A 1,149,845-nucleotide genomic window follows, 5' to 3' on the forward strand; every position below is an offset into this window, starting at 1 on the left:
TATTAAAATAATCTGCATTTAATATTAAATTTAACTCCGAACTTACGTTTCAATATTAAAAAAAGTAACTCCTCGTAATATTGAATTTAACTCCGAAACAGAGTTCATCTTAAAAAAACAATTTCTTTTCGTTGCCAATTTGACTCCGAACCAGAGTTTCAACACTGAAATAAACTCCTTTTCGTAGAAAATTTGACTCCGAACCAGAGTTTCAACATTGAAATAAACTCCTTTTTGTAGAAAATTTGACTCCGAACCAGAGTTTCAATATTTAAATAAACTCCTCTTTGTAGAAAATTTGACTCCGAACCAGAGTTTCAATATTTAAATAAACTCCTTTTTGTAGAAAATTTGACTCCGAACCAGAGTTTCAATATTTAAATAAACTCCTTTTCGTAGTCAATTTGACTCCGACCCAGAGTTTCAATATTTAAATAAACTCCTTTTTTGGAGAAAATTTGACTCCGAACCAGAGTTTCAATATTTAAATAAACTCCTTTTCGTAGTCAACTTAACTCCAAACCAGAGTTTCAACACTGAAATAAACTCCTTTTTGTAGAAAATTTGACTCCGAACCAGAGTTTCAATATTTAAATAAACTCCTTTTCGTAGTCAACTTAACTCCGAACCAGAGTTTCAATATTAGGATAAGCTCTTTTGAATATCAAATTCAACTTCGAAACAGAGTCAATATTTAAATAAACTCCTTTTAATAGTAAATTTAACTCCGAACCCGAGTTTCAATATTTAAATAAAATAAACTTTTTTTAATATAGTATTTAAGTCCACATCGGAGTTTGAATATTAAAATGCATTTCCTCTGGGAGTAAATTTAACTTCCAGGGAATGAAACAAATAAATAGTCATCCACTCCTTATTCACTCCAGATTTAATCCGTGTTCACTTGGAAAATTTTCACCAGTGTATTTTATTTAATTAAGAAAATAAAAAAGTACAATAAAATAAAATGGCTTCCTTTGTCGTAAAATCTTAAGTCTAAGAATAAATTTACGGTGGAAATCGAAATTACAATAAAGTTATTTCTCTGAATAAATTACATTACAATATTTTATTGTTATTATTATTATTAATTTTTTTTTATTTATATATTATATTACCTTTAGTTTAACCTCAGTATTTATCGAAAAAGTATACTATAAAAGCTCGAGTCGCTTTATTTTAATCAATTGGACGTGTACGGTATATAACAGAGATATAATGATAACAATAATGGCGACGGTGGTAAAAAAATGATGTCAAGTGAATTAGATGCAGATCAGCCAATTGAGAATAAGCTGATATACACATCACACTTTTTAAACAAAAAAAAAAAAAATGAAAAAAATTAGCTCACATTTTATAACCCCTTTTATTTTTCTATTGTAGTTAAAGTCTTTAAATTACTTCCGTTAGATCCCGCGGGTAAGTGAAGTAGAGCATAGACAGGAAAATCCGAAGAATGAGGCTGAAGAAAAGTTAATTGAAAGTAAGGGTATGGGAAAAGCGTATTTTCTTTTGAATCCTTTGACTTTGTTAAATTTTAAACATTCTTAATAACTTTGAGATTCATCATCGCTGACACTTTACTTATTTTATTATTTTGTTTACACAATTTATGTTTTTTATACATTCTCAATATGTATATATATATATATATATATATATATATATATATATATATATATATATATATATATATATATACAGAAAAAAATAAAATTCTTGACCTAAGAAAAATTTCGGACTATGACGAAGAATAAAATTTTTCGAAGACTACATGGAGAGAAAATTATGGTAACAGTTACAATATATTATGGGGATTGTTCCCATACTGCATGGTAACCGGTTTTTTTGAAATTTTGATTATAGGAACGGCATCCATATATATTATGGTAATTATTCCTATAATTATGGGTATAATTTCCATATGGTATCGGAATAGTACTGATGGAATCATGGTAATCGTTACCATGTAACTATGATAATGGTTACCATAATATTATGGTAATTTTTCCCATACATTATGGTAATCATTACAATAATATTATGGTAACCATTACTATAATATTACGGTAACGATTACCATAATATTGTGGTAATGGTTACCATAATGTATGGGAATTTTTACCATAATATCATGGTAATAATTTCCATACATTATGGGAATGATTACCATAATATTATGGTAATAATTCCCATACATTATGGTAATCATTACCATAATATTATGGTAACCATTATTATAATATTACGGTAACGATTACCATAATATTGTGGTAATGGTTACCATAATGTATGGGAATTTTTACCATAATGGTATGGTAACGGTTACCATAATATCATGGTAATAATTTCCATACATTATGGGAATGATTACCATAATATTATGGTAACCATTACCATAATATGATGGTTATGTTTACCATAATATTATAGGAATAATTACCATAATATATAGGGCTTATTCCCATATACACTTAGGAACCATTACAATGTAGTTATAGGATCAGTTACTGTTTGCTTATGGGAACTATTCCTATGAGTATGGTAATCATTACCATGATTCTTTCACATGCGATATGGAAACTGTTACCATAATGATAGGAATTGTTCCCATACTTGTGGAAACTTTTGCTAGAAAGTATGGGTCTATATCCCATAATCCCAAGTAATCATTACCATAACGGTATGGGATGATATTTCATAAACATACTAGGAAGAGTTACCATAATTTTCTCTCTGTGAAAAATAATACGCTGCAATAGGGCGAAATCTTGTAGGAGTAATAAGAAAAAATTATCTTGCAGTAGTAGAATTTTTCCTATTGAAGCAACGAAACATTTCCTGTTGTAGCAACAGGATTTTGTGCTTTTGCTCCTACAAGGCTGCACCTTTTTTTTCCATGTACTTATAAGAAAATTTTTTCTTCAATTCATAGTTCAAAATTAATCTCACGCAGAAATTATTTTTTTCCGTACACGCAGATAATTTTTGAGTAAAAATTACCCACAAAGTTTGGTACTGGATATCTATCAGTAACTAAATTTTTACTATGGTGTTAGCAGAAAACGCACTTGATTTCCATGCTGTCGAATAGTATATTTTACAATGTGCATGGAAAAAATTTATATATTTACCGCATCTGTATCAAACTTTTTGGATAATTTTTACCAAAAATTTTTCTGCGTGTATATACTTATATATACACTTATATATACTTATATATACTAGACTGGGCTAAAAAAATCGACTATTTTTTTTTTCGTTCGATACTATAAAAATAGTATTCTTGGTGACCAAAAAAAATTATTGTGCAAGTTTGAGTCCTTAATATTGATATTAAGAGATGTATCATTACGACTTTTTGTTTTTTGACAGAAATTTCATATTGTACTCAAAACTCGTAAATCATCTATCTGAAAAATTTGAGCAGTGTATAATTTTAAAGGAAATTGAATTCCCTACAAAAAATCTCTCTTAGTAAATTGACGTAAAACGAGCCGTTTCCTAACCGTGCCTTAAATATTGATTTGTTTTTCAAATTCTTTGTTTTTATTTTGGATTTTTGTAACTGCTAGAAATATTAAAATTTTTTTGAGTCAAGATACATATTTCTAAAGGAAATTTAATGCTCTACAAAAAAGGTCTCTTAACATTTTTTGCTAAATTCACTCCTTCAAAAGTTATTCAAGTCATTTAAGTCGTTTTTACTTAACTTTAACTTTGAATAACTTTTGAAGGATTTACGAGTTTTGGGTAAAAAATGAAATTTCTGTCAAAAAACGAAAAGTCGTAACAATACACCTCTTATCAATATTAAGGGCTCAAACTTGCATGATAATTTTTTTTGGTCATCAGGAATAATATTTTTATAGGATAGAAAGAAAAAAAAAAATAGTCTATTTTTTTGGCCAAGTCTAATATATATGTATATATATGTATAAATAAAATAATTGAAACTATTGCCAAGGAGATAGTGCAGTAGGGATTCAAACTAAGAGACAAGTTCAGTGTCGGTAATTGAAAAAGGTCAAAAAACTTGACAGCAGAATGACAAATGGTGGATTTCCCAGCCTTAGTTGTCCACCGTGTTGCATTGCGGCTGGATGCTCGCCTTAATTTATTAGACAGAAAAAATATTTTAATAATGTGTTAACATATATATGTATAAATTCACTAGAGTAACAAAACCAATAGCGAGACAATTATTTTATTTTGGTAAATTATTAAAAAATTTATGAGAGTTACTGCAATTTTTTTTTTTTTTTTACAAATTTTATATAGGGAAAGGGGGGGGGGGAATGGGTCTCCAAAATTTAAGGCCCCTATACCTATTAAGGGAGAGTGGGGCAAAATGGGCTGATATTTATATTACATAAGCTCTCATTTCTTAAAGGACCCACCCCCCCCTTCCCCTACTCAAATATATATGAAAATTATTTTCAAACTTTTCCCCTGTGGGCCCAACTTTCCCACAACTTAGTTTTCAAGCTTCTTCTAATTTTTTTTTTAAATTCTTCAGATTTTTATGTCTATTAAAAATTTTTTAAATTTCATATCAGTATTTTATAATTATATTTTTTACTAAAATTCAAAAATTCTCTTAAATGTCTGGCTATTGGTCTCGTTTACTAATATTTAATAATTGTTGTTAAAAGAAAATTAGGTGTTATTAAAATGTATTTTTTTTTTTATTTTTTAAAGTGAAAATGCGAGTATATATATAAATTTATCGCTTATCGGAAAAGTAATTATTTTTATTTTTGTCACTTGAGTTAATCTTAAGGTAACTTTAAACTGTTAATAGACGGGTAATTAACTGTGTGTACGGTTTACAAACCTTGCGATCAACACACTTTTTAATCTTCAAGTAATCTCATTCACTAGAGCGCCCGTGTAATAAGTAGTTGCGTGAGTTTGTACATAAAATTTATTGCATAATAATTATACTTAGAAACAAATTTAATTTCTAGTTTTTATGTAAAATTTATAAGCCCGAGTTTACGGAGATTACTTCTTTATTTATTTATATATAAACTGTCAAAATTTTTATATTATATTTTATTAAGAAACAGATTTTTGAAATTTTATATTATTTTCACAAATTTTTTAATAAGAGTTCAATTTTTTTTTCGTATTTTAAAAACAGTTTACGGTAAAACAAGTTTTGAAAAATCTTGATACAAAATTATATATATATATATATATATATATATATATATATATATATATATATATATATATATATATATATATATATATATATATATGTATGTATTGTGGTCATTTCGGTGACTTTTTTTCATATATTCTGTACATTTCCGAGACTTTGCTACATTTCCGTGACTTCACGCAAATGTCATGGCATATGTATGGGATTCCCGTGACTTTCATCCATGATGAGGAATTCCCAACATATATATCCCTGATCGGTCGCCCCTTTTGTATAGGACTTATTTTATGAAGTCATGGAAATGTACAAGTGACTTACATATATATATATATATATATATATATATATATATATATATTATTTTTATGGCATGAATAATTTTAAGTAGAAAATGTAGATTTTAGAAGCCGACTCTGTTATAATTAAACTTGTCAAATGTAGAATTTCTATTGAGAATAACGTTACTAATATAAAGTAAGATATATAAATAGAAAACGTATTCCATATGAATTCATTAAGAAGCGTTATATATATTCCGAAATTTATGATAATGCTAGATATTTCACTGTATGTAAAGTCATAATTATATATATATATATATATATATATATATATATATATATATATATTTCATAGTGTTATATTATATTGTATAAGTATATAAAAAAAATTTTAACATCATAATTTAATATACGGAATTTATCATATATTTATTTATTATACTTTTTAAATAAAAGTCTTCATTTTTGAATAAATTTCAAATAAACTCATGCGCATTTAATGACTGATATGTTGTATAACTTTATTATCTAGAAAAACTTATATTGTAATAAATGTAATAAATTTCATTATTTGATACTTTTAAAAAGTCTATATTTTTAGGTATACATATATAAACATATACATATGATCGTTTATATGACGAGTTTAATTGAAACAAAGTATAATTAATTAAATACGAGGTGGTTTGTGAAAAATAGTAAAACTACATAAATAAATATATACATTGTGAAAACAATGTGTTGAGTATATGGAGTACATATATAGATACTTTAGCCGCAGCATATTATCACATGTTCGCTGTATATTTTCCAACGGGCAATGATAATAAATTCAAATTTTTTTGAACTCTATTTCTTAAAGTGCCCGTGTAGAAAAAATTCGTTCAAATAGATTCCAAAAAAAGTTACGCGTGGAACTTCTAAATATGAGACAGATTAGAATTTTCAATGAAATTTTTTTGGAACGTTAGTAATTTTAATTTAAAAAAAAGTTTTTATAAGCAACTTTATAAGGCAAAGTCATAAAAAGACGTTTTTGAAAGTTTTTTGGAATTTTCTTTTAGTTCTATAAAAAATTTAAAAGTACTGATTTTTGGATTATTTTGCCATATTTTTAGAACGTCTTTATTCTACAAATGATGCAAAAGTAGTGATTTTGGAATGTTTTTGAAAAGTCTTTTTTGGTCCTTAAATAAGTCAAAAGTGTTGATTCTATAACTTTTTTGGAATGTCCATAAAAAATTCAAAAAAAAAATGTCAAACAACTCCTTTCTTGACTCTAGATTTGCTCATCAAAACTTTTTTTTTCATCAAAATTACTAACGTTCAAAAAAGTTCCATTCAAAATTCTAAACTGTCTCATGTCTAGAAGCTCCAAATTCGGAACTTTTTTGTAATGTTTTTGGAACGTCTTTTTTAGCTCCAAAAAAATGGTCAAAAGTGGTGAGTATGAAATTTTTTTGGAATATTTGTGAAAATTCTCTTTTAGTCCATGAAAAAGTCAAAAGTGATTCCATAACTTTTTTGGAATGTCCATAAAAAATTCCAAAAAAATTTTTTGAAAGTTCCTTTCTTGACTCTAGATTTGCTCATCAAAACTTTTTTTTTCATCAAAATTACTAATGTTCAAAAAAGTTCCATTCAAAATTCTAATCTGTCTCATGTTTAGAAGTTCCACATACGGAACTTTTTTCGAATTTTTTTTTACACATTTTAGATTTAGCTAAACAGCCCGATTTTTGTGTTAATTTTTGATTAACACAAATGTGTTACATTACAGATTTTCTAATCCGTTAACATAAAAAATATATTAAAGTAAAATATCAAAAACGGTTTGTATCAAATTAATAAATTTCTGTGTTGAAAATCGATGCAGAAAAATGAACCGAGTAATTTTTTAACACAAATACACTAAATTTCTAACTGTGTAGGAAAAAGAAAAAACTAAAAATGATTTTTTTACGTAACAGTATACGGAACACTACAAGTCCGACACAATAATAATTGCGGTAAGAACCGTAACAATGCATTGTTACAAATGTAGACTGAAATCTTTATAGTGTAGGCTGTAATCCTGACAGTTGTAGATTTAACCCGTCACATTGCGACGGGAAACCATTATTTTTTAAATTTTTTTATTCTCCGTCTGCTTGTGTCAATGTTGAGTTTTATGATAACCACAACAAAAAAAATTTTTTTATGTAAAAAAATTTGATGTGAAATTATAATCCGAATTTACTCCGTCACTCAGGGTTTCAAAGTTTTTTAAAAATTAATTCCTGAGTGATTGCAGATTTTATTTCAATTCTTTCTTATTCGCTCAATTTCAGTCTCAATCATGGAATAAATTTATATTTAATAAAAAAAATCTTTATGGAAAATCATAAATATGTAACTTATTTAAGTATAATAATTAAATATAATAGATTTTTTAAAATTTATATTTTCCCGGTTCTGTATACAAAATTTCAAATGAAAAAAAATTTACTTTCCTAATTTATTAAATTACGATTTTATTTTCAAAAGTCGTCTGTTTTAATGAAATATTATTTTCCATCTAGTATTCTATTTATTATTATTTTTATTCAAAGTTAATACCCGAATTTTCACTCTTAATATTTAATACTACTAATTTATTTTTTATAATAAAAATAAATAAAACATATTCCAAGGAAATTGAATAAAAAAAAAATTGTCCGCTTCATTCACATTCACTCTGGATTAGTGATGCAAAATGACTGTCATTTTTATTTTTTATGTTCAGTCGGATCACGAGAAATTGACTGACAGCCGATCGTCAATTGACGTCAAAAATTATTTGGTCAATGTTTTACAAAACAATGCCCTGGACAATGTTAAATGGACAAGTACTTGAAATTGTAAGTAAACCAACAAAATCACTCAACATAACGACCGATTTATTTATTTTTAAAAAATTTTTAAAAAATTTTCTTCACTACCGTTTAAATGCAAAATAACGTCAAAAATTTTTCGGTCAATTTTTTTAAAGATATTTTTCTGACGAAATCAAGTTGGCGGGAAATTGGCATTAAATTTTAAAAATGATCGAAGGTAAACTTGTCAATCGTCAATTGATGTCAATTGTCAAATAATTTTTCTGATTTACGTCACTACTTTGACTTAAATCCACATTTACCCTAAAAATTTTCCACCCTACATATATACGCTGTCAAATGTTTTGGACTCGGAGTAATGTAAATGACTCGGTGTAAAATTTTTGTCCGAAAATTGTATCAAATATTGTGTTAAATTATGATACTGAAGTTAGCCGACGTTAATTGTTTTGTGCTGACAAAAATTTCTCTTAAAAATTTTGATGTTCTTTTGCCAAATACGAATTTTTTTTTTCAATGTTTGAATTTTGGTTTTTATGTTTAATAATATTTCTGTGTATTATAGAAGTGATTTCCACATTTTTCTTTAAATTTTTTCATGATAGTATAGGAACCATTCCCATAATATTATAGGAATGATTCCCATAATAGTATAGGAACTATTCCCATAATATTATAGGAAGTCTTCCTATTAATTATAGGAACCATTCCTGTAATTATAGGGACCATTTCTATAATGGTATGGGTAATATTCCCATAATTATAATAACTATTCCTATAATTATGGGAAAAATTTCTATAATTATAGGAACTGCTGCCATAATTAATGGTCGTCATTCCTATACTGGTATAGGAAAAAATTTCACGAAATTATGGGAAAAATCCCCATAATTTACTTTCCGTGAATAAGCGAAATCGAAAATCGAAAAAAATATCCTTAAATAGGAGGAAATTTTTGAAAAAAAATATTTTTCTCTCCGTGCATAAAATAAATCATATAATTGTAAAAAAAAACTTTTATTGCCGTACATATAGTAAATTTTTATTAAAACTATTTTATTGAAATATTTTATATATTTTTTTTTTTATTAAATAATATCAATAAATGTAATAATGGATTTGTTTAACTGAGCTTTGACAAGTAAATATGCTGTTTTAAATTTATTTACTAGCGCAGTAAATTTTATTACAAATAATCCGATTTTAAATTTTATATCAAACTAAAAAAATTTATAACGTAATTTGATATTGACTTTTTCATCGATAAATAAAGATTAACGTTTATATTTTTTTTTATTTTTAAATCGAAAAATTTATCGATCTGATTTTAGTAAATAAATAAATCCGATTGTTGATAAAACTCATTGCCGTTGTCAATTTAAATAAAATGTAAATTTTATATGTCTGCTTGTAAAATAATAATTTTACACGGTTTCAAACTTCCTCTCACCCTCTTTTTTTTTCATTAATATAATAAATAATTGATATATTATAAATAATTGATAATAACAGAGGACTGTTTTAAATATTAGCGCGAAATCATTTAAATATTTTTATTTTATTTTATCAAGTACGGATTGAGGTCACAAGTGTATGTCATTTTAATATAAATATATATTAATCCTCAATACTTAAAACCATCAATTATATATATTTATGTATGCATATATATATATATATATATATATATATATATATATATATTTTTTTTTAATTATTGTCAACTGGGAATTTAAATAAATAAACATTTATTTAAATTTAAAAAAAAAAAAAACAAGTCTTTAGTTACCTTAAGATTTAAAATTATAATTATTATTAAAAGTCACCGGAAGTAAATATGATTTGTTAGAGTAATAAATAAAAATGTTTGATTTATTAGTAGCGAGATAAAATTTCCTAAATAAATAAAAAAAAAAAAAAAAAACACAATGTTATATTTTATTTTAGCGAAACGTGTTTGGCAACTTAAATCTATTTACTCAGCACCCCTTTTTTATTCCAACCACTTTAAATAGATAAATAGAATAAAAAAGATAAATATTTACCATTGAGAATGTGAACGGTAACAGTTTTATCGTTGGCATTACTGGGATGACAAGTGTAACTTCCACTGTCTGCCGGTTGCGCACGTTGGACTAAAAGATAAGAAGTAGTAATCTCACCCTTTTCCGTGATTACAGAAACTCCACCTCGTGGACTGTCGTAATTAATCTCCTGTTGGTTGATATAAGCATAAAAAAAAAAAAATTGATGTTAAAGTTAAGGCAGACGGAAAAAAATAAACTTTTGAAATTAGTGTTTGAAATTATAACCCGGAACCTGGGTGTCGATACAGAGAATTTTAACATTCAAAGCAATAAATTTTTATAATTAAGGGGGAAAAAGGGTCTGAGATTCAAAAACAAAGAGGATATTTTTTTTTTCCGAATACGTTCTTTATTAAAATTTTCAAAATTTGTGACATTATTAGGCATCATTTCAAGAATATTCTGATAAATTTTCATAAAAAAATATTTAAAAATAAGCCAGTGATAGCGGGGAGAGACACGTCACCTCAAAAAAAAGTCTCCATACCGTAGGCAGGATAACTCACTGCTTCATCTGAAATCAAAAAACCAAAAAAATTTCTTTGGTACATAAATTTATCTTAGATTTGAACGAAGGATTTTTTTTTAATAACTACTTATTTTTTAATTAAATAAAAGGAAGAATTTTTGGCAAAAATCAGTCTTTCGATTGCACTACCAAAAATTCAAAAATGATTATTTTCTTTATTCCTTCGTTCAAATCTAAGATAAACTTATGTACTAAAGAAATCTTTTTGGTTTTTTGATTTCGGGCAAAGCAGTGAGTTATCCTGCCTACGGCATGGAGAATTTTTTTGAGGTGACTCGTCTCTCCCCACTACCATTGGCTTATTTTTCAATATTTTTTTATGAAAATTTAGCAGAACATTCTTGAAATGATGCTTAATAAGATCACAAATTTTAAAAATTTTAATAAAGAAACTACTCTAAAAAAAAAATCTCAAAAATATCCTCGTTTTTTTTGTATCTCAGATCCCTTTTCCCTGGTAAAGCAGTATCCTACTTCGTGCAAAAAAAAGCTACTTTTTATCATTTTTCAATGAGATTATGAATAAAGATATACATGTAGGGTTTGTTAGGCTTATTTTTGAATTTTTCGATTCAAAACATCTCCGTAAATATCTAAAATTAAATAAAATAACAGACATTTTTTATTCAAAATTTCATAACGAATCCGATAGTATAAAAAATTCACAAAAAAATTTATTTTTCAAGATATCATCTTTTAAACATTTAAATTGTTAATAACTAAAAATTTGACCATCTTCCAAAAAAATGAACTTCAGATTTGAATTACTTGTATAAAAATATATAAGAATACACCTAAAACAGCCTTGGACATAGTTTTTTTAAATTTTGCATACAGAACTGTATCGGGGCAAAAGGACTATCTAGCGACCGGCTGAACAAGGATTTTTAATGCACATGCAAAAATAACGCAATTTTTGAAAATTTTTTTTTGCCGCCATTTTGTTATTTTTGCATGTACACTTAAAATCATAGTTGGGTCGGTTGCTAGTATTTTATTTAATTTAAAAACTTAAAATTTTTCTGTTTCAAATGGTTCGCTTTTGAAATTTAAACACCAGCGCAAACCCACTTGCTAATCGAGGCGTTGTATTCAAACGATGTTTTTGTATGTTGAAAGTGTATAAAATATATAATAAATTTTTTTAGATGTATTTAAAATAGTGTTTTTATTAAACTCTCCATCAATATCATTATTCATAATCTCATTTAAAATTCATAAAAAAATAGAATTTGTTTTCGAGCGCCTAAAGTAAAATACTGCCTTAAATTAAAAGTTAAAATTTTAAATAATATACAAAAACATCAAGCGGATATATATAAATTTTATGACGTGTAAAGTTATCTTTGACGTAATGGCAATTAAAATGTAACTTGTAATAACTTTATGAATTCTTAGCGGGTTGCGTGTTAATGGATCAAAGTTAATACATTTAAAGTAATAATGATAATAATAATAATAATTATTTAAATAATGAAAAATAATATTTTCAGTTGTTAACTCACCTCCTCATTGTGAGTCCAATATATCGCTGGAGGTGGTTCTGGGCTGAACTCCACTACGCACGTTAAGTTCATAGTGCTACCTCGGTTTATGTACATTTCCGGTTCGCCAATTACTGTCGTCACGGGTTCTGTAGATTTCATTAAAACATGCACAACATTCTAGTTTAAATCAATAAATTCATTTATATTTTATTATTATTTTAATCTTGCTGATTATTAATTATTCTATATAAATTTAATTACATATTTGTATACGGAAATTTGGGGCAAAATTACACCATTTAAAAATATATTTTTTTTTAATTTTTAATTACAGTTTGGAAAACCAGGTGGGGCAAGTTGGTCAGCCTTTAAAAATTTTTTTGTTTTTATTTTAATTACAGTTTGTAAAATATGAGGGGCAAGTTAGCCAGCTTAAAATTTTTTTTTTAATTTTGAATTACAGTTTTAAAAATTGGACGGGGCAAGTTGGTCAGCTTTAAAATTTTTTTGTTTTTATTTTTAATTACAGTTTGTAAGACCAGGCAGGGCAAGTTGGTCAGGTTAAAAATTTTTTTTTCTTAATTTTTAATTACAATTTGTAAATCGAGACGGGGCAAGTTGGTCAGCTTTTAAAAATTTTTTTGTTTTTATTTTAATTACAGTTTGTAAAATATGAGGGGCAAGTTAGCCAGCTTAAAATTTTTTTTTTAATTTTGAATTACAGTTTTAAAAATTGGACGGGGCAAGTTGGTCAGCTTTAAAATTTTTTTGTTTTTATTTTTAATTACAGTTTGTAAGACCAGGCAGGGCAAGTTGGTCAGGTTAAAAATTTTTTTTTCTTAATTTTTAATTACAATTTGTAAATCGAGACGGGGCAAGTTGGTCAGCTTTTAAAAATTTTTTTGTTTTTATTTTAATTACAGTTTGTAAAATATGAGGGGCAAGTTAGCCAGCTTAAAATTTTTTTTTTTTTAATTTTGAATTACAGTTTTAAAAATTGGACGGGGCAAGTTGGTCAGCTTTAAAATTTTTTTGTTTTTATTTTTAATTACTGTTTGTAAGACCAGGCAGGGCAAGTTGGTCAGGTTGAAAATTTTTTTTTTAATTTTTAATTACAATTTGTAAATCAGGACGGGGCAAGTTGATCAGGTTTTTCAAAAAAAATTTTTTAGAAGTGAGACTCAGGAGTGAATTCGGAGTAATTATAGATTTTATTTAAATTCTAATTAATTTCATCACTTGGAGTTCTGGAGTTAAAAAAAAAAAACTCTTCGGGAACGGAGTAAGTACGGAGTCATTTTGAAGCGAATACGGATTTTATTAAAACCCACATTGACTCCGATTCAGAGTTTAAATATTAAAATCCCCTTGGGGTGATTTTCACTCCAAGGGGATTAAATAAATAAAAAATCAACCGCTTCGTATTCACTCCGGATTTGACCCGTGTTCACGCGCAAATTATTTACAGCGTATCGTTTAATTGATAACCGGAAAAATTTTAATTAAAGGCCACAATTTTAAAAATATTATAAAATAATTTCTTTTTATTTTATCTCTCACAATTAATCCTGCATTCGGTCATTAAATTTAAATAGCTGCCGATTTTACCTCACATTCAGTTTTTTATAAAGTAGTTTTCAAAAATAAATATTCGAATGAAAAAATTTTTATTGACAATTTTAAATCAGCTGCATTTTTCCCGCCGGCCAATTTGCCTCATATTTTTCTACAAATCGTAACTCGTATTTTTTAAACAAAAAAAAAAAAAATTATTTTTTTGTCTAAAGTAGAGAGTCTCATTTTGCCGCGGGCTCCACTATATTCTAAAGGTTCTAAAAGAAAAAATGTATGTCACTGTTATATATATTACTATTATATCAATATATGGATTGCAAAAAGTTTAGAATTGAAAAATTGTTTAAAAATTTATTTGCCGCATGGTGAAATACTTTTAAAATATTTTTTGACGTGAATAACAGCATTTTTTAGCTATCGTGTCAGGTGCAGCTTCCTGTAAATACGTGGTTCCAAGCAACGTTGAATGCCATCGTCACACGCGACAGTTAAATACGCGAGTTGATGTGTAAATTCTGCGCAGACGAAATTTGTGATATTCATGAAATAAAATTGCTTCTATTCTTTATATGAATTTTAAAATAAATAACGATGACAATGTGTTGTGAAAAATATTATAAATTTAAATAACAATAACATATATAGTTACAACAATAAAAAGTATAATAATAATTAAATAAAGTTTAATAATTACTACCAGACAAAAATTTTATGAAAGGATAGAATTTCTTTTACATTGACATGAAATTTTTTATATTGAGATTCTATGAAATTTTCACTTTTGTCAGCAACTTGCATTTGAGTGATCGAAAAAAAAATCTTTAAAAAAAAATATATCACTGCTTCGACTAATTTTTATAAAATATACAGTTTTGTTGGCATATTAAAGATTTTTTTTTTTTTTTTTTCACGGTTTCAGATTATTATAAAGCGAAAAAAAAAAATTAATGTTCAACTGAATCGCCACTTGAATGAAATAATGAAAATAATTTTCCAAAATTTTTTTTACTCGAAAAAACTTTTCGCTATTAATTTAATAATAATTAAAAATTGATTTTCAAATACTTATAATTAGTAGTGATACGAACTGACAGTAAATTTTATGTTCAGCCTGATCATAAAAAAAAGTAACAATTGATTGTCAATTGACGTCAGAAAATTTTCTTCCTGGACAGTTTAATGTACAAGTACACGAAATTGTAAATAAACTGCATATCGATTACGCAACACGCCTGATTTGATTATTTTGAAAATTTTTAAAAATATTTTTATTCAGTTCCATTTAGAAGCGAAATGACGTCAAAAATGTTTCGGTTAATTTTTAATAAAATAATTTCCGCAAAATCAAGTTGGCGCGAAATCGACATTAAATTTAAAAGATTGCAGTACATTGAGGTGGCCCAAAAAAACCGACTATTTTTTTTTTCGAGTCTTAACGAAATTTGTTGGTTTTCTCTGACAGTTTCTCTGTCTTACATCAGTATACAGTAAAAAATCAGGAGTAAATTTGGAGTGATTACGGATTGTATTTTATTCCACATTCACTTCTATAGGGAATTTTAATATCAAAATAAACTCCCCTTCGAAGTAAATTTAACTCCAAGGGAATGAAATAAATAAATAGTCATCCGCTCCATATACACTCCGGATTTAATCTGCGTTTACCGCAAATTTTTTACAGTATAATAATTAGTTCATGTATTAATTATTATATTAATTTAATGTAATTTAAAGAGTTAAAAATTTTTTTTTAATTTAATTTACAACTTATTTTAATTAAATTATTATTTATATTTTATCGGATGCTAATTTTACTTTTCTTTTCCTATATATATATATATAATTATTTATAAATGAATAATAATGAAGCAACTAATTAATTCAGTTAATTAGTGTAATGAACCAAAATAAAGATATTGATTTGCTCTAGAGTACTGAGTATATTAAAACTAAATACGAGTTGTTTTAAATTATAATTATAGGGGCGTAAAAATGAATGTTATTATAACCGAGTAATTTAAAATAAAAAAAAAAAAAAAAAAAAAAACTAATTGACTTATACAAAAGCGTAATAAAGCAAAAAATAATATAAGAGGGAGTGATAATAAAAATAATAATGATACGTACCGACAACTGACAAATGCATTGAATATCCAATGGGTGGAGTTGTCGATACTTGGCACTCATACGTTCCGGAATCACGGAGCTGGGGATATTTGACCTCAAGTGTCCAGTCTTCAGTACGTGGAAAATGTGAGGCTACGAATCTTTGGTCGGATGTGTAGGTGTCAGTTCCTACTGTGAGAAGGTGAATATCCCTGTGCCGAACCCAGGATACCTGAAATAGTACAAGTAGTAATCGAACGTACGACCATTTAACTTCTTTTTTTTTTTTTTCTTTTTTTTTTTTCATCCCTATTACGCTCAGAAGTTTTTTCTTTGGTTTAACTTTTTTGTTACATCAGTTAGTTAACTCTTTTCAAAGCCACGAAATGTAAACTTTTCCTTAGTCATTTAAAACTCGTTCATTTATATATAATTTTTTTTTTTTTTTTTTTTTTTTTTTGCTATTTTAATGACTTATAATAATAACAGTAATGATAAAAAATAATAGGAGGATTTGTTGTTTAAATTTATAACATGTGCTGTGTAAAATAATCCCGAAATGTAACGAGTGCCGTAATTTAAATGAAATTGGATAAAGACAAACCATTAGTCACGTTCTGCCAACACGTGAAGCAAAACAGTGCAATCCAATTATTTTGTCTATACGTTTTATGTAATGTTAAAAAAATATTGCTGTTGTTTTTCGTGACATGAAATCTAAAAATTATATTGCTAAAATATATATTTTATGGGCGCATATATATGCGCAGACATGAATATATATGTATATATAAAACATTTCATTTATAAATACTGCATTCAATACTGACGAGTACATGAATATAATTATAAAGTTTGTTGGTGTATCAACATTTTTATTTTTAAATTATACCACATGTTGTAAATTTTAAGTAGCGAACACTATGAATTTTTATTACTCTTTTCTGGAATATGAATTGATTAATAAAGTTGTTTTTTTACTTTTTTTTTTTCATTAAATAAATATGAAGTCATACTTGCGAGAATTTCATATTTTATTATGAATATATTATGCATTATGTTATTATTATTAAAAAATATAATTTTTAAGAACTTTTTTTTATGGGGGGTACAGAAAAAAAAATAATTGTTGGCGCAAGTAATTTTTTTTCATTATAAATTGAGATAAAAAAATTCTTGGCATGATATATTTTTTCTCGCCCCGAGAAATTTTTTTTTCAATGATGTGTAAAAAAAATTCGTTACAAAAAGATGAAAAAAAAATTCTATATATGGAACTGTTTTTGAACTTTGGTAATTTTTATAAAAGTTCCAAAAAAGTTCTACATTGAGAAAAAAACCCGGTAGCTACTACTGATTATTTTTCGGTAGCCGCTACCAATTATTTCGGTGCCAGTTACTGAAATAATTGGTAGCTGCTACCGAAAATTATGTAACTGGTATCGAAATAATCGGTAGCGACTACTTAAAAATAATTGGTAGTAGCTACTGAAAAATAATCGGTAGCGGCCACCGAAAAATAATCGGTAGCTGCTACCGAAAAATAATTAGTAGCGGCCACCGAAAAATAATTGGTAGCTGCTACCGAAAAATTATCGGTAGTAGCTACAGACTGCAAATAGGTAGCTGCTACCGATTATTTTTTTCAGTGTAATCTGTTTCAAGTTCAAGAGTTTCATATGTTGAACTATTTTGAAATTTTTTTACACGGGTCATAATGAAAATAATTTCTTGGGCATTGGAAAATTTTTCGCGCCAAAAAAACTTCTTTTTTTTTTTTGTATCAAAACGTTTTTTTTTTTTTAATTTAATTGTCAGGTTTGACAAGTTCTAACAAAAATCACGATAGAAAAAAAAATTTATTGTATCGATGGAGGCAAGATCACTTTTTAATATTAATAAAAGAGCGGGTAAAATTTTACCAGTTACAAATATTCGACGAGAAAATTAATTATTAAATCATATTAATTAATAATCAATTAATTGATGTGCTAACAGAACCTTAATTACTTGTAACTTTGTTCGATAAATAAAAAGTGTTTTATAACAACAAGACAAAAATAAATAAAAAATTTGAGTTAGTCCAAGTTATTCAGTATGATGCACTGAATAATACATTATCCCTGAATAAACTCATAAATATCTTCGCTGAAGTTATAATGCCACGGAAGTCAAAATTTTGAGTTATTGCATGGATAGAGAATTACATGCGCACAATTTTGACTTCCGCGGTGTTGAAACTTAAGCGATGATATGTCAACATTAACTTTGCAAATTTATTTGTTTTTTTTTTTTTTAAGTTCTTGGAATGGGCCCAACTTGCCTCAGTAAATGATATTGCACTAATTGACAGTATTGCCTTTAGTTAACAAAATTTTTTTTTTTTTTTTTTTTTTCATAGGAAAAAAATCGTATGTATTTAATACAAGCAAAAAAAGGAATTTTCAATACAATTAGTAAATAAATAGAGAAAAACAAAAATTGAAAATTAATAACATTTTTAAAATTTCGATTTATCAAAAAAAAAAACCATGATTTTTTTTTTTGTGAATATTTAATAAATAATTAAAAATATAAAAATTCCTGAGAAGCAATTTTGAAGAAATTTTTTTTTTTAATTTATGAAAAAAAATTTGGGTGACCCTAATTTCGAAAAATTAAATTAAGTCATTAGAAAAAATTTACGATTTTGGTTAGCAGATATTTAAAAATTTTCAGATTCTGTTTTTTATCAAACCAACTAAAAAAAAAAAAACTAAAAAAATGCACATGTAGAAAATTGAAAAATCTACAAGTGCAATTTTTCAAATATTTTTTTTTTTATAAATTTTCATTTTTAAAAAATTCCCAAATTATTAGACGTCGGCTAACTTCAGTTTTATAAAAATTAGGAAAAAAAAAATTGTTGAAATTTTTCATATGACCATTTTGCCCGCTCTCTATATATTTTTAATCTGAAGTTTAAATTTAAAATAAATTTTAATTTTCTTCGATGGTTATTATTAGAATTTCCATTTAATTTACACTTTCATCAGAGAGAAATTTAATCTTATAAGTTAACCTCTGCAATTCTGAATATTTAAAAATATCTTTGTAATTTCAAAAGTGCATATATAAATATAACTTAATTATAAATACAAAGTTATATTAAAAATACAAAATTTAATGCTGCGATATTTTTTTATAATACATTAAATAAAAGGTTAATGTTACTTTAATTCGACAGCTTTATATATTTTGTTTATAATTTCATAAAATTTTCCTAGCAAGTAACTTATGTATGCACAACTTCCTACATTTATATTTAACGTAAAGACTGAAGTTTGCAGTTCACATTCCATTAAAAAAAAAAAAAAAAATAAAAAACTAAAATAAAAATGGTCTAAAAATAAAATAAAGTAAGAACGGGGTAACAAAAATTCAAAGACTAAAATAAGAAACTAGAAGATCAATACACTAAACTATTGGTAATATATAACTTTGTCGTTTGCCCGGTTCGCAATCTAAATTTCAAGGGAAATCGTCGATTCGACGAATTGATCGTCCCACTATTTTTTGCTGTCCTCAATAAAAAACAAAAAAAAAATAATAAAAAAAGTAAAACCGTCATAAATCATTATAACTTTTGATTTAATCTCAGAATTCTAGTTAAACTTTCCACAATTATATTGAATAATAATTCTCTTAAATCCTTGAAGTATAAAAATTTTAAAAGAATAATTTATTGTTCCACAAATTTTAACATTTCTTTTTATTACATTAAATAAAAGAAAATAATAGACGGTAATTAAAAAAAAAAAAAAAATAATAAAAAGGTAATTTCAATTTAAATTTAAAATCTTAACTTTATTACCCCACGGACAATAAAAATGAAATGAATTAAAAGTGATATAAATCAAATTTTATTTTAAGCCTTTATTATTTTATTTTATTTCATTAAAATAGACTATTTTATTAAATTGCTGTAATTATTTTAATTAATTATTATTTTAATTATTATATCAATATTTTATCGTAAAGAAGTTTCTTGTTACTTTGTAATATGAAACTTTAATATTTTACGGAAACCATAATTATCCACTGGTTCATTAAAAGCGCAGTACAAACTTTACTTTATAAATATATATACATATATATATATATGTATATATAATATTAAGTACTGGCAGATGATCAATTTCAAATTATTTAATCTGGTCTTTTAATAAAATTCATATTTTACGTAAAATGTTAAGAGGAAAAATAAAAAAATTTACGAGAATAAATTAGAGGGAAAAAAAAATTAATAAACTCACTGTGCGATCTCCTAAGTTTCTCACGCGACACCTGAGTATCGCAGATTTTCCGACAAGTGCAGTGACATTATGAGACGCTGCCACATCAAAGTACGGTCCACGATCAAGAGGATCAAGATCGAGCTCAAGATCTCTGTTGTCATCAGCATGATTATTATCGATGCACCTTCCGGGAGCTGTGGGAAAATAAAAATATAAATTAATAGATATTTTTTTAAACTAAAAGCTCTTTCATATAAAAAAAAAGGACTTTGTGGTGCAAGAGATCAAGAGACAAAAATTTTCTCAGAACAAAAAAATTTCTTGATCTGATAATTTTTATTTTCAATTTAAAATACAAAAAATTTCTAAGGACAAGTAAAAATTTTTTTTGTGTCAAAACTTTTTTTTTTATGCGTAGAAAAAAAAGTTGGGCTTAAGAATTTTTTTTCTGCCCGATAACATTTTTTGCAATCGAGAAGAAAAGCTGAAATTTTATTACACGGAGAAATTATTATTTGATATGGTATGACGTCATGGGAAAACCGGACCATGTTGGCCACCTGACGGAGATTGAAATAAACACATGGATTAATTACTAGGTAAATAATTGCTAAATTTTTCTTATGCTGTCGAGCGAACTTGAAACCGGAAGTTGAGTCGTCTAAAAATTATTGTGCTGCACTATAATTATTATTGTGAGCCTTTAAAAATTTTTTATTTTCTACTGTAGTTCCTAATTTACATGAATAATATTCATTATAATTTATTAATAAGTTTTAAGTGTATAGTATTTTTTGTAGTGTATCATAATGATTTTTTGACAATTCCACTTCCTGTCTCAAGTTTCATCGACAGCATAATTAAAATTATTGTAGAAGTGCCGTTTTTGGGCCACTGTAGAACCAGTTTCGGACACTCGAAAAATTTAAAAATTTTTAAAAGACACAATGACAATATTAATTTTCAAAATGTCTTCAAAGATACTTTTACTCCACTGTTAAAATAGTAAATTTATTTAAAACTTTTTCATTAATTAAAATAAAGTATCAAAAGTCCAAAAATAGAGCAGTCTCCACAAATGGTACCTCTACTCTACTCCTTGTGAATTTTATTATGACCATAGTAATTTTCCCATGTGTTTATTCCAATATCTGTCAGGTGGCCAATACAATCCGGTTTTACTATGACACCATAGAAGTTAAAAACAGAAAAAAATTTCGTGCAGTTCAAAAAAAAATCTTTTCATTCATGAAAATTTTTCATTTTTTTGAATTGCAAAAAATATTATTAGGTCAAGGGTAGAAGTGTCATTTGTGGCTACTGCTCCATTTTTGAACATTCAATGCTTTATTTTAATTAATGAAAAAGTACAAAATAAAGTTTCCATTGTAAGTGTGATAAAAGTATACAAAAAAAATTCTTTTCAGAAAATATATTTTCTTCCTACAAGAAATTATGCTATTGAAAATTTTCAATCTGATACATTTTTAGTTAAAAAACTTGAAGGTTTCATTCAAAATAATTTTCTTAATCAAAGAAATTTAAATTTACTCAAAAATTTTTTGATCTTCTTCTTTTTCGAAATAATTTTCAATTTTCCTCTGTCAGAAAATTATTTTCCAGTAACATGAAATAACTAACGCAATATTTTTTTGCAATTTACTATTCATTTTTCATCTTTTAAAAATTAATTAATTCAAATTTTTCCCGCGTAAAAAATTGGCTCTAAAGCGTTCAAAAATTTTATCTCTACCCTATTTCTTTTCTCGTATTAATTTATAACATTACTATTTTTTTTTATCCCATATATTTACCAACTAAACTTTAAAATTTATATTTTTATATAAAACTCCTAAAAAAAAAAAAAAAAAAAAAAAAAAAGTATATAAATTTATTGGATTAACAAAGAACAATGTAACTTACTGACGAAGAGTAGACCAAGAGTCAAAAGCACACTTTTCATTTTTTCCTCGCTGGCATTCCTCTTCAGTTTATGTTCTTTTTTACCCCAACTCCTATACCTCACTCTTCTATACTCCACTCGTTCTATCTTGCGTTTGTGTTTTTTTCCTCTCCAGTTTCCAGTCTCCACTCTTTATTTTCCTTTCCTTATTTTTTCTTTTTTTTTTTTTTTTTTCTTATTATTTCTTCGAAATTCCTCCAACGTTTTGTGGCCTCAAATCGACGTACCCTCGAGACGACTTAGTACCGCCACCCTCCACCTTATCCTCATTTCTCGAATAAACTTCATTCCCTAAAATAATCTCAAGCGAATTTAAGCCCACAAATTAAACGATCAAGACCGTAAACTCAATGACAGCGAGAAATTTATCTAATAAAGCTCTATGATTATTTAATAAACTTTTTTAATTACATTATTAATAATCTCCATAATTATCATTATCATTATCACATATAACAGCAAACTTAATACTTTTAAAACTAACTACTCATAAAATCTATACATTATTATTATAAACTTTTATCAAAAGAACCATAGAGTAATAAAATTAATTCCCGCTTATCAGTAGTTGAGATAAAACTTAAATGAGCCGTCAGTTTTTGACATTTTTTATTGCGACACGCACTTTAATATCCATCAACTCCTACAACAACTACCCCTTCTATTGTAGTCTACTGTTACGTATCGTATTGTATACTCTTCTATATATACATATATATACATTCACACATACACATATATATAGCTTGTTGGCTAGTTCTCGCAAACACGGAACGTTTGTCTGACCATACGTGTTGTTTTATCACTGACAGAAATAATAATCAGAGCGACAATAATTCCCACTATTTTTTTATTTAAATTAAATGAGATTTAATTATATATTAATTATCATTTATAAATATATATGTATATACATATTTAATGAATCATTTAATTGCGAGTACGTTGATGAATTCAGATGTTAAATTACACATTCATAAACTCACTGATAATTTTACCACTTCATACACACTCTGGTATTCGCTGAAAACTTGTCTATGTTAACTCAATAAATGTTCAATCACGTTATTTATGTTAATGAACTTCATAGTAATTTATTTTTATAAAATACAAGGGTGTAAAATTAATTATTTATTTATTTCAAGGCGTTTTAAAATTTGAATTTTTTTTTTAGGTAAATTTAAAATATTTTAGGGAAATAAAATAAATATATGAAGTGTATTGATATAAAATATTGAGTCTTAAAACTGTTATTATTGAGAGAGATGAAGATAAAAGGGGATGTTGGATAATTGCCAATGTTAATTGCAAGTTCGAGCGCTCGGGCGAGACTGGAGCACAAGTTGCGATGAGCCGTTTCAACCCCTCCTTTGTGGAGGCTCACCCAAAGAAGTGGGGGAATTTATCAAACGAATGTAGGGTAGGTAGGTAGGGTTGATAAGGGTGAGGAGCAAGGGATGATGAAAGAGAGACGATACTGTACGCGCATGACCGAAGAAATTTAACACGCAGGCAAACGTCTATTTCATGATATCTATCAGCTTTCTGCTTTCTGCTTTTATGTCTGGAATTTAACGACAAGACAAGGGGTAGTTTTTTTTTTTTTTTTTTACTTTCATTTTATGTACGGTATTGGATCTTTTGTAAATCTAAGAAATTTATTAAAGCTGCTGAAATAATTACTTGGCTTGATGAGTTTATTTTAAAATTTTTTTTTTCGCGCTAAAATTTTTCAGGAAATGATAAATAAATTTTTTTTAAAATTTATTGGATACAATTGTGGATAATAATATTTTTTCGGGCACGAATTTTGTTATTGGACGACAACATTCCACAGTCAACGTTAATGAAACGATAATAATAATAACAATAGTTGTTATGATGACGATAATGATGATAGAACAATAAAAGTAAAAGACCGAGCGAAAGACGAAAATAAAAAAAAATTAAATATTTACGAGCTAGCTCATGTATTTTGTTCAGTATTACTTACAATGTTTTATGCACATAGATTGCATGTTGAGTGAAAATAATTTTTAAATATGCGTTATTATCTTCGGTAAAAAATATTAAATAACTTGAGGATTTATTGTCGGTGTAATAAAAATGAGTGATAATGCTAAGTTTCTACATTTTACTTTTTTTTGTTCGCGTCTTACAAAGTTTAAAATATTGTGTAGTTGTTTAGAGCGGTCGTAGGAGATTTTTTTAAGTGACATGGAAATAATTTATACTTAAAATACACAAAGAATAATTCTAGTATCTTGTCTTACATAGTAATTTTTCTTGTGTTAATATAGAAATGGTTTTTGCGTTGATAAAGGAGTGGCTTTATGACAGTGTAAATTTTCTTATGTTTATTTCGAAAAAATAATAGCGATGACAGAAATTTTTCTGAATGGTTGCATGGTAAATATTACTGTGTTGGCATGCAGAAAAAATTTCTATTTTGGTATCAAGAAAATAACAGTAATGACATGAAAAAAATTTCTGAATTATTGCATGGTAAAAGTTACTGTGTTTGTATGTAGAAAAAATTACCGTGCCACGGTTTTTATACTGGTCAAGCAGTTGCTTGATGCTACATGGTCATTTTTCTTATTCTTGTATCGGGGAAATAACAGTGATGACAGAGAAATTATTTTGAATCATTGCATAGTAAAAGTTACTGTGTTGGCATGTAGAAAAAATTACTGTATCAACAACTTTTTACGCTGGTCAAAGAGTGACGATGCGACATAATCATTATTGTTATCTTCCTATAGAGAAGACTATAGAAATGGCGTAGAATTTTTTTTTGAATTATTTCATGGTAAAAATTACTGTGTTTGCATGCAGAACAAATTGCCGGGTCAGGATTTTTATGCTGGTCAAGCAGTTGTTTGTTGCTACATGGTAATTTTTCCTATTTTCAAGTAGAGAAAATAAGAGCAATCACCTAAAAATTGTTTTTGACTGGTTGCATGGTAAATATTACTGTGTTGGCATGCAGAAAAAATTTCTATTTTGGTATCAAGAAAATAACAGTAATGACATGAAAAAAATTTCTGAATTATTGCATGGTAAAAGTTACTGTGTTTGTATGTAGAAAAAATTACCGTGCCACGGTTTTTATACTGGTCAAGCAGTTGCTTGATGCTACATGGTCATTTTTCTTATTCTTGTATCGGGGAAATAACAGTGATGACAGAGAAATTATTTTGAATTATTGCATAGTAAAAGTTACTGTGTTGGCATGTAGAAAAAATTACTGTATCAACAACTTTTTACGCTGGTCAAAGAGTGACGATGCGACATAATCATTATTGTTATCTTCCTATAGAGAAGACTATAGAAATGGCGTAGAATTTTTTTTTGAATTATTTCATGGTAAAAATTACTGTGTTTGCATGCAGAACAAATTGCCGGGTCAGGATTTTTATGCTGGTCAAGCAGTTGTTTGTTGCTACATGGTAATTTTTCCTATTTTCAAGTAGAGAAAATAAGAGCAATCACCTAAAAATTGTTTTTTACTGGTAGCATGGTAAAAATTACTGTGTTTACATGTAGGAAAAATTACCATGTCAGGGTTTGCATGCTTATCAAGCAGTTTTTTGATACAAATTTTTACTGAATGATTGCATGATAAAAATTACTGTGATTGTGTGTATAAGAAATTACTGTGATTGCGTGTAGAAAAAATTACTGTACCTAGACGAAAAGTTGACAGAAAATTTTTTTGTCTAGTATTACACAGTAAAAATTATTATGTTAGCATAGTAAACATTAATTATTCTAATATCGAAAAAATTTCTATAGTATCTTAGTGGTGTAGGAAAAATTACTGTAAACATAAAAATTTCTGTTACAAGCTTGTATAGAAAATGGTTCATGTTTTTTTACAGGAAAAATTACCGTGAAGAGAAAAATTGTTATACAGACATAAAGTATTACACAGACAGAATTTCATAGTAAAATTTATCAAAAAGTTTAGTACTGTGATGACATTTAGTCAGCATTTGAATTTTTTTGCATACATGGTAAAAATTTAAATGCTGATTAGATCTGTCACAGTACGAAATTTGAAAAAATTTCTGTATTGAGAAAATTTACCAAAATTTTTTTCATGCAATTAACACATTTTACTATATAGTTTATAAATTTTTAATCGATAGAAATAGAGAATTTTTTTTCTCTCCCGTTTTCAAATTAACAGAAAATTGAAGTTGCTGCCTCTCGACCGTTACTGAAGAATTCATGGAAAAATTTCAAGTAGAATGGAAATTTTTTACGTTAATGTGACTTTAATAAAAAATAATGTTTACTTATTATGTCAATATATGAAAAGTGTTTAAGTTACACTTGTAACGTCTGCTTAGTAAATGTTAAAAGTCAAATTGACATTCGAAAATTGTTTAGTTTTCACGTAAAATTACAAAATTTTTTTAAAATCCGAACTTAAATTCTGCAATAGAATTTATCTAATGTCAGTGTTGAAAAAAGCAGACGAATACTGTATGGACCAACCCACAGATTGTATTGATTTTCCTACAATATTTTTTACTGCAAAAAAAGATTTATTGTCCGTAAATCAAAACATGATATTAGTTTTTTTAAAATTTTCTATCTGCAAGCTGGACCATTTGAGGCACTTGTATTAATAACTTTTGAATGTGGCAATGTATAGCTCTTGTGATTATCCATAAAAAAACTTTAGAGCTTAAGGGTCATTGTTACTAAACGGGAGTAGATTACTTAAATCCGTTTTATTTTTGAATTTAAGCGACTTAGAGTTAGAATAACCCTTAAAAAAAAGTAGTTTTATGGAATTGTTAGTATTTTTGGTATTTATAATACTATTTTAATTTTTATGGATTTTCTCTATTTTTTTTCGAGTTTGTCACTCAATGAAATCTCTTTTTATCAAAGTATTGAGTATCGTGAAGATAAATTGAGGGAAATTGCTTTATCTATTATGTGAACAATAGCCGGTAGTGCATGATAAAACTTTTGAGGGTGATAAAGATGACGTATATGCTGAAAGAGGATTTAAAATTTACAGCAATATGATTTTAGTATTGTTCAATTAATTATAGAAAAACCAATTTGTAGAGATCATAGAATTCACTACCGTATATATTCTAAATAAATAAAGAATAATAATAATAATAATAATTTATTGTTTATTTTGAATAAAAAAATATGATCTGGGACTTAGCAGCAATTAGCAGTTTTAAAATTTTTTTTTACTCAATTAATTTAAAAAAAAAAAATAAAATAAAAATATGCACATATAGAAAATTTAACAAACTATGAGTGCAATTTTTTTTTTTAAAGCAATTTATCATTTAAAAAAAATAAATCAAGAAATTTTGACGTCGGGTAGCTCGGTATCATACGAAAATATATGATCGTGAAGTTAGAAGAGAGGTAACAATTTTTTGATTTTTTTTTTTCAACAAATCAATTACAAAAAAAAAAAAGTAAAAAAATGCACATGTAGTAAATTTAAAAAACTATAAGTGCAATTTTTTGAATTATTTTTTTTTTATAATTTATCATTTAAAAAAAAAATCAAAAATTAGACGTCGAATACTTCGTATTATACAAAAATAATGAGTAATTTTTTAGATTTTATGCATTTTTGAATACTTCGAAACATTTCATAAGATTTTGAAGAATTTCAAAAAATTGTTCATAATTTATTTTTTAAAAATTTTGAATTTGAAATTTGAACTGAACTACGGAATCAAAATCGAATGTAAAAATTATAAATAGAATATTCAAAAATTCTAATTTAATTTTTGAGTGAAACTCGATTTAAAAATTATTCGTACCACCCTCTAGTAATTTTTTAAAAAATTATTTCTAACCATAGTTTTTTTTTGGTATTGAAATTAAAAAAAAAAATATGGAATTTCCAGTAAGTTGAAAAAATTTGAATTTAAAATATTTTTATGAAAAATAATATTTTCTCATTTTCACTCTAAACTAAAATTAATTGTAGTAAAAAAAAAAAATAATGAATCATCAGAAAATATTGTAGAATCTTAAAAAAATAAAAAGTTTTTTCATATTTTTCATTCAGTTACAGCGCGAGAAATGAGGGCTGGACATAAAAGAACCCGTTTACTGGGGTCGTTAGTAAAAATATGATTGCCGATGGAGGGTTAAACCAGCCATTAAACCATAAATTATTTTCTATAACGTACATTTGTTATCGATGTTTGACAAGAAAAAAAATTTTAAATTGACACAAAAATATCGTATTTATATTTTTAAAAAGTAATTAAAACTTTTTCCTGTCATACTTTTGCACAGTTGTAGCATAAAATGATAAAAAGTCCTTTTTTTTTTTTTTTTTTAATAAAATTTAAACTTTTTAAACGCGCGAAATATTTCTAGTTTTAACTTTTATTCCTTTTTTTTTTTTTTAATTTAAAATAATTCATATTAATTGCTATTGTTAGATAAGCTATTAATATCTAATGAAATTGTTTGATATCGTAAATATTAAAGTGAGTGACACCTTACTAATTATAATGCCTGTAGACTTGATAAAGGAATATCATTAGATTTAATGGTGGAAGTATGGGAATCGTATGTGTTTAATTACCGTTCTTGAACAACCACTCTCATTAAACTGGCTATACATATGCTGTAATAAATCGCATGTATTGTGTCAATATGTCAACGCTGACAGATAGATATGTCAATTATTTGTCATGTTCATATTGTGTGTTGTGGAAATCGTTTTAATTAAAATGTTGTTTTTACTAAAAATAATACTAGTGGCTTTAATAATTAAATCGTTTTTTTTCAGACGTCACTACGGGAAAAAAAAATTATGGAAAGTTTTCCTATGCATGATAGAAATATTTCCCATAATGGTATAGGAATTTTATCCATACTATTATGGGGATGGTTTCTATATATTTTGGGAACCATCCCTATAATAGTATGGGAATTTTTCCTATACCATTATGGAAACCATTTGCATAATCGTATGGAAATAGTTCCTATACCAATATGGAAACCGTTCCCATAATATTATGGGAAGTATTCCTATCATGGTATGAGTACAATTCTTATACCATTATGGGAACCATCCGCATAATGGTATGGGAATAGTTCCTATACCACTATGGGAACCATTCCTATGATGGTATGGGAACTATTCCGATATCATTATGGGAACCATTCCCATACTATTATGAGAACTATTTCCACAATGGTATGGGAAGTATTCCCATAATATTATGGGAACCATCCCTATAATATCATACATTTTTTTTTTGCAAAGTAGTGTAGGAATTTTTTCAAAATTTGAGATTTTATCGAAATTTAAATTTTTATTTTCAAAATTTGAATATTCTATGCTGGAAAAAAATTTCTGTAAAAAATTTGATGTTTTTTGCCACATACGAATTTTTTTTTTAATTTTTGAATTTTTTTTTCTATGTTTAATAATATTTCTGTGTATGGTTCAAGTGATTTTCACACTTTTCTTTAAATTTATATTTTCCTGATTGTATGGAAACCATTCCTATAATTATAGGGACTATTCCTATAATGGTATGGGTAACATTTCCATAATTATCGGAACTATTTCTATAATTATGGGAAACATTTTTAAAATTATAGGAACTGCTTCCATAATTTATGGTCGTAATTCCTATACTGGTATAGCAAAGAATTTCACAAAATTATGGAAACCATCCCCATAATTTTCTTTCCGTGCAGTGGCTTTAATAATTAAATCATTTTTTCCAAACGTCACTATGGGAAAATTACCAGTAACTATACTGTGAAAAATTGGGAGCAAATTCGGAGCAATGGATTCTATTTCATTTCAAAATTACGCCGTCACTCAGAGTTCCAGAGTCAAAAAAAATGACTCCATATATGCAGTAAATGGGAGTTTTTTTCAACGGAGTGATTTCAGGGTGATCTGGATTTTATTTGAATCCGTATTCACTCAGCAGAAATTTTAATAATGTAATTGTTATATTTAATATAGCATCGGTTATCAATTGTTCATGTGAAATAAAATATTTAGCGATAAAAAAAATATGAAAAATTAAAATATATATTACAATTGATTAAATTGTTCGTTTGGTGATCTGATCGTTATATATAAAGAATAAATGAATTTTTGAAAGTGCTTCGGTATCCGATGATAGTGAAGCCGAAGCCATCAATTATAACATCCAAATTGAGGAAAGTTTATTACTATTGGAAAACGGATAATTGGGATACCGCCGGCATTGAAAACTTAAAATATATCGTTCGAAAGTTAACTTTAACTTTATCTACACTTGATGATAATATCATTGTGTACTAAAGTTCTTAAATGACTGCTCAATGATATATTATTACATTTTTAAATTAATTAAATTATATAGGGTGAGTGAACCAGTAAATGAACGCTTAATTAGCGAATAAACGATCGTATTTTTAAATCTTTTAACATAAAAGAATTTCACGAAATCAGAATTTAAGTTACAGGAGTAATTAATATAAGCAATAAAGTATTTTCTTCGTGTAGTGATAATTAGAATCTAAATGATGTAAGTAAAATTCAAATACTGTTCATTTACTGGCCGTATTCATTCACAGGAGAGATTACTCTATTGAATGAGTGAATAAGTTAGAAATGTATCTCGAAAATGTCAGAAAAGTGTACATCTGTACCCTCATCTGCTTTTATCCATCGTGATGACTCAAGTTGGATTTCGAAGTGAGTAAATTTACTGTAGATATTAAATTTTTTTTTATCCCGGTGGATCACATTGTAAAAAAGAAAAAAAAAAGTGTAACTCAGCGCTATTTAGTACACTGTGAAAAATTTCCATTAAATTTTACTATGGGTGCGTAACCCCGGACCATAAGGAAACGTACAAAATTTACAAGTGTCCCATAGTAAACGTATGCGCATAGGTTCCAATCGTGTCATCTGCGCATACCATTTACTACGGGACACTTGTAAATTTTGTGCCAGTTTTCTTATGGTCCGGTGTTACAATGCGCCCATAGTAAAATTTTTTGGAAATTTTTCGCAGTGTAGGAATTAATAGGTTTCATCCATGAAAACATTCGATGCCGAAAATTACTAGGTTACTCTCGTACGGACACTCGTTTTATTATAAATTTAGCTGGTCTGGGTTTATTCACATCCAGTCTGAGTGTCAATACAACCAATGACCACATTACGACTACAGTTCAGGTTAAAACATTTTTAAAAACAGTATTTCTGTGGCAAATTATACACTTTCTTTGTGCAAAAAGTGACATACGTTAACATTGTAAAAAAAAATCGGTCTAAGTCTCCGATATCCAGGTGCACTGACAGAAGAATTTATTTGAACCAAACAAGATTTATTAATATTTAATAAATGATTTATTTGAAAGCTTAACCAAATAAATATTTCTCCAAATACCAAATAAAAATGAATTCTGTCTAATTCGGCAGGAAAATCAGAATTTTTCCAAATTAAAACTAATTTAAATAATTCTTTTCGGTTTAATTCTGATTAATTCGAAAATAATTCTCCAATTTCTGGTTCTGAATCCGAATTAAACTTGATTAAAACGAATTTGAAATTTTTAAATCGGTTTTATTCTGTTTAATTCAAACTCAAATTTTCAATTCAGCTGAATTCTGTTTTACAAAATTTGACAGAATATTATAGAATTAAAATTTTTAATTCAGTTGTTTAATCAGGGATGACAAATAATTTATAGTTCTATTTAAGTTTATTTTTTTAAAGAAAATAATACGCAAAGTTATTAATTTAAAAAAATATTCATTTTTTTAATTTATAAAACAATATTTAGTTGATTATATTTTGAATTTGTTACACTAGACAGTATACTGAAAGGATCTACTGGGATATAGAATGTAATGTAAAATATAAAATTTGAAAAAATAAATTTTCTTCAATTTAACCAGATCGAATTAGATCCTAACTATTTTTTCCAAAACAATTAAAAAAACTATTCAAAAAAAAAAGTGTATTTATACCGAGTTATTTTTTTGAAACAAATAATGATCAAATTTAGATGTCATAAATATGTCATTATATGTCATAATATTATAACCTAATTTTTCATAAAATATATAATTTTTTTTATAGCAATAGTATATTTTCTATTATCTACAGTGATTATTATTAGACTTTTTGACCCTCCATGTTTCGTGTTTACAAATTGAATGGCTAATAATTTTGACAATTAAAATGTTAAGACTAAAGCAATTACTGTAAACAAATGGTATAGTAGTAAAGAAAGTGTTGAAGGATCAAAGGAATTCAGGTAGCAATAAAAGTCGAACAAACACTACTTGTTCTAATTTACGAGGTTTCATTTCTTTTATTGAGCCTTTATCAAGTTCTCAACGGGATAATGAATTCTGGTCAATTTTTAGCGATAAATATACTCGCTATACATAAACTACACCTGTAGTGGTATTTATGTATGGTTTGGAATTTTAACCGCTGCCATAATTTATATATAACACGTATATTTATCATTTCAAATTGACGTAGGCATTTATTGTTATTCTCTTGAGAGATCGATAAAGTCTCAATAAGAGAGACGAAACATTGCAAATCATCGGATGTAGCGATTGTTTTAATTTTATTACTGTTCAAATTCTATTAATCTTTTATTTGTGAAATATGTTCTAGATTAATACAAATCAGTTATCGACAAAATCTATTAACCTAAAATTCAAAAATTTTGCACACCTCGAACGCGAAGCGGCTTTATTATCAGCATAAAAAAAAAATCGGGATCCATTCAGCTTAAATTATTGCCACCAATTTTATATTACGGTTATATGGTAAAAAAAGTATACCAGTGATGAGAGGAAATTTCAATGAACAATTCTGGCATAGTAATGAGTTATTTCATTTAGAACATTATTAAATAAAAATTGATTGAAAAATTATTTTCTTTGACGTCAGTAGCTTTGTTCTCTATAAAAGTGAATTAACGAAATTCATTGGCAGTTAATGTTGACTAATTCAATTTTAGAGAGCATGTGCATGAACTCGATACCTCTCGAAAAACTCAATGAATTACTTTGAATTTTTTTAAATTAGCTTCGGATTTTTTATTATATCAAAGTCTTTCGAATTTTACTTTTGAAAACCGTCACATTCATTCATAGTTAAATAAAAGTTAAAAAATTCGAAATTGCACACCTCAGCCGCTTATTTTATTTTTATTTTATCCTATTAGTTTTTTTTTTAAACATGAATTTTTATTCAAATTTCAAATTGATAATTAAATTTTTTTTGATTTCTTACTGACAATTCAATTTTAAAAAAAAATTATTAGACGTTGGCTAATTTCAGTGTCATAACGAGGACAACAGGATGTACTTTTGTGATTCGAATATTCGAAAACGAGTTTTTATTTTTTTAAATTCATTTCAAATGAACTTATAAGTAGAGCGGATTATTTATTATCTAAATATAAATTACTTTTGGCGGCAAAACTTTTTTTTCAAATTTTTTACGGAAATGAAATATATAATTACAAGTAATAAGTTAAATATATCATTTAAATTCATAAATTATAGCTTAATTTTTTAAATATTATAAATAATTTTTGAATAAAAAAATTAAACTCACATTTTGCTGCTCTTCGTTGACTTCATTGGACTTAAACTTGAAAATATAGTTGACAATTAAATAACCACTCACATTAACACTTACACTGATATAAATTATTAACCTGACATCATTTACGAAAAAAAAAATACTCACTCATGAACCACGATTTTTAATTTTAAAAAAAATAACACAAGTATATTTTAAAAAATGATACAGTAGTTAGCCGACGTCATAATTATTGTTTTTTAAAAAACGATAAATTAAAAAAAAAAAATATTTGAAAAATTGCATCTATAGAATTTTTAATTTTCTCCATGTGCATTTTTAGTTTTTTTTTTTTTTTTTTTTTTTTTTTTTATAATTTATCGTTTCTAGAAAAATCCGAAAATTATTAATTGTCTGCTAACTTCAGGATGAATTTTAAAAACAATTCTAAAGTTAGCAGACAATTAAAAATTTGTGGATTTTTTTTTTTTTCAACAAATCATTTAAAAAAAAAAAAAGACTAAAAAATGCACATGTAGAAAATTAAAATAATTACAATTGCAATTTTTTAAAATATTTTTTTTTTTTTATAATTTCTTGTCTTTAAAAAAATCAAAAAATTATTAAACGTCAGCTGACTTCAGTATCATTTTTAAAAATGGTGGCAAAAAATAACGAACAAAAATAAAAAACTTCACATCACGATAAAAAACACTTTCCACTCATACAAAAAATATTCACTGATAAATTTTCAATACTTTTTCATATAAATAATAATTTATTTTCACTGATTTTAAATTATTAAAACGAACGATAATGAACACCAATATCTTGACAATAGAAACAATGACACAATTTATTTAAATGAGTTCTTTTACTACTCATATTTTACATACCGACTGAATTATTATCACAAAATGTTCAATGGCTGTCAAATAATATTTAAAGACACTTGTTTTAATAAATATAACTGCAAAAATAAATTATTTATCTATTTAATTACGAGCTAGACGCGGCCGGCGTCATTACGATGGCGGCAGTATGAAGTTGGACCCAGAACTAGAAAAACTTGCGCAGTTGTGGGAGCGGTTGGTACGACTTGCGCAGTAGGAATAAAATGAAGGCGCGCGTGCGCAGAAATATTCTGGGTCTGTCTCCGGATACTCTCATTGTTGTTGTCATTTTATTCAGTTAAAATAATTCTTTTAATTATGGCGTCACTCGATTATAAGACTACTGTTAGTTTTAAATAATTTTAAACTGAATGATGAACATTTTGTGATTTTAATTAATGTGTGTCCGTGAGTGCAAGTTATTAAATAAATTAAATTCAGTGCTGGCTTAGCTCTCGGAGTTCTCGGGTTATTTATCGCCATGTTTGGCGTTGGAGTTTTGAAACGGGAATAAAAATAATTAAATGCATTTTTTTTTTATTATAAATAATGTAATTAAGTGATTGTTATAATTTAGTGATTAATTAGTTGTGATAATTGAATAATTTTAGTGAGTGCTTCTGTGTTTAATTTATTTATTTCGTGATGGTAATCTACCACTGACAGCGGAAAATAAAAATGGCGGGAAGCGTGAGTAAATTTAAAAAAAATTATTAATTGGTTTTTTATTCACTGATTATAATTATGGATCAAAATTCTAAAAATAATAATATTGTTCTTTTAAATTTTATTTGACCAATTTTTTTTTAGTGCCTATTGTTTTTGAAACTTATTTTAAATTTTAAAATTTTGTAATACTGAAATTAGCTGACTTCTGATAATTTTTCGATTTTTAAAAAAAGATCAATCATAAAAAAAAAATATTTAAAAAAATTTCACTTGTGGTTTTTTAAATTTTCTAAATGTGCATATTTTTATTTATTTTTTTTTGTCTAACTTCAGGATTGTAAAATTTTACAAGTGTGAATGTAGCAATGATCCAGAAGTTAACAGACAATTAATTATTTTTTTATTTTTTTTTCCACAAATAAATTCCGAAAAAATAAAAACTAAAAAAATGTACATGTAAAAAATTGAAAAAACTATAAGTGCAATTTTTTAAAATATTTTTTTTTATGATTTGCTGCTTTAAAAAAAAATTCAAAAATTATTAGATGCCGGTTAAATTCAGTATCATATGTAGCAGATATCAGACAAATTAAAAATTTCAAATAAATAGAGTAAATAATTATCAAAATAATATTTATAAAAAATGGACTTATTGATTTAAAAATTTTATAAATACACATTTTTTAAAAATTTTATTTTATTAATTATTTACTCAATTAATAATTTAAAATTTGCCTGATGTTTGCGACCTTCACATAAAATTTTAAATAAATTTTTGAGTTTCCAAACAGCATCTAATTTGAATAGCTCCCTAAAGCGAAAAGGGCGAATAAAAATATATGTCCTTTAGGAATTAGTAACACAGTATGTATATATAGTTTTTTGTCCACCTTGATTGCACTCGTTTACTTTATTTTTTTTCGGTCAAATGTTAACATCAACTGTAGCGTGATAGTAGCAAATAAAAAAAATAATTAAACTGAGAAAAAATGTAGAAGATCTCTAACAGAGCATTTAAATAATATAAAAAGAAAAAATGCAATATACGTTCTAATTAAGTTTTTTTTTTTTTTATTTTAATAATTATTTGATTATTTTTTATAATAAATGACAAAGCCGCGGCTCGATAATTAATAAAAATAAATCAATTATTCGAAATATTACATGAAAGTTCGAGACTTGCATTTTTGAAGTTTCCCAAAAACTTTTTATATAATATTATTTAATTTTGTTTTTACTGAGTTCTCAACAATTATTATTCATATTTATTTAAATATATATGAAATAAATATTTGAAACTAACGATAACAATTCATCCAATAAAATTTTAATTTGTTGTTGACATTTTTTTAATATTATTGATGTCAACAGGATTTTATACTAAAATAACAATGGTTATAAAATCATAATACATTATATATATATATATATGAACATTATTTACCAAAATGAACGCTATTACACAGTTGGAAATATTTGTAATTACTCACAATGTTGTCATTGGTTGATTATATATTAGTTTATCATATTAATTTAATATTGTATACAAACATACCCTGGGGAAAATGTGTCCCTATTTTTGAGAAAAAAAAATTTTCAGCTTCTGTTCGTAGAAAAATATGTAAAAAATTAATAAGATCAGCCTGAGTTATTTTATTGAGAATAAAAATAATCTAACTGAGGTAAAATAGGCCACAGTTGTAAAGAAACAAAATTTTAAATCAGTTGTATTTAGACTGATCATTTTGCCCCATTTTTTCCTACAAGTAACTGAGAATTTTTATGAGTGAACTTAGCAGACATGAGACAAATTTCAAATTATTAATAAATAGAGTAAATAATTTTTAAAATAAAATTCAAAAAAATGCACATGTAAAAAATTTGAAAATTAATAAGTGCATTTTTATAAATTATTATTTTTTAAATTATTTACTCTATATATAATTTTAAATTTGTCTGATGTCTGCTACACTCACATTCATAGAATTTTTAAATAAAAAACAATTTTTTCCCGCTTAAAAATGCGATATTTATAATTAATTAATAATACGATTTAAATAATGTAGATCTTAATATCCGTATTGCTTCGAATAAAAATCTAGTCTATCCCACGTTTCAATATTTTACGAGACAATTACAAAATTTCAGTCTTTAAATTTTTTATGAAGATTATGGAGACAGATAAAATATAGAGAGAGTTTACAAACGTCCGCTTGAAACTATCGGATTATGGATATAATCTCCAATATTATTATCATTATTATTATTATTACTAGTACCATTATCGTTATTCGGTTGAAAACAATGATTGTCCTCGAAACTTCAAATTAGTGGTGCCAGGTGACTGAAAACACTACGCCTCTGAACAGTGATAATACAATAAATATAAACCAATCACTTTGATCAATATTATTATTATTATTATTATTATTGGTACAAACAGATGAAACGTTACTCTAGTGCTGAATGATTGGTAAAAGAAATAAACTTCATAAAGCCATCATTTCAACAAAAACAATTTATCATTATTTATTATATTGACTGATTAATTATTAAAACTTTTTTAATGCTCCCATTGATATGTTATCGACATTTAATAATAATATTTATGACATAAATTCATTGTCATCAACTGTGTCAATTCATTTTAAATAAATTCGGGGAAAAATTTGACGCCGTATTTTTGAGACAGGAATTTAGTTTTTTTCAATCATGCTTAGTTACGATTTTTATATAATATGAAGTCAGTTGATCAGACTGAGTACTAGTGATAGAAATTCTTAATAACATACATTGAAAAAAATATGACCCTGGAGTTTGTTGACAATTAACAATTTTTGGATTTTTTTTGGTTACGTATCAGTCACAAAAAAAAAAAAAAAAAAAAAAAAAAAATGCACATGTAGGAAATTTAAAAAACTGTAAGTGCAATTTTTTAAAATATTTTTTTTTTTTAATATTTATGGTTCTAAAAAAATCTAAGAATTATTTGAGTATTTAAAAAAAACGATTTCTTGTAGCAAAATAATTCTACTCGCTCGAAGAAAATTTTTACTTTCAATTCATAATAAAAAATTTTTCTTGCGCCAAGAAATCTTTTTCTTCTATGTCCACTGAAAAAAAAAAAAATTTTGAAAAATCTAAAAGTGCATACCTCAACCGCTCATAATATTTTTAATCATTGTTATTTTTTTTTTTTTAATACGATTTTCAGTTAAATATTTTTTTTTTAAATATTCCGCTTTTTTGTCTTAGATGTCACTTTTTTTTATTCTAGTGCTCTTTTTTTCGCTAGTGCTGCTGCTAGTAGTTGATAGAGAGAAAAAATAATTATAACAGTAAAAATAAAAATGGCAGCTAAATTTTTCGTAAATAATTAGTTTTATGTTTTTAATTAATTACAATTAAACAAAAAAGATTCGGTAGTAATTTTCTGTAGGGTTCTTGTCATCAAAAATACAAAGATAATAAAAAAAAAAAAATTAAGTCGGTAAATCATGTTTTTCGAAAGTTATCGTGTTTTTTTTTCGTATCCGAACACAATAGACACACCTTTAGCTTCAGACTAAATTAATTTTTAAAAAAAAAATTAATAAATTTTATATCGAAATTTTTCCTTAACAAATTTTCTTAAAAATGGTGTGCAATTGTAACAACTTTAGTCATCTATAAAGAAAGTAAAGAGAATTTAAAGTCAACGAAAGGGCTGAAAGCGAAAGAGTAAAAGAGTAACAGTAAAGCACACCAACGCTTTCGCAATTGAGGTGTGCAAAAAAAATATGTGTTCCGAATTAACGTCACTCTGTTCAACCAAGACGTCTTTCACTTAAATATTCGTCGTCGTTAAGTTAACGGCAACTTCTATGAAAGGACTAAATCTAATTCGCAGCATATAATTATTTTCCGTATTATAATAATTATAAGCTATTTCCCAACGCTCAAATATGAATTTTCAATGAAGGAATTAATTGTCATACTTTGATTTTTTTTAAATTCATTTTATATTATTAGTTATCATTATCGCAATTTATATATAAAAGCTACACGGGTATTAACAAAAAAATGTAGCGTGCAAAATAGTCCCATGAGGCAATTTGACACGCTTTACGCTTCGCGCACAATCTTTATTAATTGTTTAAAAATAGTCAATATTCTGATAGAATGTTAAACATTGCAGATAAAAGACTTTGTAGATTAATGCTTATATTTGTACCTAGGAAAATTAAAAAAAAAAATTATTGAAATAAAAAAATACATTAATTACAGCCGAAACTCGTTATAAGCAACGTTCGAGGTTATGACGGAAAAAATTTGTGGAAAAAAAGGGGAAGGAGCTTCAAAGTCGTAAGGAAAAGCGCAATAGGGGGAGTTGCTTATAACGGGATTGCTTATAATGACTATATTTGTATTGTATATTCAAGATGTCGGATAAAAAGTTTTAGATAAACCAAAGGAAACCTTGCATAATGGATAAATAAAGATGAAAATAGTAGCGCATACTTTACGTCTGTATTTAAATTTTTATTTATTCAAATATTTTATGGCTGAACCTTAATAATGTAGAAAATATAGTGTATACTTTTTAAATATTAACATCCACAGATTTAAAAATAAAAAATTAATTTCGTACCAAGTTTCGCAAAGCTAGTCTACAATATTTATAAGATTAATATCACTGGGTATTATTTGTAGAAATTATATTATGTACTGTTAACATTTGCGGAGTAATTGGATGTTTTGCGTCAATATTTGATATAATGTTGTTTGGATACTTGAATATCCAACAAGCTGGTAGGCAATTTAAACATAATGTACTTTGTTAATAAATTAATTAATATCAAATTAATAAGTCGACAAACAATCGATTGATCTTTCTCTAATAATATTGAAAAAATGTATAATTAACTTTATCCTATTATCAATTATTATTTACTGATTCTATAATATATATATATATATGAGTGGTCATTAAAAATTAAATTTGTTTTTTTTTTTTTAAGTAAAAAGAACACGTGCCTCAGGACGATCAAAGTTCATTTTTCGATACAACCGCGGTTTTTTTTAAATATCTCATGAAATATGCAAATTACAGGAAAAAGTCATAGGAACTATTTTGTAGGAAATCAAATTCTTGACAAAAAAGGTCATGTTCATTTTTTTTATAAATTGTATATTTATGAAGATTTTTTTAAAAAACTTTTAGATCTTATCAATTGAGCATTTAAAGGACTATGAATGTTAAAAGTAATGTGTTTTCTTAAATATAGACAATTTTTTTAAAAATTTGTAATCCTTAAAACGCACAGTTCATCAGATCTAAAAAAGTTTTTTTTTAAATATCTTCATAAATACACATTTTATAAAAAAAAATGAATATGACCTTTTTTGTCAAGAATTTAATTTTCTACAAAATAGTTCCTATGATTTTTTCCTTTAATCTGCTTATTTCATAAGATATTTAAAAAAAACCGCGATTGTATCGAAAAATGAACTTTGATCATCCTGAGGCCACGTGTTATTCTTACTTAAGAAGAAAAAATCAAATTTCCCAGATTTTTTCAAAAAAAGAAGTTTTTATGGGGCGCTTGAGAAAATTTAGTTTTTAACAACCACTCTAAAATATATATATACATATGTCAATATTTGACAGCTTTTAATTTATCGAGATAAAATCAAAGAGTGCGATTTATGTTTAAAAAAAGTCATTTGGACATAAAATGTTTGAAAAAATAGAAGAATAATAAAATAAACAGTTAATTTGTAAAATTAATAATTTATAATAGAAAACTAATTTTTAAATTCACCCAATAATATTGATATCAATCGAAATCGTGTTTATGAAAGGATTCGTTAATTTGACATTTGAAATGTTTTCCATGAACGTCAAATGTTATAAATTGATTGAATACGTGTCTGTTACATATTTAATAGCTTGAGGGAATCGTTTAAATTCCCAGTAACAGTATTATTATTATATTAAATAACATTATTTATAACAATTATGACATTCTGAAAATTATATCTTCACACAAAATTTATTAATTGATTAGGTATCACTGCGGTTGATGTTTAAAATTAAATAATTTAATTAATTATGATTTTACAATTCATTATTTTCATAATTATTAAAAATAAATGAATTTATTTTTTTATTTTAAAGAAAAGTCAAATGAGGCTGACTGCTGATATTGCAGTGATAGTTTTTATGGGAATATTTTATATATTGGTACAATATAAAAGTAACTCAAGTGATTTTCTATTGTCATAACAGTATGAAAATTTTATTAATTATTTTTAAAAAATTAGAGTATTAATTGAAAAATAGCCAACGTGATTACAATTTCGTCGATAAATAAATTTTTAAAAAATTACTTACAGTTGTTATCAATTAGGGATTAAACGAAATTCGGTAAGAAAATTTAAGCCTAGAAAATTTGTGTTTTTCCTGTCTTATGTCAGTTTCAAAATCGTTTAGATAACTTATTTTACCACTATTTGTAATTTACTTTTTGTCGTCACTCGTGTCAACTCTTTTAAGTAGATAGTTTTCGGTGACATAAACTTTTGAGGGTTTTGTCAACATGTTGGTGTCTTATTAAATGTCAAAAAGCAGCCGAAAAACTTATGTCTTAGATGTCACAAAGGCAAGTGTGCTACTTGGGTAAAAATAAACCCGGTTTGAAAAACTGGTCTTGAGATTTATTTATTTGTGATCGGAAAAAAGATGGGTGTGAATGTAACAGACATGAGACAATTTTTAAATTTAAAATAAATGAATTAATTAATTAAAAAAATGAAATTTTAAAAAATGCGCGTAAAGATCTTGAATTTGTCTAGATATGAATTTATTTTATTTTTATTCCACTCATATTTTATTTATTTATAAATTTTTAAAACTGACACTAGTCACTTAGATAATGATCCTGAAGTTAGCAGCCAGTTAAAAATTTTCGGAATTTTTTTTCAATAAATCAATTACGAAAATTAAAAAAAATAAAAAAATGCACATGTAGAAAATAAAAAAAACTACAGGTGCAATTTTTAAAAATATTTTTTTTTCTAAATTTTTCGTTTTTAAAAAACTTCAAAAACTATTAGACGTCAATTATGATTTTTAAGTTAGAAGGAAATTAAAAGTTTTCAAATTTTTTTTAACAAATCAAATACAAAAAAATAAAAAATATGCACATGTAGAAAATAAAAAAAAACTACAGGTGCAATTTTTAAAAATATTTTTTTTTTTTATAATTTTCGCTTCGAAAAAAAATCCAAAAATTATTAGACGTCAGCTAATTTCAGAATTATTTTAAATTACACTCAGAAAAAAATCGTTTTTAAAAAACAAAAAAAATTGAAAAGAAAATACAACTAGCGCCATCACTCGCCACATCATACTTACATTAGACATCGAAATGACAATACTCATTTTCTCATTAACTGCAATCGTGGTTATATTGTTATATTTTTATTCAAACAAACTATGTCACAAATTTTTAAAATTAAAAATATTAAATAACATTTGAATTCTTATGAGTTTTCTCGATAATTATTTTACTGTTGACGTATAATTTAAATAGTAAAAATAATTACAATGAGTGATAACTTAGGTTATTGTTTGAGTTTGTTAGGAGAAAATGACATAAAAATCCAACAAAGTGCATTAAAAATTTTATGTGAACTCTGTGATAATATTTTAAAGTATCCTGAAGAACATAAGTATCGTAAAATTCGAATTGCTAATCCTTCAATAACTGATAAATTATTACCAGCATCCGGTGCTATTGAATGTTTATTTGAACTAGGTTTCATAGAGGTAATTTATTTATTACTTCATATTCATTTTTATTTCACTATCACTAATATTTATTTGAATTTAGAATTTTTCATGCCAATGGAAATTTAATTTTTAAAATTAACTGTCATATTAAATGAAATGATAAAAAATTTAACTGTCACCAGATTAAATTAATCTTCATTTTTTTTATTTTTGTGATAGTTGATGACATGAATATTTCTATAAAATAAAAATTTTAAAAGTGACCTACATTTTTTAAAATTAACTTGAAGTTAATAAATTATGAGAGTTGATGCACCGAAAAGTTTATAAATTTAAAATTAATTAATTAAATTAATAAAATTTAAATAAATGCGCGGACTGATTTTATATTTATCTAAAGACGTATTTTTTTATTTTTTATTCTACTTACATTTTATTTATTCCATCAAACATTTAAAATTTTCCGCTTGTCAGTTATATTCACATGATACCGAAGTTAGGCGACGTCTAATATTTTTCGTATTTTTATTTGCAACAAATCAATTAAAAAAAGAAATATTGAAAAATTGCACTTGTAGTTTTTAAAATTTTCTACAAGTGCAATTTTTCAAAATTTTTTTTTTTTAATTGATTTGTTGCAAGTAAAAATCCAAAAATTATTAACTGTTAGCTCCAGGATAATTACATTCACACTCATGTAAGTATAGCAGATATGAGAAAATTTTTAAATTTTGAATGAATAAATAAACTTTTAAAAAATGCGCGTAATTATTTATCAATTTTCTAAATATGCATTTTTTAAATTTTTTATTTTACTTGAATTAAATATTTCAAAAAATTTCTTAGGCTAATTTAAAATTTTTCGCGCCAAAAAATACTTCTATTCTGTGTACATTTACATTGATAATAAATTATCTATAAATTGTATGAGAATAATCTTTAGATAAAAATTCAAATTTGTAATTTAAAAAAAAAAAAATTATGACGGCAAGTGGCAGACATTAAAAATTTTTTTTTTTCAAATGAACAGATGAAACGTAGGAAGAAAATTTTTTTAAAAATCCATGTCAAGAATTTTTTATTTTTTATGTGTTCATTTTCAATACAGCGGAAGCTCTCAAACTTTGACAAGAAGCTTTTGATTCTTGGAATCGGTTAGAGAATAGACGGCAATTGATAGACGATTTTCTCACTTTTTTGTAAGAAACGGGCTGGATTCAAAGTGAAGTAGTGCAAAAGTTTAAGAAGTTCCATTGTTACTTTTTTCTAATCACAAACTACTTGTTGAAAAAATATTTTAAATCGTCCATTGTCTGCTACTTTCAGTATCATAAAAGAAAAAAGCCAATTTGCAAATTGTATAAATTACAAATTCTTATTTCAAGAGATTTCAGGACATTGTAAATTTTTAATTTAAGAAGTGAGTGAATTCACAATGAATTTTAATTTATTTAAAGCCGTAAGATGGACTGTAGAGTCGTTAGGTCCACCTAGATGTTGGTGAATCATAGAACTGGGTTAGATGTATCCTTCCGCATCTGCTCTCATATTCCATGATGATTCAAGTAAGCACTGTAAAAAATCAGGAATGAATACGGATTTCGTTTCAACCCGAATTCACTCCATCACTTAGAGTTCCGGAGTTTAAAAAAAAATCACTTCGCATGGAGCGAATAGGGATTTCTTTTGGGCGGAGTGATTTCGGAGTGAAGCGGATTTTATTTAAATCCGCATTCACCGGTCCGGAGTTTTAATACTTAAATAAATTTATATTCAATAGAAACAGCTGTTAATTATAAACATAATTATTTAAATAAATAATTCGTTGAGATATTAATAATTAAACTTAAAATATTATCTTTTTAATTTATAAAATGTTTTAGTAACTCACTAAATTATAATTTCATATATATAATACATAGTGAAAATATTAAATTATTGAATAGCTGTAGTGACATAGTTTTTATGGGAATATTTTATATTTCGGTGCAATATGAAATGTTATCTCGTGGTATGGTTGATGTAAGTCATACGACAGTTTGTGACTCAGTGTAATCATATTTTTGCAAGTTTTATTATCAGCTGGTTATAATTTTTAAAAATAATTTCGCGTGAATATATGGAAAGGGAGCTCGTAATTATTTCCGTACTCAATATAAATGTCTAAATATCAAAGACCTAAGCTCACTATATTAGTAATTTTTTTTTAAAATTAATATTTTCCGAAACTCCTTCGGAGTGAACTTCCCTCCTAGAGAATTAAATAAATAAAAAATCCACTCGGCAGTTTTTTTAGTGTATTCTTCATACTTAAAGTGAGTAAATTTACACTAAATATAAATTGTTTTAACGTGCGTTTGTATGGCACATTATTGTACAGAAAATATATTTTTAGCGAGCAAATTTCCGAACGGATTAGGAATCGGTTTATTTATTTTACTGGAGATTTCAAACAATCGAGAGACTCACAATTAAATTAAACTATCGGAATAGAATATCTATCTATTATATTGGAGTTTTCAATAATCCGTTTAGCAGTGATCTAAATAAATAACTTGCTTGTGTAGAGTACACTGAGAAGACTAGTGTTTTTCGGCTTAGTTTTCAAAATATCGAATATTGATCTACCTTAAGATATCAGAAGAGTCAATTAAATTAAGAACCAGTTTATAAAAATAACCAAGTTGAGAGAATAAATTTCTTGGCTGTCAAGTTCCCAGATTTAATCTGAAAATTCAATCAATCTCCGTCCGTACCTAAGCTCTTGGAACTAAATATATATACAATATATTTGATAAATATAATAAAAGTTCACAGGTAGTTGGACAGATACTGAAATGAGACAATTATCGATTTGTTACGGTTCGTTCTATTAATTAAGACTTCTCTATTTTTAAGTTATGTGATTATTGGAATTTTCCGAGCTTGAAAAATTATTGGTGAATGAGTCGAAACATTGAAAATCAATAATTGTCAAGCTGTTATCTATCCAATTACTTGTTAGCTTTTATTATATTCATTAATTGTTAGATGTGAACAACATGTCGATATTTAATGAATTTACTTCGATAGATTCTTGCCTCTCTAATTGAAATTGTTTATAAGAAACCACTGTTCAACTCCTGAAAACATACAAAAGACATTGAATTTACAAAAAACATTTTTAACTCTTAACTTTTTTAGACTTCGTTACTAAAAAGTGCAACTCTAATTTTTTTTTTTTTCGTGGATCAAAAAATTCAGGAAAAGTTGGTTACTAATTTTTATAAACGTTTGCAATTATTGTTTTCAAAAGTTAATTATGAAATCTTTTGTTTCTTAAAAAAAACTGATTTTGAACTTTTTCTTAATATTTATCGACTCTTATGTCACTTTTTTCTCATTCAATTTCCGAAGTTTCGATTTCAGAATTTTTCTTATTCACAAAAGTTTTTAAAAAATTAATAGTCCATTTCTATTTTTTATGATATTTTTTGAAAGTTAAAAAATATTTTATATAAAATTTTTCACTGTGTCCATTTTGAAAAAAAACTATACAGGGAGTATTTAAAACAAACTTTTCATCATATTAGAGACATTAAATAATTAAATCTGTCTTTAGTACATGTAATGTTTCACGAAGTATTAATAATGTATATGGTAATAGTATCAAATTTTTAATATCATAAATTATTCCCTTTAAATATTAAAGCTATATACTTTATATAATCCTTTAGTGGCTGATTGTACTTTAATGAAACTTTAACAAACAGAAAGTTAAATCACTTAATGTCTCTTTATATATTATGTACATATATAGTAATCCGAATTATAGATTACAATTTAAGATATTGCTGTTTTCATTTTTTTTACAAAATGTTCAAGTTCAAAGTTCAGAAATTGCTTCACATTTGTTTCGAAAAGATTCCAAAGAAGTTCAAAATCTAGAACTAAAATTGAGATAAATTAGATCTTCAAATTTAACTTTTTTCTGCATCGAAAAAAAAAATATCTCTGTAAAAAGAATACCATTAGGTTGTACTTTAGCATCTAAAGTTTAAAAAATCAGCTGTCAATTTAGCAACAATTTATTTGCATAAGAATTAGATTGCTATATTATCCATACAATGTTTTGTTAAATCAACTATCTATATAGATACACGGATAAATTATTCTTGTTTGAAATGCTATGGTGTGATAGTAGAGCCGGACCATGTTCGCTTCCTTAGAATTCGAAACATACACACACAGCCTAATTCCATTCACTCGGACAGTTAAACTACAGAGGAACGGAAATTTCCTGCGAAATCCCGACTTATCGAATGGCTCTTCTCCTTTAACGACCAAACTACACATGCGCTTTTACACCTACACGAATGATGGACACATGAATTGTATTTTATGTGAATAACTTTTAAGTCAAATTTTTTGAAATGAATTTCACTCCGGGGAAAATGAATAAATAAACAGTCATCCGCTTCCCATTCACTCTAGATTCAATATGCGTTCACCCGAAAATGTTTTACGATATAAACGTTATCATTTTACTCGAAATTTGCCACATGAAGTTTGAAAGTAACGATATTTTTTACTATTACAATCCTAAAAGTTAGACTTGAAGTTCTAATCTGTATCTAGAAGTTCTACATGTCGAATTTTTTTAAATGATTTTTTTTTACTGGGATAGTACTCAGTAAATATGTTAATTTAGTAGAGTAACTACATTTTGTAATAAAAAAATTTCATAGCCTGAGTATATAAAAATCTTAAGTAGAAACGTTTAAAAATATTAAGTAAATAAAGTAAAAGTACTATTCGTGATCTTTTGCTCTCATAATCAGCCTATTATATATTCAAACAGATTTAAAATACTAAGATGTTTGCGAAAATATTATACTTACTAAAGTATCTTAAATGTACTTACAGTATTAAATATTTTCTTGTTTATTTATTTGTTTTCTCTAACTAATTATTAAGGAATTTTTTCAAAAGAGCTTAAATATAAAGACAAAAAAATGTGTACCTGAAAATCAGAACGTTTTCTGCGCAACGAAAATGAAAAAAAAATCGATCTGTCGGTTGACCCTGCGGGTCAGCCCCAGAACTTCCCGCTGTTTTCGAGCTCTTTGAGCTCGAAAAAATGTTGTGAATACATTTTCGAGCTCGAAAATACTATTGTATGCCTTTGTTTTCGGAAAAAAACGTTTTTTACCATTTTTTCTCAAACGATATCTCTCGAACGAATAAACCGATTGAGACGTTTAAAGTGGCAATTGACGCGTTTTATTGAGTTCCACAACTGATCAGATTCTGAAATTGATTTATCTAGTCGTTTTTCATAAATTTCGAAAATACTAAAAAAATTTTTTTTTTTAAATTCTTTCGACAATGGTTTTTCTTGAACGAATTAACCGATTTTGATGTTTGAGGTGGCATTCGGCGCGGCTTATGAAGCTTTAGGGCCCAGTTGATTTTGGAATCAATCCATCGAACACATTACAAGTTATCCAAAAAAAAAAAAAAACATTTTTGAAAAAAGTTTATTTTTGGAATATCTCTGAACAAGGCCTACCGATCAAGCTCATTTTTTCAGCTTTTAGATATTGACAAGCCGCGTCGAATGACACCTTAACAATCGAAATCAGTCCGTCCGTTCGAAAGTTATAAATATTTACATACGCACATACACTTGGATATTATCTTGAAATAAGTCAGAATAACATCCTAGAACCTCAAAATGTCAAGATCCGATGGAAATCCGATTTCGAAAATCGGACCGAAACCAATAACTTTCCGAATTTTTGAAAATTTGAAATTTTCTTAGCGGAAAGTTAAAAATTTATCGAATTCTAGTGTTTAAGGGCGACAAGGGATAGTTCTAGACGGAGGTGGTCTAAGATTTTCTGCTGACATACCAGCATCTATATCCGAAAAATTTAAGAAATCAAGTCATCTAGTAAATTTCATCCTTTGTAATTTTTTTTATTCGTTGCGCAAAAAATGCTTCGATCTGCAGGTATATGATAGCTCGGCTGCCCAATTCCAAAACACAGTAAGTGATAAATTTTTCAAAGTCGATTTTTTAGTATTTTTAGTTCCAATGGAGTTTTGTGAACATGATTCTATACATATTTCAAAAATTTTATTTTTGTCAGTTACTGTGTTTGGAAATTGGACAGCCGAGCTTTTCTAATAGTTTTAGAATTTTTTAAAATTATGATATTGAAAGTAACACACATCGAACAATTTTTTTCTCTTTAATTGCGATTTTCTTGTAAGTTTAAAAAAAATTATGAAACTATGCATAAAAATTAATTCTACCCAAAATTTGTGATTGTCAGACTATATAAAGACTATATAAAGATTAAACTATACGTTTAATCTATAGACTATCCAATATAAATGTTTGCAGCGTTGCCACAATTATTATATTCATCAGTGTGATTGCTTTAGTGTGCATCTGAATATTTAAAACTAACATGTTTTGAATACAGTCTCTCACAAAAATAAAATATTCTGGCATTGAGTATCTCTAACTTTTTGTAGTTACGATTACGCTATACTTTTGGTTACGAATGTCGCGAGTGAACTACCTTAAACGAATAGAATAATAAATTATAAATTTATTTAGATGACTACAAAGACTTTGGTGTACGAAAAATCTTAAAAGTTTATGTAATTATTGCATTAGCAATTCTTTTGTCATTGATATCACTCAGGAAGTTTGTAACGTTTAAGTAGTGAATAAATAAACACGATAAATATATAAAACAACAACCGCAATTATATAAAGAAAGAAGTAACAAAAAACAAAATAAATATTTATTGATCATATACAAAGAGATAAATTCTTAACGTTATTTAAGCTTCAATATCAATTTACATTTCACTGTCGATTTTCAGTAAACAAAATAAATCGCATTGCTATTAGATGAAATAAAAGAGTGCATTAGTTTTATACTTTTATGTTCAATATTCATGGCTGTCTACATATACCGGATGTATATATCGAAAGTACAGAGTGAAAACGAGAGTGAAAATAATGTTCTCTTTATTTTGTGGTTCATGTTGTTTACCAATAATTTACAGTCACTTACAATTTACTATCTATTGAAAAACTAAAATACTGTGACCGATCCATATCTCATTTATATATACAGAGAAAAAAATGATTTCTTGATGGAAAAAATTTTTTCGGGACGAGAAAAAAATTTCTTGTGCTAAATAATGTTTTCTAGTCCTGAAAAAAATTTTTTTTTTCATTTCATACTACAAAATATTTCTTGCGCGATGAAATACTTTTTTTCTGTGTGATCATACTGTAAAAAATAAGGAGTGAATTGGAAGTGATGATGGATTTTATTTAAATCTGCACTTACTCCGATTTGGAGTTTAAATTTAAAATTCACTCTGCAAATTTTTTTGGGTATGCATACAGAAAAAAAGTATTAATTGGTACAAAAAGTTTTTTCTCACCTTAAGAAAATTTTATTTTTCATTTTAAAGTTCAAAAAATATCTGGGGGCGCGTAAAAATTACATTAAATTATTTATTTACTAATTTAAAAATTAAGGAAGCGTGGAATCGCTGTTACGGAAGTAGTAATCCTTGAAATTGATTTTGAACTGATATCAAGTATGTAATCTTAGTCTAGCGAACTCACAGTATCGAATACGATTGATTAAAAGTTTTACAAGTAACATGAATAAAAGTTTTAAACGAATTTAAGAGAGGAGTTTTCAACCAATTGACCCGAGTATTTTGACCGATACGACCCCAATCAATGGTTGAAAGAGAAAATATTATTGAAAGGACAATTACTGATCTATAGACTAAAAAATTTTCGGAGTGAACGCGAATTAAATCTGAAGTGAATTCGAAGCGGTTGATTTTTTATTTATTTAAAATTGGCGCGAAATTTACTACGGGGAGTTTATTTTTAATATCGAAACTGGATTTAAATAAAATCCTTATTCACTCCGATTAACTCCCGTTTTTTTACGGTGTGTAGAACGTACCCGTGAAAAATGAATCATACATGGCCATGCATGCCCATATTTGACTCATATATGAAGCATATATGGCCATGCATGGACATACAAACTTTTTTAATACAGTCATGCATGACCATATACAATCATATAAGGCCATGTATGATTCATTTTTCACGGGTATATATATATAAGAATTTGAGCTAATTATTACAATTACTTATAAACAGGATGTTGTAGTGTAAAAAAAATAGGAAATTTTTTTTTTTATCTCTAACAGCATATTGATGATATTTTACTTTTTCGAAAATGATTATATTCTTTGAACCTTACGTAGAAGAGTTATACTTCGTTATAACTGTCGGTCGCATAGCCTAGTCATCAAACGGTCGGTCTCTCGTACGGAAGGTCCCGGGTTCGAATCCTACTGAAGCGGATGTGGTCATTAATAAGTCTAGAATTTTTTCTCTCAATTAAAAATTTCTATTTCGATTAAGAATTCAATTATTCGCGTATCTATTAATCTCTGCGTCACCAAAATAATAAAAAAAAAATTTAATTAAAATTTCTTTACATAGTCATATTAAGTCATATATGGCCTTATCAAGCTATGTATAGCCATATATGACCATGTCAGCCAATTTTCATACATTGCCATGTATGATTCATTTTTCACGGGTAGTCAATAGCAATGTTCGTAGATTACAAAAATATTAAATACATATTTTCTATTTTTTACCATAGAATTAATAAAAAGCAAAAAAAAAATACCGGCTCTGAAATGAAATATAAATACCAGTCAGTTTTTATTATTAATATTTTGTTGCAAATAACTTTTTTAATTAAAATTTTTGAGTTTGTCGATTTAGTTATAAATAAATAGGATTGAAATTTAAAATTAAACTCAAAATAAAAATATTGGTGATTCGAGCAACTTTTTTTCTCTACGATATTTATTATTATTATTAAAAAAAAAAAAAGTAATTAAAATGCTATTTGCACATACTTTTATATAATCGATATTCAATTAACATTTACAATATGCTAAATAATTTATAAGAGAATTTTGCTAAATTTATACAGGGATAAAAAATTCTTTGCAAGCATATGAATACAAATACCAGGCATAGTTTATCTATAAAATTTTTTTTAGTTTAAGATAAATATGCAATGCAAACTTTTGAATTTAAAATCAAAGTATTCACTTATATGGAGGAAAGACGGGCAAAATGAGGCCTACTGGGTAAAACGGACTACTTCAAAATTTGGTAAAATACTTTTTGCTTGTTTTTTATGACTCATATCATCATTTTTTTATAATTTTGTAAAAATTTTTACTATGGCAACAGGAAATTCGGTTTAATTATCATCACACTGTGAAAAATTTCCAACAAATTTTACTATGGGCCTACTGTAACACCGGACCATAAGAAAACTGGTACAAAATTTACAAGTATCCCATAGTAATCGGTATGCGCAGACGACATAATTGGGACCTATGCGCATGCGTTTACTATGGGACACTTGTAAATTTTGTATCAGTTTTCTTATGGTCCGGGGTTACAATGCACCCATAGTAAAATTTAATGGGAATTTTTCACAGTGCATATTTAAATGCACAGAAATCTATTATTTTTTTAGCGGTCCTATTTTCTCGGCTTTTCCACTACATTATTATTTTGCTTAAATTCTCGAACATGATCAAACTCCATCTTAGACCATCAATAGTAAATGGTAATTTACTTTGATGGTGAATAATCAAATCCAAAATTTTTGGCGTTCTTAAGGAATTACGATTCAAAAAAACATATATATATATATATATATATATATATATATATATATATATCATTTTATAAGTACAATAGTTATTATTACTCATAAATTTTTTATTATTTTTAATATCTCATCTTATTAAAGTAATTTTTTTTAAGCCACCAAACCCTTAAAGTGGTCACAGATGGTATTTTCTACCCTATTTATATATTTAAATTTATTAATTTACATTATTATACATCATAAATTTTTTTATAGCATTATTATATATCATCAATTAATTCAGTGAACCAAATTTTATTTAAATAATTTACAAGCTATGAAAACACAATTTAAATGTTGAATTACTGGTAATTTTTGCACAACTCCATTACGAAGCGAGACGTGTTCTACTAACGCTTACTCGGTCCCAGCTGATACTCACGTAAAAATTATATTTACACTAATTCAAATATATTGACTAGAACAAAATTCGTTTTATTGTTAGTATAATTTTCGTATCTATTATTATTATTGTTATTATTATCTATTCTATATTATTAAGAGAATAAGGAAAATTTTTTTCCCGACATATCTGTGTGATAGAATTAGTTAATGTTATTAAATTTGGTACCGTTAGAAAGATTTTGACTTGAATTTATGCCTTTTCATAATTTAAACTCTTTTTCATTATCAATCATTGATATAAATCGATTTATCTGTATCATTCGAATTACATTTAAATTACGCGAGAAAAAATACAATCGTTATTATTTTCTTTAAATAAATTAATATTATAATTATTCTGTCACTAAATATGACTGACTGTCACTGAATATATATTATAACTATATTATTTATATCACCTTACTTATTCCAAAATGACAAAGTTTTATATTTCCATTTGGTTTTAGGAAGCTTCTCAAAGCCAAAAAAGTGTGCTCAGAAAAAAAATGATTCATTGACACAAAAAATCTTTACTCGCCTAAAGAAAATTTTTACTTACCCTAAGAAATTTTTCGCATTGTGAATCATAACCAAAATGTTATTTAGAACTAGAAAAAATTTTTTGGTGCAAAAAATAATTTCTTCATCAAAATAATTTTTTCTCGCCCCAAGAAAATTTTTGCATTGAATTTATGATGTATAAAATTTATTGGTGCAAATTTATAAAATTAGTAGTAATATTTGGGCAGTCACGTAGTAACTGCAGGTTGCTCATTATTATTATTATTATTATTATTATTATTATTATTATTATTATTATTATTATTATTATTATTATTATTATTATTTTATTTTTTGAATAATCAAGTGAGTTGTGTACATTTGGATTTCCAAATTTTTTTTTCCTTCATATTCTGGTTTTTATAAATAATATCCAAATAAATAAAACAACAGATTCAAATTCGACAATAAAAAACACGTTTCATTGAAGTAACAACAAAAGTTTTTATATACAGCAGTGCAATAACAATAAACAATTGTATTAAATATCATTATTATATTGATCATTCAGAGTTATACCGCCTACTTGATAGAATAATAATAATAATAAACATAATTAATTTATGAAATAAACCCACCAAAATGACATTCTATATGGGTCCGTAACACCATTAACCCTCTTATAGACTTTAGCAATAAAAATAACAAAAAAAAACTAACACCCATCTCCGTGCTTTTATTTGTTTCATTCATATTATTTCCTTTTACACTTACATTTTTTTTTCCCAGCATGTAGTAAGTACTTTACTTCAGCTATCTGATAAAAGCAAAATTCATAAAATAAAAAAAAAGCATATGTATATATCCTTTATGTTATTAAATTTAATTTATAAAAATCCGCCACCAAAGATTTTTAAAAACGTATTCATACTTTATGAAAATCAAGCGCAATGTAAATAAAAAAAAAAGTAAAGTAAATTTTTAGTTTCCTTTGAATTTATATTCATTTAAGCTTTGAATAACTAACGCGGCATGATGGAAAATAAATTTATGAAAAGAAGAGCTTAACAATAAGGTTATTATTTATATAAATAAAAGTATGATATTCTTTGTTCATATTGATTTTTTATTATAAAATTATTATTTTGCTTTGGAAATTCTAATAAAAATAAGAGTTTTAAAATAAATAAATATATATATATATATATATATATATATATATATATATATATATATATATATATGTATTTATATATAAAGTATACTTTTACCATAAAGTATATAACAGCTTTGTAAATTTACCGACGTAATGTATTCAAATCCGTTGGATTTAAAATAAAGTCAAAAAAATGAATATTGAATAGTAATACTCTACTAAAACTTTATTACTTAGCTTTGTTAGTTTTTTTAAACATTGATATGGAATCATTTAAACTTGCTTTAAACTTGTGGCGGTGAAATTAATGATAAAGAAGCTTCAATTATTGATATTTTCAAATGTAACATTTATTAATTTTTTTTTTTAATATTCATCGGTTTTTTTTCTACTCAATATTTCTGAAATACAATCTACAGCAATTATAATGAAATTTTTCACGTCATTAACCATTTCCTATGAAGTATTGGCGAATTTATGCCGTTAATTTTTTATAGCATAGTCAGGAAAAATGGATTTTTGACCTGAGAATTTTTTCGCATTATAAATTGAAAACAAAAATTTCTCAGGAAGAGATTTTCGCGCCAATAAATTTTTTCTGGTTTTAAGGAGGTTCGACCGAAACTAGTGAGTCAAAATAGTGTTTGAATTTTTTGTTTGCTAAATTCTCCTGATAGTTATAAAAATTCATTATTTTAATTTATAATAACATAACGAATTCATAAATTAATATTTATTACTTATTTAATTGAAGAAAGTAATTAAATGACTTGGTTATTTTTGACTCATATAATTTAATAAAAAGATTTGGCAACAGCGCGTTCTAACTTCTTACACATCGATATTCAAATTAAAGCGGGAAAAATTTATTTCTAATCTAGTCTCTCTTATTAATGTATTTCTATCTTTGTTTTTTCTCTCAGCTGCTTCCGCGACGTTGCCAAACCTCAATAATATGTATCTCTGTCGATGAACGAGATTAAATAATAAAGTTTAACTTTAATTATTTAAATAATTACAACGGTAACACTATATTGTTAAAATCTTATCATATTCCAAAAATATTCAAGTTTATGGCATGTGTTTTTTTATTTCTTAAACTTGGGAGGTTAATAATGAAAACAATCGAACAAGTCATGACGGAAGCTTGTCCAACATAAAAGCCTGTCTATAAGAACTTTAAAAACGTCATTTTTGAATCTTTTTTTCTAAAAAACTAGACGGTGGACCATATTCAAATTTAGAGAATACATAGATAAAGTACTTCTTTACATGTATACTAAGTTTCAAATCTTAAAGTTGGAAATTCCTTTTTACATTAGATTCGGTCGAACCTCCTTAAGAAAATTATTGTCTTCCATTAATAGAAAGTGCGAAATATTTCTCGCGCCAAGAAATACTTTTTTTCTGTGTAGATATAAATTATTTTAATGTACTCAAAATGTGATAATTAAATATACGATAAAATGAAAGCTGTAATTACTGACAATTTGAAATGTAATATTCATTACTTTTTTAATATTTACTGATTTTTTTTTTACTCAACATTTTTTAAATACGAACCATATATCAATTATACCCAGATCGTTTACATTATTAACGATTCCCTATCAATTATTAACGAATGTATGTTAATTTTTTATAACATAGATATGAAATAATTAAAATTATCCAAAAATGTTATAATCAAATAAACCATGAAATAAAAGCTTCAATTATTGACATTTTAAAATGAAACATTTATTAATTATTTTTTTTAATATTCATCGTTTTATTTCCTACTTAAAATTCTGTAGCAATTACAATGGAATCGTTTTTATGGTTAACAATGCTCTATTAGGTATTGACGAATACATGACATTAATTTTTTACAGCATGTATATGAAATTATTTAAATCCACCGAAATCGTGTAAATTAAAAAAAAACGATAAAATAAAAGCTGTAATTATTGAAATTTTGAAATGTAATATTCATTACTTTTTTAATATTTACGGTTTTTTTTTCTACTCAACATTTCAGAAATACAATCCAGCAATTATGATGAAATTATTTACATCGTTAATGATTTCCCGTAAAGTATAAACGAATTCAATACGATTTCCGAAACATAATTGAAAACAACAAGTTTACAGTAATAATAATATTGTAATTAGTATTTTTAACTGAGGATATTTTACAGTAATGCTAAAATGTAATATAAACTATAAATCGATAGAAGTAATTTAAATATAAGTACTGCAGGTAACAGCAAAAAGTTTTGTCGGCAACAGTCTTTTCTTACGTTTATAAAATGAAAGCTTTGAGTTTTTCAACATTTGTAATGAATATGTACCTATATATATATATATATATTAAAACCATTACTTTTATTAAAAATATATTTAATATATATAATAGATAAATTTTTTTTAAACGCGTTATCTTATTTGATGCTTCAACCAAAGTAATAACTCATTTCTACCATTAATAAATAAAATTTTTTAATAAATATTAAGTATTATATGGTCACGCAAGTGTACCAATTATAGACATGCCACAACATCTCTAAGGGATTCTTAGTTTTCGTGCCGTTTTTACAGACTTTATGTAATTTAACTTTTTTTTTATTATTATTAATTACTTGTACCTTTTTTTCATAAATATAGTTTGTTGATAATCAAGATCTACGTAGATCATAGCAAAAAAAAATCAAAAAATATGCATGTGTAGAAAATTTAAAAAATTACAGGTGCAATTTTTTAAAATATTTTTTTTTTATAATGTATCGCTTTAAAGAAAATTCAAAAATTATCAGACGTCGGCTAACTTTAGGATCTCGAAATTTTGTTAATAAAAAAAATCTGGAAAACGATTGATCCTGCCAGCTAGCTCCAGAATTTTCCGGTGTTTTCGAACTCAAAAATACTATTTAGTACATATTTTTTGAGCTCTGATACATTCGGTACATTAAATTATAAGTTGTTTTGGAAAAGCAAAGAATGTTTTTATTTTTTAAATTTTTCGGCATCGCGATGTTTTGAATAAATAAACCGATTTGCTGTTAAATGCAGTTGATACGTTTTATCGAGATCTCGAGCTAGTGTAATTTTGAAATTACTCGTTAGTCGCTTCGAAAATTCGACTTCTGATACTTTGAAAATAAAACAACTTTAATTCTGGAAAAAATTTTGACGCTGTTTTTGAGAAATTTAATACCAAGATAACATGGACTTACATCGGTTTTTTGGTGATGTATATATGTTATTATAATATGTTATATAGGCGATGGGGAGGGGGTACTTGAGAAAATTCTAAATTTTCGGGGACTCAAACAAGTTAAATTTTTTTTTTTTTTATGATATTCGAAGTAAATGGAAATAATTTTTAGTTGCTGTTAATAAAAAATTTTCATATTTTGCGGGCAAAATGTCCCCTAGAGAAGGTAAAAAAAAAAATTCTGGATATTAAATAAATTAATTAAATTAAATTTCGGGTACCCCGTTTTGCCCCTTCCCTATTTTCGTAAGGATTATAAAGTTTACAATTAACCGGACAAAACTTAAATTTTCATCAAAATTTAATTACTTAACTTTATTAATTTTTCATAAAAAAAATATCTATACAAATTAATAAAAAAAAAACGCATAATTTAATAAACGATAATATTTTTAGGATGGAGAGTTTTTTTCCTTGCCAAAAACTTCATCATTATCGCAATTACAAAAGGGTCATAAGTTACTCAACGAATTACGCAATAAAGTAATGTCTGAAACAAAAGTAGCCGCAACTCCAGCAATTAAATCAACTGGTGCTAAGCCAAAGGACTTGAAGCAATCAAAGAATTTTCTGGAAACTATCGCCAGTACATTTCAGGAAGTACTGCGATATGAAAACAAAGAGCTCCAAAAGTATACAAAGCATTTTGTTCCAATCGATCGATTACAACTTGAAGCCATTAAGAAGATGAGAGTTATACAAAAAAATTTAAAACTTAATAATTCAAAGTCGAATAATAATGAAAGTCATTTTTCAATAGAACATAAAATGACAATTGAAGATTTAGTGCTAGTTGAACTAGTGCATTGGTTTAAAAATGAGTTTTTCAGCTGGATGAATAGTCCAACCTGTAGATTTTGTTCAAACATATGTAGCTTCCATAGAAATGAATTTCGAAACGATCCTCGAGTTTCGAGAGTTGAAGTACATAAGTAAGTTTTAAATCTACTTAGTAATTTTTATTTCGCTCTTATTTAATATGCTGTAAAGAATCGGGAGTGAATGTGGATTTTATTTCAAACTGAATTCACTCCGTCACTTGGAGTTCCGGAGTTTAAAAAAAAATCACTCTGCATGGAGCGAATAGGGATTTTTTTTGGGCGGAGTGATTTCGGAGTGACGCGGATTTTATTTAAATCCGCATTCACCGGTTCGGAGTTTTAATACTTAAATAAATTTATATTTAATAGAAACAGCTGTTAATTATAAACATAATTATTTAAATAAATAATTCATTGAGATATTAATAATTAAACTTAAAATATTATCTTTTTAATTTATAAAATGTTTTAGTAACTCATTAAATTATAATTTCATATATATAATACATAGTGAAAATATTAAATTATTGAATAGCTGTAGTGACATAGTTTTTATGGGAATATTTTATATTTCGGTGCAATATGAAATGTTATCTCGTGGTATGGTTGATGTAAGTCATACGACAGTTTGTGACTCAGTGTAATCATATTTTTGCAAGTTTTATTATCAGCTGGTTATAATTTTTAAAAATAATTTCGCGTGAATATATGGAAAGGGAGCTCGTAATTATTTCCGTACTCAATATAAATGTCTAAATATCAAAGACCTAAGCTCACTATATTAGTAATTTTTTTTTTAAATTAATATTTTCCGAAACTCCTTCGGAGTGAACTTCTTTCCAAGGGAATTAAATAAATAAAAAGTCATCCACTCCACATTCACTCCTTAAATTTTTTCCAGTGTAATTTATTAAACTATAAATTACCATTTATGTAGATGCGAATCTTGTGAAGCTGAAGAAGAGTTTCCGAGATATACGGATCCTAAAATATTATTAACTACTCGAAAAGGGCGATGCGGGGAGTGGGCAAATGCTTTCACGTTAATTTCACGTACTTTTGGTTATGACACCAGAATTGTTTATGATCAGACAGACCATGTGTGGTCCGAAGTATGGTCGGTTGCAGAAAACCGCTGGATCCATGTCGACCCATGTGAAGATGTCATCGATCGGCCTTTACTCTATGAAAAAGGTTGGAAGAAGAAATTAACTTACGTCATTGCTTACTCAAAAGACGAAGTACAAGATGTCACTTGGCGCTACACCAGAGATCCGAATATTTTCAACCGTAGAAATCTTACCAGTGAAAGCAGCCTTTTGTCTTTGATTCTCCGGCTAAATGAAGAGAGGTTCAATTTATCTGGTCTGGAGTATAGCGATGCTAGAAAGAAGTATGTTATTAAGAGACGATTAATGGAATTAGCTGAATTATTACCAGCTCCGCCGGGTACATTTAAACTGTCAGATAACAGTGACAATAATGATTACGGTGGAAGAATATCCGGTGATGCGGCTTGGCGTTTAGCACGTGGTGAATTATCGGTAATTAGCCCTTTATATTTATTGGTAAATTAATGTCAAATATTTGATAATAAATAATGTCATTTTATTTATAAATTATTGGTGGCTAGACTCAGTATCAATTTTTAAAAATATTTAGTCATAATATTTACAAGCTCAAATAAATTTGTACACATATCGTTACTAAAACCAAAAGGGTGTATACAAATTTTTTTTTGTTCCGATCAGTGTAAAAATGTTGGAAACATTAAAATCTATGGAAAAAACAAAAAAAAAAAAAATTTTTTTTGCTGTACGCCTTTTTGGTTTTAAGAAAACATTTTTTTAAGGTCATATCCTTTTCAAGGACGTATCCTGTTTTTTCGATTTATTATCAATTATAGGTCAGAGTAAGAAAAAAATTACGAGGGTAATAAAAATTACTACTCCACAATATAATTTATGTGAAGAAATATTTATGAAAGTGAAAAAACGAATGAAAAATGAAGAAAAAATAAACTCATCAGGAATTAGTCCTATGCCATCTCCATCGTCAGGATCATCTGTATCTAAGATTATAAAAACAAAATGTTTTTAATTCGGTAAAAATTAAACTTTGATAATATTGATGATATTTGTGTAGAACGATGCCTGATGCACAAAAATGAATTAGGTCATCAAACTTGCTTCGAGATATTGGTATTCTAGAATCATAAAAATTCTCAAGAACAACGGAATTGATTTAAAAAAAAGAAAAAAAAAAAAACAGAAAACTGAAAATGAAACCTTGATTGAAAAATGAAAAAATGCGCCTCACTTCCGTAAACTTTCATAATTCTGTCGATTTTTTTCTATTGTTAGTTTATAATTTCGACAATTTTAATGGAGGCTTATAACTGGATCTCGTAAAAAATTTCTTAGAGTGATTAACTAGGGGAAGTTTTTTTGGACTCAGTAACTGCTGATTAGGAAAAGAGGATTATAAAGGGCAGACTTCTGATGGGTAGTCGACTATATTATAAAATTTAAAAAAGAGATAAATTTACATGGATTTTAAATGGAAAAACTTTATAAATAAATTAAACTTACGATGAATGCAGTAGAATAATGGGTATTTCAGGCATGGCAATAATGTATCATAATTTATTGAAGAAATAATTACCTTAATATTTCAATGTTACTTTTTTTTTTTTCTAAAAATGACGATAACCAAAAATCGAAATTAGACCGACTTCCAATCTTTTGATTTTTTTTCCTTTAATATTTTTTTATTGAAATCCTTTTTTTCTGTGCAGTAATCCCAGTAATTTTATCATTGGATATTGTCTGTCTTTCAGGAATCTAGTTTCTGAATATTTAGTCATGAGTTTAATTTTTTTTTTTTTTAGGAAACACATGAGCCATATCTATGGAAAGTTCAGCCAGGATTAAAAGTATTTAAATTAAATTATTCGATACTAAAAGATACTTATGAAGTTTACAATGAGTCGGATAAAAGAATGGATGTAAAGGAAGGCTGGAGCACGGGTGTAAATAAATATGAAGGAGGCATATTTCGCAACACTGAACAAGATTGGAAAATGGTGTATTTAGCAAGATCACCCGGCAATGAAATTGGAAAAGTTACGTGGAGTATAGAGCTACCGGATGAACTTGATATAGAATTGTTTGAGTTACGTGCCACTGTCGCTACCTTTGATAACGCCAATATCCAGTGGACTATTGAGGGCATCAATAATGATAACGTTATCGTATTGTCCGTAGATGATTGTAAATATTATAAAACAAATCAACTTGAAGCACGTAAAATAAACGTGATTGTTAAATTATTAGGAGGCAGCGGTGACGTTTCATGGCAACATGCGCAACTTTTCCGACAGAGTTTAAATGCCTCGGAAAATTATTCTATGCAAATATGTATAACATTCAAACAGATGACGTAAAATTATAATATTTTTATAAATTCTAGGTAAATAAAAAAAAAAAAAAAAAAAAAAATACGAGGTACAGTCGGATTCCATTAACTCGAAGAGTTGGTCTGCGGAGCGGAAATTTTCTGGAAATCCCGACTTTTCGAATGCCCCTTCTCTTTCAAAGAATAAACTACCGCGCATGCGCTCTTACATGTACATAAATGAGGAATATATACGTATATATAGACATACATATGTATAGCATCGGGTAGGAGATAGTGTAGCTCGTAGTGGGGGTCAAGATTGAGGAGAAGTTCCGAGTTAATGGAACCCGGCTTAACGAATTCGACTGCAATATCGCAAATTATTGATATTTTATGATTTTTTTAATTAACGTCAACATTACTTACAGTTATAAATTTTTTTATAGTAGTACATTATTTTTTACAGGTACAGTTTTAAAACTTTTTACTTTATTGTTTACTTGGTATCAACTAATGGTCTCTTTAAGGGAGGTCTGAGATACAAAAAAAGTGGATATTTTTGTGATTTTTTTTTTCATGGTATTTTCTTTATTAAAATTTTGAAAATTTGTGACATTATTAAGCATCATTTCAAGAATATTCTGAGAAATTTTCATAAAAAAATATTTAAAAATAAGCCAGTGGTAGTGGGGAGAGACGAGTCACCTCAAAAAAAAGTCTTCATGCCGTAGGCAGGATAACTCATGACTGCATCTGAAATCAAAAAACCAAAAAGATTTCTTTAGTAAATAAGTTTATCTCGGATTTAAACGAAGGAATAAACAAAATAATCATTTTTGAATTTTTGGTAGTGCAATCAAAAGACTGATTTTTGCCAAAAATTCTTCCTTTTATTTAATTAAAAAATAAGTAGTTATTGAAAAAAATCCTTCGTTCAAATCTAAGATAAACTCATATACCTAAAAAATCTTTTTGGTTTTTTGATTTCAGATGAAGCAGTGAGTTATCCTGCCTACGGCATGAAGACTTTTTTTTGAGGTGACTCGTCTCTCCCCACTAGTACTGGCTTGTTTTTAAGTATTTTTTAATGAAAATTTAGCAGAACATTCTTGGAATGATGCTTAATAATCTCACAAATTTTCAAAATTTTAATAAAGAAAATACTATGAAAAAAAAAATCACAAAAATATCCTCTTTTTTTATCTCAGACCCCTTTTCCCTGTAGTTGATTAATTGCACATGCGCATTGAAGACCTCAATAGCTAATGTTTCTCAACGATCCGCATTACCACTTAGTATTTATTCTTCAATTTAATAAATTAATTAAAAAAAAAAAAAATGTCTATTAACGCGGACTGCGATTAGAAAAAGCTTCAATCCTGATCACGTTCTCTAGTGTCAAAAATTCATACTTTTATCTTATATTGTAGCCAATAAATATATCAATTAAAAATAATGAATACCTAAAACCCAAAATAACTATAGAAATAAATTTTCTTGTAAATATTTATAAATAGATTTATCTTTTTTAAATCATTTCATACATATTTTGTAACAATAACAAATGTTTCAATAAAAAAAAACAAGTCATTTTTAAAATTATTATAAATTATCTATATATATATATGTACATAGTATAGGTAAGTGTTGAAAAGTATATCCGACAAAAATATACTGCAGAATTCAATACTGGGAAATCAAATCATGAATTTCACTGCAGAGCATAGCGAAGTCTGGTCTCTGATGACTTTGCAAGTGCCAGCAAGGGTACATAAGTTTTACGTAAACAGTCTGAGGGCAATTAGGCGGACATGGCAGTCGTATTCCGCGTTCCAATGCCGCCAGTAATTCGGCACCACCTTCTTCCTTGCTGTCATTACGTTGACTACCGATACCTGGAAGTTTTGGATCCTCTCCTAATCCAAATGTCTCGTACATGGTCACTCCAAAGGACCAGACATCCGATCTCGGTGAAAATTTACCGTCGCGCAAACTTTCGGGCGCATACCATTTGATGGGCAAGTCGCGATTCGTTTGCAAAATGTAGTAGTCATTTTTACCGGTGACTTGGGCTAATCCGAAATCACTTATCTTGACTCTTGTGTCGTCGGCCACGAGAATATTACGGGCTGCTAAGTCTCGGTGAACGATACTCTGATGTCCCAAGTAATCCATTCCAGTTGCTATGTCAAGTGCGATACCGAGGAGTCGTTTGTGAGTAAGATTTTCACGATGAATTGCTAAGTAGCTTTGGAGCGAGCCATGTTTAACGAATTCCATAACTAAACAGACTTCTGGCTCAGATATTACACCAAGAATTTTAACAACATTCGGATGATTTAGCGTCTGAAATTTGAATATCAGTAAAATAATTTAATTAACAAATTACTTTTTTTAATTACTCAGTAAAATTCATTTAAATGTTTTACGTATTTATATTTTTCTTTAGGAAATGTAAAAGTAGCTGGGAAAATTCTGAAGAGAATTATTTTGTGGCTGTGGTCTGACATTTTTTTCAAGCTTGGTAAAATAAAAAATTTATTGCGAAATGATTATTTTTTAGTGATATATGGGAGTTTAGAACTGCTGCAGTGCGGTCAACTTTAAAAACATCTGTAACTGACTCAAAAAATGGGGATAACGACTGGTCATGTTATTACATATCAACTTTCTCGTTTTAAAGATATCGCTTCCGGATAAATTATTAAAATGTCGCGTATCCTTGTGGACTGATGTGTCCGCTGATCATTTTTAGTATTTTACTTTATAGATGGTTGGTAGAATCGTTAAGTATCGGATATTGTTATATATATATGTGTGTGTTGAAGTTATTAGATATCAATATATAGCTGGTGACCTAGTGATCTAATGCGCGTTATTGACTACTACATCAAAGACAGATTATTTTACATTTACACTAGTGGCAGATTAGCTGACAGTTTCGTCCCGAGTACTTTCTCGAGTACTGAGTAAAGCTTTTGGATGCACGCTGCCTTAGACTGTCACTATATATATCACAGATATAAAAACTGTGCAGCTGTTTTTGCTACTTCGTCCTTAGTAACGGCTAGAAAAATTATTTTCATTCATAATTTACATATTTCATTTTGTAACTTGAGAAATTTCACCAGTCGCGATCACAACAAACTACCAACTCACTTAATCTTTGATTATAAATATCTCGGAATAAAAAACTTTTTTGTCATACAATAATTCATTCTTTCATAGTATACTTAAATTTAAAAAATTCAAATTTATCTGTTTTTAAACTACACAAGTTCAAAATAATACTTATGCATAAAATTAAATTATTTAAATTTAATTTTAAATAAAACTTGTAAAAAATTAAATTTATCAAATTATAAATCAGCCCAAGTATTAAATAATTAAAAAGACATTGACAATAAAAATTCAATAAAAAGTTTAATCTGTTGATAAATGACACGCTCTCGGTTAATTATTGTCAGTGCAAAAACTAATATTGTGAGAGTACACCTGCATAATTACCAAAATAACATTTTGCAATATTTTTTTTTTTATTTTTTATCAGCTCACAATAAATGAACCCCTACTCCAGCATCTTTTTTTTAAATTTATACTTATAATAAAAAAATTTCCTGAAACATTTTTCATTAAATTTTTTTTTAAAAACTAAAAACATTGCGAATAAAAAAATTTAATTGAGTTTTCATCGAGTTTAATGGACTACTAAATCAATAATCAAAAGTTATAATTGATTATTTTTCAACATAAAAATCACACCAGTCTCTGATATCCTCGACTTATTAAAACAGTTAAATTACTCCAATAACTTTAACCAGATTTATTCACATTTACTTTTATAATATAAAGTATATAGTCCGTACACTTGGCAAATATTCGATCTTGTAAAACGGGACATTAATTGAAGATTAAATTGCTAATTGCCCGACTCGTTTGTAATTAAAACTTTTCAAAGCTTTTACATACACAATGAGATTCTATATTACGGCGATAGAGCACTGAAAAATGGATAATGAACAATCTTTTATTATTCTTTAAACTTCAGCCGACTTTAACAATTCGACATTAAAAACCTGATAATTTTAAAAAAGTTTTATTATTCAAAATCACTTATTTTTTTTATTAATTTTAAATTTTACATAATAACTATCGACTAAACAGTCGCGTAAAGTAAAACAAGTTTATCAACTCATTGAATCGTGTAAAATTGCTTGTACTAAATAAAGTATTTAATGGACATTTTTCTTTACAAACTTTAAGCTTTGTATTGCACGCGCCAATGAAAACTCTGGTGTCAAAATTACAGTAAATTATAATTGAAAAAAAAAAAAGTTTGTTAATATTTTTTTATTATAACGGAACATTTTAAAAAGTCGTTCAATAAAAACAAGACTCGCATAAAAAATAAAAACTTCAAAGGGCTGGAGTAATAAACCGACGGGTATTGAGCTCGAGTTTGATTTAAAAATATGTTTAATAAATATACTGTACCTTCATAATGGAGATTTCTCGTTCAAAGTCTCGTAAATCGGCTTCCACTGCACGAGTTTTTAATTTTTTAACAGCTACCAGCTGAGGCTCGATATCTTTAGAGTTATCTCGTTCGAGAGTACCTCGATAAACTTCACCGTAAAACCCTTGGCCAATTTTGCCTTGCAGTATAACATTACAATCAGCGTCTAATTCAAAAATTCCTTGCATTTGCCCGAGAGGTCCGCCATTGTGACCAACGCTTTCATTTAAATTGTTGACTATTTGATCAACAGTTGGTTCACGACAACAATTTAATCCAAGTTTATCACCGTCACCTCCACCTCTGTCTCCAATGCCACCAGTATTTGCGAGCCATCCCAAGTAAAGTGACAATTCTTCTTCAGCTTCATTATCAGCTTCGTTAAATTGAATTAATTTAGCTCCGCCTGTAAATAATGTAAAATTTTTTTTATTTATTTATTTATTATTGTTATGACACTGTAAAAAATTTGCGGAGTGGATGACTTTTTATTTATTTGAGGGGAGAAAGGGGTCTGAGATTAAAAAAAAAGGGGGATATTTTTTTCAGAGTACGTTCTTTATTAAAATTTTGAAAATTTGTGACATTATTAAGCATCATTCCAAGAATGTTCTGCTAAATTTTCATTGAAAAACACTTAAAAACAAGCCAGTACTAGTGGGGAGAGACGAGTCACCTCAAAAAAAAGTCTCCATGCCGTAGGCAGGATAACTCATGACTGCCTCATCTAAAATCAAAAAACCAAAAAGATTTCTTTAGTACATAAGTTTATCTTGGATTTGAACGAAAGATTTTTTTTTAATAACTACTTATTTTTTAATTAAACAACAGGAAGAATTATTGGCGAAAAACAGAGTTTTTTGATTGCACCTTTACCAAAAATTCAAAAATGAATATTTTGTTTATTCCTTCGTTCAAATCCAAGACAAACTTATGTACTAAAGAAATCTTTTTGGTTTTTTGATTTTAGATGAGGCAGTCATGAGTTATCCTGCATACGGCATGATGACTTTTTTAGTGACTCGTCTCTCCCCACTACCACTGGCTTATTTTTAAATATTTTTTTATGAAAATTTCTCAGAATATTCTTGAAATGTTGCTTAATAATGTCACAAATTTTAAAAATTTTAATAAAAAACGTACTCTGAAAAAAAAATCACAAAAATCTCCTCTTTTTTTTTTGCATCTCAGATCCCTTTCTCCCTTTAATTCCCTCCGAGTGCGTTTCACTTCAAAGGAGGTTTCCGGAAAATATTAATTATAAAAAAAAATCACTAATACAAAGTGAGCTTAGGTCTTTGATATTTAGACATTCATATTGAGTACGGAAATAATTACGAGCTCCCTTTTAATATATTCACGCGAAATTATTTTTGAAAATCATAACCAGCTGATAATAAAACTTGCAAAAATATAATTACACTGAGTCACAAACTGTCGTATGGCTTACATCAACCATACCACGAGATAACATTTCATATTGCACCGAAATATAAAATATTCCCATAAAAACTATGTCACTACAGCTATTCAATAATTTAATATTTTCACTATGCATTATATATATGAAATTATAATTTAGTGAGTTACTAAAACATTTTATAAATTAAAAAGATAATATTTTAAGTTTAATTATTAATATCTCAATGAATTATTTATTTAAATAATTATGTTTATAATTAACAGCTGTTTCTATTAAATATAAATTTATTTAAGTATTAAAACTCCGGACCGGTGAATGCGGATTTAAATAAAATCCGCGTCACTCCGAAATCACTCCGCCCAAAAAAAATCCCTATTCGCTCCATGCAGAGTGATTTTTTTGTAAACTCCGGAACTCTAAGTGACGGAGTGAATTCAGTTTGAAATAAAATCCACATTCACTCCCGATTCTTTACAGTATATTATTATTATTATTATTAATATCATCTATACATACTGTCATCAGGATCATCCCAAGGAAGACTAGTACGATCAGTAAATATACTACTGGCTCTTGATTCGCAGTCAGATAATGAATTATTATCAGTAATCTTGCTGTCATCAGTATGATCACGATTGTTGAATAATTTAGGAAAAGCCGTAGCGTAAGCATGTATACGTCTTGAATTATAAATCTGATAAAGTATTCGATTCATATCACGCATTATCACTTGCGGTTGTTTCCTCGGTCTATTAATATCTCCCCAACACTCAGTCATCAATTTATAAACTTCCGTAGGACAGCCTGTGGGTATCGGCAACCGCTTACCACTCAAATAAAACTAAGTAATAAAAAATATATATATTTTACTTTTAAATCTATTCAACACTCAGTGAATTAACGATTGAATTAATTAATTAAAAACCTTTTTAATTGAATCGATATCATGGAGGACAGGAAGTACTGAGCCTCGAGAAAATATTTGCCAGAGGGTTGTTCCTAATGCCCAGACGTCAGCAGATATACTTTTACGAGCGAGTTCAGGATTATCGTAACACTCAGGCGGTAGCCAGTGAATGCTAATTGATAATTAATAATTAATAGTAAACACGTTTAATTTTTTATTTATTAAATATTTATTCTCCGTTAATTGTTGCTGTACTCAGAGGTTCCAGGTCGTAAATTTTACTTTTAATGAGGAATATAAATGCACAGGAATAGGATACTATCCGCCGGCAGTCGATATCGGGTTAATGGATTGACGTTCGATGCCGTGTTTCGGTTACAGTCGTATTAGTAACAGGATAATCTAAGACTGAGTACAAGGGAGTCTTACTTACGAGCACATTTGCGTACTCAGAAGATCAATTGTGCAAGGTAATAATTTTCTACTAAATCAATTAATTGGCGTTGTGTTAAAACGAACTGACACCGGTGTTAAAACGGTGTACATACGGAGTAAATTAACTTCGATCGGAGTATGAAGCTGCGATTATAAATAATTAAAAATCTAAAAAAATTTACCTATAGAATAAACTAATTGCATTAATTTTTCATCACGTCAAATTAAATATTTAAAAAAAATTTTATAATTATTTTTGTTATAACTCTGATGCTTTTCATGAGGTAATTACTGATTTAAAAATGAAAAATTAATTATTGATAATTTTATTTAAATTTTCTCGCTGATTCAGTTTGCAGAGATTTTAATCATAAAAATCTCTTCCCCATATTTTATACAACATTAAAATCTCACTGTAGACAAACGTTCTTTGAATTTCTTAAAAATTGGTAAATTTGTCGTACCATTAATTTTTGAAACAATAAAACTTTTTTTTCTATTTGAAATTCAATTTAATTTCTGATACTTGAAAAATACAAGTACTTTTTTTTTAACACCGAACAACAGGAAAAATTTAAACATCGCTACCGGGTATTTTAATATGAGTGAATGTAGCAGACATAAAACAATTTATAAATTTTAAAAAATGCGCGTACTGACAGATTTAAAAAAAAATTATTTACAATTATCAATTAGTACAGTCGGACCTCGTTATAAGACTGTTAGTTTCTCTCTCAAACTATAGCGATACCTGGTTTATATAAAAGACAGATACATAGTCTTACAACGAGGTCCGACTGTACTTAGACGAGATTTGGTAAATAAATTTTAGCCTAAAAAATTTTTCATTTAAAATTAAAATTTTGACATGATGATTTTACTAAAATTTATTTTCCAAAATTCGTTTAACTCTCAAGTGACATCAACTGTAAATAATTTTTTTCAAATCTATGTCGGCTCAATTTTTCTCTTTTCAATTAATGCTTTAATTTTTTTTTTTTTAATTAATTACCAAAATTTTAATTTGATCATTAAAATTGAAAGTCACTAAATTTTTAAAAAAATGTGGGGGGGGGGGCAGTGTCCCTTAACACCTGAATTGCGAGGATGTACATCATTTTTTTTACAGTGTTACTATTCAGTCACTTTTTGCACAAAGAAAATGTAAAATTTGTAACAGAAATACTTTTGTTAAAAATATTTAAACCTGGAACCGTACTCGTGATACAATCATCAGTTTTATTTACTTACTCAGACTGGGTGTAGGTGAATAAACCCGGGTCAGCTAATTTTATAATGAAACTAGTGTCCGTATGAGAGTAAACTAGTAATTTTCTGCATCGAATGTTCCCATGGACAAAGCCGTTTTCTTCCTGTTAAATGACAGACAAAAACAGGCAATGAAATCCGCGGATTATAAAAAGAAAGTTAAATATTTAATGTAAAATAAATTACTAGATGAAATAGAGCGTTTGCTAAACACGCTGCGGCTTCAACCATATCAACTGTTTTAATAGTTTGGGCAGAATTACTTTGTAGATAAGCGTCAAGTGGACCTAATTTAACTAGTTCCATCAACGTACCCACCGCCGGAGAGACCGTTAATCCGTACAACCTAATTTATAAGTAATTAAAATAAAGTTAATTGTTGACAAGAAAATATATAAATTGATAATGTTATCATGAATCGATTTAGGGATTTACCTAACGAGTGCATTGGATCGTAGTTGGCCCCATTTACCAGCTAGCTCCTGGAACTCCCTCGTGTATCTCCATTCTTCGTCTCTCAATAATTTTATTGCAGCTTCTAATTTTTTTCCTTTGGCTACACGCCACATGGCACGGTAAACAATTGTTAATGATCCATGCCCATCATTGCCTGGCTTAACATTATTTTCGGTGAAAGGTTGAGCTTTGTATATTTGTAATTGATTAGGCGGAATGACACGAAGACCACCTTCTAATACCGTTGTTATTATTTCTTCATCCGCGGCAACGTCATTACTCACTCTTTCGATCGCACAGATCAATAATGGCGATTGATCTGGTATTTTAAAGTCACAATTATTATACAAGTGTACACTCGCAATATTAGTTTTGACATTGATGATAATTAAGCTGAGAGAGTGACATTTAGCAACGGATTAAACTTTTTATTGGTAATATCTTTTTAATTATTTAATACTCGGGATCATTTATAGCAGGGGAGTGCGAATAGTTCAAATATTTTCGAATAATTCGACTTTCTGAATTATTTGTAAATTCTTGGACTAGTTAAAAGTTTACGGATAATTTGAAAATTTTATTTTGAATGACTTGAAATTAGAATATTTTTTTTCTCGAAATTTAAATTTTTATCAGAGGTAGGTAGAACTCAGACACGAATCTACGAAAACATCTTTTTGGTTTCTTTAAATATTGAAAATTTTCTCGATTCTAGAAGATTCGAGTTATCAAAAAAATTGAATTATTCGAATTTTATTTGTGCATACCTAATTTATAGCTTGATAAACTTGATTTTTTATAAGTTTCATATAAAATAATATCTCAATGGAATTTTTGCCGAGTGTACGGACTATATACTTTATATTATAAAAGTAAATGTGAATAAATCTGGTTAAAGTTATTGGAGTAATTTAACTGTTTTAATAAGTCGAGGATATCAGAGACTGGTGTGATTTTTATGTTGAAAAATAATCAATTATAACTTTTGATTATTGATTTAGTAGTCCATTAAACTCGATGAAAACTCAATTAAATTTTTTTATTCGCAATGTTTTTAGTTTTTAAAAAAAAATTTAATGAAAAATGTTTCAGGAAATTTTTTTATTATAAGTATAAATTTTAAAAAAAGATGCTGGAGTAGGGGTTCATTTATTGTGAGCTGATAAAAAATAAAAAAAAAAATATTGCAAAATGTTATTTTGGTAATTATGCAGGTGTACTCTCACAATATTAGTTTTTGCACTGACAATAATTAACCGAGAGCGTGTCATTTATCAACAGATTAAACTTTTTATTGAATTTTTATTGTCAATGTCTTTTTAATTATTTAATACTTGGGCTGGTTTATAATTTGATAAATTTAATTTTTTACAAGTTTTATTTAAAATTAAATTTAAATAATTTAATTTTATGCATAAGTATTATTTTGAACTTGTGTAGTTTAAAAACAGATAAATTTGAATTTTTTAAATTTAAGTATACTATGAAAGAATGAATTATTGTATGACAAAAAAGTTTTTTATTCCGTGATATTTATAATCAAAGATTAAGTGAGTTGGTAGTTTGTTGTGATCGCGACTGGTGAAATTTCTCAAGTTACAAAATGAAATATGTAAATTATGAATGAAAATAATTTTTCTAGCCGTTACTAAGGACGAAGTAGCAAAAACAGCGGCACAGTTTTTATATCTGTGATATATATATAGTGACAGTCTAAGGCAGCGTGCATCCAAAAGCTTTACTCAGTACTCGAGAAAGTACTCGGGACGAAACTGTCAGCTAATCTGCCACTAGTGTAAATGTAAAATAATCTGTCTTTGATGTAGTAGTCAATAACGCGCATTAGATCACTAGGTCACCAGCTATATATTGATATCTAATAACTTCAACATACATATATATATAACAATATCCGATACTTAACGATTCTACCAACCATCTATAAAGTAAAATACTAAAAATGATCAGCGGACACATCAGTCCACAAGGATACGCGACATTTTAATAATTTATCCGGAAGCGACATCTTTAAAACGAGAAAGTTGATATGCAATGACATGACCAGTCTCAACATCCGATTGCTACTCACTCCTTTTTATTAAAATAAAGGTAAAATAGATCAATAAGTTTCAATATTTCTTATAATATTAAAAACAACTTACCATACTCAGACGGAGGTAAACACTCAGATAAATATAACGTTTGTTCAGGATCATTGAACGAAGATATTATTTGTGCTATTGATTTATATATCTGTACAGATTCCGAAATAATAAACGATTCAGGTCCAAATTGTTCAATTTTATAAGTACGTGGTTTGTTATCTTTTCCGCATGAGTCGAGATAAAAAACATTGTATTTTTTTTCACATTCTCGCAGTATATATGTTCCCGGTTTATTTGAACGTTTTTGCTCCAGCTTCGCATAAGAGAATTCACCTCTGAAATATTTAAAATTTCTATATTTATTTATGTATATTCTCAGTTGTTTCAACTTTGATAAAAAACATTTAAAAAATATAGCAGTGAATGTTCTCATTGGAATCCATTTCAATTATTTTTAATTTCCGGAAAAACTAATTAAACAAAAGTTAACATTCTCTGATATTAAATAGAGCATTAATGAGAACCTGTCAGTTATTACTGAATATATGAAGGAAATATTGTACGATATAATTTTAAATCACTGATTTCTGACTATTCTAGACAAAACTTCTCCCGATTTGACCTATTTTATATATATATATATATATATATATATATATATATATATATATATATACATTTTTTTTTCTTTTGCTTTGTCGTGTTATTCAACTCAGTTTTACCGAGGCGCTGATTTGTTTTGCAAGTACATGAAATGTTAATTAATCATTGTAATTTTATGCATTTAAATATTTCTAAAATTAATGTCTTAAATTTCTATGCCCGCCATTTTCTTTGAATTTAAATTACATGAGCGGTAAAAAAAAAATATGTAAGTTAAATCTAAAACAAATTCGTAAATTAAAACTTCACTCTTTTAAAATATATAGACTGAAGTTACGTGTGTACTTTTTATTTTATCGCGCTGAACATACGGAGCTCGTAAAGTGAAATACAAAATTATAATAAATCTTATTTTATCTTCAAATCATCGTAGTATGTAACGTTTATAGGCAGCGTTTATTATAGCTTTTTTTTTATTTTTTTAAAAATCCGTCATGAATTTAAATGAAAATTTTAAAAAGTATTTTTTTTTAGCGACTTTTTTGTAGGGGGCTACATTCTAAAAAAAGGGGTAAGTCCAGGTGGTGTAGGAGTTAAAATTTTCAGTATTAAATTTCAACGCCGAAAGCGGTGTTAAAATAGCAGTGTTAAATTTACATATTCTAGTTTACTATTTAAAAATATCGACCGTAATTACTCCGATTATTTAAAAAAAAAATTTAACAAATTATTAATAGCGATCGTGTAAATTTTATGAAAACAAGGGGTAAAAAATTCCCTCTTTTTTTTAAATTCTAAAACTCTTAATGATTGCGATTAAATTTAACGGGAAATCTATAATTGAGTAATTTTTATCAGTAATCTATTTAATATCATAGTACTTATTCGTAAAATTACGGTCTCACTCATTTTTCCTTAAAAAAAAAAAAAAGCGATATCACAATTTAATTTTTTTTTAATAGAATAAAAAATAATTCGTTATTTATATAAAATATTAAAATAAAAAATATTTGAAAATTATAGACTAAAACAATTTAATCTGTAATACCCGAGTAACATATTTAATATTTGACTAACTCACACCCACATGTTATTGGCACAATTTATTCATAAATTTTTTATAATGAGCAGAATATAAAATACTTAATAACATATTAATTAATATAATATAAGCGAGAGAATATAATTCCCTCTCCGAAATATATAAATAAATTATTTTTTTAGCTTATGGAAATGCTAAAATAACGTTAACTTTTTTTTTCTATTTTTTTTTTTCAAGCTAAAAATTTTGTAATGTAAATTTTGTAAACCAACTTTAATCCCTATTGAATATTGTAATGGAGTGTATTTTTTTTTTTTTTTTTTTTTTTTTTTAAACAATTTCAATTCCGGAGAATTTCTCTAACGTTTAAAGTAAATAATTTAAATAATATTTAACTTTGATCTTCGCCAAAAATTCTTCCTTTTATTTAATTAAAAAATAAGTAGTTATTAAAAAAATCCTTCGTTCAAATCTAAGATAAACTTATGTACTAAAGAAATCTTTTTAGTTTTTTGATTTCAGGTGAGACAGTCATGAGTTATCCTGCCTACTATGGAGACTTTTTTTTTAGTGACTCGTCTCTCCCCACTACCACTGGCTTATTTTTAAATATTTTTTTTTGAAAATTTAGCTGAACATTCTTGGATTGATGCTTAACCATGTCACAAATTTTTAAAATTTTAATAAAGAACGTACTCTGAGAAAAAAATCACAAAAATATCCTCTTTTTTTTGTATCACAGACCTTTTTCCCCCTAAGTCAATGAAGTATCATCAGAAGTTATATTTTTAATAGTCTATAAGAAGAATCTAAGTCTGAAGTAATGAAGTATTTATAAAAATATATGTGAGCAGTGATACATGTTTGATAATTTTAAATTTAGGACATCACTGCTAGTTAAGTATGAGCAATATGTAATTAGGGGTGTGTGAATAGTTCGAACGAATTATTCGTATCAAATCAAATCGACCCATTCGATTTTAAAAGAACCTCTATTAACATAAAAAAAGTATTTTATTGTTAATTAAATAAAATATAACCATACCCAATAGGTCCATGACATTTCAGCCGATGTAATTTTTCTAAACTAGGCGTAATAAAATCCCCACACAAATTAAACGTCCACTTGACAGCTAATCTGTAATAACCATCCAATGCCGACACAAATGACATTAATAAAGAATTTGTTGAAAATTTCAGGTACGATGGAATTCCACTTTTTCGTGATACTTCTACAGTATTGTCTTGTCTGTAACAATAAATAAGAACAAGCACCTCAGTATTTATTTTAATAATAAATAGTGTAATTAAAATAAAATGATTAATTACCTTATTGATACAAAACAAAGATCTTCTATGGCACAGAGTGTAGTCCACTGGTTGTTAGTGTCTACTTCACAGTACGTTACTTCTGATGAATTTATTCTAAGCAAGACACGAGAGGGTGGATTAGTGATTCCTTTATCCATAAGAGCTTTATATTCTTCATACGGATAATTTGGCGCCATACATTCAAATTGATTGAGGTATTGTTTTTTAACGTAGGTCGCATCGTGACCTGATATTCGTCCCAGTGCATTGTGAATTGGTTTTTTTATAAAAAATGAATGCCTTTTTATACATTCTTTAGGTATATATTTTTTATAGTCAGACTCTACGATCTCTCGAGGTACTTGTTTCTCAACCATTACTCTGAAATTTTTAATTTATTTAATTATTACACTGCTAATTAAATATTTTATTATTTACTTCTGCTGGGCGACATAAACAACAGAGTGGAGGTAAAACAGACAAAGCTGGAAGAGGAAATTCAAGGACGGCATAGAATTGACATCTCAAAATATCACAGTATGTACAAAGAAATTAAACAAGAAATAGGGGAAGAAAACTACTGAAGAGATGAGAAACTGAAAGGAGATTAATGAGCAGTGGGTAAGAAAAAGATGTTGCAATATTGACAGATTAAAAAGCAAAAGATTTAAAGAAACATGCGGCAGAATATGTGAAAAGGAGGAAGAAAATCTGAGCCACGTGCTGGAATGTGTCAAAATAAAGGGAAAACTGAAAGGAGAGATAGTAGAATTCTACTAAAGTTTGACATGTGGAACTTCTAAACTTGAGACAGCTTATAACTTTAAGTGAAACTTTTGTAATTTTGATAGTAAAAAAAAAATTATCTAGGATTTTGTATAAACGAGATTTAAGTCAAAAAAGAATGTTTTTGAAAATCCATTTCGCAAAATATATTTTTACATTTTACCCTGGTTTAGAAAAAACTCTCTATTAGAAATCAATAGCCTGATAAAAATTAAAAAACGTTACATTTTACTCAAAGTTTTGTCTCAAGTTTAAAAGTTCCATATTTCAAACTATTTTTTTTTTTTTTTAATCTTTTTGGGACAAATTCTTTTTTACTCGGGAAGAAATGAACAAAAATCTTTTGAAAGAGAATTATGAGGAAAAAGGAATAACTAGTGAGGATGAGACTTATGATAGTCAAATAAGACCAAAGCGCATAGAGAAACAAAACAGAAAGCAGACGTCAGGTAGCATCAAGAAGACGGTTCATAAACTCTAGTTTATAAAATATATATGATTCGAATAAAATATAAAATACCAGACATTTATCTAGTTTTATAAGGAATATTAAAAAGTGTGAAGTTGTACAGGCGGGAAATAAACAAAATTTATATATATATATAAGAAATAATTGCTAAGAAATATAAAAATCAATTGTGTTGATAAGAAAACAATTAAATTTTCTTTCTGTAGTGTCAAGACTAGTAAAGACACATATAGTCTTCTTTTTGGGTAAATCTCATAACTGCAAAATTATAATTTTTTCCGAAATCAGTCAAAACATCTATTCTATTACACGTACGTTGGAAATATTAAAATTCAAAAGTCTCTTGAATATTCTGTTAACTATACAAATTTGAAGTTTTTTTACGAAACAGCCGTACGAAAGAATGTTTTCCACTAATAATTTATGTACCTGAAGATCGGAACGTTTTTCACGCAGCAGAAATGAGAAAAATTTATGTAATTTTACTGTTTAGAGGTGACTTGAGGGGTAACTAGAGTGGCTGCAATTTTCGGCTGACATACCAGCATCTATGCGAAAAATTTCAGAAATCTAGATCCAGTAGACTTTTCATTTTCTTCTTTTATTTTCGTTTGGCGAAAAACATTCCGATCTTCAAGTACATCATAATTCGAATTATGAAATAAAACCGTTCATGTCAGAAAAGGACTGAGTACTGTTCTGGACATTAATGAGATCTACGAGATCTGTTATCATTCCGATCATTAAATAATAAGTTCCTACATTCTATACAGCAACAAGAGCTGTGCAGAGACTGAGAGGTTTGTATACTCTTGAACCATCAACGACGATTATTTTAACAGTAACCAGCCATTTGTTTCATGTACTGTGTAGCACAGCATTGGCTATTGTTTAAAAAGTAATGGTACGTGTTAAGCAATGACTTACTCCTGTTCTAATATCAATCAGTCATATTAAAATGTATTTTTCCCTATACTTTTCGTCGATTACTGAACGGAACAGTAACCAGTACTATTTATTTTTTTCCGTGTATGTAAATAGTTGATAAAATAATAGCAATAATAAATTACCTGTACATATCACTGACACCCAGACCAATCAATTCACTTTTATGTTTTTCATAAACAATATCTGGTACTTTATTTTCTAATACATCACATCGTGCTTGATGAAAATAATAATCATAAGCGTTTGAGTCTATTGATTTCAGTCTTTGAAGAGACGTAGGTTTGAATCTTAAACGGAATTCAATTTTACATTTCTCTTGAGGTCCTAGTTTGTAACCAGGTGGAAACCAAAGTCTGGTTGATTTATTTCTCAGTGCAAATAGATGCCTTGCTACTGGTCCAATATCAATTTGTTTGCATACCTAAAAAAAGTTTTAATTATTTATTTAAGTACCACCATTTAAATAATCGTCTCAAGTTGCTTTGGCCTATCAGATTCTCTTTAAAATAATTACTGGGCTATTTTTCTACCGGATTCTAAACTGCTGGTGTGTGGAGGAAAAATTATTCATGTCATATCTAAATATTATTTTTACCGCTGACATTATCCAGCTTGTATTTATTTTTATAAAACTTTACCGCCTAGTCCATCGGTTTTTAATTAAAAAAATTTTTTTAACTTGGACAGATAAAACTTTTTTTATTTATCTGATTTAGAAATATCAAGATGAGTTCAATGATAAGTTTCTCCCAAATGATATCAACTATAAGTTTTTTTTAAATCTATATCTCTGCGAAATTGTTCTTTTGTCAATTAATGCTTTTATTTTTTTTTTAATTAATTGATAAAATTCCAATACCTTCATGACAGTTGAAAGTAATTGAAAATTTTTTTAAAATGGGGGAGGGAATTGTCTGAGAATGGCCTCAATAGTCGACAGTACTAGACGAATTTCTGGATTTTAGATTTCTAATTACGTTTTTAATATTTATAGGACTCGAATGATGAAAATCTTACGACGGAATTCAACTTATGCATTTTTCCGGAAGCTGATAAAAATCACGGTAATGATAATTAATGAATTAATTCATAAATTAATTGAGTTTTGTAAATTTAACTCATTTTTAAATAAAGTTCCCTGTATGTATTTACTCCACGTAGAACTAGGAGAGATAGGGCAAAATGGGTCCCCCAAAGATTTTGGTTTAATTCAAATGATTCAAAAATAAAGAACTCTTGCAGAGTGTTGGAGATTGTGGTTAACTTTTAACTCGTGTAAATTAAAAAATTTCTGAACTTAAATTTGAAATTAATTTTTTTTTTTTCAAAGCTTAAACATAATCTGGAAGTTAAACCAAGGACATGTCGGTTACGCGCCAAGTGCTGTTCTGAAAAATTTATTTAGTTTTTTTAAGGGACCCATTTTGCCTCCCTTTTTATTACATTCGAAAGTATCCTTTACTCCCAAGTAACACACGTGATTTTGACATCTATAATATAGGAGCTTTGAGGCTGTGTTTTGACATCGATAAGACACCAAAATTTTGACAAAACAATCAGGAAGTTATGGCATAAAAAAAATTGAAACGACTTTTTTAGGAGGGAAAAAAGAGGACAAATTATGAGTGTGAATGTAGCAGACATTAGACAAATTTCCTATGACTCGTGACTCCTGGGACCACCATCTGTATTTCTTAATTATATAAAATAACTTGGCTTTGAAACAAAAACAAAAAATTTGTCTTGTTCTTTCAAATGACATCTTAATGTTGTCTCTGTACTACTTGGGCTTTTTTAATATTTGAATTTATTTTTAAAAACAAAATGAAATTAATAGAGACTGAATAGATGCAAAAGACTAAAAGTTTTATGTTGATATTAAATTTGACAGAAATTGTCAACTTTTAAAATTGGGACAGTGATCTGTCAAACCGGGACTACAATTTAAAAATAAAATTGTATTTAATTGTTTTTTATATTAAGATAACTCTGAAATTTAAAAAACAAATTATCATGTGATAATTATATAATATATATGACTAATAAATATAAATATTTTACCGCAATACAAATATCTTCTACTGTCCAATCTCCAGGATATGAAATTGTCAGCAAATTTATTTCTGTTGCTAAATAAATAGTCACTAATCTGTCTTCTTCCATTCTGCCCTTAGTTATTAATTACTCAAAATTCAAAAATTTAAAATAACTAGAATTAATAATGAAATAAAATTTTAATGATTTGGTTGTTATTTATTGTAATATGGCCACATTTTTTCGGAAAAGTATTTTTGATAACAAAAAAAATTTAACAAGCAGCGAGGTTATGTGTTGTGTGGTTATTTTATATAAATGACATAAATAGAAAAAATAAAATACAGTCAAAGTACGAGAGCGTGCGCGAGACTGATGGTAGGGAAGCTCTCTTAAGTTGGCGGGGGGAATTCAATTTTTGGCAAATTTTTTCTAGTAATTTGTTTGTTCGTCAATGTTCGCTATAAATAATTATTTGTTCGTTTTTTATTTTTTTTTTTTAAATAAATTTTTAAAAATTTATTTGAAGTTAGCGGTGACTATACTCATTTTCAATCCCTTTTATTTTTTTTCCATTTATCTTGATTTCTTTGTTAATATCCCACCAGAATAGCGTTTGTTCGTTTGTTTTTATATTTATAATTAATTATTAAAATGTTAATTATGCCCGTTGTTCTAATAGTAGTTGTCCGCATGCGCAAATGTCTACTCTATGTTTTAAATTTTTTAAATAAAATTTATTGTGGCTGATTGACATTACTCTCCGGTAAATACCTGGATATTCTTATAATGTGAAAGATGATCAACAGGATTTGATAATTACTTGGTAAGATTACTCATTTAATTAAAACATAAATAATAATGAAAACAATAAAAAATTTTAAACCTAGAGCAGACACTTGCGTATGCGCACAACTACTATTAGATCAACGGGCATAATTGAAATTTTAATAATTAATTATAAATATAAAAACAAACGAATAAACCCTATTTTTGGTGGGGTATTAACAAACAAATCAAAATAAATGGAAAAAAAATAAAAAGAATAGAAAATGAGTATAGTCACCGCTAACTTCAAATAAATTTTTAAAAATTTATTTAAAAAAAAAAAAAAAAAAACTAACAAATAATTAATTATAGCGAACATTGACGAAAAATCAACGAACAAACGAATTGCTACAAAAAATTTGTCAAAAATTGAATTCCCCCCGCCAACTTAAAAGAGCTCACCATTTTATTTATTTATTCAAATTTTGAAAATTGACACTTGTCAGCTACATTCACACTCATCACCTGCATTATCAACCAAGTAACAAAATTTATAAATTTTCTTTATTATCAACATTTACTTCCGTTTGTCCTTTTGACATTTCTTAAAATTCCAGATGACGGCACTGTTGTTGGTTGTCAGCCGCAGCAGCCACAGCCAGTTATTAGTCGTTGTGTCATTGTGTGTTCTGGTGTTGTCCCCGAAGACTGTCGTAGTCTCGTACTTGTACGATGGTCATATATTTATCTGGTATTCAATAATAGTCGAGGCTTATTTACAAAAAAAAAAAAATATTACATCGGGAAACAACGAGTAGATTAGAAAAATTATAAATCAATAGATTAATTTAAATTAACGTATGCGTAATAACCTAGACGTTAATTTATGATAACCATCTTAAGAAAGTAAACTGAAGCACATCTAAACCACTGGACTTGACCTCGGCACTATCCAACCAGCCATTTATTAGTCTAATCTCTGTAGTATTAAATATCTATATCTACATATAAATAAATTGTTATTGACAATGGAACAACAGGACAACGGGTATTACTGGAATACACTTCCCAGTGTTATTATGCTAGAAATATTTTCATATCTTGAACATAAAGACCGAATAAATGCATCCATGGTAAGTGTCAAGTATACCAGCTGCTTTGTAATAAACTTTCGTCATTAACTTTCTCTGCGTTATCAAAACATTCATATGTATGAATGTATTTATAGTTATATAAATATGTCAATATGTATTTTTTATTTTTATACAGGTTTGTAAAAACTGGAGACAAGCGCTCTTTCATCCAGCCTTCTGGAAAGATATCACGTTCGTTTTAGATGACACTAAAAATTCGTTGTGGTCAAGGTAAACAAAATTCTGATATTTATTATCGTTGAGATTAAATTTTTTTATGTATGAGTGCGAATGTAGCAGATATGATAAATATTTTTAATTTCAAATAGAAGAATTTTTAAGTTTTGAATGTATAAATTTAAAAAATGCATTTACTGATTTTTAAATTCTATAAATGCGCATTTTTTTATCTTATTCGATTTACATTTTATTGACGTAGTTCAATATTTTGAAAATTTACAATCCTCAGTTACAGCTACATTTATTTTTTAATGCCTGCTACTTTCAATATTAAAATACTTCTTTCACCAAATTATCTTTTTCTGTGTGAGTGTGAATGTTGTTGACGATTGATAACTTTTCAAATTTATGGGGAGTAAATAAAAATGAAAAAATGCGTATTTATATCAACAAAAATCCGCGCGCGCATTTTTTTAAATTTCATTATTTATTTATTTATTCAAAATTTATAAATTGTCATCTTATTAATTCACTAATTTTTGTTATTCATATTTTTAATTCTTTGTTATGATATTTAAATTAAATTAATTCTTAGATTCATAGATGTATATATATATATATATATATATATATATATATATATAATTTCATTTAAGCCGTTTACATTTACTATTTCTTAATACCAAAAAATAATTGCAGTTATTTAGGGGACTGTTTTGGTCTGAGCGTTCAAAATGCAACAGTGAGATGTCAAATTCCCCATTGCAGTCTTGAGTTAGAAAAATTGCTCCAGAATTTATGTGAGAATAGAAATTTACGTCGGCTTTTTGTCGAGCCATCAACATCAACATTCGAGTGGTCATTCACCAGCTACGATGACATGGAGGCATTGGAGACGTAAGTTTGAATATTTGTTAGTTAATTAAAAAAAAAAAAAATAAATAACTCTTGATGACAGCTGATATTTTGTCTTGTCAACGACTAATAGGTGGACGGAGTCATTATATCTATCGATAATAAAAATAATTGAAACGTCAAAACGTCTGGAAGCACTGACACTTGGTTGTGTTGAAGAATTAGTACTAAATGCGGGTGAAGTTCTTGAGATGTTGGGTTACTATCACGGAAAACATCTGACTCATCTTGGTTTAGCTTCAGTTAAAGAAGATCCTGAAAACTATCAGTTTGTGATATTAAACAGTATTACCTTCCAGCAATTTATAAGCCTCACTATCCTTACACTAGACTACGATTATTTAAATGACACGATGTTGGGGTCATTGACTAGTGGGACTTTAGAACGACTTGTTGTTCATGTTCATAATTGGAAGGAAAATTATACCGGAACATCAGACGATGCCTGGGAATTGTTTACTCAAAAAAATCCTCGCTGTGAGCTAAGATTAAATTTACTGCACGCCTACACAGGTGTCACCGTCCTAGAACGCCAAATACTCAAACGTAAGATGCCGCTCACTCACTTCAAGGCTTTATTCTGTGAATATGTTAATCTTGGAGCTCTTTACACGATCGCATCATATTATAGTACGACTTTGAAGTCTCTTATGTGGATTGATTCTGCAGACAATAACGAATTGTCATTACCACCAACTGATGGAAATCCTGATGGTTTAGTAATGGTTGCTTGGCGTTGCATTAATCTTCAGGAAATAGTATACATTGGTCATAAATATTATCATACAAATTTGCTTGCAATTGCTCGGTTACGAGGTCACACTTTACGAAGATTTGAATTTGCTGAAAATGATATCAAGGAAGATGATATGTCGCATTATAAGTACAAAGAAGTCAGATCCGTGAGTATTTTTATTTTATTTCTTTGGGGCCGCTCATTAAATACCTTCGCACTTATGTGTGTGTGTGTGGGGGGGGGGGTCTAAGAAATCGTTCGTAGCTCATTAAATAATTTTGCAAATTTTTCTCTCGGTTTTTTTTTTTTATTTTATTTTTTTGTTGATATAGAAAGTCATTAGTTTCATATTTGTAAATATACAAATATTTCTACGTATATATTTCCGTGATAATAGCTCGATAATTTGTTATATTTATATTTACTTATATTTTGTTTTTTTTTAATATTTGTTTTTCTACGTCAGCACTTGCGGTCTGTGATAATCAGTTCTTTTGTAACTCAATATCAACGATCATTTTAAAAATTCTTGGACTTGATAAATAACAAATATTTATTTTTTCATTATTACAAATTTTTATCGATTTATTAGAATTTTATTATTGCAAATAATAAATATTTAAAAATATAGAAATTTTTGGAGTATTAATTGCCATATATCTTTTAAGGGGGAGGGGGTCTATCATTTCTAATGTAATATGATAGGGGGGTCTAAAAACGTAAAATTTTGCATGATGGATTTTATGAACGGCCTCTTTTATTAAAGTTCTTGTCACTTTAATTACAAGAAAAGTATTTTTAGTTTCTATTGATATTATTGAAGATTATTAAATTTATTTAAAAGCAGTTTTTTTTAAACAGAGCGTCTTCTTTTTTTTTTATCAGAATTTTTTGAACACATGGAAAAAATAATAGTAGAAAAATTACAGTTTTTAACGCAAAAACAAGGCCCTCGTATAAAAAACTTAAAGTATTAAAGTATTAAACTGTAATTATTGAGACAATTATTATAAATTGTCTGACTTAATATTTTTTAGTAGATAATTCTATGCAATTTTCAGATAATAATAGTCAGAAAAAATATTATTTGAGTAACCTAGACAAAAATATTATACATATACTAGATATGAAATTGATTTTTAGATGAAAAAAAAATTTTCAAATTACTTTTTTTCGCATAAATGAAGAATTTTCTTAAATGGAGCTAGACAATTAGACATTAGAACGTCGGAATATAAAATTTCACAGTTTCTAATGTAATTTGAACTAATAAGAATTTCAAGTTAAAGACCGCGCTCTTTTTTATAAAAACTATTTCAAAATTTACAAAATAAACTTTCATTATTTTTCTTTTACTTTTTATTTATAATTACTACCGATTTTACTGAGGCTCTAATTTATTTCAGTAAGAAATTTACTTCCACTCCGGCCGGATGTCATTTTTTTTTTTTTTTTTTTTTTTTTCTAATAAATTTTACCTTTTTTCTATCCTCTAAATTTTTTTTTTATCTGGGAACCTACTAGAATCAATAGTTTTAATATAAATTTTAAATTTCATCTAAAATATCAATAATAATAATAATAATTACACAGAATAATAGATAATTAAAGTTTCAAGAACTTAAACCAAGTATAGATTTTATGTAAATATATTCAATTTGTATTCCATTATCTATTTTATTGTTTTCTTATTTTTAAAAATAAAAAAAAAAAATAAACAGGAAATCAATAGTATACTCGGCGGTAATTGGAAGACATTCTCAGACTCAGAACTGATGCCAGTGCTGATAGACGCTATCGCAGGTGACAGCAGAGATGTAATAATGCCATTGGTACTCAGTGACGCCAAGTAATTTATCGCAAATATTATTATTTATAATCACAATCATAATCACCATCATAAACCAAGACCAGGAAAACATCAGCATCATCGCGACAAAAAAACATCATCGCTATTTAATCATTTAGAGAATGTAAGTCAAAAAAACGTCTGTTCACAAAAATAATCAAAAGTACGTTCCTTTATTATATTCTATGCATTTAAGAACCATCGCCAATTAATGCGATAGCCAGTGAATAAGAGCTCGTTAAAAAAATTTAAATGTTCCCTGTTTATAAAAGTTGAGTAAAAACATTAATTGCACTTGACTAAAATATTATTAAATGATAAGAGAAAACGTGACGTATGGACTCTGCTATCAGAGTCCAGTAAGACTTCGACTTTATCAGTCGTAAATTAAATTCGTGGATTGACACAACGCGTAAATGAACAAACAAAACATATATATTATATTTAACATAAAAGAGGGAAGTAGATAAAAAAAAAAAAATACATAATCACCCGGTGATCTTCCAATGGAAAAAACGAAGCGATTCCAGAATAAAAGTAGGGATATATTACTTGTATTGTTTTTTTTTTTTTTTTTTTTTTCAACTGCTGGAAATTATATTAGGAAAAAAAAGGATAAAGTAATTGCTCCGTAGAATATGAATAATTAATAACGATGCCTAATTAAATTCAGGCGAGATGATAGATCTATTTAATAACAATAATCGTGTAGAACGCGATTATAAAATAATATACAGCGACCCGAGGTTATTTTTAATACGACAACCAATCGGACGCACATATTTTTAAAGAAGCGCCTTAATTTAAATTGAGGTGTGTTAACTCTTAATGTTAAATCGTAAGAGTTAACTACTATTACTACATACATACTACTCTATCGCGACGCGATTTACGGTAAATATTGTGCCGTCAATGCCATTGCGAACATCTATTTTTCAACTAGGCGGATTAGTTTGCTAGTCGTAAGAGGATATAATTATTCAGCGCACATGCATACATATGTTACTTACATCTAATCTACGGACTTGAGATCTTGTATTATTGATTAGGATTAAAGATTCTTTGTAATGTTGACATAAAAAATCGTTATCAGTTGAAATACAAAATATTTTTTAATTTTTTTTTTAATTCTACACTTTTTTTTATGTCTCTTAAGATTTTAATTGCTAGTAATATCTTTTAAATTAATTAAATATTTGTAGTTAAGGTGGAAAAAAATATTTTTTAGGAAATTATCGAAAAGTTTGTTGGGGAAAAAATTTTTTTAAAAGATAATGGCAATTAAAATTTGTTTTTTTTTTTGATACAATTTAATTATTTTTTGTCTTTTGATATTAAGAGTTATATATTTTTATGATGATCCTGAAAGTAGCAGCCAGTTTATAATTTTTGAATTTTTTTTTCGATAACTTAATTTAAAAAAAAAAAAAAAAATAAAAATATGTATGTGTAGAAAATTAAAAAAACTACAAGTGCAATTTTTTGAAATATTTTTTTTTTTAAATAATTTATCGTTTTTCAAAAATCTAAAAATTATTAGATGTCTGCTAATTCAGTATCATTTTTTATGATACTAAAATTAACTGACTAATAGTTTTTGGATTCTTTGAAAAATGATAAATTATAAAAAAAAAAAATATTTAAAAAAATTGCACTTGTAGTCTTTTAAATTTCCTACATGTGCATATTTTTTATTTTTTTTTTTCTTCAAATTTAACTGTTCATAAAAAAATCCAAAATTTTAGTCTGTTAACTTCGGGATCATTCGTTGTGTTAAAGATAAAAGGCGCGAGTACTCTGTACTATTGATAATGGAATTAAAAAAAAAAAAAAAGATTTAGTAACATGTATGTATGCTTGTCGTAAAAAATGCCAAAAAATTATTTAAAATCGTATGAATATTGCGTGGAAAGTATAAACAAAATAAAAAACAAGTTAAAATAAAAAATAATAATCAAGAAAATAACAAACTGTTGAGTGAACAAAAACAAAACAGGACGGGCCTTAATATGTACCTGAGTCGTTTGTTTTTAAACAAACGATTAATATTCGTGAGAATGTTAAAATAAAAAAAAATAATTAAATAAATATCCACGCCCGCGGCCCCGCGCAATTTAAAAGTAATTGGTTTATTAGATAGAAATGAAAAATGATTAGAGCGATGAATTAACATCTTGTGAAAATATTTTATGTTAACTTTTTAATGTCTCTTTTAACTGACTTATTTTTTTGTTTTTTATTTGTTTATTTTATTTTTTTTTTTTTTTTTATCACTTTACGCCTGAATTTATTATTAATATTTTTTTTTTAAATGAAGTAAAAATAATGTATTGCAATGTGAGGAAGAAAGTGAAATTGCGAGAGCGAGAGAGAGTGAGAAAGAGAGAGAGAAAGTAATAAAACAGAGATAAAAAAATAATAATAAACATCGACAGCATTATTATCAGTGCGTATAGTGAAAATAAATAAAAAAAAAAGTTAAATAAACAAAATAACAATCAAGTAATACCGCGTGATCGTCTTCTCGAGGTAAAAAAAACCTCTTTGTACAAAGCTAAGTAGAGAAAAGAACACGTGTAGCCGTTCAGTGTGGGCACAATGCAAGATTAGATGAATTTTAAAAATCAATTATACAAACTAGTGGAGATAAATATTAAGATGCGATAAAATAACAAACGATTTATAAGACTGAGCTTGCCAAAAGCGTTAACGCAATTATAGAACTGAATAGGCTGCGTGTATTGAGGCTCACATTTATCACTAATTGTTTGATTAAATATTTAACTCCCGATTGGTTTGAGTCAGCAAATATATTTAAATATGATATATATATGATGTATACGAATTGACAATAAGTGTAATGAATGAGAGTCCAGTTATATTAGAAGACGATACGTATGAAATAGTTTAGATCTGAACAAGCCCAGAGCTCACTCGAACTCACTTTTAAATTTCCCCAGCAAATAATTATAGACGAAAAAAGTTGGCGTTTTTTTTTTAATATAAAAAAAATTGTACTGAAGTTAGGCAAAGTCTAATAATTTTTTGATTTTTTTTTAAATGATAATTTATAAATAAAAAAATATTTGAAAAAATTGCACTTGTAGTTTTTTTAATTTTCTACATGTGCATATTTTTTTTTTATTTATTTATTTATTTATTTTTTTTTTTTTTGTAATTGATTTGTTAAAAAAAAATCTGAAAACTTTTAATTGTCTTCTAATTTAAAAATCATAATTAGCTGACGTTTAATAATTTTTGAATTTTTTTAAAAACGATAAATTTAAAAAAAAAAAAATATTTTGAAAAATTGCACTTGTAGTTTTTTTAATTTTCTACATGTGCATTTTTTTTTTTTTTTCAAGAAATTATTGAAAAAAAATTCAAAAATTGTTAATTGTCTGTTAGCTTCAGTCATAAACAAATGATACTGAAATTAGCCGACTAATAATTTTTGGATTTATTAAAAAATGATAAATTATAAAAAAAAAAATATTTCAATAAAATGCACTTGTAGTTTTTTAAATTTCCTACATGTGCATATTTTTAGTTTTTTTCTTCCTTCAAATTTAATTGTTGAAAAAAATAAAAAAATTTTTAATTGTCTGCCAACTTTAGGATAAAAAAAAAATATTTAATTATTTTTTATAATTTAAAAAAAATGCCAACTACAAGATTCTAATGATAGAAAATAAATAATAAGAAAAAATGTTAACTGTTAAGAGCCGCCTGCCAGGAATCAAAATAACTGTAAATTAATATCAAACGAAAGCGTATTATAGCGAGGTAATTAATAAAAAAAAACTAACAAATTGTTAAGATCTATTTTTTAAAAAGCGATCGTATATATTTTTTTACTAGGGCAGGCCTTAGTAATTATTGTGGTTCCATGTTTATATGAGAATAATTATAATCATAAATAAATAAACCGTAAAAAGGGAGCCAGGATTATAATATCTGTGATTAACAACAACTTCGTCGGCATATTAACTCACAAATAAATAAATATGATGGGGACTTAATTGTTGGTGTATTATATTACTAATTAAATGACTAATCAAGTAGTAAAACTGTAATAAAATAATAAATTATATCTACGTATTGTTGTATACGTTAACGAGTGAGCTAGAGTTGTCATTCTACACGGGCAAGTAAATTAAACATCTGTGATAAAATATTAAGCAAAATAATAAGAAAAAAAGTTTAAATAAAAAATGAATTCTTAGAAAGATGTACGAAAGAACGAGAGAGGAAGAAAGAAGGCTGTTTTTATCTGTGCATTACGCCAGTTAAATTGACAAGTGTGAGATCGCTAGAGATTATTATTTATTTTTAAAATATGTAATATATCTGTATTAATATATATATATCACTTGTAACAATACCCAAGTTTGTGACACTGAAAGTAGCAGATATCCGAATATTTTACTGTTTTTTTAAACCAGACTTAAATGTATGTCAGCCTAGTGGACAGTAGACGAGACTTCTAATTCAAAGGGCGCGAGTTCGATCCCGAGAAAAGTCAGTTTTTAAAAAAAATTACTCGTTTGAGAAAAAATTTGAAAGTATGCTTAACAAAAATTTGAAAAAGTTCTTGACATAAAAAAATTTTTTTTTAAATGTCTGCTACTTTTTATATTATCCAATTTATGAAAAAGTAACAGACATTCGATTATTTTAGTATTTTTTTAAATGAATCATTTCCTCAGATGTATGTTAGCCTAGTGGACAGTAGACGAGACTTGGAATTCAAAGAGCGCGAGTTCGATCCCGACCAAAGTCATTTTTAAAAAAAATTACTTACGAGAAAAAAATTTGAAAATATAAGTATAGGAAAATTTGAAAAGTTCTCGATGTGTATTTTTGAAATTTTTTCTGAGTATTTTTTTTTTTAGTCATTAAAAAAATTAAAATGTCTGCTACTTTGAGTATAATCCAAGTTTATGTAATAATATATCTCATAGCGATCATCTCGCTCATAAATAAATAAATAAGTAATTACCTGTAACAATCTTTGCGTACGTATTAGAAAAAATATATTATTTATATATAAATGAATGAATAATCAAAAGGAACTTGGCAACACACAAGCGAAGCCTTGCGAGAAAGTTTTATTATAATATTCAAAGACTGTCATTCCAATATATACTCATTTTCTATCACGTACAATGTCATATAATTGTTGTCATGTTTTAAAAAAACTATAAATATAAATAATTTATTATTGTTTATAAATTATATGACTTTTCATTCCATAATGAGTTTGACATTCTGGTATAGACTTCGCTTATTTTTGTGGAACATCTGAAAAGAGTACTACAACAACAGTATTATAAGTTCCTTAGAATAATAAATATCGATATTATTAAATAAATAAATAAAATTATTCTAATATGATGAGGCCAGAAAGTTAATGTTTCATTAAATTTATATTTATTAATTGAAGCTTTAATTATTTTAATTGAATTATTCATTTTAGAAACAACGTTGACTGTTTTTTTAGGTTATTTAAATTTTTTCATATTTTTAACAATTAAACTGTGAGTTTTAATGCCTGTTTAGCCAATTTAAATATAACCAAATTCAGACCAATACAAAAATTATCATTTTCTTCCCTAGGGCAGAAAGTATACAGCTTCTGTCCACTATTAATATTTGCAAATCAGAGAGTAGAATATTCTAACCTGCGTGTAGTTTTTGAAACTTCGAGAGAGAATGAACTACGAATCTCCCCCACTACCGTAAATTTTTCAATTGCGCATGCGTAGAGAAAAGTGGGAGAATATTTCGTGCATAGAACACTGGGTGGGAGTAAAAGCCGGAAACACCCGAAGTACATTCTTTTGATAAGACAAATTTTAATTGAGCCGAAGGCGAATGTTGCAAACACGCAGATTTGAATATTTTGTCATACTATTTTTTTCTACGACTACAGGTATTCAACTTTAAGTTTTAATGCAATTAATTATGAAAAAGTGCGAGGAAAAAAAAAACGATTTCGGGTTTTGGGTGATGGCAGCACTCACCTTTGGCTCGAGTTAACCTCAGCCTTGTTTGAAATCGTTTTGTTTTATTTCTTGCCACAGAAACTATTAAATTTAAAATTTGAAAAATGTAATAAGTATAAGTATAAAAACAAATATATATATATTGTAAAAGTATAAAAAAATATCAATGAAACATTAGCGTCGTGACTGGATAATAAAGTGTAATATTAAAAAGCGCAATTGAGTGAGATAAGAATGCATATACGATAATTAAATACGCTCTAGATGATTTAATTATTTATTTTCCTTTTACAGGATTAATTTAAAAAAAAAAAACTATCAAAACAAAATATAATAATAATATTAAATAAATAAATAAAACTGTCGTGTTTGAGATGATTCCATTTTTAAAGGAATAAATCGATTACTGTTAGTTTAAATATTTTGAAAAGTAAATTATTAATTACCAATTATTAATTACTAATAAATAAATAAATATAGAGGAGGAAATGACGTTGTAACTTGTAAGTTGAATTTAAAATAACGCACACTTTAGTTTTGAATCAATAAATATAAATAAAAAATATATAAATATAATATACGTCGTTTTCTCGCTCTAATATTTACACTATAATTATTATGAAAGTAGAAAACAGATTATAGGTCGCAAATTATTATTACGATGAGAATTTATAAATAAATACGCACAATTACACGTGCTGATTAATTCAAATACCCGACAACGTTAATTTATTTACTTATGTTATATTTATACATATATAGATATATTTTTTTTTATCATTTCAACAACTTATATTGTTTATTTTTACTGTACATCAATATTATCATTTTTATGTCATATATTATTTTTAATAGTTTAATTAAATATATATTTTATTTTTTATTTTTAATGATATTTATATTCTCATCAATTGTGCGACCACTAGTTAATTAGAGTACATTATGCAGTAAAAAAAAATTTTAAATAAAGACCACGATCTGCAGGCGGACCGCGGTGTTTAGTTACCCGCACAATCGCAAAATATTTTAAAATCTACATGGAGAATTATCTAATAAATTTTACTCGTTAATTGTGAGTAAAACTGGGCCTGGATGAATAATTACTCTTTCCTTTATAGATAGTGTTCAGTTATGAAGTAAGAAAACCCAATTTCGAGTAATTTTTAAATAGAAAACAGTAAGAAATAAGAGAAAATGAATCAGTTTTTATTCTTTCCATATTTATTTTCTTTTTGGCCCAGGTTTACGCTAAATTGCAGGGTAAATTTTATCAAAAATTTTCTATGTGTAAATATATGAAAAAAAGAATAGTGGAAAAATAACCATCAAATATCAGCAGAACTTCTTTGATTTTGCAGTACTATGATCAGCAGTACCAACTTTGAAACTGTAAAAATTACATTATTTCTGAGCCGTAGCAATTATTACAGTTTTGTGTACAACTAATTTCAGTCTTTAATAGCGTTTCATTCAAGATTAATTTTCATTCAATTAAAAATACATTGAAAACTGTAAAATTTGATATCTATAATTGTGCACAGAAATTATTCTTGTTTGAAATGTTATGGTGTCATAGTAACGCTGGGCTATCTTGGCCATCTGACGGAAATTGGAATAAACACATGGAAAAATTACTATGTCCTTAGTAAAATTTACTATGGTTACAGTAATTTGCATGAGTGTGAATGTAGCAGACGTCAGACAAATTTAAAATTGTAAATAAATAGTTAATAGTTTTAAAAGTAATATTTATAAAAAATGCACCTATTAATTTTTAAATTTTTTAAACATGCATTTTTTTAAATATTATTTTTTTAATTATTTATTCTGCTAATTTAAAATTTAAAATTTGTCTGATGTCTGCTACATTGACACTCATTAATTTGCAATATAATCTTTGTACATTTTACTACATAGTAATTTTTCTGTGTTTATTTCAATTTCCGTCAGGTGGCTGACATGGTCCGGTTTTCCTATGACACCATAGCATTTCAAATAATAATCTCTCCGTATAATTACTTAATTACTAGAAGTAATTTCAATTATTACAGTGCAAACTACAACCTTTGAAGTTTTTTCATACGAGGACGCTGTTTTTGCACTGAAAACTATAATTTTTCCACTGCTCTTTTTTCCGTGAGAAAAACTAATCGACCATCCGAGATTTAAAAAATAAAATAACTCGGACAAAAGTATAATAATTATCTACAATCATACTTGTTTAATACAACTTGAAAATTATAAATTAATATTAATAATATAATGATTGTTCTCCGCGCTGCTGTATTTAAATATCACTATTATAAATAACTGGTATATATTCTCATTGAATTCATTGTTTTCCTTTTGTCAATTGTTTGCAATTATTGATTACAATTTAAAATTTAAATGCGATGTGTTTAAATTTAAAATTAATATTTTCTTGTTTTAAAGTAGATTGAGACACTTGATAAATTTAATTAATAAATATGAAGATAAAAAAGAAAAAAAAATACGATAAAAATTTAAAAATATTGTCGCTGTTTGTTGTTAAATTGTGTCTCTTAATAAATCTGTACCAAGACAAGATCGATAGTAATAATAATAATGTAATAATTATGTAAAATATATCACTTTGGTATCATATTTAATGTCCATATTAATTATTAACACCAGTCTGTAGTCAGGTCATATAACTTAACTTTAATAAATTACTAAAAATAAATTCAATATGTCTGATATTGATTTTACATAATTTTTAAATTATTATTATTATTAGATCAATACACAATGTATTTAATCATTTAAAACGAATTTAAATAAAGAAATAATTTGTGTGCGGTAATTGGAGTTATTAATTTTATTATTTCTGTCAATTTTACTCTGCTGTATTTCAATGAGTGTAAGTGTAGCAAATATAAGACAATTTTTGAATTACATATAAAAAAAATTAAACAATTAAATTTAAAAAATAAAAAAAAATTCATGTACCGATTTTAGAATTTTCTAAAAGTTCATTTTTTAATTTTTTTGTTAAAAAAAATTGTATTTTAAAATTTTAAAAATTGTCAAATGTCCGCCAACTTTACTGTCATGTTTCTGCTTAATTATAAATTGCAAGTCACAATTTGCGCTAGCACAGAAAAAAAAATTTCTTGGCATAAAAAATTTTTTTTCACCATAATAAAATTCTTATTTTCACCAATAAATTTTTTGCATTATGAATTGAAGACAAAAATTCTCTTAGATCAATAAAATATTCTTTTGAAGGCAAGAAAAAAATTTTGCTGTCAAGAAATTTTTTATCAACATAAGAAAATTTTTTTGTTTAATTTATAATTCAGAATCCAACTTCACCCTGAACTGAAATCTCTTTATTTCATCCCTTGTTACACAATATACTATATAATAAATTCAAAATTAATCCATATTTAAATTCCCGCTAAAAAAATTCAAGAATTCAAGGAACTCGAAAACAGCTGTAAATTTTGGGACCGACCTGCAAAATCAACAATTTTCCAAATTTTTTTTTATTATCTTTAATTTCTGGAAATACTTTGTCTGGTTGATTTTATAAATCAATTATATATTTCTTAATATCTTATATTTTAAGATATTAAACATTTATTGAAGAAAAGAGACGTCAATTTCGTTCAACTTGTAAGTAATTTAGCAATATTAAAAATTCATCTCAATTAATATTATTTATTTTTAGTATTCATATATAAATCATTATTCCATTTAAATATTACAAATTATTTCAAGTTTTAAATAATTTATAACAAAAGCTCCTTAAGCTCGAAAACCGTGGGAAGTTTTGAGGCTGGCCCGCAAGGCCAATCATTGCCCAGATTTTTTTTTCCAACAAATCAATTACAAAAAAAAAGGAAAATCATTTGGAATAAATAAATAAAATGTAAGTAGAATGAAAGTGAAAAAATACGCATTTAGATAAATGAAAAATCAGTACGAGGATTTTTTTAAATTTCATTATTTTAATTTATTTATATAAAATTTATATATTGACTCGTCTGCTACATGTACATAATCCTGAAATTACATTAACAAGCAATTGACAATTTCCCGATTTTTTTTCAACAAATCAATGACAAAAAAAATAAAAAAACTAAAAATATGCACATGTAGAAAATTTAAAAAACTACAAGTGCAATTTTTCCAAATATTTTTTTTTTTACAATTCATCATTTCCTAAAAAATAAAAAAATTAATTTACATGAGTGTGAGAGTAGCAGACAGACAAATTTTAAATTATTAATAAATACAGCAAATAATTAAAAAAATAATATTTACAAAAAAATGCACTTGTCAATTTTTAAATTTTTCAAATGCGCATTTTTTAAAATTTTATTTTATTAATTATTTACTCTATTTATTCACAATTTTAAATTCGTCTGATGTCTTACATTCACACTCATTCCATTTACTCATAAAAAAACTATCCAAGAATCAAAAATTGGCGCGTAAAATTAAAATACAAGTAGCGCCACTATTCGAATGATCACGCGGTGCTTCCGTTTTAACTTCCGTTGGTCAGCGGGTCAACCACGAGGGTCGTTGCAAGACGAGAAGTGCACGCGCGTGTATCACCCGAAAGGGTGATGAATGCGTGCTTACTACCGGCGCTCTTACATACATTCATATATACATATATATATATATACACATACCCACCGCTGTTTGACAATCGTGCGACGAAGACAGAAAACACGAGTGCTCGTGTTCCTAGAAAAAGGAGAACAAATTCGGCGGACTACAGACAGTACACAGTAGTAAGTGTTGCCGCACCGCCATATTGAATTACTCTCGTTGATTTTTGTGCGAAGGTGGCGCGTGTTTTTCTCATCCTTGTGATTTTTAATAATCTCATATTTATCTCTCCCACTAGACAACATTACCCCCCAATAAATAAATAAATAATTAATTAAATACGTAATCAACAAATGTGAACAAAATCATATTATTTATATATTATATTCAGAAAATATATGAGAAAATGCCGCGATTTAAAGACATCGTGAGAACGTGTAAAAATAGTGCGTGCTCAAGTAGTAAACGGTCAAGTGTGTGATGTTGGTCATTGTCCCCCGTTTATTATTTAATTAAAAAAAAAAAAAAAAAAAAAAAAAACACTGAAGAGAATGAAAAAAAAAACATATGTGTAAATATATGAAATATGTTTTCCGAACCTGAGTATTTAATTACTGAATTTTAAATGAATATTTAATTTATCAATTGCACCGGGTCTGTATAATAAATTTCCTGTAATCGATAAAAATTATTAACAACTGATAAATTATTGAGGTAATTATATTTACTATATATATATTTTTAAAAAAGTTATTTTATATTTTATTTTCTTAGGAAGTAATTTGGTTTATTTTTTAAAAATAGAATCCTAATAATAAAACAATAACATTTTTATTTCCAATAAAAAAGTACACATTCGCAGCACGTCCTTGGCATTCTTCCTAATTTATATATATGTATATATATATAAGAATGTGTTTTTTTTAATTGAAAGTATATAAATATTGAGATTTATTATGAATTAAAAAAAAATAAAACTGAGTAATGGCAATTAATTGTACAATTATCCGGCAAGTAACGCGCGATAGTATACAATTGCGATATTCATGATTGTAAGATAAAGAAAAGCCACGTATATAATAAGAAGGAGCACGATATATATGTAAAAAAAGACGGCAGTAGTAAAAGAGACTGAAACAGGAGGGAAAGAGCGAGGTCGCGCACGGTTGTCGGCCCGAAATGACAGTAATTACGTGAAATCGACTCGACATACAAACATGGGATCTTACTATGTAGCATCACCTCGGTCCGAGTATCGTAAGGTCGTTTATTTACCATAAATCTTAATCTTGATAATTAATATATTTGTTGATGTAATCTACAGCTTAATTTATTTTTTTATCTGCAGTTTTGATGTCCGTCCGGGGTTGAGGTTGGTGAGGTCGCCGGTGAAAAATCGATTTCCCGATGTACACACGTATGTACCGGGGGTTTAGGTATACACGTCCATTTGTATGGATGTGGATATATGTATATATATAACAGATACAAAAAAAAGTCGAGATATTGGAAAAGAGAAAGGGAAAGATACGGGAAATTGGTGAAAAAGCCAGGGGGTAGGGTAGGAGTATTGGATATGTTATGCATTGGAATGAGAATAACTTTTGGTCGCGCCCCCGCGGACGGTACAGCGTTACGGGTTTCGACAATCTGAAGTAAATGAAAGCAGTAAAGCGGGGAGAGACGAGCAGAAAGAGCGAGTTGATATGAGTAGAGCTGAGTTTAGTAAGAGAGCAGAGTAAGAGCGAAATCGTGGGTAGGAGGACAAGGGTCCGAGGGGAGAAGTAATTAATGTGCGACAGTGTCCCCTCTCCTACACACCAATGGAACGAACGAACAGCAAACGAACAAAACGTCCATATCCATTCGCTTTACTCTGTCTACTCACTACTGTACTCCACATCTACTCTTTCTCGCCGTCTCACTTGCTCTTTTTTTTATTATTTCTCGTGGTTTAGTTTGTTGCTTTGGAGCAACTCCTCTTTCCCTCCTTCGGCTCCTCTATCATCCCCTGTCCCCTGTCCCCGTTACCGTTCCCGTTCCCTCCCCAGTCAACAGAAACCTCGTCCTCCTCCCCCCTCGGTTACTTTTCAGTCCTGCTCTCTACGCTTAGCTGCCATTGTGCGGAGACGCCACTTCCGAAGCATCAAATTTAATTCTTCGATACATACCGTTTTCAAGTAATGTTAAGTGACTTACATTTGGATATCGCTGAGGTATGTCGTCATCATACTCTGACAGTAGACACGATGCGAGATATCTTGTTTTATAAATTATACACCACATATTTGCTTTAGATTTTTTTTTACAACAATAATCTCTATTATTATCATTTTTTCTTACACTCGATCTTGATTACATCAATAATAAATACTTGCTTGATACTAAGGGACACCAATTGTGATTTAAACAAGAGGTTAGAACGCTGTCCCGTAATTGACCTGTAGGCAATCGTAGACGTGGACATTTCGGTCTAGTTTACAATAAATATTCATATTTAATTAATTAATTGTACAATTAATTATCATAAATTAACTTCTCAGTGGCATTTGTTTATTAAATTAAATATTTACTTATATTTAATTTGATGTAATACTCATTTTGTTATATATTTATAAATATGTAATTGTTTTTTTAATTAAATTATTACAGGGCAGTGACATCTAGAGAAATGGAAGCTATGGATTTAGATGGAGATTCTGTTGTTGACTTGAGTGTCAGGTGAGTCGTTATGTTATTTAAACATTTGTTTTAACGAATACGCTTATCAATTTAATTTACGCTGGTGATAAACGTTACGTAAAAATAAAAGAAAACAGGTTTTTTTTATCTTGTTTAAATTTAAAAAAATTGTATATTTAGTATTTGAATAATAAGCGATTACTTATTTTTGTTTGTTTGTTTATTTGCAGTAGCGTAAGACGAGAGTCGTCTTCGGCCTCAAGTAATCTCAGTGGAGATCCTGGTGTACCATTGAATCTGGGTATTAATTATTCATCGAATGCTAATAATAATTCGGATAATAATATACTAGAGCCGAGAAATATTCAAAATTCTTCCCGCGGTATTTTGGCTCCGAAAACTGGAGAAGACAGAAGACCGAGACGCATTCTGAGACCTAGGACTGAAAAAAGTTATGCGGAGAGTCCTGATGAGCCCCGGATTAATGGATATATTAATGGGAATAATTCAGACAGTGATGAAGGTGAAATGCCACCTCTATTACCAATTAAAGAATTGTCCTCGGATGAATTGGCGGAGCGCGAAAAAAATTTGAGGAAACTTAAAGAAGATTTGAGATCTGAGGAAATGAAATTGGTGTTACTGAAAAAAATAAAACAGTCGCAACAGCTCAAAGAAAACATCGCGGCAATACCACCTAAGGTTGCTAATAAAATACCTCCACCTGTAACAGTTCAACCGGTAGCTCACAGGTAATTTTAATAAATTATTTATAATTTATTTATGATTTTGAAGTCACTAGACAATTGACAATAATCGAATTTTTTTTTTTCAACAATTAAATTAGAAAAAAATAAATAAATAAAAAAATGCACATGTAGAAAATTTAAAAAACTATTAGTGCAATTTTTTCAAATATTTTTTTTTATAATTTATTGCTTTGAAAAAAAAATGCAAAAATTATTAGTCGGGTAACTTTAGTATCATTATTAATTTTTGTAATTAATAAATTAAAATTTATTTTCATTAGTCACAGAATAACTAAAGCACCGCCACCTTTGCTCCGGGGTCAGCCGGCACCAAGTCGCAGCAGTAGTTTACATGCTCCACCTCCGGGAATGCTTTTGCCGCCAAATGCTGGACGAAGTCCTACGTCGAGTACGGGAATGCCGCCGAATATGGTGATACCACAACCACCGCATCCACGAACTCGGCCTCCTAGTGTCACTGGAAATGTACCAACGTATCACGCGCCACCTGACAGAACTGAACGATCCACTAAAGACCCGACACCTGTACCCGCGCACCAGGTAATTTTTTTGAATTTTTTCTTATTATTAATTAAGAGCATTCTCAGACAATCCGCGCTCCCCCACTCGCTTTTTTTTAAATATTTAGAGACAAACTGTTATGACCGTAGTAATTTTTTATTAATTAATTAAAAAAAAACTAGAGCCAAGATTTAAAAAAAAATATGATTCGGAAGACAATTACAAATGTTCAGATTTTTTTAACAGATCAATTAAAAAAAAAAAAAAAAAAAAAAATGCACATGTAGAAAATTAAAAAAACTACAAGTGCAGTTTTTTAAAATATTTTTTTTTGCAGCCCATCATTAAAAAAAAAATAAACATTGTAATCAATTAGGAATTTAAAGAAATTTTTTAAATAAATGAAAGTCAAAAAAATTTGACATTTCGAATTTTAAAATTGACATGATTTTATTTGAATTTATTAACCAAATTTACGGTCTTCTTTTTTAAATTATTGCTTTAATTTTTTTTTTTTTAATTAATTAATAAAATTGTATTGCGGCTATGGTAGTTTATGCTCACTAAATATTTTTAAAAAATGGCGGGTATTGTTTAAGAATGACCTGAAGTGTAAGAATACTAACAATTTTAAAAAATTATAAATCGATAAATTAATTAATTTGTGAGATACCAATAATTTGTTGTGTAATTACAAAGCAGCTTGTTGTTGGATCTCAAGAAAGTAAAACTACGACAGCAATTAATACTCCTGTAATTCCTGAGCAGGTATTTTGACGTTATTAAATTAACGTATGAAGCAAGCATTTTATAAATAATTATTATTACTGTAGTTCAATTGTTTTTAATTTTCCACAAAAAAAATAGTAAATAATTAAGAGCGATTGAGTAAAAAATAAAATATTTTTATTTTAAATCAAGGAAAGGCCGAGAGAGGACAGTCAGAGGCCAGCCCAGCGTCAAGCAGCGGCAAAGTTAGCATTGAGAAATCAGTTGGAAAAAACATTGCTGCAGATACCGCCACCAAAACCACCACCTCCGGAGATGCACTTCGTTCCCAATCCTTCAAACACAGAATTTATTTATCTTGTTGGATTGGAGCATGTCGTTGACTTTATCACTAAGGAACCGGCCATACCACCACCACCAGAACCCTTCGAGTGCACCCAGTGTAAGACTGATTTTACGCCTGTATGGAAGTGGGAAAAACCTGCGACGAACGGGAAAAAAGAAGGACCACGTGGACAGCACGCGACATTCCTACGACCTCCCGCTGGACGTGATCCTAGAGTTATTTGCGAGCATTGCGTTACTACGAATGTTAAGAAAGCGCTTAAAGCTGAACATACTAATCGGTAATTTACTGTTTTTTTTTTTAATTTATTATTAATGGTCACAAAGAGTCTGGTCTATAAGACCTCAGGATTTTTTATCAACTAATTAATTTATACATAAAATTTTAATTTTAATTGATTAAAAATTCAATTTTACAAAAAGTTAATTTATTTTTTTAAATTGAGTTCAAAATTTTCTACTGGAAATTTAAAAATTATCAAAAAAAAGTGTGATTGGTTTTTTATAAATATCTTTGTAAATATCGACTTATTTGAAAAATTATAAGAGACCTTTTTTGTAGAGCTTTAAATTCTCTACAAAAAAAGGTATTTTACATTTTTTTTTAAAACTGAATATTTATTGAGATATTTAAAGTTTAAAACTTTGCGGTCTTCTGGATCCCACGTGACTGTTTATGGATAAAATCTAATAAATTTGTTAAAATAAATTTTTCAGACTAAAAACAGCTTTTGTAAAAGCACTACAGCAAGAACATGAAATGGAACAAAAATTAGCCCAAGCGGCAAGTCCGAGTCCCGATCCACCAGCACCAAAACCGGTTCCAAAGGCTGTAACACCAACAAGACGAGTAGCAACACCACCAGCACCTCAACCATCAGTTCAACAAGTTCCTCCACCAGCCCCAACTCCACCCACACCAAAACTTCAAGACCATCCTCTAGTAAAACTCGCCGAAAGCGGTAAATTTTCTCCCCATCACGCAGCAGCGGCTGCTGCGCTCCAGCAACAATTGATAAGAGGTAATGATTTTTTATCTCATAGTTTATTAATGAATCGTGTATCTTACCCCTTTTTAAAAGTATTGAATTACTCCGCAGAATTGACCAAGTCTCAAGTACCAGGATTACCACAGCATCAGCCACTACCAGCTCACATGATGCCGCAGTTTAATCCCCTTCTGTATCCTTATCAGCTTGCGATGGCTCAAGCTGCTGGAAGTAAAGGAATGGTCGAGTTGCAACGTCAAGCTGCCGACTTACAACGTCAATATCTACTTGACATGATACCTTCCCAAGCATCTCAAGGTCAAGGCAATCAAGCGCCATCACGAGCACACCCTCACAATTGGAAAACGTAACCGAGTGCATAGCAAGAAGCTCGAGATTCAAGGGCCAGAAAGCACAAGTGAAAAAATATTAAATAATGTCGCCTTGAAGCAGCTTCAATAAATATAAATATATAAATAATTAATAATAATAATAATAATATTTAAAAAATAAAACAAAAACGAAACTGATGGAAACTGCTCAAGATAATCCACACACCAAAGGACACGCAGTATATCTTATAATTTGTGTGCTTGTATCGGACACTGTGACGATAGATAATTAAATGGCCAGTGAGTGTTTGTTATTTTGTCATCAACATGCTGGAGAAAAAGAAAAGGTTATTAATTATTATCTTAAACACTCGTTATATTTTTTACTTAAGTACTGACAGTACCAGGCCCTTGACGAGCTTCAAGGTATAGCGATAACTAAATAATATTATTAATTATTATTATTATTAATAATAATATTCTCCCATTAACGATAATTGTTTTTGGTTGAGAATAAATATTACAAGTGAACAACTGGCGTTTAAAATAATAAATCTTTTAAAATAAATTTTTTTAAGCACTTCAATATGATCTTTAGTCATCGGTATTATTGTCTTTTGTCCGATGGCAGTACCTGTATTCTGTGTATATCCTTTATTATTATTAATATTAATATTAATTTTTTTTTTCGTTTGTTTAAACTGTGAGTATAATTAATAATTAAGTATAATTATTAAAAAATTTTCCCTAACGTCCGATTGTCAGTGAAAATTAATCCTCTTACGGTATATGAGTGCGAATGAATGAGTTAATTAGTGTAGCGAGGACTGATATTAATTATCGTTTTTTTTTATTTTTATTTTGTGTGCGATAAAGTGTATTAATATACACGTTGTGTCACAGTCAAAGACTTAAACTCGCGCACAAATAGAGTCAATATGTGTGTCTCTTAATTATTCGATGGTAAGACCAAGATTGATATTAAAATGAGGATGTTAAGTTGCTGAAACTTTTTATTAAACATTGAGTGTATTTGAATTCATTATGTTGACGTATATTTATACATATGTATGTATATTTATATATATATATATATATATATATATATATATATATATTTTTTTTTTTTTTGGTTCTTTAAAATATTACAAAGACGAGAAAATAAATTGTGGGGAGGTAAAGTCAGTTAATAAATAATCTTAAATTAAATATTTTAAATGTAAGACCTAGTATTCGATCAGGGAACTAGTACCCGATTACTTCATGTATTTTTATATTTATATTTAGTAAGGGCGCGAATACGAACTGAAATTTTTTTAATTATTTGAAAATTTTCGAATTAGAAAAAATTTTTTTTTAATGACTGGCGCCAGTTTTTCAAATTAGGTTTATTTTTATCCAGATTTAAATTAATATTGCTAGTATATATATATATATATATTGGTCTTCAAAGTTGTGTATTTTTTTCAAAAATTCAAATTTATTTTGGAGGTAAATAGAGCTCAGACATGAATTTTCGAAAAAAATTTTTTTTCGTTATTTTGAAAACTATGCGGAAAAAAATATAAGCAAAAATTAATAGATAGAAAATAATCCGGAATCACTAATAGGATCCGATAGCTTTTACTTTTGAAAAAATCATAAATTCAAAATTATTAAGTGTTTGTATCTTTTATTTATGGAATAGTAATTTTGGACTTATGTCAAAAGTAAAAGCTATTGAACCCATTAATAACTACTAAGACTATTATTAGTTTCTCTCTCAAACTGTCGGGATATCTGGTTTATAAAAAAAACAGAATGATATTCTTATAATGAAATCTGACTATAACTAAATTTTGAGATCCGTTTTTTTCCGTGTAAAAGTTCTCCAACAAATGAAAATTGAACATTTGAAAGCTGATCAGAATTTCCTTGATTTAAATCGAGTATTTTGAAAAGTTACGAATAATTCGACAAACTGTCAGTAATTTAAAAAGTGAATAATTCAAAAAGTTTCGAACTTTCTGAAAAGTTATAAATAATTAAGACACTTTTTAAAAATTGACAAATAATTCGGCAACTTTCGGATAATTTAAAAATTAGATAATTCGGAAAATTTTTAATTATCCAAAAAGTTACAAATAATTTAAAAAATTTCGAATTATTTAATTCGAACTCAATTCACATATTCTTAACATTTAGTAAAATATAGTAAATATGAATATACAAATATATGAGTAATTGGGTACTAGTTTCTTGATCAGGTACTGGGTCTCTTACCTAAACAGTAAAAAAAAATTTTAATACATCTATTGGAAATAATCGATTAATTGATAACCAACAAACAATCGTCCTATTTAATTAATGAATTAATTGAATAAATAAATAAATAAAATAGTGTTATAATAATGTCGGTATTTCATATTTATAGAATTAAAATTTTAAAAATCAAGTAAACTAGAAATAAATAAAAATATTTCTCTCTCTGTCTCTCCTTTATACGTCACAATAGTTTATTGAGATAAATAAATTTGATGTGTATTATATTATTAATTATTTAATACACTATCAAATTTAACAATCGCATTATAATAATAATTATTATTATTATAATAACAATGATGATCATAATAAATATAATAATAGTAATTGTAATAATAGAAAAAAAGTAAATCATTCAAATAATATTTCATTACAGACAAAATATTTCATTATCAATCACACAAATTTTTATTTTTAAAATTGTATTTATTATTATTATTATTATATTTTTTTTTTAAATTTTAAATTTTGCAGATTACGCACTTGGTAAAATTTTTTTTAAAAATTATGGACTCTCTGGATCTGCTTGGTGCTAAAACTTCTCAGAGTTGACATTAATAAGTTGATAATTATTATTTTTTTGTATTTAAAAATTATAAAAAAAAATTTCAGTACAATTGACTTGACAATTTTTGATAATAAAAAAAATTGTAATTAAAATTACCGTGATTAAAAATCAAACAATTATGAAAATAATTTTTACAAGTATATAAATATGTGAAACCAAATTAATATGAATTTATTTTACAAATAAATTATTTGCATTTTCAAATTTTCAAATTGAATTATAAAATTTGAAATTTTTTTGCCTCCCCGCCTAGGATTAGCAGGCGAATTAAAAAATGTTATATTAAAAAAAAAAAATAAAAGAAAACAGAGAAAAAATAATAAAGCTTGTCAATAATTGTAATAATTAAAATATCTTTTTATTAAGAATAATAATTAAGTTTTTATTTTATCGTCTAATTAATATTTTTTTAAGGTACGAGTCTGAAAGTAATTAATTATTTTTAAAAAGGCCTTTAATTATATAAATTTTTTTTTATCTGAGCATCCGATGATTAATTTCAAATTAATTATGATAAATTTTTAAGAAGCCTAGGATTTTAATTGATTTTTAATACCCTGTTTAAAAAATACGATTTAAAAAAATTCAAACTCCCGCGTAATATAAAAGGTAATAAAATATCGTAGGAAATATATATTGAAAAATATATAACAAATATGTGATATATTGTGACAAAATAATCAATAGCAATATATATATATGTTTTCATATATTTAAGTATATATATACATATATATCATTTCTTATGTAATTAATCATATATTATTATTGTTACAATTTATATATTTCTAAGATTTATGAATGTTTATATATATTTTTTTGTTAATTAAGGACGATTGATTTTTTTCTTATTGTCAACTATTTGGTAGACTCACTTCAGATCCCAAAATTGAAAAAAAAAAAAAAAACCAAATTTTAAAACTGAAAGAGCGCATGGCTCAAATTATGTCCTTTTGGTTTTAAAAAAATTTTTTAAATTTTTAGTTTCAAAGTAAATCTCCTTTTTGGAATCACTAATAAATTTAAAATTATGCTTCGGATTAAATATTTATTTTAAAAATTACTTGATAAATTTTTTATATTAATTAATGATAGAGTAGATTTACTATTTTATGGTCAATGTTTAATTTTTGGTCATTTAATATTTTATTTTAATTAAAGAAAAAATAATTCCACTGTCGTAACTTAAATTATTAATAATTAAGTTCAAAACTGGACCTAAAGTGACCAAAAACGGTAATTCTTCTACATTAAAGCATTTTTTTTTTTTATATATGTATTTGTATATAATTTAATAGAACAATGTAAAAAATATATATTTAAATATATATGTAAATAATATATGATACTTACTATATATAATCATATATTGTATCATCGATATAACAATTTTTCATACGAAATATTAAACATTCATAAGGAGTAGCATTTAAAATATTTAGTAAAATTAATTTTTTATCGTATTTTTTCAAATCAGGGTATTTTTAACTATTGGGTAAGCTGCCACTTGCTCATTAGTTATTTTATTTTAAAAATCAATATGGAATATATGCGCGGAATTAATTGTATAGATTTCAAATAACATCATTAATTATTATAATACAACAGATTTTTTTTGTGTTCAATATTTTTCAAATTTAGGTCAGAGGTAAATAGAGTTCTACGAAATAATTACTTTTAGTTAATTTAAAAAATTAAACTCTATTAAATAAAAATTGAATATTCAAAAGCTGATGAAAATTTTCTCAATTTGAATCTAGTAATTTAATAAGCTACGAATACCCAAGTAGTATGGACAACTTTAAGATGTTTGAAAGAGGATGACAAATTTTATTTTGTCTCAAACCCAAGTATTTTTTATATAAATTGACGTATAGAAGTTGATCCTAGAACCCCAGTCGCTCACGGCTTTGCGACATCTATAAGATAACAATTTTGAGACTGTTTTTTGACCTATTAATAAGAATAATAAAATCTCGACAAAACAATGAGAAATTTATGTATAAAAAAAAAAAAATCTGTTTAAGAGACTTGACACAAGGGATGACAAAAAGTAAAATACAAATAATTGTCAAATAAGTCATTATCTTAACGATTTTCAAATTGAAATGACTTTTTTCGGCGGGAAAAAAAATTCAAATTTCTTATCACCCTTAGGACCAAAATCTGTACGTACTATTTATGTAAGAAAATTTGTTTTCTCCTTTTAAAAGACATCTTAAAGTTGCCTTTGTGCTACTTGGGGTCAGAAAAGTTTTTTTTTTTTCCCGCCTTAAAAAAGTCATCGCAATTGAAAAGTTTTCCAGATGACATTTCATAATTATTTGTAATTTACTTTCTGCTGCAGTTTGTGTCAAGTTTTTTAAGCAGATATTTTTTTAAGACATAAATTTCTGATTGTTTTGTCAAGATTTTGGTGTCTTATCAATAGGTCCAAAAACAGCTTCAAAACTGCTATCTTATAGATGTCGCAATCCAAGTAGCACAGAGACAACTTTAAGATGTTTTTCAAAAGAAAAATTTTTTTTTTTCTCAAAGTCACCTTTTTTGGTATAAATACGACAAATGTTGATTCCGGAGAAAATTTGTGTTGTATTTTTGTGACATAAATTTTTGATTGTTTTGTCAACATGTTGCTGTCTTATCATATGTCAAAAAACAGCTTAAAAACTGACATCTTATCGATGTCACAAAGACAAGCGTGCTACTTGGGCAATTCGAAAGTTTTTGAATAATTCAAATTATTCGATTCGCATACCCATAATATTTTGATTTATCACACAGCATATATATTTTTAAATAATCACATAATATTTTAATTAAAAATTATGCCCTAATTTTATTAATTATTTTATTAAAAATTTTTAAAATTTCCATAACTATTTTTGAAATTCGAATTCAATTTTAAAAATAGGGGTCAAATAATTGACAAAAATAAATAAAATCAAATGTCGTAAAAAATTATCTGAAAAGAAAGTTTTAAATTCAAATTTTTCATTTAATAATTTTATTACCTCAGAACATCATATCAAGAAACTGAATTAAATTATGCAAAGAATTTTTTTTTTTTTTTATTCCATCAATAAATACACCGAGCTGTGAAAAATTTGTGAAAGCTGAAACATTTAAATATTTTTTCTTACATCGCAATAATAATTTTTTTCTAATTTCAAAGTTTGAAGAAAAAGATTTACGACAAACGCGGAGGTATTGACATATTGCTAAATTTATAAAACTGTTAAGTAATTAAGCAATTTATCTATTTCATTATTATTATTACTACCAAGTTTTTTTTCTTTTAGAATTCCGGTTTGATATATTTATAACCCGTAGGCAGGAGAGAATGTGAAAAGTTATTTATAATAAAGTATTAAATAAAAAATATATAAACGCTCATCATCTTGATATAAATATGTGTCAACAGTTTTCTATGATTTCTATAATCATATAACTTTCATACATTTAAATTCATATATAAATATAAGTATAAATATATATACTATTATTTATAAAAAAAAAACTAGACTTCAAATTAATATTTTATTTATTTAATTTTATTATAACAATCTTATAAAAAATATTAAACAATTAATTTAATAATTATTCTAATTACAATTAATAAAATTTTTTTTTCCAAATGAGCAATAATTCCTATACATAAATATGTATAATATGTAAATTATTTAAATAATTACTTTCATATTTATTATGCAATTAATTGTTAATATAAATACTTATAATTTATAATTAATAATAATTATTTATAAAAACAATTTTTTAAAACTTAAAAAATGACTAATTATCAAGTAAACAATTAAATAAAAAAAATTTCATTTGATTTAATATTTAAATATTTGAATCACTAATTAATGCAATCTCTTGTAAAATAAGTGAGTTTAATTTCCAGGTACAGACACCAGTCGAGCTGGTGAAAACATATATGGAAATTCAGACTAACGTTCTTATGCAACTGTATTTAATCAACAGGGTTTCGACATTTGATTACCGGAGAATTAATAATTTTCTCTGTCGAACGTAAGACATATATTATGTATAATATATATATATATATATAGACGTGGAATTGCGTACTATGTGTTAGTACTTAACGTTGGATTACTGCTTTCCGTAGTCATCGTACTCTCTCTGAATTCTTTTAAACACTTTTTAAAATGCTTTGAGCAAAAAGAAAACAACGAAGGCTGATCACAATTGCGACAAGCAGCTGCCAAATAAGAACAACATTTCGAACTCTCACGGCAACATGATGGCCATAATTCTGGGCCAGCTACTGAACAGTTGTAACAGTAGCAATCACCTGAAATTTTATTTTTACTGTTAGTTCTTCAAAATTTTCATGAGAGTAAATGCTCCAGATATAAGACAATTTTTGAATTATGTATAAAAAAATTAAATAAGCAAAATAATAAAATTTTAAAAAATGCATGTACTGATTTTTGAATTTTCTAAACATGCATTTTTTTTTTTTTTTTTTTTTTGTGAACATTTTATTTTATTATTTAAAAAATTAAAAAATTATCAGATGCCCGCCAATTTTAAAGAGTATGAATGTAGCAGGCATTAGACAAATTTAAAATTATAAATAAGTAGAGAAAATAATTTAAAAAATGATATTTATAAAAAATGCACTTATTAATTTTTGAATTTTTTAAATGCGCATTTTTTATAAATTTTATTTTATTAATTATTTACTCTATTTATTATTAATTTTAAATTTATCTGATGTCCGCTATATTTACACTCATCATTAATTACAAAAATTTTATCGGGGCGAGTCAAAATTTTTCGCGCCAAAAAATAATTTTTTTCTGTATGTAATTAATCAGAATATTGACATTGATTAAAATTTAAAAAATTTTAAAAATACAGTACCAACATTTTTTTACAAAGTCTTAATATGTTTTTGATAATTGCGCGCTCATTAAAGTCTTGCTAAAAAATTTATCATATGAAAAACTAATTACGCATGAAATAAAGAAAGAAATTTGAACTAAAATTATGGATTTAAAAAAATATGTTTTAAAATTGATTTGAATTATGGACAACACAAAATTATTGATGTGAAATAAAATTAAAAAAAAAAAACCATCGTTATTTCAATTTTTTGAAATTCATAACTTGGAAATTAAAAGTTATGTAAAAATAAAGTATACAAATAAGTTAATTTATATTTTATATTTCCAACTGATTTTAATAATTCAAAATAATTAACTGTAATTTTAAAAAAAAATTAATTTATTTATGTGAGTAAATTAAATTGAATAAAGTGCATGCTAGGAATGTGACTTTAACACCTTCGTAATTACATAAATCACAGTTCTGTTGAATTAATTTATGTAAATATATATATATATATATATATATATATATTATCTAATGAGAGCAGAATTTTATCCGACAAAAGTTATTGTAGGAGTGGTTACTGTCAAGGACGGAAAACATTGTGACGCAGAAAGTAACGATTCATAATTACAGGATGTACAAACATTTTTTGTTGCAATAAATACCGTCCATTGAGCTAAACATGTTCATTGAACAGACTAGATAAAATAGTAATTAATTATGACTGGCAAATAATTTTTTACCGGCAGTAAAAAAAGAACATAATTTAAAAAATTAAACGCTTGATGACAGAAAATGAAAATTTAAATTACCGTCAGGACAATCAACAGATCTTCGTGCTTCGGCTCTTCTGCAATCGAGACCTTCATCACCTTTAGCACACGATACAGTTTCGTCAATTGAATTTTCTCCAAATATTTCACCTACACGTTTAAATGCTCCCGGTTCGGTGAAAAGTTTAACTAATTTTTCAAGAGTGCTTTCTGTTTCTTTACTACTCATTTTATCACAAATACAATTTAAAAAATTTATTGATAATAGGAATATTAAAATTATGGATGATTTTTTATAGATAATCATTTTTTTATTTTTTTAAAAATACTGTCTCTTTAAAACTCTTCGTAACACTCGTAATTGTAATGTAACTGGTATCTGATCAACTCCAAGCGATTCCTGATTCAACAAACGTAACATTTGGTGGGGGATTACCATGATTTTAAAACACGCAATCATTTTTTCTTATAGATAGGTATACATATATACACTAAATTGTATATTTATAATAAATTTTGAGATCTTTTTACTTTTCCAGCGAAACTATCAGACTTATCACAAAATGTCATAGAATCTTTTTTGTAGACAATTTTATTCCTGACAAATTACCTCTGATAAAATTTTTCAAAATTCCTCATTGTTTCCTAGTTATTTCCATTTTAATGTCAAGCTCTTGAAATCGATCCGAACACTACTGTCTAAGAGCTTGACATTGAAATGAAAATAACTAGGAAACAATGCGGAATTTTGAAAAATTTTATCACAGGTAATTTGTCAGGAATAAAATTTTCTACAAAAAAGATTCTATGACATTTTTTGATAAGGCTGATAGTTTCGTCGGAAAAGTAAAAAGTTCTAGAAATTCATTATAAATTTGACTTCAAGCTCCAATAACTTTTTAACAGATGAATTTGTCAAAAAATGAAAACATTTTAAAATATTGCAGGACTTTTTTTTGTAAATCATTTTACTTCCCATTTTTAAATCAACAAGTTAAATATTTAAAAACATGAGTGTAAATGTAGCAGACATACAATTTTTTAATTACATATAAAAGAATTAAATAATTGAAATATCAAAATTAAAAAAAAATGCATGTACTGAGTTTTGAATTTTCCAAACATGCATTTTTTTATTTTTATTTTGTTAATATTTCAGTTCATTATTTCAAAAGTTTTAAAAACTGCCAGATGTCCACTAATTTTACTAATGAGCGGAATATAACAGACATCAAACAAATTTAAAATTGTTAATAAATAAAGGAAATAATAAAAAAAGAAATATTTCAAAAAAATGCACTTACTAATTACGAAATTTTTTAAGTGCCCAATTTTTTAAAATTTTATTTTTTAAATTATTTACTCAATTTATCTATAATTTTAAATTTCTCTAACGTCTGCTACATTCACACTCATACTTTACTGCAATTTTTAAAATTAATATAAAGAATTTTCAAAAATATTTTCGCGCTATTATCATCTTTTTTTTTAAATCACAATCAATTTATTTAAAAAAAAATTAATGTAAATGTAGCGGACATCAGATAAATTTAAAATTAATAATAAACAGAGTAAATAATTGAAAAATAAAATTTAAAAAAAATGCACATTTAAAAAATTTAAAAATTAATAAGTGCATTTTTTACAAACACTATTTTTTTAATTACTTACTCTATTTATTTATAATTTTAAATTTGCCTGATTTTGCTACATTGACACTCATTAAAAAAATTTTAAAAAACAGTCGGAAGTCCGCAACTTCGTTTTAAAAATTTGAAAAAATAATTTATTTCCCGCGCAATCAGAACTGCCACCAGAATTATGTTATTATTATTAAAAAATAAAAGATATATTTATTTGAATGTTGGTAAACTTGAATTAAAACAGAATTTGTTCGTAAATATTACGCAATCGTGCGGTTTCCATGGAAAATTGAGCGCGTAAAAATCATCACGCAGATGTGATTGCTTCGAGATTAAGTAAATAAGCGATTACAATCGCACTATTATTATTATTCAAAAAAATAATAATAATACAAGTGTGTAAGTTAATAAAAATAGTGTTTATAATATAGTAAACAAAAAAAGTACATTGTATGTAGCTGATAGTGTGTCTCGAGAGGAAAGAGACGAGAAATGTCAAAATGGCGTCACATCAGGACGCTTGGTATCTTTCATTATTGGGTTTAGCTGAAAATTTTCGTACATCAAACCCTCAAAATATAAAAGCTTGCATACAATGTTTGCAAGCTGTTTTTTTTTTCAAACCACCACCGAAAGTTGAAGCCAGGACACATCTTCAACTTGGTAACATTTTACTTACGCACACTAAAAACATTGACCTGGCGCGATCTCACCTGGAACAAGCGGTCAGTTGTCATTTTTATTTATTATTTATCTTTGTAATTTATTACTATTATTGTTATTATTTAATTTTTTATTATTTTACATTATTTTTATACTTTTTTTGTCATCTATTTTTTGTTTAGACAACTTTTCAAAATTCCTAACCTATTGTATTGTTTATTAAGTAGATTAATGGCGCATACTTCGCGCTATTAATTTTATTTAGAAAAAATATAAAAAAAAAACAATACTTACTAATTAATTACTTGAGTAATTACGCAGCAGAGAAATAATTTTTATAATGAAAATTTATCTCTTAAAGATTGGATTTTTATGATCAATTAAATTGACATTTTAAATATCAGACGTTCGAAAATTTTATTGTTTTTTTATTTGTTAATTACACTAATTAAATGGACGCGTGTAAAAAATTTTAAAAGTTTTGGTAAAAATTTTTATGTATTTTTTTTATTAATATTTAATTTTTTATTTAAAAATATGTTTTTAAAAAAATGACAGGCCTCTGACAGTTTTATTGTTTTTATTAAAAAATTAGATATTTTTTTTTTAATGAGTAAATTATTTTTATACTAAATATTTTATGGAAATAAAAAGTCTTTTATTTCAATTTTAAATATTTTGTAAGAATAATTTTTTGCTGTGTAAATAAAATTTAATTTTTTTTTTTTAGTGGGGACTAAGTCAAAATATGAAAACATTTGATGATGTTAAATTTGAAGCTGCCAGTATTGTAGCGGAATTATATAAACAACAGGACTCAAATCATTGTATGCCAATACTTAGAGAAGCAATTAGACTTTCAACTCAAAATGTTTACTGGCATTGTAGACTTATTTTTCAACTCGCAGTGAGTATGAGTTAAATAAAAGTCTCAATTTATATCAACAACTAGGGGACAAGTTTTTGAAATTTAAAACTTTATTTTAATTCATAAAAAAGTATGAAACAAAATTTCTATTGCAACAGTGTGATAAAAGTATCTACACGCTTATTTTAATTTTTAAACTGTCAAAAACTGGCTACCAAGTGCCTAAAAACGGTACCTCTATCCTCGTGTGTAGAAAAAAGTTTTTATAAAAAAAGTTTGATGTGTAAAACTTCTAAACTTGACAGATTACGACTTCAAGTTTACTTTTACGAAATTTTTGTAATTTCTATAGTAAAAAAAAGAGCATTTTTTTATCATATTTTTACTCCACTTTACCCGTATTCTGAAAAAGTTTCTATTCAAAAATCAATAGCCCCATAAGAATCAAAATTTTGATCAAAAATTCTAAATTTATGATACTGAAGTTAGTCGACGTCCAATAATTTTTAGATTCATTTTCAAATGACAAATTATAAATAAAAAAATATTTGAAAAAATTGCACCTATAGTTTTTGAAATTTCCTACATGTGCATATTTTAATTTTAATTTTAATTTTTTAATATATCATTAAAAAAAAAATAAAAAGTTATTAAACGTCGGCTAACTTCAACATGATATTTAAAAATTAAAAAAAAAGTTTTGTAAATAATGACCCTGTCACTAATGAGTTCTTTTATTTAATAACATAAATAAAAACAAGATACTAAAATAATTTTTTTTTCAACAGCAAATCCATGCCTCCGAAAGAGATTTTATAGCAGCAAATAGTTTACTAGAAATGGGCAGCGAGTATGCCCAAGTAAACAACGCCAATTATACCCGAGTTTTATTTATTTTAAGTCGGTGTATGCTGTTGCTAATCGACAAAAAATTTTCCGAAGTTCATCCGTTATTCCACATGGCCAGTCGGTACGTCGACGGCTGGGAGGGAAGTCATTATCAAAAAGAATACCTCAAAGTATACTTGTTAGTACTGCAAGTGTGTTATTTCTTAATGTTGGGTCAAGTGAAAAGTGTTAAATTATTTTTAAAACAATTGCAACAAAGTATACAGACAATAATGTCCCCAACTTGGCCGTCAGACGAAGTTGTTACCAGTGCGAGTACCAGCGACATGTTTATATGGATGCCAAAGGAACATTTGTACGTTTTAGTTTATCTTGTTACTGTAATGCATTCAATGCAAGCCGGTTATATGGAGAAGGCCCAAAAATATACCGACAAAGCACTTACGCAAATTCAAAAGCTTAAAAGTACTGACAACAAACCTATACTATCAGTCTTTCAACTCATGCTACTAGAGCATATAGTGATGTGTCGGCTAGTCATGGGTAATAAAAGTACTGCGCTCGCTGAAATCGCCGAAGCCTGTCAGCTTTGCAGGACACAGCCTAAATTATTAAAAGGACATGAATCACAGCTACATACTCTCCTTGGTCTCTACGCAATGTCGATGAATTGCATGGAGGCTGCTGAGGCGCAATTTTCAGCGGCACTTCAAACATCTCAGGAAAAAGAACTCTGTACGTTTGCGAATCTTAATTTGGCGATTGTTTATTTGAGAACGAAGAGAGATAAAGATCTCGGCAGTCTTATGGAGAGAATAAATCCTGAAGCGTTACATTCACACTCGCTGCAAGCTGCTGCTTATTACGTACAAGGTCTACAGGCATTTTTTGGCGCGAGATACAACGAAGCTAAGAGATACCTCAGGGAAACATTAAAAATGGCTAATTCTGAGGATCTTAATAGACTCACATCGTGTAGTTTAGTTCTTCTAGGTCATATTTTTTTATCTCTTGGTAATGAGCGTGAGTCGATGAATATGGTCACCCCTGCTAATCAGTTAGCTTCGAAAATACCTGATGTTCATGTGCAATTATGGGCCACGGCGATACTTAGAGGTTCATTTCAATTATTATTATTTTTTTTTTTAATACTAGACATTAAGGTGACAATTATTTTTTGAAATTTGGTAATTTTATTTTTAAAAAAATAAGCTGTCATTAAATTTTTAAATAGTATATTATGACACTTGGTCGGAAAATTAAATTTTCTGGCGAGTGTGATATGAAAACCGAGGCTTTATTATCCCGTGCATCGAGAGTTCAGTTTCCGGCCGGGGTTTTATATTTTTATTCCCAGTTGAAAGTATGTTGAATTAATTAACATTCCGAGGCGAAGGCGAGAGGGGGGAAGGCTACCTCGAAAAATTTATTTCTCTGACAATCCTAGACAAATCCTAGAGAAAACTTGGAAAAATTAATTTCTCTAAGAATCCTAGACTAATTCTAGACAAATCCTAGACAACTCCTTGAGAAAACTTAGAAAAATTTATTTCTCTAAGAATCCTAGATAAAATCTAGAGAAAACTTAAAGGAAACTCGACTTTGCTACCGGCTTTTAAAAATTTGAATGACAAAAAAATTTAATTTAAAAATAATAGTCACCCTAGTGTATATTAAAACAATAAAAATATCAAATAAATATATAATATAATATTATTTATATTTCAGATTTGTACAGTAGAAACGGTGACCACAGCCATGAAAACGAAGTGTATCAATTGCACTGTAGTTTTTCACAAACTTTACTGAAAGATCATTTTCAAAGTACCCAAATGCCCGAGCACACACTTATCCAATGGACAACTGGTCCGATTCCCGCGTTACCCAGTAATCCACCAGCCTCGACATCGCGAGCTATTCTTTAATAATAAAACATCAGTAAATAAAATACTATAGTATATAACTTGCGAATTTTACTTAAATTCTCAAAGCGTAAGCTTTAAACTGCAATGCATAAAAAATCGTTCCATCATAAAAACAATTCGAAATAAATAGGAACGGTTACGAGGCAGCTTTACGCTCTTTTTTTTAAAATATTATTTTATTTTTTAATTTAAAACAAACGCGTACAAAATTAAATACGTGGTCCAATTTGAATCGCGGAAACAGAGTGTCGATAACTTTATGTTTAAATTAAATGAAATATAAATCTATATATATAAATATATATTTTTTTTTAATAATAAATTAATTTGAGTACGAGAACATCTAGTACTGATCTCTCCATTGAATAAAATCCACTCTGTATATTAGTTATGAGTCAACAATAGATTTAAGTCGTGTAAGTAATATATATAATAATAATAATATTAATTAACAGGACGAAAAATAAATAATCATATAGCCTGACGCGATTTTTACGTCTGTGGGGCCTTAAATGCGATTTAATGTGCGTATTAAATACGAGAGTATGAATGACAAAATGTAAATAATTTAATCGTTTTATTATGATGAGATAACATAATAATAATATTAATAAAAACAAGACACATTAAGGTCGTTCTCAGACAGTGCCCACACTTTTTAAAAATTTTTAATTACAACTGTCATAAGCGCGTCAAAAGCGAAGCCATGGACTGTAAAAAAAAAAAAAAAAAAACTAAAAATATGCACATGTAGAAAATTTAGAAAACTACAAGTGCATTTTTTTAAAATATTTTTTTTTTACAGCCCATCGTCCAGAAAAAAAATTCAAAAATTATTAGACGTCATCTAACTTCAGTATCACGAGTTGATAGACAGTTAAGAATTTTTAGATTTTTTTTCAATAAATAAATTACAAAAAAATAAAAAATAAAAATATGCACATGTAGAAAATTTAAAAAACTAGAAATACACTTTTAAAAAATATTTTTTTTTTAGTCGATCGTTTTGAAAAAAACATTCAAAAATTATTAGACGTCTCACTTCAGTATCATTAAGTTTGAATATTTTTAAATAGTGGAGGGAGGCACTGTCTGAGAATGGCCTTAAATAAATAAAATGTTTATAATAAAAGGTCTAATTATATTGAAATGAATTTTATAATAACTAATTTTTAGCAAAGAGATTAATTGAAAGATAAACTAAATTCAGTTATCGATTGTTTTCCAGTTTTAATTTATATACATATTAATATTAATTATAAATAATAATAATAAATGTTAATGAGTAGTGTGATCTGGTGAATGAATGGTTCCTGATTTATCAATCTTGTACAGGCTGTTTTATCACAAATGTATGTATTTTTTAAGATAACAAATGAAAAATTATCTCACTGTTATTCTTCCTGATTACATTTATCCAATTCCTTGTATATTTATTTTTATTTTTAAATAATTAACGACATCTTAATTCATTAATCATAAAATATTTTTATTAAACTTTTTTTTTACAATCATCTATAATTAACTTATCAGTAACTCAGTTAATTAATTGTTAATAAATAATAATAATAATAAAAAAATGTTTATTTTTAATTGTTATTATTATTATAACTTTAGCGTCCGTGGATATTTCATTTTAACGCCCGGTCGCAGACATTACGACTATAAAGCCGACTACGAAAATAAATTAGGGCAATAATTCGCCTTGTTAACTCATCGAATATTAATTGTTAATTAATAAATAATTAATTAACTTCTGTACCAAACTTGAGCCACCGACATACGTTTTACTTTTTTCTGTAACTGCAGAAGTCCGTAAAGTAGAGCCTCTGCCGTTGGGGGACAACCTAAAAAAAAAATTATTTTATTTTAAATTTTTATTTTTATTAAATTACTCATATTTATTTTTAGTAATTAAAATTTTAAAATAAATGTTAAGTTTTAATAATTAAAAATAAAATTGCAATTTATTTTTGTCAGTATTAATTGATAAAATTCAATTTAAAATAATTAATTAATTTTAATTTGTAAATTTAAATAAAAATAATAAAATATTTTTATAAAAAAATTTATTGTATTATTAATCTTGATCATGTCCAGAATATATATGTAATTATCTAAAATTTATCACGGGTATTATGGACAAATTAATTCACTAATTAATCAAACATTAATTTTTTAAATATTTCGTCTCTTAATTGACTGTGACTTGAAATTTTGAAAAAATTCTTTGTATTTTATTTTTATTTAAAAATTGAGATTAAAAATGTTCTAAATTTTCAAACTGGAAAATTAATGACTGAATTAAAATTATACATAAATCGAGTAAATAATTTAAAAAATAAAATTTAAAAAAATGCACATTTAAAAAATTAATAAGTGCATTTTTTTAAAGATTTTTTTTTTTTTATTATTTTCTCTATTTATTTATAATTTCAAATTTGTCTGCTATTTCCACTCATGGAAAATTTAAAAAATAAACGTAATTATGAATTATTCTAATTAAGAATAAATTACCAGGTACGTAAATGTCCACAGGAATAACTCGATCACATCCTCGTACAACAGAGTAACTGTAGTGATAATAACCACCACCATTTGCACAGCTACCCATGGAAATTACCCACCTGGGCTCTGGCATTTGGTCGTAAACTTTTCTCAGAGCTGGTGCCATTTTATTGGTAAGTGTACCAGCGACGATGATAACGTCAGCTTGACGTGGTGAAGCACGAAAGACAATTCCAAATCTGTCCATATCATATCTGGGTGCTGCAATGTGCATCATCTCGACAGCACAACAGGCTAAGCCGAATGTCAGTGGCCATAATGAACCTTTTCGTCCCCAATTAATTAAATCATCAATACGCGCCAGTGCATATTCTGCTGCATTATTTGTATTTTGAAAAGGACTGTAAGGTTTCTTTTTTAAATTACTGACATCTTTATTTGAATCTTGAGTTTGAACTGAACTATCACGGACTTGTGTCACTGATGGCAATATTTCATTGCGAATATTTTTTAATCCATACCCTAAACTACCTGGGAAATTAATTAAGTAAATTATGGATTAATAGTGCAGTATATTTATATATATATATATATATATATATATATATATATATATATATATATATTTATTAAAAGATTAATTGGTAATATTTATAAAACAAATGCGCATTTAATTAAGTTATATAATTATAAATATAAATATTGTCATTGCATAGGTTACCGAGTTTTTAAATTTATACGTCATTGGTTTTACAAATAAAACAAATTTTTGAATTTAGAAAAAGAAAGTATTAGGAGTGTAGTTTAAATTTTTGTTTATTACTTACGTCCGATAGCTGTAGACAGCATTTTTAAAAAATAAATTGCGTACAAAAGTACGCTAAATTTTTTTAAAGCTGATCAACACGGAAAAGAGAAGAAATAAAGCACTGGAGGAAAGAAGACAATCAATTGTTGATGGTAAGTTAGTTGTCTTTGATTGAGAGGTTGACTTACTGCTGATGGATGAAACGGGCGCGGAATTAAATTTTTTGGTTACGCGCGGAATGATAATTTAAATTATGGCGCGAAATTTAAAATGAAAATTTTGCGGGCGTATAGACACCTTCAGAAACTGATCACTTCTATTTGGGAAATCGCAGTGATACTGAAAATAGGGAGTTGGGAAAATTTTAGAGTTTTTATTACCATTGATCAATTGTCATTAGAAAAAATTTCTAAAAATATGCGCGAAGAAATTTTTAGGGGGATGTAGATTATCGAGATTCTGATGGAGCAGATTGTATTGATGATCTAGAGTTTGATGATTCAGATTCCATTAAACAGATTCCTAATGATACAGATAATTAATCATCCAGATTCTGATGATATAAATTTACTTTTTTACAGACTCACCGTAAATCTTAAATGAAAAAAAAAATGTTGAATTTAAGAATTTCTATAGAAAGTCTATAGAAATTCAGGACATCACCGTCTAATAAAAATCCATAGAAAATCAGGACGTCACCGTTCAAGAAAATTAATAGAAAATCTACAGAAAATCAGGGCTGGTCGACAATTAAGAAAATCTCGAGAAAATTTAGTACGTCGCCGTCTAAGAAAATCTACAGAAAATTTATGAAAAATCCATAGAAAATCAGGACGTCACCGTTCAAGAAAATCTAGAGAAAATTTAGGATGTCGCCGTCTAAGAAAATCTATAGAAAATCTATACACGGAAAGAATCTTTCGATAAAATTTACCCTGCGATTTCGAGTAAACCTGAGCCGAAAACAAAACAAATACGGAAAGAATAAAAACAGATTCCTTTTGTTTTATTTTTTATTCTTTTTTATTTAAAATTTACTCAAAATTGGGTGTTTTTACCCCATAATTGAACACTATTTAGAAACGGCCAAATAATTGTTCATGCAGGTCCAGTTTTACTCACAATTAATGAGTAAAATTTATTATATAATTCTTCCTGTGTAGAAAATCCATAGAAAATCAGGACTTGACATCGTCTAAGAAAATCTATAGAAAATCTTGAACTCAAAATTTTCTTTTTTATTCAAGATCTACAGTCAATCAGTAAAAAAGTCAATTTGTGTTACCGAGATCTGTATACTAGGCATCCACTCGCTTTTTTATATTTCTTCAAATGTCTTTTCCATAATTATTTTCTGTCACCTTTTAATTTTTCCATTAAAAAAAAAAGTAAAGATTTTTTAATCTCTACTACCTGCATAATCAAATCGCTAATACGAAAAATTAAAAAAATAAATTCGAATAACTGATAATTGAAATTCTGAAGTAAAAAATTTTCAAAAACTAATGAATAATATTTTATTACAATTTTAAATTTACGCGCCATTGATCAAGTTCCATTGCGATTTGAACGGCAGTATACCGCGTTATCTTTAGTTATATTTTGACATCTCAGTTCAAAATAATATTTAAAAAAATTAAAAAATAGTTGGCGCAAGTCGGATAGTCTCCACAGATGAGAGGCAGAGAAAAAAATAATCAACCGACTCTCTGCTGCTTGATAAATTACAGACTTAGGTTAAGTAATTATGTGTTGATAATAGTAAACAAACCGAAACATTTTGTATTTCGTCGTACGCCGGAACAAGATAAAATAAACAAAAAAATAAAGTACGTAGAAATAATTATTTTTAAAAATTTATTTATTAACAATATATTAAAAATCAGTAGCAATAAATGGATAGCGACGATTACAGTTCATCACAATCACAAAAAAGTGATTCAGATGCTGACGATAATTCAAATATCAGCAATTGTTCATCTGTTGTATACGACGACTATTCGCTGAATATGCTAGAGCACGAGTCCTACAGAAGTTACAGCGATGATTATAATTCTGATTGGAATTCAAATTCATTATCTTCAGATTACAATAACACCGATGAAGATAACGCTATGTCCGATATGTATGAAGAAAATAACAATGATCCGAACAATAATATGGATGACGAAAATTGGGAGGGGCGAAACACACCAGAATATCCAGTGCCAGCAAGTCCTCAGCCTGGATGCAGTCGTCACTTTGATTTTGTCGAGAATGGTCACACCGATTCATCAAAACTAGTAACTCTTACCGCCGAGGAAATTCATACTCTAGCTGATAATATTTTGCTGTCAATAAATAAATTAGTCGAGCAAATAAACCACAGCTCAATTGTTGCCGCCATCGAAAATAATTTGAAAACGGGCAACAGTAAATTAAGTTTTCAAGATTTACTACCAGCTAATAATCACAGCAACAACAGTACTGATGATAACAAAAAAACTGGACAGAAACGTCGTAATGATGAAGATATTTGCTCTGTCGAAATGAAGAAATCACGCGACAATTCATTGCCGCCATCGCAAATGCCGTCTGGTTTTATGGTAAGAAACCCAATTATTGATATTAATAATCTTCATAAATCTACATTACGTTTGCCCCCACGAGAAGTTAATAATAAAAATGATGATAAATTAAACAAACCTAAAAATATATGCATCCAAAAATATGCAGATGCAAATCATGTCTATGAAAATGTTTTTTTACCGGGACGGGATCATAATGCCGTTGAGATTATTGATGAGTCAGGCGGTATTAGACAAAGAGATAAGTCAAGTAAACAAAGTAAAGCTGAAGTTATTTTGCCTACAAGTCACAGTGTGACAAATTTATTGAACACAATACCAAGTAGATCTAATCCTCAAATACCTCGAGCAGTAAATAGATTACCAGTAGGAAATATGAGTAGAGCTGATGTCCAGAATTTATTAAAAACTACCGAAAGAACTCATACTCATCCTCAAGTTACGGTTGCAGCTAAGCCGTGCTCTGTTCCAACTGCTACAGTCACTAGTAATGCTTACAATCAGCCAAAAGTGACATCAAAATATTCTCTTGTTGGAAATTCTATTGTTCAACCTTCTGTTAATACGGCAGGTACTAGAATAAAGATACCGTCAAAAGCAGTAGCTGGTTCTACTGCTGGTTCCTCAAATTCAAATTCAAATCCAAATCTTGATAAGCGAACTACTGTTGTGGATAAACGAGTTACTATTGAGGGTAAAAAAATAAGCACGTGTCGGTTAAAAGATCAAGTGGATTACTATGAAAATTTGAGACAAGTGAAGGAAAATTTGGCTCAGCGACGAGAACAATTACAACCTACGATAAGAACTACAGAGATTCAAAATATCGAAGCCAAGATAGCTGAGCTTAATAGTTTACGTGATAGAAATGATCGGATTAGAGATCTTATTAGTCATGGACATCAATTAGACGTCAATATGTTGCCACCACCAGGACCACTGCCACCATTGCCACCACGGAAATTTTTTCTACCGCAATTACAGCCGCAACAGGGATTCCAACATCAAGCAAATGACCCAATGGTCCAACCGAGCACGTCAACTAATAAAGTATGCGAAGAAATTTATCAAAAACTACGGGCCATGTTTCCTGACATCGATCGCGAGTATATAAAAACATATTGTCCGGCTGATTGGAGCCCTGGTATGAGTCACGACATTCAATTTGGAAATATTGTAGAGAGAATTTTACAAAATGAGGCCTCGTGGATAATCGACGTCACTCCAAATAATTTTATGATCGAAACTGCTGCCAATAATGCCGTCGGCGCGACTCAAAATGTCGATGAAACCTATGAGTATCTCACTGGAATATTTCCTAATGCGGACCCTCACTATCTGCGTAGTTCCGCTGAAAAATTCAAAAATGAAAACGACGTCAAGGCGTTCGTTGATGATAAATTGAAAACTTCAGATTATCCAACACGGGAACAATATTTAGCTAAAATAAAAATAACCGAAGAACAGCAACGTTACACGAAAAATTTCAATGTCGAACAATTTTTAACTCTGTTTCCTGACCCGTTTTCTCACTTTGAAAATGATAGTCGAAAGTGTGAATTTAATCTTGTCGTCGCTGAATTTTTGAAAAATGAATTTAGTCGGGTGAGAGTTACTACTATTAATAAATTGTATCGCGATTGCAAGTACAATATGAGTCAGACAGCTAAAAGTCTGCGAGCTATTACTGATTTTATAATAAAACCGCGGAATCCTAATGAAATACCAACGGAAAATATACCGATGCTTCAAGAAATGGCATTTGTACGTCATCAGGATGAGATACGCATGCACATGGAGACTGCACGTAAAAGAGAAGAGGAAGAGTTCAATTCATTGAAGGCTGCTGGCAGTCTTTGGACCTGTCAATGCTGCTATGATGATGAATGCATGCCGTCAAAATGTTCAACTTGCGACAACGCTCATGTTTTTTGCAACTCGTGTGTCGTTAATGGAACGGACTCACGTCTTGGTGACGGAGAGACACACGTTCCGTGTTTCCTTAATTGCGGAAGTGAATTCAGTATTTCGACATTGCAAAAAGTACTCGCGCCTACTAAGTTTAGTATTTTGTTAAAAAAACGTCAGGCTGCTGAAGTGATGGCCGCTGGATTAGAGGGTTTGGTATCATGTCCGTTCTGTCATTTTGCGTCAATTCCACCCGAGGGTGACAAAGTCTTCAAGTGTCTTAATCCTGAATGTATGAAAGAGTCTTGTATTCAGTGCAAGGAACCTAATCACGTTCCTTTCCGCTGTGGTGAGCAGGATAAGAAAGACAAAGCGCGTAAATATATTGAAGAAAAAATGACCCAAGCTCTTACTCGCACTTGCTATCAATGCAAGCGCGCCTTTTTCAAAGAAGAGGGATGCAACAAAATGACTTGTCCATGCGGGGCTATGATGTGCTACATTTGCAACCAGCCTGTCAACAGTTACAACCATTTCCGTGGCCAAGGATCAAATGAAGTTAATAAGTGAGTTTATGTAACTGATAAAAATATTTATTATTTTATTTAATAATTAATATATTTTTTTTAATTGTTTAATTGTCTGTTTACTAGATGTCCTTTGTGGACTGATAATCAGCGATTGAATGCAGAGACCGTTAGGAAGGTCGAAGAAGATGCACGCAGAGAAGTTCTGCGGCAAGATCCGACCTTGGATATCGGGACTACTGGGTTAGCTCCGGCGTTGCCGCCACCAGCTGCTGGTCCGCATCGTGATATTCCTAACACTGATAATCTTGCTGTGAGTATATAATAATTATTTTTTACATATTTATTTATATTTATATTTATAATAGAAATGATTATTCTCCTTATCGTCAAAGTTTATCAGTTTTTCTATAAAATATATTTTGTCATTAATTTTAAATCAAAATTTTTCAAAATTTCAAGCGCAATAATTCTGAGAAATTAAAAATTTTTTAAATAATCTTTTTTTGTATTTTTTAAATGAAATTTGTTTGAGAAAAATTTATAAAATTTCGTCAAAACTAAACTTAGATTATTATTATTTTTTTTTTTTTTTTAATAATAACCTTCAGTTTTTTTTTCTCTGTACTATAAAAAAAATTTAATTTTTAAAAATTATCAGCCCCTGAGATTCATCATTAGCTTTGACTAATCATCACTATTTTTCCCACAGACAAAAAATTTAAACTTTCGGATGCAGATCGTAAAAAATCGTACACGCATATAATTTTTTATGTACCTGAAAATCGAAACGTTTTTTGCGCAACGAAAATGAAAAAATTTATGTAATTTAACTGATTAAGAGGCAGTTAAAGAGGCCTGCAATTTTCAGCTGCCGTACTAGAACTTGTGAAGATTTCGAAAACTTAGACCCAGTAAATTTTTTACTTTTCATTTTGTCTGTATTTTCGTTTCGCAAAAAACTTTCTGATCTTGATACATAATTTTTTAGTAAAAATTACCCATAACGCTTAGTACTGTAAGGACATCTAGCCAGTACTTAATTTTGACTATCGCACTAGTAGAAATTTCACTTCATTTAAATACTATTGAGTAGTATATTTTGCGCATGGGAAAAAATTATATATTTTTCACGTCCTCACAGTATTATATTTTTTGGGTAATAAGGGAAGAAAATAAAACGTTCCAATGTCATTATACGCGAGTTATAATGTTCTACTTTCCTCCTTCGTTATATAATCCACTATTTTTTTAAAGAAACTGATAAATTTCTAAGTGAGGAAAATAATCGTCATCATATTATATATAAATATACATATTTGTTTATGCATTAGACATAATAATTAATAAATATAATTTATTTTCAACTAGAATATACTTGCGGCTCGAGTATTAAATGCAGATCGTTTTGATTTCGAGGAACGAGACAACCCAAACCGTAAACACAAACGTAATTAATTAATTATAATAATCACTTCTTACCATATTTACCATTATTTTTATCTTATGTCAATGAATGTTTGTTATTTATAGAATATTTAATATCTATTATTTTTACTTTTTCAATTTTATGTATGTTCGTGTTCAGTTATTAGTATTCGTAATTAATCTAAACTTCCTTTTATCATATTGATTTCTACATATAAGTATATTAGATATATTAATAATTAATAATAATGTACCTGAACCATTATTATTATATGAAGTCCTCAGGAAAGGATTTCTAACAGAGAATGTTGAGATTTAAAAAAATAAATAATAATTGATATGTTAATATTTTTATATAAAGTTAATAAAAGTGAGCAGTTTTATAAATTTTTTATTTTTTTAATTAACAAGTCCATGACTTTACAAGTATGCAAAATATTTAATTTGCTGTTTCTTTCAATAGATATTTTATTACAGTCAATATTTTTACAAAATAATTAAATTTTTATTGACAAAATTACTGAGTATTCAAATTACTCTGTAAATATTTTTGTTTTACAAACAATTTTTACTCGTATCTTTGATGAAAGTCAGAGTTATAAACTCACATAATTTATTTAAAATATATATATATATATGTAAATGTATAAGTAAGACTTATGACAAAGTAGATGATGACTGATGACGTACTGAGTTGATTTACTTTTCAAAATTTCCTCTGGGCATAATAATTCCCTCGCCGTCAATTGCTTGGCTTAAACTCGTCGGATTAAAAGCTGGTTTTTCAGTCGTCGACGTTGTTGTTGGTGTTGGTTTCGTTGTTGTTTCGATGTATTTGAGCCAGTCAATGTCTTCTAATTTCGGGAATGGTTTTTTCGTAGTTAAAATAATTGCTGGTAGGTCAGTAGGTTCAGGTGTTGTTTGAAAGGGGGGAAAATTGATTGGATTGTTGGGGTTTTGATTATTTTGCCCCCAGTTTGGTGGATTTTGAGGAATATTTTGTTGAGGTATTGGAGTACTTGGTATAACTTGATTGGTTTGCCCCCAGTTTGGTGGATTCTGAAGAATATTTTGATTATTTTGTCCCCAATTTGGTGGATTTTGAGGGACATTTTGTTGAGGTATTGGAGTATTTGGTATAACTTGGTTGGTTTGCCCCCAGTTTGGTGGATTCTGAGGAATATTTTGATTATTTTGTCCCCAATTTGGTGGATTTTGAGGAATATTTTGTTGAGGTATTGGAGTACTTGGTATGTTTTGATTGTTTTGCCCCCAATTTGGCGGATTTTGAGGGACATTTTGCTGGGGTATTTGATTGGTTGGTTGATTTGGTAGATTTTGACCATTTAACCAGGGGTTATTTGCATATGAATTAGGATATCGTTGATTATTTAACGTATTTTGAGTACTTTCTGGGAATTTATCAGTCATGACTTCACTGGCAATTACTAACTGTAATTACGATAATAATAATTTTTATCATTATTATGTTATTTTATATTTGTTAATTTTAGATTATATAAATTTCCTAGCTATAGATATACTATACTGTCATGTTGCAGAAATTATTTTTTTTTTTTTTGGTTTTGTTCATTGAAATGTTTTAGTTTATGCTCAGAAATTTATTTAGAGATTTATTATTGGAATAAAATAAATTGGATTTTTAATTTCAATCGATTTTTTTTTTATGATAATTTTATTTTGTATACTACTGATATTAATTTTCAAATCGCGCTTCTGATAAGAATGTATTTTAGTAACAGATACTATTGTATAGAAGACTGAAGTGTAAAACAGAAACAAAATATTTTTTCTTTCTTCAAAATTACATTTTAGTGTACACACGAAAGGATTTTTTTCGCGCCAAAAATTTTTACGCGCTTTAAGAAAGTTTAGACTTTTCATTTTTTTATCACTATAAAATGTAACCCAGGGCATAGAAAAAAATTTTTGTTTTCTACTCCAGTCTATTGAACAGTAATAAATACAAATATCGGTATCTCTCCAAAAAAAAAAAAAAAAAATTAATGCAAATGACATGTGTTTACACACTTACCATATCCCCAGTTTTACTATTTGTACAAACCCACTCAGGATCTAAAGTACTACGTTTTTTTCTCTGTATACCAAATTCAAATCTGTAATGATTTTGCTGCCCATATTGACGCTTACGATTATAATTCGGATAATTTTGTCTTGGGAAATTAGATCTTTGTGCTTGTTGTAAAATTTCCGGGAACGTATTGAACATTACTTCATTTGTTACAGGAAACTATATAAATAATTATTATTAACATCAATACTATATACAATAATGAATATTTAAGAAGGAAAAGGGGTTTGAGATTGAAAAAAAAGGAGGATATTTTTGTGTTTTTTTTTTCAGAGTACCTTCGGTATTAAAATTCTCAAAATTTGTGACATTGTTAAGCATCATTCAAAGAATGTTTTACTAAATTTTCATAAAAAAATATTGAAAAATAAGCCAGTGGTATTGGGGAGAGACGAGTCACCTCAAAAAAAGTTTTCAAGCCGTAGGCAAGATAACTCATGACTGCCTCATCTGAAATAAAAAAACCAAAAAGATTTCTTTAGTACATAAGTTTATCTTAGATTTGAACGAAGGAATAAACAAAATAATCATTTTTGAATTTTTGGTAGTGCAATCAAAAGACTGATTTTTGCCCAAAATTCTTCCTTTTGCTTAATTAAAAAATAACTAATTACTGAAAAAAAAAAACTTTCGTTCAAATCTACGATAAACTTATGTATTAAAGAAATCTTTTTAGTTTTTTTATTTCAGGTGAGACAGTCATGAATTATCCTTCCTACGGCATGGAGACTTTTTTTTGTGACTCGTCTCTCCCCATTACCACTGGCTTATTTTTAAATATTTTTTCATAAAAATTTCTCAGAATATTCTTGAAATGATGCTTAATAATGTCACAAATTTTCAAAATTTTAGTAACGAAAATACTATGAAAAAAAAAATCACAAAAATATGATATTTTTTTTAATCTCAGACCCCTTTCCCTCCTTAATAGACAAAAAAAAAACTAACATTGAAACCCGTTCTGCTGTTTCTGCAATTCCACATTGGATTCAAATTATTTCCACCAACTCTCTGATTATTAACACCATAATTTGGCGAAAGTGCGTTAGTTTGACCATACTGCGGTCTTCTATTATAATTATAATTCACTTGACCATAATTACCCACAGGCTGGTTCGATTGACTCTTAGATACACCCACTATTTTACCCGTATCAACATCTAGCCAAACTGTTTGCGATCTCACTGACAAAATTGTCGTTAACCAGATGCTAATTACTAAGTAAATATTTATCATACATATATATTTAATATTTGTCATTTTAATTGATTATTAAATTTAAAAAAAAAAACTAGTATATCGTATATCAAAAAAAAATATATGTCGCTAATATAATGTCCGGATTGTAACTGGTCGACTATAAGATGCTTCGTCACTTGAAACAACGTACGTATGTAATCGAGTATCGTGTTATATTGTGAATGACTACACAAAGATTGCCAGCGTTATTTACCACCACCAGTTAATACTAAGTCATATATATATTTTTTAAAATATTTTTTTAAAACTCAATTGGGAATTTTTAATCGAGTACCGGAGTCTCTAAAAATTTATTATGGTTTATAATATAAATGCCCGCAAGGTAAAATTAATATAAGTCACTGATTATGGTAATTTATATATCTATATGTATATATATGTATGATAGACAAACATCTCAATTAAATGTTTTGTATCAACATGTTATTTAATCGTGAGAAATATTTTAGTCAGGAAATTTATTAAATGACCTATTGCCCAATCATTCAATCTTTGACTTATTTATATACTTATATATTTTTTTTATGTTGATTATTATTAGCGTTATAATGTTATATATTTTTAAAATGACTCACACTGCGTATTTTTTTTATTACGACGTTGTAGAAAATAAATAGAAGAGGATATATTTTATTTAAACAACTGGTAATTATATCGATCGTTAACTCACCATTTTATTACGACAAAAAATTTAAAATGTGATTTTCATGATCGATAGTTTTATATTTATATTCAAGTATTTTAAATAATAAAATAAAATAAATGTTTGAAATTTTTTATTTTATTTTATTTAAGTTTTTACTGTTTGGAATTTTTTTTTCTATTTATAGTTTGATTTTTATTGTTGTAATCATTGGAATCATCTATGATGAGGATAATTGTTGTTAGTATTGATACTCCGGCAAGTATTGACCATACTATCAATTCCAGTATTACCTATGGAGGAAAATAATTTTTTAAAATAAGTTTAAAATTTTGCCGGTAAAAATAATAGAGAGAAATATTTTTTTTTTATTACTTGTCTTTTAGTATACGAGAAAAATTATAGATTCTGATGAAAATTTTATGATGATTCGAAAATAAGATTAAAAATTTTTTTTATGGCCTTATCAATTATACGGCAATCAAGGCATTTAATTTTCTAGAAAAAAGGCTGTTGGGTCAAGTCCAAGTCAAATAGTTTTGTTAGTTACACAAGTTGAAACTTAATTTTTTTTCAAATTAAAATTCCGATAAAATTACTCAGTAATTTTTATATTACGTAAAAAAAATAAATTATTATTTTATGGAAAATTGCATGAGTCGAAAAAATTCAAGTTTTAAATATTTTTAGAGTATTGAAATAAATAAATTTTAAAAATTTGACTTTGAAATGTAAGAGTATCCGCAATTTTTAAATTAAGTACCCCCCCCCCCTTATAATTTATTAACGGAGAGTGGGGTAAAGTGACAGCTTTTTAACAACTAAATTTTTTTGCAAATGTTTATAGTCTCTAGAAAAAAATACAGGGTAAGTTGGTCATTAAATAGTACTGCTGTTTCGAAATTTTGATAAAAAAAAATTATTTCATGTTTGTTATCTGTTATTTTATTACAAGTCAGTAAAAAGCTGGTTGGTCAAATGAATTTAAAAAAATTTTTTTTGTAAGTTTTTAAAATAATTATTTTATCTGTCAGCTTTGACTTAAATATTTATTTAATTTATTTAACAGATTTTTTTATATTCGCGTAAAATTAAAAATTTTTCAATTTTTTATATCCCTATAAAAAAGATCCATGTGGGAATCCCCTAGATTTCTGTGTGGGTTTCCATATGATGTTTTTGGATGGATTTCCATATGTTTTCCTATAGGAATATATGCGCGTCCCTATCAAAAATATCCATGTGGGATTACATGGTAACCCATAAAAATATTGGATCATGAATTTATATAAAGAAACCCATGTAAGAACTTGAAAGGGTAGAACCCTATAGATTCCCGAATAAGAACTTGAAAGTGTCGAACCCCATGGGTTCCTATATAAGAACTTGACATAGGGATTTTTTTCTTGGAAATTCATATGGAATCTGGGTTTCTATCAGTAATTTCTATAGAATCCGGGGTATTTGAATTTTTTTTTTATTGTCTATTGATACGCGTATAAGAATAAAAGAACATATTAATATCCCTATAAAAAACCATATGGGAATTTATCCGAAAATACCATGTGACACTCACATAGGAATCAAGGTTAGATTCCCATATGGATTTTTTTATAGGGACGAGTAAAAGTACTTTTAATGTTAGTAAACACGGAATTTTTTTTGTCAAAATTAAAAAATGGTCACACGTGTAGTTCTACTCGGAATGACTAATTTACCCCATGTCTTTCTAGAGACTATATAAATTTTTTAGTTAAAAAGTTGTCTCATTTTTGACTCTACCCAAAAAAATTATTTAAAGACAGACAATTATTTATCTGAAACTCGGTAGTTAATAAAAAAATTTTGAAACCTTGACAGATGTTAACATAATGAGTATAATAAAATAAGCGGTTTCGCCCTGAATATATTTACTGGGCTCATCAGTGAGATGATGCAAGCAAAGTTTACCGCAGACCGCTAAACTCTGAGAGTTGATCTCGGCACGTGAGAAAAAAATTATTATTTTTCAATGATAAAGACGATGCTTTGTTTCGATATGCAGGGAAAAGGGGGCAAAGTGGACCCCACAATTTTTTTGTTAATATTATCAGGGGCAATATGGACAAGTTCTAAGCATACTAAGAAATTTTGAATAAATAGATAAAAAAAAAATTAATGAAAACTGACGCTGTCTTATGAATAGTATATAATATATAATATATTATAACTAAAAATACCTCGGCAGATATTTTTATAATCTTGATAAGATATTCACTAGTTGATATCCGTTGCCAAATAAAAAAAGGAATTAATATCGTCGCTAAAAGACTGTCTATTATATTTATTAAAAAATCAGACACTGGATTTGGGCAGCAAGTTTTTTCATCACAATTTATAATTTCTACAAGTCTGAAATATTAAAAAGAAACATGTGTTGAAGACATGTGTTAATGAGACACTTAATTATTAAAGGAGCAACAGTTTGTCTTCTTATTTTTGGACGATCTCGATTTAAATAAAGCACATGAATCAAATTTTTAATAAATATAAAGAATTTTGTATAATATGTCAAATACACTAATTATTGGAATGTCATATATTTTTTTTAACGTCTGATTTATGAGCTGTTATTAGTGACGTCATGAAACCAGGTCAATAATTGGGTTTTTTACTTTATTTTGTATTGTAATGAGTAATTCTTATATTTATATATTTTATCAAATATTATTATGTAATCTGTCGAGAAATTAATGTATTAAATTAATGTATTGGAAATTCTACTGTATATATTTATATATGACTGATTATTTTTAAATCGAGCGTGGTCCAAAAATTAAAAAACGAAATTTTTTTCCTTTCAAGTTTTTGTACCCATATATATGTATATAGGGGAAAGATGGGCCATTCAGGGCCGCTGAGGAAAGAATGGATTTTTGTACATTTGAATACGGCCAATCTTTTTTTTCCTTCATTTGAAATAAATCAAATTTCCAGTTGCCGTAAAAAAAAATTCTTCCCCGGACAACTAAAAACTTTCGGAGTTTTTTCCATCAAATCAATTACCAAAAAAAAAATAAAATAAAAATATGCACATGTAGGAAATTTAAAAAACTAGAGGTGCAATTTTTCGAAATATTTTTTTTTTTTTATAATTTATCGTTTTGAAAAAAATCCAAATTACAAGACGTCGGCTAGAAGTATCAGAAAAATTTTGACACTCAAAAATTTACATAAATAATGGGTCGTAAATTACTGATAAAAAAAATTTACAAAATTTTTGGGGCTATCCGTCTTACCCACCCTCCCTCTATGTATATAATTTTTGATAATTTATATTTTTAATAATCAGAATCAGATAAAATAAATAATTCTAAATTCTATAAACATTTAATTAAAGTTTAATTTTTCTAAAGCGTATTTATTTAAAATTTTCATAATATATACATTCTACATTAGCATTAATATTAATTAATAATTAATAATTGACTATACTATATTTTAAAAGTCTATCAAGTTAAATAATCTCAGAATTAAATTTTTTATCTCAAGATAAAAATATTTATAATTAATTACTTGGTAAATTAAAAAAAAGTACCTGTCATTTAAAGAGTCATTTGATTCAGAAGACGTTACATCACTTAATTTTGATTTTTCATTTACATCATTCAAAATATCTGATTGCAATATTTTATATATTTCTTCTCGATAAAACTCTTTGCATTTATTATCCAAATTTGAGTCTAATGACATTGTAATAACTTATGACTATAAATAAATAATTGACTTTAAATTTAAAATTAAAAATTTAAATTAATAAAAGGTTACAAAAAAAAAAAAAAAAAAAAAATAAGAAAAGAAAAAAAACAGAGAGAGCAAAATTAAAACTTATGATAGATAGTCTTTTGTTATTACCGATGTCATGATTCATGATAAAAATAATAACGCGGGCAAGTTTAAAAAATAATTCAATTAAAAAATTAATTCAATGAATTGTCATTATTGTCATAATTACGCCATGATTTTTTATAATTATTATCAGCATAAGATTTAGCAGGACCATACTGATAAGAACCATAAATCGGATTTTCACTTTTATGAGGACGATTTCTTTCAGCGACTTGTTGTCTGTAAACAAACAATGGTCGGAATACAGTCGACTCTGCCGTCTCTAAGTCATCTGACTCTGAATTATCTATCGAACGCTGTCTTCTTATTACAGTAACTGGAGAATCTGCTGGTTGCATCAAATCTTCATCTCGATCATTATTATGAGCTTCAAGATTTATTGATCTGGCCATCGAAGGCCGAATCGCGAGACGTATCAATGGACTGTCACTTGATGAATCATATATATAATCACGTGTGTCATTGAGATCTGACACTTTTAATAAAGTTCCCAGATGAATTCTCTCTATTCCCCCATGATTACTCGAGATTACTTTCTTTGGAAGACCGTAGGCTTGGACACTGGCTTCAGTCAGTACTGACATGATACTGATTAGTAATAAAATCTATGAAAAATAATCATTTAAATCAGTAAATAAGTTTTATAATTTATCGATTGATTAATTAAGGGAAACGGGTCTAAGATACAAAAAAAAGGGGATATTTTTGTGATTTTTTTTTCTTCAGAGTACCTTCGTTATTAAAATTTTCAAAATTTGTGACATTATTAAGCATCATTCCAAGAATGTTCTGCTAAATTTTCATAAAAAAATATTCAAAAATAAGCCAGTGGTAGTGGGGAGAGACGAGTCACCTAAAAAAGAATCTCCATGCCGTAGGCAGGATAACTTCTGACTGCCTCATCTGAAATCAAAAAACCAAAAAGATCTCTTTAGTACATAAGTTTATCTTAGATTTGAACGAAGGATTTTTTCTTTCAATAACTTCTTATTTTTTAATTAAGCAAAAGGAAGAATTTTGGGCAAAAATCAATCTTTTGATTGCACTACCAAAAATTCAAAAATGAATATTTTGTTTATTCCTTCGTTCAAATCTAAGATAAACTTATGTACTAAAGAAATCTTTTTGGTTTTTTGATTTCAGATGAGGCAGTCATGAGTTATTTTGCCTACGGCATAGATACTTTTTTTTTCAAGTGTCTCGTCTCTCCCCACTATCACTGGCTTATTTTTAAATATTTTTTTATGAAAACTTAGCAGAATATTCTTGGAGTGATGCTTAATCATGTCACAAATTTTGAGAATTTTAATACCGAAGATACTCTGAAAAAAAAATCATAAAGATATCTTCTTTTTTTTTGTATTATCACCCCCTTACCCCTCTAACTTAATTGATTGATTGATAATTAAAAATATATAATTGACTTACTGTTAGACCAGCCATAATTATTATAAGGAATTTTTCTGTACTTATAGGTCACAGATGATAATTAAACGAGAGTGCTCGTGTATCTGAGAAAGAATGTTCCTCAGCGAATTTATATACCCACGTGGATGTAGATATAGAGGAGGAAAATATAAACATCATTAAAAATCATAGTTCATAAGAATTTCTCGTTTACATTTTTCTTATGGATTGATAATAATAATTTAATAACTCATGTATGTAAACATAATTATTAACCCAGTGTTTTATGAGTTCAAGATTACAAATATATTAATTTTTATTTCCATGAATTACTCGATTGAGAGAGGAGAAATCTCAGGCTTGATGACTCAATGCCAGTTGCTCTTGAGCAAGTGTGACGAATGATAAATAATTAATAAAAAAAAAAAATAAATAAATAAAACCATGTGTTCAGTGCAATGTCCTAAACTTGCTAACTGATGGGTCATCTATTACTTTTTTCGACTAAAATTACTTGCAATTTATTTTTAAATTTACGTAGAGTAAAGATATAATATGACGAAATTTGAAAACTTTTTTAACAATGAGCTGGTATTCAAGTGACGGCATCACCTTCCCGGAAGTTGATTTTATATGAGATATTATATGTTTGTTACATGTGTGGTTTAATTGACACGAGCATTATTCATCGGTAATTTAAATATTATTTTTTTATGATAGATTTTTTATATGATATGATGGCTGATGACTGATGGCTGATGAGTATTCAAATTTGACGTATGAAAATAAATTTATTTTTGTTTCCAAAAATGGTATCATCCCGAGTCAAAAAACAAATTCGGATTTCAGTCTCAAAGTTGTCAATGAGGTTTTTGAGGATCAATTTATAATTTTAAGATTGACAACAGTATAGAAAGTTATCCTAGTTTAGTTCTCAAAGTAGAAGTTACGACCAATTTTATCACTTTGAGGACTAAACTGGAAGAATATAATCTGAATTAGAGCCTCAAAATACTCAAAACATACAGGAATTATTTTATCCACATTTGAAGCTCAAAAGTCTTATTCGACGTAATCTCTCCCCTCCCTTTTCTTTCTAAAATTTTTCAAAGTTGATTTTGAATACTAAAATAGAGTTACTTTTTGCGCAGCAAATAAAACATCAAAGAAATTGAAGCTTTTGAGAACTAAACTAGAATTTGTTTTTTGACTCGAGTATGCTACTCGGAATTCCTTATAATTGGAGCTAAATACCGTTCTGTCTACGGTATAGAGACACGGTAGGCTCGCGCCATGATACTTCACGCATAATATATACATGTGTTTGATTTGAACGTGTACTTGGCGCGAGACACTACCGTGTCTCCTGATTAAATGTATAAAAAAAATATAAACCTTTGGAAATTTCAAATTTTCGTTTATATTAAGTGATCAAACTGAACTCTATATATTTTGTTGCATAGCGAACAATATAAAATGACGTATATAAATAAATATATTGTGAAAATCAACATATAGGGTAGAAGTACTGTTTTTGGAAACTTTAAAGCCAGTTTTGAACACTTGAAAAATTGAAATAAATTAATTTGTAAACTACCCAATGACGTAATTAATTTTTAAAATATGTACAAAGATACTTTTATTACCCTGTTATAAAGGAAATTTTATTTTATACTTTTTCATTAATTAAAATAAAGTATCGAAAGTCCAAAAATGGAGTAATGGAGAAATCCTACTACTTTATTTAAATAAAAATATATAACAAACCTGTATAGCTTCATATATATATATATATATATATATATATGTATATATATATATATATATATATATATATATATATGAGGGGTATTGTCATGTATTTTTGAATATATTATCTATAGGATATGAGAGTCTGTGCAGAAATTTCAAAACTCTCATGGGGAGTGGGTTTTTAATTTGTTACAGGCAAGAGGGGGTTTGTAAAAATCAATTTCATATACCACAGATAAATTTCGATTTTTTATATTATTCGAAATTTATTTTAAGTACTCAGAAAAAAAAGATTTTTTAGGACAAAAAATTTTTACTAGTCCCAAAAAAATTTTTGAAAAATTTCTTGGGCTGATAAATCCTTTTTTTCTGTGTATTTCACTCAAACAAGTCAATTTTTTTATATCATGATGAGGAGAAGGGGGATTTTGTAGGCAATTTTTATCAAATGTTCCATAGGCGAGAGGGGAGAGATATTAAAAAATGGATGGTCCTAAAGAATTTATCGAAAAAATGATAAAGTGGGTAAATAAATAATCATTTTGGATGCTATTGACAATACTGAGATAATTATTTACATTAATTGTATAATAAACTATACAGATTAGTCTGCGTCGTCATAATTATAATAATTTGGACGCTTGCGATACGCATATATGTATGGCTGATAATATCTCTGATTGTAAGACTTTGATTGACGAGCAGCAACCTCTTGACGATACCTAAATAGCGGTCTAAAGATAATGTCTTCAGCAACATCCATGTCATCTTTTATCTGTGAATGCCCATAAAATGACATTCAACATTTTATTTAAGATTTACATTAATCATACATTAGTATAATTTTATAATAATAATAATAATAATAATCTTAATATTAATTATAGTTAATTAATTAAACGTAATCTTCAAGAGCTTCTTAACTAATTTACCTCAGCCGAACTGGAATCAGATCCATCGTCTGATTCATCAGATTGATCTGTCGGAGGAACTGATTCAACGGCTACTGGTAAAAGACTCGCTACCAGAGGACTTGCTGAGGTTTTATTTGCAGTGGGATCTACCACTGGTACCAACGGTACTAAAAGACCTTGGCCAACATCTAAAGCACCTGTTATATTTGGCTGCAGTACAATTGGTGATGATGTTGTTTGTGTTTTATCATTCAAATTAGAGTCATCCTGTAATAAAAAAATTTTTTTTTATTTACAAGAAAACATTTGAAAATTTTACCAAGTCAAATATTTGAAAATGAAGTCTTACATTTAATATTTTTTTATATGACCTTCTGACATAAAAAAATATATAATAACAATCATACTTGTGCAGACCAAACAAACTTGACCTTTTGTACTAATTATGGATATCCGATTTATTAATTTACATTTATTGGTTTTATAATTAAACATATTAATTTATTATTAATTATAGTCCATATTTAAGAAATTATAAATCAATAAAGCTGTCAATTATTTTTATTTTATTTAAATATTTAATTTATCAAACGTCAATACGAAAAATTAAATTAAGAAAAAAGTGAATTTACTTTTGAATGGAATTTGCGGGAAAACTATAGATTTTAGAAAAAAGTTTTTTAAACAAAAGTTGCAGGAAATTAAATTTTCTACAAAAAAGGTATCTTAGCTAATTTACGTAACTCTAATAGTTTTAGAGTTATAAAGAAAATAGCGGATAAGTTGTTGTTTAAGAATATTGTTTAAATTTATTTTTTTACTTCAAGTTGTAATTACGTCAAAACAATTGGACGTACGTAAAAATGTAAAGAGACCTTTTTTGTAGAAAATTTCATTAGCTACTAAATTGTTTATATACATTTTTGTCATATCTGTATTAGTTTACCCAGAATTTCAATTTTTCAACAATAACTTTCAAATATAAATTATAAAATTTTTAATAAAAAAAAATATATTTTCAAAAAAAAAAAAATTAACACTTAATAAAGTGTGCAAGTGCTGCTGGTATATAATTTGATTATTTTCTAAAATATTACACTGTAAAAAATTTGTGTAATCACTTCCGATTTTTTTAAAAATTTAATTTTAATTATAAAACAAAACATATATATTTTTTTTTTTACAAACAACACAAAATATAATGAAAATATATAATTAAATACCTTTTCCACAGAATCTAAGAAAGCATTTGAATGAAAACTGGTTTCAGTAGTCGTGGGAATTCCGCTGGCAGTCAATGACGATGACAAATCATCAGCATACACAGGAGTATTAATAAAAATAATTAAAACAAACCAACCAGCCATAGCGACAGCCATAGAACACGTATAATTATTTATCTGTAATTAGTTTATTATTAAAACTTTATGTTAAATCCCATGGTTAACGAATCCATTGTTATATGACGACATGCATCGAACGGATATTTGCAATTGTAATTTTAAAAATATTACCTTAGCCATCATTGTCCACGTCACTTATTCACATGTGAATGTAATTCTTATCTAAATTAATCGTCAGAAATCCAATCAATTTATATATTGACCATCACTCCAATTTTACTTACGTTACTATTGATAATTAACAATAATTAACACGCACAAAAATTAACAGCACATTGTTAAAATATTTTCAATGGAATTTTCACAAGGTCACGGTTGCACTAGTAATTTTTTTTTCTTCTTTTTAATTTTTTTATTGCGTACAACGGTGCAACCAGGAGGAACGATCTAATGTAGGATCTTTTTTTTAAGCCACTTAGCACATAATTAACAACGTATTTGCGGAAACATCTTGTCTCTATATATATTTTAACGTAAAGTGTTGAGAAATATATAAAAGACTAGATGAAACTTAAACCTGTACATCATTCGCAAAACTTATTTTAAAGTTAACGCATCGTTAAAATTTTATCATTTAAATATGTCGATTTTAAATGATAATTTATTTAAATATTATTTATTACTGTTCTGTGTTTTTTTTATTAATTTTAAATGTACAAGTGCAACAGTTGATAATAATGATAAAAAAATAATTAATTCTACAAGTTCAGTTAAAGTAGAAAATTCAACTGGGGAAAATTTTGCAAATTTTGACAGTTCGCTTGAAAATATTGACAGTTCTACAAATTATTCATCGAGTGAAGAAACAACGACAGCTAAAGTTGCTCAAGAGGAACCAAAACTTCCAGAAGATTTGATATCTCAAGATGTTTTACTGGATCCAAATATCGTACTCGCTCGTTTGTCACGCCGAGATGTTGGTGATCCGAATTTTGTAATGCCTCGTAATTATAATTATGGGGACAGTAATTGGTATTCACGTCGGCGATTTGATAATAAAAATAATAAATATAAGTTTGATAAAAAAAATTTTGAACGTCGATATGATACTCCTAAGAAAATAAAAATCTACCCTGTGTTTCCTGGCAAATAAATTATAATTTGTTGTCTTTATATTCATTTAAAATATTGTAATATATTATTTATTATATTAATTAAATATTCATATTTATTTTATAATAATCATTTATTATTACTCATTTTATTTATGTATTTATCTTGTCATTTTTTTTATTGAATGTACTTGAAAATTTATTAATAGCTTACTGTGCAATAAAATAATATATATATATATATATATATATATATATATATATATATAAATAAAAGATAAGTACATAATTCGACTTAAAGAATAATTCAAAAATTTTTTTTTAAACAATTTCAAATTGTAAGACTTTTTTTAGTGATTAAAATTGTTATCAGAAGTAATTAGAGCTCAGACAAGAATGTATAAAATAATTACTTTTGGTTACTGTAAAAAATTAAACTCCTTCTTAAATAAAAATTGAATATTTGAAAGCTGATGAGAATTTTCTTAATTAGAATCGAGTAATTTGAAAAGTGACAAATAATTCGATTCGAACATGATTCACACACCTCTAATATATATATATATATATATATATATATATATATATATATATATATGTATATTTTTACAAATAGTAATTGATATAAGAGCGAGAAGAATGGCGACGAAGAAAACAATCTTTTATTTTTATTATTTTGTTAATTTAATTTTATCTGTTATTCTGTCATTAAGAATCGTTTCATTTAATTAAATATAATTATTATCATTTATAATTGTCTATTATACATTTATATAAATTTCAAGATGTATATTAAGCTAGTAATATTTTTCAACTTTTGTGTTTTTTGAAGCTCACTTGAAAACGTGTTGGTTTGTAGTATTCAAAGATTCCTTTGAGTTTAAAGTCTTAAAAAAATTTTATAGACGTCACTGGAGAATTTTTAAAATTTCAAAAATAAACCAAAATACTTTTGCTTTTAAAATCTTTGGTTCTTCGCTAATTCAAAATTTTTCATAAGTCGGAAAGAAACATATCAAAATTTTAAGTCCTAATATGAATATTTTGAAGCCGCTCAAAACAATCAGAAAATTTAATTTCAAAAATTTTCAGCGACTTTCAAGTATTAATATTTTGACCTAAAATTTTAGCAGGATATTCTACGACCTATATTAAAAATTTTTGAATTAGTAAGGAACGAAAGATTAAAAAAATAAATAAAAATTGTAATTTTGTTGAGTTTTGAAAAATTAAAATTTTTGAAAGACTTCTAGAAAATTTATGATAAAGTTGAAACTTGGAGAAGTCTCTCTAAATACTTCAAACTGATATTTTTTTAGGTGAGCTTCAAAATAAAAAAATAATTGCCTCCCTAGTATGCAATATATTAATTATGAGTATTATTTATTATAGCATTATACAAGAACGGTTAGATGTGACGTAAGTTTGAACAGCGGTATTAAAGGACGAGAGAATGAATAAAGATGCGATGTTAGAGGTGTGAACGAGGTAAATAACTAGGCGTTAACTATAGGTTTTTTTTTCAACTCAGTAGATTAATGATTACGACCCAGTCAATTCTTAAACCAACTCATTTATTTTTGGATTTCTAAGACATGTCTAAACCGCCAGACTAGTGATTTTAATTACTCCTGAGAGTTTGAGGCAGTTGCTGAAGATCCTACACAATGAGATACTCAATATGAAATTTTTTTCGATGTAGCAGATTGATTTCTACGACTTGTATCATCGATACATCCGTGTCTTAGACATCCGCTTGATGTCTTTCATACAGATCCCGATTAAATAGATGTATTGATGATCTACATCCTGATATAATCGAGATTCCCATTACACAGTGACCCAGTGATAGAGGAAATCGACCACCCCATTCCTAGTTACGCAAATAAAAAAATCATCCATGTCTCAAAAGCACGTGGCCCATTTGTGATGATAGCCAATAAGGAGAAAAAAAACCTCTAGAGAATTACCGACCGTGATTTACTGACGACAAAGTAGACATCGGATCAGCAACTTTTTGCAACGCGATATATTAAAAAAATATATTTTTTTTTTGTAATAATAAAATTACGAGGATAATTCTGAATCAAGTATTTAAAGTTTATCTTAAATTTTAATCCAACAATATTGTTACTTTATTTAAATTGTAATAATATAAAAAATTTTAAATATTATAAAAAATTACTTGACTCACCACACCGAGAAACATCCAGACCAGCAGACAATTCTTTCAGTTTCTATAAAAAAAGAAAAATATTCTATTTAATAAATATGTTATATGTTATTTGTTATTTAAAAAATTATTCCTATTCGAAACTAATTTTTTTCTTACCTCGGCGGTCGTAATTCTAAATTATCTGCATCAGGGTCCATTTCATCCGGAAGCTATTGCTACTACTGTGAGTTTTGAAATCAATAGATCACCAAACCTTCTCACCAACTGTAGAAACAAAATCCAAAACATATTTTAAATTAAAAAAATGTCTAACGATTGAGAATTTTTTAATCATTTTTTTAAACTTGATTCACATTAAATCTTCGTAAGTTCATAAATTTTTGAATTACCTTCATTATCATCTTCGAAAAAAATAATTAGATGAATTTTCAATCATGTCTTGAGTAACGACTCAACACTCGAATCCAGCCGTGATCTTTGTCTGCTCCAGGTTTGGAAATATCTTCAAAATTTCCCTTTTAGTAACAATTCGCTCTCTATCCTGTCTGACGAACGGAAAAATTATTGGCTAAAACAATAAATACCATCGTCACGTATAACAAAAATTAATTTTCATGTAATGTCATAATCATTGCATTTAAAATATATATTACCATTTAAATATAATGAATTTTCTCAGTGTGATGTTTCAACATCCTGGAAGTTTAATTCCATTGTCACTCCTGGAACATCTTAAATATTTTCCCTAAAAAAACTGTGACTGAAGACAGTAAAAAGTCTTTCAAAAAACGAACGAGTTTATTGACTACTTTAATAGACATATATTTGTGTGCTACGACTTTCAAATTCCGGTCGTTTGATAGGTGAAAAATAAGAGACCAAAAAGTAAAATACGAAATTTTTCTTTGTAATTATAAAGCAAGGGTAATTACAAAGATTAGAGTAAGTCAAGTTGGAGCTTAGCTTTACACGATTTAACAATATTGTTGGATCATTAAAATTATTCAATAATAAAAAATTATAAATATGATAAATTAAAATCACTCACCACGCCGAGAAACTTCCAGACCAGCAGACAATTCTTTCAGTTTCTATAAAAAATAACGAATAATTTTTATTAGTCAACATTCAATTATTTATGAAAAAATTATTATATCATAAAATTTATGTTTCATTACCTCGGCGGACGTTATCATAAATTTTCACCAACTGGAGCAGTCCGGAAGCGAATTTAAATATCTGCCTTTCTTGATCTCCACAGCATTAAAATTAACTTGATAACTGAAAAATAGAAATTTCAATTTACAGTATCGGTAAAAAATAAATGAAATCGAATACTTAATATTTATTGAAATGCTTCTGAGAAGCTCCCTTAAGTTGGCGAGGAGAATTCGATTTTTGGCAAATTTTTTTTAGCAATTCGTTTGTTCGTCAATGTTCGCTATAAATAATTATTTGTTCGTTTTTTATTTTTTTTTTAAATAAATTTTTAAAAATTTATTTGAAGTTAGCGGTGACTATACTCATTTTCTATCTTTTTAAATTTTTTTTCTATTTATCTTGATTTGTTTGTTAATACCCCACCAAAAATGGCGTTTGTTTGTTTGTTTTTATATTTATAATTAATTATTAAAATTTTAATTATGCCCGTTGATCTAATAGTAGTTGTGCGCATGCGCGTGTCTGCTCTAGATTTAAAATTTTTTATTGTTTTCATTATTATTTATGTTTTAATTAAATTAGTAATCTTATCAAGTAATTATCAAATCCTGTTGATCATATTTTAACTTGCTAGATGAATTCCCCCCGCCAACTTAAGGAAGCTCTTCTGAAATGATGTTAATTTATCTTAATAATTAATGTCGTAGAATTGATTAGAAAATTATTTTTACCTTGTCATTGTCTTCAATAAATTTTCTTGTGCGGTAATTTTTATCAGCGAGAGCACAGGATATTTGAACGGCGAGTTCTGTAAGCTTTAGCGCTGATGGCAATTTTTTTAAATTTAAATTTCCCTCTCGGCGGCCATGTTTGAATGATGACTATATAGTTACGAACTCTGGTGTTTCATCAGGACTTTTTGTCTCAACATCAATATATTTTCTGATTTCTCTGGTAATCTGGAGCCTAAACCTGAAATACAAATTCAAAATTTCAATTACTATTTTTTAATTAATTATTTTATTAGTAGATTAAATTAAATTAATTTCTTTATAAAAAAAAAATTTTTTTTTTAATTGAATCTTTCAGCTCGACTTTTATTTAAACAACACGATAAATATAAAATATTTACTATTTATTTGAATTTTGAAAAATAAAACACGAAAAATTAATTATTCGAGGAAAGAACAGTCAAAATTTAAATGAGATTTTGGCTGACAAATATCTTGTGTTTTACAAAAAAAATTATCGCTATATATTTATTATGACTTAATGAAGCTAGTGTGATATTAATTACCAATTATTTGCTTGATTAAATGCAATAATTTAAATAATTTATATGTAAGTACGTTGGAGATTCGTCGTGTCTGCGGACATGACCACTTTCTGTGGTCTAAAATTCGAATCACCGAGAGGAGAAGGCGCACAGCAGCGCACTGAGCTGCTGTGGCTGCGCACGCAACTTAATAAAAGCGGGAAGTTTAAATTTCGTTTTTTCAGTAAAAAAAATTATCGGGCTATTTAATTAATTTTAATTAATAAACAATAATTCTTATGATAATTTTTGAAAAATAAAATATTTTAAGAAGTTAAATTTTCATAACAAGATTCAAAAATCGACTATAAATCAAAACTGATAGAATAAAAATTATAAAATAACTTAAAAAATAGATTTTGTTTTTACGTATAAATAATGAATAATGAAATTTATAATTAATTTCGATTTCCGGTTATATTTTTCAAAAGTTTCCGGCAAATAATTATTTTTGTCAAATAATTTTATTCAATATTTAATCATTTAAAAAACATAAAGAATAAAATTAATTCATTTTCAATAAAAAACAAAAAAAATCAAAAATCATTTAAAATATTTTTAAATCAACTTACATTTGCCGCCATTTTTACTACCAGTCAGTCAGCCACAACCACTATCACAAATTAATAACTTTCAACTTTAATCACACACTAAATAAATAAAAGTACTGTCACAAATAATCACAAAACTTTAGTAATCACTCAAAAATAATAATTTTAATTAAACTCGAACATTTAATTACTTTTATTCGCGTATTAAAATGACGACAACGAACCCGGCGTACGATGACGCTAAACCAAGCCGACACTGAATTTAATTTATTTAAATGCTTACGTTGACTGTCACAATGTATTTATTATCTCAAAATGTGTTTCGATCACTCGAGAACTTATTTAGAGTAATAAGACACGTGTAACTGCGTTGTGTAATAAATAAACTAATTATTTAAACGAAGTGCAGCGGCAGCTCTAAACAACAATCGACCGGGAGACTGACTAAGCTTAAGGCTTCTGCGCATGACGACGAAGCGTCGCTCTTTACTGCGCAGGTCCGTTCCGATAGTCGCTGCTATAGCGCTTGCGTCGCCTTAAAGTTTATTTCTCCGCCATGATAGTGACGCGCAGTTTCGAGTTCGCGATTTAATTAAATAATTAACTATTTTTACGATGTAATTAATTAAAACTCATGCAAAAAAATATTCTCTACTATTCAACGGACATTCAGTGATAATAATTTCCTTTGTACTCTAAATATAAATCACTAAAATAATTAAATAACTTCGTCAACTTTTACACTGTCCAGATCTTGGCGTTCGTTGTCATTCACAATTTAAATTAAAAATCAGTTTACTGACTTTCATTTGTTGTTTTTTTATATATCAGTGAGTTTAAAAATTATAAGTGAGTAAATTAATATTTTTTTTTTTTTTTATTTATTTAGAATTTAGTGTAAAAATAATTTTGTTAAGTTGTGAGTGTTTGCCGCCATTTTACATTGTGTTGATATAATTTTTTGTTTCTTAATTAAAAGTGTGTGAGTAAAAGTAGTTTTAATTTTATTTAAAAGTGTTGCTAACTATAAGTGTTTTAATTATCAGTGCAGAGTGTGAGTTGATATTTTTTTTTTGTGTTTAGTTTAAGTGTTAGGAAGAGGAAGGGGCAAATTAAAAATAAAAAATAATGCTGGTGATTTTTATAATCCGTCAGTATCAGTATCATCGATGCCAGTAGTAGTCCAGATCCTTTTTTACGTTTAAATTGAAACACAGTATTGCAGTTAATTCGCGGAATTATCCATTAAATTTATTGCTCATAGTAATTGTTTAATTAAAATGTCCAGTGTTTGTAAAATTTAAATTGTGGAAAGTGTCTGTGGTGTCGTTAAGTGTCGAGTGTTCAGTGCTAGTGTAGGTGTTGCGAATTGTTGATGCTGATAACTTCCAAGTTCCTGAGCAAAATCATCTGGCATCGTCTGGTGGGAAATAGCAGTTAAGTGACGTTTTTTAGCTGCAATACATTTGGAGCAATTTAATTCAAATCTCCAAGTGTATTAGGACACCCTTCTGCATATTATTTCCCCACCAAGGTTTGTTCAAACACACAAGTGTTTTTTTTTTAATTTTTTAAATATTTTTCTATTATATTATGCTGCCATTTTATTTTGATATACGATTTTTAGTTTTCTCCAATTTTTAATAATTTATTTTTGAAATATTTAAATTTTCCACACAAATAATAAGAATAACTAATAAAGGTGCATTCCGAAATGCGCTACGCTACAGTTGCATCAATATTATTATAAATATGTCAACAGTATTTAACACTAGGTCTAATTAAATTTACAAGGGGTTTATTTTCCCAATTATATTTAAAACCACAGAAACTTTTTTACCTTCTATTCGTGCCGTAGAAGTTGTAATTTATATTATTTGAGAATTACTACTCTTTCTCTGCTAAATAAAACTGATGTCTTTCTGTACGATTGATATCAATTCTCATCAGTTGGTAAAGGATATTATTGTCTCAGTTACTTTCAGATGATTTTAGTTGAGTGTTACGTCAAAATTAAATTTCAAATTAAAATAATTTTAATATTTTTATACAATTAAAAGTAATTGAAATCCTTTCGTTTGAAAAAAATTACTGGAATTATTTTCTATGACACTGAAGTTAGCCGACGTCTAATAATTTTTGGATTTTTTTAATTACGATAAATTATAAAAAAAAAAATTTTTCAAAAATTGCAGCAATAGATTTTTAAATTTTCTACACTCGCATATTTTTATTTTTTTTTTTTTTGTAATTGATTTGTTGCAAAAAAAATCCGAAAATTGATAATTGTCTACCAACTTCAGGATCATGATTTTTTTATCTTTTTTCAATTAAAAAACAAAAAAAAAGTCACAGCATCAATTTCTACTTTTAACTGTAATTTGTTAACAAAATCTAGGTTTTATTTATAAAAAAAAATTTTAATATTTATGATATATAAATATATAAATATAAAAATAAATGTTGGATAGTAAGATGTAACGATTGGCGATAAAAAAACTTATTTAACGTTTACTTTTGACAAAAGATTTCTTTTTATTCTTAATAACGCGCACAGATGTGTAGGCACTTATCTGACGAAATCTCCAATTCCACGTAACTTTTTATCATTTCCACTGAACAGACGTTAAGCGCAACCACCAACTATATGTTTTTTTTTCGACCCTCATTCGGATGCCTCTGAAGAGTAAAAGTACAAAGAAAAGTATTCTTTGATTTTTTTTTTATTTTCTATTCATGTATTTCAACCCAAATCAACGTCGATTTGATACACACGTATACGTGACAAGAAAATCCAAATTTCGGGAGAAGATAATATACTTTGTAGTAGATCTTTTCTTAGACTTGAAAAAAAATGATGACAAATCAATCAACTTTAAGATAACACTTTTTTTTTTTTTTTAACTGATAGAAAGGTCGGCTTATATCAAATAAATAGTTTTTTTACGATAATCGGTACCAAATATTTTATTCGTGCATCAAAAAATTTTTGATACAGTAAATATTTTATTAACAAATCTATCAAATTAATTTCAAATTAATGAAGTCATTAATAATAATTATAAAATATCTCTATTAGTGTCTGACCTTTACAATAATTTTTTAAATTATTCAGCGAATTTAATGATAACGTCGCAAATTGATCAATTAGAAAATAATCTCTTGATAATTCAAAATGATACTTTTAATTATATGCATTAATAAAACTAATTTATGTTAATTGGAGTTTCTAGTCAATTACTATTGATCGATCTACTGAATAGCACCTCTATAATTGTGATGAATCTGAAGCAATGTATTATACGTGTATCCGGCAATAAATTTAATACACAATTGATAATATTCTATACAAACTACTGACAGTTTTCAAAGCAACTTTCTATTGTCGTCTTTTTTCACTGTTTTTTGATCCTATTATTTTCCGTATCATTTATTTGTTTCAATTTATTTTATGTATTTTAAATTATATCTCTTATCGATGGGCTGAATATTGACTAAGGGTAACCCGGTTTGATTTAAAAAATTTTTTCAAAGGCAGATATGTTAAATTTTCTGTCAAAAAAAAATTGGTAGCTTTAATAGGGCGCAGAAAGTTCTACGCTTGATCAAACTTGTCAGTTTTCGTGTATTTTTGATGGATGACAGCTCTAAATTCCGAAATAGAACAAAGTAGGAATATAATTATACGCGGCAGGTCCTAATTTTAATATTAGACCATCGACTTTTTTGCATTTCCTTTTTTTTATTTTTTTTTTTAAATACCTTTAGCTCAGGTGGACCTGAAATCAGTCAGTTTTGGTGTATTTTCGATGACGTGACGGCTCTGAATGGTGAAATAGAATAGAGAAGGCATGTTGTTATACGTAGTGGATGCTAATTTTGATGATAGGGCATCTATTTCATTTTATTTCTTCGTTTCTGTATTTTACAAAATACTTGTAGCCTCGAAAAATCCGAAATCGGTCATTTTTTGTAACTATTATTTTTTAAATTGACTAAAGGATGAAGTAGGGTAAAGTAAACATGTATTTAGACCTAGTGGGTCCTATATTTGATCGTAATTTATCTACTCTATCTAATTTCAGAGATTCTCTATTTTTAAAAATACTTTCATATTGAAAAGACCCGAAATCGGTCATTTTTTTTCTATTTCTTTCGAAATGGTTTCAAATTCGAAAGAGGATAAGTAGACACGTGGTTAGATGTGGCGTGTCCTATAATAGGCAGTTACGAATATTTAATTTATTAAAATTCAAAATTTAATTGAGGAAATTGTAGCGTAAATATTAACAATTAAAAAATAATAATTTTTTTTTTTAAATTTTCGCGGCATTTTATGTCCAAAATACAATTTTAATGAAAAAAATTTTTTTTTATCAATTTATGTAAGTTTTGCTAAATTAAAAGTGATATTTTTTATAAAAATTTGAAGTATCTTTATAATTTTGAAAAATAAATATTATTATGCCTGAAAAAAAAAAAAAAAATTTTTATCATTTAGTATTTAAATAAAATAGTTGAGACAGTGAAGTATATTACGATAAAATATTTATAAATATTGAGTGTGAAAGTTGTTGACTGATAAAAATTTATATCGAAAAGTATATTGGTATCGGACAACAAGAAAATTAGATTCAGTGACTTGCAGTAAAAAACTAAAAGAAAAAACAGATAAGTCGTTAGTGACAAACAAGAAAAAGTAAAATAAATTGGGGTGTTTGGAATGACAGCTTACAAGTACACGGAGTAAAATAACAAGAAGACGTATGTTAAAAAAAAAAAAAATTTTTTTCTATGGTTGTTACAACACCAAGTTTATGTAAAATTAGCACAGTGATTATTTTTTGTAGCATTCATACCGAGAATTATAATTAAAAATAATTAGATACTTTTCCCCGTGTACTTTTTTTAAAATATTTGAAACAAAATAAAATTGCAATAATAATTATAATAAAAAATTCCATCTTAATCGTTACTTTGAAGAATTTTTTTGAAGCTCGGTGAAAAATTTAGTCTATTTTTGTTGTGATGAACGGAAATTCTTGGCAAAGTCTACAGTCGAGTAATTTTTTTTTCTTTTATATTAAAAATAAATAAATTTCTGCTTTAATAAAAATTTTATTAGATTTATTTTAATACTTATAATACTTAGTACAAGCTTAGGTCAAGTCACAAGGGAGTAATTTTGAGACATAAAGGATTAATGGGTTTAATCTATTGTAATGCGGACAGAAATTTTAGCGGTGATTACCGCCACAGGCGATTATAAATTACTGAGTAGTAAATATATGGAAGAGGGGAAAAATGGGGTACTCCCAAAATTTGATAAAAAAAATTTTTATTTATATATCATAATTTATATATCATAAACCGAAACCACTTTTGAACATTTAAATGAGTATTATTTTGAAATTTTTTTTACTGTTTTCGAAAAATTTTATTTTTGTAAAAAAAAAATCGGAAATCAATTTGATTTTTTTTTTCATCAATTTACAATAAAAAAATCCCTAGTGTCAAATTATTTCAATAATTAACTAGAAAATATTTAAAAATTTTATAAATTTGAAATTTAATTAACTTTTAATAATTTATTAACTCATTACTTTAATAATTATGTGAAATATAATTTTTCTTTATGTTAATTACTTACAAAAAAGTTTAATTTAATTAAATTTATTTAATATCCAGAATTTTTTTTTTTACCTTTTTTAGGGGTATCCATTTTACCCGCAAAAAATGAATTTTTTTTTTTCAACTGTAACTAAAAATTTTTTCTAATTACTTTGAATATAAAAAAAAAATATTAAATGTATTTGAAGCTCGAAAATTACTATTTCCTTAACTCTCCGTTTTGCCCCTCACTTATATAAATATATTAACACATTAATAATGTATTTTGATGCAATTTATTTTTTATTAATTCATACATCCTTTTATTTGTATGATATAATAAATTTAGGGCTTTTTCGAAAGAGTTATTGAGATAAAAAAAAAAAAAAAAAAAAAAAAAACATAATAAACGTGAAATAAAATTGAATGAGTAGAAGCATTAAAAGGAGGAGAAAAATGGTACAAAAAATAAGGAACAAAAAATGTGCGTCGGTAGGCAAAAAGATAAATATGAAGTCACTTGACACGCAACACTTTTCTTATACGGATACGTTGTAGTTCAAATCCACGTGGGAAGATATCAACTCCCCGTGTAATCTTGCCGTCGGGTTAGCAAATGTAAATTCATGCTTTAAATCAAGTTAAAGTACAAGTTGTACTTAATTCAACTTTTTTTTGTATTCACATTGAGAACATTTATTTCCTATACTGTAGAGCTTATTATTATTATTATTTTTTTTTTTCAAAAATTTCTTAATCAATAGTATGGAAGTTAAAATTTAAATAACTCATAAACTATCGATTCTATAAAAAAAATTCAAAGAATGATTTTTTGTAGCTCATTTAATTCTACGTAAATTTGTTTCTATACATTTTTATCGTATCTTTGATAACTAACTTACAAAATCAATTTAAAGTGATCAGTTTACACTTGAGCTGATACCCTAATCCCATTATTAATAAAACCGCGCCTTTCAAATAAAGTTCTTGACTAAATTATTGAAACTACGGCAAATTCATTCCTATACAATTTTACGTACGATTGAACTGTCTACAAAAATTTATTTAACATTATCCGTAAATTTTTTACTTCAATTACTGTCATTATCTAAAGAATTTGAACCGAAGATTTGGTTGTCACCTCCGACGGCCTTTTAATCCAAGATTTATTTTACAACCCTCGCTAAAATAATTAAATTTCTAGGTAAAAAAAAAAAAAAATATATAATTTATTAGTGAGTAATGATCGCAAGAAACAAAATTCACTTTGTTTAATTAATTTCATAAAGTAAAACTCATTTCAGTTTCTCACGATCAATCAAATATTTTCTTGAAATATTAAAAATTTTTTCTTATCATCATAACAGTTTTTAATTGAAAACAATCACTCATACAATCGGAAAATTGATAGATAAATAATCGCGACTAACAAAAAAAAAAAAAAAAAAAAATGAGTTGTGAAAAAAAACTTACCATGTTATTAAATCTGGAATTTTAAATTAAGGTTCAAAAAATATGCGATTAAAAAATAGAACAAAATAACAACAATAAAAAAAAAAAGGATACGAAGAATAAAAATGATTGTTATTGCAGTAGAGTAAACGATGAATCGTCGGACGTAATCACTTGTTGACAGTGATATAGAGTACTATTTCCAACTAACATTTATACCTTACCTATAATACCATTATTATTTATTTTTTTTTTTTTTTATTTGTCATCTATTAAAATTATTTTTTTTAGTCTAGAAAAAATTAGAATTTAAAAAAAAACAACTGATTTTGCAGAATGAATTTTTTATTTTTATTAAATGATTTATTAAAATTTAATGATTATGTAGGAACGGGGGGGGGGGGGGGGTAAGAAAATATTAAGATTTTGAGGAGTCGAATATGGTCTTTTTTTTTTTTTTAATGATATTCAAAGTAAATAGAAAAAATTTTCAGTTAAAAAAAAAATTTCACTTTTGCGGGCAAATTGGAGTACTGTCTTAAAAAGGTGAAAAAATGAATTTTTGAATATTAAATAAATTTTTTATAATTAATTTATATAAAGAAAAACTACATTCTACATAATTATAAGATAAAAAGGGAGAAAAAAAAATTTACTAGGTTTTGTCATAAAATCCCATACGAAAAAATATATATGTGACATATATGCATCAATGCATTGGTTATATGTCATATATATTATTTACATATTTCTTTATGCGGGACAACACTAAAAAATCAGGAGTAAATTCGGAATAATTACTAATTTTATTTAAATCCGAATTGATTCCGTGACTCGGAATTTTTGAGTTTTAGAAACAATCATTCCGCATACGGAGTTTGATTTTCCAGCGGAGTCATTTGAATTTTATTTAAATCCGCATTCCCTCAGACATGGAGTTTTAATATTAAAATAAATTATCGGACAAACTCACTCATGATTTAATTCGAAAATTTTTTACTGTGAAAAGTCATTGATATTTTTTGACTGACATTTAATTTTTGAAAAAGTTTAGCAAAAAAATTTTAAATAATTCTTCATTATATTTACAAAAGTAATTTTGAAATATTTAAAAAATTTTAGAAGTAACCCATGTTGCCCCCCGTCCCATAATAAAATTGTGAAAATATTCCATTAAATCAGAAAAGTTTTTTATTAAATAAAATTTTTAATTTATAAATTTAATGATTTATTTACATATATATTAATAACATTATTATCACATATATCGAATATTATTTATAACTTACAATTAATAATTGATAACAATTACATTTAAAATTTTTAAAAATATACAATTTAATTAAATTTTATTTATTTATCAGAATGAAAATGAAATATTATATATTGTTATATATTTAATATATTTATAGAACAATAATATGTAATATGTACATATATACAAAGTTTCATAAATGTAACATGAAGTAGAAGTGCAATAATAGTTTGAGTTCTGAATGGGCATGGCGAGTTCAAGGGTTGGAGCTCAGGGGGATGGAAATGAAAAGTTGATTAAAAAAAATGGTGCGAGATAAAGGTTAAACTGAAGTTTAAAAGCCCAATGGTCTGCTAGTGAGCAGATTGGAGCACTCAGATATTAGTTGTTCCTTGGTGTATATGGTTCTTGTCACATATTGACCGTGAGTTCATTCTGAAGGTCTGGACATGGCTCTCAGCGGTGCTGTGCCGCCAACGTATCGACATTGATTTGAATCGACCTAAAACCAGATGAGAACAGTTCACTGAGTTTAAATTTGTATGTTGAGAGTAATGAAAAACGATTTACTTTAGTAAGGGCTGACATGGGTTTTGGGAATTAAGATAGCGGATCATCAATTAATCAGTTGATTTATGAGATAGATATTCATTTTTATTTATGTTTCATGACAGTCAATTTATTTAGAATTTTGGTTTTTAAATAATTTCGGATTGATAAATACTTTTTTATAATATTATAAATATTAATTTTTTTTTAAATTTCGATTAGGCTATCGGCTACAATTTCAGACATTAATTTTTCAAAATATTTTTTATTTTCATTTATTTATTATTATTTTTCTTTTTTCAATTTTTCAAGACGAATGAAAAATTCAAATTTTTAATTTTAGTTTTGAAAATAAATGTTACAAATAATCATAAGATAAAAAGCCGTATATTCAAAAATTGACTCAGACTTTTGGCAATAATTTGAAAAATAAACTTATATGAGGTACCCGCGGGTAATAAGGTCAAGCAGGTAATAAAGCCTAAGTGACCTACGCTAAAGGCTACTCTAGTAGAAGGGTTTTGCATAGAGATGTTACGACAAATTTATAGAGTCCCGATACCACGTTCCCTGTCTTTTATATTTTATCATCCGTCATATGATGTCGTAGCGCAGAAGAAATTATAAAAAACAATCTAGTCTTCTGACTCTTAAAAAGTATTGTTGCTAAATTTAAGTGATGATTCATCTCTAATACCAATTTTATTAAGTATAGTTAAACTATTACAGTTTGTTTAACCCGTAAGCCTTATTACCCTACACTGTAAAAAATTTCCAACAAATTTTACTATGGGCGTATTGTAACACCGGACCATAAGAAAACTGGCAAAAAATTTACAAGTGCCCTATAGTAAACGGTATGCGCAGACGACACAATCGGGACCTATGCGCATACGTTTACTATGGGACGCTTGAAAATTTTTACGTTTCCTTATGGTCCGGGGTTACAATGCACCCATAGTAAAATTTAATGGGAATTTTTCACAGTGTACCGTAGTAAAATAAGGCCTATTCGTATGGTTTTTGTAAAAGTATAATTTTTTGTTTGTTTATGGTAAAAATTACCATTACTCCATTACATTTTATGGTTAATGTATTGAAATTAAGATTAATGATTCATTTCGATAATTAAATGCAATTTTTTTGATTCTATTCAAAATCTCCCTTAGCTGACCTTATTACCTGCCGGTACCTTATTATTTTTATTTATTTGAGAGAAAAAAAATTATTTAGAGAATTAATAAATAAAAATTCTTCAACATTTAAATATTTTATATTTCAAATTAATTATCAATTAGACTTGATTACTTTTTAAATTCTGTCGGTCTATAAATTTATAAAAATAACTGGATATTGCAGTTTTACTGTAGTTAAAATAATTCGATATTTACTGTAGAAAAAAAAAAAATTAATGTCTAATTGTAGGTTTACCAGAAACTCGTGCAATGTAAATACATACACTTGTAGATAAACTCAAGTAAAAGGATCTGTTCTCAAATGCAAATTACACTAAACCTGTATATACATTCTCTCTCTCTCTCCCTCTACAGATATATATTTATATGCAACCAATACAAGCTAACTATTTCCACATATTCACGCTCATTTGACTTTCAACGGGTATTCCATGCCTATTATTCTAGGATTTCTATACACACATGTGTACAATGGACTCTACTTGTGTTTAAGCTGCAAACGTACATAAATTCTGTCGTTATCGGATACCAAATATAGTAATTTCATGTTGGATGTTTGATTACTACATAAACTGATTGCTAACAAATTATTAAATTTTACTGCAATTAATGTCAAATGTCAAATGACAAAAAAAATTTTTTTTTACCTTACACTGCAAAAAAATTCGGTGTAAAAATAAACCCAGAGAACTTTACACGGCCATGTAGTGTAAAATTATCTCCTGTGTAAATTTTCTTTCCGTGTAATTGTAACCCGGTGTAATCAACTTTTTTTACACCATTCTGTGTTACTCGTAATTTTAATTGATGAGCAACAAACGATCATTGAATATTTTTAACTACTTGATCAATAACTACATTAATTTTATTTAAATATATTTAAATATATATATAAATAGTATTTTGACCATTTAAATATTCTTATGATTAATTTTCATAACGCAAAATTATCATAAATTATAAATTTATATGGCGATGTAAAAATTTTAAATTTACACCGCCTAAATTTAACACCGTATTTGGTGTAATTTTCACACAAAAATTTTTACACCGAGACATTTACACTACACCGGGTCCAAAAAATTTTTTACAGTGTATGGGATTTCCTTAAATCTGAATAAATTTCTTGATATGACTGTTCATCTAAAATATGAGAAAAAATTATATATGTGTTTTATCAGATCTTGTTTGATATAAATTATTATTTCCGGGTAGCAACACTTATCTTATATATATATATGTGCTTGGAAATGTATATAAAAACTTTGAATTTTGTGGTTTAACACTTGAGGAAAAAGTTATTATAAAGTATATGTATTTTTTAAATTGTAGCTATCAACTAAGAAACTCCAAAGTTTTTGTTCATATATATATAAATATAATGAACTTTTAAAGAAAAAATTTTCTCAGCTACTTAATATGAGCTCAAGTTTTTCTTGCTATTGAATTTACTTAAATAAACTCTTTTATTTTTATCTATTCATTAAATATTTAATTGGTAAAAAAAAAAAAATAATAAAATAAGCCAGCTTTAATAAATATTTCGTATTTCCGTTAAAATAAACACTGAAAATTAAAAATAAAATTATACTTTATAAATAAAAATTTAGAGAGAATGGACCAGTTAATAAATTACAATAATATTTTTAAAAAACCAAAATACCGCTTTATGCCAGCTACTTCATATTCTTTATCGATTAATATAAGTTCTTCAATTCAAATGTAAAAAAAAAAAATCTGGAGAGAATAACGCAGCTCATAAATGTCAATGAAAATAATAATAAAATATATTTCTGGATTATATTTTATTTTATGTATTCGCGAACATAAATTTTAACATAAAAAATTCAGCAATCACTATTTCGTTTCAACTTTTGATTAAATATTATCTATAGTAAATATTTATATTTAATTTTATCTGATAGTTTAATATTTTCCAAACATAAATAATAAATATTATAACGTTTATTGATATAAAATTTTTTCATTTTCAAGAGCTTTGTTGTTTCTAAAAATATGCCCATGTAGAGATTGGAATATTTACAGTAAATTAAATCAATAGTATGAAGTAATTCATGTAAAGATAACAAAAAAAAAATTATGACGTTATATAAATTTCAATTTTATCATTCGTTTGTAAAATATATATACATATATAGTAATTACGAAATTGAAAATAAGTCACCTGACTGTGAGCGCATGGTATCAGAATGTCTTAGTCTTGTCATTTCTTGGGTTTGACAGTTTTCCGAATCTGAACGGCCGATTAAACAGCAGCAACTACAAATAATTTGTTGAAAGTAGACTCGAAACCTGTAAATCCATATATATTTTGTAGTTATTATTCATTAGTAATTTTATCATAATAATAATAATAATTTTTTATTATTATGATTGAGTTCAAAAAAATGATGAAGATCAGGAAATTTTTACATTTATTGAAAGAGAAAATGGAAGTAAGTTAAAAAATGAGAATTAGGTACTTGTTTCTAATTTTTCTCAACGGTAACTTAAACTTCGGCCCTCTGACATTTTAAAAACTTTTTTATTATATTAATTTTTTTCTTATTCTCATCTTTGATACTTTTTTATACTGCAATTCCGAATGCAGCTTGGTAGCGTAAGGTCACTAAAAAATTTTTTGCAAACTCGTGGAAAAGTTTTATCGAGTTACGTTTCACTTTTATTCCTCTTTCATCATTTATTTTTTATTCTTAGTGACATATTTTAAGTGTCATAACAATAATAATCGTGATAATAATAAGATTTCAAGTGATTTTAAATTACAGATTTATGAAAATTTGGAAAAAATTGATAAAGTTTTTATACTTAACTTTGAATTTAAATTGTATTGAAAATATCGATTTTACAGATAAAGTCATCTGATACTTTTTTGTAGAGAATTTAATTTCCTGTACAATTGTATCAGAGCATATTTGCGATATTTTCAATAGTTTATGCAGAATTTGATTTTTAAGACAGAAAATCATTCATGAAATTAAATGTTAAACTTTTGATCTTAACTTGGAATTTTAAATCAAAATTTCGAGTTATTTATTAAAGATACAATAAAAATGTATAGAAACAAATTTATTCAGAAGAAAATTTGCTGTAAAAAATCATTCTTTACATTTTTTCGTTGAATCAATATTTGATTAGTTATTTAAATTTAAACTTTTACTAAAATCTAATCAATAAATTGAATGAAAAACAGCGGGAATAATTTTAAAATAATTTCGCATTTGATTAAAACAAATGAAAAATATTTGTTTACTTAATATAACAGATGTTCTCAAGCGTTTCCTACACAAATAATAAAGTTATCTTTCTTAAAATTAATAAAAGCCAACTTCGTTTGAATTTAAATTAAATAAATATCTGACGACTTATTGGAGTCATGCAATAAATTAAATTTATACAATTCACTAAAAACTAAATATTAAAAGTTATCGTAAATTTATTTAACTAAAAAGCAATTGTATTAAATCGACAGTAAAATAAATAGAAAAAATATCTGGCAACTTATTTTCATCCAAGACGATTATCTAAAGTGCAGAGTCAAGTTTTCAGGACGTACAGATAAATGGGTAATTATCCGCGATCCATAAACTCGTTTTCAACGAATTTTCATGAATAAAATATCTTTAGTATAATTTATAATAGATTGTTACTGTCATTTTATTTTATCTTTCTTTACTTACATATTAAATGCCTTATCAAATAGGATTAATGAGAAAAACTTTTAATTGCTCACCTGTTGTTCATCCAGTAATAAATGATTGGATTAACCATCGCGTTCGACATGGCAAGCCAGTAAAAGCTTAAATATACATGTTGTACATAACTACTGCCCATTATACTTTGATAGTGGTATAGAAATATAAAAAATCCATGATAAGGTAGCCAACATACTGCAAATATTGTCACGACAATTATGAACATTTTTACGACCTAAAAAAAAGTTTATACTTAATAAATAATTTTAAATATCGAAGAGGGTAGAGGTACTATTCGTCGTCACTATTCCATTTTTTGACACTTAATACTTTATTTCAATTAATAAAGAAGTTTAAAATAAAATTTTCATTTATAATTTTTATATATTTCAAAAATTAATTTTTTTATTGCGTCTTTTATAAGTTAATTTAATAAAATTTTCCAGTTCAAAACTGGCTCTAAAGTGGCCAAAAAATGGTACCTCTACTATATTACCCTTATTAAAAATATTTGAGAGTAAATATTTTTAATAAGATTAAAAAGTTTCCGTTGCTCCGGCAAATGACTGCGAATTCTTGTAGAAATCAACGAAATATAACTTTTGAAAAAAAAAAAAAAAAAAAAAAAAAAAAAAAAAAAAAAAAAAAACAAGTTTTTCGACCTCTCGTTTAATTTTTGAGAAAAATGTGATTTTTTCAAAAAAGTTAAAAATTTCATGGATATTAATAACTTACATTTTTTTATATTTTTTTCCCGGAAAATACATTTGAAAACGAAAGTTTTGGGAAAAAAATGTCTGAATGAGTTCATTTTTTAAAAAAGTTATAGCTATTTGAAAAGAAAGTCATTTCGTTGAGTTCCACAAGAATTTTCGGTCATTTGGCGGCGCAACGGAAACCGTAGACTTTCCGTCACTTTGAATTTTATTACTCTGAAAATTTAAACTGGCCATGATCTATGTTCAAATTATTTGTAGGAATGTAGACATAATTTGTATTAATGATTTATGGTGGATTTAACAATTTTTAAATTTTAATTGAATTCTAATATTCGATAAAAAAAAAAAAAATAAAATACCTTTCGCTTTGATTTCATTGAATATTTTTGATGTTGCGTATGTTCACCAATCGATTTAATGCCCCACAGTTCACGTCCCATTAACGAATAACAAATTGCCATTACAATCATTGGTATTAAATATGTCACACTAAGAAACACTAAATTGTATCTGAAAAACAAAAAAAAAAATTTAATTTTTGCTAAAACAAATTTTTATAAAAAAAAAAAATGGTGATTTCAAGTAATAAATAAAATTTTTTTTTTTGGAACCTTTAATTTATAAAAAATTATGCAATTCAAAATATAGATTTTTCAGTAACCGACCTAATGAACTTTGAAAATTGAACTTTACCAATTTGAACTTTGGTAAATTTGAACTTACCTTTTTTCTCAAGTTTTGTAAATTTGAATTTTTGAAAATTTGAATATTTTATATGTCCACTCACCCAAAACCCCTGAAAAAAAAGCCACCATACTATTTCAAGCGTATAGGTTAACATAATTTATATTCCCACGCACATAAAACCTGTTCAAATTTACCAAAGTTTAAATTTACAAAAGCTCAAATTACCAAAGTTCAAATTGTCAATTTCAAAGTGTAAAAGTTCTAATTTTCGAAGTTCTTTAGGTATGGAACAAGATTTTTATATTAAAATAACTTCATACCCATTCTGGGGTAAGTTGGTCATCTAATTTTTAGTACAAAATTTTTTTCTCATTAAATATTTGATTTTTCACTTGTATTACATCAATTATTATAAATCAATTGATATACTTAATACAAAAAAAAAAAAAAAAACTTTTACTGTAAAAGTTCAAAATTTTTCATTTTTTAAACTCAAAATATTTTAACTCAACAAAAATAATTTATATATGACGCAATCTACTCTATTTCTTTTTATAGAGTAAAAAAAAATTTTCTAAACAAAATTTATTTTATAAAAAAAAAAAAAAAAAAAAAAAAAAAGTGTAATTGTGCTATTCAAAGTAAATTGGTTACAAATTTGCAACCAAAGTTTTATACATATTTTTCTTTGTAATTATTTATACATACATGCTTGTGTATATTTATACAACAAATAGCCTGTAGTCAATTTACCAAGAGGGTTCGTAATATTACGATAGAAATCAAGCAATCTATGCATATCACATATCACGTTTGTAACAGAGTAACTTAATTAGGTTGCAGTACTTTCATTGCTCCCGCTGGCATACTGGAGGTGGTCTGTCAATTTTATACTAACAAATGTCGGCTAATTTCCCTCACCGATTCCCCATGCCAGTGATTGAGACATTCGTGTAAATAATTAGCAAAACAAAACAAAAAAAAAAAAAAACATGCATACAAAATTAATTATTCGTAAAATTATGACTTTTTATAAATTCTAGCCGCAAAACCCAAATGCATTTACAATTGATATTTAAATTATAATTATTTTTTTATAAAAATTAGGGTACAAGTGTTGCCATTAAATTTAATTATTCAATAAATAATAATAATTATTAAAAGTAAATTTGAAAAAATATTTTGAATGCATAACCGCGAATTAAAATAATTAATTAAGCATGCGAAATATCCGGTACTCACATATATTCACTTTTGCTATTAAGGTAATCTCCATCTGGCCATAACATGTAGCAAACTATTCGTGATTTGCCATTGGAATATCTGCAAAGAGAAATTCCGTAAATACATTATCATAAATATTTATCGTAAGTGACAAATATTATTACAATTTACGTTGTAATCTCATTTATTTACAATATATATACATACATCGATTCATTACACTATTACTTAATTACTATTTGACATTAATTGATTTAAGTAAATCAATGATACTTGAGTATTAATAAATTATATTAATTACTAATTAATAATACCCGGAAAAAAAAGATGCTCAAAATTTGAATAGTTTGTAGTTGATTTTCGATTTAAAATTAGCATATTCGATACGTATCAAATCAGGATTATTATATATATTACAATATGGCTATTATTTATATTCAAATTTGATACACATAGAAGGGCAAAATTTGTAATTTTGTATATTAAAATTAATATGAAAAAGAATTGATAAATTGATATCTACAGTTATTACTATTCAAATAAACATTGAAAAATTTTAAAAAAGAAGAACCGAAAAATTAGTAAACGCACATATTAATATATAAAGATCTAGTATACTAATTTTTCATTTTATTATTTACCACTTATTCTATATATGTATATAATAAATTAATTTATAATAACGAATAAATAACATTTTATATTAATTATTAGTCAATGGGATAGAATTTATAAAATAAGAGTTTAAAATTTTTGGTATTTTTACGAGCAACAAAATCAGTATCTAGTATACTAATTTTTCATTTTATTATTTACCACTTATTCGATTTATGTATATTGTAAATTAATTTATAATGATGAATAAATGATATTTTTAGCTAATAATTAATCAGTGATATCGAATTTATGAAATAAAAGTTTGTAACTTTTGCAATTTTTGGCGGGAAAAATCAGTATCTAAGATAGCAATTCTTAATTTGACCAATTATTACTTTTTAATAGATTCTGCCATAAATTAATTAACTTACATTAATAAGTCATTTATTATACCTAAAAGTAATAATATTAACTTACTTTTTGAAATAATTGATAGTTTTTAGGAATCTACAAAAATTAGTAAACTACTTTGCATTAAGCACATAATAGTACTAATTATTGATAACAGATTCCACTTTTTACTATTATTTATTAATTTTTAATGCTCTGTTTTTTCCGTGTAATTAGAATTTCATCCAACGCATTTTTATTTTTATTTAAAAATTTTGGAAACGATTGACTTTGAGAGCTGGTTCGGAAATTTTTTTATTAACAACTAATTATTAATTTAAATAATTTATTGGCCGCTTAACTTCAAAATCTGTTTAGATCTGAGTTATGATCAGTGCTTTCATTTAAATTTGAATTAGTTGATTTTTAAATTTTTTTCGCGGGAAACTTAAAAAAAAAATATTTTTTTTTTATATTTAGATAGAAATTAATTTTTTTTTTTCGTAATTTTATGTCAACGAGATGTCAAGACTGTGGTCTTTATGTTGGGTATGCATACAAATTTGAAAATTAAAATAAAATAATAATAGAGCTTGAGCAAGAGCTGGAGAAAGAGAGAGAAGGAATAAATTAAAAAAAAAAATATTATATATTAAAAAATAATTATTCAATTACCTTCTAGTCATGGTGGTTGAGTAAAGTAAACATGGCATCGCAAGTAATGTTGAAGCTAACCATATTAAAACTAGCGCGACTGTCGTACGTTTACGTGACATATGATGCTGCAGCGGTCTCATAATAGCCATATATCTGCCAGCAAAGAAAAATAATACATATAAATTTATATAAACAAAAATAAATCACACCACAAGTTCATATATATATCGAGTTTCATTTTTATGCTGTGCATATTTTCATTTCATCATTGGAATTATTTTTTTTATCGCTAATTTATTTTTAATGAGAGTTTATATTAATCAAAAGCTTCAATTAAGTCGGATAGAATATATTCTCTATACCAGTTATGGAAATGAAACTTTGTAATTTAAAAAAAAAAAAAAAAAAAAAAAAAAAAAAAAAAAAAAAAAAAAAAAAAATAAAATAATTATTTTTTGTAATTTAAATTTTGTGGGAAAATGAAGTAAAAAATTTAAAAGAAGATAAATAATAAGAATTTGATATTTAAAAATTCATTTGCCAAATGGGATCTTAATTATTTTTATCATAAATTTCGTGATAAAAAATATGATGTCTATTATATATTACATCAGTTTTAATAGATGGATTTTTTTCTCACCGCTTTATATATTATTCATATTTTTTCACTTAAGTTAATTGCTTATATTTAAATTATTTATTTAAATATTTAAAATATTTTAAACGCATTTCAGTACTGAGTGTAAAAGTTTTGAAAAATATTCATATATTTATGTTAGATTAATATAACGCAGTTATCAAATCAAATGCGTGGGGCAAAATGAACCTCTAAAATCCTTTTTTTTTTTTATCCATAAAATTCTTTTTTTTTCGTACAGACTAAAAATTTGACAAGGAGCCAAAAAAAATTTTTTTACCATAAATATATACATCATATCAGTATACAAATATATATATCATATATAGTATGGCAATGAGGAGGGGAGTAATTTTTTACTCAGAAAAATTTTCAATTTGATTATCAAAAGAAATTTTTGTTCAAAATTCACAATTCAAATGGTTCTATTTACCCCATGTTCTTTTTACTTCTTCCTATAAGTTGATAAAAAAAAAAAAAAAAAAAATTAAGTCACCATTTGGCTCTTTATCTCTGAGAATATTTCCTTAGCGACCTTGTATCAAAAAATCGATACCCATACTAGCGAATGGATAATAAAAAAATCCTATTGTTTTATCAAGATACTGATAATCAATAAGCAATTACCAATTCCGTACTATCAGCATTATCATTAACTACTCTATAGACCAAAATCGTTGTCAATATCGATTAATATCTTAATTTGATCACTATTCAAGTTAGCTTTCGTTAAATTAACACCCTAACAAACTCTCTAAACAATGAAACAAATATTAAATAAATAATCAACACTAAATCAAATTCATAAAGTATTTTTAAATTAATGTTGTTTTTTTATCACACGAATCATAACAAATGTGTTAAATAAAAAAAAAAAAAATGTCGAGTAAAGATTGTAAAGCTGTCTGCTCAGTTTTACGATTTATCTGCGTTATTGATTACGCTGATAAACTTGAGTTTATTTGAAAAATACCTCTTTTGTATCAAATATATGTGAATATATAATACAAGAGGATTTTGATTGGATAAGAAGGTTAATTATTATTATCTGTACTTATAAAATGAACACTTTTTTTTTATTTTAATAATGTACAAATTCAAAATCGTATTATATAATGCTTTTAGCTTGGAAAAAGTTTTTTGGGTAATTATATAAATATATACATATATATAGTTAATTCATACAATTTTTTTTTTTTTTATAAATATTTATTTTCCGCGAACAATGAAAAAAGCCCTTTTTTTTAAATTAAAAACATGTTCTCGTACATCGTTTGTATATTTATTTTTATTTAACAAAAATATTCAATTAACTTAACGGCAACACAACAAAAACTGAAATATAAAAAGTTTGCATTTTTAAAGATGAAATATTTATTAAATCTACTGATTTGAAAAATGGAATTTTTTCATCATTTCTACACTAATCTAAATAAAAGTTTTATTCGCTTACAATATTTTTAAAATGTTAAATTTTAAAATTCGAAATAAATAAAAACTTTCGTTTAACGCGGATAAAAATTTAAATTTTTTTTTGAATTTTCAAAATTTTCATCCGATATTGCTGAAAAAAAATTCCATTTTTTTGTTTCACTTTTGTAGGGGTCGCGGAAACAAAACGGGGCAAGACGAACATAACGGGGTACCCCTGAAGTTTTATAAAAACTTTTTCAAAAATCTAGTGTCAGTCGAAAAATATTAATGACTTATTTTATGGTAAAAACTACTAAATACTTTTTTTCATCCTTTTCATCCAATAATTATGTAAAGCGTAATTTGTCCTTTATGTAAATTACTAATTACTTACAAAAAATTTAATTTAATTAAATTAATTCCATATCCAGAAATTTTTTTTCACTTTTTTCAGGAAATCCCCCATTTTGTCCACAAAAGTGAAATTTTTTTTTTTTCACGGCAACTGAAAATTTTTTCTATTTTGAATATCATTAAAAAAAAAGACTGTATTTGAGTCCTCAAAAACTAAATATTTCCTTAAGTAACCCATTGTGCCTCCCCTTGCATAGATTGTATGCATACCGAAATATATAGAATATGTATGTCAACACTATGATAAATAAATTATGGTGATAATGACGTCACATGGTTAATATCAGTCTAAACAGATTATGATATGCATTCAGCATTTGTGGTAAACATAGTTACCACATATATATATGGATGTATATGTATGTATATGGCATATATTAGGTAATATAGTATAGATAAAGCAAGTTGTTGTTTTCATTACCCGTCAAGTCTAGGTGATGAATGACAAGTAGTTGAGTACTTGAGACTTTAAAGTAACCTCTGTCTAGTACTCTACTCTGGTATGCATATATTAGTGTAGTGAACTCTGTAGTTGGTAAGCCGTTTGATTATTTTATGTGTTTAAAGTACCAAGATAAATAAACAAGATATATGATGATAAATGATGCAATATATATATTTCAAGTTTTCGGTTTGAAAATTTAATTTTCCAAGAGAAATTTACCCATTGTAATATTTACAGAAGCTGCGTAAAAAAATGACAATAAAAAATTTTGTCACATACCATTTTTTTAAAATTTAAATTCACGTGGTTGCGGTAATTGGAATTCAATTTTGGTTCACTGTTGGTTAAACTTGATTCAATAAATGGACTATATAATTTTAGTTTGATAAATTTATTCAGTTGTGGTTTAAAATTCTATAATTAAATTTAATATATGAGCAAATTTTTTAAATTTTTTTTAATGGAAAATGATTAAAAATTGTTGAGGTAATAAATGGCTTTGGGCAACATGAAAGTGTACTTATAGGTATGATGAATTTAAAAAAAGGGAATATGAAATGAGGGAGAAAATATTTAATTTATAAAAGTTAGGTAAAAAAAAATTGTTGCGTTAATTCTATGAAAAATGGCTCATAAGTATGATATGTGATGGTGCAAAGTCGGGTATATGTATTTTATAGTCCGGGTATAAGCTTGACGTTAATGTTTCGACTACGGATATAATATAAAATTTATAATCTAGCAGATTTAGTGAATGGACTTGAAGCATTTAAATTTTCTGCGTATTGTAAAAGCTTATAGTTATATTGATATTTGATATGTGATATTTCATATTAAGTTTTTTTTAGCTTTAAAATCATACAGTGTCGACATCATTATTATTATTATTATTATTATTATTATTATTATTGTCAGTACTATAATATAGCAGCAATAAACTTTTATAGAAAAAAATACTAAATGTCAACGCGTGAATAAACGAATTGCCGCGTCTTCATTTTTTTATTTCAACAGCGTGTACGTGACAATTAAATCGATACCTGATTTTTATACGAATGATATAAAAAATTTTTGAATGTTGACTTTGTTTAAAATTATAGATACCACGTTTTACGTCAAAAAAAAAAAATATTTTTTTGAAATTTAAAAAAAGAATAAAGTAAAAGCTAAAGAAAATAATAATCAATAGTTTTAACTACGTGTAAAAAAAATTGTTGAAAAAAGGTTAAAAAAGTGTTGACTATTCTAAACATTAAAACGTAACACAATGACGAACGTTTTTTAAACGATTTTCAAACTTCTGACAATATAGAGAAAATAGCAATTGACTCAATATACGGAGAGAAAATTATGGTAACAGTTACAATATATTATGGGAATGGTTCCTATAATGCATGGTAACCGGTTTTTTTCAAATGTTGATTATAGGAACGGCACCCATATATATTATGGTAATCATTCCTATAATTATGGGTGTCATTCCCATTTGGTATCGGAATAGTTCCTATGAAATCATGGTAATCGTTACCATATAATTATGGTAATAATTCCCATACATTATGGTAATAATTCCCATACATTATGGTAATCATTACCATAATATTATGGTAATGGTTACCATAATATTATGGTAATGGTTACCATAATATTTAGAAATTATAATAAATTTTTTTTTGTAATAAGCGTTTTTGTGTATACTTAAAATTTTGTAATTTACAAAAAAAAACGCTTCTTACAAAAAAAAAATTATTATAATTTCTAAATATTATGGGAATTATTACCATGATATTATGGTAACCATTCCCATACTATTATGGTAACCATTACCATAATATTATGTTTATGTTTACAATAATATTATAGGAATAGTTACCATAATATATAGAGCTTATTCCCATATACACTTAGGAACCATTACAATGTGGTTATAGGATCGGTTACTATTTGCTTGTGGAAACTATTCCTATGAGTATGGTAATCATTACCATGATTCTTTCACATCCGATATGGATACTGTTACCATAATGATAGGAATTGTTCCCATACTTATGGAAACTTTTCCCAGAAAGTATGGATCTATATCCCATAATCCCAATTTATTATTACCATAACGGTCTAGGATGATATTTCATAAACGTACTAGGAACAGTTACCATAATTTTCTCTCCGTGTACTACAAATTAACATTTCTGTGCAAAATATGTTCAGAAACAACTGATTTTGAACTATTATATTTATTGACTTTTCTCTTGAATTCTCAAAAGTTTAAAAAACGTTCAAAAAAAGTTCGCCGTTCTGTCACATTTTGAAGTTTACAATAGCCGACACCTTTTTACCTTTTTTTAACAATTTTTGTTTTACATGAAGAGTGACAGTGAATTTGGATTTAAATAAAATCCGTAATCACTCCCGATTTTTTACAGTGTACTAATTCTACAAGAACATATTTTTATTCTTCTTTTTAGCTTTAGAAAGCTTCCTAAAGCAAAAACGGCCTATGATTTTTTTTATTGTCAATTATTTTGAAAACTTATTTCAGAGCTAAAAATAAAAAAAAAAAATTTGAAAACTCAGAGGGCGGGCGGATGACTTGAATTATGGGTCCTTTGGCCTTTCAAAATTTTTTTCCAATTTTGAGTTAAAAAAAAAAAAATCCAAAAACATTGGCTATGAAAAAAAAAATCATACGACTTTTTGGTTCTAGAAAGTTTTCTAAAGCCAACAGGACATATAAAAATGTGTCTTTTTAAAATAAGTAACGCGATATATATTTATCATAATTTCAATAGAACAGTTAAAATATTAATTTAGAAAAAAGAATATCATTAACGGAATAAAATTTTTAAATTTATCAACCATAAACTCGATGATTTAAATTTAAATTCAGATTTAAATTCAGTCAAAAATATTTTATAAAAATTATAATAATCATCATAATAATATATTTTAAAAATATTACACCGACTTTAACATATTCACCATACTAAAATTTTTCTCTGTTGAAAACAAAAAATTTGCGTTAAAAAACTAGAATGATTTAAGACATAAACGTGCAAAAAGCTTTGCTAATTTTCTTACTGAATACACTTATGCAAATTAATGTACGTTGGGTACAATCCAAATTCAGTTGGATTTTTACCATAAGAGTTATCGACTTCATTAGTGTTTCAAACTTTACATGTTTATGCATATCTAAATATTTTTATTGTCTTATTTATTATATTTTCTCTACCATTTTTCTTTTTTTTTTTTTTTTCAAAAAAAGTTTATGACACGATTGTTAATTTGTACAGTACGCAAAACTAAACATTTTTTTTTTTATTCACAAATCCGCTCTTTCCGTACAATTCGTAACCAGTCATAATGAACCACACGTTTTTTTTTTTTTTTTTTTTTTTTTTTAATGAAACTTACTGGTACCAATTCTATTCAATTTTCCTGAGACTTTTTACATTCACCTCTCGTACGACATGAGCGAAAAACGTATCGTATTTTGATGTAATTTACGGCAATTTTTTTTGTGAATACAATTCAATTATTGTTATAAATTTTTTAAATATTGCTTCATGTTTTTAATTTATTATAATTATTAAATTCAAGTAATTACGTTATTTTACTGTATGCTAATTTTTAATTAATATGACCGGCGATGAGGCATACGATTCTTTGACGTCAGTAATTTATAATTAATATAAATTTAATTTTCAAAAAAAACTCGTTACGTCTCAGTAAACGTTTGATTATTAAATGAAAATTACTTGGAGTTAATGGATAATTTTAATATCATAGTTGCAGATAAATTCGTCAAAGTAACTTTCAAGTCGCGATAAAACCCGCATGGGAAAAGTTAACTTTGATATCTTCGTAGTTACGGCGCATCACTTATTGTTGTAATTATGTGATGAGTTATATTCAAAGTCATATTGCATATTATTAATTTATGAATGTAATATTCAGATATTATTTATCATCAAAATAATTACTTTAAATTATGATTATCAGAATATATGTGAAGGTAAAGACTGAAATGAAAACATTCTGTAGGAAAAAATTTTTTTATCAAAAGCATTCACTTATTATACAAAATGATGGGGCAAGTTGGTCACCTTATAAGTTTTTATTTGATTAATTAATTGGTGTTTTTATTTTAATAAAAAATATCAATACTGTAAAAATAGGGAGTGAATGTGGATTTTATTTCAAACTGAATTCACTCCGTCAATTGGAGTACCGGAGTTTAAAAAAAAATCACTCCGCATGCGAATAGGGATTTTTTTTGGGCGGAGTGATTTCGGAGTGACGCGGATTTTATTTAAATCCGCATTCACCGGTCCGGAGTTTTAATACTTAAATAAATTTATATTTAATAGAAACAGCTGTTAATTATAAACATAATTATTTAAATAAATAATTCATTGAGATATTAATAATTAAACTTAAAACATTATCTTTTTAATTTATAAAATGTTTTAGTAATTCACTAAATTATAATTTCATATATATAATACATAGTGAAAATATTAAATTATTGAATAGCTGTAGTGACATAGTTTTTATGGGAATATTTTATATTTCGGTGCAATATGAAATGTTATCTCGTGGTATGGTTGATGTAAGTCATACGACAGTTTGTGTCTCAGTGTAATTATATTTTTGCAAGTTTTATTATCAGCTGGTTATAATTTTTAAAAATAATTTCGCGTGAATATATGAAAAGGGAGCTCGTAATTATTTCCGTATTCAATATAAATGTCTAAATATCAAAGACCTAAGCTCACTTTATTAGTAATTTTTTTTATAATTAATATTTTCCGAAACTCCTTCGGAGTGAAATTCACTCCAAGGTAATTAAATGAATAACAAATTATCCACTTCGCGTTCACTCTGCAAATTTTTTGCAGTGTAGCTGGTTTCTTATTTTAATAAAAAATATCAATAGATAATTTTGATGTTTAACAATTTACATAATTTTTTGAAAATTAACATCGAAAAGGGAGGGCCGAATTGTACAACCATTTTACCCCTTATCTTGTAAAGTATATAATAAAACTTTTATATTTTAAAAGATAAAAAATTTTTTTGTCTCCCGACTGATGTCTCATTTCCCCCGAGTCTCATTTTGCCCAATCTTGTATAGTGAACTTGATTAATCAAAACAATGTCAACTTTGAGTTATCGAATTCAATGTGTCGGCAAAATCATTTATATACATTTTACCCAACACTTAACAGTAATGTAACACACAGTTGTTCAAGTAAACACGTTTTGCTGACACATTCTAAAACAAACCACGTAACATTGTCTTCTTCAGACCCTTTCATGCTAAAGTAAATAACAATATACTATTTCTTTACCTCCCATATCCTTTTTGAATTTCAAAATTTATAATAACACGTTCAAGTTAAAATCTATTTATTTTTTTTTTTTTTTTAAATCTACAAATTAAAATAAAAAAAACTTTTGTCTTATCAAGATGAAAATGACGCTAGAAAATCGATGAGCGTGAGATAGAAAATTTTTCTTTTGTATAAGATCTGCATATATATCCGCTGGAATACAGCCTGAATAACATACAAAATTTACACGCCCGTTGGAATCTCGAGACTTTTGTTTCATTGTTTAACAAAGAAGAATCTGGGCTTGATATATTTCGCATATTTTTACAAATATATATATATATATATTATAACGGTGGGCCCTGGCTACTTCGTGTCCAATAGCCACGAACCACAGTTACAAAATTTCCCGGTTAATTAATTAATTATTAATTATGGATATAGATTTTATTATTTTATTTCTGGTTCTGAATGCGGGAAATAAATCTCAGAGGTGGGTCGACTCGCTCTGACCGGACACGCGGCTGAAATTAACTTATTCTAAAGAACGCTGGTGATAAAAGAAATTTATTTAAGGCGTAATTTAATTATCATGTACAACTAATTTTATTTAACCAAAGCCCAAATATGTACAGAATTTTCCCCTTTTCTTATAATCAATGAATGTCCAGCGACAGCAAATAAATATATTTATCCGTAGTTATTTAATAGACACGGGGTAATAAATTAAATGATTATTCAAGTAGAATATTACGTTGAAGAGAGAGAGTGTATGATTTATATTTATATAATTTTAATTGTAAATCTTATCTGGATTTATATATCGACGACGTACAGGCGGGATCGGACGACGCTGCATCCTGGACCTCCTCTCTGAATCCTGAATGATTGTATTGGACTTGATGTTGGGTGCACTCACAATCGCTTAACTAATAGTTTAATTAAATTTTGGTTTTGTAAACCAGTTAAATAAGACAAATTTAATTTCCACAAAGTAAATTGAACGAATACAATAACGAGGCTGACGTTATTAGAGCTTCCACTTCAATGTCTCTTGAAATCTTGAACTTCAATTCCTTGCCTGCCCTTGAATCGCCTTTTTTATCTAGTCGTCTTAGGCCCCAACCTCCGATGACCCCTACCTAATTATGCGCACATGACCAATTTACGGTCACCTGCTGCGTGGAATCATCCCCTGTGGTCTAACGCCTAGCTCAGCCAAACTCGGCAATCAGGCTGTAACGAGAGAGAGAGAGAAAGACCAAAAACCAACAAGGACAGCGAGAGAGCCACACTCTCACGTCGTACCAATGCTGCCCGGTTATACTCCCCGTCGCCAGACTTGAGATTGGGGCTCGGAAGCTGAAAGAAAGTTAAACGGTTTTCATCAGCCTTTGGCTGCGCCTGGGCAATTTTAAATCTGGAACATAGTGATTGCCCAAATTTTTCCCAGTCTCTGATTTTAACTCGACGACCAAAGGACTAATGATTTTATTCACAATGGCTGGTCCTAAGAATTTACTAGCCAAACTAGACGAATATTTATCGGCTTTCTTACTCAATTTCCGATTTGGGTAATATACCGAATCACCCACTTGCAGTTTGGGTGGTTCTTTAAGTCCCTTATCGTGATATACGGCTTGCTTCTCACTTTCTCTTCTCATTACTTCTTCAATTTTATGCCGTAATTGATCAAGGCGATTAATTCGAATACGCCACGCAGTATCATCAAGATCCAAATCATCTATTTCGAGTCTAGAAATTTTACCCGACAGCCGTGGTTCTTTGCCATGAACCAAATAGTATGGTGACATATGCAACGAAGCATGATAACTACTATTGTAAGCAAGTTGAAATTCGCCTAAGTGCTCATCCCACGACGTCTGGTCCTTCGAAATAAATGCCCGAATCATTGGTTTCAGAGTACGGTTAATTCTTTCAACCGGGTTACTCTGAGGATGCGCGATCGCGGTTGGTACTGACTTTACTCCCGTTTCTTTTAAGTAATCTTTAATCTCTTGATTAATAAATTCTTTGCCGTTATCTGTGATTAAAAACAGAGGGTATCCCCAGCGTGAGAAAACACGACGTAAACTTTTTTTAATATTTAATCCGGTCTGTTTACGAAGTCTGAAGACCTCAATAAAACGCGTATACAGGTCTTGCACAATCAACACATACTGATAACCGGCTTTCGATCGCGGAAATGGGCCAGTCACATCGGCAGCGACTATGGCCCAAGGTTCGATAGGTTGTCGCGTGCGCATCGGCGCTTGAGACGAGGTCTGTTTATATTTGACCTTTTTACAAGTTTCACAGTTCTCAACATACTCGCCGACATCGCGATACATACCAGGCCAGTAGTAGCGTGTGCGTATCCGATGATACATCTTATCGCGACCCAAATGACCCGCGTCCGGTACATCGTGGTTTTCTTTTAAAATATCGGGGATCTCACTCTCAGTTAAAACCAATTTCCACGCATCTTGATCGTCAATATACTCTTTCAAATAATCAGGTTTGTAATATTCTAATCTATCTTCACTATTTATACGCCAATCAACAAAATTCTCAGGATATTTTCTAACATTAGCTTTCTTTATATCGTACCACGAGCGAACTTGAATATGAACAAAATCTACGCCTTTAGTTTTAATCTCATCGAGGACTTCGGACCACTCTACAGGCTCCTGGTCCTCGTATAGACGCGACAAGGCATCCGGGCCTTCATTCTCGGTTCCACGACGATGTTCGATCGTAATTTGGTGGGCCAAGAGTTCCATGGCCCAGCGGGCAAGCCTACCGTTCGGGTTTTTTAAAGTATGGAGCCATTTTAATGAAGCGTGATCGGTGACTACGACAAACGGAAACCCTTCAAGATAACATCTTAATTTTCTTACGGCCCATACAACCGCCAAACACTCTTTCTCGGTCGTAGTATAACGTGTTTCGGCACCTCGTAACGGTCTACTCAAACATATTATAAGGAACTCTTTTCCGGTATGTGGTTCCTTTTGAACCAAGAACGCGCCTAGACCCGTATCACTCGCGTCAGTATATAAATAATAAGGTAGATTTGGCTGCGGTACAGCCAAAGGTTTGGCATTGACAAGAGCTTGTTTAAGATCTTGGAAAGCTTTTTCTTCCTCCTCACCCCATTTCCATTCCGTATTAACGCTACACAATTTATTCAGAGGTCCTTGGACCTTCGCGACATTTTGCAAATGCCTATGGTACCAATTTACAAGCCCGCAGAAACTGCGTACTTGCTTACGAGACGTTGGACGAGGGAAATTCGCGATAGGTGCTATTTTCTCAGGGTCAGGTCGTAGACCCTCGCTATCTACAATAAAGCCCAGAAATTTTACCTCAGATCTCGCGAATTTACATTTACTTGGATTAATTAATAATCCAGTCTCACGAAAGATTTCAAAAACAAGAGATAAAATAGCTTTATGTTCATCGTAATTCTCACTAATAATTACCCAATCGTCCAGGTACGCAAAAACTTTTTCAGTCCAAGAACTCGGCAAGTTTCTCTTGTGTACTTGCTCGATAAACCTATCGCGAAGCTTATCCATGGCCTTTTGAAACGTTGATGGTGCTCCCGCGAGACCATAAGGCATGCGAACCCATTCAAATTGCCCCCTACCCTCGACAGAGAAGGCAGTATAAGGAATGGATTCCGGTGACATTAAAACCTGATGGAACGCTTCCTTGAGATCCATGGTTGTAATATACTTCGCGTCATGTAAAGCACTTAAAATACGTAGCATATTAGGAAGAGGGTGCGCAGGTAAAATAGTATATTTGTTGATTGGTCGATAGTCGACACAAAAACGCCAACCACCCGAGGCTTTGGTTACCATAACCGGAGAACACGACCAGAAACTATTACTAGGCCTAATATAACCTTTCTCGAGCAGTTCGTCTATTTGTTTATTTAATTCCGCCGCAATAACAGGACTACGCCGATACGGACGGATTTGAATGGGTTTAATTCCCGGTTGTAAGACGATCTTATGCTGCACGAGGTCAGTTAGACCTTGGTTCGGTAACTCCGCGAATTTAGACATTTCCGATTCTAAAAATACATCAAAGTCTTTCTGTTGATCCGAAGTCAACGTTTGACAACTAGTTTGTTTATCACGACAATTTATTAATTCGAATGGATGACTTTCGTTAGTGTCTTTAAATTGCCAAGTTTTCGTAGCGCAGTCGATAAATATCCCAAACTGAAGAGCAAAGTCCATACCTAGGACTACTGAATAACTCAGGTCCTCGAGGACACTCAAATACTGCTCTCCTGCTATTGTACCGATTTGAATGATGAATGGAGCTCCCCCAATAGTCTTACATTGGGTATGATTCGCAAGAAGAACTCCCCGACGGTTTGTATCATCCTGTTGTAATTGACCAGAGCTAAGCTCACGTATTTGGTCATACACTCGCCGATTGATGTAGGATCTCTCACTTCCTGTATCAATAATACCGTTCACTTGCACCCCGAATATCCAGATTGACACCGGTATACGAGCTGTAATTGTTGGTGGAACAGGACCAGTACCCGCATAAAATTTGGTCCGAGATGCAATACGATTGGCGATACGTGAGGGTAATGTTTTATCTCTGAGTATGGTAGGAAGATACGACGCGCGCGAAGGCGAAGCACACGGTGGTGGAGAGCTATGACTAAGAGCTGGACCTTCAGGTTCTAATCCTGGGTCCAATTCATCCTCCCACTCTTCTTCAGTCTCCTCATCACTCTCAAGTGGTTCCAGACCACATAAATATGGCATACCGGGGACGTCTACGAAACTTGGTTCTTCCGATTCGTCTGAACCAATTGACACAATAAAATCGCTAGCCTCTAAAGTCTCTAAGATTTTCGGATGTATTCCGTTCGGATCATTTTCAACCGAAAGAACAGAACGATCAAGACCGGCACAAATTTCTTCAAATAAATTATTAGACATTGGTAAATTAACCATGGGCGGTGCTTCTTCCCTCAAGCCTTCCCAGTGATTAATTTCGTCAGAATTTAAAATAGAATAAATATTATTTGAAACGGACAATTTATTATTTACAACAGACAAATTATTAAAAATCGATAAACCGTTCGTATTATCATATATATCGCAAAACTGCGTAAATGGATTTTCTTCAACATCCAAATTTTCTAAATTACTACCACTACTAAATTCATTATCAAAGCAAATTAAATCTTCAGTAACATAATTTAGATTATTTTCAAACGATAGTGGGCTGCGCAGGTCAATTAAATTGACCTCAGTCCCAAATTCATTTTCATTATTATTTGAAACGGAGCTCGCTATTTTCGCTATTTGATTTTCTAATACTACATCACCTATCAGTTCACCATTAGTTGACACGACCGGACCGATAGTACGCTCTAAGCCGCCATCAGGTCTCGAAAATAAATTTTTCTCAATTTCATAATTAAATTCTTTATCTGGACCGACAGTACGCTCAAAGCCGCCGTCAGGTTCCGAATTAAAAATTATTAAATTATTCGAATTACATTGTTCGATCTGACCGACAGTACGCACCAAGCCGCCGTCTGGTTCCGAACTAAAATTTATTACATTATCTGAATTGAATTGTTCGTTCTGACCGACAGTACGCACCAAGCCGCCGTCTGGTTCCGAACTTAAATCTATTAAATTTTCAATATTACTATCTACAACTGGACCGACAGTTCGCTCTAAGCCGCCGTCTGGTACCGAAATTAAATCATTTACATTATTTGTTGAAATTCTTTTAAATTTATTTGGTTTGTTCAACCAGAACTGATGTGAACGATAGCTACTAGGGCTCCGATTTCCCCTTCTTATTTGTTTTAACGATTTTCTAGCTTTCACGCCCTTTTTCCTCGGGGAATAGGAGGGCGAAGCTAGTTTTTTGACAGATCAGTGCGACTAATCTCGCCAGCACTGGTCGGTTGTACCTCGACACAATGGTTGTTTACATTATCAATATTATCATAATTATTATTAACATTATTATTATTACGAACAAAACGATTAGAACGGTTTCCACGATTATTACGATTATCATTTCTTTTAAAATTATTTGAATTTGAATTCGGGTTTCCCCTATTAACATTATTTACATTTGGTTGCCCACGATTTAGGTTATAATTGTTGCCATTATTATTAAAATTATTATGATTTGAATTAATATTTGACCGAACGGGAACGTTTGACGGACGTAAATTTGAACCTGCCGTAAACCCGGACCTAAATGAATCGGCATTTAATTTAAAACAATTTTGTCTTACGTGTCCTATTTTAAAACAATAATTACAGACATCTACTCTGTTATTTATACACTGTTCAGATAGATGACCATTTTGCCCGCAGTTAAAACAAAAGTAATGGTCGGAATTACGACCAGCAGTAACTTCACTAAATGTACGCGATATGGCGTTTGAGTTGCCATTATTATTCGTGTTATAGTGATAACGTACTCGATTATTTGGAAATCCATTTGACGATGCATTATTTTGCGAGGTTTGGACAGTAGCTGTAGATGCGCAAACAATTAATTTGCCGTCCTCTCCCTCTCTAATTTCCTCGATAACGAGTGGTTGTTTATCATTCATCATCTCAACCAAAATTGGAGTACGCGGGAACGAATGTACTGCTGAGAATCGCGATTTTTCTTTTGTCTTAGCGTGTGACTTATCGAATGGCTCGGACGCGCGTTTATTTTCTTCTAGTAGCACGGCGGCCTCATGTAATACCGATAAGAGGTCATCATAAGTGTTTACTGACCTAGAGAATACTAAGGTAGAAAGATTCCTAGGCAAATGATTACGGATGCACGTAACCTGTTCTGATTCAGGAGGTGGGTTACGCATCTCATTATATTTTTGTTGAACTCTAAACGTAAAATCTATTGACGATTCACCAGATTCTGGTCTCAACTGACCAATTTCCATCAATAACTGAGTGTCCGTCTTTTGTGAGCCAAATGCTCTTAAAAATTCCCGTTTAAAATGGTCATAATCAGACCAATGTCTGCTGTACACGTCGTACCACTTAGTAACTTTCCCAGTAAAAACATATCCAAGAATTTTCACGAAATCCGTTGTGAGCCAACCCTCACGAAACGCCATGGCTTCAAATGAAGTCAAGAAACTATTGGCTGTTAAATCGCCTTGCGGAAAACGTACTGGCCACGCTCTGACAATTTCTCTTATATCGCGCCATTTACGTAGCGAAACCGCCGCGGCGTTTGGTATTAACAGATTATTCGCCCTAGGTTGGTCATAGTATTCTTGGTGTCTTTCCTGACCATTATTAATCCGATATCCAGCGTTTCTTTCATCAAAATTATTATTATTACCAGCAAGTGAATTATCCCGTAATATTTCGAAATTAATATCATAATTATTACCGTAATTATTTATTGGTGGATTATTATTTTGAATTTCGCTGGGGGTATTGCAACAATAGTTATTGCCGTTTAAATTATTATTTAAATTATTGTTATGCACTCCACTAGGATTAATAACGGGGTGATCGTTACTATTATTGTTTAAATTATGATTATAATTATTGTTACTGAGACCGACCGTATTGTTACGAACATTATTAATTCCACTGGTACTTGGTTGTAAATTTACCGGGAGGGCTGAGGTCGTAGCAGCCCTATTTTCATGATTCAAGTGACCTGTACTACACTCCCCGTCGCCAAAACTGTGAGTTATCTCGCGAACAGTTTGTGTAATTGTCTGTACAGGCACTTGCGGATTGTTCACCGGTTGCGCGTTCATAGTTAAGGTCAGATTTTGTAGACAATTTAAAATCTGAGCCAGGACAGCCTGAGTTGTCACTTGATCAGCCTGTGCGGAAACTGGAACGGTGCCAGGCAGAAAAACGGATCCCGCATTAGGCTGAATTTGTTGAGGAAGTACCGGTGGGGGGTTTTCTATGAATACTTCGTCCATAGACGCCCGTAAATTATTAATATTTGTCAAATGTAAATTTGATTGTGCATTTGTATTTACGGCCTGTGGGTCGTTCATTTGAATTGACCCAGACGATGTTGTAACAGTAACTGGTGTGGTGATAACGGTACTGGGTAGTGTCGCGGTAGTAATCGGTATAGCGGTGGTCACTGTCGTGACCATAGTCGTGGTAGTTGCTACCATATTCCCCAAGCTGCGCCTTACTGGCGGTCTAACTTGCTGTGGGGTGTCCGAAGTCACGATCAGGTTAGGTAAACCGGGTAACGGATTGGGATTCGACATCGTTGAGGTCGCTGACGAAATCGTAGTACTTGATGTTATTGTGCACGTAGTCGAGGGTGGTGAATGCACTACCCTGTTCTGATTCCTACCGTTTGAGGAACTAATTCCTTCGAAGATTATCTCTTCACTTTCCCGCCTACCCGATTGTTGAACCGAACGCTTAGAATTTTGACGCGTCAGTGGTCGAGTATTACTCATAGTATGATTATTGGGACTTAATTTAATTTATATTGGCTGGTAAGACAAGCAGCTTACGAGCCCCAACAATATTTAAATATAAAATTTAATTACCGGTAGTAAATTCAAATAAGTTAAAATATTTCTTTTGTAACTTATTAGGATTAAAATTTATTTACCGGATTAAGAATTTATTGTAATTACTAGGTGACGACAGTTATAACTCGGTAATCCCTAACAATGACAGTTTTTTTTTTTTTTTTTTTTTTTCAAATTAAATTAAATTTAATTTAAATTAACTATAATGGTTTAAGTAATAAACCACAAATCTATTGAATTTTAATTTGTTTAAAATTGTTATAAAGAAAATTTTAGACAATGGCTAAAATTTTAAGCTACTGTTTTATTTTATTTATTAGCTGATAATTTCTAATCTTTCCGACGCTTAAAGCTTCAAGCCCTGAATTCTATTTTGAACGATAAGGATTTTAGCTATTTAGTTTAATTTATTTGATTGAAAGATTTACTTAGACTTAAGTCTAGTGAGTAAATTATTTTTAAAATTTGAATATAATATTATTTTTATCGAACAATTATATTGCAATGATTCATTCACTTAATGAATTTTACTTAAACTTATTTTAATAATTCAAACAGTGGTTTATTTTAAACCAAAGTAATTAAAATTATTTGTCTTTGTTTTATTAAAATTTTACTTGTGATTTTACTAATGAATTTTCTTTTACGATTTTAATTCAATTAATTTTATTATAACAAAAATTTACTGTCACTGTTAGTCTAAAATGTATAAATTTTATTTACTAATTTATTTTATTTTACTTAGTTTATTTTACCCGAGAATTTACAGCAAAACTAACAAGCGATTTTATTTTATTTATTTCTCTGGGCTTAGTATTGTACCTATTGTTTGTACTACGAGTAACGCGTACGACCAACGCGTAAGACGATGACCTTGTCTTGGTCTTCACGAGACCACCGGAATTTATCGATTTTTTTCACTACCACGATTTCAATTTTAATTTTATTCTTTTCACTCGGTATTTTATATTTTTAAAATTTAAGTATTTTACTCACTATTTAGCCAGTTAATATTTAAAGAAATTATTATAATTTTTATAGATTTAGTTTAAATAATTTTGGGCAACCAATATATATATAATTTAGCACAGTATCAATCCAATTTATGATTTATAATACCAGTATTTCTCTCTTCAACGGTAAAATATTTAATTAATTTAATTTTTCAAAATTTTCCAAATTTAATTTTACTTTATCACCAGGTCTAGAATTTTCCAAAACGAGAAAACCGAGTTGGGCGCCAAATATAACGGTGGGCCCTGGCTACTTCGTGTCCAATAGCCACGAACCACAGTTACAAAATTTCCCGGTTAATTAATTAATTATTAATTATGGATATAGATTTTATTATTTTATTTCTGGTTCTGAATGCGGGAAATAAATCTCAGAGGTGGGTCGACTCGCTCTGACCGGACACGCGGCTGAAATTAACTTATTCTAAAGAACGCTGGTGATAAAAGAAATTTATTTAAGGCGTAATTTAATTATCATGTACAACTAATTTTATTTAACCAAAGCCCAAATATGTACAGAATTTTCCCCTTTTCTTATAATCAATGAATGTCCAGCGACAGCAAATAAATATATTTATCCGTAGTTATTTAATAGACACGGGGTAATAAATTAAATGATTATTCAAGTAGAATATTACGTTGAAGAGAGAGAGTGTATGATTTATATTTATATAATTTTAATTGTAAATCTTATCTGGATTTATATATCGACGACGTACAGGCGGGATCGGACGACGCTGCATCCTGGACCTCCTCTCTGAATCCTGAATGATTGTATTGGACTTGATGTTGGGTGCACTCACAATCGCTTAACTAATAGTTTAATTAAATTTTGGTTTTGTAAACCAGTTAAATAAGACAAATTTAATTTCCACAAAGTAAATTGAACGAATACAATAACGAGGCTGACGTTATTAGAGCTTCCACTTCAATGTCTCTTGAAATCTTGAACTTCAATTCCTTGCCTGCCCTTGAATCGCCTTTTTTATCTAGTCGTCTTAGGCCCCAACCTCCGATGACCCCTACCTAATTATGCGCACATGACCAATTTACGGTCACCTGCTGCGTGGAATCATCCCCTGTGGTCTAACGCCTAGCTCAGCCAAACTCGGCAATCAGGCTGTAACGAGAGAGAGAGAGAAAGACCAAAAACCAACAAGGACAGCGAGAGAGCCACACTCTCACGTCGTACCAATGCTGCCCGGTTATAATATATATATATATATATATATATATATATATATATATATATATATATATATGCAAAAATTAGTAGGGTGTTTTTTAGGCAAAATTTAGCTTAAAGCAAAAACATACTCATGAAAAGTTTTCACAAGCTAATTAAGATTAATGGATAAAAACAATCAGAGTGTAACGATGCTACAGCTGGTACTAATATTTTTTCGTTACATTACTAAACACACTTTAGTCAATATTATTAAAGTTAATATCGTGATGATCTAAATTTAAAAAGGGTAACTTTTTAAATTTTTTTCACACAAAGTTTATAAATTATTAAAAATAGCTGACTGTCAATTTCATACTTTGATAAATTTAAAAAAGTATAGAAACTTGTTTCTTTTTTTTTTTTTTTTTTTTTTTTTTTCACAATAATAAGGATAATAAATTGATCTATCTTCATTATTGATAGCTATAAAGTTTGACATATTTTTTTTCTGAAACTTTTTTTAATCTCCCTAATGAAAATTAAAAATAGATTGTATAGAAAAATAAAAATTAAAAAAAATTTTTCGATAAGTTAATTTGTAAATTAGATAAATTATGATACTGAAATTAATGATACTAGCGTTAGGTGACGTTTAATAGTTTTTGGATTATTTTAAAAATAATAAATTATAAAGAAAAAAATATTTTAAAAAATTGCACCTGTAGATCTTTAAATTTTTTACATGTGCAATTTTTAGTTTTTGGTTTTTTGCAATTGATTTGGTGAAAAAAAAAATCCGAAAATTACTAATTGCCGGCTAACTTCAGGATCATTGAAATTACCCAACGTCTAATAATTTTTGGATATTTTTAAATACGTTAAATTGAAGAAAAAAAATATTTTAAAAAATTGCACCTATAGTTTTTTAAATTTTCTACATGTGCTTTTTTTTTTTTTTTTTTTTTTTTTTTAATTTAAATTGTTGAAAAAAAAATTCCAAAATTGTCGGCTAATTTCAGCATCATGATAAATTTTGTTAGTCATTAAAAATATTGATATTTGTGAACAGAATGTTCTATTAGCTCCTTTTTTTTTAACCAGAAATGTCAATTGTATTTTTAAAAATTTTTAAATACACTGTAAAAAAAACTGGGATAAGTCCAGGCGGTGTAGCTGTTAAAATTTTCGGTGTTCAAATATTTTTCGGTGTTTAAAATATTTAACTTTGTGAATATTTTGACTTACTCGATCACGAAAGTTAAACAGTATTTTTATTAATTAATTAATTAAATTATCGGTGATTAAAATGGCGGCAGTAAAATTGTGTAATTTTTAAATAAAATACGTGTAACATAAATAATTATTTAAATAAGTCCATAGCAAAATTTAAATTTCCTCCAGATAATATTAATTAAATTTTCATACATTTTTTCTCTAATTTCTATACGTGGAGTTTTTTTATACCGATTTAACACCGCCAAATTACACCTTCTACACGTGTTATTTAATTTTAACCGCGCGGTGTTAAATTGAGTTGATTTTTAACACTGCTTTACAGTGTAGTAAAAAAATAAATGATTAAATAAAAAGTTCAGTTTATTGAAATTTTATAAAATACTCGGACACGTTGTTACTGCAAGTTACTTTAATGAATTCAAAAATAAAATAAAAATTTAATAACTTTTACTGATTATAGAAAAAAATAAGTACTAATTGAGAACATTTATAATCTATGTGAATATGATTATTAAAAAGTTCATTTCATAACTTTTTCTCGGTGAATTAACTTTAAATGTCATGACGAATTGCTAAGTACGGCGTAATCTTCTTTAAAAAAAATTCATTCAAATTATTATCATTGTTACAACTTTGATAACTCAATCATATATTTCTGAAACTCATTAAAAATTTTCTATCTAGACTAAATTAATCGAAAAAAAAATTTTCAATCAAATTTGAGTGTGAAATTTATTTTCAAAAATTTAAAATCCCAAATTATTTGTAAACATTATAAATTTTACAAGTAATTTTTTTTATATTTAAAGTATTGAATAAATAATTATTAACTGCATCATATTTATGTAAGGTAAATATTAAAATTTATGACTAAATCCATCGATAATTAACGAAAACATTGAATTAATTAACGCGTACAGTAAATATTGTCATGTTCATACATTGAATATAATTAATTAATGCCGTACAATTAATTAAGCCCAGACTAAATTGCTGGGATAGTTAAATATGAAATAATTTACAGTTTTATCGGATATTAAAAAATTTTTTTCGGATAATTAATCTGCCGATAAATAAAAAAATTAAATAATAAACAAGCGGAAATAAAAATAAATTTGTTTGGTTTTAGTTTTCATCGATCGTAGAATGAAAGCGCAGAGGTGGCATTAAAAAAAAAAAAAATAAAATACAATAAAATAATTTTTAAAAATTTTATACACTGTACAGTGGTCATATAAAAGTTCAAACAACATATTTTATAGATATAAACCTGCAATATATTGAAATACTCTTAGACGATTTATCGTTATCCAATAACGCGACAGCTATGAAGTTTTCTGGATGCAAGTTGTAAAGAGCCAAGAAAAGTAAAGTCTCGAGTAAAAAAGAAGGTGACATTTTTTGTACTCGTTGAAATATCTATTGAAAATAGTATTTTTCAGAAAGACATGGCGTAGATGAAATAGGGCACGGGAAAAAATGATGCTCAAAATTTGAATAGTTTGTAGTTTAGTTTCGATTTAAAATTAGTTTATTCGATACGAATATCAAATCCGGATCATTATATATATTACAAAATGGCTATTATTTATATTCAAATTTGATACACATAAAAGGGCAAAATTTGTAATTTCGTATATTAAAATTAATATGAAAAAGAATTGATAAATTGATATCTACAGTTATTACTATTCAAATAAACATTGAAAAATTTTAAAAAAGAAGAACCGAAAAATTAGTAAACGCACATATTAATATATAAAGATCTAATATACGAATTTTTCATTTTATTATTTACCACTTATTCTATATATGTATATAATAAATTAATTTATAATAACGAATAAATAACATTTTATATTAATTATTAGTCAATGGGATAGAATTTATAAAATAAGAGTTAAAAATTTTTGGTATTTTTATGAGCAACGAAATCAGTATCTAGTATACTAATTTTTCATTTTATTATTTACCACTTATTCGATTTATGTATATTGTAAATTAATTTATAATGATGAATAAATGATATTTTTAGCTAATAATTGATCAGTGATATCGAATTTATGAAATAAAAGTTTGTAACTTTTTCAATTTTTGGCTGGAAAAATCAGTATCTAAGATAGCAATTTTTAATTTGACCAATCATTACTTTTTAATAGATTCTGCCATAAATTAATTAACTTTCACTATTAAGTCACGTATTATACCTAAAAGTAATAATATTAACTTACTTTTTGAAATAATTGACAGTAGTTTTTAGGAATCTACAAAAATTAGTAAACTACTTTGCATTAAGTACATAATAGTACTAATTATTGATAACAGATTCCACTTTTTACTATTAATTATTAATTTTTAGTATTCTCTTTTTTCCGTGCGGTATTGAATTTTTTATTTTTGTTAAATTTTTATTAATATTTATTCTCTTTATTTTTACTGTCATCCTCATTATGAATGCATTGTCGTGAAAAAATTATTTAACACAGTGTTAGTTAGCTTTCATGTGATATGTAAATTTATTTGCTGTTTTATCGAATAAAAAATAAATTTTTAAAAAAAAAGTTAATGGTAATTCGAAATTCGGAAAAAATATTTTGAATAATGAATAAAGAGATTTTTAGTTCAAGATTTATAAACAGACGAGAACAAGAAAAAGAAAAGCTGGCGAAACTTTGATGCACTTTGTTTTGCGTTAATATTCATAAATTGTTTGATATTCAAAAAATATAATTAACAGACACGTTTACAAAATGTCAAAACAATATATCCGTCAGTTGCACAACACTCCTTAATTAAACCTTTATTTTCGAAAATAGTAATTACTTAAAACTTGAATTTACACTGAAAAATATAATGAAATAATAATTAGAAATTTTAATTACTCGAAAAAAAAGTCTCATTAAATTTTTTATCATTATTTCTAACAAAATTAATTTCATTTAAAGTTTTAATTTAAACAACTTATTAATTATCAAGTTTATGAAAAAATTCAATGAGTACTTTTTTGTAGGAAATTTAATTTTAAATAATTTTGGTCTGATACATTTTTATTGTATCATTAATATATAATGCACAATTTAATTTTAAAGTAACCAGTTTACATTTAAACTCATAATATTTTATTCCATCAATTATTTTCTCTCTTTAATTTAAAATTCTGACTAAACTATACAAAATAAGACAAATATACCCTTATACAATTTTATAGGAAATTAAATTTTCTATAAAAAAGTATTCTTTAACTTTATCCGTAAATTCAATAGTTAAGTCACAATTTAAATCCAAAGTAAAGTTTAAAAAATTAACGATCGATTTTTGAATTTTGACAAAATTTCACATTGAATAATTTAAATTATTATTATTGGATAACATACCTGTCAAAAGATATGACAACTAGAGTGAATGTGCTCGAGGCAACTGTCACATTTGCCACAAAATTATTGACCGTACAGTAAATAACGCCAAATGGCCAATTTGAGTTGAGCATAAAAATGAAATTGAATCCGCAGTTTAATAGTGACATCATCAAATCCGCAATTGATAAATTTACAAGCAGATAATTCGTCACAGTCCGCATTCTTCTATGCGCTGAAAAAAAAAAAGAAAGGAATTTTTATAAATAAAAATTATTTATTTTAAAAAATAAGTCACATAAATTCAAAATCAATTCCGGATATCAATGTCAAGACTCAATAATCCTTTTATAATTCGAAAAATTTATATTTTATATTTGATATCCTGGGTTCTATTGTTGAAAGCATAAAAGGGAATTTCAGTAAGCTGAAAGTAAATGCAAGTATTTGCTGACCCAGAACATGGATACACTTTTGAAAACATCAAACTTTCTTAGTATCAAACACTTTGCTTTTGATACTTTTCTTATCACACACTTGTAGTCCAAATCGTGCATGAGAGTGACAACAGATTCTATTTACGGGACAAGTGGTTTTATTTCAAAATCTCAAAACAACTTCTTCAAGTATTATCAACTTGTTAATCTAAACAAATACTCTTACCCGACAACGTTGTATTAAAACTTTCCTTTACGAGCTGGTTCAGCTTTTATAGCTAAAAAAAAAAAACTTAGTTTCGATAACAATCCCAAGTAATCTTATCGAAATACTTTTAAATATTTTTAAAATTAACGGCATTTTTATATTTTTGCTAATTTAAATTTTAGATTAATTTCATATATTTCAAATTGTGGTAAAACAGAAGCAGTTTTTTTTTCTTTTTTTTTTTTTTTTGAAAAAGCTTTTATCTGGATTTCGTCCGTAAAATTTATAGAAATTTCAGTCAATTTGTTCTTGAGTTTCTATGAAAAATATGAAAAACAAAAAAAAACAAAAAAAAAAAAACAAAAAAAAAAAAAAAAAAACTCTCAACTCTGTAAATTGTAACAATTGTAGAAAAATTCATTTAAACTCCATGAAATATTTTTTTCTAATTCAAAGACAGATGTGAGTTGAAAAAAAAATTTGAAAAATATCAATTTGTAAAAATTAAACTTTTAATAATTATTATTTAAAATTTTTAATTTTAAAAACAACAAAATACAGAAATAAAAGCTCATGTCATCCAATTAACAACTAATGGACGTTCATGACGTAACCCATAGTCAGTATATATAAGTAAAGCGATGGCTGTTAAGAGGATTTTAGAACTTGATCCTCGATTTCATTGTGAAGACCATGACAGCCAGTATGTGCTTTATCCTCAGTATGGTTAGCTTAAATTTCAGGTCTGAATTAACATCAGTCTATCGGTTAAACTAACAGACTTAAGTCTATTCCTCAAAAAATATTTACATGACTTAGCATTTATTTTTTCTCTCACAAATATTTCATTTATAAACGATAAAAAATTTTCGCATGATCAATTCCTTTATTACGAATAATACAAATTCGATTAGAAGCTCGAGCGCTTACTATCAAGCTCACAAGTGTGTAAATTTCGTTTCGAATTTCCTCTCTTCTATTTCCTTTTTAATCATTTGTCACCTCCGGTGAACGTAAGTCTATTTAATTACAAATTCATTTATTTTTTATATTCATTTATGTTCAGTATTTCTAATTAGTTATTTATTTTATTTATTTATTTATTTATTTATTTAGGGGAGGGGCAAAACGGGGTACCCCCAAAATTTTATTAAAAAAAAAAAAAGTTTTTTTTTTTGTCTAATTACTGTATATCCGATATATTTGCGCATTTTGAGCCTTACGCATGACACCTGGGGCAAAATGGACCAGCCGGAAAATCGAAAAAATGATTCTTTCAAATTTTTATCATCAAATTAAAAAAAAATTAATATATTCATTCATTTTTCGGCTGATTTTCTGTAGATGGGAAAAATTTAGCCACTAAAAATATTCGAAAATAATATTTTCATTATTAATTGATAACAATTCAATTAAAAAAAAAAAAAAAAAAAGTTGATCATTTTTTGGAAGGGGGCCTCCCTGTCCCACAAAAAATTTTTTCTGCCTTGGTATTCACCAATGATGTGAAAAGTAATTTTTCTTTATGTATTTTACATCAAAAAAAAATTTAATTTAATGAAATTTGATCAACTTTCAGGAATTTTTTTCTTTTCAGCTTTTTTTTCAGAGTACCCTATTTTGCCCGCCAAAAGTAAAAATTTTATTTTTTAACGGCAGCTAAAAATTCTGTCTATTTACCTTAGAATATCATTAAAAAAAAAAGATTTAGCGTATTTTAATCTTCAAAAACTTAGTATTTCCTTAGGTACCCCGTTTTGCCCCCCCCCCCCACCTTCTCTCTATAAAATTCAAATATTAAGAGCTAGAAATTTTTTTTTCAATGTTATAAAAGAAAAATATAAAAAAAAAGTCAAGGTTCTTTAGTATATCGATTTGCATGCCACTAAATAATTGTTTTCACGTGCGATCATAACAATAAATAACAATTAACTGTTCAATATCTTTTGACGCGGTACAATTTAAACGTTTACTTATTACAATTTCTCAACTATTATTTTTTCAGATATTAAAAAAAATTTTATTTATTCAATTTTTTTCTTAATTAATTTTGGCAATCACATAAAAGTGAGCGTTAATTTCCTGCAAATTAATGATTTTTAAATTGACGTCAAATTTTTTTTCTTCCCTTTAGTGACAGAATTTGAATTAAAAAAAAAAAAAAATAATAAAAAAATTATGGCTTGGATTAAAATAAAGAAGCATATTTTTAATTATATATTATCTTGGACACGCTCAAAAATTTATTTTTTTATTTTAAAGTTTATATTTATGTCGATGATAATGTCAAGTTTGTCATTTCTGGTAAATAGTTTATGTTAATGCGCATGTTCATATTTTTTAAAAGTGATAAGCGTCCAATTTACCTCAAGGAAAGTATCAATTCAAGCCAAGTTCACGGCGGGACTGTTTATTAGTGTTTGTTAAAATAATTTACAAAAAACTAAATCGAAACATAATTCAAATATCGATAAAAAGTGTAATCGGTAAAATGGCTAAATTGATTATGATTTTAACAATTTTAAATTTCGCGCCAGCTATTTTAGCTGTACCCGCATCTTCATCAACTGGAAAGTCGTCAAATTTGTCTGCTGATTTCATTAAAAATTTAAAGAACACATACCCAGCTTTACAAAAAGAATCTATGTCACTTTCTGATTCAGGAAAATCTAATACTACTGTGCCCTTATCGATTATTTCTGAGATTGTGTCCAAAGCCATAGATAATTACAAAGGGGGATGTATGTAATAAATGTTTTTTTTTATTTTAAATTTCTTGTACCGTAGGTGCCAATAAAAATAAATGACCATCATTGGTACTTATTGCAAAGGTAATTTAATTTGCTACAACTTTGATATGAATAAAAAAATTCGTGGGATCAACATTTCAAAATTTATAGCCGTTTGAAATTTTTCAAAAACCAATAAAATTTACTAATGGTAAAAGTGACCATATCTCTTAAACTATTGATCTCACGCAATTTTTTACTCAGACAAAAGTTGTAGGAAATTAAATTTCCGTTTCAAAAACCACCCATGATGTTTATTTATCTCATAAATTACCTGACGTATATCTAATTAAAGTTCAATTCACTGTAAAAAAAAATCGGGAATGAATGCGGATTTTATTTAATAAAAAAAAAAATTATTTTGCAGCATCATCAACATCAAAACCTCCATCAAATCTATCGGAATTAATAATAGGATTTATAGCAAATGGTATCACAACAGGTTTAAAAGCATTGTTAACACCAGTGGCAATTTTGCTTATAATAATAATAAATGTCGTAAAACAATTGCTGCAAGTTGTGTCATGGATAGTTGATGCATTGCTTAAGACCCTTCTCGATGGATTAGGTATGGGCGAATTAAAAACATCACTCGTTAAGCTATTAACACAAGTAGAAGATCTCGTTAACGATTTACTGGATACAATCGATGACTTGTTGGAACAATTGAGCTTAATTAAAGATTTCGATAAAATAACCAGTGGCATGAGTCGTAGAAAACGTGACACTGCAGAATTTACTTTGAGACAGTTGTGGAAAGGTATTAAACTATTTTTAAAAACCGGTAAATTTGCCGCCTCTACGGCAATCAGCACTGCAACGTTACCGGTAACTTTACCACTTAAAGCGGCTATGTTGCCAGTTAAAGTTGCTGCAGTTCCGGTCAAAGCAGCCGGTAAAAGTTTATACAATCAACTTTCAAGTTAATTTTATTTTTTAAAATTATCAATAGAAAATTGCAGTAAAAATATCTTTAGAAATTTTTCGGGTTTAATTATTCAATTTGTTTTTTATTTTAATTTAATTATCATATTAAATATATTTATTTTTCTGTTATAAATATAATTTATTGATAAAATATAATTATTTATTTAAAACTTACTTTTATTTTTTTTTAGTTTAAATCATTAATTGTTTAAGATAAGAAATATGAAGGTTGTATGATAATTGTTATTATTATCATTGTTTACTGATAATTATTGCTAAGTGTATACGTTCGGAATAATATTTGAAAATAAATATATTAGTGAAAATAATTATTTAAACTTTTAACTTAAATTTAAAAAAAAATAACAAGTTTTTTTTTCTTGACTGAAATAAAATTTTATCGAATTTGTTGAATTTACGGGTTGAGTAATTGAGTACACTGTAAAAAATTTCCAACAAATTTTACTATGGGCGTATTGTAACACCGGACCATAAGAAAACTGGCAAAAAATTTACAAGTATCCCATAGTAAACGGTATGCGCAGACGACACAATCGGGACCTATGCGCATACGTTTACTATGGGACACTTGTAAATTTTGTATCAGTTTTCTTATGGTCCGGGGTTACAATGCACCCATAGTAAAATTTAATGGGAATTTTTCACAGTGTAGTATTTTGTAGAAAATTTACACCCCGACGATCAAAATCGGTTCATCTGTTCAAAAGTTAAAAAATATGTACATACATACGTACGTACGTACATACACTCGGACATACACTCGGACATCATCTTGAATTTAGTCAAAATAACTTCCTAGAACCTCAAAACGTCGACATCTGTTGGAATTTCAATTTTCGCAAATCAGGGTGAAAACAATAACTTCCCGAAATTTTTGAAAATCATCGATTTTTTTAGCGGGAAGTTAAAAATTTAGATGAAAATTTCGGGGGGACCTTTCTGCCCCACCCTGCCCTAATACATTTGTTTTTCTAATTACTATACGTGGAATTTTTTTTTACACCGGTGTTATTTTATTTTAACACCACGTGGTGTTAAATTGAGTCTATTTTTAACGCCGCTCCTTTTCCAGTGCAATGAAATTAAATTGTCAACTTATTCATAAATTGTGATATATTAAATTAATATAATGAGTTATCTATCAGAGATACGATAAAAATGTATTGAAAAAAATTTCTTTAGAATTAAATTTCCTACAAAAAAGCATTGAATAAATTTTTTTGTAGAATCAATATTTCATAAGTTATTTGAATTTTAACTTTGATAAGAATTTTATTAAAAAATTTTCCTATAAATTTTTTTTTCTTTTTTTCATTTATAAAATATAAAATTATAATTCAGTGTACATCAATACTATAGTGTATACAAAAGTATCATTATCATATAGAATATGTATGAAATAATTATACCAATGGAAGGAAAAAAATAAATACAAGTTACAAATAGATTTGAATGATCTCGCGTAAATAAACGTGATGGTAACACACGATAGTGAGAACTGGGTTGACAAACACATCGTCTGCATCACGATGTACGGTATGTTATTAATGCAAATGTTAGAAGAGCAGGAAATAGTGACGCTAAAAGCCAGGGAAAGGAGGAAAGCGCAACATACAAGATCAAGTGAGATTATTTTTACTGTCCTCAGGATTCACTGAGTTGTTTTATTTGTTCGAGTTAAAGAAAGGAAACAAGCTAAAGATTTAGAACAAGGGTATAGAGTATGAGTTGAGAAAAGAAGAGTTACAGTCAATGAGCTTACAAAGTTCAGAGGTATACTGTATACTACTTGCATAAAATTGAATTTGTAATTTGGAGTTGACTGTAAAGAAAAAGAAGAGAAATACTAGAAGACATTTGACTTCCTTAAAGGAATTTCTTGTGATTTAAGTGGCATCTACAAGATCGGGCAAATTTAATTATGTTCTATCCTGTTGAATGTAGTCAAAAAAATTTCGTAGTACATTTTTTTGTTGAAAGTATCGGAAATCTTTTTAACAAAATCCTTCTTGATTTCAATTATTCAGTACTTTATTTAAAAAAAAAAAAAAAATTACTATACACTTTAAGTATTTTAATTAATTTATATATTTTACGTCTTCACAATTTAATTGCAAAAAAATTAACTATGACTGCGTAACATTTAGTAGACTTTGAGAAAAAAAAATTTTAAGTTTGAAAATTGATTATTGAACATAAAGTTTAAATAATCGTGTAATTAACGAGTATTTATTGATTAGAGGAGAGAAAAACTTAAAGACGGGCTGACACTTTAAAGCAGCCCCAAACTTTTCCGCTGTTTTTGAGCTTTGAAACCTAGCATCCATTAGGGTATATAAGTTTGAGCTTCAAAAAATATTGACAGACTTTCTAAACAGTTTCCGTCTATTCTGTAGCAAATCAGACGGTCGGTAGAAAGAGTGTTTAGTTTGGTTGAAGAATGCTATCTTGGTATCGTCCAAGTATTTTCCGATTGAAAATCTTTTTAAAAAAGTTCAATCGACATAAATTTTGCTCTGCTGCATTGTTTGGGTGTCGAAGAATGCTCACAAGCTGAAATCTAACTCAAGCGAGTCCGAAAAAACATTTTCTGAGAGGTCAGGACTCGAACCCATACGAAAAAATATATATCCAGGAATGTATGCCGGCAAAATAGCGTACGTACGACAATACTAAAGATATAAGCTACATATATACTTATTTTCTGGAATATATATATATTTTCGTGCAAAAAGTTTACTATCCAAGTACTTTTCGATTGAAAATCATGAAAAAAAAACTTTTAAAGACAAAATTAAGTGCAGTGTTAATTATTTTTCATTGTTTTATTACAAAAAAAAGTTGGAAAATCCAAAATTGCACACCTCAATCACTCATATTATTTTTAATCATTACTTTTATTTTTTTTTTTTTATCCTGAATTTTTATTCAACTTTTGAATTTTCAATTTAATTTTTTAATTTCTCAATTCCAGTTTAATTTTTTCTTTTTATTAAAATTTTTTTTAAATATCCCGCATTTTTATTGTAGATGTCGTTATTTTTTTTCAATTCTACTGTTTTACGCTAGTGCTGCTGTCAGTAGTTAATGGTAAGAAAAAAAGAAAAAAAAATTTACTTTTGTAATAACAATAGTAAAAATAAAAATGGCAGCTAAATTTTTCATGAAAAATCAGTTTTATTATTTTATTTAATTACAATTAAACTAGACGGATTTAGATGGTGATTTTCAATAGGGTTCTTGTGATCAATAATACAAAGATAATAAAAAAAAGGTTAGGCCGGTTAATTGTGTCTATCGAGGGTTATTTGGTTTACTAACTTTCATACAGGACAATCGACGACTCGTGTTTCTGGGATTAAAATAATTTATATTTAATTAATGGAATAATTAATCGACTTAATATTGGGCTGAAATTATTCTTTAATAAATTGTCTTTGTGTTGGTAAAAAATTTGACCCATTATAGTGTAATCGAAAAAATCTAGAGATAATTTAATGTAAGTGAATGAGTCAAAAAATTTAGAGCGATCATAAAGTAACCTCAGCGCTTTCGCGCTTGAGGTGTGCATTACACATGAAAAGTAAAAAAAAATTTTTCATATTGGAAAAAAAATTCTAGCACTCCTTTACATATTTTATGGAAATTAAAATGTATGAAGCAATAATTATTCATCATTATAATACTAAGAATACGCAATTAATGCCTTTAAAATGAGTGATATTATTTTTAATGGTTATATAAGTAATCTATATCATGTTTAATTAATTATTTTTGCCTTACCCAGGATTTAAAAGTATCGTGACTCTGTTGCAATATCAAGTACAATAATGTACACTCCATGTTATTTTCTTATAGACTGCATGCAAGAAATTTTAATGAGTAGAAGTGAGTGAATAATTCTGTCATGTTATAATTCCTCATATATATGATGGCAGTACCTTCACTTTTTAAAAAAAAACTTTTTCTTTTTATTACTAACTTAAAAATTTACATTTCGAAAAGTTTTTGTAGAAAAATCAAAATTCTGACTTAACTAATATTAATATGACAAAAATGTATATAGACAATTTCATAGATAATTAAATTCTCTACAAAAAGTTTTCATAAAATTTTTTCATAAGTTCAATTTTTCTGACGTAATTGCAACTTAAATTAAGAAAATAAATTTTGACAATTTTCAAAAATCAATTGATCCTTAATAAATCTCTGTAATTTCGAAACTATCAAAGATACGGTCACAAGTCTCAGGACCTTTTTTGTAGTAAATTAAATTTCCTACAACTTTTGTTTAAAACATTTTTTTCTAAAATTTATAGTTTCGTCAGAAATTTAATTTAAAAATAACTAGTCTTTTCTTATTTCCGACTATTTAATGAAAGTGAATAAAAAATAAAATGAATTGAGCTGTCAATTTGTAATTAAGTACAACAATTGACCCGGTAAGTTAAAGTTTCGTCCAGAAAGCTAAAAACAATTTAACGAAATAAAACCAATTACATTAGAAAGACTAGTAACATTTAATCGAGACAATAACAAAGATAGTTTCCTCTAAAACTGCTTTCTCGTTTCATTTTATCAAATAGTCTTTAATGAAAAAATAAATTTTGTTTTTGTACTCTTCAAGAGTTAATTTTACAAATGTGTTTTATAAAATGAGAGTCGCATTTCGGATGACTAAGTTGTCAAAGTTTAAAGTTAGCTCATTAAGCCAATGACTGACCCGTTGCAGTGTAAGGCGCGAATATTACGAAATTGTTTATTATTTTATGCTAAAACATGCTACAAAGTTTAAGAGAGGTTATCCAATTTCTGGGTTGGCTCAACTCTCAGAGGACGTTGATATCCATAATCCATATACGGATCATGGGGTACTTTGCATGCTAAACTTTTGATAGTGATATCCGAAGGTCAAATCTTAGTTAGTATAATTATATACTGCAAGACAGGCGTGTCATGCCGTAATCACGGAATCTAATAAGTTTGATATGTAATGGCTCCAACTTGGCTTCTGACTAAAAAAATTATTAAACGTTTAGTAGACAAAAAATATCGTAAATTTTTATTTTTATATTCTTTTAAAAAATTTTAATAAAAATAAAAAATCCGATTTTTTTTTTTTTTAAATAAAATTGCAATTTTTCACGAGTTTAAATGTAGCAGACTTCAGACAAATTTAAAATTATAAATAAATAGGGTAAATAATAAAAAAAAAAATATTTGTAAAAAATGCACTTATTAATTGCAAAATTTTTTAAGTGCGCATTTTTTCAAATTTTATTGTATTAATTATTTACTGCACGGCAATAACAGAATACTAAAAATTAATAAATAATAGTAAAAAGTGGAATCTGTTATCAATAATTAATACTATTATGTGCAATGCAAAGTAGTTTACTAATTTTTGTAGATTCCTAAAAACTACTGTCAATTATTTCAAAAAGTAAGTTAATATTATTACTTTTAGGTATAATACGTGACTTATAAGTGAAAGTTAATTAATTTATGGCAGAATCTATTAAAAAATAATGATTGGTTGAATTAAAAATTGCTATTTTAGATACTGATTTTTCCAGCCGAAAATTGAAAAAGTTACAAACTTTCATTTCATAAATTCGATATCACCGATCAATTATTAGCTTAAAATATCATTTATTCATCATTATAAATTAATTTACAATATATATAAATCGAATAAGTGGCAAATAATAAAATGAAAAATTAGTATCCTAGATACTGATTTTGTTGCACATAAAAATACCAAAAATTTTAAACTCATATTTTATAAATTCTATCCCATTGACTAATAATTAATATAAAATGTTATTTATTCGTTATTATAAATTAATTTATTATATACATATATAGAATAAGTGGTAAATAATAAAATGAAAAATTCGTATACTAGATCTTTATATATTAATATGTGCGTTTACTAATTTTTCGGTTCTTCTTTTTTAAAATTTTTCAATGTTTATTTGAATAGTAATAACTGTAGATATCAATACATAAATTCTTTTTCATATTAATTTTAATATACGAAATTACAAATTTTGCCCTTTTATGTGTATCAAATTTGAATATCAATAATAGCCATTTTGTAATATATGTAATGATCCTGGTTTGATATTAGTATCGAATATGCTAATTTTAAATCGAAAATCAACTACAAACTATTCAAATTTTAAGCATCATTTGTTTCCGTGTACACTTATTGATAATTTAAAATTTTTCTGATGTCTGCTACATTCACACTTATGATTTTTAAAAAATTGTCGTATTTTTTCTCTTGCAAAATGTTACCTAAATATTTTTTTTTTTTTTTTTAAATTTATTTTATAAAAAAATTTTCATAATTTGGCAGAGAAATTTGTCGACTAAAAATTTTATCGTCCATTGAATTTTGGGTGACCGACTTCCTCCATTTTATTTGATTTCTTTTGAAAAAAAAAATTTTTTCATTTCGATACGATGTCTCATATATTCCCAGCCTCCCTTATTAATTAAAAAACAAATTCTAGTATTTTTTTTTTCTTACAAAAACGTGTAATTTTTTTTCGTGTAAATCCCTGATGTATAAAATATATAAAAAAAAAATTGTATTATTTTTTTGATGACTAATGTAGGTATGATTTACATGGGAAAATTATTGAACTGGCCTCGATTCTCCCAAGAGTATAGAGGGCAATTTAACATAAACTAAACTCGTGTACTACAAATACCCTGACAGATATACACATACAGTAACATGCAAAACATATAATCGGTAGTAAAACTGGTCGCGGTAAATCGAAATCGATTTAGCAATTATTTAAAAACAAATGAGAATACTTTTTGAGCACTAGTAGGACTTTAGTAGGATAATTTATATCCTCGAACTGCAGTTAAAAAAGTTGGAATAAAAAAACCTCGAGATCGAGACGCGCGAAAAAAAGGAAAATATTTTAAAGGGGCAAATATTGATCGATCAGTTCATTGTTCCATGGCATGAAAAAGATAAAAAGAAAATGGTTGTGAATGAAAAAAAACTATCACTTTAGATGGTGAATAAATTTGATATATTTATATTTCAAATATATATTCATATATATGGAATTGGGCCACTTCAGAGAAGATCAAAAGAAAGAAATTCATTTTTGCAATTTTTTTTTGTTTATTAAACACAAAATTGTGGTCAGTGTGACATCAGGTATTGAGGGAAGTCAGGTCAACTTCAAAAAATAACAAGAAAAAAATGGTCTACTGGAAAAAAATTTGGCCCAACTCAAACAGTTAAAGAAAATTTTTAAATTAAAGTTGCTGTTGTAAAATCAACTGACAATTAAAATATTATTTAAATTACATAAATTTTTTTAATGTAAATTTCGCCCGCTAGTCTACAGCGAAATATTTTTTTTTGTTTCTATGCGCAAATCAAAATTTTTAGAGTAAAAAATTCAAAAATGAATGCAGATATAATTAAAAAACAATTTTTTTGAAATTTGAACCCGTTTTTCATCCGGTAGATAAATTTGAAATTTGAATTAACCCGCCACTTTGCATTATAATACCACCTTCCATATATATATATATATATATATATATAAAGTTATAGTAAAGTGATTTTTAAAACTTTACTTTACAAAATAAATCGATTCATCAAAGTCAAAATTAGCATAGACTATTATCTGACAACTGACAATACAAAATACAATACTGACTGATAAATTGAGAAAATATATCCTTTCTTCTATGTATAGATATAAACATTAATATAGAATACATCTCGAGAGATTACTTTTGAAAGTTTGCTACCGTTCCATTCTTCTGCAACTGTATGTGCGCAATATGAGCGTATATTGTTAAAGAAAATCCAACTATCATTATTAATATACACCAGGGATTTTTCAAACAATGAACTTAGAAGATTTTAGTTGATAAATTTTTTTACTATCCGATATTCCACACAAAGTTTAATTCTACTTTTGAAATTCAAAAATTTTCTTACTATCAAAATGTCAGATAATTTTTTTTTTCCTGAACTCAAATTATTTTTTGAATTCTTCATTATTAAGAGTTGAAAAATTCAGTGCTAAATATTTTTATTTTGTAACTTTGTCAAAATTTAATTATAAAAAAAAGATACTAAAGAAATTGAAATTTTTTTTTTTAATTACACCCTAAATTTCAACTGAAAATATATTTCTGCAACTTGGATACTTTTTAAAATTTTATTACTCAAGCTTACGGTCTGATTTAAAATAACAAAAGTTTCGGTTCCATTTCCTTTTAAAGGAATTAAAATTAAAAATTTATTTTAAAAGTCTTATTTTAAAAACTAATTTTAAATTCTATTAAAAAATTAATATATCATATATTCAAATTACAGAAGCACCGCTCTAATATATATTTCAAAATATATGAAAAATAAAGTTATTGATAATGCAAAGTATTTCACAAAGTACTTGTTGATCTTTTATTATACATGGATTGAAAGACACTAAATTATAAACTTTTATTATATCATAAATTTTAAAAACTACCCACAATATTTTTCTTGTTCTTTTCGCAGTAATATTATATCTCTATACAATATGCATACATACATAAAAATAAAAGTTTAACATAACCCTATTTCGCATAACTGAGCGTTGATTCAATTTTTTACAAAGTATACATTTTTTTATCACACTTTCAAATTTACTTTTAAAAGTTATTGCGAAAAAATAAAAATTACTGCTAAACTAACAGAGATATCATAAAAATGTATAGAAACAATTTTGTAGGAAATTAAATTCTCTACAAAAAAGGTCTTATTACATTTTTACATATACCCGATTGTTTAGACGCAAGAATAAATCAAAGTAAGAAATATAAATTTTGATAAATTATACTCAAACTAGTTGATGCCTTTTTTATTAATTATCTCTAAAACTATCAAGGATACGTCAATAATTATAAGAACCTTTTTTGTAGTAAATTAAATTTCCTAGAACTTTTGTTCAAAACATCTTTTTCCAAAACCTATAGTTTCGCTGTAAATTTCATTTTAAGATAAATCAACTTTTTCACATTACATTTTTTTCGCAGTAATTAATTAGTTTGTTTAAAAAACAATTTAATTGATTAATGATATACAAGTACTTCCTTTTAATAAAAAAAAAATCAACTAAACATGTATACATTTACTACAATAAGCAGCTTTAAACTTCTTTCTATGGAAAATTTCAAAAAGTTTTGTTGTTTTTAAGTTATTCGAGTTTCCAAAAAAAAAACTTTTATTTTATGACTGTAAATCTGCATAAAATAGTACATACTGTTACATAAAAACTTTCATAAAACTATTTCGCACATATATCATCTCTTAACGCGGTTCCTTTATAATTTATTGAACCATCTTTTCATCAGGCTCGAATCAATATTTTAACTTTTACTATTTATTAACTTTTATAATAAAAGAAAAAGAAAAAAAAAAAAAAAAATTAATAAAATAATAATTTTACAAAGTACTTAGACATGAAAAGAAATAAATAGTAATATAATTCCCCAGGGTATTTAGTGCTTTGAATTTTTCTATGGAATAAAAAGAGACCGATTAGTGACTGGGAATCCATTAAAGAGAGAATTGATTCAACGATATACCGAAAAAGTATTAACCGTGATTATATCGAAGGCTGTCATTTGATGAAAAGATCCATGATATTATACCATTTATACTAAGTTATTTCATCAATAAAAAAAACTCAATCAAAGGGCATTAGCTTTTTTACTTTATATACTTGGACTACAAACTAAAAGCTGCATTAAACCGATAGAAACTTTTTATTGAAACCACCGGTTTTTTATAATAAGATGGTTTTTTAAAATCTGCTTTATTATTTTTTCAAATTCAATAAATAAATAATTGTTTTTCTTTTCATTGTCCAGGTTTTGCATGCCACTATTTAATTTTTAATGTTTAATATTACTCAGCATGAACGTAAACACGCATTTCATATTATTATATATTTATATTAAAAAAAAAAAAAAAATTATTGAGATTCCCATTAATTTAAATTAAAATATTCTCATATAAAAAAATATGTGACATATATGGATCAATGCATTGGCTATATGGGACATATATATTATTTATGTGCGGGTTTTTCATTTTTAATACAAATATATGAACATTGGGAACTTAAAAAAATTTTAAAAATGAAAGATTGCTTTGAATTTATTTTTTTTCATTTTTTATCTTCACACAATTAAAGAATTTATTTATCAATAAATAATTTAAAATTTATGGATGTAATCATTAAATAACGAGCTTTTATTTGAATTTTCGTACTTAATCGTTTCAAAAACTCCCATGGACCATTAACTCTAACTTTCGACCCTGATTGTGATTGGTCAGTTGGGGTTGTCTGGGTAATTAAAATATATCGTGTGGAAAATAAATTATCTATTTACTTGTATTTCGAAATAGTTCGATACCTTCACCATTGACTGGCTCTTGATCCCGCAAAAACGTTTTATTCAGATACATTTGCATTTAAATCAGAAAATTAAAATTTACTATAAAAAAAAAAATTTTTTTTCTAATTTTGATATCGTAATGTCCATTTTACCCTCTTATAATTTTTTTAAAAAACTTTGTCCCGATTTAAATTAGATTATCATAGTATATTACACACCAAGTATACGATTTTTCACCAAATCTGTACCTGAAAGAATACTGAAGTTACCGACATCTAATAATTTTATGAATTTTTAAAAACGATAAATTTATATAAAAAAACAAAAAAAAATATTTTAAAAAATTGCACTTAAAGTTTTTTTAATTTTCTACAAGTGCATATTTTTAGTTTTTCAATTTTTGTAATTAAATAGTTTAAAATAAAATAAAAAAATTTTTAATTGTCGGTTAGATTCAGGATCATCCTGAAAGTTTGAATTTTTACCTTTGTTTTTTTGAAAAATGGCGCATGCGCTAATTTTCATCATTTGTTTTCTCAAAAAAGAAAAGAATGACTTTCTTCCCTCTAAACGGGGCAGAAATTAAAATTTTGAACGCAGGTATGGTTGAAAAAAATTGAGCCTCAATTTATTGTGTCAAAATTAATTTAAAAAAAAAAGTTGAGTAAATAACAATTAATTTTTAAATTTACTTCTATAACTTCAGCCAACTCATAGTAATAATTAAAAAATCAACATTACTGTACACCGCAGTAAAATAATCCAATTAAGTTGAACATAACTTCATATTTTAATTAGTAATATATAAATGTATATAACCGTAAACAGACAGACTTTTGACAAAAGGTGACCAGTACTCATAACAAACTTAACTTAATCAATATATTATTATTATTATTATTGCCATCATTAAAATTGGAATTAACAATTAATTTCTTGACCGTAACAGATTATTTGCTTGTATACTAATACAAACTGATGTAAATTGAAAATAAACATAATTAATCATACGTTAAATACTCAGTAATGCAATAATGTTTTATAAAACAAATCAGAAATCTTTTTATATAAATATATATATGAGGGGAGGCAGGCAAAACGCGACCGCTAAAAAAAACAAATTTATGTGCATTTGAATGCAGAGAATTTTCTATTTTTGACTTATATTTGAAGTAATTAAACCGAATTTCCAGTCAACATACATGTTTTCTATAGAAAACAATTTTTTTCCCCTACGTAACCCCCCCCCCCTAAAAATGACTATACAATATAGAAAATATTGTGTTTGAATAAACATAAATTGTGTATTAGAAACGGTCACACAAAATTCGAATTATTTTTGAACCCTGACTGAGTTTAGTTTCAAGCCAATAAATATTTAAACTGATGAGTTGTAGATTAGTTTAAAATTTTCTAGTCAAATAATGAAATGTGTTGATTTAACAGACACACAATATTTTTGACTGCGTAATAAAATTGTTTACATCAAATTTAAGCGAAAAAATACATTTGCAATATTGTTAAAAAAAAAAATTAGAAGATCTATAAGTTATATAAATCCTATACAAAAAATATACACCCGGGAATATATATACCTGCAAAATAGGATGCCCACGACAATAGTAAAAAATATAAGCCGGATATACTATTTTTCAGTTATATATATTTATATTTTCGTGCGGGAATTTAAATATAGTAAAGAAAATATCGTATATATTTTTCGTGACCAACAATATTTTAGATTCGCTGAAAAGTTTCTGAAAAAAAAAATTTTCACCAAATGTTTTGCACACATTTCCTTTTATTTAGATATTATATAAAGTAATATAGTCATATATCAACATTATATATAAATAATAAATATTAATATTAATATTTGCCAGCACGCCATCAAATAAATGATCTGTTAATTTATCGGAAATGAGTAATTATCCACAATTCTGTGAGCTAATAACAGATTAATTAACTTCTGAAATGTTATCAATTTATCTCGTGCATACGTAATAATATTAGTAATGGATAATGTGTAAATATATGAGTTATTCTATTTACCTAGTACAATCCACATGACGATTATATTTCCACCGGTCGCAACAACAAGTATGATGGCAAAGACACATGACCATGACAATTTTTGCCACCATGGTAAATCGAAGGGACGTTCTTGCCCAATAAATAAACACTCGGTTAAATTTTCTCGTACTAATTCACGTTTTTCCGAATTAACCAACACTTGATCGAGAACTGATAACAATTGACTACGATTTAATTCTTGTAATATCGATATATTTTGATCGAGTATTTTTGCAGTGCAATTGTACAATCTATTTATACTATCAGAATTCATTATTTTATTTTTATATTTTACAAAGTAATAATTTATTTTTAAAATTCGTTTTAAATTTTTTATTTTTAAAAAATAAGTTTTTAGTAATTTTACTGGAACATTTTTTAAAAATAAATTTTTATAAAATTTATTTATCACAATATTTTTTACACAAAATAATTTAAAAATTTTTTAATTAACAATACATTGATATTTATTACAATCACAGTAATTATTTATTTTTATAACTCCACTGTGCCATTTTTTTATCAACTAATCAATCAGTTTATTTATTATCATTAACAATTACTTTATAAAATATTTAATTTATTAACAAAGTGCTAATTAACAAAGTACTGAACTACAAAGTACAAAAAAAAATATAATCATGCCTTTATCATTATCATCTCCAAGTCTCTGATGCTTCATTTAAACTTCGGCTATTATTAAATGCATAGAATAGCATAAATAGTTGTCTGTCTTGACTAAAACTTAGTATTACTCTTGACTTATCAAAAGTTTTCATCACTTCTTGTTCGTCTTTTCACATTTAAATTCTATTGTCCAAATCCTTCTTTATTCCCGACCGAGTCTTATCATCGCAACAAAAACAAAAACAATTATTATTTTCATCCATTATGATTTCTTATTAACTTATAAATTAATTGACTCTTTTAATTATCAATCACTTAGAAAATTAAATTTTTTATTTTTCATTCAAAAATTTTTAAAAAAAATTTTTTTAACAAAAAATTCAATGGGAATTTTTTTTAATTAATAAATTAATTTATTTTATTTTTGTTTTTATTATACTTAAATATAATTTTTCATTCATATTTAATTTATAAATATCACGAGTTTCTGGTCTCGAGAACACCGCAGGAGATACTGACGTTCAAAAGCACGTTCATTCAAAGAATGCGCACGCAGATTGTTATATCTATACATTTTACCCCTCTTTCACTTATTACACCCTTATCACATCTGTTTGAATATACAAATGTGCAATCCCAATAATAACTAATCAAAATTTTTCTTCGTATAAAAAGATATATTTATTTTATAAAAGGATATATACATTTTTTAAATTTTTATTTGCGCGCGAAAATTCATCTTTATTTCCACTGCAAGCATTTTTTTTATCATTATTTTTTTTAGTATTAAGGCAAATAGAGAGGAAAAGGGTAAATTGGGCTCATCAAAAAAAATGTCAATAGTGTTTTTTTTTTTTTTTTTTTTTTTACTAAATCATCTAGGGATAAATTAATATTTTGGTTTATTTACAGGGGACAGTTGAACTAACAGGAAATTTAATTTAATATAAAAATCTTATGTTTTTCCAATAATTATCAGTAGAAAACAACTTTTGTCCTAAGGGCGTTCTTATACAACCCTCTTCTTCCCCCGACTTTTTAAAAATATTCAATTAAATAAAAAAAAAATTGAAGCATTAATTGAAAAAAAGGCGACCGTAGTTACAATTTTCCTGAGATATAGATTTTAAAAAAAAATTATTTAGAGTTGATATTGATTAGGAATTAGAAGAAATTTGTTAAATAAATTTTTAGTAAAATCTTGATATTTTAATTTGAAATATAAAATTTTGTAGGGTAAAATTTATTTACCAAATTTTGTTTGACTTCTAATTAATAACAACCGTAAGTATTTTTTTTTTTAATCCATTACTCGACGAGTTTGTAACCGCTGTTCTTTTTTCAACTATTGCTTCAATTTTTTTTTAAATTAATAAAATTTTAATACCGATATGATGATTGAAAGTGATTGAATATTTTTAAAAAGTGTGGGAGGAGGGGGGGGGGGTGAGAATGCCCATAATTTTTATGTAATTAAATTTATATATAAATATTTAATACTTAGTAATTAAATCATCAATTTTGTATAAATATTTTTTATATATATAAGATATCGGAGCATGACGGTCCACCTAAGCATGAATCAATAATTTTTATAAAAAAAAAATAATTTTTTTCGGGGTACGATGTCTTGATATTTAAAATTATTTTTAAAAAATCTTATTTTTTTGGACTTCATTACCATTCCTCATACAAAAAAATAAATATGTAACTATATGTACCAATGTATTGGCTATATTTCATATATATTTTTTCGCACAGGTCATACTTCAATTTCCCGTACATTAAACAAACTTCTGATGTGTTATCTCTGAAAATATTTTTTATAAAAAAAAATATTTTATTTCTTAACAGTACAAAAAAATTATAAAATATATATTTCTGTTTCATAAATAAATATTTTTATTTCTTTAGATTTTTCTCTCTTCTTTAACCCCTGCTCTATTTTGCTTCCGGATTTTAAATAAACTCTAAATTATTACAGAATTTTCGACGAATAAATTATTGTTATTTTTTTTCAATAAAATATTGAAGGTGGACCGTTGTGCCCCGGTCTATGTAAATATATAACACGGATATTTGCCAACATGATATCAAATAAATGAGCTATTGATGATTAGTTTGATGAGTAACTTTATCCACAATCCTCTAGGCTAATACCAGATTAATTTACTTTTGATATGTTATCAATTTATCTCATATATATGCATGGATTTGTGTAATGCATTATGTACAATGCACGCATGTTTACGTTTATCCTATTTATCTAATGAAATTTAAATGACGACAGTTTTTCCACGAGTTTTATTTTTAAATAATTTTTACGCGCGCGAAAATTCAAATATTCAAAAATTTAATTTATTTATAACTACGACTAACTTTTGGTCAGCCAAATTTACCCATGTCCTTGTTACCCCGTAATATAGTGTCTTAAAAAAATACTGCGGGTCTATTTTGTCTCTATCTTCATCTATGGGTATTAATTTCCGTTGATAAAAGTTTTATAAGACTATGGGTCTAGATATACCTGTAAAATATTTTATCTCAGTAATAAATTTTCCTTCGGATATTTGGGATACCGAGAATAGGATATCCGATCCATCCTACAGTATAAGAGTTTACTTTTATTATTATTGTTATTATTGTTGCGAACAGTGTAAATTCTGAGTGACATTTGAATAATTTAAAAAATTTTACGATTTTTTTACCGCAGTCTCTTAAATTATTTTTGTTGAAAGTGAGGTGGGATAAAAATTTTTTTTTTATGAAAAGTGACATTACTTTTTTACATATTTTTAATTAAATTATTTTATTGTGATACATACTGAAAAAAATGGGGTAAAATAAAAAACTAATTGAGAAAATTTTAATTTTATTTTTATTAAAAATTTGAATTTATTAGCGGGAAAATGGCCCGAGTTTAAGTGGACTATAATTTTTTTTTTTTATTAAAAATTGTAAGGACATTCTCTCGCGTGGCCAATTTATTCCACGATTATTAAGATAAGTAAATATTTCAAGACCTTTTTTTAACTTCCCGCGATTGAAATCGAGAAAAAAAAGTTAGCGGATTCGATTGCAGTTAAAATCTGATCGGATGATTTTTGACTTTAAACGACCACGTGGTTGTTTCCATACCCTACGTCAGAAAACAAGATAGTCCTTTTGTAGCCGCACAGATACGAGAAGATAAAAATCTCAAACAGATCAAAGTATTTTTTTTTTTTTTTTTTTTTTTCAAATAAAAAAACTAAAGTAAGGCAACAGGACGGCTTTTTAAATTTAAAACCCAGTAAATGCCAATTTTTAACGTAAAAAAATCGGGCAGCCATGAAAATTTGAATTCCTGTTTTTGACTGTTTCTTTTCCTAGTTTACTTAAAAAAAAAAAAATATCGTTATGAAAAATTCAAGATATTAAAAAAAAAAAAACAAAGCAGAAAAAACTATCAAAGAGACTGAAAAATTGAATTCTGATTTCCATTCAACAAAGTTGTCATTTTATTTCTTTAACTCTGTCGCTTTTTATTTTTTTCTTTTATGTTCTGATACCGGCAGTTCTCTATCATTCGATCTTTTGCTTTTATAATATAAAGATGACGTTCAAAGTCCAAGAGCTGCTTTACATTCTCATCGTTTTCCGTTTGGTATAAAATTTTTTATTTGTTAGATTTTCATTTTAAAAATTAAATAAAAGATATTTCTTGCCGATAAGATTCAATTTAATAAAAAGCCATAAATTTCCAGTGGATAAATTTCACATTTTTCTTCAACGTTTTTATAAAAACATTTACAACTAAGATCATTTTACCCCAAACGTTATTTTTTACTGTTCATTAAATTCAAATACTGCAATCTCTGACTATAAATTTTTACAAAAATGATTCTTTAATTTTCAAAATTGAAACGAAACTCAAAATTAACATTTTTTTAAATTAATTATAATTTTTTAAAAAATTTACATATAAATTAGTAATAAAAATACCTAAATTATTTTTGTACGACATAATTATCATTTTTCTATTTCCGTGCCCACAAATTATCGTCCAGGGTCTTAATAAAAACTAATTAAAAAAAAAACTTACATTTTATTCATCAACTGTAGCTTTTATTTATTCTTTTAGTACAATTTTAAAATGAGTAATTTTTTTTTACATAAATTTACACTTTAAATTTTTTATATTTATCCGCCAAATTCAAATATTGCAACAAATTTTAAAAATAAATTTACTCTATTCTTTAAAAATCCCAACAATCGCTTAAAAAAATAATATCAATAAAAATAATAATAATAATAATAAATATATCACAATTAAAATATCAATAGATTATAAAAAAATAATCTAATAATATTATTTCGATTTAATCTATAAATTTATCTGATTTTGAATAAAATCTAACCTCACAATTTATTTACCATAAAATCATTTAAAATAATTTTATTTTATCACAAATTTTATTTAAAATATTTTAATTTAATTCTCAAATAATAAATTTATTTTAAAATTTTGATTTTTAAAAATCTTAAGGAAGTTCGAGCAAATCTAATTTAAATAGTATATTACACACCTAGGGAGGAAAGTAGGGCATTCCAACCCACGTGTGTAATTGCCTACCTAAGCCGAAGGCGAGTCCTACCTTTCTCCGTGGTGTGTATACTGTTTTACACCAGATCTAACCTGAAAATTTAAATTCTTGCCTCTGTTTTTTTTTGAAAAATGGCACATGCGCAAATTTTTATCATTTGTTTTCTCATAAAAGGAAAGAGCAACTTTATTCCCTTTTATCAGATCAGGAATTTAAACTTTTGGCGCTCATATGATGAAATAGTATATTACACACTTAGGGAGGAAAGGGTTGGGGTTTCCTACCTTCCTCCATGGTGTATATAAAATATTTTACCATACCTGCGCCGAAAATTTAAATTCCTGCCCCGATTAGAGGGAAGAAAGTCGTTCTTATCTTCTACGAGAAAACAGATAATAAAAACTAGCGCATGCGCCATTCTTCTCTCAAACAGAGACCAAAATTTAAACTTTTTGATTAGATCTGGTGAAAAATAGTATACACACCACGGAGAAAGGTAGGACTCACCTTTGGATCGGGTAGGTAATTATACACGCGGGTTCAAATTAATTAATGTAACGAGACCAAAGTCCATCTCCTTTTTACGGGAGTGAGGACTAAGGTGGACATTAACTGGAGGTATAATCAAAAATTCTCATTGCGCAGGGTATGTAACAGCCACCACCTCTGTGGACCAAACACTACCACCATCTCAGATTCTCAGGAAATAAAGAGACTCTGGTCGGTGGGCTTGGAAAAGCATCTCGTGGTACCAGTTCCTTAGACTGGTGATCAGGTTGCGTCGAGATAAGTGGTGAGACGCAATTTTTTCCCATACCCTATGTAAAGGGCTTCCTTCACTTATTATCTTTCGGGTTCCCAACAAACTATTATCCGCTTGTTCAGTCCCTGATGAATTTTCTACTTTCCGAGCTGTGACACTCGGATTATTTAAGCAAAATCAAAAATGGACGACAGCTCAGAGACGCGGGTTGGAAGGTTCTACTTTCCTCCCTGAATATATATAATATACTATTCCTTTTAATTCAAATATCGATATCAGAGAAGTTAGAACGCGCTATCGTCTCATGTTTTTATAAAACCATGTCAAAAATATCAAATTTATTTCATTACTTTCCTTCATTAACGAATTAATAATTATTGATTTATAAATTAATTGTTATAAATTAAAATAATGAATTTTTGTAACTTTCAAGAAAATTTAAAAAGAATTCAGATACCTATGACTCACTAATTTCGCTCGAACTTCCTCAATTCCATTAAAAACAATTTTAATAAAAATACCGATTAATTAATCGATAAAAAAAATTTTAAAAAATGTTTTTAAAATAAATATCTAGTCTAGTTCAAGTCAATATGCGGCTTTAAATTTTCCAAAGTCCTGCGTCTCCAGTGAGTTTCAAACCCCTTGGGTTCTTTATTACCTTCAACTTCAACTCCAACCCCAACATTTTTCTGAATAGTCGACACGCAATTGGCCCTCTCAGCAAAACCATCCTCAAAAACTCCTTCTCTATCATTAATATTACTCTTCCTTTCACCGGGATGACACTCACTCTTGCCCTTAGTCTTACAATCGGTTGTACTTTTCAATTCAATAAAGCTTGTACTCTTTGGCGGTGAAAAATTACCATCCAGCCGCTTTTCGTACCTCGGGACCGCGCGTATCGGTGAATTATGTCTCAATGGAGGCAAGACCGACATACCCAAGCCCATGCCCATTCCAACATGTGACGCGTCATTAATACGACTAGAATTACAATCACGATAGTAACAAGTTCCCGGGCTTTGATTTATGCTGTACAATTTTTCTTCAATCCTCTGATTAATAACAATCGCCTCTGCAGAGGAAATAGGCTCCGTGTAAGTCAAAACTTTCTTCTTTTCCCCAACAATTTTACCCTTGTCCTCTGCCCTTAATTTACTTATCGGGCCGTTAATTACAGACACCGCATTACTTAATTCCCCGGTAGCTCTAATGACCGGGTAAATGTTACCTCGAGCGTCACATCTTGATATTATATTCTGCACAGTGTTTATATTATTTATTATTTCATTACGCTCGTCTTCTTTATTCTTCAATACACTTTTACTTTTACCCTTCTCTCGGCTTTTATTAACTTTCTTTTTAACTTTAATTTTTTCTTTGGGTGAAACCGCAGCTGTCGCGACGGGAGTCGAAGCGTCTTCAGAATGATGATGACGGACATGACGGTTCAAATTATCTTTACGTCGGAAAACGGTATTACAAATATTACAATTAAAAGGTTTGACATCAGTGTGAATGGTCAAGTGTCTGCGCAATTCACTCTTAGATAAAAAAACTCTAGAGCAATGGGCGCAAGAGTAAGGTCTTTCTTTTGAATGCGTGCGTCTGTGTCTAGACAAAAGAGATTTATCTTTGAAACTTTTTTCACAAAATTCACACTTGTATGGTCGTTCGCTGGAGTGGATAAATATATGACGGTTTAAATTAGCGCGTAATCTAAAAGATTTACCGCAGGAGTCGCATGAGTATGGAAGCGTTCCGCTGTGGACCATCATGTGAATTTTCAAATTGTCTTTTTTGCTGTACCTCTTGTCGCATTTTGTGCAGACAAATTGTTTCTCTGTACTGTGGGTGAGCATATGTCTATTCAATTTATTTTTCTGTGGAAATGCTTTGTCGCAGAGGCTGCACTTGAACGGTTTGTATCCCGTGTGAACCCGCTCATGGTACTCGTAGTGTGACTTTTTAACAAAGGTACGATCGCAAATTTTACATTTGTAAGGACGTATTCCAGTTATGCAGACATCGTGATAACATTTACCCTTTTTGTTACGGAATATTTTGTTGCAGATGTTGCATTTGTACTGCTCGGGATTACCAGGTATTACTATTATATGACTACGGTCTAATTTTTTTTGCTTTACTTTCTTATTTTTATCGACAATGGATTTTGTTTCCCCGACTGTGGCTTTATCGGAGTTGAGAAAATTATCATCCCCGATTAATACATCGGAATTTTTTTCACTGTCCAGTAAATCTGACTTTAAATTATTTAGTTTTTTACCTTCAGTATTTAATATCTTTTCTTCTTGCGCATTAACACTTGCAGATGATATATTGATATTAAGGTCTGTATATTTATCACACTGATCACCATCTTCATTATTATTGTGACGTTTTATTAATTTTGTGGAATTTGAATTTGAAATATCCAAAATAATCGACGGACTTTTACATATTTTTTCATCATATTGACAATCTGAAAAAAAAAAAAAAAAAATATTTTATTAAATAAATATCAGAGTACCACAAATTTGTATGATATAGAAGTTAACCGATGTTTAATAATTTTTTTATTTCTTTTTAAAGGATAAATTTTGAAAAAAAAAAATATTTAAAAAAATGGCACCAACAGTTTTTCAAATTTCCTGCACGTGCATATTTTTAGTTTTTAATTTTTTTTTAATATTGATTTATTAAAAAAAAAAAATTTTTAATTTTTAATTGCTTGTTAACTTCAGGATCATTAATAATTTTTGGATTTTCTTTTAAAGGATAAATAATGAAAAAAAAAAAAAATTTTTTTAAATTGCATTTATAGTTTTCCAAATTTTCTACATGTGCATATTTTTTTTTTTTTGTAGTTGATTTGTTGAAAAAAAAATCTAAAAATTTTTAATTGTTTGTTAACTTCAGGACCATAAATTTTGAATTATTTTATTATTGCAAGAAAGATTTAAAAATTTAAAAACTTGCCGCTTAAATCTAAAACTAAAAATATATAAAAATAATAATAATAATAATTACCAATAATTGACGGAACCAATTGCTCTTTCTCGCAAATTTTACAACCTTGTTCTTCATACAATAAACAAATCCGACATTTCTTATGACCACAAGTATCTTCAATTAAACGTGAACAAGAAGCATTCGTTAATTGTCCACAATTAGGACAACCTTCACTCATTATTTTATTTAAAAACTTAAAAATAAAACACCGCTTTTTTTTATTTAAATTTTAATTATTTCACTACTCATTATCATAACACTATTAACTCATATTTATTTTAGTTTCCAAGGTTAACTTGTGTGCGCAAATTTAATTTTCAAATTCAAAAATACCTTCAAGTTATTTGTCAAATCTTATATCATAAATTAATATCACTTTTTACTCGTTACTTGTAACTTAAAACTTATCAATTTTAAAATAAATAAATTTATTAAACGACTACACAAAGACAAAGACTAAGTAAATAAATATATCAATCGATTAAAAGTACATTGTTATCATTATCATTATTATTGTTTTTTTTATTTCCCAGATAAATCAGAATAGTCACGTAATGCCATCTATTTTTTTTTAATTTTCATTCAAAGTGACAGCTCTCATTTTTAAATACAAGATGTCATTACTTTATTTGTCTAACTGTTTAAATATATATACAAAAATTATTATTGATATTTACCAACAATTACATTGTAATAATTAGTAATTATAAAAAAATTTTTCAATTGAATTTTAAATATTTCTGTCATATTTGCGGCCATTTTATTTTGATTTACGATTTGTAAATTTTCTCCTATTTTTAATAAGTTACTTTTCGAACATTCAAATTTACCGCGCAAGTAATAAAAATAATTAATAAATTATTGATGAAAATGAAAAATTTCGGGTATACTTTTTTGGTCTAATTAATATAATTATTGACACAAATAAATTTTAATAAAATTATTAAATTTTAATTTTGAAATTTCGCGCCGTTGGCGCTGCTGCGCGTTGCTGCATTCAACGTTCAAATTTTTGCTAAAGTGGGGGAATCGAATTATTGCAAAATCGATTGTTTTGTATCAGCTGGTGGTCCAATAGCGGCAGTCAGTATCATCGACGACGCCAGTAGTAGTCAAGATCCTTCTTTACATTTAAATTGAAACCCAGTATTGCAGTTAATTCGCGAAATTATCCATTAAATTTATTGCTCATAGTAATTGTTTAATTAAAATGTCTAGTGTTTGTAAAATTAAAATAGTGGAAAGTGTCTGTGCTGTCATTAAGTGTTGAGTGATCAGTGCTAGTGTAAAGTGTTGCGAATTGCTGATGCTGATAACTTTCAAGTTCCTGAGCAAAATCATCTGGCATCGTCTGGTGGGAAATAGCAGTTAAGTGACGTTTTTTAGCTGCAATACACTTACAGCAATTTAAATTAAATCTCTAAGTGTATTAGGACACCCTTCTGCATATTATTTCTCCACCAAGGTTTGTTCAAACACTCAAGTGTTTTTTTTTAATTTTTTAAATATTTTTCTATTATATTCTGCCGCCATTTTATTTTAACGTACGATTTTTAGTTTTCTCCAATTTCTAATAATTTATTTTTCAAATATTTAAATTTACCGTACAAATAATAAGAATAACTAATAAAGGTGCATTCCGAAATGCGCTACGCGCAATAAATTATTTGAAAAAAAAAAAAATATATATATATATATATATACATATGATGTAATTATTGTTAATAATTATAAACAATTGCATTGTAATAAATAATAAATTTAAAAATTTTTAAAAAATTAAATTTCAAATAAGTAATTTTAAAAATTAAATTTTTGATAAAATTTTGAAAATTAAATTTTTGATAAAATTTTGAAAATTTATTTTGAAAAAAAAAAAAAATAATAATAATTGCAATTGTTTATAAATTAATAAATTAATTGAATATATGATTCAATTATATTTAATATTAATTAAAATTTCCAATATAAATAGTTAGTTTTTTTTACCGACTGAGCCAGTATTTATTTTTAGTTATTACATTTAATTTTGTAACAAGTATTTTATAAATTATTGATTATTATAAATAACGAATTATTTAAAATGAGTAATGAACTTCGCAGAGAGGTAATTAATAAACCCAATTGTCCAATAATTCAATCAGTTCAATTTCTAAAGAATTTAAAACTTAACCTAAAGTCTATACTTGGGACAAGTGACAGAAAACTTTATTTAAAAAAATTAAATTTACAAATAAAGTAATTAGTTAATTATTACAGGTACTTAGAACCTTTAAAAAATTACACCGTGCACGTTTAAATGTTTTTAAAGGAGACTTATACGCATTGTCATGTAAGAATTTTTTAATTACTATAATTTACTTATTTAATTATTATTTAAATAAATCATTGTTTTTTTTAGTTACGAGGAATAAAATAAATGATGAGTATAAAAAATGTAAAAATGTTACTGACGAGAGTGCAATTAATGAGGTAATTTTATTTTAATTATAGTCAGGGTAAAATACTCGATTGCCAGCCCCCATATATTTAAACTATTAAATTATTTGAATAGATTTTAAATTGCTAATTTTTTTTTTGCTCATTAAATTATTATTTCAATGATAATTAAAAAAAATTGAATAATTTGGACACTAGTTTAAAAAAAAAACTGATCCCCGACAAGTGATCCAATGAGATCTGAGTCCACTGATCAGGACATCACTTATTTTTGGTGCAGCCCTTAGTCATCTGCGTACAAAATATCCGTGTGAAAAAATATCCCTAAGACATAAATTTAATAGAAATATTTTTTTTTTCATGTTTTAATTTACGTACTTCATATTTGTAATTAAAATGATATACAGATACTAAATTAATATTTTTGACCCATATAATTTTGTTCAAATTTTCATAAATTTAAACCAAAACTTTTCTTGGGACGAGAAAAAATTTATTCTCGCACTAGAACATTTTTTTTTTTTTATGATTTTCAACAATAAATGATATTTTGATTTTGATAAATATTTTTGCATTACCATAAATTACAAATCCATACTTGACAATGTACTTTTTGTTAGGTATTCAATTATTATAATTTTGTCAAATGAAAAACTCAGATTGACACAAATATGACTTTTACTATGAATTTGCCCCAACAACTTTAATTACTGCAAAATTTTGACTCTGTTAAATTTCTATCAAAGTGATCCGAAGTTCATCGCCTTTTAGACAGAAAGAATTTATTTAAAGTTTCTGAATTTAAAAATTTGACCAAATATTTAGTACAGTGAAATTAAATCGAGTTTCTATCAAAGTCATCCCAAGTATTTCGTCATGAATTCCAGGTCTAAATTCATTAGGAACAAATTTTTTCTTACACAAGTTGTCTATTGATGTTTTGTAACGGGACCCTTGTTTGTGTATATTATTTTGTCAGTGTATATAAATATATAATAACAGAATTTGTTGTCAGTGGGATCAGTTATCTAGGATCACTTGACAGAAATAATTGCTGGGATCAGTTACAGACAGATCCTAAGGATTAGGTTTTGTTAGTTCACTTAATAACTAAGAAATAGAAAATTAAAAATAAATTAATTTATAGCTGAACAAATTTGCAAATGAAGTAGAACATGAAGTCCGAACAACAATAATCCAAGCCGTGGAAACAGAACCCGGGACATTTGAATTAAATGTAAGGAAAGAGCATTTAATTGACAATGTGCCGGCTCCAGGAACTCCGCTTCCAAAACCAGAGCGTCGATGCCGTGATGTAAAATTAAAAAAATGATTTATTTAAATAAATATATAAGTAAAATAAATAGACAATTTTTTTTTCTAAACAAATATTTATTAATTTATTCTTCATCAATTTCACGATAAATTTTCTTTATTAAATTTTGAACAATTTCCTTCAAGCTTTAATTAAAAATAATTAGTCTTCTATCACTTCCATTTTCATTCTGAAAAATAAAATAATTAATTTAAATAAATTTATTAAATTTATTAATTATCTGAATTAACTCACCAGTTATTTAAAAAATTTTTTCATGCAACACAAAATTAATGAGTTAAGGATAAATTTTTAGGATAATATCTAGTATAAAAAAAAAATTAATTTATTAATTACATTCGTAAATATGAATTAAAAAGTAGACATCGTTAGTTTATTTTATTTGACGCTCATTAATTAATCAATTAATTAATAAATAATAAAAGTATCGAAATGTATCGTTTACTTGAATAGAAAAATTATAAACACGTGATATTTATTTAATAAATATGAAAATGATATAAAAATATATGAAACTATTTATCGTACTTACGTAAAAAAATAATTTATTTAATAATAAATTTATAAATAAATTTAAAAAAATAGTTGCCAAATAAACTAACAAAGTCCTTTGTTAAAAAATATGTGAATTTTAATATCAAAGTGGAGGTTCGGGTTCGACAAGTCTGAAGTTTCTCCCCTTTGAGAGTTAATTACTAATTAGTATATTAATTAATTAAATAAAAAATATATATAAATAATAATAAAATAAAATACTAACGAGTGCTCGGGATGATTACGGATTTGGTCGATCAGATCCGAGCCTTTGAGTTCTCGCGTGCAGATGCGGTGGACGGCAGTGAAAAGAGGGAATTTATCAGTCATATTTTTATCCTTGAGCATTCCATTAACTTCCTCGGCGGTCGCTGGTCCTTGGAGCTTTTGTCCTCCCAGTAATTCATCTTCAAGTTCTTTGATGGACTTTTGTGTTTTGATAAATTGTTCGCAAACTCGGCGGTTACGGCCACCGTAGCAAGTTGTAATTAGATCAGCGACACCGCAACTTTCGAAGAATGTTGAAAGTTTTGATCCTCCGTAAAATGTATCCACGAACTTAATCATCTCCATTAATCCCAGTCTTATTACTGCGGCTTTTGTATTGTCACCTAGACCGAGACCGTCGACAAATCCTGCTCCGCAGGCTACGATATTCTGTAATTTTTTTTAAAAATATTATTTAGGGTAACAGATACCCTGAGGGCGTATCCTAGAAAATACTTCCGTTGAAAAGGCAAAAGGACATGCAAAAAAAATTTAAGTGATTAATTATTAATTTGAAATTACATAAATACAAATTTATCTCATTTACTAATATTTTTTTAACAAATACCAAAAATTTTGAATTTTTTTTATTGTCCTTAAGCGAAATAAAATTATAAAAAAAACTTTATACGCCCCCATATAATTTTAACGCGATTTACCAGAGGTAAATTTTTTTTTTTTACTAATAACAAATAAATATTTACCTTCAGTGCACCACAAACTTCAACAGCTTCGCAATCTTCAACACAAACAACTCGGAAGTTTGGTGTCATCATTAAATCCCTTAGAACTGGCGCAAGTCGTTTGTCTCTTACTCCTAAAAATTTTTAATTACCATTTTATTTATCAATTAATTAATTAACTGACTAGTTAATTTAATAATTAAATTACCAATGGTAGTTTCGCAGAATTTTTCTTCGGCAACTTCATTGGCAAGATTGGCGCCCATCAGAACGTAGCAGGGGATTTTCAAATGTTCCTCAACAACTTTTGAAATTAATTTAATACTTTTTCCATCACTGGAATCAAATCCTTTGATAAGGGAGAGTCCCACCGCAGTTGGTTTTATTTTTCCCAACATCGCGGCCGCCAGTCCACGAATAAACTGGTGCGGGATAACAAAGATAAGGATGTCTGCGTCCTTAGCAGCCTCCACGACATCCGGGACTGCGACCTAAAAGAAACATTTAAATTTAAAAGCTTCTAAATAACCTAGAGATTTATTTATTGTATTATCATCATTATAATTATTATTTCTATTATCAACAAATTATTTCCTAACGTTCTTTACTAAATTTGGCGCTGATCCAACCGTGTCTTGAAGGTCAGCTGCATCTCAATGCGCTTCCGTGCATATGTACGTGTCAAGCTTATGTAATTTTTAAAATACGACGGAAGTCTGCTCGATTAACTATTTAATCATTATCGACATACTACTCAATCCTACTCTTTAAAAAAATTAATTTTTTTTTTTACTTTTAATTTCAAAAATTTTTATTTATAATTTTAAAATAAATTCAAACTTTTTTGGACTTTATACAAAAAATTTTTATTGGTCTGAATTTAAAAAAATTTTCGTTAATTATTTTGGGTTTTAAAATATACAAATAATTATAAATTTGAAATTTAATCAAAAACAAAATTCTTAAAATCTGAAGCATGACAAAAAATTTCAAGTCTTAATTTAAAAATTTTTTTTTTAATATCGTTAATTACTTTTTGATACAAAAAAAAAACAATTGTCCAAATAAGTAGGCGTCCATAATTTAAAATTTCGCAAGTAAAAAAAAAAAAAAAATTTTTTTATCATTCGAAAGTGGGTTAAATCACTTGAGATAAAAAAAAACTATTCAACTATTCATGATCAGAATTTTAAATAATTTATAATTTTTTATCTGCGAAAAATTTAGTGATCGATAAATAAATAAATAAATTTAATATCGATAATGATTAATAAGGTCTATAAATCAGTGGAATATTGCTCCAATCTTATCGTCAAGATCTATGAATTTATTTAATATGTACATATATACATATATGCATATATATAATGAATAATGTACAGAATCACAAAGGCAATAATTCTGTATCATTAAAGCTTCGCAAATAATGCGACGTATTAAATAACACACCCACATCAATGTTCTGTATCAGTTCTCGTACAGACTTGATACCGAGTACATCAAATACTCGAGTGTAAAATTATTATATCAACAATAATACAGCAATTGTTCGTGAGTTAAACAAATATTCATTCTATTCAAGATGAGATTAAATTCAATAATTCCAAATTTCCAAGCCGATACCACTAAAGGTCCCATTGACTTTTATGAGTGGCAAGGAGACTCGTAAGTATTTTTTTTAAATATTTTTAAATTTATTTATTATTTTAATTACTATGCGCAATAAATATTTCATTTAAATTCAATTTATTTCATTTTTAAAAAATTTACCGCGAAAATTTAAATTTTTGAAAATTTTATTTAAGTAACTTGTCATTAAAATACTGGATATATTTTAAATTCATGATAGATGTGAATTTCTAAAGAAAAATTTTAAAAATATAAATTTTATTGTAAAAATAAAATAATGAAAATGAGCGCGAGTTTTAAAATTTAATTTTTAGTGTTGAGGTAAAAAATTTTCTAAACTGGGTTAAAATAAAATTATTAATGGTGAAAATATTCTATAATAAATAAATAAATTTATAGCTGGGTAGTAATATTTTCACATCCGGCCGATTTTACGCCAGTATGTACGACAGAACTTGGACGTATCGCTGTCCATTATCCTCATTTTAAAAAGCGGAATGTTAAATTACTGGCACATTCTGTTGATAAACTCAAGGATCACGTTGATTGGGTCAATGTAAGTACTTAAATAAAATAAAAAGTTTAAACTAATTCAATTTTCTCTAATCTATTTATACAAAAATAAAAACTTTTTCTTGGAATCTTATGATAATTTAATCACCTCCAAACTTTAAAATTGAATTTTTAACGAAACTATCAATTTTAGAGAAAAAAGTTTTAAACAAAATTTGTAGGAAATTTAATTTGCTACAAAAAAAGTCCTTATACTTATTTACATATCTTTGATAGTTTTGAAGTTATAATAGAAAAATAAGGGATCAATTTGATGCTAAAATTTACTTTATTACTTTAAGTTACAATTACTTCGAAATAATTAGACCTACGTAAAAATTTAATGAGACCTTTTTTGTAGAGAATTTAATTACCTACAAAATTGCTTATATAAATTTTTGTCGTATCTCTATTAGTTAATCCACAATTAAAATTTTTTTATAATTACTGTTGAACGCAACTGCTAGTTAAATATATAAATATATATAAAGTATATATTATTATTAAAGGATATTAAATCATATTGCCAAGATATTCCCGGAGATTTCCCATACCCAATAATTGCTGATGACGACCGCAGTTTGGCTGTTAAATTGGACATGATCGATGAAGAATCTAAAGATGATCCTGAAAACGCAATAACTGTACGCGCGCTTTATATTGTAAGTCCTGATCATCGTTTACGTCTGAGTATGCAATATCCTACTTCAACTGGTCGTAATGTCGAGTAAGTCAATAATTATAAATAATTTAAATCATTAACATATTTAATATTTAAATATTTAACAGCGAAATTCTACGTGTCATTGATTCATTGCAACTCGTAGACCGTAAGCCGCAAATTGCAACCCCGGCTAATTGGACTGTAAGTTTTCATTAAATTATTTAACTTGAATTAATTTAAATAAAATAAATTATATTTTTTTACAGCCTGGAGAAAAAGTTATGATACTACCGACAGTTGATGATAGCGAGTTATCATCATTATTTCCCGGGGGTGTTGATAAAGTTTTGATGCCTTCTGGTAAAGTTTACGTCCGTACTACAACCGATTATTAAATTACTTATTTTCCTTCATTTTTTAAAATTTATTATTTAGTCTGTTATTTTTTTTAATCCTTTCAAATTAATATTTTTTTTATTAAATTAATTAATACGATGCTGTAAGATGGAGTAAATTTATCAAGGTCATCAAGTGACGATAATCGACCGGTCTAAGGTCTAATCCAATGAAAGCCGAAAGAATTTTTTATACAAAAAGTATGAGATCTTTCAAACCTGAGATTCGTTCCATCACCGACTTTTGAATTTGATTTAGTTTAAAAATTTGAATTTAAATTTAATTTGGTTTAAAAATTTGAATTTGAATTTAATTTGATTTAAAAGTTTGAATTTGAATTTAATTTGATTTAAAAATTTGAATTTGAATTTAATTTGATTTAAAAATTTGAATTTGAATTTAATTTGGTTTAAAAATTTGAATTTGAATTTGATTTAGTTTAAAAATTTAAATTTGAATTTAAATTTTACTAAATTGACCAGATATGGAATTACCCAGTCTAATAAGATATACCATAAAAAAAAAGTAACGACAATTTAAAGTTCCAGATTCGAATCCTGACAGCGCCATTTTTTTTATTTTTAAAAATATTAATAACTAAAAATTATCTTTATATTTTTAAATAAAAATAAAAAAAAATTTTTTATTCTCCATAGATAACTAATTTTAAAAAAATGTATACCAGTTATGTAATTTGAATTTGAATAAATAGTAAAAATAATAACTTACAACATTGGGTGGTAATTTATGTCCAGGTAAATATTTAACATTTTCATGCTGAGTATTTATTATTTCCGTAAGTTTTTTTCCATCAATCATTTCTTCATAAACGTACATAGTTACTTGTTCTTCAAATTTGTTATTAAATTTAGTGGCATTGGCGCCAACTATTTTAGCGATTGCTGAGCCCCTGAATTATTTAAATTTTTTATTACATTAAATTTAAATAAATATTAATGACAAACAAAACACTAATTTTATAAATTTGAATAAAATTAGCAATTTAATTAACATCTCAGATATTAAAAAAAAAATTACCAGTTGCCACTTCCGACGATGCAGACCTTCTTCTTGGACATGTTTGGAAATTAAAAAAAATTTACTTTTGCTGTAACGTGCAATCGAGTATCAATGGCTTGACTGACTGAACTCTGACAGTTCCTGTCCTAGTACTTCTTAAAAAGTCACCACCAGTTGAAATTAATCATTGACCTTAGCAGCAAATACCGAAAGACAAAAAAGAGTAGGGTAGAATGAGAAAGAAAATTTAATTGTCAACTGGTTGGTCGGACGTTGGAGGTCTTTGCTGTTGGATCAACTCCAATGTCTCGGATCCGCGTTTAAGGATGAACTGAGTTGAGAATAGTACTAACGGAGACGTAACTATTAACGGGGTACTCGGCCAATGTTAAATTTAACACCGCGACTCTAATTATTACATTACTTACTATTAATATTTTACTCTTTTGTCACACACTTTTCTATCAATCTCTCTCTCTCTCTTTTTTGTCTTTTTTTAAACAAAATAGCATTCAATTGATTTTTTACGCAACATGACATTGACATATTTTTTTTCTTATTTTATAACGTTATTTATATAACCATTGATCGATTCATTTATTAATCGAATCGATTATCTTAGAAATAGAGGAACTGATTTAATTATGTTAATTTTTAATTTCAATAATTTTATGGCAGAATTTAAATCTCAACGATACGTTTAGAAAATTACATATTAATTTTGAATACTAACTAAAATTTTTGTAAACAATTTTTAAATTAGTTTTTAAAACACATTTAAAGGAAAAGTGGGATTTTTTTTTTCAGAGTACTTTCGTTCTTAAAATTTTGAAAATTTGTGACATTATTAAGCATCATTTCAAGAATATTCTGATAAATTTTCATAAAAAAATATTTAAAAATCAGCCAGTGGCAGTGGGGAGAGACGAGTCACTAAAAAAAAAAGTCTCCATAGTAGGCAGGATAACTCATGACTGCCTCATCTGAAATCAAAAAACCAAAAAAATTTCTTTGGTACATAAGTTTATCTTAGATTTGAACGAAGGATTTTTTTTTTCAATGATTACTTATTTTTTAATTAAACAAAAGGAAGAATTTTAGGCAAAAATCAGTCTTTTGATTGCACCTTTACCAAAAATTCAAAAATTGATATTTTGTTTATTCCTTCGTTCAAATCCAAGATAAACTTGTGTACCAAAAAAATCTTTTTGGTTTTTTGATTTCAGATGAAGCATTCATGAGTTATCCTGCTTACGGCATGGAGACTTTTTTTTTAAGGTGACTCGTCTCTCCCCACTACCACTGGCTTATTTTTCAATATTTTTGGATGAAAATTTATCAGAATATTTTTGAAATGATCCTTAATAATGTCACAACTTTTAAGAATTTTAATAAAAACTGTACTCTGAAAAAAAAAATCACAAAAAGTCCTCTTTTTTTGTTATCTCAGACCAGCTTCCCTCCTTAAATTATTATAAAAAATAATTATTTTTCTTTATTTTGCAACTTACGGCGATAAAGTAAAGCTTAGGAAGAATTTTCTAAGGCCGCGGTCTCGGCCCACTGATTAAACTCTAGGATATATTCTAGTGTTTGTTAATTTTTTAAAAATAAAAAATTAATAGTGTATGAAAAAATTAATAATAATAATAATAATAATAATAATAATTAAAGAAATAACAGAGGTATAAAAATATTTTTTTTACCCCATATTATCTTTAAGCCTCAAAAAAAAGTTTAAAAAGCCCGCGAAAATTTAAAGCGTAAAAATTCAAAAATAAAAAAAACAATTATTTTTTTAAAAACATTCATTCACTTTATATATTTTTGATTTCACTCTCTTATACTTTTAAAAAATCACCCACTGTCATTATTTTCAAAAACTTACAAACTATTTTGCCTTAACAATTAGCACTAATCTAAATTTTATTAAATAAATTAAATAAAAAAAAAAATGAAAAAAAAATGCGAATATTTTTTTCAAATGACATTTAATGAATATTTTTTTTATGGCATGATTCGTAAAAAAATATTACATTTATTTGGTTCACTTTTAATTATTATTAATCTTGAGTAAAAAATTTAATTATTAATTATCTCGATGGCTGAGAGCTGTCGGCACTTAGAGATGACATTTTGGTGGCACGTTCTGGTCATTGTCGTACCTGAATATGAATTGAATGAAGTGATAAAAAAAAATTAATGGTAGTGAATGATTTAATTTTAATAATTAATTATTAATTATTAATTAAAATTTTATCTAACAAGCCAGTTAGTTTATAATTAATAACAAGTAACACACACATGCATTTGATTATTTATAGATAAATTAGCAACGGACATTAGCTTTGGACAATAAATTAAAATATTAATTTATACATAATTAAACATTTGATATATATTTTAAATCCATACTGATACAATTCAGAGTGGTAACAATTTTTAATCACATCCCGAACATTCTCTTAATTTTTCATATATTATATATTTTTTTATTTATATTTAATTCCCTATTAATCTAACAAACAACAACAAATTTAACAGACAAATAAAAATAAATCAACAGTAAAATTAAATTATCTCTATTCTTTACTTAATTAATTAATTAAATAACAAAAAATTAGTATATCTAAAATACTAATTATATATTTTATTTATTTTTTGGTTCTAGTGTTGATTAAATCAACTAATTGCACTGTTTAAATGCGTAAGCAAAATTAAATTTTTTTTTTTTTTTTTTTTGAAAATTTAATTTAATAATTTTTAAAAATATATTTATTTGTAAATGAAATTTATAAAAATAATTTTTGTAAAATAATTAAAGCAGAAAATTAGTGACAAATAATTAATAATTTAAATTTATGAGAAAGTGTACTAGTAAAAAATATAAAAATATATTTAATTAGTTTTATCTACAACCGCAGTACACTTTTGTAATTATTCTAATTACGGCAGTCAATCTAATGGCCTGTCTCTATGTTCATGACTGGTTGAACTACGACTCATACGAGCACGTATGGATTCATTCATGTATGAGAATAGAACCATAGATTTCTAGCCATTGGCCCTTGTCAGACCACACATCCCTTAAAGTAACATATATAATATAGATTTATATGTACTGTAAGTTTAATGTGAACATCCACAGCAAATACTTTTCATTATGACGGATGTATTATGAAAAGCTTTGCCTCAGACCTTCTGCACTTTGCTTCTGGTATTTATAGATATATACTCTGTAAAAAATTGGGACTGATAACGGAATTTATTTAAATCCGAACTCACTTGGAGTTCTGGAGTAAAAAAAAAATCACTCCGAATAGGAAGTAAATAAAAATTTATTTTTTCGGAGAAATGATTTCCTCCGGATTTAATTCGCGTTCACTCTCCAAATTTTTTACAGTGTATACAATGTAGTCCAGTCGAAATTCCTAAATAAGAGAATTTCTCTAAAATTGGTGTAAATTTAATTGAAGGTCTATGACGTCACCCACAAACGCCAAAAATAAAAAAAAATTACTCCAGGGATTGATGAGAAAAAAAATGAAAACAGATTTTTTATAAATATTTCAGTCAAAAAAAAATTTTAAATAAAACTTGTACAGAAAAAAATATCATAATTTTTTTTGTATCTTTAAAAAATAACACGTAATAAATTTTTAAAATTTTGAAGCTTCAACCCCTGGTGTAATGACTTTTTTAGTTTGAAGCTGTATGGATTTGACGTCACAGACCAATGAAATTTGCGCTCATTAGAAAAATGTCTTCTATTTCGGAATTTTGATTCGACTAAAATCCCTATGAGAAGGTCTGGCAGGCCAGCCAGTCCCTACGTAAATGTCTAGCTCAGAAAAGCATAAACTTTTAAAGAGTAGGACTCTGGCAATTTTTTTCGCAATTTAAAAATTCTAAAATTAAACATTTAATTTTTATAAATTATCATCTACATATTTACATGTTAAAAATCATAATTATCACTAACTGGAGATCCAAATAATATAAAAAAATAAAATAGTTAGCAAGCTCGACCCTCAGACCCCACAACCAACGACAAAGAAATTCCAATACTCCAACATAAGAATCCTTAAATCTTTGTATACTTTGTATAGATTGTTTTTGTTTTTTGTTTTTATTGAGCTTACATGTGTTCCGGGTGGCTGCGAATGCAGTCGATGAGATCAGTCGGCTGCAATTCACCGACGCAGATTCGATGGATCGCGGTGAATAGTGGAAACCTGGCTTCCATGTCTTTGGCTTTTAACATATAGTTGACTTCTTCAGCAGTAATTGGTCCTTGGAGTTTCTGGCCATTTAACATTTCTTTTTCTAGCTCAATTATTGACTGTAACAAATATTTTTATTTATTTATTTTTCGTTCAAATTATCATTTATTTATGACACTGAATTCAGCCGACGTCTAAAAATTTTTTAAATTTATTTCAAAAATATAAATTATAAAAAAAATTATATGCTAAAAAATTTCACTTATAGTTTTTTAAATTTTCTACATGTGCATTTTTTCAGTTTTTTTTTTTTTTTTTTTTATACTTAATTAATTTGTTGGAAAAAAAAATCGAAAATTGTTATGATCCTGAAGTCAACAGACAATTAAAAATTTTCAAAAATTTTTTTTAACAAATCAATTACAAAAAAAAAAAAGTAGAAAAATGCACATGTAGAAAATAAAAAAAACTATAAGTGCAATTTTTTGAAAATTATTTTTTTTTATGATTTATAGTTTTTTAAAGAATCCAAAAATTATTAGACATCGGCTAACTTCAGTATCATAAAATTGTTGATTGACTGCTAACCTGTGTCATATTTTTCAAGTCAATTATAAGAAAAAAAAAAATACACATGTAGAAAATTAAAAAAACTACAGGTGCATTTTTTTCAAATATTTTTTTTATTTTGAAAAATAATTCAAAAATTATTGGACGTCGGCTAACTATGATTCTAAATTTAGCCGACGTCTAATAATTTTTGAATTTATTTTAAAAACATAAATTATAAAAAAAAAATATTTAAAAAAATTGCACTTGTAGTTTTTTTCATTTTCTACATGTGCATTTTTTTTTAAATTGACTTTTTGAAAAATAAAATCCAAAAATTATTAATTGTCTGCTAACTTCAGTATCATATTTTGAAATGTTTAAAAAACAACCTTTTTCTATAAAAATTTAGAAGTACCTCCCCCACCACGTGTTGTCTCTCCCTCCCCTAATTCTCAAATTAAAAAATAAAAAATTACCTTTCCACTTTTAACAAAAGCTTCCGAAACTTTACGATTACGTCCACCATAACAAGTTGTTATTAAATCAGCAACACCACAGCTCTCAAAAAATGTGCTGAGTTTACCTCCTGGGTAAAAAACATCTACAAATTTAATCATTTCCATCAATCCCAAACGTATTACCGCCGCTTTTGTGTTGTCACCCAGTCCTAGACCATCAACAAATCCAGCTCCGCATGCTACGATATTCTTTACCAAACAAAAAAAACCTCAGTCAATAAACAATTAATCAAATTAAATGATTGATCAATTATATAACAAATAATGAACCTTAAGAGCGCCGCAACATTCAACAGAATCAACGTCATCAACAACAACAACACGGAAAAACGGTGTCTGAATCATATCACGCAAGATAACGCCCATCGCATTATCCTTACAACCTGCATTGAAAAAAAAAAAAATTAATTCATGACCGCAATTATATTACAGCTCGTAAATATATATCATTATATTGATAACAATTTTATAACTCATATCTTTACAACTACGTCTTTACAACTCAGTTTTTTTTTTTTTTTTTTTTTTTTTAATTCCTGTCAGTTTCTCTGAGTAAAAATAATTAAAATTACCAATAGTCGTTTCACAAAACATTTCATCAGCAACTTCTGAGGCTAAATTAGCTCCCATTAATACAGCCATCGGTATATTTAATTCAGCTGTTATTATTTGTGATATTAAATCAATACCACCCCCTTCTTTTTGATCAAACCCCTGGAAAAAAAAAAAAAAAAAAAAAAAAAAAAAAAAAAAACATTTCTTTATCAATATCCATTTATTGGAATTAATTTTATTAATTAACTAAAAAAAAAATTATAAGATTTGTATTGTTCGGATCGGGTCTGTTATTAAATACTGGGTAATTAAATTAATTATTGTAAAATTAAATTAAATATTTACTTTAATAAGTGATAATCCACAAGCCGTTGGCTTTATTTTACCCAGCAGAGTGCTACATATTCGTCTTATAAATTGATGGGGTACGACAAATACAAGAATATCTGCATCTGCTGCTGCTTCAACGACATCTGGGACAGCAATCTGTTGATTGTTATTTTAAAATTAATGACAATGATTTAAATAAATATTTATTTCACTTAATTATTACGTCAATTAATTAAGACACTAAAAAATTTACTGAGAGAATCCGGTTTTAATGCGGAGCAGATCACTGTCGATTTATTTAATCCCTTTAAAGTTTAATTTACTCCAAAGGAAGTGTATTTTGATGTTAAAACTCCGAGTCGGAGTAAATTTTACTTTAAATAAAATCCACAATCGATTCGAATTCACTCCCGATTTTTTATGAGTATGAATGCAGCGAACATAAGACAAATATAAAATTATATATAAATAGAGTAAATAATTAAAAAAATAATATTTATAAAAAATGCACTTATTAATTAAAAAATTTTTTAAATGTGCATTTTTTGAAAATTTCAGTTTATTAATTATTTATTCTATTTATTAATAATTTTAAATTTGTCTGCTATATTCACACATGATTTTTTACAGTTTTATTATCTCAGATTTTTTTAAATTCATTTATTTAAATATGAAAATTTATGAGCTTATAAATTTTTTTTTAATACGGAAATTAAAATCTTATGATTTAATTACGATAATTAAATAAATTTCATATTTTTATCCGCCCTTTTGATTTTAGGAAATTTTCTAATATCAAAAGGATATATATATATATATATATATATATATATATATAATTTTTAAAATTGCTAATCATATTGTAGATTTATTTCAAAGCTGAAAATTATAAAAAATTTTTTAGTAATAAAATGAATTTTTAAAATGATTGGCAATAAAAAAAATTACGCGCCCTTTTGGTTTAAAAGAATTTCCTACCGCCAAAGGCGTATAAAAATATAAGCCCAGTTAAAATTTGTGATGCGAAATATTTATAATAAAACTGATGGATTACTATCCGTCTTAAACATTTTTTTTTATAAATATATATAGATATATATATATATATATATATATATTGTATGTTTATAATTAAACTATCGTGGGAGTTATGACTTTCTATCAGTTTAGGTCATGCAAACTTTATAAAATGATAAAGATAAAGAAAATATGATACGAATAGACAAAAGTATGTCCTTGGATAAAATTGTTTAAGGTGACTTGTGACGTATGACATCTGTTAGTTAGAAAAATTTTATTCCTTATATTTTTTATTTAAAATTATTCAATTAAAAACAACAATAAAAAATTACAAGAAGTCATTTTTTTATAACTAATCAATTACTGCTGCTAATTAAATTAATTACGGCTTGAAAATAATAACATTTTTTGATAACGAATCACTTAGTGATATCATTATTTTATTTTTGAAAATCCGAGCACATGTTGACTGTTTAATTTTATAAAACAAAAAAATATTAAAACTTTAGAAAAAGATTAAAAATATTTGATAATGTTTCTCAATGATATCAATGATACAGATAATATAACATTACATATGTACATATATTTGTATATATATAAAAATAAACTTACCACATTCTCTGGTATCTTATGACCCGGTAGATATTTGACATTCTCATGCTCTTCATTTATTATCTCAGTTAATTTCCTACCGTTAATAATCTCTTCGTAAACATACATCGTCACACGATCTTCAAAATTATCCAATCTTGCTGCGTTTGCTCCGATTATTTTAGAGATTGCTGACCCCCTAAAAAAATAAATACAATTACTATGATTACAATTATTGCTCCCTTCCAAATCACGAATAATAAGTCTACTAATTTTTTTAAAAACAATTTCTTACAATCTCTGGCATTACTAATCAATTTAAATTTTTTTCTAAATATAGTTATCAAAATTTTATCTTGGAACTAAAAGTACAAATAAAAATTATAGTTTATTTAGCGAGAGATATTGCTTTGGAGTAACGTAAAAAAAAAATTTATTAATTTGAATATTTAACTACAGATCCGATTATACCCGAATCATTTTCTCTCGCTAATCCAATGCGGCTATAATTTGAATGTATATTCAGATATTTTTCAAAATTATTCGTATAGTTTTTTCAAATTTTTGAATATTAAAAATTGAATTTTTTTTTATTGTTGATTTAAAAATTAAAAAAAAATCACGACTGATTTCGCGCTGGAAAATCGGAAATAAAATCAGCGAATATGAATTTTATTCAAATTCAAATTTACTCTGTCATTGATTTATGGGGTTTTCAAAAAAAATTACTGTGCATACGGAGTAGATAGAAATGTTTTTTTTTTTTTATTGTAAATTCAAAAACTTAAAAAAAATCATGAATGATTTTGTGCTGAAAAATCAAAAATAGATTCAGTGATAATGAATTATATTTGAATAAAAATTTGTTCCATCATTTAGTTCTGGGGTTTTTAAAAAAATTACTCCACAAACGGAGTAAATTCAAAATTTTTATTCAGTGGAGATACTTCGGAATGAAGATTTAAATCCATAATGACTTTGATCCCGAGCTTTAATATTAAAATAAACTTTTTGAACTTTTGGTATTAAAATAAACTTTGGAGTAAATTTTACTCCAAGAGAATTAAATACATAAAGAATCCAAGTGAATTTACTCTAAATTTTATCCACCTTCACCCCAAAAATTTCTACAGCGTACTCTTGTACATTTTAAAAATTGACATCAATTTGATTTTACATTTTAATGAAAAAAAAAAAAATTTATCAATTTTTTTATTTCAACTTAAGATTTTATTCAAATCTCAACAAATAAGAAATTAAATTCTTCAAATATATAACGATAATTTTATTTATTAATTTATACGATACTGGTTAGCCGATGTCTAATAATTTTTGGATTTTTTTCAAAACCATAAATTACAAAAAAAAAAAAAATTGAAAAAATTGCACCTACAGATTTTTAAATTCTCTACATGTGCATATTTTTGTTTTTTTTTTTCTTCATTGACTTATTGACAAAAAAAAAAACCGATAATTGTCATGTGTTAACTTCCGGATAATTATTTTATTTTAATAAAAATCTCCTTCATCTTAAATTTAATATTAATAACAAATTATTTAATTACGTAACCTTGACATGTTATTTAATTTTTCTTTTCCGTATTAAAAAAAATTAAATCAATAATGTTATATCAGTATAACATATATATATGACCAAAAGTCAAGGCCATGAGGAATAAAAATAAAAACTAAACTAAAATATTTTTGAATTTCCAAAAAAAAAAATATTCAAAATAATCACTCAAATTATCAATAAAAAAAATTAATTTTTTAAAAAAACTACATGTCAAAAATTAATTAAAAAAAAAACTAAATAGAAAAAATTCAAATATATGAAATAATGAATTTAAATACATAATAAAAATAATTATCAATATTAATTTTGATAAAAATAACTCACCAATTACCAGAACCAATAATACAAACTCGTTGCTTAGACATTTTATATTTATTTTCAATTATAAATAATTGATAGTTGATGTAATTAACTAATTACTAAATAAGTAATTAAATTAATAACTTATTTTACTGTAATAATTTGGAGCAAGAAGCAAAATTTAGTATTTGAGTGCTCGATGCAGACGGAGACGAACAACTGGAGAGTAGAGGTGGAGAAAAAAACCAGAATAAAGTAAAAGTGGAGGAGTCGTTATATAGATTGGAGTAGTGGAACATACAGAGTTTAGTAAATGCGCAAATGCAGTTTTACTGTGACTGTACTCTGTACTGTATGTAATATTCAACTTGTAAATTTTAAAGGGGGGGGGGGGGAAGAAACAGAATCAGTAATAATAAAAATAATGATAATGTTTCTGATAGGATTTAAAATAAGGGAGGGGGGCAGGATAATAAGGAGAGGAAGGGGTCTGGGTTTTTATTTTGTCTACTTGTACACTTATTCTTACTCAAGTGTATTTTTGTTATGGGACAATTTAGTGGGAGAACTGGGAGTGGGAGGATGACACGTGATAAGATTTTCTAATCGATGACTACGTAGCCATGTAATTTTAAAAATTAGAGATAATGATTCAAGTTAAAATCTTTATTTGAAAATATATATAAATATAAATATGAGTATAAATATTAGGAACACCATGAATGATAATAGGCAACAAGATGACATGCGCCGTGTCCTCTGCAGCATGGTCGCAATGAACACTGTAATTATTTTACATAATAATTAGTGATAGTTAATTTATCTTATATGTAAATAGTCAAGATTCTGAAGTCAGTGCGAGAAAAAAAAATTATTCTTACTAAAAATGACAATTAATTTTTTGATTTTTTTTTCAAGTCAATTATAAGAAAAAAAAAAAAAAAAAAAATATGCATGTGTAGAAAATTTAAAAAGCTTCAGGTGCAATTTTTTTAAATATTTTTTTTTTTATAATTTATTGTAGTGAATGAATTTCAAAAAATATTAGACGTCAGCTAACTTTAGTATCATAAAAAAAATCAAAAAAATTCGACGAATTTTTAAATTTGACAGATCAAAAGTTGAAGTTAAACTTTTTTAATTTTGACGGTAAAAAAAAATTCAACATGGAGAATTTTGAAATTTTACAAATCAGAATTTAGTTTAATTTTTCGAATTTTAGTAAAAAATAATGATACTAAAATTAGCCGACGTCTTACAATTTTTAGATTTTTTTAAAAATGACACATTATAAAAAAAAAAAAAAATATTTTAAAAAATTGCACCTATAGTTTTTTTAATTTTCTATATGCGCATTTTTGTAGTTTTTTTTAATTTTTATAATTGACGTTGAAAAAAAAAAAATTCTGGTTAACTGTTAATAGTTATGGTTAAATTTAAACTTAAAAAGTCTTTTATCTGCTCCGCTTTTGGTCTCATTATTATACTTTGCAAAATTTATCTCACATTTAAAACTCCAACTTCTGTAACTTGTTTAAATATCAAAATTTTGATTTAAAAATATTACCATTTGTCCTCGATAAGCGCAATTATGATTTAAAAATTTCCCGCCGATTATTACGACTAATAAAACCTTAATAATGATAATTAAAAAAATTTTATACATTTTATTGAACAATAAAAAAATTGTAAACTTAAATTATTAGTTACTTTAATTAAATTTAATTTTTTATTTACTTAATAAATTCACTCAATGAATGATTTTCGTAAACTAACTTTGCGCTCGTTACTTTTAAAAAAACCCATTCAATATTTTCTATTAAAATTTTACAATTGCGTCTAAAACTTTAATTTTTATCAGTAAAAGCATTTTAAGCCTAAGGGTACAAATAAAATAATAATAATAATAATAAAAAATATATATATAATCTTTTTAAAAACATTGAATTATCAAAATTACTATTTGGTAAATAAATTTTATCCTACAGTTGGATTAGCGAGACTTAGCGTTTTGGTTTTTTATCCCCACCATCTAAATTAGTATACGCCTTGGTGGGGATAAAAAACCGAAACGTGAAGTCTTGCTAATTCAACTATGGAAAATTAGACATTTCGAATTATAATATTGATAACAAATATAATAAATTTTTTTTAAAAATCTATACCTCAGTGAAATTGCAATACGTATCTGTTTTTAAATTAATTAATTAATTTTTGATACTGATGACAGTTCAAGGTCGTTGAATATTTTTAAAAAGAGCAAGGGGGTATTATTTGAAAATGTCTTTCAATGATTTCCAAGTTGCACAGAGACAACTGAGATGTTATAAAAATGGCTTTTATCACCAAAGTAACAGATGCCGTCTTCTTTAAAATGTAACTCAGTTCAAATTCCTAAAGCCAGGATAGAAACCATAGGCAAAGATTTTCAAAAATTTCTTGTGTATATTTTTTTACGATGCTGAAATTAGCCGACGTCTAATAATTTTTTGATTTTTTTCAAACCGATAAATTATAAAAAAGATTTTTAAAAATCGCGCCTATTATTTTAAAAATTTTCTACATGTGCATATTTTTAGTCTTTTTTTTTTATAATTGAATTGTTAAAAAAAAAAATTTAAAAATTTTTAATTGTCTGCTAACTACAGAATCGAATTTTTTTTTTAATTTTCTGATGACAATTTACTTGGTAATTAAAAATTCCCAAGTAGCACAGAGGCAACATTAGGATGTCATTTAAAAAGACGAAAAATTTTTTTTATATAAATAAGATGTACAGACGTTAGTCCTTGGAGTCATAGAAAACTTGTCCTCTGTTTTCCGTCTTAAAGAAGTCGTTTAAATTAAAAAATCGTTTAGATGACAATTGACATTCATTTATAATTAACTTTTTGTTTTTACTTATATTTAATTTTTTAAGCAGATCTTTTTTCGGTGACACAAATTTCAGATCACATTGCAAACATTTTGGTGTCTTATCAACAGGTCAAAAAAACAGCCTCAAAACTGACATCTTATAGATGTCACAGCCGTGTGCTAGTCTTACAAAATATAATTATAAATTCATAAAATAAATTAAAGAACATTAAACATTTTTATTGATAACGTACATACTGCCATTGAAGATAAATTTGATCAAATATAACATGCATTTAAATAATCATTCAATTACAACATTTAAAATTCCATCAGATCTATTGTCTATTTTAAAACAAATATTTATTTTTAATTTCTAATTTTTATTTATTCACTTAATCATTTAATCGTCGATAGATATTTAGATATTTATCTTTAGAACAAACCGGCTTTTGATAAATTTAATTTAATGCGTAGACATTGAAGATCTACAGCTACAGATACTGATAATAATGATAATTATTATTGTATTCACTCCTCGGGAGTAGCTTGAGCGGAGTCTAAAATAATTTCGAAGGAAAATGGGCTGAAAGTATACCCGGTACCTCCGTAGAATTTGCTCTGGAACTCGACCCTAGAAAAATTATCGTTAGTTTTAGTTATTGGTCGTAAGTAAAATTCGTTTTTTTAAATATTTATTTACCAATGGAGACGTAGGGTGTGAAGGAAAGCGGACAATCCTTCCATGAGTACCAGAATCCCGACAGTCAGTACTGCCCAGAAGGCAAATAATACCCACAGTACAACTCCTCCGAACCAGTCACCGCTTGTGAGCCCAATTTTCATTACCATGTTCCACAATACTTCAGATAATTCTGTAAAAAAAAATCATTTATTAGATATAATACTCGCGTTTTTTTTTTCTAATCTTTTTTTGGTAAATCAAAATAAATTAGGAGTGTAAAATAATTTTGGAATCAAATCGAATTGAATTTTATTATTATATTTCTGAAATTTAATTTTGGACTCACATGTGAAAAAATGTAAAAATTTTCTGACAAGTTTGAATTTTTTTAATAATTTGAAAACGCCAATAATTCAAAAACTCACAAATTATTAGAAAATTTTAAAATAATTTAAAAATCAATGAATAATATGACGTGTTCGGGAGCTTCTGGACTACTCAGAGCAACCCCGAAAATTTTTGACATCAAAAAGGCATCAAAAAGTTGACAAAATCAGACATTTGTCATAAAAAAAAAATATCTGCTTAAAAGACGACGCAAACAGCAGCAAAAAGTTTATTTCAAATAAATCATCTGAATGACGTCAATTGAAATGAAGCTAGGACCAAAATCTGTACGTCTTATTTATAAAAAAAAACTTGATTTTGCAGCAAAATAAAACTTGTCATCCTTTTAAAGACAACTGTATGATACCTCAAAGTTCTCTGTGTCTACGTGTAAGAGAGTAAGCAGCAGAACACGCCATAAATTATTAAATTAACCCTAATAGCTCAGCTTGCTTGGCAAAAGTTTCCTTGAATTTTTCCTCAAATGTCCATCAACTTGGGACTTTTCCATTTTTTATGACAATTTGTAAACAACGTTATACAATTCGACATAAATTTACTACCCGAATTAGAATGAAAATTAACTTCAAAGTATACAAATTGTCATCAAAAACGGAAAAACTCCAAGTTGACGGCTATTTGACGAAAAATTCAAAGAAACTTTTAATAGGATTTTTTTCTAGTAAAAAGTTACTTCTAAATTGAGGAAAAAATTTTCTTTCAAACTTTTGCTGTCAAATTGTCAGCAAATTTCGGTAATTTCGATTGTCAAATTGCTGTCAATTTCAAGCTAAAGTGGCTATTAGGAAAAATTTAAGTATTCTAATTCACACAGATAATTAGTTAGTAATATTTATTTACATACTGGTAATATAAGACAAAACTTACGAGCATGAGCAAGTGAAAGAGCCCAAAGACGTAGATAAGAAGCAGTGTGTGAAATACTACCGAGTACATATTCAATAGTATGTATTCCCTGGTGAATAAAAATCTCACTCATTTCTTCTTCCTCTTCTTTGTGGACCGGATTCTGCACCACAGCACCCGCACCCTCAACATCTCCATTCTCCTGTCCATGATTGTTCAACTGCTGGTGCTGTTTGCGTCCGCGCATTATCATGATAGGCTTCGCGAGCAGCAGCACCGGTACGCAGAGCAGCGCAATCACTACCAAGAATCTCTGGAGGCCAAACTGCCCGCCGTACATGAATTCCTCGCACGGGTCCTTGGGATCCTTGACCTTCGGAGTAGCCAACAGGACCATGTTGATGAATGTGATTAGAATAGACGGCGCGCAGTGGGTTCCGTACGGGTCCGGGTTGGTCGCGGCGTACGACGTCCATTTTATGAACATCAACAGACACATGTACAGGAACAAGAATACCAGGAAAATAACTTGGGGAATAAATTCACAGATTATATTAAGCGGTTTCTTGAAGTACAAGTGATTTTTCAGACCGACCACTACACCAAACAACATGTGGATTATCCCGAATATTATTGATATTTTCATTTTGTATGAGTTCAAAAATATAATCTTGTTTTCCGCCAGCTGCCAGACCGGGTCCATACCAAGAGGATAAGGATACCCGGCGTAATCCGGAATTGGGTCTAATGACAGGCCCTTGTTTGTGTTGATGGTCTTCCAGTCTTCATTGACTGACCAGTAGGAGCCGAATATGTTAAGAGATTTCGAGAACATGTCGTTGTAAATGAGACCGGTGTATATGGAGAAGACTCCCATCAGGAATATTATGTACCGACCACCGAAGAAAATGTTCCATATTTCATTGTCGGACTTTTGGGCAGACAGAGGCTTCTCTTTCAAGACCATCCAGAGTCCGAAGAAGAACATTATCAAGCCGTGGCCGCAGTCTCCGAACATGACGGCGAACAAAAATGGAAAAGTTACTATGGTGTATGGTGTCGGGTTCATTTCGCGGTATGAAGCAACTCCGTAGGCATCGATGAGCGCCTGGAATCCTTTGGTAAATTTGTTGGTCCGGTTGTAAGTCGGCGGGTCTTCAAATGACTCCATACGGTTCAGTATCGGAGGTACTGAGCTTCCACTACGTTCCTGTTTGATTAATTTTCAATTATTTTAAGCTCACAAACTACATAATTAGCAATTAAATATTTAATTATTACCGTTCCCCGACGTAGAGCTAATTGAATTGTCTCGATATCGAGCACAGGAACCCAACACTCGGCGATCAAACATTTTTGCGTGACGTCCAGATTGAATAGATTGAGTGTGTGGTAAATGGCTTTTATTTTTCTGACTTTGATGAACCAGTTTTTTAAATTCTTCGCTGCTGCTACTAACACGCGGTGACGATGATCTTGAGTTTGACCAAGTACCTGTTTAATTTATTGTCAATTAATTTTTAGACTTCTTGCATTAACAAAATAAATAATGATACTGCGAGGACTTCATTGCCACCGACACACGCACCGTAAAGATAAGACCTAGTGCTACCTTATCTGCCCGGAGATATTCCGCGTTGTTGAGAATTACCGTTGCTGCATTTATTGGAACGACATTCGCAACAACTCAGAAAATTTATCAAAAGAAACCTGATATTGTGCTCTTTGATAAAACCACTCGTGACATTTGTCATTGAATTTTCAGATATATCAGAATCTCCTGTTTAAAATCGGCAAACTTTACCCAGGCTACCGGGTCAAACTTGTGCTCATTGTTGACATCCTTGTAGGGATGAAACAGACTTTTGACATCGCGGATGCAAAAGGCTATTACCCTCGGATCCCTCTGTCTACTATGTAAAAAAAATTCGTTCCAAAAACGTTTATAGTGAACTTCAAAAATTGAGACAATTCTGAACTTTAAGTTTAACATTTTTGGAAATTTTGAAAAATTATAAAGTGAAGAATTTTTAACTGGTGAAGGCTTTTCTTGTACGTCTTTATAAAAAAAAAATCATTTGATTTAAAAATTTTTTTAATTTGAAGAACATTAAAAAAAAAAAGAAATTAGTTTTCACAACTCTTATCAGAATTATTTAGGTATGAGGTAAAAAAAAAAGAAAATGATTTGAAAATATATATGAGCATTCTTTGACTTTTTGGAAAGATCAGTTTTTTTTTTTTACTTTTTGACGTTCTAAAATAGTGCAAAAAATGAGTAATGTCTGGTTATGTGCCCCCATCAACCCCGCAGTTGCCCGCGTCTGTCCTCATCCTCCGCGATGATTCAAGAACGAAAGTCAAAGTTTCGTCCCTAAAGTGGTTAAATTTTCTGTAAATATTATTTTTTTTTTGAGTGATTGTATCAATTTTTGAAATTCACTGTTAAGAACGTTTTTGGAACGATTTTTTTTTACACGGCTCAGTAAAGTTGACCTGCGCATTTAAACAAACAAACAAATAATAGTAATACTTACAGTATTCAAATCTTCAATACGTGTCATAACACCCATTGCCATTTCACGTCTATCAGCAGGTGCTTCAGGACATGGGTAAAGAGTTGCGCGGAATCCTTCACAAATTTTCTTAACGCGTGTTTTCAATTGATCTCCTTGGAAGAAAATAATGAAAACTGATTTGTAGACTTGGTCACTCTGAAATAAATAATTACAAGTAATTAAATTATAATCAGGCAATTAATTAATTAAATAATTAATAAACTTACAGTTGATGGATCTTCTAACGGAGATTCAATTTCGGCTTGACGTAAAAATACATTTCCTCTGCATGCTCGCCACAGCATTCGTTCAAACGCCGGAATTCTTTCTCTCAGAATAACACCGGCGACAAAACTAATTTTTTAAAAATAAAAAAATTTAATTAATCTACAATCTAATAATCGCATTATTAAATTTTTTTTTTTTAAGGCTGGGATTCGTTAAAGAGGAAATAATTTTTTTTTGTTTATTAATTTGTTAACGATGAAAATCGGCACGTCGTCATTGAAAATAAAGACCCTCTATATGCTCTTACACTCCATCAGTGCCCTAGTCTATTTTCAATCTGTATCGATTTATAAATATTTTATTTAAAATAAAATGAATGAATAAAAATATAAATAATAAAAATAATGAAGCCATTAGAAGTGAATAAATATTTATAAATTATTAATGATGATTTATTTTTTTTATGTAGCCATGGAGGAAATAAAATGTTTAAGTTTTACATACCTTGTAATTAAATAATAATTACAAAATAAAATAATTTAAAATAATTATTCCTCTTATTTGTTATATTAAATAAAGATAAAGATGCTTTAAATAATAAATACAGCAATAATACATAAATAAATACTGACAAACAAATTAAAATAAATAATAATTAAAACCCACACTTAAAAATAATTACTCCAAACAACTAAAATCTACAAGTAATTTATACTTTTTTTTTATAAACAATACAAATAACGGGTGGATGCAGATAAAACAAATTGGTGATTTTTTGTTTTATAAATATTTGTCATGTGTAAAAAATGTTTTTATGTCGTTGTAGTAAAAGAGTTGAGTATTGATAATTAAGAGGTATTTTGAGGGACGAAAAATATTTTTAATTATCTTTTCTATCCAACAAATAGGACGTTTGTTGTTTGAACGGATATTTGTTAATCTTTAAAAATAAAAAGTTATTTTTATTTATAAATATCAACAAGGTATCGGCGATTAACCACCGGGACTTCATTTAGACTGATGTCAAATCTTGAGTTGCACTCAGATATTTAAACAGAACAAACTTTTTGAATCTGCGGACATGAGATTGTGTACCGAGTACGTTTATTTAAACATATTGATGCTAAAGAAAATATCAGCATACAAAATTATTTTATTTTCTTTTTTTACTGGGCTGTGAAACATAAAAATTATGAATGGATTTAAATTACTCTGGCCTGAGAGGATAAAATACTATAAAGATGTCCATTTATTCAGTTATTTTTTCATTTCTACTTGTACTTATGACAGAATCAACTTTTCGTTTTAATTTAAGGGCATTCCCAGACAGTGCCTCCCACTTTTTTAAAATATTCAATGACTTTCACAGCCGAATCAAAATTTTACTAAGGAAATTCTGAGTCCCCCCTTCCTCTTTTTAAAAAATATTGAATTACTTTCAACTGTCATAGTCGTATTAAAATTTAATTAATTAATTAATTGCAATGTAGTTACAATTTTGACGAGATATCGATTTTAAAAAAAATTACTTACAGTTGATATCAATTAGAAATTAAACGAAATTTGGTAAATAAATTTAAGCCTACAAAATTTCAAATTTCAAATTATAATTTTGACATGAAGGATTTACTGAAATTTATTTATTTCCGAATTTCGTTTAACTTTTAATTGATATCAACTAATTTTTTTGAAAATCTCCATCTCGGCGAAATTACAAGTTGTCCTTTTTTCAATTAATACTTCAATTATTCTTTAATTAATTAATAAAATTTGAATATAATTATAACAGTTCATTAATGAATATTTTTAAAAAGTGTAAGGAGGGAGAGACAAAGTCTAAAAATGCCCTTAGAATAATTTTTTACAGTCAGGAATATTTTTCCCTCTTATTAATTCCTGTATATTTTTGTCCCTCTTACCCTTGAAATAACTTTTTGTTTAAAAATGTTAATGTGTGTATTTTAATTGGGCATTAGACAGAGGTGAAAGCGATACAGATGTTCAATAATCCGTGCTTTTATAATAACAATCTACAAATACATTCCAAAGATTCCATCAGATTTAAATAATAAATATTTAGAGAAACTACAATTAAAATAATAATTTTTTAAAATTATTTTGTTTAATAATCTAGCAAATAAAAGTAAAATGTACAGGGACACGTTCAACTCAAGCATTTACTAGACACATATTTATTAATTTTTGAATAATTTTAATTACCAATTAATTTTATAGCTGAGTGTTATTTTAATTATTTTAAATTAACAACAAAAAAGTAAATAACTTTACCATGTTGATTGAAGTTTTCTGAAATAATTAATAATTAATATATCGTGTTACTAATTACAAAAGGTCGAAGATGTTTTACGTCCTTTTGACTTTAGGAAACTTTTTGAAGCTAAAAAGGCGTAGAGTTTTATTTTCATTGGCAATCGTTTTGTAGACTTATTTTATAGTTAAGATTTAAATAAAAAAAACGAAAATTTTAAAAACCAACAGGGCAGAGACACTAAAAAATTTTTGGAATTCGAAGCAGGTGACTGCGTATTTATTTAATTCCATTCGAGTAAAATTTACTCCAAAGGAAGTTTATTTTAATATTGAAACTCCGGTTCAGAGTAAAATTGACTTCAAAAAGAAGTTTATTTTAATTTTAATATTCCGAATCAAAGTGAATATAAAACGGATGACTATATTTATTTATTTAATCCCCTGAGAGTCAAATTTACTCCAAAGGAAGTTTATTTTGATATTGAAACTCCGGTTCAGAGTAAAATTGACGTCAAAAGAAGTTTATTTTGGAAATAAAACTCCGAATCAGAGAATGCAAATTTAAATAAAATCCAGATCACTCCGCTAGGAAAGAAAATTCCTTATTTACTCCAAATACGGAGTGATTTTTTATTTGACTCCAGAACTCCGAGTGAATTCAAATTTAAATAAAATCCGTAATCACTCCTGATTATTTACAGTGTAATTTAAATTATACCTCCTTTTGGATTTCAAAATTTTTTTCCTACTTTTAGCTCTAGAATAAGTTTACTATGATTAGTAATTAAAAAAAAAATTATAAGCTTTTTTGGTTTCAAACTCAGTAACTAAAGTCAAAAGAACGAATAAAAGTATGTCTTTTTGGAATTAGTGGCGCGATATATTCATATATATAATATATATTTAGAGTTATTGCTGATTACTGAGTTATTCTGAATGTCAGGATCAGATCATAAGCTACGGGTTTAGACTGAGACTTAAGACAAAGACAGGGCAAGTGACAAGTAGAAAAAAATCTGATCAGATTGGGTCAGATAAGATCAGGTGGTTTAGTTTTTTTGTTATTTATTTGAACAAGGATGAGAGAAGGTACGTACCCCAACTGGACAGGACCAAGGGCGGACTGGCGGGCGATATTATCATCACTAATCAACGCGCGTGTCATGGACTCGGTGGGGTTCAAGCCTGCGTGCTCTTGCTGACGACACAACAGACAAGACACAACCACATTAACACACTGTATTTATTTACACCGGACCACAACTCAATTTTAAATTAAATCAGAAAATAATTAGAAAATTTTTTTAATTAATCTTCAGTCCTTCAAATTATCTATCGATTAATTTTTAATTGAATCACTGAAGATTTATTAATTTATTGTAATTCAAATATTAATTGACAAGTGAGTTACTTTTGGCTCAATTGGCAATTGATATTTAAAAAAAAAAGCTCTGAAAATAATTATAATTTTTTTTAAAAATCCATTGGCATTTTGATTAAACAACGGGCCCGATGTAATAATTAGTACATTTTTTTTTATATTTATATATGTATGTATATGTTTTTTTTTTTTGTTTTTTAAACTACTAGGTCACACAAATAAACAATGACAAAAATCTCATAGCTATGCAGGTACACAAAAATAAAAATAAAAATAAAAAATAAGCAATTAGATAAAGACTAAGACATGGCGCTAGCAATACGAGGCTTTGATTTATCATCATATATTTAATTAATATCACGTGTAAAAATTTTTTAAAATTCTCGCTATTTAAATATGCGAGTTAAATTTTATAAAATCAAAACATTTTAATATTTAATATCAAATTTCTTTTACTTAAATACGAAACATTTTTATTTCTTTAGAATTAAAAATTTTTTTTTATCAAATTATTATTCAATTGTTGGGGTAAATATTTAAAATTGTTTATATAACAATTTAAGTAAAAAATTTTTTAATAAAAAAAAAAATATAGAAGTAAAAATATGTTGATATTAAATTCAAAATAAAGTTTTGTTATTTTTAAATTAAAAAAAAAATTCAAATTTCTACACTGTCGTGAATCTATAAGTTCAATACAACAATTTATTTAAATTTTTAAAAAAATTTTCAATTTGAGTTTAATTTCTAGTCTTAAATTTTCAAAAATTTTTCAAGAGAAGTTGGAAAAAAGAAATTTTTTTTACAAGAGCAATTAACTTATATGATGATAAATAAATAAACAAATAAAAATATGTGATAAATTGAAAAATGAAGAAACACGTGCATGAGAAATGTTAATTAGAATAAATATTTATAACTATACATACCCATGGCCACCATATCATCATCTTTATTATTCAAATTATTAATTAATAATAATTTTTTGTTTTTAATTGTTATTCACATGGCTTTGTATAAAAAAAAATCTAACATCTATTTATTTCGTGAATCTAAAGCTAGTGATTTTATTTATTGCTGCCATTCTATTGCTGCCGATTTAATTATGTGATTTTTAAATTCGATACAGCTTGAAATTTATTATTATTATTATTATTATTATTATTATTATTATTATTATTATTATTATCATTATTAATTACACACGTCAAACTGTATCAACTGTTATATTTTTTTCAAAATAAAATAAAATCAAATAAAAAAAGCTAACAGTCGTGTTTGTATTTTTTTTTTTTTGAGGCTTCAGCAAGTTTAAATTTTTCCGTTTAATTTGTTAATTTAAATTGTAAAATAAGATAAAAATATATGGTTTTAGCAACAGCAAAACATTAATTTTTTAAGTACACGAGGTATTTGACAAATATGTAAACTATTTTTTTTTTCAAATTTAAATTAAGGGGTGGAGCTGGTTTGAGATACAAAAAAAAGAGAATTTTTTGTGATTTTTTTTTCAGAGTATCTTCTTTCTCAAAATTCTCAAAATTTGTGACATGGTTAAGCATCATTCCAAGAATATTCTGCTAAATTTTCATTAAAAAATATTGAAAAATAAACCAGTGGTAGTGGGGAGAGACGAGTCACCTAAAAAAGAATCTTCATGCCGTATGCAAAATAACTCATGACTGCCTTATCAGAAATCAAAAAACCAAAAAGATTTCTTTAGTACATAAGTTTATCTTAGATTTGAACGAAGGAATAAACAAAATATTCATTTTTGAATTTTTGGTAAAGGTGCAATCAAAAGACTGATTTTGCCTAAAATTCTTCTTTTTGTTTAATTAAAAAATAAGTAGTCATTGAAAAAAAAAATCCTTCGTTCAAATCTATGATAAACTTATGTACTAAAGAAATCTTTTTAGTTTTTTTATTTCAGATGAGACAGTCATGAGTTATCCTGCCTACGGCATGGAGACTTTTTGAGGTGACTCGTCTCTCCCCACTACCACTAGCTTATTTTTCAATATTTTTTGATGAAAATTTATCAGAATATTCTTGAAATGATGCTTAATCATGTCACAAATTTTAAAAATTTTAATAAAGAAGCTACTCTGAAAAAAAAATCTCAAAAATATCCTCTTTGAGTAATAATTTATTAAAATTCAAAATTAAAGTAAAATTATTTTTAAAAAAATTATGGGACTCGTGTACTTGTAGATTAAAATATTAATTACATATAAATAAGTGAATAAAAATAAAGGGTCATATCAGCAAACATTAAAAAATAACGGTTGATAACAGCTTGCCTGAGGGGATTCCTATAGTGAGATCCTACGGTGTCTGCAGCAGTGTACAGGTGCTGTAATTATACAATACACTGACTTATTGTGCCCAATTTAAAAATAAATAAGCCTTGTGGTGCACCGTCTATTTAAATACCTTTAAATTGATAATTACTTCCAATTCTAGTCATAATTCAGTCAATTTATCAACCAAAAAAATAAATTGATCGACTGCCTGATTTTCCAAATATATAAAAATTAAAATTTTTAAAATAAAAATTCATAGGATAGGACTCGAGACCGAGATCACATTTGTGCTGTGCATAAGTGGATTTATTATATTTATTTAATATAATTACATGCATGTGATTCGGTCATATGAATTTTAAATTGTAAAGCTCAATGATCTTTGATATTAAATTTAAATATTTAACATGAAATAAAAATAATAAAAAAAAAATTTATGAGAGTAAAAATTATTAATTTAATTTGACAATAAATATTTATCGTTATATTTATTGATAAATTAAATAAAGATCATATAACTTTGTAATTAGCACCACAATTAATTACCCGAGTTTAAGAGCCTGGCCGCCAGCGCGGAGGCCCTCCTCACCCAAAAGAGTTACTTGTTCTTCCTCGCGGCTTGGGTCTGCCATCTGTGACATGACATCTCCATATTCAGCATTTTATATATATTTTATCAATACAAATTATTTTAGTTAATTATTTTTTACTAATTAATTTTAAATTATTTATGAAAAATTTTTACTCACTATATTTTATAAAAATTTTTAAATTATAAAGTAAAGTAAGAGACTCAATACCTGATAACTTTTCACTTGAGTTGTGAAGCTGACCGACAAAAATTTTTCAAATAAAATATAAATTTATTATTTTTAAAATTTAATGAATTAGTAGCCGATCAAAAAAAAAGTTGTTGGTACTAATACTCAATAGAATAATCTTAATAATAATATATATCTTGACATATATATGACATGAATTTGATGAATTAAAAAAAAAAAAAATCATCAATTTATAAACTTTCAAGTCAATTTTTATTAAAACAAATTTTTTGAGTCTATATCGTGACTAATTATATCAAAGTCAAATTTAAAAATAAATTTTGAATACTAGTTAAACTTATAGTAGGTAATAAAAAATATGATTTCACATTCTAACTATGAATTAATTAATTAAAAATTTAATGAATTAATTTATAGTTCACTGCACAGAAAAATAAAATTTTTTGGCGCGAAAAATTTTTACTTAACACAAGAAAATTTTTGCATTATGAAATTAAAAAAAAAAAATTTTCTTGGGACAAAAAAAAATTTTTGTTTTAAATTCATAATTTAAAAATTTTTCGCGCCAAGAAATTTTATATTCCTGTAAAAAACTATAATCAAATTTACATTCAAAGTGATTGGATATCGAGTCTGTAACTTTACCAATAAAAATACTTCCAATAATAAATAAAAATATAATTAAAATAATTTGTATTAATTATTAAGACACTGCAACAATATTGTTAGTTGGCAACACTAACATTAATCCTAAAATCACTAAATTATTAATAAATTAATTATTAATTATTATAATTGACAATTTGTCTATAAATTTTTAAGTTGTCCATTAATTTACCATGTAATCAGTATTTATATTTATTAATTATTTATAATATTTCTGAGTGCGGTGCTAGATTTTTGACATGTTTATTAAAAATATAATTTCTTGCGTGTAATTGCGCATAGCAAAAACAAAATCTCATAATAAAACATTGAGCCAAATGCGCGATTAGCAATTTTATATATTCATGCTCATTCATCATAACTTGAATTAAATAAATCAATCAATTAGCCACTTAATTAATTAATAAAAATAAATTAATCATAATAATTCGTATCGTTAAGAAAATTAGCCATGGATTTTTTAAAAGTATAATGATTATTAATTATAATTAGTCGTCATTAGTTATATTAAATAAAAATATATAATAAATTGATTTGATTATTTGTACCTCATCGAAAAAGACCTGAGTCTTACGTAGAATGTGCTTGAGTTCAGTGAGCTCTAAAAAATTTCTCTTTAACGCCTCGGCATTTTGATTGACTTCCCGTAGTTCATTTTCTAGCTTCTCGAATGTCGCTTCTAAATCAATCATCTCACGGGGTTGTGGTGCTTCTGGATTTTCTCCAGTGTCCAGCATCGGAATCCCGTCCTTCTTAATTTCTTTTTCCAGGTAACGTAACTTACGTTCCATTTCGTCGCAACGACGGACTTCATTGACAAATTTACGTTGGAATGCATTGACATCAGGGTTTAACTGTAATTATATTTTTTTTCGGAGCTTTTTAATTAGTAACTATTTAAAAAACTAGAGACGGTAATTTATTCAAAGCTTTTTTTATAAAGATTTGATATTAGAAATTAATAAAAAATTTTTTAAATAGAAATTTATTAAAAAAAAAAAAAAATTACTGGGACATTTGACGGCAATGCATGTGCATATTTTTAGTTTTTTTGTAATTGATATTGAAAAAAAAATTCAAAAATTGTTACTTGTCTTCTAACTAAGGGATCATAAATTAGCTGACATCTAATACTTTTTGAATTTCTTTCAAAATGATAAATTACAAAAAAAAAAATATTTAAAAAATTACACCTATAGATTTTTTATTTTCCTACATATGCATATTTTTAATTTTTTTTTTTTTGTAATTGATGTTGAAAATAAAAATTCAAAAATTGTTGATTGTCTTCTAACTTTAAAATCATAAATGAGTCGCCTAATTTTTGAATTCTCAATAAACGATAAATTATAAAAAAAAAAAAATATTTCAAAAAATTGCACTTTTAGCTTTCCCAATTTTCTACACATGCATATTTTTTTTTTTTTTGATGGAAAAAAATCCAAAAATTGTTTTCCAACTTGAGGAATATTAATATTAATAAATAATTAAATCAATGAAAAAATTATTTGGGCGTGTTAATTTTTCAAGGTTGTGTCTAGTGAACAAGTCATATGACTCAATACTAATTACTTGAATAAAATTAAAGGAGTTTGTAGTAAAAATGACTCCAAAAATTCCAGATAATAAAACTTAAGTATTGGCAAGATAATAAATTCTTTAAAAAAATATTAAAATAAAAAACTTACGTCACGAAATTGCACAAGCCCAAGTTCTCCTAGTTCAGAAACACAAGCATAAGCAGCTTCACTTTGCAAAAAGAGCTGACACAAGGTCATTTCCTCACTTCGGAAAAGCGAGCCCATTTTCTTAGTTTATAAATTCAGATACAAATATCCTACAATCATAAAATGTTAAATAAATATTTGATAGTGAGATAAAACTAGATAACAGTAACGTTAACAAAGACGTACAAAGATGTAAATAAAATAAATTATTTATTTTATTAAATATCCAGATATTTATTATCTGGCTCTTTTGGGCGATGTCGGTTTTAACCAAACCCAGGAATCACACTGATACTGACACACACACTGAATTACAATGTACGTTCATTAAAAAATCGATAATGGGGATAATGGTCACGAGTTAAGAGAAACACTTACATACGCCATTTTTAAACTATTCAAAATGGCGCGCGCTACTGCTGCCACCTGTCAGATTTAATTCAAATTTTCAAATGTCAAATATTTATATATAAATTCAAATTTTATTTTTTTTATATAAAATTTATTTATTTATTATTTTAAATAATTAATTATTTAATAAAAATAACAAAAATTCAAATTAAAAACGCGGGATTTTTTAAATACCCGCCATTTCATCAAATTTAATTTTAATAATAATAATAATAATAATAATAATAATGGGCAAGGAGGACAATAAAATAAATTAATTTATATATATTATATATTTATTTAATTAAAAAAATGAATAAATAAACAATATTTACATATGATTAATAACTTAAATGCTAACAATAAATAAAATCTATAATTAAAACAATTTTCAAATTAAATTTTTTTTACATCAAACAAAATATTAATTTATAACAAAAAAAAAAAAAAAAAAAAAAAAAAATTAGAGACTAATCTCTGAGATCCATCAAGACTCCAAAAGCCAAAACATAAACAGATTTCAGATAAATTTGAATAAAATAAAAAATAACTTAAATATCTACAAAGTTCACTTTTTTTTCATAACTTTCTTCACCTTCTTCACGACTTTCGCTTTAGCTGGAGCTTTTTTTTGCACCTTCTTGACAACTTTCGTGGCAGGCTTGACTTTGACCGCAGATCTGACCTTGGGAAGTTTGGCAGCTGGACTTCTCACCGCCTTCTTTTTCTCCGCAGGTTTCGTGGTTGCTTTTTTGATTTCCGTCCTCTTAACGACTTTCTTCACCGGCTTCTTGACAGGAGTTCTCTTAGGACTTTTGACAGCTTTGGGAGATGCCTTGCTGGGAGTTTTAGCCTTCGCACGTTTGGTCGTCTCACCGCGAACAGATAATTTGAATGAACCTGCAGCACCTTTACCTTTGGTTTGGACAAGTCCACCAGATTCTACTGCAGCCTTGATGTACTTTTTGATAAAAGGCGCCTGTTTTTCAGCGTCAACTTTGTAGGTCGCAGTGACGTATTTTTTTATTGCTTGCAATGAAGATCCGCTGCGTTCCTTCAGTGATTTTATAGCCGCGTTCACCATATCCGCAGTTCGCGGATGTGTTGGTTTAGATCTTACTTTTTTGACTTTCGTTGGTTTTTTAGTTGGTCTTGACTCTGCAGCAGCCATCGTTACGCCAGTATCAGTCATTTTCATCAGAAAAAATTTTTTTTCTATGACAATTATTGATGTATTTTTTAAAAAATAAATTTATGACAATTTTAATAACTTTTAACTATAATTGATCAACAATAGCACAAAGTTATCCGAGTCGTTACGAAGCGCGGACCATGGAGAAAGATCGCGACTGTCTTTTGCGCTATCAAATGCCTGATAGTCCAATTTTGTGGTACCGATTCATATACATTTTTATTAATTACACCTTCTTACCATAAAATTTATCAATCTCCGACTATTTTACCCATAAAAAGAATATTTAATAACACTATTTAATTAATAAAAATCCAGATAATTAATTAGTAAGTTATTTTAATTGACCCAAGTTCCAAGGAGTGAAATTACGCGGCGAGTGCAATCGCTGCTAAGAATCAATTTATTGGAGCCAATAAATTTTTTAAAATATTTGAATTTGCTGGGTTTTAAACTAGAGAATCTCATGCTATTGTTTAAATATTTTTTTAAAAAATATTTTATTTTGAATTTTAACATCAAGGCCTTTAAGTTGTGAGTCTGGTGCACTTTTACACGGAACGAATTACGCGTTTAATTAATGAAAGGATTAAAATAATTAACTTACTTTTTTTTTCGACTTCAATTAATTTTTTTTTTTTTTTTTTAGTAAAAATAAGTATCAAAGAACTAGTAATTTTTTTTTTTTAATCAAAATAAATTTGTTTGTTTATTAAAAAAAATGTTTAAACTCAGCCGGCATTGTCGGCTTCTGTTTAAATGTTTTTTATTGAGCTTACAATTAAAATTTTTTTGTTTTTCAAAATAAACAGATGAAAGTATAACTTACACTAAAAATTTATATAAATGTCATATTACAAAAATTTAATAAAATTATCGAATATGTATCTGAGGTAAATTTTAAAAAGTAATTAATATTTTTATTTATTTCAATTAAATAGTAATTACGGTAATTAAAATAATTTTTTTTGTAATTATGAATTGTAGTTAATTATAAAAATTATTATGAGTAAGAGAAACAAAGTAACCGTATATATTATGATATAAAAAAATATAATAATTTAATAAAATAAAAAGTTGGATATTAATTTTTAAATTAGCGAGAGTATTTGTATGAAATTTTCATATATTTAATGTGTATGTACATAAATTTGTGTTCGCTTTATATATATTTTTTATGAGAATAATAGAGTGGGAAAAGTAAGTGGCAAAGAATTTATAATTGTATAAAATATATATAGAGTAAGGAATTAAACTACTGAATTATATTTAATTGTTTGAGTGTTCGGTACTTATAGTAGTGAATATATATATTTATATACATATATAAATATAAATAAAAGAGAAAGATCCTTTGCCTTGGTGCACTGCTGCCACCATTCGTGATTATAAAGATCATTTGATATATCGAACGCGCGTTGCGCGAATCTCTTTGTTTCTACTCGACCACCGAGTTGTTTTGATCATTTTAAAAATAACTATTGTTTTATATATATATATATATATATATTTACTTATTTTGATTTCATTAACTCACTGGGAATTTCTTATTACTAGCAAAAATTTATAGTGCTGTTAAATTTTCCACTAATAAAATTTAATTTTTAAATTTCGCGCTTTAAATTTTCAAAATTCAAACCCAGCTTATTTTTTAAAAATAATTATTAATAATGGGCACTAGACAATCTAAATTATCTAAAGATTTATCAACAATACCACCAGGGAAATTTTCTCCGTAAGTTTTTTTTTTTTTTTAATTAGAAATATAAACAGTAATTAAAGTTTTTAATGGAAAAATTTTGAACTGAAGTTAAACAATTAACTATTTTTGGATTTTTTTTTCAACAAATTAATTACAAAAAAAACAAAGTAAAAATATGTACGTGTAGAAAATTAAAAAAACTGTAAGCGCAATTTTTTTTTTTTTTTTTTTTTTTTTTTTTTTTTTTTTCAAATTTCTCGTTTTAAAAAAAATTCAAAAATTATTAGACGTCGACTCACTTTAGTATGACAAAATTTTCAAATTCTTTAAGTAATTTTTTTTTAAAACAATGAGGTTTTAATTTTATTAATAAAATTAATTAAGTTATATTTAAAATCGAATTAAAATTAAAATTGAATTTTAAAAAATTTTAATAAAAAAAAAATAACAGTACGTTATCACAATTTATGTAATGGAAAAAAATTGATATCTCTAATCGAAATCTTAATCACATTTTATATATTAGTAAGTGTGTATTCTGTAGTGTACACGCAAAGTAACGGTGTCATCGAATCAGCTGTAAATCAGCTGATTTCTTACGCGCTCTTAAATTTTATTTAAATTTAAAACAAAAAATTAAAATTAAGTAATACAATAAAATAAATAAGTACATACTTTTAAACATCTTAATAATATAAAAAAATTCATGAAATTAATATCAATAGTAATAATCTATTATCAATAATGAATTGCAGGTCAGTTCAATTGAACTTCGTCTACAATAATTTTGTTATTTGCTTTTACTTTTCGTTCATTTAATAAATTAAATTATTGAGTTGAGTATCAAAATCTTACAATGTTTAAAAAATTATTTTTTAATAAATATATAATTAAACTTAATTTGAATTATTCAAAATTAAATAATCAATTAAACAGGTATTTATTTTTTAAATTTATTAAATGTTTAAATAATTAAATATACGCATGCGCTTTATTTATCTAACATTTATATACATATATATGAGTATAGATGTATTGAATAGGTATATATATATGTATATATATGACTATACAATACTGTAAAGTAAAATGAACGATCCTTTAGCTCTTTTCCCCACCACGCCCTTCAAAAACGTCACGTACATATAAAACCCACCACGTCGACGTAGACGTAGAGCATTTAATCTGTTGACTGTTGGGGTCGTACGATGTACATTTTCATTTTATGAGCTCAGCATAACCAGGAACTTATACGTCTTTATTTTAAAATTAAATTTAAACTTAACTTCACTCAACTCAACATCGACAATTAAAATAATAATTCATTTAAAGTAAAAAGTTAATTTTTTTAGAGTACGTGATAACAAGCAGGAAGTTTGTGATAGAAATTTAAATTCAAATTTAAATAAAAATATAAATAAAATTAAATTTGAAATGGAGAGAGATCAATTGGGACAACGTGGACCAGGTGATGAAATTTCGGCGAATCTTGTGCGTGGACTTGATCACCTTCGAAATCCTCAATTAAATAAAGTAAGTTTTTTTATTTCATATATATCATATATATTAATAATTATCATTTTTTAATACACAAGTTTTTTTTTTTTTTTTTTTTTTTTTTTTAATTATTAAATTTATTATTTTCAAGTTTCTTTATTTTAACTGACTCATCATGAGTATATTACATTGTTTTATATATATATATATATATATATATATATATATATTGATTAAATGAACCTCTAACACGTGGAAAATTTTCCTCTAATAATTATAATACTGTAATTAGCTGACAAATAATTTTTGAATTTTTAAAAAAATGATAATTTAAAAAAAAAATTATTTTAAAAAATTGCACTTGTAGCTTTTTAAATTTTCCACATGTGCATATTTTTATTTTATTTTTTTTTTTTTTAATTAAATTGTTGAAAAAAAAATTCAAAAATTTTTAATTGTCTGTTAACTATAGAATCATTTAATAATTTAATAATTAATAATTAATAATTACATAAAAACAACTACTTACTTCTTAAAGTTAAAAAAATTTCCACATATTATTTAAATAAAACCTGATATATATACGTAGAAATTAAACCTTGACGTAAATAAATTTCTAAGTTGCATCATGAAACCGATGAATAAACTAATTATCAAATGAACAAAACTTCAAAAATTAATTAATAATTCATTTAATTATTTCCTACTTAAATTTGGTTTAAAAAAAAAATCACCTAAGAAAAATGATTTTCCTGTCGTGTTTTTAAAGAAAACCAAGAAACATAACTAAGTAATTAAATTCATTGAATTATTTTTAGTAATGACGTTTTATGCAATTAATTCACACTGGGTATGAACTGTGAACTAGTAATTAATAAATAATAAAGGTCTGTTGATTAACCTGCTGAGCAAAGTTCAGTTAATTTTATTTTTAAATCGAAAAATTCATTTTATTTATTATTTTACTGCTACAGGCTTTAAGATTTTTTTTTTTATAATAAAATATATATTTTTTTTTAACTATCGATCGACTGACTGAAGACTAGAACACCTTACCCAGGTATAAAGTGTACAGGTACAAGAAACATTACACGGCAACGGTATCCACGGACATTTGAAAGCCTTCGTGTACTTAAGAGTTCTGGTATGGAGTATGAACCCTTGGCTATTAATTTTCCTCAATCCTCAAGTGACGTAGTCCAGAAAGGACTTAGTACCTGACCTGACTTAGTTCTTGATACACTGAATAGAAGGTCCTTGTATTTAATTGCCCGCTAGAGTATAAAAATATCAGGATATATTTTTAAAAAAATAATTTATCATTTTAATTTGAATTTGAATAAAATCGTATGGAAAAATGGACAAAGATTGGTGGACTTTTGTATCGAAAGAAAAATTATGGATAAGTATTCCCGAGGCACTTTTATCTATTGACGGACGGGTAAATTTTTATGTCAATTTATTTAAATATTGCTTATGAATTTATTTAATTTATTTTTTTGAATAGTGAGGATTCAGTGATGGAAAATTACAGAGAGTAGGATTAATTGTTAGTTAATTTTCGGTTATGATAAAGTAAATAACCTTCATGGGTTTGTAATTGCACTTTCTCGGAACTCGTTACTTTTAATGTTTCAAGTGAAAATGAAATTAAAATGAAAGTTTTTCTGGATAAAGGAGTTCGGGTTGTTGTTTATGAGGATGAGTAATTTTTATAGTGATTGATTTTATTTATTGTATACATTATGATACGATTTGTGATGGTATATAAATATGCATATAGATTATATATATATATATATATATATATATGTTATGAAATGAGGTCATCAACACCGGAACAAAGGAGGTCTCAATCGATTGAATTGCTAGACCTCAGGTTGATTTTTAAGTGAAGGATTTTTTTTAATTTAATAGGCAGTCTATAGAAAAATTATTTCAGACCAGTATTAGTCAATGAAATTTTTTTATTCACTAGTAAATTTTTTTTTCAAATTTAAATGCAAAATTTTTTGAGAAATTACAGACATAAAATTTTTAACAAGAAGAAATAAATGAGTTTTTTATAAATCTACAGTAATAATTTTTTTTTTTTTTTACCCGAGTAAATAAATTTTGAAAATCATAAAAAATAAAATTTTTGAAAATTCTAGGTCAATTAATTTCTTTAAAAGTTTAAATAAATGAATTTTTTTTAAATTTACAGTAATAAATTTTTTTTTATTTGAATCGGAGTAAATGAATTTTTTGAAAATCAACAGAAACGAAATTTTTAAAAAATTCTAGGTCAATTTGTTTCTTTAAGTCTCAATAAATGAATTTTTTCAAAGTCTATAGTAATCAATTTTTTTTTATTTAAATTGAAATAAATAAATTTTTGAAAAATCTACAAAAATAAAATTTTTGAAAATTCTAGGTCAATTAATTTCTTTAAAAGTCTAAATAAAAATTTTTTTTTTTCAAGTCTATAGTAATTAATTATTTTTAATTTAAATCGGAGTAAATAAATTTTGAAATTCATCAAAAATAGAATTTTTGAAAATTCTAGGTCAATTAATTTCTTTAAAAGTCTAAATAAATTAATTTTATTAAAATCTACAGTGTAAATTTTACAAAATCAAAAAAAAAAAAAATTTTTGAAAACTCTAGGCCATTAAAAGTCTAAATAAATTAATTTTTTAAAAGTTCAATTAAATAAAATTTCCAACAATTTACCAGACCACATTTTAAAAAATAAAAAATACATAAATTATAAATAAAAAAATAATCATTTATAAATTTAATTAAAACAACAAATTGCATTGTTTAATTATCTTGTTAATTAATTAATGACTTGTTAAGTGATTAAAAATTACAAACAAGTTTTTTTCTTTATGTATTTACAAACTTTAAATAAAAACATTTTGAAATTCTTATCAATTTAATTAAATTATTCCGCGGGAAAAAATATTTTCATTAAATTTCAAAAGTTATTAATCAACATTATTAAAAGATTCAAATAATTTTATGTAATGATTACACTATTTATTATTTACTCCAAATATAATAAAAATCTATTTATAATTTTCTTTTAATTACCACTTAATTTATTTAACAACAAAAAAAATAAAACCCAATAATTGTTTAATTTGTCATCCAAAAATATTTACAATAATTATCGATATTAAAAAATTTGTCATATTTAATTTTAAAATATATTTTTGAATGAAGTAGTAATTTATAAACTGGGACAAAATTATTTCATAACCGCCGTAAAATTAAATAATAAAAAATAAAGTAATAAATAATAATAAAAAATAAAAAAAAACGGAATTTAATTTTAAAAGTGACTTATAATTAGACACTTGTTGATTTATCTTACAGCACTCGTGTTAATTTTTTTTTTTATCACATTCTTTGTCAAGGTCATCCGTGGATAACACGGTCAGGAAAAAAATCCAGTTTTATTCGGTGTATAGTTTAGTAAAAACACTATTTCCTTATGTCAGCTGTCTTATTAATGATCTTTACACTCGATAAATCTATACGTCATAAGCCTGAAAAAGTAAAAAATAACTGATTAATTTTTTTAATATAAATCATAAATATATTTATATATAAAGCTATTGTGTTTATTTAAAACAATAAACAATTGCTTGGCTAGAGTATATAATTTTAAATGATTATTTAAAAAACCTCGCTCTCAATAACAAGGATGAACCTTTCAAAAAGGCCCGAGGCCTTACATTCATCAAAAAATGAAAAGAAAATCCTTGCATTGTCTGTTTTACTATTTTAGTGTTGATTGTTACACATAAATATTAATAATATGTATGCAGGTAAAAAATTAATTATTCTATCCAGCCGAGGTCCTTTATGTCTTTATCAGTTTATTTTTTTTTTATTACCGCGGGCAAGGACAAAGTATATCAGCTAAATCAATTGTCATTTGAATAATTAATTATACTTATGACGAGTTTTTTTTATATCGATATCTAAATGTATATATCTGTGGAAAAGTTCATTACAAAAATATCAATATGTATATACTTTTTAGGTGAGATAAAAATTATATCTAATCAGTAATCTCTATTATTATGATAGATTGGTAGTTTTTAGAATTAATTGATTTAATTACGTACATTTTTGTAATTAACAAATTTTAGTGTAAAAATATTTATGATACTTAAATTTAAATTATTTTATAAAATTTATTATTTTTGGATTTTGGATAACAAACATAAAAAAAAAGTTTTTTTTGGCGCGAAAAATTTTTACTTTTGCCAAGAAATTTTTCGCATTAAAAATTGAAAACAGAAATTTTTTCTAGCCCTAATTAAATTTTTTTTCAATTCATAAATTCTAATTCACAATTTTTTAAATTATTTGTCGATTTTAAAATTATTTGAACTTATGAATATTCAAAAAATTTGAATTTAGGGGGAAAGGGATCTGAGATACAAAAAAAAAGAGGATATTTTTGTGAATTTTTTTTTCAGAGTAACTTCTTTTTTAAAATTCTCAAAATTTGTGACATAATTAAGCATCACTCCAAGAATATTCTGTTAAATTTTCATAAAAAAATATTGAAAAATAAGCCAGTGGTAGTGGGGAGAGACGAGTCACTAAAAAAAAAGTCTCCATAGTAGGCAGGATAACTCATGACTACCTCATTTGAAATAAAAAAATTAAAAAGATTTCTTTAGTACATAAGTTTATCTTAGATTTGAACGAAGGATTTTTTTTTTCAATAACTACTTATTTTTTAATTAAACTTTAGGAAGAACTTTTGGCAAAAATCAGTCTTTTGACTGCACCTTTACCAAAAATTAAAAAATGAATATTTTGTTTATTTCTTCGTTCAAATCCATCAAACTTATGTACTAAAGAAACCTTTTTGGTTTTTTGATTTCTGATAAGGTAGTCATGAGTTATCCTGCCTACGGCATAGAGACTTTTTTTTTTCAAGTTTCTCGTCTCTCCCCACTACCACTGACTTATTTTTAAATATTTTTTAATGAAAATTTAGCAGAACATTCTTGGAATGATGCTTAATAATGTCACAAATTTTAAGAATTTTAATAACGAAGGTACTCTGAAAAATAACGTTGAGAAACAAATAATTTATTGACGTAAGAAAATTTCCTCTTTTCAAAAGAAATTTTCCTTTTAATAAAAAAAATTTTTAAATAAAATTATAAATATTTTTTATTTATTTTATCACAAAGTCTTTTTTCGTTTGCCCTAATAAAAATTGACCGGAAGTAACCGCAGATAATAAAATTAATTTAACAATTACTAAGTAAAAAAATAAAAAATTTTAATTTAAAAATATAAATATAACAGTGAGTAATAATATTTAATTTATTCAAGGGTATGGCATTCAGTATTGAGGAGAGACAAATCCTAGGAATCCACGGTCTACTTCCAGCGGCAGTAAAAACTCAAGAAGAGCAACTGGAACTGTGCCGTTTGAACTTAGATCGTTATACTGACGATTTATCAAAATACATCTATTTAACCAGCTTGCTTGTTTGTATTAATGAAATAATTATCAGTCTAAATAAAAGAAAACAAAAGAAAAATAATTTAATTATAAATAACAGGATAGGAATGAGCGTCTGTTCTACCGTTTGCTCGCCGAGAACGTGGAGAAGATGATGCCCCTGGTTTACACTCCGACAGTAGGACTCGCGTGTCAAAAGTTTGGTTTCGTCTATCGACGTCCACGTGGTCTGTTCATCAGCATCCACGACAAAGGACACGTGTACGATGTGGTGAAGAACTGGCCCGAGCATGACGTCCGCGCTGTGGTTGTTACCGATGGTGAAAGAATTCTTGGTCTGGGTGATCTCGGTGCCAATGGAATGGGAATTCCTATTGGAAAACTATCACTTTACACCGCACTCGCTGGTATAAAACCTCATCAGTGTCTTCCAGTGACTCTGGACGTTGGTACCAACACCCAGTCCCTCCTTGATGATCCACTTTACATCGGGCATCGGCATCAGCGTGTCACTGGTCAAGAGTACGATGATTTCGTTGATGAATTTATGAAAGCTATTGTAAAACGCTACGGACAGAATACTTTGATCCAGTTCGAAGACTTTGGAAACAGAAATGCATTTAGATTATTACTTAAATATCGGGATGATTATTGTACTTTTAATGATGACATCCAAGGTACTGCTTCAGTTGCTGTCGCTGGTTTATTGGCTTCGTTGAGAATCACCAAGACCAAGTTAGCTGAAAATACAATTGTCTTCCAGGGTGCTGGCGAGGTAATAAATATAATTATTTTTATTATTGCTGTCAGAGTAATCCTTACTGTCCTATAAGATATTTTGTATATTATATTGACTGCTTTACTGTTCTGCGCAGTAGTGATTACTGTTTTTTTTCTCCGTGTACTAATAAAATACTAAATTTAAATAGGCAGCACTTGGAATAGCTGGACTATGCGTAATGGCGATGATGAAAGAAGGAGTGAGTGAAGAAGCAGCCATCAGCAAAATTTGGATGGTTGATTCCAAAGGCTTGATCGTAAAAAACCGTCCCTCTGGCGGTATCAATGAACACAAAGCCAGATTTGCACGTGATCACGCTCCAATAGACACTCTCGTCGAGGTGGTGAAGACAGTCAAGCCGACGGTGTTGATCGGAGCCGCGGCAATCGGCGGCGCGTTCACCAAAGAAATTCTTCATGACATGGGAGAATTTAATGAACGACCAATTATCTTTGCTCTGAGTAATCCTACCAGTAAAGCCGAGTGTACTGCCGAAGAAGCCTACACTGCAACAAATGTAACCAATCAATCAATCAATTAATCAAATGATATTAATTTAAATATTTAATTAAATTCATATTTACTTTTGCAGGGACGTTGTATATTTGCTAGTGGATCTCCATTTGATCCCGTTACTATTAACGGTAAAACTTACCATCCAGGGCAGGGTAACAACAGTTATATTTTCCCTGGCATTGCTCTCGGTGCAATTTGCGCAGGCATGAAAACAATTCCTGAAGAAACATTCCTCGTTGCCGCTAACGCACTTGCGGATATTGTTACTGATGAAGATTTAGATTCGGGTAATTTGTATCCACCACTCAATCATATACGTGACTGTTCATTAAAAATTGCCGCACAAATTATGGACTACGCATACAATTATTGTAAGTTTAATTACTCATTTTTTTTGTGTGAAAAATTTGAATTTTTGTTGTTCACTGGAAAATTTTTTGTCTTACGGAAAAAAAATGAACGCGCATGCGCGAGTTTATTGTGAACTGAGAAAAAAAGGGGATTCCCGTACAGATGGCGTTTCGATCTGCGTGTTTGCCGCACTAGCCTTTGGCTCAGGCTAACACGCGGGTTGTAATGTTAAATTTTGTTGCTTAGGTTTAAAGTTAGGAGGTAATTAACTAATTAATTTTAATTATTTCAGCTCTGGCGACAGTACATCCACGACCGGCGAATTATGAAGAGTTTATTAACGCTCAATTGTATGATACTAATTACAAAACAGCTCTACCTGTCACGTATTCATGGCCTAAACTTTAAATAAAATGATAAATAATTGAATTGTTAAATATAATGTAACACAAAGTAATTTATAATTGTCACAAAATAATAATTATTAATTAATTAATGAACAACAAAAGTAACAAAATATATATTAGCATCCGACTGAATTTCTTTTTATCATATTTTTAAATAATTATTAATTTTTATTATTTTTAATTAGCATGCACACAAGTGTATTTAATTATAAATTTATGTACAGAGGAAAATAAAGGTATGAATCAATTAAAATAATTAGTTTTTTATAATTAAATCCAATTTCTAAAAAACCGCGGCCGGAATTCAAACCCGGATTTTTAAATTGATTTTGATCTAAAAATTTAAAAAAAATAATTCAAATTAAATCCAATTTTGAAAAACCCGCACTGGAAATCAAATCGGGATTTTTAAATTGATTTTAAGATTTAAAATAAAAAAAAAAGGCAAAAGAAAATTAAAAAAAAAACAACTTGATTACAATTAAAGACAATTTTTTATTTAATACAATTACACTCGATGTCAGTTTTTTGTTATTTTTTTCTTCAAATTTCTGAATATCGCTACAATTTATCAATAATTTTTTTCGAGTATTTACAAACAGACATGTTAAAATACAATCTTTGTAAAGTAACGATAAATTATCAATTATTAATAATCACTTAAATTATTCATTAAATTTAAGTTAACACTTACATACACATTAATAAAAATAACTCATTAATTTAATAAATAAATTAATGTGTATCTGAAAGACAATTAATAATAATAATAATAATAAATTTATCCTCCCGACATCTATGTGTGCAAAATTCAAATCTTAACAAACTAATTTATAATAATTAATAATTATCATTTTAATGATTTAAAAATTGTCTTATTTAATTAACGAGCTTATCATTTAGTTCACATCCATGCGTACTTGTCTCTTAATTAAACAATTTACAACAAACTAAAATAATTAATTATTAAATCTACGTCTCTTTTTATTTCTGCATAAAAATTAAATCCCTTATTCTCTTTCTCTCTCTTAATTTTAATTAATTAATTTATTTTTTTTTTATTCAAAGCGTTATTTTTCATAATAAAATAAGGGAGGAATTAATGTACAGAAAAAAAATAGTTATAAAATATTTTCTTAATCTCATAAACTTTATCTTCACTTTCACTTTTATTTAATTATCTAAATTCTCTTCTCCCAATCTCTTGATCGACACTTTTTAGAAAACATTTTACAAGAATTACCTGTCAGGACACGACGCAATTAAATCCGAATCACAATCGTGACTTTTAAAATTTTAAACTCACGGTTGCTGTACATCGGAGCGCGCGTGTCAGAACAGTAACAGTTTTAAAAATATCAAATATTTATCCGTAGGGACATCGGGTCCCGAATATTAATTTCATCGTGAAAGCGAATGTGAACGTTCGTGAGGAGTCTGTTGAGCATCACCGCCGGCCTTCACGTCAGAGATTCTCTGGGAGGCCGGCAGAGCATCGAAAAAAGGATGCAACAGCGCATCCTTTAGTGTAATTCGTTCTGATGGTTCGTAATCTAACATACGTTGAATTAAATCAAATAATTGTCGGTGTTCTTCTTCTTCAGATAACATGTAGCGCTAAAAAAAAAAAAAATTAATTAGTTGTTTTTATTAATTTATTTATTAGGAGTTTAAAATTTTTTTTGAAAATTTTCATTAAGATTTTTAAAAAAATCTATTAATAAATAAAAAGAAAAATATTTTTTAAATCATAGTGTATTTATTTTTTAAACCCTCGTTTTTTAAACACGCGCTGGGTGACCTTTTAATTAAAACTCCGGTTTTATTTTTGGTAAATAAAAAAAAAAGTAGAGACCAACAGCCGGAGAGTAGAAACGAAATCGAATAGTTTGTATCCATCAATTGAATTTTTAAAATTACAATTTATTTTCATCTCTAATTTTTCTATACTTGATTTTTTTTTGTGCCTCGTAAATTTTTAGGCGGATTAAAATTAATTGAAAATTAAAAACCTTAAAATCAAACGAAATTTGGTTAGTAAGTTTTAGCCTAAAAAAATTAAAAATTCAAATTTACTGAAATTTATTTACTAAAAATCGTTTGAATCTCAATTAATATCAACTGTAATTTTTTTTTAAAATCTACATTTTGACGAATTGTAACTTAATTTTTTTTTCAATTAATACTTCCATTTTTTTTTAATTAATTAATAAAATTTCAATTCTATCATGAAAACTGAATTCTAAAAAAAGGCGGGAGAGTATTATCTGAGAATGCCTTCAATCAAATTTTTTTTTTAATTAACTAATAAAATTTCAATACTTTTGACAGCTGTAATTTAAAATTTTGTAAAACTTCCAGAGTGGGGGTGGGGAAAAGAAAATGTCTAAGAATGTCTTTAATAAAAAAAATAAATGAAATACTTACATGTAATGGTTTACAATTATCTCTAACATATCTGCCAGCAGAACTCTTATCATCCCACTCCAATTTCCCATGATAAAAGTACTTAGTTTTAGTTTTTCTAGCCATACGATGAGGTATTGTGCCCAATATACGTTCCATCATAGCGAGATGCTCACGATTGTCGTGTGTTTGAAATAATGTAATACCCAAATATAATTCAAATAATATACAACCAATCGACCATACGTCGCACGGTTGTGACCATCCGAGTTCTGTAATAAAAAATAAACAAAAAAAATAAAAAAATAAATTAATAATAGATTTAAACTGTTGGATGAGGATCATCAAATAGATCGGTCATACACTCACACTCTCATTATCTTTTTATAGTTTAATAACGTCTTACTATTTGTATCTCACTTACTCAACACACATTATATATTTATATATTTATATATGTATACATGCATACTTATGAGTTAAGAGTACTTTGAACATATCGACTTAGTGTCGTAGTAGCATTCAAATAATGTTATGTATTAAAAAAAGAACAAACCGAGAATAACTTCAGGCGCTCTGTAATGTCGCGTGCTGACGATCGTACTGTGATGCTCGTGATCGAAGGTCGCACTGCCAAAATCTATCAACCTTATATCTGTCCTCTTGACACGTCTTACGTCTCTCCGCTTAAACAGAATTCGCTTTTTTTTAAATTACTTTTATTTTGCTATCCGCTAGTCGGATAATCAAATGACTCACTACTTATTTTTCGAAGGAAAAAGTCACGTGTTTTTTTTACCTTTCTTATAAATTAAATTATAAATTTATACCTTTTTAGAGTTGTACGTTACTTCGTACTCTGAGTCGACGAAAAGTATATTCTCGGGTTTTAAATCAGTATGCGTAAGTTTTGTGTCATGAAGAAATTTAACTGCGTAACAGAGTTGATATCCCATATGTCTGACATGATCTAATGGGTATGGTTGATAATTATTGTCTCTCTGTAAAGTAATAATTTATTTATTTATTTATTAATCAATTAAATTAAATAATTATTTAAATTTATGATTAATTTATTAACTTACCAAAAAATCAAATACACTGAGTCCGAGCATTTCAAATGCAATACACATATGACCGTGATAATTGAACCAGTCCAACATTTTTACACATAAACTAAAAAAATTATTTAATTTATTAATTTTTTATGAAGAAAAAAAATTAATTTAAAATAAAAATTAAAAATAAATATCAAGTAAATGGCGGGAATTTTTAAATTTATTTGAAATGGAATTAAAAATAAATATTAAATAAATGGCGGGAATTTTTAAATTTATTTAAAATGGAATTAAAAATAAATATTAAGTAAATGGCGGGAGTTTAAAAATTTATTTAAAAATTAAAAATCAATGTCAAGTAAATGGCGGGAGTTTAAAAATTTATTTAAAATAAATAAATAAAAAAAAAACTTACTGTTGACCATCAGGATCTTTGGCGGCTATTTTTTCAAGTGCATTTATTTCAAGTTTAGCAGCTTCACGATATTTTTCAACATTTTTAATAATTTTTAATGCCATTACGTGATCCCTAAAATAAATAAAATTAATTCATAAATATATATGTGTATATTAAATAATATCAGTAAGTTAATATATGAATCTTAAAATTGGATCACTGTTTTAGGCGCAAGGCCAGTCTTTAATTACAATCATCATCTCTTTGCAAATAGACTATGAATAGTAATTTTTAAATATTTATTCAAACAAATTTATTATTTTAAAATAATTATTATTACAACCAGACTTTGTGCTAGTAAACATTTAAACTTACATTTGTAAATCCTTAACCTTGACAACTTTTCCAAAAGTACCCTCTCCAAGGGTGGCCAGAACTTTATCTGTAATTATCAATAAATAAATATTAGTCAAACAATTTAAATTAGACTTTGCGAGTTTAAAATCCATATAAATTAAATTTTTAATTATCCTTGACTCTAAAACTTAAAATTTTAAATTTTAAATAAATAAAATATTTATCGAAAAATAATTAAAATTTAATTAAAAAATTTTTTTTTAGTGTCAAAGAAATTAAACAAAATTTATGATTTTTCACTCGCTCAGTCGATTCAAAAAATTCGTGCGCAGCAAATTTTTTAAAAAATGTCTTTTTTTTTATCTCAATTTCTTTAGCTGCACCGATAAGAATTTAATTATCCCGAACAAAATTTATTTTAGATTCTAATATTTATTTAACGAACGATTTATAAATACGAACTATTTTTTATGTCACTATATATTTAATTTTAATGACAGTTTAAATATTCAAATTCATTATTTAGACGTCAAAAAAATTCAAATAAATTAAAAATTTCTATAAATAAATAATTATTTTAATTATTTCCACGTCTTAATAATGAGCGCGAAATTTAAAATACGCGTCCATAATTTCATTTGTCGGCATCTGAAAAAGGTGATTAATATAAAAAAATATATATGTATAAATATATATATATATATATATATATATATATATATATATATATATATATATATATATATATATATATATATATATATATATATATATATATATATATATATATATATATATATATATATATATATATATATGATATTAACTTATTGATACCGATTGTCTTTTAATTTTTTTTTCTATATATTAATCTAAATAAAAAAAAATAAAAAAATCTCAATACTAAAAATTTAAATAAAACAAAAATTTAATCGCGTCGTTCCCGAAAAAAGAAAGAATTTAAAGTGAAAATAAAAAAAAGTAAAATGATTGATCGATCGAGCCAATCAGTTTAATAAATAATGAATAATTAATGATATATATATATATTTATATATATAAAAAATATATATATAAATAGAATATGAATTTTTCTTAAATCTACAACAATGAGTGTATTCACGTATTTAACGAACATCTATTTGCCAGGACGTCGCCAGATTGGTAAACAAGGTGGCCGTCTTCATCGTCCTCGACGGAAGGCGGTCGTGGGCTCTATTGCCGTTGCAATGCCAGCCAGTTTGGGTAGTAGATATCAATGGTAGTCGTTGGTTGGTTGGTTGGTTGATTGATTGGTAAAGGATTCGTGGTTGTTTATTTAAACCACAAATAGTTTCCAAGACCCATTAAATAAGCCATCAGGAGTCGGTGGTCGCAGTTGAAGTCGTCCAGGGTTGAATATCCAGTTGATTCCATCCATCCAGTAATCCACCCAGGAATGGTTATCGCGTTGTCGCGTTACCGAATTTGATAAACGGGATGTTGATCAGACCCAATTAAATGTCGGTCATCGGTCAGGATCGTAACCATTGAGATCGTCAGCGGCCCGTGAACCGAGAGAGCGTTTGCATTGGACCCCACAGCCATCCGAACCATGCCAATATCCAATTCCATTCCATACACAACGGACGAAGATGTAACCCAACAATCAGAGAGAAAGGGGAGAGGGCAAAATAGTTTGCCAAGTCAGAAAGGTACGGTTACGAAATTTACCAATCGGCACAAAGCGCTTTTTTATTATTATTATTAATTACTATTATTAATTTTATTTATTACTATATTACTTTTAACTATCATTTATATCAACTCAATTTCTTTTTTTTTTTTTTACCCGATACCGAAACAGTCAAAATAAATTTTCATTTAAAATTACACGTAATTTTTTTTTTTTAATTAAATTAATTTTTTAAAAATTAAAATTTTTAAAATTTGACTGGTTCGAGGTAAAAAAAAAAATTTTAAATAAATATTAATGTAAAAGTGAGTACTTACGTGGACATAAACAATTTACGTACTGCATTAAATTTTATAAAATAATTTTTTTTTTCTCAAATTCATTTTTTTTTGCAGTACGTAAAAGTTTTTAAAAAATAGCCAACCAAGATCACAATATTTTTGAAATTTGAATTTCATAAAATTCTCCATTAAATTATTTAAAAAGTAAAAACAAATAAAATTATTTATAAACTAGGATGTAAACAAAATAATTTAATAAAGAATTTATGTTTGATATAAACCGATCACAGATGAATATAAATATTTATAAAAAAAACATGTACATATTAATAAAATCTTAATTTAATATATTTTTTATTCATATCACATTGCCAAAAAAAAACTTAAAAACGTCTATCGTGTTGCGTAACGACAAGTTAAAAAATAGATTCGCCGGTGATCAGTGCGTTCATGAGATAAAACGACACGAGCAAATATAAAACCGTGCAAGCAAAAACCATCAACAAAAAAACAAACATTTATTTTAAAACCGCACATTTAATAATTTTAACAAAACTAGTTTACTGTTAATTAGTTAATAATTAAAAATGTTAGTAAATATGAGCAAATTTGCATCGGCAACACGATCACGCATCGACAACTTACAATAGTTTTAGATCTTTCTAAAATTGTTTCAATAACACTATTTTTTTCCGACTCGGAAGTATTCTTCTGATATTTACTGGCTATCAATTCAGTAGCCGTCGGTTTAACTTTAGCAGCATCGAGTTTTGTTTGAGCGTAAGCTTCATCGTACGCTGTGTATTTCAAAATAAGTTTTTGAATTTCTCTTCTCTTCAGTTCTCTTTCTTTCAATAGTAATTCAACATTAACTCCATTACTAGAAACGAGAGCTGGAACTGGAACTGGAGCATGGCCAAGACCAGAGTCAGAAACAGGAGCAAGACCAAGACCAGGAGTAGGAACAGGAACAAGAGCAGTAGGAACAGGGACAATAGCAGTAGGAACAGAAGCAACAGGAACAATACCAGTATCAACATTATCATCAACAATTTTTTTGGATACAATTTTATCAGGATAATAAGTATCATCTCTAGATAACCGTCCTTTCAACCTCGAGCCATCGATTTGTTCACTTTTCCCGTGTCTACTCGGCCTAATTTTTCTGTTCCTCGTCTCAGCATGTCCTGACTTATGTCTTCCATAGTGACGGTAATCAGGCATCGTCTCTTTATTTATTTTATCTCGTTCCTTATCTTTAACACCAGGTGTCTTATCACGTCTCAATGAACTGACATAAGGATACGCCTTTTCCGTTAAAAAAACACTCGACGTTGTTGCACTTTTAGCAATACCACGGGGTAATTCGGATTCAAATGTTTTATCGTCATGTATAAATGGACTGTCACGATGTAAAATTCGTCGCTTATAATTTATTTCATCATCGTTACGTCTTTTTGTGTAGCGATCAAGTATCGATGAGTATTTATCCTCTAACCGTGATCTTGTATTATTATTATTACTATTATTACTACTACTATTATTATTATTATTATTGTTGTTATTATTATTATTACTATTATTATTATTGCTATTGCTACGACGACGACTATTATTATTTTGACTTAAATTTTGATGAACAGCAAGGTCACGGTTTACAGGTGAATGTCTTGATGGTTTATCATGATGTGGAACACGAACTCGTGTTGTCAATCTTTGAATTAAACTTGAACACGAGTCACTTAATAATTGTGTTACACTTGTAGATGAACGTGTGTATCGATTACGTCTGTTGGTTGACGAATTTTGACGACTTGTCGACATATTATCCCGCATTGCGAAAGCAAACATTTTTTTATTTGATCTTCCCGCTGATAATTGATATTTTTTTTATCAATTTAAATTATATATATATAGATATATATTTTATATACATGTATATAAATATATAAATGGATTTAAGATATGCTCAGCATACTTTAAATTTGAAAATTTTTTAAATTTTAAAAACCGCGGGAATATTTAAATTATCACAAGAATCGATTGTCGGTATATTAATGACTTTATTTAATTATTTGATTATTTATAATTTGTAAAATAAAATTTTTCGACGGAGAAATAAAATGTACGTACGTACGAAGAGCGTCGCGCCAAATACTGTTGGTACTAAAAATACCGGTTGAGTTTAAGACGTAAGATCTACAAGCAACGAATAATGCGTCCTCTCACAACATACAAGTGAAGTCAAATTACGTTTAATAAATAATATATTTAAGATAGATAAATATATAAATATGTATAGATAATTTTGATTTGAATATATAATAAAATATTGTGAAATATGTAAACGTAATTTAACAAGTGGTTATTATAATAAATATTATTTTATAAATAGACATCTGGGATTTAACTCTCGATTATTATTTTTTTTTTCAGTATATAATTTTATTTAAAATAACTATTGCTGGTAAAATATGAGCTTTGTAATTCACAACCACTGAGGAATAACTACTGAGTTTTTTTTTTTTTTAAACTCAAGAGTTGATTGAAAAAAAATATAAAATAGTGGGCGGTTTTCGTGGAGTCGCACCGTTTGCTATTAATAATCTCTTGGTTATATTTCAAGGTTGATAATTTTCCCCTTCTTCATGTTCTTGTTCATTTTCTTCTTCTTGGTCATGTTGTTTTATTTTTTTTTATTTTTGTATTTTTTTTTTTTTTTTTTTTTTTTATTAATATTCTTCGCGTATTTGTGTAAGTCAACATTGAGAATAAAGAAGTTTTATATAAATAATCTCTAACGTCAGAGCATGGGAAATATGAATCATAAAACGGGTGGTGATGAATGAAGACGTCGTTGTTAAGGAAAGTGCAGTACTGTTAAGTGGTAAGTGAAAAAGCAGTTAAATAATAAAAATAAATTTGTTAGACAGAGGAGAGAAGAGGTCCGAATAAAGGGAGGGTTTTTTCTACCTCATTGACAGGCGTCTCGGAATCCGGAGTTACTTTAAAATTTTTAATCCAACTGTCCCAGATAATAGGCGGCGGTCTAACGGATCGCTGCTGATGACGATTTATAAGATCTTGGACGGAATTATCGACGGCTTGACGGGTAAAGAATCGGTCGCGGCGCGCCATTGGTGAGGCTGTTGACCTGTCAGTGTTAGATCAACTGGCTGACTGAGTCAGTTAACTTCTGATCATATCTTCGTTTAAAACCACTAGCACAGAATATTTTTTTAAAAAATTTTCCACATTATTTTTCATTGATAAATTGATTAAACTGTTCCGTTTCTTCCGTAAATCCGGGTCTTGATGTTTATAATCATGATATAATTTGTCTAAATAATCATTTAGTTGAAATAAGGTCGCTTAGACGGATTTTAGACCCAGCCATCTGGCTTGAGAACTAGCTTGAGAACTGAGAAACAGCGATACTAAAACCGCGTGACGACGGGCCCCATACCACCAAAATACTCTTTAGATTTATTAATAGCATTGGGTACATTTACTTGGAGAAAATAAATACTCTCTTTGGTTCTTGTAAATTTATATTTTACTCCATTACTTTTTTTTAAACCCCAGCCTTTTAATTATTTTTTTTTTATTTAATTCATTACTTCACTTAATTTAATAGACAGCAAAAAATTTTCAAATTTGTGGCAAAAAAAAGTCTGTGCTTTCTTATGTTAAATATTTAACACTTTTGTGTGTTAATTTGACTCAGTTCAGTATCAAAAAAAAATTTTTTAATTTAAAAATAAGTAACATTTACTCAGTGCTACTGTCAAAACGCATGTTAACACTTTTATGATGTAATTTTAACACATCGAGTGTTAATTTAACACTACGTGTTGCAGATAATATTTGAGTGTGTAAAAGTTTTAGAGCCGGTAATAGAGAATAGTAACATTTTTCTTGTGTTATTGTTAACACTTTTTGAGTGTTAATTTAACACTTTTATGTAGCAATTTAACATTCTACCGATCAGTTCATTTTTAACAAAAAAAAATGTTAAATGATACAAAAGTAACATTTACTTAGTGCTACTGTCAAAAAAAAGGTTAACACTTTTAAAATATAAATTTAACACAGTGCTAATTTAATACTTTACGTGTTGCAGATAACATTTGAGTTAAAAAAATTTTAGAACCAGTAACAGAGAATATTAACACTTTGTATTATTTTTTTTTAACACAAGTGTTAAAATAAAATAAAAATTTATGTAAAACGTCATTTTAACACACAGTTGTGTTAATTTTTACAAAATTTTTTTTACTGCATATTTAAGAAAAATTGAACTCATAATTAAATAATTAATTAAAATTATTAAATGCGACGGTACATTTTAAAAAAATATAATTTTGAATAATTAATTTTCAAAAATAAAATATTAATGATCTTGATTAGCTAATTATATTTTTTTTTACATTAATTACTAGAAATAAATAATAAAAAAAATATGTATATATATGTCTGTGTAAAACAAATAATAAATAATATATAAAAAAAAATAAAATACTGACCTGGCTGCGTGAAGAAGATTTATGGCGATGTCTGGAGGACTTCTGACTCGTTGACGACGGAGCTTGTTGAAGACGAGCGCGACGTGCACGTCGTTTTTCACGTGATAATGGACGGGTTGCGTGTATCCTATCACGGTCACGGCATTCACGTTCATTATGCTTGTGGACATGTGGAGACGGTACTGGTGCTAGAGGTTCTTCCTTGACATTCTCGTAATCAAAGTGGTGACGGCCACTGCTTGGTGATCTACGGTGACTACGTTTGTAACGTCTCTCTTGCGAGGTACCTCGTTCATGTTGTCGAGATCTCAGTACACGTTCGCCACTAAAATTAATTATTGTAAATTAATATAAGAGAAAAAATTAACTTAATAAATTAAGTTATTAAATAGTAAGGATATTTTTTATAGTAAAAGGGATCGCTACCTTCTAAGTAATAAAAAATTTTCATCGCTTATTATCTTTGAGTCTCTGAAAAAAAATATTATAAATTTATTGTTATTTCAAGTGGTCATTTATTTATTTATTTATGTAATTATAAATATAAGATAAGAGACACAATATTCGATAATTTTGTCTGGGTGATAAGAAGTTTAATTAAATTTTTAATTATTATTTATTTTTAATTACAGATTAATGTTTTTAATTTCAAATTACAAGTTTGTAAAAGATTATTGTAGAGATAAAAAAAAATTATTGAGCTCTATAGTATTTGAATGTTTTTTTTATTACATCATTGTAAGGATCAATTTACTTTAATTTCATTTTTAAATTGTCTGTACGATAATTTTTTACTAAAATATCAATAATTAAATATAAAAAATGTCAATTTATTAATTTTTTTTTCCACAAGTCATAAAAAATTCAAATACTGAGACTTTGAACTTCAACGTTCCTTAAATTTTTTACAAAACTAGTGATTATAAAAATCTCAAAAAATTAAAAAAAAAAAATGTTTTTGTCAATTAAGAGGGGAAAAGGATCTGGGATACAAAAAAAACATTTTTGTGTTTTTTTTTCAGAGCACCTTCTTTATGAAAATTCTCAAAATTTGTGACACTATTAAGCATCATTCCAATGAATATTTTGTTTATTCCTTCGTTCAAATCCAAGATAAACTTGTGTACCAAAGAAATCTTTTTGGTTTTTTGATTTCAGATGAAGCAGTCATGAGTTATCCTGCGTACGGCATGGAGACTTTTTTTTGAGACTCGTCTCTCCTCACTACCACTGGCTTATTTTTCCATATTTTTTTATGAAAATTTAGCAGAATATTCTTGGAGTGGTGCTTAATCATGTCACAAATTTTGAGAATTTTAAAAAAGAAGTTACTCTGAAAAAAAAATTCACAAAAATATCCTCTTTTTTTTTTGTATCTCAGACCCTTTACGCCCTTAATTAATATAATAAAAAATCTAATGTATATTGGCTCATTTGCTTCACATATTTTACAAATTAAAAACACAAGTATTGAGTAGTCAGTTAATTTTAATAACTTAAAAGGTAGCGACCTCCTCAGAGAGTAAAAGGAAGAGGAAAAACTGTCGTTGGATTAATTCCAAGAGGCCTTGGATACTCTGATGGATATTTCAGAATAGATTAAATGGGTCATAAACATCTTGAGCATGTGTGTAATCAGGAAATGTAATAACACTTTTTTTTTTTTATTTACTGTACCTAGGCATCCAAGACCAAGAAACGTAACGCACAGGCATCACTGAAACTCCTGTTTGTAAATATTTATTTAATTATAAAAAATGTAAGAAGATTTCTCTAATTATTTGTTATCGTAATCTACAGCTACATTGTCAAGATTCAATGATAAATTACTATCAATAACAAAAAAAAATAAATGAAATAAAACAGAAAGTGATGGATGCAAAGAGAAATTACAGGCTTTCGCTTGGTGATTTTAGCATTCGCTTAACTGACCGTAAAATAATAAATATTTTCCCGCCGGCTTATAATCATTCAGTCATGATTTACAAGAAGATTACGTTAATCAATACTGATAATAATTAATTATTAAGTAAAAAATATATATCACTTGTCTGTATTTAACTCTATTGATTTTTTATTTTGCAATTTTAAATGAATAGTTTAAATATATATACATATATATTAAGATGCTATAAGACAATTTTATTATAGACAAAAAAAAAATTTCTGAAAATTTGAAAAATTTTAGAGGATCAAGCCCAAAAATGAGTTGATTATTCTAAAATTGACTGAGTAGAAATTAAAAAAAAAGTGATATCGTTTCTATAACTTCTAAATGGGAAAACTTTAAAAATAGACCGTGACTTTTTAAAATTAAAATTGAGCTAAAAATATTTTTTTGTCTACAATAAAATTTCCATATACCAGAGATTTTCTGAGTAAAAATCACCCATTACTTTTGGTACTGGAGGAGATTGGTAACTAAATTTTTATGTGACTAAAAATCTTAACGTTTTTTGTGGAAGAAAAATGAAAAGTAAAAAATCTACTGGATATTTTGAAAATCTTTTGCATGTGCTAGTATGTCAGCCGAAAAATGCAGCCAACTCCAATTACCCTTTGTCACCTTTAAGCAGTCAAATTACAAAAATTTTTTCATTTTCTTTGCGCAAAATATTCCGATCTTTAGGTACATAAATTTTTAATATTTCGTTAGTAGAAATTGCACTTTATTTACATGCTATCGAGTAGTATATTTTGCAATGTGCATCAAAAAGTAGATATTTTTCACATGTCTTCATAGTATCATATTTTTTTGGTAATTTTTAATAAAAATTTCTCTGCCTAAAAGCTAAGAAAAAAAAATGCACCTTAATATATATATATATATTTAATTATAAGGAAGTTGTCAATGTAATATAGATTAAATTGATTAAAGATAAAAATATATGAACACGTTGTCCTTCTACTCATATTTCGGACTTTTATTTTTACAATTCGTCCTCGATTGAATCTTACAATTACATTTTATACTTGTAAATATATATAATTACTTTACTATAGTTTTATTTATATAAATCACTGATAAAAAAGAACTTCATTTTTAATTGCGTATTTATGATAAATAAGTAAAAAAAAAAATTGGTTTTAAATACCTAAATCACGAGCCATTTAAAGATATAATAGTTATCTATATATATGTATACATATATATCAGTGTTGAATACAAATTAATACGGCCTTCGTAAGACGGTTTCCTTGATTCGTAAACGCGAATAAATATAAGTAAGAAATAAAATTTATGCCAAATTCGTTCTTCCGTTTGTTTACAAAGCAAATGACAGTTTGATTTTTTTTAAAACTTGATTTCAATTGTAAAAAAATTTATTTGAATCAATGCATTTTTCAATATATATATATATGTAATGCAAGGATTAAAATTTTCTTTTCAATCACAAAAAAAAATGTATCATGACGTAACAGAATTTAAATAAAAATATGAAAATAAAATTAAAATGAATAAAAAATTAAATTATTAAATTTCCGTCAATTGCCAACCTCTGTACACTTGACTGAAATTAACTTCCGGTTTTATATTAATAATTATTAAATACACTGACTTTAATACCAACTCTAGTGTAAGTATTAATTAATTTTATTTTATTATATTTAATAAATATAAATATTTGTTAATTAATAAATAAAAAATAATTTAAAAAAAAAAAAACCAGCACTGAGATAAAAGAGTTTGAACTCAAGTGCTGGTTAGAAACTGACTGAGTTGATACATAAAATATTACAGTACACAAAGCCAGTGTAATGTGTAAGTGAATAACAGATGGATGGCTCAATTTTATGGTAGGGATTCGAGGTATGAGATGACGGGGAGACGGCATTGGCCTTCTGCTTACGTTTTTTTTTTTTTTTAATTCAAACACGAGCGACGCGGGTTAATTGTCATTTTACTGTACATCAATATTTGCAGCCCGAATAAAATATAATAGATATATTATTTAAAATTCGAGTTTAAAGTTTCGTAAACCAGATTTACAAGTTGGGTTTGCGTTCTTTCACTGGGCCCACTGGATGCCTAGACTATGCGCCTGATGCAGAGGCGTTTAATTGAGTAATGTCATTAGTTAGTTTATATGTAAAAGGGTAAGTCGGTTTGAATTTTAATTTTAATATTTAAGTCTTTACGTAAGAGCTCAAGTGAAAGAATTTATATATCTATATATTTATTTAGTAACACACACCTGTATGTACCCTTACTCAGGGGACTCTCATAATCAAGTCGCCTACGTTTGTGTTCGTATTGCTGAGATCCAGCTGATTGAGAGCGAGACCTCGAATGACTACGAGAGCGGTGACGCCTCCGGTTTCTCGGCATCTGGAAAAAATATTATATTTTTTATTAATTACATAATTTAAGTATTTTAAAAAAATATTTATATCCAAGGTCATTTATTATTTTATTGTTACAACATTTAGTTTTTTTTTTTAAATAAATGTTTTTATTTTAAAAATAAAATTTGAAAAAAAATTTAATTAAACTTTTTGATATTTAATTAATATCAAATATTTATCATATATTTACGTCAGCATTTATTTATTATAAATATAAATATTAATTGTCTGCTCAAATGAATTGTTTTTTTAGGTGACTATCAAAGGACTAAATGATAAAGTCTACAGCTGACATTTAATAAAATGAAAATGTGTCGACTGTCATTTATTTATTGTAAAAGTTAATACTTATTTACGCGAGTACTTTTGAATACTTGACTGAGTACTTAGCAACCAACTGGCGATTAAATTAATTTGGCTACTGGTAAAAAAAATATTTTGTTTGCTCTACTTAAATAAATTTATCGAATATGAGCAATAAATAGTTTGATAATAATCACAAATACTTTTATTTTTTTCTTATGACTTAAGGGAAATCTCAGGTGCTCCCGCGAATTTTTAAAAATTAAATAGCACATAGCTGGAGTATATTTTGAGGAAAAAATAAAAAAATTCATAACGATATTGAGATAAATAAATAATTTGAATGTTTAAAAACTGCGTTCGTTTCCAAAAACTATTACAGTTGTAGCGAGTATTAAAATTTTAGCTCCTTAATTTTATTTTTCCCGCGAAAAATATATTAGAGCCCACGTGCGCATAAAATATTTGAACTTTACGGTCAAAAAATTATAAATTAAAAATCTGATAGACTATTAATAATTTAAATTTTTAAAATTGGCGGGTAATTGTAATGCCCAATTAAATTATCACTTTATTATGAGTAAATAAAACCTGAAAGTATTTAAATATTTATTTTTCCTGTTACTCCAAAATTAAAATTTGAATTATTTAAAATATTTGGGATATCTCTAGCCCCTGAAAAAACTAGAGCTTTTACCTCCATGCAATTAAAAATCTCCATTAATAAAAAATACAAGGATACGATTAATTAAAATATCGTAAATTTCATCTTCTCATTTTATTTTTCCCGCAAAAAGTATTAGAGCCCACGTGCGCATAAAATATTTGAACTTTATTGTAAAATTTAAAAATTTTCTAGTCTATCAAAAATTAAATTTTTAAAATTGGCGGGCAATTGTAATGTCCAATCAAATTATCGCTCATTATCACGTTAATCAATGAGTAAATAAATAATATAACCTGCAAGTATTTAAATATTTATTTTTCCTGTTATTCAAAAATAAAAATTTTAATTATTTCAAATATTTGGGATATCGTTTTATAGCCCCTGAAAAAATTAGAGCATTTACTACCATGCAATTAAAAATAACAAATAATTACAAGAATACGAATAATTAATCGTAAATTTAGCGTGCTACTAAAACGTATTTTTTTATATAAAAAAATTAGAGTATAAATGATTTAATGAGATGATTTAAATAATTAAAATGTTATGATAACTCATAAGTACACCAATAAAATAATAATAATTACAATGAGAATGATAATAATCAGGAGCCAGCTGTTAAAATATAATTACTCCCGATTTACTTACGTTAGTAAGTTGGAATATGCTTGCTTGGTGCCAAATGTAATCGAAGATGAATGATATCCAAGAGCGAAACGATGATGCTTCAGGTACGACACGGGTTTCCGGCAATGGAGAGGACATCGGCTAAAAAAACTGATCAAACCACGCTCTGAATTCCTTTACTTTTAAACTAAAAAAATTCTAACCTCAGCTAAGCATCAGTTCAATCATTCAAGTAAAAAAAAATTTTTTTCGAATGAATAATAATAAGCAAGACGCTATCGATTAAGATCAACCTTGGACTCCACCATCCGGCAGGATATTAAGGTCAAGATGATAAAATAATTACTAATTAAAATAAATAATTACAGGTGTCTTATTTGAATGCGTAAAAGTATGAGCATATGAGTAAGTGAAATTTTGTTACTCTAAATAACGTTTTTTTTTGTAGCACGCCATAAATACGGCAGTTGCCGCCATATTGCCGCCGCCATCTTGTATAGAAAACATATTGGAAATTGAACGTAAAAACATAATTAATATCTATCACTTCTATATATAAATATATACATACATATATATATATGACTAAATATATATAATATTAATACATATGTACATATATATTCTAGAAGTACATATATGTACATATTTAAAATAAAACTGACAAAATAACATCTCCCATCGGGCTACGTTACTTTTAATTACCCTGGTGTTATTTTAGTGAAATAATTAATAGTATAAATAAATTTTACTATTAATTATTACAAGAAATTAAATTTTTTAAATATTTACTCACGTTTTAGGGGTACAGTAGGCTCACTTGGTCCCAAATATAATAAAATATAAATGTTATCTAGGACTTTTAAAATGCAGAACGCAAAACACTTCTCGGATGTGACAACGACGTGGACATCGGATCAATGCGATTGGTTATTATTCGTTTTAAATCGTCTAACTTCGGTTATTTACGATAATACCCGAGTAATTACGAGTATTAACGAATAATACCCGGTAAAAGATCCGACATTTTGTTTTTTAAAATGGCGCGCAATTTGAATTTTTATTTTTTTAAATTCAATTATTAATTAGTTTTTTTTTATTAAATTTATTTACTTATTAAATTTAAATAATTAATTAATAAATAAACTATTTAAATAGACTAGTACAGTAAATATTAAAATTTAAAATTTTAAAAATTACGTCATAATCATGAACCAGATGTTAAATGCAGATAAATATTTGAATACTTGAGATTTAATAAATACTCATTTATTTTTTATAAATATTTAAATAATTAAATTATTAATTACTAATTTATGTATAATTAATTAATAATTGATTAATTTGTATAAAGCTCGTGCTCTGTGAGCGTAATGGCGTTCATATCAACTTGTTTACCAAAAAATAATAATAATAATAAATTACATAAATTACCTTGCAGGTCCAGTAATCGTAGACTCGATTAAAGCCGTGGTAAAAATAATTTAAAACGTCACGGAACATTATTTGGTTTACGTCAGTTAATTATTAAAACAACTAAATGTAGTCAGTAAATTAAAACAAATTCAAGTGTTGGGTATCGAGATCAGCCATGAGCACGTGTAATTGTAAACCGGTGAGCGTTTTTTTTTTTTTTTATCTTTTCTACTTTTTTCTACCTTTGAGTATCAGCTCAGTGCTGGCAACATAATAATTGTCTGTTTTTGAAGATGGCGCGATTTTGGCGGGATTTAAAAAATATTTAAACTAAAAAATTATGTAATATATTTAAGTAGATAAATTAATTATAGAATTACCTGAAAGCCTAGAGGATGTAATGGATAAAATTTAATTGCTGATAAATCGGGTGAAGATTTACATCTGAAATTATTTTTACGACTTTTCCAAGGACCTTCGTAAAAATTATCTTGTAGCTAAAGAAAAAAAAACAATTAATTGTTGAGGTGAATTTGAGTTAACTATTTTTTAAAAATTCAAATTATCAATTAATTAAAAAAAAATAAAATTATTTACCTTTGGACTTTGGATATTGACGAAATGATTTTTTAATTTTCCTAAAATTCTCGTAACTCTTCCAATCATTTTATAAATAATTCATAGCAATTCACATCACAATAAAAATAATTAGCATTTTATTTACAACGAAAACAACAACAATGAAAAGCAAGTGAGTATTGTGTTGAACGAGAGTATAGATGACGTACAATAATAAATATGAAAATAATGAGGCTCAAAAAATCGATTAGCGTATCTATGGCGACAAGCGCAGAAGAATAAAGGCCAAGAGGTCACAAGGGATAAAACCTCGAGTAGTGTTGAGAGGGTGTAAGTGGGTGGTGTAGTTAGCAGCAGATGTAAAGTAACCTTGGGTATATTTAAATTATTTTACAGGCAGTATTGAATAATAATCACAATCAACCACCACCAGAAGCAGCAGAGGCACCACCACTACAACGACCGCTGGCCCGATCATCGGGATCCGTATCAAAAGAACCCCGAAGACTCAGTGGTGCGCATAAAATATTATCGCGATAATATTTAAGAGGATTTGAGCACATTGTTGTCTGGGCATCCGCGCAATGCGGACGTGCGTACAGAACTGGCGGGAGAGGTGACCGAGTTAATAGCTGCGAATTTCGTGGCAAATAACGAATTGGATTATAATAAATTGTCAGCAATCACGGCCAACACCGATGATCATGACAGTACTAATGAGAAGGCTGATGTAAGTTGCACTAAAACCTACGATGACAAAGATAACTGGTGTCTTCAGACCTGGAGTGACATGCCAAGTCACTTGCAATTCAACCCACACATTCGCACTGGCTACAGACAAATCACAAACTTAAAAGGATGTTTGAGAAGTCTCTTTTATATTCACAATGAAACTGTCAATACCTTCACACACGGTAAGTTTTTTTTTTATTTTTCTAAATGTTGTTTTGTCAAAAGTGGACACGGGTTTGGGCTTCTCAGGCACTGGCGTAACTGGTTTTAGATATTGGGGTCAAGGTCTTTTAGACTCTGGGTCATACTAAAAATTTTAATTAAATTATTTAGTAAGTAATTGGTCATGTTCCAGGTCTAGCTGTCTTACATATCTTGCTAACGATTCCTGACTTATTACCATGGTGGGAAAAAGGTGTCTTCTTTGGTTTCATTTCCTGGTGTCATCTTATTGGTGCCGTAAGTCCATGGATCGGGTCATTTATATATCACTTGTTTATGAATCTTGACTATGGAGAAAAATTTTATAAGGGACTACTGAAACTTGACATGCTTGGAATTTGGGTTTGCCAGAGTATTGGTAATTATTTTAATTTTTAAATTTTGTGATGATATAATAACATCAAGGGCAAATTAACTAAAAGAGTATTGATTTTAGGCGCGTTACCAATGATAGCAACATCAGTGCACTGTCTTACGCCGATACTTTGGTATTCAACGATGCTGCTGTATGTCTTCCTTAGTATCTGGGGATTATTTAAGGTATGATATTCCGTCACTAGTTCTGAAAAGGTATATTTTTATACGCTCTTTTGACTGTTAAAAATCAGGAGTGATTACAGATTTTATTTAAATCTGCACTCATGATTCAGAGTTTAAATATTTAAATAAACTCCCCTTCGAAATAAATTTTACTCCAAGGGAAATGAATAGAGAGTCATCTGCTCCAAATTAACTCCAGATTTAATCCGCGATCGCTGCTAATTTTTACAGTGTATGCCCTTTTGACATTAAAGAGTTTCCTGAAGTCAAAAGGGCGGATAAAAATATGTTCTTTTAGAATTAGTAACATGATATAATTATGTGACAATAAAGTTTGGTGTTGGTATTAATTGGATGTCTTTTGAATGCTAAGTGTACTTATGAATGTATATATATTTTAAGTATTTAAGTGTCAATTATTCAATCTAGGCAATGAGGGCCAAGTCACCGTGGGAGAGAAGACTCTGCTTCGCGCCTCCGTTCATGATGAGAATGATTTTTTTGACACTAAGATGCTTTCATTTGACTGGCGGTGATCCTGATAATTTATTACATATCGTATTGCAAGTAAGTGGATGTCAAGTGGGATTTTCTTTATTATTTTTACAGTAATTTGACACACTTTTAAAAAGTGTAATTGAAATTTTGGGAAGTTAATTGAAGTTATTAATATGGCGAGAAATGGAAATTTGAATTACTTTTTTATTGTTTATAAGTCAATTAATTTTAATTGATATTTATTTTAAAGCTGATTGCTATTTTAAGAACCTGAATTTTAATTATATTTTTTTGTCATGTGTAATTAATTTTTCAATACGAGAAACTTCATATCTTTTATAAACTCCCAATTATTAAAAACTAATCAAAGTTTTTTTTTTCTTTTTTTTTTTTTTAATTAGTACTAAATTTAAAAAGTTTTTAAAATTAAAATGCAAATTAATAATTTTAATTAAAATAATCACATACTTTTTACCAAAAAAAAAAAAATAAATAAATAAATAAATATAATCTGGGAGTGAGCAGACAATAATTAATTTTCGGATTGCTTTATTTCAACAAATTAATTACAAAAGAAAAAACGAAAAATATGCACATGTAGAAAATTAAAAAAACTACAGGTGCAATTTTTCAAAATATTTTTTTTTTTTATATTTATCAGTTCAAAAATAAATCAAAAAATTATTAGACGTCTACTAACTCCAGTTTCATAAAAAAATTCTTCTAATTAAAATGATAAACTAATAAATAAAAATATTTAAAACAGGATCTCGTTGCTGTGATTGGCGGAGCAATAGGCGCACTAAGAATTCCCGAAAAATGGTTACCAGGTCAAGTCGATTTTATTTTTAATTCCCACAATATCATGCATGTGATTGTCGTCTGTGCTGTTTGGTCGATGCACACAGCGACAATACGTGACATCAAGTGGATGATGATTCCTAATGTTTGTCTAGAATCTTCCAATTCTTCTCCAGCTTTCGTTCATAATGAATTATAATTACCAATTAGATAAATAAATTAATTAGTTATTAAATAATTAAAATTCATTATGATCTTATAGTTTATTGTTAAAAAAAAAATAATAATCCATCTTCTTATTATCCTGTGAATCTGTGATCAATGAATGATATATTTAAAAATCTGTGATTAAATAATAATAATTATAATTATAAAGCGGTTCGATCATGTACGAAAGATAAGACGAGTGATAAGAAAATGTTTAAAAATGCGGGATTATTTCTGCGCATCAAAAATAATTATTTATTATTTATTAATATAATTATTAAATACACGGATTTTTTAGCTGAGCTTTAGTAGCCACAATAGCTACTGATATTTACAATTATGCAATTTGTTTATAAATTATTAAATTTGAAAAAAAAAAAGATAATTGTTAATTTGCGTGCTGTAATAGCAGTAGAATTTAATCAATATAAATTTAAGTATAGAACTAGATAATTTTAATTGAATTTCAAACAAATTTAGAGAATAATATTTATAATTAATAGATGTAATGCAATTAATTTGATTATTTTAATCGCAATTAAATGCGATTTAGACCAATTAGTAGATAATATTAATATTTTATACCTGAATTTTTAGATGTGATTTAAATATATAGAAAAAAAAACATTCTCTCTTTTAAAACTTGTAAACTATTATTATCAAATTAAACAATAATTTAACTCTAATGTTTCGATTTCTTCCAATAAAATTTTAAAAAATAATTCATTTCATATTTTTTTAATCCTTATTTATATATATTTTATATTTGCCCAGGAAAAAATATAGTAATAATAAAAATAAGAAAAATTACGAGCTCGAGTGAAACTGAAATTTTTGGGTGCATTAGTTCTGTACTTGGAGAGGAAATTAAGGTAACTATTACTAGTAGGTTTATAAAATATCAACCCATGACGTTATGGTAGTAATTACTTGGTATTAATTTGGGGATTAATTGCGGTAATTACGGTAATAGTTCCTGTATTGTATGGTAATTGAATTATGGTAATGATTACCATACTCAGGGGAATAGTTTTCAGTCACATAGTTCACGGTAATAAAACCTATATTTATATAGGAATAGTTTCTAGACGCGTATGATGATAAACCCTATGCATGATAGTAACTACTCCCATAATATGTGAAATATTCCCATGGTATTATAGTAATCGTTACTATACTACTATGGTAATCGTTACCAAACTACAGTAGTGAACGTCACCACATGTTACGTTAATCGTTACCAAATGTTACAGTAATAATTACCATAATATTATGGTAATGGTTAGTATATGAAAAATTTTTAAGTATTATAGTAGTGGTAATCGTATGTTATAGTGATAACTACCATGATGTTATAGTAATAATTACCATACGAAAATTTTTTAAATATTATGGTAATCGTAACCGTATGTTATAGTAAAAATTACTATGATAGCATGGTAACTATTATCATATTATGGTAGTGATTACCGTAATATGAGAAATTTCTAAATGATACAGTAGTCGTAACCGTATAGTATAGTACTTGTTATCATAAAGATACGGTAAAGGTTACCATAATACGAGAAATTTTTAAATACTATAGTAATCGTAGCCGTATATTATAGTAACAATTACTATGATAGCATAGTAATTATGATTATAAAAGTTTGGTAATGGTTACCGTAATACGAGAAATTTCTAAATACTATAGTAGACATAACCGTGTATGACAGTAATATTTACCATAATATTACGGTAATGATTACTATAATATGAGAAATTTCTAAATATTATCGTAGTCGATACCATAATATACGGTAACGTTTACTATAGTAGTACGGGAATGATTACTATAACATTATCGTAATTATTACCGTAATTTGTATAGATGGCATTCTTATAATCGGTATTAAAAAAAAACCTGTGACCATACGATATGAGAACCATTCCCATAAGAAATTGTAATTGTTACCATTCATTTCTCTCCGTGTAATAAAACAAATTATTTACTTGACTAAAATAATTGTAAACTTTTAATCATTAAAAAATATTTTTGCGGTACTAATTACAATATTTCAATACCTGGGTAATTAATTATCTAGTGTAATCAATAATATTCTCAAGAGCTGAATTTATTGCAGTGGCAATTCGCTTTCTTGGGTATAGCTCTTTACTCTACTGAATCTTAATGGCGGGTAGCGATTGTAAACATTCAAACACGCTGTCGCTTGTTGGCCATTTTTGTACTGAGTAAATATGTTGTAACAAATCCACGGCAATTGCCAGTTGGTTTTTTTTCGAAAACTTTGAATTTCCAATTCCTTAAATTTAATTTTTAATTAAAATCCACTAGTCTATAAAATTTTTTACTGACATTTAAAAAAAAATTTCAAATATTTACCAGGTGAAAAGTTTGTTCCCCACTATCGTGTACAACTTCTCGTTTTTTCTTCTTGTAATTATTACTAATATTACTTTTAATCTCCTGTTTTTTCATCACCAACGTAACGCGATTGTCGTGAAGCCTATAGTGGCCAGTAAGCACTGAAAGATTACGTGGATTACGATATTTTAATGCATTAACACAACTTTGGGCATCATCCGTTGATGTTAACATTAAAACAAGTCCTCCTGGAAAAAATCTGAACCACAAAATATTAAATTAATTTTTATTTTAATTCCCAGGAAAAAAATTTTCAAGCCGAAATAATAATAAATTTTTTTTCTCAGTCGAAAAATGGTCGAAAAAAAAAACCGAAAATAGGCTGACCCAATTTTTAGCCTTTTTATTAAAAATAATAAAATTTTGGCGAGTTTTCGGTCAACTTTCGACTTTTTTCAATAAAATTCTACGACTTGAGCAAAATTTTCGATCCAATTCAAGTCTCTTTGAATGAAATTGTCTGGTATCAATGTAAATTTGGTTAAATATTTTTACCCAGGTTTTTAAAATAATTAAATACTTGATAAAAATTATAATTTCAATACCTAATATATCTAAAATATTCAACAAGATGCCAAGGCCGATAAAATTCATCCTGAAAACTGTTTTCTCCCTGTCTAATGTACGTCGTTTTGCTGATGTAGCATCCATGGAACCTTAACCTGGGGCGTTTTAAGTACATATCCCTCCAGGAACGATATCTAGGCTCATACTGCCCACAGTTTACTCCCCAGACTCTGACGCACGCAAGTCTCCAGAGCTCTGGGTCGCGAGCGGAGATGAAAAATCCGCGACAAACGCGGGAAAACATTTCTAATGAACGTATGTCTAGTTCTGATGACACAACCCATCGTAAAATGTACAAAATTATCTCCAGAGGTAGTGAGGATATGTGTGTCATCTACAGGAACAAATAAAAGTAATTATTATTTATAAACGTTAATTAAAACAGGGTGGTCACGAAGAAATGATTTCAAAATTTCGATATTTCCCGGTTTTCCAGCAAAGTTTTTTCACATTTGTACCTGACTCATAAATTTTACTCGTATCTTAGATATTCAAAGTTTTTATTGTAATTTTATTGTCAATAATTAAATTTGATGACTAAATCATGCGGGAAACCAAAAAAAGTCAATAAAATAAATTACTAGTGGCCTACTTTTTATTTTTCGATGGCACAAGTATGTAAGTTAAAATATTTAATAAGAAATTTTATGATTTAAATAAATTCAAATTTTTAAATGATTTTCAATAGATGGTAATTCGAAGAAAAACGGTCGTACAACAAAAATGAAAAAGGCACATTGTAGCTTCAAGTATCTTGTTTTTAGATCTGGTCTTTAAATTTTTTCCTCATGCGCGGCTCCGGAGCAATCAAAAATCAATCATAATTATCGAAAAAAAATTATTGAAGCCCGTAGACCTTTCTTAAGGGGGACAGGGATCTAAGATAAAAAAAAGAGAGTTTTTTTGTGATTTTTTTTCACAGTACGTTCTTTAATTAAAATTCTCAAAATTTGTGACATTGTTAAGCATCATTTCAAGAATATTCTGCTAAATTTTCATAGAAAAATATTTAAAAATAAGCCAGTGGTAGTGGGGAGAGACGAGTCACCTTAAAAAAAAAGTCTTCATGCCGTAGGCAGGATAACTCATGACTGCCTCATCTGAAATAACAAAAACCAAAAAGATTTCTTTAGTACATAAGTTTATCTTGAATTTGAATGAAGGAATAAACAAAATATTCATTTTTTAATTTTTGGTAAAGGTGTAGTCAAAAGACTGTTTTTTGCCAAAAATTCTTCCTTTTGTTTAATTAAAAAATAAGTAGTTATTGAAAAAAAAAAATCCTTCGTTCAAATCTAAGATAAACTTATGTATTAAAGAAATTTTTTTGGTTTCTTGACTTCAGATGAAGCAGTCATAATTATCCTGCTTACGACATGGAGACTTTTGTTAGTGACTCGTCTCTCCCCACTACCACTGGCTTATTTTTCAATATTTTTCTATAAAAATTTAGTAGAATATTCTTAAAATGATGCTTAATAATGTCACAAATTTTGAGAATTTTAATACCGAAGGTACTCTGAAAAAAAAAATCACAAAAATGTTTTTTTTGTATCCCAGACTCTTTTTCCTTGAAGTCCTGGTTCGTGACCACCCTGTAAAATTGTGATAAAAAAAAATTAAAAAGACCTTACGCTCTGCTCAAAGCGGGGAAAACAGACACACTGATTCCTATTGACAATTCTCGATAGTTTAGCAACCAACGCTCCATTTTCGCTGACATCAACTTCGTCATTGTCATACGCATCGCCAGAATCAACAATTATTTTTTGATTCTCCTCACTATTATCAACCTTTTCTTTGATCTTTGGTTTCATAGACTCGTATAACCTGAACTCGATGTCCGGGACCAATGATACAGCGCGTTTATAAAATTTAATTGCATCATACAACTCTCCATTTCTCTCGTACTCAATTCCTTTGAGAAATAAATCTTTGGCCTGTAAAGAATTTCATTCATTAATTGATAAAAGAAAAATAAAATGAAAAAGTTAAATCTATAAATCAAGATTAGAAACTTGGGTTTAAATTTATAAATACTAGCCCTATCTTCCGTTGATAGTTCATGATCAACGGACGTCTTGGCTGAATGACAGGGTACTTCTTTTTTCGGAGATATTTTCAACTCTCGCTGCCATTGCTCACGGAAATTGGCTAGAGCATCTTGGACACTTGGTGAGGAGGAAGAAGAGGATTCACCTTCATCAGCACCTTCATCACCTTGTTGGTTCTAAAAGTCAATCAATCGCTTTGTTATTAATCTGATACATGTTAAGTTTTCTTTTTTTTTTTTTTAGTTCTATTAGAGAGAAGGTCATTTATTTGAATGACAGATTCGGAACAAGTGGAAATGTTTACTTATTTTTTTTTTTTTTTTTTTTTTTGTTGAATAGGTGATAGGTTAGAATGACAAGTTGATATTCACAGCTGTTATATTTTGTGATAATTGTAAGGATCCATTGTAATTTATAAATATGACGTACCATTATTTTATAAATTTTAAGAACTTGATTATTGTTTTTTGTTTCAATTTATAAATTCGCGGTCAGTATAACGAACGACACATTGGAAAAATAATTTTGCTTGATGTACCGCCGCCATTGTTGTCTGTTGTCGTACTACTGTTATTATTTTGTCTTTTATTTATATATAAAAATATAGATAATTAGTAGATTTGTAAGGAGATGGGAGCAAAGTCGATTTTTTTTATTAATTCAAATTTTGAGAGGTAAAATAGGTTAGATTTTTTTAAAAAATTGAAATTTAACGGGTGTACAAAGTCAGGAATTTTTTAAAAATTAGAGTGAGGTAAAATGAACATCAGGTGGTAAATTGGGTCGTGAAAAATTTATTATGAAAGTGGAAGAATAGAAAATTAACCCGTTAAATTTAAATGATAGTAAAGTTATGAGTGTGAATGTAGCAGACATCAGACAAATTTAAAATTATTAATAAACTGACTAAATAATTAATAAAATAAAATATTAAAAAATGCGCATTTAAAAAATTTTGAAATTAATAAGTGCATTTTTTATAAATATTATTTTTTTAATTAATTACCCAATTCATTTATAATTTTAAATTCGTCTGATGACTGCTACATTCACACTCATATAAAGTTTGCGGATGATACTAAAATTAGCCGACGTCTAATAATTTTTGGATTTTTTTTAAATATAAAATTAAAAAAAAAATAATATTTCAAAAAATTGCACCTGTTGTTTTTGTAATTTTCTACATGTGCATATTTTTAATTTTTTTTTTTTTTTAATAAATTGTTGAAATAAAAAATTCAAAAATGTTAATTGTCTGCTGACTTCAGGATCATAGTTAGCGGTCACCTGACAATTTTTCAAATTTTGAAATAAATAAACAAAATGTAAATTGAATAAAAATAAAAAAATGCACAATTATAGAATTTAAAAATCGGTACGTGTATTTTTTTTATTTTTATCTTTTTATTTGTTTAGTTAATTTACTTATAATTTAAATTTTGTCTATATCTGCTGCATTCACACTCATAAAAAAATTTATTTCTTTTAAATGAAGAAATAAAATACTTACAAGTTTTTTTTTCTGGAGTGTTTTTTCAGAGAGACCTGGGTTTTATTTAAATCCACATTCACTCGAAACCAGGGTTTCCATATTAAAATAAACTTCCCTTAGTTAATTTTACTCCGAGGATTAAATAAATAAACATCCGAAAGTTTTTTACAGTCTATAGAAAAAATTTCAAAATCTTTCTGCGCATATTTTAAAAATTGTATTCTATTTACCAGTAATTTGTTTATAAAAAAAAAATTGTCTGACGTCTGCTACTTTTAGCATCCAATTACTTACCACAAATTGTTGACAATTTATAATACAAAGAATTGTGCAGAAAAAATCAATTTTCATAGCTTGAAAAATTTTTTCTGCTTTATTTAGCCCCACATTAAACTTTTTTCTTTTTCATATCTAGGTCATATATTTATTAAATACTTATTCATATTAGGGACAAAAAGTAGAACTTGAAAAAAATCTCACATTTCTTAGGGGGCCAGTTTTGCCTCCTCTCCTTCTGAATTTTTTTTCATTCAAAAAATTATTACATATTCAATATTGTACTCATGTCTAATTATTATCAATTAATCAGGACATTATTATTTACTACAGCAAAGTAAAAATAATTTGTCGTCTACAAATGCCATCCCCGATCACCAGAGAATATTTTGCTCAGAGGTCTGACAAAATCCCAGACAATCTCCAGATAATTTAAATTTTTAACCCGGCAAAGTGCAACTGTCAAGAAAGATCAGTCAGCCCGTCAATTTCTTACAAGCACGTGAACGAGACTTCCTCAGAAACTTCATATTTAAGAGCTCAAAATACAACTGTCACTTTTTCTATAAAATTTTTTCGGCTTCTTCTTAATAAATTACCATAATAAAAAAATAAATAACAAGTTAATTAACATTTTCTTTGTACTTACGTTAACAAGATATCATATAAACAATATTTACCTTAACATATATATGTAATTAATATTCTTACTCAATGAATTCCCCTAATTACAGTAATCCCACATTTTTTAAATTTTAAAACTCGGCCTACAATTAAAAAAACTTCTCACTAAAAAAAAAAAACCTTGACAAAGTATAAAAAATTACAGCTTACAATAGTATTTTATTTTTGAATAAAAAAAAGTATAACGTATGATGCAATTACACCAAATAAATTTATGTATAACATATAATATTTTTTTTTCTCACTTAAACCACTTTCTTTTTAAACGCACAATAAATGTACATAAATCACACATACTTAAAAAAAAAAAAAAAAAAAAAAGTCACTTGTTCAGGATAGTCGAGCAAATAAATCACAGGACCCATCAAAGGAAACAATGCGCATTAAAAAAATAAATTGATATTTTTAGTAGGATTTAAATTATTTGTTTAAAAAAAAAAAAAAATAGTCTGTGTAAAAAAATAATTTTAATAAAATTTAAATGCTTGAATGAAAAGTAGGACATGCTGATGGCTCATCTGATGAATATTGTCAGGTGATTTTTTGGCGTACCCACGAAAGTGGCGAGAGTGTAAAAGAATTTCTCAGAGTAGTATGGAGGTAAATATATTTAAAAAAATACCTGTAAGAATTATAAGTATGCCCACCCTTTTTTCTCCTTCTTTAGTTTCTTCTTCTTCTTTTTCTTCTTCTTCTTCTTCTTCAAGTTGTTTTAAACTCTCAATACCGCACGACCGATTTGCGGTGGCATTAAATATAACGGAGAGAGTATATACCTATAATACATACATTACATGAATTTTTTATATTATATGTATGAGAGAGCATGGGAAGTAGCTGTACCTGTAGTGAATAATACAAACAGGTAAGCCAGTGAGCTAATATACAATGTACGGTATGTACATTTCCACCTCTTCGAAAAATTTAACGGACCCCACCGGCAACGTCTTGCTCTCGGTGATACTCCTTTACACTCGTCAACTCAATGTCTGGCTTACAACCGACAAACTCAACACAGTTGTGATCATCTTCGAGAAGTAACAACAACTATTACTGTTTATTTATATTAAATACGAAATTTTTATTTATTTATTTATTTATTACTTTGGTTTTTTTTTAACTGACTCATCATGCGCTTGGTAAGTTTTCTTTTTTTTAATTGCAATATATTTTTTTTTTTTATTAAATTAAATAATAAAATATTCTATTTAATTAATTAATTATTGGGTGATTAAACTGTGATTTAAATATTTATTTTATCAAGTGAAAGTGATAATAAATATATGTATTTTTAAATATTTCGCGGGCTGTGATGCGGATTTTTGGTCATACAAAATTTTAAAAAATAATTTTTGTGCGAAATTTGAATTTTTTTATTTAAATAAATTTGAAATTTAATTTTAATCCAGACTTAAATTACTAATGAGCCTTTGGCTAATGAAGCAAACGCGTGCTATAAATTATTTCCGCTGGCTATAATTACAATTACATTAATTATTAATCTAATAACAGGTAAATTAAGTAATTAATTTATTTGAGTGATGAAAGAATAATTAAAAAAAAAATTAATTAACACAATTACTTAGATTTGCGAGCGAGGTGATGGGGTCAATTAAAACGGGAATAAAATATCTTATCAATGGAATCTGAGACCGATAAATTTAAATATGAACCCAAGAAAATCGTGATCTGGAGAATAAATAAAAATAAATCTTCTAGGATATCGAGGGAAAGTGATCGAGCAGGCATTTATCCATTGTATTCGCACAACACGTGGGACGATTATTTTAATGTTATTCCAAATGTGTTTTTACACTTTCCCTCGATTTTTCATTTACATTAATTATCTCTTTTGAAAACCAACAATCCCCGTAAGCTCTGAAAAAAAAATATTCAAATTAGATCTATTGTAAGCTTTAATGTAATCCGCGCTTAACTATCGCTTTAATTAAATTATTAATTATAAAGACCATTGATTAAGTTCTTATATTCTCATTTAATATAGAATTCACGCACGCTTTGTAATCTCGAATTTTCGTCGACCCAATTGCCATGTGGTGCACGCGTGCATCTCAGTTTTTACGGTCTTGTGAAAAAAAAAAAAATTCTCCTGGATAATTAACTTTAATTGTGGTATCGAAAGTCGCCGAAGGATATCGATGCTACCAATAATCATGCAATGATTTTTAAAAAAAATTTGTATTCATTTATTGTTATTATTATGATATTAATAATGATATTTATTTTTTTTTCAACGGTATTTCAAAGAAAGTATTTATTTTATTATTATATTATTGGGCGTGACCAAGTCCACCGCAAAGATTATATGAGAAAGACGACAATCTTCTCTTTTCTGTTTAATGCCCGCGGGTAATCCATGACCTAAAGATATTTTGACCTCTAGTGAAAGCAATTAGGGGCGTGCACCTTTACTTAGATGCTCATTGATTTGAAAATTAGATACCGCGGCAATTTTAATTTATGTTATTGGTTTGTTTATTCAAATTTTTTTTTTATTGTCTGTGTATTTGTTATTATTAATTAACTTTATTTATTGGTGTGTATGTATTTGTAGAGAAAGATAAAGAGAAAACATTTAACTACTTAATTTAATCCAATTAAAATTACGAGTCAGATCTTTCCTTGTAGAAATCATAAATTGATTTAAATCTTTTTAAATTTAATTGAGCGAATTATTTTTATTGTTGCTGAAAGTTTTTATATAATATTTATATTTAAACGAATTAAAAATTTTTATTGAAAAGTAATTAACAAAATAATTTAAGTTAAGTAATAAATAATTTATTTATTTACGCGCAAGTTAATTTGTGTGGTGATTGATTACATTACTATATATATATATATATATATATATATTGATAATAAATATTATTATTATTATTTTTGAAAAATTATAAATTAATTATTGTAATTTAAATACATTGTAAAAGTAATAAAAAAGACAAAATTATATTTATCTATTAAAAATTAAATTTAACCACAATTTAAAATTATATTTAAATTTATGATCCTGAAGTTAGCAGAAAATTAGTGATTTTCGGATTTTTTTTTTTCAAAAAATCAATTACAAAAAAACAAAAACTAAAAATATGCACATGTAGAAAATTTAAAAAACTACAGGTGCAATTTTTTCAAATATTTTTTTTCTATAGTTTATTATGAAAAAAATTCAAAAATTATTAGACCTCTACTAACCAGTATCATTTAAATTTAAATTCAAAAGAAATCAATTTTTTATTTGTATTTAAAAAAAAAAAAATTTATTTCGCACGAAAAATTTTGTCTGAAGATGTTGACATATGAAACCAGCGAAATATTACCAATCAATGAATTTTTAATCGATACACTGTAAAAAATTAGGGAGGAACGCGGATTGAATACGGAGTAAATACGACCGGTCTGTTTATTTATTTAATCCCCTTGGAGTAAAATTTACTCCGAAAGGAGATTTACTGTAATATTAAAATTCTGAATTGAAGTGAATGCAGATTTAAATAAAATCCAGGTCATTCCGAAATCACTTCGCTGAAAAAAAAATTTTTATTTACTCCGTATGCGGAGTAATTTTTATTTCAAACTCCGAAACTCTGGTGCCGGAGTAAATTTGAATTTAAATAAAATTCGTAATCACTTCAAATTTACTCCCGATTTTTTTACACTCTATGGACCGGATGTGCCTTCAATTAAACTCAAGCAATAATAATAATAATAATAATAATAATAATAATAATAATAATAATAATAATAATAATAATAATAATAATAATAATAATAATAATAGAGAAATATATTAAAATAAAATCGATCACGTAGATCTGAATTTTAGATTCTTCTCACGAGTTGTAATACATATACAATAATAATAATAATTATAATAATAACAATAATAACAAACGTTGTTAAGTACATACGCGAATTGCGCCACATCTCGCGACTCAATATGTATATAAATATGTGTATATATATATAGTAAAGAAGTCTCTGGCAGACTGAAGAGACTCCAAGACACGTTTTCATTCGCTTCCTGATAAATAAAACCACACCAGGGCTTTCACCCGCGAGCAAAATATCTCGTTAGCTCGACACTTCCTCCCTCAATTTGTCATCGTACCTTCTTTATTAACTCCTCCTTTTTTTTCATATGTATATTATTTATTTTCAATTTTTCATCATCCATGACCACTATAAATTCATATTTCAAATAAAATACTTTACGTATACTATTTTATTGTCACATATTATCCAAGTGATCAATTGGAGAATTTAAATGAATTAATGGATTTAAATGTTGAAAGTGACGCGAATTGACACTTTCCCTAAAGTTATCAATTATTAACATGAATATGAAAATCTACAAATAGAAAATAATTTTAATTTTTTATTTAAATAAAAAAATCAAATAATCATTAATGAATTTTTTTTTTAAATATTTCAAATTTAAATTGCCGCGTAAATAATTTTAAAAAATCACCCACTTTTCGTAGCTCATTAAATTCCCAAAAAAAAATTCCAGTAACTTTTATCTAAAACAAATTCTTTAAATATAAACATATAATTAAAAAATAATTAAAAAATTTCGATTTCCACATGATAAAAATTTGTACAACGACCTTTGATGTTTTATAAAATGTATAATTTACAAGTCATTGGCCGTATCGAAATGAGGCTCTCATTGGTATGGGATGAGACGATCCGGGTCCAGAACCGGCAAGTTCACGAGCGCGTGTAACATCCTCGACATACTCTTCGTCTTCAAGTGAAAGTATCTCTCAGATCTCTCTGTCTGTCTTTTTTCACCGGCATATTAACGTATAGAATCATCTTCTTTACTCTTAAATACCCGTACCAACAACCATTGGATCTTAACTTGTTACTCCATCGCTCTCATCGCTTTTGCTTTTGCACGTACACCCAACTAACGACTATTTTTTTATCCTTGTTGACGGAAACCTACTGGAGTTGTAACTTGTAACCGACTTTATTAATCTCATCTGTTTCCTATACTCGTCACTGCTGCAACTCTCACATATTTATATATTTATTCACTTAGTAGCATAGTAGCCTGTAATTAGTAATTAACTATTCAAATTACCTCAGTTTCATTGTCTTTAAATTTTTTTATAATTTATTCAAGGTCTTACGCACAATCGTTATCTAATAAATCGAAATTGTGTCACGAGTTGTAACAAAAAAAAATTTATATGGAATAATAATAATTATTTTTAACGGTGCGTTAATATTCTTAATTATGTATGATAATTTAAATCTAAATCTATTAAAAATTACGGCAATAAAATAATAAATATTTAGTATTTATATTTAAACAGGAAGGACACGTGTTACTTTTTTTTTTATCACCATAATTATTTATTATAATTTTTTAGTACTCCATAAAGTTATAATTTATTTTCGAAAGTAAAAACGGTTAATTTAAATTAAAGGGAAAACTTGTATTTTAAATTTATGGTACAAGTTTTGGTTTTTTTTTTTTTTTGACAACTTGGCAAATAATTTTTTAAAAAAATAAATCGACGATTTTTAACTTACGGCAGATATGAGCTGATAGTTTTTGAACTAATTGGAAAATTCACTAATTTTGGGAAAAGATGAAAAAATAAATATTATTTGTATGAGAACTTATGGGAGTCATCGGGTTATTTGGTAGTTTAGAAAGTTTCGAAAGAGGTTCATCGTCGCCTGGGGCGTGTTCCTCTGAAAAAAAAAACAAGGACAAATTTAAAATGTATACATATTTAGTATTATAATCTGCGACATACATTAGAAATTTTTTTTTCTCGGTCATTGTCATAAAAATAAAAATTCACTCTACTTCGGATTAGAAGTTATGGGAAAAAAGAAATTTTTTATCTTGCATTCTTGGTGTAATTAATATTTTTAAAAAATAATATGTAATTTGAATAAAATAATGATTAATTAATGAACATATTTAAATATGGGAATTAAAAGCCATAGAAATATTAATGTATGATAAGCATTAGTGAAAGCATCCGATGAATTTTAATCATCAATATATTATACATTACACGTATATATTTACAAGTGTAACTAGTTACCGGTATTTAATGTAAGTGACATTTTTATATTTATCACTATTTAACCTACACGGAAACAGTTGAGTAAAAAGATACTCGTGAGTAATAGAATGTTAACAATAAAACTTAATATTTTATAAAATTGCAGTTCCCATTGGACTTGGCATTAAAATATGATATTTAACAAGACGTATTATTGGTAAAATAGCATTTACTTAAACATTAAAGCTCTATAAGGGAATATGACATGTTTAAAATCTCTAATTATTATTATTAATTTTTATATTGGCCACTGTCTTTTAATACCTCTGATGCATCTTCGGCGTGATAAACATCCCAGGGTGCGGCTTTCTTCGCAATATTGGCTTTCTTTCACTAAATGTCAAGCTGATTTTCTCCATTATGGAATTATACGGTGGTTACACATCCTCGTGTATATATATATATATATTTTTTTATGCTTTGCTTAAAAAATTCTAGACCCAACATATTTTTATTAAACATTTTTTCTTTTTTTTTGTTTCCTTATATTATATCTCTCATCATCTTTTTACCCGAGGTAATTTACAGACGTGGGAAGCTGGAAACTCACTGAAAAAAAAATAACTTTTGTTAAAATAATATTTTGTTAAGTAGTAACACTAATAAAAATTATTGGGGTATTTTTTTTTTTTAATTTTGAAATTAATTTTTTTTACAAAAAAAAAATTGAAAAAAAAAATATAAGCATATTTTGAACAAAGTGCAATTTTTCTTCTAAAAAAATTGTTTTTAATAAAATCTTTATATTTTTACCTCTAAAATTTATTAGATCAAAAGTTTCCAATAGGAAATTTGTTTGTAGGAAGTAAATTATTTTTTTTTAGTTCAAAAAAAAATTTCAAATGTTAAAAAAAAAAAATTATTTTAAATGATGATAATTTTTATCAAAGTATTTTTTAATTGCCAATATCATTTAGTAATTAGCTAAATATTCTCTCCACTCCTGAGAAATTTTAATAGACTCTTAATTGCAAGATAAAAAGTCATCTGTCAGCGGTATAAAACTAATTAATTTATAACTTTAATTGCTCAAAAGGTCGCGTTTAATATTTTTTTTTTCAAATTTAAAATTAAACAATCTTTGAAAACAAACAAAATAAAACAAAATGTTATTAATTTTCATTAGTATTTATATAAGTATTTTATAAATAAAATAAATAAAAGAAATAGAGACTCGGGTAAATAGAAATTCGCAATGCGTCACCTACACTTACGTGTACATCAGGAAAGTAAAGAAAAAGTATATAAATAAATATATATATATATATGTATATATATTTGTACGTGTGAAGATGCTAGCGGTTATTTTAAAGAAGCTGTTCCTATCTATATATGAAGACTATTATGTGATTAAAAGTTTAGATAGCCCGAAGATAATAGAGTTGAGATGAAAGAAAGACGAGAAAGACTTTAAGAATGACATGTCATGTCTGATTTACACTGACGTTTAAATCCAGTCATTTCTGCTTTTGCTTTTGCTTATGAACAAGTAAAGTGTAACTAAATATATTTGCTCAATTTATTCCCATTGGCTAATTGTTTACTTTTATGTATGATATACTATTGTCCATATATGTCTATGTTTATGTATATAATATAATATAATATATAATATAATAATATGAAAAGATGGTATGCTAGATGGTTAGTGTATTTTTAAAAAATGAGAAAATGCATTAGACATCGGGATGTATGTAGAAATCGTTGGAAATCGCGCCAAGTCTTCATATCACGATATGCACGCACTGCATTTTTTTATCATTATTATTTATTGCTGTTATCAATAAAACAATTATTCATTTTTATTTGCTTGTTAATTGATGAATTAGAGTCAATTAAGACGCGTTTTCATTTGTTTCTCTATTCGCACTCAACTGGATAAACGGTACTATCTCTGTTGCACTTGTACATTAAATAGGAACTTTGTCCAAGCTTTTCTCGTAAACAAATGAAAGTTATCAAAAAATTCAAGTGTGCTTCGCTAGTTCATAGAGTAAAGCATCGGGTCTGTGTCTTTATTTTGCGTTTAGAGCTTTTATTTCAGAGAAAAGCTGGGACAAAATTATCTGAAAACCGTTCTTAAGACGGAGATTTAATCGCGATCTAGCAGCTTGGGGTTCGAGTCCGTTGCCGTAATTTTCTGCTATTTTAGTTGCGATTAAAATTTTTCATGTTTAAGTAAATAATGATTTAAAAATATATAATATAGCTGAGTACTCGTTATAAGCCTGCTAGTAAAAAGTCTCTTTCCCTCAATCAGGAGTTACTGAGTCCAAAAAATTTCCCCCACTTAATCACTCTAAGGAATTTCGTACTGGAGTCCGTTATCAGCCTCAGTTAAAATTGTCAATTATAAACTAAGAGTAGGAAAAAATATAAAAATTAATGATGATAATTTACTATCTATGTTTCGCGGAAAATAATTTAATCATTAATGAGTAAAATATAATTTATTGCTGATAATTGTAATGATGAATGACATTTGAAGCTTCTGTTACAATTTAAAAGTTTTATTGAGCATTAAGTTCATCAATAAAATTATTATTATTATTACTGTAATTAATGCCGTTGTCATTATAATTAAAATTACATTTAGTGTAAAAAGATAAGTATTTATTTTAGCGCTTTAAGCACCAGGAAAATCGGGATAGTCGCGTATGTAACAAAACGTAAATCTGACGTTTAAAATCAAAAGGCTTATAACGGGTAGTCGATACCAAAATTAAATGCACGATAGTCGGAAGACTGAAACTCATAGAAAAATTTCCCTACGACCCCTAGACCAAGCTTATGACGGGTAGTTTATATAAAATTTTGTGTTGACATCAACAAAGTGAACTTTTCCTATTTCTTATACTAGAATTATGCAACGATAATATTTGCATGAGAAAATACAGATATAAATTTTTTTGTTGTCGTTGTTAAAGTCGTTTAACATAATGTGGCCATGAGAAAACCACTAAACCATTTACGACCTTCATTATATATTACGCTATTATGGTGCCATTACCATTTTAGTAATTTCCCTTTTATAAGACAGTTGCAATTCTTTTTATTTCTCTTCTGTATTATTCGTTTGTTTGTTTTCTTCATTTTATTCTTACCAGCCTGTAAAAATAATAAAAAATATTTATTAAAAATATTAATAATAATAATAATAGACTATAAAAAATTAGCGGAGTGAGCGAGAATTAAATCCGAAACTTCTTATTTATTCCGTATGCGGAGTCTTTTTTTCGAAGGGGAGTTTATTTTAATATTAAAACTCCGAATTGGAGTGAATGCGGATTTAAAGGAAATTTAGATAATTTTGAAATCACTCCACTGTAAAAACAAACTCCCTATTTACAGCAAATATGGAATCATTTTTTTTAACTCCAGAACTCTGAGTGACAAACTTTAATTGAAATAAAACCCATAATCACTCCGAATTTACTCCTAATTTTTTCTAGTGTAATAATAATAATAATAATAATAATAATAAATAAATAAATATAGATATATACATTTATATAAAATAATAGAGATGTTCGGACAATTTAATATCTTAATAAATGTATATATATTTATAAGAATGTAAGTGAATAGATTGAGAATCATATTATGAGACAGGTTGTTGTGGGCGTAAAGTAAGACGTGAATACATTTGAGCGAAGCAATAAAGAGATTTAAAATGAAACTTGCTGGGAATAATCATCAATCTTATGTAAACTTGTCTAAATAATTACATTGGATTCAATCTTCTTTATTACTATTTTATATTAGTTTTTATGATTAGACCACCCGCAGTATCACAAACTGACCTAAAAAATATTAAATTACTTTACAAGTGATTAAAATCCTTAAAAATATCATAACTCCATAGAAGACTATAACATTAATTTAAAATGGGCGGTACAGTTTAAATATTTAAGTATTTGTTTACTTTGATTATAGCAAAATAAATAGATTATTAATTTTAATGATTACAGATATTACCGTTGATCCTGTGTGCCTTTATAATAAAATTAAAGGCGGAATCAGTTCCCACAATAAATGGATTGCCGCCACTGAAGCTGGATAAAAATTTACGTCGGGCTTTATTGCGCGCATTAGAAGACTTGGAAGCCGAGTCGGCTGAAGACAGGTCAGATCTGCCGACAGCCGAGCAGTTGGTTCTTAAATTACAGTCACAAGTCAGTGAAGAACAAGATAATTTAGAACAAGATCGTAGTCAAGAACAAGAGAAAGAAGAAAACAATGAAACTACGCCGTTATCAGAACGTTTTAAAGGCGCATCGATAACTTACGATGAATTTCCCGGTGACTCTGAGGATATCAATGAAGAAAAGTTACAAAATTCAACATTTATTGAGTCAGATAAATACGAAGCGGATGCGCCGAGTTCAGAAGAAGTGAAAGCGGAAAAAAGCAAAAAATTAAATCAAAAGTTGGATGTGCTGTTAAGTGATCAGGCGGTGATTGAAAAATCCCCAGAGCCGGTACAAGTAGAGCAAGTAGAAACGCGTAGTGTTAAATCGATTGGACACTCAGCAAACAGAATACAAAATTCATTTAAGCCAATCGCCAAAGACATCAACAATCACAATCATAATCATAATAATGACAATAAAGAGACATTGGCAATAAGTTCAAGCAACGGAATAGCATCTGCGTCAGCAAATTCCCTGATATCACCTAGTCCAACGGTGTCCAGTCCAACGGCACGTCCGGCTAAGAATACATCGGCGCCTTTGTTACCCACAGTAGCGGCAGAAGCTGAAAATAACGGCAAAGAAAAATCTGAGGTTAAAATATTCCAGGCACCGCTGGTTGCAGCTTTCACTGTCCAGCAAGACGAAAGGGGCGTTCCTAAAAGTGTGGTACCTATTTACAAGCCAGACGGCAATGGCCAGGCTTTGACTCTGCAAGAGCAGTTGGAATTCAAACAACAATTGCTGGAAAAACAATTGGCGGAGCTTCAAGCCCAGCAGATACAGCAAACACAGTTTTTAATTAGACAGCAGCAGTTGTATCAAGAGCAACAGCGACAAAAACAGAGACAATTTTATCTTGCGGAACAAGCGAGGCTCAAATTGTTGGAAGAACAAAAAAATAATCAGTTGAGTTCCTTACAGCAACAGCAGCAGCAACCACTGGGATTACAACAACAGCAACAACATTTGAATCTTCAACATCAGCAGCAGCAACAACAGCAGCAATTGTCGTTTCAACAGCAACAACAACAGCAACAGTTGTCTCTTCAACAACATCAACAGCAACAACAACTATCTCTTCAGCAGCAACAACAACAACAGCAACAACAGCAATTGCCGCAGCAACAACCTCTAGGTGCTTTTAGTCAAAATCTTCAGACACTTCAGTTACCTTCGAAGAACTCAAACGTTCAATTCCAAGCTAGTCTCGGGTTCCAGGTGCCCCATGCAGCCCCATCTCCACCCTTCCAATCAAATATTCCAGAGCCATTGCGGACCCAGCAGCTGCCGCATCAGAATCAACTGAAGCAGAACTTTAATCACAATTATAACTCCAATAATTTATCACCGCAACAGTCATTCCTGAGGGCTCAAGACCAGCGACTGGGTGTCCAAAGCTTTCCGTCAGTGTCTGTAGACTTCCAGCCACCAGCAGTATCAACTTCCGCGAGATTTAATCGGCAAGAAGCTTTGGGTTCTGTGGGTAACTTCGGCATAAATGACAACCGACAACAGACGCGCAATCATTTAGTATTTGATTTACCGCGACCCGATTCGCGATTCGTGCCTTTCAATCAATTCACATCGTTCAGGCAGCCGGTACACAGGCCCACTCCCGCACGGCAAATTCAGCAGCTTCTCTTCCAATCCGGGGTCGCTGGTGAGCTAGGCCGCAATCATGGTGCACCAGGAAACCAAGAAGATTTGAATATCGTATCCAAAGTCCTGGCTCTCAATGTCGGCGCATTGCCTTCGAAAAATTTAAATTTCAACGACAATTTCTTCGGTCGCGCGTGAATTTAAAAAAATACGTCATCTTCTTAATGTTACTTCCTCAATGTAAGTTTCAGTACGTCATTAAATTTCTCAAATAATTTAATAATAAAGATAAACATAAATGCCAGTAACTTGTGTGAAAGCAAACGTGAACTTGTCATCAAAATTTCTCTTGCACTAAAAAAAAAAAAGTAAAAACATTTACAGATTAAAGTAAATGCATTTTACCAGATAAAAATTTTATTAAGTCAAGTAAAAATATATATATATTTTAGAAAAATGTATACAAAGTTTTTAATTAATTCAATTAAATTTTACTTGACTCAATAAAATTTTTAATTGCAATTAAAAATTTTTTTTTCTATCGGATTATTAACAATTTGATAAATTTAAGTCACATGCCAGATTTGCGACCAACATATATGTTATAAATATAAATATAATAAGAGAATAAAAAATTGAAGTACATTGCGCATCGTTATTGTAATAAGGAAGCTGATTCCTTAACAAGACTAATGATATTAATTAAAATCCTCATGTATACTCTTGGGAAGCGAGCATTCTTCAGAGGTAAACATGCGGGAATCCCTCATATATATATTTATATATATTTAAAAACTTACTGGTAACATAAGAATTAACTAGACGATTTCAGAAAATGCTATTGCGTAAGCAATTATGTGTTGCCTTTGTCCTAAGATATATATAATAACTTTTGTTTGTCGCCTCACTTTACTGTTACACATTTTTACTATCCGTCTCCTTACTAAATATTTAATACTTTACTGACTTCTAATTACTATTAAGTAATTTACTTGCTCAGCTATCTTTTCATCTCTATTATATATACACGCGTTATATAAATATACAACCTAAATATATGACGATGAGTTTTCGGGTTATGATAAATGAAAACTTTAGTGTGTAATTTAATCAGATAAAATACTCATTATCACCATTAGTAAGTTATTTAAAACATAAATATATAAATAAATATGTAACTCCCATGAAAAAAATTTATTTAAAAAATATATGAGAAATATATTTATAGTAGCTAACTTCTGGATGATTTTTGTATATATTTTATATATTTCAAATTTTATTTAAATATATTAAAAATATATGGTGAAAATATATGAAATATATGTATATAAAATTATTAAAAACATTACAATATATATTTAGTATATTTTTTTGTATTTTCATACATATATTTTTTATATATTTCTATATATATTCTAAGATATATGAAAAAATAAAATGGACTCAATTTAAAATCGCGCGGTGTTAAAATGAAATAACACCGGTGTAAAAGGTGTAATTTGGCGGTGTTAAATCGGTATAAAAAAAAATTCCACGTGTAAAAATTAGAAAAAAAATGTATGACGTATAAAACAATATATAAATTTAATGAATATTATCTGGAGGAAATTTAAGTTTTGCTGTGTACTTATTTAAATAATTATTTATGCTATAAGTTATTTATTTAAAAATTACATAATTTTACGGCCACCATTTCAATTATCGATAACTTAATTAATTAATAAAATTACTGTTTAACTTTCGTGACTAAGTAAGTAAAAACATTCACAAAATTGAATATTCTGAGCACCAAAAAATATTTTAACACCGGTAAAAAATATTTACACCTTCGGCGGTGTTATTTTAACACTGACTTCGGTTTAAATTTAACACCGAAAATTTGAACACCTACACCGCGTACTTACCGCGATTTCTTTTTAATGTATTTTAAATATATTAAATTCCATTTAAAATATATGAAATATATAAGAAAATCGGTGAAAAGTTAACAATTAAAAATATATTTTTCATATATTTTTTTTATAAATTTCTTTTCATGAAGAAAATGTGTTGGTCATTAAAATGTTAAAGTGAACGCGACAGTGCTCAAAGAAATCTTTGATTTATTTAAAAAGAAATAATAATTAAGAGTCTTTACTACTTTTACTAAGAGTTCAATTATTAATTAGTTGTTAAATAATAATAATAATAATAATAATAGAAATAAAAATAATTGTAGTTGTAATAAAAATAATAATAATGAATGTTATTTATGATCAATTAAAATAATAGTCTTATATGTCAAGGTCAGAGATCATTTAAGTTATAAAGAAGAATAAAAGAAAAGAAGAAATGAATAAGCGACGATTGTAAAATTGAAAATGAAAACAGGGAAAGTTTTCAGTTGCTATAAAGGACAAGAGTTTGAATTTTTTTCGTTAAATATAAACTTGTATGGGCGATTATATACAATGGGAATACAATTGTATATTTTATTAGAAAATAACGCTGTTGGGGATACGTCAACTTAATCTTCTTCTTCTTCTTCTTCTTGTTATTCAGGTACATAAATTGTGTTGTACATTGAGAAAAAAAAAATAACTTGTAAATACGGTTCCGTTACAAAATATCCGCGGACATAAATATCCAGGGGCAAAATAATCGCAAACAAAAAATAGGACGACAAAATTAATCTAAACACACGGAGAAAAAAAAAACTAAAAATTAGTGTTTGAAATTTTAACCGGAACCTGCAGATTCACACCCACGGGTGTCAATATAAAGAATTTCAAAATTCCCAACAATAAATTTTATCATACGTCTTATAAATTTAAAATGTGAAAACTACAATTTTTAAATTTCAAATATTTATTTTTTCTGCATAGATAATAAATTTGAAATATTGATCCTAGAATTGCTTACGTTTTAATTATAAACGAAAGAATTATTATCTAGAATCATACTTTACTTACTGTTTACTTAATTCATTTTTTTCTGTGCATTAAATTAACATATGTGATTATGTTTAACTAATAAGTCTTTGAATAAAATGTTAATTAGTGTAAATTAATGATAAACTATCAGTAAAAAAAATATTTATGTTTATCACGACTAACTTTAACTTAATTATTAATTATTACAAATAAAAATAAAAAATGAAATCTAAACTCAAATGAAGTTTTTAAGTTCTTTACACTGTAAAAAATTTTCGGAGTGAAAGCGGATCAAATCAGGAGTAAATTCGGAGTAAATGTGGAACCAGTGGCTTTTTATTTATTTAATCTTTTTGGAATAAAGTTAACTCAGAAGGGGAGTTTATTTTAATATTGAAACTCCGAGTGGCGAAGTGAATTCGGGTTTAAATAAAATTACTCCGAATTCATTTTCGATTTTTTACAATGTATGCGTTTGCAATAATAAAATTTGAAGAATCATAAGTTTGTAAATTTTATTTAAATGTCTGCGAATATTTTGCCTGCAAATATTTTTGTCCGCGGATGCTTTCCCACGAATATTTTATCACGGGTAATTTTCTCAAGTAATAAATCAATACAAATTATTATATTATTAAATTAATAACTGTTTGCAGAATTATTTTGTTGATTGATTCTGAAGTTAGCAGACAACAATTTACGATTTTTTTTCTTTTCAAAAAATCAATTAAAAGAAAAAAAAACTAAAAATATGCACATGTAGAAAATTTAAGAAACTACAAACGCAATTTTTTAAAATATTTTTTTTTTCATAATTGATAATCTAAAAAAAAAAAACAAAAATTATTAGATGTCGGCTAACTTCAGTATCATTTTTTTGACAGAAGAAAATCGAAATTTACTTACACTTATTCTCGAAAAATTAATATTTTGACTAATTAATTAATAAGTGTCCTTAATACCCGTGATAAATTTGGATATTTACTTGCATTTAAAAAAAAAACAGCTGATCTTGAGCCAAACTTAAGTTTTTCCGATTAAGAAAACGATTTTAAATGAAGTCTTTAAATTTTTGCGCCAAAAATATGGTAGATTTAAAAATTTCAATAGCATAAAATCTTGTGTAAAGAAAATACAATGTCTTTAAAAGTTTTTTTTTCTCTCAGTGTATGTATGTATATATGTATGTGTATATATGTATATGTATACCTTTATATGTATGTTGTTAAGTATAGTAACTGGTAACTCTGGTAGTTATGGTTGATTTCCTGAAAGATGCGATGAGTTAATGCTGGAGCAGGAGACAGAAGATGAAAAGAAACAGCGCATCAGCAAAATCGTGTTGTGTTGAATTGAAACTTGCGAACGTCCTCAATTTCACAAACGCCTTTGGCATTCAATTACTGATTTCTCTTGTCCTACCAAATCAATGACGATAAATAATAATAATAAATTTTTTAAAAACATTTTCCTTTTTTTACTGGCTCTAATTATATTTAAATTTATAACTTCAATTATTTCGTCGCGTGTAACGTAATGAGACTAGTTAAATTTTAATTTAAATTTAAATATAAATATGAATAATATTATTGCTATTAATATTAAGTTATTAAATAACGAGTAAGTGTGAATAACAATTAAATCTATTTACTTAGTACTTAAATATTAAAATTTATAATAAGTAATTTTTAATAAATGCCTGTATACTTGAAGGTAGACTGTAAAAAATAATAAATAAAAGCCAATAGATAACTTACTTTGTATCATGTTTTTGTAATAAATACTAATTACTAATTAATTTATTGTCATTTATTTATTTTTAAATAAAATACTTGGGAAAAATTTAAAAAAATTATAATGCTGTAATTAGCTGACATTTAATTTTATTATTTTTTAAAAAGCGATGAATTGTAAAAAATTTTTTTAAAAAATTACACTTGTAGTTTTTTAAAGTTTCTACATTTGCATTTTTTTTTTTAAATTGATTTGTTGGAAAAAAATTCAAAACTTTTAATTGTCTGCTGACTCCAGGATTATAAAAAAATTCGTATTTAGAATTTTTTCAAATATTTTTTTTTTTTGTATTTTTAAAAAAAAATTTTTTTATGACGTCATGTGTCATTAAAATGAATTATAATTTTTTTTGTCAGTACTTAATTTTTTTATTTAAAATTAAAAAAAATTAAATTTATTATCTGCTACTTTCAGCTGAATAATTTAGAAGGTGATTGTTGATAATTAATTTTTACTGTCAATCATTATCGATGTAATTGTATATAATTATTTATAAATATGTCTACTTACTAGGTAATGATATTTTAATTGGAGTTATGATTTGCAACTGAAAATATAAGTACTCGGTCTCGAGGCATCGGAATATCTGCTAAATTCTATTATTACAGTACTTAATTAAAATTTTGATTTATACCTTGTGCGCAGTAATTGCGGCGCAACGCCATCTGTTGAATGAAAATTGTACTCGTTTTTGAACTGAATTTTTTTCTTTCCGTCAGTTCTAGAGTCACCACTATGAAGTTGCTGCGGAAATTTAATATATTTTGATGAACGATATACTAAAAATTGCTCTCAAAATGCTCTTTCAGAATCCACAATTGCTCCAGTCATGAAATTAAAATTTAATAAATTATTATCAATTAAAAAAACGAAACTCATTTTGTGTATAACTCAATAAATAAATTGATTTTCAATACCTATTAACAGCAGAAATTTACGAAAATCTGATGATTTCCAAGTTATTATGCCCTTTTCAAAAAAAAATTTTATTAAAGAATTAAAAAATTAAATCGTTCCCGCCAATTTAAAAAAGCCGTACTCATGCGCACCCTTTTTCCCACTTTCTGCGCTGCCCTACTACCACCTTGACGTCACAAGTCAATTAAATTATGCAGTGTAATTACGATTCCAATTAATTAGCATTAATTTTCAATATTCCATCAATTAAGTCACTGCTTTCGATCGAAATAAAGGGGAGCAATTTAGTGACCGCGATCAATACAAAAAATAAAATTTATTTATCGAGTTTTACACAAAATGAGTTTCGTACTTTTAATTGATGATAATTAATTAGTTGTTAATTTTATGACTGGAGCAATTGCGGATTTTGAAAGAGCACTTTGAGCGTAATCTTTTGGTAAATACGTTCATTAAAAATAATTAAATTTCCGCGCCAACTTAATAGTGGCTCTAGAGTCGCACTCGTAGGGATCTAACCTGCAAAATAAAAGAAACATTTGGTGGAATAAATAAAAGTTTATATAAATTAATGAGTTTTATTGATAGTTCAAATATTTATTTTTTAAATTAAAATGACGGAAGAGAAAATTGGATCTTTAGCTGAGGAAGCTCTTAAACGAAAACAAAGATTAGCTGAATTAAAACGAAAAAATGATGAGAAACAAGAAAATCCTAATGCAGTGGGAAATTTACCCAAGTAAGTTTTATTTTGTAATATTTATTTAAATTTCAAAAATAATCCGGTATTTGACAGATGAATGTGAATGTAACTGACAGGTAGAAATTTTTTAAATTTTTGAATAAATGAATGAAGTGTAAGTACACTAATAATTAAAAAAGTACGTATTGAGATGAATGAAAAATCCGTACGCGCCTTTTTTAAAATTTTAATTTTCATTATTTATTTATTTTAAACTTTATAAAATGTCTCATATCTGGAATATTCATATTAACAATTATCTATGATAATAAAACTTCCTGACGTCTGATAATTTTTGAATTTTTTTAAAACGATAAATTGAAGAAAAAAAAAATATTTAAAAAATTGCAGCTATAGCTTTTTGAATTTTCTACATGTGCATATTTTTTTTTCTTACTGAGTTGTTGAGAAAAAAAAATAAAAAATTTTAGTATCAAAAAAATAATTAACTTATTAAATAATTTATTTCAGACCAAAATTCCGAAGTTATAAACCACAAGATGAAAATTTAAAAGAAAACGTCCTCGAAGATGCTAAACCAGGTGACGTTGAATCAGAAGTCCAAGATCTATTGTCTGCAGCTCAGTCCAAAGTGGTCATTGAAGAACTTGTAAGTTTTCTTTTTTTATCAATTATTAAATTCAAATCCCTACAATATAAATTTTTTATTTATTTCTTTCCTTACTAACTCTAATAAATTTGAATCTAGGACATTGCGAGCTTGGCTCCCCGGAAACCTGATTGGGATCTGAAACGTGACGTATCTAAAAAATTTGAAAAATTAGAACGTCAGACACAGAAGGCCATCGCTGAGTTGATTCTCGATCGTTTGAAAAAAGGAAAAGCGGATAATTTACCAGAGTTGGCGAAAATTAGTTGAGAAAAACGTGATAATTGTATAAGTATGAAGTTTTACCTGATAGATAATAAACTTTATAATTTTTATATTTGATATTATTATTATTTATAACTTAAGAGTAATTAATTATTTAATAAATTATATTTAAGTATCACATTTAAAATTTATTCTCATCTATGTACAGTCGCACTCTTAATTATTTAATTATTTACTTAAAAGTCATGTTCTCACTCGTTTAAATAATAAATAAATTACCCAGAGATTTTCTTAATTATATTTTGACTCAGAGTTAATTGAAGTAACAGACTCAATACCAGATCAAGAATTAATAGCCGGTAAATTGGATGATACTGAAGTTTGCTGATGTCTTATGATTTTTGGATTTTTTTTAAAATGATAAATTAACAAAAAAAAAATATTTAAAAAAATGCACCTATAGTTTTTAAAATTTTCTACACGTCCATTTTTTTTTTTTTTTTTTTTTTTTTTTTTTTTTTTTTTTTTTTGTAACTGATTTGTTGAAAAAAGTTTAAATTGTCTGTTAACTTCAGGATCATTAAATTTGAATATTAAGTGGACATTGGGTCTCTAACCTTAATTATTATAAATTATAAATAATTTAAAAAAAATCACTTAATTTAAATACCGAAGAATGCAAACCATAATTCTGGTGGAATTGCAAACAGTAGTGCGAAAAATGTTATCGATAACGAAGAAGTTGGTTTAGTTTCTCCAGAATTATCATACAGGTCACTTATCACAACATTGTTGAAAATTTTTCTCCCCTCCAGAGACTGGACCGGCCGGAAGTTGTGAGTAAGTTTTTGTTTGCCAAATGTTTTCACATTTCTGAACGCTTCGATCTGTTTTTAAAGAAAAATTTTATGAATATTTTAAATTAATAGCCGAAGTTACTCCGACTGCGCTAAAATAATTAATGACGACTGTGCTAATTAATAATTATAAAATAAATTAAGACTCACTTGCTCATGAGTTAAACGGAATGAGTCTTTGAAGTCAATCCATATGACGACTTCTGAACATGGAGGAGTAGTAAGAGACCCGTGATATGTATAGTAATTAGAGACAATTATTTCACCTGGTAGTAATAATTTTTCGGGATTTATTGGTGCATTTAGTGTTATATTTGTGTTAACTTCTTCAATCATGGGAAGTGCTGCCACTAGAGGTTCATATGATTCATTAAATTCGTCGACCTAAAAAATTATGTAGCATGAATACATCAATGTATGTAGTAATTAAATTAATTTAAAATTACCTCCACAAAGTAAGCAAGAACTGCGAGACCATCGGAATAATGCACCGCGGCTTCCATTGATCCGTAAGTTTTTTTGTAAAAGACCGCGTGGAGTTCCATCGCGAATGCGTGATTATTAATACGATCTTCAGAGCCCTCGTTGTCGTCGGAACCCCAGTGAAAGTGCATTTGTTTGAAGACGTAGGGGTACGCATCCAAAGGACCTCCATATATTCTTATAAGTTCCGGATTTTTGAATGTAATTAATACTAAAAATATATTAATTTATGAGTAGTAATTACTTTCGATCGGTTATTAATTGATACTTTAATTACTCTGTCGTTAATTTTTATTTTAAATAATTTATTTTTTGAAACCCTATTAATAAAATCCATGGAGAATATTATGGATTTATATAAAAAATCCATATGGGGAATTAAGTATTTATATAAAAATCCATGGGAATCAACATAAGAGAGTACTGAGTTATATGGGAAATTATGGATACCTGGATTTCCGTATAGGAAATCCATATGGAAAATTATAGATTTATATAAGAATTCATATGGGAGTCAACATAGGAAAGTACAGATTTATATAGGAATCTATATGGGAAACTACGGATACCTGGATTCCCATATGGTAACCTGTGGGTTTATATAAAGGTCTATGGGAATTAATATAGAAAAGTACAGATATACATAGGAATCCATATGGGAAACTATAGATTTATATAAAGATTCATAGAAATTAACATAGAAAATTACGGATTCATATAGAAAAGTATGAGTACTTAGATTTCCATATAAAAATATATACAGGACCCTGGATACCTGAATTCCTATATTATAAATTTATATTGGAAACTGGATACCTGGATTTCTATGGAAAAATTTAATATACATAGTGAACTAGGTATACCCACATAGAAATCTAAACTAGATCCCCATATGGATTTATCATGGTTTAGATTCCCATGGGAGATGATTGTAAAAATCCCCATAGCAATCCATACTAAATTTCCATATAAATTTTGGCATAGTTTGAATTCCCATAGAAAATGATTGTAAAAATCTCCATAGGAATCTATATTAGATTTTCATATGAATTTGGGATAGTGTCGATTCCCATGGGAAATCAAATAAGAATCTATACCATATCCAAAAAATCCCATAGAATCTACTCAAATGGATCAAAAACCCCATAAAATCTAATAAACTTGTATTCTACTTGGTTTCTATGGGATTTTTGACCAATTTCAGTGAACTCTATGGGAACTTTTGGATAGAGAGTAGAAATCTATGCTGGATTCCTGTAGGAAACCATCCAAAAACGCCATATAGGATTCCCACGTAGAATTTTTTTTATAGAGAACTTAAAATTCTTTTTTTAATCATCATTTTTTCTTTTTTTTCCAAAACGGCAAAATATTTAATTCACATAACTGAGAATTGAATCTTTTGACGTTTATCTTAAACCCGCATTACAAAGAAAAGCTTCATTTGATAATTTTAAATGATAAATAAACACGTGGTATTTAAATAATATAATCCCCATACAGGGCTGAGGTTATTTAAATCCTATGAACTTTTTTTTTACCGGGAATTTAAAAAAAAATTACCAGTGTGCCCATTATTAGTAAGCGTTGTTTCTTGAGGCTCTTGAAGGCCCACAAATTTGAGTGAAGGAAATCTAACGTCCTCGACATCATGGTCTTCAATATTTATGGGTGATTGATGTTTTCCTTTACAAGTTTGAAATTCTTTGTTCCAATATTGCGGTCCTGCAAAAAAAAGTATAAGAAATGTTTCTGCAATCATGAATAAAAATAATTTATCATAAGTAAACAAAGTCAATGACTTTACGTACCGAGAATCCCATCGTAACTGAAGTTGTGATGCCCCGATGATTTATCTAAAAAATAATAAAAGTGTTTCCATCAATTTATTCATTTAAAAAAATTTTTTTTCTAAGATATTTCATATATTTATTATAAAAAAAATTAACTGTTAATTTATTTGATATATTTATTGTTAAATAAAATAAATAATTCAGTAGCTGTCTTATTTGTCATCGGAAATATGACAGTACTCATGACAAAGTAACTTATTGCAATATATATAATAAAAATGTACATATATATATTTATATATTTATATAGACTGTAGACATACGTATAAACGTAATAGTCTCAATTAATAAGTTTACATACAAGTCCTCGACCTTCAAATAAAATTACGATATCATACTCATTATATATATATATATATATACATATATATATATATATATATATATATATATATGTGTGTGTAGTTAAAAAATTTTTATATTTACTATTAGCGTCAATGTAAATGTTGTAATCCCAATAAAAAAAATTATAAAAAAAAAAAAAAAAAAAATTTTTTTAATTTAAATACCGTGAGAATTTATTTGCTGCGTAAGATCCGTTAAGATTTTCATTGTTTTTAAACCAACGATCTCTTGCATTGTTTATCATTTCCAACAATCTTTGATACATATATATATATTTATTTATATATATATATTATATGTTAACAGACATTTCCTCTGTTTTTTTTTGTGAAATTAAAGTAATGATAATAATAAATTTTTTAGTTGGGTAATTTTTGTTCGGCATAAATTTATTTATTTACTTAACATATTTTTAAAAATATCACTAATTTACATAAATTTATTTGGGTATTTATTGAGAAATTTAAAAATTAAAATAAATATTTATTTAAAATTTTTTATATATGTATTCATATAGCAATTGATGATATTATCCTTCACCTAGTTGGCAAAAGACTCCAGAATAATATGAAATTTTATTGTCACGAGTTATCCTGTCCCATTATTATCAAGGACAATGAGGAAAACGTGTATTTATAAATAAAATTTATTTTAACAATTATTTCATGCAATCGGAAACTGATTTCGAGTTAAAAAAATATATATATTTTTAAAATCTAGATGTATCTTTGTTATACAATTATTATATAAATATATATTATTATATATATTAAAATACTATAGGTGGGAGATTGTTATAGTTATGTGATTCTGAAATTCAAATCTTAAATTACGTAATACAATTAACTTGTAATGTTATATACTAATTTTAATTAGCAACTTATATATATTTGTAATTAACAATGTATTGAAATTTGAAAATAAATCATTTTTCATACATCAATTAATTAATTGATCAACTAAAAATAAGGATGAGTTAATTTCGAAGATATTAAACAGATTCGTCTTGTCAATTATTTGTGAGTGATTGACTGCAGTTTTTATCAACTCGCGATAGTTAATTTTAATTATAGCGCTCATATGATTCATTTTTGTTTCAATTATTTATAATGAGAAATAATTATTTTTTTTTTTTTGTTCTAGAACAAAATGTGAGTCAAAAGTTACGGAAATTTTTATTTTACTGCAATTTTATGTATGAGATGAAAAAATTAACTGGGTTTTAATAGACATTATATATACATTTAAATATACTGAGTAAATGTTTTAAGTGAAAACTTTTAATAGAGATCCGAAAGTATCTTACGGTAAATTTTTTTTTAACTAAAAAAAAGTATGACGTTTATTAGGTAATAACCCAGTACCCTATTGAGGAACTAGTACCTGATCACTCATGTATTTGTATATCTATATTTAGTAAATATATATATATATACATGAAGTGATTGAGTACTAGGTCTTTGACCTTTGGTCATTTACATTTTATTTTTTTTTTTAAAAAGTAAATTAATGGGTAAGAAAAATTTTATATAAAAAATCGTTTGATCAAAAATATATTTATATATTTGAGTATATAAAAAAAAATATATGTTAATATATCATAATTTGATATACACTATTTGTCATGTTTAAAAATAAAATAAAATTTATAAAATAAATAATGAATGAGTGAATTTATCAGATGTAATGTAACTACTGTATGAAAAGAATTACATTGTAAAATATACTAGTATTCGATATATTTTAAAAGCGTCATAAATATCAAATTATATATGTAAACATGCATGATCTTTTATATAATCGATTGTATTATTCTAACATATTATTAATTGTATCAAAGGTTGTGTATAAGATAAAATATATATATATATATATATATATATATATATATATATTTTTTTTTTTTTACCGCAATATCATATTTAAATGTTTATCGTTAAATTTTTTTTACAATCCGGGAATTAAAATAAATCAATAAAATTCAGTTCTTTTAACCCCAAGATAAATTTTCTAGACAAAATAAATTTTTTTAAAATGACGGTCCCTTTAATTAATGAATGAAATGATTAATTAATTCTCAGTATTTATTTAAAGACAAATCAGTATTAATTTTTATTTATTTCTTAGAATCATTACCGCAAATTTACTCAGTTGATTAATTTCTATTCTTGATATATATACGTTCATATCAAATGTAAAAAAAAAAAGTTGTAAACATGTAAAAAATGCATGTAAGCATTTATAGTAAAAGGAAACAGTCTCACATGAACTTAATAAATAACTGCGAACATTAATCTGTCAGAATTATGATAACAGTTAATTATTATTTCCTATCAATAAATAAAAATGAGGAATAAGAGAAAAAAAAAAAAACAAAAGTTATGTCACGATGTGGTGATGATTAATTTGAATTAATATTTGTATCACGGGTTTTTTTTATATCGCGCATTGTTATTTCTTTCTTTCTGACTTTGTTTAAATTTTTTTTTTACTACTTTACATGCATCATGTCGTGACGCTACCGGAAGTATAAAAAATATATTAGGATGACCGATGCACGAAGTGTATTATAGATTATATTATTAAAATATAAATAAATAAATGAATACTACGTGACTTTCTTTACTTGTAACAGATAAAGCTAACGGTCAATGGCTAACTTTGTTTTTTGTTCGGTTTTGAACAAAATATCCTGTTACGTTTTTTTTTTTTTTTCTGCTTTGTGAGAAGATTTTACTAGACCATTTATCTTCTGACAGCAGAATTTTTTTTTTCTTATTCTACTTTTGCAGAAAATTTTTCTTTAAAAATGTGACCGTTCTTTCAGGTAGTTTACTTTAGATGCCGGCGCATTCTTTCAAATTTTATTTTTTAAATGAAAAAATATTTTTTTTTATTTTTAAATGAAAAAATATTTTTTTTTTATTTTTAAATGAAAAAATTTTTTTTTTTTATTTTTAAATGAAAAAATATTTTTTTTTTTTTATTTTTAAATAATAAAAAATTTTATTATGCGTATGGAAATAAAAAATAAATATTTAAACTATGCAAAATTTATTTTTAAGTACAATAACTTTTTCAAACTTCGCGGTATTTAATTTTTTAAACAAATAAATAATAATTAGTACATATTATGTTGAAAAATAATTTTAAACTCATTTATTTGTTAATTATTCATTCATTATTTTTTTTTTTTTTGTTAATTTATTCATTTGACAGTTTCCGAATTTTTTTTTTCATATGCAAATTTAATGAAATATTTAATAAGTTATAAATTTGAAATTTATTGTCTATAATTTTAAATAAATAAATTTTTAATATCGACGTTTAGTCCCGAAATTTTTTATTTTTTTTTAATTATAAGGCCGCGAATTTAAAAAAAATAAAATAAAATTGCAAACAGAAGGTACGGAATTAAAAAATAGATAAAATATTTTATTAGCAATGTAAGGACGTTTTTAATGGACAATTAAAAATAATTTTAATGTCTTACTGTTTAGAAACATGTAATTTAATGTCTGTAACTATTAATTATCTTTAATATAATTATCGTACTTGTAAATAAATTTTATTAATTTTTTAAATCCTTTGATTCGAAATTTAATTTTTAAATTTTTTGAAAAAAATATATGACATATTTTTATAAATAAAAAAAAGTAAACTTACAAGTAAATAAAAAAGTGATGAAAATAATTTTAAAATCCATTTTACACGAAATTTAAACGTCGCACCTTTGAATCAACGGAGTTAAGTTCGAACTGTTGAGTTCGCGTTAGCTATTATATCGTCCGTCAACTCGCGATAGCACAAACACGAGTAAAGAAACGGGTATTATGTGCAATACAATACTCTACCGTCAGAAGTGTAGTGTAGGGATAACATAAAAACGATGAGGGGACTAAACATCATAGCACACAAGTCATAACTGATGAAGGAAAGAATGTTGTAGACCAATGGGATTTTTTTTTGTTAATAATAAAAATTATAGATGTATTTAATTGTGGGGGTGATTGATGTGTCTGATTAATGTCAGAGGGTGAAATAAAATGGAATGAAATGATTTTTTTATTCATATTATAATCTAAGATTTTATTTAAATAATCACGCTCATTTAATTATATAAGGTTTTTATTATTATGGAGTAAAATCATTTCATTTTTATTGATACGTTTATAGATTATTATTATTGAAGAAACTTTTACTTTTTTATAGAATTGTATTGAGAGTAAAAAATTTTATTTAATATAAGTCTATTCATTAATTTTTGTTTGAATATTTTTTTAATTTTTGGTGGGAAAAAAAGTAAATTTGAATTTTGAAATTTGTTACTTTATTTTTGGACTTGGAGTAAAAAAAAAAAATTGATAAAAAAAGTCACTAGTTTGTCATTTTGGTAAATAAATTTATAAATTGGTTTAAAAAAAAAAAAAAAAGTTTTTAATTTCTAAAAAATGATAAATTGTCATTTAAATTGATGATAAGGATTCACGAGAATAAATTTAGAAATGATATTGTGATGGCATAAAAAATGATATCGATAAATATTCAGATATTCATAAATTTTTTTTTAAATATATGACGCAGTTGGAGTCACGGATTAAATACTTGAATTATAAAATTTTTCCTCATCAAAATTATTCCTCAGCTACGTACAAAAAATATATGTTTTTACAGTCGACTACTCGTTATAAGCCTGCTAGTAAAAAGTCTCTTTCCCTCAATCAGGAGTTACTGAGTCCAAAAAATTTCCCCCACTTAATCACTCTAAGGAATTTCGTACTGGAGTCCGTTATCAGCCTCAGTTAAAATTGTCAATTATAAACTAAGAGTAGGAAAAAATATAAAAATTAATGATGATAATTTACTATCTATGTTTCGCGGAAAATAATTTAATCATTAATGAGTAAAATATAATTTATTGCTGATAATTGTAATGATGAATGACATTTGAAGCTTCTGTTACAATTTAAAAGTTTTATTGAGCATTAAGTTCATCAATAAAATTATTATTATTATTACTGTAATTAATACTGTTGTCATTATAATTAAAATTACATTTAGTGTAAAAAGATAAGTATTTATTTTAGCGCTTTAAGCACCAGGAAAATCGGGATAGTCGCGTGTGTAACAAAACGTAAATCTGACGTTTAAAATCAAAAGGCTTATAACGGGTAGTCGATACCAAAATTAAATGCACGATAGTCGGAAGACTGAAACTCATAGAAAAATTTCCCTACGACCCCTAGACCAAGCTTATGACGATTAGATTAAAGATTTACTTTTTTTTATAATTAAAAAAATATATGAAAATAATCACCTCTATTTTCAAATTTAAAATAAACAAGCTTCCGATTTAGTCTTTCAGTACTACATCCAAAGTTGCACACTTGGCTTTGACATCTTTAAGATAAGAGTTTTGAGGCTGTTTTATGACCTATTGATATGACACTAAAATGTTAACAAAACAATCAGAAATTTATGTCACCGAAAAAATGGATGCTTAAAATTAAAGACTGATTACAAGTGACGATACAAAGAACATTACAAATAGTTATCAAATGTCATCCAAACAACTTATCAATTGATGAATTTTTTGAAAATGAGAAAAAGAGCAAAACTTTTCTATGACTTCCAGGTTCAATATCCTTACGTCTTGTATTTAAAAAAACTTTGAGACAAAATAAAATCATCTTTTAAAAAGACATCTTAAAGTTGTCTGTGCTACTTGAGATACTGGTAAAATTCCCGCGAAAAATTCAAAATTCAAATAACAAAAGTAAAAAAAAAGTGACATGACAGGTGACACTTATCACTGCTTATCATTCGGTATCTTCATTATCAATTATCTCTCCGTCTCTCCCCTGTCTAAAAATTTCCACCCCCACTCCAGTCTGCATTACCGACAATATTTTAGAGGGAAAATTTTTTGCCAATAAACTCCACGCATAGTAACTAGCGCCACATGTATCACTCACAAGTGAGACGGAAAAACAACTAGAGAAAGATAAAAAATAAATAACGTAGTGAAAAGGAAATGGACTAGTCCCATGTCCCAACTAGTCCGTAGTTATATTTTCCGTGGATACTTAGCAGTGTTTTGTGTTTATGAACAATACGTAAATATATATATTACACTGATCACTAGTTTTAATACCCACACATACAAGTGATTAAATACTTGAGTAATAAAATAATAGTGACAAAACACAGCTACATCCATAAAAACCGTTTGCTCAACGCACAGTCGTTGCACAAAAATAAAATAATAAATACCCGTCATTGGAGTGGACAAAAATATTTATATTTACATAAATATTTATTTAAATATCTCCAATAGCCCGTATCCATGTCGTTAATTAAATAAACATTAAAATAACCAGTGTCCAGTGTTATTTTAATTAAATAAAATCACGTAAGTTGCTTTGTTGTCATCCATCACTTAATATCTCCATTTTAAACAATTCCATGACGTACATACATTTATACATAATTATTTACACTTATCCTTAAAAAAAAACAATTATTTTCTAATCATGTTTTTAAATTGACGTCTAATTACTCACACAAAATTATTTTTTACAGGAATTATTTATTTGCCTTTTAAATAAACGCTCAAGTATTTATTTGAATCGGGTGCGGTTTAATTTTGCAGATTATTAATTTTCAAGTGATTAATAATTAATTAAAACTATTAATTATGTACATAAAATAAAGGGACAATTTTTCTGATAATTAAAAAAAAAAATTAGTGAACAAAATTAAAAAATGTCAAGGTATTAAATTGACGTTGAAATGTCTGTCGCTTTAAAATACTAACCTACGCAATAATTTTTTTTTAACTTAAATATTAATTACTAATTAATATATTTTGTATAAAAAAAAAAAAAGAAAAAAACGGCGCTACGGTTTTAATTTTTTTTGAATCAGAAAACGTGCGAACTTGGAGTAAAATTATCTATTTATTTATTTATTTACTTAAATAATTGAATTATTTGATGGGATTTGTTAGAAAATATCGAGTGGGATTAAATAAATAAATAAAAAAATAAAATTTACGAATCTGTTGGCATTTAGAAACTCGTTGTTGGGATCATGGAATAGAAGGGACGGCAGGAGGGAATGCAGAGTGCAGGGGGTTGGTGACTACTGAGGGGATAAAGGAGAGGGAAAAAAATGAGTGAAAGAGAGTACAGAGTAGTGAGTTTGGTAGTAAAGTAATAGGAATAGAGAAGAGAGAAAAATATATGAGAGAAGAAGAGAGTAGAGGAAAAGTAACCAGAGAGAGAGGGAATTAGTTTTTCTTTTAGTACCGAAAGGGAGCTGAATGTAAAAGCTCTTTCAATTCGTGTGTGCTCGTGTGTATTTGAGGTTGATTGCGTTTGAGAAATAACAGTTGGATTGTTGTTGAATAGCTACAGCACGACACCAAAGAGAGAAGAGAATATATAGTAGTTTTGTTAATAGTGCAAGAGAGATCGATTCTACCAGAGGTTTTTTTTCGCTTACTTTTTTTAATATCCAAGTGCTTGTGTTTAAAGTCTTTGATTACATGCTCGGATATTCTATTGAGTTAATTAAAGGGCTTTGCTATTAGACTGATGTTCAATCATTTGTTGACAAAATTCAGGGAAATGTTAACCGAAAATTATTAGGGTTTAAATTTGCTCATTAAACTGTTAATAATAATATTGATGTTGTTACAAAGACTTTTAATTGCTTACTGAAGAGTTTGAATACGTCGGCTGGTTGTTTATTTGTTTATTTATTTTTTAGCTAGACGGGAAGAGGGGCCAAGATGGTGTCCACTCGCCAGTCTAGTAATATGGGAAGCAAAGTCGATGGCAATGAATCTGGACGTAAACATGGACAGCATGCTAGCGCTCGTTCCTCGCCTGAACCAGCACCTAGACGCAGTCTTAATATCCTGGATCTACCCCCAGAGATTTTCGAGAAAATCACCAGCTACTTGGACTACCACACTGTCGCGAATATGCGTCCGGTTAGTTTTGTTGTTGTTGTTTTTTCTTTTTTAAATTAAGAAATTATTGGAGTCAAGGAATTGATAGAGCGGTTGTTTAGGTATGCCACCAAATGAATTCGATATGCGGCTCGATATTGAGCTCATCGTTCCAACGAGTCCAAGCACAAATGCTGAGTCGTTTTCATGGAATAAAAGCCAAGATGCCCAGACGTGAATCTGCTCGTCGCAACCATCCACTGTCCTGTGAATCAGATATTATTGAAACTGTTCACATGCGGCTTACTTTGTTACAAATGACGTTTGGCAAACACATTGAACGTAAACATTGCTGCTTTTTTCCTGGTTTGGTAATTATTATTTTGTCTTTATCTTTACTCAATGTTTTATTTTATTTTTTTATTTTTCATCAACTAATATTTATTTTAAATTAATCCATATATTTTTATTTTTTACTCAAATATTTTTATTTTGACTTCAATCGATATTGACTTTAATTTTAACTCAATTTTTATTATTTTTTTTACTCCAAATATTTTGTCTTGACTTCAATTTTTTAAATATTTATTTTGACTTCAGATTTTTTTTTTATTTTTTTTTTTTTGACATTTTAATTCCAATTATATTTTTTAAATTTAACTCCATAAATTTTTATTTAGATTGAAATTTTTTTTTTTTTGACAGATTCTAGATGAAGTTAACCGTGTTTTACACTACATCAAAGTAACACCAAAACTTGTAAAGCCATACAAAGTTACTGATGAATTATTTGATTTGAGTACAATGGCTATGGAATTTTTCAAAGAGCACATTGAGCCAACTCTGCCAGAAATTGCATGCTTTGGTGATTTTCTTGATATTGCTAGCACATTTTCAAGTATGTAAACTACTACTATTATTATTATTATCTCCATTTATCACAAGAACGCTTGTACACAGAATTTTATTTTATTTTTTATTTCAAAAAATAAATAATTTACTTTGTATATTTAAATTTTTTTCTCCATCAATACCACGAACCCATAAAATTATTATTTATTTCGTATAAAAAAATATTTAAAATAAAATAAATTTATCATAAAAAAAATTCTTAACAAATTTTTTGAGTCCAACCGCAAGTATCTCTTTTTATTCACGTGGAAAGTGTAACGGAAACGCCATAAGTATAAACTTTAACGCAATTTCGTTTCATTTTTCTCAGCTGTAAAAAGAAAGCTACCGTTCCCTCAAGCCTAACAGTAATAATTATATATTATATATAATTAATTGATTATTTAATAAATTATTTACAGCGTCAAGTAGCGTAAGCAAACCATTCCTCTGTCTGGATACTCTACCAATGGCTGATAGCAGTGATTGCAGTAGCAGTAGCATAGAATGTTCATCCCGACCTTCATTACACGACGAGCCCGAATTACTGGAGATAAATATGCCGCCCCAATCGAATATGGTACTCAGAAAACGCATACGTAAAATAAAACAAGGAATGAAGAGATATAACAGTCAGTTATTATTGATGAGACGTGACCTCAAGTCTTGCAAAGCTAAAATTGCCGAACAGCAGAAACAAATTCTCGAATACGCTAATCGGCTTGATGATAATGATAAAAAAAATGAAGAAACTTCGAGAAAGTTCAGCACTCTGCTACAGGTATTTACTAAGGTACTATTAGATGCATCGATGTCTAAATCTGATGCATCTTTAATTTAGTTCCTAAGTAATCTTTGAAATTTTTAAAATAAATATTAAATTTATTTAATTATCGAAAATGTGCGAGTTGTGTTCGAATTTAATCAAATCGAATTAGATATTCGAAAATTTTCTAATTATCCGTAACTTTTTGTATAATTTGTAATTTTTCGTCTAATTCGTAATTTTTTAATGGAGAGCAAAACTGACAAAAATTTAAATTATTTTAAAAAATCAACGTTTTAATTAGCAAATTGTCGAACTCAATAGCTTTTAGTTGTTGATTCTGTGCAATTTTTAAATAGTGGTAGTAAAAAAAAATATTATTTGAGTAACCTGGAGACAAATATTATACATACTAGATATCGAATTGATTTTTAGATGAAAAAAAAATTTTTAAATTAATTTTTCTTCACATGAATTGAGGATTTTCTGAAATGGACTCAGACAATTTACAAATTAGAACGTCAAAATTTTTGAAAATTATTTAAAAACTTGCAAATAATTTGAAAACTTACACGGGAAAAAATTGTAGTCACCACAACAGCAGCTGTAGTTAAGGTTACTACAAGTTGGAGTACAAAAATGTCAATTCCAACTTAGAACCTCAACTACACGTGTAGTAGTCAGTACTAATTATATAGTATCCTTTAATACAAATTAGAGTAATTGATACTACAATATTTTACTTCAGTACTGTGGTTAGAACTACAATTTTTTTTCCGTGTACGAATAATTCAATTCGATTTGACACAAATAATTCGTAAGTTCGAACTATTCGCACATCCCTATTATTTATTTATTAATAACTTTGTTTTTTTTTTTTTTTTTTTAGGAATTAAATAAATGCAAGACAGAATTACAGTACTGGCGATCAAAATCACCAGCAATACCTGTTTGCAATGGATGCGGTCAGTCGATGCCGATGCCTGCTGAAGATTTGCAAGCACTAGCTAATCAATCGGCCAGCGTATTAGCAGAATCATTTGCTGAACCACTTAATTTCATTCCTATTGCTTTTGATAGTCCTACTGAATCAACTCAAGATCAATTATCCCAGCAGTCGACATCACAGTTATCAGTAATGGCACCACCAAAAGCACCACTTTCTGTTCCCACAAAACGAAAAATTTCCGTCGATGACATTACGTCTGATGGAAATAAAAAATCACGACGCACTGTGAAGTCGCGTCAAGCAAAACGTTCGAAAATTTAAAAAAAAATAATGGTACAAAATTATGTAATTAATAATAATAGATTTGATTAATTGATATATTGATCATATAATTTATTTCCAATGGAATATTAAATGATCTTTATTATTATTAATTTATTAATTTTATACGTTTTATTTCTTGCAGGATTGTCGTAAGTGTTCATTTTTTTAAAATTTATTTAAGAAGTTTATTTTATTTAGTAATTAGTTTTAATTACGTACTTTTTTTCGCTTTCATTTTTATCAGTAATTAATTATAATTTAGAATTTTTTCTTAATTATTATTAATTATAATTGGAGAAAATTTATTTTGTTTTAATTTAGAAAAATAATAAGACGAAATATTTTTTAAAAATTTGTTATATAGTTTAAAAAAATAAATTATTTAAATTTTAATTTTGCAAAATTATGATTTAAAGACATACGTAAATTTAATTTATATTTATATGTAAATAAAATGAATCACGGATCGAGGAATTATTTTTAAAATTTAAATATTGTTGGGTTGAATAGAAAAAAATAGTAACGAAATTTAAAAAAGTTTACGTTAAATTTTACTAAATAAATAAACTTCTTATAAATAAAAATTTAGTTAATTATTATTATTATTATTATTACGACTAATTAATTTAATGTGTTTACTTTGTGACACTGAGGACAATATCCGTGCGGAGAACTTGCCGTAGCTAAATAAATTAAAAATTATAAATCCGAATTAATATTTTTAAAAATTATAACAGAGTAATAAAATAAAAATTTAAACTGTTATAATTTTTTTCCTTATTTTTTTTTTTTTTTTTTTTTTTTTTTTTTTTTTTTAATATATAATTCCTTATATTTTGTTATTTCTAATCATCTTCTGTACGAATTTTCGTGTCAGTGAGGAGGTGAATTATTTTATTTTAGCTCAATTGTAAATCAGTTTTAATTGTAGAAAAAAAAATCATCACGATTGTATAAAAGAAAAAAACGTCGCAATTAAGATTGCAAATTGTATAATTGTAAATTTGATGCGAATTGATGAAATTGTAAAAAAAAAAAAAATGATTAAATTATCTCACTGATCGAAATAAACTATCAATTAACGACCACTTACTGATATAATTATTTACAACTAATGAAATAATTATTAATTAATGAATTAATTAATAAATGGAACAGTAGAACAAATAAAAAATAGAGAAAGTGTAGTTGATAATAATATATGAAGTATTCATGATTATTATTATACTTATACTTAAATATATGTAATTAATATCAATAACAAATATTTACTTTAATACAAATAAATAAAACAAATAATAAATATATAGTTTAAATCTATATTATATATATATATTTGAATGGAGATGTTAGACATATGTGCTTAAGGCATTTTAGTTGTAATTTTAAAAATCCATCATATTTATTATTAATGCACTGTGAAAAATTTGCGAAGTGAACGCGAAGTGGATTTTTTATTTATATAATTCTGTTGGAGTGAATTTCATTTCGAAGGAGTTTCGGAAAATATTAATTATTAAAAAATTACAAAGACAAAGTGAGCTTAGGTCTTTGATATTTAGACATTTATATTGAGTACGGAAATAATTACGAGCTTCCTTTTCATATATTCACGCGAAATTATTTTTAAAAATTATAACCAGCTGATAATAAAACTTTAACAAATATAATTACACTGAGACACAAACTGTCGTATGACTTACATTAACCATATCACGAGATAACATTTCATATTGCACCGAAACATAAAATATTCCCATAAAAACTATGTCACTACAGCTATTCAATAATTTAATATTTTCACTATGTATTATATATATGAAATTATAATTTAGTGAGTTACTAAAACATTTTATAAATTAAAAAGATAATATTTTAAGTTTAATTATTAATATCTCATTGAATTATTTATTTAAATAATTATGTTTATAATTAACAGCTGTTTCTATTAAATATTAATTTATTTAAGTATTAAAACTCCGGACCGGTGAATGGGGATTTAAATAAAATTCGCGTCACTTCGAAATCTCTCTGCATATAAAAAAATCCCTATTTACTCCCGATTTTTCACAGTGTAGTATTAATATTAATTAATAATGATTGATAAATATAAAGAAATATATATTGATTACAGAAAAAAAAAATCTATATAAATATATAGGAATGAAAGAGATTGAATGCACGGGAAACAAATATATACATATATATATATATATATATATATATTGATAAATTTAATTTGGACGTCATAAAATAACAAAAAAAAAAATTAACAAATTATATTTTGAAAAAAAAAAGTGACCTTTCATGGGGTGCATTTGGAAATATTCTAGATTATGGCTTAAAATATACAAGTAGCGCGAAAATTTTTAAATATTTAAAATAAATTGTAAATCGTAGAAGTTAAGAGAAGTTGTCGTCTTTAGTTTGATTTATTAAAATTAAAATTCAAACAGGTGTCAATATTTTAATTGAATCGAGAGCTTTTTTTTTATATTTCAATTTTTTCTAGTGAGAAGTAAAAAAAAATATTTTAGTTTCAAATTTAAATATTTTGGCGCCAATTGTTATATTTAACTAGAGCTAGAGAATTTTCTAATGCACTCTGAAAATTTTTGGAATCAATTTAAAATAAAAATTAATTAAATTTTTTTTTTTTTATGAAAAATAATATTATTTTATTATTTTTTTAATCAAATCAATAGCGATGGGGGGCGGCTACTAACTTTGATTTAAAATTTTCATAACTGATTAATTTAAAAAAATCAATAATTTATTTATTAATTTAATGATAAATAATATCCGTCCCCTAGTGATACAACAAACGAAAAAGATAAAATAAAATCATGAGACAAGATAAATATTAATGAATATATAAAAATATAATGAAAATGATATTAATAATAAAAGTAAATAAATAAATTAATGATAATTGCAATCATTTATTTCAATTAATTAGTAGAGAAGGATCGACTAAACAATTACACGATTAATAATCGTGAGTAAATGAAATAAACGGTCCTCTGCATCAGAGATTAATGAAAGAAAAAATTAAAAATAAAATTGTATAATCCAACAGTCCGCACAACTTGCAAATTACTTAATGATTCGTTACTATTATAAATAAATGAATTTAAAATTATAAGTAGAAGCGAATAATGTCAAAGCTCCTGCTAGCATTACATTGTACGCCAAGAAATATATATAAATACATATATATTATTAAAATCAATAATTAACAATGAATAAAAAAATTATATTATTAATTGATTTTATGTCTCACTTATTTTACTCAATAATTTATTTTATTGTCATTTTTTTTTTGACAGTATAGTAATCCTGTGTACAGGCCCAGAATATCAAGCATGCGATTTTTTAAAATACATATCGATCTTACGAAAATTTGATTTTAAGTAAAACGAGCTCGAGTGTAATTATTTTCGTTACATTTCCCGTAAATAATTATTTGGAAAAAAAATTTAATAAAATGAATTTACTTTCAGTAATAAAAAATCATAAAACATTTTGAAAAATTTTGAAATCAACTTACATTTGCCGCCATTTTTACTTCTCGCCGATCAGCCACAAGCACTCTCACAAATTAATAACTCTTAACTTAAATCACACACTAAATAAATAAAATCACTGTCACAAATAATGATAAAACTCTAGTAATCACTCAAAGATAATAATTTTAATTACACTCGAATATTTAATTACTTTTATTCGCGTATTAAAATGACGACAACGAACCCGGCGTACGATGACGCTAAACCAAGCCGACACTGAATTTAATTTATTTAAATGCTTATGTCCACTGTCACAATGTATTTATTATCTCAAAATGTGTTTCGATCACTCGAGAACTTATTTAGAGTAATAAGACATGTGTAACTGTGTTGTGTAATAAATAAATTAATTATTTAAACGAAGTACAGCGGCAGCTTTAAACAACAATCAACCGGGAGACTGACTGAGCTCAAGGCTTCTGCGCATGACGAAGCGTCGCTCTCTACTGCGCAGGTCCGTTCCGATAGTCGCTGCTATAGCGCTTGCGTCGCCTTAAAGTTTATTTCTTCGCCATGATAGTGACGCGCAGTTTCGAGTTCGCGATTTAATTAAATAATTAACTATTTTTATGATGTAATTAATTAAAACTCGCGCAAAAAAATATTCTCTACTATTCAACGGATATTTAGTGATAATAATTTCCTTTGTGCTCTAAATATAAATCACTAAAATAATTAAATAACTTCGTCAACTTTTACACTGTCCAGATCTTGGCGTTCGTTGTCGTTCACAATTTAAATTAAAAATCAGTGAACTCACTTTCATTTGTTATTTATTATATATCAGTAAGTTTGAAAATTATTTATCATCAATAGACTAATGACTGTGAACGTAGCAAACATGACAAATTTTAAATTATTAATAAGCAGACTAAATAATTAATAAAATAAAATTAAAAAAAAATGCGCATTTAGAAAATTTTGAAATTAATAAGTGCATTTTTTATTAATATAATTTTTTTTTTAATTTACTCTATTTACTAATAATTTTAAACTTGTCTGATGTCTGCCATATTTTCACTCATATAGATTATTGATCGAATTATTGATTAAATTAATTCACATATTTAAATTCTATTCCAGGTGTCAAAGCCAAGAATAGTTTTAAAATATTCTGGAGATAAAAAATGCAGTATCCCAGTTTCCTATTGGTCAAGATAATTTTTATAATAAACAAGATGTCCGTTGAGAATAATTTCAAATTTTTAAATTCTGACATCAGCGCCATAGTTTCAAAAGTCACCGTTTCTGTCTGCGCCTGTGCGAGCTCGACTACTGAGGAGTGAAGGGGCAGCCATTGTTCCAAAGCTGCTGTCTGCCAGTCAACATCTCCCGTGTAAGCTCTACTAATTTATTCATTTTATTTAATTTATTCGAATCACCGTCAAGTAAGTAATAACTCGATAGCTTTCTAAAGTCATAATGATTAATTTAAATTGATAATTTAATATAAAATTTGCTTAGTTATCAGTAAAATATTATATTGCGTGTCTGAGTAAAACCGGGTTGGCAAATAATTACGAACAATTTTTATTATCTCAGCTTTTTAAAAATATTTATTTAGTTTAATGAATCAGAAAATTATAATTATTTTACAGGTTTGGATGCTGGAATTATCAATCGAAATTTTTTTGAGACCAAACCGAAGAATTTTTACGACCAAGTTTCCTTTGTTGTAAGAAAAAATGGCTGCCGTGCTAACAATTCAAATTCACAAAATTAGACGTCAGCGCCATAACTTATGGAAGTCGCCGTGGCGTCAGTATGTGACTGGAGGCAGGCACAGTCAAGAAATTGGTAATTATTGAACCCTTGTCTTGGTAAAATTCAATTATTTAATTATTTTATCTCTATCTGAGTTGATAATGAGCAATTTTTCTTCCAATAGATTTACCAAGTAATCAAATTTATTGCTGGGTATTAATTCATATTAATCACTGGACATTTAATGTTGACAATATGCTTTGTATATCTGGATTTCATTTGCTGATGCTTCGGTAATTTAATTTCGAAATGTTTTACCTCATACTGAATGTTTTTATTTATTTCTAATTAATTATTCTTCGTGATATTTACAGTTGGTGCAAAAATGGCTTGCTTAGAAGATAACCAAGCAGTTCCAACAGTTAGTACTGATCAATACGCATCTCTAGTGCTGATTCCGGTTGCTGGAAGAGCAGAAATACGTCCGCCGAGGTAAATATTTTTTTTAAATTCAACGAAATAATTCATACAAAAAATATTAATTCATTTAAAAAAAAAATTACTGATGATTATTATTTTGTTTTTACAGAAATTGAAAGAATTGTCTGCTGGTCTGGATATTTCTCGGCGTGGTGAGTGACTTTTTGCATGATATATTTTTTTAATAAATTAGGAATTGTTTTTATTTATCTTTTGACTCGAGTCGATATTGTGGGCTGATATTTTTCCTGTTTTTTTTAACTTCCTGTTTAAAAAATTGTAAATTTGCAAAAAAAGAATTGTCTAATTTTCTTCAACAGAGCACGTATACGTCAGACATATAATAATGGTCTAAATTTGTCTGATGTCTGTTACATTCACTCATATTTATCTAATTTTTTCTTGCTATTAATTTGAAATTCTCCATTTGAATCCATTGATTATTAAATCAATTGATTTAAGTCCAAGCTTAGGTCTCAGTACTACCTCTCATAGTGATTCAATTCAAATACCCAAAAACTCAACAAATCTTACCTGTGCGAATTTAGCGTCTCGTCGAAAAATTGCGAAATCAAAATGACCTGAATTGATAGGTCTACGTTAGGTCCGTATAGGTCCACAAAATTATCGTTAGGTCCCCTATAGTTTTTTTATGAATAATTTTTGAAATTTTGCAAAAAAAAAAATTTCATTTTAGCACCTCATTCAGAACGAAACCAATAAACTTGATCATTTTTGCATTCCTTATCATTAGGTCCGTATTGGTCTCTAGTTTTTCATGCTCAAATAAATTTTTTTTTTTTGCAAAATTTCAAAAATTATTTATAAAAAAACTATAGGGGACCTAACGATAATTTTGGAGGACCTATACGGACCTAACGTAGACCTATCAATTCAGGTCATTTTGATTTCGCAATTTCTTCGATGAGACGCTAAATTCGCACAAGTACAAATCTTACAAGAAGTAATTCAGTTCATCATGTGCCGATAGTAAAGTTTCAAATTAGCTGCTCATTGATTCCATTTGTCTGAAAATCATTTACAAAATTTCCGGTATGTATATTTTTGTTCATAAATCATTAAAAAAATTATTTTTTTTTTAATTGAGATCTGTAATTAATTTTTTTATTTATATTTTTTAGCTTATTATTTAATATAATTCAAAAAAACTGGTCTAATATTTCAATTATTAAATGAAATGATTATTTCTATGAAGAAGTATCTCGGATTTCTTCAAAATAAATGATTTTGCTGATGAACTCTGTATAAAAAAAGACAACGTCTGAAGCCTTTTTTTTTTTTTTTTACTTAAAAGAGGTAAATAATTAATATTTTGCTTTTATTTATCATTGGAGGAATAATTTAAATAAACTGTATCGTATTATTCATATTATAGATCCAGCTTGGCTGGAAAAATTACTGAAAATCATGTGCCAAAGATGGAAACGAAGAATTACTTATCTAATAATCAAATGTCAACTGTCGGAGAACTAGATATTTTTGGTAAGATATTTAAAATTTTTAAATTCATAAAACAGCTGCACATTTGTCGTGACTACAATAAGATGTAGTAATAAATTTTGTTCAGTTCCGAAGTGTATTAAGACTATTTTCTATTAAAATTTTCCGTAAATTTTTACAGCCACTGCGGAAAAATCAGTCAGTTTGTAAAAACAGTAATGTGAAAATCAAGACGTTATTTTATTTTCTGTGTTGCTGGTACCGGTCATCGGAAACAGAGAAAAACGTCCGCCAAGGTAAATTTTGTTTTATTATCAATAAAACCAAATAATTTATATAAAATTTTTTATTAAATTTAATTATAATTTTATTAATTTTTACAGAAATTGAAAGAATTGTCTGCTGGTCTGGATATTTCTTGGCGCGGTGAGTGACTTTTTGCATGAATATTTGTTTTAATTGATTAAATATTATTATTATTGTCGGTCATTGCCTTCAGACTCGAGTCAAAAGAATAAGCTCACATATTTCTGCGATTAATTATTCATTTTTATGAATAATTTTTTATTTTTCTGTCAAAGCTCTCTGAGCTTTTACTACAAATTTTATTTTTTAATCTCTGGTGATCTTTTTATCGTTGATTCTTGTCCCCAGAGGACCAATTAGTTGAAAAAAAAATTACATTATTTACTTGAGAGTAGTTTTTGCGAAATCGAGTGATTAGAGTCAAGCATGGGGGCGGACTGCGAGCGAATAATATTTTCTTAAAGTTTTAAATCGATTATTTTTATCAAAACTCAAAAATCGTTGATAATAAAGTACACTATTTTAATAACAAACTTTTAAATAAAAAAAATACGGCAGTATTTTATTTTTATTAGCACTAACTGATAAAGTAATGGATTTTATTTTGTCAGGTCAGCTAATAAATAAATCGTTACTTTATTATCTGGGATACAATGAAACTTTTCAGATAAAATATCTAGATTAAATTTTTTTTCATACTGGCTATTGTTAATTATATTCAATAGACCGCAGATTTTTATTTTAAAAAACGATAATTTTAATCTGATGATGAAATTCGATTAACGATTTATCGGAATTTCAAAATATTCAAATAAAAAAAATCATTTATTTCAAGGTAGTATTGTCGGTTTTATAATTACTGTTCGGTACTCGATAAAATTATTAAATATCATTATATTATTATATAATAACACCGGGATAACGTCGGCTTACGCCGGTTTTTTTTTTACAGTGTAGCAATTTACAAAATTTCATAAAATTTTGAACAGTAATTATAAAAATAACAGAACTACATTTAAATTACTAAATAATTAGATAAAATTATAAGTTATTTTTTCAAAAAGTTTCGGGCAGATCTTAAGATTGCACATTCCGAACGCGAAGCATAAAGAGTGGACTCTATTCTTCTTATCTTATTTAATATAATTGCTACTTAGGATTTAAAAGTTTAATACTTGAAATATATTTTAAAGCCAGAACTTTTCGGTCCATGAATACAAAGATAATTTTAATTCCACTGGCGTATAATCTGAATAAATTTAAGGTCGAGAGACTAAACTTATTAGAAAACATTGTGATGTCCTCTCATCTAGTGCAAAAGTCTGTTTCTTTATTCAAATTATAAAAGTTGAGTACTACATGTCAAGTTAAATATGAGTGTCATCTCTCGCATGACAAAAACTTGTTAAATTAAAAAAAAAAAAAATTTACTTTCAGAATAAATTTAAATAAATTTTGGGTTGAGTTTTTTAAATTTTTAATCTTCGCGCAGTTAATTACTTTAATTGTAGACAGCAAATACTTGGGTGGTATTAATTGTATTTATTTTATTACAATTATTTATTATTTTTTCATTATTATTTTTTAATTTACGAAATTCGTTCACCTGAAAATAAATTTATTATTTATTATATTTATTTTTAGTGTTGAGAGATAAAGTCTTTTACTTGAGAGGAAGTAACGGGAATTATTAATGGAAATACAATCCATATAACACACTCAGGATCTGTTTTTATGTGATAAGAACCTGAGTAAGTGTAGTATTTTGAGCAATATATTGCGTCGCGCATCCAATAGAGTATATCTGTAATAAATTAAATTATAGATCCTTAGAAAAAAACAATAAAACAAATGAGAAAGAAGGTTTGAATTATTGGACTATAAATTAATCAAGACTCAGAGATTTTTAATTAATTTCATTAGTGGGACTCGTTATTTTCACTTTTTAGTGATCAAATAATTATTTTATATTAAATTGATCTGATGATTTTGAAATTCATGAAGCAAAATAGCTCGGCTAAAAAAAATTTAGGAACTTTTTTTAAATATTTTAAAAATTTTTTGTCATTTCTGAAAATGTCAAGAAATTGGAAATTCGATTCAAAAATTTTTTCGCGTTTAAATTTCAATAAAATATCGGACAAGTAGAAATTACTTTGATATTTTATAATTTTTGATTTCTCAACATTTTTTATTAGAAAAAAAGTTAGACCTTAAATTTCATTATTTTTCAAAATTAAAAACAAAATTCTTCTGAAGCCATTTTGTGCTTAAATTTTTTTCATCAAATTTTACCTCAACGGAAATAAAAAAAATTTACTTGTGGGAACATTCGTACTCGTGTGAGAATTTTGTATAAACTTTAAATGTTTGACTATTTCTTCAATATAAGAATTACTTTTCAAATCAGCGTCGCTAGTTACCAAAAAAAAATATACGAGTACACAAAGTCCATCTTTGTGTTTAAAACACTCGTTTAATTTTTTATATTTACTATTGTAATGAACTACATGCGCTTCCATCGAATACCTATTGCAGTAAAGTATGAGTAAATAAATTAGTTGGTAATGAAAACTTAAAAAATAATTAATTACGAGGCTCCATTGATTTGATGTTCAGAACCGACGGAATCGCATTCGCCCCAATGAAAATGTACATTTGAAAATTTAAATTCGTCATTTAACAAAGGGCCGCCGGTGATTGTCGAAGCCATTCGATCGCCAATTAATTGGATAATTGCTGTTAATTTATTATTTAATAATAGTTGGATAATTATCCATATTATTATTATTATTGTTATCGTATTGTTATTGAGCTTGATAGATTTATGTACATGTATAATTACCTGTTTCGCTATTATTCACTAGTAGAGCTTCTCCTCCTTTGATCCAATGTCCTGTCATTATTAAAGGGGGATATTTTTTTAATTTTGTTTGCTTGTCGTCTATATTTATCGGTGATTTATTTGTCCTGTATACTAACATTTATATTTTAAATTATAAAAAATTAAATTATACTGTAAAATCGGGAGTGAATAGGGGTTTTATTTCAATGCGGATTCACTCTGTTACTTGGAGTTCCAGAGTTTAAAAAAAAATCACTCCGCATGCAGGAGTGACGCGGATTTTATTTCAACCCACATTCACTTCGGTCCGGAGTTTTAATACTTAAATAAATTTATATTTAATAAAAACAGCTGTTAATTATAAACATAATTATCTAAATAAATAATTCATTGAGATATTAATAATTAAACTTAAAATATTATCTTTTTAATTTATAAAATGTTTTAGTAACTCACTAAATTATAATTTCATATATATAATACATAGTGAAAATATTAAATTATTGAATAGCTGTAGTGACATAGTTTTTATGGGAATATTTTATATTTCGGTGCAATATGAAATGTTATCTCGTGGTATGGTTGATGTAAGTCATACGACAGTTTGTGTCTCAGTGTAATTATATTTTTGCAAGTTTTATTATCAGCTGGTTATAATTTTTAAAATAATTTCGCGCGAATATATGGCAAGGGAGCTCGTAATTATTTCTGTACTCAATATAAATGTCTAAATATCAAAGACCTAAGCTCACTATGCATTAGTAATTTTTTTTATAATTAATATTTTCCGAAACTCCTAAGGAGTAAAATTAACTCTAAGGGAATTAAATAAATAAAAAATCCACTCCACGTTCACTCCGTAAATTTTTTTACAGTATAGTAATTGAATTATAAAAATTACCTTCCATTTTTTTTAATTTTTCTTCAGCTACATATTTATTTATTTTTTATTTTTTTTCAAATGTTTTCAGTACTATTCATTTATTTTATTATATCAAATTTATTTTTTCGTATACATATAAAATTAAAAAATTTTAGTTTTATTAAATTCTTGTGAAATTAAAGTAACATTTAATTAATTAAATTAAAAAGTAAAAAAAAAAAAAAACAGAAATGGATTTTACACTTTTAGATTTTTTAATTTCCTGTGGAAGTATTTTATTAGTGGGTAAATATTTAAAATTTTATAAATTAACTATACAAAAAAAAATTTCATTAAGTTAATTATTTAATTAATTTAAAAAATAAACAAATCAATAGGATTTTTAATATCTGAAATATTGGAACGGACAAAATTTTTGACAGCTAGCGAAAATGATCCCATAAATTCTCCATTGAATATAATTATCGATAGTAGTATCGATCATAAAAAACTAGATGATAAATTAGAATCAGAATCAGTTGTCGAGGGTTCAAATCGATCGCCGATTGATATAGAAACCCGTCGAGTTGCTGTAATCGAACTTTGCGAGCCGTTAAAATGGCACGGTTACTCATCCCAGCCAGTGGCTATGACAATGACAAACGATGGAAGCTCAAGTAATTACTAATTTATTTAATTTAATCTAATCTAATGTAATATTATTTATTATCAGTACGATAATTTTAGTAATTCATTAATAAATTACAAGTTGTAGTACGAAGTTTTTGGTCGAGAGGCGTTCGTCCGCGTATTGTCGGTGGCCCACTAAAGGGCTCGTACCATTTTAACTCAATAATATTTAATTGGGGATTAACTGATGATAATGGTAGCCAACATACAATAGATAGCATGCGATATCCACTTGAAATGCAGTTGGTTCATATTAAAGCTGATTATGATAGCCTTGAGGATGCTATTGTTTCGAAAAATAAAGAATCAGTAGCTATTGTTTCATTTTTATTCGAGGTCAGTGAAAAAAATTTATATTTTTTTCAAAATTACTTTTTATTTAATTAATTAATAGATTTAGTTTTGCAAGCGATGCTTATTAGAAAATTTGGGCTAAATGGCTCACTGGAATTTTTGGTAAAAAAATTTTTGAGTTTTTCTATTATTGAAAAGGAGCGAAATAAATAGAGGGAAATTAGGCCAAGGTCAAAATTTTTTTTTGTGATGTTATTGAAATTTTTTATTCATTTTTATCTTTCTGAATGGCCCATTTTACCTCATTTCGCGATTAATTAATGACAGTGCTATAATGATGTAAAATAAGACTTTTTTCAAAATTACTTTTTATTTAATTAATTAATAGATTTAGTTTTGCAAGCGATGCTTATTAGAAAATTTGGGCAAAATGGCTCATTGGAATTTTTGGTAAAAAAATTTTTGAGTTTTTCTATTATTGAAAAGGAGCGAAATAAATAGAGGGAAATTAGGCCAAGGTCAAAATTTTTTTTTGTGATGTTATTGAAATTTTTTATTCATTTTTATCTTTCTAAATGGCCCATTTTACCTCATTTCGCGATTAATTAATGACAGTGCTATAATGATGTAAAATAAGATTTTTTTTCAAAATTTTTTGAATATTTTTGTTTAAAAATTAGTAATTTTTCAAGTGACTCAATTGGGAAATTAAGGAGGGAGAAAATGAACAAATTCAAATTTTTTATTAATTCTGCGAAAAATTTGTTTCTAATTTAATTTAAATTTTTACTTTAATAAATTGACAATTAAGTTTTTGTAGACTGTCCATTTTACCTCATTTAGGGTTTAATTAATGACAGTACTACAATGATTAAAATTTTTTAAATATTTTTACAAATTTATATTTGAAAATCATTAATTTTTCGATAACTTAATTGGTAATTAAAAAAGCGCGAAAAATGGGCTCATTAAAATTTTTCATTAAATCTGCGGGGAAGCAAAATCATTATGCGGCAAATTGGCTCTGTCGTAATTTTTTTTTCATTTAATTAAAATTTTCACTTCAATAAATCCACAATTAATTCTATTTTTTTAAACGACCCATTTTGCCTTACATTGATTTTATTTAAGGACGGGGTCATATTAATACAGACAACAATTGTTTTTTTTAAAAAAAAATTTCATTTCATTTAAATCTCAATAATTAAAAAAATAATTACATTTAAAATTAATTTTTAATTAAAACTAAAAAAAATTCATTTCTATTAAAATTAATAACTCTCTTTCATCAAACAATGATCAAAAGGAAAACTTTGCAATCTCTAATGAGTCAATATAACGGAATTAATAGACAAACGTTATAATTAAATAATCAATTTTTTTTTTCTCTAAAAAAATGAATTCTATTTTAACATTTAAAAAAATAAAAATTTAATAATCCTAAAATACTAAAATAGAAGGGAGATAATGATAACAGTACCTTGGATCCGATAATAACAAATTTGTCACGTATCATTGACGCAAACACAAAAGTCTACATACCTCCATTCTACCTCGACACTTTATTTCCATTATTCGAAAGCAAATTCTATAGCTACAATGGATCGTTAACACAGGCACCGTACTCTGAAATAGTGACATGGATTATTCAATCAAAATTACTCAGCGTGTCTCCGTTTCAAGTAATTTTTATTTGTCATCAACATAAATTATATTCATTTATTAACATCAATATTTATAATTATTCATTTTCCACTTACATATTAATTTAAATAATTTACAATTACATTTACATTTTATTTATATTTTTAGATGGCTCAATTTCGTAAAGTACATTCATGTGGTCCAATAATTAATAACCCAAGACCTAAATTATTATTAAATGATCGGGATATTTATTTCCACGAATTAAATTGAATTAAAAGTGTACAGACCATTAGAAATATATATATATGTATACATATTTATTATTATTATACATATATTATATATACAGACAATTCTTTTTTACACTTTATTTTACTGTACACGAAAATAATTAGTTTTTTTTTTTCAATTAATTAAAATAAAAATCGAGCAATGTATAGAAAATATATGTGCTTTAAATCATCGGATCTTTATATTAAAAATAATTTATATATTTATTTATTTTTTTTTTTTTATATATTTTTTCATCCTCATAAGCTTCACTTATTCGTTTTATATTTTCTCACATATATATTTTAAAATGCAAAAAATACTTCAAAAGGCTGCATTGGACGCGATTATTATTTTTTCAATAAATATTTTTATATACAAATATAAATAATTAATGTATATAAATAGGGGTGTACAAATAATTTGTACTCACAATTTTTTTTTTTATCGAATTATTTTTTTTAATTTATCAGTTTTTAAATTACTTTTAAAAATTCGAGTAATTAAAAAAAAAATAATAATTTATCACATATGATAAAAAATAACATACTTTAATTAAAATCGATAAATTAATTTATTTGATTTTAATTTTAAATCGAATTTTAGTTTTCGATTTAATTAAATTCAAATACTATTTGAATACCCCTATTAATATATTTATTAACTTATCAATTATTATCAAATAATATATTACATTACAAATATATATATATATATATATATATAATAGATTTGAAATAAATTTTAACAATCAATAATTAAAAGACAATAGTAATGAGTTGAATGTTTAATTAAATAGTAAAATGAAATTGAAAAAACGTAAACTGAGTTGTCGTTTAAATTGACAATTAAATATGTTATATATTTATTTATTTAATTAATCGAAAATAAATTGATTGACATATTTAATATTTTACCATCTGAATACTCTCCGCTAAATTTTTTCTATAGTTCTATCGTAAGTACGAACATTCGTCCAAATGTACGAAAGTACGTACGCGCTACGTCGAACACAGAAATTTAAATTTTAAATTTTAAATTTAATTTATTATTTATTATTTACCGTCGCGATGTTATCCAAAAATAAACGGCAGTGTAGTTTTTTATTGTAATCAATTATCTGGATCGTGCTCGCGAAATGTTTGGCACAATATCGTTGCTGTTATTATTCCCAGTGTCTATAAATATATATATTATTATTTCAATAGATTGTTAATTATAATAATTTTTATTTTTATTTATTTTCAAATTCATCAAAAGTTATTTAATTAAATAGTTTAGTAAATATTAAAATTAGCTATTTAATATAAATGTATTGATGATTTACCTGAATACCTGCCATACCCATGCCGAGGAAAACAAGCTTTAAACTTTCATTACGAAGCCAATTTGTTGCTCTTTCAAGGCAGCCCTGTTAATTTAAATTTTAATGATTATACATTTCATTTAAAATAATAATTTAAAAATTTATGGAAATTCTCTAAAAGCTAAAAGGGTGTATAATTTTATTTTCATTGCCAATCGTTTTGTTGAGTTATTATTAGATTACATTCAAATCTATAAATTGCATATGTTCTCATGGTCGAATTTTCAAATAATTTTGCCATAGGCTATGATAATTCGTCGAGTAGGTTTCAAAAATATTATTGGTTCAAAAATGTAAATATGAATGTATATGTAACGCGTATTGTTACGACGATAGTTATTCTATAAATGATTAGCTCGGCTAAGTTCAAAGATGAGCAAAATCGGTAAATTAGTTTAGAAATGGCGGCAATTTAAAATTTTCAAATTAATAAATAACCCTACTTCCGCCGATTTTTTCTTAAATAACCTTTTAACGGAAACGTGTAGCCTGATTGGGTAAACAGGATGTCATAGTTGATAAAGTAAAGTATATTTTAGTTTTTTTATTTTTTATTTTACGATATTTCATCGAATTTTAATAAAGGTTCAAAGTTACATGATTGATTTTTGTGTTATGGTAAAAATATCATTATTATATTTTTGAAATTTTCTGACGGATGATTATGAAATTTTATATACTCATTTTTAGACAATTATTGATCAAATTTAAAAATTTAAAACATCGGTCGAGTTTTTAAAAAAAGGCGGCAATTTAAATTTTTGAATTATTTTATTTCTGGCGGGTTTTGAGCTCAAAATTCATTAAAAATGGGTGCATTTGATAATGCTCTAGCTCTAGATCTAGCCAAGCGTTGCCATAAAGCGAAAGCTAGAGCTAGAGCATTTTCGCATGTACCCAATATCAAAAACTAAAGAAATCAAGAAAAAACTTCTATGTCTTTATGGTTTTAAACTTAGGGACTAAAGACAAAAGGGCGTATAAAAATATGTCCTTTTGGCATTGGTGATGCGATATAAATTACAAATTATTACTTACTATTTTATTTCTGTACTCTATGTGAGCTTCTGGATCAGTTGCTTGGCAAGCTGTTTCATCTTTTGGTTGTGGATGTAACCATGGTTCATTCTAAATTATTATTTTTTAATTTAATTTTATTTTAATTATCCAGGGTTTCAATTAAATTAAAAGTTTATTAAAAAGTTGGATAATGATTTTAAATAATTTTCCCGCGTTTAAATTAAATTTATATTTTTAATTATTCACTTTTTTCGATGTTAATTTTTATACGCCAGGTAATTAATAGTTAGCTAATAATTATTTTATATAACGAATTTTTTTCGATTCTGTTTAAAAAAAAAGTAATTTAATTAGTGGGGTATTGAACAAGAATTTATTGGAAATTTTTATTTTTCAAAAAAAAAAAAATAATATAAAAGAATAGAGAATAAAATTGCGGGGTAAAACGGAGTTGATTAAATTTTTAATAAACTACAAGAGGTAAAATGGGCTTCCAAAAATTTTTCAAATTTTCAAAAATCTGAGGCAATTTAAAAAATCAGAAAAAAAATTTGATGGCTCAAATCAGCCATAGAAATTTAAAATTTAAATTTTTTAAACAAAATAAAATTTCATAATATTATTCAAATTTTTTATGCCCCGATTTTACTCCCTTTCGATATTGTAATTAATTTTTTTTTCTCACGCAAACTAAAAATTTTTAAAATTCATTTTCCAACTGATTTTTATTAAAAAAAAATACTAACGTCTTTATGAAAAACTCGTGCGACAACGCTCATAGGACTTCCGGTATTTTTCGCCTGAATTTAAAATAAACAACAATAACAGCAAAGTTAAGCGAATAGTTTGCATATTTTATGAAGATAAACTTTAAAAATATAAATATTTAAATACCTCGTGATTTTTAAGTATGCAACAAGTAAGAGGAACCTGCCTTTTAAGTCCGGATATCCTTCCATCTCTCCACCATGCAGTACCATTGTAATCACCATCGCCGTAAATACCGCAACAATTAAACTATAATTTTAATTTATTCATTAATTATTTAATTGCCTACTGATAATCTCATTACATATCCACTTCATTTCTATTGCATTACATTTTATTCTATTTATAAATACTCGTGTTCAAATTTAACTACTTTTAGTTACAATTTAAATTTTGAATTAATTCAAATAAATAAATTAATGATTTATGGATTTTCGTTAGCAAATGATTAAAAAAAAAATTTTTAAATTAATTATTAATTAATTTAATGGATTGACGGCAATCAATTATGATAAATTAATTAAAACTCAACTCAAATTTTTAGCGGGTGATATAATGAAGTGAAAAAAAATTTTGCACTAATTTTTAATTATTTAAAATAAATGAAAAATAAAAAAAAAAACTAAGTGATAATTGAGTAATTAATTTAATGAATGGAGTAGCTAATAAAGTAATTGGGTTAATGGTAGTAATGAAATACCTTATACTGTGCAAAATCAAGACTTTGGCTAAATGCGATATCACTTGTCCGATCGTGACCATAATGATCAGCTAATCGTTCTAATAATCTATTTTCCAATCCAGTAACTGCACGATAAGAGAGAAAACCACCGACGGCCGCGGTCACTAATTCACAAACTATTAATCCAACAAGCATTGCAATATACTATAAATTAAACCAAAGAATAATTATTTTTTACATTAAGCAACAAAAAATTTCACTGGCAGAAGGACTAGAACTTTTTTTCCTCTCAATTTTAGTATAAATAATAACTTCTAACGAAAAGTACTTTACAATTATCTCCACGTGGTAACTAAAAAATAACTGAATAAATTGAATAAACGCACACTTTTAGAATATGTTATCCTCCAGGGCTATGGTAATTCAAATCCACTGACAACTTTTGTTTTACATAGCAAGTGAAAAAAAAATGAAATAATTTTGGACGCTGGTATTTTCTTTAGCATCAATTTGTTTAAATAAACGCGGGGATGCAAAAACACGTTTGCAGATTTAAGCTTTTTTTTTTTTTTTGTTTAAATATCTGACAAGTGCAACTGGAGATTTAACATCAGTCTAAATAAAGACCTGGTGATTAAAAGCCGATAACTTGTTGATATTTATAAATAAAAATAACTTTCTATCTTTAAAGATTTATATCCGTGTAACAACAAAGTTGTAGTATTTGCTGGATAAAAATAGGATATTGTGTGACAAGGGATGAAACAAAACAATTTCAGACCAGGGTGGTTGGCTGACATCACGTGCAGTCTGAAATCGTGTCATCCTGAGTTACACACCAGATTTTTCATGATTACCTGTATTGGAATTTAGTTTTATTGTCAGCAGTCAGAAACGAGTTAATTTAAAATTAATTGTCATCAACTATTAGCGTAAGCGTAAATTGTTATTTGTAATTTATACATAGAAAAAAAATATTTCTTGGCGCAAGAAAATTTTTGTTCTCAATTTATAACCCAAAAAATTTCTTAGGGCAAATAAAAATTTTCTTAAGTTAAAATTTTTTGCAAGAAATAATTTTTTTCTGTGATAATTAAGCAGAAACTACAAATACTATTTATTATTTAAGCTAATTTATATAAAACTTAATGACAGAACTGTCATTTACATAAATAAAATTAATGGTTTAAAATTACTATTAAATAAATGACAAGTATCAGAGTTTAAATTGCGAAAGTCATTAGTCAGTGGCAGAAAATTATTTGTTTCTTTCCAAGGGATGAAACACAAATTTTTCTGTCCGCTGACTGAAGGCAGAAATTCGCTTGTTTCGATGGCTGAGACACTGAAACTTTAAATTTCGATTCTGGTATCATGAAAAATATTTTTCGTCCCTCGAAATACCTCTTAATTATCAATACTCTTAACTCTTTTGCTACAAAGACATAGAAAAATTTTTACACATGACAAATATTTATAAAACAAAAAATCACCAACTTGTTTTGTCTGCACCCCCGCGCTATTTAAATTGTTTATAAAAAAAAAGTATAAACTACTTGCAGATTTCAGTTGTTTGGAGTAATTATATTTAAGTGTGGGTTTTAATTACTATTTATTTTTATTTTTTTTTGTCAGTATTTATTTATGTATTATTGCTTTATTTATTATTTAAAGCATCTTTATCTTTTTTTAATATAAAAAATAAGAGGGATGATCATTTTATTTTGTAATTATTATTTAATGCCCACATTAAAATTAATTTTATTGAAATATTTGATTAAAATAATTAAAAAATTTACTCTAAAATGAGTACCAACAAGCCCATACTCAAAAACTTTAAAATTACTCACAACTTTCATCCAAATTTAAATAAATCAATTAAAAAAAAATCAATTTTCTTTATCTCCTACGCGTTGTTTATATTTTTGATAAAAAAAAAAAAACGTATCTGTGATTAAATAAAAATCAATATTTTTAATTACACTCTCAATTTCTATCGTTATTTTTAGTCCTTCCTCCAGTAATATAAATAATTAAAAAAACAACTAAAAAGTTACTTACAACAGCTAAAATGCACTGGCTGCCATGTAAAGAGGCGCGACATCCAATAAATCCCACAGTCAATACTATAAATCCGTGACCTAGTAATACATAAGATAGTATTTGTACCGTATCATGGGGTGTTATACTTTTAGCAAAGAGGTTTAACAAGTGACCACTACTTGGCTCTAATATCAGCCAAGTACCAATAACAATCACCATAAATCCACTTAACTGCAATACACAAAGTATTTTACATACATATATATTTAATTGATAAAACTACAAGCTAACAATTAATCACTCAATTATTAATTACCCATATTATTAAATTAAACATAAAAACCGTTATCTTCAAGTGCTTCATCTCGCAATTAGTCATCCACTCATTGATTTTGTCTGAATAAAACTTGCAATTGTTGCTCTTCCCTCACCTCCTTATATTTCTCACCTAAATCTTAACAACCCATCAGCTTTAACTTTTATAATCCATTTCTCAAGGGAATTGTATGACGTCAATGCTATGGAATAGGCATTAATAAATTTTAATATTTTTTTTTTTAAATTAACAAACGTCACAAAAAAAAATAATTACACTTGACAATGTGACTAAAATAAATATATAATAAATAATATATATTTATATCGCTCACTTTTTCACGTTAATTTAAATTATTATTTTTTTTTTTTTACAAAAAATATATATGCGGGTATAATTATATATATTTTTTGTTGTGACTATAATAGAGTATTGTTTTACATGGACAATGAAAAGAGTAATGAGTAATATCATGCAATTGAATAATAAATTATTAAATTAAAAATGATAATAAATATTTTATTTAATAATCTAGATTATGAATTTTTTTCCGAGAGATAATATCGCACTTTAATTAACATAAAAGGTGCTTTTTATAAAATTAATTAGATATTTTTAATCAATTATCGATGTGAATAAATTACAATATATTAAAATTTTAAAAATAACAGGTGGTTTGTTTTTTAAATTAAAATTTTAACGAATTTGTGATAAAAAATTCACCGATTTTATTATTTGGAGATGAAATTAACGGAGGCAAATTTAAAATTTGAAATAGTATTCACATATCTGTTGCACTTTATATATACGCTATGGATGAGTGGAAAATTTAAAGGTGTGCGCGTTGTTGAGTTCTAGAGAGACCGAGGATTACTGAGCGCGAGGTTCATGTCGATACCCTGGATGTAGTATCATCTGTCCGGGTGGATACTATCCTCTTCCCTTCTTCTCCCACTTAAATGTACATCATTCTCTCGCACATGCTCGCGTTTATTGTTGATCAAATGGTACAGATGCGTCTGCGTCATATGAAAACTGCGTCGACGCTTTTCGGTGTTTTACATTTTCATTTAATTTTCGACAAAATTGTTTTTACTTTTATTTTATTTTTAAATTATGGGTTAATTTTTACTTTATTTTATTTATGTTGGTAATTTTGAAATTTATTTTGTGGTGTGCATTTTTTATAAATGGTATTGAGCTTGTTTTGGGGTCCAGAGGGTGATAAATTGGTAGTTTGAGTATATTATTACCCATAGGAGAGTAATAAACAAGTCTGATCTAATTTTTAGACTATTTATTTTGATATTTATGAAGAAAAATTGTCATTTTTTTATTTTCAAATTTTCGTTTTCCGTTAGTCGCATTACAGAAATATGACAACGTCACAAATATGTGATCTGTTGATTAAATTTATTTTCCGTTAGTATCAAATCACTTTAAAATATAATTCTATTGAACTCTATTATAATTGACAAATTAATTATAGTTCTGACAGGTAAATTAGGTTACGGCATAATTATCTTAGTATCTAACATCTAGATGCAAAATTAAAATTAAAATTATTAAAATTTTTTTTTAAATTTGAGGTGTGCATTTTTTTAAAAAATACTATTGAGCTTCTTTTAGAATCTAGATGATGATTAATTAATTGAATTACTTTTTTATCGGTATTGGATCACCTTAAAGTATAATTATATTAAATAACTTTATCTAAATCTCTGATATTTAGTTTCAATTACCAAATTAATTACAGTTCTGGCAATTAAATTAAGTTAGCTGGTATCATTGTCTTAATTACTATCATCTAAATGGTAAATGTCACTCAAAATGATTCGAATTAGTACTAGGATCTTTTATAAATCCACTAAAAAAATTTCAATATCTTATTTCATCATAAAAATTTGCGGTGTGCATTTTTAAAAAAATACTATTGAGCTTCTTTTGGAATTTAGATGATCATTAATTGATTTAATTACTTTTCTATCGGTAGTAGATCACTCTAAAATATAATTCTATCAAATATAATGACATAATTTCTTGTCATTTAATTTTAATTGTCAAATTAATTACAATTCTGCACCTAATTTAGTTTAATTAATAATTGTCTTAATAACTGTCATTTTAATGACTAATTACACCAGAAATAGTTCAGATATGTCTTCTTATAACTTATAAATTAAATAAAATATCATTTATTAACTTATTTCACTATAAAAATTGAGGTGTGCATTGTACTTTTTATGCACATCCCGACTATTTTCGTCTTTTCAAAACTAAAATTAAAAAAATTTGCTTACGTAAATAAACACAAAATAATTAAACAATATAATATTTATTACAATAAATTTACTATTTAATTATTAACAAAATTTATACATTTTTTTTTTACTAATTATTACATTTTTCTTCACATTGGCATCTTAAATATTATTCAACCATTAATTAAATTACTTACACATTAATTTATTAAATAACATAACTTTTGGATAAATTATTATTCAACCACTTCAATTAAATTAAAAAAAAAAAAAAAAACTCGAGTAAAAAATGTCACATTAAAAAAATTTCTATTTAAATGTGTAGAGTAAAATAATGCAAAGATGAGTAATTGAGTCCCGGAGGAGTTAAAAAAAGCGGAAAAAAAAAATGTTAAACATTTACGTTATTTTTTTTTTTTTAATTATTCTAGCAATTTAGTAATTCGTGGCAGTTACTTTTGCTATTGTAATACATACGTTTTAATTAAAACATTCAATAGTTATAATTTATAATAATAATAAATTTTACATTTATTAATAATTTATAATAAAAAATATAAGTAAATTAAAATCTATGACTGCATTCTGGCAAGTCGTTGCGCATATTTTTTTATTAAGACATTTAAAAAAAATATATTTGTATATATATTTATATATATCACTTTTATATTGTTAATATGAGCAAAACTTGAACATTAATTATAAAATAGTATTGATAATAATAATAATAATAATAATAATAATATAATACATTTAATAATTAACATAAACAATAAAATATAAATTATATCAATTAATTTACATAAATTTATCCACACGATCATTTAATTAATTAATTAATTAATTAATTAATTATGCATAAATTTTTTTTCAGTATAAAAATATTTAACGGACGGTAGCTGGCACATTTGTCAGCGCATAATTAATAATAATATTAAACCTAGAGTATTTGATTGAACGTCCATCTATAAAATACTAATTAAGTTAAATTACAGTTTTATTTGTTTTTATAACAACTCAATAATAATAAATCGTGCACTATGTTAGCTATTGTAATTACAATTCTGTAGTTGTCTCAACTGGACTCTGCTCGGTCAAATAACTGAACCCGAGGTGCGAGTAGTCTTTCCTCTCTCTAAATGTAACGTTATCATTTGAAGGGCTTGCGCTCAAAAGCTCTTCGTGATTGAACAGCGGATTCAATACAGGTGTGTCAATATTATTTATAAGATTGGTATTATTATTATTCTTACGACTCAGCGTTGATCGTCTCAGAGATTGCATGTTTACTTCTGGGTTACCCGCGATACTAGAGGCGCGGACTGTCGTCGCGGCTTCTGAGCTCACTGGACTCTGTTGACCTAATTAACATTCGTTTTAAATAATTAGTGGTAAATCTGTAATCATTTAATCAGTCAGTGTACTAGTAGAGTCACTGAGCCAGTAATTGAACGCTTAACCAGTTAATTAACGGATTAATTTTTAAATATTTGAATACAGAAGGATGTAATTACAAGTCATGTTTTAAAAATTTTAAATCAAAGAGCAATCAAGTATTTTTTTTTTTTTTTAATTATTGTAATTGAAGTTAAATGATAGAGGTATAGATTAATTGATGTCAATTTATTAGTCGTGTTCATTCACTGGACTGATCAGTAAAGATTTTTTGAAATATTTAATTAATTATGATTTTTTATAAATTATTTATTTATTTAACGACAAAATTAAATAATTTTAATTATTTGTAATTTTTTAATTTATTAAATTTTTGAATAAATTTTTAATTTTTTCAAATCGATAAAATTGAAAAATTTTGAAAATTAAAACGCGTGAAATTTTTTTGCTCATTCAAAAAATAAAAAAAATCGACAGCTGAATTTTTTTCACGGATCATCAGTTTTAAGTTTTTTTGGATTACAATTTAAAAAAAAAATTTGGATAGTGATTTTCAAAAAGGTTATTTTATACGGAAAAAAAATAGACGCTGCAACAGAATTTTATCCTGTTGCAGCACCAGGATTTTTTTTCTGGAATCGATAGGATAAGGAACAAATTTTATTTACTAATTATTTTTGTCCGTATAGTGAAATTTCAAAATTTAGAAAATAGTTCAAAGTCTGAAACAAAAAATTCCAATTTTCAAATTTTAATTTTGGTTTTTGAAATTGGAATTTTCTTTGCAAATTTGAATCTTTTTTCAAACTGATTTTTTTTTTAATTTTTAAATTTTATTATACTGACAAAAAAAAATTAGTACATGAAGCTTGATCCTATCCTGTTGCTTCCACAAGACTACGTCCTGTTGCAGTGCCTATTTTTGCGTGTATTAAAAAATTCAAGTGTAAAAAAAAAATTTATCAATCGGATGTATATTTTTAAAGTCATTGTGTTTACCAACACCCGTAAATACTGACAACCATCACAGTTTTCCACAATTTTTTTTTTTTTAAATCTTTATTACTAAAAAATCGACTTAAAAATGTGTTTGTTTTATTCATTAATAAGTTATCTTTCAAATCATAGGAATTTTTTTCATCACATATTTGAACAAGTGTGAAATTTTTTTTACGTAATTGAAACATTTAGAACAAAGTAAACGTTAGCAGAACATATCTCATTGCTTTGCAATTGAGTTGCGCAATAAATATAATGAATTATTTACTTTCAGTGACGATTTATTAGATTTAAATTTCAAACACTATAATTACAGTGAGTAATTAGTATCGGTCACGTAATTGTACATTTAAATTATCTGAAGTGACATTTATTATAGCGGACAGTAGAATTATCTTAGTATAAATTGCATAGGGCGTAATTAAATAAATAAAAAAATAAATAATTACATACCAGTACTTCCGCCATGATCTTTGGTAATGTAACTGACATTGTCAAGACTAAATGCATGATTTTTATTACTAAAGTCTAATTGTAAGTCATTGTAGCTCTCGTTGTCGTCATTTGGGACACTCATACGCAGTACTTGGGTCTCGTATTCCTTGAGATCCGTCTCGACGTAAACTGGATCATATCTGGGAACAACGTACATTCGCTGCATACGTTCTCTATAACTTTTGTACCTATTGCAAATAGTAACCAGTTACAGTTAAATTTTAAAATTTAAAAAAAAAACTAACTCAAGCTATTTATATATTTTATTAACTCGGCAACTGAAAAAATAATTTAACTCTGTCTGGCTAGCGCAAGTTACCCGGAAAAGGTTAATTACTGCAAATAGGTTTTAATTGAAAAGCTTATATTCTATGTCTCTTTACTTAACTTGACTCTTTAAATATAATATTATTTACATTTGCGCGCCGCAGTTTATTTAATTATTCTATGAATAATAATAATAATAATAATAATAATTGTCATTATTATTATAAAAATAAACTTATGAATCTCATGGGTAATAAGGAAATATTCATTGAGGAAATAATATTCAATGTCATGCTGAATATTTATAGAATTTCATTAAAAATATTGTCCTTGCAGAAAAATATTTTCATTACCCGGGAAATAATAATTTAGATCTATGATCTAAATCCGATATTTTACTTAAATTTAATTTTTTAAATTATCAATTATTCAAATGTATTTAAATTTTTGATCCTCGTGTCAAAGATAAAAAAAAATCAAATTTTAGAAAATATTTCAGGACAAAAAAAAATTTGAATAGATCTGAAGATGTCATTAGATCTTAATTATATTTTCCGCGTTAGCTTTGTTTATTTTTAAAATAATTAATAATGCTGACCTGGACCAGGATATGCAGATGTAAATAATTCCAGCGACACCGAGAACGAGAATAACGCAAGCGATTATTATCAGAGCATATGGAAATACTTCGCCGCTAAATGCAACGGCTATAGGAGTAACGATTGTTGGTTGCTCGGGCGTCGTTACTGGCGCATGAATGTCAATAGCGTTAGCTCGGACGGCTGTTGATACGTCGAAAATTAATGAAGACATTGCTGGCTTGTCTAACATTACTCTGAAACAAATTTAAATGATAGTAATTACTTAAACGAAGACTTTTTTCTTATTCATTAACATTTTTACAATATTAAACACTCGGAAATTGGTACATTTGGAATGGATTTTTAATTTTCTGCTTGAAAAATTCAGATTTTCTATGAATTTACAAGTTAGAGAATCATCCTTTTAAAAGCTATTGTTGTTTTTTAATTGGAAAATAATTTTCTGAATGTTTTTTCAAAGATCCTGGGATTTGGATGCGTACGTAAGGATGTACAAGTTGTCAATATTAGTTGTCATTGAAAAATTTTTTTTAATAGGAAATATTTTCATTATTCATTAAATTTTTAGTTTTAATGGAAAATACTTCTATTAATTATTAATAATTGATTTGCTATTAAAAATTTATTTTTCATAAAAATGTGGGAATTCCAGTTTCCATTTTTGAGAAAATCTGTCTTCGAAAAAATTTTATAGAAAATCGGGACTCGCTGCCTATGTCCGAAAAATGCCAAAAGTACGTATCTCAACTTTTTCATTTTTGAAAAAATTTGTCTTCAAAGAAATTCTATAGAAATCCGATAAAAAAAATCGGGGCTCACTTGCTTAAGCCCGAGAAAAAAAAAATTTTTCTATACTTTTGAATACTACAATTCTTCCGAGCGACTTGTTTGATTTCCCCACCAACTGAAAACATCCATCTGAGACCGTACTTTTAGCCAGGATAGCCTTCTGTTAAATTCGATAGAAAATCGAGACCCCACCGGCTTATGCTCGAAAAAATTTTTTTCTTCCACTATTATTGTTCACTTCTCTGCCACACCAATAATCAAAATTTTCCAATGTCAAAAGTGGGCATCCCAGATTTCTTCGAGAAATTCCATCTTCGAAAAAATTATATAAAAAATCTGGACTCGCTGCTCATGCCCGAAAAAAAAAATCCTGTCTTTCACTATTATTATTTAATTCAACTGCACTATAACCATCTTGCTGATTAAATTCATCCAGCGATACGTGAAATACTAAACAGTTTCTTATCACAAATATTTCGAGACCCACTCATGCACGAATACTTTATTCACTAGTAATAAGTTAGTGGCGGTTTGTTTGCATGCCACGTTAATATACAATTAAAAAAAAAATAATCCACGTCATCCATAATTATTACGATTGTGTAAAATATACGTAATAGTACCAGTAATTAAAATCCAAACTCAACCATTTAAATAAAAAAAAAAAAATAATAATAATAATGATAGTTTTCAAGTCTCTCATTATTTTTTATCAGCTGACCTATTTAATTATTTTTCCGTCACATAAATAAAAGCTTACTTAATTAAATAAATAAAATAAAGTTACCTTATTAAGTGGGAATTATTACGATCTAAAATAATTTCAGTCTTTGGATCAATGGCATAAAACCAGACGTCAGTATCCAGCGGGTGATTTTCGACGGTACCATTTTTATTAACAGTCTTTCTAGTAGATATCCTATCGATACCAATCAGCAGTCCTGTTTTTTCTTCTAATACTCTCACTATTTTCGTCGCTTCTTTTTGCACGTTGTCGGCAGATGCATCTTGGATTGCAAGTACAAGTAAATTCTCTTCGTCAATTAAATTAACAATTACGGGAGCCTCGGCGGTGTTGAATTTAGTCGTCGAGTTTGGATTATCACGTACTTGGACGTTAAATTTAAATGGTAATTCTTCTAACAAGACATTGTCGAACGTTCCAATTGTTTTTATCATGCCCGAGGAACTGTCTATTGACAAGTATTGCGTTCCACGTCCATTTAACATTTTGTACTCGAGTTTACCGTATTTTCCATTGTCTTTATCTTGGGCTTTTACTTGAAGCACGTTGAATGAAAATTGCGCGGTTTTTGGTATTGATGCAAAGTAACGACGTCGACGTAAACCCAACGGGTCTTCGGGGAATATAAATTCTGGTTTGTTATCATTTACATCAATTACTTGAATTTTAACCTAGAAATTAATTTAAATATCAATTATTAATGGCGCGTTGATTTGAATTTTTTTTTTATGAATTTTCAAATTTGCATTTAAAGTTATTTTTAAAAAATTGAAATTGCGACTAAACTAAGAAAGATATGACTAAAATGCATAGAAACAAATTTGTAGCTAATTAAATTTCCTACAAAAAAGGTATGATTAAATTTTTACGTACGTCTAATTATTTCGATGTAATTTTAAATTTAAGTAAAAAAATTAATTTTTATATTTTTTTAAAATTGATTCCATATTTATTTTCTCAATAACTTTTAAATTATTGGAGATATACGAATAATTATTAAGACCTTTTTTGTAGCAAATTAAATTTTCTATAACTTTTGTTCGAAACTTTTTTTTGTAAGATCAATAGTTTCGGTAAAAATTAAATTTATAAATAAATAATTTTACCATCGTAGTATTTCGGTGTGAATTTAAAGTACCGGAGGTAGATTCCAATTTTATTTTAATCTGGTAAAATTCAACTGTCTCATAATCAAGTGCTCCTTTTTTTAATCTCAATGCGCAATTACGTTCATCCGTGATTTTAGCTTCAAATAATCCATCCTCATTGCCACTATAAATTTCGCACTTCAAAGTTGTATCGTGAGCGTGGGAATTTATAATTGTCAAAATTTTAATTAGCGTATTGTCACTAGCATCTTCAGGCACATCAACATTGTAAGAGTCCTCGGCGAAACCTAGTCCAACTTCGGGGGCAACTGTTGCTACGTGACGAATATAAATTGGGACAGTCGTGACAGAAGACAGTTGAGGTTCGCCCAGGTCGTAAGCTCTTACATCCACCTTTGAGTAAAATATTATTAATTACATGTGTACAGCATAATTAAAATGGCTTAACGAGCATAAATTAATGTCGAAAATAATAATAGAATAATAAATAATTCATACTTGATATTCAGAGTCAGTTTCCTTCCGTAAATCGTCGCGGACCGTTAGTATGCCCGAGTCTGGATCAATTACAAAATATCTACTTGCACTTCCACGTCCAATTATTTCATATCTTACCTGTGATACATTTAATTATTAAATATATAATGATAGTAATGGGATTAAAGTTTATTTATTGGACGTTTAAAGTTCACTTACTTGATTACCGGGTGATGTTCCATCTGAATCTTGGGCTAATAAATTAATAACTGTGGTACCTATTGGTACGTCATCGTCAAGTGTAATTGGACGTGGTATTGTTGTAAATACAGGCGGTATATCATTCATATCCTTTAATGAAATTAATTAATTAAATAAATTTTATTCAGTATTTTATTTTTTAATCATTAATACGTCGAGTAAAAATCTTTACACAGAAAAAAAAGATTCCTTGGCCTAAGAAATTTTTTGCATTAGAAATTGAAAAAAAAAAAAAAATTTTTTTTTGGGCGGGAAAAAATTCTTGCGACAAGAAATTTTTTTTTTCTGTCTTGAAATTCATGGGGAAAATTTCATACACGGGAAATAATAAATTACGTACTTAGGCAGGAAAGTAGGGCATTGCAACCCGTAATATTCTTACCCGAGTCGAAGGCTTCCCGAGGTGCGAATGCAATTTTTTTTTTGTCATGACCGGATAGAAAATCCGATAAAAATAAAAAAAAAAATAATGGAATTTTTTAATTTTTCTAGTGACAGGAACTTTTTAAAATAAACTAGAGCAATAAAAAAATTCTAAAATCAGAATTATTTGCGAACAAGTGAGTCTACCCTATAAATTTTTTAATTTTTTTAGTACCGGGAATGTTTTAATTCAAAAGAAAAAAATCCGACAGTTTTTAATTTACAAACAACAAAATTTTTTATAAATTACAATTTTTAATTTTTTGTACATTAAATTTTTGAAAACAAATCTCCTATTACTCTGACAAAGTGATCGGGTATTGGATTTTTTTATCCTAATTTCAAAATTCTCTATTTAAAAAAATTTATTATTTAAATTTAATTCTTATATATTTAAAATTTTATAACAATGACATTAGTTACACTGACATGTTTCCAATTTCATAAAAAAATTTAAACATACAGTCGACTACCCTTCAAAAGCCTGATCTAGGGAACGTAAGGGAAATTTTTCTGTGAATTTCAGACTTTCCACTCCGTACGTTCAGTTTTGTTCTCGACTACCCGTTACAAGCCTCTGGTACGAAACTCAAAAAAATGGGGGAAGTTTTTTGGACTGAGTAACTCTTGATTGAAGGGAAGAAATTTATTACAATCAAGCTTACGACGAGTAGTCGACAGTAATTAAATTTTAATATGTCAAGAGGTTTATCTAAAAAATAATTAAAGACAACTTACTTGTACGTTGATAACGACACGAGTAGTAGATCCAGGAAGATCACTTGTATTTTCTAAAGTACCGACAATGAGTATATGCTGACTGTCTCTTTCGTAATCCAGTCCACGTACTGTTTTAATTACACCCGTTTTAGGATCAATACTAAAGAGATCAGTGTCGCCTTGTTTAATTACATATGTTATTTGTTTTTTAGTGTCTGGATCATCGGCCTTAAACAAAAAACGAAAAGTTAAATAATTAAATTAATAAGCAACAAATAAATTTAAAAAAGTAAACTTACGACAACTTGTATAACCATATAATCAGGAACGTTTTCTTTAACACGTGCTTCATAACTACTTTGATGAAATATCGGTACTTCGTCTTCGACATCGATAACTTTTACTGAGACAGTTGCTGTCGCTAGACGAGGATCTGGTGCGCCATCACGTGCCGTCACAACAAATTTATATTCCTAATAAATAATTATCATAATTAGACGGTTAATATTCAAAGGATTAAAATATGGGTTTAATTATTGAGTAGACTCACGTGATTTTGTTCGTAATCTAGAGCTATTTTAGTAAGAACGTCTCCAGTTTCCGGATCAACCGTGAACGGAATGTCGTCAGGTGCGAAATAAGTTATTTCAGAATTAATACCCTCATCGGCATCATCAGCATGAACATGTCCAATTAATTTTCTCGCCTCTCCTTCCTTTACTTCAAACTCGTAAGGCAGACCCTGGAACTCGGGGTTCTTGTCATTGATGTCAGTGACGCGGATGTTAACTGTCGCGGTGCTCGAAAGCCCGCCACTGTCCTCAGCCTTAACAAACTATAAAAAATTTTTTATTATTTAATACCTTGATAAGTAATAAATAATGAATATCAAGTATTGAATTAAGCATATCATTAAACTTTTATTCTGTTAAATAAAAGTCTTGAGACTTGAGTCGTCAGTTACGAGTTACAAGAAATAATGAATGGTTAATGCTTGAGGCGAATGCTTGGTTACCACTTACCAGCTGATACCGCGTCAAGTCTTCCCTGTCCAACTTCCTTATAACGGTAATAACGCCTGACTTGTCACCGATCGCAAATTGCCTCAAGTCATTGCCCGAAAGTATTGAATACGACACTGGATCATTTTCTGGGTCGAGTGCCTTCAAATTTATCATTTGTATTATTAGTTACTCATCATTATCATACAGAAGAAAGGGGTTCAAATGGGCCGCATGATTTTTTTTCAACATAGGGGGTGGGGATAAATAAATTTTTATTTTTAAAACTTAATTAATACAAAATTTATTTTTAGTTTATAATAAAAAAAACATTATCTTTGCAAATTTTTTACTGTGGCTCATTTTAATGGGGTCTATTTTGCCCCATATGTAAAATTTATGATACTGAAATTAGCCGTCTACTAATTTTTGGATTTTTTTTTCAAATGATAAATTAAAAAAAAAAAAAATATTTTAGAAAATTGCACCCATAATTTTTTTAGTTTTCTACATGTGCATTTTTTTTTTTTTTTTTTTTTAAATTTAATTGTTGAAAAAAAAAATCGAAAATCGTCTGCTACCTTCTGGATCATAAAAATTTTCACAGCTAAGTTATATTGGAACCCCTTATTTGGGGACTAAAAAATTATAAAAAAAAAAAAATAAGATATTTTAATACCAAGGCCCATTTTACCCCTCTCGTTATTATATAACTAAATAAATAAAAACTTACAGTAATGGTAGCGACTGTTGAATTAATAGGAGCACCTTCGCTAACCTGAACTTCATAGACCGGTTGTTGAAAAACGGGACTACGCGTATTGGGACCGGGTATGACATTTATTTCAACAATTGTCTGTGAGTATTTACCGCCTTTATCAGTGGCCTGGACAGTGATACTGTACTGTTCGCCGGCATTTAATTTTCTTACGGACTCTATCACCCCGGACTTGGGATCAATTTTGAATTTTTGCTGGCCGTTATTAGATACATGATAAATGCTGTACGTTATCTCTGCATTTTCCCCTTCATCATTATCCGTTGCTTCAACCTGTCATTTAAATTTATTGATTAAAATTACAATTACTTCCACACTGTAAAAAATCGGGAGTGACGCGGATTTTATTTCAATTCGCATTCACTCTGGTCCGGAGTTTTAATACTTAAATAAATTTATATTTAATAGAAACAGCTGTTAATTATAAACATAATTATTTAAATAAATAATTCAATGAGATATTAATAATTAAACTTAAAATATTATCTTTTTAATTTATAAAATATTTTAGTAATTCACTAAATTATAATTTCATATATATAATACATAGTGAAAATATTAAATTGTTGAATAGCTGTAGTGACATAGTTTTTATGGGAATATTTTATATTTCGGTGCAATATGAAATGTTATCTCGTGTTATAGTTGATGTAAGTCATACGACAGTTTGTGTCTCAGTGTAATTATATTTTTGCAAGTTTTATTATCAGCTGGTTATAATTTTTAAAAATAATTTCGCGTGAATATATGGAAAGGGAGCTCGTAATTATTTACGTACTCAATATAAATGTCTAAATATCAAAGACCTAAGCTCACTATGCATTAGTAATTTTTTTTATAATTAATATTTTCCGAAACTCCTTCGGAGTGAAATTAACTCCAAGAGAATTAAATAAATAAAACAATCCACTTAGCGGTCACTGCAAATTTTCTACAGTGTATTTACAAAGTAATAATAATCAAAAATATATATTTAATTAAATTATTGATTATTAACAATAAGTATAACTATTAATTAAAATTGTAGCGATGCAATTATGTAATTTAATTGGCTTTAAATCAAATTAAAAGGTAGAGTAGATGACGTAATAGTTGAATATGTCTGTAGAGATGCCAGTGATCGGAGATGATGTCATCTTGTGATAAAAAGAGTAAAAAAAAACATTATCGAGAGTCACCTTGATTACTTCCCGTCTGGCTTCGCCAGCTTGGACGGTGATTGGCGGTACCATTGGCAATTGAGGTGCATTGTCGTTGACGTCGTTCAACGTCACGACAAAAGACAGAGGTGTTGATGCCGCGATTCCTGATTTCTCCCGAGCAATAACTTGAAATCTGAACCGCCCAGGACTCGGCGGATCACGGTCCAGATTCTCTTCATTTACTATCAAAGTTCCTGATTGATCGATCCCAAAGAAACTCGTCGTCAACTCGAACGTGTAGTTTGGCTTAGGGTCCTCTGGCGCCTAGAATTTTTTTTTTAAATTTTTGTTTGCAAGTTTGTGCTATGGATTGATGGATAAATGAGTAGATTAGCTGATGGTGAAGGAATTTGTAAGGAAATTAATGAGGAGCTTACTAGATCAGCGTCGAATACAGTAAGTTTAATCGGATTTCCATCTCTGTCGATGACCTTGGTACCAACTGGCGCATTCTCATCAACGTAACCCTCAACAGATGATGCTGTAATAACCGGCGGATTACTGTCTACCGGTTTGACGGTAATTGTCAGCTTAGCTGTCGCTGATCGCTTTGCTTCTGATTCCTCGACGGCCTAATGAAAATGAGGATCAGTCAGTAATTATTCTGTGTAATTACTATAATATGTGAGCTATATGTGACTGAGTTAGAGGAATTTTAAATAGAATTTTAAGATTAAGAGCAAAAAAGATAATTTTGTTTTGCAAAGCAATTTGTTCTGTGGAATGTGTAACTGTTCGAATAATAATTTATAACAGAAAGTACTAGCAACACGTGGTAATGAAAAAATAACTGAATACATGGACATTTTTAGTACTTTATCCTCTAGAGCTATGGTAATTCGAATCTATTGATAGCTTTTATGTTTTACAGAGCAAGTAAAAAAAATAAAATAATTTTGGATGCTAGTCTTTTTTTAGCGTTAATTGGTTTAAATAAACGAATTCGGGAATGCGATTTCATGTTTGTAGATTTGAAAAGTTTGTTTTGTTTAAATATCTGACTGCAACTGGTGATTTAACATCAGTTGGTTTAAATAAACCCGGTGATTAAAAGCCGATAGCTTGTTGATATTTATAAGGAAAAATAACTTTTATCTTTAAAGATTGATAAATATCTGTTGAAACAACAAACTTGTACTATTTGTTGGATAACAAAAAATTATTTACATCCCCGATTTTATGCTGAGATGCTGTATCTTTTCTCGGGTCGCATAACAAATTTTTTTCAACAAATTGATTTTTTTTAACTTACTTTCACACCTACGGATGATTTCAAGTTAATTCGGGAGTAATTGATCCGCAAAAAACAAAATTTCACCAGAGCCAGACCCTCACATACGCGATTAAATGATTTTAAATTTATAGGAGCAAAAGAGGATAAATTTCTGATAGATTTTACTTGTTTGGCGTAATTATTTTTAATCATTAATTTTTATTGCCATTTTCATTTTTTATTCATTATTCATTTATATATTATTCGTAATTACTATTATTCCAAGCATCTTTATCTTCATTCAATATAACGAATGAGAAATAATTATTCGACTTCGTAATTATTATTTAATTACAGAAAATTAATTTAAAAATTCTATTCCTCTATGGTTACATAAAATAAAACTTCCAATGGCTTCACTATTTAAATTTACTGACTGAAAAAAAATAATTTATTTCATTTATCTGCATCGGTCTCCAGTTTTCAGTATCAGTTATTTTCTTGATAAATAAATAAATAGTTACCTTAATAATAATATCAAATTTTTTGGTAACCGTGGTGTCGACAGCTCGAATCTGTTTGACCGCCCCTGTGTTTTGATTTATTTCAAAAAAGTCTCTGTAGTTTGGCGGATTACCGCTGAGAAAGGAGTAATGAATTGGTGCATTAATACTGTCCATGTCAACGGCTTGTATTTTCTCCGGCGATATATTGAGTATTCCAGAGAGTACTCCACTGGATACCTACGGGATTAATGAGAGCAAATGTAGTCAAACTGGATCTATAATACATCTAATGTGCATTAGCGTTGTATTGCAATTGCATTAGGGATGCATCTGCATCTCCATCTGCATTAAACTTTATTTTATTCTATTACATGTCCCATTTGAATTCAATGCTGATACTATCGTTTCAATGGTCTATTAATTATTTATAAAAATCAGCGAATTATTTATTTTTTTTTTTATCAATTAATAAAAGACATTTAAATGTTGTCGAGGATTGTATTTTTATGAGACTTACGGAAGCCGAGTACTCGGGATTGATACACGATCCGTCGAGCAGCATACATCCTTGGTAGATGAATGAAGGATCTTGGTCGTCATCATCTCTAATATTTACGGTTAGAGTTGTAGTTGATGTCAATCTTTCGGACGTATTCAATGCTCGATCCTGTAGCAGATAAATTGATCGGTTAATAATTATCGCGCTCAACGATGCATATAGCGCAGAGTACTTGGGGTTTTATTGTACTTCTCAATCAATTGTAATCGAGCGCATACCATCACGACTCTGAGGAATGCAAACGGTAGTTTTTAGTTTTTTTTTTTTTTTTTTTTTTTTTTTTGGTAAAAAATATATTTTCTTTAGTAACTAGAATTTTTAAATATTGAGACGGAATTTAATGACTGATGTTGCAGACATCAGACAAATTTATAATTATAAATAATTTAAAAAATAATAATTTTTAAAAATGCACTTAGTAATTTCAAAATTTTTTAAATGTGCATTTTTTTTTAATTTTATTTTAGTCATTATTTACTCTATTTTTTCATAATTTTAAATTTGTCTGATGCCTGCTATATCCACAGTCATTGAATTCAACCGTCTAATAATTTTTGAATATTTTTTTAAAAGATAAATTATAAAAAAAAGAATATTTGAAAAAATTGCACCTGTAGTTTTTTTAATTTTCTACATGTAAATTTGTTTTTTTTTTATTTGTTGACAACAGTATAGAAAGTTATCCTAGTTTAGTCCTGAAAGTTACGACCCATTTTACCACTTTTAAGACTAAACTGGAAGAACATAATGTGGATCAGAGCCTCAAAATACTCAAAACATACAGGAATTATTTTATCCACATTTGCCCGGGTCACAATATCTAGCCTCATCGAACCCAAGTAAGCCTCAATCTAGCATCACTGAGTAAAAATAGCATTTTGAGCCTCAAATGTTGTTCAAAAAGCCTCAATGAGACTCAAATGATGCTCAAAGATCCTCAATAAGTCTCGATGAGCCACAAATAAACCTAGTCTTGACTATGAAATTTAAAATGTAATTTAAATTCGATTAGTATTATTTGAGGCTCTTTGATCACCATTTGAGGCTCTGTGAGCATTATTTGAGGCTCATTCAGGCTTTTTGAATATCATTTGAGGCTCAAAATACTTTTTTTTTCTCAGTGAGGCTGGATTGAGGCTAGATATTGTGACTCGGATGAACTTCAAAAGTCTCATTCGACGTATTCTCTCCCTCCCTTTTCTATCTAAAATTTTTCAAAGTCCGTAATGTAACTTTTAATTCCTTGAGGATTTTGAGGTCTTATAATTAAAAATCGATAAATTATTGGCATTTAGACCTCACAGTTCTCATTGAGGATTTTTAGTACTAAAGTAGAGTTACTTTCTGCGCGGCAAATAAAACATCAAGGGAATTGAGGTTCTTGATAACTTAACTAGAATTTCTTTTTTGACTCGGGTAAATTCAAAACTTCAAATCTGATAGAATAATTTCAAACAAAATAAATTTCCGTGGTTTTAAATAATTGGGTGACTGGGTTAGTGGTGAAAAAAGTTATTTTTAACATTATATGACATCGTCTTATCTTAGACATCTCGGAACAGTAAACAATGTTAAGTGCTAACAGACAACGTTCTCTTTCACTAAAATATTTATTAATGTAGTTTTTTTTTATTTTTCTTAATCATTTCGCGAGATCTCTTTGTCACTGTCGACTGTGCACACCAATCCCGACTCTACACTCCAGCGACTATGACAATAATCGCGGTTTTAATCGTGATGAAATCAACTTTCATATGTTCCTTTGACCTTTTAAATTATTTAGATAATTTTCTTTTTATCTTTGCGTTAATAAATTGTATAATAATTATTTCCATTCTCTTAATGATACCTAATAAATATTAAATACTCAAAAAAAAAACTAATCACAAAAAATTTCTTAAATAATTTATTTTTTAAAAAATCTCTTTTCTCTGCCACTAATTTAATAAATTAAATAATTAAAATAAAAAATATTAAATCCGTTTAAAAAAATTTATTAACTCCAAAAACTTTCTCTAACTTCTTATTATTTATAATTTAAACCCAAAAAAAATTCAAACTTTTTTACTCTGAATGTCATTCATTTCTACTAAAAAAAAAAAAAAAAAAAAAAGTCTGATAACTTTATCGAGCGTAACTTGAATAATTTTTGTACAGCAGCAGTAATGAAGCATTACATCGTGTATCCAAAGATTGAACTGTACAATAAAGAAAAAACGTCAGCATTATTTGTTACTGTAACAAATAAATTCTGGGATTGACTAAATAAAATAAAATAAAATAAAAAGTAATAAATTATTTAATTAAAATAAAGTAGATTGGAAATTTAAAAAAAAAAAAAACCTTAAAACATTATTATCGATTTGTATACAAATCGATAAGGCGTATCCTATTGCATTCCACAATATTACTCACCGTAAGATACTCATTGGCACAATCAATCCTCAGGACATTTATTATTATTATTACGAATATCGCTTTCACTGATTCAGACATCAATCTCATGATTTAAATAAATAATATTCCCATTTATTTTATACGAATTTATTAATTAACAATAATAAATATTTATTTTATTTATTAGAAATTTTTTAATTTCTATTTCCGCTATAAAACAAATAAAAGATTTTTTAAAAATATGTTAATGCTTCCATGTAGAACGAGTTGTATTTCACCTTAAGTGTGTAGAAAGAAAGAAAAAAAAAGTTTAATCACGCATCTCAATCTAATCGTATTCGGAATCATCCGATTGATGTTATATTACAGGTGCCGTTTAAATCTTCAGGTGGATTTAAAACCTGAGATGAGGAAAGCAATAGAAGTAAAGACGGTTAATAATAAATAAAACAAGAGTTTAGTTATTCGTTGATAAAAAGTACCGACAGTTTACAAGACACACGTGTTTATACGGAAACGGTTTAGATTTTTTATACTAATTTGTTATTTATTTTCATTCTTTTCTTACGCAATTTCATCCTGACCGTTGATAAAATCTTTGACTATATATTTTTATATATACTTATGTGTATTAGCGGTAACTTTTAGCATCTTTGAATATATTTTAGCTCTGTTCTATGGAATATAATATATAAAGTACAGTACTTGTATTGATGATTACCGTAATTTTATGCCCACGCGATTTTATACGATGCACTGATCTGCTTTACGATGTATGACGTGTCATGACTATAGAGATCAATCCTTTCAATCTATATATAGATGTGTATGTGTATCGATGTATTTGTGTAGTAAAGTTGCTTAAGAACCAGGAAGAAATTTACTTGAGTTAATGTAATGTAGATCGCGATCGATTCTAATAATACAATAATTTATTATATTTTGTTTTATTTTAACTTGAGTTAATGTCCCAATAATTAAATTATTCAGTAACGATATTTAGGAATAAAAAATAATTTAAAATTTGTTTTAACCCGGGTCGAAAATATAATGAGTTTGACTTTTTTGAATTTTCTCAACTATACCAAAATTAAATTAAATTTAATTTTTTTGACTTGAATGGATACTAAACAAATCAGAAACTGTAAACTAGACTTAAAAAAATTCAAATTCAAGTCATTTTTTTGACCAGGGTAATATCGCATGGGGTCCAAAATACCCCAGTTTACTTAAAACTCTTAATATCTCAATAAATATTGAATTTAAAAAAAAAGTATAAAATACCTTTTTTGTAGAGAATTTAATGCGCTACAAAAAAGGTATCCTACGATTTTTCAAAAAACTTGATATTTATAGAGATATTTGTAAAAAACAAATCACACTTTTTTAAAATTATAACTTTCAAATTTCTGATGAAAAATTTTGAATTTTATTTATTGAAATAAATTTACTTCTTGTAGGATTGAACTTTTTTATCGATTATATGTCGAAGTAAATTCTTTCTCTGATAATTTGTGACAAGATTCGGTTACAAGTTAAGTTTTAATTTTTCAATAATGTTTAATATTGAAAAAAAATTTATTTAGTGCACTGTTAAACTTTTCACTTTCTTATTTATTTATTACTGTTGTTAAAGACAACGATTGTTAATTTTTTGACCCGAGTTGTAAATTATAACAGATTTTTTAATAAAAGTTTATCAAACTACGTAAATAATATTATTTGTATTCCAATAACAAGTTATGAGGTTTAAGTGTAAGTTTGTTAAAAAGTTTAATTAACAATATTAAACATTTAATTCAATTATTGAAATTTGTTTGAAAATACTTTGAATAATAAATAAAATAGTTGGAAGGTTGTTTAAAAATAAAATTCAATTATTCGTTAAACAACGTTCTGTAAACCGTTGAAATTTTATTGAAAAACTTTTTAACTTAAACTTTAATATTTTACTGCAAATAAACAAACGATAGTTGATAAACTTTTATGAATTATAAATATTTAAAGCACTATTATAAAGACCAATACTAATATCCTAAAAATATTATAAAAATTGTATACTAGACGTATGACAAACGAACGCTGACTAATAAGTTTGCCGTCTTCGAGTTCTAATGCTTACCTTACTGATACAATAGTAATAGTAATGGATTCATAAATTATCTACCCACGATCACATTTAAAAGATAAACAATCGGCTTACACAAATGTGTCTGTCATTTTCTATTCATTTGGTCGCTCGGTAATAGAAAACTTTAAACGAAACGTAACTTGACTAAAAAAAAAATTGGGTAAATATATATAGTACTAAATTTTGATTAGACGCAAAAATAAATAATGAAAATATGTGTAATTATGAAATACAAGTGTAGAGTTATTGCCTTGAAGCTGCGAGTGCTATGAAAAATATGATAAATATGTAAATGAGAACGTGTAATCTATATTACTGTTGAATATTTAAATATTATATTAAAAATAGTGGAGTTATAAAATAAGTGTTTGTTTTACAGTAAAATGGAAAATTTTATGAATATTCAGATATGGTCAGATATGTGCTCATATATGAATCATATCGGTGTGGTATTTTAAATCTGATTGGGCGTGGGTAGATATAATTATATCTGATCATATGTGATAGTTTCTGATATTATATGATCTTATATGATTCTGCAAAATCTGAATGCATGATATCAATTCTGATCATATGTGGTCATGAATTTTATATCTAAACATATATGATAGTGTCTAATATCGTATCTGTTCATATATGATGGTGTCAAATATCTTATCTGATAATATTTGGTCATGTATGATCTCACATCTGAACATATATGATATTGTCTAATATCGTATCTGTTCATATGTGATAGTGTCCAATATCGTATCTGATCATATGTGATAGTGTCTGATATCATATGATCTTATATGATCGGACAAGACCACATATCTGAATGCATGATATCAAATCTGATCATATGTGGTTATTTATAATATCATATTTAATCATATGTGATATAATATATGATCATTGGTCATACACGATCATATCTGATATCACATAAGATCATGTATGATCAAGCAAGATTATGTATGATATCATATCTGATCATATGTGGTCATGTATAATATTATATCTGATCATATGTGATCGTGCCTGATATCGTATGTGATATTATAAGTGATCATTGGTCATATACGATCATATCTGATGATATCTGATATCTGATCATATATGACCATATCTGGTATCATATAAGATCATATATGTTCAACCAAGATTATGTATGATATCATATCTGATCATAGATCATATCTGATATTTTGTATAATCATATCTATGCATATATGGTCATATATATGTATATTTGACCATAATAAGTATAAAAATTTTCCTAAATTACATATACAAATATAATTATATATACTAACATATGAACATGCATGACTACATATGATTACACATGATCATATAAAATAACTGTTGTGATATACTGTATTATTTATAAATTTTATTATGATTGGACTTGAATGCATGAATAAATAATAAATGCACACCCTTGACGCTTCGAGCTTGAGGTGTGGAGTAAAAACTTAAAAAGTCTCAGAGGTTGAGGCATAGGTGACAATTGTGTAACATTGAGTAAATTGCAGACTACACCTGCGATAGCAGAATATGGTATGGGATATAAAATACGTGACTCATAGTCTCACGCTGCCCACTGGGCAGTGTCACCGACTCACGGGCAAGTTGAAGTCTGAGTCTCTAGACACCAGAGACTCGTATCGAGACTTAAGTGGTACTGAAAGACACTGCCTATAGAAATACTATTTTAGCTTCTGCTTATATTTATTTTGCTGTTAAAGTGTTAGAAGGAAACTTGGGGCAAGACACTCTGATACCCGGTTAATGCCAAAGCCAGTGGATATTGTTAGACAGTTGGATTAAATCCGAATCGACTTGAACCTGGATAAGCTTTTTTGTTATAACAAGACTCAAGTTTTATAAGCGATAACATCTGAGTCAGTTAACGCTCCGCGATGTCTGATGCATTATTCACTTAAAACATTCTTTTGACTAGATTCCACAAATCCTTACCTCCATTTTTTTTTTTTTTAACATTTAAATTTACATTAAAAATATTTTTTACATTCGCTTAATTTTGAAATTACAAGTGAGGAAATTTTAAGTTTATTCTGGCTGAGATAAATTATAATAAAGCTAAAAAAAAAATAAGTAAAAACTTACGGAGGCAAGGATGGTGACGAGATAACGCTGCGTCCTCTCGAAGTCCAGTGTTCGATTGACTGTGACCTGTCCCTGATGTGGCAAGTTGATGCTAAAATAACCATACCCGTCTGCGGTTGTAATTCTATCACGACCAACGGCATTGTTACTGCCAATACCGTTCCCATCTCCTGGTGATATTGAGTATTCCACGAGTCCATTCACACCCGCGTCAGCGTCTAATGCTACGACATTTTGAAATATTGTCGATCCTACTGGCGTAAGCTGAAAGCGTTATTAAAAATAAAATTTAAACTATTTTCAAATGTAATTGGATTTTATTTCACATTTAAAAGTCACTTTTAACGTTCAATTAACCCAATAAATTAACTTTGTATTTTTAAACTGTCAAAAAATATTTACTTTTATAGTAACAGTAAAAATAAAATAAAAGTGAGTCAGTAACGAGATTTTAAATAAAAAAGTAAATTATTAATTTTTTATTAGTCAGCAAAAAAAAAAGTTAATTAAATTTTTTTTATTTAATTAAATTATAAAAATTTTTTATTAATTAGTCATTTATTTAATTATTTCATATATAGTAATTATTTTAAACAAAGTACAGCTACGAATGACGGAACTATTAAAGAAAAGTATAAAAATATAATAATGGAATATTATAAGACATTTAAAGTTGAGATGGGTGATGTCATTAGTTAATTACATTAGAGATTTAAAAGTAATGTGAAAATTAAATCGCGTATAAAGAGCGCGACAAATGTGCGTGAAACCGGTATTCACGGGACAGTTAATAACGTTAAAATGTTTGACCGCGCGATTTAACGTTAACGGTATTTATTATAACGTGGAAATGCGCTGGTGGATTTTTTAATTTTTTATAAATATATATATATATATATATTGTTATTTTTATAAATGCGGCAGACTTTGAGTAGCTTGTTAAAATGATTCCACGTGCTTGACAGTTTGCCGTTTTGTGGGAGATAAAGAGTAACAGAGTCATGCATTATTTTGTCTAGCATGTTCTCACTTTATCACTTGTCGCGCTTTCTCTCTCTCCCTCTCATTCTTGATTCGCGTCGACATCATTGTCGTCATGATAGATCCCGCAATTACGTAGCTGCGGTTAATTAAACTTTACTGCAACGGTGATGTAATGGCACTCTTCTTAGACAACGCAATTTCATTTTTTTTTCTTTTTTATTTATTAGAAAAATGTTACGCGGACTTTTCATATTTTTCATTAACTTTTTTTTTTACTCATTAGTGATCTTGATTTTTTTTTGCTTACTGTTAAAAAATTCTCGAGTGAACATCAAACAAAATTTAATAAAAATTCAGCCCTTAATTTGAATTCTAAAAGACCGCTTAAATTTAAAAAATTCAAATTTATAAATTCTATAAAAAACGTAAAATATCAAAAATTAATCATTTTTCTTAATCAAATTATTCTTCAGAACAGAGAAGATTTAATTGAACAAATCGATGTATTAAAAATTTAAATAATTTCAGTTTTTCAAAATAAAAATAAAAAAACTGGAAAATTAATTTTTTAAGGAGGTTCGATCGACATTAGTGAGTCAAAGTAGTGTTTGAATTTTTTTGTTTGCTAAATTCTCCTAATAGGTATGAAAATTTATTATTTTAATTTATAATAACATAACGAATTTATAAATTAATAATTATTACTTATTTAATTAAAGAAAGTAATTAAATGACTTGGTTATTTTTGACTCATATGATTTAATAAAAAAATTTGGCAACAGCGCGTTCTAACTTCTTAAACATCGATATTCAAATTAAAGCGGGAAAAATTTATTTCTTATCTCGTCTCTCTTATTGATGTATTTCTATCTTTTTTTTTTCTCTCGGCTGCTTCCGCGACGTTGCCAAACCTCAATAATATGTATCTCTGTCGATGAACGAGATTAAATAATGAAGTTTAACTTGAATTATTTAAATAATTACAACGGTAACACTATACTGTTAAAATCTTATCATATTCCAAAAATATTCAAGTTTATGGCATGTGGTTTTGTATTTCTTAAACTTGGGAGGTTAATAATGAAAAAAATCGAACAAGTCATGACGGGAGCTTGTCCGCCATAAGAGCCAGGCTATAAGAACTTTAAAAACGTCATTTTTAAATCTTTTTTTCTAAAAAACTAGACGGTGGGTCTTATTTAAATTTTGAGAATACATAGATCAAGTACTTCTTTACATGTATACTAAGTTTCAAATCTTAAAGTTGGAAAATCCTTTTTACATTAGATTCGGTCTAACCTCCTTAAACTGACGAATTCCATCTATCATATTATATATCATATATGATCGATAAGTTCAGACAAAATATTTATAGATAACAGTAACATCGAATAGAATTTTTTTTTTTATTTTTCTGGCTACGGCAGATATTTAAAAATTTTTTACTTTAGATAATTTTGAAATGCGCGTAAAAAAAAATTCGTTAGAAAATAGTATGACAGTGCAATGTATAGTAAATTTTTTTAAGCTTTGAAATTTCTTTTAGTACAATTTTATTCAAAGTTAATTTTTTTTCATAAAGAAAAAGTAAAAAAAAAAAAAATAGATAAAAAATGATCCTCTAATTTTTTCGGCCACTTTGTATAATTGTATACTTACCGCAAGCTTATGCTACTTATCATAAAAATAATTATAATAATATGGTTACTAAATTGACCTTATTGTTGATAATGTTGAGCAATAATCGTTTAGAAAAATTTGAAATTTTTTAATAAAGTAATTTTATGCCTCAAGTAATCGTCAGAAGCTGTTAGATATTATTATTATCATTGCTCGAGGGCACTGATGAGAATTAAAGTTCATGAGGTACCGCTAAACTAGATGACTAAGACTAATCGCGGTAAAAATATTACAATTAACTTAACGTTATGGGCATTAAACATTGATGGATTTGCTTATTATTATCATCAAATTACCTCGGGTACTGTTGTTTCGTACGGCGTATTGATAAACTTTGGTGCATTGTCATTTATGTCAGACACACGTACAATTATTGGAATAATTCGTTTCTTGTTTGTCGATCTTACTGTACATGCCAGCTGTAAACAAAATATATTAATTAATTATTATTACTATTATTATTATTATTTTTTTTTTTTTTTTTAATTTCAAATTAACTGTTTTTTGTAATACAACTGGAGCATATGACTGTCTATCTTTAGACACAAACAAGTCTCAGGGACACAAAATATTGAAATTTTTGGTTACTTTTTTATAATAATATATAAATAGTTTTAATATTTTTATATATGAGTAAAATGAGATAGATTTTCTTTTGATGCCAATAAATAGGTCACGTAATTTATTTGAAGAATTAAATTATATTGTATTTTTATTTCAATGACATAAATTTACCTAGACCCGAATAAATTGATTAATAAATTTTGTTTTTATAATCTTTTATATAAATCATATTTATTTTTTATGTATTCAAATTTTTTTCGCATTGTTTATAAATTATGTTTTTTTTATTTTTTATGGCTGAATACTGTATGGGGATTAAAGATACTTTTTTTAGGAAATTTTGTCAGTTACAAAAAAAGGTCTGATTCATTTTTTTGATATTTTTTATAGTTTAGCTTTAATTCGAATTTTGAGCTCGATAATCAACGTTTTGTATTAAAAATTTTGATACTTGAATTTTTAAAAATAAATCACAAAATATTGATCTTATGAAAAAATTATTGGGATCTTTTTTATAGGAAATTTTGTCAGCTACAAAAAAGATCTGATTCATTTTTTTGATATTTTTTATAGTTTAGCTTTAATTCGAATTTTGAGCTCGATAATCAACGTTTTGTATTAAAAATTTTGATACTTAAATTTTTAAAAATAAATCACAAAATATTGATCTTATGAAAAAATTATTTAAGTATTTTTTGTAGTAAATTTTATCAGCTACAAAAAAGGACTGATAAATTTTTTTGATATTTCTTATAGTTTAGCTTTAATTTGAATTTTGAACTCCATAATTAAAGTTTTGTATTAAAAATTTTGATACTTAACTTTTTGAAAATAAATCACAAAATATTGATCTTACGAAAAAATTATTTAAGTATTTTTTGTAGTAAATTTTGTCAGCTACAAAAAAGGTCCGATAAATTTTTTTGATATTTTGAATATTTAAGCGGTAAATTAAATTATAAAAATAAAACAATCAAATTAGGTATGACGAGTTTTTGAGTAGCCATTATTACTGTTATTATTAAATATAATTAATGAAGAATAAATGAAAAGGGAGAATTTAATGATCTGTCAACATGAAGAAGTACAAAAATGATAGATAGAAAAATCAGTCTAGGATCTCTTGAGACATGCAGAGCAAATAATGAGCTCAGTACCGTTATCCTGTTAAGACTCACAGTAAACTTCTATATTCTATTATGGAGTTGATGAGTATCAGGAAAATATATATATGTATATACGCTTAATTGTATCAATGTTAAGGTCAATAAAAAAGTGTAAAAAAATGCTACACATATTTACCTGGAACACAACGTGCGAGAGGTTCTCGCTGTCACGATCCAGTTGTTTAAGGAGTCTCAGTTTCTTTCCATTGAGGGCGAATAGTGGCGCCTTTCCAGGAAATATTAACTCCAAGGTGGTCTCGTTGTAGGGATTCCCAGAGACCGGAAGTTCTTCTGGTACAGTTGGCTGCTCATAACCTGTCAATTTAAATAATTTAGTAAATACGTTTTTTTAAAATAACGATTCCCAACAAAAGGGAAATTGTAATTTTTAATGATAGCCAGACTATGGATAAATATAACAGAAACTGAACAGGTTCGAGAAGTTGATGAACAAGCTCGGGAAGAATAAGAAGACAAAGAAGAAGATGAGGAAGAGAATGGAAATTAATCATTTCTGATGGACTTTGTTGCTATAAATCTTATGGTCGCGCTGGTTCAGCTTATAGTTGAAGCTACCGATGCTGATGCTGATGCTGATGAGGATTGTACACGTGAATGGAATGAAGATGATGATGATGAGAAAGTGATTCTACAGCTCTAGATTATCATCGAAGGCTAACAAATGTAACTAGTAAACGTGGCAGGTAGCCGATCTTGGGACCTCCATAAAACGTCTGGCACACCAGCGGCTCGGAAAATTACTTCCTCATATATATGTATGTATATATGTATATATAACGAGTCCATGTATTATAGAGTACCTTGCAGAACAGTCTTCGCTAGTACTAGATACTCGGATATCCAATAAATGAGACCAGTCAGTCTATATATAGAAGCTAACTAATTTCACCAACACCTTCTTCATTTAATTAACCCTTTTAAAGGCTTCCTTATCACTTACCCCTTTTAATATCTCTGGATATTCAATTACTTTTTTTAAATTATTTATTTTCATACTTGACCTCTTTCATTATTTTATTTTATTTTATTTTATTTTTTTTTTTTTTGCTAACCATCCATTATTTTAATGTTTATTATTTTTACGTGGCTTTAATTAAAGTGCTAATACTCTCGTAAATTGGCTTCAAATAAATTAAAGTACTTTTAAAAATTATTAATAAAAGGGGGCAAAACAGACCGTAGATTTTTATTGGAGTGACGATTTCGCTCTGCCGCTTCCGTATTTGGAATTTGAAAAATAATTTAGCTTGGGAAGTTTAAAAAAAAATATTAATAATATATGAAAGTATGAGCTAGTATATAATATGTAAATATGTAAATATATGAAGAAACGTGACGTAAGGGATGTTGATATTAAAATGTCTGTAGGGGTTTGTTGTAAACTTGAGTTTGTTGTGACACGTGACAAGACGGCATTTCCTTTTGGCGTCAGGTACATTATTTTCTACGTACACTAACTCATCACACCGTCATCATCATCATCATAATGATGATAACCGCAGGTTTGACGCTCTCGGTGATTGAGGAATAAAGTACTCACCATAGCCACGGCTCTCCTCGATGTCAAGGATGATGTTTGACTGGCCTGTCAACTCCTCACACAAACCTGCAACATTAAATAATCAACAATACATTATAATATAATCTTGTAAACATAAATTCATTTATCACTTCTATTACTTATGTTTCAAAAAAAAAAAAATACGAATTTTAATTCCCGCGGAAATTTAAAAAATGTCAGAAATTTTTGACACAACTTTCAACTAAAGTTGAGCCTGAAATATTGAACGTACGGACTAAGTCATCTTATACTTTTTTGTAGCAAATTTAATTTCCTACAAAATAGTATAGAGATATATTTTTCATATTTTGTATACTTTAGCCAGAATTTTAATTTAAAGACATGAGATCACAAAAAGAAATTGATTTTTTGATTTCTTTTTTAACTGAGTACTTAAAATTTAAATTACAAGTTTAATGATCAGAGATACGTTAAAAATGGAAATAAATTAATTTGTAGAGAATTAAATTTCCTACAAAAAATGATTCTATATTTTTTTTTTGTAAACTTATTGGTTAATAAGTTATTTTAATTTAAACTTAAATTAATAATTTGAAAAAAATAATAACAATGATAAAATATTTATTGCGCAATTATAAATTTATTCAATGCGTGAAAGGATAACTGGACATAATTATAATTACTTTAATGTTCTAGTTGACATTTTACTCGTTTTAATGGAGTTCATTTAATATAAACATTTAATGGAATTAGTATTTTATTATGGCACAGTATCGTTATCAGCGCACATACCAAACAAGATATTTATTATAAATATATATATAAGTAGATGTAGATAAAGATTGCAGTTATATTTGTTAATAATATTTTTTTCAGAGTAATTAGACGCATATGAATAGATGATTTTTTTTCCTGTTTTTAATCGAAGCGTCACAGTATTTTATTTAAATATTTTAATAATTAAATGAATTTAATGGTTGAGTTATTGGATAATCAAAATTTACCGTTGCTATGAACGCCTTTTGCTACGTTATATTATATTACATTACAACTGTTACTCACTAGTTATATGTACATATTGTATGTACATTTAATAGTTTAGTATATAATGTGCCAGCCCACACGTAACTGTCAGTAAATATAAATATTTTTTCTTTTTTTATTTTATAATAATATGACCTTTCTCTTTTGGCACGCGGTTTATATCCTCATCCCGGAATTTTTAAAAAATAAATAGCTATGAAGATGATAATCATGAGTAAGGAAAGTATGTGAGAAAATATATAGATATCATTTGAATCTAAACTATCCAAACAAATTTATATTGCAGACCTTGATATGAATCCAGAATGTGGCGATACTTGAGCTATTTTACATTTTTTTAAATAATAGCTGAAATATTGAGTCGAGGATTAAAGTCATTCTGACCTTTTTTGTAGAGAATTTAAAGAGCTACAAAAAAGATGGATATGATTTTTTTGTTTAAATTAATATTTGAGCTGCAATTTTTATTTTTATCTTACAGTAAAAAATTCAAAATGAATAAGGTTCAAAAAAAGAATTTGTCATGGTTCAAAAATTAAATTAGGCTTTAAATATTGGTTTTAGAAGAAAATTTGCTGAAATATTTTTTGTAGAGAATTTAACGAGCTACAAAAAAGATAGATATGATTTTTTTGTTTAAGTTAATATTTGAGCTGCAATTTTCATTTTTATCTTATAGTAAGAAGTTCAAAATAAATAATGTTCAAAAAAAAAAAATTTGTCCTGGTTCAAAAATTAATTTAGGCTTTAAATATTGATTTTAGAAGAAAATTTGTAAAATACTTTTTGTAGAGAATTTAACGAGCTACAAAAAAGATAGATATGATTTTTTTGTTTAAGTTAATATTTGAGCTGCAATTTTCATTTTTATCTTATAGTCAGAAGTTCAAAATAAATAATGTTCAAAAAAAAAAAGTTTGTCCTGGTTCAAAAATTAATTTAGGCTTTAAATATTGATTTTAGAAGAAAATTTGTAAAATACTTTTTGTAGAGAATTTAACGAGCTACAAAAAAGATGAGGATGACTTTTTTCATATTTTAAATATTTATCACGCAATTTAAAATTAAAAGTATAAATAAATTAAATGTAGCATATATCATCAACAATTTATTGATGATTAATTATTTAAAATAAATAAATATATATATATATATATATATATGTATATATAAATTTTTTTGTTTCAAGGATATTGTGTTACAGAAGATGATAGATGAGTGAAAGGAATTTAATATATGTCAATAATAGGAGATGAAATTCAATGGATTTTTTATTCGCAAAAAAAAAAAAAAAAAAAAAAAAATAGATGAAATGGTAGAGAAATGTCATATTATCTTTAATCTTTTATCTTCATTTAACTCGAGGTTTCTTTATTTAACTTTTATTTATTTTTATTTCGTCTTGTTCTCAATCTATTGAGGGAGTGAATCAAAAAGAGGAGCGGTGAGCATCTGCTTTTATATGCCATTCGTCTAGTCTCTGGTGATAGAAATGAGGATACAGCACAACACAGTCATTACAAATAAAACTTGCAAAAAGACTTTAACCTTTCATCATCAGTACAGTGAATAGTAAACGTTGAAATGTAAAAGAGAATACGAATTTTTTTTTATGTACAAATTTATTTAATTAAAAAATAAGTTCGATAGAAAGTATAAGCATTTGTGATGTCTAATTAAAAGAGAATAAATATATACTTATATAGAAAAATATATAAAAGCCTCGATTGATTGATAATAAATTTTTACATAAAAACCAAGCATTTGCTATTTTCTTTCATAAATATTCAAAGCAGGAAATTAAAATTTTTCAATTTAAAATTTATTTACTTTTAAAAAATAAATAAAGACTCAATTTTCTACTCATACATGAATGGACATTTGATGAATATTTTTTTCTGCATTTGTAATTTTCTCACATACTTTTTTATTTATAAATTAACATTCAAATTTAAATGTTGTATGGAAATTAGTAATTTTTAAATGACGCAAGTGAACTTTTTTTTGAATTTTCGCGCCAAATAAATTATTAATGTGTTCAATAGAACGCGTTTATTTTTAAATAAAAGTTAAATATTTCAGAAATTATTATAAAATCCATAGAAATATATTCTATTTTTTTTTTTGGCGGGAAATTCAAATTTATATAAAAATTCTAGGAAAATTTAAATTATAATTTACTTTTACAATTATTTTCAAGTAATTTAAGATGTCTGCAATTTATTTTTGCAATTATTTTAAAATTTTTTAAAAATTATAAAAAAAAATTTTGAGGCTACTCCATTTTGTCCAGGAAATGTAAAAAATTTTTAAAATTCTTTTTTTAATCACAAAAAAAAAGTAAAAAGTTAAGCGCAATCGAAAAAGTGAATCCCCCCCCCCCTTCGAATAAAAAAAAAATTCTGCTAAAATTGCATACCGGATACCAAATAAAAGCTTCAAATCGATAGATACTTATAATATATTTTTCATACATTTTTAAAAATTCCTGATTTTTTTATCTCTAAAACTTGAGACGTAAAAAAATTTAAATAAATTAAAGACTATGAAATATCTTGAATACAAAAATACAAATGCGGATCGTATCAACCCACATTTTAAAAAACTAAATTATTTTCTCCATTGAAGTATAAATTTTTATAAATTTAAAAATCCACTATTCTTTATCATTCACGATTTAACAATAAAATTTTTATTCATGACTGAACAAAAATATTTTCTATTTAGTAATACGATAAACAACCACGTACATTTATCTCTATAAAAAATACTATATATATATATATATATATATATATATATATATATATATATAACACAGGATATAGAGTAAATATAAACAATAAAAAAAAATATGTAAATAAAAGTGCATGAGTATTTATAATAAAATAGGAATGGAGGTATATAAAAATAATAATAATAGTCCGATAGTAGAGGTCCATTCCCACGATATCTTTGGGTGCAATATTGTACATACATGTAATCCAGAATAAATACCTATATATAGATATACAGATATATCAGTAATATTGCATAAGGACTTAAATCAGTCGGGGCGTGTAAAGTGCAGCGAGAATGGCTCGTTTGATATCGTCAGCTTTGCACTACAGTCAGTATGCTAAAGTACAAAACAGAGATATTGAATAGATGAATCTCAATTCATCTGCTTCAACATCCAGTTACTTAAACTATGCAGCATACATCTGTCTATATAAATATATATATATATTATTTGGTGTAGATATGAACTAATGTCATGATTCAAATTTAACTATCATACGGTTCGCCTCGAGTACTCACGCATATGTTAATAATTCTCATTAATATTCTCTTCTCTTATATATTAATATTTATATAAATATTAAATTTGACATCTCAGAAATGTTACCGTGGAAAATTCAATATTATTTTTATATTCAAATCAATTTTTATTTTTTTATTCATCTTATGACCTATGAATTTTTCAATGCATTTAATTCACAATTTTCTTAAATAACCGATCATTTTTATTGACGGATGTCGTCTGGGAAATTTTATTAAAACAGTTAAATTTTAAATTATTTAAATGATTTTAAAATATATACTTTTACATCACTCGATTTATTTTGGCATTTAATATAAACGAGTACGTGACTGCCCAAATATCACTACTAAATTTTTTAAATACGCAGAAAAAAAGGATTTCTTGTTGCAAAAAATTTTTTGCGCCAAATAATTTTTCTAATTCTAAATAAATTTTTGTTTTTAATTTACAATGCAATAAATTTCTCGGGGTAAGTAAAAATTTTTTCAGGTGAATAAAGAATTTTCGCGTCAATTAATCCTTTTTTTTTTCTGTGTACGATCTTTTGATTTTGAGAAGCTCCCTAAAACCAAAAGGGAGTATAAAAATATGTCATTTTAAAATTAGCATCGCGATATAGGGGGAAAGGGGGTCCCTTAAATTTTGAGGACCCATTTCGCTCCAAAATTATTTGAGGCACTTAAAATTTTAAAGCCCCCCTTCCCCTATTAGAGGAGAGTGGGGAAAAATAGGCTGACATTTATATTACATATAAGCCCTCATTTCTTAGGGGGCCCATTTTGCCCCCTTCCTCTAAATAATTTAGCTATATTCAGTGACATTCAGTCATATTTAGTAACAGACTAATTAAAATTAAAATATTAATTTATTTAAATAAAATAAATACGATCGACTTTTTCCCCGCGTAATTTAAATGTAATTCGAATCACATAGATAAATTTATTTATCTTAATACTTCGCAATAAGAAAGAGTTTGAACAATGAAAAGGCACGAATTCAAGTCAAGACCTTTCTAAAGATACCAAATTTAATAAAATTAACTAATTCTATCATATAAATATGGCGGGAACAAAATTTTCCTTATTCTCTTAATAATATAGATGATAAAAATAAATTATTGCCTTGGCCCTCAATTTTAATCAGACAAATTTTCAGTATAAAAAGTGTGGCCGTACAAAATTCAAAAATAACAATTTTTTTTTTTTTTTTTTTTAATTAAATAAAAGTAAACTTACCGGGTTTTGAAAATACATTTTGAGGTAAAATCAGACACAGCAAAGAAAAAACCCAGATAGTAAAGGGCGCCTGAAAAAATAAAAAAAAAAGATGATTTAATTAAAATAATATTATTTATTTTTATAATCTAAAGAAAAAGTTTAGTGGGTAAAAGGAGGGAATGTTTGTTGGGAGATTACCCGAGACACCCTGACCCAAATTGCCGCGAAACATGGAGATAAAATAATAAAAAATAAAAAAAAAACGAGTGGTCTTGCTTGGAGGTACAGCGGCGCCTGTAAAAGAAAGTTACGCTCGGTCTGAATTGTCAGAAGAGCCGCAAAAGTACCGGGGTCTGGGTACACTCTTTGGAAGGAACATATCGGACTTGGGTATTTGCGTCTATATATTTAGAGTAGTGTATTTTCGCGTTCAACTTTCCAACAGTGCTTAATCAATTCCACTGGCCATTGCTGCTTGTACCCGATTATTCATTAGGGCACTTAAACAAACTTTAAACATCCTCTTGTTCTCATTTCCGTTATTGTTATTTCTCTATTTTATTACCAATTCCAATACTGTTTCTGTCACCGTAATTGCTAATTTATACAATAAATTAACATTAAGATGTTTAATTTAATTTTGAGAATTAAACAAAACAAGTAACCGATCACAATTAAATTTAAAAAAAAATCAAATCAATAGTCAAATTATTTTCCTACTCTTAGTAACTTAATTATTTATTGAAATCGTTAGCTTTTAAAAAATTATAACTAAAAACTTTACACTGTACTTTTTTAATGGGTATTAATTACCGAAACTTTAAATGAGATAAAGTAATAAACTTTTAAAAAATCAATAGTGCATGGGAAAAAATGGAAAATGTAACATTAATGTAAAAAATTTTATTTAAAACTTTTGATTACAGAAGTAAAGTATGGAAAGGAAATGAAATAGAATTGAATTATGTAAACATTTGGTTATTGATAGCAAATGTTAAATAAATAATTTTTTTTATTAAACTTATAGCGAGCTGGAGAGCCAAGGTGAATAAAAGTTTTCCGGATGAGGTAAAACAATACTATCATATTCGCGCGATCTTTGGTTACTCTTTTGCCAGAGGGTGTTTCTCACCTAGACACTATATAACACGCGTGTATGCGTCGTTGAGTCCTTCGTTTTTCATAATAATATTCCTATCTACTATATGTATATAAATATATATATATATATATATATATATATATATATATATATATATATATATATATATATATATATATATGGACTACACTTGTATCCAACCGTTTGCCGTCACAGTTAACTCTACTATGTGTATATACACATATATGTATATATGAATAGATATATAGTATTGTATAGTACACCACCGGCGACAACGACGACGAACATTGATAATAGTTAGTATGTACTTTAGTACCTACACAACACCTTATATCTCCGTTCATGACCGTGAGATATAATTTTTTATTATTGAAGTTATATCTTCTATACTTATAGTCTAAAGCACGAGCGTCTATTATTTTAATATTTTATCCGAGCTTGTAACAAATTTCTTTTGACTGATAAAGAAATTTTTTTTTTTAATTAATGGTGTAAAAAAAAAAATCTGTCGTGGTCGGATAAATTTAGTTTCTTCACGAGTCAAAAAACGAATTCTAGTTTAGTCCTCAAGAACCTCCTTTGATGTTTTATTTGCCGCGCAGAAAGTAACTCTACTTTAGTACTAAAAATCCTCAATGAGAACTGTGAGGTCTAAATGCCAATAATGTATCGATTTTAAATTATAAGACCTCAAAATCCTCAAGGAATTAAAAGTTACATTTCGGACTTTGAAAAATTTTAGATAGAAAAGGGAGGGAGAGAATACGTCGAATGAGACTTTTGAAGTTCATCCGAGTCACAATATCTAGCCTCAATCCAGCCTCACTGAGAAAAAAAAAGTATTTTGAGCCTCAAATGATATTCAAAAAGCCTGAATGAGCCTCAAATAATGCTCACAGAGCCTCAAATGGTGATCAAAGAGCTTCAAATAATACTAATCGAATTTAAATTACATTTTAAATTTCATAGTCAAGACTTGGTTTATTTGTGGCTCATCGAGACTTATTGAGGATCTTTGAGCATCATTTGAGGCTCATTGAGGCTTTTTGAACAACATTTGAGGCTCAAAATGCTATTTTTACTCAGTGAGGCTGGATTGAGGCTTACTTGGGTTCGATGAGGCTAAATATTGTAACCCGAGCAAATGTGGATAAAATAATTCCTGTATGTTTTGAGTCTTTTGAGGCTCTAATCCAGATTATGTTACTCCAGTTTACTCTTCAAAGTGGTAAAATGGGTCGTAACTTCTACTTTGAGGACTAAACTAGGATAACTTTCTCTACTGATGTCAATCTTAAAATTATAAATCGATCCTCAAAAATCTCATTGACAACTTTGAGATTTAAATCCGAATTTTTTTTGACTCAGGTTTGATATTAATAAAAATATTATTTTTTGGTAATTATAATTATTAATGGCAGTTTGAAAGTACAATTTAATTGGAGATTAAAAATATGAAACGTTTTATTTTTTGATAGCATCATTAATATCTGATAATTACTCGAATTTATTTAAACTCCTTTTTTTTAGGTAATTAAATGCTTCAATTAAATAGTAATTATTATTTTTGTGTAGTAAAGTTTCGAATTAATGTTTCATAATTTTTTAGTAAATGAGTTCAGTCCTAAATTTTTTAATTAATAATCATTAATCAATAATTTTTCCGCCACTAAAAATTATCCGAATTTCCTCAGCATTTCCATTTTCACCAAAAAATTATTTTTGCACTCTGAGAACTCTAATACTCGAACACTAAAATAAAAGTAAAAATTGATGGTTTTATAAATAAAAAAAAGGTTTATCTTGTAAAGTATACATAAAAGGGTATCGTGCTCGGTGTGGTAAGCGTAGTGGATATAAAATAAAACTATGAAAAATAAAGAGTATAAGAAGAAGGTCAGGTCACGAGAGTTCTAGTTGAAAGTCTGAGTGTTCTTAGGTGGTTGTTGTTGTTGTAGGTGCTCCCGGCTACGACTCCGTCACGAGGCCAAGTCTCCATCGATCTCTATACTGAGTGCATTCATTTATCGTTTCAGTTGTTCCTGAATCAAACCCTCCTATCGAATATCCAATAGAACACTGCACTATTATAAATCTCAAAGTGTTGGTAAAGACACGATATCATAGAATTGAGTACTATTGGATCTGGCAATCATTGGGCGGCATTAAGGATTTTTTTATTTTCTTCTATAAAAACTACACTGACCTAGGTGACCTCTGCAGACACGCCTTGGAGAAATGGCTCACTCGTTTACAAACTTTCTACTTAACTCAAAGGCTATAATTTATTTACGATTGTTTATTTCATTTATATAAAAATATATTATCGTAAATTTGTATAAGACTTAAATTGGACGGGAGTAATTGAGAAATCTTAATTAACTTAATTTATAATATTTTTATTATCTGTAATTGTGTAATGAATTTACGTTACGGGGATAAAATAATTGTTTATTTTTATTTTACCGCAGTATGGAATTAATAATTTATTTAAATAGTACAATTGTAAACATAACGTTTATTTAAACTTTCTATCTGTCTTGTTTATCTCAAAAAGCATGTCCGCACTTTTATAAGTAGTCGCGGGTTTTAATGTTACTGTTGTTATTATCTAAGTCGGAAGCAAATCGGCTCTCTGTCTTTTCTCATTCTACGACGGGAGTTTAAATTGTGAAACTGACTACAGACTGGGAACGTCTGGGAATAATAATGGATAATAGAGATAAATATTTTACTTAACTTATTTTTTTTTTTTTTTTTGTTTATCTTTAAAAACACAGAATGGATTTGTTTTTATTACTGGCAAAACATTTACGTTTAGTGGTTTTCTTAATGCAAGAAAATTTATTTTTTATAATTTAGTTTATAAAATTTATTTGTACATTATAACAGTGACTTTATATTTTAAGCCATTGCAATTAATTGACAGTAAAAAAATTTTGTTAATTAATTTTTTTTTTATATAAAATTATTTAGGAGTTTTGGCCAAAAATTTTACAATGAAAATTTGAGGAAAAATATCGCGGTGGTAATTTTTTATTGAGCAGAGAACACTAACATTTTATCATCTATTAATTTTTTTTTTATAAAATTTAATTTACCAATTTCCGTTAGTCAGCATTTGTCGCTGATTCATTACCAAAAAGTATAAAAATTGAATTTATACACAATTTGTGCCCTACCCAGTCGGAACTTCTAATTATTGGTACAAAAAATTTTTTAAAAATTTGAAAAATAGTTAACCCTGTAGGCCAACTCCAAAACTTCCCGCCGTTTCCGAGCTCAGAGAGAAAATGTTATTATTTGTAATTTTTCGAGCTCAAAAAACGCTTGGACCAAAAAAAAATACATTTCGCTGAAAAAAAAGTAATTTTTCTTGACGATGTCTTTGGAACAAATCAACGGATTTGCAGCAATCGAAAGTACTTTTGCGACTTAGCTCTTGATTAAATTTTGAAGCAAATCCAGCAGCTTACGAGTTATGTAACAAGAACCTGAAAAAAAATTTTTTTTCGATTTTTATTTTTCCAAATAACTTGGAAACTACTCGGCCGATCGACTTCAAAATCTAATCAATTCTAAGTATCGATTGGTTGATTTGTTTCAAAGATATCAGAAGATAAAATTAGTTTTCACATATACACACACACAGACCTCCTTCTAAAAATAGTCAGAATATCTTCCAGGACCTCAAAACTTCGCGATCTTATGAAAACTCAATTTTCGAAAATCGGACCGAGACCAATAACTTCCTTATTTGAAAATTTTAAATTTTCGTCGCGGGAAGTTAAAAATTAATGAAATTTACAGAAAATATTTTTTGAAATTTTGAGTAATTGGTTATCAAAATTAATATAATTTTAACCCGATGATCGACAACAGCAAAAAATTGGCGCAGAAATCGCTAGCTCACCAAATAATAAAACTAAAATTTTTATGAACGTATTTTTTTACGCGATTTATTTGTTCAATAACAGTAAAAAAAAAGAAAAAAATTTAATAGCTAGAGCTGAGCTTTATAGATATTTTTGTCATTATTAAGCGATTATTATTTTTTGCTGTCATAGCATTTTTAAACTATTATTTTCATCGGTCAATTTTTTTTAATAGTGTACTTCAAAAACACCTTCACCCAAAATTGAATATCTTCCATAATATAAAAAGTAATAATAAATTTTTTTCACTCCCAAATAGTCTCAAGATTAAATAAAACGTTACGTAAAAATAACAATTAATTATAAAATAAATAAATGTCTCAAATAAAAATAATTGGGTATCTAAAAAAAAAAATGATTATTAAATCAAAAGTTAACGATGACAATTAACTAAATTGCCAATTGTTGAATCGATATATTAAATTTCCATTCTCGTTAGCATTAGAATATATTTTGCGTACTGCAAATCTCGACAACTATTTTAGCCGTCTTGTCTACAACAACAACAACAACAACAACAACAACAACAATAATTCCTACTAGTACTACTAGTTCAATAACTACTCAGACAAATTAGCTGAATGTTTAGCTTATTGTCCATAGAATAGACATTAGAATTGTAGATTTGATCAGGACCAAGGTTTTAACGGAACAATCGGGTCTTGTATAACGGCATCTCCTTTAACGATTACGATTATTTCCATATAGAAACCATAGGTGGTCGGTTGTCATGTCGAAATTTTCTTATACTCTATATATGTATGTATATTTATATTTATCTTTATATTTATATATACACAACTACTCTTATAACAGTTATAAGTCGTTCCCACGTAACGACAAACTGGTCAGCCCGTCCGGCAGCAGCAATTATGCAACATTCTGTTGAGCATCTAGTGTATCGTAACTATAATTGTTGTACCAATGTAATAGGCAAGTGCATAACAAATGTATATATATATATATATCTATATGTATAAATGTATGTGTAAGTGCATTGCGTTGTTTAGATGTAATAACACAAGTACATTGTACATTATGTTAAAAGCTACCAACGTGACCAATATATGACTCCCTATTGGGAATACCCTCATTTCCTCTATCCCACTACCATCATATATTTATTGTATGGGGACGACGACCCACTGAAGTACATATTTATTTCTTGTGACTTTTGATCATGGAATTTTTTTTTTTTTTTTTAATTTTCAATAAAATTATTTTTTACTCAAGACACGACGGCTTGATTCTAAAAACTGTTTTTGAAAAAATTTTTAATTATGTGGAATATTTTGAATTTCACTTCCTCATATAAAATTCACGTGAGAATTCACCAAAGATTTCTATATGGCGTTTTCGGACGGTTTCCTATAGGAAACTTAAATTCATATGAATTTAATATGGATTTTTATGGAGATTTATACAATGACCCCATGGAAATAAAAATTTTGCAAAAATCCTTATGGGAACCTGGTTTATATTCCTATGGGGACATACATGGTTTACCATGTATATTTAATTTTTTTATAGAAATTATGGTATCCAAATTTCTATGGGGATTTGTAGAATAAGAATATGTATTTTCTGTATGGAAGTCTAGGTATCCAAAGTTTTCTGTATGGAATTCCTGTATAATATGGGAATTCATACAGAAAAAAAGGATTTATCGGAGCAAAAAATTTTTTCTTGCGCTAAGAAATCCATTTTTCTGTGCAGGTACCCATGGATTTCTATATAAATCCGTACTTTTCTACGTTGATTCCCATGAATCTATGTAAATCCATAGTTTCATATATAGACTTCTATAGATTTCCATATACCCCTACATGGATTCTTTTCATACGCTTGCATAAAATGAATTTCTACTGAATCTTTTTTGCCAAATTTCGAAAGAGGGCCACTGTGCCCCAGTTTTCCCAATTTAAAGCCATAAGGGGGCAACATAAAAAATTTTTTTACACTACTTCTTTTTTGAGTCCCGGAATAATGACCCAGTATGGGAGAGGGGAGTTACCACATGTTCATATTACCCCATTGTAAAAATTAATAAAAATTGAGGCCCGTTTTGCTCTCTCTCTCTCTCTCTCTCTCTCTGGAACTATATAGTACATAGATATGCAATATATGTAAGCTTTTTAGTCGAATTGATAATGTATAGGTATAGGTATTTGCACGTTAGAATATTCATGTGCTCTCTCGATATGAGCAGAACTACAAGTCGGCGTATGCTAATGTAAATACCTCGAGCGACCGTGGATCCACCTGCCTTTGGACGTCAGGACTTGTGAGATCTCGCTTCCGTTTTGAATAAATTTATTTTCTGTTCATGTTTATCTGTGTTTATATATTTATTTATTTATTTGATGTAAAAGGAAAACGAGTGAACTGGTAAAATGGAAATTTTATTTGAGGACAAACTTTAATTTTCAAGCAGAAAAAGCCGGAATTAAATGCTAATGTTCATAAAATATCATTTTTTAAATTCTAATAATTTAATTTTTTTTTTTAAATCAAAGCAATTTTGTCTCCATTTTTTGCTCTCGATCAAAAATTTATTATCACAAAATAAAAATTTTTATTTATCAATGCTCCTTATCCGATAAAATGTGAATAATAATAAGTAAAAAAAAATTAAAAAACTATGAGAAATTAAAAATTAAAAATAATCTAATAGTTGATCAATATCGCTAGAGGGTTGGATAGTTTATTGAGTAAGTAATGCGCGGCAATTCAAAATGTCCAGAGACATCGATCCCAGTGAGATAAAATCGATTGAAAGCATCCCGAGGTGAGGTCACTGTCCCTACATATTTTTATCCATATATTTTATATTAAAAAAAAAAAAATATGTCTCCTCTATTCTGTCGTATGTTGGTTTAATTTTTGTTCATTTTAATACTCGCGTCGACACACAAGCTACGTATTTATATAAATACTTAAGTATACATAGATATATTAAAAGTATATGGAGAGCAGTAGGTAGGGTGTATAAGTCGCTCGCGATTATTTATTGCTCATTATAATACGGGTGTACTTTGCGTAGCAGTCAAGGTATCGGCAGCAGCAATGCCGATCGAGATATCGATAAGATTCACCTCCTCGAGCCACCGCCCACGATTTATTAAGTCCTGCCGACAGCCGACAGCCAACAGCCAACTCGTGTATTGCTATTTTAAGATATAATATTTATCATTATTATTATTTTTTTTTTCTTTTTTTTACTCAAAATCTCATACATTCGAGCCGCTTACACTTTATTTATTCAGATAATTTTTATCAGAAAATCTCATCCTAAGAAAAAATAAAAAGTATGGAGGATCTATTAAAAAATAAATTGAATAAAGTATTAGACGCGGCAATTTCGAGGTGAAAAAATCTGAATTATATAAATGGTATTCGATCGTCCGTTTACATCAAAGAATTATTGCGGCATGCGCATTAAAATTTTATTTGCCCGTGGTTGCAAATCCTGTTGAGCCAAGAGCGAACATCAGGATCCCTGTTTGATGGAAAGTGGGTCGAGTTCTTTCGTATAAAAAAAAAAAAAAAAGAAAGAAAAGTTATGAAAAAAAAAAAAACATGAAATTGAAATAAAAAGTGAAGTTCGTACATGCTGTTATTACGCAATATTCTAGTTGTAAGGATTCGCGTGATTGTTAATTAAATCATTGGTGAAATTGTCGATTAACATTTTTTTTTTTTTAAGTCTTGAATTTTATTAATTTATTTTTGAAAAATTTTTTTTACAACTCAATGTTAAAAATGTCTGGTTAATTAAAAATCAAAAATATTTGTCCCAATTTGGATATTAATTAATTTTAAAAATCCGAAATATTGATAAATTATTATAAAAATTTTTTTATAATTTATCGCGTGAAAAATTAAATTAAAAACATTTTTTAATTAATTTTACACCCCAATAAATTATTAAAATTTTTAAAAAAATTTCTCAATAAAAAATTTATTGACCGTAACATTTTTTATTTCTTTTGAAGTCTTATCAAGCTTTATTAAGTTCTCAATTTATCAAACTCTCTTACACGATAATAATTTGAAATGAACAATTTAAAAAAAAATAAAAACATAGCATCTAAAAATAGTTAGTAAAGAATGCTGTCCTGTCAGGAAAATACATCCAATGGTTTTAAAACAAATTTATAACGAAAGGGATCGAAAGTTGATACCGTTAGCTAAGCTAATGATGGAAGTTGAACGACAAAGCGGAAGTAATTCGCTTTAGAATAAACCAAACAAGAAATAAACATGATGCGCAGCATAGCGTGGCGCGAAACTCTAACGATGAGATGATCGTGTGCTCAAGTTTATATATATTTATATATATATGTGTGAATATATTTACAGAGTAGATAGTTTATGTGCTCGACAACTGAATCTGAATATGATTTATCGGATGAACTGAGTAAGATAAAAAAAATTCGAACGAGGAAAAAAGTTAACAGAGCTGACTTGAGACATATTTTGCACACACGTATTTACTCTTGTAGTATGTCGGAAGGTAGAGCATAGGATAGTTGTGCATGCAATCCATAGCTATTTTTCAAGGAAAATAATGTTCGATTATCGAACACGTATCGCGATAAATGGCTTGCTCATGTAGTATAAATCCGACATCGAGCTTTTTTGGCTGATCACCAATTTTTTTACTACTATATATTTTACTACTTAATCGGGATTCGGATGGCTTTCTCTACTTTAGAAGATAAAGCCTTACGTGTTGGACATATTCACACTCCAATAATTTTTACGATTAATAGGATAAGTATTGTTGGGAAAAATTTTTTTTAACAATTTTTTACGTGATCTGTTAACGTAAGAGAATTTTTATAAATATTGTGAATAAAATTTTTTATCGGAGTCATAAATTTTAAAATTTCAAGTTAGATAACAAAAATTCTGAATTAATTTTTAGAAAAAAAAAAAAAAAAAAAAAAAATAATTAGAAATTTTTTTTTTTAAAAAGAGAAAAATGTATGGGTGTATAATTGAAAAAGTTTGACGTTTGAATATTCTTTGAAAAAAGTTTTGTGTTTATGACGATACGGAGGATCGATGACGGGAAAAAAAAATTTAATAGAATCTGTAGTAAAGGAGATGATTGAGGGTAAAGTTACATTACTTATGAAGAATGAGAATATTGAGAGACTGTGATGGTTTCTCGAGCGATATTCACGCAGGGATTTAAACGCGGATAACGGATTTACGAGTTAAAGTTTAGTAAGTAAGTAAGTAAGTACAAAAGAAGATCTGGGAAATCGCTTCTGGCCAATTTGAAGTAATAATAACGAGTTTGTTAAGATAAATAAAATATACTTCACTTAATCATTAGGCTATCGTTAGAAGACAGCTCGTGTAGACGTTTTTCAACATTTTACTTTAATAAAAATAAATTTATTACTTTTAGAAAATACTTTACGATTATTTTTTTTTTCTTAAATTATTGACTGATTTTTTTTTTCTTTTGTTGAAAAAATTAGTGACTGATTTATTTTTGAAAATTATTAGCAGATATTTTGTAAAAAAATCATTGACTGATTTATTGTCAAAAATAATTATCAGATATTTTGTAAAAAAATCGTTGACTGATTTATTGTCAAAAATAATTATCAGATATTTGGAAAAAAAATTATTGACGGATTTTTCGTTGAAAAAATTAGAAACTGATTTATTTTTAAAAATTATCACCAGATATTTTGTAAAAAAATGTTATTGATTGATTTTAAAAGTCAATTTTGTATAATAGTGTACATTGAGAGAATTTCCGTTGACATTTAAGAATATCATATTCTGTTATTTAGCTTGATTTATGTGTTAGTAAAATATTATTCCGCATGAGAGTGTAAGAACAATGCCAGCAAGAAAATTCCATTCGGGTTGTAATGGTCTATCGTTTACTCTACACTTTTTTATCCGTACCCACGTATATATATATAACACATTTGACTAAAACAATAAACAAAATCTCATTATTTTCTTCACTGGCTCTTAACTCTACAGAGATTTAAACTGCTATTTGCACTGGTGGTGGTGTTTATTGTGAGTGTATTGAGGATCCGAATGACTGAAGAAGCGCAAAAAGATTATTTTCACTCCTTTATCCAACAAACACTCAGCAGTATTTCCAACATCCACCTCCACCCACATAATTGATGATTGTTTCATTGTTTACTGATGCAACACTAACATTTTATCGTCTATTAATTTTTTTTTATAAAATTTAATTTATCAATTTCCGTTAGTCAGCTTTCGTCGTTGATTCATTACCAAAAAGTATAAAAATTGAATTTATACATAATTTGTGCCCTACCCAGTCGGAAGTTCTAATTATTGATACAAAAAATTTTTAAAAAAATGGTTAACCCTGTAGGCCAACTCCAAAACTTCTCGCCGTTTCCGAGCTCAGAGAGAGAAAATGTTATTATTTGTAATTTTTCGAGTTCAAAAAACGCTTGGACCAAAAAAAAATATATTTCGCTGAAAAAAAGTAATTTTTCTTGACGATGTCTTTGGAACAAATCGACGGATTTGCAGCGATCGAAAGTACTTTTGCGACTTAGCTCTTGGTTAAATTTTGAAGCAAATCCAGCAGCTTACGAGTGATGTAACAAGAACCTGAAAAAAAATTTTTTTTCGATTTTTATTTTTCCAAATAACTTGGAAACTACTCGGCCGATCGACTTCAAAATCTAATCATTTCTAAGTATCGATTGGTTGATTTGTTTCAAAGATATCAGAAGATAAAATTAGTTTTCACATATACACACACAGACCTCCTTCTGAAAATAGTCAGAATATCTTCCAGGACCTCAAAACTTCGTGATCTGATGAAAACTCAATTTTCGAAAATCGGACCGAGACCAATAACTTCCTTTTTTTAAATTTTAAATTTTCATGGCGGGAAAAAAATATTAGCGATTATTATAAATCGAGTTTGTTTCAGAAAAAGTTAACAAATTCTTATAATTTCACGACGTAATAAATATAAAATATATAATTATACATAAACATCATATTATTTAAATAATTTATTAATTATAATAATAATTAAATTTGAATTACCAATGATCAATAAAATCAATGAGATACTACATACAAAGCGTAGTAATTTAAATCGATATTTAAATATATAAAACAATAAAATAAAAATATGAATACCGAAGCACGTGGTCGTTGTCAATAGATATGAATTATTGAAATAGAAATTGTGTACACAAGACAATACCGCAATACAACATTCTGCAACCGTGTGTATCATGTGTTTCTCTCACTAGCTTTTGCGTCGGTAGATAGAGACAGGTGTAGACAACATACAGATCAATTTAATAATATTCAATACCAATATCATAGCAGCCATAACTCGTCCTTTCAAAACCTATACAAAAATCTATCCATCACATCACATTTTTTTCCACGACTATTAATATCATTATTATTACTAACCTTTTCTTATATTTTTAGTCTTTGACTCGACCTTGTAAACACGTCGATTCACTTGATAAAATAATATATATGTGTATACATATTTTTATCATACTAAAAATAAAAAGCAAAAAATTAAAAATAATGATTATTTTTTTTTATAAATATATCTTAGTTTATTATTAAGTAATTGAAAGTGTACAACATGGATAGGTTAATAAGTCAATAGAACGAGCTTTTAGATCAGCAAGCTAAGGTGGACTTAATATTTAATCTGTCTAGACTCGATGGACGTTAATGTTTAATCAAATGTTTAATCACACAGAAACGTTGCTAGCTTTCACGATGATCTATTGGCATTAGAATTTACTACTACCCAATGTGTACAAGTAGATGAGTTACTGTATGTGTGTATGTGTAAAAGTCGTTTGGTACTTAGCAAGTACGCATGAGGTAATTTAGTGAGGTATGAACTGCGTTCACTGATCCGTAACTCAAAGGATTAACATTCTGTACTATTTTAATTTATTGTACAAATATATATAATTGGGCTTTGCATATTCGTGTAAAAAAAGCGATGTTAAAATGATATTATTTTAACACCGGTGTAACGGTCCTACTTAGCGGTGTTAAACCGGCGTATACTGTAAAAAATTTTTGGTGTAAAATTCCCGAGGACTTTTCACGATATCCTTGGTGTAAAATTTTTTGGTGTACAATATCAAGTGGTGTATTTTTAACACGGTATGATTTTTTTCTTTTACACCATTCGGTGTTATTACTTCAAATTATTATTATTGGTGTAGATTATTTTGAAATAAAAATTGAATAGTTAGTGTCGAAGTAATTGAGTTTTAAATAAAAAATTTATAAATTTACACCATTGGTGGTGCGAACGTTATAGTATAAAATTTAACACCATGGTACGTGTAACTTTTACACCTGTAGTGCTAAAAATTTTAACACCATTTTCAGGATTAAATTTAATACTGACAACCTTAACACCAAAATTACATAGACTTACACCAACTTTTCTACTGAATATTCTTATTATTATCATTTTTTGTGGTGGGAGAGAATTATAAGTCAATTATTGATTAATTAGTATCATTGACAGCTTAATGTGTCTTCATATAATTGCATATATGTACATGTATGTTGATTATTATATATGAAATAATTTCTCGTTTGAATTAACTGTCCCACGCACTAATCACATGTGGGTTTGCACTTGATCGAGTGTTCGTGAAGTTTTTTTTTTTTAATGCACACCTGTCAGTAAATTGTGAAATGTCGCCTACAGAATTCAAATCTTCAAGCTACTGTGTGATACACGTGTAATTGATAAACAATATTATTTTTATTTTATATGTAGATAGATTTTATTTAATGAAAATTTTAAACGGTACGATGGAATTTTAATACTAAATAAGTGGTTTTGTAAAATGAGTATTTTATAAAGGAAAATACGAGGAATATAGACTAGAGTAGTGAATTTTATTATCAGGTACTATTAGGCAAAACGTAACTTTAAGAATTTATGCATGTTGCCAGCTGCTTCAATGGCGGGAAATTATACAAACGAGACTGAAAAGTGTCATCTGTTTCGGTAGAAGTTAGAAATTATGTTTTCATCCATAATGTCTTGAATTTACTGTGCGAGTAATCTCGGAAAATTCCCACGGTCTTTTTATTTCTTTAAATAGCAACATAAATACTGACTCTAGAAGAAAAGTCACCGAGATCTTTTTTGTACGAAATTTAGCGAACTACAAAAAAGATTCTTATAAATTTTTTCATATTATCATTATTTCAACCGCAATTTTAATTTTGAACTCCAAAACTCCAAATAATAATTTTGATTTTTGACTCCCAGAGCTTTCGGAGCTTCTAGCGCTTTAAATTATCATTATATAAAAAAAAGTCATTCTACCTTTTTTGTAGAGAATTTACAGAGCTACAAAAAACATTTCTATACTTTTTTTCGTAAAACCATTTTTTAAGCAGTTATTTTAAATATAAAAAAAAAAATTTTGAAAATAAATTATAAATATGACTACAAGTGAGTAATAAATATAAACGGCAGGAAATATAAGTACGTTTCAATAAAAATACCAATAAATACTTGTGGCATGGATTATAAACTTGAATAATATCGGATTTTAGTTTATACAAGTGAACGTGTCTTTTGAATCACGCAATGCTATGCTACAGTCATTTTAAAAAATGCATAATTTACGGTAGTATATAGACGTTTTGATTTTAATTTATAGTTTAATGGATAACACGATTAATTCCGATGAGTAAGTATATATAAATATATATATACATGTAAGATTGTAGATGTATAAAAAAAAAAAAAAAAAAAAAATTAAAGAACTTAGTGGGATGCAAATGAGTATATAATAAAAGAGCCCTTGGCATTTAATTGCTATCCACAGATTTTAAGTGGTAATAACTTTCAACGTCAATTCTTCAGATTTAAAACACCTTGACTAATAACTTAAAGCTTTTACCTATTATATTTTATTTTTTCATCAATAATAAATAAACATTTAAATAATAAATTTTGAATTTAAAGTAATGATTGCGAGTCGTAAATGTTTGAATGTCGAAAATAATAATGCCGCGGTTAAACTAAAGACTGCAGAGTTAAGCCTAAAGACTTAAACCGTATGCTGAATAAAAATGAATAGAAAGGGAAGTTAAGAAATAAATTCATGAGGTTTTTCCCGCGCTTGCTCTCGTTCTTGAGGTTACATTTAATCTAATAGGTGAGGTCTTGTCTGGTGAATGCTGTTATAAAATTAATAGCAACAAATGGACGCGGACGATAAGCAAATAAAGTCCATGCCAACTAAGGGTACTTTTCTTTGTTGGATATAAACAAAGCGTGTCTATCTCTTACTGGTAGAAGCTGCGGCAAACTGGATGAGAGCTAAGACTCAAGTGGAGTGTTTAATGTTGAGGATTCCCATCATACCTCTTACTCTCTATACCTCTGAGGATTCTGTCTACTGATGTACTAGAACGAACTAAACATCTTTCAAGAGCACTTGGCATCATGGCCAATCGTAAATGCTCGGTTTTACTGCCCAAGAGTACCGGTCATCAAAAGAAGACTTGTCTTGTCTTATATATATAACACACACCATTACACTCTATCCTTCCTTATAAAACTATTTTTTTTTATATACAATACATTAGACATTCAAAACTATCAATTTTTAAATTTCCCCGTATGAAAATACCATATATGGTCAAAATATATGTAAAAATATATGATAAATATCAGAAAATATATGTGGCCAATTTAACTGTATTTTCTGATATATTTTTTTTTATATTAAAAAATATAATATTCATCATATACGAGTTCGTATATGTTTAGCATATATAAAATATATATGTCAATCATATACAAAAAATATATTTTTATTATATATGAAAATATATATTCTTGTCATATACGAAAACTATATTTTTTTCATACATAAAAATATATATTTCTATCATAAACGAAAAATATACTTCGATCGTATATAAAAACATATATTTATATTATGTATGGAAAAAAAAGTTTCTTATTCGTATGACCCGCTTCAATTGAATTAGATCTAAATTTTAATATACTCTTTGAATTGCAGATAAAATTTTCAAAATTAGTTAATTTGATGCGAATATATGGTATACCCATATACATATATATACACCGAATAAGATATAACAAAGAAAATATATAGTGCCATATATAATATAAATTATATGCTACCATACATTTCATTTCATATAAAAATTTTATATTTTTTTAATATAAAAGGAAATATATCAATACAATATATTATAAGGTAAATGTAAATGTATATATGGCTTAATATAAAAAACATATAAGCTACATATATGGAATACATATATTTACTGCTGTATATAATTTTATATTAAATCGGCGAAAATCTCTATATGATTTTTTATAATATATCATATATTTTTTTGTTGCAAACATATATGATTTTATATATTTTAACCATATATTGTTTTTTCATACGGGCCAGTTTAACTTTTATCGTACGTAATTTTTTGTTTCAAATCAGACTTTATGGGCCTGATAAAAAATGTCTTTTTATTATCATGCACACCCTGAATATTTATTTCAATCTTCTATTTTACCGACAGCTGAGTTACGCGAGCTCAAAGGTGTGCAAAAAGAAAAAGAGGTTATAAATATATGCATATAAATTTATATATAAATAACAAGTTGGATTTAAGCTGGTGGGCGAGGCTGGTCGTGGACACGGACTCTGACTCGGTAATTTATTTAAAACCCAGGGAAAATAATCACCAACAAACTGTTGCCATTGATATATATATTCACAGTATATAATAATACGAATAAGGCCACTGGGCATCCCTTTTACCAGAGTATGTGACGTTAATGAGAAAATAGCACTCTTTAAACAGGCTTTCTGTTTACATACACTTTTGCTGAGAATTACGGCAGCACTTGTCCTTTGTGTTGGCCCTATTATTGTCTGATATACATTTTTACACTCGATCTGTCCAGTGTGTGGTCTAATTTACACTGAATATTTACTAGTTTTTTTTTTTTTTTCAAATATTTTTTATTTTTTAAAGTAAACAGACTAAATATTTACGCGGTAATAAAAGTCATGGAAGAAGTTCTTAGCTTTGGTTAAAGTATATGAAGTATCTTATTGTATTGTATTGTTTTAAAACTTTCCCATTATTGTGTCTTGTTCATAAAGTAACATAAGGGTAAATTGTATCTTGCGTCTTACGCTCACTTGTTATTATTTTTATTACTGTATATATATATATATATATATATATACATATATATATATATATATATATATAAATTGTTATTGTGATATAGAGAGTAGTGGTTTAAAAGAACACCTTACGCAAGTGGAAAAAATATATGTCTAGTCTCAATGGAATGTTTTAGAGACGTCCCTCGAGATGAGTTGATTTATAAAACTAAAGCTTTCGAAAGCTATTACGATATAATATATAAATTTTATTATTATGGATAGCAAGTGCACCTTGGGGGTTATAAAATACAATATGTATGGCGCTATAATATTTTAAACTTTTTAAAATAATTTTAAAAGTGTATATTATGCACACCTTAATGATACACTCTCGGTTAAAAAATTTTTCACTTTGTAACTCGCGTTAAATTGTATGTACTGGGATATAATTCACTAAATTGGTTAAAAAAGGGTTCTATTAGATATCGAAAATCGATCAATTCCATAATTGTACAAAAAAGTTTAATTAAATCTTGGCTTCTGATCATTCTGACGTTTCCCGTCGAAAAAAACGAGTAAATTTAATCGGAAAAAGAAATTCGGGGAGGCTCATTATACCCCCATGGACAATTTTATGGCTGTGCCATATTTACACCAAAGACTTATTTTATAAAGCATCTAAAAAAGTAGAATCAGTAAAAAAAAAACTCACAATTTTTTTCCGAGGAGACTGGGTGTGCATTTATAAATTCTAAAATAAACTTAAAATTATAAATGCAAATTAAATGAAGAATTTCTGTTTACTTTTGAGGCTCCCACGTCCCACGTAAAGCCAAGGGATTGAATAAATACACGGCAAGAATACAAGAATGGAAGTGTTTAGCTCGAGAAAGTCCGATGTGTGGTGTGTCGCTGAGAATATTCGCGAGTAGGATGCGGTGGGTATTAAAGAGCGCGTAAGTAAGCAACCGAGCAGAGGGTGATGCTAAAATACAATGCAAATACGAGGTGGCTAGCCTTGAATCTCGACGTAGTCGGCAGTGGCATCCCTCGATACGAGATAGTGAGTACCATTTAGGTATCGCAAGCATTTTGATTGTTATTCTAGTAACTGAGCTTTCTAACTGCCTCTATATCTAACTCTACTTCTCATTCCAAACTCATTTTCCCAATGTCCTCTCGAGAGTCCAACAATTCTCACAATAATGTCCTCTGTCTATAACTTATGCAAATACTTGTGCACAAAATAGTCAATAGGACATAGTAGCAAGGTGTAAATATTGCCACATCCAATAAACGCTACAACATTCACGAGCTTGCCAACATGTTATTGCAAATATTGCAAGTACGAATAACGTCAGAGGAAAATAAAAATAGAAATTATCTATTGAATATTTGTTTTTATAAATAAAAACTTTGCAATAAAAAAAAATCCCATTCAAATCAAGATATTGGCTGTTTATATTTTTACTCCATTTTTTTCTTTTATCAATTTCTATGGGTAAAAAAAAAAATAATAAATTTTTTTTTTTTGAATAATTTGTTTTTGGACGCAAAATTGACACCTAAAAAAATTTTTTTAAAGTCCGACTGGATTATAATGAAAAATTGAAAAAAATGTGTTATAGATAGTAATAAATATAAAAATAAAAGTATACTATATATATAAAAGGTAGACGGTGCTTTTACGAATTAGACTCTGACAGTCGATCTAGAGTTTTAGGTTGACATACTTGACATTTAATTGAAGGAACAAGGAAGAATTTTCTTTACTCAGCTATCGAATCGAGCTGCACTGCTGCGTGATTCTCACGCAATTTAAACTTGCATATATATAATAGTAAATAGTTTTGTTGTTTTAAAAACAGTCAGTATTATATTATTGGTGTGCAGCAGGTAGATCGTAAGATTTGCATTCAATGCAATAAGTTATCGACTAGAGTAGACTCTCAACTCTCGACTTTAGATTCAAGAGTTCTTCTTCTTCTTCAACTCTAGAGGAGTTAGATTCTAAATTTTTTAAACATTTTTCAGGGTCACGTTTACGCTGGTACGAATATATAAGAGTGATGTTGCAAGCGAAATAAAATAAAATAAAGGAGGATAGAAAAGGGTCAAATATACTCAGTTGTGTTGTCTCTTTGATTAATAACTAGGAAGTGGTGTCTAAGCTGCTTCAATACTATTTTTCCCATGTCAAACGATGCGTTGTAAATTATGCACACCATTCTTAATATTTTTATCTTAATTATTTTTATTTATTTTACTCAATAGAGAACACTAGTGTGAAATTTTCAAAAAATCAATTTTTTTATACATTTTGATAGTCTATACCTTCAAAAATACAATGAAAAAAATAATCGGTAGCTACTACTGATTATTTTTCGGTAGCTACTACTGATTATTTTTCGGTAGCTGCTACCGATTAATTTTCGGTAACAGCTACCAATTATTTCAGTAGCCGTTACTGTAGTAGCTGTTACCAAAAATTAGGTAACTGGTACCGAAATAATCGGTAGCGGCTACTGAAAAGAATTGGAAGCGGCTACCAAAAAACAATCAGTAGTAGCTACCGATTGCCAATAGATAGCTGCTACCGATTATTTTTTTCAGTGTAGCATACTACAATTTTGAGTACATATCTCCATTAGTTATTTTGAATTACACTCATCTGAAGAGCAGTCGCTTACCAATTTTCAAAAACACATTTTTTAAAGTTGCTACAGTTATAACTCGAAGACAAATCATCCGAGAAATTTGATTCTAATCGCAGCTTCTTTTATATGTGTTTTTACGTATTATAAACCTCCTGTTTTCCAATCTAAACAATGTAATTTTGCCAGGGCAAAAATCATCAAATTTTCGCGCGAAATTTGAATTTTTTTTTTAAACTCCGCCATTTTGTTAAATTTAAATTTTTTTCTTAGTCCGAGGGTTATGGTACAAAAACACCTTCTAGTTCAGTAAACTTTTTGGTTTTTTCAATTTCCGGTACTGTGAAGGTCGCTATCACTACAGCGGGAGAATTTTTTTTTGAGCGGGAAATTATAAATAACTCCCTGAGTTTTGAATTTTTTTGTCCAAAAATTTTATCTTATATTCATTATATATCCACAAATATATCTTTAGAACATTTGAACATTCTATGCAATAGTTTTCTTTAAAAAAATTCCAAAAAATAATTTTTTCAGGCGATCACACTAGTGCTCTAATAAATTGATTAATTAATTACTTAATTATTATAAATAAATTTATGTTGACATACTTGTCACTTATAAAAGTATTTTAATATTAATGTCAGCTGCATAAATGTGTGAAAAAAAAAATTATGCAATCAGACAGGTGGACGCGGGTATAAAAGATAAATCGTGGGATTTCGCGATTGAATTAAATTTAATCGTATTATGTATTCAATTTAAAATATTTCACATTCATTAATAATGTCTTTGAAATAGTTATTTTATTATTATTATTTCTCATTTTTTTATTTTTTTTTATAAGGCGCTTAAAAGTTAAGACGCAATAATAACACTCTCTTGGGGGCCTTTTCAGACGTTTTCAGTCCAATGCAATTTACTATCTGACACTGCGAAATAGCAAAGTTGTATATGGACTGATAATTACCGGATCGTCGGCAAAAGGTGCCGGCAAAAGGCTACAACTAATACTCTATAAAAGCTTAAGGATAAATCCTCCAGTCTTTTACATATCTATAAATATAAATATATAGAGGTAATGTAAAAAAAACCCTTTGAGCAATGGAAAATATTTTCACCTGGTTTACTATCGAAAACGTTTGCGGGAAAAAAATATTTCCGTTGAATTTATAGATCGGAAACCGCAGTATTAATTAGAAGTCAATAGAGTTGACAATAAATTTATATTTATGAAAAAATAAAAAATAAAAATAAACAAACTGGGTATTTGCAGAAATTATATTTATATGGCTTTAGGCTGAATGAAAAAAAATTCAGGCCATTTACGAGAAATTATTGCCCTGAAGATAATTATTGTATAGTTTTTTGTCTGGGTTAACATTTATTATACTTTTTTTTTCTGCTGAGTTGTGAGAGATTAAACGAGCGGTTGATGATTTTACAGCAGTATGGGACCAGAAAAATAAATGAAAGAGGATTTGAAATGTTTACTGAGTGCATATCGGGTAATTACTAATTAAGTGCGTGTGCTCTGTTATATATATATATATATATATATATATATATATATATATATATTACTTTCAATTGGTATTATATCTTAGTAATGAGTACTGTGCTTATATATGGTCAATTCACATTAATAAATTATTTTTTTTAAATTAATGGTCCAGTAATTTTTTTTTATTGCCAATTAATTAATTATCAAATTTTTAATTTGAGTCTGAGTTAGTAATTTTACTTTTATTTTTATTTTTGAATTTTAATTATTTTAAACCAATTATTTAATTAAAAAATGAATTCCAATACACTGTAGCAAATTTGCAGTGACCGCTAAGTGGATTGTTTTATTTATTCAATTCCCTTGGAGATAATTTCACTCCGAAAGAGTTTCGGAAAATATTAATTATAAAAAAAATTACTAATATAGTGAGCTTAGGTCTTTGATATTTAGACATTTATATTGAGTACGTAAATAATTACGAGCTCCCTTTCCACATATTCACGCGAAATTATTTTTAAAAATTATAACCAGCTGATAATAAAACTTGCAAAAAATAATTACACTGAGACACAAACTGTCGTATGACTTACATCAACTATACCACGAGATAACATTTCATATTGCACCGAAATATAAAATATTCCCATAAAAACTATGTCACTACAGCTATTCAATAATTTAATATTTTCACTATGTATTATATATATGAAATTATAATTTAGTGAGTTACTAAAATATTTTATAAATTAAAAAGATAATATTTTAAGTTTAATTATTAATATCTCAATGAATTATTTATTTAGATGATTATGTTTATAATTAACAACTGTTTCTATTAAATATAAATTTATTTAAGTATTAAAACTCCGGACCGGTGAATGCGGATTTAAATAAAATCCGCGTCACTTCGAAATCTCTCCGCCCAAAAAAATCCCTATTCGCTCCATGCTGAGTGATTTTTTTTAAACTCCAGAACTCCAAGTAACAGAGTTCGCATTGAAATAAAATCCATATTCACTCCCAATTTTTCACAGCTTTAATTAAAAAATAATTTTATTTAAATTAAATAAATTTTTTTCCTCGAAAATTAAATATCATTTAAATTTTATAAAATCATAAATTTTATAACCTTATCTATAAGATATAAAGAAAAATAAGGTAATCATAATATTATTATATGTATGACAAAATGTTATGAGTATGACCTAACATTATTTTAATACAAGTCTCGCTCAAATGCGGAAAAACAAAAAGATTATTCTATTGGGTCCCGTTTAAAAAATATAAATTGCTCCAATATCAGAATAAAGAATCTTTTTACATTCATATCTAACAGAAAGTACCAAGTAGGTTGCTATATTCAACGTATAAGTGCATTACCGTTCGTTTCCTCAGTCATACATACATATATATATAGTTATACATATATGTATGAACGCTGAATGGAACAATTGTGATTTTAAAAACTGATTCGCTTGATTTGTTACGATAAATATAATAGTCTAGGAATGTGTTACATTTATCTCTCGTCTAGTAATGTTTAATAATAAATATATTTATCTGTATAAATATGTATGGATCTATAGAACGGTGAAAATTAGTTATCAGCGGTCTTGTAGTCACATAAGATGCTGTTTTATCAAAGCCGCTGATATTAAGACCGTGAAATTAACTGATTACCACGTAATCCAGAGTAGTTGCTAATAAACTAGATCTCTCTCAAAAGGTCCCTTAACGCTTACGTACTCGGTCTACTTAGAGCCGATTAATATGAAGACTCTTATTCATTAAAACTTTTATAAAGTACACTACTAATTTATTCATTACTTACATTTAAAATTACAAATAGTTCTTTAAATAACCGACTGAATTTTTAATATTTTTTTCAAAGATGAAGAAAAAAAAACTTGACCTATTGCAAAATTTTATATATTTTTTTTTTTTTGCTAATAATCGAAGAAGAAAAATTTTTAATTTTTTGGCAAACTGGGGTAGAGTGAAAAAATTTAAAAAAAGAATTTTTTTTATTTTTGAAAAAAAAATTTTTTCCAGCTTTTCTTTATAAGTAGAGAAGGGGGGTAAAATGTGTCTCTAGAATTTAAGGGCCCAATGTTACCCCGAAATCATTCGGCACTCCAAATTTTAAGGAGCCCATTTTCCCCCTTTTCCCCTATTAGGGGAGAGCAGGGCAATATGGACCTCCGGGGGCAAAATGGGCTGACATTTATATTACATATAAGCCTTTATTTCTTAAGGGACCCATTTTGCCCCCTCCCCCTTCCCCTACAGATAAGTTGGATTTAAAAAATCGGGAGTGAATTTGGAGTGATTACTTATTTTATTTAAATTTGAATTCACTTCGCCACTCGGACTTCCGGAGTTAAAAAAAAATCCTCCGGAGTAAACAAGAAGTTTGTTCTTTTTTTTAGCGGGTGATTTAAATTTTATTTGAATCCGCATTCAACCCGCGTTCACTCCACAAATTTTTTACAGCGTAGTGGTTGGTGTTGGCGGTTTACGTTCTAAGAACTAGTTTAAAACAATTTTTTTTCCCACGTCAACGTCCGCGATCACCTCGACTACAGAGAAGTCCCTTGAGTCTGAGGCGGATCCACATCAGCGTGCGTGAGGCGTCGGTACGATAAGAGCGCTGTAGCAATCACATGTGTGTGTGTGTGTGTGTGTAGAAGCCGGATAGACTCACCTTTAGTAAAATTCAATACTAAAGTAGAGTTAAGCAGGATAGCATTACATAGGTTACGATAACACGTAACACAAGAGCCACCTCTTATAAATACCAGACATTAATAAAAATATCTCCATCTACACACAACCGGCAGAGTCTTAAAGGATCCATATATACGAAGATAGAGCGTAGAGAAGATCACGCTTAGCCGGTGGGTGTTAAAACCGTAACAGTCTTGAGAGTAACGATATTTTTTTAAAAAATAATCTAGCAGACTCCTATCCAGGCTCCAAGTTCCAGGTTCAAGACTTGACCGGAAGAGTTAACTTCTACCTGCACCTTACAGCGCATTCTCAAGACGTGAACTGCAGACAAGACCCAAGATCCAACTCCAGTAACCGTGTACACAACTTTAAGACTTGCCATATATCGATACAAATCTTATATATTTATTTCTCTTTTATTTATATATATCTATATATATTTAAGTTGTTAATGCAATAGCCGTCTAAGCTGCTGGCTGGTGAACCACAAGCTTGACTTATGTATTAAATGTCGTGTGTAATGTCGTAAGCTACACACTAGACTACATACTCAAGTCGAAGAATAAGAACTTTAGTATAAATACAACTACAGACGCTAACAGTATCACGCAAGTCTACTCGTAATACTTAACGTCCTGTCTGCAGGTCATTGCTCGTTGTCTCAACTCATTGTCTCCTAGTTTACTTTCAATTATTACCCTACTTCAATGACCAGTATCAACACTGCAAGAAGAGCGGTATTAAAATTAAATAACACTGGTGTAGGTGTAATTTGGCGGTGTTAAATCGGTGTCAAAAAAAATTCCACGTATAAAAATTAGCAAAAAAATTTTATCACTGGGAAATTTTTTTGACACCGTTAAAAAATATTTTCACTGGCGGTGTTATTTTAATATCACTTTCGGTGTTAAAATTTAACACCGAAAATTTTAATACCTACACCACCTGGACTTACCCCGGTTTTTTTTTAATCAAATCCTATACCAATTCCTCCATAAAGTCGCTGACCGCTGCCGTAAGATGGTTTGCAATAATTATCACAGAGGTGATTTTAAAATTTTTATTACATGAGGATTTACGGCATTGAAATAAGCACCGGATATATGTGACGGAACCACCTAATGATGTGGAAGACTAGTACTTTTTAGTTTTTTTTAAATAAAATTATAATAGAGTATCCGGAGAGGCGTCACAGGACGCAGGTAGACCTCATGATGAATCTTGTTATGTCTTTGTCTTTAGCCAGACTACATGTAGTCTACTTGCTGTTAAATACTCGGGTATATTGTCTGTCTTACTCTCGAGTATTTAATGTTAACTCGAGAATAAGAGCCATCAGCCATCTAGCGACCGCGTAAACCGGATTTGCAATGGACGAACGGCTTCCACTAATGGGGATTCCCTTTGCAAGGTGTCCTGACGACTGCTGCAGTGACGAAGGTCCCGCCTCATTCACATTCATTTTGTTATGTTACTATATATATATATATATATATAAATGTTCATATATATATATGTATAGTATAGTAAATTTACTAGAGTATGTGAAGACGAGAGTCAGAGATGGTGAAAGCATTGAATTACGTAATGAGATGAGTGGATGGAAACTATGATGCTGAAGATTTCGTCACGGACTACTGCTGAGATTCCTCTAGAGTGAAGCGCCTGATATAATGTAATGCATAATTTAATATAATGTAATGTAAGAATGCAAGTGATATTGCAACGTCATTTAAAAAACTTTTTTTTTTGAATTGTCGATTTTATTTTTCATTAAAAAGCAGTTTTTCTTTCTTACTTTTGTTTAATTAATTAGTAAGAAGTAGATATCGAATTGCAGAAACGGAAACTTATGAATTTCATTAAACTCAGTGATATTCATTTCTGAGCTGAAATATCAAAAAGAAATTATAATTAAAAAAAAAAAAATGAGTGAAAAATTATTATATGGAAACCATAAAAATTAACTTACGTCATTTATTTGAAACCTTATGGAATAACGAGGAAATTTTTATAGAGAAATTACTGAGTCAGTAAAAAAACTGCTCGACTTTTTCGGACGGACAATTTATTACTGCTTTTTTTAAGCTCACCCTGATGGAAATTTTTCGGACTTCTGTCTTAAAAACTCAGTTCTAAAGTTCTAAAGACTTTTTCAGAGTTCCAAAGACTTTTTAAGACAGAAGTCCGAAAAATTTCCTCCAGGGCATGGAAGTTCTGCAGAATGTTGCGTTAAAAATGCCATAAGGGCGTACCAAAAAATTTTTTCGGGAAACAACGTATTTTTACTTAAAACGCGTAGAAATGACGAAAAAAAATCTTTTTCAAATTTGAAATTTTTTGGTACGCTTTTATGGCTCCCGGTAGGTACCCTGGGTATCATAAGGGCGTACCAAAATTTTTTTTTTAATTTCTGCCCGTTTCAGGCATAACTACGTCGATTCCTGAAAAAAAAAAAATTTTTATAAGCCCTTATGCCTTTTTAAGGGTATTTTTTTCAGGATTCGCCTCTATGGCATCAATAACGCGACATTATCGGGATTGAAATTACAAAATTAGAGACTTGAAGGGTTGATTTTAATTTTTAAATTTCAATACAATAATTTTAATCTAAATTACAGTGATTCGATTCAATAATTTTTTTACGAAAGGAAAATATACAGGAGCTATAGAGGAAACCTGTAAGTTGAAGTATTGAATAAAAAAAAAAAGGATTAAGGAAATGAATGAAATGAGAAGTATCGAATATCATTAAAATTATTAAACGATATTTATATAAAATGGAATTGATGAGGAGAATGAAAGTAAAGTACCCTCGGTTACTCTGAGGGCGCATTACAGGTTGATTGCCCTTGCGGATATAACTTTAAGTATGACACGTTTCAGCGAACATAACGTTTTTTCCGGAGGACTCGGAGCTCTCAGTAGAGTATTTCTATTAAAAGTTGCGTCTGCAAGGTACACTACACAAGTTTACAACTTTACCAGCCTGGACAGACGCAAACCAGTTTATTTCTCGATCCGAGTGTTGAACTCAACGACTACAAACACTATTTTATAGCTCACAAACCAAAGTGCGTCGGTATTTTACATCTATACATTCTACGCATACATTGATGTGGCGAATAGTTTGCTGTGTAGATGAGAGTATCATCCACATCCCGCGAGTGGTGTGACGAACGGAAAGCAGAAAACAGCTGTTGACTACTCAGGTGTCAACAAAATCTAATCATCCGACTATACATGCTATACTCTTTTATATATATTACTATACAGCACGATTACTGCTTCATCAAGTTTGTTCGGGGTCATGATTCATCGATTTTACTCACCAACACTTTCATGTCCGATCATTTAATTTTTCATTTAAAAAATATGTTCTATAGTTAAAATTACTTTTTATGCTCAATTGATGTCCTGCTGTGCGTTTGCAACAGGTGCACTTACAATATTTGAAATTTTTATTTTTTTATATATAATTATTTAATTAATTTTTGTATGAAAAATTTAAAAAGTTCAAATTTTAATAATTTTGATGTGATTTTTTATCATTGATTTTAAAATATCGCTCAATTAAAATTTGAAAATTTATTTTTTTCACAAATTACGATTGTTGGAAACAATTAAAATTCAATAATTCAATTCGTAAGTTTTCGAATCATTCGGAAATTTTCGAATTATACGTAAATTTTTGAAGTATTCAAAAATTTTCAAATCATTCCTAAATTTTTGAAATATTCGGAAATTTTCAAATCATTCATAAATTTTTAAAGTATTCGTAAATTCTCGAATGATTCATAAATTTTTGAAATAATTGGAAATTTTCGAATCATACGTAAATTTTTGAAAAATTCAAATGTTTGTCAGAGATAAATAGAGTTTAGACACAAATCTTCGAAAAATTTATTTTTGGTTATTTTAAAAACCAATCTCTCCATTAATTAAAAATTGAATATTTTTAAAGCTGACCAAAATTTTCTCGATTTGAATCATGTGATTTGAAAAGTTACAAATAATTCAAAAACTCAACCAATTCTAAAATCGCCGAATAATTTGAAAAGTTACAAATAATTCTCAGAAATTCGAATAGTTTCGAATTATTCGATTTGAAATAAATATATTCGATTGGATTCGAACTCAACTCACACACCCTTACTACATCTCGAATCGCAAAAAAATTTCTGTATCGACTTTTTCATGAATTTTTTTTTTTCTTAAATTAAAAAAATACATAAATAATTCTTTATACAGCCTACAATTATTAAAAATAAAAAATTAATTAATAGCCATAGTCATCGTAAATAATGAACATACTCGAGTGTCTATATTTTTAATGAAGGATATCACGTCTCATAATAAGTGACGTGTTACGTTACACTTTGCGTGTGCCCGTGACAACACTTGATGCATAACACTAGTCACATACTCATTTCGTTCCCACAATACCACAATTGGATTTAAAAATATATATATATGTATAACAATTACGTCATGGGAGTGGATTTAATAGCTTCGATTTTTCTTTGTCTTAGGTCACGGCTTGCTATCTCTCAAACTCTAAAACTCAAACTCTCGTGTGTGCAATTTATTTTCATTTGCTCTATCTTAGTCTATAATGGTTTACTATTACATATATAGTCACCCAGGAATTCAGATAGTTTGAATTGACAATAGAGTTGAATGATTGAATTGTTTGATGCAATTTAAATTTTATCTAAACCAGAAGTAGTCAAGTGAGAGAAGAACACAAGGACTAAGAGGAAGCAGGCGTAACTGCGGTTCCATTATAGGGAATTTCGTCAGATATTTTCTCCTAATGTAACGGGAATTCAAACTACTGAAATCACGTAATACCACAACCGACTGGATTATAAGTATGAAACAATAGGTTGTTTTTTAACCCGCTATTTGTATATTTTATCCTGTTTGTTCAGTATTTTTGTTCAATGAAAATAAAAATAAACTTAAATAGAGTGAAAATAGTTGACTATAAATATTGAAATAAAGACAAACTTATGTACTGTGTAACTTTTAAATTGCTCTTAAGAACTTTTTTTATTTTATTTCCATTTAATAAAATAAAATAAAGTTGAGCTAAGTTTTTTTCGTAGGTTTATCGTCTGACTTTTAGTTTGTACATGTTTTACAGACTTTTGCATTGAATATACATAAGCACAGTATAAGTATACATCTATAGGTTGCTATTTTTACTATTTATTTATTTATTTTGTTAATTTAATGTCCGCAATGAAAATCAATCGCTCCGCAAACTAACTTTTATTGCTTTTTTAAATTCATAACCAGTAAATTTTACACGCTGGTAGTTTAATGACAATTACTGTCATCAGAAACTTTTAATGGTTACTGTATGGTACATCTATTTTTTTTTTTTTTTTTTTTTTTTTTTTTTTTTTTTTTTTTTTTTTCATATAAATGCTACTGACAATAATCGCAAATAAAAAATACAAAATTTTTGTTTCTTAAAAAATGCTTAATTACTTGCATTAAAGAATGGGGCAAGTTGATCACCTTAAAAATTTAGAAAATTTTGAATTTTTTCGGTGAAAAAAAAAATTTTTTCCTTACAATCGAGGTCCACTTTACCCCAAAATTATTTTTAAATTGTACCCGCAAAAAGTAGTTTTTATTTTTTTTGCATTGTCCTGGTTGACCAACTTGCCCACTGTTCTGCAAACTTTAATTACTGTTCATTATTCTTAAGATGGTCATATAATTTTCATGGTGTATAGTAGAAGAGATTCAAATTTGAACAGTAATATATAATATAAATCGGTATGAAAAAATGAATAAATTATTGATAGTCAAAGTTTTCAGTGAATGGAATTATTAACGGACGAGTATGTTTGGGTATTCAGTGAACTGCATTAAAATTCCATTAGGATAATTGGCAATTAATACGCACGCGTGACAGTGTTCCAGCGGAGTGTCACAGTTCGATAGAGACATAGACGATGACAATATCGGTATTAATCCGTTAAATTGGGCTTAGTAGATTAATTTAACTACTGGCACTGCATTTTCGTTGATATGCCGTCTTGTGGTAATTTATTATTATTATTATTATTATTGTCTTTTAAAAATCTTTATTTGAACTCACTCACAGCACATTCACTCCACAATTTTGTTACAGTGTTATAAAATTTTGATTATTAAAAATAATTAGTCCCGCCATATAAACAGCATTAAATATTTTAACGTACACGAAGCAAAAAGTATAGTAAAAATTACAATTTTAAAGTAAAATTTACTAACAGATATGAAAAAATACATCCTGTATTGTAATTATTATTAAATGTTTAGTAAAATTTACTAATTAGTAATAATTACATAATGAGATATTCAAAATTACTATGCGTAATGTATTTTTTGCTAAGACGATTATATTTTTTACTATTTGCATAGTAAATTCTACTATGTAGAGATAAAATTAAAAGTTCGTGGGGATAGAATACACAAATATGTATTACAAGTTCTAGATTTTTTTCCTAAAGGAGACATCGGGCCGTCGGACATAGGAAAGGACTCGCGCGCGGGAGATCAGGGTTCGAATCTCGGTTGAAACAAATGATTTTTTAAAAAACCAAAAATCGACACCAGCACCAATACAGATGACAAAATAACAATAATAATCAAAATAATTAGCAATAATAATAATAAGTTAAAAGCTAATAAAAATTTAATTTTTTTTTTCATTCTAATATAGTAAAATTTACTAAACGAGATAGCAAAGTTTACTAAACAAGGATAATAAAATTTACTAAATATGACTAAAAATGAATATGCAATATAGGAGATTTTCCATAGCCAGTATATGAGAAATTAATATATGAGAAACGACTTGTAAAATATTCTTATGTGTTTATTAATTTTTCATATAAATCATGAGCGTTTCAAGATTACTATCCAAATTTACTAATTATTCTCATATTTTTTTAGTAAAATTTACTATATTTCTTTCTCCATGTAGCAAGTGGCTATTTATTTGTATATATCAAAAATCGCGCGTCATAAATTAAATTTTTTGACAGTGCCCCAAATACATTTAATATTTTCCACAAATCAGTCAATAATTTCCTAATAAAAATCTAAAAACCAGAACCATAAATCAACAAAATAATTCCCGCGTATTAATTAAAAAAAAAATAATAATAATAAATAAATAACGCATTAATGAATGAATAAGACTTGTTAATCTTCCTACACGTTCACAAGTTTAAACCAGTTTGAAATTGATGTCTCTTGGCAATAAACCTCAAGGTAATTAATTTATTCATATCCCATCACCGTCGTCTTCTATAACTCTACTCAGTATTATTTTTACGACGAGTTCGTTAAAAGCTCTACCAGTCCATTACTTTTTTAATCAGCTCTTTTCCTCCTTAAACTTATTCTCCTTTTTCACGCATTACTTATTCATTTATAATTCAAATATTTTTTTTGTTATCGCAACTGAGACCGCAATCTTCACGTAAGCCAGAGGGCCCCTTATTCTATTTCTCTCACAATCACCGGTCCATTATATTAAGTACATACATACATATACATAACATGTCCGAATGAGAGACATTAAATGACTCGAAAGGATCGGAAAGTGGACTGGCGTTTATATGTCTATGTAATACAAGTAATGGAACATATGCATCACATTACGCAGTCACGGAATTCGCAATAGAACCTGCATCTTATTTCTTATTATATATGTTATATATATGTATTGAGATATTATAATACGTGTATGGCTTTCAATTTCTCACTCGAGTAACAGTTTATATTTTTTTATTTCATACTTATCTATAATATATATATAATATACACATAATTTTTAAGTTTTACGTTTCACTACAGATAAAAAATCTTGTATTATCAACATATATATATATGTATATATATTTGTACAGTTACAAAGTATAACATTACTTGGATTTTTTTTATGCAGTAAAACATATTTCTATTTCACTTCACTTGCCTCCGCAATCGATGATGGAGGTTTCTCTTTTGCGGTTTTTAGTGAAAAGATATTTAGATGAAATGTTCATATTGTATTAACAATTCCCCTTTGACGATAGTTCCTCTAAGACGAAAGACATGAAAGCTTTGTCGTGGCATTTACTTTTTAAATCGCGGCTGATCATTCCATTATAGATATATATATATATATGGTCTCTTGTGTTCAAGTACACTCTGTTTGAAATGGAAGAAGAGACTTTACAGCTCCATTCGTAGACAACTAAACCTGCGGTTATTTCTTCACAATATAACAAATTTATTTTTAAATGCACATTTAAAAGGCACATTCTTATATTTATATATATGTATTGACATTTTTTTTTTTACGGTTTTTTATATTCTTTTTTTATTTTATTGATGAAATTAAAAATTTTTTTTTTTAGAAAAAGTGAAAGACTTTTTTACTATTGAGATAAATTTAAAATTACTGAACAAATTGGATTCAAAATTTCTAGAGATCTTTATCTTGATCAACTTTTTCAATCGGGACATAAATTATTCAGATCAATCAGTCCGATATATTTATTTACATGCATTCGTAACGAACCTAATTTTGGTCCTTTCTAAAATACTCAACTCTGGATTTAAAAAAAAATTTTTTTGAAAATTGTTGTTTGAAATTTGATGAAATAGAATTTTTTTACGCTGCCTCACTCAAATAAATGTAAGCAATAGGGGCATAAAGAGCCAACTTCCCGATTAAATAAAAAAAAATCGGGCCGAAACCAATAAGTTTCCGAATTTTCGAAAATTTTCAATTTTCTTAGCGGGAAGTTAGAAATTTTTAAAAAGTTTTTTCGTAATTTTCGTTTATTAGAAAATTGAGCGCGAAAAAAAATATTTGGGGTAAAATGAGACCGAAAATCTAAAACAAAAAATTTGTTTTTTGTATAATGAAAATTTGAGTTTGATTTTTTCTGGGGAAAATGGTTAGAATTTTTTTTTTTTTTTTTTAATAATTTAGAAGCTGGTCGTGCCCCAGAATCGTATTCCCATAATAAAAAATAAATAAAAATAATCTAAAAAAAAAAATCAACTAAAGTTTTACAAAAATAATAACTTCGTCTATTTATAAAATAGTCCAAAGATATTACGATAAAATAAATTAAAATCCTGCTTTAGAAAGGTCATAAAATATCTAAATATTATAAATACAATTTATATTATAAAATAACTGTACAGTTGACAAAGTTCCGTTGATATTTAATATTTATAAAATATAATCATAAATAAACGTAATAATGTTTATTTTATTTATTTATTTTTTTTTTTTTATAAAATATGCATATATGTGGTATTGTGTAATAAAAACAATGAAACAAAATGGTGAGAAAATCCAAACATAATAAATAGTTAAAAGTGTCCATTCCAGGAGCTTTCTATTTAAAGTGGAATTTTTCTACACAGAAAATTGACATGAAATGGGCGTATGATATGACTTTTAAAAATGTAATGACCTGGAACGGCGCTTGGAAACTGATAATAGTCCTATTGGAAAAAACACATTGATCAGAAATGTATCGAAGGGAATAAAGTAGTAGATTTAAAGAGAATCGTATCAAGATCTTGGAAATACTCAATAGATCGTTTAAGATCTATCTTTACCAAACATGGCAATCCAACTTCTGATGCTTGAATAAGAATAAAGTGATCGCGTGATAGACGTTGAACAAACTGATATCAACAATCTCGACTTAACCTGATTCTTCAGTTACAGTTTCAGTTTCATTTTCATTTTTATTTTTATTTTTACAAACATTTACATATATAGTTAGCTTTAACCTTCACTATATTACTCTTTCATTAAATAAATTAACTAAATTTCTCAAGTTACGCTCTCTGAAATCAACTAAAGCTCTATCTATATTTATACAAACGTCTAATTTGAATTTTATGCTCACAAATTAACATCTCGAGCTATTAAATACTTTTTTTTATTCCAATAGTTTTAAATTATACGTCAATCAAAAATAAATATTCAAATTATTTTACTCTCTAATAAAAGTTACAAATTTTTTTTTCACAATCGATTATTTTTAAATTACAATTTTTTTTTTTATTTAGAAATAAATAACTTTCAAAAACATTTACAAGAACTGATTGAGAAAAATGGAACCAATAATTTAATGAATACAATTTATACTGGCTATTAATTATTCCATAACTCAGTTCAATTTTTCAAGCAAAAATTTTTTTTCTAAAATTAATTTTTTTTTATTTATAAGTAACTGAGAAAAAAAATTTTCACAAAATAAACGTTAAAAAATTTTTGAATTTAATTAAATTTTAATTAAAAAAAAATTGTCAAGAAAAATTTATTATTCTCACGGATTAAAAAGTAAAAAAAGGAGAAAAGAGAAGGAATATATATAGAAATAAAAAAAAGTGTGAATTCACAAGTGAAAAATAGCGTTATATAAATGAGATGTTTTCATCGCGATACAGACATAACTAAAATGAAACCGCAGGCACAGCGTGTAAAAATCTATTTGATACATATGTACGTTTCTATATTGTACATATATATCCATATATATGTGAATGGTAGATTTACATGGAAAATTAAACAGAGCACGAAATGGATTTCCACGCGCATTATTGCCTTTCCGAGGATTAACAATTACATATTGTGGTGACCAAAATAAAAAAAAACCATCCAAGTATAGAAATATATATAAAAAAATTCATTCAACACATTGTTTCATATGTGAACGTCAGTTATAACGCTTGTCTGAACCGGAAGTGTTCCATTTAGTGGGTCAGTGTTGAATTATATATATCATCTACTCATGTAAACATTATAATAATTCAGGAACTAGATTACCCAATTATAATTATTATTATAATTATAATTAATAAATAATAAATAATGGATATTAATTAAACATCACTAGAGCTCGGTTTCAAAATTTCATTTAGCGAAAGTTTAAATTTCTCTGTTAATTAAACACATATAAATGTATATAGACATATTTTAAAGTCCCTCAATATCCTATGAACAGAGGCAGTTATTTGTTTTTAGCTTGACGTTTGAATATTATTTAACATTAATTTGTACAGATCTAAAATTACGAAACTGGGCTATGCAAACCTGCTCTATTTCCCAACCGAGATACGGCTCTTTGTCGTAAGTTTATAAAGGCACGATGTACACAATAAACCTTGAGGATAGATGTAGATAATATAGTCTTTCCATGTAAATAAAGACTTACCTGAAACATTAAAAATTTATATATTATTATTACTTAATTAATTCAACCTCTTAATTATTCAATAAAGGAAATTAGACATGAAATTCATTTTCCCAAAGCTCTAAATAATTCGGTCCCATTTCGGACTATCCGATTATTTTTCTTAACTTTTATGTTCTTTGAAAAAATCTTTTTTTTATCCTTCCTGATCCCCTTCTATCCTTAATCCGGGAATGTTGGAATATTTCACGTTTATACTCTCGTGTGTGAGTGCTTATAAAAATATACTTTACTACTTTATAGTATTTTTTAATATAATTAAAAGTAAATTAAAGCAATATTCGAAAATTCAGTGTCCATACCAAAAAAATATATATCCACTTCAAACTGCATATATAAATAACACTGAAATTAGATGATCCTGAAGTCAACATACAATTAACAATTTTTGGATTTTTTTTTTCAACAAATGAATTACAAAAAAATAAAAACTAAAAAAATACACATGTAGAAAATCAAAAAAACTATAGGTGCAATTTTAAAAAAAAATTTTTTTTTTCACAGTGGATAGTTTTTAAAAAATTCCAAAGATTATTAGACGTCGGCTAACTTCAGTATCATGAAATAATTCTTCTAGCAATTATTAGATTTTTTTTTAAATAACAAAGTATAAAAAAAAATATTTTTAAAAAATTGCACTCATAGTTTTTTAAATTTCCCACATGTGCATATTTTTAGTTTTTTTTTTTTTTTAATTGATTTGTTGAAAAAAAAAATCTAAAAATTTTTAATTGTCTACCAACTTAGGATCACATATATGAGGCATATGTTTATATGTCGGCTATATATAGCTTGGCTCAGATCGGATATATATTTTGTATAGGGGTGGGCTTATCGTTCGAATTTGGTAACCGAGCAGTCATGGGTTCCAATCCCAGTCTCAGCCAAAAAATAATTTTTCTAAAATTCGGCTCCTCGCTGACCTCACAAAATCCCAAAGTCCCAACAGTTTACAAATAAAAAAAAATTCAATAATTGTTTACTTAAATAAATCAATAATTAACGCGAACCTCAAAGTGCGCTCTAATTTCTGAAAAATTAAATTTAAATTTTGTAAATAAAATATTTAAAAAATACATGAGATCTATAACAACAATTTTTAAAAATCTATACATTTAAAAAAGCGCAATGGAAATTTTATTTTGTGAAGAGCGAAGAAAAGTGTCTGAATAATCCATGAAGTAATATATCAAAAGTCGCGTAGTGTGACGGATCGAAAATTTTCTTTTATTCATTATTTCGCGGGCCATTCGCGCGATATCGAATGACATGACCTCATTCAGTATAAAAAAAAAATATCGGTATCTCAGTATAGTCTCGAGTATCGATAGCAGCTCTCTGATACTGAAAATAAAAGTTCTGGATCGTATTAGGAGCGGGAATATAATATAAGCAGTAATAGGTATAGGAATTTATAGCCGATTCAGTACGACAGTAGTGTTATCTGTCGGTAAATTCACAATCCAGTGTCGTCTGCATACAACTCTTTTACCTTTTACTAATACACGTGTGACAGTACAAACGCGAAAAGTGCACGTGTGCTATCAATAGGCCATTTGTTTAACTCTTAATGCGTTAGATTTTACAAATTGATAACAAATGTCCACATAAACCTACATCACATATTTATATATACATAAATATACATATACATCTACATTTGTTTATCATTACGTCAGCCAATATATTTTTTAGCTCGCCATCAATAGCTCGTGGCGCCATCGCGAACACGTGTTCATTTTTATGCGCATGCGCCACTTAAATTGATCGCGGGAATCACACGTTTGTATTTTTTTTCGATATTCAATTGCAGAAAAGTGTCAGCATTCATAAAATTATTTGTGTAATCATTTTTTAAAAATTGTTAAGAAAAAAAAAACGCTGATTAGCATAAATTTGATTGCAAAAATTATCGAGTAGTTGCTAAATAAAAATTTTAATTGAGCAACATTATTAAGAATTCCACAAGTAATAAACAATAAATTTATTTTGAAATTAATAATTAAATAATTGATTTTAAATAATATGTTTATTGGCAATAGATCTCTCAGCACAACTTTTACGATTGTGCATTAGCTCGGTAACCTTGACATTTCGTGCGACGCGTGCTCACGTTTATTTTAGAAAGGATATACCATACACCAGTAGAGCAAAAAGTTAAAAGAACGGTACTTGAACAGATAAATTGAGCTTACTCTTGTATAGATCAGTATTGAGACCGGTAACTTTGATCTGCACGCCCTTTTGAACTTTAAACTCCGACCAAGGAAATTATTGATTTCGATCCTTATTACATACATCACTTTTAATATATATCTTCATTTAAAACACGTTCATAAATTTCATTGGATTGATTTTAAATTTTCAAATTAATGAATAAATTTAAAATATTTAAATTTAATAATTATTTTTTGAGTGACGCGAAAAAACCACTTGCATCTGAGGTAAGTATTTTTTAAAATTATATATTTTATTTATAAGAGATATCGATATCATGTAAATGATCTTTAATCGATATTTTGATTGAACAAATAAAAAATCATTTTAATGAGAATAAAATAATCTGTATTTAAATCTTGATCTCTAAAGAAGTTTTAACGAAGACAGGTGAAGTAAACAGGTTATAGAAAGAGGGGAAAGAGGATTAAATGGCCACCATAAATGTTTTTTTTAAATATTTACACGAAGACTACACAAACTTCACAGGGGAATATGGACCGTAAAAAATTCCCGACACTCTGTTTAATTATTTTCTTAATTTAAGTAAAATTAATTTGAAATTTTTTTTGCGGCTCATTTTGCCCTTATTGAAAAACAAATTTGAATCTTGATTATTAAATATTTTGGCGGCAAAAATAAATTTAAATAATTAAAATTTTTTAATTTTTTAAAAGACTCCATTTTACCCCCCATTTAAAATTGTAATATTTTTATAGTTGGGTCATACTGGAACCTCACACTTATTTGGAAAAAATCAAAGCTGATGAAATTTTTTTTGCGGCTCATTTTGCCCCCCATTGAAAAAAAATTCGAATCTTGATTATCAAATATTTGGCGGCAAAAATAAATTTAAATAATTAAAATTTTTTAATTTTTTAAAAGACTCCATTTTACCCCCCATTTAAAATTTTAATATTTTTAAAGTTGGGTCAGTTGGGTCATATTGACACCTCACACTCATTTGGAAAAAATAAAAAAAAGCGAAATTTTTTTCCCAGGCAATCCAGTTTGCCCTCTCCCCTTATTTGTGTAAAATATTTATAAAAATAAATAACAAGTGACTCGTTTTCACGGTAAATAGGTTTTAACGAGCTACCTTTTGCAAACACAAGAACCGCCTTGGACATCGTACTTCGTGAAGTACAGGGACATAAAAAATGACCAACGAGGCATGTCACATTTCAATTGGGCTGTCGGTAATTCAAACTACCACGTGCTACGCACTGGATGTTTTCCTTACATCAAGTACCACTGTACGAAACGCCCGAAACAGGACCTCACACTTGATGACAGATTCTTCAAGGCTATCAAGATAATAAACCTTGGTATTGACAACAGCCATTTTTATTATATTATTATATTTAATTCAATATGTTGCCCTTTATTACCACACAGGAATTCCTACTCTGCTTTATGGACTCGCTGCTATCTATTTAATACGGCATCAAGAGCCTGTCAAGACTTCGCGAGGTCAAGTCTTTATATATTTTTTACTTCCCGAAGACAAGGGATCAAGATATTGAAATACTGAGACTGAATTATTTAAAACCAACTTTAAATTTCTTGACTAATTGAATGTTATTTTTCATCCTAATCAATTTCGTTAAAATATTCAAAATATGTTATGCCACTGTATTAAATAATAATATTTTTCGTGATTAAAAATATATATGTATACTTTTTTTTTTTTTTTAATAGCCCGTGGAATCAAATCGGGGCGGAGTTACAAGCCGTATAAATCCAACGACAATTAATTCTTAAAGATTTCACTCCAGGGCGTCACTTGGAGCCTAACACATATTTATTAACTATCTCGGTTATTTATCGATCATATTTATTATTTACAATTTTATCATTTTGTAATTAAACCTACTTTATTCACTAACGTCACTGAGTTAAATTATCCGCGGGGATGTCGTATTGTTTGAAAAAAAAAATTTCGAATAACCCCAGGCTAAATAGACAATATTTTTTAAAAAGTTATTTTTTTTGTTTAAAAACTTTTATTCTCGATGTCTTGAGGCTGAGTCTTAGGGTAAGTTGATCATCCTGACAGCAAAACTTCTTTTAATTTTTCAAGTAAAAGAAGACTGTCAACTTAAATTATGATTTCGAAATACCGGAAACACCAATTTTTTGTATTTTATTTTGCCGAGCTTCTGAGAAATAAAAAAAAAATATCTTGACTAAGTAGAAAAAGAGGGGCAAAATAGGCCATCCAAAAAAAATTTTTTTTTTTTTTTTTTTCAAAATTATTTTTTAATTCAAGCCTATTTTTTTTTTTTACAATTATTCTTAATTTAAAAAAAAAATTGTACTTTCTGAAAACTGGTCCATTTTACCCCAATTTTTGTTTTTTTTAACGGCAACTGAAAATTTATTTTTTTAAATTCAAATCTACTCTTCTAACAATTATCCCTAATTTCTTAAAAAAAAAAATTTACTTTATGGCAATTGGTCCATTTTGCCCCAATTTTTTTTTTCACAACTAAAAATTTATTTTTTTCAAGTTTTGAAATTGAAATCTACTCTTTATAATTATCCCTTATTCTTAAAAAAAAAAAAATTTACTTTCTTAAGGCTGGCCCATTTTACCCCATTTCGTTTTTTTTTTTTTTTTTTACAGCAACTGAAAATTTATCTCTTTCTACTTTAAATAGAACTTAAAAAAAAATAATATTTCCCAGATCTGAGTTTAGTAAATTCCATTATTCCCTTATTATTTCTTCCCTCTTATAAAAATAAAAAAAAGGGTTTTAATTTATTGTTAGAAAATAATTAAATTCATAGCTAAAGTTTCTAAAGTACTGAGCGCACCCAAGTAATTTCAATAGGAACAATATTAATGAAGTTTTTGTCTCAAAGTAACTTTTGAGTTAATAGATGGTAAATTGTAATTGAGAGAAATGAAATTTATAATTACGCGCCGTCGATGTGCATAAGAAAAGGAAATAGAGTACTTCTCATGACTATATAACGGTGAATAAATAAATCCCAAGGAATAATACTTTTACAGATAGTAATAATGACGCCATGATATTAAATATTACGAGAATTATAAAATCATTAAATACCTCTGTTGTAAATTAATTAAAACCTACATTATTTATAAACGTAAATGCTATTAAATGAATTGAGAGCTTGCCCGCAGATCGCGTGTCCGCGTAATTAAATTGTGGGTGTAAAAATATACAGGCTGCCCATATATTTCTATAAATATGTTATTATACTTATTTTATATTTTTACTGTGTGAATTTTATGAATACATGCAAAATTTAAAAATGATGTTACGAAATGCCCGCGAATTTAAATTATGTAAAGACTTTTTAAATCAGGTAAGTTAATTTTACTCAAAGAGATATCGAGGCAAGAGTTACATTATTAAAAAACAAAATAAATATTTATTTAAAATTATTTTTTTTCTGGCAGAGACTTCCGTAAAATGTTTCAGCAAAAAAATGTTAAGATATAATTAACACAACTGACAAGTGACTTTCACCATTTTGTATAAACACGCATCGAACTTTCGCTTGTTCTACGTTTTAATGTTATCTTTTACATTAATTACTGATATTATATATTTTATTAAATTAATATATACGACATTTTCAGTGAAAACTATTATTTTATCTTTTATCAATATTTTTTTTTATTGTTATTATTATTAATTAATTAACAGCGAGAATTATTTACGCTCGCGTCACGCGCGATAATTTTAAACTTGCGTTAAATTATTTTTTAAAAATTTTTAATCGCTTTTGAAAGTATTCATTTTTAAATTATTTATTTTTTTAAATTTTTAATCCGCCAAAATTTAACATTTCTTTTTTTTTATTAATTTTGCATCAATTATCATGCAGGCGGGACTAAAATGAACTTTTGAAAATTTTTTTCAAACTTATACATGGGGTGGATAAAGCCATTGAAAATTTTAACGAAAAATTTTTTTTTTTATTTTTTTAGACGGCCCACTTTGCCTCACTTAATTTTTTTCCAAACTGAAGTATTAATTAAGGATGTCTAAATCAATCTTAAATTTAAGAGGCCCATTTCGCCCCAAAATCAATTGAGGCACTCAAATTTTTAAGTGGCCCATTTTCCCCATCCCTACCCTATTAAAGGAGAGTGGGGCAAAATGGGCTGATATTTATATTACATATAAGCCCTCATTTCTTAAGGGGCCCATTTTGCCCCCTCCCCCTTCCCCGATATTCGATTCGAAATTTGCTTCGAACTCCTAGTAAATTTTCGAATTACTCAATTCGATTAAAGAAAATTCCGCTTTGAGTATTCAATTTTATTGAAAAATTGAAATTTCAAAATTATTTCAAAAAATATCAACTTTAAGATCAAAACACATTTTTGAATTTCCCATAAATTTTCAAATGATTTCCAAATTTCGCATTATTCAAAAATTTACTAAGAATACAAAAAATTCAAATTATTCGATACGAATAATTCGAATAAATTCGAACCATTCGCACACCCCTGATCTTAATTTAAAATAAATATCAAAAGCTGTCTATAAAAAAAGTTAACAAGTGTTCGATACAAATGCAGATCAATAAACTTGAGCAGAAGAGGATGGAAGTAAAATTAAACGAGGTCATTGTCGGATTACTGATCTGTCATTACAAAAATAAATATCTCAAGTGTACGAAGCAAAAGAATATTAATAAAGAGAAATCAACTTTATTATTTAAAAATAAAAACTCGAGCCGTGCGATTGAAGTTATCGATGAGGATGATTAAGAAGACGCCGTAAAGTCAGATTACCGATGAAGGACACTCGTTAGCTCTAAGTACGCGTATCCCTTTGGCAACATACCCAATAATCTGTTTCCCCCCCCCCTCTTTTTTTATCTTATTATTACATTACTCTTCTTATTTTAACTGGTGGTAAATAAAAGCTAGCAGACTAACGCAATAACTAAACGCAACTGGGCGGCCGCGTCGGCGTACTTGTTTATCCGGATTAACTGGACGGGTATTAATTTTTCATCGGCAACGGCTATCATATTTCTTTTTTTTTATCTTCTCAATATATCTATATATATATTAATCTTTCACATACGTTCATAACCAAGCAGTAAAGACATCATTTTGGCGCCAGTTTACCATCACCGCGGATTCGCATAACCGTTCATTACCGATTTACTGCTCAAAATAATCAATAATCTCTATCCGTGTACTTATAATAGCCAACTTGTTGGGTATATATTACACTATACATAGATTTTTTAATTTCACTCGTTTATTAATTTTACACATTATTACTTTTGCCAATTTAATCGTAAACATGTCGTCAATTTTATCGTCATTTTATTTAATTACTAAATAAATTTCATTTAAATATACGGTATTTTAACACTTGATTTTTTCCCGCCAGATGTCGCATTCTTCTCGCTTCCAGTAAAATATTAATGAGCTATTTAACAACCAATTAAAAATTATTCTGTCTATTTCAATAAATTTAGGGAAAAAAACATTTAATATTTTAATTGATTAAAAAAAATCTCTAATTAATTACGACAAAAAAAATTTTTAATTAATTTATTCTGTAAATAAAAAATTAAATGCATTAATTTTTCGCTTAACAAATGAATGTATTTAACATTTGAAGTACAACAAATGTACTAATTACGAGTACACCTCGTTATAGATCGACGTCACGTACAATTAATTACTCCACGCAACAACAGGGTGATTTGCATGTACGATTGGCCATAGCCACTAAAATTAGCGATGCTATCTCCCGGTAACTGACTGCAGACTATTATATTATAATAATAAATATATTTCTAATTAACTTAATATTTATTAATTATAAATTCAGCTGAAAATAAATAAATAAAAAATATCCGCGGCGAAATAAATTAAATTTTATAACCGGCTACCCATCGTTAAATATAGTGCATCGTTATCTTTAATAGCAAAAACACTCAAAGGTAGATAGTTAATGCGAAATAATTCGCGGTTGATAATCCAACAGGTGAATCCGAGTTATTCATTCGCGTCTTATCGTAATTGAGGGTATCAATTATTTAACCGATCCGCTTCTTATAAGAATCTTAAGGAAGATTTTCTGTGATAGTCTGATTCAAAAGTACTTTAGGCAAAAATTTACTCTGAGCCTTCACCAATAAGTTGCATGTTAAAATTCAAAACTTTGATATCGTTTTTCTCATAATTGAGATGGTCAATTTTAATCGAAAGAAAATTACCCATGTAAAAAAAAATCCTTCTGAACCCGGGTCAATAATAAAACTTGATTCAGGTTTGTTTCACTTTGTTTTCGAAGCTATCGATTTATCGATGATTTTCCGTTAAGATTTCAATTTTTTCGACTTGAATTATACTTTTGTCAACTTGTAGAGCTTTTTTCATCTTGGTTTGAACTTATTCGTCTCCACTTTAAGCACGATAGTCATTCACTTTATTTTTGACCTACTGAACCCAGTCAAAAGCAAGCAGTACCTTTCAGTGTAAAATTTATTTTTCCCGTTTTACCTTTTTTGACTTTTTCGTCTTATAATTTAAGTCGAATAAGTCTAAACCAAGTCCATTTTGACTTTTTTAACTTTTTCGTCTTAAATCGTGACTAAGTGAGCCATTTAATTATAAACCAAGACGAAAACTCAGTTTATTTCATATCGCCGTTGAAAAAAGTCAAGTTTGTCTTGTGAACAACGGGTCAAAATTTCGAGTCGGTAAACCAAGTCTAAATCAAGTTTTATTTTTGACCCGAGAAAAGATTCCAAAAACATTCGACATACTCGCCCGAGTCAAAAAACAAATTGGGATTTCAGTCTCAAAGTTGTCAATGAGGTTTTTGAAGATCAATTTATAATTTTAAGATTGACAACAGTATTGAAAGTTATCCTAGTTTAGTCCTCAAAGTAGAAGTTACAACCAATTTTATTACTTTGAAGACTAAACTGAAGTAACATAATGTGGATTAGAGCCTCAAAATACTCAAAACATACAGGAATTATTTTATCCACATTTTCCCGGGTCACAATATTTAGCCTCATCGAACTCAAGTAAACCTCAATCCAGCCTCACTGAGTAAAAATAGCATTCTGAGCCTCAAATGTTGTTCAAAAAGCCTCAATGAGCCTCAAATGATGCTCAAAGATCCTCAATAAGTCTCGATGAGCCACAAATAAACCAAGTCTTGACTATGAAATTTAAAATGTAATTTAAATTCGATTAGTATTATTTGAGGCTCTTTGATCACCATTTGAGGCTCTGTGAGCATTATTTGAGGCTCATTCAGGCCTTTTGAATATCATTTGAGGCTCAAAATACTTTTTTTTCTCAGTGAGGCTGGATTGAGGCTTACTTGGGATCAATAAGGCTTGATTGAGGCTAGATATTGTGACTCGGATAAACTTCAAAAGTCTCATTCGACGTATTCTCTCCCTCCCTTTTCTACCTAAAATTTTTAAAAGTCCGAAATATAACTTTTAATTCCTTGAGGATTTTGAGGTCTTATAATTTAAAATCGATAAATTATTGTCATTTAGACCTCACAGTTCTCATTGAGGATTTTTAGTACTAAAGTAGAGTTACTTTCTGCGCGGCAAATAAAACATCAAAGGAATTAAGGCTTTTGAAGACTGAACTATAATTTCTTTTTTGACTCGAGAAATTATAATTTTTCATCAGGATTCAACAAGGTCCAGATCAGGATTTCCTGATGAGGAATTGCTCTTGTAACAAACTTGGTTATAGAGTGCACGAGTATATTAATTGCAATTAACTAAAGACCAACCAAGAGAAGTTTCGTTAGAAGATTTGAAAAATCGTTCCACGTAACATCCACTTCAAGCTTTAAATTAGCACATATTTATTTATCCTCATTTACTGGCGCTCCTTTATTTGAAATTTCTTGATGTTGACAAATAACTTCGTTCAAGATTCCAGCTCGTTATAACTCGTAACTATGACGATATTCTTAACTGAAAATAAATGTAAATAACATGTAAGGAGGATCCTTAAGGCAAATGTCTAAGATAACTAGACATGTTTGCTCATTTACGTGCACAAGAAAATTATCTAATTGTTGGTTGTTTGCTTTGTAGTAATAGATCAATCATATTAAGCCCTTAGGTACCCAAGTAAACTCGTATTATTTTTAATTTACGTAATTTCACGTCCTAACGCTGGTAATAATTAATTATTAAACAACTAATTAGTGATTAGTTATTGTTATTTAAGTTGAAGTGAAGATGTTAAGCCTTGAACATGAATTTAAATATGACGTTACTGTTGCTGTTGTGGCTTGTTATTGTTATTATTCCCGAGTCGGTCGTCATGCTTGGACGGTTCGCGAGAATAATGAAAACTTTTTCTCTGTGTTCGTTCATGTAAACACATTTTTTATTTTATTTAATTGTCTGCTGATGAATTAATTACACGATTTTGTACATCGATAGCCACTTTCGGGATACAATTTATCTTTTTTTTTTTATGCTAATTAACTTTTTTACAACTTGTTACTTTTTGCGGGCATAAAAACGATGATATGTGAATTTTAATATATGTTATGTTATATTTATATGGTATTGCAGGATAAAACATTTCTGAGCTGAATATCCTTATGTATATGGCGAACCACAAGCCACGTGGCCGCAAGAGTTTAATGGAAGCGTTGCCCTTTCAACGGTTTGATATTTTTTTTTTCTTTTTTTTTTTTTTTCTTTTACTTTGTGGTTTTTTTAAGGTTTTGTCGTTTTTTATTTTTTTTATTGATACTATTTATTTTTATTTATCATGCGTATATTTTGTATTAGTTGTGTGGTCGTTTAGGCTCGGGAATTCTATAATAGTCTAATGGTCTTTGATCTTGTTATCTCGCTCGATACGAGAACCGGTAGATTGCTCAAGGAAATACCTGCTCGCTTCTTCGAATCTTCAGGTGCTCGGGCTTTAATAGATTGTAGTTATATAATAAAAATATGTATTACGGGGACATACGGTTGGAATAAAAAATAATTTGCTATGATATATTTTTTTTTTATCTACAAGGACAGTTCTCGTGGGAAAAAAAAAAATTTTAGCGTTATCTATTGACTTTAAGAAAAAAATGATAAGGACCTTTTTTGTACAAAATTAAATTTCCTACAAAATTGTATTCATATATTTTTGTCATATCTTTGATAGTTTAGCCAGAAATTAAATTCAAAGCTCTGTAAAATAAATAGCGTTTTTTTTTTTAAATTTTAGATATATTTAAAAATCTATAACTCCTTAACTACTGGAATTATGAAAAAATGTATGAGGACCTTTTTTATAGGAAATTTAATTTCCTACGAAATTATATTCTTATACTTTTATCATATCTTTGATAGTTTAGCCAGAAATTGATTTCAAAGTTTTGTAAAATAAATAGCGATTTTTTGATAAAAATTTTAGATATATTTTACAAATTTATAACTCTTTAACTACTGGAAATATGAAAAAATGTATAAAGACCTTTTTCATAGAAAATTTAATTTCCTACAAAATTGTCATGAATCATTTTTTTGTATCTACGATAGTTTAGCCAGAATTTAAATTTAAACTTCAGCAGTACTGCGCCCTGTGATAAAAAATAATTAAATAAATTTTTTAGCCACTAATTAATTTCACGTATTGTTCAAAAATGGACCAATTAACCGCCGTTATAATTTAGGTGCTTGAAGAACAGATGCTAAGTGTCCATACATCATGTTCTTTAAATATTTAAAGGCGTAATCGATTTTAATCAACTTTTTATTTCGAGTGGCCCATTTTCGATAGTTCAGATCTGGCCTCGAGCTCAATATCCCTCGCACTTAAACTCATTTCGAAGGTCTTTTTTCGAGATCAACGTTCTCATTCTATTCCGTTCTCCTTACACATATCCCACATAAAAACCCGTCCACGTGTTAATCCTTAGCCTCTAAAAAAATAAATATTTATTTAAAATTAAAATACCCAACTCAAATAAATTGAAATATAATCTATATAATAATAGGCCATAAATAAATATAACTTAATAAATAATTGCAAAGCATAAAATAATGAGTAATAAGACTCGGATAAGTAATTCAAACTCACACAAACTCGATATAAAATGTTTAGAAATTGATTCGCATTATTAAAGAATACGCTTTTATTTGTTTCGCTTCATTTCCAACCGGAAATGAGGATCAGGATACGTACATGAGTGCTCACAACAATACAGATATATATACACATAGAGTAATAATAATAATATTTTAAACTAGTCCATAGTCTATATCTGTAGTTGTGGTCTATAGTAAAAAGACACGTGTACGAGAGCAGAACTTCAATAGATTCCATCGATTGTATTTTTTTTAAGATATTTATCAATACGTAATTTTTAAATTATTATTATTATTAACATTATTATAATATTTGTATGCGATATTAAATCAGTGATATACAGAAGAATGTAAATCAATTGAGAGCCGGTGGTTTAGATTCAGTTGCACACGCATTACGATCATTATTCAAACTGTGAATGCGAATATCAGTTTGTCGAGAAAATACTTTACTATCATATACATATATATACATGTATAGAAATATATGAATACATGTATACCAGCAATACCAGACTGAGGTCTGTGTACTCAAGACGCAATCCCGTTTTAGTATTTTTGCCACTCAACAAATTCCTGGATGCCTTCCAGTCTTCCGAGTCCTTTTCCACCTTTCACAATTTTATGTATACAATATACAATGTCTTAAATAAGTAACCAAAACACCGATAAATCTTTTGATAGATTCAATGGTCAATGAACTTTTTAAAATAGTAAATTTGCTATTTTCTTAAATGGCCGTGGGAACCATTTGTTGAGGGTAAAAAGGACTACTTAACGTATTCAGGCATAGAATGAAAAAGGTTTTTGGATTTTTTGTGGAAAAGAAAAAGATTGGTCATTTGTCAATTAGAGTTTGTAGGAAAAGGTACTGACTGGTACATTTATTCGAGATATCTTTCACTTCATTGAATAAGGGTATAATGGAAGTTTTTTTTTGTTTATGGACGAATTTTTGCTGGGAAAATTTATTAGTAATCCGGGAAAACCAAGTCAGAGGAATTTTAAAGTTCGTGATTTTTGAATTGAAATTTTTGAAAAATTTGTTTTTACATGGAATCATGTTTTCAAACTTGACATCTAAATTCAGTTTCAAATAATTTCAATTCTTTTCTATTAAAAATAATATTTCAGTAGCAAACTTTCTAACTCCATTTTTTTAATTCAAGAGAAGCAAAAAACAGAAAAAAATGGCTTCCAATCTTAAAATTGAAATTAAAATTTCAATTTTTTAAGGCGTCTCCTTACATTTTTTTGGAAAAATGAAGCCAATTTTTCTGCAAAATTTTTATTAATCAAGAATTTTAAACTAATTAATGCCAAGCTCAAAAAATATGTAATATGACCCTAATTAGGAAAAGATTCAAAAATGTAATTTTGTCAAAAATGGAAAATTAGGAAACATGCACTGAAAAAAATTTTTTGAGTGAACGCAGATAAAATCCGAAATTCTGCGGGACATTGAATTTGAATTTAAATAAAATCCTTACCCCCCTCCCCCCGCAAATATTTAACAGTGTGCTAATGAAAACGTCAAGACTGATAATTTTCGAACAATTTAAACCGTTTCTCAAATAAGTTTTTTTTTAATGTGCAATTAAATTTTTCCATCGAAATAATATTAATTAAATAATTAATTACAACATTAATTAAACTTTAAAATTAATGAGCAAATATTGACCATAAATTAAAAATAAAAAAAAATTAATTACATTGAAACCTCGGTTTCTTATATGAAAACAATTACATATTGTATTGTAATATTAAATCTGATTACGTCCTATTAAGCAATAAATTGATACGAATGTATAATAAATAAAGCGAAGTAATAGAAATAAATAAATAAAATAAAGTAAACTAATAAATAAAACTAATTGCAGAAACTACAGTCAATGTACTTTTAATATTCACTTGTTCTTAATTTGTAGTTCGTTAAACCCGTGTGTAAAAATTCTCCACACACACAATACACACAATTAAAATAAAAATTACGCAACTCTCGTGAGATCCCTCAGGATATTCGCAGACAACTATTACGAACTCAGCTTAACTTTAAATTCTACTCTACATTGTTTTCAGATAATCACAACAATGATAATAATTATATATTATATATAAGTATATCACATACTGCAAATAGTCACGTGTAATAATACCGAGACATATATAACTTAACATATATATTTCACATTTAATGTATCAAGCGTCTGTTATTTTATAAAAAATAAAATGATAAAACAAAATAAAATAAATATTTATTTAACAAGAAAATTTCCCTATGGGATATATATTTTAACTGATGTTTAATTTATGTATCCATATATATCAAATAATCGCGAATAAATATATGTCTAAATAATAATAATAAATTAAAATAAATACCGGGGTAAGTCCAGGTGGTGTAGGTGTTAAAATTTTCGGTGTTAAATTTCAACACCAAAAGCGATGTTAAAATAACACCTCCGAAGGTGTAAATATTTTTTGCGTGTTAAAAAAATTTTCCGGTGTTAAAATATATTTCGGTGCAGAATTTAATTTTGTGCATATTTTTACTTACTTGATCACAAAAGTTAACAAGTATTTTTATTAATTAATCAAATTAATGGTGATTAAAATAGTGGCGGTAAAAAAGTGTAATTTTTAAATAAATAACGCTGAGGAAGAGGGGGGAGCCCTTAAATTTTGGGGACTCATTTCGCCCCAAAATCATTTGAGGCACTCAAAATTTTTAAGTGGCCCACTTCCTCTCCCCCTTCCCCTATTAGGGTAGAGTGGGGCAAAATGGGCTAACATATATATTACATATACACCCTAATTTCTTAAGGTCCCCCTTCCCCTATAATATAAATAATTATTTGAAAAAGTACACAGCAAAATTTAAATTTCCTCTAGATAATATTCATCAAATTTTTATATTCTTTTATATATAATACATTTTTTTTTTCTAATTTCTCTACGTGGAATTTTTTTTTACACCAATTTAACACCAGTATTTTAACACCACCGAATTACACCATCTACACCGGTGTTATTTCATTTTTACACCCCGTGGCGTTAAATTGAATCGATTTTTAACACCGCTCTTTTTACAGTGTAATTATAATGATAATCGAAATATTGCCGAAAAATGAAGACCATTTTTTAAAAATAAATATAAAAATAATAAGCATAATTAAAAATTATATATTTTTTTCATATATGTATATGCGCAAAGGTATTTACTTGCATGTTATAACAGGATAATAATCATTTCCTTTCTCAAGTCCTTTTTACGAGATGCCAGATCGCACGACTTAGACTGAGAAATTTCCGCGTCGTAAAAACTCGAATATGACGATGACTATGACGACTATTATAATAATAATGATAACAATAACAATGATGATGATGGTAAAGCTTTTAAAGAGGATGGAGCATGTGATACTGGACAACAACTTTCTCGTTGTAAATTCAAACTTATGCATCTAGATGCACGAGCAAACGATCCACAGGTAATTGATATCTGAACCAAATGCTTTAATGTCATGAATGTAGGTATATATATATGTGGAGTTTATATGTAGCTGGATGAGCAGAATAATATTAAAGGAAATAAAGAAATAAGGTATTGAGTATTCGCCTCGTAACACAACCGCGAGATTGGCATGCGTTGTTTCGTGTTTGGTTTTTGTATTTTTATTGCCACACCCTTTTTGAGCGTGTTCACATATATATATATATATATATATATATATATATATATATATATATATATATGTGATGTGTGAGTATTACGTGTTCTGTAAGGGTGCAATTGCAATCTGATAATAAAATCTAGTCATCAAACATTTATGTTGTTTCGGGTAATAAAAATAAAACTTTTAATTTTAAAAAATATCTGGACATTAAGTAATTCGAATTTATACGTATTATAAAAAAGTCAATTAAAAGTCATATAATATGAAAATAAAATATTTTTAAAAAAAATTGACTGTGGGAAAAAAAATTAGATCTCACTGAAAATAACAGAAAATTTTATTTTCTCATAGAAATTTTGAAATTTTTTCCTATAATATATATTTTTATATTCATTTACTTCTCATATTTATGTCGATCTTGAATAATATTTTTCTTTTCATTAAATTCCGAAATCTTTGGAAATAAAAATTTTTACCGTTTTATAATTTAAACTTTTGAGTTTTTTTGGAAACCTGCAGAGACGTCAGAAAATTTTTATGTTAAAAACAGTATTTTTGAACAGCCCGCCTCATTTTTTATTTTATATTAAAAAAAAGTAACATAATAATAATCCTCAATATATAAATAAAGGTATATATTTATAAAATGGGTGTGGAATTTTGTTGAAGATGTCAGCACGTAAATTCTCCCAGGAGTTTTTGGGCTGAAATAACATGTGTGTATTTTAAAGCTTAACTTCTTAAAAAACAAGTTTTTACATTAGTGGATTAGTGCGACCATGGATGTGTGTTATTATATATCCTCTTCCTTGAGGCGATGCATAACTTTTACTCGAAAAACTTTCACAGGACTGTAAAACGTATATATATATATACAGCAAACACAAATCTATTACACGAATAATGTAAACAAATTTGCAGATCTGTGATAGTATATTGTTTTGATACTGAATTTTTTTCAAAAATTTTAAATTTTGATGGCATTCTACCCCGTGATGTAAAGCAAAAAAATTTTCTGGACAATTGTCAAATAATTGACCAATGGTCATTTTTTGAATAATGGCGACTTTCGCGCCAAATTTATTTTACCCAAAAAAATATGTAGCAAAAAATTGAACGAAATTTTTTTTAACGTCATTTCGATTCTCACTAGGGGTGAAGGGAAATTGTTATGAATAAACAAATCGATTGTTATGCCGAGTGATACGACTTGCAGTTGATTTTCAATTACGCACTTGTTCATTTAATTTTGCCCAAAAAATTGACCGAGAAGTTGATCAAATAATTTCCTATCTAACAGAACATCAAAATGATCATAATTTTGCATCACTAGTTGTACCGCATGTGCCATTGATTCGTGTTAACATAAATATAAATTGTAAATTACGTTGAGAATCATTGATGAGTTATTTCGATTGTTTTGACACTTACGGACTACTCAATTCCTTATTTTCTCTTTTACTCCTTTCGCTTGCTAATATATGTTACATTTGGTCACCAATGATTGGGTAATTTGTATGCAAGTCATTGATATGTTAGGCGATTAAAATTGAATTTAAATTAGTGAGCGTGTGCGAGTCTTCAATCGACGGCATTGTTTTCGTTTTCTCTGACCTTTTCACGCTTTTTAGGTTTCATTTATTCTTTTTTATCGATGATTTATAGACTACTATTTTTTACACTATTGTAATGAACAGGGTTCCTTTACGCCTTTATTAATATAATAATATAATATAATATAATATAATATAGGGATTGAGATATTAAGTGTTAGAATAAATAACACGGATTAAATAGTTACGGAAAGACATGTTGGAGTTGCTCTATTGTCTGCTGTTGGAATACAAATGTTTTATGTTGTTTCTGTGGTGTTATATGATGTTGGAAGTAAGCTTTTGTATTAAGTTTTGATATTTACGCGACAATGAATATTAATGTACATTGTGTATAACAGATTATAATTGCTCATTCAAATGAGAAACTCAGTTTTCATTATTTAACTAATCATTTTATTTATTACGGTTTTCATATTATTAATTTTTTTTTTTTTATTTATCTAGATCATGTCCAGAATATGTAAATATATAAAATTTATCACGGGTATTGGGGATAAATTAATTGATTAAATAATCAATCACTTTGTCCATAATACCCGTGATAAATTTTATATATATTTTTTTTTTTATATTTTTCAACTCAAAAAAAAATTACAATTTTTTTTAAACAATATGTTTTCAAAAATCTGGAAGTTGTTTTACAAAAAATTTGAATGAAAATTTCAAAGTTCAAAAATAAGAATAAGTCAAAAATCCTCTAATTTTTCCAAATAAATTTTTAGTAAAAAATTTTACATAAAATCTTCAATTTTTAATCACCGTAATTTTTTTCAAATTTTAATTTAATAAAATCAAAGTAATGTAGAAAAAATTTTTTTTAAAATAAATGGAAGCAACTAAATAAATTTTCAAACAAATTTTTTAAAAAAATGTAAAAAAAAATTTATTATTTCCAAATTATTCAAAAATTTGATTTTAAAAAATTTTCAAAAAACTGTGTCATTGTTTTAGATAAAATACTGGAGCAAGTTTTAAAAAAAATATTTTTGACAAAATAACTGAACGAATATTTACAAAAAACTTGAATTTACCCCCTGAATAAATAAAATCCTGTTGAATAAATAAAACTAAAATTCTAACAGCTTAATAAAAAAATAAAAAATTAAAGGGATAATAAAGTATAAAAGATTAATAAATAATAATTTTGTTTGCACGTCACCTGACTCATGACTTTTGTTATTTTTAAAAATTCGAGTGTGTAAATCGTTTGAAAAGATTAATATACGTATTGTTCAGCAAACGTATAGGGAACAGACACAAAAAAGACTACCTGTTGACACCCTCCACGCCTCTGAGCGGAAGCTAAAGAACATATGTAAAGATTTAACTATATATAACTATACATTGCTATACAAGCATACATTTTTTAAGCGTATTGTATTATTATATATATGTTTTATTCTTTTTTTCCATCAAATTCTCTTTTTACTGGGCCCGGATCATTTCACCTTGCTCCTTTTACGAATTTTTTATTCTCTTATTTTATCTATATACTTTAGTTCTCGTCCTGCACCTGGCTACCTGTAGAGTTTCACGTCGTTACGACGTTCCTCAAGTTTAATCTTTCTTATTATATGGCTTTTATATTTAATAAAACCATACGATATTCACTGGTTTGTATTGTTATTAAGAAAATTAGTAAGGGAGCCCACCAATTTCTAAGAATTTTTTTTTTTCCTGAAAAAATATATTTTTTTTTATCTAGATTAAAAAATTAAATTATATAGACTTTCAAAAATCATGACTTAGTAGTTAACTCCTCAATTAAAAAAAAGTATATATATATATATATATATATATATATATATGGTGAGCGTCTATGAGTACACTCAACTTCTTAAGAAAATTAATTTAAAAATTAAAATTTTATTAAAATATTTAAAAGTATAAAAAAAAATATTTTTCATTTCAGTTACTAATTTATATTAAGTGGCTTTATGTCACTGCAATGAAAAGTGACTGGCTAATGAGCATTTTACTTCATATGAATTATTTTTTTTAACTTAATCTCCAATGTCTTGTTGGAAACCCTAACGTTTAAAGTAACAAATGCAAGCTTATAATTAATTTGATAACCATAAAAGCTGCATATGCAGTAGACACTGTACACACTACATACTACCTATATATACTCATATATAAACCCACGTGCCCAAACATTTATAAATAGTTTTACGAGAATGCGACCAGACAACGTGTGTATAAAGTGTCGCCATACAATTTTTTTCCGATTGAGAATGCCTGTGATTAACGATAGATAGAGTAAAATGCCATAAAAAAATATAAAATATATTTAAATAAAAAAAATAATAATAAATTGTCATTGGAATCTAATTAAATTAAATATATAAACGTCTTGGAAAGTTTACGAGCTTTATCGACTTTCCATCTCAGGAGATAAAATATTTTAAAAATCAACATTGTTTCAATTCATATTAAATATACCAGCATATATATATATATATATATATGCATATATTTGTAATGCAATAAATAATATTGTCAAGTAGCAGACAGAGACGTTACCATTCGTGGTATTGTGTAATTAATAAAAAATATATAAAATTAAATGACAGATTCTCATAAAATAAAATGCGCTCGCATACTTTCTCGTTATGTCTGCATCAGTTACAATTTTGTTTAAATCTGAGTATCAATATAAGATGGTAATGGTACTGATAGAATATGTATGTGTGCTCCATAACATACTTTTGTGCTCTGTATATATATATATATATATATATAGATATATAATACTAGTTGATACTGTTGTTGATGTTGATGTGAGTACAGAGAATGCAATCCATTTCTCTTACAGTTTGCATTATACCCGTTGTACGTTACGCTTATCGGCGTGTAACGGTAGAGAGTAAAGAATCTGATATACCTCTGCTCGTATTTACTGGTTACACTATCTTTATATTCTACGAAAATTATTGTATGATGCATTCACTAAATCAACAGCCTCTCTATTTATTTATACTATTATAAATTATACGAGTTTTTAAATTATTATTAATAAATTTAACATTCCTTACATTCATCGCTTCAAGGTGTGAGATGAAAAAATTATTTTTATTTTACTCCAATAGTAATAAATAAGTATTTTATGTTTATCACTAGTGACAAGATTTTTGCCTTAATTTTGAAATGAATGCTTCAAATGATAATATTACGGCGAAAATATTGGACTTATAGAAAAAGTTTTCAAACAAAAGTTGTAGGAAATTTAATTTTCCAAAGAAAATGTTTCTTATAATTTTTTTATACGACCAATATTTTTACCGTAATTCCAAAATTAAGATTCATAATGAATGCTTCAAATTTTTGTTAATTATGAAAATCTTAATTTTGAAATTACGGTGAAAATATTGGCCATATGAAAAAATCATAATAGACATTATCTCTGGAAAATTAAATTTCCTACAACTTTTGTTTGAAAACTTTTTCTATAAGACCAATATTTTCGCCGTAATTCCAAAATTAAGATTCATAATGAATGATTCAAATTTCTGTTAATTATGAAAATTTTAATTTTGAAATTACGGTGAAAGTATTGGTCATATAAAAAAATCATAAGAGACATTTTCTTTGGAAAATTAAATTTCCTACAATTTTTGTTTGAAAGATTTTTTTATACGACCAATATTATTACCGTAATTCCCAAATTAAGATTCATAATGAATGATTCAAATTTTTTTTAATTATCAAAATCTTAATTTTGAAATTATGGTGAAAATATCCCCTTTTACTCGACACAAAATTAAAAAAATCTTTAGATGTTAAAAAAAAAGTTTATCAAATCTAGCGCAATTAAACTTGATATAAAAAATTCAAAAATCTAATCGCGCATTATCCCAGCGACAAAATAAATATCTAAAAGATAAAAATGGTGTTTTGTCGCATTAAAAAGGACCTCAGGAGACCTAAACCGCTTAACATGCTTGAGATATCCTCCCAGAATATTCTATCCGCTAAGTGCGACACGCGAGTCCGTGATTTCCGCAACAAATTCCTGCTTCTGGTTACATTAGTGTATAAGTTAAGGTGTCCAAGTTGATCACCATAGCATTACTCTTGAGTCCCGATGCTTTAAAGTATAGGCAACCACATCGTGACTCTCTCAGAGTAGGTTTTAAGAGGAGTATTGCAAGACGGTATTTAATTCTTCGAAAGATATCTTCACGTTTTCCTTGTTGACACTGCCGAGCTTCCGGGAGTTTCTTCCAAAGCTGTAGGTGGTCCATCTTCTATTGGCAGGATTTTTTTATGAGACACATCTTATACCTGGACCTGGTACTGCATTTTTTTTATGTAACGTAATGTTTGAAATATTTAAGAAGGCCACTGGGTCCCATGTTTTTCTTTGACCTTTCGAACTTTTTCCCATGATGACTAACATTTTTTTTCTTTTTATGTATGTTTATATTTATCGGCGTTCGAAAAATAATGTTACTCACTTTCCATGCCCGTTAGTTTTAAGAGCTGTAAATGTGTGTAATGTCTTTTATGTACGGATGATAAAAAAATAATTATTATTGTTATACATGAAGATCCTGTTACTTTGGGTAGAGAAGTTACTCGGTCTGCAGATTCTGCTGACTTTGAACCTCGTGCACATGCATGCCAATATACGAATAGAAACGATCTTATGTTAAAGCATATTGTAGAAAGCAATCTGGCATTAGTGGTACTTGCATCAGGCTATAGGCCACGGGAAAGTAGGATTTTGTATGTTAACTTACATTAGCTCACGTGATACTCTTACCGAAGGATTAATCTCAGCGCTTTTGTCACGTTTCAATTTTCATTTTATTTTATTTTTTTTACTTTCATTATTTCACGAAATCAGTAAATTTTTAAAAGATTTTGGTAATATCAGATCTACAGAAAAAATAATCAAGTTAAATAGCGGCAATCAAATAAAAAATTTAAAAAGGCGGGAAAATTTCAAAAGTTTAAAATTTGAATCTATTAAAAAATTACACTTTTGGAATTTTTCAGGCTACAAAAAAAACCCAGGGCAAAATGAAACGACTATGGTCCATTTTACCCCGTCAGTTTTTTCTATTTATCAATAAAATAATTTATGTAACAAACACGAGAAAAATTTTTTTTCACTGAAAATTTAAAATTTTCTGCACGCTGATCAATTTGCCCCATCTTTTTTTACAAATAAAATCGCACTTTTCTGGTATTCCAGGCAATGTAATTAACTATTGTTTATTATTTTTTTTTTAATTTTTGCTCAGAAATTCAATAAGTCAAACGAATTAACGCAAAAAAATTCACAAAAAAAAAACTAAAATTAAAGTCTGAAAATTTTTTCCCATAAAATTTTCAAAGTAAAGCGAAAAAATTTTCACAACAACAACCAGCGATAAACGTCAGTTAACTTCATCCTTGAACAACTTTATGTTTATTTACAGCCAATAAATAAAAATAAATATTTCCACTATTTAATCACCGCAGCTTTAAAAAGTAAACATTTCAAACTTTGGATTTATATTTTTCCAGTATCCATTCAACTATTTTTATCTGCGATATCAATAGATAAAGATAAAAATATCAAAATTTGAAATTAAATGAAACATAAAAAAAATCTATTAGATAAACTTAAGTTTCCTCTATTACAAGTTAGAATTGAAAAATAAATAATATGTGTGGGAGGTCTAATAGCTAAGAAAATAAATCTCGTAATTATCAAGCATGAGTAATCGATGAGAAGCCGACAAGACTGCTGATAATTACTGATGGTAACTGTTGGGTCAGAGGCCAATGTATTGGTCAGTTGTACATGCATCCACTGAATAATCCAGTGGATACACTGGTGACTCCACACCACATATTAATGTCTCTACCTACATATATATACATACACACACCAAAAAAAGGATTTCTTCACGCAAAAATTTTTTCTCGCCCTAAGAAATTTTTTCTCTTCAATTCATAGTACGAAAATTTTTTTGGAGAGAGTAAAAATTTTTTCGCGCCAAAAAATCCTTTTTTTCTGTGTATATAAATTGAGTAAATAAATATGACAAATTAAAAACTCAACAAAACAATAATTGTCTTGACTGAGTATGAGAATATAGACAAGTCCGAGGTGTTTAAGACTTAAACCAACTGATATAACGGTGACGTTCATCAGGTCACCAGTGGCCTCCTTTTAAACTTTTTTCTTCTCTTTTCATCCAGCATCACAACAGCCTCCATCTTTCGTCTGGCTCTTTCTTTACTTATATTATTCAGTACTCTCTATCTCGTGTACTCACATCCCCGAAGATTCTAACTGTAAATTCCCATGCTTTGCTGTTTGTATACTTATTCTATATGTATATATAAATGTATATGTAATACACAAGTGCGTTTGGACTCGCGTTCGCGTCATAAATAAAATTAACCCACAGTGTTGGTAATTTTATTACAAGTACTCCAAAGAAGACTTGCAACTCTTGTATAGGACTCAAAAACCCGTCAGTCACTCGATTATAATTTTATGCCCGTCGAAAAATTCATGTGCCGCAATCTGGCAACTTTTTTTATAGCTTATTAACTTACATTAACATTTGTTACGTAATTTTTTATACTGTGATATTAAACTCGAGTTTAATGTTGTAAGTGCGGTACTTAAATTTATACTTTTAGTTTTTATTTATAATAATTTATTTTTGCTCAAACGTCATGTCAGAAGTGACTACACCTGCCTGAACTAGAACCGCGTGGGCAGCTGAATGAGATGAGTTGAATAGTTTTTACTTTTTTTTTTCTAGCTCAGCAGATGTTGATTTTTTTTATTCTCTAGATTTTATTTGCTTCTTATCTATATTCTCATCTCTTTAATATATTTATTATTATTTTATAAATCCACCGAAAATTCTTAAAAAATCTGGGATTTTAATCCAAACAACTGTACTACGTTGTTTAATTTTATTTCAAAACTCAGAAAATTTCACTTTTCAAATTTACGTCGGTTGAATTTCTCTAAAAAATTTTTTTTATTTTTGGAAAATTGACTCAGAAATTATTTTTTCAAAATTTTAACTTTTTTTATATTTTGTATATACACGGGAAAAAGAATATTAAAAATTAATAAATAATAGTAAAAAGTGAAATCTGTTATCAATAATTAGTACTATTATGTGCTTAATGCAAAGTAGTTTACTAATTTTTGTAGATTCCTAAAAATTACTATCAATTATTTCAAAAAGTAAGTTAATATTATTACTTTTAGGTATAATACGTGACTTATTAGTGAAAGTTAATTAATTTATGGCAGAATCTATTAAAAAATAATGATTGGTCAAATTAAGAATTGCTATCTTAGATACTGATTTTTCCAGCCGAAAATTGAAAAAGTTACAAACTTTTATTTTACAAATTCGATATCGCTGATCAATTATTAGCTTAAAATATCATTTATTCATCATTATAAATTAATTTACAATATACATAAATCGAATAAGTGGTAAATAATAAAATGAAAAATTAGTATTCTAGATACTGATTTTGTTGCTCCTAAAAATACAAAAAATTTTAAACTCTTATTTTATAAATTCTATCCCATTGACTAATAATTAATATAAAATGTTATTTATTCGTTATTATAAATTAATTTATTATATACATATATAGAATGAGTGGTAAATAATAAAATAAAAAATTCGTATACTAGATCTTTATATATTAATATATACGTTTACTAATTTTTCGGTTCCTCATTTTAAAAATTTTTCCATGTATATTTGAATAGTAATAGCTGTGAATATCAATTTATCGATTCTTTTTCATATTAATTTTAATACACGAAATTACAAATTTTGTCCTTCTATGTGTATCAAATTTGAATATGAATAATAGCCATTTTGCAATATATAATAATCCTCGTTTGATATTAGTATCGAATATACTAATTTTGAGTCCAAAATAAACTACAAACTATTCAAATTTTGAGCATCATTTTTTTCCGTGCATTGTGAAAAAAAAACTGAGATACTTCAAAGATTTTATGAGATTATTTTTAAATTTCCATTTTATTTTTTATTTTTTTTGTAATAACATTTATTTATGTTTTGCTGAAAGTTAAAGTAGAAAAGACGACTATCTAATAATAGCTTTGTAAAAAAATTGCACAGTCAATGAACCGATAAATTTAAAGAAAACAACCCGCTTTCAATTTTACTCAAAGCGAAAATAAAAAAATAACTGATTTTTCTTTTAATTAAAAAAATAATTTCTATTAAAATTTACCAAAAATAAAAAAAATCATTTTTTTACTGAGACTCGATAGAATTGTAGCCTTGAATGAAATTTTTGTGATAAAAAATTTTTTATATATTTTCCGGTTAGGAAATGTTTATAATCGTTAACTGATGAAATCATTAGATGTTTCTAAGAACCGTTGAATCAGAATCTTAATCCTTTTAGCATGAGTACTTAAGTGACATTTGTGGCTCTTTTAAATCTCTAGAGAGGTTTCGGATCATTTATACTTGAAAAGGCTCAGGCGGTGATCATTATTATTAATATTATTATGATGATGATGATGAGTGTGTAGGAATCATTTGTAAGATTTTAGTAGCGGCATAAAGTCAATCGGTGATTCTAACAACCGGCCTCACCTTCATGCCCCGGTAATAAATTACTCAAAGTATATTTTTCATTCAGCTTCTAATTACCGCCGGTAGCAACACAAAAATATATATATATATATATATATATATATTTTATAACACAGCATCCAAGTCTTATTGTCCGTATATAGTGGACATAAAAATACCCCGAGTTTTACAAATGGCTAAATAATATACGAAACTTCTAGTCACTCGTAGTCAACTCAAAATTTACTATCCCTTTTATAAAGGATGACCTTTAATTTGCATTGTACATTATTTCCTTTCCTCGTCTATCTTTAAACTTTTTTTTTCTTATTCACAATTTACGACTCGAGAACATCAACCTCAGTAAATTTATTCACACTTCTAGACACTTGAAAAATATTTCCGTACTGAAAAAAATGAATTTTTAAATTTTAATAAATAAAAAAAAAAAATTTCCTCTTCCACTGCAATCCTGACTATTTACCAAGGACTTTTTAAATTACATATTAATATATTCATAACAAATTTGAACTTTGTGAATAAATTTTTTGAACTGTCAAAAAATTTTCTAAACACTCAGATAAATTTTCCAAGCTTTGAAAAAATATTTTTTGATGATAAAAATATATTTAGTTTTGAAAATTAATTTACAATCAGTGTAATAATTTTTCCGACTACAGTAGACATATATAAGTTCCATATCCATCAGGTGACTGTTGCTTGACAGTTTCTGCTGACCATAATGTCTAGTATAAACCCAGTACGGCAGATGACGATGCAAGACTACACAATATAATAATAAAACGGCAATAAAAAATAAAAATCCTAAAATAAATATTAAGATTCATCGCTTCTGGTTTTTTATAGGCATGTACAAAATCATTTGTTTGCACACACATGCGTCTACACAGTAAAAAATATTGTGTTAAAATCAACATAATCTGTGTTATAAACGGTCCACACATTTGTGTTATTTTTTAACACAGACTATTTGGGGGAATTTAAACACAAAATTTGGGTTTAAATCTCAACGTGAAATTCGGGTAATACGAGAAGTTAATTTAACACTTCTTAAATGTCTGGCGACAAAAAAAATGTTAAATTTTACATTTTATTTTTGTAGGATAGATATTAAGTAAAGATAATTTATATATTATTTTGAGATTATCAAAGTCACAACAATTATTATTTAACATTAAACTATCGTTTGATAGTAAACAATCTTTTTATTAGAGTCAAGATTTTTAAAAAATCACGTAATATTTAATAGCAGTTGCAAATAGTAAATCAATTAATTTATTTTAAAAAAACAAAAACACATTTTTATTTAGCTAAAAAATAATTTTAACATTACATTAAATAATTCGAAATTATAACTAAATATTTTTTATTAGTATGATGAAAATTCCAGCTTTTAGTAAATGCTAAATAAAATATATTAATAAAAAAAATTTTCAAGTTAAATTGACATTTATAAAATGTCGACTTCACTTTCATTTTTATAATAATTATTCCGCGACAATCGATTTACTTTTTAACATAAATTTTGTGTTAATTTTAAAGTAACACTCAATAAATGTTGATAATTTTAATTTTTGTACCAAGTAGCTCTTTTAAAGTGTTAAATAGTAGATCGATTTAAAATTTTAAAGTAACACAGTTAAATGTCTTGATTTAACACTGAATAATCCCCACAAAAAATTTAACACGACCGTTTTTAACACAGATACACAATTTTTTTTTACTGTGCACACTTACATCCACATATGTACAAACTCATATATAGATATAAATATGAAGAATAAATAATAATAATAATAATAATAATAATAATAATAATAATAATAATAATAATAATAATAATAATAATAATAATAATGACGCAAAGGAAGTAGCGTAAAACGTATGAATAAGTGTAAGATTTTATTTGCTACCTTGCACTTGAGAGGAAGCTCGATTTCCGCAACTTACACTAATTAAACAGTGAAAAGGTGTGAGAATCATAGCTCATATCTTGAGAAAAAGAGTAATGAACATTTAAATATGTAATTTAACACAATAAAAATAAATAAGTCTCTATAAAATGACTTTTTATATTTAAATATAAATTACCGTGTCAATAGACTTTTAACGATTAGTGGCTTTTAAATTTATTTAAATGCGTGGTTAAATAATTTTATTAACTTGTAGGTAGATAATGATAGTTTAATATACATATACATATACATATACATATACATATATTATATTATTGCGAATGTATGTGCGTGCATGTTCTTTTTAAGACTCTCTGTTTCGTTAGGAGTCTGCGTTGTTGCAGGTTGCACGACAAGTCTAGTCTACTGGTTTCGCTCTGAAAATTACTATACTTATGTATTACACAAGTATATGTATACATATTTATAATAGCTTTTATTCTGTAGGTTAAATAATTACTTTTTCACCAGCGAACGGTGATCGGGTTGTGAATAAGAGTAATGGAGACGGTATTGGATGCTTTAATCTTAATCGCGGTTGTTTGTCAAGACTATTATTATTTTTAAAGGTGGGTAGATTCAAATATACATGCATATCTATATATATTGTTATTGTTATTATTATTATTATATAGCACCTTGAGTGAACAATAAGCTTCGTTAACAACTTTCATATTTATTTCGATTATTGCGTGCTGCTTATTCATTTTTTACCGTCAACTTATGGCTGCGATCGGTCATCATTTTTTTTATTCCTGTTTATTTATTTTATAGTAATCAAGATATTTGTTTACTTTGCTATTTATCATTTTATTTTTCATATCAATAAATATATATCTATATGTTATAAGGCAAAAAATTATTTCGTGACATTCAAATTTCTGTACTTTCTAATAAACAAAAAAAATTTAACTGTAAAAAACATGGAGATTTAATTAAATCTGATGTCAAGAAAGTTATAAAATTTTTTTTAACTCTGACCAGAACTTTAACTTTTTTAATGGACAAAAAAAACTATAATTTATACAAAATATTAAAATGGTAATAAAATCTAAACTAATTATCTGACAGCAATCAACTACCGTTAAAAATCTTTAAACATAAATCAGCGATTAATTATTCCAACACATAATATATTAAAAGAAAGTACACTCGAAACGTGTTTTTATTAATATAAACTTTGACCTTAAAAACTCACCGCTAAGTATAAACTTTTCATAATAAATAATAGTCCACAAAAAAAATAAATTTTTTTAGCTCAAAAAATTTATGTCCGACCCAAGAAAATTTGCTCCAATAATTTTTTTGAATTAGGAATTAAAGACAAAAATTTTTTTTAGACCACAAATTTTTTGCGTCAATATATAAATTTTTTTTAGTTATAAAAAAATTTTTCTCTTCAATTCAAAATGAAAAATTTTTTTCGCGCCAAAAAAAAATTTTATAATTTTGTTTTTAACAATTCAAATTAAAATGAAAAAAAAAAAAAAACTAAAAATATGCACATGTAGAAAATTAAAAAAACTATCAGTGCATTTTTTTAAATATTTTTTTTTTTATACTTTATCATTTTTCAAAAATCCAAAAGTTATCAGACCGGCTAATTTCGGTATCCGATAAAACTAAAGCTCAAATTAATAAAAAAACAATTAATAAATACTAAAAAAAAATTAACATGAATGTAATGAGATGAAATATTCCATTAAAGTATAAATCAACCATTTAAGATTAGTCTCGAGTAGAATAAAAAGCTCTCGAGTCTAAATAAGAATCAATCATACGTGATGATATGTAACATCATATCTATCCTATATATAAGTTCTCGTTCACGTCTGGAAAATCACCGACCGAAACACGATCCTATCTCATCCACCAGCAGTATGCGCTCCAGTCACGGCGTTCATCATAATGCAATTAGTGTATCCGTGCGTTGGTGTATCCGGAAAGGGAAACTAAACCACGATACGAGTACTGGAGCGTTGCTCTTGCATTGCTTCTGCTGTAGTCATGTTCATACAATATACACCATACAGCATATATATATAAATAAACTACTTTTATATATATCTATACTACAGAGCCATGGAATTGCTGAGGAAAGACGTTGTGGCCCTAGAGGTATATCATTTGCATTTGTTCATAGCTCCGCTCATAGACCAACAACTCAAGTCTTAGCTTTGGTACTTAACTCTCTTACTACGATCTGTAACGCATGGCTGGAGTAAGAGCACTAACACTAGCCCTCTCTATTCCTTACTTATGTGTATTAACTATTTTATGTATATATATATATATACAATATAATAGCATATAGTGACTGGAGGTTGTACGTATAATAGACTTACATAAAACTTGTATTATATTTATATATATTATATTAATAAAGTTGCTACCGAAACGAAACGAGTTACAATAGCTCAAGGATAATAATCCTCTTATCATTTATCAACGACACTGAGTAATTTATTATAAAAAAAAAAAAAACTTTAAGGGAGAAAGGGATCTGAGATACAAAAAAAAGAGGATATTTTAGTGATTTTTTTTGGAGAGTACGTTATTTATTAAAATTTTTTAAATTTGTGACATTATTAAGCATCATTTCAAGAATATTCTGCTAAATTTTTAGTAAAAAATATTTAAAAATAAGCCAGTGGTAGTGGGGAGAGACGAGTCACCTCAAAAAAGTCTCCATGCCGTAGGCAGGATAACTCATGCCTCATTTGAAATCAAAAAACTAAAAAGATTTCTTTGGTATATAAGTTTGATGGATTTGAACGGAGAAATAAACAAAATATTCATTTTTGAATTTTTGGTAAAGATGCAATCAAAAAATTGATTTTTGCCAAAAATTCTTCTTTTTCTTTAATTAAACAATAAGTAGTTATTGAAAAAAAATCCTTCGTTCAAATCTAAGATAAACTTGTATACTAAAGAAATCTTTTTGGTTTTTTTGTCTTCAGATGAAGCAGTCATGAATTATCCTGCCTACGGCATGGAGATTCTTTTTAAGGTGACTCGTCTCTCCCCACTACCACTGGCTTATTTTGCAATATTTTTTAATGAAAATTTAGCAGAATATTCTTGAAATGATGCTTAATAGTGTCACAAATTTTAAAAATTTTAAAAAAGAAAATGGCGGTAATTTAAAATTTTTTAATAAAAAAAAAATAATAATTCTATGACTTCTTTGTCTTACAAAATTTTCAAGCAACAAATTGAATTTTGTCATTTTTAATCAGATACCCCTTTAATGACTTCCGACACTTTAATCCATTTCCGTTAGATCTTTTACCGCCCAAATATATTTTAAAAAACAAACCAAAAGAACTTGTCTAAATTTCGAGTGTGTTGACTATTCTTCGTATCCAATGACACCCATAAAAATTGATAAGACTTCCAAGAGAAGATAAAATTAATTTCTATAAATTATTTACAATTAAAACAAAAATTAAAAAATGATAAGAAAAAAAAAATATAAAAACGATGAGCATAATAATTAAAAATTTAAAAATTAATTTATCATTTATAATCAAGGACCGTTTTTTTGCAACCAATAATTAAACGTTTCCATAAAAAATATAATTTAAAATTCGGTAAATAAATTTGTCAACAATATTTTGTCACAGTGACTGCAATTTTGGTTAATAATTATTTAAAAATATTTTATATGTCCTGTCAAAAGCTTATTTCATAAAGAGTAGCACTGGCGTGAATATAAAACAGTCTCGTATTCTACATATTCTTGTTCGATACGAAGGATAATTGATGATCGATACTCTACTGTACATATAAAAGTTGTATAAAGAGTAGTCGTACAGGTTTTAAAATATATTCCATGTTAAAAATAAATTAAAAGTATCGATAAAATAAAATTATTGGTCATCTCTGTATATAATATACTCATTATTTTAAAATAAATTAATATTTATTATTTATAATTATTCCTAATCCCCGAGCAATCGGTATTTTATTTTATATTATTTCCTATACGATATGTTGGATATAAGTTTTATATATATATACATATATTACGGCATATATAAGACTATGTGAACGGAAACGACACGCGCCGGACACCAGTATGCCGATAAGACATTACCGGATAACATTGCGAACATGATATTTATGCGAGGGTCGATGGTTCATCGCGATCCTACAAGTTTAAGTTGGACCATTGGTTTCCGTCCAGCCAATATATGTACAGAGACGTAAAAATTAAACATTACATTTATTACAACCGCATAATATAATATATTACAAATCCTTTATGTTGCCTTCGATAAATAAAACACAAAATAAAACTAGTCCTTAAGGTACATGAGCAGAAAAAAAAAATTCTTGGTGCAAGAAAAATTTTTCACTATGAAATAAATGTAAAAATTTTCTTAGGAGTTAAAAAAAGAATTTCTTGGCGCCAAAATTTTGAATTATAAAATGAAATCAAAAATTTTCCATGGACTAAAAAAAAAAATTAATACTAAAGTAAAAATTTTTCGCGCCGAAACTTTTTTTACGCATGCGCACACTAAATTTTTATAAATAATTATTCCAAAACTAAAGACAAACATAATATATGCTCTCAATTAAACCCAAGTTTGAACAGTTGGCTTTTAAACTACGACTAATCTGTTGTTAAAAAACTACAATATAAATCATCGTAAGCATCCTGTGATTTAAAAAAACGGTTTCGCAACTTAAATATTAATTCAATAATTAACTATAATAAATAATTATATTTAAACAAATTATCTCGTGGAATTTATATATTATTATCTATTTATACCGTCATGCAGTTACAAGCAATTTAAATCCGTATATATTTCTGTGTATATTCTTATAGCAATGAACATCCTGCGCAAACGCTCAAGGTAATCTGCCGCTATTATTTTTCAAGTCATTTTTTTATTTTTACGCGCGGATAAAAAAATAAACCTTTTAAAATTAAAACAATTTATAAATACTTTCTTAACAAAATAAATAAAAAAAAATAGCAGACTTACCATGACTGATAAATAATTAATTCCAAGTTAACGATACCGGCATATCTATCATCAGGTCTACAGTAGCATACCGGTCACAATGATTATCACACAATCACTAATCACTTCTTACACTGAAAACATTAATTAGTAAGATAATTAATTTTTTTAATTTGAATAAAAACAATACGTTCACGAATACAAAACACACACGTTTAAAAATACCGATTCGCGGCTTTCGCGGAAAGATGATTCGCGGGTCAAGTAAAAAAAAAATTAGTGTAAAAATAAAAATAAAAAAAACAGAGTAATCGTAACGTGTAAATCGTGTTAGCAGAGACCGGGATAAGGATACCGGTGAATTTAAAACCTGGCAGACAACGACTGAGCTCGAGACCGGCAGGTAGGTAAGCAGTTGTTGCCCCTCTACTTTATACCACCTTTACTTGATACTATAGAGCATACACACCAACCTCTAAACCATTCTCCATTCTCTACTCCATTCTCCTTCACGTTCTTCGGTCTTCAGTTAACTCAATTTCTGTTCGGTTCTGTCCTATTTCTTTCTTTCTCTTCTCGAGCACCAGCTATTTGTATCCCTTTTTACGCACCTCCGCTACGCTCACTCGCTCACGACCTGTTCGACCGACAATATTAACATTTAAAAGGACAAACATCGACAGGTACTCTCTTCCGTAGGAGTTAGAGTTAGAGCGATTATATTTTTATTAAATGATAATTAGGAAAGTAATGATATGGGAAATCTTACGGCATATTCGGGTGAAGATAAATGAAATTGTTTAAACAATATTTTATATTTATTGTACAGCTAAAAAATTAATTAATCGAGACGATTAAACGGTGTTAGAAATAACTTGGTCGTCTTCGTCGTCGGACAGCTCGTCAGTTGGCTCTACGTCCTGGAGATAGTGTTCGAAGTTTATTTTAAACGATTCTGTTGTCGGTGGGGATCTTAATGATGTTCTAAAAAATATTTAATTGTACAAATAAATAATTATTGTTAACTGATAATTGCCTTATTCATTTAGCGGACCGTTAGCTTCGCTAAGTGTTTTTTTTTATAGAGTAAATATTTTTAATGTATCATTAATAACTGCGGTACTTTTTTTGCGATACTTGTAAATTAATTAAGATTGTAATTTTTTTTTTTTTTTAATTAAAAAAATGATAGACTCAGTAAATGTGAGGCAAAATAGGCCTTTTTAAAAAAAAAAATTTTAATTTAATTATTTTTACTTTTTATAACAAAAATTGTAATTAAAATAATGAAGTAAAAATTTTTATGAATGATTTTTAATTTTTTAAAATCAATTTTGGGTGGCCCATAATGCCCCTGTATAGTTTAAAAAAAATATGGGCATATTTTGTTTCTTGAAATTTAAATTTATAAAGATCTCGATTTAATGATCCGAAGATCGGTAAGTTTATTAAATAAATTATTACCTAAAAATAAAAGGACCCTGACGATTCGGTCTCACAGACTCGACATCTTTGATCAAAGTTATGAAATTTTCCTCCAGCTGTTTGTTGTCCATACTTAGCTGCAATTTAAATTATATTTTATTTGAACATAAAATAAATACTGAAACTTTAAGTTAAAAAAAAAAAAAAAACAATACATACAAGTCCAATTGGTGTAGTGACAGTACCGTACTGAGTTTGTCGCTCATAAGGTTTTGCAACATATTTGATACCATGAAGAATTTTCTTTATCATGAGGGATAAGTCCAGTCCCAAAGTACCTTTGAAATATTAATCGAGCACTTAAATCAAATAAAAAATTTGAAAACTGATGAAAAAAAAAAATTTAATAAATTTACCAGTACGAGGATTAGGAAATTTTCTTTTCATCAAACCTCTGATGACTGTTAAATCAACCATTATTTCTGGATGTGCTACTGCAGCATGAAAATCATTTATTGAAATATCACCAGTCTAAAGTAATTAATTAAATAAATAATTATTATAAATATGAAAATATAATCTATATAATTAAGGACTTCAGACAACGCCCCTCACTCTTTAAAAGTATTCAATAACTGCATTATAAATTTAATTATTCAATTAAAATAAAAAGAAAGCATTAAGTAAAAAAAAGAAAACACAGTTGCAATTTCATCGAGGTATAGATTTTAAAAAAAATTACTTAGAGTTTGTTATCAATTAGGAGTTAAACGAAAATTTTTGAATAAATTTTAGCCTACAAAATTTGAAAATTTGAATTATAAAATGACATAGATTTTAATGAAATTTATTTTTCAAATTACGCACAACTTCTAATTGATATCTTTGATTTTTTTTTGAATTAATTCATAAAATTTAAATGCAGTGATTACAATTGAGTCATTGAATATTTTTAAAAAATGAGGGCCACTGTCTGAGAACGCTTATAATTAAGAATACAATTAACCTGAATTTGTGTAATGATTTCTTTGCCACCAACAATTTCAGCTCCAGCTTTTTTAGCCACTTGCTGAAGTTCTGCTGTCTTGGCAAAAGCAATCACACGTCTTTTTTCTCCATGATCAAAAATATGAGGCATATGAACATTTCTTGAAAACTTTTCTACCAATTTGGTGGGTCTTTCAGTCTAAAAGTTAAAATTATCCACTCACATAAAAAAATGACTATTATCACATAAAATATTTTGTTATATTACCTGCATGTTAATTTCAATAAACGCGTTTACAAATGCATTGGGATCGTCATAGCGTTCTGGCTGATGAGTATCACGATGACACTCTATAGCTTCATTGAAAGAATAAACTTTCCTTCTGAAAAGTCTTTCAATCCATACATCATCTACTGCTTCTTTTTTTTTCGTGTCATCATCAAACAAAACATTGAATGGTATCACTTCCCTGCAATTATTCATTTATTTAACAAGTTCTATCAGCGATTACCGGCTAAAATTTTATTCTTATGATACCAGCATTGAAGTTTAAAATTTCAGTATCTCTACAGTAGTCGATACAATTTAATTCCAGTCCAATGCCTCAAATGAATATTATCAAATGTGTAAATTTTGAATACCTTCAGTCAGCGGATAGAAAAATTTATGTTTCGTCCCTAAGGAATAAAAAAATCATGTTTCTGCTCCTGACTGAAGACTTCCAGAATTTAAACTCTGATACGTCATTTTATCTATAGTAATTTTAGACCATTAATTTCATTTACGTAAATGACAGTTCTGTGATTAAGTTTTTCAAAAATTAGTTTGAATAATAAATAGTATTTATAGTTTCTGCTTAATTATAAATTGCAAATGACAATTTACGCTTACGCTAATAGTTGGTCTTAAATTAACTCGTGTAATGAAACTTTAAGTTCCAATGCAGAGAATCATGAAAAACTAGGGTGTAACTTGAAATGAAAGACGTTTTCAGACTGTGGGTGATGTCAGTCAATACCCTGGTATGAAATCATTGTTTCAACCCTTGTCACACAATATACTATTGTACTTACTCTTTTTTTACTCGCAAATGAAAAGGAACAAATGGGACTTTAACAACTTCTTTCTTAACTTTTTTTTTTCTTGCACGTTCCCTTGTACCTTTACGAGCTGCATAGTGTCTTACTTGTGTCAACGGACACAAATTATAATAACTATATATTATTTTAGGCTGTAAAACAGCAGCAAGTGTCATCAGTCTTCCTGTTGGCAAAAAAAAATTTTAATTATTGTAAAAAAATATGCACTGAAAATATTTAAAAATAAATTTCCGAGCAAGTGAACTCCGGATTTCGAGGTTACGATTTTTAGTTTATAATTATTGTGTGTAATTATTATTATTATGTGGAACTTAATATTTATTTTAAAAAAATAAATATATCATTTTATATTGATCAGTATTTACTTAATGACACGTTTAATTGTCAAAATAAAAGTAATTTTGAAAATAATAAATAATTTAATACCTCCGGCACTTGCCGCCATTTTGAATTTGTGAGAGCGCAGTTTAAATTTCATATAAATCTCAATGAATGTAAATAATTATGTGATGCTGTCTAATGACATAAAAATTAATTAATCATACTAATTAATTTATTAAATAATTATAAATATTAGTAACTTAAATATAAATTTAAAAATAAATGGCGCGAAAATTATTTTTAAAATTCTAAATCAAAGTTAATTATTTTTTAAAATTAATACTGATAATTATCATCACAACCCCAAGTAATTACAAATGTTTATTTTTTAATTACAAAATTAAATAATTTTTTAACTTGATCATTACAAATTTAAATTTCCACAAATTATCAAAGTGCTCGTGAGATGTCATTCTATCAATAATCTCATTGCTCATCAACACATGGGTACCATCCCTGCAACTTAAAAACTTTTTATTGCGTATGTGTAGAAAACATGAAAATTGAAAGGATTTCTACTGCAAATTCTGCATTTATTCCCGCCATTATTTTAAATTTATCACTTCATGATATTTTACATCTTCAATATAAATCTTACGATTCATTTTAAAAATTTTCATCTTATTTACCATCTAATAATTTTTGGATTCTTTTCAAAATGATAAATTATAAAAAAATAATTATTTTTAAAAAATGCACTTATAGTTTTTAAAATTTTTTACATGTGCATATTTTTATTTCCTTTTTTTTTTCAATTGATTTATTGAAAAAAGAATTCAAAAATTTGAGTGTAAATGTAGGTGACAATTGTCAATTTTAAAAATTTAAAAATAAGTGAATTAAATGTCATTCATATAAAATTTCAAAACTGGACATTTATAGAATTTGAAACTCAATGAGTGCATTATTAAAATTTTATATTTTTAATTTTTTAATCCGTTTGTATGTAATTTAAAAATTGTTTCATATCCGCTACAAGCACACTCATGCAGATATGAGGCAATTTATAAATTTTAAATAAATTAATTAAAATAAAGAAATTAAAAAAAATGCGCGTTCTAATAACTCTTTTTTCAATTATTAAAATACGCATATTTTTATTTTTATTCATTTGTTTGAAAATTTTTTAAATTTCAAATTGTCTACTAACTTCAGGATAATTTTAAATCACGTTTCCAAATCATATTTAAATATTTCGTGTACTTGTATATCAAACCCTTTTCAGGACGTAGACATCGCACCCATAAACGCGCCGTATACATACACAATAATTACAAGTATCCACACATACATTTTTACATACATATATATAATATAACGGGCGTTGAAAAAGCAGACTGGTGACGAGTAACGACAAGTGGACACCGCTTCGTAAATTTGCGGGCACGGGATTGACGGCAATAATCGGAATCAGAGTTTGAGTACAGGACAATATCAATGTAACAGCAATAGTGTACACTCACACATATTTATCTATATATTTGTATATATATATATATATATATATATACAAATATAAACATATATACATATTTATTATTCTCAACAGTGATTACCGATTACTGATTACACTCCAGCGTAATCACAACTCGAATACAAATAAAATAAAATTTACCAACTCCGTAATAAATTTTATTTAAAAAGAAAAAAAAAAGAAAAGAAAACAGTAACAATAATAACAGTAACAATTAATCGCAATAATGCTCAATAAATAAGACAACAATCTCCAGCGGATTGCATCTTTATTGCATATGTACATACATTTAAATATATGTAATTTGACAGTGAGTTAGATGAAAAGTGGTATCAAGGGGGGATAGATTGTTCCGCCATATTTAGCAACTTGTGACTTACACATTACATATAAATATATATACACATATATATATGAGGAAAATATAATAGTGTGCATTACAGTGGATTAACCCTGACTCTTCTCTCGGTATCGTGCAATAACCAAATTTATTTGTAACTCTTTATTAACCTCATCAGATCAATCATAAATTTATATATATAAATATATATATAGATATACGCATGTACATTTAATTACCAAGTGAACGCGATGATTACCATGCCTTGGTTTACATCACATACAAATTAGTGTACACAAGAAGAGGATAAAATTTTTTTTATAACCAGTCTGTCATCTAACTCGTTCTCTACCTCTACCTCCAACTTGTCCTCAGCAAATTGCATCACAGTCGTGATTTAACGATTATTAAAAATGGTAGGAATTAATATATTTATGTAATTATTTATTGCTTGTTAATTAATTAATTATTTACTGTTAATTTAATTTATGAATCAGAGTTTCTTTGGATTCGGTCAATCTGCTGGATTGGAGATAATTTTAAATGGAGCAGATACGCGGAAAACAGCTGAAATAAAATCAGAGGACGGTAAAAAAGAACGACATTTTCTTTATTATGACGGCGAAACTGTCTCTGGAAAAGTATAATTCATAATTATTTTATTTTTGGTTTATTAAACGTGAGTGGTTACTTATTAATTTATTTGGTGATGTCTAGGTTATTGTCAGTTTGAGAAAAGCTGGAAAACTGGAGCATCAAGGAGTTAAAGTTGAATTTATTGGTCAGATAGAATTGTACTATGACAGGGGAAACCACCATGAGTTCACGAGTCTGGTTAAGGAACTTGCGAGACCTGGTGAACTTACACACAACACCGAGTATACTTTTGAGTTCGCTAATGTTGAGAAACCGTTTGAGAGCTACACCGGCTCTAATGTACGCCTTCGGTATTTTTTACGGGTTACTATTGTCAGGAGATTAAGTGACTTGGTGAAGGAATTGGAATTAGTTGTCCATACACTGAGTTCTTATCCTGATATGAACAATCCCATTAAAATGGAAGTCGGTATCGAGGATTGTTTGCATATTGAATTTGAATATAATAAGAGCAAGTGAGTAATTTTATTATTTTTATGAGTGATTCTAAACTTTTTACCTCGAAGTTGCATAGAAATTTTTGAAAATATATGTAGGATATGAGATTGATGAAAATAAATTTTTTTATTTATTAAATCTTACAGTAAAAAATGTTGTGTTAAAATCAATATAATCTGTGTTAAAAACGATCCACACATTTGTGTTATTTTTTAACACAGACTATTTGGGGAGAAGTTGTTTAAAGTGTTAAATAGTAGATCGATTTAAAATTTTAAAGTAACATAGTTAAATGTCTTGATTTCACACTAAATAATTCCCATAAAAAATTTAACACCGACCATTTTTAATACAGATAAATTTTAATTTAATTGAAAATTTAATGTGGATTTTTGATAGTCACTTTCAGTAAATTTTTGTTTATTTATTAGAAAAAATTATATTGGAGCCTGGGATATGTAAAAAAATTTTTATGTTCTGGGGGTAAAAATAATTATAACTAATAAATTATTTAATTTATATTTCAGATATCATTTAAAAGATGTTATTGTTGGAAAAATATACTTTTTACTAGTCAGAATAAAAATAAAACATATGGAGATAGCAATTATTAAAAGAGAAACTACTGGTTCTGGTAAGCCCTTACATTCAATTTCAATATATTTATGGATTTACTTTAAAAAATATAATTTAGTGACAATAGAGCACTAAAAGATTCGCGTTAGAGATGTGCAATAGTTTAAATTATCTAATTGATGACAATTTTCACTTTTACTTGTAAATTTCTTTTACTATAGTTAATTTTCCAGAATATAAAGCAGACTTTCATAGACTATTTATTTTCAGGACCTCATACATTCACGGAAAATGAGACAATAGCTAAGTACGAAATAATGGACGGTGCACCTGTTAGAGGTGAATCAATACCTATAAGAGTATTTCTAGCTGGTTATGATCTAACACCAACGATGCGTGATATCAATAAAAAATTTAGTGTTAGATATTATTTAAATCTCGTACTAATGGATGAGGAAGACCGTCGTTATTTTAAACAGCAGGTAATTAATATAAAACGTTGGGAAATCCAAAAGTGCACAACTCGCTCATTCAAAAAGTGATCAATAGATTCCGCTTTTCCTTACAAGAAAATTTGTTTTTTATTGAAATAGAAAAACATAGCAGCTAAATTTTTATATGAGTTGCCAGGTTTAAGTTTCTTATATTAATCATAATTAAATCAATAAAATTTTAATGGTAATTTTCGAAAAAGTTTTTCTATTTCAGAATTCTAATAAAATATCTCAGAGGTATAATAAAAAATAAAATAGATCAATCGATTGTGTATTTTTTAAGTTACTGTATTAATTTACATTTAAATTCTGACGGACATCACAGATTGTTTCATTTCAATCATTATTTTTAAAAAAAAGCGACTTAGAATTTTGATCATTTTTTTTGTGATTTTTTTTTTCAGAGTAACTTTTTTTATTAAAATTTTTGAAATTTGTGACATTATTAAGTATCATTTCAAGAATGTTCTGCTAAATTTTCATTAAAAAATATTGAAAAATAAGCGAGTGGCAGCGGGGAGAGACAAGTCACCTGAAAAAAGTTTCTATGCCGTAGGCAGGATAACTTATGACTGCTTCATCTGAAATCAAAAAACCAAAAAGATTTCTTTAGTACATAAGTTTATCTTGGATTTGAACAAAGGAATAAAGAAAATATTCATTTTTGAATTTTTTGTAAGGATACAATCAAAAAACTGATCTTTTCCAAAAATTCATCCTTTTGTTTAATTAAAAAATAAGTAGATATTGAAAAAAAAATCATTCGTTCAAATCTAAGATAAACTTACATACCAAAGAAATTTTTTTGGTTTTTTGATTTCAGGTAAGGCAGTCATGAGTTATCTTGCCTACGGCAAGAAGACTTTTTTGAGGTGACTCGTCTCTCCCCACCACCACTGGCTTATTTTTCAATATTTTTTTATGAAAATTTACCAGAATATTGTTGGAATGATGCTTAATAATGTCACAAATTTTAAGAATTTTAATAACTAAGGTACTCTGAAAAAAAATCACAAAAATATGCTTTTTTTTTGTATCTCAGACCCCTTTCCGTCCTCAATAAACTTCGCGATTAAGTAGTGGAATAAATACTAAATACTTCTCTATCTTTCTCTACATTATTATGTTTATTTTATTATTTATCACAGGAAATAACATTATGGAGAAAAGGTGACAAGAGTAGAAAATCTCAAACAGCATCCCCCCACTTGCCGTCACATCTCGTGTCAGCAGAAACCGGATTTCCTCAAGGCGCCGCAATAAATGGACCCGCTCTATCATCGCCGCCGTCAAACTCTGACGACATGCAAGATAATCAAGACGACGACGACGACGAAGATGATTCAACCTACGACCCACCAGCAGCACCAATCGAAGGGATGACTCGCGAAGAAGGTGACGGCGAAGGTGAAAAAGAAATAAATCCCGAGAGTCAATGAGCGCCGATCAATTATTTATAAATTTTATAATTTTTTTCAAGAAAAAAAAACAAAACAAAATGATTTTTTATTAAAAATTCATCGACATCATTGAGGTTCAGGTGATTAATAGAGTAGCTAACGGACGGATTTATTGATATGAAACAATTAATATTATTATTATTATAATAAATTTATATATATGTATAACTTGCTCGGTCTATGGATTTATCAGCAAATATTAATTATCAATAACAGCTGGTATCCACATGAATATATATATATATATATATATATATATATATATATATATATATATATGGTTAAATAAGTCTAATTAAGCAGACTCTTATATACTTATAATGTACATATGTGTATATATACTGAAATTACCCGGATTCCAAGTGTCCTTGGTAATTAACGTGTCTTATATTGCTCTGAGAATAAAAGATATAAGAAATAAAAAAATAAAAGTAATAAGATGATTTAATAAAAACAAGTATTGTCGAGGAGTCTCTTTGTAATTCGGATAAATACACGGTGTACACGGTGTCTGTATTTTCTACCATCAGTCCATCAGTTATAAATAATAATTAATAATAATCGTGCCCAGCATCATCTCACAAGGCTGAAATGAATCCCCATAATTATTACAGCAACAATAACTCGTCATACATTTATGTGTTTAAATGTATGATGACGTCCGCAAGTAATATTAACTAATTATGATACCTTTGATAAAGTTAATATGTGATGAGACTGCGAGATAAAATTTAAAAGATATTGATATAAATATAAATATTATAAATTTATATCTGAATGCTTTGGATATTCCTCTGTAGTGGACCAAAAATTTATTTTATTATTATTATTATTTATTAGTTTATTAGTCAAATTCCAATTATTCGAGATACTGACAATTAAAATTTTTTTTGAATCTTATTTAGGCATGAGAGTAAAAAAGATCGATAGTTTTTTTTAATAATTATGAAAAATTAATTGATAGATTTTAATTATTTTTATTGATAAATTTTTAATGCAATAGTTTGTAAGCAATTTTTTAGTAAAATAATTTTAAATTATTTCACGTAAAAATTTAAGTTAAATTTTCAAATTTTTCCCGCGAGAAAATTTATTAGAAAAAAAAAAAATTAATATAAAAGTCAAAATACTTTAAGAATTTTTTTTTTACACAAATTTTTGAAATTTAAAAATGAAATTTAAAATTTACAGCAAAAATTTATAATTAAAAAAAAAATGAAATTGCTTTTAATATTTTAATAAATTTTCTGAACTCTAGAAATAATTCAAGTAAAAAAAAAAATTTTTTATGATCAATAAGCACGTAAATTTATCATTAACAATAAATATGAACAAATACATACAGGGGTAATATTAAATAATTAGCATTCAGTAATAAATAATGTATTAATAATAATAATAATAATTAGATATTTTTAATTACATTAAATAATTTTATTATTCATTTTTATTCTTATAAAAAATTTCAATCACAATGCAAATGAAGTGAAAAAAAATATAAAAAAAAAATAAGTAGTGTATGATACTCGATTTTTTTTCTCTCTAATATATTTTTATTTTATTATTATAATTATACTTATAATTTTTTTGTTTATAATCTAGTACGTAATCAGTAGAAAATTTATCATAAATTTATTGATTTTTTTTAGCACCGGCGAATTTAATTGAACAAAAGTAATATGAAGAAATGCGTCATCATGGGGTGAAATCCTAATTAATTAATTTTATTAATTAATTAATTATAAAATATATATATACATATATCTATATATATATCTTATACATGTCAAATATTGTATATATGCAATTTGTTGTATATTATAGTGTCTTAAAAATTGAATTACAAAAAAAATATAAAAATTTATCACTTGTTTCATTACTTATTTTTTTTTAATTATTAATTAAAGTTTTTATTTTACAGAATCCAATCCTTTGTTTTAATTGGCAGTAATTACAGTTTATAAATTTTTTCACACACATTTAAAGTAATAAAAGTGATAGAAAATTAATAATTTTTATAAAATAAAAATGAAAAAATCCATGTTTAAAAAATTCAAAAATCAGTATATGAATTTTTTTAAATTTTATAAATTTAATTATTTAATTTTTTTTATATGTAATTGAAAAATTATCATATGTCTGTTACATTTACACTCATATTAATTTTTCCAAGACATTTTTATTTTTAAAATTTAAATTTCCCGCCGAGCGAGTTCGCGTTAATTTTAAATTCAAATCGAACTCAGCCATTGATTACAGTTTTACAATTTCTAACCTACAAAACATATAAATTGTCTCAGTTTGTCATCAAGGTCAGCAGCTTGTTTATGACAGTGAATAAAATGTTGACAATATATTAATTAGTAATTAATAAAAGTAATAATTGTAATAAATTATTTATAGCTAGTGCAAATAAAAATAATAATTAAATATTATAATTTTGCTAAAGAAAAATCTATTCATCATGAGTACTCCAGCAGCATCAGGATCTAGGGTTAGTTATTTATTTTTTACATTATTAATTAATAATTACACTATTGTCTGATAGTAATTAATGTTAATTAAATTTTTTTTCTCCAGCCTGCACCAGTACCGACAGTTCAGGAATTTAGTATTCGGGTTCCTAAGTAAGTTTACATATTTATTTATTTATTTACTGATAAATCAATTAAAAAAAAAAAATTCCAGATGTAATTAATGATAATTAATATTTTAAATAAATAGAAACAGTAGAAAAAGACACAACGTCATGCGTTTCAATGCAACTTTAAATGTCGACATATCAAAATGGACACAAGTTAAAATGGAACGTGAAAATAACGCCCGTGAGTATAAAGGTTACGATGAAGACATGCCAAAATTTGGAGCTGGGTCTGAATTTGGTCGCGACGCACGTGAAGAAGCGCGACGTAAAAAATTTGGAATGATCTCGCGAAAATATAAACCAGAAGATCAACCCTGGGTACTGAAAACCGGCGGTAAGACGGGAAAAAAATTCAAAGGAATACGTGAAGGAGGTATCAGCGAAAATGCTGCTTACTATGTATTTACCCATGCACCTGACGGTGCTATCGAAGCATTTCCGCTCCACGAATGGTATAATTTTCAGCCAATTCAGCGCTACACGACATTGAGTGCCGAAGAAGCGGAACTGGAGTTTTGTAGGCGAGTTAAAACAATAAATTATTGGTCGCTGATGGCAAGGAAACGTTTTAAGAAAGACGAGGAAGCTAACGATGAAGAACCGGAAGCTAATGACACTGGTAAAGGTAAAAAAACTGCTAAGAAGGAAAAAGAATTGAAGATTTCGGAAATGGATGAGTGGATGTCTAGTGATGATGACGATGACGATGAGTCTGGTAGTGATAAAGACAAGAAGAAGAAGAAAGATTCGGATGATGAAGATGATAAGAAGAAAAAGAAAAAGAAACGTAAGTTTTTATTATCTATTTATTTTAGAATAATTAATTAATTATTTTAAATTATTTTAGCGACAAAGAAAAAGAAAAAAGTTGATTCCGATGATGAGGCATTTGAAGAAAGCGATGACGGCGATGAAGAAGGTAGAGAATGCGAATATATATCAGATTCAACAGATTCCGAGGATGAAAAAGATCAGACCAAAGAAATAAAATCCGTTGCTGAAGAAGACGCGTTGCGTAAATTGTTGGTGTCTGATGAAGACGACGATGAAGAGAACAATGAAGATAAAAAAGATGATGATGAGTTCGATGACGAAGAAGGCAAAGATGATAAGGACAAAGCCAAGGAAGGGGACAAGAAAAAGGACAAAGACAAGAAGAAGAAGAAGAAACTTAAAAAGAAGGACCCGAAGAAAAATAGTAAAGATTCATCAGCTAGCGACGCGTCAAGTGATTCAGGTTCTGACTCAGATGCTCCCAAAGAAGTCAATGGTAAAAAATCAGCCAGTGCTCACAACTCAAGGTCACCTACTCCTACCGCCGCTCCAAGTGGCTCCGATACTCTGAAACGTAAACTCACTTCCTCGCCTGATTTGTCTCAAGCTAAAAAAATAAAATCTGAGACTCCTGTTTCTAATTATGTTCCCGCTACACCTTTGCCAGGATCAAGGTAATTATATTTTATTATACCAGCATCGAAACTCAAAGTTTCAGTGGCTCTACAATCAGTCGAGAAAAGCGAATTTCAGTCCAATCCCGGAAATAGTATTTAGTTTCTGCTTAATTATAAATTGCAAATTACAATTTACGTTTACACTAGTAGTTGGTCTTAAATTAATTTGTCTCTGACTGGCTGCTGATGAAACTTTAAGCTCTAATGCAGATAATCATGAAAGAATAGTGTGTAACTCAGAAAAAAAACGATTTCAGACTGCGGGTGATGTCAGCCAACACCCTGGTCTGAAATCGTTTTGTTTCATCCCTGTCACACAATATCTTATTAATTATATACTTAATAAACTTTACAGTGAAGGAATTACTGAAGATGCAGTACGTCGTTACTTGATGCGCAAGCCAATGACGACAACAGAATTGCTGCAGAAATTCAAATCAAAAAAGACTGGACTAACTTCTGATCAACTAGTCAATGTGATGACCCAAATATTGAAGAAAATAAATCCCACTAAACAAACTATTAAAAGTAAAATGTATTTATCCATAAAGGCCCAGCCTCATTGATAACGACGATAACACAACAGTTATTTAATCAGTTTGTTTAGATAAATTTATCACCAATCAATTAATCAATCGATATGTTACTGTATTAATAAAATAATCTATATATTTAAATTAAACTTTAATTTTTTAAATTCTCTACAATCTCTAATCTTATTTACTATTTTATTAGCGATAAGCGATGACACGAAAATTCTCAAGATAAATAAACAAAAAAAAAACAATTTCTGGCCCCCGTTAATTGTTACCGGTAGTTAAATTTTTACAAAGATAACGATGTAATAATTTTTAGCACAAAACTAATAAGAGCTCTTACAATAATACGATAATCAAGAGGTCAACACTGCGTAGATAGATTTTGTGGTGGAATTGTTTTATCCATACGTTATTTTATCTCTCATATGTTAAGACATACATTTAAACTACGGAATTATTTTATATAATTATTAGTTGTTATTATGTTCCGGCGGATTAATTATCGTCAACGACGGCATAGATTTACTAATTTATCTGTCCGTTATAATAGTGTAAGTTATTCATTTTTTTTAAATTTTATTTTCTACAGAATTAAAAATAAATATTTACTGTTTTTATTCGACAATTTTTTTTTTAATTTTCTGTAGAATTTAAAAGGTAAAATTGTCGCTATAAGACGCGAAGATCAGTCAGTATGGGAAAGACGGGCACCATTGGCACCATCGAACGTCAGACGATTAATAAGATCCGGGGTAAAAGTTATTGTGCAGCCGAGCAACCGTCGAGCTTATCCGGCCCAGTCTTACTTGGCAGCTGGAGCACATCTCCAAGAAGACATAAGTGAAGCTTCGGTGATCTTTGGAGTGAAGCAAGTTCCTGTTGACCACCTGATACCCAACAAAACTTACTGCTTCTTCTCTCATACGATAAAAGCTCAGGAGAGCAACATGCCGCTGCTGGACGCGATTCTAGAGAAGAATATCCGGCTGCTGGACTACGAAAAGCTGACAGACCAAAACGGCCAGAGACTTGTCGCCTTTGGAAAGTACGCGGGAGTTGCGGGGATGATAAATATTCTCCATGGATTGGGACTGAGGCTGCTGGCTTTGGGCCATCACACCCCGTTTATGCACATCGGGCCCGCGCACAATTACCGCGACTCCGCGGTTGCTCGCCAAGCGATTCGTGATGTCGGATATGAAATAGCACTTGGCGCGATGCCCAAGTCCATCGGCCCGCTCACTTTTGTCTTTACAGGCAGCGGTAATGTTAGCCAAGGAGGTCAAGAAGTTTTTCAAGAACTTCCTCATGAGTATGTCGATCCTCAGAGCCTGAGAAAAGTCGCTGAGCACGGAGGTAATTATTTTTTATTTTTAAATTTAAATACTTGAGGCCAACACGATGACTGATTTTTAAAATTTATTTGAATTAAAAAAAATTAATAGACTCCAATTTCTATTCGGGTTCAAGTCGCGCGAAATTTAAAATTATTTTTGTTAACGAGTCAAAGTTTAAATCGTATATTGCACCTACTTGGCATTAAAAACTCAAACGGATACAGAGACTGGAATGATCATTAAAATTAATATTTATTTTATCCGACGTATTGAAAACGTAAATAAGCTTGCGTAAATCTAAAGCGTTGATAAAAGTTTATCATTAAAATAAAATAATAAAATTATTTAAAAATTGTCTTTTGGATTTTATTTAAATCTGCATTCATTTTAATTCGAAGTTTTAATATTAAAATAAACTCCTCTTCGCTCTGCATTTACCCGGAATTAATCCGCGTTCATTTCCCAAATTTTTTACAGTAAAGAAATTTTGTAAACTCATTGAAAATTCAAACTTTTAATATAAAGCCGCTTCGGCTAATTTTATAAAAATTATATTTTGGTCTCTAAATTTTAATATTTATTTTTAAAGCTGATAATTTTTAACCCAAAACATGTAATTTTAACGATAAATTAATTTTGAGCAGATAAAAATAAAATATGAACTCTGTACGATAAAAAAAAATTTATCTTCAAAATTGTTTCCGATACAAATCTGATTATTACGCAAATCCCCATCATTAAGTAAATTAAAAAAACCCATTTAACAAAAATGATATTTTGTCCCTTCAATTTTCCCTCCAAAATCTGAACCGATTTAAATCACAGCAACACCCACACTTACTCTATTCAATTTAATTCTTGATAAAATTTTTCTAAACTAGAGAATTTTAATTTTCAAATCATAAACTAATAAATTTTTTAGAAATTTTAATTACAAACCCGTGATCAATTACTCCCGCTAGTTTTATCCTTCTGACGGTAGCGTATATATTTATATTTCCTTAAATATATTTATATTAATATCACTATTACATCACAGCTTATTATCTAAAAGTATAAATACCCGATAGCTTGATGCATTGACCTCTTATTCTTAATTTACAATAAAAAAAACCAACTCTAGATACAAATAAAATATACGGCTGCGAGATACGCCGCCGGCACCACTTAGAGCGGAAAGAAGACGGCGGATACGACGCAGAGGAGTACGATAAGCACCCAGAGCTCTATATCTCAACATTCAGTAAAAAAATCGCACCGTACGCATCAGTAATAATAAATGGAATCTACTGGGCAGTCGATTCACCAAAACTGCTGACGATTCCTGACGCTAAGAATCTTCTGAGACCGGCTTACACACCCTGGTTACCAATAAGTGTCGGTGCGCCTCCGTTGCCTCACCGCATGCTGGCGATTTGCGACATATCTGCAGACCCTGGAGGCAGCATCGAATTTATGAACGAGTGTACGACTATCGACACCCCATTTTGCCTCTACTGCGCCGACAGAAACAAAGACACCAAATCCTTCAAAGGTCCTGGTGTTTTGGTCTGTTCTATTGACAACATGCCAACGCAGCTGCCTAGAGAATCAACAGATTTTTTTGGCGATCTGCTGTTCCCTTTTGCCTGCGAGATCATCGAGAAGTCCGAAGCCAAGAAGCCCCTGGATGAGCACAACTTCAGTCCTGCTGTTCACGGCGCGATCATTGCGTCCAACGGTCAATTGACGCCTAACTTCGAGTACATAAAAGAACTGAGGATGCTGAATCAAAAGAGTAAACACAAGGCATCTAGTGACAACGGCGAAGCTCAGACTAAAACTGTCGTGGTACTGGGAGCTGGTTACGTGTCTGCTCCATTGGTTGAATATTTGCACCGTGATGGCAACATGAGAATTGTCGTCTGCTCGCATTTGAAAGAAGAGTCCGATACTCTGGCTAATAAATATCCTGGAGTCGAGTCTATTTTTCTTAATGTCATCGACCGCCCGGATACTTTGAAGGAGATAATCAGCTCTGCTAATGCTGCTGTTTCGTTGCTGCCTTACGGACTCCATCATGTGATCGCTAAAACTTGCATTGAGACCAAGACCCATTTGGTAACCGCTAGTTATTTGAATGATAACATAAAAAGTCTTCATGAAGAGTAAGTGAATTTTTATTTCATTTTCTACCCAACGTACAATTAATAATAATTTTTTTATTCTAGAGCAGAAAATGCGGGAGTGACGATTTTGAATGAAGTGGGTCTAGATCCTGGTATTGATCATCTGCTGGCACTTGAATGTTTCGATGACATAAAGCAGGCAGGAGGTAAAATTGATTCGTTTGTTTCATGGTGCGGAGGTCTACCAGCCCCGGAGTGTTCATCGAATCCGCTGAGGTACAAATTCAGCTGGTCACCACGTGGTGCTCTGATAAATACGCTCTCGCCGGCAAAGTATTACCACAATGGACAAGTTGTTGAAATCGCTGGAGGTGGCGATCTTATGTCAGCAGTCCAGAGTCTTGACTTCTTACCAGGGTTCGCTTTGGAAGGTTTTCCTAACCGCGACAGCACGGTATACCGCGAATTGTATGGCATCCATAATGCCAACACTATTCTACGCGGGACATTAAGATTCCGTGGTTTTACGGACACTGTGCAGTCGTTACAATTTTTGGGTCTTATTGATCCTAATCCTCACCCCATTTTACATCCTAATGGACCAGACATTACCTGGGTACTCATATTATTTTATTTAAGGGAAAGGGTTTAAGATACGAAAAAAAGAGGATATTTTTGTGATTTTTTTTTCAGAGTAACTTTTTTTATTAAAATTCTTAAAATTTGTGACATTATTAAGTATCATTTCAAGAATGTTCTGCTAAATTTTCATTAAAAAATATTGAAAAATAAGCCAGTGGCAGTGGGGAGAGACGAGTCACCTCAAAAAAGTCTCCATGCCGTAGGCAGGATAACTCATGCCTCATTTGAAATAAAAAAACTAAAAAGATTTATTTGGTATATAAGTTTGATGGATTTGAACGAAGAAATAAACAAAATATTCATTTTTGAATTTTTGGTAAAGGTGCAATCAAAAAACTCTGATTTTTACCAAAAATTGATCCTTTTGTTTAATTAAAAAATAAGTAGTTATTGAAAAAAATCCTTCGTTCAAATCTAAGATAAACTTGTGTACTAAAGAAATTTTTTTGGTTTTTTGATTTCAGGTAAGGCAGTCATGAGTTATCCTGCCTACGGCAAGAAGACTTTTTTGAGGTGACTCGTCTCTCCCCACCACCACTGGCTTATTTTTCAATATTTTTTTATGAAAATTTAGCAGAATATTCTTGGAATGTTGCTTAATAATGTCGTAAATTTTAAGAATTTCATAGAGAAAGTACTCTAAAAAAAAATTACAAAAATATCCTCTTTTTTTTGTATCTCAGACTCCTTTCCCCCTTAAATTATAAAATTTATTGTTATTAAAAATAATCAAATTTTTTTTTACAGCGCACACTTATTTGTAATTTATTAGGACTGATGAATGACGATATATTTTACGAAAACCTCAAACGCAAGCTCATAGAACGCGTTAATTCAGAGGAACGTGTCCAGGCAATTGAAGATCTGGGTCTGCTTGCTGAAGACTCGGTACTGAAACTGAACACTCCCTTGGACACGCTGTCGCACTACTTGTCAAAAAAGTTGTGCTTCGAGGAATCAGAGCGGGATTTAGTGATCCTGAGACACGACATCGGGGTCGTATGGCCGGGAAACAGGATCGAGAACAAGGGAATAAATTTAGTCATATATGGAGACGCTAATAGTCATTCGGCGATGTCGCGCACCGTAGGCTACCCCGCAGCCATCGCTACTAAGATGATCCTCGACGGAGAAATTCAACAGCGCGGTGTCATTCTGCCCTTTACGCCAGACATTTATCGCCCGATCCTCAGCAGACTGAGGGCCGAAGGCATTGAGTCTTTCGAAACATCGACATGGCGCTAAAGTTAATACTTCATTATTATGTACATATTTAAATGATCTTCGATCTCGATGTATCTTATATATAAGTTTATATATATAACAATAATTTTTAAGAATACAGGTGATGTTATATAATTATTGGGTCATATTTTATTTACTCAAGTACTAGCAGATTTTTTTTAATTATTTACAAAAAAGTTTTCCTTGAATTTTTCGTTAAATAAAATTTTAATTTTATTTACTTCGCTTTTAAAAAAATTTGAACTCAGCTAAAAGGTAATAAATGCAAAACAAAATATTTTATATTAAACTATTAAAATTAAATTTTGAATATTAATTATTTAAAGTAAAAATAGATTTTGATTTTAAAACTTGATTATAATTTACAACTTATAATTAATTACAGTCGACTACCCGTCTAAGAAAAATTTACCCTACGTCCCGTAGATCAGACTTATGACAGAAAGTCAACTGTACATAAAATTTTATATGTTAATTAATAATTAATCTATCAATTAAATATAAATAATAAATTTATTACACTTCATTAAAAAAATTATAAATAAAAAAAAAAGTATCACGAACTCTGTACACTACTGGACCCAATCACTTTATTATTAGGGACTTTACCAGGTCTCAGGTAAGGATTATCAATAATGTCCTGTTGCGTCGACACTTCTTCACTAGGTTCCGGTGACTCGGTTTTTATAGCTCCTTCTTCTATGACGTCATCATTATTTTTAATGCCTTTTCGCTTTTTTACAGGAGTACTTTCAAAGTCGAATTCTATTTCCGGCTCAAATACTTGATCCTGCGGCATCAGCGCAGAGAGATACGGAGGAAATTGTGGCTTGCATGCTATTACTGAAACAAGAAATTTATTATCAATTAATATATCACTTTATAAGTGATAATTATATATATGAATAATGAGTAAGTAGCGACAGTTTAAAGCCCAGTGATCGCTGAAATTTCAAATTTCATGTCACTGTTCTAGGTCAGCCACCATTGGTTGAGGCACAAGATATGATGCAGTGCTGGGTGGCGGCAAAAAAATGATTTCAAAATTCCCTGATATTTCTCAATTAAAAATTAAAAATTTTTTTAATACTCTTTAATTTTTATACTAGAGTATCATTGAAAAGTTTTAAATTTTGAACAGTCGCAATTAAATTCCCGGATACTTTTCGAAACCCTGACATTTTCATACTTCCCAGTTGCATTAAATTCCCTGATAATTTCCTGCATTTCCAATTTGTGACCACCCTGATTAAGCATAAATCGGTCTACAGCCACACGATAAACAATGTAGGTAAACAAATAAAAAAAGAAAATGCTTATTTGCTTCTAGGCCACGAGGCCGAAGCAAAGAATATCCTAAAAAAAATAAACAAGTCCCTGATAGCGACACTTTGTACTTGCAAGTTGTAAATCTGCGGCCGTAAACTGAATGTATTTTTACAGGAAAACTTGCCGTCAATTTGAAGTGAAACTTTCAATCAAAACGTCATCTGAGTAACATTTTAAGTAAAATTGAATCGAAGTTACAGACAATCTGTCAACTTAATCGTAACTTTTTGCTGTTGACTTCAGATTCCGGCCGTAGCTTGAAGTTAACTTACGGTTATGGTGGCTATCAGGAATAATATTAAATGATGAATAATATATATCTTACATAGAAAAGCGCTGTTGTCATCAGATAAAAATAAACTATGAGTTTCGCTGGTTTTAGCAACGAATCTAGTCAACGCGCGCTCAGTATCTCTTTTTTGCGTGGCTGCTTTTTCCCTGATGGCTTCATACTCCGTGACAGGTTGTTTATGAGTCTAGATGATAATTAATTACAATTACAGTTAAAATAACATATTGATGATAATTATTTTCACAAGCGCTATTACTTACAGGTGTCCTTATGTAGGCATGAGGATCAGGAAAAGCCGGAAGATAATTTGGAATGTGTGGCGGATGCGGATGTTTATCACCAGCTTGAAGAATATTAACTTGTTTTGACTGTGTCTGCTGTTGCAACGATGGCAGTGTCGTTCTGTTATGCCTCAGTGCGTATTTATCAAGACCATCTAATTTAAATCCCATGTTTATCAGGGACAAAATGACATCTGCTATGAGTGGTTCTGTTCTGCCAGCTAATTCACAGTAATTTTTAGTTGATTCGCCAACTTGGACTAAAACTGAAATTTAAATTTGAAATTTTAACTATGAATAATCCAAATTTATTGATTGCAAAAATTTAATCAAGAGGAAAACTAAAAATTTAACCTAAAAATTTAATATAAATATTTACATGATTGCAGCATTTCTGTAAGTGTTTCAAATGCTTGTTTTTCACAGTTCACAAACTCATATTCTGTTAATAATCCACAAACAACATGATTTAAAATTTTTCTACGTGAATTCACTGGAAGAGTTTCCATTTTTAAATTTATTATTTACAAATTCTTTTAAAATTTACAATTGTCTGTTTCGGTTTCATACCAATTTACTAATGATTGTTTTTTTTGGTTTATGATTTTGTAGGCTGGCCTCGTAAGTTATTTCCGTTGGCCATCTATGGTTCAGGTTTGCAAGTTCTTTCTTGTAGGATGGTGATGTAGTTTTATCCCTGCTAACCATTTCAGCTTAAAATTGTCAGTAATTTGACAATTTAAATTACTGAAATTTGCTGTTTAAATTTGCTGACAATTTGACAGCAAAAGTTAGAAAGAAAAAAGTTACTTAAAAATTGAGGAAAAATTAAAGGCAAAATTTTCTTAATAACTTTTGCTGTCAAATTGTCAGCAAATTTCGGTAATTTAAAATTCGCGGTTAATTTTTCCTCAATTTAGAAGTAACTTTTCTACTAGAAAAAAATCCTAATAAAAGTTTTCTTTAATTTTTCGTCAACTTAGGGCTTTTTTCGTTTTTGATGACAATTTGCACACAACTTTTAAAATTAACTTGCATTCTCCTTAATAGCCAATTTAGTGATGTCAATTCTTACCATTTTAAAAGGTAAACAAATTTATGCATAAAATTGTCTACAATTTGACAGTAAAAAAATTCTTAACAATTTTTCAAGTCAAATTAACAATAGATTGATGTCAAAATTTGCCTGAAAATTTACGACAAATTTTTTATAGCCAACTTTTGAAGTAAATTTACATCAAATTGTATAGCAAGTTGTCTGCAAATTGTCATCAAAAACGGAAAAGCTCCAAGTTGATGGACATTTGACGAAAAATTCAAGAAAACTTTTGCTAAGCAAACTTTGACATTAGGGGAAGTACAAAAATCATAGAAATTTTTTCAGTGAGCATGATAAAAATTATCTTTCTTCTGTTTATCAGTTAACTTACAATTTCTACCAACAGACGGCGGCTAATTTCATTTTCCAATGGCGGAGAGTGGAGAGCGTAAGTAAGTCACAAGCACAAGAGGTGAATTGTGCATTTATATTTTATATATAAATACAAGATATATAAATACATATACTTACGTATATGTACATATATAGATGTATGGAACAAAAGTACATAACAAAGAGAAAAGTTATTGTCTATAATACTTGAAGCTTCGTCGATTAGTGATAATAGTATTGATAATTTGTAATAAAACAAGAAGAAGAAAGTAGATAAAAAAATAATTTATTGAGAGGTAAATGCGGGAAAAACGTCATAGTGAAATAATACGTCGCAGAGAAATTTGCGGTGGGTAGTATATTGGGCGGTGCTGCTGACTGCTGCAGCACATAATCTATTGTAAACATGAGTAAAATGTATTCAACTGCCAATTTAACGGATAAAGAGCTTAAAGAACAAGGCAATCGTTTATTTAGTCTTCATAAATATGAAGATGCTGCTAATTGTTATACAAAAGCTATCGTAAGTACAATAGACTCTTAATTCCATAGTCTGTTTCTGTTGTATATATTTGCGCATTTATTTACTATATGTTTATAAGGAAGTTTAATTATTTATTGGTGTAATTAGTGATATTTATTATTTTAATTAAAGATTAAGAATCCAGCACAAGCACCATATTTTACAAATCGTGCTCTATGTCATTTAAAACTCAAAAGATGGGAATCTTCGTGTCAAGATTGTCGACGAGCGTTGGATATGGATCCATGTTTGGTCAAGGGTCACTTTTTTTTAGGCTTAGCACTTTTAGAACTCGAGGCATTTGATGAAGCGATAAAACATCTCCAGCGTGGTAATTAAAAAAAAAAAAAAAGAAATTTTTTATCACTATGATTTATACTGAGAGAAAAAAATCTTCGAATTGTACACAGTGAAAAATATTGTGTTAAAATCAACATAATCTGTGTTAAAAACGGTTCACACATTTGTGTTATTTTTTAACACAGACTATTTGGGGAGAAGTTAAACACAAAATTTGGGTTTAAATCTCAACACTAAATTCGGGTAATACGAGAAGTTAATTTAATACTTTTTAAATATCTGGCGACAAAAAAAAATGTTAACTTTTACATTTTATTTTTGTAGGATGGATATTCAGTAAAGATAATTTATATATTATTTTGAGATTATCAAAGTCACAACAATTATTATTTAACATTAAACTATTGTTTGATAGTAAACAATCTTTTTATTAGAGTCAAGATTTTTAAAAAATCACGTAATATTTAATAGCAGTTGCAAATAGTAAATCAATTAATTTATTTTAAAAAAACAAAAACACATTTTTATTTAGCGAAAAAATAATTTTAACATTACATTAATTAATTCGAAATTATAACTAAATATTTTTTATTAGTATGATGAAAATTCCAGCTTTTAGTAAATGCTAAATAAAATATATTAATAAAAAAAAATTTTCAAGTTAAATTGACATTTATAAAATGTCGATTTCACTTTCATTTTTATAATAATTCTTCCGCGACTATCGATTTACTTTTTACCATCAATTTTGTGTTAATTTTAAAGTAACACTTAATAGATGTTGATAATTTTAATTTTTGTACCAAGTAGCACTTTCAAAGTGTTAAATAGTAGATTGATTTAAAATTTTAAAGTAACACTGAAATGCCTCGATTTAACACTAAATAATCCCCACAAAAAATTTAACACCGACCGTTTTTAACACAGATACACAATTTTTTTACTGTGTATATTTTTACCACAAGAAATTATCCTCTTAAAAATTTTAAATCTTATACATTTTTGATAGAAAAATTTGAAGATTTCAATTAAGAAAATAATTTTCTCAATCGAAGTAGACACAAGTTGATTTTAAAAAATTTTCATCTTTTTCTCAATGTATTCGAATTACTGGAGAGTATAATTGTTATTTTTGCAGCTGTTGATTTAGCTAAGGAACAAAAGCTAAATTACGGAGATGATATGACTAGTGTACTGAGACAGGCGCGAAAACGTCGGTTTCAATTGAAAGAAGAGCAGCGTCTTGCCCAAGATATTGAATTACAGACTTACTTAAATCAATTAATTCTTGAGGATGCCGAGCGACATATGGCTGCGCTCGATGAACAAATAATATCTGCTGGTGAAAAAAAATCACGAGAAGATTCAAATGACATGAACAAAAGTACTGCTGGTGATTCGGAATCATCAGCAACTGCACAAGCTATTTCTATTAAAAGACAAGATATAGAAAGTAAAAAAGAGTCTGCCATTACACGTCTCAATGATCTTTTTGCTAAAGTCGACGAAAGACGACGGGTGTGTTATTTTATATATAATATTAATACTAACTTAATCGCATTTAAATTCATTGATAATTTTTATTGGCATAATTAAAACATTTTGGCGCGAGACTCATAAATTTAAAAAACAAGTAAATTTATACTAAATATATATAATGTTTTTTTTATTTATTCAGAAACGAGAAGTTCCAGATTATTTATGTGGTAAAATAAGTTTCGAAATACTTCAAGAACCTGTTATTACACCAAGTGGTATAACTTACGAACGCAAAGATATTGAAGAACATTTACAACGAGTTGGTCACTTTGATCCTGTTACACGTGTGCGTCTCACACAAGATCAACTTGTCCCGAATTTAGCGATGAAAGAAGTGGTCGATTCTTTTCTACAAGACAATGAATGGGCGTTAGACTACTAATTATATTTTAAACAATAAAGAAGGTGATAAATTTTTTTTTTTTAGTTACTAGCTCCGTAAGCTACCGAATGAATAAATAATACACTCGATCTCATGTTATTTTCCGTCCTCGATACGTTGGAACATAAATCGAGTAGGCGTATTCATCACATGTCTGTAAAATAAATTTTATTATTACTACATATTACATAATAATTAATAATAAACGCCTGTAATCTTACGATAATTAATAATAAAATAGTTTATTTTACGCGAAAAAAGAATTTAACAAACTGTTGTTTTAAAATAAAATATTTTAAATTTTTATTATTATTTACAGTAGTTTTTTAAAAATTATTTTTAGTATAATCTATGGATTACTAATTTATCAGGACTGAGTTCTTTTGACAAAAAAAGGAGTCAATACAATACGAGTAATAGAAATAGCTACGATTGGAGGAATCATCCATTGATAATCGGAGATATTTTTCGATTGTGCAATCCAGAGTAATATCCAACCAACGATTCGTTGAAACATCGCTATCGTTTTCAAACGAAATTTATTATCTCCAGATGAAGGTGGTGATATTTTTACAAGACCTAGAGAGCCCCATCCGGTTAAAACAATCCAACTGATAAACATTGAAGTATCTTCTGTCGCCAGATGAGTTTCGTAACTAAAATAATTATTTATTTTTTATGATACCAGCATTGAAACGGAGTTTTAGTGTCTCTACTCTCAAGCCAGCCGAAACAACTTAATTCCAGTCTGATGATGGGAATTAATATTAGCAAGCGCGTAAATTGCAAATGTCTTCAGTCAGTGAGCAGAAGAATTTGTGTTTCGTCCCTTGGGAAAAAAATCATGTTTTTGCTGCTCACTGAAGACACAATCTAAACTCTGATACGTCATTTGTTTATTGGTAATTTCAGATCACTAATTTTATTTATGTAATTGACAGTTATGACTTTGTGATTAAGTTTTATAAAAATTAGTGTAAATGACAAACAATATTTATTTTTTCTGCTTAAAGTAGTACTGTCGGTTTTAGAATCACCGTTAAGAATTTAATGAAGCGACATATTAGCAGACAATGATAAGAAAAAGATCCAATTTAATTTTTGAAGAGCTAGAGAAAAAATAAATCCAATGAAACCTGAGATTTTTCATGCAGCTCAATGTTAAATCTATGAAAATAAAAATTTTACTGGTTTTCTGTAGCTCTTCAAAAATTAAATTGGATCTTTTTCTTATCATTATCTACCAATATGTCGAATTCCATTAAATTCTGAACGGTGATTCTAAAAACGACAGTACTACCCTAATCATAAATTTAAAATGACAATTTACGCTTACGCTAATGATTGATGACACCATCGGTCTTAAATTAACTTGTCTCTGACTGGCTGCTGACACTGAAACTTTGTTCCAATGCAGGCAATCATGAAAAACTAGTGTGTAACTCAGAATGAAACAGAATTTTAGACTGCGGGTGATGTCAACCAACACCCTGGTCTGAAATCGTTTTGTTTCATCCCTTGTCACTCAATATACTATTAATTATATATTGTTTACAATAGAAATTAAAATGAAATGAAAATTAACCTGAAGTCTTTGGCCCATACAAGAGTTGTTGGTATCGCAGATATAGCCGTGAGGTACCAAGTCATGAATAGTAAAAGATGATTAATGATATTTGTTGTTGGATCCACATCATTACTTTTTTTAGGATCACTTTTATTATCTTTAACTTTACTTTTATCTGATGGTTTTTTAAATTTACGCATAAATGCCCGCAGCGATGCCATAAATAATTCTTCCAAGTAATCTTCGTACATTCTTGTTAATTTTAAAAAATATATTACTACTGAAAGTAACATAGCCACTGCTGCACAACTACTTGATATTATAATGAAGAGAATTAAACTTGCAATAAAAGGCAAGTGGTCTAAGCCCTGGCGCAGTAACCAGCTATACCACGCGGCGGGAAATCGAGCTAGTGCTCTAGCTAAAAATCTAAAAAAAGAAAACAAATATTTATTAATTATTTTCTTGTATTAAAAACAAGAAAAAAAAACCGAAAATTTTTTTCTGGTTCTGTAACATTTTAATCGCGGATTATTTTGTGGTCGGATATTTTACGCAGCCTGTCACTAGTCGCAGCATTAAATTTTTAGGACAGTGTAGGACATTAATTTAAAAATTTTTAAAATCATTGATTTTAATTTTATGTAATTAGAACAAAAGTTCAAGTAAAAATATTTTTATATAAAATTTAAATTCAAAATTTTATGTTGACTTGAAAAGTGAACGATGTTTTTTCTTTGAATTTTACACTGAGAAAAATCAAATTTTGTAAAAATAATATTTTCTTAAGTAGTAAATGAATAAAAATCATTAAATTATTAATTACATATTTGTCAAATAATTTTCTGACAGGAAACCGAAATTTATTTGCTCAAAAAAAATAATAAAAGCTGAGCTCAGATTTCTCCGATTGAGAAATTAATTTTGCATAAAATTTTTAAATTTTCTCACTAAAAATAAATTAGATCGATTTCCAATACTAATTTTTTGTAATAAGACAATACAATATTTCTAAAAATTATTTTTTCTCAGTGTATTTTAAAAAATAATGAGATCAAAGTTAGCCGACATCTAATAATTTTTGAATTTTTTTTTTAGAGGTAAATTATTAAAAAAAAATATTTTAAAAAATTGCACTGATAGTTTTTAAAATTTTCTACATGTGCATATTTTGAATTTTTTTTTTTTATCTCAATTGAGGTATTAAAAAAAAATTCGAAAATTTTTAATTATCTTTTAACTTCAGGATCATTAAAAAATGAATAATAATTTACCTGGCTGTCACATTATGAACCATCGAGCCAGAAAAAACAACAGCGCAACACGTAGCAACAGACAACACCAATAACAATCCCATTGTTATAAAAATCTCAAAGTAAATTCCCGAATAAATGACAACAATACTAGTAAATCCAATAGTTACAAGTTCTTTATGTTTAGTATTATCCATTCTGGTAGCAATTATCAGTAGCAATAAACCTATTGCCGTTGGATAAAGTCGGAACCACCGATCTCGTGCAAAATTAGCAGCCCTGTCTATCAATCCTGCTCGCTGTACTACAATTTTGTATGAAAATTTTGGGTCAAAACTTAAAATAATCTTGACAGTACTGTCTGGCTTCTTATAGTCGCCGTTCGTTTGCATGCGGAGTATCTGAGACCGGGCGATATTTTTTTCAGTCAACGTAAAAAACTGAATGATAACGGAGTTTGATGAATTGCAGGACTCTTGCATTTCGATTACCACATATCCAGGCATGTTATTATTTTCTCCATCAGTGATTGATTCAAGTAAAAAACTAACTCCGTCATCAACACCACTGACGTCTACATGATACCGCAAGCTTCCGGGTTCAATATTTATTACTGAGTATTTGTAGCCAGTAAATATCGTTTTTACTGGCGAAGGCAGCCAGTAAACACCCGTAGCATCAATGTGCGTGTTTCTTGATTCATGATAATACTTATCGATGTGCACAACTACTGGTGTATTTTTTTCAGCATCATTTGAAATCTTTACAACAAAATGCGTTACTTCAGATAAAGAAATGATGTCGGCAAATTTAATATCGACTGTTTTTCGCTGCTGAAATAAATAATCCGGTGACAGTCTTGTTAAATTTGTAAGATTTAATCCTGACTTACATTTTTTATTTGAATTTTCAACTGATGCTGAGCATACGAAAATCCAGTCTGATATTTCTAAATTAATGGCATCAAAACTGATATAACTGTAAGCTGATTCAAGATCAATTGGAATAATTAAATAAGTTATTTTATTACTCTGTCGTCCTTTAGATTGTCTATTATCGTTACTGGTATAAGTATAGTGGGGAGAAGTTACTTCGATCCATTTACCAGACTCAAAATTCGTTATTTTTTCATAATTACCAAAATGTTTGTCCGCGAAACGACTGGACAAGTGATAACTGAATGCGCGTGATTTAACATCGGGGTCTGAAGTTATTCTGGGAACACGATCGGTGGCATCTACGCAATCAAATAGACCGCGAACTAATACGATAATTAGTTGCTTGCACCATAAAATAGACAAATGATCCTGGGATCTCCATACATTTGGTATTGCTGTAGTCAAAACATTGAGATCAGCGAGCGGATCAATTATTTGGGATGAAGTGACTTGAAGATCTCGTGGTCCTCCACCGATTGACACCACACTGGTACCCATATCTTTAATGCGCTTTGCTCTGCTATTTATCCGGTGATAAAAATCGATAAATGTTTTATCGAATGCGATATTTGGTGTGTGAGGACTCGCGAGAGTTATGAGAATACTGGCTAGACTAGAATTTGTTTTGTCATGGAGTAAAACAGACTTGGCTATTATTCCGCCCATTGAGTGACCAATTAGTACGACTTGGTCGACTTTATGGTCATAGAGAGTAAATATTTTGTCAATACAATGTCTTGTAAATGATTTTTGCTGTTCTAAAATACCTGGAAAAAAAATTTCATATTTATTGCTTTACATATATTTTAAATTTTAATTACGGTTTAAAATTTTTTTATATTCTCAAGGATTTCACATAAATATCAATTTTTTACGTTTAAAAAAAATTACAGAGTAATTTTAAATGAATGTTATGACATCTATAAGATGTCAAAATCAGTTTTGAGGCTGGTTTTTGACCTATCGAGCCACAAACATTTTGACATCAGAAATTTTTCACCGAAAAAAATATTTATTTATAAGACGACACAAATGGCGGCTAAAAATTTATTACAGATAGTAATAAAATAAATGATCTAAATGATGTCAATTGAGATGAGTTTTAAGACGGGAAAAAGGAGACAATTTTTTTATGACTCCAGACCAACATCCCTACGTCTTATTGATATAAAAAATTTTAATTCGAAAGTTTGTAGATAATAAAAATTTTTGGGGTTTTTTTTTTTTTTTTCAACAAATCAATTACAGAAAAAAAAATATGCACGTGTAGAAATTAAAAAAAACGATAGGTATAATTATATAATCAATAAATTAATAGACGGCTAACTTTAGTGTCATAAAAATTTTGGCTTTGAAAAATAAAATTTGTCTTGTTCTTTTTAAGAAATTTCTATGACATCTTAAAGTTGTCTCTGTACTTGGGTGACTTAAATTACTTTGCTTAGGATTTAAAATAAAATTCAAATACTGTATTGTAATAAATAATTACCTCCATAGAGAGCTGATAGACCTTTAGAAAAAGATATTGTAAAATAGTCAAAATGAAATGGAGTTCTTCGTTTCAAGCTCATTCTTAAGCTTACGGAAGCTATTGATCTTACTGTTTAAAAAAAATTTATTACAGAATAATATATAGTTTTTTTTTAAAGCACTGTAAAAAATTTTCAGAGTGAACGTGAATCATATCTGGGCGGGTGATTTTTTTTTATTTAATTCTTCTGTAGTTAAATTTACTCCGAAGGGGAGTTTATTTTAATTAAAATTTCCAATCAGAGTGAATGCGGATTCAAATAAAATTCAAATCATTCCGCTGAAAAAAAAACTTTTTATTGACTCCGTATGCGGAGTAATTTTTTTTTTAAAAACTCCGAGTGATGGAGCAAATTTAGATTCAAATGAAATCCGTATTTACTCTGAATTTACACCCGATTTTTTACAGTGTAAATTTAATTGATATTAATTATAAAATTATACCTTGCTCATGTGAACCGGCATTGCCGGGAATAAATAGAACAGGAATACCTGAAAATTTCATTCGTCGTAATTTTTCAGTCGCATGGCCTTCGCCATAAGCATACAGAGAAAATTTATTAAATTCCCTCTCAATGTCATTATCCAATTTTATTCTCTGTAGTAAATGGAAATAAAAAAATAAAATTAGTCATTTTTTTCCAAGTAAATAAATACTGTAATTTTAAAAAATTAACCTTACCACGTATTGAGGATATTCAAACATATAAGTCATGTCACATGTATTCTCTTCCAGGTCAGTGACATAATGTGCAACTCCCAAAATATATATTCCAAAAGAAATAAGACATAATGACAATAAACAAGTATAAATTATTAATTTCACCATTTTTCGGTTTATTTTTACTGTCGTATTTATTAGATAAAAGTTATGTTTTTTTTATAAAAAAAAATTTAACTTAAAAATTTATTAATAAATATTATAGAATATTATTTAAATATATTTTTATTTAACATATAACTATCCAATATTTGGTTTAATTTCATTTTTACGACTCCATAATACGAATGAGTAAAACTACTATTTAAAAAAAAATTATATATGTATATATTTTTAGGCAATCAGCTGATGACTTTAACAATTTAATTTATCTGATGTTGGTCATAGAAATAACTTCCTACGCATTATATATACATATATATATATATATATATATATGTATATATATATATATATATATATATATACTTTGATGGTTAAACTGACAGCAAGCTAGCAACAATCTGCTGCAACAACTTGTCAGCAAGTTGGCCGCGAATTCGCATTTCCATAAATTGACGGCAACTAGCTGCTAACTGTCTACGAAAGTTGGTAACAAAAGTTAGCATCTATTAGCTGACATTAAGTTGCCTTGAATTTTCTCAGAAAGTTGATGATAGGTGGCAGTAGATTGTTGCCAACTTTCTGAGAAAAAAGGCAACAACTTGTAGTCAACAGTTACAAAAGCTCAAATTATCGTCAACTTGACCACTATTGCTTAGGATATCTAATAAAATTTATTTAAAGCATTGAGCTCTGAATAACTAATTTAAAAAAAAAGTAGAAAGAAATAATTTTTTATTTATTATAGACAATATACATATTTATAAATATGTAATTCAACAATTATGGTCCTAATACTTTATTATTAAAGAATGATGTATAATTTATATTTAGTGGCTTGCGCATTGCTTTAGTTGATTTATTTTTCTAAACTATCAATTCCTAATAGGCTGTAAATCTTTTTTCTCATTATCATTAGTTATCACATAAATCCATATTGGATCCGTTGAATTCGGTCGCTCGCCGTTTACTAATCCAATTTCTATTTTAGAACTCAATAATTCAATCATTTTATTGGCAATAAAACGATTTAATCTATAGACGTCTTGATTGTTAGCGTAATCTTCAAGCTTGATATGAAACAAATATTAATTAATAGAATACCAAAAAATAATTAACTTTTTTACAATATATATACATATATCCTGATAGCCTTTTTGATCGCAAGTTGACAGAAATCTACAACCGAAATAAAATATAAAATTGACTGCAACTTGATGGTGCAAATAGTTGACAGTAACTTGTAGTCAATTTGGAAATAAAATTTTGCTTATTCGTTGCGCGAAAAAAGTTCCGATCTTCGGGTACTTAAATCAAATTTTTCCTGGAACTTCTGTCAAATTTAAAGTAACCCACTCCTAGTTTTTTTTCGCAATTTGAAGTCAACTTGCATTCGTGTTACGGCTGTAAATTTACGTCAACTTGTAGTCCATGTATTTATATTACATTCAAAATTTCGAACCGCAGAATTGAATGGTAACCAGACCAGAAACACTGAACAGCAAGTTTTTGAAGAGAAAGTTTAGCTATCAGGGTATATATATGATGATAAAATAATTTATTACCTTCATCCAAACACACTCGGATATTTCTTGACTACATTTTTTAATTTCTAATGTTTCTGGAATTAATCTAGCAACAAAATAAATATCACTGCATCCAAAAGCGTAACCATGTGCGTGTCTAAATCCAACAAGAGATTTAAATTTAGCGCGAATCCCAGTTTCTTCAAATACTTCTCGTTCAACCGCTTCGGGAATATTTTCACCTGACAACATTTCATTTAAATTTAAATTATTACAATATAAAAAAAATATGAAAAACCTTTTATTTACCTGGTTCAACATAACCGCCTGGTAATTTCCATTTCGGAGATTTGTGAGCCGAATACTTTTCTTTTATAACCAATACTTCATTGGTATCATCGTTAATAACGAAACCACCTACGCCTAAATTTGTGTGCGCATAAGGGGGAATATTTTTATCAGACGTCAAACATCTGTACAATGTAACATATTGTTCTTTTACATGATGAAATAGAAATCCTTCTTTAACTAAAAGGGGAATCCAATCAGCATCATTCCTTTCAACACGAAACCATACAGTTTTTTTGTTGTTTTTTGTCCATTCTGTCAGTGAAGCTGAAAAAAAACATCATTTTTATTAAAAATCAATTAGCTCACAGCTTAATAATTAACATACATAAGTTTTTTTTTTATTAATTATTTAAAAAATGTCAACAATTACATGACCATGAGAATTTATGAAAAAAATCTAGAGCAATTTTCTTTATCATAAAAATTCATATCAAAGTTTAATATTTATCTTTTTAAAAAAATTAATACTAGCGTTAACTTTTTTTTGGTAATTTTTTGAGTTGTAAATTTGAATTTAAAAGTTGAATATTTTTCATTCTATGGTCCAATAAATTTTTTAAAAACTAATATTTTGAATAATTCATAATTAATTACTAGTTAACTGTAAAATTTGATTAATATTTTATTTTAAATAAGTATTTAGAGTATTTTTCCAATATATGATTTATAAAAATAATTAATATTTCGCGCCAACTTTTTTTTTTGTCATTTTTTGATAACACAAATTTGAATTCAAATTCAAAAGTTTCATATTTTTCCTTCTATGATCAAATAAATTTTTCAAAGCTTAATATTTTGAATAATTAATAATTAATTACCTGTTAATTGTAAAATTTTTAATTGTAAGACAGCATTTGAAGAATTTTTTTCATGTGTAATTTATCAAAAAAATTAATAGTTCGCGGCAACATTTTTTTGGTAATTTTTTGATAACACAAATTTGAATTCAAAATTAAATCATACATATAAGTGACATCTATCATAATATAATAGGTACTGCAAACACAGTATACTATTTTATATACATATATATTTACATAATACTTTACGTAATATATATACCTATATATATTTGCAGATATAAATAATTGTGGATATACCTCGCAAACGATTGACAACATGATCAGCTGTGCAAGGTTCTTTGGTTGAATCAACTAAAACACCATTGTGATGATCCTCTTTACCAATAAAACAACTTGTCGACTCCATAACTTTAAATATATTTTCACTCGCGTACTCTGCTATTAGTAACCTAGAGCTCAAAGTCCATGGGAAACGAATGGTACGAGATAAAATAGCGGCCATTGAATAAGCCACTATAGTTACTATCACCGTATCAATACTGCATGAATACTCATTCACATACAAATCTCTGTTAGTGTGAGTCAATTGACGCACATATATTTTGTATATTTAATCATTGTTTATTTATATTATTATTTATCTATACTTTTTTTTATATTAAAACCAAGTCTACGTTGGGTAAAGTACTCGATTTCCACCCCCACTCCCGCATTCTTATATATTTTATTTAAAAAATTATAATTATTTATATTCTTGTTAAACCCGTTTTTTAAATTTATCAATTATTTGCTTTTTTTTTCTTTAGGAAAAATCAAGAAATTTGAATACTGATATATAAGTATTTTAATAAAAATTTAAGAATTTTTATTTTTCAATATGGTAATTAATGAAAAATAATAAACATCAAAATTTAATTCAATTATTTTATGGTTTATAAAAAAATTGTAAACGTTTTTGTGACAAATAATTTTTCAGATTGATAGTTTATTGAAGTTGAAGACTGTCCTGTTTTAAAAATTTCATAAAATTCAATAGGATCTCATGATTTCTTATATAAAATTTCGGAGAATGAACAAGTTTTGAGAAAAATTAATTTTTAAAAATAATTAAATATGCTGAGCTAGAATTAAAAACTTAAAATTCACTGAATAAATTAAAAGCAGTTTTTTAAACTGGGTTTATATTCTTTTTTTATTCGGATTTAAATTAATGATGCAAGTATTTTTTTTGCTTATAAATAAAAAAAAAGTTCTTTCCAGTAGATTATTTTCTCAATAATTAGTCTGTAAAATTTCAAACGATTTTTTTGCAGTGTTATAGCTACAGTTTAGCCACAAAAATTTGGCGCGAAATATGAGGAAATCTTTTAAAGTTTATTAATTTTTTATGATCCTGAAGTTAACAGACAATTAACAATTTTCTGATTTCTTTTTTTTCAACAAATCAATTGCAAAAAAAAAAACTAAAAATATACACATGTAGAAAATTAAAAAAACTATAGGTGCAATTTTTTTTTCTAATTTGTCATTTTTAAAAAAATATAAAAATTATTCGTCGGCTTACTTCAGTTTCATCATTTTTTTATTAATTTTTCTGTTAAAGTCCTTATATATTTTTACACATATTTTATAATTAAATTCGTTACTGAAACTTCAAAATTTCTTTAGCTCTCCCACTCGTGGTCTTATTATTCCAATCCAGTAATTTTACTAAAAATATAAAAATTTTCATATAGAAAAAAAAATACATGTGATCTATAATTTTTTTTTCTTATAAATCTATTACATTAATAAAAAATAAAAAAATAATTCTACATATTTATATTTATGTATATATAATTTCATGTTATATAAGGCCATAAACAATCGATCAAACTTCTGGTACTTAAACTGCAATTCCTATATAAAAAATTTGTATAATCAATAGTAGTTAAATTCATTACAATTTAAATCTTCGTAGTAAATTTTTGAATATTAATTTAAAAATAATATTAATCCTAAGTACCGTGAAGTTGTGCAATAAAATTTTCTGAACCTTTTTCTTATAATATAAAGTTGGTTAAAGTTTAATTGATAATAATTAATAAATTAAACAAATTATTGTTACTAATGAGAAATGTCTGCTGCAAAAGCATCGAATAGTACGAAAAAAAAATCAACGACATTTGAAAATGGGGAAAAAAAGACCCAGAGTCAGTCGAAAAAACGATCATCAATAAAAAGTGAAAATTACGATGTCGAAAGTAATGGACCCCGACATTGTTTGATAGATGAAACTGCTGAAGAAGACAGTTCTGATGATGAACCTGAGTCGGAAAGCGATGAAGAAACACCTTTTGTGAAAGATAAAACTCCCGAACACGCTTCTGAATTTTGGCAGTTACAAAAACTTATAAAATATATAAAAGCTGGTAATCAAACCGCTACAACTGTCGCTCTATGTCTTCTTAAAAATTTTAAACTTGACAGTCGGGTGCGTAATAAATAATAAATATTGTTTATTTATTTAATAATTTTATCGGCCCTGAGATTTATGTCTTCTAAGGGCCGCAAATTCAAAAGTATAAAAATAGTGCTTCCGTAATTTTATTATTGACTCTACTCTATAAAAATTAAAATTTAAAAGATTTTTCTTAATGATATTAATAATAATTATTTAATTAAGTCAATTCAACGAGCAATACGTGAAATGGGTGGATTAGAAGTTCTTGTGAATCTTCTAGAAACCAAAGACGTTAAATGCCAACTAGGATCTCTTGCTGTTTTATCAAAAATGGGATATTGTTCTGAGACACGTCGATATCTTATTGATCTAGGAATAGTATCACCGCTTATTGAATTGCTTAAACATCCAGCGAGGGATGTCAGAATATTAACTGCCGAAACAATGGCCAGTATTGCAATGATGCGAAAAGCCAGAAAGCAAATTCGCATCCGTTCTGGTATTGCTTTGATAGTAAGAATAATTTATTATTTTACTATACATTTAATTATTATCTTTTATTTAAATTTTTAACCCTGTTAGTTAGATGCAATGGACGTTCCCGATAATGTTCTACGACGAAGTTACGAATTGTTGAATGAAAGTGAAAGACAACATGTCGCAGTAGCTATTGCTTGTGCTAAAGTTCTTAATTCTTTGAGCAGCAGTCCGAAGATTAAAGAAGAACTTCGAAAGCATGGGGTTGTATTTTTTATGAGTCGTTTTCTTCAGTCAACTCACATTGAACTTATTATTCCAATTATGGGAGCAATTCAACAATGCGCTGATTTAGTTAGTAAAAATATACAGAAAAAATGGATTTCTTGGTGGAAAAAATTTTTATCCACCCCTAGAAAATTTTTTGCATTACAAATTGAAAATAAAAATTTTCTAAGTACAGTCGGACCTCGTTATAAGACTATTATCAAAAAATCGGGATTGAATTCGGAGTAGTTACAGATTTTATTTAAATTCAAATTCGAAACCACTCTGCATTTACTCCGCAAATTTTTTATAGTGTAAGAAAATTTTTTTCTTTAATTCATAATGCGAAATATTTCTTACACCAAGAAATTTTTTTTTTCTGTGTATATATAATTTTATTTGAATTTATACTTATATATTTATGAAATTTTTTTATTTTTTTTATAAAAAATAGAAAGTATTTAGATTGGCCTTTGAACAAATAGGAATTATATCTGAAATAGTCCGTCACCTTTGCGACAGTGAAGCTGCTAGCAGTAAATACACCCAATCATTGACAAATCATCACAAGAGTAGTCATGCAGCTGAATCATCACCTGAACTGGATGCTTTGAGTGAAAAAGCGAATGAAGAAGCCAGACGTGTAGAGAAAGAGCGTTTGAAACTTGAAGAAAATTGTGCTCTTGCTATATTCAAATGTGCTGCCAATAAATTAACACGTGATATGGTACGACAATCTGGGGGATTGGATCCTCTCTGTCGATTAATTCAAAGCGAGAGCATACGCTCCAATAAAAACCTTCTTGCTGCAGTAACTGGGGCGATTTGGAAGTGTGCGATAAGCCCAGAAAATGTATACAGGTTTAATCAAAATAATTTGGTTGCTTCTCTTGTACCACTTCTTGAAGAAAATGAAGATGAACAAGTTCTTGCTAATGTCGTAGGTGCGTTAGCCGAATGTTGTGTTGATCCGGCAAATAGACATGTGCTGAGAATTAACAACGGCCTTCCAAAATTGGTACTCAATTAATTAATTTAATTATTTAAGTGTTTGCTGATTATTTAAAATTAAATTTAAGGGCATTCTCAGCCAGTGCTAACTGTCATGACTAAATTCAAATTTTATTAATTAATTAAAACAAAATTAGGATTACAAAAAAAAAAAGAGGATATTTTTGAATTGCCCTTTTTTTCGTATCTCAGACCAGTTTCCCGCCTTAATATTAATTGGTAATAAAATTTATTACTTACAGATTAGATTACTAAGCGGAACATATGAACCTCTTTTAGAAAATTTGCCACTAGTTATTAAGGAATGTGCTGAAGATGAACAATGCATGGATGTAATAAACGATCCCTCTCATTCGCTTGATGGTGTCCGTCTTGTATGGTCGTTACTTAAACATCCAAGTAATGTTATAAAACGCAATGCTTGTAGAGCACTTGTACCCTGTATAAAATATGCTAAAGATTCACCCGAAATGGTTCGCGCTTTTGTGGGTGGTCTTGAACTCACCGTGTCCATATTAGATAGTGATGATAACCAAGTACTGGCTGCTGTTTGTGCGACGATTGCTGAAATTGCTGTAAATCCAGAAAATCTGGGCATACTTACTGATCACGGTGTTGTTCAGAAATTAGCTAAGCTTGTACATACGGTAATTAAACTTTCTTCTTCGAACGCTAAATAATTATTGATAAAAATATTGAGTTGGATTTCAGTTTAAAAATTTTAAAAATCCAATAAATACTAAATTTTTTTTTAAAAACCTTAATTAGTTTGTGATAACTGCGATTAAAAAAAAATTCTAACAGTGTATTAATGATATACTTTTTAGGAAGATGAAGACTTACGAGCTAATCTTACTCTGGCAATAGCATTTTGCTGTGAATGGGACCGCAATAATTATGAGTTCGGGAGATTAAATGCAGTAGCACCTCTTGTTAATTATGCAAACAGCAAAAATAAAGATGTACTCAAAGGAGTTTGTATAGCATTTTATCATCTAAGTAAAGAACCATTGAATTGTGTTACTATGCATACCTGCGGAGTTATTAAGGTATTTTTTTAAAATTAAGTCAAACGACTTTGACTTTAATTGTTGATAATTATTATTTTTATTAAAAATCAGCATGTACTTCGTCTTGTTGGATCCGATGATCCAGAAGTTCAAATAGCAGCGGCGACAACTATTCGAAACATCCGGAAACTCGCACTCAATACTGAAAAATTAAATTTCGGTGGAATGTAGGTTTTGAAAATTCATTGCATATTATTTTATAATAGCTGATCTAATCAATCGACGGAGAATTTTATAGATTCTATTCTTTCAACAAACTAATGTCAAAAAAATAGAATCTAAAAATATGCACATGTAGAAAACTAAAAAAATTATGTGTGCAATTTTTTATAACTTCTATCTAGGAAATTCAGTCAATTGAGTAGATCAGAAAAGCCGTAATTTCTCTAGTGAAAAATAAAAAAAAACCTGATCGTTAATTAAATTCATGAGTAAATATAGCAGACATAAGACAATTTTTAAATTATATGTAAAAAAACTAAACAATCAAACTAATAAAATTAAAAAAAGTGCATGTATTGATTTTGAAATTTTGTAAAATTCTATTTTTCAATTTATTTATTAAAAAAAGTTTATTTTATTATTTAAAAATTTTAAAAATTGTCAGATGCCCGCCAACTTTACTGTCATTTAAACTCACCATTAATAAATGATTAATAATAATTACTTTATATTTTTACAGCAATACTCTACAGGAAATGGATTACTGCACCTAAAAAATATCAATAATAAAATTATACTTTCAAAAAATGTGAAAAAAATATGAGTGTGAATGTAGCAGGCATAAGATAAATTTAAAATTATAAATAAATAGTTAATAAAATAATATTTATAAAAAATGCACTTAATAATTTCAAAATTTTTTAAATTTTATTTTATCAATTATTTACTCCATTGATAATTTTAAATTTGTCTAATGTCTGCTACTCATAAAAAAAATTTTAAATAAATAAAAAAAAAATTACTTATTAAATAGGATCAGAATTACGTCCCTATAACAAAATTATAGGTTTGCGAACATGATTTTTCTCGCAGAATTGTGTCGTCATCTCCACTAGAATTCCTCCACATACTTTAATATATTTAAATTCATCATATGTTGAGTACTTGCGAGAAATGTAATTCAATTTAAAATAAAATTTATCTCTTACAAATATCTCAAATCTCACATGACTATTTTACTAAAATAAAACAACAGACTAAAGTATAATTATTTATAACTAATATTCATCTTAAAAATATACAAAATTTAAATAATTTAATTTAAAAAAAAAAACTTACAAAATTTTTCGTGTGTAACCACCTGTGTACTTTGAATAAACGTCACACATCAGAGCTTCTGTTTCTAATCGAGTGGCAACGCTAGTGTCATATTTTTGTAATTTGAACGAACCGAGCGTTCAAGGCAAAGCAATAATAAAAAAAAAAGTTGTACAATTAGTGTACATAATTAAATTACATATATATTAAATTAGCAAATCATATTTTTTCAAAAATTTAAATAAAAATCCAACGATGGCACGGGTCGTAGCTGTAAAAGAGAGCATTGAAAAAGCTTTAAAAGACGAAACAAAGCCATGGACTAAATTATTTGCTATGGCAGAAGCAAAAACTGGCATCGATCGGCTTTATATCTTTCTAGGTCAGTAAGGTTATAATTTTTTAAAATTTCATTTATTTAAATTATATAAAACAATCGCCATTACTCATAGTCATATATATGTTAGAAAAATGAAATTATTTAAATTTGTTATTATAATTAGATAGTAAATATTAATTATGACTGTAATTTATTAACAGGTTTCGTAGGCTTCCTGGCTCTGTATCTTGTCATTGGGGTCGGACAGCAGCTAGTTTGTAATATAATCGGGTTTGTTTATCCTGCCTATTGTTCTATGAAAGCACTTGAATCCCGAAGTAAAGAAGATGACACCAAGTGGTTGACTTACTGGGTTGTTTTTGCTGTCTTTACTATCATTGAATTTTTTTCTGAGTATATTGTCTGCTGGTTCCCGGTTTATTGGCTTTTCAAGGTCTCTGTCAGGAGTAAATTTTAATTTATACAAATATCCTGATAGCCATTTTGGTCACAAGTTGACAGAAATTTACAACCGGAATAAAATTTCAAATTGACTGCAAAAGCTCGATGGTGCAAATAATTGACGTTAATTGTAGTAAATTTGGAAGTTAAATTTCGCTCATTAAAATTTTTTATCGCAACTTTCTGTCAGATTAAAGGCCAGTTTTTCAAACCGAGTTTATATCCGGGTTTTAATTAATATTGCTAGTATATCTATCTATTAATAATATATAAATATACCAGAACTTGACCGAAAACACTGAAGAGAAAGATTTTTAAAAGAAAGTGTGGCTACCAGGGTATATATATTTCTAAAAATTTGAATTTAAAAATAAAACTTATTACTTTCAGTGCATTTTCTACATTTGGTTGATGGTTCCACTGGAATACAACGGATCCATCGTTCTTTATCATCGTTTTATCAGACCAAAATTCATTAAGTATCAACCAGAAGTTGATAGTCTCGTATCAAAAGCTCGTGATGCTGGTAAATAATCTTTTTAAAATAAATTATAATATTTTATAATAAATAAATAAATAATTGAATAATTAAAATTAATTACAGCTGCTAAAGTAACATCAGATGTAATACGAGATTCATTCAAATCGGAATGAGACACGAGTAATTATTAGCTAGTTTTTTGTTTTCATTACATCGGGTTAGATAAATTTTTTGTGTTATTAAGAATATTAAGTATTGATTATTTATTAACAATATGGACTTTGATAGTCTGCCATTGAATTCCATTTTCCAGTGCACAAATTTTTTTTCTTGTTTGCGGGTATAAATTCTTAAGTAATGTAATAAATAAAATATAATAAAACATATAAGTACTTTTATTAAACATTAAATAAATAGTTTATTAATATCAGAAATAATTAATACACAACCGTATGTAATTAATGGAGATAATACATCGTCGGTGATAGTGCAATATCGCGTAACTTCAGTTGTCAGAACCGCGCAACTAGAAACGTAATTTAACAGGAATAAAAGAAAATAAATATTAGAAAATCTTCAATCAAATACTATGTAATTGTCCATGTAAGTGTACAGTCGAAATTTATTAACTCGGACAGAGTCTACGGAGGGGTAAGTTTTTGAAATGTCTCAGTTAACGGATCCCCCTTCTTTTTTAAAAAGTAAACTGTACGCATGCGCTCTCACATCCACATGGATGGTGCATAGATAAAAATATATACAGAGTACAAATGTATAACATCGGATGGGAGAAAGCGTAACTCGTAGTGGGGGTCGAGATTGAGGGGAAATTCCGAGATAATGGAATTCGAGTTAATGAAGTTCGACTGTAATTTAAATATTCAAAAAAGGGATCTTGTATTTATATGAAGATGATTACTTAGGTTGAGTTAATAATTTTTAAAGTCATTCTCAGACAGTGCCCCCCACTTTTTAAAAATTTTCAATGACTTTCAATTGTCATAAGCGTATCAAAAGTTCATCAATTGATTAAAAAAAATTACTTACAGTTGATATCAACTGGGAGTACATGAACTTTGTTAAATAAAATTCAGTAAAATTTTCATGTCAATTTATAATTAGAATTTTCAAATTTTCAAAATTGATAACAGCTGTAAGTAATTTAAAAAAATTTAAAAATAATAACCTGACGTCAATATTATTTTTTTCACCAAAAACATCTATAAAAACAGTACAACCTCATTGAACAAAAAATGTACATTAAAGTTTAAAAATAATTTTTTATTTTCAATAATAATGAATATTATGCAAAAAAATCTACATTCTGTAAACATCAAATCTCATTTTTGCTATTTATGAAGTTACGCGATATTACAGAGCGACATTACGAGGTATTGCATTATCCGATATTTTATTTACTAAGCGGGATTCGAAGGTAAACCCATTGACCAGGAATCAAGTAACGAATAGTCATGTAGTCCAGCCCCTAAACTAACAATCAAACCAGTAAGATCACTACGATGACCATTACCACGCATCGTATGCACTATTTTAGCAATATTTGCCCATTCTTCTTGCAAGGCCATGAATTGCGCTTTCAAAACAACATCATCGAGTTTATCATTATCTAAGTACTTTTCTAATTTGAGAACAAGTGTCGGTAATTTGTTTGGTAAAACTCCCGACCACTTTACAACATATGACTTAGTATCAGATGTCAATCGATCATTAGAAACAATATCTAGTCTACAGACATTCGAACAACAAACTGGTACAGCTGCTGATGAATCGATTCCTAAAAAATTACAGTCATTTATATCAGTATATTCATTATTGTATATTTTTATTCTTCGACAAGCACGTGGTACTAGTGAACTTAATGCATAAAGAGCTTCAAGTGTTTTGTCAGCAGGACCTCTGACAAGAATTTGAATCCCCGTTAAACTAGAGTACAGCAATTGTCTAAATTGTTCTTTACTAATATACGATTTAATATTACGAAGAATAGAAGTTGCTAATTTTTTTTTCGATATTTCTGTGAACTCGGGACTTTCTTTGAAATCTTGGTAGCTAATTAAGAAGGCAGATGTTGAACCTTCAGTGGCACGTCCAATTTTACTTTGTAGATCACGCGCTAAATAATTATAAGTAAGTGGAGATTCGAGTAAATCATTTGAAATGGGACAGATTTCAACTAAATGTCTTGCACCAGCACTCAGTATCCAAACAAACCACATATGGATGCGGACGAATACGTGTTTTTCATTGGTTATTTCACAAAGACTTCGCGGTATTACTTTGGATGTACGATTTTCACTGGATCCATCACTGACTGATGATAAACGAGCAGCTCGCTGTGGATTTTCAGCCTCATCCATATTGTATTTACGCTCTGCAAAATCCTGAAGCTCGCGTATCACTTGCTTGAGATTGTCAACAAAAAAAGGCCACATGTTGAGCAAAAATTGTTTGTCTTTCATGAATACAATCAAACTACAAGACCGTCTTATACCACGTGCCTAAAAATTAAAATGATAGTAATTATTGAAAATTACTTAATTAATAAAAAATTACCTGGGTGTCCTTTAATGTAAACGCGTGACTCAAAACATGTCCTCGACTTTCGTCACCAAAGTAACAGATGCCGTCTTTTCCAAAATGTAACTCACAGCTCAAACTCCTAAGGCCAAGACAAAACTCCATAGAAACAATTCCATGAATTGTCTTAGACATTAATTATTTATTTCGCAAATAAATTAAAAAATAAGTAATTAAATATTTAATTATGATGCTGAAAGTAGCAGTTAAAAAATTTATTTATTTTTAATAAACAAATTAACTGACATGCAAAAATTTAAAAAACGCATGTGGAAAATTTTCTAATGATAATTGAGTTGGTAATTAAAAAATAATTGTAATAATTAAAAAATAAAAAAATGCACATACGTAGAATTCAAATATCAGTATGTGCATTTTTTAATTTTATTTTTTTAATTTTAGTTCATTTATTTATAAATTATAATTTATTTCATCTGCTGCATTCCTGCTCATTAGAAACAATAATTGTCATGTCGATTACTTTCAGCATCGTAATTAATTACCAATTGTAAAATAATTAATCACCTTATACACGCATGTCCCAGCAAATTTTTGATATCTTCAGTAAGCGGTTGACGTGCTGACAAAAATGATGTTCTACTTTCATGTTCGTTACTTAAATATTTAACATTTCCAATACTGCGGCATCCGTCACATTCGCTGCGAGAGTCATCAGACATTGAAAAATCGTAACTTTGCTCCATCACTTCTTTGGGTCCATAAAATTTGAGTTTTTTATTTGATTCTTTTTCCTCAAAAGTTCGAAATGTTTGAGTTGCGAATATAACTCTCGGGCCGTGAATTTCGCAAAAAGTACACATTGCTATGACTGCATTCATTTTTATAATGTATACATATATTATTAAATATTTATATATATATCAAACTTTTAGCATACGTTTTTTCTTATCACGTCATTTTTATTTATCACAATTTTATTATATATATTAATTACTAATTATAATTATGTACAGACTTTATTTCTTTTTGTTGATCATTTACCAAAAATATAGACCAAAAATTCATATCATAACAGATCAGCAACTGAAAATAAAATTCAAGTTCATTGGTGTTTAAAATTGAGTGTGAATGTAATAGATATGAGACAAATTTAAAATTATAAATAAATGAACTAAACAATTTAAAAAACAAAAATTAAAAAAATGCGAATACTGATTTTTAAATTCTATAAATACACATTTATTTATTTTTGTTCGATTTACATTGTGTTCATTTATTTCAAAACTATAGCAATTGACAAATGTCGGCTACATCCACAATAATTTAAAATATTGAATTTAAAAAAAATGCACGAACTGATTTTTCAATTATCTACATAGTACGCATTTTGAAATTTTTACTCTATATATATTTTATTTATTTACTTAAAAATTTTTTAAAATGACAGTTGTCTGCTACATTCACTCGAGTGTGAATGCAGCAGATATGAGACACAATTTATAAAAGTCAAATAAATAAATTAATTAAATTTTTTAAAAAGCGCGTACTGATTTTTAAATTTTCAAAATAAGTATTTTAAATTTTTATTCTATCTACATTTTATTTATTTATTCAAAAATTTCAAAAATTGACAGTTGTCTACATTGAATGTTTGCTACATTCATACTTGAGTAAATGTAGCAGGCCAGAAACAATTTGTAAAATTCAAATAAGTAAATAAATTAATTAAATTTAAAAAAAGCGCGTATTGATTTTTAAATTTTCAAAATAAATATTTTAAAATTTTGATTCTACTTACATTTTATTAATTTATTCAAAAATTTAAAAAATTGACAGTTGTCTGCTACATTCACACTTGAGTAAATGTAGTAGACATGAAACAATTCATAAAATTTAAATGAAATGATGAAATTTTTAAAAATACGAGTACTGATTTCTCAATTATTAAAATATAAAATTAAAAATTTTTATTCTACTTACATTTTTTTCATTTATTCAATCAAAACTAAAAAAAATTGACAGTTATCTGCAACATTCACACTCATAACTTCAGAATGTCATTTTCCCAACTACATATATTACAAATTTTATTACCTTTCTCCAAACTCACAACCCAAAATATTCTAAAATAATTTTTACTTATTTACAAATATATAAAATTTCTTAAAAACATAACCTAAGAAATTTAATTAAATATCTACTTTTCTTTTTTCAATCCTTTCCCTCTTCACTGGCCTGGTGTATGATTGCGTAATATACTCAGCTGATAGTTGAGTTCTATAGGTCAGTGCTGATTGCCACTGACCAAAACTAGCCAATACCGTTAATTAATTACTGCAATAACACAATCAGCGGGAGTAATTTAAAGTTAAATAAATATATTACAAAAATAAAAAAAAAAAAAAACAAAATAAAATATATGTATTGAGTGGTATACAAAGATATATTTATACTCATATCATTAACAATTGGTTTTTTTCAGCCGATTTCGGCTAAAAAATATAATAGTAAACTATTGCACTACAATAAAATGGACTACAAATCGCGATGGAAATAAATCTCTGTAAACAAATGATTTATTATTATTATTATCAACTATTTTTTTTTCTTTTTTCATTCATTCATTAATGATTACAGAGCCTCTTTAAATGAACATATAACAATCTTAAAAAATATCAGTCTACAAAGATACACTAAATAAATTGTTAAATATTCTATTGGTGTGCGAGAGTAGATTATTATTTTTTTTTAATAGAAAAGTTTATTTATATTTATATCATTCTTTCTCTCACACTTTCTTTCACTCCTGCAAAACAATTTTCTTCATTTTTTTTTTTAACGCATATGTACAGTAATTTAATTTTATAAAATCATCAACAACCTTTGTCTCTCCCTTCAATAAATCGTTGCATCAACAAATAACATCATTAATAATAACCATACTAACAACAGCTGTGATATATATATATGTCGGCTGATATATATCATCTAAAAAACACTTTGGGCTTAATTATCGTTCGGGATATTGTACATAATCGAGCAATGTTCATTTCGCCGCGATATTTTCCCAAGCACAGGGACTTTTTTTATTATTTTTATACTAGCATTACTTTTTTTTTATTTAATTATACGTTAGTTAAAAGTTAATATGCACATTTAAAAAAACTTTAGCTCTTTCTCCTAAAAAATTTGTTTTTTAAAGAGATTTTGTGATGTTATTGAACAATCTTTTTCCCCACCATGACTCCAGGTCGAATGGTTTGAAATCTGAAATGAAATTTAATATATTCACTGCCATTTATCATTACATAACTATTTTGTGCTTATTAATAACATTATCTTTACCTTGAAGAACGTCATTTGGTTCACCATCGTTGTAATACAAAGACGTGATTAAATCTTTAAAAAACAAAACCAATTATTTTTTTTTTTAATTAATTCGTAATTTTTTTTTAGAAAAAATAAATTATAAACAAAAATTAAAAATATGCACATGTTGAAAATAAAAAAAACTATATGTGCAATTTTTTAAAATAATTTTTTTTTTTATAATTTATCTTTTTTAAAAGAATTTGAAAATTTTTAGACGGCTAATTTCAGTAACGAGTGGGAATGTAACAGACATTAGACAAGTTTAAAATTATAAATAATTAAAAAAATAATATTTATAAAAAATACGCTTATTAATTTTAAAATTTTTTAAATGTGCATTTTTTAAAAATTTTATTTCATTAATTATTTATAATTTTAAATTCCTCTGATGCCTGCTACATTCACTCGTAAAAAAAAGTAAATTAATTTTTATGAGCGTTTGGAAATTTTTGAAATAAATAAAATATATTAAAAATTAAAAAATGCATTTTTAAATAATTGAAAAATACGCGCCTTTTTTCAAATTTACAAATTTTTTCATCTGACATTTAGTCATTTAATTTTTAAATTTTAAACAAAATTAAAAAAAAAATTACCTCCTCTTTCAGAATCATGTGAGTCTTCAGAGACTCCGTTTCCTGTACAGCTGCCTACCTGACTCCATGCTAAATAAATAATAAATTAATTTAAAATAAATAATTTTCTATATTCTATTTATTATTTACATATTTTATCACATACTTACATTCGTATACAAATTTAATGAGCTCCTCGTGTTGAGGAGTAATGACCTCCTGCATCCTATGTCTTTGTGAAGAAATTTTTGATTTTCCATTGACATTGAAGACGGGCTTTGGTGCATGACTTAAAACAAAATATGGAATAATAACAATAATATACTAATTTATAAATAAATAAATATTTATAATATTATAAAATTATACCGGTCGATTTCATCATCGCATTCTTTTTCACTAGGATCCGATTTTCTCGTCAAATCTCTCAAGGTATCTAATCTGTCAAGGTTCTGACTTATTCCTAAAATAATAATTATTATTTATACATATATATAACAATACGGTTACGTATTTAAATAAATATAATAATATTAAACTTTGAACTTGAATATCTTAACACGAGGACAGTATTAATTTTACCTCGGCGAGTTTTCGCAACAATTTTACTTGGTCCTTTCGACACCGTGTACATTTTATTTAACAGATTATTTAATAATACTTAACACTTGCTGTTAATTTATTATTATTTATAAATAATATGATTGTAAATCATCAAAATGATAATGTTCTTTCTCTTTAGTCTGGAAGTTTGATCTTTGAACGTGTAGCCGTACAGGTCGTGGCAGTAAACCCCATGTGCAATACGGAGCAATGTGTTACGTACAATCTCTCTCTCTCTTTTCTCACACACCGACACTCACTAGATTCTACTCGAGTCTCATGACTTTGGGTGTCTAAACTGTATATACTAATATATATAACATACCGCCTTAAAAAACACACGCGCGCTATCAAACTAAATTATCCAATCAACAATTATGACCAACTGAATCTCGTTATTTCATTGGTCTGGTGTTTGATCGCTTTGATTCATGTAAGTGTGTAGTTTTTTGTGATATATCTATATGTATTTATGTGGATCGGAAAATATTCTGGCGCTAATGTTGTGTTGGATTTTTGGCGCGAAATTTAAAATTAGAATTCAGATATCTCATGGTTTTTTAACATATTTAGATGGATATTAAAAAAAATACGGTTGTTATCAATTGGGAGTTAAACGAAATTTTGAAAATAAATTTTAGTGAAATCTTAATGTCAAAATTATGATTTTAAATGTCAAATTTTTTAGGCTTACAAGGAAAGGGTTTAAGATACGAAAAAAAGAGGATATTTTTGTGATTTTTTTTACAGAGTACGTTCTTTATTAAATTTCTTAAAATTTGTGACATTATCAAGCAACATTCCAAGAATGTTCTACTAAATTTTCATAAAAAAATATTTAAAAATAAGCCAGTGATAGTGGGGAGAGACGAGTCACCTCAAAAAAGTCTCCATGCCATAGGCAGGATAACTCATGACTGCCTCATCTGAAATCAAAAAACCAAAAAAATTTCTTTGGTACACAAGTTCGATGGATTCGAATGAAGGAATAAGCAAAATATTCATTTTTGAATTTTTGGTAAAGGTGCAATCAAAAAACTAATTTTTGCCAAAAATTCTTCCTTTTGTTTAATTAAAAAATAAGTAGTTATTGAAAAAAAAAATCATTTGTTCAAATCTAAGATAAACTTACATACCAAAGAAATTTTTTTGGTTTTTTGATTTCAGATGAGGCAGTCATGAGTTATCCTGCCTACGGCATGGAGACTTTTTGAGGTGACTCGTCTCTCCCCACTACCACTGGCTTATTTTTTAATATTTTTTTATGAAAATTTAACAGAATATTCTTGGAATGATGCTTAATAATGTTACAAATTTTAAGAATTTTAATAAAGAAGGAACTCTGAAAAAAAAAAAAAAATCACAAAACTATCCTCTTTTTTTTGTGCGAATGTAGCAGACAATTGTAATTTTTTAAATTTTTTGAATAAATGAACAAAATGTAAGTAGAATAGAAATAAAAAAATCCATATTTAGATAAATTTAAAATCCGTACACTCATTTTTTTAAATTCTTTCATGTCTTCTACATTTAATAATTATTTTCTTAAAATCTACATTCCTCTTTTCAATCAACACTATAATTTTTTAAAATTATTTAATAAAATTTGAAACCGTTCATGAGAGTTGTCATTGAATATTTTGTAAAAAACGGGGGGGGGGGGTCTGAGAATGTCCTCGAAAAGATCAAATAACAAATAAATAAATTTTATATTGTATAGATTTATGAATATATTTTTTTCCATCAATAATTACGCAATATTTAAACATAGATAACACTATACCATATGACAATATTTATTATGTATATATCTATATACATATACATATATATTATTTAATAGATTATATGTACTATAATTAATAAATGTTTTAGTTGGGCCATAGAAAGTACAAGTGATATTTCTTTATATACAGTAAAGCAATAAGTCTACTCTTATATAGGAATACAATAATTTTCGAGCTAAAAATTTATCATTATTTTTTCCAGTGCGATTAAATGATTATTTATATCTATTAGTATGACGACATACAGTACGAGCGTCTAATGAAATAATTTTTTTTATATTCAATTACATTTACAGCTCGGTAATTTAATTTCATTATTTTTTATGTATAATTAATCGAATAATTAATAAGTACTTGTAAGCAAAAGCAGCGATCTCCGATTGTTATCTTGTAATTATTATTTATTTAAAGATTATGTTGATGTAAAGTAATATGTTTATTAGATATCACGAGTAATAATTTAAATAATAATAGTAGTAGTTATCAATTCAGAGTGCAAATAGTGATTTATCTTGATCTTTATTTATTTGTCGCGGAATATTAGTAGTTCCTGATGTTGCGGTACTTGGTGCGGCGGTAACTGTTGGTAAATTAGGCAAAGCTTCTGCAGCAGCAGCACGTTCTGCTAAAAATCTTTCAAATTCCGATGATGTTAATGACTCTTGATCACCCTGTTCTTTGGGAGCCTATGGATAGAATTAAGATATAATTAGACTACTAGAAAAAATCAAGTTTACGGTCTTGTAAAAAATAGAGTTTGTGGATAAAATAAAATGAAGTGAAATAAAACGTAGGACGGTTGCAACAAAAGCAGTTTTAAAAAAAAAAAAAAAAACATCCACGTACCGTACTCTCATCAAGCCACGCTGCCATTTCGTTGAAATCAGATTCTCGATTTGACTAAGCGTTCATAAAAATAATAACAAAAACAATCAACATAAAAATTATAATTTAAACAAATAACTAACATTTATAAAATAACTTATTTTACTATTGAAGGGAAAGAGATCTGAGATACGAAAGAAAGAGGATATTTTTGCAGAGTACCTTCTATATTGAAATTCTTAAAATTTGTGGCATTATTAAGCATCATCTCTAGAATATTCTGCTAAATTTTCGTGAAGAAATATTTAAAAATAAGTTAGTGGTAGTGGGGAGAGACAAGTCACTAAAAAAAATATCTCCATGCCGTGGGCAGGATAACTGATGACTATCTCATCTCAAATAAAAAAATCAAAAAGATTTCTTTGGTACATAAGTTTGATGGATTTGAGCGAAGGAATAAACAAAATATTCATTTTTGAATTTTTGGTAAAGGTGCAATCAAAAAACTGATTTTTGCCAAAAATTTTTCCTTTTGTTTAATCAAACAATAAGTTGTTATTGAACAAAAAATCCTTCGTTCAAATCTAAGATAAACTTATGATGTTTAATGATGTCACAAATTTTAAGAATTTTTAATATAAGAAAGTACTCTGAAAAAAAAATCACAAAAATATGTTCTTTTTTTTTGTATCTTACACTTCTTTCCCCCTTAAATAAGTTATTGTGACAAATAAAAAGCGACATATAGTGATAGCAATTAAAATTATCAAATAATAATCATAATAACATATTTCAATAAAATATACACAAAGAAAATATATTACGTACAGGAATTTTTCCAGTTGCTGGACCGATAGCTGTCGGTTGAGTTAAACTCGAACCGCGACTTAGAATTGCTGAGCTAAGACTTCCATTGCCACTTAAATCTTCTAAATTATCTTCATATTTACTTCCGCTGATATATAAAATAATATAATTTATAAATTAATAAATATATTAATTAATTTTCACAGTAATATTTTTTAAAAAAAATAATGTAATCGAAATTTCAAACGATAACTTATCAATGCTTTAAATAAATTTGATCATTATCTATAATTAAATTTATTGTTCATATATTTTTTGTAATTGATATTAAATTTGATAGCTTACGTATTTTTTGTTGACTCATAAGTTGCATTACGGGACTGGGCAAACATATCAAATTCATCACTCTCTAATAAATCTTCTCGTTTATTTTTAGAAGGCACTCCTTTGCTTCGACCATCAGTAGCAGAAATTCCTATTAATTAATTAATTAAATAAATATTTAATTAATTAAAAAAAGTCATTCGACATTCAAAATGGAAAAGAATTCCTCATTATTTCTTTATTTTTAAGTCTTAAGATAGTTAATGAATTTTGAATTCAAAACCCGCCAGAAATAAAATAGTTCAAAAATTTTAATTGCCGCCTTTTTTAAAAAACAACCGATTTCTAAAATTTTAGAATTTGATCGATTGCCTAAAAAATAAGTATATAAAATTTCAAAATCATCCGTGAAAACTTTCAAAAATATAAAATTTTTACCATCACTCAAAAATCATGTAAATTTGAACTTTTGTTAAGAAAAAACTGGCGGAAGTAGCGTTTTTTGTTAATTTGAAAATTTCAAATCGCCGCCATTTCTAAACTAATTAACCGCTTTTGCTCATCTTTGAACTTGACCGAGCTAATCATTTATAGAATGTGTGCCAAGATTCATTAAGATTAGTTTAGAATCGTAGGCACTATCGTCGTAATAATACGCTTTTTATATATATATATACATATATATATATATATATATATATATATATATATATTTATATAAACTTTTGAACCAATATTTTTGAAACCTACTCGAGAAATTATCATAGCCTGTAGCAAAATTATTTGAAAATTCTTCCGAGAACAAATCCAATAGATAAATTTGGTGCCGTCAATTGATTCCAACAATTTTATACAATTGATCCCATCGACAATTGGTTTTTATCAACAATTAATTTACATAATTTAACTTTTCATATTTATAACAGTGAATTATAATTACTCATTTCATAGTAATTAATTATTTTATGAAATTGTCTGTGGGATAAATTGTCATGAAACCGATAGATTTCTATGATATCTAATAAAAAAATATAAACAATTAAATACCAATATCAGCAACGGCACCCTCAAGTGCTTGTATTGAATCCTCATCAAGATCAATTAATGATTGTTCTGGTCGTTTAGCTGACGCACTGTGTGCTAGTTGATTATCTGCCGGATGTCCTAACGTTTGAGCAAGTATTGCACTTGCTGCTGGTACAGTTTTATTTTTAGTATACCGTGAATATCTCAAAAACAAATTATTTAGTTCATCATTAATACGCAACAACTCAGCTGTCATTTCATCGTCAACAAGCCGACCAATTAAATCAACAACTCGTTCCTGCATTGCTTTGCAAGTTGAATAAAGCTGATGCATCAGTTCCAAATCTGCGGGATCTGGACGAGTTTCTACTGTCTGCTGGCTGTTTTTCTGCTGCTGCTGATCGGGGTTTGTAAAAAAGTGCAGCATTTCAGCAAGCACACGCATGTTGCCCTGAACAACTTCAAGTTCACTGCGTAACTTTGATACCAATTGATCGGATAGTTGAACCGGCTGCAATGATGCTTGAACTTGTGATACTGGCTGGTGTTGTGCTGCAGATGTTACGTCACATCCACCAACACTAATACGTTCATTTCCTTGGACAAGACTAGGACTACTCGTAACTTCCGGTACACTCTATAAATGATAATTTAGTAATTAATAACCGGTAGGCACTAATTACTTTTTTATTTAATAAAATAATTTTTATAAAAGATATATGTGTTATATAATTATTTTTATTAAATTTAATATTAATTACCCGCTCTGGTGTAATAATAGGAGCCATGGCATCTAAATCAGTCATTGGAAACTGCATTCCTTTAGCCTTGAGTTCCTGGTACACTTGCACAACACCTTGAGTGTGAGGTTGATAACGGAAAGTATCAGCCCATGTCTGTATTAAGCTCAATACTTTTTCTTGAACAGCTGTCGGCGGTTCATTTTTCGGTCCGATCATCTTTACAAGTTCTAATATAAATTCACGTGAACAAGCTAAAGTATGGAAACGTTTTCCGCAATTTTTAACGCATGTTTCTAATACCTAAAAATAAAAAAATGATCGTTGGAGTAAAATTCATAGTTATAAAAAAAAAAAAAAAAAAAAAAAAATAACTGATATTAATTTACTAACTGTAAGTGTATATAAAACGACAGTATAATTTTTTCCAGCAGCCTGACCAAGACGTTTTTTAATAGCCTTAATTGCGTCTCTGGGACCATCTTCAGTTTCATTGATAATATCGCATATTTCCATATTGAGAGCCCAGTTTTCACTGGGTAAACTACCGTCTGTGGCTTGCTCTGAAAAATAACAATAATAGATATAATGCAGCCACAGATACAAAGAACTTCTTGGCACAAAAATGTTTTACTTGATCAAAGAATTTTTTTTACAATAAAGTTAAAAAGTCCAATCTATTGTAGCAAGAAAAATTTTTCTTAGGGTAAAAAACAATTTTCAATCAATCCAAGAATTTATTTCCATTATAAATTGAAAATATGAAATTTTTTGACGTAAGAAAAATTTCTCCTAGAGCTAGAAAAATGTTTTCTAGTCTCAAGAAAATTTTTGTTTACAATTCATAATGAAAAATATTTCCTGCCTCAAGAAGTTCTTTTTATTTTATATAATAATAATTTTTTTTTTTCTTTAACAAAGAAATAAATAAAAATTTATTTAATAAAGAATATAAATATATATATGCATAAAAGATAGGCATGATAATATAAGTAAATATTAAAAAAAAAATAAGTATTGACTTGACTTCGTTGATTAAATTAACGTGTCCCACCTTGTTCACATATATATTTTATATATATATATATATATGCGTACATGTATAGATAATACTAAAACAATAAAAATGCGCAATATACATATACAGACCCGGTCATTTATTTTACTCACCTATTTTTTGACCAACAGGAGTTGAAAATGGGTTTACATTTACTCCAAAAAACGACATCTTGAACTATCGTACAATATGACACTGATTTATTTTAAATACTGATAGTTAATTTAAAATAATTGGTAATAAGCAATCCAGTTAGACGATATATTTACAGTATTATGATACTGGTATGAATAAATTAACTTTAATCATATGACTCATGTGGTTTTGAAGACTGCGTCGACGACACGACGGTTTATAAATTCGTTACTCTGAAATGTCAATTGTCAAATAAATTAAATTACTTTTTTTTTTAAATTTACTTGCGCATTTTTTACACACCCTTGTTCCACTTTTTTTTTCACTATTAAATCTAGACACTAATAATTGGTATCAATACTGGTCAGTAATTATTATTATTATTAATTATAAAATTTTTAATAATCAGTGATTATTTGCGGGGTAATAAATGAGTTTATTATTAAATTTAAAAAATAATTAACGGTGACAGGTTTTAAATTTTTATAAATTATGAGTGCATTAGACGTCTGTTGCGATGTAAAATTTCACGTCACGTCACTCATTACCACAACACAATACAATGCAAGTTATCAAGAGCAACGATAGCGATTACGATTTGACATTTGTGAATCATGGAAACAAGACTTGAGAAACTAGAGAACGCGGAAGTGGGTATTATTTATTTTTATTATTATTTTTTTTTATGTGTATATTATGATCCTGAAGTGAACATACTATTGTTGATTTGATTTTTTTTTTAAACAAATAAATTACGAAAAAATAAAAACTAAAAATATGCACATGTAGAAAATTTTAAAAACTATGGGTGCAGTTTTTTGAAATATTTTTTTTTTATGATTTACTGTTTAAAAAAAAATCTGAAAATTTTTTGACGGCTAACTTCAGTATCATGTATATATATTCTGATGAGTGTGAATGTAGCTGACAATTGTCAATTTTTAAATGAATAAAATGTCAGCAGAGTAAAAATTAAAAAATACAAAATTATATAAATGCAAAATATGTACGCGCATTTTTTTAAATTTTATTATTTTACTTAATTTATTTATATATTTTAAATTTATTAAGTGTCTTATGTGAATGTAGCAGATACAAGAGCTCCCTTAAGTTGGCGGGGGGAATTCAATTTTTGGCAAATTTTTTTTAGTAATTTGTTTGTTCGTCAATGTTCACTATAAATAATTATTTGTTCGTTTCTTATTTTTTTTTAAATAAATTTTTAAAAATTTATTCGAAGTTAGCGGTGACTATACTCATTTTCTATTTTTTTTCCATTTATCTTGATTCGTTGTTAATATCCCACCAAAACTAGCGTTTGTTCATTTGTTTTTATGTTTGTAATTAATTATTAAAATGTTAATTATGCTCGTTGTTCTAATAGTAGTTGTGCGCATGCGCAAATGTCTACTCTACGTTTTAAATTTTTTAAATAAAATTTATTGTGGCTGATTGACATTACTCTCCGGTAAATACCTGAATACTCTTATGAAGTGCTAAATGATCAACAGGATGTGATAATTACTTGATAAGATTATTCATTTAATTAACACATAAATAATAATGAAAACAATAAAAAATTTTAAACCGAGAGCAGACACTTGCGCATGCGCAACACTACTATTAGATCAACGGGCATAATTAAAATTTTAATAATTAATTATAAATATAAAAACAAACGAACAAACCCTATCTTTGGTGGTGCATCAACAAACAAATCAAGATAAATGGAAAAAAAATAAAAAAAATAGAAAATGAGTATAATCACTGCTAACTTCAAATAAATTTTTAAAAATTTATTTAAAAAAAAATAAAAAACGAACAAATAATTATTTATAGCGAACATTGACGAACAATAAACGAACAAACGAATTGCTAAAAAAAATTTGCTAAACATTGAATTCCCCCCGCCAACTTAAGGGAGCTTATTTGGTCCAGTTTTCATCATGTGGTGCGCCATCTACTTCCCGGTCAGTTTAAACCAATCAGAAAGCTCCTTTTTAAATAAAAATCGCCGTTGCGCATGCGCGGGGTTTAAAATTCGTGCTTTGATTGGTCCTTTCGAACGCAGCGTCTCAGCGTGGAGTAACACTAAGTCAATAGCCAGCGAGCACTCGGCCTCTAACGTCACTGCTGTGCACTCGGGTTTGAATACCGGGCGTCAGTTGTCTGTTGTTTTATTTGTTGCGTAGTTGTCGGGGAGAAGTAACGAACTCTTTACTTACGTCTAGCCGGTCTAGTGTTTGTGTCTCGTTTGTTTAGTTCCGAGAATAATTTTATTATTTAAATTCATATTTGTTATTTTATTTTATTTATTTTTTATTGATTTTCTCCGTGTCTAGTGAAGTGCGTGTTAAGTTTGATGTGTAGTTTCATATTGTGCGCGGTCAGTGTAATTTTTTTTTTTTTTAATTTTATTTAAATTCAAATAGTTGTTAGTGATAGTGCGTGAGTGTATTTTTTTTTTAAAGTCAAAAAGTTAGTGATAGTGCGTGAGTTTTTTTTTTTATTTTATTTTATTTTATTTTATTTAAATTCAAATAGCTGTTAGTGATAGTGCGTGAGTAATTTTTTTTTTTTTTTTTAACGAAAAAACAAGTGCCGGTCTGTGTAATTAATGAACCAGTGGAGCTGAAATAATTAATTCAGGTAAATTAAATATATTTAATTATCATAAATGCTTGAATAATTATGAAAATTATGCAGTGGTATAAAAAATTCTGAGGTAAAAAATATTGATATGGAAAATGGTGACATACGAAACTAGACTAAGTATTTTTTTTAAATAATTGCACATTAAAAAATATACTTAGAGTGATTTATGAAAATTATTTGAATACATTCGAAATCATTTTTTGGTATAAGTGTCTAATATTTTTTTTTTTTTTTTTTTTTGAAAAATTAAAAAGTTGTCGATTGTCTGTTGATTTAATTTTGATGGACTTCAATCGCTCTACTATTTAATACTTTTTATAATTCGCTGAGATAATGAACAGATTGGAAACAAAATGTATGAAAAATTATTGATTTATTAATTTTTTACTTGACAAAATATTCAAATCCGTACTCATGTATAGCTAAGATAATTTTGTTGATTATTGTAATTAAATAATCAAACCCGGAATCAAATATTTTTTTTGTGAGGAAAAAAAAAGACAGTTTCAAATAATAAATCTCAGAGCTTCACTGAATTATTTGTCATAAAATAAATTTTAAATGGTAAAATTGGTTGAAAGTTTTTTTAAAAAAATTATTATTTGAAACTAATTCTTTCATAATTAAAAATGTTTTAAGTTTTGTAAATCAGTATACCATCAACTGATGATGGTGATACTCTTTAAACACAATTACTCAGATAGCAATTCGCTCCAACTTGACGTCAATTTGCTGTTGAAAGTTGATGTCAATTTTCCGGTAACTCGGTAGTACATGGCAGTTAACAGCAATTTGACGCTAAGTTAAATGTTCTAGTTGAGGAAATACAAACTTGCCAACAACTTGACGTTAATTTTTTTCCGTAACTCGTTGACACGCACAACAATCAACAGCAACTTGATGCTAAGTTAGAGGCAATAGTTAGGGGAACAAAAAGTTGCCAACAATTTGATGAAAACTTTTTCTGTCAAGCTGTTTTCATATTTAAGCTCAGACTGTTGCCAACTGTCTGTAAAAGTTGAAGTCAACTTGTAGCCGATCCCTGATGACTGCACTTTTTTTTCAATAACTTGCAGTTCAGTGTTTTTGATTAGGTCATTGTTATGTTTGCTGTTCCAAGTGTTGACTGATATATGAGTACACAAGTCGCGATAATTCTACATCCGTAATATGGATGCAAATTATATCGAATCATTGAGATGTCAAGTTTAATTTAAATTCCGCGCGAAAACTCTGGTTTCCCGGGTTAATTTTCAAATTTACAAAGTTACCATCCACTAGCACCATCAAGTTGCAGTCAACTTGACATCCTCGTATTGTAGATTTCCTCCCTCTCGTGATACATAAACTGTACAAACAAACTTTTTCATCGTATCTTATCAAGACACCAGATGACTCTGTCATCATCCAAATAAACAAAAATTCAAATAAATTCCCAGATATTTAGATCTTTTATTCCTATCTATTAAAAAAAAAAGTATTCTATTTTAAATAAAGAGTTCCAGGCGCCACTCTTATCGCACTAAACATAAATTATCATCATCCTCATATCATTTCTTTATCATTACATTAATAAGTAATAAAAGATGATCAATAATTTTCATAGACTTGATATTCAATAATTTCATTTCCATTTCTAACATATTTTGTTTCTTTTCCATTGAACCCCTTTTATTTACTAAATAATTTAAAGTTTTACTTATTGTTTCAAATTTCCAATATTGCGGCTAAAACACATGACCCCACAATATTTTTAAAAAAATATTTTGGCGGTTTATCTCTTAAATAAAACCAGTAAATCTTGTAGTTTATCGTTATCACTTAACAAGTGACTTCTTCTGCAATCAGTAAGAAAATATCCTGTTGCGATTGTGATTAGCGGATAAAATTGTCAGCAGGTGATAGTACTTTTGGGTGGGAAAAAAATGATAATAATTTTTATCATCACTCTAGTAGACTTGGATTTAAAAAATTTGAATATAAAGACGAATTAAACTATTTTGAAAATAAAAAAAAGTAGTATGGTTTTTTATTGGTACAGCGGGAGTAAAACAGTCGAATAAATTTTAAGTAGAAGGGATAAACGGTGGATACCGTGTTCGCACAAGAACTCTCAACAGCTCGCGGAGGATGCGAGGATTCGCTGTTTAAAAGTTTGTTCAGTTGGTGCATGCGAGCGGAGCTAGCCGGTCGTGTCTCCCTCTCGTACTCTCTCTTATCATTCATACTCAGATTCACATAATCTATTCTGTCAGCTGTCATTAGTTTTTTTTTAGTATTTTGTAATTTTTTTTTTTTACATACTCCATTTCTTCATTTTTTTATATTTCGTTTTTTAGTGAGTGATTTTTTAATATTTATTTATTGGATAGTTTTTCAAAGGTATGTTATATTTTTGAATATTTTAATTACTATTTGTTGTATTAAAATTTTGAATTTTAAAAAAAAACATTGTGATCCTGAAGCTGGAAGACATTTACAAATTTTTGGATTTGTTTTTGTTTGGTAATTTTATTATTATTAAAAAAAAAAAAAAAAAAAAATTGCACATGTAGAAAATTTAAAAAGCTACAGGTGCATTTTTTCAAAACATATATTTTTTTAAATTTATCGTTTTTAAAAAACTCCAAAAATTTATAGACGTTAGCTAACTTATGATACTGAAGTTAGCCGATATCTAATAATTTTTGAAATTTATTTAAAATTATAAATGATAAAAAAAAAAAATATTTTAAAAAATTGCACTTATAGTTTTTTTAATTTCCCACATGTGCATATTTTTAGATTTTTTTGTTTTGTAATTTATTCGTTGAAAAAACAAATTCAAAAATTTGTAATTGTTTGCCAACTTCAGTTTTATAAAAAATTCAACTCAAAAATTGGAGAAAAATTCAATTTTGCAAAAAAAAAGTCTATAAAAATTTCAAAATTTATTTTGTAGTAAAAACTCATAAATTATAAATTCGATATCTAATAAATAAATTTTTTTTTATTTTAGATAAAAAAAAATTGATTATGGTTTAACACGAGGGAGACAAAAAAAACCGCGAAAAGTGCTCGAGTGTAGTGAATTTAAAAAGTGCGCGGCTAAAACGGTTTCATATTTAATTGTTTTATTTTTAAAACCACAATCGACACTTAAATGTACCCACGATAGACATTTCTTTACTCGATACCTTCATAAAAACATTTATGTTTAATTACAATATCAGTCAACAAATAAACTAAAAAAAAAGAAACAATAAAAAGCAAAATAAGTTATAAATTTAAAAAAATGTTTCTATAATTTATAACGATACAAGTGTTTATTCAACGCTAAATGTATATATACGGATATATATATACACATATATACATATATACATGATAAAATCTTAAAAATCATGACTGACGTCTTGTGGACTTGAGATATCTCGGATGTGTAGGATTAATTTTAACCCACTGCCAAATTATATTATTATTTATTGATGTTTAGAAAATATATATATTTATATATTTCAACAATAGAATGTTTAAGTCAATTAATATGACTAGAAAGATAATTAATAAATAATTGACGATTTATTGTTTATAAATAAATCAGTTTTTATTTCATTTTATTGATAAAGACATTTGATAGGATATATGTTGACATATAAATATATGTAAAAATGTCGCGATTATCAAATCGTGTATCGTCTATCGTAGCAGCTTTGGCGATTGTTTTTCTCGTAGTGTTTCTCGTGATACTCTGGACGAGTATAAATACCGCAGACACATCTTATCCCGGTAAATCTAAAGTGACTAATTTTACGGGATTGCATCGTAAATTAAACGACAATAGACAACGGATACATGAGAAAATAACTGATCAAGATTCTGATGATAATAATGGTGAGTTTATATATCATTGCTATTACGATTGTTATCATCTTTGATTGTTTATGTATCAGATTTTATATGATCCCGAAGTTAGCGGACAATTAACAATTTTTCAACTTTTTTTTCGACAATTTAATTTAAAAAAAAAAATAAAACTAAAAATATGCACATGTAGAAAATTTAAAAAACTACAAGTGCATTTTTTTTAAATATTTTTTTTTTTAAATTTATGGTTAAAAAAAAAATACAATTGTTAGATGTTAGCTAACCAGTATCATGATTTTTATTACAAGTAATGTACCTGAAAAAAAAAATGAAAAGTATAATCTACTGGATGACAATTTTTTGGAAATATTGCGCATACAGATGCTGGTATATGTTGCAAATTATAGGCCACCCTAACTACCCCTAAGCAGTCGAATTACATAAATTTTTTATGATTCTGATGTCAAATAATTTTTGGATTTTTTCCAAAACGATAATTTATAAAAAAAAAACAATATTTTTTAAAAATGCACTTGTAGTTTTTTAAATTTTCTACATGTGCATTTTTTCATTTTTTTTTTTTTTTTGCAATTGATTTGTCGAAAGAAAAAAATCAGAAAATTTTGAATTGCCTGTTAACTTCGAGGTCATAAATTTTTTTCATTTTCGCTGCGGAAAAAATGTTACGATTTTTAGGTACATTAATTAATTGAAGCTGATTAATAGATTTTTAACTAAAAAAAAAAAATTTCAAATTAAAGGACAAAAATGTAAACTAGAAGTGATGAATTAAAAAAAATAATTAGATCATAAATTTATTGAACTTCGAAAAGGAGAAAAATTATAATTATTTACTATGAGAAATAAATTAAGTATTCGTTTTACGCGATATATTATCCGTAAAAAGCAAGCTGATGTCTTACAACACGTGATCCTAATCTACTTACTTCAGCAGGAATATGAAACTTGCCAAGTATACATTTTTAACCTGTTCCATATCAAACGTTTTTTTTTTCTGCTTCAAAAAAAATTTCCATTGAAATTTCAGCTTTTGGAATTAACTCAAAATTCAATCAAAGCTTAGTGTTGTTCATTGAAAAAACAAAATAATAAGAAATTTGAATTGATACAATCCAAGTGTGTTTGTATGTCAAGCTCATAAATCACCAGAATTCAAACAATAAAATATATTGCTATCAAAATCACATACTTTTGTAGAACAAACAGCTTATTATTTGTCTCACAAATCCTTTGCACTTGATAAATATTTTCGAAGACGATTATAAGTTTTTATTGGATTAAATTGATTATAAATATTTGTTATATAAAATTAAAAAAAAAATACTATCTAATTAGCAACAAAACATTCGAGGCTGCGCCAATAACAGGAGCAGCAATAAAAAAAAAATCCGAAATGAAATAGAATAATTACTATCTGGTAACAGTCGTAAAGATTTGAAATAAAAAAAAATTTATGATCTAGTCAAATCTTGTTAGATCTAAGTTATTTTTTCCCGAGTTACGTATCGCAATAAATCTGTTAGTATTCAGAGTAATATTTTCTATTCATTATTATTTCACAAGTGACCCATCGAGCTTTTAACTTCTTTTTTTTCGATCGTAAAATATTTAGTATTCTCTATCTAAAATTTTTTCTAGCCATTTTTTATAATAAATTTTTTACCGGACCCAAGATCTATAACTTTTAAAATAATTTCTTTAATAGAACCGTAAAAAAATTCCGTCATCGAAAATAGTCATTACCGATCGTATATATTTTTGCGAACATCAATTTCAAATTTTTTAAAAATATTTTAATCAATAAAAATAATTTTTCCTGAAGAACTGAAGTTAACAGACAATTCAAAATTTTTGATTTTTGTTTTTTCAAAAAATTAATTACCAAAAAAAAAAAAAATAAAAAAATGCACATTTAGGAAATTAAAAAAACTATTAGTGCAATTTTTCAAAATATTTTTTTTTTTTTTATAATTTATCTTTCGGAAAAAAATCCAAAAATTAAGACGTTGGCTAACTTCTTCATTAAATTTTCAATATCAACAAATCAATTAAAAAAAAAAAAAAAAAAAATATGCACATCTAGAAAATAAAAAAAGCTATAAGTGAAATTTTTTAAATAATTCTTTTTTTTTATAAATTATCGTTTTTTAAAGAATTCAAAAATTATAAGACGTCGGTTAACTTAATTTCACATTATATCGATATCTTAAAATCAATATTTTATTGAGTAATTCTATAAATTTTGTTATTATAATTAAATACAAAAAAGAAGGTGAATAATCATAAGCTTAAATAGACTCAGGCAGTTAAATTAATGTCACGATGTGGTATAATATGATCAATGGATTATTATATCGCTTAGATCGGTAATCTGCTACTTTCACCTTTTCCAGTATCATTACATATACATATATATTTATATATTATATATTAATAAATACACGCAAGAGCGAGAAGTAATACTTGAGATATCACTATTACATATATTACATATGCATTGACTTTTAGTATGCGGCCAGTGATGCTATTAATAGAACGTTCAATTGACTTAGTAATAAGAAAATTGAGTGACGATGCAACAAGGAAATTTATTTATATTTTTTTTTCGTACTATTAATAAGCTGAATAAGCAATGGTATTGTCAATTGGCCGTATTTATAGATAGTTAAATTTTTTTAGTCTGAAATCCTAAAAAATTAAATGTCAAGTTATTTCTTATCAACGAATAACGAATAGTGTGTAGTCAGTCGGGCACTTTTACTCTTTAGACACTCATTAAGTAAATAGTGATGCCTGTTCAATGGTTTTATTTTGAGATATACATAAATTATAGTTCAAGATCTCTTTAGATTTATAATACAGTAAATTTTAAAAAATTTATTTCAGAGCTATGATTTAATTAGCTTAGAAAATTAATAATTTAGTCAGTGTTTGAATTAAGAAGGAAAATAAAAGAGTATTTTGAGTGAATAATATTGTCTGTAATTTTTTTCATTATATTTATTTTTAATTAGTAAATCATGTCATTAAGTCGTCTGTTGAGAAATTAGATAATTTTTTTAAAAATATTATAATTTTAATTATGGATAAAATTGTGTAAAATTCATGATACTGAATTTAGCTGACGTCTAATAATTTTGGATTTTTTTTTTACCGACAAATTATTAAAAAAAAAATATTTGAAAAAATTGCACTTGTAGTTTTTAAAATTTCCTATGTGTGCATTTTTTTACTTTTTTTTTTTTTTTTTGTAATTTATTTGTTAAAAAAGAAATCCAAAAATTAAAAATTGTCTGCTAACTCCAGGATCATGTAAAATTCCCGATTTTTTTTTAATTGATGGAATATTTTGAAAAAAAATTTGAGATTAAATTTTTAAAATATCTGAAAATATTTCCCAGTAATTACAAAAAAAAACTTTTTGATTTTTATGAAAATTTTTTATGATCCTGAAGTTAACCGACAATTAAAAATTTTTGAATTTTTTTTCCAACAATTCAATTTGAAAAATAAAAAAACTAAAAATATGCACACGTAGAAAATCTACAAAACTATAAGTGCAATTTTTTTAAATATTTTTTTTTTTATAATTAATTATTTTGAAAGTAATTCAAAAATCATTAAACGTCAGTATCATAAATTTTTTGACTTAATTTTGTAAAAAAGCCAAAAATAATTTTTTTCTCAAATTTTGAATTTGAGTATTTCTCAAAATTTTCATTTCAAATGACTGACTCATAAAAAATTTCTTTAATTTTTTTTTCTTTTTTTCAAAAAAATTAAGTGATTTTTTTTTTTCATAATCAAACGACTTTTATCATCTCCTAATAGTTAAAAAAAATTTGAAGGTCAGGAAACCTTGAAAGTAAATGATGTTTAGAAAATGAAAGTTAAAAAATACAAAATAAAAAAAAATGTTTAGTATAACCAGACATTAACTGCTTGGACCTGATCTCAACAGATCGTAAAGTATATCATCATTCACGTCTTGCTTTTTTAGCAACGTCAATTACTGTACACTCGGGTCACGAATTTCGTTGAATATTATATCCTGTATTACTTTTACCATTCAGACACAATGTGTGCACATATACATGTACACATACACGCAAACGTAAAAAAAAATAATGCACTACATATATAAATATATATCATTCAGTATGAGGCCTGAAGAAAAGTAAATGTAGAGAATAGAATGACAGAGTAGTTTTATAAGAGGACAGTGACAGAGTAGGGAGAATTTGTTAATGATTCGTGGTGCCAAGAAATAAATATTTATGTTTTGTTGTAAGGGATGTCGGGTTATATCTTTCACTTATGATATTAGTTTTTTGTTGGTGTTGTTATTATTTTTTTTAAATTTTATTTAACACATCACAGACAATGTCGAGTCAGGTTCATTGACACTTGGCGCAGTAACTCTTCATTCTTGTAGCCGTAGTAAAAATGATATTTAATTGTTTTTTTACCTATTTTATATTTAAAATTTCTTGACTAGTAATAGTTACACCGAAAAAAAGGTTTCTTGGCACAAGGAAAATTTTCTTAGGACAGGGAAAAATTTCTTGGAGCAACAACTTTTTGTCTTGCCTCAAAAAATTTTTTCTTGTTCAAAGATATTTTTTTTTTTTTTTTTTTTTTTTCAATTTATAATGCGAAAAATTTCTTAAGGCGAGTAAAAATTTTTCGCGCATTTTGTTTGGGTACATATTTGAAATTTATAGTCGTAATGATGAATATTAAAATGAAATATACAATGCTCAGAAAAAAAATTTTGAGTCAAGAAAATATTTTGGAAAACAAACGTTTTCGAGAACTAAGTCAAGATTTTTTTGAGCCCAGAGAATTTGTCTTCATTAAAAAAAATTCGTCTTTGTCAAATGAAATTTCTACTATTCGAGGAATTGAGGTTTTGAAAAAAATTCGAATCAAGAATATTTATTTTCAGTCTAGAATTTGATTTTTTTGCGTACATATAAACATCAAGCTTGACATTTATTAAAAAATCTATTTAATTTAATTCAAGCGAATTCAAAATTTAAAAATGAGGTGTCAGATTTTATATATTTTTTTTTTAAATTAAAATTTAATTTTTTAATTAATGATTATAGATTAATTGAAAGTGTTAATCACAATAATTATTATTTCGCAGCAGAATAATATATTTTTTTTTTTTTTTTTTTTCAAATTTTTATTACTCCAAATAGTGAAAAAAAAAATTTTATGGGCGATATGGCAGCCCAACTCTCACCTTGACCGAGACCTTATTTTCAACATACATTAAAATACTTATAAATATTTAAGCGAGTTTCAGTAGCTAACATTTTTTTTTTTTTAAGCAAATTTATTCTTCTTCAATAATATTTTATAATATTTACTCTATGTGTCATAGTTTCAAAAATAATTACCCAAATTAAATCGTTCTATTTACAAAAATTAAATTACAAAGGTAAAAAATATATAAAACTAATTTACCATTTATTCCTGCAATGAAATTATTCTCTATGAGTATTTAACTAGACTAAAAAGTTTTAAGTACATCAATTCACATTTGACTTGTAATTTTTAATGTTAACCAATTGGAATAAATTTCTACGAACTATATTAATAATAAAATAATTTCGCGAATCAATCTAGTATATTATAGGCCATTTAATTATTCATTACAAGTAAATTATAATTCACTCAAGTATAAATATTTACAGTTGACATATATGAATTTAAATCCTACGTAATAGTTATGGCTTACGGAAATTCAATAAGACCGTGATATTAAAATCTTTATTGATTTATATTACAATTAATGGTTTTAATTTTAACTTTTAAATAAAATTAAATTACTGGTAGTACATACAGAAAAGAAATTTCGGACTGAAGGTAAATATTTTTGATTTAAGTAAATATTTTTGAAAACTTCATTTTTTTCGAATGAAGTTCACAAAAAAAAGGATTTCTTGAAGCAAAAAATGATACTAAAGTTAGTCGACGCCTAAGAATTTTTGAATTTTTTTTTAAACAATAAATTATGAAAAAATCAGTATTTGAAAAAATTGCACCGATAGTTTTTCAAATTTTCTACATGTGCATATTTTTAGTTTTTTTTTTTTATAAATCAGGATTATACTTTTTTTGCGTCGAAAATCCTTTTTTGTATAGAAATTTTCTCTGACGTAGACAAATTTTCTTGGTTCGAGAAAATTTTCACTTAGTTCCCAAAAACGTTTGTCTTCAAAAAAATTTTCTTGACTCCATAAAGTTTTCTTCTGTCTTTAAAAAATAAATTTTTTTTTAACTTATTAGTTTTGATTAATGATATTGAATTCAATGTTGATGTTGATGTTGATGTTGATGCTGATGTTGATGTAAAAAGTTTAAAGTAAAGTAATAAGTATAAAGTATCTTAGACACACCTTGGAAACAGTCGCTAACCCGTAGCGTCAATAACACACTCGTCTTGGCGTCCTTACCGTGTGACCACGCTTGTATCTTTACTTGTGTCGTATCAACATTATGTCTTTCTACATATCACCGACCGCGCATCCCATATCCTGTTCTAAGGTATCGTATTATCAACGCGGTGAGCAAATTTTTTTGTTTCCCTTTGGAATTTTTTTTTTTTTTTTTGAGCCGCAATAAATTTTTTTAGACCAGACAGTAAACTTCTTTATTAACCCCGTCGCGAAATTATTGAGTTTTGATAGCGCGAAAATATAAAAAATAAACCGCAGCTACTGGCTGAACTGCGGTCGGTTGCGTAAGCAAACGAGGCGTTTCTGTGTTAAGTTGAATGATTGGGTAAATTGAAATAAAAAATTATATACTGACACGTTTTTAGTTTCTTTTTTTTTTTTATTTTTATTTTCGGGTTTATTAATTTTGATGGATTGACGAAAAGTTTTTTACTTGTGGTTACGATGGGTTATTTATTAGACAATTATATTTTATTCCACCTCAAATACAAAAGCTATTGTTCGTAATTTTTTTTAAATTTCATAAAAAAAATTAGGATTATTTAATTTTTTTTGGGTAGTAATCAAAAAAGTTTCGTCAAAATTTCATTTTTAATTCTTGAGAATTTAAAAAAAAATCCTAAGGATAATTAGTGGGTTAAGTTTAAAAACAACAGATTTATTTTTGGTCTAGAAAAAAATAGTTTGCACATCATTTTTTTTTGTCATCATTCTCATTCGATAAAAGCGAAAATTAATTGATGTATAAAAATTATTATTTTTGATGTCAATTTACTGACGTATTTTGCTGTCAATTAATTGACGTATAAATTTTTTATTTTTGCTGTCAATTTATTGTCTAAAAAAGATTGCATTTAGACTAAAATTTTTTCGGATGTTATTTGAAACAAAAAAAAAAATATTTATTTCTATACTAATGCTCCTTATAAAAATATTCATGCTTGAATTTTTATGAAAATTTTCAAAATTGGAGCTAAAGTAACTGATGAATAGAAATATGAACATCGAGATCAAATTATAAAAAAAATTCTATAGCTAAATGCAAAAAATTTCTTGAATACGTAAAAATTCCAAGATTAACAGAAAAAAAATTTGCAATAATTTTTTTAAGAATAAAAATAATTAAATTTATCTTAACTCAGCTCCGACTCTTATTGATATAAATAATTAAAAAAAAAAAAAAATGGACAAAAATTTGTAATGATAAAGTATATAAAACATGTATTTACAGCGATAATAAAAAAAAAAATGATATCAAATGAAAGACAAATTTACAATAGAGTAGCCTGAGAGTATCAGTGAGGTCATCGACCATTATGTATGTATATATATATATACAAATATATGAGAGTGAGCTCTGCCGAGAAATAAGAGAAAACGACACCCTGAAGGATAGTCACGAACAAAATTGATCCTGGAATACCGATCTTATTTCGCCAATTGCGCTGAGCCGCAAAATGTTGAAAAAAAAAAAAATAGTAAATAAATTAGATACTCTATACTCAGTACTGCTCTTACCGATTAACATGTTTATACTTGCTTGACATTAACAATCGTACGTTACATTACATACATTAGATATATCGGCAGTTTATATACACTGAGTAGAGTATAAACGAGGATATTTCAATGTAATCGTACGATTTCGGAAAATGCTTACGGCGTGAAGGCTGATGTCAGCTTAACATTTAAGTCTTGATGTATATTACGCGTGAGATAGAATATATATGAAGCGACACGAGTGATAAAAAAAATATACATACTACTTAATATTCTCGTGTGTTTTATTGCTATTATCATTATTATTTTTTATTATTTTTTTCTGACGCTGTTTTTTTTTTTTTTATTATTTTTTTTCAATAATACAAGAGAGAAGCTAAACGTGTATTATTCTCATGATATTTTAAGTCGGTTTAATTGGTCGTAACACCTGAATATACTTAGCAGCTGAGGCTTGATAAATTACGTGTAATTTATGTGAATAAAATATTTGACGATAAAATTAATCAATGACATGTTGAATATTCAATCAAATTTCTTTAAGTTTTTATTATTTTTAAATATCTTGTGTACTGTACACAGGGAGAATCGTTCCTCGTGTGCTACGGACATTGAGATGTTAAATACGCAATTTTTATATACGTAAATACGTAGGCAGTGTCCTTTTTCACTTTAACAATGACACCTACGAGTTTTTTCGTTCTTTGCTTTCTTTTATTTTTTTTACACTCGGGTCTAGTCTTTCGTATTGTGATTACGTGGATGTACATTTGGATTAAATTTTTTTTTGTCGGATTAAATAAAATTAATATTTTTGTTATTTAAATTTTGATATTAATAATATTTCTCAAAATGTGATTCCAAAGGTGTGAAATTAGGTATTGATTGATTAATGGACTTATTAAAGTAATATTTCAGTAAATTTATGAATAAAAATATATGTATTTTTTTAAAAATAACCGTAAGGTGGATTCGAACCGGCGACTTTCTATTGTACGGACGCTTCTTACATCCGACAATTGAATTATTCATTTTAAATTAGTGTTGTAAGAATATATTAACTAATATTCTTAAAATAAACATTTATCAAATATTTTTCGCTTGTAATACTAATTTTGAATTATTGTAAATGAATATACTAAAAAAATTTATGAAACGTGAGTTGATAAGTAATCGAAGCGTGAATGTGTTATTAAATGCATTTTACTGCAAATTTTTTTGGAATTTACTATTCAATTTCTTATTCAATATTTTTTTATCATGGAAAACTTCAAAGTTTTATTCCCTTGTCAAAATTTTTTTTTCAATTTTTTGAACCGTTCAATTCTGTTATTAAATGACACATTAATGATGTTTTTGATTAAAAAATAAAATGGCTGATCTAAGATTGATTTTTTTTAATAGAGACATACTTTGAATTTTTTGACTATTTTATTTTGAAAATTGAGAACATATTTTTTAACTTTCATATAAATTTTGAACCAGTCATATTTTGAAAAATCTATTTTTAAAAAGTATGTTATCAATTCTAAGAAATTAATCATCAATTTTCAAGAATAGGGTAGAGGTACAGTTTTTGGTCACTTTAGGGCCAGTTTTGGACACTTGAAAAATTATAATAAAATAATTTGTAAAAGACGCAGTATCATAATTAATTTTTGAAAAATTTTAAAAGATACTTTTATCCCACTATTGAAATGATAATTTGACTTTACACTTTTTTTTAATCAAAATAAGGTATCAAATGTCCAAAAATAGAACAGTGGCCACAAATGGTACTTCTATCCTATTCGTAGGATCCAAAAATATAAATTTTTGAATACAAGTCCATATAAATTTGTGTGCAACTAAAATCATATTTAGGTTTGAATTTTTTTCGTCAAAAATTCTGATATTTCGCGTTATGAATACGAACTACAAATTTTTGAAATTATCCATCATAACTTTGATAAATTTTTTGATTTGAAAATTTGAAATGAACCGCCGTTTAAATTTGACCGAACTGTTTTTGCCAAATTTTCTTATAAACATTTACATATTTTAGAAAATATTAACTTTTATTAAAAACAAGCATCGGACATCCGAAGGTTCTTATATTTTATAACGGACGAATTAATAACATAAAACTACAGCTAAAAATTTAAAATAACAAATTATCATTGAACCGCGATATCCACTTTGAATCGGCTTATCAATGTTTAAAAAATATTCCTCCTAATGACTTTAAATAAACAATTAATTATCCATTAATTATTATTGTAGCAACTGAATATCAAAGAAAGCTCAGAGAATGGAAAAAAAACTGTTATTAATAATATTTATAAATCTGACCCTGGACCAATTTGTGTATATTTAATCGTTTTCCCCACAAGTGCATCGTACGTACGTGCCGGTGGAGCATAAACCTCCTTCTCTGTTTTAAAATTGCACTCATGCGATTTCAAAGTGATTCGTGGCATACAAATAAAATAAAATAACGACTTCCATTTCGAATTATAAACAAATATGCCAAACTGATTTTCAAGCTTCACTCATGACCAGCCGGGGTCTGGAGACCGACGCTGACTCACCGATCCCAGCCAACATCCTCGATCCGTCAACTTTTTTTTTTCTCTAAACAAAATTTTATTTTAAAAAATAAAATAAATATCTGGAGTTTTTATTATTGTGGAGGGTTAATTTAAATCGATTCCAAAGTGCAAATTTCGAGTTACTGAACCGGTGATCAGACTAATAAAAATCCGGTCGATAATCTCTGAACTCTTTTAATACTTATAAGATGAGGTCAAATGTTGCAGCTCGTTTAACATTCAACTTGAGTAGTTTAAAGCCAAAGGATAAATAAATAAATTTTAAATATATAAATATTGTTATTTAAGGGTAAAGGAACAGACTTTTTAAGTCATTGTAATATATTTATAAATATATATACATATAAATTTATTCATAGTCTTTTGATTTAATAAAACACTTGAATGTCAATGCAACACTATGTTTATTATATACATCTTGATATATAAATATATATATCGTTTTATGTATACACGTGTGATTGCAAATGCTAAAATTATCAATATATTGAATCGATTTTTCTGATAGACAGGAGAAGGATAAATTGACTTGAAAAAAAAATAAATAAATGAAAAATAATTATTGCATGCTGATTATTTTCGTGATATTACGAATGTTTCTGTCATAATATCATTAACAAATCATGAGAAAAAAAAAATCTGTGGGTGATTAATGAATGACATAAAAAAAAAAAAAATGATATTAGTATCAATAGTTGTAGCTCTGGAAAAATTAGTTATAAAAAAAAAGTTTAGTGAATTTAAATATATTTTATAACTCAGACACAAATTTAATTGACTCGTGATTTTTTTCGTGATAATTGATTTCATTATGACAAAAATTTATTCGTTCATATCCAAATATAGAATTTTTATTGGGTTGATATAAATATTAATTAGATCAAAGAATATATGAATAATATAAATATCATTATCGACAATATTTTTTTACTACTCTATATATTTTTAAAAAAATAACTTTCACTTTTAGCGATCAAAAATTAATTTGAAATTTTTGAGTTTAGACACTATTATAAATTCGATACGTCACTCCAAAATTATATAATTTTAAAAAAATGACAATAAAAAAAAATGTTTCTCAAAATTTGACTCAAGTAATTAATCATCTATTCACCTGAAAATTAGCATTCATGTCAAATATAAAAAAAAACCATAACTTTTTTCATACCTTCAGCCTTATCTACTCGTCCTCAAACTATTCAAATTTCAATATTTAAAAAGCCGAATATTTAGTAGTATCTTCGTGACAAAAAATTTAAAAACTACTGGTTCAAAGACTGGAAATATCAATAGATTAAAAGTTGATAATAATAAAAAAAAAAAAAAAAAAAAAAAAAAAAAAAAAAAAGTACCCAAGTTTAAAAGGTAACAGTGAGAAGAAAAGTGTAAAGGCGTGGCAATAATACAGTACTTAAGTACCTATGAATGTATAATAAATTTACGAGTCATTCATCGAATGTCACAGTTGATTTCATTTGTCGATATATACTTAAGTTACTATCGTGACTTGTGTATATACAGCACAATACAATGCAATACAATAACTAATATAGCAGTTCTTTTGTAATAAATACAAATATAGATATAATAATAGTAATAACTAACAATAATAATCATATTAATATACAAATATATAAATATCAATGTTTGGATTTCCGTTACATTATTAGTGTCGCGACTTTTAGTATATTAGTATAATACTGTCGCTTTTCTTCTCTATGCACTCATATTTCTTCAACAATATTCTATACATTACTTATTAATATATATATATATATATATATATATATATATATATATATATATGAGTATGAATAACTTAACGCTTTTGATAACGCAATTCTGTTTATTTTATATCCCTATAATCATTATAATTTTTTTTATTACACGTCGACTTTTTATTCGATGGTTGGTGTAATAAGCTGCACTTTGTTTGTTTGTTTGCATGTATGGAGTAAATTCAATGATTGTGTTTATCCATATTATAGCCGAGAAATGAGAACAGCTTGTGACACGAACTCGATGACGCAGGAAAACTGTCGCGAGCTAACAAAAGTTTTAACTCTTTCTTTATTTTTAATAATCGTTATTTTAATTGTTTCAACAAGCGGAAAAATTTTTATATTGTTGTGAGCTTATTTAAATTGTGGTACTTTATGGGCGATCTTATTTCTTTATTTATTTAAAAATTTTTTTATCATGTTTATTTATTCATTGATTCATTTTTTTATTGATGGAAAATTTTTCTTATGAAAAAGTCGAGGCTTCAAAAAAAACGTTTTCATTAAGAGAGAGCTTTAAAATAAAAAAAAAAAAAAACAAAGAAAAATTTTTAATTTTCACGAGAAATGAATTTCAGTTAAAATTGGAAAATTTTAAAAAAGTCAAAATTTCGATAAATAAAAAATATCTCGAAAATGCAACTATAAGATGCTAATTTTATATTTTTCAAAAATGATATTAGAAATTAAATTTATTTTTTTTTGGCTTGATTTTTCTGATTTCTAACTTTTCAAAATAAATTTAAACAAAAACAATCTCGAGTAGAAATTTTTCATATTACAGTTTTTTTTTACGCAAATTTTAATTCAAGACTTAAAAATTAAAGTAATTTATCAAAAGACAAATAAATGATCCTTTTAATTTTTTGACGGACCCAACTCTTTCTAAAAAAAAAAATTTATTTTCGTAAGTAAATTTAAAAAAACTTCCATGCTCTGAAATAGTAACAGAGTGCCAAGATGACACTAAAAAATAATATTTACATTATTGTCATGGGAATTAACACTTAACAGTATTTATACATCTGGATACACCAGTGCATACGATGCTCAACATCCGGGAAATTCCGGGTTGGCTTTCATGTGTGTCCAATTTGTTTATTTCTGACGGTGACAGATTAACTGGGAAAGTCGTTTAGCATCCGCGAAACCAAAGTTAGCGATCATATTTATTTTATTTACCTGCAACAATAATAAACAATTTTTAATTTTACAATAAAAAAAATTTTTTCCAACAAAAATTTCTATAAAAAAATGATTAATTGAAATAACGTATCTTAAACTTCCGCATAAAAGATATTTGTAAACATCTTGCATACGGTATATATAGACAAATATACATATATTCCCTGTACTGGTGAATTATGTGACAGGAAGAATTTCCTCTTCCACTCATCTTCGTCGCGTGTTATCTCGACAGATCAGGAGTCTCGATGGCGCGTCGAACACGCCCTGGGGGACTTCAATTAAATCGCGATTCTCTACTATATGCAATTCAAAAAATAAATAAATCTCTTAATATTATCATAGATTTATGAATAATAATTTTAATGAGCAAACACATTAATTAATTTAATTAATTAATTAAAAAAATTAAACCTCATTATTGGTTTATTTTTCTTTTCAGTCTTAGTTAGAAGTTACTAATTTTAAATATTTAAATTAAAGAAACTTTCAAAGCTAATGTTAGATTATTTTTTTTGCTTGACAGCACTTTAGAAAAACCACAAAAATTCATCAGCTTTGTATTTTTTACCTGTACCGATTTATCAGCAACAAGAAAAGGAAATTTATGAGACAGAATTTGACACGATAAAAAAAAATTCATTTGATTTAATTTCGGCCCTTATAAATTAAAACTTTTTAAATTGATAAGATCTAGACTAAATGTTTTTTTTTTTTTTTTGACTCTAGTAAAAATGAAAAAGGGCAGAAAAAAAATACGACGTATCTTTAACGTCAGTCTAAATTAAGTATTCAATTTTGATGTGAAATTAATTTTGAATAAATTTATTAGTCAACAATAACGCCTCCATATGACTTGACAAATTTTTTGGTGACTCAATTGTCATTAAATATTTTTGATCACTCGTCATTGAACAAGATCGTAAAATAAAAAATTTTAATTGACAGCCTTTATCTACTGAAAAAAATTCGAGTGTCCATTAAAATTTTTCTTATTTTAAATGAGCTGTAAAAATATTATGGAACAAAATGACTTGTAATTTAACTTTGAATTACACGTTCTGTCTTAGCTGAGTATTATAAAGGAATTGATGAATCATTAAGAGTTAATAGTTTGCGCGCATTACAATTTCGCTTGGGCAGCACTTAAATCCGTTTAACAATAATGATGATAGCAATGATAATGATAATGATAATAATAGTAGTAATAACAACTTAGTGGAAAAATAGCTTAAGTGCTGTGAATAGTTTGTTAGAAGGGCTCAGTCATGCGTAAAAAAGGTGCCGTTAAGTTGACGTCAAGGACGATAACATGTTATATTTCAAATGCTGTTTAATTTAACATTTTTCTCATTATTTTTTTCTTACACTTTAATTTTTTTTACTTTATGTGATAATTGATCTATTGCATAAAACCTCTAGTCGCGATTCATGAGATCGGAGAATTTTTTTTTAGTACTGTTATTATTATTAATAAGATTCACTTGATAGAATTATCACGTGCAAGTAATTAATGTCGATCTTTTAATTATATACTTTGTATTTTTTTTTGTTTAGATACGAACGTCAGATTTAAAGATATAATTCCATAGAATTTTTATAATTATGTACAATATTTTTATATTCATTACATAGATTTCATTTATATTAATTTATATGAGAGCATAAATTATTTATGTCAAATGTTGATATCTAAGTCTGTAATCTCATAAATTATTATTTGAATTAACAAGAAATTATGTTATTAAAATCATATATTTTTTTAAAAATGAGCAGTTTTTTTTTTGCATCGAAAATATCAAAAATTTAGTATAACGTGTTTATATTTTTCATAAAAATTACTTTTGGATATGAAATTTATTTTTTAAAAAAAATATAGACGTCAAATTTAATTTTTGACTTTTTTTGGGGCATTTAATTGCGAGCTCGAAGAAAAAATCTAAGAACTGTTAACTAAATTTTTAACTACTTAAATAATTAATAGTTCATTACAAAATAATCAAAATTTCTCATTTGACATCCAAAAGTTATCATTTAATAAATTATCAAATTGAACCGCAAAATATCCTTTTCTATAAAAATTAATTTTTACAATTCGTTTGCCGCGTAAATTTGAATTCAAATTGAGGTCCAATTTTTCTACTTGGGCGCCACGGGCTAACCGGTGTATTCGCCGTTATATTCGAGGGTCGAAATGCCCTAAATTTCTCCCTCGATGTATACATTAAAATAAATAGTACATTATAATGTACTATTTATTTTAATTTTAATTGATCTTTCTATCCTGGTGTGACAAAAATCGTAATCGCACCACGAAAAGGCAGTAGGGCATCAAAACTTGCATTTTTAGCCTCACTTACTTGGGTTGCGATACCTTAGGCTTCTGTGTAGATACGTAATGTACTAATTTATCACTCGTACAGTTTTAATAAATTTTAAAGTAGATATCTAACTACCATTAAATCGAATTAATAAATTTATATTGAATTCAAACAATTCATTGATTTAAAAAAATCATAAATTTTTCATTGTGACCAATTAAATTAATAAATAAATATATATTTAAAGTCCAAAGCGCTAAGTTGAAATATAAACATTTAAAAGTTAATTTCAATGAATAATTAATTTTTTAATCCAGTAATTATTCATTAAATAATTCTTTTGTTCTTGGCGCGTACTACACAATAAAACGTGACATGAGTCAGATATTTACAAAACATCTCTGTAACAAGAGTTGGCTAGATAATTTAAAATAAAATAAACATGTTTCTTTATTATTTCTTCTTGTGCTTTAGTCATTATTTAACTTTGTTCGTTTCTAACCAGTTATAATTATTTGACTCGAAAAAAATTACTGAAACCAATAAAATATAATTAAATAGTTATAAAATGATTTAATAGAAATTTAAAGCTGTACTTCGGTATCACGAAGAAAAAAATTTAATTCCTCGTTGATAGTAAGTTCATTGGACTAATCAACATGTTGATCGTTATTCATTTATATTCATCAGTAATAAACCATTTTATTGCTTTTTACTAATTATTCATTATGAATTCACTTTAGAAAAAAAAATTGTGTTTTCTAATTTTTTTTTCGACGAAAATTAATAGAGCTCAAAAAATAGTTATTGCATTTGAAAATAAAATGAAATTTTTAGTAAAAAATTACCATGATTAGTAAACAAATATTACTATTCTTCAAAATTACTGTCAATATTTAAACATTTTAAGTCAACCCGAGTCGGAATCTAAAGACTTCAGTCACACAGTGCAAATTACTGTGACATCATCCTGACTGAGAAGTTATTCTTCTGTTGAAAGATATAGAGCGAAATTAAAGACTATTTCTGATATTAAAAATTTGAAAATCGGCCTTGGTTAATGTCTGTCCTGGTTAATTATCATTTTTGATCCTTTTCTATAGACGGTTACCGAATTTTTGAAAAAAGTAAATTTCTTTGATTTCAATAAATTGTTTCTCATGTCGTCATAGTTTCCTTTACTATACAGAAATTTTTCCATGCAACTGTAATTATTTTTGTACTTACCTAGAAATTTTTCTCAAAATAATAATATTTCCTACACAGAAAAAATGGATTTCTTAACGCAAGAAATTTTTTTATCGCAATAAAATTTTCGTTTTCATTTTATAGTGCAAAAGATTTCTTAGGACAAGTAAAAATTTTTCGCGACAAAAAAAACCATTTTTTTGTGTATACGTCATAGACAAAATCAATTTGTTGACATGAAAATTTCTAATTTATGGCTGCATATAAAAAATTAGCCCGTCAATATAAGAATCGTCCTTATGTGACATCGTAAAAATGATTAGAGTTTTTTCACAGCGTAAAATTTTTTTTTCGGGTTAGTTACTAATTGTAAAAAAACAATTACTGCATAATAAATTATAAAAATATTTATTCGCATTATTAAAGCCAACTTATCATGATATATACGTTGAATCATACTGGTAATCATGTTTGACCAGTCAACTTAAGAATTCATCATACATCAAGAGTATATAACCCTGACCTAAGACTCGAAACTCGCATGATATCAGTCTGTTAACTGAAAGGCCATTTCTCTCGCTTTTAAATTGTGTACGATTAAAATCCATCTCATTACCATTACCATTACTTCCCATTTATGATAATAATTTATTTTATTATCATAAGCATTATTATTGAAATTGATAATTAACCTAAAAAGTATTTGTTGCGCTAATAGAAATGATATTTTACCTGCGATTAGTCATTAAGTTTTTTGAATTTTTAATGTCTGACATTTTAGTAGACAATGAGAAAGAACTATTGCAGAGTGAATTTATTTTTTGTCGAGTATTTTTAAAATCGTTAATGTTCTGTTGATATTTACTGACCTCAGTTGTCAATAATAAATAATATTTAACAAGTTATTGTGAATGATTGTGATAAAGATTTATTTTGTGTCGGAAATAGAGATTTCACAATTTTCTATGGCTTTCTAGTTACGACCATGATGTGTCAAAATTTTTTTAATGAGAGATAGCGGTAATGATTTATAACGTGGAATGGGGGAAATGTTAAAGACATTGTTGTGAAAAAAATTGGTTGAGCGATGTAAGTTTAGTATCGTTGAGATAACAAATTTTTATGGTTTAAGTGGTTTTCTGTTTAATGGAGTGTGATTAAAATGTTCATTTATTAGAGTGATTAGGGTAATTTGTCACTGCTGATTGTGCGATTATTTAGATGTTGGTAATAAGGGATATAATGTTTAAACAGTCGAATACACTTATTTTTGGCAATAGAAAAATAAAAGGACATAGTAATGAACGAAAAACGTTAAAGGTGTGATAATTTAATTCCGACAGAAAAAAACTAGGGGTCACTCTTCATAAGATAGCCTGATCCTCACCCATGTTCACCCATCTTCACCCAATCTTCATATGGGTCTGAAATCGAAAATGAATTTTTTCTCAGGACTTTTTTTAGGTTTCTTCTACTGAGGACATCATAATGAACAAAAATCGTTGTTATTGTAATGGGTTATTCCTAACAAGAGCAAAGTTGCGGATTATTTTTCACAAAAATTAAAGACAGCTTTATCTGCCTTTATGTGCTTCATCGCTGATCACTATGGTGATTCCAATTTTGTCAACATTAAAAAAACATTAAAACCAATGTTGAAGATAATATCAAATCGCCTAGTGACTCTTTATTGCAGCTCCTAATGACATTAATAAACATAATCACATAAAAAACAAATAAGTGAGCTCGTCATATTTTTTCATAGATTCTCATCACGCGGTAAATTGATATAAGTGTGAAATTTGTTTACTAACAATAATGTAATGCGTAAATTTTCTAACCAAAGGCCATACGTGTGTATATAATTCAATGCAAATACGTTATATACGGATCCTTGACGGTTGGTCGGACAGTGGCTGTCAGCATAATAACCATAGGTTGCACGTCGTAAGCTTCGTAAGTGGCTATTGAATATATGCACCAAAGAAGCTGTTTAGTTGCACTCACTCACCTCTACGTACATTATTTACCGATACATATTCACATACATATCTCCTTATATATATATATATATATATATATATATATATATATATATATATATATATATATATATATTCTCGAAGTTAGTGGTCATTTTGATCCCACCGAGTATATTATGTGTTAAAAGAAACACACGTATCACCAATGATTGCTATTGAGTTTATTTCCACAGGATACTTTCATTCCTAGAAATACGTCTCCGCTGATCAGAGTCAAGTCAATGAACATCTAGACTCTAGATTCTGCAGACTTCTCGTATACGGTTTTTATGTAAATGCTGTTTATATTTATTTCCTGATCACCGATAACGGATTTTTATCAGATCGATATCAATATAACACTGTAACTATAATATTTTTTAGGCTTTACGATATAAAAATCGGCGAGATCGATGCTCGAGTCGACGAAATCGGTAACAAATTTGTTGTTATCAGTGACAGAATTTACATAATTTTCTCATGAAATCGGCACAGAAACTGACAAATTTCGCAATAGTACTAAAGTCGGTATTAAATTGATGACAATTTTATGAGAAGAAATGAAAAATTGATAGATTTTTATGAAAATCGATATAATTGATCGGACATTGGTGACAAAAATTGTAATTGGTCGTATGATAGAGCGAATTTCTGAAGTGAAAAATAAATTCCAATTAATGGGAACAATTTCTTTGTCGCTGTGAAATTAATTTTTTATTTTAAATATTGATATATATCAGAGGTTACGTATATATATATATAAGTATTTAGTGACAGTGTTTAGCTGACTGTAATAAAGATTAATGGTGCAGAAAATATTGTGGTGATGTTGTTGTATCGTGTGAATAGTCACCTCGAGGGGATTTACGAGAGCTTCTTCATCGTTACCAGGAAGAGAAATCTGCACAGGTATCGAGTGGTCAACAAAATAAAAGTAAAAAATAATAAATAAGTAATAATGATAATATTGAACTTTTTTTTTAAAAAAACAAGGAAAAGAATTTTAAATCTACCCCGAGGCGATTTAAATAACAAAAATTTTTTATTTCCTTTTTGTCTTCGGGATCCGACAAAAGATTCCGTTTCAATTCTTCTCAGGCTTCTCAGATGTCAGAAGTCAAGGACACTACTGTTTTATCAGCATTATTAATCTATTATTAGCATTATTATAAATTTTTTTTAATCATCGATTCGTTTATTTACGACGTGGGTCAATTAAAAAAAAATATTAACAAGCGTTAATTTTTTTTTTAGCAACCTGATTCTTTAAACGGCTATAACTTTTAAACTATTGATCTTACGGTGAATTTTAACGATACCAAATTTGTAGGAAATTGAATTTCCTACAACTTTTGTCCTTATAAAAAATATCATAAGACCGATAGTTTAGGAGATAGAGTTCTATTAAAGTTAAAAAACAAAATTACTCTTGAAAAATTTATGTAACTCATTAAATGGCTGTAACTTTTAAACTATTGATCTTGCGGTAAATTTTATTAGGACCAAAGTTGTAGGAAATTAAAGTACCTACAACTTTTGTTTCAACAAGAAATGCCGTAGGGTCAATAATTTCGATAATACAGCCGCTAAAAGATAAAAAGAAAGGCCGGGAAAAAAATTACGTAATTCTTCCAACAGATTTAACTCAACTATTAATAATCAATTAATTAACGTTGATTAAAATAATTAGCACAGGTATTTTAATGAGATATATGACAAAAAAAATAAAAACCTACTAGTCAATAAATAAAAAAATAATTCTCGTTAATTGCGTGTAATTTTGCGCAAGACTGATAACCGACTGATGAAAGTTAAAACATGTTTATTAATAGTAATTGAGTATGAGAGTGTGTGTTAAAATAAAATTAAAAAATTAACATAAGTTTATATATTAAATTGTTATCATTTCCGTTATTGGTAATTTATAATTTATATTACTTATGTATATACAAGTGAGATTTTTATTTAAATCATAAAATACACGCTGTTTATTATATTTTTATAATTATCACATTTCATTATCGGTCGTCAGTATGATAACTGATTAAATATTTTTTAAAATTTAAATCTTAATATTCAATTCTTTATTTTATTAATTAATGTTTCAGTAGTACCCGATCCAGATGTCAATTCCCAGCAAGAAAATTCACGATGGAAAGATGATCTTCTGCCTAAGACTAATGGCGACATTGAATACGTCATACCTATGAAGATAAGTTATAATCAGTACGAAGATCCACGTGAGTTTAAATTATAAAAACTTATAATCTGTTGATTTAATGAATATTTATTATTGTGGTTTTAAATTGATTTAATTTTTAAATCGTCTCGGGTGATTCGAGGTCACAACCACCAGTTTATTTTAAAATACAGATCGACTTTAGTTTACGGAGATATACACAAATTACTTTTCAGCAATACTCGTATAATAATTATGTTTAAAATTAATTTTAATCTTTGTAAGGGTCGGGATTACTTTTTTTTCTGCCACTGATTATAATCCCACGTATTTTTGAAGCCTTTCCAGTGTAAAATAATTTAAAATATTGGCGGGAAAATTTGAATTAGTCTCAGAACCTCCACAGACACATGGAAATTCTCTGGGCATCCCTTCGATCTATCGATTGATTAATTTTGTAGATTATAGCTGCGGATAATCATTCAACGATATTTTTAAACCCTTTCTAGAGTAAAATAATCGAAAATTTCCCCGGGAAAAAATTTAAATCCGAGAACTTAAACGTCGATATATAGAATTACTTTTTCGCGGTAGGAAATTTCTATCAACGAGTTTTCGAATTGAATGAAATTTGAATTCTGAAAATGGCGCGAAAAAATGTGCGCGAGAATTTCAGCGCGCATGCGCATAACATAAATTTCTAGACAATGCGTCCTAACCTATTTTTCTCATTAAATTCTTCAAATATTGATGTTTAACATTCAAATTCTTTTTTGCCGCTCTTTTAGTCAGAAATTTGTCTGATTCGACTGCTCCAGTTATTAAAACTTCAGTATCAGTGCAAGTAAACTAAGAAAATTAGTACGTGGCATAAAATAAAATAAAATTTCAGACTGGGTGATGTCAACCCTGGCCGCCAGATCGGGCAGTCAACTTTACCCTCGTCTGGTCGTCTTGTTAATCCCTTGCTACGCACTTTACTATTTCTTCAATTAAGAAAAAGAACTAATGAATAAATAAATAAAAATTGATTAAATCTAAAATGCATAAATTAATAGATGCAACGATCGAAACGGCAATGGATGTGTAATTATATGTATCAATTGTCTTGTCAGTCATTACTTATCGCATCCAGGAAGTACTTTAGTAATCGCAGTAAACTGTCTTATCGATCAAATCAATTCCCATTTGTTACTGCTCACTGGTCATTCAAATTGCCTTACATATATTTAAAACGTCATATAATATTTAAACTGCCTACACCTCATCAATATTATTTAAATAATTATTATTCCGAACTCACTTAAGTTTAAGCTTCAATTTTTTTTATTTATTTATTTATGTATTTCTATTCTTAATTTTTTAACGGACGTGTCTGCGATCCATAATTAATCATACGCCTATTTCTTACATCGGTGAAACCTACATAAGATTATGAATACAAGCTCTTTGTGTTTATTCACCAGCACAACTTTCAGACGGGTATTAACGATCATAATACGATGACTGATTGACAAAAAAAATTAAACAGCTAAAAGTTTATAGAATTATATTGTTTTTTTTTTTTTCTTTTAACAGCCACAGAAGCCACTAATGCGAGACGTCACCACACTGGGCATTTTCGACACTCTAATGCCCAAATTTGGGACCCGCATCCGCAGTATGAATTCACAGCTTTCGGTGAAAAATTTCATCTCAAGCTTAAACATGACAATAGTTTTATTTCGCAAAATATTAAGGTAATTAAAATTGATTTTTTGTTCATAAAATACATTCGTACGTACGAGGGGAGTTGGGGATCTAAGGAAACGTAACGTTTGCAGCTCATCAAAGTTTCCTTGAGTTTTTCGTCAAATTTTCAACTTCGGGCACTTTCGTATTTGACGACAATTTGTTAACAACTTGGTATATAATTTGACGTCAATTTAATAATAATTAATTTAATAGTTAATTTAATTAACAAGCTCACTTTAAAAGTTGTAAACAAATTGACGTCAAAAAACGGTTAAGTTGACGGCAAATTCGGGCAGCAAATTTCAATAAATTCAATTGTCAAATTATTGTCAATTTCAAGCTAAAGTGGCTATATGGGGATTTTGTAAATTTTTCTCTCAATTTTTATTAAAAATTTTTGTTTTTTTGTTACAATAGAATGTCATTCGTTTCATATTAGTAAATATATAAATATTTCTATGCATATATTTCCGTCATAACAGGGGGGGTCTATTATTGGTGACGTAATATTGATAGGGGGATCGCAGAAAATGTGACGACGGGGAAGGGGTAAATTTTGCGTGACGTATTTTATGAATGGACCCTTAGTGTTTTCAAAGTTCAACTTTTGCTCAGTTGTTATTTTTTATGATGAGTAAACAAGTACGTTTAGATGATTGGTATATATTATGAATGAAAAATAAATAAAATATAAAAAAAAATGTTTGTATATTTAAGGTGACTCACACAAGTCAAAACAAAACTAAGTGGGAACATCCAGGTCACCAGCTGGGATGCTACTACACGGGTGTCGTTGATGGTGATCCTAAATCCATCGTTTCTGTCAGTTTATGCCACGGAATGGTGAGTTTTTATTTTTGAAATTTTTTATCATATTATTGTGATGGGTTTATTTTTTAAATTTTATTTATTGCTGGCAAATTTTTTTTTTACGTGTTGGTTTTTATTGATGTCTGTATTCAGGAAAAAACACAAATATCATCATATATGATGATTTTTTACTCGGTATATTTATGGGGTTAAATTTCGGGAAAAATTATTTTAGGTACCAAGCACAAAATTTAAAAATTTGATGATTTTTTTTTGTTGTTGCTAATTAAAATTAATTATCAATTAATTAATTATTCATTGATTTGCTAAAAAAAAAATAATAAGCATTAAATTCGTCCGCGATCATTGAACTCAGAAAAATAAATTAAGAAAAAAAAAAGTTAAAAATTCATAAATGCCAGTATATTTTTTAGTTGTTTATATATTTTTATGAAAATGATATTTTTTAATATTTATTTGGATTTAAATTTAGCAGAGGAAGAGGTCTATTAAATAATTAAAATATAGAAAATAAAAGGTCGAAATTTGTTTAAATTTCGCGAGAGAAATTAACGTGAGAGTAAAATAAAATAGAGCGATTATAAATTTTATGATAAGTACGCTGAAAAAAAAAATGTCGCTGTCACAGGAATAGGGCTGTAGCAGCTACAGGACCCGTACAAGAAACAGCTTTTTTTTCTCGTGCAGTTAGAAACTGATACAGTATCACTAGATAAAATAATGATATTTTAGGGGACTTTACCGTGACACCTAAATTTCAACGGAGCAAGTCAAATATACAAACTTAAATTTAAACTATTCGAAATCAGAAATGAGTAGAGTATTCAGTAAAAGTATAATTTTATATTAAACCTCAAATTCCATCACTTTATTTTTTGACACTGTGAAATAATTTCATTAATAATTTTACTGCGACCGAAAACTCATCAGAATTAAAGACAAATTTTTTTTTGCAGTAAATTAAAAAATTCTATTTTAGAGTTTCTTGACTTCTAAGCTACCGGGTCATTGACACCCTAATTTCCGCCCAAAAATTATATCTTTGAAAAATATCAGAGGTCTAGGATTTTTTAAATCGCTGATGGTTTTTTAATAACAGGAATTAGAAATTTTCGAGAATCCTAATTACAACGAATTTTTTTTTTTACCGACATCTAATCATTTTCTAAGTGTTCTATTACGGACACTTAAATTTATTTATAAAATATATTTTAGTAGTCATTAATGAATATTCCACAGTAAGAGATGCGAATAATTTTTTTTCTCATTCGAAATTCTTAAGATTTAATTTAAATTAACATAAATTATTTCGTTTGTATTTATAATGAAAAAAATAATTAATACTTCGAGGTGGGCTTTTTATCGTACCTCTCGTATCGATTGTTTAGTTTGTTCCTCTGGCATACAGCATCGTGGTTTATATTATAACGATAGTGTTTCGTGTGTGTAATCGAGTAAAAAAAATAAATAAATTCGATAAAACACACACGCACACGCATACAAGTTCAATGCGCAGATTATACTCGGACGTAGCAGGTCGTAGGACAACACGAGTTTGTTTTCACATACACGGTGTGTCCTATCAGAGCCGAATCGTAATTATGCTAATTTACTCGGCTATCCACACTGACTTGAACACTTAAAACATTACTGGTGTTGTGTTGTGTATTGTCATGCTCTGCTGTTTGCTGTAGTCTGTTAATGTTATGTTTTAGTACCGATGTCCTTCAATTCAGTCACGATTTTCATTACATCCACGTTAAATTTTTAGTTACACTTTAATCCTTATACATATATATCTATACATATATACTTTTCATTTAAATTTAACGAATTTCGTAATCTGTCACTACGTGACTGCTCGATTAAAATTATTTATATTATAATTCAAATTGTTTTTTTTTTTTAATCTAGTGTAGAATAACGTCTGATAAATCGGAAATTTGATAATTGTAAATTTTTGATAGAAGTAGGGGGAGGGAAAAGGGGGTAGGGTAGGTAAAAAGGGGTACCTCCAAAATTTTATAAAAAAAAAGTTTATTTTTTAAATGCTATTTAAAAATTCTAAAATTACTTCTGCAAACATAATTGAGTATTATTTTGAATATTTTTTGTTAAACTTTTTCAAAAATTGAGTTTCGGTCAAAAACGTCGATGGCTTTTGATTTATGATAAAAACAAGTAAAAATTTTTTTTCTTTTTTTGCATCCAATAATTGTGTAGAATATAATGTTTCTTTATGTAAATTGCTCATAAAAATAATTAAATTTGATCAATTTTTCTAATATGCAGAAATTTTTTTTTCGCCTTTTTTAGGGGATACCCTATTTTGCCCGCCAAAGTGAAATTTTTTTGTTTCAACGGCAACTGAAATTTTTGTTTACTTACTCCGCATATCATTAGAAACAAAAAGATTTAGCGTATTTGAGTCCTCGGAACCATAGTATTTCCTTAAGTACCCCTCTTTGCCCCCCCCCTTCCCTTAATTATTGCAGGTATGCAGAGAAATTATTCTTGTTTGAAATGCGATATTGTCAAAAAAGCTGGACCATATTGACTATCTAGCAGAAATCAAATTTTAAATTGAAAGTTTAATATTTGAAAATGCTCGCGAAAATTTAAAATTTTTTGAAATGTCAAAATTCTAAAAAATTGAATGTGGGATTTTTTTCTCATTGGAATAAAATTACCCGAATTTTTCGTTATTTTTAACAAAAGTAGTAATGATTAAATATATAAATTTTATATTCCAAAGGACTCGAGGCGCTTTTAAACCTAAGTCAATAAAATTTGAAAAAAACCAAATTCAAAATTTAACCGCCAAATCACATTCACAAGATTGACAGATAATTTTTTTTCAACCGTAAAAATATTTTACTTATTTCTCTAATTTAGTAAAAAAAAAATTAAAAAATAGAAAAATAAAATAAACGGCAAAGTAAGAAAGACAAATTTCCATTAATTTCCCATATGATCGTGTTTAAAAGTCTAACGAAACCTTGAACTGTAACTATTTTGAGACTGCCAGTCTCTCAGTCGTCAACGGGTCTGGTTTAAATCTTTTTTATTCATCGCATTTTTCTCACCCAGATTAAGCTCTGCATTTTTCACGTTTGTATATATAAAAACTGTCTAGGTGTCTAGAACTCTTCAATCTCTTTTGATGTAAACGAAAAAAAAAAAATTAAAAATTAACTATGTTTATAAATACAGAGATATAGATATACAGATTTATTTAAACGTATGTGAAGGAGTAGTTCACTCTTGACCGTGAAAAAAAAAATGACAATGTTGGAAGCAAGGTCGTGGAGTGTTTATGCGTAAGTAGTAGTGTTTAAAAAAAAATTAAAAAAAAAAAAAAAAGTTTAATGTGTGAAGTCTTGAAGGTATATATTTAAATTTATTCGCGTTTAAATGAACGAGTACTGGAGCTGTACTACAGTGACCTCCGGGTCAAAAATAGAATTTGTATACTAAGTTTATGGCGCTTATTTGTGGGTGTATTGTGCACTGTATGGTGGGTTTTAGATAGTGCAGCTGTACAAAGTATAAAACAGTTAAAATCTTTCCGTTAACTTGTAGTGGCGCAATTACAAAATTTTCACTATTTATAGATTTTATTTTTGACGTTTTTTTTTTTTTTTATTACATATTTTGAATACTCTTTATATCATAGATCGTTTGAAGTATTATACTGAATTTTTTGCGGTCGTTAGTTTCGACGATAAGAGCGTGAGAAATAAAAAAATTGACGAGCGTAAATCATATATTTTATGTAGTTAAATTAATCAAAATAAATTATGAAAATATATTTATGAGAGTTGGGAATTTTTAAATTTCGTTTAATAGACGATAGGGGAGACCGGGGTAAGACGGCCCCCTGGGGCAAGAAGGCCCACCTCAAAAATTAACCAAAAATTTTTTTTTCTTGTTTTCTTTTGATTATCACAAATTCAAATTATTTACTCATTTTTAGCCCTATACGTGAAACTAGGGGCAAAATGAACCACTCAGAAATTCTAAAAAAATATGTATTTTATATTATTATAACCTAGTCATGATTAATTTAATAGAAATATCATTCTTTGGTTAATTCTTTTATTTGGTAATATGTTTGGAAAAAAATTAAAACACTCCATTTTTTTCTACAGAAGTGAACAAATTACTCGTATTATATCAAAAAAAATTATTTCGAGTAATATAAAAGTAAATACAGTTGTCAAAGAGAAAAATATAAACATTTATGACGCGGGAAATTTGTTTACAATAAAAAAAAAAATTTTTTTTTTTATTTTTTTCGGAGGGGGCCGTCTTGCCCCAAAAAAAAATTTTTGTTTCAGGAGCTTCGCCAAAATTTGGGTGAATTGAGTTAAAGTTGGACGAGAGTAAATCGACTTGATGGTTAAAACCCACAAAGAATAATAATCGGCTTAGGTGGGCCGTCTTGCCCCGGTCTCCCCTATATACATTTATTTTAAAATATTACTGAAGTAATGTGTGGTAGTTAAATGAATGAATATTACCGGAGCGTGAAATGTTTAAATTAACAAATTTATTGCAAAGTTGCAGCGAAAATCGTTTTTTAGCAGCAGGAAATTTAATGTGAAGTGTTTCCAGGTGTAGACTTACTAAGAAAATTTTGAAATAGATTATTAGCTTAGGATTTATTTGCCGACAATATATAAGCACTAATTTCATAAAATTATTAATTTCGGTCTTCAAAATATCAATTATAAGAATTTTGGAAATGAATTCAAAATAATTTTTTTTTAATTTTAAATTTAATATTGGTCAAATTTACCAAATATTAGACTACTAATTTTTTTTTAATACTCAATTTCTGCAAGATCAGATAAAGCTGAAGCCAGTGGCCGTAATAAGTAGCGGCCAGCAATTTTTTGCGTGGCCGCTACTTATTACGGTCGCTAAAGCTTCATCAAGATCAGGAAAACTCAAAATTTTTCAAAATTACTGTTCATGGCAAATTTGCAACATTCGAGTTCTCGACAAAAAATTATAGAAAAGTTTTTAATGTATTTTTGAAAATTGATTTGAAACTACCACGAAATTCGCATAATTTATTTGAATTTCATTAATTTTCTCTTGGGTCAAAAGATCAAAAATTTGAAATTTTTTTTCTAACTCGAAATAAAATCGGGAGTAAAGATAAAATATAAAAAATGTCCCAGATCGAGACTGCTTATATATATAAATATATAAGTATATATACAATTTGAAAAGATGTTAGCCTTGTTTTTACAAATGATATAAATATTAAATTATTTTCATGTCCTTGGTAATTCTCACAATTTTTAAGCCCAGATTTATGTCACTGCAATTATTATTATTACGAACAGGTGTATATTCATCGATATTTTTTTTGGAATTGCAATTTCATAGACATTACTGTTCTTATATTCTACGAAACTTCATCTATCACCCACTGTTAGATATATTTATATTCATATGCATATACACACAAATATAAATTTTATTTTTGGATTAATGCCAAATGTTCATAAATTTAATTCAGTGAATTCTCATAAATATCAGATTATTTGAAAATATAAATTATTAATATTATTTAAGAGAAATAATTTATAGAAAACTTTGAGTAAATAATTTTATAATTTCTTAATTTGAATTTTGAATTGACAATTATAGTAAGATATAAATTAAAAGGTATATATATACATATATATATTAATTTATTAAAAAGTCCTCGAATCTAATCAGATTTCATAAGTACATACATTCCTTTATCGACATGTCATCAGCTATATTAAGATATCAATAGACAATTTAATGAAATGAAAAAAAAAATTATGATTTAGTAATTTCTATGCACCAGACAAACTTTTGTTTTATTTACATTGACACATCAAGTATTTATTATTTAATAAATTCGATAAACGTACGTATCATTTCGTCATTAATAAATTATTTATTTAATTTTAATATATAAGGATTGAATACTAACGTATTAAAGAAATCGATTCATTTTTTAATAATTGTCAGCTATAAATTTTGACTGCAATTAATTACTTTTACATTGTCATGAATTGGCAGTCAATACCGATTTTATTTCAATCAAAATTTACTTTACTGAGAGGTTTGGTTTTGAAAAAAACTGTCCCGCATTCAGAGTAAACAGAATTTTTTTTTAAAGGTTTCGATTTTATTTTAATCTGCAGCATTTCCAATTTTGAATTTCTACTGAATTTTAGTCTAAGAAACGGAATAAAAAAAAATTATTTCGTTCAAATTCACTTCAGATTTAATTTGCATTGACTGAGAATTTTGAATATAATTTTTCCCGCACAAAAAAAAATTTACTAATAATTTAAAAAAAAAATAGATATCGCCGTTATAAGTTAATGGTGTTATTATTAAACTCTCATACATAATATTTATTTATTTTATTGTATTGTAACATAAGTCTGATTTAGTTAGTATAATATTGGTAGTTATAGTTTGTCGTTGAAAAGCTGTCGTTTCTCGCCTGGTCAATTTCAATGATCGTGAAAGGGAGATAATAGGCCCGTCAGAGACTTGGTGGCTTCGTGAATAATATTACACGACTCGTCAGACTTAACTTTCAATATTATTATTATTTTTTTTTTATTATCATTCATATACAAGAGAATCGAAGAACGTGTGCTATACAAAGCAGTCGAGTTGGCGCCGCTGTTCGTCAGTGTAGAAACAGAGGTAGATTAAAATCTATCGTTATATATAAATATACATATATATATTTATATATAAATCTGTAGATGTATGGAAGAAATCTTTTCTTTTCTTAGCTTCAATTACACAGAACGATGAAAAGTTGTCGGCTCAATTCTAAGACCACTTTAACTGATTAAAGCTCAACAGATAAATCGAACTGACTATTTTCTAGTTTATCTTTTCTCTCTTCACTTTATTTCCTTGATTTATTATGTCATTTATGATTTTGCTCAGACTTATCAACTTTTGTTAAATTTCTTCTTTCGGGTCAGTTGATATATTTTTTGAGATTATTCATTGCGGCTATAAATATTGAGATAAAAAATAATTAGAATTTTTACGACAGGTTTTTACTTCAATCTGTGTAATTTCAAGTTTTTATGGTTTCCATTAACCATTAAAAAGTAGATATATTTTTTAATGAAATTAAAATCGCACACTTCGATCGCGAAGTGGTTGGGTTTTATTTGATATTTTTTCTGCTACTTATTACATTCGAAATTTCGTCATTTTTTTTCACTTGTCATAAAATAGCAAAAAAAAAAAAAAAAAAAAAAGAACATTTTATGAAAATCATGCTTCAAAAGCTCACTTTTTGAGTTTTTGATGACAACAAATAGAAAAAGTGTCAAATTTGATACTCGATATCACAGAATTGGCGTCAAATTTTTTATTGTCTCTTATCTATAGATTTATTAGAAGGGGTTTTTTAAATGAATAAAAATATATATAATGAAATCAGTGCAATTGAATATTATAGCCAATAGATAAATCGCTAAGTGTATTAAAAGGTCTTGGTCTTGGTCTTGGTCTTGGTCTTTGATCTACCTTATATTTTACATAACACTTGTAAACTATCGGTATCAGTGTGTTATTAAATGTACGTGATATATAATACGACGCCATGTGCGCTAGAAAATGAGTAATAACAAGTGTTTAAAAAATATAACTAAGTAAATATACACTGCGCAAGTTATGATAGTTTGCCAATACATATCAACATACACATGAATTTATATTTAAATTAAAATATAAATATAAAGTACTGTTGTACTACACTGCTGTATATTAGCAACACAATATCTGGCGCCGTAATAATTATTTCGTCATGTTAGAAACTCTAGAGAATGGAAATTTATCGAGAATAATTGAAATTGAAAATCAGCAATTTAATCTGACAACTTTTGTACATTTGAGGATAATTTTATAAATTAGTAGGCAAGTCTTGTTTCGTGAGGAATCTCCGCTCCCAAAAGTGATGACATCATATCTTATAGTTTTTTCTTTTGCCTTTTTATTTTTTTTTTATTTTTATTTTTATTTTTATTACAAACACGCGAGCTCAAGCCACCAAACGATGACGGGACGATCTTGTTCAAGCTGTCTTGAACAGTAATGTAATGATTTACGAGTGTACATGCGTGGGAGATGCAAAGAGTGCTGCTAATTGTTGATCAGCTGGCCGTCGACATTTTTTAAAGTTTTTTTTATACCAATTTAATCCTCACGTCATTATCAACTTTATTTAGCGTGCGAATTTAATAAACAGTTGCGATTCGGGTTTTTTTTTGCATTCATTAACAGTTTTTTTTTCTTGAAGACTGGGAGCAATTTTTTATAAAACTTTTTCATAGATAAAAATAATTTACCTGGCTCATGATTTATATTTATTGGGAAAACTCAATAATTAGAACCAATGTAAAAAATTATTACTCAGTACATTAGATTAATTGATAAAAAATTAGTTCTAGCAGCATGAAAAATTGAAACTTGTGAGAATATGAAAACACGTTGATTTGACAATTAAATTTTCTACCATTGGTAATTAATCAACGGAAGTAATTAATGTTTCTTTTAAGTAATTACTCTCACCGAATATAATGTTTAATTGATACTGGGTGTCAGTAGAAATATGTAGTAATCAGGGGCGAAATCAGTGTCAGCAACAAGTTGACAGCCATATTTATAAATCGTTGATGGAAAATTTTTAAAACTTTAATTGATTTATTTTGTAACCTGTGGATGATCTTTTGGAAGGAGAGTCCAGGTTGGGATTTTTCGTGACAATATAGATTTAGTTAATGCTTGCAAAGACAAATAAAATTTAATTAGATATTACTTAATCACTTATACTTTTGTTTTTTAGTGAGAAAATATTATTGACTGTCGATTAAATTTAAAGTCTGCTCATAACAACTTGCTTGGGGTAATCAAGTCTGGGCGCTGCGTAGCTTAGTGATAAAATTAAAAATTAGAGACGTCAATGCGTCAAAGATTCCTCGTTAGCCGACGAGGCTGCGACGAAGTTTAAAATTTATTGATAATAAATAAATAGATGATATAAAAAATAAAATTACCTACACGTGGTAAAATTTTCATTCAATAGAATTGTTTTTATTAATACAAGATGATGTACAATTTTACATGCAATTTTTTAGAAGTACTGTTTTTTAACACATTAAGTGTCTCATTATAGAGACCTTTCGGCCAAAAATAAAATTTACACGGATGTATGTAAAAAAAATGGTAAATCATCCTTTCGATTTTATGCAGCTTGTCTATTTTTCTGATTCTGTATGACATTGAATGTTTAGGTACTTCGTTTGTTTTTTCCAAGGTTGGCCTACCATCTCGAAATAACAGTAAAGAAGTTCAGCGTCTTTAAGTAATTTACATTTTCGAGACTTGCTTTCTTTAGGACACTCGGTCTCTCCAAGTACAGCTTTAATCCTATACTTCGATCCCTGGACAATTTGAACTTCAGCTCTGTTAACTTCAACGACAATCAGCTCGTGTTCACCTTTATAATATTTCTTTGAATATCTTTCCATTCCCATTTGTGCCGCGTCTTTAGCTTCTGTGGAATTCACATCCAGATCTTTCCATTTTCCCTTGAGCGATTTTGCAGCTGCGAAGATCGCGATTTCCAAAATAAAATACAACAGTATCAACTTATATATTTGATATTTGTTATACATTTTGATAACCGTCGATTGCTGACTAATTTATTTCAAGAAAATATATTCACACCAGTTGTAACTCAATTAATATTTTCTATCTCGAACCCGCGTAATTTATATGCCTAGAAATTTAATTACAGAGCAATTAATTTAAAATAAAAATTATTTTCGGTATAATAAAAATTCTACTTAATTTTAATTGGGGAAAAAAAAAAATAATAAAAAGTTGTCATTAAAAATCTTAAAATATTTTTAATAGCCGTATTAATTAAATAGTTAATGACGCTAATAATTATTTAAAAATAGACATCCAAGTTTTGGGTAAAAAAAAGATACTAAATCTCGAGCCCTTAGATGATGTATTCCAGAAAGATTTAATATCCCAAGAGGGTCCATTGACCTAACACACAACTTGTACCACAAGACCGGACCTCCATGGAGTTGGGCATTTAACGACGTTTTTGCGTCCATACGAGAGCTGCCTCCGTCTAAATATCAACGACCCCAGCAGCCACTGCAGCGAAACTCAGTCGCCCTTTTCTCCATCTTCTCTTTCCTTTCCGTACCTTTTTTACTCATTTTTTTTATTTCACTTTCTTCAAGTGGTTTTAGATTTTTTTTTTAATTCCCATAACCACTTGAATCATTCTCACGCACACATTCATAAATACGCACGTGCCTAACTCATTACATTATTTGCAACCAGTTATTTTAAGTGATTTAAAATATATACTTTATTAATATAATAATAAATTTAAATACACTGGATTAATTTAATTGATATATTATTATATCATTTACTTATCAAAATATTTGAATACCGGGAAACATTCAAATTTAATTTTTCCAAATGGAAAAAAAATTTTTTTCGCGGCCCATCTTGCCCCTGTATTTTAAATTCATGAAAAAATTTGGGAGTCCCATTTGCTCCCGCGCTTCATATGTATTCTGTTGGTCTAAATTTAAAACGGCGGGAATTTTCAAAAAAATACGGAATTCCAACCAACTAAATTTGATAAAGAAAATATATATGGAAGTGAATTGGTCATACTGTTATCAGTTCTGCAGATGTTAATATACTCGATTAAACGTGTAAACATTATGAAAAAAAGCACGTGTATGTTGTACTGATTTTATTTGACTCTTTACGGACGACCGATACTAAAGCGTGACGACAACCAGGCGGAAATAACGAGAGCAAAGTAACAGAGTGGTAAATGCGAATGCAAATTGAAGTTAAATAACCGAGTACACACCGACAAAGAAATTTATTTATGCTAATATTTATTTTTATATTTATGTCGTTTAACATTCATTTTATTAGAGGTGTTATTATTTTTTTTTTGCCAATCGTTGAAACAAAAGAAAAAAACTTATAATGAGAATTTGAAATTCCCGTCGAAAAAATTAACGCAAACTCTTAATGATGTGACCTTTTGTCCTCATATATATTATCTTGTATTAATAAAAACAATTCTATTGAACGAAAATTTTACCACGCGTAGGTAATTTTATTTTTTATATCATCTATTTATTTATTATCAATAAATTTTAAACTTCGTCGTAGCCTCGTCGGCTAACGAGGAATCTTTGACGCATTGACGTCTCTAATTTTCAATTTTATCACTAAGCTACGCAGCGCCCAGACTTAATTACCCCAAGCAAGTTGTTATGAGCAGACTTTAAATTTAATCGACAGTCAATAATATTTTCTTACTAAAAAACAAAAGTATAAGTGATTAAGTAATATCTAATTAAATTTTATTTGGCTTTGCAAGCATTAACTAAATCTATATTGTCACGAAAAATCCCAACCTGGACTCTCCTTCCAAAAGATCATCCACAGGTTACAAAATAAATCAATTAAAGTTTTAAAAATTTTCCATCAACGATTTATAAATATGGCTGTCAACTTGTTGCTGACACTGATTTCGCCCCTGATTACTACATATTTCTACTGACACCCAGTATCAAGTAAACATTATATTCGGTGAGAGTAATTACTTAAAAGAAACATTAATTACTTCCGTTGATTAATTACCAATGGTAGAAAATTTAATTGTCAAATCAACGTGTTTTCATATTCTCACAAGTTTCAATTTTTCATGCTGCTAGAACTAATTTTTTATCAATTAATCTAGTATACTGAGTAATAATTTTTTACATTGGTTCTAATTATTGAGTTTTCCCAGTAAATATAAATCATGAGCCAGGTAAATTATTTTTATCTATGAAAAAGTTCTATAAAAAATTGCTCCCAGTCTTCATGAAAAAAAAACTGTTAATGAATGCAAAAAAAAACTTGTACAAACATATATGTATAACAATATATGTTTTTGTATACTGTAATTGCCACGTTATTCATTTTCACATGATAGCTCTTCTTTTCTTGATAAATATAACAATAAATACTATCTATTCTTCAGTTGTTATCATTTCACGATTAATTGTCTATACGTGAGACGTGGACATTAGAACATTTCTAACTCTATAAAATTTTTAGTACATTAGTCAGCCTTGGTGCGTTTAATTCACTTGTATTAACTGTTGTTTAAAAACGTGTCTTTTCTACTCTAAAGCTACAATTAAGAGTTTTATTAATATTTTCAAGCATCACTCGATAAAATGTTCATCGAACATAATCTATTCAAATCAATATTGGTGTTTTTTATACTGCAAGTTTCGCTTATCATTGTTATTGCTGATGAAGGCCAGGAAGAATGGCGTCAGTTTGACGTCAATTCACAAGATGTCAAACAATTAGCCAAAAACGCTTTTGATGAATACTCGCACGGCAGCAATGACAGCAATGAGTTTGCTATCGTGGAAATCATCAGTGCGTCTTACAAACTAACATCAGATTCAGCAGTTCATTATCGTATTGAAGCTAAATTCGGTGAAACCAATTGTCCAAAGGGCCATTATGCTGATATTTGCAAGCTGCTTAAAAAAGGGGTTGTAAAGAAATGTGACATTTCTGTCTATCATCCATATCATGCAAGCAGTTATACTTCTGTTGAGTGCAGTCCATCTAAAAATTGATTATTTTTTATTCATAAGTCAGCTAATGAATTTATTTCTCAATGTATCTGTTGTAAAAATGTATTACATTGCTCTAGCTGTCACTAATTTTGAATAAAAGTTAAATACAACAACACTAATTACTAATTATTGAATTTAGAGTACCCTGAGAAAAAAAATAATTTTTAGAATTGATGTATATTCTTGTAACGAGAAATTATGCTGTCAAAAATTCTCAATTTAGTATATTCTTGCTGCAAAAATTTTAAGATTTGAATCGGAATCATTTTGTTAATCAAAGAAATCCATATTTTCTTCTGTCAAGAAAATGATTCTATGTTAGATATATATGAAATTGATCATGTAATAATTTATATCGATTTATTACTCGAGGACATATTGTTATTATAAAAATTTTTTTTTCTCAGTTTATAAATAAAATAAATTCCCTTTATTTTTAGTGAGGATAATTTAATGTTTGGAAAATTTTTGTTTTAGATTAGATGGAATTTTGAACAAAAAATTTTTTTTATAAAACTAGAAACTGGATATGAAATAAAAGCTTATGATTTATGTACCTGAAGATCGCAACGTTTTTCACGAAACAAAAATACATATATTTGCTGCATTGCATGTTTTTACAAAAACGAATTAAAAAGAACAAAATCTAGATCTTGATTTCTTAAATGTTTCGCACGTTAGCCGAAATTTCAGAATGTCAGAATGTCAAATCACAAATTTTTTCGTTTCATTGCATGAAAAACGTTCCGACTTTCAGGTACATTATGATTAAATTTTTATTTACCAGTTCTGAAATCTAATAAAAGTTTGAATACATATCCGGTTTGCCCAGAAAAATTTGAAACTCAAAAAACTGCTGTCTATATTTTTTCAAAAATTTTATCAGCAGAAACATTTTAATTTTTATTAAATTATGATTAATAGTTATATGAAAATATAACATTTTATAACTTAGTACTGCGTATTTAGAATAATAATTGTCTATTAAAAATCAAACTTATCAACAATAAATAATTATGATTCATTAAATGCGTAGTAATGTCGTTAAATATGTTCTCAATTAAAAATGGGAAAAATATCATACGTCATATTTTTTAAAAAAATCAATATAATTTTTTAATTATTTCATCAAGATATCTCGATATCTGACAATAAATTTTGACAGCGGAATTTTTTTTAAAAATGTATTTTTGTTAAATTGCATCATTTTTTTACTTCATTAGTTAATTGTCAATTAAAAAAATCACGAGATAACAATTCAATTAATTATTTTTTAAAAATAAAAAAATCGTTGGCAATTTAATCCATTATTTTTATAAATGTGAAGATAATTTTTTTTCTTTAATTTGACAGCATTAAGAACGATTACATTTGATAAATGTGTCTGGTCTATATGCTATAGAAATTATATATTGATAAAGTGAGCAATAATTCTAATTAGATTGAACGACACTTACAATTGAATAACGTTTGCTCTGGAAAGCGAGATATTTAATTAAATAGTTTACGGCAAATGGGTGAAGACATCGTTATCGTAAACACGCAATAACTATTTTTTTATCAATTAACCCTCGGGTGTTTTTCAGGGTCATGAACTCGTCAACAAAGTTTGCCGTTGTTTCGCAATCTCACTAACACCAGACTGGTGTCTTTGTTGAGATTTTCTTTGCATGATACACATTCACTCTAATTATGTCAATAAATAAATATATTATTATTATTGAAAGCAGAAATCTGGTGACGTTACAAAAAATCTGTTCTTTTAATTTTTCAGAAAATTAACATCAAATTATTGTCAATTTTTTAAAAATTTCATTCGATTTCAACCCCGGGAAAGAATAATTTAGATCTATGATTTGAAATTTTTAATAGATCGCGAAAGATCTTAGATGATTTCAGCAGATCGTTAATGATTTTTGATCTATGGTGATCTTTAGAGATCTCGAATCCGATGATCTTAGATCTATTGTAATCAAAAAAAATCTCTACTGATTTGACCAAATCTTTGATAATTTAACAATAATATCTATTGTAATAATTTATCAATGATCTATTGTAATTTATGAAGATCTACGTAGATCGGCAAGTCATGATCAATCTTTTTTATCATGGCTACAGAGGTCACTGGTGATCGATAATTTCTGTCGATTCTCATAGATCTCGAAGAAAATGTCCTGGCAACTATAAGATCCATCTTGATCGTAGATCTGTTAGAAGTTTCATAGATTTAATTCTTTGAAAAATCACATCTCTATAGATCTAAACTTTTTTCATTCATAAAATTGTTTTGAAAAAAAAAAAAAAAAAAAAAATTTCATCATTAGTAAACATTTACACGAATTATTATAATTTGTCTTCAAAAATAATTTAAAATCCTAAGCTCCGGATTATATTAACTAGTTTCTGAAGGATGTTTTGAGAAAAAAATCTAAATTGTCGAGTATTTAAACTCTTGAGTTATACTAATTATAAAATTTGCTGATAGTTAATAAATTAATTTACTATAAATATCAAATATATTTATAATATATGTACGAGAACAAGTTTATGAACGATGATAATATTTCATGAGATCAATTAATTATGACAATTGTACCCGCGGCATTATTTAAAATGATATTTGTCTGCATAAAGATTACACTTTCTTAGATTATTTATGTGAAATAAATTATCTGCAAAATAAAAATAAATTTTCGTAATTAACGGTCTATAAATTTAGATATCAGTTCTCTCTCTCTCTCTCTCTCTCTCTCTCTCTATATATATATATATATATATATATATATATATATATATAAATATATATATATATAAATATATATATATATAAATATATACATATATAAATCTAAAAAAATCGGCATATAATAAATAAAATAGTAGAAGTAGAAATAAAAAATTCTCAAACACAAATTATAATTTAATATATTAGAAATATCTGCACTTAATTACAATAGTATACAGATAAACACTACCCTGTCATGAGGATTAAAACGCCGTATATAAAAAAAGTAAATATATAAAAACGACAAGTGTGCGGCTAGCTTTCGGTAGAACCCTTTTTATAATTGATTTCTCGAGCCAAAAGTCAGCAGGAGCCTGTCCTGTTTATATTCTCTTCATTTTTAATTTCTTATACTATTATTTTTTTTAAAAAGCATCATCTTAATGTGCTGAGAGAAACCACCAATGATGAAAGCTATTTTATATACATAGTTTTTTTTTGTTAATAAAAAATATGTCAGTAACTGTCATATGGTTTTCTACATTTAATTTTCTGTTGTTAAATTTTTCATGATAATAAAATCTCATCTATTTGATCGGTAAAAAAAAATTATTAAAAATTTTTAGATTAATGTTTTTTTTATAATTAAATTTTTAATTAACTTTTATAATTAACCGCAAATTGGAACTTTCATATATATATATATATATATGTATATATATATATATGTATATATATATATATATATATATATATATATATTTTAAGGTTTCTTGACATATTATTATATATATATATATTTTTTTTTTTTTTTTTTGATAAAAAATTGAACAAAGATTAAATTGTATATATTGGAAAGTATCCAACATAAATTTAAAATTAATCATTAATCTTAAATTAAACTAGCAATCAGTTCATTGTCAGACATATTAAGCTCAAGTAAAATAATATATTTAACAACTATAACCCAAACAATTTAAACTTTCCAAATTAACAATTTAGTAGTCAATGTGTTTACTATGTACGATTAAGACGGTTATTATTTGATGCTGATGATGATACGCGTTTAGTTGAAGCAAATTTTATTATTACACTTAAATACATTACTGTTTTATTTACATATAACTCAGCCATCAAATTCAAGGCCGTTACATAGTAAACTGTTATTTCTATTTTTAAATAATTCGATTTATTTATTTCTTTGACATTTATTGCAAAATAATGGAAATAATCCAGTTTTTATTTATTAATAAATTTTTTTTATTATTATCGACGTTTTTATAAACTTTATTTACTTAAATTATTTATTATCTAAAGACACTGAGTAAAATATTTTTTTAATGGCTAAAATATTCTTTATAAGTCGATGTTTAATGAAATATTACGACTAAATAAGATATTAAAATTTTAAAAACTACCGGAGCTTTAATATCAGACAATATCATTCTATATAAATTTATTTATTGCTTTTAAATTTTTAGGTATTCAATTTTTGGGTTTATTGCATTACACAGATTTATGGTCAGAGAGCTACTGCTTTAATGTCACAAAAAATATATTTATAATTTATTGATAATTAAAAAAAAATTTTTTTTTTTTTTAAAAACTATGATTTTTTTTTTCGACTCAATATTTCAGTGTCTAGTTTACTAAGCGTGAAAATCTGTAAAAAATTCATAAAAAGTCGAGAAAAAAAATTTTTATATCAAAAACCCCAGAGCCGGATTCGAACCGCGGTCCGTTCGGTTGCCGGCCGGGCGCTCTATCGATTAAAGCAGAGCAGAGTAGATAAAAAAAAATTTAGTGAGGCTATGAATTTTTTGACAGTTTTCTGACAGGTGAATTTAACTATATTTTTTTATGTATTTTTTTTACATTAAAAAACATAATATTCATCATATACGAGTCCGTATATGTTTAGCATATATAAAATATATATGTCAATCTCATAAAAAAAATATATTTTCATCATATATGAAAATATATATTCTTGTCATATACAAATACTATATTTTTATCATACATAAAAATATATATTTCTATCATATACGAAAAATATATTCTGATCATATATAAAAACATATATTTATATTGTGTATGGAAAAAAAAAAGTTTCTTAATATACTCTTTAAATTACCGATAAAATTTTCAAAATTAGTTAATTTGAAGCGACGATATAATATACCCATATACATATACTTACACTGAATAAAATATATGCTTAAATATAACAAAGAAAATATATGGTGCCATATATTATATGAATTATATGCTACCATATATTTTATTTCATATAAAAATTTTATATTTTTTGAATACAAACGGAAATATATCAATACAATATATTATAAGGTAAATGTAAATGTATATATGGCTTAATATAAGAAACATATAAGTTACATGTATGGAATACATATATTTACTACTGTATATAATTTTATGTTAAATCGGCAAAAATCTCTATATGATTTTTTATAACATACAATATAATATATCATATATTTTTTTGTTGCAAACATATATGATTTTATATATTCTAACCATATATTGTTTTTTCATATGGGATGTCCCAATTTATTTAAAAAACAATTCCGTCATTTAACCGTCTGATGGCTAATTTTCTATTTACTCGAATTAATTTCAATAAAAATAAATAATAAGTTAATAAATAGACAAAATAAAGTTTGAATAAAATATAATAGTGCATTTGATTATGACATATCGTGACTCAGATGTATCTTGAGATCTTAATCAAGTCCCCGACGGGCAAATTGCCGGGATACTCAGTCCGTTACTTACTTGGCATGCTTTTCAATTGATGGGTTAGACGGAATTGAACTACTGTATTTATTTAGCTTCCGTATATTTATATTTATAGCGACACTAAAATACTTATTTTCATTTTTTTGACAACTTTAATTATATTTCATAATTTTTGAACTTATGGAAAAGATTTCGGTATTTCGTGTCGATAATAAATAGAAAATAATTAATGGTTTTTTTTTAAATTGGAATTGAAAATTCAAAAAATAATATATTTCGTGATGTCGCTAAGGCCACCCGTGAGTCACATTGTGTTCATGTTTTACATCCCCGAACGCAGTAAATGTTAAGAAGGTTGTGTATATAAAATCACAGCGGTAACTAACGTGACCCCTGTAAATTTTAATCCATTATTTTTTTATACACTACCGACAACACTGTAAAATGACCTAGTCATCGTAAAATTTTTTATCAAATTTAGTACGTCATAAATTTTTTTTTTAAATTCGTTTCTTTCACTTTTAGTCATTTTTAGAATTTTCATATATTTACAATATCGTAAAAAAAAAAAAAATTTCGACCTTTTTAAAATTAGGAGCTCGTTTGTCCCGAGTATTAAAAATTTTTTGTTATTAGTTTTCCTATTTTTTACGAATGATCAAAAAGTCTTTTTTCGAATCAAAAACGGAATTTTTTTGAAATAAAAAAAATAAAAATTGGATGTTTATAAGGTTCGTTTATAGACTACTTAAATTTTAAATATTTTAGTAATGGGATGACTTGGTTGTAAAAAAAAATTATGCGTTTCCAAAAATTTTATCGACTAGAACACAAAAGAAAAAAAAATTATCTGCGACTTTAAAATTTTGAATTTTAGACTTTACTGTTCAGAAACAAATAATACTTTGTAGAGAATACTTAACGCACTAAAAAACCGTGTTTAATATTTTTTCAGCGTCATATATTCGCGAATAATCGGTTATCAAAATGAGAAATGTGATTGTAACTTTGACAGCTCATAACTTTTGAGAGAACCGTCTCTCAGAGCATCGACCTTCTAACTCGATGAGAAAAGGTAAATCTAACAGTCTATGACACTAAAATTTATGAAACAAATTTATCTGCGCCCACGTAAACTGTTAAATAGAAAAAATTTAAAATTACCGTTTCGCCATTTCATACCCTAACGGTAAATTAAATTTCGGATTCAAAAAATTAAAGACCAGATACTTTGAGCTTTCAAACATTTTCTACCCCATGAGTTTTTTGCGCTACCAAAATTTCAATCTCCGTTTTTCGTTTTTTGTATTTATTGCAGTCATAAAAAAATAAATAAATATATTTAATAAAAGTGGCAGTAGTTGAACTGATAAATTTCCGAAATAAAAAAAAAGCCACGTGGCTTATAAATAAGGGAGATACATAAATATATAAACAAGTAAAGTAAAAAATATGAAATGAATGCATGAGAGTGGATATAAAAATTGTCTGTTATGGATCTCGTTTAGTACCAAAAGTATTTGACCCCATATTTCATTGACTTAAAAGACTTAAACTGATACTTGTCCTCCCACATAAAATCAAGACTCAAAAGAAGCCAGCCAGTTTAAGCTTGATCGAATAAGAATCATGTGTCTGCAGTTAAAAGATTTACGGTCTTTTAATGTAGATAAATATACTTTTTAATAAAACAAAACAAAAACTTTTTTATTAAGTACTCAGTCAATGCATGAATGTGCATTCGATTCCGTTTATGTGGATGTGGATGCACATTGCGTTATATTCGTAAGAATCAACAGTCGAAAAAGAAAAATTAGAATAGAATAAGAGTTTAAATGCAGCTATGGATCTGCCAAGAGTTCTTGGTAACCCTGAACGTCACTCTTTGTACTATACTGCGAAGCATCAAACATATATGTATATATTTATTATAGGCATATATAGTAGCCATAGAAAGGGAGAGCATAAACAAAATGTGAATGCAAATTGAGCATCCGTATGTGGAAAATTCTTACCCTCTTAATTCTCTGCTCTTTTTTTATTCCATGTAATTTTAATCGCTTTATTTTATTCATTTTTTGCTTCAATAGTTTCAAATAAATTTTCTACATACAAATTGACATCATTTTTCTTTGATAAAGTTAAAATATTTTAAAGATTTTAGTTTTTTTTAAAGATACGAAATTTTTATTTGTTGATTTATATTCCAATTCCTTAAAAAATGAATCATATAAACACATATAGAACGTGCATATATACGAGCATATATAAATCATAAATGGATCATATATGAATCATATGTGGATCATATATGAATCATATGTGATCTGTACATGCTTCATGTATTGGGAATATATAAAAATTGACCATATGTGAAGTACATACTGATCACATATGATCCTTATATGCTTCATATATGGCATATATGCTCCATATACAGATCACATATGACCCATATGTGCTTGGTACGTGACATATGCACCATATATGACATATATACTCGATATGTGACTCACATATGTGTTACATATGCTTCGTTTATGGCATGTATGGATCATATATGGACATATGTTTTACATATGCCTCTTATATAATACATGTTTCACATATGCCTCTTATATAATACATGTTTCATATATGACTCATATATACTCCATATGCACTCATATGGTCCATATATGACTCGTATATGTTTTACATATGATTCGTTTATGGCATATATAGATATATATGTAGCATAAATAGGTAATTTTCCATTGTGGTCATATATGGTTCATTTTTTACGAGAACCAAAAATTTTTTGAATTTAAGGTTCATAAATTATTTAATATATTAATATATATATATATATTAATAATTGATATGAAGTATTTTTTTCCTTTTTTCAAAAATATTTAAACTTAAAATACGAATATATTCTGATTAAATTTTAGTTTTTTTTTTTATAACTATAATAAACAATTCATAAACGAATTTCCGGCAAAATAAGTTCATCATCTGAATTAATTTAAACTCATAAAAAGAAATTTCTCTATAAAACTATTTAAATTTATTGAGCATCGAGCATGGTCATAAATAAAAATCCTACTTATTATTCAATAATTAATTAATTAAGAAATTAAAAAATTTATTTAACTCATGAATTATTAATTAGTTGCAAAATAAATAATCAAAATTTTATTTTGATTAAAATTTTATTAAGTGCAACAAAATAATAAAAACACAAATTTGTGTCAAAATCATAAAAGATAATGTAAATTCATTCCTTGAGAAAAAAGTAGCACTTGAAATTTTTTGAAAAAACGAATAATAATTCAGTCAATGTGTATTAATATAGTGAAAATTAAAATAATAAATTTTCAGAAACAGTACAGCTGGTACTCGAAAGGTTTGTTTTCTTAATATCACTCGTTTAATTGGGAACGAATGGTCTCCGCGATAAAAAAAAAATATAAACGGTATTAAAGATAGATAGTACGTGAGGGAATAAAGGAATGAGGGAGTAAAATATATAGTTGTGTTGCTAAATAAGTAAAGACCATGAAAGTAACCAGACAAGACAAGACAAAAGAAAAGAGAAAACATTAAAATCAAGACAAGATGCCCGTGTATATAAAATTCGTTACAAACAAAATTCAAAAAAAGTTTAACGCGTAGAACTTTTAAATTTTTGACAGATCAAGTTTTTTTTTTGAACTTTGAGTCTAATTCTCAGAATGAATTTTCACTGAATTTTTCTTTCGTTTGAAACCAGTTCAAAAATCTCAAATTTGAAATTTTTATTTTGGAAAGAAAAAAACAGTAAATATAAATTTTCAAAATTATGGTTCAAAAACGTTCGCATTTGTCAAAATTTTAAACCAACTATACTTTTTAATGTCAAAATCCTAAAATGTTCAACTTGAAGTTCTAATCTGCTCAAAATTCAAAAGTTCTACATACTAAACCTTTTTTGAATTTTTTTTTACATGGGTTGTATGTGAATTTTTCATATTATATAGATCCATAGACCACAGAACCAGAATTAAAAATTTTTTTTTTTTTTTTTTTTCAAATATAAACACCGTGAGGTATTTCTATTCTCAATATAAATATCTAACTACTGCACGTGTAAACTTACTCAGCTTGATACGCTTTTACTATTTACATTTCTAATTAAAATTACTATCTGTTGAAATAATCAAATACTTTTTTTCTATTATTATCTACGCGTACCTAAAAAAAAAAAAAAAAAAAAACTTGTTCCGTTAGTTTCGAATTACAATTTTAAAAACTGGCGAAAAATTTAGACTAAAAATTCAGGAAATGAACCTATGGTTATTTATTTTTGTAATTAGTCATGAGTTATAAATATTGATGATAAATGTGACAATTTTTCAGTGAACATTAGACCGTAGGTAATTTAAGATAGAGCCATCTTCTTGTGATATAGCTTACGCACCATATAAGTATGAGCATGATATTTATGATACATATGGTGTGTATATGCAAACGAATAATTACATTTAAGTGTGTCTATAAATTTTATTACATACAAGATATGATTTAGCGTCCGAGATCTAATCATGCAAATTAGACCCTTTGATAAAGATAAGCTTTTATTAAAAATATATAAATTTCCGTCTACAGATGGTTATTTATCGAGTGAGTAATTTTATTGCTAATCAGTGATTTAAAAAAATTTTTAATTTGACAAAATTTTATGTCTATAAAATTGATATTGATAAATAACTTCCGGTTGTAATAATGTATAAAAAATAAAAACATTGAAAAAAAAATACCCTGAGTTGGATTCGAACCTTCGACCTCGAGTTAATTGAGTGCGCTCTGTACTGTAACTCATTTACCTCGAGTTTTTTTTTCGACTATGGGTAAAAGATTACAAAGGAAAAAAAAAAATTGCATACGTTATTATGCCTAAAGTATTTTATTTTGCCTGGCCCTCGGGGACCTAAATAAAAATTAATTAAAAAAAATAAATACTGATTATATAAACTCACACATTACATATGTATCATAAAATTAATTATACCTCTTACTTAATAACTCGATCAATTTCTTCAACTATTCAGGTCATAATAATTTTAGGGTGTGCCCTTCTATCAGTAACTTAGAAAAGCTGGAATTAAAATAATTTATAAAATTGCTCAATCAAATAAATTAATAAATTTATATGGAATCAAATAATAATTTCTCAATTAAATGGAATATTTAAAAAAAAATATGATTAAAAAGTGAAGTAAATATTTCGACATCCTACATTACAACGAATATATTTAATAATCGCCTAGGCACCGTCTGTCATCGTCTTCTCGCAGGTGTCATGATGAAAGTTTAATATACAATATGAATCATTATATATATAGATATAAATATATTTATGAAAAATATGTTGCAATTCTTCAGCAATTCATATTCATACAAATATTACATATTTTTAAATAATATTCAGATATATAAATATATATTTATACACACCATTTTTTTTCTCTTTCTATACAAAAATACACACACACAAATATATATATATATATATATATATATATATATATATATATATATATATATATATATATAAATATATATAAAAGTAAACTAAAGTCAGATAAATATACGTCAGGATAAATAATCACTCGATGAATGACGAGATTATAACTTGTACTTATATATATATATATATATATAAATATATATATATATATTTATATAGACTCAATTGTAGGTACGTGAATCTTGAATCTTGTGTGGAATTCAAGTCTTTGTTTTCAATGACGATATTTTTATTTTCTCTAGTGATATTTAAAGATTACTATCAATGGTCATGTTCATGTGCCAACTGAAAATGAATATCGCATATAAATTATTTATTTAATATTTATTGACTATTATTTGTTTATATAAACTGCAACGACAACGGCGACGAGGACAATCGTTGAAAGGTGGAAGACCTAGCACCTCGATCTATCGTTTCGTAATTTCAGTTCACATCTCCTTGTCTTACTTTTTCGCTTAAGGTATATCTTATATACCTTGGTATGCTGAATGCTAAGTACTGGAATCTGGAATGCAATAAGATATATAAAATATACCATTGAAGAGGACGTAGACGTTTTATCGCACTACCCTCTTATGTCAAGAAAATATCTCGTGATCTTTGTATTAAGGCTCCTGCTATCCTCATATGTATAGAGAAAGAGATTTGCATTATATATTTATACATTATATTTTGTATTTATATTAATGGGCTTTGGGTGTATAAGGATAAATAACTTGTTTAAATATACATATATATTTATTGACATTAATGAAGTAAGCATGTTACTTGTTGACTGTAGATTTAAATAATTCACTTGCGATCATGATCAATTTTTATCCTTATCCTTATTTATTAACTTATCATCTCTTGGAGAAGGTGATACGGATAATCCCCGTTCGGATGTTCAACAACTTGGATTTAACCAACTGTAACTTACATTCGAGTTCTTGACATCTAGTTGATACTTATTAAAAATTTTTTTCATTATCGGAAAAGACGTCTTACACTTTTCTCTCTTTTGCACTTGAATAGACTAACGAAACTGTCCTCGATGCATTTTTACAGTGAATCGAGGATTTATTAAAATTTTTATCCTACCTGAATAGAAAATCTCATTAAATTGAATCGAGGATCGGTAGATTATAGAGTATTCCATCGAGTTTCGTTTGTGTCTTGTGACAAGAGGTTTCATTTGAAAAAAAATTCCGGACAAAATTATCGTCAAAAATCTTTTGAGGCTACTAGTTCTAAAAATCATTTTTTTTATGAAATAATTTAGGAGTATTGACTGGAGTCGAAAAATTTTTCCTCATTTTTAACTCATAGAAAATTTGACATCTACTTTTAAATGAACAAAATTTCAGTGTCCGCGACTTTTTACAAATTTTTAAATACAAAAAGTCCTTACTTGAGAATAAAATGAGACTTGACATCTATTTATTCCAATATTTTCTGATAATAAAATGCGATGTTCATTTTTGACTGAAGATAATTGATGCTAAATTTCCTGAGCACATTCTCTTATTTGATGCTCTTAATTTAATTCCTTTTTTTTTCTTTTTCGAAAGTATCAATTATCGATCTTCCAATCTGCATAAAATTTGAAATTTTCGTGACTTGCACTTTTACAAAATTTAATATTTTTTTTTTTTTTAATTTTCTGTTATAAAATGAAAGTGAGTTTTTTCGAATTTTTCATTCTCCAAAAATAATATTAAAATATATATATATCTTCTAAAGATGTAAATTAAAATAATCAATAATTGTCATCCTGTTTTTTAATCGGGTCGTTTACTTAAAAAAATTAAAAATAACATTGAATTCAGTATTTTATAGTCTGAAATAAATAATTGTCATGCTTACATACAAAAAGTAAATATGATATACTTATTAATTAACATATAAATAACTTTAAATAAAACAAATATTAGTTTATTTATACATCTGAAGAATATATATAGCACACATTCATATTTATTTTTTAGTGCATAACTTTTACAACCCAAGTGCATCTTAATGCGCTTAACGAACTGCATCATTGACCAACCAGACATTTAATTCCGTTGATAATCACAATATTTTTACTTTTTATTAATATTTATTTATATTATTATTATTATTGAGCAGAGACAAGTTAAAAGTACATGTGATGTATGACATTTAGTAAAAATAAAAATAATAAATAGCAACAACGATTGAAAAATATAAAAATAAATCTCGAGATGAATTCATAAAAAAGTATGTTACTTGAAGGCTTCTGGCATCACGACTTACAATGAGGGAGTCATGTAGGTGGTATGGTGGGGGAAAAGAACACGAACAAGTTCAAGTTCAATGCTTCTTGAATCATTTCTCCACCTTATTCTCCTTCTATTCATTTAAACTTTTTTTATTATTTTATTTTAATTCTTTTAAATCATTTAAAGGCACGATCGGTGCCGCGGAATGCACGTAGGCGGCATATATTTAGCGGGGGCGTATCGTATAACTATTTACTTGTGTGCAAGCACCCTCAGTGCGTCATTGCAACACCCCGTTGGTCCCTGTCCCTGTTCTTGTCCCTCTTGTTACACCATTTGTGCGTACTGGTACTTGATAAACTGGACGAGAATATGAACACGAGGATAACAAGCCGCGGGGTTATCACTGATACCCTACAATTATTATTAATATATACCTTTATGTACTAACTGTTTACTATAATTTTTGCTCGATAATTTATGACAGAAAAAAATTTTCGAATGTTTGTCTAGAGATTAGAGTGGGATGACATAGAAATGCTGAGAAAATAACGTATGTTCATTGACATTAAATGAAATAATTTTTTTTTTTTTAATAAATCAATTACAAAAAAAAAAAAAAAAAAAACTAAAAATATGCACATGTAGAAAGTTAAAAAAACTATAGGTGCAATTTTTTAAAATATTTTTTTTTTTATAATTTATCATTTTTAGAAAATTTCAAAATTATTAGAAGTCAAGTTCTTTAGTATCGTAGAATTATTGGCCCAATAAAAAATTGAATAAATTTTTTTTTTTATTATAAATATTTCTTACAAGGATAAGCATAAAAAAAATTTCAACGTACCTGATCTTTGATAGACAACAAAAAAATATATAATTAAAATAAAGTACGGTAGATAGACGGGATTACATAAGAGCGATCAATACAATTAAAGGATTTTGTAACAGAACGTTCAATGAGTTAATAATTAACGATTATTTTATTTGACATCTAGCATATTGAGTAAGCTGTAATTTATATTATTTATATTTTGCAATATAGGTTGTGAGATTTTTTTAAAGCTTAATATTTATCCGGCAATTTATCATGATGTGCACATGCACTGATAGAAAAATTTTACATAAATTATCGTTGATGATTTTAGATCTATTATCATCTCAGACAATTTCTACTGACCTTAACAGATTTTGAAAGATTTTACATTAATGTCCTCATATGGGTTTAAACTCAAAAGTAAAATTTTTTAATAGATTTTTTATAGTTTCTCTTACTAGAGGATATCATAATAAACAAAAAACGTTGATGTTGTGATGGATTATTCTCAACAGGAGCAAAGTTACGGGCCACTCTTTACAAAAAGCCATAGACAGTGTCATCTGCCCGTATCTGCCCGGAGTCGATAACTCAAAAAATAAATTATTCCCAGGACTTTTTATGGTTTTTCCTACTAGAGGGCATCATAATGAACAAAAAACGTTGATATTGTGATGGATTATTCCCAACAGGAGCAAAGTTAGAGGCCACTCTTCATAGATAGTCATTCTCATTCATCCTCATTTATCCTCATTCATCCTCATATGGGTCTAAACTCGAAAATAAAATTTTTCTATGGATTTTTGATAGTTTCTCCTACTAGAGGACATCATAATAAACAAAAAACGTTGACATTGTGATGGGTTATTCCCAACAGGTAAAAAGTTACGGGCTACTACTTACTTTCTCGAAAATTCCTCAATACACTGATCAATTCTTTAAAAAAATATACTTTATGGTAATTATAAAAAAAAAAAAAAAAAAAAAGTAATCCATTAAATTTTCCTCTATAATGTCATTGGCACGTGTGTAAATAATTATAATTATATTGTTTTTTTATGTAAATATTTAAAAACATAAATCTCATATTTTATTAAAAATAGAATACTAAGTGTATTATTACAGATAATAGCTTAAGTACTTGGTATTATTTTAGACTAGTACAACTACTAAGAAAAACATTAAACCAAAACGCGTGTATGCATTAAATTTCATTGGATTACAAGAAAGACTGCTGAATGATGTTTTACATCTGTCAGATCTCAGGTTACATTAAACTCTTCACCCTTTTTCCGACTAAATAAACTTATATTATATTGTATTAAATATAATATTATAATATAAAGTGGTATATTTACTTGAGATATTACATGTTTTAGATCTGACGTCAGTCGGTAAATTTTCACACGGCTATCTTTAGCCATTATTTTATTTATAAATTTAAATATTAGCATAAATTGTAATTACGCTGATAAATTATTAATAATAGCGGCAAATATTATTAGATGATGTGAATAATTGTAAAACCATGTTAATGATAATTAATTTTTTTTTTTAGACTGGGCATATGAAAACATCGAGTGGTAGTTACATTATCAAGCCAACGACAAATTGGTCGAGAGACAAAGACACCTCTGCCAGTAAATCGTCATTTGAACATGCAATCTATCGCGTCTCAGCAACACGTACTCGTTCTAATAATGTCGATTTGCCAGATGAAGTAGGTCACAATTGCGGATTAATAGGTGAGTTATTAAATTCAAATTTTTTTTTTCTAAATTTAAAATTTTGATGCGGTTATAATTTTTTGAACTTTTTGCAAAAAAAACTTTAGATTCAAATAGGGGTAGGATGACTAGATCATAGAAATTTTTTTTGAATCGTACATTAGGAGTAACATGAGAATTTTAAGGTAATTTGGGCCATTGTTGATTAATTCAAATTTTCAAAATTTAGTGATCAAAAATTAATTTATACGTCAAAAGAATTGAGATGAATAACAGAATTGGGCTGAAAAAATTTAGCTCTTAGGACCATGTTTTTTGAAGTGAAATTGAGTGAGACAATTGTTTTTATGATGAAAGCTAAGTTAATTTAATTATAGCAAGAAATTTGGAAATTTGAATTTTTTTGGGAAGCTAAATTTTCTTGACTATTGAAGAAATGATGCCAACAGATTTTCAATTAAATTTTGTTCATGATTAGAGACTAAAATTACTGAACAAGAGTTCGAATTGTTTTGGAAAAAATTCTAGAATATTTTATGTACTTGAAGATCGCAACGTTTTTCACGAAACAAAAATTCATGTATTTGCTGCATTGCATGTTTTTGCAAAAACGAAATGAAAAGAAAAAAATCTAGATCTTGAATTCCTGAATATTTGGCACGTCTGCTTAAAATTGTAGTCACTCCCAAGTATTCCGTAGGTCATCTATCAGCAGTCAATTCACAAATTTTTTCATTTCGTTGGGTTAAAAACGTTCCGATTTTTAGGTACATAATATTTTAGTCATTTTTATTTGAAGATATTTATTCTTCATTTCAAAAGTTTCATATATTTGAATAAAGTTTACAAGAATGTTCTAAAAACAAAAGTTTTAGCAAAAATTGCCATGAGGGTGAATGAATTTTTTTACAAAAACTGCAAGTTGATTTTGAGAAAAGTGAGTTTGAAATTTTACAAATCATATTTGAAGTACTGTGAGAGATTAAAATCGAAAATTCTAAAAGCTAAATATCCTCCGTAACCTTCCTTCCCGCGATGCATGATCCCGATTCCTCCTAAAGGATATTCCGGTTCACCTTCGACATCTTGAGCATCAAAAAATGGAACCGTTGATTGTCCGGCGTCTTTTTTCAAATCCGAAGCACGGAATTTCACAAAACGATTTGTCTTTGAGTCGATAATATTCTGAGATGTTTTAGTTGGTCGATCTGGATCTTTTAGAGTCATTTTTTGTCTGTAAATATTAACAAAAAAATAAGTACAGCATAAAATTATTATTAAATAAATTAACAAATTTCGAACCTTGATTTCGTCCATTTGGCAGCATACCAAAAAGTTTGGTTTTGATAAATAACTCCTTTTATAAAATCAAACTTTGAAACTCGGATTTGCAATTGAATACCGCGATATTTTGGTTTCGAATTACCTGTATAATTTTCAACAAATCGAAATCTAGCTCCCGTAACAACGTACCCTCCAGGTGCAATCAAATCATCAAAATTAACAATTTCTGGGTATGCGTAATCAACTCCCAGTTTCAGCTGTTCAGAATATGAACTATTTACTTTAATAATATATTTATCAGGCACACTTCGATGAAAATTCTCTACTTCTTTCCATCTAGATTCATTGATCCGTCCATAAGGATTAACTTTTCCTTCTTTTATCTGCACATGAATAACGTTGTCTTTTTTCGCAAATCTCACACCCACGACCACCCTATTCAATATTTAAACGGCTCATTAATTATTAAACTTGTAGTAAAGTGTCAATTTTATCAAAAAAGTATCAATTGCTCTTAATTTATTTTTCTGACCGCATTAGTTTTCTTAATTTTTTACAAACAGTACAAATGCCTGAGCAGTTCTTCTCGCTCTTCAGTTACTTAATGAAATTAATTTAATTGCTTGGATAAATAATTAATCTCAGTTGTATTTATAAAATTGATTGCTTAATCGGGCAGTTGGTAACATTAGAGAAGGACTTTGATAATTAGGCAGTCAATAGAAAAACTAAATTCGGTTAGCAATTGAATAGTAATAATTTTCTAGTGCGTAACAGTAATAATTGCATAAACTATTCAGACAAATGACGCGGTCAGTAAAAAAAAAACTGGTGGCCATTAACAATTTCTTGATTGAATCAGTATTTAATGATAATAATAGTAAAACAATAATACTCAACATGTTCTCAGAAATATTGGTAACTTGGTTTCTAAAACTGATAGTAGTAATCTGTTGGTAATCACGCCAAGGATTTATTTTGCAAGTACAAACACAAAAGTCACAGTCACGGGCTTGAGCAGCGTTATAATAACTGTTCAAATATTCCATTTTGCCATAGCATAGTTGCTGATTACTAACGCCATACATTACATCATTTGTGTCTCTAAACCATTCGTAACGTCTTGAGCTCGTATTATCAGACTAAATCATGAAATTAATCATTAATTACTTATTCGAAATGGGGACAGTCTTTCGCAGGTTTCAGAAATTAATGCTCATAATATATTTTTTAATTTAACATAATTTTTCAAATCGTTTTTCATATATTTAGAGTGACAAATATATCTTTGTTGTTTTTAATGCAATAAAAAAGAGTTTATTTTGATTTTTACTATTATGAGCATAAGAGGTAGATATTTATTTGCTTTTGAATAAAAAATGAAAATATATTTACATGACAAACTTCGTAACGGCTGGTAATGTACTGGCAATCTTCAAAAACTGCACACTCTGTATGATTAATAGTCCCGACAATATTATTCAGATTACAATTGTGACTGCAAGATCCAGTTGTACTCAACAATCTTTCCTCAATTATCATAGTCTGTATCATTTTTTCTAATTCGTAATAGTACAAATTTTTATTGTCTGCATGAAAAAAAAAATATTCGTGTATACATCTGTGATAAATTTAAGCTTTAACGGCCACATGGGGTGACTAGTCACCCTAGGCTTAAAAAAAGTGAAATTAGAAGTCTTATACCTTTCAAATAAATTGGTCAAAAAACTTTAAAAAAAAAAAGGAGTTAGCCCGTGTTGCCGTTATGTGGCCGGGGTAAAATGTGGCCGTTAAGGGTTAATACTTTCATTAATTGTAAATTGAAAAAAAAAAAATAATAATTACATTCATTTATATAGTTCACATCACAACGATACAGGTAGTGCGTGACGTCATCAGAAATTTTTTTAGTTATTTGTATAGCATCCGCAAAATTTTCCTTCAAACTTTCAGTATACAACGTCATGAATGATGTGCCTACTGAAGTGTTAATTTTTGTTAATATTCTCATTGGCCATTTGTTTGAAAATCGAGTCGAAAACAGACATAACCCAAGCATCATTCATTTTTTAAAACTTTCAACTTTGATAACATAAGGTCATATATAGAGTAAAAAAGTCAAGCAACTTACGATTTTCACAGCGTGCATCAGCTATTTCAGCGTATCGATACAGTGCATATTTTTTCAAATGCGGTACCATTACGAGGCGATAGTAGTTGAATAATTCAACGCGAAATGAGCTTAATTTACCACAGAAATTATGTTGATCTTCTCTCTTAGACAGTAAATATTTATAAAAATGAACGACAAATTCAAGTATATTCGTAGATTTCATTGATGAAAATTAATAAAAATTTTTGAATACTTACCATCATTTTTTTCATGAGAGCGCGTAAAAAATTTTCATACAACGAGGAAATAGTTCGATAATCCTCATCTTCACGCACGAACTCAAGTAATTGCGATAAATACGGACAGAAATTTAAAAAATTATCGAAATAATTTTTGTGATAATAGAAAATCACTAATCTGACGACTGTGTCTATAGCGTCCCGTTTTTTTTCAATGAGTTTCATGTACTGCGTCAAATCCTTAAATGATTCATGGTAGCCGATTTTAATTTGATGCTCCTCGAGTACTTTTATAAATTCATAAAAATTATCTGACCAATAATTATCAGGTGAATCACTGGCTATCAAATTTAATTCTTCTAATGTTTTCGACAGATCAGTTAAAATAGCTTTCAGTGTTTGATTTTTAGCATCTTCGCTCTGTGTCCTATTGCGAAACTGATATTCAAAAAGACCTTTGATGGTAAATATATATACAAAATTATCGATTTCCTTTACATTGTAAATACCCGCCAGATCGATACCAGACGTCGATAAATTTCCAAATGCTAATATTAAAATGAATACCATAAAATTATTAAATATCATTGTCGTTGATATTTTTAAATTTTTAAAATTCTGCGCACAAAAAAAAATTATAACACGTATTGTTAATAATACTCTGCTAATTTGAGTGATGAAATTTTAGTATCGAGACTTTATTATATCTTAAATTTATTTTTGGAAGTGGGTAAATACGTGTCGTTTGTAAAATTTGATTAAAAATATTTTTTATTACTCTCTTGCATTTCGGTTTCTTACGATACAATTTTATTGTTTCTTATCAACTATATGTAATTATAGACTCATACTTTTAAATCCAACTAATGTTTTTTTGTTAACAAAAGATAACTGTTTAAGAAGAATGTATTTTTTTTATTATATGGTATGATTTTCTATTGTTGAAAGTGTAACCGATTTTCAAAATATTTAGAAATGTTACAATCAAAAATTCGAAAAGCCAGGAATCCGCCGTATCCTTCGCGCCCGCGGTGAATTATTCCAACCCCTCCTAAAGGGAATTCGGGAGCGCCATCAACATCTTGAGCATCAAAGAACGGAACTGTTGATTGTCCGGCGTCTTTTTTCAAATCTGAAGCGCGGAATCTTACAAAACGATCAGTTTTTGAAATAATAGTATTTCCAGGTGATTTAGACGGTTTATCTGGGTCATTGAGAACCAATTCCTCTCTGCGAATAAGAAGAAGAATTATAGAATATTTTAAAAAAGAAATCTATTAATAGAAACACTAACGGCCAAGGAAAATAATTTTTATAAAAATTCGAACCTCAATTCTTTATGCTCTGGAACAATCCAATGTGTTTGATCATGATTTATCAATTTGCCACCCATGAAATCAAGTGGCGTAATACGAATTTGCAGTTGAATTGCACCGTTATCTAATTTTGGCTTTATAAATGAATCTCCAGCGAATCTAAATCTTACCCCTGTAACAACGTAACCTTCTGAAGCAATCAGATCATCAAAATTTACAATTTCCGGCTTTCCGAAATCGACTCCCAATTTCAGCTTTTTCACATATAAATCATCAATCTTAACATAATATTTATCAGGATAAACTCGATAAAAGTCCTCTACTTCTTTCCATCTAGATTTATTGATCCGTCCATAAGGATTAACTTTTCCTTCTTTTATCTGCACATGAATAACGTTGTCTTTTTTCGCGAATCTCACACCCACGACCACCCTATTCAATAATTTAAACGGCTCATTAATTATTAAACTTGTAGTAAAGTGTCAATTTTATCAAAAAAGTGTCAATTGCTCTCAATTTATTTTTCTGACCGCATTAGTTTTCTTAATTTTTTACAAACAGTACAAATGCCTGAGCAGTTCTTCTCGCTCTTCAGTTACTTAATTAAATTAATTTAATTGCTTGGATAAATAATTAATCTCAGTTGTATTTATAAAATTGATTGCTTAATCGGGCAGTTGGTATCATTAGAAAAGGACTTTGATAATTAGGCAGTCAATGGAAAAACTAAATTCGGTTGGCAATTGAATAGTAATAATTTTTAAGTGCGTAACAGTAATAATTGCATAAACTATTCAGACAAATGACGCGGTCAGTAAAAAAAAAACTGGTGGCCATTAACAATTTCTTGATTGAATCAGTATTTAATGATAATAATAGTAAAGCAATAATACTCAACATGTTCTCAGAAATATTGGTAACTTGGTTTCTGAAACTGATAGTAGTAATCTGTTGGTAATCACGCCAAGGATTTATTTCGCAAGTACAAACACAAAAGTCACAGTCACGAACTTGAGCAGCGCTATAATAACTGTTCCAATATTTCATTTTACCATGACATTGTTGCTGATTACTAACGCCATACATTACATCATTTTTGTCTCTAAACCATTCGTAGCGTCTTGAACTCGTTTTGTCAGACTAAATAACCAATTAGATCATTTAGTATTAAATTAAATCCCAAAATCTACTATTAGAGTTTGAAAATAATCACATAAACCCCAAATAAAGTAAATATTTACTTGGCAAATATGGTAACCGCTGGTAATGTACTGGCAATCCTGAAAAACTGCACACTCTGTATGATTAATAGTCTCGGAAATATAATTCAGATTGCAATTGTGGCTACAAGATCCAGTTTTACTCAAAAATCTTTCCTCAATTATCACAGTCTGTATCATTTTATCTAATTCGTGGTAATAAAACTGTTTATTATCTGCATGAGAGAAAAAAAATTCCCAATAAATTTGATGCTCTCATTAATTGTAATTATTAAAAAATATTAATTACATTCACTGAAATATTTGACGTCACAGCGATACATATAGTGGGTTATGTCGTTTAAAGTTTCTTTAGTTGTTTTGATTGCGTCGACGAAATTTTCTTTCAAATCTTCAAAACCCCATAGAAGAGCCGACGTACCTATTAAATTGTCAGATCATTATTATTTTTTTTCTCGATGAAAAACATGATTAATAATTTCGAGACTCACTATTTTTACATTTTGCTTCAACTACTTTGGCAAAACGATTGATTACATATTTTTTCAAATGCGGTACCATTACGAGGCGATAGTAGTTGAATAATTCAACGCGAAATGAGCTTAATTTACCACAGAAATTATGTTGATCTTCTCTCTTAGACAGTAAATATTTAGAAAAATGAACGATAAATTCAAATATATTCGTAGATTTCATTGATGAAAATTAATAAAAATTTTTGAATACTTACCGCCATTTTTTTCATGAGAGCGCGTAAAAAATTTTCATACAACGAGGAAATAGTTCGATAATCCTCATCTTCACGCACGAACTCAAGTAATTGCGATAAATACGGACAGAAATTTAAAAAATTTTTGAAATAATTTTTGTGACGATAGAAAATCACTAATCTGACGACTGTGTCTATAGCATCCCGTTTTTTTTCAATGAGTCTCATGTACTGCGTCAAATCCTTAAATGATTCACGGTAGCCGATTTTAATTTGATGCTCCTCGAGTACTTTTATAAATTCATAAAAATTATCTGACCAATAATTATCAGGTGAATCACTGGCTATCAAATTTAATTCTTCTAATATTCCCGTCAGATCAGTCAATATAAATTTCAGTACTTTATTCCTTGCATCGTCGTCCTGTGTCCCATTACCCCATTGGTGATTATAAATCGTTCTTATGTTCATATCAAATCTGAAGTTGTTGATCTCATTTAAATCGTAAATTCCCGCCAGATCAATACTAGACGTCGATACATTTTCAAATGCAAATATTAGTATCAATATGAAATAGTAATCGATCATCGTTGGTGTAAATATTGTATGACGTTATTGTGTACAGTTAAAGCCTTACAAAATTTATCTGTTCAATAAAAAATTCCGGACACGGATAACAACCGAAACTGGTTAATTAAGTGGTGGAATAAAAATAATGACACTAATTAACACACTTATCTTGGGTAATGCTTGAATTCGTGTCGCTTATCAATCTAGAAAAAAAAAAAAAACATTTTGCTACTTTTGTGGAGATTGCTTTAATTGGCCAACATTAATCGTTTCCTGTTACATAATTTTTAACTATAGACTTAAAGTAATTATCTAAGAAGTTTATTATTTTTTTTTTATTTTGAATTGGAAATAAAAGACAGATAATAATCAATATTATTCAAAATATAATTATAATGATTTAGTATTTTTTAATTTTGATTGGTTATTGAAAATATTTAGAAAGCTTTAAATCGAAAACTCGGAATGCCACAAGTCCACCATCGCCGTCGCGACCACGATGAATGATTCCAACTCCCCCTAACGGAAATTCAGGAACACCTTCAACGTTTTGGGCATCAAAGAATGGAACTGTTGATTGTCCGGCGTCTTTTTTCAAATCGGAAGGACGGAATACAATATACTGATTTGTCTTTGAGTTAGTAACATCATCAGATGATTCAGTTGGTTCTTCGGGATCTTGCAGAATCAATGATTCTCTGAAAAAATTGTATTGATTACAAAACATATTTGAAAAATATGATTAATCACTAGAAAAATTAGGGTAGCATCAAAAACTATGTGACGGACCTCCATTTCTCGACTTTTGGAGAAACCCAATGCGTTTTATTGTGATCAATTAACTTGCCGCTTATATAATCAAAAGGCGTGACACGAATTTGCAATTGTATCGGACCTGTTGTCGGTGGCGAATAATCACCGAAATTATTTGCAAATCTAAATCTAACCCCTGTAACAACAAAACCTTCGGGCGCATGTACATCATCCAAAATTAATATTTTAGCATCTCCGTAATCAGTTCCCAGTTTGCACACTGTAGAAATATTTTGACTGTTTTGGACATAAGGTCTTCCAGTACTTTTCTCATAAAAAAAGTTTTCCAAATTTTTCCATGAACTTTCATCCCTGACATTCTGTGACTTCAGTTTACCCCTTTTTATTTGTACATGAATCATACGGTCTTTTTTGACAAATCGCACACCTGTCACTACTCTAAATTCAAAATAGATCATTATTATAACCTTATTGTAATTTTTGTTCATAGTTTAATTAGAGAGAATATCGAATACTCAACATGTTGTTTTTGATATTTGTAACTTGGTCTCTAAAACTGATAGCAGTTGTCATCGGGTGCCCTCGTTGTGGGTTCGTAACACAAGTACACACGCAGTAATCACAATAGTGAAATTGAAAAGCATTATAGTAACTAGATAAAGATTTTAGGGGATTATCACATTGTTGTTGATTATTTTCGCCATACATGTTCCCCTGGCTGTCCTTAAACCACTCGTACCGTCTTGAACTCCCTTTGTTAGACTAAGTAATAAAATTTAATTAGCCATCTTATAAAAATCCTAAGAACATGCAAAGAAAAATTCAAAGTTTATATTATTCGTAACGAAACTTGAATTGCTATAATATAAATTAACCCTTTTCCGAAAGTATGTATCGAAATGTATCGGTGTGAGCTATACGAGGGTAGTGCCAATCAAAGTTCGTTGTTAAGGCTGTGTGAGTAACGGTTTAATCGTAGTAGTGCATGAATGCGCCCCTTTCTACTATTTTTTTTGTCCCTTCTCTTCTCTACAGGCTAGCGCTCTCTCGCTTTAAGACGAAGTACGATTCAAATTGAGAGTAGGGACTCAAGGTCAACCGGGAAAGGGTTAACCATGAAATTTGAATTTATCAATTGTACCCGAAGTTAATGATTAGACAATTCTGTTTATAATTAGTTCGAATCGTGATTAGCGAGTATTTTTAGTTTAAATGAATATAATGATCAAAAGTTTACTTCACAAATATCGAAGCTTGCACTAATATATTGACAATTAATAAATTGACGACACTCTGTATGATTTAAAGTTTTTGTAATGGAACTCAGCCTACAATTATGATCGCAAAATCTTTTTGTGCTCAGATATCTTTCTTCAATAATTATTGTTTGCACCAAACGGTCTAATTCATAATAATGATTTCTGTTATCTAAAAAAATTGACAATTATGATATATATAAAGATTATCAATCTTAGAATTATGAAACATGTGCACCTCGAACGCTCATATCTTATGAAAATAAATCCCTGTTATGTCTGAAAATCATAAACTCAAAATTTATAGGTTTAACATTGTAATTTTTATCTTTTAAGTCCATTGGCTTGAATAGTAAAAGCCAAAAACTGGTCAAAATTACAAACTAGTGTTCAAAAATATTCCGCTAGATTTGTAGCAGTGAACTTCTAAATTTAAGACAATTTTGAATTTTCTTGATTATTTTTTGAACTTTGGAAAAATGCCAGAGATAGTAGCGTTCAATAGGTGCAGAAAAAGTTCAAAATTTCAAAAAATTAGTTTTGGCTATAGGATTATAGTTACCAGATTTTTTTAAATCACAGTTATACATAAATCGATGCGTTTTCTGTAATATTTGTTTGTTCAGGTCAACTATGAGGATTAGATCTAATTTTAATAAAATAAAATCCAATGACGGAGTTGGTTGAACTATTAAATTATTAAATCATGATCATTATTAATTCAATGTAAAGTATGAAAAATAATTAGAGGACTTACGATTTTGACATTGCGCTTCAATTATTTTAGAAAACTGAATTAATGTATATTTTTTGATAAAAGTTGTCATTACGTGAATATAATAATTAACTAATCCAATAGCAAATGAGCTGGTTTTACCACAGAAAGAATATTGATTTGGGCGCTTTAATAATTTGAATCGAGAATAATAAACGATGATTAAAATATTTGTAAGATGGAAATGAATAATGTATTCTTAATACTTACCGCCATTTTTGTTTGAAGATCGCGCAAAAAATCTAGATATATCGACAAAATAGATTCAAAATACTTATCGTGTTGCACAAATTTAAGCAAATTAGATACATATGAGCATACATTAACATCATAATCGGAATTTCTTTGATCATGGAGGTAAATCAGTGATCTGACGATGGTATCTATGGCACTGGATTTGTCTTCTATAAGTTTCGCGTATTTAGTCAAATTTGAAAATGATTGAACGTAACCATTTTTAATTTGATGCTCCTCAAGTATGTTCAGAAATTTATGAAAATCGTACGGCCCATAATTGTCAGTTGCATTATCGGATTCTAAATTCAGTTTCTCTAGTGTATTTATCAAATCAATGAAAACTGCTTTTAATTCTCTATTTTTCTGATATTTCTTCAGTGTCGTATTTTTCAGTTGATTATCCATAACTTTTTTCTCCAGTCTATCTATAAACGATTCTAACTTGTATGAGTCGAAAATATCTCCTGGATTTATACTTGATGTCAATGAATTAGTGAAATAAATTATTATGATGAATATTAAATAATTAGTTAACATCATTGTACTTAGTATTTTAACTACTGTTCACTAGGTTTGAGTTGTTTAAGAAGTTTATGTTGAATAAAAAAATTAAGACTGTTTTGAAATCAACATTGTTATTCTTCACATTAATGATGTCTATTTTTATTATCGGGGATTTACGTCGTAATTTTGAGTATCATGAAATATTTTATTGCTGTGCAGCCAATGGGCTTTTATTACTAATTACTAACGTCTTTTGATTAGTTTATGAATTTATTATAGACTAACGTGCTTATTTTTAAAAAAAGATAATATTCCCGTAACATTAATGATCAACTTTTTTTTTGTAATAAAAAAAGTACAGTTTGAGAATTTTTATAAAAAAAAAGAAGTAACATATGTATTTTATAGAATTTTACATTGATATTATTTATTGATTGAAAAGTGTTGAAAGATTCAAATCATAAATTTTGAATGCCAAAAATCCACCGTAGCCTTTACGACCACGAAGCACAATTCCGACTCCTCCTAACGGGAATTCTGGAGTGCCTTCAACATCTTGAGCATCAAAGAATGGAACTGTTGATTGTCCGGCGTCTTTTTTCAAATTGGAAGCACGGAATTTGATAATCTGATCTGTCTTTGAGTCAATGACATTTTCAGGCGATTTAGTTGGTTTATCTGGATGATAAAGAATCAATGGATGCCTGAAAAATAAGAAGAGTGTCAATAAAGCCGATTGGGAAATAAATTTATGACCATCGGTATCAACCATCGATGGTCATATTTCCGCCACGAGTTATAGAAGTCTAAGGAATCTTTGACCGGAGATCCCTATAAAATAAAAACCATTTGGAAATCCAGCCCACGTCGTGTTTTCGGATGGATTCCCATATGGTTTCCTACGGGAATCTAACATAGATTCATATACTTGTATTATCAGACGATAGCCATAGAGATTCAGATACCCCGGATTCTATAGAAATTACTTACATAGAAACCGAGATTCCTATATGAATTTTCCATAAAGAAATCCATGTATTTAAGTTACTATGTCAAGTTCCCACATGAGAATCCAGGTACCCACAATTTCCCATATGGAAATCCTTATCAGATGGTTTCCTGCATGAATTTTTACATAAATTCATACATTCCTATGCTAATTTCTATGGATTCTTACATAAATCCATATTTTTCTATACAGAATACTATGGGTTCCCATGCAATCCCACATTGATTTTTTGATAGGGTCACATAAAATACCATTTTTGGAAGGATTGGCAAAAGTAACGAATGCTGGAAATAAAAAGTCTTCGATATTAGTTCTCAAATACTGATAAATGTTTTATTGGGCTGCCATTATAAGACATATTAATTAGTGTGCTGATCAGTAAAAGGAAGATACAGGTATTTTTAACATAGAATGATTTTTATTGCAAGATTATGAATATGACTTTTCGTTAAAGTATTTTGAAAGCTTCATATCGTATATTTTGAACGCTATGAATCCACCAGAACCTTCATGGCCACGATGAATGGTTCCAACTCCTCCTAAAGGAAACTCTGGAAAACCCTCCACGTTTTGAGCGTCAAAAAAGGGCACTGTTGATTGCCCGGCGTCTTTTTTCAAATCAGATGCACGGAATCTTACAAATTTGATTGGATTTGAGTCGATCATAGGTACGGACGATTTAGTTGGTAAATCTGGGTCAGTTAAAACCAAGTCTTGTCTGTAAGCATACATATTTACTTTTACGGACTGTTACGGAGCCAGCTTTTGAACTACTAATCATTACATGGATATTTCTATAGTTTACAGAGATGACTCTAAAGAAAACTTACCTATACATGCCTTTTCGTGGTACAACCCAATGCGTTAGATTATGATTAATAATAATTCCTTTGGCGTGATCAAAAGGCGTTACACGAATTTCTATTTGAATTGTGCCGATCTTAAATCGGTAATGATCAAATGTATCTCTTGCAAATTTGAATCTAACTCCTGTGACAACGTAACCTTCGGGTGCAATCATGTCATCGAAATTCATAGCTTCTGCTTCTCCATAATCGACGTTCGGTTTAAGCTCTACTATAGGGAACTTTGTATTTCTGATTAAAAATTTCCCAGTATTATCATTCTTATAGATGTTTTCCAATTCTTTCCATGATCCTCTATCATCTGAGCTAGTGGGTTTCAGTTTCCGTTCTTTTATCTGGACATGAATTAATTTGCCTTTCTCAACAAATCTCACACCGACGACTACCCTGTATCAGAGAAAATAATTAAACAACTTGAACAATGCTCAAAGATTGATTAAGCTATCAATGGAATACTCAACATGTTATTATCAATATCGGTGACTTGTTCTCTGAAACTAACGGCAGCGATGACATTCCTTCGTCGCGATTTTTGGGCACAGGTGCACACACAATATTCACACATACTAGATGGAAAGGCCTTAAAATAACTGGATAAAGTCTTCACTGTGCCATTACAGCTTGGGTAGTTTTTGCCATAAGGTGCTCCCTTGCTGCCTTTGAACCACTCGTAACGTCTCGAACTCGTTTTATCAGACTAAATGTAATTATTAGTATTAGTACGAATGAGCTTTCAGTAAAGAGTGGCATTGGTATCGCGCCATAAATATTTCTAGCATTAAATCCGAAAAGTTGAGAACTTTTTCAGTCGATGAGAGCATCTTATGTTATAAGAGTTCTAAATACGGAAAAAAAATGGAAATAATTACCGATTCACAGATTTCATAGTTGCTGTGAAGATAATGACAGTGTTGATATTCGTCACAGTCTTGATTATTAATTGAATGTCTGATAGCGTTCAAATCACAATTATGGCTGCAGGATCCGGTTGTGCTCAATTCTTTTTCGGGAACTATTACTGTTTGTATCATATGTTCTAATTCGTAATACGACTTCTCGTTAGCTAGAAAAAGTTAAAATAAGACTTACGAATGTATTTTTATTTATCAATAAGAGAACAAAAAATATAAGAAGGTGTATTTTTCATGTAATTACCATCATTACTATAGTCTGCATCACATCTGTAAATAAAATGATTAGCATGATCTAGAAGTTTTTTAGCTGATTTAATGATCTCTGATAATTCCTTCATTGAATAGTCTCGTCGAGTGCTTAGAAATGGAGTTACGTTCCCTATTAAGACAAATAAAGTTTTAATGGCTGTTTGATATCATTTATTTAATTCTCATAATGATAATAAACTTCATTCGTACTTACAGTCATAACAACGACCATCGATGATATCAACGAAGTTGAGCAATATATATTCTTTTAGATATGTGGCGACAACTTGATGATGATAATCAAATATCGCTTGATTTAATGAACTTGTTTGACCACAAGAATCATGTTGCGTTTTGTTCTATAATAGGTAATAGATAAATTATCATTTTTAGTAACTTTTTAACAGAAAGTTCAAGTAGAAAATTTATGTTTTTTTTTTTTTTTTTTTTTTTTTTTTGTAGAAGTGAGAAAGATGCAATGAAGAAAGATTTTCACTCTTGTAGGATCAGGAATTTGATTATAATTATTTTGGATAATATTCCTTTCGAATATAAAATGCAGCAACTTCTCCATTTTTATTCGATGTCATTTATTTTATACTTTGTACTTATACTTACGTTCATAATTACTGCGAGATTGTCAATGAATTTTTTGTATTCATTAAGAACAATTGGCTGTTCAAACTTGAATTCAATGTTTGGTTGAATACTTTTGTTAGATGGACAGAATTCCGACATATCTCGTTCGCCAGAAAAATTACTGCTGCCTAATTTCAATAATGGCTCGACGTATGAATTTATTGTTTCACTTATATTAAATATTGTATTCAATTTTACTGACAATTTTGGTTGTGCAGAAAAACCGGTTTTTAGATCATGTGTCTCTAAACTATCAACGAAACTAATCAATTCACCAGATGAAAGGATTTTACGTGGATCGTTAGACATTTTATTTAACTCAGTTAGTATATTCGTTAAGTCATTGAATATCATTTTCAAAACATTATTCTTTTCATCATCTTCCAATGTTGTATTTTCCAACCGATAATCCGACCGCGCTCTTTCATGAACATTATTAACGAATACCTGTATATTATTTATATCATAAGTATCCAATCTGGGATTCTCTGCCGTGGTATCTTGTACCAAATAGTATATTATTAACAACAAACAACTTTTCAAATTCATTGTCACTACTAAATTTATATCTATCGCGATTCCAATCAAATCATCAATCACAAAAGAAATGAAAATCCTATTTATGTTCACGTGAAAATTTCAAACTCGCTCTCTATACAGAAGTCTGATAATTCCAACTCACCGAAAATTTAAAACTCCGTTAACATTAACGACGCATAGAATGCGCTTTTCATCGTCGCATTTACAAACTAATCAACGAATAGTATGAGCGACATCTATAACCAATTTTATCTATTATCGAAACCCACCGCCACGGATCCAAATAATCCATCCGTCCCACCGATATTCATTCGATCCCCGTCAAAATTTATTTAATAACTTAAAGATGAAACCTACAATCTGATGTATTCAATAATAAATCGACAAAATGTGACGATTCTAGATATTTTTCTTATAATTACTCCAATTAATTCTTTATTAGTAGATAATTTATGAAGATCACTTCGAACTTGTCGTTATCGAAAATTCTCATTGTCCACGTTGGCTTCAGATAATATTTAATTGTTAATTATTTTTGATGAGGTTACTTATCTTAATAAGTATATATTTTTTTTATTTCCATTTTCGACTATAATCTTATCTATCTAGGAATACTTATTTTCATTTTTGTGACAACTCACCACATTTTATAGTGTAAAGAATTTTACCTGTAATTTAGTTGCTATCGAGTAAATTTTAAGAAATTTTTTTTTACACAATTAAAAACATATTTATACAATTTTTAATTTTAATTTTATCTATAATTTTTAGTATTGTTATTTTCATGATTATCACAAAAAATTGCTACTAATGACAATAGCGGATGTTCAATTTTGAAAATCTATATTAATACACAAATTTTGAGTAGATTGATAAAAAATCTAAAGCTTGTTTCGTTGTTGTGATTGGGGTTCTCCATTTAAGCAATTCGATAGATTCAAATCGAAAATTTTGAATGCCAAAAATCCGCCATAGCCTTTACGACCACGATGCACAATTCCAACTCCCCCTAACGGGAATTCTGGAGTGCCTTCAACATCTTGAGCATCAAAGAATGGAACTGTTGATTGCCCAGCGTCTTTTATAAAATCAGATTCACGGAATTTGATAAACTGATCTGTTTTCGAATCAATAACATTCAAAAATGATTTTGTCGGTTTATCTGGAGCATCTAAAGTCAATTCCTTTCTAAAAATAATAATTATCAAAATAAAAATACAAGCTAATGATGCTTAAATCATCATAATTAATTTACACAACAGAACACATTGTACCTTGCCCTCATTGTCGGCTGACCAATCCATCTTGACTTTTCGAAATTACGATTCAAACCAGTAGCGTAATCAAAAGGCGTGACACGAATCTGTAATTGAATTGCACCCGATTTGTAGCTCGGATGAATCAATGAGTCTCCAGCAAATCTGAATCTAACTCCCGTGACAACGTAACCTTTCGGAGCCATCAAATCATCAAAATGAATTTTTTTTGGATGTCCATAATCAGTTCCCAATTTGAGCTCAATTTTGATCAGTTCATCATGAATCTTATAATACTTCTTCATGTTATCATCGTAATCGAAACTTTTTAATTCCTTCCATGAGCCTCTATTATCTGTGCTGTTAGATTTAAATTCACGTTCTTTTATCTGTACATGAATCATGTAGTCTTTTTTAACGAACCTAACACCCACGACTACCCTGTAAATATTTATAATAAACTATTTTTAATGATTCTTAAATGGTTTATTACGTGGCAAGGGATGAACCAAACAATTGTAAACGAGGGGTGATATCACCCGACGTCTGAAATCGTGTTATTCTGTTCCCCGCACTATATTTTACATATTACCTTCAGTGATACTGAGAGTATTAATGTCTGGAGCCAGTCGAAACGGGATAATTTATGACAATAGCCTAACCAAAAAAAATATTACTGTACTTTAAATATAGAAATTTGAATAATTGTAACAAAAAGCAATGGGTTTTTATTAATTTAGTAATTTTTTTTATAGGAACTCATATTATCATTTTAGTTTTTCAAATGCAACTGTCAGTTTGCTTGATTATTAGTAGGGCCGGAATTTTGTTTTGATTCAAAAAAAACAATTAATAATTAATGCTGTCAAATTTTTGATATTACGGTGAAAATATTGGTTGTATAAGAAAATTTTTAAAACAAAAGTTGTAGGAAATTTAATTTTATAAAGGAAATGTTTATTACAATTTTTTCATAAGACTGATAGGGAAGCCGTAATTTCAAAATTAAGATTTTCATAATTATCAAAAATTTGAATCATTCATTATGAATCTTAATTTCGGAATTACGGTGGAAATATTGGTCGTATCGAAAAATTTTTCAAATGAGAGTTATTCAAAATTTAATTTTATAAAAAAAATGTCTCTTATGATTTTTTTATACGGCCAATATTTTCACTGTAATTTTAAAATTAAGATTATCATAATTATCAAAAATTTGAATCGTTCATTATGAATCTTAATTTTGGAATTACGTTGAAAATATTGGTCGTATAAAAAAATCATACAAAACATATTATTTCGAAAATTAAATTTCCCACAACTTTTGTTTGCAAACTTTTTTTATAAGACCAATATTTTCACCGTAACACCAAACATTCTAACCATTTATTCAAAATTGAGGTAAAAATCTCGTCCCTAGTTATTAGAATGTCATAAATATTTGGAGGTTTGCAATAAAAAAATTTGATTTCGCCAAAAGTTTTCTAAGAAAGAAAATGATCAGTTTCCACCCGCGGGATCGTTTTGGTCTCAAATTGGCTTTTTCGACTGGTGAACCAGGCATTAAAACTCGCAGTTTCAATTCAGGCGATTTCAAAAAATAATTAATCACATAAAACTACTAAAATACGTTACATGTTTTTCCTTATATTGGAAACTTGTTCCATGAAACTTAGTGCTGTTACAACATTTTCACGACGTTTCGGTTTACTAACACACTTACACACACAATAATTACAGTAGTGAACAGTAAACATAGGCAAGTAACTAGAAACAGAAAATCTTGTAACATTTCCCCGGCAATGAGGGTAGCTGTTACCATAAATGTATCCAGCTCCGTTGGCGAACCATTCGTAACGTCTTGAACTATAGCTTCCAGTCTAAATAATAACAATTAAAATGTGATTATTCAATTGTGCGCAATGTGACAGGAAGTGAGCGCGTAAGTTGCAAGTGCGAGATGGTAAGGCAGGCCTAAGGCTAGAGGTGCCAGCACATATATACGACATCAAGTGTTTCTGTTAGCGAACTAGCAGGGGATTGTAAGGGAAAATTACAAGCAATATTAAATATAGTTACAGTTTTGCATATATCATATGTGTCATGAATGAAGCGACATTCGGTTAATTCTTTGCATCCTTGGTCATTAATTGAATTTTTTATAGTACTCAAATCACAATTATGTTTGCAGGACCCAGTGGTACTCAATTCTTTTTCGGGATATATTACGTGTTGAATCATACGTTCTAATTCGTAATATGACTTTCCTTTGGCTAGAAAGAGTTTAATTTAGATTTACGAATAAATTTAAATTTATCAATAAAAAAACAATGACGATAAGAAGGTATATTCTTCGAGTAATTACCATTATTACGATAGTCTGCATCACATCTGTAGATATAGACAGAATTATTATCAAGGAGATTTTTAGTTAGTTTAATGATTTCGGATAGTTCCTTCATTGAATCGATTCGACGAGTGTTTAATAATGGAATTACATTCCCTATTAAGACAAATAAAGTATTAATGGCTGTTTGATATCATTTATTTAATTCTCATAATGATAATAAACTTCATTCGTACTTACAGTCATAACAACGACCATCGATAATATCAACGAAGTTGAGCAATATATATTCTTTTAGATATGTGGCGACAACTTGATGATGATAATCAAATATCGCTTGATTTAATGAACTTGTTTGACCACAAGAATCATGTTGCGTTTTGTTCTATAATAGGTAATAGATAAATTATCATTTTTAGTAACTTTTTAACAGAAAGTTCAAGTAGAAAATTTATGTTTTTTTTTTTTTTTTTTTTTTTTGGTAGAAGTGAGAAAGATGCAGTGAAGAAAGATTTTCACTCTTGTAGGATCAGGAATTTGATTATAATTATTTTGGATAATATTCCTTTCAAATATAAAATGCAGCAACTTCTCCATTTTTATTCGATGTCATTTATTTTATACTTTGTACTTATACTTACGTTCATAATTACTGCGAAATTGTCAATGAATTTTTTGTATTCATTAAGAACAATTGGCTGTTCAAACTTGAATTCAATGTTTGGTTGAATACTTTTGTTAGATGGACAGAATTCCGACATATCTCGTTCGCCAGAAAAATTACTGCTGCCTAATTTCAATAATGGCTCGACGTATGAATTTATTGTTTCACTTATATTAAATATCGTATTCAATTTTACTGACAATTTTGGTTGTGCAGAAAAACCGGTTTTTAGATCATGTTTCTCTAAACTATCAACGATACTAATCAATTCACCAGATGAAAGGATTTTACGTGGATCGTTAGACATTTTATTTAACTCAGTTAGTATATTCGTTAAGTCATTGAATATCATTTCCAAAACATTATTCTTTTCATCATCTTTCAATGTTGTATTTTCCAACCGATAATCAGACCGCGCTCTTTCATGAACATTATTAACGAATACCTGTATACTATTTATGTCATAAGTATCCAATCTGCGATTCTCTGCCGTGGCATCTTGTACCAAAAAGTATGTTATTAACAACAAACAACTTTTCAAATTCATTGTCACTATTTAATTTATATCTATCGCGACTCAATCGAACTAAAAAATAAAAAACGACTGAGAATGAAATTTCTGTTCACCCTCGAAAATTTTAATTATTTTTGTCAGTGAAACAGAAACTTCAAAACTCATACTGATTACGAACCAATGATTACATTAAGTATTTATGAGTTTTCAAGTCCATCAACCTCAAGTTAATTAGATTCTGCTTATCTTTTAGTATGACGTCTAATCTATTATCAATTTTATCAACATCTATAATAGTTTTGATAATCGTTAATTTAATATTTCGCATAAATATTTTGTTATTCACTCAATAACAGATACAAAATACGCCAAACCATTCCATAGAAAATCTCTTAATTCATTTTCAAATAATTTTAGCTCCCGTACATCAGAAATATCATGAAAAACTTATTTTTCTAGCATTCTTTTTCTTACTACTGTTGAATTTCTGTTCCTCATTAGTTCGGTTATCATTAATACCCCGGGCTAAAGTAATTTGAGAAACTTCTAATGGTTCGGTGGTTTTAGATAATTAAACATTTAATTAATTTTATCATAAAATATCTATCATGACGTACGACAAAACAATATATACTCGGCCATTATTATTATTATATATTTTAATAGTCTATTAATTTTCCATTTGAGGCGCCTAATCACAAAAAGTCGGAGTGTCACTAAATTTAAGAGAAAAGACTTTTTTACGATTTTTCTCACTGACTTTCCAAAAAAAAAATTTTTTTTACAGATTTGAATAATATTCGATTAGAGGTCAATCAATTCAGAACATATTTTTGTATTATTTTATTGAACGCCCTCGTTTTCTTATTTGTCGATTTTAGACATACACAAATTTGATAAAAAGTTAAGTAATACAATCAAAGAATTATGAATATAGCTTTTAATGTCAGAAATTTTTCTTATTACATAAAATATACTTAAAATATCAAATCACAAAAATTAAATTTAGAGTTGCTCATGAATTTTATCATTGAAGTAATTTGAGAGATTCAAATCATGAATTCTTAATGCCACGAATCCACCATAGCCTTTATGACCGCGATGAACGACCCCGACTCCCCCTAACGGAAATTCAGGAGTACCTTCAACATTTTGAGCATCAAAAAATGGTATTGTTGATTGTCCGCCATCTTTCCTCAAATCCGAAACGTAGAATTTAATATATTGGTTCGGATTCGAGTCAATAACATTTTTAGGAGACTTTGTTGGCAAATCTGAATCATTTATGATTGATTGTCGCCTGAAAATTGTCATAATTATGACCACAAGTTAAATCAATGAAGAAAATATTAGTTTTAGAAAGTATAGACTATTCAATAAAAATGAATACCTCCCGGGCCGTTCACTGAAATTGATCCAATGTGTTTGATTTTTATTTATTAGTATACCTTTAAGGTAATCAAAAGGCGTGACGCGTACTTTCAGTTGAATTGTTTCGGTATTTACACTTAAAGTACTGAAAAAGAATCTAGAAAACTCTAATTTTACCCCTGTAACAACGTAACCATTGGGCGCAATAAAATCATCAAGATCCATTAATTTTGCTTCTCCATAATCGACGTTCGGTTTAAGCTCTACTATAGAGAACTTTGTATTTCTGATTAAAAATTTCCCAGTATTATCATTCTTATAGATGTTTTCCAATTCTTTCCATGAGCCTCTATCATCTGAGCTAGTGGGTTTCAGTTTCCGTTCTTTTATCTGGACATGAATTAATTTGCCTTTCTCAACAAATCTCACACCGACGACTACCCTGTATCAGAGAAAATAATTAAACAACTTGAACAATGCTCAAAGATTGATTAAGCTATCAATGGAATACTCAACATGTTATTATCAATATCGGTGACTTGTTCTCTGAAACTAACGGCAGCGATGACATTCCTTCGTCGCGATTTTTGGGCACAGGTGCACACACAATAGTCACACCAACGAGGTGGAAAGGGATTATAATAACTGGATAAAGTCTTCACTGTGCCATTACAGCTTGGGTAGTTTTTGCCATAAGGTGCTCCCTTGCTGCCTTTGAACCACTCGTAACGTCTCGAACTCGTTTTATCAGACTAAATGTAATTATTAGTATTAGTACGAAAGAACTTTCAGTAAAGAGTGGCATTGGTATCGCGCCATAAATAGTTCTAGTATTAAATCCGAAAAGTTGAGGACTTTTTCAGTCGATGAGAACATCTTATGTTATAAGAGTTCTAAAAACGAAAAAAAATGGAAATAATTACCGATTCACAGATTTCATAGTTGCTGTCGAGATAATGACAGTGTTGATATTCGTCACAGTCTTGATTATTAATTGAATGTCTGATAGCGTTCAAATCACAATTATGGCTGCAGGATCCGGTTGTACTCAATTCTTTTTCGGGAACTATTACTGTTTGTATCATATGTTCTAATTCGTAATACGACTTCTCGTTAGCTAGAAAAAGTTAAAATAAGACTTACGAATGTATTTTTATTTATCAATAAGAGAACAATAAATATAAGAAGGTGTATTTTTCATGTAATTACCATTATTACTATAGTCTGCATCACATCTGTAAATAAAATGATTAGCATGATCTAGAAGTTTTTTAGCTAATTTAATGATCTCTGATAGTTCCTTCATCGAATCGATTCGACGAGTGTTTAATAATGGAATTACATTCCCTATTAAGACAAATAAAGTATTAATGGCTGTTTGATATCATTTATTTAATTTTCATAATGATGATAAACTTCTTTCATACTTACAGTCATAACAACGGCCATCAATAATATCAACGAAATTGAGCATTATATATTCTTTTAGATATGTGGCGACAACTTGATGATGATAATCAAATATCGCTTGATTTAATGAACTTGTTTGACCACAAGAATCATGTTGCGTTTTGTTCTATAATAGGTGAAAGATTATTTATCATTTTTAACAACTTTTGAACAGAAAATTTGGATAAACGGTTTACTTATTTCGAGAAAAAGTTTAATAGAAGCAATAGAGAGAAAAATTTTATTTTTATAACATCGGACGGATTAATAATTATTTTTCACTATATTGCATTTACAATATAGTTCAAAAGTTACCTATTGTTTTTCAACGTCATTATACGGTTTGTTACTGATACTTACATACATTCTGACTGTGAGGTTATCAATAGATTTTTTGTATTCATTAAGAACAATTGGCCGTTCAAACTTGAATTGAATATTTTGGTTAGATGGACAGAATTCCGACATATCTCGTTCGCCAGAAAAATTACTGCTGCCTAATTTCAACAATGGCTCGGTGTATGAATTTATTATTTCACTTATATCAAATATCGTATTCAATTTTACTGACAATTTTGGTTGTACAGAATGACCATTTTTTAGATCATGTTTCTCTAAATTAGCAACGAAACTAATCAAGTCACCAGATGAAAGGATTTTACGTGGATCGTTAGACATTTTATTTAACTCAGTTAGTATATTCGTTAAGTCATTGAATATCATTTTCAAAACATTATTTTTTTCATCATCTTCCAATGTTGTATTTTCCAACCGATAATCCGACCGCGCTCTTTCATGAACATTATTAACGAATACCTGTATACTATTTATGTCATAAGTATCCAATCTGCGATTCTCTGCCGTGGCATCTTGTACCAAAAAGTATGTTATTAACAATAAACAACTTTTCAAAATCATTGTTAACATTCAATTTATATTAATCTTAATTTCAATAAAATCTTCAATACTAAAACAAATGAAAACCCTATTTCTGTTTTCCCGGGAAAATTTTCAAGATTCTTTACACCTCACAAGTCTAATAACTTCAACTCACTAAATACTAAAAACTTGTTTCTCATCAACTGCGCATCACTAAGAAATTTCAATAATCTGCAAAATTGACGTCCAATTGGTCGACAGTCACAGCGACATCTATAACAATCTAAACTATTTTAAACTCTAGTACTTCTGTTTTTTTTTCTTTTTCTGTTACGATCTGTAATAAATCCTCTTCATATCATAAAATATGAAGCCGAAAAACATAATTGATCATAAATACATTTTATCAAAAACAAAATACATCTAACTAATGAGGATCGAAAAAACTGATAATACTATACACTTAATGACCAATATTGTTCTTAATCGTTTTCAATGATAGTCAACTAATGACATTGGTGATAAAGCTCCAATACTGAGGTAACTCAACTAAATTCTCAATGCCTTTGTTAATCTCACATTATGACCATTAATAAAAAAATTAATTTATTAATTAATGTTTTATCAAATAAATAATGGGATGTGATTAATCACAGAGAAGTCGACACTAAATCAAATTTTTAGTTACTAATTAGTCTTATAGTTTTAAATTCTTTGTACCTCGAATTAATTTTCGAAAAATTCGTTTCACTAAAAGTCATAACTTTAACACAACTATAAATTAAATCAATATGACTCCCAATATTTGGAATCAAAAACGGAATAGTTGAAGAAGAATCTTTATAATAAGAAAAAAAACCTCATTTTGTTGTTTTTCATTCCTTTCATTTTCAACTTCCATAAAAATATTAAAAGTACATGAATTTTTCAAGGATTTCTATATATAAAAATTCAGCTCATAAAACGATTATTAATTTTTGATAATTTTTATGAACTATCGACATTGTAACGAATATTCCATATAAAAAATGGACCAAAAATTCATATTGAAGTTAATAATCATCTAATGAATTGAATATTCATCGTCGCCGAAATTATAATTTATCATTGAAGTATTGAGACAGATTCAAATCAAAAATTCTTAATGCCAAGAATCCGCCATAGCCTTTATGACCGCGATGCATGATTCCAACTCCCCCTAACGGAAATTCGGGATCACCTTCAACACTTTGAGCATCGAAGAATGGAACCGTTGATTGCCCAGCGTCTTTTTTCAAATCCGAAGCACGGAATTCAATAAACTGATCTGTCTCTGAGTCAATAACATTACCGCGTGTCTTAGTTGGGTTATCTGGATCATGCAGATCCAATTGACGCCTAAAAAAAAACCGGAAAAATCAGAAAACACATCAATATAAACAAACATGTAAAAAGGGTGCTAGTAAAGACCTCAAATCCTTTGACTCCTGAGCAATCCAATGGGTTCGATCACGATGAATCAGTTCGCCAGCAATATAATCAAAAGGCGTTACTCGAATTTGCAACTGAACCCTGCCAATCAAGTCCCCAGCAAATCTAAATCTGACTCCAGTAACCCCGTAGCCTTCGGGCGCAATCAAATCATCAAAATTAATCGTTTCCGGATGTCCATAATCGACTCCTAACTTCGCGGGAGTCTTAGTATAATTAGCATACAGAATATTAAATGTCCCAGTTTTCTCATCATAAGCAAAATTTTCCAATTCCTTCCACGTGCTTTTATCAGAAGTCTTGGGTTTAAGCTTCCCTTCCTTCAACTGTATATGGATCAGGCCATCTTTCTTAATGAATCTAACGCCTATAGCAATCCTACATCAGCCAATTATTACATATTTTTTAAATATCTTTCCAAATTACTAGACAAAATGCTAAAAAAATACTCAACATGTTGTCATCAATATTAGTGACTTGTTCTCTGAAACTGATGGCCGTGACAATTCTGCTAGAGCTTTGAGGTTTTCTGATGCAAGTGCACAAACAATGATCGCAAGAACTGTTTTCGCTGGCATTGTAGTAACTGGATAACAATTTTATTGTGCCTTCACACTCTTCCGTACTATCATCACCAAAAATAGTTCCGTTACTGTTTTTGACCCACTCGTAATGCCGTGAATTATAATCTAGTCCGGACTGAATTCATTATTTTAATGACTTGTACTGCATGGACTTTGAAGTTTAATAACAAAATAATGATAAATATATAAATAATAATTACCGATTCACATATCTCATAATCACTGTTTATGTATTGACAATCACGATATTCTTTGCATTCGCCATAATTTATTGTGTCATTAATATCATTCAAATTACAATTATGAGTACAAGACCCACTTGAACTTAAATTTTGTTCTTCAATTATTACCATTTGGATCATTCTTTCTAATTCGTAATACTTCGGTGCAATTACTGTAAATATTAATAAATATCTTTATTGTTAACTATTTTCATCAAATTGTAGAGACAATTTGTCTGCGAACTGATTAAAAATATACTGTTTTGACTGACTCCAGACTCGATTAAATCAAATGTCAGTATCATAGCAAGTAATGTCTAAAATATTGTGCGTAGCATGGAATAAAAACACGATTTTAGACCGCGTGATGTCAGCACTAGTCTTCGGCTCAAGTAGTCAACTTCACGCTCGTTTGAAATCGTCTTTTATCCCTTGTCACGCAATATACGAACTTCTAAAGAAAATTAGATGTAAAAATTTAATGTACTTACAACTGTGGTAATTAGTTGCATCACATCTGTACATATAATGTTCACTGTCTTGCAGCAAATATTTGGTTAAATCTATTGGCTCACTTAATTTGGTTATCAAACTTGCTTTGCTAGTACTTAATTCTATAGTAGGCTTTTCTATTTGAAAAAAAAAAAAAAAAAAAAAAAAAAAAAAATGATAATTTCAAAAGTTCATTATTTTCAATAATTATATCATAGAGGTGTGCGAAAAGTTCAAACTAAAGAATTATTTGTATTGAATTGAATCGTTCTATTCATTTCAAACTTTGAATCAAGTAATTCGAATTATTCGTAAATATTCGAAAATTTTCGAATCATTTGAAATTTTACGATTAATTTTTAAAGCTTTAGATGATTCGAACATTTATGAAGAGTTTCAAAATTTTGAACGACTTGACATTGTAATATTTTGTCAAATTATTCGAAAATTTGAATTATTCGATTCGAACACACTTCGCACACCTCTATTATATCGCTAATTATTTTATGCTATCATCGCTATGACTGGTAACAATGTTCGTAATGCTTAAAACTATGATTTTTAAAAAATAATTGATTCTTACGATTGAGACATCTTCTTTCCATAATGTCAATATAGTAAAGCATTATAAATTCTTTGAGATAAGTTGCAATTATTTGAGAGTAAAATTCATATATTTCTCGATTGAATGAACTTGTTTGGCCACAAAAGTTATGATGTGATTCTTTCTAAAATCAATATTTTACTTGTATCCTTATATTTGAAATTTCCTAGTCATATTATTTTTTCAATTACGTAAATTTTCCTAAATCTCGGTAATTAAAATAATTTTTTGATTGTTATATTTAGCAAAATTGATATATCTAGCTAGGCGAATGATGCCAACGCATCATTTTCGTCATTTATGACTCCGGAAAATCATTTTTTATATAAAATATAAAGTCATTATACTTTCTTTCATTAAAAGAGTATTTTTAGGAGTACTTACATCCATTTTTCCCTCAAGAAAGTCAACAAAAGCTTCATATTCCTTAATAATAGTATCAATCCGATATTGGAATCGAATAACTTGTGTGATATTTGTCACAAATGGGCAATAATTAATCGGACTGTTAAAATAATTATTGTCATTTAATTGAAACAATGATCTGACGAATGAATTTATTGTTTCCTTCATGTCAAAAATGCTGTGCAGCTTAATTGTAAGTTTTGATGTCAAAGAACGTCCTGTCATAATTCTATAGTGGTCTAATTTAGCAATGAAATTAAATAAATCCCGAGACTTATCATCGTAACGTGAATCACTTGATATTTTATTTAAATCCTCCAGTACGTTTATTAAATCGTTGATAATTATTCTAATTATTCTGTTTATTCCCTCGTTATCCATCGTCACGTTTCTGAATTCGTAATCAGTATACCCTTTACTGTGGATATTATTCATGAAAAATTCAATTTTTCTTAAACTGTAAATATCCGTAACATTTATTGACCTCGCGGTATTTTGAACTAAAAAATAAGTTGCTAATATTAAATAATTTTTCAATTTCATTGTGATAATGTGGGAAATAATTATTAGCAATCCAAATTTTATGTAATTATTTGAAGCTTAAAAAATCATGGAATCGTAAAAAAAATACAAAAGATTGAGTTGAGCAGCCAACAGTCTAAACACTAATGATCTTTTGTTTTTTTAGATAAGTTTCTGATAATTGTATCCCACTCGTTAAAAATTACACGATTACAAATACAAGTATAATTGGATGCTTGTTACAGTTTAAAATATTGTAGAATAAATTCCTTTTTTTTGTGCTTCAATTTTTTGTTAACTTAAGATACTTAATACGCATCATAAATCTAGGTTATTAAAATAGAAAAAAAAAATTATATAGTATATTACACACCAAGGTAGAAAAGTAGAATATTCCCTATGTGTATAATTGCTTACTCGAAATTTTTGGTGCAGGTATGAAAAATGATAACTATTATCATGCTCATATGTTAACCACTCACTTTTTGTATAGTAATATTTATTGTTACCGATAGTTATAGCTACCATCTAGATATTAATGTTTCAGTTTCACCATATCTGCACCGAAAGTTTAAATTTCTGCCCTGTTTAGAGGGAAGAAAGTCATTCTTCTCTTTCATGAAAAAAAATGATAACATTTAGCGCATGCGCAATCCTGTTGACAAACAGAGGCAAAAATTTAAACTTTAAGGTGTAAATCTAGTAAAAAATCGTATACACACCACGGAGAAAATTAGAATATTCTAATCCGCGTGTTTGCTACTACATGGCATTTCTACACGTGGGTTGGAATGTCCTACTTTTTTCCCTTGGTGTATAATATACTATTAATCTGAAAAATTTTTAAATTGTGCCATCCGAGATAGTCGTGATCGTTTTTTCGGATAAAAATGGTTAACGTATAAAATGAGAATGTTCAAAATATAAAGATGGGAATATTTACTTCATTAAGATGGGAGATATTACTACTTTTTTTTCGGTGTATAGATAAATTAAATTTGAAAAATATTATACAATGTTGGATGGAAACAATTTATATTATATAAAATGTACAGTAAATCTTCCATTGTCACATTTTTATCAATAGAGTTATTAAAAAGCAATTAAAATGTTTTCGATTTTTAATTCTATTTTTACTTGAAGTGGAATTTTTATTAACAACTTGTTTCTCAATAGTGCTATTAGTGCCTCAGGCTAGTGACGAAAAAAAAATTCCAAATTTCTTCGTTTCACAGAAACAATTAAATTGATTATTTTTTATGACAATGCTTCATAAAGCGATAATAATCATAATGAACTCTATTACAAATCTCCATTCGCTAGCTATTGTAAGTTTTTGATCATTGATAAAAATAGCTTAAAAAATATATAACATATATATGTACATAAATTTATCATTCAGAATTTTGCTTATTAAAAAAAAATTATGAACGTTTCTTTTAGTTAACAGATTCATTCATTACGATAATGATTATATATAAAAATGATCATTTAAACACCTGTATGTTAAAGCTGAAATCTCTAGATGTAAAAAAAAATTTGATGAAAATTTGATTTAATTCTTGGAAAATGATTAATATATTTTCGATTTTTAATTGCCATGTACGGACATACTTACATGCATTTGTCGCAAAATATTGTTTACTAGAAATTGATAATTTTGGCACTACTTCCATTAAATAACTGCTTATTACTATTAATGATAGATAAAAGTTCAGGTACAAATAAACAATATTTATTACTGTTGTCGAAACAGTTTTTCCGACTCATATTAAGTAATGACTAACCGAAAATATCCGTCATTGTAATTTTTTCTTCAATTTTGTCAGTAAAAGAACTCAAAATTGTACTTAGATAATAAACACTTCGTAATTTATATTGGTCAGATTTTTTATGTGATATTTTTATGCGATAGGTATTTCGATATTTGTTGAAATTTTATTGATCGAAATCGGGAGCTTAAAAAATATTTGTAATCTAGAATTATCGACTTGATTAAGATGTGTAATTGTTATTTAAATAACCGGAAAAATCTAGATCATAAATTCTAAAAGCTAAAAATCCACCGTAGCCTTCCCGGCCACGATGAATGATCCCCACTCCTCCTAAAGGAAATTCGGGATCACCATCTACGTCTTGTGCATCGAAAAATGGTACTGTTGATTGACCAGCGTCTTTTTTCAGATCGGAAGCGCGGAATCTAATAAATTGATTAGTTTTCGAGGTAACCATATTTTTAGGTGACTTAGTTGGCACATCTGGATCAGTTAAAACCAATTCGTCCCTGAAAATAATCGAAAAAATTATAAAACATATTGAAAAACAGCAGCTCAACAACAAATAAATGTACAAACCTCGTTGAATTGTACTTCGGAACGATCCAGTGGGTTTGGTTATGATTAATCAGTGTGCCGCTGACGTAATCAAATGGCGTTACACGAACTTGCAATTCGATCGCTCCAGTCGTTAGCTTTGGAAAATCAAGTGAATCTCCGGCAAATCTAAATCTGACCCCCGTTACAACGAAACCTTCGGGCGCAATCAAATCATCTAAATTGATTGTTTCCGGAAGTGCATAATCAATTCCTAATTGCATTTGGCTCAAGGTCTCGTCGTTATTTATAACCAGAAGCATTTTATTTTCTTCATCGAAAACAACTTTTTCCGTTTCTTTCCAGACTCCATGATCTTTAAATCGGCGGGGCTTGAGTTTACCCTCTTTTATCTGTACCTGGATCATGTAATCTTTCTTTATGAATCTCACACCCACAACAACCCTGCACAGAAATAAGTAAATTACACATTTAGAATCTCAATGAAACTCGTGAATAATAGAATGAAATACTCAACAGGTTGTCACTAATTTTGGTGACTTTCTCTTTGAAACTGAATGCTGCAACGATGTTCTTTTTATCTTCTGGACGTTTTACACAAGTACAAACGCAGTAGTCACACCAACGGAATTTAAAGAACGACAATTTGCTGTACACAGATGTTAAATTACCATCACATTCTTTCGTACTATTCTCGCCATACAACAGTGCCTTTTCATCCTTAAACCATTCGTAACGTCTTGAATTATCTTCATCAGCCTAAAGTACAGAATTTATTACCAATCACAACAATTACTACTGTTGCGTTAAAGCCTAGTTCCTATTCAGTATCAATAGTCCCCAAATGCCAATATTAGACAATTTACCTTACAAATTTCATAGCCACTCTCAATGTACTGACAATCGCGATATTCCATACACTCTGTCGAATTAATCGTTCCTTTAATATCATCCAAATTACAGTTATGACTACAGGACCCTGTTGTACTCAATTCTTCTTCTTTGACAATTACTGTTTGTACCATTTTTTCTAACTCTAAGTACGTCTTATGTCCATCTACAAAATTCAAACATTAGAAAAATATTTTCTACCTTCAAAAGTAATTCCTTCAGTTTATTAAAATCACTCAGCAGTCATTCAAACTATGAAATTATTATCCTTTACCTCTATTACTCAGCGTTTTCGAACTGCATCTAGCCATAGGAAATTTGATATTTTCCAAAATGGGTACCGTTTTATCTATAGAACGTCTTATCATCGTTTTTATTCCACTAATATACTCTCCCATCCATTCTATCGTGTTTTCTTCAAATTTGCATAAATTGGTTTATTAATAACTCAGTCAATTATCGTTTCAAACAGAGAATAGAACAATCTTACCATTCCTACAGCTTGAATCAATGATGTTGAGGTGATAAACCATCATGAAATGTTTCAAATATGATGCCATTACTTCACGATAATAATCATACATTCCTTGATGCAGTGATTTGGTTCTATGACAAATATTACGAAGTAGTTCTTTCTTCAATAATATGAGTCATGCATGAAAAATAAATATATATTATTTTTTTTTTTTGAAACCATGTTTTGATATCTGGTAAAATCTAATTTTTTCGAAGTTTTTCAGAGATCACTCTAAATTTAAAAAATCTCAAAAAACAATTGACATCAAATTTATCTTTTTGAGTTTTCGTATCCTTACGATAAATTTTTGAATCAAAAGAGAATTTTATGAATGTTTTACTAAAAAATTTGAATTTCAAAAACTACTCATTATACTCACATTTATCTGCACTCGCATATTAGCGACTAATCGAATATATTCTTCATCGATACTAAAGTGGAGCAATCGCTTATCACTATTAATGAATAGCAAAATTTTCGGTACGAAGGAACAAAAGCTAGAAACCGTATCAAAAAAATTTTCTTCGGCCATTTCGAGTAACGATTTAACATGAATTTCAATCATTCTGCGTCTTTCATTAATCCGTTCAGTAGACGAACTCAAAAAAGTCGATGTAAAATAATTATGTTTCATTTTATCTACGTCGAATTTTCTTAAAAATAGAGGTAAATCTGCAGGCCAATAATCTTTATTAGAATTATTCGTTATTGCACTTAAATCTTCAAGTGCATTTGACATATTGTCGAAAATTTTTTTCAAAATATTGTATTTTTTGTTGTCACTCGATGTCAACTTTTCGAATGGATTATTAGATAGAACATTGTTATGAGTTTCGTCTATATATTTTTCTATGGAATTTATATCGTATATATCTTTCACTTCAAATGAAGACACATAAGTTCGTCCAATAAAAAATATCAAAAGTATGAAATTAATATAATTATACATTGACATTTTGAATAATTATTTTTTTTTGTCAATAAATTTTTAACACAAACGACTCGCAGGTTTCACAACCGACTTATTAGACACTAATGATTTTTTTGGTGTCAGTGTCTCTGTTAATATACGATCTTAATGGTACTATTAAAAGTGGCCTAGTAGTATTTATCAGTCTAATTTTTATATACTTTAATCGTGAAATAGTTATCAATATATCCAATATTTTTATCAAACTGGATTATAGTAAAAACTGAGTTTGTAGTTAATCGATTAGTAATCAATGAGATTAATAGAACATTGATTAGTCAATTATTTAGGTATTAAAAATAAGCTCATAATTGAATAATTAGTTATCAAAATTCTCAACTGCCCTCATCTTTCCCCGTAAATAAAAATTAAGTAACTAAATTCACTATTCTGTGCAAAAAAAATTTTTCCAAAAAGTTGGACATGTGGAATTTCTTAATTTGAGACGGATTTGAACTTCAAGCGAGAAGTTTGTAATTTTGATAGCAAAAAAGTTTCGATGACCGAATTTCGAAGGAAGTTTAAAAACAGCAAATTTGAAAATTTTATTAACGTTTTTCGATTCTTATGGGTCTATTGGTTTCTAATGGAAACTTTTTCGAAACGGGGGTAAAATGTCATATAAAATTTGTTTTGAAAAAAAAATTTTAAAAACATATAATCCTGAAGTTAACAATCAGCAAATTTTTTATTTTTATTTTCAACAAGTCGATTACAAAAAAAAAAAAAAAAACAATACTAAAAAAATCCACATGTAGAAAATTTAAAAAAGTATAAGTGCAATTTTTTTGAATATTTTTTTTTTCTTTGATTTGTCGATTTTAAGAAAATCTAAAAATTATCAGGCGTTGGCAAACTTCAGTATCATCAAAAACGTTCTTTTTTTATTCTCAGTTCGTTCATATAAAGCCTGGATAATTTTTGTTTTCAATCAAAATTAAAAAAAGTCTACTCGAAATTCTAATCAGTCTCAAATTTCGAAGTTCCTCCTATCAAATTTTTTAAAAATCTTTTTGAAACGAATTTTTTTTCACAGGATGCCCATAAAAGAAATCATAAATTACTAAAGTAAAAAGTTATTTATTTAGAAAACCAGTTAGCACATATTTTTAAAAATATAACCAGTGACATAATGTAATAAAAATGACTTGTGACCTGCGACTGAGCATAAGTAAGAGTATAATATTATAATATGAGAGTGAGAGGAAGGTAAAGATGGGTTAAGTATCCTGTGAGAAAAAGATGACGTGTTTGGCATTTGTCCTCGTATCGAGTAAGCGTGAATTTCGTGGGTCCACCTGTTGTGCCATTACACTGGCTATAGACGCCACGCAGTCTACAACAACACGTTCCTCGGTTAATCTTTTCCTCCTTATTTCTTTCTCACTTCAACGACGTACTTTATTATATTTATCTCCTTCGTACTTTTAAATCACTTTGCCTCAGGCCTTGGTTACTCTTTAAATCTTTTTACATTCCTTTTACTCTCGTCTCAGCTCTTATCTTCCTTCCTTTATAATATTATATTATCTGTGGCTCTTTATCTTATTCACCCGAACTTTTTCTATCTCTGTCACACTTGTATTCTTATATATATACGTATATGGTGAATGGCCCGTACTGAGGCTGAATTTGTGATACAGGTGGCTTACGAGCGATCGTAAGCCTCAATAATAAAACAAGGAAACGGTCCTTGTCGAATCGCGGTGGTCAGAAAACACATTAGTTTTTTTTTTTAAACATTAAATTTATGTATACTTACATTACTTACATTATTATGATGGTTTCCTGTCATCAAAATGACTTGACAACCATTTAGCCCTGTCTGACTTTAAACATCTCTTACTACTTGGGCGATTTTTTTTAAATTTTTTTAATTATTTCTATAGTGGGTAATAAATTTTTTTTTTTGGAGTAAAAATAAATAATTAGAAATATTATTTATATAAATTTGTAATAAAATCAATTTTAAATTAGTTTGAATATTTATGCCGTATTTGGGATAAGAAATTTTTGGATGTTTTTGCAATAATTTACGTAAAAAAAAAAAAAACTAAAAATATGCACATGTAGGAAATTAAAAAAACTACAGGTGTAATTTTTCGAAATATGTTTTTTTTTCAATTTAACGTTCTAATAAAAATTCCAAAATTATTAGACGTCGGCTAAGTTATGATACAGAAGTTACCAGACAATCAACAATTTTTTGATTTTTTTTTTCATCAAATCAATTACAAATATAAAAAAACTAAAAAAATGCACTTGTAGAAAATAAAAAAAACTAGAAGTGCAATTTTTCAAAATATTTTTTTTTTATAATTTGTTATTTTTTTTAAATTTCAAAAGTTATTTGACGTTTGCTAGCTTCAGTATCGAGAAATTTTTCCAACAATATCTGATTCAAAAACATGGAAAAATTCATTTTTGCTTGCAGAATGTTTCAAATAAAAATGCCACTTTTTTTACTACATATGCATTTTATATAAATCGTAGAAAGTATATCCAATTTTTAAAAAAATCGGCTATTTTATATAAGTCAGATATAATCAACAAATAAATCGCAAAAAAATTTTATTTAAAAAAATCATAAAAGTCAGTAATTAAATTTTTCTAAATACTTTCTCATGGCGATCGAAATAAAAAAATTCCATTCCCGCAATTAAAATTATTAAGTAACTTCACCTTTCTCTAAAAAAAACTCATAATTTAATAACTTTTACATAAATAAAAAATTTTAATTAAATTTTAAATTAATTTAATTACAATAATTGAGTTACGATATTTAAAAAAAAAAAAAAATATATATGTAAACTTTAAGCTCGATACCCGTCTTACTGCAAACTAAAATTTCAAAGTTGGCATCACGAAGGCCAAGTTTATATCTCGGCATTTATTATTTTTTTGCATACTGAATGATCGACGAAAAGTCAAATGGCCCTGTGATTACTGAGAAATTTCTTTATGATCATCAGGTTCATCGTGCTTAACAGGTTCAACGAGTGTCTGTATATTCTATATTGCATTTATATTTATGTCCAAGTATGTGTGCATGGATATGGATATATGCAATGATGTGTCGAACCCGTCTCTTATACTTACGCTTGCGGCCATTAATATAACACACGGTCTCAATATATATATATGACTACTACTCATGTATGGTATCGGTTCTTAGCTACTTTGCTCGATCGTGTACGATCTCCTGTAGTCTGTAGTACTCGTACTTTTAACTTTACATACTATATACTCTGGGTATTAAGATACACGCCCACGAGGACAATGCCCTGTATTTTCGTGCCCGTCGAAAATATTTTAAATTTATTCTACACCTTTTTTTTTTACAATAATTTACGCTTTGAAAATTTTTTTCTCATGACAATTTTTCACCCAGCCTTTTTTTTTTTTTTTTTTTTAAATAAACAATTATTAATTTAAATAAATCATTAAATTTTCGCTGAAAAAATTAATAAATAAATTATCGGTAGGATTGGAAATTTATCTCGACGTGATATTTATAATAAGTAATAAGTAATATATATGTAATAAAATCATAAGAAAAAAAATTTGTTAATGGATGGATAGAAAGTTTACGAATAAATATATTGCTATGTAATTTTTGATCGGCGAAAGTTCATCACATTGCGTACATCACGACAAATAATAATTGCATTTTTTTATTATCATGCATTTAATATTTAATACACGCTGGAGAACTAATAGATCTATTGAGATCCAAGAGATCGGGAAGTCAATTATATTTTAATTACTCGGATGAATATTCTCTTGCATTTCAATTGATATGGAAATAAAATAGATTTTTTCAACTTTCCGTTGTGGAGAAAATTTGCAAAAAAATGGAATCAATTTTCGATAATCGATTTTTCATCAAAGTCGATGATTTGAGGTCCTAGGAAGCTTTTCTGACTAGTTTCAGGTGAATTTAGTCATCAACACATTGATTAGATTTTGGAGTCCATGGGTTGAAAAGTTTCCGTCATTTGAAAAATGGAAATCAAAAATGGTTTTTAGGATTTTAATGCATAACTCGTACTGCTAGATCGATTTTCTTTGAATTTCAATCAAATCACATGCAAATCGATCTTCGAAAAATACCGTTGGGCAAAAATTACTTATTTTCAGCGGCATTTTTTTTTTTGCGGACCAATCGTTTTTTGACCGTAAAAACAGCAGAAAATTTTGGAGGTGATCAGGGTCAACCATTTTTCAAATTTTTTATTGGAGGTTTTTTTTCGTGAATTTTCACTGAGTATTAAAACATGTTTTTTAAAATTTTTTGTTTCACAATTAGCAAATTCACTTTTTTTATTTTAAAATCTCTTTATTTATCAGCTTTAAGATTGACATAAAAGTTTTACATTTGTGTTTGTATATTAGTGTTACCAATTATAAAAAATTTTATACTATGTGTTTATCTGACATGGTTTTTAGTTTATACGTATGTTTGTTCTTGTTTATTTTATGTGAAGTTGAAAGAAAAAGTTTAAAACACCTTATTAGAATTGTAATTTGCAAAAAAATGCCCGTACGATTTTTAAATTTTAATTTTAACTCTCTACGTATGAACATATTCCAATTCTTCGCCACCTAGCGGCAGAAATAAAAGTGAACCTAAAAAAATTTTGCACATAACCATTGAGAAAAAAAATCGCATTCACTTCTAAATGGAAAAACATTTTAAACAAACATATAATAAAATTTAATATAATAAATGGGGAGTTAATAGAGTTTAAACATATATGTATAAAGTAAGTGGTCAAGCATCAATAAGACGTATGAGAATTAATCAACGAGCACTTATTTCGCCTATGATTTTATGAGAACGCGATCTCGGCTTTTGATTCATTACCCTTTAACTCTTACTCTCATACTCTTAAAGTTACACTTGCACTTGTATGTTGCACTTACTCCTTATGCTCGCCTTGCCCTTACAGTATATTATATACATTTATACAACACACAACGCGACTGGATAATTTATAACGAACGACCTCCAAGAAGCCACCAAGGCACTCGCGGTTACAAGGAAGATTAAATCGGTAGGAGAACTCTCAAGACCGCGTGTGCTCAATGTGGTTTTTAATAAAAATAAAACTCAATTTAAATCTACTATACTACAGATATAAATATGTATATATGTTGTATGTACCTTGTTCTGCGGTTTATTTTCTACATGTGTTTCTAAATGAAATTTTATAAATTCTGATCGCCCAATATTTTTTTTATTGAAAATAAAAAAGAAATTCGCTATAAAATTAAATTGTCTAAGAGTATTTAAATATATACTTAGAGTGGGTTCAATAATTTTGCTGAACTTTAACACTGACCAAAATTTTTTTCCAAAATGCCGAAAACTGAATTCATGTTTCGTTACGGCTCGTAAAAAAATTTATTTGTTTAATTTTATTACCTTAAAATATTTTTCCGCTCATCGATCATACATCTGCTGTATAGATTTGTTGAGCGGCAAATTTTAAACTTTTTAAATTTATTTAAATTATTATTCTAATGACTTTGTTTCGAAATACTTCAATATTTTCTTATTTTAAATTCAATGATTTTTTCCTTCAATTTTTTTTTTGGGCCATTAAATTTTTTTAAAAATTTTTATGTAGTGTCGAAATTTGAATATTAGATATATTTATTACTGCATTTTATGGCCAATATTAAATTATGACTTCATAAAATTGTCATTAAGGGCAGGAACAGAAAATCATATTTTTTTTTTTTTAATACTGATTAATTTTGAACAGTAAATATAAAATTTTGCTATAATACCACTCCGTCTACTATATATATGTATATGTATAGTACTTTATATATACACTTTTTTCTTTAAAAAAAAAAAAAAACGAATTTATAATGACATTAAATTAAAATTTTTTTTTTTGTTAGATAGAAATTTATTATGACATTAAATTGTCGGCAAATGAGTATAGATATCAGTATCGATAAATGTATATGTATATATATATATATAAGTATCGATTTAAAAATGAATTTTTTTTTTATTATTAATGTAATGAATCAATTGATATTTATGTTTATATATTTGATAACAACAATTATCCATTATTATATAAATTCATATAATTTTATTCACCGAAATAAATTCGGTAATTGATCGTGAAGATATTTAATTGATAACGGTTAAAACTTTGTCGAATGTCAGCATATATAGGAATTTTTTATTTCGCGGATTGTAGTTAATTGTAATTCGTAGCGTGACAGACGCAAGCATGCATATGGATCGTCATGTTAACTATTTCTATTTATAGAATAGGTCATTTACATCTTTCAATTCTATGAATTTTTATTTCCCGGTTCAATAATAAATTTAATTATTTTTAAAAACAATTTTTTTTTTTTTTTTTTTTTACTACATTTTTGTAAATAAGTCAATAAATTAGGGATGACAGAAAAATTGATTAAAAAATCGGTGGGAAGAGAGTTTAATTATAATATTTGATTGAAGTTAATTAAATATTAATTAAATTAGGATTCGGTGAGTTTAAATCGTTTAGCTGGAGGCTAATTGATAAATTGCCCAAGAATCTGGTCATGGAATTGATATCGTTAACACATGAATACCCACATATTTAAGCGTAGAAATAACATGAATATTAATACCTACTTTTAATAATTAGGTAATAATTAATAAAAAATAAACGATAGAAATAACCAACGTCATTAAATATCTTTTATACTCAGTGGCGAGTCTGATCTGAGGGAAACTCCGAATCCAATACACTCGACTGGACAGGTTTCTACTTAGGACTCAACTCTTCTCGTAAAGTCGCGAAACTGGTTTGTGTTGGATCTCGACCTTTATAACGCCGTCACGTTACATGTCCGGATGATTCGACTGCTTGACACACAGCTGGAAAATTCTTTTTTATCTCCGAGACCCAAAGCTAAATTACAAAAGTAGAAAATAAATTTCTAGTTTTTTTATTTTTAAATCGACCGCTTTATCACCGCTAAAATTATTACCGACATACCAACATGCTAGTAGTTAAGATTAGGTAATATTGATAAGGCGAAGCGACTAAAAAAATTCATTTAATTTTTTACCGCTTCTTTTAATTTTTATAAATATGTTGGAAATAACACCGACATAAATTGAGTTTTATTTTGTTTAGATGATTCGTTTAACAGATTTCAGTAATTTAATGTTCATATTACCTGATTTCGTCTCTTTTTTAAATGATACCGTAAAGCCGAAACGAAAAAAATTTATTGAAACTTTCCACTGTTGCAAAATTTTAAAATAAATCATCTGGAAATTTGGTTTTGAAATATTTATTTTTGGAGGCTGTTTGAAAATTTTGGTATTTTTGAGTTCTTTCAATTCTGCACGGAAAAAAATCTGAAAAATGGTTCACCCTGTAAACTGTAGGTCAATCCACCCTTTCACTGTTTGCGAGCGAAAGCATTTGATGTCTGATGAAAACTCGGTGTTCGAAAATTGAACCGAAACCAAAAACTTCCTTAATTTTTTGAATTTTCAATTTTGTTAGCAGAAGTTTAAAAAACAAGAAAAATTACAGCTCCGTATAGTAACCCCTGATAAAAAAAATTCTGATTGATGTCAACTAAAACTCGGGAGTGTTAGTTTTTAATCAAAGACAGGGCACTCTTTATAGGAAACTGGAAAGTTTTGAAAAAATTTTAAAATAATTATTTTGTTAAATAGAATTAAATTTGAAATAGTGAAAAAGTGACTATTAACTGTTCACTGATGAAATGTATGTCACTAATTAAAATAGCGATATACTTTTAACTGGCACTAAGTGACTATTCACTCCCAAATAGTGATTTTTACTAATTCGTTTTTAGAGAGTAATTTTTATAGTTTTTCACTCCATTCGCCGCGTTACTGAAACTGTAATTTTTCTTAAATTTTTTTCCTCAATTTTTCCAGCTGCTACAATGAAAATTTTGCTTTCCCCTCACTCTTTTCTAAAAAATATATAAATCACATGATTTTCTCAAAAAAAAAAAAAAGTAAAATAAATTATATAAGAAGGGTTTAGATGATGTTTTATTTATAAAATAATGTATGATAGATATGTTTGATATATATCAACGTATATAGTGATGTATGTGGGTGGTATTAAATCTAGGATGGAAGACACGATTTCCTGGTGTAAGAACGAGCCAGATTGCGTGCATTACACTAGTCTACTAGTGACTCTACATGACTAGCGACACGATTTACACTATAAATACTTAGCCGTGTTGTAGAGTAACTATAAGTATATTTATCTACCCACTGACGTTGCTTGCCATTGCATCAGCATATTAAACATATACATATATAAACTCGTATCTAAGGTGTGTAGTATGTGTTAACACACTTTCACACGCACCACCCTTATTCACTTTATGGTTTTAAAGTCATTAACTATTTTTATTTTTAATAAAACCGGAATTAGTAAAGACGATTAATTTCTTTTACGCCTACGTATCTTACGGTTAGTTTTTATGTATGATTAATATACCGTTACATGTTTTGTTTTAATTCATAAAATATGGAATTTTTTTCTTTTGCCATAATAATTAATGGTAATTTTATATAATGAGTATATTTAAAGAGAAATTTATTGTTATTAATTAAAATTTTTTTTTGTTAAGATTTTTTTTTTGTCTTAATGCGATAATTTGAATTTTATTACTATAAATGCATATCATTTATTTTGAGTACATATTTATTTACATTTTAATATTTAAATTTAATCAGCGGTAATTTCAATGGTAATGAATATTTTTATTTTTATATTTATTTAACAGCAAATTTAATTTATAATATATATTATTTAATTTTTTTTAAGAAAAAATTTATTTTGATATCGAATATCAATTTTTTTGACCCGTCATACATTTTTAAAATTATATAATTTATAGAAAAAAAAACTATGCTATAAATACTGAGAGAATTTTTTGAGTTCAATTATAAATAGTTTATAATACTAAAAAAAAATTTGACAGCTGAAAGATATGAGATTAAAAATATATCTTTTGTTGAGCTAATGGACCTGTTGATATCTCGACGGAACATCAGTGATATATCTTTTGTTGAGACTTTTAACTCGATTATTGATGCACTTATATACTTAATATTCATAAATATATGTCATACTCATAACCGATTATAATCAAATCTACTGAACAATATTTTATTAAACAGATCTAAACACATTCTTACGATTTTTACCCCCCCCCCCCCTCTACTGTACATTATAAAATGACAAATATATTGCCACAAATATATAGTTAAATATATAAAAAATATATATAAGCATAAAGAGAACTTAAAAACTAACCTCGAAATTTTTCAAAAATTTCAATTACAGTTTTTAATTAGATATTAATTGAAAAAAAATATTTTAATAATTAATTACCAAACATTCACTCGCAAATTAATTAAAAAAAATTTAATAATAGTAATTGAGCCCATATTTAATAAATAAATGACAACTGAAAACTTGAAGTGACAGCTAAATTTAATGTCCACAGTAACCGAGCATTGTTATTTAAAATAATAAAATAGACATGAAGTACTCTTAAAAGCAAGCATAATAATTGAAATTAGAATGATAAAAGGCGCTCCTAAAGTATCCGCCTACATCTCATTGAAATACCTTTTTTTTTTTTATTTTTTTTTTTGTACTTGAATCCCAGAGTTATCGCATTGCGCGTTGTATTTATTTTTTAAATTTTTATTTTGCTGAACAACCACCTGGCAAAGCGGATGTCTACAACACGGAGCTAAAGCGTACGCGGATAATACAACGTAGAAGTAAATAAAAATAAAAATACGGATACAATGAAGAGAAAAACTATTGGAAGGATAATCGACCAGAGATGCTTCTGCCGTACGAGTATTGAGTTCGAGTAGTATAGACTAAGTAGATACTTGTTTGTTAAAGTTTTAACTCGAGGTTTTCTTTCTGATGCTATAAAACAATCCCATCAGAATCTTAAGCGGTATAATTGTAGCTATTATGAGAATAATGAGACGATTAAAATTTTATTATTATTATTTTTTTTTTTTTTACGACCTACCGCAATGAAATAAATTATTGGACTTTTGTTTGCTAGTATAATTTTTAAGTAATTGATTTATTTATAGATATTTTTGAAATTCGCGTCAATATTTTAAAAAAAATTAGTGGAATCATTAAACGCGGAGCTACACAGAAAAAAAGGATTTCGAGGCGAAAAAATTTTGACTTACCTCAAGGAAATTTTTACCTGCCCTAAGAAATTTTTCGCATTATAAATTAAAATACTAAATTCCTTGGGTCGCGAAAAACTTCTAGTCCCAAAAAAACTTTTTTTTCACTTGATAATAAAAGTCGCATTTTTTCGCTATTAGATGTATGAGTAAAACGGATAATAATAGTATGAGGGAATGGATAATGTGATAATTTGATGTAGATATCTAATGGTAGTCACACGGGGGCGATAAATATTTTTAAAAAAGATAATATTGGTAAAGAGAAAGAGCAGTCGATTATCCCACTTACAGGTGATTTGTATAATTTAAAATGTGTCCTACAAACATGATCAGGTGTTATATGCTGATAGCCGTGTATACAAGACAATTTGTTGCTTCATCTCACACTCAATCCAACGAGTTTTAGTTAAATTACAACTCTCGGCTAAAGTTAACATCCACGTACATGGGACATTATTGTCGCGTAGGAGGAATTGGTAAAAGTATTCAGAAGTTTACAAGGACGTTTTAACACTAGATATTATATGTCCAAATATATTTATATAGCCACGCTTAGTCATTCGTGTACAAAATATCAGCAACAAAAAACCCCAAATAAATTTCAATTTATCTGAAGACTGGAACGTTTTTTGTATAGATGCTATTTTGTCAGCCGAATACTGCAGCCATCTTTCAGCTGTCAAATTACATAAATTTTTTTTTTCATTTTGCGCGAAAAAAATTCCTTGCGATACATGACATTCTCTGTTTTTCTTGTCAACTTTTTGCTGTCAATTTTCCGAGGGAAAGGCCATCGTGCTTTGAAAAAATTTTTTTTAATGACAAAATTATCATAAATATGTTTAAGAAAATAAAAAAAAACTTGTACGATGTTCAAAATCAAAAAAAAAAAAAAAATGAAAAGCTTAGGGGGATCGTCATGCCATGGTCTTCTATTTCCATATATATAAATACTATTAAATATTTTTAATGTTCATTGATTGCTGTCAATGTGTCAAGTAGCTTATTGATAGTTATTTTGATTTATCACCATTACACAGAGTCATTGACTTAACGTATTTAAATAATCTGTACACTATAGTTATTAAATTGTCATCATTTAGAAGGAATAAGTTTTATTGCAATGAAAAATGATAATGTGTATCAATTAAATATAATTAGTATAGAATGTAATTACTGATTATTAATGTTTCAGATTATGACCAAGAGGAGGCCCCGACGCCCCTGATAGACGATAGTCCCAGTGGTAAAATTTATGTCGGAGATCGTAGACGTGAAAGACGCTCACTGTCTGAAAAAAATTTCATTGATTACTATCCAATTAGAGATAACGAAGAAGAGAGCTTTCGCAGATTAAAAGAGTTTACGCGACATGAGAAAAAATACTCAAACCAAAACCAATTGTATGATAGGTAAGATTTTTATCATTCAAAATTTTTTTCCAAACCCGTCGCAAAACTTTCACTCGTTTGCCAATTTTTTAAAAATTCATAGAATAAAAAATAATAAAACTAAAATTATGTCATCCATTTTTATAAAATAAAATTTAAAAACATAAAAAAGTTTGATATATTGGTCCTATAAATTTTTTTTCCCACTATAAAATTCAACTTTTTATTTATAATTAAACATGAAAATAAACTTTCTTATTTTAATAATAATTTTTAACTATTATACAAATTTTATTAACCTATTAATTTTATTATATTTAATTTTATAGTCTTTATATTTGCACAATATATATATATATACATATATACGCATATTTATACACACACATATATATTTATAATACCATAGACATAACAATGTTGTTCAACTCGTTAAATTCCCAACAACAAAATATATATGTATATATATATATATATATATATATATATATATATATATATATATATATATATATATATCAACAACACAAGTCATACATACATTTTATAAATTATTTATTCACATAAATGCATTAATAGTATAATCATCGATATGCATATATGTACATATATAAATATTTTCGCGGGTGGTCGATTTTAAAAATGTCATGTCCACATGTCCATTTGATAAAAACCATTGAAGCGTGTACATTTAATATATATATATATATAAATATATAAGGATAATTTATCAGAGCAACCACTCACAAGTCAACTGAGTCAACTTATTGGTACGTTAGATATAGGCGCCAAGGGATTTTATTTAACTTTAGAATAATATTAACTTACTTTTTCGCACTATATGTATGTATATATTTATATATATTTAACCGCACCCATATAAAACATGACTCTCTCGCGATGACAGTTTAAGATTATTCGTAAGAGATTTAATTCGCTATAGTACACAAGAAATAATAAATATTTTACTGTTAAAAATTAAAGACCACGTGATTTTATCGGGCCCCAATATATAATGAATGACAATGACATACAATGGATAGCGTTATTTGAAATAGACAAAGTAAATAAAATGCAACTATTGCAATCGCGCGTTATTTTGTGATTGTGATCATTGGAGTGATTTATTAGTTTTTGATGCTGGTTTACGGCTAATTAATGAGAGGGTTCATTGTTCCAGGTATAAAAAAAATAGAGAGGATGAAGATGACGAGGACGAGGAACAGGAAGACTTTGAAGATGAAGAAGAGATGAGGGAAAGGTACGGCGATAATAGCAGAGATTCGACGGACATGTTCGCGAGCTGGAGATCAAGGCGCGCACTTCCGAGGGAGTATTTCATCGAGATCATGGTGGTCGCTGATGACAAAATGGTCGAATATCATGGCAGTAACCTCGTTGAATACATTTTCGTACTTATGAGCACGGTAAGTATTATATATTATAATATTGATAAATATATGTCCTAGAAAATTCGACTCTACTCTCTGCGTCACGATTTTTCAATGTTTAATTAACGTCACACGACACGCTTCATCAATTGCACATATAGTGCATTTGCATGTTCGACCGATTAGCAAATTTATGTATAATATATTCTTAGATTTTTTTTTTTTTATTCATAGAAGTTCTATTGTTTGACTCAACGTCATGGGAAAAATTTCTTGCCTTCACTTTTTATTAATTTTGTCTTTCTGCAAATTTTTTTTGCTATTGTCGAGCAAATTTGTGTTATTTGGAAATTTTTAATGGATCTACAGTTTAATACTTTAAATATATTGCCAAGTATTAAAAAAAAAAAAGTTAATAACATTCCAGGTAAAAAAAAATTTCAAACTAAAAAATTGATTTCTCAGCCGAAAAACGGCCCAGGTAGTCAATGCAAGGCCGAAAATTATCTGGGTCAAAATTTGGACAATAATGAAGCTTAAGAATGGCCGAAAACTTGAAAACTTTCTGTTCTATAGTAAATTGCTTAAAATTTGAAAAATTTTTAAAGTTCTATTACTCTCTAAATATGAATTGGTGAAAATAAGTGAATATTCACTAATTCCAAGTGCAGACCGAACCACTAATTTCAAAAAGTGGTTCGATTGGCACTCAGAATTAGTGAATATTCACTTATTTCACTTATTCATGTTTAGAGAGTATTTTATAAAATAAAAAAAAAATTTCTATTGCTGAAAATAGATTAACTCAATTTATTGCCCGATTTCGGGCTTTTCCAACAAAATTTACGACTTAGGTGTGATTTCGGCCAAAGTTAAACTTCTTTGAATGAATTTCTATGGTTTAGGCGTGATTTCGGTCATATATTTTTACTTTGGTAGCGCAAGAAAAATTAATAGACTTAAAATATTTTGAATAATTACCGTCGAAAAATTACAAACGATATATAAAAATGAAATAAATATATAATTTTGTGATTGAATATTATATAATCAAAATATTAGCTTATATATCGAGGTCATTACCATGATATCAAAGACCCACGCGAACGAGTTTAAATGTCTTTGAACAGTTACAACCACCAGACAACCAGACGCTCACTCTCATCTTACCAACATATATATTATAAGTAACATATATACATATTTAAGTATCGAGAGTGATAATGTTATGTTTCAAGTGCATTTACACTCAGATGATTCAATCAACTTCCTCTTAAATAAAAAAAAAGTAATCTAAATCGGCAATACATCTTTTTAAAAGCATTAAATATAAACACATGCCTATATCTGCCTTGAAGGTTTCTTTTTTGTTTAATTTGTAATTTGTTTCTAAAGACAGACATTCGATAATGCAATAATGTACGACGGTGTGAAAAAAATTGTCGATACTTGTTAGGACATTATATTTTATAGATACTTGAACACGATATCCAATACGACAGATCGATACTGCCGATAAGCTGATGTCAGGTGTTATATCTAAGTGTGAGAAAGAACTAGATCGATTGTAGATCACACGTTTCATTTGTCGTTTCTCCATTTATAATTTATTTGGCAACACGTCCACTAAAGACCGAGTTAACAAATAAAGTAAAGGAAAAAAAATATGTGTATTACAAAAAGGCGAGTTGTCATTTTTAATCGATCGCTGATTTTTATTTTATTTATGAACAAGATTTTTTTATGGATAACCCAGATTACTATTTATGGCGACAGAGTTAATTTTTTTTTTATTAGGTTTTTCATAAATAAGGAGAAAAATTTCCTTTATGGTAAAATTTTTTTATTTATCTAATTAATTTTATTATCTTTTTAATTACTAATGCGTGGAAAAAATTTATGATCCAAGGATCGATAATTTTTTTTTTTTTTAAATTAGGTCGAACTAGATTAGAAAATATTTGTATGTTAGAGGTCATCTGGGATTAGCGAGGCTGCGTTTCGGTTTTTTACCCCTACTATCAAGGCGCAATGCCTTAGGTATCAAATTTGGATAGTGGGGGTAAAATCGAAAATATCTGAAAAGCAAAATTTCGCTAAAGCAAAACTATAGTCGGAACATAGAGGTTAGAATTTTGCCTTACAACACTATTTAGATTTGCGCATGCGAAGAATATCTTTTTTAGAATATTCTAATAGTAGATTATTTTTGAGCCTGTCTCTAAAAAAATTAAAATAATCACAACAATAATAGAGGTTTTAAAAAAAAAATATATAAATAAAGTAAAGTAAAAATTTTGATTAATGTCCATGAATTCTTGTATAGTAATATCGATCTCTTCCTGATCCGACCGGTTTTCATAGCCGATAATAATAACTATGTTAATTCTGACCGAATTGTTCGGTAAAGAAAATGCCCTGACAGAAAATATAAGATAATTTAAAAAATAATAATTTTGAACCCGTTACCGTTCGTATGTATAATGTATGATGTATATATGTCACACGAAATTTTTTTCACCTTAACGCCCTTTTTAACTGGATTGTAATTGACTGATTTGTAATATCGTGTTCTCAGTACATATAAACATTTATTATTCATTCAATATATATATGTATGTATATGTATATGTATATGTATGTATATGTATAGAAGGACATACATGTATAAATATAAGTATAAGGATAAATTTATAATACAGGTTGTGGCATATTGCAACATAATCAGTAGTTAATATTGAGGGTTAACGTCATCATGATCTCTCTCATGATCATGATCGTCTGCACGTGCCTGAAAATTCAAACTGCAATCAGGAGACACGCTCATCAACTATATAACTACCTACTTAACCACCATATATATTTATAAACCATTAAAATAAATATGAAAATAATAAACATTATCTTTAATAAAATTAACTCATTTATTTTTATTAATTTATATTTTTATTTTTTATGCAAACAATTTTTTTTTCATGATAAAAATTAAATAGTAATTTTTTTTAATGGAAAAAAACACAATATTTAAACAGAAATTTTTTGATTTTTACACCCGAAATTAGTAAGCTTGTAATTTCGATAATTAGGATTTTAAAAAAACTTGTAGACAGAAAAAATTTAAAAATAGGGTGTTTAAGGAGTAACGGTAACCGATTTTCAAATCAATTTAATTTATGGACAAACACTGGAAACCTAAAGTACAGTCTTTAACGTTTTTTAATACCTTAACAAAGGGCTAGAAATTTCGTATTTTCAAAAATTCTAATTCGTCTCTGAGAAAATTTTTTTTAAATTATCATTTACTCTACGAGTGCAACAAAAATAGTCCCGTTTATTTTTCTGAGTGAGAAAAAGGTTCGGTAATGTATCCCCTTAAGAACTAAAACTTATAATTTTTTTTTAGTCGGATGTGTGTAAGAACCTATGGCTTATGTGCACAGATAATGAAATATTTTTTTTTAAAATATTAAATTGTTAAAATTTATGTAATTGACTTACACCCTTGGATATCAGCTTACATTTAACGATTTTTAAATTTATAGTTAAAAAAAAAAAAAAAAAAAATTGAAATGTTATTTTTATGGTTGTAATAAATAATGCTTTTAAATAATGTGAAGATGCGAAGAAGAATGTGATGAATGCTAAATTGTAGTACATATTAATAATAAGAATAATGAAAATAAAGCAAATAAAGACGTAGAGAATAAAAAAATAACAGATGTGTGTAAAGTGCGGTTAATTCGTTCCGAGGATTTTAAAAAAATATTATATGAGCGGTAAGATGAGAAAGGACACGCAAAACACGAAACTAATTAAGATCGTGATGCACATTGTTTATGCATGTATAAGATCCAGGTTTTCTTTTTTTTTTTTTTTTTTTTTTTTTTATATTCGTTCATTTTTTCGCATTTAAACTTTCGTTCTTTTTTTTCAACACAGGTTTTTATCTCGTTATTTACTACCGTTGTAAATATTAAATTAATTATTTAATCTGCGAGATATATCCATATATATTTTATTATCAACATAACAATTTGTTCGAATTGATACTAAAATTTACGCCAAAATGATTACAAGCAACAAAATTTTTAAACTCAATATCAAATTTATCAAAAAAAACCAAACATTGATATTTAATTACGCAGGCTCTAAAAATTGAAACGATTTCTCGCCGATTTTCAGAATTCAGATCCTAATAAATCATAATAAAAAAAAAAACTCTGTTTTAGGTATCGAGAATTTACAAGGATCCATCAATAGGAAATCCAATAAGTATTTCGCTAACAAAAATAGTGAAAACGAATGAATTATTTGGCACTAAACACAGCGGCACTGACGGAATCGCTGCTGCGGAAATGCTCAAGAGATTTTGCTACTGGCAGAAACATAATAACCCGGATGAGCCATCGCCCGAGCATCACGACGCGGCGCTTCTTCTAACGAGGTCGGTGCACACTTTTATATAAATAATATCTAGAGATAAAAATAAATATAATGAGAGCGACAATTTCACATTGATTTAGATCCTATATCTTTATATGTAGTTATGATCAAAGACGAGTTTATATCTTATGGAAAAATACGCTTACTGTTGACTATGACAAACTATATATATATATATATATATGTATATGTATATACATATATATATAGTGTACGCAATTACTATAGACATTCAATAAACGTCAAATCATTACCAGTAAATTTATTATGTACATGAATAATCAATTCTACTTGGAATTCGTTTTGCTAATGATAATAATAATAAAATATATATGCAATTAACCCTTTAATTTTTTCTTAGCTGAAGAGTACACGTTATCCTTGGGTTGATAAAAAAACTTGTAAATCAAATTTTATTGTTTTTACGAGTTGTTACATTGGAAATTAATTAATATTACAGTACGATTTGTTTATAAGAAAAATTTCTGTCTCACTTGTACTTGTAAAGGAAATTTGAATTTATGTAAAAGTGGGCAGAGCTTCCGAAATCGACCGTAACCAGACTATACTCTATACTCTATTATTAATTTTTTAAAATCATTAATAGAAAACTGAATTTACTGGGAGTTAATTTTAACAGTTTTATAGAATCATGAATCCTATCGAATCATTGAATTTTATATATATTGCTTTCTCTAAAATTTTTAATTGTACTGCCTGCAAAAATTCAAATGGCAGCTGATAATTTGATCCTAAATACGTAAACGGACTCCTCTATAAAATTTTCTTTACCTAGTATGCCTGAAATTATACTTCCATTAATACGACCGGTTAAAACACTAATGTACTAGTATATTAACCTGGGAACATCTAAAAGCGATTATTGACCCACATCTATTCCTGCATTTTCATAATTCGGGCATATCATTCCTACATATATACACCAATTTCCCTTACTCGAAATTATTAAAAATCAAAATCACTTACTACCTAAAAAATTCATAATATTCAGAGTTAATATCACCATTTCCCACGTTATCATTAAATATACAAGCATTTAAGAAAGTCAGCTCGCAAGAATTAAGTCAATGGTTATAATTAATGCTACCATATTTCCCACCTCCGATTCGCGGTGATTTCCCCACGGATTGAGTGGCTTAATTTATGAATATTTAAATACTACTGCTAAGAACCAGAAAATAGTTAGATCCTTGACTCTACGTTACCGGTTTACCCACAGAATTATCCGACTTATATTAAAATCCATAATAACAAACCAAATCCATTTAACAGAGAAAATTTATGCCACAATCCGGGACAAAGACGTTGTGACACGTTGGGTCTAGCAGAGTTGGGTAGGATGTGCTCACCAGGATCTTCATGTGCAATCGTCCAGGATAACGGTCTGGCTGCAGCCTTCACAATCGCCCACGAGCTTGGTCATGTGTAAGATAAACCCATTCAATTAATGCCACCATTTTATATCCGATTCCATTAAAATATAACGTCTGAAATCATCTAAGACATTCCCTGTAAAAATTGGGAGTGAATTCGGAGTGATTACGGATTTCATTTAAATCTGTATTCAATCCATATTTAAGCTGCGTTCACTCCTAAAATTTTTTGCAGTGCATTTAATATTAATGTCAAGTAATTAAAAATTTATTACAGCTTCAATATGCCCCATGACGACGACACGCGTTGCGCGAAATTCCGTAATCGCTCGCGTGTCCACAAAGTAATGTCTCGAATGCTGGACGACAACACATTTCCTTGGGAATGGTCCAAGTGTTCAAGGCACTACGTCACCGAGTTTCTAGAGTAAGTAATATAAATTTATATTTTCTTCATTTCGTTACATTACATTACATTACTTCTTTTTCTTATTGTTTTAAATCTAAAGATAGAGTGTAGAATATATTTAAAGACTAGACAAATCATGCCGCACTTCCGGGTGAAATCGTGTCATTTGCTTTGCATTTGGTTTTAATTTATATCCCTTCGCGAACGACAATACTATTTATTTGCAAAACGTGTTAATATATTTTTATATTTATATTAACAACCCGTTTATATGACGAACCTAAAAAAAGTTAACAATCAACCGAAACAATGGAATCGAAATGTTGCATTTAAGCGGTTTTTTTTTTTTTAAGAAATCCGGTTTATCAAGTAACAGAACATACAGAAGCAGCTGTAAGTTTATTTAATTTCGAATTTATATCACGCGTGCCAGTGCCCCAGTGTGCCAAGATTTTTTACAAGACCAAAGAAACCAAAAAGCAAAAGCAATATACAAACTTTAGACAATAAAAAGAGTGATTTTATTTCAGAGCGGGCTACGCAAACTGTCTGCTTGATGAGCCCAGAGATATGATAAGATCCGATGCGGGTCGACTACCTGGTGAAGATTACTCCGAAAACAAACAATGCGAGCTTGTTTTCGGCCCAGGTTCGAAAATATGTCCTCACATCGAGATTGATGGTAAGTTATTGTCATTAGGATTTACTTTTTTCGGTTTTATTAACGACTTTACTAGCCCGGAATGACACATTTTAAGAAGAATGGATTTTATTTTTATACTTTTAACGATTGTGGGAGTGGTAACATGCATTCAGCATTAGTTGATAAATTAAATGATAATAGACGTTTTTAAAATGAATAATTGTGGGGTCGGCAAGGGTTTTTATCCTTTCGGTGATTAAATACGAGATTACTGAATTTAGATTTATAGATACTTGGAATCAGTTTAGTTCAGTCGGATTTCTCAGACTATGGGTCTAAGTAGGATTTAAAAAGTAAGTCAGAAAAATTTTATGGGACAGTCACTTCATTTTCGAAAAGTTGTCTAATCGAAGGAAAATTTCCGTATCCAGATCGAGATATTATGATTTTAGGTTAGAAACCTTATAAAACAGATTAACTTTTCTGGCAACGAGTAAGCCATTGTCGAGAATTATCAAGTTGTAATGTTAATTGTGTGGGTTGAAAGCAACCTTGAGTAGACTTGATTGCATGAATAGGCTTAGGATTAGGATATATGTAGCTTAAGGAACAAGATAAACTTAGCCCATGGTTGGTTACCGGCCAGGCAGTGTGCAAGAGACTGTGGTGCACCGCACCATCCTGGAACCATCAGCCCCAGTGTCACACCCAGCACATGCCCTGGGCAGACGGAACTCCTTGTGCATTTGGGATGTGGTGTCATCGTGGTGAATGTGTTTCCAAGCGCGATTTGATACCAATAGATGGTCAATGGGGCGAATGGGGCCGTTACGGGGAGTGTTCAAGGACCTGCGGTGGCGGAATAAAAGCCAAGCGCCGTGAGTGCAACAACCCGTCTCCCCAGAACGGTGGGAACTATTGCGTTGGCGAGCATGTTAAGTACCGTAGCTGCGGGACCAAAGAATGTCTTCCCGATTCTCCAGATTTTCGGTAATCAATCTACATTTTTTACCAAATCCTTAGTTTCCTCAACTAATTCCTTAAATCTGATGGGTTTTCAGTGAAGAACAATGCGCAATGTGGAACAACAACAATCATAATGTACAGAGTTTATCACGTGACGTTAAATGGCACGCTAAATATATTAAAAGTATGTACATGCTGTCTTTTTCTTAGAATAGTTAATAGGAGTCTTAAGATTGTTGAATAATGGGTTGTGTTAATGCAGTTCCGCAAGAAGATCGTTGCAAACTATACTGCCAGGTTGAAAGTAATCAGTATTACATGCTAAAAGACAAAGTGATAGATGGTACACCCTGCGGACCCGACACCTTTCATATTTGCGTTAACGGGCATTGCAAACAAGCGGGATGCGATCATGTTCTCAACTCTACGGCCGAATTGGACACATGCGGAGTTTGTCGTGGTGATAATTCCACTTGTCAGCGAATCACGGGTGCTTACAATTCCAGTGGAGTCTACGGATACAGGAAAGTCACTAAAATTCCAGCTGGAAGCAGCTATATTGATATACGGCAACTTGGATGGGGAGGCCTACACAACGACAGCAACTATCTTGGTAAATTGATTGATTGATGTTTTAAATAATGATTGATTGTTTAGTGAGATGTCTGATGTCTGGTGTCTGAAGCCTAGTCTGCGACGGCAGATGGGTTTTTCTTGGATGGGTAGTGATAAAAAATTATTGTTTTATGACAGCTTTGAGGCTTGGCGAAGACGGAGAGTATATTCTTAATGGAAACTACATGGTGATGCACAAGAAAGTTATTGTTCTTCCTGGTATCGCTATTGAGTACAGCGGACCTGGGACTGTGGTCGAACGATTGAATAGTTCAAGGCCCATTGGGGTTGATTTGATACTCGAGGTAAGTGGAAATTTTTTTTTTGTTGGATATTAATTTATTATAGCTCATTTCCTTTAAAATAACGTTTTCGTAAAAAACTAAGACGATGAATAATTTGAAAATTTCAATAATAGTTTAATGAATATCACTATTTTCGATTACAAAATTTGAAAATTTTTTTTTCCATATAATAACAATCGCTTGAACTTCTTTAACGCTAATACATATATTTATGTGTAAATGTAAACCCGGTTACCCATAAAAAATTTTATTTGAAGATTCTATCAGTCGGTGACATAGTGCCACCTCAAATAACATATGAGTACACAGTACCAAAGAGAATACTTGGTAGTTATACTTGGATTTTAAGTGACTGGTCATCATGCAGCCACATGTGCAAGGGTAATAAGCAGCGTCGCGCGGAATGCCGCAGTACTGAACATAAAGACGTCGTGTCTGATGATTATTGCCGTCGTGAAGAACGGCCTCAGGAAGAGTCTCAATTATGTAATACCCATTGCATACTTCAGTAAGTGACTCTAAAAACTGTCTATCAAGCTACCCCACATCCTGTATAAAAATAACCACAGTATGGTGAATATCATAATTTCAGATGGCAATTGACACCAAAATCTGAGTGCTCGAAACATTGCGGGCCGGGCACACAGATGGTATCAAGTCGCTGTGTTCAAGTTATTTTAAATTCTCCAAATCAATCACCTAGACCACTACCGCCTTACGCGTGTGCTCATTTGGATCGTCCGAGTGATCAGCGGCCTTGTGTTGGCCCTTGTGATGACGTCCGCTGGTCTTACAGTGACTGGGGCGCATGCAGCGCTACTTGTGGTGGCGGTGTTCAAATTCGTACTGCCAATTGCATTGATTCTAATGGAAATCAAGTACCGGAAAATAAATGCAATGCGTCGGAAAAAATTTTGAAACGTTTCTGTAATTCTGAGCCCTGTCCTCAATGGAGTTTCGGTGAATGGTCACCAGTAAGTTTAAAAAAAAAAATTTTAATTTAAAGAAGTGCTATTTCTTGTATTTTTTTTTTTTTTTCTAATCTTTGTTACGATAATTCTTCAGTGCTCAACATCGTGTGGTATAGGCAATCGTTTGCGTTCATACTGGTGTCAGGTTGAAAACCGCATTGTAAATGAAATATACTGCAATGATTTACCGTCAGCGGTATCAGAAATATGTAACGCCGGACCATGTCATCACTGGTCTACGGGTGAATGGAGTTCAGTAAGTTTTTTGTCCGACTCTTGTTAGATAAATGAAAAAATAGTAAATAAATTATCTAATGAAAATGGATACTATATTATTGATTCAATGCACGCTCGATCGATCGACCTGAATTGAAAAACCATTGAATTACTTATCATCATTATTATTTTTACTATCTAGTGCTCGGTCACGTGCGGCGAAGGAACTCGCAGAAGAAAAGTCGCATGCATGAATGCCGATGGTACTTCTAGTGACTCTTGTGCTGCATCTGAAGAACCAGAAAGCTTTCAAACTTGTTCACGTGATCCTTGTCCCACTGTACGTATAATATCATGATTTATGTATAAGGAATATTTATAATGTCTTTATTTATTAATTAATAATTTAGGCAAGCTCGCCACCTACCATTTATAATTCTGACCCGACTCAGAGCGAATCATTAGATCAAGAAAACGAAATAGACAGCAACCGTATTCCTATTTATCCTATTTATGTTTGGAGAACTGGAACATTTGGCGAAGTAAGATGTAGATGTAATAATTTAGTTTTATTAAAGTAACAGTGTTTGCTTTGAATATTTTTTATTTCTTCTGGTTATCTATTTTTATAAGAGCAACTTAAAATTATATAGACAAAATAGTTATAAAACCGTAAGCTAATTGAGGTGGATTTAAATATAATTTGTGTTTGCCAATAATTTAAATCAATTTCCTAGTGCTCAAGATCATGCAACGGTGGTTTCAAAAATAGAATAGTACAGTGTAGTTCACCAGACACTCATACATCTGCTCCGGATGATTACTGCGATATTAATCTGCGTCCGGCAAGCAGGATGCCGTGTAATCGTCATGCATGTCCACTTTGGAATACCGGACATTGGAGTCAGGTTAGAATAATCTTATCTTTTTTAAATATTATTCTGTTTCTAATACTAACTCCATCTTCACTTCTCAATTTCCTTAATGATATAAAAGTATATTTAAAAAATAATGTATTGAAAAAATCTCCAAACCTGTTTAGATGATTTTCAGTCTTTTTAACTATTTTTTTACCATTGTGGGGACCAATCCATTGGTGCTATCGCACCAATCCATCGATCGAGAGAGAGCTTCTATATCCACGAGATTATCAATTGTCTAATCAAAAATATTTGTTAACAAATTTTATATAATAATTAAAATTCACTTGGGTGAAGACAAAGTATGATAACCCTTACACTATACCGGAACAAATACAAAGTCTTTTCTAGATTTATGTATTTGTTAAAATTAAAAAAAAAATCCAAATTCCACAACATTATTAATTATTTATTTAAAAATGTTTGTTAATCAATTTTTAACAAATATTATAACGAAAAAAAAAAAAAAAAAAAATAATCCTTCCGGTACCGGGAATCGAACCCGGGTCGCCTGGGTGAAAACCAGGAATGATAACCCCTACACTATACCGGAGATATTGTAAAGTGACTGTATTTGTCTATTTCTTTCAAAAGTATATACAGTTGTCTAAATTTATCATTTTAATTAAAACATATACTATGTACTTTTATAGAATTTAAATTTTAATCGAATTTCGCCTACTTTTTTTGAGAGACATAAAATTTTTAAAATGAAAAAATTAACTTCCATAAATTCTTTCTCTTATAACTTTTGAATAAAACGACTCAGCTTGATTGCGTAAAAAAAAATGTTCAAGCTGATATGCTAAGATTCCAAGCTAATTTATTAGTTTTTATTTTATAATAATTTTACCGATTAAACGGTGATTAAAAAAATTATAAAATTATTTTTTAGAAACCCCATTCCATTATGGCTGCCAGATGGCACACATATTTTTGTTTGTATCTCTACTTATATTTAAATACGGAATTAATATTATAAAATTTTATGTTAATAACAGTGTGACGCTGATTGCGGTGAAGGTTACCAACATCGACAAGTTCGTTGCCAAAGTCCACGTGGTGAAATAGTACCCGATCGAGAATGTAATACTATCGATAAACCTAAACACGTTAAAAAATGTCGGAATGATTTAGATTGCGTGACCAATAATCACCATAATCATCATAATCATAATAATAATGGCAAGAATAATAATAACAATAATTACAATAATAACAATAATAATAGCAATTCAAAAGGGCAATCACGCAGATGGCGAGTCTCTAATTGGACTCCAGTAAGTACTTTGAAACTTTTAAATAAACTTAATTATAAAATAATCATTTGACAAAGTAAAGCGTGACCGATATAATTTTTAAGTTTCGTAAGAAACTTAACATCAAAAGAAAAATTAAAGCAAATAGGAGTGATTTTATATGTACACTAAGTACATAAAGGAAGGAATTGATAAAAGAGCAGTTAGGGTTTATAGGGTAAAAAATATTTTACAGTGTTCAAAGTCATGCGGAGGTGGAATAAAAGAAAGGAGAGTCGATTGTATAATAAGGTGGTTAAATGGAGATATGAAGGAACAAAAGGTTAATGATGAGGAGTGTACGAGATTCGGTTTTAATAAACCAAAAACACAGAGACCGTGTCAGAGGATACCATGTGACTTTACTTGGAAGGAGGGTAGCTGGTCTGAGGTAGTACTGACTGCCCCATAAGAAAATTTTATACAACAATCACTGGTCGTTACAGTTGCACTTGGCTTTACTTGGGAATTTATTAATTTAATTATTATTTTACTATTTAATAATATTTGTTAGCTGGTGATTTATGTGGGCTGTGGGAGCGGTAGTAGATGGGAGTTGTGCATGATTTATATTTTTTATTATTCAGTAGATGTTACATTGTCTTGTATATATCCTGTAGTTATTTTCTCTCTATTTAAATTCATCATTCTCTCAATCTCTTTGTCTTCGTCTATGTCAGCTCGATAATTTATTTCTTGATTCTAATCCGTGATGTTTCAGGCGATTGAGATCTGATCAGTTCGCGGATAATGATATCATTATTTCATTACCATTGCTATTATTTTTTTTTTTTATAGGTAATCATACGTTAGCAAACGATTTATCGCATTTATCCTGTTTCTTTTCAGCCATTAAAAATAAATGGTGATTTTTACAATAAAATAGAATATTATCATGCATTTATTTAATTATTTTTAATGATAAAAAATTTTATATTCACGCAGTATATTTCTTAGAACAGTTGAATTAATTTTTTCTACCTCACTTTTTTCTGATTAAGAGCTTTTGAAAATTGCAAGCGAGATCAAGATTAATTTACAAAAATCTTAAAATCGTGTGATTATCGACAGTTTCAGATTTCTAAACAGTATAATCCCTTCTAGGTTTTTTTAATTCTAGTTCGATTTCGATTTAGTTTCATAGGGTTTCGATCTAAACAGATTTACTTCAATTGTAATCTAATGTTTACAATGGGATTGCCTCAAAATTTTAAATAACAGTAGACATTTATTTTTTATATGTTAGCTTTATTAAAATAATTAATTGGTTATGCAGCAAACAAAAGACATAGCGAAATTTCGATCTTCAAATTTTCGTAACTGAAAATAAAACGAATAAAATTTTATAATTGTCATTTTTACTAAAAATAAATAATTTCGAATTTCAAGTGAGAAGTTTTTTAAATTTCAAACGCAACCTTAACTTTGATAATTTATTTAGCTCATGTTTACAGACGAGAACTTAGTTATCAATTAATCCACCGACATCGTAAATAAAATTTCTGAATTCCTCGTTTTTAACAAGAAAATTTCATTAATATTAATACTATCTACGAAAAGTGATATTCGAAGACTATAAAAAAATACTTAACCTAAAAACTCTCGTATCTTAGATAATTTATCAATTACCGAATTAATTGAATGAATAATTATAATGCTTGTGGCGATTTTTATTGTGGGCAGATAAAAATGGTATTTTAACATCAATTTTGGGAATAATTGGTAACAGGAATAAATAAATAATAAATATTAATGAAAATAACTTTAATATACATTCTCATTTATATCAAAATAATAAACACAGATATCACAATATAAAATAACAAATATTTCCATTTGTACACATAATAAATAATATAATAAAACATCAATTATCACAGTAAATATATATTTATATATATAACCATTGTAAAATTCTTATCGCAGTTATTTTGATTTCCATAATAATTAAAAAAAAACAATTTTTACAAAAAAACAGTATTGTTATTGTGTAATTATTTTCTTCGAAGACCTGCGTATTTACACGGCTTTATCTTTTTTATACTTCTCTCAATGCTTCATATATATATAATTATATACAAAAGTGTATAAATATATAAATATGTATAGATATTAATTAATCAAGAGATTAATTAAACGTAAAACGACTCAGAGATCTTTGTATTAAATATTTTCTAAATGAAAAATAATAAACAAATCATTTTAAATACTGAAGTTTAATTGCGCGTAATATTTTTACATCTATAAATATAAGTATTGTATAAATTATATTATAGTATTTTTTTTTCTTTACGTATCATAAATATAGAACGCGTAATAAATTCATTGCCCCCCTGGTGGTACCGAATTACGGTAAATTACAATACTTTCGGGTAATATATGGCAGAAATACGGTATTTTTACCGCAGAAAGCTGAAGTATTTTACCGTAAAGTTAAAGTATTACACTGTAAAAATGTTGAAGTATATGGTGCTTACGGTAAAAAACGTAAATTACCGCAAACTGCGACATTTTTACCATACCCGAAAGTAAATTACCATATATTACAATAAATAACCGCAGCGTGCGGTAAATTTACCGAGGAAAATTCACATTTTACAATAAATTGCGGGAATTTACCATACTTTGGATCCACCAGGGTGACTATGGTCATTAAAATTAATAATAATGATAATAACAATAAATAATAATAATAAAAAAAAATAATAATGATAATAATAATCACCGTGTGAATATGAAATAATCTGTCATAAACCATTGATTATTAATAAATTATTAATGATAATTCCATCGTTTTCTTGTATAATAATTGTATTGTTGGTATTGTGTATGTATATATATGCATACGTATACATATATATATATATATATATATATATATATATATATATATATATATATATATATATATGTGAATATTTTTTTTTGTTTTGTCGGCTTTTTACCCGTTTTCTTAATTTATTACACTTATATTTATTTTTCTGATTAAATTATCATCAATTAGATGATTACATGATAATTGAACAGTATTTATGTATTAATTGAATGTAATAAAGTAGATAAATGTATTATTGTTATTTATGTGTAATAAGTAAAAGATAAATTATGATAATAGTACCATTATGGTTATTATTTGAAAAAAGATGGAATTGTTAAGTTCATTGTGATTTAATAAGGAATTAGCATGTGCATGCTCATAAATATTGTATTTTATGTAAAAGACAATAGAGAAACACTCGGTTTGTTTGAAATAAACAAATCAATATCTTAATTGGAATAATAATTATGATGAGAAGGTAAAACGGAATTTATTCAACAATAAGTGCCACTACAAATTATTAGTTCGGAATAAATAATAATAGTAGTTTTGTAATACACTATTTTTGCTGTGGTTATTTATCCCGTTCATTTATTATTCGAAGTTTATCGTGGTCATATTTTCCTGGTTATTTATTTCAGTTATTCTAACTAACGGTTGTATAGTTTGAATATTTCAAAATATGTTAAATTACAATTTTCTATATATTTATGAATATAAGAGGTCTTTGAATAATTTAAACTTAAAAATTATTCAGGTTCAGTCAAATTGAAAATTAATTTTAGATTTGAAAAATTCGTTAGTTTTCGAAGTATTCGTTAATTTTGGAATTATGAAAAGAATTCGAATCCAAACCAACTTTTCAGATTTGACTCAAAAAATGCCTAAATTTACGAATAGGAAAATTGAAAAATACTTGAAATTTTTGAAGAGGCTTTTTTTAGCATAAAATTCAATAAATTTTTTTTTCGAGAAAATGCTAAAATTTTCCGATCGCACAAAAATTTCGAATGAGAATTTCTCATTTTTAAATCATTGATTTGCTTCTTTTAGACTCTAACCTATAAATCAAGTGCGTGATGGACCCCCGTCAAAAAAACATCAGTAAAAAAATATACTTTCTCTATTGTCTTATAAAATGGGATAATTTATTTCTCTAAACCAAAAATAAAAATCTAAATAATGATTAAGGGGAAAAAAAAATTTTAACTTAATAATAAATTTACAATTTTATTTAAAGTGTTCAGCAGATTGTGGCGACGGAATACAAAGACGTGCAGTATCATGTCATCGTATTAATCGTTACGGTTGGATAGATCCATCGCCAGCAGACGGTTGTCCTTTAGATAAAAAACCTAAAAGTGAACAGCATTGTAAATTACAAGAGTGTGACGATAAATATTATTGGACTGCTGGTTCATGGAGAAAAGTACGTTTATAAAATATTTATTAACACCCTTATTAATAAACAGATTAATCAAAAAAATAGTTAGTTAATTGATCAATTCTTGTACTCAGTAAATTAGGAAGTAAATTAACAGCAATTAATTTATTAATGGGATCGAATAAAATTACAAAGAGGCCAAATGGACACCCCGGGGTAGTTTGGGTCACAGAAAATTATCAAAAAAATTGAATACCGAAATTAGACAAAAATATAACTGGAAGTAAAAAAAAGCCACTGAAAATTTTTTTCTTAGTCCCATTCTGCCCCTCCTTTGAGGTCCTTATTAATGAATAAAAATAAATTACAGTGTAGTCATCCATGCGGTAGAAAAGGTCGTCAAATACGTCGATTATTTTGTCACGACAGAACAGGCAAACGTGTAGCAAGATATAATTGTCCAATTGAATTCAAGCCCCAGAGAAAACGTAAATGTAATCAGCGTCGTTGTGGCCCTCTGACATGCCTCGAAGCACAGCGACGTCTTAAATCAACCAAAGACGGCGAATACACCTTACTTATTGGTGGTAAAAATATGTCCATTTTTTGTCATCACATGGCAACCAATGAACCGAGAGAATATCTCACGTTACCGGCCGGCGATAGAGAAAATTACGCCGAAATTTATGATAAAAGGTATTGCCGAAATTAATATATGATGTATATTTTATATTACAGTGCGAACTGCAAAAAATCCAGTCATTAGACTCCGTCACTCTGAGTTACGAAGTAAAAAAAAAAGTTACTCCTACATGAACAATGAAAATTTTTTGCTGTATATTGAATCAATTAATCGATTAATCAATTAAATTTATTTATTAATAGACTAAATGATCCAAACACTTGTCCGTTTGATGGCCAACGGAACGATAGTTGTGATTGTTTCGATGATCGCGGCACAGTTTCTGGTAGAACGATGTTCAAACGAGTGAGGATCGATGTCGCAAAACTTATTATTATAGGTGATTATAATATATTTTTTTTTTTTTTGTAATTTTTAATTAATAATTGCTGATTAATCATATGAAATTTTGGTTAAAAAGCAAACGATTACACATTTTCCTGGACGAAAGGAGCAAAGAGAGTTGAATACGGCAAAGCTGGTGATTGTTACAGTCGACAGGATTGTCCGCAAGGAAGGTTTAGTATAAATTTAAGCGGCACGGCGCTTAAATTGGCTAGTGAGGTTACATGGAAGCCAGAAAAGTCACGTGCACATCTTGCCATTAATAGAATTGTAATTATACATTTTTTATTATTATTTACTGCCCAGTACCCTAAATCCAAAAAAAGATTACAAGAAAACTAAAATTGATATATTTTTTAAAAAATAAAATTTTGCATATCTCGAACGCGAAGATTTTTTTATCCAAATTACTTTGCTTTTATTCAAATTAAATCGCAGTCAACTTGACATCATTTTGATTGTAGATTTCCGTCGACTTTATGTGAAATAAATAAAACTACCCTAATAGTCAAGTTGGTAGCAAAAATTGGCATCCTCACAAGTTGACAATTAGATGTCAATTTTCTGAGGCTGTTGCGGTAGATTGTTGTCAACTTTCTAGAAAGTTGGTAACAATTTGTAGTAAACAGTGACAACAGCTGGAAGTTGTCAACAAGTTGATGTCAACTTAACTGCAATTAATTGACACCAACTTTCTGATCAGAATTTATTGCTATCAGGATAAAATTAAAATAAAAAATTATATTTTACAGACGGACCAGAGAATACTAGGTAAATGTGGCGGATACTGCGGTTTCTGTTCACCCGCAATGGATATAAAACTAGATATATCTCCGTCTTAGTTACAGTCGATAAAAAAATAAATTCTTGTTATAAAACAAACTAAATAAATTTTCTTAAAATAAACAAACAAATAAATAAATCACCGACTGATCGGCTTGCCATCGTTACAACGCAAGTCCATTTGCCCGAAGATCTTAATAATAATTTATAATTACAACCACAACAATATTCTAAATAATTGTTGTCAATTATCCATCAGATCTTCATACTTTAGTATTAATAACTTATTAATTTAATTCAATACAATACTTAATAACTATTAATCCGTAATTAAAACGTATTAATACTATTTATAATTAATTAATTACTATTCTTTTTTTTTTTTTACTATAAGTCGAGTTCCCGATACTTAAGAGTTTTTTTTATAAAAATAAATCATCAATAAGCTCTCTAATTTTTTAAACATATTATTAAATAATGATAATAATACATATTATTATTATTAGTTATATATTAATGAACTCACTGCCATATTTACACATGCGTGCCTTAATTATTTTTTTATATTACACGCAGTAAAAAAAAAAAAAAAAGAAAAAATATTTAGTAAATTTATTATTATTTACATATTAGTAATGGTATTAATAGTTAAATAATTGTCGACAAAAAGTGGTAACTATAATGAAGTTATCTCATTTATTTTTATTTTCCGCGGGTTACTCTGGCAAATTCGAATTACGTAAATACCGTAATTTAACGTATTTTACGTTATTTGAAAATAATAAGAAAAAAGCACACCTTGTGGTAAAATACGATATTTTTGGGACAATGCCCGGAATTTTACTGCTGCAATATTCTACTTCAAAATTACTGTATTTTACCGCAAAAATACGGTATTTTAGGGCTAGAGTACGGTATTTAACTGCCAAAGTACGGTATTATAACCGTAATTTGCGGTATTTAAAAAAATTACAGCATTTTGCAATACACGCACGGCATTCTACGGCAAGAATGTGGTATTTGTACCGTATTTTATGGTATTCGGAAGAATTTTGGGGTAAAGTACGGTAATTAACTACACGGACACGGTATTTTTTACCGCAATTTACGGAATTCATACGGTCATATGGTATTTACTGCAAAATTACGGTATTTTAGGGCTAGAGTACGGTATTTAACTGCCAAAGTACGGTATCATAGCCGTAATTTGCGGTATTTAGAAAAATTACAGCATTTTGCAGTACACACACGGTATTCTACGGCAAGAATATGGTATTTGCACCGTATTTTATGGTATTCGGAAGAATTTTGGGGTAAAGTACGGTAATTAACTACACAAGCACGGTATTTTTTACCGCAATTTACGGCATTCATACGGGCATATGATATTTACTGCAAAATTACGTTTTTTTTACGGCATAAGAATGGTATTTTTACCATAAATTACTGCAACAGTTTCGAATACTGTAATTTGGATCTGCCAGGGTAATAAAAAACGTTACTATAATAAAAAATAAATTTTGAAAAAAAAAAAAAAAAAATTATAATAGTGTCCCAATTTAAATATTTTTTAACCGAAAAATAACGAGCGTACTTCTAAATAATTACCAAAAAAATGTACCTAATTGATCGTAGAACAATTGAGCTAAAGGTTAACTTTAAAAAAAAGGTAATTAAGACGAAAATTGAAATAGTAATAATATTATTGTTATTATCTTTGAGAAGCACACGTGTGGTTAAATTATAAGTCATAGGCAGTAATCACACGTCAGAAAATAATAACAATAATAATAAATACAACAGCAATAACTATAACTATAATTACAAATATTGACGTTTGTATGAACAATTAACTATAATAATAATAATGATTTTTTACCGACTTATATATTCGACACGAGTGATATTAATTATCTGGAGGAAAAAAATTCTTATCTCTAATGTCAATTTGTTTTATTTTTCCGCTGAAAAAAAAAAAAAGATAAAAAAAAACAAACTATTATCCTGTATACCGAATATAATATTTAATAAAATATCTAATGTTATGATTTATACAATTTAATAATAATATTACTGTTATTATTTTAAAATATAAGAGTATTTAATACGTCTATAATATAAATTCAAAATTTTTTACTTGCAAGTCTGACTAGTGGTTTATTAACAAACTTTGTAATTTAAATTTATTTAAGCCTTTACTTTTGTATCGTATATTATTTTATGTGTTGTAATATTACGTTGCTAAATTTATGAATGAATAATAATATGATTTATAGGTATAGGCATAAGTATATACACATATATAAACAATTAGATTAATAATGTGTATTAATAATGAAAATGCAATACGTACTGTAATAACAAATTTGAATTTTTTTAAATGTAAATGTAAATGTAAAACATTTTCTAAATATATATGAATATATTTAACTCATTATTTAATTTTTTTTTTTTTAATTAGTTCCTTTTTTTAACCTGATCCCACCGGCCGATAAAACGGCCTCCTTAATACAAAGTAGTCATATTTAAATTACACTGCACTATTTTATTTTATAAATTTACCCCCCCCCCACACCCTTTTTGCCTTCTAATTTTTATTATTACTTATTTGATTTCAACAGGATACAATCCTTGATACAAATTCGCAATAGACAATATGTAGACATATAGTAAATTAACATGAAATATCATTTTTATTTTTGAAGTAACATTTAAAATACAAAGAGTTTGTTTGCAAGATTCGAATTACAGTATACAGAATTTAAGTCGGGTCTCATCATAAAACCAATCATTTAAATACTTTGCTCTGAAATCATTGAATACAGTTAACTGATTAAACAACTGAATTCAAAATTTAAATTTTTCTATTCTGTCGAATTCTGCAAAACAGATTTCAACTGAATTGAAAATTTGAATTTGAATTAAACAGAAGAAAACCCTTTTAAAAATTTCAAATTTAGTTTAACTCAGATTCAAAACCAGAAATCGGAGATTTATTTTCGAATTAATCAGAATTTAACTGAATAGAATTATTTAAATTTGTTTTAATTTGGACAAACTCTGGTTTTCTTGCCGAAGTAGACAGAACTAATTTTTAAATTAAGTACCGATTAACAGAATCTATCTGAATTAAATAGAATTAAAAATCTAATTCTGTTCAATTCGATCGAATTCAGTTGTTTAATCAGGGTTACCCTTTACTTTAAAAACAAATTTCTAACTGCGCGGTTTTACCCCAAGTCCTTCAGGTCGCTCTAAATCTTTCAATAAAATTTTATAAAAATATCATAGCAAGAAATACTATTTTATATAAATTTTATCATGTTCCATTGCAAGGTCTTGTATATTTATAAATACCGTCAGCTACGTCATTAAACTGGTTTAGGGGATAAAGGGGAATTTTTTGAAAAATTTCGGCTTCTTACTGCCGTGGGTTTAATTTTATTCTCCACGACCCGTTATCAGCCTATTTTCTTTATAAGATTTTAAAGGTTATGTTTACGTTTTGCTAATACGTGGCTCCCGATTTTTTAGATGTTCATGTATAAAATAAATACTTATCTTCTTACACTAATCATAATTATAATGATAATGGTAGTAAATTAGTAATTAATGAGTGTAAATGTAGCAGGTATAAGACATTTTTTTAATAACATTTAAAAAAAAAAAGAAACATACTTAAAACAGTGAAATTTAAAAAAATGCATAAACAGATTTTCGAATTGTCTAAACGTGCATTTCTTTATTTTTGTTTTATAAACAATTTACTTTGTTAGTACAAAGCCTTAAAAATTGTCAGATACCCGCTAACTTTACTGTTTTCAGTAATCACAGTAAAAATAAAAATTTTATTGGTTAGGTTAATGCGCAATAAAATTTTTGAATTGTCGCAGAAGCATTAATTGTAATTAATGATTACAATTATCAACAAAAAATGATATTTTACTTGATAATGATTGAACTAAAATGTGCGAACCATACATAGTAAATTCATTATTTATCTGGATGTTTTTTTTTTCTATTCCTAGTTTGTAATTTCGACAATTTTAACGGAGGCTTATAACGGGTCGTCGGGAACGAAACGCAATAGAGTAATTAAGTGGGAGAAGCTTTAGACTCAGTTACTGCCGATTGAGGGGAAGAGGGAAATTTATGATGTGTCCAAATAAAAATATTATCAATTATCAAGTTTCTAACACTAAGTTAACACATGATCTATATTCATATCTGAGGAATTTTGAAAAAAACATATTTTTTAAACATTAATGACTTCCCGTCCAGTAGAATCATGACAAATAAAAAAACCAATTAAATTATCACCTGACTTCTGCTATTGAATTATTGTTCCTTATCACCGAAATTAAACAGTATATAATACGATCAGGTAAAAAATATTGCCAGTTTAATATCAAAGCTGTTGAAATACTTTTTAAATACGATTTTAGTTTATACTTTATCGAAGAAGCAAAAATGAATTTTTTTATTACTATTTTATTGTGTGTTTTTATATCAGTGATAACTGAAGCTGCTGTTTTTCCATCAAATGATGTCGCAGGTTTAAAAAATAAAATTATTGCCGCTGCAAATGATCTTACACATTACAACAATACATACAAATCAAATTTTGAAAGTCTATTAAATAAATTAAAAATAAAGTATATTAATGATCTTCACAATACCATCGATTTCATCAGAAATGAGACCAACGTAAGTCATGGAATAAATAAATTATTTATCTTTAGTGTTTTTATAGTTAGATTTTATGAAATATTAACATTTAATGTGACATAAAATTCGATACTAAAAATTAGAAATCTTGCTCTAATAAAAAAATTTATAATTAAATAGTAAAACATTAAAAATAAAAGCGATTTCATTCGATCAAAACATACCTATTATTTATAAAAGAATATTTAATCAATTATTTATAAATCAATTAGTTAATAAATTAATTTTATTAACAGCAAATAATATTTTCCGATAATAATGAATACAATGCTGAAGATTGTTATGAAAGAGTTAATGAACGTCTTGACGAGGACAGTGAACAGGCAATAAATTCATTAGATGAATGCACTCATGGAAAATTCATAGTATTAAATCTAATACAACATGCTATCACTCATCACATTATTGTAAGTCTTAATTGTTATATATTCCCTGGTAAAAAAATTTCAACCAAAAAAGAAAAATAATAAAACTCTTTTTCGGCTGAAAAATGGACGACAAATACGAAAAAAATATATAGCTGGGTATATATATTTTTCGTGTGGAAAACGGCTCAGGTAGTGAACACAAAGCCGAAAAATGGCCGAAATTTAGCCGACGACTAAACCTAGAAATAGTCGAAAATAAGCCGACTTAATTTGCTGGCCAAATTTCAGCCAATTTTCAGCCTTGTCCAATAAAACTCTATGGCTTTGGCGAGATTTTATCAAAATTCCCGGATGAAAATAACATATATGGTCAAATATATGTAAAAATATATGATAAATATCAGAAAATATATGTGGCGAATTTAACTATATTTTTTTATGTATTTTTTTTATATTAAAAAATATAATATTCATCATATACGAGTCCGTATATGCTTAGCATATATAAAATATATATGTCAATCATATACAAAAAATATATTTTTATCATACATAAAAATATATATTTCTATCATATACGAAAAATATATTCTGATCATATATAAAAACATATATTTATATTGTGTATGAAAAAAAAAGTTTCTTATTCGTATGACCAACTCCAATTTAATTATATCTAAATTTTAAAATACTCTTTAAATTACCGATAAAATTTTCAAAATTAGTCAATTTGAAGCGAATATATAATATACCCATATACATATACTTACACCGAATAAAATATATGCTTAAATATAACAAAGAAAATATATGGTGCCATATATTATATAAATTATATGCTACCATATATTTCATTTTATATAAAAATTTCATATTTTTTGAGTATAAAAGGAAATATATCAATACAATATATTATAAGGTAAATGTAAATGTATATATGGCTTAATATAAAAAACATATAAGTTACATATATGGAATACATATATTTACTACTGTATATAATTTTATGTTAAATCGGCAAAAATCGCTATATGATTTTTTATAATATACAATATAATATATCATATATTTTTTTGTTGCAAACATATATGATTTTATATATTTTAACCATATATTGTTTTTTCGTACGGGTTTTGCGTTGTTAGCCGCTTTTCGTCGAAATTCTTTTACCCGGATCTAATATTGCGTACGGAAAATAAAATAAGATGATTTTAGACGGAGGCTGACCGGAGCCGAAGGCGAAGGCTGCCACCACAAGTCTGAAATCGTCTGTTATCTTTTGCGACGCACTATATTTCTAATTATTATGTTGCATACACAAAAAAATGTTAATATTGTTTTGCTTATTTCGTTGTTTTGCGTAATAGAATTCCAATCAGATCTTATCGAGATTTGATTCGATAGTTAACTGTACGACAGGCATTTTTCTGGAATCGGAATTGTGCGACGCGCAGAAAATTTCTGCAATAAATTATGAAGTTGAACAGTATCCAATTAGTGCGAAACAATTGAAGAATATGGGCGATCAGTTTGTCAAGAAAGAGTTAACCAACATAACAACTTGTTTTAAAGAAATTATTATAGATTTATCATCTGATGTCAAACTATCAAAGTATTTAGCAATTCTTTGCAGCAGTAATATATTTGTTAATTTTTATTAAAAATTTTACGGCAAATTTTATTTTTTATTTAATCATTTGCTTATTTGCTGTGAAAAAATTTATAATTTTTTTTCCTAATTATAAAAATTCTTTCTTTTATTTTTTAAAATTTTTGAAAAATACATTTCTGTAATAGAAATTTTTTTTGAGTTCATTTTTTTCACCCAATTCCATTTTCCTGTTCCTCTCCATTACAAAAATGTTTAATTCCAAAAAAAAAAAAAAAAAAAAAAAAAATGTAAGGCAAGAAATGTTGAATTTTTTTAATTTCTCAATAAATAACAGAAAAACCGCAATAAAAAAATAACAGATGAAAGAAATATATCTGAGCATAGAAATAAATAAATAATATAATTTAAATAATGAATATTAAAAAACAAAGCCATCGGTATTGACGTACGTGAAATAAGTTTGCAACCAAGATAACGAAAAATAATAGCAAAATAGTATAATTTAGCAACACAAGGTGAAGTTGATAATTTTAAGTATAAGCAGTTTTCGAGCTAGAAGACCTCGGTACTGTCTACTTGCAAAAAAAAAAAAGCGATAAACGAACCAATAGAAACACAACAAATACATCGACAGTCAGAGAGCTTATAAAGGGGGAGGATGTTGCGATAAAATTTCACTAGTGTTTTACCCATTTCATACGACGTTTCATGCACAAGCAATCATGAAGCGTTTATTACTAATATTTTTTATCCTTACAGTGGCAATATGTGCCCATGCTGGCCGTAAGTATCTAAACCAAAAAAAAAATAATTTATTGATTAATTAATTGACTAAGAATTATTTAAATTTTAAAGTGGTTAAACGTGAGGAGGAGAGTGTCGAAGGAGGATTGACAGGATTAATGCAGAAAATAAAAAATTTATCAATGAAAATACCATTGGTTGGGGAATTAATAGGAGATACTATTGGAAAACTTATAGATGGGTATGAAAAAGCCCAGCAAATGACGGATGGAGCTATTGGGCGTTTACTTGGTGGTGCATTCCCATGTACATTAACGTTAAATAGCTTTGCTTGTACTGGTACTACTCTCGGTGAAAATTTGTCAACTATGGTGGAAAGTTTGATAAAACCGTTACCCTCAATTGTACTTCCTGACACTATTAAGAAATTTATTGTCTTCTGTGTTGACTTTTTCGTTGAACCGGCACTTGATGTTATCTTTGGTGGAGTTGAACAACCAGAAGCTGCACAAAATTAATTTTATCCATTCTTTTATATTTATTTATTATTATTATAATAATTATTATTATTATTAATTTATTTTAACGATATTATATATAAGAATTTATTATTGTTATAAATTCTAAAGTCATTGATGTGTTTTGTAATAAAGATATTAATAAACTTTCTTGATATTAAATTATTTGTTTAATTTATTTTAATTTAAGTTGGAATTTGTATTGGGTATAAATTTTTGATGATTTTTAAAATAGTCTTGTTCAATTTAGTATTTGAAGCTCTGATGTTTGAGTACCCACATTGATATATTTATTTGTGAAAAAAAAAAAAAAAAAAAAAATTTTTTTTTGAAAAAGTAAATTTTTTTTTTAATTTAGTGAAAAATAAATAGTTTTAGGTGAAAGGTGGCGTGATTACGAGTAAAATGAGTACCCACATTAATATATATATAATAAACAAAAATGGCGGATTTATTAACAATTAATTAATTAATTAACAATTGGGATTTTTGGAATTATTTAAATGTATTGTTGTGGGTACTCGTTTTACGCGGAATGTTGTCAGCAATGGGAAAATTTTGATAAAATTGTCGAGTAGGAGAGGTTTCAATAACTTAAGGCATGTTAAATGGTTAGAATAATATTTTTGTGATTTTTTTTTATTAACAATAAGTAGAGTTAAATAATCAACATGGAATGGTATCTTGAGATTTGAACCTTTATAAATTTTTATATTATATTGAATAAATGTGTAATTTTATAGAATGAATGGAACTTTTTCATCATTTTTTTAAAATCTTCTGGCAAATATTCCGAATCGCCGTATTTATCAACAAGCGTATCAATTGCCGGTAGAACTTCTTCTTTACTATATTCCCATCCCTTACTAGCCATTTTAATTGCAGCATGTTTAGCAAGTTCTCTCAAATTATTCATCATCGCATCCCATAATTTATCATCATCAGTTGTTGTTGAGCCTGTATTTGAAGATAATTCCAATTCAACATTGGGATTCACATTATTTTTCATATAATATGATGGTAATATCTTACGTCCTACTCTATTTACTACACCACGAAATGGTGCCGTTATAAAACTAATAATACGTATTATAAATCGAAATGGTGCTAACGCAATATCATATATAAATGAAAATGGTAAATAAATCGTATTTATAGCCGAATTTGTAACTGACCCAACTATTCCACGTTTGCGTCGGGATCGTGATGCATTGTCATTTTTTTTATCATTACCAAATCCCATGAAACTTTTTGTTTTATCAATAATTGATTTCACTGGACTAAACATCCATGATGTCAAGTCTTTTAATGGTTTTAATGTCCAATTATATATACGGTTATATATTGATGACATAATTCCATCATTATTTTCATCTGTATCATAAGGATTTGGTTCATCTAAAAAAATTAATTTTTAAAAAATTTTAATAATAATAATAATAATAATAATAATAATAATAATAATAATAATAATGCTAATAATAATAATAATAATGCTAATAATAATAATAATAATAATAATAATAATAAAAATAATGCTAATAATAATAATAATAATAATAATAATAATAATAATAATAATAATAATAATAATAATAATAATAATAATAATAATAATAATAATAATAATAATAATAATAATAAAATAATAACATGCCATTGAATAAATTGATACTACTAGATTCATGTTCAACAGGAATAAAATGCCAATTAGGATCTAAAGATGATAACAGTATCGGCTTATCATTTTTTACCGGTACAGCATCAACAATAACAATATAAATAAATACGAAAACAAGAAATAAAGTCACTGTTAACTTAGACATGGTTGACTGTCTTTAATACTCATCGAAAGTTTTATTTAAATTTATGCGACGTTTCCCCTTCTACCTCAACTTCTTATCATTTTCCTCATCCAACAATTCAAATTTTAAGTTATTCCTCAAAATAAATCTATAATCACTCTATTTAATTACAAAACATATATATTTTATAAACTTATCGTCCCTATTATTAATATGTTATTATAAATGTTTAAATAATAATATTTTTCGTTTTCCATTTTGTAAAAATGCTTTGTTTTTAAAATCGCTCTGCTAATTGCTGTACTATCTCTAAGGTCAATGCAATTTTACTAATTACTATAAGACCAATGCCAATGCTATAATTCAATGACGCATTCGTGTACTTACTTATCATTAATTTTTAACTGATAAAATATAATTATTATAGTTTACTCGATACTTTTATTATAAAATTTCCATACCTGCAATGTCAATACTAATTTTTATTTTCCTCTTACTTAAAAACAATTTTTTTTTCCATACTTATTTTTTTACCCTCATAAATATTTAATCCAAACTTCGAAAATTTACATAAAATATATATATATATATATATATGTATATGTATGTAAATAAATATGTACATAAATATGTATATACATATATATATATTTATATGTATACATATATCTATATTCATATTTTATTTAAATTTCGATATATATTAAATATATGTATGTATATAATTTTTTAAAAATTTTTTCTTTACTTAAAATTTATAAATTTTTATAGAAAGTATGAGGTATTAATTTTTATATAAATAAAACAAATAAATAATAATAATAATTTTATTAAGTGATTATCCATTCTTAACAATAACATACATTAAATAAACTATAAAAATCATTGATGTGTTTTGTAATTATAAAAATAATGATAATTAATTAACAATAATAATAATAATAATAATAATAATATGAAAAATAATTATTATGAAGAATCAGCCATTGGAGAGGGAACGCTGTCATCAACAACTGTAGCTTGGTAGGGCGTACATGAATATTGTAACTTAGATAAATTATACATAGTACAGGGTAATTGTTCATTTTTAGTATGGATCAATATGCTGTTTAACAATTGTATCAAAACAGATGTAAATGGCCATAAGTATGATACAAGAGAACCGACAATACCGTTGGTCGTAGTCTTCTTCATCACTAAATCTGGAGGTGCGTCTCCGGCCACTGAAAAAAAATATATAAATATGGTTTAGTTTGAATTACTAATTTAAATTTATAAATATAAATATAAAGATAATTACTCTCGGCATCGACTATGGCAGCAACGAAAATTGTTACTATGAAAAATGCGAGCAAATATTTCTTTCGAACTAACATGATGAAGACACTTATTCAATAGCTTTTAATTAACGTACCGTAAGCTGGTTACCGGTCTTCTGAAATTACACGTCAGGGCTGGCTTGTATTTATAACAAATCCCTGGTGACGTTTCAACTGCTATTGTTGTTATTATTTTTATTATTATTGTTATATTTTTTTTCAGTCCTCGAGCTTCGTTATCTCACTGTCGTACTTGAGCGAATAATTTAAACGATAACTATTGGCCGCAAACAAACATATTTGTTAAATATTTTCAAATGTATAGTAATGAATTTTTCATTTTAAAAATGTCAATTTTTTATTTTTTCCAATTGAAAAATAATAGGAAATAAATCCCAACTGAATCTGAAATTTGTCAAAAATCCCGGCTTCCGAAATTAGATCGGATACCGTTTTTTTTTTTTTTTTTTTGAAATTCATAATTTCTATAACGGGATTCAAAAATGGATTTTTCAAAAATTTGGGCACTGGTGCTAAATAAAATTTACTGAAATAGAAATTTAAAACTACTTACCTCTATATTTTGAAAACAAATGAGTGAAATTGACCAAGAATAAATTAGTATTCACTAATTTTCTTTTAGAGAGTAAGGAAATTTTTGGTTTCACTTCATAATGCAAATATTTTTAACGATAAGAATTTTTTTTTCTGAGAACACTGTAAAAAATTATGATACTGAAGGTAGCCGACATTCAACAATTTTTTGATTTTGTTTTAAACAATAAATAATGAAAAAAAAAATATTTGAAAAAATTGCACTTATAGTTTTTTAAATTTTCTACAAGTGCATATTTTTACTTTTTTTTTTTTTTGTAATTTATTTGTCGAAAAAGAAATCCGAAAAATTAATTATCTGCTAACTTCAGAATCTTAAAAAAACAGGAGTAATTTCGGAGTAATTATGAATTTTATTTGAATCCGAATCGACTCGGTCATTTGAAATTCCGGAGTAAAAAAAAATCATTCTGCATAGGGGGTAAATAAAGAGCTTAAATAAACAGTCACCCGCTTTGCATTAACTTCGAAAATAATCCGCATTCACTTAAGAATTTTTTACAGTATACTAAATCGATTGCGCTTGAGTTTTTTAATACTAAATAATAAAACAATAATCAACGGACAAATGCACCTGTACAAATAAAAAATAATGACTTAATAATACTCTTAAGCAAATGTCAATAAATTACCGCCATCATACGTTTCGTGACTATAAAACGTATTATAAAAGATATAAAATAATCAGTCATGTTCGATCAGACGATTATGCTCACGAATTCGTGTTTCCATTAATCGCAAATACAATTCTATATGTACATTAAATATCGTCGCGAACATTTAAGTAACAGAATCCATTAGTAACAATCACATTTACATAAAAAAATATCAAATTCAATTTATGCATTGCAATCCATTTTCAAGTCTTTTTTTATGACTCAAAGTCATGATTTTGTTATCATTTGTAAATGAGAGTTATTACAAGACAGTTTATTTTTTAAAATTCGCATTGTAAAGTCATCAGTTGTGAAAATTTTTCGAATAAATTAATGATTTTTGTTAATTAGTAAGTGATATAAATAAATAATGAAAAAAGTGTTGATATTATTAATTATTTTTTTAATATTACCTCCGATTAAAACTAATTTTCTGATTCGGTCTAATTATATGTATGAAAAAATAATAGAAGGTATACATAAATATTATAATAATACGTGTATTTTATTAATACACGCGATAAAAGAGCCAGTTGAGCCTAAAGGTGAGTCGTTAATTTTTTTTTCTGTGCCAAAAAATACATTTTTTTATTTTAATTCAAAAATTAAAAAAAGACAATTTTTTTATCAAAAGTTTTATTTTAATTATGATCAAATTTAATAAAATGTCACAAAAATAATTTCAAAAAATCACATGATAAATTCATTTTTTTTTTATTTTCAAAATTTATTTTTTTCCCGCACAATTCAAAATTAGAAAAAAAATCTAATGCTCATAGAAATTATTTTTTCATTCGCTTAAAATTTTTTTTTGTTCCATACCCAACAGATTCTATCCCCCCCCCCCCCTACTCCTTCGCACCCTTCTAAAAAATCTAATATAAATTTTTTTTTTTAAATAGTCGGAATCGAAACGTACACAAGATTAAAAGATTTGCAGTTACATTTTAGTAGATTAAATATACGTACCGCAGTAATGGATATCGCTACATTTATTTTAAAGGTATGCAATAAATATATATATATATATATATATATATATATATATATATATATATATATATATATATATATATATAAATTTTAATGAATGTTTATGTTGCAGACAGATAAATTTAAAATTATAAATAAATAGAGTAAATAATTAAAAAAATGAAATTTAAAAAAAATGGGCATTTAAAAAATTTTGAAATTAATATGTGCATTTTTTTTAAATTTTATTTTTTTAATTATTTATTCTATTTATAAATAATTTTAAATTTGTTTGTCTGCTACATTTATACTCATAAATTTGAAACTTGAATATTTCAGATCGGCGGTAGTTATTATCATATCAAAAGGCCACTATTCGTTCTATTAAATGACTCCGAAGATTTAAGACACCAATTTTCAACGGTAATTATTTAAAATTTTAATTTTTTTATAATTAATTTAGATACTAATTGATTAATAATAATTTAATTAGTTAATAGCGCCGTCGATCGATATGGCCTACCCAACCTGGTTGATATTTTTCCGCGATCAAACGTCAATAGACGATTTCTTCCGCGACATCTATGTCCCGTTCGATTGTACATTTTTGGTCTCAAAAGAAAATTTCGACCTCGAGTTCGAGGCCGAAATAATAACAGAAGTTTATCAAGTCTACAGAGGATTGGAATTGAGGCGGGAAATTTTCGCGACTTGGAATATCGTCGACGGAATTGTATATCCTAAATTAAGTTTATATCAACGGAGAAGTAATTTATATGGTCATACATTACGTGTTATTTCTATCGAGGTAATTAACAATCAATTAATCGTGAAAAAAAAATATGATACTTAAGTTAGCCAACTTTTAATAAATTTTTGATTTATTTTAAAAGTGATAAATTGTATAAAAAACATATTTTGAAAAAATGCGCCTATAGTTTTTTTTATTTTCTACATGTGCATATTTTTAGTTTTTTTTTTTTGTAATTAATACGTCGAAAAAAAAAATCCGAAAATTATCAATTGCCTTCTAACTTATGATACTGAAGTTACCCGACGTCTAATAATTTTTGGATTTTTTTGGAAGCGATAAGTTATAAAAAAAAAATTTTTCAAAAAATTGCATTTATAGCTTTTTAAATTTTCTACAAGTGCATATTTTTAGTTTTTCTTATTTTTGTAATTTATTCGGTGAAAACAAAATCCGAAAATTGATAATTGTCTACTAACTTCAGGATCAAAAAAAGTTGACACAATAATTTAAAAATAAATTTTTATTTTTAGGATCCGCCTTCATCGATGATAGTTCGTGACAAAGATAACAGAGTGATGGGTCTCAATGGATTTTTCGGAGGTATAATGGAATTGTTGCAAGAAAGTATGAATTGCACGTGAGTTTATTTTTTTTTATCATCAGCGTCACTTTTACCATCTTCTTTCCGGTCATTTTTATTTTTTTTACTCCCACTATATTTTTTTCCTTCAAGTTTATCTAAGATTTCCTGCAACTGACGTTGAGTTTCTCGACGAAAATACTCCTCTTGATTCGCATAAGATTTTTCTTCAAAGACGTCTGTTTTAGTTCCGTCACCACGTCGACGACCCACTGAGTAATTATTTTTTTTACCAGTAATTACACTTACATAATTTATTTTATTTAACTGTTTTAATATATTTTTATACATTTTTATTTTATAAAAAATTTTTCTCAAAAAAATATTTAATTATTTTTACTGACGTTTTTTTTTTTGTTTTACTAAATCGACAATTTCATGTCATGATCCTGAAGTTGGCAGACGATTACAAATTATCGGATTTTTTTTCAACGAATGAATTACAAAAAAAAAAAATCTAAAAATATGCACATGTGGGAAATAAAAAAAGCTATAAGTGCAATTTTTTTTTTTTTTTTTTTTTTTTTTTTTTTTTTTTATAGATTAATTTATGAATCAACAGATGAATGGGGTTATTTATTAAATAATGGTACATGGACTGGTGCAATAAATTCATTAATAATCAATAAATCAGATATATTTGCTGCTGAATTATTAATGACAACTGAAAGATTGGATGCATTGAAATTTACAACTCCACTTTATTCGACAAAGTAAATAAAGTATGAATTATTATGGCTGATAAATATTAACAAGCTTGTAATAATTATTATCTAAGGTGCCGCACTTTTATCAAAAGGCCAGCAACTTCAGTACTGAGCTGGGACAAGTACATAACACCGTTTGCGGATGACATTTGGAGTGCGCTTGGAGTTATTATTCTAATCAGCAGCGCATTTATAAAAATTATCAAGTCGGTAGCTGCAGTGATTACATTCCAGGATGCCCAGAACGATCGGGTGGACTCGAAATTTTGGGATGTTGTTTTTTCAGTATTCGGTGCATTATGCAGTCAAGGTAATTTGCGTTAAAAATTATCACAATTACAACACTTATTATTATTAATATGAATAATAAAATAATTATTTCAAAGGAATGGAATTATCAACAATAAATCCGATCCGTATTGTACAGTTTTCAATTCATCTAACAGGCGTCGTAGTACTGGCGGCATATTCAGCAGCATTAATAAGCTCATTAGCTGTCAAAATATTTGTCATGCCTTTTACAACAATGGAGGGCTTATTAAAAGACCGTACCTACAGATTTGGTGTCGTAGGCGAATCTGCGGACTTTACATTTTTTCAGGTTCACCATCACCCATTTAATTTATTAATTAATTAATTGATTGATTGATTGATAAACCAATCGAATTTTATTTTAATTATCATTTATTACTTGACTTATTTTTGTTCAGAATACATCGGACCCTGTAATGAGTGTCTTATTTGACGATGTGCTAGTCAAAGAGACCGATTTACCGTTGAATTATTTAGAAGGGCTGTCGAGAGTTTGTAGTGAAAGCAAATACGCGTTTATGGCGCTGGATGCTGCAGTGTCGCAATTAAAGTCATCAGTTGACTGCATTTTGGTGCCACTGGATACTATTTCTCAGACGTCAATTGGTATGGCATTGACACCCGATAGTCCTTTTCGTGGCATTATTAATAATAAGTGAGTATAAGTTGCAATCAAGTTGATGCCAACTTCAGACTCTGTGATTTTTGACTAAAAATTGTTAACTTTCCCACAAATGTCGGCAATCTACTTCCGCAAAAGGCTGTCAACTTTCTGAGAAAAGTTGTGATCAATTTGATGACAATTTTCAGTCTCCAACTGCTGACAACAAATTGCTGTCAACTTTCTCAGAAATGTGGCGACAATCTATTGTTGCAACTTGTCGTCAACTTGTGGAATGCAAACGTTTGCATTCAACTTGATGACAAGTTGACTTCAATCTGACAGAAAATAGCGAGAAAAATTTAACTCCCAAATTGACTACAAGTTACCGTCAACTATTTGCACTATAAAATCTTTGTAGTCAACTTGACATCATTTTTGTTATAAATTTCCGTCAACTCACCATCTGAATGTCTGTCTCTACTTTATTTACTGCCGTTTCTGACAATTTTTCCATGTCTGCTTTCACTAAAAACCTACTCTGTAGTTATTAACATCCTTTCCTAATTATTTTTTTTTCTCCACATATTTAAAAAATAAATTTTTAATTTTTTATGATAATTAATTACGCATATTTATTTCAGTATACTTTTATTAAGAGACAGTGGGATACTAAATAAATTATTAAATTCCGACTGGGCGTTACCTGGAGACAATGTTAGTATTTATATATATATATATATATATATATATATATACGCTATAAAAAATTGAGAGATAATTCAAAGTGATCTGGATTTGATTTAAATCCGCTTTCATTCCGACTCGGAGATTTTCTCTCTGAATTTATCATATGTTTATATATTAATAATTTTATTTTTTTAAATTTAAGACACAAGATGCCTGGTCAACTGTAGAAATACAAGATATCCTACCACTAATTGTCGTACTAATTGTCAGCAGTTGCACAAGTATTGTTTTTTTATGCAGTGAGAGACTGATTCACATTAAAATGGCCCACAATCGCAGGAAGAAAAACGTGAATTTAATCAAAGGTGTTAAATTCCCAATGAATGATGAAAAATTATTCAAAGGATATTTTAAATAATTATTTTTTTTTGTAGTGTAAATAGCATAATTTTTTTTTATTTTTCAAAAAAATTTTTACTAAATTTTTTTGACAAATTATTTTATAAATAATTATTAAAAAAAAATATTTGAATGAAAAAAAAAATATTCTAGAATATTCTTTCGAAATAAATATATGGTATAAAAAAAATTCGAGGAATTACTTAATTTTAATTACACAAATACTTACTATACTACAAAATAATAAGTAGTGTCATTGTATGAAAAATTCCAAAGGTATTAAACGGAAATAAAATTCAGTTGCAATAAATCATTCGAGTGCGCACGTTCTTCTCAACAAATTTTATAAAATAATCGTAATTAATGTGAATTAAAAATGTCACATGATATAAAATCAAAGCATGAATTTGAGAAAAAACCAATTTTTCGCAGTGAAAATAAGGAAAATGTTTTTAAAGATAAGGTAGACAATAAAAAATCACTTGGTGCGATTCGTAAGCAAATAATAAATAATATTAATAATGAAGTTGAAAAAAAATCCCGACCGCGTTTATTAAGCATAGAAAATATTACCCCGAGTAATTTAAAAATAAAAAAAGATGTAAATTTTTCCCCATCAATAAAATCTGCGGGTATGTATTTTAGTTCGCGTTTTGAAATTTTTAACGAGGACTTAATAAACGGTGCCGTTGGAATGGAAATGAAAATGCGTAGAAGAATAAAAAAGCATAATGATAATTTTGGTATCGTTAAGGAAACAATAGAAAAAACTAAATTAACAATTAAAGAAAATAATAAAAATTCTGGTAACGGAAATGGAAACGGGGGTGAAATAAAATTTCAAAATACGCCTAAGAAAGTCGGGTTTGCTGATGACTGTGATAAAGAAGAAAAAAATATCGCGGAAAATAATTTTTTTGTGAAGACTCCGAGGGAAAAGACACCGAAGCAATTGGGCACGAATGCTAACGTCGATGAGTTGACGCAGAGAAGCAAATTCAGGCGCGTAAAATCATTTTTCAAGGACATTGAAAAAAATGAGCCCGTTGGTGATAGTACAGTTGATAAAGGTGATAAGAAGGTACTGAAGCGCAGGTCCTCGCAGCAGTTCTTGGAGAGCTTGGGGTATTTTGAACAAAAAGCTCAAAAGGGAGACATCAAAGGGACGATAAAAAATGATTTTCCCGGATGCTTGCAGGCCAAGAGGATCATGGAGCTGAAAGCTGAAGACAAAAGAGATAAAAATGGAACCCCAGAGGATACTAGATGCAATTTGCCACCCATAGAACCTGTATGAAATTTTTTTTATGGGAAAATTTAACTTGGGTGTGAATTGTTTTTTTTTAATAATTATTTTTTATTTGTACAGATAAAAGTCGAGCATAAGAAGTCGTCGGTAGAAAAAATTGTGAAGAAGAAGCTAAGCAGCAGTTCCTTTCTCAATTTCACAACTGACTATTACAACAAAGATTTGCTGGAATTTTTTGAAGAAAAAGAATCCGCTCGCCGTAGGATTTTATTTGATCACCGGCGATTAAATTTATCAGAAGCTCAGCGTGACATTCTTGTCAAGCATCTTATTAACGTTAACGTTAGTAAATTAGTAAGAATAATGATAATATAAAGTATTGGGATAAATAAAATAATTACTTCTGGGTTTACAGAGAGGTTTCAATCATCCGACGTACTTAATGTACTACGTAGTCCGTTTGATGGATGACGTTTTCTCACTTTCAACACACATACCAACAAAGATATTACAACTTGTAGCATTGGCCTGTTATTGGATTGTTTTGAAAAGAGATCATCATTTCCATCGTATTCCTTTGGTAATTTTTTAATAATTTTTTCATTATTTAAGTAATTAGTTAATTTATTTATTTAACGGCGAACAGTACGAATGAAAAAAAATATTAGCAGCTTTTATGGCTTTTTTTAAATCGGTTATTAATCTATTCTTTAACCTCCTCTCTTTTTTTTTAAAATGCACGATAAAAGTAATTTTTTTTTTTCAATTTCTTAATTTATAATTGAAATTATATTTAAATTATCATGATTTGTACTGAGCTAAAGTACGTCCATGTTGTCACTTCATAGTATCTGCTCCGGTATAGTGTAGGGGTTATCATTCCTGGTTTTCACCCAGGCGACCCGGGTTCGATTCCCGGTACCGGAATATTATTTTTTTTTTTTTTTATCAAAATTTATTAACAAAAATTTATAAATCAAACTATTGATAGTACAGATCAATGTTAATTTCTTTAAATAATTAATTTATGTATTTAATATAAAAGAAATTTAGGAGTATCCCTATCAGACAAGACTCTACAGAAAATATGTCTGCGCAAATGTATCAATTAAAATATTTTTATTATTCACAGGCTGATAAAATCGTTGCGCTATCAAGTGGCGCATTCACAGTTGAAGAATTAAATGAATGGGAGCGGAAAATATTACTGTTACTAAGTTTTGATATTTCGTATCCTGATGTATCATCGATGGTAGTTCTAAATATTTTGTCAGATGCAAATCTTTCAAGGATCGGGGATCATAATATTAGTAACGCTTATTATTTCGCTGGCTATATGGTAACGTATTATTGTCATTATTATTAAACAATGCAGTCTGCATTTAGAACGGGTCCTTATGCACGTCAACAGATAGTTTAATATGCAGTCGACTATCCGCCAGAAGCCTGGTCTAAAGGACAGGAGAAATTTTTTTTAAATTTCAATCTCCTTACTACCGTGGGTTTTATTTTGTTCTCGACTATCCGTTATAAGCCTCTGTTAATTAATTCAGAGTGATTAATTAAATTATTCTCCGCGAAATAAATAGTAAATTTTTATCATTAATTTGTCTATTTCTTTCTGTCCTTAGTTTGTAATTTTGACAATTTTAATGGAGGCTTATAACGGGGCGTCCGGTACGGAATTTAAAAATGTGATTTAGTGGGGGGTTGAAAGGCTCAGTAACTGCCGGTTAGGGGAAGAGATTTATTACTAGTCTTTAGACGGACCTGAGGCCAGAGTTTCTTAGGAGTAGTAAATTTAAAAATTTTTTTACTAATAAGTAAAATATAATAAATTGTTACAGATTGAAGTATCGCTATTTAGTGAACAATTAATGAAAGAATCATCAACATTACTGGCATCAACGATTGCCGAATTATCAGTTGTGTTAGCAATGACTTCCCCTAATTCTATTGAAGAAATTTCAACAAGTGATTGGTCTCCTTCGTATGCAAGTCGGTCAGTATTTTTTTTTCTTTCATCTTTTTTGTTAAAAATTTTTTCCTTGATTTGTTAATAAAATTAAAAATTTTTTAGATTTCCAGAGCAAGACAGAATGCGGGTTCGTTCAAGAATAATAAGACAAATAATAAAATCTGTTCATTGCAGCACTGCAGAACAGTGCGTTTATTTAAAATACAAGCGATCTCGCTATGGTGCAGTATCTCGAACTCTCATTTTGCAAACAACTAAATTACTGCCACAGCCCAATGATTGAACCTCTCAATCAATCAATCAATTCCGTCATAAATGTTATCTGGTTTTAATTTACTTATCAGTTTGATGTGAAAAATTTTTTTTAATTTATTTATTAAAAGGTTTTAAAAAATTTTTGTAATTAATTCGAGCTAGTCCTCATTAATTATTATTGTAATTGTGTATAAAAAAAAATTATTTTAATCAATTGAAAAAAATGTATTACATGTAATGAATTAAATATATATCGTTTTAAGTCATAAATAATCGCTCAATTTTTTAAATATAAATAATTTTTAAAGAAAAAATTAAAAACTCACATTTCGCTGCTTTCCGATGACTTCATTGGACTTTGACTTAAAAACGAAGTTGACACAATCAAATTATTAACACTAACGTAACACTGACATTACTTACAAAACGAAACACTACATTCATGAACCGCCATTTTTTAATTAAAAAAAAATAACACCAGTATATTTTAAAAAATAATATAGTAGTTAGCTGACGTCTTATAATTTTTGGGTGTTTTTAAAAACGATAAATTAAAAAAAAAATATTTAAACAAATTACACCTATAGAATTTTTAATTTCCTACATGTGCATTTTTTTAGTTTTTATTTTTTCTTTAATTTATCGTTTCTAAAAAAATCCGAAAATTATTACTTGTCTGCTAACTTCAAGATGGTTTTTAAAAATAGACGCAAAAAATAACTTGAACAAAAAAAAATTTCACATCACTTGATAAAAAACACTTTCCACTGACACAAAAATACTCACTGATAATTTTTCATTACTTTTTCATTTAAATAATAACTAATAAAATTTATTTTCACTGAATTTAAATTAATAAAACCAACGACAACGAACACCGACAGCTCGATAATGTAAACACTGACACGATTTATTTAAATGAGTTCTTTTACCACTTACATTATATACCAGCTTAATTATTATCACTAAATGTTCAATAGCCGTCAAATAATATTTAAAAACACTTGTTTTAATAAATATAATTGTAAAAATAAATTATTTATTTATTTAATTACGAGCTGGACGCGACCGGCGTCATTACGATGGCGGCAGTATGAAGTTGGATCCAGAAAAACTTGCGCAGTTGTGGAAGCGGTTGGTACGGTCTGCGCAGTAGAGGTAAAATTGAGAAACGCCTGCGCAGAAGTATCTGGCCAGTTTGTCTCTCGCCTGACACTCTCTCATTGTTGTTGTCATTTTATTCGGTTAAAATAATTCTTTTAATTATTGTGACACTCGGTTATAAGTGCAATGTTAGTTTTAAATAATTTTTTATCAAATGATGAACATTCTGTGATTTAAATTAATATGTATCCGTGAGTGTTAGTTATTAAATAAATTAAATTCAGTGCCGGCTTAGCTCTCGGGGTTCTCGAGTTACTCAGCGTCATGTTTGATGTCAGAATTTTTAAACGGGAATAAAAATAATTAAATGTGTTTTGTTTTATTATAAATAATATAATTAAGTGATTGTGATAATTTAGTGATTAATTAGTTGTGATAATTGAATTGTTTTAGTGAGTGGTTATGTGTTTAATTTATTTATTTCTTGATGGTAATGTACTAGCAGTGGCAGCGGAAAATATAAATGGCGGGAAGCGTGAGTAAATTTAAAAAAAAATTATTGAGTTATTTTTTTATTTACTGATTATAATTATGGATCGAAGTTTTCACAATGATAATATTGTTTTTTTTTTAATTTTTTTTTTTATATAATATTTCATTCATTGATTGGAAAATTAAATTTCAAATCTTCCCGCGTAATTTTCAACATGGCCCTCTATTTAAAATAGTTCTGTAAACAAATCTGACACATTTGTTTAGTTTTTTATTGAAGGATAATTGATTTATTTGAAAATATGAATCAATGGAAATAATAAAATATAAATTTAAGTACAAGCATTAATACTAATGATTTATGAAATAATATGTGGAAAAATTAGCGACGATTATTATTCATCTTATTACTTTATTGTAATAAAAAAAAAACTAATAATATACAATTCTAAAAATTGACGTAGATGGAAAATAGAAGGTTATTGATAAAATAAATTTATTTAAATTAAACTGAACCAAAAATTTGTTCAGTAGCAGCCTACTGGTCCCAGCGGTCCCACATATTGTTAAGGGAAACGAGACCATTAGCGTTGTCATTAAATAAAATATTTCTGTGGCCATTCCATGGGCCAAAGAGTTGAAAAATATCACGGTGATTTGTGAAGACAGTAGCGGCAGCCAAAACCCCGTTAATCAATTCGTCGATAGCGTTGTCGGATTTTCCAGCGTGGGTAACGATAATTCGCGGGGGCTCGTACCCGTAATAACTATCCTCGTAATTGTTATCTGCAGATATAAATATATTATTATTATTATTTATTTATTGATTAATTATTTCATTCATTAATAAAAATACGGTGTTAACTTTCGTGATCAAGCAAGTAAAAATATTCACAAAGTTAAATATTTTAACCCCGGGATTTTTTTTAACACCGATAAAGAATATTTACACCGCCAACGGTGTTATTTTAACACCGCTTTCAGTGTTAAAATTCAACACCGAAATTTATAACACCTACACTGCCTGGACATACCCGGGTTTTTTTTACAGTGTAGAAAAATTAATTAATTAAAAATTTTTTAGTTGAATTAAATAAATACCAAATGTATTAATTGGACGCTCACCAAATTTCGTTGAACCAGTAGTATAATTTTCAGCGATTATCGGCCTTACGTTAAATTTCAGAATGGCTCTTTCAACGGACCACCCAGGAAGAACAACTAAATCAGCCCTTTCGTCTCTTAAAGTTGCTAAACATGCTTCTTGATCTTTTTCAAGTACACAATCAAATCTAGGTCTCACGTCTCTATAATTTAAATTGAATAATTAATTACTTTACTGATTGCTAGCGAGATTTTGAATTATTTATCAACCTCGAATAAGCAGCTTCGGCGAGTGCCCGACATTTAGCTAAGCTCTCGTCTTCCCACATGCACCAACGGGCATCACGTCCAGGCGCACCAGAGTCTCTTGCAATTACGTCCAAATATCTGCATTCTTCCAAATATTCCTCGGGTTGAACTTTTTTAATGCTCACGGGGATTGAATTTTCATTAAGTAATAATATATTTGCCCACCAAGTGGCATTTTCTTGTTCACCTAATGCTCCCAATTGCTCAATTGTCTTAAAAAAAAGAAAGATTTATTTTAATATTTATTTCATTAGTAATCAAGGGGAATATAACTTTTTTTTTAGTTAATTTTATATTTATAGCAAAATTATAGACTTTGGAAAAAAATTTTTCAGACAAAAGCTGTAGGAAATTTAAGAAGCTACAAAATTAATCTCATATATTTTGGTAATATCTCTGATAGTTTGGCCGGAATTTTAATTTTGTTACCCAAACATATAAAATTTGAAAAGATTAAAAAAAATCAAATTTTTTTCCCTATCTTCCAAAATAAATAATTAAATTAAAGAAAGTTACCTTTTGTACCGCACGGATATCATATACTTGTCCATTGGTCATGTAACCCTGCCAAGGACGTGCAGCCCATGTGCACGGCTTAGTGTCCTTATCAATCGGTACTTTAGTGCCATCAGGACAGAAATACGCGAAATCACTCGGATTCTCATTAGTTGGAACTGCTGGAGCTTTACCGACTGGTAAACCAAAGAAACGTTTTACAGAAATAACTTTAGTGAAGGCTACTTGACCTCCATTGTGTGCCAGACACCGAAGTGCTCCCTCGTATCCAGAAAATTTGTCAGGGTAATCGCATTTTACGGGGTCTTCACATAGCGCGCACATGTTGCTGTACTTTTCCTCTGTTCAATTTTATTAATTTCCATAATTAGTACAGTAAAAAAAAAAAATTTGTCAATGAGTGAAATAAAAAAATCCTTACTCAATTTTTTATTAATCAGTGGATCTGGTGACCAAGTGCCGACTAGGCAACCTTTATTGAACAAAGTCGACAGAGCGCGAATTTCATTTTCACGGGCTGAATATTCCGGGTCATTTATATTTTCCAATACACCCATTTCTGTCAATTTTGTAATTGGAATTTTGTATCCAACGGAACGACCAATTCCAGTGTGACAGGAATTTAATCCACGTAAATCTTGTACGTCAAATATTTCAAGATCTTTACGGACCACTACTACTCCTTCATATCTACTCGGTTTGTCTGGTTCTTCTTTTGTACGAATCTACATTTAATTTATTTATCAAATGATTAATTTTTTTGAAAATTTCGAGCGTCTGCACTCAGCAGTCATTTTACCGAATTTAGAAAAAAAATTTTTTAAGATCCCCGTGAATTTTTGAGAGTTTAAAAATATTTAAAATACCTGTTCGATGACATTGTAACCAGGATCATTTGCGAAATTATTTTTAGCGGCCAGATACATGTCTTCAGGATCGACCGCGACTATGTCAGCTTCTTTCCTTCCGACTTTTTCCACACACTCGTACCGGTCACGGCCAGCAATGCAAGAAATAGGGATTCCCTTAGCTGCTGAGTCCTTCATCATATCCACACAATCTTTCCAATAAATTTCCGGGACACACATGCTCACTATTTTTTTTTAAATAAAAAAATATTCAAATTTTAATCAACTGATTTTTTCTTAATTATAGAAATTTTTTTCAATTAATTAAAGAAGAAAAATTCATTGATTAATTGACTTACAAACAGGTTGAGAACCATCGGCGTGTATGCCGAGGAAAAATCCCGAAAGGGCAAGAAAAGTGATGCCCAATTTTCCCATGGTTAATTATGTAAATTAATAAACGGTAAATATTATTGGCACTAAGTATCAGTTCGCGTAAAGATCTCACCAGGATCTCTTCTGCGTTGGTAGATGATTGGTCTCTTTATATGCACGGCAAGCACTGAAAGCTGCGAGGGTGGGAGACAAAACAAAGATTAAGATTTTTTTTTCTCATTGTTCATTTCGGGTGGTATTAAAATCAGTAAATTAAACTGAAGATAAATAAAAAATTTATAAAAGTAGATTTGAATACTTAAAAAAATTTATAGTAAATTAAAAATCACTATAAAAAAAAAATAGACAATTAAAGCTAAGGATAAATAAAACAGTATATTTATAAATATGATTATGTAAGAAAAAACAATATAAAAATGTACGGAGAGAAAAGAAACTAATAAATAAATAAACGAGAAAAAAAAACAATTCATAAAAAACAATACGAAAAAAGATAGGGGAGGGAGGGGCAAAAAGGGGTTCTTAAGGAAATACCAAGTTTTCGAGGACACAAAAACATTAAAATTTTTTTTTTTTAATGATATTCAAAGAAAATAGAAAAAAATTTCAGCTACTTATTGGATACAAACGAAGGAAAATAAATTTTCAATAGTTTTTTTCATAAAATAAGTCATTAATATTTTTCAACTGATGACAGATTTTTGAAAAAGTTTAACAAAAAAAAAATTAAAAATAACGCTCAATTATATTTACAAAAGTGATTTTGGAATGTTCAAAAAACCATTTAAATTATACGATTTTTTTAATAAAATTTTAGGGGTACTCCGTTTTGCCCCCCCCCCCACCCTAAATATAAATTAATCTGTTTAAATTAGCTAATAACTATGAAACTATAAAAAAATAATTGATAATTATACAACCGGATAAAAAAAATATTGACAAAAAAAAAGAAAATAAATGATTTTCGATATAAAGATAAATTTGGATAAATATAAAACTGAGTAAATATAATATAATAAATAAAAAATATGAATAAATATGAAACCGGAAAAAATGTCAACTTTCGAACAATTGGATAAATATAATTATCTATATTTAAACATATAGATAAATACAAAACTGCATGAAATGTTTTATTTTCAAACAAAAATTTATAAAATTAAATTTATTTTGAAAAAAATAATATTTAAGTCCAAGCATTAGTACTAATGACTTACGAAAAATACATGGAATAATTAACAATAATTATTCTTTATCTCATTACTTTATTGTATTAAAAAAAAAAAAACTAATATTGTACAATTATAAAAATTAACGTAGATGTAAAAATAGAAGATTATTAATAAAATAAATTTATTTAAATTAAACTGAACCAAAGGCTTGTTCAGTAGCAGCCCACTGGTCCCAGTGGTCCCACGTATTGTTAACGGAAACGAGACCAATAGCGTCGTCTTTAAATAAAACATTTCTGTGCCCTCCCCATGAGCCGAAGAGCTGCAGAAGATCGGGCCGCTTTGAGTACAAAGTAGTGGCAGTCAGAACCCCGTGAGTCAATTCGTCGATAACGTTGTCAGTTTTTCCCGCGTGGGTAACGATAATTCGCGGAGGCTCGTACCCGAAATTACAGTTTTCGTAATTTTCAACTGCAGACACTCCGCCGTTGGGGCAGAGTAACATAAGATCAGATATTTTTATATCTGAGTTGGTATCGTTCTCTGAAAATTTGAATTAATTGGTTAGTTGATTAGTTGACTGAGGAAATAACAAAATAGCAGACTCACTTATTAGCTGTAAAGTCGTGTAAGGAACGAAGGCGACGTCACCTTTACCGCTGGTTAAACATCTAAGAGCAAAATAATTAAGTAATTAATGAACTCTTTAAGGATAAGAGAATGATAAATTACCTGATGGCTCCTTTGCCGCCGCTGAAAGCTTCTGCTTGGCTGGCTTGACATCTCGTTGCCTCTTTAGTTTGATCGTCTTGGGATGCTGAGTCTCCGGCACACTGTTGACAGAGAGGTGAGGCTTTAGGGGCACCTGGTGCGCAAGACCCGGAGAAAAAGCCGACGATTTCTTCCTCTGATGTTATTAAATTTGATTTTTTTAATGCTTGGACTGGAGCCAACCAACCGGCGAAATCGTTCTTGTAAAATGTGTGACATGATTTTTTATCTTTCAAGTCCGCTTTATTTAAAATACAAATATATATAAATTATTACTGATGTTTATTTATTAATTAATTAATTAAATAATTAATTAAATAATTATTGTAAAAAAGCGATGTTAAAAATGGACTCAATTTAACACCATGCGGTGTTAAAATAAAATGAAATTTTTAAGTTTAATTAAATGAATAATTAAAATAAATACCAAGTGAATTAATTGGACTATCCTTCTTAATAACAGCAACTGCTGGACGTTCACTGAATTTTGTTGAACCAATAGTATAATTTTCAGCAATTATCGGCCTTACGTTAAATTCTTCAGTGGCTTTTTTAACAGACCCCCCAGTAAGAACAACTAAATCAGCCCCTTCGTCTCTTAAAGTTGTTAAACATGCTTCTTGATCTTTTTCAAGCAGACAATCTAATCTAGGTCTCGCGTCTCTGTAATTCAAATTAAATAATTAATTATTTTACTGTTTGCTAACGAGTTTTTGAATTATTTATTAACCTCGAATGAGCAGCTTTGGCGAGTGCGTGGCATTTAGCTAAGCTCTCGTCATCCCACACACACCAACGGGCATCACGTTCAGGTGCACCAGAGTTTCTTTCAATTACGTCCAAATATTTCGATTGTTCCAGATATTCCTCGGGTTGAATTTTTTTAATACTCACGGGAATCGTTTTTTCATCAAGTAATAATAAATCTTTCCACCAAGCGGCTTTTTCTTTTTCACCCAGTGCTCCTAATTGCTCAATTTCCTTAAAAAAAAAAAAAATTTATTTTAGTATTTATTTCATTAGTAATTAAGGGGAAGCTACAAACTATCTTTTTTATTCAATTTTATTTTTATAGCAAAACTATTGATTTTAGAAAAAAATATTTCAGACAAAAATTGTAGGAAATTTAATTTTCTACAAAAAGATATGAATAATTATTAACGTATTTCTAATAGTTTTTGAGCTATGGAGAAAATAAATATTGGGTAAATTAATTTTTAAAAAAATGAAACTTTTTTTTTTACTTCAAGTTGCAATTACACTGTAATAATTAGACTTACGAAAAAAGTAATGAGACCTTTTTTGTAGAAAATTTAATTATCTACAAAATCATTCTTATGCATATTTGTCGAATCTCTAATAGTTTAGCCAGAATTTGAATTTTCTTACCCAAACTCACAACAATGAATTTAAAAAATAACAAAAATCTACTAAATGTTACTACGAGCAATTAATTAAAATAAATTTTATATTTAATAATTGTGTAAAAAAATCCAATTATCAAGTGTAAAAAAAAATTAAAATTTTTTCCCTTTAAAATCTCTCAAAGTAAATTATTAAATTAAAATAAAATTACCTTTTGTACCGCAGGGATATCATGTACTTGTCCATTAGTCATGTAACTCTGCCAAGGACGTGCAGCCCATGTGCACGGCTTAGTGTCCTTATCAATCGGTACTTTGGTGCCATCAGGACAGAAATACGCAAAATCACTCGGATTCTCATTAGTTGGCACTGCTGGAGCTTTACCCACTGGTAAACCAAAGAAACGTTTTACATAAATAACTTTAGTGAAGGCTATTTGACCTCCATTGTGTGCCAGACACCGAAGTGCTCCATCGTATCCAGAAAATTTGTCAGGGTAATCGCATTTTACGGGGTCTTCACACAGCGCACACATGTTGCTGTACTTTTCCTCTGTTCAATTTTATTAATTTCCATAATTAGTACAGTAAAAAAAAAAATTTTTCAATGGGTGAAATAAAAAAATCCTTACTCAATTTTTGTTTGATCACTGGATCTGGTGACCAAGGGCCGACTAGGCAACCTTTATTGAACAAAGTCGACAGAGCGCGAATTTCATTTTCACGGGCTGAATATTCCGGGTCATTTATATTTGCAAGTACTCCCATTGCTGTTAATTTTGTAATTGGAATTTTATACCCAACGTTACGACCAACTCCAGTGTGACAGGAATTTAATCCACGTAAACTTTGCACATCAGATATTTCGAGATCTTTATGGATCACTGCCACTGCTTCGTATCTATTCGGCTCGTCTGGTTCTTCTTTTGTACGAATCTACATTTAATTTAATTATTAAACAATTATTTTTTTTTGAAAATTTCGGGCGTCTGCACTCAGCAGTCATTTTACCGATTTAAGAAAAAAAATTTTTTAAGATCCCTGTGGATTTTTGAGAGTTTAAAAATATTTAAAATACCTGTTCGATGACATTGTAACCAGGATCATTTGCGAAATTATTTTTAGCGGCCAGATACATGTCTTCAGGATCGACCGCGACTATGTCAGCTTCTTTCCTTCCGACTTTTTCCACACACTCGTACCGGTCACGGCCAGCAATGCAAGAAATAGGGATTCCCTTAGCTGCTGAGTCCTTCATCATATCCACACAATCTTTCCAATAAATTTCCGGGACACACATGCTCACTATTTTTTTTAAATAAAAAAATATTCAAATTTTAATCAACTGATTTTTCTTTAATTATATAAATTTGTTTCAATTAATTAAAGAAGAAAAATTCATTGATTAATCGACTTACAAACAGGTTGAGAACCATCGGCGTGTATGCCGAGGAAAAATCCCGAAAGGGCAAGAAAAGTGATGCCCAATTTCCCCATGGTTAATTATGAAAATTAATAAACGGTAAATATTATTGGCACTAAGTATCAGTTCGCGTAAAGATTTCAACAGGATCTCTTCTGCGTTGGTAGATGACCGGTCTTTTTATATGCACGGCGAGCACTGAAAGCTGCGAGGGTGGGAGACAAAACAAAGATTATGATGTTTTTTTCTCATTATCCCCACGTATCATTTATAAATTTATATTCTCGTATTTTTATTGTTGGATGTCTTTGGGTTAGTTTAGTAAAATATAGTATAGTATTATATTTTACTATATGCGTTCAATTAGAATTTTATTTGTCCAATCACGTTCATCCTCAAGCCAGTAACGGGGATTCCCACATTGCTATCATTGTTACTCAGTTACAAGTGATATATATGAACATATATATTGAAAAAAAATATTAATAAATATCAATAACAATAACAAATCTTCAATTAATCAATTAATTAATAATGTATACTACAGATATCGAAGTAAATTATTAAAAAAAAATAAAATATATGAAGTATACATGACTTTTTTTATATATATATTATGAATACTAGCAAATTGAAAAAAAAATTAATAATAATTACAATAAAAAATCTTTAATGAACCAATTAATTGATAATTTATAGAACTAAATCCGTGAAAAATGAATCTATACATGACCATGTATGCATCATATACTCACATATGTGCCCACATGCTCCATATATGCCCATATATGATTCAGTGTGGATATAGGTGCTCCATATACAATCTATTATGGCTCTTTATGCTTCATAGATTCCCATATAGTCATATATGGAGTATATATGGTCATATGATGTATATATGGAGTATATGGATATATAGATCATATGTAGTCATATATAGCGAAGCTGAAGCACCTACGGGCATATAATACATATATGGGCATATATGGGTATATAGAGTATATTGTCATATATGAAATATATGGAGTATATGATCAATTTTTATAAATGCACCATATATAAGCAAATATAATTTATTTTGCTCAGGAAAATATCGAAGTTAGTAAATAAAAAAAATAAAATTAATCTAAAAATTTTACCGATGATTTCTCGGAACTTAAATATAAAAATAATTAGAGGAAAATTTGTTGTTTAAATTTAAATAAATATAAATAAAGAAAACGATAACCTAGGCATCAACATATTAATCTTCATAAATATGTAATTTAATTGTATAATAACTATACAATAATATGATCTTTTCCTCATTTGTTATCAATAGATTTTTATAAATAGCTGACAACTACTTTTTCCTCAACTTCAATGTAGGATAAGTCTTTAATCTCAGTAGTTCTAGCTGAGATCTCAGCATCAACAAGTCATCATAATTGTTTTTTATTTTCGAAACCAAGCGATTTTTTTTCATAATCGCTTTCAATCTGACCCGCCGATACTTTGTGTCTTTGACTCGAGTCTCTTCGTTGCAGCTTATTGCTAATTCACAACCGGTTGATTTTAGTTTATCGATCTGATCGCTGACAGAATCGTTAAGCTTCTGCCAGTCGTTTAAATTGCGCGAAATTTCGATCAGTTTTATTTTCTCATCCGATAGTATTCTGGTGAAATGCTGAAACAAGTTTTAAATACATATATAAATTTGTATTGTCCTTGAGACTGAGACGACTCGCGGTTGCCGATTTCTTGCTTTTATATAAATGGGCAAATAAAAATATATGTTGGAGTATAAAATATTTTTAATATGGAGGGAATAAAAATATAAAAATGTGTGTGTCGACGATAAATACTTTGTTCATTCTAGTTTACCTTCTTGGTAGACGTGACGCTTCTCTCCCAGATATCCATGTCCTTCTCTGACCCAAGAATATGCAAATTACCCATCAGATACTTTTGTATTTCTTTCGTGACCTGAAATATAGATTTTTTTATTCTATTGTTTCTTTTTACTTTATCTTTATTTATTATTTTTTCTTTTTTTTATTAAAAAAATTTTTTTTTATTCAATAATCGATTAGTTTTAGAAAATTTTATTTTAATTTTTTTTTTCAGGTTAGTTGGGGTAAGATGAGAAGTTTGGAATTTTTTTAAAATTTGAATTTTATTTATGTGAAACAAAAAGGATATTTGAAATTTTTTAAAATTATTTTTTAGAAGCAGGGGTAAAATGGGACATGTATAAAATTTTTACTTTGTAAATTTTTTAATTTTTTAAAAATAATTAATTTCGAAAATAATGAAATTATAAAAATTTTTATATTTTTTTCCAACGTGGTGAAGAGAGGGGCAAAATGAAGTAAAGGAAATACTAAAAGTTTCAAAATTTTTTAAAGCCATTCGTAGTTTTCCTTTTTCAATAAAATTAAAAATTCCTAATTTATCCTAAAAAAATCATAATTAAAAAACCTTAACATCCTGAAGGACTTTAAGCTCTTCCTCCATCTCACGATGCGTCATCTTCAAGCAACTGTGACACCACTCCTTCCAATTAATAGTTTTACGAAAAATAATAGTCTGGTTCATGGCCGCTATTTTTTTTCGACCAGCCTCAACAATTGCCGCATTAACTTTAAGTACCTCATCAAATGAAACGAGCACCGTGTTTTTAAATTCCCTTGGATGCCCACACAAATTGGTTTCTATCTGTCCCATTTGCAGGACCAATTGTACCTCCATGTCCCTCATAACATCCTCATTTTTTTTCCTCACGCTCTCTATCATATCTCTCAGCATCTGCACGCGGTTTTGTGTCCCCGCAATTATTTTCTGGTGGTTACTCAGCGTTTGTTCAGCTTCTGCCAGCTCTACTGCGCAACTCTTGAGCTTTAAAATTAAAATATTTTTTTTTTTTTTCTACCGAATCAGGTTTCAAAATCTCGCGCCTCTTTCTCCAGATTTTCAAATAAAAAAAAACTCACCCTAATTTCAATTTCCACTTTAGTCCTCCGTAATTTGCAAAGTATAAACCAATGATTGCTGTCAATTTGACTGGGCAAACTACTCGGCATAATATCGAGACTGTTAATGCCTTTAAAATAATCGAAACAATTACGCGGTAAAATTTCAGATTTATCTCCAGTCAAAATACATTTTGACAATTCTGTCAAATATGTTATCGAAGTGCAAAGCAATTGGCCGTTTCGAGGCCGTTTCTTGTAGTGCCGCAACAAATGTTCGACCATCGGTTGCTTCAAATCGGGAAACTCCCCTCGGAATTTGCACTCGAGTAATTTTTCCCGCTTACCCAAATTTTCATACCGCAGTTTGGTTTCATTGACTGTAAATTCTAGCTGCGTTAACTCGTCGGTCAGTTTTCGAAAATCTTTAGAAGCTTCTTGGAGTTCATTTTCCAGATCATTTAGCTCTTTGATGCCCCGCAAACGCAATTGGTGGCGCAGCAACTCGCGCTCTTTCATTAGATTTTCCTGCAGAACCGCGGATTCTATTTTTATGCGCTGCAGAAAAAAATTTTCTAGCTTGCGGTCAAAGGCATCGACGTTTTTTCTCAGTGAATCTATTTTTTAAAATTAAAATTAATTATTTATTTAACAATTTTTGCATAAATTATTTTTTTTTTAAAACCTTGCAATTGAGCGATTTCGTCTTGTAAAATTATTTTGTACTTCAGTCTCTCTTTTTTCAAATTTTCTACATCCGCTTCATATTTTTTCAAAATCACCAGATCCTGTTCCGAATATTCAGAGGGATTTTTTGATAATAAACATTCCGGTATTTTTATATCTTTTTTTATTTCATCTTCCCACCTAAAAATTAACAATTTATTCAATAAAGAGAGATTGGGGCAAAATGGGCTGACATTTATATTGCATATAAACCCTCATTTCTTAAGGGGCCCATTTTGCCCCTCCCTCCTTTCTCTACTATTTTATATATATATATATATATATATATATATATATATATATATATATATATATATATATATATATATATATATATATATATATATATATATATATATATATATATATATACTATATTCAGCAGGAAATATTTTCCTTTTGTTACTTTCGAAAATTCTTTCTCACACATGGCGTCCAGATTTTTCACGTCTACTCTCTTCTTTTATCTTGACCCATACTAAAAACCCGACTCGAAATTGTGTAAAAGATATTTTACACTTTTTCTAAACAGTTTTCAAATAAACCCCCGAAAAAATCAGTCTACTTCAACCTCTCAAAGTGTCCATCCGGTAAAAACTTTCCCTCTAAATTTTTCAGTATTGAAATTCCGTTCAATTGAATACTCAGTGTCTCATTACTTTAATTGTAATTAAAATTTAAAAAATTAGTAAGTATGACATTAAAAATTATTGATAATTTTTTCGACTTATTATTTAAAATAATTGCAGGATAAGCAACAAATTGATAAATTTATATTTTACAGATAAGTCTCTTAGAAATTTAATGAATCATTGAATTAAGCAAAAAAAAATGTCATATCAATTGTACAGGGCAACTACGATAGGAAATGCTCTTCAAGAAAGTTTAGACGAATTGATACTGTCTGGTCAAATAACATGTCAACAGGCGTCAAAAGTTATGCTGAGGTTCGATAAATCTATTAGTCGGGCATTTGGAACTCGGGTCAGAGCTTACATTTCATTTAAAGCCGGCAAATTGACGTCTTATAGATTCTGTGACAATGTTTGGAGTTTTGTATTGAAAGACGTCGAGTTCAGAGGAATTGCGGAAGACTCAACTTTTCACGCAGTTAAAATAGTTGCTTGTGATGGCAAAGGAATGGAAAGTGATGATACGAAGTAAAAGTGACGTTTGGGTGAATAGAAAGTTCAAATAAAAATTTAAATGTTAGTGTAAATTTTTTGAAAAAAATAAATTTTAATTTCGGTGATAAAATAATGAATTTTTTTCTATTTATTTATTTGATAATTTTTTTGAGTTAAACAGACCTAATTTCAAGAACGCCGTCCATCATATTTAGCAAAGCTGCTTCCCGAAATAAAGAGACTTGAGCATCATCAGACGGCAGTAAATTATCTGAGCTATCATGAGATACGTCCGCTGAATAAGTTATTATCTTATAAACTTCCTTGTCCTCAACCTTGATGACTGTGTAAGGTTTCTCGCAGTCAAGTAATTCAAGGTGTAACCACGTGTAATCGTTTGAGTGCTCGACATTAAACATTTTTTTTAATTCAGACCAACAGTGATCCATTCTTGCAATTCGCTCTGTAGCCGTTTTCACTTCCCGCGACTTTAGATCGACCATTTTGTCAAACAACTCATTGAAGTGCAGCTTTAAAAATTTTTTTTACAACTTTGTATGATTTTATGAACAGTATCAAGTATATATATGTATGTATATAAGAATATATAAATTACCTTCAATTTTTCTTCACGTATTTTAATTAAAATATTTATTCTCTTTCCTTCTTCATAACTTCCATTGCGATAAATTTGGTTGAAATTATTTTCTGAGTCATTGGATAAATTTATCCAACGATGCGATGTCGTTCCAGTCATTGAAAATAATTCATTATTATTATTATTATTATAATTATTATTATTATTATTATTATTATTATTATTATTATTATTATTATTATTTTCTTTATTATAATTGATATTTATTAATTTATTTGACTCCATATCATCAATTCTAAAAATAAATTTTTAAAAAATTCATATTCGCCGCAAAAAAAACTTTTGCTGCAACAGGAATAGGCTCTGTAGCATGAGATCGTTGCTGCAACAGAACTCGCTTTGTTACAGCTACAAGATCAGTGTTGTTGCAGCAATAGGACTATTCCTATGACTGCATCAAGGGATCTTCTGATTACTATGAAGGTTTCGTGTTGCAGCTGTATGAATATTCCTGTAACTGCAACAGGATATCTTGTGATTACTGCAAGATTCTTCTGTTGCAGCTACAGTACATCTCCCTGTGACTGCAACAGGACATCTTATGAATATTACAGAGCTTTCCTGTTGCAGCTACATGACCCTGTGACTGCAACAGGACTGACTGTGAATACTACGAGGTTTTCCTGCTGCAGCTACAGAAAAAGTCCTGTAGCTGTAACAGAACTAAGTCCTGTAGCTGCTACAGAGCCATATCCTGTTTTTTTCTGTGTAAATAAAAATAAAATACCTTGTCATAGAAGTTGTAATATCAATAAAAAATTTATTCCAATTTCGTCGTTTAATTTCATGATAAGAAACTGCGGGTATCACGAAATTATCAACTTGAATTTTTCCATCTAAAGAAATCAAGGAGCAGGCTGGAACGAGCATTGAATCCCAGCACATTTTACAGAGCCACTCACTGACTTTAAGCTGCGACGACACTTTTTCTTCAATAATCTTCTCTAGCTCCTCTTGCTCTAATTTATTCAGCCGGATTTTTTCATAACGCGCTTCGGTATTAAAATCGAAAATTTCAATGCCCAATTTTTTATCCTCGCTTTCTTTTTCATTTTCATCCAGCAGTTTCTTGAGCTAAGACATTATTTATAAGATTACCGTTAATAGATTTTCGATATTGTTATTTTACATAAATTGGAATTGAGATAATGATCGCGAGTATTACGTTCAATTTTATGTTATTTATATCGGATAACAGTTCCGTGCGCTTTGATATACAAGCTTCCTTCTCATTGTTTAGTTTCGCTATTTCCTGACATTCGAGCCATGGTAAATTTATTTCGTCGCTTATTACAGATTTCATACTTTCGGAAAGGATTTTTAGTGAATTTTGGAAATTTATATCACGCTCATTTAAGTCTATTTGAGTTACTGCTGTCATTTGACTGAAATGATTTTCAATATTTTTTATCCCTCATTTTTTTTCTCTTAAATTAAAAAATTTGTACAAATATACAAAATAAAAATTTATTTCTAAAAAAACCTGGGACAAAATGAGACACCATTTTTTAAATTAGAGACAAATTTATTAATCTTGACATCGCGGCCATTTTAAAAAAAATTATACAGAAAAAAAAAATTTTCTACTCAAGTGAGTCTAGGATTTGTCTAGGATTCAGAGAAAACTTCTTAATAACGCTGGCACATTAATTTTTCCAAGTTTTCTCTTTTTTGAATTTTTTCGGAATTTTGAATTAAAAGCAAAAATTTTCTAAGGACATAAAAAATTTCTTGCACCCAGAAATTTATTTTTTTTCGTACGGTAAAAAATTTTTTTCATCTAAAATAGAAAAAAGTTTATCCTGAGGTAAAATGAGCCACGAGTATAAAAAAATTTATTTTTTTACTTAAATTTGAAATTTGCGGGTGTCTATGGTCAACTTACCCCCTGTACAAAAATGGTGTCTTATTTTACTGTTTTCAAACTTTGCTAGCTACAGATTTTTGATATCCCATCAATTTCGTTGTCAAAATAATAATTGACATTAATAATAATTACCAGATTTTGACAGCAACAATATTCCCATTTTTTCCCAAACAAATAATAATGGTACCGGACAAACATACAGCATGTATGATACCTCCCTCACACCTATGATGCGTCAAAACCATGCCCATTAATTGATGAATATCCACTTTGTTACGCATTACCAGAATCCCATCATATCCATATGTCAAGAAAATTGATGAATCCGCATTAATATTAACGTCTCTAAATTGATGTGAAGAGTTGACACAGTCCATCAGTGTCATTGATTTTAAATTATCCTATTGGAAAAATATCAATCACTAAAAGTATACTTTTCTTTGACAAAAAAAATTAATTGGGAGCATAATTAAATAAATTTATTTTCCACCTCGATTTTAATATTAACCACTTGTTTGCTTAAATAAGGGCTCGCTATAATGTCATTGATACCCGAGCCATGATATATATTTTTTAATAGAAACGGCAGTTCAATTATTTCCGCAATTTTTTCAACTGTTTCAAAATTTGAATTATTTTTCGTAACATTATAAATGACCAAATTTTTTCCGATGTTTATTTCTCTGTGTTCTTTAATTAGAATCATTAATTTTAAATTATTATTGTCATATTTATAAATTAGGAAGTCTATAATCTGAAAAATACATTAATTATTTACTACAATTATTAATTTATTTTAATTTTAAAAAAATATTGAAATTGGTGTTTTTGGAAATTTTTCAAATTTTTTTTACAAAAGTCGAAACTCAATAAATAAAAAAAAAATAATAATGAGTGTACATGTAGCAGACATCAGACAAATTTAAAATTATAATTAAATAGAGTAAGCAATTTAAAAAAATAATACTTATAAAAAATTCACATATTAATTTCAAAATTTTTTAAAAATTTTATTTTATTAATTTTTTACTCTATTTATTAACAATTTTAAATTTGTCTGATGTCTGCTACATTCACACTCATTTAAAAATAAAATAAACCATAAAAATTTTTTTAGACAAACAAATAAAAGTTTTACTTGAAAAAAAAAAAAAAAAAAAAAAATGGAATTAATTGATACCATTTTTAAATAATTAGCCTTTAAAAAAATATTTGTATATAATTTTTAATTATAATTAGTATTAACTCATTAAAAAAAAAAAATAAACAAAGTACCTCATATTTAATTTTCAGTGATGACCAAACTTGTATATCAAGTGTATCAAAATTATTAATAAAAAATAATTGGCCATTATTTTTATTAGCGACACCAAGTACTCTAGCATCCCATGAAAATTTAATTTTATCTAACGACGCTCTCATTAAATATAACGTTTTTATGATGCTCGGTTTTTGTAGATCAATAACGCTTACAATGTCGCATAAACCTCTTAAAGTTGTTGTAATAATTAATGGCAAGAACGGGTGCGCAATCGCGTCGAGAACTTACGTCCAAAATAAACAAATTTTTACATTGCAATAATAATATTAATTTTTTTTTTTTTTTCTTTTTAATTCTCGGTACCTTTTCCATGGGAGTCTAGATCCATTGTCGCGGTTAAATTCCCAGTTTCACTTTCAATAATAACAAGGCGATTAAAACCATCAACAGCAGCGCAATTTCGTCCATTAGAATTTATGGGCACTAAAAATAAATACCCGGAGCCTTGATGACAGACCATTTGCATTCGCGGTACATCATCATCTCCGACACTTATTTCAAAAATGCCCCCGGTTTCGGTGTGGAATAAAAGACTATCACGCTGTGGATTGCGTATCATGTATAGAGGGTGCGATTGCGTTTCCAAATTCCAAATTAAGTTCCACAGATTCGATTGTCTGGCGCGCTCCGCTGGTTTTCTATAAAACTTTGAGTTACTGTTAGTTTTTGAGTTTACTAATTTCAAATTTAATTATTTCCTTACACTGATCTGAGATCGGGAATTAACGACCGCAACTCCACAGCGGAAATCGGCAATCAAAGGCTTCCATGAAGGACTTTTGGTTAATTTTGACTCAACAACTTGGTACCGACGCTTGCCGTCACTTTGGACAAAATATATGTTGCCCATATAATCGGATGTTAATAAGTTACCCTCGAAAGTCCATGAAGACGATGCTATTTTTTCAGAAGGATTCAAAATCGAATTGATTGCTGATGATGTCAACAATATCATCTTTGAACAGACATTCATCTCATATATTTTTATTGTTCCCGTGTCGCCCATTTGTGATAGTAATAATGGTAGTGTCATTGAGCATCTATCAGTCAAATGAAATTCAAAATTATTAGATCGGGAGACAAGGGATGAAAATTTGATTTAAGGCGAGGTGAGGTTCTGGAGCCAAAGGCGAAGGCTGCCAACTTTTCTGTTATCATGTAACATACCCCCACGTGTAACATTTTTTATTATTGCTGGTATTGGAATTTAAACACGGGAATTTGAATACCCGGTAGCCATTTTGTCTGCAAGTTGACGTCAATTTGAAAAGTCGGATTGCCATAAATTTTGGCTCGGTATTGGACGGGAAAATTTTAGCAAGAAAAACAATTTTCAGTAAATTTTCCGTTAGTTTAAGGTTTGTGTCACCGAAAAATAATTTAGAGTTTTGTAGATCGAAAATTTGGATTAGATCTCAAAATTTTGAAATCCACGCAGATTGAAAAAGTGTAAGTATCAATTTTTTTTAGGGCTACAGAGGTCGCCAGAGATTTTCAACGATTTCTGTTTCCACAAATTTTCACAGATATTTTGAAAAAATTTCTGGTGACTGTGAGATCTATATCAATCAGTCAACGCTGTACTAGAAGCGTAGAAAAAAATTTTGACTCACGTAATTTGTTGATGGACATCACTAATTTCCGTGTCAATAATTTTCAAATTTTCCCCAGTTCTCCACAACCAGACGATCAATTGAAAAGACGAATACGAATTCAAAGATATCAAATAGTCAGTACCCGCGAAAATAATCGAAAGACAATAATTTCTCTGTCCGTGTTTCTTGTAAAAACACGTTGATATTTTTTCAATCGACGGGTATGTAAATATTGTTATCTTCGGATTCGAACGTCTTTCAGCAGTTGCAAACATTGGTACCATCTATTTAACATCAATAATAACGATTATTATTAATTACTTATCAAAAATAAACAAATTTTTGGTTTTTAATTACCGGATGTCCAGATAAACATGAAATGCCATCACCCCGTTCCTTGTTATCAAATTTCTCAATTTTTTCATACTTAGTATTCAAATTTATGAACAATATATGATAACCTGATGAGAGTGCTATCACATCTTTTCCCAAAAATATAATGTTATTTATGTTGCCAAATTTGACCCATCTGTTTAAAATAAAAATAAATAAGCAGTTACTAGTTTTTTTTTTTTTTTTTTAATTAATTATGTATATGTTCATTTACTTTGTATCGTTACCCGGCATTTCACTGGTACAAAAACTTTTTTTAAATAAATGCTATTGTTAATTCTGTTGAATAGTCGCGTTGACGTCGGATACCGTCGCCGGGAAACGCAAACAGTTTTTTATCGATTGTCAGAACCCGTTTGGCTAGATGGTTACTACTGTTTTCATATGATAATATATATTTAATATATATAGATGTATATATGTATGACATGTGACAATGTGCATTGGGATTTAAAAAAAAAATTTGAGCCTTAAACAACGAGTATTATTTTTATTGTTCGTTTGTACTGCTATTGTTTTACTGAAACTACAATCAGTAGGTTATTGTATTTAACTGTAAAATTTTTTAGGGCATAGATAATATTCAAAATATTCGAAAGTTTAATTTTTATTATTTTACATTTATTAATTGTTATAAATTTGAATATTGACTATATTTTTTTTCTTTCAAATTTGGATTATGAATTTTTATACAAATTAAGAAACAAATTTTTTGGTTCGTGTCCATAAATTTTTTATGACGAATTAAATGAGATAATAAATTTTTGAAAAATTGTATATAGAGTCGATATAGAAGGCATGGGGCAATTTGGTCTGATGGAAAAATTCTGAAAAAATATTTTTATTACTCTATTTATTTTTTGGGAATTTTAATAAAAAAATTATGGGTTTCAGGTAAAAATATTTTACCAAAAAGGCCAAATTTCACTAAAGCCGTAGAATTTTATTGGAAGTCGAAAGTATGTCGAAATTTTATTTTTCCTAATTATCAGGCCTAAAATTGACCAATAAATTAATTTGGCCTACTTTTGATTTCTTCGGCCCAATAATCAGCTACTATGGGCCCAGCTAATTTTAAGTTTTGTATTCACTACCTGGGCCTTTTTTCAGCCGATAAAAAATTATTTTAGCTTGAATCTTTTTTACTAGGCAAAAATTGACTGCTATTATATGTCAAAATTTATCAGCCCAAAATTTGACTTTAATCAAATTTGCTCTAATTTTTAAAAAAATAATTATTCAAATCAAATTTTTTTTTAACTGCACCAAAAACATTAAAATAAAATACTAGATCATCTCTAAAAAATAAATTTTACTAAAATCACAAAAAAAAAAATTTTCCTACGATTTATAACTCTCCCACTTCCGTAAACATTAAAAACTTTCATTTAATCATCAATATTACTCTCAATAAAATATAATCATTAAACTATTCCTCATTCCCGCTTCTAGTTTCCCGTTTTCAAATAATTACCTCTATTGTCTCACTTAAATACTTCTCACAAATAATTACTAACTACCAAGTACTCACTACTAAATTCATACTTTTTCTTCTCTACATATTTTTCTTATTTTCTCTTATCAAGCGAAAAAAAAATACGATTAATATTCAATACCCCAATTAATTAAGACAATTACAATAATAATAATAATTAAATATAAATATATAAGTATGTCACTAGATCAAATAAATAAGTTATCGGGTATTGTTCGGAACCGTTATCACAAGCACTGGCAATACATAATAATGCGACTGCGCCTTTAAAAGAATTTGATTTGCGTTTTTACCCCGACACTTTCGCATTCGGAATACTTTATACATTAACAATGACCACACACTTAACTACTAAGTACAATTATATTTATTTATATATATTTATCATATATTTACTTACAATAATACCGATCGTTGAACCCGAACTTGAATTTATTTTTTAAATTATTTAATTTGAATAAGTAGGCTGTACTGAAAAATTTTATTTGCTACTTAATTGCGCGTAAAATTTATATGTAATTATGTATATATATATATATATATATATATATATATATATATATATATATGATTTTTAATGACTTTTTATTATTTAGAAATTTAATATTTTCAAAAATACGGATATTAAACTCGGAAAATCTTAGTGGCCATAAGGAATATACTGTTATGGTGGTAATTAGAGAAATGTATGTGTTCAAATTGTAACCTAGTGAAGTATACAATATATGTATATATATAACCCATGCCCCACTACTTAAACGTGAGTATATATATACCAGGTGTTGGTTTAGAAATTTTTTTATTTGCTTGGAGTTTATTGAACAGTGTTGTGGTTAATTATTATTATTTATATATTTATATATATATATATATTTTTTTTTTTTTTAAATTAATTGATTAGTTGGTTGGGCTTGATTTTCAGTGATTTTTTTTCGATGATCGGTAGTGAGAAGAAAATATTTGGATTTTATTTTTAATTGGAGGTACGGATTTTTTTTAATTAATTTTTTTTTGTGATCATGGTAATTAATAAATTAAATACGGGATCATATGGTTAGTAGAAGTAAGATAGATGACATTTTAACAAAAAAAAATTTTTTTAATTAAAAATTGTGATTTTCGAAATTAGGTTCAAATTTTTTTTCTTAATATTAAGATTAAAATTTTTTTTTTCATTTAATTAATTACTTGTGTAATTATTTATGGGGATAGTGAGGTCATATTTCAGCGTAAAAATTAAAAAAAATTTTTTTATAGAAAAAATTACGAAATTTAAAAAATAGAAAATTTTTTGTTTATTTTTTATACACTAGTCAGTTTACTGAGAATAAAAAAAAAAAACCGTTAGGTCAATTAAAATGCGTCTATAATCTCTAATTAGATATTCTACACCATAAACAGAGACCATGAATTTTGTTTAAACGGTCGTTCTATTTAAACCGTTTGCTCAATTTCTATTTTCCCTAATTCAATTTTCGTAATTAGTGACAAAGTGGTTATGATTCTAGGGCACGTGATACCCGGAGCTAAACGATAATGAACGTACAATTGATAAAATTGACAGCGTCGAGTATTCTGTTAACTCTATTCATTCTAACGGGGATCGTTAACTCGACAGACGTTGCTCTAGTTAAACCTACGACCAAAGATCCTGTTTCAACGAGTTCATCAGCCCTAAAACTCGAAGCAAGATCCGAGCCGCTTGATAATAATGACGACAATAACATCAGTCTCCAAGTATCAAATTCTACTAAAGTTTATCCAGTCTACCCGAGATCAAACGATAAATCTAATCCATCTGATCAAATTATTAATTTGAATACCAAAGATACTTATCTGGAGGCACTGGAGCACTCGCACTCGAGTAAAGACCCACGTGAAGGTCTTGTCAGAATTGATCCGAGGCCCAAGTATACAAAGTTAGTCCGCAGGACTTATGAAGGCCCCGTTTATCGCCCGGAGTATGGGGCACCTGAGTCTTCGGGTTACAGTTCGAATTCGGATTTGAAAAACGCTCGGATAGCGTACGGAAGCAGTCAGGAGTATCAGCCTCAGTCATCGAATGACTTGTATTCATTGCCGATTCAGCAATCAACTAATTTTAATGATCAGCAGAACCAATATGGTCCACCTGCGGTACCTCAAACTAGTTACGGCACTCCGAGTACTAGTTATGGTGTCCCTAGTACTAGTTATGGCTCTCCGAGTACCAGTTATGGACCTGTGCAGCCACAGAATTATTATGGCGTGCCAAGTAGTTATTTGCCAGCTAAAGGACCTACGCAAGGTGAGGCACGAGGTAGTGTATTGATTATTAATTTGATTTATTTCAAGAAAATCGGTTGATTTTCTGTGAAAAAAGAGGTTTTGGAAGTTTTTAGTGACTGTTGCTATGGAAAACGGTTGCCATGGTGACTGTTGCTAAGGAAAATGGTTGCTATGGTGATTGTTGCTATGAAAAAAAATTGCCATGGTGACTGTTGCTAAGGAAAATAGTTGCTATGGTAACTGTTCCTTAAGAGAATGGTTGCTATGGTAATGGTTACTTTGGAAGATAGGTGTTATGGCGACTGTTGTTATAAAAAATGGTTACAATAGTGACAGTTGCTATGGAAAATGGTTACAATAGTGACTGTTGCTATGGAAAATGGTTGCTATGGTAACTGTTCCTTAAGAGAATGGTTGCTATGGTAATGGTTACTTTGGAAGATAGGTGTTATGGCGACTGTTGTTATAAAAAATGGTTACAATAGTGACAGTTGCTATGGAAAATGGTTACAATAGTGACTGTTGCTATGGAAAATGGTTGCTATGGTAACTGTTCCTTAAGAGAATGGTTGCTATGGTAACTATTACTAAGAAAAGTGGTTGCTATGGTAATGGTTACTATAGAAGATAGGTGTTATGGCGACTGTTGCTATGAAAAATGGTTACAATAGTGACTATTGCTATGGAAAATGGTTACAATAGTGACGGTTGCTATGGAAAATGGTTACAATAGTGACTGTTGCTATAGGAAATGGTTACAATAGTAACTGTTGCTAAGGAAAATAGTTGCTATGGTAACTGTTCCTTAAGAGAATGGTTGCTATGGTAACTGTTACTAAGGAAAGTGGTTGCTATGGTAATGGTTACTATGGAAGATAGGTGTTATGGCGACTGTTGCTATGAAAAATGTTTACAATAGCGACTGTTGCTATGGGAAATGGTTGCTATAACCAATAAAAGTGATTTTCGTGAATAAAATAATTAATTTAATAAAATGTCTAAGTCCCATTGGGTAAAAAAAATTGTCAATAGCAATAATGTGAAAATTTTTCTCGTTCTTAACCTATAACTATTAATACCATTGCTTTTACACTATATTTATATGTCAAAAAAATGATTTTTGGGTCATAGCAACGAAATATGCCTTAACCTACAAATCATACCATAACATCTATTCATATAAAAATATTAAATAAAAACAAATATATTTTTTTGAAGGTTATGGAAATGAATGGAATGGTTATGCACTACCACAACTCATGCCATCAATCGATTTCTCATGGCCATTTGCATTGAAATTAAATGCATTCACCATAGCTAAAATACTTTTGAAACTAGTTATATTCAAAATGATCGTTAAATTTATAGCTGTCATATGTTTATTATTATTTATACCCAAATTAGAGATGAAAAAGGATGACAATGACAATGATGATGACGACAGTCGTGCGTTCAAATGTAAGTTATTTTTTGCGACTTTACACAAACACACACACCATAATTGTAATTTATGATATTTTTTGCACTTGAATTTAAACCTCAACACATTGACTTATTTCCGCCGCCAACATTAATATAAAAAAAAATTATGTACATATATATTGCGATTGTATAAGTAATTATTTAATGACTTAATGATTAATGAATCACCTAATCACTATTTTGATCTACATATAAAGTTTTTTTCGCTTCTAACTGATTTTATTATTTATTTTTCAGCCACATCTGCCCTTGAGCGGCTTAATTCACTTACGACTACTGTTTTAGATTCAATTGATAAATATCAGTCAATAAATAACAATGATAATAAAGTTAAAAAATGTGATAACTTAAATTGTCGCGTGAAGAGAATTTTATTAGCAAATGAGTCATGGAGTGATTATATTAATTTATTTAAAAATTACATCGCTGAAGAAAAATATACCGGAAGTGAAGAATTGAACAGTCAAAGTCACACTGATACAAATAATAATCAAACATAATTGAATTATTTATTTACTTTAACTTTAATTTAAAAACTGCCATTTTATTTATTTAATTTATGTGTAATAAAAAATTAAAAAGGAAACTCAATATTATTTTTTTTTATCAATAGTCTAACAGTTTGAGGAAATTAAAGGGAAAATCGTCGGATAATTCCTGTGACGTAGCGAGAATGTGCTTAATTGAGTTTTTTGGTGTTTGTATAAATTTGATGGTGTGTGTATTGGGATTAGTTTTGGCAGTTTGCTGGGATGTAAAAGCGTTTGAGATTTCAGAGAGACCTGGAACAGTGACCTGGAGAACGATAAGAAGATCAACGGGTATTTAGCAATTCAAATATTGTTGTGAGGGTTCGGGGAAGTTGAAAGCTCTCGAGTGAAAGCTGCAGTATTATGATAAAGTTAAATCTAATGATCCTTATATATATTATATATATGTTCATATATATAGAATGCTTTTGGCAGTAAGGTTTTTTTGGAAAAAAAAAAATATATTTTGGATTATGAATAATAAGAGAGGTGTGAGGCAAAAAAAACCGAGTTCTTTTGGAAAGTAGTGAAAAGTATCGAAATTAGTGAATATTCAATGAGAAGTGGTCCCAAATTTATCACTAGTGGTACATATATTTGCTGGGTATAAATATTTGGCTGAAATAGAGCTGAAAAAATTAGGTCTAGTGGAAATCGTCTCGAAATCATAGAATTTGACTCAAAGAAGTCGAAATTTGGTTGAATTCATACATACCTGAAAGTCGGAACATTTTCGCGCAACGAAACGAAAAAATTTGTGATTTGGCTGCTGAAAGGTGACTTAAGGAATAATTGGGGGTGAATATAATTTTCGGCTGACGTGCGAAACATTCAAGAAATCAAAATCTAGATTTTTTTCTTTTCATTTCATTTTTGCAAAAACATGTAATAGCAAATACATGTATTTTTGTTTTGTGAAAAACGTTGCGATCTTCAGGTACATAAATTCACGCCGAAAGCATAAGCATAATTATAGATCTTAAAAAAATTTCAAACAAATTAATATAGAATTGGAAAATTTTCAGGATTTCGGGCATTCACTACTTGAGCCCTTTGTCGGCAACTTTTCGACTGCGAAAAAATTTTATTATTATTGGCTTGAATTTTTTTACCTGGAAAGATTCATATTTTTTTCCATATTAAAAACAAATAGCGAAAAAAAATTTGTTACTAATTAATTTTCTAAAAAAATTCAACCTAAAATTTGTTAAAAAATTTTGTAATAAGAAAAAATTTCTTGTACATAAATATAGACAGGTATAATTGGTCCATAGATTGACAATTTGTAATGCAGTTTATATAAAATAATAATGGCTGACAGATTGGTCTTAATGAATGAGCGCGTGAAATGGTTTTGATTTATTTAAACATTATCGTCCAATGAACGGGAAGTTTCTACCCCACTTCCGCTGTATAGTTGCGAAAAAAATTTGGGTCATCATTATCCAATGGGTGAACATGCACTTTGACAGATAATAGCTGCTTCTTTGTTCAAATTTTTTTTTCTTTTATTATTATGTCAGTTCAGGTCGCTTTTGATCATCGCCAATTTAACTGTCGAAATTTTTCCAGTTCAATAATTAATGAGCTCCACAATTAATGTCACATAAATAATAATCACAATAATAATTTATAATTAGTAAATTTTATTAGTTATCAAAAAAATAAATTAATTTTATTCATTGCTTCATAAAAAAAAAGAACAAACTTTAAAAATGCATTATTTTTTTTTTTTATTAATTATAAAATAAAATTAAATTGTAGCTCATATTTAATTACAATTCAAAGAATTAATTACTAGAATAAAAAAAAAATAATAATTCAAGGATATTTGATTTATTTTTATAGCAGGTAGTAACTTAGACGCGAGTAAATATATATATATATATATATATATATATATATATATATATAAAGTCGTAAACCTCTAATGACAACATAGATTTGCACGTGATTTAATCTCATGCTATTCTATCTGAATAAAAGGGAAGGGGAAAAAAGGAGAGGGGGTAGAAGGGCAAATTGGCAAACTGATATATCAGGTCAGCAATGTAAGCTTGTAATGTCGCAGTAAATAGTATTATCTGATAAATGAGAGAGAAGAAGAGGATGAGAGAAAAGAGAGAAGGACATAGAAAGCAAAAGTGGCCAGTATTTACCGGACACTATTGCGCTGTCCATCAGTTATTTGAGGATAATGATGCTGATGATACTCAGGTTACCAGGTGGGGGAGTTCCAACACAATTGGTTATAAGCACGGATGTTGGACGTATCTTGTATCCAGTCACTATTGTATTATCGTACTGAGCACTGACATTTCATTGTTATTATTGTTATTGTTGTTGAAGATTTTTTTTACTCTGGTTTAATTATTTAAATTGTGGTTCGTGTTCCAAAGATTACTTAAGACAAAATGAAAACTTTTATTGTTTTTGGTAAGGATTTTTTTGGCAAGACTTTTGAAAATTATTTTTGACAAATTGACGGTTAAATTTTCTATGGAAATTTAGTTTTTTCAAATAAGCATCGAAATTTTGATTTTTCGAATTTTGGGGGGAATTACGAAATAAAAATTGAATATTTTAGAATTTTGGAATTGGGGTAAGATGAGTCAGTATTTTTGCGGCAATTTTTTTTTCATACATAATTTTGAGTCGTAAAAGAAAAGGGAAAGCTGATCATGATTTAGAAGTTAGTGGACACAGATTTTTGGATTTTTATTTTCAACGAATTGATTATAAAATAAAAAAACTAAAAAAATGCACATGTAGAAAATTAAAAAATCTGTAGGTACAATTTTTTTTAATATTTTTTTTTTTCATAATTTATCGTTTTTGAAAAAGTCAAAAATTTATTGAACGTCGACTAACTTCAGGATCATACAAAAAATTCTCGAGTTTCTTTTTTTAACAGTGGCCCATTCTACCTCAGTCAGTTTTTCTTAGTTGAAATAAATAATTCAATCAAAATTTGAAATTTAACTGAATTTCTTAAAATAAATGAATCGAAATTTTGATTTTATGAATTTTTCAGAAAATTGAATATTTTTTAATTTAAATACTAAATAAATATTTTTTTTCATAACTAGCATTAGTTGCAGTGTGCATAGTTGCACTTTGCAATGAAGTATCTGGTTTTCCAAACGAGGACAAAACTAAAGACATGAAAACAGGTTCAACGACACCTAAAAGTGTTAAGGATGCTCAGAAAAATCTTAAAGACGTTAAACGATCAAAGAAAGAGTGCGCTAAAAATTGTGAGACGACCTTTGACCCCGTCTGTGCTCATGACCCCGCCAACCCCAATTTTAAGCCACGTACATTCGGTAATCAATGTACTATGGAAACTGTTGCTTGTGAAATGGGTCTAAGTAAGTTTTTAAAAAATTTTTTTTTTGTTTTTTTTTTTTTTCAAAATTCTAATTTTTTTTTTTTACAGAACTCGCAGTTAAAAATAAGGGCGAATGTCCTGGATCAGATGGTGTCCGATTATCTTAATCATCAAAAAAAAAAAAAAAAAAAAAAAAAAATGTACTCAAAGAAAAAAAAAAAAAAAAAATGACATGCATGTATTTACATAAATTAATAATAATTAACATTTAAATTGTAGATATTGTAAGTAATAAAGTTACCAAATAAAATAAAAAACTAATTAATAATTTTAATAAATTCAATTATTCAATAAAAAAAAAAAAAAAAATGTTGTAAATTATTAGTTCATTCCCCTGAGTAATATGAGCCTATAATAATTGCAGAACAATAAGATCCATAATAAATGTTTACGGGATGAATTAATGTTAAATGAGGATGCCCAGGATGTTGGTAACTCTCGGGATCAGACTCGGGGACCAGTCAGTAACTCGTGGGATTTAGCGGGAATATGATTTCGCGATGGCCACGCAAAATGTTTTGTTTGTTATTAATTTTTTAATTATTATTGTAACTATTGTCTGCGGTTATTTAGTGGTGAAAGTTGATAGTGAGACTTGTAAAGATAAGACAAGTAATTGCGGCAATGAGTTTGATGACAATCAAGACAAGAGAATTAGTATTGAAGATGTTGAGAGCAGAGTCTCGAGATTGGAGAGACGGTTACGGGCTATGGAACAACCGGGTAATTTAATTTGTAAATATATATGCATGTATACTAATATATGTATTTATGTATATATGTATAAATATATATATATGTGGATGTTATTTGTGAATTCTGTTTGGAAACTAGTTTGGCAAATTAGAGGCTGGCCAGAGGATTGGGAAGTTTGTGTTGAAGGTCCTTGTAAATGCAGACCGGAAACTAAATCTATTTCTTGCTGGCGCTATGGTTTATTTGATGTACCGGCTGGCCAACTGGTTCCACAAGATATTATTAAACTGTATGGAATTTTTTGTTTATTTATTTGATTGGAAAAAAACAGATCGAAATTTGGCCACGCCTAATTTCGATGCTTTTAATTTTAGGGATCTTGGAAGCAATCAATTGACGGCATTACATCGTGATACATTTAGAAACTTGACTGAGCTACGAGATTTGTAAGTTTTTGGGAATGGGGTAAAATGAGTCACCGTTTTTAAGGCAGATTTTTTTTTACATAATTTCGAGTCGTAAAGGAAATTTGATCAGGCAATGCGGTCTTACAAAAAAATCGACTTTTTCTATGACCCATTTTACCCCGTCATCTTTTTCCAGTTAAAAAAAAATTTAAACAGAAAACGTTTGAAAAAAAAATTTCACGTTGAAAATTTTAAATTGGCTGCAATTTTTGGCCTCACCAAATTACCCCGCCTTTTTGAAAATTCTAACAAAGCAATTTTCAGAAAAAAAAAAAATTTATATCAAAATTGGAGTCCCATTTTGCTGCAAATGTTCCCATACTTGAATTATTAGATAAATTTTGTTCCGAAAAAAAAATTTTAAATTTGCCGCCTTAATTTAAAAAATAAATTTTTAAACATCTTACATGCTCTCAAAAATTTCTAATTTTTTACAGAGACCTGAGTAATAATATGATCGAACACTTACCATTGAATTCATTTTATTCACTCTACAGTATAACTCATTTACGATTCAGTAAAAATTTACTGCGAGACCTTCATCAGAATTTATTTGTTCGCATGCGTCATCTAGAAATCGTGTAAGTTCAATATCTAATTTACTTATTTTATCTGTTTATTTATTTACATTTTCCCAAATTACAAAAAATATATATATATATATATTACAGAGACTTATCATCAAATAAATTACAAACGTTACCCGAAGGTTTATTCGTTGGCAATACGGCTCTACTTTTACTGGACGTGTCTTCAAACAAAATATCAGAACTACCAAACGATATTTTCTTCAGCCTCAAAGAACTCGAAGATCTTTTGCTGTCAAAAAATCAGCTGTCACACCTCGACAAAAATATATTCAAGGATCTGATTAATCTGAAGTGTCTCAAGTTGGAAGAAAATCACTTAAGAGAACTCCAAGTCGGGCTGTTCGACTCCCAGGCCAGTTTGATTGAACTAATCCTCAGAGAAAATCAGATAAAAATAATTCCCGCTGAATTATTCATAAATTTAGAAGCTCTGACAATTCTAGATCTATCGAATAATTTAATTGGCCAAGTAAGCATTTTTTTTTTTCGATAATTTAATTAGAAGCCGCCCTTTTAAAAAATTTTTTCTGGGCCTTATTTGTTTTTTTAGTTAAACAAAGAGGCATTTAGTGGACTGAAGTCTTTGAAAGAACTGAGGCTGGGGAAAAATCACATTAAAGTTCTTCCGAAAGGTTTATTTTTATCAACACCGGCACTGCAACAGCTGGTTCTCTATGGAAATTCTCTAGAAAAATTATCCGATGGAGATTTTCAAGGTCTTCGTAATTTGACATCTTTGTTTCTTCATTCAAATCGCATTCGACGTCTCACGTCTGACGTTTTTAAAGATACTCCGAATTTGAGAAAATTGTAAGTTGGATAAAATTGTATGGAGGCCCACTTTAACCCACGCTTCCCTATAAATTGACTTCCAATTGAAAAAAAAAAAGACCGCGAGCTGGACTCGAACCCTCGACCTTCTGCTTACAGTAATGAGGAGTTAATTTCATAATTTTATTATTTTCTAGGCAATTAGAAAGTAATCAGCTGTCGTACGTCCCAGGTAGATTTTTCGACAGCGTTCCGATGATGCAGCAGCTGCGATTATCTCGTAATCCCTGGCACTGCGATTGTGAAGTCGCTTATCTTGCAATGTGGTTAAGAAGAATGTACTTCGCGCGTAATAATCATAATCATAATCATAATATTAATATTAACAGTACAATTGATAGTAATACTAATAATAATAGTAAGAATAGCACAACAAATAATCAAAATCGTATCAATTTTTGGCAATCTGGCGCCGGCGCACTCTGTCTTGGCCCAGGAACACTCGGCGGCAAATTAGTCATCGAGTTGACGTTCCATCAGCTCTGTGACGGCCAATGGGCTTCAATGAGAGGATTAGCGCCAAGATTACCTGTTGACCTTCTTACCCCATCTCCACCTAAATCACTACAGTAATTTTAAATATCTAAATTAAATTAAGTGAATTATTTATTTAAAAAAAAAAAAAGTTTTTAATTTTTTGAAATTTTTATTTGAAATTTTTGAGGTAAAAGAAAAATAACAGAGAGGTAAAATGGGTCACTAAGAAAATTTGGCATGATAATTAATGTAAGAAAAAAATTAAAATTTTTCTCTGTTACCTTGAAAAATATATATTGTTTGTTCTATATGATTTCGAAATATAGTTTTATATATTTAAATATGACGAATTAGATGCACTACCAACTAAAGCTACGTCTTAAATAATTTTTATCTCCAGACAGATTAATACAGATCATGTTGAGACTAAAATGGTCTGAAGGTCTCAATCGTATCAGCTGAAGATAGTGACCAAAAATTTTTTTTCTCAAATATATATTAGTATACTAATCCATTCATAAATTAAGTAAATATATCAAATAACGTCATATTGAAAAATAAATAAATTTAATAAAAACGATTAAATTTACTCGATCTTCTATATATCATTTGACCTCTTGATCTCAATTTTTTTTTTTTTTTTTTTTTTTTTTTTTTTTTCATCAAAAATCGATGAAACTATCAATGATCTAAATCTGCTGTTAGAATAATAATAATTTTTTTCAATTTAATTTTTCAAAAAATTTAAGCGCGAAAATAAATTTTTAATTTAATAAATCTTTTTTTAATTAAATATATATACAAGTGATATAGTTCAATAGCATATATTTATTTATTGGAATAATTATCTCGGATGCAAGTGTCGTGGTGATAAATAACAAACAAGTAATAAAAAAAAAAGTTACATGTACGTAATAAAAGTACGGACTGTACACAGAGTGAACCTGACTTACTTGGTAATATCCAAGGAATAACGGTGGGGACAACTCTGTTGGCTTATGGTATTTTTCCAACAGTCCAGTGTACTCTTAACTTGTTGGTAGAATGGCTGAAGTAACTCCTGCTTCTGAATGTTCTCGAAAATTAATAAGCAATTTTGATACTAAAAAACTACTTGAGGATGTGCTGGAAATACTAAAAGATGAAAAGGTCTTTGATACCACTGGTGAGTTTCCGGTGGTTGAATTTTCACATCCACATGAGCTTCAGGTAAGCTATTTTATAATTTATTATTATTATAACGTTAATATTTTTTTTAGAAGCGGGTATCGAGTAAGAGAAAGAAATTTATTGAGATTTTTTTTTTTTTGAATGATAAGATATTTTTATTCACTTCTTTTGTCACTTAATATTTTATTTATGGACTTTTGTAATCGTGACATTGGCATTCAGAATATGCAGATTAATATTTCATGATCAAAATATTTATCATTGTTATTATTACTGCTTGTAAATACAATATAATTATTTTATTGATGTAATTATTTAAGTAATTTAGAAATCAATGTAGATCTATAGATCTTTAAAGTTTTACAGATCTAAAGATCTATGAAGATTTACAGGTCTATAAAAATTTAGAGATCTATGAAGATCTAGTGATTTATAAAGATCTAGAGATCTATGAAGATCTAGAGATCTATATAGTTTCAGGGATCTATGAAGATTTATATATCTATGAAGATCTAGAGATCTACATAGTTCTAGAGATCTGTGAAGATTTAGAGATCTACGAAGATCTAGAGATCTATATAGTTTCAAAGATCTATGAAGATCTAGAGATCTATATAGTTTCAGGGATCTATGAAGATCTAGAGATCTACATAGTTCTAGAGATCTGTGAAGATTTAGAGATCTACATAGTTCTAGAGATCTGTGAAGATTTAGAGATCTACGAAGATATAGAGATCTATATAGTTTCAGAGATCTATGAAGATCTAGAGATTTACGAAGATCAAGAGATTTATATAGATCTCGTGATTTATGAAGATCTAGTGATCTATGAAGATGTAGTGATCTATGAAGATTTAAAGATCTTTATAGTTTCAGAGATCTATGAAAATCTAGAGATCTACGAAGATATAGAGATCTATATAGTTTCAGAGATCTACGAAGATTTAGATATCTATGACGATCTCGTGATTTATGAGGATCTAGTGATCTATGAAGATCTAGTGATCTATGAAGATCTAGAGATCTTTATAGTTTCAGAGATCTATGAAGATCTAGAGATCTATTTAGTTTTAAAGATCTATAAAGATTTAGATATTTATGAAGATCTACAGATATATGAAGATTTAGAGATCTATGGAGGTTTAGAAATTTATATAGTTTTAGAGATCTATGTAAATCTAGAGAGTTGCCTCGATCTAGAGATCTGCAGATTTAGAGATTTATATCGATCCAATTACTAAATTTTAATAATTGAAGATCTCTTGAAAATTTTTTTTTCCACAGAAAAAAATTGACATCAAATTAAAAAACGACGGATCAAGCGGTGAGGAAATTAAAGATGCGGTCCGTAAAATAGCGCATTATTCAGTAAAAACATCAAACCCACATTTTCACAACCAACTCTTTTCTGGAGTAGACAGTTACGGATTGGCCGGCGCTTTGCTGACAGAGTGCTGCAATACCAGCCAGTAGGAATTTTACTCACCATTTAATCCCATGAAACATTGATAGTTTTTTACACAAGAAACACTTTTTATAGATATACCTATGAAGTGGCGCCAGTGTTTCAATTACTAGAACGTCAAGTATTGGACCAGTCGTTAAAATTAGTTGGATATCCGGGATACCCAGAGTCAGATGGGATTTTATGTCCAGGTGGCAGCATGTCGAATATGTACGGCATAGTATTAGCACGATACTCACGTATTCCTGAAATAAAAACCAAAGGTTTAAGTGGTTTGCTACCGCTGGCAATGTTCACAAGTGACCTTGGTCACTACTCTATATCAAAAGCTGCTCATTGGTTGGGTTTAGGAACCAACAACATTTACACAGTAACTAATAATCGTTTCCATTTTAACGTCAAGATCATAAATTATGGATGACAATTTTATTTTATTGATACAATAAATAAATTTAAAATTTTTTGCTATTGAATTCAGGTAAAAAGTGATGAACTAGGACGCATGGACCCAGAGGATTTGAAGAAAAATATAAAAGACGCTAGAACTCGAGGAACGATTCCATTCTTCGTGAATGCCACTGCGGGGACAACTGTCGTTGGTTCTATTGATCCACTTGAGGAAATTGCTGCCATTTGCAAACAAGAAAATCTCTGGTTTCATATCGATGTTTGTTTTGTTTTTTATTTATTTATTTTATTATTATTTTTATTATTACTATTTTTTTTCATTGCTTAGGCGTGTCTAGGAGGCACTTTGTTGCTGTCAAAAAAATATCGCGACCGACTTAAAGGAGTAGAATTGTGAGTTTTTATTTTTATTAATTATTAGATCGCATTGTAATGGATTAAGATTATATTTGTTTCGTATTATAATTATTTAGATCAGATTCAGTGTCATGGAATCCGCACAAAATGCTCGGCGCGCCATTGCAGTGTTCATTATTTTTAGTTAAACGGAGGAATTTGCTACACGAGGCCAATTGCTCTGGAGCGACGTATTTGTTCCAACAAGATAAATTTTATGACGTTTCTTGGGACACTGGGGATAAAAGTGTCCAATGTGGAAGGAAGGTAATTTTACAAATATAATAGGGCCAGAGGGAGGGGGGGGGGGAACAAGGTATTGGTAAAATACGACAATGTACCGTAACATGAGAAATTTTTACCGTAAGCACCCCTGCCTTTTTATTTTTACAGTACAATATTTCCCTTTGTGGTGACATATCACAGTTTTGCAGAATTTTTACGGTAAACTTCCGGTTTCTTATTCCAAATTTACGGTAAAAATAATTCACTGCGCACATGGAATGATTTTTTTTCAAACTCTGGAACTCCGGGTGATGGGTAGAATTTGAATTTAAATAAATTCCGTATTCACCCGATTATTTACAGTCTAAATAATCAAGAATTGCTATCAATATTTTTTAAAATTATTATTTAAGGTTGATGCTGTCAAATTATGGTTAATGTGGAAAGCAAGAGGCACAGATGGACTCAGTTTATCAGTTGACACAGCCATGGACTGCGTTAACTATTTTTTCAACAAAATAAAAGACCGTCAAGGTTACAGACTCGTATTTCCAAAATACGAGGGCAATACCATTTGCTTCTGGCAAGTTATCTAATCGCAATTACTATCAACAGAACAACAAATATATAAAGTTAATAATTTAATTTACTTACTTGTAGGTATATACCCCCAAGTATGAGAGCCCAGGAAGAAACAGAAAAATGGTGGGAAAAATTGTACGCATTAACGGCTAAAATAAAAGAACTTCTGGTGTTAGACGGGCGATTATTAATCGGTTACAGCCCGCTGTCAAGTAAAAAAATAGGAAATTTTTTTCGAATGGTCGTTTGTTGTCAGCCGACACCGACCTATCAATCAATGGATTTTGTTCTTCAGCAAATTGAATTTATTGCTCATAAATTATAACCTCTAATTTTTCTTCACTGACATGAAGTCATTACTGCGCATGTCTCAGCAAAAACATGGACTTCATCATAGCCAAATAATGGGAAAAAAGATCATTCTCTTGCGGAAGTACAAAATTCATTTTCAGGTCAAAAATGAATATTTTTAGCTAATTATATATATTACATAAATTTTGACAGGACTTTTGAGGATAATTAAATGTTGGTAATTGTTAAATGAATAAATAAATAATTAAATAACACAGTGCATTTTATTAATAAAAAATCATAATATAGTTTTACAAAATATTAGTAAATCTTTTAACTCTAATTTTAGAACAATGCGATCCTTATTTTATATAAATTACATAAAATAGTACTTATATTAATATTATTAATAACAATCACGATAATTTGGTATTAATCTAGATATGCGGAGTGAAAATGGATTAAATCCGGAGTATATGCCCGCTCGGTATCCATGTCAAAAAAGCATTTTTTTGACATCAGAAAGATGACATAATTTTTTAGATAACTTTATGATACCAATAAGATGTCTTCCTACACTTTTGCCGAACGGTGTAGCAGATGACTGTCCTGGCGGATCCTTATTATAGTAAATTACAATAATTCACCGCATTTTGTCGTAATTAACCTAAAAGACGAAATTTTTACGGAAAACTTGCAATAATATGCGGCAATTAACGATATTTTGAGGTTAATTACAATAAAGTACGGCATTTTTAGCGTAATTAGCCATATGCTTCTTTATTTTTACAGTTCTTATAGAGCAAGACTTCACTTTACGATAAAATACCGCAGGCTTATCACAATTTTATGGTAAATTACTGCTCTTTGACTGCAAATTTACGGTAAAATACCTCGCGTTTACTGTAAAGTACTAGATGTGTACTATGAAATACGCGTAATTTACCGCAATTTTTAAAAATACCATAAATTACAATAATCCGAATGCACTAGGGTACAGATTTTAAAAAAAATCTGTAATTACTCCGGATTTTTCCAGTGTATATATAAATTTAAAATAAAATTTATGACAATGAAAAATCCTCACTTATATATTCTTATACCTCTATGTATATATTTACTTAATTAGTATTTGTTAATATTACCGAGCTCAATATGAGTCATATAAATTGAAAACGTCCTACGCGTTTTTAATACATCGTAAAAAGAAATTAATTAACAGATTAATTGATTAAAAATTCAAATTAAAAAAATGATAATTTTTTTATTTACACTTCATGGCACTACATTCATAATTTAAACATAATTATCATATTTATAGTTAATACTAATAATAATAATTAATTATTCTCTTTGATAAACTTAAATAATTAATTAGTAACCTACAATACTAGCGATTAATCGATTAATCTATTTACAAGTTTGGCTTTGCCTGTTTACAATGAGCGTTAATATGAGCATTATTAATTAGTTGATAATGATATTAATTCTCAGTATGACACGTTTTGCTTATTAATAATTATAATAATGATAATATAAAAATTTTCGATTAATGATTAATGATTACGTCGTCACGATATATTTTTACAAATGATAAAACACGAAAATATTAAACGCCCAACTTATTGTCTGTTGTTAATTATAATAATAATATTTGATTAATTTTCACGATTTGTATAAAATGCTTTTTTTTATTTACAGTAACAAATAAATAAACTTTGAATTTATAAAAAATATCAACTGCAATTTTAATTTCTTAATTATGTATAATAATAATAATTACTATTATTATTATTAAAAATGAATCTTATATACTAATTAAGTATCATCAGTCAATCTTATGAATCTCATAATAAAATATATCGATACCAAAGTAATTAATGTCATAACCTAATTTTCGTAATTTTTCAAAATTTGAATCATTTGAATATTTACCAATTCATTTTTCTATAGAAATTTTTTAAGTATATTTTTTTGTAATTAATTAATTAAAAGTACTGATTTCTTATTGTTTTAGTTTTTGGGCTTCTCTATTTTTACAGCGCGGCCGAACATGACCGATGATAGCCGACTACTATCGAGTCTGACCGATCTGTAAAAATTTGTTTTTATGTCGGATAAAGCCGATGATACCTGAATCCAATTTTCAATCTCAAACATTCATACAAATTAATTTTGTAAACTGACCCTAATTTAAAATCGCATTTTATAGTAATTGGGGTTATCACGATTAATCATTGACTTGAGTATGGAATGTTTATTTTTCTTTATTTGTTTTTTTATAGTTGACTCCGTAAAAGAATGATCTTTCTACCCACCATTTTTCTACAACTAAGTCATTACTGCGCATGCGCATTAGTGCAAATAAAAAAAGTATAGCCTCAATTGTGAATTTTCCAATACTTCGAAAACATGGATGTTCATAAATTTTCAGGGTTACGACACTTAAAAACTAAGATATCGTTCTATATACACATTTCTTTCCACTTTTTCTAACTTCAATAATATTTTTCTTGATCCAAATCAGCCCTAATGTGTTGCTGACCATGACTATTTCTTTTCAAAGTCGCCGACTCGTAATCCAGAGCTTTAGGATACAATTTAGGGCTGCCAAGTCCGTTGACATTCGGATTAGTTTTGTTGCGTATTGTTCCATTTCCGTTGCTAGTACCTGAGAAACTCGGTTGCCTTTTGGCGTTAACCTAGACAAAAAAGCCACCAATTAGACCAATTGACATCAACCACTCCTTCAATCAACCGACTCATCAAACTTACCTCTTTCAATGGTACAGCAACATAAGGATTCTGTTTGCTGATGTAATGAGGACTTCCGGGAACCCCAGGTTTCCTTCTCCTCAAGTACAAGAAGCACATCATCGCCGTGAGCGCCAACCCCAGCAGAAAACCAGCGATGCAGCCACCAACGACAGCTCCCACTGAAATTCCCGCAACATGGACACTTCTGGGCAGAGCATTGGTGAGGATTCCGTCTCTCCCCCAGTCACTTCCAGTTCCCATTCCAGTTCCGTCATCATCTTCGTCGATATTAATCCAGCATTTGCGGACTTCACGACTAGAACCTTCACAAATTCCATCTCCCTGTTCCATAAGACACTGGCGCTTACGGAACTGGGTCTGGCCATCGCAAGGTGACCATCCACTCCAGGTGTCCCATCCATATAACGACTCGCAGCTGGGCATCTCGCAAGACTCGCGCATCACACTGGGACCTTCGCAACCAACAACTGCAGCCGCAGTTCCTGACGCCACGGAACCAGCGTCATTGAAACATTCACGCGTTCTCGTTCTGTAGCCTACACCACATGACACCGAGCATTCAGACCAATCTGTCCAACATGACCATTCGCCTCTAGGACCTTTGCTTTGCAGATACTCATTGTCCACGGAATTGATACCATCTGTGGCTCCTTTGCACGGATTCGTATTGCAGATGCGCGTCTGTATGCTTGATCCTTCACAAGGTGGCGCCTCACACGTGCGAGTGCGGTGTTGAGAGCCACCATTACATGCACGGCTGCACGCATACCAAGATGACCATTCAGACCAACCGTCAGAATTGTCGAAGTTGTTGTTGTTCGCATTCAGAATTGAATTTCTCAAACACGAACCGTCATTACGGCAATAGCGTTCCTCTTCTTTAGCCAAGGATACACGCACTGAGGCCGGGTCATCAGTCTGAGCACGGCAGCTAAAACGATATCGTTTTTCAGTGAATCCCACAGCGGTTTGACTTCCGTTTATTGATAACCAAGGTGTCCATGCGGAATATCTTCGAGTTTCGGAGCATGAATGCGTGTTACAGTCCTCGATTTGGAAGTTGCAGCCCGAGCACTCAGGAGTTGATGGTGTTGTAGAAGATGCCGGTTTGTCGCATGTGCGCTTGCGTATGCGGATTCCGCCATTGCAGGCCCGTGAGCAGGAATTCCATGATCCCCATGGCGACCATTGACCTGCTGACTGCGTTGGAGCTGGTAAGGGCGCTTTAGCTGGTGTTGGACACGGTGGTAAATCAATGCAGACTATTTCGTCGTGGTCGTGACCTACGCAGACTCGGCCACCGTAAGCTGGCGCTGGGTTCGTACAAGTGCGGCGACGTGTTTTTATAGCGAACCCACAAGTTTGTGAGCACGCTGACCACGCGGACCAGGCTGTCCAACCTCCGTGCAATGTGCAGTTGGCAACCTTGATACGCGTGCCCGTACACTGCGAGCCGCCATTTTGTGGTGGTGGGTTGTTACACTCTCGCGTTTGACATTGGCACGTATCTGGGCTCTGTAAAAATAAAATCTCGTCAAATCGAAGTCTCAGGGTTTCAAAATTCAAATTTAGTAAAATAAATTTACCTCAGTATCAATGTGCGGTCGCAAATGTGATCTGATATTATGAGCAGTTGCCATTTCAGCAGTACCATGTTGACAAGAAGCCCACGTGCTCCAGGCACTCCAGCCTCCGTCAACCGGATCCGTCAGCACTGGGCACATCGTTACCTCTTGAAGCCAATGATTGGCCAGATAATTTTGCGTCGGGGCCTGATCGCACTTCATTAAATGGGCGTTCCAACCACAATACGGGTCCTGCGCATTCAGACAAGCCTGTTCTTTCTTGTGCCGATGGCACTGGGCCGCGGGAATCCTCAACAATCCAGTTTCCATCCCCACATACAGACTCTGTGAGTCTTTCAGAAACTGGAGCGTCATCGCCGGTGAGGGAAACGGACCCCATACTTCAACGATGCACGTCTCTTGAGTCCGTGGAAGCACAGAGATCTTCTTGATAACTCCATCTGTGGTGGCGACGTAGAGAACCGTGACCCCGCGGTGGATTTTGGTGGGGGTGACATCTACCGCGATGTGAGTGAACCGTTCGAGAGTCGTCGTATGCAATGGCCCCGAGGATGTCGTCTGAACTGCCTCGTCCATCAGCTGGTAGCGCTGATTGTCGAAGATTTGATGGGCCGCCGGCTGCTCCACGCGACCACAATGCTGCCGGTACTGATTCGGAACACGTTTTTTTTCCCATGCTGCTCCCGAATGCTCCTGGTGCTTAAATGGGCCATTGAATGCCTGATTTATCGCCGTCATGTTGAATGAACATATCGCTGAACCCGCGATTGCGTTGCTGTAAAAAAATTTAATATCATTAATAAGCTGATCAATTATTTTTAAATTTATTTACTCAGCTGTTACCGTTTATTTCCCAGATTGCAAAGAAAATAAATAAATAATTTAATTTTTCCAAGTTCAAGTCCTGGGTTAGCTTGAATTTATTAATTTTCTGTATGTAAATTTTTTTTATTGGACTATAAATTACCTGGGTGTTGTAAAACTCGCGTAGACGATCCCCTCGTCTGGATGGTAAGCGGCGCCTTGTATTTCGTCATAATAAAACGGAAATTCACCGGGAAGTGAACAATTCAAACGGGCTTTGCTAAAAGTTGTCCATATTCCGCGTTGTACTGTAGGACTCCCGGGATCTTTCTTGCAAACTCGCGCTATTCTTGAATATATTTTCTGTAATAAAAGGTTTTAAATGTGATTTACTGGGATTGGCATTTTCATATTTTTTTTTTTTTTTAAAGAAATTATTCACTAGCTCACGGCTGATTTATTTAATTTTCTTTTGGGAACTCGGCCAGAGTTCAATCAATTTAGAAAATTTATTGGCTACTGGCCGTGAAATATGAAAATTTATTAAATTTATTTATTTTATTATTAAGATTTTTTTTTTTAATTTTTTAATTTAAAAAAAAAAATGAAAAATTGTAAATTTATATTTGAATTAAAAAATGTTGTATGTATGTATATATGTATATATTAGCAATTCATGTCTATATTTTACGGTCTCTTACCCAGAAATTTATACGAGTTTTACTATATAATTCAGCAGCAATTATATTATTATTTTCAATATATATAATCATTCTTTTGTTATATTTTAGTCAATTTATCAAAAGAATATTTAAGTGAAAAAAATTGTAGAGATGACTCAGAGAAGAAAGTTAAATTATTCACATGAAATTAATTTTTTTTAAATATAAAAAATAATCATTTTATTTAATGAGTGAGTGTAGCAGACAGACAAATTTAAAATTGTAAATAAAAAGAGTAAATAATTTTTAAAAAAATATTTAAAAAAAATGCACTTCTTAATTTTCAAATTTTTTAAATGCCCATTTTTTTAAAATTCTGTTTTATTTATTATATACTCTCTTTATTTATAATTTTAAATTTGTCTAATGTCTGCTACATTCACACGTATTTAATTTTATGATCCTGGTTAACAGACAGTTATCCAAAAAAAAAAAAAAACTAAAAATATGCACATATAGAAAATTTAAAAAACTCCAAGTGCAATTTTTAAAAATATTTTTTAAAAAATAATTTAACATAAAAAAAAAAAATCCAAAAGTTATTAGTCGGCTTATTTTAGTTTCATTGAATATTTTTAATTAATTATGCAATAAATAATTTAAAATTCCGTAAAAGTATGCCCCCCCCTTCCTCCCTTCAAACCTTTTTCGATAAATTTTGTCGCTGTAGCAGTGGAAAATTAATAGAGAAATTTTCATTTTAATAAATAGCAAAATATATTTATATTATTTATATATTTACCTTTCCACAGTTTATATATTCGACAGCTACTTCACGAAACATAAAATAAACATGGTCTTCTGTTTCAAAACTACCAACAAATTGTGGATCATTGAGCCACCTGAAAGTAAGTAACAATAATAATAATATAAGTAAAATATATCTTAATTTAATTTTCGCAATACATAATTATAATTACATTAATAATAAAAAAAATATCATTTTATTTATACGACAGGAAGTTGAATAAATGAGTTGACGTGAGTCAATTAAATTGATTAAGTATACCAATGAGTAAAAAGCTGGTAAGTAAGACAAATTTAATTAAAAATTTTATTAGTTTTACTTGACTCAGTTATATATATTTTTTTTTATTATACATATATATATGGTTTAGTGTAATTTTTTTAATACCTAGAGTCGTATTGCTGAGTACGGAGACTTGGCGCCGCAAGAGTGCGATAAATAGTACCATCAGTACCGGAAAAATCTGTCGGTGCACCAGCAAACAGACCAGCATTTTCTTTAGCCAGTAGTGCCGTTACGTTGGCTTGTGGTGAGTATGGACACATTGCAACACCAGATACTGAACTTGTTATACTATTTATATTTTCAATCTGCAATAGATAATAAATTTATTTAAAAACTTACACAAAAATTTGAAATAGCGCTTTAATTTACGCTCGTATGAAAAAATGTCCTAAATACTTTTTGTAGGAAATTTAATTATCTACAAAAAAGATATCTTATACTTTTTGTGTAAACCCAACAGATCAATCAGAATTTTGATTTGAAAATAAAAAAAATTCTTATGTGGAGGGATTTTTTGTTTTTCAACTTTAGGTGCGTATTCTGGCCAAACTATCGAAGATACGAAAAAAATATAAGAGTAAAAATTTATAGGAAATTTAATTGTCTGTAAAAATGACCAAATTCATTTTTTTCATAAGTCCAATAGTTTAGGTGGAATTTTAAATTTAAAGAAAAATTTTCAAAAAATAATTAATGGAAAAAAAAATTAGCATTAATTAAAATTAATGAATGTAAAAAAAAATTAATACAATAAAGTCTGAGTCTGTAATAAAGAGTCAATACTTAAAAGTCTGAATTATGTAAATTACAATCTTAATTACATCAACCAGAGCCAGGAGAGTAGAGAAAAAAAAATAAAATAAACGGAGTGAAGAAGAAATTAATTGTGAATTAAAGCAATTAATAATAATTATTACCTCACGCCATGTGCACTGTGGGCTGAAGGCATTAGTACCGCATGTAAAGAGACTTTTGCCATTGGTAAGCAGGACCTTGATGTAATTGTGACAGTCTTGGGCTGTTTGACCTTTGTCTTGGCACACTGTCGCTTTTTCCGGTGGCGCTGGCCACGACGCGTGCTCCAGAGGCGTAAGAGAGTTCAACGTCAGCCGATACAAGTTATCTCTGCAATAAATAATGACAGTTATTATTATCATTATCAATAAATTTAATTATTTTATTTTACTGTTAAATGTGCCCGAAAAATTCCATCTGTAGTAAATTTAAAGTTGTCTTCAAAATTTGGCCGCTAGGATCTAATTTTTTCAAATTTAAGATCAACATCGATCTCAATTTATGAGAATTTGAGATCGGAAATCTAATTTATTGTTCATGAAACTCCGGATTTTTTTTTAATTCGAAATTTGGTTCATTCAAAATTTTTAAATTTTTATTTTCTTAACTTGGATCTACGCAGATTATAGATCGATATGAAAAAATTTGATCTAAGATCTAAGAAGACTTTCGGATGTAGATCTCTGTAGATCTTTTTTTTTATCAAACCCTGGAATTTTTTTTAAATCGAAATTATGTACTTTCAAAGTTTGATCATTTTTTTTTATCTTTGATCTTTACGCGGATTATGGATCGATCTGAAAAAATTTGATCTAAGATCTAAGAAAGCTCTTGGATGCAGATCTTTTTTTTTATCAAATCCTGGAATTTTGTTAAAATCGAAATTTTGTTCTTTCAAAATTTGATCATTTTTTTTTCTCAACTCAGATCTACGATCTAAGCCAACTAACGGACTCAGATCTCCCAGATCCAAATTATTGTAATAAAAATAAAAATGTCCAAATTTCGAGTTTCAAATTTTTCACCCCCATGTTAAATTACAAATTTTCCTTTAAACATTCAAAAATTAATCAGAAACTATCTCTAAAAAATTAAAATCTGAAACTGCAGCAAATAAATAACAGCGTGACCTCAAGGCTGCACAACAGGTCGATGTAGGCTGTACTTAAACCCGCATTTGACAAAGTAAAGTCAAGTGATTCGAGCAATCGGCCGGAGAAATTTAATATCGACAACACAACCACTGACCAGCATTCCGAAACAACCTACTCTAATTTTATTTTAAATCTTCGTAGGCGGCAATCTCAATCCACTTATACCTTCACATCATTATTATGTAGCGTAAATCGATCGATTGACGATCGACTTATATATATAAATATATGAGTAGGTTGGAAACTGATATGGACAACGACAAAACTATTGAGTTAAATCAACTTACACCGGACTCTTATACTTGTGATAAATTATCAATCAATTTATAAATAAACTTGCGTTGGCGCAATTTATATATATAAATATATATACATATATATATAATGTAATAGACTAGTGGAGTGAATGACTTGATGGTTAAAAAAGTTATTGGCATTATAAAGAGTTGACTTTTATTTAAAGATCTGGTTTAATTTTATATATATATATATATATATATATATATATATATATATATATATATATATATATATATATATATATTTTTTTTTAACACGGTGTTACTTTTTATTTAAATGTTATAACTTATAAAGTTGTGGATAAGAACTTATCAGTAACAAGCTCGTGAGTGAGATCGAGGTTCGCTCAAAGGTGAGATAGACAGCAAATATATTACGTCCTAAGAGGACTTATGACACGCGACTTAATTTTTTTTTTTAGTGCGAAGGAAATTTTTTTGCTTGAGTGATATAAGAGTTTGATACCAAAGGCGCCAGATTTTTTTTTTAAATAGTTTATGGAAAGTTTGCATCAGAAGGATGATAAATTTTGCGGTTGCTTGTAAATTTATGTAACAAAATATTTCTGGAAATTTTGGATGTCAATTTTGCCAGGTGATAAGAGCGTTAAGAGTAATTAGCAAGACAAATATTCATAAATATTAAGAGATAGGAGATAGAGGCGAGTAAATTTCCGATTGACTTGAGCCGATAAATAATTGCCGGCGACTTAGCAGGTGAGGTACCGACTAGTGATAGGATGAGGGATTGAGCTCCAGATTTCCTCGGTCCTATGATCAGACGATACGCGGGTGCCAACAGGTTCGGACTGCGCACACTCAACTACTGGAACATTTATAACGCCGTTATCAGCTAATCACTAATCTCGGATTGACATTCTCCGACGCCAAACTGTCCGGTCGTATATATTCACCGATCAATAATCAATAATAATTATCGATCTTTCAATCTGGTTTATTTTTTCAATCACCTTTTCTATCAAAATAATACTCAATTAAATTGATTATGAATTTTGTTGTCATTAATGACAAAATTGCGCTAAAGACAAGCTGGAAAAAAATTAAGATCTACGGAGCAGATCTAAGGATCGAGGAAGATCTCATAGATGCCGGGGATTTTTTTCAAAAGATATATGAAGATTTCAGTCTTATCCAGAGTCTCAATAAGAAAAATTGATAATAATTATTGAGCTGTATTGATATTATTGGGAAATTTTTGAAGATCTACTGATTTTAGATCATTAGAGATCTTTTAAGATCACTATAGATCTGAAATCGTTGACGATCTATTCCAAATTTGAGATCTACACAGATCAAAATTTTTTTTTCCGAGTATATATATATATATATATATTCCTTGAAAAATGTTTAGTCACTAATTGTAAAAAAATATGGGGTAAATTGGTCAGCTTGGATAAAAAATTTCTAAAAAAAAAATTCCAAAATTTTGAACCCAATTTTTGAAAAATTTTTTTGCCCAAACTTTGCATTGGTCTTATGGTGTCCCATTCTATTCCGGATACCAACCAAAAGTATCTAATTTTTCCCGAAATTCCTATAAATTTTAAAGTTAAGAAACCCAGTACCCAATCGGGAACTAGTTCTCGATCATTATATATACAAATATATGAAGTGATCGGGTACAAGTTCTTTTACCATATACATTTTCAAAATAAAATTTTCTATAAATATCTGATAAGAAAAAAAAAAATCTAGAAATTGATTTTTTAATTTAAATGTTAGCGGTCTCTAATAATTAATTCTGTTGTTACTTAATACCAGTTAAGAGTAAGAGTATAATAATTATAGTAAAAAATATTTTATATGAAATAAAAAAATAATTTAGCGCCCACGTAGGCGCCATTTATGCTTCGCTGCCGGTTTATTTCTTGTCAAAGTGGTTGCAATCGACAAAAGTGAAACAGGAGGACGGCTCGAGGCCGTTTCAAATCTATATATATATATATATATATATATACATAAATATATATATGTAATTTACTTGTATACAAGTTGCTGTGTAATCAGTCTCAAATGTCATGATAAAAATGTAATGAATAAATATAATTAATATCAATAAATAATAAAATAAAATTAATGATTTGAAATAAAAAAAAAAAAGACTTTATTTAAAATAATTGAGTTGATATAAATATGATTTATAAAGTTGAATTGAATGAAATTGAATTAAGCTTAATGTGCAGTACGTTTGCGCTTAATCGAATAGAATATAATAAAAGTGTTAACGTAGTCGGTAATACGGGAGCGAATAGCATCGAGCGAATAAAAACGGCAATGAGGATTGAAGATTGAGGATGGAGAGTAAAATGAGTACAATAATAAGGAGGATGGGAAGGAGTAAAAAAAAAAAAAATAAGTATATTAGAGTTATATAGAAGTGACTACTTGGAGCTCGTTATTGCGCTACTTATCAGAAAGTGGCCACATTGAAACAGATTACTTCCTGCTCAGTGCACGAATACCCTCAGCTTTATTTAAATTTTGCTAAAAGACGCTCTCTGTTAACTCTTTCGTAACACAAACAATAGATTGTTTGTTTTTAAAAGTTTTTGTTTAAAAAAATTTTAAAACAGTTGACCCTGAGGGACAACCTCAAAACTTCCCGCTTTCGAGCTCAGGAAGCTTGAAAATGTTTTTATTTGCAAATTTTTGAGCAATTTGATGTCAAAAAGTGTTTATTTCGTTGTTCAACCAAAAATAATAGATTTAGTTAAAAAATAGTTAATTTTTGTCTTACGATATCTTTGGAACGAATCAACCGATTTGAATCTTCTTGGTGGCAATTGAAAGGGCTTATCAAGACCTAAGGCTTGATACATTTTTAGGCGATTCGGGCAAGTAGTTTATGAGTTATATAAAATAAATCTCAAAAAAGAGATTTTTTTAATTTTCATTTTTTGTATTACTCGCAAACTACTTGACCGATCGACTTGAAATTTTATCCAGACCTAAATCTTAATCAGTCCTTTCAATTGCCGCCAAGTAGGCTCAAATCGGTTGATTCGTTCCAAAGATATCGTACGACAAAAATTAAATTACATATATCCATACATATATACATATACATACATATACGTATATACACGGGCATCCGTTCGGAAATAGTCAAAATAGTTTTTTAGGACCTCAAAATGTCAATCGGTTAGAAATTTGATTTTTGAAAATCGGATCGAAACCAATAACTTCCCGCTTTTTGAAAATTTTAAATTTTCTTGGCGGGAAATTCAAAAAAAATTAAATACGCAAATACTTTCTCTCAATTTGATTGATATGCAGTAACTATAACACCGCTCTCACCAGCTGTCTCATTGATATAACGCTGCAAGACTAAAGTAAAGCGAAAGAATTTAAAAATATCTAAAAGCCCACGCTAAGATACTAAATCGCATAATGTGCAGTATCGCTGGTCTACCTGCGAACCCGAACCTCGTCATTCATTACACGCGTGTGTACGCATAATTCGCAATTTCGACATACAATGCTTTAGGAACGTGCTCGCGTAGGTTGTTTGCGATACCTGTGTATCTCTTATTTGTTTAATATGCAGCCAGATACTACTCGCACACTGCGATAATCAGTCAGATGGACAGACTTAAAAAAAAATTATAATTTGAATAACAAACAGAAAATGTTAAACTCCCCAATTGTTGGCCATTTTTAAAAATGATAATCACTGGGAAAAAAAATCTGGTCAAAAACTTCCCACGATAGCTGTCCACCTTCTCGGGAATCAACGGGCAAAACTCTCAGATGATGATTGTTTGAATGTTCGCTACAATGTTATGTTATTAGCGAACTCATAATAATAATATTAATATTAATAATATTATAATTTTTATTTACTATCGACACCTACCGGTAAAACGATCCCAAACGATTAATATATCGTTCGCATGCGACCTCAATTTCCATATCAGTCTCGCATCGATCTCAAGATTAATCGAGGCAGACATTTGGATATTTTTACCATCAAATCAACGAGCTTGTTATGCGATGGTTTTTTTTTATTGTCAAAATTTTTTAATATCAAAATTAAACGAGACCCGAGAGAGGAAATTAATTTTTTTTTTGCGGGGATAATATTTACGGGTGAGTTTTGTAAGTGATGCATTACTGGGCGTGCATTTTTATGGAAAATAATTCAGATAGCTATTAAAAACTCATTTTTAATGGAAAACTATACCATTGATGGTGAAAAATATATTTTTAATGGAAAATGTTTTTATAGACTATAACAAATTTCATTTTCATGAAAAACCATTGCATTGGCCAGTGAAAACTTATTTTCGAAGGAAAATATTTTCAGTAGGCATTGAAAATTTTTTTTCAATGGAAAATATATCCAGTGGCCATTAAAAATTAAATTTCAATTGAAAATATTTCCAGTGGCCATTTAGAATGAATTTTCAATGGAAAATATATCCAGTGGCCATTAAAGATTAAATTTCAATGGAAAATATTTCCAGTGGCCATTAAAAATTAAATTTCAATGGAAAATATTTCCAGTGGCCATTAAAAATTAAATTTCAATGGAAAATATTTCCAGTGGCCATTTAGAATGAATTTTCAATGGAAAATATATCCAGTGGCCATTAAAAATTAAATTTCAATTGAAAATATTTCCAGTGGCCATTTAGAATGAATTTTCAATGGAAAATTTATCCAGTGGCCATTAAAAATTAAATTTCAATGGAAAATATTTCCAGTGGCCATTAAAAATTAAATTTCAATTGAAAATATTTCCAGTGGCCATTTAGAATGAATTTTCAATGGAAAATTTATCCAGTGGCCATTAAAAATTAAATTTCAATGGAAAATATTTCCAGTGGCCATTAAAAATGAATTTTCAATGGAAAATTTATCCAGTGGCCATTAAAAATTAAATTTCAATTGAAAATATTTCCAGTGGCCATTTAGAATGAATTTTCAATGGAAAATATATCCAGTGGCCATTAAAGATTAAATTTCAATGGAAAATATTTCCAGTGGCCATTTAGAATGAATTTTCAATGGAAAATTTATCCAGTGGCCATTAAAAATTAAATTTCAATGGAAAATATTTCCAGTGGCCATTAAAAATTAAATTTCAATTGAAAATATTTCCAGTGGCCATTTAGAATGAATTTTCAATGGAAAATTTATCCAGTGGCCATTAAAAATTTAATTTCAATGGAAAATATTTCCAGTGGCCATTAAAAATTAAATTTCAATTGAAAATATTTCCAGTGGCCATTTAGAATGAATTTTCAATGGAAAATTTATCCAGTGGCCATTAAAAATTAAATTTCAATGGAAAATATTTCCAGTGGCCATTAAAAATTAAATTTCAATGGAAAATATTTCCAGTGGCCATTTAGAATGAATTTTCAATGGAAAATATATCCAGTGGCCATTAAAAATTAAATTTCAATTGAAAATATTTCCAGTGGCCATTTAGAATGAATTTTCAATGGAAAATTTATCCAGTGGCCATTAAAAATTAAATTTCAATGGAAAATATTTCCAGTGGCCATTAAAAATTAAATTTCAATTGAAAATATTTCCAGTGGCCATTTAGAATGAATTTTCAATGGAAAATTTATCCAGTGGCCATTAAAAATTAAATTTCAATGGAAAATATTTCCAGTGGCCATTAAAAATGAATTTTCAATGGAAAATTTATCCAGTGGCCATTAAAAATTAAATTTCAATTGAAAATATTTCCAGTGGCCATTAAAGATTAAATTTCAATGGAAAATATTTCCAGTGGCCATTTAGAATGAATTTTCAATGGAAAATTTATCCAGTGGCCATTAAAAATTAAATTTCAATGGAAAATATTTCCAGTGGCCATTAAAAATTAAATTTCAATTGAAAATATTTCCAGTGGCCATTTAGAATGAATTTTCAATGGAAAATTTATCCAGTGGCCATTAAAAATTTAATTTCAATGGAAAATATTTCCAGTGGCCATTAAAAATTAAATTTCAATTGAAAATATTTCCAGTGGCCATTTAGAATGAATTTTCAATGGAAAATTTATCCAGTGGCCATTAAAAATTAAATTTCAATGGAAAATATTTCCAGTGGCCATTAAAAATGAATTTTCAATGGAAAATTTATCCAGTGGCCATTAAAAATTAAATTTCAATTGAAAATATTTCCAGTGGCCATTTAGAATGAATTTTCAATGGAAAATATATCCAGTGGCCATTAAAGATTAAATTTCAATGGAAAATATTTCCAGTGGCCATTAAAAATTAAATTTCAATGGAAAATATTTCCAGTGGCCAGTAAAAATTAAATTTCAATGGAAAATATTTCCAGTGGCCATTTAGAATGAATTTTCAATGGAAAATATATCCAGTGGCCATTAAAAATTAAATTTCAATTGAAAATATTTCCAGTGGCCATTTAGAATAAATTTTCAATGGAAAATTTATCCAGTGGCCATTAAAAATTAAATTTCAATGGAAAATATTTCCAGTGGCCATTTAGAATGAATTTTCAATGGAAAATATATCCAGTTGCCATTAAAAATTAAATTTCAATGGACAATATTTTTAGTGGTAAAAAAAATTCATTTCTAATAGAAAAAATTTCCATTAGCCATAAAAAATTCATTTTTCATAGAATAAATATCCATAAACCATTATAAATTTATTTTCCAATGCAAATTAATTCCATTAGCCATAAAAAATTTTTTAACAGAAATTAATTCCATTAAAAAATATAAAAGTAGCAGTTAATACATAACTTTTAATTGAAATTTTTACAACCCTCATCACTCTTATAAAATAAAATAAAAATTTAATCAAGCGTGAATTATCAAAGAAAGTAGTTATAATTAAAAAAAAAATATAAATATTATAATTAACATATTAGTATTAAAATTAATATTGATATTAATAAATATTTATTAAATCAAATATTTATTTAATGAGACGATTTAATCTCGTATTTAAATGGTCAGCTTTTAAATCAGCAATTATTTTCATTAAATATTTTTTCCATGTACATACATAAATATACATATGTATATATACATACATACATATATGTTTATGTTTTATGTGAATGACGATTACCTAATCCGTAATCCTCGATTATGTGGCACAGAGGCTTCTAATCGTATTCTCGTATCTGTCGTTAATTAATTAACACGCGCGTGCCTTTTAAACTAATTGCACTAGTGTTTGTATATCATACACGTGTTAATCATTAGCTTGGCTAGATTTTACGTAATATTGTCCCTAATCTATTTGACTGATAGCTTACATTGTTCTACTATTATGACAATTAATCATTTTGATAAAATGTAAAACCAGAACTTCAGCCGAAATTAGTTTTTTAATTCCATTAATGGAAATTCAAATTCAGGGTAAATTTTAACAGAAAAATTTGGAAAAAAAAAAATTTGGAATTTCTAAATTTGATAATTTTGTACTCTTATTTTTTTCAAATTTTTTTATATAATTTTTGTACTGAGAATCCAAAAAATCAAAATTAAATGCCATTTTTTTTTGTTGGAAAAAAATTTTAATTGGACTGCATCATATATTTATTTTAAAATAACAGAGTATGCGATCATTTATTTCTGATGAGTTTGAATCTCGAGAAAAAAAAATAAAGTTTTGTTTAATATGCATTAAATATATGCATTAACGATTAATGTTTAATAATGTCCCCGTTAATTTGTTGTCAGTAACATTTTTTACAAGAGAAAGTTCGGAGTCAGTAATTATTACGGCGCCATGATTTACATTCTCTTTGATGTTAATTTACTGTCATACATATGTCGTTATGTGTGAAATATTATTTAATATTCAAATATCGTTGCTAGTTTTTATTTATTTATAAATTTAATATCTCATATTAATAACTCGTCGTACGACAGTTGTAATATAGAAATTTTTCCATGAAATGTTATACTGAATTTTAATTCAAATTTTCGTTACAAAGATACATATATATAAATTTTCAGTTGCTTCTCCTCTATATATTTATTTCCAAAAAAATTATAATTTGATATATTCGTAGTTTGATATAATGTTACTTGAACCTAAAAACGCTACTTTAATTCTCTACTAGAGAACAACAAACGCATCACTGCGCCACCTGTCGGCAACTTCCGTACTATTCCTCATTTCAAATAATTCGCTTTTTTTTTACCGTAAATTGATTAAGTTTTCGTTACTTAAATTTCTAAACGACCAAGTCGTTTATATATGCGTACATATATATGTAATTGATCTATTAACAAATAAACTAAAATTTAATCGTAGGTAGAACATGACAACCCACACGCGTTTTAAATGCCGTAAGGTTTCATGGTACTCTTGATACTCATAATAATCTCGGTAGCATATTTATACCGATACATAACTTGTATCAGTATACTATAGACTGCGCGAGTAGCTACCTAATATAATGTAATATAATAAAATATATAATACGTACCAGGGTACTAGTATACCTTCACTTAAATATAAATATGGCCCAATCGACTTGTCGATTATATTCAAGATCACTTTTAATAAATGGCGCACTAAATGCCAGTTAAATATTTCCGTGCCTACCGATTCGATGTATATGAGCTATTATTACTATTATGTCTATTATTTCTAAAAAATTATTGACAGCTTTGTCTTGGATATACAAAGTATGATATTTATTTTTTTTAATATCCCTGTCTTTATAATGGCTGACATTTACAAGTACTCCTGTTATTCCCGCGGGAAAATTGTTCACTGAAGCAAATAATAATAAATATATATATATATATATATATATATATATATATATATATATATATATATATATATATATATATATATATATATATATATATATATATATATATATATATATATATATATATATACAAAGGAGAGTGGGCAAAATGAGACGAAATTTTTTAACGAAATAAACTCTTTTGAGAAAATGTTTATATATAATCTATAGGAAAAAAAGTATGGGGTAAGTTGGACACCTTAATAGTACGACCATTTCAGAATTTTGATTAAAATTTAAAATTTACTCGGCATTAAAAAATTTTTTTAATAGACTGCAGATCAATATTTACAAAAAAAAAAAAATTTCTCCCAACTCTCCTATTTTTTAAAATATATATGTATTTATTATAGTATATAAAAACTAATGCCAAAAAAATATACTTGTCTATATGTATATATATATATTATTGGGTATCAGTGTAAAACTCGCGGATCAATGAGCCGCCGATTAATACATAAATCTAAATCTAGACACGTGAGTATTGCGTATGGGTTGGCGCCAGCTTCGACATTCTCCTATTATGGCATCGTAAAAAAAAAGTAAAATTTAAAAATGATATTTTAACTTGATTTATTTTATTTTGTTTTTTGTTAGTATATATTAATTATATTTATAGCCAATGGAGTTATTCAAATTTATTTAACAGATAACTTTTTTTATGTTACGATGTAAGTATCTAAATAAAATATATGGTAAATTATTCATGTGTGAGCATTATTTTTAATTGGTTTTCACTTTGAGATTTATAAATATTTTTTTCGAGCAATTAATCCGAGAATTATTAGCAATTATTAGGTGCTGACATTTTTTTATTTTTATAGAGTATTAATTATCCGGGTTATAAAATTTTAATTAAGAAGATTAAGTGCAATAAAAATAAATAAATAAAATACAAGTGAGTACATCGTTGATAAGAAATCAAATTTGATTAATTTTTATAAATTTGCTGATAATTGCAAGAAATCAAAAAAAAAAAAAAAAATAATAATAATAGTAGCGAACAAGATATTTTTGAGAAAAAATTTCACAGGTCCCACTGAGCCAAAATTTTTTTTTTACCACAAGCGGGGTAAAAATGTCACTTTGTAAGCAATTGCCACTAAAAAAAGATTTTTTTAAATTTTTATATTGAACTGCTCTGATTTGATTTTTTTGATATCGAACTCAAAGTCTGTATTTTTTTTTTGGTTTTGAGATGAATTTCTCACGATACATAATCGAACTCTGTGTAGTGATACAAACAAACGTCAGCAAAAAAAAAAAAAATAATTCATAAGCTAAAAAAAAGTTAAAAATTCTTTGGGAAATTTGACCAGAACTCTAACAACAGTAACCAAAAAATAAACGAGTAGTCAAAAAATATGAAAGTAACACAAGAAGTTAAATAAAGAAATAAGTAACTGTTTTGCGTGTTTGTGGTCGAGGAACTTTTGATAAATAATAAAAATAATAAAATTTTTCTTCTTCGCCCTTTTATTTTATTTATTCGCGATTTTTATTTTTAGCCGCAAGACATTTTTTTTTGTAAGTATATGCATATAGATAATATATGAACTAAAAAAAAAAAATAATATATATAAGAAAAAAAAAAAAATTTAAGAAACGATTACGGTGACGGAAAATTTTTGAATTAAATGCAAATCCTCTTTAACGGTTTAATACTCAGTGGGTGGATCAAAGCTACGATTCTCCATGAGATTTTTTTTTACAGTATATATATGTATATATATTTAATTCATATGTTACGATTGACATTTTTATTTTATTTCTTTTTTTTTTAAATTTTTTGTAAGCAAATTACTTCATTAAAATTCTTTATCTTATGATTATTAAAAAAAAAATTTATATATATAGTATATGTATATATAATTGGTATTGAATATAAATTGAAAATTTGTACTTCTTAATTAATAAAATAAGAAGTAAGACTTGATTATAAAAATAAAACTTAATTATTTTTATTTTTTAATGTGTAGGATTTGCGGAGTGAGTTTATAGACTTGAAGACTAGTAGAGATAATTTAGAGAAGATAAATGATAATACTGACACGCTAAATCATCAATGTGACAGTAATAAAGTCTCATAAACTAAAATCAAAAGTTCTCTATTTAAATTTGAGCAGAGATATATTAGATGAGTATTTTTTAAAAAAATTTTTTCGGAACACCAGCGTGGGGTTAATGAGCACACGTGGGCGGTTTTATTATTCTACTTTGTCTCATTCTTCATTGCCGTTGTTTATACTCAATCACAATCATCTACAATATACACGAATACATACTTATTCTTATTTGTTAATAAATTTATATGACTGTCCAGTCAGTCTGTAGGTCAAGGGGCAAAATGGGTCATCATTGTCACGGGAAATAGTCATCTGAAATCTTCTTTTTGAAAATGAAATTAACAAGTTCAAATTTCATACTCCAAATTTTTTTTTTTCAAATTCTTATCAATTTTGACTCCATTTTTTTTTTAAATTTACCGCGTTTTTTTCGTAACATTAAATGTCATTTTTTTGCATATAAAAATTTTTATGACTTATATATTGTAATTGTCAACATATATATAAACAAAAACTTTCTAAATAAATTTAAAAAAAAAAAAGGCAATAAATAAAATTTAGTATCAACTTCCTCAAGATCACTCCATATACATAAGTCGTGATAATATGACACCTACGCAACAACCATATTGGATTATCTCCTCATTATCTGACGTAAATCCTCTCACCTTTTGTCTTTATTTTCTCTCAATCATTATTATACCTCTCTGTAATATTTTCCCTGACCTTTAATCCTTTTATAATATCGCGCAAAATAATTGACTATTACGTACACAAGTACGTAAACAAAAATTTATATACTCAATTCATACTTGTCAATCATATTTTATATTTTATACACCTATACTTTATACACCCATTACTTTTTCTCAGAATATTTAATATTTATTATTTACTATTTACCAACAATTATACTCATAGTTAGAAACTGAATAATGTTCATTGTATATTCATATAAAGAGCATTATCTTCATGGGTTTTACATAAAAAGATAGCAGACTGTCACTGTGTGAGTACTGATAATTAAATTATGCGCGAGTGAAACAGTATGATAATTGCGACCAAGTTACTTAGAATTTTTCAAAAATTTTTTATAGGCTTATATATGTATATAAATTTTTTTTTGTATTTTATAATCCACTGAACCAGAGATGAGAGTTTATTTTAAGTACTTTTTTATAGAATCCCATAACGAGCATTAAATTATCCCGCTGAGTAATTACTTTTTTAGTACTTGATATATTTTATTATTTAATAATTTTCTCAGTTTTATGAACTAAAATGTTACAATTTTTTATGATGATATATTTTACCTTCTACAATAAACCACAAAGTAGAAGACCGGGGCACAACGGACCTCTAAATTTTTTCCATAATCTAGATTTTTGAGTTTGACCTAATTTCGTATATTTCCAATACAAAATTTCGATTAAAAAAAATGATTTTTAAAAAGCCCCACCCCCTCCCCCCACCCAAAAATATAAATTTATTTTGTCACAAAAAGTGAGATGATGATTCAATGTAAGTAAAATCAGAGGCAGTAACTGCATTTTTTCAAAATTTTTTGGCGGGGGTTGCGTCCGAATTTTTTTTTTTTTAATTTTGTCGAAATTACGACCAATTTTTTGGAGGTAAAAATAATTTTTACCCGGTGTTAAAAAGCCGCAGACTATAATTAGCAATAGGGGGAGGGGGTGTCCAGGTCACCCCTTCTTCAAATTAGTAGTTAGCGCACTAGTATATATATGTAATTATTTTACTACAAGGAACATTTATTACATGTCTTATATACCGAATCTATTAATCCGCGGTTCGATTTTTCCTCATAAAATTTCGATACACATAAAAATACCCCGATCGCGAATTGTTCGTCTGAGCAATATATCTCTGATACTACCGTGTACCCACAATGTGGCATTGTGCCGCAGTAAATTAAATTTAACGTTCCTTTAGCTTCTTCCCTGACTTTATTTTTACTTCTCTTATTTTTTTTTTTCTTGGCTCTTTGGAGAATATCACCCACGCAATCTTATATATCGCGGTCGGGTGCCATTGTCTACGGTAGTCATATGAATCTTCTCAAAGTAAATTCACGTAATCCATACGATTTATAATGCCACAAAAAAAAAAAAAAAAAAAAAAAAATACGGTTTAAATTAAAAATCCATTAAAAAATTTTTTTCGGTAATTTATCAATTTGAAGAACCGAATAAAATCTTTTAGTGATTTATTGGGTAAATAAATTTGTAAAATTTAAATTTTACGAGTTATTTTTTTTTTTTTTTAAACACCACTTTGAATCTGAAAAATTAAGTGTCGGCCTTAGCCAATTTGGCTCCAATCCAACAAACAAACTAGAGAAACAAAAAAAAAACTGAAAACAAACAAAGATTGAGTGTTTTGTCTGGCACTCATTTTTTTGTTTCTATAAGTTTTATTTTTCCGTTCGGGTTTTTTTCCTTGTTTCCTGTCCCGTTTCACCGCGTACTCAATGTTCTAACATAAAACTCGAAGTTGCTTTAAAGCAATTGCCAATTACAGAGGATTCTATTCAACTTACGGAAAAAGGAATAAAAGATTGAGACTGAGACTCGCTAACAGAATCTGTACCGTGGAAAACTTCGACTAAAAGAAGAGCCTTCTTGACTTAATGCCAGAAACAACTAATCGGATGTATAAGAAATTTCCTACGTCATCGAACTCCATCTTTCATTTCCGCGTTTTTTGCAATTCAGTTTTTTTCATTATTCTCAGATAGACTTTTTTTCTTACAAGCTACTTATCAGAAATAAATAAGTGCGGGTGTGATTTTTATTCGCGCATTTGTTGCTACGCAGACTTTTTTTCGACGCGAAGAAAACGGTTGACGATAAAGTTTTATCGCGATCGCGGCGGCTGTGCGTCTCGTGTAAGAATAGATGATAATGGCGGATGCAATGCAGATTTATAGCTTTCATGAAATCTTTACGACTTATCATACTTTTAAATACAACAATTGTAAACGAAGATATCAAGTGATATCCTGAAGTTACTCCATCATTTTTTATTTTTATTTTTTCCATAAATTTTATCAGTCGAAAATTCAAAATGGAACTACAGAATTTATACATGGCAAAAAAAAAAAAAAAAAAAATTGACCCAAAACCGAATTCAAAATTTGTCACAAAATGACCCTGCCTAAAAAAAAAACAATACAGTAGAGTCTCTAACTTTTTTCGTTCTGTAACTTTGACTTCCCTTGATTTCTCTTCCGACAGCAGAGGAAGTATTCTCGCACTCTATCACTCAACTGTACATGCGCAAAAGTAAAGCGCGGTTCTGCGTATAGGCGATGCGCATAAACTGAGTATTCTAACCCTAAATTTGTGTACGTAAATAAACATTTAAGTTAAATAATCTTTATTATTGTGAAAATCATTAAAAAAAAAAAAAAAAAAAACTTATTACTTGATGGAAAATGAGTTTTACTGGAAAAATTGATTTTCTATTTAAGAAGTTTAACAACAATAAAATTGACATATTAATTTTGGAAAAAACCTAACCTTCAAAATTTAGAAATTCGTGGGTTGTTTCGACTGACTCACACTTTTTTTAAGCCACGCCTTCTAGTAAAAAGAAGGGGTACTTCTATTTTACTTCCTGGAATTTTGGATTCGTCTCAGTCAAAGTTAGAGAGACTCCACTGTATATTGCTATTACTATTTTTTAGTCATAAAAAAAAAATTTTTCAAAATGGAACTTCCCCCACCCCCTCATTGAAATACGAAATTTATCTTTATCCAAACTCTTGTACAAAAAATTAGAAATACATTTTTTTTAAATTTCATAGGACCCATTTAACCCCCCCCCCCTACTCTAGGGTCAAAAATTTATATTGATAGTAATTATCAAGACTAAATATTTATACAAATTATCAGTTTCTTAAATCAATGGTCCTAATTTCGATAACGATAATAAAAATCTTCAATTACTTGATGCGCCAACATAAAGTCGACGGTTCGATCCCAGTTCAAGGTAATTTTTAAAAATCCATTTTTTTTTAATTCAATAAATTACTGCCAGTTTCACTTATTTTAAAAAAATAGAGGCTCAAAATATTAAAATATAAATTTTCTTTTAAATTGGCATTAATTTCTCGGATTATAAAATTAATAAAAGAATCGGTAAAGATCAAACGCATGGTATAAATCTCACAATTACATATCATTAAGCAACGTCTAAACGTCAGTGCTGTAGTGTAACAACTAAAGCTAGTGAGCGTACTCACAAGTGAGCTAAATACCTAGACAAAAATATTTTCCTGGTAAAACGTCAGCTCATTCATTTGTAATATATCTAAATGTATATATTTAATTTCCATAAGTTAATGTATATAAGACCGTATATTTATTAACGCAATATAATGAAGCATGTGTAGTTTAATCGATAAATAAATCGCGAGCATTTGATAGATACGTAGAATGGCCTCGATGATAATGGATATTGGAATTGATCTGATTAAAAACGAGTTTTTAATAAAAGATATTGTGGGTATTTATATTTTTATTATCTAAGGAACTTAATAATTATTATTATAAATATGGATAATGGGGATTATTTATTGTTTAAATATTATTTATGTTAATTACCTAGCTCCCACGACGATTTGCTGTCTGGAAACGTCGAATAATAATTGCGAATAAGTTGTTACACCTTCTTCTTGGAATAAACTACTTCTTTCTGCTAAATCTGAAACCATAAGAATATAATCATTATTATTAATTAACATATTTATTCGTATATACAATTTATAATTACCGTAATCAGCAATTAAATTTCTACTTAGTAGATAAATTTAATCTATTTTAAATTATTAATAAGTTATTTTTTATTTCGATGGCGGGAAAAATATATTTTTAAACCGAGGAATAAGAGGATTTTAAAATTACTTTCAATTTATTATGATTTATAGTTTACGACACAAGTGCCCACTGTATTTACGACCAAAAGAAATATAACCGAGAGTTTATCGTTGTACCCTTGGCCTTTGGTATTACGTAATAAGTACGTTGGGACCTCTATTCCTTATTTGTAAAAATATATACTTAATATTTCTATACATTCATCAAAACTTTTATATAAATATGAGGAAAAGTGGGCCGAAATGAAACACCACTTTCAGAAAGAAAAAATAAATTTTTTAAATATTTATCTATGAGCTGAAGAAAAAATGTGGGGTGAGTTGGTCACTTTAAATTTCGCGCGAAAATTTTTGTTTTACTTCCCGCTATAAAAATTGAAAATTCTCAAACAAAGGAAAGTTATTGGTTTCAATCCGATTTTCGAAAATCGAATTTTAATCAGATCTCGACGTTTTGAGTTCCTAGAAAGTTATTCTGATTATTTATAGATGTATATGTGTGTCTAGATTTTGTATAGAATTTTTACAGAATTTCTTGGACAGCGATTCTGACCGAAATTAAGAAGTCTATTGGATGTTTCCCACGCGGAAAAAGATATCCCGAAATATATGTGGGCGAAATAGCATACATACGACAATACTAAAGATATAAGCCGGACATATACTATTTTACCGGGATATATTTTTTTTCATGCGATCTCCAACCTCGAGGAATCAGACAAGTCTTTTGGAAGAATGCTAGCACACGTGAATTGAAAAATTTTTTTTATTCAATTTTCAAAATAGATATCCCCTAATTACCAGCTATGACTTGAATTTTCTTATTAAATTTATCACACAATTATTTCTAACTTTCCCCCTCTCCAATTTTTTTTCTACTTCTTAAACTCCCATTTCTACTATAAATTTGCCAACTTTACTAACCATGAAAATTTTTTGCCCAAATTTCTAAAGTGGTCGCACTTCTGATGACCATCTTACCCCCTACTTTTTCTACAAACTATCAATATATATTAACCAAAAATTTCTTCCTTAAAAAATCGCGTCCGCCCCTCCACTCCTCTCCATACATTCTCTGCAATATTTATTTTAAAAATTCTCCTTATTAATTTACCCCTTGTTTAATTTATAACCCAAAGGGCCTAATGGTAAGCAGCCGAATACGGAGACTAAGTCACTGATAAAAACCAGCGGCCATAAGACATAACACAAGACACAAGACATGTACGGACATAAAAATAATAAACAAAAAGACAAGATATATATATAATACAAGCCGAACATAACGAGGTATCATGAAAGAAGTAGTACCCAACTCGTAAAGTAACCTTCGATTTTATTTTGTTATCCTCCATATACTCAGTACAGTACTCGAGTCTTGAATCTGCTCGTGACTTCTTCGAACGTAAGAAGCTAGCTTAAGAATAAAAAGTTCTCATATATATATATATATATATATAAAAGTATAAGATGAACAAGACGAAGCGATCCTCGGAGCAGTATCATCTTGAACATTAAACATTGCATTTACAGCAAAAAGAGGCACCAGCCAGTACTCAGAGTACTCGTATCAGCCTCCCTACATGCGTAGCACGTTTCAATTCACCAGCTAATGACTGACGAGATGTTTTTTTACCTTTCCTATACTACTTTTATTTATTCCCAGTAAGACTAAATAATCCACTGCCGCTTCCTTTTCAATTTTCAAACCTTTATTAATTAAATAAATTATTTATTTAGAAAAAAATATAACAACGGAGGGCAATATAACCTCGAAAATTTTAATTGGCGCGTAATTTAAAAATATGAAATCCGCTAATGAATTTTTATTCAAATTCAGCCGGTGCGGCTATATAAGGAGACGAATATAATCTGCAGTGTAAGAATAATAAATTAATTTACTGGAATTGTAGGAGTACCAGACCGTACACCCACGTTATATTTATGATGCGTCGGTACTCCGTATTTATTATAAACATTATTTAAAATAATAATGAGGTCCATGTAATGTGAAAGTAGAATGAGAAATTTTTCGCGACCTGTTGATTCCTTTAATTTCGTTATTATATATTATCGCTCTCTGGGAAAAATAATTTAGATCTTCGGTGATCTACAATCTATAAAAATTTAATGTTTTGAAAATTTGATCTGCGATACTTCTAGTAGATCTACGAAGATCAAAGTAGATCTAGTTGCTCATTTTTTTCAAGATATCTACAAAAATTTTGACAAATTCAAGAAAATTTGATTTTTATCTGCTTAGATCTGCTGAGATCAGTAGAAATCTCTTAAGATCATAGATCTAAAATTATCATATTCGAGATCATTGTAGATCTTTAGAGATCATCTTAGATCTAGAATCGTTAATTAGCTGCTGTAATCGGAGATCTGCTGAGATCTATTTCAAATTTAGATCAATAAAGATCTTATTCTTCAAAAATTAAATCTCTGTTACTTCTAGCAGATCTACGAAGATCAAGATAGGTCTCATAGATCTCAGAGCTTTTTTTCAAAAGATCTGTGAAATTTGACGGAAAATGTCGAAGATCAGCGACCTCTGCAACTAAATAAGAAAATTTTTGCTTGTAATTTGTCGACCCGTAAGATCATAGATCTAAAATCACTGATGATCTGCAGAAATCATCAGAGATCTTCTGGATCTATTTCAAATTTCAGATCTACATAGATCTGAGTTATTATTTTTCGGGTCAGTACTAATATCATTAGACGGTGATGTTACGTTTAAAATTCGGGCTTTAAATTAAGTGTCAACTGTAGGGTGTCACTCGGCGTGGGCTTTTGTGGGTCGGAGTTGGATTAACGCGAAAAGGGATGAGGAGTATAAGGATCAAGTTTGTATAATGCAATTATCCGTATTAAGATACCTGCCTTGGTGGTCTTGCAGTATATATATCTATGTATATATATGTTGACTGTAAGTGTGGTCTTAAATGCGTTCCTTGACTTGAGTGACTATGTTCAAGATGTTACATTAGGCTCTTTGTCGTGACAAAACTCACAGCTTGGATAATAGCTTTGTAAATTTAATTATGTGTTATTTAATACCAATTAAAAAAATTTTAATTAATACTTAAAGGCTTCTTTGTTTTTATTTTTATTTTTGTCTGGCATTCACAAATTTTTTTTTTTCGCGCCTATTTTTAATTTTAAAAAAAGAAAATTTTCCAATAGATCTCTGTTACAAATCGAACTAGAATTTGCAGATTTTTTTCAACTAATGAAAGATTTTATAGGAAAAAAAAAAAAAAACTGTACATGATATTCAAAAATTCAGAGGTTATGTCAGCGCACTGAAGTTAGCAGAGTTAACATCTTATTGACAGCCAACGTAAGATAAAAAAATATCTTTGATCGTGTAGGCTGCCGCAACGGTTGATAATAAGAACAAGAACAAAAAATATGTCTGCGAGATAAGGAATATTGAGAGGGGCGTTTGATTATTAGTTCGCCGAAAAAATTAAAAATAATATTAAATGAGTGTTTTTTTTATGTCTTGCAAGTTATTTTATATACTTTGACATCAACATTGAGTTCTTTCGGGTCCAATTAACGTCAAGGATTTCATCATAGTCATTTTTTTTTTTTTTTATGCTTTATAAAATATTCTCACACACGAAACATATATATATATAAACATATATTATATATAGTTTGCAGAATGACTTGTAAGGAAATTCTGAAATTTTATTGCTGCACGTGGGACTTATCTCGATTGCATGCTAAAGATTCTAGTTAATTTTTATATATGTATATATATGTAATATATACATATATATTATTAGCAGATATATTACTCATAGGTTAATAATATTATCAATAATATCGATAATATTAAAGAATAATATCAAATCAATTAATCTTAATTTATATATATATATATATATATATATATATATATATATATATATATATATACTTACACTAATATTGATATTTTTTAGCATATAATTATAATTAATAATAGTAATGTAAATTATGTTGTTACAAAATACAAATTTTTTCTCGAAGCTTAAGAAAAAAAAATTAATTATCTTAATTAAGTATAATTTAAATAAATTTTTATAAATAAAAATAAATTTATCAGAATAAAATTTGACAACTGAATTCTCAAGAAAACATTAATCATATATATGGAATTCAAAATTTTGTAGTAAACACATTTTCTCACACGATTTAGTTTAATCAATGTAAAAATAAATATTATTTTTAATGTATATCACGTAGTATTATTTGTTATCTTAAATTACGAGATATGAATGAAAGACAAAAGATTTCGAGTGAAACAAACTTTTAAGCTAAACATTGGATAAGATTAATATAAGCGGATTGTTTGTTGAAAGTGTAACTATTTTGAGTCAACGGTTTTCTTAGGTGATATAGTATTTTGTTATATATATATATATACTGATATTTACCGGTGTACAAGTTATATTATACTCTGCTGTATTCCTCTTTAGACTACACAAACATATTATGTATATGTATATATTTACATGTATCTAACTGTGGTATCCAATCTAATCCAGAAGAGCTTCCCAGAAGTTTGATACGCCTCGTCAGCTCACTGGAAACCGAGAGGTTCCATCTAATCTCAAATGTACACGTACGCGAACTGTACAATGAAATATATAGGTGTATATCTGCCTGACAAGATAGATAGAAATGAAACGTAATATTACTTTAGATATACATAAAAGCTTACAAACTTGTAGTTAACATTCATATCAGCCAGTCTATTACAAAATTTGGTTACTTCTAAATACCAAAGACAAAATTACTACGGCAAAATTTGACACGTCATGTAACTAGGGACAACATTTTTTTAATAATTTTGAAATAAATGATTCAAATGTATGGTGTTACGGGTAAAATATTGGTTTTTTCGGAAAAGTTTTCAAATAAAACTTGTAGGAAATTCAATTTTCTAAAAAAAATGTCTCTTATGATTTTATTAAACGACCAATATTTTCACCGTAATTTCAAAATATAGATTCATAATGAATGATTCAAATTTTTTAAAATTATGAAAATCTTCAATTTTATATTACGGCTTACTTATTAGTCTTACAAAAAAATTATAAGAAACATTTTTTTTGTAAAATTAAATTTTGAACAACTTTTATTTAAAAAATTTTTTGATACGACCAACATTTTCACTGTATATCCAAAATTAAGATTCATAATGAATGATTCAAATTTTTGGAAATTATGAAAATCTTAATTTTGATATTACGGCTTACTTATTAGTCCTACAAAAAAATTATAAGAGACATTTTTTTTATAAAATTGAATTGTGAACAACTTTTATTTGAAAAATTTTTTGATACGACCAATATTTTCACTGTAAATCCAAAATTAAGATTCATAATGAATGATTCAAATTTTTGATAATTATGAAAACCTTCAATTTGATATTACGGCTTTCTTTTAGTCCTATGAAAAAATTATAAAGGACATTTTTTTTATAAAATTGAATTTTTGAACCATTTCGAACAAAATTTTACTATTATTTCAGCTTAAAATTTTTTACTCGGATATTCTTAACGTTAACATCAAAATTTTCGCTCTTTTCATATATTTCATAAAAAATTTAATAAAAAAAATATATATATATATACATATACATATGTAAGGATGTATATTATTGTATATATTTTTCGAAACGCAAAATTTCAAGGAAAGTTAGAATCAAAATATTTTTGTTACACCGATAATTAAAAAAAAAAAAAAAACAATAGATAGAAGTGATAAAAAAAAATAAATATAAAAGTAATGACATTTACACACGTAAGCTGGATAACAACAGTCGGACGAGTGAACAACAAAATATGGCGTTAGTATCAAGTTACAAACTCACGCTAAAAAAATTTTTTTATTCAAATTTTAAAAATAAATAAAAGTCGTTTGTCAGGATTATTGATTGCCCACATCCACATACACACATATGCATCCTTATGAATGTCAACATACACATATACATTTACTGTTATAAAAAATATATTATTTAGATATTACACATATTTTTACATACATAATATCTCAAAGTGTTACATAGAAAGAAACGTCCTTTCAGTCGTCCTTGCATAACATTCCAAGGATAACTTACACTCATTTATGTCGACTCATCCCGCTATTTTTTTTCCAATTATAAAATTTTTTCATTACAATACTTTTTTTTAATAAATAAATTCTTTTCACACTTTATACTTATTATCAATTTTATTCCAGTATCGCAGATACGCCAGAGTTTCCCTTACTCCTCAACAATAATACTAATATATAACAATTTCCTTAAAACAATTTTAATGGTAAAAAAGTAAAAAAAAAGAGGCAGGTAATTTGTATCAAGTTGAGTAAGGCAACAGCTAATTGGTGTAAGAGTCGTCGTCCTCACGTTAAATTCAAGGGGCCAGCAAAGTATATATATATATAGTAAGAGCGATAAAGCATCAACAGAAAACTCTTATATACATTAACGTCCTGGAGGCAAAGAGGATGAATCGAATGAGCAATCATGTGCTCTCTCTTCTTATTTTCTCTTGATCTCAACTGCAGAGTCCCCAAGAGAAGACTTTTGCTCTTGAGAAACTCCGATTTATACCTTATTCGCAAGGACGTCCGTTTATTCTACTTCTGCTTTACTTTCCAAGTGCATCTTTACACACATACATATACATACACATATATACATATATATTCATCTTTATTTCTCATCTCATTCTTTCCTTTAGGCGTTTTCGCATCTTTTATATAGTGGCATCTCTTCCTTTTATATCTTTACTTTTTTCTTGTTCATCTTCTTCGTCTTGGTCTTGGTCTTATTCTTAAACTACAAATTTTTTTTTTTTTTTTTTTTTTAAGCACGCAACCGACTCCCTTATATGCTCGAGATAGTGCAGTTTTTATTTTCCATTTTTATTTTTTTTAATCGCGGTCTCTCTCAGTCTTCAGTTGAAGGAGTCTTCGGTGAAGGAGCGAATGAACGATTTTGCAGAGGCAGTCGGTGCATATAAGTATGCGTCGGATACGGGCCCAGTTAGCATAACCTGATCCAGTGAGACCCTCTGGGCACTGGTTTTATTTTAATGTTTTTTAGTTAAGAAGTCGATGCTTGCACTTCTGTCTATGCTTCAATATCCGCGAGAATGGAGCAGAGATTGACGAGTTATGATGTGCTGTAGCTTGGGGTTTTTCATTTTTTTTAATTTCCAGACGGTTTTTTTTAGTGTGTTAATAGTTTAAGTCAATAGAGGGAGGGTTGAAATAAATTTTTGTTTGATGGCTTTGCCGGAGGATAAGCGATTGCGACAAGGACGAATTTTTTTAAAGAAACTGAGCTGAGGAAGTTGATTTTTTTTTTCTTTTGAAAATTATATTTGTTAAGAACTTAATGGGGGTAATTAAAATTTGATTTATCATTTTTTAAGTGAAGTAGAGAATTTTATTTTTTTGGCGCGAAAAAAAAAAAGTTATTAATTTAAATTGAAATTTAAATGGGTGTTTTATTTCCATAAAACAAATTTTTTTTTTAATTTTTTTAGAGCGAAAAATCACGACTTTTTTTGAAAAAATTAAATTAATTGATTGACGGACAAAAATACAAAATTTTGATTCAAAGCTTGATCTGTGATTTTGAAAAAATAATTTTACTCCAAAATTATCTCGTTTTGAAAATTATGACCTCGAATGTTTCATAAATTTTTTTGGAAAAGCGAAATTAATTGATTCACGGACAAAAGTAAAAAATTTTGATTCAAAGCTTGATCTGTAATTTTGAAAAAAAAATTTTACTTCAAAATTATCTCTTATCAAAAAGTATGACTTCGAATTTTAAAAAAATATTTTGGTTTTATTCTGTCATACTTCCTCAGTAAATTTTCACTTTTCCAAGCTCTCGAAATATAAAAAAAAAAAAATTTCAAAAATTTGAATACCGGAATTCAAAATAAGGACAACAAACGCGACATAATTATTCATCTTTTTAATACAAAATAATCCCAGCATTAAAATCGAACCGCTTGAGCAAAAAAAAACGTATTAAATAAGTAATCTTAACGATCTCTAAACCTGTCACGGTGATTCAAAGGGATAATCCTCTTTGACCTCGGGCACAACTCTTAGATCAGCGTCCCTCCTCTCTTCCTGTGCTATAACTTCTTAGACATATTGCCATCGTAAAAAAATTATAACCACCAATTTTATGCCCACATCAATATTTTAAAATTTTTATTTTATTCTCAACACTTGAGAAAAAAAATATTTTCAATTTCCGCCAAAAAAAAAAAAAAAATATTAACAAAATAAATTTGAATAATTGAGCGCAGGAAATTCACCGCAGAATCTCATCTGAAAAAGAAATCGGACCGATAGAAAAAATTAAAAAAAATCGATTTCTAGAAATTAATCGCGACTGCATCGAATAATAAGAAGAAATCGGCGACATGGAACTGCAGTAGACAGAAAACTAGAGAACCATGTAAGTGAAGTCGAATATAAGAAAGGAATCAGAATGGAAGCAAAAGCGGGAGTTTTATAATGAAATAAAAATATAATTTACTGAGACAGAGTATTGAGTACAGAGACCCGAGAATAAAGTGCAGGTTAGTTTAAACAAAATAAATAAAAGGCTAATAAAATAAAAGACCTACAGGTCTGTGTGCTGAGCAAAAAATCGGTACGTGAAGTAACGCAGTCATTGATCACGACGCCATCCCTGGAGACCGGAGTCTAAAAGTCGTTTGCTGGTGAGTTCGATCGGCGACCAAAGCCGTTTATCTTGAACACGCGAGCTGCGAACTAAACATTTGATTTAGTTCTTGCCAATTTTTCTTTTTTATTTTTTTTGCTTTGCTTTTAGACAAAACCTGGGAGTATGAGGTGATTGTCTTTAGTGGAAAAGGGAAGAGGACAATCTGGGTCGGGGTGACTTGGGACCGGGTGGTGAAGCTTAAAACAGCTTTGTAACTAATCTTTGATCATTGTACTGAAGATCTTAGTGGAGGACAATAGCAATGGTGGAAAGTCTAATGGTAATTTTTGGATTCAATGGGGCTTTGATTTAAGGCGATCCTTAGTGGAGGATTAATATCTTTTACAGTTTATTCTATTGACCGTTTACTTTTTGTCTATAGATATATTTTTTTTTCGATATAAATATTTTTTTTATGTGCGGGTGGAATTTTTTTATTTTTTTTTAGGCCGTAAGTATTGACTCCTTGCTACTAAATTTATTTTTAGTAATTTAATGTATGATCCTGAAGTTAGCAGACCATTAGTAATTTTCGGATTTTTTTTTCAACAAATAAATTACAAAAAACTAAAAATATGCACATGTAGAAAATTTAAAAAGCTATAGGTGCATTTTTTTTAAATATTTTTTTTTTCAAAAAATTTTCTCTAAAATTGCGATATAGATGATACTCAAATTCTGAACATGCGTAGACCAGGATTTCAAATTATTAAAAAAAAAAAATGATTTTGGAAATTTATTGAACGTCTCATTTTACTCAAAAATGAAAAAAAAATTCCATAACAAAAAAATATGTTAATTTTATTTAAATATAAGTGACAATTACCAAATACCATGTTTCAAAATTTCAAAAATTTCAAATCCCATTTAAAGAAATTATTTTTAAATTTTAATATTCCCATAAAAATTCGATACGGAGACACTAAAAAATTTTAATTTCCCTTTTAAAATTAAAATCCCAAAGTAATTACCGAAAAATGTCACTCTCAATTCACATTAATTAGTACGAAAAAAGAAAAAAAATGGCGGGCACTGAAATCGCGTGATACCTGCGGTATTAGTTCAGCAACCTCGAATTTCTCCCACCTCGATTTCTTTTTACACTTGATCCATTTTATCCATTTAATTTGATTCCATTACATTTTATTATATTTTATTTTATAAAATATACGAAGCCATTTTTTTTCTTACTCTTTTCTTCTTTTATTCATTATCATCTCTATGGTCAGCGTACAGCGTACAGTTGGTGAGTAGTGAGTAGAGGATAGTGTGCAGTGCGTGACGCTAATGATCGTCTTGAAGATCACGCGCCTCTTTGCATTCACCAGGATTCTTAATTTTATTTTCATCTTTGTCATTATTATTATTATCGTCATCATCAGCATCATCAGCGGCACCAGAACCGCCATCGTCATCATTATCATTATTATTTTTTCACCTCGCTACTAAACATCCAAAGCCCTCTTCCTCATCCGATTACAGTCACATGCTTCGTTTATCCTGTCTAAAGTCTACAGGTGTCAATAGACACTCTTACTCATACTCAACCTCATTTTTTTATTATTTTTTCCTTTCATACAACGGCCTTGAGGTTCGATCACCTTCAGCCGGAAATTCATTTTTTTATTTTTATTTAATAAATTTGGATTTTTTTTTTTTCATACATTTCGTAATAAATCATTATATATTTGTATTGTTTGAAAAATTCATGTAGTTATCCTTGAGTAATTAAAAAAAAAAATATTTTTTTTTTTTTTTTACTAAGTATTAACTTCGTGAACTTTTTTTGAAGGCGCGACAAATCTGCTTGCTTGCATTCGTCTCGGTATTTATTGAACAAAAAATTTCTGGCATCTCAATCACAATGCCTCTGATACATATATATATATATACATATATATATATATATATATATATAGATTAGGAGTTTTTAAATAATTTATATTTATCAATCAAATTTCAAAATTTGATTCGAAATTAGGATTAAATAAATTAAATATTTAATATATTTATTTATATCTTATATATATATATATTTATTATATAAATAAATATACATGAGTGTATAAACTATAAAAGTTTTTCTTACTGATCAATTATCATAATACATATATGTATTTATGTCCGTATATATATATATATATATATATATATATATATATATATATATATATATAAAACAAAAATAAAGTAGGAAATATATTTCTTTGACGTATGCCTTCACATTAGGAACCACGGGGTCTTCGACCCGTCCAACATACGGTCACCCGCTTCTTGTGATACTCATGTACCTTTCGCTGTTGGTCTTGGTCTTGGTCTTGCTCTTGGTCCGCTCTCGCTACTATACTTCAAAGAATGCATTTCACGTATACACTTGATCCTGATCGTTTTGTACCGACATGCAATGTCTCTCCATTCTTTATACTCGTGAAACATGAGATGAAATATTATTTACCTTTTTTTTCATGTACCTCAAGGACTATATCTTAAAGTTAAATTTTATGGACTAGTGGAGCAAGAGTGCAAATTTTCATACAAAACTTTTTTTTTTACATATTTAAATATTTTAATTAAAAAAAGGACAGACTCATTTTACCCCTTGACCCTCCCCCTACAAGTGACCCCCCCCCCTTCAACACTAAGCAAAAATTAATTTTAGAAAAATGTCAAATATTTTTACGGACAATTCCAATTAATTAATTAATTAACTATTAGAGAGTTAATAAAAAATAAAAAAAAATTTTTTTTTAAAAGAAAGTAATGACTGAGAATTTTATTAAACACTAGCGTTAATTTGTTGCAGCAAATAAAAAAAAAAAAACATAAATTTGAACTCGACGACCGCCGGGAATCGGGAGGATCCTTTTCTCATAAACTGACACGATAATTGGATCAGCTAATTACTGAGATTCGGTGGATCTTCTCGGTATTATAATCCCAGCAGAAGCAGAATAGGAAGGAGCCAAAACTCGAAAAACTATTTTACGATAACTGGTCCTCGGAAATAAAAGCGAGTCTCCTCTGAATTTTACTAGCTCGGCATATCTGTCTAATTTCCTGAGATGCGATAATTGGTCGACGTTAAAATAAAAAAAAATAAAAAAATTAATTACTAGACTCTCTGAATCTGAAGAATTATTTTTGCCTTAACAGATCGAGGTTAAATATACTTTTTTCATATATTTGTTATCGACTTGTATAAATATAAAGCAATAAAAATAAATGTATATAAATAAAAGGTAAATGTAATAAAGAGAAAATAAATGTTGGCAGCTTTCACAGTACAGTGAGTGAAAAAAATTAAAGGCATTATTGAAACGCATGGGGAATTGTTTCTTCATTGACTGTCTGGCGCCTTTAGGATTCTCAGAGACGTACATAAGACCGGATTCAGATAATTGGATCAGATAATTATTATGTCGTTGTTTTATCAACAAATAGCGAGCATTTAATTTTTTTTTTATTTCACATAATTTACTTTAACATAAATATGATTATAAATATTTATTAAAATAAAACCCAATTCTTTTTTTAAGCTTCATTTACTCAATATATGAAATACTTATTGATATCACTCATATATTTATTTATTACTTCAATTTATTTAAAATTACACAGCCCGTAATTTCGAAATTTTGCTCTCTAGAAATCCGGAATTAGGTCTAGACTAATTTAGAACATATATATAATTTTTTATTAATTAGATCTATATATATCTGTAGTAATCTATATAGTTTATATTTAAAAAAAAAAAAAACCGTAAAAAGACGAAATTTGGATTTTTTAATAAATTTTGAAAACTGGTAAAAAAAAAAACTGGATCTAATTAAAGAACATATTTATAAATATGTTGATATAATTATTATGGGGTTTTTTATGGTATTGACTTGTTTCAATGAGATTTTGAAATGAAATTAATATCCTTCGCTATTCGCAGGATGTGTGTAGACAAGATAAACCCAATAATTAGAAATTAATTGACCCAATTCCTTTGGCATTGACTTGAGAACTCTCTATAGTAAATCCCTATGACAGATTATTGGAATTTTTGGTCGATAGTAATTTGTTACTTAATTAAAAAGATAATCTTTATATTAATTAATCGCGGTTTTAGTTTTCATTGAATAATAAATAAAATATAATAGTCCTTAATTCAAATTTTTCAGACAATTTTTCAATGGTAAATTTTTTAAAATTTGTACTTTTTACCTGCATCGAAACTCGTAATTTCAATGCATATTTAGCCACCGAACATCACTTTCAGACCAATACAAATAATCGGATTAAAAGTAATAAATTTACTCTTTAGGGACAAAGTTGTCTTCTTTCTGCTAAATTAATTTCTGATTTAATTCCAAATTCGTTAGAAAACCATTTATTTATCGTTACTATTAAATTTACATGCACGCTATTGGTCTAGAATTATTAAAGAGTCACTTTATCTCAAATTACAATAAAATTTTAGTTGACAAAATTAAAATTCAATGAAATTAAAATTTAACTAAATTGTCCATGAAATTTGTTTTTGCAAAAAATTTTCAGGCAGAAGAATATTTTTTGTCCGTAGTAATTTTTTTTTTTCTGCACATGCTCATATTTACTCATATATTATTGAAAACAATGAAAATGGATCTTTTGTTTTATGAAACGTAAATATTTTCCCCGAAAAAAAAATTTTTAAATGAGTGTGAATTTACCAGACATCAAAAAAATTTAAAATTATTAATAAATAGACTAAATAATTATAAAACAAAATTTTGAAAAAATGGGCATTTAAAAAATTTGAAAATTGATAAGTGCATTTTTTAAAAATATTTTATTTTTTTGATTATTTCCTCTATTAATTCATAGTTTCAAATCTGCTACATTCACACTCATATTTTTGAAGCTAACTATCAAACATAGACTGCATTTTTTTGCAAAATTTACAATTTTCTGCATTGAAAAGAAAAAAAGGAATAATAAAATCATCTGAAAACACATAACTCAAATACTGTGATAATATGCTTTGAAGAAGGTCGTCACTAAATACTTAAAACGCAATTGCAATAATATAAACACCGATTGTCGTTAAAAAATGCAATAAGTCTTTTGAAAAACAGAATGAAATCATTGTTTATTTATTTAACAATATAAGCGAGGATATAAATACCCGACAGTTATCAAAATTGGTTACAACGAGCCTTGACAGTATTGTGTAGTTTTTTTTTTAGCTGAATTTTATTAACGTAAGTACTGTTTATCAGAAAAATAATTTTTAGTAATTTATGACCAATTTTTATTTGTATAATTTTTTAAAAAATTATCTGTGCAGGAAAAAAAGTGAAAATGCGTTTGGCAGTTGTATTTTTGGTGGTTGTGTTGGTGGTTTGTGTGTCTGCTAAACATCACCATAAAAAAAAAAAAGTTCACAATACTGTGACCAGTAATCTGCACAATCATGGAAAGCATAAAGGAACCAAAGGCAGCGTCAAGACAAGAAATAAAGCTCAAAGCGAAATCCAAAGTAAAGTAAATCCGGATAGTGATAAAAATTATTCTCGGAATTCGGGCTCTCAATCTTCTAAAAGTAGTTCTACAGTAGACAAAAATGGTAACATTGTAGCGGATAGATCGGCTACTAGTAAAATTAATAACGAAGCATCAGGAAACGGCAGAGGTACTGCAAAAACCATGGGTTCTGCTGATGGAACAGCTAAAAGTAAAGATGGAGAAGCTTCTGGTAGCATTTTACAAAGGGGTCAAAGCGTCATAGAATAATCGGATAGTCGAGTTTCTGGAGATAATCTGGTCAAAAGTAAGCTACATTCAAAAATATTCATTATGATTGAAGGAAAGGGCAAAATGGGACTAAGAGAGAAACGGATCACCCCAGAAATTTTGTACGAAACATTTTTTCCAAAATTAGTCTTAGTCGTCATTTTCCATGTCCAGAAAAATTAGTTATAGTGAACTTGAAAATTAGAGACAATTTTGAACTTTGAGTTGATCATTTTTGGAATATGAAAAAATTTTAATTTCCAGACCTCGTTCTCGAAAAATTCTTATAAAGTTCGACCGGAAAAATGAATTTTTGATGAAAAATGGAAAATGTTCAATTACTTCAAATAGAAAAAAAATAAGATGTATTATTTTCTGCCTGTACCGTTTTGTCTCTCTGTCCATAAACTTAAAGTTAAATAAATATATTTGTCATAAATATTTTTTAATTTATTGTTTTTATGTCATAGGGCATAATTTGAGCTTTTGATCCCAGGCTGCACAGGATGCTACGAAAACTATCTAATTAATTTATGTAATTGATCTCATTGAACGGTTGAATAAACAAAAATTTTATGTATTTCATATATTGTTAACATAAATTTTGGTGATTATAACGTTTTACTGTGAAAAATTAAATTATTGAATAAACAACTTTGAATTACATGTAGACTTTGTTATTTCATGTATGAAAAATAATTTACTTGCGCAAAAATTTTCGAATTTACATAATTAGAAATCTAATTTTGAAAACGCGATTTTAATCATTTCGCGTTTTAACGTGAATTATTTTTCGAATTTTGATGAAAACTTTTTCAAAAATAAATTCCATACGAATTTTCAATAACATCGCAGTACATTTGCATTGGAAAAATCGTAATGTTAAGAGTCTAAATTATCAAAAAGATTAAATAATTATGAAGAACTGCTTTTAATAAAAGCCTTTTTTTATTATTCTTCTCATGATAAAGCGATCAAATAACTTGTTATTGTTAGAACCCGTGCTGCCATTAAAGTGTTCTTTATTAACACTTAAAAGAAACAAAAGAAAATAAAAATATATGAGGGTATCTTGAAGCAAGACTTGAATTTTTTTTTTTTAAAAGCATTAATAAAAAAAAATTAACATCTCAATAACTCTCATTTGTTAATCCTCGTTGTAAAAATACACGTGTAAAATTTTTAACAAATTTAATATTATACTTTTTTATTTTCTAATAAAAACGTTTTTTTATCGATGAAATAGGCCATAAAATTCGTGTTATAAAAAAGTTATTCACATAATATCCATATATTCATATATTGAGTCTCGAATAGAAGTTGAATGCCACATAAATATATATATATATATATATATATATATATATATATATATATATATATATATATATATATATATATATATATATATATATATATATATATATATATATATATATATATATATATATATATATATATATATATATATATATATATATATAGCATATCATGAGAAAACAAGACACAACAGTCCATTTCTGAATGAAAGAACATAAAGGGTTGATTTGATGGTGATTTTATAGTGCTGACTTGACGGTAAAATTTTCTGTACACAGCAGTCGTGAGACGAAACTCAAATAAGCCCCTTGAATATTTCATTTTTTTTTTTTTTAACACAAAAGTAGACAGCCCATAAAAGTTAGTCCTTGAAGTGACTTAACCCATACTCAATTCCATTACTTCTTGTTTCACAGTTAAAAAATAAAAAAAAAAATAACAACAATAACAAATAAAAAATAAAAAAAAATTAATTTAAACTTGTAACAACTCTGTTAGTAGTGTACATAACAGAACGACCATTAATCTTACGGTATAATTTTCTTTGAAAATCATCATTACTTCCGGCACGCGAAAAATTTTCTATATATATATGTATTTTTTTTTTTTTTGCTAATTTATTATTTTAATTTTATGAGATAAAGTAATGAGATATCATCACGTATATTCTATTATATATATTTTTTTTGTGCATTGTTATTAGCTTAGAAAAATATATATACATATGTATGTAAAATATAATTTTCTGATGTGTCTTTAATATTCGTATTTATACGCACGCGAATATTCACTCACGGGTCGTTATTATTTTTTTTTTGAATGTCGTCAATGTCTGCCTTAGGGGTGGTTGATTTCGACGTAATTAGTAATTATTTTAATTTTAAATCATTTGAAAATTATACAATTATACGTCTAGTAGCTTAAAAAAATATATATGGGATTTATGATTTCTGAAAGCAAAGTATCTTTAAAATATTCATTTTGAAAAAAAAAAATGAGCGGGTGATTGGCTATAAAATAATTGTAATTTATTTTGATTGAGTTTAATTATCTAAGTTTAAGTACCAGCCTTTAAGTGTAAGATCCTGAGGTGCGTAAAGTAATTGATAAATTAAAAAATAAATAAATAAGTAAGTCGTTAAATAAAATCTACAACATGTTGCACCACACAAGAAATAACAACTATCATAAGTACTCGGAAAGCGAATAAAGAAATTTATAATATATATTTATCTACAGATAAATATATGAAGGTTCATATATGTGTGTGTGTGTGTGTGAGAGAAGTGAACGTAACATTACGTAGTGGAATCGTCAGAAGAACTTTCAGCCACCCAATCACAACGTGAGAGGCGCGTGCCGTCAATTTGCCCACGCGATATATATTCATTCTTATATTATTTTATCATAAAAAATCAATCTGTTTATATGTACATGAGGTGACTGTACGACTTTTCAGTATCTCGATATTACTAAATAATTTTCAAAAAATTTTATTTTTTATTTTTATTTGAGCTGTGCGAATAGTTCGTAGTTACGAATTATTCGTATCGAATCGAGTCAAACTATTCGATTTTTGAACCGAATTTGAATTTTCAGATAATTTGAATTTTCGGAATTATCCGTAAATTTTGAGTTATCTTTAAATTGTCGAATATTCAAATTTATGAAATTATCCGTAAATTTTCTAATTCAAATTATTTTAACAATCCGTAAATTGTCAAATAATTCAAATTTTTGAAACTATTCGTAAATTATCCAATAATTTGAATTTATGAAATTATCCGTAAATTTTCTAATAATTCAAATTTTTTTTACAATCCGTAAATTGTCAAATAATTCAAATTTTGGGAACTATCCGTAAATTATCGTTATTCATAAATTTACGAATACTTCAAAAATTTTTTTTTGGACGACTCAAAATTATGATATTTGTTCCCATAATTCAAATTTTCGTCAGAGGTAAAAATATAACAGTCCCGAATTCACGAGATAATTACTTTTGGTTACCAAAAAAAAATTAAGTTCACCCTTTATTCAAAATTGAATAATTGAAAGCCAATCTGAATTTTCGTATTCGCGCCAAATAATTCAAAAAATTACGAATACTTAAAATCAATCAAATTATTCGATTCTAATGGTTACAGTTCGATTCGATCCGAACACGATTCACACACCTCTAATTTTTATTTATTATTTATATAATATATAATATATATATATATATATATATATATATATATATATATATTATATATATATATATATATATATATATATATATATATATATATTATATATATATATATATATATATATATATGCAAAAGAGACTTATGAGTTTAACCTTCTGGTTAGTAAGCGTTAAGAATTGCAAATGCGTAGGCTACATGTGGTACTGTTTAAGTACGCCTAGATGAGGCCTCACAGCATGCCACAAAATGAATTCAATAGAACATACTACTGTGCTAAGAAATACCTTACTTACTTACTATATATATGTATAAGCAGACACGTGTATTAAACATCAACATATGTAGTGGGTAAAAAAATCTGCCATGCATGTGGATATGCTTGAGATCTCTCTAGACATTGCATGCAATCCATAGTCACAGCATCAGCTGAAGACTTTAACAAGAGGCAGAAGAAGAACTTGAAGAAAAAGAAGAAGAAGAACAACAACAAAAGCTAGAGATAGAGGCAGAGGCTGAATAAGAAGGAGCACTATAATAAAGAGAAGATGGAAAAGGAGAGTGGTTTAAAAGAAGACTCGAGAATAAAATATCCAGGTGATTTACAGCTGTACGCAGAGATTTACTACTCTGTCAGCAGTAACTCTGTCTAGAAGAGGTGCGTATGTTCGTACATACGTTCTCTGTACCTTCATCAGTTAACTATTTTAGCCACTCCCTTTTATTTCGTGAAAATTGTCATTGATAAATACAATTTTACGTTCGTTGCTTCACTCGATTTGCAATTTAATACGATAATTGTAATCGAGGGAAAGAAATTTTTCAATTCTTCATAAACTACTTGAATATTAATAATTTATTAATTTTTTTTATTTGAAAAAATTTCATGCAGTGGACGGGATTCGAACCGCGAACCTTCGGTTAATTTACAGAATAACTGGAGTCTTTTTTTTAATAATGATTATATCAAAAAGACATGAGATTGAAATTTTCTGAAATTCTGAGTATGTGCAAAATCAACATGGTTTCGTGTGGTTTTGCAAAAATATGGTTATGGGTTAGAACATCACATCTGCAATAATTAATCAATTCAAATTTTTCCAACTCGAAATTCGGCGTGAAATGGTTTAAATTCAAATTTCTTAATTTTTAAGTTTATTCGATAAATTATGAGATCATGTCATAATTTTGAAAAAAATGCATTGAAAACAAATAAGACTGAAATTTCCTGAAATTCTGAGTATGTACAAAATCAACATGATTTCATCTAAGAACATATTTTGCAAAATTTTAGTCATGGGTCAGGAAATTCCACCCGCAACAATGAATGCAAATTTTCCAACTCGAAATTTGGCGCGAAACGGCTTAAATTCAAAATTCTTAACATTCGGAACCTACTGGACGAGTTATGGAATTATGTCATAATTTAGAGAAAAGCTAAGTTGGAAGTCAATGAAATCTGAAAATAAAGTGAATACTGCAGCTCATGCATACGATTTATTATTATTATTATTGTTATCATAATTAAATTTTAAAACGATAGTATGCACTGTGCCACATAAATGATTACATATGCACAATGCGTCCAGTCAACATCAACATCAACAAAAGCTTATTTACTATACACATGTTATCTTTTAAGGAAGCATGGACAGCAGTCCTTTGTCCTACTTTTCATTTATTTTATCTAAATAATTCTATTCAACATTTAATATTTCCTATTTCTCATATATGCAATAAAAATACATGAAGATAAAATAATATCGCGAATCATAAATCTGTCGATTGGACAATTATCAGTAATTAAAAAATAATAATTTATGCGCATAGCACAGAATCTATTAAAATTTCCGCAACGATTTATTTATCATCGGAAAAAAAAGTATCGTTTACTCTCACAGTGTCATAAATACTGTACTTTCTGTATGTGCAAATAAGTAATAATTATATCACCCTAAAATTAACTCAAGTGAATGTATATGCTCATATACTTTGAACACTTTTAGATACATGCATATGTAGATAGAAGAGACGGAATATATGTTGTTAAACTATTCGTACCGTCATTGGCTAAAGGCTTAAAATTTATGACTAGTTTTCTAATAGTTTACATTGAAAGAGCCTCGAAAATAAAGTGATAGAGGACATACCCAGACATTTTCCGAACACATGTTTTTCTGAAGGATCTAGGAGTCGAAAAAAATTTTTTCTTCAATATTCTGTAATAACATGGAATATGAAGAATGATGCGCGCGCAACATTAGATCTAGTATATCTATGCATATGTAATGAAACAAACAAACAAACAGAATATTTATAAATACGACAAAACATTTTATATAGATATTCGATTATTCAAAAAATTGAATAATTGCAATAATAACAATGATAAAAATATGTGATATCAAATGATCAGCTGTGTGTGCATATAGCTCGGCAGCATTTAATAACATCGATTTAGAACGGTATTCTGGTACAATAGACGTGACCTCAAGTGTACTCTGGTCATCGATGATCGGTATCGACTGTAACTACGTCACGCGGCAGCTTAGGAAGACTGAGAAAAGACAGAGGGAGATATCCGTTTGTTTTTTACTGATAAATATTATGAGGATGAAAAATGTTTATATGTATATATATATATATATATATATATATATATATATATATATATATATATATATATATATATAGATATATATATTCATGGATAAATATGCATATAGAGGAATGACTCAGTAGAGATATCCTTTAAAAGGCATCCGGATCGTTAAGAAATTATCGTTATCGAGATTAGTATGCATTTTGAGAATACAAATAAATGCTATTATTTTATAGAAAGTATTATATTTTTATATTCTTTTTTTTTGCTATAAGTAAAAAAACTTTCTCTGATAAAATATTTGCATTAAATTATGAGATTGATAATAAAAACATGAATATGCAAAAAAATCGTTTAGAATAAAATTATAATATTTTAAAAATAAATTTGCTCTTTTTACTTTTTTTAGTCTATTCTAATTTATTTAATTGAGGTTGTAAACTTTTTTTTATATATGCGCATTTTTAAAAGCCGTCACAGAAATCAGTATAATTGAAAATTTTTCAGAAGTTAATTGAGAATTTTTGAACATTCAAAAATTGAATTTTCGGTTTTTTCAAATTTTTTTTTTAATGCCAATTTGCTCATAATTTTAGAAACTGATATAAGAAAAATATGAAGTTTTTCTACTAATTATCATCCGAATATACGTCGAAAAATTTTGAAATTTAAAAATTCGATTCAAATTTTCCTGATAAATTAAAAAAAAAATTTTTTTAGTATCGAATAACTCAAAACTTCGATTTGATAGGAGTTATGTTCTACATTGACTTCATAAATATTTCCATTAATTTTTTTTTTTACCAACACAATGAATAATTAATAAAATCACAGCTCATAAATATTTTATAAAATAAAATTTAAAAAAAAAATAATTTAGGTTAAAACAACTCGATAAAAAGTAACGAAAAAAAAATAAAAATTATACGAATAGCTTTCACCAAGAATAGTCATCATCTATAATGTGTATAAAATCATAAATTGTAGATGAGCGGAATGACTAAAAAAAACTATGAATGAATAAATAACAAGTACAAGAACAAAGTAGATAGTCAAGCGCATTATCCACCCTGTGGTCTCTGTAGGATCACCAGGGGGCTTTTTCCATAAACCGTATAAATATGAACCATCTCGTAATACGATGCGCGGAATGAGATTTCGAATCAGGTCGCGCACAAAACGGTAAATATGCGAGTTCATTAACGCAACATGGATTTTCCATAGTATGGGTTTTAAACCGTCCGGTTTGCTCCATTTACACTTTAACCATCATCATATCAAACACTAATATGAATAATTCGATAATAAATATATAATAATATATAAGATTAAATTTTTTTACAACTGATCGTAAATCCCGGATAAATAACCGAATGATGAGAAAATTCTAGTGCAATTAGAGAATTTTCATGATTCGCTGGGAGTGGTCATATATATATTTATACATATATATGTATGTATATAATGTGGCCTTTCTATATAAACTTTTTCCTGAGTTGAAGAAGTAGAACACAACTGCTAAGTACTTAAGGAAGAGGAAAAGATTAAGAAGATGGAGGTTAAGGTGATACTTGAAAAGATGAGGGGGAGGTGGACACTTTGATCGACGACGATCTTCTGTCTACTCACGCATAAACATTAAAGTAGAAGTGATGCTTCATATGACGTGTTTTTTTTTTTTTTTTGTTGTTGTTTAACTTTTCACTTATTTTATGGGTACGGTAGAAAGGTGGGAGCTTTCATTCTTTGAACGAAATGATTGATGGAACTGAATACGAACCATCGTTTTGATCTAATTATGCATCCGAGGTGGTAGGAACGCACGCTACAGAGTTATTGAATAATGTTTTTTAATTTAAGTATGGGACTCACCTTCGTAGGAAATGTGTCGAAAGTCCCCGGTGGCTGATGCTAAGACTAAGGTGTGGAGAACCAAGACAGCTTGAACCCAGATCAAACCCATTTTGTCACGGTCTTTTTAGCTGTAATTACAAATAATTGTTTACTTTTATTTTTCATTTATAATTTATTGTTTAATGGATTTTTTTACTGACCCAGTTATGGAACCTGACCTTTTTGAGCCGAAAATATTATTTTGTAATTTACATTCGAACAAACAGGGCCGTCTGTTGAACGAGACTTACAAATTGTAAATGAGTTATAACATGAAATCACTGAGGAACATTAAAGTAATGTAACGTTGGTTATATTGTTAGAAGCGAACCCAAAGATAGTAATCTGAAGTTTAAGTATACAAAATAATGATTTTTTGAGTGAGTGACGTAAATTTTTCGACTGCTTAATTATCGATAAGTATTTTTTAACTGTACTGTTAAGCCTCTAATTTCTACGAGGTCACGAATTTCGAAATTTTTATCATTTCAAGTTCTGTTGACGAAATTTGGTTTATTCAAAATCATTGTAACGGATAATTTTGTCGAAATTATAAATCATTTTGCATTTTTGAAACCGTGGCATTTCAGTTGCAAAAAAGATATCGTTCGAATAAGAGGTTGTCTAGCGAATTTTCAAAATATAGACAATGCGGACAAAATCTATGCCTTATACTATTTTTGAAATTTTTTGTGAACCATAGTTTATACTGTTATTTTTTTTTCTACGATGTTAATAACTATGAAAAGTTACACCACTAAATTTTTCTGTGGAATCATTTTGGAAAACATGCTTTACAAAATTATGGGTTTAGTATTATAATGCCTAATTTTTTATTCGTGTTATACATCAAACTCGATACTTAGTTTTTTGCTACGAACGCCCAATAGACCTTTGACTACAGCCTAATCCATATTAGGCTTGTCAAGGTAACATTGTCCGTTCCCAAAACTAATATTTAGACATGACACAAGTAATTTTATTTTTGTCCATGTAATCGTTAGACGGTTAACAATAGAGGAGTATTCAATTTTCAAAAAGAAAAAAATTTAAATATACATTTAGAAATGGTTCAAGTTAACCGGGCAAAAATATTTAACTGAAAATACGCCTAAAAAGCTAAATTTTACCAAAATCACACCGAAGCCATAGAATTTTAGATCAAAATTTGTCTGAAAACATGGGGAAATTTCATTACCCGGATACCTCGGGCCAAAATTGACTGCTATTACAACTCAAAATTTATCAGCCCGAAAACTTTGCACTACAAATCTGAAACAGTGAAAACCATTGAAAAGTAGTGTATATACACTGTTTTACAGTTATAAGTATACCACTTGGTATACTTATAACTGTGAAACAGTAAAAAGTCACTGTTTCAGATTTAGAGAGTGGTTTTTTTAATAAAAATTCAAAAATTCAAAATGACGGATGAAAAACTCAGGAAACTCTATTATAAAAAAATATACAGCGACTAGAACAGCAACCAATTGAAAAAATTCCCATAGATGCTAGACTATTGTGCAATAAAGAAAAATTTTAATTAGATAATAATGCAAATTAAACTTAATAATCGATAATTTAATAATCAATGCTTTGAAAAAATGACATAATGCGTAAAAATAATGAGTGTGTTAATAAATTAATGCGTTAGAGTTACTTGACGTAATTTCCTTGACATTTACGGGAATTAGCGAGTTTGCCGAGCTGAGTATGATGTAAAAAACTGACTGATACTTGCGATCATCGATGCAGAATAAATCGCCAGAGATAAGAGTGCCGTCAACGCGTGATTATGATTAATCACCTTACAAATGTATACATCCTTGTAATTATTTTATTTATCAAAAAATTTCGTTAATTAAAATTGAATATCATTAATTCGAGTAGTAGACAGGTGTCATAAAAAAATTATCGTTAATCAGTAATTAGTTGATAGCTATAGGTATTTATTTTCCGCAGCCATTTGGGTTTGTGACGACGGGATATCAAAAATGGTAATGGTGATATAAAAACCGTTCGATTCAGTACAGTGAGAATAATATAAGAGATCTCGTTTAAACTCTCGCGTTTCGCCACCTTTTTTGGGCGTCCTTGTGAAACCACATGGTATCGTTACAATATTACTCGATGGGCAATCATTTTATGCCGAGTTACGATCCTCGACTTACATTGTGGTTACAATGTGTTACCACGCATGCAACAGTTTATTTTAAATTTACTTAAATATATGTTTGTATATAAATACCGTTAAATAGCTCTTAAACGAAAAAAGAAGAAATATTTTACTTTGGTCTCTTATTCTAATTTTAATATTAACATCCAATTGAAAATTTGAATTCAATATGGAAAATTTGAACTATTAACAAATTTTCGAATTGTTTGAAACCTTACGAAAAATTCGAATTTTCGATTCGGAAAATATTCGCCTAAACTTAACTTAATGCCTTAAAATATAAATATATGTATATATATGTGTAAATAATTATTCTAAAAAAAAAAAGAATACAGTGATATAAAGGAATAAAAAAACAAATAATTAAATATTTTAAAAAATGTTTATTTAAAAAAAGACTACAGACATTGTAATAAAACCGTAATGCAGTTCCCAGAGTAAACATTTATTTACGACGCTCAACTTTCTGAGTTTTACGTTTTTCTTTTTTCTCTTCTTTTAGTTTAAGTTGTTTTTCCCGGTCTTCTTTGTCCTTTTCCTTCTTCTTCTGTGAATCTACCTTTGCTTTCTCTCGTTTTTCTTTCTCCTGCTGAGCAATGGTAGCAGCGTTAAGGTTTTTTTCCAATTCCTCATCACTGTCATTTTCTTCATCCTCATCCTCGTCGCTCTTTTCATTCGAAACTTGACTGTATTGCGCCAAAATTGCATCACGTATTTTCCTTTCTTCCTCAGTGTAACTTTTTTTCGAAACCGTTGCTATGTTCTGCGTCTCCAGCATTCGTGCCAAGCGAACATCTACATCTTCAGCAGGCGGGATATCGAAAGTCTCTTTGGAATCGAACTTTTTCCATTCGTCAATTATCTCAGAAACATGAGTATCGATATCTGTTTCAATTATTCCAGATATTATTCCCTCAAGTGCTTCACTTTTTTCACAGTCGCTTTCATCACTTTCTAAAATGCCTTTAATGTAACCTCCAAATACCCCAACGTCTGTGTTTAATGACTCAAGTTTTTTAGATAACCAGCTATCGAAATTATCAATCCCAGCCATTATATAATTAGTCTATTAAATTTTATTACGACAATTTTATTCACTGCCAAGCGCACATGTGGTCTATCATCAGATTATTATAATTTATTCAAAAAATACCTAACACTTTTTTAGAACAATTTCTAAGATCTTTAAATACTTTGTAATTAATTCAATTATGACTCGCCAATAAATTTTTAAATTCGAAATAGTTCCGAATAAATTAAACACTTAATATTTTATTGATTGAAATTTACCCGACCGCTGAGGTTAAGAAACGGCCACGAGTCGGAAATAAATAATCATAATAATTTTCGATTATCTCCGTTTAGAAGACGCGGAGAGCGCTATCTGTCGACTATTTTGGTAACTAATTCTTATTATTACCTCATTCAAATTTGTAAGCCACTACTTCTATCGCTTTATATAATTAATTCTTTAATTACCCAATTAGTCACTATTACAAAAAAAAATATATATATATATATATATATATAATTATAATTACGTTAATGAGGGTTTAATTACTGGTATATTGACTTCTATTTACACAAATATATGAAGTGAAATTACGTTTTAATAGCTCTTAGTAAATCTATTTAATAATAGCTCGATAAATAAATTTTATCTCTACAGATAGTCTTGAAATTTTTCTGTTTTATCGCATGGTAAATTTTTCAGAAAAATATTAAATTCAATTATAAGTAGATTATTCTTTAGATATTTTATTGAATACAAATATATGTAATTATTTTGATTAAATTTATATTCAATTTAAAATTTTAAAAATTTTGACAAAAAAAATTTTCCCGCTGAATTTCCATGGGAACTAAAATTCAAAATTTTTAAAAATAATATGAGCTTAGTCGAAAAAAATTTGTTTTTGTTAAAAAAAAAAAAAAATGAATTAAATGCCTAAAAAATTAGTCTAATATTTTTATTGATTACTATCATATATAAACTGGCGATCGAGATTAATCCATGATCGATATCCTATCATCAGTATGCCGGCGATGGTTAAGAAAAAAAAAAATGTAAGCACGCTATAATAAGACATGCTCAAGAGAAGAAGCTAAGACTGGCCGAGCTGAGTATACGGAAGAACGGGAAGAATATAAAGAACGGAATGGAAGATCGTGTCCCAGTACGTGTGAGAATCCTGAATGATATTACTGGGAAATCCTTGCTCGCGCAAAATGCCCGATCCTTCTTACCCTATCTTAGTTTGTATTTAAAACTTTTTACTCCGCGAACTCTTCCACAGTTTTATTAAAGTCAAGTTAACTTTTACACAGTAGGCTGAGTTTAGATCGATGGTAAGACCGGACTTGGTCTCGTCTCCGTCTACTTCTGCAGTCCTCAGGACCAGAAAGACAACTAGACACATCCCGCATATATATATATAGTAATACATATGTGTGCGTGATGAACTGCGACGGAGAATCATCGTCACAGGATCACGGCGAGGACAACAAGGCAATAGAGAAATAGCTGCGCACTGGCACGGGCGCGAGTTGAATGAACTTACAAGAGTAGGCTTGATACCAAGTACAGAAGAGTTTAAGTCTGTCTTGGTCCCGGTCTTGGTTTATAAGACTTTTCTATGTATAACTGATGATAGCTCAGCTTGTTTGCTACTCTCTGTTCTCGTCTTCGTACTCCCTTACTAGGATCACAGTGTACTTGGACATGTTCTCTTCACCGCATAAAAGGCCAAGACGTGGTGACAGGTTCATGTTATTTTATATAACCGTGTATCCGTCATCATAATTTACCTCTTTTTCTTCTTCAGAATTCTCTAAAATTATATTCATTGCTTTTTCGAGATAAATTATTTTTAAGTGAATTTGACAAATAAGTCAAGAGGTCAGTTCTCGAGAAAAAATTTTTTTAGCTTGGAGAAACCATGGGGCAAATTGGTCAGTCTAAAGAGTGCGCAGTTGAGAATTTTCAGCAATTTTTTTTTTTTTTTTCAAAAAGTCGTTATTTAAATTTTTTTGGAAAATTTGAGTTTTTTAATTTTTAATGAAATTCCGGCTACAACATTTTTTTTTTTCAAGAGGAAATTTCTCCCCCTCTTCCTGTATGATTTTTTAAATTTATTTAGATGACTAAAAATTTTTTAAAGTTACAAATAAATAATCACGAATTTTTTAGGCTGAGCTAAAAAAAAATTTGACCATTAGAAATAATAATGAAAAAAAAATATTGAGTCAAAGCGACTTAGAGTGCGATAATGAAGGATGTGAAGATACGCGATAAAAAGGATAAGAAACAGTTATGTTATTTTTGTAGCCATTATTATTATTTTGACTGTAAATATTTAATAAAATATTTATTTATATACTCAAGTAGGTGTGGCATTGAGTATATTAAAATCTGTAGATCATGGGTATCTCACTTCCGTCTGTTTCATATATTATATGCAGCACAGGGGCCATGAGGCGATATGTGATAAAAAATATATCGATATATTTACAGCTCAAATTATTAACTTCCTGTTTAGTAATTTATTTTTACACTAAATTTACTTCTGAAAAAAATTGAGCCTCTGTAATTTTGACTTGTTTATATAGATTCATATATTTGAATAAATGAAGTATGAGGTGAATTCGGTTTAGGTAAATATAGAATTTATGAGGTATTTAAAAGTGTTAAGACCTACGCGATGAGTTGAGGATAAAGTATATTTAATATTTGAGGAGGTCACGATGAGATATTAATATATAGAGAGAGTATTTGTAGGTATTATAGTTCTTTATATTTATTTACGCGGTATTTTTTTCCCTCACGCGTTGTAATTCAAAATAGTTCGTCTTGCCACGTGGGTCTTCATAAAATAGTATTTCATATTTTTATTATTTTTATGTGCCCGTGAGAGGACACTTGTGAAATTATTGGGATCCATTTTTAAAATTAAAAAAAAATTATTTAATTTCAAATTCAAAATTTTCAAGACCTTAATTTATAAATTAAAATTCACATAGAATTTTGAAATTTTCAATATCATTTTTCAAATTTTTATTTACCAAGTAGGAGTCAAAAATCAAAAGAAAATTTTTTTCTCACACTAGGGTAAGTAAAAGAAACAAAATTTTGAAAAAAAAAAAAAAAAATTAAAACTATTTTGTTACTGAGGGTAACTTGGTCATAAATATTTTTATATTTTGTAAAAAAATCATTTGTGACAAAATTTCCCAAAAAAACCGCCAATTTTAAATTTTCAAAATTAGTGAGATCTCAAAATAGAACCGAATAAATTTTTTTTCTAAAATTTTGATTTTTTATACTCTATAAAATGTACCCTAGAGCGTAAAAAAATTTTTTCACACCCGCCCTAATAAACAATAATTCAAATTTCAAAAGACCGCGAAATTTAAATTTTCTTACACTGCATTATTTTTTTTTGTTTTTTGAACTTCAACTTCCTCTCATAATTTTTTTATTTTTGGTTTTTACGCTCATTATAAATTTTTTTCATACGTTCCACTTGATTGAGATGGTTCACGCCTCAAACCAGGTGTTTCTCGCCGAGAAATAAATAAATATACATATAGATAATAACAACAATAAAAATAAAAAGTATGAGGTAATTATATACGCCTCGCTAATTGAGTCATGAAATTTTTTAATTGACAGTTGAGTAAGTCGATTGCAGTAGGATAGTCTGTACTGTAGAATAGATGTAGGTATGGGTTGGTAAATTTTTATTAAACAGTTTCTGCTGGATTTCGTCTGTCTCGGATATAATATATTGTGTTGAATATATAATGTGTAATGTGTAATGTTTCATTGATGTCTAGGAGGTAGTACATTTGATTGTTAGTTATATTGTGTTGACGATTGACTAACTCGATGAGTCGTCTATTGTCTGGATTTATTATTGAACCTTGCAAGAGTGGGTGAAGTGACGATTCATCACTTAGGACTTTTATTGTAATATATATAAGTACAATAATAATAATAATAATAGTATAGATATTTATGTAACAAAATGAGGAAAAGGAGGATGTAGTAGGTAATGTATATAGTAAACATATGAATCAGTTACAATAGTATGTGGGAGGAACTGAATTGAGGACAATAGTTTGTTACGGTAATGAAAAGTCAATTTCTTGTTATTTTTTTTTTATATACTTATTTGTATAGTAAGTATTTTAATTTGACTATTCAATTTTTTTAAAATAAATTTTTTAATGATATTCAGGGTTAAATATTTGAGAGGTTGGAACTTTTTTGAAAGTTAGAAGGACTTGGGATCGAGCCCGGGGTAAAACAATTTTTGATCAGATGATTTTATGTGATCGTAAACACTCAGATCTAAAAAATTGCCCTATCTGATCATATGTATGATTACATATGGTCTCCTATATATATTCATATCTGATATCATATATGATCATAACTAACATCATATATGGTCACATATTTCACATCGTATATGATTACATATCTGACATCATATATGTGATCATATCCGACATCATATATGTGATCATTTCTGACATCATATATGTGATCATTTTTGACATCATATATGATCACATATCTGACATCATACATATGATTATATCCGACATCATATATGTGATTATTTCTGACATCATACATGTGATCATTTCTGAGAGCATATATGTGATCATTTGGACATCATATATGATCACATATCTGACATCATATATGATATTATCTACCATCAGATATGATTGCTCATGATCATGAATAAATTTAATTTTTAAAAATTTTTAAAATATCCGCTCATTTTTTCGGACTTGTGCTAATCATTCACTGAATTCGTTAATTTCCATTTCTTATTATTACTTTTTTTATTTATTTGCTATCAAATAAAAGTAATTGATAATAAATATGTTTTTTTTTTTTATATGAAATTAATTGGTTGCATGTCTGTGGCTCAATGAAATTATAATCTTTAGAAATATTTAACCATTTATAATATAATTTTTCAACGATGAAATTTATTTTCTCATGCTTAACAGAAACCTCAATATTTATTTAAAAAACAATTTCAAATTTAAAAAATAACAAGACATTAATCTCCCATTTAGTAAATAAGAGAAAAATTTTTTTGTTTTTTAAATTTTTAAAATTAAAAAAAAATTGCAAGTTATTAATCACAGCAAATATTTTTTGAAAAAAAATTACAGCTGTAAAAAATAAAAAATATATTGATAATAAAAAAAATAAATATTCATAAGTATGACTCCTGTGGTTTTATCGAAATTTTTTCATGACAAAATTTATATAAATATCTTTATGAATAATATTATTATTATCAAAATAATTATTTTCAAAATTAATTCTGTTTAATGTGGAATTTAAATTGACGTAATTTAAATAAATATAAAAATACATTGTCAAGATCTGTGTACAGAGATTTGTAATAAAATGGAATAAAATAAAAAAAATTCAGATGGTTGTCGACATTACAAAGACCCAAAAGATCGTTGTGGTCCTTCTTGTCTTGTGAGTTTACACTGCAAGACACGCGCGTCCACCCACGTACTGGAGACAGTAGGTTTTAAAAAACGAGGATGGTTAAGTAGTTAAGGAGGCACAAGAAAGACGATAAGATGAATAAAAACGAAAAGAAGAAGAGAAACTTATATATGTTTAATTTTGCGTGGGTGGATACCAACCACAAGTAAACATAACCACGCGAAAACCTTGAGGACGGCTTTGTATCGGGTCTTTCGCCGTCAAGACGCCGTTACAAGCTTTGCTGATGAGCAACATGCATGCAATTTTTTTTTTTACATCACCAGTATTCAGATTTCCCAAATTCAATAATAAAACCGCAGAAAATATTTAAAATATTCATATAAACTGATGAAAACTGTGGAAACAGTCAGCTGACATCAACTCTGAGGTTCACGGTTCGAATCCCATTTTTATGGGAATGTTACCCATTATTATGGGAATAGTTCCTATAATTATGGGAATGATACCCATACCATTATGGGAATGGTTCCTATAATTCTGGAATGGTTTCTATAACTTATGGGAATACTTCCTATAATATTGTAGGAATCATTCCCATAACATATAGGATTGATTCCTATAAATTATAAGAATGGTTCCCATAATAGTATGGGGAGGATTCCTATAATATTATGGGAATCGTTTCTATACTATTATGGGAAGCATTTCTATAATATTATAGGAATTATGATTAAATGGTTCCTACAATGATATAGGAACCATTCCCATAATATTATGGGAATGGTTCCCATAATGGTATAGGAAAACTTCCTATATGTTCTTTCCGTGTAGGGTTAAAAATAATAAACTGAGATAAAATTTATTTTAAAATAATAAAAAAAAAAAAAAAAAAAAAAAATGGTCAATTTTTGAACTTCAGAAATTTTTTTTTATTAAATAATTCTAAATAGACCATTATTATTTTTTGCACAAGAGAAAGTGGATAAAAAATAAAATGGGTGTATTCGCAGTCAGCAGGAAGTGTCGCACATAAAAGCACAGGAAGGGAATAGTACACGTGAGGAGAAAAAAGTATCAAAGGCCTATAACTTAAATGCTAATAAGGTGATCCTTTAAGAATAACAGCTCCGTTAATAATTGTGACTATATAATTCATCTATTACTTTCCTGATATGAATTTTAAAAAAATGTTATCAAAAAAAAAAAATATGATGATTTATTTTCGTGTATGTCTAGAAAGGCTTTTTTTCACAGCAAGATAAAATTTAATATTTGCTTAAAACATTGACATATATTGCCAAGTTTCAAAGAAAGATAAAAAATGTCGTTAATTTTTTTTAGTTTTTATTATGTTTAAATTCTCATGTCATTAACCTGGTAAATTATTTATCTTAACAATGATAATAAAAACTAGATTGCGATTTTTATATCACCATTTTTTTTTTACAGCAAATAAAATTGCTATTGATTTATTATCAAATAATAAATCATAAAATTTAATTAAAAAATTTTATGATAAAAAATTTTTTCTTTTTTAGTTAATTGCAAAAATAGTTAATTAATAATTTCAAAAATTTTAATTGTATTTAGTAAATTAATATCTAATTTTTTGCCCTCAATTCGTTTCAATTTTTTTTTTTTTTTTTTTTAAATGGAATTTGTAATTTGCATTTTGCGCATCACTTGAAAACCATTAACACTTATCTGACGTTACTCATATGGTAAAATCTGTGGACACATTAAGTCAAGAAGAAAAAAAAACAAAAAAAAAAGTAGCACTCAAAATTGCGGGATAAAAAAAATAAAATTTGAATTTTATAAATAAATAATTGGAAAATTAAATTCATTAAAAAAAATAAATAAAATGGATCAATTAATGTATCAAGGTTGTATATATATACATATATATAGTAATAAATGACCTTGAATAATTAAGAGTCAAAATTTCCAAGACAAGTACTACACATAAGATAAAAAATAAAAGTTTGAGAAGAGAAATCGAGGGCGAAAATAAATTGTCGGCTGTCAATTGGTTTTTTTTTTTTATTTTTTTCTTCACACATTCCACGCATCTTTACACACATGATTTACATCACGTGTAATTTACTGCATACAGTTTTTAATAATTATTTATGAAATTTTTTTTGCACTAATTTGCGCTGGGTGATTTTTAAAATAAAAAATTTACTTTTTTGAATCCTTACGTGAGAAATAATATTTCGACATCATGTGCGGATGTAAAATGTATAGATATATATTTTGTATATATTAGATTATATATGTTTGGATTGAAATTTAGTCTGGCAGTAAAACGTCCCAGGGGATGTACTAACTTGGGCGTGTAGGCTAAACGTGCGTCGACTAAAAATACAATAGCGAAGAGGAAGAACGAGGAAGGAAGAAAAGTTAATGTTAAAAAAACAAAAAAAATTACAATAGAATTTTGCATGTAAACGGCACTATATAATGCATGCGCACGTGTTCAAATTTTGTCGAGGGTTAACGCTACGGAACCCTCTTTTAATTGACTATTAAATCCAAAATGTTCCAACATAAACACCATGTGTAATTATATTTATAATAATAATGACAAGCTCATATTACTAATTTAAAATTTTGTTTTATGTACAGAAAAAAAGAATTTTTTGGGGCTAAAAATTTTTACTTGCCCTAAGAAATTTTTTAAAACGAAAATTTTCTAGAGGTGAGGAAAATTTTTCTTGCACCAAGAAATTTTTTTTTCTGTATAGATTACTGACCCATTTTACCTCAATATCAGCTTTTTCCAGTTCTAATAAAAAATTTTCGGTCCAGACAAATCAATTTGCCCCATAATTTTTCAAAAATCATAACTATTAAAAAAAAAATTTTTTCATCTCAAAAATAGTGACTCATGTTGCCCCGGGTACCCCAGTGCGCAATAAGGTCATAAGTTGTTTTTTTAGAAAATTTAAATTATTTATATTAATTTTTGTCATATTTCAAAAGTGACGTCACAGTTTTTTTTTTTTTTTAAATTTCTCAAAGTAATTTTGAAAATTTACCATAAAGAAATTTAATCCTCGGATTATAGAATTTAGTTATTAATTCTAGTTATAAAAAAAATAATTAAATCAATAATAATAATAATTTAAAATGAAATTAATTAAATATGAAAAAATTTAATCCGTCTGACAGTAAATTCCTAAAGGAAGAATATCAAAAGACACGACGGTGATTAATTGGCATTTGAGCATGTATCACCATGACGTCCATCAGATGTTTTTTTCTGTGACGATTAATCGATGGTTCTTGTAAACTGTATAGTATAGTAGCGAAGGGTGAGCTCTATAGTAACCCTCGCCTTGACCCACCACGCGATTGCCGATTCGCGAGAATTTATCGACCTCGCGGTTCAATCACACTCGATTTACTCTCACACATACTTTTTACCTCTATATATATATATGTATCCTTACTCGCCTACTTAAATTAACGCGACACTTAAAATTTTACGCCGGCAAAAAAAGTTAAAAAATTAAATGAAGTAAAAAAATTTAAATATTAATTAATTTTATTCATCTAAGCTTTTTCATACATTAACAAAGCTTTTAGTATCAATTTAAATATATAATTAATTTAAAATTTTTTTTTTATTTTTTATAATCACGCCCGAAAAAAAAATACTTGACACATTTTCAAATAATTAAATCGCCATAAATTGCATAGTACTTAGACCGTTAAAATATACATATATATATATAATATATGAACATACGACATATTTATACGGCGTAAAAAAATTTTGTTTAAAAATTAGTGTCCATTAAGCACTCAAGTGTCATACGATGAGCAAACAAATTACACTTCTTGTCTTCACGCAGCCTGATTACAAACTCAATCGTCGCGTATCTACAATTTTTTTTTTTTTTTTTATTTCTGTTTTTTTTTTTTTTACACGGTTTCTATACTCAACCTTTTTTCGCAGAGCAAAAAATAATAAAGAACTCTTTAGAGTTTAGAGAGTCGTCAAGTACTTATCCGTGTGGAAATCATCTCTCATCTTTCATCTAAGACACGTCCGTAAAAAATATGAATTATATTAAAAGTATCTCAATTAATCATTTAAGTCTTTTATTGAAAATAAATAAATAAATAATAATAATAATAATTATTTTTTTTTATTATTTAGATTGAAAGTCTTAAGTAAACTTTCGAGCTAACCATGTAAGGTAAGTCTCGTTCTCATAAAATTTCTCTGTACGTGTACAGTGGACAAACGAGAGTATATATACATATATTTATATATATATGTACATGTGTATATATATGAAGTCTGTGAAAGAGAGAAAGAAAAGAAGAGCCTTCCTACGCTTGTTAAAGATAAATTGCGTGGAAGTTAACGCGAAGAAGTCTCTTAAACTACATGACCACACCCTATGCACACCCTTGGTGTGCATTAAATATTTAATAAAAAAATATGTCTATATGTGTGCGTATAAAAATATATAAATATATACGAGTCTATAAAATATAACGGAAGAATAATAAGAGTTAATGGTGTGCATGTTTGTGTTCAAAGTGGGGGTGAGGTGTGTATTTTTTTTTTATATTATTTATTAAGTATACATGCATTATATTTTATACGCGACTTGGGAGTTGAAATAAATTTTTTTTAATTTTTTTGAGGCCGCGATTACTTATGATTTTGCGCTGGTACATCATATCGGGTTACGTTAATATGGTGTGCATATATTTATTTATGTACCTATATATATTTGTATGCTGGTGTTTCTTGTTGTGCGTTGTATTGAACGCTTAATAAATTTGTCAAATTAAATTGGTGGATGATATATATTTAAGTACTTTATGTTTCGCCGTTTTATATATATATATATATATTTTTCCATATGTGGAAATTGTGAATTATTATTTTTAGTCTGTGTGGAATAAAAAAAAAAAAATTTGAATTTTTTAAGTAAATTTCTAATCACGACAAAAATTTTCTAATCACGAGCAAAAGAGTCTGCGTATTTAATATAAATTTATAATATATTCATATATAAATTTTTTCAAAAAAATTTTCTGTATATTTTTTTTAAAAGAGATTAATATTAACCTCATAAATATAAAGCACGAATACTGATAACTCGTGAATTGAATTTAAAACAATTATCTGCACACAGAATGTGTGTTTACGTAATTTATACTCTGAAATCACGTTTAGCAGTAGAAAAAAAAAAAAAAAAATAAAATAAAATAAATAAATATGAGTATAAAAATAGTATCGAGTTAACAAGTATGACTACTGCAGTCTGCTGTGGATAAACATTGAGAAAACGACATCACAAGACGAGTGAATATATGCTGTACCACATCATATGCTTATCGAGTATATTAGCACGCAGACTCCGATATTTTTTTTTTTTTTATTATTATTATTTCCCTTCTCATTCGCAGTCTTATCTTTATCCTTATCCTTATCCTTATTTTTATTTTAATTCATGTATATTTGAAAATACTTGTTGCTGACAATGAGCTTTGCTTCTTTCTTATGAATAAATTAAAGTTATATTAATTTTATTTTTTCAAGTACGAAGTTAAGAAAATGGAGGGAAAAGAAAATTAAAATGGAGGAGGCACGTGATTAGTCGCGAGTCGAAATAATTGACGGGTATCGACACCATTGCACCTCATTATTATTTTACATATAATTAAATATTTTAAAATGAGGATTAATTGCATAATGAAATTCTAGTAATTTTTTTTTTTTTTTTTAAGGAAAAAATCTAAATTGACTAGTGATTGAAAATAGACACTTAATTTCCGGTTGTAGAAGAATTGTAATGGAATTGAAAAACCAGTCTTTGTTTTTTGTCATTTTCATTATTAGATGCGGTCGGTTGTTAAAAGAAAAAGTCGTTCAATGTGAGTTGATATTTATAATAAATATTCTGTGGTATTCATTATTTTTTTTTTTTAATTTTAATTATTTAACTTCAGTAATTGAATGATCGAGTCCTTAATATTTTTTATAAAATGAGAGGGTGGGGGTGAGGTTAAATGGATCCTTTGTATTTAATTTTTAAAAATACAATGGGGTACTATGGACATAGTGGGGTAATATGGGCCACCAAAATTGTTTTTTCAAAAAATTATAAAATCGCAAATTAATTATTAAAAATTTATATTCAAATACTTAAATAAAAAAAAACTTGACTCATTGAAAAAAAAAAAAAATTAATTAACAATTTTCCAGTCAAACAATCTCTGATTTTATTCCCGACCTGCAATTTTATGAAAAAAATACTTTTTATAAATCCTACTGTTAAAAAAATTTTTTTTCAAAAATTCAAATTTCCCGCCGCGGAAAAATTCAATTTATTTTTATGCAAAATTTTATTTTAAAAATTTCCTAATTTATTTACCCTTCTTATGTTTCATTGCAAAATTTTATGTTTCCATTAAAAAAAAAAAAAAAAAATTATTTTTTTTATTTTCTACTCCTGCTTCTAAACCTGCACATTATTTATTTTTCTTTTTCCTATTGCGTTGATGAATATTTAAACATGTGGGTATTTACGCGTGGTGTGGCCCCAAAAAAAAAAAATATATATATATATATACATATATTCACTTCTTATATTATTATAAGTCCCCCGTAAAAAAAAGTATCGACAGCCAGAATTTTACTCGTCATGGGAGGTCTAACGGACTATCAATGTCTCTTTGACAAGCATTATAATTGTTTATTATCATTATTATGATTTATTATATATCTATATATATTTCTCTCTCTAAATATATTTTTTTTTATCTCAACTCTTTCAGACAATTCATCACTTAAATTAATTACCGTTCATTAACTTTTATATTTTTCTCATATATTTTATTGTCAAAAAAAATTTATAACTTAATACCCGGTCTTATATATTTATATTTATATATTTTGTTTGTACATAACACCAACTACTTATTCTTACATAAATTTATGGTACTTAAAAATTTGAGTAAATAACTTCTGTCGTCTATATATATATATATATATATATATATATTTTTTTTTTTTAAATATAAAACTATTTTTTTGCTTATCAGTACTCAGTGTACCGAGTTTACGAGCTGGAATAAAATGAATCATCGGTGATAAGTTGGCGACAAGCAGTCTCTCGTATGGATTAAAAGATCATTTTTCTAGAGAAATAAATAAGAAAAAGAAAAAAAAAATTAATACCTTGATATAAAAGTAAGGAGAATTTTTAATCGATAAATCATTCGGCTGTTTATTTTTTGCAATAAATATTGTTGGCAATAAATCATGTATCAATGTTTAATCTCAAGACTCGCGATTGGCTCATCTCCAAGTCATCCCGGATCTTTTTAGATTGATAGCGGATAATGTGCTTTTAACTATTACGATATGTACTATTACATTATTATTACCAACTACCAGGGATATACTTATGTTTGTGCTTATATATATTTATATATATGGGAGTTAATAACTAATGCAATTAAACGGATTCGAGAAAAATTTATTATATATTATCATGCTTGAAGTAACTGTGATATTTCCAGCAGATAAATGATAACATTTTTTTTTTTTTGTTTTTTTTTTTTAAACAAGAAATCGGAGGTAGTATCACAAAATCAATATTGTTATTATTTATATTGATATTTATCAAGACGATTGATAGTAAATTCCATGAAATATTTTTTTAGATTACACTATCGCGGAATGTATTTTTTTTTTTTTTATTAATTTTGTATTTTTTGTTATTGGGGCAGGGGTCAAATGAAAAACTCGAAATTTTGGAAAAAATGGCCGTCGAAAAAAAATTTAAGGTCCATTATTTTTAAATTATTTTAGTAAAAATAACGCCCAGTTGTAAAAAAATTTTGATATGGGGTAAAATAGAACAAAGGTTCCATTGAATTATTTAAATAAAAATTTTTGTAAACCTGAGTTCAAATTTGAAATTTGTTGTACGAAATTTTAAGTGACCCGATTTGCCCCTGAGGTCTATTTTGCCCTCAAGTAGTTAAGTTTTTTTTTTTTTAAGAAAAATTATGGAATTTTATTTTACCCTGGTACGATTAAATTACAAAAAATTTTACATAGGCCCAATTTATCCCTCCGCCTCTCCTATTTTCAAAAATAAAATTAAATAAACCGAAAAAAAATTTTTGTCAACCTGAGTTCAGATTAAAAATTTTTTCTACAAAATTTTTAGTGGCCCAAATTTCCCAATGAGGTCCATTTTGCCCCCAGTATGGTTTTTGTAGGAAAATTATGGGAGTTTATTTTACTTGTAATTTTAATTTGCAAAAAATTTAACGTAGGTCCAATTTGCCTCTCCCCTCATATTTTTATAAATAAAATGAAATGAACCAAAAATTTTTTTTTTATTTTCAAAATTAACTTATGATATTTAACGGGGCGTTAAATGACCAGTTACAAGGATTCCAAGTCCTTCATTAATTCCACCCATGAATAACCGGAAAAAAAAGTAAAAAAAACAAATTTTTTTTGTCAGCTCGAGGGGTGCACGCGATAGCTTATGACTTAAAATTAAAGTTATTCCATTCTTCATTATTATTATTATTATTCTACATATGATTTTTATTATTTTTTAAAAAAACAATTTTTTTTCCTTTGTTTCAAAAGACCTAACCCTCTACGTGCCCTCGAGACTCGTTTATAAACTCGCGTCTTTGCGGGTAGAGAAGTATAAAAAACCAAAAAGGAGTAAAAAACAAACGATAGAAAGTGCAGGTTACATTATATTAATGTAATATATATCATGTGGTATTGTCCAACGAATGTTGCTTTGAAAGAGTTTTTATATTTATTTGAGAAGAAAAACACAAAATGGGTCATGGCGGCTAAGACGCGTGGAATAAGAATATATATTTTTTTTATGTACACACGAATTTATTTTTTTAAGTCAGCTCACAATGGTGACCATTCATAAAATTATTATTTTAGTTCTTTGAGCGGAAAATATTTTTTATGGTTTAAATTTATGCTTTAGACATTTATTTAAATATTCAAATGATGAATAAATATTTTGAATATCAATGAATTATTTTTATCATCTATTGGTTTTTTTTTAATTATAATAAAAATATTTTAATACAAATTCAAATTTTAAAAAATCATCAAATTCAAATTTCAATCGATTAACCGCCCATTTGAATTTTTTAAGAAATTTTTAAAATTTGAATTTTCGCGCTTTCAAAATTCAAAATTTTGTGACTTTTAACCAAAATTTCGTCTACTAAAAGTGGAATATTTAAATATGACGACCATTAACATCAATAACAGACAACAAAAATTTGATATTTTCAAATTTCAAATTATTCTATTATAATTTTTGAACCCAATATATCATGATACTATTCGAAAGTTGAAACCCAGTTTAAACAATCTTCATAACACATTTATAATAAGATAAAGTATCAAACAAACAATCATTTGAAATTAATTATAACTAATCATCTATATATATATATACATATATATATAATGTCACGTGACCAAATAAGAGTAGCTGATAATAACAAAAATTTTAATTATAAAATATTTTATCGTGTGAAAAATAATAATTATCTATACTAGTTAAAGATAATTTATCGATGACATTATCAAAGAATCAATAAGAAAAATAATTGAACAATAATATATCAACTTATTAATTCAAACAGATAATATATAACCTACAATATGTGTTATATATATCAACCAAAATTATATACTATCAAAAGTATATATATATACATTTATAAGTACCCATACATGAATAAATATATATATATATATATATATAGGGGAGCCTGGGGCACGAAGGCCCCCTTAAGCCGGTTTTTTCTTTTTGTGGCTTTTAACCATAAAATTCATTTATTTTCCGTCGATATCGAAAGAATAAGTAGAAATTTTGCAAAAAATCGAAAAAAAAATTTGTTTTTTTTCTGGGGCACGAAGGCCTCCTCTCCAAAAAATTATCAACAAAATTTTTTTTTTTATTTTCCGTTAAGTTATGACCTTTATAATGTTTTTATGACGTTTTAGGCCAGTATGTGATGTATGAGGTAAAATAGACCATTAAAAAAAAAAAATTGTCACGAAAAAATTAACTTGACGGAAAATAAAAAAAAAAATAATTTTTTCTTTATAATTTTTTTTTCGAGTTGTCCGTTTTGCCCCTCATATCACGTATTGACTTAAAATATACTAAAAACATTATGAAGGTCATACTTTGACGGAAAATAAAAAAAAAAATTTTACCTAATTTTTGAAGAGGGCCTTTATGCCCCAGGGGGGCCTTCGTGCCCCAGGCTCCCCTATATATATATATATATATATATATATATATATAAATATATATGTAAAGGGTACAGGTGTAGTTTCCATAGGATTTATCTTGACACACTTGGTTTTATCTCGCATATATATATGTATATATATTTACGGTATCTTACATTATTTAATTACTTTACCCAATGATATCAGTTATCATTACGAATAAGTGTTGATATTTTAGTTGCGCATAAAAAATCAAAAAACATTCCAACTGATGTTTATTATTTAAGATTAAGATTCAATTTGGTTTTGCAATTATATACTAACATATATATTATCTTTCAAATCGCAAGGCCGAAAAATAGTATTTACATTTCTCATAATTATCATTTGTGATAAAAAAACGTCAAGATAAATATAAAGTGGGAATAATTAGAGCTGTAGACGTATAAACGTTTAGTTTATTGCTTGTAAATCAATGAAATTTATTATGCTTTCCTATTTTATTTTAAATTCAATGTCATGGGGAAACTAGAGAGGACAATTCAATTAACCTGCCCCGATATATATACATGTATATGTATATGTAGATGGAGATGTGGGTTATGTGTGTAAGTGTATGGGTATAAGTATAAAAGGCAAAGGATAGAGATAGAGGAAAACGTCACGAGATAGTAAAGTTATACCGGTTATCCACAGTTATGGGAATACGTCGATTGGCCTCTAAGGTCAGCACCGTGAAATCTCCGCGTAATCGAGACTTTTGGTCAAGATTGTACTTAACTTAAGATATACTCGACATTAAAATACAATGTGTTAATATACCGTACATTATATATATTTACAAGTTTTATATATTTTTAAACTAAATGAAAAAAAATTATTATATTTTTTTAATTAAAAAATTTTTTGACAATATATAATATATATATTTATCTCAAAAATATATTATCAAAATCAAAAAAATTTTCTTTATACTGAAAAACATCATTTTGTAATTGAAAATAAGTTTTTCTTAATTTTTATAAATAAAAATTTCAATTTTTTGAGATTTTTGGTCAGATCGAAATTTGTTCAAAAATTGTGTGATTATTTTTCTTTATATCAATTTTTTTTGGAAAATTTAATTCATAATATCATTTTAAATAAAGAAGCGTTTTCAAGCAAAGATAAACTTATAAATTATGATGTTGAAAATTCAAGATATAAATTAAAGTCGTTTGAAAACCGCAGGATGAAGGAGATCTTCTTTGGCTGCTTGATAAATATTATAAAAAGTATTTGAATTTTTGATAAAGCTTACGCTTAAGCTTCAATTTCCTTTTTTTAGATCTCTACGATAATTCTCCCGCGTTTTACTTAATCCTTAGAATACAGGATTTTCACGTTAACAAAATATGTTGTCTCATAAAAATTTTAATACAAAGCTCAAGCTTCTCATGAATTTTACTTCAATTTTTTTAAAAAGTTCTAAAAAGCTAGAATATCAATTTTCAAAAATTTATTTTTCTTCTTTAGTTCAAAAAAAAAATATAAAAATTCCTAAATGTAAACTCAAAATATATTTTTCATTTTGTCAGAATATTTTGAATTAAAATTACTCTTTCAAAAAAAAAAAATTCAAATTTTTGAACATAGAACTCTCATAAAATCAATCAATTTTTAAAATAATTTTGGAAATTTTTAATTTTTGAACCATTCATATATATATATATATATATATATATATATATATATATATATATATATATATATATATATATATATATATATAGATTCTGTAATAAATGATAACCGTCACTCTAAAGCTTAATTTCTTTTACCCAGAATATATTTCGAATATTACCATATCAATTACAAATCCATTAGGGGAGCCTGGGGCACGAAGGCCCCCTTAAGCCGGTTTTTTCTTTTTGTGGCTTTTAACCATAAAATTCATTTATTTTCCGTCGATATCGAAAGAATAAGTAGAAATTTTGCAAAAAATCGAAAAAAAAATTTGTTTTTTTTCTGGGGCACGAAGGCCTCCTCTCCAAAAAATTATCAACAAAATTTTTTTTTTTATTTTCCGTTAAGTTATGACCTTTATAATGTTTTTATGACGTTTTAGGCCAGTATGTGATGTATGAGGTAAAATAGACCATTAAAAAAAAAAAATTGTCACGAAAAAATTAACTTGACGGAAAATAAAAAAAAAAATAATTTTTTCTTTATAATTTTTTTTTCGAGTTGTCCGTTTTGCCCCTCATATCACGTATTGACTTAAAATATACTAAAAACATTATGAAGGTCATACTTTGACGGAAAATAAAAAAAAAAATTTTACCTAATTTTTGAAGAGGGCCTTTATGCCCCAGGGGGGCCTTCGTGCCCCAGGCTCCCCTATATTAAAAATATATCACTAATAAATATTAATTTATTTAAATCCATCCAGTTTCAACAATTGATAACTTAAATTCCCAAGTAACATAATAAATTAACTAACCGACGAAAAGATCAAAAATAAAGAAATTGAAAAATAATTTTGTAAATATATATCTTGTCTGACTTAATGGTCCGAAAAATTAAAAAATACTCTATACATTAGTAAACGCAGTTAATACGTAAACCAATAAGGATTCTGCTATTAAAACCCAGCGCACAGTGCACATATGTAAATATAGTAATAGTGTAATATATAAAACATGTATATAATAAAATGTATAATAATATTCAGTGGTTGCCTTGCCGTAGGCTAAACGAGAAAGTACAAATCCCCACTCACTCGTTATTATAGTGCCACAGGCGTTTGATGCTCTAAGAAACTACTATACTCTTCGAGAGCTAAATAACATAAAAAGACATAATATAACACGAAAAAAAAAAAAATTAAATAAAAGACCTAACCCAACTGATTTGAGTCAAGTGTTGAGTATCAGAGTGAGTACAAATGAGAGTTAAAAGTCAATGGACCAGCGTAAGAAAAATTAAACGAAAAAAAAAAAATATATATATATATATATATATATATATATATACTACTGGTTAACCAAACTATGGTGTGCATCATAAGCTTGATGTTAAGAATATTTATATATATAAATATAATATAATATATGTAAGTTGGTCTTTTTCATATATATATATATATATATATATATATATATATATATATATATATATCAGGATGTCGACGAGTCGCCAAGTTTTATCATAAAGTTGGTACGAATAATATATATATATATATATATATATATATATATATATATAAATGTGTGTGTGAGTGTGTAAAAAAAGTCGCGAGGCAGTAGGCCATCACCTTATACGGGATCCTTGCGCCCAGAAATGCCGACGTCGTATCGATGTAATCCTCATGGAGATATGAAAAAATGTATAGTCAAAAAATATGATAATAAACATAAATAAAAATAAGATTGTCAAAAGATAAAAACACTTTATGCAAAATATTTAGAATATTTTTTTAATATACTTTCATATTATAAATAGGATTTATTTTTTATTTTTCATAAATGGAAGAGTGTGGGCCAAAAAGGACTTATATGTAATACAAATTTAGGCCCAGTTTTGCCTTCAGGGACCCATTTTCCCCCACTCTTCTTTTTTATGATTGACTAGTTTCGTAAAATTTTTATAATTACATTCAAGAGAGGATTGAAAGAATTTTAGCTTAGGTCGCAGATTTAGATGCGAGAAAATATATTTAGCTGGCCATCTAGCGGTAGGGGAAGTACTGAAGAAATAAATGAAATTTACTTCATAACAGCCCGAGATCTGAATGTTATTTTTTTATAGTAAATACTTTTCATTTAAAACCGAATACTAATGGAGTCTAGATCGTAATTTGTAAAACATAACCCGAGGGTTCTAGGATCGAATCCCGCCGGCGGCGATTAGAAACTCGTTATTTTTTTTACCGTGAAAAATTATTAATTTGTTGTTATACGTCTTATATGTTAATTTATATCGTTTGATCCATTAAAAGCATAAATATTATTACAAAAAAAAAAAAAAAAAAAAAAATTGCGTAAATTATTTATTTAGTTAAATGAAGGCAATTACAAATAATTTCAAAATATTAAATTTAATCGATTCGCGTGAAACGCTCAAGTAATTGACAACATTAATTCATTTTAACTCCAAGTTGAAAAATGACTCACGAAAAAAAACTAAAAAATGGCCTAAATTAAATGAATGACATTAAAATAAAATACATATTTATATATTCCAATTTTTTTTTTCATCTTTTAATTTACTCATGTCAAAAAATAGTCTGGTGTCAAACGCGTGCTCGAACCCCAGATGCTGACCACGTGTTCCCGCTTTTATTATTTTATTATCCTCGCTATTTTTTTTCTTTTACTTTGTACTATTTTTTTTTTTTGTTTAGGGTCCATTTTCGACCCTGGCAAGCGACCTTCGAAATTTTAAACCGGAGCTGCCGGGCGTGGGTGAGCATTTAAAAACAGGTTTCATCTTTTTAAGAAGGATCATTTGAAAAAAAAATATTAAACCATAAAAAATAAGACAAAAAAAATTTATGTGTACATGTAAAAGAGATCATATAATATAAAATATATATATGAGATTCATTTGGTGTTACTTTAATCTTGTTGATAACCGGCAATCAGGCATAATAATAATAATAAAAAATGATAAATAAAATAAAAGTGCACAGGAATATTGGGGTCTTAAAAAATAACTTGATCCAAAGTTTATGAGCGTGAAAGAAACGTCAACCAAAATGGCTAAGAATAAAAATAAATTAACGCACGTTTCTCTCAAACGTTAAATTAATCGCGTATCTGTCGTAATGTAATGCAATGAAATTCCTCATGATAAATATATGTATATATGTTACTATAAAACTGTGGACTGTAGCTGTGGTGTGCATTTAAATAAATATATTAAAATATGAGCCCACCCCTGTCATATAATCTGCGGTGTGGTATGAAAATATGTTTACTTAAACATCTTATCAAAAGTGTTATTTTAAATTATATAATTAAATAACAATAAAATTTTTTATTTAAATATAAATAACTTCATATTAATATTGAGGTCAAAATATGTAATGAAATTTTTTATTTTTGATCATTTAAATTTTAATTAAACTCGATATTTATTATTCGTATTTTTTTTGATTGCAGTTTTCAAAATTTTTAGTGATATTTTATTTTTTTTCTAAAATGAAATCAGCCATTTATTAAAGTACGGGGCAAAATGGACAAAAAATTCCCTCCCTCAATTTCAAATGTAAATTTTTTTTTAAATTCTAATTTTTTTGGTGTGAAATTTTCGATTTTTTGTCGCAGAATTTTCCAAAATTTTAGTGACATTTTATTTTATTATTTTTTTTTTTTTTTCTAAAATGTGATGTCATTTTTTAATATATGGGGCATAATGGACCACAAATTCACTTCCTTAGTTTTAAATGTAAATTTTTTTTAAAATTCTAATTTTTTTGGTGTGAAATTTTTGATTTTTTGTCGCAGAATTTTCAAAAATTAGTGACATTTTTCAAAATTTTTTTTTCTAAAATAATTTTTTTTTAATTGTAAGAGGGGTTTGTAAAATTTTGTATAAATTAAAAATTGGGCAAAATGGGTCACCCCCCTCCCCCCCACCCTTAGAATTTTGAAATGTAAATTTTTTTTAGAATAATTTTGATTTTGTTTTCTCTAAAAAAATTTAAGATAAATAGTTTTTTATAAAGTTTCTAATTACCTGGTCCGTAGATCAATCATTTAAATGACTTTAACATTTTAAAAATATTAATTTACTAATTTACATGTAACGTGAAGAGTTAAACTGCGATAGTGATCTTAGTCATTGAAAATTATAATAAATAATAATTATATTTAGTATAATACCATATATCTAAACTAATCTATTCTAGTATTCATAAATATAAAAAATATATATATATTGTAATAATTACAGTTGTCACCGCAGGGAGTGAAAAGATTATTCAAATGTAATACTATACTTTGAAACTTTCCATATATATAGATATACATGTATATTTATTTCATTTTTCCATTTGATGTAAAACCTCTCTACATGGAAAGCATAAAAATGAAAAGACGGAAGTTAAAAATTCTTTAGCCGATTAGATCACCTGATCATTGAATTTTAAAAATAAAAATCGAAAGTAACGAAATCGTCAGAATTCTTTGTAAAGAAAAAAAGACACACAAAGTAGTGTAAAAAGTATGTAAAATAAAGTTAATTTAAGGTACTTTCAAAAACGTGACAGTACATAAAGTACTTAATATGTTCGACCTATTCTATCATCACCAATTTTCTCAGAAGATCGTTATTGTAATTTAAAGTCCGACCGATTACGAATAATAGAATGGATTTTATGAAGATCGGTCTTTACAACTCTGCAACACACAACTTAAATTTAAACTTTTAAAGTTAAATAGCAAAACAGCCATATTCTAAACTCGATGTGGAATAGAATAAAGAACAGCTGCAATTTATAGGCACGAGCCGCTTATTCTTCTTATGTATGGCAAAATAAAACATGTATGTATGTAGAAATTGATGTGAAATTATGTGAAACTAGATGTTTTGTTAGAGTATTGAAAATATATCATGGATACGATGCTTCTGCAAAAATAATCATGTATGTGTGTGTGTGTGGGTGTGTGTGTGCATAGATTTACAAAATAGTTTGGGGTTGAAAAGTGAACAATAAACTCCAGGGGGCTATGAAAAGAACGATTGAACGAAAAAAAAAATATATATATTTAGATATATAGGATCTACTTTTTAGTTCTCCAAAAAAAAGTCTATAGATTTCTACATAAAAGTAGTCCATTGGCGTCGAATAAATATTATTATTATTATTATTATTATTATTATTATTATTATTATTATTATTATTATTATTATTATTATTATTATTATTATTATTATTATTATTATTATTATTATTATTATTATTATTACTATTATTATTGCTATTATTATTATTACTATTATTATTATTATTATTATTATTATTATTATTATTATTATTATTATTATTATTATTATTATTACTATTATTATTATTGCTATTATTATTATTACTATTATTATTATTATTATTATTATTATTATTATTATTATTATACTGTAAAAAAAAGTGTGGAGTGAATACGGTTTGAATTTGGAGTGGATTTGAAGTCAGTATGTAAACGCAGATTAAAATAAAATCCATATGTGATTTGCAGAAAAAAAAACTCCCTATTACTACATACATGAAGTGATTTTTTTTTAAACTTCGGAACATTGAGTAACGAAGTTAATTTGGAATTTAATGAAGTTCATATTAATTCTTTATTTTTTACAGTTTATTATTATTATTATTATTATTTTAATTATTATTATTTATATGAAACGGTAGAATTGTATTTTTATGATACGATATTTAAACGGTTTAATTGACCAACTTCTTGTAGACATTATATTAATGTGAATATATATAACACACGTGTGACGTGATATATATAACGTAATGTTTAATGTGATATACATATATATTTTTTTATCATTAAATTTGTTATTCAGCTGAATCAGGTGTGGTTATCACGATAAGCTGTTTGAGGTCATAAATCAACTAATTTATTAATTTCAACCTGTTGAATAAAACAAACAATCCAATTACTAATTTTTCAAAAATAAAATAATAGTACGTAAAGTAACTAGCATGTAATTCGGTAACTGTAAGCTGAACTTTGTTCTACAGAAATAAATTTTACGCCATTGTACGGAAACTTGAGTCAACCTTATGTAAATACTCAAGTTCCCGTATACTAACTGACTAAATAAAAGATATATAAACATGTCGTCTAACAGTCTAACTCGTCAAATCATTTAAAAAAAAAGGAAAAATAAAAAATAATAGTCGACTATAACTATCACCATTTGTCGATCTGTACTAATAATTAACACCTGATTACTAACTCAAAAAATCCCATCTGTCAAAACAATTTTTTTTTTTCTTAAAGAAGTTTACAGTCAATTTTGTTCAAGATTTTTTTTAAACCTCTATACTTTAGCAATAGACGTTTTCATTTTTTTAACATACAATCGTGGAATAATTTTTCATTTTATGTACATGCGCAACAAGAGTGCGACCGTTCATCGACGAATTTGAAAAAGAAAAAAGTCCAAAAACTTTAAAAAATTGTAAGTGGAATTCCAAGTAATTATGGAATTTATTTTTACCGAAATTAACTTCGTCACAGAGTTCCGGAGTTAAAAAAAACTGACTCCACATACAGAGTAAATAAGGAGTTTATTTTTTCAAGGAGTGATTTTTACTCCGAGGGTATTAAAGAATAAATAGTTATCCGTTCTGTATTTACTCCGGATTTGATTCGGGTTCACTCCCATATTCTTTTACAGTATATATATATTTAATTATTTATAATAATAATAATAAATATATCAGACTATAGAGTAAAAAAAAATAAATAAAAATAGTTGACGGAATAGAAGAAAAAATCGCGAAAGAAGATCTGGTATCATAGAATCGTGATCGCTGGTTAACTCTGGGAGTCTCAAACTCTTTCATCTTATATACATATACATATATATCTAGTACCACTAATACAAGTACAATCCTGGACGAAGATCTTCGGACACGCCATAATAAATAATTCATGTCTTTTCGTGGTGACCGAACGAAGCAGAACAAAACAAAATAAAAAATTAAACTAAACCATACGAATGAAGACTCGAGATATAGAATGGGAGAAAGACAAAGAGACAAGACATTTAAATAAAAAATAATAAAGTTTAAAAAAAAAAAATAAAATAAAAATCTACAGACTCTTATCCTTTCGTGCTGCATTTCGACGAATCTTCCCTTTTGTAAAATAACCGCTAAAACTCTCGCCTTTTTGATTATTCATACGGTTATAAATAAAAATTTAAGAAAAATAAATAATTATAATAAATGATGGAGATAAAAAAGTTTATTTGAATCCTATGAATGACACGCTTGACTGAACGTACGCTTTCAATTTCCTCTAAGATATCAGAAAGTAAGAATGTCTATAAAATATATATATAAATATATGTGTTTGTGTTTGTAGTTTGTTAATTATTATGGATTGGTTATAATGTTAATGTATACGAGAGATGTTTATTAGCAAGTATACGATAGTGTTATAGACATCCGTTCTCATTGACTGTTGTCGTATGTTAAATGAAACTAGATTTTATATTATGACATTTATATGATATATATTTATGGATACATCGCGTTATCTGGAAAATAAACAACTTAGATTTTACGTTTTTGACGTAAATTCAAGTCAACTGAATCCAAATCATCTCAAATTTGACTTTTTGATGTCAATTTAAGTCAACTGAGTCAAAATTACCTCAAATTTGGCTTTTTTGATGTCAACTTAAATTAACTGAGTCAAAATCACCTCAAATTTGACTTTTTTGATGTCAATTTTAGTCAATTGAGTCAAAATCACCTCAAATTTGATTTTTTTGATGTCAATTGAGTCAAAATCACCTCAAATTTGACTTTTTTGATGTCAATTTGAGACGGCTGAGTGAAATTTGACTTGTTGACGTAAATTTAAGTCAAATTTGACTTCTTTTTTAACTGAAGTAATTTTTTTGACCCAAATAAACAAAAATATAGCCGCGATTTTTTAAAATATTTTGTTTTAAAAAAAAATCAAAAAATTGTTAGACGTCAGCTAATTTTGGGATCGTTACTAAAAGTAAGTGGTTAGCCAGATAAAAGTCAAAAATGAATGAAAATACGTTTGATTTTGACTAACCACCTACTTAATATCCATTTAAGTCAAAAAAGTCAAATATGACAGTTTTCAAAATTTGTTATTTAAAAAAAAATTATTACAAAATTTCTAAATATAGTGCAAATGCAACATAGTAGTAATTTTCAGTTGAAAACTGAAGAAAAAAAAGTGACAGCTCAAAATTTTGGAATCGATCAAAAAAATGTTTAATTATTTTTCTATAGTGCAAAAATTTGTATTTATAAATATTTTTAAACGCGAAACAATAAAAATCAAAATATTTAAAAACTGCCATTGAATAATTCAACGTCAATAAAAAACGCATGTAGATTAATTTCTTGCTCAACAGCATACATTACCGTTAATAAACATAACAATAAAATAAGACATGTAATAAAAAATTTGTATCAATCGCAACCAATTTATAATAATTGGCTGCGTAATAAAAAATGTCATCTCTCAGTTAAATTTCAAAATACCGAAATTGGAGCTTAAATAAAAAAATGAAAATTAACTCCAATTAAATATACCAATAATTAATAATTAAATGACTTGATAATTAATAATTAAGACTTACATTGTTATAAATTATTATTGAGCCTTCATTTGAAAAATATAATCACAATACACATAATTAAATACTCAGCAAACTCAAGTATTCGCGTTTGATAGATGCCGATATTGGGTCGACGATCGATTATCTAATAAAAGTATGTTCCATATTTATTTATCGGCAAACAATATAAAAATATATACATATATGTTTACACATATGAGTCTACTGCACACAAATAAAACAAATTTTTAAAAATTCACATAAAAAAAACTAAAAAATCCACAATCCACTAAAATGTATCATAAACTAATCGACCAGTATATAAATATATATATCTATGTATATTTATATTTATAAATATATTCACTGGTTAAAAAATGGAGTAAGGGTTTGTTTGTTTATATTTTCCCGCGGGTTTTTAAAAGACGCACGAGAGTAATAAACGCACGAGATTTAAATATATATAGACATATATATATAAATGTTACGTATACATATTACGTAGCAGTGTTGTGTACCGTAGTTAGGTACTGACTGAACGTAAAATCGTGATCGAACGTAACACAACTCGTGGTGTAGTCTGATACAACAACGCTCAACTCAAACTTCCTACTCTCCAGTCTCGTATCCACGAGTTAACTTGATATTGAGTTGAGTTCTTCGGCTTTACATTGGTTTGTAGAGTGGGTAACCCTGTAAGTATCTCCCGCCATACAAGTATACTATCCATAGTATAGTATACTTAAATATATGTTTACTGTATAGTACTATATACATGTATGTATATAAACATACTCATACTATACATATATATATATATATATATATATATATATATATGTATCTCACAATATTAATTTTTTTTACCTATGAATTTTTATTGAACTTTTAAATTATAAATTTTCTTTTCTTTTATTTCTTATTGTCAGTTTGACTTTTCTTTTTTTAAATTTTTTTAAAAAAGTTATTAGACGTCAGTTTATTTTTTTTTAAATTTAATTTAAATGACTTTTGGCGGCAAATTTTTTTTTCAAATTTTTGACGTAAATGACATATATAATTAATAGTAAAAAGTTAAATATGCCATTTAAAGTAAGAAATAATTTCTTAATTTTTTAAATATCATAAATAATTGTTGAATAAAAAAATTAAAAACTCACATTTTGCTGCTTGTTGACGACTTCATTGGACTTAAACTCACAAGCGTAGTTGACACAATCAAATAAACACTAACAATAAACTCCACTGATGTAAATTATTAACACTGACATTACTTACAAAACGAAACACTACATTCATGAACCGCTATTTTTTAATTAAAAAAAAAATAACAAAAGTATATTTTAAAAAATAATACAGTAGTTAGCTGACGTCTTACAATTTTTGGGTGTTTTTAAAAACGATAAATTAAAAAAAAAAATATTTTAAAAAATTACACCGATAGAATTTTTAATTTCCTACATGTGCATTTTTTTAGTTTTTATTTTTTTTTTTTAATTTATCGTTTCTAAAAAAATCAGAAAACTATTACTTGTCTGCTAACTTCAAGATGGTTTTTAAAAATGGACGCAAAAAATAACTTGAACAAAAAAAAAAATTTTACATCACTTGATAAAAAACACTTTCCACTGACACAAAAATACTCACTGATAATTTTTCACTACTTTTTCATTTAAATAATAACTAATAAAATTTATTTTCATTGAATTTAAATTAATAAAACGAACGACAACGAACACCGACAGCTCGACAATGTAAACACTGACACGATTTATTTAAAAGCGTTCTTTTACCACTTACATTTTACATACCGGCTTAATTATTATCACTAAATGTTCAATGACCGTCAAATAATATTTAAAAACACTTGTTTTAATAAATATAATTGTAAAAATAAATTATTTATTTATTTAATTACGAGCTGGACGCGACCGGCGTCATTACGATGGCGGCAGTATGAAGTTGGATCCAGAAAAACTTGCGCAGTTGTGGAAGCGGTTGGTACGGTCTGCGCAGTAGAGGTAAAATTGAGAGACGCCTGCGCAGAAGTATCTGGCCAGTTTGTCTCTCGCCTGACACTCTCTCATTGTCGTTGTCATTTTATTCGGTTAAAATAATTCTTTTAATTATTGTGACACTCGGTTATAAGTGCAATGTTAGTTTTAAATAATTTTTTATCAAATGATGAACATTCTGTGATTTAAATTAATGTGTGTCCGTGAGTGTTAGTTATTAAATAAATTAAATTCAGTGCCGGCTTAGCTCTCGGGGTTCTCGAGTTACTCAGCGTCATGTTTGATGTCAGAATTTTTAAACGGGAATAAAAATAATTAAATGTGTTTTCTTTTATTATAAATAATATAATTAAGTGATTGTGATAATTTAGTGATTAATTAGTTGTGATAATTGAATTGTTTTAGTGAGTGGTTATGTGTTTAATTTATTTATTTCTTGATGGTAATGTACTAGCAGTGGCAGCGGAAAATATAAATGGCGGGAAGCGTGAGTAAATTTAAAAAAAAATTATTGAGTTATTTTTTTATTTACTGATTATAATTATGGATCGAAGTTTTCACAATGATAATATTGTTTTTTTTTAATTTTTTTTTTTTATATAATATTTCATTCATTTATTTATTGGAAAATTAAATTTCAAACTCTCTCGCGTGATTTTAAAGAGGGTGCTCTATTCAAAATGGCGGAACTGTAAACAAATCTGACACGTTTGTTTATTTTTTTAATTTAAAGATAATAAATTTATTTGAAAATATGAATAAACGGAAGTAATAAAATATAAATGATTAATAAGATTTAACTACAAGGACTAGCACTAATGGGTTATAAAAAATTATGTAAAAAAACAAGTAACAATTATTACTTATGTAATTGTTGACTATTAAGAAGTCATTGATAAATTGTAAGTAAGTTATTATTTAAATTGAAGAAGATAAATCAATATTGCAATAATTTTATATTCCACAAAAAATTCCTTGTGATATTAATTTTAATAATTAATGTCTATCATATAATTTTACAAAAATACTTTGCAATTAAATGATCCTAAAGTTGGCAGACAATTAAAAATTTTCGAATTTTTGTTTTTAACAGTTTAATTAAAATAAAAAAAAATCTAAAAATTAATAAGTTAAAAATTTATAAGTGTACTTTTTTAAATATTATTTTTTAAATTCTTTACTCTATTTATTAATAATTTTTAATTTATTTTATGCCTGCTACATTCACACTCGTTGTTAACTTCAGGATCATAATTAAAAGGACACCAATACTTAAAATTAATCAAATTTCGGAGGCAATCGGCCGAGTAGTTTACGAGTTATACGAAAAATTAAAATTAAAAATAATTATTATTTTAGATTTTTTGGTGTAACTTATAAACCACTGACCCGATTCACCTCAAAAATTATTCAGCGGAAAGTTATGGGGTTGTATCTTAGGGTCAACCGTGTTTCAAATTTTTTTATTACAACTATTCTTATTTTTACTTTTTATTACGGAGTATTTATTTATTATCAAAGGAACTGGAATAAAAGATGATCCAAAAGTTACCAGACAATTAAAAATTTTCGGATTTTTTTTTTCAACAAATGAATTATAAAAAAATAAAAACTAAAAAAATGCACATGTAGAAAATTGAAAAAACTATTAGTGCAATTTTTTCAAATATTTTTTTTTTATGATTTGCTGCTTTAAAAAAAAAATTAAAAAATTATTAGATGTCGACTTAATTCAGTATCATAAAAATATAAAATATTATTAGGTAGTTGTTAATATTTTATGTTAATTTTCAACATAAAAAAAAAAATCGTATTGAGTATACTCAATTATATATATATACTTATTTATTTTATATTTTTCATTAAGCATGTACAAACATTTTGAAATGTTCGGTAGCTTAGCTACCAATTTTCGAAAAAATCAATTACAATTTCAAAATAATTAGTTAATTTCGTAATAATTGAAAATATATGGACCGATGAACCATTATTTTAAAAACAATAATTATTTTAAAAACAATCAATAACATAAAAATTTTTAAAATATCGTTATCTGAACAATTGATAATCTATGCTCACGTTGCTATTAAAATATTATTAGGCAGTGTTTGTGTTCATGACAGTATTGTCTTGAATACTGTATAGGGTGTTTAAATTATCGGAGTTAGAACTTCCAATTCCTGATCTGATGTTGTCATCTTGTAATGCAGGTGAATTTAAATAGCGGATGCGGCTGTTGGGTCCCTCGGAGATAACTCTATTACTTTGGACGACATGTGCTGCGAGATTATTGCCTACGTTTCCATATCCAGATCCTGAGCTGGTGTCGGTGGTTGCTATCACCGGGTTATCAATGAAATCGATTCCATCGGGTCCGAAATTGTAGATATCATTGTCTTGATTAGCGTATGCATTAAGATTATTTCTGTAGTTCAAAGAACCATCTCCTGCGTATGCTTTGGTGTTGCGAGTTGCTGGAGTGTTTCGCAAGTTGATACCAGTAGGTCTGTCAGGAACATATATAGCTGATACAGAGACAGCGGTAGCAACCACCAGACAAACAATTACGGAACGCATCTTGTTTTCCTAAATCGTTTATTAACAGAATAAATTAATTATTAGTAAAAAATAATTTATTTTTAAGTAACAATTATTACAGAAAAAAAGGATTTCTTGGCGCTATAAATATTTTATTTAAAAAATTTTTCTGGTCAATTTATGACGAAAAAAATTTTTGGGGCGAATAAAAATTTTTTGCTTCAACAAATCCTTCTATTTTGTCAACTTACGGTTATAATATACAGCTAATGAACTACAGCTTCCGGGATCAGGATTGTTATGATTTTTTTTTAAAATTGTCGGGTATATATATTGGTCTTTATCTTCTTGAGAAAATATATGTTATTTACTTTTGTACGAAAAACATGAAATTATAAGTTTTTTTTGGTTAATCATCTGTTATCGTAATTTCAACTGAATCAATATATTTTGATATAAAATTTTATGAAAAAAATACTTTTATTATTTAAATAAAATTTTTAAATAATTTTATCAATATTTACTTAAATTTTTTTTCCTCAAAGAGATTAAAAATACTAAAATTATAAATCCAAATTTTTTTAACATTTCGCAATTAATATTACCAAGTAATTTATCGTTATTATCAAGAGTACGTGAGTATGTAATATATTTGAAATAATTAAAAATATATATTTTTGGGTTCTATATTTTTTAATAATCAAAATTATAAAATTTTACAGGTATTAGTATTTTAATAACTGCTTATATCGACAAAAATTTTTTCATGATACCAGCATCGAAATTTAAAGTTTCAGTGTCTCTACAGCCAGTCGAAACAGACTTATTTCAAGCCAATGCTACAAACAACTACTAGCGAATTCGTAATTCGCAAATACCTCATACAACGAGTAGAAACATGCGCGCTTCCCTTGGGAAGAAACACAAATAATTCTGCCCGGTGTTAGTTATATTTGATGCTCATTTGCAGCCTCACTACTCACATTTGTTTGCTTGTCACTTCAGTTTACTCATTTCATTTTTTGACTGACAGTTTTAATTAACCAAATAAAGTTACTAAAAATTAGTGAAAATAATATTTTTGTCATTTACTATCTGATAAGGGCCGTAAATCACAGATTTCTCGTTCTCTAACAGTTCTTCCCATCATTGGTTTGAAATAAACTTGTTTCTTACTGGCTACTGACACTGAATCTTGAAATTCCGATGCAGGTAATCATGAACAATATGGTGTGTAACTCAGGATGAAACACGATTTCAGGGTGAGTGATGTCAGCCAACTTCACCCTAGTCTGAAATCGTCTTGTTTCATTCCTCGTCACACAATTTACTATTTTTTTGACAAGTCTGCATTGAAAGTCCGAATTCCTGTCCTGTTTTCGGAGAGAAATTCATGGTAAAAATTAGAATAAATATGGGAAATGGCTCTCAGATCGTATAGCAACAGGATTTTTTTTAAATATCGATTATAAAAATAGTATTTACACAAATTATGGTAATTATTCTTATCTATATGGGCTTTATTCCTATATAATATCGAAATAGTTCTGATATCATTATAATAATCTTTCCCATATTACTATTTACTATTTAATAATTTTATCGGCCCTGAGACATGTCTCCTAAGGGCTGCAAATCCCGTGGCGAAGAATTTTATCTGATTTTAATTGCACGGTTAGAAATTTTGTGTTTTAATATTATTTTTTATCATTCATGCAATATAAGTGCTATTTTAGCGGATGCTCTTTTGTTTGCCAAATCGCTGTTTGTCCATTTAACTGTTTCCACGGCATTTGTGTGCGTTGTCTGTTCCTTCTGCCTCAGCAGTAGCATTCTGATAGAAAGGAAAATTAGGAGCGTTGATGGAAGATCTATATTTGTTTTCTGCTGAATTATCTTGGTAAGCATCTACGGCCAAATTCTCTCCGTTTGCAACCCGTGCAACGGCTTCTTGATAAGTAGGAGAATTTGGTACGTCAATACCAGACGAACTTTCCGGACGATTTATGCTGTTGATCGTATTATCTTGGTATCCACGTGCTAAGGCCTTGTCATGGTTGTTCTTGCCTTGTTCTGCATTAGCCGACATGTTGATGTAACGGATTATTTCCATTGTAGACACTAGAAGGGCCATTTTTTCCAGATCCATGTACGTTAGTAATTCTATCACGTCTGATATCATTTATTATGGCCCTATTATAAGCGTTGTTATTTCTTTCTCCTGTCAAAGCATGAGTATTTTGAATCGATGGAGAATTATCAAGGTCGACACCATATCTTCTAGAATAACTAGCATCTGTTGCAGTCATTAAACAAACAACTGCGAAGCGCATCTCGAATTCGGTGTCTTTTATTGATAATTATAAAAAATAAATTAATTATAAGGTAGTAAAGTACTTTCTTTTTTTAAGGTAGTTCTTATTTATAGTGACAGTATTCAGCTCAAGGAATATTTATCAATATAGGTCGTTATCTAGATCGTTATCTCCTTAAAGAGACATATTGAGTTTATTTTATTAGAAAAAATAACTTATGTATTCTTTAGTAAGTTTTTGATTTATTCAATTTCAACTGTGTCAATATATATTGTATTTTTTAATTTAATCAATCGATTTCTGTTTTTTTTTTTTTAACACCTCGATAAATATATAAATATGTAAAAATATTTTTTTGGTAATCACCAAACATTCAATTAATCAGCAATATTTTTTCCTTATTACCAATTATTACCGCAATGGTCTATATTTTTTCTTAGATAGCTAATAAATAAGATGATTAAAATGTTTTTGTTTTTTTTTAAATAATTAACAATTTGATAGACAATAAGTTTTCATTTTAGTTTAATTTGTAAACATACAATTATTTTGACATTTTTGGAAACTTCATTACATTTTTTTTTTTTAAAATCGGATGTGATTTTCGAGTGATCAGATATTTTCGAAATAATTGAATACATATGAATTACTTAAATAAATGTCTTCAGAAATGAAAATTTAAAATATTATCATTTGAGTAACTGATAAGACATTCTTATGTCATCGGCAAAAATATCGTTAGTAAAAATTAAAGTTGTTAATTTATGGACTTTGTGTATTATTTACTGTGGCTTTACTTTTGAAGTTGCCATATCCTGTTGCTATGGCTGTGCCACTTTGACCCTGATTATTCTTGTCATCTCCATTATTCAATGAATTATCTTGAGCACCTCTCGCTATGGCCGTTCGTTGTCGAGTATCATTGTCTGTTCCTGTTGCCTCAGCTTCGATATTCTGATAATAAGGAGAGTTGGAAGCGTTGATGTAAGATTTATATTTGTTTGTTGCTGAGTTATCTTGGAAAGCATCTGATACGGCTATATTGTCTCCGTTGTCTACCCTTGCGATGGAATCTTGATATACAGGAGAATTTGGTACGTCGATACCAGAAGGATTTTCAGGCCGATTATTGTTGACGACCGAGTTATCCTGGTCGCTAGTTGCTGAGGCCAAATTGTCATGGTTGTTTTCGCCTTGTCCTGATTCGGCCTCAACACGTTGACGGACAGGAGAATTCCCATAGTAGATACCGGAACCTTTATTTCCTGGACCATCGTTATTAATAACTTTATTAATTTGCTTATTATATACTGCGGCTCTATTACGATTATTGTTATCTCCTTGTCCTGCCACAGCACGAGTATTTTGAGTTGATGGAGAATTTGCAAAGTAGACACCATAGTCATTGGAATTAGAACTAGGATCACTAGCTGAGACAAAGACAGCTGTAGCAGCCATTAGACAAACGATTGCGAAACGCATCTTCTTACGAAATTTGTTACTTGCAGTAGTACAGTTCAAGGAATACTTATCAGTACTAATTCAGAATTATAATGAGTTGGGATATATATGTTGATCCTTATCGCTTTAAAGAAACACCCAGTGTTTACTTTTGTACAAAAAATAACAAATTATGAATGTTTTCAGCATATCATTGATTTATTAAATTGTACCTGTATCAACATGTATTACGTTTATATCTTTTAGTTTAATCAGTTGATTTCTGTTTTGCTTTATAACAGCTCGTTACATATTTAAAGAATTAAAAAGTTTTTTGTCCGTATGAAAAAAGTATACATCTGGGATATATCCAGGCAAAATTGAATATATGTCCCATGTTTGCGGCATATATTGAGATTCGTCCGAATATATACTTTTTTCGTACCTGTGGCAATTACCGGATATGTAATTAATCAGCAATATTTTCTCCTTATTATCGATTATTATAGTAATGGGGTATATTTTTTCTTAGATACCCAATAAATATGATAATTACCCTTGTAGAAAAAAAAATTTTTCTAACGGGACCTGTCTTGGCAGAATATTGGACTACCGAGCCTCAGTTCGCCAGTTTTAGCCCGAGAGTTTGCCAATCTTCGACATACTTAGATATAGTCTTGGCACGTTACTGACACTCGATATTGGGCCAATAATTAAATGCAGTCTCGGCACAATACTGGTATTTGATATTGGGCCAAAATAGTGTGTAAGGCCTGGCATGAAGTTATCATCCGAATACTCAAACAAGTTTGGACCAGGCTCAAATTTCTAGCTTAGCCCAGAATTAGTAAGTATTGGGCCTAACCTCGACCAAGTCTGGTCCCGTCATCACTTTTTACAAGGGTAGAATGTTTTTTTTAAGAATTAATAATTTAACAGATAATAAGTATTTATTGTAGTTTAATTAGCACGCATACAATTATTTCGACATTTTTGGGAGCTTAATTACAGATTTTTTTAAAAATCCGATATGATTTTCGGACGGTCAGATATTTTCGAAATTGAATACCCGTGAAAAATGAATCATACATGGCCATGTATGAAAATTGGCCAAATATCGATTATAAGTGTAATAGTTTTGAATAATTTATTATCAAATGATGAACATTAAAGGATCGAGATATCGATGTAGTAATTAACAAGGCTAATAAAATATAAAAGTTTTTGAAAATGTATTTAATCATCAAAATTCATGATGAACAATTAATGTACTCTTAACACCAGCGAGTTTGAAATTTTCCTACAGTATCAACCGGTTGAAAACTTACCTCTACTCAATTTCATGTTGATTTAAAGTATTGCAAAAATAAAAAAATAATTTGAAAAAATTTTACAGATTATAACTATTTATTAGAGTTTTTTTAGCGGGTATACAAAAATATTTCGAAGGGTTCGGTAGCTAGTTAACAGTTTTTTTAAACACCAATTAATATTTCAAAGTCATTAGATAATTTTGAAATAATAATAACAAATACATATATTGATTGAGTTGATAATATATGCCCGCATCATTATAAAAATTTTTCTTAGTTTCTATTTCCATTATTGAGTGAGTTATCTTGATAACTGCTTACTCTGGACAAATTGTTGTCATTCAAATTTCCATTTCCTGCTCTACCTTCAGTCCTTTGACCTACAGGTGAATTGTAATAGTCGATTCTACTGTCTAAGTTTCCACCACGTCTGTAGTTGTTGATTCTATTATCTTGATGACTCCTTGTTTGGGCCAAATTGTTCTGGTTTCCAGTTCCAGTTCCTGCGTCACCAAGGGTATTTTGAAAGACCGAAGAATCGGCATAATAGATACCTTTGTTTTGTGGCGAATTAATATCGTTGTTGATTGCATTATTTTGGTAAGAATCTGAATATACTCTATTGTTTCTGTTTAAATTTCCACGTCCGGCTATACCGTTGGTTTCGCCATAAAGAGGACTATTATGATAGTTGATACCGTAGTATGGGTCGTTTACAGAAGAATATTGACCAGAAGGGATAGCTGTCGTAGAAGCAGCTGCAGCAAGCATCAGACAAGCAATTGCGAAACGCATCTTATTTTAGATTTCCTTAAAAAAAAAAAAAAAATCAGAAAAAATCAATTCCTTGGTAAAAAAAATTATATATAATTATATGTAACTGTATGTGATTACGTAAAATTATATATAACCCACATATAGTTATATGTAATTATATATGATCAAATATAATTATTTGTAATTGTACATAATTACATACAATCATACATAATTTATATATGATTATATGTTAAGAAAAACCACTATATATATATTTATATATAATTATATTGGGCCATTTTCTGTATATAATTCTATAAATAATTAAACATAGTTATATATAATCATATATAATTATATATTATCATATCTAATTAAATATGGATATAAATAGCATATAATTATATATAACTTTTTATCCGGGTTAATTATATATGTAAAATATAAATAATTAGTACTCACAATTATAGTATTCAGACAATAAGAAAGTATTTCGAATCAAAATCGTTATGAGTTGATCTTGGAATCGTCAGATATTATATACCAGTCCTTATCTTCTTGATTAAATATATAGTGCTTATTTGTGAATGAACAATAACTAATTAAACATATTTTTTGGCAATTTATGCGTTAATGTAACTTCAACTGTATAAACATACTTATTTTAAACTTTATAAAATACTTATTTTTTATTATTTTAACAGATTTTTTTATCAGTATAATAAATGTTTATTTAAAGTTGTTGATTTTCCTCAAAGAGATTCAAAATTCAAAAACAATGTATCCAAACGTTTTTATGTTTTTGATTTTCAATATTGGTTTCATTTTTAATTTTTTTACATTTCGCCATGTAGTAAGTAATTTATCAATACTGTCGATTCGAAGTAGTCAAACCAAATTTCCAGTTGCCATTGGAAAAAAATTTTTTTCTCGAACGGGCAAAACGGGCCACTTCTACAAAGTATTTTCTGTCAGAATCCATTTTAGAGGGTTGAGAGTTTCCTAAATAATTTCCATTGTCAATCAATTGAATCCTGGTGACCATTAGCTGAGGGCCCATTATCAAATTTACCTTCACCGATTCATAAAACACTGTCTATTTTTTGATCCACAGAAGAATTAATGTTATGTTACTAAAGGGTTGAGAGTTGGTAAAAAATTTTTTGTTTGTAAAATATCTTGGTAACCATCTACTCTGACCAAATTGCCAGAGCTGGTTGATTCCCTAATTTAGCGACGACATCTTGATTGCATAATAATTTCAAAGTAGACATGATATCATAGGGTTGAATGTGTCCAGGATGACTACGGGGATTTATGGCTGACCAGAGTCAATCGTATCATCTACCAGACAAACAATTACCAAATTCGTCTTGTTTTTGTTTTTCTTAATCGATAATAATAATAATTATACAGCGAATTTGCCATAATTCTCAATAGATTACCGTAATTAAGAAAAAAAAAATTTTCAATAGTTTTTATCACGTCTGACACTCGATTTTTGAAAAAATGTTTAAAAAAAAAAATTCAAAACATTCCTCAATTATGTGTACAAAACTGATTTTGGAATGTTTAGAAAAAATTTTCAAAAGTAATGAAAATTTTATTTTATACTTTTTAATTAATTAAAATAAAGTATTAAATGTCCAAAAATAGAGCAGTGGCCACAAATGGTACTTCTACCCTACTTGATGAATAATATAATTAGGATATTTTCTTTTTTTTTAAGAAATTAATAATTTTACAAATAATAAGTGTTTATTTTATTTTAACGAGTACACATACAATAATTTACATAAATGGAAGCTTAATTACAGAATTATTGGTAAATCAGGTGTGATTTTCCAGTGATAGTATTTTCGAAATAATATAAAATATATTAATTAATTAATTACATTGTCTTAAGTAATAAAAGCTTAAAAATTTTAATAATATCGTCACAGAAAAAAGGGTTATCTCGAGTCAAGAAAATATTTTTGCAGACAAGCGTTTTCCAGAACCGTCAAGATTTTCTTGAGCCAAGGAAATGCTCTTGATAAAAGAAAATTCGTTATGGTCAGAGGAGATTTCTACTTTATTCGAGAAAATTGATGCTTTCAAATGTATTTACTTTCAGTCGAAAAATTTTTTTTCTGCGATCATTCGATAACTGATAAAACATGACTATGCCACTGACAAAAAAAAACGTTATGACAAATTTTATTTGTTGAATTACTAATCGTCCTTATTATTTACTGTGGCTTTACTGTCGAAGTTTCCATATCCTGATGCTATAGCAGTGCCCTTTTGAATCTGAGGTTGACTGTCATTTCCGTTCTCTACTGAATTATCTTGATAAACGTTAGCTATTGCCGTACGTGGTCGAGTATCGTTGTCGCTTCCTGTTGCCTCAGCTTGGGCTGTCTGGTACTCAGGAGAATCGGGAGCGTTGATGTAAGATTTGTGTGTGTTTCTTAATCTATTATCTTGTTGCGCATCAGCTATGGCCAAATTGTCTCCATTTTCTACTCTTGCAATGGCTTCTTGATACACAGGAGAGTTTGGTAAGTCGATACCAGAGGGATTCTCAGGACGATTTTCGTTGTAGATTCCGTTGTCCTGGAAGCCACGTGCTTGGGCTAAATTGCCATAGTTGTTGTTGCCTTGTCCTGCACCAGCGGTGACGCGTTGTCTTATCGGAGAATTTGCATTGTAAATACCACCATCCAAATTATTTCCAGAACCATCGACGTTAGTGACTCTGTTGTTTTGCCAACCATCAGCAATTGCAATATTATTAGTGTTGTCATCTCCCTTTCCCGCATCAGCATTAACGTCTTGATCTACTGGAGAATTGTCAACGACCAAATTATAGCGGCCATAGTTTCCAGAAGGATAATTTGGATTTATAGCTGACCCAGAGACAGCTGCAGCCATCAGACAGATAATTGCGAAACGCATCTTGATTTTCTTTTCCTTAATCGATAATTAAAAAAATAAATTAATTATAATGTTACAAAGAGTTTTTATTTTTTTGTACTATAGTTGGTACTTACAGTGACGGTATTCAACTTAAGAGAGATCTAGCAGCTCTTCAATTCAGAATTATTATGACTCGGGTGTATATATATATATATATATATTAATCGTTATCTCCTTAAATAAACTTAAAGTGCTTACTTTCAGCCGAAAGATACCTAATTATAAATATTTTTTGGCAAATTGTGAATTCATGCAAATTCAGCTGTGTCAGCATAATTTTTTTTTTTTTGCATTACTTATAATTCAATGAACAATCTTTTCAACTGCTCGCTAACAAAATTCAAGGCTAAAAAAAACGTTTGGAAATAAGTTCAAAAGTGCGCGCATTTTTTCAGCTTAAAAATACAATTGTTAATAAATTTTTGAGCTCTTCAAGCTCAAGTACATGAGTAAAATAGATAGATAGTAAACGTATAGAAAACAGAGTGAAATGTATACGAATGTAAATGTGGAAAATTCGTAAATTTTAAGTGATATTTTTTATACGAGAGTTGGTTGCTGATATTCTATAGAGTTCATTTTCAGGATTACCCTGTTTAGGAAATCTTATAGAATCTAATAGATTCTCATAAATTTTCATAGAGATTTTATAAGAATGAATGAGTTCTATGTGACGTGCTATAGTTAGGGGTCCTAGTATAGGGTCTTTTAAATACAGCTTTAAGAATCTATCGGATTTTTTAAGCAGGGTAACTTTTACAGAACATCACTATAATAAACTTTTTAACTGAATTTTTCTCGAATTATAACGAACTACATTTAATAAAAGAACTGAGGATCGCATTAATCAGACTATAGTTTCCAAAAATCATTAATAAGGTTCCGTTCATAAAATACGTTCACCCTTATAAGGAGGGTGGAGGGCTTGACGTTGGCAGCTCATCAGTTTTGTAAATTTTTCTCTCGGTTTTTTAAAATCTTATTTTTTTGCTACGATAGGAAATATTTCATATTTGTAAGTATATTAATATTTCCGTCATAATGGGGAGGGGGGGTCTCAAAGGTAAAATTTTGCGCAACAGTTTCGTATTTTGTGTGACGGCATCGCGTTTGGGGTGTGCAAAATAGTGAATAATCAGCCTGATTTGGAAAAATAGAGTTTTTATCAAATGTCGACCTTTTTAGGGCCTAAAGATACTTGTCATACATTTTCGATCGTACATATTTATCCAAGTTGGTAAATAAATGGTTTTACATAATTAATAATAAAATGAAAATCATTTACTCACTTAAATAAATAGTTTACCCAGATGTGTTGATTCATATATTAATTAAATATATATATATATATATATATATATATATATATATATATATATATATGTGTAATATTTAAATTAATTTTTTTTCCTTACCAATACAAAGATTTTTTTTATTGCACAAGATATTTTTTTTAAAAATTCGATTTTATTTTTTTGAAACTCAATTTACGAACTTGCGAGCACTCAATAGAACGCTAAAGTTTCGAACCTTTTTCTGATCACTGGAGTATCTGATATAAAGTCCAATAAAGTATTAACGGTTAAATTTTTTATTTACCAAAAAACTTAAAACTTTAAATTTAATAAATCGAATAAACTTTGAGCACTTAAATTAAATTTCACCCTTAGAGAATACTAGATATATAAAAAAGAAATAAATTATTGGTGAGCGTTGAGTATTCTTTTAAAATAATTACTAAAACTTCAAGTAATGACCTAGTGTCGAGTGAGTGATGGAAAAATAATTAGTGACTAAAAATATACACTGTAAGATAATTTGATTCCAAAAGCAATTGGGTAAAGTGCTCAAGACTTAAAAATCTAATCTAACGTTCGTGTGTGTATAGAAATATCGAAGCCGACAAATGTAGTTTTGGAAACTCCATTAAGAGAAATGACCCATGTAAAAGCTTTGTGTTACAGGTCATCGAGCCAATCTCAGCAATTTTTAAACTTGAGTTTAAGTACTTGACAATATGGCGGCAATCGTATTGATCATTTTTTTTTTTATTTCGTTACTTATTCACTTGATCATAAGTGTCATTCTCGTCACATTTTAAATTTTTGATTCGATCAAAAAAAAAAAACTTCCCATTGTATTTGAAATTTTTTTTCTGTAAGTAGAGTTTGTAATTAAAAAGTGCAAGTACAAAAAAAAAAATAAGAGTACTGGGGTTAAAATTCAAATGACTTCGGTGTTAATTGGCTTCAAAATTTTTATCTAATTTTGGAAACTGTCAAAATTAGGCTTAAAGTACAAAATTGCTGCTATAAATTTTTTTTTTTTCAAATCATATCATTTTAGAAAAAAAAAAATCACTATAACGATGTAGTTATATTATTTTTACTCTACTTAAAGTTATAGTCTGGGAATTTGATCAAATCTCTATTTTTTGAACTTTTTCAAAAATTAAAAAATTATGGACTTTTACAAATTGAAGACTAAAAATCAACGAACAAAAGTCTTTCAGTACATGAATAACTCATATATATATGAGAATAACTATATATATATATATATATATATATATATATATATATATATATATATATATATATATATATATATATAGAGAGTTATCAACCTGCGTCAAACTTTAAGTAGACTAAAAAAAAATAAAATATCCCACTCATCTCCCGTTGTGTTTCGTACGAAATGTCACTATGTATTGCCATTAAGAGTGACCTGGTAAATCCTTTGGAGGTCCTTTTACGACTCTTAAAGAATTGGAAGAAAAAGAAAAAGTATAAAAATTCCAGATAAAGTAAAAAAAATAAAAAATAAGATATGAGCTCTGGCATAGGACTGAGTCAACAAAAAAAAATGTTTTCTTTTTTTCTCCAAACATTTATTAAGTGATTTTTATGCAAAGATTTCTTATCACTTTTTTCGAAGATAACTGTCTGGTTCCCTGATAGTTTTTGTCATTTAAGGGACTTGTTTGTTTGGTGATTTTTTAAAATTCTGACCGCCTTTCTGGACTTGTAAAGATAAATAATCTCGAGGCAGCTTATATTCGCTTTCATCATAAAGCGATTATCATTTTCATCATGATTATAATTTCAGTACCAAATAAAAAATATGATTCAAAATCATCATCATCGTCATCTTAAATATCCAGTGAGGTGTTTAATTCCGATATCGTAAAATCTTATTGACACGGCACGTAGGCGAGGCACTTTTATAACCTATACCGATTAAACGCATTGACATGATTGACGAGATAGCTGACAAACTTTCTTTTTTTTTTATTTCAATGGTATTTATCTCAATATATATGACCTATAATTTCTCATTTAATATTTATGTTAAATAAATTAATTTTTTTGACCCTATGATTAAAAAAAAATTTGCTAATATGGTATCAAATTTTTAATTCAAGTTTAAATTCCCTACTTGACTTGTGTAAATCTATAAATTAATAATATTATATATCAACGTAAAATATTCGTCAATTCAAAATTGCATTTTTTAAACCGGTTCATTTTGCCCTACATTGATATTTTTTATATATACCTTAAAATTTTTTTTAAAACTCAGTACACAGAAAAAAATTATGGGAATGATTCCTATAATTTTGTGAAATTTCATCCTGTACCAGTATAGGAATGACGACCATAAATTATGGGAGCAGTTCCTATAATTATATGAATGTTACCCATAATTATAGGAATAGTTCCTATTATTATACGAATGATACCCATACCATTATGGGAATGGTTTCTATAATTTTGTGAAATGTCATCCTATATCAGTATAGGAATGACGACCATAAATTATGGGAGCAGTTCCTATAATTATATGAATGTTACCCATAATTATAGGAATAGTTCCTATTATTATACGAATGATACCCATACCATTATGGGAATGGTTTCTATAATTTTGTGAAATGTCATCCTATATCAGTATAGGAATGACGACCATAAATTATGGGAGCTATTCCTATAATTATATGAATGTTACCCATAATTATAGGAATAGTTCCTATTATTATGGAAATGATACCCATACCATTATGGAAATGGTTCCTATAATTTTGCGAAATTTCTTCCTATACTAGTATAGGAATGACGACCATAAATTATGGGAGCAGTTCCTACAATTATATGAATGTTACCCATAATTATAGGAATAGTTCCTATTATTATGGGAATGATACCCATACCATTATGGGAATGGTTCCTATAATTTTGTGAAATTTCTTCCTATACTAGTATAGGCATGACGACCATAAATTATGGGAGCTATTCCTATAATTATATAAATGTTACCCATAATTATAGGAATAGTTCCTATTGTTATGGGAATGGTTCCTATAATTGTGTGAAATTTCTCCCTATACCAGTATAGGAATGACGACCATAAATTATGGGAGCAGTTCCTATAATTATATGAATGTTACCCATAATTATAGGAATAGTTCCTGTTATTATGGGAATGATACCCATACCATTATGGGAATGGTTCCTATAATTATGGGTAACATTCCTATAACCTGGGACGAAATGAGGAAAAACAAAATTTTCTATGTTCAAAAATTGATTACTTACGATTTGTAGTACAATGCGGGGTAACTTGATCAGCCAGGACAGTGTCGCTATATTAAAGTTTTACGTAAAAAAAATTTTTTTTTTAATATAATAATAATAATAATAATAATAATAATAATAATAACAATAATGATATTTGAGCGCAAACTTGTAACAAAATGATTCAGTCTTGAAATGAATGCAAAGTAAATAAATGTATGAACAAATTATTATTTATTATTACGATGCAATCATACATTGTTTCATCAAAAGTAAAATGATAATACTTATGGTTGATTAGTCAAAATTTTGACAACATGAATTTGATGATAATTTTACCGCGAACACTGAGCAGTAACATTTTGAAAAAAATTTGCTATCAGGAAAATTTACAGCTTATCTAACATAGTCAAAAAAAATTTCATATTAAAAATAATTAATTTATCAAAAACTAGATATCCTTATAACTACAAAAAAGTCATCTTAATAAAATAATACAGTTCTTAAAATGGGTTTTTTGTACACATCAGTCTCAAATTTAGCAACCAACTCATCGAAATTGTCATCCAAGTTTTCGCAGCTGGCAATCGTCGTAGCTAATTCGCAAATAAGATAGGAACCACTTGCAGCACTTGCGATGTCATCTTTAATACCAACATTGATCAAGTAAACTGGCTGCTTACAAGAAGAAGAATCTTCATTTTTTCCTTCCATAAATTCCTTAACTCGATGATAAGCTCTCTCGTCGCAGGTAATGAGGACGTCAAATCGTTCTTTCGTCGATTGGAATCGCTCTGGTCCAGACTTTATTTTCATATTCCTTCTTACCATGTCGAGTAAGCCTATTTTCTTATAATAGTCTTTATTCTTTTTGACCAAATCGTTGTAAATGTAACTATACTTCATTCCAAATGAGTAAACATTCGCTTTTCCTTCAATATGACACAACATTCTTATCCGATCGCAAACTCCATAAGATTTGACATCAAAACCTTTTTTCTTCAGACGTTTATGGGCTTCCATGCTTCTGTTCATGTTAGCGAAACATATTACGGCGAATCGTAAATTTTTTTCCGGCATACTAGCGATTCGTAAAATTACTTAAATTTTAAAATTCACAAATTTAAATTAAATAAATATATCTAAAAATAAATATGCAAAAGTTAGACATAAAATTTTTTCTCGATATACATTTTTATAAAATTAAATTTATATCTCATTGATTGCTATCTAAATATCAGTCATAATTTCATATGCCAAAATATCATATAATAAATTTATCATACGTCTGAATTATCACTTGCTCAAATATCGTAATATTTTAATATCATAAAAAAATTATATATTTATTACCATACAATATACTAGTGGCAGAACATTAATATTTAAATATATCACAATATATTTATTTTTTTTCACTGTCGATCTAAAGAATATTTTTTTCCCATGTTATTAATACGCTACAAAATTTGAACGCATTATATTTTGACATATAATAATTAGGCGTAATGATATTTTAGTATGTGATATTTTTGTCATGTGATATTTAGTCGTTATACCATATTAATTACATGTATAAACATCACATGACAAAAATATCATACGTCTAATTATCACTAGTTCAAATATCGCAATATTATAATATCATAAAAAAATAATATATATAATAAAAAAATAATATATTTTATAAATTGTTATTCACTGAACATTTATATTCAAATATACAACAATAAATTTGATTCTTTTCACCGTAGATTTAAATTAATATTTTTTTTTTTCATAATATTGATACAGTACGAAATTTGGACGCATAATGTTTTGGTAAAAAATTGAAGCGATATTATGACAGATATTTAGTTATGACACTGCCTTACTAAAATTGACTTAAAAAAATAACAATACAAACCACAACACAAATTTATAATAAATAGTTTTTTAAAATGTTATTTGAGGTTAACTTTGGACACAGCCATGTGTACTCGACCTCGTGCTCTTACTCTATGGTAATTTGAACACAGGACCTCATTATACATTATTTGACAGTTATCTATACTATAGATATAAAATGGGTATAAAACTAATTACAAATATTACTTTTCCGTTTATGAAAACGTATGTAAAAGTTTACGTATCTAGAAACCAATAGAATAACCCGCGGCAAAATGAGGAAAAACAAAATTTTCTTTGTTCAAAAATTGGTTACTTACGATTTGTAGTACAATACAGGGTAACGATCAGCTAGGACAGTGTCGCCATATTAAAGTTTTACGTAAAAAAAATTTTTTCAAAAATATAATAATAATAATAATGATAATATTTGAGCGCAAACTTGTAACAAAATAATTCAGTCTTGAAATGAATACAAAGTAAATAAAAGCGTTGATAAATTATTTATTACATATTACGATGCAGTCATACATCATTTCATCGAAAATAAAATTATACTTTCATTTTTTTATTACAATGAACAACTTCATTATCTTTAATACAATCATTAGTTCTCTTTTTATTTAAAATTTTATCGTTTTCGTACCATTGATATCTATAGATCAGAATTACCAAATCCATATTGGTGTAATCATCAAATATCATTCTCACACAATCATAAGGAAGTTCCAAAACTTCATCAAAAATTCCAAGATCACACGCTCGATCTATAAGTGATTTTCTGTAAAGTCCTCGGTGATAAGAATTGCCTATAATACTCGCAAAAAGTCGGAATTTAGTTTTGTATTTTCCAGTCTTGAGTGTTTCATAAATTACATCATTATCCAAAAACCTTATCATCTTGTTCATATTAGCTGATGCGATGTCATAAAAAGTAACGTCATCACAAATGACAGTGTTTTTCAAATTTTCAACTTCTTTTTGGTATCTTTCCATTTTGGCCCACGGATTGTCACTCATTTTAATAGCATTGTCGTAATCGACTTGGTTCACCTCCAGCCCCACCATCTTCATCTTGATAACATGTTGGGCAAAAATGTCAACAACTCTCTTATCACGTTTTGGGCGCACTATATAAGAATCACGGCTCATACGAATTTTTCTATATGTATTACCACTTTTGATCGCCTGATGCAAGTAATCAAACGGTGTCCTGCCGTTATTGCACTTCGCATTAACATCCGCGCCATATTGAAGCAGTTTAGCAACAACTCCATCATAACCAACCATCAGAGCCGAATATAGCGGAGGTAATCCAGATGCAGTTTTAAAATTAACATCATAACCAATTTTTACCATTGATTCAATACACTTATCAGTATATTTACCCGAAGCATAAAGAGTTTCACAACTAAATATCTTCTTCAAAACCTCAGTATTTACTCCATACTGTAATCTCTCTTGAAAACTCAATTTTTCCAATTTCCCAAAAATTACTTCCATGGATTCAGCATCGCCCACTTGAACAGCTGCGTAAACAGTATTTTGTAATTCTTCATCAGAAATATTGTACTTTCCTATTTTCAACAAAAATCCCACGATCGAAGCTTGCCTAAATTTGGCAGCCAGAGATATTGGAGTAAAACCATCGCTGTTTTTCACATAAAGGTCAGCGCCACTGTTGACAATTTGTTTAACGATATCCAAACTGCAGGAATCACAAGCCGCATGTAATGCAGTGTCATTTAGGCCTTCAATATTGGCCTTAGCTCCTCTTTGTAGCAAATATTCAACTAACGGATGCCTATCTGACTGCCTGCAGGCTATAGCTAATGCTGTTTTTCCCCCAAAGTCTTTCATTGACTCTTCGACTCTGTTTATGTCAACCCCATTGTCCAAAAGTAATTTGACTACTCCACGATTGCATTTAATGATCGCGGTGTGCAGGACTTTTACTATGCCCGGACTGTCTTTAACGATCACCTGCGGTGGGGGATTAATCAGCCAGTTTTCAATAATCGACTGTTCCATATTCTCGAGCCAGAGAACGCTGTTGAGTAATTTTACGTATTTGACGCCTGTCAGAGACTTGTATTCTGGCAATTTACTAAAAAACGCCTGGATTATTTTGGGTTTCTTACTTCTTATTGCAATCTCCAATGGACAAATATTGTTTGCATTGTCGATAAAAATGTCCGCGTTATTTTTCAACAGCGTATTCGTTAATCTTAAGTACTCTAAGCTGACTGCCAAGTGCAGCGGGGAATCATGAGCCTCTAGACCTGGTAAATTAACCGGGGCCCCACTTGTTAGCAAAAGTTTTACTGTCGCTTCCTGACGGTTATAGACCGCGTGCCAAAGTGACGTATACGTCGACGATGCCATCGTCTGAATTAGACGGAATCGTCCATTAGTATAAATACTCATTATTGATAACGCGAGTTTAAATTGATGATTTTAAACTCTTATTAAAATATTTATTATTTCAACCCTTTTAATTATAAAAGTTTACCAGCACTTTACACACAATTGACAGTCAAATGTTAATAATTGTTGAATATCGATTATTAACTTTGATTTTGTAAAATAGTAAATAAAATAAATATAAAATTGCTCGATGGCACTTTATTTGAATGCAGTCCGGGTGACGTGCATCAGCTAACTAATGAGTGAAATATAAAATTCGAGTGACCAAATTACCAAAACCACGTGGTCTGAAATATTTATGGGAGAATTTACGATACGGTCTAGACAATTTAACATTTATTGTTTGCACATTTCTTTTGAGTTCTTTGTTGCTACCATGGATAATTTTTGAAGTACAAATAAGAAGCTTACATTTATTTTCTTATAGAATTATGATAGGAATCAGTAGATATTATATTTGTATTATAAATTAATATAGTAATGGGATTCAAATGAGGATAATTTTCCGTATCTAAATTCAACACTATTTTATCAAAGGTTTTTAGATTGTTCTTGTAAAACTTTTTTTTTTTTTTTTTTTTCAAATCTAAGGTGTCATTACCAAGTAAGTATTTAGTCTATGTACTACTGCATGATTTTTTTTTTTTTAATTTTTATTTGCTTGGAAAAAAAATTTTTGTTTGATTTAATAAATTTTTTGCATTCTAAATTAAAAATAAAAAATTTTGTTGAAGTAGAAAAATTTTTGACAGATTCCGTGATCTAGTATTGTGTGAAAATAATTGAAAATATGTAGCGGAAGGGTCGATTGAAAAAAAAAAATTGAATTAAAATAAATTATCCTTTGAAAAAATTTAAATCATCAGTATCCCTTTTACAAATTTCTCTCACCCATAATCTCGATATTCATGCTCGGCAATTTAACGGATAACCCATCTATGAAATTAAAAAGTAATGTCGGCTAGCCATCCTAAGCCTGGTCTAGGAGACGTCGGGGAAATTTCCTTGGGACCGTGCTCCCACTACCGTGCACTTAAATAGGGAAGCTCTTCGGTCCCAGTAACTGCTCATTGAGGGGAAGAGGCTCATGACGTAGCATGTATTCACGCTCACTAATTTAACGCATAATTAATCGAAATTAAAAAGCGATATATTTTTATATACAAAATATCATAATTTACGATAAAAATTCCTGACACACACAAAATTTTGAACAATAGACCCAGCGTTAATCCAAAAATAAAAATATCTACCGTATTAGAAAAACTATTTTTTAAAAATTTATATAAAACCCAATAAACTTCAATGACTAATGTATATCGGATGTTATCTGAAATTAAGCTAGCCAGTAAAGTAGGGCCACAATTACAACTCAACTCCAAAGCGCTACCTGTCCCTTTTCTTAGCCAAGTCGCGACGTAATATAAATTAATATAAGACTAAGTTATAACTCTGAGGGAATAGAATAGAGAGGAGGGAGTAGAGTATGGACCACAATGTATTTGAAATGATTTAGATGCGTTAGACAGCCATAAAAAACACGGGTATCCATCAAGGACGTATCAAGGAGACCCCTCGAGCTTCTTATTATTCCATCCATTTTATCTTTTACTCTTTTCGAACAGCTCTCGCCTATCTCTATAGACGCATCCTTCCCCATATCCTATATCCACTCGACTGTACACAAAAGAAAAAAAATAAATAAATAAAAAATTTTTTAAAGTACTTGGGGGCCGGGTATCTGATGATGAGTGTGAGTGGCAAAACAAGAAAGAGAATATACATATAAGTAAAACCAAAAAACCTGTTTCTAGTCTCAACTTTACTACACTAGGGTCAGCAACATCCTTTACGATACATCTAGACCCTAAACTCGAAAACTAAACGCGTTAAATGTAAATTTAGCCTCTTGTTCACCAGTAGAAAAATAAAAAACTAAAAATCTAAGGGCTGCCTCTGGATTTCGGGTGTAGCAGGACCAGAAAATAACATGGATATGCCACACACTGCTTCTGTTGTCTTTATGCTCAGATTTACTTGACCGCTTGGCGATATTTACCCACTTTATTTATATTTTGTATACATTTATAAAGACGGTATAAAAAATTATGGAGTTAAAGACACTTGTGTTTTCATGATCGTGTTTACGATCGCCCGGTGGAGCTGAAATCCTTCCGGACATCGTGAGGATCAAACGAGGCGAGAGAGATCACCTACGGGCATACAATCCTGCTGGGAGTGCTACCAACACTTGGATGCATACCATCCGCCTGATCACACCTGATAAATTTTATCCCTTTTTTTTACCGGGAATGCCGTAAATTTTTTACTCGCCTACAGTCGCTTTATTGTTTTTTATATATTTATTTTATTGATGCTGCTTTCAGGATACATTTATCTTAAGGGGGGGGGGGTGGAAAAACCTTAATGTGTATAATCAAATGGTTGGTTTCTGATTACATATTTCTCGATAAAGTAACAGAAATGTTGCACTTGTTAATACAGGAATTCTGAATAAGATTATATATATTTTTTTTTCTTTATTTACTTGAACTACAATCTGCTAATTAACGAAAGTTATTTTACGACGCATATTATAGGTGTTAGAGGTATATTCTACTTGTTTGGTATTTAATTAGTTGAATCGGGTTTTCAGATCTGACGGTTTGTATTCACCGTCAGATACTGTAATTTTTACCGAAATTTTATGGAAAAATTCTCTGTGTACTCTGTTAAATCTGAAATAGTGAAAATAGTGACTATTCACTATTTGCTGGTCAAAAGTATATCACTAATTTAAATAGTGGTATACTTTGCACTAGCAATAAGTGACTACTCACTACCAAATAGTGATTTTCACAAATTAGTTTTTAGAGAGTAAGATGAAAATTATTTGTCTCTGACAGATCTTTCGTGACTGTAAACAAAGTATATATCGTGGATCTTAATAATTTTATTTATTTGTTTTAACAATAAGGCGATTGGTAAAATAAATATGGAATTAAAAATTATGCAAATAAAACTTTTATTAAAGTAAATAAGAGGCATTAATACGGTCTCTTATCTCCTTCAATTATTTGCTGATTATATTTATTTGAATTATGAATATTTAAAATTAAGTTCCATGACACGTACATGTGTCTTATTGCAAATTAAATCGTGATGAATAACTTAGGCACTATTCTTTTGAACTAAAATTCACTTCAGAGGAGTTTATTTTGAGATTAAAATTCTATGGATTAAAATAAAATCCATGTGTCGAAAAAAAAATTTCTATTTACTCCATATGCGAATTTTTTTTAAATTCCAAAGCTGAAGTAAATTTTTATTGAATTAAAATCCACTTCAAATTCTTCTGTAACCGTTTTTTTTTTTACAATTAACAGTTTTGTCAACAACGGCGAGTAAGTTTTATTTGACTCATGCTTCTGTAAAAAATCCACTGACGGAAAACGGATCAAATCTGGAGTAAATGAGTAGTGGATAATTTTTTGATTATTTAATCTTCGGAGTAAAATTTACTCCGGACGAAAGTTTATTTTAACTAAGACTCCGGAACGATGTGGACGCGAATCAAAACTAAAATTGACATCCGCCGGAAAAAAATTCCCCATTTACTCCATACACGAAGTGATTTTTTAAAAATTCATTGGCGATTTTTCAGCTTCAAATACCAGTTAAAAAAATTATTATACTTTATATTTGTGTCCATTCATTTAAAAATTACCATGTTACTTAAAACATAATTTATCAATCTTCCAAACGTCATGTCACACAAAAGTCAAAATTAAGCTATGAAATAACTTCAGACACTTCAAGTCCTTTGAATCACCCGACCAAAGATTAATAGACTAATTTTATTTTTATTTACTTTTTTACCTTCTAAAATTTTCGATCTAACGTTTAACGTTGGCTATTTCAATACAATGTCATTTAGTGAGTCTTTGGTGTGCAGAAAAAAACGATAATTAATGGAGAATTTTAGCTCCGGCTGAATAATTTAAATTGACATAATAAGTAGATACAGTTTAATATTTAACCAGGGTTAAAATATATAATGCACTTGTTTGTTTAGTCCATTACGTAAATTGATGGATAACTTCCGGTGCATGGAATAAAAAGTACACTATGTACTTAAATACCATATTTAGGTTTAAAGTATTCATGCGTTTTATTTTTTAAATTTACATGACTTTTTTACTCATACATTTTTTTTATAGCTAATAAAATATATATATATATATATATAGCGTAGGATCTAGAAACAGATATAAAAAGAATCTCATGAATTTTGTGGTAAAAGGATAGACTACAAAATGAAATAAACGACTGAGAGACTGGGAGAAAATAAAAATATAAGGTTTTTGTCTGTTTTGTACACATTGTCTTTCGCTGCTATTTAAATTATAATCTCAAGCAGTAAATTATAAATTAATCGCTCGGTTAAAAATTTAATGTAGGATAGAAAGGAATTATTTTATTTTTTTTTTAAAATAAATATATTGTGTAATAATACTAATTTTTGTGGATTAAATGTTAGCTGGACATATATTTTTACTGAAATTTTTTCGGGTGGGAGGTAATAAAAATTTAGTAGTACTAAAAAATAGGAATTTAGTAATAAATTTAAAAAATATCTGATTTAAATATGATTTTTTATTTTGATCTATATAGATCTTATTTTTCTATTATTTATTTATATATATGTGTACTAGGGTGGTTGTTAAAAATTAAATTTTCTCAGACGCCCCATAAAAAGCTTCTTTTTAGTGAAAAATACGTGGGGAATTTATTTTTTTCGTTTTAAGTAAAAAGAACACGTGCCTTAGGACGATCAAAGTTTATTTTTCGATACAATCGCGGTTTTTTTTAAATATCTCATGAAATATGCAGATTAAAGGAAAAAACCATAGGAACAATTTTGTAGGAAATTAAATTCTTGACAAAAAAGGTCATGTTCATTTTTTCTAAAAAATGTGTATTTATGAAGATATTTCGAAAAAACTTTTTTCAGATCTGATGAATTGAGCCTTTTAAGGATTACAAATTTTGAAAATAACATTTTTCTAAGTTTACAGAAACTGTAACAAGCCTTAATAGTTGATATGTTACGAGCTACGAAGTTGTCTATATTTATGAAAAAACGTTATTTTAACATTCGTTATCCTCAAAATGCCCAATTGATAAGATCTAGAAAAGTTTTTTTAAAATATCTTCATAAATACACGTTTTATAAAAAAAATGAACATGAATTTTTTTGTCAAGAATTTAATTTCCTACAAAATTGTTCCTATGGTTTTTTCCTTTAATTTGCATATTTCATGAGATATTTAAAAAAAACCGCGATACTTTTTTCACTAAAAAGAAGCTTTTTATGGAGGGCCTGAAAAAATTTAATTTTCAACGACCACCCTAATGTGTACATAAAAAATCTATGGCGGATCAAAGTTAAATAAAAAATTCAAAATTTTGATTTTTAAAAAAATTTACAGGGTAAAAAATTAGCGGAGTAATTTCGGAGTGGAAATTTACTCTGAAGGGGAATTTCTTTTAATATTGACTCCTAATTTTTTGCAGCGCAGAAATTTTGTAAAAAAAAAAAAACTGAAAAAAAATGATGCCCTTTATTTTCGTAAACCATAAAAAATAGTTTTTATCAAATCAACCCTAAAGGAAAAATTTAAACAAACCAATTAACGTTAACTAAAAAATACTGACCAATTTTTAAAAAAATTCTCTGATACCGACGCGCGATAAAGAGAATTTAAGTTTCGCAATAATTAATCATGCATCAATATTCATACATATACACCTATACATACATATATAATTAAAAAATTAATACTAAATTCCATTAATATATTTTTCTACAAAAATACGATTAATCTATTCCAACGGTTACCCTCACAGGCCATCTAGCGGGAAGTTTTGAACTAAGCGCCCAAAATAAACTTGTTATCAAACATACCCAGTTTGATTACTTAAAAATTAATAATCTGTCATTAGCATTTAATGACATAATTAAATTAGTAAATACAATTATAAAAAAAAAAAAAAATTAATTGATAATTATAACAATAGTTTATTAAGAAACGTTTATCGGCAGTTTAAAATAATATCTTCGCAGTAATATCTTGGCTAGTTGCCTAGACCGCGGCTTATGATGACCCATGGTCCATGGATAAAACGATTAAGGTGTGCCTCGCACGATCACACGATCAAAGATGATGCTTTTTAAAAATGTCAGGAGATCATAGGCGATGATCTAACACACCGCGTTAATAACCTTCGGTCATTTGCTGTCTAACAGTCTCCTATCTATTTGATACCTCGGAAAAATTACTGTAGTATAAAAAAATCCTCTCTCACTCACATTCTCGCTAGAAGTATCAAAATTCCCATCTCCCTAAAAGTCCACGAGAAAAATATATTAAGTAATAAATTAAAGTATATACCTAATAAAATTTCTCCTTATTTATGATGACATAAATTAAACAATAAGTTTTTTTTTTTTTTACAACAAATTATTCCATCATTTTAATCACTTTGTTTTTTATTTTTTTTTATGTCTCAATATTTATCATTGCTGTTCATATATTTTAAAAATATATTTTTATGTGTAATACTAAAAATAAGTTTGTTTATAAATTTGCATATCAAATTATAAATGAACTTTTATTTTATTTTCTTTATATATTTCGACTCATATTTTTTTTTTTTTTTTTTTTTTTTTTCAATGCATACATATATCAATATGTCATGTCCTAATACGAACACCTATCAATAAATGCCCGAAAGGTGAATCATCAATAAGTCCAGCACCTTCTAGATGAGTCTCTGAAAATCGTAAACAAGACCTGCGAAATTACAAGCGATAAATTACGAGTTATCGGAATACTCCAAGTCTTCACTTTTTTCTCTATCACACTCAAGTCGGGACGGAAGTGTCCTCGTTGCACTTGCGCAGTAAATGGAAACTGTCCACATTTTTTTCTAAGAAAAATAAACATTTTGAAAAAATGGTAACGAGCCTCGTTCTTAATTTTCGGTTCGAGGTTTTGTTTGACAGAAATTCTTGGGAAAAAAATTAGTATAATTCCTTCTGAAATCGCGAAAACAATCTAATTATAGTGTTGAACTTTTTGAAAAGCCTTAAACTGGTCACTGAAATTGACATCCCTTTTTATTTTTTTTTTTTACTTCTTTTTCTATCTTCTGTACTAATTACGGGGGGGGGGTACTTACGAAAATGCGAAATTTTCGGGGACTCAAATTCCTAAATTCTTTTTTTTTTGAATAATATTCCGAGTAAATAGAAAAAATTTTCAGCTGTCATTAAAAAAAATTTGCGGACAAAAATGGGCAAAATTTTCTTGTAAGTAATTAACATAAAAAAAATTACACTTTACATAATTATTGGATGCAAAGCAAAAAAAAAATTTTTTAATAGTTGTTATCCCGCACGAAAAAATATACATCCAAAATAGTATATATCCGGGTTATATCTTTAGTATTGTCGTATGTATGCTTTTTTGCCGGCATGTATTCTCGGGTATATTTTTTTCTGTGGGATCAAAACAAAAGTCATTGACATTTTCCAGCTGACCCTCGATTTTTGAAAAAGTATAACAAAAAAAAAAAAAAATTTCAAAATAATACTTGACTGTATGAACAAAAGGATTTTTGAGTTTTTAAAAAATAGCCTTTTCTTTATAAAATTTTGGAAGTCCCCCTCTCACCTATATAACAGTATATTAATATATATGATACTTCATTTATATGACCGGTCATTTATAATCATGATGTTTATGCGACTGTTAAGTAAACACATTTAGAAAAAAAAAATTGTTATAAATTAAATTATAAATAAATATTTTTATTTATTATTATTATTTTATTTTCATTATATATTCAGGCACATGTTTTTTTCAAAACACACTCACACATATGTACGCAGTATTTACTGGATGATGCATAATATAAATGTATTGAAAATAAACGCAGATATGACCAAGTAATATAGTGATGTCATAAGGCGATTGTGTGCCAGACCGAGAATATAATACCTGTTGTCGAGTGTGTAAATGATCATACCGAATCGGTCACTTGAAATCGCTGTTGTTATATCGCTCAGTTATAAACTACTCGCTCGTTAGATCTTATATACATTTTTATTCTATTAACATATTGCATATCTGATAAAAAAAAACCCCATTTCATATTATAATTATAATAATTATATTTTATAGTTACTATTAATAGTTTTTTTCAAAAATATTATGAAGTCGCTTGTGGTTATTTTGTGTTTATTTATCACGTAAGTACATTAAATATTTTTATGTAATATATTATATATTATTTAATATATTTTATAAAAAAATTATATTTTAGTGTTTTATATATATTAGCAAAATTTAGATTAATATCAAAGGCGATAATAAAATTTAAAAATAACTGTTGATTAATTTGATCAGGTGCATTTATATTTTAATTGATAATAAATTAAAATTTTTTTAAAAAAAATTAATTTTTTTTTGTTGGGAGTAAAAAGTAAAATTTATTTAAAATTTCATATTAAACTTTTTATTTTTTTTTGAGAAATTTTATCAAAATAAAAAAATTTGATATTTTGAATTTTTTTTTTACCGCGAAAATTACTAAATCATAATTAATTTCCAGAGTATCGCAGTGTCAATTTTTAGACATGAGTTTTCTTGACAATATGATGGAAAATATGAATTCTCAAATAAATAATCAGATGGCAATTATGCATCAACAAATCAATGATAATATTGCGAATCAATTGTCTAAAGTCGATCAACTAATAAGTAAGTAATTAATTAATAAATAATTAATTTTTCTAAACCAATTCCGTGGAAAACAAATGACAGAAAATGAAAAGTAAGAAAAAATTGCCGCTGAAAAATATGTTTTCTAAGAAATATGTAAATAATGCATGAAATCACAGATAAGAACTAAGTTGTTATTAAACACTTGTATTTAATTACATTAATCACTTTGTTCTCCTTTCACCTTAACTACATACAATTATAATGTATGTACTCTTCTATTTAAATTGTTTCTCAATTCATTCCTTGTAACCTTCAACTGTACAAACATTTTATTATTTCAATATGACTCACTCTATATTATTTTATTATCATTATTATTATTACACTGTAGAAAAATTTGTGGTGATCACGGATTGAATTCGGAGTGATCACGAAGTAGATGACTGTGTATTTATTCAATTCCATTGGAGTAAAATTAACTCCGAAGGGGAATTTATTTTAATATTGAAACTCCGGTTCAAAATGAAATTTACTCCTAAAGAAATATTATTTAAATATTACACTGTATAAAATTAGTGGAGTAAATCCGGAGTAAATGCAGAGCGAATGACTGGTAATTTATCGAATCCCCTGGGGGTAAAATTTACATCAAACGGAAATTTATATTAATATTGAAACTCCAGTTTTAAGTGAAAGTAACTCCTAAAGAGAGTCTATTTAAATATTCAAACCCCAAATCGAAGTGATTGCTGATTGAAATAAAACTTAGGTCACTCAAAATCACTCAGTTGAAAAAAAAACTCCTTATTTACTCCGTATGCGAAATAATTTTTTTTAAACTGGGAATTTCTAAGTGATGGAGTCAATTTCGGTTGAAATAAAATTTGTAATTATTCCGAATTCACTCCCGATTTTTTACAGTGTATATTATCATTATTATTAATATTGTTATTATTTGAAGTATTCATTATCGAATAACGTAAAGCTAAATTATTTTATCAGCTTTATTTTTGAAATCAAAATATTATTGTTTTAAAATAAAATTTTATTTTAGGTAACATTCATAACATTCCAATTCCAACGGCAACAAATGGACAAACAATAATTGTTAATGGAGGCAGTGGTGAATCACATACCGTATTGTCAGGAACTGGTGCTGATGGAAAACCATATTTCCGAGATATCACTGATCGAATGATCGGATCAGTTTTACATCGTACTGAACGAATTTACAATCCGAAAACTGATACCATTGAAACGTATCAGTATACTTATGATACGTCAAACCCTAATGCTAAGCCAGTTCTGGTCAAAACTGATGCTAAAAAGTCTGGTAATTAAACATTGAAACCATAAATTAATTCATAATTTTTTTTTTTTATCTACGAAACCATAAATCGGCAGTTTATTAAGTCGCTAATTAAATTTTTATTGAATGATGAGCTATAAACTATATCTTATTTTCATTTTCTCAGTGTATGAGGAATTATAAAATTTTCTTTTGCTATCTTATGTAAATTTAACTTGCGCATAATACTCGATTTTATGAAAAATAAATATATCAAGAATTCATGAAAATATTCAGCAATAAATTATCACTAGAATTTTGTTAATTTTTATGTCCAATAAATTTTTGAAACTTTTCTAATAAAAAATTTTATGAAAGGAAAATAAAGTGTATACATATATATATATATATATGCTTTCGGTCAAATATATCGACAATAATAATAATAATTTTGTTTGAGTTTTAATCAATTAAAGAATTTTTATTAATTAACTGTAGATATGAAAGTTTCAATGAGGTTTTTAATTAGTTTTGTTTATGAATATGTGCATATATATGTATATATGTATATATGAAGAGAGAGAGAGAGAGAGAGGGGAAGAAATGTAATAGTTTAAAATTTCGAATCAAGTTTAAAAAAGTATTAGTTTATTTTTAATTATTAAAGTTAAGTTCAAAAAAATAAATGTAAAAAATATATTTGAACAGTTTATTATATATTTTTGTAACTTATAATAAATACTCAAAAATAAAATTATAAATTATCGTTTACTAAAAATTTCGAAAAGTATAGTTTGAATTATTCTAGTTTTTTTTAAGAAAAATTTAAAATTATAAATATATAGAGTAAATAATAAAAAAAAAAATATTTATAAAAAATGCACTTATTAATTTTAAAATTTTTCAAATGCCCATTTTTTAAAAATTTTATTTTATTTATTATTTACTCTATTTATTTATAATTAAAAATTTTTCTGATGTCTGCTACATGAATGATCCTAAAGTTAGCAGACAATAAAAGTATTCAGATTTATTTGTTAGCAAATAAATTACATAAAAAAGAAAAACTAAAAATATGCACATGTAGAAAATTCAAAAAACTAGAGGTGCAATTTTTCAAATATTTTTTATTTTCATAATTTACCATTAAAAAAAAATCCCAAAATTATTAGACGTCGGCTGACTTCAGTATCATCTACATTCACACTCATTCTTTTTTGTCTGTACATATGTTGACATATATATGTTACATAGATTTTTATACTTCCGCACTAGTCTGCTTTCCTCAGTAGTTATTAATTTTTAAAAAATCCATCATATATTTAAAAAACATCTATAATATTAATAATATAATTTCGAATAGGGAATGAACGATTTTTTTTACAGTTTATGGTGTTAAAAAAATATTTTATGATGATATAAAAAAAAAATTTTTTTTTTTATGGTAAATCTACCGTGCTGTGAAATAGATTTACTGTTATTACTACTCTGTATACATTTACGTGGATAGTTATATATAAATATTTTTTTTTTAAATTTATTTATACTCACCTATGTCTACCTACTTGTTTTATTATATTTTTCTTGTCAGCTAGCGGCTCTTTATTCTTATCATCCTTGTTCTGCTGTCGTATTATATACTGTTATATAATTGTATCTATTACTATATATCGTAGAGTAGAATGTAACACATATAGCAGTAGCCGAATCACTGGATACTGTACGATACTATCTCGTGCTGGTATTATTTTCTTAAAGTGTTTTTACTGAAAAAAAATGATATTGGAATTTTACGAGATAACATTTCAAGAATTTTTCATTTACGATCTTAAACTTGGTTCATTTTTTTTCAGTAATAAAAATAATAATTATTATCATTCATATCACAAAAAAAAATCTATTTGTCAAAGTAATTTGTTGAGAAAAAAAAAATATAAAATTCCCGAAATTTCTGAGCGATAGCGATTTCGATAAAAGTTCTTATGCTTGTCTGTAAAAGATCCAGTAGGAATTGAAACAACATAAGCATCATACCGGAATATTATACGAGCAAATAAAAGCATTTCAACCAGTTGCTACAAGCCACATCACAGGGTAAAAAACACAAGGGAACGAAGGAGACCAAGAGGAAAAAGAAGATGACGAAGAAGCCCATGAGTCTCGGAGTGCATTATCGATCCCCTCGATCGATGCTTTTTTTTCTGACATCGTTGTCTCTTGTTCTTTCTTACTGATACTCTTCAAACATAACTTATATCTTTTTCTCTGTTATTTTTTTTTATTTGGTCTTTTTTTTTTTATTTTTCAATGTAGTGTTGACGGCTGTAGCACAGGTTTGTTGTCGCGACGTCTTGATTTCTCATATCTCTGTCGCTGAAGTGTCTTGATAACGCGACTAATTACTCCGATGATATTAGACAGAATATTTATGTCTTTACTATCGGAATTTATTTTATATATATGTATATATATTAGGGTGCGTCATTTCGGAGCAACATTTTTTTTAAGTGCATGTGGAAAAAATCATAGTTAAACACAAAAAAAAATTTTCGCGTAAGAAAAAAAAATTCTGTGTCGATTACAGACCTAGAATTGAAAAATTCGATGTTCCTATTTAAATAAAAAGGGAAAAATTTTTTTTTAGCTTTAAGTACTTTTAAATCCTTAACAAATCAATGGATCGAATAGACTAATACATATATTTGTAAGAAATTGAACGCTCTACAAAAAAGGTCTATTATCATTTTTTGATAAATCCATCTGTTCAAAAGTTATTAGAGCTCAAAGTAAAGTTGGAGATCTTTTTACTTTTTCGGTGAAATTATCAGATTTATCACAAAATGTTATAAAATCTCTTTTGTTGACAATTTTATTCTCTACAAATTATTATCAGTCAAGTTTTTTCGAATTCCGGATTATTTTCTAGTTATTCCCATTTTAATGTCGAGCTCTCGAAATTGATCAGAACCACTTTTTTAAGAGCTTGAAATTAAAATGAATATATATATATATATATATATATATATATATATATATATATATATAATGTCGTCATCGATTTCTTTGATCAAAATCAATTTTAAAAAATTATAAATAATCAAAACTGTCTACTAGTACGAAAAGTAGCATAAAGATGGCGCTACATTGCGGTCTACATTACCTTTGATCGATAACTTGTCAGTTAAAAATAAAAAAATGAATTAATTTACCGGATGGGAGGTTGAATTTAATTTTATCGAATTAATTTATCAATTAATATAAATATTAACTGATAAGAGAGGCCTTCTTTCCGTGTCACTCTCAAGTAAGCCACCGGTACTATCCTTGTTGCACTACCACAGTAAATGGAGACATTGTTTTCAGGAAAAAAAAACTGCTATTATATAAAAAAAAATTTAATGTCATAAATCTCAGCAGCTCTCAAGAATAGAGATGTAAAAAAAAATTAAATTTAACGCGTGGAAAAAAAATTACCTCAGCTGGAATCGAACCACCAACCTTGGGTTTACAAGCAGACGCTTACCCTGAGTTACTGAGCTCATTTCTATCCCTTCTTTGTTAATATTCTTGTAATTAGAGCTATTTTACAGCTTTATCAATCACTTTAATAAATTATTTAATTAAAAATTCTGTAAAATATCTCAGTTGATGATGACAGATTTAGGGAATTGCAATTACAGTCAAATTTATTGCCGCTGGGAGGGATAAAGAGAGAGAATTTTGTAAAATATATAAAGAAAGTAATAGATGAACATATATTTATTAGTATCTATTTTGTAAGCCGGGAAATTGTGATAAAACTTCACATAGTTAATCATTGATTTATATATATATATATACATAAATATATACTAAAAGACAAGCTATAATACTGTGTAAGCGTGATCTACGAATAAACGTTAATCTCATTAGCGGGTATTTAAATTATCCTCATTGATTCTATCCGGGACTTAAATCGTATCAAATATCTTCCGGTATCACCACTAGAGTTGCATTATTTTTTAGAGTGCAATTAAATCTCCTTTATTTAATGCGTCGTTAAGAATAAATTAACACTTTTTATTTGTTTACTTCAGCTATAAGTAATTGGCTTTAATTTTTTACCCTGAAAAAAAGTACAATAGTGAATGGAAACACAGAAAACGGAGTTAGTTCAGGTGAAATAATGGTTGTAGTTGAAATAAAAAATTTATTATAAATTATAGAGGGCACAGAGGAAGGGAGAGACTATTTCTCATGGTCAGAAAGCACTCCGTGAGTTTGTTAATGAGACTTTACCGACAGTTGGACTCTCTCTGAACCGAGACTTTAAAACAGTTGACATCGATCTGAATTTTATTCAAACTTGTTAATGTTATCACAGTTGTGCAATCCCGATTTCACTTGTTAATTATTTACGTTATCATTATTATCAGTGATTAATCTGATTAATAATTAGCGCAGCTTGCATCTGTCACTCATTTCTTACGTAAGCTTGATGTTTTTGAAAATGATTAGCTAGCTAAAATAAATATTTTTGAGATAAATTTTATGTATAAATATATGTATATATATATATATATATGAACCTTAAGTATATATTTATTAGAGTATATTTAGGTATAAAAATACCTGTGAAAGTAAAAGCTCTTAATATTAACTTTAAGAGGTTTTGCATCGCACTTTTCTATTTTCCATAAAACTAACATGGAAAAATTTTTTTTCGCGTCTTCTGATTTTTATAACAAGCTAACGATGTGTTGTAGAAAAATTTTGCAGACTTGATTTTGTAGGAAATTGAATGCTCTACATTAAAAGTCTCTTATCATTTTTTGATAAATCCATCTGTTTAAAAGTTATTCAAGCTTGAAGTGAAATTTTTGTAAAATTTCGAGATCTTTTTACTTTTCCAGCGAAACTATCAAACTTTTCACAAAATGTCATTGAATCTTATTTTTAGACAATTTTATTCTCTTCAAGTTATTTTTGATGAATTTTTTTAAAATTCCGCATTGTTTCCTAGTTATTTTCATTTTAACGTCAAGCTCATAAAAAAATAGTATTCTGATCGATTTCAAGAGCTTGACATTAAAATAACAATAACTAGAAAACAATGCGGAATTTGAAAAAACTTTATTGAAAATAATTTATAGGAAATAAAATTATCTACAAAAAAGATTCAGTGAAATTTTGTGAAAAGTTTGATAGTTTCGCTGGAAAAATATAAAGACCTCAAAATTTAATATAAATTTCACTTCAAGCTTGAATAACTTTTAAACAGATGGATTTATCAAAAAATGATTAGAGACTTTTATTGTAGAGCATTCTATTTCCTACAAAATCAAGTCAGCAAAATTTTCTTACGACACATCGTTGGCTAGTTATAAAAATCAGAAGACGCAAAAAAAAATTTTCTATTTTATTTTTATGGAAAATAGAAAAGTGCGATACAAAACCTCTTAAAGTTAAAATTAAAAGCTCTAATTTTTTACTGTGTAACTATACGTTACTATTAAGTCGCAACAACAGTATTAATCCTGTCGCTACAACAGGATTCTTTCCTGCTGCTGCAGCATGCCTGCCCCTGTTGCAACAGCAGGAAATTTTTTTCCGTGTACCGTACAGAAAATATAACATATGAATCTCTGAAAATCAGTCGATGTTATTTAGCTTCTACTTACAATTATATATGATCAAAAATTTCAACTTATTTATAAGTAAGTCAATATAAATAAACAATCTTATGTTATTTGAGTGATTGTTAATAAAATAATTCGGTTACAACAGACGTTATAATTTGCCATAAAGTATTTTATTTGATGAATTAATTTTTCACATATTAATAATTTAATAATGTTTAATAGAATTTAAAGAAATATTATTTAAGATATTACAATACAATCATTGCCTTTAAAAAGACAGGATCAGTTGGGTTCCCAAGATAGCTTTATCATCACCCTATAAATAAAAAATAAAACAAATTATACAATATTTATCACAGTGTTATAGAACAAAATATAATATAATAAATTTCTTACATAAACAGTAAAATCTTTTTAACATCCCTGGCATTGCCCAACATTCGATAGTGCCCCTTGATTGGTCGTAGCAGTTGGTAGATTAGCAGCTCCAGCGGTTCCAGTCTGTGCTAAATTTTGTTCTGAGCCCTGATTAGAATTACCGTTAATGACATTTGCATTTTGGTTTGAACTTTGAACAGCATTCTGCGGTGTTGTCGCGTAGGCTGTCGTAGGTCCAGTAGTCGCAGAACCCACCTGGCCAGTTTGTTGACCGGCTATTTGACCGGGTCGTTGATTGCATGTTCGTCCAAAACATGTGGCTGATGCAGAGACAGCCATAGCAACCATCAGACAAATAATTGCGAAACGCATTTTGTTTTTATTTTTCCTAAACAGCAATTAAAGTATAGATTAATTATAAGTTTTAAAAAAGTTGTTTTTTGTAAATAATTATCACTCACAGTTATAGTATACAACTTAAGAGTGAACAATCAATTTTCCAATTGAAGATCGGTGTGATTTGCCAGTAAAACTTTCGGGTATATATATTAATCCTTATCTCCATAAATAAATACTCGTTGCTCAACTTTGTTACGAAAAATTTTTATTATTAAATTTTTTTTGGCAAAGAAAACATTAATGGAGGTGCAATTGTGTTAACAAATTTTTTTAATATCATGATAAGATCAAAATGGAAATTTTTATATTTTTACAGAGTTCTCAATAAATACAATAAATGTTTACATATAATTTTTTCCACCCGAAAAATTAATGATTATTTACAATTCGAGTGGGTTTGAGCTTAATTTTGACATATTGATTTATTATATTTTTTTCAGATTTCGCAATTAAATGAATTATGGTTTATTGGTTTTAATAATACGTCATAATATGGAAGTGTGAATACTTATCAGTGTATTGAAATTATTATAGGATTTAATTAAAAGTTTGATGATGACTGATTTGATGAAATTATACCTTAATGTACTTTACTCAAAATTTATTTAGACAAGAAGAATAAATTAATAATATCTGTAAAAAATTTCAGCTTTGAGGTTTCTTTAAAAAAAATTCACAATTTCATAAAATAATACTTTGACATAAAATATTTTATAGGGGTGTGCGAATCGAGTTCAAATCGAATAATTTGATAAAATTTAATGATTAGAAAATTTTCTAATCGTTCGTAACTTCGTAGAAAATCTAGGAAAAACGGTGTATTAAATTGTCTCGAAAAAATTTGAAAAATAAATTTTTTAAAAATACTTATCCAAGGATATCTTATAAATTATTTATGGATATTTTACCTGGATAGTATATAAGTAAACTATCTTGTTTACAATAAATGAAAAAATAAGGTACCAGCGGGTAATAAGGACTGTCGGGTAATGAAGCCTAAGTGACAGAAATGATATTTAAAATTATTGCCTCCACTAAAGGCTATTCTAGTAGAAGGCTCTTGCATAGAGATGTTACGACAAATTTATAGAGTCCCGATACCACGTTCCCTGTCTTCTATATTTCATCGTCCGTCAAATGCTGCACTGTGAAAAATTTCCAACAAATTTTACTATGGGTGCATTGTAACACCGGACCATAAGAAAACTGGCACAAAATTTACAAGTGTCCCATAGTAAACTGTATGCGCAGACGACACGATTAGGAATTATGCCATTAATTTTTCGGGTGGAAAAAATTATATGTAAACATTTATTGCATTTATTGAGAATTCTGTAAAAATATATAAATGTCCATTTTGATCTTATCATGATATTAAAAAAATTTGTTAACACAATTGCACCTCCATTAATGTTTTCGTTGCCAAAAAAATTTAATAACAAAAATTTTTCGTAACAAAGTTGAGCAACGACTATTTATTCATGGAGATAAGGATTAATATATATACCCGAAAATTTTACTGGCAAATCACACCGATCTTCAATTGGAAAATTGATTGTTCACTCTTAAGTTGTATACTATAACTGTGAGTAATAATTATTTACAAAAAACAACTTTTTTAAAACTTATAATTAATCTATACTTTAATTGCTGTTTAGGAAAAATAAAAACAAAATGCGTTTCGCAATTATTTGTCTGATGGTTGCTATGGCTGTCTCTGCAGCAGCCGCATTTTGTGTACAAGGATGCGGTCTACCCGGTCAAATAGCCGATCAACAAACTGGCCAGGTGGGTTCTGCGAGCAATAGAAACATTTCAGGCTTCGCGGCAGTACCGCAGAATGCTGTTCAAGATTCAAGCCAAGATGCAACTGTCAACAACGGTCGTTCTAATCAGGACTCACAACAAACTTTAGCACAGAATGGAACCGCTAGAGTTGTTAATGCACCAACTGCTACGACCAATCAAGGGGCACGAACGAGTGGTACGCAATGCCAGGGATGTTAAAAAGATTTTACTGTTTATGTAAGAAATTTATTATATTATATTTTGTTCTATAACACTGTGATAAAAATTGTATAATTTGTTTTATTTTTTATTTATAGGGTGATGATAAAGCTATCTTGGAAACCCGACTGATCCCGTCTTTTTAAAGGCAATGAGTGTATTGTAATATCTTAAATAATATTTCTTTAAATTCTATTAAACATTATTAAATTATTAATATGTGAAAAATTGATTCATCAAATAAAATACTTTATGGCAAATTATAACGTCTGTTGTAACCGAATTATTTTATTAACAATCACTCAAATAACATAAGATTGTTTATTTATATTGACTTACTTATAAAAAAGTTAAAATTTTTGATCATATATAATTGTAAGTAGAAGCTAAATAACATCGACTGATTTTCAGAGATTCATATGTTATATTTTCTGTACGGTACATGGAAAAAAATTTCCTGCTGTTGCAACAGGGGCAGGCATGCTGCAGCAGCAGGAAAGAATCCTGTTGTAGCGACAGGATTAATACTGTTGTTGCGACTTAATAGTAACGTATAGTTACACAGTAAAAAATTAGAGCTTTTAATTTTAACTTTAAGAGGTTTTGTATCGCACTTTTCTATTTTCCATAAAAATAAAATAGAAAATTTTTTTTTGCGTCTTCTGATTTTTATAACTAGCCAACGATGTGTCGTAAGAAAATTTTGCTGACTTGATTTTGTAGGAAATAGAATGCTCTACAATAAAAGCCTCTTATCATTTTTTGATAAATCCATCTGTTTAAAAGTTATTCAAGCTTGAAGTGAAATTTATATTAAATTTTGAGGTCTTTATACTTTTCCAGCGAAACTATCAAACTTTTCACAAAATCTCATTGAATCTTTTTTGTAGATAATTTTATTTCCTATAAATTATTTTAAATAAAGTTTTTTCAAATTCCGCATTGTTTCCTAGTTATTTTTATTTTAATGTCAAGCTCTGGAAATCGATCAGAATACTATTTTTTTATGAGCTTGACGTTAAAATGAAAATAACTAGGAAACAATGCGGAATTTTAAAAAAATTCATCAAAAATAACTTGAAGAGAATAAAATTGTCTAAAAATAAGATTTAATGACATTTTGTAAAAAGTTTGATAGTTTCGCTGGAAAAGTAAAAAGATCTCGAAATTTTATAAAAATTTCACTTCAAGCTTGAATAACTTTTAAACAGATGGATTTATCAAAAAATGATAAGAGACTTTTATTGTAGAGCACTCGATTTCCTACAAAATCAAGTCTGCAAATTTTTTCTACAATACATCGTTAGCTTGTTATAAAAATCAGAAGACGCGAAAAAAAATTTTTCCATGTTAGTTTTATGGAAAATAGAAAAGTGCGATGCAAAACCTCTTAAAGTTAATATTAAGAGCTTTTACTTTCACAGGTATTTTTATACCTAAATATACTCTAATAAATATATACTTGAGGTTCATATATATATATATATATATATAAAATTTATCTCAAAAACATTTATTCTAGTTAGCTAAGCATTTCAAAAATTTAAACAAAAAATTAATATAGTTATAAATTAAGTAGCAAAAATATTTAACATCATTTGTTGTTCATGAATTGAAATTATAAGGAGTAATACGGAATCGTGTGAAAAAAGTAGATTACATTGTGTTAAATTTACACGGATGGAAAATTTACACCGAGAAAGTTTTACACCGTTTTTTCACATTACACGGCCGTGTAAAGTTCTCTGGGTCCATTTTTACCCCGAAATTTTGTATGCAGAGAGATATTTATGGTAACAATTACAATATATTACGGGAATGGTTCCCATATTACATGGTAACCGGTTTTTTTGAAATGTTGATTATAGGAACGGCACATATATATATTATGCTAATCATTACCACAATTCTTTTACATGCGATATAGGAACTGTTACCATAATGATAGGAATTGTTCCCATACTTATGATAACTTTTCCCAGAAAGTATGGACCTTTTGAAATTTCTAAAGTTCAATTGTTCTATTAATTTATTCTTTATATAAATCGCTACTACAAAACCACAAAAAATTTACATTTAGTGAATTTTAATACAGGACAAAAAATATTAATTCCTCGACAGCCCTGATTGTATTTTTTGTCAATAATACTCATTTTCTAAAAAAACTATTCACTAGTTTTCTAATTGAGGGTCCTCGATGGTAGTGCAATCAATCATATGAAAGAGGTCATCACATATTATCGGCTTTCCTTAAATCAACATAAGTTGTTGATATACTTATAATAAAATCATCTTTTTAATCAAGATAAACATTCGTGTTAATGCAACTGTATCTACAGACTTTCATAATCACCCAAAACTTCCATTATCATTTCGTTGTATTGGGGAGGAGTTTCAATGTAACAAAAAACAGATTTTTCATAGTCATTGGAATATTTTATATACAATTGTAACAGTATATGTATATATGTATATGTATATGTATAATTTTTTAATGATAAAACTTTTAATAATCATATTAAGAATCATTAATTAAGTTGACATCATTAACACACGTAAATCAACAATTTTACCAGACATGGTTTATCGATATTTCTTAATATTTTTTTAATGATAACGATTTAAATGAAATATATGAGTTTCCTCATCAAAAATAATACAAATAATGTGAATTTTTAGGTAACTTTTTCGACCATCTAACTATTGCATGTGTCCATATGTTTCAATTTTCATAGAGTTTGCTATACTACTTTGGGATACTTGATTAGGTTCCCAAACCACTTTTGAACCAATTAATAACATATTAAAATTAACATTTCTCGCTTATTGTCAGAGAGATGAATCAGGTCATTGTAAAACTTGCCTGGAAAGTTTGAATTATGCCGCTTTTTAGGTGGATTTATTATAGTCTCATTTTCCCATAGTCTCTTTCTGTCAAAAATGTTAGGAAATTGAAGCTTTCAATCAATATGAAATATATAATATATCCTGATAACAAAAGTTTCTCGTAAAAAAGTTCGTGTCAGTAAGTTGCGATCGACTTAACGACAATTCCGAACTTACTCGACTTGAATTTTTTCCTGATTTGCCTGAAAAACCATAAGGACCTTGTCAGGTTAATATAAGGTTTGCCTTATTAGGGCAAACCCGACGAGTTTCTTATCAGGACCTCATCAGGACATCCTTATTCAAAAAAAAAGTTATTTGCTATCATTACTATAGTAATTGTTGGCTACGATTTGGCTTCAATTATTAGCATCAATTTGCTGCGGCAACTTTTCGCCGTTGACACAGTAAGTGACCGTCAAGTTGGCGTGAAGTTATGCCCCGTCAACTTATTGCATTCAATTCGGCTTCAACAGCCGAATAATGTCGTATAAGACTTTTTTGGAATAACAAACACGTTTGCGCACTAGCAGTCGTAAAAATACTTATATATCTTGGGTTTGTTTTTATATCCAAAAGACAATTTTTCCAGTAGGGAAAGAGGGGATAAAAAGGTGTACTTAAGAAAATACTACACGGAAAAAATAACTAGGTGGTGCCAAATGAACCAATTTTATTGAGAACGCTTTACAGTGGTATAAATTCATATTTTGAAATAAAATTTTGAAAGATAGTTATAAAACTTGGTATATTGACTTCTTCAAAAAATTAAACTGGATAATTTTTCTGTGATGTTTTCATCATCTTCAATTAATCAGGATTTCATGATTAATTAATTACTGTAACAAAAAAAAAATTGATTAAATATAATTTTCGATATTTTATAGTTTATCGTCTCTTTATTTTTGGGCAATGGACAGAACTCCGTAACATTTAACCAAAGTTCAAAATAACCACGACAAAGTAACTGTTAGAAAAAAACGCGGGAATTTAAATTTCAAAAAATTTGTGTTGAATATTCAAGTGATTCAAATTAGTATTCTTGAAATAGTAATATCTAGCTCTTTTTTAAACAATTTTTCAAAAAATTTTTTTCGTGTAAAATACAGTCTGACCTCATTATAAGACTATCATTCTGTCTTTTCTATAAATCAGGTATCTCGATAGTTTGAGAGAGAAACTTATAGTCTTATATCAAGGTCCGACTGTATAATAAAATTTATTTTACAGTTATTTCACCATAGCTTTTTTGTCCGCGGTTACTAAAGCGTGCTACTACTGACAGAGACCAAGAAATCGCTGAAAAATTAATTCAGCAATCGCTGGGATTCGAACCCACGACTGTCCAGTACCAATTCGCTGACCAATCAACCAAGAGTACCATCGAATTAATTATGAAATATCCGTCACATTACCAGTGTAGAAGATATTAAAAAAAAAAATAACTTACGCAGGTACTACAGCCTTGTTTGTGTCCATCGGTACTTTTTACGACGTTAGTAACTTTATTGGTAATACCGGTGGCGATTACGTTGTTACCGCCACATCCGTCACATCCTTTATGTCCTACAGTGTTCTTAACGTCACTGCTAATTCCAGTCAAAACTATATTGTTGCCACCTTTGTGTCCTCCGCAATCATGAGTGCACACATTGGCTGATACATAGACAACCATAACAGCCATGAAAATTACTATTGCGAAACGCATCTTGCTTTTGGTTTTCTTTACTGACAATTGAAAAAATAATTAATTATAAGTTCTCAAAAAATATCTATTTCAAAAAACTATTACTTACGGTAGTAGTATTCGTTTTTGAACAAAACAATTAGCTTGTCGATTCAGGATCGTTATGAATTTTCCACAAAAATGTACAGTATTTATACGTTTACCTATTTTCTCAAATATATATATATATATATATATATAAATAATTTTAGCCATTGTTTCAAAAGTATTTTTTTTCATGTGATCTTAGGAAACAATGGACATTAGTGTTATGACAACTACGTAAACATTTTATGATAACGTCATAAAAAAATTCTTTTGTTCTACAAGTCATTCAATACTCTAATACTTCAATGAGGAAAAACTTTTTTCCTTCTCCCACATAGTGACAATAAATAAAGTTCATTAATGTTTACAAGTACGAGTCATAATTTTCGATTATTTTAAAATAGGTACCGGAATTTTGGGTTTGTGAATTTAAATGGAATTAATTTGTCAAGATTTTGTTTTATCAAATATATGGAAAATTTAGTTGATTGAAAACTGACAAACATGCGTGTTTTGACGTACTATTTTTATCTCTAGGTATGTAATATATATTAATCGCTTAGCAGAACAGAATTTGCAGTTTCTGCAAAGTTATGGTTAAATAGCTTACTTAAGGTGTCTTTTAAACAGAGCGAATTCAAAATATTTTTGCGCAGATGTGGAAATGACTCATTAAGCGGACGAAAATTACATGTTTTTTGCCCTAGAAAAAAAAATCGGTTTAGGCCTTCTATGGTTTGAAATAGACTTATTTCAGTTTATTGAACAGGCAATCAAAGTTTTGGTTTCAATGCAGATAATATAAACTTATGATTGCTTGTTGTTATTATACTCGAATTCTAACAAAACTACATGGAGAAAAAAAATAGTGATTTTTCTAACGGCATAGGAAGTTTCACTATGTTAACAAAAAAATTATTTCTATGTTACGTAGTGAAAATTCCTGTGTAACATCCGATAGATTTTTTTAGCTGTATGTATAAGGCTCTATGCACGGAGAGAAAATTATGGGAACTGTTCCTAGTACGTTTATGAAATATCATCTTATACCGTTATGGTAATGATTACTTGGGATTATGGGATATAGACCCATACTTTCTGGGAAAAGTTTCCATGAGCATGGAAACAATTCCTATCATTATGGTAACAGTTCCCATATCGCATGTGAAAGAATCATGGTAATGATAACCATACTCATAGGAATAGTTCCCACAAGCAAATAGTAACCGATCCTATAACCACATTGTAATGGTTCCTAAGTGTATATGGGAATAATCCCTATATGTCATAGTAACCATTATGATAGTTACATGGCAACGATTACCATGATTCCATAGGAACTATTCCGATACCATATGGGAATTATACCCATAATTATAGGAATGATTACCATAATATATATGGGTGCCGTTCTTATAATCAACATTTCAAAAAAACCGGTTACCATGCAGTATGGGAACCATTCCCATAATATATTGTGACTGTTGCCATAATTTTCTCTCCGTGTACTCAACTATAGCACTTTTCATAGAACTCATCTATTCTTATTAAATCTCTATGGGAATTTATGAAAATCTATTGGATTCTATCAGATTTTTTAAACAGGGGTAAGGCATAGACATAACTTCTGTGTTAATATTGGAAAAATACCACGTCAGTATAGGAATTTTTACTATGCCAAGTTAGAAATTATACCTATGTGCATGAAATAAAATTTCACACAATATGTTAATATCGTAATATTTCCTTTGTTCACATAATAATATTTCGGTTGCTGACAGAGAAATTTTCACTATGCAAACATGGGAAAATTTTCTGTGTTAACATGTGAAGTATACCTTTGTATATTCGCTATGAGTGTGACTGCAGCGCCAGACAAAATATGAACTACGGGAGGCTGTCAGTATGTTTTTATACGTATGTCAATAGCAAGAAACATAAAAATAAATAAATATTATAAATAATAGTAAAAAAAAAAGTTGTAAAAAATATGTGACAGTTTTATAGTAATTGCAGTTTTGTTTTTTAGCTAAACGGACCACCAATAAGTAAGTATAATGATAAAAAATAAAAAAGATTGCAGTAAGCATTTAGGTTAAGTTGTTTGAAATTCATATCAAAGTCAAAATATGATACTAAGGAAAAAATCAAAATGAAAAATAAATAATTAAATAATAACAAAATAAATACTTTCACGTGTGCTTGCTTACAATTTCAGTAATCATAGCCTCCCGTAACTCCGAAAGTAACCACTGCAAACGCTTCAGTCAATTTGATTTCCCCTACCATGGCTTCACTCAGAGCGAATAAAATGAAATTTCTATTTATGGCAACACAGTATTATTTCAGTTGCTTACTTAAAAATTTCTATTACTCTACATAGGCAAATATTCTTACGTTTCATAGGAATTTTCACTTTATTAGCATAGCAAATTTTCCTACGTTGGCATAGAAAAAATTCCTATGTTAACAAAATAAATATTACCATGCAAAATAAAAAAAAATACTGATTTTGTTCTTCTCCATGAAATTTTTCGATTAAGAATTCGATCATAAGTTGTTTACAAAATCATAAGGTATTTATTTAAAAATTTTCCTTATCCAGTTTTTACTGTATTTTTTCAGATAATTCCGAGCCAATTTTTTTTTTTTTTTTTTTTTTTTTTTTGAGAAATTATAAACACATTGTTCAATTAAAATAATAAACATGATTATTTAATTTACAAAAATTATATTATCACTCGATACAATAAACATCCCATTTTCTGGATTTATTTCGATGTTATTCAAATTCTGAAAATATGGGTCTTGCATGAAAAAAAAATTTACCAACTACTTAAAGTTGTTTATTACGGAAAATCATTTTTCACAATATAATATATGAACTACTTAAATCAATTCATAAACAACATTAATATGAAATATTGTATTGATCCTTCGAATAAGATTGATTACTTCGATTTGTCATACAGTTTTTGTCGCCATGTTCACTAGAATTTACAAGCCCATGCTCTGTAACATAAAACGTAAAATCAGTTTACAATTATCTCTGAAAATTTAACTGAGAAAGCGCAATTCATATATAGACAATACGTACGCTCATCAAGCCTTGCACCATGCCCCTGAAAATATTAACATTAAATATTAAAAATAAATATACATCAATTTGTAGCATTAAAAATGATTTAAAAAATTACTTACATCACATTAGATACAGGTTTACTTCTGTAAATTGAAAAATAGTAAATATAATAATTTTAATTTTTACATGAAAAAGAATACAACAATTGGTAGCAGCCATAGATTATTTTGTGAGCTGCTACCAATAATTCATTTTCCTGTAGCATTAAAAATTATTTAGAACATCACTTACATCATTTGAGTAATAGGGCTGATCATGGAACCTGAAGAGGAATCAGAGGATGAAGAGGACTGAGAAAATGCAGAGGATCCGGCTCCACTAGCAGCGTTTCCAAGACTTCCTACTGTACTGCCAGGGCTTGCAGCGGCTGGAGATCCGAGCACGCTTTGGTTAACTATAGTAGTTTGATTTGCTGTATTGTTACCATTAGCAGACGTTTGGTTTATGCCGGAAGTAGTATCAGTCGTAGCACTTGGACTTTGAGCATTATTAACTATTACGCAAGACAGCATCACAGCTATCAGATACACAGCTACGCAACGGGTCAGGCTCATTTTCCTGAATTTATGAATAGAAAAAAAAAATTCATTATAAGCTGCAAGATATTGTTTTTTATAACTCTCGCCTCTAAAGTTCAGTTTTCAAGTGTCAGGTGGCGTGAGTGAAAAATCTTTTTATCGATAATTTACCGACACACAAACTATACAACTGTTTAAAAAATCTGCTGTTTTACTTTTTACTGCAATAATTATTGATTAGGTTTTTGAAAAATTTTTTACGAAATTATCATTCAAATATTCATATTCAATATGAAAAAAATTCTTTCCAAAAAAATAAAAAAAAAATTCGATGCAAAAAACTTCTAAATTTGAGACCAAGTGTAGCTTTTTTCTAATTCGTTGCGTTTTAATAGTAACGACTTTGGTAAATTCGGGGTTTCAGGTTACGAATTTCGAATCGGATGAGATGGAATTCGAAAAAAAATTTCGAAACGTATTTTGACTTAATTTTTTCCTCGTTATATATACGTTTTCAAAACGTTATAATTCGACTCAATATGTGACGACATACAATTTCAAATTCATGATATTTTTCACTATTAAAATCCTAAAACTAGAAAAAATTGGATTTGAGTTCTAATCTGTCTCAAATTTAGAAGTACTCCATGTTAAACTTTTTTGAAAATTTTTCAACCCGGAATAGAATTTAGTAACAATCTGGATAGTTACTGTAGCGATCCATCTAGTCCTATTACAATATGTTTTAACTATTGCCGCCATTGTAAGTATTGCTAACCTCAATACAAAAAAATCCATGTGGAAATCCAACGTAGACTCCCATGACCGTGACCAGGTCATGGCTAAAAATTTCTCTCTCGTGGTGAAATAGCATGTAACAGTTTCCTATGTGGATTTCCCATATGGGAATCTAGAAACCCATAATTTCCTTCATGGATTTTTTTGGTAGGACGCTAACCTTCAAATAGTTGAACGAGTGTCGGGGCAGTAAAGAAACCGTATCACGTAGGTCACAATAATTTTTTTTTCGTGCCATGAATAAGCGTAGCGCGAGTCCTTGTATTAAACATATTTATAGAACAATATCTAATTTTTTAAAAATAATCATAACGTTACTTACGTACTTACGTTAATAATATTCAGCTGCAGAAGAAACGTTAAAGCTTATAATTCAAGAATACTGTAAGCTGTTTTTAAAATTATCTGGTATTTATATGCCCGCAATCGCTAAATAAATAAAATATATTTTAATTTAATTATTCCAAATAATTATTTTATCTTTATGCAATAAACATTTAATATTTATGTTATGGCAACTGTACACCAAATTATCAGTGTTAACTTGTCGGAAATTTTTTGTTTCTCTTAATCCTTGAACACTCTGATGATTCTATATAAAGCAAAACAAACAATTTTTTTTTTTTTTTTTATAACTGATATAAAAAATTGAGTGAAAAAAAAAAATCATTAGTTTTTAATGAATTTTCGAAAAACATTGAAAAATGCAATGTTTTGACGAATAAATAAAATTTTTATTTATGATCGAATTATCATTATCACCGGACGTAATAAACGTCATGTTCTCAAAAAAACGAGAAGGACTACAGTAGTGATTTTCGAAAAGGATCTTCTTTGCATAATTCTGAAGACAGTGAAAAAAAATAGTCATTTTGTCAAGCCGTTTACGAGATATCCGTGTCACAGACTTGTTTAGACTACAGACTAACTGACGTCCACGATAAATATTTTTTATTGAACTTTTTTTTATCATAATACGTATCGGTCAACTTAATGAAAGTATCAGTCTTATTAATGAGTGTTTGCTCTTTAAATTCATATGCTTTTTATAACGTATAAGTATGATATGAAAATAATATATACAGTTTAATGCGAAAAAATCGCTTGACCTTGACAAGTTCGTTATAAAGTACAACTTCTCCGCTTCGCGTTCGAGGCGTGCAAGAGATGTAATCTAAGCAAAAGTCCGTTTATATAGTCTTGCTGATGAGTCCGTAAACGTACTTAAGACGAAACTACACACAATATGGCAAACAGACATATATCCAAATTTCGGTGGTTGACTTGAGAGTCAGTACATAAAATAATAATAAAATTATTTCTTTTAGTACAGTGCAGCACGGACTGAATTTCTAAGAAAAAACCCAAAATATGAACATTTTTATACTTTTGGTACACCTTTAGTTTCTTGACATTTAATAAACATCTAATTAAGCAAATGTAATTTCAACTTGCCGACAAATGTTCGCGGTTGGAATTGGTCTCAGCCATTGGTCTAATTTTGGATTTTCACTTCTAAAAACAGTACAGTATTATCAACAGTACTATCAACAGCCTATGCTGCTGCAGAAATGGTCATACTACTCGAACTTAACCAAAACTACCACGTTTTTAATTGGGAATTATAATTCTTCGTAATTTTTTTTTTTGGAGTTTTACTCTGGTCGTTTTTTAAAAAGAACAATAAACGTTAATATTATTATGATTATTCGTTTAAACAAATTACCGCTATCACCTGACATAATAAATGTTGTGTTCCTAAAGTTATATTTTGAATTATTCAATTATTCAAGTCTGCAATAATGTGTTCAGTGAATTACTTTACATACATTTAAATAAAAACTTAATTTGTCATTAAAAATTCTTTATTTAATAAATGGACTTTTCACAATAAGACATTTTACTATTTAAAATTATTCGTAAATAATAGTTAATATAAATTCTTGCAGTTTAGCTTTAACATGATTAACCATGTAAATTTATTACATAGTTCTCGTAGTCATTTTTGTTGAAATTTAAAGATTAAGCCATACCCTATAATTTAGAAAAAAAGATAAATTAAAAAATAGTTGGGATCATTATAGTGATAAAGTGAAATTCTTATAAAAAAAACACTTACCGTGACACCATCAAGAGGTCCCCTGAAAAAGAATAAAAAAAACGTTAATATATAATGCAATGAACTATTTGTCAATTAATATATAACAATTAAATCGGAAATTGGTTTATTTGAGTTTTAATTTATAGTATTATTAACGATTTCAAATAAAACTTACATTATGCTGTCGAGACCTGCTGAACTGTCACTACTAGACCCTGAATTTGATTCGGCAGATGATCCTGCTAATGATCCTACAGATGATCCTACGGATGATAAAGCAGCAGCTGCATAAGCACCTTCAACTGATAGGCAGACGAACATAGCAGCGATCAGGAATATGATTGCGAAACGCATCTTGATTTTCTATCGGGATTCATAATTTAATGAAGCAATTGATTATTTGGTTAGAAAATCATTATTTTTTTAACAATCTTTACTTACTTTTATAATATTTGGCTTCGAAAATAAAAGTTAAGTTCTTTAGTCAGAATTGTTGTCTGCTGTTTTGAAAACTGTTCGGTATTTATACCCTTAGTTATATCATTAAGTAAATAAATGATGTTTTAGTTTGCTTCTTATAAATATTAAATGCAAGTTTCTGCAAAAAAAGCAAGATGTATTTATATTATTGCAATTGCTTGAAATCTTTTGGATGACTGGTTTTAAAGTTATTATTTACAATCCTTGAATAATTTTTTATTCAAGGATGAATAAATTTAAAGAGCTTGTGAAGGAATATACGTGGGCATGTTTCACTAAATGCAGAAATTTTCCATTCACTTTTTAATAAAAATGTTTAAGATTTCGATATTATTAAATTTTTGTGATACATATCAATCATGAATGGAACGCATAGTAACATAGAAATGGTTCCCCTAGACAGATGGAATGAATCCCGATATATTAGAAAAATTTTCCATAATTTATAGGAACCATTCCTATACACGAAGAAATTATTTTGGTTTGAAATTCTACGGTATCATAGTAATGCCGGACCATGTCAGCTTTCTGACAGAAATTGTTATACACCCGTGCAAAAATTACCATGGTTATAGCAATTTTTGGATGTGTATTTTAATTTCCGTTAGATGACCAACTATAATAGATGGAAACTATTGTCATATTATAGGAACATTTGCTATATATGATGAGATCACTTTCCATTATACATTGAAATGATCACCATGTTTGTAAAAAACCCGTTCTTCAATCATTCCGAAATATCGTGAAAACATGCTTTTTACTTACAGAAGTATTTCTCATCATTGGAGATCATTACTCGTCATATGAGAAAACATTACCCATAAAACATAGGAACAAGTTTCGTGTGCGTATACAAACAAACTGTTGTTAAAATGTTATGGTGGTCATTCTTATACGTTACAGAGGATCTTCAGTTTATAGAGTACTTTTTATAACTAAGGAACATTGCCTATAATATAGGAACCCTGTTTAGAAAAAAATGATAGATTTTCATAGTTGTATGTGTAGTACCTATATAACCCTTGTCATAGAACTCATTCATTGTTTTTTAAATCTCTTCAGAAACCAATGAAAATGTATCGAATTTTATGAGGAAATTTGGATCAAGGAATAGCTTTTATAGAAAATAGGACTTATATATAAATATATATATAAAAAAGATCATTTTCATAAATTAAAACATTTCTTTTTATTGTACAGTCTTTACAAGATCATATTGCTAATTTTACAAACTCGTCAGAAAATGCTCCTGATAGCACGAGTTGATTGTGAAAAAGTTGGTCATTCATTAGTTTCCGACCAACTTGACGACAAGTTCTCGACAACTTTAGCTTTTGCAACTTTTGGCTACAAGTTACCGCCAACTTTCTCAGAAAGTTGCCCTGCTTAAAAAATCCGATAGATTCTTATAGCTGTATGTATAAGGCCCTATACTTAACTATAGCACTTGTCATAGAACTCATTCATTCTTATAAAATTTCTATAGGAATGTATGAGGATCTATTGGATTCTATGAGATTTTCTAAACAGGGTGGCGCCAGTATGGAGCCGCAACTGGAATGCAAGTTTCTGAGAAAATTGTAAGGAAACTTTCCCAGAAAGTGACCGTCAACTTATTGGATTTCCAACTTTTGCCACCAACTTTCTCATAAAATATCTATCAACTATTGGAGGTACCAACTGTTGGCGGCCAACTTGGTGTCCAGTTGCGGCTGCAAGTTTCTCGCCAGTTTCTCGTCAACTTGGCTATCATGGTGATTATGAAGATCAGAATAAAAATGACAATATCGGTGGATGATAAATCATGTAGGAAACAAAGTTTCCTACATTCGTCAAAGCGGGTGCTACAGCCATTGCTGGGGTGAAACTAAGAATATTTTGTCTGAAAAACGATAAAAAATTTAAGTTAGTGCGATTTATGTTTATCATCGAAAAAACAAATAAATAAATTGTTTCTAATTCACAAGTAAATCACTTACGTATAAGCTTTTAGGTCGCTGTCAGTATTTTGTCTGTTGCCATCAAAATAACTGTTCACACCAGTCTTTTCAATTGCAATAACAGCACTCTCGATAGGATTGCTCACAGAAGTTAAGCCGTTATTAATTACAGGAGAAGTTTGTACAGGTTGAATAGTAATTGGAACAGCATTCTCTACTAAACTATTAGCGCTATTAACTTGACCCGTATTTGCAACAGCGCTAATAGAAGTACTAGCAACAGTATTTTCTACTGGGTTAGTAGCAGAAGTACTTACAACAGTATTAACATTAGTACTGTCTGCTTCGATTACGGGAGAACTATCCACAGTCTTTACTACAGAGCTATCAACATAATTATTGAGATCATGATTAACAGTTTGATCGAGAGTCTTATTTCCTAAGTTAATACTGACGTTATCTGAAGCATTTGCTACAGCACTATCACTAGTATTATTAACGGTTATTCCAATTATTTCACTGCTATTCTTTCCATCCGTGTATTCTGTGATGTTGTCAGAAGGACTACTAATAGTATTCGCTATCAGGATATCACCACTATCGTTTTCAGGATCGTTGCTAATTGTGAGTTCCAGACTATCGGTAGATAACAACGCTGTTAGATTACCGCTACTGTTGTCTTTAGAAGGATTTCCTGCAGCGATAGCACTGATATTGACAATAGCATTTGCTGGGTTATCAATATCACCGCTTCTTACAGTGCTATCAACAGTACTGCCAGCAGCCTTCGGTACAGAGTTATTATCATCATTGATATTACTGTTGTTTACAACGATGGAACTGGGAGTATTGTCAATAGTATTTCCTGTAGGTTTATCGTTGCCTTCTTGAATATTTCCTACAACGCCATTAGTATTGGGGGCAATACTTCCTGTGGAGTTATCAGGATTATTGTTTCCCTCCATATTTCCTACAGTATTAGCAACAATACTACCAACAGTCTGTGATTTGACAGCCATGTCATAGTTGCTGCTTTTTTGAACACTTCCTAAAATGTCATTAAAATCGGGAACAGTACTTTCTGCTGAGTCATCAGGACTAGTATTTCCATTTATATTTCCAATAGTACCATTTACAGTTTGTGTATTGGAAGCAGGACTTCTAGCTGAATTATCAGGATGATTGTTTCCAATCATATTTCCAATAGTTTGTAATTTGACAGCCTTATCATCGCTGCTTTCTTGAACATTTCCAATAATGTCATTAGTATTGGAATCAGTATTTTCTACTGAGTTATCAGGATTAGTATTTCCATTTATATTTCCAATAGTATTATCTACAGTCTGTGTATCAGAAACAGGACTTGCTGCTGAATTATCAAGATTATCATTTCCAATCATATTTCTGACAGTGCTCTCAACAGCCTGTGATTTGACAGCCTTATCATCTTTGCTTTCTTGAATATTTCCTATAATGTCAGTAGTATTGGAAACAGTACTTCCGGCTAAGTTATCAGGATTAGTATTTCCATTTATATCTCCTAAAGTATTATCTACAGTCTGTGATCCTACAGATTTATCATCGTTCCTATTTTCCGGTGCATTTTCTACAATTCCAGTAGTATTGGAAACGATGCTTTCTGCTAAGTTATCAGGACTAATATTTCCAATCATATTTCCGACAGTGCTTTTAACAACCTGTGACTCTACAGACTTATCACTGTCCCTGTTTTCCGGAACATTTTCTATAATTCCATTAGGATGAGAAACAGTACTTCCTGTTGAATTGGCAGTTCCCAAAGTATTAGCAGAAGTATGACCTACTAATTTGTGTCTTCTAGTATGTCTTACCTTGTTGTCTACGCTATTTCTAATTCTGTTTTCTACTGATTTATAGCCTTCATTTCTTTTATCAATATTTCCGCTATTATGATGAAGGCTACTGCCGAAATTTTGTCTTCCTGAGTGGCCAATGCCACTATTTACAATTAATACTTTCAAACCATTCATGCTTTTTTTATTATCACTGTCGTAACCTTTATCATCCCCTCTCTCACTTCGTAAATTTTTCATCAAGTTGTTATCAGTGTTTTCTGGTCTGTCATACGGAATTGTTGACACATATACTGGCATACCAGCCATTATAAGGAGAATCAATATCCGCATGTTGTTGTTCCTGGCCAAAATAAGTTTATCAGGTACATTGAGTCAACAGTATATATATAGATATAATTATCACTTTAAAAAAATATTTATTTATTTATATTGTACTTACGATAATAACAGCAAGCCTGAGACAAAACCTCCACAATTATGTAAATTTATTAAACTTAATTATAACCTATATATACCTATATTTTATCTTTTTGAATAAATACCGCATGTTTATTGATATTATTTCCAAAAAGTATATTTATCGTTCATTACCCTAATGTATATACAATATTTATGTTATCGCAACTGTATAACAATAATTTTCTGGTAAATAATGATAATAAATATTAAAATATTTTTATTTTTAATTAATGTTTTGCTGAAAAATTATTCTTCGCCGTTGAAAAAAATTTACAGGCAAGGTAAAATGAATAAAATATCATAATTTCACTAAAATCATATTATAATACATCCAAATTTCCAATCAAACCCTTAAATATATTCATAACTTTCATTAATTTTGTGAAATAAAATTTTATTTCATCAATAGTACAAAGTTCTTTGATCAAAATGTCTGGAAAAAAATTAATTTTGTAAATTAACATGATATCCAAATATACAACTTTCGTATTCATTTTTTGATCGAAATCGATCTTCGCAAAAACCTTTTTTTTCTTGATGAAAAAAAAAAGTATGTTCAGAAATCACTCAATATTTTCCAATGAAACTGTTGGCAGTTGGACTCTCTCTGAACCGACTCTCTTAAATTGACGTCTTTTATAAAATTCAGTAACATCCCCCTAATCTTATCTTATTTATCATGTCTTATTCGTTAATTCTTTATACTATGTTTGTTCAGATTCACCTGTAACACTTGCAAAGTTGCTCACATGTCTGTGACGTGTTTTCAATAAAAGCTTAGGCAACAAAATTTCGGTTCCCCAAATAACATTCTCATAAGATCATTAAAGCAAAATTTGTCACAGAAAACAACCCATACCTCAGTGTACGTACTTAACTTTATCGACTGTAATTTGTGTTGAAGGCTATTCTCTACTATAATTTATAGAAACCTCAGTTCCAGCCGTTCTTGTAGCAGCGAAATTTTCTACCATACCTGCACCGAAAGTTTTAATGACTTCTTTGACTAACGGAAGCAAAGCCGTACTTTTTTCTGGTGAGAAAATAAATTAATTAGTATATTATACACCATGAGTGAAAAGTATGTCATTTCAACCCGGGTGTGTAATATACTAATTTTTACTAAATCTAAATTTGAAAGGTCAAACTTTCGACTTTGCGGAAAAATGGCGCCTGCGCAATTTTCGTGTTTTGCATAAAAAAATCATACGACTTTCTTCCGAGTAAACTTTCAGCACATAGAGGGAAAAATTTAAACTTTCAGGTGCAGATCTGGTGGAAAATTTTATATTACACACCCCGGACAGAAAAAAAGGAATCCAAGTCCACGTGCTTGCTTGGGGAATCGCACGCACGGGTTAGAATATTCTACTTTTCTCACTTGGTGTAATCAATGGTGTTATCAAATTCGTCACTGCTTCTACTGAAGGAACAAAAGACCAAAAATATCTCTTTTATTATCAATTTATTTATATTTATTACCCATTGATTTTACTTTTATTACATAATTGTAATCCTCCGGTAGCGATCATAAAAAAATATGAAAAACTTGAAGTCACAGGAAGTAAATAAAGGACGATGTTCACGTGCCAGGGATTTGAAATTTTCTCACCGTCTGTTACTAACAGCAATTGTTGTACCATAATGTGTGATGGCTTGAGTTAAAGGATATACAAGGATACAACTAAAGGAAGACAAGAAATTGTATGGCGCTTCAACACAAACAGTTAACGCTCGTATGCTCTCGTGTATGTGAGACTAAAAAACAACTGTAGTAAAAAAAAAAAAATAAAGATAAGACTACCAGTAAAAGACAAATATTTTTCAAGTGTCTTGAAAAATAAAAAAACGAATAAACAAATATGAATAAATAATACACAAATAAATAATGAATATTTTTTTAAAATAATTTTGTATAAATGAATAAGAGGTTCAGATAAAAGGATGTTAATTCTTGCAGCAAGAAGGAGTTTTGTTACTGGTAAAGCAACTTGCACAAAAAATTGGTCGAATTGCCAATAAATGTATGACTGCCTTGCCTTGCCTTCTATATATATTTATATTCATACTTATATATAACCACTGGAGAGCTGTCGAGGGATTTTATACCATTTAAACTTTAGTTGGTTTGACTGCACTGGAAAAACGCCAATGACTTGTGTGTATTGAGTTAAAAGTATAAAAAAAATATACTTACATATATATATATATAGGAAAAAAGAATCTTAGATTTATTGATGTGCAGCAAACATCAATGAGATACAAAGTCATTTATATTTAATAAATGTTTCGATTATTTAAATTAGACATTTTTTTTTTACGGTTTTAATTAATTTCATTATTTTGTCATATAGATATATGTATATATGTTGTATGTCTATAGATTTTATGTATTAATGAATACATATTTATATTTTATTTATTTACATACAGATGTAACTTTTAGATAAATTTGTAACTAATAACTGTTGTAATTGATGTTGATAATAATTACTAATTAATATTCATTGATAAATTTGTACTTTCTAATGACATCGTTATTCAAAATACTTTTTTTTATCTGGGAGATGAAGATTAATTATTGGAAATTATTGGAAAAAAATCAATTAGTTGGTGCCATATAAAAATTGTGTTGCATGACATGTAAAAAAAAAATTTCTTCCATAATATTTGAATACACAGAAAAAGTTTTTTTTGGCGCAAGAATAACTTTGCATTGCAAAATGAAAACAAGAAAATTCTTAGGACGAGAGAAAACTTTTTTTCAAGAAAATTTTTTTTCACCCCAAGGAAACTTGTTTTCAGTTCATACTGAGAAAATTTCTTAGGAAACTTGGTACCTAATTTTTTTTTATGTTACATTTGAAATTAAGTCAAAATGACATAAATAACCTGAAATAACTTTTGAAGGAGTGAATTTAGCGAAAAATGTTAAGAGATTTTTTTTGTAGAGCATTAAATTTCCTTCAAAAATATGTACCTTAACTATAAAAAATTTTAATATTTCAAGTAGTTACAAAAATCCAAAATAGAAACAAAGAATTTAAAAAACAAATCAATATTTACGGCACGGTTACAAGGAAGCAGCTCGTTTTACGTCAATTTACTAAGAGATATTTTTTGTAGGGAATTCAATTTCCTTTAAGAATATCCATTGTTCAAATTTTTCAGATAGATGATTTACGAGTTTTGGGTAAAAAATGAAATTTCTTTAAAAAAACGAATAGTCGTAACGGTACACCTCTTAATATCAATATTAAGGGCTCAAACTTGCACAATAATTTTTTTTGGTCATCAGGAATAATATTTTCACAGTATCGAAAGAAAAAAGAAATAGTCGATTTTTTTGGCCCAGTCTAATATATACATATATATGAAAAATTGTAATCAATCTGAATTTAATTGCCGTAGATAATTTTAATAGAATATAATATACGAGACGAATCTATAAATTAGAATATAGCGAAGTAAAACAATAAAAGTTAAAGGTAAGTAAAGAAAGACTTACCTCTTGAACGACACACTTTATTGGTTATCGTTTAACCGGGAGCTGATATCTTCTCCTGTATGACTCACAATGAGGCCAACAGATTTTGCGTGACATTGCGTGCGTGCGTGCAGCAATTTTCAATCATCCGTATTATAATGCTCCATATATTTATGTATGCGTAAATATATACATAATGAACGGCAGTATCTGAAGGTATGAATAAACCCGTCACTTCAGAGCAACTAAAAAGTTTATTTAAATCTCAAGTCATTAATTTAGCTATTTGTTTATTTATTTAATCTTAGACGAGTTAATTGAACGTTACATTTAACTATTATTTGTATGCGTAGGTGGTGACGTTACTTCGATAGTTACAACCTATATAAACTACGCTACATAAAGACATATAACGGTTAATGGTAATTATCAAAGACAAACAGCCAACCCAGGAGGTTCATGTTACTGATTATTAATTTAAAAATATCTATGTACATCTTATCGTAAATCTCACAGTAACGATTATATCATTAAATGAAAAGTTTTTTTTTGTCTTGCTGTAAGCTCTAACTACTAGTTTTATTTATGCATTAATTATTTTTCTAATTATCACTTTGAAAAAAATGTATTTTCAATTAATAGTTTATTGTAACATTAATAAGAAGGAAAAAATAAGCCGCCCGAAAAAATATCAATAGTGTCTTTTTTCTTCAGTTCTATTTTTTTAGTCCCTAAATAAAAATTCGGGGTCAATATGACTGAGAAAAAAAGTGAAAATTATGTGGAGCAAAATGAGCCCTTTAGAAAAATTTTCAAAGCCGATTATAGATTTTAAAATTGCAGTAAAAAAAATGGGGATCGATTTTGCCCCTTTACCTTGAACGGGAATCGAACCCCGAACCTTAAAATCTAAAAAATCGGGAGTTTATATAATTTTAAGTACTGCGACATTTGAAATAATTTTCAACAATCATTGAACAAAATATTGACAGTTATTGGTAGCAAGAAATACATAAATAAAATAAGTAATGATGGATTTATGTGAATGCCGTGTCATATATATAGGAACTGACAATACTACATCACGTACGTCAAGACCCCGTTACCTTGTTCAGCTCCTTCGTCTTCTTATTCTCATTATTCTTGGTCTTGTGAAAATTCCAGCATAAAACGTGCCATGCATGTGGGTGTTCTCGAAGGTGTGAACTGGACCCCGAGGTCTTTTCGTTTTATGCTTAAACTCTTTGCATTACTATTTTATACATACTTTAGACACCAAGCTACTACCAGCTATCTACTATATTCTCTATACCAAAGCTATTTATCTACTACACCCGTCAGGTCTTATATTCGTTGACATTTTTCATATATTCACGAAGATGTGTCACAGTTCATGACGGTCTACTCTCATGTTCAGTGTGACTAAATAAATTTCAATTCACTCAACAGAAATAGAATGAAATTGTTGAAAAAATAAATTATGTGAGCTGATAACAATAAAGTTCATTAATTAAAGCTTGAGATAACATATGAAGCCGAAAAATCGTGGGCTACAATGTGAAATAGTGAATCGTTGGTAGTGCAAAAATACCCTTAGTCACTTATGTACTTTGAAAGCTGGCATTTAATAAAAATTTAGTCTGCAAAAGTTCGTTTATTTTATCACCCTTATTCATTCTAATTTTAACGAAATTTATTCTTGATATCAAATTATAAGAACTTGTTTTTTCTATGGAAATCATGAGAAAATCCAAAGAAAGTGAATGAAGGACACAATGATTACTTTAAAAACAATTTTGAATAGGATTTTATTAAAAATTTTGGCTTATTTTTGTTATCGAAAATGATCAATTGCAGGTAACAAATTGTTTTCGGCAATAATAGCCTTCTCTCTAAACCTGAAACAGTGAAAACTACTGAAAATAGGGTATATATGCTATTTCACAGCTATAAATATTCTGAAAAATTTCCATGAAAAACAACATTTCCTAGACAACTTCCTCGGTCGTATAATGGCCATTATCCCCGCCTGTCACGCGGGAGATCGGGGTTCGATTCCCCGCCGGGGAGAATTACTTTTTGTATTTCTTTTTCGTTAAATCTGCAAACCATTGATTTTGCCGCCATTTTTCAAAACAATATCATATAGATGTTTTGAGCCATTTTTCATATTTTCGATTGAAATCAGTCTTGAACAAGTGAACTGACTTAGCATCAAAAAAGCTTGTTAATGCGATGAACAATAAATTTTCAGCACAAGTCATCTTTTAACACTGTTCGAAAAAAACCATTTTTTCTGCAAAAACTCGAATTTTCACGAAATTCAAGTTTTTTATGACTTCTTTCAAATACTGTGAGACTGATCTCGGGTTTTCTATTCTCACATGTCCAATCGAACATCATCATAACAACAATCTGAATATAGTTTCAAAATTTTCAATTTTTTTACCAAAACAGTATTTTTCAAATTTGCCGACTAATTTGAACCCATGGCAAAATTTTTCCATTATTGTCTTGAGATTTCTGCAAAAGCTTTATTTCTATCAAATTTGACTTTAAATGATAACCAACCAAAAATCGAACACTTGTACAATATAAATTGAACAATTTTTATAAACAACAAAAAATAACAATAACGCATATGCAAATGCGGCATCAACGGCCCTCAATTAATAAATACAATATAAAATTCAAAAATCAATGCACTATTATATATCAAACATCTCGTTATACAACTGATTGTATGACAGACGATTTCTCAGTATAACATGACGGTGACGCTAAGTACCACTTGTCATATAATAACACAATACAATACAATATAATAGACTCGGGTAGACTCAGCTCAAGTGTACACCTATACATATTTAAAATACAATGATAATAATACATAACATTAAACATCTATGATAGGTCCAGTTACTCGGCGTCTGTGTGAGATAACCAGAAGACCCACTGGTGTTTTAATATTTTCAGTTTTCTACGGTTGTATCTACGAGCAAGACTTACGGACTTTGTTCTCCATAACCTCAAAGTCTACATTTACACTACAACTATACCATACAAAAAAAGAATAATCTATATACATATTTATAAAGATCATTAAACAGCCTACGACATCTGTTGGCTAGTGTTAGAATTTTTTTTTTACCGAACCCGCCAAAGTTTTGTATTTATTTTTTATCACTATTGTAGTCTATCGGTGTTAAAACGTACAATTTTGTTCCAGTGTATGGGTTATGGTAAATGTGTGAGTTGAGCTGTGAAGGAGTGAACTAAAAAGTGTACAACAGAATAAAAAATGCAAAAACACACTCGAGAGAGAGTTTTACCAGCAGTTTTGTTTCATTTGTTGGTCGTGTCGTTGATTGAGTATGGACATACCGAGCATGGACATACTGACCCTATTCTATTTAATGCTATCGGTAATATTTTTTTTATTTATGAGAAAATAGCCCTGCTGAAATAAAGAAACCGATAATTGGCAAATGAAATGCGATGGGAGCTTGACATAATAATTTGTCATTTCGTCGTTTCTTTATTTAACTTTTTTTCAGGAAATGTCATGAGGGTCAAGTTTAATGGGAGCTGGATCGATGGAGCTCGGAGGAATTTAACAAACTCGAGAAGTGGACGCGGCCCACGGGGATGTGGAATGAGCTCGAAAGGATGGACTAGAGTTGTGGGTGGACAGCCAGCTGATCCAAAAGAATGGCCTTGGATGGTCGCATTGATACGAAGGGACTCGGATCAATATTGCGGAGGAGTTTTGGTTACTGATAGGCATGTACTAACTGCTGCTCATTGTCTCTATGGGTAAATTTCAAAAATTATTTCCTTATTTTATGATTATGACACCTTACTATGAAAAATCAGGTTTGAACATGGATTTCATTTCAACACTGAGTTTCAGTTTTTTAAAAAATTACTCTGCATAAATTTATTACAGTGAACTAGGGTTCAAAATTTAGGCTCAACCTGAGTTTAAAATTTTGAGAAAACTCTTAAGTGTGAAAATTTTCAGCCGTTAGAATACTTGCCCCATTTTTATCATGAAATGGGGTTGCTTGAAAATAAAATCGCTCTTTTTAAATAATGCCACGGAAAATATTTTCCAAAAAGGCAACATCGATTTTTCCATTTTTCCAATTGCAGTTTTACTTTTCCCAAAAAGGATATTCTTTGGAAAGATAATTATACGCTGCTAATTTAATGATCATTGCAGTCATTAGACGATAAACTGAAATTTTTCTTCGATCCATGGTACCGGCAAAATTAAAAAATTTATATCATATTTTGCTTTTATTAGCTGTTAGACCTTGTTGCCATAGATTGTAATAATGACCAAAATTTTATCTGCAAAATACGTCATTGAGACCTGTATAGATTTAAAAATCTATTCTCCCGGGTAAAAAGTCACAAACTATTTCAGCAAAAAAACTTTGAAATTTAACAAGATAAAATCTTTTATCTCAAACCGAATATGTTAATTTTAAATTAAATAACGAAATTTGTTAATTTCTTATCAAAGTTAACGTTGATCTATTTAACGCTGATTCTGATTTCATGAACTGAACAAAGTTTGAAAAAAATTCAAACTAAGAAGAAAGTTTAAAGCTTCTTGGTACAGCATACAGTTGGCTCTGATTTTCAGTGAAATCTTTACAAACTTGATGGCAAATGTCCCGGTGAAAATGACAATGACGTAGATAAGTAGCTCTGTTCTCACACTTTTCCATGTGCATTTACTTACAATACAGAACATATGAGAGCCAGCTTATAAGAGAATGAATAAGTATAAGTATAAGTGTTTTCAAGTAGTTAGCGAGTTTTAGTTGAGTATAAATGGCATGCCGGCATGAAGTTACCTATTGCCATCACGTATAACCGTTTCCTATTTCTAGTTAACGTTTATTTAGTCTGTAATAGTGTAGTTAATGCCAACTTTTGGTCTTAGGTCTTAGTCTAACGGCCTTGAATAGATCGTAGATTCGTAGAAGCCAGATAAAATATAACCGCACGTGGTTATCTACTGAGATAGTCATTGGTACTTTGTAGTACTGCTATGGCTTTGGCACAAGGGTCACCATAGAGACAGTAAATCTACAGTAAGGAGTTTAAGTTTGAGATTTCTCTATAAACTATACTTTGAAATCTATTATTTGTTTATTTTCTCTCTTGTTCTTACCTAAATGGTTCCTTCTGTTATGGAAATTTTCTTGGAAATTATGTATAGAAATATATAGGGAAAGTGGGGTAAAATGAGACACTGTTTTTAAGAAAAAAAAATTTTATTTCTTAGTGAATGTTTATGTATAGTCGCTAAAAAAGGCATGGGGTAAGTTGGTCATCTGAGTAGTGCGGCCATTTTTAAATTTAAACAGAAAAAAATTTTTGGAACCTGTCAAGTCATAGAATACTCGTTGTAAAAATTAACGGAAAACTTGAATGAAAACCAAAGTTTTTTCAAAAATTTATTTTATCTAAGCCACTTTTTTTCTGATTGTAATTAAATAAGATAATATACACGAAATAGTATATTACAGTAAAAGTATAGAAAGTTTGAAATTCTTGCCTTAGTAGTATAATATGGTATTTTTTTTTTTTTTTTTTTTTGATTAAATTTCAAAATGGTGATACTATTTGGGTTGACCAACTCACCCCATATTTTTAGTAGAAATTTGAGATGAAAATTTATGAAAAAAAAATTTTTTGTAAAAGTGGTGTCTTATTTTTTTTACACTACTCTATATTAATATGTATATATATATATGCAAAATTTGAATTATCACAAAATTTGAATCTTTTATAATTAAGACTGAATTATAATATTGATATTGATTTATTAGAATATAGAGATATTCAAAAAGATGTTAAATGAATCGATTAAAAAATCTGAATATTAATTGCATGAAGTATTAAATGAAACGTCATTAACATATATTATATAATTATAAAAATGATTGAACACAAGTTGTAAGCTGATAACAAATGAAGTTGTTAAATAAATATTAACGGCTTGAATGACTTTTCTGTTTATTTAAGCTTAATTATTTGATAATGACGAAATTATGATATTAATAATTACCAATAATATTTATTTAATATGTTCGCAGAGTTAAAATAAAAAACATTATTGTGAGATTAGGGGAATACGACTTTTCAAAACATTATGAAACACGCTTTCTAGACTTTAAAGTCGTGGACATAAAGATCCATGAACATTTCAATCCGTCCAGTTACGAGAATGATATTGCGCTATTGAAAATTCACCGGCCCACTATTTTCAACGATTATATCTGGCCAATTTGTCTACCACCCCAAGGGATGTCTTTTGAAAATAAAAATGCTATCGTAATTGGTAAGTATATATATATTTATATATAAGTAAGTATATATATAAGTAAGTATATATATCGTAATTGGTAGGTATATATATATATATATTTTACAATACGATATATATGTATATATTTATCGTATTGTAAAAAAATCAAAAGTGAATTTGGAGTAAATTACGGATTTTATTTAAATCCAGAATTTTGATAACAGAAATAATTGAAAAATGAAATCTACGAGATCTGAGAATAAATTACATTTAAAATCTATGTCTGTGATAAAAATCATTTTTTATGTATATTTTATTTTCCCAATCTACCTCGTCTAACTTTACAAATATTTACCGTCTAGTTGCCGATCAAACTTGCTCGTAAAAGTAAATACAACTTTCAATACCGTCACTGCCAAGTTAAAAAGTAATGTTTGTTTAAAATATTAAATTTTTCACTTTAATACTTGTCTATAGAAATATTTAGTCTAGTTCCTATACTAATTAAAGTTTACCTCTGAGGTTTCACACTAATTTATAAAACAAATACTGATCATTGGTGCATGTATTTTATTCCCTCGGCTCGATAAAACGGCTCATTTAGCATTCGTTGAATTTCCAAAGCGTTATTTAGTTTTTAAACAGACTCTATATACTAGCAAAAGTATAATAATAATTATTTAAAGCTTTAAAATAAGTTAGGGTAGAGGGGATCGGCTTAAATAGTGCAACCTTTTCGAAATTTTGACCAAAAATAAATTTTGTTTCGTTTTTGTTTTTAAAATAAATGACCACTATCACCTATGAATCGAATTTTGATATTTAATTTATTTAAAAAAATTATTTTTAGTTTTCCCACAGAATTGCAAAAGTTTTTTTCTACTTTTTTATACGAGATACTACTATACACAGAAAAAACGAATCTTTTGGTGTAAAAAATTTTTTCTCACCCCTACAAAATTTTTTTTTTCAATTCACCCTGAAAAAAATAATCGGTAGTTACTACCAATTATTTTACGCGAGCCGCTACCAATTATTTTTTGCGAGCTGCTACTAATTATTTTTCCGTGTCTGCTACCGATTATTTCGGTAGCCGTTAATGATTGGAATTGGTACCAGCTACCGAAAAAAATCGGTAGCTGCTACCAAAAATTAGGTAACTGGTACCGAAATAATCGGTAGCGGCTATCGAAAAATAATCGGTAGCGGCTCGCAAAAAATAATTGGTAATAGCTAGTGATTATTCTTTTCACTGCATAATACAAAATATTTCTTGCGTTCAAAAATACGGTTTTTCTGAGTCTTATTTCAAATTTTTTCGCTTAAAATTCTAAAATGGTCACCCTACTTAGATGACTAACTTGCCCCATACTTTTTTTACAACCTAAACATAACCATTTACAAAAAAAGGTGTCTCATTTTGCCCCACTTGTCTAATAATTTGCATTTACATTCCCATTGAGCAGGCAAATACCTTCGGATATCGACAATTTAATAAACGATAGATATGAGTATGCACATAAATATTTATGTATAAATTGTAAAGAGATCGGTATCACAAATAATAATAACATTACCAATGAATGAAACCTCATCACTAATTACATACCTACAACATATTCCGCACACTTTCAGTCAACCTGAATCACCACTGCTATCTCTGATGAATCCCGACAAATTAATGGCATGTATTGAAACCGATCGGCGTTGTATTAAACCAGCAATTCTCAATTACCCATATCGATCAGCCGATAAAAAGAACGGCTAGTTCTTTTTTTATTTATTTTTTCATCAATGCTTTTGTTTTATCAATTTAATCAGGCTGGGGCAGTCAGTATTACGCCGGTCCGCAGAGTTCGATCTTGATGGAAGTACCGGTACCAGTGTGGCCCCGGGACAGGTGTGCCAATACTTTAGCCCAGCGGCTACCGGATACCATCATGTGTGCGGGTGCCTATGAAGGTGGCAGAGATTCGTGTCAGGTAATTTGAATTTGAATTAAAAAATAACAAATTAAATTGACGGGATAGAGAAAAAAAGACAAGTTTTTTTCGATTCGTTAACTAATTGCTGATTGCTACGAAAGTTTCATTATTTTTATTCGGAATCGCTTGAATACAACCAGATTGTGCTGTATAAACTAAAGTATTTAGAACACGTCGTAAATAATTTTATTTCTAAAAATAACTGTAGACTGCATCAGAAAAATAATAAAACTTTACTTACCTACTAATGGCTGAAAATAATTTGAAAAAAGTTCTACTAAAAAACTCACCCGGTTTTTTTTTCTTCTGTCTAATAAATCGATTATGAAACTTGACCTCTGATATTTAGGGTGACTCGGGTGGACCTCTGCTACATCAATTAGGCAACGGGCGGTGGGTCAACATCGGAATAGTATCATGGGGCATCCGCTGTGGCGATCCAGGACACCCTGGGATCTACACCCGCGTCAACTCCTTCCTCGACTGGATATTCGGTAACGCTATTTTCTGAAGCGTTCATTTAAAACTCGAAAAAAAAAATTGGAAAATCTAAGCGCGTAGAACTTTCTTATCTGTTCAAAAAATAATCAATAGATGGCGCGCCTAAAAAAAATGGCTGCTAAATTTTTTCGTAAAAACGCGACTTATAAACTTAATTTTTTTTATCTTTGTATTTTTGATTGCACGAATCCTATTGAAGATCACTATCTATGTCCTTTTTGTTGAATTGTAAGTTTTAAAAAACGTTAAAATTTATTGATCAGGATAAATTTAGCTGCCATTTTTTTCATACCCCGAACGCGAAGCGATAATAAAAATTGGCGTGACAGTCGTAAAACAAAAATGGCGGATATATAAAAAAGGCGGGTTATTTGAAAAAAAAAAAAAAAAAAATACTCATACAAACTTAAGATAAAAATAATAGAAAAAATAAAAAACAAATTATAATCTGCCATTTTTTGTTGTTGTTTACGTCCATACTTGGTATAAATTTAATTATTTAATGGGAAAAAAGACACTCATGAATGTGAAACTATTTTTTTATTTATTACCATTTTTTTTTTAATTTTTACTATCACAAGCGATTGAGGTTCACGGTTTTGAATTTTCGAGCATTTTTTTTTAGTTATTGTGCTTACCAACATGCGTACATATTGACGAACACGACAGGTTTTTTAACATTTTTTTTTTCAATCATCATTTGAAAAAAAAAAAAAAAAAAAAAATGGCCTGCTTTGCAGTTGAGTTGTGCAATTAAATTAAATAAAAAAAAAATTTTTTTCGAAAACAATTAAACTTTATTTCGGCAAAATTGATCGTTACATTGTGAAAGAATTCTTTATGATTATTCGAGATAAATATACATATATTTATATCATATATAATAATTGCACTCACCACATTCATCTTAACTATATATATCTACTAACTAATAATTTATTTATCCAGTTAATATCTAAGTGGCTCGCACTGCTCATTTGAATTTTTGTTTTCACATTCGAACCTCCATCCAAATCTTAATTAATTACATAATTAATTTATTTATTATTAATCATAATAATACACTGAATTAACATTAATAAATTCAATATATCCATAATACCCGCTCATTCACTCCCACTCATTAATCGCAACAGAAAATTTGAGGCCCAGCCTCTATACATATATATTTATATATAACAATTTATCATACGTTAATTATATAATTTTTAATTAAATATTTTTCTACGTCTTTCTCTCTCTTACGTTATATTTATTACTATTATATATTTTTTATTCATTTGTATACATAAGTGTGTATATACATTTATATTTAATGATCAATTAACTATTAAAATTTTAATTCGTCAATATATATTAGGTCCTGCAAATATTTTTTAATATATAAATATCTTATTAATTTTTTAAAATTAGTTTATTTATTTTAAACATATATAAGCCGCTGTCATATATTTTTTTTTATTTTTAATAAAATTTTTTTACTAAATTCATTTACCTGTATGTGAATTTTTTATTTCTATTCCTGTGCATAATTTCGATGTATCTCCTAATTTCGGAGAAGAAAAATTCCGGTTTTTTTTTTTTAATTGCAGATTTTTCTTTTTCGGAAAATTGGGGATGAGAATTAAAAAGTCGGCTTATTAATTACGTTAATTTTATTATTATTATTATTATTATTAATTAATTATGAGTAAATGAGTATTAATACTGTCATTTTATTTTGTATCAATAAATATTTGTTTATTAATTAATTAATATTATATGTGTATGAGACTTATTACCGATATCTAATACACGATTAATTTAGACTGCCGTTAAATTTTTCAAAATTTTCACCACCTTGACTTTATTTATTTTTCTTTCATTTTATATTTAGAATGTACTATTCATCATGTCTTTTTTTTTTATACTCTAGTTCGGGGTTGGTAACGAAACTGTGATTTATTACTGGCAAAAATTAATTCGTATATTTTTTCATTCAGTATAATTTATTTTTAAAATAAACGTACTTTATAAGTTTTTTTTTTATTTATTTATTTCTTTTTTTTATATAAAAAATTAAAATTAGTTGAAATTCATCATTTATGCACTTTTACTTTAATTAGTTTTGATATTTATTTTATATTTTTCTTTGACGTCTGAAATGTTTGAAACAGGCGTTATTTATTTAAATCTAATTAAGTAAATGTTTTATACTTCAAGTAACGTAAAGACTAAAAATAAATGGATTTATGTGATAATTAATTTTAAATTAAAATTTAGTTTTTCTTTAATGATTTTAATTTTTAATTTTTGCAATAAAAGAATTTTTTTTTTAATACATGAAAAACAAACTCGAAAAAAAATATATATATAAGCTTTATAGTATACTATAGATTTTATATCACTCAGAGTATAAAGATCGAGATAAATTTTCCGAACTTCCGACAAATAGTTTCGTCTTACAATTTACTGACGTTAATATATCGCTAATTTTGTTGTAACTTTACAAGGGTTGATTTTATGAATAAAACTCATCAGTCAGTTTTTGTAGGAAATTTTATGCTCTACAAAAAAGTATTGATAAATTTTTACCCTACCTCTGATAGATAATTCAATAAATTGATTTTTAAAATTAAAACCAACAACAATGGTTTAGTTTTTTTTTTAAACTTTCGTGGGCTGTAACTCTGAAACCTGTGGTTTTATGAAAAATATTTATGAAATCTTTTTTGTAGAGAATTCAATGATCTACAAAAATGTACTGATATATTTTAATCATAAATTCAATAGGTACCGAAATAAATGTGTTTTTATCCCATGGTGTTAAATAAAAATTCAAAACAGTCAATTTAGTCGAAGCTTGGGAATAAAAAAAAATCCATTTATTTTTAGCCCATTACGTCATCTTACCCCTAACTTAGTCTTTAACAAGTGATTACTTACTAGTGTAAACGCATTTTGACCTTTCCTTCTCCCTCAATTTTTATAACTTTACTTAGAATGTATCATTTTAAATAACATTTTTTCCGATTAATCAATTAGATAATCCTTGACATTTAAAACCCTCGAGCCTCCCATTAGAGGTAGACTGGTTCGATTGTACACATGGTATCGCAATTATTATATTTTGTTTAACTTTTTCCAATTATTATTATTATACACAACTACTTCACCCTCTTTCCATTAGCCCTCCCCTTTCTCCCTCTTCTCTACATTCGCCCCAATGCTTTTTCATCATCATAAATATTTTATTTAAATAACTCAGCCAGTAAAATAAAAATTTATTTATACCAAACAAAATATACATAAATAAATTTGAATATTTATGCTTTCAATGTATATGATTAAATAAATTTATTAATTAAGTGTTCCAGCACTTAAACAATTTAATGGCAGAATTTTGTCAAGCGGATAATTTGATTTTAAGCTAAGGAATGAGATGTAATTATAATTATAATTATTTATTATTATTTTAAGCTCGAGAAGATCCATTAGACAGCAATAATGGAGTATTAGCAGCGCTTTCAGTATGGTTAGGAATATTATCGCTACCTGGTGAGGGTGAAAACTGTTGATTCAAATGAGACGAAGGATTTGCTGAATGTGTAGTCGAGTTTCTCTGGTGCGACGGCGACAATAAGGGATGATTGCCCGGCGCCCCGTTTCCAGTAGTCATATTTATGATATTTCTTGTGCAGGAACTCTGAGATCCTTGAATTTGGTCGAGCTTGGGCGGCTGCTGAGGATTCTGGTCGCTCGTTGAGTTTGAATTGTTTTCTTGAACATTATTGTTGGTCGGCTTCTCACCCACCAGCCAGTAGGTCGTCATTTTACCTTTACCCTGAAATTTTTTGGGTTAAATTTACGCATCCTCATATGTGGGTACATATGATCATACATGATCAGATAAAAATATAAATTTTATCTGATCTGATTTGAGTATTTTTGTATGGTCGTATTTTGAGTGTATTTTTACCCGAGTAGTTGTATGTTTAAGGTAAGTTCGTTGCTCGGGGTAAAATGGACTGAGTAGAGGAGCAATTATAATTTTTTATGATTGTTAAAACTCGATCGGAACTCTTCCCCCACCAATTAACTGAAAATTTTGCGCTAAATCTCGCTATAAGACTAATGAACAGTATGACTAAAATCGAGATAAAATGTCCATAGGCTGCAAGTTAAGTAATTTATTTTCTTAAGAAATACTTACAATTTCGTGGTTCATAAGGGAAAGAACCACAAAATTCTGTTATTTATAATAATACATAAAATAGATTCACTATACAATAGAGGAGAGTTCAACTGAATACATAAATAAAACGCGAAAGACCCCGGAAAAAAAATTCTATATAATTAGATATTATCATATATAATTATATAAAATTCTATATAATTTTGTATAATTATATCTAACTTTTTAAAAAAATTTATGTTTAATTGTATATAAAAATATATAATTATATAAATCTTTCAACATTAATTATATAAAAATATGTATAATCATATATTTATATGTATATATATTAATATAATTTTATATAAATGTATATAATTATACTATTTTTTATATATTTTTTTCATGACAATTATTGTATATATAACCTTATAAAGTTATATATAATTATATAAAATTGTATATAATTATATATAAATTTTTTTTCCCAGGTCTTATAGCGAGTCTTGGACACAAACACTGTTAAGCACAGTAGTGGGGGAACTTAAATTCTAAAAATTTTTTCTCCTACAGCCCCGAACTAGTCTTATAACGAGGTCCGACTGTATAAAAAAAATCCAGGACAAAAATGTCTGTGACAAATGTTGATATTTTATTAAAATTTTTTTGAATTCTCTAAAAAATTTTGTGACGATTTTTCAGAATTTTGTGTTTGGGATATTTTTGTAAGGATCAAATTGGAAGGATTTTAATTGTTCAGTATTTTCTTGTCTCGGATATGATGACCAGTTACTATTTTTTAATAAAAAAAAAAGGAAGAATGTATATATGTATAGGTGTGTGTTACCTTCAATGTAACTTCTCCTCTGCAGCAAAGCTCAAATGTACCAAAGGTGTCCAATATCTCTTTGGTCTTTGGACTGACATGGATTTTCAAAGCTATGAAAGCAAAAGACAAAGCACAAAATTAATTAGGTCACGGTTGGGATCAAAGTCTTGTGATATTATATTGATAGAACAGTTGTAAGCTTTATCTCTATCACATACTTTATGTATATATTATATCATGTGTATAATAATATATCCCTATATTTATTTTATGACATATTGTACGGACGTTTTATGTCAAGAGTATGAAGCTTTTGACTGCGATAGTCTGATACGTCACTTCGGAGCTTACAATTTATAGTTACTTGTCATATATATATATGCATACTATATACGCACTTAGTCCTTTATGTCTCTGACATCAGTTCGGATACGAGTTTCACGGTCTTTGACATACACTGACTTTATAAGTGCATTATGTTATAAAATAGAGTGTCTTAGTTTTGCTGAGTTAAAAGGTTACGACTAAATATCCATAAGTGAACGTAGATTAAATTCGAAAAAAATGCGAAACGGATGACTGTTTATTTATTTGACCCTCTCGGAGTTAATTTTAATTATTAAAACTCCGAATCAGAGTGAATGCGGATTTAAATAAAATGTATAAGGAGTAATTTCGTTTTGACTCCAGAACTCTAGTGACGGGATGAATTCGGATCGAAATAAAATTCCTAATTACTCTGAATTCACTTCTAATTTTTTATAGTGTACATGGATTTGACCCTTTTTTCATAAATTTTGGGTCTTGTGGAGAATTTCAACCTGGATATTTAGTCCTGACACTAAACCGAAATTATGATAAAAATTTATGCAGGAGACCGGGACATGGGGGCCCCTTTAAGTCAGTAATTATTTTTCATGGCTTTTAATCTATAGGTCAACCTAATTTCGTCCTTTCTTAAGCAAATCCATTAAGATTTTACCAAAACTCAAAAAAAATATTTTAAGCACAAATAGACTATTTCCGTACCATTATAAACCCATGAACTAAATGAAATTTTCATTTTTTTATTTTAACCACAATATAATCTATTGACCTAAAAAATCTTTAATCAATAAATTTTTCAAATTCATTTTAGTTTAAAAAAAAAAAAAAAATTTTTCTGTAGCAAATTTTTTTTCAGGTGGAAAAAAAAATTTTTTACCAAATTTTTGAGGGGGGCCTTCGCACCCCGGTCTCCCCTAAATATATATGACGTAATTTTCTATTTGAAAAATTAAATAGAATTAAAGTTCGTCCATCTGTTAATTATTCATATGCTTCAATAAATATGAGGATAAATTAATAACAGAAATAAAACAAAAGTTTGCGCCCTGGCCGGTAATAGAAAACCCGAAAGTATCTTTAACAGGGAACATAAAAAAAAATAAAATAGCACGTGAGTTAAAACGAAAAAAAAAAAAAAAAAAATAAAGAATGATTACATTGAAATGTTGCAGATTTAGATGAAGTGATATGGATATAAATATATTACACTGTTTAAATAAGTTTAGCATTTTTAAAAAATACGTATGTTAAAAAAATAGAAAAAACGTGAATTGGATAAAAATGGATAAAAATATAATTAAATATTGAACACTCGAGCGAATATATGGAAGTTAAAGAGCGGATTAACTATTTTTTTTGTATTTTATTTTTTTTTTTCGACTGGGAAAACAAATATTAAAGATAAATAAAGCTAGAGCACGAACTCTGATTGAAAATAATACCGAGAAAAATGAAATAGAATAAAAAATAAAAGTTTAAGTAAAACAATAACGTGACGAGTACTTTTTTAATTTAAGCGGCTATCGGACTTTTTAATTTGCTTATCGTAATTAGTCAGTTTGTACAGTTATTATTTGACAAATAAGAATATTTTAATTATCGTTTCAATGAATCTTTTGTTTGCTTTTAGAAAAATTATTTTAAGTAAAATTAATAAATTATTTTTTTCAGGGCAAGGTTGGATATTAATCAATTTATGTAAATGTCATAAATGAAAGTGTTGACAATTTTTCGAGTTATTTATTTTAAAAAACAATAATTCTTTAAGATAAAAATATGACGTGAGTCAAAGGTCAAAAGAAATGGGACCTAATTCAAATCATTGTACCGTAGAAAATCGGGAGTGATCTGAATTTTATTTCAATTCGCATCCAGTCACCCGTTTCCTTATGACTCTGGAATAAATCCACGTTTACTCTGTAAATTTTTGACAGGGTTGATAATTAAAAAAAATCAACGCTTGCTATTGGTTACACAACAACTTGAAGATATTTATCTATTGATCGCAAAACAGAATTGAACTATCAAATTTGATGATAAAATTATCGATGTGCGCATGGAATAAATTTTTATTGAGCATAAAAAACAAGTAGAAAATTTAAATATTTTATAGCCTATAAAAAAATTTTTAACGTTTTTGTAACATGATTCTATAAAAAATAATTTCTTAAAAGTTAACTTTTTGACAAAACTAGGAACTGGGTTAACACCACAAAGAATTTTAAAATTTGAAAAATGAGATCTTCAATTATTTTAAGGAGAGTCGGTAATTTTGTCTCAAACAAAAATTCTGAACCCAAAATTAATAATGAGGCTCGATGCATTACTCTAGCAATCGACGTTTTTATGTTTCCAAAATAATCATTTTTTAAAGAAAAAAAAACGAGAACAGTTTCCATTCACTGCACAAGCGCAACAAGGATAACACCGTTCGTCTACTCAGGTGTAATAGAGAAAAAAAGCCGACTCTTAAAATCTACATCTAAAATTCTAAATATCAAAAATTTTTTTTTGCTATTGAGTCAAAAAAAATTGAAAATTTTAAAGCCGCAATCAAATTTCGTAGTCAAAATAATCTACGAACTACTTTTGTATAAAAAAAATTTATAAATAATTTTGCACACCTTATTTGTCGAGGGTGTGCTCTAATTTGTTCAAAAAATTCTTATAAATATTTTGAATCTCGAATGAATTTATAAAAAAAATATTAATGTATTTTTCGTAAAAGTATGTTCTTATAAAATGAACATTTTGAATTGTTATGATTTAATTATTATTAAATTATTTCCAAAAATACTGTAAGTTAATATTAACTTTGGTTTGGTAAAGCCAACTAACGCCACGTATCGGTCAGTAGTTGCAATTGCATAATTTACGATGTGGCGGTCGATAAAATAGAACGCGATGGATTAAATTTTTTTCATTGATTTCGTTTTTATTGACTTAGTGTTTGGGGTGTGCATTTTTAATTAAATAAATTATAATTACCTTCGCCATTACTTTCCATTCTGGATGCCGTGTTAACTGTGTCCCCAAAGAGACAATACCTCGGCATCTTAAGACCGACGACACCAGCAACGCACGGTCCTAAAATAAATTTTATTTATTTAGATTCCAAACAAACACCTAGTTATTTAATTTTGAAAATAAAAGTGAGGGATGTTTTTTTAAATTATTCAAACAAATGAGTTTAAATTTCAAAATAATGTACTTATGAGCTTAGTTTTAATCGAGTAAACTTTCACTGCATTTTTATCCGCTCATTTTTTTTTTTTTTTTTTTTTTTTTTTATGAATATATTTATTTTTGTTTTATATTCTTTTTGCAGAGCAGTACTTTATTCTACGCCAACTCAATCAAAAAAGTAATTAACTTTTAAATTAAAGCTCACTAAAGTCCAATAATAATCTTCTTTATTTTCTATAATTCATTTTTTTTCAAATTGTCAAATAAAAAAAAAATATTTGCACACGTGAATTAATAAAAAAAATTTCTCTTGAACATTTAATATATGGGGTAATATGAACCATCTAAAAAAATACTGAAATTTATAAATTAAATTTTTCTCATAGAAATTTTTTTCCTGAAAATAAAAAATTAAAAAAAAAAATTTAATTTCCTACAAACCAAAATTTAAATTTTTTATAATTGAGGAATCAAAGCAGTTTAAGAAAATTCGTAGTCATTAGAATTTTATTTGAAATCAATACTAAATTAAATAAAAATTTTCTGTCAGATTTAAAAATTTAGTATCTTCAAATTTTATTTTTTATTCCAAACTATTTTTAAAAATAATTATAATTAAAATTTTACTTTTTAAAATTTTGAGTCTCATTATACTTCTACCCCTAATTATCTGTGTTAGATTAATTATATATTTACCAGAATGCATTCCAATACGTAATTTAAGTTGTTCACTAGGCCTATGGCGGATACTGAATGTCATGACAGTGTCACGTAGCGCAAGACTCATTCTCGCGATTTCTCTCGCGTGATTCATGCCATTCCTGACAGGTAGCCCTGACACAACCATGTAAGCATCCCCTATCGTTTCAACCTGCAACAGAAATAATTATAAAACAATTAGCCCTGAATATTCATGCCCTTCATTAATACAAATCACTTGAATGCCCCTCTTAAATTTTAATCCCTCGATCTCATTAGTCTCAACTTAACTCAAGACATCGAAAGAATTTTTAAAAAATAAATAAATAATTAAGTTATTTAGGTCATGGGCAAAGTAAAGGATTAATAGATTTAAATATATAATAATATGAGGTGTCAATATAATTTAACTGAAACTTAATGCTCTCTATTAACATCAAGGATTATCGATATTTTATAGAAATTGTTATTTAGTAAATTTTTGCTCATTATGCAAATTAATTACATTTTTTTTTTAACGTGATAAATAAGGTTGTCATTAAAAAGGAATAAAAAAAAAATCCTGTAACGCATGACGGAAAAATTTTTAGTTTCCATAGAAAAAAAATTTTTTTTTCCAGGTGGGCATAACGGAACACCCCCTAAAAGAAAATAAATTTTTTTTTTCTTTTTGTTTAAATAACGTGACTGTAATAAAATAGTTTAAATCTAATCTAAGTTTAAAATGAGATTTTGAGTAGGGTAAAAGTAGCTTTTTTGGCCACTGTAGGGCCAGTTTTGGCCACAGAAATTTTACATAAAATAGTTTGTAAAATATACGCAAAAGCATAATTAATTTTTTAGGTTTGTTTTAAGATACTTCTATCACTATTACAATAGAATTTTCAAAAAATACTTTTTCATTTAATTAAAACAAAGTATTAAATGTTCAAAAATGGAGCAGTGGCAGCAAATGGTACTCTTACTCTACTGTAAATAAATGAAGATGTCAAAAAAATTATTGAAGATAAACAACTTTTATAAAATTTAAATACAGCGAAGAAAACATCATATGTATTTTTTGTAGCCAATAATACATTTAGTGTACTGGAAAATTCCTGAAAGAAAATTTTGAATGTTCAAAATTGTACAAAAACGATGATAAGACTCGCAAATAAAGATCATAAATATTTTTGAGAAAATAAATCAAAATTTTACTAAATTTTTGGAGTGATCCGTTTTGCCAGTCCCTCCTCTAGTATATGTTATATTTCCTCTTGTAATTTTATTGCTGGTTTATATTTTTAGTGGATGTATTTATTTACAAGCGAACACAGGAAATGTAATATAGTATATTTTTTATTAAGTTAGTCGAGTATAAAATTGAAGTTTATGAAATAAAATACGACTGTTTCTAGAGCAGAGTGTATCTGAAATTATGTATGTATTTAATTTTGTTTAAATACTGTTACAGTGATGAAAATTTTTAAGTAGATAATGTGAAAACTGTAGCCGTGGTTTTATGAATATTAATACTAAATTAAATTTAAACTCTTATGAGGAAAAATAAAATACTGCTGCGCAGACTTTAGTGAAAGGGCTTTTATTTCGAGTTTAATCGTTTGTAAAGCCACATGATTGATAGAGGAAAAATTTATTTGTTAAAAAAACATAATAAATGTAAAATGTAATCTGAAGAATAAATGGAGAATGTTATTAAATTTTTTTATTGGCATTCTTAATTTTTTATGGGTAAAATGGGTACTTTTGAAACAGGATTTTTTTCATATTTTTAACTATATCGCTAAAGGAGTAGATAATTTAAGTATATTAAAATTAAAAATTTGAGTTACAATTTAACGGGATACTAAAAATGAAGAAGTAAATTTTTTAAATTATTTTAAATTGTTGAGAATTAATTGCTATAGTAATAAATGACATTAAAATTTAAAAAAGTAAATGCAAATTAAATCCGGAGTAAATGCAGAGCGAATGATTTATAATTTATTCAATCACTTTTGATAAAATTTACTCCAAAGGGATTTTAGTTTAGTATTAAAATTCAAAATTGAAGAGGATGCGGATTAAAATAAAATCCAGATCACTCCGAAATCACTCTTCTGAAAAAATAAACTCCCTATTTATTTCCTGTGCGAATTTAATCCCGATTTTTCATTGTAGAGAATTTCTAGTTTAAATAAATACAAAAATATATTTTATTATTTATTGATAAATAAAATTATCTTGCCGTCAAAAAGAAAAAACGATTCGTCAGCCAGTAAAATGATTATTCAATAAAATAATTAACTTAAAGTATAAATAATAAACAAACTCTTTAATTGGTGTTAAAATAAATTAAAAGTGATTTTACATTAGCAATTGGATCGGTGAAGAAGTTTTAATTGCTATCGTTTGATAAAGCACGACCTACTGAATTCTTTTTAAACTTTTTATTATTCATTGTTCTCTATCTTCAATTACCTTTTATACGCTACAGTTTTTTTTTTATTTTTTTTACAAAATATACTCCTCTGATATTTCATTTTCTTTGATTCTGTTTTTTTGTTCACTTTGATCCGATTTTTTTGTCCCCTTTGATTTTTATCTCTGTCTACCGTAATCGCGATTCAGACGTCACTCTATCGAGTTTTAAATATCAAAGGTAATATGTACTCACTTTTTTATACTTTGATACTTAATACGTTTTCTCGTTACTTAATTTAATTTACTTAATTTTTATTTTATTTTCTCTATATTTATAAGTCAATAAAATATTATTTTTCAATGTCACCATACATATATATATATATATACAAATATATATGGATATTTTTATTTTATCTTTGCCTTAAAAATGTCAAGATAAATCATCTTTATTTAATTTATCGAACTGCTAAAGTGTCAGATAGAGTGACGGAAAATAATACTTTTGGTCTAAAATAAAATTTTCACATATATATCTATATATTGACATTATTGTTACTGTTATATTTGTATATATATTTTTTTTTATTTTATTAATTTCGGTGAGTTAAAAATCAAATTAATATTTTAAAAAATATTGAATTATTCGATTATCATCAAATACTCCAACAAAATATTCAACTACAAGTTGATGCGTACTACCGAGCAAATTTCCAACTTCAGATAATTTAATTTTAATGATGCGATAATTATCCAAAATTTGTAAATCCATTAACTAATTAATTGAATTGCTAAAGTTCTGTAATAGACTTTCAACCCAAGAAATTCATCAAAAATTTTCGTTTTAAATTTTTTTTATACAGGCAGAAAAAATATATGTCTAAAGAATAGTTCATATATTTTATAATAAGTATAAGAGTTATAGGATTAATCTTAACTAACGAATTATCGCGCAAAGTTTATAAATGATAAATTTTTTTTTAACAATCAGAAAATTCTAATTATTCAATTCGAAGACTAATATTCGATTCAAACACGACCTGCACGCCCCTAGTATTCAATTATAGAACTACAGTATAAATTTTAAGATTTTAAATGTAAACTGCTCTTAATTCCCACTTTATTGTCTTACTTATTAATAATGAAGAGAATAATCAGCTGGAAATATATATCATATATATTAAGTCCTATTCAACCCCATTAAATCCATACTTCCTTAGAACCACAGTCCAGTCTGTTTACAAATTCAAAGAATATCAATAGCCATTACCATTATTATTGTTCATACAATTTTTTGTTTGGATAAGCAAGTTTATTATATCCTCTCATTTAAATTCTTACTCAGTTATAATTCCCCTTCTGTTGCGTCCCACAAGGCCACTGAAATCTTTTATGATAAAATATATCATTCGTAAAATATTAATCATACTTTTAATTTTTTTAGTGCTGACTAAAAAAAATTATAATTATTTTGTAAAAAAAAGTCCATTTAAATGTATGGTGATTTTGAATAAACATATTTAAGTATCATATATATGTATGTGTGCATATCGGTCAATGCATTATATATATAAATCATACATTTGCATTGAAAAACAAACAAGTGAATAAAACGAGAAAATTTAAGACAAAAATAGAGTGAAATAAATAAAAAAAATATATATGTCGTAGATACGTATATATCATAGAATAACGAGTTTCAGCTGACCCAATTTGTTGAGGACATTTTGAAAGTTTAACCGTACTGAGTATTTTTCTTTTTCTTCATTAAATTTACCTATTTCTATACAACTTTATTCATCACCTCTGTTATTATATACTGACTGAAAATATACATACGAAGTTCATTATTTATATCACGTAATCGCTAGATAAATAAAACTATAAATAACAATAGATGTGAATTAATATTTAATGAAAGACGAACTTAATACGTTTTATTTAGTATTTTATGCTAATAGTGTTGAATAAATGAGCACCCGGTTGTCCATTGAATGCTACGAAAAAACTGTTCTATATATATATATATATATTTATATATTTTTCTGGTAAAATAGATATTTAATGGAGAGCAATATATGGAAAGGTACATCTTCTATGTTACTTTAACCGACTTCCGATGTTATTTTATATTTACAAATAAAGTCACAGAAAATAAACTCTGCCATATTTACAATAATATTAATCATTACTGTCTTTAATTATTTATATCGTTGCTAATAGCCTGTTTTTGTTTACTTGACTATTATTGAAACTGGGAAAATAAATATAAAAATAAAATTTACTTATTTGGAAAATTAATTTGAAGAAACAATTTTTTTTTTTACTAACAATTAATAATGATTGGGAATTTTAATATATTTTGTAATTTTTAGAAAATTATGAACTTGAGTTTTTGACTAGAAAAATATTTGAGAAAAATATTTTGGAAATTATTCTCATAATATTACTTTCTCTGGAATTAAAATATTCCCAGCTAGAAATTTTTTTGCTGAGTTTTCAATTTATGTTTTCGGAAAACAGTTTCAAATATTATATATTATATATATATTACAAGAAAATTAGAAAATTACTTTTAGAATAATTTATAAGTTTCCGTAGAAACTTTCAAAAATTGCCGTAGCCGATGGTATTTCACATCGTCTTGGCGGGGTATTGGTAAAAAGTTTTCAACTAGCAATAATCGCACCTCAGTAGAACTTCATTGGTTACGATATCGCCACTGCGCAAAGCTAACGAAAGTGACTACAAATTCAGCTTTTAACAACTCGCTCACAACTATCCTCAAAGAAAAATAATTTAGCGTGTCTCGCCATCTGGCGGCGCGTAGTCAACTACACCACTAAAGATTCGATCCAAGCCAGTATAGTAGAGCTCCTGTAAATTATAACCACTTACATTCAGCTTTCTCGAGGGGAAAAGGCAAGTTGCTTCTCCTACTCTATTTCTGTCAAGCAGAGAGACAGAGACGGATCAGTTCTCTTTCTATCTATTGGGTAGAGATTCTAATGGAAGAGGCGACGCGTAAATTAGACGTTTTAAAAATATTGAATAATATTTATTATTATAAAAATTTTTTCAACATGTTATACATATATATATATATATATTTTTTTTTCAATAAATTTAAAATAAATCGTTAGTCGAATGACAATTTACCAAAAAATTTTTTCAATGAATTGAATCACAAATTTAAAATTTCCTTACGTAACCTATCGATTAATTATTAAAACTCAATTTACTTTAATTAAAAAAATAAATTATGCATAGAAAAAAAAATTACGAGTACGCAATCATTTAAAAATATATAAATATGTAAAAAATGTTATAATTTATTAAAAGTATTTTAAATTCAAGGAAAATTGAATAATAAGAAAATGTGCGAAATTTTATCATCGATTGTCTTTATGAAATAAAAATAATTTTTGTCTAGGAAATTGTTGAAGTGTTTTATATTTATTATTATTTTTTTTCCATTTTCCGAGGGATACCAAGTTTTCCAACTACTACGAGCACTTTATTTATTAGATAGATTTGTGAGCGAGTTTTCAAATTTTTCCAAAAGTTTTGGCAAATTGGTCGTCGTTCAAAAAAAAAAAAAAAATAATAAATAGGAAAATTGAATGTACGTGTTAGTGAAATAGTGTAAAGTTTACCTTGTAAACGTCAAAGTTTTCGATAATAGAGTCAAAGCATGTGTAGAGATCGTTGAGAAGATCGACTACTTGGAGTGGCGTACTTTCAGCAGATAAACTTGTAAACCCGACAATGTCACTGAAGTATATTGTTACTTGGTCATATGTTTCGGCGATCACACTCTGGCCTAGTATCAATTGTGATGCTACGGATCTAGAAAAAAAAAATAATTTTTGCGTCAAGAAATATTTTTTTTTGTGAGGGTAAAAAAATATTTTATTATATTTTTAGGTCAATAATAATAATAATTTTTATTTAGCTCAATGGCATGATTAATTAAATTTTTTTAAAGTTAGAAAATTAAAAAATAATAAAATACCAGTGAAATTGAGATAAAAAAAATCTAGTCACGTTTTATACAATAAATTACTTGTACTCAGGAGAAATAAAGATTAGATGAGACTAAGTCACTGTCATCATTGCTACCAGACGCGTTTAATCACAAGTACCGAGAAACAATGAGTCTCTCGTGTAAAACCGAAAATTAAAAGTGAAACAGAGCTAAAGTTAACTCGATAAAAAAAATGATAAAATTAATTAAAAAAAAAAAAAATAATAATTAAAGTCCGAACAATAACAGTTGGCCATTAGGCATAAATATAATTGAAAAACACGTAAATAAAATTAAATATTGTTTAATTTTTTTTTTTAGAATTTTATGTTTTACGGCTGCGTCATTTTGACCGAATACTTATTTAATATTCCACCCTCCCCCTCTATTCTTTTTCCTTAATAAATTAAAAATAAGTCACACTAGAGTAAAAAAAAGTTTTTAAATTTAATTAGGATGATTTTAATAAAATGTCTAATTATATTTTATATTTTGATTGAAAAATTTTTTTTAACTTGACAAATTCGCTTTTTATCAATTATCGATTAGAAAAAATCGATGTAAATTGAGATAAATTTTTTATCGTAATTTTAAAAAATATTTTTTCCCGAAAAAAAAAAATTGAATTTATTTCAAAAGTTTCCACAAATAGTAAACAAATTTATCAGCAAGTTAAATGAAATAAATAAAAAGACTTTATATATATCTATTGTCTTTCTGTCCTCTATATTCGATTTTATTTTATCTAATACATTTTACATACATAATAGAATATCGATTAACAGTTTATTTTCATTTTACTCTATCAATGTAATTGACCATTTAAATAGAATTTAAATTTGAATTTTAAATTTTATTCTTCTTAAAAAAAAAAAGTTTAAAATAAACATAATTTCGATAGTTGACAGGTATTATATCCAAGTTAATATCAACATGTGATTTACTACACGTGCTGCTCAAGACACCACGTGTCACATTTAAATTTATCATGACTTATTTATTTTATTATTTCTACGCAAAATGGAAAGATAATAATCTTATATTATCATTAATCTTATTCAGTATTTTATCAGCAAGTAATTTAATATAAGAAAAATAATAATATTGTCGAGAGAAGAAAAAAAATTATCGTGAGTAAAAATAAATTTTTTTTTTATAGACCGAGTTAGTCGGGGCTGTAACTATGAGATGATAACATTATTTTTCTTTATAATATGACCTCTGGTAATTATGTAAGTTTTAAAGTTTTAACTGATAAGAAAGTTATTGAGTGATAAAAAAAAAATTTTGAATAAATAATAAAGTTTTCGCGGATCAAACTTGGGAAATTATACTATGTAATAATAAAGTTAAAATATGCTGCTTAATTCAAGTGTTAAAGTTTTAGTATTTACTTACTTGGGTAACAGCTGATACAATAATTCTTCACATTTACGTTTCTCTTCGAGATAATCGGCAGTTCGCTCCGCGACTAGTGTTTCTAAATTATTGGCGTACTGTTCCATACGTGATAATAAATTATCCAAAATATTGCTGCTCTCATAATCTCTGAAAAAAAAAAAAAAAAAAAAAATAAAATTACTTTCACTAAAAATATATTTTTACTAAAAAATTTTTCGAATGACCGCAGGTAAATGTGGATTTAAAAAAAATTTTAAATCACTCGAAATTCACTCCCGATTTTTTCAATATAAATTTGGAGGCGAAAAAAATTAGCCAATTATCCATAGAAATTTTTTTTTGTTATATAGTTCGTATATTTAATTTTCCTGTGTAACTTTAAGCTTAGAGCTTAAAATCGATTTTATTTTATCTTTTCTATGCAAAACTGTGTCGAGAGACAGGTCAGTGAACTAATTAAAAGACAATCTAGGAGAAAGGGCTCATAAACCACCGGGTTTAGTTTCTAAGTACCTATTAGTAGTCTCGGTGTGACTTTGGTAAAGTTAAAAGCTGAATTACGATTATATGGAAATTATTTTAACGTTTGTTTATAGAAATTTATTTAATAGCCCGTATCAAAATGGCATAAATCAAAATATATGATAAATATCAGAAAATATATGGACCATATATAATGTAAATTATATGTTACCATATATTTCATTTCATATACAAATTTTATTTTTTTGGATATAAAAGGAAATATATCAATACAATATATTATAATGTAAATGTATATATAGCTTAATAAAAAAAAACATATGTTACATATATAGAGTACTCATATTTACTACTGTATAAAATTTTATATTAAATCAGCCGAAATCTATATAATTTTTTATAATATCCCGGGTCATAATATCTACACTGTGAAAAATTCCCATTAAATTTTACTATGGGTGCATTGTAACCCCGGACCATAAGAAAACTGATACAAAATTTACAAGTGTCCCATAGTAAACGTATGCGCATAGGCCACAATCGTGTCGTCTGCGCATACAGTTTCCTTATGGTCCGGGGTTACAATGCACCCATAGTAAAATTTAATGGGAATTTTTCACAGTGTAGCGTCATCGAACCTCAATCTAGCCTCATCAAACCCAAGTAAGCCTCAATCAAGCCTCACTTAGCTAAAAAAGTATTTTGAGCCTCAAATAATGCTCATATAGCATCAATGAGCCTCAAATGATGCTCACAGATCCTCAATAAGCCTCGATTAGCCTCAAATTAACCTAGTCTCGACTCAATGAATCTATAATAATAATAATAATAATAATTTTACGAGTTCGATCAAATATAATTTAAATTCGATTAATATTATTTGAGGCTCATTGAGGCCCTTTGAGCATTATTTGAGGCTCAAAATGCTTTTTTAGCTAAGTGAGACTTGATTGAGGTTCGACGAGGTTAGATATTATGACCCGGGATACAATATAATATATCATATATTTTTTTCCTGTAAATATATCTAATTTTATATATTTTAACCACATATATATACACATATATTTTTTTTTTCAACAATAAATTAATTTTTTTGATTTACGTTTATTTGTATTACTATTCTATTTATAACTTTCGGGATCTTATCATTTATAGCAAACTTATATGATTTTAATGAATAATGCATTTTTAATATTATACCTTCTAAAATATAAGACTACAAGCTATAACATCATACTAAGCATAGTTGATAAAATAAATGGCGCATTAAATTTCAAATATACGGACCATACATACGTACTAAATGTAATTACGATGAAAATTTTACTGCTATAGTGTTTCTGTATATATATATGAATATCAAAACCATGTACTAAATCCAATTAATTACTAATAATGGAAAATTTGATTTATTAAAACCTAATATTACAGCATTTAATGAGATATTACGATAAAATAATTTACGTTATCTTCAATTATTATCATTACTGTCTTCGTATTTTAATATTTATAATTTTAAAAATTTAATTGTAGGTATTATCGTCATTAAGGTTTAATTAAAAATAACATTTTTTTATAATTTAAATTATTTAAAGTCAACTATAGATTATATAGATGAGTATATGTATGAGAAGAATAGTTGTCGGGGTAAAAAGAGTATTTTCAAATATTTTTTTGCTAACTACTGGAAATTTTTTTTTATTTTAAAAAAAGGATAAATAAAATATAGAATTTTATGCTTTAGCGTCCTCAGGATTTAAGGAGCGTAATTTTTTCTTAGCATGCCTTTTTTTTCAGCATTATCCTGTTATGATTCTGTGGCAATTGAAATTCAATTAAAAATATATTCAAAAATTAAATTTTTATCAGGATTCAATTAACAAATTCAATTATAGGATTTTTTTATTATAACTCCTACATATATATATATATAGATATATATATTTATATATATATATATATATGTATATATATATATATATGTAAGAGTAGTTATGCATATAATATCACATATATATATATATATATATATATATATGTATGCATTTTCTTATTATTCGTCGAGAAAAAAGCCAGAGGCATAAAAATTCACTTGAGAATTGTTGCATTGAAAAATTCTAATGATAAATTACAATAATGTTAACTTCAACCTTCAGGCAATATATATATATATATATATATATATATATATATATATGCATATGCATGAGAAAAAAATCACGTAATATGGGTATATATAGATATAAAAATAATAACGACATATAACAATGTCTTGTAGATTTAAAATCTGGGAAATATATTTAAGAAAATTCAGGTTAAACAAACTTTTAAAGAAATATATTGACCTCTATGCTTGCTGGTAGTTGTTTGAATTTCCTCAAAGCAACTTCCCGTTAGTACAGAGGCAAAACCGCTAATATTTTCCATTTATGTATTATAAAAGTTTTATACTATTCTATAACAGCAATATATGTATAAATATATATGTGCGTGTGTGTATGAGTGTTTGTAAAATATATGTGGTTTTGTGTTTTGTATATATGCATGATATGTATTCAATAAGTATATTCATATTTTTTTTTTCCATTTCATATATGAGTACTTGTGGCAGAATTATAATATATTTATAGTTATTCTGGTTCCTGCGGTTACTGAGCCAGAATATTTGGAATAATGTAATTATGTTTTATGCATAAAAAGGTTGTTTGTATATTTTCATTTTAAATTTTATTGTGATTTTAAATTTACGGTGAAAAATTTATTAAAAAGCTCACACAATTAAATTTGACGATGATTAAAATTTAACGAGTTTCGTTATTTATTTTCTTGTAATTTAGAAAATCTCGAGTTAAGTGTGACTTTAATAGAACGCGTAATATTTTATAATTGTAATTTTTAATGAGTCGAAAAAATTATCAGATTGATCATACGTTTAAATTAAATCAGTGATAAGTATATTTATATACATAATTTATTAAAATATTCAGAAAAAAAAAAAAAACGCATTATCTGTTCAACTTCGAGTGTCTATTTGCTCGGCATTTTAAAATATCAAACATCAATCCAATCACTCTCTCGCGAATATAAAAATGAAAAACAAGCTTTTGCATATTTTTAATAAAACAAAAAAAAAACTTATTGACGGTTATAATGCTAAAAAAATATTTAGGTCAAGCTAAGATTTAAAATATATCGATAAACTGTCGCGGTGACAAAAAAAAAACGTTTTCAAATTCAATAAAAAGTTTAAGCTCGACAATTTTGTTTACTTTTATCAGCCGACCGAAAATAAAATGTACATAAAAATTAAATGAAAGAATAAAAATTGCTTAGAGAGTAATGCAATTTGGTCGTAATCCTTGAGCCAATCATATGACAGAAATGAGGTTAATCACTTCCGGAAAAGGGTTTAACTACGTTAGGAAATTGCTCGCCGGGTGATGGTGCAAAGTGATAGTAATTTCTTTCTCTCTTACATTATTAAACTTTCAATATATATATATATATATATATATATATATATATATATATATATATATATATGTGTGTGTGGGGATATAAATCGAACTGCATCATCCAATTCAATACTATATATATTTATATATATATATATATATATATATAAAACAGTACTAAAGTGAGCGTCTTCTCTTTATCACTCTCTTACTCTCTCAAGTTTTCTCAATAAACGTCAGATACATGCGAGATCATAAATATCTATTTGGATCAGCAAAGCTATTAGTTTCAGTCAGTCATATAGCACAATAATTTATAAATTAAACTTAAATTTACTGAATATATTCAATTAATTATTATCAAACTGATTTTTTTATATTTGTCATCTCCAAAATTTAAATTAGTCATGATAAAAATTTTTTTTTCATGAAAATTACCCGAAAAATTTTCTACTGTAAGGACATCTAGGAGACATGAAATTTTTATGATTCATATTTTTGAGTACAGTACTCTATATCACATTAAGCGACGTTTTCATCAATAATATGATCAAAATTTATATACTGGCTATTTATGTTCTGACAGTACAAAAATTTTAGGGTGAATTTCATTGAAAATTTTTTGCATGTCATGTCCATAATAGAACACTTATAAACTATTTTATTTTTGAAAAAAATTTAACAGAACAATTTGGTTGTGTTGTAAGTAGTTTTTCAAAAGTCGGAAATCTTCCAACTTTTTTGGGAAAAATTCAAAAAATTTGTATGAAGGTTCGATATTTGTTTAAGAATAATAATGATAGAAATTTTTGAAATTAATAAGATGTTTTGTGGAATCATAAAATTATTGGAATTAAATTTTTGAAGAAAAAAAAAGTGGTAACAAAAGTATATCATTCTTTGTTGCGGCAACGCGATTCGTGATTAAGAATTGGTTGATGTAAGCCTCGGGAATTCGACGAAGCGAAAATAGCTAAAGGCACTTTGCATTTTCTGGCAACAAAAGAACACATTGCGGCCATAGACTAGGTTGAGGTCCTTTGTTTAAATGCTAACGGGCAAACATTACATTGCACTAACAACTATATAGTCAATGCTTACTAATATTCATTAACTTTTACATTTTAATTTGTTTATATTTACAGTAACGGTAATTAACGCTCTAATTAATAATAGAAATTTCAATAAAGATTTTGACAAAATGAATGTCCTTTTCAAACGTCAAATGAAATCGATACTTTTGGTACAATATTATACTACACAATACAACAAATCCTCATTAACATTCATATTGATTACTAACCATTATAATATTTTATATAAAAAAAAAAAAAATACGAAATTTTGTAAATTTTGATTTTGCACTTGTGAAGTAAAATTCTAATAAATTATTTTGTCCCGCGAATCAATTATATATTAGATACTAATAATTAATATTAGCGAATAAAATCAAAAAGTTGGAAAATTCAAACCTGCACAACTCGCATATTCAAAAAGTGATCGATAGATAGCGCTCTTATTAGCAAGTAAAAAAAAATGGCGGCTAAATTTTTTCATGAATTGCCAGATTTAAGTTTCCATTAATTATAATTAAAACCAAAAATATTTGGACAGCGATTTTCAAAAAGATTCTTCTATTTACCAATTCTAGTGAATTAAAAAATAAAATAGATCAATCGGCTGTATATTTTTTAGGTTACAGTGTTTACCAACATCCGCATACACTGACAGACATCACAAATTTTCAATCATTATTTAAAAAAAAAGTGACTTGAAATTGTGTTCATTTTATTCATCAATAAACTATCTTTCAAATAATATGAATTTCACTCTATTTAAGAATATTTGAATGAGTGTAAATGTAATTTTTACGTGAGCGAATCAACCGGAACACATCTTATTGCTTTGTAATTGAGTTGTGCAAAATTACTAATTAAATATAAACTATTTTTGAAAGTGGTATGCATGTCACAAATGACATTACCAGAAGTTATTAACCGCAAAATACAATTAGGTTAGATATTTACACAGTTGAAGAGTAATTGTAGGCATATATGCGAGGCTGTATAATGTAAAGTGTATCATAGTGATACGAAATGCGAGAGAACGTCCTATCCCTAGACCCTCGACTCTGGATACCCTAGTTAACTGAGCACGACGAGGCACTATAAAGGATACATATCACTTGAGAAAGCCTGTATGTCAACCCATCCAATATAGCCTATTCCACCTATCCAACTATTTCATATTGCTACACATGTATTATCGTATATCATTAATGGAACCGCTGTTGACATTAAATATCGATCACGCTAATATTACCCGTTATTATTGTTTGTATATTTTTATGATATCATATCATATCATATCATATGCTATTGTTTATTGAAAAAAGTCTGTGGCTCAATATTATATATTAAATTGAATTTACTTATAGATTGAGGATTTTTATATACAATAAAGAACGAGTATTAAAGATGATGCTGGAGATAAAAAAAAGCAATCTTAAAAGTTATTGTGACTCCCTTGATGTGATCGGTGCCTTAGTGTGACTTATTTTCTACCCTTATTTTTGTATGTTGGATTTTTACTCTTCAGGAATTTTATTCTATTCAATTCTATTTTATGTTTTTTTTTTTTTTGCTCATGTGAATTATAGTAAAGCTTAAGAAATTCAGTGCACACTTCGAGGATTTAAAATACCCTGTGTTAAAAAAAGTTCATTCCAAAAAAGGATGTTGGATATTATGACAGTAAACTTCGAAAATTTAGATAATTACGATTTTCATACTGTCTATTATTTTTTTAGCCTGTTTTTGATACTTTAGATCAAAAACAGCTTGAAATTTTCAGAGAATGATCAACTAGTTCAAAAACGGGCATATTGGTCTAAATACAGTCTACACGGAAAGAAATTTATGGGAATGGTTCCCATAATTTTGTGAAATTTCGTCCTATACTAGTATAGGAATGACAACCATAAATTATGGGAGCAGTTCCTATAATTATGGGAATGATACTTATACCATTATGGGAATACTTCCTATAATATTATGGAAATCATTCCCATAATATATAGAAACACTTTCCATAATTTTCTTTCCATGTAGTTAGATTAAAACTAGGTGAAAATTTTCAACCCGGGAGGTTCAAAATTGTCTCAAATTTTGAAGTTTACTATTATGAAATTTTTTGGAAAATTTTTTGAACGAATTTTTATTTATCTGGGACTTTAACAGAAATTATATTATTGAAGTCATAGAATTATTAGAATTTAGTATTCCTGCTGTTAAAAGAATAAAAAAATGGCTACGGTAGAAATTAAAAAGTTCGGCCTTAATTTATTAATACTTAATAAATTACATAATTTCAATTAATACTTGAAGCAAAATCTCAAAATATCTCAACTATCAAATTAAACTAACCCATAGATTGTAAACTCGCTGTGAATGTTAACTCAGCAGAATTTGATTGGTGTCTGTGCCAGTGCATTCTGTTGGTATTGTGCGTTTCTCCATTATGTTCAATAGCACACATGTGAAGATAAATAGCCACGCACTGGCACACACAGACACAGACAACTGACAAGCTCTGTATACGACATTACTCACTCGAAATTCGATATATCGATTAATCACAAACAATACTTGTAGACTGAAAAGACTTTTGGTCCAGCGGCTGCGTACTTAATGACGTACCCATGAATAGACAGAAGACAGATAGAAGAGCCAACTACACTCTGACACCGGATCTGAAGGATTTTGCCCATACTATCAATACATTCACGTCAATTTGTTATTATGATTTATGCTGCCTAATTCTAATACCTTTAATACCTTCAGAGACCTATTTATTTCGTACCTGTGTCTCTTGTCTCATGTATCGTCTGTCCTGTGTCATGACCCTGTAGCGGCCTCGTGTTCAAATTTAACCTTCAGTAGGTCGCTTTAATATAATATTCCTGTTACTAATTCGACAAATTATCTAATTTCCATACGTCATGACAGATTTAATAGCTACGCATATGTGCATTCTAATTATATATATATATAACATATGTATTCAAATTTATCATAAGTCTATGTAGAATGTCAGTTAATTATCTAATGGAAATTCAAATTGTTAATGGCAATATTTGGATTGCGAATAAATTTATTACTCATATGTCTGTCATAATATTTTTATTCTAATTTTTGGTAATTTTAACTTCAGATAGTAAATTTATGCAGAAAAAAAGGACTTCTTTGCATGATAAATTTTTTATAATATGAATTAAAAACAAAAATTATCCTAGGACGAAAAAAATGGAATTGTTTGCGTAAGAAATTTTTTTCCGCTTCAAATTTTTTTTTTTTAACTCATAATGCAAAAAATTTTTCGGCTGAGTAAAAATATAATTTTGAGTTTTTTTTTTTTTTTTTAATAAACTTTTAATTGCAATAGTAAAAGTCTAAAACCGGGGGTAAAATGAGACACCATTTTTGAAAAAAAAAAAAAAAAAAAAAATTGTTTATCGTTAAAAAAATTCTAGCTGCGGTTTATAGAAAAAAAGAGGAGGTAAGTTGATCAGCTCGGATAGTAGGGCCAAGTTTTAATCATGTGTTCGTTGTCTGAATTGTTTTATTGAGAAATATAAGTTTACTCTAAGATAAAATGGGCCACGAGTATATAAAATTATTATTATTATTATTATTGTACAATCAGAGATTTGTTTTGTGTGGACAGAAATAATTCCATAACAATAGACGAATTGATTACTAATGGCTGTTTGTCTATTTAGTTGCTTAATTTAATTGAAGGTCAAGCTTTGAGGATTTGGCTGCCGTTATGTTGTCAAAGCAAATTTTAATAGTGACAGTAAATATTTGAGTTTAATATTAGAATATTTACTTTATTGTTTGTATTCTACGCCATTAAATAGTTCATTTATTGATTAATTATTGATACACGGAGAAAAAATAATAGTAACTGTTCCTAGTACGTTTATGAAATATCATCCCATACCGTTATGGTAATGATTACTTGGGATTATGGGATATAGACCCATACTTTCTGGAAAAGTTTCCATAAGTATGGGAACAATTCCTATCATTATGGTAACAGTTCCCATATCGCATGTGAAAGAATCATGGTAATGATTACCATACTCATAGGAATAGTTCCCATAAGCAAATAGGAACCAATCCTATAGCCACATTATAACGGTTCCTAAGCGTATATGGTAATGGTTACCATAATAATATGGTAACTATTCCCATAATATTATGGTAACCACTCTCATAATATTATAGTAACTATTCCCATAATATTATAGTAACTATTCCCATAATATTATGGTAATTGTTCCTATAATATTATGGTAACCATTACCATAATATTATAGTAACCATTACCATAGGTAGATAGTAACGATTACCATAATTCCATAGGAACTATTCCGACCCATATGGGAATTATACCCATAATTATAGGAATGATTACCATAATATATATGAGTGCCGTTCCTATAATCAACATTTCAAAAAAACCGGTTACCATGCAGTATGGGAACCATTCCCATAATATATTGTAACTGTTACCATAAATTTCTCTCCGTGTATCAATTCGTTTATCAAAAATTATAAAATTGCTTATTATCAAGGTTCGAACACACGACTCACGAGTTTGTATTCAAATATTTAACTATCGTTAAATTTGCTGTTGTGTGTTGAGGAAATTTTTATATTAAAAGTAATAGAAAAATATATTTTTCATTCTCGTGGGAAATTTTATTCAGAGTAAGAGAAATTTATATCATGGTTATGATAGTTTCGAGGCGGGAAAAATTGTTTTATGACGGCTTGTAAGTGTAAGTTGTAAAAGCATCCCTCAAGTAATATTTTTCAATCTTCACAATGCTCTTGCGAAATTAATGTTTTCTTTTAAATTGTGAAATATGTGATAAATATACAGAAAAAGGATTTTTTGGCGCGAAAAATTTTTATTCATCCCAAGAATTTTTTTCTTGTCCTCCGAAAATTTTTGTCTTCAATTCATATTGCAAAAAATTTCTTGCGCCAAAAATGGATGAATTTTCGTTATGATAAAATTATAAACAGGCGGGAACGGAGATAATTTTTGAATTTAAATTTGGATATATATTTTAAAAAATTATGATACTGATAAAAAACAAAATACTTTCATCTTTTGATATTTAAAGTTTTGAATATCCGGAAACTTTTAAAATCACATTCAAGTAAGATTAAGATATTCTTAATATGTCATATATATGTCATAAGTCATAAGGAGATAGTATCTGACGTGAAAAATATTTATAGTAGACAACATATTTATATTTATAGATAAAAATAAATCAAAAGATTAACGTCTGATCGTAATAGTTGTATTCTCAAAGTTATTTATGGATTGTTAAAAAAAAAATTCACGAGCGTTAAATAAAGTGTCAAGGAAATCTTAGAGAATTGACTTGACTTTCCTCGCTTTTCACCCCAACTTTACATAATATGAATACAGATAGTTATTTCTGTTGCGAAACTTGATAATAATAAAACTTTTGACGCTTGCCAAAGTACTTGAAAAATGTTTTCCTCAGATATACAACTGAATTTTATTTATTTTCACTGACGGTATGCAACGCAGTTATATAATACCGTATATATAATAATATAAATATGTAAAGAACAGTAGGTCAAAATGATACTACTTTGTAAATATTTATCTACAATCCGGGGTAAGTTGATCACCCCGAGTAATCCAATTTTGGAGTTTTGCCCACTTAAAATTTTATTCGTTACTAAAATTAAAACAGTCTAATAAAATATTTTTTGATAAAAATTTCGAGTCTGTAGTAAGTAATCCCATAACTCACCCCATATTTATATGAAAACTAAAGATGAATATTGACAGAAAAAATTTTTGTTAACAGTCTCATTTTTCCCACTCGACCCTATGTATAGATATAAATATAGATACGAAATTTAGTATGAGAAATGACGTCTGGGATTAATCTTAAATTATCTTAGAATCAAAAGAACTAGATACAAAATTTACCATGACCCAAATTCATGTTTGTGCGCAACTAAATGGAGTCACTGTCAATGCAGAGTATAAGCACGTGAAGATAATAAAAAAATAGAATTTAAAAATATTTATAAAGATACTTGATAAAAATATGTCGTGTAAGATGTCAATTTACCCCACCCCCCTATATAAGTATTATTCTATGAAAGTAATATGAGTTTTCATGTGAAAAACTCATCGAGTGGTCATTGTTTAAAGCGTAGATATATATATATATATATATGTATATATATATATATATATATATAAAATAAAATGAAGTACTTTATGTTGAAGTCATACTATTGACGTCAAAATTGATGTGAAGAATGCGGAAATTAACTTTTAAATTAAATATCATATATGTATATATATATATATATATATATATATATATATATATATATATATATATATATATGTGTGTATAAATATTGGATCCAGTAGAAAAGCGGTTGGTTAATTTCAACAAAAGGCTTTATATTTTATATTTGAAGAAATGATTTATTCACTTTGTTCGCTTTGAAAGACTAAAAAATTCTCTAAAAGAAACAAAAAAAATATTTTTATATGGAAATTTAACGCTGCATTTTACATGGAAATATTCCGCCTCATGTTTGTTTTTTCAGCCATTTTTTCTACCCTATATTTTCACTAGACCATTTGTGCTTTCACAGAGGCGTGTAATTCTTATAAAAACTTTTGTTATAACGACGCAGATAGTTAAGGTTAAATTAGTACGATTCATTCAGGATATTTTAAGACTTTTTCTGCAAAAGTTTTTTAATTACCTGAAGATTAAATTCGAGTAAATAAATAGTAGAATTGGAGAATTAAAAAAATTATATTGATTTTTTTTTAATAGCGGAGTGAATAAATAAATAGTACTGGTTAGTTTAAATAGCCGTTAACATAAATTGAATTTAATGCATAATTGAACTTTATTTTTTTTATCTTTCGTATTTTTTCCGCTTCAATTTTCAGCACCGCACGACACAATAACTTGATTGACTGATTCACTAGTATTTCACGTACCGTATCAACTATATATATATATATGCACATATATATGTATATGTATGTATGCGTCGATTGAAAGCTCCAACGACGATTAATTTATTGCCATGCTGCTCATCGATGCAGTCAATTAAAAAATACACTAGTTTAATTTCAAATTAAATTTGAAATTCATAATTCACAGCCAATAGTTTAATTAATTATTTATTCATTTACTGACATCAATTGTAAAATTTATACTCTGCAAATATAAGAGAGAGTTTGACAAAATACGACGCTAATTTTTTTTTTTTTTTTTATATTAAATTTTTCTCTTGAAAAAAATTTTTTCAAAATCTTAATTATGCCAAAACATATATATGTATATATTATGTCAAAGCATATATTTGTCCCTTATAAATGAAGAAAATTTTAATTTCGAATTTTTATTAAAAGAAAAAAATTAATTTTTATCTGGCGTCAAATTTTTTGTGAGATCAATTTGTGTTAGAAAAACATAATTTGGGGAAAAACGAAAAACACACAATAAATAAGAAGAAAAAAATTTTGGCTGTGGGTTGAAACAAAACAAATTAAATGTTTTTTTTTTTTACCGTCATTATCTAATGGGAATTTGATACGAAACACGAGAACATGAAAGAAAGACGTGAAAGTTTGTGAACTTTTATTTTCTAGCACTCCAGTATATCGAAAATAAAAAAAAACTAGCACGATTTTTCATCAGCTCGATGACTTCCCACTTATTAGATTTTTTAGTCTCCCTATTTTCTGTCTCTGTTTTTAAAGCTTTGTATTCCTCGACTTGATTTCTCCAACTCAACTTCCTTCCTTCTCAGGTCGTTCGTGTTTTCTTGAGCCAAGCTATCATCCAGGGCTTTTGCCCCTGCACTCGTTGACCCAGCAAGTACACGCGAAAAATCAATAAACCACTTTGAATCTCAACAACTAGGCGCCATTTTACACGACAAATTCTTATCAAGTATCCTTTATAAATATGTTTAATTTTATTTTATTTTTTAACTTCACATGTTTGTACTTTGCATCAACAGTTACTACGTTTATTTCTACACAAGTATGTTTTTGAGTCATGCCAAATTTAGTATCCCTTGGTTTTAAATTTAAAATTAATTACAGCCGTAATATCTCATACCAAATTTTGATATTTATATATAAAAGAGAGTGGAGCAAAATTAGACATCAATTTTGAACGAAAAATTTTTTTGTAAAGTATCTTCTCTCTAAAAAAAAGATGGGGTCAATCAATTACCCCTGTAGTACGACTACTTCGAAATTTTGGCGAAAAAAAAATTTTTTGTCTTCAATTCATAATGCGAAATATTTAATGCCCCAAAAAACGCTTTTTTTTTGTGAATTTTCAATTTAAATAAACGATAAATTTTTTTGGTCAAAATTTTCATATGGTCGTATTACTCATGGTCATGACCAACTCACCCCATACTTTTTCTAGCGACTATATATATATATAACACTTCCAATAAAAAAAAATTATTTTTTTACAAAAAAGTGGTGGCCCCACTTTTTCCTATACTTTTTTTTGACTTGTTCAAAATTACGCAGACCAAAAAAATCATAATTAAAAAAAAAAAAAAATGATAGTGTATTAAGTTAGTGGGTTTCAAATTAATGACAGCCGCGTTGAGAGTATCATCAAGAATTCTTTATACTCGGTGGGTTAATTTATGCGGAAGAATAAAAAGAAAAAAAAAATTTCTAGAATGAGACAAAGAGTAAGAAAACAACCGGAAGATACTCGTTTCCTCTGATGATGAGAAACAACAAAGACAGAGTGTGGAAAAAAAGATAAAGAAAAGTTTAGTTAGGAAACGGATGAGAGTTTGTATAATTTTCTAAAAAACAAATATTAAAGCTTGGTAAGAGCGGTCGTACTTTAGAGCGCAATTTACTAAATTTAACTCAGTGCCTTATTCAGCAGTCTGTTTAATCATTTCTACACTCATTTCAAACTAAGTCTCTGAGGATTTAACTCGACTTTCTAGATAAAACGTGTGATATCCTTCTATGCTCAGAGATGTTAAGAGGAATATAAATATTACGTAACATGGGCTCATAATTATTTCAAGCGCGAATGATATGCAAATTAACCTTTTGAGACCCGACTCCTGTTCTAATAAAAACCTACCACCGAATTTATCAAGACTAATTTTTATTTGAATTATCATATCGTTAACAAAAATAAACTCAATTTAATGCTCGAGTTCTCTAATTTTATCCTATCCAAAATTAATGAACAAAAAATTCATTTATTCTAAAACTGTAACTTTTTAAATTTTGACGATGAAATTAATTAATTTTTATTGGCATGAATTTTGAATACTGGAATTTAAATTTAAAATTTAAATTTTTTGATTTCATTTAGTCTTTTCTAAAAAAGTTTTCAGGAAAAAAAATCGTTTAAGAGAAATTAAAAATTTATTCACAGGAAGTTTAAAATGTAAGACAGTAGTGACCTTTTTGTACGCGGGAAAAATTTGATCGGTTTTAAATAAAATAAAAATTTAACGTCAATTAAATCGAAGTATGCCCGTACTATACTTAATTTAGACTATTTTCAATAGTTTCGTTTGCCTATAGATCAAAATCAAACTTTTTTTCAAAAATATTTTGCACTTTGTTTTTTATCCAGACCGAAATTAGACTTTTTCTGTCAACTTTTTTTTCGTGTTTTTGATCGTTTTTAGATCCGAAACAGTTTAAAAGTTTTTATAAAAATTTAAAGACAGATTAATTAGTCCAAATTTTTTCACCCGAGTAATTTTTTTCGATTCCGTTTCCAAAATTTTTATGTCGAAATTAATTTTCCGTAAAATTTTATACCCAAAAAAATTAATTGAACAAAATTTTTTGAAAACGGCACTTGGAAAAGTTAACAAGAGTCACAAATTTACAAAAATTTCAAATCGATTATCGATTCATTTCAATTTGAAAAGAATTTTTTCAAAAATGATCTTTTTCTCAAAATTTGAAGCTTAACACCGAGCACTTTTTTAAAGGAATTATTATTTCATATGAAAATGAATTATCGATAGTTGTAATGATTGGGTATAAGTTATTAAAAAAATAAAATCGATATTCCGTATCGATAATAGTTTGTAAAATATTTCGAGCATTTAATGCTATTCGCGAGTTTTCGAACTAATGCTCAAACAATATTAAAAGTTATGTATTGCATAATATAAGTTATGATATTGCAACCTCAATATGGTGAAATATGTATATATATTATATATATATCTGTATATATGTGAGAGGAATGGTTGTCAATTTTGTTATAAATTGTTGTGAATCATCCAACATATCGAGGCAACGCAACTTTACCCAACTAAACTCAAAACTGTAACACAGATACTCACTTGTTGATTTTACGAATAGTTTGCTTGAGTGCTGGAAAGTCTGGTCTATCTGCAGCATCCTGTGCCCAACATCGTCTCATTAATGTCGCGACCTGCACACAATTTAAATAAAACTTCTTAATTTAAAAATAAATATATTATGTGATGAAAAATTTTATTTATCCGTCTTGGTTTTAAATTTTAAATTAGAAATTGTTGAGCTCGAGGTCTATGGACGATTTGACCCGACAGAATCAATTCCTTTTTTTTTTTTGTTATCTCAGGAGAGCTGAAGTATAATAGAAGTGAGACAAGGGGGAGCTGTTTGAAATTATTACTTGCTTACATATGAATGGAAATTACTTTCCTTCGTTCACGAGTGTCTAAATAACGAACGAATTTTCAAAGTTATTATATTATAAAATTTCCCTGGGGAAGTCAAAGATTTTTAACACTTTAAATTTTTAAAAAAAAGTGATGAAGCTTAAGCTCAAAAATTTATCTAAGAATTACTTGATAGTATCATGAGGGTAGTATGGGATTATGGTGAACGTTGCTGACAATGTAGAAATTTTTTATGCACATTCCCTGATGGTCATACTTGCTCTTCAAAATTTTGCGTTTCTGTGCTTGTGGTCAGTTAATCAAATTTATGCTGTCCAAATTTTGACTGTGATATGAGGACTGAACCACATATTGACGTCAATTTTCAACCGCAATTGTAATGCGTTAACACGAAAATTTGGATTCAAGTTACGAGAAAAAATTTGAAGAACAAAATTTTACTGGCAAATTGACTACAAATTAACGTCAACTATTTGCAAATTGACATCTACTTTCGGCTGTATATTTCCGTCAACTTGCAATCAAAACTATCGGGGCATTTTTTGATTTTTCTATATAAATATATATATATATATATTAAAATCTGGTGAGATAAAGTCCAAATATATGAACACACCTGATCAAATCTTGATATATATGAGGAAATATGAACAACTAGTCAGAAAAAAACAAATTTTTTTGTGTAGAATCTGACCAGATTTGGCTCTATATTCTCAGAAGTAATTTTTCCGAGTAATTTTAAAATCTGTTAATATTTTTCAACCGGAAGTCAACAACAAAAGTTTTTTCATCAAGAGTATTAAGTCGAAAGAATTTAAAAGTAAGTAATATAATAAAAAGTTAAATTAAACAATTTTCAATTTAAACTTACTTCTTCCTCAACAGCAGCCTCATCGATTAGTGGTCTTAAAGGAGATCCCCCACCTCTTCTTACGCCTTCAACTATTTCTGTAACAAAAAAAAAAATAATAAATAATAATAGTCTTCAAATCCATCGAAGTCAATATTTCAGGAAATTAAGAAAAATTAATTACACCTTTTCAGAATATTTTTATCAAACTTTTTTTTTTTTTTTTTAAATAAAGCAATATATAGAAAAATATTTAATATCATCTGAATAAATTAAGAAATCGATATTTATAAATATATATGACCTGTAAAAAATAATTCTCATCAAAAATAATTGTAATCATTAATCATTTTTGACATTAAAAAGTAAAAGGTGTTTTATAAATCACATATATATATATATATATATATATATATATATATATATATATATATATATATATATATATATATATATGTGAACATATAAGGCTAGTTAGTGGTTATTATTAATATCCACGTGACTATCAGAATGTAATACAAGCCAAATATATATATGTATGTATATATGTTTATGTATATGTATATACGAATGTAGTAGTAAGTAAAGCACGAAACCAGAGGGATAGGAACGTGATATCGATTCCAAGCCGAGGTATTGTAGAGAAATGGTACGAGAATTACCACCTCGTATTACTTTACGTCAATTCCCGTCGCCCAGCCAGCATTTCACAGATTCAACTGACGTTAAAGCATCCGATTCATCCTCTCAAACCATACCACTTAAAACTCTCCCAGACATCTCAATAGTCAATACACTAATGTACAATTTTTTCATACTGCATTAGATGACTGATACTTTTTTTTTCACTATCACGATACTGATTATAAGTTTTTTTTTTTTTTCTACGATCTATATACATAAATAACGATGAAATATTTATGTTTTTTTTTACCGTTCACAATCGTGGTGAAAAAAAAATTGATCTAACTACTGACCCTTCGTTATCTGACTATTGAATTTTTACTACTGATGGCGGGCTTTTTGAATTTATATTAGTTGTAAATTTAAATATTTATATTTGTGACAAAAATTAATATAAAATATAAAAAAATATTGAGTTGTTATAAGTTATTTTTATGAAACATGAGAAATCTTGATGACATAAAAAAAATTGACAGTTTGACGTTAAAGTGAAATATAAAAGAATTTTATTTAGCAAAAAAAAAAAAAAAAATAAATGAATAAAATTTATAGGCAAATAAATAATCCCGGCATCGCGACTTTTATTGCGACCTTATCAAAGTTAAAAAAAAAAATTGTTTTTCTTATCCCCTTTGTTTGGAAGTAACGAAGTAACTATAACAGAATACAAAATTAGATATAAACTCGGGAGTTTACAGGAGAAGTGACACAGAGAGTAGTTTATTGTCGCAGACATTTTACTAGCCTCAGCCTTAGCTAGTTGTATATAGGCCGTGTAGTCCGCTGGGTTTGTACATCTCACGTCTGACTATGCAAGATTGTTCTCCTAGATAGAGTTGCATCAGTGAGTAAGTAGACACGTAGAGGATGTAGTCAGACGTGAAATGAATCAACTTGCTCTTATTTTTTTTGTTTTTTCTTGTACTCTCAGAAGAGAGACAAAACGATACACGACGGAATACTATAATGTCATTTTTTTTGTCAATTTACATCATAAAAAAATCCTTGATCATTTTTTTATATTTTTTTCAAAAATTAAAAATTTTCGAAAAAACGGAAGTTATAATTTCGGTGCGATTTTCGAAAATAGAGTTTTCATCAGATGACGACGTTTTCAGATCCTAGAATACTATTCTGACTATTTTTAGATGGATGTCTAAGAAATTGTATAGAAATTCATGATCTTAAAGTTGGCAGGCAATTAAAAATTTTCGGATTTTTTTTGTCAATGAATAAATTACAAAAAAAAAAATCTAAAAATATGCACATGTGGGAAATCAAATAAACTATAAATGCAATTTTTTAAAATATTTTTTTTTTTTATTATTTATCATTTTAAATAAATTTCAAAAATTAGATGTCGGCTAAATTGAGTTTCATTAGAAATTCTACAGATAATCTAGACTCAGCTCCCTGAGTTTAAAAACAGTGGGAAGTTTTGCTCTCTAAACATGAATTAGTGATAATAAGTGAATATTCGGAGATTCCAAGAGTAAACCGAACCACTAATTTCAAAAAGTGGTTCGATTGGCACTCAGAGTTAGTGAATATTCACTTTTTCACTTATTCATGTTTAGAGAGTAGGGTTTTCCTGCAGTTACCGTTTTTCAGATTTATTTTTCTATATTTTTCAGAATCCCGGTTTTACTTCAGGTACTTCCGATTAAAAATAAATTTTAAAATCGCAGTAGATAAAAAAAAAATCTGAAGAATGGTTGATCCTGTCAGCCAACCCCAAGACTTCCCGCTGTTTTCGAGCTCAGACTGCTGCAAGCTGTGTGCAAATCAGTTGATTTGTTCCAGAAAATCGTCGACAAAAATAGTTTACACACACACACCCACCCACAACTGAACGTCGATCAGAAAATGGTCAGAATCACTTCCTAGGTCCTCAAAACCTCGAAATATAATAAAAATTCGATTTTCAAAAATCGGACCGAAACCCATAACTTCTATTTTTTAAAAAATTTTCAATTTCCATAGCGGGAAATTTAAAAAAGTAAAACTTGTACTTTTTTTTTTAAATTATTGAGTCGTTCCGTCATGTCTCAGTCTCGTTAATATTTTGTTTTTTACATTCGTGTGGACTATACATTATCGTGACCTCGGTACTTGCAACTTGCCACTGACCGCTATCTAAATTCGTATATATTTTACCAAATCAACTGGGCTTGTCTTGGTCACGCTATGTCGTATCATCATAATAGACTCAACACGATAGTTATATCACTGATGATACTCTTATTATTATTATTATTTATGTATATAAGGATATAAAGACTTTTTATAGGGTGAGGAATAAATTTCAGTTGGCTACATGCTGTCTGTGAGTATTTTATCTAGACCTTACTAGTAAATTTAATAGAATAGTAATGGCTGGTTATGCGTATGTTTGAATTTTTAATACTAATTTATTTCATGGTAATCGAGTACTTAGTATAATTGAGGTCAAGTTCAAGGACAAATTTGTTTTTGTTTATTTTGAGGCGGAGATTTTGGCGTAGGAAATGAATGGGCGTGAGATAAATGTAGCAATCATTCACTGGAGATAAAGGAAATTTATTGACGGTTTTGTAAATTGACATTGACTATATTTATATTTTGTGATTATCATGAAGGTTTTTTTTTATTTTATTTAGTCGCAATTGGCGGCATAAACGTGATTTGATTACCGAAATTTGTTCAATTACTGACAATATAAATTGATTAATAATTATCATATTTTATTACTTATTGTCATGATAAAAAATATTATCCTCACAAAATATAATTTTTTTGGTTACATGGTAAAAAAAATCAGTGGAAAAATTAACTGACACCGGTGTAATGGTGTTATCTAATTGGTGTTAAAAGGATGTAGAAGGAGTGAATTAACTCCGGAGTATGAGGGTTTGAGTACAAGTAAAATTATTTTTTTTTAACACCGTGAAAAATTTTAACACCGGGATAATGTGGACTTACACCGATTTTTTTTAGTGATATATAGGGACAAGATTTTTGCCTTAACTTCGAAATGAATGGTTCAAATGTTTAATATTATGGCGAAAATATTGGTGCTATGAAAAAACTTTTTAAACAAAAGTTGTAGAAAATTTATTTTTATAAAAAAAATGTCTCTTATGATTTTTTTATACGACCAATATTTTCGCTGTAATTCCAAAATTTAGATTCATAATGAATTATTCAAATTTTTATTAATTGTGAAAATCTTAATTTTGAAATTACGGTGAAAATATTGGTCTTGTGAAAAAACTTTTTAAACAAAAGTTGTAGGAAATTTATTTTCATAAAAAAAATGTCTCTTATGATTTTTTTATACGAACAATATTTTCACCGTAATTCAAAAATTTAGATTCCTATTGAATTATTCAAATTTTTATTAATTATGAAAATCTTAATTTTGAAATTACGGTGAAAATATTGGTTGTATAAAAAAATCATAAGAAACATTTTTTCTAGAAAATAAGATTTCCTATAACTTTTATTTAAAAAATTTTTTTATACGGCCAATATTTCCAATGTAATTTCAAAATTTGACACCAATAATTTTTAATTGTCACTTTTAAATAAAAGCAAAAATCCTGGTCCTAGTGACATATATAAAAAAAATAAAGATACTTAAACAGCTTTGGCGATTCGAACAATTACGAATGACAAATGAGTGGCTCGGCATTCAGTAGAGTGATGACAAGAGGAGAGAGATAAAAAAAGTATAAATTTTTAATAAGTTAGCAACCTGGGAGGAAGCTCAACGTACTGTGCCTGTAGATATCCTCAAGATAAGCGCTGCAAGAGTCGCAATTGAGTGTGCAATGAGGCCTTCGTACCTCGAGCAAAGGACTAACGGCTCTTCTGGGACTCGCGCCTCCTTCGGGACTGGCCCCTTGCAAAGATGGAAGTGCCAGTGAGCTTGTACTTGACGCGTTGCTTCTTTCCGACGCCATTCTTATTATTTTATATCACTTTTTATATTTTATATTTTTATTTGCTTCCACTTTTTCCCTCGGATTTTATTGAAAAGTTTATTGCTGAGCTTTATTTATTTTTTTAAGCCTCAACATTATTTTTATTTTCCTTCTCTATAAAAATTTTTTATTTCTTAAAAACACTTGAGTTTATTTAAATTAAATAATTAATTTCAAATTCTCTCAATTGATGAAAAAAAAAAAAGTGTCTTTAAAAAATTGGGATGATTTTTAAAAAATTTACGGGATGAATGGGACTGGTATTTGAAAAAAAGGTAAATCCTCTCAATCTGTCGTCGCTAAGTGACAACACGAGCTTTTCATCTTACTTTTATTTTATCACAATATCTAATCTTTACTCCACGCCTACAAACATTTCACCATAAGAACTCCGGATGAGACTATACCCCAATGCTTAAGCCTCCGGTTGTCTTAACTTGCCGCCCGATTTAAGCCTCTCTGCATATATTTCTACTGTCACCCTCACTACGTAAATTTTCACGCTCACTCACTTTCTGATCCACCCACTCTTCTTCGCACCCTCGCACTACCCACCACCTCTGGCTAAGCTCGATCTACCTATAATACCTCTGCGAATCGTAATTCGAGATATTTCACTCCCTCAGGATATTGCGCAATTATACACGTCCACTGGTCATTAACGATGACTTTTATTTCTACTAATGATTCAACTGCTTTTTTTTATTTTTTTTTTTTATTACTTTTGTAAATTCTATTTATTTTAATCTGACCTATTATATATATTTATAAGTAGGGGTAAGTTGAGGCACCATTTTATAAACAAACAAAATTGACTTTCATTTAAAAATAATTAAGTACGATTTGTAAAAATGGATGGGGCAAGTTGGACAGTTTAAATATGGATCTAGTTTGAAATTTTTTTTAGGAAAAGAAATTTTTTTTTTTCTTCAAATTCTTGTTGTCGTAATTATTTTAGTAAGCTAGCAAATTAGGCAGTGCGTCTAGACTGACCAACTTGTCCCATTTATTTATAATAATTGATAATTTTCAAATAAAAAATATTTTTTGTTTTTAATAAATGGTCCCATTTTGCCTCTAGTTTCATTCCCCATAATTTATAAGAAAAAAATTTTCATTTTACAGGAAAAAAAATTCAAAATAATTAATAGAAAATTGTGATTGTTTTTTTCTGAGCATAAAAAAAAAAAAAAACTAAATTGGGGGATGAATTTCAAAAGATAAAAATAATATGGGGGTAACTGGGTATAAAAGAATGGGAAAAAAGTTGCAAGCACTAAGAGTAATGATATATATATATATATATAAAGTCATCAGGAAGTATGAGTGGGAAGAAGTTGAAAGATTGTACTCAGGATTCTCGACAATCGTTTTGCTACTACGGATCTATTATCGTGGGCCATTGAACTCGACTGAGCTTAGAAAGATGTATTGGATTGTATATTAAAAATATATATAAATATATAAAGATGAAGCCGAAAAAAAGAATGTTTAAATTAACGCTTTATCGAGTTTGCGATATCTCATTTTAAATAACATAAAAAAAGGTATACCTTTTAAATTTTATTTGATATTTTTATTCAGTTTTTTATCAAAGGAGTTTATTTTGATTGTAAAAAAAATTATTACTATAGTTTTTTTTTTATTTAATGAGCACTCTTAATAAATTATTCGACACATTAAATCTAATTTTTTTTTAAAAGTCAGAAAAAATTAGTAGTAATTTTGAAAAACTGAAAAAAATAAATTGTATCTAGAATTATATAAAAATAAAAATTTATTTTTGTTTCTATGCAAAGTTCACTTCAGAATTGTATCACACAGAAACAAGTCTAGTTGAAACAACAACTAGACTCTTGAAATTTCCTCGAATAGATAAATTGTAACTCAAAAAAAAAAAAAAAAAAAAAAAAATGTATGGATATTATTTATCTCACATTTTTTACTTTATATCTATCCATTTTATCTATTTATTTTCCGGATATTGCGTCGAGGATACGTAAAAACGAAGCAATAAAACGCCTGAGTAAATTTGAAGAGTTGATGTATGTTTTCGGTTAAAATTATAATATAAAAATAAAAAAGTTTAAATATGAAATTTTCGAATGAAAAACTCTCATAAAACTTTGACATATGCTATTAATATTTTTTTTATAGCATTCTCATGTATCGTAATAAAAAATAAAAAAGTTATTCTGTGGGAAAAAAACCATCCGTCAATTCCTAATAATTTTTTTCTGTCGATGAAAAGGGTGAAAAAAATGGAAGAAATGAGAGAATTTAAAATTTTAAAAATTCTTGTTTTAATTTTTTTTTACCAATCATTAATTTAAAAAGAAAAAAAATAAATTAATATAAACATATTACTGTCACTATTCACGTGTTTGCTTAATCAACGGCAATGAGATAGGCACAAACGAGCACGACCGCGTTTAAACACTGACTGAGATTTTCATCCCTTTGGGGATCGACAACCCCGGAAAATTCACCCCCTGACATATATATTCGTTTGTGTACCTGACAAAGCGACACCAGTCGGTAAAAAGAATTTAAGCTTTCATAAAAAAGCTCAGGCTGGCTAGAGAGATTTCTCTCGGTTGATAAAGAAGACAGAGCTTTTTTATGCAGTCCATAAGTAGGTTTTCTATTTTGTCGACACAGATTTCACAATTACCGAATAAAGGTAACAGAAGAAATTTTCTAGTGGTTTCCCTGATAACAAGACTCTGGTTTGAAAATTGATGTCAATTAATTGTGATCAAGTTAACGTCAACTTTAGTCTTTCTAACTGTTGACAACAAATTGCTGTCAACTTTCCAAGATAACGGGGACAATCTACTGCCGTAACCTGTCACCAACTTTCTGAGAAAATTTAAGGCAACTATGTGCAGTCAAGTTGACAACAAATTGTAGCAATAAGTTGTCATTTTCTTGCCGTCAGCTGAGCTGTAGGGTTACAGTAAATTACTATCGGATGGTAAGAATTTACTACGAGTCGATAACAAAAATTTTGTCAAAATTTGAAGATTAAGAAATTTTTTTAAAAATTTTATATTTTAATATCATGAATCACAGCTGCCTCTGGCATTTCGGCAAAGTACAGTGAACTTTCTTGAAATAAATTAAATTTTGTAATTAATTCATTGATCCAATTGTAACTTATTTGAATTTTATCATATTTATATACTTGATATTTGTATATTAGTTTGATTTATGTTATGAACGAATACAAATACTCAATATAAATAATGCCATGTGATAGTAATTGCATAAGTAAATACTACGATCGAAATTAAAGAGTAAAGTGAATGATTAAGTTGAAAAATTTGGTCTTCATGAGTGATTTTGACAATACAGCTGCCAAAAATTACCATTTAAAAAAAACGTATTGAATAATATTGACAATATATTAATGATATATTTATTTAATTAATATAAGTTTTCATATCTTAATTAGTTATACATATAATTATCTTGATTATATACATAGCAAATAGAGATATCATGAAAATTGCTTTTAAAATAATTTATTTCACAGCAGAATGAATTTAAAAATCACCGATGAAAATTCCGATTTCAAAAAAAAAAAAAAAAAAAAAATTCAAAAAACTCGAAATAATTTTCTGAAGATTACAAACCTTATTTTCTTCATAAAAAAAAAAATTGATTTGAATTTATTCGAAAAAAAGAAATCTTTGCTGAAATTAGATTGAGGGCATGAGATTAAAGCTTAAGACATTAATTTTCTTAAAAAAAAATGTATATATATTTAAAAGAGTTATGGCGTCACGTTCCGTCAATCTATTACTCGAGAAATAAGGAATGCATGAGCAATTATATTTAATAATTTATGAGTATGAAAACTTAAATTATTAAACTGAAATAATGGGGAATAAATAATTTTTCAAAATTACAATACGTCTGGTTTTACTATTTAAATAAAAAATTTATCAATCAGCAGCTCTCGGTAAATCTTAATATAAGACGTTTAAGTTTTCTCTTAGCAAGACCTTGTAATGTCAATAAACAGCCCCTAAGCCTAAGCCCTCTAAGCCAATAAGGAGGAACCACTCAAGGGACCTGGGATGACAAAACCGAGGAAATGTGGCACGAATACTTGACTGTTGCAACATGCATTTGTCATTCCCTACACATACATATACATATATCTATATATATCCATATCCCTTAGAATACAGAGTAATCTACAGACCTACATTAACTGATTGTATTTAAATTTAAATGCAACTCGAATTTGAATTTCGAAATCTTATCGAAATTATTTTTTTTTCCATCACTTTCTCATTACTACCGATCGTAAAATACATTACACACAAATTATATATATATATATATGTATATATTATCATTTTAAGTGAATCTATTTTAAATTACACTAAAATTTCAATTCTAATGTACGACAATGTCTAGAAATTTGAAACATGAAAGATAAGAATTATTCGATTATTATCTGATCGATAGTACATACGTACATCTACTAACTAATAGTATAATTTATCTTTTATGTGGTCATATATTTTTAGTAAAAAGTTATTAGTCATATATTTATTTTTTTCTGTTTAAAAAGTTATTAACTGATAAATTTCCATATCGGATGTTTGAATTTCGAACTTGTACTTTTAAAATTTTTTATATATTAGAAATAAAAATTCAAGTTGGTCATATTTATGATATTTTTCATTTGTAGATCATATATTTCAGGTCTGGCAGTTTTAATAAGTTTATTGTTAAGAAAAAAAAAATAATTCGGATATTTTTTTTCCGTCAGGAAGCATTTTTTTCCTGTGTTATATTCTATTGTGAAAGCAGAACAAAAATATGTATAGAAAAATATATTTTTCGTAAATAAAAATAATTTTTTTTTAAATACTTTCAGCAAACAAAAAAAAAAAAAGTATATGATGAGTAAAATTTAGACAAAAACTATTCAATGTTATGTTTATTGTACGACTATATATTTCGCTAAAAAAAAAAAAGATAAAATTTTTTATATTAGTGTCTTGCAGTGAAATATACAGGCCATGAAAAACATTGAAAGGACGACTCGAAATACCATTGAGTTGTAAAAAAGCCCTGTGCTGACGTAGGACTAAATTTCTTACAGAAAACGATAACTTGATCACGTAAGATGAGTTTGCAAGCCTCTAAAACACTAAAAATATGCAGGAAATAACAGAATATTCTTACAATTGATATTTAATGGTCGACTCATTAGTAAGTAATTTAGATAGATTTTGAGTGCCTCCTCATTATAATTTTGAAAGTAACATGAAATTTTTATTTGAATGCTTGTCATGAATCATCGGCTGCAAATTCAAATACTAGTTTATTTTACAGCCACTTTTTTTATTTAAAAAATATTTTTATGTTGACTCTTTTCGGAAATAATACAAGAGAATGTAAAATTAAAAATCATATTTTAAAAATCTATTGACGCGACCAAAAATTTTTTTTTAATCATGGCCCATTTTACCTCCTTCTTAGTATTTTTAAGTTTTCAGTAAAATAACTTAGATAACAAATATATAGATTTTTTTTTTTTTAGAAATAATTATACATTTTGAAATAATAATTAATACTCAGATCTTATCTAATTTTCAAACTATATATATATATATATATATATATATATATATATATATATATATAAAATATTAGTGATAAAATTGATGAGTAATGCATTAATTAATTATTAAGTTAATTAAATTTAATGTCATCATAAGACATTAGAAAAAACTTTTCATATTAAAAAAATAATTATATTTCTAAAAAGAGCCAAAAGATTTTGATTTAATTTATATATTTATTAGTTGGGTGCATTTGATATTCAATTTTCAATAATATATCAATAAAATAAATCTATATGCTGATTTAAAAATTGAAACATCAAAATCTACAGATATTTTTACTTGTTTTTAACTTTTATGAAAAAAAGTTTCGAAGGTCGTGATTTTCATTCTTTTCTGCTCTATTGTAAACGGAAAACAGGATTGAAGATTTTATACCTGTACCAAATATTATTCTGGGTTGCAACATTTAAAATACTGACAACGGACGGTATAGTGACGTATGAAAATTTAAACCAATCAGCGTGAGTTTGAGTATGCCCAGAAGGGACTCTCTTATCCCTTCCAACTATTCAATTTCCCGGCTTTAAAACCGGCCCGAGTACATTTTCATTCATTTCTGTTTCTGATTCATAGTGATAAAGTGGAGAATATTTTTACACGGTTTTCAAATTTGAAAAAAAAAAAAAAAAACATGAAGGTTTTATATTGCATTGCTCTTGTCGCCGTAGTTGCGTTGTTCAAAGAATCGTCAGGTAAGATATTTTATTTTATTTAATACTATGTTTCAAATATAATTATTTTTTCGGGTTTATCATATTTTCGATTTTTAGTAAAGAACATATTTATAATAATTAGACAAGTGAAAAAAAATTGGTTATCGATGAATAATTAGATTTTGTCTTCAAATATTATATATACACTACTAAAATTTTTGATATTTGGATTTTATACAAATTCAATTAACATCCACGCAAATAATTAACATTAATTTGAAAAAAAAATTAATAAGTTTACTAGTGTTTAAATTATATTGAGAATTAGAAAATTTAAATGAAAATATTTTTGATTAGTGAAAACAAAATTTGGGCAAAGTATATATATTTACAAAGAGTCAATTTTATGAATTTTTATTATATTGTGACGATTGAAAGAAAGAACAAAGTTACACGTGGTCGGTTTAAAGGGTGAATTTTTATCAACCGAATAGTCGAAATTAACTAAGAATGAAATATTTTTTAATTTAATTTGCTTTGAAACCTTGTATTATTTAAAAGAATATAAAGATACGTTTAGGTCACTAAAAAGATTTTTTAATAATTTTTTGAATCGTCGAATAATGGATTAATTGAAAGTTTAATCAATGGAAAAAAAAGTTTTTAAGATTTCGTGTTAATTTACGTCAGAGAATATTTGATACTAAAGTTTTTGAACATCAAAAAAAACTAAAGTGTAGATGCAAATAGTTTAAATGCAATTTTATGATTATAGGATTTGAACTCAACCATGCGCGCATGATCAATTCTCAATCTGAAGCCGAGGAAGCAGCCACGACCGAGTTTTCCTCTGCTACTGAAGCTATGAGTGAACTCAACCGAGTTGTCAGAGAAGCGGAAACTACCGAAATCCCAACCACCACTGAGGCTGTACCTGAACACATCCGTGTTGCCAGAGAAGCTGAAACTACCGAAGTCCCAACCACCACCGAGGCTGAACCTGAACACATCCGTGTTGCCAGAGAAGCCGAAACCACTGAAATCCCAACCACCACTGAGGCTGTACCTGAACACATTCGTGTTGCCAGAGAAGTTGAAACCACCGAGGTTCCAACCACCACCGAGGCTGTACCTGAACACATCCGTGTTGCCAGAGAAGCCGAAACCACTGAAATCCCAACCACCACCGAGGCTGAACCTGAACACATCCGTGTCGCCAGAGAAGCCGAAACCACTGAAATCCCAACCACCACCGAGGCTGAACCTGAACACATCCGTGTTGCCAGAGAAGCCGAAACCACTGAAATCCCAACCACCACCGAGGCTGAACCTGAACACATCCGTGTTGCCAGAGAAGCCGAAACCACTGAAATCCCAACCACCACCGAGGCTGAACCTGAACACATCCGTGTTGCCAGAGAAGCCGAAACCACTGAAATCCCAACCACCACTGAGGCTGTACCTGAACACATTCGTGTTGCCAGAGAAGTTGAAACCACCGAGGTTCCAACCACCACCGAGGCTGTACCTGAACACATCCGTGTTGCCAGAGAAGCCGAAACCACTGAAATCCCAACCACCACCGAGGCTGAACCTGAACACATCCGTGTTGCCAGAGAAGCCGAAACCACTGAAATCCCAACCACCACCGAGGCTGTACCTGAACACATCCGTGTTGCCAGAGAAGCCGAAACCACTGAAATCCCAACCACCACCGAGGCTGAACCTGAACACATCCGTGTTGCCAGAGAAGCCGAAACCACTGAAATCCCAACCACCACCGAGGCTGAACCTGAACACATCCGTGTTGCCAGAGAAGCCGAAACCACTGAAATCCCAACCACCACCGAGGCTGAACCTGAACACATCCGTGTTGCCAGAGAAGCCGAAACCACTGAAATCCCAACCACCACCGAGGCTGAACCTGAACACATCCGTGTTGCCAGAGAAGCCGAAACCACTGAAATCCCAACCACCACCGAGGCTGAACCTGAACACATCCGTGTTGCCAGAGAAGCCGAAACCACTGAAATCCCAACCACCACTGAGGCTGTACCTGAACACATTCGTGTTGCCAGAGAAGTTGAAACCACCGAGGTTCCAACCACCACCGAGGCTGTACCTGAACACATCCGTGTTGCCAGAGAAGCCGAAACCACTGAAATCCCAACCACCACCGAGGCTGAACCTGAACACATCCGTGTTGCCAGAGAAGCCGAAACCACTGAAATCCCAACCACCACCGAGGCTGAACCTGAACACATCCGTGTTGCCAGAGAAGCCGAAACCACTGAAATCCCAACCACCACTGAGGCTGTACCTGAACACATTCGTGTTGCCAGAGAAGTTGAAACCACCGAGGTTCCAACCACCACCGAGGCTGTACCTGAACACATCCGTGTTGCCAGAGAAGCCGAAACCACTGAAATCCCAACCACCACTGAGGCTGTACCTGAACACATTCGTGTTGCCAGAGAAGTTGAAACCACCGAGGTCCCAACTACCACTGAGACTGCCAACTAATTTGTTAAAAACTAATAATACCAAAAATATAACGTATAGTATTTTATAATTTTTTTACTGCACCGTCGCTGTTATTGGGTGCAAAAATAATTTTTTTTATATCGAAATGTCTATGAAAGTTTTAAAATGTATTTATTGCCTTTTCTTTAAAATAAAGCTTTCAATTTAAAGTTTTTCTGATTTCAATTAACAATCATAACATTAACATCAAAAATATCTTCCATGAACTCTTGGTGTCCACTTGTCTATAAAAAATCCCTCATTGACCTTTATCTCACAATAGCTTTTTTTTATATCTTTCAAGGATTTCTTAAAATAAAAAAAAACAATAAAAAAAAAAATTATTAATTTCTCCGTATCCTTGAATCGAAAGAGATCCTTCTTTTTACTTGTAATGTATATAGTGTAGAAATTCATGAATATATATAAATATACCTAGACAATAATTTGATTTTATCATCACTAACGAATGCCTTCAAGGAACAAAATCACATTTGTTGTGCAGATATCCGTAGAAATAATTGAAATAAAAATCATCGGGCAGGGAGTAGAAAAATCAATCCACTCAATCATCCGCGATAATAATCTCGCTCTTTATAAACGTCAAGGTAAATTCGATTGAACTAATTAACAAGTCTGTTCACTTACAGACATACGATACTTGGAAATATCTATAGGTCATTATTCACTAATTAGATTTATAATTAAACATGTGATTACAGTAATTGACTTCTAATTAATCCAACAATTAAAAACATCATTTAAATTGCAGGTAAATAACAATCTACATATATATGTTTATAACTAAATATGTCCAAACTAAATATCAAAGCTCTGCATAAGTAAATGTAGCAGACATCAGACAAATTTTAAATTATAATTAAATAGAGTAAATGATTAAAAACAAATATTTATAAAAAATGCACTTATTAATTTCAAAATTTTCTAAATGCCCATTTTTTTTTAAATTTTATTTTATTAATTATTTACTCTATTTATTTATAATTAAAAATTTGTCTGATGATTTTTGTTTTTTAATTGTATTAAAAAATGAAAAGTAATGAAAATTGGTATTTTTTTTGTATAGTTCAGTAATTTATGTACGAGAAATTTTTTTTTGCAATTATTAATACTCAATAAAGCAAATGGATATACTGCTAATATTTAATATAATGCTGAGTCATGATATAAATTTGATTTATTTCGATACAAAAAGTATATGAAACAAAAATCTTTTGCTGATCTGAGGATTTTTTCATTAAACTCTAATATCAAAATTCGCTATAGTTCATTTATATGAATATATATATGTAGATGGAAGGGTGGGGGGGGGGGATATAGAAATGAAAAAACAATTTTTTCCATTAAAAAAAAATTACCTAGACGATGTACCGTTTTTTTGTCACTTTACGGCCAGTTTTGAACGGTTCAAAATTTGAGAGTTGATTAAATTATTTTGAAAAAAAAAAAAAAATTTTTTAAGAATTTTCTGAATAGTACATTTTCCGGAAAACGGAAAAAATTTTATTCTTGATTAATTTTTATGTAATTAAATAATTTTTATCGAGCTTTCGATAACCCAATGTAATGAGGATCAAAATTTGAAAAAAAAATCTCATAATGCGGAATCTGTAGGCCTGAATTTTTTTGTGATACAGCTTCGAGCTTAATTTTTTATATTTGAATTCCGATGAAATCACCCATGGCTGCTAAAGTTTTCGCATCACATAAAAAAATTATACGGGGACTTAGTAGAGAATTACCTGGCTTACAAAAAGGTCGGGATAAATTTATGATTTTTAAATTATAAAAGTTTATAATATTTTTGCATTATATTATAAATTATAATATAATAAGTAGAAATAATTAACATTATTTCCCTGGTACAGATATATCCTAATTATAAAATCGATAAGCATTTAAAATTATTTCTATACATAGCGAAATATAAAAAAATATTTCTGGTTGAAATTTCAAATTTCTAAAAATTTACTTTTAGAATTTTTTTCATAAATTAAAAAATATATTGAATCGTGGATTCAAAAAAAATATGCTTACATATTTACGAAAAAAAATTAAAAAATAAATCTTGCATTAGGAAATCGAATACCAGAAAAAAAATTAGATATTTTTTCTATCGCATTAAAAATAGTAAAAAATAAAAACCTCCGTTTCATTGATAAAGAATTCAGGTCTCACAACCAGACGTGATGAAGCTCAACGGAACTAGAACTGACTTGAATTTTTACAAGCAACTGATTAAGAATTTTACCTCATGATTTCCCAATAAATTAACTCACAACTTTAGCCTGATAAATTTCCCATGTAGGCACAGTTACTGCGCAATTAAATTATGAAGACAGTCAATGTGCTGTCAAGTTTAGGGTAACATTGACTATTCAACTATTGGCTACAAGTTGGCTTCATATTTTACATAAAGTTGGAGACATTCTAAGGCCGCAATATGAAGGAAACTTGACACAGAAAGTTTACGTCAAGTTATTGACAACTATTTTGCTCGACAAGTTGCCATCAACTGTTGCGCTTACAATCTTATTACAGAAATAAACGCGGAAAATTTTAGTTAAAAGTTTACATCAAATTGCGGACAAAATGGCTACCTGGGTTAGTTACGAAATAATACAGCGGACGGGTAGACAAAACAGACTGGGTGGAAAAACGGACCACCTCAAAAATCTGATGAAAATTTTTCTTTCCGAAATTATTTATAATTAGAGACAAATTTTTTTTTTTAATTTTTTCAGTACTCATAAATTGTTGGCCGCAAAAAATACGGTGTTTTTTTTGCTAATATTCAAATTTTACATGTTATTAATTTTCAGTATTTTTTTTTTGCCACTAATTACTCTCAATAGAGTCTTTTTTCTCAGTTAAATTCGATCTAAACAATTTTTTAAAAATAAAAAAAAAAATTTACATTTTTTGGGGGTGGCCCATTTTTGCCCACCGGGTTAAAAATTTTTTCTACAGAAACTGGAAATTTTGTTTAACTTATGCCCAAAATTTCATAAATTCCTTAGCACCCCCATTTTGCCCTCTTTCCTTTTGTTACTAAAGTAAAATATATTAATAAAAATACAATGTTGTTTTTTGTTGTACAGATAATATCAGAGTAATAACCGTGATAAGAATATCATATAATATGATAACGGGGGTGTATAATATATATGTAGGATAAGATGCAAGTATAATAATAAAAATAATAAAAATAGAAATGACAATAGAAAGTGAACGAAATGGGTCTCGAGAGTGGGTCGTAGCCGGTGATGGCTGAGAAAAAGCAGAGACGGGGATAGACATCATCAAGAATAACAGTTAAAAGAACCGGGAAAAAACTTACCCCTTGGGGAATAGTTGGTGTCTTCTCCTAAGTAAAATGGTCCTTGACGTACCACGATCTCGTGTACGATTATGGCGAAACTGTAGACGTCTCCTTTCTGAGTACCCTCTGGCGATGGTCGCTCCATTCTCAGCAGCTCCGGTGCCGTCCACAGCTGCTCTGCAACGGCAACAATAAACTTTTTTTATTATTTTAGTTGTTTTTTATTCGTCATATTTTATACAGTCATATGCCAATAGTCACTAGATTAATTTTTACCGCGCATTTTTCATGTTAATTTAATTATCCCAGTAGGGAGTAAATAAATTGCGGCAGTTGCTGAGCCAGAGATATTTTTAATTATTGTTATATTAAATATTTTATTTAATGTAGACATTGTTGGTCTTTATGCTAAGAAGTTGATGCAAATTTATAATAATAATCCATATAATTTAAATTTCAGAATTACTAATTAGTTTAGTTTAATTTTAAATGGCTTTGGGGCCTAGATTTAATATGAGAAACATTCAAAGGTTTTTTTAAAAATAGAAAGATGATTGAAATGAAAAAGGAGTATGAAGAAGCTTTTTTGTAAAAAGAGTAAAATTAAAGTGAAAAAAAAAAAATTAGATGAAAATTTGCTGATCGGGAATCGAACAGGTCGATTTGATTACGTGAGTCCTAGTGATAATTGATTTCGGGACATGAATTATTGGGTAATAGGGACGTGCGAATTGTGTTCGGATTAAATCGAATCGAACTATTTGATAAATTCAAATTGTTTGAAAATTTTCGTAGTCAATTTTCGATTTAAAAGTTTCCGAACTATTCGTAACTTTTGGAATCATTCGATTCGAATTCAAAAATTCAAATCAGTGTTAAAATATTAATTTTGAGTTAATAGTGAACTGGGGTTTTAAAAGTAACCAAAAGTCATTATTTCGTAGATTCGTGTCTGTAATATTTATCTCTGATTAAAATTTTAATTTTAGGAAAATATATCTAAATTTGAAGTAATTCGAAAAAAAATTTTTGAATTAAAGCACCCGCGGGTAATAAGGCCTAAGTGACAGAAATTATATTTAAAAAATTGAGACAAATTTTCAAATAATCCAATCACGCCTTCAACGACGAATCGTATCACGAAAACGAATTTTAAAAATCTCTATATTAATCACAAAATACAATTTCAATAAATTTACTTTGTATTCGAAACTCAAGCCATTAAATTACAATTACAAGACCGTAAATAAATTTTCTCAATGTCTAGTGCCACTAAATAACTTTCCATGATTTCTCAACTCATCTGAACTTGTGACCCCAACACAAAAAAAAAAAATATCCAAATAAACTGACTTACTTTTCCAATGAGCGTAACTGTCTCTGTCCTCGTCCGAATCACCAGCACTCGGTTTGCGTAATTCATGTAATCCAAAGTCGGTTATTTTCAACACAAATCTCGAGTCGACAACACAATTCGAGGACTTGAGATTCCCATGGCTTTTAACTTCCGACGCGTGTAGATACGCCATCCCCCTCACGATATCGTGGATTAGGGAGCCTCGGAAAACTCGATCCAACTTTATCTGATCGTTTTCTAAGATATCCTGTAACAGAGTAATCCAACAATATAATGCGATATTAATTCCCATTATCATTCATTCCTATTAAAATGACATGATCACAAATTAATAGGCGACGAATTATTAAGAGAGATTCAAAACTTAAATTGTCAAAAATTCGCAGCGCAACTCGTCGAGTTAAGCCGTTTGAAATGTTACGTAAAATATGTTGATTGTAATTTACGATTAATAATGATAATAATAAATCAATAATAAAACCTGCAGTGATCCCTTGGGGCAGTATTCAGTGAGTAAACAGCAGTGGGGTGGCTCCACACATGCACCGTAAAATCGTACCAAGTGATCATGCTGAAGATCCTTCATCTACAACAGTTTCAACATCGACAGTAACAATAAAAAATACAAAAAATACTCTGGCGTGTATTTATTTTGTCATTCGCCTCTGGCTTTTGTGTCAACATGTCATCAAAAATAGTGACCGTTATTGTTATTAATATTATTCAGATTAATTATTTACTCAGTATTGATTTCGCTTTATTTATTTTAGGTAATGAAAAAATATTGTTACTTACGCGCTTTAATTCGAGCAACAGCGGCCTTGATATTTCGACTTTTGTTCTGGGAAGTGGTTTTATTGCGACCTTTGAATTCTGTAATTATAAATTTTTATTTATGTATTAAAATAAAAAAATTTTCGAACATTGAGATAAATTTTTAATCAGTTTGACAGAACTCGAAACAGGAAATTTAAAATTTAAAAATTTATTTAAGTTATGATTTATATTAACTTTATAACCCGATTTTACGTACATATATAAACTGAGGTTTTATGGATATTTTTAAACAAGTTGCACTACTGGTAGTAAAAATACCGGAACAAGACTTGCCGACATTGATTTAGTATTCTCACAGTTACTTCCACTCAGCGACGACGTTTCTTTTCAACCGCATTTTATTATACTAAATTATTATTTTTCTAGTTTCTGTATAAATTGTTCATTCCTTTGGAGAAAGAGCGAGATAATATTCAAAGAAAGTCAATTTTATTTACCGAAATCATTTTCAATTTTTATCAGCCATTGCATTTTTTAAGTACTATGTAATTATTATAAGTAATTAAATTGTTGAAAATTTATTTAAATTACCCGGGTAAAAGTATTTGGCCGAAAATGCACCGAAAAAGTTAAATTCGAGCGAAATCACACCGAAACTCTAGGGTTTTATTCATAGAGGCGTAAATTTAACCGAAATCTCGCTGAAACTGTAGACTTTTATTGGAAAAGATCGAAAGTTGACCGAAATCATACCGAACTCCAGAATTTTGTTCGTAGAAGTCTAAAATTGACCAATATATCGCTAAAGCTGTAGAATTCTATTGGAAAAGATAGAAAGTTGACCGAAATCATACCGAAACTCTAGGGTTTTATTCATAGAGGCGTAAATTTAACCGAAATCTCGCTGAAACTGTAGAATTTTATTGAAAAAGATCGAAAGTTGACCGAAATCATACCGAAACTCCAGAATTTTGTTCGTAGAAGTCTAAATTTGACCAAAATATCGCTAAAGCTGTAGAATTCTATTGGAAAAGATCGAAAGTTGACCGAAATCATACCGAAACGCTAGGGTTTTATTCATAGAGGCGTAAATTTAACCGAAATCTCGCTGAAACTGTAGAATTTTATTGAAAAAGATCGAAAGTTGACCGAAATCATACCGAAACTCCAGAATTTTGTTCGTAGAAGTCTAAATTTGACCAAAATATCGCTAAAACTGTAGAATTCTATTGGAAAAGATCGAAAGTTGACCGAAATCATACCGAAACTCTAGGGTTTTATTCATAGAGGCGTAAATTTAACCGAAATCTCGCTGAAACTGTAGACTTTTATTGGAAAAGATCGAAAGTTAACCGAAATCATACCGAAACTCTAGAGTTTTGTTCATAGAAGTCTAAATTTGACCAAAATATCGCTAAAGCTGTAGAATTCTATTGGAAAAGATCGAAAGTTGACCGAAATCATACCGAAACGCTAGGGTTTTATTCATAGAGGCGTAAATTTAACCGAAATCTCGCTGAAACTGTAGAATTTTATTGAAAAAGATCGAAAGTTGACCGAAATCATACCGAAACTCCAGAATTTTGTTCGTAGAAGTCTAAATTTGACCAAAATATCGCTAAAACTGTAGAATTCTATTGGAAAAGATCGAAAGTTGACCGAAATCATACCGAAACTCTAGGGTTTTATTCATAGAGGCGTAAATTTAACCGAAATCTCGCTGAAACTGTAGACTTTTATTGGAAAAGATCGAAAGTTAACCGAAATCATACCGCAACTCTAGAGTTTTGTTCATAGAAGTCTAAATTTGACCGAAATATCGCTAAAGCTGTAGAATTCTATTGGAAAAGATCGAAAGTTGACCGAAATCATACCGAAACGCTAGGGTTTTATTCATAGAGGCGTAAATTTAACCGAAATCTCGCTGAAACTGTAGAATTTTATTGAAAAAGATCGAAAGTTGACCGAAATCATACCGAAACTCCAGAATTTTGTTCGTAGAAGTCTAAATTTGACCAAAATATCGCTAAAACTGTAGAATTCTATTGGAAAAGATCGAAAGTTGACCGAAATCATACCGAAACTCTAGGGTTTTATTCATAGAGGCGTAAATTTAACCGAAATCTCGCTGAAACTGTAGACTTTTATTGGAAAAGATCGAAAGTTAACCGAAATCATACCGCAACTCTAGAGTTTTGTTCATAGAAGTCTAAATTTGACCGAAATATCGCTAAAGCTGTAGAATTCTATTGGAAAAGATCGAAAGTTGACCGAAATCATACCGAAACGCTAGGGTTTTATTCATAGAGGCGTAAATTTAACCGAAATCTCGCTGAAACTGTAGAATTTTATTGAAAAAGATCGAAAGTTGACCGAAATCATACCGAAACTCCAGAATTTTGTTCGTAGAAGTCTAAATTTGACCAAAATATCGCTAAAACTGTAGAATTCTATTGGAAAAGATCGAAAGTTGACCGAAATCATACCGAAACTCTAGGGTTTTATTCATAGAGGCGTAAATTTAACCGAAATCTCGCTGAAACTGTAGACTTTTATTGGAAAAGATCGAAAGTTAACCGAAATCATACCAAAACTCTAGAGTTTTGTTCATAGAAGTCTAAATTTGACCGAAATATCGCTAAAGCTGTAGAATTTTGTTCATAGAATTGTATAATTGACCAAAATCACATAGAAATCATAGAATTTTATTCAAAGAGGCCTAAATTTTGCCGAAAACACATCGAAATTTTATTATTCTTACTAAAAAGGCCGATAATTAAGTCGGACTATTTTCGGATTTTTTCCACCAAATTATCAGCCATTTTCCAGCCTAACAAGTTTTCAGGTGAGTGTTTACTGTCTGGGCCACTTTTCGGCCAAGAAAAAATTCTATTATTATTCTGGCGGGAAATTTATTTACCCAGTGACCAGAGAGATATTGAAGACAACTCAGCCCGGGCTGCTTTTGTAGTGAAACGCATTGTAATACTTAGAAAATATAATTAACATATATATGAATATGTATACATAAATAAACATATTAAATTTGAATATGAAATGATCATCCATGCAGGTAACCTGTCATAATTAACACGTTTAATTAACGCAAAAATTACATTCCTTAATTATGAATTTTTCTCTGCTTACATAAAAACTTTTTTTAAATTTATTAACCATTGAGATAAAAATTTTGAATATAATTATAATAGTTGTGAACATACCTTATATATTCCAGTAGGTATATAGACATTTCTATCGACTCCGCCCCCACCTGGTAAACTAATATCATCATCCCAATACACTGTCTAAAAAAAATTCGATAAAGATAAAAAACTTTCAGTTTAAAAAAAAAAAGTTATCGATAGCAATAAAAAATAATAAAACTGCCCCAAGTATCTGTTATTATAAATAAAATAATAGATAAATTTATGTAAAATTTGAATAAAAACTAATTAATAAACTGAAAAAAAAATAAATAATAGATATTTTAATTAATATAGATATATATATAAGTATTTAAATATTAAATTAATAAAATAAATATCGCTAGTAATTGAATAAAAAGTAAATATTTACCAATTGACTGCCGCGTTGTTTATTTGGAGCAAGTGAATGCATCGAACCACGTGTTCTACCAATTGGTACGACCATCACATCCTCCCAGTGAACTTTCCACGTCATAGACGCTATCTCTACTTCGAGTTTATAGTGCCTGGAAAATATAATCAATAAAAAAAAAGTCGAGATTTATCTGTAGTAATTTTACTTTTTTTTTAATATTTTTAAAAAAAATTCCAGTTTGATTGAAAATAGTGATAAATATGTTTGATTTAAATTTGGCGGGTAAATCCGTAGACAGTATAATCCAATAAAGGATTTCCATGTCACGTTGGAGCCTTGAACTATCGTTAGATCTAACTTTGGATAATATTTTTCCTCACCGCAATTTGTTTTAATGTAGGGGCTAAATTGCCGTAATTAATCACAAATATTATCCGATATTATTTTTGCCTTATTATGGAGGTGGATACAATGACGGGTATTATTGATGTTAAATGACAACATCACATCTGTCTGACCTTACTCTGGTTTATCTACTTAAGTAACTCGAAGAAAGCGATATGTGAGTTAATTATTTAAAACAAGATCTTTTTCACGCGTCAATGTTTTTTTGCTGAGTCATTTTTTGTCATTGTATTGATGGATTTATATTTTATGATTTATGAGTTGAAAAAAACGTGACAGGGTTTGGTGATTCACGTTTTTAGATCAATGACGGGAGGCTTTTGATACAGGCTTTGGATTAAGACACAGATAGGGCATTCTGCTCACAAAAACTCGGAAGAACGTAGAGTTCAATGAGGCTGTAGGTGATGCTGCTGACAGATTGATTACTGGGATTCTAAATAATTTTTTGTGGAGAATTAAACAAAAAAAAAGTCCCCTAAAGTTGCTCTCTCCCCTTATCTATTCTACATGCTTACTAGAATAATTATTCACCGCGCCATAAATATTTGAATTTTTAGATATTTGAATAGCGCGCGAAAATCTCGAATTTTGATTTGACGTAAAAATTGCGATGGAAAAATACGAGCAATTTGAAAAAACGTATTCTGTCTAGAATGAGTCTAGATTTTCGTTCGATTTTCTATACAATTTATTGGACGGCGATCCTAAACAAAATTAAGGCCTCTGTTGGATGTTTTGAGGCTCCGGGGGTATGACAAGTCTTCTGGAAGAATGTTAGCGCACAGGAGTGAAGGGAAAAATTTTTTTTTTACAACACAGCCCTGGGTCTAGATTTTATATAGAATTTCTTAGACGACGATCCCGACTAAAATTACACACACGGCCAGGCGTCCACCCGGAAAAAGTCAGAAAAGCTAAGACCTCAAAACCTCAAGATCTGATGAACAATCGATTTTCGAAAATCGGACTGAAACTAATAACCTTTTTTCGAAAATTTTCAAATTTCACAGCAGGAAGTTAAAAAAACCATAGACTTTTTGATTATAGATTTCACTGAAAAAAAATATGCTGCACATATTTTTTTCCATATAGTGCATCGATTCTTGGTCTGACTCTCGTCAAAAGCTTTCATTACATAGAAAAATTTTCTCAAAATTATCTGCAGCCCCTCTTACAAATATCGATTTAGCATCACCATTTTTTCCACGTTTTCTCATAAAAAAAAAAAAAAAGTTTAATTTAAAAAATTTCTACCTTAAAATTTTTTAAAATTAATTTTCTTGTACAGAAAGTAAAGCATAGAGTAAATAAATACAGTAAACATAATTACTGGGTTATGTACTTGTCAAAGTAATAGATCATAGTAAATAGATAGAGAGCAGATGCCCTTTATACATAACGTGTTACCCTTTGGAAACAGTATCATGGTTTCACAGTATCGTAAATGCAATTAATCTAAACCATAGGATGGCCAATACTGTGGCCAAAATATATATATGTATGTTCAATGGCTTTGCACACATTTCTCATCTGTGTACACACAATATAGTGCTCAGTCATCAAATAAACGATCAATATACGCTATATATTTATATATCTATATAATAAAAGGAATAATAATAGTGATAATAGAATATATCGTAGGAAAGGAGTATGATTATATATTTACACATGAGTAAACTGAGTACAGTCAAGTATCAGGAGACATAATTACTAGTTACTATCATATATTACCTCATATTCTCATTAAAATTTGTTAATTATACAAGCTATTGTAAATTATAACGTAAATTACATTATAAAATACAATGTGATTGGATTAATTAACTTTAATTTATTATTTATTATTTTTTGAAATTTATTTGCCCATAATTAACTTTTAATCAGTTTTAAAAAAATAAAAACTGAATGGAAAAAAAATAAAGTAAATACACTGCGAGTGCAGGGTGCGACGATGCGTTAAATTCAACACTTGGAGTATAAAAAGAAAAAAAAACTTGCGTGAACTCGATTGAGAAATAAAAAACGTAAAAAAATGTTATTTGTTTAATTAAAAGTTATTTTTAAATTTTAAAAAAATTATTAAAAGTAAAATATAGAGGGATGTGAAATGATAAAATATTAAAAGTTGGATAATTTTAACGGTTGAGTGATCATGGAATATTTTTTTTGTCAAAAGAATCTTTTCATTTAATCACTGGGCAATGAAAATTAAATGAATAAATAAAAAATTTTAATATGAATATTCATATCAAAGAAAATTTTTTTTGTCTTCGTTGATAATTTCGGAATAAATAATTAAAAATTTTTTAGGGGTAAAGGAAATTAAATATAAAAATTATTTTTATTTATTTTTAATAAAATCTTACCTGTAAATAATTACCGATGCCACGACTAAACCGACGACAATAGAGCTGAGCACAATTGAAAGAATCGCATAACCTGGCAATGCTGTTAAAAAAAAAAAAAACCGATCAAATATTTCTGTAGAAAAAAATTTTCAATTTTCTTTTAAAAAAAACTGACCAAATAAAAGATTTCAAATTTGTATCAAAAGTAATGAATAAAAAAATTGTTATCAGTCACTTAGGCCTTATTACCCGCGGGTACCTTAATAAAAAGTTTTTTAATTGATAATTATTTTTAGCGTAGGATAAAACTTACTGTTATCTGGACATAGTGAGCCATCATACCCACACTTAGGTGTATCTGGAGGTGGTTCCAATCTTCCTCCAGACCAATGGATCCTTTTACCGGGTACGTATTCAAGGGTTTTGTTTACTCCGTAGTAATTCGCCACAATCTGAAACAAGAACAGATAAACGATGAGTAGCGCTGATTACCCTATTTTAATGACTGCGTTTGTTGTGAGCTTAATTCCCTATGTATATATGTGTCTAATGGTAACTAAAGCTAACTGATGATAAGTGTGGTGGGTAAATGGCTAAATGCTGATTTGGTAATTATAACGAGCAACGACTTGGATTTAATTATAAATGTAATCGGTAACTATAGATTTAAGGAACGAGTTAACAAGTATTTAATATATATCAATTGATAGTTAGTCCGTGATTAATTACCTCGAATTTTGATGTCTCTGGATTCATGTCTAATAATGAATAATCAGCAATTCTGTCTCCATTTTCGTCGATATTTACATCTCCGGTAATACCTTTGTATAAAAAAAAATTTAATATTAATTAGAAAATAAACTTTGAGCATAAAATTTAATTATGTTTATTATTATTATTATTTAATTAAAACGGGGTTGAAATTTTGAAAAATTTTAAATTACGCAACTTGTGCAGAAAATTTAAATTTATAAATCAAAATTATGATTTCTGTTTTTGGGTGCCCTGGGGATATTTCATGAAAACTAAAATAAATTTGGGATCTGGTAGCACCCAATAATTTTTATTACTCGATTAGGGTGCGAAAATGGGGGAAAATCTGGGAAGCGGTCGTTCTTGCCTCATAACTTTTACCCTGTAATTTTAATAATTTTTTTTTAACCAATGACAACTAATTGTATCAGTTAACATAATTACTCGAGTTACATAATTTTTTTTTAATTATTTAAAAGCTTCAACTGTATTTACCTTTTATCATAATAAAAAAATTTATATTACTGATAATTACTAAAGACCATTTAAATATTAATAGTCTCAATTAACTTAATTGGAAATTTTTTTTTTAATTACAATAATCTCAAATATTTTCCTTTTATATAATTTATTTATTTATTTAGAGAAATCCTAGAGATTTCCTAGAGAAACCTAGACAAATCCTAGACAAATTCTAGACAAATCCTAGAAAAAAATTAGAGAAATTTTTTCCCTAAATTAATAATTTATTTATTTGTTGTAAATAAATTTAATTACAGCAATTAATTAATTTAATTACAGAAGTAAAATTCGACACGAAAATTTATCTTTTAATTTTCAATTAAATCTGTCATGAGTTCGTAATAATTTAAATTAAAAAATTTTTTTATGTCACTGCAGTAAATTTTTTTTTATTTTTCCATGTCCCATTTTACCCCAATAACTTGGTATTACTGAAAAAATATTCTTCGACCTAATTTTTCTTTCTTAAATATCGGGTCCCGTTATGCCTCTGGTGCTTGTTATCACCGCGAAACTTGAAATATAAATTTTACAAAAACTCGCCTATAAAATAAAAAAAAAAAAACTTTTTTTTTGCTAAACTTTTTGAGTAACTTGTGCCGCGATCTCCCCATTTATATAAATACTATTTACGATTTCATGACTCGACTACAGAGTTCTAAAAAAAAAAAAATTAAGAAATTTTCCCCTTGATAATTTAACGCGACTGATCCACAGTCCTTTAATACAATATATTTTCATATATTTTATATTTCATTTGCCCACAGAAATGCATGCCCACAGTAAAGGCCTCGCATTGAAAGCCATTAGTATAAATTCGGATCACACCCTACGTAGTTACATAGGGATGAAAATATATATAAATCCCAAGCTTACAAAATAAAATTAATCTCCCGGTGTCATATATAGACTAATCCACAAGCAACTTTACCAATAACATTAAAATGTTTATAAACAGAGCAAGTAGTTTAGACGTAAATAAAATTTACAAATAAAGTCTAATAATGTCAGTTAATCTCACCTTTAAAACTTTTCCCCCACATTCTTTTAGTCAAATTTCCACCGTCCAGGTTTATTTCCCCAGACTGCTCGGGCAGGCTTTCTTTGAGCGCGAGTGCATATAGAAATACAGCATCATAAAACGCAGCAACAAAAGTTGATAAAGAACTGTTCCCAAATGTAAAGTTGTATTTGCTTTGCGCCAGTGATTTAACTTCACGTGAAAAATTCAAGTATTCCTCGTTGTCGGGCGTACGTGCTGTCACTGTTAATAAAGCTTGATATGCTTTTCTGGCTTTTTCATTACGTTCGGCACTGTCACCTTCCATTCTCCATGGCTCTTTTGAATTATTATCACTGTAAATAAAATGACCACCATATTTTATTAACAAATCAATAAATTTTAATTTACAGCATCTGTCGATTAAAAACACAGACATTCATTTATTTTTTATATTATTCTGGTAATAATTATTACGTTTATCAGAAATTATGAGTTTTAATAAACAAATTCATATTTTAATTTCGTAAAAAAAAATCCTGGCGTAAAAAACAAAAATTTTTTTTACCCCTCCCCAACTTGAGCGGAAGACAAAAAAATTTTTGACGTTTTTTTTTTTTTAATTAAATAAGTTGAGGGTATTCTGGAAAAAAAGTGAATTTTTTTTTTACTTAACTTCCCTATTCGGTCGGTCTTCCCCTAATATGATAAAAAAAAATATTTGTAATAAATTTAAATATAAACAACGATTTAAATCTCATTCAAATAGATTTATGACATAACGTAACCGAGGTTACGTTAAATCATACACAGAAACATAAAATTCTGATAAGTCTAGAGCGGTGTTAACTTGAGTTGATTTTTAACACCGCTCATTTTACAGTGTAACAAATACACATATTTATTTAAAATATTCAAATAAATTATCTCAGTACTTAATAATAGACTCGCAGTTTTGTAAATGAATTACTCAATTGAAAAAAAAATGATTAATACATATAATTAGTAGGAGAAAATAGCAAACAGATAAATCAAACATTGCTAACAATTTAAATGAACGTGGAATGAGAATAATTATACATAGAAATAGCGGTTAATTTCCGTATAAATTAACGTCTCATAAATTCTACAACTACCTACTTCTTGTTCACTTTGCCGATTAATTTATTGATGGCAATTCCTCGTTGATTCATGAGAGTTCAAATTAAAGCAATATGAATTGAATAGTTATTTGTATTGCTGTAGATATATATAAATATATATAGAAATATGTTGGTATTTAATTGCAAATAGAGGAACAACCGAGTTAGCATGACTCGGGGAAATTTAAACTCAAAACAACCACGTAAACGCCGTCAAGTTTGCGAATACGTCTAACAGGGACTGGAAGCTGCTAAACAGCTTCATTTCCACTGAGTATGTGAGTTGGGTATGGGTATGGTGGATTGGTATTTGTGCTGTACACAAACTCGCCTGTGCTCGTCACAAAAGCCGTCAGCACGCTAAACACACATTCCCAAAAGATCTTATCCATTCTCGCCGTATCATCCAATAAACGATACACGTCAAACTACTACGGAGAATTTAAACATCTTCATTAACTTATATTACGTATTATACAGTGAATAAAAAAAAACACGAGGGTTAGATATAAATTTATAACGAAATTATGCCTGATGATTTTTTGCATAATTTATATATTAGATATAAATTTTGATTTTTTACAAAAAGAAGAGATCGGAAAATTTGAATAAATTTCAATTCGATCGAAATTATACTTTTGAAAAAAAAAAAAAAAAAATACTTTTGTGTCAACTAAATTTGTGACTTTATTTTAAATTTTTTTTCAAACTTAAATATTGTGAGAATTTGGAAAAAAATTTTTTTTGGTTTATTTATTAATTTATTTTGTTTTTTGTTGAAAAATTATCGGCCGAAGGCGAGGGCTTCCATCATATTGAATTTTGAACATAACACAGCATAGTTTGAATAATTAACTAGATTCCAACTTAGAGTTGAAATGTCTAGAGCCAGTCAAAACCATAAAATTTAAAATAGCGAATATGTACTAATTCAACTGTCAACTTTGTTAATTAGAATGGTATTCGATTGTTCTGAGGTTTACTGTAAACAAATGAAATTCTGACAGGGTTGAAATGGAATTAGAAACTATATTAGCAAACATAAGCTGGGCGTTTCCTGCCCTAGGGAAGAAAACCGATTATTTGAAACCCGTTAAATCTTATTGGTATGAAATTGGTTTTTTATCACTGTCTGCACCGGCGTTGAATTATTTCCAATGTAAGTTATGTCAGAATTTTAAATTTCAATACAAATTGTAAATTCATAAAATTATTAATTAGTACTATAGAGAAGAGTGGAGCAAAATGACCCCATAATTTTTCTAGAGACGGTAGATTTTTTTTTCTGTGAAAAGTGGTGTCACATTTTGGCCCACTTTTCCCTGAGTAAATAATAAAATTTACCTTGAAGATAAATCGATTGAAAAAAAAACGTATTCTCCAGAATCGACCATTCCCAGTTCTTCAGCCGCCAGAAGTATTTCTCTTATTGTAGTTGCATTTGCACACATAACAACAACTGCAACAAATAAAAATAAATCTACATTAAATACAATAAAAATTAAATTGGGTGTAGAATAAAATATATGTTCCCATTAATAAATTTAATTTTTCTAAAAAAGAGAACAAACTCGTAAGAGAATTTTTATTAAATTCTTTAAAATTTTGAAATAACTCGACATCAAATGGCATCATTTTATCTCAGTGTTCTTGGGCGAGCAAACGAGACTGAGTGGGAAAAATGAGCCACCCCAAAAATTTAGTAAAATTATTTTTTATTTTTCCAAAATTATTTCCCGGAAATTTTGATTATGAAAAATTATTCATCTTCAATATTTTTTTTTTTGCATCTTCATTAATTGACTGTATTTTCAAATCACTTTCTTCTCGAATTAAATATAAACAATTTTTTTAAATTCATGTTTTGTAAATAAAACAAAATTTTTCACTTTTTTGGAGCTGATCCATTTTGCCCGGCAAGGAAAAATTTGTTTTTTCTGTGGCAACTGAAAATTTTGTCTAATTACTACAAACGTAAGTCAAAAAAAGAAGATTCTTTATTTGAATGTATGAAAATCCATTACTTTTTTAGCTCTCGTTTCGCCCACTCTTCTTCTTTTTATTAAAATAAAAATAATAATGGATGTATACTGACATTCTCACACTCTCAATATATTTATTTGATTTCTCAGCATACAATGTATGCTATTCTTAGCTTATATTATTCTTCAATATACATTTTTCACTTTTCCTTCAGTTGAAGTGAAAAGGGATAGCATTAGAGCTGTCAATGAATACGAGCTTATCTATTCGAATTGTAGTACAAAGAATTGCCAACAATTTCTCTATTTCAACTTGTTCAGTCACGCGCAAACTATCGATAGTACTCAAGAAAAAATACTCAACTGATATATTTTTATATAAATTCTATTCATTTACATCCGCTGAATTTTTATCTTAAATTAATAAAAACATCCACTATAGAACTTTTTTCTAACCCATTATTTCACTGAAAAAATGAATATTTTTTTCAAGCAAAATAGGTGTCGCTATAAAGTAAATGTCCAGAAAACTAAAAGCTTAGAAAATTTTCGGTGACTGAGCTTATTACCGTAAATTTATATGGCCATAAATTAAATTATTTATAACCTAATCTTTAAGATAAAAAAAATTTTTTCGTTCATAAATAAAAAAAAAAAAAAAAAAAAACCCATATGTTGTAGTTTTACGGAGAGAAATGTCGCGCTAAAAGCATTTAATAATAAAGAATGAGCTAAAAGATATGTTATGCCCATCAGTATACTGACCTCACTATTATTTCAATTTTTTTTTTCTTTTTTAATGCCATTATTATTATTTCCAAAATTTTTTACTGATTATTTGCCAAAAAGTTATACAATATATTTAATTTATTATGCATCAATAATCTCTGTGTACTTTTACTGCTTTTAATATATATTTTTAACTTTTAACATTTATGCAATCAGATGTTAATTAATTCAATGATACGATAATTGAGTAAATATATATATATATATATATATATATATATATATATATATAATCATTTATGTATGGCTTATGAAGTATGAAATAAATTCTCAATATTAAAAGCTTGATAAAGTATAAATATATGAGGAATTGTCATAAAATCAATATGAAGATATTTCCAACAGTTATTATCTTGTACCCAATATCCTATTACTGAAATTCTGCTGATGAAATTAATGATTTTGTAATTTATGACTAATGTAGGAGTAATTTATGAACGTTATTTGATATATTGTAATTTGTATTATGTATGTATTCCAATAATTTCAGTTATCAACGTCTATTAAGACAGTCTAACCCCATAAATCCTTTGGACGTATTCGTAGCTCTGTAATTCTATAAATCGGAAAATAAATAAAAAATTCGAATAGCTGTGTAATAAAAATAAATGAAAAAAGAATAAACAATCACGTGAATTGCTGATTTAAAAAAAAAAAACTTATTATCAAACGATTAAAAGCAAGTTAATAAAAAAAAGTAATCAAAGGGTGTATCTTTTCTAGAATCTATCATCCTCAGAGCAATATCTTTTGGAAATCAACGTGTCAAGTTCAAAGAGCCCGTACCGGTGCTCTTGTCGTATGAAATTTGTCGTCTACGAGCTATACAAGTATATAGTTGCTGATTGTGATAGCAGTGTAAGTGTGCTAGTATGCAAAGCGTACACAGAGAAAGTGAAGTGTCGCCTTTGTTCTCTTTACTCTGTTAGATCTACTATGGTAAATAATATATCCCTGTTGGAAGTCACTGCTTTTAACTATAAACTTTATATATACATATATATAGTATATATGTAAAATATGTGGTGGAATACTAATCAACGTAAAACTTTTGGAAGCGTAACAAATTGGCTACTCGGGAAATAGAAATGGTCAGCTTAAAATTATATGCATATATATATATATATATATATATATATATATATATATATATAAATGCTGTATTCATGAATAGATCCCAACTTTCTGAGAATTCTTTTAGATTTTTTTTTTATTTTATTAATTTTAATTATTTTTATTAAATTAGCTAAACATGAAAAATTTAAAAAAAAGTTCTAAGTGAGAAACATAGTATAAATATGTTAAAGCTTTTATCATTAAAATTGATTGCAGTATTTTTTCTTCAACATGTATGTTATTTAATTTTAATTTAATATGATAATAAATATAAAGTTAAACTTTTAAAAACACAAGAAATTTAAATATTTGAATTTATAGGGAACAACAACATTACAGAGGAGAGTTGTGTTTGATGATTAAAGGATTTGCTACTTTCAGTATCCTTAAACAATACTGGTGGCTGTGGAGAAAATCTAGATATAAATCGGAATAAAGATAGCAATTCTTAAAATATTCACTCGTAAATTAATAGTCGGGTTTAGAATGTGCGACTGCGACAACGTCACTTAGCCACTGTAAGACGAAATGAATCATTATTTATATTAGTACAACATTGGTACAGATGAGTATGAATAACATTTTATTACATCTGAAGGAATAAGAATTAATTTTAGAAGTATTTATAAGTTTCCGTAGAAACTTTCAAAAATTGCCGTAGCCGATGGTATTTCACATCGTCTTGGCGGGGTATTGGTAAAAAGTTTTCAACTAGCAATAATCGCACCTCAGTAGAACTTCATTGGTTACGATATCGCCACTGCGCAAAGCTAACGAAAGTGACTACAAATTCAGCTTTTAACAACTCGCTCACAAGTGTGCTCAAAGGAAAATTATTTTTTACCGTCGCCATCTAGCGGCGCGCTGATTAAACATATTTGTTTCAAATAATAGAAGGGTGGGAATAAGTGACTGCAAATTTTACTACAGCAGATTCCAAAAAACAAACCATTGATTTAAAAATTTGAAAATAAAAAAAATTTTACTTTCATTGCTTCTTTTTTACATAAATTTTAAATAAAGTGACTTAGTTTGAATCTGTAAAATATTAAGTACAGCTGATGAAGAAAACTTCAAGTTTATGATTTTTTTTTTTTTTTTTTTTTTTTTTAATGATAAATAATGACTTTTACTGGTTTCATATAGATTATATTTAAAAATTATCTTCCACCCTAACTGTCAATTCAAAAAGCTATAGCTATTTTTGTAACATCTAAATCTATTTGAAAAAAATAGTAGAGGCAGCCGGGGATTTAATATTCTGCTCTATTTATTTTTCTTTTTTTTTACAACAAAAATACAAACGATAAAAAATATAATCTATAATAAAAAAGTCTGAATCATCAAAATGTCGGTGATCGTTCACTAGACACGACTGATGGTGACTTCCATTGGATCATGACCTACGGCAATATTTTTTTTTTATCAAAAAAAAACTAGCGAATGACCATCGAGAAACGTGATCAGATCGTTTTGATAAAAACTACAATCTCATTTTATTTTTACACTTCTTATTACTCAAAAGATTTGAAAGTTTCCTAATGATAACTCGCGATTAAATTCCGTTAAAAAAAAATAAATAAACAAATATTTTATTTTATATATTAAATAAAATAAAAATTAATCGTTTAATTTATAGTTACAGCAGTTACAATTGACGTAGACGTATACTAATAGTAAACATTTATTCTAAGACACAATCGTAAAGCTTTTACGACTCGACTCTGACGAATGTCTTGTTTTAATTGGCACACTGCTATATTCACACCAGCGACTTTACTAGATAATTAAATATATACTGGTACTGGACATTTACGGAATGTCAAGAAAAAAAAAATAATCACGTAAATTAAATCACGCAAATTGCAATAATTTAATTAAAATGTTTGAGTTTACGAATTTTCAATCTTTGTAATTTTATTTAGCGTTCATTTAAACGTAATTAGATTCATGTTCACAGATGTAATCAAAGTAAAAGAAAGAGGAATAAAAAATTTCCTGAGTAAGTTTTTTTTTTTTTATGCTTTTGTTGAATGAAATGAGAATTTAAGTTGTTTAATTATCAAAGTACTTGACTAAGATATTGTTCAGTGTTTGAATTGACAAAGACTCTTATCGGTTTGATATCTAGAATTTACTCAAGTCTATATCTCCTTGGAAGATCAAGAAAACGGAGAATTTCTCGGGCAGAATGATCGTCAGTGGAGGATATAACAGAAAATAATAAAAAAAAAAAAAACGACACCGTTGGCAAACACCAACTGACGTTTCTCGTGAATTTTATAGGGTTTTATAGTGAACCAGATATTTGAATTTTAATGCAAAAGTGATATGAATAAAATATGTTTATATATTTGAATAAAAGTTTGGATAAAGATATGTATAAATAAAAAAATTTATTTCTATAGTGTTATAGGAGTAAGGATATTTTTTAATAATATTTATCTATAAAAGTGGCTGTAATTTTGGTTGGAATCATGACCTGGTGTTACTAAACGAATATTGACTAGGGCGACACGAAAAATTATTTTTGTTTGAAATTCTATGGTGTCATGGTAATGCCGGATCGTAGTGGCCACCTGAAGAAATTTAAAGACCCGGGTAAAAAAATTTCAAGTCGAATTAATAACAAAATCTTTTCTCGGCCGAAAAAAGACTCAGGTAGCGGACACAAGACTGAAAACTCTCTCGGCCGAAAAATGGCTAATAAATATGCCTTAAAGAACCGACTCAATTATCGGCCTGTTTATTAAGAATATTCAAATTTCGGCGTGTTTTCGGCCAATTTTCGACTTTTCAATAAAATTCTCAGACTTTAGTGAATTTTCGTTCAATTTTAAGCCTCTTTGAATAAAATTCTATAATTTCGGCAGAATTTTTACCATATTTAGCATTTTCGACCCTTTTTCGGTGTATTTACGGCCAAATATATTATCCGAGTGTAAATTTTGTATTTTCTAAAAAATTGTTTTGTAAAAAATTAACCGAATAATTTTTAGTCAATTTTTTGTGATCTTGCTATACATAAAAATGACGTTAATTTCGCACTCTTCACTAGAACATGTATTTAAAATTTTTTTTTAAATCTTAAAATGGCCAGCTTGCCCCATTTTCCCTTTGATTATGTAAAATTTGTACCATTATAAAAATTTCCAATTTCACCCTAGGCATAGAATTTATGGTGTCCCATTAAGCCCCATTTCTTTAAATATTTATTATTAAGTTTGGTGGCTAAAATTTTTTTTGATTTTTAACGTCATGCCAAAAGCGTTGGATTGATATAAATGTAAAATAATCACTGATGCATAAATAAATTAATAAAGAGTCAATGAATCAAAATGAGTAAACATAAAAAGCAAATATTTATTTTAATCTGCAGAATCGTTTTTAACTTTAATAATGTGTATCTTGGTATTAAACTCGCTTTGGGATTTATAGAACAGATATATAAGTAAGTTTCAACTCGATGAGAGTTTTAGTCTGGCAAGTTACTTTTAATCGATTGATAAAACACATAAAAAGCATGAGGTGAAAAAGATTGAGTTTGATAAACTTTTTATTTTGTTATCTTTCGAAAGTTACTTAATCGAATTTTTATTTTTTTACTTTTTTTTTTTTTGTTTGAATACTTTTTTGTTTCGAGAGTACTTTTATAACTTAACGAATACTCAGATTGTTTTATTATCGCGATATAATATTTGCTTTTTAATACCCATGACACAAATAATATTTCAGACAGAAATTATTTTATTGTATTTTCATCGCACATTATTTATTTTATGTATGCATATTCATCAAAGTTCAACGATTTATAAAAATTTTATAACAAAACTTTCTAAAGGAATAATAAAAAAAATGAATTTTTTTTTTTTCTTTCAATTTTTTTTATTTTCTTCGCCTGCGCATGAAAAAAAAAATTTTTCCTGACGTTTTAATAAATTTTTTTCGAATCATAGCCTTTTTAAAACTTTAAGGTTTCAAATTGTTCAGGCATGAATAAAATAAAAAATTTAATGTTTGCTAAGCAAAATAAAAATTTCAGGAGTCGGAGGATTTTTTTTGATTAATTATGAGGGGTGAAATGAGACACCATTTTTGAGAAAAAAAAATTTTTTTCCAAATCATTAATTAGTAAAAAAAAAATGGGAAAATTTTACTCTTCTATTAACTAATTAATTTTTTTTTTTTTTTTTTTGTATAATTCAGTATAAATACGTGAATAGTTTCCAGATATAAAGGTATCACACTCGAATAGGAATCACCCTGACGTAGAGTAAAGAGAAATATATATTTATATATACAGAAAAAAAAATGTATAAGACTGACTTCTAACACTCATGGATTTCATTCTTCGAAATTCGATACCCAAGTCAAAATGAAAATGGTTTTTCTATACCCTAACACCCTGGCACCCTTTTCAATACACCCGAAAGTAAATAGTGTATTACCTTTCTTTTATATATTTTTTTTCGCTACTTTTATATAAGTCATAGTCATTCATTTTATCCTCGGCCTTTTTATCTCATCCGTATTTTTTGCAAAGCAGAACGTGCTGCAATACATGTACCAGTGAATTTAATTAATCTATTTATTTCACCTCACGTAATTTAAATTCCGCGGTAATTTTTTTTTCTTTTTCTAACCATTATGCCAACTTTTTAGCAGTAAATAAATTTAAATAATTATTTAACGATGAAATTGAGTCAATTTATTGTCAGTCATTATTGAAAGAATATCAACAGATACTTTTTTTTAATTAAAAATGCCGGAAGACATTATCGGTTTTTTAACAGAACGTTTTTTGACCAGAAACCTTCGGTTTTTTTTTGCACAAGGTTTTATAAAATAAGAATGCAGCCGTATGATGGACGATTGGGTTAAATGGATACGATAAATAAAATGGAATCCGGGGTCGGTCGGAAAATGAAACAGAATTTTACGAGACTTCGAACTGGTCTGAGTTCGATTTCTTGTTCGAAGTCACTAATTATTTATCTCAATTTATTTATAAACTATTTATCGATTTCTGCCTTATCCTACTCAAAGTCTGTCCTATCCTAATTATTCTAATAAAGTGTGGGAACGACGAATTAATATCCTTTCAACTGAAAGACATTTTACGGAGTAGAATCACTGCCTTCATGTACCTGAAAATCGGAACGTTATTCGCGCGAAGAAACGAAAAGATTTTTTATTTAGCTGCTGAAAGGTGACTTAAGGAATAATTGGGGGGTGACTACAATTTTCGGTTGACGTGCGAAACATTTATCCCTAGTGGATCCGAATTACGGTAAATTACCGTATTTTACGGAAAAATATCGCATTTCACAGCAAAATACCGTAATTTGCGGTACAATACCGCAATTTTGCTGTAAAAAATACCACAGTATTGCCGCAAAATACGGTATTTTACTGTAATTTACCGCAAATTACCGTAACTTGCCATAATTTGCGATAATTTACTGTAGATTACGGTAGCTTGCGGTAAATTACGGCTATTCTTCCGAATCCCGTAAATTACGGAAATTTACGGGTATCTACGGTAAACTACGGTAATTCACCGTAATTCGGATCTGCTAGGGAAGAAATCAAGATCTAGATTTTTTTCTTTTCATTTCATTTTTGCAAAAGCATGCAATGCGGCAAATACATGTATTTCTGTCTCGTGAAAAACGTTACGATCTTCAGGTACATTTTATATTATCAGTGTGTAAAATAAATAAATAAATATATATATTTACTAATGAATATGAGTTTTATTATTATTGTTAGAGCTATAGTAGGCGTAATTTTTATATAAGCTTTTTCTGAAATTTTATGAAATTTGAATAAACTGAAAGATTGCGAATTTTTTATATTTATAAAAATTTCAGTATTCATTTTCCGCTGTATGATTTCATGACAATACAGTCATATAAAATAGAAATATTGATATGAAATAAACTTTTCAAATTTAAAGAATACGAAATACATAAAAAACATTTTTTAAAATTTGCTTACATTTCATTAAATTTTTGAAAAAGATTCAGCAAAACCCTGAGGTAAAATCGCCAGACAAAAATTTTTAATAAAATATGCTCACTGTTCACTCAGTATTAAAACTTTGTGTTGTACAAGATGTTGTTCGAAAAAAGTTAAATAATAAAATTAAAAATGTATAAATTTTTTTAATGAGATTATTATATTTGTGATATAGATGCTATATATAAAATTTCAAAAGAATACGAGAGAAGCGAAGTTATAAGAAAGAAAGGTTATAAGACCGTGGACTTGAGTTTTGCTGGAAAATAATAATAAAGATGTCGGGGAAAAAGTTATTGTGTGTATTGAGTATAAAAAAAGTGAGTGAGTTGTTTGCTGTCACTAGAGAAAAGCTTACCACCCACTCACGGCACCTAGTCATCTAGTATATTTTATATTATACCACTACTGTCAAGTTATATGTCCGTCAGCAGTTGGTACAGCAGCTGCTGCAACAACCGGAAAATAACGAGGGTCCGACCGTCGTCTCTAACAACGGTTGTCTGTTACTTTCGTTGCTATTGTTCTTGTCATGGTTACCGTACGATTAAATGAGCAACTACTTCCATCAGTGATATCAAATTTTAAATTATTATCATATGCCAAATTTAGACTTTTATAACAATGGCTAGTATTGAAATAATTAATTCTTTTTTTTTTTTCATGAAACTAAATTCTAAAAACTCTATATTCTACTATTTAAGGCAGAATGAGGTAAAATGAAACCTTTTTTCAGAAAAAAATTTTTTTTTGAAAATATTTATCTACATTCGTAGCAAAAATATTTTTTAAAATTTAATTTTGTCATTGTATCTTATAATTTTTTTTTTTTTTTTTTTTTTTTTTCATTTTGAGTGTCCAAAACTGATCAAAAAAGGTAAACCTGCCCTATACATTGTAAATAATTTTTTGTGTGAAAATAGTCCCCAAGAACTTTACATGGCCTGTTCGGTGTCAAATTTTGCGGTGTACTTGCAAAACGACATGTTCTTTCTTTCACACCATGCCATAAATTATCAAATAATATATAGGTTGCAGCATTAGTATATTATTACTATTGACGTTCTAATTCACGGTCCAAAATTTAACACCATGCATCGTGTAACTTTTACACCGGTCGTGTTGAAATTTTTAACACCAAATCATTTACACCACACCGCATAGTCAAAATTTATTAGTGTAAACTATAGTTATCTAAAGTTTTTTTTTAAGCAAAATATTGTCATATTTTGATGATCAATGATACTCTAAATTTTAATATTTTAGTAAACCCAAGGACATTACTCTTAAAGCAATGTTTTTAATTAGTATATCATTAAAAAAATATTATTTGTTTTAATTTGAACAACCGGCAAGAAGAGAGACTTATAAATAAATATTTATATTTATTTTTAATGCATTCATCAGTTGATTTTGCTTTTTAAAATAAGTTAACGATTAAGATCCACGAGGAAAAATATTGTTATGTTTATACCAGTACATGTGTTTATAATGTTATTATTAAGACATGTGCTTAAAGTGTGATTACATCGATACACGCTAATAATGATATTATTTATTTTAATAATTGAAAATAAAGAATGTTATCATTATAATCATGATGAAGAGATATTTTGGCAATTATGAGCTCAATTTTCAAGAAGAAATATTTTGAGGCACTAGTTGTGCAATGAGCTGTGCAATAAACCGATTTAAGACATTCCAAAAATTTTTTTACTATTAAGATATTCGTCTATTGAAATTTTGAATCAAATTCAAAAATTAGGTTTTTTTTTACTGTAAATTTAAATTAATATCATAAAAATTTTTATTATCAATCATAGCAAGTATTTAGTGAACTATTCAATAATTCATGTATTAAAGTCAATTATTATTAGAACACCTCTGGACGATTCGATCCGTAATCAAATCGATCGCAGTTCGATTCCCAGTCTATATGTTATCTACCCATTTTTTTTTTTTTTTTTTTTTTTTTCAATTATTTATAAACTTTCCATCAAACAACTTCAGTCATCATGTTTTATTTCCCTTATTTTTTTTTTTAATTTTTCATTATGAAACTAAAGTTAGCCATGATACTGAAGTTAGTCGACGTCCAATAATTTTTAAAATTTTTTTAGAACGACAAACTTAAAAAAAAATCTATTAAAAAAAATTACACGTATAGTTTTTTTAATTTTCTACATGTGCATTTTTTTATTTTTATTTATTTTTCATAATTGACTTGTTAAAATAAGTCCGAAAATTTCAAATTGTCTGTTAACTTCAGGATCATAAGTTAGCCGACGTCTAATAATTTTTGAATTTTTTTTAAACGATAAATTATAAAAAAAAAAAAATATTTCAAAAAATTGCACCTGTAGTTTACAAAATTTCCTACATGTGCATATTTTATTTTTTTTTTGTAATTGATTTACTGAATCAAAAATCCGAACATTGTTAATTGTTTGCTAACTTAAAAATCATTTTTTATTTTATATCAACTTTAAGACCGACAATTTTTAAATTTGAATAAATAAATAATTACCGCCCAATTTTCTATAATTATTAATTTCAAATTTTTGCCTCCGAAATAATAAGTAAAAAAAAAAAAAATTAACAACCTGTACTAAATATTTTTAAATAAAAAATTAAGTCATATTTGACGTTAATAAATTCCGTGATATCACTAGGGATTAATCTACTGAAGCTCAACATAAATTTGAAAATAACAAAAACGTGCATTCAACTTATTTACTTGTGATGAATATAAAAAAGTAACCTAAAATAAATCAACTAAAAATTGACGGACAAACATTTTTAAAAATTCTAAAAAAAAAAAAAAAAAAACGAAATAATAAAAATTTAATTTTTATCTAGGGACTTACCCCAAACATTTCCAAAGTTCTTAACCCCGCGAGCTACGAAAAATAAATTTACTAATCAGCATTCTTTAAATTATGAAAATAAATTTCCATCTAATGGTTCAAATAAATAAAAAATAACATTAATTACTATGTATATAAAATTACAGACAAGCTGAAATTAAGTAACTGCTACTGTTGGTAACAAGACATAAAATATCATAATCTCGTTATAAACTCATCAGCTAATTTCGGTGTAACAGCTGATAATTTGATAAGTGATGATAAAAATATAAGAGAATAAAAAGTAAAATAAAATGAAAAAAAAAAAATAAATTCATGAGCGTCGCTGTTAAATAATGCTAATGGAATTGTTTTTACTAAGTGAATAACGTGAGATGTATATCACGAGATAAGGGAGGAAATTACAGCAAGATTGACGGCTGTAAAGAGCTCGGCAGTGTTATTTAGCATTGTTAACTTCATCCTATCTTGTAACGCGTTTAATAAAACTACTGTACGCACTAATTAATTCACTTTTTTATTTTTGTTCACTATTTATTGTTGTAATATTATTTAATTAAACTCAGCCAGCCATTTTTTAAATTTCTGAATAATAAAAAAAAAGTTCTTCAAATCTATGGAGATCTAATTTTGTTCTTAATTTCGATCTATGGATCTGTGGTGATTTACTTAGATCGTGGCTAAGAAATGGCATCTTGTCGTCTCGAGAAAAAAATAATCGAGATCTAACGAGATTTGATTAAATCTAGTAGAATCTAATTTTTTCCAGATCTATTAAGATCTAAGATATGAAAAAAAATAAATTTCACATGATTTTAAAATATCGTAAAAATCGAAAATTTTAATTTTTTCAATTTAATAATTTGACTTTTTTTTTTTAAATCGATCTGAGTAGATCTTAGAACTGCACAGATCTAAATAATGAGTAAAATTAGATCTATGTAGATCTGTATTATTTTTTCTCGGAATAGTGAAAATTCAAAATTTTGAATTTTAAAGAAACTTTGAGATCACGAAAAAATATTTTTGATTTGTGTAGATTTATATGAACCTGAGCAGATCCAAAATTAAATAAAAATATTTTACAATTTCCAAATTTGGTTAAAAACAAAAATTTTGAATTTTTGCTATTTGATAATTTGAATTTTTTAAAGTTGGTCTGTACGGCTTAATAAAGTTTTAAGAATACAAATGTCAGGTCGGTTGTTAAGAAGAAAATTTAATAATTGATTGTAAAATCTTATATTTTTATCTGTAACCTTTCCTATCTGTCTTTTATTCCCCAGAGCAGACAGATATATTTTTAAATGGCGAGATAGAAGTGCTGAAATTTAAAATAAAATACTGCAAGTGGTAGTGCAGAAGGATAAAATAATAAAAAACATTCATTGATAATATGAGTAGTGAAAAGAGATAAAATGCATCCATAAATTTAAACATTTCGATATTTTTTATATTTCCCTCAATTTTACATTTTATTTTCAACTTTTGTGACGGGACGTTAAGAGCTTTCTTTTGTACAATTTAAAATAACTGCAACGCTTTCTTTTTTTATTGGATGATTGAGTTATCTTTATTTTTATATTAATAGAGCAAAAAGTTGAGAAATTTATGGCGCATCTTAAACTCTATTAATAATTCAAATTTATTTGAGACCCGAATAAAAATATTCGGCCGAAAAGGTTTAGTTTGACCGAAATCGCGCCGAAACCATAGAATTTCATTTAAATAGACCTAGATTTGCCGAAATTTCACTGAAATCATAGAATTCCGTTAGAAAAGGTCGAAAGTTGGCCGGAAACATCCCGAAATTTTATTATTCCCAAAAACTAGCCCGAAAATTAGCCGATAAATGAGTCGGCGTTTTTTTACATTTTTTTTAGGCCTAATTATCAGCCATTTTTTCGTCGGGCGAGTTTTCAGCCGTGAATTCACTACCCGATCCATTTTTCAGCCACTTTTCGGCCAAGAAAAAATTTTATTATTAATTTGACTTGAAATTTTTTTACCCTGTAGCTGTTAATTAAAACTTTTTTTACTCAGGTGTTTCAGAACCATTCATCAGAAATAATTAATTTATTGAACATGTATAATTATTTTAAACAAATGATATTATGAAACTTTATTACAAAATATTGAAGAGTGCAATGATCGATTAGGATATTGAAATATTGATTTTAATTAATTATTCATTTTTTATATATTTAAATATCAATGTATGAATCGTTAAATTTTTTACAATATAAGTCACGTTAAATTTTTTAAAATAAACCGCCATTTTTTCTATAATGGCAGACATTTATTTAGCCGCCATTTTATGATCACCGCGGCCATGTTGCAAGGCTTTGTTAGAAAGAGTAGACAGTAAGAAATAGTATAATAAAATAGACTGAAAAAAATGTCAGCGAACTGTCTATCGAATTATCGTGTCTGTCAAAAGATAAGAACCTCCTGACTTCGCGGCGTTAAAAATAAAAAAAGAATTTTACTTTTTGACATTTAGGTCACGTAAAAGGTCACCGATTCAAAATAGTACCAGACTTGTTAATTAAAATGTCCTTACTATATCTGTTTTGTCAAAAAAAGAAACAATTTAATGCGAATGAATTTTTAAAATATTTCGAAGCGATAGTGATCGACTGCTTCGCGCTTGAGGTGCGCAAAATTATTTAAATTTAAAAAATTTAATAAAAAGACTATTGCTATAAGAGTAAAAAAATAAAGAAATAAATAATCAAGACTTTTTCATAAAATCTAAGCCCATGAGATAATTTTTCAAGGTAATGGAACGGATGCTGAAAAAATACTTACTCCGGGCAGATTGGGACACAAATTTAAGTAGATTCCGGTAGTCATTGATGTTGTTGGTCTCTTGATCGAAGCTTTTGTGTACAGACGTCTTGTTAAGTGCTGAAAATACCGCGCTGAGAGTGAAATGACACTCGGAATGCCCTTTGCTACTCTCCATTGCGTGATTGTGGTAAATAAGAGCTGCCGTTGTCCAACCAAAACTGTGAAGTATGTGACGCAAGGCTTCGCCAACGAGACGATGCGAGCCCATCATACGGGTCAATGTTGGATAATGTTCACCCTTGTGTAGAAATGCGTCCGCTTGACCACCGGTTGTCAATACGGGGATTCCCCATACTCCGGCGTATCGTGACACAGGGGCGATGGCATAGTCACATACGGGTCCCAAAAATGCATCTGCATTTTTACATCAAATATTGATTTTTTTTTTCCATTTGGTAGATTTTAATGGGGAGTATGTATATAAATGAAATAGAATAAATAAACGAGAAAATACTTGTATGCAAATTTAAATTGAGGGTGATAGCTTTCAATGTATGCAAATATATTTGTATATATATATATATATACATCTACATTGTCAAAGCCATCACGATAAATTGTTAAAAGTAGAGTGAGATGTTTGTTCGACTTGTATTTTTATTTTCATTTGATTTTTGTTTTCAAACTCTCGTTAATTTGAGGTTCAATCCATTTACCGGTAAAAAAAAAACCTCATATAATAGATCAGTTAAACAGATGAACAAAGAATGCTTTCGATCTCTTAATTATAATAATTAATTAGTATAAATTTTATATGTCGATTAAATTTTTATACTGGCTTAATTTCACTAATTGATAAGGATTAAAATTTTTTTATCATTCTCTAGAATTCTACTGGGATATAATTTAAGTTGTGTCAGCAACCAAGTCGACAAATTCGTAACTTGATGTACAATCATTTTTAATAATGTATCACAAGTGAAATAAAAATTTTTTGAAAATAAAACCGAATACTCTAATTTATATTTGATAACCCGAAAAATTACGAATCAACTAATGATATTCTATTCGATTTGATTCAAACTATACCCGAATAACTTCCCGAATTTTTGAAAATTTGAAATTTTCAGCGGGAAATTTAAAAAAAATGAGTATCTAGTTAAGATATAATTTGAAATTTCAATTTGTGATACTCTCTAAACATGAATTAGTGAAAATAAGTGAATACTCACTAATTTAGTGCAAATCGAACCCCTTAATTCCAAGAAGTGGTACGATTAGCACTCAATTAGTGTATATTCACTTACTTTACTAATTCATACCCAGAGAGTAAGCAGGTGTTATTCTTTGTTTGAATAACTTGAGGAAAATGTGTTTAACAATGAAATTTTAAACAATGGATATTAAAATCGTATCAATACTGGGGCATTTACCTGAGATAAATGTGACAATAGCACATAGCATCCAGTTGCGATAGCAATTTGTTTGTTGTTTTTAAAATTGTCGCAAAAAAAAAAACATCCCAATGAATAGAACAATGAAGTACAACAATACGTCCTTACCTCAAAACAAAAACAAAAGGTAGTATAAATACTGTTAAGTTGAATGGGAAAATCATAACACTCTCGAGGATTTCACCTTAAGCAGAACATTAATACCGTAAGTAGTAAAAAAAATCAAAGTAATAATTATTGTATAAACTAATTAATAATTCTTCGAATAATTATAGAAAAACTAGAAAAATGCGTTTCCAATTTTTCTTTTTGCTCTTGGCTATCTTGGCTGTCTATCAATCAACTAGTTGCCATACTGGAGGTTGTGATGGCTGTTCTAAAAAGACAGTTACTCATAAATGTAGCCCTCCTCCAAAAGCTCCCAGTTGTTCAGGTGGTTGCGATCAAAATAGTGGGTAAGTCACTTTTATTATTAACTAATTAATGACTGATAAAAAAGTGTAAGTACGGGGTTTAAAAGCCGAAAAAGTTCACCATTAAGGATTGAAGGTATCAATACGACCTAATCATAAAAAATTCAAAAATTCAAAGTGAATTTTTCTATACTGGAAAAAAATAAGTTTTGTAAAAAAGGTAAAATCATATTAATTTATCTAATTATTGAAAAAAGAGTTTTGAAAAGTGATCTATCTTATCAAACTTTGAACCAAATGCACTAAGAATAAGGTCATATAGCAAAAATAGTTAAATCTGTTGAGATGGCCAAGTCCAAATTTCATATCGAACCATATTTCGTGAAATCTAATCTTTTTTCGCCGAAAGTGTATACCAGCGTAAATTTATAATGTAGAGATGATTTTGACATGAGAAAATCAGTGAAAAATTTAAAAGTGAGTAGAGTTAACAAAAAATGTATTTATTATTTTTTCAGACACAGCTTGTTCAAGGCTGGCGCTGCTGTTGGACTCAGCATTTAAGATGTAAGTTTTTTTTTTTTTTTTTAATGGTTATTTATCAATTGATACTGCCGTCTAGATTTATAATCGTTTTTATTTATTATACTGTAGAAGCTCTAGTAAACATGCGGTCCAAAAAAAAACAGCCGATGAGAACGACGCGATGGATTTATGAATCATCGTGCGTAATAAAATAAAATTCTACAAGATTTTCTCATCTATCAGTCCGTCTATCGCAGCTCATTTTAAGATATTAAATTTTTCCTAAAAAATTTTTGACATTCGAAAAATATATATATTTTTTTTTTGTAATATTCAAATTCATGGAATAAAAATGAGCAAAAAATTATACTTATGTTTACATATTTTATTTTCCTTAACTAATTTTAAGTAAATGTAAATTTTTCGACGCGGATATCTTTGAACAATATTATTATTGACAATTTCGATAAATTTATAATAATAAAAAATTTTTTTTATTATTTTAAAGTTTCAATTTTTTTTTTTTTAATATTTATCTCAAAATTTATAAAAAAAGCATGTTACTCAGAATAAATATTAGTCAATATTATAATAAATATGTAATATATGTAAGCAAATACACGTTGCGAATCGTCTGTTTTAACAAGTGCGTTGCTTCTAATTTAAAAATGTCTTAATCACTTTCTGCACACATTGTGTTAATTTTACATGAGCTTTTATGAAAAAAAAATTGACAGCTTAAAATTTAAAAAAAAATACCAAACTGCCTAAGTGAAAAAATATTACAGTTATTTAAATTATTTGCACTTATAATGTAGTTTCAGAGTAAATATAATGACATGATAATCTAAAAATAAATAATATTGTCATTGCGATATGATGAATTATGATGATCATAAACAGATGTTCTGTAAACTATGAGCTGCACAATTAATGCCACATAAATACTTTTAAATAATTAATCGCTCAAAATTAAATGAATAATTTATTAATTATTTCAGTCGTAGCTTAATAATTTGTTACGAATTTTTGAGCGCTAATGACTATAACGTATAGGGGAGACCGGGGCAAGACGGCCCCTGGGGCAAGAAGGTCCACCTAAAAAACTAACCAAAATTTTTTTTCTTGTTTTCTTATGATTATCACAAATTCAGATTATTTACTCATTATAAGCCCTAGACGTGAAACTAGGGGCAAAATGAACCACTGAAAAATTCTAAGAAAAATGTATTTCATATTATTATAACCTAGTCATGATTAATTTAATAGAAATATCATTTTTTGGTTAATTCTATGGATTTCGAGTAAAATAGAGCATTTGAAAAAGTTAAAAATACCAATAATCAAATTTTTATTCAATAGAAAAATAATTATTAATCAATTAAGTTATTTTCTATTGAATAACTTTTAATTTTTTGATATAATTTGTCGTAGAATCCAACAGAACAATTATAATTATTATATGTAACATTATGAATAATATATTTATAAAATTAACAACATTAACTATTAAAATGTAACAAAAATACTTTTTTAGATATTAAATTTAATTTAAGTGTATTATAAATTAATCTTCACAATATTCACAAATGTACATATCGGAAAATTATTCGTCAACTCCTGCACAGGAATCATGAGCCCATTCTTTATATTTTTGACACTGAATCCATGATTCTTTTGATTCCGAATACAGTCCATGACAGGAGAGACAGTAACAATCGTTTGGAAAAAAATTAAAACACTCAATTTTTTTCTACAATAGTGAACAAATTACTCGTATTATATCAAAAAAGGTTATTTCGAGTAATATAAAAGTAAATACAGGAGTTAAAGAAAAAAATATAAACATTCATAACGCGGTAAATTTTTTTACAATTAAAAAAAAAAAAATTTTTTTTTCATTTTTTTTCGGAGGGGGCCGTCTTGCCCCAAACAAATAAAAAATTTTTTCAGGAGCTTCACCAAAATTTTGGTGAATTGAGTTAAAGTTGGACGAGAGTAAATCGACTTGATGGTTAAAAGCCACAAAGAATAATAATCAGCTTAGATGGGCCGTTTTGCCCCGGTCTCCCCTACAAAGACTCCATCCTGGTGTCTTTGAGTTAAAGTTTGATAGAAGAATATGTTAATGACAGTAAAAAATTTTTTGTCTTAAGTGTCTTAAGTGTGTTTGGTACACAGCCCATTTTACAACTGATGCACTGAAACATCTCTTCAGTTCAAAGTTGAGCTCATAATTACTAAAACACTTTTTTTTTTCATCATCACAATAACAATATTATTTATCTTAATATTATATACGCGTATTGTTGCAATAACATTATAATATTTTTTCATCTGAGTACATTCGATGTACGTAAACCGGATAAAAAAATAAGCAATATGAGTCTCAAAAAAAGGTTTATACTTCACAACAATTTTTACTAAATTTTTGAAATTTGATAAGCTATAAAAAAATTATTGGCCATAGTAATAACTTTAGTAATCATAAAATTTATTTTCAGGCTTATTGGCCTGTTTAAAGTCGATCGGCAGCATATTGGTAGATTTTATTTTTCCATTTATAGTCCATCAAAAGCCAAAAAAAAATCAACAGATAGCATAAGAGAAAATAAGAAAAGGTCTTATGTCCTTTACATCACTAATTGTTATGAAGTGATCGTAAAGTCAAATAATTACTGTCATCACTAAAAACAACAACGGCTTGATTTGTTTTGACGCACCAATCTAACGATTCACCGTATCAACCTAAACCTTATCCTCAGCTTGGATTCCAATGAATAGTTTATCTAAATTCAAATTCTAATACTAATATTAAGTAGATTTCCATCATCGAAACTCGGGTTAAATTGAAAATTATTGTTTGCATTAAGCAGAAGCTGTTTTTTTATTAAGATAACTCGAGGAAAATGAGTGTATTAATAAAACTATAAACAATTGATACTAAAACAGACTGAAAAACTGGGTCGATTTTTTTATATAACAGTTGCAATAGTCTACTAATGCAGTTGTGATAACAAGATACTTGTTGTCTTTTATATTGACGTATAAATAATATTTTTATAAAGAGAACAATGAGATTCAATAACATATCGTCACATAAAAAAATGAAAGGGAGTATATATATTGCAAAATCTGATTGGAAAATCATCACAATCTCGATAATTCCACCTTGACCGAAATATTGATTGTAAGTAATAATAATCGGAAAAAAATCCGAATAGTATTTACTATCAACTAATTCTTTTTTTTTCTATTCATCAACTGCAGAAAAAAATATCGAAATGCGTTTCCAACTTTTCTTGTTGATCGTGGCTATCCTGGTTGTCTATGCATCAGCTGATTGCAGTGGTGGATCAAGTTGTGATGGTGGTGGTAGTGGAGGTGGTAGTAATCCCGGAGTGGTTCCAAGATTGCTCAAAGACTTACTTGGTTCAGGCTCTAAGGGATGTTAAACCTGTTCTTCATAAGAATATGAGTAAGCAGCTTTGATTATTAATAAATACATGAATCTTTGACAAAGACGTGTTAAAAATATTTAAATTCCCTCATCGAACGCTCACGTGACAATTGAATAGATAAATTTAAATTCAGAAATTATTTGCCTGGACAAAAATGATTTAAATCTAGCGAGACCTGATTAGACTCACTAGGGCCTAACTTTTTCAATTTTAAGATTGATATTGATCTTAGTAGATTTATTTAAATCTAATTAGGCTCAAAAAGATTTAAAATCTAGAATTTTTTATGAGGCCCCGAAATTTCTATCTAAATTAAAAATTTTCACTTTTTCAAGTTTTGTAATTAACCTTATTTTAGCTGAAGATCTACATAGATCTTCATCGATTTAAGTACTGAAAAAAATATATCTGATTAAAACACCGGATTTAGACCACCGTAAATCTAAATCATTTTTTTCGGGTATTCAACATTTTCAAACAATACCTTTGCTTTCTATCTAAGTCTATTAGTTAAAAATTTCATTTATGTAATTTGTACCTGAAAAATACGTCGTCTTTCACTACTTTTTATATTAAATCACGAAATTTTAGTAAAATGGATCGAGTAGATCCCTATTCAATGATTTTAATTTCTGACTAATCTATTACCTCTGTCTTATGTGACTTTGATGTAGCAACACCTCGTTAACATAACCAAAATTTCTAGGCTGCACATGCGCGTTCAATAAATCAGCGCGCGCATGTGTAGATCAATGCAACGTCAGCTGAACTTTATAACCTTACATATCTCTACTAATTGTAACGACATAACACCAAATCTTACGTTTTTTTGTTGAATGATATTTTTTTAAGTGAATACTATGCAACAAGTTATCTAATTCCATAAAGTATAAATACTTTCTAATAAAAATAAAGTCAATTATTTTATGTAACTCTGACTACAAAGCTGCCTTTAGACATCTAACGGCGTTTTTCCTCGTGTATTCATTACATAACCTGTTGCATACATCTAGTCAAATGGAGTATTATAGTTAAGTCTGCAAAACAATGATCTTTATTTTCAATACTTGGATATGATGAAATCCATGAATTTGAACTAACGCGCATGCGCAGTAATGCCTTAATTGTAAAAAAATGGTGGGAAAAAAGATCATTTTTTTACAGAGCTCTTCTCTTTCTTCTGTTTTGACAACACGAGCGAAGTAAGACTATAATACCGATATTACATGATGTATAACATACTATTTTTAAACCCTATATTATTAGCTAACATTGTCATTCAGATTTTATAATCGATTATGTTTTTTATGCTAAAGGTAGGAGTTTCTTGAACTTGCAGTCCAAATATAACATACGGTGATAAACAGAATGGATTCAAATAATTTATAGTATATAATGAAATTAATATACGTCAGCTTACTTCATCTATAAATCTACCACTCAAACTGCTCATTTCAAGAACTTTAAATTTATAAATTAAGAACATTTTATATACGCAAAAAATTAAATTTTTTGTAAAATTTAAATTCATATATATGGAATAAATAAATATTTTATCTATATATATATATACATATTTATTATTTTTCTTTCCCTCAACTAATAAGTTTAAGTATATTTAATTTTTTGTCGCGTAAATTTATCTAAAACATTTTTTCTAATAGGTGGCATCGATTTTGAAGTCAAAATTAACGAATATTTGTAACATAAATATATATATAGACATACACATTGCAAATTGTCAATTTAGATAAGTGCATTTTTTCCCATTTATGTAATTGAGTTGTAATCAATTTTTACAATCTAACGTACGTTAAATTCACATAAACTTTTGTGAAAAAATTAACACACTTAAAAAATTGCTTAGATTGACTATACATTGTTTCTAAAAAGTAAAACACTTGACTAAATTGACAATTTGAAGAAAATTTTCGTATTTATATTCAATGTATATAACTGATAACGAAAACTTTAACCAAACATATATATATATATATATATATATATATATATTTATATGTATTGAATAGTAAAATATAACTACTAAATACATTTGAAATATTAGTTAGCTATCATATATAGTTTTGTGTAGATGTTTTGAAAAAAGTATTAAAAACTGCGAAAGGGTCATAAAAAAAACTATTTTTCTATAATTATCATAGTAATCTCTGCATGCTATTATGGTTAAAAAAAATCTCAACCGTAGATCAGATTTGTTATATTTTAACGATCAATGTATATTTAAATCGTTCTTTCCGGGTTTACGATACGGGAGACAAATGCTTATCTTTTAAGTAAATAAAAAAACAATATTATTGGGAAAACAACACCGAAACATATGAATTATGTTTTTCTAAGAAGATAAAAAGAGGTATAAATAATCGATAATTCGATGAGGAAATTATCATAATTCTGAGGACTTTGCCTTAGCTGGACATTAGCACCGTGAGTAGAAAATTTTTATATTGAATGAAAATAATTTTTTAAACACGTATTGACTAAAATTAATTTTTTCATCAAAATAGAAAAAATCAGCAAAATGCGTTTCATATTTTTCTTCCTGACGTTGGCTGTCATTGCTGCCTATGTGTCAGCTTCTTGTAGGAGTTGTAATAATCCCCAAGGTGGCCAAGGCCAAGGCGGACAAGGCCAAGGTGGCCAAGGTGGCCAAGGTGGCCAAGGTGGCCAAGGTGGCCAAGGTGGCCAAGGCCAAGGTGGCCAAGGCCAAGGTGGCCAAGGCCAAGGTGGCCAAGGCCAAGGCCAAGGTAGCCAAGGCCAAGGTAGCCAAGGCCAAGGTGGCCGCGGCGATACCAACAATAACTCCATCCAGCCATTTAACAGAGCCCTTTTGAATTTACTTTCCGGTCAACAAAATTCTGCCCAACAAGTTGGAGCCGGTAACAGAGGCAATGTAAAATCGCAACAGTCGTAAGTTGTTTCAAATTTTTCTTAAATCGGAGTACCATTAGTGTTTACTTATAGTACACGGAAAAAAAAAAACGGATAACAAAATTTAGTTCTAATCATCATTTAGAAAGTACTTACATAATAAATTACTCTTCGATAAGTAAAACCCGGTTCCAAAATAAAACTTGATTTAGGCTCGCTTCACTTTATTTTCTTTTTAAGTTATCGATTCGCCGATGATTTTTCGATAAGATCTCGACTTTTTCGACTTAAATTAAATTTTTCAAATTTTTTTCATCTTAGTTTCAAGTTATTTGTATTTTTTGATCTTAGTTTGAACTTACTCGTCTTTACATCGGGCACGATAGTCATTCACCTTACTTTTGACTTGCTGAACCAAGTCGAAACAAATTATTTATTTACTTTCACCTTGATATATAAAAATTATTTCATCTTAGTTTAGACATTTTCGTCTTATAATTTAAGTCGAATAAATCTAAACCAAGCAAATTTTGACGTGATTTCAACTTTTTCATCTTAAATCGTAACTAAGTAAGCCAGTTAAGTCTAAACCAAGATAAAAACTCAATGTATTTCATATCTCCGTAAATAAAAGTCGAGTTTGTCTTGTGAAAAACGACTCAAAATTTCTACTTGGTAAAGTCGAATCAAGTCTAAATCAAGTTTTATTTTTAAACCGAGAAGATACAGACAGTAATTTTAAATTACTCATAGCACATTTTATTTATGGAATCGTAAATATTTACTTTTATCAAAAGTTAGAGCTTTCGGGTCCCACTAGTAGTTTTGAATTATTTTCCACTTAGTAATTTTTGCTTAGTTTTTTTCTGTGTATAATTTATTAAATTATTGATAAACGATTTTCATGTATAACACCATATTAATTTAATTTATTTTTTTTCCATTAGTTTAATCAATCTCGAAGCCAAGAATAATGTAAGTGATTTGATTTTAATCTATATTCTGAAAACTGATATTATCATTCCCAATTCCTTATTAATTTATTTTTTATTCCATAGACCCTACTAAGTTCAATATAGGAAAGGTAAAACACTATGCAGCAGAAAACAAAATCTACATTGTTTGAAGAAATAAATACAGTCATCAAGTTATTCTTATCCAACATCAACCGAAAAATTTATTTTTCCATGAAAAAAAAAAATTATTAATTTTATTAGATTATAAAAATTAATGTATTTTAAATAAAAATATCATCTCTAATTTAATTGTTATTATTCATTGCATTACTAATTTTGTGTGCACACTGATAGAAGTATTTATATGATATTAATAAGTGCATTTATTTGAAACAGTTTCTCAGCCTTATTTGGCTGAAATAAGCATTTGTTTGCCTCAAATATAGATTTATTAATAGTTAATAAGTCTCACATTAGAGTGAACATCACTGTGATTGTTGACTACAGCGCCACTTTCTGTTTACAATACCTTTCAGTATATTGTCTAGTGTAATAAATTCAAAGTATAATTAACTAAATATTACGTTATAAATAAAAAAAGTGCTGAATATTTTTTAAATTAATTACTGTGCGTATTATTTTCTTTAAAAAAATAAACTTAAATGGAAGCATGAATTATTTGTCATAACCCTACTTAATTAGCTTCATGTGATTTCCTATTCAAATAAGCCATTTATTAACTATTAATAAATCTTATTTGGTTCAAATAAATTCTTCTATAAGTGTGGACATGACTCTTTTTTTTTTTTAGCGAAAAGTTAAAAACATTTGGTCTTAATGATCCCAAAAAATAATATAAAAATGATTTTATTTTTAGAAATTAAAGTTTTTAACACAATTTTAGATAAATTTCAATAATCAGTACAAAAATTACGATAGTTATTGTCATTAATTTAGTAACAGGTCTTAAACTTATAAACTCAATTTATAATTATTTCTCAAAAAAATCAAATAAGAATTATATATACAACTGTCTTTACTCAACAATCAGCGTCAAATTTGTCAATACTTATCAATTTCACTGAGTTTATAAAATTAATGTTGTTAATTAAAACTCTGATATCGTAAAAATGACAATCTCTCTCATATTTTTTTTTTTTTTTTTGGAATTAGGCGTTTTTTTTGCGACCCCCATAATTTGGAAGATTTATAAATTTAAAAATAAATAGAACCCATGTTTGAACAATTTGTGTGTACTGCGAGTACACACTAGAAAATTTTTGAGGGCATGTAACGATGCAGTATAGTAGGCACAAGTTGGGCCAGTGTAGCAGTTATGATTAAAGGCTAAAGTGTTAATATCTATAAGTACACTAGGGTGTTATCATTTTTTTAGTAAATCCATCTATTCAAAAGTTATTGAAGCTTAAAGTCAAATTTATATTAAATTTCAATATCTTTTTACTTTTCCAGCGGAGCTATCAGACTTATCACAAAATGTCGTAAAATATTTTTTGTAGACAATTTCATTCCCTACAAATTATCTCTGATAGAATTTTTTCAAATTTCGCATAATTTCCTAGTTATTTCCATTTGAATGTCAAGCTCTTAAAATCGATCAGAACACTATTTTTTCAAGAGTTCTAACACTTCGGAAAAAAATTTTGGACTCGGTGTAATCCAATATACTCATTAATTAAATAGTTAAAAATGTTCAATGATCATTTGGTGCTCGTTGATCAAAATTGTAACCCGGAATGGTGTAAAGATGTATAATTTACGAGGATTTTTCACACAGTTACTTCATACTATACGTCTGTGTAAAATTATCGAGGGCCATTTTTACACCAAAATTTTTACTGTGTAAATTTGTGTTAATTTATAAAAAAATTTTTTACCATGCATCAAATGTTTCGCAATTCTTGTAACAAGAAAAAATTTTGCTACCGCAAGTTATCTTATCTTGTGGTTACGAAAATTTTTAACGGCTTGATAAAAAACCTGTTAAAAATTATCAGAGTATTTAAATATTATTAAGATAACCTTAATTCGAATGCAATTAATATGAATTTAATTATAATTTATTTGATTTTTACATGAAAGTTGCATGTCATTTTAATATTTACACAAAATGATAAAAAATCAATATAAATTGTCGACGATTCGAAAAAAAATTAATTAGAACTGCAAAAGTTTTCCGTAACTGTACATTATATTCGTAAGTAATAAATAATAACCTTTATAACAAATACTAATTTATCGTTCAATTAGTGACTTAATTAACATTTTTATAACAGAAAGAAATATCAAAATGCGTTTCATTTTTTACATTCTGATTGTGGCTGCCCTAGTCGCGCTCTCAGCAGCCGATGGGTAAGTAATTTCATATTTTTCATGAATTTAATAAATATTTTTTGCCGGATATTTATTTATAAATAATTTTATAAATTTGATGAGTTAATTATTCTTACAATTTGGTTTTAGTGTTATTAGTGACTTCAATTGTTTGGTAAGAAAATTTATTGATATATTATTTTTTATTATATGATAACTCCATTTTTAAATTGTAATAATTGCTTTATATTTTTTTTTTCTTTTCAGAATTTAGGTAATACGGGTGGGCTTGCAACAGGCGGGCCTGCAGCAGGCGTGCCTCCAGTAGCAGGCGGCTAAATTGTCGAATAAATAAAAAATAGTAATCATATTTAAAAATACATGTTAATTCAAGGGATAATGCATCTCAAAAGCTTTTATTATCTGTTACTATTAAAAAATTTATTTAAAGACAGAAAATTTTGACATTAAACAATTTTTATGAATTCGTATAATGGACCATTAGAATTTAGTTTTGTCAAATAAAAATATTATACTTGTTTTTAATTGTGCGATTATTTGTTGTGTTACAAACCATTAATCGTAATTCATACCTTCCGAAAAAAAATAATTCAGATCCACATGGATCCGTGGGGATCGACGTAAATCATAATTTTTAAAAATCAAGTCTCCCCCACTTCACTTTTGAAGAGTTATATCTCAAAAACAATGCCTTTTATCAGAATGCAGCTCATCAAATTTTTTTTAGAATTTTTTTTTTTAAAAATTAATTAAAATCAAACCTAACTTAAGAAATATTTTAGGATAAAAAAAATTCTGAGGTCAAAATGACCCTCAGTGTACTCCGAGAGTTTAAAATCTATTGATATCGATGTCAAAAAAAAATTTTGAAAAATTTGATCCTAGTTCATTTAATAAAATCTAATTGTGTCTTAATTACTTTTTTCGAAACTATGCAAACTGAAATTCTATTAATTTTCGTAGTATAGTTTTTTTTTTTAATTTTCTTGACCAATCGTCGCAATTCCAGCTTAAGGTTGTCAAAAGTTACTGAAGTGAATGCAGAGCGATTGGTTCTTATTAATTTCATCAGCTTCGGAGTGAATTTTTTGACTTCCTATCAGAGCTTTTAAAAAATGAAGTCTGGAGCCTGAAAATTTTGATACTCGAATTTTTTTCAAAATTTGAAATTGTTCAATAAACTTTTTTTTAGAAAATTTTTGAGCCGAACTTTTTTTCCGCGGCTATATTTAAAATACGAGTCTATTTGAATTACGAAAAAAAAAAAAAAAGTAAATAATATGATCCAATTAAAATAAATTGTATAAAATTATATATCATAGATTAAAATTTTAATTCCCCGGTATTAAAATACTAGCAATCGATAAAATCAGCAGAAGCTAAATAAAAAAAATAAACTATATAATATTACTTGACATCTGTCAATTATACTAGATATTTATCTTTCACATTGGAACGGATTATTTTCATTAACGATAATTCCATTATAAAAAATTAGTAAATAAATAAATAAAAGCGAAATAAAATAAACGACAAAGAATTCCAATAAAATAAAAAATGAACATAAAAAAATGTTTGCATCTGTTGACAAAATAAAAAAAAATTTATCGGATACCAGAGATGTCTCTGACTACAAATCTATTGATTTCTCCGATTTATGGCTGTCAATAATTAATTAATTTATTTTTATAGACTGCGGGTCATTTAAAAAAATTTACTGATTTTTTTTTCTCAAGCTCTAGTACATTTTTCTATAAATATTGAATATTTTATTTTCCATGATGTTTGTAACAAAATATATTCTCTTGAAAAACAAGCGGATAAAGATTTAAATTTCACCGTCTATATAAAGTTGGAGCTTACAAACGTACATGAGTTTATATGTAATCATACTTTTTTTTTTTTAATAGTAAAAAGAAATACTAAAGCTGTTTCATGATTTAAAAAAATATAGAAATAAAAATTGAAAATCAATTTTATTGAAATCTATAAAATATATGTTTATATAAATATTTACATATTGAAAAAAATAATGCTTTTACTAAAAAAATTTTCCGTAGAAAAAATCTTATTAGATAGAAATTTTGGTTTAATAATCAATTGATTTTTTTGAATCTAGTCCTAAAAAAAAATTTCCTTATGCTTCGAAAAAAAAAAATAAATAAATAATAAGTGATACTTATTATCAGGTCAATAATGTCTGGTATGAACAATAATATTATTTTCTCAGTTTAAGTTTAAATTAAATTTGGATTTTACCCGACAGTAAATATTTAAACAGTGTTCCAAAATTTATTCATTAAAAAATAATATGATATTATTATTTCATATGTGAGCTTGTATGTAATTTCGATTTATATGTAAGTAGTACATTTGTATTGAATATTATATATAAATATACACATACAAACATATATAAATTTAATGTATATGTAATGCGTTTGCATTCGTAAAATGTAAATAGACAATTAGGATGTCTGGGAATATCATCAGTGAAGTCGAATAATTTTGACATATAGATAAAACACACATGTATGTATTAATGCACACATTGGGTTGACAAGCTTACGTATTATGGGTATACATGCTCAAAGAACATGTATGTAATGAAATTAAATCAAATATGCTTGACTACACAGATATATTCTTATATCTGTATACAATGTCTGCATATACATATATATATATATATATATATATATATATATATATATATATATATATATATATATATATATATATATATATATATGTGATATTTCAGGTAATGTTTTATTATCGCTGTGTACAATAAGTCTACAGATAATTAAATTTTCTGGGGTGGAAATTATTTTATATCAAGTCAAAAAGTCTTTAAGAATTGAGTAATTATTTACGAAAAAAATTAAGTGATTGACGACTCGAATAAAATAAGGATTGAAGAAATAAACAGATGAAGGAAGTGATTCAAAGCTCGGACTAAAAGCGATAACATTTTATTTATAACTATTGTTCTGAAACTATTTAATTTTAAATGAAAATCAAAGAAAATATTTTTCCTTTCTATGTTTATTATTTGAACCAATTGAGATAGTGGATTTAAAATTTAATCTCAGCATCTTTATATCGCCTCTATATTCTGTAGTAATGAATTAAATATATGTAAGAATATAAATTTTTCAAGGCATTACATTTCAGTTGAAGTAGTAAACTTTTATAAATTTAATAAATGCAGTAAAAATCTAGAACGAATTTTTTCAAACAGTTGCTTGGAAAATAGTATGATAGAAAATAAAGTAATCGAAGATAGTGACGTCATAAATGTTTTTAATATTTCAAAAGAAGAACACGATTATTAACTTTTTTAGATGCGGGTCAATAGTGCCATTTTGTAGAACAAAACTTTTTTACGATCAAAAACATTATTAAATTTTTTGAACTACACTACAAATGACCAGAATTTCTATTCAAAAATTGATAGTAAGCTTTTGAAAGCATGACAGTATTACTGCTGTAATGTACAATACCATTAAGGGGATACGCTATCGTAGCTCTTTTTCACAGAAAAATAAATGGGACTTTTTGTTGCACTCATAGAGTGAATTCGGATTTTAGTTCAATTTGAATTCACTCTGTCACCCAGAGTTCCGGAGTTTAAAAAAACAGTCCAAAAAAAATTTATACACACACGCGGCCAGAAGTCTATCCAGAAATAGTCAGAATACCCGCATGAAAATACCATCTATGATAAATATATATGGAAAAATATATGATCAATATGGGACCATATAAGTGGCCAAAAACGATATATATTTTCTTAGATATAATATAGTAAGTTTTAATATAATTAATTATATACGTAAGTTTATAAATTAATACATGTATTATATATATTTATAATCATATATGTAAACTTATAAGTTAGCACATATATGTATTACATATATTGATATTTATATATGTAAATTTGTAAGCTAACACATATATATTTTGAACACAATGTTTGAATCTTATAACAGAGAGAGGAAGACAGAAAAGAATAGATTTTATTTATTCTTACATATATGGGGAGACTTATATGGTTCTATATATCGAAAAATATATAAAAATTTATAAAGTTGAATACATGGTACATATATCGTGGCATATAATGATGAATTATATATGTGTTCTTATTTGTTTCATGTATAAATAACATTTCTGTTTGAATATATTGAAATTATAAGTTTTCAAATATATAAATAATATATTGAAGTTATACGAAATATATGAAATCATATAAGAGAAAACATATATAGAAATATAATAAAATTGGCCAAAATCGATATACAGTTCTATATAAGATTTCATGTATTGCCACATGTATATTTATATCTGTAACATATATTTTTTAATATACGTTTACCATATATGATATTTTCATGCGGGTAGCTTCCTAGGACCTCAAAACGTCAAAATCTGATGAAAACTCCTTTCAAAAATTGAACCGAAACCAATAACTTCCCTTTTTTGAAAATTTTCAATTTTCATAGCACGAAGTTAAAAAAAATTATTATTAACCACAGAGTTTAAGATTTGATTAGAAAAATCAAATAAAGAAACTTGAATGACTCGTGATATGATTGAACTCATGACTGACCGGTCAAAGCTGTTATGAAATAGAGCTTAAAAATCCATTACCCTTAATTGCTAATTTTTATGTCAACAGAGCGTGCTCTGATATCAAAAATTTGATGTCAGTTTTTATGTTGAAACCCTTTTTTCTCGAGGTTGAGATTATTTAGGGTTCGAAGATGTCAGTCACTGGTTTTGATTGAAAAAGAATCGATTCGCATGATACAAAAAATTTTAGTACAAAACTGGTAATTCTTAGATAATTCTGGCGTCTGCGCGATAGTTTATATATAGAATACTATTTTATATACCTAATAAAAAAAATATAAATTTGAAATTGACCGGAAAGTAACAGAAATAAAATTATGTGTCGTAATGGGAACTTTTTCCTCCGATAAATGTAATTTCCTTCTTCATATTTTTACTTGACGCTTTAAACCAATAAAATATTTTCCAACACTGCTCTGTATATTTTATTTTTTTTTTTTTTTTAACAAAATATATGTAGATAATTGCATAAGAAAAATTTATTGCGTTCATTTGATAGATTTGTAGTGCACTCAAGCTTAAGATTAACACAGCTTTTAGTGATAAAAAAATAATAATAATTTAATAAAAAAAATTCTTAGTAATTTTTGTAGTTTTTGGATTTAATCCAAAAGTAAAAAACGCGTTTTCTCTTAATGCTCTATATTTATTATAATAATTGTAGATTTAAAAAAATATTTAACTAAAAAGGTTTTTTTAATTGACCTTAAGTGAAGAGCGGTCTTAAAGAGTAATTAAAGAAAATTAACGTCAACCATTTCTGTAATATTTAGTCAAGTAATTTACCCAAGATAAAAGCAATTAAACTAAAAATAAATTAATTAACTTTTTAAAAATAAAAGTTTAAAAAATAAGAAATGTAATAAGTCGCGACAGACTTTGGTTGACTGACCGCTGGTTTTCTTTATTTTTTTTAAAGGACACAGCTGCGAGTGACATCACTTGTAACCAATATATATATATATATATATATATATATATATATATATATGGATCTCAATGTTAATCTTGAAAAAATACAACACTAGTGAACTGTTCATCGTCAAACGAACCGCGGTAACAGTAATTTAGAGTAGAGTAGACAAGAGAGACGTACAAGTAGAGGGTTCTCTGGGAGTTAATTGATGACATTTAACAACGACTTATGAACGGTTACTTTCACGCTAGAGTAAACATTATGATTAATATATTTAATTATTATTTTTTATTCCATATTTACTTTTTTAATATTTTAATTATGCAATATCATTATTTTTAGATACTTTATCTCATACAATTTCTCTTTAATTCATTATTAATTAATTAATTAATTAATTAATTAATTTTCATAATATTTACTCGATAATTAAATTAATATTTAATACATATGTATGGGAAGAAATAGGACTATTTTCAAATTTTTAATTTAATACATTAATTGCAAAATTTTACAGGTCAATTACTCGAGCAACGGAATGTTAATTAGTGACACTTTTTTTTTTTTTTTTTTTTTTGAGCTGATTAGAGAAAATTTTTTGGTATACAGGAAAAAATTTTAGGCAAAAAGCTGAGCAAAATTTGATTCCGAAAATTTTTAATGAAAAATAAAAAACGAAAAATTTTTGAAAATAAATTTAAAGAGAATTATTTTGGGAAAAAATTTTTTTCAATTCATCTATTTTGAAATTTAATTGAAAATCTTTGGAAAAGTAGTTTTTTTAATTATTTTTTTGTCATGTGGAAATCCCAGTTATTTTTTTTTGTTTCTATAAAATTACTATCAGCTCTTATATTTTCTCCTCTACAGTTTTTTTTTTCGAGAGATAATCGGTAGTAATAACCATGACCATTACTTCCCATGAAAATAACCCATTAAATATTTAGATCTCTATATTTTTAATTATATTTTTAACGGGGATCTATTTTTTTTATCACCATTTTTTCAATTTTACATTTCGTAGTTAATAAAAAAATTTTATCTATTTTTAATACTGCAATTATGTTATATATGAATATGATATGAATTATAATTTATGTTATAACTCTTAAATAAATTATTCAGCTTTCAAAGCATAAGTTAATTACTAAATTTATGGTCGCAAATTTGTATAGTTGGTCGAACTAATTTAATACAAGTATCAAATTAAAATATCTAGTAAAATGATTAGCATATTATGCTAATAATAATTAACATTTCAAATGCCAGTATTTAAATTTATTGTTACTTAAAAATTTTCGATTACCCTCAGTAAAATTTGATGAATAAAAATTTTAATTATCATTTAAAATAAAAAAAAGTTGAACATACATCTCAATATTTTAATTGTTTAGTTATTACTTAAAAGTATTTTCTCGCATAATAAAAAACGAACTTTGAAAAAAAATTGAGGGTAAAATGGACTCGTAAGTAAAATGGTCCATTTAGAAAAAAAAAAAAAAAAATTTCAAATTTCAAATTAACTCAAAAATTATATTTTAATAAATCGAAAATTTTTATTCGTTAGAGGGCAGCAATTTTTTCTTTTAATTAATTTTTTATATTTATAATTCATATTTTATATATATGTAATGTATATAGAAAGAAAATTTTTTTTTTTATATTCAGGAAATAAAAAAAAATATATTTTTTTTGTCGGCCCATTTTTCCCCGGCATGTCAATATATATTGACATATATAAAACATATATGTAAATATCTTTATGTATGAAAAAAAACATATTTATTTTTCCATTTCCATGGATGTAAAAAAAAAATTTCACGAAATATTTTTTCGTCCATTTTTCCCCCTTTTTCTTTCTACAGAAAATGGATTAAAGATTGAGATAACTAGAGAAATAGAACTAGAGCAATAGAATGACCTGCAGTGCGATTGGTATAAAAATCGAACGCAGCAAGAGAGCCCCAAGTACTTGAGCATTCGGAATCACGGTAAGTAACAGTGATGGTCCAACCAGGAAGTGGACCATTGCTAGAACTAACAGCTTTAACAGCCAGACTGACTGCTGGTAAAATTCGAGGTAAACTTTGCTCATGGTGTGGATCCGCAGGTGCTATAACACCTATTTTAACAATACGACGATTAATATCACTAGGCACTGCATTAACACGTGTACTAGACCAATGTTTTGGCGGTAATTGAGTTCCTGTTATTATCACAGCTTCACAAACAACACGCGTCTCTATATACACACATGTTACGCAAAACAATAACGATATTAATGCACTTTTATTATTTTCACCCTTATATTTATCTTTCATGATTTATTTATTTATTATCACACTATTGTTGAAATCATTTTTATTGAAATCATTTTATATATTTTTTTTTAATAAACATTTTTAATTTTTTAAAATTATTATCGAGTTGCTTTTAACAAAAACTCAGAATTTTCTTTTTTTACGATACTGAAAAATTTAATTTAATGGTACGAGAAAAAAAAATTACTGGGTGTAGTAAAAAATATAGTGAAATACTCAAGGTATTGCGAGTAGAGGCAAAATAGCCAGTGTTGAAAAAGAAAGTTGATAGTTAATAAAAAAAAAAATAAATAAATAAATAAACTGTAAAATTGACTGAATAAGAGCGAGCGAAAAATATAGTAGTGAAGGAGAAAAAAAATTATTTACTTTTTTCTCATTGCTACTTAAAACTTTTTTTTTTTTTAATATATAGCAATACACTTTACTTTCATAGCAATTGAATTCAAGTACAAATAAAATATTTACAACTGATGGAGTATTTGAATGTTAACAAGTCATTGTTAACGAGAGTTTTATTTTTATTTTGTTACTAATACTTTAATACGAACTTTCATTGAAAATAAATACTTATCATAATAATAATAATAATTCAAGTAATTTATGACTAAACTTTTAAAAAAATAATAAATTTTCTATACTCGACTTAACATTTAAATAAGTTGTAAATTATTGAATTAGGGATAAAGTCATTAAGAACTTTTTTTTAGACAATTTAATTTCCTACAAATTTATATTGATATATATTTAACGTATTTCAAGTAGTTTGATCATAATTTAAAATTTAAAATCCAGTCTTTATTAATGGAATTAAAAATTTGACAGTTGTAAGTTGGATATGGAAAATCGAATTTCTGAGTTATCTATCGAAGTTACGATAAAAATGTAAAGGAACAAATTTATAGGAAATTAAATTTGCTACAAAAAATGATTCATTTAATTTTTCCATAAACTCAATTGTTTATAAGTTATTTAAATTTAAACTCCGAATAAAATTATATTGTTCAGTATAAAAGTCATTTTATCATTTCAGTCGTTTTTTTTTTTTTTTTTTTTTTTTTTTTTTTTTTTTTGTTAAAAAAAAAAATAAACTGTCAAATGATATCCTACAAAGTTAGTTACATTAAAAAAAAAACAGTAAAAGTCTATAAATTTTTTTAGTATGTTTCCTAACGATTACTATTGATAAAAAAAAGTCGAGTGAAATCGACGTCGTCTGCGGTAACTGAAAGTTCCAGCTGTAAAATGAGCTATTTATGAGCGAACCGATTTTTTTTTAGTTGACACAGGAGTTTAATTAAAGTAATTTCTTTCTTATCTGTCAATAAAATGCAAATGGACGGATGTAAAAAAAATTTAAGCTCAAAGTAATATAAACTTTTCAATGGCATTATTATAAAAGGTAACCTTTTTTTTACATTATCTGTTCGCAAATTAAACCGAACTTCTGGCGACTTGGCAGATATTTTCCCGCAAAAATAATTTTAAAATTTATTTTATTAAAGTAGAATTAATGAATCAATAATAAAGTTACAGTAGATAAATTTATTATTAATGAAGATGATTATCGTTTATTACTTTAGCATATTGTGGATTGTTTAGAGGTAAATCTCGTGTTAAACCGCAAATTACATTCTCTATGCGTTGGTTTCTACCTCATACTCATACTATCACTCGGCTATTCTGAGCATATGTATACATACATTTATATATATGTATATGATTTTAGATAAGCATATTAGTCGTATAATTTATGTATAATCTCACTTTTTTCATCAATGCACCTACCAATATACTTATATTTTTATATACTTGGCGTTTATGCATACATACACATATATATCGCGTTACATTCTAAAAGGTCTTATATTTTTGTATACCTTTGTGGCTTCAGCTTTTTAAAATCAAAAAGGCGCTTAATTTACATTATTGGGTAGGTACCGTTTTTGGGCACTCTCGGGCCAGTTTTGGACACTCGAAAATTTAAATAAAATGATTTGTAAAATACACAATGATATTTTTAAAAATATATTCAAAGATACTTTTATCCCACTATTAAAATGAAATTTTTATTTTATACTTTTTAATTAATTAAAGCAAAATATTAAATGTCCAAAAAGGGAGCAGTGGCCACAAATGGTACTTCTACCCCATACCCTTTTAGCTTTCAAAAATTTTTTTTCAGCTTTCAGCTTTAAAATGTCCCTAAAACGGTTGGTAATAAAAAAAAAATATAAGCCATATTGAGAAGTTCTCTAAAGCAAAAAGGCCGTATAAAAAAATAAGCCCTTTTGGAATTAGTAACGTGATATATATATATATATATGTATGGATAAAATAATATACGGTGTTAGATATGACGTGCATGTGAAGTTACGATAAAAACTATAGGTGAATTGTAGAGCATCGTGAAAAAGTTAACTTGCGTTAAGTTGGGTCGGGAAAAACGGTAAAGCGAAACTGTTTACTCCCTAGTTATTTGTTATGATTTGTGGGGAAAATTTCCGAGAGACTTTTTGAAATACTTATGATAACACAAGATTTATATGTATGTATATAAATTCACACATTCGTTCTGAGGCGCTAAAACAAATGTAAACTTAACTTCATACGATTTATAGACAAATAATGTCGTTATGGTTTTTTTATTCGAATTTTTCGACACAATAAAAATTTTTATTTATTATTATCATTGCGTGATAGTTAAAATTTACTTTGTACAGTCGAATCTCGTTATATTAATCAGGACGGTAGACAAAGAAATTCTTATAATTATACCGTTCCCCCACCATCGATGTTTTGATTTATAAAAGGAAATTTCAAATATTTTGTATGAATTTAAAATTAATTTTATAGCAAGGACTAGATGCAAAATGTACATCAGGCAATTGGTGGGGGAAACCTCCGCGATAATTTTTAACAAAATGAGGGTAAGTTTTATAACAGTGGGTTTTCGAACGAGATTGGCCTGCAAATATAAAAATTTCGAACAAAAAAAGGAAATTTGAAGAAATTAAAAATAAAAATTTGATGTAAAATCCATTTTCGCCCGTTTATATTTTTATATATATCAGAATAAAAATTATTTTCCTAATTGTTTTTAATTTATTCCTTGCGCCCATAAAATATTTTAATCATCAGCTATTTATTTACTGTTTTTTTTTTTTTTATATTTTCTAAGATATTTTCTAATAAAGATATTTTCAAAAAGAACTAATTTTCATAAAATTTGAAATTTATTTAGCAGCGCATAAGGTAAACTCTGCCCCATTTAAATTATATACAGAGGTAAATTAAAATAAAATAGTTATGTGTATCGGTAAATTCTCGGATGTTACGATTAAAGCTTCCGCGGTTTTTCATTTTATGTACCTCCAGTATAAAACTCGTACTAATACCTACTTTTATTTAACAACTTAATATAAATTATCCGTTTAAATACTTTAGAAAAATACTTGTTTGCATTGTACCCGAGAGAAAAATACTTTAATAAATAAACCACAAAAATTTTTGAATAAATTCTACAGTCTGGTGTTGATTAAAGCTTCGCATTTGCATCTGTTTACAAATATTTTAAGTATTTGTTGTCGGGGATTAAATGTTCAATAAATTTTTTTTTTTTTTTTTTTTTTTTTTTAGGAAACGAAAGTGGTAAAATTCAAATTTTTTTTTTTCATTTAAAAAATTTGAAATATTTTAATTATTTTTTGAACAGGTCACAAAAAATTTTTTATTGTTATTAAATTATATTAAAGAAAATTAATTTTTCAATTAATAATTTTTGAAAGAAAAAAAAAGAGCAGACTAAAAATTTAATAAAAAAAAAATTTGAACTTTTTTTTAAGAATAGACAAAAATGATATTGATGGAAATAAATTTTGTAGATTGAAAACTGCCGAATAAAATATTTAAAAGAAAAATAAAAAAATTTGATTGTCATGAACAGCATTTGGTTAGAAATAAAATTCCAATTGGGAAGCTGATGAATGGAACGTTATTAAAATTCTTAATCGAAGGTATAACTGACGAGTATATGAATTCCTATCACATGATCGAGTTCTAAATAAATATTAAATTTTCTTTTTTATTATTATTATCATCATCATTATTACCCTATAGATATTTCACTGAATTTTTATTTAAAAAAAAAAAAAAAAAAATGAAGAAATTCAATAAAATGGCAAAAAGAAAAATAATAATAATAAATATAAATCTCATGAATTAAACAAATAATATTCTCGATATATCCTTGAGCTTTCATATTTATGAAACAAAAAGAATCATAAAAATAAATGCAATAATAATTCAATTCATACTCATTTATTATTATTTTTAAATTCATAACTTTTTTTAAACATTTTAATTTTTGAATATTTAAAAATTTTTTTAAAATTTTCAACCACTTGTTAAATATATCATATATATTTAAACTTGACACAACACAATTAATATCACAATTTAAAAAAATTTATTTTCAAATTTTCTCACTAATTTAAAATTTTATAATTTTTTCAAAAATTTTTTTATTAAAAAAAAAAATAAAAACACTTGAATTTCATAAAAAAAAAATGACAGCACTTTAAAAAAAATTTTTCATTTAAAAATAAAAATAAAAAAAGTTTCCCGCTCTTTAAATTGAATACGCGTACGCGTAATTGATAACGTGAAAAAAAGGATAAAGTAAAAAAATACTACCCACGTCGTGGAGCTTTCGCAACTAAACACGAGTTGTAGGACAGTGACTATGGTGACTTGGACGTCAGCGAAAACGAAATACACATGATGTGAGAGTAGAGAGAGTCGAGGATGAAGATGAGGATGAGAGACGAGAGAGTAAGAAATGAAGAGATAAAGGAGAAGGGAGAAAAGCGCGCACGCGCTAGTTGATATACAATACAATAGTACTAGACTATAAATTATAATCTATACATCTATCTCTGTCTTTATTTTTATGCACACCAGCATCTACTATGTAGTATATATATACATACATATATATCTATGTTTATGGTGTCTAGTATGTAGTATATAGTATTCAGTAGATTGTTGTCTTGATGTAAGGTCTTGCTTTAACGCTCAACATATCAAGCATACTCTCATCCACCTTTGTCTTTATAAATATATATATATATGTATATATATATGAAGACATTTAGAGCTTTAGAAACGTAACCAACCTGAAAACACCCACACATATATTCACACGTGCTTTTCCTTCATTCACAGTTTCATCGCGATCCTGAATACTTGAAGCGTTAGTAAAATTCACTGAGAGACCTCTTATATATTATTATTATTTTTATTTAATTTTATTCATACTTTTATATAAATTTTCTACTGTTGTTTTATTTGACTTTTTTTTTTTAATTTATTGAAAAAGTTGAGAACTAAGATACTGCAACAAATCGGGAGTAAATTCAGAATTATGGATTTTATTTAACCGGAGTTTTGGAGTTTTTAAAAAAAATCACTTTGCATACGGAATGAACTAAGAGTTTTTTCAGCAGAATGATTTCGGAGTGATATGTAATGCAAAAAATTTTTACTTGCCCTGAAAAATTTTCCGCATTTAAATTAAAGATCTAAGTTAATTTTTTCCTATACATGTAATTATTAATATTTTTTTTTGTCCTTAGAAAATTTCTAATGCATCTGAATTGACATTGGTTACTTAAAGTGATTTTTTTAGATGCAAAAAATTAATTAAAGACAAAATTTTAGTCTAATAGTGACAGCATTATCAACCTTGAAAATCTAATTATGAATCCAGCCATCGTATGCGTAACCCATCATTGGAATATGATTGAACGGAGAGGTCTCTGGGAATTACTCGGTATCAACGTGATAAATTTAATAAAAATTTATTTTTTAAATTTAATACTGAAAACTAAGTTACTTAAAGTAATAAAATTAAAAATTACTATTGTTTCAGATAATTTATACTATTATAATTAGAGAAAATAAATAATTAAAACAAAACTTTATAAATTTTTAATCTCCGTTAATTAAGTAAATAAATAAAAGGCATTGAAAAATAAATAATTAGAATTTAAATATTATGAACTTTTCATTGAGACGATTTTTAAAAAAATTTTAATTACTTTCTTGGCGTGGTAATGTCGTTTGACATCTCTATAAAAATATACCAACTAATTAAATTGTCAAACCTTTTGTTATGTTATTAATTACAACTAAACGTTCAAGATTTCAATAATAATTAACTAGCAAATTTTTCTTTAGAAATTGAAATTTTATCGAAAACAAATCCAGCCAATTGTATATATTTATTAAATTTTAAATATCTAATAGATATATGAACATTTAAATGAAAAATTTTTTTTTCCAGATCTTGGTAATGAAATTTTTTTCTTAAATTTCTGATTCATTTATAATCAGTAAATATTAATCAATTTTTTTGATCGCTACACTAGAAAATTTACGGACCGAACGCGGAGTTTATTTTAATATTGAAACTCCAATTTTGAGTAAAATTCACTCCTAAAAAGAATTTATTTTAATATTGAAATTTCGAATCGGAGTAAATTTGAATTTAAATAAAATCCAGATTCATATGCAGAGTAATTTTTTTTAAAACTCCAAAACTCTGAGTGACGGAGTAAATTCTCATTGAAATAAAATTCTTAATCACTCCAAATTCACTCCGATTTTTAGTGTAATCAAAAAATTAATCAAATTAATAATCTAGCAAAAAAAAAATATATAAGTGACCATTTGATCTTAAATAACCAACTTGCCCCTTATTTTTAAAAAAATGGCATTTAAATTCCTTTATAATTGACCATTAAAAAATTCATGTTTCATTTTGCCCCAGCGTTTTTGAATAAAAAATAAAAACACGGAACTTAACCGTTTATTGACAAAATATATATTTCTTTGAAGGATTTTTACTGATAACGAATACGTACTTAACATACATATGTACTTGTATAGAATATTTAAATGTGCATATATATATGTCTATACATATACAAAGAACATGTTTGAATCAGATCATCACATACATACATATGCAAACTGAAATTGCATCAATACAAAGTTCCTCGATAGGAAATTCAGGTAAGTATGAAATAAACGTCAGCCAATTACAAAGAGAGTTCACAGAATTAAGTAAAGTGCAAGTTGAAACCAAATTTAACTAACGAAGAAAAAATAAAATTTATTATAATTATAATTATAATTTTAATAACATCAATTAAATTTTATATTAAACCTACCAAACTACCCTGATATTCACCATCAATTTTTTTTCTTTTCACGCTTATCTTTTTATTACTCATCGTTTTTCTCGTTTTGCAAAATCGCTGTTATTAAGTTTTGATATTAAAAACTTTAATGTAAAGAAAAGAGAGAATAAAAAAAAAAAAATATGATGAGAAAGAAATAAAAAAAATATGACGGCTGATCAAGTGAAACCTGAAATCGCGGGAATAAAGTCTAAAGGATTGAATGAGCTTTTGATCTACTTAGTTTTGTTTTTTATTTCATGTAATATTTAAATTAAAAGATTCGCTTGTTGAATTTTTCAGCTTAATATCAGTAAATCATGCAAACTTTTATACTTATTTACAAAAAAAAAAAAAAAGTTATGTATAATATAACGGATAAAATAAATGAAAAAATAAGTTGATCAAATTCAAATTTAATTTAAAATATATATTTCACAGTAGCTTCGAAAATTAAAATATTTTTCTTTAATCTCGATACTGATTGAAAAGTAAAACGAAAATTTTTGTAATAAATATCATGAGTATAAATGATAAATTATTATTATAGAGAAAGAAAAATTAAAAAATCTAAATCAAGATAAATTTTTAAATAAAAAATTATATTTGAAATTTTATATTACTCTGAATTAGCATCATATTGTCACCCGATCTGATGATAATTTGCGATTTCTCCGTTCTTGGAATAATCAAAATTTTTTTTGTCCCACCCTAATAAATATATATAAGGTAATTTAAGACCTAGTACCTAATCAGGGAACTAGTTCTCATATTTATGAACCTGAAGATTGGAACGTTTTTCGCGCAACGAAAAAACATTCATGTGATTTGACTGCTTAAAGGTAGTTCTGGAAGTCGGAGTGGCCTGAGATTTTCGGCTGACATATCAGCATCTATATGCGAAACATGTCAGAAATCTTGTCATCCAGTAGAATTTTTACTTCCCATTTTTTTTTTTTTTTTCGTCGCGTAAAAAACGATTCGATTTTTAGGTACATGATGATTTCATTTATTTATATATATATATTCGATACACGATTCGGCTGCCTGAACTTCTTCAAATCATATTTAAAAAATTTTATTTTTGTCAGTTAATGTGTTTTGAAATTGAGCAGCCGAAATACATGAGTGATTGGGTACTAGTTCTCTGGTCGGGTATTGAGTCTCTTCTCTTATATACATATATATGTATATATATAAAAATATGTATATATATAGAAATTTTGAAAACAAGAATTCGGTTTTAGTCTTCTGAGATTTGTGGTAAATGCATAAATGTATAAATATGTATATATATAATGAAAATCTCTTACTGCACGAAGTGAAGTAGCAACACGTAGAGCCGTGGAAATGTCGTTAATTAACTAACTAAATTATATATGACAAAAATGTATACATTAACTCTACTTAAAAGTTATATTCTACTGAAAGACTAAAGAAGTTACTGGGTCTCTTTTTAAAATGATATTCTATTACGCAATTTTTCTTTATAATTTTTCACCCTAACACTGAGAAAAAAAATTTCAAATTAATTTACTTATTTACTCAATTAATTGTTTTCACGATATTTATGATAATAAAAAGACATTTTATATGATGTATACATTTGTATGATTGCGAGTTTATAAATAGATATTAAATCACGTCAATCTAATAAAAATTATTTTTTTATAAAATTTAACTTTTTATCTGATCGCAAGTCATTCTTAAGAATTATGTTCATTTGATTTAATTATTTCGACAAAAAATATATATATGTATATATTTGTTTTTAATTGTCGCAGTTAATGAACTTTAATAAAATATTTAAATAAAATTTAACAGCTTGGTAATTACTGTAAATATTTATTGACAAGCATCCTTGACTCAATTATATCTTTATTAATATATATATATACATATATATATTAAAAGAATGTATAATATAAACTTTATTATCATCCCAAGTGTTTAATATAGATTTCAACGGTCTCGATTGATACTTAAAAATAAATAATCTATCTCAATAAAATAATTATTTATTTATTTATTTATTTATATTTATAAGTTTTTTAAAAAAGTTTTTTATCCAAAACGACTTGCCGTTATTTTATATTTTATATATAGAGGGTGGAAACGGAACAGATGCTGTAAGACACCGCACTTATGTCTCGGAAATAAATTTTAAAATAATTACTGTAGAGAATAACATTAAGGAAAATATATGGTCGAATTTTATTTTAAATAATTTATTTTGTTTAAAAATTATAAGAATTTTTAAACACAAAATTTTTCAGAGACTTCGTAGCATTTTTTAGCTTTTTTCTACCTTTCAACTCGTTAAAAATAGATTACGGAAATTTTATGTAAATCTATCGATCGCAGCTTTTATTGACATCTACTGTTTCGTAGAAAAATTTTTTTTACTTAAAGTCTGACATAAATCAGAATTTTTTTTTTTTTCAAGGGACTAAAATTATAAATAATTTTTAAAAAAATGAAATTGGCGCCCTTTGAGCTTCATCAAATAACCCTACTAGGTAACCATTTTCGATTTCCAATAATTTCCACACCTAGTTCATGGAAACACAACGGAGTAATTTTATCGAGTTACTTTTACTTATTTTTTTAATTCAGAAAATGAAGAAAATTTCATTATTCATAACTCATTTATCTGATAAAAAATTTAAAATTCAAAAATAAAAAAAAGAAGGGTTAAAAATATGATACTGAATAGCAGACACCAAATGTCGGATGTCTGGTGCTATAATTAGGAAATTTTTCGACAAATAACGCGGGTAAATCCTTAATAGTATAATTAAATGTATTGAAAATAAAAAGACTTACTGCCATAATAATTTCCCAGATTTGTTTTAAGTGACTCACGATATTCTTCAGTACTCATTTTTTCGATGTCGAAGTTTCCGAATGTAATGTCGCCGCGTATTTTGATGAACTGGACCATTGACTTCATCATCAAATGGCACGTATGTTTACCAGCAAGTTGTCTCTGACCACTTGGGTCATAAACCACGTGAACTTTCTTCCAATTATATCTAAATACAGATAAATTTAATATAAAAATTTTTTTTAATAAGTAAAAGAGAGGCGGGGCAAAATTGGACCCAAGAAAAAATTCTTACTTTCATCTAAAAAAATAGAAAGTAATTAAATAGGACATTAATTTTTAATTATTGGTGCCCACATTACCCAATGTCCTTGTTGCCCCTTATTACGTTTTTTAAAAAAAATTTATGGGGCTCATTTTATCCTAGGTCCTTTTGCCCCCCCCCCGTGTTTTCCCTTAAATTTATTAATTAAATAATTACCTATCCATAACGGACACTAAAACTTTACTCATGTCCCAAAAGGACAGAGTACCGATCCGTGTTGTCATAAAATATTCATCTGAACATACAGTTTTTTTTTCAGTAAAATCGTAAGTAAAACCACCGGTTGTTATCAAAGGGGCGTTTAGAAATTTAGCGACCCTTCCGACATTAGCTAAACAAAGTAAAATAAAAATAACTAAGCTCGTAATTGCAAGTTGTAGAATCGTTAATTAAAATTGTCTTTGTTTAGTTTATATTTACCAACGCAATAATCACAAGCTGGCCCGAAAAACAAATGAACGCACTCGGCGTAACTATCGATAGCTGCTATTTGCGCATATGTTGCATCGCAATGGTCGTCTTTGGGTAATAATTTTAATTCCAACCAATCGGGAAGAATTTTACGGGCTTTTATATGAGACACTGCTAATTCTGTAATTAAAAAAAAAAATTATATGTTAATAACATTAACTACTCTAATGATATCGGCATTTTCACAATAAAAAAAATTCATTTATTATTTTTAAAAAATCAATACACGCAGAAAATTTTTGAGTAAAAATTACTTACATATTTTCCATATGTCCTTACAGTATCATATTTTTCAGGCAATTTTTACTAAAAATTCATCTGCATGTATTAACTTTAAATAATACATATTTCTAATTTTTAAATATTCATATTTTTATTTTTAATAATACTTTAAATAATAAATATATATAATTTTTAAATTACTGGACAGACATTAAAATTTACTAAAATATTTTTCATAAATAATTTTTCATAAATTTCCTAAAAAATTATTCCTTGTCATTCTTACTGTAAAAAATTTTTGGAGTAAACGCGAATGAATTTCGGAGTAAATGGGGAGCGGATAATTGTTTATTTATTTAACCCCCTCGGAGTAAAATTAACTCCATAGAGAGTTTATTTCAATATTAAAATTCAAATCAGTGAACGTGAATTTAAATAAAATCATGATTACTCCAAAATCACTCCACAGAAAAACAAACTCCCTATTTACTTCATATGCGAATGAATTTTTTTTAACAAATTCGAATTCACTCTCTATTTTTTACAGTGAAAATAATGTAGCAATAATTTAAATTTTAAGAAAATTAAAAAAAAGTACATTAATTAAATTTAATAATTAGACCATATTCAATTATCCCTAATTAATAATTCCAACTGACTAATTGGAATTTACTAATTATTATAATTATAAGTATGATTATTTTAGTATTACCTAAAACAGGCATAACTTTGTATAAAGAAATATCAAATAGTGTATTAGCAGGAAGTAAAACAGCAGCTCTTAATTCGCAGGATATAAAACCCTGTTTATTTTTACTACAAAGTGCTTCACAGTCGCGAGATAATTTTGTTTCCCTACAGCTTGAATCCACAAATCTCATTCCCATCATTATAATTAATAATGTCGCTATTAATATCTCAATCAGTCTTGGACCCATTGGTCGACAATAAAACCACCCCCACTACACTACAGTTAAAATTTTATCAACACTGCATTCACTTTTATAACTATTCCCAACTTTATCACTAGTCGACATTTTTTTTTTTTTTATAATTAATAAGATATTATGACACCCATTGACGCGAATAAAAAAATATCGGGTATTTTTTAAGACGGGTTAAAAAAAATAAACCGATGACTGAATGACGGAATTGAGAAATAAAATCTATTTTCATAAATTTATCAGTTACATAATAATAATAATTATATGAAATAAAATTTATTTATGGATAATGATAAGAGTTAATGCTATCATCAGTATTGTCATACGTTAACTGACCGTACTTTTAAGGAATGTCCACGCGCACATAATAATCATAAATATATTTTGCTATCGCTGATTCACTATCAAATCTTTTTTTTTATCGGATTAAGATTATTGTTGTTTTATTTTATTAATATTTTTTAATATTATTGATTATTTTCAAAAATGAAGAAAAATATTTTTTTAAATTCAAAATTCAAATTTACGAAATTCATAAAAAATTTTTTAAATAAATATTCACATTAATAATAAAAAAACTACATTTTTTTTTTTTTTAAATTAAAAACAATAAAAGAAAGTTTTGGTCTGATATAAGAGAAACAAAAAAACATGGGCAGGAAATTTTTTCTGCAATAAACTGAAGGTAATTAAATAAAGTGTGTTATGATTTATCTTACGGTCAATGAATATAAGTCAATTTTATTTTACAATAAATAAAAAAATATAATATCTGTTTCTATGAAGTTAAATTTGAAAAAGTTGAAATGGAAAATTTAAAAATATTATTTATCAATATTTGAATATATATATATATAAATATATATATATATATATATTTTTTTTTTTTTTTTAAATAAAAGATTTAAAAATAAAACCACCACTTAGAGAGTTATGAAAATAAAATAGTTAACGAAACAACAATTAACTTATCAGCAAACTAGAAACCGCTGAACTAAGTACACTTGTTAGTGAGAAACGTGAACGCGAGTACGGTTGTTAAGTAAGTCTTGCTGCAGTTTATATTTTTTAAGAGAGAACGGAGTAATTGACTTAAGTAATTTGAATTGGGAGAGGTTTTAAAAGACAAATAAAGAGAAATAAGTGGATTTAAACTTTGGAGTATCGAAATTTGTTTTTTTTTTTTTTTAACTTTATTGCTGAAATTTTTTTTACATTCGGTAATTCCATTTTTTACGGAAAAAAAAAATACAAAATCGAATTAAGTTTTTTATTATTTGTAGTTAAAATATTAAAATTACTTTAATAAAAATACCCGAGTAATAAAAAATTTTTAATGTTAATTCATAAGTTCATTCAACAAAATTAATATCTTGATTACTATTAATATATCGATTGAAGTGGCTCTAATAATATAATTTTCTGAAAATTTTACGAGTGTGAATGTAGCAGATATCAGACAAATTTGAAATTTTAAATAAGTAAATCAAATAATTAAAAAAATGATATTTATAAAAAATGCACTTATTAATTTTAAAATTTTTTAAATGTGCATTTTTTTTAAATTTTATTTTATTAATTATTTACTCTACTTATGATTGATTTTAAATTTGATGTCTGCTACATTCACATTCATAATATTTTACCTTAAAATATAAATATCAAAAACCGCTCAAATTCAAAAACATCGAGAATTTGGGAAACTGAAAATTCACACGTACTCTTTAAATTTACTTGCGATAAATTTTTCAGAAAATCGCCGTTTGACATTTGCCGTTACAAGAATAAAATTTTAAAAAACAGGAAAAATAAATTTTTATTATATTTAAAAAATTTCAAAATTTTCCAAGCGACTTCTAAACTTTTTTAAAGTTCAATCTTAACAATTTTTTGTTTTACCATACATTAACTTTCCAAGTTATATATTTAAAAAAAAATTCATGACACTGAAGATAGCCGACGTTTAATAACTTTTGGATTCTTTTAAAAACCATAAATAATAAAAAAAAAAAATATTTAAAAAAATTGCACCTACAGTTTATTAAATTTTCTACATGTGCATATTTTTATTTTATTTTTTTTTGCATTTGATTCGTTCAAAAAAAAAAATCTGAAAATTTTTAATCGTCTGTTAACTTTTCAATTTTTAAATTTAAAATTCCCGCCTCTAGTAAATACATTGCGCTCTCCCTAAAAAAATTTCTAATAATCTGAAATCAATTTTAACAACCGTAGTAAAAAAAGAAAACTACATCACCCTCGCATTTAAACAAACATAACCGCGTTTCATATTTTTTTTCAACCAACGTTTTTTATAGAATAAAAAAAAAACGGGCTTGAACTTGTTTACTTGTCAGTTGCTCAGTAAACTGAAGCCCAACTCAAAATTTATTCATAATAATTTTGGCGCGATAATAACCACGTGTTACCTCAACTCCAAAACAGTAAACAATAAAAAGTAAATAATTGCAAAAATAAATAATTAAATAACAACAGACTATTTATTAGTAAACAGAGTTAATTATATAAATGTTTAAGTTGTAAAGCAATAATTTGAAATGTCACAAAAAAATTCAAAGTTAAGTCCGATACCGGCAACAAAATTCTACAGCAGTTGCAGTCAAGTAAGAGAAAAAATAAAAGATATTGAGGATCGTAGCAAGAGTTATCATTTAATTAATAATAGTAGTTACAATTTAACTAAAGAACGAATGCCCCAGAGTTTATTAGGACCAACGCAAGACTGGGCTGAATTTTATCGGCAAGCGGAAGCACTCGAGCTAGCAGATGCTAAATCAACAAGTATTAATATTCTACTGACATTTGTTTACGAACAACCAAATGGCCACCGTAGATTTATTGTTGCACATCCAGAAGTCTATTGGTGGTATTTTAATCGCGCACTGCCTGAAAGACGTTGCGCTTATGAGGTAATTATTTATTTTATTAATTATCTTAATTTATTTATTTAAATTTAACAATTGGAGTTTTAATTACCAAGTAATTAAATATTTATTTAAATATTTTAATTAAAAGTTTTTATGGAAAATTAATTAATTAGAATTCTACTGATAGTTAGGTAATTAAAATTTTGAAAAATAATTGATAAGTTTATTAATTAAAATATTTAAAACAAATTAATTAAATTAAAAAATATTTTAATCAATTAATTAAAGTTTTAATAATAGAGAATTTGAGCTTTAATTAATATTTATTAATTACTTTAATGTAAATTAATTGAGATTAAAAAATTACTAATTTACTTAAAAAAAAAAAAATTAGATTTCCATGTAAAATTAATTTAATTTTGATTAATAACTTAACTAATTATTTAAAAAATTAATTGTCAGATCCAATTAAAACTTTCATTAAAAATTTAATTATCATAAATTTTATTCTTCAAAACTCTGATTAATTAATAATTCAAATTTCGTTAAAATTTTAAACTATCAAAATATCTAATTAATTGATTAAATTAATAAAATATTAATTTTAATTACAGGTAATACCGGAAGGAAATCCCTGCTGCCTATACCTAGATCTCGAGTATCAGAACGACTTGAACCCACGTAAAAATGGTCCACACATGACACAAACTCTGATCGAAATAATAATCTGTTACTTTCTCAAGCACTGGGGGTTGTCAATTACCAAAAAAAATGTCCTGAATCTCGACTCAACCACACAGAGTAAATTCAGCAGACATTTAATTTTCCGTATCAAAGACACAGCATTCACCGACAACATTAACGCCGGGCGTTTTATAAAGTCTATTTGCAGTGATATCGAGGAGTACATCGCAACAGACGGTGTTGCATTTCACGACGTCCTCAGTTACTTTAAACGCGAGGACTTGGAAGAATTGTTTATCGAAACAGGCAAACGTAAGAAATTATTTATCGACACTGCTGTGTACTCGCGCAATCGTCACTTTCGTATTTACAAAGCAACCAAATGGGGAAAATTATCTCACTTAGTGCGAGCTAAAGATTGTAAATTCAAACCGATAAAAGAAAATCGTGACAAAGAGCTAGAAATATTTTTAGAATCACTGGTTACTTATTTTACAAACAAAAGTGATTTACATTTATTGGAATTTACTGATGAAAGTGGACCAGATTCGATAAAATATGATCGTAGTACACAATTTAAAAATTCATCCCAACTTACACGCGATCAATATCAATCATCACCTTATCCTGCTATCGATAAATTTATTATGGGAATCGTCAAGCCTGGGACTATCAGAGTATCGAAATATTTTGATGACAGACAGAAAATTGCCTATGAAATAATTGGCAACAGGTAATTTTATTTTGTTATTTAGGTTCATAAAATACGTCACGAAAAATTTTACCTTTTTAGACCTACCCTTTATTACCCCGTCACATTTTCTGTGATCCCTCTTTCAATTCTCTACAAATAATCGACCCCCCTCCCTCTCTCATTAGAAATATTTATATATTAATAAATATGAAACGAATGACTAGTGATAAAAAAATACTATTTAAAAAAAAAAACCGCGAAAAATTTGAAAATTGTTTGAACTGCGAAGTAATGTTTCCTCAGACCCCATAAGTACGAACGTATTTTATGACCGGCTTTTATTGTATTTGAGTTTAATTTATTTAAATTTATTTTATTTATAGATACTGTGCTAACGTTGGTAGACAACATAAAAGTAACAACGTATACTGGATTGCTGATTTAAAAAATAAAATTGTTTATCAGAAATGTCATGACCAGGAAGACTGCGCTGATTTTAAATCCGAGCCAATACCATTTACTGATGAGTTATGTTTTATGCTGGATGAAGATGACGATGATATTTTCTTTAGTATCGATGTAAGTTGCTATGATGATTCTAATTCGTCGGACCATAATCATAGTTTGTAATTATTTATTATAGATATATGAAAAAAAATTTAGAATTAGTAATTTACGGTTACGAGGGCTAAACCCTCGCGGGATAAAATTTGAAAATAAATTTGAGTAATTAAATTATTTTTTATAATTTTTTGTAATGAAATTTTTAAAAAATTTCATTGATTATTAGATAATTGTTATTATTATTATAATAAATTAATGGAATTATATATCGAAAAAATTGAATTATTTCGGATATTTATTTTTTATAAATTTTGTTAGAAAAAAAATTTCTATTGTTAATAAAATTATTTAATTAATGGGTTACATATTTTTTGGCAGGCTAAAAAATAAAAGGAGTATTGATGAAAACCAGATTAGGTTTCTCGAGTAATTTTAGTTATTTTTTTGTAAGTGAAGAATTTTTTTTTTTTTATGATATTTATAATAATTTGTAATAATTATTTAAAAATATGAATAAATCGAGTCTAAAAATGTGTGACTTGTAAAAAAATTAAAATGTTTAAAAATAATTGTAAAAAAAAAAGTTTTTTGGTGAAAAATCAAACAAATTAAAATAATTTGTAATAATTACGTGTAAAAAAAAAAAATTCGTTTTAAAAAATTTTAAAAAAAAGGTCAGCGTGGAACTTCTACCCGAAGCAAATTAAAATCGCGAGCAGAACTTATGTAATTTTGAAAATAAAAAAAAAAGTGTTTGGATTTTATATGAGAGAATTTTGAGTAAAAAAAAAATGTTTTTAAAACATATTTTTACTTCATTTTACCCTCGTTTCGAAAAAGTTCCCATAAGAATTCAAAAACGTTCATAAAAAACTCCGCGAATTCAAAATTTTTGAATGTTTTCAAAAATATGTTTTAAAAACATTCTTTTTTTACTCAAAATTCACTCATACAAATTCCTAGATAAATTTTTTTTTGCTATCAAAATTACAAAAGTTCAAAAAAAAAAAAATTCGACTCAAAATTCTAATCCCTTCCAAGTCTAGAACTATTTTTGAACGAATTTTTTTTTACGCGGGTAATTACTAGAAAAAATAACAATAGGAATTAAAAATTTTTCCATGAAAATGTTTTTCAAAAAAGTCAAACGGACTTAACCGTAACAAAAATAAATTAATTAATATAATTAAATATTTTTGTACAATTAAAATAAATAAAATACTATTTAATTAAATAATTGTTATTATTTATACAGTGCGATACATTTATCGTTAATTCATGATTGATTACTAATTATAATTCATTATCATTATTATCATTATTTACACATTGAATCAAAAACAAAAATACTACAATCAATAATATATAATTATTTTTATGAAATTAAATTTAATTTAAAACAAAGTTTAAAAATAAAATATATATACTCGATTTCCAAGAAACCTGAGTATCTTTTAAAAAATTAACATTTCGTTATTTTCTTAATCAATAAAATCTTAATAAAAATATTAAATATATTTATTTATTTACGTATAGTTAAAACGATTTGTACTAGTATGTAATTATTATTATTATTTCATAAATTAAAATCTAATTTGCGGAGTAGATAAATAAATCTCAACTATTTTCGTCGCTGACTGAAAAGTCACGCGTCGAAAATGTATACAATTGTCATGCAAACAATTTAGTAAGAAAAATATATCGGAGATACCCGGTATTTTTTTCATTTTGCTCTAAATCTTTATCACTTACTTTTAATAAACTTTCTTCATTTTTATCAGTATCAACACTTTCACTATTACAACTATTATTATTATTTATATTTTCAGCAGTACTATTACTGATAATTGTATCTATTGCATCGTTAGAATTAACCTGACTCAACTTATCATCAACATTAACAATATTTGACTCTGCATCAGAGTCAACACTATGGAGATTCATAAAAACATTACTGTCTTCGTTAGAATTATCATCATCAGCTTCAATGATTTCCTCATCTTTATCTACAAATATACTAGCTGATAGCAAATCTTCTTGTTGTTTTGCGGAAATGTAACTTTTGTAATCTTTGGCTGCTTGTCGCATTCGACATAAAAAATCTGGCAATCCTTAAATCCATAAATAAATAAATAAAGTTAATATATATAATATATATAATAGTATATCACACAAAAAAATAAACTATATAAATTGAGAAACTACGAGGAATATAATAATAAAGTGATCAGTAAATGCTATAACTATAAATAGTAATTCTTTCATTTATAATTAAAACGTAAATGAAATTTAAAAATCGTAACTTTAACTTAAAAAATTTATGACATGTATTATAAAATTTATCGTTTTAAATGTTAAATTTATGTTTATTTAAAAATAAAAATTCTATTTTCAAAAAAATGTCTTTGCATTGGTAATAATTAAAAATATTTAAAAAATTTTGAACTAAAATTGTAATTATTTTTAAACTGTAATTAATTTAAAAATTTTAATATTTATTTTTAGATTGTGATAAACTTTTAATTATATAGATATATTTTAAAATAATTTACCACTCAAAGCGACCCATGCAGTAACAGCAGATGGTATATTAACACCAGGGTCATCAAAATACGTCAATCCAAATTCAATACCAGGCTCATTAAAATTTGTCATTGGTTTAATTACCATGTAAGACCAGTACGAAGTAACCCTACAATATATTATTATATTTATTGACATCCGTCTAAATTAACTCCAATAAATATGTAATTTAATAACAAATAAAATAATTCATGTTACCTGTAAGTGTCAGGTCTATTGGGCGCATCCGGATGATCAGTAACTCTACTAACAATAACAACAATATTTTTATCTTTATCTAATGCCCATCTGCGCTGATAAACGTAATCTCTGTTTGAAAATAATCTCTGAAAAATTAGTTGATTATTAATAAATAAATTACACAAACATCTTTGTATAAATAATAACAACAATAATAACTACCGGCCATATCATCTCCCAATAAATAACATCAGTACGATGATCTTTGGCAGACAGAGATTTTGGATCAGTATCAATAATCTCCAGTTGTCTAGCAGTTGGATCCCAGACTTTTCTATAGTCAACATCAACTTGTACTTGTAGAAATTCTTCAGCAGTTACATCGGAAAATGTACCAAATACTTTGTACGCATACATTCCACCGGAATTTGGTTCTTCTTTACGCCAAATCAACATATCTTGTCGTTCAATAAATGGCTCCCATTTATTATCTAAAATTTATATTTACATTTCAATAACAGTAATTATAATAATAATAAAAATCATAATGTCAGTAAAAAAATGCCTTTTGTAAAAAAAAAAAAAAATTATTAAATATTAAATAAAGAATTTATCCTGATAATGAAAACAGCAGACGTTGAAAATTTTTTTTATTTTTATTAAAGAATTATAAATAAAAGAAATTCTTTGATTAAAAAGTTTGCAATTTAATCAGGATCATAAAAAAAATTACTAACAGGCAAATATTTTATTGACTATCATAAATAAATTAAATTTTTGAATTAAAGTTTTTTCCTACTCAGTAAAAAGGAAAATTCAGATTTACGTATTCTATCAGAATTTAAATCAATCTAATGAACGAAATTGATTGATATTGATGGAGATCTATAAATTTATATCCAATATCAATATCAACTTTGTTGATTTATAAAAAAAAAAATAAATTAAAAAATTTTAAATTAACTGCTGTTTTCACTACTATTTTTTTTACCATCTGATTGATTTATCGATGACTTTGAATTATTGCACGTACAATACGAAACATTGGGCTGTTTTTTATCAATTATCAACCTTAAATTACAATTTGCACATACTACTGTTGAATTACGTAGTTTGTGAATAACTTTTATTTCGTCGGCGTAACTAAAAAACAAATAAATTAAAAAATTAATGATACTAGTTAGTCGGAGTCTGATAATTTTTCAATTGTTTTAAAAATTATTAAGTACAAAAAAAAATATTTTAAAAAATTGCACTTATAGATTTTTAAATTCTCTACATGTGCATTTTTTTTTTTTTTTTTATATAATTGTTAAAAAAAAATAAAAAAATTGCTGATCGTCGTCTAACTTTATCATAAAAAAATGATACTAAAGTTAGTCGACGTTTAATAATTTTTAGATTTTTTTAAAAACAAAAAAAAAATTGCACTTATAGTTTTTCAAATTTTCTACATGTGCATTTTTTAGTTTTATTTTTTTTCAATAATTAATATGTTTAAAAAAAATCAAAAAATTCCTACTAACTTTAAATAATAAAAAGTAAAAAAAGAATTCTCATAAATGAATTACTGTATTAAAAAATGAAATAATTACCAAAATAAATATATAATTTATAAACTACCTGTAAAGTTCATCATCAGTAATACGTTCTTGATCCCAATTAAACATCGTAACACCAACAGCACTAATTAGAATTTCTTTACCATTGCGCGTTAAACATTTACGCCATAGTTTAAATAATTTTTTAAATAGTAAATCATCCCAGAAATAAGGATACAGATGATATAATTTTAAATTGCGCTTAACGCGCTGTGCCGCAATGTATTCAAATTGGCGATGGCATAATCGGGCAATTACTATCGACTGTTCTTTAAACCATACACTTAATTTATGGGTGTAATCACGATATTTATTAATACAATTACGATTATTATTTAAAAATCTACAGTTTTTTGGTATTAAAATACTGTAGGCTGATTTATGAGGTAATTTGTAGTTAAACAAATGGATGAGTTTTGATAAATTTGATGTATACATTTTAATTCAATCCGATTATTAATTTATTTACTTAGTAAGTTAATTGGGTTTATGTAAAAAAATATATATGTGGAATTTATTTATGTACATGTATATAATTAGTATAATTATTTATATATATATATATATATATGTATACACATACATATATGTCACAGTATGTACATCGTTAAGACAAGTGTTTAATTGGAAGTTTGTTGAATACTTATTATTTATTAAATTTTGTTATAAAAAATTACTAACTACCTCGTGTTTTAGCCAAAAAATATGTTACCACAGAAATATATCAGTTATTATGTATATTTTAATAATAGTACAGTGTATGTTACCCAAAAGTTATAAAGAATTTTTTTATTATAGATGTCGGTACCGGTAGACATTTTGAAACTCGCGCGGAATTTCAGCGCAAAACAAGATGGCGACGTAATAATAATTAAGAGGAATTAAATAAATAAATTTGTAAAATATATAATATTATGAGATCACTCTAGATCAATTTTTTCAAAGCCGATATCATTATGACAGATCAATAAATTTAAAAATTATTAAAAACTCACCAAGAAGCTGGCAGTGGCAGGAAAAGAATATTTTATTCACGGAAAACTTTAAATTATTTATTAATTATAATTTAATAATTGAACACTAATCAAAATTTTTAACTCACACTATACACTGACACTTTAACACTTATTACTCACAACACTTTAAATTAATATTAAAACACTTTTAATTCACGACACTTTTAAATAAAAAAAAAAATTTGAACATGATTTAAAATGGCGGCAAATACTCATGACAGAAAAAAAATTATTTCTACACTAAACTCTAAAAAAAAAAAAAAAATTAATTTACTTTGGTAATTACTCATAATTTTTAAACTCACTGACATAAATTAAAATTACTAAATCTGATTTTAAAAATAAATTATGAACGACAACGAACGCCACGAACCGAACAGTGTTAAAGCTAACGCGAAGTGATTAAATTATTTTTGTAATTTATATTTAGATTACTAAGAAAATTATTATTACTTAATGTTCAGTGAGTGGAAAAGAATATTTTTAACCATAATTTATAATTAATTACGGCGTATAAATAGTTAATTTTTTAATAAAATCGCGGACCCGAAATTGCGCGTCACTTTCACGGCGATGAAACGGAGTGTGAGGTGTTGCTGGAGCTGCAGTCGCGTCTATAGAAACGGACATGCGCAGTACAGAACCGACGCTTTGCTGTCATGCGCAGAAGCCTTAAGCCCAGTTAGTCTCTAGCTCGATTGTCGTTCGCAGTTGCTACACCAATTTGTTAAAATTATTAGTTTTTTAATTACATAACTCAATTACACATGTTTAACTACTCTAAATAAATTCTCTAGTGGACAATAAATATTTTGATATAATAAATGAAGTATGACAGTGAGTGTCAGTGTTTAAATAAATTACATTCAGTGTTGGCGTCGTTTTCGTGTCATTGTACGCCGGGCTCGCGTCGTCATTTTAATTAACGAATTAAAGTAATTAAGAGTCTGAGTTTTATTGAAATTATTATCATCGAGTAATTGTTAGAGTTTTTTTATTAATTAGCCGCAGTTATTTTATTTTTTTAGTATATTTTTATAGCCGGTTTATTAAATTGTGAGAGTGTGAGGCAGGCCAGCGAGCGGTTAAAATGGCGGCAAAAGTAAGTTTATTTAAAAATCATATTTTTTAATAACTTTAAAAAATTAATAAGTCTGAAGTTGGCAGACAATTAACAATTTTCAAATTTTGTTTTCAACAATTTAATTAAAAAAAAAAATAAAAATATCAACATGGAGGAAATTTAAAAAACTGTAGATGCAATTTTTTTTAAATATTTTTTTATTTAAATTTATCATTTAAAAAAAAAAGTGTCAGATGTCAACTAACTTCAGTATCATAATTAATTTATTTTAACAAATATATTCCACTGGTGTTATTTTAAAATTTAAAAAAAAATTAAATGTTTCTTCATTTTCCTGATGTCTAACAATGAAAGTTAATAAGTGCTGCCTCCTAAGGCCCTAAGACAGTAAATGTCCCCTTCCCCTTCAATAGAATTTAAATAAATTAATAATCACCCAAATTCAAATTTTAAATTTTCCCGCGCGTTTCTTTCCGGCGCCACCGCTACGTTCCGACAGTAACCAACCGGCTTACTGAATAAAGACTGATACCTAACAATTTTATCGTCTACTCTCGCGTCTCTCAACAATGAGGGTACTGAGCAAGTAAACTCAGCAGTTTCAAGTTTAAAATCCGTATTCACCATTCGGTTTCAGTACAATGTGAGACACCGTCAGTAGTCGTTGTTATTTTACTCCGCGCAATTCAAAATATAAATACATTCTGTTTTAAAACTTTTACAAAAGTCATTGTTTACTTTTCTAATTTATCATATTCATGCTCTCACTGGTGATAGTGAATGTGATTACGCTCAAATTTATTTAATCTCTGCTATGTGGGTTTATTTTTTAATTGGATTACCTGTTAAAGTCAAGGTTAATATTCCAGAGATGTGAGTTAATTATATTATTTACGTTTCATAGTTTTTACGCTCATATATTTATATATATATATATATATATATATATATATATATATATATATATATAGTTTTTTTTTAAATGTATGTGAGGAGTTTATAGATTTTTTAACGGGATCAACTGAGTGTAAGATTTAATACAGTAAATATCTCAGTAATTGTGCGCCGTGTGTGCGCGAATGTGTGTAACACACACACATGAATTTTAACTCTGACCACTTGTCAAACAGGTTTCATTCTTCCATTACACGCTTTTATATGTATGCCTTTATTGTACATTGTGTATTACCCGTGTGTGTATGCCCTCTTTATTATTTTTTATTTTGGTTTAAAATAAAAATATGAATTATTATTGTTTTTCTCTGTTACAATAATTAACTTATTTTATCTATACAATTTGTATCTGATTGTATATTTATCGTGGAAAATTTTACTGTTATGCAAGAGATTTATGAAGTTTTTTTAATTTTTTAAAATTTAATTTATTGAAATTCAAAAATTTATGAGTGTGAATGTAGCAGATGTACGATAATTTTTCAATTACACAAAAAATATTAAATAATTAAAATAATGAAATTCAAAAAAAATGCATGTGTAGAATTTTGAATTGTTTGTATGTGTATTTTTTTAATTTTTATTTTGTAAACATTTTCATTTATTATTTCAAAGTTTTGAAAATTTTCAGATGTCCGCTAACTTTACTATCATGGATTTATTTGAACAAAAAAAAATTTTTATTATCAGTTATATCTTGGAAGCTTGTGGAGATAAGCGGATGTTGTTTGTGGTCTTTTTAAAGGAAATTTAATTATCTGTAATTTTGTAAAGAGCAAAAATCTTGTGGAATTTATAGTTTTTAAGATATAGATGTTTTTTGTATTTAAAAAAATATATGGAAATGATACTACAGTTTGCCGGAGTCTGATAGTTTTTAATTTGTTTTCAAGCGATAAAACATGAAAAAAAAATATTTTGAAAAATTGCACATGTATTTTTTTTAATGTTCTACATGTGCATTTTTTGAAACTATTTGTTATTTTGTAATGGATGTGTTAAAAAGAATCCGAAAATGTTTAGTTGTCTTCTAACTTCAGGGTCATCGACCAAAATTATTTTATTTTACTTCTAGCGGATATATTTTCAAAACTATTGACCTTATGCAATTTTTCAAAGAGACAAGAATTGTAGGAAATTGAATTTCCTTTCCAAAACACACCCACAACATCCATTTATCTCATATATTTTCATAAATATTTCCATTTGAAGCTCTAAAGTTTTTTGCTCCATTTTCATTTTCCCCAGTTTTTTAAGAATTTTTGTTAAAAATTATTTATTACAAGACAATAGAAATATATTAAGAACCGTAATTATTTAAAAACGACATAAAATAAATTTCTGACATTAAAAACAGAAATTCAAAAATTAAAATAACTTTTTTTAAACACAAAACATTAATTTAAGTTGACAGGAAGCCCTAAGTGGTCAGTTTGTGCCTTCACATGACACACTTGTAGCCCTCATACTTTCATACTCTACTGATTTTCTCACATACATTAATATTTTATCCATTCAATAATTATAATATTTCTTTACTCTTATCCTCTTACTCTTTGTAGCCCAGGTAGAAAAAAAAAGATTTAAAATAATACTTTAAATCCCAATTTATAATTTACTCTAATGAATTTTTAATGTTAAAGTTTTCTTTCTTTCTTTTTTTTTTCATTAGTAATGGTTTTTTCAATTTTCGCTGACGATTAATTTTATTTAAAATATTAATTATGCTTACAAAGTAATTCTGGATTACAAGGACAAGAAATTGTCAGAGAGAGACAGAAAGAACTGGAAAATTATTTATTTTTAAAATATATAGTATTGCATACTGCAATGTAACTCTTAGCTCGATCTAATGTACAGTGTTACGTCATAAATAGTGTTTTATGTCAATTATAATCAGTTGTACTCGGTATATATATATTGTACGTTACTGTGTAGTTGTAGACTCTCTTTACTTACATTACTCTTTACTTTGTCAGTCTAACTGCTAACGCACACTCATTTTATAACGAATTTTAGTTATTATAACCTTTGTACCACTTTGTGTACTTGTTACCAACTTTATTATATTATTTATTATTCTCTAGGTATTTATTTTTTCTTACTCAGGATTTTTTTATTTTTTGATAACGCGGAATTATAATTTTACATATTTGTCATGCAAGAATTTTTACGACAGGTGTTATTGTGAATAATAAAAAAATTAAATGGTAAAATTAAATTTTTTATAAATTATTATTTTTATTTTGATTTTTAAAATTTTTTAACTAAAGTAAAAAAAAAAAATTTTTTTTAAGCTTCTCAGGAAAAAAATTTATAATTTTTTAAATTTTATTTTTGAGTTCATTAATTTATTCAAAAAATTTTTCAAAATACGACAGACATTTTTTTCAAATCCTGTTGTCCGAAATTTAAACAAAAATTAATTATTTCTGTTTAATTTTTTGCGGTTTAATTATGAAAGATTTCTAAAACGAACATTGACAACTCCAATTTAAAATTTTCGAAATTTCCAACTCAATTTTCAACCCCTCGAATTTCAAAAACTCATATTTTTTTAGTAGTAAAAAGTTATGTTTCTTATTTTACTATTAATCATTAAAATAAATTATGAGTTATAAAAAAGTACAAAGAGCAATAAAATATATATATATATTTATATAAATTTAAAAAATAACATTCACCGATCAGACAAAGAATGCGCGGTTTAAAGTACATTTGAAACGGTAACTGTTAATTTTTCTTATATTTTACTTATTTTTTTTTTTTTTTCATCAATATAAGTATATACATATTTAAATGATTGTATATATTTATTGCGTACATACACACTCAACCGTTTACAAACGTGAAAAAATTCATTGAGACATCGAGTACGTACCAAACGTCCTTGTGGTATTGCATTTAAATTACCTTTTTTTTTCATTCAAAGAAAAAAAAACCTCATGTTAATAACACGGAGTATTACTTTGTCCCCATTTTTCTACTTATTGCTTATCAGAATTTAATAAATAATTTTTGAAATCTCATATAAATTGAGAAGCTGAGTCACGAAAAGCTAAAAATCTGTGACTAAAATAAAAAAAAAATTCATATGTCTTAATTACTTTTTTTCTCTGGTCCACATGTACCGGAAGTGATTCACTCACTCGCTCACTCATTTACTCACTTACTCACTTACTAATTTTTTGATCGCGCACGCGAGTTAATTCAGCTGCTGGCACATTAAAATTACTCATTCCAATAAATAAATGTCTAATTAGTAATTATACAAATATAAATAAAAAGTCTTTAAACTCATTATATAAATATTTATATAAACAATTTTAAAGATTCGTGTGAATAAATTTTTTTTATAGAAATTCATATTTTCATATAAATTTTTATATGACTTATCATAAATTTATCTCAACAACTCATCATTAACTTTTTGTAAACATCATATGTTATAAATTTATTTATTTACTCATGCTGAGTAAAAAAAATCTGCTGAAAAATCGACTATTATTTAAAATTTCGAAATGTGACACAAACTTTTTTTGAAAATTTCTTAAGCTTTTGAAAATTCAAAAGAAAAATCACTGTGTCTTAATACTATTAAAATATGCTCAAAAAAAAAAAAGAAAAAAAAACTTTCATACAGAAAAATTACAGTTTTTAGAGCAAAAATCAGACCTTTGTATAAAAAATTTCTTGTTTGCACTCTTATGATTGAGATTACTTCTTGTAATAAAGTAATTTCAATTATAGATACCAAATTTTAGTTTCTAATGTATTTTCAGTTAAACAAAACTTTGATATGAATGAAACACTATTTAAAAACTGAAAAAAGTCATATGAATCTGTAATATAATTACTGCGTCTCAGATATAGTGTAATTATTACAGTTTCGCAGTAGAGTGACTTTGCTGATATTTGAAACTGTAATTTTTTCACTATTTTTTTTTTCGTGCAGATATAGTTCAAAATCATTTTTCCTTCTTTTGCAATTTTTTTGCAGTGAAAAAAATGATAAAATTTGTCACTTTTAATGGAGAATCAAAAAAATTTATGAAAGAGTTTTAAAAAACGTTAATTTTTAGTATTAAGTCAATTACTTTTCTTCTTTATATTTTCAGGTGTTCAAAAATCGTTCAAACAAAGTTTGTTATTGTGTCAGGTTTTGAATTTCAGAATAGCATTCAACGCTTTTTCAATAATTTCTTTTACACGGGTAATTTCTTGAGTTTAATATATAAATTTTGATAAATATGAACAAAATTTATTATCAATTGATCTCGAATCCGGAGCAGCAAATCGTCCATGAGACAAATTCATAAATTCTGTAGATTTATTAATATCATAAAAATGAAAATTACAATTTAAAATAGACTATTTATAATATATGAATTATATATTTAATAATTTGTTTAATACCAATCTATTAATTTTCTACGATGACTAGATTTCTCTTTAAACATTTAAAAATCCCGCTTTTAATTTAAAACTCTTCATTAATTCCATGTCACATATTTATTACACACATCCATCATTTACAAAATTTCAAAGGCGCACAATTTTATTGTGAAGATTAAAATTTAAAAGATATGAAATCAAATACATCTAGGTCATGATTTTATATTACCAAGTTTTAGATATGATCATCTCATTACAATGCAGTAGACAAAGTTATAATTCAGAATTAATAAAAAAAAAAAAAAAAAGAAGAAGAAGATAACGATAATAGCTATGACTATTCAGTTAACATCACTTCAATGTAATGTTGAACAAAAGTAAAAAAAACTAATTCGCAGCGAGCCTCGGAGCTGCGGATTCATACTTCCGCGCATTTCTATGTCTAATACAAACCATACAATATTAATATCAACCGTCGGCTGTATCATGATTCTATTCCACATAATACACATATATTACATATGTTTTAAACTCCTACTATCCCACTGATTCGTCAGATTAATTCTACGAATTCAAAACTTGTCATCAACTTATTTTCTTTGTGTTTGTTTATACTCTGCTGCTAAACATTCAATTCATAAAAAATTTTTTTTTATTTTTTAACGATTAAAAAAAATTTCTTTTGTATTAAAACTCATATTTTCTCTTTAGAAATACAAACAACCTTGCACTCACCTCGTTTTATTTTCTCGCTTTAGGCTATTTGAATTTCAGTGCTTTTGCCAATGCGCAATTGCATACTTGTAATATTTATCGGGGTATTATGTTCTGTACAGACTTGAGATTATATATATATATATATATTTTCATATACATATGATCATATAACTTAGAGAGTGTAATGTAACAGTAACACATGAACAAGCATATCTGTATTTATTTTAGCGCATGGTATGTAAATGTCGGAATGTATTTTTATTTCGAAACGACTAGAGAGTAAAGTGTAAATCAGCTATTTTCTGTACTCAGTACATATGGAGAATTTAGTCGCGTGCATTAAATGTAATGCACGAAAATAGTTTTTGCGATCAATATTCATTTCAAAGTAAAGCTTTCGTGTTAGTGATTAGCTTTGTAATTTCAAGGATTAATATTTATTTTATTTACACAAATTTTTCTTTTATAAATTGACCATTTGTATAAAGAAAAATTTTGTTAGTATGCTGTCGAGCAAACTTTGAACATAGTAGAAAATAAAAAATTTTTTAAATGCTCATAATAATAATTATAGTGTAGCATATTAATTTTTTGACTTAACTTCCTGTTTAAATTTTGGTCGACAGCATAATTAAAATTTTTTAATTTTTTTTCTCCATTTTTTCCGTATGGTTAATTTAAAATAATAATTTATTATTTGTTGTATTCTAAATTTTTAAAATCAAGTAGAAATAATATATATTTTATTATTTTATTTGTGAATATAAATTATTTATTTTTTTATTGCTATAAAAATATTTTGATATTTTAGGTTTTTTAATATGAAAGAGTATTAAATATACTTATTTTTATATTTTTTCGGAGCCATTAAATTTATGATTATTAAATATTTGATCAAGAACGTCAAGCCAAAGATAAGATTTATAATTATTCTTTATTTTATGAGCTGACTTAAAAATACTATTGGGATTTTTCAATGTTTTCACTTTTTTTTTTAAAATCAAGTTAATAATGCGTTGGAAAATAATTAAATTATGAATAATTTTATGAAAATGATAAATAATATTAATAATTGTAACAATATCAATAATAGAAGACAAACGGCATTTCCGGTAAAAGTATTATCACAAGATATGAGAGTGATAAATTTAAAATACATACGTCAAAATAAAAAACATGAGATACAAAATAATCGACACGAAGAAAACAGACAAGTAAAATAATAAAATATATTGATAACGTTAATAAATATTTGAGATTGCGTATTTAAATCATAATCACACAATTTTAGATAATAATTCAATGTGTTGTCGATAAAATTTTAAAAAATTTATAGTTTTCAAGAAATTTATTTTTACTGTCTATTATTTTGGTAATTTTCAAATTTTATTCCTTTTTCACAGAAAAATATCATCATATTATGAAAAAAAGAATTTCTGTAAAATTTAAATCTAATCCAATCAAATTATTTAGACGTAAAATGCATTATTTAAAATAATTTTTTTAAATATATTTTTTTTTCATACTTAAAGTCGATAAAAAATATTATCCTGATACATAAAATTGATGTTAATACACTTTACTAAATGTAGAAAAAAAATATTTATATTCAGCAATAGTAGGCCTAACCTCGCTTCGCGTTTAAAGTGCGCAAAATTTCCAAAAACACTCAAGTACTTGGTAATTTGTTACCGAATATAACCGAAAAAATGATGATTTTATAGAAAATTAAACTACAAAACACATTTAATAGACAGTATTAACATCATCATTCCTCGATATTTGAAGTTTTGGAAATTTTTATATAATTAATTGTTTTATAATTAATGATCTGCGAAGCTCTGCAGGATGTAGCGCGATCGATATGATGGAAAAATAATTTTTTCATATACTTTTATAATAAATTGCATTGAATTTCAAGCGGCCATTTAAAACTCTATTTGAGGGATTTATTTTGCGGATCATTTTCACTAAATAATCTTAGCAGTACGTTCAAAAATAAAATTCTGCTACATAATAATACAGTCTAAACACACCCACATATATATATATATATATATATATTTATATATATATATATATATATATATATATATATATTTATATATATATACGATGAACGATATAAATGAATTAAAACTCCCCTAGTATAGTTTAGTTGAGTTTGAATACTGTGAATCCATTTAAAATGACGTTTACCCTCATATATCGTATCGTTTAAATAAAAGGCATGTTTTATTCCCGCACATGTTACATTATAGTGCATAAAAGGTTTTGGGGAGTTGAACATTGACGCAGAGAACAAACTGTATAGTAAACCGATGTATTATATCGGAGATGTAATGGCTGATGTGGGTAAAGTTGTAATGGAGTCTGAGGTAAAAAAGGACGGAGATAAATTGCAGAAATAGTACGCGAGTTAAATAGAGAGAGGTAGAACAAGTATAAAGAGAAATTATCGAGTCAATGCACTGAGTCTGTTGATCTGATCAGCTCCATCTGGTATATATTTGACGAGTTCTAATTCCAGAGATTTATTTAGCTTGGGATTTAAATTATAAATTACTGAAATGAGATCAGTCTACTGGTTTTGTTATGTGTGATACATAAGTAGTTAGATAAATTATTATTGTTATTAAATTGTTTTTTTATAAGGGGTAATGTCATTTCCTGTGGGTCAATCATCTGAGATTTTTTTGTTGCGCTATCAGGCTTCAACTTTTAAAACTAATAGCTCACGATATAGTTGAGTTACAGACTTTGGTTTCTGTCAAAAATTTAAATTAATCAATCGGTTATAGAAATAAAATTTCATTGAATTTATACCCGATTTTTTTTTTACATAAAATTCAAAAATTTATTAATTTCAATATTTAAAAAATACATTTTTTTAGAATTTTTATTCAAACCCTTTGTCTTCAGAAACTTTTTTCCATGACATAAACTATTGTTCTTATTGAAACCCTCATTAAAAAAAATAATTCTGCATACTCACATTCACATTCGCATTTTTTTTGCTTCTTTATAATAATTTTCTTTATATCTCCAGTATTTTCATTTTTTACAATAAATAATGTTGATACTTTTGATAAGAGTTTAAAAATAAAAATATTGCTACAGGTAATTTTTAATGAAAGTTCACTACCCTTTCATACCTCCATAATTAAAAAAAAAAAAGTAAAGTACAGTAAAGTTGTGAAAGGGATCTGGAGGATTAAAAATGCACCACTAGTCACAGTTGTATATTTAAAATGCATTCTTTTTCTCTTAACCTTCTCTCTCTCTCTCTCTCTCTTTTTTTTTTACTGTCTTCTTTCCATCCCCTTTTAAAAAATATTTTATTTCCACCCTCGTAGTCTCGACGAGAATGTAATGAGCGTAAAATCTATTTTTTGAATCTTTAAAATTTTTTTTTTGTATCACAGTAATTAAAAAAAAAATCCAATTATTGAATCAATTAAAATAATTAATAACTTCCCAAAATGAACGAATTTTTTCTATAAGAATTTTAAAATCGACTGACCGTTTAATTTTTTTGCAAATAAAATTTCATATTATTATTATCGTAATTATAAAATAAAATAAATTTATCACTTAAAATTTTATTTACTAAGATTATAAGTTATCAAACATTTTTTTGTTTATTAATTTGATATGAATCATTTCTGTAACATAACACTTAAATATATTAACTATGCACTAGTTTAATCAAGTGTTTTAATTTTTTTATGCACACATAAGTGATTCATATTTAATAATAAATTTACAATGGCGATAAAAACTATATCTATTTAGTTGTAAAAATATATTCAATGGGATCAAAGTTGACAGTTAAATTTTCAATGAAAAATTTTTTATGCACTAGTCAATATTTATCTATTTTTACACATAATTAAAATTATTAATTCTGTGATTTGTTGTAACTACGAATTTTATTTAAAATCATCACTCAGTCACTCAGTTCCGGAGTTTCAGAAAAAATCGCTCCGTATACGGAGTCATTAGGGAGTTAGTTTTTTTCAGTAGAGCGATCTGAATTTTATTTAAATCCGCGTTCACTCTGATTCAGAGTTTCAATATTAAAGTAACTCCCTGTAAGAGTTAATTTTACTCCGGAGTTTTAATATTAAATAAACTCCTTATAAGAGTTCATTTTACTCTGAACTGGAGTTTCAAAATCAAAACAAACTCCCTTTCAAAGTAAATTTACTCCAAGAAGATCAAATAAATCCACAGCCATCCGCTCCGGAATTAATCCACGTTAACTCCGAAAATTTTGTAAACTAATAAAAAAAAATTCCCTTAAAATTTAATACTCATTTTTAAAATTAACTAATTCGTAATTAATTTTTTTTTCAGATTCAAATGTTAGTATTTAATTACTAAGAATTTTTCGAAAAAACAAATGTAGAATCACCGGTTAATTAAAAAAATCATGGATTATGATAGACTAGTAGTAGAGTTTTATGTGAGAGTAGAGAATTTTATCTGTGGATATAGAATACAATAAGTCAGAGGAAAAGAGACACGTTTTTAGTGACGAAGGGTGTCTGCAGTTACTCTGTAGCAATAATTAGTATTATCCAGCGTCTGAAGATCGTTGGAGGAAAAGTAAAATACGTGAATAAATATAAAGGCTGAAGAAGATCAAAGATGAATTCAAGAGTATTGTTGTCTGTACTGACACTAGTTACTACTGTGTTTTATACTCTAGCTGTACTTGAAGGTCCAAATGTCTGCGTTCGTCAAGAAGCGTAAGTTAACTATATCTTTATATTTCTTAAAGTTTAATTGCTGCAATTATTTTTGTTCTAACTTAAGTTGGTTTATCTTTGCAGATATACTGTAACAGTAAATATATCAGAAGAAAAACCATATGAAATACGGCAACACAAGTGGTGTTTTGCCGTCCCGCCAAGATGTTCAAGTTATCATATGGAATTTAAAACAGTATACAGAATAGAGGTCAGTTGATTTACTAAATGATTCGCACACCTCTAATATATATATATATATATATATATATATATATATATATATATATATATTTATTTATTTATTTATTTATATTTACAGGTTTTAAATAAAACTAGACCAGTAGATGAATGCTGCAAAGGTTATGGGCAAACTGCAGCCGGTGATCGATGTGTTGCTATTTGTAGTCAAGATTGCGTACACGGTACTTGTGTTGCTCCTGATGTATGCACTTGTGAACAAGGATATGGCGGTCCTTCATGCGATATTCGTAAGCTTGATTTTTCTAATTATTAATCAGTTAATTAATTGATTAATTTATTTATTTATTTAATTATAATAACTCTTTTATTATAGAATGCCCAGCAGGTAAATGGGGAAAACATTGTAGTCAAAATTGTAAGTGCATGAATGGCGCAATATGTGATCCATTTAATGGGAAATGTAAATGTACGAAAGGGTGGACTGGTGATAATTGTGATCAAAAATGTCCGCCTGACCATTATGGCCAAGATTGTGGAGAAGAATGTCGGTGTAGAAATGGCGGCAGTTGTCATCATATTTCTGGAGAGTGTCATTGTGCTCCTGGTTACACTGGGCCTCTGTTAGTATTTTTATTTATTTATTTATTGGATAATAAAGAGTTGTTTAATTAATAATTTATTTTACTGCTTGTAGTTGTGATGATCTGTGTCCTGAAGGTCGACACGGTGACGAATGCAAAACGGAATGTAAATGTCAGAATGGCGGTCATTGTTCACCAACTGATGGTAATTGTTACTGCACTCCTGGATGGACGGTAAGTTTTTTTTTTCTATATAAATTTTAGTTTTAGTCATTACTACTGAAATAATTAGATTTATGTAAAAATTCAATGAGATCTTTTTTGTAGAGAATTTAATCAGTTATCGAATTGTTTCAATACATTTTTGCCATATTTGTACTAGTTTACCCAGAATTTTCATTTTTTTACAATTAAATTTGGATGTTAATTTCATAATTTAAAAAAAATTAAATTAACGACCAGAAAAGTGGCCACAGGTATTCAATATGTATATAAATATTAATAACAATACATACGAACACCTAAAACAGCAACAGGGTCATCAACTCTCAGTAGCCCACTTGCGACAAATTTAGTTCACGGCAATATTTATAAAATTAGATAAATCGGATATTTGTTTTATTTAATTTTATTTATTTAGCAACAAACCCAAAAACAAAAATATATTTGAGGGCAGAAGATGTGTTTCTAAATAAAACTAAACATAATTGTTAGTATTGCGTTATATCACAGTAAAAAAATAATACCAAAACAAAAAAAGAAATTTTTTCTTAAGCATAAACATAATAATAGATTTAACGCAGTGAAGTAATTATTTTGCGAAGTTATTCATTTGATAAGCCCGTAGGACTGTCCATTATGTCAAGTGATCGTTCTCGCTCACAAAAACAATTAATAGATGCAAACATCCGAAATAACCATACTTATATATATTTTTTTGTGTTTCAAAGGGTCAAGTTTGCGGAAATAGATGTCCGGACGGTTATTGGGGTCAGAATTGTACTCAAGAGTGTGTTTGTTACAATGGCGCAGCCTGTAATCACGTAACGGGTGAATGTATATGTAAACCAGGTTACCGTGGACATGAGGTGATTTATTAATTTGTAAAACAGCTTACGCTATAATACCGACTATTAGTTATTATTAAACAATTACTTTGTTTGTAATATAAACGTATACAGTATTATTGCTAAAAATTATTATAAAGTTCTTATACAATAATTGATAATTTTTTATTTATTGCAGTGTTTTGAAGTTTGTCCTCGTGATAAGTGGGGTTTAAATTGCGAAAATGAGTGCAGTTGTCAAAACGGAGCTGCATGTTTACCAAACAATGGTACGTGCATGTGCAAACCTGGATGGGAGGGCGAACAATGCGAAAAACGAGCTTGTCCTGATGGCCGATGGGGCAAAAATTGTCAGAAGGTATTAATTAATAGTACGATTAACGGATAATTTACTAATTTAGCATTTGATTAATTAATTGTGATTAATTGCAGGTATGTGAGTGTGAAGAATCCAATACCGAGCTTTGCCACCCATGGACCGGTAGCTGTATCTGCAAGATCGGGTGGGATGGTGCCAAATGTTCAAGACCATGTCCGTATTACTATTACGGCAAAGGCTGTGAGGAACGCTGCGTTTGTAAAAATAGCGCCCAATGTTCTCCGGTAGATGGAACCTGCATTTGTGCTGCTGGTTATCGCGGCAAAGATTGCAGTGAAAAATGTACTAATAATTCGTACGGTGAAGACTGTTCTCAAAAATGTGCATGTAAAAATGGCGCTTCTTGTTCCACGGATGTTGGTCGCTGTAATTGCACGGCAGGTAAATATCCATAATTATTATTAGGATTTAGAATTTATTAGAGTAAAAATAGATCGAGGGAGAGAGAGAATTATAAATTTTATTGATATTTTTTATTATTCGCTTTATTTATAAAATGGTAAGTTTTGTTGAAGGACTTAAAGAGAATTTAAATAAATAATAAAATGCTTAGTATAATAAACGTCAGTAGAAAATCATAGATTTTTTTATGGCTAGTGTGTAAAATGAAAGGTATCAGACTAGCGTAAAGATGGCGCCCGATAAACTCAAGCTAATTTTGCAATCATGCAATCCGTTTTTGTTTAAATTTTATACGTCGAATTCTTAGTTTATTGTAAGAGTTATTGAAAAATTTTTGGTTTATATTCACCACCCTGGCGGATTCGAATTACGGTAAATTACAGTATTTTATGTAAATTTAGAGTAAGAGAATGACAATTTACCGTGCATTGTGACAAATCTGCGGTATTTTAATAAATTATCATTAATTTCTCTTTAAAATAATTTATTGTTTTACAAATAATTAATTTTACATCAGGATGGGATGGTGTACTGTGTGATCGACCTTGTCCAGACGGTTCATTTGGTAAAGATTGTGCAGATAAATGTCAGTGTCTTAATAATGCTGCTTGCGACCCACAAAATGGTAAATTTAATAAATAATAAGATCTTTTTGGTATCGGTGCATTATTACAATCATGTTGTCAATTATCTCCGCTATTTAATTGATAAAAAAAGTAGATTCAATTAATCATAACCATAACACATTAAATTAATCATCGCTCGCTATAAATAATACAAAGATATAACCTAGAGTGTTGTAAATAAAAAATTAAAACGAAATAGGGACGTGTACATGCGGAGCGGGTTATATTGGCGAGCACTGCCAGCAGCGTTGTTCTCATGGACTTTTTGGTCAAGGCTGTTCTCAAGTTTGTGACTGTGAAGAAGACAATACTCTAGATTGTGATCCTACAACAGGACATTGTATTTGTAAGCCGTCGTGGCAAGGTTCGTTTTTCTTTTAAATCTCAATAATTAAATTACTTTATTTAATTTGAATATACTCAATAAATAAATGGTAAAAAAATATATAGGAGTAAGATGTGAAACACGATGTCCGATTGGTTATTATGGTGACGACTGTCAGTCACTTTGTAAATGTAATAACAATAGTTCTTGTGACCCCATAACTGGGGCTTGTGTTTGCGCACGCGGATGGGAAGGTTCCGACTGTTCTCAGCCTTGTAAACATGGATGGTACGGTGTACGATGTAAAGAAAAATGTCCGCAAAAAATTCACGGTAAGATAATCATTTGATTTAATCAATTAATTATTGATAATCATAATTTTTATTATTTTTTATGCATGATAATTTTTTTCTCTATTTAGAATTTTTGATTAAGCGAATATATAATTTATTTAAATACATAAAATTTTGAATTATAAAATTAATTAGCTCAATTTAATTTCGGCGATTGAACGCTCTTGGCAATATTTGAAAAAATTTAATGATTAGCGAGTGGCGCCCAAAATGGGCGCTGCTAAGTAATTCAGAACATTCCCATTCAAATTAAGACTTTAAAATTAGAAATAATTCATATTTTATGTATTTAGAATTCATTAAAAAGTGTAAACTAAAAACATAAATAATTGCATTAATAATAACTTATATTAATTAATTAACAATTAATGCTTGTGCGTGGGTTGCTTTCACTTACCGTCTTAAGTAATTAACAAAAATAAATTTATTAATGTAAAACAATTTATCTTAAAGCAATTTAAATATGGATTAAAAATGGAACTGAGGTAAGAGATTATTTGATAAATAATAAGTTTAAAAATTTATTAATTATAAAAAACAAAAAAAACTCTCTCTCCCTCTGCTGCTTTGCATTGAAAAGCATTTTGTTGAAGAATGATGGTCGTACTTTTTAAGTTTCATTTGTGCATAAATTTTAAATAAATGATCATAAAAATAAACTTTTATTTGATAATTTTAACAGGAAATATGACGTGCGACCACGTGACTGGGCAATATGTGTGCAGACCAGGTTATTTAGGATTGACTTGTGAGCACTCGTGTCCACCGGATCGGTGGGGTCTCAATTGTCTAAATCATTGTGACTGCAAGAATGACGGCGAGTGTCATCACGTCACGGGAGCCTGCCAGTGTCGGCCAGGATGGAAGGGAGATCGCTGTCAAACGCCATGCGCCCAAGGTACTTTTGGTGTTAATTGCACTCAGAATTGCAAGTGCCAAAATGGCGGCAAGTGTCGTGCAAATGACGGAGTCTGTAGGTGCGTTCCTGGATGGACCGGAGCTCGATGTACTGACAGTGAGTTTTTAATTACTTTTTTTTATCAAAATTTATATTCGCTTTTATTAATCACTCAAATTATTGACGTATAATTGAAAACCTCTCAATCATCAACTCCCTCACCAAATTCTAACAGACACTTAGGATATAGAAACACTTTATTTTATTTTATTGACGACTTTTTAAGTACCGGAATCGTTACTAAAAAATTTATTTTTTTTTTTTATGAGCATAAAATTTTTATCAAAACGTGGAAACATTAAGAATTTTTTCTTGTTTAGAAAATATGATTTTAAAAATTTTAAAACATTTGAATTTGTATAATTTGAATTCATATTTTTTATGAGTAACTTAAAATCGTATTTTCTTATCAATATTATCTCAATTTTTATAAAATCTTTAAATCAAAAAATTACTCACTATTTCTTCTTTTGAATCATCGGAAAAATTTTAATTCTTACTAAAACATAATTTTTATACTATCAAACATTAAAACTTTTATTTACTTTCACTGAAAGACAAAAAAGTGACACTTTTATCTCGTTAAGCTTAATATTTATAAAATATTAAGACCGTCGATTTCCAACAAAAAACTTCTAAAACATCATACATAGCCTTAACCACATTTTCAAAACCATTGAAATCATAATCTTCATTTAATCCCAACAAAAACTTCCCAAAACATTAAGACCTTGATCAAAACACTACATTATCAAGACCGACAAACATCAAGACCTTAATCCAGTTATCATTTCAAATTCCGAAAACATCAAGACATTTATCCGGTTATCATTTCAAATCCAAAAAACATCAAGACCCAATTCCATCAGTATCCAAGACCTCAAAGCTTCTCAGAAAAACTGAATCATAAAAAATTTTATGTCAACAGTCTGCCCAGAAGGTTACTACGGCGACCACTGTATGGAACCATGTGAGTGTAAGAACGATAATTTCCAATGCCATCCCGCCAAAGGGTGCGTCTGCCGCTACGGCTACACTGGTCCAAACTGTGAGGACGAAATATTGTCACGCAATGTCCAAGAAAAGACTGAGTCCAGCGTAGGCAGTGTCGTAGCCGGTATATTTGCCGCGATAATCGTAATTGCCGCGACTCTCGCCGCCTGGATGTACCACCGACGTCGCGTGGCGAACCTCAAAATGGAAATGGTCCAGGTTCAGTACGTTGCCGAACCCGTAACTCCTCCAGACCGTAACCATTTTGACAATCCTGTTTACTCATGTCAACCAAATTCTCCTCGCACTGATGACGCGACAATGCTCTTAAATAATGGATTAATTAGAAATAATTTAGGGACTAAAAGTATTAACAGTGAAAAAGCTAAATTAGGGTTAGGGTTAGGATTAGGATTAAATGGAACAGGTGCGAGTTGTTATGGAGACGAGGACGACAATGACAGCAGTAAAGGCGCCTATGGGATACAGTATGACCATCAAGCCTCTTTGAAAAATAAAGACGCTGATTTGGGTAACCCTAATGTTAATGTTTACCACAGTATTGATGAAATGGACAGCAAAAAAGGCCCTGAACATCTTTACGATGAAATAAAACAAAACAATGCGGAGCTAGAGTACGACCACTTGGATTACACGCGACCATTGAGTGCATGGAAGCCGCACTATCAACGCATGGCAAATGGCTTCGGTCCCAGTAGAGACGGAAGTGGTTCCAGCAAAAGTGGCTCCATTAATCCTCAAGACCCGGAACTTGGGCGCCAGTGAATCTCTTTGAAACAAACTTACTCTTTGTTTCAGTTCTTTGTTCGATCAAGGAACCGAACAAATAAAATTTTTTTATTTTATTTTTTTCGACTTCTATTTGCGCGGATTTTATCTGTGCAATTGAGACTTGTATATATTTTATAAGATTCATCTTTAAGTTTTATTAATGCATGATTAATAGTTATTAATATATCGATATTATTTAATCACTGCCTAGATTATAGTCTAGGGTAATAAGTACGCGTGTCTACCATGCAATTCAGTGTCTTAAGGTTGAAAAATAATTTCAAGACCATTTTCAGACAGTGAAGTATTCAAATTTTGATAATTAATTTAAAAAAAAATTAAGCTATTAATTGAAAAAAGGACAATGCAGTTACAATTTCGCCGGGACATGGATTTAAAAAAAAATATTTACACTTTATTTCAATTAGGAGTTAAACGAAATGGAAAATGACTGGAGTAAAATTTTCATGTCAAATTTTTTAGTCTTTTAACTCTTAATTAATAACAACTGTAAGTAATTTTTTTTAAAATCTATATCTCAGAGTAATTGTAACTGCGTTACTGTCTTTTTTTCCAATTAATGCTTTAATTTTTCTAAAAATAATTAATAAAGTTTTAATACTCTTGTGACAGTTCGTCATTTAATATTTTTAAAAAGGGGGGGGGGCACTGTCTGAGAATGACTTTAATATTTTAAATAACAAATAAAAGAAAAAAGTTTTCCAAGACCGCTACTTTTTCAAGACGTAACAAGTTAATTATTTTTCGATTTGTTATGAAATTTAGAATTTTCCACAGTACGATTTTCTGTAAAAAGTAAATGTCGTATTTAAAATCGTTAATTCTTCTCTTGACGTAAATATCATTTTTATTGAAATAAAATTTGAATTATCGTAAAATTATGTGAAATAAAAATTCTAGTAATAAAATTTGTTGTTGAAACTCTAGACACATTTTTTCACGTAAGTTTTCTATCAACGCGATTGCTGTTGCAAATTTACAGACGTTAAATTCATGAGATTAAAAACGATGATTAACTGCTCAGAATATTGATTTATATTTAATCAATTTATTGATAATTCAGCACACAAAATATTCAAAATTTCCTCCAAATAAGCTATTGCTCGATTTTAATTAACAAGTAGCGGTCTGTATACATATTATGTATATACATATCAAAAATTTTCATCTTTCACATGATATGACCTCTAATATTTGAACAATTGATTTTTTATATAATTTATACTTCCTCGGGTTGCAATTGATCTAATCTGATCAAATCTTAACTACGACTATTGATTTTAAATTATTCTCTATATATATAATATGTACATATTAGACTTCGTCAGATAAAATGAATATTTTTTTTTCGGGGCCATACAAAAATTACGTTGACTGTAACAAAAAAAAATTTGGTACCAAGATGGACCCTTCAACTCAATTACGAAACGCGCGCTCGCTTAAATAAAATCTTCTTTTCAAATAACATGGGAAAATTTTTTTTTTAACTTTGGGATCTTATTACTTGTTAATGGACCATAACGTACATTTGTAGAGAATCGAATGCTCTACAAAAAAGATCTCTTATAATTTTTTGATAAATCTAACCGTTCCAAAATTACTTTTTCACGAAAAGTGTTTTTCAGTATTTTTTCAATAGAATTAATTTGTAAAAACCTATATTATTTTAAATAAGAGATTAAAAAATTATTAAATAGCATATTTTGATTGAAAAAATTGATTTCAGGAAAATAATACAAATTTTTCTCATGTTATTTCAATGGAAAATTTTATTGAAACGAGTACGCGCTTTGTAATTAAATTGGAAGGCTCAAATTATTACCCAATTATTTTTTGTGTTACATACAATATAATTTCCGTATAGAACAAAAAACAAATATTCATTTTATTTAGCGCAGTCTAATAAGACATATATATATATTAGAGTGTCTCAAAAAATCGACTTCTTTTTTTTTTCGAAGAACATTGAAGAATCGACAGAGTATCTCTAGACAAAGACCCTGTTAAAATATGAGACCTTAATATTAATATTTAAAGGTGGCGATTCACGATTTTCTATTTTCTATTTAAATAACATGGGGAAAAAAAAATTATAAGTTTGGAATTTTATACCTCGGCGATAACTTATTGAACAGCTAAATTCAGGACATATTTTTATCGAGAATTAAACGCTCTACAAAAAAAGTCTTTTATCATTTTTTGATAAATCCATCCGTTCAAAAGTTATCCGAGCTCGAAGTCAAGTTAGAGTAAATTTCAAGATCATTTTACTTTTCCGGTGAAACTATCGGACTTATCACAAAATGTTATAGAATTTTTTTTGTAGACAATTTTATTTCCTACACATTAGTATTGATTAATTTTTTTGATAAGTCCGATAGTTTCGCCGGTTTTATACCTCGCCGAGGTATAAAATTCCAAACTTATAATTTTTTTTTCCCCATGTTATTTAAATAGAAAATAGAAAATCGTGAATCGCCACCTTTAAATATTAATATTAAGGTCTCATATTTTAACAGGGTCTTTGTCTAGAGATACTCTGTCGATTCTTCAATGTTTTTCGAAAAAAAAAAAAGTCGATTTTTTAAGACACTCTAATATATATATATATATATATATATATATATATATATATATATATATATATATATATATATATATATATATATATAATTTGTAGGATTAAGATTTATTGTATAATTATAAAGATGATTGTAAATTTATTAATTATTATTAATTAAAATTTTATTTTTTTCTACAATTATAATTTATAACAATTTTTTTTTTACTAATTATGAACTAAATAAATATATATAATTTTTATTCTGTGATAAGTCAATAAGATTCGCAATATATACGAATCGTATTAGACATTAAGTGACCATAGCGAAAAGCAATAAAGAAATTAAAGAGAAAAGTAAAAAGAAATAGAGTTAATAATAATTAATTAATTGATATATATATATACTGATAATTTTGTAGTGTTGTGTATATTTAATCAGAAGAAAAATATAAATCATAATTTCAAAAAGCTATTAGGGAGTAGTCCTTTTTTATTAACTACCGATGAATTACAGGCAATAAAACAAAAGTCAGTTATAAAAATACTAGGGGAAATTTTGTAATAAATTTCTAATGAAACTTTTAATAACCTGCGTTTAAAAATGTTATTTCATCATTAAACTTTATTTTTTACGGTTTAATTATAAAAACAATTGGATGCTTGTTAGAAGGTTTTCTTATTCTCATGATCATTTATTGCTGACAATTATTCGATAATAATAAAATAATTGATTTTTGACGGTTAAAGTATAAATACATTTACCAGCAAAGATAACAATGAACTTTACTAACAAACTTATTTTTTAAATTTATCGACTCATTGTAACGTTAAATTACGAACAAACAAAAAATTAATTAAACTTATTGCTGAAAAATATCATGCATTACCCACATGAAAAAAATTTATGAAAAAAAAAGTATATCAATATATATGAAATATGGATAGAAAATATATTTTTAATAGTTAACTTCTGCCCGATTTTCATATATATTTTAAATGAAACTTGAATATATTAAATATATATCTTAGAATATATGAAAAATACATGCATGAAAATATTAAAAAAAAAACATATTAAATATATATTTTTATTATATATATATATTTAATATATATGTTTTTTACATTTTCCTAAACGAATTTTCGATATATTATAATATATATCCTCAATATATTCAAATTACATGTGAACTATATAAAATATTTATGAAAATCGGTAAAAAGTTAGCTTTTTATATTTTTTATATAATAGCATGTATTTTTATTATATAAATTTTTTTCATACCATACAAACTATTCAAGCGACCAATTATCATTGTTGATTGGTTTCACAGAAATAGCGGCAGAAAAACCTCCCGCTTCTTTCGATCCATTGGAAACAAACGTTAAGACAATACTATTCATCATAGTAGCTATTTCTAATCGGTCTTTTCTACCACAGTAACTTCCAATAATTGGCGCATTTTCATTTCCAGCCGCTCGTACATCCAAAAAATCATTTTTACAACCAGTACTTTCTTCAAGTTCAAAGTAATTAAATTTAATTACTATATAATGCTTGTAAGGAGCCTTGATGAGCCAATGGCACTGTTTATTCGGATCGTATGATTCTGGATAATTTGGTGATTCTAAATAATAAGTATCATTACTTTCTAAATGAATATCACCGCCGCAAACAGTCTGGTATTCCAATATAAAACCTGGACGATGGTTTTGAAATGGAGATCTCAGTAATGTTACGAATACAAAATTACTCGCAATAGTAGTGACCGGTCCAACATCTCCACAGTAACGACCTAAATATAACACATTATATATTCAATTGTAACATCGATTGATATTATTCTCACTGAATACTGTCAAAAACGCACCTACGACAGTACTATCGGTCTGGTAGCCATTACGAATTTCCAAGTAATCAGTTAAGCAATTAGGAGTCTTGTTAATATTCAGTAGTGTGATGGCGAGTTTAATTTTTTCACCTTGAGCAGCCCTGATTGTCCACTGACAATACTCAAAATCTTTCTTCGAATTATTTAGTTTTAATGGTGTACTGAAAATACCCTTAGCTTCAAACAATGTACCTCCGCATACTAAACATAAAACAAAAATACTTTAGATTTTCAAAATTAATATTTTTTGACTCTGGTTAATATACTTTTGCTCTAATTTGCCCGTATTTACAGTATAGAGTTCGTACCGCGACTAAATGCGTTATACAGACATAAAGTAATAAAAATACACACTTGGACAATTGTACAATAAATTTGTCGCAGTAATATCACCGCTACTGATTCCTATCCTCTGACCAATTTCTGGTATTTGTCCGTCAATTTTTCGTTTTGGTACAATGGTTTTGGTATTTGGTTCGTTGGTTAATGCGAACGGTGGATAATGCATTATCGATAAGTAATCGTAAGGCTGATTCATAGAATTTCCATCAATCGCATCAACTGTTTCAAATTTAAATTCAAAACCTACAAATTTGTGAATGAACATGTAATTAGTTTCTTTTTTTTATCAATATTATTAATCCACTGATATAGGGGTGACGGAGGGGGGGGGGCAAAACGAGCTACTTAAGAAATTACTTTTCGGGGACTGAAGTACGAAGTCTTTTTTTTTTATATTTATAGTGAATAAAAAAAATTTTCAGCTTCCGTTAAAAAAAGGTGGCAAAAATTTCTAGAAATCAAATAAATTTCATTAAATTAAATTTTCTTATAAGTAATTTACATGAAGAAAAATTACATTTCAGATAATTATTGAATGCAAAGGAAAAAATCAGTTATATATTGTTTAAAATAAAAGTAATGTATTAAAAAACTGTTAAATTAATTTCGAAATTATGAAAATTGTTAATATTTTCAAGTTGATTCATTACATCTGAAGCAATTCGACACTAAAAGTAATTTTATTGTCAATTGATAAAAAAAATGACTTTGATTTCATACTATTTTTTTATCTATAGTGCATAAACAAAATTTTTCAAAAACAGTAAAAAAAACTCAAAACAATGCTCAATTAAATTTACAAAAGTGGTTTTGGAATTTAAAAAATGAAATACATTTGGTAAAATTTTGGAGATGCTCCCGCCCTCCTGCCCGTATCCCCCCGAATTCAGGGGCACTGATTTAACCTTTTTGAATAGCATCCTGATTTATTTCAACATAATCATCACGATCTGGACGGTTTTGTTCATGATAGAAACCTATCGCATGGCCCAGTTCGTGAAGAACCGTTCCAAATTCAGCACATCCATCGTCTATACTAATAGGATTTTTTCTAATACCTTGTCTGCCAATTACTGAACAGCACCTAATGATGATTCCAGTTTATTCATGATTATTTGTACCTGTAGAATTTCTAATTTCTTTTCATTTAAAATCTCAAACTTACCCGCAGCCTAATTTAGTGAACAGTAAATAAGAATCATCATCTCTTTTGTTTCTTTCCACAAAATTAATGCAAGTCGATTGTTCCCAGTGTCTCATTGCTTGTTTAATTAATTTGCGTTCTGTTCCATTGAATATGTCTCGGATTTCATACGGAATAATACCGTCATCCCATAGGAATATTTTATCTTTGACAGCCAGAGATCTTCGGGTTATATTAATCTGTTGTCCCGGTTCAAAATAATTTGTCGGATCGAGCTCTCTATTTATTGACTCTTTGTGGGGTGATATAGCATATGGATTTATCGTTAGTATCAAAAAATTCAGTGCTTGAATAATAATTAAAATGTGTGATGTTAATTTCATTGTTAGTGTTACCGATCAAACAACTCGTCAAAAATTATTTACAGCCGTAATTTAATCAAAAACTGAACTGTAGTTCAAACTGTCTGCCTCGGTACTGATTTTCATTTATCATCCGTTCAGTATATATACTAAATTAAGGGGGTGGGGGGTTGATGATTAGCTAAAAGAATTTAATTGCTCCGAGGCCAGAAATAACAAGTACTTATTAACCGAAAATTAAAAACTAAAGTTAACTAAAAACGATAAAAAATTGATATTTTTTACTTTGATAGCAATGTTTTTCAAAGTGTCATTAAAGTTTTTTTATATATTGCATCGTTAAAAAACAAATTTTTTTTCAAAATAATAATAATAATAGTATATCCTGTTATAGAACCACTTGGAAGAATTTAGTGATAAGTTTCCAATAAAACTTTTAATAACCTGCGTTGAAAAATTTTATTCTAGAGCTAAAGTTTTTTTGACAGTTTATCATATAAATATTGTAAGGCGCAAATTTTTAAGGAAGTTTTTATTATATTCTCGCCAAAAAAAAAGAGAACTGTTACCATCTTGCAACAGGGAATAATTATCATATTGTATGTGATAATGGTAATCATTACAGTCGAACTCCATTAATTCGAAACTTCCCCTTAATTTTTATCCCCACTACGAGCTATGCTGTCTCCCACTCGTTGATATATATTTCTATATATCAGTCTATATATATGTGTGTATCATATATGTAGATGTAAGAGGGCATGCGCCATAGTTTACTATTGAAGGAAGGGAGGGGTGTTGACTCGGAACTTCCGAAAAATTTTTGCTTCGTAGACTATTCATGCCGAGTTGAGGGAGTTATATTGTACCATGCTTTCAGATAACCATTTTTTTCGCGTATTGTAATATTTATCATTTCCGGAAGTAATAATTACCATCTAAATAGTAATAATTATGATCTCGAATAAAAATGGTTACCATTCCCGATAACAGAATAGAATATACATCTTCCAAATGTAAAGATAAAAATATTTACTTCGTTAAGGTGGGAGGTGTTATCACTTTCATTAGGCGTGTTATGATGAAGTAGTGGGTTTTTGTAGAACAAAGTATAAATACATTTAACAGTAAAGAGAACAATAAACTTTATTTATAAACTTATTGCTAATGAGTAGAGTTCAATATTTGAAAACTATTTAAGAAGTTGAATCATTATTATTATTATTATTATTAATGGGTATCGCAGAAATAGTGGCAGAAAAACCTCCCGCTTCTTTCCATCCATTGGAAACAAACGTTAGAAAAATTCTTCTCATCAGAGAAGCTACTTCCAAGTTGTCATTTTCACCGCAGTACGTTCCAATAATTGGCGCATTTTTATTTCCACCCTCTCGTACTTTTACAAAATCATTTTTACAACCAGTACTTTCTTCAAGTTCAAAGTAATTAAATTTAATTAGTATATAATGCTTGTAAGGAGCTTTTATATTCCAATGGCACTGTTTATACGGTTTGTATAACTCTGGATAATTTGGTGACTCTAAGTAATAAGTATCATTACTTCTTAAATTAATATCGCCGCCGCAAATAGTCTCGTATTTCAATATAAATCCCAGGTGATAATTTTCATAATGATTCCTAGCATATGTTACTGATACAAAATTACGTGCCGTTCGAATAACTGTTTTATCTTCACCACATATGCGAGCTAAACAAAATGTACTTTCAATAATAATAGATGTCGTTCATATCATAAAGATTTGATAGTTTACCTAAGACAGGACTATTTGCCTGGTAGCCATTTTTTATTTCCACATACTCCGCTGTACAATTGGGAGTCTCTTTAATATCCCATGATGTTAGTGTGACCTTTATTCGTTCACCTTCAGCAGCTCTGATTGTCCATTTGCATTTATCGGAATCTTTTGGTGACTTATCTGGATGTATTGGCGGGATAATCATATCGCAAGGCTCAAAAAATGATCCACCATGTGCTACCATTCCGATAAACCGATTACCAATGTTTAAATAACAAGTCAATGATAAAAAATCACAAGCTTTTAAAAAAACCGTAGTGTTTAAATTACATACCAGAACAATTGTATAGCGTCTTTGCAGCAGTAATGTCACCGGTACTTAGGGCGATTCTCTGACCTATATGCGGTATTCGGCCGTCGATTTTTATTTTGGGTATAATGGTCTTGATATTAGCATTGTTTACTATTGCTAGTGATGGATAATGCATTATCGAAAAATAATCATAAGACTGGTTTAAAGTATCTACATTCCTCGCTGATACTTTTTTATAATTGTATTCGCTACCTACAGGTTTTTGTACGAACCAGCAATTAGTTGATATTCTTAATCAATTTATTTACTCACTGATAAAAATTCAGGGGCTCAGTTAACCTTTGTCAATGATACCATAATTTATTTCCACATAATCATCACGGTCTGGACGATTATGCTCATGATAGAAACCTATCGCATGGCCCAGTTCGTGAATAACCGTTCCAAATTTAGCACATCCATCATCAATACTGATTGGAATGCCTCCTTTGCCGCGTTTGCCGACCACTGCACAGCATCTGATAATTCGAACTTATTTATAACCATTTGAAATTTTAGAATTTTTATTTTCTCTGTACCAAAAATCTTTGACTCACCCGCAGCTCATTTTAGTGAACAGTAAATAAGAATCATGAACTCTTCTGATTCTTCTAACGAATTTTATACAAGTGGATTGTTCCCAGTGTCTCATTGCTCGCTTCAATAATTTGCGTTCTGTTCCATTGAATATGTCTCGGATTTCATACGGAATAATACCGTCATCCCATAGGAATTTTCTATCTTTGACAGCCACAGATCTTCGGGTTATATTAATTCGCTGTCCCGATTCAAAATAATTTGTCGGATCGAGCTCTCTATTTATTGGCTCTTCGCGGGGTAATATTACATGTGAATTTATCATTATTATCAAAAAATTCAGGACTTTAATAGCAATGAAAGTGTGTAATATTAATTTCATTGTCAGTGTTACTGAACAAAGAACTCGTCAAAAATTATTTACAGCCGTAATTTAACCAAAAAATGAACTTTAGCCCAATCTATTTGTCTTGGAACTGATGTTTTTTCTTTCAACCGTTTAATGTAGACATTAAATTACAGGATGTAGCCGATATGATTAGTTAAGAGAATTTAATTGCTGTGAGTTTAGAAATAGAAATTTATTGAAGCGTAATAATTTATCATAAAATTAATTGAAGAAAACGAAAAATAAAGTTGTTAAGGAATTTAATAAAAAGAAAAAAAAATATTTTTGGTCCGGGGGTATATTGTATTTTGACAAAAATACGATGAATATTAATCGGGAACACTTGGTTTTGTTGAACCAAAAATATCTAAATTATAATTAAATGACCGATATTTTTTTTATGGGTTTTTGACAGAAAACTATTTTCTATTAGTCAATTATAATATTCCTTCATAATTCCATGCTCTCTTACCTGTATTCTTAATAGCTTTAGTCAAGAAACATCGCTCTTCATTTAAAATATTTATTTCGAATCCTCGAATAACGTACATACATGAAGTCTATCTAATTTTCGAATATTTTTCCTACGTTGGCTAAAATATTAAATGTTTTTAAACTGTCATTCATTTTTTTCATAAACTGAGTCGACATCGATCGAAAACATTTCGAAAGTAATAATAGCAGTATATCATATGATAGAAAGACTTTGGGAAATTTTGTGATAAATTCCAAATTGAACTTTTGATAACCCGCGTATAAATTATTATTTCAAATTTTAAGTTTACTTTTGACAGTCTAATTATGTGACACAGATCATTTGACGTTTTTAGTATGATTGTAACGAGTCATTGTTAGCAATAATTCTATAGTAATGAAAAAGTGGATTCTTAAAGGATAAAGTATAAGTAAATTAAACAATAAAGATAACAATGAACTTTATTAACAAGCGTTTCTTTCAATTCATCGATTCATTGAAACGTTGAATGAAAAAAACGAACAAAAAACTGATTCAACTTATTGCTACCGAATATAGTTTAATATTATTAAACTGTTCAAACGGTTAGACCATTACTGTTATCAGGTTTCGCAGAAATAGCAGCGGAAAAACCTCCCGCTTCTTTCGATTTATTGGAAACAAACGTCAGAAAAATTCTACTCATAACAGCTATTTCTAAATGGTCTTTCTTACCGCAGTAAATTCCAATAATTGGCGCTTCTTTACTTCCAGCCTCTTGTACTTCCAAAAAGTCGTTTTTGCAACCTGTGCTTTCTTCAAGTTCAAAGTAATTAAATTTAATTACTATAGAATTTTTGCGAGGAGCCTTGATGAGCCAATGGCACTGTTTATTCGGTTCATATGACCCTGGATAATTTGGCGATTCTAAGTAATGAGTATCATTGCTTTCTAAATAAATATCGCCGCCGCAAATAGTCTCGTATTTCAATATAAATCCCAGGTGATAATTTTCATAACGAGTCCTAGCATATGTTACTGATACAAAATTACTAGCCGTTACAATAACTGTTTTATCTTTACCACACATGCGAGCTAAACAAAATGTACTTTCAATAATAATAGACATCGTTCATATCATTAACCCGTCAGCACTCACGTAAGCTTTCCGGTAATTTTTACTCTCGTGATGACAGATTTGCTTACGCTTTATGTGCATGCGTCTAACATCTCGTGGGCTTCAGCATACTTGTAACGGATGATAAGTTTAAATGTTACGAAGTATACCGAGTGTTGCCGAACAGCTATTCACTTTCTAAGTCACACAAACTGGCCCGAACGTTACCGAACGTAAATCTTTTTTTGTAACAACTATAATCCCGTGATGAGAAGAATGTTCACAATTTCCGATGCGCATGAGAAAAATATTTTTTTATAAATTACATATAATATTAAGGCAGTTCAAAAGTTTATAATTTGGGAATAGATAAAATTACTCGAAGGTAGAAAAAATTTTATCTACCCTTTCCATTTGAAAAAAAAAAGTTATCATTGCTTTAAATCGAGCGTGAGCAAAATGCTCATAATGTGAGTGCTGACGGGTTGAGATTCGATAGCTTACCTAAGACAGGATTATTTGCCTGGTAGCCATTTTTTATTTCCACATACTCCGCTGTACAATTGGGAGTCTCTTTAATATCCCATGATGTTAGTGTGACCTTTATTCGTTCACCTTCAGCAGCTCTGATTGTCCATCTGCATTTATCGAAGTCTTTTGGTGAAAGATCTGGGCGTATTGGCGGGATAATCCTGTCGTAAGACTCAAAAAATGACCCGCCATGTGCTACAAACCCGATGTACCGATTTACCAAAGTTTAATTAACATTTCAATGATGAAAAATCACAAGATTTTAAGAAATACGTAGTATTTAAACTACAAACCAGAACAATTATACAGCAACTTTGTAGCAATAATGTCACCGGTACTTAGGGCATTTCTCTGACCAATGTTCGGTGTAATCCCATTTATTTTACGTGTTGGTTCAATGGTTTTGCGAAGCTTACTTTTTGCATAAGCAAATTCTGGGTAATGCATTATGGAATTATAATCATAAGGTAGACCCAACGTACTTGTAGTTTCTAATGACAATTTACGAAATTTATCTTCATTCCCTGTTGATTTTCAAAATTCATCGTAATTTACAGTTTATTAAAAGAACATTGTGTTTTAGATTATTATTATAAATAGTACCTTTTTGAACGTTATTTAGAAAAACCTCAATATAGCTATCGCGATTCGGACGTGAATGCTCGTGGTAGAGCCCAATTACATGTCCCAATTCATGTACAATAGTACCAAAAACGCTGCATTGGTCAGCAATACTAATTGATTGGGGTCCATACTGATTTTTACCAACATGTGAGCAGCATCTGATGAAAAATTTATTAACAATTTTTTTTCAACGGTATACAATACAGTGGATTCACTGCCCAGTTCGTTCTTTCCTGGGGAAGAAACTCGTCAGTTTCTGCCTTCTAGATCACTTTCTGACTCGATTTCATTCCTTTCAGAATCAAATTTTTTTATCGTAATCTTTTAAATATTCATATCGTTCTAATAAACTACCAAGTATAAGATAAAACGTCTACACCGAGAAAAAAAACAGTAATTTTTCCTATGTTGGCATATTAACTGTTACTATGTAGACATAGGAATTTTTTTGATGTAAACATAGGAAAAAAATTCTATGTTAACATAGTAAAAGTAACTGTGTCAACATAGAAAACATCCCTACGTCAGCATAGTAATTATTCTTGTGTTACCACAGTAATTTTTCATAGGTCAAACATAGAAATTATTTTTATATTAACATAGGAATCGTTTCTATGATAACATAGGAAAAGTTTTTGTGTTTAAAAAATTATAAAAGGATGAAATTTTTTTATTTTTTAAAATTCAAAAATTCAAATTCAGAGTTGGTGTAACTAAGACGTTTACAAACCGAAATGCCTTAAGTAAGTTTTTGTAAGCCAACTAATGAATATGAAAGGAAATAAGAAAATCATCTTTTTTAAAATTTTATATACATAGGAATTATCCCTATGTTGACACAGTAAATTTTCCTATGCTACATAGTAAATTCTCTTATGTTGTATACTAAATTTCCCTATGTTAGCATAGTAAAAATTCCTATGCGAACATAGGAGATATTACTATGCAACATAGGACAATCACCTATTTTTTTTCTCCGTGTAGTATCAATGCAAAATATTTAAAAAGTATAATGCGTGGTATAGAATAAAACATTACTGTAATATAAAATATCAGGGTGTAAAAGCTAAATTATGAAACTTACCCGCAGTCTAATTTAGTGAAAACTATATAATTTTTATGAACTCCTTTAATTCTTTTGATAAAATTAATACAAGTCGATTGTTCCCAGTGTCTCATTGCTTCGTTAATTAATTTGCATTGGGCTCCATTGAATATGTCTTGAATTTCATATGGAATAATACCGTCATCCCATAGGAATTTTCTATCTTTGACAGCCAACGATCTTCGGGTTCTATGAATCCCTCGCCCTGGTTCAAAATTATTACTCGGACCAAACTCATTATTTAGTAACATATCATGTCGTGATATTATATGTGAATTTATTGTTGTTACTATAAAATATAGTACTTGAACAACAATAAAAACATGCAGTATAAATTTCATCTTTGATGATATCAAACGAAGCACAGGTTTAATATAACTTTGTAGCTATCCTGCGTAGAAAATATGATTAACGAGGATTAAAAGTGATAACCTCACGAATACTTGCAGTTTATTAGTCGAAAAGTAATATAACTATTGCTACATATTTTCGAATATTTTTTTTTCTACGCTGTCAATAGATAATAATTTTTTTCAAGTGATGTTAGTTTTAATTTATATAAATATAAAAATACTTTGGGGAATTTTGTTATGAACTTCGAATCAAACTGTCGATAATTTGCGTTTAAATGTTTTATTTGAAAGTAAAGTTTATGTTTAACAGTTTAATTATATATAAAATTGTGTGACGCAGATTGTTAAAGTTTTTATTATTTTTGGGACGAATTACTGCTAACAATAGTTTTATAATTTAAAATAATTGGTTTTTAGGATAAGGTATTAATACATTAAACAATTAAGATAACAATGAACTTTGTCGACAAATTTATTTTTTAAATTTATTTCTTCATCGTAACGTTAAATTATGAACCAACAAAAACTTGATTAAACTTATTGCCGGCTAATGTAATGCAGTAGTATGTGAACTATTCAAGTGGCTAATTTCATTGTTGATTGGTTTCGCAGAAATAGCGGCAGAAAAACCTCCCGCTTCTTTCCATCCATTGGAAACAAACGTTAGAAAAATTTTTCTCATCAGAGAAGCTACTTCCAAGTTGTCATTTTCACCGCAGTACGTTCCAATAATTGGCGCATTTTTATTTCCACCCTCTCGTACTTTTACAAAATCATTTTTACAACCAGTACTTTCTTCAAGTTCAAAGTAATTAAATTTAATTACTATATAATGCTTGTAAGGAGCTTTTATATTCCAATGGCACTGTTTATACGGTTTGTATAACTCTGGATAATTTGGTGACTCTAAGTAATAAGTATCATTACTTCTTAAATTAATATCGCCGCCGCAAATAGTCTCGTATTTCAATATAAATCCTAGGTGATAATTTTCATAATGATTCCTAGCATATGTTACTGATACAAAATTACGTGCCGTTCGAATAACTGTTTTATCTTCACCACATATGCGAGCTAAACAAAATGTACTTTCAATAATAATATATGTCGTTCATATCATAAAGATTTGATAGTTTACCTAAGACAGGACTATTTGCCCGGTAGCCATTTTTTATTTCCACATACTCCGCTGTACAATTGGGAGTCTCTTTAATATCCCATGATGTAAGTGTGACCTTTATTCGTTCACCTTCAGCAGCTCTGATTGTCCATTTGCATTTATCGGAATCTTTTGGTGACTTATCTGGATGTATTGGCGGGATAATCATATCGCAAGGCTCAAAAAATGATCCACCATATGCTGTTTATTAATATTTTGATTACAAATGAATGATTAACAATAACAAGATTAACTAAAAATACGTAATAGTTAAATTACAAACCAGAACAACTGTACAGCACATTAGCAGCAGCAATATCACCGGCACTGAGGTCAATTCTCTGACCAATAGTCGGTGTCCTGCCATTTATTTTACGTGTTGGTTCAATGGTTCTACGGAACTTATTGCTTGCAAAAGCAAATGCTGAGTAATGCATTATGGAATCATAATTATAAGGTTGCCCCAAGGTACTTGTGAATTCTTCTGGCATTTTATTGAATTTATCTTTATTTTCTGTTGATATTCAAAATTTATCTCAATTTATATAGCCTGTTGAAATGACATATGATGTTTAAGAAGTCATTATTATAAATAGTACCTTTTCGAACATTATCTAGGAAAACATGAATATACTGATCGCGATCGTAACGTGTATGCTCGTGGTAAAACCCGATAGCATGCCCCAATTCATGTAAAATAGTACCAAAATTGCTGCATTGCTCCATTATGCTTATTGATTGTGGTCCATATTGGTTTTTACCAACGAACGAACAGCATCTGATAAATAATTTCAAAAGCAATATGATTTGCAATCCATTGATTTCTTCGTTGAATTACTCATATTTTTATATATAAAAGGGTTTTGTAACATTTTAACCGAAGACAATTCAACCGCGACATTTCAACTGAAAACGATGAAACCAAACAATATTCAAATATGTAAACGAAAACTTATAAATTTTAACATTTACAGTATCATATAAAAACGAAAAAACATCCGCAACAACACATATGCTTGAAATCCTACTGTGCCCTTTTTTCACAGATTTTGGGTGGATATTATTTTGGAAATAGGTCAACCCATATGCTTGGAATGGTACAGTACCCGTTTATCGAAAACCATGAATTATTTTTTCTTCGGACATTTTATCGCGGATATTTTGTCGCCAGATTGAAATGTCGCTAAGTTGAACTATCGATGGGTTTAAGTGTCCGTGGTTTAATAGTCGCGGCACCTATAAAAGAGGATAATTTCTCGCCACGCTATCAGTCAGAAATTATCCTGCGTCAAAACTTCTAGTATCAATGCCGGCAATTTTAAAAGTATAATGCGTCGTACTGATAAATTACGATTTCACGGTTCGACTATTAAATTATCAGTGTGTAACAGCTAACATAACACTTACCCGCATTCTGATTTTGTAAAAACTATATAATTTTTATGAATTCCCTTAATTCTTTTAACAAAATGAATACAAGTCGATTGTTCCCAGTGTCTCATTGCTTGCTCAAATAATCTACGTACTGCTCCATCAAATATATCTTGGATTTCATATGGAATAATACCATTATTCCATAGAAATTGTCTTCCTCTAACAACTAATGACCTTTGGGTTCTATGAATTCGTTCCGGTTCAAAATTATTTGTCCAATTAAACTCATTATTTATTAACTTATCTCGTGAAATTAGATGTGAATTTATCGTTGTTACTATAAAATATAGTACTTGAATAACGATAAGAACGTGCGGTAATTTCATCTTCGATAAGACTAAACAAAATAGTTTGTAACTATGATTTTGAATTATTAGCTTTACACCTACTAAATTTCGAAACACTCAATTGCGTTTTACCGTCGCTTTTAAACTATTTAACTACCTCAGTATCCGGCACTTATCACAATCAGTTAATAATCAGTGACAAAAAAAAATGATGTCAATTAAAAAAAATTAATTAAAATTAACTTTGATAAAAAAATTAACTTGTAGACATTTTAACAGCGTATTTTTATGATTGCTCGGGAACATTTTTGTCTTCTCTAATAATTTTTTAAAATCTTTTTATATATATTTAACCGACTGTTAGAAAATTTGGCTCAGGAATAAAATAAGTTTCTTTAAACCCTAAGAAAGCTTTAATTTTCATGAAACAATACTTTCATTTCATAATGGGATTTATTTGAAGTAATAAAAAATTTCGTTGATGAAATTACAGTCAGAAATTGTCAACAATTAAAAATAGTGCGCTTTTACTTTTATCTGTATAATAGACTTTGAGCAATGGGTTCATTAAGATATAAAATAATAAATTAGTGACTAAGGTACCCGCGGGTAATAAGGCCTGAGTGACAGAAATTATATTTAAAATAATCACCCCCGCTAAAGGTTACTCTAGTAGAAGGGTCTTGTTTTTATTTTTATTCTTCGTATAACTCGTAAACTACATGACCGATCTACCCCCAAATCTAATCAATTCTAAGTTTTGGTCAGCCCTTTTGATTGCCACCAAGTACATTCAAGTCGGTTGATTTGTTCCAAAGATATCGTCGGACAAAAAAAGTTTACATGCACACACGCCCACACACATACACGCGCGCGGACGTCCATCCGGGAATAATCAGAATAGCTTCCTAGGTCCTTAAAACGTTGACATCTGATGAAAACTCGATTTTTGAAAATCGGACCGAAACCAATTACTTCCTTTTTTTTTTGAAAATTTTCGATTTTCTTAGCGGGAAGTTAAAAAATTCATAATTGTGAACTCGAAAATTTAAGACAATTCGAACTTAGAGTTGATCTTTTTTTGAATTTTAATTTAATTCAAAAGTAGAAAAAATTTTAATTTCTAGACCTAATTTCTGAAAAGCTCTTTATAAGAAGTCAAAATAGTAGTTTATCTATCGAGTGCGAGCGTCTTAGACTCGATTGTACTAGATAAATACATTAGTTTTTGTGACAGATATTTGAAATGTACTACAGTTAGTGCCTATAAATGGCAGGTTATAAATCCGCGTTTATTTATTTGGTAAGATTGTTTTGAGTATTTGTTGAAAAGTAGAGAAAAGTCGGTAAGTGGACGAATTAAAATGATGATAAATTTTGTCACAAGATGGCTCGTTAAGTTACTTCGATATTTTTTGGTCGTTTGCTATCGCACATGTAACCAAAAAATATTTTTTGATCCGATGATGACGTCATTATTAGAGCGATTAGGTATCTTTTTTACCAGCTATATCTTATCAAATATTTTTAGCTGCCGGCTATAGGCGCTAAATGTCGCAGATTTCAAATGTCTGTCACAAATATTCTTTAAACCAGCAAAGTTTTCAACTCAAATTATTTTTTGCTTGAAAAATTCATAAAAATATTCCTGAACAGTATTACAATTTTTTTTTTTTTTAAATTTCATCATAATATTGTTAATTTTTTATTTTTCAATTTAGTACATAACAATAATATCATAAGATTTCTATAGTATCTAAAAGTATATATATTAATGGTACGCCAAAATGTAGAGTAGTGGAAACAATTATGAGAATTTTTATTTTTATAATTAAATTCAATTTGGCTGCGCAGAAATAGTTGCCGAAAAACCGCCCGCTTCTTTCGATTTATTGCTGACAAATATTAAAACAAGTTTTTCCCCCGAAGAAGTTATGTTCAAATTTTCTTTGTTGCCGCAGTAAATTCCAATGAGTGGTGCGTCAAAATAATCACCATCGCGTATTTCAAAAAAATCATTTGTACAACTTCTGTTGTCTTCCAGATCGAAATAATCGAACACAACTGATATTTTGTGATCTTCTGGTGCAATAAAATTCCAAAAGCACTTTTTATTTCTTCTATATGACTCCGGATAGTTTGGCGATTCTAAATAATGAATATCATTACTTTTTAGATATACATAACCGCCGCAAACAGTTTCGTATTCAATTAAAAATCCAAGACGATAACTTCCATAACGAACTCCAATAAATGTCACCGTCACATAATCATCAGCAATTAAGGAGACGGTTTTAATTTCTCCACAGAAACGTCCTAGATTAAATATATTAAATATTTAAATGTAGCAGTTATCGATATTACTTTCATAGAAAATTATTAAAAACGCACCTAAGACAGTACTATTAGTCTGATAGCCATTTCGAATTTCCAAGTAATCGACTGTACAATTAGGAGTATAGTGAGAATATAAAGATGTGATATAAAGTTTTATTTTTTCGCCTCTGGCAGCTCGGATTGTCCATTGACAATATTCGAAATCAATTTGTGATTCATCTGCATTCGTTGACAAACTGAACACATGTTTCGGTTCAAAAAATGTTTGGCCACATTCTACATGAAACAACGTTAGAATAAAATTATAATAACCACAAATGTCTTTTTGTAACAAATACTCGAAGGGCATGACCTTGAGCGCCGCTATGCGGCAGCTAAACATAACTAAACATGTGACGTCATTAGCTGTGCAAAAAATATTTTTTAGCTGCACGTAGCGTGGAAAAAATATTAAAGTAACTGATTGAATCATCTTGTGAAAAAATTTTTCATCATATTTTAAACGCCTTTTATAACTGCAGCGGCTAACCTGCCGTCTGTGGTCACTTATTAGCATACTTTTCAAGTATAACCCTGATAGTAAAGCTTGCGAAAATTTTCTGCAGCAACTTGTCGCCAAGTTAGCCGGAAAAATTGGCATTTCCATAAGTTAATGGCAACCTGTCGCCAACTTTCAGAGAAAGTTGGTGGCAAAAGTTGGTATTACATTAGTTGACGTAAGGTAGCCTTTAATTTTTTCAGAAAGTTGATGACAGGTTGCGGCAGTAGATAGTCGCAAACTTTTTGGGAAAGTTGGTTGCAACTAATGTACACCAACTTTCTGATCAGAAAGTTTGGCAGTCGGGGAAGATTAATATATGAATATATATCATATATATGGACAAAAATACAAACTTGGACAATCATACAGCAAATTTGTCGCATCTATGTCACCCTTACTGAGTCCATTTCTCTGACCAATTTCCGGTATTCTTTCATTAATTTTTCGTAACGGAACAATAGTATCTATATTTGGGCTAGTTGCGAAAGCTGATGATCTATAATGCATTATTGAACCATAATCGTAGTGTTGACCTAAAGTACTTGTGTCTTTAGCAGGTAGTTTGCTGAATTCAAGTTCGAACCCTATGAAAAATAAAAAAAACTTGAGTAATAGTAGTAGATTGTACGATAGGGGGCGAAACAACGCGATTTCAAACGAGACTGAAGTTGACTAGAACCATAATCGTATTTTATTCTATGCCACCCACTATAGTTCTCATCATTACGTGCATTCAAACTCGCAGTTTAAATGCAGAAAATATTAAAGTACTGTTCAAATTTACCATCTTCCACATGATCATAATTTATTTGAACATAATCATCACGGTCTAGACGGTTATGTTCGTGATAGAAACCTATCGCATGGCCCAGTTCGTGAACAACCGTTCCAAATTCAGCACATCCATCAGCTAGACTAATATACTGTCTTCTTTTGCTTCGTTTGCCGATCAATGAACAGCATCTGATATTCCAGTTTATTGATAATTATTTATTATCGTAGAATTTTTATTTTGTTTCTACCGAAAATCTTAAACTTACCCACAGTTTAATTTAGTGAACAGTATGTAAGTACCATGAGCTTCTTTAATTCTTTCAACGAATTTTATGCAAGTCGATTGTTCCCAATGTCTCATTGCTTGTTTAATTAATTTGCGTTCTGTTCCATTGAATATGTCTCGGATTTCATACGGAATAATACCGTCATCCCATAGGAATTTTCTATCTTTGACAGCCACAGATCTTCGGGTTATATTAATCTGTTGTTCCGGTTCAAAATAATTTTTCGGATCGAGCTCTCTATTTATTGGCTTTTTGTGGGGTAATATTACATATGAATTTATCGGTATTATAAAAAAATTCAGGATCTTAATAGCAATAAAAGTGTGTAATATTAATTTCATTGTTAGTGTTACCGAACAAACGACTCGGCAAAAATTATTTACAGCCGTAGTTTAGCCACAAAATAAACTTAAATTCAATATATCTGTCTCAGAACTGGATATTTTTTTCCTATTCGTTACATATAGATACTAAATTACAGGATATTGCGTAAAAATATCATCATTTATAACCATTATGATTGGTCGAGAGAATTTAATTACTCCCAGGTCAAAAATCGCACATTTTTAGAACACTATAAATACAAAGTCATTTTGAATGAAAAAAAAACAAAATTTAATGGCACTAAAATCTATAAAAAATATTTATAACTTTTATACAGGAAATAATAAAATACAATAACATGTTTTTTTCAAATTTATTTTTTGACATCCTGCAATTAATTATTTTTATATTTTTTATCACTTATTAGTGCAAAGGAATCGTACAGAACATTAAAAAAAAAAAAAAAGAAAAATTACAGAAATTTTATTACTGTCCTCGAATCTTGGGGTGATTGCTCCAGTGAATAAACGCGATCAGTAAATAAACATGATGTTAATTTTACCTGCATCATTTAGATTTTAATAACAATTAAGGTACCCGCGGGTAATAAAGCCTAATTGACAGAAATTATATTTTAACTAATCGCCTCTACTAAAGGCTACTCTAGTAGAAGGGTCTTGCATAGAGATGTTACGACAAATTTATAGAGTCCCGATACCACGTTCCCTGTCTTCTATATTTCCTCATCCGTCATACGCTGCCGTAACGCAGAAGAAATTATAAAAAACAATCTAGTCTTCTGACTCTTAAAAAGTATTGTTGCTAAATTTAAGTGATGATTCATCTCTAATACCAATTTTATTAAGTACAGTTAAACTATTCCAGTTTGTTTAACCCGTAGGCCTTATTAACCTACCGTAGTAAAATAAGGCCAATTCGTATGGTTTTCGTAAAAGTATAATTTTTTATTTTTTTACGGTAAAAATTACCATTACTTCATTACATTTTATGGCTAATCTATTGAAATAAAGATTAATAATACATTTCGATAATTAATTGCAATGTTTTCGATTATATTCAAAATCTTCCTTAGCTAGGCCTCATTACCCGCAAGTACCTCATAAATATTTTTTTCATGTAAGGTACCTACGGGTAATAATTTACCCGCAGTCTAATTTAGTGATGAAGACGTAATCGGGATGTATCTTAGGATCTCTTTCAATAAACTGAACGCAAGTAAACTGTTCCCACATTCGCATCGCTCGTTTGAAAATAGTGCGTTGTTTTCCAGTAAACATGTCATCAATTTCATAAGGAATAATACCTTCATCCCAAAGATCGTTTTTATTTTTAATAGCTACTGATTTTTTGACTTTATTTGCTAGCGGAATGTTTTCTAAATCCACAGCTCCGGCATACTCTTTATTCCCGCTTTTTTCTTCATTTATTATATGAGAATTACTTATCGATACTGCCAATGACAGAATTTGAATAACAAGTATATTTAATATCGACTTCATTTTTTTTGACTGTTTATTGTACAAGTACACGAAAAAAGTCACCAAAGAAACTGCTTTGAAAGAAAGTCTAAAGAAATCTACAAACTTTTTTGTAGTGTAGATTGTATGGCAATTAACTTCTAATTTTTAAGTGTTTATTGAAAGTATAGGTAAGTAGAAGTAATCGGTCATTTAAGTATTTTTTTAATATACTTTTTAGACGTGATAGGAAATAACTTTTTTATTGGAGGGGCAATCAGGTTTACAAAGTACGATATCCATTATCATCATTTTTTTTTATTATTTTTGATCTCTTATTAATTAATTTTATTACATTTCTATTAAAGTATATGATAGATAATTTCGCATTTTAGTAATTTCAACTACTATTAAACTTAATCTTTCAATTACATAGAATAATGCTTGCTAAAATTAATTTTTGAAAACAATTTTATTTTTTTTTTTTTTTTTCATTTTATTTTTTTAATAAATATTCTGTAATAATTAGCTATAACTTGAATATTAATATTTCATATATTTTACTTAATTATTTTTTTTTTAACATTGAAATTATGTTTTTTTCAGTTTTTTTAAACGAACGTTACTATTTCCAATTTTACCCTTATGAAAAAACAATATATGGTTAAAATATATAAAAGCATATATATTTGCAATAAAAAAATATATGATATATTATATTGTATATTATAAAAAATCATATACAGATTTTCGCCGATTTAATATAAAATTATATATAGTAGTAAATATATATATTCCATATATGTAACTTATATGTTTTTTATGTTTAGCCATATATATACTATTACATTTACCTTATAGTATATTGTATTGACATATTTTCTTTTATATTCAAAAAATATAAAATTTTTATATGAAAGGAAATATATAGTAGTATATAATTTATATTATATTTGGCACCATATATTTTCTCTGTTATATTTAAGCTTATATTCTATTCGGTGTATGTATATGTATATGAGTATATTATATATTCGCTTCAAATTAACTAATTTCGATAATTTTATGTACAATTTATAGAGTATATTAAAATTTAGATCTAATTAAATTGGAGTTGGTCATACGAATAAGAAACTTTTTTTTCCATATACAATATAAATATATGTTTTTATATATGATCAGAATATATTTTTCATATATGATAGAAATATATATTTATATGTATGATAAAAATATAGTTTTTGTATATGACAAGAATATATATTTTCACATGTGATGAAAATATATTTTTACATATATTTTGACCATATATATTATTTTCATACGGGTAGTAAATAGTAATAAATTTTTGTAGCAACCATTCTAAAATTATCGCATTACTGAAGTGATCGACATCCCATTTTTTCTACCGACTATATATAAATATTTTACGTAAAAATGACTTATCTTAATTTCTCTTCAATAAAAAACTAATGATTATAAATTCAATTTACAAAAACAATGCTCCCATTTGGAAACATTTATCTGTCAATTAATAACTTAACGGTACGGTAGTAATCGTTGCGGAAAATCCGGCATATTCATTTAAATTATTACTAACAAAATTAAAGTAAATTCTCGTATAATTCAAAGTAATTTCCCATGGGCTTCTTTCACCACAAAAAGTCGCAATATTCGAATGTGAATCATTACTCACTCCTATTTCAATATAATCATTAGCACAATCTGTGCTCATTTCGAGACTGAAAAAATTAAATTTTATTGTCGTGCTATGGTTCTCTGGTACTTTTAGTTCCCATAAGCAATCTTTATTCGATTCGTAACGATTCGGATAATTTGGTGACTCTAAAATAATAGAATCGTTACTGGATAGTGATTTTTCACCACCACAGATTTTGTAATAGTTTGCTATAAAGCCACTGTTAAATTTATTGTCTTCAATAGTTTTACGATATCTCACTAAAAGATTGTCACTTATAATCAGTATATTTTTTTCTTCGCCGCAGTATTTACCTGAAAACAAAATGAATAATAATGTATGTCATTATTCACTATTGAATGTAAATAAATCACTTGACAGAAAATTTTGACACAAGTGTTGGCAGGAGTAACCTTTTGCTACATGAGATAAAAAATCATCGGTAGCAGCCACTGATTACTAATCGGTAGTCAATACTAAAATATGCCATCATTTTTTATTTTTTTTTGTAACCGCTATCGATTGATCCGGAAGTCGATCCCGAAATAATGGATGGCACCTACTGATTTTTTCGGGATTTTCTTCCGTTTATCTCGGTAGCTGCCCGCGTTTTTTAACTTCCATTTTTAAAATTTTTAAAAATAAGTTATTTACCTAAAAGAGGGCTATAGATTGTTGGGCCATTTCGAACTTCGATAAAATCTGTCATACACTCAAAGCTTTTGAAAATGTTTAAAGTCAAAATTTTAAGAGCGACTTTTTCTCCATGTGATGCCGAGATTCTCCACTCACAATAATCTATGCCGGTAGTCGAGGAATCGGCTGAGTCATTCGGCGACTCAATAGTTCCATTATTTTCAAATAATGTTCTTCCACACTCTACAGAATACGAAAATTAAATAAATTTGTAAATAAAGAGCGGTTATTGATAAGTTATATTATTTAGAGTATTCTCAAATTGAATAAATTAACTTACTGGGACATTGATAGAGACGATTAGTAGCTTCTATATCGCCTATGCTAAGTCTTACGTAGGAACCCATTGTTGGTATCCTGCCATTATCTAACTGTTTAGGAACAATCGTATCCAAAAAATCAAGATATGCATAAGCATTTGGAGGATAATGCATTATGGAACGATAATTATAGGGCTGTTGCAGAGTATCAACTTGATCAGGTGAAAATTTACTAAATTCTTCCCAATAACCTGCGCTCAGAAAAAACTTTTTTTTTTCTTACGATAACAAATTAAAAAAAGCAATTAAATACATCTGATAAATAACATTTCTTAACCTCGTTCGATATTTTGCCTATTAATGTGGACATACTCATCGCGATCTGGGTGTTGGTGCTCATGATAAAAACCCAAAGCGTGTCCCAGTTCATGGAGGACGATGTGCAATGTATCACAGCCATCATCCAAACTTAATTCACTGCGCCCATTATTTCTTGGCATTTTCCCGTCGAAACAGCAGCTAATAATTCGTAATAGAATTTGCAGTATTAGTAATTTTATGATAACTTTCAACTCAACTGATAGCAATAAAGTAGAGTAGTATTAAATAAATAATTTACCCGCAGTCTAATTTAGTGATGAAGACGTAATCGGGATGTATCTTAGGATCTCTTTCAATAAACTGAACGCAAGTAAACTGTTCCCACATTCGCATCGCTCGTTTGAAAATAGTGCGTTGTTTTCCAGTAAACATGTCATCAATTTCATAAGGAATAATACCTTCATCCCAAAGATCGTTTTTATTTTTAATAGCTACTGATTTTTTGACTTTATTTCCTAGCGGAATGTTTTCTAAATCCACAGCTCCGGCATACTCTTTATTCCCGCTTTTTTCTTCATGTATTATATGAGAATTACTTACCGATACTGCCAATGACAGAATTTGAATAACATGTATATTTAATATCGACTTCATTTTTCGTTAGTATAAATGCCAACTTTATAAAAAATAAGTTATTAACTTTGATGAAATGACTAACTAATAATACGTGATCATTTGTAAGCCGTTATATACTTCATTTATGATGACGTTGCAGTAATAAGCGTTTTATTTTGTTGCTTAGGCTTTCGAATGAACGGAATTTAATCATAAAAATTTTTTTAATGTTCAATTTTATGTCTCTAATACAGTCCGAGTTCATCACAAGCAACTGCCAGAGGTTGTAGGGGTAGAAATTATCGGGAAAATCGAAAATTTGAGCACTCCCCTTCCAATTTAGCTATTGGTGCACATTCTACATGCGTGCGTTACGCGTGTGTATTATTGAAAGGCGCTTGTTATAAGCTATTATAGTAGTTGTCCTGAAAATAACAATGATCAAAGATATGTTCTGTTCAAATAAAAGTTAATGACATGCAGATGTCAGTTATTCTTTCCAAAGTTTGATTTTTCTTGAATGTTGTGCGCCAACAAAAAATTTTGATGTTTTTCGCTTAATAAGAATTTTTTTTCAATATTTGAATTTTTGTTTTCATGTTAAATAATATTTCTGTGGATTGGAGAAGTGATTTCCACATTTTTCTTTAAAGTAGTATTTTCATGATATTATGGGAACCAATCCTATAATATTATGGGAATTGTTCCCATACTATTATTGGAACCATTCCTATAATGTTATAGGAATGGTTCCTATAATTAATGGGAATGGATCCTATAATTTATAGGAATAGTTTCTATATATTATGGGAATCATTCCCATAATATTATAGGAAGACTTACAAATTCTTTTAAAAACCATTCGAAAATAATGACGTTTAATTTTTCGAACAAAAAATCGGAAATTTTGCTTTTACTGTGTAAATCTGTTATTTTTTAAAATATTTTTTTTTTAAATATTCTCGATTTTGAAATAAAAATTTTATTATATTAAGAAATAAAAAAATTTAATAAACAAGTGATATTAATCATTTTTTTAATGACATCATTTAATAATTTCTATATTTGTACCGTGAGTTCAAAAATCTTATTTTGAAAAACAACTTTATTACACAGATAAAATTAAAAAAAAAATGAGAATTTATGTTTTTCTATTTATTGATTTATGTCGAAATTGCCTTAAATTATTAATTTCTTTTTCTTTAAAAAATAAATGACGTCATAAAATATTAATATGTTCCTATATAAATCTTATAATCACACGGAAAGAATTTTTTGATAAAAATTACTCTGTAAATTTGAATAATCCTGGGCCGTTGCAAAAAATTGGTATTTTTCGTTTCAAATTTAAACTTTTTGTTTAAATATTAACATTTCTAGACTATGTTTTACTCTATAATTGAGTAATTTTTTAAAAGTTTTATATTTAATCGATTATTGTGAATATCTCATCTTAATTTATTAATTTTTACTCCATGCGATTAATTTTTACTCTCCAATACACCATTCTTTTCAACCCATTAATTTTTTGATGAAAAACTGCTTCTAACCCGAATAAATTTTCTAATCTATGGAAGTAATTTTTACTCTAAACTGCAGAGTAATATTTCAGTAGTCTCCGTTAATTTTCGGTTAATATCGGCTTCGATTAAATTTCTTTTATTTTGCTCGCGACAACTGACATGTTACGCACACAAACGTAGGTTTGGAAAAAAGGTCGATCTCTGTATCTCTCTATAACTTGATATTTATTTTAAAATTAAAAAAAAAATTTGTATCTTTTCTTTTTCAATACAATACGAGTAATTTTTTTTTTATTTTTTTTCAAAATATTTATATTAATTCATATTCTAAGGCAATTAGATGGTTTTTAAATTTTTTATAGAAATTTCAGCCTATTTATTGTAATTTTTATTGTAATTCAATATAAATTTTATAAATTGAATTATCAACTTTTAATCATAACCGACGAGTAAAAATTGAACAAAAGAGAATTTATTTAGACAGCCGCCAGGTGTAATTTTTACTCGTAAGTATGAGTAAAAATTAATCTGATTGATTTTTACTCACTGAAAGAGTAAAATTTCGTAATTTGAAAGTAAAAAGTCGTAATGGTCCACGATTACTCGATTAAGAGTAATTTTTAGAATAAATAACATGGCAATATTCATACGAAAATTCTTCCCGTGCAGTTTCTATGGTCGGTTGGTGCCCGATTTTATTTTTCCAAATTATATTAATCCCCTCATAATTTACGATTGCAATATACATAATAAAATTTTAAAAGGGTTATTCCAGCAATTAGAAATTCATTTAACTTTTTTTTTTATTACATTGAACTAAAGAATTATTGTGGAAATTTTTGTTACGGTCAATTAAATCGACTAAGAAAATAATTTAAACAATTTAATCATTAAAATTATTTTTTTATTTATTAATCCAATAAATTTAATTTTACACACACAATATATATATATATATATATATATATATTTATATATATATATATATATATATATATTTATATATATATATATATATATATATATATATATATATATATATATTTTTGTTCATTTTAATTAAAGTTCAATTTTTACTCATTAATTTTTTGTTTTTAATTACTGTCGTAATACATTAATTTTTTTTTTTATATTATAAAATAGTACGGCATAGATGAACTACTCATTAACTCATTACTATCTATTTACAGGAAAAATCTACATTAAACATTTTAAATTCTATTATTTCATTATAATTATTATTTAAGAATTTTTAAAATTTCATTCTTTATCTTTGATGATAAAATAATAATCGGCGTGAAATATAGGCAGTGATTATTATTAACCTCTTTTAATAATTTATTACCTTTTTCATTTTTTCACGTCTTATAATTCTAATAGTAATAATTATATTCATAAAATATAAATTAATTTTTTAAATAATTATTTCCACTACAATGAAAAAGATTTCATACAGCCGGAAAAAAAGTTTAAATAAAAAAAAAACTCCGACATTATAATAGTGGAAAAAATAACCTCTATAATTTAAAAAAAAAATTAATTATTTAAAATTCTAACGTGAAAAAAATTCCAGCCATTTTTCGGGTCAATTTTTTTTTTTGTTTTCAAGTAATAAAATATTTAATCTCAGTTTTAATTACAGAGAAATTTAAAATATGGCACTTTTACGGCCTATCGTATTGAGTATTAAATTTAAAATAATCATAGTTTATTTATAAAGAAACATTTTAATTATTATTTCGGTTCTTTTTCCGTCTGTTTCGCGGTCGATAATTGTCTCTTATCATTGAAGTAAAACCATTCAATTTACCGCGTCGAGATCTATTACCATTAACTTTACTATATTTATTGTTACTACTATTATTATTATTATTATCATTATTATTTTTATCATTTGAATGTTTTAAATTCAAAACATCTTGAAAAGCGCGCCGTTGATAAGTAACTGACGGCAGTTGGTGAGTAGTTTTCATGCGCCGACGAGCCGTTAAGAATCGCCCGGCGCTAGTGTCGCGTTCTCGAGGCTCTAGGGAATTCCCGAGCCCCATTAAAGATCAGAAATTATCTTCTTCGTCAATCCCACCGAGGTTTTCGTCGCTGTCTTGGCGGTCAACTGCGACGTAGGCCGCTGAAAATCCTTTGTTTGATACCGTATCATCGGAACGGAATCTTACTAACAGCGCTTCGTTCATTGATATTATTTCGGTTACATTCTGAAACAAAATCAAGTAGATCGTGTGTAAAAATTTATCTGTTTGTAGAATCTTCAATCGACTGTTTTAAATACTGTGTAAATTCTTACCGAGTCACAGAATTTTCCATAACTAGGACTAGAAGCATCTAACCCTGAATAAATTTCTACAAAATCATACGCACAATCTTCTTCATACTCTAATTGAAATGATAGAAATGATAGATGGACATTTTTACCGATCGGGGCTTCAATAGTCCAATCACAGTCTGTACGGTGATCATAATTATGTGTACCGTATCTTACATGTGAGTAAATATATTTAACTTCATTTGTCGCCATTAGATGTCCTCCGCATGCTAATTCAATAACAGTGCGATTAATTATTTCTGATTGGAGGTTAAAAATTATTGTGAAGAAAAAAGTAGATACCTGTGGTATGAGAAGCTAAAAATCCTTTTCTTTGTACTGACAAATCACTTTTGAACAACATAAACATTTGATTACTTGTCGCTATTATTGGATGAGGTATTTTTGTTCCGCAGAATCTTCCGAGAGTGTGACTATCTGATGAGTCGCCGTCATAGATGGCAATATAATCGTAAGCGCACTCTTGATGCGATTCCATTTCGAAAACTTTGAACATCTAGGAAAAGTAAAGGCATTATTGCATTTTATTGTAAAATAGTAGATTGTATGGCAAGTGTGTAAAAGTTGTAGCGCATCCACATGAGTAGAGCGGTAATTTTCTGCATGAGCCACTGGTAAGTGGATTAATTGCGAGCACTTTTTCTAGAGAGCAGAAGCTCAAATTTACACACGTTGCATATTTTTATTGTAAGATCTGCTAGAAAATATTTCTATATATATATATATATATATTATTAGGCATCGGGTAATCTCATATCCGGTCAACTGAGTCGAATTCAAATTCAAATCCAAATTAAATTCACAGATCGGTGACGGGAAGAATCTCAGGGCCGAAAGATCTCATAATTTTTGTGAGAAAGATTCTTTCGGCTCCACTGGGATTCGAAAGGCTGGTTTTTTTTTATTGGAAATATAGCGCCGTCTGTTAGTCGGTCGCAGAAGTTTAATAAATGTTAAAATTTACGAGTATTTTTTTGTACCAGCGGAATTATATTTAAAGAAATAAAACAATACTATTACGGCGAAATTTTTACAGGAGATCTTACAATAAAATTTATTATTATTACTTTCAATATATATTACTAATTTAATACGATGACCAGGTGTCGTTGTAAAATGCCACACGCAGTCTCTGCGTGACGGATAATAATCCGGATAATTTGGCGATGTTATTGAACCAACGGGATTAACTATTTCATATTTACAACCTCCTTCTTTGCAATCATGCCCGTTGTCTTGTAACTTGAAACCATTGTGGCATGAACACTCATACGAGCCAATAGTATTGTGGCACTCGTGCTGACATCCGCCATTGTTGTTCGCGCACTCATCCATGTCAGTAAAAAATACTGCTGCAAATCCTGATTTTTGGATGCTAAAAATGATCAAAGAGTCGTAACCAAAAAGTTATTTTATAAAAGAGCTTAAAGTTTCTTATAATTTTATATCACATACTTTTTATCGGACGTAAAGACAATTCTCATAGCATTGCCTTCTGAAATAATGGGCGTAGGAATCTTCGAGCCACAAAAAATTCCATGTTTCTTTAGAATATCGTCGCCTAATTTGCTGGAAACTTCAACGAAGTCGTAATCGCACTCTTGCTGGTACATTCTGTTGCCTTCCAAATCAAAGTGGGTGAAGTTTAAAGTTATTCTGTAATGCAGGGGAGCTATTATTTCCCAAATGCAATTTTTGTTGCCCGGATAACTCTCTGGGAACGAAGGGCTCGTTATTGTTCCATTGCTTGCATCGAAAATTCCACCGCAAGCGTCTGAAACAAACAGGGGTAAATAAGACCCGATGGAAAATACGAATATTTTAATTGAATGGGAAAATAGATCAGTACCTTCACAATGCTTTCCGTCGGAATGAAGTTCATAACCGATTTTACATGAGCACTCGTAACCGCCTAGTGTGTTTAAGCATTCGTGCTCGCAGCCATGGTCAGTCATTGCGCATTCGTCGAATTCTGAACAAGATAAATTTAAAATAAAAATAAAATAAGAACTTGTCGAGTAATTAAATCAGCCGAAGGAACAATAGAAGTAGTATTGGAAGAGAATAACAATAATAGCAATAAAGTTAACGGGAAAGCACCTTTTATGACAGTTGCAGAAAATCCCGCCTTTTGTACAGAGCCATCACTAACGAACTTAACAAAAAGTTTGTTACCGGTGGAACGAAGATCCGGCGGGGCTTTGTACCCACAATAAAGACCAATGAGCGGTGAATCGGGAGTATGGCCGTCTCTAACTTCGACGTAGTCATAAACGCAATTGTCGTGATTCTCAATTTCAAATGATTGAAACTTTAAGGCAACTTGGTAATCCTGGGGCACTGTAAGTCGCCACACGCATTCTTTACTCGATTGATATTCCTCAGGGTAGTTTGGTGACTCCAAGTGTCCAACTGTCTCCAAAGTAACGTCCCCACCACAAACTGCTTCATAATTTGCTCCAAAACCACGGTAACCGTTCTCTTGACTTGTTCGGACGTAAGTTACTAACATGCGGCTGCCTGTCGAAATTATCGGCTCATGAATTTTTCCACTGCCGCAAAAACGCCCTGGAAAAATCGACATTGAATATTCTCTGTTAATAATAATTAAATCAGAACTCCAATCATGTAATTTTTTTTTTCTTAATTTTTTTTATATAAAAATGAATGTGAAATTTGAATAGCTGATGGAATTTCGCGTAAAACGAGTACCAACAACAATAGATTCTGTTAAAGTCTTCATTCATGTATTTTTCAGGCCATTAAAAGCCGCCATTTTGAAAATTTTGTGAAAGTATTGCAAATATATTGATGTGCGTAATCATTTTACTCGTCATTATATTCTGTACACAAAGGGAACACTGTTATTCGATAGTTAATCAAAAATAATTATTTACTCATAATAATAATAATAATAATAATAATAATAATAATAATAATATGAAATTTATTTTGTGAGCAAAATATATGGATGTGGGTACTCAAACAAGAGGAAATTCAATCACGAATAAAATGCTGCTGATTATTTTCCATTTTATTTTAACTAAAAAAATCAAAATTGAAAATAAATACATGAATTTACTCAGTAATTGAACCCATGCAACAAATATCACAATAATTACAATGAGACGGATTATTTTCGGTTAATGACTGAGTTAACAAATAATAGGATTATAAAATGTTGTTTTTTACCTAAAACGGGGCTTTTGTACCAGTACCCATCGCGAATTTCCAGATAATCAGCTTTACAATAATCGCTCTTGTAAATATCCAGTGATGTTATATTTAGAACTATTCGTTCGCCATGTGTCGCAGTAATGCGCCATTCACAGCGTTCGCCCTCGAGCGAGGGTGAGCTATTAGGGTGAGTTGATGATCCAAATGTACCGCTGTTATCTTGAAAAGTTCTCCCACATTCTGCGATACAAAACATTTGAATTTTAACTTGGAATTTATGATCCCTATGAATATTTAGTTTTTTCGGAAAATAGTTGATAAAAATATATAAATACTTGGGCATTTGTATAGAAGATTCGTCTGTGCAATATCTCCCTCACTAAGTCGTATCCTTTGACCAATTTCCGGTCGTTTTTTTCCAGTATTTTCGATCGGCAGTATTGTATCAAGATATGTTCCCTTTGAAAATGTATTTTTTGCGTAGTGCATTATTGAATCGTAGTCGTATGGTAAACCAAGTGAATCAACTTCTTCGTTTGTTAATTTATTGAAATTGTACTCCTGACCTGAATATAGAATAGGGCCGATAAAAATTAACGTCTTTACTTAAAAACTTAATTAAAATCATTTATTCAAAATTTTCATTTTAAACAAAATTTCAGGACCCCGTAAAAAAAATTTTGATCTACGATCTATTGAGAACTAAAATTTCAAAAAATTATATCCTAGTTGATCTAGAAAAAAAAATTCTTTGATCCTTTTGTCCAATTAAAAATCTAATTATTTTAAATTTTCAAATTTTTTTTATCAATTGACATCTATAATTTCTTATATTTTTATCAAAATAATTTAAACAAATTATCGAGTTTAAACTTCCCGCTAAAAAAATTGTAAATTTTAAAAAAAAAGTGGAAGTTATTGGTTTCGTTCAAATTTTTGAAAACCAAACTTCTAATAGATCGTGTCGTTTTGAAATTCTAGAAAACTTTCTAGAATACCTATTCCTAGAATAATTATTTTAAATAATTTCAAGATGATGTCCAAGTGTATGTATGTGTATACGTACGCGGATTAAATGCGAAGTGGATTATTTTTTATTTATATAATCCTTTCGAAACCGTGTTCGGGGTTAAATAAATTCTACATTTCTCAAAATTTGCTAAAAAAAATTTCCCCATTATTTCCATACGCGGAGTGAGTTTTTTAAACTCCAGAAATCCGAGAGTGGATTCGAATTTAAATAAAATTAATATTCTTCCGATTTTTTATAGAGTATCATATTTATAATTCCCAATTATAATATCAATTATTTCCTTTTGCTAATTAAACTCATATTTAATTTTGAATAATCTACATTAACCTGCGCGGATTTGGTTGATGATTAAGAAGTAGTTATTTACGGACACTTATAATAATGAGTGTAGACCAATTATAGATATGACTGCTCGGGGCTAGTGGTGTATTACTCAGTAGTATTAATAGGCATTAACTGTTGGGTAGGTATTGGCAGGTAATGGATGACTGAATGTTATTGAGGGACAATGTGCTTATATGCTATCGATAATAATTGTATATACAGGGGGTGGGTGTACTATTAGAGATGAAGCTGGCTATATATGGGCTTGGAGGAGGAGACGGAGGATTAACAGGCAGAAGAGGAGTAAAATAGGAAATGGATTATTATACTCACCGGCCATGATGTTATCCCTAATGATCTGTACGTGACGATCGCGGTCTGGTCGCGTGTGCTCATGCCAGAATCCAACTACATGACCTAATTCATGAACTACGATACCAAATTTATCGCAATTCTTGCCGATACTAATGGCTTGCGGTCCATTACCTCGTTTTCCCACGAAGGAACAGCATCTAAATCAATTTTATTTTCTTACATTATTTTTATTTGTCATGATTAGTTGCTATGGTATTTCGGAAGTTCCTCACGTATATTAAAAGCTATCACTTTATATTTTTAATTTATTTTTCGAGGATTTTTTTAATCAGTAATTAAATGTAAAGTTACGGAAAAAATTGATAACATTTCTTATTTGAGAATTATCGAGTTGGCCATTTTATCGGATAAATATTTTTTTTGACTAAAAAAGAAAATTTTTTTAATGACCATTTCACCCCATAATTAAAAAATTTATATTAATGGGTAAAAATTTAATGATGAGTTACAATAATGAAAATATCACTGAAAAAAAAAATAAATGAATTTTTTTGAAAGGCCATTTCACCTCAATACTGAAGTTAGCCGATGTCTGATGATTTTTTTTTAAATAATAAATTATTAAAAAAAAATATTTGAAAAAATTGCACCTGTAGTTTTTTGAATTTTCTTCATGTGCATATTTTTTTTTTTTTTTTTTTTTTTTTTTTGTAATTTACCGGTGAAAAAAAAATCCGAAAATTTTCGATTATCTGCTAACTTGAGAATCATCATTTTACCCCGTAGCTAAAAATTTATATTAGTGGGTAAAAAGTTAATGATTAGTTAGAATGATGAAAAATCACTAAAAAAATTTAAAAAAATTTTAATGGCGGGAATTAAACCCTCTGCTATATGAATTAAGAGTTAGGGTAGTCTTTGATACTAAGTAGAGTGTTGATATAGATTAAACAGTGCGGTAACTATGTTACTTACCCGCAAGGTCTCTCAGTAAAGACAATGTAGTTAGGATGCTCCCGGCTGACCCGCTCGACGAACTTAACGCACGTAAAATTCTCCCAATGCCGCATGGCTTGCTTGAATAGGGCTTTGTGCGCGCCGGAGAAATTACCATCTATTTCGTAAGGAATAACCCCGTGATCCCACACACGCTCCTTACGTGCCGTCGCTGCTCGGCGTCGTCTAATGTGCCGTGAGCTTTTGACTTCCGCCGGCGCTGTCCTCGTCGTTTCTCGACGCTCCCGTGCTTCGAATTTCGTTTTGTGCTCGTTGTAGAATTCGATATCACGTAGACGACGATTGTGAACCGACACGTCTTCATCATCCTCACTATTATTATTGTCATTATTATTATCATTATTATTATTATTACTATTATTAATGTCATCTTGGTCAGTCAAATCTCGCGGGACTAGGTTTTTCACTCGCCGATAATGGTGACGTCTCCTACTTGGTCTAGAAAAATAAAAAAATTCAAACTCCAAAAATTATCATAGATAATTTTATCCTCAATCAAAATATATAGATATTTATACTATCATCATATATATTTCCTTTCAATTTAAAAAAAAAAAAAATGGCGGGAAAATATTTTTTAAACGAAATTTTGTTTTTCTCAATATTTGAAATGTAAAAAATTTGAATTTAAATAATTTTACAACAGGAAAATTTTGGACACCCTCACTGGTGTTATGTAACACCATAAATTTGTGGCCTTACACAGTTTTTTTTACAGTATGGAAGAAGCTTTTACAGTTTTTTTTTTAATGAGAAATTTGATGGTTCATTAGTTGATGAGAAAAATAAACCGAAAGTATCCGCAATTATTAATTGCGTTAATTTAAAAGCGATGTTGAAATGGTAATTAAAAATTTCACTACGTATTGATCATAAAATCTAATAAAAGCAAAAAAAAAAACTAAATGAAGCGCGCGAATTTATAAAAAAAAATTTTTTTTTTGTTGAAATAATGACATTGTTAGAATAAAAAAGTTATTGTCGATTGGAGGAGTGAGAAAAAAATATAAAATTTAATAAAAGCTATAAAGAAGAGTACAATAAATAAATAATGATATGCTAGTCATAAAAATATTTTTATGATCCAAGGGAAAAATAAGTTACACCTGCGCGACAGCGAAATGGAAAAAAAAATGAAAAAATTAAATATACATATAAAAAGATGTAATAAAAAATCTGCTTTTATATTATTCGGAGGGAAAAATTATTTTGTTTACTTTTTTTCGTGATAAAAGTAATTAATTTACGATGTAAGCACGTGAATGAATTTAACTGATATTTAAATGGGACAATTATTTTATCGGTTGTTTATTTGTTTTATTACTCGTCCGTTAGTAGCAGTAGTAATTAGTAACTACAATCCGATTATCACAACTCACGAAATAGCGATTATCATTTTTATTGTTGTTTTTATTATATTGAATGATACATATGTATATATATAAATATTTAATTAACTATATCTATTTGAAGATGCGAGCATTCGGTAGCTGGTGTCAGATAAAAATATAAATTTTTTTGATGTAGGGCAGTTTATTTACGTAACAACAATCAGTTCAATTTATAAGTTAATTATCGAAAATTTTAAATAATAAATGTATGTTTAAAGTTAAATTTAAAACACTGAGTTTTGTATATTCATGCTCTGATAAATTTATTATTTGAATAGACATCCCTGCAACTACTTTTTAAAAATATTCATTAAATTGTCAAATTACTATAATTTTGTAAAATAATTAGTGCTACCGAGGAGTTTTAATTAGTTATTAATTATTAAAACGAGTATGGTATCGAAATAAATTTTAAATATTTATCAGCGTGTTGTATATTGGCGGCAACGCAGAATTCAAAAAATGAATTCCCCGTTACGGTTTTTTCAAATATCCCACTGTCGTATTGAGCTTATTGCTCACATATATGCATATATGTATATATTTATCGAAAATCGTAATAATAAAATAAAAATAAAATGGGGACTTGATACTTCACATAGAAAATTTTATAGATCTCACAAAAAAAACCTATAGGTAATTATTGAAACACAAAAAAAAATTTTTTTGTTAATTTAAATTTAAAATTGTAAATAATCTCATCCACCTAAATTCAATATTTGATTATCGTTTCGATATTACAGTTTATTGACATATAAATATATATCAATAAATAAATTCATTACATGTTCAGGTATTTGAACATATCAATTAATTAATAGTAATACTGATGCTTAAATTCAGCCTCATTTTATGCTTACTGTGTACACTTCATTAACTTTTAATCGTTACACAGAACGTGAGGAGTTTTACGAAATAGGTTATCATGAGATTTTTTTAGTCTTAATTATGATAATTAATTTTTTTAATAACGTTTTTAATTATTCATATGAAATAAAGTTTTCGTTTTATTTATTTATTATTATCATTTTTTTTTTTTTTTACTAATTATAAATGATACTTTTGGAGATTAATTAATATCATGATGAACAATAAACAAAAAAATGGAGTCGAGTAATTAGGTTGACTATTGTTATTATAAATAAATGATAACAGAGGGATAAATTGAAATGGCTTAATTTGGATTATAGATTCGTAGCACGTTTACAAACGGGAAACTGTAGCACGTGACGATGGGTTTTTCGAGTGCTAGTAAAAGCAATGTATACATATACCTATGTATATATATATATATGTATATATATATATACTAATTGACCTATATTTCAATTTACTTTTGTTTCTGACAAGCACTTGATAGTAAGAAACGTTCAATTTTTTTTTTTTTTGGTTTTATTAATAATTATACATTACAAGTAGCAAAATAAAAAATTCATTAATTTTCCGGTAGACCACTTGTTTGTAAAAAGAGGGCAGAAGTACCGCTTTTAATTACGTTGCGGCCAGTTTTGACCATTTAGAAATTTCCAATGAAATTCATTAACCCCTATGAAAAAAATATGACTCGGTAAAAAATGGCATTGGGGATGAGGAAAAAAAAATAATTCCAAAGCCTGAAAGCCTCCTTTATAGATTGGACCTTTTACTGAAAAAATTTTCGGACTTATCGTTGATAAGGATTTTAAAAATACTCCAAGAAAAATAAGTTAAACAACAATTTAATTTTTGATAAACTCTGAGGGCGACGGGATGATTTTAAAGATAAAAAAAAAATGTGATAGGCCATTGGATCTGTCTCTTCTCTTCTAGTTAGGGAGAGTACCGAGCTCTGCAAGGCGATTTCTCCCCAAGTTATCGGCCATCTTACTTCAAATCACCCTTTTTACTCCGATACCCGGTTACTTATCTTATAATTATACTACAGAAATCTTATCCGCGGTTTTTAAAACATTAAAGTGCTCTCTAGATCGATTGGTAGCTTTTCAATTAAATTATTTTCCATCAATAAAATTTATTTTTAAAAAATAAACATTTTTTTTTTATTTTTTTCATTTTTCTACCGGTCATCTGTGGGCAAATAATTATCAGTTCAAAAATTTTTATTTTCTCCTCAGCCACAAAGTCGATTTCCAGTCGTTAAAAATTTTTTCTATTAGATATATATAATAAATTTTCCATCTTAATAAAAATACTAAAAGAATCATTTCACTAAAGTCTATTTGAATTCATGAATTAGCATTATTACATCCCATTATGCATTTTTTGTTTTTTTTATAGGAATAAAATTTATCATAAAGTCAATAATTTCAACAGAATTACTCGCTTCTTACAATAATTTACATGATTTTATTCAAATCAGTTTTAATATCGACAGCCTCCCATGTAAAAATTCCTTCTCTGTCATACTTATTACCCCCACCTACTAAGGGTTGAATGCTTTCTCTCTTTTCCACATATATATGGATATATGAGAAAAATATATGAGAAATGGGACGCGATGTGGATAAAAGATGCTGAATATGCAATTCAGCACTAGTAGTTTTATGATCGATCGTGATAAATCATGCACCTCTCTACAGCATTTCCACAGAATCTTTCTTCACCAACATTATTGAGATAGATCGAGAATATCGCATTAACCACACACACTCATGTTACCCAAAGCACGCAAAATTAAACCTTTCAAATCTCTCCCCAATAAAAAAAAAAAAAATGTCGTAAAGTTCTTCAGTCATAGATCACATTCTCATATTTTTTACATTTTAAATCTTTTACCGTATTAATTTCAATATCGATATCAAGATTACTAATAAATTTTTCTGAGTAATTCTTGTGCAATAACAACTAGTTTATTTTCATTGACGTCAGTGGATGAAAAAGGAGGCAATAAAATGAAACCCGAAATAAAAGCCACGAAAAAAAATTTATTTTATCCAGATAACATTTATTTCATCAATTAGTTGAAATGTTCCATTTATTTTTCTGAAATTTGATTTTTTCACCATAAATAAATTAAATTTCATTTTTTCCGAATTTTAGATTGATACAGAAAGAAAATATTTTTTGGAGCAAGAATGTTTTTCTGTGTACATTGATTTCAATAGACCTAAAACAAAATTTTCAACATCGAAATTTTGATTTTCATAGTTAATAATTTTACTATTTCTAGATAATAGATCTCTACAGATCAAAGAATGAAAAAGTTATATCTTCATAGTACTTTTCCTTATATACATGGAAAAAAATGACTAGGTGGTGGCACATGATTTTTCATATTATAGTAACATTACATGTTTTTTTCATGTTACTGCAAAATAAATGTAATGTAATGTTACTATAACATGAAAATTCATGTTGTTGCAATATTAACGTCATGTTAGGGCAGCATGATTTTTTCATGTTTTTGCAACATAAATGTCATGTTGCGACATGAAAAATCATTCTGCCCGAACATGGTTTTTTCACAGTGACCCATCTAGACTTGTTCATATTGCACCACCTAGTTATTTTTTTCCGCGTAAGAAAATTTTTAAAAAATTATTTATGTGTCGTCTGTATTTTTAACCCAAATTATTCATAGTAGACTTATTTCAGTATTCACTAAATTAATTTTTAATGGCTTTAAAATTAAAACAAAAAGTTATTATTGAACATTCTCCAACGTTGACTGTCACAATTATTTGGAAAAGAGAAGTATAAATAATAGTTCTGAATAAATGATATCTGTGTATGACTGGTACATGTTTAAAGCTCTATCTAGCGTATAGAAATGCATGACAGGTTATTGGCAGTTGTGTATATAGAGGTCGAGCTGAAAATGTCCCGAGCTGGGAGCTTGTGTATCGAGGAGCCCATTTTCTTGGGTTTACGATGACGGGCATTGTTATTGGCACCGGTTGCACCGAGTCTTGCAACCTCTTGCTCGCCTATTTGACGACTATGCACACCCTATTCTCTAGCACGTTAGATATAAACCGAGCATCTATTTCCAATAGCGTCGCTATCAACAGCTAAATTCACTTGCCGCGGATGTTATCGTCGCAATGGAAAAAAAAATTAAATTTTCAAAAATTAACAATAAATACGAAGTTTATGAGCAAATTATGCGCTCTATTATAGTTATTTCTATTACTGTTATCCAAGTAATTTTTTTCTTTTTGGCCAATAATAAAAGTGGGTCATGCAACCGAATAACGAAAAAAATAAAAAAAGTTTTGGAATCGAGAAACGGAATAAGCTATTTCAAAAGTAAAAATAATCGTTTAATGTCGTAGAAATAATTAACTTGGTAAGTTAGATGTCAAAGACTAGGATATTGGAAAAAGTTTAAAAAAAGTTAAAGAGTGTAAGCAGATGGTTGTGTTGGTATCGAATGTTCTTTGATTAACGATATCGTTTGATCACAAAGTGAGCATTGGGGTAGTAATTTCGCAGTTGAAGCAACTGGGCAAATTAAAAGCTTACCTGCGACGGTGGTGACGACGTAAACGTTTTTTCGATTCCATGTCACTCTCCTCGAGAGTTATCACCGAAAATGGATCTTTGGTAGTTGATTCATGAGAGCTGTGGTGCGAGTGACGTACCCGGGGATTTTTTGATACTGAAGACATTTTTGGTGTCCGATCTTTGGATTTTTCTTCCATGTCCAACCTTTAATTATTTTTTGTCATTCAGTATTTTATTTATGAGTCAAAAAATTTTTTTTGATTCTTCAAAGTAATTCAATGTTTGAAAAGTTTCAGTAAAATGCTCAGGTAACTCTAGAGGGTAAGATTCTGTACCCCCACTCTGGGACTACGCGGCCGCTGAGTGGCCCGAGCTGTCCCCGAAAGTAGGGAGAGACCCTGGTGGGGGAAAAGAGCAGGGATCGGGGTATAAATAGCTTGTCTAGTATTTGCAAAAGTTACAAGTCCTTAAGCTGCGTGATCTGGGTCGGAAAGTTTGATCTGTTTTACTCAGACCAAAATTAGACTTTTTCTACTATTTTTATTAGTCGATTTTTTATTGTCTTTAGATTAAAAGCAGCTTAAAATTTTTATAAAAACGGAAAGACTGACCAATTAGTCCAAATACAATCTAGTTAGACTAAAATCAGATCAAATTTTCGACCCGGGGAATAGAAAAGTCCTAAAAATTTATTGCCATTTAATTAACGTCAATTGAGATTGATTAGAAATTAAGAATTAATATTTTTGATCAATGGTGTACCTGAAATTTAGGTTTGAATTTTTTATATCTTTTTCATATTTTTTAAATTTGAAATCCGATGGTTCTGAGCCTGTATTATATTGATTGCGTTCTGCAGCGACGGGTTCTGTTTTTTCCAAGGAAAAAACTGATTCTGGTTCTTCAGTTTCCTTATCTTTGCCATTTTGAAATTGTAGGATTTCTTAAATAAAGTTATTTAATTATTGATATTACAATGAAAAAAATTCAAGTTATTCAATTAATTTTGTTTGTTCTACAAAGAAAGAGGGCGTAATTAATAAATTAAAAATAATTACCAGTAAGACCTTCTTCTTCAACTTGTAATCCTTCTTTAAGTACTTCATCTTGATACTTTTCCAATTCTTCTAAAAAAGTTTTATTCAATTTTTGTTGACGCCATTCCGTTTCATACTCAACATTTGGCAGTGCGATGTCTTTTACGAATCCCCCTGAAAAAATTTAATCAATTTAAATAAATTTTATTTCCCGCCTTAATTTTAAAAATTTTAAATAAAAGTACTAAAAAATCCTTGGGCATTTTCCATCGGAAAATACAATCGTTTTGACAAAGATTTAAAATAGAAATAAAATTGTTGAATATTGTTTTATTATCTTGCCATTAGTTGTATTTTTCCGTCAAACCAAAGCATAACCGTTTCGCGGGAGTTATATAGAATGAAAAAAATAAAATAAAAGAGGGCAGATTGGAAAAGTAAAACGAATTGTATGTCGATTTATCGGTAACCATAAATCACATGTTGGTTATCGACGTAAGAGTTTATATTCTAGTGGTTGTTATATGAGAATGAAGTAAACAGCTCCAAGATTCTTTGCTATATTTTTTGATCCCCATGTTTTTTTTCTATTTTCTTATTTACTATCTCTACTTGGTAAATTTCTCAGTCTACGTACACAAGCAGAAATGAAAATAAAGTGAAGACAGTTAGACTCACTTGGAAGTTTCTTCGGAAACTGTAATTGCCTTGTGGTGGTTTCGCGACAAAAACAAAAAGCTATATATATAGGTATATATTAAATAAACTTTTTAAACATACATACACACATATATATATAAAGGTTAAGATAGTGACATCCAATGTCGTATTTTCTTTCTTATTTCCTAATGGTCTAAGTTTGTTCGAGTATAACTTAAATTTCACCAAAGAATTCTTATATCTTTCACACTTGGATGTTGATTGAGTGTGTACCTTATAACTTTTAACTTTTTACTGACATTCGATCGACAAATTTTTAAAACTCAACTTCTACATTATTTAATATTGACATTTTTTTTTATATCAAATAATGCAACCGTTTCAAAATGCTCTATTCGTGAAAAAGAGTGGTCGTAAATAGAAAAAAAAATATGACGAAGCACGACAGCTCTAGTTACCCATTTTCAATCGGAAAAACTTTTACTGTCGGTAGTCAAAAACAAAACAGCAATAGATAAATTTTATTTTTGAATTTTTTCATAAATTTCAGTTATTAAATCTTCCGAATTTTTTTTTAACTTTAGCCGATTGAAAAAGTAATTTTTTTGAAAAATTATGTCAGAAAAAACTGTCACATTAAAAAAATATCTCATTCGTCGATTCTTATAAATTTTTGACTTTTTTCAGACAAAAAAAATTTTAAATTCGAATGAAAAAAAATTTTCCAATTTATAAAATTTTATTTAAAAACATCGATCGTATTTAAATAAATTATTCATTTATAAATTAATTCCTCATTCTCGCATTAATGACATTCATATAATATAATAATAATAATAAATTAAATACAAAATTGCACAGCTCACAGTAATCAGATAGACAAAACGTAATACCGTTTAGCCGTAGTCATTTAATATTAATAATAATTACCCATCCATTTATATGTACACCCCCCCCCCCCCCCCGCCTACCTACCCTATCAGTCTTTCACTCTCAACACAGCATATTCAAATTTCGCCCATTAAAAATAATTTACCTCAATCATACTAATTATAAATTATCAATTAACAAAATTATTCAATCGTTACTTCATAATCTCTCGGGAAACTATAAAAATATCCTACCACAATTAATCCATTTATTATTTATTCAAATAAATATTTAAAAAACAGTCATCATAAAAAAAAAATATTAATTTAAAATAGAATAACAATAAATATGTAAAATCTGTTGTACTGTATGATTAATATCGTGAGAGTTTGACCATTCTATTCATAACGTAGACTATAGAATATAGGAAGTCTCCCACCCTCTATATTCACCCTTAAAAGCTCTCGTCAACACGATTAATGACGGGTCGAGCGCACCGGACGTTGGAAAGTCGTGAATTTGATGCGGCGAATCGTAAATACGCATATATCGGAAATAACTGACTGCAAATCTCTATATATATATGTACATATATATGTATGTATGTGTATAGGTACCGAGTATGTACACAATAATGGCAATACCCAACCTTAACATCCGTTTCAGTAATGCACAGTATGAGTCAGACAGAGACGGAAACAGAAAAGAGATAAAAAGAGAGAGAGAGAGAGAGAGTGAGAGTATTTTAAATGATAAATAAATAGAATAACCGAGTGTAAATGTTGTCGGTATGTGTAAATGTATAAATATATAGATGTGCAGATGTGTGAGAATGTAATCAAGGACCGAAACCCTTTTATGCGCGACATATATTTATACAGGAGCCTCATGGCTTAATTAATAGCACCTGACCATGGTTAGCTGGGGCGGGAGCATAGACACAGATATTGTTCGGGTATTCCTGGTACCATAAACTAACCACACACGAACCCTTTAGCATCCCCCAGAAGCATTAAACCACGTATACTTTAGCTCTACGTCAACTAAACTGCTTAAACCCTTGGGCGTAAACAGAATTTCATCAACACTGCGTGTGTCTGCACCTGATGTGTGTTATATATCTTCAATTTACAATTAGTTATAATTTAAAATCTACCCTTACGGTTTTTCAATACTGATTTTTGGGTACTGTGGGTTGGAAAATAGACCTGCTATTTCGGCGGGAAAATAAAATTTATTTAAAAATTTAAAAGTTTCTGGTCTAGGGAACTGGAGGTTCAAATTGTATTCAAAATACTGAGAAAAAATTTAACATTAATTTTGATCCTGTGAAAACACAGACACGGTCCAATAATTTTTTCAAGAGGAAAAAGTAGAAAAAGAAAAGAAGTGTAAACTTTAAGCTCTAAAATAGTTTTTTTTTTCATTTCAATACAATAGTTGGTAGAGAAGAGACGACTATTTGATTTTAAGTTATTTTATATTATTAAAAAAAAAAAAGATTGAAGCAAAAATTTTTATTTTAATTCATTACTCAAGCTTTGAAAATAAAATATATATCGGAAGCCGGTAGCGTAGATTGGCAAAGGCAGATGGGCAATTTGAAATTTTAATAGCCGGATCTTTTGTGTGCGTGTATGTACAAAAGCCGCACGATTGTGGCCAAGAGCCAATCAGGAAAATTTCACCAACCAACGGCAATCTCCGGATTGATTCATCCACACCTACGTTCTATTCACTCTTTTTCACCTAAACTCCATTTTATTTCATTTCGTTTCGTTTCAAAAACTATACTCCTTCAACCGAAAGATCCGCCAAGAATATGAATGAAAAAAAAAAAAAAAATAAAAAATACTATCAGAATTTTCAGTTCCGATTAAATTTCCAGTTCGGTTCGCATTCTTTTCGTTTTATTTTTATTTTCGACTTTTCCATACCCCTCTTATTTACGCAGCCATTGTTAATTTTTGCTGTTAAAAAAAATTCATACATAAAAAATAAATTTCTTTTTTTACATTTTTTAGGAGAGAATTCATTTTTTTTTTAAATAAAGACTGACATGAGCACTCACTGCTAATAAGTCGAGACTTTTCTCCGACAACGTGCGTGTCGCGTATTGATTCAAATAAATGGAAACAGATGAGACGGTAGAAAAGAAAACATAAATTTATCATATGAAAGCATTAAAAATTTTCAACCATTTTTATATTCAATTTTAATGTTTATTCAAATATGCAAATTCGCTTTTTTCCATAATTTTTTAAAATCATCTTCGATATTAAAATTTCAAATATATTTCAATTCTTCTTTATTTTTTTTCTAGCAAAAAAAAATATTAATATACAAAATATACAGAAATAAATTTTTGACTCGAAAATTATCAGAAATTAATCAGCCAAATTAATTTCGCGGGTGTCATAAACTTTCGGTACTTTAATTAATTATAAACTTTTTTTTATCTTTAAAATTTTTGTTTACATAAATTTTCATATTTATTATTTTCAACTTAAATATTATTGTTTATTATTATGTTGTACAGATTTTTTTTTATTATTTCATAAATTATGTGCGCTGATTATGAGGTTATCATAAATATAAAACGATAAATAGAAAACTGCTGAAAGGAAAATTTTATTTGATTTATGATACGAGCGGTAAATAATACGCGAGTCGTGTGAGCGTGAGTGTTTTATGTGAGAAGGAAATGTCAAGAGCGATCAGTGTGTAAGTCGATTTCCTGTAGAGTACGCTAGCGTTTCAGTTATGTCCGCTTAGTTAATCCGCATGGCCGCTCGGATCTCACGTGTGCTGCTCACCTCACGATTTCATTGTCCTCTATCTCGGCTCCTGACCCATATTATAATACTTTTTCATCTCGAATTATTCTTTAAAACGTGAACAAACGCACGTGTAAAATTTACTATGCGGTTATTTTTTTCTCACTGCATTTGTGGCTGGAATGTTTGAGGTTAGATCAGCAAGGAGCTGGTCTGGAAGTGGTAAAATATAATATATATCCTGGTGAAGTATTATGCGTAATTAGATTTGATGACGTAGTTACTAATTTCGTCAGTTATAATTGATGAGTAAGTGCTACGTTTTCGAACTCAAGCGAAAGATGTTTCAGAGAGGTTAAAAGGTTATCGTCTATCGTTGCGTGTAGTCTCTTTGCTTGGGACCTTTAATGTATATTAAGATCTTTACTCATGACATAATAATATTATAGAATACTCTATATATTATCGTAAGTCGAGAAAAAAATTTTTTTTTAATTTTCTATTTCAAAATTTTAACTAAATAATTTAATAGAACTTTAAGAATTGAATATTAATTAGTATATATGTATAAATATATATTGGGGAAAAAAAAATATTTTGTTGCATTTTTTTGTGATAATAGTAATTAATTTACGATGTAAGCACGTGAATGAATTTAACTGATATTTAAATGGGACAATTATTTTATCGGTTGTTTATTTGTTTTATTACTCGTCCGTTAGTAGCAGTAGTAATTAGTAACTACAATCCGATTATCACAACTCACGAAATAGCGATTATCATTTTTATTGTTGTTTTTATTATATTGAATGATACATATATACATATATATAAATATTTAATTAACTATATCTATTTGAAGATGCGAGCATTCGGTAGCTGGTGTCAGATAAAAATATAAATTTTTTTGATGTAGGGCAGTTTATTTACGTAACAACAATCAGTTCAATTTATAAGTTAATTATCGAAAATTTTAAATAATAAATGTATGTTTAAAGTTAAATTTAAAACACTGAGTTTTGTATATTCATGCTCTGATAAATTTATTATTTGAATAGACATCCCTGCAACTACTTTTTAAAAATATTCATTAAATTGTCAAATTACTATAATTTTGTAAAATAATTAGTGCTACCGAGGAGTTTTAATTAGTTATTAATTATTAAAACAAGTATGGTATCGAAATTAATTTTAAATATTTATCAGCGTGTTGTAAATTGGCGGCAACGCAGCATTCAAAAAATAAATTCCCCGTTACGGTTTTTTCAAATATCCCACTGTCGTATTGAACTTATAGCTCACATATATGCATATATATATATATATATATATCAATTTTATACCCAAGTATTTAGAGATATTAATCATTTGTTTTATATACTTTTTTGTTGAAACTAAAATTCCTACTAATAAATTTTTAGTATATTTTATTGTGTAAATGCGAATGAAAAGAATTGTTTTAGTCTGGAGTGTGTCGAGAAGAATTAACGACACTGAGAGAATAAAAGCATAAAAATATGAAATAAAATTGACAATGAATATTCCGAGGCGTCAACTGAATCCGGGACTACAAGAGATTTTTTAATTCCCGCTCATTCCATATCCTTCGCTTTATTATTATTATTTTTTATCTCGTGTTAATCGTATATTTTTCAACCTTTCAACAAGTTCTGCCAGGGCACTGTCATCGTCCCGAGAGGCTACTCGCTGTTCGAGTTTCGAGCACGTGAAAAATGAATTCGCTTCAACAGCGTATCGAAATAATTTTTCGGACGAGTCACTCATGTAGAAATTTTTTAATTTTTTTTTTTTGTTTGTTATTAACTTGAGTGCCAGCACTCTTTGTTCTTCATAGAGAGTGACAAGTGTCAAGTTATTTTTTATTTTTTACATTTCCTTTTTTTTTTATATAAAAAAATATAATTAGTGCTGACAAAAATAAAAATAAATCTTTTAAATTTTCTGGTCATATTTTAAAAAATTTAATATTAAAAATTTTTTTTTATTGATTAGAGAACATTTTTTAGGGAATTCCAAAAATTTTATCGGGTTTTTCATATCTTTTACCGTCGATATATTAAAATAAAATAACAAGGGATAATTTGACTACTAGTAAAAAAATGAGTATGTTAATTTTTTTTTAAATATTCGATTAATGCAGCCACAAAAATCGATAAGATTTAGTCGAGAAGATAAATTTAGTTTTTTTTATGATTGAATTTAAAAGAGTGGGAAAAAAAATTTTAAATACGATCGGCATAGAAACGACTCGCTCGCGACAGGATAGAATATTTATAAAATTCAAAAATTAAAATCTATAAAAATAAAAAGTATTCAAAAATTTAAATCCCATGTAATCGAGGACCCTGACTATTTTTTTTACAGTCAATAAGTAAATGATTGGACTAAAAATTTAATTTAAAACTTATTAAATAAATTAACTGATTATACTCGGGCGCAGTGACTGCGGGTTGCTACTAATGAATAAATTAATTAGTTTAATTAAATAGCGATGTGATAAAACATTAAATATCGATGCTCACAGTTTTTCGCCCGATCTATGATACTTTGATTCAATTATTTACTTTGAATAAAAAATCTATAAAAATCTAACGAGCAATTTTAGTCTTGAGCCTTTTCTTCCGCTCCTTTAAAACAAAAAAAAATAAAAAATAAATTCACCCTATCAGTTCTCCAGTCAATTGGCAGTGAAGAATTGCTCGGAGGTACACTGAGAGTAGGGTATCCGAAAAACCATAACTATCACTATATATATAAATATATATGTATATATAATAGTAGCGAAAATTTTTTCGTCCACAGATTAATGATTCGGCAAAAATTCAAATTTAAATCTGACTAAATAAATTTACCGATCAGACTCAGACACCGTTACTGCAGATGGATATCAATAAGTAAACCAATTAGTTAACTTAAATAGCGATTAAATAAATTTTTACCAGTAAACAAGTATTTTAAAAGTGATAAATGTTAAATGTCGGAATAAGTTACGCTGAGTAATAATTTTTGGCAAACTGCCGAGTGTTACTGAGTGAAATGTGACCGGTAAACCGCGAAAGAGTAGATACTAGTAGAGTAGTAAAGTTAAGTCTAGTAAAGTAATATGTAATAGGTACAAGTTCTATGGGCGCTCAGACCGTGCAATAAAAGTACGAGAACAACAATGAATATAAAACAATAAAAAATGTCAAAAAAATTGCGAAAAGAATGGACTCATTAATTTATGTTTTAATTTATAAAAGCGAGAATTAAGAATGGCAAGATGACGGAAGTGGTTTTCAGTAGAACACTTTTTCATGAAACCTTTTTACCCTTTGTCAACCACCTCTACTCCATTATATATATTTTTATTTCATATATATATATATATATATATTTTTTTTTTTTATCTAGCTCAGTTTAGTTTTCTCTCTTTGCTATTTTTCTCCAAGACTTTTCACGAACGTTTTTTTTTTTTTTTTTTTTTATATTTTTAGTCGCTCTCTTTTTGAACCTTTTGTCACTGTCCTTCCATTTGGTGCTTTACACCCTCGACCATTTGCAAGAACACTCTTGACAACTCGTAACTCGTCAATCTTCTACTGCTCACAGGTTCACTTAACTTAACTTCATTTCATTGGCTTTTTTACTTTTTCCAGCCTTTTTTATCTCTCACTTACACTTGATTTACATTGTTAAATCATTTTTCACTGGATTTTTTAAAATTACATTCATTTATTTTATTTTATCTCGCTACTGTTACCTTTTTTATTCTGTCGCGATAAATTTAATTATGTGATCAAGTATTATAGTTAATTTATTTAAAAGCTTTTTGCTACATTTTTTATTACAGTGACAGTGATAAGAGAACTGTACAAAGATAAAAAAAAGTACCGAAATAATTATTTTAATCTCCTGGGGTAAAATGGGTCGTACGAAAATTTTATTACACTTTCGGGTCAAGTGAACTAGTCACGAATTTCATTAACTTGTAGAAAAAAAATTAACTACAAAAAAAACTCATTAAATTTATAAAATTGTGACAGTGGGGTAAAGTGGGTAAGTAGAAGTTCCAATTTGGGGAGGTAAGAATAATTTAAAATTTTTATCAGTGTGATAGCAAGGGATAGAACAAGACCGTGTCAGACGATGTCCTGTCCAAGCTGATAGCGAGGGCTGACGTCACCCGAAGTCTAAAATCGTAATTTATCCCATGCATTGATACGGGAATTTTAATGTCTGGAGCCAGAAACTGGATAATTTCTTACCGATAGCGCAGCAAAAAATCCTGTTTTTAAATATGCAGATTTTAGTAATTTAACAGAGCAAAAAATGGCATTTTATCACTCGGGTAAAAATATTTGGCTGAAAAAGGACCGAAAAGTTTGAATCTGCCCGAAATCATACAGAAAACATAAAATTTTATTAGAAAAGGCTAAAAGTTGGTCGAAATCTCGCTTAAGTTGTAGAATTTCATAAGAAGCGGTCGAAAGTTGACCGGAAACACGTCGAAATTTTATTATTTTTAATGAAAAAGCCGAAAATTGGCCAGTAATTGAGCCTATTATCGGTTTTTAGGTCTAATAATCAATCAATTTTTGGCTTAGTTAATTTTCAGCCTGTGTTCACTACCTAGGCTATTTTCGGCTGAGAAAAAATTTTTATCATTATTTTAGCTTGAAATTTTTTTTATTGCAACTCATATTATTTTCTAATTTTCCGAACACAACTGACAGTTTGCTTGATAATTAGAATGTCACAATTATTTAGAAGTTTACAATAAACAAATGAAATTCTGACCAGTATGAAATCAACTCAGAAACTAATTAAGGGTAGAAACTATTGAGTTTCTTCCCTAGGGAAGAAATTTATCAGTTTCTGTCTGCTAAATCGCATTAGTCTGAAATTTTCTTGTTTAGAGTGGGAAAACAGCCATTGAAACTCCGAGTTTCAATCCGGGAGATAAAAAAAAGTCATTAAACCCTAGGATGAAATGAAATTTGAAAAGAAAAAATAGTAATTAAAAATTTTAATAAAATCATTTTGACTTACATTATAAATAATAACAATAGAGCAAAAATTTCTATATTAATGAAACTTTTCTACGAGTATGCGAGATAAAAATTAACACGATTAGCAAAAGTTTAAATACCGCACATCGCACGCGAATCGTCGAACCATTACACACTATTTATACCTATCTATTCATCTACTTATCTCTATTCTCCTCTCTCTCTATTTTTCACGTTGATTTCCCTCATACGGGCTCTCTCTTTCAATCCCAGCATCAACTTTTTCAGAAAGCTTAATTGGTTCGCGTCAATTAGCGAGCTAGCTCGTTAGCGGTAAACGCCGGACGTCATGGTTTTAGAGTGATTTTACGCTACTGCCACTGCTGCTGTACTCAAGTAGATGCCAGGACAAATTACCTATCATATACCTGATATTTTAGGTACATATATACATATTTTTTTTGTAAATGTTTATATACAGTCTGTTGAAAAATTTGGGGTAAGTTGGACACATCCAATAGTACGATCGTTTTAAAATTTTGAATTCTGTGGTAATAAATTTAAAAATAAATATTTAATTCATAGCTGATATTTTGAAAATTTTTGAAAAACAAAAAAAATTTCCAAGTTCATTTTACCCGCGTCAACTTTTTTGCTGATTTGCAATAAAGTAATTTGGATAGTGAACACAAAAAAATTTTTTACACGGTTGCAATATTTGGGCTGATCGACTTACCCCGTATTTTTTTTTTAATTCTAGATGAACTTTTATAAAAAAAATTTGTTTTGCTAAAAAATGGTGTCTGATTTTGTCTTACTTTCCGTTCAATAATTTTGGGAAATTTTATATTCGATTGTTAGTATAAATTAATTCTATTGACAAGCGTGTAAGATAGCCATGAAATTTAGTAACCCAAAGGCTGAGTATGTACGCATCATAATGGAAGGCAGACAGGATTGTGGCAGGTCCGGGAGGAGAGAAATTACAACAACGGAATTCCTTACGTGACGTACGTAACTCAACTCTATTCTGTGCCCAACGTATATATATGTGTGTGTGTATGTATATCAACATATAATGGAGAGCTGATATGATATGACGAGATGTTGAAAGTACATCATTTCTCATCTCCCATCTCGCATGTCCATCATATATATATACATCCACATATATATTAGCTAATGTATTTTCATATATTTAACTTTACTTAAAATTTGACATACATTTTTTTAATCTTATTTATTCTGTAAATTTATCAATTCAAGCAAATTTTTTTTTTTTTTTTTATCAAAAACGTAAAATGAAGAGCAAATTAATATTTTTTTTTATAGAATTTAAAAATCTACAATAAATTTTTCAATAATTTATCTGATACTTTGAGTCGTAATTTATCATAATTACATGGCACAAAATTTTTAAATTTCCCGGTAAAAATATTTAGACGAAAGGGAGTAAAATTAGGCCAAGGTTATAGAATTTTGTATAAAAATGCCGAAAATTTTCCAAAAACATGCAGAAATTTTAGTATTCTTCACAAATAGAGCAGAAATTTGCCAACAATAGTCGGCCTATTTCTGGCAGTAGTATTTGTCAAATAAAATGATAGAATTTGAAAAATTTCAAGCAACTTAATATAGGACAGAAAGTTTTTGACCATTTTCAGACCTAGTCGGCCAAATTTCGACCTAGATAATTTTCAGTCTTACATTCGGGCCTTTTTTCGGCCAAGTAAAAATTTTATTATTTTTATTCGGCTTGAATTTTTTTTACTGGGTATTTGAATTAAATGACGTAATTTCGGTAAAGTATTCAAAGCTCTAGAGCTTTGAATATTAATGTCAAGTAAAAAACCATCAGAATCTTTTCTATAGTAATTTTAAAGAGGTAAAAAAATATTTACGTAGCATTTTTCATATTTTAAGTATTGAAGCTTCTTTAACTTTTAAATTCAAATAAACAGAATGCTGAATTTACGAGTTGCCATCGATTTTGTACACTTACTATGCATTAAATTTTTTTTTTTACTTTATAATAAGATGTTGGAGCAAGGAAATGATAGAAATAGTAGTAATAATAAAAATAGTAGTTGGAGTAGTAGTACAAAAAAAGTTATATAACAAGAAGCTACACTTGTTGCGGATGTACTATCGGGAATATACCTGGATAACAAGAATGATATAATAGAGTAAAGACCGACGTACTTGGAATCCTACAATCCTCAGGATACCGAAGAAACACGATGAGAGGATATAGAAATGTACACTACAGAATATCTATATATATATATATATATATATATATATATATATATATATATATATATATATATATATATATATAACTTATCCATAAATATATACTTATATAGTCAAAAGAGATTAAGGTCAGAGGGTCGTCGTGCCATGACCTCTTTACGCCCTTGTATACATCTATTAATGCGACTCATATAATCCAAATATTACCACTTGCACTGAATATTTAGTCGAGTTAAGTTAAAAATAAATAAGGGAATACGCTTCTGCAAATACTATTTTATTTATGTCTTCACTCTACTCAGTTCATAATCTCACTTTATTTAAATAAAATATATTTTATTTAGAAAAAAGATGTCACTCTGATATGGTGGGGGTGGGAGGGTACAACTGGGACTCTAAGGAAAATTTACTATTTTTAAAATCCTCGTATGCTAAATTTTTTACGTCATATGTACTAGTATACCTGAACATGATATGAAAAGGTATCAATTGCTGGAAATTTTTTTTTTTTTAATGAAAATTTTTCCGGCCGAAAAAAGGTCAATTAGTGAACACGAGAGTGAAAATTAACTGGGCTGAAAAATTGCGGATAATTAGGCCTAAAAAAAAAATCGAAAATAGGCCGACATGATTTTCGGCCTGTTTATTAAGAATATTAGAATTTCGGTAAATTTTCGACCTTTTTCAATAAAATTCTACGGCTACAGCAAGATTTCGGCTAAATTTAGGACTCTTTGTTTAAAATTCTATGCCTTCACCGCAATTTCGGCCGAATTCTGCTTTTTCGGAGAATTTTCAGTCCCATATTTTTACGCGGGTTAATTTTTGATCTTTATAAGCAAATAAATTTTAATTTCCACTGGTATACAATTCCACCACCCAACTAATTTTTAATTCCCATAAAAATGTTATCTATTGAAATTTTGGATTATAATGAAAAATTTCTTCCATTGAAAAATATTGAAGTAGTGAATAATAAATGACTATATTCAATTTTTGAACCCTTCACTATTTTTTATCAGCCCTCTCGTTTCCAAAATAAATAATTTTTGATAAATTAATAAAAGAAATGAAAGATTTTAAACTGAACTAAATTTCAGATGATTTTTCAATTCATACCATATTCAAATTATTTCAAATTTATGACAATGATGATAATTAATATTATTATTTTACCTTTACCACTTAAATGAAGTAAATACAAGCTTAAATCTCGCGAGGCAATAAAAAAGTGCTCTCAACCCATATATATATATATATACATACATATGCATATACATATACATATATATACATATCATACCACCGTAATTCCGGTTTTTAAGTACCCACTACCTTTTTCAACTCTTCGCCACCAATAGCAATATCCACAGCCTGTAAGTACATTAAAAAAAAAAAAAAAAAAAAAAAAAAAAATCCAAATGAACATAATATAAAAAAGTAAATAAAGAAATGCCACTGGGATTAAGAGGTAAAAAAATAAAAATGAGAATCTTTAAAACAGTTTAAAAAAAAATTAAAGAAAGAAGAGGAAAAAAAATATATGAATACCACATAATATAAAACGTAGGAAAGTACTGTGCCAATTGGCTATTCTAAGATTAAGGAAGAAATAGGATCTTTTGATTAGAAGCTTGTTGAGAAAAGACAAAGTTCAAGTAACACAAAAAAAAGGAATTTAAATGAAATAAAATTTAAATATATATATATATAGATATAAATGAGTGTGCCTATAATGAAAACAGAAGGAATAAAACAGAGATTTGCATTTTGTGAAATTAGCATTTAAATTTGTCTGGTTCTCACTCTACTCTCTGTAAATTCAGTAGCATAGTTTTGGGATTTCTGCGTGCATGTAAAAGGAAATAAATGAAACCGGGATAAATAGTACTGCGATTAGAGATAATATTTAATGTATTCGTATATTTGTTTATTTGCGGTTTCAATTTATATAATAGCGGGCTTTAGTGTAATGGTATCTCGTATTCAGTACACAGTATGAATACTGCAGTTTCAAAGGACTTTTTTTAATTACAGGGTGTAAATTGGCAGTATAGTTTAATTTGTGTATAGATTAATTACTCCAAAGCTGGAATTAAAGACTTATAATTTGTAATTATAATTTTAATCGTTAGATTTTGGGTAGGAGGGGTATATTTGATAAATTTTCGGAGTCGAAATTAAACACTTTTTTATTTATTTGACTAAAATTTCATAATCGAGTATTTTTTGAACTTCATTAAATTAATTAATTAATTAATTAGGAATAAAAATAACCCAATAAATAATAAAAAGCTTTTTATTATTTATTGGGTTATTTTGAAAGTTTTCCGCGTAAAAATTTTCCGTAACTTTTCAGCCTTGCAAAGAAAATTTTTTTAATTAGTCTATACAAATATTGAGTGAGCAGAAGTAATAAATAATGGGGAATAAAGAGCAGGATATAAAAATAAAATAAAATAATATCGTAAAGAAAAGTGTGGACTTAAGAGTGGACTATGTATTTGAAGTTGCTACAGAAGCAAACTACACAAAAGTAAGGAAGGAGATTTAAATTTTCACAAGAATAAAAAACGCTCACTAGAAAAGTACAATAGAAGTGGAACAGAAAAAGCTGCGGCGAGATCGCGCACTGATGCGCTTAACTTAAGTAGATAAATACTACACACATATAAATATATATGTGTATATTCGATGAATGCTAGGATCACGAAAATTAGGCTCGCGAGTCTAGTGGATAAAGTGAACGTCATATTAAATTATATAGAAAGATAATATGTATTGTGCGCTACAAAACAAAAGGATATAATATACATATTATCAAACGTGATACTTGAATCGTATGGAAATATATAATTTAACTCTTTTTTTTTATCACTAAAAATGGCTATATAAGGGGTAAACCGAAAAAAAATTCGTTGTAATCATGAACTTCTAAATTTGAGACTGAGTTTGTAGTTTTTGAAACTGAAAACATTCAAAACAAAAATTTTAACTGACGACTTTTTGGGTGCGTCTTTCCAAATTTTTTAACATAAATGATTCGACTTCAAAATTTTACTGGTAAGAAGAACATTAAAAGAAAAAAAAGACTCGAAAATTGATTATGAACTTTTTTTGATTCTTTATATGAATTTTTGAAGAACGGAGTCTGGAAATTGAAATTTGTTTTACTCTTGCATTTTTTTGGTTCCAAAATAATCAACTCAGTTAATGTCTCAAATTTTGAACTTATCTATTATGAGTTTTTTTGATTTTTGAAAAGAATTTTTGAAATCTGGGAATTGGAAGTTTTTTGACTTTTGAATTTTTTTCAAAGCTCCAAAAATGATCAACTCAGTTAATAATTGTCTCAAATTTTGAATTTGTCTGTTATGAACTTTTTTTGATTTTTGAAAAGAATTGTTGAGGCGCAATATCTGGGAATTTGAAGTTTTTTGACTTTTGAATTTTTTTTAAGCTCCAAAAATGATCAACTCAATTACTAACTGTCTCAAATTTTGAATTTGTCTGTTATGAACTTTTTTTGATTTTTTAAAAAAAATTTTTGAAGCGCAATATCTGGGAATTTGAAGTTTTTTGACTTTTGAATTTTTTTAAAGCTCCAAAAATGATCAACTCAGTTAATAATTGTCTCAAATTTTGAATTTGTCTGTTATGAACTTTTTTTGATTTTTTAAAAAAAAATTTTGAAGCGCAATATCTGGGAATTTGAAGTTTTTTGACTTTTGAATTTTTTTTAAGCTCCAAAAATGATCAATTCAATTAATAATTGTCTCAAATTTTGAATTTGTCTGTTATGAACTTTTTTTGATTTTTTAAAAAAAATTTTTGAAGCGCAATATCTGGGAATTTGAAGTTTTTTGACTTTTGAATTTTTTTAAAGCTTCAAAAATTATCAACTCAATTAATAATTGTCTCAAATTTTGAACTTTATTTTTATGAGCTTTTATAGATCACTTTCGGAACGATCTTTTTTTTTACACAGAAACGGCAAAAAATTTTGATTAAAATTTGAAATTTACAGGGAACAATTAAGTTACAAAATTTTCTGTAAAATTAAAAATAGACTAAAAATTTCGTATTTAAAAAATATTTATCAGTTTAAGAATTTTTTATTTAAATTATAAATAAGTAAATGAACGCAAGTAAGAAAAAGTAGTTCCATTCCTTTGAATATGAGCATCATAAAGAAAATGGGTAACGTTTCCTCTTAAAAATATTTACTAATTAAGTAAATTAAAGTTTATAGATCCGGTTCAATGATCACGCTTGTATAAATATATAATGTATCAGATAAATATAATTATAGAAATAAAAATAAAAATACCATCCAATAATAATCAAAAAATTCTACATTTATTTTTTTTATGTGATTTTAATTGTTTATAAATATTTATTTTCATTCCAACGTTGCAATTTTATTATATTGCAGGAATAAAAAAAAATAATTCAATTAGTAAAACATTCAAAGGGCTTTCAATAGATAAAAAAAAAATCTCGTGGTATCGAGATCACTCAATATTTTTATTTTTACCCAGCGAAATTTTATTTATAGATCGCAACCTCAAAAAAATAAATAATGATATTAAAAAAAAAAAAAAAAAAAATATGAAATAACAGGGATAATGGGAAAAAAAGCAAAGGGCTTTCACTTTTTGCTCGTTAAAGCATCGTTCAGTCTACCCGTAGGAATTTGACGTGGAAACAAGAATAAAAACTAAAGAAATATCTCGCTGAAGATATTTACAAGATAAACGAACCGAACAAACTTGTTTTCGGTTTCTGAGATTGCGGAGAATTGAGTGAGAATTATTATTACATTCACCTCATTTTTTATATTTCTTATTTTATTGTACCCTCCTCTTCATTCTCTCCCTACCCCAGCTCCTTCTCTTATTATTCTTCCTGTCTTCTGTATTTATTCATTCAATTCTCTAATTTCTTGTTGATAAAATTTGAATCTCTTCCGAATAAATAATTTTACCGTCTTTATTTACACAGTAATTAGTAATCAAAATAACAGTCAGTGCACTGTAAAAAGAGCGGTGTTAAAAATTTACTCAATTTAACACCGCGCGGTGTTAAAATGAAATAACACCGGCGTAGGTGGTGTTAAATCGCTGTAAAAAAAAAATCTACGTATAGAAATTAGAAAAAAAAAGTTTTAACACCACTTCCGGTGTTGAAATTTAACACCTACACCGTCTGGACTTACCCGGTTTTTTTTACAGTGTACAGACTTGCTGATGAGAATTTTTCTATGTCCGGGGCAACACTTGAGAGATTGTAATATTAATTATTTAAACTTGTCAGTGATTTAAATAAACAAATGACCGTTTTTTTTATTACTCGCCTTCAGACCCGCGACTTGCTGGTTAATATTATTAGTCTACGAGTTATGAGGGTTGTCGAGCAATGCAATGAATGCAGAAGCAGTTACAATATAATAAGAAATTGTCAAGGGAATCAGTCACACAAAGTATGCAGCCAACGTTATCCGATGGCTTTTGATCTACATCTAGATTACTAACATTCTCATACATATTCCAAAACTCGAAAATCTAACTATCTTATCTTATATTGTTATCCACCCTCCCTATTATACTCCTTCGTACTGAATTTACCCACTTATATATTTTAAATTTTTACCATATGATAAATTACATTTAATTACCTCTCATTTTTTAAGTTAAGTCTTTTATTATTTCATTTCAATTTGATTTTTTTTTTTTTTTATTGATTAGAGAACATTTTTTAGGGAATTCCAAAAATTTTATCGGGTTTTTCATATCTTTTACCGTCGATATATTAAAATAAAATAACAAGGGATAATTTGACTACTAGTAAAAAAATGAGTATGTTAATTTTTTTTTTTAAATATTCGATTAATGCAGCCACAAAAATCGATAAGATTTAGTCGAGAAGATAAATTTAGTTTTTTTTATGATTGAATTTAAAAGAGTTTGAAAAAACATTTTAAATACGATCGGCATAGAAAAGACTCGCTTGCGACAATATAGAATATTTATAAAATTCAAAAATTAAAATCTATAAAAATAAAAAGTATTCAAAAATTTAAATCCCATGTAATCGAGGACCCTGACTATTTTTTTTACAGTCAATAAGTAAATGATTGGACTAAAAATTTAATTTAAAACTTATTAAATAAATTAACTGATTATACTCGGGCGCAGTGACTGCGGGTTGCTACTAATGAATAAATTAATTAGTTTAATTAAATAGCGATGTGATAAAACATTAAATATCGATGCTCACAATTTTTCGCCCGATCTATGATACTTTGACTCAATTATTTACTTTGAATAAAAAATCTATAAAAATCTAACGAGCAATTTTAGTCTTGAGCCTTTTCTTCCGCTCCTTTAAAACAAAAAAAAATAAAAAATAAATTCACCCTATCAGTTCTCCAGTCAATTGGCAGTGAAGAATTGCTCGGAGGTACACTGAGAGTAGGGTATCCGAAAAACCATAACTATCACTATATATATAAATATATATGTATATATAAAGACGTATATATATACAGTAGCGGAGTACAACAGCAGACTAGTTCTATATATCTGTAGTATAGTACATACTAGATACTAGGGTATAATATGTATTGTATGCATGAGTATCGTAAGAAGAATACAGAGATGTGGATAAGAGGATGAGAAAAGTGACAAGGGTCCTTAGACACGGATGATAAATAAAGAACCTGACGATTTTTTTTACAAGCCCCTTTGGTGTATTCTGTCTTGTGTTTTGTTGGAGGTGAAAAAGCGAGAACGTGTGATATTTCAAGTGCCGAGCTCGAGATAAAGGAGGAAAATGGTTAAAAAAAATTACAATAAAAGTTGGAAGATATAATAAAGAAGGGAAGAATAAGGGAATGGGACTCATATATGGAGAAGACTTAGCTGCCCCCTTCCCTGGTCCCTTGCTGCTACTTCTATTACGCTATGTGACTCCTATTCAATCTCACTTCCGGTCAGCGCCAGAGCTCAACACCAGAGTTACGAGATAAGACTCGACTCTTTCGTGTCTAAGGGCCATATAATATCCGTTATACATGACCCTTTTAATAAATCATTATTATTTATTGCATATGTTATAAGTTATGTATTCATTCTATACTTTTCTGACTGTCGTTCATTTTAATCAGATATTCGATTAATTTTTTTTTTTATGTCTTCATAATTCCATTGAAGAAATAATTTTTTTTTTTTATTCAAGTAAGAATTGGGTAATTTTGATATGATCCAGAAGTTAACAGACAATTAAAAATTTTTGGATTTTTTTTTCAACAAATGAATTACAAAAAAATAAAAACTAAAAAAATGCACCTGTAAAAAATTAAAAAAACTGTAAGTGCAATTTTTTCAAATATATATATTTTTTTTTTTTTTTGATTTACAGCTTTAAGAAAAAATTCAAAAATTATTAGACCTCGGCTAACTTCAGTATCATAATTTTGATTCTGTCGATAATTAAAATTTTTAAATATATATAAGGGAATTTTTTGAAAAATAAAAAATGTATTTTTTTAAAAATTTTTTATTAGTGAAATTTAGTCGTTGGTTATAATTGTAATGCTGGAGCTTAATGAACAGAATGAAAAGGTTTTTTTTTTTTGGTAATTTAATAAAATATTAATGAAGCAATAAGAGCAGATGTGAACAATGTTGCTAATGTCAGTAATTGGCGCGTTATTAATCTAACAAATGACTAAAAGTTCAATTTAATAAAACAATTATCGAGCAACAGTAGTTCGGGATAAGAGTATATATCAAGCTTTAAATTAACTAATTGTCTTTAATTATGAATAATTGATTGGAATTTATAACAAAGATTTAAAAAAAAAATCTATTAAAGGAGTAGAGATACAAAGTTTTCAAATTAATTACGTATCAATACTGTCTGATGTCTTATCTCACTAAAATGACAGAAAATATTTATCTGTTAATTTGATTTCTTATTTTATTATGCAATTACTTTTGTTTGTTCCCAAAGCCAATGGACGTTTAAAAAAAAATTACTGGAATATCGGAATTAATTTATTTAATTTTCTGATACAGCTCATAATTTACTTAAAAATTACCGTAAAAAACGTACAGGATAAATTCGATTAGTGCCTGTTTGCTTCACAAGCCAATGGACGTTGGAGCAAAATTTGTAAAATTAATTTATATCAATTTTTCTGATAGCCGATACTTTATTATTCATAAATAATGTCTAAGACAATGATTAATACAAATTTAATCATTAATTTTAGTGTCCGAGTATTTGTTTGCTCCGCAAGCCGATGGCCACTGAAGCAAACAAATTTTCTAAAATTAATGAACATCAATTTCCTAGTGTCTGATGCTTTTTAAAAGAAATTTTAAATAACTAATCAAATTTTTGATATTTATTTGAGTATTCAAGAGCCTGTTTGCTCCAAGAGCCAATGGATACTGGAGCAAACAGGGTTTGTAAAATTAATCTGTGTCAATTTTACTGACCCGATGCCTCATAATTCACAAGTGACTAAAAAAAAATTTGTACAAATTTAATAATTAATTTTAGCGTTCAAGTGCCTGTTTGCTCCGTAAGCCATTGGACCCTGGAGAAAACAAAGTTCTTAAAATTAATTTAGATCAATTTTTCTGATACTCGAGGCCTTGTAATTCATAAAAAATGACTACAAAAGTGATTAAAAAAATTTAATCATCCAAGCGCCTGTTTGCTCCACAATCCGATGGATGCTGGAGCAAACAAAGGTATCAAAATTAATTTTTATACATTTTTCTAATATTCGATGCCTTGTAATTGATAACCAGTGACTAAAAAGATGATTAAAATAAATTTAATTATACAAGCGCCTGTTTGCTTCACAAGCCAATGGCCATTGCAGCAAACAAACTTCTTAAATTTGAAATTTAAAATAAAAATACCGAAAATTTGTATCTCCCACCTAAAAATAAATAAGTAAATAGACAATTACCTGCTTTACAAATATCCAGGTCGATATCACCAGATATATAATTCGAAAATTTATTATTCAACAGCTCGTCAATCGTAAACCGGTGTCTTTGTTTTAAATTTCTTTGTCTCAGCCCATCATAGCTATCATCTATTTCTGTCCGATTATCATTGCCCTTATCATTATCATTATTAGTATTATTATTTATATAAACACAATAACTCTCATTCACATAAAATAACGTAATAATAAATACCGAGCAAACTAAAAACGAGTGCATCCTCATCTCGTTTGCTTTATATTATTATTATTATAAGTATTATTAATATAATTAGACCCCACACTTGTCTCGCACTGACAATAGATCATAACAAAAAAATAATAAATACTTTTAAACTCTCCTAGCTTTTGTAACTATCACTTTTATTATTATTACTATTTTTTTTTTTTTATTAATTAATATTAACTTCAAAGTCTATATTATTATCATCACTCTCATTATTCATTACTCATATCATATAATTAATTATTTTATTATCATTATTTAACAGTCAGTCTTAAAGTTTTTTTAAAAATATTTTTAAACTTTAAAAAAAATTAAAAAAAAAATCCATGTTAATTTTAATAAATAAATATTAATTATAAAATTTTCATGGTTGTTATTAAATTCAAAAAAAAATTTTTTATCAAGTGACAGTTGGGTCAGAGTTCGAGGCAGTTGTGGATAACGTTTTTTTTTTTTTTTTTTATTTAAATTATCATTTTTAATTTTTAATTTAAATTTGAAAAAAAAATTTTTTGTTTTCTGTTCGAACTGAGGTTTTAATTATTAGACACAAATTAAAATTTTTACTCCGATTTGACGAACATGGTGATCTAGTGACCCTGGTCGGCTGACGAGAGTAAAGTGGCGATAAGAGTGATCGGGACGAGCACGTCCGTCCGTCGGTTCGCCACGGCACAACTAGATGTGTCCGCGGTATAAAACGCGGCTCTGATCGTGACGGTACTACTACTATACGGTGTTATGTGGAGGACTGTATAGTAGTGTATAGTAGCGTAGCTCCGTAGTAGAGTAGTAGCATTTGTTGGCCGCGAGGAAAGAGATGCCAAGGAAATTTTCAAGGATAGTGGGGGTGACAACGTGTTGACGCGGTGCGCAGGATCAAGTAATATCCTTTTCTACTTTATTTCATTTTTATTATTTGCAATAATTAATAATAACAATTGCGACAGTGACAGAAGAGAATTTATTTAAAAAAAATTTTTTTCGATATTTTTTAAGTTAAGTTGCAGCTCAGGCATTGGAAATATTAAAAAAAGTAATCAGAGCTTTTTTGTAGCTCTTTGAATTATCTACAAGAAAGGTCAGAAGGACTTTGTTGCTGGAATTGATATTTGAAGCTCGAAAAGGCTTCAAACGTTTCGGAGCCGTTTTTTTTTTCGATAAAATGAACCAGAGGCTTTATAATTAAAATTGTGGCTTAAATATAAAAAATATGAATAAAATTAATTAGACTATCTTGTAGCTGGAAAAGTAATTTACAAAAATGATCTCTATGACTTTTTTCAAAAATTGAAATTTGAATAATTATTTTAAGAAATGCAAAAATTTTGAAATTTGTCTCCTACTCTAATTACCGATATCTCGCAAACCATTCGAGAAATCGGTACACTTAATTAGTATTTTTTAAAGGAAATTGAATTTCCTAAAACTTTTGTCTCTTTATAAAATTCCATAAAATCAATTTTTGAAAAGTTACACCCGTTCAAACTACAAATTTGATTTCTTTTCATCTAAAAATTTGTTCCAGACTTCAAACGGGTCCATCTTCGAAACTATTCATCCCACAGTAGTTTTTATCTGAACCAAAGTTGTAGACAATAAAATTTCCTTTCTACTGACCACTAATAACGTCGACTTATTTTCGAAAATTCCCGAGATATCTCTTCTCAAAAATAATTTTTTTTTTTTCACTGATAAAATTATGGATTAAAAAAAATCAGATATAAAGTAAAAAAAAAAAAATCTTGACTTCATTAAAATTTAAATAATTGCATCTTCAATCAAAGTTAAGTGGGGACATTTAAAATATCCACTGATATGGAGACGAAAAAATTTTAGTTGCTTCCTCTTTATTAATCTTTCATTTTTTTTTTTTTTTTTTTTTTTTTTTTTTTTTTTTTAATGAAGCTACACAATTTAAAAAAGAAAAACTTGAACATGATCTCAGTATTTCCATGTCGATGGTAATTTTTTTACCCGGCAAATGAATCTAATGAATATTCCATCTGGGGCACGTGTACTCGAGCAATATATATTTAAATATATACATATATATGCGATGATATTAATGATGATACCTTGATATACGTATTTAAATACAGGTTTAACGCTGTGTGTTCGTGAACGTGACATAAATTTAATGATACAAAAGAGGAGGAAATCGTCAATAATTAAAATCTACAGAATAAGAAATGACCAAAAAGTAAAAATTATAGGTAACTAAATAAATAAATAATAAAGAGTTGTACTGATTCTCATTGTTGGTGAATTGGATATCGTATGTCATGGGATCACCCTTTTTTTTCCTCCCCATATTTAGCCTTTAAAGGGTTGATATACATGTTGAACTGCACCGGAAACCTTGTATGTAATATTGTATAAATTACACGAGGGGAATTGTTGCATTTCAACAAAAAAAAAGTAAAACAAAGAAATTCATTAATTTTCCAGTAGACTTCACTTTTTTTCCAAAAAAATAAATTTATTATTTTAAAAATTCGACTCGGTGAAAAATGGCATTGGGGATGAGGAAAAAAAAATAATTCCAAAGCCTGAAAGCCTCCTTTATAGATTGGACCTTTTACTGAAAAAATTTTCGGACGTATCGTTGATAAGGATTTTAAAAATACTCCAAGAAAAATAAGTTAAACAACATTTTAATTTTTGATAAACTCTGAGGGCGATGGGATGATTTTAAAGATAAAAAAAAATGTGATAGGCCATTGGATCTGTCTCTTCTCTTCTAGTTAGGAAGAGTACCGAGCTCTGCAAGGCGATTTCTCCCCAAGTTATCGGCCATCTTACTTCAAATCACCCTTTTTACTCCGATACCCGGTTACTTATCGTATAATTATCCTACAGAAATCTTATCCGCAGTTTTTAAAACATTAAAGTGCTCTCTAGATCTATTGGTAGCTTTTCAATCAAATTATTTTCCATCAATAAAATTTATTTTTAAAAAATAAACATTTTTTTTTTATTTTTTTCATTTTTCTACCGGTCATCTGTGGGCAAATAATTATCAGTTCAAAAATTTTTATTTTCTCCTCAGCCACAAAGTCGATTTCCAGTCGTTAAAAATTTTTTCTATTAGATATATATAATAAATTTTCCATCTTAATAAAAATCCTAAAAGAATCATTTCACTAAAGTCTATTCGAATTCATGAATTAGCATTATTACATCCCATTATGCATTTTTTGTTTTTTTATAGGAATAAAATTTATCATAAAGTCAATAATTTCAACAGAATTACTCGCTTCTTACAATAATTTACATGATTTTATTCAAATCAGTTTTAATATCGACAACCTCCCATGTAAAAATTCCTTCTCTGTCATACTTATTACTCGCACCTACTAAGGGTTGAATGCTTTCTCTCTTTTCCACATATATATGGATATATGAGAAAAATATATGAGAAATGGGACGCGATGTGGATAAAAGAATCATTTCACTAAAGTCTATATTTGAATTCATGAATTAGGATTCACCACTTATCTATGAGCGGACAATTATCAGTCAAATTTTTTTTCCCTCCTTTACCTTTTGAATTTTCCAAAGGTACCATGAAAAGAAATTTTTCATATTTTTTTTTTATTTTTACATTCGATACCAACTTCGAGTATCAAATATTTACAAACCCTTCCCAATTATCAAGTTTCACGATCCCAGCAATTACATTGCACTAAAAATTAATGTAAACATAAAAAGTTTACTTACATATAATATTTACTACCCTCTTCTGAGTAAAAAAAAAAAAAAAAAAAAAAAAAAAAAAAAAAAAAAAAAAATATTCGATTACAATAAAAATGTTATAAAAAAAAATAGACTTTATTACAAAAATAAAAAATCGTAATAAATTAAATAAAAGACCGCGATATTCAAATACATGGGACAAAAAAAAAATACTATTGTATAGTCGAATAAAACTAGTAAAGTTAATTTAACTTTTGAATTAATTCCGTAGGATTTTCTCATTTACGTTTTTAACAAACCAATGGTATAGTCTATGCTGGAGATAAATAAAAAACGTAACAATGATATATGGGCACAGATAGAACGGAATAAAAGTGGAATTAAATATAGAGTGGAGAACAGAATTAATGAATTAAAAATAAAATAGAGAAAGGAAAAATAGAAAGAGAAAAATAAAGAATGCACGTTTTCTCACTGCACTTCTGGTTCATCGTCTGTATCGGCAAGGGTAATTAAGTCGTCACACATCGTGCTCGCGGTTTAACGTTCTCCTTTGCCTTAATTGGATGTAAGTGTTTTTTTTTTTTTTTTTAATACAAACTTGGAAAATTTATGCTCAATATCAGATTACATTTTACATATATTATTATTATTGTTATTTTATATTTTTTTAATTCAATAGTTTGCGAATGAACAAAATGAATCTCGCCTTTGAGTAGACGTCATTTTCTGCCCATTGATACTGACCGTCTTTGTACTCGAGACATTTTTTTTTTAACAAATCAAAATAAATTGTCCCTATTGTTTTACTTGCGAGGCTCTCGACATTTTTTAAACATTTGTAAAATTCTCTGTCGCAGGTACAACTTAATCTGGAAATTTACAAAATAATCTGATAAATTTACTGGAATGATTATTTTTTTTTTTTTTTTTTTTTTTTTAATTAGAGAGTTGATTTAATTCATGGGGTAAGATGGGCGTGTACAAAATTTCTTATATCGAAAAAGTAGACTAAATTCTGTTACATGCAAATAATTTTTTTTTGCAAAGATTTGATTTTGAGTAAAAAATTCCTTATTTATATATTTATATTTATGTAATATTTATTATATATATTTATAGTAAGTTTAACGGGAGTTTAAAGTTAAAGCTCCAGGTCAAAGTGAAATAAATTCCGCATACTTGTAAATTACTCTGTTGAAAAAAAAATTTTCGATTTGCATCAGATGCGGAGTTTTATTTAAAAATTCGGATTTTAATAAAATCCATATTTACTGAAAATTCACTAAGATTTTTTTCAGTGTCATGACACTAATAATAATAACTAAATAACATTAATAATTACCTTGTAGACAAATCTGGATTTTTCAAACCATATAAGGTCTCGCCAACTTTAATAGCAATCGGACAATTATCATGTGCACGGCAACATATATCAGTATTATTAAATTTACCTAAATCATTATAACTTTCAGCTTTATCACCTTGACCGCACCATTTAGTTCCTCAAATAATAAAAAAAAAATTTTAACTCATGTTCAAAATCCCATTATACACTGAGAAAAAAAAACATGTTCTACGAACTATACACCGTGGAAAATTTCCAACAAATTTTACTATGGGATACTTGTAAATTTTGTACCAGTTTTCTTATGGTCCGGGGTTACAATGCACCCATAGTAAAATTTGTTGGAAATTTTTCACAGTTTAGTAGTGTAAAAAAAAATTTTTCAAAAAAGTTTCACCTGTCGAACTTCGAAATTTGAGAAAATTTTTTTGTAAAACCTCAATATTAGTAGAAATATAAAGAAACTATAGAACCCAATTGGAAAATGGAACATTTTTTTAGGACGTTTCCAGAAAATTTACTCATTTCTGACCACTCAGTATAAAAATTTTGAACTTTCAACTATTTGGGATTTTTAAAAAATTTTAAAAAATCTCATTGAAGTTTCAATAATGATAAAAATTTTCCATTTTCTCCGAAAGATTTTTCATGACGGTAACCGTCAATTTGCTCAAGCGATACATTTTTCACTCAAAATAAAATTCCGTTCCGCCAAAGTGGACTTTAATAAAAAAAACTCAATCTAATTCGCAGCACATTTTTTTTTCTCACCATAAAATTTTCATTTCCACTAACAAAACAAAATACCTGGCGCGATGATTCCATACTTTTTTTTTTTACGTAATTTGTCAAAATAAGGGTCATTGTACATATCTTCAGTAAACCAGGCTTCATTCAAATCTATCTGATCGTCTTCAAACTGCCCAGTGCAATAACTTATTGTAATTATAACAATAATAATTGTAAATACAAATAACACCACTGACTTGATCATTTTGAATGGCTACAGTAGACTCAACTTGATACGAAGTAAAAAATTATTGAATTTCGTCTGCCCCTTCGGCGGCAAAATGAACAAAAAATAAAAGAATACTTATCGAGTTAAAGAATTAGATTCAACAATACGTTTCGTATGTGCGCTTGTTAATAACTGACGTATAATATATATTTTTAATTGTGTAAAGTTAGTGTCAATAACTCACGTGAGTTTGTCAGTGGGATCGAAGGTCTAAATTACAAATTTAATTAGCGGTTTAATAGCTTTTATGTCTCTACTGATACTGATTACTCATTATAGTATACTACGAAACTACTAATTGAACACGTGGGTAAATTGAGTCAGATAAATTAGAAATAAAAACAAAAATTAATGAATCAATTAGTTAAAAATATTAATAACAGTAGATAATTATTTTTATTGTTATACATTTAATAAATTACGTCTAATTTTCAAAGATTATTTTTAATTATTAATTGTAATTGATACGATAAGAGCAATCGAAAAAATATTTAGAGTAATTAAAGCTATTACTTAGTAAGGTAATTAATTATTTTAGGTTTCAATTATAAATCAATGGGATAATTAATTATTGATTAATTTTAATGGTGGTTAAATAATTCCTGAGATTAATTTAATGAATCCGTTGTCGGAAAATTTTCTGTTGGCTTTCCATTTGTACAATCCATTATTTTTTTCGTGGTCGTAAGTAAAACACTTTCGTTTTAATATATCGAAATATAAAATACCCACGGCTTGACTTGTTATTGTTTTTACTTCTTTGAGACACTCGTAAAAAATTTCATCACATTTGCAGCTTAGTCTGGAAAGAATATTTTATTATTTATTTTAAATATTAATCGTGAGCTGACTTAATTTAAATTCACAAAAAAAAAAAAAAAAATTTATTAATTTTTTTTTTTTGTAAAATGACAAGACACACAAATCAGTTCGCGTTTATTTCATGTTTTTTCGTATTTAAATAAAAATTATAGTAATAATTTTTTTTTTTTTAATGAAATTCAAATGAGGAAAAAAATTTGAATTTTTAAAAGTCCGCGCAGTAGTTAATTTTTTTTTTTTTGGCAATTTTTACGATACATAAAAAAATGAGAAAAAAGTTTTTGAAAATAAAGCAGCATTCAAGGATAAATTTATAAAATTACAGTGTTGTTGAACCGGAATTTAGTAGTCCATATTTATAAGTTCCAGCTTTTAGTTTTTTTGGACAGCGATCATGATTTCGGCAGCACTCATCAGTTTGTCGATATTTTCCAAAGTCATCTTCGTGCATCGCTTTATTACCTTGTCCGCACCATTTTGTTCCTAAAAATTAAAAAAAAAACTCATATACATATATATAGTATATACTTTTCCATTAATAATTTCACTTACCACACGAAAAAATTTTTAAAAAATAATTAGAAAGTTCAACAAACTAGAAGCTATCGTACAAATCTATCGAGTCGAAATCTAAGGCATACTTTGAACCTATAGAGAACAATCGTTGTAAAAGCCGGAAATAGACCAACTTAGGCATAAATCATAAAACAAACGTAACTAGACTTAGCAGAAGGAAGGCCTTGCAAGAAATACCACAAAAAGGTCAAATTTGAAGAGTCGCGGGCTACTGGAGAGTTGATGAAAGTGATCTAGTCATTTCTCCCGAGCTAATGACACTCAAGGGTGAGTTCTGTCCCACAGGTAGCCTGGGACTAACAGAGGGTCGATTTCAAAAATTTTTAATTCGTTCGTTTTATGATACATGTCTTTGTAGGTCGAGTTAATGCCTTTGTAAGTCTAAGTAGGTCCATTTCAAGCTTTTACACTTATTGTGTTCTGAAAAGTGTAATGTAGATTTTCAATGCTCATTTAGGTTCAAGTATGCCTTAAATTTTTATTTAGATATGAATTTTAAAGAAATTTGAAAATAGAAAAAAATAACTCTTTTTATAATGAAAATAATAAATAGTCAAAGTTAAAAAAAATTTTAAATTTTATTAAATTAAAAAAAGAAAAAAATGTGTAATTAATTTACCTGGAAAAATAGTCCCCCAGGTTTTAGTTCCATTTTTACGGGGAATATCATCAAGTTCAAGGTCGGAAGTTGGAAAATAAGTTTCCGATTGAACGGATGTAAGATAAATTATTAAAAAAATATAAGGTAATTTCCTCATAATTAACTTCTGTAAAAAAAGTCAATAAAAAATAATTCCATTAAATATTCAATAACTCGACTTCCGAAAAACGATGGAAATTTGTTTCAAAATTACTGTCAATGAATTATTTTTTATCATTTTTATTAATGAGTATTAAAGCAACAAAATGGAGTTTTATGAATGTAATGAATAATTTTCAAAGATTTTTATCTCTATGCTGCAAATGCAACACTGCAGTAGAGTTTATTGATTGCGCTGAGATATAACTGGCGATACTCTCAAAAAAGAGCTAGTGGAGAAATTAAATAGCTGAGATTTAAATAAATTATAAGTATGAACAAAATATATATATTTTTTTTTTAGTTAATTATTTAATTACTTACTTGCTATAAATTGCGGCTAGGCAAATAATTTAATTCCCCGTTGTGTTAAATTGAAATGTGAATAAATAAAAATAAACGCGCCCTCTTATATTGTGGGTGTAAAAGTCACATGTAGTGTCATCTAGTGTCGTCATTCCTAAGTAGACATATATTTCGTTTGATAAAGAAGCGATCGGAAAAAAATTATTTGAATAATTGATTATTTATTTAATATCTAAAAAATATATAAGAACATATACTTCTAGGCTAATTTTTGAAATTTAAAAAAAAAAATTAGAAGACTTTTATAATTTTTTGTATTTGAGATTTATATATATTTCTTTCAAATGCTTATAACTTTTCAAGTTTTTATTTTATCCTTCAACTCAAAAGGACATTTTTGAAAGCTTATAAAATTTCTTAAAAAATTGCGCTCTTTCATTTTTTACGTAAATGAGAATCTATATAAGTTACAAGTAAATTTGAATAAAACAAAATTTTGAAAAAATTAATTTTTGTCTGAATTCAAAATTTTTTTGTGTGTCAATAAATTTATTTTTAAAAAACGTTGTGTTTTATCAAACTGATTGAAAATTAGAAGTAATTCAAAATAAAATAAAAGAAACCAATCAATTGCTTCGGCAAATTTTGTGCAATTTAATAAAAATCTATAAGAAATTTTTGAAAAATAAATTTTCAAATTTGCATTAAAAAATTCAGAGCTGTCACTTTGTAAGAGAATATCAAAAAATAAATCTAATTATCAGATAAACCCAATTAATGACATCGATAATGAAAATTCATTAATTAAAAAATATTCAGTTAATTTTTGGACGTTGATTATTTTTCGAAGCATTTTTAGTGAATTTTTTCTTGAAATTAATAACTGAATTATCATTAAAATTAGGGATTCTTATCAATTTATATGTTTCATCATCGGTATCAAAATAAAAACATTTTCCATGCAACGAATTGAAGTAAAGAGATCCAACAGTACGGCTTGTGGCCGAATTATCTGTTGTAAGACAGTTGTAGAATATCAAGTCACACATGCAGCTTAATCTGCAACATAATTAAAAAATCATTAATTAATAATTCATGTGATCATTTGAATGTTTAATTACATGGGCAAGCTCCCGTTATTTTCAATTCCATATCTATTGTCCTTTTTTGGAATTTTTGGTTCACAGTAATCGTGATTTCGGCAGCATTGATCTGTCCCACGGTGGGGTCCAAAGTCATTAGTATGTTTTGCAATGTTACCTGGACCACACCATTTTGTTCCTGATAAATATAAATAATCAGTACATCTATATAGATTTTTTTTTTTTTTTTTTTTTGATTATTCACAATAATTATTTACCGGGAAATATTCCAATGACTTTTGGTTTCGATCGCTTGATTCTGAATCGCGGATTCAGTCTTTCAATATTTTTATCAGTATCATAAGAATGCGGAAAACTGACGTCACGGTTACTATTTTTATTTGAAGTCGAAACGCACAGATGAATAGAAATGAAAATAAGCAGATAAAATAACTGCATAATTTATTTTTTGTTTTTCTGTTAAAAATGATAAATTTGGTTATTAAATTTACACTTTATAACAAAACAATGTTTTACTTATAGAAAATATATGGAAATTTTTATCGCTTTAAATTTGAAAAATGCCATAGTATGCTAATTTTTTTTAATGAATTCCTAATTAAAAAATATGAAGGATAAATTTTACTAAGTGACAGTATAGGAAAATATTCGAAAAACAAATTTACAGGGACTTGAAATTTCGAAAAAAAGATCATTTTTAAAAAAATAAAAACCAAATTTCGAATAATCTATTTTTGACTTCATTTAATTAGTAAATATATACTAATTTAGATTTAAAGAGCAGAGAAAAAAAATTTTTCAATTTTTTTATAAATCAATGACAGAATTCAAATTTATCATTATAATTAATTTAATTATATCTTTCACTTACTCGAATTTGATGATATTAAAGTCAATGAGATATTAGTAGAGTGATTTTAAATTTAACTCTGATGCACTATCGCAGAATGATGATATTAAGTACTAAAGAAATTAAACACTAAGCTATCTATGATGTAAATATACAACTAACACACAGTTAAAACAGTCAAGCGAATTTCCCACAGTTGGCAGGTGAAATATTTCGTTCTAATAGAATATATATATGTAAATATGAATTTTACGTAAGTGAATTTGCTGAGACTGAGTATGCGTTAGCAGAACACATTACATTGCTTCGCAATTGAGGTGTGCTAAATCATTAAGATTCCGTTAGTCGATAGATAAATCTATAGGAATTGATCTAGTCCAGTTTGATAATTTCTTTATTCATTTTTAATTGTTCCTGTCTTTTATAGTGACTTAATCATATGAACATAGACTACTTTTATACAGTAGAATCTCCCTAATGTGACACCCGTAGTGTTACACTCTCCCTAAATTTCACAAGAGTCTCTCCCTAATGTTAACAATTACATGACAGGATTTGTTAACACTACGGAATGGTCCTAGACAGGAGTGTTAACATTACGGAGATTTTACTGTAAAGCTTTCATTTATAAGTATTTTAGTATATAATTGGAGTATAGTGAAAATTTGAAAAAAAATCTCTTGACATAGGGATTGATCGAAAGAATACTCGAAATTTGTATTTTTAAAAAATGCCTCTTTACATACGAGAGAAAATCATTCATACGGCATCTAGAGTTGAAATTACGTACCAAGTGCTTCAATACGAGTGTCTTTTTTTTCAAAGATAAAACAGTTTAATACTGAGTACAGACAAACGTGTTTGTACAGTAGCCAGTAATTGTAAGCTAAGATTACGTACATTTGTATTAATAAAATTTTATTTATAAAGTTAAGTATTTATTTATAAATAATAAATAATGTCTTTTGCACTGGGAATGTGTGAAACTCCAGGATGTAAGTCCGTAGCAAGTCTCCAGTGCCCGACTTGTCTAAAAATCGGCATTCAAGGCTCATACTTTTGCAGTCAGGTAAATTGAAAAGTATATAAGAATATCTTTTAGGTTAATTATATCACATCTATTTATAATTTTAACGCTTGAAAGCTTAATTGTTAATGGCTTTCAGATAAAAAATTTGAATTTTTTTTTTTAATGATTTTTAAGTACTATAAATGAATATTTTTAATAAATGATAATTGTTTGTACTAAAACAGGATTGCTTTAAAGGAAGCTGGAAAACACATAAAGTTATTCATGAAATTGCCAGTAAGTTCTATAGACTATTTCATGATAATTATATTTTTTACTCTGATAAATTTGAATAGAATACAATTTTTTTCCCTCCAAAAAATTTAAACAGGAAAAACTTTTTTTACTCCAATTTTTAGCGGCTCATTTTGCCCCCTATTTTAATTTTTATTATTCTCTGGGTCATATTGACATTAAATATTTAAATAGAGACAAAAAAAAATTTTTATTTTACAACGCGGGTCCATTTTTCCCTGCCTGTAATTTAATGAATTAAAAAAATTTTAGAGGGTGATACTAAAAAATCATCATCAGATGAATATAATCCATGGCCATCGTATCACTTTACTGGAAAATTACGGCCCTATCCCACACATCCAAAGCGACAGGTATCAGTTACTCCGAAAATAACTCGTCCGGATTACGCGGATCATCCTAAAGGGATTCCGATAAGCGAACAAGCTGTCCGGGGATCGTCCCAGATAAAAATCCTCGATGACGAGGAGATCGAGGGGATGAGAGTCGCATGTAAACTGGGCCGCGAAGTACTTGATGAAGCTGCTAAAGTATGCGACGTCGGGGTAACAACCGCTGAAATAGATCGGGTTGTTTACGAAGCTTGCATCGAGAGGGATTGCTATCCTTCGCCGCTAAACTACCATCAATTCCCAGCTAGCTGTTGTACATCTGTTAACGAGGTTATTTGTCACGGCATACCTGACACTAGGCCACTTCAGGACGGTGACATCTGTAATGGTAAATATTTATTAATTAATAAATTTAATTTATTTGTTTTCCGACTGGGTGACTGGTTCCCTAATAAAATTGTTTGTCCAGTTGATGTCACGGTCTATCACAACGGCTTTCATGGGGATTTAAACGAGACATTTTTAGTCGGCAATGTCAAGCCGGAAATTAAAAAATTAGTTCAGGTTACTTACGAGTGCCTGTCAAAAGCTATTGACATTGTTAAGCCTGGGGAAAAATATAAAGAAATTGGCAATATTATTCAAAAACACGCACAGGCACACGGTTTTAGTGTCGTGCGGAGCTACTGTGGACATGGAATCCATCGATTATTTCATACTGCACCCAGCGTTCCTCATTATGCTAGTAAGTATTATTTATTTAATACAAAATCAATGTTACTGTCTTATTCGTGACGAAATTTCATGAAGTTTGAGTACCCACATCAATATGTTTGAAACAAAAAAATAAAAAAACTAATTTTTTTTTTTTTTTTTTTTTTTTTTTTTTTCTTCAAAATAAGTACTTTGGGGTTATAGAGAATGTGATTGCGAGTAAAATGAGTACTCACATCGATATATTTATTTAAATATTTTTTTAAAGTACAAAGTAATTAATTTTGTATGCAATTAATGAGCTAATGAATAGTAGAACGTAATATATCGATGTGGGTACTCATTTTACGTGGAATTTTGTCATATATTTGAATAAAAAATTTATTTTGTCATGGAAAAAAATTTGATAAAAAAAAAGTGACTATTAATTACCGTAATTATTTTTTTAAACCAGAAAATAAAGCTGTGGGAGTGATGAAAGCAGGTCATTGTTTCACAATCGAGCCGATGATATCTCAAGGTACTTGGCGCGATGAAACGTGGCCAGACCATTGGACCGCAGTGACGGCTGACGGACAGTGGTCAGCACAATTCGAACAGACTCTTCTCGTGACTGACACCGGCTGTGACATTCTGACCAAGCGTCGCACAAATGACGGCCGTCCATGGTTCTTTGACCAATTAAAAAATTAGTCGCTCAAAATCAAACGTTTTTTGTTACAACTTAAAAACTTCGAAATTAATTTGAAACTTATCCTCCGTCATTTACATTCACTAAATTTATTTAATTCCCGCCAATAACAATTTGTGCCTTCCCATTAAATTTTTTATCACGTTAACAATTTTTTAATTAATATTTATAATCAACTATAAATAAATAAATTTTAATAATTCAATAAATAAATAAAATATTTTATTGTCTTTAATTAATTAAATAAATAAATAAATAATTAATTAACGTATTTACAAAGCATCCCTTCAACAAATAAATAATTATAATAAATATATTAATTTATAATTATAAAATATCAAGTCTCCATTTTTTTTTATTTATTTCTAATGCGCGAACCAAATTCCGAATTTTCCAAACTTGCCTCATCTTCTGGCGCCGCAGTCGTTTTCCCGTTTATTGGTTCACTTATTTCATATTCATACTCATCAGATTCTTCATCATCATTATTATTATTTTTTTTATCATTATTCTTATGAGAGTTATTAGAGTTATCTTGAGTATCGGGAATCATAATTCTCAAAGGTCTTGACTTATTTTCTTGAGTTTCTTCTTCTTTCTTTCGTTCCTGTTGTCTTTGTTCCAACAATCCTTCTCTTTCGAAATGTTTGTCAGCTTCCTCCTACAAAAAAAAAAATTAACTACACTGAAAAAATGATAAAATAAAAATAATCCAAAATTTGAGTTTTTATTTTCGCTTCACTATTTTTCGCTGATTTTTTTCGGGTTAAATCGCCTCTACAAATTATATGTACGCGAAAATGGAATAAAAAACACACTTTTGTAAAGAGGACATTGTAACCCACAAGTTTGATGCTAATTAAAGTTGATAAACTTCGATATTAATCTCGAAAAGTTGATTCAAAATTAAATTTCCATCGCCTTGGGTATAATTGCGGCCTTTGTTTTGTCTAGATTATTAATATAACTTGACTTGAAATGGCCGCAATTTGTTAGATAAAATGCCCTGTTTATGTGAGTGACTATTTTTCTGTTTTTATTGCATTGTATGAGGGGCAAAAAGGAATTAGTCATTGTAAAATGTTAAAAAAAAAATGAACAAACCTGTTCACGTTGAATTTGTTGTTGTCGGTAATGTTGTCTGTAGCGTTTCTGTGCACTGGCTCTCTGCCTTATCAACAGTCTTTGTTTTTGCAGTTCATCAGAATCAAAAGGAACATCATCAATTTCTTCACTGACTTGATAATTTCCTCGATGATTGTTTGGCATCGGTTGATCATTTTGTTCTTCACTAAATTGTCCTAAACGTTTATGTTGTTGTTGTTGTTGTTGTTGTTGTTGTTGTTGTTGTTGTTGTTGTTGTTGTTGTTGCTGTTGTTGTTGTTGTTGTTGTTGTTGTTGTTGTTGTTGTTGTTGTTGTTGTTGTTGTTGTTGTTGTTGTTGTTGTTGCTGTAACCGCGAAATCAGATGACTATTGACACTACCAGCAGCCGCTAGTGCTGCCAATTTTTCCGCAGTCTCTCTGTTCGGTAACGTCGTGTAGTAATTTGCGATTTCGTCATTATTAAAATAGTGCGGGTTCATCTGGTTGACATTAGCGCTCGCCGCTTCTTCGAAATCAATGTTGTTTTCTGGTTCAATTGGTTCGTGGAAACGTACATTGTTCGTATGATCTTGTTGCTTTTGAAATTGTTGTTGTTGTTCTTGTTGTTGTTTTTGGAATTTATGTTGTTGTTGTTCTTGTTGTTGTTGGAATTGTTGTTGCTGTTGTTGTAAATTATAATCAACATTACTTGATTCATAATCTTGTATCAATTGTTGTTGTTGTTCATATTGCTGCTGATATTGTTGTTGCTCATATTGTTGCTGATGTTGTTGTTGTTCATGTTGCTGCTGCTGTTGTTGTTGTTGTTGTTGCTGTTGTTGTTGCTGTTGTTGTTGCTGTTGTTGTTGCTGTTGTTGTTGTTGTTGATTATCCTGTTCATTATAATTAAACGATTGCATTTTAGGTGGAGAAAATGTTGATTGATTTATTTCTGAATAAATATTTCTTTGAGAATTTTGTTGTTGTTGTTGTTGTTGTAGCTGCTGTTGTTGTTGAGAAATTTGTTGTTGTAAAGATGAATATTGTTGGTCTTGTTGTTGAGGAAAGCTATTAAACAATTCATAAAGTTTATCAGCTGATATTGGTGGTCCAGCAACACCCGGATGTCCAATGTGTAAATCTGATTGTTGTTGTTGTTGTTGTTGTTGCTGTTGAAGCAGCTGTAGTTGAATATCTTGTGAAACAATATCAGGGTTGTTTAGATGATATTCAGCAGGCAATTGTGGGTTCAACGTGGCTTGAGCTGTTGCAGGAAAGCCCACGTGTAGAGAACTGTGTAAGTTTGTTTGCATTGGGAGGTTTGTTTGAACAATGGGAATGTTTGTTTGGAGAGGATGGTTCGGTTGAACGGGAATGTTAGATTGGCTGTAGGGCTGCAGAGGGCCGTTTGGGTGTCCAGCGCGAGAAATCGGAGGATGGTTCAGGTAGATGTCGTTGGCTGCTTGGTCCACATTGGGACCAGTCGGTAAGCGCGAAGATTCAAATTCCGCAGAGTAATATTGCGTTGCAGGTGTAGGATATTCTTGAGGATGATTTAGCATCCGTTCATTGGCTTCTGTTACTTCGTAAGTATTTTGCGACACAGTTGCGCTGGTTACTGGACGTTGTTTTACAGTCTGCGAGTTATGGATCTCGTAAGATTCCTGGGAACCTAAATTATAAAGTCAATTAGCAAATTTGAGTAAGAAATTTTGGACAAAGAGCATAAATAGATAATAGATAATTAATACCTTGGGAATGAGAGTTATAATCAGATTCTGACTGAAATCGTTGGTAATCATCCTGATGACTTTCTGGTCTGTTATTTTCATCAGGATTTATCGGTTTGTCGGCGATGCTCAAATTCGGCGCGGGAATCGTGTGAATCGGTCCGCGGTCATCGTCAAACCCACCGCGGTGAGTTGGTGGCAAGACGACGGCTTCTGGACGATATTCTGGACTATACTCTGGTTTGTTTACAACCGGAAATTCTTTAATTGGTACCCGCTGAGGTACTACGACATTTGGGACTGCATTCATTACTGGCATTGGATTTTTCCATGCTGTTGATGGTGCCAAGACTATTGGTCTCCTTAATCTAGTTGAATTGAATTTAATTACTATTAGACTTAAATTTTTAAAACTAAAATTACATACCTGTAGTTATTGGGTTTATAGAAAGGCCTCTTTAGTGGCCCAGGATAAATATTGTTATTTTTATTTATCTGAATAGTATTTCCCATGGAAACCCGGTGACCTATTGGCCATGATTTTTTGTACATTTGAGGGGGCGTTGGTGAAGGTGGCAGAGGTCTGCGAACTTTGTATCTAGCTTCACTTACGCAAATACATATTGCCAGTAGCCACGGCAACCAATTGAGTGTCTAATAGAAAACAAGAAAAAAATCGTGCTGACATTTACAGGCTTTATGTCTTCTAAGATTTATATTAAATAAAAAAAGTAAAGCTGTCATTGAATTAATCATAAAATTTCCTGAAGTTTGAGTACCCACATCATTATTTTTGCGACACAAAAAAAAAGTCAAAAATTTTATTTTTTAGTTATTTTTTGAAAATAAGTATTTCTACCGTACAGAGGGCTTGATTGCGAGTAAAATGAGTACCCACATCAATACATTTAGATAAATATTTATTTAAGTTAATTAAAAAAAATTAATTAACAAATAAATGAGTTAATTAACACTTGAACGTAATGTATCGTTATGGGTACTCATTTTACGCGGAATTTCATCAGCTACTCGAATATGAAGTCAATTTATTTTTGAAAAAATTTTAGTTTGATATAATCACAAATTACTGGTTTTTTTTTTTTTAAATGAAAAATATTGTATTTAATTGGAAATTATTCGTGTTAATAATAAATTTGATTAATGTTAAAAGTCTTTGAAGAAGTATGTACACTTAAAGTAAGATGTGATTACAAGATACCATCCGATTTAAGTAGGACATCGTGCTACATCCACGTGATGGGAAAAGCGTACTACCGTATTGCATACCGTGTTTTTATTTTTATATTTTTCTCTATATTTTACACATCAATATACTATACAGTAAATTCGAAATGAAATTCCATTCCAATCGTTTTACTGCAACGCGACACAAGACACATCAGATAAGTAGATAAATAAAGAGTAAATAGTTAAGAGTTAGGAGTTTAGTTGAGCCAGCATAAGATGAAGCGAGAGTTTACCAGTAATTTAACTCCCTGGAATACTACGTACATTGAATCTAAAATAAACGGAAAACTATTTCAGGAATTTTCGCTGACGTTAAAAAAAAATTTATTTATTTATTTAATGGAGTCTAATTATTGTAATGATAATGAAATTTTTTTTTTTATTTTACAAGAGAAAATAGAGAAAAAATTTTTATTATCAAAAGATTGAGTACAGTTTTAGAAACTTAATAATTATAATTTTATCTATTTATTTTTTTCTTATATATATTTTTATTTATGAGATGTTTGTTAATCTAATGGTATAGCTTTCATCGTGACTTGCGTGTTTTATTGAAACTTTATTTGAATAAATTCAAGTAAGAAAGTTTTTTTTTTCGATATCATCATGATTTTAATTTATTATAGAAAATTTTTCTTTACTAATTAATATATTTTGTTGATGATGTTCAGTATAAAAGAAATCAGGGTACAATGGGTCACTATATAAATAATTAAATTTTTTTTTGTGACTTAAATTATAAAAATAAATTACAAAAAAATTTTTTCCAAATTTTTAGGGTGGCCATTTTGCCCCAGCCTCCTTCAACTCTCACAAAAAATTTATGGATTTAATGTAAAAAGTTAAGTCAGTTTTCTTTTAAATTTTTATGAAATATCAAATTAATTTTAAAAAATAATTTCCTACACAAGAAAGTACTTTAATAATACTTTAAGTCTTTATAATTAAATATAAATAACTTTTCTCAACGTTAAGGTCTTAAAAAGTATAAATATATTTTTCTCATCATCAATAAAATAAATAATTCGTTAAAAGTTATTCAAGTTAGATTAAAAATATATTTAATTAGCGCAGTCGCGCAACAAAAGCTATAATCACCGGGACAACGAAAAAACGCGTAGGCTATAGTGCAATCAGTCGTTAGATTATAGTTATTCAATGAATAGCAAATTAATTAAAACAATTATTCTGTCATCTCTACTCACTTCCATTCGATTGTGTTACAAACGTAACGTTACCTCCTGTCTTTCGCACCAATACCAATAGCAATACCATATTAAATAATTTATTTTGTTGTAATTATTTGTGACGAGACAATAGAATAAAAAAAATTTTTGTTTGAATTTGTTTTAATTACTATACTTAGCAAACACTAATACCTTGTAATTAATTCATTTATCAGATTACTCAATACATCCATAATTAATTAATATAACAATAATTTATTTTATTAATACACTGGCTGACATCCGGTCCATTTAGAAATTTTTTTTGTGGTATTCCATTAACCCAATGCTCAAATTTTCAGAACGTTAATTTTAAATTTTATATTTGCTAATTGTAAATTAAAATTGCGGAGTAAATGTGGAGGGGGTGATTGTTTATTTATTTATTTAATTTCGTCAAAATGGAATTAACTCCTAAAAAGAGTTTGTTTTAATATTAGTGGGTAAAATAGAGACTTTGGCGTTTTTTGAAACCTTGGCTAAAAATTTGGCAATGTTAAAGAGAACCATCTGGCCTTACGGAATGGAAAGGTAGATTTCTCATTTAGATACAAAAAAATTTCAAACACCCACAAAATTATGTAATAAATAATAAAAAACTTTGATTATTATATCAAATAAGATACTTATTTGAAGCTACAACATGAATATTTCAAGGAATTGAGGTATGTTATATCATTCCGGTTATTAGAAGACTGAGCTGCAAAAATGAGCTTTTTTTTTTTTTTTTTGAAATTTTCGATATCATCAAATTGTTAGAAAAGATGTTTCAAAAAATCACGTGTTACAGTGAAACTTAAAGCTAATCGTTCAAATTTTGAGATACTTTTTACAGAATTGAGTTATCATTTTCGGTTCAAAATTTATTTTAGGATAAAGCCAGAAAATTCATTTCTATGAAAATCAAAAAAATTTCAAACATCTATAACTTCCAAACTAATGGACCGATTGGGCTCATCTTTGAACTCGGTCAAGGTAACCGTCCAATAAATAAGTGTATAAAATTTCATTAAGATCCGTTAAGAATTGCGGGCGCTATCGTAATAATAAGGCGCGTTATATTGTATATATATATGTGCATACATATATAAACTTTTGAGTGGATGGTATTTTTTGACTCTACGAGGTAAAATAATATATATGGTAGCAAAATTTTTTGAAAATTTGATCATGAGAAAAATTGTTTTTAAATTGTCATTTACTCTACAGCTGCCCAATTTCAAAACACAATAACTAAGAAAAAAAAAATTTTGAAATATGCATTGAATCAAGTTCACGAGACTCCACTGGAACTAAAAGTACCAAAAATTCGAATTTGAAAAATTTGTCAGACTGTGTTTTGAAATTAGGCAGCCGTCTAATCCGTTTCCTCTCGAAACTCAAAATCGTAGTAAATGCGGATTTAAATAAAATTCTGATTACTCTGAAATTATTTCTCTGAAAAAATAAACCCCCTATTTACTCCGTATGTAAAGTAATTTTTTTAGACTCGAGAACTTCGAGTGACGGCGTGAATTTCGATTTAAATAAAATCTGAAGTAGTTCAAAATTTTTCGTAGTGTAGCAATAAATTTTGACAACTTAAGTATAACTTCTTTTGAAAGGCGGCAATATTTGAAATTTTAAATTACAAATTAATATGACATTACTTTGAATAAATTATTTAAATAACATACTAAAGGTCATGATTTTTAATTTAATTTAATTAAGTTTAGTTTTTATCACCAAATGCACTATCGAATTTTCTTAACCATATTAATTAAATAATAATAATAATAATTAAAAAAAAAAAATTAACTTACCTTCATTTCAAAAAACAATTAAATCCTTCGTAATGATTTAAATCCTTTAAATAACGAAAATCAAAGTATAAAAAAAAAAAATAAGTATTATTTATTAAAAATTTAAAGTTATTGGAGATCGTGCTGTAAGGAAGCACTGATCGTTCTGCAGACAATTAGGTCATTGTCCTTCATTTATACGTGAGTCGAACCGGTGTATTTTATTGTATATTATGTATATATCACTCTTTTTCCTCTCCTTCCCTTCCCTTCTCTTCGCTTCCATTTCCACCCAATAAATACAAATATATGACGTACAGTATAGACCTAGGCTTCATTAGTTGGACTAATAATGTGTTGTCATCCGAGAAGTATTGATTTAAAAAAAAAAAAAAAAAATCAAGAGATGATTGAATTGAGAAGTAAATTAATCAATTAGTTAATTTTTGTCGATATTTATATCGATAGCTCTCGGATATATTTGATGTAGAGATGTCTATTTTATTGAAGAATTAAATCGTTGGATATCGAAGTAGATTAATAGGTCATGTATATTAATTATCACAAGTATTTTCGCTTTCACATACGTGCGTATTAATTTTAAGCGTAATAAAAATTATCGAATTTCATTTACTTGCGGTAGTCTTTCGACGAAGAGACGATTTTTAAATTTTATTTTTAAAAAAAATAATCACTGATGATTTTTAACAGACGTATATTTTTTCAATTTATGATACTTTAATATGAAAAAATAAAATACAAGTTACCTCACTATTACTTCATATTTTTACTCAAAATAATTTTTTTACTCCACTTATATTTTTTTTTCAAAATAAATCCATCTATTGGCATCTCTCTCTCTAACTCAATTTACCCATGACTCCCAAAAGTAATCCGATTATCAAAAATTTTTATCGGAAAAAAATCATTTCATCAAATTTCGTATAAAAAAAAAAACAATTAAATGATGAGTGGGAATATAACAGCCATTACACAAACTTATAACTGTAAATTAATAGAGTAAATAATTTTTTAAAAAATATTTATAAAAAATGCACTTATTAATTTTTTAATTTTTTAAATGCCCATTTTTTAAAAATTTTATTTTATTAATTATTTACTCTATTTATTTATAACTTTAATTTGCCTGTCTGCTATATTGACACTCTTATTAAATAACATCAATTTCATTTATTATAATTAATATTTAAACAAATTAAATATTTATAAGCTACTAGGTCATATTCTGCACTGACCTAAAGTTGATACAAAAAAATAAAATCAAAATTTGATACTTTTTCTGAAATCGCATTTCCGTACACACGAACATATAAACTACGGATGTACGGATTCGATTTTCCGGCATAAATATCAGTCTAAATCGATCTACCCACACAGAAAAATATATATTCAGGAATATATGCCAGCAAAATAGCATACATACGACAATACTAAAGATATAAGCCGGATATATACTATTTTCCCGGGATATATATTTTTTCGTGCGGGTACAACTTCAACAATTTATTCAGAAAGACTTTTTTTTCAAATAACTATTTCATATCACAGCATGAAAAATAAAAAAAATAATAAGCGATAGTATAAATTTATAAATTCCTGATACTGAACTTGATAATGAACTTGGTGACCTTGATTTTACCTCAACATTGACAAATTCATCGACCCGGATAGTCCAAGGTTAATTTTATTACTACACGCGGGATCAATGAACGCTATTACTTCCGATTAATGTCGATATTGACGATCTTCCAATAACTAGTCTCCTCCTTTCTCTCCTTATATATTTATATATATATATTTAACTTGTAACCACGTGTATTTTAAATCACGCTGATAAATTTACTCATATATATATGTATTATGCGTTATGTACAATGATCCAGTGACCTAATAAGTTCACTTGAAGATCTTGTAGACTTAAACGTTTCTACATACTGTAAGAAAAGATCTTTTGATATTTAAACAAAAAAAAATTACGCAACTCTCTCATTCATAATTATTAAATAATTAAACTTTTTTGTTTAATTATTTAACATATATTTTATAATTGTTATGTAAAAACAATTGTTATTATTCTTGTTTATTTAACATACGGTATTTTATTTTTTACAAAAGAATAATAAGCCCGTTAATAACTGTACATTCATTGAAGATTAAGATGGTCATGTCTTCATAAATTAATATTTACATCCGTCTTGTATACTTCTATATATATTTTATATGTATGAACTAATTTTCCTGTGAATAAAAAATTTTCGGGAGAAATTCAGATTTAAAATTTTAAATGTTTTTTTTTTTTTTTAGTTAAAAGAAGATGAAATTTTAAAAAACAATTATTTATTAAGCGAGTAACGATGGTAAGAGCAAGAAGTTCTTAGATGTAACACTAGAGTACACTACGTAAGTTACTTAAACTTTATTTATTTTATAAAAATAATAAATAATTATTTCAGTGGAAAATTTTTAAATTTCCATTTAAAATATGACCGGGTGTTTTTTTAATATTAATAAAGATTTAAATAAAATATTTACATTACAGAGTTGAATTTTGCAAACGGCTGCAATAAATAAATTTCGATGTTAATTTTAATCATCAAAGGTTACATCGGCCGGGGAGTAGACGGTTTATTTATTAAAAAATATTTTATTTTTTTATTTTTAATCAAACAATGTTTTCATTTCAATTTAAAATAAATTTGATTTTTTTTATTCATACTATAAAAGGTTTTTCAATTATTTAATTTCACTGTTGACACTAAAAATAGAAAGATCATTTATGAAAAAAATAATTATATTACACAGAATTAAAAACAACATTTTTTTTTCAGGCAAAAAAAAAATCTGGCGCCCAGGAATTCTTTTTTTAATATTGATATAACACTTACTCTGTTTATTAAACATACTCAGTACTTATTTGTACAACGAAAACTAACTACTAATTATGTACTTACTCCCACATCTACTTTATTAAATAATTAATGTACTGCTATTAAAGTTTACACTGTAAAAAATTTTCGGAGTAAACGCAGATTTAATTCAGAGTAAATTTGGAGCAGATGACTGTTTATTTATTCGATTCCCTCGGAGTTAAATTTACTCCGAAGGGAAGTTCAAATTAATTTTAAAACTCCAGGTCAGAGTAAATTTTACTCCGAAGGGGAGTTTATTTTAATACTGAAACTCCGAATCGGAGTAAATTTGTAATCTAGCCGACTTTACTCCGCTGGAAAAACTCTCTATAAATGTCATATGGAAATGATTTTTTTTTGGACTCCGGAACTCCGATTGCGGGAGTAAAATAAAATCTGTAATCACTCCAATTTCTCTTACGATTTTTAGCAGTGTAAATATAAAGATAAATAAAATTACAATTATGAGTGTAGATAAGACTGGCATTGAATAATCTAAGTCTAAAGTTTATATTAAATATAAGTAAACTTTTTTAAAAAAAGTAAAATGGAAATATCCAACACACAAATAACTTTGTTTGTCGATTTCTATGTACCGTAGTCACGGAATTTAAATGTTTTGCACGACTTGTCACACTTGATGTGATTCAAATCTTCGTCAACTTTTCTTTTTCTATTTTCCCCTATTTTCCAGCTCTTTGTTTAAACTTTTATTACTTTTCTCTCTGTCTTTCTCTATTTATTTATTTGTTTACTTTTTTATTTTATCCTACATATTTGTAGTACGAATGTGGCCGATAGTATCGATTTCTTGGCGGGTAATAAGCGTATGAGTACACAACTGTAACAAAAAATTTAAAAAACACTCCATAGTATTAAAAATTTATTTTCCAAAAAAAAAAAAAAAAAAAATGAATTATGTACAAAATTTAAAATTTGGTTTTCAAAAAATAGTAATAATGAAATTACAAGGGTAAAATGGTCATAAATAACTTCCCGCATGAAAAAACAATATATGGTTAAAATATATAAAATTAAATATGGTTGCAACAAAAAAATATATGATATATTATATTGTATATTATAAAAAATCATATAGCGATTTTCGCCGATTTAATATAATATTATATACAGTAGTAAATATATGTATTCCATATATGTAATTTATATGTTTTTTATATTAAGCTATATATATATTTACATTCACCTTATAAAATATTGTATTGATATATTTCCGTTTATGCTAAAAAAATATAAAATTTTTATATGAAATAAAGTATATGGTAGCATTTAATTTATATTATATATGGCACCATATATTTTCTCTGTTATATTTAAGCTTATATTTTATTCGGTGTATGTATATGTATATGGGTATATTATATATTCGCTTCAAATTAATTAATTTCGATAATTTTATCTGCAATTTAAAGAGTATATTAAAATTTAGATCTAATTTAATTGGAGTTGGTCATACGAATAAGAAATTTTTTTTTCCATACACAGTATAAATATATGTTTTTATATATGATCAGAATATATATTTCGTATATGATAGAAATATATATTTTTATGTATCATAAAAATATAGTTTTCGTATATGACAAGAATATATATTTTCATATATGATGAAAATATATTTTTTGTATATGACTGACATATATATTTTATATGCTAAACATATACGGACTCGTATATGATGAATATTATATACTTTAATATAAAAAAAAAATTTATCAGAAAATATAGTTAAATTCGCCACATATATTTTCTGATATTTTTCATATATTTTTACATATATTTTGACTATATGTTATTTTCATACGGGTTACTTCAGAAAAAAAAAAAATATTTATGATTAAAAAAAAAGTTCTGTGATAAATTTATGCTCACATTGAACTCAATTATAAGCAACAATGAAAGTCAGATAAAATTTTAAATTAAAAATAAATTGTATGAAAATAATTATTTTAATTTTCAAGAAAAGACAAGAAAAAAAAATTATTCGGTTGCTTAACAAAATAATTTACTGTCAAATACACACTTCCTTCAATTAACTCGTTTGTGCCTATTAATATCTATTATTGTTATATATAGATATATATTTAGTTATGGAGGTATAATTTATTTTTCATGTAAAAAGTAATAAAGACCGGAAGCTTTTAAAAATTTCAGCGGCAAACAGGACGAAATGATTATAATACTTTCGCTTTGACGATACAGTCTGCTCGGTCGTCTTGTTCGTCGGTGAATAATGCATTGTCAAGGGAAAAAAAAATGAAAGTTTTAAAAAATTTTTATTATTATTATTTTTTTTTACTTTTGTTATGCTCCAGTCGAAAGAAATAACCCGTGCTTCGTATCATGTTTGCTCATGAGTAACGATCCGATATCTTTCCGTACTTTCATTGTATTCTGTCACTGCACAGCAAATCCGGAAAAATTTTTTTTTTTTCTTTTTCTTTTTTGTCCTTTAGTTCAAGGATTCTAGAAAATATAAACATGACAGTAACGAAGGAATTTGATCATTCAATAGAGATCTTCTTGATCGGTATGCAAATAAAAAAAACATTGACTTTACAAAATACCGCGGTTGCACAAAAATGAAAAAAATAAAAAAAACTTACAGTAAATATGTTGTGATAAAATTCCGATAAATTGTGAAATATTTAAAATGTCCATGAGAATGCTGGTAAATTTAATTATGAATTAAAAATAAATGAAAAAATTTATATATTTATTTGTTTTTTTTAATTAAAATTAAATTCCGTATTTTAAAATAAAAATATACATATATTTACAGTGCCGAGATTATCTCGATCTTCCTACTCTGACAATTCACATAATTAATTATAAATATAAATGTATTTTCATTTTTTAAAAAAGAGGGAAAAATGGAGCCAGTAGAAATTTTTGAAAATTCAAATTTCAAAAAATCACTTTTATAGTTTTGGCGGTAAAATTTTTTTTTAAATTTGAAATTTGAGAAAAATTAAATTTGTTGTTATAAAAACTACGTATTGCCCCCAAGATATTGGTACTACAAAAAAAAGTTTTTCGACAATTTTGTAGAAAATTTAACCAGCTACAAAAAAGGTTCTTAGCAATAAATTGATAAATTGAAAATTTCAAAAGTTATAGCCATTTTTCAATCATCGAAATTAAAATTCATTTTTTTCAGTCCATTTTACCCTCTTTTTGTCGCTTACATAAATTTTAAAAAAAATTTTAATTTTACACTTCGAAAACTCAAAAAATTCAAACTACTAATTATTTAAAATAATTTCATGAAAATGCACACCTCAAAAAACTAAAATGACACAAACATATTAATTAATTAATTATAATTACAAAAATTAAATACCTACAAGCTACTAGGTCATATTCTGCACTGACCTAAAACCGTTTCAAAAAAATAAAGTCACAAAATTTGATACTTTTTCTAAAATCGCATTTCCGTACACACGGACATATAAACTGCGGATGTACGGATTCACTTTTCTGGCATAAATATCAAACTAAATCGGCCTAGAATCCCGACAATTTATTAAAATTAAAAAAATTTCGAGGTGTGTAAAAATATTGTTACCTAAAAAAAAAAGTCTTACCCCTACTTTAAAACATGTAATATATTTTTGAACGTTTGTTACTGTATGCTTTATTTCTAAATCTATCTGCGCTATTTTCATAAACATGACGACGTTGGTACTTTTTGAGTCGAGGAATCATAATTGACCTCGACCAATCAGCGACCTGGACACTCGGGACTATTTCGAAATTAGAGCTTGCATAGCCCGTTGGGCCAGCGGCCATCAAGGCATCAATTTCATTGTGATTAATATTTTGATTTAAAATTGGAATTTTCAAGGCGTCCGAAGACATCGCGTAGTCAAAACTTTGATCTTTGAAAGTCATCGGTGGATTTATGGGCACACCAAGATACGGATTTATCAGTGACCGGATTTGCTGATGCGCTAACTCTGTTTGATATCCCGGGCTTCCATAGTCTTGGGGCTGGCTGGAACTTTGATGATTTTGATCATGGCCTGTTTGGTAACTGATCGGGTGATTTAGTGCGTGAGTATGCGCAGTAGGTTGATCTTGATCTTTGTGCTCTACTTGATAATTATCATTATTATTTGTGTGATGATTATTAGAGTAAACTGGAGATCCTATAGTTCCGGTGATCAGTCCAATAAGTTTCGTCAATTGAGCGGTTTTTGTTGAAGTTTCTTGAAGCGGCATTGGACCTGAAGGATCCATGTGTTCAGGCTGTGGTTGATAACTGTCGCCATTACTTCGTGGATCTTCATTATGTAGCAATGGCTGAGTTGATTTTGTTGGTTTGATTAACAGCAAACCTGCCTCATTCCCTGGACCGTCTGTAAATCGTTACGTCAGTCAGTCACGTCTTATCATTATTATCATTATTATTCATATCATTATTATTAGTTTTGGTTATTGTTATTAGTGTTATTATTTGTCGTATCAAAAAATAAAAATAATCTAGGAGACGCTTCTACAAGAAAAATTGAATCGCTATCGAAATTTGGTTTATTGGAAAATTCACCGAAATTTGTCTTTTCATAGTTTTGGCTCTTTATTATTTATGATGGAAGAAATTATCAAAATTTCTACTATTCGCAAATTTACATTAATAAGCTTGCTCTTATTACCTGCATTAGAACCGCGAATTTCAATATTTGTTCAGTCAATCAAAACAAGCCTATATTAGGCCAAAATAATTTGCGAAATTTCGAATTATCAGTGTGTTCCCGGAGGCATAAAACGTCAGCCACTACTGATTATTTTTCGGTAGCCGCTACTAATTTTTTTTCAATAGCCGCTACCGATTATTTCGGTAGCCGTTACTGATTGGAATTGGTATCAGCTACCGAAAAAAAATTGGTTGCTGTTACGGAAAATTAGATAACTGGTACCGAAATAATCGGTAGCGGCTACCAAAAAATAATTGGTAGCAGCTACTAAAAAAAAATCGGTAGTAGCTACTGAAAAAAAATCGGTAGTAGCTACCGATTGCCAATAGGTAGCTTCTGCCCATTATTTTTTTCAGTGTAGAAAGGGATAATAGTATACTGCAGGTATGGTAAAAAATATTATTTCAGATTTAGTGTGATACCAGTTACCTCAGCTTCTTCTGAAATCGTTTTGCTTAATTTCTTGTAATGTAATTAACTATTGGTACAGTTCAAAATTTTTCTGTTAGTGACTACGAGTTAACAGATATTATTAGTTATTATTATTATTATTATTATTAGTAATATTATAATAATAATTGCTAAGAGCGGAAGATCGAGAAAAATTTTTTAGTTAATTAATATAAAATATTAATATCATAAATTATATATAAATATTGTTTGCATCAATAATTATGTTTGTTAAAATTATTTAATGAATATTAAGTAAATTATGTAGCCGTTAATTTTGTTATTTTGTGAAGTATCAAAATAAAATATAATGTTATTTATTTATTTTATAAGAGGAATATCTGAAGCTTCGCATAGAATTGAGTTGTTTATTATTCAAATTTACTTTATGAATATATTTTGAATAATATGATAAAATAATAATGAGGTATTGTTATTGTGCTAAAATATTAATTAAGACTGTGGAACATACCGTTGGCAGCGTCATAATGGCCGTTGTTATAACTCTCGGGTGAACTATACGAGTCGTGACTTGGTGGAGGTCCGTCATACGAATAATCTTTGGAATAAAATAAATTTAATTATTATGAAAAAAAAATTAGGGGTTATTAAAGTATGATAAATTTTTTTTTCTTATATTATGTGAACAGAAAATTATGGTAAATGTTCCTAGTACATTTAGGAAATATTAATCTATAACATATATATATATATATATATATATATATATATATATATATATATATATATATATATATATATATATATATATATATATATATATAATCACGTAAGTGTGTGTAATTTCCATACGAAAAAATATATACCCGAGGATATATGCCGGTAAAATAACATATTACGACACTACTAAAAATATAAGCCGGGTATATATTATTTTTGCCGAGATATATATTTTTTGGTTCAGGTATTGTACGGTATTTGAATTACGGTAATGATTATCATACTTATGAAAAAATAATTTCACAGTCACATAGAAATAAATTCTAATCTACATTAAAACGCTTTCTGGGGAATAAACCATATACATTATGGTTAACCCCTTCCATCATATTATGGCAATCATTCCTATACTACTATGGTAATCGTTACTATATTTATGGTAATGCCTCCTATAATGTATAAGAATCACTAGCATAATATGAAGAATTTCAAAATTTTATGGTAATTATTACCATAATTTATCGGTACGTTCACCATAATGACATAGGAATGAAGCCTATATAAATATTAATGATTACCATAATTTTAAGGAGTGCCGTTCGTATAATCGATATTTAAAAAAAAATCTGTTAGCATACGATGTGGGAACTACTCCCATAATATATGGCAATTGTTACCATAATTTTCTCTCTGTGTAGATATTTTATTTATATTAGACAAATTAAAAGTGTCTGGCAGTAGAAGTCGTGATTAATTATAAAAATAATGATAATTTGCATGCTAAAAAAAATAGCTACCATGTTGCTGAGGTGGGTTATAAGAGTATCCAGTGGGTGGGCTGTGAGCTACCGGTGATGATTGAGCGATGAGCGCACTACTGGCCAACTGTGAGCCTAAAGAAGCTGCGGCTTCGCCTCCCGAAGAAATAACTCTTCCGGCGGTTTGAACAACGAAACCACCGCCTTTGATCAGGTGACCTTTAAACGCAATAGCGCTACCTGCTATTGCTTTTACCGCTTGGATTACGGTGTTTATAATGGCTTTTTTGAAGTCCCAGATACTGAAAGGCTTCTCGTACTGCAATTAGTTAATTTTTACAGAAAAAAAAATGAAAAAATTATTCAGCGGTTACATTTTTTCTTGCATAGGGGAACCCGGGGCAAAATTAGACACCTTCTTAAAGACAAAAATAATAACACTCAAAAATCATTTTGCTCTGGGTTCTATATATTTTTTTGCAAGCTGTGAGATAATATCGTCATTAATATTTATTTATTTTATTAAAAAGGTTCAGAATTAAGATTTATGCTGCTCAAGAGTTGAGTTGATTGGTTTAAATTTTTTTCTGTGCATTGTGTAAGCTCACTATATACAACAATATTTTCTAGACTACTTATCCTTTATTTTGTGAATATATAAATTTTGTATGCACTAAAACTACACGTGTCAATATATGTACTCTATTCAATATCAAAGTCTCGGATTATTAAATCCAGTTTAGATGCTATCAGATATCCCGATGAACATTTTAGTTCTTGGAAAGTCCACAGGAGCTTTTGTTACAGTTCGGTATAACTATAAATTCATAATCTCGGCGAGTCTTAATTCTCAGGTGCTCATACGCATGAAAACTAATAGCACACAATACTAGCTATGTTTAACTTTACTTGGATAGATCGATCGATATTTTCTGCTATCGTTTTCTTTATTTACTTTTGAAATTTTTTACTGCTATTATATGTTGGTACAGCCCGGTATGAAAACAGAGCGTCAGGAAATATGAGAAAATTTACTTTTTAATTTATCTCACCCTCGTACTCAAATACTTAATGTTTTCGCTGGGATTTAAGAAAACTTTATCCGTTTGATCTTGTTGATATTTACCGAAGGTTGTTTATCTTCTGGGATATCCGGTTTACTTTGAACCTCAGTCTTTACATTTTTTTAAAACAATAACACGTATCAAAAAATTATTTTTATAATTTTTTTTTGACGTTTCTATTTTTAAATAATAGTATAAATCGTGTTTTACTGAAATTAATACTTTTATTTAAACAATAAGTTTTTATACCTATAAAATTTTACTGAAAAATATGTTTTTTTTTAATGGCAATTTTATTATGATTTTTAAAAAATGTAAATAAAAATTAAAAAATCCAACAAGTGATTTTTGTAATGTATATATTTTACTCAGCCTTCTCTAATATATTGGGGAAATTGAGTCACAATGGTACCTTAGCAAGTAATTAATTTTTGTGGCTTTTTAATGATTTTAATTTTAATTTAAAATTTTTTTTTAAATGCTTTCATTTTTTGATGACCCATTTTACCCTAGCAATTTATATTACATTACAAAAATCTTGACATATATATATTTTTTTTTTTCATAATTTTATTTGTATATGCATACAAATATATATTATCTGAAAATTTTAATTAAATTGAAAACCAAAATGGAGTTAAATATTTGCAGAGTATAAGAAATTACTATCTGCGTTGAAAAATAAACAGGATCGGATTAAAATAGTGAGATGATGCCTGAGCATTACCTTTTATATAAAACGAGTGAAGAACTGGCTCAGAAACTAACACCGGCACCTTTATTTATCTCGTCAATGCGGTGTGTAAAGTGTAGAAAAGAAAAGAAAGGAAAAGAAAAGGATAAAAGTTAAAAAAAAAAAAAAACAGGAGAAAGAAAAAGAAATTTAATAATAAAAAATAAAAATTATTCTTGGATAAATTTCCCTCCATAATCGTAATCTACTCCGACGTTATTTCTGTGTTCGATCTGTGACCCAGATTAATTGCAGCTTCAATAACATGAAAATAATTTCAATTGTTTTTGTCCACTAGCAAGTTCGTGGAGAAATTTTTGGTGATTAAAAAATAATTATTTTAATTACCCTCTGACTCTAGCAGTGATTTAATTAAAATATCAACTACCAAACTTTTCGGTTGGTTAAAATGTTTTTTTTTTTTTTTTTTTTTTTCGTTTGCTTACTTTAGAAAAATTTTCCAATAAGGGGTAAAATGGGTCGATGTATTTTTTAAAAATATTTTTACAGAATTTTTTTTTACTTTCATATCAAAAATAAAAAAAAGAAAACAGACATAATTTTACTGACACATTTTTACATGGGGTAAAATGGACTGATTAAAAAAATTTTGAACAGTAAATTTAATCTCTCAGATATTAATTTTTTTTTTTTCTAATAATAGAAAATTAATTAAATTTTTAAACATAAAAAATGATCGATAGTATCTTTATTATTACTTACAGGTTGGACGGGTGCGCCATAAGAGTCGTAGGCATGACCACCACCACTGCTGCCACTACTGGACCCTCCAGATAATCCAGTAACTCCATTTAATACGGAACCAGCAATTCCAGATATAAAATCTCCACTACCTGATCTCTTTATCCTCTCTCGCATGATTGCCTCGTAATTGGGGTCGTTATAAAGCTTGTAAGCATTGGTGGCAAGCTCATCGATTCTTCTCATGGCATCCTCGTTAAGAAGTATCTCTTGAGCTTGCCCTGAGTCCGAATTTATTTCAAAGTTATCTCCCTTTCTCTTGTCATTTTTATTCGTGGTACGCAAGCTCTCGTACGGAATCGACTCAAGTTGGTTCTTCGTGTCCCGTTTTATCTGTTTGTAGACTGACAGACGATCTAACTGAGAGGCAGCTCGTCTCAAAAAATCATCACTCGATATTTCCGATGTGGATGATAGAGTTGCAAGGGTCAGTATCAATACTGACAGCTGAAAAAATTTTTAATTAGTATTTCTTTTAATTCAATCATACAAAGACAGCTGGTTAGAGTATTCAGTAATCGATAGTTTCAAATCGTTCTTTTTTACAACTGTGATAAAATGCTGTTATTAACCGATTTGACTAATTATTTTTGCATTATACTTGTTATCGCACTCATTTTACTGCGCATGACTCGATTTATATGTTTGATAAAATTATGAAATATCTTAGTCGTAATTGGGATTTTCGGAATATTAAAGTTTGTTTGTGCGCCAAAAAACAGAATACTTAGATCCCTCAGAGCAAAAGGGGTTGGACACTGTAAAGAAAGGTGTAAGTCAACCCTATCTCGGTATGAAAGATATCTATGTTAAATTTAACACCGGAAATTGAATTAAATTAACAACGGCAGCGGTGTTAAAAAAAGTACTTTGATTTTTGAAGTATCAAAAATTTTTTTTCAAATACAAAAAAATAATTAGAGTATTGTTCCTAAATATTTAATTTGATAAAAAATTTCAGCAATTTATTTAGTTTAGGAAAAGTGACATATTTTATTATAAAGGCAATAGAATTTTTTTATCTCAATTAACGATAATTTAAAAATTTAAACGAAATATGATCAGATTTTTATTGTTTTTAAAATTTTAAAATACTTGTACTTACACCCGTATGAAAATACCATATATGATAAATATATATGGAAAAATATATAATCAATATGGGACCATATAAGTGGCCAAAAACGATATATATTTTCTTATATATAATATAGTAAGTTTTAATATAATTAATTATATACGTAAGTTTATAAATTAATACATGTATTATATATATTTATAATCATATATGCAAACTTATAAGTTAGCACATATATGTATTACATATATTGATATTTTTATATGTAAATTTGTAAGCTAACACATATATATTTTGAACACAATGTTTGAATCTTATAACAGAGAGAGGAAGACAGAAAAAAATAGATTTTATTTATTCTTACATATATGGGGAGACTTATATGGTTTTATATATCGAAAAATATATAAAAATTTATGAAGTTGAATACATGCTACATATATCGTGCCATATAATAATGAATTATATATCTATTCTTATTTGTTTCCATATATAAATAACATTTATTTTTAAATATATTAAATTATAAATTTTCAAATATATAAATAATATATTGAAGTTATACGGAAATATATGAAATTATATAAGAGAAAATATATATAGAAATATAATAAAATCGGCCGAAATCTATATATATTTCTGTATAATATTTCATGTATTGTCACCTATATATTTATATCTGTAACATATTTTTTAATATATGTTTACCATATATGATATTTTCATGCGGGAACCCTTACACTCTGATCGGAGTCAATTTACTCTTTGTGTACACGGTCGTATAACACCGCTACCCCGATGTCAGTTTATTTTAACACCGATTTTTTTACAGTATAAGGTAATTTTTTTTTTGTGCCCTAATTACCCACCCCCTCTCTTCTCTATTTTACTGATATTAATAATAATCATCTTTTATTTAATTGGCACCCAATTAATCAAAATTTTTTTTTTAATCAAAATTTCAGAGTAAAAATTATAAAATTAAAATTAAATTAAATTTCCAAGTGGAAATTGTGAAAGATAAAATTTAAAAATTATCTCCGTCGTAAAACGATAATTTTATTTACAATTTCCAGTTTCCAATATTTAAAATAAAATGTTAACCCATGTAAATATATACTAGTCATTAAAAAAGAGAAACTCAATATGATAATAATAATAAATTTTTTTTTTTAATGCCTAAAAAATAATAAATTTTCTTATTCTATATTTGTTGATGAAAATTTTCGACTACTCATCATCATAAAGCGTTCAGTTTAATAAAACTTTCTACTATTTAAAATAATTCATAATTTTTAATTTAAGCAGATAAATAAATTAAAATTCAGTTTTATTTTTTTTTAAAAGTAAAAAAAAAAAAGATGTCAAGTCTCAAGCAAAGATTTAATTATCAAGGAAATATGAAAGCTTGAAGAGTTTCATAATTTCTATAATAAAATCTCAACAATTATATAAATATTAATTATTCATCATACGTCACAACCTACTATATAGATATATATTAATATTTCCGGTATATTTACGTAATTTAAATCCCGTATATTAAATTTTATAAAATAAATTTTCGAAAAAATTTTCATTAATGCCAGTTGGATTTAATTTAACAAATGTAGTTATTTAATTTCATATATATTTAAAGAACATCACAAAGAGTTGTACCAACATACTCTAATTATTATATATCATGATACGTAAAAACTTTTAATATAAGAGGCGGTGGATTAAATTAATTAAATGGATGTTTTAATTTTAAAGTAATTTAATAATAGTTGGGCGTTATGATGAGAGAAGAGTCGGTCGGAGATAATTATTTTGATAGAAATTCGAGTAATAGATATGAGATTATTTTGGTAATATAAGGTCTGCTATATATAAGGAAGTGGTTGGCTTGGATGCAAGTCAATATGAAATGTACAAGTAGCAAGTGGAGCAACTCAGTTTGTTGTTTTGTTGGTGAAAGTCTGTAAGATGATGAGTATAGTATCGACTTATATATAGCAACTTCACTTGTTCTATAAGACACCTACTACATATATATGTGAGACCTGACATCGGATTTATTTAACTCAGGATTATTTTAATACTCAATTCAATGTTAGTTTAGACGTTTTATCAGACAGGAAACAAATCTTTTGTTTAGATAAGACTTGAAAATTATTTTAAGAAGGATCTGCTGTAATTTTTGTTCGAGCTTTTTTTTTTAACAAATCTCTATATGCAGAATCAAGAACGAGACTTGATTACTCTACATTTTAATTTCTTTTAAATGTACGATGGGTAGTAGACAATTGACAGCTTTGAAATTTTTTTTAATAGATAGATCACAAAAAAAAAAAAAACTAAAAATATGCACATGTAGAAAATTTACCAAACTATAAGTGCATTTTTTTTATTTATCGTTTTGAAAAAAATCCAAAATTTAATAGACGTCAGCTAACTTTACCATAAAAATTTTTATTTCTTAAAGAGAAAAACGTGACAAAGTTTTCGTTTACTGCGCAAGTGCAACGAGGGTAGTACCGTTCGCTAACTTGAGTGTAACTTTTTTTTATTTTTACCTGGAGGAAATATTACAGAAAAATTTTTTATGCACTGACGATTTCATCGCAATACTTTTGTGTAATTTATGGAAATGGTTATTTTGCATACGGAAAAGGGGTTTTTATATATCGCGCTTTGAGTGACGTTAAGACGTACAGAACAAGGAGCCCCTATGGCGCTTGAAAATTATAAGGGTAGATAAATTTTTCTCTACTGCATGACGTTTATCTACAAATATAAAAATGAAAATAAATTTTGAGTTTCTTTTATACGCTGTTAGGGTCGGGATTAGTACTGGGAACTATAAGAGGGTGGATAAAAAATTTCGTTTTTCAAATTACTCGATTTTTTTCAGCAGAAAGTGTCTAAATAAATAGCTATTATTTTTTTGTTATTATTTTGTTCTCGTAAACCGGGAAAAATAAGGGCGTAGAAGAATAAAAATTCGTATTTTATATTTCAATAATTCATTATAAAAAATGTATCAATTACAAAAATGAAAAAATTAATATGCTCTTGTGATCTCTGTACTATTATTCTATGAAAAGAATTTATATATTACAAAAATATTTCCTTTAATTGATAAAAATATTTTCGTTAATTTGCGTTTCGTGTAGAGGAACAAAAAAATTTTTTAAAATTAATTTTAGATTTAAAACGATTTATTTTGTAAATTTTTATCAAAAAACAATAATAAAAAAAAATTATCACTCATTTTTTAAGAATTAAAAGTATACATTTTTTTGGTAAAATTCAAAAATAAGTTTATCAGCCTGTAGAGCTTTAAATATCCATATTAAGTAAAAACTCAATAAGACCTTTTTTGTAGCAAATTTAAAAAGCTACAAAAAAGATGTCTTTCATTATTTTCATATTTTTGATATTTAAGCCGGAATATCAATTTTTAAGTTTTAAACGCTATCACTAAATTTCAAATTTTTTTTTTTTTTGTAACTGCATTGATAAAAAAATACTAGTGTAATAATTAAGAAATTAATCAATAGACTGATTTTTTGCCTTTATTGAATAATAAATAAGGCAACAAAAAAAGTAACGGTTCCCGTATCACTGAGTAAAAGTGATCTTGAGCGTCTCGTCCTTGATCTTGACGTCGACCTCAATACCCAACATAATAATAACAATCGCCATTCGCGAACATTAATACAAAAACCTACATACAGTTAATTGATTATTTTCCTACCCACATATCTTCTATCTCTTCTTCCTTATTTTTATTTATTTATAAAAAAAAAAAAAAAAAAACAATCTCGATTTCTACAGTCGCTTTCTAAATCATATCACATGTCAATAAAAATATTAAACAAACTCTTGTTTAAATAATTTTAAAAAGTTTATTTAAATTATATCATTTAAATATATATACAAAAATATATGTTACACACATATATAAAATATATAAACTCTCGAAAAGGTTACGGGCACGAGTGGAAAACTTTCACGAGCATCCAACTTATTATAGTATTTAAATTTACACAGGATCAAATATTCGAAATTTTTTTTTAAAATTTGAATTTGAAATTTATGTTTTATAATAATTTCATTTTAAAATTCATAAACTTGGGTAAGTAGTAAAGAAAATAGGAAAAATAAATCACTAATTCCGAGCCACTATTTCGTAATTAATAATTTTGATGTTAGATAACTTTAATTATTAGTAATCATTAGCCGATGGTTTAATTAATCAGATATCACAGCACATGATGAGTTAATTATGATAGAATATTATATATAATAAATCCATGTCACGAAACATAGGTAATTCTCCATAAGTACCTTCATGATAGACCAACTCGCGATGGTACGTCAGAATAACACACGGGCACTCTCACTTTACTCACTGAGCTGTACTATCGTCATTCCACTTTATTTATATTGACCCCCACTTGGTTTATTTAACACGTGCATCCCTTTCGAAAATATATTTATATTTTTAATTTATTTATTTTAAACATGCGCCAGTTTTAATGTCAAATTCATTTAAGAAGATTTATATTATTTTTGGTGAATTATTTTTTCACCGCAAATAAAAAATGTCAGGCTACTGAAATTATAGAAATTTATTTTTTATGGAAATTAATTACTGAACTTTTAATTATTGTGTAATTATTGGGAGCGACTTTTATTAATTTCGAGCTGCTTTAGAAATTTTTTAATTCACAATTTATTTTATCAACTAAATTTTGTCGATTTTTGGGCTCTGTGACAAAATATCCGTGAAATTATAACTTGAGGATGAGATTTTGTCATATATTTGATATATTATTGTTATCCGGGAAAAAAAATTTAGATATATTCAGATCAAATTAGATCAGCTCAGATCTAATTTGATCAGAACAGATTTAAATTTTTTTTCCTGGGTACGATGACATTTTAAAAAAATTTTGGAGTGAATGCGGATTAATTCCGAAGTTAATACCGGGCAGATGACGATTTTTATTTTTTATTTTATTCCCTCAGTGGAATTCATTTTGGAGAAGAGTTTAATTTAACTAAAATTACAGATCGAAGAGGGTGTAGATCGATTAAAGGCCATTTTACTCCAAAATTACTCATGGATAAAAAAACCCCAAATTCACTTCGTGTACGGATTAATTTGGTTCTGGCTTCGGAATTTCAAGTGACGGAACGAATTCGGATTAAAATAAAATTAGTATTTACTCTGACTTTTTATGGCGCGCGGAAAAATTAGTTTTTAGTGCAAAAAAGAGGACTTTGATATAAAAGACTTCAAGTATTGTAGTTTGCACTGTAATAATTGAGAATTACGTCTCCGTAATAATGTAATTTTTACAATTTCGAAGTATAGGGACTTTACTGATATTTCAAACTAATAAATCTTGGGTAGAGGGTAGAGGTATCGTTTTTGCCAACTTTAGGGCCAGTTTTAGACATTTGAAAAATTTTAATAAAATAATTTACAAAAGACGCAATAACATTATTTATTTTTAAAATGTGTTAAATGATACTATTACCCCATTATTACAATGAAAATTTTATTTTATATTTTTTCATTAATGATCACTGAAAAATTCCCAATAAATTTTACTATGGGTGCATAGTAGCACCGGACTATAAGAAAACTGATACAAAATTTATAATTGTCCCATAGTAAACGTATGCGCATAGGTCCCCATCATGTAGTCTGCGCATATGTTTACTATAGGACACTTGTAAAATTTGTATCATCCTATGCACCCATAGTAAAATTTGTTGTGAATTTTTCAGTGTAAAATACAGTATTAATTGCCCAAAAATGTAACAGCTCTCAATTTTTTCAAAGTTTCAAAAATGATAAACTCAAATTTCAGAACTGTCTCAAATTTTGAACTTTCATTTCATGTGATTTTGTAACCATCTAAATATATCAGTCAATTTCTTTCTTACACCCAAGAACTACCAGATAAAATTTAATACTATTGTTTGCCTACCGCCTACTTTTCGCTAACGGTATTCACTGTCCAAAAATGTAGTACACAAATTTTAGAAAGATAGCTCTTATTATAAAATTATCTGTACATCATTACAATGCCTAAAATATTTATTTAAAAAAAAATATGAGATGACCCGGTTTCAGCATAGGCCATTGAGGAATATTTTTCCTCGATTATAATAAAAATAAAAAGTAAAATTATTAACATATAGAAATGATGAATAGAAAGCTCGTTAAAAAAAGACTGCTTTAAGTGGTAAAATGTATTAACAATTGTTATACATTGTACAGGTGCACAACGTATATGCGTATGAAGTGTTGGGATTTTTTACACACATGACATGCATGAAACACTCAGTGTACATCATTGTCACTTAGCGAGTGTAATAAATGAAAAATTTATATATTATTATTCACAACGTACATTTAAGTATATTTTTTTTTTACATGAAAGCAGTGGTTTTTTTTTTATTTAAAAAATTTAATTTTTTCTCACTTCGCAATTGAATTATTCTTTAGTTAATTCTAAAATTATAATTTTGTTTGTTAATTAAATTTTTTTAATTACGAAATGAAATTATGGTTGATTATTTAAAAATATATTTAGTGACTCAATGTTTGTGATGAGCAATTTGGTTGTAACGGTTCTTAATGATCCTTTCTCTTTTAGTCACCAAATCGTGATGTGATGAACGTTTGTCTCTAACATTCTGTGGGCAAAGTGCCAGCGAAAGTAAAATTTGATTGAGAATAAAAAAAAATCTAAGATGGCCAGTTTCAGGATTTTATTTATTTTTTATCAAATTATCCGACAAACTTTATCACGATCTACTTAAAAATATTTATTCTGTAGGTCATGAAAATTTCTAAGGGTGTGGGATTGTAATTTTCACAAGAAATTAATTTTTTTTAATTTTATATTTTATCGGGATCAAATGGTCTTTTAAAACAATCAAGCCCGCCATTTATAGAATATATATACTGATATTTGTTGCTACATAAAAATTTTAATTTAAAAATAATTCAAAATAATTCAAAATTTTTTTTAACTGGGTTCCTCTAAATTTCGCTGGAAATTTTGTCAAAAAAAAAATCCAAAAAAATTAAATTTTCAAAATTTTTGTCATGGATTCAATTTTACCCGCTGACTAAATTTCTAGGGGTGGATAATTTAGCCCGCTAGTGAATAAAAAAATGAAAGTAAAAATTTTTTTTTTTAAAGGGAAGCCTTCACTCTTTAAAAATTTTTGAAGTTAAAAAAAAAATATGACAAAAAAGTGATGAATAAAATTGATAACAATAATTATTTGTGAAAGTAATGTATCGCGCATGAACAGTCGCGTCTCTGATTTTTCATATTCAATTTCCTCAAACGGAATCGTCACTATATTAAACAATAAAATAAAAAGACAATGTATGTTAAGTGAATATGATAAATAGCGCATGCGATCAATAATGCCTAATAAGCATAAATGATAATAATTAAATAGTATAGATTAAAAAAAAAACACACATATAATTGATGCATACAAAGTAGAAAAAATTGTCAACTATTTATTGATAGATAATAATGACAATAAATTTGTTATACTTGTTTCACAATTACTCAAATGTAAATTACATATTTTCATTTTAATAACCTCATTAATTGTGCGGATATAGAAATAAAATAATAAAGGAAAAATGAAATACTCTGGAAGTTTTTTAGTTATTGGCTTGGCGAGTTGATAAAAAGTTTGAAGTTTATATTCTTTTGAAAATAAATTAAAGTCGTTTAATAAATAAACTGTTGGATTTATTTAGCGAGTTTTGAATGAAGATTAAAAGTTGAAAGAGAAAAAGTTAAACAAAATAAATAATAATAATGATAACAGTAAATAAAGGGAATTGTTTTAGTGGAAATGTGATTTTATTTATGATAAAAATAAATTTGAATAAAAATTGAAAGGATTTACCGGAAATCAATACTGGTCATGGCTCGTTGAGCTTCCAATAATTATAATAATAATAAAAATGATATAAATTCATGTATTTTGAATTCTCTGTTCTAGACTATATTTTTTTTTTTTTTTTTAGGTTACTGTTGTTTTTTTCATAAAAAAAAAATTGGGTATGATGGCAAATAAAAAAGTTTTAGAGGGTAGCGAAGTCTCAAATTTGAATTTCATAATTAATTATAAACGAGACTAACTATCTGATCATATCTGAGTATTTTTTACGGATTAGCCAAAAACATACAATTATATATGATCTTATATATGATACCACAGTAATCTAACAATTAACGATCATCCATTTTTAAGTATGCTTACTATGATCAGATTTAAGCATATACGCATCTATAGCTATCATATATATGAATATGTGATCACATGTTATTGTGAAAATTCGACTGACCTGGAAAAAATACAGACATAGTCATATATGTTAAAATAGAACCATATATGACTTTCTTTATAATAATATTTAAATCCGGAACAGATCAGATACGAGAATATATCATTATATATATCAGATGTGATTATTTGATTCTATTTGATACCTGAACATACCTGCTTATATCTGAACAGAATCAGATCTATAAATGATCATATATAAGTTCATATATGATCATTTATGAACTCATATATGATCATATATAACCTCATATATGATCATATATAAACTCATATATGATCATATATAACCTCATATATGATCATTTATGAACTCATATATGATCATATATAAACTCATATATGATCATATTTCAGTATTTTTTTCCAGAAAGGATACAGCCTGAAATATTGACTTTATAAAAAAAAGTCACTAAAACTTATTTTTAGCAAATTTTCTCAGCTATAAAAAAGGTCTAATAACATTTTGTCATATATCTAATATTAAAGCAGTAAAATGAATTACTACCAATTATTCTCTGCGCGCGTCATTAATATTCAAACAATGACAATAAATATTTGAATAAAAATAATCCACAACATTGTTGTTCTACATACAGACCCATATATAACATGTCGTCATTATACAACATCATATATATTTTTTACGAGTTACAAGTGTTAATAAAAGATGGATGACATATGCTCATATGCAGTAATCGCAGTTTATCAGTACAACCAAGAAAATAAATAATAGAAAAAATAAAAAGTAACAATAAAACGTACGCTTTTATTTATTACTATATTTGTCTCATATTTCACTGAATTTAAATTTTTGATGCTTCCTACTGTCGTTCATGTATTTGTTTATCAATATGTACCTACGTTGTGCGTAAACCACTAAACTAATAAATACACTTCGTTATTAACCAAAGTTTAAGCTAAACATCATGTATATTTAAATATGAGAGTATACTTTACGCGGTTAATTTAGTATTACATTAAGCAAATGTATTATTAGCGGTTCAGATATTATTATAAGCTCAAGTATCATAACTTATACATATACATATATATAAATATGAAGAAAAGAAGAGTCAGATACAGAAGAATATACCAAATCGGTATATTACTTTTATTATATATACGTTCATCTTACGAGCGTGTGAACAGTAACCAAGCAAGCGTGAACGCGTGCGTATCACCTGGCTCTTGATTACTATTTATTATTATTATTAATATCATTTATTATTTATTTTAAATTAATTAATAATTATTTAATATTTAATAGTCATAATTATTTAATAATTACGTGAAATGGTAATTGTAAATGTTTGAACTTTTACATATTTATATATATTTTATTATTTATTTAATTCATTTCAAATAATGGTGTTGCGTATTTTATTAATTATTATTTGTGTTCTTGAGGTAATTATTTATATTTTATTTATTTATTAAATTTAATTTATATTTAAAATTTCATTGAATTTTATCCTTTATTGGAATTCCTGGAAAAATTTTTTAAAAATGTAACTTAGTACCATAAATTTTAAATAGTTTTTTTCAACCCGCCAATTCTACTAATATATTTTTTATTTTATATAAATAACGGAAAAAAAATTTATATTTTAAATACAAAAATTAAAAATTGTTTTGAAAATTTAATGAAATTTTTGATGCAAAAAAAAATGTTACTCATTCATTCAGAAGAAATTACTAATATGTAAATATATATTAGTCTAGGTCTATAAAATTTTAATTTTTACAAATATATGACAATCAATCAACAGAGATGATTTGATTGATTTATTTAATGAATAGAGTAAAAGAGAAAATAAAGCAGACAAAGACTTAGTTTAAAAAATAAATAGAATAAAATATTCAAAAATGTAGTTTGTTTAAATTGAATTGATAACAATTAATTGATATCGATAATAAATGGTGTGATTTGACTGATAAGAAGCATGTGCGTTGTATGTATTTAGATGAGTAAATATTACAGAATATTTAAAACTGCTTTTTTTTTTTTTTAATTTAAACTCTCATAAGATCTCGTGAATTAAACTATTTTTTTTTTATTAATGAATTGTCTGGATACGTCATAAGTCGATAAACTTAGACATAAATTGCAAAATTTTTTTTTATCAATCTAGATAAATATTTAAATTGACAATAATTGTAATTAATAGACATTTAATTATAATGAGCTGGCTTTTGTTGATTTATTAATTTTTTCTGATGTAACAAATTACACTTTTTTTTTATTTTAATTTTGAGTAATTATTGCAATTAATTTATTGTTAAGAAAATAATTTTATAGTTTAGTTGAATGCATGTGAATTTTTATTTATTTTTAAATCGAATGCATTTTCTCCATTCGAAAGGAATAAATGAGAACGCCGCTAGATTATACCGTTATTAAAAGGTCATATATGTTAGCCGGGAAAAAAAAAATCATTTTATTACTGAGTATTTTTTTTTTTTAATTTATTTAAAAATTATTATTTTTTTTTCTTTTTTTTTTTTTTTTGAGATAAAAAAATGGGTTCTAATATTCGTGTTTAAAGTTTCCTAACGTCCAAACTATTGAGTTTATGGAAAAATTCACAAAGATATTTTTTATAGAAAATTTAATTTTGAACAAAATTGTTTATTGTAAATTTTGTCGTATCTTCAATAGTTCAAACAGAAATTTAATTTAAAGGTTTGTAAAAAAAATGGAGTGACATTTTGGGTTAATAATTGAAAATTGATTGAAAAATTGAGTGTAACTTCGTAATTATTGAAACTACGGAAAAATTGAAAGGAATGTTTTTGTAGGAAATTTAATTCTATATAAAATCATCTATGATCAATTTTGTCGTAACTTTGATAGTTTAGTCAGAATTTAAATTTAAAGTTTTAAAATAGTAGTGATAGATTCGATAGTGAATTAAGTTTTGACGTAAAATTGAATGTAACTTCGTAATTATTAAAGTTATGGAAAAATTGAAAGGGATGTTTTTTGTAGGAAATTTAATTTTGTACAAAATTGTTCATTATGAATTTTATCGTAACTTTGACAGTTAAGTCAGAATTTTAATTTGAAGTCTTGTAGAAAAAAAAATAGTGATAATTTGGGTTAATAATTGAATACCGACTTAAAAATCATTGTAACTTCGTAATTATTGAAGTTACAAAAAAATTGAAAGGAATGTTTTTTGTAGGAAATTTAATTTTGTACAAAATTGTTTATTATGAATTTAGTCGTAACTTTGACAGTTAAGTCAGAATTTTAATTTAAAGTCTTGTAGAAAAAAAAATAGTGATAATTTGCGTTAATAATTGAATACCGACTTAAATATGATTGTAACTTCGTAATTATTGAAGTTAAGGAAAAATTGATAAGAATTTTTTTTATAGAGAATTTAATTTTGTATAAAATTATTTATAATCATCATTGTCGTATCTCTAATAGATTAGCGAGAATTTCGATTAAAAGTTAATAAAATAAAAAATTGTATGATTACTGCAATTATGATTGAATTTATATAATAAGTATAAACAATTTATAAAAATATTTACATTTATTCACCAGCGATTGTAATGAATGAAGATAAAGAGATGCTGATAAGTGAGATTGATATGAAATGTTTTTTCTTATTCTTGTCAGGTAAATAAAATGATCAATGGCTACCCAAATCAAATGGAAACTATTAGAGGCAACATCACGTCCCATAATAGGGACGAAGATACTCTTATTAGAGTTCCAACGGCTGTGACCGATGAGAATCAAGATTCAAGTGGAGATGTAGGCGGTCGCGATGCTGATAAAAAAAAAGATGGAGAAAATAACAAGCAGAATAATCAATTTATTGAGAACTCAAACCAGAGAGCCCGTCAGCTATTTATTCAATTTAATGATAAAACGAAAGTTGACAGCAATATCAATAATAATAATGATGTCAATGTCAAAAATCAATCGCGAAATTATCCAAATGACTTGATAAGTTTTTTTGATAAAAAAAATCGAAAATATTGGAATCATTACGACGACAGTAAGTTCAATATAATTAATTAGGTTGTATATATGTTCGATTTTTTAAAATTTATTACAATTTATAATTTAAATAAGAACCAGTGAAACATCATTCCGATAGAGTGGTATTCCCAGAGGAAATAATATATAATATATTTAATCAACCAAATAATAATTATAATAAGGACGTACCGATAATTCCACGAGAATGTGAAGGGGAACTGTTTTGTGAAAACGTACCGAATTATCCAAAAGATATTATTAGGAAGCAATTAATATTAAATAGTCACTTACGTTTATTCGAAACCAAAGAAGAAGTAAGTCATTCAATAAATTAATATTTATTGTTATATGTTAAGTAACGAGTCTAAGAGACATGAAAGCCGTAAATTGTTGTCAATTGTTGTGTAGATAAATGAAATTTATGTTAAATACATCATTAGAACAAAGGTGTTTATAAAAACATATGTATGTGCCCTTGAGGTTTTGATGCCAACGGAATAATAATAATTTGAGTTGATTATTTTTGGAACGTAAAAAAATTTCAAATTCTGGACTTTTTTTTGAAAAAGTTCTTGTCGAGAGTTAAAAAACGTTCATAATTCGTTTTAGGCTTTTTTTCTTTTTAATGCTTCCCAGATAGCAAAATGACATCTTGATGAGTTCTGAACATTTTAAAGAAGTCTGTAAGAAGCTCTTAAAATGTCTAATGAGCGACTTAGCGAATTTAGTACGACGTCTTTAAAAAGAGTTCTTTTTTCTGACTTCGTAAATAAGATTTCAGTATAAATTTATCATGACGTCTTAAGGAGTTTAGTTTTGACTTCATTAAGAAGTTAAAAAAAAAAATAATAAATTTAGAGGTGACAAAACTGACGCCTGTTTATGGAGTCTTCAAGAACTTAATTAAGAGTTCTTAAAAATGACACCTTTCAGAAAAGTCATTGTAAGACTTCTTGAGGACGCCGACAAAAATAGGTCGTAAAGCAGTCATTTCTTGATATGTCGGGATTTACATACCAGCATAATTTTTAAGTCGAATTACGTTTCTTTTTAAAATTCAAAAAACGGACCATAGTAAAATCTCAATGGTTACAGTATTGGTATCAATTTTGTAATGGCCATAGTAATTTTTTTTCGTGTTTATTTCAACTTCCGTCAGGTGGCCAACATAATCCAACTTTACTATGACACCATAGAATTTCAAACAATAATAATTCCTTTGTGCAGTTGAAAAGCCCGTTAATTTAAACGTTTTCAAAAAACCAAAAAAGATCAACTCAAAGTTCAAAATTGTCTCAAATTTGGAAGTTCGCGATTATGACATTTTTTGGAAAATTTTTAGAACAAATTTTTTTTACACGGGTAAATTATTTATATATATATATATATATATATTGTTAAAGATCTGAAGAGAGTTAAATGAGAATCCTGATAAATAATTCATGAAATTTTATTTCATGCACTTTTGACATCAAACTAAATATTTTTTTTTTTTTACACTTCTTTATTGTTAGCTTGCGTTATTGCCTTCGTTCTGCTTTATTTGAATAAATAATATATTCGTACGTTATAAAAAAACCCGGTATGTAATAAGTCACTTGCCCTTATTGTACATGAAATCAGTAACGCAGTAAATTAATGAATGTTTCGCTCACAAAATCGCAGCTAAAAATTTATATAAAGCTATACCGTGTTAGTAAAACCGAAACTAGGTTGCGATATTGATTTTTTAGTCTCATCAATCAATTCGATAAGTTGTCAAACCGATTAATTTGTAAAATATTTTATCTCAAAAAGGTACATAAATTAGTACTCGTTTGAATTGATTATTATTTTATTCACAAATAGACTTCTTGTACAGATGTTATTTATTCAAATTTATTATAATTTTTATCTAATCGATTGATTCATAAGTAAGACATCTTAACTTTTTGTCTGCAGCCGATAACGATAACTCAGCGAGTGGGAAATAATGAATCAGATGAAAATGAACAAGATGAGAATCTTTGTCGTTCAAAAGTAAGATTGACGTTTGTTAACTTTTTTTTTTCTAATCATTTATCACGCTGAGGATTTATTGACAATAAATAATCGGTGACTTTAAATGATTATTTAATCCGAGAATATTAAATTTTTTTTTTCTTTTCTTTAGATTGTAAAATATTATCCACAAGCAGCAAAAAATGAACAAGGTGTCCCGAAATTTATTGCTCAAGAACCGGATTTTGTACAACGAGTTGACGTTGAACTTTGCGAGTAAGACATTTTATATTTATATTATTCTTAAGATATATGTCTAACATTTGAAGAAAGAGTTTTCTTTCATATTCACTATTGGAAATTGTATAGTGTATGCAAAAAACCTTATTTGAAGTACATCCATTAGTTCAAATTTTAAAAAGTCATAAGATCTTTTTTGTGAACAGTTTTATTTCCTAAAAATTTTCTATTTATTTCTATTTTAATCTCAAGTTTTTTAAATCGATCAAAACCACTTTTTTAAGAGCTTGACATTAAAATGACAATAACTATAAAAGTATGCGAAATTTCGAAAAACTTTATCAGAGATAATTTATAGAAAATGAAATTTTCTACAGAAAAGATTCTATGACATTTTGTGATAAGTCTGATAGTTCCGTTAGAAAAGTGATAAGATATCGAAATTTACTATAAATATGACTTGAAGCTCAAATAACTTTTGAACAGATGAATTTATCAAAAAATTATAAGAGACCTTTTTTGTAGAGTGTTTAATTCCCTACAAAAATATATCCTACTTTTTTTTACAATACACCATTACCGGGGTAAAAAATCAAGGAGTATATAATATTAATATTAAGGGCTAAAATTTTAACAGGCGACTTGATCCCATTGAAACTTATGAGTGCCCTTAAAAAAAAAAATAGTTTATTTTTTTGAATCGGTCTCATATATATATATTTAAATAAGAATTTATGTTATAGAGAACCAGACCAATCATGTAAACTTGAGAGACAATGGAATGAATTAGGTTATACTACATACTGTCAACAAAAATATATACAACGTCAACTGATAGCAGTCTCAAGCGGTACTTTAGAACCCGATTGGTTTCGAGTCCAATCAGGTTGTTGTTGTCATCTTAAATTTAATGCCAGCCTAGTAGCAAAATAAGCCATTGAAGGGGTTAGACTTGAAGAGTATAAGCGACAATAGAATTTTTTTTTACTGAAGTGTTTTTCAGCTCATAAAATTTCGCATTTTCAGAAAAAACACTAGAAAAAAATGTCACTTATACACATTGAGATGTAACCCCTTCAATTATCTAAAATTCAACATAAAGAAATTGAAGCATTATTTAATTTAAAAAAAAAAAATAAATAAATAAAAGTTGTCCGCCAGTGGTTTTTTTTGCCGTTATTTTTTTTCGTTCTCTTTGAGAGATTATTCATCATTATCTTCCGTAAACCCAGTGCGAATTTAAAAAATAAAATATTTTATTATAGAGGACAGTTGTGAGAGGAAAAATTACAAGTACCAGTCGTTAAATTATTTTTTATTATTATTGTTGTTGTGAATTATAAGTAGTTGGCATATACTCTTTTATATTTTTTTAATGATTATTACTTTCGTACGAGCTATTACTTGATTTAAATTGTTTAAATAATAAAAAAAATTTAGTACTTTGAAAATCGGCAAAAAAAACCCTGGGTTTATTTAGATTATTTTTATTAGTAAAATAATATTAAATATTGTGATATTAAAATGTAAATGTCAATATTGATACAAGAACTGTATTTATGATGACAAATAAATAATTATTATTATTATTTCTGTTTTTTCTTTTTTTTTCTTTTAATGAAACCTTTCAAATGTAAAATCCTTGCAATTTGTTAATTAAATTTTTATTTAATTAATTAAATTTTTTTATTTCAATTTTTCACTGATTGAATTTCAGAAGGATTACCGGGAAAATAAAAAAATAAAAAATTGGTAATACCAGAAATTTTTTTATTTATTAATAAATAGGGTCAGACTTTACGGGCCTGCATCTTGATTGATGAGCTTCAGGTCAAAGTTCATAATAATGCAGAATCTTTTATGTCAGATTATAAAGTGGATAAAAATCGAAAAAATTGAGGCTGAATACTTTTTAAATTTTTTTTTTTTTTTTTGTAAATGGGCGTTAAAAAAAAATCCCAAAAAAAAAAAAAGAAGTTTTTAGCGCAAAAAATTTTATTCACTCTGTGAAAATTTTTACTTACCCCTAGTAATTTTTTTTATTGTAAATTGAAAAGAAAAAATTTCTTGTGACAAAAAAAAAATTTGCGTCAAGAAATTTTTTTAAAATTTTTATTTATAATTTCTAGGGGCAAAACGGTCAGAAATTTTTTTCATCGTACAAAAGGTCAATATACACATGGCGGGGCAATATGGTCACTGGAAATTTTTCTTTAAAAAATTGAAAAATTAACTCTCGTTTGAAAAAAGGGAAAATTTCAAAGCAATGTCACAAAATAAACTCGTTGATAAATAATACCCTCGATATTTTATACTTCAATATTTTAAAACGTAAATATTTTGCACATGACAACTAGCTCATACAGTGCGTAATAAAAACGACGTAAAAAAAAAATCTCAAAATTATTTATCGGGCATTTCAATGAATGGCTTCCCCTAATAAATTTCTTTTCTCTACAATAAGAATTTTTCCATAAAAAAAAAATGTAATAAATAAGGGTAAATTTCAATAGCCAACAGCAAGAGGGTTGATGGTAAAAATAAATTCACGTGAGCTCTAAAAAATGTTTGTTTCTTACAAAAATTTTAATTAAAATATTTATCAAAATTAATTTATTCCGAAGCTCATTACCTTTTTTTCCATTAAATAAAATTATCTTATTTGAATTTTTCCAATGTCTAGACATTAAGTTTCTATAGTCTAGACCAATTACAAATGGACTCCAGGTGAAATGACACCGTAACTTTGTCATATCTTTAAGCACATACTTATCCCCACCACTAATTATTTTAATTACTTCTGAAATATCTACAAATGAGAATATTTGCCATCAGTCTTGAGTCTTCAGTCTTTAGTTTCTGCCTGCAGCGTAACGAGAAAATTCAAGGGTTTAAATTTCAAAAATAAAAAAAGTGAAAAACAAAATTTTCAAATTTTAAATTCAGTGAAAAAAAAAAAAATGGATAAAATCATCTTTATATTATTGGGAATATTTATGGTAACTCTAAATTTTAAAAAATTATTCAATAAATTTTAGAAAAATTGTCACTAATTTTTTTTTCTTTTTTTAGTTTAATAAAATAATAAATGTGAATTCGCATAATGATAGAGATAATAATAAAGAGTCGGTGCTTTTAAAAAGAATAAGCAACGGAGTGTTCACTAAAATAGATCACTCGGAAAATGTATCGAACATAAAACGCAATAAAAGAGACGCGTTCGAAACCTATCAGAAGGAATACTGGCAAATTCTGACGGGAAATTATGGGAACGACAGCAAAGCCAGCGTATTTGGTGAAAAGAGTCGTGAGTCAATAGATTTAGTTTAATTAAAAATTTCATATTACTCGTAGTCAACCAATGTACAAATTAAATTAATTTTTTTGTAGCGAGATTAATTGAAAAAAAAATAAATAAAGAAGATGGTTTTTTTAATTTTACATCGCCCTGTAATACAACAACGACTTTCTGTGAACAAGTGCCAGATTATCCGACATATCTCGTTAATAAAATAGCGATCGAGGAGATACCGAATATTAAACTGCTTCAGCAAAAAGAGAAAGTGCGTACAAAAATTATTCATTTTGTTTCTTTTTTTTAATTAGTATTTTATATTACAGGAGGAAATAATGATAAGAATTGGTGGTAATGATGAAGAAAGTTTATGCAAATCAGAGGTAAATATTTTTTAAAAACTTCATATCAATTTAAAAATTATTTTTTTGATACTATGATCGATTTTTGACTGAAAAATTATTTTAACAGTAGGAAGCAAAAATTTGCCACCTTTCTATAGCATGTCACTCTGTCATATATATACGTTATCTGAATTTTCCTTATTTTTATTGCTAATTACCACTTTTATGTTTCAGTCGAAAATAATAGCCCCGAAAGCAGCATTAACTCAAGATAATCAGTGGAAATATATATACAATGATCCGAAATTTGTTCAAACAACGCGTGTCGATATATGCAGGTATTACTTTACCCATTTTTTATTATAAATAAAACTGATTAATTACACTGCTAAAAATCGGGAGTAAATTCAGAATGATTACGGATTTTATTTAAATCCGTATTCTCTCCATCAATCGGAATTTCGTCCTAGCAGATTCGAATTACGGTAGTTTACGGCAAAATACCGCATTTTAAGACAAATTTACGATAAAATTGCGGCAGTAATGCAGCATTTTACGGTGAAAGTGCGCTATTTTGCCGCAAGATGTCGTACTTTACGGTAACATGCGGTAATTTACCGTAGTTCAGATTTACTAGGACTGAGTTTGAGAAAAAATCACTTCGAATACGAACTAAATAATGGAGAGTTTGTTTTATTCAGCGGAGTGATCTAGATTTCATTCAAATTCGCATTTACTCCGTGTTCAGTCCGCTAATTTTTTACAGTTTAAAAGAATACTAATGATAATTTTTTATCTTTCAGACATGAAAAGGAGCCTTGCAATTATATTAATGACCTATTCGGCTTAAAAACGATGTGCAAGCAACAGTATATTTATCGTAAATTTGTAACACTAACGTCGGATGGCAAAGTTACATCCGACATGTTTCGTATACCGTCGAGTTGCTGTTGTAGTATCAAAATAAATTATAATAACTATGATTATGAATCCGATCAGTGGAGAAAATAATACATTTATGTATATTATTAACTTATTAATTTACAAGGTACTAAATTTAACTGCGGATTGACTGGATAGAGTATTCAAAATAATTAAGGTTATTTATAAATTTGCATTGTAATAATATATTTAGCAGAACATCTTTAGAAATATGAGAGTAAATCTTGAAACAATTGAATTATAATTTAATATTAAGCTTTAGCTTCTGTTATATTAAATATTTATGTAAAAAGAAAAATCATAATAGTATAAAATAAAATTTTAATGCCTTAACCAATTCACTGCTTAAAAACAGTTTTGTGAACCAGAAATTGATTGGCCTAATTATGAGTTATTTAAGATTTTTTTTTTTCGAATTATTAAATTTAAGTTATTAGGATGAAAAAAAAGTTTAAAAGCTTCAGATAAACTCTATTAAAATTAAATTTAAACTAAAACTTAAATTGTCTTATTTTTAATCAGTCCAAAGTCTTAAAATCCACCTAGGATTGTAATCATACAATAAAGTTGTGTGAAATTATTTATTTGAACAATTTATTGGAATTAATAATTTATCTGACACTTCAGCTGTTGAAATAAAAAATAAAAAATATAAAGTTTCTACTGTAGTTAATAATTTTCCGTTATTGAGTTTGACAACTAATTGGCAATGATGAAAATAATCAATAACGGAACATAAACATTTCATAGAAAATATCACAAGTGTAATATATTTTTTTTTTATTTTCTTTATGAAAATATATATGTTTGGTTTTTTTTTTTAGTTTCTAACTTTTCTCGTCATTGCAACGATATATCTACTATTATTAAAAATATGTCGCAAGAATACAGCTGACGCAATATGTATCTAGCATAGTATAGAACATCTGGATTTAATAGTTATGTATTCAAAAAATATTTATAGCCTTTTGTTTTTTTTACAGAAAAAAAAAAAAAATGAGAGGAGAAAAAAAAACTAAAAGATCAATTTTGCTGTACAAAAAGTCACAGTGATTTATATCACGCTCCGAAAGAAAAATTATATCGCAACCATTTTTTTTATTCTTTATTTTTAATAATGAAAAATTTTAACGTCACATTCATTTATAGTGGATGGATAGAATAGAAAAAGTTGGAAGAGCAATTACAAATAATGGAAAAAAATTATAAATAAAACACGGGAATTATTTTTATATTTTTTTTAACGTTCATTATATATATATATATATATATATATAGATATGTTTAGACCTTTTCATGGTTTGAACATTTATATATTTATATTTGAATTGGGTCGTTAGTCAACGTTTGTCAGAGAAATTGATTGCTTTGAAAATATATACGATACTTTGGTAAAAACCAAGAAAATAATGACTAGCAAGTTTCAGTGGCCTTTAATAGATTTTCTATAGATTTTCTTTGTGGGTGATAGGCCCCGAGTTTATCGATTTCCTATAGGTTTTCTATAGATTTTCTTAGAAGTTGACGTCCTGATTTTTTATGGATTTTCTTAGAAGTTGACGTCCTGATTTTTTATGGATTTTTTTAGAAGTTGACATCTTGATTTTTTATGGATTTTCTTAGAAGTTGACATCGTGATCTTTTATAGATTTTCTTAGAAGTTGACGTCCTGATTTTTTATGGATTTTTTTAGAAGTTGACGCCCTGATTTTTTATGGATTTTCTTAGAAGTTGACGTCCTGATTTTTTATGGATATTCTTAGAAGTTGACAGGTCTCAATTCTATAGATTTTCTATAGTTTCTTAGAATTTGACAGGTCTCGATTTTATAGATTTTGGAAAGGGACAAATCTTCAAGCCCCAAAGTATAAGTGGACTCGAGTATTAATAATAAAATTCATTTGATAAGTTTAAAATTAGTTTCATCACTGAACCATTCATTTATTAAGTAAATTGACAGAGTACTCACTTGCATAAAATTTACATTTTCCAAATACTTAATTTTCTTTATAGGTGTTTATAAGTTCAGTTTCATGTGAGAACGGTAACAAAAAAAATTCAACACATAAAGTGGAGTAATTGGCCTGACGCGTCGAGTTTAGGAATTAAATGCGCTCGTGCATGTTTCGGGTTGGGACTCGAGAGAATAACGGTAGTACGGTTAACACAGAGATACAGATATGTATTACAGGATATTAGAGCAGGATTATGTATTCTCTTCTTTACAATTTGCTCAGACATTAATTAACATCACCAGGATGTTGAATTGCCCATGTAAATCCACTAAATTCTATGACATTATTCTCTTTTATTTTTCTTGTTTTCGTAAATGTGAGATATGTTTGATATTTTTTGTAGTAACCATAAAGGAAAATTCATTGCTATGAACTTTATTTTATAAAACCAAGATGGAGATTAATGTAAAAAAAATACAAAGTTGATTTAAAAGTTACTCAACTTTTAGTTTAGAATGGAAACAAGTACACAGTAGTAACTGGAAAGTTTATTTAAAATACTTGTTGATTGCAGTAATATATATAGAAAGAGATGGAAAAGCTTAAATACAATTATTTTATCTCGAATAAGTAGAAAATTTTTTACTGTCCCTTACACTGTAAAAAATTTAGAGTGAACTCGAAGTGATTACGGATTTTATTTAAATCTCCATTCACTCTGATTCGGAGTGAATTTCACTTCGAGGGGATTAAATAAATATACGCAATCATTCACTTCGGATTCGCTCCGCGTTTACTCCATTAATTTTTTACAGCGCATATTTGATAAAAAAAAATATTCTATTAGTATTAAATAACATTAATTACACTGTGAAAAATCACCGGGGTAAGTCCACGTGGTGTAGGTGTTAAAATCGGCGGTGTTAAATTTCAACACCGAAAGCAGTGTGAAAATAACGTCACTGCCGGTGTAAATATTCTGTACCAGTGTTAAAAAAATCTTCGGTGTTACACCAATATTACTCCGCTTTTACACCGGTATTTTAACACCACCAAAGTACACTTCTTACACCGTTGTAATTTCACTTCTACACCGGTCTTTTTACAATTTATTCCAGTATATAAATACTCCTCAATAAAAAATATTATTATAAAATTATCTCTATAATTTTTTTTCAATAATTTTTTTTTTCAAGTGTTACAGGTCAACGGATTCAGTAGTGCCATTACGATCACTCAAACTCATAATATAAGAAAATAAAATTTTCATTTGAATTGAAAAATGAGCTGGAAATCATCATATAACCTTTGCATTGTTACAGTTCGACATGAGATAAAATGTCGATAATGTCTATCAAAGTAATAAAAAACCGATAGATTATAAAAAAAAACAGATTGTGGAAGATGATTGTAATTCTTTCTGAAGTTTAAAAAAAAATCTGTATATTTGTGCGAAATATCATTTTTGATCCATTGAATCACATGCCGACATCGGTGTTTTTAGTAAAAAACCAACCAGCTCTAGAGTTGAAATATATTTCAGTAAGTTTAATGGAAGAGTTATAAAACATTAAAAGGTTTATTTTTTAAATTGCAAACAAAAAATAATATCATTTAACAGAATTTTAAACTTGAAATTAAAAGCGACATTATATGAAATGCTCAATTATTTTTAATTTATTAAAATTTTCTCTTCAGTGATTTTTTTTAATAAAATGTTTTGTTAATTATTTATCTCATTTAATTTTAATTTAATTATTATTATTATTTTTTTTTGTACTAATTATTTATACATTTAGATTCCTTAATTATTGCTCCATCATATATATATATATATATATATATATATATATATATATATATATATTAATGCAAAAAACTGCGTCTGACAATTTGCAAACATAAAAAAAAAAATAGAGGGATATAAAAAAAATTTTAAGCAGTAAGAAAAATTCAAAGGGTCTTGTGACACGCGAAAAAAGTTTACTAACGATAATAAATGATATTAGTATTAGTACATAGAACTAGTAGTGTGGGTATAAAAAAAGGATAGTGAATAGGAACAAGAAGAGACGTAAATTTACGGTGACTTGTACAAGAAGTTGAGGTGTAACTAGTGCGTCTGTGCAGAGCATGAGTGAAAATATCTACTACAGACCTCCGCTTATTGAATGAACGACAAACGAGACGATGAGACTCCGCAACTCCGGAGTATTCAAAAGCGCTTCTGGCAACCAGTTGGCTTTGCGCTCCTTCCGGTGATACATATACGAAAATTATTATTCTGTAATAATAGCATTCAATTTTCGACAGTCAAATTATTCAAGTTGAGTAAAATTCATTTTTTTTTTTCATTTAATTAATTTATAATAATTGTAAAAATAAAATAAAAAAAATTTACTGCTGTAAAATTGTGATTATGATAAAACTAAAATTTTAAAATTTAAATTAATAAACAATTAAAGTAAATATTTTATCCAAGTGGGTGTTAATTACTAAGGAATCAATTCTAGTCAGTATCGGCGATATTTACACACGAGTGAGTAGACACAGAGAGTACTGAGGAATTAATTACGCCAAGTGAATTACGAGATACTTTTGTACTGTCAGCAAAGCTCCTCTGAATCCGGCTGACTGTTTACTGGCTGTAACTACTCATTGTAAGCTGATAAATTAGTTATTTGTTTTCTCGTGTTCATTGTGAAGTTTCTGTATAATTTAATTGTCAATAGCTATCAACTTTTTTACTGTTAATTAATTTATTATGATTTGAAATTTTATAATTTTTTTAAACGCGCGGTGAAAAATTTTTTGCGTACATAAACATAATCTCTGAGTTTAAAAAGGTTAGCACAATTTTTTTTTTTTTATGTAAAATAAATATTTAAAAATAATGATCTTGAAATTGACAGATGATCAAAAATTTTTGAATTTTTTTTTAAAATCAATAGATCATAAAAAAAAAAACTAAAAATATGCAGGTGTAGAGAATTCAAAAAACTATAAGTGCAATTTTTTGAAATAATTTTTTTTTTTTAATATATTGGTTTAATAAAAAAATCCAAAAATTATGTAACGTCCGGTAATTTTAGTATCATTGAAAATAAATCGATTTATTTTTTTTATATGGAGTAAAATTTATTTATTTAACAAAAAAAAAAAAAAAAAAAAAAAATTCAATACTCCAGAGAATTTTTTACTGCACAAAAAAAAAAATAATTTTTTGGCAGAAAAAATTTAAACTCACCCTCAGAAAATTTTGCATTTTGAATTGACATTGAAAATGTTTTTGGGGAGACAAAAAATTTCTTGCGGCAAGAAATTTTTTTTTACTGCGTACGACTTTTTAAGGAAATTTTTCAAATTTATTATTATTGGTCTAAAAAATTATCTAATTAGACTTAATAAATTATTATTATAAAAAGAAAAAAAAAATAGAGATATTATTTTTAGCTTTTGAAATTTTGTATAAAAAAGATTTCTATGATTTTTACACTCAGATCAATATATTCAAGGACAGAGCTTTGAAAGCTCGATAGTAAATTTTTCATTTTAAGAAATATATCAGTAACTTTGAAGTGAAAGTATATGTAGTAAAGTATCAAAAAAATTGATAAATTTATGAGAATATTTTTCGCGGCCTTTTAAATTTTCAATAAAAAATTCTTTTATGTCTACTGCTATAAAAAATTTTTTCTATCACCAAAGGCTTTGAAAGCTCAGTAATAAAATTTATATGAATAAAATTTCGAAGTAAAATTTTCAGTGCTAAATATATATATAAAACTGATTGATTTTTTTTCACATTTATTTAAATTTTTTTAATGACAAAAATAGATATGACTCACTTTCAAATCAATTCCTCAATAATCAAAGGTCGAAAGTTTCCTAATTAAATTTTTATAGATAAAAAAAAAATTGATTTCGTAACTTGAAAATAAAAATTGTGGCTAAAATATATAAAAAATATATTTAAATATTTTTTGTATTCCATAATTTTTACTCCAGAGTGTCAGAGATAATTTCTAAAAATGAACAAAAATTTTTTTTCCTTTGAATAAAAAAAAAAATATTAATAATAATAACTTGTCTTTGTTGAGGAGAACTTTTTATCTAAATAGAAACAGTCCAAGTTATTTAAAATGTACAGAAAAGACAACAAAGGATAGTAAAATGAAAAAAAATGTAAATTTTATCTCGAAATGTTTTGTAAAAAAAAATAAGCGGGCTTTTTTAAAAGAAAGTCGAGTAATTTGTCGGATCTCTTAAAGTAGCTGTTATTATGCGGAAAACATCTAGTTCTGTACAAGCCGGTAAAAGAAATATAAATAAAGAGAGCGCTTATAAGATCATTAGAAGGTGTCAAGATGAAGTTCTGAGAAAAAAAAATATTAAAAAAGCTTTGATGGACGCAAAAAGGAGCTCGTGTTAAATAAGAACTTTGATAACAGCTCAATTTTTCATGTTCAAGAAGAAGCCAGTCTTGATGAACTTGTAGAAAATAAATTTTGTAAGATGAGCAAAGAATTTCAAATAGAAGAGGATTTTAGTGATGATACTTTACAATTATATTTATATGTATATAAAGTATATATTTTTTAATGTTTGTAGAATTTTTTTATTTTCAATTTTAGGTTTTGACACTCGCGATATTACTTGATTTTTACTCATAGAGGAACTCAATGTCATGAATCGTGCAGTGGCTTTTACTAAAAAAAAAAGTCAAGGAAAGAAATGTCAAAAAATATATAATAATAAAAAAAATGTCAAGTGTCGAATAGCTTGAAATTTTTTATGACCTTTATTATTGAAAAGATGAAAAATTATGTACCTGAAAATTAGAACGTTTTTCACGGAATGAAAAAAATAAAAAAACGAATTGAAAAGTAAAAAATCTACTGGATCTATATTTCTAAATGTTTTGCACCTCGCACGTTAACCGAAAATTGGAGGCCACCCCCAACTACCCCTTAAGTCAAATTGCATAAATTATTTTAATTTTCGTTACGTGAAAAACGTTACAATCTTCAGACATAAAAAATTTAGCTAGCATTTATAGGGCAAATTAAATTACGCTATTAAAATTTGGTTCACTGGAAAAATTTGTGAATCCCATTTGTGAAAATTTTCGAAATGAACGCACAGTAGATGACTTTACATTTATCAACTTCGTGCAGAAAAAAAACCCTATTCACTTATGCTGGGTTTTTTTCAAAACTCCGAAACTCTGAGTGATGGAGTGAATTCAGAGTGAAAAAAATACGGATTCTCTCGTTTTTTTACAGTGTATGAATCATTGCTATTAAAAACTTTGTTAAAAAAAAAATTATTATCAATTTTCCGACCCGGCATTCATACAATTTGACACCTGTGATATTTTTTATAATTTAAAAATATCTCAATACAATGCTGACAAGAAACTTCTTAAAGTTTTACTGATTCAGATTCTTTGTTGTATTTTCAAATTTTTAAATATTTTTAAACCTAATACTCGATGTTTTTTTTTTTTTTAATCAGAGACAATAAATTTCAGTCAACCCTTAAAATTCTACCCACGTATCGTATTTTTACAGTTGATAAAACAACAATTCATTTAAAAATTTATTTTAAAACATCAAATAAATTTATTCATTAAACTCTGACAGTAACGTCATGCCTGCAATGTCCTTTACAAATTATTATTACTGTTATTATAAAAATATTAAATATTATACCGCACTACTGAGCGCAAAATTGGTAACTATGGTATTTCTATACAAGTTACGACTTCTGTACTTAGCACGGCCATGCAATTTTGTGAAGCGAATGCCGTATTTACTTTGTCAAAATATTAATTACGGTCAGGACCGGATTAAATGATTAGACATGTGGTACTCGTGATATAGTTATTTATTTAAGATACCGCATGCGTCATGTTGACTGTTCATAATACATATTCCGTACATATATATTTTGTCTTATATGTTATAAGGTACAGAATCTCTTTGAGGCGATGCCTTATCCATAGTACAAATCTTGTTAAGTAAAATTAATAACTATCCTTAGGCACACAAGATTTCCTTAGCAATCCCATTTCCCGCCCGCCCTTAAATGTTTCAAAAATATATATAACTGTATTTTTGATAACTAAAAATATGTTATACCTATGTGCACATTCAAGTTAAACAGTAACTTTTGGGTTCACCTGATGTTAATGATAAAGTATTGGCCTCAAATAAATACCTCAGAGTTTGTAGTTTACAAGATCAAATATAAATGTGTAATATGTGAGGTTAGTCAACATGGAACATGCAGTAATTTCAATGAATACCTGTATCACGATTTACCACATGTCGATACATTTAATTTGAATTTATGTAGTGAGTTTAATTAAAACTTTTAGGATGTTAAGACGATAGTTTGAAAATTGCTGTACTCTTGTTCTAATACGATTAGTAAATTTATTTAATAAATTCTAAATTGTGAAGAAGAGTGAAGCAAAATGAAACGCCATTTTTTTTCTAAGTAATCCTGCTACAATATTTTAAGAAAGCTATGAGCGATATGAGCGGTAAAATTAGGTTAGCTGGCACTAAAAATGAGACATTGTTTTCATCTGATACTACCCGTGAAAAGATTACCTACACATTGTTCATGTATACGTATACACAAATACTGTTGAACATTTTTTTAAATTATAGTCTGAGAGCGTCACGTATACTCTATCAGTTATTATATAGCGTACTACCTATTTCAATTTACCGCTCAAATAGTACCATCCATATTCGACTAAAGCGTTGTCAGATTGCTTCTGTCCAATTCATCCTGATTAAAAAAATTATTTGAAATTATTCAAAACAATTTGAATCGACTGATGTATAGAAATACACTTAGCATAGATTAAACCATTTTTTTCAATCAAGGCATAACTTAACAATGAGATGGTGAATGCTTTTTTTTTAACCCTAATCAGTTGAACATGGTTCATTTGTCACCATGAATTTTCAAAAATTCTACTGTCAACAGTTTTCATGCCTCCGAATTTTGATGAAAATGTTTATTGAAAAAGGGATTTTCGGGGCTGGCAACAATTCTATCACAAGTTAGAAGTCCGAAGAAGACCTACGAATTTATTCAGATTTTTCCTTACAGAATAACATAATTAAATAAGCGGCGAACGCTAATGACCCATGTTCAACGTTTACGAATGCTGAAAAAAGCGACACCGGATTAAGGTTAATATTCAGGACAAGTTCATTAAATTTCTGTTAGTTTTTAAAAAGTTTCTGACTGTTTGATTTTTTTATTAGAATCACGAATGTGACTTGAAACGCATACTCCTCATTGCTCGCAATGTTAATGATCCGAACTTCGATTATAAATATCTCGAATTAGAGAGGGTCAATTGACTTAAAATTTTAATGGCCATTTTAGAACTTTGACTAAAAAAAAATTTTTTTTAAGAATATAGTCTTATATTGCCCAACTCTCCTATTTTTTAAATTAAATCATTTAATTATTAACCGTAAAAAAAAAGATTTGAATTTTTAAAGAAGCTAAAAAAAATTTATAGTCAATATGACTCTGGTACTTTAAATTTATTTTTATTTTTCATCCTACTGATTAAGTAGTAGTTGAATAGACACTGTAATAATAATTACTCTATTGAAGCTCTACAATCACGTAATGAATAATATGTGTAATCATAAACAGCATACGTTAAGAGGTTGGTAACTGTACAATCCGGTATAAAGGACCAACTTAATGTTATTAAAGTTTAATCTTCTCTTCAGTGTTGTATAGATTGGAAATTACATAAGCTCTTTGATACATGGATGGAATCGACTTAAATTTAAATTACGCGTTAAGTTCATAAGGAGTAATGATCCCTTAACAGTTGGAGTTTCAAAATATACAAGCTGACATATTAATTTAGAATTAAACTAATATACTGATATATAACTATACTCATCAACTACATCGTCAGTTTATGATTAAACGGTTTGAAAAGCTTAGGAAATTAAACTTGGAGGTATTATAGACTGCAGTAATATCAAATTGATATTGACAGTATCAAGAATATCGATACTGCCATTCTAATATACCCTATCCCACATTTGGGAAATTTTTCAGGAGAATAAAAACGTTTCATTGATATAACCTACAAATTTATTTTTATGTTTCCATAAAATACACGCATTTGTGAATAAATAATTTTGAATTATATGTTGTAAGAAGAATTAAAAATTATGCATCATTACCTTTTTACTCATGTCGTTAATTGCTTCCTTAAAATTAACTTGAAATTAAAAATGTTAAGCGTGACTAAAATTCTACGAATGTGGGATACGACGTAGTAGAATGCGCGAAAGTCTGCATTTATTTAAAAATACTACAATTTGACAATTTGACATCGAATATTTTTACATAAGCTGCACATTGTTACAATGATTACATTTTTAAAAAAAAGTGAAAATGTCAAATTTTGTGGAATAGGGCATATTAGAATGGCAGTATCGACATACGTTCTTATATCAAGTAAATGTCTTAATAAAAAATTTTATTATGAGAAACAAAAAGAAAATTTCATTTTTTTGGGGTTCCATTCTGCCCCATTGTGTTTGATTTTTTTTAAAGAAGCTATAGTAAAAAAAACTTACTTTGTTCTCTATTTTTATAATTATTACATAACGCCCTTGGACATTTCAAAGTGAAACTAATTAAAAAAAAAAAAATAGCCGAAATTTTTGATATTTGAATTGTTAAATAAAATTAAAATATCGCCGAGTCACTTGTCGGTCGAATAATCACGCCCTCGCCTCTAAATGTAATAACTATTTTCAAATTTATAATATGATTTAGTAGTTTTCTAGTTAAGTGAAAATTCATGTCACGGGAATTCGTTAAACTATTCCTGATATAAATCCAAACAAGTTAATGCAATTTAATTTGTTTCAATTAGTTTAATTTATTTTAATTAGGTATTATTTTATTTTAATTTATACATTTTACAGTAATCACACCCCTTTATATTTTTTTTTTTTATACGTAATTGAATATTGTGGTTTTTCTAATGGGTTCACTTTTATACAGTAGAAAATATTTGACGTTATAGTAAAACACATTGTTTATGTTACTCTCGTATAATAAGCTTTGAAATATTTTAGCGCCATGATAAAGTGATTGTTCTAGTATCGAAAATATGTTTTTTCGGTACTTGTATTACTGGCAGATCGGGACACGACGAAATTCAAAAGCGTGTAACTAACTATTCAACTAATTGTGGCATATTGTCACTTCGATGTAGATATAATCGAACAAAAAAAACAATTCGGGACACGATGGAATAACAAATATTTTCTCGTAATTTTTATTTCCACGGTTTTACTACACAAACTTTGATTATATTTCTATTTGACGAACATATTTAAAAACAAAAACAATTTTTATCTTAAATTTAAAAAATGGCCCATTCTGCTCTGGTGCTTCGCATCGTTTGAAAATAAAGAATAATCATAAAACGAATGAATAAATTTCTTTTTATCAAATTCCAAAGCTGTTCCATAGTGCCCCATGTATAGTTCAGTCGACTAAAAAGTAATTATGGAAAAAATTGACTTCTCTGCATCAAAGGAAAAGTATCGAGAGTTGAAAAAAAAAAAATAGAGAAGTACTTCCTTTAGAAAACACAATTTTTTAAAAATTATCATTACTTTTTAATTAAAATTCCTGACATTGGCTACAACCTAATAAAAATATATTCTTAAAAAAAATGTATATATATATATATATGTATATATACATTATGTTTATATACATTTGAATCATAGCCTCTTATCTTCAGATTATAAATAACATTAACTCAGAAATTCAAAATATTTTTTAGTACCGTACTTTGTCGAGAAAGCCCATTTATGATACACTGTACATATATATATATATATATATATATAGAAAGATATATGTATATATTCTGAGGTATAATTCATGATTTCTTACTCAGTGAATCCATTGAAATTTATTTCAAGCCATACATTTCTACACGATGTGAATGAAAATTTCTACTAAAGTAAGGGTATTTTCCACCGTATATATATGTATATATTATATTCTATATTTCTTTAAATATTATTATATAAAATTTAAATTAAATTTTATCCTAAACGTAATGAATAAAATTTCCGAATTTAAATTTATGTACAATTATAATAAATTTATATTCTATTTTTCTTTCTTGGTATACATATATATATATATATATATATATATATATATATATATGAAATAAATTATTATTCAAAGTTCATCAATTGGAAAAATTTTTTTTTAATAATTCTAAGACGTTGAAAAAAAAAAAAAAAAAAAAAAAAACACTACTGATCAATGCTTACTATTGGGCATGTCACTCTATAAATTTAATTTGCACGTAGATAGATAAATTTACATGACATTTGTAAACCGATAAATCGTCAATGAAAATTTATTTATTCATTTATTTTTTATTTACATTTATTTTCATACTCAATTAAAATAAAGTTATAGATTTATATTTTTTTATCCTCGTAAATATAAATTCGATTTTTTCCGTCTATCAATTGGGGTAAAGTGCTAAATTTTCAGCTTTTCAAAGTGAAAGCTGTAATGACTTTACTATGAATTATTCATTGATGGATGCTGATAAATTTATTTAAAAATTTTTTAAAGTTAATTGAATTTTTATTTTTCCAAAAAATTAACGAAAAAAAATTTTAAATGCCAGCAAAATTGACTGCCGATATTTTGTCGCAATTTCAATTATTTATTTTTGGATTTGATACTTAATTAGTAAATTATAAGAGTCATAATAAAACTCCTTTGGAATCTCTTAAATGATTTATTGGAAGCCTGAAAGTTTTCGAAAGAGAGAGGGTAGATTAATAAATTATAACATGTGTTGTTTTGCAATTTCTTAAAAAATATCACAGTTCATATCAATATGTCAGCGTTTAATCGCCAAGTAAAATTAATTTTTAAACCAAAAGTTCGGCAACATTATAAATTAATAATGGAACAATGTGAGTTAAATTAAAAGCTTAGAAAGATAAATTTCCGCGGTAGGAACATTAAATATTCATGAAGATAGAGTTATTGTTTTAAAAGCATTTTGCCCGCACTTTTTTGCTGCAATGAATTTTAAATTTTTTGTAAGCTTCTCGATCGCTATTTTTATTCGTGATTATAGAATTAAAAAGTTTTTATTGAACGAGAGACATTGATACCATCTATATGGGAGAGATTATTAAAATTACATGAAGTTAATTAAATAAATTTTGTTGCTCGTTTTTTTTTAATTGGGTAATTATCATTTATGTTAAATTGTCAATTTGAATAATTTGACTACGCAATATTTTTTTATTGAGTAGCTTAATTTTGGCGGGAAATAATTAATATGATAATTAGTGATTTTTAATCGTAAATTTTGACTCAACTTCATTAATGTAAATAGAAGTAATTTGAGACGAAAGTGATTTTTTTGGTGTTAGATGCAACTAAATATCTCGATGGGTAAATAAACAGAAATAATTTTAGTTTATTTTAATAATTCGACGCAGGCAAAAAATATCGGGTATAACATCCGCTAATATCCGATTAAAAGGTTTTTTTTCGAAAAAAAAAATTCCGAAAATTTCCATCGCTGGACTTAAAAATTTTTTTTTTGGTCTCGAGGAAATTCCTGGAGATGTGTAAAGAATTTCGTCTCTAAATCGACGCAGGCCAAAATATCGGGGCTCTTCTTATAAATTATCATAAAAAAATTTTTTTTAAATCAAACTTCGTCGCTGACTTTTATTATTTCCAAAAAATATCGATAATATCAAATTTTCATTTAAATCTGGGCCCGAAGTTATGACTTTAAAAGAAACCACGGGTACAGTCAGGTCAAAAAGTCTCGGAATACCCCTCAGATCTGCTAGTTTTGTTGGCCAGTTTCAGCGACATACTTATAATATTTATGCTTGTTTGTATAATTAAAAGCACTTCGATCCGTTTCAAAACTAAATTATTGGTTACGAAAGATAATTGAACATTATTATTACTATTTTGTTGATGAGGGGAGTATAAGGACCCTCACGACTACTCATTCAAATTTTTTTTTACTATTATTATATTATATTCATATACATCTACATCATGTACATACACATATATATATCTGCATAATCAAAATATATTTTTAATATAACTTTATAAAGACTGCATGAAAAATAAATCAAACTCTAAAGCAGAAATTCACCAGAGGAAAAAAGAGTTTGTAATAAACTCTAGATTGTAATGAGCTCCGAGAATTGGATCTCTTTCAGTATGTATTAAGTCGATAAAGAAAATAATAATAAAAATAAAAAGTTAACTTTTTTAATTACATTTAACTACTCTTTTGTCGAACTGAATACATTAGGGGCCATTTGCTTTCCGTATGCGATCTTCGCTCATATTTCTCTCTCTCTCTCTGCATATATATACATTTATATATATATATATATACATACTATGAAAATGAATTATTGAAATTCACTGCGAATCGGTGGATAGTCACTATTTCTCCAACTGAACGTATACCACTAATTTAATATTTGGTTATATTTATAGCTGGTTTTTAGAGCATATTAACTAGTTCGTAGTTAACTTGACTAATTCATTTACAGTGAGTAAATTAGAGCGACTAAGGTCGAAAAATTTAGTCTGCTTTGAAAGAAATAAAAATTCTAGCTTATCATTGAGAATAAAAACAGCGTTTTAACTTTTCATTTTTCTGATCCTTACTCGTATTTGATATTAAGTCTATTCAATTATTGAAGTTATAAAGCCACTATTATGTGCCTTATGATCTTCGATGAAAAGTTTCCAATGTAACCGCCTACTACATTAGAACATCGAAATCGTCGAGAAATTTGAAAAGATGTAACTGAATGTAACTGAAAAAGATAGTATACTGGATCATGATACAGAATTTTCTATTGAGTAAATTATTAATTGTTTTTCTATAACTTGTATAGAAGTAAATTTTCAATTATGAGTTCGCAATAGTAAGTAATTTAAAATAATAATAGAAAAGTAAAATCGTGAGAAAAAAAATGATAAAAAATTTAATTAAAGTATATGCTACAGTTATAATTAAGATTTAATTTAAAAAATGAACTTTTAATCCAAGTAATTAACTTTGCTCAATAATAATTAATATTAATGATATTCAACGGTAGAGTATTTATGAAATAACAATGATCAGTATGGATAAAGCCAAAATATTAATGCTACAAAAATATTCAAACTAAAACACCATCATCATCATGTTATTATTTGAGCTTCGGAATAAAAGAACTCATTTATTTTATGTTAATTGATTCGATATTATATTGTACAATTTATGCTTCAATTCAATATTGAAAAAATTAATTATAAAAGGGGTGAAAAAAATACAATTGGATTTTTTTTCATTTCTATTATTTTTAGACTTCAAGAATTTGGTGATCAGGTAAATGTTTGATTTCAATAGAACTCGGCCATAAAATAAAACTTTTTTTAATTTCGAACAAAATGGGCCCTGGTAAAAATCTTAAAATTTATGAGTTATGATTTTTTTTTTGTCGACTTTATTAATATATTATTATTGTAAATTTGTTGCATTATATGAACTATTTATTCCTATTTACCCGGTGACTTTAGTACCTTCAAAAGTTTGCACTTAACTTAGAAATATACAATTTGTACACTGAATGAAAAGTTCCAAGCTGACTTGAAACTCCAAGGTTTCATTTAAATATTCACACATTAGCAATTCAAGTTTAAGTACATAGTTATAATGGGTATGTTCTAACTATAAATTACAAAAGATTTATTATGCTACATTATTAAACATTATTCATTAACTTTAATGTTTGCATTTAAAATAGTTTTGAAAATTTTTTTTTTATATTTTTAACATCACCAGTCAGACACTAGTTTTAGAGTTTAAACTATCTGGATACTTTTTGTAGGGAATTTAAAGAGCTACAAAAAATATATCTATACATTTTTTGATATTTTTGATACGTAACTCAGTATTTTAGTTTTTTCAGTCAGCAATTTTTGATTTTTTGAATCTTAATATAATTCTATTAATAATGATAACTCTGTTATGGGCTCTACTGCTCTAAATATTGATTTTAATGCAAAAGTCATTGAATACTTTTTGTAGGAAATTTAAAGAGCTACAAAAAATATATCTATACATTTTTTGATATTTTTGATACGTAACTCAGTATTTTAGTTTTTTCAGTCAGCAATTTTTGATTTTTTGAATCTTAATATAATTCTATTGATAATGATAACTCTGTTATGGGCTCTACTGCTCTAAATATTGATTTTAAAGCAAAAGTCATCGAATACTTTTTGTAGAGAATTTAAAGAGCTACAAAAAATATATCTATACATTTTTTGATATTTTTGATACGTAACTCAGTATTTTAGTTTTTTCAGTCAGCAATTTTTGATTTTTTGAATCGCATTATAAATCTATTGATAACATTATTACGGGCTTTACCGCTCTAAATATTGATTTTTAAGCAAAAATCACATAATACTTTTTTGTATAAAATTCAAAAAACTAGAAAAAAAATATTTTCAAGTTTCTCGATATTCCGAATATTTGACTTGTAATTTTTATTTTAAAATTCAAATCAGAGTTTAGAATGCTTGAAAAATGTCCATACCTATACATATATATATATATTAGGTCATGTTTGTATGAATAAAATAAAAATAAATTTTTTTCACAGAAAATACGAAGAACATATCATCTCAAATAAATAACATATTTATGAAATAAAATCAAAATAATAAAGCATGATATGATCGATTATTGGAAGCAGTCATGAATAATGATACACTATCTTTGACGAGCGACAAAGTGTATGAAAGCTCAGATGTCACATTCAACGATACAATATTCAAAGAACTTAACAATACAAAAAATACCAACAAAACTGTATCTGGATACGACAGTTTTCTTTGCGATAATTTTTTGCCATCAGAAAGTGTCCTCGCAACTGAATGGTTTCAAACGACAGTTTATTTTCTATATGGAATAATATTTGTCGTAGCCTTGGTTGGGAATGCCCTAGTTTGTTACGTCGTATGGAGCAGTCCACGCATGAAAACTGTGACAAATTTCTTTATTGTAAATTTGGCATTTAGTGACATTCTTATGACTTTTTTTTGCGTACCCACAAGCTTTGTGAGCACACTTATACTTCAGTACTGGCCATTTGGCGCCGAAATGTGTCCGAGTGTCAATTACTCTCAGGTAATAAATTTTCTTTACGTATTGATTTATACCATCATTATAAGTTGCGTTTTTTTATAACGAATATTTTTGTAATGGATCTAGAACATGAGATTCGATGGATAAAAAAAAAATTAAATTATTTGTTTTGTAACTCTCGACATAGATAAACACGAGTTAACTACGCGATAGTGGTGTGTCAATAAAATGTCAGATTTAAATTGACATAAATTTTTTTTTTCACAAATGTTTTAGTTGAAACACGAAATGTAACATTTATTTTTGACATTTTACAAGAAAAATAATCTTGAAGCTTCCGGTTGATAACTTTTTACACTTGGGATTTTTAAATAATTATTTTTTTGATCACCTTAATAAGAATAAAAAAATAATTGAAAAAAATGTTTAATTACGATTTGTAAAAAAGTATACCCATGTAAAAAAAGATCGTTCCATAAATTTTCCATGAAAGTTCATAATAGCGAACTTTCAAATTTCATAAAATTCTAGACTTTGAGTTTACCATTTTTGGAACTTCGAAAAAATTCAAATTTTCAAACTTCATTTTGGAAAAGTTTTTATAGAAAATCAAAAAATGTTCACGATTGGTTTCAAAGTTTTTTTCAATGGTCGCCATACCAGCAAAATTTTAAAATCGAATTATTTTTGTTCAAAAAATTCAAAAAACCATATCTGAAAAGTACTCGAAAATTTTTTTTTAATGTTTTCAATTTCAAAAATTATCAACTCAAAGTCCTGAATCGTCTCAAATTTAAAAGTTCGCGGCACTTAACTTTTTTGGAACATTTTTGTAATGAATTTTTTTGACACAGATGGGGTAAGTTGACCAACCCTTAGAGTGCGTAAAAAAAGTAATTACAGCAATGACAAAATTTTAAAAACGATTATATTTCAAACTAAAGCTTCGAAACCCAGGTTCAGATCCATTACAATCTATAAAACTGTGTGTGATAACAATAACAGTAACAAGTATTTTATCATTAGGCAGTATCAGTACTGGTAAGTGCTTATACCCTTATCGCTATCAGCATTGACCGTTATATTGCAATAATGTGGCCCCTGAAGCCCCGAATGAGTAAAGGTCAAGCGAAACTATCGATTTTGGCGGTTTGGTTGGTCGCATTAACTACTTCTTCACCTATTGCAATGGTGTCCTGTTTATCTCAACCTGATCCACGATACATCGTGTGCAATCGATACGTTTGCTCCGAGCAATGGCCGACAACTCAACAACAGTAAGTCTTTTTTTCATTAACTTTAATTATCGGTCACTTATTCGGTCTCTAATTTTATAGTCAAATAATTAAAACTTGGTGAAGACCTTTAAAATTATTCGACTTCAGAAACCATTTTCGACTCATATTTGGTCGTGTAAATTAAACTTGTGCTCAAACTTTTAATTAATTCTGAGTAAACGTTTCCCGAAACAGGTATTACTACTCAATCGCACTACTGATTTTGCAATATTTCGTTCCATTCGTGGTTTTGATATTTACTTATATGAGCATTGGGATTAGAGTTTGGGGAAAAAGACCTCCAGGCGAAGCGGAAAATACACGAGACCAGAGAATGGCAAGATCGAAACGCAAGGTCAGTATTTTTATAAATTTATATTTAGATTTTTTTATCGCCAGAGATAAGGAGTGAGGGTTGATAGTAAGAAAATAGAGACAAATTATGGGTTTTTTTCCAAGGGGGTGGGTGAGTTATTGTGTTATACTTATATAAATATTTATATTTATATAGATACTGGGAAGGTGAACTAATTTTTATAAATTTAGTGTGTCGAATTATTTATTGTCGCGTGATTTATAATTGATGATTAATAAAAAGGAGGAAGCGTAAAATAGGGAGGCTGAGAAAAAAAATAATTTTACGGAATACGATTAATGTTTTACTTTTTTATGATTGATAATATTTTTTTTAATGGTGGCTGCCGACCCTGAAGTATCATATGCGTGTTAAAATATATTTTTAATATTTTAGCTCACCAAATTAGGCCCGGAAATAAAATCAATTGTCACGAAAGCTGACGCTTTAATAAAAATCCGTGAAAAATAAAAAGTGGTATTTTTGTGTCACATTTCATTTATTTAAGAGGATTAAATACTGAAATTATTAATGCAATTTTTTTTTTATAATTCAAAAAAAAATTTATTCAGATCATTTTTAAAATATATTTAGACGTATTCTGGTGTTACGGTTGTTATTGTTCGCTTGCGCCTTTCATTTTTAGTCCATATGGTTTTTGCGATGCAGTTTTTAGACAATAATTGCCACGGCTAAAAAAACACATTAATGAATACCATATATATAAATATAAGACAGTCTAGGAAAAAATGAGACAATTTTTTTAAACAAACTTCATTTTTTTCTTTTTTTTTTTAAGTGTCTGTTCTAAATTATTTTACTGAAAACTGGGAAAAGTCTGAGGTAAAATGGGTCATGATTGCAAAATTAAAAATTTTAATTTCTACTGTCCAGACTGATCAATTTACCCCATGTTTTTTTACAAACCGTAACTGAGAATTTTAAAATAAAAAAAATTTCTGTTTGGTCTAAAAAGTCTCATTTCATTCCCGACTTGACAAAAAAAAAAAAAACAGCATTCAAATTTGTTCAGGTTCCCTTAAATATATAAAAAATTTTATATTATTTACGCTTCACGCGGAGTTGCAAAACCCATCGGAATTACTTTGAATTCAACTCGTGAGGATTTGGTATCGAATGAACACCTAACTGCAAGAAAAGCTTTCTCCGATATAACAGATTCTGCATAAAAAATCCAGGAGCGATGGTGGCTGCAAAAATCTATCAACGTAAAAAAAAAAAAACTCATTTATAAATTTACAATCAATGAAAAATCTATAAAAAATCTACAAAATGAAATGAAATAATAAATATTTTAAATGAATATGTTGAATAATGAAAAAAAATGAATGAATAAAAAAATGGCAGCAGATGAAAAGAATCAGTTGAAAGGAATTGAGAGTAAAATTAAATGCTCTTTTCCTCTTTATGACGAGTAAATAACTTCAAAGTAATGCTTGATTTACTTAATTCAATGAAAATTAAGATTTCTCCAGAGAAAATTAATTTATGGAAAAAAAAAGAGTTATTATGATAAAAAAAAAAAATTTCTTGTGTAATGGATGAGTTAAGATCTCATTTACCGTCATTGCTATAAATTGCCGCGGTCTTAGGACAGCCTGGTTGCACCCTTGTCCCTTTGTTGGGCCAAAAATCAACTGTCCCAGTGCCCCGAGTTTTTCCGTAAAGTCCCGCGTCCGTGTGAATGATGTCAACGAATTCAGCGTCCGCTTTGGTGAGCGGGCTTCGAAGAAGATTGAATAGAGGACCAGCTGGATCCAGTCCTTTAATTAATTTAATTATTTGTTGTTCAATGAGCTTAACCTAAAGCCATTCTATGACGTTTATACAGCGCATAATTTCTTTTTACTTTTTAATTTTTATAAAAAAAAATATTAACTAGAGATTTTTTCTCAGGATTATTGGACAGCTTTAAATAGCAACTAATTTTTTATAACAAGCCGAGTAAAGTCTGCAAATTATTAATTTTTTTTTCTTTAGAGCTTGAAAAGATTTTTTATTAAGGCCATTCTCCAAGGGTGCCCCCCACTTTTTTCCAAAAAATGTGGCGCTGCCTGGTGGCCGGCAGCCGCACTAAAAAAAGTACTAGAGCTGAAAAACTTCATAATTAAATTAAAATTATTTAGAATAAGCAGATGCAAAAAATATAAATTTTATAATGAATAAAAAAATTAAGATTATTTTTTTAAATCATTAGTTAGTTTAAGAAAAATTTAAAACCTGAGATTGGAAAATAATATTTTCATTGACCTTGAACTGTCAATATCATATTTATTTTATATGAGTAATTAAAAAATAATTTTAATATTTATCCAAAAAAGGCCAACGTACAAGTAATTTTAAAGACACGTAGAATATTCAAAAAATTACTTACAATAATTATAAATACCCAGTTGAGCGTAGTTTCTTTAATTAATTTCAGCATTATATTTGCCATTTAGTAACTTTTTATTTTGACAGATGTAAACATCAGGTCTGTACTATTTTGTGGGCGCGTGCAGGGCGCTCAAATATAGTAGCGGGAAAAATTAAATTTTTTAAAAATTCATTTCTTTCAGAATTAGTAACCCTGGAGAGAATGAATTCGCCCAACTTATATATATATATATATACAATAACGTATGATTACATATGAGGTACATATAATTATTTATAATTATGTATGTGTATAACATTATCATATCAACATTTATATATACAATGTAAAAATCAAAATTGTAGATTTTTTTTTTACTTAAACTCTTTAATCTATGATTATGAAATCATTGAAAAAAATGCATGTACTTATATTCAAGAAACGATCAAATATTGATCTTATTCACTTTCGTTGAGACTTATTTGACTGAACTTGTATAAAGATATTTCCGTTATTCAACAAATATTATTTGGCGAAAGTAAATAATTTACATTTGTGATTGTCTCTTGAATAAGTACATGATTTTTTTACAATGATTTAGTAATCATAGATAAGAACATAACTGAAAAACATCGGAATTTTGAAAAATTTTCACAAGACAGTTTATAGGAGATGAAATAGCCTAAAAAAAAAAGTCATACGGTATTTTGTGACAAGTCTCATAGTTTCGCCAAAATAGTCAAAAATATTTCAATTCTTCGTACTTTAAACTTTAACTTGATAATACTTATGAACTGGTCGATTTATCAAAAAATTATAAGGGCCTTTTTTTATAGCACGTCGAATTTCTATAAAAAATGTATATAAATCTGTTCGACCTATCGATCTGCTCATAAGTTATAACTCTTGAAAAAATAATTTTCTGATCGATTCTAAGGGCTTGACACTGAAATAAAAATAACTAGAAAACAATGCGGAGTTTCGAAAAATTTTATGCGTCATACATTGTCAGGAATAAATTTACTGATTAAAAAAGGGCTATGACTTTTTGTGATAAGTCAGCTTGTTTCGCCGGAAAAGTAATAAGACCTCAAAATTTACTATGAATTTGTCTTCAAGCTTAAATTACTTTCTCGAAGTCAAGTTAGAGTAATTTTCGAAATCTTTTTACTTTTTCGGCGAAACTATCGGACTTACCATAAAATGTCATAGAATCTTTTTTGTAGATAATTTTATTTTCTACAAATTGTCTTATATAAATTTTTTCGAAATTCCATTTTGTTTTTTTAGTTATTTCCATTTTAATGCCAAGATCCTAAAAAAATAGTGTTCTGATTGATTTTAAAGGATTGGCATTAAAATGGAAAGAACTAAAAAACACGACGGAATTTTGAAAAAATTTATTTGAGACAATTTGTAGAAAATAAAATTGTCTACAAAAATGATTCCATGACATTTTATGATAAGCCCGATAGTTTCGTTGGAAAAGTAAAAAGATTTCGAAAATTACTCTAACTTGACTTCGAGGTTCCATAACTTTTGAACAAATGGATTTATCGAAAAATGATAGGAGAATTTTTTTGTAGAGCGTTAAATTTCCTGCAAAAATGTTTGCTGGGCTCATTCGTACTATGAGCCATTGCCGAGGTAAAAAATTCCAAACAGTAAGGTTTCATTAAAAGAAAATTTTTATTTAATAATTATAAAATGTATAATGAGTTTTGCTTCCAGAAGGGGCATTATTATTATTATCATTGTTGTTATTATTATTATTATTTTTTTTTCCAGCATTACGAGAGTCATACTCTCGCAATGCTTGAAAAATTGCATTTTTAATTTTTTTTTGCTGGCCAGCATTGGTATATATAGGTCTATACATAATAAGATCTGATCAGACCTGAATTATATCTGCATATGCATGATTATATATATGCCTATATATGATCATACATAGGCAGATATAATTCAGGTCTGATCAGATCTAATTACATATAGCTTTATACATAGTTCGAGACATAATGTATTGGTCAGACATGATCAGATCAAATTATATATAATGTCATGCATAATTATATATGGAGGTAGATATGATTATATATAATCATACATAAATTAATGTATAATTATATATAATCATGCATACTTATATATAATTAGGCAAAATCATTTTTTCCCGGGAATTATCATAAAATGGCATAGATTCTTTTTAGTAGACAATTTTGTTCCTTAAAAATGATCTCTGTTGAAGTATTTTGAAATTCCGCATTGTTTTCTAGTTTGTTGTTTTCTAGACTGTTTATACAATGAATATTCACTGATTTGCAACACTTTTTACTGGTTCATTTTAAGAGAGTGGTATTTTGATCAATTTCAAGAACTTGGTAACAATACCCAGTATTTAAAAATTAGAACACAATTACACGTTTATCAATTGATGTATTGGTAGCAGAGAAAGGGGAGGGGATACTTAAGGAAATACTATACTAAGAAAATTAAGTAATTATGTTTATTATGTTAAATTTTTAATTCCAGTCATCTAAAATGATTGGAACGTTTTTCAATGCAAAAACAGTTTTTTTTGTCTTTTTGGCTATCGTCCCAATTGGGCCACGTACCAGAATAGTTAGTGCTATAATTTTTTTTAATAGAATTAATATTTATTGGATGATAACTTCTGCAATAAATTTCGTAACACTTAATATCAGGATAGTAACAGTTACTATCAGGATGGTAATATTTACTATCAGGGTGATAATATTTACTTCTGCAATAAATTTCGTAACAGTTACTATCAAGATGGTAACAATTATAATTTCTAATGGTAACTGTTACCATCTGGATTATAAATATAACTATTTAAAATAATATAATAATTAACTCTAGTTAACATACAGGATTTCAAACAATTATCATAAATATATGGTGAATATTACAATCTACATGATTTATATACAATCATGTAGATAGTATTTATTACTATCTTATTGATGGTAGAAATTTTTACCATAGCTAGATAGTAACTCCTATTATTTATTTACTGAGTGTAAGTTTTCGAGGTCCCACCTACGCTAAATATTTTTTTTTAATAGATATCAAACTTTGGCCGATGATTGATTGCTACGATTAGCCAATGCTTGCGACTGCGATACTTGGCATACCGTTATCATCCGATATTTAACCGATCTTCGGCCGATGTTTGAAAATTGGCAGCTATTCACGACCCAATAATGGGCCGATTCTTTTTCTTTGTATGAGCAATTACTGTGCGACCATTAATTGCTGCAATATCAATAATCAAAGTTAAAAAGATCCTTTTTCATTCCAAGACCAAAATCTCAGCAACAAATAGTCATACAGAGACAACAAAAAAGCAAATTGTAGCTTAATAAATTTCATAACCGAACTGTGCATTAGTTTTTTAAAAAAAGATTTTTCCGGGCTCGTAGAGCCAAAAACCAAAACCAAAAAATTAATAGCATTTTTTTTTCGAGCTATTTTTTATCACGCAATAACCATGGCTCAAAAAATCGGTAAAAGATCTTCAAACTACAGAATTGAAGCTTCGAATTTCTTTTTTTTATTTTTCGATACGGCCAATTTTACAAAAATAAAGCATTCCAAAAATCACTAAAAAATTTATAAAATTTTATTATTCTTTTAATTTTTTCGATAAGAGTATTAAAGCTGTCTAATTTTATTTAATATATATTTAAAGGTATATAATATTATCAATGTCTCAAAACTAAGTATGCCAAAATTTTTTTTAAGTTGCGTCATGATAAGTGAAAAATTTATGTAAAAGGTTTTGATCATCAATAATTTCTTACCATCAGAACTTTTACAAATTAAAATATTTATTTATTTATTTTATTTTCAAATTTTCACATAAGGATTCGAACGAAATTTGATATTAAAATCAATTATGATTCATCAAATTAATAATCAATTATCAAACAACTACGGTACAAATCTTCTTTTAAAACTTTTTTAATGATACGAAATTCAATTAATTGATACCAATAAATAAAAAATCGCGTGACCTTGACAAGTCCGTTGTAAAGCACAACCTCTCCGCTTCGCGTTCGAGTCGTGCAAAATAAAATTTTATTATTACTATTTCTGAAAGAAATGAATTTTTAAAAAATTTAATTTTTCCCGCTACTATATTTGAGCGCCCTGCACGCGCCCACAAAATAGTACAGACCTGATGTTTACATCTGTCAAAATAAAAAGTTACTAAATGGCAAATATAATGCTGAAATTTATTAAAGAAACTACGCTCAACTGGGTATTTATAATTACTGTAAGTAATTTTTTTAATATTCTACGTGTCTTTAAAATTACTTGTACGTTGGCCTTTTTTGGATAAATATTATAATTATTTTTTAATTACTCATATAAAATAAATATGATATTGACAGTTCAAGGTCAATGAAAATATTATTTGCCAATCTCAGGTTTTAAATTTTTCTTAAACTAACTAATGATTTTAAAAAATAATCTTAATTTTTTTATTTATTATAAAATTTATATTTTTTGCATCTGCTTATTCTAAATAATTTTAATTTAATTATAAAGTTTTTCAGCTCTAGTACTTTTTTTAGTGTGGCTGCCGGCCACCAGGCGGCGCCACATTTTTTGGAAAAAAGTGGGGGGCACCCTCGGAGAATGGCCTTAAGACTCCTCTGAAATCACCGCGAGTTTTCAGGTTAAAAAAAAATACACTGGTAATTTTTTTAATTTCGTGGCCTACAAAAAAAAATCAGATACAAATTAAAAAAATTTTACTTATTGTTACTTGATTGTTTGAATAGAAAATAGAAGAGGGTGAGGTAAAATGGACAATAAAAAAATTAATTATTAAATATATACTAGTAGATAAATTTTTCGTGGGTTCCCGCATGAAAATATCATATATGGTAAACATATATTAAAAAATATGTTACAGATATAAATATATAGGTGACAATACATGAAATATTATACAGAAATATATATAGATTTCGGCCGATTTTATTATATTTCTATATATGTTTTCTCTTATATGATTTCATATATTTCCGTATAACTTCAATATATTATTTATATATTTGAAAACTTATAATTTCAATATATTTAAAAATAAATGTTATTTATATATGGAAACAAATAAGAATACATATATAATTCATCATTATATGCCACGATATATGTACCATGTATTTAACTTCATAAATTTTTGTATATTTTTCGATATATAGAACCATATAAGTCTCCCCATATATGTAAGAAAAAATAAAATCTATTCTTTTCTGTCTTCCTCTCTCTGTTATAAGATTCAAACATTGTGTTCAAAATATATATGTGTTAGCTTACAAATTTACATTTAAAAATATCAATATATGTAATACATATATGGGCTAACTTATAAGTTTACATATATGATTATAAATATATATAATACATGTATTAATTTATAAACTTACGTATATAATTAATTATATTAAAACTTACTATATTATATATAAGAAAATATATATCGTTTTTGGCCACTTATATGCTCCCATATTGATTATATATTTTTCCATATATATTTATCATATATAGTATTTTCATGTGGGTTAATTTAATTTAGTATTTATAAAATCTTATTAAAAAAAAAAATTACTGTTATTTAAATTAAAATTTGACTCAGACAAGTAGAAAATTCAATTAAAATAAATCCTAGTAATTGATAATAATTTAACCTGACCAAAAAAATGTAAGTGAAATGATTACCTGTAATTCTTGGTAGCAAAGGTTTCATATTTCTCCCAAGGGCACCAGCGACATGCGCACCCATAGAGTGCCCGATGATATGAATTTTACGCGTAATTGAATAATCCGCGCAAGCCATGTCGCTAATTGCATGCGCTATATATGCACCGACTTCGTCAACGCTCGCAACAACTTCAAGATAATTTTCGTTCGCTATTTTGCTCCAATCTACTGCGACTATATTGTGATCCCCTCGAGTTATGTATGCTGGGGGATAAACAAATATTTTTTTAAAATTCAATTTGAAAAGCCAGTGGAATGTTTGATACAAAAATACATAGTGCGGATTTTATAGTAAATAATGTCATCGAAGTTGAACAAATATTTTCTAAAAACTAATAGGATATTTACCTTGGACTATTGAATCGACGCTCGAACTGTTTATACTCTCGGTGAAGCCGTGGATGTAAATAACAATTTGTTTTTTATTATCAATATGAGAGAGTATACGAGTTGAATTTTTTAAATATTCGTCTACGTATGGCTCAACATCATTGCTAAAAAATAATAAGTAATTAAGTAAAAATTATTGATTACTTAAGTAAACATTCAATTAAAAATTCTCGCAAGAGAAATAAATTTTTTGTGTTCATAAATTTTGTGAGAAGCAAAAAATATGGGCTACGTTTTAAACCTTTTTATATTGAAGAGGTAAATAAATTTATTGTAGATAGAGTAAAAAATTGCCAAGTTCGGACATTTTTTTTTTCATACACGGAGACATTACTGGGATATTTAACATATTTTTTGTAAACTGAAGGTAAAAATATGAGAAAATTTTAATTTATGGTTTTTGAGAAAGAAAAAAAAAAACGCGAATATGAAAAGTGATGGGAGCGCCTATAAAATTTTTGAACCAAACCGGAAGTCTATTTTTTTTAGTTGAAGGAAAATAAACTGAGTCAGCGGCCATTAATTTAGAATCCGATATTTTGTTTTTTAATCCTCATTTTTTTCTAAAACTAATCGAGATAATTCTTTTTAATTCAAAAATGAAAATACGATAAACCATGAGCTTATCGATTTATTTTCTACTTCTTAAGCAATCGCTCGGATTAAAGACCTTTTACTATTTTTAATAAAAGCCCGAAGTTGAAAAATCTAAGAAATAAAACTTGTGCTTTTCAATTAAATTCTTGTCAGCAGAGCAATTTCTCAGCCCTCCTGCTTTGCTGTTTCACAAGCAACAGGAAGTCGTTGCAATAATCGTCTTTAATAAATAAAATAACTTATTTATTTCTAGATAAATAAAACCAACAGCAATCTACTCACTCCATGTTCCATAAAACTTACATCCATATTTAATAACTCCATCACATTAAATATTTAAAAAAAACTCAACTCACTATTCAATTCCACGATTAAAATTTAAGAAAATTTTTTTTACCTCGTGTACAAACGAAAAAAAATCGTGTCCAATTGCTTTTGTGTCGCAGCCTCAGCTGAAAAAAATTTTTGTAAAAGAAAAAAAATGTATATATATATATATATATATAAGAAAAATATACTTACCATTATTAAGAATAAATATAAAAAAAATAAAATAACAAACGTAATACATCTTCGGCTCACGCAATAGCGTCAAATCAAAGCTGAATAAAACATAACTCGCGTGCACATGGTACATATAATTTCGCGACAGCCACCGTCTCAACGGCTTATCAATATTTAAATTATTCAGATCACCGGACAATTATTTATGGTCATGTAATTTATCCTTATCTAACTGACTACCCATAAAACACATTTATATCGCGTAAACAGAGTGACGACGGACTAAGAAATGTAAATAAATAAAAAAAAAATACTAGAAAAAATTTTTAACCATCGGGGATTTTAGCTTTTTTTTAATCACCTTTTATTTATTAGCTTGCTGTTAATTATTTATAGCTTGTACTTTTTATCATGCATTATAAATGTATAATATGTATAATTTATGTGTATCTTAGGCACTCTACCATGGCAATCATATCCATTTAAGTGCTTTTATTTATTTTGTTCCCTAAGTTCTCTAGGTCTTTGTGCTGTTCATTAATATTCTGAAACCGTAGGTTTCACCTCAAGGGTAAATCAGCCCTATTTATTATTTATGCATTACTGGGGAAGACAAACTATTTGGCCCAAATCCAAATTGTCATTTATTTAAGTTTTTTTTTTTCTTTACTTTAAATAATATGTCAGCTTGGAATTTTTTTTTTGACATTCGAGATCTTTCATCTATGCATGAAAAAGTTGAGATATAGCGAGGGTGAAAAAGATGTAGATAAAGATATGTCGGCTGGAAAATTTTAAAAATACAATGCATAAATGCTCGGTGATAAAAATTCGATAATTATTGTTAGACACGGAGAAAAATGTACGGTAAAAATTACTGTGATGTTACGGCAATTATTACTGTAATGTTAGGGTAATAATTACCATATTATTATGGTAATTATTCTCATAATATATATAATGATTACTATAAAATTTAGAAGTTCCTCATATTATGGGAGTTATTACCATAATATCGTGGTAACGTTTACCATAGAAGTATGGGGATGATTACCTAATATTATGGTAATATTTCACATATATGGGAGTGATTACTATAAGGAAAAATTTAGTCCCATAGATACTTAAAACTTTTCCAATATAGACATAGGACTTATTACTATGGGACTATTTCCATGAGTACGGTAATCATTACAGGAATGTTTACCATAACTGTAGGAATTCCCATAGTTATGGAAAATTTTCCAAAAATTATGGGCATATATCCTATAATTCCAAGTAACCATCATAACATGGGTTGATATTGATTTGTATTTTAATAGAGTAATTTGTATGGCAATTTGTCACGTCATATATTTTTTATAGATACGTTTTAAGCGAAAAAAGCTTTATAAAGCCAATAGATATAAATAATCGATACCGAAAAGCGTTTTTAAATTAAAAGTGTTAGTGTTTATTGAGCCGTACAATTCAATGGATATAAGTAAATTAAATTGTAGACTTTATAGGGCTTAGGGTAAAACTGCCACCACGTAATCGAATGGCTCTGGGTTCGATTCCCGGCTTGATACTTTTTGCCTGAATTCATAAATTTATTATTTGAAAAATTTCGCATACAAATAATCAATTATTGAGCCGAATCAATCGACTGAAAAAAATTATGGCTTACTTTATTACACTTTTTTTTCATAAATATTTATAAAAAATATAAACAAGTATATAATTGTTACTGTGTAATCAGTTTAAGACTTACGTTAAGTATAAAATAAATTAGTGGACTTACGAAGCAAACTTCTTTAATTTTTTGACGTCAAGTAGATAAAAAAAAAAAAGTAATAATATTATGGGTAATATATAGCACTAAGTTTTTTATAAGAGCGTTAAAAAAAGTTTTCTCATTAATAAGAAAGTTCATAGAATTATTGCTAATTACTTTTTTTATTTTTTCGATTTTAAATTCTATCTAATATATATATATATATATTTTTGATTAATCAAGAAACTGCAGCCAAAAATTTTTATGTAAGACTAAATTTCGATTATTACATAATTTCAAAAAATAATAAACTGTCAGAAAATAAAGCCGGGGAAATAAATTTTTTTCGATATTCGATTTTTATGGCCATCGAAAAGTTTAAAAAAATAATTATAGAAATGAGTTGACGAGCGGAAATTGAAGCTTAGTAAAGGAGCTTTAGGATGATGTGTCAAACAGAATTAAGCTATGAAATTTCGGTGACAAACTATTTAGAGAAAATTGAGGGAGTTTATTTTTAAAAAAATTAAAAGAATCTTGTTGTAAATAAAGATGATTTAAATTTTTTATAGTTAAAAAAAAAATATTTCGCTCAAGTTAAGAGAATAATACAACTTTAATGAAATGAAAAATCTTGTAAGCTTTGAAAATTTATTCATATATGATTAGTAGTATAGTAAAAAAAAGTTATTAGATTTTAAAGTGAATTTAGCATCCATCTTGATAAGTAAGTTGATCATATGTGAGATTATGAAATTCTCCATTGTGTTCGAGTTCCTCGAGCGGAAAATAAAATGAAAAGAAAATTAAATCAATAGTTTGAAGGAAATCCAAGTGTGTCGTAATACTTTTTGAATGAGACATTTTATAGTTTACGATTTTTTTATTTCAATTCTTATTGTTCTTATTTTGAGTAAAAAAAAAAAATCGCGTTCAACTGCTGTTGGGTCATAGCCTCAATTAATAAAATTTTTTTTCCCTAACATAAAGAGAATGGGGTGAGTTGGTCACCCCAAATAACGCGGCGATTTTAAAATTATGACAAAAATAAATTTTTCTCGTGATTTTTTTCATGGTGGGCAAAATGAACTGAAATTTTTTTTTTTGTAAATTTTCGATATATATATTCTATAGCTATTACTCGAATGTTGATATTTAATTTATTTTACATATTTGTTTTCAATTTCAACACAGAATTCAAAAGTTTTTTTTTTATCAAAATTTAAAAAGTAATCGAGCTACTAGAGATGTCCATTTTACCCATTCTTGTTTATTATCGATACTCGTATAATTATGAAATAAAAAAATACTGAATAACCGACGCATAATATTTTGATAAACAGATTTACAATTTCCATATAAAATTTAATATTTTAATTATGCAGCAGTAAATTATATCCGTGGTCCAGATCCACAGATACTAATAAATAAAATTGAAACTAAACATCAGTCAACACAGATTCGAACCGCACGTACCTTATGATTTATTTTCCCACACACCGTTCATTGTCAAAATAATCACGTACTTTGAAATGATAAATTTTCCAGAGTAAATGTAATAAAAACACCGGCGTCGAATTCATTTACACTTAAATAAAAATAAATAAATAACATAAAATAAAACAGCTTCTGTTGATAAAAATAGACATGAGAAGCTTACGAAATAAAGTCCTCGTCTCGTACCATGTAAAATAAAAAAATCAAGTGAGCGTGTCCGATAAATTGTAATAGAAAAAAAAATAAAGCTCAAGACAAAAGAAAAAAAATTCCAACGATTTTTTTAAATTTCTTCCGCCAAATTACTGGAGACGTTTTATTTAAACTACCAACTAATGTTTTTTTTTAAATTTGCCCGCATAAAATTACTAGAGTAAATAAAAAGTATAGTATAAAAATCTTTTCTAGCATTAAAATAAAATTCATTGATAATATTTGACGAAATAATTTGCAAAAATCGTCGGATTTTTTTTTTTTAATAGAAATTTTTTTTTATGTGGTAAAGTAAAAAAAAAAATAAAAGAATTTGTGAAAAAAAGTCAATGATGAACCATGTGACAATTAATAGCTGTCAAATTGGATCCGGTTAGTAATTTTGAACATTTCCGAGAGATATCATTGAGAAGGAAGCGAAATTATCTCAAAGTTTCTCGATGTCTCTATGGTATCACCTTCCAATTAGTACCAATTGGAATAATTGATATCTATGGAAATAACTTTTGATTCGAGCATCAAATTCTCTGTCAATTATGAATTGATCTCGATTAAATTTATCGGTGAATAGAAATTGCTATCATTTAAATAATTGCTATCAAATGTCTCGTTAAAAAAATTCAATTATTATAATAATTTATGATATTGAAGGAATAAGATAATTTTAAGTGACTTTTTTTATAGAATAAATTTAGTACCAGTATAAAAAATTTGGATTGATAGACAAAAGAGTTGAATTCGCGTTTTTTTCAGCTCAAACTATTTAGTAATTATTAATGCATGAGGAATGTAATTTACGTTAAGTTTATGAACAATGGAAAAACTCGGTTTGTTCCTCGGAGCTGTTACCAACACATTAATTTACCGTATATTTGAGTCTTTGTTTTTCGGCTGTTAATTTCCATCTAAAATAATTAAATGTATGCAAGTACTGCGAGCAAAAAGCAGAACTTGGTATAAATTGAAATTTTTTTGGTATTGGGATAATTTTGATGAAATTCTTTGTTTTCAAAGCAGCGTAATCAAAAATATGCGAATAGTTAGAAATATTATACTATTCAAATAATTTAAAAAATTTCAAATTTTCAATCTCGAATTTCGAAAATCAATATTTTATATGCCATGTAATAAATTACGAAAAATTTTTTACAAAAATTTACAAATAATTTGAATTTTGTATGTACGAAATTTTCTATTGCTTTTTTTTTTCTTAATTTCTATAAGATTTTTTTCTCTAAAAAAATATTAAAAAATTTTAATTGCATGTATACGAGCATTGTTCATTTTTACAGTCAGTAAAAAAATGATTCGACGTAAAATAAAGTTCAAAATTTAGTTAACAACCTGAGTAAAAAAAATTTTTGTTTATAATAAATTTAAATCTGAGTTTCATGATGAAATTGCTCCCACAATTTTCCGTCTAGTAAATCCGAATTCCAAAAATTAATTCTTACGTCTTCGAATTTGACTTGGGATGATTTCCATAAAAACTACTGAGTTTGTACTATTGACATTAGTATTAATATCAGAAATTACTAATAAATTTTTTCTATCAAGTTCTTGATTTACATAAATAAAAATAAATCAGTTTCGATTTTAGAAATTAATTTCAGTAAATGAATTTCGGATCACTTGGATAAAAATTTGACTGTCATAATTTTTTCGTGATTAAAATTGCTGATACAAATTACCGACGAGTCATATTTGTGTCACGATCTGAGTTTCGTGATGAAATTTAGATCTAAATAAATGATAAATAAAAATTTTTTACACGAAAAATTATGATTATTATTACCATATAATTCTAATTACTTATTACAGATGGTAAAGATGATGATAATTGTAGTCGCGGTATTTACAACTTGCTGGTTACCTTACAACGCACTTCTGGTAAGTTTTTCAACCTTATTATTAAACGCAGTGTCTAAAGATACAGAAAAAAACCAGTGTTCGGAGTATCCTACGATAACGTGCCACACGCATCTCTTATTCTATCCCATCTATTTCTGTACACTTATACTCGACGATTATTAAATTAAATTTGTAGGAATTAATGTTTTAATCTACTGCGAATTCATTTTATCCTTATACGCTTTAGAATAGTAGAAAATTTCCTTTATCAACTACACAATGACAAGTAAATTAAATAGAGAGCGAGAGAGAAAGAGAAATATTTGATGATTTCAAAGGACTCAGTAATATTGAATTTCCTATTCAGAGAAATGAAAGAATATTTACTAAATTAGGTCACGAAATACGAAACAAAAAATTTATATTTAATTGTTGTAATTTAAATACTCCTATTGAATAACTCAATTAATCACCTTGTAAATTACAAACCAGGATTAATTAATTTATTAATTACTAGAATTAATATAAGTACTATTTACAATTTAGTGAAATCGTTTCACTGGTAAATATACTGATGGTAAACTTTAAGTAATTACAGTTAACTGAACTCTCAATTTTTAATTTTTAATTTAAAATTTTAAATTCAAACGACTGGAATTTGTATTTTGAAATATGGTAATTCATTTAAAGCACTTTAATATAAACGACGCAATCATTTATTGATAAGCTGATATAAGAAAAGGAATTTTCATTTTAATGTCAATAAAAATATTTTTTTTTTTAAAAGGAATAATTTTGAAATTGAAAAAATAATTTTTATATTTAAAAAATTAAATAAAATTATTTTTGACTTTAAATAATTTTTCGGTTTTGAATAAGAGCCAATTTAATAAAATATTTAAATACTGTCAACATGATGACCGCAGAGAAAATTTAAATAAAACCACTAATACTTTAATCGATACTAACGTGGTAACGTAAAATTAATTGAACTTTAGAAAATTAACATCAATTCCAATTATGCGACGGTCACGCTGTTGACATTCTATACTTATTAAAATACTGTCAATAATTATCGACATACGTAAAAAAAAAAAAAAAATTGACCGGCATTTATCGGATCTTCGCATTAACGAGTTTAGAATTTCTGAAATTACAATATAATTTAATTTAACGTTACCTAAATAATTATTAATTACAAAATGCCAATAATCTACTCTATTACTTGACTATGAAACAAAAAAAAAGTAATTTTTTTTTAATGCAACACCTAAAAAATTGTTATTTTAAAACACGAATATATAGATATAAAAATAATTCTATGGAGCGTAATGTCCGATATCAATTAAATTAATTCCAATTGAATAAAACAATTTATATAAAATAGCGATGTGAAAATTTATAGTAATAAAATGCGATTTATTTTTTAAAATTTTTAAATTTAAACAATAAAATAAACCGGGAATTTATCTGCTAAAAATAAATGGGGAAAAAAAAATTTTAAATATTTGTGTTCATAGCTATTACTCCATAATAATGAAGGCGTTTCAAGCTGGAGTGGATTGCCATTCATTTGGGCTGCTCTTCACTGGCTCGCGATGTCCCATTCCTGTTACAATCCTGTCATATATTGTTGGATGAATGCCAGATTCAGAACAGGGTTTATAACAGCATTTAGTAGAATACCAGGATTGAGTAGATATCTTAAAGATTCACGAATTAATACTCATCATCACAGTGATATTCCTGGTATGGCACTTGCAGGTAATTTAATTTATTTTCTTCATTACTTGTATATTTATAAAATATGAATTGTTATTTTTTTATTTTTTTTTTTTCAAGGTGACAATGAAACTTTAAAAACTTCTAGCTTCTCAGCTATTGAGTTTACGTAAAAACTGATAAGGACCTTTTTTATAGAAAATTTAATTTTATACAAAAATATTTATTATCAATTTTACTGTATCTCTACTAGTTTAGCAGAAATTTAAATTCAAAGTAATCAAGACATTTAATTTTTCGTAATAACTTAAATAATAGTTTTAAAAGTTTCTAGTGCCTTAAATATTGGGTTTACATGAAAATTTATGGAGATCTTTTTTTTAGAGGATTTAATTTTCTACAAAATTGTTTATTATCATTTTTACCATATCTCTAATATTTAAGTGAGAATATGAATTTTTATAAAAATTTTAGTCCGTACAGTGAAATGTTCGTATGTACGGAAACTCAATAATTCCCAAAATAATCGATTTATTGACTAAATTTTTTATCAATTTTTTTCGTAATACTTTTTAACACTGGCTTATGACTAAGAAACGATTAAGCCCCCGTTAAATTATTTGAAATAAATAAAAATAAATAAAACTGCTAATATAATTTTAAAACGAAATAATTTTTCAGGAGTTGACGGTGCCAATAATTCAGTATTGAAACGTATAAACACATGTACGACTTACGTAAGTGTAAGAAGAAAAGCTGGTTCGAATCACGGGATGCCCGTGCGAAGTGCCAGCTTTCGACACACGGATACTTTTAAGCCTGCAAGTAGTCAATCGCAACGACACTTTATTAAGCTCGAGCTTCAACACGAAGAGTCCATTTAATTTAAATCATAAGAGGACAATCATCTATATTTATATACGTACATATATAATATATAGATTGATAAAAAATTTTGTATAAATTTTTTAAAATAAAATTTATATCTGTTAATTAAATACAGAGTTTAGTACAAAGATAATTAAATTTTTAAGTTTATTGAGTCCGTCATTGCAATAAATTATTTATTGTTATAATTTATTTAATTAATAAATTATTTATAATTGTTGTATGAAATAAAATGATTAATAGTTGATGTATAGATATTACTAATTTTAAGAGTTAAGTGTGACAAATATTTAATGAGTGTTTGAATCTGATATATATGTAAATGAAGTTTAAAAAAAAATTCATATTTTTTTTTGTACCTTGTACTCTACGGTCGCGGGAAAAAATATTTGAATGCAATAGAAATTTTTTTTATAAATTACAACTGAAAAAAATATAAATAATGTGATTATTTGAAAAATAAAATATCTAATCCGTCTTCAAATTTTGTGAGCTAATAAAAAATTTAAAGCTCTATAAATAAAAAAAGTAACAATAATTTTAAAAATGTTAACAAACTAAATGTACTTACAAACTTCTTGTCATTAAAAAAATTGTTAACAATTGTACTTAATAAATTATGTACAAAAATAATAAAAAAAAAAGAGATAAAAAATTTGTTAGGAAAATGAAAAAAAAAAAAAAAAAAATGTAAATAATTGTTTTTATTTAACAAAAAAATATATATATACTAATACATGTAAGAATTATTGTTAATGCTAATTGAATCGAAATTTGAAAATAAATACATGTTACAATTAAAATAACAATGATGATTTATAATTGGATGTATTTAATTAACTATTTATAAACATGAATTTTTAATCAGATCATTGTATCGAAATTTTTATTATTTAATATTTTGGTAAAATATTTCTCTTTATTAATTATATAATTAGTAATTTTTAGGAATGTTCAATAACAACTTAATTACTTTTTTTTGGTGGTTTTAAATATTCAAGAAATAATATAAAATTTTATATATTTCTTTAGCAAAAATTGGTCAAAATTTTCAATACTTTTTTTATGTAAATTAAAATTTTTTTTGACTCCGAGTATCAACCGTCCCGAAAAAAATAATTAAGGTCTGAGATCTAATTAGATCAACTAGGATCTAGTTTAAACTAATGACAGATCTATTTAGATCTGCTCACATTTGTCTCGATCTAAAATCTAAAATTTAAAAAAAAAATATTTTTAGTAATCTTTTTTATCCTTGAAATTTTTCCTATCGGTAATTTGACTACTAAATATATATAGATCTAACATAGATCTGAGTAAAATTAAAAATTTAAGTCACCGTAGATAAAAATACTTCTCTTTTAGTTACATTTATTTTCCCTGTCCGTTTACCCATTCTCATATATATGTATATATAATATGTATTTGGTATTTGAATCTGTTAAAAATGTATCACATATGCAATGCAACAATGAATAATAAATAAAATTATTTATTTATAATTTAGTTGACAATCCCAGAGACTGTCGTAAAAGTTCTAGTGTCTCGGGATTGCGGTACGCAATTAAACCTCCGATGTTTGAGTGTTTTGATTCATCACCCTCGTTATATATTAGTTGGAAGTCATTTTGGGTGTCACCATGCTCGTTATTTACTGTGAATTTTTTAAAATCAATGATACCGCCGCCGAGGGATCGCAAAATAGCGTGAGGGCCACATGTGTCCCATTTGTATGTGGACTTTTTTGAGAGAATATATGCATCTGCTTGACCAATTGCCACGGTCAATATTTTATATCCGGCACCTGCGACTTCTATTAATTTAAACCCGCAATTACTCAGCTTTGCTTTAATATTTGGATCCTCGTAACGACTCAATACTACTATTTTATTTTCCACAAGTGAGTTTTCAAGTGACGAATGACTTTTTTCTGGTGAATGAATGCCCCAGTAACAATTTCCTCGCCATCTAAATTAAATATCATGGATCAATTTTATGTAAGAGTAGAAAATTGATGAAAATTTTTTGTAAAAAAAAAGAGTCTGATGCATAACTTTTTTTTTTTTTAATGGTATTGTGACTTTGAAACTTCGTAGACTCGAAAATATGACATTTAGGTAAAAATTGAAAGAGATCTTTTTAATGGAAAATTCAATTTCCTACAATATTATTTCTTATCATTTTTATCGTATCTTTAATATTTTATCCAAAATTTAAATTCAAAGTTAAGAAAAATTATGAATTTTCTATGAAAAATTTTAATAGTAACTTTTAAATTCACTAGTGTCCAAAATATCGAGTTTACATAAAAAGTCAAAAAGACCTTTTTTATAGAGAATTTAATTTCCTACAAAATTGCTCTCTTTAATTTTTATCGTATCTTTTATAGTTTACCCGAAATCGAAATTCAAAATAAATTATTCATCATTCCAGTCATCGAGTTCTTTTTTTTTCATAAATAATTTAAAAACAACAATTACTACAATAACTTACTGCGAATTTTCATAGGTGAAAAAAGGTTGATTAACAACACCCAAGACAGGAAGACCATTGCTTTTAAGATAAGCGCCAATGAGAACAGTAACGCATTTCAATCCGCTTAAATGCAGGTCCGTTGCCTCATCAATAATCGTATTGGCATTAATGTAATCAGCCGTTGAATCTATTAATAAAATTATCGACCAGTTTATTAATAGAAATGCATTTATAAATTCCTTCTTACATGCATTCTCACACGCTTTTTCATTTTTTAATGAACATTAAATAATCAAAAATAAAATAAATAAAGAAAATTTTTTTTTACCAATCGGATCAATCCAAATTCCCAAGTCATTGATATCAATGTCAACATTATGATTATCAAAATAATTAATATCAATAACTGGACTTATTTCAGTTAATTCAATATCTCGATGAATTTCCATTGCAAGTAAACCAGCTGTCTCAATATCGTCATCTAATACTTGCGATAATAAATTTTTAGTTTCGTCGCATGTTGAACATACTTCGACGACAATGGTTTTGTCAAGTGTATTACTAAATACATTTGTTTCTTCACCTTTAACCATTTGAGCTAATTCTGGAAACTATAAATAATTAATTTTTTTTTTTTTTCACTCATTCAATTAAATTTTTAATTAATTCATCTAATTACTATCATTATTATGATTATTATAAATATTTACCTCTCCTCCAATATCATGACGAATAGTCTCTTGAATAAGAACATCAGCGAGTGTTTTAAAATCACGAAAAAATCGCGGGTTTTTTTCATCATCACTTTTTTCTTGAATTAATAATCGAAATAATGAATCATTTTGTCGGCATGCACGTGCAATATTTGCAGCTTTTTCCGATGATTTTAATAATAAATGTAATAATTTTATTACATCTTTCATTTTTTATATTTTTATATTCCTTGTAATTTAAAAAACAAAAAATAAATAATAAATAATTTTATTATTTTGTAAGAGTGAAGCCTAACACATGCGCGACCTTGCGCGAGCAGCTATCGATCGTAATTAAAATAAAAACAATTAATTTTTTAAAAAATAATTTAATGAATTATTGAAATAATTTAATTATATATTTTTTTATATGATCACGATTTTTTATAATTAATATTTACTGGGATTGAAAAATTGAATAGTTATTTATTAGTAGTGGTAGTAATTGAACTAGAGAATATAGGAGTTAATTTTTTAAAAATAATTTACCTTTTTGTTAATAAATATATAGAAAGCTGAGCTATTGTTGTAATAGAGTTTTATGGCTGCGATTGCCGCCTAATCACTAAAATCGGGACTTTTGTTTGAAGTTTGCCGCGAAGAATTGCCAATTTGAAAATGTTATTTAATAAATTACTTTTCTGGGAATTTTATGTCGCGGTTGTACACTAGGTGGAAGTTAACGCGGTAAGTTTGAATCAAACAGAAAGTAAAGGAATCTGAAGAAAATGGATACTAATATAATGCACACTAGATGAATGTCTAAGACAGACTAATGGAGTATAGAAGAGACTCAACTCTTGAAAATTTCTCTAATAACTAAATTAGTTTGAGTTTCAAAATTACAATTTTTATCTTAAGGAAAGAGGGAGAAAAATTTTAACTAGCAATAGAAGAAGGGGAAATAAGCAAAGGTGGTTTTAAACCCAAGCTGAGATTAACGGGTCTGGATAGGAAAATTTAAGGAAGGGAACGTTTGATAATTAAGTGACTAATGAGAACATGAATTAGGAATTAAGAAAAAGGATGATAAGACATGAGAGTGTAAGATAGTATGACGTCAAAAACTTAAGCCGTGCAAACTAAATTATTAAGTATTTTAGAAGAATGTTAAAGTCTAGATAAAGATTTTAAGTTGCAGAATATTAAATTAGTCTAGACATAATTTTGACTGTAATGAGTTTTGACAATAATACTTTTTTGAAAATGAAAATAGGAAAAATCTAGGATATGAAATGATAAAACTACTGATGAGTAGAATATGTGCTAAATAATTTTGAATTATTAACTTCCCGCTATGAAAATTTAAAATTTCAAAAAAGGAAGTTATTGGTTTTTGTTCGATTTTTGAAATTTGAGTTTTCATCAGATGTCGAGTTTTTGAGGTCCTCGGAAGCTCGACTGCCCAATTTTGAAACACAATAACTGACAAAAATAAAATTTTTGAAATATGAATTGAATCATGTTCACAAGATTCCACTGGAACTAAAAATACTAAAAAATCGGTTTAGAAAAATTTATCTCTTACCGTGTTTTGAAATTGGACAGTCGAGCTATTCGGATTATTTTTATATAGACGTCCAAATTTGTGTACATGTATGTCAAACTTTCTAAGCTCTAAAACAGTGGAAATTTTTGGGTTTGACTACAAGGTCAATCTTTACAGATTTTTATTTTTGCAACTTTCGGCCGTATCAATTAAATTTTTTTTTTTTCACTTTTCCACGTGTACACCCGAAAGAATGAGAAAAAGGTTTCCTGTAAAAAGGATGCAGACTTCGATCTCGTTACACGAATTTCACTTTTCTAATCATATCTACAATAATCATGTGAGTCAAATTATAAAAATTTTGTCTTATGCTTCTTCTGTTTACAAAAGTTACTTTAATAAAAATAAATAAATAATTTTCCAACAAAAATAGAAATTAAAAAACTGAGGTTGTAGAGCCACATTTAAAATTCAAATTTCGCGCCAATTCTAGTAACTCTCAGTCCCCTAGTTATTTCTTTTTACATTTTGGTAACTTGACAGCAATTAAGTTTGTCGACACCGATTGTCGATCTATCGAGTCTATTATATCGATATATATACATATGTTATACATCATAAATACATATATATACAAAACAGGTGACGACTAGTGTCATTCTCTCGTAGTAATTTCATAATACGCCATTTTCTTTGTGTGCAGTTAGTGATCTTTTCACGAAATAAAAAATTTTTTTTTAATCGTTCTATCAACAAACAACTGCAGGTAAATGTTAATTATCATAATTGACAGTACCCTTATTATTACTAGTAATCATATCACTAATTCCATATAATTACACACTCAATTTATTTTCATTTATCGTAGAAATTGTCAACTCTTGCAAGAATAAATTGAAAGTCAACCACTTGTGTTGACAGATTTCGAGTTTTATTTTATTTTAAAAAAAAATACCAACACCTACAATTTATATTTAAGTTCAAATAATTTATATACCCTATAAATATCTATGTATATATTCTTTGGTTTTATTGACATAAGAAAAATTAAATGAAATAGAGGCTTTTAATGGTTTAATAGACGGAAGTATTTTTTTTCATTTCTTTCTTTCTTTCTTTTTTTTTTATTATTGAGTACTACGTCATTGCAAGGGGAGTATGACTTGTACACTTTATTGCTAGATGATTCATTAATAAACCATCGGTTGTTTATTTAAAAAATAATAAACATTTTTAATTATTTGTAAACAGTAGAATTAAATTGTGAGTTTAAAAAAAAAAGACTTTCTCTCGCGTCACTTTCTAAACACAATTATTATCTTTTTTTTGTATTATTATTATTGTTGTTGTTGGTTTAGACATTCCATTATTAGTTTTTTTTTTTTTTTTTTATTTATTTTATGACACTGAAGTGAGTTGACGTCTTTTAATTTTTGGATTTTTGTCAAAATGATAAATTACAAAAAAAAAATATTTGAAAAAAATGCACTTATAGTTTTTTAAATTTTCTATATGTGCATTTTTTAGTTTTATTTTTTTTTTAATTACTACAATAATAATAATAATTATAATAATAATAATAAATAATTTTTAAACTGAGTGAACAAGTAATTCAATTAAAAAAGTGAAGATAACTAAGAAAATATTAAAAATATCAAAAAAATGTATCAGACCTTTTTTTTGAGTCATAAAATTTTCTACAAAAAAGGTCTGATTAAGTTTTTTTCTAAAACTGAAACTTAAGGCTGCAGCATTAAAAGTTCATTTGAAAAATTTCATTGTTATCTTAAAAATTAAAATCGCTGATTTAAAAATAAAAATTCTGACTTTAATATACAAAATATCAAAAAAGTTTATGAGATCTTTTTTGTAGCCCTGAAAATTCTCTACAAAATTTATTTCAACAACTTTTCTCTATAACAAATATTTAATTAGTTTAAAAAACAGTTAAATTTTTTTTTCTCGTCTGCAATAACAACAATAGATAATCTCATAAATAATTACTAGTACAAAGCTTTTATCTACACACATGAGTCACTGAAATCTTATTTAGGATTATTATAAAAATGTACATAAGTTGAGTATGAATTATGTTTTACTCAAACAATTATTTTCCATTTGCTCATTACTCCATTTTGTTAAATTAATTTCAATTCTAAAGTTAACAGCCAATAATTTTCCGATTTTTTTTAAACCAATAAATTATAGAAAAAAAGTCAAACTAAAAAAATGCACATGTAGAATATAAAAAAAAACTATAGGTGCAATTTTTCAAAATATTTTTTTTTTATATATCTGATTATTTATTTAAATAATAAAGTAAAATTAATGATTTTTATTTTTATAGAAAATCTTTAAATTTAAAAATGGCATCACGTAAGAAAGTGCTACTCAAAGTTATTATTCTTGGAGATTCTGGGGTTGGTAAAACATCACTAATGAATCAGTATGTAAACAAAAAATTTAGTAACCAGTACAAAGCAACCATTGGAGCTGATTTTTTGACTAAAGAAGTTATGGTTGACGATAGGATAGTTACCATGCAGGTAATATTTTTATTATAATTAATTAATTTATTTATTAATTGACTGGTTGACTATTTTATTGCCTAAAAGATTTGGGACACTGCGGGACAAGAAAGATTTCAATCACTGGGAGTTGCATTTTACCGAGGCGCTGATTGTTGCGTGTTAGTGTTCGATGTCGCAGCCCCAACGTCCTTTAAATCATTGGACTCATGGCGAGACGAATTTTTAATCCAAGCATCACCCAGGGACCCCGATAATTTTCCATTTGTCGTGTTGGGTAATAAAGTCGACCTTGAGAACAGAGCCGTAAGTTTTTTATTTACTCCGATCTATTTATATCCATCATCTTTGCCTTTTGTGACAATGTTTTAATTTTTTTTTCTTTCTTTTATTATTTTATTTATTTCAGTAATTGGTTATTTATTTTCTTTTAGGTCTCGAGCAAGAGAGCACACCAATGGTGTCAATCAAAAAATAATATTCCGTACTTTGAAACGAGCGCTAAAGAAGCTATTAATGTCGAACAAGCTTTTCAGACGATAGCCAAAAATGCTTTGGCTCAAGAGAGTGAGGTAATTTTTTTTTTAATTTCAATTTTTACTCTAGATAATTTTATTTTTACGGATAGATAGAAAATTAAAAGCCCTTTAAAATGAGTACCCACAACTTATATTTATTATCAATTTCTAAGACTTATATATTTATATATATCAAAATATATATAAATCATATGAAATATTTTCATTGGAAGGTTTCTAATTTCACGCTCTTTAAAATGAGTACCCACAAGCCATAATTAGCAATAGTTCCCAAATCATATACTTATATATATCAAAATATATGTATGCCAGCTACTAAAAATAAGTATGGCTTGTGGGTATTCGTTTGAAAGCTCTTTAAATTTCCTACTCAATAAGACAAAAAAAAATACTCAAAAATGTTTTTGATGGATGAATTATAAGAATAACAATAAAAAATGTTTTTCAGGTTGAACTTTATAACGAATTTCCCGATCAAATAAAACTTACCAACGATCAAAGAACTAATGGCAAAGGTGACTCGTGTGCCTGCTAGAATATCACGGGACAAATATTAATTATGGTAACTCATAAATTAAAAAAATAAAAAAAAAACAAAAAGAAAAAGTAAAATATAAAAATATAAACACAAAAAAATCAGATTGTCAGTGTGCTCTCTGCGTGTTTAAAAATGTGAGGATCATCGCAACGAGGGTGAAATTAATAAACAAAATAACAATAATAATAAATAAATTAATTAATTAAATATAATCACAGCAATTAAATAAAAAAAAGGAAATTAAATAAATAAATCTCGGTGCTTTGTTAACTCACTTATAAAATGATATAATAATTAAACACGAGAACAAAAGTAATAAAATAAGAGACCAGTTTTTTCAAATGTACGATAAAGTGAATTGAAAAAATATTCGATGAATTTTTATCTAGATGCAAATCGATTAATCGTTAATAATTAAAATAAAATAAATAATGATATTTAAATAAGTAATACTTGAAATATATATTATTTAGTTGATTATATAATAATAATAATAATTATCATTATTGTTATTATTAATTGATTAATTAATTAATTAATTAATTATTAAAAGATAAATTTTTATTTTTATCACCAAAAATAAATTCTGGAATTATTTCTTTACTTTAAATAAATCATAAGCTAAGTACACAGTACATCATATATTTAGGAAAATTTAATTTTCTTTTTGTATTTTAAATATAAATATTTTTTTTTTAAACCTGTAGTTTGTTGATAAAAAATTGAAATAATAATAAATGTTTCACATAAATTATTAGAGATTTAAAGTAATAGTTATTTCTATAGAGAAATAATAACTCAAATTACTGTTATTTTTTTTTTTTTTTTGATTGCTAAATTTTTTTGAATTGTTACAAATATTTCTGGACTCGTAAAATTGTATTTTGTTACAGAATAAAGAATATGGCGTTTTATTTAATGCAAAATTTTTTTCTTTTATTTTAAAAAATGTAAATAAAATTTTTTAATTCGGTTTAAAATTTTATTTAAAAAAAAAAAAAAAATATGAAATGAGATTTAGAAAAACGGAGTAAAATATTGCGATAAATTTTTTATAAACTGGATTAATATACGAATATTTTTTTTTACAAAAATCTTGTCCTTTTACATAAATTATTTTTTTTTTCATGACTCGTTAAAATTTCTGAAAGTTGCTTCTAATAAATAATTCATTTTAAAAAATTAATAAATTTATCAGCAAAAAATCTAAAATTTTTTTTTTATCAATATATACATATATTTGTATATATTATATATGTTTAATAAATATGAGTTTGTTAAAAAAAAAAAAATTAATAAATACAATTAACATATCGGAAAATATTTTATAAAATTAATAATTTATTTTAAAAATAATTAAATGATTTATTTGACAAAAAATAAAAAAAAATTATTAAAAGTGTGAAGGAAAGATAAATTTAGTATGAATAAATAATGGTTATAAATGTTTGAGATGATAAATATTTAAAGTCCTGATTTATAATAATTGATAAAAATATTTCGTATAAAAAGTTATAAATAATTTAATATCGTGAAATATATGAACGTATGGTAATAAAATATGAAAATTATTTAATCGATAAATAATTGAATTTATTGATATTTACGTTCGTATTAATACTCATGTATATAATAATTTTTTTTTATTATTATTAATTATTGTTTTTTATGGATAATAATTATTAATTATAATTATTTAAATAGTATCGTTAACAGATATATTATAAATACGTAATTGCTATAAATCTACTCTTGCTACTCTTAGTATTTAAGTAAAAAAAAAAATTAATAAAAAATTATTTAAAAATCATTTTTTATTGTAATGCATAATTATTTTTTTTCCTATAGTTTAATTGTTAACTAATTAATTTATTATTTGTAAGTCTCTATTTAATTTTTTTTATTCCCGCGATATTTTTTTGTCAAAGAATTTGAGAGATTTCGGCTCGGGCTCAGTACAGTGTGAGCGATCTGGCTGCACTCCTCAGGCTTAAGAATTATGAAAATTTTTTACTGACAAATATTACGATTTATAAACTAGAAATGAACTTCCATTGAAAGAAAATTAAAAGACATTTTTTTTAATTATTCTAGTTTAATTCCATTTCCTAATTCTCCTTAATTCGAATTCTAATTTTTTTATTAATTTAATTTATTAATCAATAATAATTTATGAAATGATATAGAGCTTAATTTAAATTATTTGAATACCCAGTCATCGACCCGTGTAAAATGGTCATTACTTATAATACAAATAAAAATAAAATAGATCCGAGTAAAATTTGAATGGACAGACACAATTATTTAGAATGTTAAATGTATTATAGGCCTGACAGGAAATTACTCCTAAAACGATTCGATAAACCGTGAAAATGAGACCAAACATTTATACATGTGTACATAAATATACTCTGTAAAAAATTTGGAGTAAAGACGGATTTAAATTTGAATTCATTTCGTTCCAGAATTTAAAAAAAAATCACCATATACGGAATGAAAACGGGTTTTGTTTAAGTAGACTGATTTTGTACTGATGTAGAATTAATTTTAATTAATTTCTACTTCGATCCGGAGTTTTAATATTAAAATGAACTCCGTTCTGGAGTTAATTTCTATCCGGAAGGGATTAAATAATTAAAAAATCAACCACTCTACGTTTACTCCGGATTTAAACCACGTCCACTTGTAAAATTTTTTACAGTATACACTGTGAAAAATTTCGAACAAATTTTACTATGGGAGCATTGTAATACCGGACCATAAGAAAACTGGTACAAAATTTACAAGTGTCTCATAGTAAACGTATGCGCAGACGACACGATTGGGACCTATGCGCATACGTTTACTATGGGACACTTGTAAATTTAGTACCAGTTTTCTTATGGTCCGGGGTTACAATGCACCCATAGTAAAATTTAATGGGAATTTTTCACAGTATACATAAAAATAAATTCAATATCATTTGATATTTTTATCACAAAAAATTATGGTATAAAAAATTTAAAAGAATTTTTTTAATTAAAGAAACTCAAGTTTATTTCAGATTTGTTGATTTTTTTTTTCGAACTAGTGTAGATAAATTTTGATCATCTTTTGCCTAAAAAATATTTTTTCGCGTAAGACATGAAATTAAATATGCAATAATTTATATTGATTTACTACTCGAGAAAATATTGTCTTTACAAAAGTTATTTTTTTTTCTCACTGCAATTGTCACTTGTACCATAAAAAATAATAAAATACTTGCGGGAAAAATAAATAAATACGTTAGTGATAAATAAGTAATTAGTTATAGCTTATAACACAAATCAACCAATTTATTAGAAAATTTTTTTATATAATATCGTAGATAATGGTGAGTAAAAAATAATAATAGAAGATATATTATGTAATGACAAGGACAATCGAATTGGTTATTTGCTTACATACTCTAGCATCCGATACATAAGAATACAAAAATTGTATAGAATCAAGTTGTGAGATGTATTATTAATTTACATAGACGATTTGAATATCAATAAACGTATGAAAGTTTACTCGGTACGATATTACTCATACGAGTATTTGCCGCGTTGTTTATTACACAGTTTTTTTTTGTAATATAATGTATGATTCAGAAAGAAGAATGCGAGAATGAATTAATTATAAAAAATATAATTAATTCAACAAATTTATGAATTTTTTTTCTTTAACTTGAAAAATAATTTTTTCATTAAAAAATATTTTTTAAATTTCGCGCTAAAATAAATAAAATTTTTTCAAATACTAGAAAATTCAAAAAATTAATTACTTCACTTGTAAATAATACCTCCCCCCCTCCCAATAGGTTTTGAGTTGAAACTTTTAGAGGTCTGTAACAAATCAACGCGACAGTCATATAAATTTATGAGAATTTTATTATATTTTTTATCAGTAATTTTTATAGTGGAAATTTGGGATTCTCTCAAATTTTAAATTATTTATTGTAATCTCTATCAGGCTAAGAATTTTTCAAAATTGACAATAGTCTATTATTATCAGAAATGACAGATTGAAAAAAATTAATTACAAATTACAAATTAAATTACAAGTTATCAGTTTTTAAAATTTATGAGTAGTAATTAAATACCTATCAATCTATAATTTATATTTCCAGTGCGACAATAAAGTACATGATTATTTTCCAAAAATTTCGTCATCATTGAAAATAATTTATGCAGATTACAAGACACTATTACACTCTGAAAAATCAGGAGTGAATACGGATTTTATTTAAACTCGAATTCTCTCCGTCACTTGGAGATCCGGAGTCAAAAAAAAAAATTACTCTGCATACAGAGTAAATAGGGATTTTGTTTTTCCAGTTGTGATTTCAAATCTGGATTTTATTTATATTCAAATTCACTCGAAGTTTTAATTTAAAATAAACTCCCTTCCCACTCTGCACTACTCCAGGATTACTCCGAAATTTTTTTATCATGTAATAATTTATAGATGTTTAGTGATAAAAAATTCAAAAATAATTTTATAAAAAAAAAAAATGTTAAGTTTAAATGCAGTGTAGTAAAGTTGGCAAATCGTACTTCATGGTTAAGTGCACCGAGATATGTATTTAAAGCATTAACAATGTTATATTTTAAATATTATTACGTAGGACGATATAGAAGAGTAGATTTTGTGTTGAGATACAATTATGATGCACCGGAATCCCAAGGCAGATTAAAGGAAACGGATGTCACGAGCCCTTGGTACTACTCAATCCGGTCTTCAATTACCATTTTTTCATGGACACTTTTTAACTTAGTCAGAAATAGCGTACCAGTATTACTTTATTAATCTAAATCTAAATCTAAATCGACATCAGTCTACACTGAGCAAAAAAAAAATATTAAAAATTTTATAATCTCTTTATTTAAGAATTAATTTTAATTTATTATATATTTTACTTTAAAAAAAAATATTTTTTTCGCTCAGTGTATTTTCCAATCACCTGATCGCTAATTATTCGCGGCAAATTTTGTGCTGCTTAAATTAAAAGTGTGTCAGCTGATGATTCACTAATCTTTGTTTCAAATGTTTTATTTTAAATAAAAAAAAAAGTTAGTAAATAATTAACTATTTTAAATTATTACTTATTGTTTAAACTTTCTCTGTTGACCTGAAATATATACGGGCATTGATACCCGCATGTTAAATAATTATTTAAATACTTTCTCACTAATAAATATCGAGGCATTGATTAATAATAAAATTTTAAATAAAACTAATCAAAGTCTAAGCCAATTAATCCCCCCCCCCCATCCTTTCCTACAAATCAAATTTTTTTTTCTCAAAAATAGTGACCCATTTTACCCCAGGTTGTCCTATTATCTAAATACATAAATATGAAATTATATTTTATTATGGAGAAGTCGAAAAAAATTTTTAAAAAATATTTGAACATCAGATGATTAAATCCAAAATGACCGCGAAATTTCAAATATTAATTTAATTACCGTATGCAGATTTCAAATTTCCTTCCCAAATGAAAACTCTTATCACAAGAAACATGTTAAGACTCAATACACTACTCTATTATCTAACGTTCTTTGGGTTAATTGATTACGACTTCCCATTCGTCTACGAGAAAAATTCGGACAGTCTCTATTTGCTGTACAAGTGCGACAAGGAAACTTCCGCTTATCATTTCAAGCGCGAAAGAAAAGAAAAGTGCAATCTTCCCTTAAGATTTACGAGAATATAAGAAAGTAATAGTTACTTTTACTGTTGTTGTGTAACAAGTATAATTACTCTCAGGTAATAAAGAGTAAAAGAGAGTAAGCAAATTATTTATGACTAAAACTGAAAAGTCAGAGCACCAGCGAATTTTATTTTTTATTTTTATGCTTGAGGAAAATGCTCGCAGGAGTTTGAACACTGGAATAGTGTAAGAGCAAGAGGAAGAGTAAAAGTTCGTGGGTGTACTAATAAAGAATAGAGGATAAAGAATAAAGAAGATGAGTATACTTGGATACCAGGATGTAATAAGCTCGGGTGTACTCGTGTTGTATGCAGATATAAATTTAAACTATTGTACTGTAGATTACAGGATGAATTTTTATTTCGAGCATCGTCGAGCATGCAAACGAATGCTAACCTACTAACTTACTCCATCTTATGTTTACATAAATTATACGCACTTTTCGCAATTGCTATTATTCATGATGGATATGTTTGCATGTATAACTGATTAGGAGATTGAGGATCTTAAATAATTAACGTTTACTATTTACTATTCGCAATTTATTATACGAGATCATGTGCGGGCATTGTTGACTTTTAAATATATGGATTTTATTGTGCAATAGTTAGGAAATATTTTTAATGAGTTTCAATTATTTTTTTATTTTTACCCGCGTAAAATAAATTGTTCCAAAAATGTTCCAAAAACTTCCATGATAGGGAACTTCAAAAATAGAGACGGTTCTGAACTTTAAGATGAACATTTTTGGAACTAAAATTAGAAAGTGAAAATTTTTAACTGGTGTAAGTTTTTTTGCGTTTTTTCTTTTTATTTTTTAGGCAAAAATAATTTAATTTTACAATTTTGGATTTGAAGAACTTGAAAACAAGGAATTAAAATTTATGACTTAGCAAAATTATTCAAAAAAACGTTCAACTCAAAATTCAAAATTGTATCGATTTTGAAAGTTCACTGTCAACGTTTTTGAACAAATTTTTTTTACATGCAGTCTGAATTTTAAATTTAAAAAAAAAATAATCATTTTTTGGTACTTGAGTTTGAATTAAAATTCTGTTTTAACTATTGAATTTATGGACAAAGTTGTTTGATAGTTTTTTGTAGAAAATTTTATCTATTATAAAATTGTATAGAAATTTATTTGTTGTATTTCCAATAATTTAGTCGTAATTTTAAAATTCATCAAACCGATTTATTTTACGAAATTGAAATTTTGATTTTTAAATCTGGTACTTTAAATAAAAATTGCGGGCTAATTATCGGAGATGCGATAAAAATGTATAGAAATAAATTTATAGAGTATTAAATTTGCCACAAAAAAGAACTCATTAAATTTTTCTTTAGACTCAATACTTTATGAGTTATTTCAATTTGAACGTTAATTCAAATTTTTTTTTAAATTTCATTATACCCAATTTACCCCATTGTCTTGATTTGAATTCACGTAACAAAAAATATAATTTCAGCCAAAAAAAAAAACCACATAATTATTAATATATATCATTAATCCTACGCAATATCCTTTGATCAAAATATCAGTCACACAGAACAAAAAAATGTCAAAATTTTTATAAATCCATTCATTAAAAACTCATTATCGTCATCTTAAAAAACCAGTAATTTAATTAATATCCACCTATTACACAACAGCTAATAATTACTAATTACTCACCATTTTATTTTGTCTAAAAAAAAATCAATGACAATAAATATTTTTTCCTACAAAATTTCTGTCTTTAAAATTAAAAAAAACTATTAAATTTACCACACAAAAATAAATTAACAGTAAAGAAAAAAAACATACGTAAAAAATTCAAAAATATTTAAAAAAAACTAGTGTAATCAGTAATCATTGATGCTTGAACAGGTGGTCCTACGTAACAAAAGTACGTCAAGTAAAGTAGTATGTGGCCTGTAGACTGTAGTGTGTAACCATCAACAGACTTTAGTACACAATTGCGATTGCATTTTATTTAACGTTCAGGATTGTTAAGTACACAGACACTCGTCAACAATCCACTCGCAGTGTCACATCACTTTTCATTTATATTTTTTTTATTCAATTGAATTCCCAACAAGTGTACAAGTATCCCATGTTCATATAATATAACAATATACACCTATTTACTCTTCTTTTCACTGCATTGTCATGCTAAATAGTGATAAATATATTTGATGAAAGTTGCAAAACACAGTGACAGTGTTTAGTGTCATTGATATTAGTTTTTTTTTCTAGGACACTGATAACATTTAATATTATTTTTATCTATAATTATTTATTATTTATTCTTTAAGAATCGATACTAAAAATAATAATGTGTATTAACATTACCATTACCATGTGTAGAAATATAATAAAACGAGTGACCCAATTGTGTTCATCAGACAAACAAAGCTGTTTTACGTAAACGTTTTTTAGTTTACTTATTTAGGTTTTTTTTTTGTGTGTACTTGGGTGGGTAATGATGTAGAGGTGGAACTTTTGAGATTTTCCAGTTGACTTTATATTTTTTTTTTAGTTTGTTAGCTCACTTTATGACTTACGGTTGAAAGACTGGTTCGAAATTTTTTTTAAAAATAATAAATATAAATTTTTTAGTTTAATAATAGTGAGGATACACGTGTAATGAGTTATGTAATGAGAAATAGAGTTTAGTTGGATATGAAGACGAGACAACATGGAATATAAGCTAATAAGTTATTGTGATTGTTAAAGTTTGCTAGTGAGATAAATAAAATAATAAAAAATATTGTTAAGTTGTTTGAAGTTTTTGTTCAAGTTTCGCTTGAGTGCACTCAAGAGGATTGTGAATATTTTTTTTTTTTTTTTTTTTTTTTTTTAGATTTTTATATATTTATTGAATAGACTTGAGGTAATGATGCGAAGGACACGGATACAGGTAGTTGTTATCATTCACTTGGTCATCGGTAGTATTACGGGTTAGTGCTATTTATGTAATTTATTGTGTAAAAAAAGTTTTTATCACTTGCGAATTTTATTATTGATAATATTTTACTGACACGTGTTTGATGAATTTTTTTTTTGTGACAAATAAATTACTATTTTTTTTTCTAGTATCTGTTTAGCGAATAAATTAATATGATACTGAAGTTAGCTGACATCTGATAAATTTCGGATTCATTTTAAAAATGATAAATTGTAAAACAAAAATATTTTGAAAAATTGCACTTATGGTATTTTTAATTTTCTAAAAGTGCATATTTTTATTTTTATTTTTTTATTTGTAATTTATGTATTGAAATTAATCCAAAAATTGTCAATTATCCGTTACCTTCAGAATTATAAAATAATTTAAATTTATGAAAATAAAAATACAAATTACCGAACTGAAAAAAAAAAAAAATATTTAAGATCTAAATTATTTTTTTTCTTGGTAGTGTATCTATATTTGTTCATAATTAAAATAGTTAAGAAAGTACCCGTGTAAAAAAATTTTTGAAATAGCGTAGATTATTCTAAACTTTGAAACGTGACAATGATCAACTTTTTTTGAACGTTTTTCAAATTTTAAAAAATTCAAGATAAAAATCAATGAATATTCTAAGAATTGTCATTAAGATATGCTAAAAAAAACCTTCAGAAATAGTTCAAACCCTGGTACTTTTAATTTAGAGTAAAAAAAAAATTTACAAAAGAGTCTAAAAACCTTCATTTACTATATTAAGTCACGTTTCAAAGTTTAAGCATAGTCACCACTTTTTCACCTTTTTCCGATTTTTTTTTATACCGCTAATAAGTATGATGGATAATTAGTTATTAAAATAATAATTAGTAATTAATAATTAATAATTATTTATTAAAATTTTATATTTTGTTTAAAATTGACGTAGTATTTTTGAATTTTTTTAGTTGGAGAAAAATGTGAAAATTTAAGTTGGGAAAAAGTCGATGGTATGATGCCGGAAAATTATGTTGCTGGTGATGTACTTTATAGTGCTGCAGATAATGATGGAATTGTAACTGCATGTTTTGACAGGTATTTTTTTTTTTAATAATAAAAATAAATTCTTATTTAGAGGAAAATGGGACAAGAACTATACAGCATCTGATCTGTTTGCTCCTAATTTTGATTTGTTTTAGTCCGGCCTAATTTCGCCCAATGTTTTGTCGTACAAATGAAAAAGGGATTTTTGAAAATTTTATATTGGAAATTATTTTTTAAAATTATCGGGTTCATATTTTATTTTTTTTCATCAGCAAAATATATGAAAAAAATTTCAAATAATTCCTTTATATTTTCCATGTCAAAATACTCGATAATTATTTAAATTTATGTTACAAAAAAAGTGATTACGAGAACTGCTAATTTAAAATACAAATATTAGTACGGTCATAAAATTTGAACTAATTATCGTACATAAATAAGCGCGTTCATATATACGTAATAATTTATACTCTGAGTAAATAATCAAAATAATTTGTTACTTTATTTTTTAGGTGTTTGAATGTCAATTGCACGTCATTTTATATTGATATTAATCAAAGCACATGTTTAAAAATAACAACAAATAGTGATAAATTTGAACCAGCGCCTACTTATACTTTTTATCATAAAATATGTCTAACAGGTATTTCATATATTTTTTATCTAAAAATTTTATGTAACATTTTGATAAAAATAATTAAAAATATGAGTCAAATTAAGTTATTATCCTTAACCATAATAATTAAATGTAATAACAGTAATAATTATAATGAACGATAATTGATAATAAATAATTATTAAAAATCAGTGCCAGCAGAATGTACTAAAGATAGAATATGGCAAGTCCAGAGGACCTTGGGAGAAATCCTAATTGATACAACGGTTAATTGGCTACCTGAAGTTATGACGAGAAGTAAATGTTATCAGAAATGCATTGCAGCAGGTAAAATTATACATATGTACATTTTTTTTTAATTATTTATAATTTATTCATTCAAATGGAAGTTTAATTATGATAATAATTAGTCTATAATTTGAATATTTTGACTCAAGGACTAGTTGAATATGTAATTTAGTTGGTAATTGAATTTTTTTTTTTTTTAGGCTCGAGATGTAAGTCTGCGCAATTTCGTGCGAGTGTTGATCTTGCAATTGGTGATGTACAAGGTATTTGTGCTCTTTTGACTATCGAAAGAGGTATCAGACCTCAATCATACCGCGCATCACCGTATCGTGATGAGTATTTGGAAATACAGTGCCATAAATTATGTAAGTTTGTTTCAAATTAATAATTTAAGGAAAAAATACAAATTTTGATATTTAGGCTTCGAAAATTTAAATTGAATTTTTTTGAATATTTAAATTTATTTTAATTCATAATCAATGGAAAAATATAACGAAATATGTCAGCTACATAGAAATTATGGGGCAATATGGACCGTCTAAATTTTAAATTAGCCCTGAAATTTTTTTTTGAATAACACAAAAAATTAGTCCAAGAAATTGAACTTTTTAATTTTCTTTAACTATAAATTTTTTCAGCGGACTCATTTTACCCCACATTGAAAAATTTTTCGTTTTCACATCATATCTTTAAAATATTTGCTCGGTGCCTTATGTCAAGTAAAATTAATTCAAAATAATCAGACTTAAAAATTTTTTACAGCAGCCCATTTTGCCCCGCAATTAAAATTTTAATTTTTTTATGCCTGAGTCATTTTTGCTCTGAAAAATTTGAGGGCTAAAAAAAGTAGACTTAAAAAAAAAAAAAGAAAATTTTTTAATGGCCTATTTTGCCTCTCTTTCAATAATTTAATTATCTAATAATTTACAATTAAATTTTTTTTTTACAGCAAATACTGATTATTGTTCATACGCTGATTTCAATAATGAAACATTGCCATACTCAGATTTAAAATTAATAAATTATGATGCTAAATTGGTAATAAACTAATTAATTAAGTAACTAATGATTATTATTAATATTTAAAAAAAATAACTGACTGATTAAATGTTAAGTGTGAAGAAAGATGCAATGAATCAAATGATGGATTTATTTGTCGTGGGTACACAGTTGATTACGCATCACAATATTCACCAGTTTGTCTACTACATTCATATGACACAATAACTGCTGGTGTTAGTTCACTAGTAAAAACTAAGAATGCAACTTACAGAGAACGTGAACCCTGTTTGAATCGTAATTTATTATTCTTCAATTACTTTTTATTTTTAAATCAATTGAAATAGAAAATTAAATTTTTATTTTCTTATTTCTACTTTTCTAGTCAAAGTGTCCTGTGGTAATACTAGTATAATAATTGAACTAGATACTCCAGAACCGTTTAACGGTAGATTATATGCCAGTGGTTACAGTGAGACTTGTAATGTACAAGGTACTGGTTCAAATAAAACGATACTTGAATTACGGATTCCTGATAAAAAAGAAATGGGAAACGGTAATATTGACTGTGGTATTTTACCAGCGTATGCTGTAGAAGACAACAATCAGTAAGTTATCAACTTTAATTACTAATTTAAAAAAATAATAATTTAAATTGAGATTTTTTTTTTATTAGAACGCGAGTCGCAGTTTGGGTGACGGTCGTCGTACAATTTAACGCAATTATCCAACGACTAGGAGATCAATCGGTGCGCGTTGGTTGTACTCTAGATGACGAAGTACCGGGACCCAAAAATATAACGATTGGATCAGGATTTGATTTTTTGAATCCGAAGTAAGAATAATTTATTTTAACTTTTTTATTGTTGGTGATTGATGATTTTTTTTTTTAAACAGCGCGGGATTGCCGCCAGTTGTGGGCACGATTTTTAATACGACGGTATCACCGATGGTGTCGATGAGAATTTTGGATGAAAATATGCAGGAAATTGTTTCTGCGGAATTGGGACAGAGACTTGTGCTGAAAATTGAAATGAATCCAGCTGATGGTAATTATTAATTTAATAAATTTAGTCAGGGTACGAAAATTGAGATATTTTTGGAAAGAAAATTGTTTTTGAGCTTTTTAGTCAAGTAAAAAAATTTTCAGAAAAAAAAGAATATGAAAATTGAGTAGTTGGTGAAATTCCGCGTAAAATGAGTACCAACATCGATATGTTTGGAACAAGTTCAAAAATTCATTGCAAAATGACGTTTTTTGAAATTGAATTTTTTGTGTTTTTTATGTAGAGATGTGGGTACTCATTTTACTCAAAATTACAAGCACTGTGAACTAAACAAGTTCATTTTTCGAAATTTAAAAAAAAAAAATTTTTTTGAATTCAAAAATTTTTTTTGGTTTGTGAAGTGAAAATATTGATGTTGGTACTCAAACAAGAGGAAATTTTATGTTGAATTTAACTACACTGATATTTTTTTTTTTTAATTAAAAAAAATTTTTCAGGACCTTATGATATGGCAGCAGGACACTTGGTAGCAAGCAGTACATCAGGTGATGCATCAATACTCCTACTCGATGAAATGGGGTGTCCAACAGACGCTAAAATATTTCCTGGCATGTTCAAAGATCCAGCGAATAATAAATCGTTGATTTCAACTTTCACAGCGTTCAAATTTCCCGACAGCTATCGCGTTAGATTTAACGTAATAGTGCGTTTTTGTTTAACCGAATGCACCCCTACGAAGTGTAGTGGTGATATTGTGTCTTACGGACGACGTAAAAGATCATCAGCGACAACAGCCGAAATAAATGAAATTAATTCCACAACAGATAATGCTCTAGATGAATTACCGCTGGAGTCATCAATTATTGTACGCGATGCTGTCATTGCTGCCGACCCACTGCGTTCTGGGAAAAGCGATACTATTTTCTTCGCCGGCGAGCGTAAGCTTCACTAATTACATTAATAATTAACGCTTGCGCTGATTATTTTACACGAATGCTACCGATTTTTGAGAATGAAATATTAATTGAAATAATATGTTTATATTTTTAGAACCGATGGATGGATTACTGTGTGTCGATGCAGCTTTGGCTTTGGGTTTACTCATATTTTGGCTAATTATACAAATAATTCTAACGATAACTTGTATTTACGTGCTGAGAAAGTATCGGAGAGTCGCTCGAAAAGCTGAAGAAGATCGCGCAGATATTTTGACGAGACATATGTACGGCATACATGGCGGTAATTTTGAAATTTCGCGGAGAGTACGTTGGGCCGACCATAATGGCTCTACGATCAGTTAATATTTATTTCTCTTTAATTGATAATTAATAATTACTAATTAGTGAAATTAATTTATAACGCCAAATTGATTAATGATAAATTTATGTTTGAAATTTAATTAGTTATAATTTAAAGTTAAAAACAGATAATGATTCTTTTAGTTATGTTTTTGTAGGAATTTAAAAAAAAAATAAAATGTATGTTATTGTTATTAATTATGTTGCATCCAAAGATTTGTATATTTCAAGTTATAAATAAAAGAAATGTATTTATAGTAATTTTTGGGTTATTGATACTTTCGATTTTCGTTTGACTGAGATTCCAAATTCTAATGATCGAGAGAATCGATACTGCACGGAAAAAAAAATATCTATGTATTTTTATGAGGAGAGGCCCTTGACTTTTTTTTGGCTGGGAATAACCCATCACAATATTAACGTTTTTTATTCATTACGATATCCTCTAGTAGAAGAAACCTAAAAAAATCCTGAGAAAAATTTATTTTTTGAATTCAGACCCATATGAAGATAATTGAAGATAAATAAGGATGAATGAGGATGACTACATATGAAGAGTGACCCTTAACTTTTTTTCTGTTGGGAATAACTCAGCACAATACTAACGTTATTTATTCATTATGATGTCCTTTAGTAGGAGAAACCCAAAAAAGTCCTGAGAATAATTTATTTTTCAAATTTAGACCCATATGAGGGTTGGTGGAGATGAGTGGACATGGGTGTAGATGATTCTCTATGCAGAGTGGCCCCTAACTTTTTTTCTGTTTGGAATAACTCAGCACAATATGAACGTTTTTTGTTCATTATGATGTCCTATAATAGGGGAAACTCCAAAAAGGCCTGAGAAATATATACTTTTCGAATTCAAACCCATATCAAGATATATAAGGATAAATGAGGATTAATAAGGATGACTATATATGAAGAATCGCCCCTAAATATTTTTCTGTTGGGAATAACTCAGCAAAATATTATCGTTTTTTATTCATTATGGTGTTTCTAGTAGGAGAAACTCAGTGTCTCAGGAAAAATTTTTTTCAAGCAATTGACATCGAGAAGATGACATTGTCTATGTATTTTTATTGAAAGTGATCTGTAACTTATTTTCTGCTAGAGATAACCTCACATAATATGAATGTTTTTTGTTTATTATGGTCTTGTCTAATAGCAGAAACCTAAAAAAATCATGAGAAAAAATTCATCTTCCACTTGTCACCCAGTATGGGATCCTGGACAGAATATTATATTTTCAACTCTCGCAAAATTTATACCAAGTTAATCAACTTGCCAGACTTTTATAAAATTTCAAAAATGCTTCGGCTATGCTCCATTACCCACAAAAAAATATACTTCATCAAATATTAAAATTTTTGTTTATTTCCGAGCAGCGATGTCTGCTTCTGAATAAATTTAAATAATTATAATTTTATAACGATTTTTGAATCGTCAAGTAAAAGCCCGTAGTTTATATGTGGAGTAGGTTTAATTTATCAAAGCCATAAATAAATCGTTCTTAGCGTACTTTATTTCAAAAAATAAAAATATAACATAAAATAACTTATATTTATTTATAGTAAGTGTTAAAAATAATAATTATTTGTAAATTTTTAAATGTCTTAACCTCGAGCAGGACTTGTAGTACAAGGCCCATAGTAAGAAAACGATACGTCTGGAATAAAAATTTATATAATTTAAAATTTTATAAATATGAATAATAAATCAAATGAATATATTTATTATTAAATTACCTTTACCACATCTTCGTGCACATCCAAGTCGTCCGGGATTACTGTAAACCACACCATCTGTGCCGCAAACTGGATTGAATTCCGATGTTGCCTAACATTTTTAAAAATAATAATAAATTATACGTAATTACTGACCAATGTTATTTAAATTTGTTGGCACTCTTGTAAAGCAGTGGGTAAATAAAAACGTTAAGAACCGGTTGGTTAATTGGCTGAGGCGCCCGAAGACTATTAGTCATTTAAACAAAAAAAAAAAAAAAATTAATTATTCAACGTATGATGAAAATAGAGAAACATAATCAATCTTGTGTGCTGATGTGTATGATAGTGGTTCTAAAAAATAAAAAAAATTTTTTTTACTAATAGTTGTTTACTAACAAGACAGTTTTGCGTGCACGTGGTCATAGCAGGAGACATCGTCGTTGATACAGACGATGGCGAATTTGTTGACGTCACTGGACGTGGTGGACGCACATTATTTACGTCATTGAAATTCGGATTTGTACGATCTGCTGGTCCATCGAATGAAAATCCGTCAACTGGGTACAAGTCTTCGTAGTCATTTTGCTTTTTATTTAAAAAATTTAATAAATAATCATTTTTATTTTTAATTATCAGAATTTTTACTAAAAAAAAAAATTAACTACTTACTTGTGGGCGGGCTTCGATTGTTAGTAAGCCAGCCAACATTAATGCGATAACTAAAAACAAAATTTTTAAATAATTAATTTTAAAAAAATTTTTTGGCGGGCAAAAAAAATAAAACACTCGTAATTTAAATTAAATAGAGTCGCAACTAATTTATTTATCTATAACAAAATATTCACTGCTACTAAATAAGTTTTTTTTAGATAATTATATATGTAGAAATTAGTTACAGTTAGTATTTAAAAATTTACTTACCTAAATTGCAATTTAATTTACAAAATACCATTTTCATTTAGTATAATATATTTAATTAAAAGTTGCTCTCAATAAACGATCTGCACAAGTTGAATGATCAACTGACATTGAGCCTGTATCATCTGAGGTTTATATATACATATATATAAAAATGGTATTTACCGCAGACTCACGCGAAAGCAATCGAGGTAAAATTAAAAAAAAAAAAAAAGGTGATTCTCGTGATTCTCCTTGGGTAGTCTACTAATGGAACATATATACATATATATATAAATTCGTCATGATGTGGTTAAGCGACATCAATATTTATCGTGTTAATATAAACTATTTTCCTCTAAACATACGTCATAAATAGTATTTTTTTTGCAAGTAATTTTAGTTAATACTCTGTGATTTTATTCACGTAATACTAAACAAATAAAAAATGTATATGATAATAATTATTTAATTATTTTAAAAAAAAATATATGTACTGAAAAATTTGAGTCACTCAAAATATATTTCTTGTAAAAAAATGAAATTTATATTTATGCTCTAATGTAATTCTAATTAGTTCAGTAATTTGTAGAAAAATATGAATGAATTAAGTATGCTGGTGATTAATAAATATGACACATTAAAATTTTTACTGCAAAGTATGTAATGAATTTCGAAATAATTTCAAAGCGGAAAATCCCTTTTTGACGGAGCGCGATACGCAGTTTGTTGTGTTTTTTTTTTCTTTTTTTGTTTTGGTCGGAGTGGAAAAGCCGGAGGGATTTAAGCTGTAGCTTGGAAAGGGGAAGTAAATAAAAAATATGAGGAGTGGCTTTATATTAATGATAGAGGAATATATAATTAAGGAAATCCCCGAGTTTTTTGTGGGAAAATACGTGAGTAATTTTTTTCCGTCGATTTATTTTTTAGAAAAGTTAAAAGTTTGAGTAATTTTTAAAAAAATGAGAATGTCGTTGATTATTTCGAATTAAAATTTCAGAAATTAAAAAATTTAGGCAAAAAAAAAAAAAATTGTAACAAGATGAAAAAATTAGTGAAATAAATGAAAAACAATTATAAAATCAACGTAATTAATTGATTTTTATTAATTAATATATAATATGCATTATCATTATTATATTTATTTATGAAGACAGAATATATTGCATCTATATTTTACGTTACATCAAATATAATTTATTTTTAATTTCAATAAAATTACAATCCATAAACAAATTTCATCATATAGATATATTAATATACTTCATATTTATTTTGTCATTCAGTTTTTTTCTCCGGGGTCATCACTACGTTGTTGTCATTCGTTAATTTTTAATATTACTATTATATTTATTATTTTATTGATTCACCTCTCTTATATACATCCATTTTAAACTCCAGTTCATTTAATATGTATATATTTTAAATAATATATAAATATAATATAGAATTACTTATATTTTTTTTTCTTTATCAATTCTTCTAATCAATCTACATAAATCTGTAAATTATCAGCACATATTACTTTCTTATTTCATTTTTATCACATACAATAAAAAATATATGCAACTTAATAGTCTTTTTAAATAATTTAAAAATATTATTATTATTAAATAATAATTCGATAATTCATAGCAAAGCCACAGGTCGTTATTTAGAATTTTTTTTTTTACCATACTTTAGTCAACATATATATTATTTAGAGGATATATGGTTTTTTATGAAAGTACAGTAAAATACGAGATATGAGGGATTTAATATTTGCATATCTAGATATATATGTTCAATTTTATCATATATTAAAAAAACATCTTCAGTCAAAACTTATTAAAAAATATTAATGATCAATAAACTGAGAAAAATTTCATATGTGATAGTATATGACTTTTTTAAAATCCATATCTGATGAAATTGACAGATAGTTTTAGTAAATCATTGTCAAGTAAGAAATAAATCATTATATAAACATATATGACAATATATGATTGTATATGACAGTCATCCATATATGATCATATATGAAAATTTACTGTATATAATGATGTCAACTATTATGTCAAAAATCGATTCAAAGTTGATCATATATTGCAAGCTTGCACTTGTTCAGATACAATCACAGACTGTCATATAACGTTAGATGTCATATTTAACGTTTTATCTGAAGATATATGATCAACTAATATCAAGACCATCGCCAACAGGCTTTTTAGTGTTACCATATAAAATCATATACAGTTTTATTAGATCATATATGGATCTGTGTAATTTAAAAATTTAGTACCATCATATATATCATTTATTCAATCTTTATATTTGTTTTATACTGAATTTATTTTTTTGTATATGATCATAAAATCACATATTGATTTTATATGATTATATATGAGAAATTGTCATTAAATAAACAAATATTTTTGAGAATATTTGAAAGGTTTTTTAAAAGTATTTATAAGATTTATATGGTTTTTTATACACAATAGGATATATTTAAATAAAAATTGTTCCTCTTCCAGCCTAGAGAATATTTATAAGCATGTTTTAAATCACATATATTTAACCAATGTTCCTATTTGTATACATTGAGATGTATTTTTTTTTACTAAACAATACTTTGTCAAAACTAAACAAATAATTAATGGAAAAATCAATAACTAATATTTATAGATAAATATAAAGATATCAGTGAAGTATAATAATAACGACGAAATATAAAACAAGTAATTATTAGCTTCTGTGACTGAAGTATGGTACCAATTATTTGTAAACATAGTTGTAATAAATATATTAATTATCTGAATTTTCGAATTTAAACATCTTCGTTTCAACCACGGATTCCTATCATACAATGACACAGATAGGTTTTATTTTTTTATATTTAATATATATTTATATTTATAATATAATAACTAGTAGTAACATTCAGAGAAAAATATAGTGCCTATTTTTTTTTTCTAAGTCCATAAAATTTATGATTCTTCTAATTTTTTTACCCAAGAAAAAATACTCAGATATGATCATACCTTATATATATATATATATATATATATATATATATATATATATATATATATATATATATATGAGTACTCATAACTGATTAACGATATACGATCATATTCAGTCATATAGATATAAATGATCATATATGACCATACATGTTCA

At 27.8% G+C, this 1,149,845-nt stretch overlaps 100 protein-coding genes, 2 long non-coding RNA genes and 4 other non-coding genes across 161 annotated transcripts; 42 read left to right on the forward strand and 64 right to left on the reverse strand.

Annotated features, from left to right (window-relative positions):
• Positions 1 to 3,897: 3,897 nt before the first annotated feature.
• On the reverse strand, positions 3,898 to 22,470 carry LOC103579493 (lachesin). Its single transcript, XM_008560904.2, has 6 exons — positions 22,294 to 22,470; positions 20,389 to 20,564; positions 16,115 to 16,325; positions 12,431 to 12,558; positions 10,355 to 10,523; positions 3,898 to 4,114 (listed from the first exon to the last, which is right to left on the reverse strand). Exons 1-6 carry the CDS (start codon positions 22,331 to 22,333, stop codon positions 4,008 to 4,010), a joined length of 831 nt encoding a protein of 276 aa, XP_008559126.1. The 5' UTR covers positions 22,334 to 22,470; the 3' UTR covers positions 3,898 to 4,007.
• A 2,025-nt stretch (positions 22,471 to 24,495) lies between these two features.
• On the forward strand, positions 24,496 to 64,026 carry LOC103579494 (peptide-N(4)-(N-acetyl-beta-glucosaminyl)asparagine amidase). Of its 5 annotated transcripts, XM_053739023.1 has the most exons (5): positions 42,903 to 43,293; positions 58,739 to 59,274; positions 60,101 to 60,707; positions 62,054 to 62,634; positions 63,029 to 64,026. In XM_053739023.1, the coding sequence occupies exons 1-4, from the start codon at positions 43,072 to 43,074 to the stop codon at positions 62,606 to 62,608; spliced, it is 1,920 nt and encodes a 639-aa protein (XP_053594998.1). In that variant the 5' UTR covers positions 42,903 to 43,071; the 3' UTR covers positions 62,609 to 62,634; positions 63,029 to 64,026. The 5 variants fall into 5 exon arrangements, with proteins under 5 accessions (XP_053594999.1, XP_053595000.1, XP_053594998.1 ...); XM_053739024.1 differs by lacking the exon at positions 42,903 to 43,293 and adding an exon at positions 24,496 to 24,674 and having other exon boundaries at positions 62,054 to 64,026; XM_053739025.1 differs by lacking the exon at positions 42,903 to 43,293 and adding an exon at positions 35,038 to 35,501 and having other exon boundaries at positions 62,054 to 64,025.
• Positions 64,027 to 64,054: 28 nt separating this feature from the next.
• On the reverse strand, positions 64,055 to 81,292 carry LOC103579492 (tyrosine-protein kinase hopscotch). Its single transcript, XM_014441457.2, has 12 exons — positions 80,894 to 81,292; positions 78,955 to 79,253; positions 76,648 to 77,010; positions 76,364 to 76,567; positions 73,731 to 74,008; positions 71,548 to 71,887; positions 71,299 to 71,458; positions 71,095 to 71,216; positions 69,427 to 69,580; positions 69,018 to 69,342; positions 67,057 to 67,484; positions 64,055 to 64,908 (listed from the first exon to the last, which is right to left on the reverse strand). The coding sequence occupies exons 1-12, from the start codon at positions 80,993 to 80,995 to the stop codon at positions 64,246 to 64,248; spliced, it is 3,438 nt and encodes a 1,145-aa protein (XP_014296943.1). The 5' UTR covers positions 80,996 to 81,292; the 3' UTR covers positions 64,055 to 64,245.
• A 995-nt stretch (positions 81,293 to 82,287) lies between these two features.
• On the forward strand, positions 82,288 to 87,860 carry LOC103579491 (F-box only protein 33). The gene is made up of 5 exons (XM_053739027.1): positions 82,288 to 82,767; positions 82,904 to 82,998; positions 83,647 to 83,844; positions 83,936 to 84,764; positions 86,320 to 87,860. The coding sequence occupies exons 1-5, from the start codon at positions 82,663 to 82,665 to the stop codon at positions 86,449 to 86,451; spliced, it is 1,359 nt and encodes a 452-aa protein (XP_053595002.1). The 5' UTR covers positions 82,288 to 82,662; the 3' UTR covers positions 86,452 to 87,860.
• A 9,163-nt stretch (positions 87,861 to 97,023) lies between these two features.
• LOC103579490 (transcriptional repressor p66-beta) lies at positions 97,024 to 103,976 on the forward strand. 5 transcript variants are annotated; one of them, XM_014441436.2, is made up of 7 exons: positions 97,024 to 97,756; positions 99,695 to 99,763; positions 99,955 to 100,476; positions 100,755 to 101,034; positions 101,917 to 102,350; positions 102,787 to 103,091; positions 103,152 to 103,976. In XM_014441436.2, the coding sequence occupies exons 2-7, from the start codon at positions 99,714 to 99,716 to the stop codon at positions 103,427 to 103,429; spliced, it is 1,869 nt and encodes a 622-aa protein (XP_014296922.1). In that variant the 5' UTR covers positions 97,024 to 97,756; positions 99,695 to 99,713; the 3' UTR covers positions 103,430 to 103,976. The 5 variants fall into 5 exon arrangements, with proteins under 5 accessions (XP_014296922.1, XP_008559123.1, XP_053595003.1 ...); XM_008560901.3 differs by having other exon boundaries at positions 103,170 to 103,976; XM_053739028.1 differs by having other exon boundaries at positions 102,787 to 103,976.
• Positions 103,977 to 110,152: 6,176 nt separating this feature from the next.
• Positions 110,153 to 112,240, reverse strand: LOC103579489 (uncharacterized). Its single transcript, XM_008560900.2, has 2 exons — positions 111,938 to 112,240; positions 110,153 to 110,580 (listed from the first exon to the last, which is right to left on the reverse strand). The coding sequence occupies exons 1-2, from the start codon at positions 112,203 to 112,205 to the stop codon at positions 110,354 to 110,356; spliced, it is 495 nt and encodes a 164-aa protein (XP_008559122.1). The 5' UTR covers positions 112,206 to 112,240; the 3' UTR covers positions 110,153 to 110,353.
• Positions 112,241 to 113,801: 1,561 nt separating this feature from the next.
• Positions 113,802 to 119,243, forward strand: LOC103579487 (MAU2 chromatid cohesion factor homolog). The gene is made up of 4 exons (XM_008560897.3): positions 113,802 to 114,266; positions 114,935 to 115,111; positions 115,861 to 117,037; positions 117,650 to 119,243. The coding sequence occupies exons 1-4, from the start codon at positions 114,042 to 114,044 to the stop codon at positions 117,844 to 117,846; spliced, it is 1,776 nt and encodes a 591-aa protein (XP_008559119.1). The 5' UTR covers positions 113,802 to 114,041; the 3' UTR covers positions 117,847 to 119,243.
• Positions 119,244 to 119,314: 71 nt separating this feature from the next.
• On the reverse strand, positions 119,315 to 121,319 carry LOC103579488 (NADH-quinone oxidoreductase subunit B 2). Its single transcript, XM_008560898.2, has 3 exons — positions 121,182 to 121,319; positions 120,364 to 120,885; positions 119,315 to 119,693 (listed from the first exon to the last, which is right to left on the reverse strand). Exons 1-3 carry the CDS (start codon positions 121,201 to 121,203, stop codon positions 119,596 to 119,598), a joined length of 642 nt encoding a protein of 213 aa, XP_008559120.1. The 5' UTR covers positions 121,204 to 121,319; the 3' UTR covers positions 119,315 to 119,595.
• A 1,504-nt stretch (positions 121,320 to 122,823) lies between these two features.
• LOC103579486 (uncharacterized) lies at positions 122,824 to 127,735 on the forward strand. Of its 2 annotated transcripts, none has more exons than XM_008560895.3 (4): positions 122,824 to 122,991; positions 123,049 to 126,203; positions 126,291 to 126,477; positions 127,536 to 127,735. In XM_008560895.3, the coding sequence occupies exons 2-4, from the start codon at positions 123,058 to 123,060 to the stop codon at positions 127,620 to 127,622; spliced, it is 3,420 nt and encodes a 1,139-aa protein (XP_008559117.1). In that variant the 5' UTR covers positions 122,824 to 122,991; positions 123,049 to 123,057; the 3' UTR covers positions 127,623 to 127,735. The 2 variants fall into 2 exon arrangements, with proteins under 2 accessions (XP_008559117.1, XP_008559118.1); XM_008560896.3 differs by having other exon boundaries at positions 123,052 to 126,203.
• A 232-nt stretch (positions 127,736 to 127,967) lies between these two features.
• Positions 127,968 to 131,165, reverse strand: LOC103579554 (uncharacterized protein DDB_G0287625). The gene is made up of 3 exons (XM_008560986.3): positions 130,654 to 131,165; positions 129,649 to 129,864; positions 127,968 to 129,044 (listed from the first exon to the last, which is right to left on the reverse strand). Exons 1-3 carry the CDS (start codon positions 130,963 to 130,965, stop codon positions 128,292 to 128,294), a joined length of 1,281 nt encoding a protein of 426 aa, XP_008559208.2. The 5' UTR covers positions 130,966 to 131,165; the 3' UTR covers positions 127,968 to 128,291.
• A 4,303-nt stretch (positions 131,166 to 135,468) lies between these two features.
• LOC103579484 (uncharacterized) lies at positions 135,469 to 136,954 on the reverse strand. The gene is made up of 2 exons (XM_008560893.1): positions 136,925 to 136,954; positions 135,469 to 136,101 (listed from the first exon to the last, which is right to left on the reverse strand). Exons 1-2 carry the CDS (start codon positions 136,937 to 136,939, stop codon positions 135,568 to 135,570), a joined length of 549 nt encoding a protein of 182 aa, XP_008559115.1. The 5' UTR covers positions 136,940 to 136,954; the 3' UTR covers positions 135,469 to 135,567.
• A 2,248-nt stretch (positions 136,955 to 139,202) lies between these two features.
• Positions 139,203 to 141,433, reverse strand: LOC103579483 (uncharacterized). The gene is made up of 4 exons (XM_008560892.3): positions 141,084 to 141,433; positions 140,793 to 140,969; positions 139,588 to 139,836; positions 139,203 to 139,430 (listed from the first exon to the last, which is right to left on the reverse strand). The coding sequence occupies exons 1-4, from the start codon at positions 141,093 to 141,095 to the stop codon at positions 139,260 to 139,262; spliced, it is 609 nt and encodes a 202-aa protein (XP_008559114.1). The 5' UTR covers positions 141,096 to 141,433; the 3' UTR covers positions 139,203 to 139,259.
• A 14,335-nt stretch (positions 141,434 to 155,768) lies between these two features.
• On the reverse strand, positions 155,769 to 206,014 carry LOC103579482 (tachykinin-like peptides receptor 86C). Its single transcript, XM_053739021.1, has 8 exons — positions 205,720 to 206,014; positions 188,870 to 189,083; positions 165,298 to 165,432; positions 163,654 to 163,734; positions 162,084 to 162,234; positions 161,044 to 161,240; positions 159,475 to 159,602; positions 155,769 to 156,046 (listed from the first exon to the last, which is right to left on the reverse strand). The coding sequence occupies exons 1-8, from the start codon at positions 206,012 to 206,014 to the stop codon at positions 155,919 to 155,921; spliced, it is 1,329 nt and encodes a 442-aa protein (XP_053594996.1). The 3' UTR covers positions 155,769 to 155,918.
• Positions 191,908 to 193,258, forward strand: LOC103579481 (uncharacterized). Its single transcript, XM_008560889.1, has 2 exons — positions 191,908 to 192,234; positions 192,650 to 193,258. The coding sequence occupies exons 1-2, from the start codon at positions 191,985 to 191,987 to the stop codon at positions 193,207 to 193,209; spliced, it is 810 nt and encodes a 269-aa protein (XP_008559111.1). The 5' UTR covers positions 191,908 to 191,984; the 3' UTR covers positions 193,210 to 193,258.
• A 4,478-nt stretch (positions 206,015 to 210,492) lies between the features above and the next one.
• LOC103579480 (putative zinc finger protein 66) lies at positions 210,493 to 215,212 on the reverse strand. Its single transcript, XM_008560888.2, has 2 exons — positions 214,750 to 215,212; positions 210,493 to 214,201 (listed from the first exon to the last, which is right to left on the reverse strand). The coding sequence occupies exons 1-2, from the start codon at positions 214,907 to 214,909 to the stop codon at positions 212,295 to 212,297; spliced, it is 2,067 nt and encodes a 688-aa protein (XP_008559110.1). The 5' UTR covers positions 214,910 to 215,212; the 3' UTR covers positions 210,493 to 212,294.
• Positions 215,213 to 216,729: 1,517 nt separating this feature from the next.
• LOC103579479 (complex III assembly factor LYRM7) lies at positions 216,730 to 218,534 on the forward strand. The gene is made up of 4 exons (XM_008560887.2): positions 216,730 to 216,838; positions 216,991 to 217,063; positions 217,133 to 217,203; positions 218,318 to 218,534. The coding sequence occupies exons 1-4, from the start codon at positions 216,815 to 216,817 to the stop codon at positions 218,501 to 218,503; spliced, it is 354 nt and encodes a 117-aa protein (XP_008559109.1). The 5' UTR covers positions 216,730 to 216,814; the 3' UTR covers positions 218,504 to 218,534.
• Positions 218,535 to 218,549: 15 nt separating this feature from the next.
• LOC103579478 (glycerol-3-phosphate dehydrogenase [NAD(+)], cytoplasmic) lies at positions 218,550 to 224,740 on the reverse strand. 3 transcript variants are annotated; one of them, XM_053739272.1, is made up of 7 exons: positions 224,270 to 224,740; positions 223,961 to 224,141; positions 220,199 to 220,481; positions 220,012 to 220,124; positions 219,267 to 219,697; positions 218,741 to 218,809; positions 218,625 to 218,675 (listed from the first exon to the last, which is right to left on the reverse strand). In XM_053739272.1, the coding sequence occupies exons 1-6, from the start codon at positions 224,308 to 224,310 to the stop codon at positions 218,776 to 218,778; spliced, it is 1,083 nt and encodes a 360-aa protein (XP_053595247.1). In that variant the 5' UTR covers positions 224,311 to 224,740; the 3' UTR covers positions 218,625 to 218,675; positions 218,741 to 218,775. The 3 variants fall into 3 exon arrangements, with proteins under 3 accessions (XP_008559108.1, XP_053595247.1, XP_053595246.1); XM_008560886.3 differs by lacking the exon at positions 218,741 to 218,809 and having other exon boundaries at positions 218,550 to 218,675; positions 224,270 to 224,739; XM_053739271.1 differs by lacking the exons at positions 218,625 to 218,675; positions 218,741 to 218,809 and having other exon boundaries at positions 219,099 to 219,697.
• LOC103579477 (peroxiredoxin-6) lies at positions 221,285 to 223,958 on the forward strand. Its single transcript, XM_008560882.3, has 5 exons — positions 221,285 to 221,655; positions 222,019 to 222,175; positions 222,681 to 222,898; positions 222,961 to 223,036; positions 223,102 to 223,958. The coding sequence occupies exons 1-5, from the start codon at positions 221,573 to 221,575 to the stop codon at positions 223,228 to 223,230; spliced, it is 663 nt and encodes a 220-aa protein (XP_008559104.1). The 5' UTR covers positions 221,285 to 221,572; the 3' UTR covers positions 223,231 to 223,958.
• Positions 224,741 to 226,237: 1,497 nt separating the features above from the next.
• LOC103579476 (glycerol-3-phosphate dehydrogenase [NAD(+)], cytoplasmic) lies at positions 226,238 to 234,256 on the reverse strand. The gene is made up of 8 exons (XM_053739704.1): positions 233,944 to 234,256; positions 232,065 to 232,242; positions 230,445 to 230,585; positions 230,117 to 230,258; positions 229,815 to 229,927; positions 229,503 to 229,733; positions 228,394 to 228,593; positions 226,238 to 226,416 (listed from the first exon to the last, which is right to left on the reverse strand). Exons 1-8 carry the CDS (start codon positions 233,982 to 233,984, stop codon positions 226,374 to 226,376), a joined length of 1,089 nt encoding a protein of 362 aa, XP_053595679.1. The 5' UTR covers positions 233,985 to 234,256; the 3' UTR covers positions 226,238 to 226,373.
• Positions 234,257 to 236,990: 2,734 nt separating this feature from the next.
• Positions 236,991 to 251,012, reverse strand: LOC103579473 (V-type proton ATPase 116 kDa subunit a 1). Of its 2 annotated transcripts, none has more exons than XM_014444633.2 (10): positions 250,820 to 251,012; positions 250,595 to 250,743; positions 249,455 to 249,760; positions 244,869 to 244,969; positions 241,500 to 241,626; positions 241,252 to 241,428; positions 239,996 to 240,208; positions 238,736 to 239,924; positions 237,479 to 237,650; positions 236,991 to 237,409 (listed from the first exon to the last, which is right to left on the reverse strand). In XM_014444633.2, exons 2-10 carry the CDS (start codon positions 250,709 to 250,711, stop codon positions 237,307 to 237,309), a joined length of 2,505 nt encoding a protein of 834 aa, XP_014300119.1. In that variant the 5' UTR covers positions 250,712 to 250,743; positions 250,820 to 251,012; the 3' UTR covers positions 236,991 to 237,306. The 2 variants fall into 2 exon arrangements, with proteins under 2 accessions (XP_014300119.1, XP_008559101.1); XM_008560879.2 differs by lacking the exon at positions 244,869 to 244,969 and adding an exon at positions 248,005 to 248,090.
• A 454-nt stretch (positions 251,013 to 251,466) lies between these two features.
• Positions 251,467 to 252,302, reverse strand: LOC103579472 (histone H1). The gene has a single exon (XM_008560878.2). It carries the CDS (start codon positions 252,219 to 252,221, stop codon positions 251,592 to 251,594), a length of 630 nt encoding a protein of 209 aa, XP_008559100.1. The 5' UTR covers positions 252,222 to 252,302; the 3' UTR covers positions 251,467 to 251,591.
• A 1,551-nt stretch (positions 252,303 to 253,853) lies between these two features.
• Positions 253,854 to 263,066, forward strand: LOC103579471 (NADP-dependent malic enzyme). Of its 3 annotated transcripts, none has more exons than XM_053738916.1 (7): positions 253,854 to 253,950; positions 255,270 to 255,450; positions 260,767 to 260,925; positions 261,000 to 261,674; positions 261,829 to 262,197; positions 262,273 to 262,567; positions 262,840 to 263,066. In XM_053738916.1, the coding sequence occupies exons 1-7, from the start codon at positions 253,886 to 253,888 to the stop codon at positions 262,953 to 262,955; spliced, it is 1,860 nt and encodes a 619-aa protein (XP_053594891.1). In that variant the 5' UTR covers positions 253,854 to 253,885; the 3' UTR covers positions 262,956 to 263,066. The 3 variants fall into 3 exon arrangements, with proteins under 3 accessions (XP_053594891.1, XP_053594892.1, XP_008559099.2); XM_053738917.1 differs by lacking the exon at positions 253,854 to 253,950 and adding an exon at positions 254,490 to 254,672; XM_008560877.3 differs by lacking the exon at positions 253,854 to 253,950 and adding an exon at positions 254,768 to 254,853.
• Positions 263,067 to 263,469: 403 nt separating this feature from the next.
• Positions 263,470 to 281,716, reverse strand: LOC103579470 (dual specificity protein kinase CLK2). 6 transcript variants are annotated; one of them, XM_014444614.2, is made up of 13 exons: positions 281,612 to 281,716; positions 281,395 to 281,511; positions 277,851 to 277,984; positions 274,081 to 274,125; positions 273,655 to 273,979; positions 268,309 to 268,387; positions 267,191 to 267,257; positions 266,834 to 266,947; positions 266,446 to 266,536; positions 266,191 to 266,361; positions 265,917 to 266,046; positions 265,382 to 265,632; positions 263,470 to 264,571 (listed from the first exon to the last, which is right to left on the reverse strand). In XM_014444614.2, exons 1-13 carry the CDS (start codon positions 281,678 to 281,680, stop codon positions 264,356 to 264,358), a joined length of 1,809 nt encoding a protein of 602 aa, XP_014300100.2. In that variant the 5' UTR covers positions 281,681 to 281,716; the 3' UTR covers positions 263,470 to 264,355. The 6 variants fall into 6 exon arrangements, with proteins under 6 accessions (XP_014300100.2, XP_008559095.1, XP_008559094.1 ...); XM_008560873.2 differs by lacking the exons at positions 281,395 to 281,511; positions 281,612 to 281,716 and adding exons at positions 279,620 to 279,748; positions 281,033 to 281,211; XM_008560872.2 differs by lacking the exons at positions 281,395 to 281,511; positions 281,612 to 281,716 and adding exons at positions 279,620 to 279,748; positions 280,395 to 280,517.
• Positions 269,029 to 273,647, reverse strand: LOC103579469 (probable serine/threonine-protein kinase DDB_G0276181). Its single transcript, XM_008560868.3, has one exon. The coding sequence runs from the start codon at positions 270,977 to 270,979 to the stop codon at positions 269,699 to 269,701; it is 1,281 nt and encodes a 426-aa protein (XP_008559090.1). The 5' UTR covers positions 270,980 to 273,647; the 3' UTR covers positions 269,029 to 269,698.
• Positions 281,717 to 281,793: 77 nt separating the features above from the next.
• On the forward strand, positions 281,794 to 285,011 carry LOC103579553 (progestin and adipoQ receptor family member 4). The gene is made up of 7 exons (XM_053739573.1): positions 281,794 to 281,826; positions 281,990 to 282,079; positions 282,144 to 282,507; positions 282,681 to 282,905; positions 282,984 to 283,087; positions 283,517 to 283,654; positions 284,352 to 285,011. The coding sequence occupies exons 1-7, from the start codon at positions 281,794 to 281,796 to the stop codon at positions 284,583 to 284,585; spliced, it is 1,188 nt and encodes a 395-aa protein (XP_053595548.1). The 3' UTR covers positions 284,586 to 285,011.
• A 203-nt stretch (positions 285,012 to 285,214) lies between these two features.
• Positions 285,215 to 290,207, reverse strand: LOC103579468 (F-box only protein 9). The gene is made up of 6 exons (XM_008560867.3): positions 290,069 to 290,207; positions 289,630 to 289,815; positions 289,220 to 289,525; positions 287,564 to 287,919; positions 286,977 to 287,217; positions 285,215 to 286,896 (listed from the first exon to the last, which is right to left on the reverse strand). Exons 1-6 carry the CDS (start codon positions 290,069 to 290,071, stop codon positions 286,708 to 286,710), a joined length of 1,281 nt encoding a protein of 426 aa, XP_008559089.1. The 5' UTR covers positions 290,072 to 290,207; the 3' UTR covers positions 285,215 to 286,707.
• Positions 290,208 to 292,997: 2,790 nt separating this feature from the next.
• On the forward strand, positions 292,998 to 304,306 carry LOC103579552 (alpha-protein kinase 1). The gene is made up of 2 exons (XM_053739341.1): positions 292,998 to 293,230; positions 302,179 to 304,306. Exons 1-2 carry the CDS (start codon positions 293,222 to 293,224, stop codon positions 304,198 to 304,200), a joined length of 2,031 nt encoding a protein of 676 aa, XP_053595316.1. The 5' UTR covers positions 292,998 to 293,221; the 3' UTR covers positions 304,201 to 304,306.
• Positions 297,651 to 308,649, reverse strand: LOC106694198 (uncharacterized). Of its 2 annotated transcripts, XR_001345400.2 has the most exons (4): positions 308,124 to 308,649; positions 301,218 to 301,315; positions 298,472 to 298,756; positions 297,651 to 297,824 (listed from the first exon to the last, which is right to left on the reverse strand). It is a non-coding gene; the product is annotated as an uncharacterized LOC106694198 (long non-coding RNA). The 2 variants fall into 2 exon arrangements; XR_008403745.1 differs by lacking the exon at positions 301,218 to 301,315.
• Positions 308,650 to 309,764: 1,115 nt separating this feature from the next.
• LOC103579466 (coiled-coil domain-containing protein 12) lies at positions 309,765 to 311,313 on the forward strand. The gene is made up of 3 exons (XM_008560866.3): positions 309,765 to 310,365; positions 310,840 to 310,978; positions 311,078 to 311,313. Exons 1-3 carry the CDS (start codon positions 310,241 to 310,243, stop codon positions 311,246 to 311,248), a joined length of 435 nt encoding a protein of 144 aa, XP_008559088.1. The 5' UTR covers positions 309,765 to 310,240; the 3' UTR covers positions 311,249 to 311,313.
• Positions 311,314 to 311,376: 63 nt separating this feature from the next.
• Positions 311,377 to 318,630, reverse strand: LOC103579039 (carbonic anhydrase 2). The gene is made up of 6 exons (XM_053739159.1): positions 318,408 to 318,630; positions 314,355 to 314,399; positions 314,107 to 314,268; positions 312,507 to 312,754; positions 312,211 to 312,444; positions 311,377 to 312,090 (listed from the first exon to the last, which is right to left on the reverse strand). The coding sequence occupies exons 1-6, from the start codon at positions 318,445 to 318,447 to the stop codon at positions 311,866 to 311,868; spliced, it is 954 nt and encodes a 317-aa protein (XP_053595134.1). The 5' UTR covers positions 318,448 to 318,630; the 3' UTR covers positions 311,377 to 311,865.
• A 2,100-nt stretch (positions 318,631 to 320,730) lies between these two features.
• Positions 320,731 to 328,869, forward strand: LOC103579465 (F-box only protein 28). Of its 4 annotated transcripts, XM_053739160.1 has the most exons (7): positions 320,731 to 321,153; positions 321,324 to 321,514; positions 322,515 to 322,740; positions 322,821 to 323,069; positions 323,404 to 323,596; positions 324,012 to 324,382; positions 325,245 to 328,869. In XM_053739160.1, exons 3-7 carry the CDS (start codon positions 322,537 to 322,539, stop codon positions 325,623 to 325,625), a joined length of 1,398 nt encoding a protein of 465 aa, XP_053595135.1. In that variant the 5' UTR covers positions 320,731 to 321,153; positions 321,324 to 321,514; positions 322,515 to 322,536; the 3' UTR covers positions 325,626 to 328,869. The 4 variants fall into 4 exon arrangements, with proteins under 4 accessions (XP_053595135.1, XP_014300151.1, XP_008559087.1 ...); XM_014444665.2 differs by lacking the exon at positions 321,324 to 321,514 and having other exon boundaries at positions 320,732 to 321,153; XM_008560865.3 differs by lacking the exon at positions 321,324 to 321,514 and having other exon boundaries at positions 320,734 to 321,153; positions 324,012 to 324,370.
• A 5,864-nt stretch (positions 328,870 to 334,733) lies between these two features.
• LOC103579551 (carbonic anhydrase 2-like) lies at positions 334,734 to 336,132 on the reverse strand (the record flags this gene model as incomplete). Its single annotated transcript, XM_008560983.3, has 5 exons — positions 335,994 to 336,132; positions 335,743 to 335,887; positions 335,469 to 335,677; positions 334,816 to 334,952; positions 334,734 to 334,754 (listed from the first exon to the last, which is right to left on the reverse strand). Coding segments are annotated over exons 1-5 (651 nt in total), but the record flags the coding sequence as incomplete, so codon positions are not given.
• A 424-nt stretch (positions 336,133 to 336,556) lies between these two features.
• LOC103579550 (carbonic anhydrase 1-like) lies at positions 336,557 to 339,758 on the forward strand. Its single transcript, XM_053739574.1, has 5 exons — positions 336,557 to 336,569; positions 337,254 to 337,532; positions 337,631 to 337,881; positions 339,297 to 339,521; positions 339,652 to 339,758. The coding sequence occupies exons 1-5, from the start codon at positions 336,557 to 336,559 to the stop codon at positions 339,754 to 339,756; spliced, it is 873 nt and encodes a 290-aa protein (XP_053595549.1). The 3' UTR covers positions 339,757 to 339,758.
• An 822-nt stretch (positions 339,759 to 340,580) lies between these two features.
• On the reverse strand, positions 340,581 to 346,839 carry LOC106694195 (tetraspanin-11). Of its 3 annotated transcripts, none has more exons than XM_014444609.2 (9): positions 346,737 to 346,839; positions 345,952 to 346,153; positions 345,654 to 345,866; positions 343,611 to 343,796; positions 343,037 to 343,159; positions 342,889 to 342,942; positions 342,161 to 342,250; positions 341,084 to 341,167; positions 340,581 to 340,934 (listed from the first exon to the last, which is right to left on the reverse strand). In XM_014444609.2, exons 2-9 carry the CDS (start codon positions 346,012 to 346,014, stop codon positions 340,869 to 340,871), a joined length of 879 nt encoding a protein of 292 aa, XP_014300095.1. In that variant the 5' UTR covers positions 346,015 to 346,153; positions 346,737 to 346,839; the 3' UTR covers positions 340,581 to 340,868. The 3 variants fall into 3 exon arrangements, with proteins under 3 accessions (XP_014300095.1, XP_014300097.1, XP_014300096.1); XM_014444611.2 differs by having other exon boundaries at positions 346,675 to 346,839; XM_014444610.2 differs by lacking the exon at positions 346,737 to 346,839 and adding an exon at positions 346,228 to 346,348.
• Positions 346,840 to 348,653: 1,814 nt separating this feature from the next.
• Positions 348,654 to 449,067, reverse strand: LOC103579549 (cadherin-99C). 7 transcript variants are annotated; one of them, XM_053739632.1, is made up of 23 exons: positions 448,972 to 449,067; positions 448,520 to 448,632; positions 379,917 to 379,986; positions 374,352 to 374,417; positions 372,927 to 373,105; positions 371,357 to 371,479; positions 368,397 to 368,660; positions 361,712 to 361,861; positions 361,213 to 361,431; positions 359,853 to 360,047; positions 359,452 to 359,739; positions 358,229 to 358,546; positions 357,517 to 357,657; positions 357,045 to 357,329; positions 356,794 to 356,967; positions 356,513 to 356,722; positions 355,310 to 355,441; positions 355,112 to 355,228; positions 354,611 to 355,006; positions 353,547 to 354,175; positions 351,967 to 352,203; positions 351,060 to 351,289; positions 348,655 to 349,573 (listed from the first exon to the last, which is right to left on the reverse strand). In XM_053739632.1, the coding sequence occupies exons 2-23, from the start codon at positions 448,520 to 448,522 to the stop codon at positions 349,269 to 349,271; spliced, it is 4,731 nt and encodes a 1,576-aa protein (XP_053595607.1). In that variant the 5' UTR covers positions 448,523 to 448,632; positions 448,972 to 449,067; the 3' UTR covers positions 348,655 to 349,268. The 7 variants fall into 7 exon arrangements, with proteins under 7 accessions (XP_053595608.1, XP_053595607.1, XP_053595613.1 ...); XM_053739633.1 differs by lacking the exon at positions 448,972 to 449,067 and having other exon boundaries at positions 348,654 to 349,573; positions 351,060 to 351,241; positions 448,520 to 448,930; XM_053739638.1 differs by lacking the exons at positions 368,397 to 368,660; positions 371,357 to 371,479; positions 372,927 to 373,105; ... (2 more) ...; positions 448,520 to 448,632; positions 448,972 to 449,067 and adding exons at positions 364,169 to 364,360; positions 365,602 to 365,908 and having other exon boundaries at positions 348,656 to 349,573.
• Positions 416,814 to 419,222, forward strand: LOC103579464 (uncharacterized protein C15orf61 homolog). 2 transcript variants are annotated; one of them, XM_008560864.2, is made up of 4 exons: positions 416,814 to 417,303; positions 417,378 to 417,779; positions 418,637 to 418,880; positions 418,951 to 419,222. In XM_008560864.2, the coding sequence occupies exons 2-4, from the start codon at positions 417,708 to 417,710 to the stop codon at positions 419,076 to 419,078; spliced, it is 444 nt and encodes a 147-aa protein (XP_008559086.1). In that variant the 5' UTR covers positions 416,814 to 417,303; positions 417,378 to 417,707; the 3' UTR covers positions 419,079 to 419,222. The 2 variants fall into 2 exon arrangements, with proteins under 2 accessions (XP_008559086.1, XP_053595615.1); XM_053739640.1 differs by having other exon boundaries at positions 416,814 to 417,779.
• Positions 449,068 to 449,293: 226 nt separating the features above from the next.
• LOC103579463 (50S ribosomal protein L1) lies at positions 449,294 to 452,527 on the reverse strand. Its single transcript, XM_008560862.1, has 8 exons — positions 452,438 to 452,527; positions 451,985 to 452,174; positions 451,179 to 451,380; positions 450,930 to 451,109; positions 450,340 to 450,454; positions 450,143 to 450,261; positions 449,963 to 450,060; positions 449,294 to 449,482 (listed from the first exon to the last, which is right to left on the reverse strand). Exons 1-8 carry the CDS (start codon positions 452,487 to 452,489, stop codon positions 449,353 to 449,355), a joined length of 1,086 nt encoding a protein of 361 aa, XP_008559084.1. The 5' UTR covers positions 452,490 to 452,527; the 3' UTR covers positions 449,294 to 449,352.
• Positions 452,528 to 453,727: 1,200 nt separating this feature from the next.
• Positions 453,728 to 458,903, forward strand: LOC103579462 (vacuolar protein sorting-associated protein 26B-like). 2 transcript variants are annotated; one of them, XM_008560861.3, is made up of 7 exons: positions 453,732 to 453,831; positions 453,942 to 454,622; positions 454,704 to 454,847; positions 454,924 to 455,318; positions 455,829 to 455,935; positions 456,148 to 456,359; positions 457,520 to 458,903. In XM_008560861.3, the coding sequence occupies exons 2-7, from the start codon at positions 454,620 to 454,622 to the stop codon at positions 457,808 to 457,810; spliced, it is 1,152 nt and encodes a 383-aa protein (XP_008559083.1). In that variant the 5' UTR covers positions 453,732 to 453,831; positions 453,942 to 454,619; the 3' UTR covers positions 457,811 to 458,903. The 2 variants fall into 2 exon arrangements, with proteins under 2 accessions (XP_008559082.1, XP_008559083.1); XM_008560860.3 differs by having other exon boundaries at positions 453,728 to 454,622.
• A 1,223-nt stretch (positions 458,904 to 460,126) lies between these two features.
• LOC103579461 (general transcription factor IIF subunit 1) lies at positions 460,127 to 462,605 on the forward strand. Its single transcript, XM_008560857.3, has 5 exons — positions 460,127 to 460,325; positions 460,412 to 460,458; positions 460,556 to 461,262; positions 461,323 to 461,923; positions 462,282 to 462,605. The coding sequence occupies exons 1-5, from the start codon at positions 460,296 to 460,298 to the stop codon at positions 462,490 to 462,492; spliced, it is 1,596 nt and encodes a 531-aa protein (XP_008559079.1). The 5' UTR covers positions 460,127 to 460,295; the 3' UTR covers positions 462,493 to 462,605.
• Positions 462,606 to 462,767: 162 nt separating this feature from the next.
• Positions 462,768 to 467,911, forward strand: LOC103579460 (alpha-aminoadipic semialdehyde synthase, mitochondrial). The gene is made up of 5 exons (XM_008560856.1): positions 462,768 to 463,016; positions 463,113 to 463,821; positions 464,926 to 465,949; positions 466,013 to 466,526; positions 467,300 to 467,911. Exons 1-5 carry the CDS (start codon positions 462,948 to 462,950, stop codon positions 467,795 to 467,797), a joined length of 2,814 nt encoding a protein of 937 aa, XP_008559078.1. The 5' UTR covers positions 462,768 to 462,947; the 3' UTR covers positions 467,798 to 467,911.
• A 380-nt stretch (positions 467,912 to 468,291) lies between these two features.
• Positions 468,292 to 470,278, reverse strand: LOC103579459 (transcription initiation factor TFIID subunit 8). The gene is made up of 4 exons (XM_008560855.1): positions 470,079 to 470,278; positions 469,679 to 469,965; positions 469,452 to 469,602; positions 468,292 to 468,640 (listed from the first exon to the last, which is right to left on the reverse strand). The coding sequence occupies exons 1-4, from the start codon at positions 470,206 to 470,208 to the stop codon at positions 468,354 to 468,356; spliced, it is 855 nt and encodes a 284-aa protein (XP_008559077.1). The 5' UTR covers positions 470,209 to 470,278; the 3' UTR covers positions 468,292 to 468,353.
• An 898-nt stretch (positions 470,279 to 471,176) lies between these two features.
• Positions 471,177 to 474,138, forward strand: LOC103579457 (E3 ubiquitin-protein ligase CHIP). Its single transcript, XM_008560854.2, has 4 exons — positions 471,177 to 471,654; positions 471,787 to 471,985; positions 473,093 to 473,472; positions 473,633 to 474,138. Exons 1-4 carry the CDS (start codon positions 471,538 to 471,540, stop codon positions 473,873 to 473,875), a joined length of 939 nt encoding a protein of 312 aa, XP_008559076.1. The 5' UTR covers positions 471,177 to 471,537; the 3' UTR covers positions 473,876 to 474,138.
• A 104-nt stretch (positions 474,139 to 474,242) lies between these two features.
• LOC103579456 (GPI inositol-deacylase) lies at positions 474,243 to 480,189 on the reverse strand. The gene is made up of 6 exons (XM_008560853.2): positions 479,846 to 480,189; positions 479,608 to 479,761; positions 479,123 to 479,233; positions 476,717 to 478,400; positions 475,461 to 475,871; positions 474,243 to 474,531 (listed from the first exon to the last, which is right to left on the reverse strand). The coding sequence occupies exons 1-6, from the start codon at positions 479,990 to 479,992 to the stop codon at positions 474,243 to 474,245; spliced, it is 2,796 nt and encodes a 931-aa protein (XP_008559075.1). The 5' UTR covers positions 479,993 to 480,189.
• A 640-nt stretch (positions 480,190 to 480,829) lies between these two features.
• Positions 480,830 to 483,326, reverse strand: LOC103579455 (uncharacterized). The gene is made up of 4 exons (XM_008560852.2): positions 482,964 to 483,326; positions 481,822 to 482,127; positions 481,552 to 481,754; positions 480,830 to 481,056 (listed from the first exon to the last, which is right to left on the reverse strand). Exons 1-4 carry the CDS (start codon positions 483,166 to 483,168, stop codon positions 480,862 to 480,864), a joined length of 909 nt encoding a protein of 302 aa, XP_008559074.1. The 5' UTR covers positions 483,169 to 483,326; the 3' UTR covers positions 480,830 to 480,861.
• A 1,435-nt stretch (positions 483,327 to 484,761) lies between these two features.
• On the forward strand, positions 484,762 to 488,707 carry LOC103579454 (armadillo repeat-containing protein gudu). Its single transcript, XM_008560851.2, has 8 exons — positions 484,762 to 485,139; positions 485,332 to 485,622; positions 485,692 to 485,940; positions 486,308 to 486,871; positions 487,107 to 487,511; positions 487,692 to 487,913; positions 487,986 to 488,101; positions 488,617 to 488,707. Exons 1-8 carry the CDS (start codon positions 484,783 to 484,785, stop codon positions 488,648 to 488,650), a joined length of 2,238 nt encoding a protein of 745 aa, XP_008559073.1. The 5' UTR covers positions 484,762 to 484,782; the 3' UTR covers positions 488,651 to 488,707.
• A 608-nt stretch (positions 488,708 to 489,315) lies between these two features.
• LOC103579453 (receptor expression-enhancing protein 5) lies at positions 489,316 to 490,858 on the forward strand. The gene is made up of 4 exons (XM_008560850.3): positions 489,316 to 489,576; positions 489,735 to 489,967; positions 490,366 to 490,501; positions 490,580 to 490,858. Exons 1-4 carry the CDS (start codon positions 489,450 to 489,452, stop codon positions 490,627 to 490,629), a joined length of 546 nt encoding a protein of 181 aa, XP_008559072.1. The 5' UTR covers positions 489,316 to 489,449; the 3' UTR covers positions 490,630 to 490,858.
• Positions 490,847 to 495,308, reverse strand: LOC103579452 (folliculin). 3 transcript variants are annotated; one of them, XM_053739152.1, is made up of 5 exons: positions 495,217 to 495,263; positions 494,996 to 495,138; positions 493,580 to 494,098; positions 493,031 to 493,136; positions 490,847 to 492,975 (listed from the first exon to the last, which is right to left on the reverse strand). In XM_053739152.1, exons 3-5 carry the CDS (start codon positions 493,891 to 493,893, stop codon positions 491,875 to 491,877), a joined length of 1,521 nt encoding a protein of 506 aa, XP_053595127.1. In that variant the 5' UTR covers positions 493,894 to 494,098; positions 494,996 to 495,138; positions 495,217 to 495,263; the 3' UTR covers positions 490,847 to 491,874. The 3 variants fall into 3 exon arrangements, with proteins under 3 accessions (XP_053595127.1, XP_008559071.1, XP_014300090.1); XM_008560849.3 differs by having other exon boundaries at positions 494,996 to 495,308; XM_014444604.2 differs by lacking the exons at positions 494,996 to 495,138; positions 495,217 to 495,263 and having other exon boundaries at positions 493,031 to 493,180; positions 493,580 to 493,668.
• Positions 495,309 to 495,439: 131 nt separating this feature from the next.
• Positions 495,440 to 497,902, reverse strand: LOC103579451 (MAPK regulated corepressor interacting protein 2). The gene is made up of 6 exons (XM_008560848.3): positions 497,545 to 497,902; positions 497,332 to 497,425; positions 497,133 to 497,251; positions 496,984 to 497,052; positions 496,361 to 496,414; positions 495,440 to 496,282 (listed from the first exon to the last, which is right to left on the reverse strand). Exons 1-6 carry the CDS (start codon positions 497,594 to 497,596, stop codon positions 496,212 to 496,214), a joined length of 459 nt encoding a protein of 152 aa, XP_008559070.1. The 5' UTR covers positions 497,597 to 497,902; the 3' UTR covers positions 495,440 to 496,211.
• A 1,364-nt stretch (positions 497,903 to 499,266) lies between these two features.
• Positions 499,267 to 504,868, reverse strand: LOC103579450 (TOM1-like protein 2). 2 transcript variants are annotated; one of them, XM_008560844.3, is made up of 9 exons: positions 504,570 to 504,868; positions 504,245 to 504,499; positions 503,468 to 503,637; positions 503,096 to 503,377; positions 502,356 to 502,971; positions 501,330 to 501,459; positions 501,006 to 501,132; positions 500,199 to 500,252; positions 499,267 to 500,038 (listed from the first exon to the last, which is right to left on the reverse strand). In XM_008560844.3, exons 2-9 carry the CDS (start codon positions 504,300 to 504,302, stop codon positions 499,841 to 499,843), a joined length of 1,635 nt encoding a protein of 544 aa, XP_008559066.1. In that variant the 5' UTR covers positions 504,303 to 504,499; positions 504,570 to 504,868; the 3' UTR covers positions 499,267 to 499,840. The 2 variants fall into 2 exon arrangements, with proteins under 2 accessions (XP_008559066.1, XP_008559067.1); XM_008560845.3 differs by lacking the exon at positions 500,199 to 500,252.
• Positions 504,869 to 506,834: 1,966 nt separating this feature from the next.
• Positions 506,835 to 629,278, forward strand: LOC103579449 (A disintegrin and metalloproteinase with thrombospondin motifs gon-1). Of its 5 annotated transcripts, none has more exons than XM_053739035.1 (29): positions 509,094 to 509,303; positions 509,920 to 510,794; positions 531,954 to 532,085; positions 533,603 to 533,763; positions 534,476 to 534,601; positions 562,960 to 563,146; positions 607,288 to 607,504; positions 608,664 to 608,910; positions 613,104 to 613,318; positions 614,611 to 614,763; positions 614,989 to 615,138; positions 615,651 to 615,802; positions 616,414 to 616,753; positions 616,825 to 616,913; positions 616,992 to 617,342; positions 617,483 to 617,649; positions 617,907 to 618,157; positions 618,242 to 618,623; positions 618,715 to 618,876; positions 619,039 to 619,176; positions 619,247 to 619,378; positions 619,574 to 619,744; positions 620,758 to 621,036; positions 621,251 to 621,445; positions 625,113 to 625,301; positions 625,627 to 625,952; positions 626,142 to 626,278; positions 626,360 to 626,553; positions 627,036 to 629,277. In XM_053739035.1, exons 2-29 carry the CDS (start codon positions 510,572 to 510,574, stop codon positions 627,123 to 627,125), a joined length of 5,556 nt encoding a protein of 1,851 aa, XP_053595010.1. In that variant the 5' UTR covers positions 509,094 to 509,303; positions 509,920 to 510,571; the 3' UTR covers positions 627,126 to 629,277. The 5 variants fall into 5 exon arrangements, with proteins under 5 accessions (XP_053595013.1, XP_053595014.1, XP_053595010.1 ...); XM_053739036.1 differs by having other exon boundaries at positions 531,957 to 532,085; XM_053739038.1 differs by lacking the exons at positions 509,094 to 509,303; positions 509,920 to 510,794 and adding an exon at positions 506,835 to 506,915 and having other exon boundaries at positions 627,036 to 629,276.
• Positions 546,715 to 547,433, forward strand: LOC128667753 (uncharacterized). The gene has a single exon (XM_053739044.1). The coding sequence runs from the start codon at positions 546,904 to 546,906 to the stop codon at positions 547,318 to 547,320; it is 417 nt and encodes a 138-aa protein (XP_053595019.1). The 5' UTR covers positions 546,715 to 546,903; the 3' UTR covers positions 547,321 to 547,433.
• Positions 567,552 to 570,728, reverse strand: LOC103579442 (uncharacterized). Its single transcript, XM_008560836.3, has 7 exons — positions 570,031 to 570,728; positions 569,792 to 569,936; positions 569,590 to 569,721; positions 569,322 to 569,515; positions 568,979 to 569,220; positions 568,093 to 568,512; positions 567,552 to 567,994 (listed from the first exon to the last, which is right to left on the reverse strand). Exons 1-7 carry the CDS (start codon positions 570,595 to 570,597, stop codon positions 567,700 to 567,702), a joined length of 1,995 nt encoding a protein of 664 aa, XP_008559058.2. The 5' UTR covers positions 570,598 to 570,728; the 3' UTR covers positions 567,552 to 567,699.
• On the reverse strand, positions 570,825 to 574,323 carry LOC103579443 (uncharacterized). Its single transcript, XM_053739043.1, has 7 exons — positions 573,595 to 574,323; positions 573,367 to 573,511; positions 573,172 to 573,297; positions 572,591 to 572,781; positions 571,874 to 572,115; positions 571,369 to 571,791; positions 570,825 to 571,277 (listed from the first exon to the last, which is right to left on the reverse strand). Exons 1-7 carry the CDS (start codon positions 574,159 to 574,161, stop codon positions 571,004 to 571,006), a joined length of 1,968 nt encoding a protein of 655 aa, XP_053595018.1. The 5' UTR covers positions 574,162 to 574,323; the 3' UTR covers positions 570,825 to 571,003.
• LOC106693112 (uncharacterized) lies at positions 575,461 to 578,547 on the reverse strand. Its single transcript, XM_053739042.1, has 7 exons — positions 577,782 to 578,547; positions 577,378 to 577,522; positions 577,156 to 577,293; positions 576,870 to 577,063; positions 576,462 to 576,697; positions 575,965 to 576,387; positions 575,461 to 575,852 (listed from the first exon to the last, which is right to left on the reverse strand). Exons 1-7 carry the CDS (start codon positions 578,349 to 578,351, stop codon positions 575,564 to 575,566), a joined length of 1,995 nt encoding a protein of 664 aa, XP_053595017.1. The 5' UTR covers positions 578,352 to 578,547; the 3' UTR covers positions 575,461 to 575,563.
• On the reverse strand, positions 579,067 to 583,545 carry LOC128667752 (uncharacterized). Its single transcript, XM_053739040.1, has 7 exons — positions 582,587 to 583,545; positions 582,186 to 582,330; positions 581,964 to 582,101; positions 581,678 to 581,871; positions 581,234 to 581,478; positions 579,617 to 580,039; positions 579,067 to 579,530 (listed from the first exon to the last, which is right to left on the reverse strand). The coding sequence occupies exons 1-7, from the start codon at positions 583,154 to 583,156 to the stop codon at positions 579,224 to 579,226; spliced, it is 2,022 nt and encodes a 673-aa protein (XP_053595015.1). The 5' UTR covers positions 583,157 to 583,545; the 3' UTR covers positions 579,067 to 579,223.
• Positions 584,046 to 587,350, reverse strand: LOC103579445 (uncharacterized). The gene is made up of 7 exons (XM_053739041.1): positions 586,304 to 587,350; positions 585,926 to 586,070; positions 585,704 to 585,841; positions 585,418 to 585,611; positions 585,011 to 585,246; positions 584,514 to 584,936; positions 584,046 to 584,423 (listed from the first exon to the last, which is right to left on the reverse strand). Exons 1-7 carry the CDS (start codon positions 586,868 to 586,870, stop codon positions 584,129 to 584,131), a joined length of 1,998 nt encoding a protein of 665 aa, XP_053595016.1. The 5' UTR covers positions 586,871 to 587,350; the 3' UTR covers positions 584,046 to 584,128.
• Positions 587,709 to 591,285, reverse strand: LOC103579446 (uncharacterized). Its single transcript, XM_008560841.2, has 7 exons — positions 590,578 to 591,285; positions 590,173 to 590,317; positions 589,589 to 589,726; positions 589,077 to 589,270; positions 588,747 to 588,991; positions 588,272 to 588,670; positions 587,709 to 588,199 (listed from the first exon to the last, which is right to left on the reverse strand). Exons 1-7 carry the CDS (start codon positions 591,139 to 591,141, stop codon positions 587,917 to 587,919), a joined length of 1,968 nt encoding a protein of 655 aa, XP_008559063.1. The 5' UTR covers positions 591,142 to 591,285; the 3' UTR covers positions 587,709 to 587,916.
• On the reverse strand, positions 591,946 to 595,933 carry LOC103579447 (uncharacterized). Its single transcript, XM_008560842.3, has 7 exons — positions 595,241 to 595,933; positions 594,835 to 594,979; positions 594,619 to 594,759; positions 594,320 to 594,510; positions 593,971 to 594,212; positions 593,475 to 593,897; positions 591,946 to 593,404 (listed from the first exon to the last, which is right to left on the reverse strand). The coding sequence occupies exons 1-7, from the start codon at positions 595,814 to 595,816 to the stop codon at positions 593,116 to 593,118; spliced, it is 2,007 nt and encodes a 668-aa protein (XP_008559064.1). The 5' UTR covers positions 595,817 to 595,933; the 3' UTR covers positions 591,946 to 593,115.
• Positions 620,238 to 620,309, reverse strand: Trnae-uuc (transfer RNA glutamic acid (anticodon UUC)). The gene has a single exon. It is a non-coding gene; the product is annotated as a tRNA-Glu (tRNA).
• A 2,178-nt stretch (positions 629,279 to 631,456) lies between the features above and the next one.
• LOC103579441 (uncharacterized) lies at positions 631,457 to 635,192 on the forward strand. 2 transcript variants are annotated; one of them, XM_053739045.1, is made up of 4 exons: positions 631,457 to 631,773; positions 632,031 to 632,201; positions 633,530 to 634,557; positions 634,630 to 635,192. In XM_053739045.1, exons 3-4 carry the CDS (start codon positions 634,497 to 634,499, stop codon positions 635,034 to 635,036), a joined length of 468 nt encoding a protein of 155 aa, XP_053595020.1. In that variant the 5' UTR covers positions 631,457 to 631,773; positions 632,031 to 632,201; positions 633,530 to 634,496; the 3' UTR covers positions 635,037 to 635,192. The 2 variants fall into 2 exon arrangements, with proteins under 2 accessions (XP_053595020.1, XP_014300094.1); XM_014444608.2 differs by lacking the exon at positions 634,630 to 635,192 and having other exon boundaries at positions 631,466 to 631,773; positions 633,530 to 633,966.
• A 481-nt stretch (positions 635,193 to 635,673) lies between these two features.
• On the reverse strand, positions 635,674 to 636,955 carry LOC103579438 (uncharacterized). 3 transcript variants are annotated; one of them, XM_008560832.2, is made up of 3 exons: positions 636,694 to 636,955; positions 636,212 to 636,434; positions 635,674 to 635,993 (listed from the first exon to the last, which is right to left on the reverse strand). In XM_008560832.2, the coding sequence occupies exons 1-3, from the start codon at positions 636,860 to 636,862 to the stop codon at positions 635,978 to 635,980; spliced, it is 408 nt and encodes a 135-aa protein (XP_008559054.1). In that variant the 5' UTR covers positions 636,863 to 636,955; the 3' UTR covers positions 635,674 to 635,977. The 3 variants fall into 3 exon arrangements, with proteins under 3 accessions (XP_008559054.1, XP_008559053.1, XP_008559052.1); XM_008560831.1 differs by having other exon boundaries at positions 636,069 to 636,434; XM_008560830.1 differs by having other exon boundaries at positions 635,674 to 636,434.
• A 699-nt stretch (positions 636,956 to 637,654) lies between these two features.
• Positions 637,655 to 639,352, reverse strand: LOC103579437 (uncharacterized). Of its 2 annotated transcripts, none has more exons than XR_549539.1 (4): positions 639,226 to 639,352; positions 638,735 to 638,877; positions 638,142 to 638,437; positions 637,655 to 638,064 (listed from the first exon to the last, which is right to left on the reverse strand). It is a non-coding gene; the product is annotated as an uncharacterized LOC103579437 (long non-coding RNA). The 2 variants fall into 2 exon arrangements; XR_008403689.1 differs by having other exon boundaries at positions 639,082 to 639,352.
• A 122-nt stretch (positions 639,353 to 639,474) lies between these two features.
• Positions 639,475 to 644,669, forward strand: LOC103579436 (probable glutamate receptor). The gene is made up of 11 exons (XM_053739046.1): positions 639,475 to 639,976; positions 640,334 to 640,434; positions 640,743 to 640,826; positions 640,897 to 641,211; positions 641,688 to 641,794; positions 642,340 to 642,510; positions 642,576 to 642,814; positions 642,891 to 643,105; positions 643,215 to 643,471; positions 644,062 to 644,134; positions 644,310 to 644,669. The coding sequence occupies exons 1-11, from the start codon at positions 639,802 to 639,804 to the stop codon at positions 644,523 to 644,525; spliced, it is 1,953 nt and encodes a 650-aa protein (XP_053595021.1). The 5' UTR covers positions 639,475 to 639,801; the 3' UTR covers positions 644,526 to 644,669.
• Positions 644,670 to 644,791: 122 nt separating this feature from the next.
• Positions 644,792 to 648,239, forward strand: LOC103579435 (uncharacterized). The gene is made up of 6 exons (XM_008560827.3): positions 644,792 to 645,797; positions 645,876 to 646,097; positions 646,171 to 646,335; positions 646,888 to 647,094; positions 647,603 to 647,757; positions 647,836 to 648,239. The coding sequence occupies exons 1-6, from the start codon at positions 644,883 to 644,885 to the stop codon at positions 648,014 to 648,016; spliced, it is 1,845 nt and encodes a 614-aa protein (XP_008559049.1). The 5' UTR covers positions 644,792 to 644,882; the 3' UTR covers positions 648,017 to 648,239.
• Positions 646,611 to 646,682, forward strand: Trnae-uuc (transfer RNA glutamic acid (anticodon UUC)). The gene has a single exon. It is a non-coding gene; the product is annotated as a tRNA-Glu (tRNA).
• Positions 648,240 to 650,100: 1,861 nt separating the features above from the next.
• LOC103579434 (transferrin-like) lies at positions 650,101 to 652,799 on the reverse strand. Its single transcript, XM_008560826.3, has 7 exons — positions 652,721 to 652,799; positions 652,380 to 652,606; positions 651,935 to 652,238; positions 651,514 to 651,854; positions 650,959 to 651,209; positions 650,710 to 650,891; positions 650,101 to 650,370 (listed from the first exon to the last, which is right to left on the reverse strand). The coding sequence occupies exons 1-7, from the start codon at positions 652,797 to 652,799 to the stop codon at positions 650,123 to 650,125; spliced, it is 1,632 nt and encodes a 543-aa protein (XP_008559048.1). The 3' UTR covers positions 650,101 to 650,122.
• A 1,200-nt stretch (positions 652,800 to 653,999) lies between these two features.
• LOC103579433 (transferrin) lies at positions 654,000 to 657,657 on the reverse strand. The gene is made up of 9 exons (XM_053739717.1): positions 657,483 to 657,657; positions 657,143 to 657,369; positions 656,697 to 657,000; positions 656,277 to 656,617; positions 655,431 to 655,681; positions 655,128 to 655,363; positions 654,662 to 654,941; positions 654,539 to 654,600; positions 654,000 to 654,472 (listed from the first exon to the last, which is right to left on the reverse strand). Exons 1-9 carry the CDS (start codon positions 657,559 to 657,561, stop codon positions 654,120 to 654,122), a joined length of 2,133 nt encoding a protein of 710 aa, XP_053595692.1. The 5' UTR covers positions 657,562 to 657,657; the 3' UTR covers positions 654,000 to 654,119.
• Positions 657,658 to 658,829: 1,172 nt separating this feature from the next.
• Positions 658,830 to 668,359, reverse strand: LOC103579548 (cilia- and flagella-associated protein 43). The gene is made up of 16 exons (XM_053739575.1): positions 668,340 to 668,359; positions 668,090 to 668,261; positions 667,751 to 668,016; positions 666,841 to 667,177; positions 666,441 to 666,783; positions 665,325 to 665,506; positions 664,949 to 665,217; positions 664,115 to 664,334; positions 663,677 to 664,023; positions 662,908 to 662,965; positions 662,475 to 662,821; positions 661,124 to 661,305; positions 660,460 to 661,055; positions 659,948 to 660,364; positions 659,351 to 659,452; positions 658,830 to 659,153 (listed from the first exon to the last, which is right to left on the reverse strand). Exons 1-16 carry the CDS (start codon positions 668,357 to 668,359, stop codon positions 658,830 to 658,832), a joined length of 4,182 nt encoding a protein of 1,393 aa, XP_053595550.1.
• Positions 661,993 to 662,328, forward strand: LOC128667868 (transcription initiation factor IIA subunit 2-like). The gene has a single exon (XM_053739718.1). It carries the CDS (start codon positions 661,996 to 661,998, stop codon positions 662,326 to 662,328), a length of 333 nt encoding a protein of 110 aa, XP_053595693.1. The 5' UTR covers positions 661,993 to 661,995.
• A 2,051-nt stretch (positions 668,360 to 670,410) lies between the features above and the next one.
• On the forward strand, positions 670,411 to 673,961 carry LOC103579432 (uncharacterized). 2 transcript variants are annotated; one of them, XM_008560822.3, is made up of 4 exons: positions 670,411 to 670,603; positions 671,129 to 671,919; positions 673,107 to 673,346; positions 673,608 to 673,961. In XM_008560822.3, exons 2-4 carry the CDS (start codon positions 671,157 to 671,159, stop codon positions 673,868 to 673,870), a joined length of 1,266 nt encoding a protein of 421 aa, XP_008559044.1. In that variant the 5' UTR covers positions 670,411 to 670,603; positions 671,129 to 671,156; the 3' UTR covers positions 673,871 to 673,961. The 2 variants fall into 2 exon arrangements, with proteins under 2 accessions (XP_008559044.1, XP_008559046.1); XM_008560824.3 differs by having other exon boundaries at positions 670,412 to 670,603; positions 671,129 to 671,907.
• Positions 673,962 to 676,156: 2,195 nt separating this feature from the next.
• LOC103579431 (uncharacterized) lies at positions 676,157 to 677,436 on the forward strand. Its single transcript, XM_008560821.3, has 3 exons — positions 676,157 to 676,336; positions 676,990 to 677,271; positions 677,340 to 677,436. The coding sequence occupies exons 1-3, from the start codon at positions 676,315 to 676,317 to the stop codon at positions 677,396 to 677,398; spliced, it is 363 nt and encodes a 120-aa protein (XP_008559043.1). The 5' UTR covers positions 676,157 to 676,314; the 3' UTR covers positions 677,399 to 677,436.
• Positions 677,437 to 677,694: 258 nt separating this feature from the next.
• LOC103579547 (platelet glycoprotein V-like) lies at positions 677,695 to 680,448 on the forward strand. Its single transcript, XM_053739576.1, has 8 exons — positions 677,695 to 677,755; positions 677,865 to 678,014; positions 678,126 to 678,276; positions 678,362 to 678,433; positions 678,892 to 679,035; positions 679,126 to 679,513; positions 679,595 to 679,854; positions 680,013 to 680,448. Exons 1-8 carry the CDS (start codon positions 677,695 to 677,697, stop codon positions 680,446 to 680,448), a joined length of 1,662 nt encoding a protein of 553 aa, XP_053595551.1.
• Positions 680,449 to 681,338: 890 nt separating this feature from the next.
• On the forward strand, positions 681,339 to 685,126 carry LOC103579430 (cysteine sulfinic acid decarboxylase). The gene is made up of 8 exons (XM_008560820.3): positions 681,339 to 681,561; positions 682,807 to 682,991; positions 683,063 to 683,357; positions 683,466 to 683,654; positions 683,724 to 683,788; positions 683,869 to 684,058; positions 684,430 to 684,599; positions 684,677 to 685,126. Exons 1-8 carry the CDS (start codon positions 681,397 to 681,399, stop codon positions 684,921 to 684,923), a joined length of 1,506 nt encoding a protein of 501 aa, XP_008559042.1. The 5' UTR covers positions 681,339 to 681,396; the 3' UTR covers positions 684,924 to 685,126.
• A 1,623-nt stretch (positions 685,127 to 686,749) lies between these two features.
• LOC103579428 (semaphorin-5A) lies at positions 686,750 to 763,572 on the reverse strand. Of its 2 annotated transcripts, XM_008560819.3 has the most exons (11): positions 763,174 to 763,572; positions 762,803 to 762,947; positions 732,336 to 732,445; positions 709,548 to 709,647; positions 692,730 to 692,937; positions 691,915 to 692,117; positions 691,522 to 691,621; positions 690,221 to 690,420; positions 689,254 to 690,028; positions 687,665 to 689,182; positions 686,750 to 687,591 (listed from the first exon to the last, which is right to left on the reverse strand). In XM_008560819.3, exons 3-11 carry the CDS (start codon positions 732,424 to 732,426, stop codon positions 687,388 to 687,390), a joined length of 3,399 nt encoding a protein of 1,132 aa, XP_008559041.1. In that variant the 5' UTR covers positions 732,427 to 732,445; positions 762,803 to 762,947; positions 763,174 to 763,572; the 3' UTR covers positions 686,750 to 687,387. The 2 variants fall into 2 exon arrangements, with proteins under 2 accessions (XP_008559041.1, XP_053595048.1); XM_053739073.1 differs by lacking the exons at positions 762,803 to 762,947; positions 763,174 to 763,572 and adding an exon at positions 761,664 to 762,282 and having other exon boundaries at positions 686,751 to 687,591.
• Positions 734,896 to 735,845, reverse strand: LOC103579427 (coiled-coil domain-containing protein 43). Its single transcript, XM_008560818.2, has one exon. It carries the CDS (start codon positions 735,584 to 735,586, stop codon positions 734,978 to 734,980), a length of 609 nt encoding a protein of 202 aa, XP_008559040.1. The 5' UTR covers positions 735,587 to 735,845; the 3' UTR covers positions 734,896 to 734,977.
• Positions 763,573 to 763,728: 156 nt separating the features above from the next.
• Positions 763,729 to 830,796, forward strand: LOC103579425 (proclotting enzyme). Of its 3 annotated transcripts, XM_008560815.1 has the most exons (6): positions 764,076 to 764,144; positions 825,009 to 825,204; positions 825,337 to 825,595; positions 827,896 to 828,140; positions 829,929 to 830,089; positions 830,442 to 830,796. In XM_008560815.1, exons 2-6 carry the CDS (start codon positions 825,081 to 825,083, stop codon positions 830,601 to 830,603), a joined length of 951 nt encoding a protein of 316 aa, XP_008559037.1. In that variant the 5' UTR covers positions 764,076 to 764,144; positions 825,009 to 825,080; the 3' UTR covers positions 830,604 to 830,796. The 3 variants fall into 3 exon arrangements, with proteins under 3 accessions (XP_053595227.1, XP_008559037.1, XP_008559036.1); XM_053739252.1 differs by lacking the exon at positions 825,009 to 825,204 and having other exon boundaries at positions 763,729 to 764,144; XM_008560814.1 differs by lacking the exon at positions 764,076 to 764,144 and having other exon boundaries at positions 824,689 to 825,204.
• On the reverse strand, positions 771,523 to 772,508 carry LOC103579420 (probable ATP-dependent RNA helicase ddx42). Its single transcript, XM_008560810.2, has 2 exons — positions 772,485 to 772,508; positions 771,523 to 772,073 (listed from the first exon to the last, which is right to left on the reverse strand). The coding sequence occupies exon 2, from the start codon at positions 772,056 to 772,058 to the stop codon at positions 771,537 to 771,539; it is 522 nt and encodes a 173-aa protein (XP_008559032.1). The 5' UTR covers positions 772,059 to 772,073; positions 772,485 to 772,508; the 3' UTR covers positions 771,523 to 771,536.
• LOC103579421 (RNA polymerase II subunit A C-terminal domain phosphatase SSU72-like) lies at positions 779,814 to 781,568 on the reverse strand. The gene is made up of 2 exons (XM_053739253.1): positions 781,464 to 781,568; positions 779,814 to 780,699 (listed from the first exon to the last, which is right to left on the reverse strand). Exon 2 carries the CDS (start codon positions 780,635 to 780,637, stop codon positions 780,041 to 780,043), a length of 597 nt encoding a protein of 198 aa, XP_053595228.1. The 5' UTR covers positions 780,638 to 780,699; positions 781,464 to 781,568; the 3' UTR covers positions 779,814 to 780,040.
• LOC103579423 (uncharacterized) lies at positions 791,909 to 794,712 on the forward strand. Its single transcript, XM_008560812.3, has 3 exons — positions 791,909 to 792,188; positions 792,551 to 792,699; positions 793,718 to 794,712. Exons 1-3 carry the CDS (start codon positions 792,151 to 792,153, stop codon positions 794,002 to 794,004), a joined length of 474 nt encoding a protein of 157 aa, XP_008559034.1. The 5' UTR covers positions 791,909 to 792,150; the 3' UTR covers positions 794,005 to 794,712.
• A 2,131-nt stretch (positions 830,797 to 832,927) lies between the features above and the next one.
• Positions 832,928 to 933,145, reverse strand: LOC103579546 (atrial natriuretic peptide receptor 1). 3 transcript variants are annotated; one of them, XM_053739058.1, is made up of 21 exons: positions 927,994 to 928,334; positions 908,481 to 908,876; positions 894,239 to 894,353; positions 891,774 to 892,108; positions 890,207 to 890,298; positions 889,791 to 889,929; positions 889,496 to 889,577; positions 886,734 to 886,869; positions 886,379 to 886,462; positions 883,176 to 883,253; positions 882,862 to 882,966; positions 882,381 to 882,627; positions 881,042 to 881,200; positions 864,226 to 864,302; positions 863,031 to 863,122; positions 847,619 to 847,768; positions 845,850 to 846,042; positions 839,788 to 839,962; positions 838,894 to 838,992; positions 835,597 to 835,688; positions 832,928 to 834,416 (listed from the first exon to the last, which is right to left on the reverse strand). In XM_053739058.1, exons 2-21 carry the CDS (start codon positions 908,731 to 908,733, stop codon positions 834,048 to 834,050), a joined length of 3,072 nt encoding a protein of 1,023 aa, XP_053595033.1. In that variant the 5' UTR covers positions 908,734 to 908,876; positions 927,994 to 928,334; the 3' UTR covers positions 832,928 to 834,047. The 3 variants fall into 3 exon arrangements, with proteins under 3 accessions (XP_053595033.1, XP_053595034.1, XP_053595035.1); XM_053739059.1 differs by lacking the exons at positions 908,481 to 908,876; positions 927,994 to 928,334 and adding an exon at positions 933,089 to 933,145; XM_053739060.1 differs by lacking the exons at positions 908,481 to 908,876; positions 927,994 to 928,334 and adding an exon at positions 914,854 to 914,931.
• Positions 844,786 to 844,927, reverse strand: LOC128667901 (U4 spliceosomal RNA). Its single transcript, XR_008403815.1, has one exon. It is a non-coding gene; the product is annotated as a U4 spliceosomal RNA (small nuclear RNA).
• Positions 897,412 to 897,553, reverse strand: LOC128667902 (U4 spliceosomal RNA). The gene has a single exon (XR_008403816.1). It is a non-coding gene; the product is annotated as a U4 spliceosomal RNA (small nuclear RNA).
• Positions 933,146 to 942,711: 9,566 nt separating the features above from the next.
• LOC103579417 (DNA-directed primase/polymerase protein) lies at positions 942,712 to 947,174 on the forward strand. Of its 3 annotated transcripts, none has more exons than XM_008560807.2 (4): positions 942,712 to 943,356; positions 943,929 to 944,731; positions 945,076 to 945,271; positions 947,086 to 947,174. In XM_008560807.2, the coding sequence occupies exons 1-4, from the start codon at positions 942,985 to 942,987 to the stop codon at positions 947,098 to 947,100; spliced, it is 1,386 nt and encodes a 461-aa protein (XP_008559029.1). In that variant the 5' UTR covers positions 942,712 to 942,984; the 3' UTR covers positions 947,101 to 947,174. The 3 variants fall into 3 exon arrangements, with proteins under 3 accessions (XP_008559029.1, XP_008559030.1, XP_008559028.1); XM_008560808.3 differs by lacking the exon at positions 947,086 to 947,174 and adding an exon at positions 945,635 to 946,408; XM_008560806.3 differs by lacking the exon at positions 947,086 to 947,174 and having other exon boundaries at positions 945,076 to 945,628.
• On the reverse strand, positions 946,730 to 950,318 carry LOC103579418 (stAR-related lipid transfer protein 7, mitochondrial). Its single transcript, XM_008560809.3, has 6 exons — positions 949,643 to 950,318; positions 949,011 to 949,162; positions 948,242 to 948,510; positions 948,038 to 948,165; positions 947,809 to 947,948; positions 946,730 to 947,367 (listed from the first exon to the last, which is right to left on the reverse strand). The coding sequence occupies exons 1-6, from the start codon at positions 950,056 to 950,058 to the stop codon at positions 946,928 to 946,930; spliced, it is 1,545 nt and encodes a 514-aa protein (XP_008559031.1). The 5' UTR covers positions 950,059 to 950,318; the 3' UTR covers positions 946,730 to 946,927.
• Positions 950,319 to 952,281: 1,963 nt separating this feature from the next.
• Positions 952,282 to 971,821, forward strand: LOC103579416 (protein draper). Of its 3 annotated transcripts, none has more exons than XM_053739266.1 (14): positions 952,282 to 952,593; positions 962,146 to 962,540; positions 962,625 to 962,751; positions 962,863 to 963,031; positions 963,118 to 963,364; positions 963,439 to 963,559; positions 964,276 to 964,413; positions 964,571 to 964,750; positions 964,825 to 965,152; positions 965,691 to 965,798; positions 965,999 to 966,163; positions 966,250 to 966,456; positions 967,160 to 967,492; positions 968,364 to 971,821. In XM_053739266.1, the coding sequence occupies exons 2-14, from the start codon at positions 962,440 to 962,442 to the stop codon at positions 969,212 to 969,214; spliced, it is 3,075 nt and encodes a 1,024-aa protein (XP_053595241.1). In that variant the 5' UTR covers positions 952,282 to 952,593; positions 962,146 to 962,439; the 3' UTR covers positions 969,215 to 971,821. The 3 variants fall into 3 exon arrangements, with proteins under 3 accessions (XP_053595241.1, XP_053595242.1, XP_053595243.1); XM_053739267.1 differs by having other exon boundaries at positions 952,282 to 952,576; XM_053739268.1 differs by lacking the exons at positions 965,691 to 965,798; positions 965,999 to 966,163; positions 966,250 to 966,456.
• Positions 971,822 to 973,097: 1,276 nt separating this feature from the next.
• LOC103579545 (bone morphogenetic protein 1 homolog) lies at positions 973,098 to 975,639 on the reverse strand. Its single transcript, XM_014444590.1, has 5 exons — positions 975,204 to 975,639; positions 974,944 to 975,122; positions 974,051 to 974,281; positions 973,676 to 973,897; positions 973,098 to 973,600 (listed from the first exon to the last, which is right to left on the reverse strand). Exons 1-5 carry the CDS (start codon positions 975,563 to 975,565, stop codon positions 973,098 to 973,100), a joined length of 1,497 nt encoding a protein of 498 aa, XP_014300076.1. The 5' UTR covers positions 975,566 to 975,639.
• Positions 975,640 to 976,740: 1,101 nt separating this feature from the next.
• On the reverse strand, positions 976,741 to 978,515 carry LOC106694187 (dorsal-ventral patterning protein tolloid-like). Its single transcript, XM_014444588.2, has 5 exons — positions 978,211 to 978,515; positions 977,954 to 978,132; positions 977,636 to 977,866; positions 977,317 to 977,538; positions 976,741 to 977,252 (listed from the first exon to the last, which is right to left on the reverse strand). Exons 1-5 carry the CDS (start codon positions 978,513 to 978,515, stop codon positions 976,741 to 976,743), a joined length of 1,449 nt encoding a protein of 482 aa, XP_014300074.2.
• Positions 978,516 to 979,630: 1,115 nt separating this feature from the next.
• Positions 979,631 to 982,660, reverse strand: LOC103579542 (dorsal-ventral patterning tolloid-like protein 1). Its single transcript, XM_014444586.2, has 6 exons — positions 982,459 to 982,660; positions 982,389 to 982,395; positions 981,284 to 981,462; positions 980,974 to 981,204; positions 980,654 to 980,875; positions 979,631 to 980,127 (listed from the first exon to the last, which is right to left on the reverse strand). The coding sequence occupies exons 1-6, from the start codon at positions 982,658 to 982,660 to the stop codon at positions 979,631 to 979,633; spliced, it is 1,338 nt and encodes a 445-aa protein (XP_014300072.2).
• Positions 982,661 to 983,309: 649 nt separating this feature from the next.
• LOC103579541 (tolloid-like protein 1) lies at positions 983,310 to 985,681 on the reverse strand. Its single transcript, XM_008560973.2, has 5 exons — positions 985,329 to 985,681; positions 984,521 to 984,699; positions 984,205 to 984,435; positions 983,901 to 984,122; positions 983,310 to 983,836 (listed from the first exon to the last, which is right to left on the reverse strand). The coding sequence occupies exons 1-5, from the start codon at positions 985,679 to 985,681 to the stop codon at positions 983,310 to 983,312; spliced, it is 1,512 nt and encodes a 503-aa protein (XP_008559195.1).
• A 1,798-nt stretch (positions 985,682 to 987,479) lies between these two features.
• LOC103579540 (dorsal-ventral patterning protein tolloid-like) lies at positions 987,480 to 990,096 on the reverse strand. The gene is made up of 6 exons (XM_008560972.1): positions 990,061 to 990,096; positions 989,561 to 989,886; positions 989,305 to 989,483; positions 988,874 to 989,104; positions 988,034 to 988,255; positions 987,480 to 987,958 (listed from the first exon to the last, which is right to left on the reverse strand). The coding sequence occupies exons 1-6, from the start codon at positions 990,094 to 990,096 to the stop codon at positions 987,480 to 987,482; spliced, it is 1,473 nt and encodes a 490-aa protein (XP_008559194.1).
• A 969-nt stretch (positions 990,097 to 991,065) lies between these two features.
• LOC128667855 (tolloid-like protein 1) lies at positions 991,066 to 995,013 on the reverse strand. The gene is made up of 6 exons (XM_053739577.1): positions 994,658 to 995,013; positions 994,376 to 994,557; positions 994,059 to 994,316; positions 993,737 to 993,961; positions 992,923 to 993,396; positions 991,066 to 991,376 (listed from the first exon to the last, which is right to left on the reverse strand). Exons 1-6 carry the CDS (start codon positions 995,011 to 995,013, stop codon positions 991,066 to 991,068), a joined length of 1,806 nt encoding a protein of 601 aa, XP_053595552.1.
• Positions 995,014 to 998,078: 3,065 nt separating this feature from the next.
• LOC103580210 (bone morphogenetic protein 1) lies at positions 998,079 to 1,032,832 on the reverse strand. Its single transcript, XM_014444667.2, has 15 exons — positions 1,032,143 to 1,032,832; positions 1,011,600 to 1,011,752; positions 1,011,304 to 1,011,484; positions 1,010,560 to 1,010,745; positions 1,004,663 to 1,005,142; positions 1,003,706 to 1,003,884; positions 1,002,351 to 1,002,581; positions 1,002,031 to 1,002,255; positions 1,000,939 to 1,001,406; positions 1,000,688 to 1,000,810; positions 1,000,294 to 1,000,612; positions 999,922 to 1,000,213; positions 999,121 to 999,334; positions 998,800 to 999,047; positions 998,079 to 998,710 (listed from the first exon to the last, which is right to left on the reverse strand). Exons 1-15 carry the CDS (start codon positions 1,032,405 to 1,032,407, stop codon positions 998,552 to 998,554), a joined length of 3,723 nt encoding a protein of 1,240 aa, XP_014300153.1. The 5' UTR covers positions 1,032,408 to 1,032,832; the 3' UTR covers positions 998,079 to 998,551.
• A 3,909-nt stretch (positions 1,032,833 to 1,036,741) lies between these two features.
• On the reverse strand, positions 1,036,742 to 1,038,577 carry LOC103579414 (phospholipase A2-like). Its single transcript, XM_008560803.2, has 3 exons — positions 1,038,262 to 1,038,577; positions 1,037,452 to 1,037,611; positions 1,036,742 to 1,036,978 (listed from the first exon to the last, which is right to left on the reverse strand). Exons 1-3 carry the CDS (start codon positions 1,038,446 to 1,038,448, stop codon positions 1,036,777 to 1,036,779), a joined length of 549 nt encoding a protein of 182 aa, XP_008559025.1. The 5' UTR covers positions 1,038,449 to 1,038,577; the 3' UTR covers positions 1,036,742 to 1,036,776.
• Positions 1,038,578 to 1,039,022: 445 nt separating this feature from the next.
• LOC103579413 (phospholipase A2) lies at positions 1,039,023 to 1,041,282 on the reverse strand. The gene is made up of 4 exons (XM_008560802.2): positions 1,040,994 to 1,041,282; positions 1,040,490 to 1,040,637; positions 1,039,618 to 1,039,777; positions 1,039,023 to 1,039,274 (listed from the first exon to the last, which is right to left on the reverse strand). Exons 2-4 carry the CDS (start codon positions 1,040,626 to 1,040,628, stop codon positions 1,039,064 to 1,039,066), a joined length of 510 nt encoding a protein of 169 aa, XP_008559024.1. The 5' UTR covers positions 1,040,629 to 1,040,637; positions 1,040,994 to 1,041,282; the 3' UTR covers positions 1,039,023 to 1,039,063.
• A 318-nt stretch (positions 1,041,283 to 1,041,600) lies between these two features.
• Positions 1,041,601 to 1,043,050, reverse strand: LOC103579412 (phospholipase A2). The gene is made up of 4 exons (XM_008560801.3): positions 1,042,950 to 1,043,050; positions 1,042,336 to 1,042,534; positions 1,042,097 to 1,042,256; positions 1,041,601 to 1,042,034 (listed from the first exon to the last, which is right to left on the reverse strand). Exons 2-4 carry the CDS (start codon positions 1,042,514 to 1,042,516, stop codon positions 1,041,791 to 1,041,793), a joined length of 585 nt encoding a protein of 194 aa, XP_008559023.1. The 5' UTR covers positions 1,042,517 to 1,042,534; positions 1,042,950 to 1,043,050; the 3' UTR covers positions 1,041,601 to 1,041,790.
• A 733-nt stretch (positions 1,043,051 to 1,043,783) lies between these two features.
• Positions 1,043,784 to 1,046,211, forward strand: LOC103579411 (methionine aminopeptidase 1). Its single transcript, XM_008560800.2, has 5 exons — positions 1,043,784 to 1,043,997; positions 1,044,183 to 1,044,234; positions 1,044,505 to 1,044,972; positions 1,045,054 to 1,045,329; positions 1,045,753 to 1,046,211. The coding sequence occupies exons 1-5, from the start codon at positions 1,043,887 to 1,043,889 to the stop codon at positions 1,045,989 to 1,045,991; spliced, it is 1,146 nt and encodes a 381-aa protein (XP_008559022.1). The 5' UTR covers positions 1,043,784 to 1,043,886; the 3' UTR covers positions 1,045,992 to 1,046,211.
• A 42-nt stretch (positions 1,046,212 to 1,046,253) lies between these two features.
• LOC103579410 (putative mediator of RNA polymerase II transcription subunit 26) lies at positions 1,046,254 to 1,053,214 on the reverse strand. Of its 2 annotated transcripts, XM_053739396.1 has the most exons (6): positions 1,053,080 to 1,053,214; positions 1,050,285 to 1,050,322; positions 1,049,231 to 1,049,457; positions 1,048,825 to 1,049,171; positions 1,047,094 to 1,048,745; positions 1,046,254 to 1,046,650 (listed from the first exon to the last, which is right to left on the reverse strand). In XM_053739396.1, the coding sequence occupies exons 2-6, from the start codon at positions 1,050,315 to 1,050,317 to the stop codon at positions 1,046,345 to 1,046,347; spliced, it is 2,565 nt and encodes an 854-aa protein (XP_053595371.1). In that variant the 5' UTR covers positions 1,050,318 to 1,050,322; positions 1,053,080 to 1,053,214; the 3' UTR covers positions 1,046,254 to 1,046,344. The 2 variants fall into 2 exon arrangements, with proteins under 2 accessions (XP_053595371.1, XP_053595372.1); XM_053739397.1 differs by lacking the exon at positions 1,050,285 to 1,050,322.
• Positions 1,053,215 to 1,058,738: 5,524 nt separating this feature from the next.
• On the reverse strand, positions 1,058,739 to 1,070,622 carry LOC103579409 (uncharacterized). Its single transcript, XM_008560797.2, has 5 exons — positions 1,070,568 to 1,070,622; positions 1,065,116 to 1,065,601; positions 1,062,635 to 1,062,914; positions 1,061,629 to 1,061,715; positions 1,058,739 to 1,060,370 (listed from the first exon to the last, which is right to left on the reverse strand). Exons 1-5 carry the CDS (start codon positions 1,070,571 to 1,070,573, stop codon positions 1,059,604 to 1,059,606), a joined length of 1,626 nt encoding a protein of 541 aa, XP_008559019.1. The 5' UTR covers positions 1,070,574 to 1,070,622; the 3' UTR covers positions 1,058,739 to 1,059,603.
• Positions 1,070,623 to 1,075,796: 5,174 nt separating this feature from the next.
• Positions 1,075,797 to 1,082,292, forward strand: LOC103579408 (serine/threonine-protein kinase atg1-like). The gene is made up of 6 exons (XM_008560796.2): positions 1,075,797 to 1,076,030; positions 1,078,255 to 1,078,639; positions 1,078,717 to 1,078,937; positions 1,080,565 to 1,080,642; positions 1,080,776 to 1,080,879; positions 1,081,587 to 1,082,292. The coding sequence occupies exons 1-6, from the start codon at positions 1,075,989 to 1,075,991 to the stop codon at positions 1,081,774 to 1,081,776; spliced, it is 1,020 nt and encodes a 339-aa protein (XP_008559018.1). The 5' UTR covers positions 1,075,797 to 1,075,988; the 3' UTR covers positions 1,081,777 to 1,082,292.
• Positions 1,082,293 to 1,083,803: 1,511 nt separating this feature from the next.
• Positions 1,083,804 to 1,085,493, forward strand: LOC103579538 (protein spaetzle). Its single transcript, XM_008560970.1, has 6 exons — positions 1,083,804 to 1,083,842; positions 1,083,916 to 1,084,150; positions 1,084,267 to 1,084,406; positions 1,084,465 to 1,084,521; positions 1,084,717 to 1,084,820; positions 1,085,286 to 1,085,493. The coding sequence occupies exons 1-6, from the start codon at positions 1,083,804 to 1,083,806 to the stop codon at positions 1,085,491 to 1,085,493; spliced, it is 783 nt and encodes a 260-aa protein (XP_008559192.1).
• A 16,752-nt stretch (positions 1,085,494 to 1,102,245) lies between these two features.
• On the forward strand, positions 1,102,246 to 1,122,006 carry LOC103579407 (RYamide receptor). Its single transcript, XM_053739578.1, has 6 exons — positions 1,102,246 to 1,102,677; positions 1,103,662 to 1,103,912; positions 1,104,108 to 1,104,267; positions 1,119,222 to 1,119,290; positions 1,120,772 to 1,121,015; positions 1,121,655 to 1,122,006. The coding sequence occupies exons 1-6, from the start codon at positions 1,102,246 to 1,102,248 to the stop codon at positions 1,121,855 to 1,121,857; spliced, it is 1,359 nt and encodes a 452-aa protein (XP_053595553.1). The 3' UTR covers positions 1,121,858 to 1,122,006.
• Positions 1,104,840 to 1,114,032, reverse strand: LOC103579536 (pancreatic triacylglycerol lipase). The gene is made up of 7 exons (XM_014444584.2): positions 1,113,953 to 1,114,032; positions 1,113,828 to 1,113,882; positions 1,112,792 to 1,112,937; positions 1,112,402 to 1,112,647; positions 1,105,851 to 1,106,051; positions 1,105,338 to 1,105,488; positions 1,104,840 to 1,104,959 (listed from the first exon to the last, which is right to left on the reverse strand). Exons 1-7 carry the CDS (start codon positions 1,113,999 to 1,114,001, stop codon positions 1,104,884 to 1,104,886), a joined length of 924 nt encoding a protein of 307 aa, XP_014300070.2. The 5' UTR covers positions 1,114,002 to 1,114,032; the 3' UTR covers positions 1,104,840 to 1,104,883.
• Positions 1,122,007 to 1,122,677: 671 nt separating the features above from the next.
• On the reverse strand, positions 1,122,678 to 1,125,676 carry LOC128667262 (inositol polyphosphate 1-phosphatase-like). Its single transcript, XM_053739151.1, has 5 exons — positions 1,125,578 to 1,125,676; positions 1,125,047 to 1,125,278; positions 1,124,665 to 1,124,947; positions 1,124,355 to 1,124,523; positions 1,122,678 to 1,123,829 (listed from the first exon to the last, which is right to left on the reverse strand). Exons 2-5 carry the CDS (start codon positions 1,125,257 to 1,125,259, stop codon positions 1,123,358 to 1,123,360), a joined length of 1,137 nt encoding a protein of 378 aa, XP_053595126.1. The 5' UTR covers positions 1,125,260 to 1,125,278; positions 1,125,578 to 1,125,676; the 3' UTR covers positions 1,122,678 to 1,123,357.
• Positions 1,125,677 to 1,127,217: 1,541 nt separating this feature from the next.
• Positions 1,127,218 to 1,130,608, forward strand: LOC103579406 (ras-related protein rab7). Its single transcript, XM_008560794.3, has 5 exons — positions 1,127,218 to 1,127,343; positions 1,128,925 to 1,129,123; positions 1,129,193 to 1,129,411; positions 1,129,540 to 1,129,677; positions 1,130,093 to 1,130,608. Exons 2-5 carry the CDS (start codon positions 1,128,944 to 1,128,946, stop codon positions 1,130,177 to 1,130,179), a joined length of 624 nt encoding a protein of 207 aa, XP_008559016.1. The 5' UTR covers positions 1,127,218 to 1,127,343; positions 1,128,925 to 1,128,943; the 3' UTR covers positions 1,130,180 to 1,130,608.
• Positions 1,130,609 to 1,137,688: 7,080 nt separating this feature from the next.
• On the forward strand, positions 1,137,689 to 1,144,273 carry LOC103579405 (uncharacterized). The gene is made up of 13 exons (XM_008560793.2): positions 1,137,689 to 1,138,624; positions 1,138,745 to 1,138,841; positions 1,139,773 to 1,139,899; positions 1,140,361 to 1,140,491; positions 1,140,657 to 1,140,791; positions 1,140,953 to 1,141,117; positions 1,141,702 to 1,141,790; positions 1,141,868 to 1,142,048; positions 1,142,137 to 1,142,359; positions 1,142,428 to 1,142,586; positions 1,142,649 to 1,142,800; positions 1,143,256 to 1,143,696; positions 1,143,809 to 1,144,273. Exons 2-13 carry the CDS (start codon positions 1,138,778 to 1,138,780, stop codon positions 1,144,057 to 1,144,059), a joined length of 2,118 nt encoding a protein of 705 aa, XP_008559015.1. The 5' UTR covers positions 1,137,689 to 1,138,624; positions 1,138,745 to 1,138,777; the 3' UTR covers positions 1,144,060 to 1,144,273.
• Positions 1,144,274 to 1,145,559: 1,286 nt separating this feature from the next.
• Positions 1,145,560 to 1,146,824, reverse strand: LOC103579404 (uncharacterized). The gene is made up of 5 exons (XM_008560792.2): positions 1,146,708 to 1,146,824; positions 1,146,456 to 1,146,505; positions 1,146,183 to 1,146,371; positions 1,145,805 to 1,145,895; positions 1,145,560 to 1,145,725 (listed from the first exon to the last, which is right to left on the reverse strand). The coding sequence occupies exons 1-5, from the start codon at positions 1,146,742 to 1,146,744 to the stop codon at positions 1,145,673 to 1,145,675; spliced, it is 420 nt and encodes a 139-aa protein (XP_008559014.1). The 5' UTR covers positions 1,146,745 to 1,146,824; the 3' UTR covers positions 1,145,560 to 1,145,672.
• Positions 1,146,825 to 1,149,845: the final 3,021 nt, after the last annotated feature.

The sequence above is a fragment of the Microplitis demolitor genome, chromosome 5, assembly GCF_026212275.2.
Source record: "Microplitis demolitor isolate Queensland-Clemson2020A chromosome 5, iyMicDemo2.1a, whole genome shotgun sequence".
NCBI classification, from domain to species: Eukaryota; Metazoa; Arthropoda; class Insecta; order Hymenoptera; family Braconidae; genus Microplitis; species Microplitis demolitor.

Excerpts from the sequence above, each read along its gene's own strand:
- LOC103579493 (XM_008560904.2), bottom strand. The coding sequence starts at position 22,333 with ATGAAAAGTGTGCTTTTGACTCTTGGTCTACTCTTCGTCA. Across the intron at positions 12,559-16,114 it reads AATGCATTTGTCAGTTGTCG|AACCCGTGACGACAGTAATT; the intron begins GTACGTATCATT and ends TGAAATCTACAG. Across the intron at positions 10,524-12,430 it reads ATTGGACTCACAATGAGGAG|GAGATTAATTACGACAGTCC; the intron begins GTGAGTTAACAA and ends ATCAACCAACAG.
- LOC103579494 (XM_008560905.3), top strand. The coding sequence starts at position 43,072 with ATGAGTGATAACTTAGGTTATTGTTTGAGTTTGTTAGGAGAAAATGAC. Across the intron at positions 43,294-58,738 it reads TTGAACTAGGTTTCATAGAG|GATGGAGAGTTTTTTTCCTT; the intron begins GTAATTTATTTA and ends TAATATTTTTAG. Across the intron at positions 59,275-60,100 it reads TCGAGAGTTGAAGTACATAA|ATGCGAATCTTGTGAAGCTG; the intron begins GTAAGTTTTAAA and ends CCATTTATGTAG.
- LOC103579492 (XM_014441457.2), bottom strand. The coding sequence starts at position 80,995 with ATGGAAGAAGACAGATTAGTGACTATTTATTTAGCAACAGAAATAAAT. Across the intron at positions 71,217-71,298 it reads CAAACGCTCTATTTCATCTA|GAAGAAAACGGCTTTGTCCA; the intron begins GTAATTTATTTT and ends GTCATTTAACAG. Across the intron at positions 67,485-69,017 it reads TTGGGATGATCCTGATGACA|GCGGAGCTAAATTAATTCAA; the intron begins GTATGTATAGAT and ends CATTATTTACAG.
- LOC103579491 (XM_053739027.1), top strand. The coding sequence starts at position 82,663 with ATGGAACAACAGGACAACGGGTATTACTGGAATACACTTCCCAGTGTT. Across the intron at positions 82,768-82,903 it reads ACCGAATAAATGCATCCATG|GTTTGTAAAAACTGGAGACA; the intron begins GTAAGTGTCAAG and ends ATTTTTATACAG. Across the intron at positions 84,765-86,319 it reads AGTACAAAGAAGTCAGATCC|GAAATCAATAGTATACTCGG; the intron begins GTGAGTATTTTT and ends AAAAATAAACAG.
- LOC103579490 (XM_053739028.1), top strand. The coding sequence starts at position 99,714 with ATGGAAGCTATGGATTTAGATGGAGATTCTGTTGTTGACTTGAGTGTC. Across the intron at positions 99,764-99,954 it reads GTTGTTGACTTGAGTGTCAG|TAGCGTAAGACGAGAGTCGT; the intron begins GTGAGTCGTTAT and ends GTTTATTTGCAG. Across the intron at positions 100,477-100,754 it reads GTTCAACCGGTAGCTCACAG|TCACAGAATAACTAAAGCAC; the intron begins GTAATTTTAATA and ends TATTTTCATTAG.
- LOC103579489 (XM_008560900.2), bottom strand. The coding sequence starts at position 112,205 with ATGATTATCTATAAAAAATCATCCATAATTTTAATATTCCTATTATCA. Across the intron at positions 110,581-111,937 it reads ATCTGTTGATTGTCCTGACG|GTGATTGCTACTGTTACAAC; the intron begins GTAATTTAAATT and ends ATAAAATTTCAG.
- LOC103579487 (XM_008560897.3), top strand. The coding sequence starts at position 114,042 with ATGGCGTCACATCAGGACGCTTGGTATCTTTCATTATTGGGTTTAGCT. Across the intron at positions 114,267-114,934 it reads GATCTCACCTGGAACAAGCG|TGGGGACTAAGTCAAAATAT; the intron begins GTCAGTTGTCAT and ends TTTTTTTTTTAG. Across the intron at positions 115,112-115,860 it reads GACTTATTTTTCAACTCGCA|CAAATCCATGCCTCCGAAAG; the intron begins GTGAGTATGAGT and ends TTTTTTCAACAG.
- LOC103579488 (XM_008560898.2), bottom strand. The coding sequence starts at position 121,203 with ATGCTGTCTACAGCTATCGGAC. Across the intron at positions 120,886-121,181 it reads GCTGTCTACAGCTATCGGAC|GTAGTTTAGGGTATGGATTA; the intron begins GTAAGTAATAAA and ends TTAATTTCCCAG. Across the intron at positions 119,694-120,363 it reads TGTGGACATTTACGTACCTG|GTTGTCCCCCAACGGCAGAG; the intron begins GTAATTTATTCT and ends TTTTTTTTTTAG.
- LOC103579486 (XM_008560895.3), top strand. The coding sequence starts at position 123,058 with ATGGATAGCGACGATTACAGTTCATCACAATCACAAAAAAGTGATTCA. Across the intron at positions 126,204-126,290 it reads GGATCAAATGAAGTTAATAA|ATGTCCTTTGTGGACTGATA; the intron begins GTGAGTTTATGT and ends TCTGTTTACTAG. Across the intron at positions 126,478-127,535 it reads CTAACACTGATAATCTTGCT|AATATACTTGCGGCTCGAGT; the intron begins GTGAGTATATAA and ends ATTTTCAACTAG.
- LOC103579554 (XM_008560986.3), bottom strand. The coding sequence starts at position 130,965 with ATGACAAATATTAAATATATATGTATGATAAATATTTACTTAGTAATT. Across the intron at positions 129,865-130,653 it reads ACAGCAGAACGGGTTTCAAT|TTTCCTGTAACAAATGAAGT; the intron begins GTTAGTTTTTTT and ends TTATTTATATAG. Across the intron at positions 129,045-129,648 it reads ATAGTAAAACTGGGGATATG|TTAGTAATTGCCAGTGAAGT; the intron begins GTAAGTGTGTAA and ends TCGTAATTACAG.
- LOC103579483 (XM_008560892.3), bottom strand. Across the intron at positions 139,837-140,792 it reads TCTTAGATTCTGTGGAAAAG|GATGACTCTAATTTGAATGA; the intron begins GTATTTAATTAT and ends TTTTTATTACAG. Across the intron at positions 139,431-139,587 it reads CTGATTCCAGTTCGGCTGAG|ATAAAAGATGACATGGATGT; the intron begins GTAAATTAGTTA and ends GGGCATTCACAG.
- LOC103579481 (XM_008560889.1), top strand. The coding sequence starts at position 191,985 with ATGGCTAAATTGATTATGATTTTAACAATTTTAAATTTCGCGCCAGCT. Across the intron at positions 192,235-192,649 it reads AGATAATTACAAAGGGGGAT|CATCATCAACATCAAAACCT; the intron begins GTATGTAATAAA and ends ATTATTTTGCAG.
- LOC103579482 (XM_053739021.1), bottom strand. The coding sequence starts at position 206,014 with ATGAATTCTGATAGTATAAATAGATTGTACAATTGCACTGCAAAAATA. Across the intron at positions 161,241-162,083 it reads CAATGAAATCAAAGCGAAAG|GTCGTAAAAATGTTCATAAT; the intron begins GTATTTTATTTT and ends ACTTTTTTTTAG. Across the intron at positions 156,047-159,474 it reads TACCATGCGCTCACAGTCAG|GTCGATTCAAATCAATGTCG; the intron begins GTGACTTATTTT and ends ATCTGGTTTTAG.
- LOC103579480 (XM_008560888.2), bottom strand. The coding sequence starts at position 214,909 with ATGAGTGAAGGTTGTCCTAATTGTGGACAATTAACGAATGCTTCTTGT. Across the intron at positions 214,202-214,749 it reads ATTGGTTCCGTCAATTATTG|ATTGTCAATATGATGAAAAA; the intron begins GTAATTATTATT and ends TTTTTTTTTCAG.
- LOC103579479 (XM_008560887.2), top strand. The coding sequence starts at position 216,815 with ATGAGTAATGAACTTCGCAGAGAG. Across the intron at positions 216,839-216,990 it reads GTAATGAACTTCGCAGAGAG|GTACTTAGAACCTTTAAAAA; the intron begins GTAATTAATAAA and ends TAATTATTACAG. Across the intron at positions 217,204-218,317 it reads ACGAGAGTGCAATTAATGAG|CTGAACAAATTTGCAAATGA; the intron begins GTAATTTTATTT and ends ATTAATTTATAG.
- LOC103579477 (XM_008560882.3), top strand. The coding sequence starts at position 221,573 with ATGAGATTAAATTCAATAATTCCAAATTTCCAAGCCGATACCACTAAA. Across the intron at positions 222,176-222,680 it reads ATCACGTTGATTGGGTCAAT|GATATTAAATCATATTGCCA; the intron begins GTAAGTACTTAA and ends TTATTATTAAAG. Across the intron at positions 222,899-222,960 it reads TCAACTGGTCGTAATGTCGA|CGAAATTCTACGTGTCATTG; the intron begins GTAAGTCAATAA and ends AATATTTAACAG.
- LOC103579478 (XM_053739271.1), bottom strand. The coding sequence starts at position 224,310 with ATGTCCAAGAAGAAGGTCTGCATCGTCGGAAGTGGCAACTG. Across the intron at positions 220,482-223,960 it reads ATAAATTACCACCCAATGTT|GTCGCAGTCCCGGATGTCGT; the intron begins GTAAGTTATTAT and ends TGTTTCTTTTAG. Across the intron at positions 219,698-220,011 it reads AAGTTTGTGGTGCACTGAAG|AATATCGTAGCCTGCGGAGC; the intron begins GTAAATATTTAT and ends AAAAAATTACAG.
- LOC103579476 (XM_053739704.1), bottom strand. The coding sequence starts at position 233,984 with ATGTCTAAGCAACGAGTTTGTATTATTGGTTCTGGTAATTG. Across the intron at positions 229,928-230,116 it reads GTTTTGTGAAACGACTATTG|GTTGTAAGGATAATGCGATG; the intron begins GTAATTTTAATT and ends TTTTCAATGCAG. Across the intron at positions 226,417-228,393 it reads CGCAGCCACCCGGAACACAT|GTACGACAATGACCAGAACG; the intron begins GTAAGCTCAATA and ends ATTCATATTCAG.
- LOC103579473 (XM_014444633.2), bottom strand. The coding sequence starts at position 250,711 with ATGGGCTCGCTTTTCCGAAGTGAGGAAATGACCTTGTGTCAGCTCTTT. Across the intron at positions 240,209-241,251 it reads GTATTGAAGATTTGAATACT|GTACTTGGTCAAACTCAAGA; the intron begins GTAAGTATTACT and ends TAAATTAAACAG. Across the intron at positions 239,925-239,995 it reads TAGCTCTACGTCGGGGAACG|GAACGTAGTGGAAGCTCAGT; the intron begins GTAATAATTAAA and ends TTAATCAAACAG.
- LOC103579472 (XM_008560878.2), bottom strand. The coding sequence starts at position 252,221 with ATGAAAATGACTGATACTGGCGTAACGATGGCTGCTGCAGAGTCAAGA.
- LOC103579471 (XM_008560877.3), top strand. The coding sequence starts at position 254,774 with ATGTTTAAAAAATTATTTTTTAATAAATATATAATTAAACTTAATTTG. Across the intron at positions 254,854-255,269 it reads TTAAATAATCAATTAAACAG|AGTACGTGATAACAAGCAGG; the intron begins GTATTTATTTTT and ends TAATTTTTTTAG. Across the intron at positions 260,926-260,999 it reads TCTATTTAACCAGCTTGCTT|GATAGGAATGAGCGTCTGTT; the intron begins GTTTGTATTAAT and ends TATAAATAACAG.
- LOC103579469 (XM_008560868.3), bottom strand. The coding sequence starts at position 270,979 with ATGTTTGCTTTCGCAATGCGGGATAATATGTCGACAAGTCGTCAAAAT.
- LOC103579470 (XM_014444614.2), bottom strand. The coding sequence starts at position 281,680 with ATGATTGGAAGAGTTACGAGAATTTTAGGAAAATTAAAAAATCATTTC. Across the intron at positions 277,985-281,394 it reads TACATCCTCTAGGCTTTCAG|ATGCCGAGAAACCGGAGGCG; the intron begins GTAATTCTATAA and ends TATTTTTTCCAG. Across the intron at positions 264,572-265,381 it reads ATAATTGTAAACCATTACAT|CGCTACATGTTATCTGAAGA; the intron begins GTAAGTATTTCA and ends TTTTTTTTTTAG.
- LOC103579553 (XM_053739573.1), top strand. The coding sequence starts at position 281,794 with ATGACGTACAATAATAAATATGAAAATAATGAG. Across the intron at positions 282,508-282,680 it reads TGTCAATACCTTCACACACG|GTCTAGCTGTCTTACATATC; the intron begins GTAAGTTTTTTT and ends GTCATGTTCCAG. Across the intron at positions 282,906-282,983 it reads TTGGGTTTGCCAGAGTATTG|GCGCGTTACCAATGATAGCA; the intron begins GTAATTATTTTA and ends TATTGATTTTAG.
- LOC103579468 (XM_008560867.3), bottom strand. Across the intron at positions 289,526-289,629 it reads AACTATCAACGGAAGATAGG|GCCAAAGATTTATTTCTCAA; the intron begins GCTAGTATTTAT and ends AATTCTTTACAG. Across the intron at positions 287,218-287,563 it reads GAATATTTTAGATATATTAG|ATTTTTTCCAGGAGGACTTG; the intron begins GTATTGAAATTA and ends TTTGTGGTTCAG.
- LOC103579466 (XM_008560866.3), top strand. The coding sequence starts at position 310,241 with ATGACGGAAGAGAAAATTGGATCTTTAGCTGAGGAAGCTCTTAAACGA. Across the intron at positions 310,366-310,839 it reads GCAGTGGGAAATTTACCCAA|ACCAAAATTCCGAAGTTATA; the intron begins GTAAGTTTTATT and ends AATTTATTTCAG. Across the intron at positions 310,979-311,077 it reads AAGTGGTCATTGAAGAACTT|GACATTGCGAGCTTGGCTCC; the intron begins GTAAGTTTTCTT and ends ATTTGAATCTAG.
- LOC103579039 (XM_053739159.1), bottom strand. The coding sequence starts at position 318,447 with ATGGATTTTAAAATTATTTTCATCACTTTTTTATTTACTT. Across the intron at positions 314,400-318,407 it reads CATCACTTTTTTATTTACTT|ATAAATCATCGGGGCATCAC; the intron begins GTAAGTTTACTT and ends ATTATTTTTTAG. Across the intron at positions 312,755-314,106 it reads TACTAATAATGGGCACACTG|TATTAATTACATTCAAAAAT; the intron begins GTAATTTTTTTT and ends ATATATTTTTAG.
- LOC103579465 (XM_053739160.1), top strand. The coding sequence starts at position 322,537 with ATGGTGTCCACTCGCCAGTCTAGTAATATGGGAAGCAAAGTCGATGGC. Across the intron at positions 322,741-322,820 it reads CTGTCGCGAATATGCGTCCG|GTATGCCACCAAATGAATTC; the intron begins GTTAGTTTTGTT and ends GCGGTTGTTTAG. Across the intron at positions 324,383-325,244 it reads TGCTACAGGTATTTACTAAG|GAATTAAATAAATGCAAGAC; the intron begins GTACTATTAGAT and ends TTTTTTTTTTAG.
- LOC103579550 (XM_053739574.1), top strand. Across the intron at positions 337,882-339,296 it reads TTGTTTCATTTTTATTCGAG|AAGGGAGATAATGATAACAG; the intron begins GTCAGTGAAAAA and ends ATACTAAAATAG. Across the intron at positions 339,522-339,651 it reads TCAGCGTGTCTCCGTTTCAA|ATGGCTCAATTTCGTAAAGT; the intron begins GTAATTTTTATT and ends TTATATTTTTAG.
- LOC106694195 (XM_014444609.2), bottom strand. The coding sequence starts at position 346,014 with ATGACTAATTGCGAGATGAAGCACTTGAAGATAACGGTTTTTATGTTT. Across the intron at positions 341,168-342,160 it reads TAGAGTACAGAAATAAAATA|GGCTGCCTTGAAAGAGCAAC; the intron begins GTAAGTAATAAT and ends TTAAATTAACAG. Across the intron at positions 340,935-341,083 it reads TGGGTATGGCAGGTATTCAG|ACACTGGGAATAATAACAGC; the intron begins GTAAATCATCAA and ends ATATATTTATAG.
- LOC103579464 (XM_053739640.1), top strand. The coding sequence starts at position 417,708 with ATGAATAAATTTAAAATATTTAAATTTAATAATTATTTTTTGAGTGAC. Across the intron at positions 417,780-418,636 it reads AAAAACCACTTGCATCTGAG|GTTTTAACGAGCTACCTTTT; the intron begins GTAAGTATTTTT and ends CACGGTAAATAG. Across the intron at positions 418,881-418,950 it reads TATCAAGATAATAAACCTTG|GAATTCCTACTCTGCTTTAT; the intron begins GTATTGACAACA and ends ATTACCACACAG.
- LOC103579549 (XM_053739632.1), bottom strand. Across the intron at positions 371,480-372,926 it reads TCTCGCACGTTGTGTTCCAG|CTGGCATGTACAGTAAGATC; the intron begins GTAAATATGTGT and ends TTTTGTTTACAG. Across the intron at positions 357,330-357,516 it reads ACTTGACGCGGTATCAGCTG|TTTGTTAAGGCTGAGGACAG; the intron begins GTAAGTGGTAAC and ends AATTTTTTATAG.
- LOC103579463 (XM_008560862.1), bottom strand. The coding sequence starts at position 452,489 with ATGAAATTTAAACTGCGCTCTCACAAATTCAAAATGGCGGCAAGTGCC. Across the intron at positions 452,175-452,437 it reads AATGGCGGCAAGTGCCGGAG|GAAGACTGATGACACTTGCT; the intron begins GTATTAAATTAT and ends TTTTGCCAACAG. Across the intron at positions 451,381-451,984 it reads CATTTGCGAGTAAAAAAAGA|GGAAGTGATACCATTCAATG; the intron begins GTAAGTACAATA and ends GAATAATTGCAG.
- LOC103579462 (XM_008560860.3), top strand. Across the intron at positions 455,319-455,828 it reads TTTGAATATAATAAGAGCAA|ATATCATTTAAAAGATGTTA; the intron begins GTGAGTAATTTT and ends TTTATATTTCAG. Across the intron at positions 455,936-456,147 it reads AAGAGAAACTACTGGTTCTG|GACCTCATACATTCACGGAA; the intron begins GTAAGCCCTTAC and ends ATTTATTTTCAG.
- LOC103579461 (XM_008560857.3), top strand. The coding sequence starts at position 460,296 with ATGAGTACTCCAGCAGCATCAGGATCTAGG. Across the intron at positions 460,326-460,411 it reads CAGCAGCATCAGGATCTAGG|CCTGCACCAGTACCGACAGT; the intron begins GTTAGTTATTTA and ends TTTTTTCTCCAG. Across the intron at positions 460,459-460,555 it reads TTTAGTATTCGGGTTCCTAA|AAACAGTAGAAAAAGACACA; the intron begins GTAAGTTTACAT and ends TTAAATAAATAG.
- LOC103579460 (XM_008560856.1), top strand. The coding sequence starts at position 462,948 with ATGTTCCGGCGGATTAATTATCGTCAACGACGGCATAGATTTACTAAT. Across the intron at positions 463,017-463,112 it reads TATCTGTCCGTTATAATAGT|AATTTAAAAGGTAAAATTGT; the intron begins GTAAGTTATTCA and ends AATTTTCTGTAG. Across the intron at positions 465,950-466,012 it reads ATAAAAAGTCTTCATGAAGA|AGCAGAAAATGCGGGAGTGA; the intron begins GTAAGTGAATTT and ends TTTTTATTCTAG.
- LOC103579459 (XM_008560855.1), bottom strand. The coding sequence starts at position 470,208 with ATGGAAACTCTTCCAGTGAATTCACGTAGAAAAATTTTAAATCATGTT. Across the intron at positions 469,603-469,678 it reads ATGCCTACATAAGGACACCT|ACTCATAAACAACCTGTCAC; the intron begins GTAAGTAATAGC and ends ATTATCATCTAG. Across the intron at positions 468,641-469,451 it reads TGACAACAGCGCTTTTCTAT|TAATAGCATGCAAGCCACAA; the intron begins GTAAGATATATA and ends TTCTTGTTTCAG.
- LOC103579457 (XM_008560854.2), top strand. The coding sequence starts at position 471,538 with ATGAGTAAAATGTATTCAACTGCCAATTTAACGGATAAAGAGCTTAAA. Across the intron at positions 471,986-473,092 it reads GATAAAACATCTCCAGCGTG|CTGTTGATTTAGCTAAGGAA; the intron begins GTAATTAAAAAA and ends TTATTTTTGCAG. Across the intron at positions 473,473-473,632 it reads AAGTCGACGAAAGACGACGG|AAACGAGAAGTTCCAGATTA; the intron begins GTGTGTTATTTT and ends TTATTTATTCAG.
- LOC103579456 (XM_008560853.2), bottom strand. The coding sequence starts at position 479,992 with ATGGTGAAATTAATAATTTATACTTGTTTATTGTCATTATGTCTTATT. Across the intron at positions 479,762-479,845 it reads TTGAATATCCTCAATACGTG|AGAATAAAATTGGATAATGA; the intron begins GTAAGGTTAATT and ends CATTTACTACAG. Across the intron at positions 478,401-479,122 it reads TCTATCAGCTCTCTATGGAG|GTATTTTAGAACAGCAAAAA; the intron begins GTAATTATTTAT and ends TTTTTTTTCCAG.
- LOC103579455 (XM_008560852.2), bottom strand. The coding sequence starts at position 483,168 with ATGGCCGCTATTTTATCTCGTACCATTCGTTTCCCATGGACTTTGAGC. Across the intron at positions 482,128-482,963 it reads TGTTGTCAATCGTTTGCGAG|CTTCACTGACAGAATGGACA; the intron begins GTATATCCACAA and ends GTTTTTTTTCAG. Across the intron at positions 481,057-481,551 it reads CCGAGTGTGTTTGGATGAAG|CTTGAAGATTACGCTAACAA; the intron begins GTAATAAATTAT and ends TTTCATATCAAG.
- LOC103579454 (XM_008560851.2), top strand. The coding sequence starts at position 484,783 with ATGTCTGCTGCAAAAGCATCGAATAGTACGAAAAAAAAATCAACGACA. Across the intron at positions 486,872-487,106 it reads ACAACGGCCTTCCAAAATTG|ATTAGATTACTAAGCGGAAC; the intron begins GTACTCAATTAA and ends TATTACTTACAG. Across the intron at positions 487,914-487,985 it reads ATACCTGCGGAGTTATTAAG|CATGTACTTCGTCTTGTTGG; the intron begins GTATTTTTTTAA and ends ATTAAAAATCAG.
- LOC103579453 (XM_008560850.3), top strand. The coding sequence starts at position 489,450 with ATGGCACGGGTCGTAGCTGTAAAAGAGAGCATTGAAAAAGCTTTAAAA. Across the intron at positions 489,968-490,365 it reads CGGTTTATTGGCTTTTCAAG|TGCATTTTCTACATTTGGTT; the intron begins GTCTCTGTCAGG and ends TATTACTTTCAG. Across the intron at positions 490,502-490,579 it reads ATCAAAAGCTCGTGATGCTG|CTGCTAAAGTAACATCAGAT; the intron begins GTAAATAATCTT and ends AATTAATTACAG.
- LOC103579452 (XM_008560849.3), bottom strand. The coding sequence starts at position 493,893 with ATGAATGCAGTCATAGCAATGTGTACTTTTTGCGAAATTCACGGCCCG. Across the intron at positions 493,137-493,579 it reads CTGGGACATGCGTGTATAAG|GAGTTTGAGCTGTGAGTTAC; the intron begins GTGATTAATTAT and ends TCTTGGCCTTAG. Across the intron at positions 492,976-493,030 it reads TTACATTAAAGGACACCCAG|GCACGTGGTATAAGACGGTC; the intron begins GTAATTTTTTAT and ends TTTAATTTTTAG.
- LOC103579451 (XM_008560848.3), bottom strand. The coding sequence starts at position 497,596 with ATGTACACGGTGTCGAAAGGACCAAGTAAAATTGTTGCGAAAACTCGC. Across the intron at positions 497,053-497,132 it reads CATTAAATTTGTATACGAAT|CATGGAGTCAGGTAGGCAGC; the intron begins GTAAGTATGTGA and ends TTATTTATTTAG. Across the intron at positions 496,415-496,983 it reads ACATGATTCTGAAAGAGGAG|ATTTAATCACGTCTTTGTAT; the intron begins GTAATTTTTTTT and ends TGTTTTTTAAAG.
- LOC103579450 (XM_008560844.3), bottom strand. The coding sequence starts at position 504,302 with ATGTCGTTTTTTGGAGTAAATGTAAACCCATTTTCAACTCCTGTTGGT. Across the intron at positions 503,378-503,467 it reads TCGTTTTATATACACTTACA|GTATTAGAAACATGCGTTAA; the intron begins GTTAGTAAATTA and ends TTTTATTTTTAG. Across the intron at positions 501,133-501,329 it reads TATGAGTCAACAAAAAATAC|CGGAAGTAAATATGAAGATA; the intron begins GTAAGCTATCAA and ends TTTATATATCAG.
- LOC103579449 (XM_053739035.1), top strand. The coding sequence starts at position 510,572 with ATGTCGCGATTATCAAATCGTGTATCGTCTATCGTAGCAGCTTTGGCG. Across the intron at positions 625,953-626,141 it reads GCCGAAATTTATGATAAAAG|ACTAAATGATCCAAACACTT; the intron begins GTATTGCCGAAA and ends ATTTATTAATAG. Across the intron at positions 626,554-627,035 it reads ATCTTGCCATTAATAGAATT|ACGGACCAGAGAATACTAGG; the intron begins GTAATTATACAT and ends TATATTTTACAG.
- LOC128667753 (XM_053739044.1), top strand. The coding sequence starts at position 546,904 with ATGTTCATCGAACATAATCTATTCAAATCAATATTGGTGTTTTTTATA.
- LOC103579442 (XM_008560836.3), bottom strand. The coding sequence starts at position 570,597 with ATGATCGATTACTATTTCATATTGATACTAATATTTGCATTTGAAAAT. Across the intron at positions 569,722-569,791 it reads TGAAGCAAAATGTAAAAATA|GTACGTCGGCTCTTCTATGG; the intron begins GTGAGTCTCGAA and ends ACAATTTAATAG. Across the intron at positions 569,516-569,589 it reads CGTCAAATATTTCAGTGAAT|ATAATAAACAGTTTTATTAC; the intron begins GTAATTAATATT and ends TCTCTCATGCAG.
- LOC103579443 (XM_053739043.1), bottom strand. The coding sequence starts at position 574,161 with ATGATGTTAACTAATTATTTAATATTCATCATAATAATTTATTTCACT. Across the intron at positions 573,298-573,366 it reads TGAAGCGCAATGTCAAAATC|TTCAACCAACTCCGTCATTG; the intron begins GTAAGTCCTCTA and ends ATAATTTAATAG. Across the intron at positions 572,116-572,590 it reads CAAGCTTCGATATTTGTGAA|TCTAACAAAGGGAGTTCAAG; the intron begins GTAAACTTTTGA and ends TTTATTACTTAG.
- LOC106693112 (XM_053739042.1), bottom strand. The coding sequence starts at position 578,351 with ATGAATTTGAAAAGTTGTTTGTTGTTAATAATATACTATTTGGTACAA. Across the intron at positions 577,064-577,155 it reads TGCAGACTATAGTAATGATG|CTAACGAGAAGTCGTATTAC; the intron begins GTAATTACATGA and ends AACTTTTTCTAG. Across the intron at positions 575,853-575,964 it reads CCACGAAAAGGCATGTATAG|ACAAGACTTGGTTTTAACTG; the intron begins GTAAGTTTTCTT and ends GTATGCTTACAG.
- LOC128667752 (XM_053739040.1), bottom strand. The coding sequence starts at position 583,156 with ATGAATTTGAAAAGTTGTTTGTTGTTAATAACATACTTTTTGGTACAA. Across the intron at positions 582,331-582,586 it reads ATTTCGCAGTAATTATGAAC|AACAAAACGCAACATGATTC; the intron begins GTAAGTATAAGT and ends TACCTATTATAG. Across the intron at positions 581,479-581,677 it reads CATATGATATATGCAAAACT|ACTGGAAGCTATAGTTCAAG; the intron begins GTAACTATATTT and ends GTTATTATTTAG.
- LOC103579445 (XM_053739041.1), bottom strand. The coding sequence starts at position 586,870 with ATGTTAACAATGATTTTGAAAAGTTGTTTATTGTTAATAACATACTTT. Across the intron at positions 585,612-585,703 it reads TGCAGACTATAGTAATAATG|CTAACGAGAAGTCGTATTAC; the intron begins GTAATTACATGA and ends AACTTTTTCTAG. Across the intron at positions 584,424-584,513 it reads TTCAGTGAACGGCCCGGGAG|GCGACAATCAATCATAAATG; the intron begins GTATTCATTTTT and ends GACAATTTTCAG.
- LOC103579446 (XM_008560841.2), bottom strand. The coding sequence starts at position 591,141 with ATGAAATTGAAAAATTATTTAATATTAGCAACTTATTTTTTAGTTCAA. Across the intron at positions 590,318-590,577 it reads TTCTTGAGGGAAAAATGGAT|AAAGAATCACATCATAACTT; the intron begins GTAAGTACTCCT and ends TATTGATTTTAG. Across the intron at positions 588,992-589,076 it reads ATTATGAGATATGTGAATCG|TCCGGACTAGATTATAATTC; the intron begins GTAATTATTATT and ends TAATGAATTCAG.
- LOC103579447 (XM_008560842.3), bottom strand. The coding sequence starts at position 595,816 with ATGTCAATGTATAATTATATTAATTTCATACTTTTGATATTTTTTATT. Across the intron at positions 594,980-595,240 it reads ATATGCGAGTGCAGATAAAT|AAAGAACTACTTCGTAATAT; the intron begins GTGAGTATAATG and ends ATATTATTGAAG. Across the intron at positions 593,898-593,970 it reads ACCAAAATTAGTGACAACCT|GGTTGTTGTGGGTGTGAGAT; the intron begins GTTGAGTATTTC and ends ATTTCTGTGCAG.
- LOC103579441 (XM_014444608.2), top strand. The coding sequence starts at position 631,537 with ATGAATTTTTTTATTACTATTTTATTGTGTGTTTTTATATCAGTGATA. Across the intron at positions 631,774-632,030 it reads TCATCAGAAATGAGACCAAC|CAAATAATATTTTCCGATAA; the intron begins GTAAGTCATGGA and ends TTTTATTAACAG. Across the intron at positions 632,202-633,529 it reads CTATCACTCATCACATTATT|AATTCCAATCAGATCTTATC; the intron begins GTAAGTCTTAAT and ends TTTGCGTAATAG.
- LOC103579438 (XM_008560830.1), bottom strand. The coding sequence starts at position 636,862 with ATGTCTAAGTTAACAGTGACTTTATTTCTTGTTTTCGTATTTATTTAT. Across the intron at positions 636,435-636,693 it reads TAGTATCAATTTATTCAATG|ATGAACCAAATCCTTATGAT; the intron begins GCATGTTATTAT and ends TAATTTTTTTAG.
- LOC103579436 (XM_053739046.1), top strand. The coding sequence starts at position 639,802 with ATGAAAAAAGTGTTGATATTATTAATTATTTTTTTAATATTACCTCCG. Across the intron at positions 641,795-642,339 it reads CAAGAAAGTATGAATTGCAC|ATTAATTTATGAATCAACAG; the intron begins GTGAGTTTATTT and ends TTTTTTTTATAG. Across the intron at positions 643,106-643,214 it reads CGGACTTTACATTTTTTCAG|AATACATCGGACCCTGTAAT; the intron begins GTTCACCATCAC and ends ATTTTTGTTCAG.
- LOC103579435 (XM_008560827.3), top strand. The coding sequence starts at position 644,883 with ATGTCACATGATATAAAATCAAAGCATGAATTTGAGAAAAAACCAATT. Across the intron at positions 645,798-645,875 it reads ATTTGCCACCCATAGAACCT|ATAAAAGTCGAGCATAAGAA; the intron begins GTATGAAATTTT and ends TTATTTGTACAG. Across the intron at positions 646,336-646,887 it reads ATTTCCATCGTATTCCTTTG|GCTGATAAAATCGTTGCGCT; the intron begins GTAATTTTTTAA and ends TATTATTCACAG.
- LOC103579434 (XM_008560826.3), bottom strand. The coding sequence starts at position 652,799 with ATGGGAAAATTGGGCATCACTTTTCTTGCCCTTTCGGGATTTTTCCTC. Across the intron at positions 651,855-651,934 it reads ACTGATTAATAAAAAATTGA|AGGAAAAGTACAGCAACATG; the intron begins GTAAGGATTTTT and ends AAAATTGAACAG. Across the intron at positions 651,210-651,513 it reads ATATCCGTGCGGTACAAAAG|ACAATTGAGCAATTGGGAGC; the intron begins GTAACTTTCTTT and ends CTTTTTTTTAAG.
- LOC103579433 (XM_053739717.1), bottom strand. The coding sequence starts at position 657,561 with ATGGGGAAATTGGGCATCACTTTTCTTGCCCTTTCGGGATTTTTCCTC. Across the intron at positions 657,001-657,142 it reads GTTACAATGTCATCGAACAG|ATTCGTACAAAAGAAGAACC; the intron begins GTATTTTAAATA and ends AATTAAATGTAG. Across the intron at positions 655,364-655,430 it reads GCCAAAGCTGCTCATTCGAG|AGACGCGAGACCTAGATTAG; the intron begins GTTAATAAATAA and ends TTTGAATTACAG.
- LOC128667868 (XM_053739718.1), top strand. The coding sequence starts at position 661,996 with ATGTCATATCAATTGTACAGGGCAACTACGATAGGAAATGCTCTTCAA.
- LOC103579548 (XM_053739575.1), bottom strand. The coding sequence starts at position 668,359 with ATGCCGGGTAACGATACAAA. Across the intron at positions 667,178-667,750 it reads GATGTCCATCAACAAATTAC|ATGCTCAATGACACTACCAT; the intron begins GTGAGTCAAAAT and ends TTTGACTGATAG. Across the intron at positions 665,507-666,440 it reads TCTAGACTCCCATGGAAAAG|AACACAGAGAAATAAACATC; the intron begins GTACCGAGAATT and ends TTCTAATTAAAG.
- LOC103579432 (XM_008560822.3), top strand. The coding sequence starts at position 671,157 with ATGAACGTACAATTGATAAAATTGACAGCGTCGAGTATTCTGTTAACT. Across the intron at positions 671,920-673,106 it reads TACGCAAGGTGAGGCACGAG|GTTATGGAAATGAATGGAAT; the intron begins GTAGTGTATTGA and ends ATTTTTTTGAAG. Across the intron at positions 673,347-673,607 it reads CGACAGTCGTGCGTTCAAAT|CCACATCTGCCCTTGAGCGG; the intron begins GTAAGTTATTTT and ends TTTATTTTTCAG.
- LOC103579431 (XM_008560821.3), top strand. The coding sequence starts at position 676,315 with ATGAAAACTTTTATTGTTTTTG. Across the intron at positions 676,337-676,989 it reads GAAAACTTTTATTGTTTTTG|CATTAGTTGCAGTGTGCATA; the intron begins GTAAGGATTTTT and ends TTTCATAACTAG. Across the intron at positions 677,272-677,339 it reads TGCTTGTGAAATGGGTCTAA|AACTCGCAGTTAAAAATAAG; the intron begins GTAAGTTTTTAA and ends TTTTTTTTACAG.
- LOC103579547 (XM_053739576.1), top strand. The coding sequence starts at position 677,695 with ATGTTAAATGAGGATGCCCAGGATGTTGGTAACTCTCGGGATCAGACT. Across the intron at positions 678,277-678,361 it reads CCACAAGATATTATTAAACT|GGATCTTGGAAGCAATCAAT; the intron begins GTATGGAATTTT and ends TTTTAATTTTAG. Across the intron at positions 679,036-679,125 it reads ATGCGTCATCTAGAAATCGT|AGACTTATCATCAAATAAAT; the intron begins GTAAGTTCAATA and ends TATATATTACAG.
- LOC103579430 (XM_008560820.3), top strand. The coding sequence starts at position 681,397 with ATGGCTGAAGTAACTCCTGCTTCTGAATGTTCTCGAAAATTAATAAGC. Across the intron at positions 683,358-683,465 it reads GAACCAACAACATTTACACA|GTAAAAAGTGATGAACTAGG; the intron begins GTAACTAATAAT and ends TATTGAATTCAG. Across the intron at positions 684,600-684,676 it reads GGCAATACCATTTGCTTCTG|GTATATACCCCCAAGTATGA; the intron begins GCAAGTTATCTA and ends ACTTACTTGTAG.
- LOC103579428 (XM_008560819.3), bottom strand. The coding sequence starts at position 732,426 with ATGGGTTTGATCTGGGTTCAAGCTGTCTTGGTTCTCCACACCTTAGTC. Across the intron at positions 690,029-690,220 it reads GCGAGTTTTACAACACCCAG|CAACGCAATCGCGGGTTCAG; the intron begins GTAATTTATAGT and ends ATTTTTTTACAG. Across the intron at positions 689,183-689,253 it reads GACCGCACATTGATACTGAG|AGCCCAGATACGTGCCAATG; the intron begins GTAAATTTATTT and ends TTATTTTTACAG.
- LOC103579427 (XM_008560818.2), bottom strand. The coding sequence starts at position 735,586 with ATGGCTGGGATTGATAATTTCGATAGCTGGTTATCTAAAAAACTTGAG.
- LOC103579420 (XM_008560810.2), bottom strand. The coding sequence starts at position 772,058 with ATGCGTTTCGCAATTGCTTGTCTGATGCTTGCTGCAGCTGCTTCTACG.
- LOC103579421 (XM_053739253.1), bottom strand. The coding sequence starts at position 780,637 with ATGCCGGAAAAAAATTTACGATTCGCCGTAATATGTTTCGCTAACATG.
- LOC103579423 (XM_008560812.3), top strand. The coding sequence starts at position 792,151 with ATGAAGTCGCTTGTGGTTATTTTGTGTTTATTTATCAC. Across the intron at positions 792,189-792,550 it reads ATTTTGTGTTTATTTATCAC|AGTATCGCAGTGTCAATTTT; the intron begins GTAAGTACATTA and ends ATTAATTTCCAG. Across the intron at positions 792,700-793,717 it reads TAAAGTCGATCAACTAATAA|GTAACATTCATAACATTCCA; the intron begins GTAAGTAATTAA and ends ATTTTATTTTAG.
- LOC103579425 (XM_008560815.1), top strand. The coding sequence starts at position 825,081 with ATGCAAAAACACACTCGAGAGAGAGTTTTACCAGCAGTTTTGTTTCAT. Across the intron at positions 825,205-825,336 it reads TATTCTATTTAATGCTATCG|GAAATGTCATGAGGGTCAAG; the intron begins GTAATATTTTTT and ends ACTTTTTTTCAG. Across the intron at positions 828,141-829,928 it reads TAAAAATGCTATCGTAATTG|GCTGGGGCAGTCAGTATTAC; the intron begins GTAAGTATATAT and ends CAATTTAATCAG.
- LOC103579546 (XM_053739058.1), bottom strand. The coding sequence starts at position 908,733 with ATGATGGGCTCGCATCGTCTCGTTGGCGAAGCCTTGCGTCACATACTT. Across the intron at positions 890,299-891,773 it reads GTGGGGGAAAAGTTTTAAAG|GTATTACCGGAGATGTAAAT; the intron begins GTGAGATTAACT and ends TTTTATACAAAG. Across the intron at positions 839,963-845,849 it reads AAAACTTTGACGTTTACAAG|GTTGAAACGATAGGGGATGC; the intron begins GTAAACTTTACA and ends TTTCTGTTGCAG.
- LOC103579417 (XM_008560806.3), top strand. The coding sequence starts at position 942,985 with ATGTCACAAAAAAATTCAAAGTTAAGTCCGATACCGGCAACAAAATTC. Across the intron at positions 943,357-943,928 it reads AAAGACGTTGCGCTTATGAG|GTAATACCGGAAGGAAATCC; the intron begins GTAATTATTTAT and ends TTTTAATTACAG. Across the intron at positions 944,732-945,075 it reads TATGAAATAATTGGCAACAG|ATACTGTGCTAACGTTGGTA; the intron begins GTAATTTTATTT and ends TTTTATTTATAG.
- LOC103579418 (XM_008560809.3), bottom strand. The coding sequence starts at position 950,058 with ATGTATACATCAAATTTATCAAAACTCATCCATTTGTTTAACTACAAA. Across the intron at positions 948,511-949,010 it reads ATCGATAAATCAATCAGATG|ATAATAAATGGGAGCCATTT; the intron begins GTAAAAAAAATA and ends TATAAATTTTAG. Across the intron at positions 947,949-948,037 it reads AATAGACCTGACACTTACAG|GGTTACTTCGTACTGGTCTT; the intron begins GTAACATGAATT and ends AATATATTGTAG.
- LOC103579416 (XM_053739266.1), top strand. The coding sequence starts at position 962,440 with ATGAATTCAAGAGTATTGTTGTCTGTACTGACACTAGTTACTACTGTG. Across the intron at positions 963,365-963,438 it reads CCTGGTTACACTGGGCCTCT|TTGTGATGATCTGTGTCCTG; the intron begins GTTAGTATTTTT and ends TACTGCTTGTAG. Across the intron at positions 964,414-964,570 it reads CAGGTTACCGTGGACATGAG|TGTTTTGAAGTTTGTCCTCG; the intron begins GTGATTTATTAA and ends TATTTATTGCAG.
- LOC103579545 (XM_014444590.1), bottom strand. The coding sequence starts at position 975,565 with ATGAAATTAACATCACACATTTTAATTATTATTCAAGCACTGAATTTT. Across the intron at positions 975,123-975,203 it reads TTCACTAAATTAGGCTGCGG|GTGCTGTTCAGTAATTGGCA; the intron begins GTAAGTTTGAGA and ends AATCATCATTAG. Across the intron at positions 973,601-973,675 it reads GACCGATAGTACTGTCGTAG|GTCGTTACTGTGGAGATGTT; the intron begins GTGCGTTTTTGA and ends TGTTATATTTAG.
- LOC106694187 (XM_014444588.2), bottom strand. The coding sequence starts at position 978,515 with ATGATAAATTCACATGTAATATTACCCCGCGAAGAGCCAATAAATAGA. Across the intron at positions 978,133-978,210 it reads TTCACTAAAATGAGCTGCGG|ATGCTGTGCAGTGGTCGGCA; the intron begins GTGAGTCAAAGA and ends TCGAATTATCAG. Across the intron at positions 977,867-977,953 it reads TTATGGTATCATTGACAAAG|GTAGCGAATACAATTATAAA; the intron begins GTTAACTGAGCC and ends AAAAACCTGTAG.
- LOC103579542 (XM_014444586.2), bottom strand. The coding sequence starts at position 982,660 with ATGTTACTAAATAATGAGTTTGGTCCGAGTAATAATTTTGAACCAGGG. Across the intron at positions 981,205-981,283 it reads TCTAAATAACGTTCAAAAAG|GGAATGAAGATAAATTTCGT; the intron begins GTACTATTTATA and ends GAAAATCAACAG. Across the intron at positions 980,128-980,653 it reads GGCAAATAATCCTGTCTTAG|CTCGCATGTGTGGTAAAGAT; the intron begins GTAAGCTATCGA and ends CATTTTGTTTAG.
- LOC103579541 (XM_008560973.2), bottom strand. The coding sequence starts at position 985,681 with ATGAAATTACCGCACGTTCTTATCGTTATTCAAGTACTATATTTTATA. Across the intron at positions 984,123-984,204 it reads TGTGCTGTACAGTTGTTCTG|CATATGGTGGATCATTTTTT; the intron begins GTTTGTAATTTA and ends ATTAATAAACAG. Across the intron at positions 983,837-983,900 it reads GGCAAATAGTCCTGTCTTAG|CTCGCATATGTGGTGAAGAT; the intron begins GTAAACTATCAA and ends CATTTTGTTTAG.
- LOC103579540 (XM_008560972.1), bottom strand. The coding sequence starts at position 990,096 with ATGGTTATAAATGATGATATTTTTACGCAATATCCT. Across the intron at positions 989,887-990,060 it reads ATATTTTTACGCAATATCCT|ATCCTGAATTTTTTTATAAT; the intron begins GTAATTTAGTAT and ends ATTGCTATTAAG. Across the intron at positions 989,105-989,304 it reads TTATGATCATGTGGAAGATG|GGTTCGAACTTGAATTCAGC; the intron begins GTAAATTTGAAC and ends TATTTTTCATAG.
- LOC128667855 (XM_053739577.1), bottom strand. The coding sequence starts at position 995,013 with ATGAAGTCGATATTAAATATACATGTTATTCAAATTCTGTCATTGGCA. Across the intron at positions 993,962-994,058 it reads TCGTCTCTATCAATGTCCCA|AGTGTGGAAGAACATTATTT; the intron begins GTAAGTTAATTT and ends CGTATTCTGTAG. Across the intron at positions 991,377-992,922 it reads GATTACTACCGTACCGTTAA|TATCGATAAGTAATTCTCAT; the intron begins GTTATTAATTGA and ends TGTCATTGGCAG.
- LOC103580210 (XM_014444667.2), bottom strand. The coding sequence starts at position 1,032,407 with ATGAGGATGCACTCGTTTTTAGTTTGCTCGGTATTTATTATTACGTTA. Across the intron at positions 1,011,753-1,032,142 it reads CCTGGATATTTGTAAAGCAG|GGGGATTCGTAAAAGACATC; the intron begins GTAATTGTCTAT and ends AAATTTTTTCAG. Across the intron at positions 998,711-998,799 it reads ATGGAAAATTCTGTGACTCG|AATGTAACCGAAATAATATC; the intron begins GTAAGAATTTAC and ends ATTTTGTTTCAG.
- LOC103579414 (XM_008560803.2), bottom strand. The coding sequence starts at position 1,038,448 with ATGATCAAGTCAGTGGTGTTATTTGTATTTACAATTATTATTGTTATA. Across the intron at positions 1,037,612-1,038,261 it reads GTATGGAATCATCGCGCCAG|GAACTAAATGGTGCGGTCAA; the intron begins GTATTTTGTTTT and ends TTATTATTTGAG. Across the intron at positions 1,036,979-1,037,451 it reads AATCCAGATTTGTCTACAAG|ATTAAGTTGTACCTGCGACA; the intron begins GTAATTATTAAT and ends GTAAATTTCCAG.
- LOC103579413 (XM_008560802.2), bottom strand. The coding sequence starts at position 1,040,628 with ATGAGGAAATTACCTTATATTTTTTTAATAATTTATCTTACATCCGTT. Across the intron at positions 1,039,778-1,040,489 it reads CTGGGGGACTATTTTTCCAG|GAACAAAATGGTGCGGACAA; the intron begins GTAAATTAATTA and ends TTTAATTTTTAG. Across the intron at positions 1,039,275-1,039,617 it reads AATTCCGGTTCAACAACACT|ACTAAGCTGCAAATGTGATG; the intron begins GTAATTTTATAA and ends TATTCTTTCCAG.
- LOC103579412 (XM_008560801.3), bottom strand. The coding sequence starts at position 1,042,516 with ATGCAGTTATTTTATCTGCTTATTTTCATTTCTATTCATCTGTGCGTT. Across the intron at positions 1,042,257-1,042,335 it reads AGTCATTGGAATATTTCCCG|GAACAAAATGGTGTGGTCCA; the intron begins GTAAATAATTAT and ends TATATTTATCAG. Across the intron at positions 1,042,035-1,042,096 it reads AATAACGGGAGCTTGCCCAT|ATTAAGCTGCATGTGTGACT; the intron begins GTAATTAAACAT and ends ATTATGTTGCAG.
- LOC103579411 (XM_008560800.2), top strand. The coding sequence starts at position 1,043,887 with ATGTCTTTTGCACTGGGAATGTGTGAAACTCCAGGATGTAAGTCCGTA. Across the intron at positions 1,044,973-1,045,053 it reads GGACGGTGACATCTGTAATG|TTGATGTCACGGTCTATCAC; the intron begins GTAAATATTTAT and ends TTGTTTGTCCAG. Across the intron at positions 1,045,330-1,045,752 it reads CAGCGTTCCTCATTATGCTA|AAAATAAAGCTGTGGGAGTG; the intron begins GTAAGTATTATT and ends TTTTTAAACCAG.
- LOC103579410 (XM_053739396.1), bottom strand. The coding sequence starts at position 1,050,317 with ATGTACGTAGTATTCCAGGGAGTTAAATTACTG. Across the intron at positions 1,049,458-1,050,284 it reads TCCAGGGAGTTAAATTACTG|ACACTCAATTGGTTGCCGTG; the intron begins GTAAACTCTCGC and ends GTTTTCTATTAG. Across the intron at positions 1,048,746-1,048,824 it reads TTATAACTCTCATTCCCAAG|GTTCCCAGGAATCTTACGAG; the intron begins GTATTAATTATC and ends TTTATAATTTAG.
- LOC103579409 (XM_008560797.2), bottom strand. Across the intron at positions 1,061,716-1,062,634 it reads TAACCCACCTCAGCAACATG|ATTATTCGTATGACGGACCT; the intron begins GTAGCTATTTTT and ends TTTATTCCAAAG. Across the intron at positions 1,060,371-1,061,628 it reads CCATTATGACGCTGCCAACG|ACGGTCCAGGGAATGAGGCA; the intron begins GTATGTTCCACA and ends AACGATTTACAG.
- LOC103579408 (XM_008560796.2), top strand. The coding sequence starts at position 1,075,989 with ATGGTGTTGCGTATTTTATTAATTATTATTTGTGTTCTTGAG. Across the intron at positions 1,078,640-1,078,716 it reads TTGGAATCATTACGACGACA|AACCAGTGAAACATCATTCC; the intron begins GTAAGTTCAATA and ends AATTTAAATAAG. Across the intron at positions 1,080,643-1,080,775 it reads AGAATCTTTGTCGTTCAAAA|ATTGTAAAATATTATCCACA; the intron begins GTAAGATTGACG and ends TCTTTTCTTTAG.
- LOC103579538 (XM_008560970.1), top strand. The coding sequence starts at position 1,083,804 with ATGGATAAAATCATCTTTATATTATTGGGAATATTTATG. Across the intron at positions 1,084,407-1,084,464 it reads TGCTTCAGCAAAAAGAGAAA|GAGGAAATAATGATAAGAAT; the intron begins GTGCGTACAAAA and ends TTTATATTACAG. Across the intron at positions 1,084,522-1,084,716 it reads AAAGTTTATGCAAATCAGAG|TCGAAAATAATAGCCCCGAA; the intron begins GTAAATATTTTT and ends TTTATGTTTCAG.
- LOC103579407 (XM_053739578.1), top strand. The coding sequence starts at position 1,102,246 with ATGAATAATGATACACTATCTTTGACGAGCGACAAAGTGTATGAAAGC. Across the intron at positions 1,102,678-1,103,661 it reads CGAGTGTCAATTACTCTCAG|GCAGTATCAGTACTGGTAAG; the intron begins GTAATAAATTTT and ends TTTTATCATTAG. Across the intron at positions 1,119,291-1,120,771 it reads TACCTTACAACGCACTTCTG|CTATTACTCCATAATAATGA; the intron begins GTAAGTTTTTCA and ends TTGTGTTCATAG.
- LOC103579536 (XM_014444584.2), bottom strand. The coding sequence starts at position 1,114,001 with ATGTATTACGTTTGTTATTTTATTTTTTTTATATTTATTCTTAATAAT. Across the intron at positions 1,113,883-1,113,952 it reads TATATTTATTCTTAATAATG|CTGAGGCTGCGACACAAAAG; the intron begins GTAAGTATATTT and ends AATTTTTTTCAG. Across the intron at positions 1,106,052-1,112,401 it reads TTTGCTACCAAGAATTACAG|GACTGGATCCAGCTGGTCCT; the intron begins GTAATCATTTCA and ends AATTAATTAAAG.
- LOC128667262 (XM_053739151.1), bottom strand. The coding sequence starts at position 1,125,259 with ATGAAAGATGTAATAAAATTATTACATTTATTATTAAAATCATCGGAA. Across the intron at positions 1,124,948-1,125,046 it reads GTCATGATATTGGAGGAGAG|TTTCCAGAATTAGCTCAAAT; the intron begins GTAAATATTTAT and ends AATTATTTATAG. Across the intron at positions 1,124,524-1,124,664 it reads AATTTGGATTGATCCGATTG|ATTCAACGGCTGATTACATT; the intron begins GTAAAAAAAAAT and ends TTTTATTAATAG.
- LOC103579406 (XM_008560794.3), top strand. The coding sequence starts at position 1,128,944 with ATGGCATCACGTAAGAAAGTGCTACTCAAAGTTATTATTCTTGGAGAT. Across the intron at positions 1,129,124-1,129,192 it reads ATAGGATAGTTACCATGCAG|ATTTGGGACACTGCGGGACA; the intron begins GTAATATTTTTA and ends ATTGCCTAAAAG. Across the intron at positions 1,129,678-1,130,092 it reads CTTTGGCTCAAGAGAGTGAG|GTTGAACTTTATAACGAATT; the intron begins GTAATTTTTTTT and ends AATGTTTTTCAG.
- LOC103579405 (XM_008560793.2), top strand. The coding sequence starts at position 1,138,778 with ATGATGCGAAGGACACGGATACAGGTAGTTGTTATCATTCACTTGGTC. Across the intron at positions 1,141,791-1,141,867 it reads TAAATTATGATGCTAAATTG|TGTGAAGAAAGATGCAATGA; the intron begins GTAATAAACTAA and ends TTAAATGTTAAG. Across the intron at positions 1,142,587-1,142,648 it reads TTTGATTTTTTGAATCCGAA|CGCGGGATTGCCGCCAGTTG; the intron begins GTAAGAATAATT and ends TTTTTTAAACAG.
- LOC103579404 (XM_008560792.2), bottom strand. The coding sequence starts at position 1,146,744 with ATGAAAATGGTATTTTGTAAATTAAATTGCAATTTAG. Across the intron at positions 1,146,506-1,146,707 it reads TAAATTAAATTGCAATTTAG|TTATCGCATTAATGTTGGCT; the intron begins GTAAGTAAATTT and ends TTTTGTTTTTAG. Across the intron at positions 1,145,726-1,145,804 it reads TGCACGAAGATGTGGTAAAG|ACGTATCGTTTTCTTACTAT; the intron begins GTAATTTAATAA and ends TTTTTATTCCAG.